Here is a 1091834-nt window from a genome sequence, read left to right on the forward strand (position 1 = left end):
CAGCCCTTAGCTGAGGATGGCTTCAGTGGGTGGCTGGCCTGCACTGGGAGAGTGTGCTGCTCCTGGCAGCAGTGAGGAATCCTGGCATGGTGCACACTCTGGACCTTCCCCTCTGTTGGCTCAAACTCAAGTAGTGGCAAAAATAATAAAATAAAATAAAATAAAATAAAATAAAATAAAATAAAATAAAATAATAAAATCCCTGGTTGGAAATCTGTGTTCACATGGTGGTGGGTGCAGAGTAACATCAGTGGCATGTGCCAGGTAAAGGTGAGTGCCTTGGGTCCCAAGTCCCTGATGTGAACCCCAACCATGCTCCTGCAGCAGGTAAAGCCCTGCAGCTGCTCAGCTCTCGTGACCCAGGGTTGGAGAGTAAAGGCAGGTCCACCTGCCTTGGGGGGATGCTGCTGCTCATGTTTCCCATCATCAGCATCCTTGGTGTTTGGCTGCAGCCCAAAGATGCCAAAATGCACAGACCCAGCATTTGCAAGTGGCCCCAAACTTTTTCCCAGCCTCTGCTGGTCCCATGCCATTAGACATGAGGTATCTGTGAGAGCTCACCCACATCTGGGCACATCTGGGCACAGCACCAAGAGCTTTCAACCAGCTGGCCCCAGCCCAGCTGCTCCCCCATGTGCAACTGCAGCACAGTCGAAGAGGGAGATGCCAACACCCAGCACGCTCTCAGGAAAGACAGAATAAATGTCATTTATGTGCCAGGGAAAGAGCAGACTTCAATAACAGCAAAGATAAAACAGAAAATAGGAAAAAAAAACCTGAGAAAGAACGAGCACAGGGACTTCATCAACACACAAAACTACATCAGGGCTCTGAGACGGATCCTCAGTTCTCATCCCCCTAAGGATGGAGATTTCTGTAACACTGCAAAGATAAATACAACTGGGAACTGTATCATTAGAGGCGCTTTAAGCTCCCATATATAGCCTGGAAAGAGACTGTTGCTAAGAATAGTGGGGCCCAGATATTCCACAACATGAGAGTTGACAGATTTCTTCCCAGCACTAATAGGATGTGAGACTATTTTAAATTTGCCCTGATAAGTGGTCAGGCCATTCTTGAAGAGCTGGTTCTAGAAAATAAACATGGATCAAGAGATGCCGGGTTGGGTCTTCTTCAATTAAATGCAGGATAAACACAAGGAGGGTTCTTACAAAGGGTCTCCTTTCTAAAAGCCCCAGCAGAGACAGTGGTGATGGAAGCCAGCAGAATCAGCTGGCCTGCAGCATCCTGAGCCCTGAGCCTGGAGGAATCAGGGTGTGAAATCAGAGTTGTGATGATGTGGTGGGGCTGCAGAGGCTGCCACCCCTGCCAGGCCCTTCCCCTCCCTGCTTGAGCATACCGAGGGGTGCACCTGCAGTGCCAGACCACCACCCCAAAACCTCAGGAAAAGCCATGGAAATCTTTCATTGGCTGGGTTGGGAGATTGAATGAGGCTACATTCATTTAGACTAAACAACCTCCATTCCATAGCAGTATCTGCAGTGGGTTTTGGCAGCATTATGGCAGGAATAAACTACTCCCTTGTGCTTTCTTGGAAGTGATGAACAGTGATGGCAGCAAACTGAGTAACCTCTTTAATGTGCAACAACCAGTACGTAAAATAACACGCACTTCATGGTCAGAGTCCAGTTTTAAATAGAAATTACACAGTGGATATGTTACATGGACAAGTATATAGTGGTTTCAACATTATTTTCTCAAAAATAAAAATACGCCACATTGGAATATCGCATACAAAATGTAGAATTTGCCCTAAAATAAAATTCTATGAAATCACTTAAAAAATTACAAAAGTAAAACGCATATAAACTCCAGTAAAACTGAACAGTCTTACAAGTTGAGGATAGTTTACAAAGATGCTCTCCAACATGTAAAACCCTCTTCCTTCTCCATATGTTCATGCAGTTCAAAAAACCCCAACTGTTAGGTGTGTCCCATAATTAAAAGCTGTTTTTATGACCTTATCAAGCACTTCTTTCTAAAATGCACAGCGGAAGACATTAAACATGGTAGGGGAAAAAGAGATTTTAATCTAGCAAATATCATAAGCAGATAAAAGAAATATATCTGGAAAGCACATCATTGTCCCATGGGAGCAGGAGCTGATGGCAAACTGCCCATGGGGACACCCTGCAGCTCTGCTGGGCTGGCTCAGCCCAGGTGACAGCAGAAAGGTCAGAGCACACAGAAGAGCTGTGGGCAGGGAGGGGTCAGGGAACACAACTCTAGTTTATATTGCACATTCAGGATGTCCCTGCTGGGGAGGGACATGGAGCATCCCCCTCCCCTGGCATGGGTGGGCACCCCAAGCTCCAAGCAGCCCTTCCCCAAGTCCCCTGACTTGTCCCACACAAACCTGCACATCCCCTCTGTGAAGAAAAACATGAGCTTGGGGTTGTTGTGGCTTTGACAAACACGTGGACTAAGGTTGGAGAAGTGGCCTCAGCCAGAAGGGAAAATCTTCTGCAAAGAAAAGAGGTTTTGCTGCTGGTATTATCTTCATGTAGCAATGCAAAGTGAGTGCAGTGAGTCTGTCCAGATGCAACAAAAGGCTAAACCACATGGAGGAAGCCACTGGGGAGAGAGACCTTGCAGAGAAAAGCTGTTACTGCAGAGAGCAAGTCCCACCTGCCTTGCTTGCTGCACCTTGGAAAACCAGCACCTCTACATTGTGTGCCACCACCATAGCTGTCCCTGACCTTGTGGCACAAATCTCATCACAAACAGAAAATGAAGGTCAAAAACTCATCCTTGAGGAAGGAAACATGAGGTTCTGAAACACCTGGGCTGAAGTAGACACCCCTCCTGTGCAGATGCCCAACATCCCCCCTCCTGGGCATGCTGGCTCAGCCCTTCCTTTCTCCCTCTGTGCTGCAGTCCCTGCCCTCCACCAGGGCTTGAAGCTTCCCACGGTGCTGCTGGGCCTGAGCAGTGAAGAAACAGTGCTGGGGTTGCGGGGGGCATGAATTGATCCAATAACATTGCAATCCCAAGTAACTGGCAGCAGCCAGCACATCTGTGCAAATATTTGCTTTTGCTTGTCAAAACTTTGGACAGTGTTACATTTCTCCCTTTATTTATTGGTTTCATCTGTCTTGAAACACAAACTGCAAAAATTGTGAGCAGATTGACATCTTTTTCTGACTTCACTGTGGCTGTGCCTGCTCTGGGGCAATTCTCTGCCAGCTAAGTGACACTCCTGGAGGAAGCAAGGCAGATATTCCTGTGCCACCCACAACCCACCTCGCAGCAGTCACGGCTGCAGGGAGGAGATGGTCTGTGTTGATGGTGATGATCCCCTCACGTGAAGCAGGGAACCTGGAGGCTGCCCGGCTGTCTCCCTGACGGAAAGGAGGCAGCAGCCACAAGGCAGCATTTCCTTTTTCTCCCCCCACAGCTGGAATGCTGGGACCCATGGAAAGTGACAAAGTTCTTGTGTGTTTTGGCAGGGTAGCATGTGCCCTTGCACAACTGTGCATCCACACACACAGATCCTTGCACACCCCACATCCCTGCTCTTGCCACGTGGTGCTTTAACAACCCTGAGAATGGCAGCACCAACACCAAATCCCAAATCAATACCCAGAATTAGTGTAGGTTTCCACACGGTGTAGCAGTTGTCTTGCCAAGTTATTACAATGGTCTGTACTTAAAGTATAAAAGGAACCTCCTCAAAACTAATGAAACATAAAAATGCCTTTGTCAGAGATACTTACTAATTTGCAAGTGACCCAACAAAAGAAATGAACAATTAGAGCCCTGCTGTCACACCATTACAGAGCACTTACATCCACTGTGCAAATGGTGTAATTCCCATTCATATTTCAGTCACTCCTGACAATTAAATCACATTTCCTTTTCTTGTAACAGCCAATACATGCACATCAATCAATGCAGCTTGTTTATGCTGCAGTGCAAGGCCACGCAGTCACTTGCTCAGTTTTCTGTAGAACAAGCATTAACATCCCTGTCACCACAAAATTTCAAATTGCATATGGACTTCATCAGTCCAATGGAATATTTTGGTGCTGAAATGTCCCCTGGAACTGGGCACTTCTTGTTACTCAATCCAACCTGTTGCTTTCCCCAAGTTACCATTACAAACACTGACAGAGTCTGGAGTTTTTCAAGACATCTCACTCCCACTCCTTTCAGCTCTGTCAGATGGTTGGGAATAACTGTGATGCTGTGAGCCTGAATACCTGCCACACAGGGTGCCCATCTGCTTGGCCTCTCCATGTGTGGGAGCTAAAATCATAAGTTTCAGGTAAATTACAGTCTGTTTGTAACAGATATTTCTTCACGGTATGTGCAGAATCCTTTGGGTCTGCACTTTATTCCAACTGGCATGATTTTCTAAAGAAAGATCCTTTTTCTTATGTACATTAAGTACATGGTCAGCCAACCTTTCCCTGTAAAATTGCTCTGGAAGCAAGGAAGCTCTTCTCCACACCTCCAGCACAGGGGAGCAGGCAGCCCCAAGGGAGGGCAAAGGATGTCAGAGGAAATTAATGAATAATAGCAGTGACCAGAGACAGGAACCAGTGCTGCAAGTGGAGCCTGCATTTTCTAATCCTGAGCCTCCCCATGAGCAGCATGGGAGCTTGCACAGCTCCAGAGCTCAGGAGAAGGAGGGCCAGCAGCACTGGAAGCTGAACCGAGGGTGTCACTGAGCCAAACAAACCTGAGGAGCAGCCTATGTTTGCAGTGAACCATTAGGAGAGAGTGGTCACCATGGAGTAACCTTCCCAGCACTCCCAATACAAACCACAGCACCATCACCTGTGTTAGGGGGCTCGGCACTGCTGGGGAACAGGTTCTTCAGGGCTGTGAACTTACAGACCACAAAGAGAAGAATATTCCAGGGCTTCTCAGCGTGCCTTCCTCTGCTGACAAGTCACAGGCCACGCAGCAGCCAATGCTGTCACTGGTCCAAGTTAGAACTCGAACTTTCATTACTAAGAAAAACATTAACTGTTTTGAGCCTATTCTGCACTACTGCTAATTGCATCTGCACTGCTAAGGGCTCTCCCTGTGCTTCAAACTCAAACTTCCAATGAAGTGCAGGTAGCTTGGCAGCTTGGACTCTTGCTAAATCCAAACAAGGGTAGACCAAGTGGTAATGCTTATCCAAAAAATATTTCTATGGGTTGAGTTGTGTTACTGACATGAAGTGGACTGGTCCTCCACAGAAGGATGCTGCTGTGGAGCACAGATGGGGATAAAATGTTTTTCAGAGATATCAGCAAGCACTTTTAAAATCCTCACCTCCATCCTGAGCCAGACTTGCTAATCTAATAAAATCCTAAGCCTGAACACTGTATGCAGTGGAATGCAGCCATGTCCTGCACAACTTCAAGTAATTTGGGAGCAATCCTTTGACTTTCAACATCAGAGTTGCTGGGAAGTCAGGTTGAGCCCTGACTGCAGAGTGGTGTTCGTGAATCCCATGCAGGTTTCCAGCAGGGCCTGGCTGGGCTGCCCAGCCCTGGAGAAGGGCCCTGCCTTAGTGCAGAGGCACTGATGGCTGTAACTCAGACCACACTGCAGTGCCAGGCAGACACAGGGCACGGGCTCTGCATGGCAAGGCTTTGGCAGTGAGGGGCTGCAGGGGTGGTGTCCGTGAGAAGCAGCTGGGAGCTTCCCATGAGTGACAGAACCAGCACCAGCCAAGCTCCAATGGAGCACTGGCACTGGCCAAGGCTGAACCCATCAGCCACGGCGATAACACCTCTGGGATAACAGATTAAGAAAGGAAAGGAACTTACTGCACAGCTGCAGAGAGGAGTAGCTCTGTAGGTACCCAGGTCAGTGCAGAGGGAGGGGAAGGAGCGGCTCCCCTGCAGCCTGTGGTGCAGACCATGGTGAGGCAGCTGTGCCCCTGCAGCCCATGAGGAACAGAGATCCACCTGCAGCCTGTGAGAACCCCATGCCGTGCAGCTGCATGCCCAAAGGAGGCTGTGGGCAACCTAACCTGCTGGAGCAGACTCCTGGCAGGATTGTTCCTGAAGTTCTCTGCCCACAATGGAGAAATTTGTGGAGGATTGTCTCCCCTGGGAGGGACCCCATGCTGGAGCAGGGGAAGAATGTGCGGAGTCCTCAGGGGATGAGATGTGTGATGGTCTGACCACAGCCCCCATTCCCTGTCCCCCTGTGCTGCTGAGGGGAGAGAAAACCACAAGTAAAGTTAAGCTTGGAAAGAAAGGAGGGATGGGGGGGAAGGTGTTTTCAAGATTAGGTTTTATTTCTCATTATCCTACTGTGATATGACTGCTAGTAAACTAAAGTAGTTTCCCCAAGTTGAGTATGTCTTGCCCATGATGGTCACTGGTGAGTGACCTCTCCCTGTTTTTACCTCAACTCATGAGCTTTCCATTGTATTTTCTCTCCCCTGCTCAGCTGAGGAGGGAAATGACAGATTTGGTGGGCACATGTCCACCCACAGTCAACTCATCACACAGAGAAACAGATACCAAAGCATCAGAGTCACAGTGAGCCGTTCGCACTGACTCAGAAAAACAATCAACAGGGTTTAAAACAAGAGGTTCACTCTTCTCCCCTGACTACAGAGAGCCTGCACCTGGAAGCACTGAAAAATATTTTGAATTGTCTGATGCCTTCTGGAACAGAGGAGGAATAGGTTATAGTCCGAATACTGTGTAAAATGCTTCTCCATCTTAAAATAGTCAGGACAGTGAAAGAATTAGAAATCTCTGTCACTCAGGACAGTGCCTGAGCTGAGCAATTTTAATCTTTATATAGCTACAGTAAATTGCAGAAACAGAGCTCTGAAGAGCCATCCCAGCTTGCAGTTCTGCCATGACAATGCAACTCCAGACTCTTGGCAAACGATCCTTGGTTTCAGAAGACAATAGGTAGCAGCAGCTACTGGATACTGAAACTAATCCAGGCACTAAAACGTAGTAAAAAGAATCTGGACAGTTAACACCACTCATCTAAAAAGTCAGGGATGATGCCAGTGGATCTGAATGTGCTGGTTGGACTGATTTAATTTTCCCTATGCAGGTTGGTTCCACTACCACAAAGAGCCTGCTTCAAGACAGGAAAGACTATTTAGAGCTGATACAGGCAATGAGCTAAATCCATTTTCAGTTACTACAGTAAGTACATCAATTGCTCTGAAAACATAAAAGCAGGGAACAGCTTGCTTTATTTTACTGCACAGATACACTCCTGAGTTAAGTCTTAGAGGTGTATTCTCTCTGCAAAAGGAGAGCAGGCAGAAGGAACAGATCCGTGTCTGAAAGGTAGTTCTGGGTTTATTTGAGTGAGCTTACCGTGTTGTTGTCACCCCAGGGGCAAAGAAGAGCCCCACACAGGAGCAGAGGGTGCTTGATTCAACTTCTAGAGATGCAGAGCCTCCTCCAACACATGCACCCAGCCCCTGCCATAGAACTGCCACGACAGGAAATCATTCCCTGAAAAGAATCCCTGTCGCAAACCGTGCACAACGCATTCCCACTCACGGCAGTGACTGGCTTGGTTACAAACAAGGGCACATCACCTTCCCCAGACAGGATCACCTGGAGTCAACCTAGGGAAACACATACCCTTGCACAACTTATATATATATACATGTATCTCTTATATATATAAGTTTTATTTGTGTATACATTGATATAAATATGCACGCCCCCATACTCACAAACACATCCCCATAACACAAAGCACAGAACACACACACACACGGAAATATTTTAAATTATGCTGAACTGAAATCTAAGAATATAATTAAGAAATCATTAGCAGGTTTAAAAATTGAGTTAAAAAACTATTCAAAGTGTCTTTAATATTTATGTTCAAGTAAGGGCCAGAATGACCACAGATTAGTACTGATAAAAAGAGCTGGCATTAATTTCCCATATTATGCCAGAACTTGTGAGTTACTCACTGTCAAACTCATTGTCATTTCGCCATCAATGCACCTCCTCAACTAGAAAGGTTTTTTAGGAAACAGTGATTTCTCTAGTCTTGGGTTACAAGCAATATTGTTTAGGCACCCTCAGCCATAAACTAATTCTAAAACCACACACACCTTAGAGTATCAGGAGAGAACTAGCAGGACTCAGACATCCACACCCACAGTATTCAGTGGCACAAACAGGAAAAAAGGCAGTACTGGAGATGGAGGATAGAAAGGTGACACAGTGGTGGCCTTTAGAACACCAACATTTACCTAGAGTGACACTCCAGTACATCACAGATGCTCCATATTCAGGACATACAGGACCACGGGTGACATTTCAGAAATGACTGTGGGGGCAGGTTGGGATTCAGTGGCAGCTAAAGCTATTGTTTACTTGTGCTCCAGGGTGGTAACAAACACTTCTAATAACACTGCAAGGATTATTTGGGATATTTAGTATGGCTAAAAACCCTGGTACCAGTGTCTTATATCAGAACCCACTTTATTAGAATGTAAATGCAGTGTACAAGTACCAAATCATTTTAGCTTAACTGTTTAATGAGCATTCAGTATAAAAATGACTAGTGATTTTAAAGAGATCTTCAAAAGATTTTTGCTTTCTTTTCTTGTTTTTTTTTTTCCTTTGTTAAGATTATTCCCTGTTTTCATTCTGATAGAAGACTCTGAAGTTTACTGGTACCCTGGTGTGTTTAACTGTGAGTCAGCACACAGGCACACGCACACACACAACATACACCTCACTGCTACATCAACAGCCTCTTCAACAGAGCCCCAGCCCTGCACAGGGACCTGGAGAGCAGAGAGATTCTCTTTGTGCATTTTGGTGTCACCATCACCACTCCAGTTCCACATCTATGGCAAATCAAGATGGTCTTGAATGTAAGAACGACCCATCCCTCACCCTCTCTAAATAAAGCCTTGAGCCAATAAGTCTTGAAATGTCTTTGTTTTCCTGCTGCTCAGCTCAGCAAATCCAGGCAGATGTGCAGACTGCAAAGCCGACTTCCAGTCTCTTCCGAGCCCTCACCAGCGCAGGGTGATCACACGGAGACGACGACGTCGAGATAGAGTCTGTCGTAGGACTCGCGGAAGCACAGGATGAGGAGCAGGCTGAGCAGACACGACCCTGGCAGGCACCAGTTGAACCAGGAAAACTCTGTAAAGCAGAACAGAGACCCAGCCTCAGTTATCAAACATGTTCTGTGTTTAAAGCGACCAAAACTTGGATTGATGGCAGGTTTGAAGGAAATCGCTGTGCTCTGACAAAATCCTGACAGCTCCCGACCGATCGATCAATCGATGGTGAGCCTTCTCCATGGACACCTTAAGTTATATACATTTATAACCAATGCCTCCAGCTAATGTAAATATCCCTTATTCAACCTGCCAATGAAGAAAAGGGGGAAAAAAAATCTATCCTTGCTAATGGAGAATAAACCACTTCCAAAGACTGTGCTAGTTAGTCCCTTGATTTCTATGGATTGAGAACTAAAATTAAAAGCATAGGAAGAAACTGGGTTTGATTTTGAATCAAACCTGCTACATTGTATAAGGAGGGAAAACCAATTCCTCAGAAGAAACTTGCGCATAATAGGATCAATTAAATTTAAAACTCATAGCAAAAAACAGGTCCTTGGAAGCCTCTTTTCAGCTGTTCAATATAACATACTGCTCTTAAAAGTCCACGTTCTGTACTCAAGAAATCCTATCATCGGATATTTGACTAGTAATTAGCAGTTGGATTCACATTTTTTTTTCAAACAAGTACAACACAATTTTTTTTCTACATGTGTCAATTTACTAAAGAAGCATTCACTTAACTGGATAGTGTTTTACTTTTTTTTTTTTCAAAATTTCTATTATTATTATTAATATTATTATTTAATTTTACAGAATCTAAACTTTCACTCCAGGTCTGAGTAAATCAAAATCAAGGCTTCATCTCTGCTACTTTCTTAAATCTGCAATTTATATTGCTGACAGAAAAAGCATGATTTATTTTAAAAAAGGTGAAGGACAACAGTCAGAAAGCCTGAAAAATCAACCTTCCAAAACCAGTAACTTTTAACAACATTCTCCCTGATCCACCAAAAACCCTTACAAATTTGTCTAGGCAGAATTATTATTGAAACCATAGTAAAAATTTCCTAGGTTGGAGAAGACTTATGTGATGCCAGAAGTCAGCAGGCAAATCCTTTGCTATTATTTTCCTTACCACGTTCCTCCTTAATTGGATTAAACTGATTTTAACTCAAATATCCTAAAAGATGAAATTTGGGAATACTTGGGAATACTTCATGTCTTTTTTGATCTAGAATTTGTGACAGCACAGGTGATGCAGGGAACGCATCAATCGTGTGAAGCCAAAGGTCAGTTTCCTTTTGTTTTTCCCTTGGATACCCCTGCAGAAAAGGCAAAGGAAACCTCATCCAGAGGCTGCAGCTTTGGGGCACAGCACTAGCAGCAAGGCTGAGCTTTAGGAAGGTTTACATCCCCACTCTGCTAGCTGAACCAAAATCTTCAGTGCACTGGAAATCTTCCAGGATTTGGGTTCTTCACAGCATTTGCAATATCAGTACAAGGAGAAAAAGAGGAATTGGAATGAAAACTACTGAAAGATTATTTGGCCTAAAAGGAAAGACCAAGGGAACAAGATGAATTTGACTGAGTTCTGATTTAACTGTAAGCTTCTTAAATGCCATTACAGGATGTATTTGAATCAAATGAAAGCAAATTATTAAGATCATTATCTACATTCTAACGGATTTTTTAAATCAGAGGAGCCAATAGCACCCCTGGCACTGGTCCCCCCCTGGTGACCACACAGTCTCTCATACTTTCTATCAAAGAATGGATTTTCCTAGGCACAAATTACTTTATTTTCTTTCCTTTTGAAGAACTAGGGAAAATATTTTAAATGTATGGGTATACCAATTTCAGGTTTATTCTAACCTGCATTTACTGGTATCTCATAGGGAAAGAAATATGAGAGATAAAAAATGGTCTTGAATTTATTTATGGGGGAATGAGTCCATTCTATTGTAATTCTTTCATCAGAAGTGAGACACCATATCCCCATCCTCATTTATTATGTAATGCCAAACACTGAAAAAATTCTCTGAACATTCTGTGTCATCTTTCCAGCTCAGGTACAGATGTCAGAAACAACAGTATGTGTGAACAGAGTTCACACCAATTATTATCAAAAGTATACTTTAAAATGTAAAGACTAGCTCTCACACCACCCAAGGCTAGTCCAGATGGCATTCAGATTTTACAATGATACAGTTCAGCATCAGTATTAAAAAAAATTAAATAATTTCTCTCTGTTTGTGTTCACAGACCACAATTTGGAACAAGGTTGTCATCCTGCTTGCAATTTCCTGGCAGAAAGACAAACCATGTTGAAAATTTGCCCCAGGTTGAAACCTTGATAATTTATAGCAGAATTCAATCTGAAATTTGTCACTCTCCTCTTAGTTACAAAATACAACATCTTAAGAAGTAATAATATATAAAAGCTCACATTTTCTAATGGTTTATAAATATTACACCATGAAGTAAATGTTTACCATAATGACAAAATACAAAGAAAAAAATCCGCATCTTTGAAAACCATTAATAAAGACCATTTCCCTTTGAAAGCAAGCTGGGTTCTTATTTTACAGCTTAGAGTAATAATATGTATTATAGTCTACTAAACAGCAAGTTTTAAGTTATGATTATGAGTTAGGAGGAAGCAAATAATACTTGAGAGACGAGAAAGTCTGAATGAATTGACAAAAACATGAAGTGAAATCTTCTAGAGCTGGATTAGGCCACCCAAAGGAATGCCTGTTCTGTCTTTGGGCAGTGGCACCTCTGACCCACTGAACAGAGCTGGCTTTAAATGGGGCATTTCTGCTCTGCCCCTCCTGGGCAACACAGTTCTACCCAAGAGCATGACACTGGGTGAGCTTTACTGTGGTGCTCAACACCCATAAGTACAAACATTATTAATGGTCACATTACCCAGGCCTTTATAAAATATGATGACAGTGTGTACCTCGGTGGTTTCTGGCTACAGCAAATTCAAGTAGAATTATCTTGCATCTAAGAAATTTCATTTTTATAAGCATGCATATAGCAAAGAATAATTAAAATTCTCCTTCCTTGCTGCCCTTGCTTGGATTCAAACATTTGGTTATTAACAGAAATTGTACGTGCATATTCTTCCTTTTACTGACAAAGGTATTTCCTTAAGGAGTATTAAATTTTTCAAGTGGCTCATGTTTCTTACCTGTATGGTAAAATGTGAGGAAAAACAAAAGCACTCCCATGAACACATTACTCAAAAAGGTGACAACTCCACAGCTTATTCCTTCTGGAACAGGGTAGACTGTCTCCACAAAGAGCTCAAAGAATATTGGTACGCTGCTGTTGAGGAATATACCCAGCAAAATGCAGGATGTGTACAGTGTAGCTATGACAGAAACAAAAACAGTTATTAATTTTATGCTGGTGTTTTTCCCTCCTATTCAGAGCTGCCAAGAATACTAATATTTGAATAACCTAAAAATGCATAATCTTATTTTTATCCTCTGTGTATCAAAAAGAAAATAACATCCCACTAGCTTTAGGAAGAATGCATACATTGATTTGTGAAAAAAAAATCAGAAATACTGATTGATTTATTTATCTATTTATTTAAACAGAATCCACGAAGATACATTCAGTGATTTGGACTTTATTTGTAAGTAAAACAAACAACAAAATTATGAATGCAAATCCTCACCTACATTTTAATTTACCTCTGAAACAAACATAAAATATTGTCCTACGCACAATTAGGACAGGGAGCAATTAATGCACCAAATTGGAAATGGACATGGATTAACCTTTTGACTTAGATATAAAGGTCAAAACTAATTTTGCTTCCATTTTACAAATAAATACTAATGATCTACCAGCTATCAAGACATTAGTATTCAGCACAGCCTGAGCTGCAACATGTTGAATCCCTTCTGGCTTCAAAAGGAAATGAAGGGCACCCAGCTCCTGACAGGAACGGGACAGAATTGATAATGCAGATTATTTGCTGCTGTACAACAAACCGTTTTTCTTGGACAAACCAACAGAAAAATGTGACATTTCTTCAGCAACCTCAGCTATTTTGTTCTAAAATTTCTGCCAAGTACTTCACCGTACTTAATACAGAACTTAATATACTTATATTATCACTTAATAAATTTATTATAGCTATTTCTGGACTAAAAAAAAACAAACCACAAAACTTCACAAAAATTTAATATCTATTTAGAAATTTAAGTAAGTTTTTTTCTTAGTGCCTTCTTGGACAGAGATTTCCTGACTTGCAACCTTAATAACCCAAGGTTACTGACCAAGTAAAAAGAAGGAAATTATCAAAAGGCTTTAAATAATCAGAAAACTCTGGAATAATTTCTGAGGCTCCTACTAAAATACTAAAAAAACCTAAAGAAAAAATATTCAGATACAAAAGTGTTATGAAGTCAGAGGTAAATTATTTATAGTGCCTTTTCTCTGCAATGAAAAGATTCTATGGTACAAAATCCTTAGAATTTTTTTTTTCATATAACTATATATATGTGTACATATTTCAGTTTAATTTACACTCTTTTGTCTTAGGGGAGAACAGAAAGAACTCTGCTTCATCTTTTGTTAAGCACTGCTCAAGCTTTCAACTGAGAAACTGCTGGGAAGCAGGAAACGCTCAGCTTAAAAAAAATAGATCAGCTTTTTAAAATATAAAAAATCAGGGAAAAGAAATAAAGGGATTAAGAAGCAGAAAGTGCTATTTATTACATCCTCTATTTCATGTGGTTTGCTTCCAAGGCACAAGGACATTTATTTTTCAACAGAGGACTTGTCTGGACAGGAAAAAAGAGGGAGAGCTGGCCCTGCTTTTTTGAATATACCACAGTACTCTGAGCTGTTAAGAAAAACAAACAAACACGTGCAAAACCAAACAAAACCAACCCCCTCAAAAAAAAACAGGGTAGCTTTTCCTTCTCTTGAATTCTCCTGTCATAAACTGCAGAATAAATCAAAGACATAGATGCAAGATATGTCCAGGAGTTGTCAGAGAGGAAAGAAAAAACCCCACACAATATTAGGATGTTCTTCCCAATGCGCCCCTCTAGCTAACACTGAAGACCCGATTCCCTAGTTACAAGATCCATAGACTTTTGCTGCAAGTCCTCACCAGTATTTAAAGTTTCATGAGCTACTCTTTGAACTCCCATTTACTTCAAACACTGCTGCATATCGATCTAAATCTCTCTAACTGCTGTTGGGTGTAGGCAGAATACCCAATCACACTCAGTGGTTTGAAATTTTTGTATTGGCTTGAGAGACCAACACATAAATGAAATAGAAGAATCTCTTAAGACAAATGAACATTTGCCCCTTATTACTACACTCAGTTGAAGATGTCTATAGATAGACTTGTAATTTCCAGAGAACATTTTCAGAACCTCCCCCAAAGAAGAGAAGGTGGCACCCCGCTGTAATTCTGTATCAGAAACTCAAACAGTGGAAATAGTTAATTACTCAAACTCAAACACTGGAAATAGCTGAGAAGCTGCTGAAAGCCACAACAGCACCATGTAAAGTGGAGCAGTGAACAGAGTGTCAGAAGCAGCACCTCTGCAAGAAGGCTGAAACGTCTTCCAGAAGGAGCAACAGCCAGGAAAGGGAAATCGTGCCTCTGAACAGAGACAATGTCTAGACATATTATTTCCAGAAACACAGAGTCACTGAGATGAAAGCAAAAATTAGCAGCCATTTAAAGACAGTAGGTGCCAAGGTTTCCATAAAATGAGAAGAAGCCTTCAAACTAGATTTGCTAGTTTAAAATATGCCAGTTGAATTACATCATCGCTCACCACTCACTGCAAGGTACCAAGATGATCAGACCACAAGTGAACAAGGGCAGTAACTCTGTACCTCAGAAACAACACCCTCAAAGTTCTTGTCTCGACACTCAGAGGAACACACCCACTGGCACACGCCTCACACTTCCACACTGAGAGGAGCAGAGCAGCTTTAGCATCACCCTTTGGCTGCCCCAAGTATTGCCTGCCTTGTGTGTGCACACCAAGAACTGCCAGCTGAACACCAATGACAGCACCTCAGCTGAGACCACAGGCAGTACTGGTAAAGCAAGGTCTGTGTAGAGGTAACAGGTACACACATCTTTGGAATTAATAAGCAGAAATGTCACAGCAAAAGGACAGACACAATATAGCATCCGGTAGATGCCAATTTAAGTTCTAGCATCTAAAGGAAATGATAGCTTTTAATTGGGAAACCACAAAAAGCAGCTCTGAAAATGAGGAAGATGTGCATATCTGAAAGCCTTCTTTAAACAGCACATTTAAAATGCTTTTTATCTCATGCATCTGTAAATCAGCCAGGATTATCCTGAATGCTACACAAATAAGCTTATTTCAGTAATTTAGCAACTGAGTCACAAATCCAACTGGTCAACTACACAGCAACTCAAAGATAAGATACACAGTTTTAGAAAAGTAAGTCCCAGAAACAAGTAAAATCAGAGTTCAGAAGTGGTTTTTGTTTTTTATTTCACACACTAAAGAGCATATCTCATATTCCAGCTCATGGGTGACAGGACAGCAGGGAGATACCACCTATTAACAGGGACCATTTGCCTTCCCTCACAGAGACCTTGTGCCTAACGAACACAAACAATTACCACGATTTTATACTGAAGAAGAACAGCTGCTCAAGTTACAGCAAATGTTCTTTCAATTAAGACAATCTTAATGACAGTCCTTGGAAATGAATATAAGGATCTGAAAGCACTGACAAAAGAAAAAAAAAAAAAAGAGATGATTCACCAAGAAGCTAACATTATGTCCTAAAGAATAAGTAACTTGGATAGGCATACACTGGAGAAGTGTGTCATGCTACTACTATTAAAAAAAAAAAACAACACAACTTTTTCTTAGGAAAAGGAATTAATTAATTGCCTATGAAGTTATGTACAAAGATGTGTATCCAAGACAATGGCAGCTATGGACATCAACGATGGAACTGGGCTAGGTTTCTTAAACATGGTATTAACTGAAATAGTTTAAAAGATGTTTGCATACATTAAGCAGCTATTTCTCAGGTTGACCACTGCAAAAAGATCAGCAAAGGCAAAAAACCCATCCGAAGCACAGCTGTTTCAGAGAACTGGCAGGAGCTGCTGCAGCAGGAGGCTCAAGCCATGTTTCATCATGTCATGTTCATGCTTGAGGTATGAGGTAACCCTTGCTATTCCCTCAGCACTCATTCTGCTGGCCAGGAAGGAAGCAAGGAATAAAATGTGCCTTGATAACTGCACTAGAGATGTTACCAGTTAGATGACTTGGGATTGATGGTGATACAGTGGCTTAGCAGAAAAAGGAGAAAAAGTGGCAAGATGGAAAATTCCCGACTGGCTTATCTCCTACAGGCCTTGAGCTACTGGATGGCAAATACATGCCCATATCCCAGAAAAAGACTTTCTCTTCTCCGAGCCACAAGCTGTGGCAAAAGCTTTCTACCAGTTAAATAAAAAAGGTGTGGGGGGGAAGTTAGGAATTCAAACAGTGAAGTGATTTAAATGACAGCCTTCACTTGGTGTCCTCAGATGAGCTTGCAGTGCAGCAGAAGGAGACTCAGCTATCTCTGACATACAATTTCCTAGAATTTTCCAGGATGTTCTGCAACATGTTTAGCAATTTACTCTTAAATTATACCATCACTAAATGTATAACTACAGAGCCTGATCCAAACCCAAATGAAATTGATGGAAGGACCTCAACTGATGTAACTAGTTCTTATCAACCACTGGCACATGTATCTTGGCTGATTTTTAACAATAATATGAAATATTACCATTTCTTAAAAAAAATAGTTTTCAGATAAATTTACAGAGGAAATGCTGTATCAAGTGCAAGCAAGGGGTACAGTATCTCCTTCCAAAGTCCTCTGCCAGAATCTCTTGAACTCTGTGCATTTTGCAACAGTTCTCTTCTGAGACACACTCAGCCAAAACTCACACAAATTTTATAGATAAACAGGAGAGTAAATACAATGGAATATATTCTCTTGGAAGCAGCACACAATTTAAAGCAAAACCTATGGAGATCTAGGGCACTTCGTCAGTGCCCATTATAACTGTATTCCAAACATCAAAGTGAAAGGATAATGCCTCATGTGGATGCAGGCTTTGTTGACTTCAGTGCTTCAGTATCCCCATGACCAATTTGAACAATTCAAGTTAGTTCCTGCCAAAATCTAAAGTCCATTAAAGTAGAATGAAACCTCTCTATAATATAACTCTTGCTACTGGCCATGGTAAGAAAAGTCATGGAAGAAGTAACCCTTAATTTTTCAATGAGAAATGTGACTACCTTAAGGTAAGACAGTAAATTTTACTGTAATTCACTTATGGGAATGAAAAAACACAACAGAAGAAAGATGTCTCTGTAGTGCACATTTATAACATCAATATGTTTCATTGCCTGGATTTCCATTCCAGCACGCACTGATCAAATTGCTATCTCATGATATAGTTTTGAAAGTAATCAAAAATCTGATCAAATTTGATTTGTTCTACATTCTTCTCAGGAGAAAAAACATGTAGAACTTGCTTTGAAAGCAGAGCATTCGGTTTGGAGAACTAAGAAGTGAAAAAATTACTGAGTAAGCCTCAAGAAAAGAAAGAGGAGACGGCTGGAAATACACAATATTTGAGGTTTGCTATTGATGGATATTTAAAGTGCCTAGATTCATAGATACTCATCCCTGAAAGACTCTTCCCAAATTTCAAGCACTGTATACTATTAAACACTGTCTTTTAGAAGAAAAGAATCCCCTAAATTAGTTCTTCTTTAAGCACTCTTGTATTTGTGAAGTTAAAGAAGCTGTCAGCAAAACAAAGGTCATTATTCCCATCTAATGAGTAAGAAAAGCACAGCAGGATTTGGGGTAATGATTTGCCCAAAGCCCTAAGCAGGTTAATGTTTTCAGGCCTCTGTTTTATGCTCTGGGTTGCCCTGCCTTACACTTATCAAGCACATCTTGTTTATAATAAACCAATCAGTATTATATTATTAACACCTCTCTTTTTCTGTGCTTTGTAGATGAGGACAGAGAGACAGATGTGTTTACAATGTTCAATCTGTTGAACCTGAAAATAAAAGTGTGGGTTGCTTAACCTAAATATAGTCATCAGCTTATGGAGTTGCCACCGTATTCAGTGTCTGCCATGCAGCACTAGAAAAGATTTTGTAAAGCAAACTTCTGCTGAATGTGCTCATAAATATTAGAATATTCTTGATATGCTACACTGAAAACATTCAGTCTGAGCTGCAAGCAACTAGTGTTGCATATCAATTTTTGGAAAATGCCAGTATTTGTATCTAGAGATCCTACCAGCAATACAAAGTGGCAAGATACTGAAACTGGCAATACAATGCCTTATGCAATTATTTTGGGTCGAAGTATCCCATTGTACATAAATTCACATAATGAAGTTCAGTACAAAGCAAACTAACAATGAACTTGGCAAAGAGAAACAGATCAGCAGCTGCACTGAGAATTCAATGGACAAAACTATTTTAATGCTCGATGTGTACATAAAATTGTCTTTGAAACTGAAATGCAAATAATATACATTAAAATTAAAATTCCTTAAAATAAAATTCAGGCTTGCATAAAATATAAACCAATTCCAGAATCAAGGTTTTTGGAGAGCTGTGCTTAGCTGATGAGAGGTGTTTTAGACAGTTGATATAGTAGCTGGCACTGTATCATTATTGCCTTGCTTTCTTTTTTCCCCACACTGGCTATTATAGTTCATATACACAACTCTGAATACACTTTTTATAAAGTCTTTTGGAGTTACATTAAGAAGTCAGCAAATGACACAAAACTTGTCTTCCTCCATGGGAGGAGGAAAAATGGAGCATATTATGCAAATTCAAAGCAATGCAGGCATTACTCAACACAAACAATCCCAAACAGTGTAATTTAAAACCACAAATGCAGTCATTGATTTTTAATAACTGCATTAAAGGTCTCCAGTCTAAATAATTATGTTTTGTAGGAAATATCTTTAAATGATGTTGTGTCTATTTAAAAGGAATTAGAAGAATATTATACAAACAAGGTGAGGAAAATATATTTTGCTGTGACAATATTTTCAAATACCTTCTCCAATATTCAAACCAGACATTACTAAAACTGCTACAAAGAACACCAGTTAAAAGAGGGGTTTGGTTTGCTTGTATTTTAAAAACAAATATTTAGAGATTTTTTTTTCCCTTTTTTTAGGGTGAATAATTGGCCAAACTCTCTCATCTTTTTTATGCTTCCATAAAAATACATCCACCTACTGTTTGCTCTGAGCCCAGGTGGGGCTGGGGGACAAGCAGAGGGTTTTCAGAAGAGGGAGATGAGCTTCTGTCACCCAATATCCACATGCTAAAGGAAAAGACTGGGTTTGGACCTGGGAAAAGCACTCAGGGTCTGCCTATAGATGCAAACTTTACTCATAGATCAAGCAGCTGTTAGGTGAGCAGCCAATGATGATGCCATCTAACCAGCCTTCATTTCTGTGGTGAAGCCTGCCTCAACACCTGGGCCAGTACAAAGGCTCCCACAAGGTGTCTTGTCTCCTCCCCAAAATGACTGTCCTGTCCTGTGGAAGAGCTGCCTTTTAACTGTACCAGCAATCCTTCAGGTCATGTGGATATTTCAGCAATTCCCAGGTATTGCTGAACATGGCAACTCCTGTGGCTTTGTAGGGCAAAGCCTGACTTGTTCAAGAGAACAACACCTGAGGCAGGCCAAGAGAGGAGGGGGACGTCCCTCCCAAAATGGGAGCCACATGGTTGGAAGGGAAAACCTCTTCGTGTACACCCCCACGAATTTCCATGTCAGTTTTGAACCCTGTTTGCTCTGCCTCAGCATTTGAATAAGGCTGAAAGTGTGGACTGAGATCCATCACTGGCTCTGTAGCACTGCCAAGCCCAACACTTGTGCTCTTTGCCACAGGACAGGAGGAAGTGGAGGAGCCTATGAACGTTCTGCCAACATCAAAACCTGCCTTGAATAACATAACCCCTGCTTTGCAGCAGGTGTCCAGTGTTGCCTGCAAAGTGGCTCTGGAATAAAAAGTATTTTATGGACCTTTTCTGGAAAAAAAAAAAAAGAAAGAAAACAAAATACAGAGGGAAAAAAAAGAGAACACTAGGTGAAATAAAAATCAACAAAAAATTTTAAAAAATATGAATGAGGGAAAAGCCCCACAATGATGTCTGCTTTTGTTTTGCACACCTTCAAGTTCTACAAAAAACACACAGAGAATAACTACTTGGCAGTCCACTGTCAACACTTGCCCACTGATATGCAGAGTGACTTCCACCTGTACCAGCTACCACTAATCACTTCCAAAAGCTGCCAGCCCACAGCCTGCATTTGACCTCCTAGATTTGTACTCTGATACACTGTACATCTCAAACTTTTAATTAAAAGGGGAAGAATAAAAAGAAGTTCATCCAAATCAATTCAAATGTAGCGTTTCTCCCAATTACTGTGAATGCAGAGGTCATCATCATGTTGCATCATTACACTGAGGAATAATCTAGCATGAAGTCCTATAAATTAGCTTAAATAGCTTGTGTGTTTTCATCCATAACAGCATATTTCATAAAGATATAGCACTGCTTTTCTGTGTACAAGGAACTAAATTGAACAGGCACATTACATCTATTTTTTAAGAACTGTAATGAGAAGAGCTTGATACAAACCATCCCCCACCGCATATATATGAAATTTATACAGAAGAAAAAAGAGATCTTATTATTTTCTGGCTGCATATTAGACTCTGATGCTTTAGACTGCCTTTTTTTTTTTTTTTTTTTTTTTTTTTTAGGAATGCACCACATTCCTGGCACTTCTATTCAAAACAAGCTTGTGTTTTACAGAAAAGGGTTCAGTATTTACAGTGGCATATATAAGAAAAGCACTGAAAAAAATCTGATCTATAATTACAACTTAATCTAAGGAATCATCCATTTTAAGAGAAATGGTAATTGTATGAAAATTATAACCCAATCCCTGCATTTGAATCAAGGGATGCTAGTTTAGGACACTATATATCAAACCTCAAATACCCTACCTATTTTTATGTCCTGACAGTGGATGACCTTTCCAAAAAAAACCCAGCACAATGCAACTACATGGTATAAAAAATAAGAATTCCTATAGAACCTATGTTGCATGCTGAATTCTTTACCAAAAAAAAACAATAAAATAAAATCAGAGAGAGCTCCATCCGTTTTGTTTTGGAACACTGGTGAGTATGTACGTAATGACTTTCCCCTCTTGAAATGTTTCTGCTTCATTCTTATGCATAGACTTGAAGGGTCATTTATGTGTTTGGCTTGTTGCATCAATTCAGAGGATAGAGTTACTGTAAAAATGTACATTACTGCAGGCTTGTAGTGATGAAGCAGGCAAGCATGAGAAAAAAGCTTTTATTGCTTTTATTTTAGATTTGATGGAAATGTGTTGTCATTTAGTCTGACAACAGCCATCATGAAATTTGATTTGTTTATTGATTAAATTATGTTTTATTTAAGCAGAATTTTTGAAAGCATTGAAATTTCAAGATAAAGCACAAATTTGACCTATCCATCCAGATGGTGTTGCTCCTGAATTGATCATGTATTTCAATTTGCTGTACCCACTTTAGTTTATAGTTGTGACATTTGCAGTGCACCAAGGACACTTACTGAAACTCGAACTTAATTTGAGTAAAACACTACTCTACATACTACTCTCCCCACCCAACTCTTTTATTAAAAATAGGCAAAAAAAAGTTTTCATTTCTCCTAGAATGTCTAAATTGCTTGTAACAGAGATGGCCCTTCATTTAAAATGGATTTATAGAATTCTTCACTAAATAAATGTATTTTTGAATATTGATGGCTTAGGTCTTACTGTAACTTTCTACTCTGTTGAAGGTCTTGGAATCACAGGTGGATCAGTCCTTTGGTGCAGAAAATAAGGTGAAGGACAGATTTTTAAGAACTAAGCAGTGCTAGCTTTCAACTAAGGGTACAGCTTGCTGGCAGCCCAACTAGACCTCTGAGCTTTTCCCCCACTCCTGCCAACAGCTTTTTTTCCTGTCTTTTTGAGGTGCAGGCTGAGTTAATTTTGGGCTGGAAGAGTTCCCTGAACCTGCATGCAGGTGCAAAAAAAGAGGACAGTACTGTGCAGGGACAGATTTAGATGGCTGAAAACACTATGGGTCACCTTGGTTTGAAATGCACCATGTGTTTCTAATAACTAATGCAAGTTTAAAACCCTCAGTTCCCAGACATGTCACTGTTTCTTATATGCAATACTACTCTCATTCATCTAATTTTTCTTGATTTATTTCTCACTTTGGTTATTCCAAAGGACTCAAAACAGAAAAACACTTAGTCCCCAAATCAAATTTAAATGTGTATTCGGGGTTCCTGTTATTGGGATTTTCAAGTTTTTAATCTTTTTATTGAGTTATTCAAAGCAGTGAAGATATTTCAGGTTCAACAGACTTTCTAAATGGGTTTTTTTTTGGGGGGTGTTTTTTTGGTTTTTTGTTTTTTTTTGTCTCAGTAAAACTACTGTATTACTAAAGATACCAAACCAGGTTATGGAGATATTGAAGACTGCAAATATTTGCCTGCAGTATCAATTATAAAGAAGAGGAATTAAAATCATTGTCAATACCTGTGGTTAAAGGCAGATGAGTGACAGTAGTTAGACAGGTGAGAGTGAACCAGGTTGATGCTAATGTTGCTCCAGATAAAAGCAGCAGCAGTATGAACTTCAGCATGCCCCTGATAAAATCTGCAAATCTAAAATAAAAACACACATCAGAGCAGTACAAATGCCGATTTTCATATTATTTAAATGTGATGCTTGACAATTAATTCAGTATATTAGCATTAAACATTCTGGAGACTAGAAAAACAATTTAAAAGTAATTTCTCATTTTCAGAAATAGAAAAAAGGTATTTTTATAGAATGGTGATATTTCTAGCTGTCAAGCTGAACAGCCATGGATTTTTTAGCTGTCACTAAGTAACAACTATACCAGAACAATTCTCAAGGCATCAAATGAAAACACGAGAGGAGAGTTTTTTTTCTTCTGCATTTGTTGGACACAGTATCTCACCACTACTTCCACCGCTGTTTTGTCAGCATTTGCCAGTCTCCCTTGGCAGACACAGAGCTCCATTATCATATGAGGAGGCTGCCGCGTTTCATTCAAGACATAGTTAAGTGTCAAGATTCATTCCTGTGGGAAATGGAAAAACTCCAAAAAAGTCCAAAGAATCCCTAGTTGAAGATGACAAGGAACAGCTTCTGAACCCTTGGATGCATTGGTGATGAAGCTTGTGGTGGCTTAGGCAAGGAAGGAACTCCTTACACAGGGGGTCACTCTGTCAGTGGCTGGTTTGGGTTGAAAAGTTCCAGAAGCCACAAGCTTGGTGCTGCTTCTCTTCTACATAGACCTTGCCGACAGACTGGGAGAGGAGAGCCCCCCACAAGTCCTTGGGCAGTCTGGCTGTTATATAGAGAGAATTATTATATTTATACCACTTGATTGTACAATTGCTTTTTTCATCTTTTTTTTTTTTCCTTTTTCTTTCAAGGAGACAGAAGGCTTTTGAGCAGGGCTCATGTGGCATAATTATCAGTGCAACTGCCCTTTGCAAAGGGGATGTCAACCTAACTACTGGGAAAGATATATTAGAAAAGGCAATGTCATTTATTCATGAGTAATTTTCTATAATCTCCTGCTTAGGAGAAGTGATTTTGGGATGGACAGGTTAGGTATGTATTTCTAAAGCATATCTTCTGCCCTCTTGACAGGCTCCTACCTTGATTAGGCTAATGGCAACATAATCCACCTAGTTTGGTCCATGATGAAATTTGTCTGTCAGCTGCCTTCTCTGCCCTGACAAAGATCACTCTTTAAGCAGATACCTTATAGCTTACTTGATAAAACAAGAAAAGCTGCCAAAATTTTGAGAACTTACAAATATAGCGCAAGAGATGTAGGAGTAATGCACTCAAACACTCTCTGCTCCCCAAACCAACTTCTTTCCTTGTATTTTGATGCTCCCCATGCCTGAATTCCACACTGAATTTAGCAGTGAGTAATTCAATAAGCAGTAGTGGGAGATCAATGCTGCATATAATCTGAGAAGTTTATGACTGCAGTGTTCAAGTGGCTTATGCATTCATCTCCAATAGCCAGAGGTCAGCTGCTACTGGTGGATTTTTTTCTGACAATCCAATCGAGGAGTCAGGACTGCCTCACTGGTTTGCCAGTGAGTTTCTTTAATTATTCTTTGGGATCACTAGGGTCAAAATCAGCAATTTTAAAAGCTTTGCAGAAGCATCTCGAAGTGTAAACTTCCAGCTTATTCCACAGAGACTCCCGCTTTGCCTGCTGGCAGACAACATCACTGTCCTTACAGGCAAGGGCAGCGACATAGATCCTGTCTAATGAAACTATGTGAGAAATATCAGCTTTCTGGGAGGGGCATTCACAGACTACAGGTCTGGGGGTGATCTCTAGAGAATCCTTGGTCTCTATCCAACCACCAAGGATATGTGGGGATGGGAGGTTGATATGCATCCAATCCATTCATGACAGCTAAGTGGAGAAAATACCTACCTTTACCAAGCAGCTGCAACTCTTCCTGACACAAAGATCCCAGTTTGGGTAGCAGTGTGCTCCAAAGAGCTCTCAGATAGCACAGAACTCCAAAAGGGTCAAATGTACCCCAAAGTAAAGGTTTATTCAGCTATTGGATTCAGCCAGCAATAGAAATAATAGAAAAAAGATGACATAATAACCTAGCCTTAACTTGGTAATTGAAAGACTTCTGTTTCTTGTCTGGTTACAGGAGAATGAAGAAGACTGTAAATATAGTCTACTCTTCATAATACTTGCTTCAATCAAAAAATATGAGAAATTACTTTTATCCTCAGACCTGTACCTGATTTCAAACCTTTGTTCTGTAGAAATCCTTCTACATCATCTAGCATGCAAGGGGTTGCCTGCAACTGCTAAAAAAGTAGGCACAACAGGAGAGAGGGTGTATACTTTGCCAGACACACATCTCTGAGCCTACTGCTGACAACAGTCTCCAGCCTCCCAGCAGATACAGCCCTAGGTTGTATCCTACAGTTAAAATCACAAACCTGCACTGCTGACAACAGTGTCTGTTCCTAAGGAAATTATCACCATGCCATAAAGTTTCAGCATTTTGACTACACTGCAGGTTAGAAGCAGGAACTGAAACTGAGCTGCAGAGGACAAAACCTCAGAAATATCTATGATCCTTGGCAAATGTGGGGAAAAAATTTAAAAAAATCTGAGAAAAGGGAATAGATTTATGTTTCCATGCAATTATATGAATGCTGCTCTTTGACACTGCTTTTCTTCAAACTAGTAGCATTTGAAAGCTGCCAGCAAAGGGTACAGCACCTACCAGCTGCCCAAAATAGGCCAGGCTTTTCAATGATAAAAATGCATCAAACACATGAGCTAAACATGTAAGTTCATGGCTATCAGGACAGCAGTGGGTGGAGAGTAGAAGAATTTATGTATAATACTGAGGGAAACTTGCAGGATTTTGAAAATGAGATGGATAAACAAATTTCCAAACTGGGCATTACTTTAAATACAGATGATTTAACACCTACTGTGATGTACAGGACCTAATGCTCCAGAGCAAGGCTCAGGTTGTTTAAAATTCTAAATTATAGAATCTGCATTGACAAAAATGAAAGGAGCAAATTTCTAAGATGCACCAATTTTGCTTTAACAAATTAGCAGGAAAAAAAAAGAAAAAAAAAAATCCACCCCAAAACTAACAGCTTCTTGAGAGGTGGTTAAGGGAGAGAGCTGCTTGCTTGGCAAATCACAGTTCTGACACTGAAATATATCAACTTGTCAGCTTTGACAAGAATCATTACTTAATTTTCCTAATTACAACTTTCAGCAGATTACAGTCAGACTCGTCATTGATTCAACCCTACACAGATAAATGCTGAATAGGCCTAGGAGGGAGAGTCATCAATCAGAAGTGACAAATCACCTCCTCCCTCCCTTTCTGTATGCAAACCCTCCCATCTGAACTGTGCATCGCCCAAGTTAGAAAGGCATATTTGGAGACAGACTGTTGGTATTTCTTAAATTTACTAAATGCTACAAAATACAGGTATTCAACAAGGTTTGAAGTCAATTTTGAAGCAGTTAAAGGGACCACCTGCATTTCCTGAAACTTAACCCAGGCAATATATTAAATAAATTAATCTATCATAAAGACTGAGATTTGCATGTTGACATAGAGTTTGCAGATTCTCTCCTAGTAAAGTTAAATGAGCTTCTGAGCTCTACTTTTGAAATGTTGCAAATATACTAGAGATTAACTCACGGTAAAAAATGGCAGTCTACCTGTTTCAACATGCAGCCTCTGGCATCTGTGTCATTGGCAGCACTTGCTTTTAAACATCTATTCTCTTACAGAGAAAACATTGTATCTGAGCTTGGCTAATCAAAAAAACTCTTTTTAGATGAAATCAGGGCATGAACTTTGTTTGGCTAGATGAAGTCCTTTGGCCTGCATCTGGAGTGGATGGGACAGAAGCGCTTGTTTCTTTTCCCTAGGTCAGGAGTTTTTTCCTCCCCCTGTTGCAGTTGCTAGGCAGCCTGCAAAATATCAGGATGTGAAACCTCACATTTCTTTATGCATTGTGTACTCTGATGAAGCACAGCAAGTGAAAAAAACAGTTTCAAAAAGAAAAAAAAGAGAGTCCTAAAAAGATCACTCTCTCCATCCACAACACCATGACCGTGCAACAAGTGCAGATATCTGCCCGTGGAGTCTAAAGAGTGGACATAGAAAAGCCAGGACAATGCTCAGATATCCCAAAGCAAGGGGAACAAGTGATTGGTTTTAATCACATAATAAACTCACTGCTCAAGTACCTCCTAAAAGACTTCTTCTCCCTCCCACCACCCCATTTCCTAAAGAGGATCTCAATGAATGAGAAACAGCAGCCTTTTGGAAGGGCAATCCATTTCTTGCTGTTCCACTCCTAATGTCATCAGCATTTATGATGGCCAGAGACAGCTGTGTCTGGATTTACAAAGAGCATACAGACACCATACTATAGCCCATAGGATACAGCAGAAAATAGTTAGGCTATGCAGGAATCCAGCAACCTGCCCAAAATGGGCCCAGACTAATTTTTCTGTGGAGGAACATAATGTTTTTGTCAGTAGGCTGCCTGTGCTACATTCCCTATATCCCTTCGGGAAACAATATGCCCAAAAGTGTTAATGGAAGGCGACAGAAAAGAATTTCTTCAATGCTTTCCAAATGTGCTGCAGTGAGGTTCTTCCTCATACCAGGCAGCTGAATTCACCAGAGCTGTCTTCAAAAGTAGCATACAGGAAGCCATTGTCAGGAACAAGAATCTGATTTCCAAATTGAGGTATATGCTTGTGGAATTCTCATTCCCCAGCAACCACTAATATGGTACGAATTATTGCTTTACTAGAAATACATTATAACCCCAAAAGGAATTTTCCATTTCATGTTTCTGAAAGATGAGAGAAAACAAGTTCTGTTCTTAAGAGGATAAACTAAATGACAATCACAGTTGAAGAAATGGAGAAGGACCTGTAATTATTCCTACCTTGCCATTGCTATGCCAACAACACAACCTCCAACTATAGACCAAAATCCAATCCAGCCTGCATCCACCTGACAGGGGAAAAAAAACCAAAACAAAACATAGAGAAATGTGTTAAAGCTTAGAAAATAAGATGATGTTACTTTCAAAACAGATGTTGTGCAGGAGCTCCAAACTGCTAACACCAGCTCCCTACAATAATCTGAAGTGCAAGGCTTTTTCTGGGAAATAAATTCACCACAAAAAAGTATGACTAAGTAGTCTATGCCCTAAATGTGACCTCTCTTTATGGAATCTGAGTAATGTCCTCTGTTTTTTTATAATACTCTATCAAAAGCTTAGAAATCATCTTCTCCCCACTTCATCTTTTCCACCATGCATACATTATTTTCTTTCACTAGAGATGCAGCAGCCAACAATACTCACATTTTTTTACCTACTTCTTCTTTTTTGTTAAAAGGCATGTACAGTTCTGAAAACACTCACCACTGATGGAGAGTCAGCAGGGAGAGTTTTGACAGTTTGGGATGCCAAAGCTACAGTTCATTTTGTTTAAAGCTTCAGAGTAAAGTGATCCATATGTATTAATAGCATGTTAAACATAAAAACCTGATAAAACTGCATGCTACCACAAAATAAAAACATGCTACTTAAAAAATAGCAGCTGATTATCATTCAGGAGATACTTACCTGGCTTACATGAATGGGTGTTAATATCAAATCCAGAACACCAGACCAGCCAGAGAAAACACCCAGTGGTATTGCATAGGCCAAAGCAATCATCAAGAATCGGAAATTGCTGTGAAGATAAAAGGTTGCCATTAGCCTCAGCTTATATTAAAAATTGCACCAACATTAGCCAGGAGAGTAAATCACGCCCTAGAATCTATATTCTGCCCAGCAAGCAAAACAGCAAAGGTCTGAAGGAGGAGTGGGCCAGGGAAAACAAGAAAGGTATCCAGCCATGCCACTGAATTCCTAGTGGCTGAAATGCTACCACCTTTGCACTGTGATAATAGAAAAAGCCAGTCTCTCCACATAGTTCAAAGACTTCTGTAACATGCTAGGCTTATATGTTTCTCGTTTCTGCAAGCAATTCTTCCATGCATTGGCATGGGCAACCTACTTAGCCTAAGTGTATGTTAGGAATAATAAGCACTAATTTAAAAGATTAAAAGCTTATTTCAAAAATAAAATCAGAGATTCATCCCTCTTGAACTGCACTTAAAAAATCAAAAAAACCCCAAGCCTGTTCTAATTCTCTTCATTTTGGTGAAAGGCAAGGAAAGGTCTGGAAATGAGGCAGATACAGTTGCAAGAGTGGAAAATTTTGAGAATCTGAACTGGTAAAAACCAGAGACAGATATAATACTCTACCCTAAATAGTCAACATATTTGCTTTCCCCCCCAATTATTCAACCTTTAGTATTCAGTGAAAGTGAAACAATCAAATCATCATCTTCAATGTATAGAACTAAACAGGAATTTAACCAACAATTTCCCCCACTCACCGTAACTGAAAGCAAATGTGAAATCCTTGCTAAGAGTCATCCAAGTTTTCCTCAAAAATGTTTCAAACGGGAAAGAAAATATACTTTGGAATAGTGATATTTTAAACTGAAAAGGTTTTACGGTGATTCCAAGGTCAGTTATCCCATGGGATATCTATGTAACCCGAAACATGGCTCCCTCTGGTCTCAAACAATTTACATAAAATTGATCCTGATCAGTACCAGTTCCTTGGCAAGCAGTGGCAATTTGATAGCACACAGTTACAAAAGCCAAGAGGGAGAGAGAGATTCAATTACTCTCCAAAACATTTGCAAGTTTGCAGCTTACGCTGTTTTACTCCCTTAGATGCTTCACACACACACAGCAGCCAGTGCTTTTTGCACTGTTCTTTTTCACACATCCTCTTTTTGAATAACACATTTCCATACCATGAACATATCCTCCCCTTTCAGTATCATTCATGTCAGATTTATCTTTTAATGCAAAGAAAAACAACACTCAAACTTTCAGCTCTTCTGTAAATTAGTTATATTTCTCTGAATGCTACTGTCTTCCTGACAACTTTTTTCCTTTTTTAAGAATGCCATACTCTTATCCTAGTCTATCTTGCATCACCTTGGCATTTGATGCTATTTAATACTATCCATGTGACAGTCATTTCAACATTTGTCGAATAAAATAAAAGGGAATTTTGCATGGACCTTATAGAGCCATATTGTAGATTGCTAAGAGGAAACAAGTCTGAATGCAGTGTTCTGAAATAACATTTGCTGAATATTCAAAATCTTTGGCTACCTGGACCTCAACTTCATTAAAGAGCTACTTTTGAGGGAGAATTTTTTCCTTTACTTGATCAGCGTATTCTGTGGTGTATTTGTTTTCTGTAACTCAAGCAACAAGGTAGACTGTGCTGTGGGATAGCTGCTCTGTGCCACATCCAACCCCTAGTACCAATCCTACAGTGACAGCTCTGCATAATGACAATCTCCAGGGACAGAGCCTGCTCCCCTGCCTAGTCTCCACAACAAGGAAGGTGACCAGGAGGAAGGGAGACTGGCAGTGACAGAGATACTGATCACCAGGTGTCATTCTGCCCCCTTGCCCAGCAATACCTTGTGCTGGGCAAGCCATTCCAAACACACATTTTCAGCAGCAGCTACACTTTGCATGGCTCCAGTCACTTGTGCACAGCTTTTGCAATTGCTCCACTGAAAGTAGAAAAATGTGCTGTCTGTCACACCATCAGCTGTTGAACCCACACTGTTTTCTATCCTATCAGCAATGACAGGATATCAGAATTAGCCTCTCTGTTAAACCATTCTGCTGGAATATGAATTGATTTTTTTTCTGTTTTTTAGAAACCTAACATCACTAGTATCTGTAAGACAGGCTGGTTCAGAGGGGAGCCCCATCAAAGTCAGTCATCGTTTTTAGAGTAACTTTGACAGTGCCTATTAGCATCAAGCACATTCTGAGCAGCTTCCATTACTAGATGGTGTTGTTGATGAAAGTGTCATTAAAGCAATAATGATGCATAAAACCCCTGATACAAAATTTCAAAATTGCTTACATAGTCCCTAGAAAATAGAAAAGCCATGTAACTGGCTAAAAGTATCTTATTACTTCAAAACAAAAATCACAGCACATTTTTTAATGCATGTTTTAAGTCTTATCAACCATTTACTTGTATTAGAATTTTTTTTTCCATTGAAGTTTGTGGAATATCCTGAACTGGGGAAATAAAAACAAGTCATATTTGCTGCACCCAAGAAACTGAGATAGGGCACCACACATTTTCTAATGGAAATTCAAACTACACTTGTCACAGTGTGTGATAGACTGTTAAAAGATTTGGGCTTAGCTCCCAAACCATGACCAATCTGTTGTCTCCCACTGCAGGCTGAGAGAGTTGGTATCAGGAGATAATCAGACATCAACTAATTGTTACAATCTGTCAGAAGGAGGAAGCCTCCAAATCAGAAGGAAGAATCAAGTTCCTAAGAAAGTCCCCCAAAAAGGGCCCACAGGGGATGGCTGACCTCTGTTGATGGTGAAATAACTCTGCAAGAAGCAGCTCTTGTAGAAGACTGCCAAAGGACCTGACGGCACGAAGGAGTGTGGGAGTTGCAAGGATGTGATAGATCCCCTTGGTGTCCAAGGAGAAAAGGTCAGTGACTGCAATGGTAAAGTTATGCTATGTTGCTTTATTTTGAAGTAATAAAACTGCAGCCTGGTGGAGAAGACAGGGAAATGATGAACATCTCAGTTCTCATGCGTGCATCTGGTGCATTGCTGGGTCAGCCCACCAGCTCACACACATCCTGAATGCCTTACACACAGTTCTTACACCAAAGGGTAAGTGTACAAAAAAAGGAAATAATGATTTCCTGGTACTCGTCTGCTGGTTACCTTCAGTCTACACCACCAAGTCTAAAGAAAGGCTCTCTGAGCCAAGATGAAGCCTAGATTAGGCAGGCAACAGAGCTTAGAAGCCTAATGAACCAGATGATGGATTTCTCTTGAAGCATGGCAGATACCGTTTTCTTTTATAAAACTCTCTTGCATGACAGATTGTTACTGAACAGCTCCCCAAGATAAGTGGGTTTAATGATGAACTGTTGATTGTTTCATGTACAGAGGAATGAAGAAGTGCCCTTGATAAAGGGTAGCATGGAAGAATGCAAGACCCAGGGGAAGAGGGATATAATTATCTACCTGTCTACATTTTCAAAAAGCCCTCTTGGTTCTTGGAAACACTGTAAACTATAGTCATTATTTAAAATTCCAGTTTGTTTTCTTAAGTTTCATTGGTTATTGTTAACAGTAAGCCAGCTTTGCTGTTTACATCCTGACCTCACCAGTATCTCAAAGTCCACTGTTTACAACACTTTGAACATGGAATCTAATGGTTATAAAACTCCCAAATGGAGCACTGTCGACTAAAATTTTATATTTCACCTGCAAAGCCAGTTGCTGTTTGGATTTCTGTTCAACAGCAACATTTTTACAACACAGCCCTCAGGCAGGGTCTTACGGCACATCAGCCTGGGTGCAGAACAGCACTATTGTGTGTGATAAGTGTCCTTAAGGGAACTGCTATTTTTTTAATACCCTGAATAGGTCACTTAGCAGACTAACCACCCAGCTGTACTCACACCTCCTGAGTGCCAGCCTGCTCCAGGATGAACACAGAGGATTAAGCATCTTGCCAACTATTTACTCCCCCAAATGAAAAAAAAAGCCTCCAAAAACAAGAGAAGAAAACCCAGTGACAAGGGATGAGTTGTTTTCGCTGCCTCTAAATACAATTATTGAAAGTACAGCCCACAATAGGTCTGTAGTAACTGATTGTCTAAAGCTGCACAATTATCGAGCTTCAAACAGCCCTTTATATGCAGATTCAGCTCCTACATCACTCAACAAACAATTAGAGCAAGAGTCAGAAGCTTCCCAGTGAAGTCAGTCATATTCTGTACCAGGGGAGCAGCTCTTCTTTGCCCCAGAGAGTTCCTCTGTGCAGTATCATCAGAGGGCATGGGCCTTCACAATTATTCACCCTTAATATTACCGTTGCTTTAGCTGCTCCTCTGAGATCATATTTGCATTACACATGACACTGTACAAACACTGGGGTAAGTGGGACTGTGTCTTAGCAAAAGAACCCAAGAGGGAGAAGCTGCAATACTGTCACTTTCTTTATAACCTCTCTTTTAATTTAATCTAAAAATTCAAAGCAAGCTAGCTCACCTTTGAGCCTATCCAGAAACACACCTGAAGACATTTTTCTTATTCCCACTTCATATTTTAACGTACAATTAATGAGATTTAGTAAATCATAAAACAGTTTTAGATAGTTCATTCATTGCTTCTATGGTTGAATGAAAGCAGCTGAATAATCCTTCAAAAGACAAGTAAACCCCAAATTCATTGCAATATAATAAGCACAGAAAAAAACTACTTAGAAATTAGTTTTGCCCAGCGTTGTTCACTGTTTTCTCACTGCTCACTTTTAACAATCTTGTATAACCTGATGTAACAGAAGCATTGTATAAGAAAAGCCATGCTAACAGGATGGCTAAAGCACTGCTGATGCTGAAGGACTGGCATGAAGAGTGGAGATATACACAGTGGTTTAAAATTTAATGTCTGCTCTTTAGCAGTTAGCTTCCTTTTATGTCTTGACATTAATATTTAATTTTATTTTGTTTGAAAGTACTACAAACCAACTTGTTTGCTGAATGAAAAGATTAAAGAACACTTGTTTTTATTTACTTAGGCACTGATCTGCTTTGAAGTGGAAACCCAATGAGGTCCTACCTTAAGAGTCTGCAAAAACTTCTCCTGTAGCTGAGCCGCTGGCTCGCTGCAGCCACGCTGGGGGGGAATGGAGGGCGCGAGGGGAAGTAGGCCAACGCTGCAGAAAATATCAGGGAACCATTCCAAATTCTAAACAAGAGGGCAAAGAAAAACAAAACCAAGAACAGATGTTAGCATTGAAAGACTTATTTCACTGCAGTGCTGTTATCAGTCAGCCTCTGAGACATAAATCCCATCACAAGCGCTTGACTGCTCCTGACAACAGAATTCCGTAACTTGAAGGAGGAATTTCTTTCTCCTTCCCCAAACAAGATTTCAAATGGAGATGGAGCATCAGTGAGACTGGCAGTCCATTCCAGTGATAGGTGCTGCAGAGAACAAGGCTCACACACAGGGAACTCAGTGAAGCAAAAGGAAAGCTTTTGCTTTTTCTCTTCAGAGAGAACTGCAGTATGAGGATTTGGCCACGTTTCCTTTCGATGGAAGTAACTCAGTGCAGGTAACAGCATGCTAGAGACTTGAAACAGATGGGACTAGGGAAGCCCCAGGGCATGGAATAACAATTATTCATTGCATAAGATGATGAAGGCAAACAAAAGGTCAAGCAAGGCAGCAGTTCCTACACAAACAGTACTACATGACAACAGAATATAAAGAGCAAAGTGCAGAAGCAGCCATGGCTCATGAATAGAAAAAGTACAGGTAAGAGGGGCAAAAAGAAAGAATACAGCTGTTTGTGGATGCTCTGCTTGTTTAGCAGCAGGAATTCCAAATATTTGAAAAATTTCACAGCACAAGGTTGGACCTGAGCTTGAAAAGTGACGAGCACTTCACAGAAAACAGTAAGTCCCATGAGCAGACATTGTGAGAAGAAACAACTCTACCCAGTCAGTCTAATTAATTTGTTTTACAGGACTTTTACAATGTATATCATGTTCTCCACAGTCCTCAATCTCAGTATTTCTCCTATCCCCTTTGAAAACAAGATTCTTTGCTGATAGAGAGAAAAATGTATAGCTGAAGTGTGTTATCTTAAAAGAACTTGTGATCTTATAACAAAGAAGTGTTTACTGACAGCACAAATAAATTCCAGCAGAGCTGGATACTCAATTGCCTTAATTTTCTCTTTTTTCTTCTCTTTTTAAATAAATCAATATGAACCTGGCACTTTGCCAGGTCTTCTGCTAAACTAGAATAAAATAAATTCAGGAAACTGAAAAGTAAATAACGCTCAGAGTCTAAATGGATCAGCTGGAGATGGAGAAAGGAAATGAATGCTTCTATTTGGCATATGGGAAAGAAGGCATATTGGGAGTGTGACAATGCCATTTTTCATCATCAAATACTAAAAGACTCATTTTGAATTACGTGGTGTCTCTTTTCCTGCTGTGGTGTAACTGCATGTTTCAAGGGCCAAGGGCACTTTAACTAGACCTTCTCACTCCTCTGCTGCTCTTCAGAAAACAGCTTAATTTCTATCTTTGTGCACATTGTTTTGGAGCCCACGAGCAGTGAATAAAGAACTGGCGGTAACTGACCACCCCACACCTAAGAAAGGGATAAGATGCTCTGTCACTACAGGATGATTCCACACAGCTCTTTAGTAAAAAAGATCCCCCTCCTGCCTCTAGTCTACATATAGGTTTACAGGCATACATATTACACACATTTTAATCACATATTAAAGGAAGATTTAAAGACTGCAGACAGGTATAGCACATCAAGAATATGATCACACAATCCCATCAATGTTGTCCAAGGTCCTTAGTATTTAACTGTCATACTGCAATGCTATAAGGGGAAAGGCTAGGTTTTATTCTGAAGAATCACACAAATATTTAAATCACAGAAGTATTTCATAACAGGTGCCCAGCTGGGGTCTCATTTATGCACTGCCTCAAGATTTCTACCAGTCAAACTGCTGTAGTAGGAACAGTATAGCAACCTTCTTTTTTTTTTTTTTAATTACTAAATTCAGCATGCTGTCCTTGTAGTACCTTCTTGTAACTCTTTAATGTTTACCAGTGTTATACTGTGCAGGCTAACAAATTTTTCTAGACAGCTCTGCTCTATGCACAAATGAAAAGTGACTAATTCACTGTGGAAACAAAAGCATCTCCTCTGTTGGAGAATACGAGTTTTTAGTGCCATCTTAGCTTTGTATACAATACTTACACCTCTATCAAAAGTCCAGGTACTGGACACAAACACATCTGATTTCTCACATATTGAAATCCTTCCTCAATAGGAAACCCCCACCCTTATTTCCATCATTTAATTCACCTGAGTAGAGGAAAAGGAATACAATCTAAAACTTTTCCTGGGCAGGTAAGTAGTGAGTGAAAGTAAGCAAAATCGAGAAGGTAAGAAATAGATCAATGCTGAGAGCGAGGGAGCTGCAGTCACAAGAGAGGCTCTTCTTTAGAAGCTGCCAGCTTCTCAAAAGTGCAATGGATGCTCTCAAACAGAGCAGTGTGCAGAGACACAGATATGTACATATCAGTGTAATTGTTGAGGAGTGAAACTGGAATGCTTCACAAAAGCTGGGTACCACAGCACAGTGACTTGTGACGTGAGAGATGACTGCATCTTGGCCTAGGAAGCAGGCACCCCTGATGCTTGCGTAAAACCGAGAGAGAGAGAAAGAGAGGAAGAGAGAGAAAGAAAGAGAGAGAGAGAAAGAGAGGAAGAGAGAGAAAGAAAGAGAGAGAGAGAAAGAAAGAGAGAAAGAGAGAGAGAAAGAAAGAGAGAAAGAAAGAGAGAAAGAAAGAGAGAAAGAAAGAGAGAAAGAAAGAGAGAGAAGAAAGAGAGAAAGAAAGAGAGAAAGAAAGAGAGAAAGAAAGAGAGAAAGAAAGAAAGAAACAAAGAAAGAAAGAAAGATAGAGGTTCACAGAGCCACAAGCCTTCTTGATAACCAAGTATTTCTCCTTCAGACAGGCTACTCATAGCACAAAAACCTTTTCAATCCCAGAAATCTTCCTCCCCACCTTGTTCTGTGGGAATATTCCAGGAAGCATGAGAACTCCTTACACACACACTCTTTTTTTTTTTTTTTTCTTTAACAAATAATGATTTTACATTGATATTTAGAAAAGCACAAGGCTAGAAGCTCTGGCTGCAGTTGAGAATAATTAATTTCCTTACACAATTCAGGTAACATAATTAAATCCTGATTTGCTACATCCGTACTACTTGAACTGTGAACCAGAATGTGCAGCAACACAAACGACACAGAAAGAGGCTGTGGCAATTCAGCTGAGCTCTGAGTCCGTGTTTGAGATAAAGGAACAGCAATTTATTAAAACACAGAAGAGACTGGAGTTAACAGAGCAATTTCAGAATGGGTTTATAAGCAATTGCTTCATAATCATGTTTGAGCTTAAGTCCTTGGAAAATTTGCACACCATTGGCACACTACTGATCCCAAGTTAACAATTCACATCGTTACTGCCTTTTAAAAGACATCATCTAACTTTTGGAGGCTGCTTATTTAACGCTAGCTCACACAAAAGCAACAAGCTCATTAGAAATGCAGAGTGCTTACCCTGTGAAACTGGCTTTCCCATAGTATCTGACAGAACAAGTCACACCAAACCTGACCACACTTGCTGAAGCAGAGATGTGGGACATTTGGGTCCAGCTCCTTGTTCTTCTATATTCTGCAAAACCTTTACTACTGATCTGCGAAGTCAATTTGAGCCTAGTTTTCTGCACAGCTGTTTAAGGGGACAAATAGTATCCTACCAGACCTGCCAGGTATTTTTTGTCCCATGGGTGAACCGCACTATCTGTTCACTATTACCCACCATGAAGCAGCTGTCCTTCCACCTCTGGACCCCATGGGGCACAGAGAGCACAGGGAAGCAGTCAGAAGGAACCTTGTGCTCTCAGCTCTCCAGGGAAACAGAGCTAAGCTGAGACAGAACAAATCCCATGAGGGATTCAAAGCAAACTCCTCTTTGACAGTTCTTTGCAATTTTAAACCAGTTGGAGGTTTTCCATGATTACTGTGATTCACTGCAGGCCAGCAATGTTCACAAAGCAGCTCTCTGTCATTGTCCGAACAGCTACAGGGTTTGCAGCTCCTGAAAATACACGTCCCTAGGACACAAACACCAGCACAAAGAAACTATCTCTGTTCAAAGCACTTTCAAATACTAAATGAGAAATACAGATGCCCCACAAAACACAGTTCCTAGGAAGCTGAAGAGCTGCTGTAGGATCATCGCTTGCTGGGACCAGTGATCCCAAACAGGTCTACAAGGGTGTTCCCACACCCTTTCCATCTCAGAAAGGTAGAAAGAGCCATGCTGAGATGTGAGGCAGGCAAGACCTGAACCTTAGTGGCAACATCCATCCCTGTTTCTGAGAAAAATGCTTAGGAAAACCTCCCAAAAGAGAGCAGAAGAGAAAGGGAATCTAATGCACTGCTGAAGGCAACATTTCTACTGCTATCAGACTCAAAACAGTGGTTTCAAGCACAACACAGTTTTTCCTTCGGCAGATGAATTCTTCCCTCTCCATGGAAAATCTGCAGAGGGAGAGCTAAAGCACTTCTCAAATTGCTAGGGTTTTCCTCCCCTCATCCACTGATCCTCAGGACAAAACCTGACTTGCTTTTGTTTTTCATTCTTTCACACCAGACATTTGTATCTACCACAAGATTTTCAGAGCCTAACACCATATTTGCTTGTGAAAAAGGCTTAGCCAAACCTGAATTTCCTTGTTGTTCCATTTGAGTCCGGTAAAAAGTAGCTCGCTCAGAAATACTTGCTGAAGTCATGATCCAAATTCTATTACATTTTCTTTAAAACAAACATTAAACTGGCCCCCACCCAACAGAATATTAACTTGACAAAGTTCCATAAGGATAACGTCCAGGAATAAATGATCACAACCAGCTAACTCAATCCACTAAACCTCCACATAAACTACACAGTATATATATGGCAGGACTTCTGGAACACTTATTCCTAGCTGGATTTCAGAGGACGCAATTATAAGAGGGGGAAAACCCCTATCAGATGTGCAACTCTTAATGCTGTATCAATTTATATTCACTTAAAATTAGAATGTAGACACTTTAACCACTTAACCAATTCTGTTTCCTTAAAGTTCGCTGCTATTTTTTCTAAGTAACAGGAAGAGGCATAGAAGCCATTGTAATAAAAAGAGCAAGGGTAATAAATCCAAGTTTTATCTGGTGAATTTTAGATCAGTGATTTTTTACACTAAACTTTTGTCACTTCATTGAAATTGCTCACCAGTAAGAATTACGTGGTTTTAGCTAAAACCAAAATCTACTGTGCTTTAATTTCAATTTTCTGATTCTGTAGATTCTGAAATACTAATTATCTAATCACATTTGAAAGGCACATGCAGGTCATACATTAAGGCTCGGTTAATGCAGAATTGAATTTCATGCTAAAAGACTATTGAATTTCCATCCTTACAGAAACAGTAGAAGAAACCCAGCTAGTCATGGAAACATATTTTTAATGAAAATTCAATAGGCAAAAACCAGTTTTGAAGCTCAGGGAAACTCTAAGAAGACATTTCTCCCAAGATCGGCCAATATAAACAACCGAATTACTTCTTTTCAAGTCAGTCTGTACAAAAGGCTATTTTCAAACCTCTCCTACACAAAAGGGGAAAAAAAAAAATTAATCCTCCTGACTTAATTATTTTCCCTCAGCCAGAGGCTAGGTCCTGTGCAAACCAGCCACTAGAGGGTAGCGGCTCTCAAGCACCAAGCGCACAGGCAGGCAGGAGCACGGTTTTAGGCGCTGCGCTAGAGCCACACCTGCGTAGAGCACGGCCTCGATGCGGTCCTTGATGTGCCGGGCGCCGCTGCGCGCCAGCAGCTGAGCCGTGCCGTTGGGGGGCGGCACCACCAGCGGCCCCACCAGGAAGGCGGCGGCGGAGCCCAGGTAGTTGAGCAGCGAGGCGATGGCCGTGGCCGTGGCGCGCTCGTCCGGGGAGAACCACGTGGTGGAAAGGAAGGGAGCCGCGTTCATCACCGTGGGCCCCGCCAGCCCGTTCAGCAGCTGCCCGCCGTGGATCAGCCTGAAAGACAGAGCACAGCGCGGCCGGGTGAGAGAGAGCTGCTGGCTGCGTTTGTTCGGCAAAAAGGCGCGTCAGGTACCGAGCGCTGGAGATGGAGCTGCCGCACGAAGACACGAAAGCCCTGTGCAAAAGAAGGATGTTCTATACACTAAAAGAAGCCAAATTAGATTGATTTGAAGAATCCAGAGCTACTCTGATCTCATTACCTCATATCAAAGGAAAAGCAAATGTTCTCTTCAAAGCAGAAAAGGGAACAAAAGGGACTTTCTTTGCAGGAAAAAGGTAACATGACAGGATATAAAAGTAGAAAAGGTGTAGTAGCACAAAAGCTTTAAATTACAAACGTGGTAAACCTGACCCTCCTGCCTGCATAAATCCCAAACGAAGATTTAAATTAGTTACGGCAAATCCAAAATTGAAACACTTCAGCAAAATACTCTGCATATTTTTTCACTGCATTATTTATTTTTATTTACACACTCAGATGAGCTCTATGTGCCTACAGATGAGAAGGCCGGGCTGTTAGGGTTTCCAAGAGAGTCGTCTTCTCCAGCAATCTGGCCATTCTCAACATACATACTGCTTCAACAGCCAAGTAAACCCAGATTTTTCTCATTTTTCACACTCATTGGGATTTAACAGATAAGGCTGGTGACAGAACAGAGATAGTACTTCCAAGCAGTGAAGTCTCTGCAAAGTTTGGCTTAATATTAGTACAATGAACAAATACAGAAAGGACTTTTTGAAGGTTCTCCTACATGTGGAATTCAGTCAGGAATCTTCCACTTTGACTTTTCCAAAAAGTAATCAGCCATAGAACGCAAAACTATTTTGGAATTTATATAAAATCTTCATGTTTAAAAAACAGCTAGAATCACATGAGATATTGCAACCCTCCAAAGTAAATCTATTCATTGTGCAATAAAGTGGTGGCAGATGATATTTTCAAATGGGTGGTGTTTTTCTAACCATAGCAGGAACTCAGTGTTATTGCTGCAAGACTTGAGTTGTGAGACATAAAAAGCTACAGCCTGAAAATGGGGAAACATAAGCCAGCATTTAGGCAATGTTTCAAGCCACAAATGGCTGAATAATATACAGTGTAGCAGGAGTTCTTTAAAGCACACAAATGAACACAATATGCAAAAGAAATGCCTACAGACTCTATCAAATTAACGAGATAGATTGCAATAGAAAGGAATAGACGCTACTGATTCTCAGTGGATTGGAAATTAACTTTTTAAACAAAATTTATAAAACATATACAGAAAAGAAGCATTATTATGTATCATCTGAAGAAAATTCTTTCTGAGCTGGGACAGAAATAACATCTACTCTTACTTATAAGCAATTCACTGTTTCTGGAGGTTTTTTAATCCTCACACAGAAATGACAGATTTCATTACAGGTGTTGGTGATGTGCTTCAGATGGACATCACCAAGGCATGGTCAGGCCTTGTCAATGCTTGTTAAACTGTCACACACACTATACCAAAATGAAATAGTTTTTAATAAAGTATTATATAAACAATGCTCTGGTATTTTTCTGGAGGACACATTACATCAATGCCCTATGGTTACTCTCCAGGGTACGTGGGACAAACCAAGGTATCTTTGTGCACTTTGGTATTTTCATTCTCCTTATCTCACTACAGTAAGTTATTCTCAAACTTCTAAAATGTACCAGGATATTTGCAGAGCTATGGCACATCCCCAGAAACCACTGCATTTCAGTAGCAAGTGAGGTAACTACTGCAACATATAATGATTTTATTTTAGTATTTCCGCCTGCTCCAAAGTGAATTTAATGCTTAAATTATGTTCTTGCTACTGTATGTTTGGAAAACTGTGTCACCACAAAATAATCTTTATAGCTTTAGGTGTACTACCACTTCTGTTCACTGACACCACTCTGGTATTATTGTTTTAGTTCAAATTAAAACAATCTCCTCCTCTGTAGTCATCCTAAAGGCAAATAAAACTCAGTAAAATCGGAAAAGAGTACAATAGTTCTGCAGCATCTGTGCCCATGTGGGCACTTCATCTGACAGAAGAAGAAAAGTTTTGTAAAAAAAACCCTAAATAAACCATCAAAAAACCCCAGTTTATATATTGTGAAGATTACACACATATATTCTTACCACTTCAGATTTAGATTATGTCCATCATCTGAATAAAGCTCTATAACCAATCTTATACTCAAAGGGAGAAACAAATGTTAATTTTACTTTGCAGATCCCAAGGGAGAAAGTAGCAACTTAATCCGGAATTTTAACTCCATATTAGCTTTTTGTCTTTGTTGTTTTGGGTTTGTTGGTTTTTTTGTTTTTACAGGGTGAGCCAATTTTGCCTCTCTCAAGGTATCTTCAGTTGGAGTTTTCCTGGCTGCTCTCTCTCCAGCCTTGTCCTGGCTGGAGTGCTCTGTTCACAGATTTGCATTTTTGGCATTTACTAAGTCTGACATTATCATCCATCTCTTATCTTCATATTGTTTAATTTCTCAACTCCAACATATTTGAGTTAATAAACACTATTTTCAGACTAAATTGCCATCACTATACAGACTACTACCTCAAACATCTCTGCATATGATAACAGCTTAAACCCTTTTTTATCTCTTTTTCAATACTGGCTTGAATTAAGCTACTTTTTCCTGACAAAAAGATTATTTGCATGGTTCTTCTGCACATGCTTAACTCATTTCCCCAGAGAGGCAGGGATGAGAGATTCAAAATGCAATTCAGAGCATTTACTAAGCTGCCTCTCTGGAAGATGTATGTAGCAGCTGCTCCACCTGACAAGAGAAATATGAACATAACAGTATTGGTGGCTTTTTGCTGTTTGTTACAACATCTTATCAGCACTGCACTGGATTTTGGTCTCTCAGCCTGTGAACTCGTACACCATCAGTGCTAAAAATTGCTCCAAGACCAAGAGAGGTTTGTTTCTGTTATCCCCTGATTTTCTTCTTGTTTCTGCTACTGAAAAGGTGCAAAGAGGAACGGCATTTTCCTGATCACTCTTCCAATTTCATTCTACACAACAAGTTTTCTCTTTCCTGAAGAAAGGGATGAAAAGATAACTTTAGCTCAGGATCTTACCCAGATGGAAAAGCATTTTTTCAGTCTCATTGCACTATCAAGTGTAATGTTCATCTGTTATTTTCCCAGCGCTGTTTTCAGATTTGTTATTTATCCAATCATCATTTAATTATTTTCATGTATCAAAAAGTAGAAAGCTATTGAGGTCAAATGACAGAAAATAACATGAGCAGAAGGCTTTTTAATCACAATAATGAAAGAGAAAACTGGAAAAAAGTTTCACCAGAAATTCATTCTCGACTCACAAAATAATTGATGGCTGTAGCTTAAAGCAAAATTGGGGAAGTAAACATCTATCTAAAATACTTTGTTTCTAACTGTCTCAGTGACCAGGTCAGGACTCATTTTGATATGTCAAGGTTTTTGCACATCTTACCTTCCTGCTCATGAATTTATGTGCTCTGCTAAACTTGTAATTTGCAATTGAACATGAGCCCTTTATGAGCCCTTTTAAAGAAAAAAAAAAATTAGGACTGATGGTAAATGGTAGTGTGAAATATCACATGGCAGAGCATCACAGTAACGAGTTAACTTACATAAATACACTATGTATCTATCTAAGGAAATACACATATGGACACACACACACACTTTTGCACAAAACACAGATCACTTTTGTTCCTAAACTGGCCTCTGAACTGCAAAAATATAGTACAAGGGACAGTTCAAATACAGCAGTAAAAATTAGAGAAGAAAAACTCTTACTGTACTATACTGTCACCTCTTTCCCTTTTTTTTTTTTAATCAAGTCACATTATAAATAACTTTAATTATGAAGTTTTCACCACTTCCTTGAGAAGACTTGATACTAGTATCAGGAACTGACCTGGTTATACCTGCCTTATTCACTTCTTGCAGTCACTCTTGAAATATCCTAACTGGCAGCAACAAAGAAAACCACATAAGGCTATAAATGCTGGAATTACATTATCACTGAGCAAACTGGGTATGAAAAAAGTGAGATTACACAGGAAAAAGATTCTAGTGACTGATGATAATACCATACAGTTAAGATGGGAAAGCTTCCATTTACAGTCAGCTTTATTTTTCTTGTTCTCCTTGTACAAGTTGAAACTTTGCATGCATGGTCACAGTCACATCAGGTACTGGATTTGTTAAGCTACTTAAAAGCTGTGTGGCACATAAGTGGTTTTTCTAGGTAAAAAATCCAGACATTTTGTGTTCCTACCACTGTGTATCTAATGCCTGGACTTCAGAGAATTTTAAATGAAAGAAAATCTCATTAGTTTCTGAGATGGGGAAAAAAAGGCAACGGAAAGGAGAACTACTTACTCAAAAAATTACTTTTGATACAATGGATTCAAATCCCACAACACTAAAATAAGTATCCAAAGCTCAGTTCTAAGATATGTTAAGTGAACATTTTCTGGAAAGGCTAAGACTGGAGAAGTTGGATCAGTATTTTACCTGATTCACAGTGTGGAAAAAGCATTTTCACCTTTTCTTTGGCAGACAACACAGTGAAGAGCAGGGCTGCCAACCCCAGGGTGTTGCTGTGCTCTCTAAACACAATGGCCCCAGCCCGACTGGAAAATTCAATTCCTTTGCATCTTAGGAGGAAGTAGAGCTCATTTCAAGAGCCCTGAGAAGAGATTCTGATGCAGGTTTTTTCATGAAACTTCTACCATGCTTTTCCCACTCGCTGCCATGAGAATTGACCACTTAGTCACTTTTGAAACTTCTATGCAAATAAAATAAAAATAAACTGCAATTAAGTTTTGCCACTGTTGGGCAAAGTGTGAGGAGCAATGCAGTCACTGAGAGTGCTTATTCTCCAGGAAGATAGGGCTACAGTGTGGTACTTACTGTGGAAAAGGTTAGTACATGAACTGCAGATCCTAAAAATTAAAGAAAAAAGCAATTCTGGATAAAGAAGTTGATGTTTTATAGAAATGGATGGCTAATATTTCTTTCACACGCCTGACAATTTCATTCACTGAAACAAGTGGATTGTTCAGCTCCTGCTAATTTGGAAGACAAATAGGTTTATGTAGTCATTAGCTCATTGTGGGAACTCCTGGAAGCAAATGAAAGAGACCCTTCCACTGGAGGACTTCAAAGAACTTTGGAAGTGCTATTGAATTAAATGTCATTACCTGGCAACAAAGCAAGCAAATACCTCCTTCTCCAGAGTGTCTATACTGATGTGTGATGCAAACTGCTTGCCCAGGAAAAAGCACATGAAAAGCCATGGACTTTACATATTATATAAAGCCACATTATATATTAGGAGATTGATTATACCTCAGAGGGAACCAACATTAGTTTTGTCAAGAACCACTTCTGATTTTTCACAATCAAGCTACTAGACATGAACAGAGCTTTTTCTTTAAACTCACAGAAATAAATGTAACAAAAGAACCTCCTAGTAAGAGGAACTTTTTTAGGCACTTTTAGGGCAAAGAGAATTAGAGAGGTCAAATTCATGCTTTACTGCAATTCACTGCTACAGAGTATGGCAAATGCAAATGATGTTTTGTTTATACCCCAAAGAGAGAACACCAAGGCTCTATGCCTGGAAAAAGACTGGAAAGAAAAATACCTCCGGGTAAAGCAATGAATTCATCTATTAAAAATAACATTCTATAGATGAATTTCATGGAAATGCACTTCCTTTCAATATTTTCATAAAATGATATATTTATACTACAAAAGCTTTCTGCCTTCTGGATATTCATGGGTTGAGGCCGTTAGCATTTTTTTAGCTTGTTTTTGATTCATTGACCATTGGTATGTGGAATAATTTAAAGCTGTTTTCCCCCATCAGTAAGAAATAGTATTACAAGCAGAAAGCCTGAGTCATTGTTTGCTACATTATCTCCAGAAATAGAATGAAAAAGAAAAGACAAAAACTTAGAAATGCACATTTAGCCATTTTCATCAGGAATTAGGCTCATGTTTTACCCCTGTATGAACCCTGGACTCTGACAATCAGTCAGACCATTATGGGAGAGGATTTGGAAGGGACCACAGCATCTCCATCCCAGGCACCCCAGCCTCATGGCTCTTCTCCCACACTTAAAGAAAATAGCAAACACATTTACAATGGTGTAAAAGCTAGTGGGTTTTGGGATTAAATTTAAAGGATTGGAAAACTAGAGTTACTCCAAAACTTTTTACTGAGAGCCTGCTGAGAGAGACAAGTGTTTGCAAGGAGAGGAAGTAGCAGTCTCAGGCAAAGAGCCTGAGGTGTCCATCACACATCCTGACAGAGGAAAGGGATGAGGTGGATGTACAGTGAGACCCCCTGGCACTGTGGTGACAAATTCCTCTGCCTCCTCACATTGTGTTATTGTGCAGACATCACACCTGTCACACAGCTGGGGGGGGGGGTCTTCACTTTATCCAGGTTTGAAAGATAAGGGCACATTAAGTCAAAGCTGAGGGGCTTTTTTATTAAGTTCTGTTTTCTTGTTTTTCTTTTGAAACTAACCAACTCCACAAACCCATTACTAAAAGAAGAAACATTTAAAGCAACACTAATAGAGGACATGCTCATCAAATACGAAGAGTCCCAAAGTACACAACATTGTAAACATGAAGTAGGCAATTACATTATGGGCTAATGAGGCAAAACATACTGAAAAAAATTATCAGGGAAGTGCACCAGGACTGGCTGCTATTTGGGCTGCTGTGGGAGAAAGCTGATTAAGATTACTTAGTACAAAAGAGGTCCTAAGTAGGATTTTTTAGTAAAAAAGTAGGAATGTACAGGTGATGCAGCAAATTAAGGAATGAGATAAACAAGACCTATTTTAATATTCCTGAATATTTTTTCTTAAGTGAGTGAAAGAGCAAGAGGGTGTTTTGATTATAATGCAGCAACTTCAATATAAATTTAATTAATATGAATTTTTTAAGGACAGAAATTAGCCACCATAATATGAGTCACAAACTAAGGCAAAGAGCTCAGTATGATTAAAAAATAAAAGTGTTCTACAGTTAAGGATACCACCTGCCATTATATGAGATGAAGCTAAATATCCCACAGAGAATATAAATTCTCTACCCTCCAAGAATAGGCTTGCACTAACTGAGGCCTTGTAGAAGTGCTCCCCACTAAATACTGCTGCAATACCAAGCCCCTTCTGAGTTTATTTGAATGTACTCCCAAGAATTTACACAGGGGCTGTAAATTGCTAGGCATGCTGGTTGCAGGTGGATGACACCCACAGTGCCATGGCCAAAGTCCAGGACAGGAGCAAAAGGAAAAGAGCCTTTATGACCAGAGCTGTCAAGTCATCTCCTTTTTCCACTAGGGCTGATCCAGCTGAAGGAGAAACCCATTTGGCTGCCCCCCAGGCTGATCAGGAGCTGCTGGTGCATCTCAGGACAGGTGGCAGAGCAGTGGCAGGAGGGACCACTGGGCAGCCAGAGGGACTCTAAATCACCCCCACTACCATCAGCAAACAAGCAAAGCTGGAAAAAATCATAACCACTTAAGAACACAGGACCTCTAATCTAAAACAAATGCTTTGGAGCAGAGGTTAAAAAATAAACCCTGTATACAAGATGAAGCTGGTGGAAGTAATAAAAACAAGATAAACTGTTACATTACAGAGGCATAAAAAATAAGTATCCCCCATGTGAACCTGCTCATGAATGACCTGTTCCCTTTTTTCCTCACTTTCCTGTTTTTCTGATGCCACAGATTAACCCAACTCAGCGTTCCCCCAGCACTGCAGCACAAATCAGCACCAAAAGCACCAGGCAAGTGCTCAGTCTTAATGTCTTCCCTGTCCACTTGCTGAGCTACAGCACACGAACAGGCGTGTTTATTCATCTTTCTACTCCCAGACCCTCACTTCAGATTAAATCCTTTTTTCATTTATCTTTCCCACTGAGGTAGGGAGCACAGAACACTCAGCACACTCTGTCTTTATTCCTTGCAGGCTAATTTGTCTACCATCCTCTCCTAACAGGCTCATTTCCTAGAACACTTTAATTCCTCTTCTCCACAGATGCTCCAATTTGGATTGTTTTGGGTTTTTTGAGCACAGAATTGTGTTCAGTATTACCAGAGAATATAGGAATCCTAGTATGTCTTTACTGAAATAACCTCTTCTGAAATGCTCCTTTGCATTTTTCATGCATAAGAATGGTGGCTTATGGCAGCCATAAGATCAGAAAATACAAATAATTAGATGATCCCATTAATTTTATAGGCTTTAAGCAACAGAAAAGGGGAAAATATGAAATTATTACAGGGTAAGTCTAACAAGAGTAAAATACAAACTAGGTTGCAACTAGCTAATAGAAACAAAATGTACCAAAGATGTGCTAAGAGTGAATCTTCAAATATAGTAAAGGAAAGAGTTCACAACAATATATATATAAAAGAGAAATATTCAGAATCCTAAGAACTGGTAATATTAACAAAAAGACCTGTTTACAGGATCTACCAGCTATTGGTGTGTCTCCTATCAATGACTGTGTAAACCACCTCTCTGTTTCCACCGTAATTCTCTGTGCTGTTTTGCTGGATTCCCAACAAACATTTTAATGGTACTTACTGCCAAGGAGCATCCTCTCACTGCCATGATTCAGGGTCCTCAATAACTACTTCTCTGTTGTGAAATCTAATGTGAAGGACAAACACTACCAGCCCACAGCATAAGAAGTTCTAATAAATTGCTTAATTAATGTGTTCAATACAAATGACAAATTGTGTTACATCCTTTACTTCCATGTCTTTAATTATCCTGCCTTTCAAAACATTTTAAGAAGTCTTACATCACACAATCAGTCTTAAAAGCCAAAGTTTTATGGCTGTGGGCTGATTTCTTAATTTTATTTCCTTCTTTTACACATTCCAGCTCATGCAGCTTTTTGCCTAGATTTAAGACCTAAGATGTATGTAAATCTATTCCTAAACACAAAATACAAGGTAAATATGAATGCAGTGTGGAGGGGAAAAAATCAACTCTGGTTTAGTCTATAAAAAAATGGCCTCCCAGTAATGTTAATGTTCAGGATAAAATAATCAAATCCTAAAAGAGTCCAATGAAAATATTTACTCAGTGACAAGCAGGTGTCAGAAAGGAAAGGACTGGACAAAATGCAGGCAAAAAAGCACTAGTGATGTTCTGGTAACCTCCAGGGAAGGGAAGAAGATTCAGGAGAGGTACAATTTGGTAACATCTTTTTTCCTTTATGTTCTATATAATGTATATTAACTGTAAACATATAAATAGGTGTGGCAAATGAAGTTTTAATAACATTTAGAAAGGAATAATAAATTTGGGGTCAAATTTATAGTCATAGATCTGGCATATTTGACAAAACCAGAAGCATGTGGTACATAAGAAAAATTCTTATTAATGTCCTTGTATGATAGACTCATTAACCTCATAGGTTACTGGGCTGGGGAGGGAAACAGGTAAAAGCATATGTGTACATGAGAGGGACTTTATTAGTGCATGTAAAGGATGGATCCTCCATCTGACATGCAAGTTCACACTTCCAACATTTTCACCATGTACTCCCACTTCGCCTGCATGGAATTTATTGCAGTTCTGGCATGGATTTCCAGTACAGTTTTAGGTCACACACTGGCAGAGAACAAAAATTCACAGCTGCTTCAAGAGACACAATGAAATGTGCAACTTGAATTTCCCCTCTTATCCATAGGCATCAAATGTACTGAAAAGAGAGGTCAAGGTCCGTGTTTAAAACATGACTTGGAGGACTGGGCATGGTCTTAGTCTGATATTATACACTACAACCAAAAGAATAATTATGGCCTAGAAAGGGGATTAAGAATACACTTGGATATTACAGGTCTGTTTGAGATAAGGAGCATAAAGCAGCCAGGATTAAATGCCAGTCTTAACAGTGATTTCCTTATGTCTATGACTGCTCCGATAGGTGGTGGGCTTTAGTAGCCCTCCTTAATGTTAATCACAAGAGCTTAGGGAGCAAAGACTGCTACAAAGTACAAAACCCCCAATCTAAGCCTTACTAACCTTATGAACATTTTTATAATTTTATGTATATTAACTCAGACAGAATTGTCCCATGGAAATCTTCACCATATTCCCACAGATTACTCTCAGACTGAAGGAACACGCAACAAAACACACAAAAGCATTTAAATAAATTCCAGTTACACTGGCTTCTGAGATGCTTCCAGTTCGGTTGCATGTGATCTTGTCCCTCTGAATAGCTCTGTAACATTCAAATTGTTGTATTAACACACATACACATTCAGAATAAGTGCATAATTTGGTGCTCAGCCAGTTGTGGCTAATGCATCAAGCAATAATGTTCATCTCAAAAAAAAATATTTTATTTGGTATCACACTTCAAATAATGGATGAAAACTGGCCTGAAGCCTTAACCCAAAAAACAATGGAAGTTATGTGGTATAGCATCACACAGTCTGGGTACAATTATTTACAAAGTCACATGAAACTTCATTGAAAATCTTTCTTTTGCTTCCCACAGTTGGCCATAATTAATTCTTGATAGATTTTTTAATCAAACTGTGTAAAGGATCAAGCTACTTCTTCATGTAAAGCTACAATTCTGGCAAATTTCTTTTTTGGGAGTAGGATAAATAAGCAAATTTATCAGTTTCAGCTGGAGATGATACACATTTTCACAGCACAAATATATGAAATTATTAAACTTTTCCATCTGTATTCTGCCCATACTCTTTTCTTCCCTATATAGTTTTCAATAAATTTTAACATCATGTTTTATACATCTCACTCATCAGACTATAGAGTCCAAAGCCTTCTTTGTTCCTTGAATGTTTCTCCTTAGTTATGTATTTCATTGTTTTCCTAGGCCTGCTTTCTGCAGCTACACTGGAAAATCTTATTTAAAGGTGGAAACTCTCCTTCCCACTCCCCAAATGATATCTCACATTCAAATCTCACCTGTGAATTTTCATCTTCCAAGGTATTTATAGTCTTCATCCTTGTTTTGGTAAAGCCTAGGGCAGCACATGTCTTCTGGTATACATCATAAATGAAAAGCTACGTAAAACACCACATTTCATTGCATTTAAGCCATGTGTCCCATTTAAATCTATTGATATTTAACCCAAGACTGATGAGAATGAACAAACTGAATGTCGAGCACACCTTGAGATTTTAAGAAAATGTAAACCAAGGGTAAAATAAGGGCAGCTCTTCCTGGCCACCCGAACAGTACATTTTCCTCAAAAGGGTCACTGTGAAGGGTAGCACAATATGGTTAGTTCAGCCTGCCCTGCTTACAGAGTCCTTGAAGACTCTGTCAAAATGGGCAACACTAGGCAACCAACATCATGAGCACCTCGAGTGCTTCCTTGTATGCTCACTAAGTACCCAAGAACTGAAATTCCATTATTTCATACCTGACACTCTGCTCTTAGTTTACTTATCAGGGCTAGTCATGTGTTTTTTACATTCTCAGTTCTCTCTCTGAACCTCTTTCTTTGTTTTATCCATGGTACCCAGTCACTGGCTTTCAATTTCACACCAAACATTTTCTTTCTCACCTTGAAAGGTTCCCAAGCTGATTTTCAGGTTAAACAATACTAAGGAGGGAAAAATAAACCCAAAACCAAAACAAACAAAAAAAACCCCAAAACCCAAATAACTTGCTGAAGTAATACCAAGACTGCATGGTAGAATTCAAGCTGACTAGAATTCAAGGGGGAAAAACCCAACCCACATAAAACATTTTATTTGTAAGATCTTTCCTTAGTGTTTACATATTATGCAAGCATAAGTAGCAAAGAACCAGTGCTGCTGCTTTTTCAAAGTAGCAGCAAAGAGTAGTAATGCCTACATACTCCCACCTCCTTCACACTAAGAGGCAAAAGAAAGTTAAGTGAACAAGTGATCCATGTTCCCTGGCTGTAGAAAACGAGCACTACTGCTGCACTTACTGATGATTCCTAGATTCAGGATATGTTGATGGAACAATTCAATTGTTTGGTTTGTGGGATTTTTAGGAAAGAATCTGTTTCTATTAAAAATTCATAAAGGGCATGTGTAGAGCAGACAATCACTTCACTGCAGAAAAAGTCCAAGGCTACTTTGAAACATGGACTGGAAGAGACTACATGAAAAAAGCCATTTTGCACAAATTCATCTGTCTCACGGCATGATCCCATACATTCAATATGAAAAAAGGAACTAATTATTTAACATTTGCATACAAATTACTTATTTTTGGGGGTTGAGGCATGGCAACCTGTGTGATCTTGGGCCAGTTTCTGAACGTTGCTAAATCCCTAGTTCCTTATTTGCAAAGCAGATTAATATTAGTTATGCAGGATGGGGTGAGATTAAATTAACTCAAGCTTGTAAAGGCTTTTCTGATCTTCAGATACTATGGAGAAGAAGGACTAGAAAAATCCATTTGAGAAGCAAAGAAGCATGCAAACCCATGGCCACACAACAAATATTTGGTATATCAACTTCACACAGAAAATTTGTACTAACATTTCTTTGTAGTAGCAGCAAAAATTGTATTAGCAGAAAGAATAAAATACGTATATCAAAAATAATTAATTCACTTACTTTTTCCTAATTTCTATGTCTGAAACTGGAACACATCTCAGGCCAGCTCCCAATACCATGAGGGATGATGTTAATAACACTGTTACCCGCAGACCTAAGATGAAAAAATAACAGTATTTTACAAGTTAAATCAGTAGTGTTGCAAAAGAAACATTGTTAAAAAATAAATACATATATATTTTTACATGCTGTTTCACAGAAATAACACGTTTCTTTCAAATCTTAAGCACTTTGATGCTGATATAAATTCCAGACACATTTTGAAATCCTGAGTTATTTTCTACAGTTACACTCCAGAATTACAAAGTCTTACTCTTGGCATAGTAACACACAGAAGTGTATCCAAAATCTTTACAGACATTCTTGAAAGTGAAAAGTAGTAATAAAAGTATCATCAAAATTTACAATATTCCCTTTAGAATGAGAGGCATCGGGGAACATGCTCTACTGTGTTATCTGAAATCTAGGCAGATGCAAAGAAAAATCTGGACTTGTTCATTCTTTTCCAACCACTTAACAAGCACAGACACGGCACTGTTATTGTTTTCTTTCATAATGCAGATATGCATTTCATCCCAAAGAAACAACCATTTATTCAGGGGGAAAAAAAAGTGCGAGTATTTTTTTGCAGTCCTTGCAATTAGAGCAGATTTTTGCTGCTCTCAGCTGCAATTGTCAGAGGTTGTAAATATCATACATTAGAAAAAAGCCACAATTGACTGATTCCTTGAATATGTTTTTTCCTCATGCAATTTTCAACTGAGAAGCACTTAGATTAGAAACAACCTTATCTTTGTGCTGCAATTCCTTTTGCCAGCAGTTTGTTTGCTGCTGTTAAGGTGTTTCCATCAGCAGCAGAGCACAGTGACAGCTGAGGGGCTTAAGCTCCAGAATCTCGCAGAACACCAAAATCATAAATACTCACAATTAAAAAAACACAGAGAGAGTCAGCATCTGTGAAGTTGTAAATTTCAAAACAATTTCACAGCAACAAATAGAAAATAAAGGGCTTTTTCTTAGTAGAATATAATAAAAATTATTAACGATGAAAAATGTGTAATGCCTCTAACATTTAGGTAAAACTAGTAATTACCCAAAATACAGATGGTAAAAGAACCTGTCCTATGATAAGCCACCTATCAAACAAACAACTTTGATTCTTTCTAAAGCTGCCTATTTTCAGAGGAGTGCTTCCTCTGTTAGTGATTCCTGTAATCAGTACTATTCAAGCAATAATTGCATTAAATATTTTGTCTCCATGTAGTTTACGAAAATGTGATTTTACTGGGTGAGACATAATTTTGCTCATAATTTTGTGACAGTTCTTAATGAACCTCACTCACGGGTATGCAACTCCTGGTGCTGGACGCTGCACAAACCAAACCAAAGCTGAGTTCCTTTATCAACCAGCATAGCCCAAGACAACCCAAAGAAAAATAAGTTAGTAAATTAAGTTCCAGGTTTTCTGAAATGGAAGTGAGACTTCCTTTGGTAAGGCTCAGTCATTAATTAACACAGGGAATGCCAGCTGCAGTGATGTGACTCCAAAGGACACCTCACATCCCTGATGCCCTAAGAAGTATCGTCAGCCAAAAATATTTCTTTCCTGGTAGGATTTCCCAATGCCTCCCCCAACATAGTTGCTTGACTCTGTGCTCAACCAGCAAATGCTGCTGTCAAACTGGTTTTTCAAGTGTGTTCAGAGAGCCCTAAATAAATGCCCATTTAATATGGCTGTTCAGAACCTTCATGGTCCTATGTTTGCTAGGCCACCACGAGTCTTCATGCAACATTTAACTCCGCATTGCCTTAGTGCCTGTGCTGTGCTGGGGCAATTGTGCATATCTGCATTGCATACATGATGCTTCTGCCTTTTCTTCTTGGAAACTAAACTTTGTTAGCACTGCTTTTGTGTAGAGTGAAAATTTGTATGCAGTAAGGATTGGAATTTTATTGATGGAAAATTGAAATACAAATCTTTTATCTGAAAAATCTGAAGTTTTCCATTAGAAAATGCTATCGAAATTTTTCAGGGAAGCTCTAGTAATATACACACCACCTTATTTTCCATGTAAACTAGGCTCTTTTGAACTACATTTCACAAAACACAGTGCATTCTGCCTTTCAAGAGACACAAGGACAAGGACAACATGGAAGGTGCTGCTCATGGGGCTCTGCTTGAACTGCGAGCCAGGGGCAAGCCCAGGACACAGCTGTAAGTGAGAAACAGAAATTTAAATTTAAATCACCACAAGACATAAAAAGAGTGTTTCCACAGAAAAAAACTCCTACTTGATTTCTAATTTTTAAGAAAATCCCTAAACCAAAATATATACAAACCAAGAAAGTTTTAAATTAAATCTGCACAAAAATTTCCTTAAAAAAAATCCCAACATGCAATTTGATAAAAAATTAATTAGATGCTGAAGCTTGCTTCCAGCTTTAAATTCAGGTCTATCTTTAATGTCAACCTCATATATCAGAAAATTTTAAAGTAAAATTATCTATTAAAGCTTCACAAACGTGTGCCTGATCTCTTAATTCTTTCAAGTCCTAATCTTCAATACTATTTACTGTAAGGTATCCCTTTAGAATGTTTTGATTGCCCAGATTATTCTTTGTCCTTTTTTTCTGTTTCCACCTTAACATGTAAACACATCCCTGAAAATTCCTTCGGTTAATACTGCATGTTGAAAATTATGACACCAAAGTGAACAAAAGACTGTCAGACAAGTAGCATATTAGACATTTTCTTTGCTAATTACACAATATAGTCTTACTCTGTAAGCACCTCACCTTATTTTGCTTTACATTTTAACTCTTTTTCATCTTTGTCAGAAACCAGTCTTTTTATTTATTTCAGTATTTTTGTTTTGAATGCTGCAGTTGTTGCTACATTGAATTTGACATCTTGTATTACTCTAAAAGGTGCACCCCAGAGTGCTTAAGATAGCAACCATGCATCATGGGGACTATAAACCAAAGTAACCAACCAAGCTTGAAAAACAGGCTGTGAACCTTGCAGAAAATTATGTCTCTACTTTAAAAGATCTAAGTAATTCACTCAACCAAGAGATTTTGTGTAGATGTAATTAACTTCATTAATTCTACCCTGTAAATGCAAGCAGTAATTGGAGGGAGGGAGGAGGGTACAGCTTCTTAAAATCCATCATTCAGTTTCTATTCCTTTCTATCAGAGGTTTCTGACACATGACTGGAAGGGGAAGAAATTCCTTTAAACAAGATTTTCTGCCAGAGGGTGAAGTTTTGTGTTCTTTACACCGTGTCTCCTTAGCTGCTCCTTCCCATCCTGTTCTTGCAGGAGGTTTCTAGGCCCCACAGGTGGCAGTGGCTCCTGAGCAAACTATGGCCTCGTTCAGAACAGCCAAAATTCATTGACAGCAACAGAAAATTCCAAGCTAGCAGCAGAAATTGAGTCAGTAATAAAAAGGACGTTTTAATTATCATTTATGAGTGTAACAGTCGATATTGTTCAACTGTTTAACCCTCCTGTGGCTCATAACACCATCTGCTTTAGGACTTCAGCAGTCAATGCTGCATTTGCTGTTTCATATTTCTTTTTAAAACAACAGTGTCCAAACTCAGGCCACTATTACAAACTCAACAAACTCTCAAGCCACAATCAACCACAACCCACAGCCCAAAACAGAGCAGAAGCAGAATCCCACCTTGCTGGAACGTGGGGGCAGCAGCTGCCAGTGGCACCCAGCTGCTCTTCAGCTCCCTCACAGCAACATCAAGCAAGAGCATCCAGGATGTGGGTGCTCATCCCCCACAGCTCCTCCAACATGCCTTACTTTCAAGATGTTTTTCAAAGTACATGAAAAGAAAATGCATTCCCCCATGCCCCACATTACTGACTTGTAGTCCAATGAGTGAATTATTATGCCCAGTTGAATAAGAAACTTAACAAACAATGCGGTTGTCTTCATTCCAACAATTTATACATTAGTTTGTCATTCACCAGGAGAATGTGATGAACTGGTTCCTGAGCATCCCCCACCTGAGCCCAGCACAGCAGCTCCCTCAGTTCCCCACTACTGCTACAGAGCACTGCAAGCAGCCTCTTCTAGCTCAGGCATCACACATGGCACGCATCATTTGAGTCTGGTTTCCCCCCTACAATGAAGCATTCATCCTAGGGGAAATCCCAGTTGGATGAGCAGAACAGACAGGTTTTCACCTTTCTCCTTTATTTTTAATAGAAATTTGGCCAGAGGAAAGGCTGCTGGATTCAGCCCTTCCCCTGGCATGGCAGCAGTGGTTTCCCTCATACAGCTCACACACCCTGCTCTGAGATGCAGTAACATTTGAGGGGCTTCCTAACCTCCCCTGCAGATACTGAAATCAGTTCTCACAAATACCAAGCACAGCAAGGCTCTGAGTAGAAACAAGTGACATCAGCCTCCTGCACTTTTTCAAAGACCAGGTTGAAAGCACAAATTGTTCTTACTGACACTGAACTGAGAGCATTTGCTTTACTTCCCTATCATTTTGCCTAAAACTTATCTAGCTAAGAGAAAATAGAATGTAAAAGTCTGTCTTTGTCCACATACACCAGGAAATTTAAAACTCACTAATTGCATTAGCTGTTTCAACAATTCACTGTTAATTGTGCTTTTCCTCCCAATTTAAAGCAAATTCAAAGAAGTTCTTTTTTGTCCTTTTCAAAACAAACCACAGTTCCTTCATGTTTTCTTCTATGAAATTAACCTATAAAACACAACTTTTACATTTAGGTTCAGTAAGTAAAGTACTGAGTTCCAAGTCTTCCACAATTTTTCTCTGGACTTGGAATTGTTTTTATGTCTTGTTTAAATGCCCTCCTTATTGCTCAAGCATTATTTTTAAATGGGTTTCTTTGCTGGATACCAATTCTCTGTTTCATATGATGGGTCTGCTTTTCTCCCTTCTTAATATACCCCTATACATTCAGCTGTAATTTAAAAAAGGCTTAATTAAACAGCTCCCTTTATCAGGGAATCCTGAAAGCACTGCACACACATGCCATCCTCCAGAAATCTTTGGATTTTTAATGCAATTCTAGCAAAATTATACTAATAGCTGCAACATTTACTCTCATAACATCAATTATCTTTGCCATGATTAAAATACCAAAAAAATTTGCTTTCTACTAAACACAGTGAATAAAACTTGCATTGTGCCTGCTCTTTGCCAAATTGACTACAGCCATTAAGGAGGATAAGTGGCAATCCTCTTTCAGAAGAGGCATCCTTGCATCAAGCAATACAATTTTCAAAAGAAAAGACGTTTTCATTGATGTAAAAATACTTCATAGCTGAGATGTGGTCCCAGTCTTTCTGCTAACACATGGAATAAACTTGAAAAGTCAGAATATTGGGCCTGCCTCGGATTCCACAAAGGCACTTGATTGCAGAGTGGCATAAATTGTGTTTGGAAACTCAATGGAAAATAAGTACATTCTCAAGAATAGCATCAATAAAAACTAGGAACCTAATACAAACACTGCAAGCAAGAGAGAACAACTACCATGTCATATGTAGCTAATCCAAAATTACAGATTCACAGATAATTCTGAGGTGGAAGGGACCCACAAGGACTGAGTCCAACTCTTAAGTGAATGGCCCTACAGTGACTGAGCCCACCACCATGGTGTTATCAGCACCATTAACAGCATGCTCTAATCCTAGTTTGAAGGCCAAGATATCACTGGTGCTATTAATTGCTGCTTCTGTCATTGGGTGCTATTAAGCACAACCTGGACTTCCCTTTCTCCCCAAGTACTTGATGCTGATGCTTCTGTTATTGCCCCATTTCAAACCTCTTTTTTAAAATAAGCTGAAGCCAAGTGCTTCCATTCATTTTCCTGGCTTTATGTGGCACTGCCAAGACAGCATCCCAATTTCAACTGGAAAGATTTAGGACCTGAGTACTTTTTTTTTTCTGATTGAAAATGAAGGTAACTCAATTTAAACATTCTGCAAGATAGGTGAAAGCATCCTTCTGGCATCAAAATGTAAGATCCAAGCTCTATCATACAGAACCTGTCTGAAATAAATTAAACCCAGAGCTACATTTCAACCCTCAGTCTTGTCTAGGGCACAAGAAGATCTTTTCCTGTACTAATCCACAACACAGTCCAATTCCACCTTTCAGTGGAGGGTTGCAGGGCAGATTCCACCTGACACTGCTCCAATTTCTGTGTGACATAAACAGTTGGCAGATGGAGATATTCATATGAAATATGTACTAGAAATTTCTTGAAATGTAGATGTAGGAGGTAATGATCTTCAGAGGGGCAATTTCTTTTCATAGTATCTTACAGCTGTTGCAACAGAATCTGTCAGCAATTGCTGCCCAATTAACAGCATGGCTATCAGCAGGAGTTTGACATTTCTATATAAATTTACTTGCAAAATTTAAATCTGAGAAAGCAAACTCTGTACACAAACACAACAAATTGAAGTAAAATAGTTCCTGTGTTTTGGACAAACTTTCTCATTAGGGTCAGAATTTTAGTAGAACCAACATCCCAGAGTGTCATCACCACTGATGGGGGGAAACCACAGGAAAGTCCCTGCCAAATGAGGAAGACAGGTGAGTGCCAACAACCAGATCTGACCCAAAGATAAAGTCATCTCTGCTGCTTGCACTTGTTGGACAGATGTAGCAAGGCTGTGTGCAAACTGAAAGCATGAGGGCCAATACACAAGCTTTCTTTTTTCCAGTGTACCTCTCAGGTGAAGAACATGCACTCTGCACAAACACCGTCATGTGCATCCTTGTAAAGAGGGTATCCCCCCCAAATTCTGAGATTATTTAAGAATTTTGTAGGAAACCACAATATAGCTCAGAGACTCAAAGCACAAAATTTAGCCTATCAAGTGTTTCACAGAGAAGACACTCATCATGAGGGAGATAACCAACACATAGAACCACTACAAGAGATATGGAAGCTGACAGAACATAATTGTGAGAAACAAAACTAAACAGAATGCAATTGAGAGCTATTATGACAATGACATAACCACTCCACAATTCCTGAGCTGCTGCATCTTTTTTTATGTGCCCCCCAACTGTAAGGAAAGCAAGACACTTAAATATACACTTTAATTGCATGGCTTGCTTTTGGTTTGTATTGTAAATACTGTTCCTGTTTTTAAGTTATTTTTATTCTTCTCCATATACACCCCTCCCCAACATTAATTAAAGCATAGTAAAGTCCTTATTTTTCTGTTTACTCTAGATACAAGAACTTGACTGCACCTGTTAGGACAACAAGCTAGAACAACCACATCAAGAGGCTGCAGGGTGCTTTTATCTCATTTGCATGGATGAAGCCAAGCCCATGTGAACAGTGGACCTATACTGTTTTTAATATGATCTCAGCGTATTAGGCAAGCACATAATCAATCTCCAAAAATACATCAAGGAAAGTATCACTTAATTCTCCTGCTCTCTACTCCTCTACATTTAGTTATTACAGACTTAATGATGCAAATTCTTTACAGAGTTGGCTCCACTAGCACAGATTTAACGATGGTTGGTGACACACCACACATATTTCAGAGTTTGTGCAGCACTTAAAGAGTCTGGTACTGTAAATAAAAAAGTCCTGGTTTTAAGAACTGAACAGGCTTAACCTAAGCTTTTGGATATACAATAAGATAGCTTGCAAGTAATGAAGCTTCCTTCCACATGGCAGTGAAGGATTTTGAAGCATCCTAACAGTTTAACATCAACAACAGGAAAAAAAGGCAAAATATGTAAATTAGAAATCTGCATTGCAAGTTTATACAAGTGCTGTAAATTCTATTCAGCAATCCAGAGGCTGACATTTTACCTGAACAGATAAAAAAGCTGAGCTGGATGGTATTTGCCTGAAGATCAAAATGACGATTTTAGAATCAGTTTTAGACCCTTTATTAAAATGTCTCCTATTTTTAATAACACATTTCTTGGTTTCAAAGGAGACCAACTATTTTAGCCAATTATTGTTATTACACATTTTACTGCAGAAAGCATCCCTTTTATCTGCAACTAATCCAAGTGCAATGAACCTCTCCTAATGCTTGCAGAGCATCTCTGAGAGAAGAGAGCACTGGCCTGGGGCAGCAGGACCTGCATCTCTCAACACGTTGTATGAAATTGTGCAGGCCACTTTCCTTCTGCTTCCCCTTCCTCTCTTTCCCCTGCCCTCTGCCTTGTTTATTCAGGCTTTGAACACAGGGAAACAGGAGCCAGTCTCACCATTAGTATCAGAAAGTCTGTTAAATCAGGTTTTCTCTTCACCTGAGCTGAGTGCAGTGCTGGGATACAACAAAAGAGAGCTATTTAAGTACTTCCTAAACCTGTGACGTTAACAAACACTTGTACGAATTGTTCTTTCTTCTCTCACCACAGGTAGCTGCTTTCTACTCTCAACACCAGTATCTAATAAAACATGAAAATTCAGGTGAATCACTGAATCCATCTTTGCTATTTGATAAAATTAAATCTACATAATGGCACGTGCTAGTGTGTACTAAGAGAGAGGTGCAGAGCAATTGACAAAAATGGCCAATAATGCAGCTAAACCTCCTCACCAACTCTGAAGCTAAAGGATGTCACTAACAAGTTGACAGGAAGGACACGACAAGAAGCCTTCGCTCTAACTCTCCTGAATGAACACCAACAACTTAAGTGCTTACAGCACCACACAAGGGGAGGGAAGCACTTTCTTTTTTCTTTCCATTCCTTTCAAGGACTCCCAATTGCACAGCAGGCTCAATTACCACACCACTAACTACAGAGCCTCACCTGTGGCAACAGAGAGCAAAACCAATCTCTCTTACACATATCTACCAGGGAAGGTGTTCTGTTGTTACCTTGATAGTACTTACACCACTCCATGGTGCATGAAACTCTTCTTTTTAGGAAGTACAGAGGCATTTTGTTTTGCCTCAACAGAGTATCAAGAAGCAACCATGCAGCAGGGATTGGCAGCTACATTAAATACTGCCTAGTGCATCTGCTAAGCAGGACACTAAGTGCAAGGTTTCTTCTTTTTATTATCCCTGCTGCGAGTGGGGGAAATAAAGAGCTGCAAGAGCTTCACTAATGTAACATCCATGCAGGTCTTGTGACTTATAGGAAAGGTCACTGAAGTGAGCTTTTGAATTTTCTCTGTGTGAACAGTTTCAGTGTTACTTGAACATTAAAATGCATCAGGCACTACTTAGGGTACATAGTTCATTCTAAAAGACATCTTTTGCAGCACTATAATGAGTTCTAAACCCATCATATATTTTAAGGGTCCTGATCAATTCTTTAGGTTCATGCGATTAATTAAAATTATAACACCGCCACCTTTCTCAAGTATTTAAAAGGGATGGCTCTTATCAACAAATAAAGAAGCAAAACAAAAAAGTTTCTAACTGTGGTTATACTTGATGTCCTGTATTCCAGAAAAACACCAGCATTCTTTGCAAAAAGCAGAAGACCTCTCACTTTCAAAACACATCACTGCCTCTGGCTGAGTCATAGATATCCAGCTCTAAAAACAGGAAAAATCTAAAAAACCTTCTCTACTAAAAATCTGCATGAGAAAGCTTAATTTACAGCTTTTGAGGAAGTTGGAGCATTGATCACAAGCTCCTGCAGCACAATTACAGCTACAGCACAGCTACAGAGCTACAACAGCACATGCATGCGAGAAGAATTAAAAAACCAAAGTTATGGCAGGAAGTGATGGAATAGCTCTGAATGTCACCACTAGCAGAAAGGCAAGGCAAGCCCCAATTTCCCTGGCACTGGGAATATATTATTTATAATATATAATTTATAATATATAATAATATAATTGTAATAAAAAAAACTTCTTACAGAATTTTTGTGTGTAATTTTAATGTGATAACATCTTTGGTCTGCTCAGTTAAGGCAATACCACAATATCAGTGGAAGAATTCAAATACTCTCCCAAGAAAATTTGTAAAATAATGAAACAGGTGCCAAAACATATTTCTTCAATTTACTTCTGCTCTTCTCAGCACTAACCATGGTTTTGGGGACTTGGGTGTTTTCAAACAAGTATTTTATATAAACCAAATATTTTTATTTGACAACATCAGACTACAGATTTTCACAACAGGGAAGATTATTTCAAGATGTGTGTTCTGTATGCAATGTTTTGTAAGTCTGAAAAAGCAAGCAAATACCCCTATTTTACTTGGCTCCTTTCCCCCAAACACGGCATTTCTTACCAGAAGGAAAAAAAGCCCAGGAAAAATCAGCAATGCAGAAAATATCCAAACTTTATTAACGAGTAATGAATCTCATTTTCGTGTTTGCTTCAGACTTGTTTTTCACTCCTAAAATGCAACATGAAACTAACTCCTAAAAACAACATCTGCTGAAAATAATGAATAAAAATTATTTTGTTTATGCAGTTGTGCAATGCTTTTACTAGAATTCAGAAATCTGTAAAGTGCAGTAAGTTCAGCATTACCAAGTGAAAATGGTCTTTCTTTGTTCATACTTAGTTCCCTCTGATAGAAAAAATATATCTCATTTAATTCTTTGAAGAAAAGCCCCAGTTTTCATTAAAGGAAATAGATTCAGCTTTTGCAGAACAACAGCTGATCTATTCTTTTTCTCTTTAATAGAATTCTAAAGTAGTAGCTTGGGATTATAAACACAGTGTAAACATACAGCCAGCAAAACAAATGCAATACAACTTTCCTAAGTACTTTACTACTTCCACAATAAAAACCTAAGAAAAAGCCCACAGGATTTTGATAATAGAGAAATTATGGCTGTCATTCACATTATAAAAGTTAGCACCAGCTACCTTTATGCAGCATGGATGCCACACTATTAAAAACTCTCAGAAAAAAGGAGACTGGCAAAATTTCAATTTTTTAAAATGCAGCAAGGCAGTGCAAAACAAAACAGTATTTTAGCACTTTCTGTCCAGTTCCACAAGGCTTTCCAGAAGGGAGAGATACCAGCCAGAGGGGTTACATCCTCTTCTGCATCCCACTGGTGCCTCCATCACGAGGCCAGACCTCCGTCACCACCAAAGCCACACAAGAAGGAAGAGCCACCCTCCTGTGCGTCAGCAGCGCCGGAGAGTCCCGCAGGGAGCCACAGCAGGAGCTGTGGCCCACCACACCTCAGGAGAGGCAGGGCTGAAGGAAAGGCCAATTCACCCTCTGGCTGACAAAGGACAGTGCCAGGCAGAGTTCAGAGGTTTGGCTGTGAAGAGGCAAAACACTAGGATCTTGTTGGAGACAAGAAAAAGCAAAAAGGTCAGTTGTGTCCCAAGAGATTCCCAGCTGCTGTTTTTAAAAGCGCCCCTCAAGACAGTTCACAGAAGCCATGCTGCTGACCTACACTGCTGTGCAGGCATCTGCCCCTTCCCCGTTTGCTGCACACCCATTTCCTACTGCCCCTCGGAGTATCCATTTCTTTGTGCCTCCTACTCAGCTCGTTCCTCCACCTTTCCCATTGCCAGCACGTCTTGCCCTCTGGCTCCAGATCTTATTTCTGCATCTGTGCCTCCCATACATCACCCACTACCTTGCTCCACACTCTCCCCTTCTCTCTCTCTTCTCTTCTATCCACAAGGTTTTCTCACTCCTTTGAGCCCTTTGAGTTTCTTGCATCCAACCTCTCCTACACCTCAACAACCAAGAGGAGTGGAGAACAGAGGAAAACAGGAGGACAAGATAGGCATACCACAAGAGAGGTCAGGTAGGAAGTAGAGAAGACGCAGTCAGATTAGAAGGAATTGGGTCAAGAGAAGGTTATAAGGAGTAGTAAAAATATGTAAGCGTACAACAAGAGAGGTACCACTGCACAGCTGCCCTGGTATTACACCTTTTGTAGTCAACTTCTGAAAGCTACTGTTGACTAAGTATCTTCCTATCTGGACCTGTGTCCTCACCCAGTTCAGGGATGCTTCAGTGCTTTAACTCTGCTTGTGTTAGCAGCTGCATAAGAAAAGCAAGGGATGATATTTTACACTGGTAAATTATTTCCCTATTCATCAATTTCCCAACATCAAGGTATATCCGGTTACATACAGAATCACAGAATTGTTGGAGTTGGAAGGGGCCTCTGGAGATCCTCTAGTCCAACCCCTCTGCCAAGGCTGAGGGTGACCCAGAGCAGGTTACACAGGAATGCATCCAGATGGATTTTGAGTGTCTCCAGTGAGGAGACTCCATAACCTCCCTGGGCAGCATGTTTCAGTGCTCTGCCACCCACAACAAAGTTCTTCCTCATGTTGAGGTGGAACTCCTTGTGGTTTAGTTTACGGCCGACATCCCATGCTTGCTGTGCTAGTATGTGCAGCGCAACAAAGCCCAAGAGCTTTGTTATCCCCAGATAACATGGCCATTACTATTGTCACATATGCTATATGCAAATAGAATTATTTTACTTTCCACCATGGAAAAGTTCTTTCAAATCAAGCACGCACCCTCCTGATATGCTTCACTACATGGTCTTTAAACAGCTGTCCCAGTACCCCTACACAGCTGCAAAGACCTGTTTGAAGAGTGCAAAGGGCACAGCAGCTGCACAGGAGAGCAGCATGAAGACAATGTATGGAAACACAGCAGCAATCAGAGCTGGGGTGGAACCCCACCCAACAGAAAGACCTAGCTCCAGTAGAGGACATCTATCTACAGCCACAATTGATGCTTTTCAACTCAACCTGGCCCAGCGGGAGCTATGGGAAGCACTGCTAAGAATCAAGCTAGCATTGCTATGATGAACCAGAGCAGCATCAAGTTAATACAGTTCACCAGCTCATAATTAAAGCACTCTGTGTTGCTAATCACTGTGTATCAAGTGGTCTTTTGCACCATGCCTTACTCCAAGGAGGGTTGGCCAATCAATTCTCTAATGAGTCTCACGTCTGGAAGCAATTGCACAAACACTCTGTGGACATTCATGTAGCCACAGTATATAAAATTTAGTAACAAAAGCCAAGTTTGGTTCAGTCGTCCTTTTGCTTTTCTTCTGATGATACAGAGGGAAAGTAGGTCTATACAAATATGCACACTAGCACTCATCAAAATAAATTTTGTAAAACCAAGCTGATCAAATACCTGCTCTAGTGGGATTTACCTATATTCAGCTCTCTAATTGCTTCTTTCATCTCTCCACATGAAAAGCAACACTTCATCTCATTTCTTCCAAGATTTGTTAGCATAGGAAATTTAATCTCATTCACATGATTTGATAGGTGTCTATCAGTATCGCTTACAATATAATGAAATATGGACCATTAATAGCATGCAGTAGCTGTCTACAGGATGAGAGAGAGACTGCAGTAAAGCAGGTATTTTCCTTCAGACTTCTTTTGTATTTGGTTCAAGTGCATCAACCACTTGCGCTTTCACCAAATACATGCACCTTTCACTTCTTGAGTCAAGGCATTCTCCCCCAGCTCCTTCCTTAGCTGAAGCCCAAAGTTCACATTTGACTTTCATTCAATCCCAAAGAGCTTCTTGCTGCTCTTGCTGGAGTTAAAACCTTTGCCATCTGTAAAAGACATAAAGGTCATAATAGCCTGAAAAGTTTTTAAGGACTTTGCCCACTATGGCAAACTGTATAAATAAGCAACTGCTCATCTGTGACCACCAAGCTCCCCATCCTACCCCTCCCCCCTGAATATGACTCCATGAATTCCTGGAAATTTGGACAGTAAATTATGCCACCTGATGGGAACTTGAGGTAAGATAAAGGTGGTACTGTTTTCCGATTATCTCAGACTAGGAAGAGAAAAACAAGCTGGGGGAGCACTGGTAATAAACACAATCTACACTGAAAGCAAACACAGCAACTGGGCTGAAAGTTCTGACTGGGTCCAGCAGGTGGAGGCCATAGCCCACCCATTTAAGTTGGGAAGCCCACCAACTCAAAAGAGAAAGACTGAACATGGGACTAATTAACATTGGAATAGAGGGAGTCATTGAACCAATAGAATAAAAGAACTGTGTAGCCAAATGAGCACAGATCCCTGTGTTTGCTAAAATGTATAAATGGTGAAAGTCTGGAGTGACCTCAGGACCCCCACCACCGAGAAGACAAGAAGAGGACCTATGGGATGTTGTCTGGATCTGTGGATAGTGATACCTTACTACTTAATCTGTCACTCCCTTTCTCCCTCTCTTTTTCTTATTTCTATCTCTCTCTACCTCATATTTATGTTAAATAAAATCCATACTAGGGACTTGAACATATGGTCTCCTTTGCACCTTAATTTGGGCAGAGGCATCTCTCTAATAATAATAATTATTGGATCCTAACACCATAAATACTAAGTAGAATGAGTTGTTTATTATGAGGCTACTCTCTAATCTCTGCATCACACTTGCCTTTCTTACCTGCTCCCTTACCATTCTACTCACATTTTTGAATCTGTAAGTTTTCCCATGGGTATTTCTTGTAGGCTGTACTAACCTACCAAAGTCAGAATGCCTAAAAACTTATACTGTTGAAGCGTGTAAGTCCTTTTGGCTTGATGTCACTAAGTTAAAGACTTACAGCCTTAGGCCAAGTCTTATCCCAGATGTTTTTAGCTGAGGCTCACGTGTGAACTTAGCACATGAATTATCAAATTAGTCACTTTGAAATACTGGGCACTTATCTTGCAGTCATGAATCTGAGATAAGAAAAGTCTGTTTCTGAGATCATGACAAAAGGGAGATGAAAATGCATTTCTTTGCCAAAGGTAAAAATTCTCAGACTTTTAAGGTTCACAAGTCACCTCTTTTGTCCTTCTGTTAAGCACCTGTGGCATGACAGAACTATGAGTACTTCCATCAAAAACTCCCATTTTCTCCTGAGTGCCACAATGGAAATTACTTCACATAATCCATCTATATCAACAATGCAACCTATCAGCAACTACACTTGGAGCAATTCTTCTACATTATTAGTAACATGCTCCAATTTATACTTACATTGTTCAAAAGCCTGAATGACAGGGAAGGACTCTGAAATGCCAAGCATAATGGAAACACTTAAGAAAATCTTCCCCACCTGTTGGATTCACTTGGCCATTCATGCTTTCAACTTCTAGAATGACAACCTGTTTTCTCTCTGTATCCACTTTCACATCTCTCAAAATAAATACAAAGGCATTTGACAAACACCTCCTAGACAAAAAACTCAGGAGAAAACAAGTTCACTTGGAGTCACCTCCCTTATGTCCCCGTGACCCTATATGTGAGGTAGACGTATCCAAAAGTCCCCTGAAAGCAAAACTAGCGTGTGCACACAGCACCAAGTGACAATCCAGGAACTCCAAACATGAAAGCTGCCATGCACGGTTCTGTTTATATATCATGTGTAGTTTATTTTATAGGAAGAACAGTTATTAAGAACATTTTTTATATTAGTAAGGTCTGATTTAGTACTTGTACTCAATATTCATGACAATTTTGTCAGACTGCATTAAAGGATTTAATCTCAAAATTCCCAAGTGGAAGAGAAAGAACTATCAAATATCTTCAGAGAAGGAAACCAAGATGCATGATTTAGGAGACAGCAATAAAATAGAGAATTTGGTATTCAGGAAAGGAATAACTACTCTTACAAATAAAAACTTTAATGGTGTCAATGGACAAGCCAATCTTGATTAAAACCAGAATCTGATTATTGAAGTTTTCTCTCTACTTCATAATGTAATCACTAGAATAACATTACTACGTAAATTCAATTTCAGCAAAATAAAGTTACTAAGATTGTCTGTGCAACCCCCATAAGCATATGTAATTTTATAAAAAAGGACCAAGAAATAGATTACATCCCACTTTTACAAGTAATATGTCTCATCTTCAAATTCAATATAAAACTGTTCACTGTATTCCAAAAATTAATGAAAAATAGCACCATTCTATTCAATTTGTTTAATGTAAACCATCATAAAATATTTCATTCTTCATTGCCTCTTCTTGCTTATATGGGAACATAATGAAGACTGACATATATTGCTTCTAGGTCTCACTTTGTAACTAGGAGCTTAATAAAACCCCCTTGGTGAACCAGATCCAGGCAAGCATGTAAGCTTTTGATTTCAAGTTAGACATATAAACAGTCCTGTGTGGTTGTATTTACAGTTCTCAGGAAATGAAACACTCAAGGCACAAAATGTACATAAACACTCAAGCATCATGTGACAAATTGTAGCTAATTTTAATCACGTAAACAACAAGGGTCCATCCAATAGCACACAGAAGTAATTTCCCATTTAATTTCAGTCTTATTAAATCTCTAAAGTTAATTAGAATTTAAACAAGGACTCTCTAATCCTATTGCTAAAGAAAATGCACCGAATAAGACACATGTAGCTCCATGACACCCTCTATCTTTTCACCTTTCTTCACTAAGAAACCAACCGAGACAACACCTCTAATCCTACACACAGAAAAATGTTTTCAAATCCACACAAAATGGCACATACTCAAAAGTGACATATGCAAATATAATTCCCGATTTTCAACTTGCACCCATCCCAGAAGAGGACTAAGAAACGTGACAGATGCCACCACTGTCCTTATACAGCACCCAGCCAAGGAACATGGAAACCCCCAGGGGTGCCCAAGGGCTGGCACAATTCAGCCAGAGTAAGTTGGGAGGCAGGAACAGAGCTCATTCCCCAAAGAATTTTCAGCTGTGATATGTGAACCTCACTAGCATCTGAAAACAAATGTATTTTTGAGGACAAGAGCTCAGCAAAACCACAAAAGCTTTCAGTTTACACAGTCTACAGAGACGTGGGCTAAATCCAGGCTTCCTCCAGCACCTCAAAGACCCTCTAAAACAGTGTTGAACACCCTTCAAAAAATGTCTTCTCTGAGTCTGCTCAGATCTTCAAGTTAGATATTCTTTGTGAAGCCTTGTGAAGACCATCACTACCTTCCTGATGAAAAATCATCCTCAACTTCATAAAAAACATGATACCCCTATAGATCCATAAGAACACGGCCTTAAGTCAACCAAGACTTTTTGTCATGCTGCTTCTGGCAAAATCCCTTCTGGGGAGGCGTACAGTTGCTAGAAGTATTTCTCGGGGAGCCAGTAGTGACACCATCTATACACATTTCCCAGTCCACATATTCCTGCCATTCCCCAATTGCCTAGCTTGGGCTGGCTGCAACCAGGCCTTCAGAATGAATCCAGGAGATATCCTCAGCAGGCCAGAAGGAAAAAGGTCACAAAGGCCAATAAACCTTTTGAGGTTAGAAAACCAAAAAAAAATTGTAATTCCTCCCTCCTAGACCCTTCCGTACAGAACTGAAAAAAAAGCTTATTTAGCAAACATCTCACTAAAAATAAACACTGTTGTTGTCTCTTCTCAGAGGGCCCCACACTTCTCTGAGAAGCTAAAATGGAACTGGATCACAGAATGCAAAAAATGCTTCTTGTAACTATTAACATGCCTATTGATGAGTATTTATTCTTTCAACTTCCAATTAGTTAAGAAGCGAAAAAAAAAGAAGAAAAAAGTGACCAAACCTTTACAACCAGTACTGAAACAAGGAGCAAGTGCACCAAATGCACAACAGAAGTCTGGTATGGATAAAGATTTATGCTGTGAACTGTGTGCTGCAAATGAACAACTAAAAACCAGAAAGACCAATACTTCTGAACTTCTTCTGAAGCATCATAACAAAATCAGATTAAGTGACAGCAGGTAGCAACTTACCAGTTAGATTTACCTCTGACTGTGAAGTACAGGACTATCTAACAGCACAATCTCCTCTCAGATTCTGACATGCCTCATCTACAGTGTCATACTTCTGATACTTGCCAGGTTTTACATGTTGACACTTCACAAATACATTTTTTCCTGACAGCTCCTTTACTAGCCAACTCCAGTGACAAATGACTGAAGTCAAAGAGTAAATGGTGTAGCTTCTCCACAGTAAATCTGGTGTAACAGCAAGGAGGTGAAATACTACCCTTGCAAGATCAGATTCAACCAACTTTACAGCTTCAAAGCAATAGAGTCAAGATCCTCCTGGAACACATGTACTCCAAAGAGCAGGTAACTCCCCACAACATGCCTCCAGTGGAAGTGTGCCCCATGCTGACTTGGGACTCAGTAGATCGCCTCTGTGCTCCATGATGAACCAAGTGACAGGACTCCAGCATCACTTCCAAAGAGGACAGCACCATATTCTCTGTGGGAACCACCCAGACTCAGAAAACAGCATGAAACAAGTATCAGAAAACAATCAGGGTCCTCACAAAATCTGCTGATCTGGAAAGAACTTGCTCCAGTGCCCGTATGTACTCCATACTCACACAGCCAAATGAGCTGAGATGCTCTGTTCAGGTTACCTACCAACATTCTCTCAATAAGGAAAGCAACAAACCAAGAGCAAAGGGGTTGCTCATATCTGCACCTCCAACAAACATGGGAATAAAAAAAAAACAAACAAACAAATAAACAAACAAAAGCCATCCAAAGCAATCAGTTAAGGAAATGAGACAAACACCTGTATACATACTCCCATCAAAACAACCTATACATGAAACCAAGAAATCCCACAACTACACTACTAATCATAATATAAAAGAACAAAATACTAAAGTTTTTTTCCCCATTAATTGCTTCAAAACTTTTCCAGTATTATTTTGCATTGCTCAGGATCAACTTCATAGAAAATGCAGAAATAAAAATACCGCTCTCTAAGCACAGGTTCACATTTACCTTTATTTCCTTCATGCCTTGAGCAGTCTTCACTGTACAAACAAGAATAACTTGCTTTAATTTTAAGATCATTAACAACACTATTATATATCAGTCGAGACAGATATTGCCAACTTAAGTCTAAACTGCATGGGAGAAGACTGGATGTACAGCCACCATGGACTCATTTCCAGAATGTACTTTCAGCCCAGTAAATTTTATTCCCCCAATGCCTCTTCAGTTTTAGGAAAAGTAATTCCAGTTTTGAAACAGGCCTTCTTAAATACAACTTTTCTCCCTGCCAGCTTTCACTTTCCCTTCCTCTTCCCCTTCCTTTCCCACAAATGAGCTATTAATTCCTAAATAAATGGAATAAGTAGCACTTAGGATCAGGAGCCACAAGGGTCCACTGCCTATCTCCTGTTTAGAGGTCTGTTTAAACAGGAATTAAAAGAAATCCCTTCAGTGGATTTAGGCCAAAAGCTGAAATCTGCAAACACAGATAGATACTTGACCTCATTGGAATGGTCCCCTGGGTGACCACAGAGGAACCACGCAGACCCTGGAAAAGTTCTCCAGAGAGAAACACCATTTTTGTAAGTTTGCTAGCAAGATGCAAAAGCCTGAACACAAATTAGGAAACTCTCCCTTGTACTCCCCTTCAAAACACCAAAGCGCAATTTCTCTGTGTTCCCTGTCTTTGTATCTCCCTAGCACAATGAAAAGAAAACCACAGCCTTCATGTCCAGCCTGCTTTTAAAAATGAAGAACTTCTTTCAAGGTGCAATGGCCACCGAGAGCAATGGCATTACTTGATCGAAACATCAACACGTGTTTGTTTCACAGCTGGTAACCAGAAATCACGACCATCTCCAGGTCAAGCAGCCGGATGGCAATGCCGGACTGGAGCACACTCCTCCAGACCCACACCTCCCATGCGACGTCAGATGCCCTAATTCCGCTTAGCTTAAGTATCTTCCTTGTGAATGGACTTTGATGTGTCTTCGTTTGGGCAGAGTACTGAAAACAGCAGTCAGGATGCCTTTCAAGTATTAGTCATCCCTTTTTAAGGCCGAGGCCACTGGGCCCGAGTGTCCCCAGTCTGGCAGCGTCCCCTTCACCGGCCACAGGACCGCGGCGCCGGGGGACACGGCCACGGCGTCCCCGCCTGGCCCGGGGGAAGCCACAGGAGCGGGTCGGGGAGTCCCGAACCCCCGGCCCCGCCGCCCCCGGCCCCGCTCACCCTTCTTGTCCATGAGCCACATGAAGAAGAAGCAGGGCGCGAAGCCGATGGGCCCCCAGAAGACGAGCAGGGCGATGTCCCAGCCGCTGAAGCCGAAGGCCAGGCGGGCCGAGTTCTGGATAGGGCCCCAGGTGTTCCACACCAGGCCCTGCGCGAAGCCCAGCAGCGAGAACAGCAGCAGCACCAGCCACCGCCGCCCGTACACGCGGCCCGACAGCGGCGGCGGCCGCCCCGCCGGGACCCCCGCCGGCCCCCGCGGCTGCGGCCGCGGCTGCTGCGGCGGCGGCGGCAGGAGGGGCCGCCGCTCCTCCGCGCTGCTCCAGCCCAAGCCCATCTGCGGGGGCGCTGCCGGGGGCCCGCAGGGGAGGAGGGGACGGGGCCGGGGGAAGGGACACCCACACTTCAGCCCCCGAGCGCGGCAGCGCTGCCCCGGCCCGGCACTGCCGCATGCGCGGTCGGGGAGGGCCGGCGGCCGCCTCCTTCCTCCGCCGGCGAGGGGAGGAGGGAACCGGCGCCGCGGAGGAGAGCCGGGCCCGCCGCCCGCGGGGAGGGAGCCGCGCCGGAGGGCAGCGGGGCGTGCGGGACGGGGAAGGCACCGGGCCGCCGCCCCGCGGGGAGCGGGGGAGAGGAGCCTGGGGCAGGAGCGCGCCGGCCCGCGGGCGCGGCCGCCCGGGTGTCACCGGCAGGGCCGGGGAGCTCCGGCCGTCGCGCTGCCACCGGCTCCGCCCCGCCGCGGCTCCCGGGCCGCGCTGCCCCTTCCGCCGCCGAAGGCGGTGCCGAGCGAGGCCCGCCCGAGCCGCCCCGCAGGCAGAGCCGCCGGAGCATGGCCGGGGCGCAGAGCTGCCGTCCCCCCGTGCCGGGTAGGTGCCCCTCGCCCCGGCCCGCCCCGGGGCCCAGCGCGGCGTGGCTCCAGGCCCGGGCCGAGGGCGGATATGGGGAGGCTGAAGCGGCGGCTGAAGCGAGGCCATGACCGGACCCGCCGAGCCTCCCCATCAGCTCCTCCTCCGACGCGTCCCTATGGGCCGCGGGCCCCTCACCGCAGTGTGGTACCTACGCGCAGGGAGGTGCTGCAGCAGGACATCCCTCGGGTATCGATCCTCTTAAAAGGGAGAAGGAAATCGTGCGGCTTAGGTGGATACAAATCAACCGTGGTCCGAATTGAGAGGGAAAAAAATAGCAGGGTTCAGATACAACATGCACAGAAATCCATATAAAAATAATTCCTGTGAATATACCATCATGTGCAGAACACTCTGCTCATTAGTATTATAATTTAAATAGATTGAAGTATATATTCATTAGATTAGGTTACATGAGAATTTATCTCTATATCCACCATCTGTATTTGTCATAAAATCAATGGCTCTTATGCTGCACAGTGCTTCATGTGCCCTAAAAAATGGAGAATTTCAATGTGGCTTGATTAGGCATTCTGTCATGAAGTCTGGAAGTTGGCTTGATAAATGCCCATGTAATTAAATGCGGAGAGCTGAACGGTGGGATCGCCACAGACTGGTTTTATGTCCAGTGTCAGTGTCATAACTGTTGATGTGCTGGGCAGTGCACAGCTGAATTTTACACTTGGCCATCATCCCACAGTTTTGCAGCCAAAACCTCAGACCCCTATGAAATTTTTCTCAGAACATAACAGACATCGCATTTTGTTTAGACCATGCAGCTCAGTTTCCTAGACTGAAAGTGCAACAAGGAAGTATATGCTGACTGAAATCAGCAGAACTATGATCAAAAGAAAATTGTATTTTGTCTACAAAAGTTCAGGAAATTCCCAGGAAAAATAAAATTCACCGACAATTAAATAATGGGACATAAAGCAAACTCAGATTTGAGGCTGCTGTGTACAGCTGTAGTGACAAAAGTACAGTAAAAACATAGGGTGAGATTCAGACTTGCTCGTGACTGATATATATTCTGGTAGTGCTTTGGAGCTCCAAATAAGATTAATTCCCCGTTTTACTAAGTCTTTTTCATCCATTACCACCTCAGCATAGCTTAGCCTAAGCCAAAATGTTCTTTCAATTTAAAAAGGGTATGTTACTACTATAATTTAAGTGATTTGCTGGCATTCATCCAAAGACAAAGTGCTGCTATTTGCAGAAGTAAACAATGTGAAAAAGTACTTCTCTCTTTGAACATTTTTCAATTAACTGTAGTAATTGTGGAGGTTTCATGGTTCTAGTGGCAGGAAACCCATCCAGAAATAAGGCAAGTGGGGTTTTGTGGTGTCCTTTTTAACTGCAAAACTTGTCTTATGCCTCATATTATCTGCATGGTCAAAGGAAAACTTGAATATAAGCAGAATAACTCTTTGATAACTTATCCAAGACACTTCATCTTAAGATGGGTTTCAAGATATTTTGACTCTTTCATGGGTCAACAGGAAAGAAAAATTTCTGAGAAACAGCAACAAACTAAAGGGGCTGTCTAAATAGGCTCAAAACATTTAAGTGTATTTATTATTGACTTAATGATGATTTAAATAATTAATTTTAATTGCTTGATTTGAAATCGCTCCATCTTTTCATAGCTTCACAACCCATATGCGCATCTTTCAGTCCTGGCCTGACCTTTTCTATTCCAGCTATTTAATTAACACAGTGTAATATTCTGTGTGAATTATTCTTGTTTGCAGGATATGGTATTGGTTAAATTTGTTAATGTAAAGGAGCAGTGTATTGTTGATAAACTGTTGGAAACCAAATTAGCTTTATCTTGCAGCTAGCTGATTGCATTATTTCACTCATGGGTATAATACTCCTCTAAATATGCTAATTTCACTCTTTTCTCCGTGTGGTGACATTTTTACTGTTCTCATTACTGACATTTGTAATATTTGAGGTGGGGAAATTTTTCTTGCTTTAACCTCATTATAATGTAGCTAAAGAGATTTGAATATTATCAGATGAAATGCACATATATTCAGGCAAGCAGAAAGGTTATTTTCTCTCCTGGCCCATAACTTTCATGTCTACAGCAGGTCTTGCATGGACAGAATGACACCTAGATCCAAAACTCTGATACGGGTGCCCATGCAGGTACTAATTGCCTAAGCACAATAGTGTGTCCATTGGTAGGTGCCTTCATTTCCAACCTAAAAGCTCTGAGGTGGTTGGGTGACCATATTCATGTCTGTCTGCCCATGTCTTCTGACCTAAAACATTCAGGAATTCATCTTAGGAGGAGTTGGTCGCCTGGAGCTCTGATAGACTGGTGGTGACAGACAAAAATTACATGGCTGAGGCTGTTCTTGCTTCCAAATGCTCTTGCCATCCCCGAGGCAGGCCTGGCGGATCTGCTTACAAGTTGGCACCTGCATTGCGCCGATTTAAGATTGGCTTATTAATATAAACTGAGGCTTTGATGGGTTTGTTGTAGCCTTGAGGCATCTGGAGAGTCTTGTTCAGCTAAAACTCATCTGTCATGTAATGGTTGTGCTCAGCAGTCCAGGAGAGCATCTCCCCATGGGGCAACCCCCAGTTCCTAGCACATTAGGAAGTGCCATGTGGTCTTTCCCATCACCACAGTTTTGACAGATTTGCTCTCCATGTGACATTCTTCAGAGATTCAATGAATGTCAGCGTCCTCTTGGTTCTTACACCTCTCTCCCAACAGCTCCTAATGTCATGTATATAGTCTCGTCCTTTCTTGTATCACCTCATACCTTGCAATGTGACAAGCAGCAAGTCGTTGCATACCCCATAAAGGTTAGAAACATTTTGGTACAAAATGGGCAGAACCCGAAATTAATTCAAAGATTGAAAAGTAGTATTTTGCAGATTCTGAAAATTGCTTCCAGGATCTAAAAAAGGTTCTCTTTACCAGGGATTTCCCTCAATTTCCAGACTTCAGCTGGAATTGTGACAGTGCAGTTTCAGAGCTGCCATAAACAACACTGGTGTAGCAGGGATCTGTAATGGGTGAGTTCTTTACATCCCATCTTGAAAAACACCTCTGAAGGTGAGCCTGTGAGGTGTGAGCAGATCCCGCTCTTCCTTCCTCAAGTTTTGACGTCGTTTCTACTCTAGGTGCTCAGGAGCAGGTTGGTTGAAATCTGCTCTGTCTTGGGCTTGGTTTGGGCACCTCCCAATCTGATTCATTCAGCATATTTTCTGACCTTTTTTATTGAGAAGTATGTAAACTCCAGCTCTAACATCATATAGTGATTTCCTGGTCCTTCAGTTTTAGAGTGCTTCCTTTTTTCTACTATCAAGAAGAAGCAAAAATACAGACCAGACACATCTTTAGCTTATGAAAGCTGAACAGTTTTATTCTTAAATTCAAACTTCAGTGTTTTCCAGTGGGGAATTCATTTATACCTTTTGATTGCAGCCTGTTTATATTCCCACTGCAGAGTGACCATTGTAGTGTAGATGATTCCAGTTTTGTGGTGAGCCAGAGCCCATTGTTAGATTCTCTAGAGAGAGGTGGGATAGCTTCCTCTTTCTTGTGGAGTCTACCTTTGTGGCTGGCTGATGAAAGAGGTCACTAGATTCCCTGTACGCCACAATGAAGGTTCTTTGCTGCAGCTCTCAAAAGGAATATGCAAAGGTCACATCTGACTTGGGCTTTGAGCACATTTAAAGCATTCTGTGCTCCATTTCTGCTTGTTCTGCCATTCATCACCTTTGTAATGATGAACATGTAAGTGATGATTGTATCTTCTTTGAGGGGGAGGTAGAAGCTACATGATGTCTTTCATCAAGGTAATTTTGTTGGCTGCTTTCCTACCTCACTTAGCCTTCAGGCTCCATGTCTTAGACATTTTAGGGAGTTTATATTGGAGCTCCAGCTTCAGCAGACTACTGCTCCTATGTTGTCTCATTTTGCTGAGGACCACCATGTGCAAGTAACCGCAAATGACATCAGTGGAGTATTTTACACCCCAGAATTATTTTAAGGAAATTCAGTTTAAAAGACTGATGGTTTCCTCTCTTCCTGAAAACCTGAGAATTATGCAAATGAGCTGAGTCACAGGGATGGTGGAGGATGTTAGGCTTGAATTGGGAAATAGGGGGTGAAAATCTCCACCGTCTCCTTGTGCTAGGAGTGCCTCAGTGCAGCTCTCATTGTCTCTGGTGCCAGCAAGGAGAGATAGTCATGATTCTCTGGTACTGGTCTGTCCATTGTGTCTCTGGTGCATGTGTTTCTCATTCCTTATCAGACTGTGCCATTGTTCTCCTGTTGTCTTACATCCAAGCAGCAAGGGGTAACTTAATTACCTCTCTGCCATAATTAAAAATGTAGACATTAGGGAGTTTGTTTCTGTTGGTCTAGTCACGTTTAACTGTCATACAATAGGTATGCTGTGAGCTCTGCAAATGAGTTGTCTGAAGACCTGATTGTCTGGTTAGATGTTTGGGATCAAATCCATATTGAGGACATAAAGCTCACAAAATGTTATTTGTGTCTTTGAAAATGTGACCCTATCATGTAATTCCATATAGAAAGAAGAGGCTGAATAGATTATTTCTTTGTCTGTGCCTTTCTCAACAGGGACATATATGAATAAAGTTTAAACTATTCTATGCTTTGTGATCACAGACACAGTGAAATTCTTGGGAGTAGATATAGTAGCATGAGATTTTGGGTTCTGTAAGAGTATTTGAAAAAAGAGCAATGGTAAGGTAGTTTAGATGTCTTGGTATAAAAGTGCAATTTTAACCTTTAGAAGTTCTATTATTTTACTAATGTTCAGGGTGTTATCTTAAAATTCTATGTGAAATTCATGCTTTTGAAGACCAGACATAAAATACATCATTCCTTTCATTACTAGTATTATGTCAGACAATGTTGAATAGAGTGATGTTAATGTTTAAAAAGAATATAAAAATACTGAAAATCTTCTACTGAAAGGAGTTTTCCCTATTTACTGATAGGTTGAAAAATACTGAGTTTTGGTAGATTTTGCATATTGCAAGAAACTTCCAAAATTCAAAGCATCAGCACTGTCATAATTTGTTGTATAATTAAAGGTCGCCTTCAGCCTCCAGAAATGCAGATGCAGCTGATTACAACTGCTGTAACTGAGGTCTGAGTAGAAACTTGGGCCTGCAGTCCTTGATCTTCTCTGATATTTAGTCTTGGTGTTTACAGATACAGAAACTTTGCAGGCAGTTGTTGTTTGAAAAAGAAAAGATAAAGGAAATCTCTGGAGGGAGAATGCTAAAGCTACACTGACATCACTAGCAGCAGTTTGTTGTATTACAGAGTTGTGAAATATGAGCTTCTATGTAAAAAGGCTGTGCTTTTTCAGCTAAAAAGAGGAAGAAGAGTTTATGTTTAATAGTTATATTGAAAAACAGAACTAACATGAACATGTTAAGGTTGAAAATTAAATTAGAAAACCTTGGTAGTTCACATTTTTGTGGGCTGTTTTGGTCAAGTGTATTCTTGACATTATGTCAAAGCAATATTTTTACAGTCTATATGAACCCCAGGATTCAAAACATACACTGTTAACAGTTTTTCACTGACTAACTCATGTTGCAGCATGAGGACCTTTATGAACAGAAATAGCAATTTGAAGCAAAGATTAACTTCTGCTTGTTTTAGCCTTGCTGAAAGAAATGGAATGATGTAAACAATGGAATAATAGCCATGCCTTTTCTTTAGTATTCCTATAATAATGGCAGTCCCCAAATCTAATACCCTTATTGTGTATTTCAGAAACTGTTCTTGAGGTTCACATGGTGAGTCTCTTTCAAGTCTATAATTCATGTAATTCAAAAACTTCTTTTAGTCTTTTAAAGTATACTTTAATTCTGACAATTAATTATACCTCTAATTGACTCAGTCATTAATCATAATTTGTATCCTGTGCATTATGATGGTGAACAAGGTCATGTATACCACCATCATAACCCCTGTGAGGATCAAATTCAAATGGCTCCATTGTATTAATTACTATGTATTACAATAGCTTGTAGGGAAAAAAAGCATGTATTTTGAGAATACTATTGACTATTTACAATAGCTTATGGGAAAATAGTGTAAACGAGAAGATTTAGATTCTTTTGTTGCTGCCACTTTGAAGTTCTTGTCAGTCAAGTTTGCAGGACTGAGCAACAATAAAGCCCCAATTGGTTACAGTTTCTGACAGTGAATTTTATATGGTGTATTCATCTACTTAAGGGTAGTACTTTCATACTTACTACTGACAAGGAATAGAAAAAGAAATACAAATAAACTTTGCTTATGATATGAACAAAATCTTTTTTTTTCCTTAGAAATACACACATCAACTTTCTGACATGCCAGTTCCCTTACCTTCAATTATAACGTTACATTAGTATTGAATTTTGTATTAAATTTTCTGTTTATTGGGAAATGTCAGAAATATGTATCAGTGCCAGTGGGCTACTGGGAAGACAGGTTTGGTTACTGAATTTTCTCAGTAGCAGGTTTGTGTAATTTACACCCCGTAGACTAGCAGGTGGAATTTTGGCAGCCTAGCTTAAGGAAGAATAGTTTATCTTTTTATGTCCTGGTGGAAGGTTTTGGTGAAAGACCACAGTCTTTTCCTTCAAGCATTTCTTCTTCTGGAGGAGACCAGAGGAGCTGAGGTCATTCGGCATTCAGTTCATGAGCTGAAAACTGGCACGACTGCATTCTAAACCTGCACAGCAGGATGGAGGAGAGACGTCAGGCAGAAGCTGGCCAGGGGTTCAGGAAGAGCTTTCCAGGAAGAGCCTTAGGGGATTTAGGGCAAGAATTTCCTAAACGTGTACTTGAGATGATGCACTGTCATTGAGAGCGGCGGGGGGGGAAGTCCCTCCAGAGCTGCCTTCTGGGCTCAGCCCCTGCTCCTCCCTCAGGAGTCTGGCAGCAATTCCCATTGCTTTATCAGAAGGACAAATGAGGTTTGGGCATGGCTCCCACTGCTATCTTACTTCACATCTGAAGTCACTTCGACTTCCTGTAAGAAAAACTGTAAGATGCTCAGCCCTGCCACAGGAGCACTGGAAAGTGAGTCCAAATTCCTCATTTAGCCTTTTTCTTTTCTTCCTTTGGCTGCCCTCCTCTGCAGTAGCAGTCTTGGAGAGGAAGGAAGGCTGTGTTGGCGGCAGGCTGCCAGAGTGAGCTGCGGCTGCCAGCTTACAAGTGCAGACTGGTCTGTCCAGAGTCTCCATGCAACTACCATCTCTCCTTCAGTAACCAAAACATCTGCAAATCTGGGGTTGCTGCCTGCTGGCTGTGTGTGTTCACAGCATTAACATGCCCACAGTCAAATCTAATGGCAACAGCAATAGCTGGCCAGCAGGTAATACCTAGATGTTGGTGCAGCCTGTCCTGAAAACGGCACATGTATATTTAGAGGCATTCTGTTTGCCCAGGGGAGGCTGATTATAGTGCATAGTGTTGTAATCACATGCAGATTATTTAAAGTTGGTTTTTTAATTTACAGAGTTAATGTACTGTGAAACCATTAAGTCTGACCTCCAAACCAAGTCACTTATATTTGCTGTGGGGAGTTTGCTCATCTTCCCCCATACCTTCTCTTTTCCCGCTCCTGGTTGTTGAATAGTTAAGATTCTGGAGGTTAGGTGATTTTTTTTCATTCATCTGTCTACTCTGTATTAATGTATTCAAAATGTATTTTTTTTTCTTTTTTTTTTTTTTAAATAAAATAAGTAAGGAAAAGGGAGCATTACTGATTTGCTGGAAAAACAATTTGATGATGCATGTACTAAATACATTACCAGGATTTCCTTGTACTCCCTATTTTAGAAAATAATTTTAATACCTCTCAATTAAATCTCATATTTAAGCAGCAGGGTGTTTTGGCAGAAGCCAACTGCCATGCACTAATGAACTCTTATAATTTGCTAAATTATTTTAAATGAATGACAGTACATTTAGCTTTTTAATGACTATACATTTAACTTCTGAACAACTTTGATCAAGTCCACTTTTAGTTAGACTGCCTGCTGTGCTAAACTCTTAATTCCCAAACCCTACTCAGTTATTCAGAAAAATTGTTAATCAGAAACATTAAATTATTTTCTGTTTCAGAAGCGCAAAGTCTACTGGAGAGTACTTGGCCAATTCATTACTTTTCTTTTACCTGCCTTCAGTCCTAAGTCTGGATGAGGCTTAATGTTTGACAGTACTTTGTGTAAAGACAACTGGAGAGCTTTCTTTTTTTAATTGGGAGATCTCTATTTTGCAAGGTGTTGCCTTTCTAAAGAACACTTATGTTTTTTGCCAATTATATAAGCTGCCATAGTTACAAAACTTGAGCTAAAACTTGGTTCATTTTTTTAATTCCTGGTTGGATTCTGTAAATGCCTTGGGTAAAGTCAAAACATGAGACAAATTATTCCTGCTTCCTTTTGTACTGTGAAGTTACACCATTTGTTGAACCTGTAGAAAGAACTAAGCTGAAGTATTCCTTTTCTCTTGTGGATCAGAGTACAGCTGAGAAAATGAAGACTCCCACAGAGCTTTTCTTTTTCAAGGGAATATGCATTTCTGTTCTCTCCTGCTACCCAATCTCCCCTAGGAATTTGATATTTAATGCCTAAGATGTGCAATGGATATTTTTCTTCTTTGCTACACATTTTATTTGTTCACCTTTTACTTGTGCACATCTGCGTCCAAAGTGTATGTGCTTATATATGCTACACAGCCTCAGGTTTTCCCTTGAACTCTATTACCATCAATCTCAGACTATAAAATAACAAGAAGCAACAGCCCAGTTTATAAGGTTTTTGTGAAACTATGATAACAATAACTGAGGAAATTATTATTTTAAACTATAATCCTTCTAATATCTCTTTGGTTCTTCTGTCTTCAGATATCTCTTTAAATTGCTTTTCCTACTCCTACAGCATATGGTTCCATCAGAAATCTCTGTTGGTCTTGAGCAGAGTTCTCCTAATTATCATAATATCTATTTGCTGTAGTATGTGATATTTACCTTTTATCATGTGTCTTTTCTCTAGCAGGTACTTAGATATGCATGACAAGTGTTATAGGGAAAGAATTACATTTAGCTGACTCTCTTCTCACCAAGAAATATACAAAGGCGAATCAGACAGATTCTTCATATCTAGCAAGAATCTGCATTTATCTTTGCAAAAATCCCTAATGTATATTTATTTAAGTCTTTACGTTTTCTAAAATGTTTCAAATGTCACTGTGCATTATATGTATTGTATGTGAATATCTATATCAGGAGAAGATACATACTTATCTAACAAAGATTTTAATACTCTGTGAAGATAGGAATTATTAGCATCTTAGTAAGACAGACTGTCCTCTTTCGTGTTTTCTTGATTTTATAGGGAAATATGTTTACAGCTGAACATGGTGACGCGACAATCATTCAGTAGAGGAGAGGCTATTTAGCCTAATTGTGGTTTTTTGTTTGGCAGTGGCCTACTCTCCCAGTAGCTTCAGCTCTGTGCTTCCCACTGTGTGTGTATGCCCTGTGGTTAAAACCACACCTTGCAAAAGCATGATGTGCATGTGGAAATCACATTAGAAAGCCACACAGAATCAACAGTTGGCTTCAAAGAGCCTTCCTGTCTCTTTCGGTAAAATTTCTGCTTTTTTAGCACATCCCAACTGTTGACTGAAGGTACAGGATAAACCTGAAACTTTTGCAATAAAAGTCAGCTTTACAAAATCTTCCAAAAAGGTATCACCAGTTTCTTGCATTTATTTGCATTTAAATCCTCTAAAATACTTAAATGTAGTGCCCTTAAAGCAAAAAAAGCCCTGAGTAGTCAAAAGGACAGCCATGCAGTGATAAACATGGCCTAAGCAGAAGTAATTTCATTTTTATGAGCTGGAAAATCTGAAAGGTAGGTAAGGCCTGCCAGCTCCCACATGGTGAAAGCCACCTCTGTACAATATTGTAATTGCTCTGGTGAAAGACAGAAGTTTTATAAATCCCCTGATTGTGTTCAGATCTGGATCAAGTCTTGCGTTAGCTCTTGAACAGAATCACTGTGAAAAAACACGCTGAGCTTTCGCCTCTTGCCATGCCTCCAGCCAGCTCCTGGTGGCTGCAGATGGTCTTTCTGCCCTCCCTAGGTGTGCTAACCTATTCCTTGGAAAGCCCCAGAGCCTCCTCCCGGGGTAGGGAAGACCATATGGTGAGACATACGGTCCCCGTGAGGCCTCCTTATGTCCTGGTTGTGTAAGTTGCTGGGGTGTGAGACTGAAGGCCAAGTGTCAGAGACATCTCTGTGTCACAGCAACACCATCCTGTCAAGTGTTGATCTGCGTATGAGAGGAAATGTGGGAAACAAACCAAAATCCAAGCTCCCTCCTGTCTGCCTTAGGAAGGAGAAGCCATTTAAAACTTTTATGCTCCATGAAGATAAAATACCAGAGGTCTTTAGTTTTAAAGCTTCACAATGGAGTTTTCAGGAGTGGAAAGTGAAGGATTTGGTTTCCCTGGAAGTCTGTGGAATAAGAGACCCAATGACTCTAGGAAACCCCAGCCCCAATACCTCCCACTGAGTTAGTGTGAAGATAGCAGCTTAATTTAGAAAATGTATAGCTGTGCATTTTTTCTAATTTAGAAAATGCACAGCTATATGGGAGTATAAACCCTGCCAAAAGAAGAGGGACTCATAAAAGTTACCAACAAGATACAGCGCACAGCATGCACAGGACACCTCTTATTCCTGCCATTCCCACTTCAGCATTCATAGATTTATTTTGGATTTTTGTTGCATTTAAATTAATGCTGAAGAACTTTTCTCAGTGACGTTGTTCCCAGTGGGTCACCTTGTGTTTCCCCCAGCTGGCTCCACAGGGTTCCCCCATGTGCCACTGGGTGGTTCTCTGCTATCTCCCACATATGGGGAGGAGTGACAGGCAAAATTAGCACCCAGCAATGAAGGAAATTTTCTTGGCCTGTATTTATTTAACTCATCATGTATGCCAGACCATCATTTGACCCCTAAATACAGTGATTGAATTTGTTTGTTTGTTTTAAATAAACTGCTGGAAGTCAGGAGGAGCCACGTGTATCAATTCATGTTAAATCTTAGCCATTATGCAGATACAAATTCTGGATGAGTTAACTTCAATAGAGGTTAAAATAATGAATGGATTTTTTTTTTATGATCTGAAGCTGTAGTCCACCTCTTCTGCTCTATGGAGATGTCATTCCTTTTAAAAAACTCCAGATTTTCCTTCTGAATATGTCCCTAAAGAAAAGTTGTTCTGAAAGTGCTGAGTTAATTCAAGATTGCCAGCATTTTAGCCTGACAGTTTCAGTGGGGCATATAGATCTCTAAACAGCAAAGGAATTAAATTGAAATCTTGGGTTAGTTTATTTCTTGGATTGGCATAATTTTCTTTTTCTAAAATTCTGTTGATGAAATTTTAAAACACTCCAAAAATACCTGCTGACTGGTTGCGCTACTGTTTCACATTTTAAAGAGAACACTTTGAGAGCTGGTTTGCTACCTCTGACAATGCACTACAATTTTGGAAAGAATCCCATGCAGAAAAGCTGTTACTCATTGTATTTATGTTCTCTAAACTCTGAACATTATTTACAAGTTTATTTTTTTGTTAGCCTATTTCTAAGCACGTTGGCTACAGTGCTTTATTGCCTAAGATACAAATGAAAATTCTAAACATGGGCCTATTTTTATTTTTTGCTGTATATTTTAAGTGCTAATACACTGCTTTAAACTTTAATTCAGTTCTTCCAGTATTTGCAGTATAAATTTAATTTTAAAAAAATCTACAAATGTAATAAAACAATCAGTCATAAACACAGGAGGTCTTAGTTCTTACTGTTTTCTGTCCCATGGAAGATGGTAGGTAACACTTAATGTATGATAAATATCTCTCTCCATCTGTTTTTTTTTTCTTTACATAGATGAAGATGTCAAACCATTTACTCCCGAGAAAACCAAGGAAATTGTGATGTCTCTACAGCAACCTGCAGTCTTCTGTAACATGGTTGGCAACTGGCCAGCCCTGCACTGGAATGTGAAATACCTTTCTGCTTTGTTGGAGGGAAAGACAGTCCAGTTTAGGCTGGGCCTGAAGATGGTGGATTTAGGTGAGAATGAGGTGGACAGGCACTGATGTCACAAGTCTCTTTTCTAGGTCCTGCAATTATCTGCCTTTTCATTATAACTGTTCTTTCTCTAATGTATTGCTTTTCAATGCAGGCTTTGTTTTTAGGAATGGGATTTGGCCAGCAGTAGAACTCTCCCTTCTCTTTCTCATGCATTTATTCTTAGTAGGAGGTCTGGTGGGTAACACCAGCATTTAAGAACCAAGTCTCTCAGTTTTCCTTCCTTGCTTTGTAGTGTGTGTGTTTGATCCTGGTCATACCCATGATTAGATTGTTCACATGAGCTGAGCTTCCATATCCATAAGCCTCTGTTAAGGAATTAGCTAAATAGTTAGCCAGACTTGGGTATCTGTATGGTGGTAATTCTCACCTTCCTCCAGAGGTTTTTAAGATGTAGGTGATTTTCAGTACTTTAAGGTCCTGTGATGAAAGACATGATGGAAGTATAAAGCATTAAGAAAATCATTTGACACCAGTGCAGTAATTTCACTGCTAACACTCCAGATTCACTCATACATCTTGGAACATGCCATGGGAGAAAGACAATTTTCCAACTTGATTTTAAATGCTACAACTTCATCTCTGTAGCCACACAGTAGTGTGTCCATGGACAGACTGAGTTTCATACCATGGAGGGAAGACAGAAGAAACATTTTCCATCTGCTATCTACTTGAAAGGTTCTGCACTGCTTTATCCCTCCCTTTATATCCTTTGCCCTCCCAACAACATACCAAAATACGATTTGCCATGCACTTTCTCCCTTTTGCCTATAAAGTATCTTGACTACCTTTAGGATTTTTTTTAACCCTTAGGCCAGAAAAATCCACTTTTAAAATATTTAATATGTCATGGTCTTTTAGACCCCACACAACTATTCTTTCTGTAGTCTTCTAAACTTTTCCGGTTGAACTTCCTCTTTCTTGGAATGTAGAGTCTGCACAAAGACTCCAGATGAGGGTCTGCCAGTTCCAGTGAAAGTGGTAGGATTACATCATGCTATCTTACTTAACACTGTGAAATTTGCTTTCTTCACAGCATCATGACCATGTTATTTCACGTTCAATTTTTGCAAGAGAAGTGATGAAACAGAGGTGTTAGAGGGAAAATGCTTGGCGTGTTAGGATTTCAAAGCATTTTACCGGCATGGATTAATGATTTCTATGCCGTTTCTGGGGGGAAACAGATATTATTTACTCACTTTCTACAGATGGGAAAACTGAGGTGTAGAATTAAAACCTTGGTACACATCTTCATAGAAGTATCTCTGTAGTTCAGTGAGGTACCACCTAATTCTTTCTCTGAGTGTGAAATGCATCCCATTGCCAATAGAGAAGGTGTAGCATATATATATATATATGTATGTATATGTATATGTATATGTGTGTATATATATTTTTTTTATATATATATATATATGACACTTTCCTTGTTACCTATATACCTTGTTACTGTATACCTTGTTAATATATCTGAGTTGTAACACACAAGGCCTACCAGGTAAAAAAGTAGTTTTGGTCCTACTCTCCATTAATTAGTAGGCACTTTTTGAGAGCCAGATGGATGTTCCAACTGGCAGAGTTTCTGATGGGACTGATGGAATGTTATGTAGCTAAGTCACAGATTGATGCTACCAGCTGAGTAGATAAGAGTCGTCACTTAACAATAACTTGTAGTCACTAGAGATACAGAGTGGATTTAAATTGGAATTTATATCTTGAAGCATCTAACTGCATTTCGCTTTTTGCTAAAGGCATTTATCCCTGTGCAGCAATCAGTTTGTCTCCAGGAACCTCCATTATGTGGTAATGTTGGTTAGAATTGTCTTCAAGGAGATTGGTACAGCCTTCAGGGGTTATATTGTAACTGAATGAGACCTGTGATGCCATAAAAAATTTACAATATAAGAATATATTAGTGAAGCCATTATCCAAGCCATCTCGGAGTCTGAAATAATCTAATACATTCCATGTGCCTCTGTCATTTGGAAGATGGTTGATCTCACTATTGCATGCTTAAAACTACTTTTAATGAGGGCCTCTCTTTCTTATTGTTCCTGCTAACTTTCCTAGGTGAAATGGAGCCAATCATCTGCTCAGAGAGAGAACAGAATTTTTATTTTAGAATACAACTAAAATTGCATTGATCTCTCTCTGAATATTCCTTCCATTTTCACAAGAGATTTATTGCCTTAAGACTAGGTGGGACCATTCCTACTATGGAGTGTGAAGTGCAGAAGAAAAAATCCACTCTCCTGCTTAAAGGCACATTCTGGTGATACTCTGAAATGGCAGCTTCAGGTTATTTAAGCCATGAGGTTCATCTGGAAATCTCAAAATTCATGGAGATCTCTTACTACAGCAACTCCTCATCTTTCTATAGTGCCACATCTGCAGCCTGGATGGGTTTCCCAAGCTGAAGATTCCTTAATGTACAAAAGTGAGAATTGCAAATGGGGCAAGTTGCTGGGAGTTGCAAGGATTTTATATTTGCTTTGCTTACTACTTTGTAACTTCCTGAGGCATATCAATGTGGATGGCACATATGAAACATGGAAAAATGTGAGAGCTAGCTATTATTTGTGTATATTATTTGTACCTAAGTGTGTGTTTGATAGTATTCTGTGTGATTACACAAGTTAAACAGTTTATATCCATAAAAAGGGAAAAAACTATAAGCAGAGGACTAATCATTGACAAAAGATACTCAAAGAGACTCCCAGAGTTCATCACAAGAACAGCGAAGATGCTATTAATCAGGAATCTGGTTCCAGCCACACGAAAAGATTTATTTTTCTGATATGGGATAAGGGATAGGCCAAAGCTTCAGAAGTTTTGCTTCTGACAGAGAAAATGTGGTATTACAGCTGTTGTGTCTGATGGCTACCTGGAGCACACCAGCACAAAGTAAGAAGAAAACTTACTGAGAACTGACTTCTGTATGTAGCCATTTCTTGTTTTGACCATTTTGTTGGTTGCATAGTAAAATGAATCAACAATGAGTTTACTGTGAAGAAGCTGGAGAGAACAAGAAGCTGTCATTCTGATCAGTTTCTGAGTCACAGGGTCTCTGGGGGATGTTTCTCTTACTGATGCTGGAGAGAGCTGATGCTAGGAAAGGGCTGCAATTTGACCATCTTGCCAAGAGGTTTTACCACTAAGGATGGCAAAAGAATTCAGAGGGAGACTGCAAAGGTGGCTGTAGAATCAGTAGCTGAATAGGAGGCTGAAAATACAGTACAAATGCTGTACACTGATTAAATGTTGCATAAAGCTGAGATCTGAAGTGGTTATTGGAGTTGGCCAGGTTTTTTTGTTTGTGAGTATGCCTGTGCTTTTTTATAGTATGAAGTGGCTATTCTCTGCTTGGATTATTTGTTTAATTCCCCAGCTGCTGTGAATAGGAGCTTGGTTTTCTTTAAAGAAATAGAGAAGATATTTCACTTGCATTCTTAATGGAGCTTTAGGTGTTTTCCAAGGCTATTACACTCTTTTTTTCTACATTTTCCTTAGTACACATTGCAAACACTCTGAGAAGAACAGATTTTGGCAACTGTCAGAACCAGACATTAACTAAGGAGGAGAGCTGCTTCTCTAAAACCCACTTTTTCCCTCTCTCCTTCCCTCCAATTTCAATCTGTAGTATTAGGGGAAAGAGGAGGACTGTTATGCCTTCAGGTACCATGTCATCAGACAGAACTGGCAGCCTACTTTAGACTTGCATGGCTTAATCTGCAATTTGTCAGTTACAAAACACCCTCAGCTTTAAGTCATTAAGTATTAGCAAACTGGTTAATAATTTCCTTGCTTCCATTGCTCATTGCTAACATTTTCACCCATGTTGCAGCCTACAACCGACAAACCCATCTAAGCAAACTGTCTAGATTGCCCAAATATGTTTTTTATTACTATTTATTTTTCCATAACCACCCACACCTTGGTACTGAATAAGGTATAAATCAAACCAAGAACCCTGCCCTGAAGAGATTATATTCTACAAGATAGTCTTGCCTTTCATAGTTGAATTTTTTTAAAATGAAACTCAGAGTGAAATATGCTGAGGGGTAGAAAGAACATATTTCTTACCTTTAAAACATTTGCTACTGAGTTATCTTGGAAAATAGGCAATGTCCTAAGCACTTTCTTTTCTCATGAAAGTAATACAGATACTGAGGCACCCTCAGTAATGCTTGTATCTTTTGTCTAATCTTTCTGCCAGACCACCTTTTAGTAAAATGATAAACATTGCATTAAAAACTGGGTATCAGGAGAGGGACTGCAACACAGATATGAGATCCAATACAGAGGGGTTTGGTTGTGATTTTTTGACTTGCAAGTGATTTATATGTCTTGTATGCAGTTCATAGGTTGGGAGCCCATCCACTGACATTTTTAGTTAATGATTTGATAGTAGTGGAAGGAAACCACTACCTATGCTACTACAATGGAAAATAATAGTGGTAAAGGTTTGTAAAAGCTGTATGAGACTCCTTGAGAATTGCTGCAGTAACAAAATGAAAGTGGTAAAGAACGAAGAGCTGCTGCTGCACAGCAGTGAAAGGATACCATTTCTGTGCAGCTCTCTGCAAGTTACACAAGATTTAATTGCAGCTCTGTCATTGTCATTCATGCAGGCTGCAGTAATTTTTCCCCAGTAGTAGTTATAGTAAAGTAATACTTTTTTTAACACTGGATAAGTCTCTTTGAAGATGGCACAATTAGTGGTGGCAGGAAATGAAGGTTTCTGATTAACTGCAATTAAAGTATACTGTGATGTGGGTTATCTTACAGACCTTCCAGGTGACCTGACCTTGAGCTGAAAGGCTGTATCATTCAGCCTAACCAAAGCATGCTGGGAGCAAATCCCTGCTGGTAAACACTTTTTGTGTCTGCCAAGGAACACTGCAATATGCTTTTGTTAGTCCCAAATGAAAAATAAGGGCACACAGCATTTTAGATAGATCATTGGCAGCATGCATGTGGTTCTATACCTCACTTTCTATGCATGACCACATTGGTTTGGTCATTGCTTTAGGGAAAGGGTAAGATGAACATGTCCATCTGCATAAATCTATGGAAGCAAAATAAACGATAGAGAAATAAATACTTGATGTGGACATTTGCAACTCCCACTTAGGAAGGGAGATGAACCAAAGTTGTTTAGTGAACTTGGGTGTGTTATTGAGTTACTGTGCTGAAGAACAACACTAACTATTGGTCTGCTTTTGTCTCACAGCAAGTTCAAGGTAACAGCCATTCAATTAAACCTTAATGAAAAAGCAATAGTCTCAGACTTTACTTATGAGTCTGGTCATTTTATTGACCAGAGTCAAGCTACCTAGTCAGATTCGTATCTTATGTTGCATTTAACCAGAGCTGAGAGAAACTGTATTATTTTTACTGGTTCTATGCTCAATGCTCATGTAATACTTGATTTTTTCTTTTGTTGCTCTAGTTCCCCAGTTTGAAACCAGTTGTAGCTACGTGGAAGCTACACTTGAGGAGTTTTTGGCTTGGAGTTGTGGGCAGCCTTCTTGTCTCTCTGGACCATTCAGTTGTTATGATTACTCCAAATACTGGGCTTATGCTGACTACAAGTACATTGCCAGGATATTTGAAGACAAGCCAGAAATTTTCCAGGTAAAACATTAATATTGTGTCTTCCTAATTGAACCATTGCAAATTATCTAATGTAGCTCCTGAAACTTCTGCTGCTATCCCACTCTGCTCCTTTGGCCACTTATTTTAAAATTCTGAAATAAAAGCTATTAGCTCTCAGGCTAACTGAAATCTGCCAAGTGGCAGCCATCAAAATTCTGGGTCTCCTTATAAATGTAGAAACACCACCCCAGGTGACAAAAAAAAAGAACTACCAGGCTGGCATCACTGTCCTTCCCATTTAGGCCAGATCCACCTTACATCCAAACGGTGCCCAAATTAACAGCTCCACTCAGGAGGGAGGATTGATGGCGTGTATTTCATTGTAGTAACAAGGCTGTAACGTGGCTTTGCTCCGTGTTTTGCCTTGTGGCTCATTTTCTTAAGTAGCTCAGCTCCTTTCCTTAATATAATTAGATTAACTGTTTGTGAGGAGGAGAGATTCTGTGGAGGCAGTAAAATACAGGAAGTAACCTGTCCATGGAAGTATGTAATTACCATACACAGTAGGACAACTACCCAAGGTATTTCCTTTTATTTTCTCTGTGCCTATCTCCTATTTCAATGTCTTGCTTCATCTACATTCCTGCTATTTCTCTTTGCAAATTCTAAGAGGGCAAAATTAAGGATAGCTATACAAAAGGTGTACTTTTTCAAAAGATATAGAGAAAGAGTAAGTAAAGCCTTACTCATTTCTATATTTTGAAAAGTGAAAATGGAATCATAATTCCCTGTAAAATCACTGTATCACTGGGGTGACAATGAGTATGAACTGATAAGCCACCTCAAATTAATTATTTCCTCAGAAAGAATTTCCCATGCTCCTCGTATGTATTTTATTCTTTTGTGCCAGTAAAATTGGTGGTTTTCAGTGATCAGTCTTTTTTCAGACTTTCAGACTTTTCAGACTTTCCATTGGGTCGGAAGGTAAGGATTGGGCACAGAGATCATCTTCCCTTTCTTTCCCCCTTCCCTTCCTGAGCACACTGAAACATAACCAGGATCTCATAGCCTTAGGCTGGTTCGTGTTGTGTGAACTAAACTGGGAGCTCCAGGGATGTTTGAGGCTTCTCCAGATCTTTGCATAACTCCCTCTGTGGTCCTGTCTTGGTCTTCTCTTTTCCTGCCTCCACAGACAGCATTTCCATGTGTCTTCCAGCACAAGCCAATAGGAGCTTAGAAGTCCTGAATATCCTACTGCTTCCTTCACACTTGAAGGAAACAACCATTGTTCTACCTTTTTCTTTCCCTTGCCCCCATTCAAGAACAAAGCTGAGGCTCCAGGAGTTGCATTTCTGTGCAGGTGTCATGCCACAACCTGATCACCTGACCTAACACACACCAGATTGTACTGCAATTTTAGAATAGACACACCTAATGGTTATGCCATGGTTTTTTTAAAAAAGCAGAATCTGGGAAGGAAAGAATTGGTGGTGTTATGCAAGCAAATATGGTGTGTGTCATCTGCCATTTTCACAGGCATGGGAGAGAAATGCATCCATCAGTTCCACACTCACATGGCTTTTGAAACACTGCTGCACAATTTATAGCTGCCAAAGGAGTTCTTTGTAGAAATTCTCTTCCTTTCTTGTGTGAATTTGATGGGAACTCCTTTTTTTTCTTCTAGATTTTATTTAGATTTACGTGAGGTTATTTGAAGGGGAAAAGAAGGCCAACTGCACTGTTATTTATAGTGATTAATAGGGCCATTTAGAAGTTGTTTGAAATTTAGATTGCACTGTTTATCATTTACAGTTGTGTGGGCTAAGGTAATGATTCCATTATTCTAATCTATGAGCAATATCTAGCATCTTACATTTTTTGTTCAGTTGATATTTCATTACAGAATTTGAGATATAAATCAGGAGCAAGATACATGCATGAAGTTTAAATAGAAATGAGACCTTTTAAAGTGACATACGGGTACAGATTAACTTCATTATAACCAGCAAATGAAATAAATATATATCACAAGTAATGTGCCATCTGTTATGGTTGGAACACCTTTTAGTGCGTTTCTTCTTACTGTGGCTTTTTATTGTAGAAAAGGAACCCAGTGTGACAAGATTTCAGTAATACTACCAGTTCCTTTTCAGTTCACTGGTTAAAAACTATTTTACCCATAATCGCTTCAACTATTTACTACATAAGGAGCATTTTCAGAAAAGTTCTTTTAAATGTAATATTGATTATGTGTGCTTTCTTTTCACTTAAATTGTAACAAAATATAAAAACTATTTAGGTGTGAGATTAAAGTGTAGAAATGGTGTTACGCTTAACTTTTTCACTGAAATAGTTGTATTGAATTTCAAATTTTATGCCTGATGAAATCTATAGGAGCAACTTTTTCTTTTTGATCTTTTGCTGTCTTTGACAAATGTTTATATTACACTTCTGCATTTTTTCAAATGATATCTTTAAAATCAATAACTCTGAAATTCAGAATCTTTAGCAAAACGTAATTTTTGGGAAGGCTATCGCTCATTTTGAGGGTTTCCTGATGGAGAGTCGTGGTGAAGTCACCCTTATAATGTCTAGCTGCAGTTTTCTTTATCCATAGATCTTAAAAAAGGATAGTCATCCACTTGTCTTCAAGCAGCAAGCTTACATACTTAAATTAGGACTCCTAGATTCCTATTTTCTCTTTATAGACAGTAGAAAGAGAGAGGCTTTTCCAAGGCTTGATTGAGAGTGCTTTGACTAGAGCAGGAGCCAAGATTAAATTAGGTTCCTAAAGTTAGGTAATGTGAATGACCCCAAAGTGCTTTACTGAAATGGAACAAATACCATTATCTTCCTTTTCAAGATGGGAAAAATAAAACTCAGAGATGAAGCGATTTGCCCAAGACCCTCAGGAAGCCAGAAATTTAATCTCTGTTTCCTAAGGCTCAGTCTGGGGCTCCAGCCAAAAGGTGCCAGTATCTCTGGCCAGTATTCCTCAAGTGCTTTCCAATAAACAAATGATCAAGCCCTGCAGGTGGCAGGGAGAGCTGTAGATACGTGGGAAAGCTTTATCCAAGCTACACCGAACCATTCTGCAAAACCCTTGGCTTGTCTGAAAAATACCTCACTGTGCCTCTTTCCAAGTGTCAGCCCCAAGGGATTGTTTGTGGGAGGATCAACGCACTGGAAAGATCCAGCACTGTATTCATAATATGTGTACACCTGTTCTGCTCTTTCCCACCCTGTCACCAAGTTGTTTTAAGTTCACTGCCTCTGCAGTTGCAAATATGTCCATTAAATAATAAGAAATTTAACCTGGCATAACACTGGGTCACAGATGGGGTAAAGTCTGTGTTCCCAGACTATGTGGAGAAAGCTGAAATAGGAGCAAGGAGAGAGCAAAAATTCCACAGAGATTATCAATTGTTTGAAAAGAGAATGGGGATTTTTCTTTCCTTCTTTCCTTTCATTATCTTTTTAAATGCCATATATAAGAATTTTTCTAAAAGCAATCCTGAGCTTGGGTGAATGGTTAAGGGTGGAGAAAGATAAAACAGTGTTTGAAAAGGAAAAGAAGCCCCATGTGGTAATGAGAATTTGGGCAGCCCTTCTGTAGAGCAAAGGAGTAACTTGAGTGGTATGAAAGGTGGAGATGAGAATTTTGGAGGAAGGGGAATAGACTATGCATGCTCCAGAACCCAACCAAGGAAAAACAGGTGCAGTGGACAAAGAGTGATGAGCAGTGGAAGGAGAAAACAGGAGACTCTCCAAACTAAGGATAGGATGTCAATCAGTTCAACAGCTTACATAAATAAACCTTTTTGTTGCTGTAGGATGTAAGGTGGTCGGACTTTGGTTTTCCTGGAAGAAGTGGAAAAGAGAGCACGCTGTGGATTGGTTCTGAAGGAGCAAACACCCCCTGCCATTTGGACTCCTACGGCTGCAACTTAGTGCTGCAAGTACAAGGAAGGTAACAAGTGCACATACATACAGTAAATACAGAGGAGAGTTACACTGTGCATAAAGTTAGTTTTGGACTCTTTTAGTATTAATTCTAGGTCCTGATTATTTCAGTTTTCTGAGTTCTCAGTGACTGAAGAGCACCCTAGCTGTTCTACAGTGGCAGAACTTTAGGGCGTTCTGGAGTTGACACAATTTTATTTTCTAATTTGTGTGTAATGTGGTCCAATTATAAACACTTTAATCTTCCTAGTAGTTATGAATTCAGGAATTTGGGATTAGGAGATAAAGAAGAGTTAAAAATAAAAGCCCCCAAACAAAATAGAAATAAATTACTTTAGACTTTTGCAATATTGTCTGTGCTAGAGCCTCTAATAGCCTGCTAGAATTAATTTAAAAGGGGACCATAAGGATGGAAGCAGCCACCTGTGAGCAAAGTTGAAAGGGACATTTGAGGCTCCAAACTCATTTGGGAGCATGTGGCTGTTGCTGTATCTTTCTGACTGTTTGCGTGCTGTCTTTTTTTTTTTTTTCCCATTCTTTTTTTTTTTCTCCTTTCCTTGCATATTGGCCTCAGGGTTGGTGGGTTTTTTTTGGTCTTGGGTTGTTATCTATTATTGCTAGAATACTGCTAGAGTAACAGAACAAGTTGCACACACTTGCTCTGTTTGACGGTATAGAGTGGAAGGAGAAATTTGCTAGGGGTTTTTCAATGGGATTAATTACTCTGCCATTTTGTAGAAAGGCAAGATCATGGTGGTGGTGTGATTAAGGTGCAGGATTGGAAGTCAGGTGTGTTGCCTTTTAGCTGGGCAGTGCCACATGCTGACTGGCTTTAAGGCCTGAGGTAAATGAATTTGTTATCATCTTATCCCTAAGAAGGGTAACTCTCTGTAGGGTTTTCATTCATGTTTGTAAACAGCCTTGAGGTCCTTGGGTGGATGTGCAGCAGAGACACTCTAGAAGCCTCCCTCAGCACTGCTGTGCTGCAGCCAGTCCTGATCCTTCAGATCACATCAGTAAGCATTGTGCATTGAAGTGCAGACACTTTAGTGTATTCAGGAGCCAGAAACCTCAATGAAAACCATGAGACTTAAATGCCATAATCTTCTGAGGATCCACTTAAATACTGGGTGTACTAAATTAGTGCAGTGATGCAGCAGACACAATACCTGCCAAGCCTGTTTTATCTGTACCTTCAGATGTTGAACTCGAGCCAGAGTTCCAGCATCATGCAGCAATTTTGTCCACCTTCCCAAGGCACTTCCTCCCCCTCAAGTAGACCAAAATCCTTGTTCCTCTCAGGGAAAGAAATCCAAAGCCCTTGCACAGCCTGAAAAGACAAAGTTGTTTTCCTCTTCAGAACAAAGCCTGTAAATAGATTGCAAACTTCCACAAGCTTGTGAATCCTGTGCTTCTTCAGAGCAGAAAGATTCCCTTTTGAGACTCACAAACAAGACAGGCTTTGTAACACAATATATGCTTATGCTAAACTTAAATAGATTTGCCTTTGCAGGAGAGCCAGGGACAGCTCCTTAGCCCTTTGTTGCTATCTTGAATTTCCTCCTTGCATCCCTTAGGCTTCTTAATTTTTTGCTTTATGATATTACTTTGCTGTGAGCCTGCAGGATTAACCCTGAGCCTCCTAACCTAGTCATTCTCTGCCCCCTCAGAGGATCTAGCTTGGAGGGCAAAATAAAGTTGCAATAAGGCTTGAGTTTCAGGAGAAGTGGTTTTGTGCTTGCATCCAGCAGTTGCTTTGGTAATTACCAAGAAACATCAGCAGCCTATGGCACTTGCATCTGTGCTGGTCTCTGGTCCTGCTATTCCTGTCTCTTCTGTTCCTGTCCCTTTTGGTTTTGTGCCATTTGGTTGCTTTGCTCCCATTTCCAGATCTGTGACTTAGCACTGACAACCAGAAGCAGTAGACTAAATTCAAGAAGTGTGTGCCAAGGGAAAGGACACAAAGAAAAGCCCTTCCTAGAGTCCAAAACAAAAGAGAAGAGCTAAACAAGCTCTCCAGCTGTGCTGTAAAGTGCTGCCGTTACTTTTCCATTGCTTAGTGCAGTGATCATGTTGCACTGTTTGTCTGGCACCATTTAAATGTAATAAATTCTCTTTGTGTATTCCTTCTGGTTATTTCTATCACCTAAAGTGCTGCCATATAAAACTTCTATTTCTAAATACCATATGTACCTGCTGTGATATTTCATTTATAACGCCCGTAAAACTGGCACCACCAGTTCTGGCATATTCTTTTTTTTCCCTCTTTGATCTGGTCTGTGTAAGTGAAGGAGAGACATTAGCTCCTGAGGACAAAGTGTGGTCTCAGCTCTGCTTGGCCTTTGCACTGTGGTGCATTCATGTGCTTCTTTGGGCATGTAGAGAGCAACCTGGCACATGAGTGCCCTCATGAGCAGAACAACCCTGTCCTGCTCCACCTGGCGTTTAGTCACACCAGTAAGTTCTTAAATGCACAACCAGCCACATTTTCATCATGTGGTACTGATAACAGAAAAAAATGCAGATGTTTAAGGATGCTTATGTCTGTGGATGTATCTGGTTTTTATTCATGCCATCTTTGGCATGGGAACATCAAGGTGATTTTTACTAAGAATGGAGGGTTCGCGACTAACAGCCATGTAAGAACTGCAGCAAACAGAAGATAATGTCTATACCCTTTTACTGTTGCCATCCTAAACACACAATGCCCTCCTTTCAAAACAAATACAGATTTTGAAAGCTTTTCATTCAGTGAACAAAAATACATTGTCTGTAACAAAACTATTTCCTCCAGTTTATAGAGCAATTTTTAATGCTCTGAGCATCTGTAAATGTTGCATGTAAAAAGGAGGAAGAAGAAACCAGACGGGAGATGTTTTTTTAAATTTTATCTGCCTTTAAAAATGATTGGTGAGAAGCTGTAAATCTTCTCAGTTAAAAAATTAAAAAGTGGAATATTTTAAAAACACTTTCAGGAGACAGCCTGTAAGCACTGGCTGTGTTCTCACTGCGTAGGAGATTCACACAGCGAGGCAGATTTATGTTTTATTGAAAACCTTGCTACTGCCTTTAGTTCTTTGCTGCAAGTGACATGCACTGCATACATTCTTATCTTCTCTCTATTTTCAGGAAAAGATGGCACCTCTTCCCACCTGGTGACACCAGTTTCCTTTATCCTACCAGGATACCTTATGAGGAATCCAGCATATTCAGCAAAGTCAACATTGCCAACCCTGATCTGAAACGCTTTCCCGAGTTTAGGAACTCAACAGCCCATGTTGTTACACTCAGTCCAGGACAGGTACCACTTACATACCAGCTTTACATTACTTAATATTCTATTTAGCTGGCTAATTAAGGGCTAGGAAATCTTAACAAATTGACTGTGGAACTTCCCTCTTCCTTCACTCTACATTCAGACCTTACAGATTTCTCTCAGCACAGAAACTTTCTTCGCTGACAGTTATTTGCCTAGACTTTTTGGACAAAAACTGCAGACATTTGGAGAGCTATCACTCAGCTGCCTGATTCATAGATCCGAGTTCAATCAGCTGCCTGATTCCATACAAACACCTGTCTTGCAAGCACCTCAAATTTGTCTGCTTCAGAACTTTCTTGAACTCTGACCTGTTACTCTGACAGCAGTATGTTCCATAAAATGCATTTGGTTAATAAGTATATAGAGCTAGCAAAGGAACTCATATTTTGGTAGTGAATAGCCTTCACCTGTTGCTTTAATAAATACTTTAATGATGATACTGGCATTTAGAGTGCACACCATTCACAGGTTTCATGGTGCTTTACAGGGCCGTGAGGATGGTTTTGATCCTGCTTTACTGAGAATGTTCAACTGTAAGTGCCTGGCTTACAGTCACACAGGCAGGCAGCAGCAGTGTGAGAGTAGGGCTCAGGACTCTTGATTCCCAGTCTCCTGCTGTAAATAGTGTCCTTCTTTATTTAATCAACAAGGTCTGTATTTGGAGTCTCAATTACCCTTTTTCATTTGTTCAGCCATCCATGTCCTGGTAAGGCACTGCTGTGCATCTCAAACTGTCAGGCCCTTCCAAAGGAATTTAGCAATGGTCATTGCTCAGAGAGTGGAGTTGCTGCTTCCGGAGCCCTTTCGCCCTTCTCCTACCAGATATTGTCACCTCTTCTGACCTGCCAGCTCAACAACTTGTCCCAGCTCAACATTCCCCTGTCCCTAACTGGCAAACCCAGCTGCCTTCAACAATTTAGAGTGGATTTTTGCTAATTAAGTTAATTTTGAGTAGGCAGAGTGGGGCAGGATAGTAGCTTGCAACAAAAGGATGATAGCCTTCAACTGGAAGTGTATGCTCTGCAGTTTGTACAGATGCAAATGGGGAATCTATGATCAGCCTTTACTGTTTGCATATTAGCTCATACTCATACTCCTAAAGCAAATCATTAGTTTCACAGTCAGCACTTTGTAAGGTTGCAGCAGTCAGTAATTTAAAGCACAAAGAACAAATTTTTACTATTGATAAAAATGCCACATCCATTCAGCACTGCGTTATCCCTGATCCCCAATACTATTTGAATTTATAATCTCCTTTGCAATGATCAAGTGAACCTTTAATATGATCTTAATTTTAATTAGGCTTAAAGCAATTACAAATTAATCTTGCTAGGAATAAAGATCTTGAGCCAGCTCAGTAATACAATTTGTCTGCATTGCCATGAACAAGATACTGTTTGGATTTCTTGGGGGGGAAAGTAATGGAGAAGCAATGATGGAGCAGTGAGGTATTGCCTTCATCCCTTTTATCAGTGCCTTCTGTGTGGTGCTTGCCAGCATCTCATCCAGAAGCTTTCAGGGCAGGTGGCTGGGAGCTGCTGCCATTTGATGGAGAGGAAAGGAATGACCTAGAAGAATTATTTTATTAACTAGGGAGAAAATTCCTAAATAATGTCTTGATACGTGCTTAACAGTGGTTTTCACATAGACTTAGCCCAATTACTGCAGAATTTGTAGGCATCTTTATTTTGTGATAAAATGTAGCATCTCCACTCATTCCCAGAGGGTATGCAGAACATTTTGGATTATTGTAACAATAAAAGGCTGAAAAAACGAAGACAAAGGTGTTCTTAGGTATTCAGAAGAGCAGCTGCATGTAGAGTGAGCATAGCTTTGAATGTCAAAAACTTAATGTGTCTAATGCCACCTTCTGGTCGATGTTTGCTACCAGCCATTTTTCTATACCCTTTCTGCCTGAAAGCAGAATTCCTTCATGTAACATTGTGCCAGTGCACAGAGTGTACTTCAGTTAGATCCTTTGTGCCCTTCCACTGTATTGTTCAGAGGTGAACCTCTATTATGAATTTTGGTAGCTGATTGAGACTTGAGGTTTTATAAGGTTTCATCCTGTACCTGACCACTGGCTGTCAGCTGCATTTCAGCAGACATGACTTCTGGTTATACATTAGTGATCTGTTCTGAAACAAATTATGAAAACATTTAGATGTCAAGGTTACTCAAATAGGCAGCTGAGTAGTGGAAGGGCTTGCAGCAGTACATGACTATATCCTCTATATCCATAAAGTTACAAGCTCAAGTTGTGTCACACAAATGTAGGGGCTCCTTATAAATGTTTGGACCTGGTCACCTATGTGATGGTTGCACAGCTGAGGATTAAGTATGGAGCAGCATTTCTAGTAACACCAATATTCTTTTCTCAAATATACAAATACTCCCTAAAAGACCAGAAATGGGACAAAACACATCTGATCTTGTATCTTCTACCCATGCTCTGGGACAAGTGTTAAGAGAGTTAGGGATCTGTCACCCTCAGCTTAAATCCTGTTCAAAACAGGTGTCCTATCTGCCATCAGTGGCACTTGGCACCTCAACAAGGTGGTTCATCCTTCCTGTCTTACACAATTACAGTCCTGCAGGAACATTCATCCCACCTTGTCCTTCAGCACAGTCTATAGAAGGAGCCTACATACATAGATGCTTAACTTTTTTGATGATTAAAAATAGGAGAGATGAATACCACCCGAGAAAGCTACAAAAGCCGAGATGCTGTACAAGGATAAAATCATTGATCATTCTTTCCTCTGCCCCACTTCTCACTGACTTCTGGCTTCCTTCCTGCTCTCTAATGTAATTGCTCTTAATCCATCTCCCTGTTAATCCATCTCCACATAACTAGACAATGGGAGAGAGAATACAAAGTGTTCTGAGTTAATCTGAAGGTATGGAGAGCAAGCAGCTGCCACTCTGGGCTCCCATGAGCAATTCCATTCCCCCTCTTGCCACCCCAGGCAGGTGCTGTCAGAGGCAGTGCTTGCCTGTGCTGGGCCTGGCCCTGTGCCCAGTGCAGCCTGGAGCTGCAGCGCAGGAGTGCAAGAAAAGACCTAACTGAGGTAGCCTCAGAGGCACATTGGGTGCCTCCTGGATGCCCTCCCTCCGGCCTTGAAAAATATTGTCACTGCATGGGGAAAAAAACTATTTTAGAAAAAGATGAACATTACTGCTTGCTGGTTCTCCCCATGGTCTGCTGCTCAGAAGCTCCCCTCCCCTGCTTCTGCTTTCCTGCTTTCTCAAAGTCTAAAGAAACAGTTTTTGCAGCCACAAATACTCAGTACCTGTGTTTAGCTGCAGGATTTTCTCTTTGTGGGCTTCTGCTGCAGAATCTAACACACCATGGAATCCTACTCAGCAGCAGAGCTCCCAGCAGTGCAGGCAAACCTCTGACTTCTAACCTAACCCTGAGCAAGAAGAAATCTTCATGAAGTCACGGAGGGATTTCCCTGTGTGCTGCCTTTAAAGAAAGGGTGTGAGAACATCAGATTGGGCTTAAAGTGGGGAACAGCAGAACACACAGTCCAGATAGCCAACAAAAATATAATTGATACCTAAGAAAAGTGTTCTAGTAAGTCAAGAAATGCAGTAATTCAAAGGTAGTGTAATGTTCCAGCTCAAAGTATACAAAAGACTTTTTAAAAGGGGTTACAGTAAAAATCCCTACTTTTGTTGGAGAAGAATTTAAGTGATTTTACTAAAAGTGAATTCAGAGTTGGCCATACCAATAGTAGATGATTGATAATTCTGTTCCGAGGAAGGAATAAAGAGTTTTCATGTGGGAGACTGCAGAGCTGGCCCCAAGTCACCCCATAGAGAAGGCAGAGAGTCCAACCCAACTTCAAGACACCAGAACTATGATTTCCATCACAGAAGAAGCAGAAGAGTCCAGGAGCTGAATTTATGCTAGGATTGGTGATAAAAACACTGCTCAACTTGCAACACATACAGAGAACCCCATGAATACCTCAAAACCGAAAGGTCAAAACTGCAATTTCCTGACTCTGCTTCTCCACCCTGAGCTTCCCTCATTCTCTCACCTGGGTCACTAAGGGCATGGCCTGACGCAGCCCCACTCCCTCCTCTTCACTGTGCCTTTCCCCATGGCTGTGCCCGTATTCCTGTCCCCAGCTGCCCTTGGAGCTCCGTTTCAGTGGACGGGAAGACACCAGGAGGGAGGAGGAGGCAGGATGAGAAGCACCTTCCAAGCACCAGGACAGCCAGGCACCAGCTGGGATGAGGCACAGGCTGGGGCAGCAGTGCTCACACGGAGTCCTCAGGTGGTGTTCCCACAGAACTGGCTATGCCTGCACCTACTTCATTTTATTTTTCATTGCCATGGTTGCAAACACTTCTGGGATTTCCTTGGGTCTCCTCATGGCTCAGTGTCTTTATCTTCCCATCACACTGGTTTCCTTTTTGTGTGCATTTACCTAAATATCTTTTTCTAATGAGCAGAAATTTCTTGGTATAATATTTCACTTCAGGGTATGCTCTCTTTTTGAAGCAATTCCACCTTTGCCCTACCTTTGCACTGTATCAAGTTAATCATGTCCACTGAGAATTCAGACCTGCTCTGTTCTCTGTGCTGTACAAATCCTCAGCATTGCTCCACTTGCTCTCCCAACTGTTCCTTTGGTTTCTTTCCTCCCATTACAGCATCTCATTTTATCTTTTCTGGGACTTCTGTCCTACTTTAACTTCATTTGCTATATTTGGCTGTCACTAGCCTAAATATTAAAATTATCTGATTGGTTACTGTTTAGATCACTATCTTCCCAGCACGAATAAAGTTAGATAAGTTCTGTAGAAAGCAGGCTAGCACAAGATTATCTCTTAGCTTGGAGTAGTTCTGTCTTGCTATTGCACTTTACATTTTCCCTGTAAAATGTTTGCTGCATTTGTGTGTGTTGTTTCACTGTGGCTTACTTTCACATTTCCTATAGGAATGTAGCTAAATCTGTGTCCCATATTCATAAACATATGGAAGTCTGATTTTTTTAACTGTGAAATTGATCATTAGAGGCAGCAGTGATTTTTTGTTTGTTTTCATTTTGTTTGGTCTGTTTGCTTCTAATTTGAAAGCCTAAAAGAATACTAGTTTGTAAATGTAGAAGAATCCAACCTTTCTAGGTTGTTGGGGTTTTGTTTTTTTTTTTGTTTTGTTTTTTTTTTGGTTTTTTTTTTGGTCTTGTTAGTCCTGCTCTCCTGCCAGATGTATTTTTTGGTTTTAATTACCCTTTTCCGTTTATTCATCTTTATTAAAGTTTTAGTCCTTTCGCTTTTTGACAATTTCAATTTTCTTGTTGCTATAAATCCTAATTTTAACAAGCATAAGCTTGTTCAACAATAAAAGAGGGAGAGCAAGTGTCTTTATGGACCCTCTTTTGCCTATTTGAGTCACAGCTCTGTAGCTCTTCTATAAACTGCATCAGCTAACAGTGCCAGCTGCAGAAAGACACAACTTTGCAGTTATTACCCTTAACCTGCTGGCAAGGGAAATCTGGTTAGTCTCTAAAGGACCAAGTTCCTCCTCTTTGGTTTGAAAACAAGTTGTGGGGATTGTATTTTCCTTGTGGCTGTACTTGCTCTCTCCAAAGCAATTCTGTCTCCATTTTGCATTGAGTCATGTGGAGCCAGCACGTTCCATGCCTAATTTCCTTCTTGGTTTTCCAGGCAGCACCTCTTACTGAAAAATTTGTACACTTCCCTTAATTTGCCTCTTGCTCGTGTTCCCTTGCTGCCTAGTCCCTGTGCACCAGCTCCCCAGTGTCTGCATGCCCTCCTGCAGCACGTGGAGCTCGCTGTTCTGCACAAGGCTCACGGGAAGGATCCCCTGGGTGCAAACGGCCGCTTGCAGGAGCTCTGCTTTCTTCTGCTGTGACACAGACTTTGCCAGGTTCATCATTACACCTGGTCCTTGGAGGGCACCCCGAGTCTTTAGCAGAGTTCAGTGTAAGATCCCCTGTAGAGCAGATGAGCATTGGGGTGGTGGGGGGAGGCGTTGTATGATTTTATAGTCAGTGAAGCTGGAAAACACTTCCTTACAGATAAATCCATTGCTGCTAATGCAACTGCACTGTTCATTTAAAGTGGATGTTTCCTTGATAAAAACAAAGCTCTGAAACTTGTTCAGCATAGAAAACATGTTTTGGCTGCAGTCTGTAGGGTTTCATACGCTTACATGTCAGGACTAACTAGTGATATTTTTAAAATAATGACCCTCCACTGACTGACTTCCTTTTCTGTTCTGTATGCTGTACTGGATTAAAGAATAATTTCCAAATGTTTTTGACCTTTGGAGAGCCAGTGCTTCTTTTTGTTTGACTTAAATTTAAGCCTGTGGAGAACATTTAGTCATCTGGCCCAAAAAATGAGAGTGTTCCAAGTGTCCTGTAAGTGTTTGCAGGACTGGTGCCACTGTTTCCCCCCCAGACATTTTCTCATTAGCTGTGTTTTGATATAATGAAGCACAGGGCTATCTGGGTAGCAGAACATTCTTCTAAGTAATTTGTGTCTACCAAGAGAAAGAACGGTCTGCAATTCAGATACAGATCATTGCTTCACTTTCCCCATCGTGAAGTATATATTTTTATCTGTCTCTGACCATTTTTATAACTTGTCAAAAATATCTTTTATGCTTTCCTTGATAGCTCCATGTTACTCTAATGTTCAGTAATCTGCAAAGCTTGTCCTCTATCATCAAAACAACATCAGTGTCTTGTCCCATAAAAACTATGGGTTGGAATCAATTTTATGTCACAGCTATCATCCTGATATTGTTGTAAAGCTCTGATCTAAACTAGATTGTCCCAGAAATCATGACATTTTCTTTTAAAAGCCTGTCTACTAAAAGTGACAAATTTGATACTGGTGATTATTTACCAGAATTAAAGCTACATTTTGTCACCTAGTCACCTAGAAGAGGACAGGGATGCCTGCTTTTTGGAAAACCAGCTTCCCAGTTTCCTACAGGAACTGGGAAGTCTGCTCAGTTGGAGAGTCTACAAAAGAATTCCTGCTTGGCTGAGACTCTCTCTGAAGTCCTGATGTACTGCTGCACCAGCTGTACCCCCTCTGTACTGCTGGACTTTGCTTACCCACAATTAAAGGTTATAGTCCTGCTTGGGACTATATGGGAAGGAGTTCAGATAAAAGATAACAAAATGTCCATTTTTTACATGATAGTATAGATAGAGTGGGCATTTAAATCTTGAGAAAAGGCTCTTTAAAAGAGAGAAATAAATTTCACCTCTCACCTGTGTCCTTGCCTCAGTCTGTCTCTACATCCCACATCACCTAAATTAAAACACGGTGTCTTTCTTCAGGCTTCTGCTTATACCCTAATGCAGTGTCTCCAATTCCAGGTCCTGCTTGTTCCAAGGCACTGGTGGCACTATGTGGAATCCATTGATCCTGTGACTGTCAGCATAAACTCTTGGATTGAACTGGTATTTTCCTTTTAATGTCCTGGGGGTGTAGCATTTCCAAGGGATTTCTGTCCCTTGCCTGCCAGGCTCAGTCTTATTGGGTGTGTTGTGTTCAGAGGCTGGGGAGGAAAGAGCCCTTATGGATACATTTTTTTCCAGAAGAACCTTTCAAGGTTCCAGATTTGAAGCCCCAATTCAGCAGAAATCCCCTTTCAAGTTTGCTTCAATCAGGTAAACAATTAAACACAAGCTAAATTTTCATGCCTAGTTTCTTAAGGGGCAGCCAGCTTTGTGCTGAATAGAGAAAAAAAACCCAGCAATTTCACCTCAAGGACAAGCTTGTGCAAAGCTAAATTAGAAATTAAATCAGATTAATGTGAATAGGAAGGGAGGAGAAGAAGATTTTTGAATTTTCATTCCTCTGTGATAGTTTTGATTTGGCTGAAGTTGGATTTCCTCATGTATTTAATTAATTTTCTTCTCCCTGGGCTTTGATTTTTCTTGCTCATGTTAACCAGTATATATGGGATGGTTCCAGGGATATCATAGAATCATAGAATAGTTTGGGTTGGAAGGGACCTTTAAAGGTTGTCTAGTCCAATCACTTTACAAGAAACACAGACATCTTCCACTAGATCATCTCAATACTCTAGAAGGTTTTCTGATTTACATTATTATTAATCCTAGGTTAATATTAAAAAAAAAGACCTTTTGAAATGGCCTGTGAAAGCTGCCTCACTAAAATACTCACTGCCTTTTTTTTTTTTTTTTCCTACTTCTAAAACCTATATTAGACTGGAAATCTGCAGGGGAAAGAACACAGGTGTTCAGCTGCTGTTCCAAGACCACATTGGATGCATTTGTCATACCAACATCAAACCAAGCAGAGCAGAGGAACTCACTTGGGTATTTCCCTCATGGAGAAATTTTCTAGATGAAACCTGTGCATTTAGCAAGGGCAGCAGGCCCACAGCCCAGACCAGGCTCCTACATAGCCCGAAGTGCAGTCAGGCTGTTTCCAGTGCCAGAGAAAGCACCAATTATATTGCAGAGCAGCCGCTTAAGCCTGCCTTGAATTTGAGCCCTTGAGGTAATTCAGAGGAACTGGCTGTGTGCCCTGGGCTTAGGAAGGCCCTGATGTCACCACACACACTTGTGCCCTAAGCTGGGCCTCACAAGTTGTCCCCTGCTGGAGGAGCAGGCTGTGATGGGATCAGCCTGGCTGGTAGCTCCCAGGTGCTGGGGTGGGGCCTGAGCATTTCTAGCTGTTCTTATGTGTTGCAAGGAAAAAAAAAAATTGGAGCTAAACTCTACATCCTTTTTCTGTCAAAAAGGTCTTGCAGAAGTCACCAAGATCCTGTTTGGTGCCAACAGGAGTCAGTGGTTGTGTGGTATCATAAGCAGAGGAGTGTTTGCTGGATCTTGCTGATACACGACACACACCCTCCCCAGATACCAGTACCTGCCATGAGCAGATGTGGCTATTGCAGCCCAGGTGAAAGTTCCTTACAGAAATCACCCCTGCAGCTGATGATGCTGCATTGTTTGTTAGGTGTTGGGCACTCCATCTATAAAATAAATTCTGACATGGATTCTAAAAGACAATTCTGAGAACATTTGCATTACCAAACCAAGCAGTTTTTGCTCGCAGCTGTTACCAGCTGCTTTCATATTGACAGATGTGAATCACACCAACAATTACAGTCCCAGTGAAACCATTAATTATATTGGCAAGAGTTTAGAGTAGAAATTTAATTTGTTTTCAGCTGGATGTGAGCTACCCAAAAGTATTCCTTGCTTTCTAACATACTGTCATGCAATCAGTACAGCCCTGTTATTCAGCAGGCCAAGATGAATACCAAGAATGCAACACCTTAAATAATTTCCAGATGTAGATACCAAACTCTGTATTTTGGTGGTTTTTTTAATACAAGGCCATTAAAAAGCCTAGCATCCAAACCCACAAAATGCCAAGAGCACTTCCCCCTGTTTCTATCTCAAATTCTGCTTAAGGTTCCAGGACAAATTGCTGCCTTCAGCCCTCATACTAGCCAGATGTGTGGTTTGCTTGACAGGTTCCCTGGAGCCACAGTTAGACTGATCAGGGCTCATGGGTTGACCATGTTGCATCTTCCTTCCAAAACTAATACACCTAAGCATCTCAATTAAAGCAAATTTATGCATCCAATTCTAGATACTTGTCATTGAGATTACAAAACCACCATCCTGTCTGGAGAGTCTACCATTCCTTCCACGTACAAGAAACTCAAATGGGAAAGAAAGCCAAGATCCTATAAAGTTTTTTTCTGCTATCCTAACCTAGCTAGTATCCAGCTGTCCAAGGGGGATCATGCAGGAAGTGAAGGCCTGAAACAAAGAGCCTGTTATTAAGCTAGTAAGTTAGTTTTTAGTTTTGCAGGACAGCTTTCAGAGCAAACATGCTTTTCCTTCTAGTGATGTTCAAAAGTGCAGTAGTTTGTCAGCTGCTGTTACATGAAAAAAACATTTCCTAAATTTCCTTAAGATTCACTTTTGTGCTTGTGTAGCCCTTAGATAGCTGCTGCGTTGCTATAACATCCTGTGTGTTTTAATTGCTTAAATTAGACTTAATATGTAGATATAAAAATGTGCTACGTGCTTCTATGGCTTTTCTAGTCCTAAAGAGCTGTTTGAATGCACACATTAATTAAATGCTAATATTGCATTATAATTTCAAGCACCAGATTCAATTAACAAAACACTAATAAGGGAAAAGATTATATACACATACTATTTTTTTGCAAATCCTTATTCAGATGAGCAGTCACACCAAAGCCTGTGCTGTCACCTGTTTGGGAGCTGTACACAGGAAGAGAGTCTGAAACCTTCCACTGACTTCACATACATGACTGTGGCTTTCAAACTAAGGCCATCTATATTTTTCCTAAGATCTTTCAGCTTTCTGCAGAGACCCATGAGCTAATCTATCCCCTAAAACCTTCTGTTCTCTTGAGGCAGGATGCAGATCATGAAGCCCGTGTAGAGGAGGCAATAACTCGAATGCTGGTATGCGCCATAAAATCAGCAGAAAATCCCAGTGATGGAGATCTCTGGCTAAATCCCACGGAGGTAAGCCCTCTTAGTGCTCCCATTATGGCAGCAATAACAAAGAATTACTGACATTTTGCTTAGCTCCCCCTGAGTCTTTATGCTGCTTTGAGAAAAAGAGTTTTAAGTTCCATCCCTTCATGTAGCAAAAGTAATTCATGGAAGATAATCACGCAAGGCTGAATTGAAACATGTCTGCTTTTAACTGAGTGTCTTCTGGGTGTTTTCTTAGGTTGAGGCAACATCCCATGAAATCAATCTTCAGTACCTGAATAAAGCAGTGTCTGCATACCTCAAGTGTCAGGAGACAAGTGTGTCAGGACAGGCACATTCCAGCAGCACTGGTGCAAAGCAGAGGACAAACGCCTCATGCAAGAGGAAGAGAAGGGAAGTTGGCTGTGAACCAGAGAGCTGCACATTACTAACCCAGGAATGTGACTTTCTAACACCCAAAGCAGAAGAGCTACAGAAAATACCTTTTGGGCCTCATCTTATTCAGGTTCTACCACAGTCTCACAAAACCAGCGTGATGGGTGCAGTTGCAGTTGAAAGTGATGGTGGAGATCTTCTCCATGAAAATGAAGGAGAACATTTTGGAAAATTACAGTGCAAGAGGAAGAGATTGCTAATGAGTAATGACTGTGAGACAGCTGCACATCAAATGGATTCAGACTGCAGTCCATGCGCCTCACAAACAGCCCTTACTACTAATGACTTGTTAGACTGTCTGGTTAATCCTCGTGTCATCAGTTTAGTGGCTCAGCTGCTGTTGGAGAAAATGAGAGTGTGATGCTGGAGTGCTTTATCATTGCTGAAACAGAAATCAAACAGCAGAAACGTGTTTAAGATCTGTAATAATTGAACGTTCCATTTCAAATAATTTTTAGGTACAGATAGACACAGTTACTGGTTAAGTGCAGGTTGAAGTTGAGCTGAAAGAAGAATAGCTGGTTAGTGGTGGCTGGGAAGAGAAAGGTGTGTTTAGTCAGGGAGCTGCTCAATGTTATGAACAAGAGAGAGCGCACACAGTCGCACTCCCACCATGCTGTGCAGGTGAGATCTTCACAGGGTTCTACAGCTGTGAGCTGAAAAACAAGTATGGCTTGATGATGGATAACAGAGGGAGTGCTGGGACATGGTCACAGCAAAGGGGGACCAAGGGTGGGAGCAGATGGATTGACTGACTGTAGACTGCAGTCCTTGACCACATTTAAAGTAAAATGGTCAATAAGCAGTCAGTTGATTGCATTAGAAATAATAAATTCAGGTAAGCCTAAACCTCAGCCAAGAGACAATGCACTCACTAATGCATCTACTTCCTTCCACTGAATAACTTCAGTTTTGTCACAAAGCTCTAGGCTGGAGTGAGACAAAAGCCCTTAGCAAGAAAGCAATCTTTAGTTAGTTCAGAAACTCTTGAAGGTGGGAGATTAAGGGCCATTGGGAAGTTGCTGCTATTACTTATTTAAAGCCTGATGTGCACAGTCCCCTATCTGTGAGAAACAAAGCAACACAACTATGGCTTTTTACCTCGGTCCTTCTCTTTACCATAACAATCAAAATGTATGAATTCTTTTCTTTTGGTTGTAAATGCTTTCAAGCATTTACAAGATCGTCCTTTCTTCAAAGGACAGTAATCCTTGGATTTGTTTTTGAAGGCTGGGTTGTTCTTTGATTGAAAAGTTAGGGAACATGAAATATAGGCAAGAGGTTTGTTAGCTCTGAAGCTATGCATGGAGGCTTGAACAAAATCTGGGAAGAAAGGTGCTGGCATCTTCCAGGATGCTCTCACCTCCTCTGATTTCTGTTTGTGGTGCCAACAGAGGCATTTTTCCCTAACTGCAGTTTCAAGAGACAGCTTCAGCTCCTGTGAAGCCTTTGCTTTTAAAATGTCTCTTTTCTTGTGTCTGGTAGAGACCAAGAAACCAGTTCCTATCATCAGCCTGTTCCCATGGCTGTAATTTTGCACCACCAGCCCTCCAGCTGTTACTTCCTTTGTTTGGTGTGTGCTCCCTGCTAAATACACGAAGCTAGTGCTGTTTTCACAAAGATCACCTTCCACTAATTTATAGCTGAAAAATCCTGATTGCAAAGGTGCTTTCTACCTGCTTTTATTCAGATTGCATGTTGGCAGGGCCCTGATGAATTATGTTAAGGGCTTTAGATATGCACCAGTAGATCAGAAATTCAGGAAGCCTTGCCATTTCAAAAATCTCCCCAAAAACCTAATACACTTGGAAGAGGATTAAGTTGAAAAGGCTCAAAGGTTCATATTTAATAAGCACAGAAACCTTACCCTGATGGAAACAGAGCTGTGTATGTAGTTTGCTGGAGACCCTGGCTTTGAAGAGTGGCTGTGAGTTAGTAGCAGAGGCCACAGGAGCTCCATCTCTGACCCACAGATGTGCAGTTTCCAGTGTCCTGCTCTGCCCTGGTAATTGGGCTCAGACCCTGATAACACCTGTGTGATCCTCAAGGGCAAGATACAATTCTCAGCAATGTGAGAAAATCCACTGTTGTTTTTACATGTTTCTACACCCAAGGGTCTCAGTGGGGTTGCACCCTTGCAACCAGACCAGAATTTAATAAACAATCCTGTTGATACAGGTCCTGTTTGTGTGATGGCACTGCTGCGACAAAGGGATTCAGTTAGGAATCACTCCGGAAACATCTTGGTCACCCTGCTGCCTTTACTCATTCACCAGGCTCATAGGGAGCAGTCTGTGGAACAGGGCAGAGCCATTTTGAGGCACAGGCACATCTCAGCCGAGCTGGGTTTAGCAAGACCCTGCTCATGTCCTACTGCTGGGCTTGCCTTTCCCAGGCTGACCAGAGGGGCTGGGATCAGCTAGAGAGCACTGCTGCTGGGAGCAGTTGCACTGGGAAGGAAGGGTTGCAAATGCCTCATTTTAATTCACTGAGCAAAAATAGTCTTGCAATAAAAAAGCTTTTATGTCTAGAACAGATAGAGGTGGGGGAGGAGAAGCACAGGCAGTGAAGTGGAGGAGGATGGCAGCATCATCTTCCAGTCCCCACAGCATGACCTTCCTTAGTTTAAGCTTTCCTCCCAACACACAGATCATCTTAACATACCCCCATGAAATCCACACTGAACTTTTCATCCCTGTGTATTCCACATGACTGTCCTTGGAAAGGCTCACTGAACATGTCAGGGGTCTCTGTAGGCCTTGCCCCCACTGCCTTCGGTGCCTGTGCCAGAGGACCCATCTTGGGCTCAGTGTAGGAGCAGCATTCTCCCAAGGCTGAGCTGTGTTCAGAGTCACATCCCTCACCACTCCAATCACACCCTCCCTGTCTGGGGACAGTCACAGTTTATGCCTGTCCAGGTGCAGCTCATGATTTAAGGGCCAGGCTGTGGCCAGCAGCCATTAAGCCAAGGGGACAGGAAGAAGAGCGAGTGAGGCTGTTTAGGATGCAAGGCAAAAGCACCAGAAGGACTTTGTGTCTCAGAGGTGCAATATAAAATCTCAGTCATACACTTTGCACACGGGGGCAGAGAGAGAAATGACCACAAATTCAGCAAGTCACGTATGGCAAATGGCTTGTGCACCAGTAAGAGAAATTTATAGCTGTGACCCGATTCGCAGCATGCCGAACGCCACGATTCCTGACGCCGTTTCTAAATTCATGGCCACTGCGTGCAGAAGCTCAGACAAGTTTCTACATATTCATAGCGTTAAAAATAAATGATTCCTGATCTCTCTGGTGACAGCCTGTCTCCAAGAAGAGCAGGAACCCAGTGCTAGCCCTCTGCAACTGCTAATAGAAACTTTCTCCCCCAAGAAAGAGTATTTCCCACTCACTGTCAGCAGTGGGCACGGCAGCAGTTGAGATCATAGGCTGGAGCCATCACTAGGGTGGTCACAGTGGTGACATGCTTGTCATCTCTGCTTCAGCTGAGTGACATTAAGAGATGGACACTGCAGTGCCTGTTCCTGAAGTGAAAGCCTTGCTCCAGCCCAGGCCCAGTCCAAGCAGTGGGATGGACCAGCACATTCATCTCCCCACACACATCCAGGCTGTTCTACTTGGCTGGTGCAGACCCTGCGTGTTCCCTGTCCCAGTACCAGGTTTGCAGAGCGGCTCATGGGCCAGCCTGGGCTATGTCTCCTGGACTGACTGGCATTGCTACTCGCTGGCCCTGAGCACCACCCTCACTAAAAGGAATCTGCAGAAACCACACCCAAGTCTGACAGTCTCAGCTCTCAAGTAAGCAGGAAGGAAAACCCCAAATAGCAACATCTTCCAGAGTTTCAGTTTTCTCTGGAAAACCTCCCCACAAAATTTCTGTGGGTACCACTGGGTTTCACAGTGCTACTGCCCCCATTTGCCTCTTCCAGAACTTCTGCTGTGGCACAATTTTCTCAATGCCACAGAGCAGCTCAACTGCAGAGCTGTGACATATGTTATCATTGAACATTAACCATAAATTGAGCTTTTAACTAACAAACATGGCATATTGAAGAGGCAGAGAGAATCCTTCCACAGTGCTAATTGCCCTTTAAAATAAAAGTAGTGCTACAATTCAGTCTGTTTGCCAGCTAGTAAGGTCCTTGCTGTGTTTCTCAGCTGCAAATGTGAACTGTTTTGGTGTTTGGCATGATGAGCAGGCTTCCACTCACGGGAGTTTCCTCCATGGGACATTTCCAGTATGGCTGATGGGGAAAGACCTCTGCAAACAAGTGGCCTGAATTTACCATCTGGTTCATCCAGATGGGGGAGGAAATGGATCCTAGATCTCCTCTACCATATTCTTCTGTCCTCCAGACACAGAGATCTGACCCACAGCAAGATGGGGACACACTTTGCCACGCTGGCTGAAGGGGCAGTGGGGTGATGGCATCCCTGGTTAAAGAGTCACACGTTTCAGAGCTGTGTTTTTGGAGACATCCCAAGTGTAGGCTCCCACTAAACATTAATTTCTCCATCTAATTAGTGGGGTTTGCCCACCTTAGTAGGGTGACTGGGAGCTGGAAGTTCTGGTCACCTTTGAACAGCTAGTTTGGGAGGCCCACAGCCCCGAGGGCTCCAGGGGGGACTGTAGGGCAGTGGGGACAGAGGTGGCAAGTGCTGTGCAACAGTGGTGGGGAGAGGATTTTTGTGAGTCTCCCAGGGGCTCAGAGAACACAAGCAGAAACCCTGGCGCTCTCTGATCTCCCAGTGCCCCTGTGCTGAGGGACCTGGGGAGCCCTGGAGCTGGTGAAAGTATCTCGCAAGTCAGAAGCATTGCTTTGCAGACAGATCTCACAGGCATCACAGCTCTCCTGGTCCTTGCACTTAATTACAGGGTCAGTGTCATGGAAAAGACACGGCCAGCTCCCTGCTCAGCACCTGTTACAGATTCTTAGTGAAACCAAGATCTAGGTTTTGAGGGCACAGACTTTGCTGCTTCCAAAGCTCTGGTGGTATTATCCCAGCAATGAGTTCTCATTCCTTGTGATGACCTATGAAAACCACTGTGTGAAGGTCTGAATCCGATACTTCCAGCACTGAAGAACTTTTAAATCCAATTTCACAGCAAAAGAGGTGGCCCCATATCTTTCCAGATCAGAAAGGTTGATTGTAAAACAGGCTTTCATCTCCCTGGTAGGTATTTGAATCATGTAGAGTCACTCTCCATCGCACCACTGCCTCAGGGAGGGTATATGAGCTTCAAGGGCAGGTAAAGAGTTAAAATTGTTCCTGAATTCCTCTCTCACCCCAGCCATGTCCCCTCCTCCTACTCCCCAGAGCCTGGGCTATGCCCATTGCAAGGACCAGGCAGTGAAACCCTTCCCTTGTGAGCAGTGCCAGGCTTGTCCTGTGCCCTGGTGGGACACATGAATCCAGCCCAATTAGCAGCAGCCCTAACAAAGCTGGCTGAAAACCCACTATTAAAATGAAAGATGGTGCTGTGTAAAAAGAAGGCAGAGCAAGTGAGGCTGTAATACAACTTACTGCTGTCCCCAGACGAGCCTCATGACTTACGAGGGACTCGGTGCCTCGCCTGCATTTCAGCCCGTGCTTCCCCAGGGACATAATGTATTACCTCTGCATTTGCTTGGAGCTTTGGGGGCTTATCCAAAGGGACTAGGATCTCTGCCCTGGTTAAGAATGGAGCTTTCTGCCACGGCGTGATAGCTCACTGCAATGTGGTTTATTCCTTGTTTGCTGCTGCTCCCTTGACTGAAAGCTGCAGCATTGCAAAGATTGATGCCGCAGCCTGCACCCCTGCTTTGGCCATGACTGGCATCTCTCCACATCAGCAGCCCCATCTCCCACCTGGGGTGGTGCCCTGAGGACAGCCTTGCCTGGGTGAGCCTCCTTTCCATCCTGCTGCGACTTGATGGGATCACAGGTCTCCAAATCACCAACACATTTGACTCATGTGAATAGACTTGATTGCCCCCAAGGTACATCCACGAGGAGGAGCCTTGTGGGCAGATCAAGGCCAGCTCGAGGATACAGCACATCCACAGAAGCATCCTCAGCCCCATGACTGCTGTACTGTGTCTATCAACCATGTTGTTACCATTATTAACTCAAAAAGATGTTCAGAGCTCTATCAGAAGAAGCACTAGAACAGGAATCGGTGGAAGACAAGCCTGTCCTGGCTTGGGCACAAGAGCAAGGATGAGATGGCCATGCAGGTCTTTTCCATCCCTTCCTCTTCAGAGAGTCAATTAGCAAGGCATGGTAACAGCATTTGTGCAGTCACTGCTTGCGCTGATTACAATAAATTTTGTCCTGCATGTTAAAGTCAGAAACATCTTGCATCTGCCAAACAGCAATCAGGACCAATTAATGAAGATGTAATTTCCCCAGATGCTGCTATTAACATAATTCACTGTGTTCCTAGCAACATGAATATAATTAACCCACTTAACCACAACTCCCATCACCGCCACACCAGGCTGCCCTTGCCCTGTCCCCAGCCACATCCACAGGGCTGAGGGGCAGAGCCCCTCCCCATCCTCTCTCCTCGGGGGGGTGGGTTTGGGAGCCACAGACGTGCCCCCCAGCCCAGCGGTGCCTCTTCTCAGAGGCAGGACAGCACAAGAACCCTGACGCCCAGCACGGTTTCCAAGCCTCAGCCGCGCCTCTCCAAAGCCATGGGTGACGCTGCAGCAGACCTGCCCCAGCCCTGGCCGCAGCACACACCCGTGGGGGTCAAACACGGGGCAGAATTCAGCCAGTCCCTTAAGGCAGGGTGCCCTCCAGCCCTTTCTCCCAGGCTGATGCCAGCGTAATGATGTGCTCACACAGCTCTGCCCTCACCACCACCCAGAGCACAACAACTCACTGCTGGGGAGCAGCAGGTCCAGCTGGGAATGCTCACCCACAGGGGCAGCCCTGCAGGGCTGGGACCAGTGTCCATGGACACCTCCATGCACAGAGAGACATGAACAAGGTCCAGAGCTCACCACAGTCCAGCAGATGGGAGCAAACAGATTCCAGGCTGGAGAAATGGGGATGATATAATGCAAGGCCCTTCTGAAGAAAGGCTGCAGCCAGGGCTGGTGGCCGGGTTGAGCTGCAGGAGGCTCCAGTGCCCGTGGGCAGGTGTGTGTCCCAGCTGAGTCTGGGCAAGGCCATGAGGGCCCCCAGGTGCTCCTGCTCCTGTGATATCTGTGCTGGGGACAGGTGATGCTCCTGCTGCTGATGGGGAAGGCCAGTGGCAGTGGGATTTTCTCCCCTGTCTGTCCTAACTCAGCTTTGCTGCTGCTTCTAAGGAGGAACTCAGGGTGAGGAAGAGGAGGAAATGAAGGTTCAAGTGTTCAGACCAAATTTCAGGGATTATCCAGTGCTTTGGTCCTTGAAGAGTTGAGGCAGAAGTCTCATCCTGTGCCTGCATCCCAGTCTTGCTCTCATCTGATCCTTCAGATGATGGAAATGGGAACTGGAGATGCTCTTGGGAAGGACCAGGTCTCCTGCAGCCCCCTGGGCCGTGTTTTAGCAGAGAAGCATAATCACTGCCCACCTTCAGGGCTGACGCAGGGTGCGAGCAAGATGCTTTTGCCAGTCCTGATTGTTTGCACAAAAATTATTTCAGTTTTCCCTGATTTTAGAGAACAGACATTTTCAAGTGGTCAAAATTGGTCAGTAGCAAGTTTCATCCACATCAGAGCGTGCCCTGAAAGGACTTATCCTCTGGGGATTTGGGCTGGGTTTTATTTCATCATGCCACATTTTCAGTGTAATTTCACTTAAAAAAAAAAACCCAAAAGAACAAACCCATGAGCAGCATTTCTGAAAAGCTCAAAACAGTTGGAAGGGCTTTTGTTTCCTGAGGGAAGAGCCCCTGGTTTCTCTCCCAGCCTTTTTTTCTGGTGAGAGAAGAAACAAGAAAGGATATGTTAAAAATTAATGAATGCATTTTTTTCCCCACAAGTGTGGGGAGTTTTCAAATGAATTTAAACTATTCAGTTCATTCTTTTGATAGCTTTGGTCAATAGGGAGTTGATTTCCCAGCCAGCTCTGGGAGCACCTTGAAACTTCTAAAATTTGGAGAAGCATTGACCAAATCCCATTTCCTAGTGTGAGGCCACTAGTGCTTTAAATAATTCATCTGGTTTCCTGCAGATTGATTTTACTCAAATCACCTGAAAATTCTAAGCGTTAAAATGTGAGTAATCTGCCGGGTCAGAAAAAGCAGGACATTTTAATGAAAGCATAGACCTCTCCAAACCAGTGAATAGTTTAACAATTACCTGATATAATAACACGTAAAAAGATGCTGTGGACAAAGGTGAGATCATTCTTGTTAATTAAAGTGTCTGAGCCACAACACTCGTGCCTTATAGTGGATTTAAGCTGAAGCGCTGTAAAGCGATGATGGAACGGTCATTGCTTTGGTGTAATTAGGGGAGAATAGAGAATTAACAAGTGCTTCTGTGGAGGGCCGAGGGAACGCTGCCAGCTCCTCAAGCTCTGCAGGATGCTGTTCGGGCTTTCCTGGCGGGTGGGGCAGCCAAGGGGCGGTGGGGGATGTGGGACAGGGCTGCCCGGCCGGGGCAGCTGCTCCCGCGGGGGATGCCCAGCCCGGCCATGAGCAGGGGCCGCTGCCCGCGGCTGCGCTCCGCTGTTCCCGCAGCCTCCTGCCTCTCCACGCTTCCCTGAAACACGCAGCCTCCAAATCGGGATCGCTGCCAGCGCCAGGGAGGCCCCGGGGACACATTTTAGGGCATTCTTGTGCGATGTGCTGCCCTCTCCCACCTTCTCCCCCGGGCAGGCGGACTGGACCCTGCCCGGAGCCCGGGGAGCCTCAGCCGCGCCGGGGGGTGAAGATTCCTCGGAAGGCAGCGACTGGCTCCGTGCGGGGCCACTGGGGCACGGCCGGGGGAAACCAATTCTTCACACCCAGGGAGCGGCTTCCAGAGCAGGGAGAGCCTTCCAGCACCCTGCTGCCAGCAGCTGGACAGCCCCTGCTCACTGCTTCCCCATCCTCTGCCCACTGGCCTTTGTATCCCTTTGTTAAGGGATGCAGTTTGGTCCCCAAACCCCAGAGTGGGGTACAGACTCTGCACTCCCAAAAGGAGGAACCTGGTTCCCCATCGTTGCCCTGCTTTCCTCTGGGCATTGGGCCCTGCCTGCTCCCACCACAGGGCACCCCAAACCATGCCAGCATGTCAGTGCAGGTTGGGGCTGCAGAAGGATCCTGTCCCAGGAACACCAGCCCCACTGATGCACAGCATGTGCCAAGGCGGCTTTTTGAACAAAGTTTGCTGCTTTTTTTTTTTTTTTTTTTTTTTTTTTTTTTTTTGGGCCACAGTAATTCTTTTATTCCACCAGCTACAGAAAATCAATGTGTCTTTTCAGTTAGAAGCCCTGGCTTGAAGTTTTCAGTTCCTTAAATCATCTTTGCGTGATTTAAGGGTAGGCAAAATCCCACTCTGGTGCAAGGTGTGTGATGCCTTCCCTGGAGAAGCCCCACCACAGAAAGACAACGTGATGGCACAAGATGCACGGGGGGCTGAGACCTCATCCCCTGCCCTTTCACCCCACTGGCCCCACTGGCCCCTCAGCCACCCCCCAGAGTCCATCCTGCCCAGTCCAGGACAGTGGCTCTGTCAGGATTGGCTTCTCCACCTTCCTCGCACCTCTCAGCACCAGAGGGGGGATCAGTGCTGGCAGGACCCCCAGCTCCCAGAGGAGCCACTGAAACCACACAGCAACCTCTTAACTTGCAAACACATGAGCTTGGGGGGGAAACGACTCAAGCACAGCAAACAGGGGTGCTGGGAGGCCAGTTCCAGCCCCACTGCTGGGAGCAGGAGTACCCACATAGTAATCCAGCCACATGCCATTAAAGCCTTGATCAAATTAAACACAGAGAGCTTTTAAGTTACCCAGACTAAATTCTTCAGAGAGAATCTGCTAATGGACAGGTTACTTTTTAAAAATTTTGGCAGCTTGCTGGGTTAGAACGTCACATGCCCAACCAGCGGCTGCTGGTGGGATGCCTACAGGGTCCAGGTGTTTCCCTAATGCTTTGTGGACTTGGCTGAAACAGCAGGAGGACATGAAGAACCCCAGGAAGAATTCTTTTAAATCCTGTTCTGAAGGCTTTTCCCTCCTTCCCGCTTTCAGATTCCTTTATTTAATTTCCCCCATTGAAATAAAGACTAATGTTGCTGAGTTGGAAAGCATAGCTCTTTTGTCTCTCCTTGCAAGGAAAGAAAATAGCCTTGCTCCCCTTTTAATGCTCATGCATGAAAAATCTCCTGGCAAAATCTCCATTTATCAAGCCAGATTGAAGGGCACACAACAGAGGAGCTCATTGCCCTGCATCTCTTACCTTGTACCTCTGTTTATGCTCAGAAGTGCTGTGATTAAGAAGATTGCTTTTGCTTTTAGGTGTCATGGGACAGAAAATTTACAGCAAGGGGAAGCAAGGACAGGGGTGCAGCTTTACATGGAAATCAGAGCATTTCCTAACAATTAAGAGAGAGGCACCAAGTTTGAGGCACCTAGTGATTTCCAGCATTGATCTGGTGTGTGTTCCTTGTCACCAAGGGGCACTGGGAAACTGTTGGGGATGGAGGGCTCAGGCTGGGTCTCTGCTGGTGCAAACACATCATTCATCAGCTGATCTTACCACAGGGAGCTGCTCCACCACATCAGCAACACAACAGGAATGCCTTCCACCAACCTCAACACAATCATTTCAACAATTATTTATAGAATTAATAGAGAAGTCAAATAATCCAAATGAATGATAACATTTTAAAGTAATTATTTGCTACAAATGAACACAAATTATTTCAACACATAATGCATTAACTCCAGCAGAAGGGAAATTCATCCTAATTAGAGGTGTGCTGTGGCTGTGGCACATCATGAGGGCACTTGGCTCTGGGACCTCCCTGAAACCCTTTATTGGCTATAAATCCATTTTTTTCCCTCCCATATAGACTCCTCATAGCTTTTACTTTTCAGTAGCGCACATCCATGATGAGCCTTTCCTTTCTGTCCATCAATTGCTCCATTTTGTTCCATTTAATTCCACAGAAGGTGCAGTAATGGAGGGACATCAATGGATGAGCCCAGCCATCAGGCTCATCCGCTCTAAAGTAATTTTTCCTTGCACAGAAAATCTGTAGTGAACAACAAGAGCATTTTAATGCCAGCCTCACTCTGCCAGCAGCCAGATTTGCCAAAAAGGGGGATGAGGCATCCACAATGGTCCCAATGGCATGCTGCTCCAGACAGCTCAGATGGGAGCTGCTCCAAGCCCTCCCAACCAAACCCCATCATTTGGCCAACCATGCCTCAAATCCATCATCAGGGCAGATATTTTGTGGGCATAATTCACTTTCTTCCACCTGATTCAATCACTGCATAATTAAATTACCTTCTGTGGCACCTATTCATTTGTACCAAAAGCACACACTTTCCATCTTTTATTTTTATCCTTCCAGGCAGCTGATGTTGGATGATGCAATCAGTGGTGACAGAAAGGTTCTGCTTCGATTAATGAGAGAGCAAAGTTCTTGGGGGAGGAGAAACAGAAAAGCCAGGACGGAGGAGGACTCGTGATAATTCAGGATGATTATGGCTAATTGCCCTGTTTTGCTGCCAGTTGCAGTTTCTGAGGCAGAACTATGGGGCTGTGAAGGTCTGGAGATGTCCTTTGGACGGGCGCAGGGAGGGTGAAATGGCTGCCCAGTTTTCCACGGGACTCACTGCGGTCCCACTGCTGCTCATGGAGCCCTGCCGGGATGCTTGGGGCAGGGCAGGCAAAGGGAAAAGGACATGTCCCTGACAGACCAAGCCAGCAGGATGGAGGAAGAAGCTTGGTTTGATGTAGAAGCTCCATAAGGAGCCAGTTGCCAGTGGTGATCCTTGGTGCATTGCCACGGCACCGCACAGGCAGACTAACACCAAACACAGCCGTGGCTTCTGCCAGCACATTTTTCCATGGAGAAAGCCAGAAACTGCCTGCCTGCCCACAGCATCTTTCCTGCTCCCCTCCCTCCAGCGTGGCTGGCTCACTCCCTGAAGTGTGGTGGTTTGTATCCCTCATAAACCCCAATGCTGGCTGCACCCCTTCCTTTGATGGACATGTTGGTTCTAAATTCCAGTGACACCTCATGGCAAATGAGTCCAGCTAAATATTTCCTTTAGCTGTGTCAATGCTGCTGCAGGGTAACCATCTGGCTTTGCCTCTGGAAAAACATGGCTGGTGTGGCCATGTTTGCTCTCCTCTAATCCTCCCCTCTCACCCTCTGTTGGCCTCATCGTCATCTCCATCACCCCACTTCACTCAGTGTCTCATTGAAGACTGGGGCAGTGAAATGCCATCTTGATGGACTTCAGCAGGAGGAGGATTGCACCAAACAGTTTATATTTTTGTTAAACACGGCACATTGACTGCTCCAGCTTACACAGATCACCATTATCCTGGAGCTACACAAGCCAGGAACACCTGAAATGGGGACTCCCTTGACTGCCTGTTTTGCTAGTGGATGTGTGTGACATCCCCACACTCACATTAGCCTGTTTTTCAAGGCATATGATTTGCTTTTGGAAATTCCCAATCCTTAGGAAAGCAAAATGAGAAGAGCCTTGGCTCCTTCCCAAAAAAAGCACTTGATGTATGAAATGTTCCTTGAGTGTTGTGAGTTTGCCTTGCCCTTGTGTGGCTTAAATGTTGCACTAGGATCATGGAAATGGAGAGAGAGTTTTTTATTATTACTAGTTTTGCCTGTTTCTTATTTTCACCATCTCCATAGCCTCTCTGTCCAGGTGGGATCCTGCTGGTTAGGGGCCAACATCCCACCTACCCTCGGGTTTTTCCACCAGCCGCTGCTCGCTGCTGTTTCCCCAGCACCACTGCTCAGGCAGGACTCGGGGCACAAGGGGGATCTATAAGAGCATTTTTGACCATCCCTGGGGGGCTGGCCTGTGCCAGATGGGTCGGGTGATGAGGCAGATAATGGTGCTAGGAAGAACATGGAAACAAGCAGGGTTCCCACTCCCAGGTGTTCATGTGCATTTGTATATCTGTAGAAAAATGTCCACACTACTGAAAGCAGGGAGGGTAAGGAAGGACCCTTTTCCTAGAACTATATTATTTATTTCTGGGACCTAAAATTCTACCCATGCCTCACACCCTGTGGCAGCCATAGGAAGAGACATAGAAGGCCAAAGTCATCTTTGTGGAGAACAGAAGTTGGAACTGGAAGCTTTTATCCAGAGCAAAACCTTTGTCATAAAACTTCAGAAAACTAATTTCTTTTCAATGGATCCCCTGGAGCCTAAAAATAAGTATCTGGGGATTCATGTAGTAGTAAAAGTCTATAAAAGTCTTTGAAGCAAATGGGCTATTGAGGAATTATGTGTGGAAATGAATGGCTGGATTCCTCTGCAAATCCCTTCATGGAGATGCCCTGACATAATGAAGATGCAGCAGATGCATTAGTAGAAATCATCTTTTTAATAACTGCTATACCTTATGGTTTTCCTAAAGTGAGGGTTTACCTGATGAAAAATCCACTTAAACATTTTTTCTAGAAAGGAGGCTGTCATCACTCAGTGGGAAGGAGCCAACTTGGTTCTCCATCCCCTCCCTGGGGTGGAGGATGCTTTACCTGTCTGTGTAATACAGAGGAGCAGTGAAAGCCTTCCTTTCTCCTGGCAAGAGGTGGGAAAAGATGAACTTGAGTCCACAGCCAATTTTATGATAGCAAAAAGCAAGGAGAAAAAAGCAATTCATGGTAATACAATGGTTCCTGGCCAGGGCACTGGCAGGCACATCACTCACAGAGCAGTGGACAAACTCCTTGCTGTCCCACAGGCTGAACTTGTCCCATGGAGGTGCCTGTGGTTCCCCAGGACCTCCAGCCCTCAGAGCGACATCGGCACCCTCCCCACCATACCACCACATACCAACCCCTGTGTCCGTGAGGTCCCCACGTGTGGCCCTTGTGCAGCTTTGTCACAGCGTTCGCCCACCCTGCGGGGAGTTTCCCAGACCCCCCGAAAAACCTGAGCCGAGTTAGTTTTACAGAAGTGCTGAGTTCTCTGTGGAAACAGAGCTCCCTGCTCTAATTATTATCGATTCTCTTTTTTCCAAGGAAATGCTGGGCCTCTCCACACCCCCCGCTGCTGACTCCAGAGATCGCGCAGCGATTTTGGCTGAGCAAGCATTTCTCTTGCAAATCTAAATATTTATGCTGCAGCTGTGTAAACAGCCCAGACTCAAATGGGGGGAATTTTTATGTTACTGAATTGCAGTGAGGGATCAAGACTGACCCATGGTGTGGTTCTGACATCTTCTTATGCTGTTTATTGCACGTTGTTGCTGATGGGCTCAGCCCCCTCACCTCCCTTCTCCAGGTGCTTTGCTCTGATTATTTATATGGTGAATCCAGATGGACAGAAATTAGATGGTTGTTACTTTATGTTGTATTGTCTATCCAGATGCCAAATGCACATCTGCTTGAATGCAGCAGTTTAAAATCATATGACATTACAAAGGAAAAAAAAAAAACACCACCAGGCTTTGCTAAAACCTGATATCCATAACAGAGAAAAGTTACACAGTTATTCCTTAGTGTACATCCAGAGAATATGTTACTGATCTCGGCATGGCCCTCCTCAGACTCTTCTCATGGAGAAATTATTTACTCAGCAGGGAACAAGCAGGAGTTTTGTGTACAAGAGCTGACCTGGAGGTTACACTATCCATAACTTGCTGCTCCAAAGCCAGGTGGGAGTGGGCACATGCCTGATGGATGTGATTGCAGCCCCCTCCTCGATTTTGGCTGGGGTCTGCCTGCACAGCAAATACGAGGTTTAGATGTGTCCATGTGCAGTGTCCCTGTGGAGTCACTCACAGCTCTGACCCACTGCCTGCAGACACCACTGATGCTGGGAGGCAGCCTGAGGAGATGAGAATTGCACAGGGTGAGCAACCTCAGTTAAATACAGTTCCAAATAGATAAAATTAATAACTTTTTTCCTCTGGTCATAGCAGGAAAGGATGCAGCTTGCTTTCAGGCCCTTTCTTGGGTACAAGCAAAGCATCCCTAAATCTGCCTCAGTCCATTGTGGAGACACCAGAGGGTCACCAGGGATGCAGCAGGGAAGGACCTCCAGGACCACATCCCAAACCCTCAGAGCAATGCTGTGCCTCCTGGGGCAAGAGCCTGCACAGCAGGGGCTCCGTGATACCTGACTTGGACAGCTCAGCAGGGAGGGGGATGCAAACACCCAGCGACGGAGTTTTCTAAATAACCACCTCATTCCCAGGTGGCAGTGTTCCTCCTGGCACCTTGCTTAGGCAAGGGATCAATTCCCCTATCCTGTTGGCTGGTGGCATGTCCAGGAGGCATGGCCAGGGGACACAGGGCTCAGGACCCTGGGCTCACTGGGGCCATGTGAGTGCTGCCCGCCTGCTGTGGGGGTGACCCCACCAGCCCCTGCAGGAGCTGCCCCAAGAGCAGGGGGCTCAGACTCGAGGCCTCAAAAGCAGTTTCTGCTCAGGTTTTGGTGATTTGAAGCCTCAGTCACACTGAATAGGAGCAGTTCTTTGGCATACTCCAGCACCGGTCCCACATAAAAGCTCAAGCCTTTTGACGAATTTCAAAATGAGACTCATGCTCCCCGTACTGGGCAGGAACAGAGCTCACATTTCAAGCTGGGGAGAGCTTGTCTGACACAATTAATATTAGGCAAACAATTTTTAATAGGGGAACATTTCCAGAAATACAGGATTTTTCTTTTTAGGTGCATAAGAAAAAACGGTGAGTGGGGGCTCAATTTCCTCCTGGTTCTCACCAGGGAGGTTATCACAGTTTGCAAAGTGCTGCTGAGGGAAGAAGGACAGAAACCAACTCCTTATGCTCTGCCACTTAATTAATTTTAGACACTTTACAGCAAAACATAATTTGGCCCAACTCCTACAAATGGGAAGACAAAGTGGTGAAAATGCCTGGCTCACCCAGCTCTGTTGCACACCCCAAACATGTTGCAGCCAGACATGGAAATTCTCCACCTGAATATTAAACAAGGAATGGAAGGTAATTCGAGCTTCCTAAAATTAAGGGTCTAAATCCATTTACATTTACAAGCTCTGTAATTAAATAATAAACCAAAATATTATGGTTTGCACTCTAAATGTGAATTCAAGAGCATATGTCTAAGATTACATTACAGCCCCTTATTTGTTTAGCCTGCTGCAGTCTCTGCTTGCAGGGAGGAAAAAATTGCACAGAGAGGAAAAAATTAAATCCCTGAGTCCCAGAGCCACAGCAGGTCCCTTCTGCTTTAGGTTGGGCAGGTTCAGTCAGGCTTTTCCTTCCAGAGCTGTCCATGTGCCTGTGGCAGCACAAACATCTTTCTTCCTAGTGCCTGACCCCACCCCATGTCCTTTGCTCCTGCTGTAACCCTGGGCCAGAGCCTGTCCCCAGTGTGTGACCTGTCCCTGAGGTGACACTTGGAGCTGCTCTCTCTGCCCATCACAGGCTCTCGTGTGCCAAAACAAGGCACAGCCCTGAGTGCTTGTCCCCACTCTGTGCCCTGTGCTGGCAGCAGCTCCTCTCTGCAGGGACATCCTGGGGCTCTGCCTCTCTGGCCATCTCTGCCCACCCTGCTTTTGAGGACAGGGACAGTGGCACAGCCACCACTTGTCTGCTCTTTTATTTGCAGTCTTGGCAAAGAAATGAAGGGAGCAGGAAGGGTAATAAAGCAGCAAGTGATGCTCAGCTGCTGTGCTTCACATTTCCCATGGTGACACCAACAAATCACAGCCTCTGTGCAGCACAGGCACTTCTGGGAGGAGAGAGGGGTTTGGGGAGCTTGTTCTGATGCGGAGGATTTTTAAATGGACTATTTCCTTTATTTCCTCTTCGGGTGTCCTCTGTCTGCTCAGTGCAAGCCACAGCCCCCTGCTGACATTGCCAAGAGTTCCAGCAGCCACTAAACAAGAGTTTGCAGCAGGGCCAGTGTGCAGAGGGTTTTGGGAACCTTCTCAGCTTTCTCTCTCTCTCAGGATTTTTTATAGAGGCACACAGAGAGAAAGAAAGAGAAAACAATTTCTATTTCTGCTCCTTGTTTTTCTCATGTGGAATGTGCTTGGAGAATTGTTTACCTGGGGTGATTGCTTGATTGGATTCTGGTGAGGATTGTTTGAGCCTGATGGCCAGTCAGATCCACCTGTGTCTGGACTCTTGCGAACAGGGTCACGAGTTGTTAGTAGTTAGATATAGAGAAAGTAGGTATGTAGTTTTAGTATCTTCCTTTATATAGTACATTAATGTATTATAGCATAGTTATAATAAAGAAATAATTCAGCCTTCTGAACTGATGTTGGACATCATCATTTCTTCCCACTGGGTTCACCTGCATTTTACAACACTTAGCCTCTTGCCCAGCATCTCAACATCATCTGTTGCATTATAAATATTTAAAGGTGTCGTGCTCATGTGCATGGCCTGCTGCAGCAGTTTCCCCCCAGCACAGCAGGGAGGAAGCACCAGTTCACCCCAGTGCCAAGATGGGACCAGTGGCACAGCTGTGTCTTATCATGTCCAGCAGTGGCTGTCACCCACCTGGTTCCCTCCTCTCCACCCCCAAAACCCTTATGTCCTCATGTCAGGGTCACCTAAACTCATCTGTGACTCCTTCTCCTTTTTATTTCCTCTTTTACCCCACTGTGCTGCTGCAGCAGATTCGGCAGCTGCTGCTTAGAGCCTCTCCATTTCCCTGCCTGTTTTAAGAGATCCAGGCGCCTTTAAATCCATGTACCTCAATTATTTCTGCCAAGTCTCCATCCCGCACAAGGGCACTCTGAGCAATGCAAATGGCACAAATAAAGTGTTTGATATTTAATGATCCCTTGCTGCATGGGGAGGGAGTGCTCTTGAACAGGAGGCGCTTTCTCAAGCCGGTGCAATGCAGAAGGACCCCTGTCTCTCGTGACTAATTGAGCCCTAATGGTTTTCCTTTATCATCCAAAATGAAAACAAAGGATTTAAGGGATATTTTATTGTGGTGCTGTGGGTCTTTCTATTCATTTATTATTCCCCATGTTAAAAGCTGTGCTTTGGCTTGTCCTTCTGAGCCCTCTTCTCCCTGATGTTGCTGCTGCTCTTGAAGTTCTGTCGCTTTCCCTCTGAGGACTGGAAAACAAACACAGCATGTCTGCTGCTCTTGCAGCATCTGCCAGGAATGAAGGTCCCCAAACTGTCCCCATTAGCCACACTGTCCTTCAAAAACTTGTGGATTTGGGTATTTCAAACAGGGCATGAATTCTCAGGGCCACACATGCACCAGAAGGGAGGTGTGGGAGCATGGCTGACCCAAACACAAGGGGAGAGCTCCCCCCCAGCTTTCATGGGGTTGACAGAAACAGCAGAAAGGACCAAGGCAGAGCAAATCTTAAAGAAATGATGCTTCATTCCTTACAGCCAGGGGCAATTGTTTGGGATGAGCTGCTAGCTTGTCCTGCCTCCCTGGAAGAAAAGCCCACTGGCCCCCTCTCTCACACACTCATGCACCAGCTGCAGGGTGTATATTTAACAGGGAGAAGAAAGGGAAGGCTTGTTTTTGGCAGGAAAACACCCAGGGTGTGCATCACACACACCTGCCTCTGTGCTGAGCCCAAAGTTCAAGCACAGGCACTGATGTGAAGGAAAGACATCAGGACAAGAACAGGGCTGAAGGAAATCTTGCAGCAGAGTCATTCTGCAAATGGCAATAGCTCAAACCACTGCACGGTTCTTTCTGGACATTTGATGTAATTAAGGCTGGGCTCTAAAGTGCCATCTCTGCCCCACAACACATTTCCAAATTGCTGCTTCTCTGCAAAGCCACCTCCAGAGCTGTCCTTGAGATGTCAGCACTGGGGTTAATTAGAATCAACAGGAAAATTGGCCTCTGGAAGGAGAAGCAGGGATGCTGCCTGTGAGTGAGTGGTGGAACAGAGCCATACTGCTGCCAGGGCCCCAGTGTCCCCCAAAGGGTAGCAGTGGGTGCTGCCCCCCATGAGATGGGTGACTCCATGCCCAGCCCAACATTCACTCCAGATGCCTTTGCCCCAGATCCAGATGCAGCCAGACGCCAGCATGGGAACCCCACAGGCCCACGGAGCCCACACAGTTCCCCTGTGCCTGTGGGTGGGGCTGAGGGTGGATTTGGCTCTTCCAGCTGCCAGCCCTCCAACTCTGGCACTGACACTGAGCTCAGTGCCGGGATGCTGGCAGGATCTCAACGGGAAGAACAGCCACCTCCCATCTCCCTCACCCTCAAGAAATGCATCAGCCCCATTGCAGGGTTGCAGACTCCTGTCATTTTTCTAAGTATTCCTCATCCCCTGTAATGCCATTAATCACACTATTTCAATTAACAGACCTGAAACATTGAACAGACCTGTCCTGCACTAATGTGTTATTAATTGGGTCAGGTTGGATGGCAGCAATATCGAGTGCCAGGAGGCTCTGAGCTTTCATCTTCTAGTTTGGGCTGGTTTCATTTATCTAATCACCTCTCTGGTGCCACAGGGGCCCTTTCACTTTTTCCCTCTCCACCCGCCTTAAAGGTACTCAGATACACTCTCTGCATTGTCTGATATCAACTACATGCTGAAGAGAGTCATATCTAATTCACAGTACTCTCCCAAGAAAAATCAATGATTGTTTACATTACTATCCTACAATCTCTATTTTAAAGTAATTCATGGCAGAGCTAGCACTATTAATTTTATTAAGCTGTTAATAGTGGGCAGATATTATTCTGCTCCATTGATCCTAAGTTGATGCAATTACCACTTACAAATCTTGCACCGTGTGGCTGAAAATTTCAATTCTGTGTGCAAGCTGAAGCTATACATTAAAAATGTGCCAAAGCCAGATGAGATGCTGGTGATGGAAATTGGAGAAAGCTGATTCAAAACAAATAAGGAACTGCCCAAATTTTATAACTTCCACTCTTTTAAAGCTGAGGTACAGAAAACAGCCTGGAACTCAGCCATTCCCAAATGCCCCATGTCAAAGGGAGCGACAGACACTCTCCTCACACCTCCTGGGACCTAAGGTTCACAGATAAGTCATTATCATGGATTATCAGTTATCTGAAACATCCTATCATGTGAATGGCAAGTTTTACAGGTGAAACTAAGCTTAGCTCTATCTGCACAGAAAACATGTCAAAAGCCAGGACAGGCCCATGTCCATCTGAGTGTGCACTGCACTCTGTTTGCAGAGGATGAGTATCCCTCAGAGTCCCCAGATCTTCTTTTCCTCTTCTCCGTGTAAAAAAAAAAAAAAATAGTAGCAGAGCAGCATAGGGAAATGGAGAGAGAGACAAAATGGTGCAAATCACCCAGGTCTCAAACATCCCCAGGAAATCCAACAGCAGAGAGTGACCATCTGATCATGAGAGATGTAAGGGATCCTGCATCTAGGAAGATAAAGAGATTCCCCAGTGGTGATGCCCACCCTGTTGTGGAGATGCCATGTGGGTGCCCAGTATGGCTCACAAGGCACAAACCCCTCATTTTAGCCATCAGAAATTAAAAACTGCAGTTTAAATCAGAAGTGAGGGCTCACCCTTGAGCAGCTTGGAAAAAGATTCACTCAACCATATCCTTTATATCATGGGCAGAAAATCCCTTTTTGTATTTGTGAATCAATAAATACCTGCCACTCAAGGAATGGGATAAAAGAGAAACAGGAAAGACAGTCCCTGTCCCAGGATCCTGCACTCTAAATAGAAGATGGATGGATGGATGGATGGATGGATGGATGGATGGATGGATGGATGGATGGATGGATGGAAATAGTGGACAAGGGTGAACCAGTGAGGAGGCAGGAGCCATCCTATCAGCCTGCAGTGCCAGCAGCCTCATTGTTGATGATAGTCAAAGGATTTGGAGGAAAAAGATCAAATCTGCTGAGAGCCTCAGCAATGCAAAGAGGAGGGAATTGAGACTCCAGGAGGCCTGGCTAACTGGGACCAGCAGCCTTTGGAGCACATACTACCGGAGAGGGACCTCCTTCCTTCCAGAGCTTCAGCCTGGACTAACTTTGAAGTGACAAACACACTTGTTTGGGATATACAGTTTGACTTGTGTGCTCTCTCTCAGTCAAATGTATTTTAAAACACCTTGAAACAACATATGAACTCTTCAGTGAAAACGAGGGACCTGAGGTTGTCAAACTTGTAGAAGTTCATAGCAGCATTAGACAGTGCAAATCACCTGGATTTGGAGAGTGACACCAAGTTACACCAGCTGAGACTCTGGCCCAGAATCCATCCAGAGTAACATGGAAAGGTATCATAAAACTGATGGTTCCTGGGTCTGCTTAATGCTCCAGAGAGAGCAACTGATTTATAGGACTGACTTCAGTCAGTTAAAATGATTGTTCCACATTATAAACCAGCAGCCTTGTCTCTCATGCAAAGCAAATGAATGAAGAAATAAACTCTCTCCACAGCTTAAACATGGGAGGCTCCTCCATGGTCCTGCAGGAGCATGTGTGCCAGGGGCTCAGTGGGCTGGGATGCAGGAGCAGGATCCATGCCATTCAGCTGGGATGCTCCTTGCTGCCCTTCTCCTGGTGCCAGCTCCAAGCAGACCCAGACAGTGAGATTCTCTGTGGATGGCAGCAGTGGGAGCATCCCTGAGCCTGTCTGGTCCCCTTGGCCAGGGTTAAGTGGGGCACCAGCTTCCCCTCAGAGGGGTGGGGGACATAGGAGCAGGCACAGCAAATCTCCCAAACCCAATGTTTCTAACCCTGGTCATGAACAAAGCTGTTTGCAAGGTGGTGCTGAAATAGTTCAGATTCATGAGCATTTTTTGCTATTGAAAGGAGTTATTTTTAGCATTTCCCCTCCCTTGTACTCTTTAAACCATTTAAACCATACTTTTCTGGGGGTTTTTAACCCTTTTGGAGAGTGGAAGACTGGGCTTAAAGCTTCCCCCTCCTGCAGGGACTGGGCTGTGAGCAGCAGGAGAGCAGGATCTGTTTGCTAGAGAGGTGTTGGGAGCACAGAGCACAGGCCAAGCCTGCAAACAGCTCCCTCCAGGCAGACCAGATGCACATTAGCCTGAGTGCCTTTCCCAGTGCTTAACACCCTTCACCAGGGACTAAGTTCAAAGCAAATCCATCCCCTGCTTCTCCATGCAGACAGCTCAAAGTCCCTCGGAAACTGATAGAATTTGGCTCATCAGCGTATCAGGATCTGTTTTATTTTATCTGTCTGCACAAGCCTGCATGCAGGGATAGATCAGATTAACATGACTGATGAAAAACATCCTTCTTTTTATCCCCTCTGACAGCAGCAACCCTTTATCAACAGTCTGAAGACAAAGTTTTCTCAGCCAGAAGTTTTCTGCCCAGAAGGTTTGTTTTTGGTTTTTGTTTTTGGTTTTTTTTTTTTTTCCCAGCAGAAGTTTATTTTTGCTTCAAGAAAAATCAAAACCTTTTAATGGAAGATTTTCCATCTATCCTTATGCATTAGATGTGGTGGCAGACAGGCTTGGCACATCAACATCTGCTCCTTCTCACTGGATTGAATTTAATATCTGGTGTAGGAGCACTAACCCTTCCTCAGAGCTCAACAAGACAGTTGGAGAGAAGAAAACAGCCTCTCTTCTGAGGGTTTCCAAACACTTTTCCGCAGTGACCCTCTCATAATTTTATCCCCCTTTATTTAACAAACTTCATAATGCCCTCCAGTGGGGTTTTGGGGAGGACAATGTTATAAATTGCAGACCAGTGAATCTGCCACTCACTGCTGCTAATACACTGCATTTATCCTCACTGCCACAGAGGCTGTGGCAGCAAAAGGAGAGAAAAAAGTAATTACTTCTTGCTCAGCTTCTTACCAGATCCTCTCATCAGCCCTCTCATGTCTTTCTTGGCTGCCTCAGTGATTTGCCAGGCTCTGCAGTGCCCAGCTGGGTTCAGTGGTGCTGGTGTAATGAAGTGTGAGGGTGGGGAAGCAGTTGGGCACCAGAGGTACTGGGAGCCCCTCAGTGCCCAGCACAGCCTGGGCTGTCCAGATTGTGTGCACCAAGTCCCAAAAAACTGATGTGTGAATGCCATTAGGAACTCCCAATCAAGACATGGGGTTATTTCAGACAGGAGGTCTTAACCCAAAAGCATCCCCAGTGAGGAGTGAGGGAGAAGAGAAGGGGTTTTCTCCAGAGGTGTTTTTAAACATTTGTCAGAGGTTACAGATGTTGAAGAGCCCAAGAGTCCTCCCAGAGAGGACTCAAACTCCACATTCCCATTCAGCAGTGTGGGTCAGCCAGATGTTGAGCTAAAAGCAAAGATACTGAGTCATAAAATTAACTTAAAATTAACCCAATTTGCTGGTTGGTGCTGAGGTTCCCCAGAACAGCAGCATCTTTGTGAGACCTGAAATTAGATGGGATATCAAAGACCCTTACCTGGTGCATGTATTAAATTGAACACAAATATTTTGACCAGCACCTAATGGGCCATCTTTCTGGTCTTCTTCAAGACCTGCAAGATCAAATGAAAGACAAACAGCAAGGGCTCTTTTCTTTAGAGGAGGCGGTGGATGTGGGGGACCACTGGTGATGCAGTCAAAGTATCCCGCCGAACTGTCCTGGCACTGCCATTGCTGGGGTGTCATGCACTGAAACCAATATGCCATGTGATAAATTTGATGCACTTCACACTGATGTTGATACATCCCCTTTGGAATCAAATTTATCATCTGTTCCATCACACTCCATATACTGGATCAGAGTCACCACCTACTGAATTAAAAACTGCACGTGCAGTTCACATCCCACCATAAATCAGTCCAAAATGGAATTGAGTGCATTGTATGCTAAGAACTCATCCATCATGCCATAAATTAAACATGGAACAAGCCTCTTAGGTTGGATGTGCCCAGATATAAACTGCAGAGTCCACTGGGAAAAACATGACACCACTGAAGTCACTGAGGACTTGGTCATTAATTTCAGTTAACTTTTCAATCTACTGATCTGTACCAGATCTGTCTCTGTCCTGCACCAACCTGAACCTCAGGTACCCAGAAACTTTTTCTGTCAGTGGCTCTCCTGTTGAGCCATGCACATACCCCACTTGGAGGTTTAGGCAGGAGCCTGGAGGAGAGATGCAAATCAGCCCCCTGCCCCGCTCCTGCATGGGGAAAAGGCAGCAAGGGGCTGAGAGGGCTGTGCAGCCCTTGCTGGCAGCCAGCACACACTGTGGGACACACACAGCACCTCTTGTCTTTAAAGGACCTGTTCCAATGAATGGCCAGGCTCAAAGTCCTTGTTGATGGAGGGGAGCATCCTTCTCCTAAGCTCTCAGCAGAACTGCACAGGGCTGGGCCTGGCTACTGGGGCTGATGGATGCCTGACACACCCTTTGCAGTCTTTGGACTTCAAAGATACAGGAGGGGGAAAAAAAGACAAAAACAGTCTCAGGAATACATATTGTGTCAGAGCATCCCAGGCAGTTCAGCCCTTGGCAGGTGTTGTTAGTCCTGTGTGACAAATGGAAACAGGAGCACAGAGTGGATGGGTACCAGCTGCTCAAGGCCAAAGCTGGAGACTGGGGCAAAGATAAGAATTCAGAAATTCTTATCTAAAACCAGGATACTATTTTCTCCTTTTTGTTATCTGTGTTAATTTTTGCTTTTCTGACAGCACTCTCGCAGCACAGGAGCCCCCTGTCCCCTTCCAATTCCTCAGGGAAAGGTGGAACAAACTTCCAGCTGAAGCACAATGCAGTCAGAGACATCCTTGGATCCAATGCACAGTCTTTCCTCTTATTTTTGTATTCATCTGGTCCTCTCAAAATCTGCTCAAGAGCAATTAAAGCCTGTCAGCTAGAAGCTGATGCAACTTCTATTTAATTAGCCCAGCAGCCAATAAAGATCTCATTCATCAAAATCTCATGGAAGGTATGGCTGTTGTGGGGGGGGAAGATTTGTCACTTCTTCCTTAGACCCAGATGGCAGTGGAGCATCGATCAGTGATCCCATCACACACGGACTCCTGTGCAATCTGAGCAGACCGAGCAGCTGGCACACATCTGTCCAGAAAGCAGCAATGGCTGAAAACTGTGCAGGACTGTCCCAGGTGCTGTGATGGCAAATCCTTCTGGAAGCTCAGTCTTCAGATCATGACTAACCCGGGCAGTAAGTGGCCCTGGTGGGATGAGCAGCTTTGAAGGGCTTTTCTTCTTATGACCCATTGGGCTGCCCCACCCAGCAGCAGGAAATGGCAGAGGTGTGTAAGGAAGGCTGAACACCAGCAGGATGAACTGGCAAAGGGCTGAAAAAACGTGGAGTCTCCCCAGAACTGTTGCCTTTGCCCTGGGAGAGGTTTAAGAGTCCCTCTCACTGTGCTGCCATTCTGAACCTAAACACATTAGGGATGGCAAAGCAGAAGAGCAATCAGTACCCACAGTGATGGATGCCAGCAAAGTTTTGGGATGCTCAGCATGTCAGAGAATGTCTTTAGGGTGACATCCTTTTGGCCTGAAAGCTTCTCCTTAAATTGGCTGTCAGGGTATCAAATATTTACCTGATCTTCTGCAGGGTTGAGATTTTCCCAGATTGTGCAAGGTGGCCAGGAGGATGGGGGGAGCGTAAATCTGTACCTGCAAAGGTCACTGTGCTGTCTGTGTGTCATGAACAGGGGGGGTTCACCAGCTCAGACCTGCAGGAGCAGATCCTTGTGGGAATGACTTGCCAACACTGTTTGCAGCCTCACCATCACAATTCACTGAACTGAAAAAAAGTAAATCAGCTATCACAGGATAGTTCATACTTTACAAACACGAGTGATGGTATCTTTATAATTAATGATTATAAGAAAGCAGCTTAATAGTTTGTTTCCTTGTGAGTGGCTTGATTTGTAATACATGGCAATTGGCATAAGCAAAGCAGGTAATTGGAGCCAGTTTGCCCTTGGTGTGTCCAGCTAGTAGCTGGGCTTCACAGATTTCCTCAGAGCAGAAAAAAGCTGCAGATGTAACCCCAGTGACAGGCATATTTCCAAAATGGGAGGTGTCTGGGGGTGGAATGATGGGCAGTTTCTTGCTGCTGCCCCACACATTTTACAAGTTGCTGTTGTCAGTGAATCTTCCCTGGCATTTGCAAGGAAAATGCCTGTGCTCAGCTTAGGGCCTTGAGCCACCCATCTCCTCAGGAGTTATTAACAGGAACATCATAGCTGGCACATTACTGTGATTGATGCTGTATCAATCAACTGGAAAAGTGTTAAGCAAGCCTTAAAAAGAAGTGAGATGAAGGCTTAAATACCAGGCTAAGATGTCCATATTATGGGATTATTCCAGGGCTGAAAACACATGTGCAGAGATGCTGACATCCTCAGCTGTGCCCCTGTCCCTGACCCTGCTGCTCCATGCTGGCCAAACTGGTTCCATGGGAAGTCAGTAATGAGTGCTCGTATTGCAAATGACTGTATGCACTGTGAGTCTGTGGTTTTATTGCTTATCAAATAAAATATAATAAGAAATACTCTCTATTAACACATTATTTCTAGCCAAGCATGTTTTTATTCGATTTCATCAAGTCTGATTTGATTTGGTTTATCTTTGTTTAAGATTGATGTGATAAACTACACTCGAGCTTGCCAAGTCATTTTTGCTAGTGTGATATTTGGTATTTCAGAACTCAGGTGGGAGGCCTCCTCTTTTAAGGAGAGTCTCAGATTTTCTGATTTTCTTGCATTAAAACAAAAAATATTTGTGGCCAGGTCAGTTGTGGAGAAATTTATGTGTGGCATTCAGTTTGTCATACCCAAAAGGCAAAAAGCCAAACACCTTCCACAAGAACAAAAACAACAACAAAACAACAACCAACCAACCAAACAACAACAAAAACTAAGAAAAAAACCAAGCAAAACACCAAACAAAACAAAACTAACCCTCAAATGTGTTATCTTTTAATCTTTTGTGATTTTCAAACACTATGCCCTTGGGGAACCCAACTCACTGATTTTCTGCCAACAATGAGTGATTTTTCTTGGGAACAAATTCACTTCTCATCTCCAAAGCCAGGCCCCCACACCAGTGAATTCCTGTATTGTGCATGCAAAGCCCAAGATCAGAAACCACAGGGCAGGGATGGCCCAGTGCCCAGGACGTGCTCTGAAGGGGGTGCTTCACACATTCTTTCAGTCTATTCCGGTGCTGTGCTTTCTCCCAGAAGATGCCCCTGATTCCCCTGGGGATGCATCAGGCTTTCCCAGGGGGTGTAGTACCTTCCTTGCTTCACCTGCAGCCATCTACAGTAGAAGCAACCTTCCCAGGCAGTTGTTGGCCATCCCCCTTTTCTATGCCCTTCTTCCCAGGCTCAGACCTGGAGCAGGTGGAAAAGAAGCTGCTGCAAAGCAGGGATGAGTTTTATCACTCCCAGGACCTGGGCTCAATGTTTCCATGTGCTGCCTCCAGTGCTTTACAGAGAACCAAATCCAACTTGTCCTTCTGGATCTCTCTTTTCCATGGAGGGTCAAGGGGGTCTCTTTGCTCCCCTGCTTGTGCTCAGAAAGGATTTTAAAACATTTACAGCCTGACTAGACCAAGCAAGCTCAGGGCTGGCAGAGAAAAAAAATACTCCTTTTGTCAGCCCTTCATGTTAAGTGTCTATATTTAAAATTACTACATAAACTAAAAAAATTATTAACAGGTCTAAGCATTTTTCCAGGCAAAGCCAATTTCTTCTTTGGAGAACTGGATAGAATAAAGCTAAAAAAATTGCTTTTAGGATGAGATTTAATTCAAAGTGTCAGTGTTAGTTCTCCTACTGTACTTGTAGGTTTAGAGAATAAACCTGTTTGCTAGCAAACAATCATCTTAAACAAGATCATCATTAATCCTGAATTCAGCTGTCAAAAGGACTGAGACTGCAAACTAAGAGGGAACAAGGAAAACCTGGTAATTTGTTTTTTAAATATTTGTAAACTGTCATGTCAGTAATGGATAATAAGAAAATTTTGAGCCTCCAGAGCTGATGCATAACACAAAGCTTTGCTGTATTGCACCTAAACTATTATCAATAGCACATTTATTATAATAATAGATGAAAAACAAGCTTCCTGGCTGAAAAGCAAGATCAATTTGAGCTCAAGCTATTTGGACATGTTCTAAATGTTGTAATTAAAATGCAGCATGAATGTTCCTTAAAAAAAAAACTGAGAAAAATAGCCTTGCTACAATTACATATGCCATCCAGCCCTGACTCAATAGCCTGACCCTGAGAAAATAAAAAAAAAAAAAAAAAAAAACAGGCAAAATTGTATTTGTGTCCACTCAGACATTCCTCATCCCCAGGGCTTGCTGCAGAGCCTAAGCTAACACGACTTTTCCTGTTGGGTCAGAACCCAGCCCAGCCTTGAAGATGTGATGCAGAGAGTCAGCCCTGGTTGCACCAAGCTCCCTGTGCTGTTCAGGATGTGATCACAGTCCAGCAAAGAAACCCAGCTGAGCGCTATCTTGCTGCAAAAGCAACTGCAGTTTATGGTGGGAAAAAAACCAAAAAACCCAAGCAACCATAAAAAGACATAAAGAAGCCACCTGTGGGGAAGGTTTCAGTCCTGGACCAAGTGCATTGGGGACAGAAATGGTTGGAGTGGCTTTCTCCCCAGCATCCTCCCGCAGTGTTGCAGCACACATCAAAGTGGGAGCCGCGCCTCCTGCAGCAATTAGAGACCCACGGACACTTCCCAGGAGCTGCCTGTGCCCTGGAGAATTGGACTCTTCTTTTGTTCTGATCAAGAAGTGACTAGTGAGCTAGAGCAATCTCCTGGTAGCTCTCTAAATAATTGTGTTCTTCCGTGTCTTTTAATCATAAGTCCCGCGAGGCTCATAATACCACATGTGCACTCCAAATGGGCCCATCAGCTCGGTTTATCAAAGGGATTTAATTTAATCCTAGTCTTTGATGGAGACAGGAGCGGTCAAAGTCCGCCCTAATGATTTTCTAAGTTTACTTATCTTGCAGATTTGGGGCATGAAGGGCACTTGGACTCCAAGTACAGCATTGATAATGGGAAGCCATGAGGAGGAAGACAAAATTGGCAAGAGCTTGACAGTCTGAATCAAGAGAAATCACAGCAGAAACCTGGAAAAAGAGTGGAGACTGAAAAGGCAAAAAAAATCCCGTGATTGGTGTCACCACAAGCAACAACATGAGACTAGTAAAATAAATTGCTGGAGGCAATATTTACCTCTGAGTGAATATCACAGCTGTGAGAGACCCACCAAGGAAAGGCCAAGAGCAGAGAAATCCAAGCTAGGAAATACAGAGCCAGAGGAAAGCAGGCACAAAGTGCTGTGGATGGTGGAGCTGCTCGGACCTGGCAGCGTCCCCTCCCAGACAGAGCAGGATGCAGTAAGCATGAAAAAGTGCTTGCTCTTCCTAAGCTTTAAAGACACTCAAACCTTTCAGAGTTGAGCATCTTTTAAAACCACTGGGATGACTTCTCTGCTCATTTTCAGCCCAACAGGTCAGTGGATCCCAGGAGGTGTAATACAGTGACACCAGCTAAAAAATGCTGAGCAAACTGAAGTAAAAACCCAAAGAAAGGAACCAAAATCCCTGGCTTCAAGGGATGCTGAACAATGAACATTAGGACCAAAGGCATCACAGATAAGTGTTTAATGGAAAAGCTAAAAGCCCAGACTTCTCCTGAGAGAGTTGACAGGACAAGACTGGAGCAGTGTTTCACTCCCGAGCTGCAAGTGATGGATGTGAACACAGTGGGAAAAAAAAAAAAAAAAAAAAAAAGAATTAAAAAAAAAAAATACTTTGCTAGACAAACCCAGCTGGTTCTGAAGCTCTCAATGGCCTTTAATAGTTTTCAGCTCAAATGGAAGAGGGAACTCAGAGCCTGCATTACAGAAGCAAGGAGTGCTGTGGGCTGTGAGAAATGGAGAACAAGCCCTTTGGTTACAAGCAGCACATACAAAAGGAAGGTGCAAGGAAGGAACAAAGAAATGCTCCAGTAGGGATGTAAAAGACTGTGCAGGCACCATTAGTGCAGATGGATTCTTCATGGCACTATCAAAGTTTTGGTAGAAGTTAGATAAAACATCTACATGCAAACAGCCAAGGCCATTTATTTATTTTATACAGAGAGTGCCGGTGGTTCAGGACAACCTTTGGGGAGAAAACGTAAAGAAAAACAGTGATATTAGCTCCAAAAGTAAATCCACAACCAGCAGACAGCAAAGGGTAAAGTGCAAACATTACCCAGGCTGGCTAATCCCCACAAAAGGACTGACTGGTTAAAAACATGTCAAATCCTTGGTCTCATGAGGGAGGTGCTCTTTGGAGAGGTGGAGGACCTGAATCTGAGGAGAGCTTCCAGGAAGGTGCTTGTGGGTGGGCAGAGTGGGAAAGCCCAAACCCCCCCTTGCTCCAAGTGGTGAGCTGGGGGACTGCACAGCTCCTTGGCCATCCCTGAAATAACAGGGCACTGAAGACACTGGCTGTGGTGAGAAAGGAGCAGTGCAAATTAAATACACTCTATGGGAAGAGGGAACTGTCTTCTCTTTGCTCTGCAGATTTTGGGCTGTATAAAGTGTCAGGAAGCAAAGCTGGCACTGGCAGCCCATGACAGGCACACAGATGGGCTGGCTAGTGCTGGACCTGGGAGCTGCAGCCCCCAGAGAGGCATCGGAGCATCCACTGAGCTCAGGGCACAGCAGGAGCTGGACTGCATGTGGGGAACCACTGTGACTGACAGCAGATTGTCTTTTTGAAAGGCTCCTGGTGCCTGGTGGATTCCTGCTGGCCTGTCACACCTCTAACTTGGGCAGGAAAAAATCCATATTGGTACAGTACCTTTGAGAGGTTCATTTCTTTGGTGAGGACAGCATGAAGGCTGCTTGGAAAGTGTTTTGATGCACAGGTTAAACAGAGAAAGAGACTGAACAAAGGCTCCCAGCAGCTCCAAGCAGACTTGGGTAGAGTCAGAGCTCCAAGTAAATTCACTTTCATTTGAAGAAACTTCATTTGTGAGTAGTACACAGACACAGCAAGGTCTGGGAGATGCCAGTTATTACCCAACACCTGGTCACTGGGGATGGACAAGCAGACCAGGAAGGAGCAGAAAGTGCCCTGCCAGGATGCAGGATGCAGAAGCTGAAGCCTGGCAGCACATGGTAATACACAGTGATAGGACAGGGCTCTCAGCAGATCACTGACACTGACTTTTAAAAGGCCAAGCCTGGAATGGCCACAGAGCCAGCCCCACTGACACCAGCTGGCACTGGTGACAGGGGAGCTGCCACTTGTCCACTGACCACACACCACTGCTGAGATGGACACAGCCTGTGTGGCTTTCTCTCACTTCTGTGCAAGAGGCTCTCAAACTGGCTGGCAGGGCAGGGCCATAAATAATGTGTAAGCAAGCTGAGGCCACAGGCAGCATCAATGGATGCTCCAGAGATGGTGACAGCAGTGTGTCAGTCCAGAAGTCCCTGTGGCTTGACTTGGCACAGCACAAAGGCTGACTGACTATGGGCAGCTAACTAGGCACAGGATAGGTGGGAGGGAGATGCTGGACAACCCCTGTGCTCTGAACTGATTTGCCTACAGAAGATGTGTCAGGGCATACGAAGCTGTGACAAAAAGCCAGAGGCAAAGCAGCCAGGGCAGATGCTGTTACCACCCAGACATTTGGCTCAGCATGGTCTCTGCCCAGACACAGCTCTCCTATGGGTCAGCAGCTTTTCTGGATGCAGCAAAGTGGGCAGCATTGTCCCAAACAAAGGACAGCTCCCAAACACTCTTTAGCTGCCAGCAAAGAGGCTGCATGAGTGGAGAAATAAGCACGGTCCTGAGGGCTGGCAAAGTCATCAGACAGAAGTGACTTGTGGGGAGGGAAGATCAGCATGTGGGACTGAGGGGGCTGACTGCTAGCAAAGGGAGCTAACTTGGGAGTCTGCAACAAGAGGAAAACCAAGCTGCAGCTTGGAAAGGGTACATGGCAAGTCACTTCAGCTTCTTTTCCTTATACACATGGGTAGATCCAACAGGACAGGCAAAGCAGACTGTACAATGTATGCTATGCAATGACAAGAAATAATCTAAAGAGGAATGTTTGCTTGATTTGTGTATCTTCATCTTGGTTGCCAGTTGTCACATTGGTGGATTCCAGCTACAGCTCCTCATTGCTCTGACTGAATTGCTAAATTCAGGTTTATATTTTTACTCTCTGTAAGCATATTAAAATTTTAATTAAGCCCTAAGTCAGTGGTTTAGCAGGTTTTTGAGACTTTAGCTATTTATCTTATTGATTACAGTTCTCTCAGGTCCTTAGTTTTGGCCTAAATTTAGAGCAATTCTGACTGACTGAGCCCTGCAGTTTAACTGCTACAACTATTCATTAAAAATGAAGAGATCAGAGTTGATCAGCAGACTGTGGGAGCCTGCTGTGTGGCTGCTCTACATCCTGACAGTCCTCTGATCTACAGGTGCTGGAGCCAGGTTAATGCTGATCTGCTGGCAAAACACAGCATGAAAGACTTTGAAAAGATGCAACAGATCCTTGATACAAAGCTCCGTAAGAAACTTGTTTCCGTCCTCGTTGTCCACCTGAGATGGTGAGGAAGGAGGGATTTTAAGCGAAGCAATTATTTTCTTTCATGCATTTTCCATTAGGCAACACGAGCCCTTCTCACGGCAAAATGTTTGTGTCTCCCATTTTTGTCTCTCTGGGGAGCACTTTGCAGGAGATTAATGAGGGTCTCTGCTTTACAAAGCACATGGGAAGCTCCCTCAAGGAAGCAATGCCCCAGTTCATGTTTAACCAGCTTCATGTGGAACTTTGGGGCCTTTTTTTCTAAATTGCTGGAGAATTCTAAAGGCCCCACATCTACTTGAACATGAGAGGTTTATCACACACATGGTTATGCAAGACTAGCTATTAACAGCTAGTGAATCCAGCTATCAACATGCAAAACCCTGGCCAGATCTGTCAACATCTGGGACCAGATGCGTCTCTTAAATGCTGTTTTAAAATTGTATCACAATAACAAATGTAGTGATAATGAAATGCAGAGTCTGGTACCATCCAAAATTCAGCAGCCGTGATATTTGCCATGGTGCTAATCTCCCAAGTTTAAGCAGTTTGTGCTAGAAAGTGGTTCTTGTAGAAAGTGGTTCTTTTCTCTGAAAAGAAATTCAGTGCAGAGAAAAATGGAGATTATCCTTCTGTGTACAACCCTGGCTAAAACTTGTGAACCACCCCTAATTGTAGCTCTCCCTCCTGTGCCAATCACATCTGTACTAACATTCAGCTGTTTGTCCTGTCCCAATGGTTAAGCCAAGGTGGTGGCTCCCATGGATTGTGGGGACATTGCCAGGGTAAAGCCACCTCCTCCTCTGGTCAGTGCAGATCCACCAGTGCTGGTCTTCATGCTGGTTTTTGCAGTATTCTGGAATGCCAAACCCATTTTCAAACCATGGGTGACCGTCTCCCCCAATGGCCCTTCACCACCAGCTAGGAGAGTGCTTGTCTTAAACACCTGAATTCATCCACTGTTTAATCATCTGAGCTTTCCTCTTCTCTCATCTCATGTTCTCTGCAATTAATTCAATGTAAGTTCAGCTGTTCACTGAGGAATTGGGAAGACCTTGACCAAACAGCCCTTTGTTTCCTCCCTGTCCATCAGTCTGCAGTTTCCTTGCCTCAGGCCTCAGGCCAAAGCCAAGTAAAGTGAAAACCTTTTCTTTCACTTGCTTACATTTCACTTTCACAATAAAACTCACACCTAGGTCACTGCCCAGTAAACCACAACTTCCACCAGGGCCAGCTCTGCCTCAGTCTACTTTGCCAGGCCCCATGTGGGTATCCAGAGAGGAACCAGCTCCTGACCTGGCCAGGCTCCTGCCTCCCAGTCAGTGGTGACAGCACACACCAGCTGCATCCAAGCCAGTCCCATGCAGCCCTTCCGGGGCTCATCTTCTGGAATTCTGGGATTGTGGTGAAAGGAAGATGGAAGAAAAGAGAGATGCAAGCCCCTTGAGCTGCACAGAGAACTTGCTACCTAAAGGCATTCGACTGCCTCAGAAAGAGGTAAATGTAAGGAACTGACAGCAATGTTGTTTTGCTCAGTTTGAAATCTCATTTTTATGCTTATCTCATGTAAAATTGGAAATACCACTGGTCACACTTACAACCTGCTAAGGGGAAAAATGGCAACAGCCAGTGCAAATGGAGGGAAGTTTTCTGCACAAAAAAATCTTCCTCAGAAAGTACCTTTCAGAGAAACAGACAAACACAGATACTTACAGAGCAAAGCCAAACCCCTGCAATCTCCAGGAAGGTTTGTGCAGCAACACATCTACAGCTCCCCACCACCTCTTCCGTGTCCCTCACCTAGAGAGGATAATTCCTGTAGGTCAGTTGGAGTGAGCTTTCCCTAATCTGTGCCAGGGAAAGTTTCATCAACAGCTGAGAATCTTCAGTGACAGGTGAAGCTGGACAGGCAGCAGGTTGCTATTTCTCTATAGAGGTTCATTCAGCTTTACATACACTGTGACTACTTTGGAGCCTCCCTGTGATCCTAAAGCAAAGAATTATGAGGAATAAAGAATATTTTTCTAAAATTGGGTATGAAGAGCTGAGCATGGCCCCCTCTCTGAGGTGACCATATGGAAGAAAAACCCAGAGATTTCATTACTCCATGGAATCAAGTCTCAACCCTTTGATCCAGTCTTGAGTCCATTTGAAAGTGATGCAAGGCCTCCAAGGATGGAGTTGTGGCTCTAAAACTGGAGAAGTGCTATGCTGAATGTGCTATTTTTCCACCTTCTCCAGCTACAGAAGGGGCAGCTCATTGTTACAGCCTCCAGCCTGCTCCTGGCTGGTTGTGAGCATGCCAGTGGAAATCCCTCCAAACTGCTGGTGCATTCCAAATGGGTCCACTTTAGCAAAGCTACAACAGCAGCTGAAGCAGTGGGGAAGGATCATACCAGCAAACAAGCAGGCAGATCAGAGAAGGAAAAAGCTTCCAATAGGTGATGATGAGCAGGTGGGAAGAAGTAACCAGTTCATCTCTGAGAGAAATGTGAACAGAGCCTTACAGTCCCCCAAGAAATTCCTGGGAGGGGCTGCAGGAGCAGCCCCCAGCCTCATGTTAGCACTTTTTTTTGTAGCAGGGCCTTCCTGTTCATAATCTTCCCAACTGTGAACTGCAATTTTTCCTTCCACCAGCATTATGGTGACGGTTTGGAACATGGAGATGTTTGGAAAGGGGCAATTTGGCATCAAGAGACTAAAAAGCAGATGTAGATGACATCCTAAATGTATCTTTTATGAGCTTGGAATAATTCCTTTAAATAAAGCTCAGAGTCTGTGACAGCTTCTGGTAGTGTCGCCAATAAGGAAAAAAAAAAAATCAGGAGGTTTTCAAGCATATGTAGTCCTAGAGATCTGGATACCTTCCTTTCCCTCATGCAACTTTGAACTGCTTACAGATGCTTCCCAAGGAAAGTGTTTCAATAATTTTAATTTGTCTCTACACCACATATGCCCTCGAACCCCAACATACTTTTAAATTCAAGGCTTATAAAAAATTAAATGCTCCAATAATTCTAAATTGTGTTTGTTCAGTGTTACTGGAGCCTGGCCATTCCTTCAGTTTGGGGATTTTTGTTTTGTTTGCAGTGGGTGGAGGAAGAAATGCTTTCTATTAGTGCTTCAAATTGGAAGTTGGTCAAACAGCATCACAGCAGAGTGATTCAGCAGCCTCTGAGCCGATTCACAGTGTGTTGTAAAATGGTATTAGGAAAATAACAATGCTTGGAGAAGAAAGAACCCACACAAAGAATCACAGCAGGAGAACAATACCAGAAAGAACAGAGGGGAATAATCCTCATTTGGCTTCTGAGAAGCAGGTTGGATGACCTAATTGGTGGTGTTCAATGCCCTTCATTCTGCATGGAGTTTCACGGTTCAGCTGCCTGGATCCAGCCACCACAGCTTAATAAATGTCTCTGCATGGACATAGCCACCCCAAGTGCTTCTGCGTGCACATCTGCAGCCTCTTCTCACTTATCTGATGAGACCATGGTCCCACTCTGGCACAACCCCCGATGCTACTTCACAGCAGGCAGGAGCTTATGCAGAACTAGTGGTGAAAGTCCATGCCCACTTAGGACAGGAAGCAGAGGGAGCAATCTTAGGCTGTGAGTTAAAACCAAAAAGCTGTGTTTTTTTAGTGTTACTCAAGAAAATACACACACTGGCAGCACATCAAAGGAGCTGAGGTGTCAAACTAAGTGTATTTCCTAGCACTGACCTGAACAGGAATTAAACATGTATTTTGTGATCTCCTGAATCTAAGTATCAGCAACCACCTATGGCCAATGCCAAGATGGAATAGAAAAGCATAATTTAAAATCTATTCTCTGTGAACCTGAAGATCCTATTGACAACCTTGTTTTAAATTAGGCCAGACCTGTTACAACTGTGGCCTTGAAGTGACAGAGGAAGGCAGAACTCTCTCAGGAGTTTTAGTAGATCAGCAGTGGTTGAATTACTCCTATGCAGAACATGAAATCACAGCTTCACGCAGTTGAGGAAAATCAGACAATTATATCACAATTCCAATAAAATTGCTATATCCAAAGTCTGTTAGAGACAGAAAAACAAGGAGGAAAAAGAAAAATCTCATATGCCATGGTCTCCTCTTGTAAACTAAAAAAATGGTAAAGTGCATCCTTGTAAATAACTCACTGCAGGATGCCTGGAATTTTATAGAAACTACTGCAACTTGTCTCCCAGTGGGGAATAACTGAGGCATGAGATAAGAAATCAGCCATAGCCTAACTTGCAGTGACAGGTGCTGTAAAAGGAAATGCCCAATAAAGCCTTAATGTATAGGAAGATGGCAAATAACTGTCTGGAATTCTGAAATAAGAAAGCATAAACCAATTCTCTAATCATGTCTAATCAAAGAACACCATCAGTTGCTAAAAACTTCTAGGGAAAAAATGGGAGAGGTGGTAGCATGCTTGTCTTCGTCAGCAGTGTTTTGGGAATATTTTAGCCTGCAGAATTTAATTCCCTGTTATTACTTCTGAGCCTGAAGGTGAAAATCATAAATCACAACCATTCATAACATGCAATAATGGGATGAAATACTCCTAAGGAGAGTTACATGATGAAATCCTCTGGGATTGTGTGTAACCCTTACAGTCCTTGATGATAGCATTAAAAATCCTTCTGTCGCTAACATCTATTCTTCCTTAATTCCTACAGTAGTTTTTCCTCTTTCTTCTCTCATAACATTTCCAGAGTTTTGTATCATATGGCATTCCTTCCACCCTTCCTCCCTGCTGCCCTAAATATATGTCTAAGGCAAAATCATAGGAAAGCATTCCATGCTTAAAAAGATGGGCAGGTTTTAAATTACACTGTAATTACTAATAAGGGCTTTTAATACCTGAGGAGCTTTCCCAGGAAGTTTTGCTCTGATTTCAGGACCCCCATTGTTTTTATAGAGAGCCATTTGGTGCCATTTATAAGGTGGTTACATTTTGAGTAACAAAGACTGCAATGCTCTAAAATAAAATAACACTGTCCCCACCCTTCTTTCACCTTCCCATAACTGAGTTTAAAAAAAAAATCCCAACCCATGATGTGTTAGAGCTTTGTTTTCTGAGTAACAAGACCAATCATGTTTCCTCTGCTTGAGGTCTCTCTCTTCTCTTCCTTTTCTTCTAGGTCCTCTGGATCCACACTGACATAGAAATATCCCATGATGGAGAAAATAATGCACACAGCAAAGAGGAGAACAGTGAACAAGACAAATTCAGCCCACTAGGAAAGAAAAAAGAACAGCAGGTCAGGAGACCCCAGACTCTCAGTCTGGAGGATATCTCTGCACTTTCTAGTGCTTTTTAAAGAGCTGGGTGAAAATTATTTCTAAGTTTCCAAAATGGCTCACAAGATAGAAACTTTCTCATCCTGTTTTTCTGGTAAATGCTTGTACACATAATGTAATTACAAATATGTGATACCTCTTGAAACAAAACAGATTGAGTTGGTTTCATTAAATCTTTTCTTACAAATCTGACTGGAACATATCCAGCTGGGCTTTTTGCCCACAAGATTCTTTTGGGAGAGGTAGATTCATGCTGGCCAGAAATAAGCCCCAGTTCACACCTTCATGGCATCATCCCTGAAGTTTCACTGCCTGAATTAAACTACCTCTGCACCACGACCTCCCCCTGTAAGCCTGACATCTCAGGGATGCCACAGGCAGCCTGGCAGGATTCCCCAGGCGAGACCCTTGAGGAAGAACTGAGAGCCCACTGGTCTCATTTCTAGTGAGCACTCAACGTGTGGCTGCCACTGGGCCCAGGCTGCAGGTCCAGACACAGCCAGCTTGCCTAGAGCTGAGCTCCAGCAGAGTTACCAGCACAGGTCAGGTACTTCCAGCCCCAGGGAGGGCCAGTGCTCCCCAGAGGAGCACCACTGAGGGCCCCACAGAGCAGGGGCTGGGGGACAGCTCAGAGTGAGCTGCTGTCAACTCAGGTGCAGGAGCCTGGGGCTGGGCAGAGAAGCTGTGCACCAGGACATGGCCATCCAGAAGCACCAGAAGCCTGTTGTGAAGCATGACCTCTGTTTTAAGAGCCAAATCATACCTGTGCCATTGGTGCAGCCTCAGCAACAATGAGCACAAAGGTATTCCCCACAGCCACGGTGAGCAGCCAGCCTGCCTGCAGCACCGACTTCATGCTGGCTGGAGACTGAAAAGAGGAGAAGGGCCTGATCAGTGGGAATTGCGCTGTGCCCTTCGGCCCTGCTTCACCCTCTGGAATCCTGCCCAGTGTAGGTGTCAGTGGGCTCAGCCTAGGAGGAGATGGTGGAATTGCCTCTGTGTGGAGTGGTTAATCTGTGGTTAATCTCAACATCTGCATACAAGGACCTTTCAAAACATGGACAGGAGGACACATGAAGAAGGAGGAGATGCTGTTGTTGCAGAGCTGAGTCCGGGTCATCCCCACCCTGCATCATCTGAAATGGTACCATCAGGATGTCCAAGGAGCCACACAAGCCCTGCAGCTTGGAGTCTGGTGCTATGTGGCTGTATACCTTTGGAAAAGAGACTGGATCATGCTGTTAAATTTCCTGCTGAGGACAAATTTTTCACATCCCATTACAGATCATCCCACTGCATTAATCATCCTCATTAATAAACATCTGCACCTTACTCCAGGGATAGATTTGAGCAGCTTCAGTAGCTGTTTGACCATGTAATGTCTCAGTCCTCTCTTCTCATCGACCTCCCCAGACAACAATCAAATCATCCCTTCCAGGTTCATTACCCCTTCCTCCTTTGTTACAACCTTGCATGCTTAGACCCCTTCAGTTTCTCAATTTAAAGCAGGTGCTAAGCCCTCATGCCACCTTGTAGCCCTTGAGATACCTTGCCTTTTTATCACTGAAAACACATAGCACAAAATACTTCACTAGGAGAAAACCCTGATATAAAAATATTCAGAGTTTTCCCACTAACTATCCAGTTCTGTTCTGTGTTCTCAGGCTTACCAGACAAGGATATTTCCAAGTATCATTGAGAACAGGTACCTTCAGAATATGAATTAATTTAGCTTGAGGGCACCCAGCAAGCTGTGTTACAATCCCACTTTCAGCTGAAGGACAGATAATATTGTTAGTGTCATGTCAAAGAAGTATGACAAGTCAATGACAGATGCAGAAATAAATCTTGAAGTCTATTTGTAAGGCCCTTATCTTTAAGCGGAGTACCTGAGAATAGGAGAAGGCCAGACCCGTAATGGAGAACATCACCTCCCCAGCAGATATCAATAAATATTGTGGTAACTGCCAGGCCATATGGACATTGTTGGCTTTGATGTCTTCTGACTTCCACATCTCAACAGCACCTCCAGAAATCTAGCAGGAAAATAAAGGCACACTGATTAGTTGCTGAAGATTAGATCTTTCTTAGTCTGGACAACAGCAGCAAATTTACCAAAAACCAAAGTTTTAAGCAGAGGTTGAAAAAAAGCTCTGCCTTTGAAGCAAACTATGGCTCTCAACCTGCCATTTCCAAGTCTGTTGGGAATAGGGTGACTCCTGCTGGACAAGGCAGAGAGAGCAGGATGGAAGCATTCCAGCTCATTTAGGTACCGCAAGAATTCCCTGAATCATTGCAAACCAACAAGTTGTCCTCTGTAGTGGGGCTGGGAAAAGCCTGTGAGGCTTCAGTACAGAGCCTGTGACCTGCTGCTGACCCCAAGGTCAAAAAAGGATGAGAGGGTAAGTGCTCATTGAATCCATGTGGTCACAGCTCCCATTTTATCAGCACTGTACAACTCCCCTATGATATCATTGACACCCAAACAAATTCAGCTCAGGAATGCCAAGAGTAGCAAAGACTGCTCCATATTAGATCTATTCAGATAGTTATGGAAGCTGTATTCCTAATTATTTTTGTTTCTTTTCCCAGGTGTAATTAATACTGCCTGTGATGCACAGAGGCTCAGAGGCTGAGAGAGATTTGACTAGAAGCCAGGAAAACACTAGATTGAAATGACTTCAGGCAGAATGCCCTTTGTTTAAGGAGAGTACTTGGGAAAATACAAGGGATGTTTACGAGATGTTCTTAATCACCAATCATTGCCAGGGAGGCAAATCAAGAGACTGTATTTCAGCAGGCTAAAAGGGGTGAGAGGAGTGCTGTGCATTGCTCCTTAGCCCATAAAGAAATGTCACAAGCACCATGCTGTAACTGCACACTGAGGAAGGCTGGGTAGAAGGCAGCATCCCCATGATTTAAGTTTCACAGTTCAGCTACATTAGCAGACTAATATATTGTATTCTTGGTTCTTCTATATGGCACTCCTGGCAGAGGAGCAGGACTCAGTACAAATCACTGCAATAATTAAAAGTGATCTTGGCCTCAAGCAAACTAACTCTCTACAGAAGGCAGAAACCACAGAGAGAGATGGAAAAACAGAGGATGAAAAATATTGAAGTACTAGCACAGGGTTCAGAAAGGCTGAGGCACAGAGCCACCCTGAGCAGCCAGGGCTATAGCAGGGACTTATGCAGTTAGGACCACAAGCTGGAATCCTTGGCACAGTGACATGGGACACATTTACCTCAGTTGGCTCTGTTACCAAAGGCTCTGGGGCAATTTTCTTAGTGTTATATTTTTAATGCAACTTCTCTATCTGGTTTCTCATCTGGTGAAAGAGGCTTGCAGCCATGGAAGAGGGGTCTGGCCAACATCACTTCAAGTGTATGTGTTTTATGTACATAAATCTCTGCACTCACAGATGGCAGCATCTGCTTGTTCCCTCCAGGGCTGTACATCCCACTCCAGCTACTGGAATTGGAAAAAAAAAATGCCAGGTGCTTCACAGCTATATTTTCCCCCCGACGTATTTGGACTCTTCAGACACAAACAGCTCCCATTAATTGCCCAACAGGGAGATGCTACTGCCAGGGAGTAGCTGACAACACTTTGCTCTGCTCATCACAACACAGCAGCCAAAGTCCCAGAGGGCAGCTTAGCAGTGTGTCCTGTCAGACCCAGTTTGTCTGCGTGCCTTTGTGGTGGAAAGATTTAAATGGGAACTAAGCTGACCACATTCATCTCCGTGGCTCCAGCCAGCTGGACCAGGGTTGAAGCAGTGTGTCTGAGAGGTTGGCAGGCAGGGAAAGGAATCCACGCTCTCAGCAGTGCTCAGACCCCATCAGGGCTAGCCTATTCAGAAAACTATGCCTTGACTTTACACTAGGCTCCAAAATAGCTGTACAGATAGCAAGAGGAGGAAACAGATGTACAACCTCACCAACATCCTCCCTCAAGACTTTGTCCCTCTTCCCCCTGTGCATAATTTACAAAATCTTGGAAGATCAGACTTTAGTTCAGTAAGCTAAATGTGAGGATAGAGCAGACTGTTTCTGCAATTTTTTTGAGTGTGAGGCACCACCAGGTACAATATTTTAAAGACCACAAGCAGAGTCAGCTCTTGGCAGGTGGTAATAATGCTTTGCAGTGCTCTGGGTCAATGTTAACTGCTCAAGGATGGCATGAGACCAGCACAAACCACAGATCACATGATTTTCTGTGGAGGATTTCTATCAAGGAAAAGATTTTATTTCTTTTTAACCCATGCAATCTGACACGATTACAGTGTAAGGTGGAACAAATACACACGCACCTTGCTTACATAGATACCAAAACTTTTTACTATCCCTTTGATTACAGACTGCCTTCAGATGGCTACTGCCCAGGGATCAGAGAGTGGACAAAGCAAGTGAGAGCCAACAACACAGCAACAAAAGCACTACCAGAGAGTAGAACAGGAGTGTGTTACCATCATAGGTACACTTACATTAGTTATCACAACGGTGTATGAGGCACCAAAGTCAAGCAGCCCCAGCTCCAGGGGGAACTCTCCTGTTTCAGTTATGCATTTTCCATTATTATATCTAGATAAAAGGATGAAGGACAGTATTTCCCAGTTAGTTCCACAAACAAAGAACACAGAGCAGAGCTATCAAACATGCCCCTGAAATGGAGCAGGGAGGATGCAAAATGTAAAGATGCAGTAGCATTTACATCAGACAATCACTGGAGTTCTTGCTATCTTATCCTTCCAGAAGCACTTAGTCACTGACTGGAATTTACGTAATGACCCAGGCCACTGCTAACATTTTTTAATGGTTTATGCTTTTTCTTAGTGCTGATATAATTTTTTTTCTCCCCTTAGGTCTATTTTCCTCCCAAATTTTGCTGCATTTCTTCAGGAAATACAGGCCATACAAGTAGTCAACAGGAACACAGAGATGTGGACCCAGAAGCAACTTTGTTTCCTTTCAATAGAGCAAATTAGCCTTCATATTTGTTCTTCTGATTTTGGATGTGTGAGATGGCACAGAGGCTCAGTTGCATTGCCACAATGGCTGCATCCTACTAAATTGCAGCAATAAATATTTTGGATGGAGCTGATGCAGAGAAAAGCCATGAAGCCTGTTTTGAAACATTGGAAATGCTAGAAATACCCTACAAGAGCCAACTCCAGTGCTGCCAAACCATGGCCATATGGAGCCCCTGTCTAACAAGCCCAGCCTGCAAAGCCATGTAATGCCACTTGATTTTACCAGCCCACATACTAACACTTGGTAGCATGGAATATGAACTGGCCTTTCCCTGAGAGCACCCTGACACCAGGAGCTTGGGCCTGAGAGAGCAACAAAATAAAGCAGGCACTAAATGGCAGAGGACACTTTACCATGTCCCACCTTACTCCACTGGCACAGGAATGGCCAATCTCTTCCCTCCAAGCCCCCACATAATGTGAATAAAAACTTCTGCACACACATGAGTGGCCTGGAGCACCTGCTCTGCACTGAGTTGATAATCCTGCTTTTTACAAACATCTGCCCCCACAACCACATGCCAAGAAAATAGCAATGCAGGTTTGCTACTAGGCTGAGAAAAGTCTCTCTGTACCCAAGGAAATGTCTCAGCAAGGACCTTCAGCTCAGGAAGAGAGACTTACATGTCCCTCTCCAGCAGTGAGTACTCAGAAGCACTGTAGTTTTTCTGAACAGCAATGAACCTTTTGCTATTGATGGTGAGGTTGACATCTTGGCTCAAACCATTAATGAATCTGCAAAGAAACCATATTTCATTGACCTGTCACACAGGGCAGAAGAAGCATAATTGCAGCCACTTTAGAAGTTTGCATACTCTCTCAAAGCATTCTGTAATTCCAAAAGTTTATGAGAGTCTCTTCCGGAAGTTACTAAAATATTTGTCTGATTCATTGCCTAGTTCTTCAATACAAGCTTATTTTCCCTCTTGCATAATTTTACCCTCTTACTCTCTTTTCTATGAAAAGTGACCCTCACTTTTTGTGGTCTAGAACCTCCTGGCAATCCAATCTCAGAGACCAACAAAGATTGCAGCAAATTCTGAGAAGGTCATAAAGATGATCAGAGGGCTGGGACACCTCTCCTGTGAAGACAGGGTGAGAGAGTTGGAGCTGTTCAGCCTGGAGAAGAGAAAGCTCCAGGGAGACCTAAGAGCACCTTCCAGTATCTGAACAGGTCCTACAAGAGAGCTGGAGAGGGACTTCTTACAAGGGTAGGGAGTTATAGGACAAGGGGGAATGCCTTTGAACTGAAAGAGGGTTAAATCATGTTAGATCTTAGGAAGAATCTCTTCATTATGAAGGTGGTGAGGCACTGCAACAGGTTGCCCAAAAAAGTTGTGCACGCTTCATCCCTGGAAATGTACAAGGCCAGGTTGGATCGGGCTTTGAGCAACCTGGTCTAGTGGGAGGTGTCCCTGTTCATGGCAGGGGTGTTGGTACGAGGTGATCTCAAGGTCCCTTCCAACCCAGACCATTCTATGACACTATGGTGACTGTTCCATGGCTGTGTGAGGGGACAGAGTGTCAGCCTACCACAGGAAACTCTGAAGCTGTGCATCCTGATGAGCAGGTGCATCATGCTGGCGCAGAGTTTCTACCAGTGGCAAGGAGTTTTCTAGCACAATAAGATATCTTCATCAAAACTGAAACTTATATGGGAACAGTTTGTTTGGTGTTTTTTCATAGACAAAAGACACTTTCCTTCTGGCAATTCAAAAATTGATAGTAAAATGAAACACTTTTCATTTGACCTATGTTTTAAGATATTTTGGTTTTCAGTTCTTTAAATGGGGGGGAAATCCCTGAAGTTAGTTAAGTGCTTAACCAAAGTAAATTTTAGTGCAAAAATAGTTTCTTCCTAGTGAAACTTCTTTACAAATTCTTAAATGGAAAGTCTGGGGATTTTTTCAAAATTCTCCACAAGAAAATATAAAAAAATATCTGACTAAATCAAGTCAATCAAGTTTAGTCAGTAAAAACCTTCACAAGTACAGGGCTATGAAGAGATACTGCTCTCCTACTTTGTTTATACAGGCTTTCAGATAAAGGAGTTGGACACTGGTTTTAAGGTTTGTTTTGTTTGGTTGATTTTTTGGGTTTTATTTTGTGGTGGGTTCATTTTGTTGTTTTGTTTTTTTTCTAATTTCACCTTGTCCAAATCCCCTTGAAAGTCTATCTGGAATCCTGTTTTGGGGGGAGGGCTGGGGGTTTTTTGGGTTTTGTTTGTTTGTTCTTGTTTTGGTGGTTTGTTTTGTTTTTTGTTTTTTTTTTTGGTGGTTTTTTTTTTTTTTGTTCGTTTGTTTTGGTTTTTTTTGTTGCAAGTTTGCATCTTCTGCACCTCAGCAGCCAGCACAAACCAGAACAGGAGTGTTTATGGACTAAATGGAGTAGCTTAAATTAGGAAGAGTGGACTAAGCAGAGCCCAATGCCCAGCTGAATTGTTTATGAGGATGTAAAATTGTTGCTGCATTCAATTTAGTAGACACTTGCACATGAATTTGGATGAATGTTATGGGTTGGCCAATTTGCAAAGGACATAGCAACAGCTCCTGTCCAAATTGCTGCTTCCCTTTCATCAGTGAGATGAATTTGCCACTTTTCCAAGGAAGGAACTCTTTTATGTTGCCATCACAGCCCAGACTATCCTAGGCAGTGAGCAGCAATAGTTCTTAGCTCTGCATGGCATGTGTGGGAGGTGACACTCTGTCGAGCCTCCACAGCTGACACCCAAGTCTTGCATGAGAAGTGTGGACTAGGTTCCAACCCGGGAACATCTGGGCTGTGTTACATACAGATGCATTAGACAAAAGCACTTTCCCCCAGCCAACCACCGCCAAATCCTCAAAAAAAGCCATTCCTACCTAACAGCTGCCAAACCATTTTCTGGCTTTGCTTCCAAGTCTGTAATCTAAAGAGAGGAAGGAAAAAAACATCAAACATATTTATTAATGCTGCCTTACAATGTGTGGCAGACAATAGTGGTGTCTGCAGAGTTACACATATGCTGCAAAGCCAGTAGAAATCAACTGGACTCTCACATAAGCTTTACATCAGGCCACAGCTGGGGAGCCCTGGTACAATGAAGCCAATGGCAAAATTTCATCCCCTCCAAGGGCTTAAGATGAGATCATACCTTTTCTCCTCATCTTTCTGTAACAAAGGCTACTGGGTTTCAGCCAGTCACCCTTCTATTGAGGCATGTAACACTCCCCCCAAAAAAAAGTATTTTTCTTGATATTGAGATGGCAAGAGAGCATTATCATCTTTTAGTGACTAGTTACAATTAAACTTGAGCACCTTACTCCTACAAAATCTACAAATGCCTAACTTTCAGACCCTGATTCTTGTCATATTCATAGACTTCACAGAAGTCTAAAGGCGAGAGGAACTGCTAGGTTACTATACTGTTGATCATGCATCACTCATGCTTTCCCTTATCCTCAATACTCAAGAGATTAAACTGTTGTAATGTGCAGGCAGAAAGCAGGAGAAACCAAGATGCTTGTGTGTGCTCAGCAATGGCCATGTGGATGGACACACTGGGGAGTGAGAGACTCTCCTGGAGACCACAGCTAGAACAGCAGCTAGACAGATAATCAACATTCATTGGAGAAACCTGTTTGGTGTATGATGCTGAAAAAACACAGTTAAGACACAGCCCTGCCCTGGAGGTTGTATGTCACAAAAAAAGAATACAAAGCAAAGCTCTTGGCTGGTAGAAATCCAGAGCTGTGCCATGTCCACTGAAGATGGCAGGGCAATTTCAACTTGCACTGCCCACAGCCGGCAGCCAGTCAAGCCAAAAGGGACTTTAGAAACTGGCTCTCTCTCAAAATTTTCTGGCCCTTTCTCCACACTTTTTTCTCTGATGCAAAAACTCTGATGAGTTTCTGAGACCAAGGATCCAGAATTTCAGTGTATCTATTAATGTCTATTGTACTTCAGAGTAATATGCTACCCACAAATAACATATGCCCTAAATAATAAATAGCCACAGTGAACAATAAATGTCAGAGCAATAAATAATAAATGCCAACATCATTTTTTTTTCCATGGGAGACACACGGGGATGAATACTGTAGTTCGTTGCAGACAGACCAGCCAAATTATTACTCGTTTTCACTGATGATCCCCAGAGCTCTCAAATTCATTTCCTGCCTACTCAACAGCCCACAAAGGAGAAGAAACCAATTTCAGATATGATCCTTCCAGGAAAGCACTCCCACCTGAGTGAGTGAGCCAAACCCAGCAGTGAGGGAGGTAACTCGAGGGTGAGCCCTGCAACACAGCAGTGATGCTGGCACTGCTTTCCTTGTGTTGCAACGCTGGAGAAGTATCATTTACCATGCTGTCTTCCACATCTCCCTTATCTAGAGCTGTGAATGACAGGTCAATAGCATCACCCAACAGCACAGATGTTTCCCAGCACATGAGAGCCTGCCTGTGCCAGGGTGGGCATTAATTTAAGCAGAGTCTAGACAGCTGGGGCAGCATAGATGTACTGGAGCTCTGAGATTGCTGTGCTCCAAGCCTGTTGCAAGCTTTTGCTTCTTGAGGACTGTATGAAAATCACAAGTATCCATTTCTTAAGGAAACAGCACACAGCTTTCAGGGTCACAGAGAAACTTAACTTTGTGTGATACTGAGCTCCAGACTCCAAACCATAAAGTTTGATCATCAGCAAAGAACCTTGATGCTATGACAAAATAAATTCTTTAAATTAATTTCAAAAAAGTTATATGGTTTCTGCTATATAATATTGAATGCTTGGTGTGGCTACCCTGCAAGGTAAAACGCTCAGGAACTGCAAAGAGAATGGATATTTTAGCATGAGGACAGATTCTTATGGCATTTACACACCTGCCACAATGTGCAATAACACCATGAATTTCAAGGGAGCTTCTTAGGATACAGCTACTCATAAAAGATATCAGAATCTGCCCTACACATCCCATATGCCCCTCTCTGATTGCTGCAGAAATACACAAAAGTCCAAATACAGCCAGCTCTGCTGCAGAGCCTGAAATGAGCTTAATTATTTATTCTGTTCAGCAAAACAAATGGGCCTTCTGTGCTTTTTCACTAAACATTTGCAATAACTAATTCCAGAATCATTCCTCTGATGCTTTTATTCCATGGCCAGCCCTAGAGCCTCTTTAACATCTTTGCTTTATAGAGCCATCTTTGGGGGAAAACCCCTGGCTCTGTTTCCCCAGCTTTCTCCAGCTCTGCTGCCTAGCAGGCATGACTCTGCTCTCCCACTGCAGCACTCAGTGGATTAAAGTGTGCCCAGAAACTCTCAGATGCCACAACGCCTCTATTAATCAACCAGCAGAAATGTGTACAGATCCAGTGCCTCTAGCTAAGAAATGAAGTTTAGAGCATCTGAGAGCAATCAGACAGACATTGCAACTGAGCAAATGAATTAATGAGCCTATTACCCCATTGTAGCATCACAGCCATTGAATTAATACTGTATTTACACTTCACTCCCACACTCACTAAGCGGCTTGATAGGCTTCCTTCTGCCTCAAAAACAATTAAGCTGTATACTGATTTTTCCTTCACGGTGTAGTTAAAAGCAAGAGTCAATCCTTGATGTTGCAGGGTGAAGTGAAGGCTCTGTTGCTCTCCATTCAATATTAATTTTGAGTATGCAGCTGGGTTCTGTGGAAGAAAATAAATTTGGTTACACTTTCTTCAGATAAGAAAGGATTTGTATTTTCCTACCAGGTGTAACACTATCCCCTCTTTAAGGGAGACTGTAATCCTGTTATCCTTTATTCCTAATTACAGGTGAATGTAAGGTGCATCCTTTGCCAGGGAAATTCTTCTCCAAATGTTCAATTTCTGTTTCATATAACAGAGATACTATGCTTCATTTGTAAAGCTATTCCCATGCACTTCTGAGGTGATGGAGCAGAACAAGCTTTTGCATCTGTGGGCTATATTAGAAAATGCCTGAAAAAATCTCCATCCTTTCTTCAATGACATGCAAGTCAAGCCTTTCAGTCCCAAATATATGCTTACCTGAAAAGGCTCCACAGGCTGCTGAAATAGGTCCTTGTCTTGGATTGTCACTTGAATAGGGTTCTTGGCCAAATTCAGGACCCGAATTAAACTTTCTTTTGGGACAAGTCGAGGCATATCGGTTTCCTAATTAAAGTAAAAGGCTTTAAGTGCCACCTGTATACCTTATTAGCACTTTAATATCTCTTCATTTTTAGCCATAATAGTCTTCCTCTCTGTAATGACACTTTTCCATCCCTTCCTCAACAGAAGTTGCACTCAGAGAAAACTGAACATAAATCATTTTTAGGGAGGTTTCCTCACAGTAGCTCAATGAGCAACCCATCATTCCTCCCAAAAATTGCTCTTCACACCACTAAATGTACAGACTACACACCTACTGAAGAGGTAGAACAATGTCACAGCTTTCATTATACAGCTCCCTCATGCCTGGATTTAACCAACTGCCACATCAGAATGGAAAATTAGCTTTCAAAAGCAGTGATCAGAATAATTATTTCCCACTGCAGTCAGTGACCAGGGAAAGAATCAGACCAGAAGACAAGTAGTTTTGAAAATCCTAGTCCAGCTTTATGTCTGTAATCAGTACTTTTACATTACTGGACACCATGCTATCTCTACAGCTGACTGTATAGATATTATTCTTTGTTTTCTGAGACAGGTAAGCTGATGCCTCCAGCACTAAGGTATCTCCTTCTGTCAGGAATCATTTCCTAGAAAGAGTACATCAATCAGTGTCAGCCTTGTACTACCTGCAGAGCTAATATTTTTTTTTAACTTCTCTTTTTTTCTTGTTTTATTTTCAAGTAGCTGCTAGCAATACTGCAGAGTTATTTATTTTTTTCTATCTTATCTGATAATTTGGGTATTGCAGGCAGGGCATTTTGAACCTAACTGGGTGGGGAGACACACTGCCAAAGAAGTCAGAATGAGCTGATTTCCCTGTATCCATATGCTGCTCTGGACCAACAGGCCTGCTAATATTATCCAGCACATTCCATTACTGTAGCTTTTCAATTCTGCTACCCACAGCCAAGTGAAGGTGGACCATCTTATCCTCCTCTTTGTTACATCTTAAAATGGCCTTTAGAGTAAAATTTTCATGCACAGGCAGGGGGGAACCTCTAACTCCCCTTGCCTCTGCCCAGAGGAGTCACCCACAGCCAGAGCAAACTATGGTGCTTGGCCAGAGATTCTGGTGGTGGCAATGAGAGCATTTCTTTGCTCACATAAAGAGATCAGAAAAAAGACCTGAACCCACACAGTCTCTTTTCAGTGGGAGGCTCGTTAGGGGATTCACCTGAGTAACCGGCAGATGTTAATCCAGGCCTGTGAGCCAGCCACTCTAACAGAACGTTTGAAGTATACATAGAAGCTTTAAAAATTAATCCTATAGTAACTTTTGTGAGACAAAGGTCAGCCAAAGTCTACACAATGCTGGTCATGAGCCAGAAACAAACAGTACAAATCTGCAGGAGCTAACATGGAATTTATAAGAGATGTGCTGCCATCCTCTCTGGGGTGCCTGGCAGTCCCTGATGCCTGTGTCAGCATTCACTCGCCTCCCCAGAGAAACAATGTGGCTTGTAAAAAAACCATCCCCATCAAAAAGCAGGAAAGTAATTAAATTTTAAAATTTTAAAACAATTAAATAAAAATCCTGAAACAACCATACACACATAAAAGACCCAAAACAGAAAACTATAGGCAAGCTACAGCAAGAAATAGGAGAGAGAACAGACTACCTTTTGGAAATTAATCACTAGCATTAACTAGATGTCTGTCAAGCACTTTGACGATGGAAATCTAGAATATAGACCAATACAGGTGACCAGCACAGCAAAACTGCAAAGACTAGAAAGAAAGACATAGGGACAGAGAGAGGGAAAAGTAGACAAGGTAAGAATTATCATTAGCAACTGGATCAGTATGCTTAATTGTAAAGAAAACGTTACAAATTTTGATCAAGGAGCAGAATGGCTTAAAGGACTATCTACCAGACATCACTAATAACATTCCATGGAAAGAAAGTATTTCTGAGGAATGCCTTGTGCTTTACTTACATTTATTTTGACTTCTATAACAGCTGCAAGTCCAAATGCCAGCCCTGCAAGGATCATACCTGTTGCCATTTTCCTAATAGGTCTATGGAGCAAATGAAAGAGGTGCCATTAAGGAAAAAAAAGTAATTTAAACTATAGAATACCACTCCTCAGAGCCAAAGATGTGCCAAAACCATGTAATAAACTGTCCAACAGGTGGCACTCAGGATGACAGGCTGTTTAAATTACCAATCTCTTAACTTAAAACTATTTTATTATTCTGCATGAGGCCAGCACTGAGGCCAATTAAAATTGATATGCCGTGAAAAGAAGTTCTTTCCTTTCAAGTTTCATATTATCTTTTTCCTAGCTCTTCTAGTGGGAATAGCTCATGACATTATGTTAATCCATGATGTTGGAAGGAGCACCAGAAATTATGTATCTTCAAGTCCCTTTTGGGAAAGGCAAAAGAAAAGTAACATTCTATTTAGCAGTGGGAATGAGGAATAGAAAAATGTGTAGTTTATGTCATAATTGTTTCTGACCATCTGGGGCATCATTCTGCATTATTTCTCACGCCAATATATTTACATTTCTAGAAAATAAAGAGCTTTCTTCTGAACTCAAGGCAAAGCTAGTGCAACTTTACCAGAATTACATGAGAAAATCTGATATAAATCAGAATAATACATGTCCAGAACAGCAGATTCAAACTGAGTATTGAGTTGTTGAGATTTGAGACAAATCTGGTTCTAGATTCAGTGATCTCCACTCTTTGTAATGGCCTTTAGTCCTGTCATTCAATCTCGGTTGGTGCTTGAGTTTGTGCTGCTGGGTGCATTACTCTGTGAGCTGGTCATCAGGCAGGAAGTTTTCTGCCAAGTCAAGGCACAGTCCAGGCCATGGGCTCACAATGGTATCAGGGAGAAGCACAGCCTCTGATGTGTATGCTCCAAAAGGAGCACCACTGCAGGGCTGGACAATATTTTTGATGTGTCTTCAGGTGCAAGCAATTCAGCACAGTGGGAAAGGACCAGCAGGGTAAAGGGGAAGGGTTCTGAGGCACCTGCCACCCCCATTTTATGTGGTTTTGTCTGTCCAGCATTTTAGTTTGGATTAGGAACACGCTTTTTAAGCCAATCACCCCACTCATTACCCTTTCCCATGCTATGGTTCACATGCAGAAGTGGTGCTGGGGCATAGAAACTTGTCTCCTTTCAGTTGAAATTCCACTGACAAAGGCACTCCAAGAGTGCACATAATGTACTTCCACTGCTACAGGGCACCAGTCCACAGAGGCAGAATACAGATACTCTGAAGTTAATTCACACAAAATGCATAAAGTGGGTCTCAAACAACCTGAGGTCTGTTCCTATTACACTGCACTTTTTGCTAACATAGACTAAGGATAAAATGCTTGGTTCATATAGAAATCTCCTTATGCTTTCACTGGTTCAGATCCTAGACAGCACGGGACCATGAATTTGGTCTCATGGGGACTTTTCAGGGAGGGAATTATTTAGGCATGACCTGGGAAACAACGTGGAAAACATGTTGATCAAATTCAAAGTGAGACTACTCTATCTACTTTTAGAAAAAAATCTGTACAGAGCAGAATCCAACATCACTGTTTTACCCTCTGGCATTTCCATGAGGAAATGAGTCACTTCCTTCTGTGGAAGAGGGTGATGCTGCCTCTTGGGACTGAGGTATACTCAAGTATTGGGAAAGGTGAATGGAAATTTGTGTTTCTCTTCTTTAAAAGCTATTCTGTACACTTACAGCAAAAGAAAAAGCCCAGATGCATCTGCATTGTCCCCAAGTACTTACGTGAAATTCAGTTTGCACATGCTTATCAGGGGGTAGAGCCCAAGGTCAAAAATTGGGATGAAGACAAGAATAAGAAGTGGGTTTAAGAACTGCAATACAAAAGAATGGGAGTTCAGTGGCTAGAAAGCAACTTTTAGTAATTAAACCTATAAAGCACTGTCCTCCAGAAATAATTCCATTACAGAAGGGACATGGACAAACACTTAAAACCTCCTTTTAAAATATAATCACAGTTTGCTCTTAACAGCTTCTGCTATTTAGTTTTCACAGGCATAAATACATTTTGTTCATATCCTCCCATCCAAGAGGCAAGCAAGCATCACTGGCCCAGTTTCCCTGGAGAGAGAACTGAAACATGATGTTTTTAAAGAGTACAAACCCCACTGACAATAGAGACAGGTGACCTTTGGTGCTGTGGTGGGACTTTACAACAAATCAGCAACAATGGAAACATCTTGGGACTTCAGCAAAATCCCAGAGGAACAGGCACTATTCTGTGAGACTGGCAATTTCTCACACTTCAACACAACCAAGTAATCCCCCAAGAACAAAATTTCTCCTGATAGGGGCACAGCTTGTCTGCCAGCCAGAAGTGGCAAAGCAAGAAAATAGAGAGCAATGAAGAACAAGCAGGGAAAAATGTTGTTTCAGTACCAAAGGAAGATTTCAGGGAACAGAACAGCTTTGAATTTCTCCAGAGCTATTCACCATAACTCTGACAACATAGCACCATCTTGCTCTCATGTTTTCATCTACCCTGCAGAAAGGGAGGAACCAAACATATTTCAAGAACTATGTTAATCCCAGGACAGGATATCCTGTTAAAAGGAGATACAGGTTGTATTCTCTACATGCCAGCACTAGTTCAAGAACTACTATGGTGGCATGTTACCCCACACCTCTGCACTGTTCTGCAGGAGTCAACTTCTGCATTAGGATGTCCCTGGGGTCTTCTGAAGCCCAAGCTTGCAAAACAGCCTGTGAACAATAAGGCAGAGGCCACACCACACCATCCAGCAGGAGCAATGCTATTACCTTGAAAAGGAGCAGAGAATGGCCACTGGTCCCATGAGAAAAATATAAATGAGAGAAAAGAAGAAGATACATTCTAAGTGTTATTTCCTACCCTGTAATATATTTTACCTGCATTTGGTCAGGCTGAAGGACATATATTCCCTGAAATAAAGAGATATTCCAAGTGATTCATAAACACTATAACATATCAGTGCATATGGTAAATAAGTAATCAGTCCCAGAGAGGTTTTTGCAGCTAAGGTGGTTTCCTCAAATGCTTTATGTTGGCTTTAGCAGCTGATATTGCGCTCTTGACACTTTTTGTCTAAGGACACTGTTTAATAAGATCATTTTGCAGAAGGAAGCTGCACTCAATCCTTGATATTTGGCAGCTGTGACCCAGCTCGTGACAAGTACTGAGGCTCATCTTTCAGGCTGGCTGAGCCATGAACCAGTTGAGTGGAGAAGGATGAGGGTGTTAGTTTCCAAGCTGGGAAGCAGGCTTAGAGCTTCTTCTGTCCCTGCTTCTATGATGTGAAAAGTCCCAGTCCTATAAGTGAATATTCCCAAGCTTCAGGACCCTGGGAACTCTGTTGGCATTTCTCCCATGTTCCCAAAAGGATAATAAAAGACCATCCTTGAGCCAGTGGGCTGCACAAATACCTCTTTCCTCCCCCCATCTGCATCTAACAGGCTTTGGACAACTGCAGCTTCTTGGTTTGAGCCAAGAGTCCTCAAGTCTATAAGAGGTGCCTCACACTTGCATCACTACCCCAGCTCACACAAACGGGCACAGTCAACATGAATGGATGGATGGAGGGATCCCAGACTCCAAAAGGAACCATGGACCTGTCTCCAGGGAGGGACTGGTGGTTTTCTGAACTCCATTAAATGCTTTCCATTTGAAATTAAGATGAAGAAGATGGGGAGGGCAGGGGGTTCAGGGGCGGGGGGGTGGGGGAAGGTGGGGGAAGGAAGGGTGCAGAAGGCAAGAAATTAGGAAGGAAATAACGTATTTCCAAGAAAATGCTGGGGGAGGGGGGTGTCTTCTGTCTGCCAGTCCTGTCCTGAGCTGAGTCTAGACTGGCTGCCTGTCTCTGCCCACAGCTGCCTCTTGGGAGAGTGGAAAAATACCAGGCAAATACCCCCTCCTGCTACTTTGCACACACTATAGAAATGTGCCATTAGGAAATGAGCCTTCAAATACTTCATCTGACACTAAATCATTCCGTTTGACTCCAGACTTCCTAGCTGAGCCCTTGTCCACTGAACAGAAAGTCAGAGAGTATTATGAACATGAACTCCAACAAGCCTAAGGGTGGCATCACTCTGATGTTGCAGTTAATTTTCACCTTCTTGAGGTGGAGCAGCTCATGAGGGGAGAGCAGAGGACACTGAAACAAAAGCCAAGGAGCTATCCAAGTTGGTGTGACAAAATAAAAGCCTTGAATCTATCTTTCCTAACCTGGGAGAGTCCAGTAGTGACACCTGGTGATATTTAGCTCTCCTGCTAATGGATCACTAAGTGCATGTGAGCGAAATACCAGAAAACAAATGTTTTAGATATACATCACATAGACAACATGGACTTTGTTCTGTCTTTCTGAGGTGGATAAATATTACCCGAAGTGTAGTCTTTTTCATGCCTCATTGGAACTAATTAAGCCTAATGATTATCACATATTGAGAGCCCAATTTTTAACAGGAGTGACATAGAAGGTCTCAAATCTGTGGCTTTAAGACAATTTTAAACTGGAAAATGGACACATACAATCCTAGATTTTGATGTGAGCATCTGCAGTCAAGATCTAGATGGTCTGTTAAAACATATATGTCTGAAAAACAGCCCAGTGTGGGGACACCTGCAGGCAGATAGCTGATCTACATTTATCTGCTACTGTAGCCTGCACCATTTGCCATTCACACCTTTGAAGAACTTTATGGAACATAGCTAATTAATCCCTATCACATTTTTATCCTATACACAAGATTCCTGCTGATTTTAAGAGACTCCATTAATGTATCACCAAGTGATCCAGTGCAGAAATGTACAACAGCTCTAGTCACACCTTGAAAGGGCTGACTTGTTTGTCTTCCATGGGGGCAGCAGGCTAAAAATCCTACCTGCCCTAGGTCACAGGGCCACTGGCTGTCAGCAGGTCAGCACCCCTGACCTTGCAGGCTGCTGATGGCTCCCCAGTCCTCACTTCTAGCTGAGATGAGCTGTGATGAACTGAACATGGCTGCATGAACAGAGCCTCTGGCTTCTAATCACCAAAAGTGAGACTCACCCAGATTCACCAAGCAGACGCTCTTAGTACTGCAAGACTCCGGTTAATAAGCAAGAGCAGGGATGTTACTACTAGTCTTACCAGCCCTGATGACATTAAGTACTTACAAAATCAGCATTCATTTTTGTGGCTTGCAAAGTCCACCTGGATCCCTAAAGAGAAAAAAGACAGTGGTGAAACCTTCAAGATGTTCTATGGGACTAAAAAACACAGGGACAGAGAAGATGACAGTGATGGAGGTCTTATTTCCCATCTATTCCTTCCCTTCCCTGTAACACCTGTCATTAGGCAGGGCACATTCTCCCCTTTCATTCTCCTGTGCCAGACACCTGGCAGGACTCTGAAGGGCTGACCAGCAGTGATGGTGGAAGGCTCTGGACACTTGGTAGGAGTGTGGCCCACTGTGTCCCCAGGATGCTTTGGCGTTACCCCAAAAGAACAGAGGTGCCAACCAAGGCTGGCAGGCAGAGCTGTACCCACTGTACTGTACCTGCTGATCAAACAGGGCCCAGAACATTGGCAGTGGTATGAAGAGGAAGAGAACACGAGTCACCATTTTAACCTCCCCAATCAGTTGTTTCTAAAAGGGAACAGGCAAAAAGGTAAGGTAGGGGTGGAAAGCCAACAGGTGATTCAAGCCACAAAGTATAAGTCCTATTTCTTTCTGCATGGCAGATCATTGCACTTCGTTGTGACATTGGATATGTTTGCTTTTCTACATTTCAGTGCAGCACCTAAACTGTCCATTAAGGGTCAGGAGAGTACAGATGTGGGAAGGGACAGGAAAATGCATGTGAGGAACGGTGTGGCCGGACCAGTCTTACTGTCTCCCCTGTCTGTCTGCCCATCTTCCCCTTCCCACTCCAAACCTACCAGGTAGACCATCACTTACTGAATATTTTTCTGAAGCCCAGTCCAGCCAGTGATCTCTCTTTGGAATCTCACGAGAGCGGTTTTTCAGCCGGTTTTTAATAGCAAACTAGGGAGAAAAACGGGTGAGTAACTCACTCATGGAAATAACATATTTCCATGTACCTGCCCTTGTCACATTCCCAACTCAAGGCTACCTTCCCCATCTACAAATATAAGTAGTGCCAAAACATTGAGGGGGGTGGGTTGCTGGATACCTCTAAAATCTCACATTGGATGCTTTATGATGAATTGTCTGCAGGGAAGTTTCTATGACACCGGTTGATTAAAGGTATGATGAGGGAATGAATCATAGAATCACTGAATCTTAGAATATCCTGAATTGGAAGAGACCCACAAGGGTCACTGAAGTCCAGCTCCTGGTCTGTTTTTGCTGTGTGCTCCAGTCACTGAACACACTGAGCCACACTGTCAAAAAAAGTGGCAGACTTCACTTAGAAATCCTGTCTTTAAGATCCCACCTGTTTCCCCAAGGTAAATTTGGCACTAGGATTGACCTAGATAAAGAGAAAACATCTGCTGTTAGCAACAGCTTCCTGAAATAGAAACATCATTATCCACCTAATAATAAGAGAGTATTTTTCACATAATGTATTCAGCTCACACACCATGAAAAACAATTTATAAGGCTCTAATGCAACTTCAGCAAGTGTCTCTTGCATTTACACAAACATGCTGAATGTCCATAATATGAATGTGTGCCATTACTGTCTGCTGAACTGATAAAGTTCAGAAAAATTATTCAACTGAAAAAAATGGAGTAATATCTGATACTTTCTGAGTTTCTGAATTTTTCATTCAGTTCAGTTTCCACCAGCATCTGCCACTTGTGGTTCTACTACGTGGACATCAACTGAACAGTTCATGGAGCTAAGAGAAAACAATTGAAATGCTGAAAGAATAAACTAGGACCTAAATGTTTTTCTTATTCCTTACAGCTCATCAGCAAGACATCCCAAAGCAGCATAGAGAAGAACTCCAAAAGTCACCTCCCATTTCCCTTTGCACTTTTGTGTCCTGCAACCTCAGACTCATGCATGAAAAAGAAAATTACACACACTTACACCGATGCATTTGCACACTTCCAGCAAGACATTTCCTTGTGGTGGTGTTTTTCTGTATAGTCCACTTCCAGCAATGAACACAACTGAAAAAATATTAATATCCAAATGGGGATTCAAATGGCTAAAGCTCAATCCTGCACTGGCTTCTGGGAAGGATCCCCCACCCCTGTATTCAACAGAAATGCTCTGCCCTCGGGGCACACAGGATTGCACTTCTAACTAAATAAAAATAAAAGAGTTCTTTAATGCCTACAGATGGAAGAAAATGCAACATCCTAGAAGAGGCAGTGTGATCCCTAGAAAGTCACTGTTGTAATATCTGTTCTGGCACAACAGGCACCTCCACATCTGATTCACTCTAAGAACCTTGAAAATCTCTAAGAATCTTTGAAAATTTACTTTGTCTGTACTTTTTGTAGGCTAAACTTATAGTACAATCCATATTGAATTGCTGAACCTGCTGTTGGAAATCAACCCTCACCCACTGGAAACCTGTGAGGATTAATCCAGATACAACACAGGCTCTGTGCATTTGCATCTTACACACATTTCAATGGAAACTGCCCAAAGATCCCTGCATCACACAGAGACATTAACAGAAATTACCTCCATTTATGGTTTCCACAAAGGGATATGCAATTTAAGATACTGTTTTATCTTGGGTTTCTCCCTCAAAGCACAAAGAATATCAGAATGAGACTGCAAAATCCTGTCAGAGATGGAGTTATCTGATTATGTATCATTTATCCTGCTCTCTAAGAGTCTTCGAGGACACTGGAATTCCAAAGAGATCAGCAGGGAGAAGCACCTTAAGCATGAAATCCATATACTGAGCATGAAATCCATATAATAATAATAATAATAACAACCTGAACTTTTAAAACTAACCCAATTATCTGGGTCAGTCCACAGGCAGTGGAGAAGAGCAGGTACTTCCGTCCTAACACAGGAGGCCTGAGACACTGCAGGGAACTCACCTTTGCTTTTATCTGACTATGAAGACCTTTAGCATCCAGGTTTGACTTGTAGAACTTGAGAGACCTCTGAAATCAGTTTAGGTGAGTAGCACTTTGCATTTGTGCAAAGTCACCCAGAGTGGGTAGCTGCACTACCTCATTTTTAGCATCCCCCTGTGAAGATGTTGGTGTTTTTAAAAACGTGATTCATTAGGTTTGCTGAAATACCTTTTGGTGATGCCATTGCCTCCTTTGCAAGCTGAGTTCCTGCATTAGGTTTAGCATTTGGAATTAAATTGTATCAATCTACCCCATCCTTCAGAAATCCTAGCAGCCCAGAAAATCTCACTCTAAATCTGCCTCTAAATCTATCCTTGCTTGCCATCAACGCAGGGAAAGGGTCAGTCAGGGCCAAAAGGGTATTTTCTCCAGTTCTGCATGCTACTCACATAGTCAAATATATCACTTCCCAGAGCATTTCAGCATGTTACAAAAGAACAGAGAGCTGCTTTGCCAGACAGGACGTGGAATCTGGCAGCAGGACACTAGCTAAAAACACATTTCCACCAATGCCCTCTCTGAAACTGCAATATTTACATGTTCATTTTCCCCTGGGCAACTACTGCTCTGCTAGAAACATTCATCATAGCATGGAGTGTGCACAGAGTGTGGCCCTAAGCTGATAGGAACTGGCCACAGGGGAAAATGGAACCTTCTCAGGCCCATGACTATGCACTTTTTTGAAAATAATTGCTGCAATGTTAGCTGTGGCCTGATGATATTTCTTCAGTTTCCTGATTCTTCTCCCTGATGGAAATTTGAGTGGAGACAGCAACATGCACATTCTCTGGGGGACTTTTCAAAATCCCAGATGCTGCAAAGAAATCACACAACTGCTTGGTCTCTCAGTGAAGGTAACAAGCTGAACGAGAAGTCACCCCATGCTGTGTCAAAAGCTCACACATGCACTGTAATAAGGAAACTGCTCTTCTCAGCAGCTTGCAGCTGTGAAACTAAAGCTAATGGGGTGTCCTCTGTACTGGCTACCAAGGAGTAACATTAAAAATGGGGAGATTGTTGAATGTTTTATAAAGGTTGAAGAAGAAATCTTGACAAGTACATTAATGGGGCTAAGATGCAAGCGTTAAGAAGCACAGGGATTGTAGCTGTCTCCTGACACTTGGATAATAAGGATTTTTTATTGAAACATAATAATAAGTTGTCACTGCAATTGTGGGAATTACTTCACCCAAGCAAAGTAAGACAGCTCAGAACAAACTAACATCTCATCTAGCTCCTTTTGCAGCACACAGATTCAGCAGCAGAAGTCTGAGCCATTAAAGATGGCCCTGAGCTGCAGGAAGCCCGTGGAAAGGTTAGAAGTGGCATGTTAAGCTTTTCTTCTATAAGCTGGGGATCTCTAAGGACTGCTCAGACTGCAGTTCAAAGGCCATGCCTCCTCATAGGCAAAGCTTCAAGCCATCGGGAGAATCATTCTGGTGCCTTCCTTTACATGAGAGCAAAGCAATTATGCTGCGAAACATCCATCAGACTACCCCCTTAACAGTATCACAATAAAAAATTGCAGTAAAACCATGCTCTGCCCACCATCAATCAACTACTGATATTTATTGCTGTTCTGAACTGGGAATTGTTAGGTGACCTTGAACCCTTTCATTTCCCGTCACAGTATCCATCCAGAATTAGTGAATTTGTGCATTTTCTCATCTGTCCATCTATTGGACTCAAAAATGGTAACTCCTATTACCACTATTTCCACTCACCGAGTGCCAACACCATCAGTGCTGCTGGGACGCCAAAAGCCAGCGCATAGCAATCCTCTCCAAAACATTTCACATCTCCTGAAAAAGAAATAAAAGCAGCTCATTACATCTAGACTTATGTTACTGGGGCTTTTGATTTGATTCCCTAATTCACTCTCTTCCCCTGGTTTTACATCTTCTTTGCTGGTGCTTGACACTGTGAATTGAATCACCTTGAAACAGTTGTCCTCCCTTGATGAAGACAATTTGGAAGCAGGGTTAGTGTCTGCCAGCAAAAGCAGCTGATAATGGGATATTGATGCAAACGGTAGAAGGGAGGGGGCAGACAAATAGGTATAAAGAAGTACTAGGAACTGTAACTGGGGAAAAAAGGCACAACATTTAAAATAACCTGAAGCCATTTGGCATTTGACTAGATCTAAAGAACCAGTACTGTGCTGCATCAGTCCTGTGTGAAAAACCTGAATCTGTTTTCATAGCGACCTACAGTGGACAAAGTGGAAGCCAATGCCTGCACTGCGTAAGTGGGAGCTCAGGATAAGCCCTAGAACTCCAGTTCCCTTTCTCACCACCACCAATCTCACTAGGGGCAGCCTGCTTCAAATGTCAGGTCTTGCAGCAACCCATTAAGAAACCAGGTGTGTTACAGCATGGGTTGCATCAATCTGAGCTCTGGTCACTGAAACCTGTGCCTCTTGGGCCAGGTCAGTTCTGGCACCGTGCTCCGGCTTTAAACAGCAAACCAGCAGTGGGCTCTGTGTTTGAATGCCAGGGGCTAGACATTACTGCATTCTTACATAGATAATGACAAAATGGCTAAAGTAAGCCAACAGAGTTAACAGGAGACCAATCCATGGAGCCCTCAGCTGCTCCTGTTTGTTGTAGTTGGAAAATCCCAGCTGCACAGCTGTGTGAATGCATAGCATTTATTTACTTATTTTCAGCAAAATAGCTAAAATCCAATAAAGCTGAGAGCATGGGCTCTCTGGGAACACTGAACTTTTAACATGCTAAATGAGTTGGACTTCTCTACCTAAAAGTATATAGTTCATATTTGTACCAAATGACTACAAACTGCATTTCCTGCTCTTCCAAGAAAAGATTTCACACTTAGCAAAAATATTACTCTTTCCCCATCCTTTCTAGTTTCATGTTGCAACTAGATTATACTGGCACATAATTTAATGCTCCAAGGGACTGAATTTTCATCTGCCCATGGACCACTTTAAGCAAAAACACTTCCCAACTGAATGCTGACCCAGAGACACCAGAGAATGAACAAGTAAGAGATACAGCATTTGTCTTTGTCCCTGTGCATGGTGTAAACATGAGACAAGAGCCTGTTAAAATGACACTCCAAACAAACAGAGTTTTCTGGAAGCCATGGAATGGGATTTAAAAAATGACAACTAAATGTGAAGACTACCTTGTCCCTGTCCCTATCACCTATGGCCTGCTTCTCTGCCTCTGTGCCCGTATTTAGAGTGTGCCAATCCCTTTGGCTTCGAAATCCTGCAATACAATGAAGTAAGTGCAGCAAGGCTCAGGGACTAAAAAGGGTTTTGCAAGCAGGCTGGAATATAAAGTAGGTCTTAAATGGGGCATAGGCCTGTGCTTTGTCTTCAAAGCTAGTTGCTCAGGGCAGCAATCTTGCAAGCAGACCCACGCAGACAAGCCTGAGTGCCAGGACAGAGCCCTCCAGAAGTCAGCAGCACCCCGTGGGAGGGAGAAGGTAGGACTTTAAAACCAGACCTGCTAAATTTTTCAGCCCTGATACTGCACAGGACAGCAGAGCTCATTTCCCATCCACAGTTTACCTGAAGCCAAGTCCTTTACTGGTGGTGGGGAATAGATGACCATATAGGTCCTTCCACCTTTCATGTTTTAATTCTGTAGTTCAAGCTGGCTTTGAAATACTACCAGGAATATAACTTCTGTTAGTTGTCTGCCTGTATCATAAATCTGTTATGCTGCTACAGCAGGATTAACAAGGTGTAAACGCAATACACTGACCACTCCACAGATAATATAATTTCTGCCATTCTGTTGTCATAAGAGTCTAACTATGCACAGCAGAGTAGTTAGAGGGCAGCTAATTTATTGTTTTATTCTAAATCCACACTGACCTCTTAATACAGGAGTTACAAACGTGGAGATCAAACTTCCAGCATTAATGGATAAATAGAAGATGGAAAAAAACTTGCTTCTCTCTGAGGTCTAAAACAAGAGAAGACAATGTCAATGTCATGGCTAATACACAGCATTGGGCTTGCAAATTGAACACTATCAATTCTCTTGTTAGGAAGGCTGGGTAAATATTGACACAAAGTGCATAAAATGTTAAGCAAACAAGCTCGTGTTCAGGTGATGGTAAATGCTCACACAAATCAGCTCACGTTACTCAAGAAGTGCTTTGGGGCTTTTTGGCATTTCAGAGGAAAAGACGCTGCTTTGAGAGTGTTGTGAGACTGGAAGGAGGGGAAAGCATTTACTTATTCAGAACAAGTAGCATGATTCAGATCCTTTGTCACCAATTCAATCCAATTTGGCATGGTTTGACAAGCTCATAATTTCTTTCCGTGTCTGAGCTCTTTCCCCCCCCCCCTCCTCTCCTGTGTAGAAATAGAAAAAGAAACCTGTATATTTTAAGGAACTGGTAATCACAGCATAGATGAAAGAGTGCCAGCAATTGAGAAGTATCCATCAAAGAGGAGACCATCAATGTGAGGCCAATCAACCTCAAACTAATAGGGTGAATTAAATCTAGGGGAGAAAATTCAAGAGCCTGATGGAGGGATGAACTCTTCAGAGAAAAAGTTTTGAATTTAACCTAAGCTGTAACATATTGTAGTTTATAGAGTCAAAGAATTCATGCTGATCTTTCTTCCTGCATAATTCATAATTTGGAAGGAATCAAGAATTTGATGCAGAGTTTGGTCCTTTGTGCAGAAGTAATGTGTGCATGCGGTCTCTCCTTGCTTGTGGAAGGGACATACATACACAGTCACACGTGTGCTGTATACATAGTTAACCTCCTCCCTGTGCCTGGGTGGGCCAGCAGAGAGGGGAAACAGAAGCAGGCTACCTGACCCACCCCGTGCTCATGTGTATCAGCAGCTCTGGGACACCTGAGCTGATAAAGGTAGCAGGGAAAATTGCATCAGACATTGCATGGTGCCCAACAGAGAGCTTCTCAGGGCACCTTGATCCTCATCTCTGTGACCTGAGCATCATTTGAATGCAAAGCTTTAACTTAGCTGAGTGCTAGAGAACTCCTCAGGGACTGTTGTTCTGTCTCCTTTCCTTCTAACGTGTCCTGCTTCCATCTGCTTCCTGAGACAACAATATTCACAGGGCTAGAAAACTGGAGAAAGCGTGAAGAATTGCACGCAGCTAAAAGAGGACAGCTGTAAAGTAATGAATCCTGAGCTCCAAAAATGTAACAAAACTTCCTGTAACTGATGGTGCAGCCAACAGGAAATATCGCTACTTCGTATGGCAAGAAGCCTCTTATCACAGGGGATTACTGCAGGAAAGAAAGGGAGGTGGGAGACTATGAGAGGGCTTCTCTTTATGCCCCCTTGTAAAGTGGGTACTGAGAAGGTCAGGGTAAGAGCCCCATCACCTCTCACTGCCACCCACCAAGGAGTCTGAGGGTCTCCTTACTTGGATTAAGGACTTTCTGCCTTGACCCAGCACAGTTAGGAAGACCCCATCAACTAAGCTTTTGGTTTTTACACAATTTTATTTCCTAGAGTGTTCAAGGCTGACCTATACATTCCTCTTAAATTATGTATCCTAGACGAAAGGATTTGAAAGCCTTATAAAAATCATCTCAATGGCATGTTCTCATGGTTAACAGAAAACAGCAGTGGGTCTGACTACCTGTTATATTCGTTTCCTTGCTGGTGGTTTTGATAGCCCTGTTTTGATAACAGAACTTTCTACTGCTAAACTAGTAAAATTCTATTTTCCTTTTCATTCTACCTTTGTGACTAGTTATTTGTCATCATAGAGAAAACTAGAGAAATGAGCAGCCCCAGCTATCTTCCCCATTCCTGGATAGCTCTCGCATGATTTGTCGAGGGTGGTGCAGTAGAACCCTCACAATCCTGCCCTCTTCTAGCCAAATTGTCATGGCATGTTTCTAACACTTCATATCTGAGCAAATCAGAATTTCTGAGACCTGTGATAAACTCAAGCAAGCAGCTTTTGACACGATAAAGTCTAGAGCAACAGTTACCAAAAAGAATGTGGTAGTAAGAGAAGACTATAGTGATGCATAAAGAATTTGGAGCATCTTATTTAACACATTTTCAGATTTTAGTGATGGAAAGAAAAATGGTCAGAGAAAAGCTGAAATAGCTACAAAAATAATGACCCAGCAGCTCACAAATTATACTGATTGGAATAAAGAATTTCCTTCCTATTGTCTTAATCTTTAGAGCAGACATACATTAACAACATGATTTGGATTAGCTAATTTGAGAATAGGTACTGTACATGATAATCCTGATCTCCTTGGCAACCAGAAAGTAAAGAAACAAAGGAAAGCTATTTAGCACCAAAAACACCATGCTGCACTGTTTGAAAGCAGCTTTGGTCCCTAATTAATATGTGCAGCAGCTTCACATTCATATAACATAGTTTAAATATAATTGTGTTCAGGCATTTTTAACTTGGACTTCTAATCCCATAGACAAAGGCATTTGGAAATCTCCTGCAGATAAAGCTGTTTTCCTTATTTGACCTCCCACCAAATCAGTCCCTATCACTGTCTGTGGTAGTACCACTCTCAAAGTGGCAGATCCAGGACTATTATGCTCCTGAAGTACTTAAAAGAGAATCAGATTGATGTTGTGCATTTACCTCAAAACATAAACTTGTTGCTAGGAATAGCAGGGGTAATTTAGTTATTTATACACAGAACTACCTCATCCCAAATTTTCAGACAAAACAAATAAGCCTGTGCACTTAAGGACTCAGATGAAGTTTATTGGTGTCCTGAAAATTAAGGGGGAAGCAAATGCTTCATTTCATAGTGAATTTTTAAAACTTATTTCAGCCCACCTGGAGTGGAAGAAAATAAAACATAAGACCCCTCAAACACCACTCCAGAGGAAAGAAATATTCTGGTTGGCCTCAAACCTTTCATTCCTTACAAAAATCAAAACTTCTCATTCAAATTCTGATGACTTAAACTTCCTATCACATAGCATAAAACATTTGTTTCTTCTGAAAGGCCAAGTCATTTCAAAATGGTAAAATAGAAAACTTTCTATTTTGAAAAGAACGTTTGAAAAAGAACGAATAGAGCAGAACACATTGTTCTTATCAGAATGCTTTTTACAGTTTTCTTTCTCTAAATTAGTTTTTCTTGAAGGTAGCACACAGGTGAGTGTTTGAGCCTTTGTATTTGATAAATTTGTTGGAGAGATGTAGTCTGAATGCTAGAGAATGGGTACAGGCCCACACAACCACAGGCAGTTCAGGTTTTCTTTCTGCAGCTGCAGTTGTAAAGTTGGAATAATAATATATATGTGCCTGAGAGGGGTGCTGAGATTCATTAACTGAAGTCTACAAAACACTCTGAAGATAAGTGTTACATATTATCATACTGTAATTAGGTGGTAATTGAAAGATGCTGGATAAACACTATTAATCATCAGTATTCATAGGAGTAGCACTTGTGTCAATGCTGCTGTTGGGCCTCTTAGAATTATTTTGGGACAACTATTGGTGCGGCAAGCCAGGACGCCCATGCACTGGGATTCATGCAGCTATCCCAGAGCATGTGTGCTGTGTTGCCAGCCTGCTTTTGGTCAGAGTTGTGCCAGCTGGAGAGGCTGGTGACCACCAGAGTATTGCTGATCTCCTTTCTGACACATCCCCTAAAGCACCAGGTGCAACTGACAGCATGTAGACATGCCAGCAGGAGGATCTGCTTTGGACAAGTGACCACGGAACATCCCATGTTTTGTTACTTCTTAGTAATCACAAGCTTCATCACTTCAGCATCACTCAGTTCATGAGCAGAAAGCACAACTCTTACCAAAATTTTAAATTTTGCCTATATTATTTCATTACATGTTGACTTCATACTGGGGTATTGCAAAAGACAAGGAGAAAACTGCCCTACTGGACTCCTTGTCCAAGGGGCCAACTCTTATCCAAATCTTCCAGTGACATATTATTAGTCTAATGTCCTTCTTTAAAGCCTCCATTGATGGGAATTTCCATCTCCCAAAGGCCCTATTATTTCCCAGTATTTCTCTAGATCTACTTCTGAAAAAAATTTCACACTGTTAGTCGTCAATAATCCTCCTTGAGTTTAAGCCTACTCACCACAGACCCCAACACTTATTTTCTTTTTTGTAGCAGTGGCCTTCTACATATTTGAGGACTTATGCCCTGCACACAACTTGGTGACTTGAATGCTTGCCATTGAGAAAATAAAAATTTTTATTTGTGTGTTAGGTCAACATAAATCTATTTACCTTCAAGTCAATTTAAAAATTTAGCATTTTGCCTGAGGATTAGCACTTCCTGACCTGCTTTGCTTCCTTAAGCACTACCTTATCCCTGGTTTAGCCCCTGTTCTGAATAATGGGAGTTTGAGATTAGTGCAGATGAGGGGCTAAGCACTCATGACAGAGAATGAGGACACAAAGCACCTGGATTACAGTTCTCAGGATACGCAGCACAAACACAGCTAAACAGAAGCATTTTCTCACATCTTCAGAAATTTCCATTCTGGAATATCCAGAAAACATTCTGGCATTACTTGCAAAATACTAGAATTTCCTACAGTTCTTTTTGAACAACATCTGAGACATGGACTATGACTGATTTGAGGGAAAAGTCCCACAGAATCATAGGCTGATGATACAGTCTTTTCTTTAATTTGCCATATTTCACTGCAGCGCATTATAATCACCCCTGTTAAGCTGATCCGTGATATATACAGTTCCATTATATGCAAGACAGGATTTTTCAACTACTCTGATGTCCAATTAACATTTAGATGATTTGATGCAATTATGACCTATCCTTTCCAGTATCAATCCTGTTCTGCTGACATTTTGCCTTCCTGAAGCATCAAGATACTCTCAAGTCTTATGCAAACCATCCTACCTCATGACTTTTCCAGCAAACTGGCCCTTATTCTAGCACAACAGGATTTTGATCACATAAACATCCTCACAAAGTAAGCAGACACTGCAGATTTTAGGAAAGAAAAGAAGTCTTACATGTTCCTCTTCAAACTGGTCCCCACCAAATGCAGAGACACAGGGCTTGATCCCTCCTGTTCCAAGGGCAATCAAAAACAGACCAACCATAGACAGGACCCTTCATGCAAGAACAAAAATATCACCATTGCAAAACCTTTCCAGAGCTTATGAGAGCATTTTAGTGTCACCCAACCACAATTCCTTTGATAATGTTGTCTTTTGCACACGGGTAATGATGATGAGCTAGATAAACAAACAAATTAAATATCCTGATAATTTGAAAAACAAATTAATTATCCTAATTTCTGCATTCCATGCCAGTCAATTAACCAAACTGGTTTTGTCAGTTTCTTATTATTCTGAGGTCCAATGGACATATAGGAGATCAAAGATCTGTGGAATTATTTTTACTTATACGACAACAAAAGCTGTCAGAGATCAACTGAGAAAAAGAAAAAGGGGAGTACTTTTTGCAGCCTTGTAGCCTGGGTAAGAGCAGACAAACTGTTCAAATTAGGCTCATTCTTTTGTGTTTTCTACTTCCCAGTGGTTTTCAAAATGCCATTGCTGGCCTGACAGATTATGTCTCTAGGGAACAAGAGTATCAGGACTGACCAGGTCTGGGACAAAAGAAAACTGTCCTGTAAACAACATGTGCCCCATGCACATGGGGGAACTTTGCTGAGCTGGGCAGCTGTGCTGATGAAATGAGGGAGGAAGGAGCCTGGTGCAGGCAGTTGGATACAGGAGACCAAACCAGTAGCATGGTACAGCAGTGAGGGGTGATCCCCCCCAATGCCTGTGCCAAAGGGGTTAGAGGCTGTGTGGTGATTTCCAACTCCATCTGGCATGTTCACACACTAGATCCACCCTTCTGCTCTTACTCAGACATTTCTAACCCTTCCCTGATGAAAGTAATCCATTCACAGCCCCCAAAATGCTGGTATGATGGAGATAAAACAAATTACAGACTTGGATAAATTAACTACCATCACAACCTGCTACAGCACTGTGGCTTCAAGGACTACTTACACATGAACTGCCTGGTTGCCCAGGGATGGAATGGCACCGACTGACTTTATCAGATGGCCAACAACATACACAATGGAGAGGTAGATGATCGTCCTGTGAGGAAAGCAAACAGCAGTGACTGAAGGCGCTGGGTGAAGTACAATCTGAAAACAGAGTGTGCCCATGGGCCCTGATATGGCAGCTATACTTGGCTGACACACAAGGAACTGGTTTGTTCTACCAGTGGTACAATGGGCAGCTGTAATTCCTTTGTGTCAACACTGAGTGCACTAGAAGGAATAGAAATGCAAATGGGTTCAGATTAAAGAGGGATAGCCCCTGCTGTATTTGTAGACATTACTGAGCAGAATAAATGAAAAGTGTTCCAGCCTTGTCACGCATGGAAGACTGCAAAGAGAAGAGCGCTGTTCAGGTCCAACTCAGTTTCCAGATTACTAATAACTGGCATTTTGTAGGATGTAGTAAGTGAATCCCTTGACTGGAAGGGATGCCTAGAGACTGTTGTCCACATTGAACCCACCTAACCAACAAACCTGTATTAGGAGTGTGGTTTCCTCATCGTAAGTCTGTTTTGGGTCCCAAGTATCTCTGAAAGACTGAGCTCATCTATCTGCCTCCAATGTTTTGGTGAGGGAGAAGAAGAAATATGAGCAGGATGATCAGACTCTTGAGTGTATTCTATTCCTTCACCACCTTCTAGATTAAGAGAAATCTATGTATTCTTGTGCTGAAGACAAGTACAGAGCTGAATCAAAGGACTTGTAAGGACAGAAACTCTACAAGAAGTCCTATGAGCTTTGAGCATGGAAGAGGTCCCTGATGCATTCAAACCCTGGCTGCAACAGCTCATTTAGCACCACATCAGATCATTCCTAAAAGCCCCTCTAATCTGTTACTTTGGCCAAGGTCCAGCTACTACAGCAAAAGCCACTTCCCATTAAATTATAGGGATTACTCCAAGGAAAGTCTCTTGTCTAACACATGATCATCTGTATAAGGATTTACCTTCTCACAACATCATGCTGCAAGATAAACATCCTCAAAAATAATGAACATTGCTAGGTGACCTTAAATAATGAATTTAATAGAGTCCTACTGCTATTTTTTTCATTGAAAGGGACAAGAAAATGACTAAAACTGAGCACAGAGAAAAAAGGACACTGATAGTTCCTTAAGAAATTTCTTCTGGATAGGCATATGGCAACTGTTTATTTCCTATTGAGACTCTTCTGCCAGATAGGCTTAGTCCTAGAGAGAAAAGTTCAGCTGCACTTCATCACCCTGACAGCCAAGACGCCTCAAACAATGAAAAATCAGTGCCAAGCAAAGGAAGTCCTATATCCAGCTGCTCATCACCACTCTAGGGTAGATGTTGGCTCCACAACTTATTATCAGAAGTGAAGAATGCCTAAGGACTCTTACTCAGGAAGAGTCTACCTGGTTATGTGCTGATTGAGATGATTTGAGAGAACACAGGTTTCTCAGGCATAAAAGTGGGTATGCTGATACATTACTTATGCTGTGAGAAGCGTAAGTAAGTACATTACAGTTAGTGACATTTCGTCTGAATCTGAGATTTAAATGATGGCATTGCTTCCTCACTTGAATCTTCCTCACGTCTCATCTTTGAATCCTTCTCAGAAGCAGACCTTAGCAAACTGAGGGTTAATTGCCCTACACCCCAGCTTCCTGAAGTCAGGTAGGGAAGGACAGTGGAGGAAAAGGGTTATTGTAACATTTAATTTGTCCCAGCTTGGTTGCCTATTGGCCTTTGGGTGTTAGACAAGCACAAAACAGCATGAGCAAACAGATCAGCTCTGTTAAAAGAGAGGAGCTGACCTTCATGAGTGTGTCTTTGCTGCACTCTGAGCTGGCTCAAAACTGGGAGCAAACACAGCACTGTCCTTGCACAGGCTGCATGGTGTCAATGCATGCTGACTGAATTAGAGAGAGGTCTTCTCTTACTTGTATTTCCCCAGCCACGAGTCTGCCATGATGGCTCCAATGACAGGTGTGAAATAACACAGCGCGGAAAAGGCATGGTACACAGCAGTGGAGAGATTCTCATCCCAGTGGAAGAAGCTTAAGAAATACAGTGTCAGGACAGCTAAGAGGAAACAAAAAAAAAGAATCATATCAGATAATTAATGTGTATATCTGCAGGTAAGCAGGATCATGGTGGCAAGAAAACTACTGATTTGTCTAGCAACTGAGAAGTGCAGTTGAAAGATTTGTGCTTCCAGACCTGTTCCTCGTAATCTCTGACACAGGAGAAGCTAAAATGAGATATATGAGTATCTGACATCCTTTGCTCATAAACATTTACGTTCAGCTGAAAAATGTATTTTCTAGCTTATCTTACCCTAACCTGTAGTTCTGTTTATGCACTTTTTCTTTTTGCAGATTAGGTGCCTGTAAGATTCAATTCCCAAGCACGCTGATTGCACATCAACTATGAAAGACATCACACAGTAGAAAACCAGGTTTGATATAGAGAATTGTATAATAATTTAGACTGGAAGGTACATTTGGAGCCCTCTAGTCCCAACTTCTTCTCATCTTAGGTATAGCAACAATGTTAGGATACGCTGTTCATATGTGCATTCCAAAATATCAATTAACCTTGAAATACAGCTGATACTACACACAGCACAGCTCAGAAACACCAATGCAGGTTGTGTAAAGACCTCAGGACAGGAAAGTCACAGGCCACATACCTCGCATGCCATAGTAGGAGAAGCGCTCACAGAACTCGTTTACCACAATGAAGGCAATGCTTAGGGGGTAGTTGGAGCCACAGAGTTTCTGTGGAAGACAAACAAGAACATATCAACTGTCAAAGCCTTCACCCCAGCAACATATTCCCACAGTATCCGGGTGGTGGAGAGGAGTCCAGTCCAAAAATCAAGTGCCCACAGCTGCTTGACTGGCCTGTGAGCTGGACTCAAAGAAGAGAGTGGACCTCACAGTACTCTTGCATTGATTAGGGCTCCGCAGTGAATCAGCCTGGCTGAGAGCCCAGTAAGGACTGCCAAGGGGATTCGTGGGCAATCAGCAGCCCACCATGCTTGTAGCTCCAGGAACTTCACTGGAAGAGTGCTACCGACTCTTGATTGCAATGCTAAAACATCACTGAGACCAAAACAACACTTTTGCATGCCTTTTCTTCTGCACTTCTTATAAAGCTACCACCCTGCCCCAAAACTGCTCCCTCTTCTAGTACCAGACCTTGCCTCAGAAACTGGGAGACCCCAGGGATCTGCTGTCTGCTTCTGTGTGTAAAGCTGCTACCTCTCTCAATCTCTGCTCCTCACTTGTGCTGAGCTGTGCCACCACACACTGAAGCAGAGCATCAGCCCTCTGTCTGGTGCTTCCTCAGGCATGACATCCATTTCATATTCCAAGATTATTGGCACAGCTATGGATAATTCAATTTATTAATCAGAATTTTTAAATAAAGCCAGTGATGGGACTGTCAAACCTGTCTAAGTGTGGCCACTCTTTCTCCGAGCCTGGCTTTACTGCAGCTCACATCAGCACTTCCCAAGTGAAATACAAGGCATTAAACAGATAAGTCTTGGCATGACCCTGTATGGGCCTCTGTCCCTCTTGCTACCCCACCGTGGTCTGAGCTAAGCAGCTTTCAGATTCCAGCTGCTTAGTGGCTCCACTGCCTCACAACAGGAAAGCAGGTTTGCACAGCACTGCCCAGCCTCTGCCAATTAGCAGCAGAGGGCCTGGCCACGGATTTGGTGAGGAATCTGGAGGGAGTGTGATATTAACAGATATAACTATACTTATAGATTTAAACAGCCATGGTATGGGCCAGTGAGATGAACTCTTCACATGTATTTCTGTGCCTCATGTCAGAAATAATGAATTCCTGTATTTCTTCCCAGAGTCCCAAATGCAAATACAGTACCAAAATAGATGTGTTTATTCAGGTTTATTTTACCACCAAGAGACCTAAGCTTATTTGGATTCCCAAAGCAATGGCATCAAGTTTAGAAGAGTATAGCTTAATGACGCTGTCTTCCTCAACATTATGAAAGAGTAAAAAAACAGACAGAAAATCAAAACTCCACAACTTCCACCTCCCCTCTACTTTCCACTACTTAATCCTCTAAAGACAAATATTTTTGTCCATTTTTATAAATAACATATATCTGTATATGTTTTTCATCAAAGGGCTGCCTTTTTATAAGAAATCCTTAACCTTTTTGCTTTACTAGAGTAAATATATAATTATCCATTTCATTTATGATTTACTCTGAAACCATTGTGCTCAGCAATATGGCCTGTAAGAGTGTGCTCCCTTGGAAACTGCACTGGGGCCTCCACCTTTTAGACTAGCCTAAAAATGGTGGCATATATAAGCTGTAAATGCACAAACACACAACCATATGCACACACAGAATATTTTTCTCCAACAAGTTTTTCATAATGGAAGAAAATCCATAAGAGGCAGATTATGTTTCATGTTTGTGCTGGGAGGCGTTTTATGAAATTGGAAGTAAAATTGTACAACAGGGATTTTTTTCTTCCTCTTCTTCCCAGACCTTGCTATACATACTCATGGCATTTAATAAGGTGCATAGAGTGACTGTCCAAACCAGGTGGACAGGTGGCAAGAGCGCTGCTGCCTGAACTCACCTCTCCACACCCAGTGCATAAGTTCCAGTGGATTTATTTGCACCGGTTTACGGTGCAGTGACTCATTTCAGCCACTCCTGCCCTGGAACGGGCACCTCCTACAGACCAGCTGGGGCAAGGAGGGAAAGAAGAGCAGGGGGGGCAGTGACTTGCCAGCTAAACTTTCCCAAGTGCCTGAGCCACGACCCTGAGTAAATGCTTACAAACACAGAGCAAGGACTTACAAGCAAGGGTACTTCCATCTGGCTTGTGTGTCATGAGATGGCATCAGCACGTGCAGAAGCCCTCATGTATTCTCTCCACTGTATCACTGACCTGCCTGTGGCCTGCCTGGACATCCAAAAGTGGGAAGCTTTCATCCATGCAGAGAGCCAGATGCAGTTTGCTCGCTTTCACGGAGGAGGACCGTGCTCAGCAGACAGCCCCAGCAAAAGCAAAGAGGTTAAGCCTGGATTCATGAGCACACAGATAGTCTGCAGTGCTTAGCTGCCACAGCAAACCTGGGATTATGGATCTCTTACAGATACTGTGGAAGTTGACAGACTGTGTCTTTGGAAAAAAAAAAGTTCATTTAAAGTACCCACTACAGGAGACGTTTGTTTTCAGCTCTCCTTCTTGCTGACTAATGGCAAAACAGGACAAAGATTAATATTTCCCAGGAGCTCTGGATATCCAATAGTTAATGTCTGAACAGTAATTAAAACTGAGTTAAATAGTTGGTCTGCTAATGGCAGGACTGTGAGTTTTAAGACCAAGTATTACATATTATCCTGCAAGTCAAAGCAGCTACAACATAAACCAAATTCTTCCTGAATCCTATGCAGTGAACAGTTTTTATGGGTCAAGCACTTAACAAGAATTAGCCTGAAAACCTGCACAAACATCAAAGTTGCAAGGCAGCAACACATTCACCTGAATCAGGCTTTAAATCAGAGGCAAAGATGTAAACCCAAGGCTCTGGCACCACAGTTGGGCTCTGTAACACTCACCAGTGGCCTGTCCTCAATCCCTGTCCTTCCTTCTGCTTTTCATCATCTGGGTACCCTTCCCTGGTGGGTTTCATCAAACTAAACAGAGTTCAGCTCTCTCCCTCCTATGCAAAACAGCCCCATCCACTTCAGAGATCTAAGTTTTTTCCCACAAGGAAAGTAGTGTTCAGGAAAAAGGCAATAAATCCCTTACCCTTTTCCCCAAACATTCAGACAGTTTGTGTTCTCCCTTTAAGCTGCACTTTCTTAACTTAATCAGGTTAGTGGAGGGATTTTTGCCTTGAGTTGTTAAGGCTTATTTCAACCCTCTGCAAGAAAGGGTGTTTGTCTCTAGCCAGAGCACAACAGAGGAGAGAACAGAGAGATCTTGCAATGTTTAAAACAAGCTGAGCAGAAAGCAAAGCAAAGGAAACCAGCAGTAACACTTACCGGAGATTTTTTCTGAAGAGGGAAATCTCCTTTGGGGGGATCATCTCCTGCAGAAATAAAAGTGAACAAAGTTTCCTTGGATTCGTTTCTCTGAAAAGCGTTCATCTCCCCTCTCGCCTTGTCTCCCACCATGCTATGTGGCTGTGGTGAGTTGACTGGGAAGATTTCCAACCTCAGGCACGAAGTTTGATTCAGTTTGAGTTAACCCTAATTGAGCACATTTGTGCAGCCAGGGCAGAAAGGGGAGGGAGATGCTACCAGGAAAGACAGCTCCAGAGTTCAAGAGGAGTCAGGGAACACAGCCTAAATCAGTCACAGGTTGAGGCTGTCAGCACTTTGTGGTACAGACCTCCCTGTTGTTTGGCATGCCCCCAGCTATTTTACGTGCACCAGCCCAGCACGGTGCTGGATGCTGCACAGATGTGAGCTGAATAAATATCCCAGGTCCCAGATACACCTACAGCCTGTGGATTTAGGAGCAGAGTGTGCATCTCCCTCCCAGTGTGGTAATGACAGGTTTACTCTGCAGGGATCTCATTTCACTGGAAAGCCACACATTCCAAGACATAACTACTAAAATGTTCATCACACCAAACCCTTGGACGCTGGATGTCACAGATGCCTGCACTGTGATAAATAATTTCTTTGCTACTGCAGGAGTGAAGTGACCCAGGGTTCATTCCCACAACAATTCCCTAGAATGACCTTGCCTTTTCCCACGGGACAGTTTAATCAAGTGGGCACAGCCAGCACCCAGAAGTAGCCCCAATACCTCTCTCTACTTTCTATTATCCAGAAGAGCACATTGGGGCTCCATATGTGACAGACACAGCCCATCTCTGCTTGGAGTCCCTGGATTCCACCTGCAGCTACATGGGCTCAGCTCCCTGCAGGTACACTGTGGTCTCTCCTTCCATGCACTTCCCATGGCAACAGTGGAGCTTTTCATTTGCATTCTTCCAGTGCCAGTTGCAATTGCAGAGCAAAACTCACAACCTTCCCATAAACTATCCTCAGTGCTTGTGGCTCTGCTGTATCCTCAGCACAGTGCAGAGGTTTTTTCTTCATCATACACTTGGCTTCTTTAAAAGGCAAATGTTCAAACAATTTTCCCAAATATTTCTCCCTTCTTTTATCTGCAATGCACAGACCACACCCAGAATCCACAACTGGTACAAGGAGTCTGCATAAACTCATCCTTAGTGTAAGTACTGAGTTCCTAATAGTGCTTGGTTATCACAAGAACCAGGTTTGCAGCGGATGAACCAGGAAAGAGGTCTTTGGCCACACCACAGATCCTTAATCTGGCTTCAGTTATTGCTAACAAGACATGGAGAACACTTACACAAGGGAATCAGATGTGATGGACTGCCCAGAGGAAATATAATTACTATCCACCATGTATTCTGGCATTGCTTCCTCTGAAAACCCCAGAGATCCCATTTCACTCCTACTAACTGGGCAGCTAAACATGGGGTCAGCTGACTTGAAGGCCAAACTTCAGATGGTGCCAGAAAGTTCTACTCCTTCTTTGTTCCTTTTTTCCTCTACAACAGTGGCAAAACGAGAGTTTGGTACCTCCTCTGGTACTGCCACAAACCAGCTCCTTGTCTTCAGCCCTCCCAGTGACCTGCGCACATGCACAGCCTTGCTTTTCACCTGTGTGCAGCCTCCAGGGAGCTCAGGTTTATCAAGCCCTTTCCATGGGCATGAGTGCTCAAAAGCAGATCCAGTGCTGGGGGCAGAACAGATCTTGTTCACATGGATCCTGCCCCTACACACCAGGTTAGAATCTACTCCAGTCCTGCAAGTCTTCACCCCCTGCTAGAGCCAGCAGAAATATTTCTGAGCCCTCTGCTGGCATCTCATGCCCCAGGTATTTCTATACAGCTCCCAGTAGAAACCTGATGTATTCCGCCATACACAGGCAAGCAGAGCAAACACAGCAGCAGAGTTACTAAAGAAATAATAAAAAAGGAAGACAGGAAAGGTTTCACCATCCCTTGCACATGCTCCCATGCTGCTGCAGTGTGATGCCTTAATATTTTCAGCCTCCTGCAGCTATATTTCCTCTGTGTATATACAGCCCTGTGCATCACATAAGCTAAATGATAATTTTTTTTTTTTAATACTAACATGAAAAACCCTATCAGCCAGTAGGATTAACATACTACTCGTCTAATGCACTGCAGAGCTGTTTAGACTGCTAGCTGCCAGAAGGTCTTCGCAGACAGAAAGGAAGAAAAGGAATTCAAATGTCTGGCAATAAATGGTAACTTGTAGCAAACAGCAAAAACAAATTTAAGAGAATAAATTTGCAAGCACCTCAGATACAAATACAGAATGATACTTGATAGAAGGAGACCTGTGCGACTGGACTGAAAATCAGGAAGGAATTGTACCACAAATGGAAATAAAGTGGCATTTCTGAAGACAGGTATAGACAAACAGATCAAACACGGAGAGGTAGAAGTGTGCCTGCAAAGCTAAGGCATAAAATGAACTACAGCTAGCAAGGGGACATAAAAGGCAATAAGAAAAGGTGTTAGAAATGCTGTCAATATTGGAGAAAGAGGAAGGAAAATGAAAAGCTGTTATTTAAACCAGAAAACAATCATCCAGAGAAACCAGGAAACTTGTGTCTTTTTTGTTATTTTTACTAAAAAAATTAATTGCATCAAAGGTATGCAACACCTTTGAAATGATCCAGTGGGAGTATGTGTGAAATGAGACAAAAACTGCTTAAATAATATTTGGATATCTCAAATGTGCTCAGATCATCAGAGCCTGATGAAATTCTCATTCCAGTGCCGAATACCACATTGACCCACTTCCCTTGTGAAGGGCAAAAGCAGAACAAGCATCATCACTGCCTTTAAAAAAGCAGATTGTTCCTCCAGGAGTGTTCCTCCATAAGGAGAGAGATACTTGATCAGATAATCCCTTCTAAGCACCAAAAGGAGAATATGGATTACAAAACAGCCATTTCAGATTGGAAAATATGCTCTCAAACCAGAGTGTCTTAATCTTTGGTAAGTGGAGTAACAGCTAGAGCAGCTCTGTATGAGATATATCCTAACTCTAGTGCCTCTGATCTCTCACAAGGAAATAGGGTCCACATGAAATGCTCATAAATAGCGGACAACTGGGATATCTCTCTAAGAGTATCAATGATTTTCCATCACATTAGGAAAGCATGAAACATGCAGGTCCTTAGCTTTTCTATTATCAAAGAAAAGTTCAGTACAGCCAGCACGGTGCTCATTTGTACTCGAAACCAGGGTGAAGAAGCCTGGGAGAAAACTGGGTATGAACTCAAAATGGTGTTGCAAAATGGGAGAAACTATTTTATGACTCTGGAATGAAAACTATGAAATTTGGGAAAGAAGAATACCAAATGCCACTCCTTTCCATTGACAGGAAAAACAACCAGAGATGAACTATAATCCATTTTTGATGAGGCTAAGATGAGAGAAATCACTGACTTTTTTCAGTAACGAATATTTGGGGCTCCTTTTTCCAATTTCCCTGTCAGTGAGGACAGATGAGCATTGGAATAGAGATGGTGTGGCTCAGCCTGAAGGGTTCAGACAACCCATGATATCTGTTATACAAGAATGCGTTAAGGACTACATAAATATCAGGTCCTGTCCCAGAGCAGGCATATAGATGAGGTGCCCTCCTGAGTTTCTGTGAAAATCTTGTGCCAAACAACTTCACCTGGTAAGTATGAAAGCAAGGACTGCTTTCAGTAAGATCTCCTCTTTTCTGAATTATCCCTTATGCAGCTGGGGAGTCTGTAGGATGATTCATGCTTACATGTTATATTCAGCTACCAGATGCCTTGCATAGCCAGAAGTTTCCATTAATACATTTTGCTATGACTTTCAGTTTGTAATTTAATTTTATTCTGGTTCCCAAATCCTCAGAAAGAGAATCTGCATTTTCACATTGCTTTTACAATCTTCACATTCTCACCACTCCCTGCTGCAATACTGTCCACCTTAATCTGTTTATACAACTAATCTCTTTATTTTTACCTGCATTCATCTCATGGTACAATCCCTTCCTAATTTTCAGCTCAGCCACACTTGTATTTTAATAATGAGTCTTATTTTTAATTCATATACACCTGCCATACTTTTATAGCCCTTTTACCATATATGTATTTCTCTCCTCTTTCTCTGTTTCTGAGATAAGGTTTTAAGAAACTAGATGAATGTGTGGCAGCAACACTTTGGGCTTAATGACCAGACCCTGGAAGGACGTGATAACCTCTGGAGGTCTCTTCTGGCTTACTTTCTCCAATTCTTTGATCACAAGAAAGAGCAGGGTTTAACTGATTTATATAGATCAAGAGTAGTTTCCATTGCCTGCAGACTTCTCCCAAACTTCAAAGTAATTTAAGAAAATTATGTATCAAATCATTTGAACAACCAGGAGAATATGCCAGAAGCCTTCAAACCCACATCTCTCCTCTATTCACCAGCCATTACAGACTTAAAATTGTGAAGGTGTTTAGATCAATACCACTAACGATATCAAGTACCTAATTTGCATTTAAGAGCCTGTCATCTGGTCACAAGTCAACCTGTAACAATCAGAGAAACTTCTCATCCTTCCTCGTGCCTTTTTACCTTCAGTTTCTCCTACTATCAGCAAGAAGAAATCATTAAAAACTTCCTCACCAGCTTGGGCTTCCTTTGCAGGTTGTGGTGTGCAGTCCCCCTCTTCCATTCCGTGCCTTGGACGTCCCCAGCTTTGTTGTGCCTGAAGACGAACCTCGTTAAGCAATCCCAGCTCTCTTTCACCCTGCTGTTAATGTTTCACTTCTCAACAGCAGTCCTTTGGCCACCACTAAAATAGTTAAACTTCCCTTTATTTCTGATCTGAAGTAATCTCTGCTCAGCTCTCAAATGTCATAGGGAATCTGCCTTTCTTGAATACAGCCTCTGAGGCTGCATGGCACCTTTCATGGATGTTCACGATCAATCATTTCACACTGCAGCTACACTATCTTTCAATAAAATGACTACTTCTGGATGAGGATAAGGACTGGTTCTGTGACTAGACAGGGTCTACAGCTGGCCATAAATCCAAATTTTTGACACTGTACACCAGCTACAGAGTTCGTCTTTACATGTCTTTCACTATCGTAGAATCACAGAACAGTTAGGGCTGGACCTTCAAAGTCCATCCATTCCAACACCTCTGCAATAAGCAGGGACATCTTCAACTAGATCAGGTTGCTCAGAGCCCTGTCAAACCTGATTGTGAATGTTTCCAGGGATGGGCCACCTAGTGAGAAGATTACAATTTTGAGAAAACACAGAGTTTCATCAGCCTTTGAATGACTGGCTTCAGTTCCCAGTTCTTCGCATATCACACAGGAAAGCAGATATAACATTGACTTTGTTCCCCCTGACCCTTTTTCACCTTCAAGCCATGAGCTGCCTGAAGGAGAATCAATAATTTTTCTACTGGACTTCCACTCCTTTCTGCTTTCCCCCATAACCTCCTGTAAACTGCTGTGACTTTCTTTCAGAGAGGCTTTAGGGAAACTCTTCTGCAGGGGAAAACCCCAAATATTTTCTGCAGACATAGAAGTAGTTTAGAATGAGTTCAGCAGTAGACAAAAATGGGGTCTCCATCTCCCAACATCATGGCCCTGAAGTCATATGCATCCTTCAGCTTTTTATTGCACTCAAGTCCCATCTTCAAGGCCCCTTATCTATCATCATCACCTCAAGATAAAGTCAAGGCTACAAATAGACAGTCAGTTCCTGATGAACTCTGCTATTAGCTGGACATAGGATGACCAGTGGAATTGGGCAAGAGGACTAGAAAGATTCACTAGTGAAACACTGAGAGACACCTGAATTTAAGAGTGAAAAGAAGCATACAACAATGCCTACAATGTGCAATAGTGAGAAGCCTAAGTTGATCACAATCAAACTCCAAAATGAAATGAGGAATAAATTCCTACATATGATGATTCATTTGATAGATCAACAAGGGATGCAAAGCCTGAAGTAAAAGATGAAGAACAGTATGAACAACTCATAAAAAGATGATGGCAAATTGTGAGGGGCTTGTGAAAGGAGGATTGAAGCAAAACTTTAATAATGGCTAAAAAAGAACAGGCTGTGCACAGAAGAGATATTAAAGAAAAGATAGATGGTAAAAAGAATTTAAATCTATAATGTAGGAAGTATGGCCAGGATCCAGGGAGTGTTATTCATATTATAAGAAGATACAGCATAGATAAGTACAAAGCACAGCATGGCAAAGCCAGCAGGGTGAGACTCTGGGCAAGCACTGTGAAAAACAAGCAGAAAAGACATATGAGCACTACAGGCCAGACAATGCAACAGAGAAGAAAAGCTGGAGGGAGAATGGTTGTTGGGAAAAATAAAAGGCTTCACTTGGTAATGCTTGTGACTTATATTAGAAGATTGGAGCAGGGAGAGACGAGGAACACATGAGGAAGGGCTTTTATTTCTGAACAATTATTTAAGAGGCTATCATAGCAAGGAAAATTAGGATTTTTCTCGTCATTTAAAGGAATGTTCAAGCAAAGCACAGGGCATGAGAGAGCTGAGGCAGGAAATGAAGAAAACTCAGCACAAACAAAATACACCCATGAATTTAAATTACTTTCTAGGCTCTCAAGTTGAGAGTATCACAAAACCACTGAAAAAAAATGGAAGTTGGTTCCAGAATAAGACTTGTGGTCTTTCTGAACAGACCACTGATTAACAACAAGTGAATACCTAGGAAAGCTATATATTGCTTAGAAAATCAGGAATTATTTAACTATTCAAGCTGTCACTAAGGAAATGGGCTATGGGACCTCTTGAATAATTTTCCAGCTATTTTCCCCTGCAGTTCTAAGATGTACTTGTTGCTATGGTATAAGGTACCATGCACTGACTGGTAGCACTGGTTTCAATAAGTTCAAGACACAGACAAAATGTACATACAGGTGCTCCAGGCATTGGGAACATGTCCAGTCCCTGGGATGTTTCTATGTTCTGCCCTTCAAGATAGTCCTTTGTTCCCCCTTTATAGAAATTTAAGGCATTTTAGCAATGCACTGTTTAGAGACAGTTCCTAGTTGAAACAATAGCTATTTTTAGTGTTCACATAGGTATGTAAATTCAGCAACAGAGACAGTGCTCTGGAAAAAAACAAATGCAGAAAAGGAGAGCCAAGATAGGTGTGCAAGTACATGTAAGCTCCATTTCTAACTCAGTGCTGTTTGTTTCTCTTGGGTGCAAGTGATCAATTCTGACTGTCACAAGGTGTGCTGGTCCCAGTGCCACACCTGTTGGTACCGAGATACCTGTCTGTGTCAGAGTCAACTCAGGCTCTCTGTTCAAAACTTCTGAATTACAGAGAGAGCCTGGAAACAGAAAAATCTAAACATTTACCCAGTCCACTTGCCTGGAGCTGAGGCTGGGTCATCCCCTTCCTGGTGTGAGAAGATGGGAGGTGCATCTCTGCAGCTGGAAGAAAGATGTATGTGGTGAGGCAGAACTTTGGAAAACATCTGAGGACCATCTGGTGTCCTAAGAACATTTTCTCTGTGGTGGTTTCAGAAGCAGACTCTCACATCGTGCCTTTCAGTAGCAGGTCTCAGGGCATCTCACTGAGCAGATATCAGTACCTCCATTTCAAAAAGGAGCAAAAGAAGGAAGAAACATCCTGATGAAGGTAGACTCCTCTGAAACCTCTTGCATGCCAGCCCGGCAGTCTCTCAGTTAAGCTGCCCCGCCTGCAGTATTATCAGAACAAGTGAGAAACAGCAACAGATTTATTGTGCCACAGGCTCTGAGACAGCTCAGCCACTGAAGACATCACAGTCTGCAGCAGCCTGGCTCTGGAGGAATGCTGAAAGACAGTTGTATCCAGTGTCTCAGCCACCCCGTGGGTGCATTGCCCTACTCTCTGTGCTCACTTCCAGCCTCTGGGACAGATACTGCCTTGGGAATTTCTCTTTCTGCACTGATCTCTCAGCTGACCAATAGCTCTCTTCTAGTGGTATGTCCTGCTCCCTCTCCCACCCTGCTCCTGAGTAAAATGCCGCTTTTACTGGCTTCAGTAAGGCAGTTGGTACTGAGAAACCAGAAATCCTATAAGTACTCTATTCCTCACAGCCAGCTCACAGGGATGCCTGGAACTGGGGGGGGTGTCTGTTGGGCAGTGAAGGAGGGGCTACAGGATGTGACAGCAGGACCCTGGGGTTTGGTTCTGACTGCATTGCTTGTCAGGCTCTTGAGCACTTATTTAAAATTTCCTAACCTTAACTGCACTGCCCATAAAACAAGCATCAAGCGGCATAATCTCCTGTACATCTGGGGCAAATTGTTTCATTCATTAATCTGGCTACTGGACTAAGATAATGTCAGAGAAGGCAGGAATTCCAGTTTTTCCAATTTTTTTTTTCCATATACCCACAGTAAACAGCCTGTTTGTTGTTCTCTGCAAGTTTTCCTGTGTCAGGAGACATAATGCACTGCACAATTTCAAATCTTTGCCATCTCTGAGGGTATTCTCACCATAACCCAGCACACAGCTGATTTTTGGCTGTGGTTTAAGTCAGATTGCAATTGTGTAATCAGTATTTCATCAAGGCAAGCTGCCAAGGACAGAGAAGATGTAAATCCCAAAAAGTATATCTGTTCTGATGAAAAAAACCTTCCTGATCTAATCCACAGAGATCTCAGCTCTCTGACTGAGTGGCCCCTCCCAGATGCAAGCACTGACAGATATAATACGACCTTCTGCATTCTAGGGTCTGTCATTTCCACTGAGATGTTAATCAGATCCTCCCCACCCAGCTTCCTCTACCACCACACCAAGGGCCAGGCAGATTAGAGGCTCATCCAAGATTCATTAACTCTGGTTCCCTGCATTTTCATAACGAGCTTGCAGTGCCATCCATTCTTTTCAGCCTCCCCCCGCAGTGACCAGGGGGATCAATTTGCTAACACAGTGAGTGGGAGCAGCTCTCACCAGCTCCAGGGGAAAGCGGACTCATGTGGGTTTTCCCTGCATCAGGTCCCAGAGGAACTGGCACAGAATTGGAGATATTTTTGCTTTTTATAATGTTGATCTAACCATACAGACTTTGGATCTCCAGGGACCCTAACACTTCGTAGCACAACTCTTTTTGTTCTGGCCATCCTGTGCCCAGGGCAGTCTGTTCTCCACTTGCACTCATGACAAATCCCCTCAGAGTTTGGCAGGGATAAAGGTTATATTCTCATAGAAGAAAGAATTCATCTGTGACTCTTCATCCTTATGCTAACTCCCAAAAAAAGGTCCTTTTTTCCTAGATGAGTGGCATCTGATCCACGTGACATCAGTGGGACCAGGAGTGCTCAGCCTTCCCTTGATGCCACCCCAGAGCACATATCTTCCTCCTGCACAACCATCTTTCTCCCAAATCTCCAGCCTCATTACCTTAACTGGAGCACATCTTCTGGCTGTGATTGAACACTGAATTAGGCATTTGCTTTAATCCTCCTCCTCTACCCCCAGCCTGTCTCCTTCCTCCTGGGATCTTGCATGGGGTTGTGCCCACCACACAACAGCTGAGTTCTATATCACATACCTGCAAACATTCTGTGTGCTTCTCTTGTGCAAACAGCAGCCCTGAACAAAGAAATGGTTTTTCCATGGGCACACAAAAACCACTCTGGGTTCTCCAGCTTGTGACCACCCTGAAGCCATAGAGCAGTGCTGCATGCACTGGGCAGCAGCATGGCACATACCCAAGCAGCAGGCAATGGTGTATATTAATGCATCCACTGAAGTCTCACCTGTGATGTGTGACAAGTGGGGATGGTGTTCCCACCCCAACTCGTGCATAGTGGTGCTGGGGATACACTGGTACAGGCTTTCCACCACTCTTTCATCTCCTGTGCCCACAGCTGTCTTTGCTGACTGGCATTCAGTCTTTACATGTCTCCAAGTACTCCTTAGTAAATAGAGGAGACCACACTGTCAGAGAAATCCATTAGTGACAACTTTTAATAACTGATAAATCCATGCCAAAAAATGCAAACAACTTTTCCACAACCTCCAGCTACGCCTATGCTACATGAGAAGGTCTAGCCATGCCAGTCCTTTAAGATGCAGACAGCCACTTGAGTGAATTGAATACATTCAATTGACTTCAAAGAACCTTTGAGTGCTCAGCAACTTGCAAGAGATTTGTTTATAGAAATAATCACTTTCAGAAGAAAAGTGTACATGGCACTTTTTCCTCTATCTCCCATTCAGTTTTACCTCTAACAATAAATCACAAGAGACTAAACATGGAATGGCTTGGCATTGTATTCATCTAGAAATATTTCCTGTATAAACTCAGATTAATATTAATTCTCTCCAAGATAAAGGCAGCTAGAAATAATTTGAGGGCATAAATCCAGTTTTCAGCATTCCTGACACTTCCCATTGTTAACAAACAGATGATCTTATAATGGTAAAGTCAGAGGAATAGTTCCTATCTTATACAAGGTCTGATTGACTAGACATGACAGATGGTGTTTTTATTACTTTCTGTTCTAAAAGAGACCTCATCTAATGCAGTCCAAGCCATGTTATGAGTCTTAACCTCTCAGATAAGCAAACCCTGTTTCATCAGATTAATGGATCCTTACTTGATTCAGGAAGGCAATTTTCCTTAAAGTTATTCTAATCAAGTACTCAGAGCCCAAATTGTCCTGCCTGATTGACTGCCAGCAACAGGTAAATCTCTCTACTAAGAACCATATTTATTTTCAAAGAGGGAAAGCAAGTTATTATTATTATTATTACAGAACCAATTCTATCCTATATTCAGGAGCTTCTCCTTACTGGCTTTTACTGCAGTTGCAGAATTAAAGACAAAAATATAGTTAATGGAGCCTTTCTCTCAATAGTTTGGTTAAATAACAGGCAGGGAAGGAAAATTAGAGAGGTGGCCTGCTGTCTATTGATACCCCCTCAATTAACTGCCCCTATGGCAATAACATCTGACCCTAATCAGCACAGAACTCTTCAAGCAGACTCATTCCAACCTATCTTCCTGCATCGACTCTTAAATTGAGGGCTGCCAGCCGCAATAGCTTTGCCACTAGGCTGAGAAGTGACAGAGGACTATCCACTTTCTAAAAGAAAAGCTGTGAAGGAAAAGCAGTGCCTGAAGGATGCTCCCTGTAAGTCCCATCTCCTGTATGGCACTTGGATGCACAGGTGGTTTGGTGGCACAGCTGCATGGGGGTGCAGTGACAGCACACACGAGATAAGGATGGCAGTGCCCTGCTGCCTCACCTCTTTGCTGACTCCAGACACTCCAGGCAGAAGTTCTGCCAGCTGTGGGGCTGTCCAGGCTGCTTAAAGAAGCAGATGGAAGGCCTGACCTCTCCTACTCTCTTCCACCTACTGCAAGACTGGTCTAGCAATTGAGCACATGGAGAAGAGCAACCACCTCAAGGCTGTGCAGAAAACACACAGAACGCATTGAACTCTTGCATAGAAACAAGAACTGAGTCCACAACTCCTGAAAGATCATTCAGTAAGTGCTTTTACTTCTCGACACATATCAGCTTTTTATACAGCCTCACAAGCAGAATTGGTAGCCCTGATGCCCCATCAGACATCCAGTATTGGATTTCCACCTCCAGAAAATCCGACCCCCAGGAGCCTTAGCTGGAGTTTGCAGAGGAGGCAAAGTAACTTCCTAAAAAAAAAGTTCCTTTGCAATTTTCAAGGAAGCTGTTCTTACAGCTCTGCTGAAGTTATTGATGCCCAAAATGAAACAATCATTCTCAATATTTTTTATTTACCAGCTACCAGACTTTAAGGGTTTTGTCATGCAGAGAATTGCATTGTTATATCAAGGTAGGCATCTTAAAAGCAGTGATTATTCTGCAGGAATGATAAAGCTATGGATAGCAGGTGAAAATGCTGTGCTTGAATCAGAGACTCCCAGGCCAAAAATTCAGGAAGTATGGCTTGGCTCAGGCTCGAGGATCAGAAGTTCCCAAGCTTCTTCAAATGTCTCTGTTTCAGGTCCTGTCATGTAGCCTGTCACATTTAAAACACACAGCACACTTCAGGAGAGGCAGCTGTTTTAAACAGTGCTCTCCTTGAATATCATTGTGGGGTTGATTGCAGACACCTTTGGACTCAGAGCAATCACCACTGCTAATTGTTCAGATGGGAGATCAATAGAGAGGCATAATTTAAAAACCTGTTACTTGTGGAGACAGCCTCAGGGGACAGCCCTGGAACTGTCCCCAAGTTAAACAATCCCAGAAGAAGTAGGCATCCATCCCTGTTAATTACTGCTGGGAAGTAAGGCATCAGAGCAGGAGGAGGAAAAGATGAGAGCTTGACTCTTACTAGGTCTCCTCTGCTACACCAGTTTTGTAAATGAGCAGTGTATGGTGTAGAGAACTTGTCCCTGGGCCTGATGCAAACCCCCATAAATCAGGTGAATAGACCATAAGCGAATTCCCCTCTCATCCAGTTGCCAGTGTCTAGGAACAGCTGCTTTGGAACTGCAAAGCGGCTCCACAGCTATTGGATAAGCTGCCCCAGTAGGTTTCTCATCGCCTTTATTGAGAGTTGGGTCAGACACCATACACAGAAGTGTCTGTGATCAATGAACCCATGCTTTGCTAGTTCTCTGCACAAGAACTTATTCACAGTTAATCCAAACCAACTTCATTCATGAAACTGGCTGGAAATCTCATCAGAACAGGCTTTGCAGAGAGATTTCTGACACTTTTGCTTCAATCACCAGCTGAAAATAGAGCAAAAGAGACTCCAAGTTCCTCTGAGTATTTAGTCAGATCTGAAGATGGGTGATTAATTCACAAAAACGAATAGCAGCTTGCTCATTTTCCACCTTTTGCTTTTCTTTCCCCCTATGAACAGGGGTGTTTTTTCCTTAGGCTTATATGTTTTTCAAAACAATTTGTCACATAGTTTCTGCAAACCATTTCAGGAACTTAACAGCATTAGTGATCTGCAATACAGGCACAACAGGACAGTAGGTTGCATTATATGCTTCCCAGATTTCCACCTGGATGAGCATACATCTTAGAAAGAGGTCTGCAGTGCAGATTTGCACAACTCTCATTCTGAAGCTCTTGAATGGATATTTTGGACAATTGCCTCTAAACAGCCCACTCCCACCAACATTCCACACATTAGGTCTGTCTGCTCCAGCACTCCCAGCCAGGGAACATGGAAAGAACAGGACCACAATCCAAACACGTTACTTACGGAAATCTCTGCGGAGAGTTTCACACAAAGGTGTCGGTGGAGTGTCCCCAGACGGAGGGATTTCCATGGAGAAAGCAGGGAAGTGATCCAGTGCAAAAGAAGAGCACTCTGACCTGTTTAAGCTTCAGGATGTGTCCGAGATAAATGCAGGGTATGAAGTTATTTCTTCTTGTACTCACAGCAGCACTTGTATTCCATGGTAACGTACAGAGAACAAATGACAAAACAAACTCTTGGCCTCACAGGAACATTGTTCTCTTTGTTGTCCCTGGAGACTTTCAGTTAATCTTCATCTGTGGGTTTGGCCAGAGAAATGTACTGGTGAACCTCCTCTCCCTGATTTCTCTATGCAAACTTAAAACTTCTTGAGGATTCATTAACTCTTTACTTCATCATTTCATGTGTTTCAGGTAGTCATTTGTATTTTCTGTACCACTCAGTGGCTTTGTGAGTGCAGAATTATTGGTGAGGTCCCTTCCCAACTTGCACATTTTCCAGAGCAGGGCTCACGAATAAACAGCTGGTCATACAGGGAGGATAGACAGCTAAAACAGGTACATTGGACCTAGCTTGGCCAGACCTGGTCTCTCTCAGCCCTATAGTTTGCTCCTTTTTCCACATTCCCTGTTGGGGAATGGAAAGCAACTCAAAGGGTTTAACTATATCAAGCCAACTAATCAAAACTGATCAGTAAGCAGAATTGATGCCATATGTTTTCCAAGAGCTCATATTCAGCTTAATGCCTAAAACTAGATTTAGCCTTTGGTTTTTGACAACTTCTCCAAAAAACCAGTCTTCCTGTGAGTGCTGAACATTTCTTAGGCACCACCAATTTCTACTCATGCAAGAATCACTTTGCCATTCAAGTCCAGGTTGCAGTGAAATAGGAGCAAGCCAGGCAGGTAGACCCGTGCTCCTAAGGCAAAGTAACCTTGAGTGTTTTAACTGAGAAAGAAAAGAAGTTTTCACTTGCTTCAGTCTTGCCTTCATAATCTACTGCAAAGCTGAAATTTGCTGCTCCTGAGAGCTGGCATGCAGAAGGACAGAGCCTGACACATGTGGAGGGCCTGACAGGACAGAGCCTGACCAGCCATCCACCCAAGCACCCCATGCCCCATCTCCACAGCACCCAAACATCTCGAACGCACCAGAAACTTCCCCCTGGTTCAGGCCCAGAGCTCCAGAAAATACAATCATTTCAGTCCAAATGCTTAGGTTGCTGAACCGCCTGTGGCATGTTAGTTGTGAAATAAAGATGATTGATGAGCAGTGTACGGATCATTTTAGAGGAGATAAACCAGACATTCAAGATGCTCGTGGAAGAATAATTCAGGGGACATGATAAAATGCCATTGCATTCCTTGAGATAAAGGCCTGATTCTCCTCTCACCTAGGCTCTGCATTGCCTGTGAAGACAAACCTGTAGTAAAATGGCTTGATAGGAAGAATCTCCCCCTTGAATGTCTGCAGGACTGCACTGGAGTGAGGATACCTGGGTCGCAGACCTCAGTAGCCTCTGGCTGCCCAGGGAACCCAGCTCATTCCCACAGTGAGGACCCTGCAAATCCTTGAAGTATGGGGGCTTCCAGGCTTCCCAGCATAGAGGCAGGAGCCTGGAAGCCCCAAACCAAGCTTGTTGTTTCCATTGCTGCTTCTGCCAGGGAATCCCAGACTTCTGGGGTCTTCTACACACCTAGATAGATCCCAGTCTGATCATGCCATGTGAACAGCCCTTCAGACTGCAGTACAAGCATCCAAGCCTCATATGGCTGGGTCATGGATACCAAGCCCTCCCTCAGAGACAGCAGACAGAGGAAATGAGGTACATAAAGGCTGAAATTCAGGCACTAATGGCTGTGAGGTCACCAAGGAGAAGAAAGAAGGGAAGCAAAACAACATGAAGGGAGCTCAATTTGCCATAAAAATCATAGACTAATACAAAATCTTTGTAAAAGATCCCCTCTGCGTCAGAGTTCATGCACAGGAAGAAATCTGTCAAGGCAAACATGCCCCAAGAAATGAAATCTGGGAAATGTTGAGGCAATTCTGCCCAGTCCCCTCAGCACATTAATATGTCAGGTCAGTGAAAACAGGGCTGGACAACACTTCAGATTATAAAAAGGTCAAGGCTATTTCCAACCTGCACATACCAAGGTGCACTTGGTATGTGGAGCAGCTCCAGCTCATCACATTTGTCTGTCCCTAATGCTCCATCCCCATGGGATTTCAGAATAGCTGCTTTGACCAGAAAGCAAATAAAAGTAAAAGCAAATAAATGTGTGTTTTTAAAAAGGGTTGTGTAGAAAACTTACCATGTGTAAATCCAGAATAAACAGGAACCTGTAGAAGAAATTGTACAAAAATTGGTGGTTGAAAAATTGTAGAAAAAACGGTGGTTGCCACATAGAAATAAAAGCAGGGAATTAATCACATGGGACAACCAAGGAAGGAAGAAATTGCCATAACTGAGCATGAAGAGAGCCTCCTCTCTGCAGTCTCACACTGCAGTGGGAGTGAGGGGGAGAGGGATCCAGCTACAAGACTGAGCAGTGAGTGTGAGACCAGGGATGCTGCCTCTTGACTTGTCTGGAGGCAGAATCACTGCCAGGTGCTCTCATGACTTTCTGTTGTACTCTGGTCCTACCCACAGCCAGGGAGACAAACAGGAAACAGCTCATCCTGCCCATCCCCATGTCCGTGAAAAAACAAGGATTCAGTGCAGAAAATTGACACCTAGGAACAAACATCTTCCTCAAGCCCCTCATAGCACCAGGGTGGAAGATGGAACATTACTAATAAAAACAGAATGTTTTGCTTTCAAAATTATCTCAGGGAGTCAGCGTCTGCTGGAGCAAAAAGCCTATTTCATGAAAATTTAGCAGGGGAATAATTTAATGGAGCTCAGATAAAAAGCAGTCACCTGGAACCCAGATTTAGAGGAAATTGCCTTTTTTTTTTTTTTTTTTCCCCAAATTACTGGTTTGGAGGTTAAATAAGGAATATTCATCTGATTTCAGTTTTCTCGCACATTTTCCCTGATGGGTGCACTAATGAACTCTAAACCGTATGGCAAAATGCTTTCAGTCCAGCCCCACACCTCCCAAGGAGCAAATTCTTTATTAAAAACTAATGAGTCTCTTTTTCGAAATTAGCATCTGCAAGTTTGGGGGCAACTTCAAACCTAGTAGAAAAAGAAGCAATTCCTTTTGCAATGATTAGGGCTTCCTCCTTCTCACAAAAATCCCGAGGGCTTCTTAACTTGACTGTCTTGATTAAAGAGGGGCTTAGCTTTAATTGGGTAATTGCTGTGGTTTGTTACTCTTGGTTACAGCAGATTTCCTCTGCTGTATCTTGGCCAGGCAGGGTTACTTCCCTTGCACCTCAGTTCAACCCTCCTCAGGGTGAACTGTTCAAACAAGTACAGGTGTCACATATCATCAAAATCCATATGAACATGTGCACATCCAGACAGTTTAATGTGCCAGCATCATCCTGCCCAGCAGCAGGTCATGCACCACAATGACGTTGTAGTCAAGTAGCTACAAGAGCTAGTAGGAGGGGAGACTTAGCTGAGGATACAGCTCAATAACATAGGTTTTCTTGAAGCCCTTTAGAGGGATCAGGAATCAACTGCCAGTGGATGAGAAGCTAATGTCTTTGCTAGCAGTTAGGACTGTAAAACCTCAGGATGTTCATCTCTGTTTGCTGCCTCATGCTCAAATGATCTCTAAGTGCTTTGGGAGGCTTCTTACACTTATTTCCTGACTCAAACCAAAGACAGAATTACCAGCATTTAAAACTGAGCTAGAAGATAGGAAAAACTAGTTCCCAGGTTAACTTTATATCCAGTGGTAACCTCTTTGACACCATTTATCATACAGGAGATAAATTCCCTGACTTTGCTCCTCAAAAGCCCTTTCTAATTGAATCAAGTAGATTTATATTACACCAACTGATTTTTTTTTTTAAGCAGAAAGTAGGCATTCACTTAAACCAGTGAAAAAATATGGGCTTGCAGGGAAAGAAATTGAAAAGATTGTCTTTATATACGAAATCAGAGAGAGAATGAAATTTCAGCATTATTCAAATATGTCATTTCAAAGATTTTAGTTGGTGTAGATAAAAAATCTGCAAACAAATCATAAAAGCTTTGAACAATTGAAACAAAGCATGTCAAAAACATTTTGACTGACTCAAGTCATATTTTTCATGTTTTCATTCTTTTTGAAATACAGGCAGTTTGTTCTCCCTCAGGATAGGAAGATTTTCTAAATCTCAGACATTCTGGTGAGGTGGAAATCTGCATCTTTAGGTCTCTAAGACTGTTAAATTTCCAGATCTTCTAGAGACAGACAACTGCATTGCCAGTGTACACTCCTTCCACTTCTGCACCCACTAATGGAGCGCAGACCCAGACAAACAACGTGCAGTGAGGCAGGGTATTGCCAGTGAGTGACAGCACTGGTTTACACTGCCTCAGCTGCCTCTTCAGTGAACATGGCTCATTTTCCAGTCAGCCAAGGTCAAGCTCTGGAGATGTGTTTGCTTTAGGGAAGGGCAGGAAAAAAAGAGTGGCTATTTGCCACCTGCACGGGCCAAATCTGCCCCACCTGTGCACCCCATGCAGCCCTGCCTTGCTGCAGCACACTCTCAGCTATGTGCTGGCTGCCAGAACCACTGAATCTGAAGACATGGGCACCCAAAAAACTGCCTATGTTACAGATATAGTGACTCTGCTGGACACTGTGGATTCAGGTGGTTTTAAATGGGGAAGGAGCCCAACTCTTTAGAGCTGAAAGCTCAAAGGCAACCATACCAGGGCAGAGCCATTGCTTAAATTCTTGTCTATAGCAGTGCTGTTGGTCACTTGCCCTTTACAACAGATTCTATTGGTGCAGAGATTTGCCAGATGCTGGTCAGCCCCATTCATGCAGAACAGATGACTCTGGCCATGCCAATGAAAGCTGTGGCAGATGCATTGGGTGACTGCCTGAGGCAGCTGGTTTTCATGTGCAAGCCAGAGAGGGGCAGCAGGTCTGCCCAAATGGCAGAATGGCCAAACATAGCTTAGATGGCACAGTAAGCAGCTCTTCTCTATCTGAGGCTGGATGGATGGTCTGGAGAGAGGCAAGTCTGCATCACTTAACACCTTGCTGCAGGACAAGTCACAAAGGGCTTTCTTAGGCAAGAGTCATTGAAGACGCCAAGCTCCGTTCCTGCTTACAGGCTAAGGAGAAACCTTTGGGACCATTGGCTTGGACTGTACAGCTGTATCTGCCAGTAAAAGCTGTGTGTGCAGCACCTTCTGCTCTACTGTATTTTTGGCCCCTACCCCACCCTGGCAGGCAGCGAAGATGAAAGTAATTTGATGTGTGATGAACCAAGGTAAGCCAGAAATGGGAAGGCAAAAGAAAGACAAAACCAAGACAAAAGATGGGCTTACACAAAGCACCAGAGCCAAGCACCTGCCCCAAAGGATATGATACAAAAGGTCAATCCTAGCACTGAGTTGTCCATGAAATAAATATTCTTTGGCTTCAGGGCACACAACAGAAGATCAATGAACATTTTGCTCCCAGCATGCAGCTGGAGAGTACTTGTCCTCTGAGTCACTCCAGAACAATGGTGATGGGCTATCAGCTGACAGATGGATTTGCCTCTGTTCTTTGGTATGGGAAAGGTCACAGATTCACAGATTCTCCTTCCCTGGTCTTTTTCCTTCCTGTCAGCTGTGGAAGTCTCCATGCTTATTCTAGCCCTGATGGCTAAGGTAATCAGCCCTGCGTTTCCCCACTGGAAACAAAGTACAGTTGCACTGTCTTTCAGCACCAATCCAGCAGCCCACCTAAAATGAGCTACTGATTCCATTTGACTTCCCAAGAAAAAAACAAGCAGATATCAAAGCCATGACCATCTGTTATTGACTGCAGAAAATAAAACGTAAGAGTGTCTGGAGACACAGGTCTCCAGGACAAAGCAAACCAGACTGCTACACCCATCCTATAATTTCTAGGAGATCCATTTGACTAAGCAAATAAAGAAAGTGCAGGCTCTGCTCAAGGAATGGGTATTCCTGCAAATTTTATCAGGCCTGAGAAGCCAGATCATAGCTGAATCCATACCTATTGGTTGAAAAGGAGGCTGCTCCTATCATAGCATCTGAACTTGCTCTGTTAAGAACTAATTTATGAGGAATCTTGCATTCTGGCAAACATAAAAGGCTTAACATTTAAAATGTCTGAGAAGCCATCACAAAGCCATCTCTTGAAACACTCTCATGGCCCTTCAGGCAAGGAGCAGTCAACCTGAGCTGACTTATTGTCATCTTGCTAGTCATAAAAAAAAGAAAGGGACAGAGATAAAAAGGCCAACAATAATGTAATGCACGTCACCGCCTTCAGTTAATGGTGCGCTGAATCTGGCATCACCATTTCTCTCCTATTGCTTGAAAATTTGAATGATAGCACTTTGCAATCAAAATTCATGAGTTTACAAAACAGCAGTCAGATGGGAGGAAAACACAGGGCAGGGACTCCTGTCTGAGATGGGGCATCCTCAGGACCACAGCATTTTCTGCTGTGCAGCCATTCACACAGAACAGCTGTCCCTAGCCAGGCATGAGCAACACATTGCATGGAGCATCCAAACTGGGTTAGGAGTGGTCTTGGTTGAGAAGAGGTCAGCAAGGTACTATCCAGATATTAAAGGAGCAGCAAGGATCATAATTAACATGTCTTTCTAGATATTCAAGTGAACAGATTCTCGTTGGAGCCAACAGGAATTACGGTCCTGATATAAGGAAAGGGGTAATTCTCAGATCAACCACAAGCATAAATCCATCTAGAGTTTCTACAGAGAGGCTTGATGGGCCTCTTGTGGCTGACCCAGGCTCCTTTGGCTGGACTTAGAAAACAGCATAAACAAAAGCTCTGCCTTGGAAGCAATGCAAGTGAGAGCAACCACCATGTTACTTGTCAGAGCCAGTGCAGCTGGGAAATAGTCACATAGAGCAGCAAGCATGTCCTTGACAGGAGCACTCATGAAATTTTAACCCAGAAATATCTCACTGATTTATTTCAACTTTTTTAAGCAACATTGTCAAGACAATGGAAAAATAAAACTGACTGCCCTACATTTTTATTACTGCTTGAGAGCATCCAACCCAGAGCAGTGTTTGTCACTGTATCACTCACAAAGGTACAAAGCCACTTCCCTGGGCTTCCTCACTTCTCCTATACCTACAAGGCAGACCAGGGCTGAGGGATGAAGACAAGGCACATCTGAGGGAGCCTGGGTCTGACACAGGAGCAAGTCCTTAACCTCACATAATACAATTCCTCTTTCAGACACCATTCACCCACTGGTTGTGCCTCATACTGCAGAAATATTTCCCCAAAATTCTCCCTCCCAAATTCCCTAACACATCCATACAGAAAACACCCCACCAGATTTTGAACACCCCCCTGTCAATTTTTTTCTTTTTCAGCTGCCTGCCAGCCCCAGCAGAGCAGGGCTGCCCATTTGCAGAAATCAGCACTCTAATCCACTGACCTTTTCAACATTGTACACGATTGCCTATTTCTTATCACCATAACCTATTTTAAGTAATCTTCTAGATGTTCAGTTCATTCTTCTGCTTGCCTAAGGAAATATAAAAATTTACACCTATTGTAAAAGCATGAATAAAAGCTGATTGAGGAGAGTGGAGACAATAATGTGCCCATAATACTAACAAGCTCACTTGCACTGCATTTCTCTTTAAAGGAAGATTTGTCTGATTATCAACAGGGCTTTGATTTAGACTGCTGCTGAAATTACCGCTGTAAAAGTAAACCCACTTTTATTGCATAAGTACAGAGGACAGTTATGTACTGTTTAAACGTTTATGTCTGTTGCTGGGGGTGATCAATCTCTTAATTATCAAGCCAAAAAGGGTTCTGTGGCAAAAGATGATCTATTTCATGCTCTTGGGATATTTTTTAAAGAAGTTAAAATTTACAAATTAAAAATCAACAAACTTTTTTTTAGAATAGAAATCAGCAAAGTTGGTAACGGAATCAGGTTAAGAATACATGCCATTATTAGATCAGGCTGTTTGACAAAGCTAAGTGAGGGCAGTGCTCTAGAATGTAAGATTCACATTAACTTTCCAGTTCTGAGCAGACTTACCATGTGACTGCAGCTATCTTTTGGGTTTGGTGAATGTTTTTTGCACTGATATTGTGCAATTTTTCTAAATATAACAGTGAGAGTATGAACTACATGCCCTACTAAGGGTCAGTCACCTTCAGTGATGACTATATGCATTTTGGTTACTCTTTACACAGCTCTCTGGTAACCTGAAACTCAACATGTAGAACACAAGTTTTCTTTGGCAGCAGTATCACTCTCCTCACATTCATGCATGCCTAATCTCAATTCTCTAATGAACCACAAACAGCAAAGAAAGAAGAAGTTTGTGTGCATTCTGCATGGGCTCTGCTGTGTACACTATAGTAAGAAATAAACCAGGAAGAAAACATTTCATATAAGCAAGCAGAGAGTTGCTTGGATCTCCCAGTGTCCAGGTGCCATCAATTTCTGCTACATGGAGACCATTAAAACTGGAAATGTATTTAGATATATTCTTTTGGTTTCAGCATGCTTAGTATCGATTCAGTCTTTGCTCAGTGTTGCAGCTGCTCAACAAGAACAGCAAGATCTGCTCTGGCCATTGTGAACACTGTGCCTTTGCAACTGTTTCTCCTTCAGCTAAAATCAGAGTGGCTAGACTGTGGGCTTTTCAGCCCTACACAGCTCACAGTCAGCTCAGCTGCAGCTCCTCTTCAGGGCTCCACTCTGGTCAGCAAGGACAGGGAGTTGGCAGCAGGACTAGAGAGCAACATGAAAAATACCAGTTGGAATCGCTTTTGTGGATCATTTACAGAAAACACATTTAAAAATGAAAAGCCCATTTAGCAGAAGAACATTTCATCAGTCACAAAGTCACTTGAATGCATTGATGAGGAGCACTTTAGAGAGCACTCAGGATCCAGTTCTTTTCAGTAGAGCTTCATTATGAAATTTGCATAGACTTGCTTTCCAGTTGGGTGATGTTGCTGGGTAGGAGCATTGGTTTGAGTGACTGATAACTCTGGTGGTGCAGACTGGATGGGGAAGCTGCATGCTTGAAATGAGCATCACAGGGAAAGCCTTTCAGACTGCCATTGTAGACCAGATCTTCTCTGAGAGAAACTCATTGGCTAAAACATTTCCAAAGAGTGAGACCATGAAGATTAAATGACTGATCAGAGAGATTTCTAAAACAAGTCCCTCACCAAAGTAACAGAACTACCAGCAGACAGACTATATGAGAGAGAGAAAATCCTATAATTCAGCCTATTTCAGTACATGAGAGGTGGCACACAAATGGAAAATCGGGTTGTTAAGGTACCTTTGTTTCCGTTTTCAGCTTTATCTCATCTTCCTGTCATGATCCTGGCCAAATGACTTGACCTCCCATAACTTTAGTGACTCAGTTTTGGAATGGGGAAGATTCTGCAGCCTTGATTTCTTGGCTTCTGAACAACTTGAGTGAGCATCTCGGTGGGGGTTTGTACAGTACTTAACACATGCTCCTTGTGGCTGTTTTGGGAGAAAAAGCTCCATCCTTTATGTACTATTGTAAACACCACTAATTAATAATCACTGGAAGTTTTCCATTGCATCTATATAGTTCAAGAGGGCTGTTCTCATTCCCAGGCCACAGAAATGAGTAGAACAGACTGAATTGCTCATGCCTTCTTCAAAGGACTTCAGCTGGGACATTGGCTGTCTGTGGGTTAAAGGTTTTCAGCAACCCTTCGAAAGCACTGGCATTGCCTGTGGAGTCTTCAGCCCAAACAAAAGAGCAAAGACCCTTCAGGTCTTTTGGGACTTAGAGCAAAAGAAATCTTTCTTTGAATTGAGGAAATCTTTAAAGAAGGGACTTCAGACCTATAGTGATAAAGGAAATAAAAAACATCTACACTGACAGCTCCAGTTAGGAGCAAACAGGCACAAAAGACTTTGAAAAACAACCAGCCTTTCATCTTCAATAGCAAGCTCAACAGCTCTGCACCAGCTGCTCTGTAAACAGTATAGCAAGGGAAAGAAAATCATTGGCAGCAAATGCATTAAACATGGCAATGTCTTCAGATGACATATTTTGTAAATTTCCTCCTTAAAAGTTATGCCATTTCTTAAATCTAAAGGATTACCTGCTGTATAGCAGCAGAGACATTCTTCCAGGCAGCTGGGCAGCTTCATTACCCTTATTTCTTGCCAAGCTTCCCATAATGCAAGTAGGCAGTTTGGCTAAGGTGGGATGTCAGGTGACTTGGGTTCATCTCCTGAGTCTGCTTTACATTTTTTGAGGGACCTTTAGCAAAGCACTTCATCTGTGGGACCTGTTTTCACCTGGAAAAGAAAAGGAATTATTCTTTTGTCTTAAAGCAGTCAGCACTTTGTAACAATCACGTGCAACCTTTTATTGACTGTGGATCCATAAGAACTTTTTCAGGATACGGGTATATACTGCTTGGAAAACTAAAATCTGTTAATAGAGTGATGTTTCCCTGCTCTGGACCACAGAGGAATAGCCCAGGAGCACCCAAACACGCATATCACAGGCTGAACTTATTCCAAAGTGTAAGCTGCTAATCATCAAATAAGGGAAACTTCAGCTTGGATTTGGTGTGGTTTAATTTAACTAAGTCATATCATGTTAAATATAAACCACTCTAAGCAACAGGTAAAAGAAAACAGTGAGAATCACTATAAAATATTTTGGATGCTGAAACAGGGAAATATGCTCAGCATCTATGTAGATATATGGGGAGGGATTGCATCCGCTGATCAGTTTGGTTATTGGGATCTATTAACACTGAAGTGTCATTTTCTCCAATTTCCAAATTCCTTTCTATTATGACAGCTATGTTAGAAATTAGGAAGCACAGTTAAGAACACCTACCCATAATTTCTAATGCCTTTGGTAAGGTATGACAACACCTCCACCTTTCAGCTTTCTCTTCATTCCAGAATCCATTGGGATTCTGGTCACTTAAACTTCCTAAGCCTCATTTTGCTAACAGAAGAATAACAATGCCAGACATTTCCAGAGTGCACCAAGGCTTAACAGTAACATGATATACTTAATACATCTGTACTGTTTAAAAACCACTACAGGTTCTTTAAGTAACTGACTGCCTTTGTGGGGAAGCAGCTGAAGATTGTTCCTGCAGCCAAGTTCACTCTACTGAACTGATGGTAACTCAGAGTCATAATCAACAGTGAACAAATCCTCAGAACCTGACGCCCACTGCAACTGAGCCCTAAAATGCCCCATTGTGTAGATCAAAGCCCCCTCTCACCTGGCACTTGACAGTCCCATGAAAGGCACCTGACACTGCTTAGGGGGAAATGTTCGCGGCTCCCATCTGTCCCTTGGTCTTTGCCAAGGTGTCATCCGAAGATTTCCACAGCAGGAAACCTTAGCCAACTCCTCCACTTCTGGCTAACTGGCTGTTGCTACACCAGATGCTTTCCCTTCCATCAAGCATGGATAGGTGACTCCTCAGGAACTGGCTTGAGAAGAGCGCAGCTGTCTCAGTGTGCTAAAATAGGCACTTTAATTTGTTCTCCCCACTTTGACCAGTGAAATAACACAGGCATCTGCTCTCTTTAATTTGCTGCCAAGCAGCCCCAGGGTTTCAGGAGACAGCATTTGGTGATGGCACTTGTAAGAATCCTGAACATTTGTCCAGCTGGTATCTGCACATTTACTAACCACTCCAGTGTGGGGAACAGCAACACTGCACCCCATATGTTCTCAGGCCTGCACCTCATGTCTTACAGCAGATAGCACTGGTGGCTGTAGCCTACACACAGCACTTCAGAGCAAAGTCCTTTAGCAGCTGAGTTGCTATTCAATACCTGGGAGAGAGGAGCAGGCTTTGCTACCACTCAGTTCAGCATTAAAAATCTTATCTTTTTTCTTCAAAGTTGACTCATGCAGCAAGTAAAGCCTGTGGAAAGCCAGGGTTTTACACAGCCTGCTGTGGTGGGTCCTTAGGATTAGACTTGAAGAGTGTCCTTTAGCCAGAGACATGGCATCTTCAAAGGGGGACCACAGCCTGGCTGGTACAGAGCTAAGCTTAAAGAGCCCTGGTGCAGTTTGGACCTTGTAGGGATCCTCCTTGTTTTAAGGGAACAGCATTAAGAGGTGTTGTCACGTGGCCAGAGACAGCCACTAGTTTAATGGCAAAGGCAAATATCCTTCTGCCTTAGTCTCAAAACCAACCAACCTTTCTCTCTCTGGCAGCAGCAGCCCCTCAGCAGTGACAGCCATAATGACACAAAACCCCTTATCACCTCCTTCCTCCCCATGGTGTTACTATCCTGATATAAAAGGGGAAATTGTGGCAAAGAGCAAGGTGGCAACTTGTCCATGGCTGCTCAGAGCATTGCAGACAGTCAGGAGGCTACATGAACTGCTACATGCTGTCTGTGGGCAGCATTTGTTTGCCTGCTGCAGCCTCAAGAAACCAAGCTCTGCAGATGGGAGGATGCTTCTTTTGGGTATCTACATGAGGTCTGAAGAATACCAGGATGACCAGACCCTGATCTGCAGCAGGGTTAAGGACCCTGTCAGTGCCTGGCTTTCCCATGGACAGTCAGCAGCAACAGGTGTGTTCCCCATTGCCTCGGAAGCCCCTTTTCCCAGGCAGGCAGAAGAAGGGGAGATCTTTTCCTTGCTCCCCAGCCTGGCCTGCTTCTCACCACAGCACAACTGACCCCAATTCAAGCTGCTGACACTTATTTTCAGGGTGTTTCAGAGCTTCGTTATTTGTGAATGCCTTTTTGTGTAGTGCCATTGGCACTAGCACAGCCTGTTCCCAGCCTGTTCCAACAGCTCCCCAATGACTGAGGTGACAGGCTCCAAACAAGGCATGGGCTCTGAGCAGGTCCTCAATGGGGTCACTCAGAGACAGCAAGCATCCTGGTGGATCTTCCCCCTTTTTCCAGCTTTGCCTCCCTGTACACAGCCTTCAGTTTCTGCTCTCCAAGAGCTCAGTGCAGAGACTGCTTGGTTAAAAATACACATACTCATTTTTTAAATCCCCAGCAGCAGGCTGGGTATTGACAAACTGCATGACATTGGGAGGAAGGCACCAGAAATGGCTTCTGGGACTGATTTGTGAGGATCAGATTAAAACAGACTAAACACCTATATCCCAACTAAGTAGTGGGACTGCCAGGCTCCAGGCAGGAATGTGATGGCTGCACACATTAGGAAGATAAATGCTACAAGGAAGAATCCACAATATCTGCAGTTACTCTGAGAATCTTATATTTAAGAAAAGGAGGCTTCTCCAGTGGGGTTGCTGTATAAACTGGCAGCCAAGGACCAGTACCTGAAATGCTCACTGCCCTCTCCACATCCTGCCTGTAGATGATGCCAGGCTCAAATTAGGGAAGAGACCAAGGTACATCCTCAATCAGCTTCTCAGCATAGAGAGTAGATAGTAAAATGGTGGGTTAGAAAAACAAGAATAACTAAAAAATCCCCAACATTACCAGGATAGACGTTTGTCCACTTTGATCAACAGCCTGCCTCCAATTGCAGCCAAAGATGCTCAGGGAAAAATGCAGCAACAAGGCAAATGCCACAATCCCAAATGCTCCTCCAGCTCTTCCAGCTTCTGAATCTGTAGCTCAGGTGCTTCTGTTCCAGAGGAAATTAATGACAAAGAGAACCCCAGGTGGGAGACCAGAGCAGAGTAAAGTCTCCTGAGAGCTGAAAACCTGCAAAAGTGTGCCAGGTGAGTAGTGATGCTTGGGAAGAACACTGATGTCTGTGTAAAAGTAATTTTCAAAGGAAAACAGCTGTGACCTGTGTGACAAGCCTTAGTGGGCATCTCAGTCTCTACGACATGGCCAGCGTACAACATTTTTCTTAAAGACATTTCACATTTGAAATTTTATCAAAGCTTTAGGCAGCATGCTTTTCCTGTCCCATATAATTTGGAGAATTCCCTCTTGGTAAGCATGGCTGGGAACTCGGGCACTTAAGTCACTTTGCACAGTAAGTCCTTTCTGCAGGGTCTCATGCAGGGGTGGTTCCAGCAAGCAGAGTCTGCATTTTGACAGGGTTGCTCTGCTCCTGCAGACCAACACGTACCTAATCCAGCTCTGCTGCCTTTTTGTCAAACCCTTGCTGTATCTGCAGGCACAGCACTGCTGCCAGACCTCTATTTACAAGTCACACCTTCTTCACTGCCAGAAGGGGAATTACTTTTTTCCAACAACAATAAACACCATTTATTGAGTACTGAATACAGTTATCAGTTAGCTAGCCTTGGCTGCTCAGGAATAGATACAAGGAGCTTTCACATACACAAGTAGGAGGTCCAGTCCTGACTATGGTGTTGAAAGTGTACAAAGCTAAAAAGCATCCTTAGAAACATCCACAATCAGCTGAGCTTGTTCTTGCTGTCAAAGGCTAAATTTCCCTATTTATGATATTCAGCATTAATGTCTTATTTTTCTATAAAGTGTGGCATTTGAATTTCTCTATTATAATTTTACAAGTAGCCTCCCGTGTCAGTCAATGGAAAACTATTAAAAAATAACTGCTTTAAATTCAGGCAAAAATAATACAGGCCAAAGCCCAAGAAAACAGCCTATATCATTGCTACAACAAAAATTAGAGTTGTATAGCAAAATACTCCATGTTTTTAATTTTCCCTTGACAGTGTTAAAAAATTTATGCAGTTGTCCTACTGGACATGGGATATGGCTGAAGGGACACAGAAGTACCCAAAAACAGCCCACAGCTTAATGTTCTAAAGCAGCATAAATCCAAAGAAGAAACTGCTACTTTCATTATCCTCAAATAACTGAGGAAGAAGAGCATTCAAGCACTAGCGGACAGGCTGCAAAGTTTTCTTTTCCCACTCTAACATCCCCAGCTGCACAGTCAGAAGTGGGAAAGGGAAGACCACAAGGAACTGGGTTAGTTATGGCCATGTTACTATTGGGCTGTCACTCTCCATGGGATGACTTTTCAGTGCATTAGAGGCACTTTTGAATTAATGCTAGAGTTTTAACACCAAAGACTTTTACATACTCCATTTATTTGATGAAAAAATCCCAGGCCATAATGCCAAGGGAAAGAAACCTGATGTTCTTTCTCCAGGCACTTCCTTTTTCTCCTGGCATTTCCTTGTTACTTCAGTTGCTTTTTGTTTTTCACTTTCTTTACCACTGAACTTGTCCTCCCTGCACCTGGACTGGACTGAGCAGATCCATGCTGCAGTCAATCAAGTGAGTCATTCAACTCAAAAGGTAAATGGTTAAACCCACATTAGAGGTCAGGAATGAGTAAATACTGCCCTGAAGGGGTTTGTATTTGGACACAGGTATTTGTTTTACTGGGAAGCTGCTTTAATTCATTATTCTCAGCTAAATAAACTACAGAACACAAGCAAGCCACAGATATGCTGAAGTGCAGGAAATCTCCAGCACATAACAGAGGGGCCAGCACACAAAATCACAATAATTCAAATGCTTAAGCACTGTCAGTTGAAAATAAGTATATTATTACTCTTTATTATTTAGAGATCTTGGGTGCTCTAGTAAGACAAGTAATTTAATCTGATCACTTCTCATGGGTAAAGCTCAGGCTCTAGACCAAGACGATGATGACAACCTCCAAGACAAGAGAGTAGAAGTGTTTTATACCCTCCTCCATAAAACACCTCACAGGGCACAGACACAAGTCCTTCGTCCAACACACAAGTTACAGGCTAGTGTTGATCATTCCATGAAAAGAGATGAGCAAATCATCCTCAGCCAAATCAGATCTCCTGATTGCAGTAAAGGATTTACCAGCTTTGTCCCTGCAGCCAAATGGCACATATGAGATCATCCAGCCTGAGCACAATGAGCAGCTGCACTCTCCCATAACACCAGTTCAGTCAGGCTCTTCTCAGGTGAAAATCTGGGTTAATTTCAGGGGTCAACACCTGAGCTTGGGGCAGAAAACACTGCACAAGGCAGCTTACACACACAGTCTCCTGTGGCAGAGGAAACTTATTTCCTTTACCTGAGCAGAAAGAATAAACCCCCACTATGGCCAGCAGATTTCATAGTCCATAATACACGAGATGGGCTGGAATGAGAAGTAAGGAACAGTCAGCTGGGGATGTTTGATTCTGGATCTTTTCCTAGCAAGGCCAGACACTAGCTGCTACACCTCAAAGCTCTGGGTCTCTGTCCTGTCCCCAGTGGAGCAATGGGATTGTGTAAGCAGAGAGGACCAAGCAGTGGAGGACTCTGCTGAGCCACAACACTTGTTTCTACAAATGGACCCATCACACACTTCTGTACCATAAATCTCCCTTGGCAGTCACACCAAACCTCCCAGGAGGAGAAGCAGCCAGGCTGTGAACTACTGCCCAGCCTTCCCTCTCCCTATGGGTACCTGCACGCCTGCAGGAATGAGGGATGGACACACTTAACCTTCCCAGAACTAGGCAGCAAAAATGTGATCTTTCCAATATGGATGAGTCACTTCCAACTGGGTTATTAAGTTATTACATTGTATTATTATATTAACGTCATCGCCATTTTCAGGAGAAGATAAACCTAATTTTAATCTGCTCTTAATTGAAAGCTTATCAAGAGACTGGTTCCATCCCTACACAGTCAGACAGCTTTTTTTTCTTCTGCTTCCCTTCCCCCTCTCCATACACTGCACTCTATGCTGATGAAAAAAAACATCTCTATTCATTAGAGAAAAATCAGCTCGGAGTCGATCAGGCCTGTTAACCTACAGCCTGGGCTGTTATCACAGAGCAGACCTTTCCTCACACCAAAAAACTACTGGGGGCTGCAGTTTGGCAGCCTGTTGCAGGGGAATTGCTGCTCATTTTTATGTTGAGGTACTTGACAGTTTCCATTAGAGGACGTGAGAATATTAAAGATATTTGAGCAGCTCTGGAAGAGGGTTAAGTATATAATGCGAGTTGACTGTGCAGATTTTAATTACAGATTCCCCCAAAAATCCATAGAAACTCTGATTAAACTCCTAATTACTTTTAAAGAAGTGAATAAGCGGTCAATAAGATGAACAGCAGCCTCTCTTCTTCTTTCTTTTTCTTTCTTCTTCTTCTGAGCAAGCTCTACAGTGATAGCAACTGCAGATGTATTATCACAGGCAAGTTAACAGAAGACCAAGGGGAAACATTTCTCTAAAGACGCCTTCAAAAGAACCTTTTGCAACATCTTCAATACTAAGGCTGGCCCTGAAATCAATCAGGTCATGGTAATTTACAGTGGCAAAGGATGTGTCCGTTGCCTCCAGCTGTGACTTCATGGTGCAGGATTACATTGGCTTTTCCAGCAGATCTTTGCCTCCCCACACAAGCAGTGCTGGCCTTCAGGGAGTTGTGGTGAGGTTTCATGCCTTGTCCAGGTTAGGGAGGTGAGGCTTACAGAGGTGTGGACCTTGTCCCACGGGTCAGGACTTTACAAAGAGCCTTTCCAAACATGTCACATAACCACACTGAGCAGCTTCACCAATCCCCTCTCTGTCAGGCCATGGAGCTGGCAGCACATCTTCCCTGAGAGCAGCTGTCTAAGGTCATGACTCAGTCACAACTACTAACTCCACAGCTGAAGATGTGGTGCCTCTGTGCTAAGCAGAGCACCAGCTCCTAGCATACAGTAATACCCTTATTCCAAGGGGACTTCTTATTGAGTGGGAAGAAACTTTTTGGCCCCAGACCTGTGGGCCATGTTTCAGCCCCTCCCCCCAGGCCCAGCCCTGCAAAGTGGATGCACCTGATAGCCACACTCATTCTGAAAAACAAAAACTGTTTCCCAGCAAGACATATTAATGCCTCCTCAGAACTTGCTCAAATCTGCTGGACTTGCAAAGAAACTTCTTTCTTCTGAGCTTAGCTGAGACGCACAGTAAACTACAACCCATGTTCCTCAGCCCCATGAGAATCATCCCTCTCTTTTATGGCAGTTTCTGGCTCTCGCTTAGCCAGAGCTTTGTTCCAGCCATGCCAGAGCAGGACAAGCCCTGCTCACTTTCTCTGGGCACAGCAGGGCTAAAAACAGTAAAAAAGAAATATCTCCCCTAAAGTAATTCAAATTCTGAAGGTGGGATTCACTCTGAGATGGTGTACAGCAGGAAGACATGCTGTGCAAGCAGTAACTGTCCCCAAGGCATAGCCATGCTTCATCTTCCTGTCTTCTCTCCAAGCCATTATTGTTTATTTTGCTGTCTCCAATGCCCATAACTTTAACCCTGTGAATAACTTTCATTTCCCCATCACAGGAAGGAGATGAGAGTGCTTCTAGGAAAACAGCATATGTGTCTGTGTGTGAAGACTCTCATTCTCTATCTGTATCACCACACCCTGCCTCTCACATGATTTTGTTTTACATTTTCCTTACAGAGAAGACTCGCAGTTATCAAAATCCCCTCTTATACCAGTGCCAGATATTTTCTAGCTAATGGACATGTTTGTGAAGCAGCCCCCCAGCAGCTGAGGGGCAGTAACCACCAATCTCCTCACCCCTGCCCATAGTGCGAATGCATTTTATATTCCATGATGTGGCTGGAACTGTCCTCACTACATCTGACTGCCCAGGTCCCATATTTTTATCTTTCACAAGCCTTTCAGACTAGTCCCCAGATATGGAGAGACCATAACCAGAGGATGCAGATTCCCTCTGGTAGATTTATTGGTTCAAGATGATTAAAGCCATATTGTGATCTGCATACAGCACCTGGAAGATCAGGTCTCAGTGCTGGCTTGGAGCTCTCAAGGATTTTGCCATAGAATTAATTTTGACAGAAGAAACATGATCAAAATTGTAAGGCTATGGGGCATGAACATTCATAGGCTGATTTAGTTTTTTTGGAAGAGAGCTTCAGTGGGGCCTTTAAGGGGAGAAAAATATCCTAATAGCACATTTGCATTAGAAAGAGAAGGAGATTTTGAGGTGCATTGGAGAGTTCAGTCAATTCCTAAGCCTTGATCCAGGTGGATGGGAGGAAACAGAAAGAAGCTTGGAAATGGAAGGAGTAAAAGAGCTTGCTCTGCAACCAAAGCTCTGCACTAAGGCATATGTGGCATTCTGTGACAGTGTGAGAATTTACAGTATAATAAAGATATATATGGCCATTTGGAACAAGCTATTTCTAACATAAAATGACTCTGTATATTGATTGCCCCAGGAATTTGTACAGAACACTATTTCCAGACATATAACTGAGCATATTATTTACTCTCTATAAAAGCCAGATAAATGGCCAGGCTCCAGGAGGGTGTGAGGCAACAGCAGTTGTTCATTGACAGATGAATGGAAGGAGGTTTGAGCGAGACAGAGAACATCAGGATACTGGGAGCTATACCAACAGCTTTCACAAGTCACTGCAACAAGTGTATCTGCTTGTTCCTCAAAAAGGTGTGGCCACTTCAAGGCCCTCATGAGAAGGCAGGGGACCAACATACAGGAGAAACATCATTTCTCCTCTGCAGCAGCACTTAGAAATGAGGTCTGAGGCTAACAAGTCCAGAAGGTACTAGGGTCTGAACCAGAGCAGGCTCTTATACAGCAGCATACAAGCCGCTGTATACAATCATTTGAGGTCCCCAGCCATGGACCTCCAGCTGGATCCCACAGTCACTTCAGGTGTGGGAGAGACAACAGCCAAAGCTCAGCCTCTGCCTTGCTTCCCATGAGCCCAAGGCCAGTGCCCTGAGACAGGTCCCCCTCAGTACTGGGAGTTACTGGCTTATTTCCAGCTGGATGGAAATGCCTGAATGGCATTCTATGGAGTTCACAGTTGACAGTTCCAGGTCCCAGTTTCTCATCACAAGAGACCCCATAGTATACTGGTGTTCAAAGCAAAATGATGTTGCAGATTTCCTTGTCTCACAAGCAGATGACAAACTTTAAAGCATTTCCCAGGAAATGTGATGGATACATCAGCTGGGAATTTCCTTCCAAAGCAAACAGGAAGAGAGTATGAAAATGAGGGGTGGTATACAGAGAAATCTTTTGGCCTACCAGCAGATAAGCAAAAAGTAGGGCTATCCCAGAAATGGGGAATTCTGCAGTTTAGCCACTATTGCAACTTCGTTTAGCATATTGACAGTTTTGCCTCAACTCCTAAAACAGGTGAACATGCAACACAATCTTGAGCATTCTCCTCCCCATCTCCTTGCCTTTCACACTCCATCACAATGTTATGTGTAGACAATACCAAGTCCAGATAGATCCCCTAAGCAGGGCCTGCATTTCCATTATTGTTAAGTGTCCAGACTGTTATAGTAGTTACATGCAGAGACCCAAAGGACTGCCCAGACAGGTGACAGGGCCTTGACTCATTATTTCAGCTCATCAGCAAGTTGCTCTAATAATGCAAATAACCTTTCATGAGTGTTAGGCTATGAAAGGGTGGTAAAACTGGGTTTACATTCTTCAGCACAAAGCTGTGCCATAGAAGTAGCAAAGGGGACCGTGAATGCTGAATATTCTTGTACTCCTACTGCCACCTAAAGGAAATGCCTCAAAAATGTTCAGAAATATCCTAGAAAAAACATGTTCTGAAATATTCTGAAATAATGCAGGCTAGAGTGGGCTTTTAGCTGAAGAAGCAGCCATTTGGGAAAAGGACTATTATAAGAAGGATATTTTTGTCTCATGGAATCAGCTACAGCATGCTGGCAGATTTTCAACAGCCATGATGGCAAGTAGATAAGGTCAAGGAACTTCTGCTGTCCACAGAGGACTCCAGCTGTGGCAAACTAAGACCATAGATGAGAGGTTTGTATATGGGAGCAATATCTCTCATTACATGAGCTGACCTAAAAAGAAAACCAAAACAGCTTTAGGATCATAAAAAATCGTCTTCAAATCATTTAGGGCTAAACAAAAACACCACCATTTCTTGTTCAATGGATCCTTCTGGAACAGTTTTCTTAAAGGCACCTGATTCCTCTGTTTAAATTCTTCCCATTATCCAGATGAGACACCAGGTTGTTTGGTGCCTTTGAAGAGAGGGTGAACCAGTCAGGCCAGCTTTAGAAATCTGACACCATGTCCTCTTTGGGCCACGTGTTCCTGATGCTGGCTGCCTATGTAACTTACTTGGATTAACCCATTCCTTTTGGATTTGTTTACTAGAATTGGGTACATTCCAATGGTATTGGAGGTAGCTGGGCAAATGGGAGATATCTAAAAGGAAATGTCTTCATATTGTGCACAAAATAGCAATAACTTTGTTCAAGCTTCTATGCTGACTAAATGCCCAACACCAGAATTTGTGTATAGTCAGCACTTGTGAGCCCAGGGAAATACTAAACTGCCTCGTAAACTGGAAGCCAAGTGGAAGTATTACTTAAATGCTCAAAAAGTACAATTTGCTGCTGCAGATCAACGAATAGCTTTATTAAATAGTTGGAACATTACTACATGAGTTATGAAACTGGCTTTACAGCTTTAAGTATGGACTTCACATTTTAATAACCTTCTGTTTAAGGGACTAATTGAGCCTCTTTAGTTTTCCCCATGTATGGGCACAAGGGCATACATGAAAAACATGTATCTGGTATTTGGAATGTTTGAGTACAGAAATTTCATCGTCACGTATCACAGGGCAGGAGCACTCCTCATGAACAGAATGGAACCTCCCACTCAGGACATGGCAAAACCTCTTCAATCCAGGATGATTAAGTAGATGCTTCCAGGTATCTCCAAAGAAATTATATGTTTGTCAAGATCAAGCAGCAGTGCACAAGCTTCAGAGCAAGTACACTCTGATGAATCATTCCATGACATGAATATGTGGCAAACTTACTACCTTCCCTAGGTATTTACTTTTTGGGATGAGTGAACTCTGTGTTGTCCTTATTTCAGAGTGAGTTAAGCTGAAATGCATATGCATCAAGCAATTTGCCCCAAACGATCACATTGCGATGCATCATTTGATGAAAACTGCTGTTTCCTGGTTTTACTCAGGAAGCCATTTGACTCCCAGCCTGTGACTAATGTCTTGCCTGAGCAGTCTTGTTAGGAGATGTGACTACATATGCTTTCCTTCTCCACGTGTTCCACAGAAACTGTATCTACCCACTTTGGCCTAATATTTTCCCTATTTATCCTCACTAGGGAAATTTAGCTTCTTTTTAAAGTGGAGGAAGAAGCTATCTAGGGCACCAGACATAGATGGATATGACCTTTTAATTAAATGTTCTGAAACTGATGAGGAATTGGGAATGGAAGACAATATGGATTATTTTGAAAGTGAGAATGATAAAAAAAAAATCCCTTCAAAAGGATCATCTCCTTGTGATGCCTGTCTTGCTTTTACTCCCAGACTGTACCTCAGGTCCAAGATTCCTATGAATCCTCAAAACAAAGACAGCACAGAAATGATGGTATGCCCTGCTCCAAGGCATAGTGCAGCATTAACTCCACAGCCAGTCGTTCTCATGACTGATGTCAGAACATGCTTAATATCAGAAGATAGAAGCTAACAGGGAAATCAGAATTATGGAATTTTATCTTATCATTTAATTCCTCAACTGCTCAAACTGGAAAGTTGGGTTTTTTTTTCCTTCAGTACTCCCTTGTGTTCTACAGAATAAAAGAGTTCCCAGAGTCTTTAAGCACAGAGGCAGTCAGGTAACTCCCACTATCTATCTCTGCAAGTGTGACCACAGGTGTGGGATACCTCTCATATACCTGTAGCAAAACAAAAGTGACACCTGTAGTCTAAGCCAATGAGACCCACTCTCACTGAGAAAGTTCTTCTAATCATCGGTGGGAGACCAGGTCTTCTGGTAGGCAATTTACCTGCTCATCTTCAACCCTTTCCTTGGGAAGAGATTAAGTCTTCTCAGCCTGTCATTAGATGACTTGCAGGGAGAGGAACGGACCTCTGCCCCCAAAGATTCAGAAGGCTGTGTGCCAAGTCCTGCACAAACACAGGCATGGGGAACTAATCAGAATACTCCTCATTTCTGTTTTTGTCTCTTCCAGCAAGCCAAAGAAAACATAAACGTTAATAATCAATAATAGAAAATCAGACACATACCCCCTCTCTGACACAGGAGAATGCATTTCATATTCTAATCAACCAAAATGTGTCCCTGTAGCCTTGGGGTATCATTTACTTCCCAGACAATTGAAATTAATTTTGCTTGTAACTTCTTATGAAACAGTGTCTCTAATACTCCATTTGACACACTGTGTTTGTACCTATATCTATTAATTTTTGTAATGGTACCCAGGGAAAAAGGCAAACAGGTTTCCATGGTATACTTTGGTTCCCAAAACAAAAGTACCCCAGAGATCTCAGCACCATTCTCCTCTCCAAAGCCAAAGCCCTCACTGCCTCTTGTTATTATGCCAGAATCATATATCCTCACTGTACTGTCCTTATGCATTATTTGGTTGTGGTCTCCCTCACTTTAATGAAAGGTTTTTTGTTTCAAAGTTCCAGTGCCAAAGCAGAGCAATACAATGCACAGGACATACTGTGCAGATGCCAGCTCCTGTAGGGCCTTAAAAGCACATCTGTAGCTTTTGCACAGCAGGAAGATGAAGTCATACTGACATCGTTTTTTTGCCATTAAGGAAAAGATGTAATTGTTCCTCTGGATCTTTGCTTCTCTGAATAACCTCACAGAATTTCGCCTATCAGGTCCTTCCTTCAATGGAAAGCCATCCTGCTGGGTCACTTATTGTTACTGCCACAGACAAAAAAGCAAGATGGGAATTTGGGTGACAGGTCAAGGACATGGAGAGCACTTCATTTTATCTTGGCAATGTGAAGGAGAAAGAATTTTTATTTTCACATTGTTAACATGTTGCCTGTAGAGATGTTCCCTTTCTGTTAGCAGTCCCAAGTCCATCTGAAGAACTGCACACACAATCAATGACGTCAAATATAAAAGGGACCATGAAGCAGAACAAATTAACACGAGGATCCATGCTTGCTTTGAGAGAGCCTGATCTACAGAACACCCTGGCATCCATTTCCATCAGTCATGAATTTCCTGAGTTCTTTCCAGCTTTAGTACAATACTGGAATACCCTTAGATTTAGAGAGACCAGTGTTAATTTCCATATGCCTTATAGCACCCAGTCAAATCCACCCCTCTGCATCCACTGACCTGGCACTGGACTTTCTGCAGATATCAGCCTAAAAATGAGAGATTACAGACCTCCTAGTACTAGCAGAGAAGTATCTTTCTTATCTGCAAGCAGAAGACACCTGCAGGCCAAGCTGCACTGTGGTAAATGCTAAACAGGTCTAATAAGAGTCAAAGTTACTACTTGAAGAAACAATAGACCACGGAAAAGGAAAAGGAAAGGAACAGCAGGGCGTTTGAAGTATCCAGGGCAGACAATTTGGAGGGCAGAGAGTTTGGGGGGCAGAGAAGCCCAGGCTGTGCCCCTGGATGCTCTCTCACGTGCACAGGTTCATGGGGAGTTCTGTAAAATTACTATTTCACCTTTTGTGAGCTCAGTGCTAATTACAGGAGTCTAGACTAGGAGCAAAACCCGAGGCATTAGATGGCAATGTTTTTAGGCCAGAAGGTAAAAAGGAGTACAAGCAATAAAGAGAATTGTATTAAAGATATGAACTACCTGCAAGGGGACTAGAAGACCTATAAAAACAAGGCAAAGTGAGTTAGGAAGATTATTAAGGAACCAGAAAGAGATATTGAGTACCAGATTACAGAGAGGTTCCCAGGAAGCATAATGCACTATGGACAAGCCTGTACCAGACAGAGAGTAAACAAGACAATTACTCCAGTAAAAATGTTAGGGGTGAACTGGAGTCAGAAGGTGATGAAATGGGGGAATTTATGATGTGATTTTTTTCTTTCTGCCTCTTTGCAGTGAGGGAGAACCCAATGCCATGACAGAAACAATATATCTGGGAGGGAGAGAAACAAATAAGTGCAGATAGCCACAAAAGTGGTGCTGGAAAATACAGGGCATTCACCATTGCCAGATACATGAAACACTCGGTTAAAAGAGAAAATGCACCTAAACAGCTGTGTGGGAAATGGAGATAACAGCCTAAATGCAGCATCAGATCTAAGGAAGCTAACAGTGCTAGCAAAGGAACACAGTGTATTAGCACAGCACTGAGATACCCAAGCAGGACCAGGGGAACCAGCAGGCAAGCAGAACCCTGACCTCCCAAGGACTATGTGTTTGCTGCAGCTACCCTGTGAAGCCCCATTTCATCATGCCCTGCAGAGCTCCAAGGCATGGCTGATCCATGTACACACCAGAAGAATGGCAGATCCAGAGCACAAAGGAATTTGGCAATCTGCTTGTAACATTACTTTGATGTAGTCTCAGACAAACAGGCAAAGACTTATCCCCATACTTCATTATAATATTCAAGTACAAAAAAATTATGTGCTTCAGATATGAGTGGAAGCCTTAAGCAGGACAGCCAGAAGGCTCATGCCACAGCCTTTAGCTGGGACTCTGAGGACCTGTCGTTAGCTCTACCCACGAGCCACAGTAGACACTGGGCATTCACCGTACTTGGTTCTTTCCACTCACACCAAGGAACAAGACTGTGAAAGTGGAAGAGGGGAAACTGAGACATAAAGTATTGCAGAGGCTTGGCTTCATCCTTCACTGAAGAAGTCCGTGGCACAAATGGCAATTCCTTATAAATCAGTAACAACTCCAGTCAAGCCGGTAGAATTACTAGAATTAAAAGGGAATCTAATCCATTTAATTGGATCTATTGGCTTTAACATTAGCCCTCAAAAATCCCCATTTCAGATGGAAAGAAGATTTGCAAGGAAAACAGATAAAGTGCACAAAATAGCTATATTGCACCTCATCCTTAAACTACTGATGTGGGTGGTAAGCACAGGCATAGGGGAGTGATGATATTAAAACACCAGACTATTTGCAAACAAAACTCACCACCCCTGCTCTAACAAATGCTTCTGCATAGGGTGAGTTCTACAGAACAACACTGTCCTCATAAAAGTGTCCAGAAAGGAAGAAGTGCAAAAATTCTAAGGCCTGATCCTGACACACACACTTTATACTTATCTCACGTAATGCTTGTATTCCCACAGACGTACAAGATTTTTTCCTTAGAATCAAGGCATAACTCTTTTTCAGATTAATTCTAAAATGTGAGTAGTCCCGTGCTTACTAAAAGTAGGGGGTACACTTCCAGGTTTATGTGATCTGTTAGGGAACAAATGCCCAATGCTGTCATGCCTATTTGGTAGCTGCTTCACATCTCCTGACCCACAGTTAGTCCTTAATTAGTCCTTAACTAGTCATCTGTTGCAGTGATTAATAAGGTGAATTGTGACTCAGGAGACCTAATTTCCCTCCTGCTTCTTCTGTTGTGTCTATATGGATAGCAAATTCTTTATACTAAGGATGGCACGGAGTGCATCCACCTATTCCTGGGTTTTGTACGTATTTCCATGGCAGTGCGGTTCAGGCTCAGTTCTCCAGGACAAATGAATGTTTTAAATTATATTTCCCATAAGCATTAGCTCAAGGGACTGTATATGGCAAATTTACAACTCCTTCCATTTGTCTACAGAAAGATGAGGAGCATGACTGCTTGTAAATAACAGACTTGAGGATATAAATTGTCTCTCTGCTTCCATCCCTCTGTCCCAGAGACTCTGAAGCCAAAAACACACAGTTCGTTACCACTTAGTTGTTATTTGGCCAAGTTTCAAATAGCATAAATGTACACCTTCATGTGACAGATGAGGTCAGCTCAGTCTTGTGCTGTGCACGGCAGCAGAGGTCATGGTGGTTGAAAGGAAGCCTTCGCAGATTCTGCACATGCCCAGGACAGCTCAAGACATTGATACAAGAGGGGAAGAGACAGCCTGAATGAAGTTATTGCCCTGTCTTTTCTTCTGAGCTCTGCAGAGCTAGGACCTTGCCCAAGGGGTAACATGAAGCCATGGAACCACATAGAGATCACTGCTATCACAAGTCTGAGGGATCCAAAACAGCAAGACTCACATCCAACCGTACCACAGTTTCCTATTCAATCACAGGAACTTCCCTTCCATTCCTCCTTTTGTGGTGACAGCTGTGCACATTTTACCTCCTTCCCAAATGCACTGAAGCTTAGCACATTGATTTGTGTTGGGAAGAGGGCAGAGCAGACACCACCCCAAGTGCAAAGCAGTGTCTGACAGTTGCAGGTAACCAGCTGAGTGATGGGTGCTACAGGAATGTTCACAAGTAAATAATAAATCTGTCTGGGCTGTGATGCACATTGCACAGCAACTAATGCTTCCCTCTGCAGAGATGATGCTGAAGAACAGTGTCTGGCTGCGTGCTCACCAGCGACCTGCTCCTGAACACAAGATAGCTGTGTGGGGCCCCACCATGCTACCCTGACTTTGAAGAATATTATAGTAGCTTTAAAGCTTTCAGATATTAAGAGATCATTACTCACTGTCTCCTGAAGCTGATGGAGTCCTTGCCCTACGTGTTCTCCATTTAACAAATGTCACTGTTTTACAACACACTCCTCTGAGGAACAGAGGAATCTCTCAGTTCAAACAGAACTGCGACAGATTTAAACAGACAGGAGCGCTTTGCACTTGCTTGGGAGCAAAGCAGTTCTGCAGCCTCAGGTCAGGGTAACAAGCCCGGAGAATAACTGCCCTAAGCAGAAGGGCTTTTGCTGCCCTCCCTTGCAGCCAGTTACAGGCTGCAGAGCAGACCCAGCAGTGAGGCTGAGGTGTGTCCAACATCATGCAGGAAGCCTGCAACAAATTTAGGGTTCATATATTACAGCTTCTGTTCAGCTGACCAGCAACATATGGGATGAGCTCTGGAGAGATACTGCAGTCAAGCCTCTGAGGTTGGAGCTAAGAGGGATCTTCCCATCTGGGCAGCATTGGCTCAACCACGCTGTTATTTCTACATCCATTCAGAGTGTGACTGAGCTTGACATCGAATCATCATCGTTTCTAGCAAATGTGAATGTTTCCCCTATGCTAACACAGGAGAGAATGTGAAATCCTACAAATTTAGTCAATAGTAATCACAAACCTACACACCAGTAACATTGCAAAGGACAATTAATAATTGTACTCCTGTTAACACAGAAAAAAGTTTTATCATAGCTAAGTAATTTCTTTAAAATCTAAACTCAAGAAGGATAAAATGGCATAGAAAATCTACAATATCATAAAAACTTCCATTCCAGTGCACAATGGATTTAATACCATTATCTAAAGATATCGTATGTTCTTTTTCATCTGAAATCATCCATTTCTCATCTATGGTTAATTACTTTACATGAGAGATACTTAAAAATTATTTCCCCCATGTGGAAAACTTGGATGAAAATGAGAACATTCTGCTTTAGAATCAAAATCCTCAGTAGAAAACTTGGGCTTTTTTCTTTTTCCTCATCTGCTCACAGCACTGTATTAAAAGTTTTGAGTTTTGGTTTTCTGTAAGTATCAGCTTTTCTGGTTTATTTTTTCCCCAAGGGAAGCAAATGCCCTCCATGATTTGCTGTTTTCTATTTCAAAATTAGAATTTTGTTGGCATTAGGTATAACCATGCCTTGAGCTGGTCTTGGTGCTACCACAGCTGGCTAACATCCAAAAGAACTCAGAATTGCTGACAGGCACTTTTGTTTTAGTATTCTGACAATGTGTCTTGCACCACTACCCTGGTTGTGCCCACTGGAACAAGCACTCTGGAGGGGAGATGAATTTGTAGAATCAGACTCAGGGACAAGGGTACATAGTATTTTTGAACACATTTCCTTGTCCCCTCAGTATTGTGCCAGAGGCATTTTGGCAGTCCTCAGCACTGGTTTCTGCAGGCAGAGTGATTCTCTGCAACCACAGCAGGAACAGACTTTTCCACCTCTTACCCCAGAACTAAACAATCTTCCCCTGGGCCTTATCAGAGACACCCACTTGTGAAATGGTTGTGCAAAAGGGGCCTAAAAGGCAGGAGGAACTTGGATGCTATTCCAGCTCTAATGTAATAACAGAGGTGCTGCTCAGGAGTGATGTACTCTGTGTCCCTCAGTCCCTCCAAGATCCCAATTAATACAATTCCATTAACTTCAAAAGGTGTGCTAAGTAGTAATGCTCTGGGCCATTAATTCTGACAACGTCAGCATGCTCTTGCTGTGACATTTGCCTTAATTAGTATTATAACCCACTACCTTGACTGCAAGCTTCACAGGTAATAATTCACACCCAAGTCTCCTATAAACAGAATTCTGTGTGCTCTCTGCTGGAAACTGCACATGGTAAAAAAAGGCATAGGGGTACAGGATTTTAAATGTAAGAGAAAAGAAATGGGGTTTAAAAGGTGTTGCCTGAGGTACTGTATCTCTTTGAGTCTCAGTTACCCCTAGGGGTCTGTTAGGCTCCAAAACTGGCCATTTATAATGTTCTTTGGAGAGCCACCAAAAGCAATAGACTCAAGAAAGTGTCTCTGCATGGCTTTAGTCTGTAGCAAACTTTAGGCATCTTGTAAAATCTTTGTATGGGTTAGACTGAGCTCAAAAGGATTTGGTCTCTTGCAAATGAGAAGGAATGGCCCCATCTACCCTGAAAATAGCTCCTGAACTACTCAGAGTGCTGCAAGAAATCCATATGACATGTGTGACTTTGGTTCTGCCTCAATTGGAACAAGGTGGTCCCTGGGGAGACAACACTTAGGGGGATATTTTCAGTTTGGAATGGGGCAAGTACATATGCCATAGGAGAACATATACCTGAAAGAGGAAAAAGAGAAACTACGCCAACTTTCCCATAATTTTTTTTTAGTTTCTGCTGTAATTTAAAACAAAAAGTTTCTTACAGAAGAGAAGTGATGACAAATGGTACCCAAGAGCACCACTGTAATAAGAAATAGGTAAGAACCACTGACACACAAGGGAACAAGCAGCCAAGGCCTTTCCAGCCACCAGGCACCCACACACATGGTCTTCACAATCATCTCCTGCAAAAGCAGCAGCCAGAACTCCCATCTTACTACAAAAACAATTTCCACAGGCCAAAGGATCAGGATACCTACCTTTACATAAGGATCCCTTGGACATATGAGCTTAGTTCACTTTCCCCCACAACTCCCAAACCTTGAGAAGTACTAAGTACTGAAAACAGTCAGCAAAGCCGATACCAGTCTAGGCAGCGTTGAGCCTACTGGAAGAAACTTTGGAGATAAAGAGCTGATGATGCCTTGTAACATCCAAGCTCTTGAGACAGATACAGCTTGGCCAGAAGTCATTGAAGGGCAAGTCCCCCAGAACATGCAGTGTTGCTAAAGGGCCAGATCTCAAGCAAGGCATGCTGGCAGGGTATCAGCACAAGAGGACAATGATGCCAGGGGATATGGGCCAAACAGTCATGGAGAAAGTTGTAGGCTGATGGAAGGACATGGATATTGAGTAAAGATAGGAAACTTAAACAAAAGTTTAAGTTCAAAGACTTGTTGAGGATTGACTCCAGAAAGTGACAGAGGTTGGGATGCACAGTGTGTCTCCTAAATGCTCTCTCATCCTCCACCCAGACACCACAGATGTTCCTGGTAACAATCCCTCTTTTAGCTAAATGAGATAACAGGGATGGCTGAGAAATGCCAAAAATGTTGTTCCCAGATCACTAATTCCTTGTTTTTCCCACTAAGACTGCCAAGAAGAGAGGCACTGGCTGCCAGTTAGAGTTTCTGAAGGCAACGCTACTTCAGAAAGAATTCAGATGAGACCAAACAACTCATTTCCTCCCAGGACTTCATTTCCATCACCAGGGAGGAAAATGTAATCTAACTCTGCAGGCCTTTGATGCTGAAGTCTGAGGATCCCTGATCTCTATCATACTCATGTAAATCAAGGCCTGCTTGTGCCACAGAGTCAGCGACATTTCACCGCTGCAGTATTAAGGCCCCAGATATCACCTTCCCTGATGTGCATACAGAAAGGAGATGGAAGATACCTTGATTAAATTCACTGACATTTTCTTTACATGCGAGACTACGCCAATTGCTAAAAGAAAGGAAGAAAAACTCTTGATGTCAAAGAGGAGGTCTGTGCTGGTGAAGGACCTGCAACAGGTCTTCCCCATACCAGACCAGTGAAAATTCTCTGGATGAGAGGTTAAGAGAAATGATTAATGACATCAGTCTCCATCTCCTACCTCTTTGCCACAGCACTTGGATTTCACATTACCAGTGCAGTCTCCTGCCTTCCCTCCAGCTTCATGACCTATGAATGACATGGAGGGAACACAGCAATGCTTGGAATCTGGCCCAGCCACCCTGCACTTCCCCTCCCATAGCACACAACCCCAGCACAAGAGCTCATGGCTCACGGGGTGTTTGGTCCAGAGCAGCATCAACCCACCAGACTGACACCCCACACACAGCAGCATCCTTCCTTCTTCCCACCAAGACTCTGACAGCCTCAGTGATTCTGGTCATTCTCTAGCTTTCTGCTAGAAACAGACTGATGAACAGACCAGAAAAAAACACTTACTTGAACCACAGCGAGTGTTATGTTTTGATGAAGCATGATGGGTTTTGCAGCCACCAAGGGATCAGTCATAAACATCCATTCCCACTAATGCAGTCATGAGCAGTTACTCTCAGTGGATCTGAAAAGCAATACAAGACATAGGCCATCAGCAGGTTAAATGAAAAATAAGCTAAAGGCATGGGCACAATCCAAATTATTGCTCCAATCCCACTGTGTTCAATGCTAGAAACAGCTCAGAGGTTCAAGCCACAGGATTTCCAAACAGCTCCCTGACCCCTCACACTTTAGGAAGGCTGAGACTGTCTTCTGTGTGTTGACTTGTAGTGCCAAAATTTTTTTTCTCAGGGGGCTGGTCCAAGTCTGTGGACTGTGCAGCCTGCAAGATCCAAAAATCTGCTAAAAATCACTCTACTCTCCTTCCAAGTGGCAGGCCCATTTCCCAGTAGGGCAGGCCAATTAATGCCACTCATACTTAAACAGAAATGGTTGTGCAGTTTTGTTAAACTTCTCCTTCAACCATCTTCTGCTTGGGAGCAGAGAAAAGTGGAAGCATATGAGGAGAATTGGCTTACCTCATTTAATGTGGGACTGACAGGTACCTCAACATCACCAGTGGGTCAGATCTCTCATGGCTGATTAGAAAAACCTGCAGCAAATATCTATCCAAGCTCAATAACAACTCCTGATCAAAACCACCCATAAGCCTCAGGAACCTCAGCCTGGATTATGATGAAGATGGCAAAGGCCCAACTACACAATTTTCCACATCCTTCTGGAAAAATTCTACCTGCTGAGAGTCACTAAAAAGAAGTGCCACTTGTTTCAGACTCATATAGCCATCTCTGGAAGATGTAAGCTCTCATATAAATTAGTCACATTAAAACAGAGAATCCAACAATAGAGAAAAAAAAAAGCAAGGAGGAAGTAATACAAGAGGTTTTTCTTGGTTCATGACTGGAACAGCTACTATCATTTAAATTTTATTAGGAAAGATTAAAAGGAGCCTTGGAGTGAAGCTGCTATGATGAAGTGGTCCCAGGGTCTCTATAACCATGATTGGCACCATACTGATGTGTCAGCCTGACAAAATTATGATAGTTATTGCACTGGCCCTAAAACAGACCCTTCTACCTGAGGCAAAATAATAAAAAATGGGGAAGAAACCTTCAGAATGCAGGAAACCTCAATCCACCTGGGCACAGAGACAGACATTTGCCTCAGCTTTATGGGTTTTTTGGAGGTGACATAAAGTAGACAGTCAATACTACTAAATCTGTACATGGATGATTCTTCTCATAAATATCTTTGTATTCCAGCCTGTAAGTGAGGTTTAGTGTATGGCTAGTCCACACCTGCCCTCCCCTACAGAAGCAGAGACCCTAGGACACTGGAGAAACAGGATGAAGAGCTTCTCATTTGTTCATAACAGTGCCTGCCTTGCCCATCCTGGCTGTTTCTGGCCCTGCAAACAGGCTCTGTGAGGCAGACTTAGCACTTGCTAAGTTGGACCTCTGGTTTTACACCCTTCTTCACCCTCAGCCACAGGAAAGGAACAACAAAGGGTCCTTGGGATGGTGCCATCACTCTGAACTGCTCGGGAGTGAGCAGTCACTCGGAAATCACAAATGCCTGTCTCCACACTGCCAGCCCTCCCAGTGCAGGTGCAAATATCTCAATTTCTGCAGTCTGCTGCCTTTGAAACCTCTGCCAGCCCTCCAGATGCCTCTTGACACACGCAACTACTCACTGACTGCGTTACACCGCACACCAAAGTGCTATCTCCAGCCTCAAGGGACACTGCCTGCACAAGCACAGCTAACAAACAGAAGCATAATGAGCCCCTCTCACCACCTGAAGCTGAAGGTGAGATCCCTTTTTAATAACAGGGTATTTGGAAGGATTTATAAGCTCTGGTTGTCTCAATACACAAATGACAGCATCAATCAGAGACAGACAGCAGAGGAGGAAAGCAATATACCTGTTAGGTGAGGGGAATGCTGATATAAGGCACAGGCAGCCAAGCTGGGACTGCCAGGAGCTGAGTTTTTTGCCTGAACCCTCCTACCTGGCAAGAGGCGTGGAGCTAGCAGTAAAAGAAAACTTGCATTCTGTATCCCAAGCAGGTTTGGCTTGTATTTTAGGACAGACTGAGTCCCTTTGGTTCCATCCCTTCCTGTCTCAGGGACTGTCTACACACTGCTTGCACAAAGCCACAGGACCTCACAGGCCAAAGAAGAGGCTTCTTTGAGGTCTTTTTGCACATCACAGTCCCTCACTGCTGCAGATGTGGTAGATGCAGAGTGCAGACCACTGCTAACTGAAATCCCTGTGATTCCTCTGCTCATTTATAGGCCAAACACACCAGGTAAAATCGATTTCTTGTTCAGAAGTTAGAAAACCAGAGGAAGTCAAGTTGCAGTAACTGCATTCCTTAAAGACACCTTGAGGAAAGAACAGCACTTAAAGGCAACCAAAGGTGAGCAACCTGAACAACACTGCACATGAACTCAGACAGTTTGGGGCACTAAGTGATCTACCAGTGGAGTCAGCTGGCAACCCACAGTATATCTGCATTGGTCCATCACCCTTTCTGTCCCTGCACATGGGAGGGGAACAGCTGTAGTACCAGGGAGGGAGGTACTGTACACGAACAAGGCAGATGGTGCTCTGAAACACCACTAGGTTGGAGAGATTGTTTGTTTCCACAGTGTTTGATCTGCAAAGCCAAAGCAGAAAAGGAGCCTGCCCATCCAGTACGGTTATTTTAATTCAGATTCACCCAAAGAGACTTTTTAATTTGAGGAGGTCAGGGGTTCAGTTTGCTCTGTGCTCATCTGGTTATTTCATAGATAATAACTAATACAGTTTAAAAGGAAACTTATGTTCATGTATTTTCAAAGATTTCTAGCAAGCCTTCTGGGCAATGTTCCCAATGTAGAATTTATCTGGAAACTAGAGAAACCTACTGAGTTGGAGTTTAATTGTCCTATTCCATTAGATACTGCACAGATATGAACACACTGCACAGTAAATCCTGCATCTCACTCCCGTGGCTGTTCTAGTGAAACAAGTATTAGGTAGAAAATGGGTTACCAACCCAAGAGAGATTTTTGCCACCTTGAAAATTCCCATTTTAAAATAAAAACAAAGCCTCTCAAATCTTTTCTGAAAGAAATGCATATGTACCCCAGTGGTGAAGGGCTATCAGCTGGAAGAGGGTGAGACTCTTCAAGTCCAGGCTGACTTTTCAGCAGGTCTCCTCCAAGCAGGCTACTGGGCATGCCACCATCTCTGCTGCTGGAGCTTCTTCACACTGCATAAACATCACAGCTTCAACCAGTGACTTTAACCCAGCTCTCTTAGGGCTAGTGAATACTTCTCTTCTACAAAGTGGAACTGTTTCAATAGGATGAATTGATAAAAACTTGACCCAAAAAACCCAGCCTGGTACACAAAGTTGGGATACATTCATCCAAACTCATATCCAGCATTCTCTCTCAATTCCTGCTGTCCTGTTAACTACCATGCTCTGTACTGCAATAGAGCATGCAATCATTTCTCTCTATGTCCTTGATCCAAGTAGAGTTTAATCAAAACCACCCCCCTTTTGAGAAGTATTTTTGAGAAGTATCCTTTTCAAGAAGCTTGAACAGAATTATTTCATCAAAATATTTTCAGCTATTTCAAGTACAACAGTTCAAAACCATTTGTTGCATTGTGCCTACTCTGCAATTTAGAAAATCAATAGGAAATCTTTGCCTTTGTCACTAGCTACAGTGAGAACCTTTGCCATGCAAACACTCCCTTCTTTTCATGTGCTTTCAACAACGCCACTGCCTCCAGTTTCTCTTTGCACCCAGGCACTCTGCAGATACACTCAAGAGCCAAGTCAACATCTCATTCATGGGACAGATGAGGCAGAATAAAAAGAAGGCTGAAAATACACCTCTCTTGCAGAAGGGAAAGCTGAAGTCTTGTCATTCCGCAGGACAAACTGAGCAAGCAACAAAGACCCTCGCTTTCCTCTGGTGACAGCCCCGGTGAATTACAGCCCCAGGAAGCCAGCAGGGATGCAGATGCACGCTGTGAGCACTTGGGCTAACAGAGCAAACTGCCAAATGGCAACGGACAGAGAACGTCCCCTGTGCTCTGCAAACAGCAGCTGACGTTGCTTCCAAATCCCCGCTCCAGCCTCCCAGCACAGAGCCTGCCCCGCAGCTCCCGTGCAGCAGCACACACCTTGCCAGGGCTGACGGCTGGGGTTTAGCTTTGCTTTCAGTGCCACTGCCTGGCCAGCCCGGGGACTGGCGTGTGCTCCGTGAGCCTCGCGTCTGCCCACTGCAGCAGCGGTGTCACTCACGGGCTGTCCTTCTTGCCGAGCTCACCCCAAGTCACTGCTGCATCAGGGATACCCAGGATGCTATCCAGCACGCAGGAGAGAATGCTTCTTCATTGGCATCCACATTTGATGGATAAGCCAGGCTTTTAAGATTATGTTATACATATCTTCCAGATATTTCATTGCTCCTGACCCTTGCTAATCAAGTCCTTACAGAAGGACCCCTCAATTTCCCCATCAGCACATTGAAACATAAACAACTATAGTCACCAAGCCAAGTCCCTCAGTTTTAAGGAAAAAAAAAAACAAAAAAACAAAAAAACAGTGCTTCCCAACATAAAGACCTCACAGTCGCCACCAAATCATGGGGCACAGCTGCAGCAATTTTTCCCTCACCCTCCAAGACTTTTAGGGCTCGTTACCCAACTAACAGATAGATAGGATTTGTCTGCTAGGAGCTTTTCCCCATAAGACAATCTATCTGCAGTTCAAACAGAATAGAACACAGCAGGGACACAACACAACTGAAAACAGCTTGAGTCTGGCACTGTTTGCCTCCGAAAGCAGGGCTGCCTCCCAGTGTCCTGGAGTTACACAAAGCTGTGTGTCAGAGGTATGTAGAGGACGATGCTGAGCACTTCCTCCTCAATGAGGAAAGGAAGGCAGCCCCTTCTGGGGGCTCGCTCCCTATCCTAAAGCCCATCTGCAGGATACAGTCAACAGTTTTAAATAGTTCTTTGGAAATTGCTATCACTCCACTGTTCTTCACTGAGGTGCAAGCCAAATTCTTCCTGCAGGTGGGAGCAGCATCAAACTGTAACTCTACAATAAGAAAAGTGTCAGTGAGTCCTCTCAGCAGTCCAAGTTTATCAGGATGAGGACACAGAGGTTTGAATGATGGCTGAGAAAAAAAAATTATCATAATCCATAAATTAGTCTGACCTCAGACAGTTTAAGACTTTTTTTCAGGCTTTTTCAGTCAACTCTGAGTCATTCCCTCCTCCAGGCCACACTACAGGTCCCATTTTCTTTCCTAGAAATTGTAGTGATTTAAACAAACATCACTTTCCACAAAATGTGTCACATTTTATTCTGAGGCTGTCAGAAAAATCCTTCCTTGGAAAATGTTCTCCGTCTTCATTTTTGCCCAAAACAATTCACTGAACTCAACTCAGACTCACAAATAATTTTATTTTGCATAACTGTATTTTTCAGTGAATTCATATTCCTCAGAAGGCGTTTCCCCCTATGCTAATCATGTCCACCACTTTCTTCTTTGATGCAGTAAATAATAAAAGACAACTGAACAAGAACAAAACACTCCTTTACTGCTATACAAGTGATTCAACATCCAATTTTTCATGTCAGAAACAGGCTTCTCAGACTTTCAGAGACATGAAGCTACTCCAGAGAGAAGAAATTACTTGCCTACAGTCACACCAAGCCAATGGCAAGGCAAAAGTTGTCCCTTGCATTGCAACTCTGCTTTACCACAAAACACCCTAGAGAGGAAGAGATTTATTTCTACAGTTTCCTGTTTTTCAACAGAAGCACCACCACAGGGGGTCCTGCCAGGAATAGTCATCAGCAGAAATGCTCTCTGGTGCCTAAAAGCACCAGATGCAACAACTGCATTGTGCAAGATGTCATCCCCTCACCTAGTGAGAGACAGGCATCGGAGCAGAGGGCTTGCAGTGCGGGAAGATGGCACAAGGGTGGGATGGGAAGTGCTAGTCCCTTCCAAAGGCACAGAAGCAACGGCTCCATGATATTCATTCTGCATTCCCACAGTAGTATATCCAAAGCTTATGCTTAGGCAAGACTTTCATTATCAGTGTATATTAGCCAAGAAATGCAATTCACTTGTGTAAATCTCCTATTTCTCACTGGTTATTTAGCTGCCTCGCTCATTGAAGACCATCTCCTTCCATGCAGAGTAGCAGTTATCAGGGCAAGAATGTACCGATGAGATTTCTTTTTGATCCATCCATCAGACAGCTACCATGAAAACCTCTTCAGGCTGACCCTGAGTAAACTGAGGGAACAAGGATGCAGTGCCCCATGCCCTGTCCTAACTCCTACAGCTCTGTGAAATCTCAGCATGAGATTAGCCTCCTTGAGAGGCACTGAATTCGGGAGGCTCTTAAGTGCAAACAAGATCTCTATTGAATACCTCCACAGACTCTGTGGGCATGCCTGCATAGACAGGCGCAGGTCCCACCAGTCCCAAGCCCTGACCTGCCTGGCGCAAGCCCAATCCTGCCTGGAACAGGAGCAAGGGGAGCGCAGCACTGCCCGGCTCCCGCTCGGGGCAGGGCCCGGCTACTTACCCAGCCCTCAGCCCCGTGCCTGACGGCGCGGTGTGCCGGCACAGCACATCCCTGCACCTTCGCCCAGGAAAAGCGCCCTTCCCGTGGCTTCCCGACACCAGTGCGACTGGGACGTTTTCTCGCCTGTGTTCTCATCGTTAGCATTCTGCTGAGCAGAACAAGTCCCGGGACTCCCGAGGCCTGCGTGGCACACGCTGCCCCGCGCGAAGCCCTCCCACGCCAGAGCCGGCAGTCGGCCCTCAGCGCTTTGCCTAGCTGGCAAAGCACCTGGGACCACGCTGGGCTCTCTGCCCCGAGCTGAGCGGGTTGAGAAACACCAGTCTGGAAGGGACAAAAGCCCACGTTACCGAGTGAGGAAGGGGAAGGGAGCACAGATACAAAACCCAAAACACTGAGGGGTTTTCTGAGCGCCCGCCTCTCCTCCCAGCTCCTGGCAGGCCGGCGGGACTCGCAGGCTGAGGGAATCTGTCTGGTTGTTCTCCGACCACCGACTGCCCTTGGACGCGCCCTCGCAGCCGCGGTGCGGCTGTTTCCCAGCCCGGCTGTGCGCCCTCAGCCGTGCCCAGGAGGTGGCGCCGGCCCGTCGGCCGTGGCCGCCCTGCCGCCGGCACCTGCGGGGCACGGAGCTACGGCACACGGGGAAATCCGCCCTGTCCCCGGCCTGTCCCCGGCCTGCGGGGGACGGGAACATCCAGAGCAGGGCTCCCCTGCCACGGGAACGGGGGGCTCGGGAACGGGAGTGAATGTGGTCACCCCGGCATGGAAATACCAGGTTGTGTCAGGGCAGGCTGCAGCGGGCAGGGTTGACCAGAGGCCTGAGGAGAGCCGGACATTTGCTGCTGAAGTTTTGGAGCGCCGGCAGGGAGCAGGCCAGGGCCCCGCGGGTGCCAGGACCTGCGGCCAGGAGGGTGTTTATCTTTGCTCTGGGCCCGGCTCTCTGCACTTTCCCTGCCGCTCTCATCAGTCGTCACTGCCTTTAGATCTTTAAATGGCTGCTGAGCCATTGCAAAACAGCTTCATTGCCAACCTGGTGCTCTCAGGCTGTGTCAGGAGTTCTGTGAGGGTGACTGTGGGATGAGGTGCTTGCAGCAGATCTTGGGAATTGCAGGAATTATTTTCCTCTTACAAGCAACAAAAATGCAGAGTAAAATCATAGAACCATTAAGGCCGGGAAGGACTTCTAAGGTCACTAGGTCCAGCTGTTAACCCAGCCCCACTGAATCACGTCTCAAAATGCCACATCCACACGCCTTTTGAACACTTACAGGGATGGTGATTTCACCACTTTCCTGGGCAGCCTGTTCTAATGCCTGCCCACCCTTTCAGTGAAGAAATTGTCCCCAGTATCCAACCTAAACCTCCCCTGGCACAACACAAGGCCATTTCCTCTCATCCTGTCACTTCTCACTTCAGAGAAGAAACCAATCCCCCACTTGGTTACAACCTCCCTTCATGTTGTTTGCAGAGAGCAAGAAGGTCCCCTGGGAGCTTCTTTCTCTCCAGGCTAAAGTTAGGCGTTTTTATGTGTCTGTTTCTTTAGAATATGTTTTTCTTTCAAGGCTTCTTTTGGCAAAGCAGTCCTTGGGACTCATGGCAATCTCTGGTGGAACTAAGGAAGGAAGTAGTTCCCTTCAGGATTTACTCTCATCTCACCCATATGTAGACATACATGTCTAAATCAACAGCAAGGTCTAATTTCTCAGCAGTGGCAAACAACATCACAAGATGAACTGAAACATCAAGAGTGCTTTTAAAAAGGGAGTTGGAGATCCCAAACATGGCATTCTTCAAATACAACAAAACTTTAGGCAACTCCTGAGTCTGGCACCTGGCCCTGAATGCCAAGGCTTGTTATCCCCACTGGAGGAGAAAGGCAGGGGAAGGTCCTTGAGAGTAGGAATTGGGGAGAAGCAGGGTAGCAAAGCGTAGAGTCATGGCTCACTGTGACCTGGCAGGCAGTCGAGCCCACTGCAGATGGGCACATGCAGCTGCCATCTGAGTGTTTGTACAGCTGTTTCCAGAGTTCCCCCGGGGAAAACATGTTCCAAAAACCTCCACTCTTATTTGTCTTTCTTTTTTCTGTCCCTGCTAGCAGTCCTCTTCTAGGTGCCCAATCTCAGTGTCTTGGATAGAGGATCTGGTGGCACCCAGGAAGTCATTAAGAAATCCATTAGTAAAAGGTCTTGCTGTGGACTTCTCCATGGACTAGTTGTGGGAAGCCCTGTGAGCTCTCTGAGTTCTAATCAATAACAATACCAGCTCTCGTGGGGCTGCTTCCCATCCCAAGCCCCAGAGGTTCTGTCAGTCTCAATCTGAGGCTGCGGAAAAATGGTCTGCCTTCCTCAGCAAGCTGTGGCTACACAAAAAGAAAAGCATGAAGCATGTAAAAATAACAGATTTGAGAAAATTGTGGGAAGAGGCCCCAAACCAAATAGCTTCATATTTCTTTGCAGACCACAAGTCCAGAGAGTCAAACTATTCCCAAACACAGCACCATCTCTTGTCTTGCACACAAATGCCACAAACTGTTCCCCCAGTGCCATATGCTGAAACACCAGTTTTAAGGGAAGTTATATATTCATGTCACCAGTATTTGACTATAGCTCTTTGGGAAAAGACAAGCTCCTGGAAATGTCTGTATCTGGAGGAACTGAAGCTTAAGCAAAGGTTTGCCCAGAGAGGGTACAAATGAAAGTTGGGGGTCAGTCTGGTCAAATAGGTTGAACTATTCAGCATGCCAAGTTTAGGCTTTTAGAAACCTACAAGCACATGAAATACAAAAACATTTACCAGTTGGGGTGTCCTCTAATTGCAACTGAAAAAAGAAAAAAAGAAAATCTGAGGAGAAGCTCTAGCTCAACCCATGTCCAGGCACCAAAACCTCCAGGAGAAGGGGGACTCCCAGAGCCTTTATTCTCTTCCCACTGAAAGTCCAGCTGTGCTAGTGCATAGGGTTGAATGGTCCTGCTGGTAATCAGTAGAAGAGTGAAGTGCAGAAAGACCAAACCACACCAGTCATTCAAAATAAGCTAAGAACAGGGACTGCAGACATCATTGTTCATTTATTGAATCCTCCTGAAAATTAATTTTCCATGCCCTGAAGAAAGCCCTTTGGATATTTGTAAATTCAAGTTGTCATTTTAATCAGATGGAAGTCAGTTAGAATTTTACAAATAATTTAAATAATGGCCAGAATTTAAAATGTATGTTCCTACTCAAGGGCATTTAAAGCCATTGTAAATGAAAAATGAAATGTATCAACCATTTGTCCCTTGCACTGAACAAGTGGCCTTCACTGAACAACTGCTGTGTAAAAGTTGTCTTTATCTTGCTGAAGCTGAGACCAGAACCTACAGCACCAAATGCTCTTTCTTCAGAGTGTATCTCAGCACAAACACACACACACACACAGGAGAGTTAACAGCAGGCCTTGCTGACACAGGAGTTTATCTTAACACAGCTAATGCATTACCAGCTAATTCCTGGAAATTCAAAGCAGCCAGGTCCCAGACCCTGCTCACACGTGTTGCTTGTCATAAGAAGCCACACTTTTGTATTTCTGCATCTGTTTGTTAGCGTCACTGAACAGGTAAGCTGCTTTACTGCTAAAGGTGCCCTGACCGTCTCGGTTCCTCCCAGCCCCATGTCAGCCTGCTACTCCAAGGAGTTATTTTGGTACTGCTGGTTGCTAGTAAACAGCCATCACACTCTAGGGAGGCTGCACCATGGTTGGGGATACATAAATTTTACACTGTCCATAGAGGGCCTCACAATTAAGTATTTAATTGTATCATACCCTGAAAGCCCAGATAAAGTAATTTGAGAAAGCAGTGCTCTAATTTCCAATTGTTTTGTTGTTTAAGAGCTGGAAATGTTAAAAGCAGGAACAAGGTTCTAGTCAGACAAACGTCTCTCTGCAAATTGCCAGAGACAGACAATTAATACTAAACTGTCATTAACCCTGCATACAGCTTTACAAAGCAGAGTATAAAGTAATCTGAAATTGTGTCCTTGCCAGTTTCATTGGGACTTGCCTTTTCAATACGAAGACACCAATTGTTTGAAACAGCTCCTAATGAGTCATTTTGGGCCACACATAAATTGTTTCTGCCTCAAGGGATTTGACTGTCAGATGCAATAGCAACAATGATATATTCCTGGTTTGCTTTATATCACTGATTTTGCGATGTCTCTGTCTAAATCCAGACAGATCCAGGCCTGGGATATCATTTTGGCAGGGTGGCCCATGATCAGAGTTAAGATGTTTCTGCACCTTTCAACACCACCTTGAGCTTTAACAGAACCAGATCCATTTCCTTCAGGACAAATTGGGAGCGATACTTGCCAGTTGCTGGGGTGGGTTAGTCAGCACAGCCTCACCTAATCCTACTCACCCACCCTTTGTTTGTGACTCAAACATTTACACTTTATGATTTTTCTTTCCTTGTGGACAGTAGTGCTGGAGGCTGGGAGACCATGCTGCTGGGTGGGTTATGTCCTGACAGGACTGTGAGCTTGGATGTGTGACTAACTCGGACCCAGAGGGAAAAGGGCTACCAGGTGTGGTTTCCAAGGCTTGTCTCCCTTCTAAGATGGTCTTTTATGCTTCAAAACTGGCACCTTTTTAGGAAGGCTGGGCCTCATTCCTTTGTCAGAAGAGACATAGTAATGACGTAAAATACTCTTGCATCAACTTAAACAATACAGAATAGCTACATGAAGGGTAGAGTGAGAGACTTGTGGCATAAATACTCTCTTGCCATGAGAAGGGAAGAGGGAAGCTCATGCTAGCATGTAGCTTGAGTGTCCTGATTTCACTGGAACTGGGCTTGTGGCAGTTTGGGAGCACTGTAGTAGCACAACAAGCTGATTGTGTGTTAAATTGTGTGGCTCTGTCACCTGAGCAGAGTCCAGCAGTGAGGATCCCTGCTGTTGAGCCACTGCACTACCCAGAACAGTCACCTCACCTTATTGTAGGATGACCAAACTATTTCCCTCCCTGATGAGCACCCTGCCAGTATTCCTGTGAACTGGAAAACTGTGAGAAGTGCCAAGGCAAGCAAGCTTGAAATTACAGTTTTCATTTAGCTTGGAAAACAAAATTACTGTCTATACAGTCTATCCTTCTTGTCAAAGAAGCACAAGGTGAAGAAAACACAGCTGTGAGGCAGCCCCTTGCAGCTGAGCATCTCTATCAGGCAGGAGGTCTCTGTGTGGTGTGAGCTGCTGATAAGACCCAGGAGACTCACAGCTACCACACAGCAGGGAGCAGTTTGTAGCCTCAGCACTTCCACCCAGCTGCTTGGGTGTTGCTCTCAAAGTCCCAGAAAACATCAGACCAATCCATCATTGCCTTCACACACATCCCATGGACACTGGCTGTTTGTCAGCCTCCCATCACAGAGTTTCTCCCACTGAACAGCAGCTGAAGTTACCTGGCAGAAGTAATTCTCCTGTAAGGCACAGATAATCTCACATGTATTTTTGTTGGGTTTAGGGAGATTTGTGCAGCATGAACGTGTACTGTTTCCACAGGGTGGTGATTTGGATCAAAGTCTCTGATGTAACATGGAAGATTCTTTGGCTCACTCAGCTCAACTCCACAGAATTATAAATATAGGCAACACATTATTAAAAATTTAACAAGTTTCTCTCTTGGGACCCTCAGTTATTCACCTGTGAGTAGCTGTTGTTTCATCACCCAGAAGGAGTCAAATGGAAAGTACAAAGGCAGAGATGGGTTCTAATCCTTTAGTAGTCAGGTTTTTTTACAAAATAATGGGGATAAAAAGTCCCCACTAAGCTCAGTACACTCCTTCCAGATGGTAGTTTCTAAAATGTAGTCATTGTGGAAAAAACTTCTTAAATAGTTTATCGGTCTTGCATCCTCAGTTAAACATAGCCACAGCCACGGATCATCACTGTCCTTGACAAATGCCATGTTGGTGAAAGCTACTAGGAAAAGTCTGACTTGTGAGGGGGGAAAGACCTCAAATAAGGGAGTAACACAAGTGTAGCTGATAATCTGCATGGAGTTTTCCCCACCTGCATTCAGGTCACATTTGGCAAACATTTTTGATGACCAGCATTTCTAACAAAAAGCAGATATAAAATGTTAGCTAAATGTCAGCTTTCACACATGGGAAAAAAAAGAAATCAGAAAAAATCCCAAAAGCCCAGGTCATCATGCGGCATGGGAGTGGAAGTTATTCCACACTGTGGTGGGAGAGGATCATAAGGCACACAAACATTTCCAGCAGAATCGCTGAAGGACAGATAATTCCAAAATAGTTTGTTGTGCCCTCATTGCAGCAAACTGGCACAAACGTTTTTATTTGAAGGGGGAATCTCAATCAGACACTGGCCTTTAAAACAGTCTTAACTTTTTAGGAACAGTTCAGAGTGGTAGATTTTTTAAGGCTACTATAAACACTTGGATCAAAACTCTGGTAAAAGCCTAAAGCTTTTCATAAATTGCCAATGTGCAGAGAGTCAGGTGTAAAAAAAGGTAATTGGATAAGGGATGAGTTGGTATTTTCATGCTGCAACCTGCTCCCATGTCTCTCTGAGAGCTGTATATGAGGATGTCCATGAGTAGTTATTCCAAATCTGTAGCAATGAAAAGGCACAAGGAAAAAGGGGGGGTCTGCAGAGTTTATTGGAAATTCAGCACATCTTAGAAAAGGTACATTCAGTTAGGAGAGCTCAAGTTTAATTCTGCTGGTTGCTAAAAGGAAGCCATTGTGCAACTCTTTTGCAAGAGCACTGAAACTGGTAGAACAAGATGCGCAGCATGTGGAAGTGAAACTAAAGATATTAAAGAAGAGTTTAGGTTGCTGTTGGGTCTTCTTTAATTAACTTTTTAGGACATCCAGCTTTCTTGAAACTTAAACAGCATGAAGAAGGCCTCATCTCTTAGACGGAGCAAGTAATCCTCTGTCATGCGTAAGCACTTACGAGAACAAGCCAAGCTGCTCAGCGCATGGGAGATGAGAGATGGAGAACAGGTTCTGTAACAAGGGCCCCTGTTCAAAGCGAGTCAAGAGAGGTCTCAGCAGCTAACTCACCAGGTATGTGTTGTACATCAACAAAGCCTTCTCTGTTGCATGAAAGGCTCCTTCATCTTTGCCTCTAACCTCCATTCCTTTCTGACCACAGCAGAGGGATTTGCTTTTGAGAGAAGGAAAATCTGAGAACATACTCATTTCTTCTATGGATTCAGAAAACCACAGAAACAACTAGAGCCCAAGCCTTTGCTGTTCCTAGCAGATGTGGCACTGGTTTTACACAAACCCTGTATGAAGCTGGGATTTCTGTTTTGGAGCTGAGTAGTTCTCCATGCCAACGCAAGCCTTACCTCTGAGTCTGCCCTTCAGGAGCTTGTCTCCATCATGAGAATCTGCAAGTGGGGAAATAAACCCCATAATAACAGATGCTTTAGGGACTTCCATTACTTCAGCCCACTCCTATGCATATATCTGGTAAGCAAGGAGCTGCTGCCTTGGGATGCTACTGCTAACCAGTTAACAACCAGGAAAAGCAGATACTCTAGTTTCATTGAACTGGGCAGAGTAATAGCTGAGACACAGAAGTTTTTCTATTCCCTCTCAGATGTGGATGACTACTTATATCATATTTGAGGTCTAAACTGTGAAAGACATTATCATTTCTCACTTTTTTTTCTCCTCATTCCAGCACATCTTCACCTTCTTATTGCATTTCCCCTACATTGATCAAAACAGCAGGAATATATATTTTAACAATATTCAAAACTCTTTTTCCTCATTCTTATTTTTACATGTCCTTAAAAAGCTTGTCTGAAACCCATATGTATCAAGACTGTCCTTAGCACCTTATGTGGTTGGCTGAATGACCTCAAAAAGTGGTGAGAGAAGGAATTCACATGTACTGCAAGCATTCAGCCTAGAAACTATCATGACACAAGTTATCTTCTCTTTCTTCCTCTGAGCTTCTTCATTTCTGTCCAGCTTATGCATCCTCATCTCTTCTGTTTAAGGAGGATTCAACCATCTGCTTGGCTGGGCACAGACACCGTACTGTAGAAATTCTAAAGAAAATTAAAACTGTTGGCCAGAAATTATTATTTTTTTGGCTAAACATCTTGATTACCAAATCAAAGTATTACCTGAGATGATCTGTTCATATTTGATTCCCCAGAAATCAGTCAAGAAAGACCAAACAAATAATTCTTCTTAAAAATACTGTGGTTCTGTTGTTAAGGTGATGCACTGGCTGTTAGCACAGAAGTAACTTAGTAAAATCCTTTAATCTGAAAAATTATTATACCCTGCCATCAGAAAACCCCTAGTATATGGCAATCCCAGTGTTTATCATGGGATACAGTGGTGCCAGAGCTACCCTGAAGAGATGGCCCCAGCCTGTCCACATGCCCCAGGGCGGGATTCATGAAAAACAAGAGGATAGAGTTCTTAAAAAAATTGGAATCTGCCAGGCAAGGTAGGTACAATCGGTAAACGCACATAATCCCTATTTCAGGAATTAACGGGGGGTGAATACTGCAACCTTGAAGTAGTTACCAGACAAACTGTGCTTGTACCAGGTGCCATGGAGAGAGAAGGGGCAGGTGGACTGTGGCTGCAGTGGTCCTTAGCATTGAAGACTAAAAAATTCTTAAGTTTTCAGCTACATTAGGAAGGTATTTTTGATTTATCAGTATGAGTAATAAGCAGCTGTTCTTCAGCTATACACAATAGCTTCATTATAATGTCACAGAAAAATATATAATGTCACAAAAATGTTGTTCAAATGTATCTGCTGCTTAGAGATACACACACAAATGCTTTAAATCTCTGGATGTAAAGACAAAATAACTGAAAGAAATAAGATAGAGCCAGATATATTTCTAGTAATTTTGAAAGAGGTACTCAGAGGTTGTAGGAACAGTGGTCATGGAACTTACAGCTGTTACTGATTTTATTACTTTCTAGTTAAATTGATATCACATGAATAAAACTGTTTTTAAGGGAGAAGAATAGAATTTTCAAATCAGGGTCGGTCCAAAAAAAGAAAATAGCTTGAAAATCTCAATGCAATTCCCTTCTCACACGTGCCCTTTGGGAACAACCTGCACTAGGACATATGGAGGCTCAGCACTGCTTGGGGCACAGAGCCCCAGCCTTAGGGGAGGAAATGCCCCCTGCAAGTCATAAATGAGACCCTTGCCAAATCTTCTGCCTGAGAAGAGGCTGCACAAGCTCCTTAGCTCACCTGCTGATGTTTGACAGGTACATGGATAAGGGAGGAGCCAATCACATATATTTGGGCTGGAAATGTCATGCAGAGCTTTATTCTTTAATGCATTTACATGTTATCTCCAAGAACTGTTGGAGAATTTTATCTCCTGTTGTGTAACTTAAAGGGAAGCTTTCCTGTATTATCACAACTGTGCATTTGACAAAATGCCTGACTAGCCACTAACCACTCTGTACTACATACTATACAAAAGCTTCAATAACATTCTTCCCTTCCTAGAAAGCTTTCAACCCAAAGATCATATCCTAAAGATAGGACAGGATTAGTCCTGAGACCCAGGAACCTGGAAATCTCCTTTACTCCCTGAGCTATATTTAAGCACCTGTATACATGTGAGCACACTTATATACAGACTGCACTCAACAGTTTGTCACTGAAGGAGTGATTATAATCCATGAATACATGTGCTCTGCATGATACAGATTGTGGCCTGGCCAGTGCTTCCACACATCTGCTCACTTTGTACACCCTGAATGCCCTGTTATTTAGGAAAAACAGCAGCATTCTAGTTGGAATTACAATTTAGCATCATCCTAATGGAAGACTTTGATGCACATGAACCACTGGGGACAGAGGGAAGGCAAAGAGAAGACATTTCAGCTCAGCACTCTGCATTATCATAGACCTCTTTATTTGGCACACAGGGCTGCTCCTTAGTGCTAAGGTGCAACATCTCAGCTCCTCACACTGCCCCAGCTGACTTTATCAGCAGTACATGCCAAGAGCCAGGTACTCTGCTGCAGTTCCCACACCAACAGCTAGGATCTATGAGACCTCAATCCTCTTTCCTTCAAGAGTTTCCAATGTGTTACAGGGGTTATTACATAGCATCCTTCCTCAAGGTTGTGCATTAGCCCTTTTCTAACACCTGCTCACCCATGGCTGTTGAGTTTTTTCCTTTGAGTACAAACACAAGAACATTTTGCTTCTTATGATAGCAACTTTAGGAAGCCAGAAGATTAAGCTGAAGATTGAGCTGCGACTTGGTGCAGAGCACGAGGTCTGGAAGCATTGGAAAGCAACATTTCCCATATTTCATTTCATTTCCCATTTTTCACTGGGCTTATTGGAGCAGAGTTCAGAGAATAAGCTCTTCTAGTACCATCTATTGTATACATTTACTGAGTGTGCAGTTTTTTCCATGTCTGCGCATTCAGGCTGACATATGGGATTCAATCCTCAAAGTTTAGACACAGAGCTGTGATCCAACCACTGCAAGCCAGCAAAGGAGACTTCTGTGCAAGACTGAACAAACTTATCTTGTCAGAACTCACCCTACAGACATTTGTTACAAAACTCCTCTAAGTGTTAAATTACAGGATGAAATTTGGAGTCTGATCCTCAGTTCTTCAGGTCCTGAAGTATAATTTAAAATGTGGAAAAAGTAAGATCTTTTCTTGTCTAATATAGTATTACTTCCCACTGGCATTTGGATGTAATCTGTAATAAACATTCAGTTGCATCACCATAAACTTTTGGCAAGCTCTTACGAAGGGTCACCTCAGTGTAACAAAAGCAACAAAGATTTCAGGCTTGTAGACAGGATGGAGAGTCCTTATTAGCTTTTATTTCACTGCTTTATTTCTTTGCCTGATCCCTTCACTGGCATGACTACTTTAGGTAGAAAATTGAATTCTTAACCAGTAAAAACAGAATCTGATGCATGAAAATGATAAACATTTGCTTTATTAAATTACTTTTATACTTCTACAAAGAAATTTTCTGATTTCCATTACAGAATTAAATGAAGGAAATTCCATTGCTGTCTCTGCAGTTACCTAAATTTAGATACAAAAAGGTTGTAAAAAGACTGCCCTATTCAAGTTACATAAAACAGGCAGAGAACAGACAAGTTCCCTTAGGAATCTTTCTGAGGCTCAGAAATATATAAAGTCCCATTATATAATGAAATTAAGAATTCAGCAATGTGTTGAACAATTGTAAACTGTAACTGCACTAGTGGACCACATTATTCAGCAGTTTCCTTAAAGGTATGAACTGTGAACTGAACTAGAAGTGTAGCTGACACAGCAGACCTCATTTAGTTGTTCTCCCTTTCTCTCCCTCCAAGTCAAAGTTGTGAGATCAGCATTTAAATGATAGGAAGGAAACTTGCCTCCATAAATATCAGAAATTTCTCCATTCCATAGCTATTAATATAAAGTAACTAGCTGTTACGAATCGGTTTCAAGTAAAACAGGTGGCTGAGGCAAAAATAATCAAAATCAGATCATACACAATTTTACTGTAAATACAGTAATTTGAAAGATAAACACATAACCATAGCACTGACAGGATATCAATGCTGCTGTATTATAGACGTGATGTGTCAGTAGAAAATTAGGATGTCTATTATCAAAATTGAGGACATTCATTCCAGTCTCTGGTAATCTAATCTTAGTGCAAAACACATGCTAAGACATATTTAGCAAAAAAGGTGATACATTTAAGGCCAAAAAGTTGTTCAGTCATCACTATCGCTTCCAGATTCACTCAGCTGCAAGTCATTTCCTAGAAGAGAAAGAGTCAACATATTAGTCATTTTCAAGGAAATAATTTTCTTCTTTCATGATACTCCCTTTCCAATTAAGGCTTACAAAAGCTAATAGCAAACAGGTAAGGGGGGCTGGACTAGATGATCTTTCAAGTCTCTCTTAACCCAAACTATTTTATGATAAAATAGTAAGTAGGTGCCCACAGTGACAGAACCTTAGAGAGATCACTTTTCTACAATTTTAAAATCTTGGCAAGGAAGCCATTAGCCTATTTGCACAAGGGCATTTATTTAACATCACCAGATCACACAAGACAACACCTAGCTATCTCTGTCACCCACATTTTCGTGCTTCACAAGTGGAAAAACTGCTGGTGAATGCAGTTTTATGAAAAACAAGTTGTTGGGTTTTTTTGGAAACACATCTGAATGCTACTCAGCTGTGCTTGAAAACAAAGTGGTGTCTCAATCAAGAAGAGCAGCTCTTTGACATACCACTTAAAGATGTATCAGTGACCTACTATTTCAGACTGGTTTTGGAACAAGTGAGCAAACAAAACATCAAAAGAAATTTTACAAAGCACTTTAATTTGGTGGCTCTCTCTATATATTTCAAAATGAGGAAGTAAAAAAGGCTATGCTGTGCTTGCTGTGAATGTCCATAAGCTCAGGGGCTGTGAGGAAGGGAATCTTCCCAGGATGACAGATAACTAACAAAAATATACAGCAGCATGCTCTACACAATCTACATCATATCTAGCAACTTCCCACACGTTTTTAGGAGTCTGTTCCAACTGGTATGCTTTTACCCACACCTCCCTTGCCAAACAACCATTACAAAAGAAAAAAAAATCATCTCAGGCTGTGCAGAAATGGCCTAAAACAAAAGAAAAATCACTGAAACTGAGAAAACTGAGCCAACACACTATTTTCACTTGAAAACCCCACAAGACTCAGATTGGATCTTTTATTCTCAGGCACATCATTTCTGCCAGAACACTGGAGTCTTTAACATGGCTGCATTTAGCCTTCCTTTGTTTTCCACTGTGTCATCAATAAAGCTTAGAAAGTGGTACATGCTTCTCTGCAAAAACAAAAACACTTTCTATAAGAACATTGAAGATGGTTGTTTCCAAAAATGTTTAAAGTATTACTGTAGACAATTTTTTTTCTTTCCAATCCTCTATATAAATAAAAATTTACAGCCATACTATTTTAAGATAAATTTTAAAAGCACTTTAGAAAGAACAAAATCAAGTTATTTGTCAATAATTATTCAGAACAATGTAATATCCTAAAATATCTTTCAAGACAGAGAATGGTGTTGGTAAATTTAACTCATGTATTTATCACTCAAAGGAGAACTACAGTGAATTCTTAGAAATCCCAGCCCTGTTATGCACTAGCTACTTTATGGGAGGACAGGGAGTGTGAACAAGAAGATAACCTTCCAAATGGTGTTTCTGCAGCCTTCAAAAGTTATTTCAACATGGTTAATAGAAATTACACAAACCCTGTAACACCAGCCAAAAATACCAATGCTTGTGAAAACCAGCAGATGGGAAAAGCAAGAACTCCAAGTTCCAGAGTCAAAATTAATATGTTAGGATTTACTTCAGGCTAAACTTTCCACCTCATTTTTGCAATCCTATCTCCAAAAAACACCTTCAGAGAGAGGGCAAAATAGCACAATCTAGAGCTGGTGGCTTTCAGATGGATTTAGTGCCAAGATAGAAAGCTCATTTAATGAGGACCCTGAAGAAACATCTAGACTATTGTACTTATAAGGCAGCAAGTGAGGGAGAACTGCTGAATTGTTTTCATGGTGCCAGCCGCTTATTAGCAATATTAATTGGGGAAATAGATTGCACTGCCAATTACATTTCCTATGTTTTTAAATCGATTAATGTAATATATTCAACTGAATTCTTGCTAGTTATAGGGGACAGGGAAACTCATAGGAGTGATCACTGTTTCACAAATCCTAGTGGTCACACCAACACCAAACTAATACAAAGGAAAATTATTATTTGTCAAAGTAAAAGAGTATGTTTGTACCAGCACTAAGCATCAAAAGAATTGAAGTTGTGCTGAATACTAAATACCTAACACAAGGCCACAGAATAGCCCATCTATGCTGGGTTTTCTTTGGAAAGTTACTTTGTTTAACATAACCCTTGTTTAAACAAAAAGTAGACAGAAAGCAACATATGATCAAATATTCATGAAGAACAGATTCATTAGTGCCACCATTTACAGACTTTGTTATAAGCCTGTATAATCAGCTTCTCAAGGTAGAAAGGGGAAGAAGCAGTGTTTTGGGAGTGAGGGGCAGTCTTGAGCCCCAGATCCTTGAAGAGGTAGATAAGTATCTGACAGAAGTATTTAGTTACCATGCTCTAGACACCACCTCCTCCATTTTCCAAGTTCTACAAAATCTAAGCTGTGTAATTTCTACATGCAACATAAAACTCTGCTGTCTAAGCTTCCCCCGACCTGCTCAGTGCACCCAGAAAGTCAAAGAAAAACTTCACTAATTACCCAGTATGGCCCTGATTCTACAGAGGTGCACAAAAGTAGTCACAGACATAAGCACACACCTCAAAGCAAGATTAGACAAGCAAGCAGCTTGTGCTGACATTGTTGATTCAGTATTTTATTTTTGCAAAACCTTATTTGAGAAGGAAGAAATGACTGTACAAAATCTGACTGAGAACTCTTGCCATTCAAAGAAGAACAATGTGCTATCCGTTTAGTTTCTCCAGGTTTCACTCTCCTGCCAAATTCCCTCAGAAACAGAGCTAGAGAAGAGCAATCTTGGAAGTAGCTGGTTTGATCTTTAACTAGTGGAGGTGTCTTGTAAATGTTAACTGCACTGGAAGTTTGGGATGGAGTTGTTTTAAGCAGTAACATATCTGTAACCATAATAGAACTAAATGGCAATAATCTCAAGAACTGGGCAAGCTCAGGGGCCTAAGGTCACAGGCAGAGGTTCTACCTGTCAACATGGTTCTCAAGCACCATCAAGCCACCAACTTCTCCCTGAAACAGTCATGATGTTGTCATGGTTTAAGCAGCATTTTCTCCCTATACTGGAACTGGTGGACTTGGCCACCTGTATTTGTATTTCTCACTAGAAGCTTTGCCACCTGAGATTCTGTCACTGGGGATAAAGCTTAATCAAATTTTCATAACAGTTTTATTTAAAGTGTGGAGAATGGGAAATTGCATTTGTCAGTAAGGGTTGAAATAAGTGGCACTCTAATGTTACACAAATGGTAAACATGAAGACATTGTTCTCTGCAGTGACAGTAAAATGAAGGCAGCATTTAGTTCTCTGCACACAAAGTTACAGGACTTTTCACTTTGATCTTATCTGTTACTGCAGTGCATAATTAAATATCAATGCATGTTATTTAAGTATTTAAATACTAGCTAAAAAATAGAAGAAAGAAAAAGAACTGTCATTCATGTTATCCACTAAGAAATGAAATAAAAGTAGATCTGCCAGAGTCTAAAATTTCAGTATAACAAGTTTACATATAAATGATAAACCATGATGATCTTAGGCTGCAAACCAGGGTTGATGGAAATCTCTTCAAACAAGGTCTGGCAGCTAAGCAGCTAATTAAAAATGCAACCATTTTGGAAGAGTTATCATAGCTGAATACTCACTTCTACGTCTGACTACTCCTGATATTTAGGCAGTGAACTTAAGTTTCTCTGCCTACTGGGATTTTGTTTTTTATGTGAGAGTTTTCCAAATTTTCCTTCTTTTGAATACATTGACCATTCAATTCCAGGCTGTGCAGCAACCCCTCTTGAGCATCACAGCTACTGTTCAAATTGTATTTTTAGTTGCCTGAATGTGTGGAATAAGATAATACCATGTGAAAGCAAATCACCTCCTTCCTTATATGCAAGGGACAGTTTTGCCATGTTGGCCAGTGGAACACTGCCATGAATAATTGTAACTGACACAGCTAAGAATACACCATCTTTTCTGTAACTCAGAGTATTGCAACCAAAGTATCCTTCCCACAGTTCTATCCAAGAAATGATAAGCCTGTGTTTAGGGAGTGCCCTGTTAGTTCAAGTATCTTCAATACAAAATTACTGTTCTCCACTCCCAATGTATAGAACTGGGAGGAAGCCAGAACAGCTTAGGAAATATTTTCAACTGCTTCAGCTTTAATTTAATATCTCTGTGAACCAGGAACCCTCTAGCCCAGTGTCTAATTCAGCCTGCTGCTGAACAATCAAACCCCAGCATCACTTCCCACAGTTTTAATTATAACAGAGACATACTTAAAAACAATATGGTTTCCTTTCAGAATCTTGATGTCTGGAGTTGTGCACTAAGAAAAGAACAGCCTTTGTACTTACGTAGTGTATTCATCATATGACCGCTGCTCTCTTGGGATCTGTTATGACTGGCATCTTTGTCAGGAACAGCCTGTTGTGGTATGGCAGACACAGTAGGCTGAGGCTGCAAATACGGCATCGACATAGGAAGAGAGGGCTTCATTTCCTCATCTTCAGAATCACTAGAACTATTTTCACTACTTGATGAAGAGGATGAAGAACTTTTAGAGTCAGATGAACTGTCAGAGCTACTCAGCTGGTCCATGATACTGGCTTCTGCTTTTAGCTCTGCAAACAATATGATTTGTTTCTCAGTTTATGTTCATCATAATTGAAATATAAGGAAGATGGAAAAAAGGGGGGGGGGGAAAAGTCAACAGACATCAGGCAAACACTACAGCAACTTTAAAAATCCCCAGACCAAATCCACCAAAGCTCTCCAGAACAAAGAAGAGGGCACAAGTGAGTATCCAACCTGTCACGTGGTTTTCTATTCTCATAGCTTGAGCACTTTCTCCCTTTCAAGCCAAGTCTTAGAACAAGGGTGACTGTGAACACAGATGCTTAACCCCACATTCCATGGGGTAATGCATCCCACATAGCCTTTAATTTCTGCAACTAGCAGAAAATGTTCTGTGTTTTCTTTAGCACCCCAAATATGGCTTCAACTGACTAAAAACTGCAGTTACAATCCACAGATCAGTCACTGCAAGATGTCTGCAGCTGCACCCAAAATGCCTGCCAGCATTACAATCAATACACTTGTTTGGATCATGTGACATTTTGCCCAAAATCAACTTAAGCATGACAAATATCCAAAAGAACAACCCAAAGTTTATATTAGGAAGACTTCTCCAAATCCTTGTTTCATTACAGATTTGGAGGTGCAAATAATGCTGCACAGTATGCATTCCTGATATAAGTTCAACATACAGAGGAAGTTAATCTTTGCAGAAGGGTACACATAATAATTGTGCAAAACACGAGTGCTGAGAGAAGTCCGAAACAGACCTGTGAATCATAGTGGAGGGAGGACTTGAGGAGTTATACAGGGTGCAGAAGTTCATCACTATGTAAGATTGTAGCTACCTAGACATTTGTTAAGATGGTTTTACAAGCTCTTAGAATACTTCAGGAACAGCTTTGATATAGCAGACACAATAAAGCAAGAAGGAGAGTAGCTCATCTCTCTTCAAATTTACCCAGCACAGAACAGGTTGAAGGTGAAAGTCACCAAGATGCAAGACAGTGCAAAGCTTAAGAGAAGAAGGGAGAAGGAATAAAAAGATTAACCTTCAACACAAACTTCCATGAAACAGACTCTAAGTTATCAAAGGCCAGTCTAAAGGAAAGGCCATCTTTATCAAAGGCCAGTCTGAAAGAAAATGGTGTTCAGGAAAAATGGCACCTGAAAGAGTGCAGCTATGGCTACACGGACAAATTTACCCAATGCTAGGAAATAAAAGAACAATGAAAGACTGAACTACTCAAATATAAGGAAAAATGAAGGGGAGGAGAAAGAAAATAAGAACTGGAAGCATATAAGCATCCTTCTTTTACTAAGGACATGTATAAGAGAACATGATCCACCACACATCTGGACCTGTAAGACACCTAACTGAAAGACACCACTCAAGTCCTAAGCATTCAATTCCACTCCCTCCTAAGCAATGTCTAATATAAGAAAAATTTTAAGTGAATGGCCAATACCAAAAGTTGAGAAATGAGATCTCTGCCTTGAATTTTATGTAATTTAATCAGACAGGTTTTAAATTAAGTAATTTTAACCAGTGAAGGAAGTGCAGTACATATACTAGAGGATAATGGCAGAATGAGCTTCCCCTCCATCCCAGAAAACAAAGTTAGTAACAAGTTCCAGGTAGTGTACTTAAGCAGGAATAGTCAGTTACACAACCATGGGATGAAGAATGACTAAGCAGGCAACACTTCTAAAGAGTCTGAGAGTTACACTGGATCCCTACACTGTTCTACCACTCCATGCTGTAAGGAAATGACTTGATACTGTTTGGTCTTGTGATACTATAGATGTGATACTATTTGTTCTTTGTGTATAAAGATGAATAGTGCCTGTAAGGCAGCCTTCTTGCTGACGTCAGCACTGCTAAAACTTCAGTAGCTGTGTTTAGGGACTATACTTTAGGAAGTTTTTGGACTTATGGCAAGAAAGCTAAAGGAAATTGACAACAAATCAGGGATTTAGAAAGGAAACTTCTAACGAAAGATTGAACCAACTGGTTTCATTTTGCATAAAGAATGGAAAAGACAGAGCAGTTTGAGTCTGTGAAGGACTGCTCAAAAGCAGCACAGTAATCTGCTCTGTACTTGCATGATAAATACAAAAGTAGTAATAGGCTTGCTGTCAGACTATCTATATGGGAGAACCCAAACAGTAAGGAGAGCAAAGCCCTGGAATGGCTTGCCAGCAAGTACAAGGACCTGTCATTGGAAGGTTCTAAGAACAGGTTAAAAGTTACATCAGAAAACTGACTTTAGGACAGAAGGATGGACTAGATGACTTGATAATCTCTACCATCCTTTTAAAATTTTCAGCATTTTAAATAGTACTCAAAATTGGACTGGCACTACACAAGAGTTTGGTATATTGGCAGTCACTTTAGAGACTTTTGGTGTTTGATACCACCACTCCCCCCAAAAGAACAGATCATGTATAAAAAGCATAATTTTATTTCATGTGCTCAAGTTTCCCTTCCTCTTTGCAACATTACATGAATTCTAGTACTCTTCTGCAATATAGATTGCTGGTCAGAGCTTAAGACCAAAATGGAAACAAAAGCCATCTTCATAATGATACATCTAAAAAAAAAATCTGTTTAAAGGAATTCAGAACAACTTAGGAAGCAGATGTCAGTTCCAGTCAATGAAACTGCCACCTGTCAGCATTTTTGTAGCAAGTAATTACCACCTGCCATCTTCCTTGTCCTCCCAAAGAAAATAAGGCCTCCTATTAAGTGAAATATGAGTGTCACACCAAACCAGAGTCTCTCAAGGAAACAGTACATAGCACTGCTCAAGGGTTGATTTATGCAAGTTTTCAGCTGTCTTTTTCATTAGAACCTCATCTCCCACAAGGCTCTATCTGCTAATTTGAAGTGTATGCTGAGTTGTAAGGTACTGTAACATATTTGCTGCGTGCACAGAAAGAAAAAGGAGCAATATTGAAATGGAAGAGACTTAGTTCCAATACCACAATACAACCAAGCATATACTTGATTAAAGTAGCTGTGGAAGACAGAGTCAAGGAGACAGCAGCAGAATCCTTGGCATTATTAAGCCTAATGGTTCAGCTGTTTGTTTTTTTTTACTGTAGCAAGCTACAAATACTGCTTGTTTACCCACTTGAGCCAGAGTAGTAATCTCCATATCAGTGTAAAGTTGCTTACACAATCAGCTTCTAGTGAAACTCAAAACAAAACAAAAACAACCTACACACGCAAAAACCTCTTAAAAAACTAATTCTTGTTAACAGCAAAATTTCTGAAACTTATGTGCCAGTGGAGCTTACCCCGTTCAATATCATCCATAGGAGAAGATGGAAACGTTTTCTCTTTTGATGGAGAGTTTTTAACGTTGTTTGGAACCTTTGTTGCGTTTCGCATTTGCTGCTGTTGCTGCTCAATGCGAGACTGGACTTTACTACTTCCTTCAGCTCTGTGTGTAAAAGGAAAAGATTTTAAATTACTAGAAGGCAGGAGGCAAGGAAAAAGGCAAGAACACAGAGGATATGGTACCATGGAATTATTTCTCGTGCCTTTCTAAATAGCATAATTTGATTCTTAGGTAAGTTATTATACTCGTAAGTTATTATAGTAATACACATAATATACTAATAATATTAATATTGTAAAGATATATATGTGTTAAAATTATTTTTATACAGTGCTAATAACTTTATAACACCTTGTCAATTGATTTGTATTTATACCTTGCTACCCAGGATCATTGAATAAAAATTCTGCTGGAAGTTACTTATGTGGACTTAGCAGCAGAAAAAAATATTTAAAAACTTGGTATGAAAAAAACAAGCTCTTACAATTACTGAGACCTGTCACAAAATTTTCTTTAATTTCCTCATTTACAAACCAGAAGACAGTAGGCAAGCTACTAGCCAAACAGATCTTTTTTTCCTCCCTCTAAACACACCAGAAAATAGTTACTATTTCTTTCAATAACATAACATGTTTTGGTTAACAAAAAAATACATTTCAATTTCTTCTGCAGTCACATCTCAAAAGATGTGAAGTCAGTTTGCTGAGAAAGCAGGCTTTTCACTCCTTTGAGCAAGGCTAGGTACTTTCTAAAATTACGTTTTCCTAAAATTAGTGCTATGTAGTTATATATCTCAATTTAGACTCATTAACATTGATTTTCAAAATGACTAAAGCACAGTTGTTTCTCCTGTAAATCACCCACCTGGTTTTTTTCACAGTGATGTTGCTACTAAGTTTCTCTAGGCGACATTCTCCAGTATCATGGTTGATAATTAAGATACATTCTTTTAGATAAGGCTTCTTTGAGCCCTTGAACACAGTCACTGGTGGAGTTGAGCCCTATTAAATCAGAAGTCCAGTAAGTGTTACTCCTGTAGTCATTTTTCTTAGAAACAGCAATCCTTCAGTGGTGACAAGTTCACTACAAGTGATCATTTCTAGCCATTAAAAAGGTTATTGGTTAATTCAAATTAGATTCACAGTAGCCATGTCCAAAAGCAGCTGGTGTTTGACTGGAATGGGATTCTACTCACTTAGCTTGGCTGGAAACTGATTAAATGCTTATTTCCCAATATTTTCTTATTTCTCTCTAAGATTCCTCTCATCAAAATGGGTTTCAGTTCCCATATCAGCAGAGCAGTAAAGCATGGCAGGTAGTAAATTTTCCCTTTCCAGTCTTTCCTGCTTTAGAACTGCACTAGAGCAATAAATACCAAGGGGAAACTTGCACTGCCAACATACACATGAAGCCTTTCTGTGTACGCAACACTTCTGGGTCATCCTACAGCATATTTCCAGTGTAGCAAAGACACTTAAAGTTACAGTGCAGCTGTTTAACCTTTGGGTCTTTTGTAATCTTACATTCTTAGAACAATTGTTTTTCTACTCTAAAAATCGCTCAGGCAGCTCTGAAACAGCACCAAAACTTTATACCCTTCCATAGTCAGGATATATACTCAGGAGAACAAAATAAATCATTCCTTTAAGCCCACCCCTCTTCAGCTACATCAACTCACCTCAATATTTGGTAGCGTTATTGTCACCTGTTCACCTTTGCCAACTTCAAGGTCTCCTTCACAGGACATATCAATAGATGCAGGCTTAAAGTCATCTAAATATAAAAACAAACTAGATTATTTACAGGCTTTTCAGGAATCGTATAAATGCAGGCACCACTTAATTGCAGTTGGAGGCTATTAAGTAAAAGCCTTTTTTGCTAGTGTATCATCTAGTATTCCCCTGAGCAGATCATTCCATAAGTCAATAGAAATCAAAGTCAAGCTGCTTTTCTCTGGATTCATTATAAGTGTTTAAATCTTTTGGTTAAAATTAGAAAAACACCTTTAGGTCTTAATGGATTAGAAAGCCAAACAAGCTGTGTTATACTTCAAAAGGTATATTCTCATGTAATTATTTTCAGAAGAATCAATAAATACTTCTTGAAAATGCTGATCCTAAACATGGGAGATGTAGACAAGTGACTGAAAATGCAAAGAACATCAACCCTCAATATGCATTTCTCCGTTTCTAACTTTACTGTAACAAGCATGTCAGAACCAAACAAAAACTTGCTGTTTCAGTATAGTTATTTCTGTTAAAAGTAAAATTCCTTCCCAATTTAACATGAATTTACATTTTGGTTTTTTCAGCATCTAAAGGACTTGTTAAAATAAGTTTCGAACAAAAGATGGTATCGATTTCTGGTCCTTTTCAAAACTCCAAGACATTGCAAATGAGCATGTGTTCAGGCATCAGCGTGGCAGGTCTGTCACATACCATTACCTACAAAGTATTATTTCCACCATAAATATACTGGGAAAGGCTACAGCCGAAACTCTGCCTGTGCCGATTTAGGGAGACAGTATAGCAGCAAGAGGCTCTTCAAGGCCTGTGATAGCATATGTGGGGTTGAGCCCGCGGCCCCAGGTAAGGCAGGGCCAGTCGCACCCGGGGATGCCGGTGCCCTGCCTCGCACGCCGGAGAAGGCGCGGAGGGGACCCATCGGCCGGCACACGCTCCTCGCCTCGCTGTCTGCCCCATCTCACGCTGCTGGTCACTGACGGCGGCATTCCTGCAGCTGGGGAGCTTCCCAGCTCCCTAACTCGGCCTGCAGCCACGGGCCAGGCTGCACAGACCACAGCTGGGAAGCACGGCTCCAGCCAGCACACCAACCGGGCAGGAAAACCAGGCTGCAGGAGCTGGTGGGCAGGGCTGTGCGCGCAGGAGGAGGCTCGCAGGTGACAGCCCCTGCTAACCCTGTTTAGGGCAAACCCCTAAATGTCCTACAGGAATAAGCATATACCTGTTCCAAAGTTTCTCATCAAATCAGAGAATATTTACTTTTATATATGGCCAGTGGGCTGTTAATAATTGAGAAAATGAAGATATTGATACTTCCAATCTTAACTTCTTACCAACAGCTGTTTTCCCTTTTACTCAACTGTTTAAAAAAGTCAGGTGTTGGAGGATATTTCTTCTCTGTGTGTGCATTTGATAGAACTGATGAACATACCAGTTTCTCTGTCTCATTTGTTGGAAAGGAAGAGAGATTTCAAAACAGATTTCAGAATAAATCATCACATTACAAGAGTCAGCATGAAACTCTAAGGGTAGGAGGTACCAGACAGGGTTGTTAGTCCTTTTTAAAATTAGGGTAAATTTCAAATTGCAGCATTTGTTTAAATCCATTTATAGCTTTTTTCCCCCTCTCCTCCGCTTCTACAGTTGGAGACAATCTGCCTAAGTGCCGTTCCCTTTTCTCACAGAGAGCACATTACCCATCTTGCACACCGGACACTCTCCAGAGAACATACGTTCTCTGAATCTTGGGGATATCAGTCTATAAATAACCAGACAACAAAACCAGAAGCTGCAGTCCTAAATTACCAAGGACTATAATCCTGGGAGCATTTGTTTCCTAGCTACCCTCAGAATCTTTGAGCACACACCTCTCTAGATAGTAATTATGTACTCAGGGAGGGCGTACTGGCTCCGTGATTACCACTGCCTGCCTTTAACCTTTGTTTGCTGAATTACACGGAACTTCTAAAAACTGAGCGCAAGGAAAGCAGACAGAGCCACACGTTCAGCTTAGCTCGGCTTCCAGCAGAACCGCAGGGAGACACTATGTAAAAAGCATAAAAAGCGAAGCTAGTGCCCAGCGGAGAGCGAGGGGCAGCTCTAGGATACAATGGCCGTACGTGCTCCCTGCACCGACTAAAACCTGCACTGCTCCCGAAATCCCGGACTAGCACTCCATGGCACTCAGCGCCCAGCTGCGCCCCAGAATCCCGGGACAGAGGCAGCCACCGAGAGTGGCCGCAGCCACCGCCCGCCCTTCAGGGGACTGCGGGGACCGGGGGCCGCCGAACCCCTCCTCGACCCCCGCAGCCCCCGAGAGCTACCCCAACCGCAGCACTCACAGCGGACGGTATGGAAGGCGCAGCGCGGCTGCTTCTCGAAGCTCTCCCCCAGTTTTAGCACCCGCGCCTTGGGGTCGTAGAGCGACGGGACCGCTCCGTTCATTGCGGCAGCGCCTCACACCATGGCGGGCCCTGGGGCCGCCGCCGCCGCCCGCACCGAGCATCCCTCACGCCGCCCGGGCCGGCGGGACCCGCCCACGCGGGCTCCGATAGGCCGCGACGGGCAGGGCCCCGCCCCCGCCGAGCTGGATTGGCCAGCGAGCGCGTCCCCGTGTAGATTTCCGCCAGTGCGGTGGCGGAGGCGCCAGCCCGCACGCGGATATGCAAATGCACCCTCCTCCCGCCGGGGAGAGCGCTGGTTGGCCGAGAGGGGCCGCGACCGCACAGCTGTGAGGGGAGGGGGGCGTTGGCGGCGGCGGGATCGGCGTTCCAGACCCCCCTCCCTCCCTCCCTCCTTCCTTCCCCTCCTTCCCCCGCAGTCGGGGAGCCCCCGCGCCGCGGTGAGAGGGGTCGGGGGTGCGTCTGGGTCCCCTCAGAGCGCCCCGAGGGGGCCCCGCGGCCTGGGGGCTTCGCGGCACCGGCGCCGCCGCTCCCGGGGACAGCGGGGGCACCAGGGTGACGCCGCTGGGAGAGGGCACCGCTCCCTCTGCCCTTTCCCCGGCTCTGGGTGAGGTGAGGCCGCTCCTGCTGCCCGCCCCGTGGGGCCGCGCTCAGGCCGCCCGGCCGGAGGTGCGCCCTGCCGGCAGAGCCGGTCCGGCAGACCGCGGCCTCAAGAGGGAGCGCGAGTGGGGCTTCCTCCATGTTTGTTTCCTTTCTCAGGGGGAGTTCTGCGGCCCGAGGCTTCCAGCTGGTGGTGCAGGAGCTGGGGTGAAGCAGTGGCGTGAGGACCCCGCGCCTTAACACAAAAAGGAAAGAGGCTGGAATCGATGGTGGTGTGCGCTTCTGGCTGTTCCCTATGGCAGCCACGGACCCCCAGGTCCTGGCCTTGGCTGCTCAAATCACAGAGAGCAGAGAACAGGACATCCCCCTGCTGCTGCTGAAGTTAAAGGGTAATTAATGCCGGTCCTAAAATAAAATTATGATCTGGTGAACTAGGGCCAGTCCTTCTCCCGTCTACTTCCTTAAATACAAAAGGTTTTTCTGAAACTCTGTTAGGAAGGTTGATACGGCAGCTTTTCCTGAAAGTGGCGTTTGACTTGGCAAAAATAAGGAGGAGGAGCTGAGAAGCAAATGGACAGAATTTTTTTCTTCTTTTCAGCTGTCACCCTGATAATGTGGGCCCTTTCCCTGCTGATACAGGCAAGGGTCTTACACTTGGTCAAATAATTACTCTCAGTGCTCTTTGGGCAGAAAGCCAGGGTAGTTGTCAATATTCAGTTTTTAAATCTTAACAAAGAAACAAAATCATGAGCTCCTGTGTGACTTCCCTATCCTTCCTTCTGCTATACAGCCACTGCTCATAGGAATGGTTGAAACAAGTCAGGTCCTGTTCTAAATTGGGATGTAATTATAAGGAAGCTATATGTTTCCCAGTGGTTGTGGTTTTATCTAGCCTAGGAAATTCATACAAATGGTTCATATCCCAGGTAATGTATGTTTTGCTACTAAATATGTAGAGAGAAAATGGAAACCTAAGTTTAGCTCTCCTTCCCAATTGTCATATTATCTTACAAATGAGTTCTAGCTGTAGCAGCAAAAATTGCTGACAAAATATTTGATGCTATTGTTAGCACTTTTACAATTACTTTAATCTTGGATCCTGGCTCTGTGTACATATACTCTTCTTACATTTTAGAAAAAGAAAAAAAAAACCTGCACATCAGAATCTTATGTTCCTCTTTGTCTCTCTCCCACTTTCTTCCCACAGGAATTTTAAGCAGTCCTTCCTTAGGATGTGAAGAATCAAATAAAATTAAGCAAGATATATATGATTATGGTCTTACACAGTACTGCTTGCTGGTCCTTAAGCAAGACCACTCTCAGCTGCATGGAGCCTGGGCTACTGCTGCCCAGCTAGCAGAGATACTAAGGTAAAAAAAAAAAAAAAAGCTAAGAAGTTTTTGTCCAGTTTTCTTTCTGTCCTTTCATCTTGCTCTTTCTCTTTTCAAGCTGTAATGCATTGGCTCCCATCCAGAACAAGGCTTGTTGTTCAGGAAAGGCCAGGGTTAAAGTGCAGGGAAGCAGTCAAGAGCAGAGGGGTCAGGCATAGCCTAATTGGTCCTGTTTAATTCATTTGCATTGTGTTTCATTGAGCTGGGGGAACTGTATGGTGGGAACAGGGTTTGTGTTGGCTTTACCTTTTTTTATGGACAGTACTCACCAGTGCAACAGTTGTAACCCAGTAATTCTATAATTTTGAATTGTAGTTATTTAAAAAATTTTTATTTTGTTTGCTTAGATTTCATCTTGCAAAGATCTTCAGCCTGATTGACTCACTGCTTGGCTTGACTGTATTTAAATATTTATTTAATATACCCATTTGAAGTATCTATTTACATTTTTAAATATAATAGAAAACACAGTTCATACAGACTAGATAACCTGATGTAGTGATATTGTGAGAATGGCATTGTAAATAAGAAAACTTTAAACTCAAACCCCCAGTGATCCAATCTCAATTTTAAATGTCAGGAAAAATAATACATTTTAAAGTTTCCTCAAGTTTAGTCTTGGCTTAACTAGGGAGTAAAATTCTAAGGCATGAAGTCATTATGTGACCATCTTTTATTTATGCTATATCTGCAGTATGAATTTGTAATGTGAGGAATTTCAGTAAGGGATGCAAGAGTTATCACCAGAGTAATGTGATACTTAAATCATCTCCTAAAAGCTGGTTTTGTTGCAGAGAATACTGAAATTTATTTTAGCTCTAAAAATGTCCTTTTGTAGCTAGATGACTCTCAGCTTCATGCCTAGAATTTGTTTTCAAAGGGCTTTGGTAGACAGCTTTATGTGTGTGCATTCCCAAAAAGTTAATATAGCCTGGGTAAGGTATCAGAAAGCAAAATTCATTAAAAGTCAGGAAGACTTTTTTGTTGCACTGGTATCAGTGCAGAACTGAAACAACTTAGCAGTTGTAAACATGCAGTTTTGTGTAAAAAGTCTTCCAGAAACAACTGATGTGTTGCAGTGAGTAAAACAAGAGAGTTGAGGTATGAGGAACTGATTTCTAGCCCACATGCCTTCCTCAGTTTAAGAAAAGTTGTAGATAGGCTTGCTGAAGGTTTTTTGGTATATTTTAATACATATTTTCACTGCCTGATGTGCACCCCCTTCATCACCAGGCTTAATTTATCAGGGTTTTTTTCTACCTTTCTATTTTTCCTTTTGACCATCAGAGCCCTTCCCTAGAATATGGAACAAGCCTGAACAGATTCTATGAAGCTAAAGGAAAAAGTGTGTTGGATATGTTTTTAACTGAGAAATGTCATAATAAGTAGTAGTGTGGTTTCTAACCTGTGAGAGGTTGCTCTTCCTTGGAGGCAGCCACCGTGGAGCCAGTCACAGCAGTGAGCTGTTGTTCAGGGGGAATTGTCCCATGCCACTGAAGCATTTCTCCGATGACGTGACATTCATTCAAAGTTGTTCAAACAGGCCTTTGACTATTCAGGTTGACTTTTTTCCCTTTTTTTGTTTTGTTTTGTTTTGCTCCATTTCAGTCATTGTTGTATAGGGCTAGAGGTGAAAGAAGATCCTGAGGAATTTTACACGAAGTTTCTTCCTTCAGTTATAGACAGCCTGCTGGTTTTGGGAAAACGCTTGCAAGCACGATTTATCCGAGCAATCAAGGTATTTAAGTTTCATAGTTAAAAGAGCAGAGAACGCCTGCAAGCCTTCTGCGTATTGGATGAGTAGGATATTATTCTAGGGACATGGTATTATGAAAATTTATTTTCCAGAAATTGCAGTAGTTTTTCTTATGCCTCCGAGCTCTGAAGCTGAAATCTGTCATGGTGCAGCATTTGCTCCATGACTTGTGCAAAGCCACTACAAAAAGCCCTACAAAAGACAGCATCCCAGTCACGGTAGTGTCTTAACTTTGCATATCATTAGTTCAGCCTTCATAATGACTTAGTTCTCACTCAGCTTTATTCAGCTTTACAAAAAAATGGTTTAGGGAGTCCTAAAATTTTAAATCAGATTTGTTGAAGTTTGTTTTGTCATTCAATTTCTGCTGCATAATTGGCAAAAAAAATCCAAGAATGCTCACTGCTTCTGAACTTGCAAATGGAGAATGCCAAAGGCAGACTTCATGAATTTATAGATTTGAACACTTTCCACATTTTCCTCCTTTATTGCAATGAAGAAGGGTTTTGCTTAGCGAGGTTCCCTCATGCTTATGGAGTATTTTGAGTTCTAGAATCAGAAGGAAAAATATCCCCAACAAAAAAAAAAACCCACACAAGTGATTTAGATTGCCATCTTCATGGATTCTGACAGTTTCTTTTAATATCCCCATTTCTCCATACTATCTAATTTCTTGGCTCACTGGCTTCTTGCACTTAGCCAAAGTTTTCCTACAAAGTATTGTGATAGACAGCACAGACAATCAATTCTCAGAAAGTGCAATAACATAGTTTCTGCTAGTGCAGTACTTGAGAAGTGCATTTTGTGCTTAACAAGAAAGCTTCCTAAAATGATATCCCAGGAGACTCTTATCCACGATATGTAATTTGCCCCATACTTTCTTATTTTGTCTCAGTCTACATGCTCCTTGAGTCATGCTTGTGGGCAAAGATTTCTTTTGAATGCAAATGCAGTCTACATTATAATTAGTACTTTGGCTTTTAAACTTCATGGTCTCAGAGGTAACTGGGCACCCAGACTTGATGCTTGCTCAGTGGAATTTTGGAAATCCCACTCTGCCAGTGGGGATTTGAAGTTTATTCTGCTCTCTTTTGCTTTTTGTACAAGTTTTCGAAGTCAAGGAAGGAGTGAAATAGCTTTCAGAGACTGCCATTTTGCCAAAACACAGAACAGATAATATTACAGTGTAACATATTACTGTTATTTTGTATCTCTCCGTGTCAGTCTGGACCAAATACAAAGTTAAACCTTGACTGAGGGCTGGGATCCAGCAGGGATCTAGGAATAGGCTTCCCAGGGTTTCATTAGTGGAGGCTGAATTAATGTGGGATGTATGACCATGTGCTTTGTAACAACATTTGTCAGCAATATGGTACTGTCAGAAACCCTTTCGCTGTTCCACACACCAAGATTCCAGATTTCCAGTAGTCTCACACTTGGAATAGAGACTGGAATGTGCATCTGTCTGTGCATTCACATGTTAAAACCTGAATTCCTGCTGGTCATAGAGGAGCACTGGAGCACCTCTGCAGTGAAGAAAAGCTGAGAGAGATGGGGTTGTTCAGTGTGAAGAAAAGTCTCTGAGGAGAACTTGTATCACCTCCCAGTACCTAAAGGGGCTAAAAGAAAGATGGAGAGGGACTTTTTACAAGGGCATGTAGTGACAGGATAAGGGGTGATGGCTGGATGTTGCATCCCAAGTTTTGGGTTCAGATTAGGGGTTTTGATATGTATTACTGCTGTACACTGAAAGAGTGAGGTTTAAATTAGGTATTGGGAAGAAATTCTGTGCTGTCAGGGTGGTAAAATACTGGGACAGGCTGCCTAGAGAAGCTGTGGATGCTCCATCTGTGGAAGCATTGGAGGCCAGGTTCCATGACACTCTGAGAAATCTGGTCTGAAGGTGTACCAGCCCATGGCAGTGAAGCTGGAACAAGATGGACTTTAGGTCCTTTCCTACCATTCTATGATTGATTCTATGTTTTTTTTCCAGTCCAGTGCTATCACAGGTAAGCACATGATGTAGTCTGTTTGGCAAACAGATCAAATTTCAGCTTTACAGTGGATTGGTGTTTGCTCCCACACTTCCAACTAGGAGGTGCTTCTGAAGCTTCACCATACCAGTTATCAGGAGCCTTTTCCATTTTGACTGTGTCCTTGGCCACTTTGTACCTTTTTTTACTTTCCCCCTCTTCTTTAAAGTAATATATTTCCCACTTAGTGCATTAAATCTGTGATGCATATTTGTTGAGCTATTGTTTGTCTTATCCTTCCAATGCTATCAAATATTTTTAAGGAGTAAACAAGATATCTCTCTCCTTGTGTTTTTTTTTTTTTCCCAAATGGATGCTTTTATTTTTTTAGTATCTTCAGATCTTCTTGATTGATCTCTGACCTCAAAGGTCTCACAAGTTGTTTTTTTTTTTTTTTACTGGTTCAACTTCATTTGGAAATTTGGTGGCGTTTGGTCGCCAGATTCCTGAGGCATACAAACCTTCCCATGACATCAAAATGATATCCTTAATGAAGATATATACACATATTTTTACCTACTTCTCTCTTGTTTAGGATAAAGAAAAACAAGATTTTTTACACTGGTTCCAAATAGTAACTGATGCCATCTGCTGGCTGTTCGGTGGGCATATTCAACTAGCAGCATGTGGTAAGGGAAATGACAACCCACACAACTCCTGAACATTTATTTATGTCAACTACAAGTATCAAAATTCACTCTTAAGCTAATCTCCACCTAGTCTTCTAAACTGGAGTAGATGTTAAATCAGTCTCTTTTAGTAGTCAGCTCAACAGCAATAGCTAAAATGGTAAATATCCACTAAAGGGAAATACTCAAGAGTTCCCCTTCTAATTTTTCAGAGATGAATATTTAAAGTATCATCCTGTAATTTCTCTTTGTAAGTCTATACCTTTTAAAAATCAGGTTGTTGGGTTTTTTTTCCCAATAAGGGACAATGGATCTTTTCCTCTGTGTGATTAAAATATGCAGAAATTTGACCAGAGTACATTGCTAGCCCTGATAAGTAGATAGATTTGGGAGACAGATTTCTGCAGTTTTTGCCATGACAGGAAATTTTACAAACATCTAATAAACTTCACTATATATTTCTGACCAAAATAAGCTTTAATTTAAACTGATGTTAATCACACTGATTCTGAAAAGCAGAATTTGGTTTTGTTTCTAGTATTAGAGAAAAACCTAAGGATCATAAGATGTGTAACTAAAAACACACATGGTCAGAAAAATTACTGAATATGTAGCCAGTGTTACACTGGGATAAAAAAGATGTTGCTTTAATGACATCAGTGGACTTGCATTAAATAATCTGGGGTAACAATCTGTCAAGGTTGAGGTCCTTAACTTTTTTGGATATTGTTGCCCCAGTGTTAATTCCACTGTTGTTGTAAGAAAAGGGTACTATTGTAACATAAAGGGGTTTAAAGCTTTCATTCCCTCACAACATCAGTGCCTGAGGGATGTCCAAAGGCAGAAAAAACAAGATTCAGCATGTTTTTTGGAGGTTGAAGTAGTTTAGTTATCTCAGTAAGTTTCAGTGTAAGAATTATAAATGAGGAAGTTTGTTCCAGAAACAGTGTCTGGTTTTACTTGCTATGACTTACTTGGTTTATGGCATTTTGAAGTCTGGTTCTGATTGCATGATTTCTTGTTTGCTTGTTTTTGGTTTTCTTTGCAGCACTACAAAATGATCGCTTCCTGCAGTTGTTAATAACAGATGATATTGAAACAGCAATTATAATGATGTCTGTGTTACACAATATTTTGAGGATCAATAGGTAGGTTGTTTTCGTATCATTATTTTTCTTAATAATAAATATAAAAAGTAGTTCATTACTGCTTGGTAAAATAACATCTTTTCATATGCGAGCACTGTTGTGTTTTATTCTTTGGGTTTTTTTCCCCCTATTCTTTGTAGTAGAAATTGAAAACATTAAAAAGCTGGGTTTTGAATATTCTTAAGTTGAGGGAGTGGTAATTGGTTGATTGAAACAGTAGTACTATCTGAATCATGTTCCTGGTCCAGCTAGCTGGGCAACTTGGCTTGCTGTATATAGCCTGACATAGCTAAAAATAAGTCACTGTTAAAAAGAACATGTTTTTCAATTAACACTTCTGTCCCACTCACCTTTTTATTTCTTTATTCTTTTTAAAGTTCTGTCTTGCTTCAAGTTGAAGAAGAGACCCTTCACTCTGTTTTGGATGAACTTGTTTATAAGCTTTCTTCTACCACCAATCCTGCTATAGGAAGTGCTGCCACAAAACTGCTGTTGTTAGTGGCAAAATCTTGCAAACAGCTTGTGCAGTTATTCACAGCTCGCTACAAAGGTTTGTAAACATGCATGGGACCGATCACTGAGCCTCCTCTTACATTCCCTGTGAAAATAAAAAGACAGAGGTTTCCCATTGTGGTTCAGTAACTCTCTAGTACAGGTGGAAACTGCAGTGCCATGTTGCTTTGATGGTTTTTTCCCTTCTATTCATTTTCATTCCAGTTTAAGGTAGTGCACCTGTTTCCTAGATTTATTTTCTTCTGTGTACTGAGCACTCTGCATGTGGCAACTTGTCTTTTAAAGTTGTTGATTGTGACTTCCAGCCTGATGGGCTTTTGCTTCTTTCTGTTTCCTTGTGCAGGTTGGCTATTGAGGGATCCACTGGCAGGATGCCTGTACTGCCACAGTCACAGAGCCCTGTGTCACATCTGCCACAGTGCTAAGGCTCACTAATCCAGAGCATGAAAGTTTTAGAGTGACCTGGTGTCCCTGGCTGTTGCAGGTCTGCTCATCTGATAGGGGGCTGGTTAGTTATCCAGGAGCTGACTGTCTTTTGATACACAAGGAATTGGAATGAACTCTTTCCAAGAATTCATGAAATTAACTTATCATTTTGTCTTGATGCCTTCATATGATAAGGCTGAGTATGCGTATAATTTGTTCTATGTGTATAATTTATTCATTTCTTAATGAGGTGTCCCATTTAATGTTTCTGTCTCTAGCATAGCAGGAAGCTCCAGGAAACCCCTTTGTACTCCATCATGACCATGGAGACTAAGGAACAGGCATAATGTTTGCCATGTCTTTTATGTTCTGGATGTTTTTGTGGGTAAAAGCTACTTGTGAGCAGCCTCAGTCCTTTGAGGACAAAGACAGTAGAAAGAAGAAATGCAAAGCAAAATGTCCAATTCCCAATTTTTGCATTTGTGCTGACTACTTATTATACAGTATCAGCCAGATAAATTTCTGGACCAGATGAAAAGCTTTGCCACCCTTTTGCCTACAGAACTGAGAGGAGGGATTCCTTGTATTGTGGAATTAAGTATAGTGTGCCTAAGGCTGGTATCACATTGTGGATTCTTGGGAAGCTGCCTTGATGGTCTGATCATCCTGGCTGTAGAATGCTCGCTTGTTTGAAGTTGTGCAGATCTCCATCATAGGATGTTTTATTTTGCTCTAGAATCACAGTATGCCACATGTCTCTCTTCTCTGTCTTCTTCGTCTCTCTCCTGTACATGTTTCCTCTTTCTACTAAGAAAAGAAAAAAAAAAAAGCATTGTGGGTGTTTGCTTTTTTTGTTATTGGTGGTTTTGTTTGTTTGTTTTTTTTGTTTTTTTTTAAAGTTAGAATTCTTCTGTTAGTTTTAATTTGGGCTTTGGAATCCTTTAGAGACTTTGAGGAATAAAAGCAACAGAGAAAGCATTACAGCATTTCCACCATCTGGCCATCTCACTGAAGTCCCTTGGCTTCACAGTGGCTCAGAGCTGTTGGCAGTGTGAGGTGCTTTGGTGTGAGCTTTGCCAGTGAAGGCCGCCTGCTGGAGGTGAGGGCATCTCCAAGACCAGCACAGTCCCTGTGTCAGGTTTCCTGGAGGGCCTGGCCTTTTGTCCTGCATGGGTTGACACATCTGTGAGGCACACTGGAGGTACTGCCTGTCAGTAGCCAAAAGGAGCATATGGCTGTGTAGTCTGTACAGACTGGCAAATGGTTGTGTCAGACCCACAGCACTTGTGTGAGGGAGCTCTCTTGTCTAGCCTAGCTCCCTGCTTTTGCAGGGCTCAGGCAGCCTTGGGGCACTCATTTGGAGTCCTGCCTGTCTCTCTCCTGAAGTGTTTAACTGTCATTATTTTTCTAAAATGGTGCACATGGTGCCACAGAGGTGCCATTTCTGCGTGCTCCAGATCCTGCAAGTACATGTGAGTGTTGTGTTGGAGTTGCCCAGCGTATGACTATGTTTATGGACAATGATTTGAAGATGGAAAAGTTACTTGAATGTGCAGTTCTTCAGGAGGCAGGAGGCAGACACACACATACTTCATGCCCTCCTTCCTCTTCCCTCCAACTCCCTGTGGAGCCCTTAGGCCCTGGGATTTGTCTGATACACACATTTTAGTACACATTACTATCTACTTGCATAAGGAGTGTGTGTGTGTGTTGTGGGGGGAGCACAAGGGTGCTTTTTAGCTACTGCAAACCTAAAAAGCTCTTTTATCTCATGGATTGGATGCACATGTACTCACAGTTAAATGATGCTGTACAATAAGACATCAAACTATTCCAGTTGGATATAAATAAATTTTATTACGAAAAATATGAAAAGAGTGTTAACAACACCCAGCACTTGTGTGGTGCTTTGAATTCTTTTTAGCACCTTACAATGACTTGCTGATAAGACACTGAAAGTACATTGGCAATTTGACTGTCAGTGATATAAACACAACACTGACTCGGACATACAAAATCACTGGATAATATCTTTGTAATAGTTGGAGCACCAGACGTTCTTTGATAAGATTATGCATTGACACTCAAAGATGGTTGATGGTCTTCAGCTCTCACACTTCTTCACTCATGGAATCAGGTTTGATTTGTTGATTTGCAGTTTGTTACTTCGAAAGCCTGAAAGGAAAAATTCACATTACTGAATTAGCTTCTTCTCTTTCTCTTAGGGTTAAAAGGACTTTTAAGTAAACAGTGGACTGGCAAAGGATTTGACAGGGAGCTCAATCAACTCTTGGACCTGCTGTATTTGGAACAATCCAGTGGAAAAGGAGAAATACAGGTGATTAAGTTTAATGTGACTTTCAGATGTAAAATCCTATTTAGATGTGAAATCCTATTTACATGTGATTTGTGTATGTTTAGAAGGGATTTACTATATCATTTTGTAGACACTTTTCAAAACCTGTGTTATTATTTCACTATGTTAATTAATTTTTAATTGCCTTTTTGAAATTATTTTATTGTGTTTTTTTAAAACATCAGGAAATTGCTTGGTCATTAAATATGGGACTGTGACTCAAGAGATTGGCTTTCTATGCAGATTCACCATAGATTTCAATATAACCATAGGGGGGAAAGAATTAATTTTTTTGCTAACTATCAGATTAAAATAACTACATCTGTTTTTCTCACATCAGTGTTACAAATTTAGATCTCTGAATTCTAGGCAGCATTTATGTAGAACTAAGTCATATACAGAAAATGTGCAGTAAGAACACCACCTGGACTGTGTTCCCAATGAAAGAGACAATGTGTGTTTCATAAGCATCTTAAAAAAATGTTACATGCAGGTTTCTTAGAGACAATACTTCAATGAAAATCAGTTATGTTTACAGAGACCTGCTTTCATCTTCAACAGGGCTGGGTGTCTTGTGATTTGGTTTGTTTGTGGGGTTTTTTAAAAATCCATTTAAGAATAGAATAGATTTTTTTTCATGTTTGTATTTCAGTGACTTCTGTTCATACTGCAAATGTAACATTTCTCCTGCTGCCCTTTCTCCAAACTTGTCTTTCTGTCCTTCCTAGTGTAGGCATTTTGATTGAACCACCATTTGAAATACCAAGTGCTTCAGGTGTTTAAAATTTAAATTTCTCATATTGATTATATATATATATATATTTGTGCTGTAGATTCATTTGTTTATCACAGACAGAATCAATACAGGTGACCAGATTAGCTGCTTTGGGGGCAAGTGTGGAGTTCATGATAATAACCGTCTCATAAGACCTAAATTCTCCAATTAGATGCATTTGAAAACTGATGGGGTTTGGCCAAATGTTGAGATTGTCCAATTATGCAAGCAGTAATAGAATGTTTTTATATGCATAGAAAATATTCTACCAATTGTTTTATTAATTTCAGAAGCAGCATGAAGCAGCTTGTATAATTCAGGCAGCATGGCGGGGATTTCAGACAAGGAAAAGGCTGAAAAAGCTACCCCAAGCAGTGGTCACTTTACAGAGAAGCTTCAGGTAAACAGTATGACTTTGTGAAAACCAGTAAAGAATAGGATCTAGTACAAAGGTTTGATTTGGGCTGGGTTTTCTCAAGTGACAAAGGAAGAGGAAAAATTCAGGTCATCTAATTCAGTGTCCTGTTTGAAGTAGGCCCCGCCTCAAAATGGGATCTGGATGTTCAGGGCCACATCCAGTTTTAGAGGTCTCCAAAGATGGAGATCCTACCATCTCACTTGATCCCTTTCCTTGTGCAGGATGATTTGCCTCGTGAAGAATTCTTCTATTACAGGCAGTGGGAATTTCCTTGTTGCACTCTTTATCGCTGCCTCTTGTCCTTTCTCTGAGCACCCCCATGAGTCTGGCTGTGTCTGCTTTCTAACACTTCTTTAGGTAGTGAGAGACAGATTTCTGCCTTCCTTTAGGCTAAATACATTTTGCCTGTCCTTATATAGCCTACATTCCATGGCCCTAATTGTCTCTCTGTTGGATGGTCTCTATCCCTCCCATCTGTCAGCATTGCTCTTCCATTGGGGGTCCCAATAGAGTGTGACCAATGCTCCAGGTGTGCCAAGTAAAGCCAAATAATCTTCCAACTAAGCTGTAGCCTTTGTTCCTGCAAGGGCTGCTACTGGCTCGTGTCCAGCCTGTCCCCTCTTTTCATTGGAGTTGATGTCCAGGTAATTGGTGCCCAGCCTGTGCTGGTTCATGAGGTTATTTAGTACCAGCTGTAGAATTTCCCATTTGAACTTCATGTGGTTTTTATTGAACCATTTTCTGTGTTTGTGGAGGTTTCTCTGTGTGTCAGCCCTGCCCTGCATGGGAGACTGTGATGACAGCCTTGCTAAAGTCAAGGAAAATGACATCCACTGCTTTCCCCTCGTCCACAGAGCCAGTCATCACAGAATGCAATCAAGCTGATCAATTGTGATTTGCCTGTGATAAATCTATGCTGGCTATTCCCTTTCACCTTCCTGTCCTTCCTGGATATAGCTTCCCTGAGAATTTGTTCCCATGTCCCAGGCCCTAAGTTTGGGTTGACCAAGTGTTCCTTCATCTTGAAGATACCTTTTTCCAGTCAGCTGTTTCTGCTCAAACATAAAGGTAATGTAATGGCAATATGAGCCTTTTCATTATAGATTTTTTTTAGTAGAAATATCCAAACAATGTGTTTTATCAGCAGTACCAAACTGCCACTTCTTGTGCCAAAAGCTTCAACTGTTCCTTTCCCAGCTGCCAGACTTGTCCATGAAAAAAACTTACTTCTGTGGTGCTTTCATGTTTCTGTAAAAATTTGTGACATATGGAAAACTGAAAGTGTGGCATGGGATTCCACTAAAAGCACTGTAAGATGATGAACTGGTAGTGGGACAGATAACTGGTTAACAGTTAACTTGACACAAAATTGCTCTGTAAATTACATTAGAGCTGTAGTGGAGCTTCCACATGCTAGAGTGCTGCAGAAACCAAGGCCCACAGTGCTTGGCCCATAGTGCCAGTGTAGTGTTTGCAAGACCTTGTTCTTCATTAATTTTTAAATCTTTGGCTCTCAGAAGTAGAGTTACTTCAGTGACCTAGAAATAGTATCTTCTGCCTTGGAGCAGCAGAGAAGAAGGAAGCTATGTAAATAATGCTTGTCTCACTTGAATTAGATTGCAGCAGTAATGTTAGCATGTGTTAGGCTAACTGTTTTGAGAAATTTAGTTTGAATTTAACATAGGTTAAGGGATTAATATCAAATGGAGACTCCACAGCAAGTTTTTTCAAACTTTTTTTGCACATGGATCATTACTGTGTCAAAAGTAGATCTTATAAATCACTGTCAAATCACATTGCATTGTCACCAAAGTAATACAAAGCAAACAACTATGCTTTGTCTAGACTGGCCTTAAGAGGATATTGGACTATCTAAGGTGTAATTTTTAAATTCTGATAGATTTGCAGTGACATCCTTGTCACTCCTTTTTACTCCACCATGCACTTGAAGCCAGTATTCTTTCCCTCATAAGGCACCTTGCAAGCCTGCAAGCTAAACTTACAGCCCAGAAAATTTGGATGATGGGCTAAGATGGAAAAGCAGCAGGAAAGGATGATGAGACTATCAGCAATCACCAAACTGCTTGACTCCCTGTGTCATATTTTCAATATTGTAAGCATTAGTATGTGCCTTTTAAGTAGCTCTCAAGTCATTTAAATTGACTTTTGAAAGTGTTTGTTTAATATTGAAAGGAATGGAAACTTATAAATGTCCTTACAGCTGTGTGTGTTCATGGCTCACTCAGTCCCAGTGTTCTGAGCAAATACAGTAACTGCTCAGTGCCAGTGTTGGTTTTCTTCTGTCTACCTCAAAACATTACACTGAAAAATAGTGTTTGGAATGCTGTAAACATGACTTTAGAAGAGCTTTTAAGAAGGCTTTTTAATTTTTAGCAGTCAGGTTCTGGTTATGGTCACAGATCTATTTTAGAACTAGTGTGGTTAAATAGGGCCGAGATTGAAACTCCAAACTTTGATCACCTGCAGCTGCAGAGGAAGATCTTGAACTCTGCAAGTTATAAACTTTTGAAGCTGTGGTTTCAGAAATATCTCCTCAGTGAATGTTAAAGCCTGCAGTCTCTCCTTGAAGCTAGTTCACTATTGCATAGCTAATTGTAGGACATTTTAAATGGCAATAAATTTTATTAATAATGCATCAAAAATGAAACCATTTTACATTTCTAAAGAGATGACCAGAGGGAGGCTTATTTATGCCATGAACTGCAGAAGGAAGCTTGGATTTTACTCTGTGTATATTTTACTTTAGTTCAGAGGCAGTTCCATGTCACAGTGTGGTTTTGTGCAAGCAAATATATCTTATCATTAGGAGAAAGAGAGGATGAATGTGTTTTGCAGACTACATAGGAAAGGATCAGTATTAAAGAATCATTTAAATACCTGACAGACACTCTTGGTTTCACAGATGTGCATCTGAGAAGTTCATGAAACATTTTTGTAGTTTTCAACCTAGTGAAGCTGATAAAAATTGATGGGAAAAATATTAAAAGTTTTATCAAAAAAAATGTGAACAAAATGTGATCCTGTGACTTCATTTTCTAGAAATATAATATTTGGATTAAAAATATTAATTATCTAAATTAAAAATGTAAAAATTTATGGCTCTAATTTGTAGAAATGTGCGGGCTGAAAACCTTTCGTTTCCTTGAAACCATTCTGATATAATCACAAGTATCATGTTCTGTCTCTGTAGGTAGGTGTGTGGGCACACCTCAAGTCTGCATTACAGCTGTAAAAGGATTATGATCTGTCAGATTGTGGTGGAGGCTTTTTTATCTGTTGAGGTCAGATCTTTAAATCCAGAGCATCTCTTTTACACAACAGTTTCCATCCCAATCTCTCCCAAACCAGTTTTAGAGACTAAAGAGAAGGTATGGTTGGTGGAAAAATTATAGCTCAATTTATACTAGTGATGGGAAACACAAATAGCTCATTAGTACTGTGAGTCTAAAGGTATGTGCCATGCAGCAATAGCAGAATTAGCTGGACATTAGGTCTACTCTGTGGACATTTTCCTCCTCTGGCATCCCTTACACCTCTGCTCTGTCCATTGGTTGGTTTTCTTTCCTAGTGCTTAAAGCACTTCTTTCACTGTCCCCAGAAAAATGCGAGAGGAAAGCAGAACTCTGGGCTTTGGGCCCAGTGAGGGTACTCAGGTCCTGAGTGGGGAAGTGTTTTTGCTGCAGTAGGAGCAGAGAAGTCCCACTGTTACCTTGTTGTGGGGTAAAGTTGTACATTCTCAGGTCTTAAGCTGCTAACAAGGTTGGGTCCATGGGGATGAGAAGGGGCAGTGAAGGGACAGGGAGCTTTAGCTCACACCTCCTCATACTTCACTGAGACCACAGCCAAGTGGTCTCAGTAATTATTAGTATCAATACATCAGTATATTAAGTATTTTATGTTAGTCTCTATATTGATATGTTGCTGTGTATTTCATTGATGTACATGTTGTTATTAGCTTAAATACTCCAGGGCTAGTTGCAGAGTTTTCAGCTGTCTCATCTGTGAAACTTCTGCTGCAGGTTTTTCAGTGCACAGCAGGGCAACATCCTAATACCAAATCTAGAACAGATCAGGAAGAATTTGCAAGAAAATTCTTTCCTAGTGTTCTCTAACAAAGTTGATGGACCAAATGTGTCAGTCTGTATTTCCTGGAGAAAAAAAATCCCTCCAAAATTAAGAAGTGAGTCTTGGCAGTCAACATTCTGATCTACTCTTGCAGTCAGTACAAGAATAATTGTATGTATTGTGGGAAGCAGGTCCATGCATGCTCATGGATGAACTGGAAATGTTGGATACTGGAGCAGATGGCTAATGTTGCTTTACCTCTTGAGCAGATGATGGAATCGAAATTGTTGTTCCAGTTCATTCTGGCTGTGAATGTCCCACATGAAGCATCGTTCCCTTCACAGTCCTTAGAACTTTATCCTAAGTAAAGATTTATACTTTGATTTCACAGAGGGGTTCAGAGTTTTTCGTGGCTGTAGATACTGTGGTAATTTGTTAGTTTGCAGAAGACTTCTCATTGCTTGGTGTCATTCTGCAGCCAACAGCTGACATAGCAGATTGTTTTGTGGATTTTCTTTATCAATGCTGGACTACTTAACACAGAGAAAAGGAGAGATACTTTAAAGAAATGTACAACTTTAGGTAATTGTTAATTTATTTGTATATTGCAGAGCTAAACGGGAACAGGAGCTGAAGCATTTAACAAAACAGAAGGAAGATGAAGCTCTAAAACTGCAAATGCAACTTCAGAGACAGAGGGCCATGAGACTCTTCCATGAACGACAGCTGACCTTACTGGAAGTTGTCCATGCCAGTATGATTTATATTAAACTATAGCAGAAGATTAAAGTGTCTGGGTGTCCTTAGGAACAATTTCCCCAAATCTGTTTCCCAATCTTGCATGTCTATTTTCACTGTAGTCTTACTGTCTCTTCTCCTGACCCAATTATCTGAAAAAGAATGTGCTAATTCCCCCAAGGCTCAGTAACTACTGATCAAGATCTGGTGCCTTCAAAATGGTGCAGGAGAAAGGGAGAGACATTTTTCTTGTGTTACAAAACTCCATTGCAGCTATGATCTGCAAGACCTCACCCACAGCCAGGACACCTTGGGGAAAGAGGGGCTTTTAACTGAGAGCACCCAAGTTTTTTTGGTACTCTCTAGCTTGAGGATTAACAATGTAAATTGTTAAGAGAACCTAACCTGCAGTCGTCTAACTGTGGATTTTTGTTACCTTTGTAGGTCAGGTGAATAAATACATGCAGGAAATGGAAGAGAAATCAGCATTAACTATCCAGAGATTCTGGCGAGGGTGTAGAGCAAGAAGAATTTTTCATCAGCAGAAACAATCTCTTAAGGAGTATAAGGCAGCTGTTATTATTCAAAGAGCAGTAAGTATTTATACTTTGTTCTAACAGTAGATAGGACTGAGTGAATTATTCTGAAGCCTCATAAAACTCTGTGTATTCTCTTACTGTCAATGTAGCCATATTTTATTAAAAAATTACTTGGGGGTGATAGTCTAGAGCCACAAGTTGCTTTAAAGGGTTAAACCTTGTATAGGCTACAAAGCCTAATACAGTCTTGCAACTAAAAATATAAAAGCTGCTTCATTGAAACCCAGGATTGGAATGTCCCCATACTACAGATGAGTCACTAACTTACTATGAGTGTTGTTATTATTTAGTGTTCATGCTGACCTTGTATGTTGTCTTTTCAACATCCTGGCTGCATGTAGGCTTTAACAGATGCAGTACTGAAACACTTTCACTGATTGTTTACAAACAAAGTGGGAAGACAAACTTCCTCTCTGTGATTGTCATATTCTCATATGTTCCTTACAAAGGCTTGTAAATTCCTGGAGAAACGAAGAAGGAGGAGACCTCTCTCTCCTTGGAAAGAACCTAAGGGACTGACTGATGAGCAGAGACTAGCTTTGCAGCAGAAGGTGGATGACTACATCAAATTGCATCCGGTCTGTTTCTTAGTAATTTCATAATTTGCATTAATGATGCAACATAAAATGCTGTAGGGATGAAAGATATTCAGCTTCATAAATTATGATCAAGATAATCCATTTGAGGTATGTATGTATTAACCCTGCTTGTTTGACAGCAAGGTGCAAGGATATTGGGGATTTTAACCATTAATCTAATAAAAAGTGTCAAAGCAAACTGTAATTGGAAAATTTATATACATGATGATGGATAATTTTGAAGAGAGTTGCAGAGGAAGTTAAAAAAGTTAACAATTCGGAACAGCATTTGCATTTCTTGTTTAGGCATTATTCTGCCCCCAGTAGTTTTAAAATAACCAGCTCCTAATGGTAACAAACTTACTTTCCTCCAGGCTTCCCAAATGTCAGAAGAAATGAGTAAAGAATTGCATATTCAGGCTCAGGCAAAGCTGGCACAGTTCCTGTTGAGGAACAGGCAGGATCAGAGAGCAGCGCAGCGGAGAGAGGCTTTGCTGGCTCAGGTCAACACCGATGTGGAACTGCTAATGAGTATGTGACTGCTCTGCTCATGGCTTTGATTACCATTTGGATTAAACCAATTTAGAGGGAAGATTAGAGTGAGCAGTGGTAAAGCCTTATTTCAAAACTGAAATATCTTTCTTCCTTTGCTATATGCCTTATCTTGAGATCCAGGCTTTGTTAGAGATTATCCAAGTGCTGCTGTAGGTTAAAGATAAACACTTGTTTTTCAAGGAGCATCTTATTCTTCTGCTGAAAGTCTGTCTGATATGTTCACAAGAAAAGCAATAGCCCTGTAACAGGCATTAGAATTTCTTAAAAAGGGGGTCTCATACAACCTATTCACCCACATTTGTTTTGCTTTGGTTTGTTTTCTTGTATTCTGAGTAAGCTGCTGGTTAAAACACTCTCACCCCTTCCAGATGAAGGGGGAAATCTTTGAGCTACAATTTCCATGTTTTCAGTTTCTCTGGCCTGGCTTTAAGTGAAACAGAATTCACTGCTGTGCTATCTTAATTCCAGACAAGTGGCTGCATGAAAAAGCAAGAGTAACAAACTGCAGCCACCAGAGAGCACCCAAGCTGGGCAGAATTCAGCACGTTACTGAATTCCATTAGCCTGTCATGTGCTGTGTCACTGCAGCTCATCACTCCCTGAGCAGGCAAATCAGCAACACACTTAACACTCTGCTGGGTCCCCCAAGCAGGGAAACCACAAGGCTGCTGCACCAGAGCAGTGGAAACACCAAGCTAATGTCACCCTGCACCAGAAGCACTGATCCACAGTAGTGACCAGGAGATACTCTGAGGTTATACTTCCACAAGAAGTCATTTTGGTGGATACCACCACTGCACCTGAAAGAAGTAGTCCATCTTTCCCCTTTCTTCTTTCTACCCCATTATGTATTTCTTTTTTCAGATTATCCTTTATTTGGATTGCCTCTCCAGTCAGATTTATGATTTATCATGTAGTCATAAAATTGCAATGCCAGCACAGGGAAAGGCCTAGGACAGTGGGAAGTGGGGGGGGTAGTGTTCCTTTTTTTTTTTTTTTTTTTTTAATACTTATAAAACCACAAACAAAATACAGAAAACTCTTCTCCTTGTTCTTGCAGATGCTCCAGGTTTAGCAGAGACTACAGAAAAAGATTTTGGTGCCTTTATGAGTCGATCAATCCCTGTAGCTACCAAGGCAAGACAAGCCCACAACACTATGCTAAAATACACTCGTTGGCCATGGTGGAAGAAGCTTGGAGATGAGTTTATGGAAGATGATGTAATTCCTGACGATGCTATAAACACAGAACTGGAAACTCTCTTTATTGGAGGAAGGAAATCCTTTTAGGCAACAATCAGAAGAATTTCATATTCAACCAGACTCATAACTAGTACTATGCAGTCACTTGTGTATGTTTTTAAGGAAGGAAAACATTTGAAAAAGACTGAAAAAGACCAAGGCCTTATTTCAGTGCATTTTACTTAGTAATAATCCCTTCCTGTACATCAAGAGTTGGATCCTATTGATTGTGCTGTTGCAAATAATATTTAAATACTGTAATTGTAAATGAAGGTATTTTGTAATTTGTATCACTTTAAAAGTAAGTCTAAGTAAATTTTAAGTAAAAGTAAGTTTTAGCCAAAGTAACGTTTGGCTTTTCAGTTCTTATTCACACTGGGATGCATAAAGAATCTGGTCATTGTAAAAGCCTGGGATTTTATAGCAAAACATTTTATCAGGTGATGTGCTTTGAAATAAAGATGTGTCCAGAACAAACCAAGACACCAACAGGAAATCATGCAAAAATGAGGAAGGCTGGGTGCTTTCTCTGTATTCTTTCCAGACTACCTGTCCTTGCTTCCACCCTCTGTAGGTTTCCTTTTGTTTGAGTTTGTCCAGGAGCTCTTTGCTCATCCATGAAGGCTTCCTGGTGGTTTTGCCTGACTTCCTTTTTGTTAGGATGCATTGCTCCTGAGCTTGGAGAAGGTGATTCTTGAGTATTAACTAGCTTTCTTGGACCCTCCAGGGCTTTTTCCCAGGCTACTCCACCAAGCAGGACCCTGAAGAATCCAGTCTGCTCTCCTGAAGTCCAGGGTAGTGAGCTTGCTGTGCACCCTCCTTGCCACCCTCAAAGTCCACCAGTCCATGATTGCTGCAGCCAAGGCTGCCCTTGGGCTTCGCATTCCCCGCCAGCCCCTCCTTGTAGATGAGGACGAGGTCCAGCATTGCACCTCTCCTTGTTGGTTCCTCTATGTCTTGGAGAAGGAAGTAATCAGCAGTGCATTCTGGGAACCTCCTCGATTGCCTGTCCCCTCTGTTGTTCCTCTAAGAGGTATTGGGGTGGTTGAAGTCCCCCATGAAGACCAGGACTTGAGAATGTGAGGCTGTTCCTATCTGTCTGTAGAGGATGTTATCAGCTCCATCTTTCTGATCAGGCAGTCTGAAGCAGACCTCTACTATAATGTCACCAGTCCTGCCCTCCCTTTAATCCTGACCCATAAACTCAGCCAATGTGACCATCTGGACTATCAGCTCTGTCTTCTTAAACCGTGCTTCATGATGAAGTTGCTTCATCCAGAAAGATCTCCAGTGCTGGGTCTCTGCAGTCACTGTGACCTGGAGCACCCACAACCAAGAGCTGAAGGATGCTGCCTACTGATGTGTCTCAAACAAGAATTTGAGACTGTGCTAACGCCATATCTACCTGTGCTATTTTTCAGGTGAAAGGCCAGAGTCTTAAAACTTAGATCTTGCCTCACTGCAAAGGAGGAAAAAGTGCAGGGGTTTCTGCTGGTTGTATGTGGGCAGCAGTATTGGTTCAGCATGTTTGTTTTCCATTCTCTCTGGAAGGCTTTGAGTTTTAATTTTAGTGGAGACGAATGGAAAACAAATAAATAGAAACAGTGGGCGGAAGACCAAGCCCATTCAGATGCAGCTGATACATGGAAATTAATAACTGGATGGCTGCCAGGAGGAAGAGCTGTGCTCTATGTTAACTTTTTTTTTTCACAGAACTGTGATTTGGAATGCACTGAATTGGCTCACAATTCCTTTCTTGGACAGTTAACTGATGGAACAATCCATTAAGTATTTTCTAGGGCACTTGCAGATGTCTGTTGAGCTACGTATTATTCTGCACAGCTCTGCTGTGTTAGTCTTGAGCTATGCCCGTAACAAGACAGGTGCCCTACAACTACAAGAGCAGAGGGTCTAGGTGCAGTCATCAAGTGCTCGAGGGGATGGAAGCTATCCCTCAGCAGCCAAGCTCTGGCACTGGAAATGGCCCAGCATCTCTGGATGAACTGCAGCAAGCCAGCTTTTCCCTTCTAAATACCTGAGTCCTGTGTGCACATCATCGTGTGCCCATGCAGCCACATATTTTGGCGCCCAACTCGTGGAGCAACAGAGTGGAAAAAACCCTGTTCTAATCATATTTTGGTTGCGATTACTCTGGGCTGGTATAGAGCAGTTACTGGCTATGTTGTTTGAATTCATAATGTCTTTTGGGGTGGAGGCCTGCATGTGTTTCTGATCCCTAGGGTTTTTTTAGGTCTTAAAACCTCTATGGTCCCTAGGTTTATTTTCTTATCCAGAAAGAGCTCCGGTATAGTCCCTAATATGTAGTTTTTGCAATAGAGGGGCACTGACCAGAATATCCATTGGGCTAGGCTTGGTTGTAATGGCTGCAGGATGTTTTCTCCCAAATTTGCCCTAAACTAGGACAAATACAGCCATGCAGCCTCTGGCCCAAACTATTTTGATACAGAAACCTCTGCTCTTACATTTATTCCTAATCACCCTTATCCTAACAGCTTCTTGGTGCAGGGAGATGGTCAAAAAAGGGCTTTGCTGAATGTATCTCATATAAACAGCTGAGCCCCCATGGTCAGTGTTAAATACCAAGTGAATTAGAGAGCTATCTTCCCAAAATGCCATTTATTGTAATGGCCTCTGTCACTTGCTGCCAGTGGAATGGGTAATGAACTCCCCCTATGGAATATGCAATTTGCTAAATCATGGGGGTTTTCAAGTGAACAGAAAACCTACTGGAAGATGCTGTTTTGCTGGAGGAATTCAAATTGTTGGTCCAGCAGCATAAATTCCTCTGCCCCAACACAGCCCTGATAAAAATGCTTTTTTTTTTTTTTATTTGTGCTTGTCACCAGGAGATCACAGTCACATCCATTTTACTGACCAGGGAAACTGAGGCAAGAGAGCCATGAGGGAACGTGCCTATGGCTGTATATAGCTGTATCACCTGTCACTTGTTCCTGTTACTGTCCCAAGCAGAGCAAGCCAGAAAGGGGCCACATGATGGGATGGAGCTGGGAGATGTTCTTGGATGCCAATTACTGTTCAGGACCAGTTCAGAGCCTGGGCCCAGTAAAAGAGATTCCTAATCTCCTCTGATGCCTGCTTGGCTCACAGTGGGAGGAATCTGGCATAGTTTGACTCCTCCTCTTTTCAAGTCTTCCTGCACCATGTGCTGGACATGTTGCTGGCATTTTATTTCATTGCAGCTCCTTCTGGAATAAAATACTCTTGCCTTAATAATGGGAACAGATATAGACAGCTGAACAGAAGCCACCTCCAACTTGCTACCAAGTGAACAGTCCTGTCTGGTTTAAACAATTACCCAAAAAAAGACTGTAGGAGAGGCCATGAGCAGCAATGGTGCAGTCCTACTCCTGCTTTCCCATTTGCCACAGACCACAGGCATGCCCAGAAAACCAGGAGATGATACTTGGGCATAAACTTACAGCATGGGTCGTTCAGCCAGGCAGGAAAAAGGGGCAGAGTTTAGTTGTACCCAGCAGGTCTGGACTGTGCCCCTTTGGGTAGCAAGCAGGCTTGACTTGGCAGGCTGAAGACAGACCCTGCTCACCCAGAGGAATTCTGGGGATGTTCTCCACACTGGTGGGGTGACATTCCTGGGGGGTACCTGCGACAAGGCAAGGGCAGAGGTGGAGCCCAACCTGTGAAGGCAGTGGCGCTCAGGTCATTAAATATTGATGCTGTCTAAGCTGGCCTGTGGGGGCGATTGAGCTGAATTGCAGGTTTCTGTTGCTGTGATAAATTGGACCAATTTGTCATGTGGTTTTGTTTCTTCCCTCCCTTAAGTAAAGCTATACAGGAGCATTATTGCTATGGCTTCAGCAGCAGCAAACAATCTGGAAAACAAAATCCTCTGGTGGATATGGATAAAATGGGAACAATGACAACTGTTCTTCTGCCAAAGGCGCCACCAAAGTCATGGAGCTGGAAGAAGGCAGCAAAAGGAACAAAACAAATGAAACATTACTCGGCCCTTTTAGAGACAGAGACAAAGTAGTGTCCTCTGCTAGCTCCTGCAATTGAGGAAAATTCCTGTTTATGCAGACAGATGCTTTTTTTTTAGCTTTAGCTGTACTGGACTCTGCAAACAACAGGATGTCCATCTCCAGGAGAGACACAGGCATACACTCGAGACTGTGCTGCTAAATCCAAGGGCGTCTTCTGGCCTTTCAGGCTGGCTGTAACAGGAGCTCTGAGCTGAGGACAAGAGATAACCCTGATGCTATTTCACCCCTCGCCTCTGAGTCTTCTACTGCCCATTTCCATGGGAGCAGAATCTGGTACAAACATCTGCTCTCCACTGCAGAGTATCACATATATCGAGTACAAGGAGAGACAAAAGCTTTCTCCGAGTAGCGGAATCTGGTCTATTTATAAATTAGCATGCAACAGAAAAGGAAGCAGCTCATTGCAGGGGGAGCTGCAAAGACCATCACAATAGGTCTCCAAGTTCTCCTTATCATCCTTCTTTACAGCACAATAACACCAGGTCATCCTCCAAGCGTCCTTGTGTCCAGTGAAAAACCCTTTAAGAAGGAGATTGTTTACTGACACGAGCAATATATGGGCACAGATTGACCAAGGGGAATTAAAGGACAGCTGCCTCCTGTCCCCTCTCCCCTGCTCTCCCTGAAGGCAGGGCTGGGTTTACCCCAGGTACCTTCTTGGGACAGAATGGCAAAGTCTGGCAGATGAAGACCAAGGACAGGACACCACAGCTCTGGCAGTTTTTCCCAGTTGTGCCAGAGAACATCTCTGTAACCTTGAGCACATTCTGCCTCTGTCCTTTCCTCTGACACATGAGGCTTACTGAAGAGGTTTTATTTGTGGTTTAAGAGCTTTCAGTGGAGGATGCCATGAGCCCAGTGCCGCTGAAATCCCTTTCTACTAAGCTTAAATAGGAGTTTAAGAGACCCCAAAAAGAAAATAAAAAATATTTGTATAATCAGGTGTTAAACACACAGAAAGAGTTCGGGGTTGCTATGCCATTTATTTCTCTCCACAATCAACTTTTCTCTGCAGAATTTAGTTCTTCTCTAATTAATGTCCTCAAACAGAAACAATGTCTTTACTTAGGCTGGATCACTTAACAAACCTCATGAATGTGAGCAATTTTGATCAGGGACCCTCCTTTTAACATGTCTCACCAGTCCAGAACCTGCCTGTTCAGAACGAGATGAACACAGGCACACATGTACAAGTGTGGTAACAAGACCCAGCTCAATCTAGCATTACATGATAGAGCCAATGAACCGCGGTACTTAATTCTAGAAACAATCAACATGACTATTGATTTGTCAAGTTCTTACTGACTGAAAAGGGAAGAGGTTAGAGGGAAGACAAGCTGTCATGGTTATCCCTAAAATTAATGGTAAAGTAAATGCAGGATACAATTCGTTCCTATGCCCAGGAACAGGGATAAACGGAGGCGTTACCACTGCCTTTGCTTTATTCTCACGGCGGCTCCCCTCTTTCCAGAGACTGCCCGTCACGTGTAGAGCCTGTGGCGGCTGATGCGGGGAGAGTCAGGAGAGTCACCAGAGCCGTGCTTGCTGTAGGACAAAAGAACGTGCGATCTGTGACCGGAGATAGGGACTCCCGAGGTGGCCAGTCTAAAGAAAAGCTACCGGATATGGAAAATGAGGGATCCCAAACACCGTAAGAGGAAGCCGAGGGCTAATCCAAGCCCCGCTCGGAACGGCCCGGCACTCTGGGGAAGGAGGGGCGCAGGGCTGGGGAGAAGGGCGGGCCCTGAGAGACGAGCGCCCTAAAGCCGAGGCTGCAGGGCCGTCTCCTCCCGGCCCCGCGGGGCCCCCCCGGCCCTGACTCCTCAGCACCGCCCGCTCCCGGCCCCGCGGGGACGCCCCGCTGACTCCCCTCAGCCTCTCTCGGGGCGGGGCCCTGCGGGGACCCCCCGCTCTGTCCCCTCCGGACCGCCCGCTCCGTCCCCTCAGCCCTCTCGGGGCGGGGCGCTGAGGCCGGTACCTCGCCCGAGCCGCGCCTGCCGTTGCCGTGGCGACGGGCTAAGCCGGGCCTGCGAGCGGCGGGCGCCGAGGGGCCGGGCCGGAGCCGACCCGCGGCTCGGCGCTGCCGGGGCGGGCATGCACAACAAAGGCGGCGGGCGACGCGTCCCGGGTGGGCTCCGCAGGTAGGCAGGTGCGGGCGGCGGGCGGGTCCCTCTCGGCAGCCAGTCCCGCAGGACGTGTCCCCACCGCCCTGCTGTGAGGGGAGAGCGACCGGGGAGCGAGCTCCTTCTTCATCCTCAGCCCCGGCCCCGCCGCACCTTGCGGGCGCGGGGCTGCAACAAAGGCAAATGGCTGCGTGGCGGGGAGGGCTGCGGGACCGCTCATGGAGCGCTTTATGATTTATCTGTGCGCTGGGTCTCGTTCCCCGGGTCCAGCGGGGCCCCTCGGGTCCTACCGGCGGCTCGGCGCCCAGCGCGGGGAGCGGGAGCGGGGGGATACGCGCGCTTCCCAAGCCCTTCCACACCTGCCCGGCTGACACCTGCTCGCTGCCGGGGTCCCGCATGTGCCCGCACCCCGCACTCGCTCGCTCTCGCCTGCCGCGGGGGCTCCGCTGGCGCAGCACGGGCCGGAGCGCTCTGCCCGTGCGCGGTCCGGCGAGCCCGGCCGCTGCTCCTGACCGCTAAAACGGCACCCGCAGGGACAGAGAGCTTTGCAGTCGGCAGGATAGAGCCTTGGAGATGCCTGGGGGCTTTTTGTCCTGTGCAAGGTGGGATATCGTGTGCTGGTACGGTACTAGGCTGAGTTCAATCGTTGGGAAGGGGTGACTGGATAGCACCTGGCTCTTTAAAGCTCCGAGGTCCCAGTGAGTCATTTCTTAATTAATTTCCATGTGATTTCAGCTCCAAGACACATTCTCCCAAATTCGTAATAGGTTTTGATACCTGAGGTGTCAGCAAGGGCATCTGTTTGAATCCATAGAGATAGAAGTTTTACTGCATTACTGAAAACGGAATTCCCTAGAGGAAAATCTCTAAAATCTGTTCCTACCATTTACATTTGCACTGCAGCAAGGCAGCACTGGGTGCATCTATACTTTAGCCTTTTCTCATTTCCTAGTAATTGTGGCACTGAAAGGCATTGTAAACAACTCTGCTTGTTTGTTGGTATTATAGTAAGGCCTGAGGGCTTGGTAGTGGTTTCTTTCACTCATGGTTTTCAAAATGCTTCACAGACATCAATTAAGACTGGGAGCACTGCTGCAAATCTGGGGAGGTTTTATTGATCCCATTTTACAGATGAAGGAGCAGATAAGAGACCTAGAAAGATTTAAGTCAAATTCAGAACCAAAACACAGATTTAAAATCCCCTATTTAGGGTGCTCTTCCCCACCTTACTTTAAAAAAATTTCTCCTAATTTCACTGGCTGCTCCATGAGATGGTTTGGGCACTGTCAGCTGCATATGCTGTGGGATTTTGAGATAGTGCTCTTGCATATTGCCAAAAGTGATGCACCTTTAGTGCCATATTGTTGAGAATAATGGTTTCTGAGTAACACAAGTCTCTCCTATTTGGTTTGTAGTGAGGTAGAACCCAAGAGCTCTATCCTGAACAAGGATGCGTTAGGCAAGGCATTGTGCATCCAGACAGCAAAGCATACAGAGAACTGATGAGCCAGGTACAGAAAGCCTGGGTCTCTGCTGTGGTTTCTTTGGTAGCCTCCCTCAAAAAAAAGACATGGTCTCTCCTCAGTAAGGCTCTTTGAAGGGTATATTGCCAAAAGCAAAATAAGTGATGGCAACTGCAAAGACTCCTGATCCTAGCCTGGTTTTTGAGTCTGTCCACTTGCTTTCATGGGCCAGACAGAAGATGGACTGTGTTTGAGATCTGGCTCACATCCTTAGGCATTGCTTATATTGATCTCCTTTAAGGCCTTTAACTGGAGAACCCCAGCTGCAGTCTCACATTTAAGGCTTTCCTCTGTAGAGCACTGTACAAGATAACATCGGTAGCCTCAAAGCATTTATGAAGTTTTAAGCTCCTTAAGCTTCATCTGTGTAAGTTAAGCCTACTGCAGACCAGGTGATGATGTACAGCTCCCAGCAGTCACAGAGGAAAGGGAAAGGAATGCTTTTATGGATTTTCTGAGTTATCCACTGCGAGCTTGCTGAGTCTGATTTAGTCTAACAAGATAGTCTGGAAATCCTGATTTCTTAATATTTAAATTTATAGGAGATCAAGTTGCACTTCAAATACAGCTCCCCCAACTAAACAATTACCACCCAACCTCAAACACCTCAGTGATGCAGGTGCAAGAAGCATTGCTGATTGATGGCACGCAAGATACAGCATCACAGTTGGTTTCCTTTCCAGTGTTTCAGAGGACAGTTCTTTTAGAGGAGAGACAGCAAGCATAGCTCCAGGGCCTCCATGGCTGGGCATCAGCCAATTACTGTCATATCAGATTAGCTCTATGGCACATCAGCACACATTTATGTTAATACAGATGCAACATGACTGTTCCATAGTATTGATGGAATTATTGTGTTTACAGCCCTATAACATGACTAATTGAAAAGGAGGTTCTGATTAGAAAATCATGGACTTCTGAGGTGATTTCTTCTGCAGCTTTTGAATGGGTCAGTTTGGAACTAAGAAATTAACTACTAGAGGACATAACCTAGTTTTTATTTTCCATTGATGCAGTTACTCTTTTGGCAGGCTCTTGGGGGAAAAAAAATCCTATATCATAAAAGAAACAGGAAGATCTTAACGGGTTTTTTCCACCTTGCCAAGATCCTGTTGCAGTATAACCTGTGCTGCTGTAGCTGCTTCTTGGCCTACAACAAAAGATCAAATCTGCCTGTGCCCTGCAGGAGTGTAGCCCTTGGAACCAGCCTGGAGATTTCCTGAGCTGCCACTGCAGTGAGCACATTCTCTGTGTCCAGAGCAGCTTGGCAGCAGCAGTCGTGGGTGTTAGTGAGATGAGAAGGCATCACATGCAGCACTCCAGAGCCAGATTGGAAAGCTTGATGAGTTTCCTGCTCCCATGTCACCTGCCGACATTCAAAGGATGTACCCGTTTGTCTCTGGGAATAAACTGGGCACCTCTGGCCAACATCTCCACAAGTTTTGCAGTCCCTACTTCATAATTAGCCCAGTCTCAGCTTCCATCTGTTTTTCAGTTTGCAGTGGCCCTCACAGCTGGTTCCTGGCAGCCATTATCACCTTCCAGCACAGGAACAGCTTTAGCTTTGATTCTTGGGAGGATGGACAGGGCTGGCAGAATCAGTGAGATAAGGAAAATAACAAAGAGGTAGAAAACAGGTACATGGGCACAGAGAGGGAAGGTAGACTGACAATGTGTATGACAATGAGGGCAAAATGAAGTGACAGGTGGGAGGCACTGCAAATCCTGAGTCTTTGTGGGAGTCACAGACGAGGTGGGATGTGGAGGGAGTTGGCTTGTAGGAGCAGGATGACAGATCTCTGCTGCCAGAGACAGATTGCATTACAGCTGCCAGCCCACTGCCCAGGCTTCAGAATGTTCAGGCAGCCCGAGCCACTGCACAGGGCTGTGCAGCATTTGTTATTTTCCAGGCATCCTCCTGTAAGTTACAGCAACAAAGGGTGAGTATCTCCGGGAACTGTGCGGAGGTCAGTAACCTTGTCCGCAGTGTCATCCCTGCTAGGGAAGGGCCCTGGGAAAACCGGTGGCACCACAGCAGGCACCAGCATCTGTTACATGAGAAGGAGTGATTTGCTGCTCAAGGACAGAAAGGACAGTGGAAAGTCTGTGATTTCAGGAATTAGTTATGAAAAACTGGGATCCTTGGGCTGAGGTAATAAGAATAGCTGGAGAATTAGGCAATTCCCATATTCATGAGCTGACTGCAGTCCCTTTGCCAAGGCTGTATTAAATACACCAAGGGGCAGAGGAGTTTTCTGGCTTTGCTAACAGCTGCTTCAAGGTGAAGCTCAAGGAGAAAAAAAAATCTCCACTGTCTGTTGATATTCACTTTGCCGTGTAACATCTCAGAGCCCTTTGCGGACCTTTTGGAACCTGTGTTTATCTTCACATTCTAGAAATAACATGTTTGGGAGCTCAGTGGTACCTGTCCTAAGGATTTCTTTCCAGAAAGGGACTAAAGGTTCTAAAGCTTTTGAAAGAAACCCTGTCCTAGATGGGAAGTCAAGGAGCAGCAGTAAATTTTTTCTTATAAAGAAAAAAATTTGTGGTTTTAGCTAGAGAGAGTGTCTACGCCCTTGCCTTTTCTGCTGTTGAAATGCTTAAAGATACGTGTAAGCAAAAATCCATTTTTCCTTTGGGATGTGAAGCTTCAGCAGATGGTGGTGGGAGTTTGCAGGCTCGGTTCTTTGTCAGTGCTTGCAGAAGCAGCCTGACACTGCACTAGCTGTAGATGCAAGGCTAGAGCTGCTCCAGTCAGACACTGTGTGGCCCATCTTGTGGCTTCCCTGGCGTCTGGGAGCAGGGCTGGCAGTCTCCTGTCAAAAGTAATTTGTTTACCACACAGCAATCCTACTGTTTCTGTAGGCATGTTTAGGAAGCCAGTTAGCAACTGAAAGATGACAGTGGCTTTAACCACAATCAAGTGATTCACAAGACTCAGAGTACATACAGCTGAACTTTTCATGCAAGGTTCTTCCCTGAGGAAAAAGGGAATTAAAGACCCTCAGACACTGAGCAGAGACAGCTTCATTCAGACCTAGCACAGAAGTGATACGCATTAATTTCTAGTGTCACAGCCTGTTGAAGCTGTTGTGTCAGATTTATTTGCTGGCTTCCTAGCTTGTTGAAAGGACAACTTCCCTACCATTCCCTCTATTCAAGCCCTTGCTTATCTTAAGGATCATTACATCTCAAGCATCTTTCTCAATAAGCACATCTTGCAGAGAGGTCTAGAGACAGAGCAGTGGGTCGGAGTCTGGCTGGAGTGGAATTAGCATTAGCCATGGCTGGTACTGGTACCCCTTGATACCAACAGGGTATCAGTGCCTGGAGATACCAATCAGTTCTGTGCTGAAATACTGCTGTTGTTTGTGGTGGTGTGGCTGATCCTTCCAGCCTGCTTCTAGGAGTAGACAGAAGTAACCCCTTCCAAGAGGAGGTCTGTCTTGGAAGAGCCTTTCCAAGAAAGTGGCTTGTAAGAGCTGGGGAGGTAACTGCTTCTCAAAAAGGATCAATAGAGTTTCACTGATAATCTGTGCTGTGGTAGTTTAACCTGAAAAAAACCCCTCAGGCCTGAACTGAGACCTCTCAGTTACAAGCAGATAAGAGCACTCCCTCAGGAGTCCTGGTTTGCGGTGCTTAACTGTTTTGCACTGATGTGCCCCATTTTTTACCACAGCTGTTGCAACAACTCTGTTCTCTGTGGACAGTCAGGGCTCAGGTTTCCACAACACAAGATAACCTGTCAGTAAGCCCCAGTGTGGCACTTCTCCTCCTATTTAAGGGCTAGATACAGCTTTGGAAATTGGTGCTTTATGTTTGCAGAAGCCATACCTGCAGTGGGGAGACCACATACACAGTACTTCAACTTCCCTAAAAACTCAGTATTACTGAAAACAAGCATCAGCCAAAGTCACAGGAGAAAAAAGGAAAGAAAAAGAAAATCAGTTTTTGAAAGAGGAATGGGTAGGCCATGGACTCCTTTGTACTGATAAGCCGCCTCTGAGCTGATCAGCTGTTTAAGATCAAGGTGCATAGCTTGCTTGTTTGATCTGCCACTGGCGTTTTGGAACACCTTCCAGCACGTACAGGAGGAGCCAATGTCTCATTCCTGGCTCTGAGAACCAGGTCTGCTAACTCAACAGCCAGTCCTGTCTCTCAGTGAGGATCTTCTGCCCTTTATTCTGGGTTCTGTTCTTACCTGGGTACCACAGAGCCATGTTCCCAAGGGTGGCAGTCATTGCTTGTTTACACAGTGTTGCAATATTTCTGGTCACATGCAGACAGTGGAGCAGTAACTCTGCAACACTTTTTATTCTGGCTCTCAGCACACTCCTCAGGCTATTCTTCATTACAGCAGTAGGATGAAATAAATCCATAAAACAAAGCTAACCCAGCCAGAAGCAGCTGCAGGTACTAGCATAGCCCACAACCACATCAGCAATCCTGTTCATACTTACAGCAGTGCAGCATGCATTAATGCATACCTGAGATATTTTTTTTTTCATTTAGGATAGCTTTTGACCTCCCAAGGAAGAAGATCCCTACTCACCCTGGCCTGAACAGAGGGATGAGAGTCAGAAACTTTATTTTCTCTTTGCCTAAAAGCTATTCTTCTACCTGTATCTCACCTCCTATAAAGACCATTAGAGCACAGTCTCTTCTGAGTGAAGTGTAATACTCAGATCAAAACTCCAGTTGTACCTCAAGCTAACACTACCTTAACGAGCAATCCCTTTGAAGAATATATAAATGTCATACAAATAAACTCAAAGTTGTTGTAATAGAAAAGGCAGGTGAGATTTATATATCTGGAGAGAAGGTCTGCTATTTTCAGATGGAAATTAGAAAAATGAGGGAGGTTGACCACTAGATAGGTACTTATTGGGGGCAGATTTCTGTTTGCTTTCCTTTCTGGATTGTTTTGAAAGATGCGAGCGCCTGTTTTTGGTGAAATGTTGAAGCACATTCTGTGATAATACAGCTGTGACTTTTAAGGCGCTGAAGACTTTTAAGAATGGGGCTTTTGTGCTTGTCATTGGTGAATCTGAACATATTACAGATGTGGATATGTGTTAATAAAGTGATTGAACTTCTGAAAGGCATACTGAGGTAAGGCCAGGTCAAGTGAGACCTCCACTTTTCCAGATAGTGAACAAGATCATGGTATATCTGGAAATACAACTCAGTCCATGGCTCCACCTGCAGGACCATAGTACACCAATTTGTAAAACAGCATTAACAATCCACTTTGGATTATCTCTGTAGATTACCATAATTATTATATGGTAAACATGCCCATGTGGAAGAGCCCTCAGCAGCACTGTATGTGCAGACTGGTGTTTGCCACACATGGTATTTATTAGCTGCATCATCCTGCTGCCATTGGCATAGCTTCCATAGGTGGAAGCCACACACAGAGTGGGGTGACAGAAGATAAGAGGTTCATAAACGTGAAAGCCGGACAAGCACGCTGAGATGAAATCTTTTGCTACACACCATCTATAGGACTTCCCCAGACTGATTTGTTCCATCCAGTGCCTCTCTCTTTTAATGGCAGTTCCAGCTCCTAAGCCCCATGAACCAAACTGCATTTGCAGCCCCATGCCACTGGCTGTCACCATCAGTTGCCTCTCTGGGTGCCAGTGTGGTGGCTGCACTGCTGCTTCACGCTGCAGTGCTGGGTAGTTGGACACAATGCTGTGTGCATTGATGAGGAATGTTCTTCCTGTGCTTCACACATCTTCTTCCACTCAATGGAAGGAGGTGTGTGACTGAGTCCTTGGCTGTGGGGCAGTAGGCCTCGCACAGAGTCAAGGTATCAAAGTCTGGGCAGTGAATGCTGTTTCAGGTTGAATTCCTGCCTTATAGCACAGCTCCAGCTCACAATTAACTCAGGACTGGAGCAGAGCTGTAATGGGAGTGCAAGTGGCTGTGGCTTTGGGGAAGGTGATATTCCTCTTTCGGCTTCTTCATCAGGGATGTGTGTGGGTCAAAGGATAAAGAGTTTATAGGAAAGCACAGAAAGATGTGTTGAGAGTCTTATCAGGCAACAGGATAGCAGAAGGTGGCGGGAAAAGACATTTCTTTAGCACCTAAGAGAGTGTGTAGCGCAAGCAGCTGAGCTTAGGCGCGGGGCGGAGAGAGGGGTGCAAAGGCAGCAGGATAATGCAGGGGTAGCAAGGAACAGGCAGGATGCGGTGACAGCCACCGTTGATGAATGGAAGTTGTGTATTGGCTTGTGTATTGGAGTGGGAGCCCCACGTACAAATACCTGGAGCTTTTTAAAGTCAGTACATCAGGCACCAAAGCAGCAGGTGTGCAGCATGACTCCACACGAGGAAGAACAAGCAGCAAAATTCCTGGCTCCTAAAGGGGTTGTGCTCTTAGTCTGTCCTATCCACTCTGCCCATTTTGCCATTCCTGCTGCTGTTGGAAATACATAGCATCTGGAAAAAGCAGTGCCCTTGTACAGTGCCTTTGGCTTCAGGAGAGCTCCTACAGCGTTGAATTCGCCCCATAGATTTTAATTACTTTCCACTGTGATAGTAATGAGAGCCAGTGGAATTGTACTAATTTTATTTCCTTTTAATTTGTTATGATGCTCTGGATGCAGATTAACTTTCCCAGCTCGATACATATTATTGATTCTTCCTGCCTCATCTTGCAGTAAATGGCTTGAAGAAGAGTGGGTTGATTTCACTGTAGCTTCTCCTGGTAGCTCTGTACCCCATGCAGTGTCCTCCTTATGCTGGCAGTAGCCAAAATCATATATCCTTATTTGCTTCCAAGCAGGTTGTTTACATCCATGCAAATGAGGGTAAACACGAGCCTGAAGTACTGCTTCTCTGTATGCAATAGTCTGTGTCTCCCAGCTGCCTTTCTGTTTGATGTACTGACTGTGAGGACAGATGAGTGGTCATTCGGTGCAAGTGAGCCTACTCCTAGGCCCAGCTCACAACTGTCTTGCAAGAAGAGGAGAGCTGCAGTTAGAGGTGTCTCCTCCAAGCACACAGCTGCCCAGGAAGCCTTTGGCAGTGGCCAGCCTTCTGTCCCCATGCCCACATCCCTGCTGAGCATGACTGATGGCCATAAGGTAGTTGTGGAGGTGTGGAGCAGCAGGAAGATGCTTATCCTCATAGCCTTCCTCCCAGTGAGGAAACCTGACAGTAAAGCTGCTTGGTGGGACTACACCCTACTGAGGAATCCTCCTCCACTTCATTTGGAAAAAGACCCAGCATGCCTTGATGCAGAGTATTTAATGTCTTTTTTCCTCTACTCTTACGTCACTGAAGTTATAATGGGGATGAGAAATTGAGCCTCTGTTCTCTTAATACAGAACCCTAGCAGAGGTTGACATCAGGAGGCTGAGACAGTGTCTTGCTGCTTGTAACAGGGATGACTACGAGATGATCTGCAATCTCATTAGCAGGAATTTGCTCCACAGGCTCAGTGATACCCCTGGCTCAGAGGAGCCAGGCTGGGAGTGCCAGTGCACTGGTGCAAGTGCATGACCAGCCGCAGCCAGGAACCACCTGCTGTCTGCACCACACAACCTGCTGCAGCTCCACACAACCTGCTGCTCTCAGCTCTGGTGGTTTTCTGGGCCTGGCTGAAGACCTGGTGCTCCACCTAATTGAGTCAGCTCACAGGGCAGTGCAGTGCTTGGAAGCAGTAGGAGTGTCTTCTGTCCCCTATGGTGTTGCTATCCTACCTCATCTTGGATGGGAGAGATTCAAAGAAGAAAGGCAGAAATTGAACTCAGCAGTCCTGCATCCCTCCACATGCCAGCCTATTGGCACAGACTGCAGCAGGAAGCCTGGTGTTCCAAGGCTCATCTTAAAAAGCTTTCTTATCCTCAGCCACACTCAAAACACTACTTTGTGGTATTCTAACTCTGTGTGTCCTTAGAGCATGAGACCTCTGTGCCCCTCAGCAAGTCCAGAGGGACACTGACTGCATTGCCTGAGTGTCACATCACCAATCAGAGGCCATTGGGGTATCCAAATGCAGTCGTTTCACTGCCAGTGAGTAGCTCAGCAGCTCAGTGATTATAGCCTAGTTGCTGATGATGGTTATCAGTGCCTTGGAGCCATTCCTTGGAGAAGAAACTGAACCTAGGCCAGAGTAGCTTTGCCTGAAATTAAAGTCTGAACAGTCCCTTCAAATGTGAAATGTTACTTGCTTCTCTTGCAAAATAATCCACCAGTTCTGTGAACTCTAATGCACAGGAACATGTGCACTGACCCTGCAGCACTGGGCAAGACAAAGCAGTGAAGAGGTAAGTATCAGTTGGTTGTGTTGCACAGCTGACTTCAGGACTTAGAAGCCTATAGCCAATTAAAACAGCCAGCCATTTTACATCAAACAGTTGAGTCTGGTCTTAACCTAGTGTGTGTCAACATGGCTGTTGTAGCTGCAAAGGAAGCCACAAATTTATCTCAGTGGATTTGCCCTTGCACCCTTTCTCTCCATCTTGCAGAAGATGCACTTCCAAACTTTTCTGTGTGTAATTTGTCCATAGAAGCATGGTGACAACAATCTTCTGTTTTCCTTGATCTCCAAAGATATTCTGTGCACCTACCTGCCAACATCCTGCTCACGTGGGCCGCTGAACTGTGAGGAACTTCTTCACCAGCTTCATGGAAGATACTGGGCAAAATATTTGGAAAATGCATTATAGTAGGTCAGGAAATAGCATTCAGCAGAAAAACTGAGGTGAATTGGGGCACAGTGAAAGTCAGATACAGAGGATTAGATCCCAAACCTCATCATCCTGGAGAGTTTGGGGCAGAATCCTGCAGACCCTCAGCCATGGGCACCCATCATGCATTAGCCCAGCAGTGTCACTATGTCCTTGTACCTGGCAGCACTTCCCCAGGATATTTTGCATTCATTTATGAGGAGTAAAAGCTTTGGGGCCTAGTGATTCACCAGAGATGGTGCTTATGCTGCCTTAGGCAGAGCAGTACAAATACAGGTTTTTGGCTTAGTTCCACCATATCCTTAGAGAAAATTTAAAAAAGCATTTAACATTTCTTTTTCTTTTTGCTGTATAGACAAAGCCAGGTTTCACACTTAGCCGGGCCATCAGTGGCACTGAGTGTACCTTCAGCACACCACCACCACCAAGAAAAGAACTGGGAGAAAGGCCCTTTCCCTCACTTGTACCCCAGAGAAACAAATGTGTCTCTTCAGGCAATTTAAAAACACTTTTGCAAGCCCAGCCACTCCAGTGTCCCCAAAATTCTAGCCAACTCAATTTCATCTATTTTATATCTCTTAGGTTAAAAAAAAAAAAAACCAAAACAACAAACAAACTTTAAGAAAAACATCTGAGTTTTCCTACTCTTGATTTATACCATTTGCCTTCCTTTCTGCCTGGAATAAGAAGTAGGTTGTTTGTGCCCTTAACTTTTTTTCACCGTTTAGTCTGGGAAATGAACTCTATCCCAGCTAAAACCAGCTGTATGTTTGAACAGGCTTCAGCTTCCACCCTTCCCCAAAACGGTTTGCATTGAAATGGACTTTTAATATCTTCCTGAAAAAAAAATGGGATTGTGTTGGAACTGGTAAAACTCTTGCTTCCCTACTTCTCTTGCAGTCCCTAGCTCTCAGAATCACTTGAAAGGAAATGGCATTTCCTCCAGTATTTGGGATTTTGTGTTTTTTGTTGTTGGTTTGGGTTTTTTAATAATAAAATCCTTTACTCTCACCTCCCAGTGGGAATTCCCTGAAGTACTCTCACCTGAGTGTACCTTAGGGATGATGCCTTGCTTAGAGAAAATGCTATAAATACCAGCTGGTCTCCTGCAGGAATAAAGCAAAGGAAGCCACATAGCAACTGCTGTTGTCAGGCAGGTCAGAGGGGCACTTTGCTGTGCCTCCTAAACCAGCTCCCAAAGCAATTGTGCCTACTCAGGTGTCCTTTCCAGAAGAGAAAAGATGACTCTTAAAAAAAAAAAAAAAAAAAAAAAAAGGCAAGAAAGAAGGAAATGGAGAAGAAAACAATGTTGAAAGATCAAAAGCAGCTGCAAGGACAGAACCACATACAGAGTTATGTTGGTGGTGGGTAAAAAGAGGCATGTATGGGTCATGGACTGGTCTTCTGAAACCATAGTCCTGTCCTTGCCACTTCAGAGGGGAAGAAACAGTGTCCCTCAGGGCCCATGTCCCTGGGCCATGCCAGCTTGTGCTCAGACAGTGGCTTGGACCTCTTACACCTGGGCACAGGTCTCAGAATTAAGCTAATTTCAAGTAATTACACTTCAGTTTCAGGAAACCTTACCTGACTTTCCTTGGTTCTCAGAGACTGCCAGGAGAGTTCTTACAGATGCTGGAAGGTAGTTTTATTTTGGCCTCTTACAGGGAATGGAGCTGAAACACAGGAATTGGAGTGTCTTGTCTCAGGAGATCAGGGAGCAGACATCAGTCTCATATGTTACCACATTACAGTTTGTTCACAGCATCTCCCACTCTGCAGCTGTGAGAGTTACAGTATTTGCTTCATTCACACACTTCAGGGTGAGAAGTCACAACTTCAGTTTGTGGCTTCTCCAAATGATCTTAACCTATGTCCACAAAAAGCTCAGGAGTGTAAATCAGTGTTGTGTGACCTCCTGCAGAAAGGCTGTTAACAGACAGCAGGGAGAGAAAGTGCTGCCTGCATTTCAAGGCAAGTGCGAGTTGGCTTTAATTTTTAAAACACTTTCACAAGTGATTGATGCAGTAGTATTTTTGGAGAGGAGAGGAAACAGACAGTCTTCTGGCGGTATGTCAGATGTCTCATGATGCCAGTGGTACATCAGAGTACCTTTACCAACATACTTCAGACACTGGCTAAAATCATCTGCTCTGGCTGAAGCAGGAATGGTATCTGGAAGTAAAATCTGGCTTGAGGAAATCAACAAGGCATCACAATCTCTGTATTCATTAGGATCTTAAGTTAAAGGCTGTCTTGTGTCCAGCTATCTTAATGATCTAAAGGTGCTGTACCATCAACACGTCACAAATTTCTAGGTGCCTGGTGGGGGGAAAAGGGCTGTGTGGCCAGTTTCCATCGTCAGGAGCTGGAAAGAGAGAAAGCAATGGACTTCAGGGAGGGTCTATAACTGTGGATAGTGGAGACCTCATACCAGCAGCTGAGAAGCAGGGATATGTTCATTACATCAGTTGGTTTTTCCTCTTTGTTTATTAACTACAGTTCCTCTGACCTCTGCAGGAAGACATGCAGGAAGATGAGTATCAGCCATCTTATTACAGTGCCTTATTTTGCTGTTGCTTTACATGTTTCTCAAAGGTTTTACCATTGGCATCAGTGGAGTTAAAAAGAGCTCTTGGTTCATCAAGTGGGACCAGATTAAGTTAGCAGGATTCTGTTCCAGGGCTTCTGACATGCTTCCAAAACCCAGGCTGGCCACTGCCCAGGCTGTGGGTTATTTGATTCTGCTGGTGCTGACAAAAGCCCTGAGCAGCAGCAGAGATTGCACCTCAAGATCTGTGTACTCAAATAGTAGTGCCTACTTCTTAGTGTACCAGGCTGATTTATTTTCAAGCATAATGATCAGAAAAGCAAGCCAGCACCCTCAGACATCCCTAGCTTGTGGTGAATATTGAAAACTAAACCTGATTCCAGTAAGAATTGTGAAAAATTGAGGCATTATATTCTGCAGAAGTTGATGGCTGAGGCAGAATGTTTCATGCCCTGGCAAATATCAGTGACATTAGCAGGCTGGCTTCCATTTGAGAGACGTGGGTGATTTTCACAGCTGGATGACCTCAGCACCAGGAGCCAGGGCCTCTCACTTCACATGGAGAAAGCCCTTCAATCTTTAACTAGCCAATCTTTGACTTCATCTTATTTAAAGATTTTAGGAACTGTGCAGTGCTAAAGAGGATCTTGCTGAGCTCCTATTACCTCAGCAGCAGCAGCTATGTAATGAATTATTCAAGACTAGCCAGTTCCTTCATCAATTTTAATAAATCAAGTTTTTCACCATGTCCTCAGCAGTGCTGCCAGCTGGGATATGATGAGGTAAGCCCATTATTTCTTGAGGCCTTTTTCATTTGGTCCAGGTTTACATACCTGAGGGCCTTGATAATAACCAAGGGATTAGCAGCAGACAGTGCTAACTTGGGGCAGATCTACATAGAGCAGAAGAGACAACAGAACTCCCCTATCTTTCAGGAGATTACAAAGCTCTGTCTTTGCACAAGGAAGTTGGCTTTGCATCTACAGAAACAGGCTCAGCTGCTACATGCTGACTCCCAGAGCAGAGTGTCACCCTTCAGGCAGATGGCCTGGACACCACAGAAGCTGAGAGGCACTTCCCATCTTTCACATGGACTCACTCTCATGGAATTGTTTCTACATCTCTGATATTTCTCCAGAGCAGGCACACTGTGGTGTTTATGAACCAATCCCATTTAGGAAGCACCTCTGTGGATCAGCCATCAATGTAACACATGCACACATTGCCCCACACAACTATTTATGTAAACACAAGCAGCACCTCTCCTACACTGCAGACATCCCATCCAGGCTGCTGATAAACTTCTTCACAGAGCAGTAGTTCCCACAGCCAACACTGAGCTGAGCTGTTGTAAAGTGTCTTTCCCTGAGCTTCTGCTCAAACTCAACAACAGAAAATGCTTCCTGACACTGAAGTGCTTGTAACACTTTCTGTACATCTCTTGAATAGACAGGAGCACACTTCTCTCTGTTCATTATCAACCTCAAAATTGCTCAGATTTTTGTTTCTCTCCTGGCCACACAGGAACCAATTTCATAATGGAGTCAAAGGCAAAAAGGTGATCTTTGTCCCCTGTAGAATTTTTATTACATTGTACTGCACTGCATAAAGAGGTGAGAAAGGAAGAAATGGGTCTTTTTCTTCTCCTCTGTAAACTGCAGGTCACCCAGGGTAGGGTATTTCTCCATCCCAGGTCTTGCAGAGGATTTAGCAATTGTGGTCCTTATCCCTCCTGGACACAAAACATGTAGTTTTTACTGGAGAGGAGCAGAGCATTCAGCCCAAACCCATTTCTACTGTAGCTGCATCCAGCTCTGACTCTTCCTGTATTCAGAGAATTTACATTGTCATGAGGATGCAATCAGATAGCTGCACTTTGCAGCACGTGCGAGGAAGGCAGAAATCTCCATTGGTGCTTTTATTATCATGTATTTTAGGAGAGGGAAGATGAACTGCTGAGGAGGAGAGAGCCTGGACACAAGCAATGCTAAGAATTAATTGTTTACAGTTCTGATGATAAATTCAGTGCATGGATTAGTCCATGAGTATCTAACCTGCAGCATCTCTGTGGTGCATCTTCTCATGAATGTGCTGCTGGTGAGGCATGCAAGCAAAGCAGTTTATCCACAGTGCTGGCACCAAAGCTCTGTTTGATTGATAGATGAAGGACAGACCTTGCTAAAGGACGGTCACAATTATGAGAGATTTATTGATTTGCTCTTTGGGGATGGACCATAAAAGGATAGGGCCTAATTGTGAGAAGTATGAGGGTGGCTCCTCACAGTGTATTAAATAGCAATAGCCATATATCTGTGTTTCAAGAAGTGGGAAGGATGTTTCCAGATCCTGCAACCATTGCACCTGCTGGCTCTTCAAGTCTGCATCACACAGACATAGAGCTGTTTTCCATGCCTAAGTCATTCCCCCTAATGATCACACCCCTCATTTCATTTTTGGAATTACACTATGCTGTTTTTTGGACCCAAAGTATTTCAGCTCCTTTATACCACCATTAATCCTGAAGCTCTTTAATTCTCCCAACGTCTTTTCCCCCCGATCAGTTTTGTGCAATTCTTAGCTTGTCATTTTTATTTACTACTTTCTACTTTCCCAGTGTTTACACATGTAACATGCTTGTTTTCACTTTCCCAATAAACAAGAATCCTATTTTTTTCAAACCAATATATTTGCTTTCCTCAGCCACAGGACTGTAGGACTGTAGCTATTTGAACATTTAGGGAGAAAAAAAGTTCCCAATTATAATTTGTATTTTTCTACTCAAATTTCCCTTTATTACCTGGCTCAGTTGTTTTCAGCTCTCTGAAGCTGACATTTTAGAGTTGTAATGAGGGGTAATTGGTTTGCATGGGGCTCTGTTTGCACACAGCAAATGCAACTGTGTAGTGATCATTGGTAACTAAGCAACCAGTTATGTTTTATTTCTGTGATCAATTCCTTTCTATCTGTCAAGATTAAGTCTAACACAGCATGTGTCCACAAGGGATACAACAATTTGTGGAGTTAAGAACCCATCATCTAAAAGACTAAGAGCAACAGCAGCACAAGGCCTCTGACTTACTGCTCTGACTGCAGTCTCTTAGAGACATGGAACCTTTTTCTTTCAGTGCATGGGAAAGCTTAATGGTCTTAGAGTCTTCATGGTTTATGTAGAAGAAGTTCATTGGCTGCCACATTTTATTCCTGCAACTCAGGTAGCGACAGCCAACCTATATTTACCCTTTATCTGTTACAGCAAGTTGTTAACATTCAGAGGCTCTCTCTGATAGTCAGAAAGCCAAGTGGGACAGGCTTGAATTGCTTTGCTCCTACATCTTGGAAGGCAACCCAGCAGTGGTCACTGCAGGGGAGCTTCAAAAAATCCTGATTTTCTGCTCACTCATTCCATGGGAACACTTCTTTCTTCTATTTAACTGCGGATTATGCTCATCAATTTCAAGGGCTTGGAAAACTCCTAGTCAGGAAGCAAGTAAGGATGGACGTCTCCAGGAAGGAAGGTGAGGTGGAAGCCAGATAACAGGGCAGGTTGAGACAGGAACCTTGGAAAAGGGGCACAGTCCCACTGCACCTAAACAGGAAGGGGCGAGTGAGTTCCACAATTGGATCTTTTCTCATCCAACAGAGAAACCTATAGTTCCAACACAGCTCTGATGTCACCAAAGAAGTAAAGCCAAGCAGGTCAGAACAAGAACACACAGCATAAGCCAAATAAGGGGCAGGGCAAGGGCTTAAATGCAGTTCCCAGGCCAATGGGTGGCAGGAGCAAGGGTGAAGGTCCCAGATGAGACTGGTCAAAGTAATTGGTGGCAGCTGTACAACACTCCTCAGCCTAAGCTTGGATCTGCTCTGCTACCCAAATTCTGTTCCAGAGGGATCATTAGGAGACATATCATAGAAAATACATCCATTTTAGCTTCATGCAAAAAGAAAACGTGGTCCATCTGGAGCAGTTTGTAACAACTCTTCCACCACTGTCTGTCTACAGCAAATGTTGTATGGTGCTTAGAAAGAAATCTTTAGAAGCTCCATCTCCAGACTCAGTTTGCAACTTATCCTTGTTGCTGCTTGCTGAAAGGAGCCATATGGATTTTGTACTGAACATTGCATAAATGCTAGTATGCAAGTATATTTAGAGGTGGCATATGGGCAGTAGTAAATGGAAGTGAGTGAGGTTTTTGGTTCAGATTACACAGGCAAGTTCAGTGAAGCAGATGCGCCCGTACATTAGTCAGGAAGCTTCATTATCTGGAGTCCCAGGTTCAGATCTTGATTGGGGTTTTTTCTGCACCTGCTTGTGCTGGCTGTTTTTTTCAACAGTACTAATGTTTGCCAGCAGATGTAGAAAACTTGAAGACTTCAGTCATTGTAAGAAAAATCCCACAACATACAGTCTGATCTGGGTTATACTGTAGAGCAGTCAGAGACAGCAACCTTTATTTTTTGAGGTCCTGTAGGTACAAAGGTACATATCAGAGTTATTTGCATCAATTTAGAAAAGTTATGTTGTAGTCTAGTTGCTGACAGAACAGCCTGCTATAGCTAGTAGATGTAGGAGATTGTTTTACTTTTTTTTGAATCCTTGCAGAAAACCAGAAAGTCCTGGGTATGTGGGAATTTGGGCTTCAGTGTCCTCGGTCAGGGAGAGTGGCACGATTCATACTGGCACAGTGTGTCACAGCTCCTGCTGTGCCTGCCCCAGTCGGGGAGCAGGAACTTCTCCTGTGCTCAGACAACAGGTATTTGAGCTGGATCTGAAAGTTCTGCACTGAGACCAATCTGGCATCAGATGAGCTGGTATCTGCATAGTAACTGGCTGTGTTAAACCATCTCCTACTTTTTTATTTTTCAGTGTTTGGGGAATTTACTCATAGAGCCTCAAGCAAAAAAAAAAAAATCCAAGTTGAGCAGAGATGGAAATTTTTCATGAAGCTGCAGATAAGGCATCCCCTTTGATGATAATACCACAATTTTATCTGCTCTGATTAAAAGGTTAATTAGATTTAGACCTCTTATGCACAAAGAAAAAATGACAGCATCCTGACAGATTTTTGCAGCTTGCTCAGAGGTTGTTTTACAGCTAATCCACTCTAGTTACTACAGTCCCCTGTTCTGTCACAGCCTGATGCCTCTTTTTTACAGCCTCACCTGCACATTAAACAGCAGCCGTAAAGCATTTTTTGCCACTGGTAATGCCAGCTGATGTGTCCTTTTTAAAGCCTACTCATTGCATCGCGTGCATTTCTCTTTGCATAGGGAAGTAGTTAACTTTGAATGTCACCCAGCCCTATGGAGGCAAGTGGGAAGATGGATTATGTTGGCAGCAATCCATCCATCTGTTCATCTGCCAACCCTAATGTTTAGTTTTTCAAACTCCCAGTCGTCTTAAATAATGCTGACCTACAGGGTCTGGGGTGGGAAATGTCACATAGCTCATTTAGTCTTCCATTTCTTAAGAGGTAATTAAACTTTCTGAGGTGTTATAGATACATGCAGGAATTGTTGATGGACAGTACTTATGAGGTTGAGATTAAATTCTTTTCTGAGATGCTGTGTTGCATGAGACTCTTACCACAATGTTGGCTGCAGCATCTCCACTGTATCTTCTCAGAGTACTCCTTAAAAAAGGTGTTTACAAAGGATTCCTGCCTGTTTCCCATGAGGGATTAGATGTCTGCATGGACAGTGTTTCCTCTCTTTTGATTGGTATTGTGAAGTTGTATCAATAGTGTGGTTTTGCCTCCTTGCTATGCAGCTTTGGGTAGGTGTGTGTACTTCGTGACAACCACAAAGGCTGAAAACACTGGGCGCTGTGTTATTAAAAAAAAACTGGCTGGTTGCCTCCAACTCTGCCTTGATGTTCTTGGTTTAGTTTTTAGCACTACTTTGGTAAAATAAATGTGCATGCAAGAACTCTCATCAGCTGCTATGATCTGTGTCTTATTTTTTCCCAGCAGTGAAAAAAAAAAAGAGGGTTTACAAGAATGTAGTGACCTTCATTAGGCTCTTGGAATATTTTGCAAAATGGCATAGAAGTAATGATACCTAACTCAGGCTGTAAGAATCCCGAGCTGTTTGGAAACTGCCAGCTTCAGACCCTACTGGCATAAGAAGTGACATGGAGTGTCTTGTGATTCTGGTTCAGGGTGGGTCTTCATCACACTTAATGCTGTCTATATGATGTAGCAAATATTTAAGACCAGCAGCACATGGAGAAGGAATCTGATTCACTATCCTTCTCCCTCACTCTCTTAGGAAGAGCTGCAAAATTGCTGCATTTATTCTTTTCTTCACCATGTTACGTGTGCAGTTGCAAACCTGCACTGCAACTTGCAGCTTGCACAAAGTATCCAGTACATCTGAGCAAATAAAAACATTTTCTTACATCTGGCTTTAAACAAAGGGGCATGTCTTGCCTCCTCTTCCATCACCTTTCACTATAGTGTAGGGTCTGGCAGAAAACCAAAAAGGAAGAGTCCCAAGGCAATGTTGGTAAATTAGAATATATAGATGTGGTTGAGAACATCCCAGGAGTATATGCGCTGGTATTAATCAGTCTTAGAATTTGTTTCTTAATGATGGCTTTAAAACATCTCCAGTAAACCATGACACGACGTGTCTCACATGTGGTGAGAAATCCCATGGATCTGTACTGCCTCCAGTCTGATATCTTCAAATCCTGTTCCTGTGGGGTCACCTGAGTGTTAATGCTGGTGTCAAATACAGCCCAGAGTGATTCTCCCATCTTGAACATATCTGATGTGTTTTTAAGTCTTGATACTGCGGATCTCAGAAACCTTAGGTGACCAGCTGTTTAGGGCAAATCACACTTGGAAAGCTGCCCTGTGGAATGTGTGCTCCTCCCAGCATGCTGGGATTTGTGCCTAAAGACATTTATCCATGCACCTCCAAGTGGAGGAACCCAGAGCTCCAGCCCAGTCCAAATGCCAGTTCTGCTCAGCCCTAAGCTGCTCTGGGCAGTTCACTGCCTGTTGTGTCTCTGCAGTCACAGAATTGTTTGCAGAAAAGTAATAGCTGCAAACACAGCAGAACAGCAGTTCCCCACCGGCAGAGATCCTATTTCAAGAAGCTTTTATGTTCACCTTCTGTCTTCCAGTGTAGTAAAGCAGTTCCTGTCCTTGTCTGTCCCTACTGGTTTGTGGTGATACCTCCTTTCTTCCATCCGTAGCACTCACAGCCCTCCATTGCCTTGCTCTTAGCTGGGGAAAAGGCAGACACTGCAGCTGGCTCCGTGCTCTCCACCCTGGCCAGCAGTAGGTCAAACAGAGCACTTAGATGTGCTAATTGCAAGTCACAACATTTCCTACAGGGAAGACATGGGCTGGAGTTTTCTCCAGCCATCAGTGTTCCTAAAGCCTCTTCTATAGTCAGGTAGGCAAGAGGAGATAGAAAAAGAAATTCCAAGTAATTTCCATAGCTAATTGAAATGGAGGGGAAGGGAAGAGGTGCAAATCCAACTTGAAAGGGCAGCCTTTGCCTTTGATAATCAACTTGGGAAAAATAACTTACTGGAGCATTGAAGAATATGAAACAAAAGTAAATAAATGATGCTGTCAGTCTGATCAAAGGGTTGCTATACAAGGGAGACCCTCTGTCAGTGCTGGTCCAGCCTCCATGTGCTTAGGAACTTTACCCGGTACTGTTCGATGAACAGCTACATGTAATGCAGAGAAAGAAACTGAATTTTCATCTTGGGATCTGTTCCTGGTGTGCTTTCAGACTCTGTAGGACATTAGAACTAGGGATATCAAAAGATGCAAAAGATAGGGGCAGTGTAATTTTGTTTCCAGTTCCTCAGTTCACTGGAGGCAAAGGATCTGAACACACTGACACATCCATTGGATCTGATCTGCACTGGGACATTTACTAGCAAAACTATCCATGTAATGGTATTGCTATAGATAAGGCTCCCCTGTGGATATAATTCTTCTGTAATAACAGATCCAAATGAAAAAAAACTTTCTGGATTAAGAGTGCCTGTCAGGTGATGGAGTGATACATGCCTGGAGTGGTACTAGTGTTAGGAATAAAAGGTTCTATAGTAAATTTTTTTGTACTCCTAGACATAAAACAAAGCAGAAAAGATAAGAGTCTTTGCTAAGACAAAAAGCATAGTCTAAAATTTGCTAATCATACTAAAATCTCACCCAAAACAAGGCATCTTGCAGTTTGTGCACTCCTTGGTGGGCTTAGATAAATAGCATCTGTAGAGAAAGAAGGAGTTCCACTGGAGCTTTATCACTTCTTCATTAATGTGACACCAACATGAATTAGGAATGATTTTCCCAGAGAAAGCAAGGTCAGAGAGAAGTGTTATTTTAGCAAAATGGCTCCTGTGCCCCAAATCCCAAGAACACTTGTGCAAAAGACCCAATTGTGACTGGAGCCCAGCCTGTCATTTCCAGTGGTCACTTGGCTGGGATTAAAGGTGAAAGGTTACTCTAAACTGCACATTGCAAAGTAGGAAGTCAAGAGAGAGCCCATGGCATCACCTTCAAAGAGAGCACAGCACTGATCCTCAGTGAAATAGAGCAAAAAACTGCAACAGTGGCTTTTCCACACTTGAAACAGCTCTGGAGAGGCAGGAAGTTCCCAGTGGCTATCGATGCAGCTGAATGAAATTGTCACTTGCAATAAGGCATCCTGAGAGCTGGGGGAAATCCTGGCTCTGTGCCCACTGGCACAGGTCCAAGTGATATCACTGGAGCCAAGATTTTTAGTCTGTATGTGAAATGAATTGCCAGGGTGAAGCTGCAAAAGTAATGCCTAGTAATGAAATCCACTTGCAGCACTGCACCTCTGCACCAGAGCCCTGCTGCGAGCAGGAGTGTTTGCACTGGCTCTGGGGAACATTGCGCCATTCTTGTAGGAGGCAGGAGGAGACAAGAGGTGTGAAGTGCCACTGAATTCATCAAGTATGTCGCACAGCTGCCCATTTGTAGGCAAACTCACATTTTTGTTGACCCACTTTTATTATTTTTTTGCTAGCTTTCACAGGATTCCCACCAACACCACAGAGTATCCATCAATATCACCATAGCAACAAGAAGTCATTAATGGTATCCTGCCTATTGACAGTCAGAATCTAAAGGCTGCTGATCTGGGTGGTAAGCCATCACCATCAGTTTCAATGAGAAAGGAAAGAGCTCAGGGTCTCTGTGGAATCAATCCTTTCATTCTCCATCCTCTGCATGTCCCCAGAGAAGTCCTGCATTGTGTAATGGCAATAAGGGACATATTTCTTCCCTTAGCAAGTTCTGTGCAATGTGTGCTTAGGGACCTGCTGCCAGGAAAAGATGGGGCTGGATTTGTTGCACAAGTAGGGATAAATGTGCCTCTCTTGGGTTTGTTTGCATGGGGCTGTGGTTCTGAGAGACACTTTACATTGCAAATAAGCAACTTATCCTTTAAACCTCCAGGGAGTTCAGAGCAAAGCGGGAGGCTTGGGGGCCAGGAAAGGGGAATGGCAGGCTAAACTGTGAGAAGAGATAAAAGACATGTCATATAATTCTGCTAAATGGTGAAGGAAGGGAAATTCTCAGCAGGTGTAAATTAGCATTGACAAGCAATTCTGATTTACACCCAGCTCATAGTCTGGTCCACAGTTTAATCAGCTGAAAAGCATCAGCATCTGAAAGGGAGGGGGTTGTTTAGAGATGCCCGTGGAAGGAGTTGAAAATCTGTGAAAAAGAAGAAAATAAATTCTCTTTGGTAGGTAGGGAAGAGCTTGTGATGTTCCTTGGGACTGATGCAGAGGCGGAGCCTGGCCAGCTGCACCAGCTCCCTGTCAGGACTCCCACTGCCTTGTAGTGGCCAACATGCAGTGCTGGGCCATCTGAGGATACATCCCTCAACTGAGACAGGTGGTGGGCACAATCCTGCCTGGTTTTCTGTAGAAGCACTGCCAAGTGCCTCCAGAGCCAAAGGAACAGAAAGTGTTACTGCCCATGGCCATCCACGCCTGGCCAGGACTACTGGCGCTGCTGTCATCCACATTTCCTCATGGCAAGCCTGCCTCTGCCAGCAGTATGACACAGTGCCTGACAGCTTTGGGATGTAACCAAGCAAGGTGTAGGATGAGATTGTACATGTCCCTCACCATCCTCAACACCCCCTTCCTCCCCCGAGATCTCTTTCTGATCTCACATGTGCTGGCATGGAAGAGCTCTGCTCATCCACCTACCCTAAGCTTTGGGGAACGCTGGAGTGGCTTCCAGTGCAAAGTTAACAAACTGGGGTCAACATAATTAAGTTGTGGGGCTTCTTTCCCCACTAGTGAGATGGGAGCCAAGGTTCATATTGCCTGGTTGGAAAGACTGGTGCGGTATGCCATTGGTGCACTCAAAGTTTTACATTTGTGGCTGCGCTGCAAATGTTTTCCTAGTACAAGGAAGGGAGTAGGAACTTTGGATGTACAGCTTATTCTTAGAACTAGGGTGTGATTTCTTTCCTGTGCACCATGCATTTTAAGGATCAGGCTGAGACACTGGGGACAATCGTAGAACAAGGAAGAAGGAATACCCTTCAGCCACCCTGAGAGAGCCAACTGCATAGGACTGGTTTTCTGTTTTCCTTCTGGGACTGGTAGAAGCAATGTAATAGGGCATGCGAAGTGCTGCTTCTGTGTGCCATGATGGTCTTGTACTGCTAGTTCAGCCAGGGGTATTTCCACCCTGAAAGAAATCCAGCATCATGACTCAGGCCCTGCAAATCATGAGATTAAATCATGAGTTAAATGACAATATTAAAAAATGACTTGATTTTATTTTTCCCAGTAAGTGTGTGACTTGGCTTTTTACCTTTTTCTTGCCAGAAAGTGAATGAAAATGGTGAGTTGAAATGCTGATCTTCAATGCACAACAGATAACAACATTCAGCTTAGGTGAAGGCTCTGTTGATCCTCCTCACTTTGCTGCTGGGGGAAGGAAGCAGCCAGCCCTTTCCTCCTACTGACTTTTTTTACTTCTCCTTGTCACTGCTCATACTCAACTGATCCATTGTGCCCTGCTTTTTTTGCACTGTCCCTTCTGCCTTCCTCAAACACATGCAGAGAGGATCAAGACAGATTTAGATGATCTGAGGTATAGTTCCCCACCTCATCATTTTTCAGCTACAGACGTGCTCCATCTGTGTTTCTCTTTCCAAAAGGATGTGCTGCTGACCACAGCTGGAGGCAGAGCACTGGGCTGGCAGTAGTGGGCTGCCTCACAAAGGCGTGTGAGTCACTGACTGAGCATATCAGGGCTGGGCTGGGGCACACCTCTGGCAGGGAGCCAGAGGAGAACAGTCTGGAGCTGGCACTGGGAAGTCACAACTGATGTTGGACCCTTTGCTGAGACTGAGCTTCAAGTCACAGCCTTAACCTCTTCTTCTCCCTGCTTCCCAAGAAATAACAAATTCACTTGTAGCCATATTGGAACCATTTTCTGCAGTTAGTGCTGATGTTATACCTATGCAGAGTGGGAATTTGAAGGAGAAGTGGAGGTGCCAGCTTGTAAAGTGAGCTAACATATGGCTTTATAATTCCCAGATCTCACAGGGGGATGGGTAGGTTTTCCTGGCTCAGGTTTGCCTCTGAAAACTGCATGTGTCTTTGCCAGGTATGGAGCAAGGTCAGAGCCTGTGCTCAGATCATGTCTGTTCCTCATAAGGCCAATAGTGAGTGATGTGTGTGTGTGCCAAGACAGGGGGGTGGTCAGCAAGATCTGCTCTGCCTGACTCGAAGGCCTGGGAATGCTTGGTTCAGGATGTCTGCACAGGTCAGGGGAAACCACCTGGGTCCTAAACATCAGCTAACTCAAACCTGAGCATTGTCTCTGCAGGTTAGAACCCTGTGGACTCCTTCTCCAGCTGTAAGACGGAGCGGAGTGGCTCACAGTGTTACAGACAAGGGCAGCATCTGTCAATTAGATGCACCCTGCAGGTTCATAGGTGCTGTGGGGGGTCTTCCCATGAGAGGACTTCATTGCAAATGGAACTTGTTTATCCTGAGAGGGAGTCATCCAAAGGAGCTTTGTGGTCAACCAGGGTGTTGAGTCACTGAAAGCCTGGCAGATGGTGGGTGCTGCCATCTCTTGGGATGCTTCACAGCTGATGATGACAAGCAGCTCCAGCTGGGGCACTTGATGGGGGTGTCACACTGATGTCTCCAGGAGCATTTGCTACACAATCAACTTACTCAGCCTTCCTTTGCTGCAAGATGAATGTCAGTCCTCTGAAGCTCCAGTCCCTCTGCTGCATCAGCAGCAGGACTGTTGGAGCAATATTATCCAAGAGATTGAGTGGTGCATTGCTGAGACGAAAGGAAGTACCATTTCCCAAAGCAGGGAATCAAGAGGGAGCACAAGTCGCCTTGCAAGTATGCTACCTGAAATCAGTGTGCTGGAATGCCTGCCCTTGGAGGTAGGCTGGAAGCATCATCTCATCATAGCCTTTTTGAAAGTGGAACAAGGGGAAAGCCATGATGGGTGTCAAGAAGGAGAAGCTGCTCAGACTAAGAGAGCAGCCAGAAAAATTCATCAAGGGCACTGCTGCTAAGTGCACAGGTGTGTGGAGCAGTAGGGCTTCTCAGGTGAAACCTTTTATGTCAATAAAAATAGTTCCCAAACAGCTTAAAAATCCTACAGAAAAGGAGCCAAGAATACTTAAGTGAGTAGATAAAATTTTGAGAGTAGTTTTTCCACTGCCTTGAGACTATTTTGGAGCCAATCTGGCCCAAATAGAAACTCACATGAAACTATGGTGATTCCTACGCTCTCCCTGTTGGAATGGAGCAGGATGTTCCTGTGGTGATCAACAGACACTGTGGACAGATTCTCCTGTGACACATCTGGCCGGCACACGTGTGCCCTTTGGGCTGCTCTGACCAGCCAGCCCTGACTGTAGCCAAGACCAGTTTTTCTGGACAAGTTGTTAACAACAAGTTGTTGTGTTGTGTTGAATGCAGTGAGATGGAGGAAGACTTGGAGAAGCAGGAAAAAAAATCCATAAAAGGATTAGGAAAAGATATGTGAAAGGAGGAAAACGGCTTGACAATATCACATGGTGAAGCAAGCAGCTCATAACACAGCAGAATTTAATGCCATTGCCTGTGCTCTCAACACCCTCTTGATGCTGGGCTGTACTGTGTCTTCAGGGGTTCCCCATGTCAAACTGTCTCTGAGACTTTGTGGTTCTTGCTTATGCTTAAGGTGAGAACAGAGGGACTATAAATCAGTGAGCAGACTATAAAGGTTATTGTTTTCCCATTATTACCTGGTTTTGAAATCAATCTGGCAGTTGTTCCTCTTGTTAGCAATCCTGATTTATGCCATACAGAGGACAATGAAAGCATTGATAATACTGTAAACTCAGGGAAAGTTATGGTTAGCTGTTTACCCTAGGAAGGAGAAAGAAACCCAGGAAATTGTACTGGTTCAGAGAACTGCTGTGGCTGTACCTCTCCTGCTGCAATTAACAGACACTATGTAAGCTGTGTTCCTGTTTCAGCTGCGACAACAGACAAAAAAACCCCAAGAAATTTAACTGCAGTCACCTTAGATTCATCAACCAGTTTCTGCAGCACAGCACTGGTTAAGAGAACAGCTAAGAAAGCAAATACAGCCAAGGCACCTTTCTTTTTCTTGTTAACCTTTAATATGAAAAAAGTAAAACATCTGGCATTCTTTCCCTTGAGACTGCTGGTGTTCTGCTAGGCAGCTGAAGTGATGTGCATGACGTGTCAGTAAGCAGATCATGCTGTGACCATGAGGTTTGCTGTATCAGATAGCACAAAACTCACAGCCGTAAAATAGATTGCAAAAATCCTTTATATAGCTCTTTGAAATGTGCTGTTCACTTCCCTCTAGCTAGCTGGATCTCTGAAATAAAAGGGAGATTGTAGTCCAGAATAAACCAACCTCTGTTCAGTGCTGCAATTTGCAAAACCTAGTGCAGAGACATTAGAATAAAATCCGAAGGTTAGTGTAATCTCTTATTTCAAGATGGAGTAAGGATCTGCAGTTATTCCCCTCCCTTGGAAGCAGGAGTTTGCTGTGATGGCCATGACTTGGAAGCTCGTTTGCTTGTGACTGAAATGTTGTAAATGTGGAAAGTGGAAAATGTACCAGTCTCACTTGATGTCTCTGATCAAGCAGGAGATGCCAGACAATAGCAAGCCGCTCTCCACAATTTCATGGAACAAATGTCCATGTTTGAGAAGTCTGTAGAGTAAACCTTGCTGCAGTGACCTCTGCAAAGCAGCACCAGCCCTACTGAGTAAACCTACTCAGCCCTGCCAGATTTGGTGGCCTCTCTTCCTGAGGCCTTGTGAGGCTGTGTGATCCCTTGTCCTGGTATTCCTGGAGTCCTTGAACATGTCTGGTCTTCTCCACAGTGTTTTTCATCAGCAATGAGCTACTTACCCTGTGCGTGCCTGCTTCATCCTCCTGACACTTTGTCTCGTGCTTTGCTGGGAAGGTCAGCCAGGCAGAACGGTTCTGATGTGTTTGGGAAGAAATAATTTATCCTTCAAGCTTTAATCCTTTAGAAATAAGTTCTTGGGGGAGATTTTACAGGAAAATTAAGGTTAATGGCAAGTCTCCAAGCAGGCACTTATCAGAGCAGTGGAGAAGTTGATTAAACAGAATCACATAGAAAATAAGCTGAGCACACATTGCCCTTAGTCTTATGCTCACTTAAGTCATGAGGCTCATAACCACTAGAAACTTTTCAGTCCTTGAGCCAGGGAACAGGAAAGTGTTTCACAGACAATGTGATTGAGGAGCAGTGATGTGCTGCAGCAGCAGCCAACACTAAACTCTGCTTTGCTATTTGGCTTGGAATAAGTGACCATTGGCCTGGAGGATTGCTGGTCTAGAATAAAGCCTGAACTTTGGGTAGGTGTGGACAGGATTGCCTGAAGTACCCAGGGGGGTAAATGAAGGAGCGTAGCCTTCATCCACAGTGAGCAGTGCTTGGTCTAACTGGAGGAGAGCAGAGGATACATTTGGGCTGCTGTGTACCTTTAGGAGAGGGTAAATTAGGACCCAGAGTTGGGTCACCATGTAAAAAATTAACATTTCCCTTCCTTCCTTCCCTCACTCCCCCCCTCCCTCACCCCCTCACACTTCATTGGGTTTTGCTAGCTTATCAACCAGAAGCATATTAACTTGCTTTGGACTTTTTTTCTGTCTCCATCTTGTGCTCTCCTCCAGCAGACTGCCTACAACAGGCTGGTGGCCTTGTTACTTGGGAGCTGAGTGTGTAGGCACATGTTTTGTATCATGGGGTGTCAATGACCTGACAAATGCACGCATCTGAGCTGAAACTATGATGCAGTTGCTGTGTGCCATGGAGCACAAGAACAGGGGAAGGAGGGAGAAACACTCAGTGTTTCCTGGTTACAAGCCAGGGACAAATTACCTGGTGTTTTAGAGAGACCACTGCTTTCTCCCGCTCCAAGCATCCTTGAGCAGCGGGGGAAGGAGGCTGTGCCTCAGACAGCCCCCTGTCCAGGTCATGACTCGGGCAGCAGCTGCCTTGGGTGCTCAGTGGAATTAAGCTTAGCTGCCTGACATGCTGTGCACAGCCCTCAGGGCAGTGACATGGAGGAACTGGCGAGATCACAAGAGTTCATCAGGAAAGAGATGGTCCTTCCAAGAGTGGAGTGACAGGGAACAAAGGTGCTGCTGCCTGAGCTGCCTGTTACAAGATCTCCACAGCTGCCCTGAAGGTGTTTGGGGGAACAGAACTCACAGATTTCTGAGACTCCCGCTCACTCCAGCCAGGGCACAAGACCCCTTTGCTTACCCACCTGTGAGCTACATCCATGTGCACCCTTGCTCTTAGTTGTCCTGGAAGTATCAGAGGGACTTCCTGTGTTAGAAGTGTTTAAAGAAAAAAAAAATCACTGTTCAGAGAAAGAAAGTTCACCCCCTATGGGTGACGAATATTAAAATAAATTATTTGGGAACAAAATTCCCATCTTTCTGCACTTAATCCAGTAAATTTTGGTTCTTGCCTACATGTCAGCAAACTTCGTGCAGCCTCCTCTGGAAAGTCTCTGTCCCCTGCTGTCTCAGCCAGCTCTGGCTGTTCTCTGTCTTCTCTGGCTCCTCTGCTCTGCAAACCTGCCTCTGGCTCCCACTCTGTCCCTCACTCTGCCTGCCTCACTGTGCCCACAGGAGGCTTCTTCCAGCTGCTCCTTCCCTGAAAGTGACTTTTGCCGTCCCATGCACATTTCCTGGAAAATCCTGCCCTGACAAAGCAGCAGCAGGTCCCTGCTGCTTGGCAGTACTTGAGATCACGGATACCTTCCATGGCTGCTGGGGAAATGGGCTCGTGCTGTTTTGCCGTGCAGAGGGGTACCTTCACCTGCTGGAGGGTTCGAGGCATTCCCCTGAGAAATGGAGGGGTGTAAACCCCCCTGCATGGCCTGTGCCGTGCGCTTGAGCAGTAAGGGACAGAGTGGCCCCTGACCTCTCATGCCTGGCATCACTGTTGCTGACCTGCAGCCCATAGAGGGGTCAGCTGTATGAGCCCCGACAGTGAACTTTCACCTGAAGAGAATCATGAGGGCAAAAATCAATTGTCTTCTCAATGCTGCCCATCTCTTGATGAATGGAGCACTCACAGACAGATCCCACCCTGTTTCTGTGCCTCTGCTTCCTTGCTCTTCTCCTGACTGCTTCTGCCCCTGCCTGTGCACTTTGTCCTCTGGCCCCCTTGCTGTCACATGCACACATGCAGAGCCTGCCAAGCCAGTGTCCAGCCCAGGATCCTGCCTCACATGGGCCTTGCTTTCTCTTCAGGCCTTACTCTGTGTAACTCCCTGCTTTGGGCAAGGGCAGCTTTAGTCTCTGCTCTCACTGCAGCAAGGGCTGTTTTCTCTTTCTTCTTGTTCTGAAAGCATAATGCCAAAAGTACATGGTGTCCTGTGGCTCTGACCTGATCACAGACTGACCTGACAGGGCATGGCATCCTTTATTAACAACACTTTCTCACAGGAGCCCTCCAGCACTACCAGGAGCCATGCTCTCTCCTCAGTGACTGGCTTTCACATCATATAATTCTTTCTTTCTTGACAGATTATGTTATAACCTATGAGCACAGAAAGTCCTGATCCTCATGTTTCTCTGCTGTCACCTGTGGGCTCTTCCAGAGCCGTGAAGAAGGGGGAACTCCAGCCCCATCATGAGAAGACCGGGTGAGAAGTACCTGTGACGTTTTGGGGAACAGTACACTTTGAGAGCTAGTTTTAATTTTTATTTTTAGCAGTTATGAAGGATGGAAATTATGTTCTTCATTCAGTGGTGAGCTACAGGAGCAGTTCTGCCTTCCCTCTCTGGGATGAGATTAGAGATCATTTCTTTAATGCAGGGAAAATATGCCAATTTGAGCCACTCTAAACAAGGGATGAATCAAGGTCATAGTGTGTTAGCAAAATTGTCTTCCAGGCAATACAGTAGCTCAGACTTCCCCTCAGATAGATGTCTGTTGGTACATCACATGGCTAGGTGCCTGTGGTGTCTTAGCCTTCAGGGAGTAACAAACCTCTTCATTCCCCTCGTGATCAAGGTGGCTGTGCTGTCTGAATAGTTGGCCACATGTGGGGAATCCAGCTGCACTTCAGAACAAACAGTCTGGGCTGTAACTGATTTTGTCTTGCTTTATCAAGACCTCTTCCTGTGTGTGCAACCTGGTTGGTTCTTGCCTGGTTTATTATTAAAGACTCATGCCCCACCATCCCAGCTCTATCTTGCCTTTACGAATCTCAGGCTAAGCCCATATCCCCTGCCCAGTCTTACTCTCCTTTACGTATGGCACTCACTCATTCCCTTTGCCTCTGATTGCCAAGGAAGGGAGTGGACTAGACTGTAGCAGACACTGATATCTTGTGTAACTGCTGGCAAGTCCATGAGGCCTAAATCCCTAAAAGAAATCTAGAGTCTCTCCATTCAGTGTAAGGAAGCTCTGTCCAATTCCATCAAGGACTTAGCCACTTAGCCTTCATCCTGCTGGCCTAAACTGGAGTTTAGGGACTTAATTCTCCACTCTGAACATGTGATTTTGTCACTTAGATTCCCTGGGCCTTACAGTGCTAAACACAGCTCATAGGAGGAGCCTTGAAAAGCATAGCTTTCTCTTTTGGGGCCTCTGCTGAGCTGTCATGGGAGGATGATCATTTGAGCCTGTAGCTAAGGAGTCAGGAGGGTGCATTTGTGAAAGTCTGTAAGATACCTTTGTCTCTGCATTGGAAAGGCCTTGGCAATGCTTGGCTACCATATGCAATCAGTAAACCATATGTATCTTCCTTGTGAAGGGTGAATCATAGCAATGAGGGGCTGCGATGTGACTGTCAGGCACAAAACAACCACCTGTCAGCCTTCTTCTTCCTCCTTGCTACTTGAGTCTTCAAGGACACCACAGTTATGTCATCCTTTCCTGGCCCCAGCATCCCCCTTAACTCATACACTCTTGTCTGCACCCCATTAGAGGGAAAGAACCTCACTATCTCTTGTAAACCTGCCGTCTCCGTAGTGCTGCTGTGTGAGTAAGCTGAGCCTGCAGCAAGCACTTCTGAGCATTTGTCTCTAATGCTGAGCAATGTTATTGTGAGGGAGTTGCTGAGGGTCGGTAGGAAAAACTTCTCCAAATTCAGACAGGTAGTGTAAGGCCACTATTGGCTTGGCTGGAGAAGAAAAGGCTTCCCTGCCCCAAGCCCCATGGCTCATCGCCCAGTTACGCTGCTCTGCTCCTGCACAAGCTGTTGGTGTTGGATTCTGCATCCCCTGGAAGCAGACCTGCTGCTGCATCCTGCGAGTCAGCACCCAGCTGCTTCAGTAACTCATCTTTCCTTCCATTCACAGGTCTTCTACGCATGGCGACTCCACCCATGTGAGAGCTCTCTTATGTGAGTGCCCAGCAGCACACTTTGCTGTCTGTGGTCTGTGGACATTGACTGGCATCTAAGCGACACCCCAGCTCCCTCCTCTCCCCCTAGACGCCACTGTCCTAGAGCCTCCATGTGCATTTGCTATGACATACATCAGTGTTGATGAGAGACAGGAACACTGCCGGGTGATCTCGAGCTGCCAAAATAATCAGCTCTGTGCACAACATGGCTTAAAGGATTTTTCAGTTAGCAGCATGCATCCACTAAAGAACCTAGACACTCATATTTTTTCTGGGGACTTCCACACTCTTGCCTGCCACACAGGCAAGGCACGTTTGGTCAGTCCTGTGGAAAACCGGATGTATCGGAGTGTGGAAAACCTACACTGGGCAGCAGTTGCTGACTGTGGGCTGTATTCTCACTGCCGGAGCCTGGATAACGAGATCATCTTTCGCTATAGAGGCACCAGTCAGTGGACAGAAGGCTGTGTGGATGTGGCCCCAGTACAGAGTGCATCAGATTCTCTGAAGAACCTTTCTCTCCGTGCTAAACAGACATCTCGATCTGCACAGGATGTGCTCCTGCCTCCCTTTGCCAAAGTGCCTCAGTGGCTCTTCCCTTCCGCACAGGAAAGAGCCCTACACGGAGATGCCAGAAAAGAGCTGAAGGAGAAGCTGAGGCTGCACAGCAGTAAGGTGGCAGAGCCCTGTAAGCCAGTGCGCCCACAGGTGGCCCCGCCTGAGCTGATGGCCCAGGAGTGCTTTGGATGCCAGGTGTGCCGGCAGAGCAGGAACGGCTGTGCTGTGAACTGCTGCACGGTTCTGGTGGAACACACTGCTCTCAGGCACAGCCTCACAGCGGGACAGGGACTGTGCTTTGCACACAGGATCATCAGTCCAGAAGACATCAAGCAGGAAGCTCAGAGGAGGCTTCAGCTCCGAAGGCAGAATAGCTCCCCGAATTTGCCCCTTCAGCATGCTGGGGAAAGCCATGAGATGAGCAAATCCAGAACAGCAGAGACCGTAGAACAGTACAGTGGGGAAACAGATGGCAAAGTCACATTGGGACAGAGCAAGAAAGGCCGCTGCAAAGGGAGGATCTACATACCCACCTTTGAGGAGTTCAAGCAAATGAGAAGTAAGGAGGGAAATTCATCTGACAGCAGCAGTGGGCCAGCAGATTGCTTGAAAAAGGCTCTGCCTGCAAACCAGACACTGGAGGAGGAAAACAGTAAAAATGTCTGTCCAGAAGCTTTAGAGACCAAAGCTATGAATGAACCTGCTGTCAGAGCAGAGGAGGATGATGATGTATTTCATGAAAACCACACTTCTGCTGGCTTTTTCCAAAACCCAGCCACATGGGATGGTTTCAAGATGAGCAGTCCTGAGGTGAAGGACAGAACCTTCCAGACCTCCATCCCAGATACATCACCAGTCCCTATTTGCTCCAGTCCTATTCCACGATCACCTCTACAGGCAGGAGCAATACACAGTGCTGGGCAGGACATCTTCAGTGATGAGCAGCAGAAAGGAGAGACAAGACAATTAAATGATGTCCTCCACCTTGCAGGGCAGTCACTGGCTTCTGAAGCCCAGTCCTCTTGCTGTTCATCGCTGCTGTTAGAAGCCACAGACTTATCCAGCTATGGAGCTAAGCTACAAAAAATGAAGGATGAATTCATAGGTTCGGCCTTGGAACTTATTAAGAAAAGGTAACATGCTCCGTGGTGTCACCTGAAAGCAGTTCCCTTGTTAATGATCTGGTCTTTCTCCTGATAGGTATATTTAATTCCTGTAGCATAAATGTGCTGCTGGCAGAGCCTTTCATCTTGGAGTCTCTGATTGCCACATGGATGTGTCTTTAAAGCTGTTCAGCTTAAATTCCACCTTGTGGGAGATTAAACATCAAAAAGCATTTTCATCTAGACTTTGCCTTTTTGTGCACCTTAATCCTGTACAGAAAACAGCCATTAGTAGTTCTGACAGCCAGCTTCCCACTCATTTTATTTCTGTATTAAATTGTTAGAATGTCTTTTTTTTTTTTTTTTAGCATCTGTTAAAAGTAGAAGACACCAAAGGATACAAAGTACTGATATGATTCCTTTGAAGAAAAATGTAGAGTCTGTCCCACCACTGCAGGACATGAATTTAGATAGTGTGACATGCAGCAGCAAGTGCTTTCAGTTGCTGCCTGAGTGTAGAGAACAGACACACAAGGGTAAGATGGCTGCTAGGAGTCTTTAACCCCCTCTTGGAGACCCGCACAGGCAGTGAGTGAAAGTACTTGTAAATACTATCCTTCTGCCATCTCTCTGTAGGCAGCCAGAGAAAATACTTCTGTAGAGCCTTCCTCCTTCTCCATCCAGGGTTTTTCCCCTTCTCTGGGTAAGATGTTCACGACGACTGCTTTCTCTATCCTGGTTTTGGACACTGCAGTCCTGTTACCTCCCTCCTGCCTAAGAAGTGGGATCCCTTTCTATGCAGGGTGGCACAGCAGGAATCAGAAAAGTTCTAGAAGCTACGAATTTGGAACAGTTATCACTGTCTTATCATGAGATGAGGCTGATGGGAAAAAGAGGAGTAAGTGTTGGTGAAGTGGTTTGTTTCCGTGCACTTGGCTTTCATGGTTAGATTTGCTAAGAATTGCATTAGACTTGGTTCCTGGCTGCTTCTGCAATCCAGAGATGGCTGTGTGAAATGCCAGGGCATCAACCTTGTATGCTGCCTTTTTATTTCTGGAATGAATGGGCTGAGACTGGACTCTGCTTTTGGAGGAAATAATAGTGACTTCTGCACAGGAATGATAGTCGTCTGAAAGAACTTAAGTGGGGCTGAAGCCAGAGTGACAGTGGAAATACTTCTGCAACTTCATAGTCCAAAGGGAAGTAGGTGTTGTCAGAGCCCTCAGTGCTTCCCTCAGCTGTCCAGCCCAGCCTTGTGCTTTTCTTCTACAGTATGAAAACCCAAAGAAGAGGTAGATGAGAAAGTTATGGGATACAAGCATTTTAATGGATTAGGCTATTTTTGTCATGAAGGTGAAATGAAATATGCAGAATGGCACAAGCAGTAAGGGTGTAAGAACAGCTGTCTCTTTGCAGATCAATTATTTTCCTGGTATCTGGAGCCCAAGCTGCATGCAGAGCAAAGTACAGGAAATGAGGAGTGCGTATGATCTTCCTTCCCACTACTCTCCCAGCCTCCAAACACTTCCTGCCCAGGGCCTTTATGTGTGGTTTCTGTGCTTTTAATATCCACAGTGTTTTTTGTTTCTGTGAATGGGTTCAGTCTCCCTAGGTGGATTTGTTAAAATCTATGAAGCAATTTTTATTAACGCCGAAATGACAATTGATCTAAAAATATGAATGACAATGGTTTCTAAAAATATGAATGACAATGGTTCCAGTATTAGAGAGGTAGTTTTATATGTGAAGGAACCATCCTGGCTTTATTGTTTTCAGAGTAACAACAATTAATGGTAATTATTATTGCCAAAGTACTGGTTATAGGGAAAATCTGGTTTCCTTTATTTTGAAATTTATCAGTTTTCTATCATTTTCACCAGAGACTGTAATGTCCCTGAATAGTCACTACTTCAGCTGATTTTCACTACAGAGGTGGGAGATTTTTTTCTGCATTTTGGGTGCTAAATTATGATTGCTGGCATCCAGGCCACATTCTTTCTAAGTCTCAAATGAAATTAGCTGCAAGCTGGGGATTTGGTCCCGTTTCCACAGATACTCAGTTCAGCAAGCCTCTGATAGAGATGTTGTGATGGAGCATCACAGAGTAAAATAGCTAAAATTGTCTTCTCTTTCTAGTGCTTCTGTGTAAGTGTCAGTTTTACAAAGCAGTTTTGTCTGTAATTTAGCAGTCTCCATATTAATTCATTGTTAATTACTTAAGATTCAGTCAATTGACTTAATATTTTGTCAGTGAAGATTAGATTGTCAAGCTCGTAATTATGGTGGCTTTAGCCCCCTTCATGGGTCACTGGATATCCTTAACTTAGGTTGTAGTCCTGGCTGGGAAGGGTTGTTGCTATCTAGGTGGAAATCCTGTAAGCTTTTCAGTACACAGTCCCCTTTCTGAAATTGCTTATGTGGGGAATTGTTCAGGATAAGGACATGCAAACACCTCAGGTTTGTGTCTATGAAATGAGGGACATGGTGACAACAGAAGGCTGCACAGTTTAGCCAAGGATATGGCTAAGAAAGAGGGCTTCCTGAAAAGAGTGATGGGCTGTATGTGGGGTGACAACAGGACAGTGGGTACAATATCAACTTCCCCTAGCAGAGGACTGACACCAAGTCAGAAAGGCAGGTGACAGCAGAGAAGGCATGCACAAAAATATTTCCATTAGTCAGAAAGAGTCAGGAACATGTGGAAAGGGCTGAGAACTGCTGGCTTGGACAATGATAAAACCATCAAAAGACCCGTAGAGACAGTGAAGGAAAGCAGGTGCATTTCCAGTTGTACTCATCCCCAGTACCTCCACTTCCATGAAATTCAGAGTTGATGGCCAGAGGTGTTAAAACACATTCAGAAAGAACTGGTCCTCTCTGTGTTGGTCCAAGTGCATCACCTGTCTTGGGGAGAACAGGAAAAACTGGCACCAACCCCAGGCACAAACTCCTGTTCCAATAAGTGATTTAATACAACAGAAGGAAAGATGCTGGAGTCCCCCCTTCTACGCCCCTCTGTGAGGGCAGAGGGGACTTGACTTGCTTGAGCAGGCAGTGGTGTGAACTTGTTGGCAGCACAGATCTCTGCCAGGAGGAGGGGACTAGAGAAAGGGGCAATATCCTATTTTCTTGGCAATGTCCCCTCTTCCTCCTAAGCCAGAGGCAAAGGTTAAAGGAGCAGCCCTAAGATGTTGTTTCACAAAACTGCTTATCCTCCCTGTTTTGCCCACATCCCTCTGATCACACATTGACCTAGTGGTGTGTGGAGCAGCACTTGCCCCAAGACCATATGGCCAGTACATCAAGCAGGAGGGATCTAATCATGACAAGAAGAAACCTCCTTTCACACAATGTGGGCTCTGCATCACTGCCTTTCTTACCTCCAGCTGACCAGCCATGAGGTGGGTTGAATTTCTCAATCTTCAGTCATGTTTCCTTAGCTCAGCTCTCTGGGTAATATTGGCTCTTATTCCCACTGAAGATCACGTCTGGAGATTTTTTTAAAATATCCCTTTTGGGCTATGGAAACCATAATAAGTGGTGGCATCTGGTCTGTAGACCCTATCAGCAGAGAGCTGCTGTCGGCTTCACTTAGAGGAGCAGCAATACTCTGGAGCGCTTCCCGTATTTAAGTGGATGATCTTGAAGCACTGTGAAAATGACAAATGAAAGCTCAGCATCTCTCATGAGAGTGTGTTCTGTATAGTGGGAGCTGGTGTGATCAAGAAGATAATATTCCAATTATGAGCTCTGCTACTAACCTTGGGTGCATCCCATTGCCTCTCTGTGCCCCAGCATGATCTCTTTTCTGTTTTATTTAACCAGGAGCTGTTTGAGCAGGAGCAGCTTTTGGAAAGGGTGGTTTTCAGCAGTGGCACATCCTCTTCAAGAGTCTTCTTGCTCCTTAACCTGTGCCTTTCCTCCCATGGGTTTGCCCAGCTGATCTGTTCATACTTTACACAAACTCGGTGAACACCAATGAAATTATCTGTCTGAGAATTCATGAGGGAGGGGTTTTAAACCCATATAATTTCAAGACTGATTTTAGATCATGGCCACACAGACAGTTACACACACTTAAGGAGGGGTACCCCAAGCATGGTTGGGGACAGGTGGGAGGAAGGAGACAGGAACCTCTCAAGCCAGACCAGGCCAGGCCGGTACCATGGGGGGCTGCAGCCTTGCTGTGTGCCTGTGCTGCTCTTACTGCTGCCTTGTAAGTGCCACAGACTGCTCTGTGCCAGCAGTGATGTTGGTATACCCTTTCTACAGGCTGGAGAGTAGAGACCTGGAGTGGGACAGCAAAAAGCAAATGCCAGGAGCCTGCTGTTGGCACTGTTGCCATTGTCACGTAGCCATAGCTAAACTCTTTTTAACTGGTTGTGTCAGCAGGGACCTGGAAACATAAATGGAGAAAGATGAAAAAGCATCGGCTGAAGAGATGCAAACCAACTTTTCTGGCCTGACAAGAGAGCCAGTTTGTGTTCTGGGAGATTTGTTCCCTCTTCAGTCATTTTAGTATTGGCTGATGGTATGTTACTGGAGCCAACAGTCATTCACTGCAAGGAGAATGCCCATCTGTCTCGTGTGTTTGCTTGTAGCTGACACTGTTGGAATTGCACATTAGCAGTGTGACCTACCAGCATAAGTTCACAAGTGAAGCCTTTAAGAAGAAGCAGATTTTTCTCATAGGAGATTTTTGTTAAGCATAAAATACATGCAGAACCTGAAATATGTTCCAGACACTGGCTTCCTGTATATACAAGCATCCATGTTCAGTCCTCACAATCTTCCTTTTTAAAGGAATCCAAGTCCATAAAAATTAAGTAAACCCAAAATAAAAAAAAAAAAATTATATTCTTCCCAACAGGCTTCATTATGCATGGAAATAAGATGTCTTAGAGAGCCTGTTAAAAAAAATGTATCACAAATAGTATCACAAACAACAGCCTGTCAACTACTCTGTCAAGTCATTGGTTTTGCAGCAGACTGTGTCTGTCTGGAGAGGGATGCTGTCTACAGAGGGGGGAACGTGGGGTTGGACAGGCTGCCTGTATCAGCCAGGCCAGACCCTTATTAGCACTGGGCAGCCGTGAATGAGGGCATCCCAGAGCTGCCAAGTGAGAGCAACAGACACTGCCAGTCTTTTCAGGTCTCAAGTGCACCAAAAGGCCTGATCATGAGTTCGCTGAAAACAGATAGTATCTTTCCAGTGACTTCAGTGGGCTTGGGATCATATGAGATGAAAAGCAGAGGGAATACTCCTTTAATCCTCTAATCCCTTCAAAGTATTATGGTTTATAGCAGGTGATTTTCTTCCAGATGAGCAATATGGTTTCTGTGTTGGCAGCATCTCCTTAAATAGCAGCAAATATGGATGTGGCCTACTTAGAAAGGAGTGTTTGTGGTCCCTGTGGAGCACCTCATGTTTTATGGACACAAAAATGCCCTGTGAACAGCCAAGACTTGATAACCCAGACTGATGTTGGCACGAGTGCAGTTACCCAATTTGCAATGTCTTAACTGAGCAGTGCTTAGAGCCCCTGAAACACAAGCACAGCCGTCCATGCTGACCAGTCATGATCCCTGCCTGCACTTTTCCTCAACTGTTGCAGATCATTGTTTGAACCTGGGCTCTCTCTGCACAGTCTCATCTGTGTCAGGAATGGTGGGAGAACTGCATCCGTGATGTTCAATGGAGTCTGCTTCTTCCCTTGCAGCTGCAATGCCGAGACTGCTGCCAAATCCCCCTCCAAGGGGCGGTGTGATCTGAGGGAAGCTGATCTCCCACCTCTGGAGGACAGCCAGCAGCCCACAGCGATGTCCATGGCAACAGAGACCTGGGAGGATAAGCCAAGCAATGAGACATCCAGTGACACTCCACCTGCAGGGAATGTAAGGGAGAGGAATTCCCCTCTCATGCATGTGTTTAGGGTTTTTTCCTTGTTAGAAGCTCTGAAGGATCCCTTCATTGTAGGAACTGGGCAGGCTGGGAGATGGCAATCTGGGAAACTCCCTTGAGTGATTAAATGCTGTCAGAAGCATTAAAAGCTTTTTTATTACACTCAGTGAAACAGGAATGAGTTTTTTGCCTCTGCCTATGTGCTGCTGCATTTCATGTGGGGAATTCAGCAATAACCCCTTCATGGCTTCCAGTGTGTCTGGGGGTTCAGACAGATTCCCTCCTAGTGCCCCCTTGGGCAAGCTGCTGGTGCAGGTGGGGCACAGAGGCTGGACTTCCTGGCCCTGCAGTGCCGAAACCTTCACAGAGCAGCTGCAGGTGAACTCAGGTCGCTGAGCACACAGAGCCAGGGCTGTGCTGTTGACTTCTTCATGGTTATTTGACAGCCATGATCCAGCCACCTCAGAGCTGCTGTACTCAGAGCTATACAACAGCAAAGGGAGAGGGGTCCTTAACTTGTTAGGGCTGAGCAAGACAGAGGGACTCAGGGGGACAGATTTCTTAATCATCATGTAGCAGAACTACATTTACCATCCCACGACTCATGAGTTTCCTTTTCCCTCCTTTGGCAACTGAGTCCAGTGCCTGCAAAACCAGGTGCTACTTTGACCTCAGCTTTGCTCCAAACCCTTTCTTGCCTTTCTTGCAGACTCCCAGTCCTGTCTGTCGCCGATCCAGCTCTGACATTGTCCATGAGAGCACGGATGGTGCCAAGGCCCAGCGGGAGTGCCGACTGCGGCCGCACTTCAGTGACCCGATGCCGACGGACTCGGTGAAGAGGAAGCAGCTGGAGCTGAAGATCGCGGCTGCAGCGCGGCAGCACGCACAGAAGCGCCGGCAGGAGCGAGACTGTGGTACACACACTGCACACTCGGGGGCTTATGGGCTAGATGCTGCACCCTGCTGTGCTGCTGTAAATGTGGAGTAACTCTATAAACTAGGGGAAGGAAGCATCCTGAGTTGTACCCAGGTGTGCAGGAAATCAGGATCTGCTCTGCTCTGTCCCTGACTCGTAGATGGCAGGGGAAGAGGCAGCCCAGATGAGTTCACAGGTATGGGCAGTGGAGAGATAACAGATCCCAGACTTCACCTGGGAGTTGTTTACTTCTGACTCCCACCAGTCTCAGCAGCAAAACAGGGGAGGCAGCTTACAGCCCTGCTTCACCAGAACCAGCCTGTCCCCCCAGGGTTCCTGCCATTCATGGCTGTGCCAGCACGAGTTCCTTGGGTGAGCTCTGTGCAGCTGGCAGTGCCTGTAATGATTTGTGTCTGTTCTCAGGTCCAGTGGTAGCAAAAGCCAACCTTGGCCATGGTGGCAGCTTTGATGAGACCCGACGCACCCCACGGGGCTCCCTCCGCTCCAGACGTCACTGGAGCAACGTCAGCAGTCTGAGCACGGACAGCGGGATTGTTGGTGTGAATGATGCCCGGGATGACCTGGATCCCACTGCGGCCACCCGGACCAAGTCAGCGGACGTGGAGAGGGCAGATAGTGGCATTGGCCAGATGCCAGCCAGGAAGTGGAGGAACCGGGCATCTGAAACAATGAGCTCCCTGCAGGCCTGGGAAGCCCACCGACCCTGCACCGACTGTGGAGAAAGGGACCTCCCGGTGGAGACAGATGTTCAGAACTGCAACCAGAGGCGGGCTGATCTCTGCGAGAAGTGCCGCAAGCGCAGGACGGAGCGCAAGGAGTCTGTGCTGGAGTTTGTCAACACGGAGGCCAGCTATGGAGAGGACCTACGCATCATCAAAGAGGAGTTCTACCTCCCCATGCAGGCAGCTGGGCTGCTGAGCCAGGAGCAGCTCCAGGGCATCTTCAGCAACATCCAGGAGCTCATTGACCTCAATGAGAACTTCCTGGAGATACTTCAAGAAGAGATTGATCAGGCCTTTGATCAGGTATGATGTTGCCTCTGCCCTCTAAAGGGACTGGACTGGGCAGACTGGAATAAGTTTTGTATTATGCGGGCAGCATAGGTGGAGCAGAGGAACAGGAGGTGGGACTCCTGGGTTATGGTCAGCTATCAGCTGTCTAGTCCCTTGCTCTCTCAGCTATTCTGATATCAGGAGGTCTGTGCCAGGTCACGGGTGTTGGACTCACTGTGCTGTGGCGATGCCACTGACATCATCAGTCTTGCTCATTTATCCCATTAATAGGTCTTAATGGTCCCATTATCAAAGTTAGTTTTAGGCCAGTTGGGTTGGATCCTGGTAAGAATGTTACCATGAGGGCACAGAGCTCAGCTTGCTCTGTCTCTCAGGCTGTGCTCTTCCAGGTCTGAGCTGGCTGGCTTCATGTTGGCTTGGCTGTGTTTGCCTTGGCTTGCAGTTCACTGCAGCTTGGCTCTAGGCTGTCTGTGGGGCCAGGCAGTGCAGGCTGCTCCCTGCTCTACAGCTGTGTATGGCCGCTTCTACTGATGCACCCTGCCTTGTATAACAAGCTTTCCTGCCCCACCAGCATGGACACAATACACCTTCTTGACTAAGAAGCTCAGTCTGGCCTTCAAGCCCTTGCTCTGATGAGCTGGCTGAGCCCACAGGAGGAGAGCAGACAGCTCTTTGCATGTGGAAGAGCAAGCAGTTAGACCAGCTTTCCTTCCCCTCCCCAGGCACTGACTCCCCCCAGACCTGCAAGAACTGCCTTTCGACTGGGAAGGGTGAGCCCAGCTCCAGCTTTGGTCTGGTGCTCAGCTGATCCTGCAGCAGTTCATGCTGATAGGACTGAAGGCAGGCCCCGTGGCTGGGCCTCTCCTGCGCTAACTGAGCAGGGCCCTATTGCATACTTGCAGGGAGATGATGACCTGATGACCGTGTGCATCGGAGAAATATTCCTGGAATTTGTGAACATGCTGCCAGCCTTTCAGACATACTGTCTTCAGCAGTCCTCCTCTGTGAATATGCTCAACGCTCTGGAGAAGGAGAAGGAGTTGCTCAGGTGAGAAAGAGGATGAGCATATTCATCCAGGCTTTGGGGACAGAAAGGCAGCAGGCTGAGGGTGAAGCCTTTGTCAGCCCATCTAGATCAAAGTCTGATGCTAGTGTTCTTCAGTTATTGCTGCTCCCTCTTGGGGTGAGGACAGTCATTTATTCTCAAAAAATATTCAATCCTTGGTATCTCCGCTGGTATCAACCAGCTGGACCCCAGCTGTACTCTGTGTTTTATGCTAGCAGTATCTGCTAGCAGTGACCACTGCACTGAACTGTCACCAAATAATACTCAGCTGAGATCAGCTCTCAGTCCCTGTGCTGGAGCCCAGGTTGGATTTCCACTGCAGAAAGCCACTTTGTGGCACACATGACTGGAATTTAGTTCCCATTCCTAGCCTTGGTCTGTTGGGCAATGTCGGGCAAGTCATTTCTCTTTCCACTGCTCAGCCAAATTCTTGTTTAATATGCTTTGTAATCTAATGATGAAAGGCATTACAAGTTAATGCAATCTGATATAAACTGATGTGTCTGCCTCATGTTTACGTCAGTAGGTACCAGAGAAAGATCACACCCTTCCTATTTTATGATTTAATAGAAGACTGTTAGGATGTTATGTGCAAGTGTCCCAGGCACCTCATCAGGATTCTGCAGCTGAGCACAGCTGCAGAAATGGTTGTTAGTCTTTAATAAGACAGAATTCACAAGGTTGCTAAAAATGGGGGGGCTGCAGTGCCCAGCAGCTGTCAGCACCATGCTGTTCATTTGCATGGAGGATTGTAGCATCTGCTAGCAGAACAACCAGCATTTCATCCTGTCTTCTTAAATCCCTGCAGAATATTCCTCAATGTCTCCCAGAATGACAACACAGCACTGCGGCGGATGAACTTGAGGTCCTTCCTGATGGCCCCTTTGCAAAGGGTCACCAAGTACCCCCTGCTGCTCAGCAGAATCATCAAGGCCACCACCGAGTACCACCCAGACCACGGCAGCCTGCGGGAGGCCAAGAGCCGCATCGAGTCCCACCTGGAGCACATCAACATGAAAACCAAGCAGGAGGGGAACACGTGGACCCTCCGATCCTTTCGCCAGGACAGCAAGAAGAAGAGGGAAGTCATCAACATCGAGATGAGAGAAACTGCCCTCAAAACTGTCGGTTGGCTGCGGGAGGAAACGCGGTTCGTGATGGAGGGGTCTCTGCAGCTGGCCCAGCCCCCCGATGGCCAGTGGGTGAAGAAAGGCAGCAAGACCCTGAAGTTCCAGAACATGCAGGTCCTCCTCCTGGTGAACATGAAGCGCGTGTCTGAGTCCAGCCTGGAATCAGCTGAGCCAGGGCCTGTGAAGGATGCAGTGCTGGTACTCATCAGGGACAAAAATAATGGGAAGTTCCATTTGCTCAGGGAGCCCTTGAGGCTGAGTAATTGCATCGTCTCCACTGATCCTGACTGCGACGACACCTTCGAACTCATTGAGATCAGGCGGGAGGCGTTTGTGTTCCGGGACAGCGACCGGGCACGGACTCACCACTGGTTCAGGCAGATCAGGCGCTACTCCAGGGAGCTGGGCTCCTGGAAGAAGCGGCGGAACGCGCTGCCCAACATCATGATCAGCACTCCTCACACCAGGCCCTGAGTCCTGCACGGGCAGGCTTGGCTTGACCACTGCCGCTTGCAAAGACCTCAAGAGCCCCACTGGCCTGAACTTGCTCCATGGACAACACAGGGAGGAGCCTGGTCCCCAAAGACTCTTACTAGCACTGGAAGCAAATGCCACAGCCTGGTGCTGAACTCCAACCTCTGGACTCACAATAGTTTGTGGCTCATGTACATACACAGATGGGCTCCACTCGAGGAGATCACCGAAGGATAATAATTTAACTTGTTAATGTTGCACTGCAGGAGAATGATGTATGATGCTTGCCATTGCATGGATCGTGTTGAAAGCCAGTCTTGACAATGAGAGAGGTTTCTACTATTGACTGTATTTCATCAGCATTAGGTAAAGTCCAGGTATTCAGCAACACTAGGTGCAGTATTATGCAACAGAGAATGAAAGCTGGAAAAAATTGTTTTCCACCACAACTCCTAAGGACTGTGTTTCATTATTCACCTCTGTATATTCACTCAAAACACTTGTTTAAAAAGAAAGGCCTTTCATCTTTAATCCAAACCAAGTAGGTATCAATTTGCTCAGATTCAGCTGCATGCACACAGAAAAAAAAAAAAAAAAAAAAAAAAAAAAAAGAGCAAAAAGAGCAAACACATAAACCCCACATATGTCTCTGGAAGAGCAGCACACTCCCAGTGAGAGTCTGTTATTTAACTGACTTAGGGACTGTAACATAATGCTGCATCTGAAATATCTCAGAAGTATATGTAAATACAGCTCTGCTACCACTGATAGTGAATTTAAGAGTTTGCAATTATTCAAATTATGTAATCTAGTGTATTTCAAAATTTAATTGAAAGAACAATTTACATTGTACTGTAGAGTAACATAAAATGTTTTAATAATTATGTTTCAATTACTTTAGGTGGATATTTTTTAATATTTGTATTATGAAGTATGTGTTTCACTTCATATGGGTGGCATTCAGATGAGCAATGTGCCTACATCTGCTCTGAGGATCCCCTGAACAGAATTCAGGGCTACTCCAGATGAGACTGGGTGAATGGTACAAACCTGCTACTCAAATTCTCACTAGACAGTAACAGATTGGCACAAACCCTTTTGCTCTGGAGCCAAAACTGAGGCCACAAATAACTGCCCCATAAGGTCCAGCCTCTCTCAGTTGCTCAGCAGGGAAATGACTCGAAGCTGAACAATGGTAAAAAAGCAAACAGGGTTTAACCTTTTCAGCCTGACATTAACACTGACCGCTGCTTTGCAAAATGTCATGCTACGACTTCCACAGCAAAGGCCAGATTTCAGCCTGGAGGCTAAACTAAAGGAGCCTAAATTTTGGTCCAGGGATCTGGGAGGACAGCCTGTAAATGTTCTTTTAGGCCCACAGGGTAAAGACAAAGCCAATCAGTATTATTCACTACCAACAAAATATTTTTGTTACAGGCATTTATTTCTCAGGAGTATTCACATAAGCACATTTATGTATTTCTCCAGAGATCAACCAGTATCAAAGGTCACCAATGAAGGCAAACAGAAGACATCTTCACAAAGGTAGCCCTAGTCTTGTAAAGTCACCACTGACCCAGCATCTGAGCAAGCCTCAAACTTGCCCAGTGCTTTGTCTTCTGGCCACAGCTGCCAGGGCTTGTTGCACTGCTCCAGGCACTGCGGCAGACACCACTGATGTGTGCCTACTGGCTGTATCTTCTCTTGTTCTGCACCATCCAGCATTTTAGTGCTGCATCTTGTCCTTGAGGAAATGGGAGGATTTGCATCATCTGGAGGGTACCCAAGACATGAGCGTGGCTGCACACAGCTGAGCTCTGTAGCGAGCAATAGCTGTCAAAGTGATTGCCAGGGCAGCAGCCTGGCTCCCTCAGGTGAGCTGGAATTCCCTCCAGCTCTTTCTAATCACTAGACAATAAACTGTTCCCCCAAAATATGCACTGAGCAGCCAGCGAAGAGCATGAGGCATTGCTTTTAGTTTGCCATTTGTTTTTCACAGAGATAGATGCCTGAGCAGAGCAGCTGCTAGAGGAAGATTTCTCTTACGCTGTTGTGACAGATCTCATTTATGAGCCTTCAAGCCCTATTCACCTCACATGCAAAAAGCAACAGCTTGTAGCACCTTTGTCTTCTCTCCCTAGACCACAATGGCACAGCCAACTTCTCTTCATTTCTCTGGGGCACCTCTGACAAGAGAAGGCATAAGTACAGTAACAGCCCAATTTATCCAAACAGTGAGTGGCTTTCACGGCCACAAAACTGCTGCTTGCTGGAAAGTTTTCAATTACTTTCCAGCACAGTGATTTTCTCCACCTCAGTTCATGCTTGAAACCACTAGTAGACCATTTGTACAGTCATATCTTTAAATTAAGATACCTTCAGCCAGCCTGGCTGTTCAAAAAGGTTAGAGAACAATAAGTATGTAAAAGATCTGATATTTAGCATCAATCTTATGTTTAGCTGATTGTTCAATTTGTCAGAGCCGGGGTTTTTCTAGGTATCACAGGAAGCACCTGCCTGCCAGGCTCCTGTAATCATGGCCTATTTCCTCTGAACCCAGAAGAAGGTCCATGAATAATCACCGGGTATTGAGTTATGAGCAGGACATGTACTTGGTGCTGTAGCCCTGTTCTAAAGAACCTGTGGCCAAGAACAGTAAGTACAAGCCCTTTGATCTGGGACAGCTATGGGAAGCACCAGTGGGATAGCTGAACCTGTCAGACTGCACAGAGGTTGTGCTTCCAACACACTTCCAGCTACTTTTATGGACCCGGTGTGTGCAGCTGCTCACCTGCCTGCAAATTACAGGTGTTGAAAGGGGACATGAGCAGGGAGCAATCCTGTGAGTTGCCTGTGGTGTGGGGTGAGGCAGCACAGGAAGGGCAAGAGTGCCAGTACACTGACAAGGCAGTAGATTTCCATAATCCTCAGGCACCCTTCTGAACTAGATGATCCCTCTCCTGGGAAGTTCCAGGTCTTTCAATATCACATGTACACATCTTACTTGGCAGCCATGGAGATTAGTTGTGCTGTATTTTTCCATTTCTGATTAACAAACTGACAAAATGCTATTATAACCTCGGGTACTTGGAACAGGGTTGTCTGCAAGCCAAGAAAGCAATTATTTGTTCCAAGCTGGCCGTCCTAGGTCTCTGTAATATTTTTATGCCTTTCATTGTCATGACTGACAATACTAACATTACTTTTCAAGACTCCTGCCCACTGAACTTATCCAAGTAATACAAGCAGACCTTTCTGGAACTACCCCTTGTCAGAGAAAAAAAAAACCTTTGGTTACTCCCTTGATTTACCAGAACTCATAAATGACCTTTAAAAAGGGTTTTGTATAAGCCTTACTGGTCATTTACCAGGAAAACAACAAAAGACAGTCTTTATTTTTAGAGTCCATGTAGTTTTGAGTTCTGAAGGCAGACACTCAAGACGACAAAACACTGGACTAAGAGCCCTCTATGAGCTCAGGTCCCAAGGAAAGAAGGAATAGCTCCTTTATGATTCACGAGGCTGGATGGGAAAGCCTGAAGAAAACATGTAGAGATGAAGAGCAAATACTTCAGAGGGCAGACACTTCTGCTTTAGTGAATAGAGATCCTCTCCTTTATGGTGTCCTCGTACTTTCCTGGTTGTCATTAAAGGAAGTGCAGATGGGGAAGGGGTGCTCAGTGTGGGTCTCCGCTATTTGAGCAAGAACATATCTGAGAGGGAAAACCAGCTTTGGTCTGGCAGCAAGGAGTTGTCATTGGAGACTGAGATTGACCTCAGCACACCCCAGATCCTGAAAAAAGCTCTGAGTTCATCTCAGCTCTCCTGACTTTGATGCATGTGAATTTATAATACAACAGAAGTCCCAGATATATTTTTTTTTTCCCCAGCAGATTCTGGTGAATCTTGCACAGTCTTGCTTGTCCCTGACATGTTCAAAGGGAAAAAAAGTTTAAATCTTCTAGTACCATGTCAAAGATCCCTTCAGTGCTCATGGATGAGGCAGCTGTAGTAACTCTCATTTTGTGATGTCTCCTCTTATGTGTGTGCTGGGGAACTGGGTAAGATTTAGCTGGAACTAGGCTAACATTCTCTGACTTGAAACTGGAAAAACCTGGAATTGAAAGCAACAGAGGAAACTGTCCTCCCAGAGATCAGATAAATATTCAAAGCTCTCTCTGTCATCAAGTGACCTGTCACTACAGTGGAGTATGAAGGAGTAAAATGTCTTCCTGATCAGGCAGATGAAGGAACTGCCTTATTTCTCACATACTGCTGCAGAGGAGCAGTCTGACCAGACACAGGTACAAGCAATGAAGAAAAAAGGAAGTTTTTACAGTAACACTGTACTGTCAAAAAACTCCAGGCAAGCCCTAAGGGCACTCATTAGAAAAGAATACACCTCCCTAGGGAAGCTGAAGGTGATCCCCTAAGGGAAACCTTTCTACAACATGATGGAAAGGTTGAGTTATAGGAACAGAGTTCCTGTTCTTCAGCAGAGATGGAACAACACTTTGGGGCAATCAGAACACAGGCAGAGCATCCTCCAGCACTGGTCTGTGCCCAGGCTTGACTGGGAGCAGTTACACAGCTGGAAAGAGTTGAAAAGATGGCATTAGGCTCTAGATCCATTAGCAAGGATTAACATAATAATAATAATTTCCAACTTTCCAGCTCAAATACTGCCCCAATGTGATCTCCACCAGTGCAGGCTTTGCATCCCTAGAAATTATCTCAGCTACAATTGAAAAGACCCAGCCTGCAAACAGCCCTCTCAGGAAAGGTTCTCTGCATGGAATCAGGCAAAGGATTTGTTTGCAGTGGAGGCCCAGGTGGCTTGAACTCTTCCCTCCTAGGACAGGAACTTCCCTTGCAGTGCCAGAGTCACATCCCTGGGAAGACTTCCAGGGGAGCAGAGCACTTTGCAGAGCTCAGGCTCTTACATTTTCCCCAGGATAGGTGTTTGTACACCCAGAGGGTGAATGTGCAGGTGAACAAGCACTCAGACAAGGAGAGTATTCCTCCTTTCAAGAAAGGGCTGGTTTTCAAACAGCCATGTTCTCCTTGGGCAGGGCAAGCTCCCCAGTGCTGACCAACCAATGCAAACCAAAGTGCCAGTTTGAAGTGACAATAAGCAGGCAATGAAGCCTGCAAGGAGATACTCATCTTACCTAACTCATGCCTGACCCACAACACACAGACAGGAGATACAAAAGAGATCGGAGTCTTCCTTTTGAAATCCACTCATTTCACAGCACTCCATGAATTCAGCAGGGAGGAGACTCTGAACAACCACTACACTCTTTAGTAGAGCTGCACCCAGTGCAGCTCTCTTTAGTAGAGCTGCATCCTGTGACAGTAGTTGAACTAGAGAAGATGGACTGTAGAAGGGTGATGGGTCAGGATCCACACACAGACCTCCAGCATCATCCACGTTCACTTTCTGCTCCCCTTAATTGCCTTGGTGTGTAATGACCTTGCTGGCTGAAAAACCTGGGTGAGGCTCTGTAGCTTACTCACTTTGCAGTGAAATTAAGACAAATTATTTGTTCAGAAAGAAAATCCTTGGCAATCCTCTCAAAATGGGAAGCAGTTAAATTACGGCAAGAAAAATCAACCCATTTACCACACAGTGTTACAGCTCAGAGAATACTGAAAGCTGACACCGAAGGGAGAGGAAGAAGCCTCCTTCCACTGGCACAGCATGCAGGGGGGACTGTGGGATGCACCACGTCAGGAGCAAACACTGCTGAAAAATAAAGATTGTTTCAGCTAAATCAGTTCCTTGATCCAGCTCACTGCACAAGGATGTTTGCTGGCACCAGGAAAGGGCAACCTGGAGGTGATAACGTGTTCTCTGACAAGTGCCAGTTTAAAGAGGTGGCTGGGCTGGCTGCAGTTAATCAATTCCAGCAGGCAGAGCCCAGTTCAAGAGCCAGCCCCAAGGTCTATTGTACATCCTGCTCACCCCTGCTTCCTGAACTGTTCCAGGTCAGCACTTTCATTGATCTGGGCTTCAACAGACAGGGCTATAAATAAAGAGCCATTAATCAACTATTTAAGTACCCTTTTTACTGAAATAAAGAAAACACATAGAAATGACATCAAGATGTGAAAAATCCAAACAAACAAGTTAGTGAATACATAAGGCAATCCAAGAGAGCACTCCCAGGCTGAAGTGGCTCAGGGAACAGCCGTGCTGGGTGTTGAGTCACTCTCCAGTGCTCCTGCGCTGACTCACTCCCCTCCCAGCTGCCAGCACACGCTGCGCAGTCCAAACAGTACCAACTGTTTAGAGTTCAAGTGCATCTGATTCACCGTGAGCCATCAAGCTCCTGCAGTCCACTGCCATTCCCTGCTCCCCCTTCCCTACTCAAGTCCTTCTGGGTTTTCCCTTCTTCCCTCTATTCCCAGCTCTGGGACAGGAACATAACTTACCAGTTAGGATCAGAGAAATGTGCAGATTCCTTGCAAAGTTCACAAGGTCCTACAGGCTACTGCGGTGCAGAGGAAGCTACAGAAGCATCCCCATCTTCCCCTGCTGCTGCCTAGGGAGAAAGTTAGTGGTTTTCTTTTCCCTTCTCCAGACCCACACTGGGAATGAGCTGTGTAGCCTGGCTCTTGCAAACAGTGCTTTTCCAGAGGACAATGCTAGGCTCTCCCAAGACTTAGAACAGGAAAGAACAAGCTGTTTGCTAAACACCCTCCAAGAACACAACACTGAGTGTCTCTTTCTTGGGCACTTGCTCTTCACAGAGCCTTAGAAGGATCCTAAACCTTGCACCTCTGTAAGCCCTAAGTAAGAACCTTGCTCTTCCAGTTGTCCCTCCCACGGTACCTGCACCCATGGCACAGCATTGCTTCATCTCCCCCAGCTCTCAGAACCCACCAGCAAGAGCTGGCAGATGTGGAATCTAGTGAACAGCTGCATTAGGCACACAGGATCCCATGTCAGGAAGCAGACCTGCTGCCTGACCAAACGCAACTGGAGCACCTGGGATGCAAGTCAGCACAAAGCCTTCACCAGCAGCTGCCCTGACACGTGGCCTCACATCCCAGTCCCACATGCCAGGAGTCCTCTAGCCTAAGACACACCAAACTGATGCTCAGGTAACCCTTCTCTATTCTCCTGCTCCCACAAATTTCCTGTGTGACCTTGAAGTACACAGCTGTGTCTGCACAGCCTTAGGGTGTTGGCTCACCCTCCATCTCTGGTTTGGGCAGTAAAACTAGCTTAAGCTCCTTCCTTCCTCCCACTGCCACAGCGTTGAGAAATGAGCAAACACTGGCACAGGGCAAGAACAAAGAAATACTTTGAAAGCTATTACATTGCCACAGGACTCAGGAAGTTACACCTTCATTTTCTTCAGCTGTGAAAGGGGGATATTGCCATCTCACTGTGTTAAGAGACATAAGATACAAAGGATGAGGACAAACATGAAAGATTATGAGATCCTTTTAAAATAGTCTTGCCACCTCTTGGATTGTTAAGGATAAAATCCACAGCTCTCCTATTTTACTTGGCGAAATTGCTCAAAGTTAAAAAAATATTTTAAAAAAAAGCCTATGAAATCTGTTTGCAGCTTGACTTTGCATTTGGCAGTGTTTAGAAAAGTGCCACTGAACAACTACAGCCAAGGGGAGGAACTCCATTATTGTCCAAGGACAGCTGAAGGATGAACTGAAATGCTGGGATTCCAGAACAGGTTCCCAGCAAGGGCAGCAAATAACAGCAGATGATCAGACAACAGGCAGAGGTACCAAGTGGCCATAATCAAAGAACAGCTTTTATTGGCCAAAATAACCAAGAAACCATTTTCTTCCGGTAAACAAAACAACCCCCAACTCAGTGGTAAATCTTCTCTAAGAAACCAAAATGAACAAACCCCGCATAAACTTGACCATTCCCATTCATCCTCTGAAGTATTCCTCCTCCTCCTAAGTTAGCTGTTCTCCTTAACCCTCCTGCACCACCAGAAGCAGGAGAATGGCAAAACTCAAAGTAATTTAGAAGAGAATGAACACATGGGGAGGAATGAGTCGGTCCACATACACACGTGAAAGAGGCTGTAGGTGTTTGCAAACATCTTACCTACTTACCTGAAAGCAGTAACTTCCCCGTTCCTGGAGATACAAACATTTTACTACACCAACTATAGTTTTGTGGTGCTTTTTTGTTTTTAATCCCGTGGTACAGGTACAGTTGTGGCCTGTACAGGTTGTTACAACTCAGACACCACCTGCAGTTTGTCAGTTTACACTTCTCTATTCAGAAAACTTGGAAGTTAAAAAAACATAAAAATTGGTTACACTGAGTTCTCAAGGCAAATCATAATTTAAAACTCTGCATTTACTCATGCCAGTAAAACAAATACCAGACAGGGAAAGCAGGTGCCTAAGAAAACCTTGCTCTTCCTGGTAACTGAAATCTTGGTGGAAAGAAAAAAAAATATGAGAGAGGGGAAAAGAAATATGCTGAGGTGCAAGACACCAGTTCCAATAGAGGAATTCTCAGGAGTATTTTTACTAAATTCTCAATTACAGGGGGTACATTAACAGAAACCATTAAGATCTGGTTCATAAACAGTTATGCAATTTTGTTCAACTTACATAGATGAAAATTTAAGAAAAAAAAAGGAAAAAAAAAACTTATCTTTAAAAAAAGGTCAGTATTTACACACTGTGTTTCTTAGAAGATCCCACGTGTCTGTACTGAGCTGTGTGCCATACACACACCTCTGAGGGTGTGTGAGCAGAGACAGCCACAGCACTTCCCTGACAGCAGGGAAGCAACACTACAGAACTCATGGGAATCTCAGCTCATGGGAATTGCTATTGCTGCTGTTCAGAGAACGGCACCGTGTGTTTGACAGAGGAATTCCACTGGAAACAGTCTCCTGTCCTAATCTAGACATGATTTTACAAAACATCTAACACCTGTACTACACCTTTTGTAAGAAAATAGAGAGCAGCATTGAGCTGCAGTTCTTCTAAACTACTGTAGGAAGGCTTCTCTAGGTACTTCCTAAATTGGCAACCATCTGAGGTAATCGATGATGCTGTTCCAACGAGCGTCCTTCCCTTCACTTCTCCCCTCCTGCACCAACTGTTGCCTCCTTATTGAGTCCTCTGATCGACAAGTCGTAAACCACTTCCTCAATTTTCTTGACGTCGTATTTCAGGCCATCGTAGCGTTTCCTCAGGGAGTCGTTCTTCAGGTTGAGGAGGCGGAAGCCAGAATCCAGCTCGTTGATAAAGGTTGAGATGCGGAGAGGGCGAGAATAGTCCCCAGCTGTGACACTGTTCACTGCCAGCCTGGCCTGTGAGAGGAGACACCGAAGAGCACAGCACCCACATCACATCACGGTCCCCATCAGCTACTGTACCAAATGAAGCACTCGTGTTCCTGGCTGACTATTTGTACTTAGATCTACCTTTTTGTTGAGCATAGTTCTGGATTTTCTATCAAATGACTAGTTTAAATCTTAAATGTATCACTGAAGAACATGCAGAGAAGCATCATGCTACAAGTTCAGATCAAGGTGTTGTGTATCATAACTGCCAGGAACAACTCGGGAAAGCTAAAAAACACATTACTTCAGTTTTCAAGGTCAGTTTCAAACCAAATACATGCATGCATATCTTTCTTACCAGCTCACTGGCCAGAGTTAATACACCAGAAAGATAATCTTCAATGTCCAGGTGAAAGCCCCGTTCTCGATCAGCTTCAACTGAGACAAAACCAGAGCAGTGATGAGATGGTGCTGAGCATGAGCAAACCCAGCCACCTTAAATTGCATTTGTTTACTGCTGCTAATTTGAAATATCAAATTTATGAAATACTATTACAAAATAAAAGTCAGCCTTTTCCTGTATATGATGTAATTACAGCCTCTCTGCTCTTGATTCAGCATCTTCTACATCCTCAACTGTACATCCAACAGAGTAACTGGATTTACATCTATATACAGGATGTATTTTCCTTACTTTTTTCAAATCTTTTGCTCTGTGAAGATAGAATTCTTTCATGGCAAGAATTTAACCTGTTTTACACACTTTTTAAATACCAAAAGCAAGAAGTTAGAGAAACAAGCTCTCATCTTGGTGTTATGCTTTTGGTGCATTTACATACTTTGAATGAATGACCTTCATTGATGAAGAACTTACTAATGAATAAATACTTTTGTTAACATTAGGTTTGCCAATTTCCGTCTTCTGAGAATCTGTTGTTTATATAATGAAATCAAATACCAGATAAACTCTGGAACTGATTTCTCAGGAAGAAATGAAGTTCTGCTGTTTCCCTGTACCTCTGAAAGCTACAATGTCTAAGGTCACAAGCTTTTTCTCTTCGGTTACAACATTAACTTACTCCCAAGTATTTCTGCAACAGCTTCTCGGGTCACTAATGTTTCTGACTCCAAGTAGACTACGAATGCTGCCAGGAACACCAGCCGCTGCAGCACAAACCTCCAGTGCTCGTGAAACCTGCAGAAGAAACACCAGGTCAAGGTATAAATAATTCATGTTTATTACTGGAGAGTTAGGCAACAAGCACACATTAAGTGTGTGCTGTGTTTCCTGCCTTAACACGTGCATTTTGCAGTATTTTTGGTTTATCAAAATGACACCAGCTAAAAGACATCTCCTTGGTACTCCAGAACTCCAACCCAGCTTACCACACCAGACACTGACATTTGCTCGCCCCTCTCACACACCTCCTCAGCTCCCACACTTTTCCAGGCTGTGTTGCCCACAGACAGCCAGAGCTTTCCCTCAGCAGATCTGAGCTGACAAGATTCTTGTTCTTTGAAATGTTCTTGCCAGGCACTGTCCCCTTCTGGCAACAACAGAACACAAAGGTGACAACTTCATTTAGTGTCTGCAGAACCAAACAGCCATTTCATGACAGATTTAGAGCTCAGCTTCCAGGAACGCCCCAAACCGAACAACTTAACTGAAATTAATGGAGCAGCAAATGCCCTGCTCCCAGATACAAGGGCAGCTCCAGCAGAACACCAACTTCTTAAGCTTCCCTTTTTCTTTTTAAAGAAAATTTCCAGAAAAATAATTAAATACTGAGTATTTCTGGTGAAAGTTACAGTGTTTGAGCAAAAGCGTTTTTAATCTATGCTGATAAAAATCTCACACTTGGCTACCACGATTTACTTTTCAAAGAGAAAGAAGCATTCAGCCCACCAACCCTTACATCATTATTCCAAAGCAATGATGCCCAAGCAATTCCCATATATATCTGTGTCTGGCTGTGTGACTCTGCACACCTGTAATACTGATCAGCAGGAAACTTGGTCTTCAGAGACTCCATCTGTGTCCTCACTGTACCAAAGTGCTCACGAGCCTTCTGACACTTCTTTGGAACTGAAAAAGGAACAGCACAGCAATCAGGGAATGAATACACTCAGGAAATGTACATTTGACAGGCAGCAGAGGTTTGTAGACAAAGTTTCCCAGTGTAGACAGCACTATTTACACTTCTTTCCTGTTCAAGAAAGGCTACTGACACTTGGAATCAATCTGAGAAATATTCCTGGTGACACCATGAGCCATAGAGGTAAAGCAGAAAGACTCTGGAATTCCAGGCTGTCTGATCTGCTCTGGGTCTTTGTTTTGAACTTGAGCCAAGATGTCCCAGCAACAGCCAGATCCCAAGCAATAGAACAGCACTGCACACAGCAGCTGGCCCCAAAGGAAGCACACACCAAGCACTGCTGCCAGACAACTCTCACAGTCAAAGGAAAAGCAACTTTTCTTTCTCTATATTAAAAACTTATCCCTTTTTTTTTCTAATCCATCAGAATTTGGTTACACGAGGTGCAACATCCCTTCAGAAAACTGCATTTCCTGCTTTTTACGATGTATTTGCAGAGCCTGGGTTCCAGCCTGCCCAGTGTGTGTTACAGCTCTGCAGAGAAATGATCTCCTGTTCCTGCAGCAGCCACTGCCACCTCCCGTTCGCCGACAGAGTTACAGCCCCGCTGCACCTGCAGTGCCAGCGGGCAACCAAAGGGCTCAAGCCACAACTTCCCTGCAGCCCTCTCACACAGCCTGGTCACAGCCCAAGGAAGGATAAAGATCAACCTGACAGGCTCTCCTGCATCTGTATGTACAGAAGCCAGGATTATTCACAGAAGCTAAATCTGAAAGCTGTGATGGTTTTTACCAAACAACACCTACTAGGAGTCACTCAAGTGTGATCATAAAACTTCTGTTAGTAACACACAATTTCTGTTTAAAAAAATAAAAGAGAGGGAGAATGACACGGAAAAAGCGAAAGCTTCAGGAAGCAGAATGTGAGAGTGCTCCATGTGGCAGCCAGGATGAAAGAGCTGTGTGAAGCTCGCTGAGAGCTACAGGGTTGCCTCAGTCAGGTGAGCATCACGTGGCTGGGGGAACAGAGTAAGGAACACATTCGCGTTTGGATTCTGCCAGAGGCACCTGTGACAAAAAGAAACAATCCTTACTGTAAAGGCTCAGACAATGCCCAGTGACACACACACACAGCCCCAAGTTCAAACTACCCTCGCACATCCCCAGGTGCCACCTCTGATGTTCTGCAGTCACAAGAGCAAAGACCCACTTGGCTCTCAGGCCGCAGAGGCCCCGCCTGTCACCCTGACTGCTCCCAGGCAACAGCAGGATGCAGCACACGCTGCCCTGCGCGGCTTTCTGAGCAGTCCTCCAGCTCCATTTGGGACAAGCAGCCAGGGAAGCCTCTGCAAGATGGCATTTTAAAAGCCACTGACTAGTACGAGAAGCTGTCCTCCATCAAACTCCCAACTATCCCATGGTTTTACTAACAGCTGAAATTGATGACAAATTCACAGGTCTGCTATCACAAGTTAACTCCTGACCTATTAAGCATGAATTCTTTTTTTTGGCAAGAATTATGAGGCTTTGGGTTTTTTGTCTGATTGGTTTTTTTATTTCTTTGTGGTTTTTTGGTTTGATTTTTTTGTTTTGCATTTTCTTAGTTGGTTTTGTTCTTTTTTTTTTTTTTTAATCTATTCCAAATCTCTTCTCAGACTCCTCAAGTTCCAGGACCAATTCTCTCCAGGAATTAGAAATCAAGTGAAAATACACTGAGTTGAACATGGGCCTCTACAACTACATGCTTGAAAACAACTCTGAAGTTGTTACCCACACAATGACCATGGATTTTCCCAGGTTAGAGAATTGAGCTTGTGCAAATAACCACTCAGCAGCTGATTTCCAGCACTGCTGGGTCTCCCAGCCGATGGAACTCGCACTTGCCTGCACAGCTCAAACCTGTGGTGCTGCTCACTGCTGAACACAGACTCTCTCCGAGGCCAGAGGAAGCCCAGGCCTCCAGCTCCAGCCCCAGTGTGCTGGGGAACCTCATCAGGCTGAGAGCAACCAGTCAGCTCTGCAAGGGAGTAAAGCAGCACCTGGGGAGGGTGGCCAGCACAAATTCCTCTCAAGAGTTTCCAGCAAAGTCAGAATGTCTGCTTCTTCTCACAAGATATTAATTGACTGGAAAAAGCCCAGCTCTTAAGGGACATATTTAAGTTTATTCCAGTAGTTTTACCAGTAAGCTGAGAAATGAGGGGGCAGAAAGAGCAGATCTGACACCCAGGCCTGCAGAGCTGCTCTTGTGGCCTGGAGGAAATGGGCTGGCCCAGAAACATTCTGTCCAACACTTGAGAAGCCTGGAACCTGGCTGATGACAACCCAAACCTCCAAAGCTGCAGAACAATTCCTGCTGTCACTCAAGCAGACATCAAGAGCAGGTCCTGCTGTTTCAGCCCTTGCAAATTCTTTCTACATTTTGCTGCATTAAGCAGATTTTATACACAGAGAGAGAATCTGTTTTGTATAAACCAGATTGAAGTGTGTTCCCCCCATCCCAGTCCATCCTGAATACCCCCTCAGCACTCAGGACCACAGCTTTTTGGGGTGTGGGGTGAAGAGATGAGCCAGGGGCATCGATCAAAGGCCTAACAAGTGATGATAACACAACCTACGTGCAAGTCACTAACAGGAAACCTAAGAGCCAACTCAGCAGCCCAGGTCGTGAACACCTGGAAAAGAACACGCTGCTCTGCACCGAGACAGAAAAGCACCGCGCTAGGGAGAGGAGAAAGGGACAGAACGACGTCCATAATGCTGAACGACAGCTTTACTACTTGTCCGGCTTGAAACCTCCCACTGCGCTCTCCTCTTCCCAGCAGCCTCCGGGAAACCCGCGCCGAAGGGCCCGGGACAGACTGGAACCTGGAAAGGGGCGCCGGGACAGGGCACCGGCGTGCTCCGAGGGGCGCTCCCGCCCCGCGGCTGTTCCCCGCGGAACTCACTGTGCTGGAAGCCGGGCCCCTGGTGCACGCCCTGCAGCAGCGTCAGGATCTCCCGCGCCGTCTGCTCCAGCGCCTGCACCACCTTCCGGATCTCCTGCGGGCACAGCGCGCCGTCAGCCGAGGCACGGCACCGCCCCGCCCCATCCCGTGCCCGTGCCCGTGCCCGTGCCCGCGCCGCCCCAGCACCTCTCGGATGTCCTGGTCCTGGCCGAGCGCTCCCTGCAGCGCCGCGAACATCTCGCTCACCGACATGGTGCCGCCGCTGCCCGCCCACGGGGCCTTCCGCGCCGCGGCGCGCGCCCGCCCCTCGCACCGCCCGCCCGCGCCGCGCCGGGCTGCCCTGCGCACCGCCTGAGCGGCCGGAGCAGCCAGGAATGGACGGAGGGGCGGCTGGGAGGGTGCCCAGAGGATGCTGATCGCCCCGGGGGGGGCAGCTGGTCGCTCCCAGGGCGGGAGTTTGTCGCCCCGGCCGTGTCCGTGTCCGTGTCCGTGTCCCAGGCCGCCCTCCCGGGGCGGTGGGGCCGGGCCGCGCGAGGACCCGTCCGCCCCGTTGCTGGGAGACGGCGTGTGGCCGCGCGGCGCCGGCGCGAGGGCAGTGACGCACTTCCGGCGGCCCGGGGAGGCAGCATGGCGGCGGGGGAAGCCATGGCGGCGGAGGTGCCCGCGTCTGCCCCGGCTGTGAGGGCGGCGCCGCTTCTGGCGCTGGAGCCGCGGCTGCAGCGCCAGTTCCAGCAGAAGGTGCAGCGGGCCCGCACCAAGCGGACGGCCAAGGTGAGCGGGGCGGCCCGGCGGGGCGGGGGCGGCCCGGCGAGTCCCGGCCCGGGCTGACGCGGTCTCTGTGCCCGCAGGAGGAGCTGACGCCGGGCGTGGTGTTCGTGGGGCATCTCCCGCGGGGCCTCTGCGAGCCGCAGCTCCGCGAGTACTTCGGGCAGTTCGGGACGGTGACGCGGCTGCGGCTCTCCAGGAGTAAGAAGGTGAGGAGCGGCCCCGGGCCGTGCAGTGCCGCGATGTGGCGGAGCGCTCGCAGCCGGTGCCCGAGGCCGGGCCGGGCGGTCTCCGTGACCTCTGGGGCTCCCCCCTTGCCCAGCAAGGGCCCTCGGAACGCGCCGGGAGGCCCTTCCCGGGAAGGCGCACGTGGGAGCGGCGGGGCCGGGGGCTGCCCCCGACTGCGCGGCGGCGGCTGGGCCGCGGCTCTTGTGGTCCTTTTTTCCGAGAGTAAATTCGCTCCAGGGGGAAGTGCCGGAGCGCACCAGTTCAAGGTACAACTGAAGTGCCGCGATTCTGTTTTAACTTGCCTGTTGTCTTCGATAAATCTAATTTCTTCGGGGTTTGCTGTCAGCATGGAGCAGTGGAACAGCAGCAATGCAGGGCAGCTTTGGGTTTTTTTTTAGCAAGTAGATACCTGTGACTAGTTTGTTTTGTGTGCAAATGTGTGTTTTACAAATAATGCCATACCAATTTAGGACTAAATCTAGTGCTTTTCACAATGTCAGTCACCTTTGTGAAATTACTTGTGGTTATCTGAGAATAGCCTATGACTTTGGAAGAATAAAATAATTTTAATAGAGCCCTTCAGGTAGCAAAGCACTGTTTGATGTTTCTCTCTTGTCACTCACAGACTGGAGCCAGCAAAGGCTATGCATTTATGGAGTTTGAGTCTGATGATGTGGCCAAGATTGTTGCAGACACAATGAATAACTACCTGTTTTCTGAGAGACTGCTGAAGTGTAAGTATAAGCTGCAGTGTAAGTCCTCTAGCATGCAAAGGAAACTTGGAGTTATTTCAGTTATATTTTTTGACTGAGCATAGAATCCTAGGGTTTTTTTTAATGAAGTTTTGTCCTAGAAGTCTTTTGTGTGGGGCTGAGCTTTTCATCATGTGTAAAGAACATGCTCAGCAGGCTTTTGGTCACTGGTGCTGGCTTTTTCTCTGGGCTGACATTGCTCTTAGTGACTGTGTAACATGAAGTCTCACGACAAAGTTGGGTTTGCTGTAGAGATAGTTCCTTTTCACAGGGAAACTCCTTGGCATTTGTAACTGCTGCAGTTGTTGTCTGTAAGGTTTGACAAAAGGGGGTTTGAGTAAAAGATTGTGGAAATCACTGAGTTTCTCAGTCATGGTAACAGAACTTTCTTTGTAAAGGATTATGAGTTGACGTGTTGTTGTAAAACAATTTTTTCTGATCTTTCTGAGTGAAACTGTTAAAGTGTTTTGTCCGTCCATCCATCCATCCATCCATCCATCCATCCATCCATCCATCCCTCTCTCTTGCTGAGGATGCAGTGACCTTTTCTGTGCTCCTGACTCGCTGCACCAGCACGGTGTTGTAGCCATGAGCTGTGTTGTGTGCGTGCCCTTGGCAGGAAGGGGAGCTCTGCTGTAACCCCGTGTCCTGTGTTTGGTACAGGTCAGTTCATGCCTCCTGAAAAGGTCCATGAAAATCTCTTCAAAGACTGTGACAAGATCTTCCGGAAGCCTTCTCGGCCGGCCGTCCGGCGCTACAACAGGATCCGCTCCCTGGTGGAGAAGGCCAGGATGACCAAGCGCCTGCTGCGGAAGGAGAGGCTGTTACGGAAGAAGCTGGCTGAAAAGGGGCTCGAGTATGACTTCCCAGGATTTGTAAGTTTGGCATCATTGCAGTGAGTGTGTTAAGCAAGACATGTTTCTACAGCTGTGCTGAATACATGTAAATCATGTGTTTTTTGTGGAACTGGCAAAAGAGCTGGAGCCCCAGGGAGGCTCACTTGTGTTAGGAGCTGTATAGAAGCTCCAGGAATTCAGTGGGTGCTGTTGCTGGGCTGCACTCCATGTGCCTGTGTGTTCACTTGTAGAGAAATAATAAGTAGCAGCAAAGGGCAGATGTTCCTTTTCTTCTGTTGGTACAAGCAGTTTGATACTGGAGTGCAGACCACCAAAGAGCAGAGGGGCTTTGCCTGAGCCCTCTGGGAGGCTTTGGCAGAGTGGGGGTTTGAAGGCAGGTCCCAAGACCAGAACTCCCATCCACAGCCCTTGCATGTTCCTCCTCTGCAGAGTGCTTGGGTCAAGTACTCGAGTTGTGAGCAGTTAATGCTGTTTAACATGGAATGTTTTAAAAATGCAGAGTTGTGTTGCTTTTGGTGTTTTTGTTCAAACCCAATCACCTCTGTCAGTCAGTTTATTACTTTAAACCTATTTGCTGTAGCAAAGACTTCGTAGTTATGAAACAAATCTATGAACTGTTAAGTGACTGCATCTTCACACAAGTGTGTAGTGATCCAGCTGATCTGTCTTGCTTCCTAGGCTGCACAGCCGCTTTCCAAAAAGAGAAAAAAAGTTAAAACATCCAAGAAATCAAAACTGAACGTTTCTTTGAGCAGTCAGGTAAGACGGACCAGTCCTGGTGGTGTCCAGTACCATCACACTGGGGCGGATGTTTGAAGTCTTCAGCTGGCACCTTAATGCTGATTTCAACACACAAAAACCTTAACATTGTTTGCTTGAGAGATGTTTGTGCCAGAAGTAGCTCCTTTGAGATGTATTTACACTCTTGAACGGGGGAGGGTGATAGAATCCTCGAGGTTCCTTCTCCTGTGAGAGTATTCAGCAGCAAAGGCTCCTGCTCAGCCTGCTGTAACCAGCAGTGCCTGTCCCTCGGTGTGTCTGCTGTCAGCCTCTGCTGTTCAGCACTCCCTTGAGGCTGCAGTAGTGCAGAGTGCTGGGGCCAGGCACATGTACACCCCTGCACCTGTGCTTTACCCTGGGATGGAGTCCTTCTGTTGGACTGCGTTTCGATGCCAGCCTGTTTTGATAAAAAGGGAGTTGAATTGTTAATACAGTCTAGTGCTGTCTGTCCCCACTTCTGTACTGTATTGTTCCTCCTATCCCGTGCTCTCCAGGCACAGTATTTGGTCTTTTGGAAACAAATGCCAGGTAAAAGTAGCAGTAGGATGAGAGGGAAGTTCGGGTCATCAGGACTGAGATTTGGGATATTGGCAGTCTAAAAAGCCTGTAAGGCATTAACATTTCTGTTCTGTTCCATCATTGTTGTCAGTTGCGGGGGTGAGTGTTTGTTTGGAGATTTTTATTATTACTGGGTTTACTTGCGATAACTGGGGCATGGCTGGTTATGAGGAAGACAGGATAACTAATACATTTTGTCAGCCGAGTTCTGGGCTTACTGACGTAATGAAGCTGGGATGTTTCAGCTCTGTTGTAAAATTGAATGTGGCATTTCTGTATGCCAGTCTCAAATATACTCCCTCACCCCTGCCCTGTTGCCCTGATTATATTCTACTTGACTTTCGTGATGCTTTGAGTCAGGAAATACAAAGTTTAGAAAGCAAATGTGCATAACAACCCGTTAAAAAATGCGAATGAATTTCCATTTGCCTTTCACATGCACTTCTTTGAAGGTTATGCTTCTGTCCAAAGAAATAATGTCTACAAAAGAAGCTAGTTATAAAATGTAAATAATTTTCTGAAGGAGAGCTGGACTGAGGTGTCTTGTGGTACCACAGGGGCAGTAACAGCTTTTTCTGACAGATGGCTTTGCAGTGAATCCTGTTTTTCTGATCTCTTCAGGATCCTACTCCAGTCTGCACTCCAGCAGTGCTCGAGCGCCGGAAAGCTGCTCAGATGGATGATGATGCAGAGGACGACGAAGTCACTTTCAGGCTTCCCTCTGCCAGCGTTCAGAACACTGTGCAGAGACCAAAGAAGCAGCCAAGGCAAAGGCCAAGCCTGAAGAAACAGAAACAGACTTAAAATTTTTGTGGCTGTACCCATATTATTCTCAACTTAAAAAACTATTGAGGTGGAGCTTCTACTGGGTCTGCTGCCCTGGCTTGGTTCATCCTGCCTAGACTCTTTCAGGTCTTCTTAGGCAAGGATTCTGTTCACAAATCTTGTCCCTCTGGTTTAGCCATCAAGGGACATATGAAGATATTCTTGACTTTGTGCTCACATGTGCCCGTGCTGTGACACAACTACAGTAGTCCAGAATCTTCAGGTAATTTTGTAACTCGTGTCTAGTGCTCCCTGTTTGGAAAGAAAATGTGAGGCTATCCATTCAGAGTTTGCTAATGCAAGCAACTGTATCTTAAATTTATAATTAATGACAGGTTATTAAAAAATTACAGTGTTTCAACTTTCTTTGCTCTTGGTAATGGTTCTTCTGTTTAACTGAATGTCTGTGTTTTGTCAGAGTTCTCACATATTTGCACCGATTGAGACTCTCGAGAAGATGCACCAATAATCAGAGCAGTCTGAGTTCTACTGGCAGTTCTGTTGTCCTTTGTCACTACATTTTAGTTTCACTGCTTGCATGAAACCAAGGGTATCTTCTGCTCCAGGAGGTGATAAGCACATTGAAATATTGTAATAACCAGGAGTGCAAAGGCAGGTTTTTGTCAGCAGTGGTATGAGTTCAGAGAATTGAGTGTAACTTTTTGTAATGCATTACAGTTCATTCTTGTTCCAACTAGCTCGTCATTGCAGATGGCAGGTATCCAGTCCTGCTTGAACAGGCAGTTTGTGCAGTTAGAATTTGGATTTTAATGCAAGTCTGAGATCTGTAGAAATCCCACACTGGGTTCTGTGCATGTACTTAGCCTTCATCTTTTGTTGTCTTAAACACTCTAATGCTGTTGGCTGCCGGTCAGGCTTGGCAGAAGATTTTAGAGGAAAGCCCAGGTGATAATAACCACCTAGGTAGGTATTAATTCCTTAGGCTGGCACTAATTCCTTGGCTATTTTAGTTGAAGTCCTGGCAAAGAAAAATTAATCTAAACCATTGGCCTTGCTGATTCTGATCTCTCTGGCCTGATCACTGGAATAATCATGGGATCATAATGACATTGTCTAGGCGACTCAGATTAGATCATTCTCCTTTGCTGAGGAAGCCACTTGGACAAGTGCATCTTCATATCAAATGCTTGTCTCCTTGGGCAGGCCAGGGGAATCTCTACACCAAGCCAGTGGTCACGGACAGCCCTTGCCTTTTAATGGAAGTGTTGCTGCGTACATCTGCAGGCTTTCTTCCCTGTGCGTTGTTTGATGAGGAACAGGCAGTGTTTGCACCCCAAACCCGTGGGAGATACACGCTCAGTTGAGGTTTGAGATACACATGACCACCACAATGCTTGGCAGAAATTGCTTATCTGTTCGTATCTGATGTGCAGCTCTGAAAAACTTCTACCTTGACATCATACGGCAGAGAGCAGCAGAAAAGAAGCAAAATGCATCTGCCCGGAATCGAGAGCTTTCTTTTGAAATCCATGTTCCTGACTATGTGTTGGGCACATAAAGATGGCTGTTGAGTCAGGATGAACTAGAAATGTGGCTGCGTTTCTCCTGGTGGGAGCTGAATCTCCTGACACCGGGGGGCAGCACGACTCAGCTGTGTGGCCATGCCGCAGCACAAGGGTTCCTGGGAAACTGCGCGTTTGTAAGGAAAGCTTCAGGCAGCGAGGAGTGAGAGGCTGCACTGGTGTGACTCACGTCTCTAACACGGCTTGAGAATTCATGAGAAACCTGATACTGATCTTAACGAAAACTGCCCATTTCTGTGGTGCTGCCACAAGTGCTCCTTCCTAGGCTGCTGAGTTAAAGCGGCTCTTGAGAAAACTTAGTTTATCCAGAGTAACTTCTCTGGTGCAGTTCCACGTTCCTCAAAGCCTCAGTATCTCCATTCCTGTGCTTCCCATTTCAATGCCTTGGCCTGCATTTTGAACATGGAGTTGGTTTCTTCCCACTCTGCTTCTGTTGCTGTGCTCCTCTCTGTGCCCAGTGTTCTGCCCCTGCCTGTGTCCACTTGCTGCTTTCTTCCATGTTTGACTCAGTGGCTTCTCATGCTGCTTGCAGTGCCAGGGCTTTCCTGTCTGGCTGCATGAGCTCCTGCATGTCCCCTGCATGAGGGACTTTGGCTTCTGGAGGTCTTTTGGAAAGGTTTGTGCCTTAAAGCTAAACTGGCTGCTGCTGGCTCTCCAGAGTCACATAGCAGTGTGAGCCTTGATGGGAAGACATTCAAGAAAACTGCTCACAATAAGGGTTGCTTCCTGCTGTAATTCTCCTTTCCCTTCCTTTTGTTTGTTCATCTTCCTTCAATTGAGATCAGCTTAGATGGCAACTCTGAACAGCAAGGAAGCAAAATTCTGTGCTGTTTGAGGAAAGCACAACAATACCCAGGCTACAGCAAGGAGCTCTCGGCAGAAGGGCAGCTTTTCTTGGTGATAGTTTCTGTTTTTAGGCTGCCTGTGTTATTAATACACTGCTGTCCAGGGAGATGTACGTAAGCAGAAATTCAGATACCTGATACTTGCCAAACATAGTTTCTGTAGCAAGTGGACAGATGTGCTGTGTCACGAGTTATGCCCCAGGCCCTGCACTGATTTTATTTCTCATTTTTTCAGTGATTTGTTTGTTCATCTTGGACAAACACAAACCTCCTGGCCACTGATTTTAGGGCAGACTCCAAGTTTTTTTTACTGGGATGCTGGCAGTGTTGGGGCTGTGCTTTCAAGGCATGACTTGCAAGTTCTCTGCCATTCAGTTATGAATGACTTTGTGGAGCTGTTTTGCTGAATACTCATGGAAGTAAAAGAAGAATGGGGGGTAGGGAGGATGGAGGAGAAAAGCAGAATTGGCTGCAAGACAGAGGGGAGAAAGGAATGATGAAGGCAATGCTCATCTCTCAAGACAAAGATACTGGTGAATGTGGCAGGGTTAGACTGCTCAAAATGAAAGGTGCAGTTTTATGTTTTCCTACTTATTTTGCCTGTTGGATGTGCTGTGGGATGCCCAGGCTGCACAGAACATAAGGAGTGTGCTGCCATCACAGTCCAAGTGCTGGTATTTGCTCATGAACCAAGTGAAGGAGGAGAGCAGGCTGGGCAAGTGACACATGCTCTTGCCAGTACCAAGCCTGTTTGCTTGCATACCTGGCTTTGGAAATGGCTGCAGCCCCGGGGAGCGAGGTTAAAACCTGTCTGCAAATGGTTCATGGTGCAAGGGAGGACTTAGGCATGGCTCTGAGGGGTGACATGCTCTCCTCTCCAGCTAACCAGTGAGGCAGAGGGGAGCTCCAGCAAATTCCCCTCTCCCAGCTTTCCCTTCAGAGTGCTGGGGAGTTTGGCTCTCACTTTGCAGTGTGATGCAGCCAGCTGGGGTGGGCTGTGCTGTGTGAGGTGCTGTGCACATCCCTGCCCTGGCCAGGGTGCTGCAGGTGAAAGCTGGGTGAGCAGGTGACAGGAGTACAGTGAATGTGATCCCCATTATATGTTTTCCAGGAATATCCACAAATCCTCTTGGACCAGACTCCTTCATTGTCCAAGATGCTCTTCAAATACAGCCTTTTTTCCTGACTTTTCCATCTAACTCCCAGATTCCTGAAATGTCTAACTCCAGGCAGCAATAATCTGCACTTAGCCAGAGATATGCTGGGGACCGCCCCAGGGTGCTGCTGGAACAGTGGGGAGGCCATTCTGTGTGTCAGGCTGCTGCTGGCACTGCTAATGCAGGCACATCCCTCCCTGCCCAAGGGCAGCAGCTGTCAGAGCAAGCTGGGGAAATGGTTAACTGTGAGAGTGAGAATTCCTAAAGTGAAACCCTTTCTTCCATGCAGAGTGCAGCAAGGCCTCTCATCACTTCTGACACCCAGCATTAATTAAACATATGGCAGGAAGAGAGATCTTGGCTGTCCTGAGAGGCTTGGAGTAGTTACACACCTGTGTGTCTGTGGCCAGTAACCATGCGGTTCTCCTGTGCTGGGAAAGGAAAAGCTGCAGAGAAGCTCCTACACAAGTCTTGGCTCTGATCTGGGAAGAAAATGCTGGTTTATGGTAGTCCTCAAACGTGTTGTTGAAGAGAGGCAGAACTGTGAGGACTAACTGCGGGACTTTGAGACAGTGAGGTGGGGTCTGCAGTGGCACTGGGGTCGCTTCCTTTCCCTGTCTGTCCATTTGATACTTCACGTGAAGACTGGGGCTTGCCTGGATTTGAAACTTGTTGTTGTATAGAACAGGAAGGAAAGAAACAAATCTCATTTTTATGATAGTGATTTTGGAAAGCCCTGTTCTTTTCTGTGTGTTTTTCCAGTGCTGGCTGAGGGGAGCCTTGGTGAGCAGGTGCAGTTGTGGAAATCGGGCTGCTTGCTCTGCAGTGAGGCATTGCTGCCAGTTTCCCACAAGGGCTTGCACAAACTCCCAGTTTGCTTGTGTATTGTTTTTTTGAAAACAAGCAGGGAAGTAGAGTTACTTCTGTCAGGCTTTGTGTTGCAGCATTTTGAGGGTGAAGGCAGGACTTGCCTCTCTGCTGTGTTTGCTCAGTTACTGTTTCTCACACAAGGCAGCCGTGCAGTGGGGAGTGAGCAGGGTCTGTGCCAGCTGTGCAGCAGCAGCAGCAAAGCTACTTTGTCACCTGCACTATTTCTATTTCTGTTGATGTGAGAGCTGGAAGGGCTCTGGTGTGATTTTTTTGGTGCTGGGCTGCATTTGCAGGTCTGCCTGTTAGAAGAGGGTTGGGTTCATCTGCCCAGAGGTGATGGCAGAGGGAATGTAAGACAAATCTATAAAGTTTTCCTTCAGCTGTCCCACACAAAGACATGCTGTTTGTGGTTTATTAACAGGGCAGTGCTAAAAGTGTGTTCTATTGAACTGTAACCTTAAAAACAAATTCCAGGTTGGAACTGCTGGAGCTTTGTGACTGGTCTGGCAGGAGCTATGCAAGTGCAAAGGACTAGCTCCAGAGGCAGGTTGGATTCTCCTAAGGCAAATGTGTCTGTTGGTGTAATGTCAGTGCAGCTCCATCAGATGAATCACAGCCTAAGTTTTTATCCTGAGAACTACTACATCATCTTTCTTCTCCCATCAGCTCATAATTTTACAAGATTAAATCCTGCTTGTTAATATACAGTACAGAATCAACCAGTTGGTTGTTATGACTCATTTGGAGTTAGTGATTTGGACACTTGGGTTTGGGTGGGCTGCCAGTGTATATTTGCTGTGTTGCCACTCAATGTCAGCCCTCCCATTGCATTCTGTAGGAGCTTCCATTAATTTCAGTAGAAATCTGCATTTGGGGTGAAGGTTGACCCAATCTTTAAAAAGGATCTTAATCCACTTAGCCTCTACTGCAAAGCTCAGCATTTTTTCCTTGTCAGGAGCAGACTGCATTCCTAACCTTGATGTGTCACTTTCCAGTTGGCTTAATTATTTGAGGGAGGATAAAAGGAAATGTTTTTCAAACATTAAAAGGAACACATGCTGGTAAGGTATGTGCACGTGCAATGTGCAAGTATTAAAAAAAAAAAGGAGATATGAGCATAATTGTGTTTGGATGATGGAAAAAAGATAAAATAGTATCAGCAGATGACTATAGAGAATAAGCACAGGAAGAGGTAAATCCATTTGAAACAGTGTAACTGGGAAACAATGAGGGAAGTGGAAATGGGGATGAAATGTCATTTAATGTAAATTTAAGTGCAAGAAAAATAGGACTTTAGTTTGACCTGTAAGCATCTCTTCCCAGAGGCCTGAGGGCAGTCAGGAAAAATACAGTCTCTGATGCAAATATAAGACCTGGTGCCCATGCCTTGGTAAGACCAGAGCTGATCTTCCAGGCTACTGCATTAAATCTAGCACAGCTCAGAAAGCATGGAAAACTGTTGCCAGTAGCCTGTGTTCAGTTTTGGGGGGTTTCAGCTCAGGCTCTGGTCACAAAACAAAGAACGCCACAATTAACACTAATTGGTACCTTCCTTGATGCTTGGTCAGGGAGAATGAACCATTCCCTGCCTTCCTGCAGGCAGTCACTCCAGGTCAGGGGAAGAAGCCTGTGGGGATGTCGCATGGCTGACAGGACCTTCCTGCCAACGGGAAATCTCGAATCCAACCCAATTCACACTGCCTGAGGACTACCTGCTTTGTACAGGATGTTTCTCCTTGGGTGGCCAAATGTCTGCAAGGAGTGAACACACGTAGACGAGCCAGTGTGCACTCGATGGGCCTTGAAGCCATTTGCTCATTTCCCTCTAATCAAAACCTTCTGCTCTTGTGTTTTCTTTTCTGTTTGGTGACTGAAGCAAAGCTTCATGTGCCTTCACGTGGGAGTTAAGTGGGTCAGTGGGATGCTTTGTTCGTGGCAGCTCTCACGTGGAAAATGTTCGATGCAAAACGCTGAGGCTTGGCAGGAAAATGCCAATTAAAGATAGCGGTGCGGGAGCACATTGTGTGAGCTGAAAGTGCTCAAATCTGGGGCTGTGACAACTGCCATGTGCAAAGGGAAGAACAAGGAATTATTAAATTTCACGTTGATCTGAAGTACTTGTGCTTTCCCTGTCTCAAGTGTTGTTCTCATGCAGCATGAACAAGGAGTTTACTCCCTGTTTGCCAGGTAAGTGAGGGGTAGAAGAGGTGAGTCACACAGGGGACCTGTGCCACAGTAGGATCAGCAGCACTCAGAAGTTGGGTACTTGGACTTCACCTCATGTTGGCCCATGGTATTTGTGCCAGCAGCAGTCCAGCCTTCTTATCATGGCACAAGGCTGTGCAGGTGATATGTGCAGGAGATGTAAGTGCCAGGAGACAGCAAAAGGAGAGATCCTTTGCTACATTGAGTCAAGCGAAGCTGTTCTCTCCCTTAGCCATGCAGGCAGTCAAGCTGGGACAGCACATAAAGGAAATATGGCTAAGTCTGCATAGCACTGTGCTCAACTCTAGGAAAGCAACCCAGGGACAGCCAGGCTTTGACACTGCTGTCCTCTGCTGTTATGGGCAGCTACATCATCATACTGTCATTCATAAATAAAAACATTTCTCCTTGAAGCACTAGACTCTCAGATTCCTGAGCAGATGTTGTGCAAAAGGGCCCTAAAGGAAAGGGGAAGAACAGGTCATTCAGGTATAGTCAGTGTTTCTGTTGAAATAGTCCATCCATCTGCTTCCCACTAGTTTTATTGATGTGTTTTTATTTGAACGAGCAGTGTTGGTAATTGAAAGCTAGACTATCCTTGCATTTCTTTATTTAAAAAAGCTTCTGACTTTCTTTGTCCTTACTTAAAGCTTTTTGTGCCCTTGCTGCAGATGTCCATAAGTTCATCTCTTTTTTCACCCTGCAGAGGGGCTGTGATTTGTTTTGCACGTGTATAAGCACACAGCTCCTTGTGTCCAACCAGACCTTTCTCAACAAGCAGGGAACAGAGTACTTTGCAGTGGACTGATCAGAGAGATACCTGCAGCTTCACTGGGAACAGTATCCTCTCAGGAGACTTTTTGGCTGCACTGGCCTCTTTGTTTTGGAGACAGGTAAGTAAATGGAGATATTTCAGAAATGAGAGCATAGTAAAAAGTACCTTTTTAGGTATGTTATGGCTAGGGGTACTGCCAAATGCCTGCTGCTGAGCCACTGGTAGTGAAGGCCTGGTCAAGCAGTCTCATGTGATGGCAGTAGCTCCTCCAGTGGTTACTTCAGTTTCCTTAATTTAGAGATTCCTCTCTGCACCCCAGGATGAAACCCCAAGGGCTCCTTAGCAACAGCACAGTTGTTACCTAACCATAACTTTGGAGAAGCTGAGGTATCCCTGCAGACTGGATTCCATCCAGAAGCTTAGATCTGGTTGGCCTTGGGGTATCCTGCTGTGCGTTCACGGTGGGTTTCCACTGGGAACTGTCACAGGCAATGGATGTGCAGCTCTGTCACAGGTGTGCCAGAACTAATGCAGTGTGATGGCCCTGGGAAAGCTGATGGATTGTGCCATGGAAATGAGAGCAGAATTAAAGAATACTGAGATTAATGTTAAGAAACCTAAAGGCCAAGAATCAGAAGAATGCATTCACCTCCTACTTTTAAAAAGCTGGAAGAAAACTTGCATTTTTGACTTCTTTTCCTAATGGAAACGAGGCTTATGTGACCAGTCTGTCTGTTTCTATTCAGCTGTCAGGCTAACCCCCTCCTTTTCCCTTCTTAGTGTTTAGGGGGGAGGAAACAATCTCAAGTTTCATGAGAATGGAAGAGAGAAATAATCATTGCCAGCCTCAGGGGAAAACAGGAGGGAGCTCGGGCGTGGTGTGATCCCTTGTGATGGAGGCCTGCCCTTCCATCTGCACGGGGATACAGCCCTGGACTAACCCCACCGTGCCACTGTCCCCTTGGAGGGGAGTGGCACAGGACACACAAAGGAAGGTAGGGTGCTGAGAGAGCAGGGCTGATTAGAGGGACAAAGAACACAGACCTGTGAGAAACCAGGCATCATTAGTGCTGCTGCTCATGGAACAATGTCTTGAATATAGGCATAAACTGTTCTAAAAGTCTCTGCGGGGAGCAAGGAAACAGTCATGTAGTAACAGGGAAAAAATCCAAATATTAGTGACAAATTTATTTATGCACAGACTTTACCTGCTTTAAAATAAAAATGTGAAGAAAACGCATAAAGACCATGTCCACAATCTGTCAGTTGCACAAGGAAGTTTCTAGGATTTGTGCAGTTGTTGTCCCCCGAAGTCTTGCAACAAAAGAGAGAATAAAAGTCTAATGTTTTCTGTGCAAGTTTTACCTAGGAGGGGAGAAAAGAAAAAAACTTTAACCTTTAACTTTAACCCAGCTGCATTTCTCAGCATTTCTTTACAAAGCTTTAGGCTGCCAAACAGTGAATGTAGAATCACCAGAAGTAAGAATCTGTGAAAAAAGGGCAAACATACAATTATATCAGAAGGCAGTTTTGGGAGATTTCCAAAGTAAACGCCTCTTCGTTGTAATATTGAAGAGAATAAATTCACAGTAAATGTGTGACGCGCAATAATAAATGTGTGATACAAAGTTATTGATTTCTTACTAAAACTAAACAAAATATTGCTCTTCATAATTCACCTAACTTACTACTATTCAGTTTTTATCTCATTTTTTTTGCTCAAAATGAGTAAGGTATTTTGTGAAAGTATTTTGGGAACAGAGCAGGAACTGTCAAGACTCCCTGAGAGAGCTTTGCCTGTAGTTCCAGCAGCTCCAGATGAAGTGGAATGATTGGTCCTTTGTTAATGTACCCATGATCTCTGTCCTCAGCTGCTGTTGGGAGACTGCAAAACAGGAGAAGGGCGAAACACTGGAGGAGTCCTGTTTGCAGAACTGCCCAACCAGGCAGGGGAAACACCGGGCACATGGGCCATGCTGAAGCAGAGCTCTACTACTGTGTCTCTGCTGTGGGTAGTGCTTAGCCAGTTAGGGCTCTCAGGAGATTAGCTACTGCCTGGGGGTGAGAACCATGGCAATTTCTAAAGCTGGTGTGTAATCACCTGCTTTCAGTTTACTCAGACCTGGCATCCTTTTAAGCATTAATGTCCCCAGCTTTCTCTTGACATCCGTGCAGCCTGTTCCAGACTACACTCAGCCTGTGCCGATGGCTTCACTCAAAGCAGCAGTTAGGTATTGCTCTGCAACCTGATGGCAAAAAAGAACAAGCTGGAAAATCTTGGATTATTTGGAGGGAGCTTGCCAAAAGTCATTGCTGTGCCAGAGCTGTGAGCCAAGGAGAAGGGTGTTATTATTTCATGAAGTTATGAATGAAAATTGATCCTTTGTTCCTCATACTGCTCTCCCGTGTTTTGATAGCTCAGACTCGGTGCTCATTGGGAACTGCAGTGTTAGGGAGGTCAGCTGCCTTCCGCAGCACAGAGCAAGAGGACCGTGGTGGGTTGAGGGGACATGGAGGTTCATTCCACACAACCAACAGAACAGCAGTCATGGGCCCAGGGAACAAGATGGCCAAATACATGTGGGTAAAGAGCTTCTGCACAGGGCATTTATTTCCCATTCTCACCTCATTTATAGAGTTGGGGTACGGCAAATTTTTTCCATGAAGGATTAAAGAAGTAGTTGCTTTTAAATGCAGCTTTTTAACTAAGGCTGCAAAAAACAGACACGGAGCGGGTCTGCTGGGAGGGCACAAAAATCATTAAGAGAGTAGAGCATCTCTGGTATGAGAAAAGGCTGAGAGAATTGGGGCTGTTCAGCCTTGAGATGACAGAGGGGACCTCATCCACGTGTATAAATATCTAAAGGGGGATGTCAAGAGGATGGATCCAGGCTCTGCTCCGTGGTGCCCAGCAGCAGAAGAGGCAACGGGCAGAAACTGCTGCACAGGAATTTCCGCTTGAAGGTGAGGAAGAACTTCTTTAGTGTGCAGTGCCCGCGCACCGGAACAGCTTGTCCAGCGGCGGTGTGGCGTTTCCCTGACTCCAGAGCTGTCAAGGCACAGTGCTGTGCCACGTGCTCCGGGAGGGCCGTGCTGGAGCAGGGAGCTGGACCGGCTGTCCCGTGTGGTCCGCTCGGGCTGCCGCGCTCGGTGGCTCTGTGGAGCAGCTCCTCCCTGGGGCTCGGCAGAGGAGGGCAGTGCGCGGTCACGGCCCGCGGCAGCACTGGGCCCTCACGCTCTCCGCGCGCAGCCTGGGGGACTCCTCTCAAAGCGTTTCGGCCTGCCCCCGGTCGGAGCAGTTACTGGGGGCCGGTGAGCGGAAGCGGGGCCGTGGCATTCCCGGGAACGCGAGTGGCATTCCCGGGAACACGCGTGTCCGCGCTCCCGGGCCCGGCTCCCGGCGGGCGGGGTCGCCATGGCGACCGGCCGCGCGGTAACGGCCCCCGCGCATGCGCACGGCGCGCGCTGACCTCACCGCGGTCCCGGCGGCCGCAGGGCGGCGCCGCGCCGGCGCGCGGGGCGGGGCGGGGCGGGGCGGGGCGGGCGGCGCGTGCGCGCTGGGTCCCCCATTCTTCCCGTGGTCAGCGGGGCGCGCGCGCGGCCATGGAGCGGAGCGGGCGCCGCCGCCGCCGGCACTGAGGGAGGGAGACGCGAGAGGGAGAAGGGAGCGCGTCCGCCCGGCCCCCGCCCCGCAGGTACCGCCCGCAGCGCGGGGGGGGCCCCGCGGGGAGAAGCGCGGCCGGGGGGCTTTGTGTGCGGTGCCGCCGCCGCCGGGTGACCGCGGGGAGCGCGGTTCGGGGCGGGGCCGACCCGTCTGCGGCACCGGCCGGGAGGAGCGCCGTGCCGGCTCTGCCAGCGGCGCGGTTCGGGAAGGGAAGGGCAGGGGAGGGCGGTCCGGCGGGACCGGGGGTGCGGGGGCTGCTGCCGGGGCCTGGCGCGGGGCCGCCCCTCGGCCCCCCGCCCCGGGGACGCCGAGCACCGGCCGTGCGGGAGCGGCGGTGCCGGGGCCGCGTCAGGGCGAGGGTCCCCGCGGGAACAAGGAGCTCGGCGAAGGGAGAGAGGTGCGGCCGCGCCGCGCTCTGCGAGCGGCGCGGGGCTCTGCTAACGCCTGCGGCTGCTGTGCTCCGAAAGCGTCGGGTGGCTTGGGTGGGTTCGGCCCTTGTGCTTGGCCCCTTTGTGCACGTGCCGTGCTCTGCTTCGTTTGTTTCTGGCAGCGTTTTTAGTGGAACTTGGGTCAGGACTGTGAGTTTGTGCGAAGAGGTGGGTCGGTCATTAGACAAATCCTGCAGAAATGCTTCAGAGAGGTACTGGGTCTGAGTAAATAAAATGTAATTGTGCGTTACAGGCCGGTGTGGGCTCCGCTTAAGGTATTTCTAATGTTACATGTCTAAAGATACTGGTGAGGAAGGGAAAGGCTGCCTCCTTCCCCAGTACGTGCAAAGCCGCTTGAGAAGGATGTGGGAAACTGAGGTAGGATAACAGGCTCAGGGTTGTCTGGGAAGCCTGTGGTGGAGAAGCACAGAGGCTCCCCAGATGTGTGGGTTGTTCTGACCAACAGATTTCTCTGCCCCATGTGGACTTGCTTCATAAGTCAGTGTTTAGTAAAGGAGACTAGGGTTGAGTAAAGTAGCATGTGCCAAGCCAGTGTTAATAGGGCAGGGATGTGGTCTCCAGCACTTGTGCTGGCATCAGAGACAAATATCTCTCAGTCCAGTTGGCTGCTGAACAGTGTAGCCCATTTCTCTGCATCTTTTTGAGCATCTCTGCATCTCTGCTCTGTGCTCCTCTTGATGCTCCCGGGGCACCGCTGAGGACAAATCAAAGTATTGTTGCTTGACACCTGGAGAGACAGATCTATCATTTAGATCAGTAGTGCTTAGATAGTTCTTGGAAAGGTGTTGGAAGTGCAAGTATTTGTTTCCATGTGGGACTTTGAATTAGATTTAAGAGTTTTGCAGCTGGAGAAGGGATATGTTGGAGAACTTGCAATAGGAGTCGGCTTTCTCTTGAGTAAAGGACTACACCCAAGTGCGGAGTGGAACTGCAGTACTGTCATATTCAGGGTCTTCCTTGTTGTGGCAACACAGCTTGCTGTGTGGAGCGAGCCTTTGTGCTGCACTCCTGGGCTTGGCAAAGTTGAGCCTTTACTTGGTTTCTCTGTTGAACCCTGTCAGTGGGACTTGGAAGTTAGGAGAGGGACAGAGGAATGACATATCACCATGGGTGATTCTCTCTGTATTTCATAGTCTCACTTGCTTAATTTTTTTTAATTGTTGCCAACACAAATAGATTTTTTTCATACTGATGCCTGCAACATTCCTGTGAAGTCCTTAGAATTTGTCAAGTAGCTTCGAAACTTTCTGTTTCAAGAAGAAAAATGCCATGGCATTGTACACTTCAGCCTTGCTTCACTTAGCTGATAATAAGCACTGTTAAAAGTGATAGAGCAGCAGATTTTGGGAGTGGAAATGTTTCTCTAATTCACGTGATGTTCCCCAGAAGTACAGCTGGAGAGAGTGCCTATGATTAAATGAGTTGGTCCTCCAGGCGTCTTTGAAGTTCTGTAGGAATCTTGAATCTACACTACAGCTTAGGTGTTAAGAAAACCATATATTTAAACAGCAAAAGTCAAAATGAAATGAAATTTTGCTGTTTCTCCCATATTAATTAATCCTTCTCTATCCATCAGGCACTTTGGTCAGGGCAATTGGATTTAAGAGGATGAGAGTTGACAGGAATTTTGGCCACTTCTGTAGTGGAGGATGAGGGCAAGATGTCCTCTGCAGAGGAGCCCTCAACAACCTTTGTGTCAGGAGCAGGTCAGAAAATGTTTCAAGAGGCTGGACATGAAATGTTCAGAGGGGTAAAGTAGTGACCTTCCTTCCCTGCATGTACCTCACAATTTCAACATACACATGGATTTCTGTGAGAGTAATGTGGCTTTGAAGCTTGTGGACTGCCATTACAGGTCCCTTCTGACCTCAGATGACTTTGGATCAGGCTCATGTGTTCACCCTGAGTGTCTCACTATCTCAGGCCTTGCCTAGACTAGGGCTGGAAATCTTGTTGGTGTGCCTGGATGGGGCTTGCTGCTGTTCTTGCTCCTTGGCTGGCAGTTGTAATTGAAGCTTCTCCTGGATTCTGACAGTGCCAGCACACCTTGGAGCAGTGATTGCCAGTGCAGTGGAGAAAATGCTGGCAAGGATAGAAAGGTCTGTCACCTGAGCAAGTAAAATAGACTGTCCATGTCTTTTAATTTCTTCAGACTGCGACTTGAGTAAATTCTAAGCAGTCTGACTGTGAGGGAATGGGTTTGGTTTTTTCCTTGATGAAGGTTGATGTGACAGTGATGTGCAGCTTTAGCTTTACCTTGCTGTTTGATGGTGTCCACCTCATGTGCTTTGCTCAGTTGTTCCGTTTCCATCACACTCTACAGCATTGAAGCTTGCATTATGTGTTTCTTTAGAGCTCATTCAGTGGTTTGGATCTTGTCCATTGGACCAACCTGTTACCAGTTCTCAAAGCTGTGTGAAAGCATGATGTGAGCTGTTTATGAGCTTTGCACAGTGGGATACTGAGGAGCTGAGCACATACATGTTCCTTGGCATTCTGCACTGGTGTCTGGCTCTGTCATACATGGGGAGAGTTCACTTTCTCCTCTCTTTGGGAGCATTAGCACTCTTACACCTGGAAAAAAAGCCACACCACAAAACCCAAATGAACTGGATGGAGATGTTGTAGAAGGGCAGTAAATGGGGTTTGTTGGAGAGGTTGCAGGTGCTCCCCAAGAGATTTGATCTCAGTTCATGGTTAGTGTTTGAGTTCGTCTGGCTTCCTGTTCTGCCCCTTAATCAAATCTCTGCATGTTTGGCTCTGAGAGGAGGGAGATGTCAATTCTGCATCCAGAAACAAGTATGCCAAGCAGGAGCCACAAAATTAATTTTTAGGGAAGCGTCATCATCATTAGTTTATTGTGAGTGGGAAGATTTAAAAATCTCTAATTTGTTTCCACCGTCAGCAGGATAACTAAACAGCCTAACCAGGCCAGTCCCTGATGCAGTGTTTCAGTGTTTCAGGCTTAGTCTGTGGCCCTTTCTTTACATTTGCATGTAGATGCTTCAGATTCCAAGATATTTCAGAAAGCCACATTGAACCAACAATAATTTGCTGAGGCAGAGATCTGATCAAAATAAAGTCAGTTTTTGACCAGTGTTTCAAAGTGCTGCTGAGCAGAAGGGAGGAATTGCAGGTGTGTCTCTGCCTGTTACATGCAGGTGGTTTCTGTGGCCAGAAGTTCCCTTAACTGTTACTAGGCTTCAGCCCAATTCTTGGCACTGTCAAATAAAACCTCATTCTGCTCATCCTTGTCCTGTATTTCCTCCACCCAGTGTTTTATATACCTTAAAGTGTCATGGTGGATTTCTGCACTCCCCTGCAGTCTGTGCTGAGGGATTTCTTTGGCTGTCCACTTCTGTGCAGTTGCAAGTGCCAGGCTGAGTAGAATCTGCTTATGCCTGAGTGTAGAGGGTAACCCTCCTTCCCCTCCTGGAGGTGAACTGATTCTAGGTGCTGGCTTCTCTACCCCCCACCCCAGCCCAGCAGCAGTTGAAATCCTGCGGCTGCTGAGTTCTCCTCTCTTTGGCCAGGAGCTTCCATGGCAGCCCTGGAGAACAGGAGTAGGCAAATACCCCTGTTTTGCCATGCAAAAAACTTGTGCTTAGAATCATGGAAGAGAGATGGGTATTAGCTGGGAAGCCGGAAAAGAGACCAAGAAAATAACCTTTTCCTAAAACTGTTGACTTGCAAACTGCTGCTGTTGCACCCCACAGCCAGTGTCCCTTGAGGGCTTGCACCCAAGGTTTGATCTTCTGTATTATTTTCCTGTTCCAACCTGTCATTTTACTATAAGCACTTGTGTCTCAAGTACTTCCTTCTGGGGTAGTTCTGGCTTGGACTTTCACACAAAAACTGACTTCTGTGTCACTAGCCAGTTATATATCAATAGGAATAGCAAGGTCCTGGAGCATTGGAGTAAGAAATTTATATAAAACCCACTGCTCTCTTTAAAATTCAGTTATTTGGATCTTATACCAGCATGTGATGGTATTGTTTTTTTCTTTTCCCAAGGTGTTATCTCACCCTCAGTTACCACTGCCACTGGAGACTTACTTTAGAGTGGCTCTGGGAAAGGCACTGAATTCCTACCCCATACCTGCCTGTAAAATAGGAAGGTGGTATTATACTACTTTTTTCTTCAAGTGATGTACACAAAGTAGATGCTTTCCATCTTCAGGACTGCCTAAATTAGTAATCTTAGCCTGAGGGACATCTGAATCTTGTAATTTCTCTTTGCATTGTGATTGATTAATCACAATGCAAAGAGAAATTACAAGATTCAGCTGTTCTGTGAAGCCACTTGTTGTGCCAGTAAACTGCAAGTGATGATGGGTCACTGTTCTAATTCTCAGTAGCATTCTACTTCCAAACCTTGCTGAGCCATTTACCCTCAAGGCTACAGGCTATTCTTCCCTTGTTTTTTCCAGATGATCCAATATTGCTGCTGGATTGTGGAGGAGAGAGTTAGGATGTGACTGGAAAATTTTGTCTTGCTCTCCTAGTTGCTGTAGAAAGGGGGCTGATGACACTTCCATTCTTCTGGGATGCCAGACAGCCCCCTGGGGGGAACCTTGTGCACCCTTGCCTAGGTCACCTTGCAGAGCCAAGGTGGAAGTCATAGAGCCTGTGCTCTATGGTTTGTGTGCCAGGGTCCCACAGTGTCAGGGCTGCAGGCTCTGAGATAAGGTTAGATCTCTAGAATAAGGGTCAGGGAGGATATTTTAATACACATAAACTCAAAACTTGAGAACTATTCACGGAATTAAGTGTCATGATGATAGTCCCCCCCACCACTGGTGGTCCCATAGGCCCCTAGTAAGTTGCTTGTTGTACATTTCCTTGGAACCATGAACTGAGATGTCTACAAGAGGGAGTCCACGGAGAGCAGCTCCTGCCATTGTAGGATTTTGAGCTGTGTCTTGGCACTTCAGCTGTTAAAAAGGAAGGAGACCTTGAAAGCTCATTTTAGACTTGTCCTTGTCTCAGACAAAGTTAAAACCAAACGACTTTTAGGGGGGTTGTATCAGGAAAACAAAAGATGTTAAAGCTCATCTCATTTTCTACCCTACTCTGGAAGGGTTACTCCCACTCTGCAAAGTGGTTTCATTAGTGTAGGGTATTGGAGTCACATTGAGGTGACCTGTGAGTTGTCTTGATTTTCTGCAGCTTCATTACTGAGGAGATTTTTTGGAAGATTGTTGCATTGCTGAAATTGGTAGCTCTGTGTGAGGTGTTCAGTTACCCAGGCATCAGTGTAAACCTTTAGTGGAGGCATAAGAATTTCTGTTATCTGAAGCTTATCTCTCATCTTACCCAAGCTAGGTAATGCAACTTTCACAGCCAGCATCTGGCCTAGAAGGTTTCTGTATGGGGGAGAAGGCCATGGTTAGCTTAAGCCCTGGAAATCTTTCAGCTGTCTTCATTCTAGAAATCTGCTTCAGCTTTCCTGATGGCAGTGGAGTTGTACCCTGCTGCAGGTTGGTTTCTGTCTGTACTTGTGAAGATGAGCCCCTTAACAGACTCCAGGCAGTATTTAGCAGAGTCCTAGCAAGCCTTCAGCCAGACCTGGCTCTTCTAAGGATGAACTGCCTGCAGCAGTAGAGTTTTACACTGCTTTAGTGCAGCTGGTGCTGTGGGAAGACGAAGAAACCCTCCTTTGAAGACCTCCTGGAAAAGAAACTGCATCCATCTAGGCAGTGCTTTGCTTATCAACAAGGTTGGACTGAGAAGTGGTGGCACTGGCACTGTCTGAGGGCAGTTAAAAGTTACTGGATGGGGCGTGCCACCAGAGAAACTTAGTACTGGGAGATAAGCACAGGGCTGTCCCAGCAGCTAATTAGAAAAGCATGAGTTGTCAGTCTGGAAATCTAAGATACCATCTTTGGATTAGGAGGAGGCTCAAGTACAGGGCAACACTAATTAATGATTTAAAACAATCAGAGTGATTGTGTAATATTCCCTGTCACTAAAGAAACACTATTACCTGCTTATGGATACAGGTGAACAATGGGGAGAGCCCATCTGTCAGTTGCTTGGTGGGTGTTTCCTACAAACTCCCTTTGGCTCCAGAAAAATGTTGCTTTCTTCTTCAAGTAGGACACTTGATGTTGTACTTGCCACCTCCTTCTCTCAGAGTTTCAAGGAGTAGGAACACTTTGAGCTGCTTTGTTCATGGCTGCTTGCACACCCGGGAGAAGAGCAGGTTTGATTGAGTGCTTGGTGATTGTAATACTTTGTAGAGGTCTGACACCAGTCCCCTCTGGGGAAGGTATAGCTGTACTGGTGGAAGCAAAAATAGAGAAGCGGACAGAGGGCTGAGAACTTCCACCCTGCAGAGCTGCAATTTGACACTGCCTTGCCTATGAGAGCTCCACTTAGTCTTTGCAGCACATGGTTTCCACATGCTGTTCTAAGTGCTCTGAATTTCTTGCCCAAGGGGGCTTGGCTGGCAAACCAAGTTAGTTATGTGTTTACACTGCCCACCTTGCAGAAGTGGTGAACTACTGCAGGTTGGATGCCTGGTTGCTTTTATATTTGAAAAAAATTGCTTTATTTGGCTAGGGTGGAGATCTCCTCAAGGATCAGAGTTCGGTTTGTTGACAGAGCTCTGTCGAATATATCTTAAACTAATTTTAAACTGAAGTGACTGTGCAATTAGGTCCTGAGACTTGTGAAGAAGGAGACTTGTTGGTACTATTGTGTTGCTGTGTTCTTTCTACAGATGTTGGGCTACAGCTAACCACATATACAAAAAAAAAGGCACCAAAGGAGTGTGGTCATGTTTACAAGTTGGTTACAAGTTAGGCTCACTGGCTGAAGTTGAGAGATACCTTCAGGAAGATGACTGGTTATTGAGTGGTGCTGGCTCTTGCCTCTAGTGATTGTGAGTGGCAGCAAGAGGCTTGTCTCTGCATGCTTGTGTCTGGAGCAGTTGTCTAGGGAAGTTATGGACTGCATTGACTTTTTGGCAAATGAAGATGACAGTGAAACATGACAAAAAACATAACCTGATGTCTAGAGCAGAAGAGTAGAACATAATTTTAAAAATCAAATACTTACATTGTAAGAACTCCCAAGGATAGGCAGGATATCAAGAGAGTAATAGTGCATTTTTATGTGCTTCAGGTTCCCTTCCTTGCAAGAGGAAAAAGATTCAAAATTTCCTGTGAAGTATCCTAAGATAAAATCTTACTTGAGAATTGGGATTCATGCACTTTCACTCAGTCTGAGGTCTGTAGTGTTCTCCTAAGTGCAGAAAGAAATTCATCGACTTAGGTACGCAGTTTATTAGTGCCACAGTATCTTGGATTAATGCTATGTGTTGAGCCAGTTGCTTTACTGTGAATTGAATCAGCTTTTATGCTGTTATGGTGGTAATATCTAAGCTGAGTAACTTTGGGCTGTTTGGTCTTTGTCAGCTTTCCCCTTCAAATTCATCATTTTGAGCTCCAAGGTAGCATTAAACATAAACCTTTATATAGTGGCTTTCTGCTAGATCGCTGTTGATGGAAAATTTGGATGTTGCAAAGCACACAGTTTTGATGGCTGATAAGTGAAACAAAGAACTTTTTTTCAATAGCAGAACTGGGGTAGCTTTTTCTCTTGGATTATTTTGTCTATGTGTTGAGCCTAGCCTGTCTCTTCAAGGGCAGACTACAAGGCTTGGGAGGATTGGAGAAAACCCTTGCTCTGGAGCTTATACTGGCAACCCTTCTCAAAACTTGGAGGAGCTCCAACAGAGGATCTGTGCCACTAAGTTATTGATTTTGAGTTCTGCATGACTGTTCTTCTGTGGGAAGAGGTTGTACTCAACATCCCTATCCAAAGTTGTTTGTCTTGTAACATTGGCTACCCGAAAAGTCCAGGAACGGAAGTAGACCACTGGGGGCTGAGAGCTGTGGCTTTGTGTTTTTCAAAACTTGCCTGGGGAGCATCTGCCCAGATGATTGCAGACTTGATGGGATGCAGCAGCCATATGCTTCATTGTCTGGCAGGTTAGTTTTTTTGTCAGTGTGGGTCTTGTTTTTCTCAGGTGGTGTTTTTTCCATTTCCTTCTTTTGGGAAGAGGGGAGTCAACAGACTTCCTAACATGTGTAGGATAGCTTTTTTTTTTTTTTTTAGAGAAGTGCTACTTAAACACCTGTTAGCTGGTAGATGCAAGCCACATTGAGCTTTTCCTCTTGGCTTCCTATTACTGTTTTCCCCAGGACTCAAAGATGTTTCTGGCTCTTCTTCCCTGTATAGCGGTGCCATAATGTATAGAGCATCTTCTTTAGACTACAGTCCTCAAGGTTGTGACAGAAATTTGGTATGCTGTAGTGCACAATGATTTTTATCCTATGCTTTCCTTCATGTGTTTAAAAAGCAAGGAAAGTGGAGAGAAATTTATTTACATTAGTTTGCTTTAAAGATTGTTTCTGTGCTTGTAGGCAGAGACTTATAAACTCTTTAATGAAAACCACATAGAAGACAAACCTGAAACTTTGAATGCTCATTTCTCATGACAGTATGGCCAGCTAATTGTTTCTGGACGTGTTGGGACGTGCCTCTGTGTGATGTTAATAAAAAATGGCTATTCTGTGGTAACTAGCACTCATTTACACCCTTCTGTAATCCGAATTTTCAAGTTTAAGCAAGTTCTAAATTTCCATTTTAAAAGCAGACTTTCTTCACTATCTATCCAGTTTAACAGAAGAGTGCTCTTTTGAACATGTGTGCAGCTTCTGGAGTCCAGAAACAAACTGCCCAGCTAACTTGAAGGGTTTCAGCTAGAATGTGGTAGCAGTTTAATACCAGTTCCCTGTCCCTTCTCCAGTAGCTCCATGCTAGCGAGGTGTCCAGTGAAATGCTTCCTTGCTCTGTGAAAATCCATCCACTGGATATTTAGACACTGCTGTGTGTAAGACTGTCTCCCTTAAGTGGAGTGTCTGCAGCAAAGAGCAAGACCAGCCTGTGCTAGAGGGCAGGGCAGGGGCCGGTATTCAAAGCTGCAGACAGGGAGACCTGAATGAAAGCATCTGCTGTGCTTGTACAGTTGTGGAAGTGGCTCTGGTTTTGTGCCTGTGCTGCCATGGGAGTGAGTGCCATGTCATTTTTGGTTGAGGATGGGAAAGCTCAGAGTGCTTTTTCAGATTTGATGCTGAATTGACCAAGTGAGAAACAGTAGCATCAGTAGAAACTGCAGTAATAAAGGCAATACTTCTAGTTTGGAACTCTGTTTTAGAAAGAAAAAAGGTGTTTTTTCTTCTGATTGGAGGGGGCGTTGACAGTCTTAGAATTTAAAATCAAATCCCTCCTGAAGTGACTTGAAACAAAATGGTGGGAGTTTTGTGTGTCCTTGAGATGGTTTAGATGGGGTAGGGGTCACAAGCAGTAATCTGTCACAGCACTAACTCAAAGCTTGAGGTGCTGTGTGTGCAGTAGCAGCCAAGGCTTCCTTGCTGCTCTGGGGATGAGGTTTTGCTGATAAGGAGGGAGCTTAGGGTACAAACATGAGCAATCCCTTCTGGCTGAGGGTAGGATTTGCCTGGCAGTTGATTTGAGGTGAATCCATTGGTTTACTGAGCCAGTTTTGATGCCCATCAGCCAGCAGGGATTTGAGCTGGCTGCCTGGAATGGAGGGACCTGCACTCTGGTGACTCCTGCACAACCAGTGTGGGAAGCTGGGACATGTGTGGCAATGCTTGTAGGGTTAGGGAAGCTTAGGCCCTCGGAGCTGAATCGAGATGCTGCGCTTGGTGGTGGTAAGATGTGGCCAGGGAAGATGGGGCTGAGGTAATGGACTGAATTGTCTGCTGTGCAAAGGGTCCTTTTGTTTCCAGGCTGGGGTTCTTGTGTGCATCTCGTCTGCTGTCAGGTTCACTTTGCCTTATTAAGACCTTTGTGAAGGCCTTATTTGCTCAAACAGAAGGTATTTATTTGCTGCCCCAGTGCTTCCAATTAGCGAACTTGTGCCTCCTTCTGGGTTCCTTCCAGTTTATTGAACCAGGTGTCCGCTGCACAACCTCTTCCCTTACTCTGAGCTTGACCTGCTTTCCTCATGTTGGTGGAAAAAGTAGGGCAGATTTCTAGCTTTGGATATTATTAGCCAAGAAACAAAAAGACACCCTGGGTTCTTATCACCCACTTCCTAAAAGAGCTAACCTGTGATGAGGAAGTGCTTCAGGAAGCACTGTGGTGATGCCAGGAACCCTGGTCTGTGGGAAGCTGGAGGACAGGCCCTTAGTCTGGTCCCTGGCTGCCTGGAGGGACAAAAAGAATCCCTAATGAAGAAGACAGGAGAGTTCCTAGGGTTCAAGAACATAAGCAGAGCCCAAACATACAATAATTTTATTTTTTTTTTTTTGCATAAGCCAAATGCTTCTGAGGTGATGCTGTGCCTCGGAGTGGCAGCAAAGTTCGGCCTGACCTTCCTTGTGTGTGGCCTTGGTTGTCAAAACTGCATTTAGAGTGTGCCAGTGAGTGCTGTTTCCTGGAGATGTGTAGTTGGGATGTAACAGAATTCAGCCTGGAAACAGTTTGGGCACCTAGTTTTTGAAAACCGATCGTTTTATATTCCTGGAGCCATGTGTTAATGCTTTATCTTGCTGACCAGCTGATGACATTGATTGCTGTAGTCCAACAGTCAAAACAGGATCCAGACCTCTTCCTGCTTTCACTTAAAGTAGATGGGCTTTCCTGGTGACCTGCTTAAGGATTTTGTCTCCACCTTTTTGGGTGGATGGTGGCAGTTGCTATAATATTGATTATTAATCAGCTGTTACTTTAACCCACAAATTTACTGTCTGTCACTAAAACTTCCAGGGAACTGATGGATAACTGCTATTGTAAAGAATAAGGTTTTTGTCCTGACCTACCTTGTTTGATTCCTTAAAATAGACCAATGCTGCTCGTATCTGACTTACACAGCTTTGCAGCTGTATGTGAATAACCTATTTTGTGACATGCTTTCGATCTTTTTTTTTTTCCTGCAGTCTTAATTTAACCTATAATACTGTTCTTTTTCATTTCTTTCAGAATGGACTGCTGAATTGGGATTTATTGCAGACTCAACTGTACAGCACTGCTCATTGCTTCATCTATTACTAGTTATTTAAATTGGACTTTTAATATCCTGCCAGCTGCTGTCCACACACACATGGTGCATTGTTGCCATTCTCAGAATTGCATCTTTGAAACCCAGGCCCTCAGTAACCTTCATAGAAGAAAGAGGCGACCTCCTGCGTACATTTGTAGAGGGAGTTTTTGGCCCTGCTGCCCTCTGGCTTTCTGGCTGCTGCTGTATTTCTGAGACACTATGGAGCCCAGTATGGAGTACTGCTTAGCACAGGTGCTGCAGAAGGATGTTGGAAAAAGACTTCAGGTTGGCCAGGAATTGATAGATTATTTCTCAGATAAACAGAAATCAGCTGATCTTGAACATGATCAGACTATGCTGGATAAAATGGTTGATGGACTGGCCACTTCTTGGGTAAATTCCAGCAATTATAAGGTAAGACTTTGTCATGTGGAATGTGATTATTGTCAGAAGTTTCAATTTCAAATGCTACTTGATCTGAATGAAAGCTGTATAGTAGACATTCTATCATACTGTTCTGTAAGCTGGTATTTAGACTGAATCAGTGATTGTTGTTCCATGTCTTGGTAGTTGATAGCTGGTATGATATTGAGGACTCAGGGCAGTAAGAATTTAGTGAAGGGTGTTTTATATTTAAGCAGAAGTGGATTTACATTTGGTGTTCATAGTTTGTGATATCCTGGTTTCTTTGTGTACTTTGTTAGCTGGTGGCATGCTTTGATCATCCCAGTAGTTTAGCAGTGTTCATGATTTCCTGCCATACTCAAAGGTTTATGAAACTAAAAAAAGCATATATAAACTGCATTTGTTTTCACTGTCATTAAATCTTGCTAGACTTTTGCTGTTTTCTGTGGGCAACATAGTAGATCAATTGTACTTAGCTCAAAAAAAGATAATGTGTGTATGTGTCTTCTGTTGCATTTGATAATGTTGAGATGAGTTGGTAGGACGTGGAACTCCACTGCCTTGTTATCTCTGCCATGTTACTTAATTTCCCTTCACGTTTAATGGAGAAGTCCTGCCACAGCCAGGTACTGTGGGAGTGGAGAGGGAGTCTCAGCTGCGACTTGGAAAATTCTTGTCCTGGTCTGTTCATGAGGCTCTCTGAAAAGTCTAATAAAGTACTGAAGCTATTGTATGGGATGTAATAACGTTCCTTTTTGATAAGTGGTGGGGAATCTCAGAGTGAAAGTTCCTGCAGAGCTGGGCCTAAAGATGGGGGTTGTACTGGAGTTCACACCTGTAGAAGTGAAAGAGGGACTGGCTGTATAGGTTGTAAGTACTCTGGAGCTCAGCATACTCAATTAAAATTATTTTTAACAGAAATTTTGTTTGGGAGGTGGTTGTGACATTGCAGAGTGTTCTGCACAACTGCATTTCTTTCTTTTCATTTTTGTCAACAAGCAGCTGTTGTAGAAGCTGTTTGGCATGTAGGGAAAGAAACCCCCAAACACTAAAACTGCTATCACCAAACCACCAAAGCTAATACGGTCTCAGTAGAGAATCTATTCTGGTGGACCACATGAAGAAATATTTAGCTTGCTGTTGTGAACAAGCAGTGTGCATATAATTTTGTGGGAGTATTACATACTGTTATTGCCCCTTTTCTTGGTAACTGGCTTTCTCTTACAAACTTCCATGATTCTCAGTGGAAGAGTAACCCAAGCACAGTAAAATTGAAATTATTACAGGATGTGCTATTTGCATGGATTTCATGAAGTGATGTGGATTGTAGAGCTGTGCAGAGATTTGCAATGCCAGTACCACACATAGTTTGCAGGATTTCTATTCAGATAACTTGCTCGTCTTCCCAATCTTTTGTATGTTGAACTACATGCTTAAAATGATCAGTGGTATTCATTTGCCAGTAAGAAACTGGTGGCACTTGTGTAGTGCAGTGACTCTGTTCCAGAACTCATGCTGCTGAGCTGGCTGTTCATTAACGTGTGTGTTCTATAGATAGCATTTGCTGTGATTAATAAGTTCTAGTAAGCATAACAGAGTCATGTCTCGGATGTCTGGAGGGTGTTTTCTCAGTGAATGAGTATAATAGGAGATGTGAAGCCTTTGAGTGGGGCAAGCTGGCTGTGTGAAGGTCAGTGATGTGGTGAAGTCTGCTTCTGGATCCACCCAAGGCTTAGTGCACCCTCTTATGCCAAATTCTTCCTTGTGTTTTAATGCCTGCATCTGCATTATCATTGCCTTTTTTTCCTTACTGCTTGTGGGATAGGGGGATAGGGGTTTGGAAGCTCAGCTTTGTCTGGTGTGAGAGAGCACAGGAGAGCTGGTGTCATCTGATCCAGTTCATGGATTAGTGTGTCAACTCTAGGAGTGAAAGACTAAGCATCACTGCCCTAGGATAGCCATCTGGAGAGCTAAACTGCAGTGGTCTGCTCACAGTGGAAGAAGCTGAAGTATTTATAGTCTCTATCTCTTCTCACCTCAATGTCTTTGTTTGAAAAAGTATCAGCTTGAAACAAAGGTTTAGATCATCTGCATGATTTGAAATTTCCTAGCACTTCACCAATAAAGTGTGTGTTCTCAGAATAAGACTGAGTGTGGATAACAAGAGCCATTACACTGGGACAGCATCCAGTTGATTCATGGCTCCTGCTTGTCTAGGACTCCTCTAACTAAACAGTTGTGCTTATATGTTATCACTGAGGAAACATCAGTGAACCAGAGAAGAGGCATCTCTTAAGGCAAACCAGCTTAGTTTGGCTTAAAATGAGCTTGAACTGATGATGAAATTGCAGCTTTACAGGAAGGGCTCAAGCTATCTCCCTTATTGGCATCCAAGTCTGATCTGTGTATGTCATGGCCATCATTGACTTTTTTAGACTTTGCTGGTTTTTTGTACATTATTTCTATTTTTTCATGACACTGCTTTGTGAAGTCCTTGACCTCAGCACCATGACTTCAGACAATGAAGGTCTTCTTTTTCAAGAGATTCAGGAAAAAAAAATGATGGAGGGCAGAGATGCTTTTCTTTGGTTGGTGCTGTCTCAAGTCTATTAAAAACAGCGTGTGTAAAACTTAGTGAGGCCTGACATGCTTCTTATAGCACTCAGTACTCTAAAACTCCTTAACAAATCGTCTTGTGACCTGATCACTGGTTCTTGCTTTGTAACAGATGCCTTAGGTGCAGAAGTCACTTTGATAGTTCAGGATGCTTTTCAAGTCAAGGAAACATAAAGGTGATTGTAAGAAACAAGGCACTGAAGTCCAGTGCTAAGCCATTTGCATGTTTGTGCTTGCTAGGAGTGTGCTTGAACTGCACCCAACAGCCATTGCAGGCTTGAGTTTTCTCAGCAGTACTTACAGGTGTGTAGAAGACATAAGAATGGTTCAGAGTGATAAAATGAATTCTCTTTGAGAGCTCTTACTCCTCTTTGGAGCACAGTTGCTTAGAGAAGACAGCCTGTGTTTGTGTGAGCACTAGGAGTCGTGGATTACACCAGTGAGGTTGGGCTGAGGAATGTATTGCAGGATGCTTTAGGCCAAAGAGGAATTCTGCCTCTGGTCTGTTTTTTCATTTGTGCTTTGTTTGCTTGGTCTGTGCTGTTTCAGGATGGTGGTTCTGCTTGACTCCTTTTCTTCCCCTACTAAGTATAAAAGAGAGTTATTTTGCTGAGCTTTGAATCTCTGAATGATAACTAACGCCTGCACAGAGCTGTCTGTCTTAAAAAATGAGACAAAACAGCACAGCAGTGTCAGAGGCTTCAGCATGTCCTCTCAGGTTCCACAATCCTATGGCAAGGGGGGAGAGCTGAAATCGTCAGTAATCCCCTGTGAGCCATCTCACTTTGAGCTGCTTCTGCAGTATTTAGTAATGCAGATGTTAAGTGTGCAGGATCTCCTGGCTCATCTGTGGCTGATGAGCCTTTCTCAGTACCCAAACCGTGGTGTAAATTAAGGTGTAATGGAAAGTAATATGTCCAGGATCTTAAAGTAGTTTTCAACCAGCCTGCTATTCCAAGAGGTGAGCTGAGGGTGTTTGGCAGTGACCTTCTCTTGCCTGCTTCTCAACAATATTGGGAGATGAGGTCTCTTGCACCTTTTTCCCTGGGATGTGTTGCCTGTGCTGGTGGAGTTGCGGTTTCCAGTGGAAATTGCTCTTGTTATTGCAGGGGTTTTTAGACAAACATCCAAGAAGGAGATAGGTGGTGACAGAGCCTTCAAGCAGGTCAGGGTCTGACATACTCAAGAGAGATTCTATTCAGTGTTTTCAGTTGTTGCAGAGTGGTAGGAGAGGCCAGCTTGAAGTGAAACTGGATGGAGGTTTGCAGTAAGGAATAGGATGCAGCTTTGTATTTTTTTCATGCACTTTCACAAGTCGTGATTTTTTTGGCGATGCAGTGCCCTCACTGGGCAGGGTTTGCTTTCCAAGGAGAGTATCTCACCTTGCATGGAATGCTCCCTTTGTCCTGGTGCAGCCAGGTCCGTGTGAGGCTCTGTGCCCAGCAGCCTGTAGGACTGGGTTTTGCCTCTGAGAGGCGAGTTAGGAACTGACATGGTTAACAGACCCCCGGGTCTGAGGACACATCCACAGCCTCCTGCTGTGCTGGTAGACTCATTCTGTCAGGGCAGGGCTGTGTCCTGAGCTTTGTTTGTGTTCATGTATGCAGCACTTCGGATTTGATTTGTTTAGTTCCCAGCTGATTTTGGTCTTTAAAATGTAAGATGTTAACGAGCATTTTTTTTATATGGTGAAATATTGCATGGATGTTTTATTTCTCCTGACAAAATTCTTAATAGCATGAGAGAAAGCAACCTTTCATTCTGATCTGTTTCTGAATATCAAGCCTTACAAGAGCATGTTTCACTGAGCTGAAGAGAAATAAAACTTACAGAAATTAGCTGGCTTTCTTAAACTGTGTATCGAATAATTTTTTTTGCTTGCTAATTGAGGGGTAGAACAGATGGTGCAGGCTTAGTTTAAAGTGACATCCATTAGAGTTACTTAAGCTGATGAATGGTTGTTCACTATAAGCATACATTTGTTCTATGTACCATGTTTATTTTGGTTGAAATTCGGTAGAAGAAATCCTGATTTAAGACATAATTATCATGCATGGTTATGGGTTGATATGATAATTTGGTGAGTGTGTTTTGTTGAGTATTTAATGCATAGAGGAAAGGACTTTACCATCTGTGGAAGAAAAAGAGACTTGTAAAGGGTTTCCAAGCAGCTGCTGTTAGCTGCTGAGTTTTGAGCTGCTGGGGGTGCATGGAGATCAGTAATGTATACATTCAGCTACCACGTTCATCCTTCTTTACCATGAAGCTGAAATTGCTAATAAAGATGAATTAAATTAGTTTTGATGTACAAAAGACATGAGAAAGGGACTGTGGAAGAAAAGTGATCTTGAGATCTGGACTTGAGAGTACAACCCATTCCTTGCATATGCCCATATTGCAAAAGGGACTGTGGCAGAAACTGCTGTGATGACTTCCCTTGTTACATTAGGAAGGGCTAAAGACTCATTCCAGTTGAACTGCATTTGTGGAGTGTGCCCAGTACTTATTTTTAAGCTTCTGTGCTGGCATGCTCCTAATAGGTGGGTTTTCCTGCCTTAAACTTATGGAAGAGCAGAGTATTGGCTCCAGGTTATCCAGTTTCCTGTAGGCATTGATGTTAATTCCCAGTCCAGCTGATCAGTTGTTTTTTTTCTCTGGCTCTAATAGCTGGACCTGCCTTCCCAGCACTTAAGTGCTCTGTATGGTAATTTGATTGGATTATGGTGCAGCTCTTACCTCTATGGTGTCAGCAGTGTGGGGAGTAACACAGAGGGTGCAGTGCAGAATAGAAGATTGTAGCAGCTGGAATAGATCAAATTCAGTGCTAGTTTAAGACCTCTGGATTCAGGGCAGGGGGAAAATTACCTGCTCTAGCAGGTCAGCATTTGGAACTCCCCTGTAACTTTTTCTTCATACATAAAAGGTAATAATGACTGGTGTAGCAGGAAGGATTGTCCTTTTCTGGTTGTAGTGTGAAGAACTCTAGTGGAAGAGTAATACCTTCATGTTGTTTTATGAACAAAGTGGATGTGCTACTGGTTGCATAAAACAAAAGGTTTGTGAGCCTGAGTGTGCCAAAGAACTGTATCTCTCAGTTGTTTACCAAATTAAATACAAATAATGAGAACCTACAGGATCCCAAGGGGGTATGCAGAGTGGAGACAGTGTGTTGAAATAATTAGGACAGAAGTTTGTTTCCATAGTGGCACATTCAAGGTCTAACCTCTTTTCCACTGGCCTTAGAGCTCAATATCCAAAGCTCATTCATAACATGGGGGGGAAAATAACCCTATCCTTGAGAAGAAAGGTAGCTTTTGTAAACCAAAATCCTTTGGATCACCTGTTTCAGAAGTAGCTGAAGGCTGGAGCAGAGTCCGCAGGTGTCCCAGAAGTGTATGCAGCACACCAACCTCACAAACCATAAGGAGATGCTTTAAACCAACCAAGAGTTTCGCATTCAGTGAAACTCCTCTGGCCGTTTCCATCTTTCTTGTTTTGACCTAAGCAGCCTGAGTCTAATTGCAACACTTACATGGAGTTGTGACAGTTTGATATCCCATCTCTTGGTGGCCCATAGTGGATGGTGGGAAATAAATGGGAAAATGGGATACAAAGTAAAAGTCTCCCTTGCATATCACTCTGGCTTGTCCAGATTTGATTTCCTGATTTTGTTTGTGACCAAAGTAAGCTCTCATAGGATTTTAGTGCTGGGACTAACAAAAGTTGTCTGGAGCTATTTTTTTTCTTGTTTGTTTGTTTGCTGTGTTGTTTTTGTTTAGTGTTTTAATTTTAGTGTGCTGTGGTTTTGATGGATTTTTTTGGGGGGTGTTTTTTGGTGTGTATTTGTTTGGGTGTTTATGTTTTTGTTTTGTTAGATATGTTTTCTCTTGTGTGTTTGGTAGAGTGAGTGCCTCAGCATTGGCAAGGCCAAGAGGCTCCTGTTTGGGACTGTAAGTCTGGGTCAACACACAACAGACTGAACCATTGTGGTTACTAAATTGAGAGGATAAAGCTATTCCTTTAATGCTGGTGTAGTGTTTCGTTTGCAGCACTTCAGTCTTGTCACTAGGGTTTATTAGAGGTCTAACAGAGTTAGCCAGGTCTCAGAAAACCTTGGTGTGTATTGCTCCACTGCAGGCTATGGGTCACAGCTGATGCATTGGTGGAAAAGGCTGATTATTGGGGATTTATTTTCATGGGATAAGGGTGTACTAATGCTATTGTAGAGTGCCTTATTGGGCTCTTCTGTGGCATGTGTTGTACAGTTCTAGTTGCCTGTCTGCAAGAAAGGAATTCAAGCTGGAACAGGTGCAGGGAAGGGCTAGTGGAGTGTTTAGGGTATTGGAGAGCCTGCCTAACCAGAGGACACTAAGAGGTTTGGCTTGTTTAGTTTACAGTATGAAGGCTGACAGGGAATATGACTGCTGTCCATAAATACATCAGAGGGGTGATCGTCAGGGATGGGAAAGAACTGTTATATTTAAAGGGCAAGGTTAGCACAAGAACGAATGGGTATAAACTGGCTGTGAGTAAATTTAGACTACATGTCAGATGAAAGTTGCCTGCAGAAAGAACACTGGAAAACTCCTGGAGATGAACAGATAAGGACAAGACATTTGGTTTTAGGATAGATCTTGTGATGATTTTGAATCATTCATGTACAGTGTAGAGTAACAGGATTATGCATAGTGGTAGGGCAATTTTGTTTCAGTTCTTTGTGAGGTAGAACAGATATGATAGTGTGCCTTAAATTGCTTGAACACTGTAAATAAAATATTTTAAACAGTGTACTGGTTTTGGTCCTCAGAAATACCAAAGTGACTTAGAGAGACTGTTCAATTTGTGCTTGTTACCTCTGGAGTAAAATTAGCAGTCATTTATATGCATGTGGGACCCATCTGCCTTCATGTTTAGTAGGTAACAGGGTGAGTAGGAGTGAATCCTCACTTTCCCTGACATGACCTGAACGGAAGGTTAGTGTCAGTGCTGGATTTACTGGCACCTTGATTTTTTTGCTAGTCTCTAAATTATTCAGTGGAGTTTCGTTGTCCTCTTGATGCTGAAAGACATACCCATCAGCCCTCAGAGTCCTCCCACCAGCACCAACCTGTTAGCTTCTCTATTGAAAGTATGCACATTCTTCCATGTCTTCTTTGTGGGATATTCCTTGAAGTTGTCTTAAAAGCTGTCCTTGTCTCACCCTTTGAACTTCCACATGAAAAAATTGTATACTCAAAGTCCCACTGCCAGTGGGCTTTAGTTGCCTCTGACTTGGTCTAGTTTTACTTAAGTCATTTTTTAAGTAGAGAAGTTGTATGAAGCCTCATTTCCTTTGCCTTTTTCTTTGTAGATTTGCTGGTATCTCATACTTTGTTTTCCCTCATGCTGAGGGCTATGTTTCAGTGGAATCTCTTTTCTTTACTGTATTTGTATTTGCATATAATCTTTAGTATCTCTGTTCTCTCTACCACATTAGGTTGAAGTTTGCTAAAATTGAGTAAAGAATTCAGAAGTTGGGTAAAAAAATAGATAAATATTAGATCAACAATTTAATGATCTCTTTCTTAAAAATAGTAATTAAAATACCTGATAATGCTTTTTTTAAACATTCCATTGTGCTCTTAGCATTAAGTGCACCTATGGGTTTTTTTGGGAGACCAGCCCATGGGACTAGGTAGTCTGCTGCAGGGTTATCTTTGTGTTTCAGATGTGCATTTCTAGCTTTGGCAGCCCTCCTTTTTCAGTAAGTGCATTTTGGAACAGAAAGGCAGCATTGGCTATATGGCAGTTGGATCAGCCCTTAGGGTCACAGGGTAACTCGGGTTGCAAGGGCCTTTGGACTCACCATCTAGTTTCATCCGCCATACCACTGTATACTGTCAAGGCCCTAAAGTTATTTTTATTGGTTTTTTAGCAGAATTTATTAGCTGGTAAGTGCTAAGTGTCCCAGTGTCAGAGGTGCTTACATGAATTGACTCCCATGCAGATGTTTCTGGGATGCCAGGGATGCCAGCAGTTTTGTGTGGTGACTCTGAGTCACCCAGGGTACCAGTGACAGCTTAACTGAGGCTGAGCACAGTCAGCTTGCCTTGCTCAGAGCTGATGGATGGAACTGTGTTTTCTGTGAGTCTGTATGAAGCTGCCTCATGTAATTGTATCCCGTGTGTCGTCTGGTCTGTGGCTGTATCATTAAATGTAAGAGGGAACACAGTGGAGACATGTAGTCGGAATTTTTCCAAATGAATGCTGCCTTTCACAAATCATTCATTACGTTCTAGATGAGATCTCTTTTTTCTAACTAGGCAAAACCTACTGAGTTCTTAATTTGTGCTAAACATGGAACTTTAAAACAAAACAACATTTGAGTATTCAAGAATCGGAGCAAAGACTTGCAGTTATCAGACCGTGGAGAGCCTGATAATTTTTTATAGTGTGGCTGGGATTTTGGCCAGAGGAAAGAATGTGTAGGATTGAATCTGCATTAAGTATGAGAAAATTTTTGTGGCTACTAATATTTTTTCATCTCTAAAAGTAACCTCCTGGAGAGAAGTTTGTGGAAATGATGAAAAATTGCACAGTAGAGTCCCATTCTGACATAGAACCACAGAATGGCTTGGGTTGGAAGGGACCTTAAGCATCATCTGGTTCCAGCCCCCCTGCCACTGCATGGGGCACCTTCCACTAGACCAGGATGCTCATAGCCTCATCCAGCCTAGCCATGCCCTTTGTGTGGCAGCTCTGCTCCTACAGGCACGACGTGCACATGAGCACAAAGGCTGGCATGATTTCTTTGGGATGTGGAAGCACTGTGAGGTGAACTGTGGTGGTACCACCTTGCCAGTGTTAAGAGTGTTTGTGCCAGTCAGCTGGTAGTTGAGAACCTGGTGACAGCAAATAGGAAACCTAAAGTTGCTTCAGTTCAGTGTGTTATGAAGTTATATTGTCTGAATAATAGCTGCAGTTACTGTGAAATGTATATTAGGAATCAGCTCTTTGTACTAATTTTCTTTGTGTCTGTTAGAGCTATACTCTATTAAAAGACAGCGAATTTGCCTTGTATTGCCATGACTCTCCATTTGACTAATATCAAGTGACACAGTTGTGTTGGGTCTAATTGGAAATCCTGCAGCAAATGGAGGCATCACTGCTTGTGCAGTGACATGAAACAAATGTCTGCTTTTAACAATTTGGGAGGACTTCGTGTCTCACTGTTGGGAGCTTAAATAAAGGGTCACTACTCGTTCAGTGTGGTACAGAGCTGGGCTTTACAGGCTTTTATTGATGTACACCCATCACCAGAGTTGTCTGATGGAGCAAGTCCTGTTCATACTCCAATTTCTGTAATAGCTCTGTAAATATAGACAGCTTGAGCTTTCACATTGGAATAAAAAGTGCACCTGAGTTTTGGAGGGAATTCTGTTTGCTCATAGCTGATGGAGTCTTGTTCTGATGCACCAAATTGTTTAACCCAATACTCCTCAATAAACTGTGTATTTGTGTGTGTTCTCATCTGTTTGGAGTGCTGTGGACAGAATGATCCTTGTGCAAATACTGGAGTGCACTCCTGCTTTTGTAAATAAGCCCTTGGAGAAGGCAGTTGTGTACCTTGATTGACTCTGAGATGCTCAGAGGGGCACTGCAGAGTTGCATCCTGAGGCATTAAGGGTGCCATCGCTGTGCTGCTGTTGTGTGCGTGGCTGAACTGCTTGACCTCCAGAAGGAATTTCTCACACCACGATTGGATGTTGTATGGAAAGCTGAAACTGCACACAGGTTTTAGGAGATGCATGCTCTTACAGATTGGAATATTTTGTCTGTCTGGCTAGAGCTTTTCTTTCAGGCCTGTATGGGTGGCTTTCCTGGTTTTCCTGTCTGCCTCTTCTACTTACTTTCCCTTTAAGTCTTTGGGAAGTTGTTACCTGCATAATGCTGTTGGAATATGAGTAAGTTATGTGAGTAGGTCTGCTTGTGAAAGACTACTAGCTTCAATCCCCATCAAGATCTGAACTTTCTTGTTGCCTTCAAAGAACTCTGCTTCTTTATTTATGTTGGTCAGGTCCCATTCTCTACTTGCAGTTTCATCTGTTTCCTTCTGGAATTTCCTGTTCAATAAGCCTGCTGAAAGCTAATGAGAAGGTTTCCTAAGTAGGAGGGCATGTGTGGAGAAAAGTGCTGTGAAAAGTTGCACTTAGAGGTGGTGTGATGGGAACTGGTAGTGCAGATGAATGGGAAGGCAGAAGCTGACATCTTGGACCAAATGACAGTGCTTTGAAGGTGGAGATCTGAAAGTTCAATTTGCAGAACAGCTAGAGAGTGATGGTGGTGTGAAAAGAAGGATCATCCATGAAAAAAGGTATCTGTAAGATAATTCTCTTACAGGAACGGTGGTACAAATGGGGCATACATGTGGAAAAGGTGGAAGGGAGAGGCTATGTAATAGCAGAAAGGTGAGCTGCTGAGAACCATGTGAGAACTTCAAGCTGTTTAATACAGATGAGATAGGCTGGATTTTAGGTCTGCATGAAATACTGCAAGTTTAGAGACTTAATAAACTTGAAAAGTATCTTTCAGGTTTCTATCAGGGAGAGATCTTGAGTACTAGGTACTAACATGGTCTTAGCTGATTATCCTTCATTGTGCTATCACTGAGGTATCTGGGGCTGATGCTAATTAATGGCTCTCTGATAGGCATTTCTGAATTTTCTGGTGGGCATTTTCAGGAGGAAGTAGTGCATGAGAATTGTAGCAGAGTGTGCTGCAGCTGGGCAAACACTTAAGAATGAGAGTCGGTGACTTTTCTAGGTGGTAGCTCTGTTACAAAACTAACTCATGTGAAAGCTGGTGTGAGGGTGGCTTGCTGGCTTTTCTGTCTGTGGAAAGCAGGTTTCTCATCATGAAGTAGTGAAGTTGTCTAGGTCACGAGTCCCATGGGCTCCCCAGTTCTTTCAGCTAGCATAAAGGAGGGAAATAAGGTGAAGGGAAAGTTGATTTTAGACAGGAGAGCCAGGATGAATTGCTGGAATGTTTACTTTATACTCTGTGTGGGTACTCCAGACTTCCATGTAGTGTTCTCTGTGTTTTAACTAGAATCCATGTTTATCACAATTGTTTTGCAGGAGTGTGTTTTATGATGATTGATGATTCCAAGATCACTGGTCAAACATCAGTGTAAGTCTGTTGGCACAAAGGGTGGTTCAGGTTGTCCTGCTGTTTTCATGTTCCCAGGCAGAGGGGCTTATTTGGTGCAGCTGCAGTGCTCAAACACTGCTGAGTAAAGGCTGTGCTTTGGACGGGTGAAACATGGAGTGAGAAAGAGTGGGGAGCTGTGCAAGTGTCCCTGTCTCAAAGAACCAGTTGTTGTGCAGACAGCTTAATGCTGGCAGTTGAAAAGGCTTGGATAAAGCCCTCTGGGGAATCTGAAGGTGTGCATGAGCCAGGAGCTTGGAGGAGAAAGGAGCTGCTGATCTGGGAAGAGATGGAGCTGTGGGGAAAGATAAGTGTGGGATAGACTCTGCTATCCTTGTAGGAAGATATCCAATGGTGACTCTCGCATGGCAGTCTGAGAGGAAGAGAGCAGGAGGAGACATTCTGGTGTGTCTTTTAAAACTGGGATAAGGGAATCACAGGCAAAGAGAAGAGGCCAAGGGCAGGACTTTTAGATGGTGTTCATCAGGGTGGGAGTTGAGCCAGGAAAAACTTCTGGCACGTCAAGAAGATGCCCTGAGCCTGTTTATCTTCTGTTTTCTTCATGGCTATCACCATTGAAGTCTGGCATCTTCAGACTGGGAGGATGGAAATAAAGTGTGTTACTGGGGGGTTGTTTTCCAGAGATCAGAGGGACACTGGTGATAAATGAGAGAAGCAGTTTTGGTAAGTGAATGTGTGCTGGAAAATGGCTCTACAGCCTAACTTGGCTGAGGGACAATTAAAACAAAAATGCTCTAAAAACTGCTTTTTTAATCAGGAAAGGTGTGGTAGGGTTGGGACAATGGGAAGTCTGGAACTTAATTAAGAGCCAGATCCTGCTGCCACTAAAGTTGGAGAAACTCAAATTGACCCCAACTGCTGCAATGTGCCACGTGCAGGCTCTCCGGAGATGGGAGAGAATTTTGGATGAGCACCACATCTAATGTGCGGAAGATATGTCTGTTTATTTTTAGTTTGAGCTCTTGAAATGCTGTTAATAACATGCCTGTGTTACTTCTGTGCATGTTTATAAGGATTAATTTACATTTGAATTTTGTTTCTTATGGAGTTTTTTTTTTTCTGGGAGACATTATTTTGAGCCTTACCTTTAATAATGGGTAATGAAGGGAGGGGATAACTAATCTTGTTTAGTCTTTTGTTACGGAAGTCAGAGTTTGTGATCGAAATTTAGGATTTTCCAGTCCCACTATTTCAAGCTTTTGAATCTGTATTTCCATGTGATAGTTTCAGTGATTTTAAATTAAAAACACATTGGTAGTTCTTTTTTTAGTCAATTATATGTGAATTTATATCAGAAATTTTGGATTCTGTGCTAGTTACTTTGGTATTTTGTGAATGTGGCATCTTCTAAATGTGCTATTTTGTAGAAAGCTTACACAATAGAAGATGGGGGAAAAAATCTTGGGCTATTACAGTTTTTTTGTACTGCCCTAGGAATGGTTATGGGAACAACCCCAGCCCTCTGCTTTTTTGCACACTGGGAGGAGCACACCGATTTCGAAGCTGTGAGCTCTCAGCCACGTGGAACTTGGTTTATTGTTTAGGGAGATATAAAAGATAACTCGAAAGAAGTGAGGCTGTTGTCTCTGGGCTTCCATTTGTTCTGTAGAGATCCACATGCTTATTAGAAAGTATGTAGATCACTGTGTTTCAGAGGGCTGAAAACTGTTGCTTTAGAATTGGGAGTGGGGAGTCCTGTTTTTGCAGATGACTAAGATGCTTATGTTTTTCTGCATTTTACCATAGTATAGGCAATGTCTGTATCTGTATAACAAAAACCAAATTGTTGGTCAGAATTCTTAGGTCTGATTTTCTTCCTTTATTTGATTTGAAGATAATAAATCAGGTTAAACCCTAACACTGTTTCAGAAGAAATACTTTATTCATAGGAAGTAATTGGTTTCAGTGCAGAAGGAACTGCTTGGGGTTTCATGGACTTTATTACATGGGATATCAGATTAACTGATCTAATGAGGCCCTTCTGCCTCTAAAAATCTGTTACTGGTGCAAATAATGTAGGATAAAGAGGTCATAGTTTTTGCTGCCTCTATTCTTTAAAATAATGTAGTGTGATGGTAGACAGATAGTGTTTTCAATAATTTTTTGTCTTCTCTTGTTCTTGCTGTTTCCTTTGTATTTCCTATATCAGTGGTGTGAGGTTCCCTTTGCTCCCAGACAATGTTTGTTTTGACATCCTGAAATCTGCTCTTGGTTATTTTGTGGGAAATCTGCTATCTCATTTGACTTGAATAGAATCATTCTAGGTATAAGTGTCTGAGGAGAGCCGCTGACCAACCAACATTACAAGCTGGATTGTGATTTGGAACTAAGGTTTCAGTCACAAGAGCTGTCCTTGTCCAGGATATCGGTTGCTTGGGTTCATGCTGGGTGATCAGCTGGGAGTTGTGTCATTGTACTGGAAGGGTTACTGTTCTGTAGCAAATACAAGAGCTGAGAGTGAGGTATTTGGAAAAGCTGATCAGCAGATACTTGGTTGTCCCAGGACCTGTGGTAGCATCTGCATTCTTGAAAGAACTTGAGTGTGCATCCTGCTCCTGTGAGGCTTGAGGCTTAGCAGGGAGGGAGATAAGGAGTGAACCCACATAGAGCTGAAAGAGGTTCTTTGCCACAAGCATTCTCTTTCTCACTGACAGGTTCAGTGTTTGTGGATGACATGCTTAACCTGCATATGGATATTGTTTTCATCTTTGTGCCTGTTTTGAATCTCTGCTGCTCAGTGCTCATTTTTGGAACAGTTGCATATCTGTGAGATGAATCTTGTTTTTTCCTTTTATCTAGCATCAAAAGATTAAAAGGAAACTTGAAAAGAAGCATACGTGCTTTTATTTGACTTGCACAGCTAATTTTCTCCTTAATGCCGTGAACTTCAAGTTGCTGCTGAAAGCAAGTTTGTGCACATGCACCAGGAGTCTGCAAGGGGAGAGTCACAGGGGGATAAATGTTCAGTTCCTGGGCAGCTGTCGATTCCCTGTTTCCTTATGCTGTTTTGTCAGTGGTGAGCAGTAGGTGATCTGGCTGCAGTGTGGACAGTTGAGCCTCATGTCGGTCTTTGTCATTTTCTGGGCCTGGTGGGTCTCAGGCTGTGGTGGTGGCCCATGCTTTGTGTAGTGCCATCTTTCAGCAGGGGCTGTGTTTGTCCAGAGTATTTGGGCTGGAGCATGGACTCCTTCAATGGAGATAATGCTATTTGATGCCTGATGTCTTAACTAGACTAGTTTAAACTGCCCTTGACTAGAACTAATCTGTATAAAACTTCCTGAAATTCCTGCTTGTTATGAGGAACCTCCCTGCTTCTCCCCTGGTCTTGCAAGATCTTATTTAGAAATACTTAGTGTATGTTTTTGCAACATACACTGTAAATAGTTTGTTTGGAGGTTCACTGGTCTTCTGATTGGCATAGTCAATGACATACATATCTTGAAAGTCTTTGATGCTGGATCAAAAGAAAATAAAATTATTTTGGAAGAATGAGATTAATATAAATTTTAAAATTCTGTAGTGCATTTCATCTGAAAGTATCTGGAATTACTTTTCAGACCAACAAAATAGCTAAAACCATTATTGAAGCGTGCTGCTCCTACCTGCCTGAACAATAGACGTGGCATGAATGTGTTGCTTTCTGTCAAGGGAATTTGACTGGTTTAAATATTGATGCTATGTTCTTTAGTCACCAGGCATTAAGGCAGAGATTGTATTTGGTTCCTAGTTCACACATAAAGTAATGAGGCAATACTACAAGGAAAATCTGGAAATGGGCTTGCAGTGTACCCTGCCTCCATTCTGCCCACTGAATGGGAAGGAAACTGCTTTGAAGATTTAGGTGTATTTACTGCAATATTGGTAGAGTTCATGTGGAGCTGTTTCCCCTCCACTGATTGCTGCACCAGCAGGTACATTAGGTAGCTTGGCTCTAGGGGCCAAGACTGTTCTGGAGCTTCCTTGGCCTGCTCTGGTGACTGAGCACAGAACCTGGTGTGCAGTACTGTCACAGGGAGAGGTACAGAAGCAGTGTTAGGAATATGCTTGTACCAGGCGTGGTGGGAGGAAGACCTCCTCTGACTGCGTGACTGAAATAGGCTGGCGGGCAAGGTGACTCCACAGTGAAGAGGAAATCCCTGGATATTTTTCACGCTCTTCTTTTTTTGCCTTATGTTTCTATGAAGCTGTAAGTCACTCCCCAAAGTATGGAGGCTGCTCCACAAATTCCTGTTGAAAAGGATTCCTCACTGTGTGGGAAGGAGTCTAGGTGAGTTGCTTACCAGCCTTGGCCCCTTCCGTGTAAAAACATGATGAAACTACTGCTGGTGGGTTTTGTGTGTGTCAGAAGATTACCATTTCAAGTTAAAGACCATCTGTCTGGGTTGCTGAATGGTGATCAGCTGAGTGGGAACTGGGTTTCTACTGGTGTAAAGGTTGGGAAAGCAGGTGCCCTTGCAGGGATTAGCTCCAGGGGAAAAGGTGTTTTCTCTCTTGCTGCTATATGCAGGTGTTCTAGCTAATGCCACATGCAGATGCTTCTCGTTCCAGATTAATGATGCTTTGTTCCCCCAGGTCTCAAGGAGCTTGTTTAAAGGAGAGAGAAGTGTATTGACAGAATTCAGTTGTTGAGTCTGGTTTGTTTGCCCAGTTCCTCAAACCACCACAGTGAGTTCACTTTGGAGCCATGGGAAGAGCTTCATTGCTGCTGAGCTGGCAGCTCTAGCAGCAGGTAATTGCAATTGTGCCTCCAGTATTTTGGGCTCCTGGGAAATGACTGGAGGGCAGAACCTTGCCATTCTTCCCTTCCCAAGCATATTGCATAGTCCAGGTTTGAAAGAAGAAGACTTCTCTTGCAGATCCTTGTCAACCAACCTCTGCTGCTCCCAGTCTGACCAATGAAGGAGCTTTGTGGATTTTCTTTGGTGTCAGTATGAGGAGAGCGATAGTGAAGTGTGGTTAATGTGAAGAGACTGCTATTGACTCAGCTTACAGCAAACCCTTCTCCCTCCACTGGGTGCTGAGGCTGTAAAAGGTGGTAGTGATAAAAGCCAGGTTTGCAAACCACAGGTCTGCACTACAACCAAGCTCTTCTGTGTAGGGAGTCAGAATAGCAGTCCAGTGTATTTGCAGGGGGCTCATGAGATGATGCTTTAGATACCTTGCAGACACCAGCAGAGTTTTTGGGCTTGTTTCTGTCCCGCGTGCAAGTTGCAGTCAGCAAAGAGATGCATTCCCTGCCTGTAGGAGGTCATGCTCTGCTTAAAGGCTGCAAGAGAGGACACAGTTGCAGCAGCAGCGCAGAGTGCCCCACTTGGAAATTGGTTGCCCATTTTGTTCATCTGTGTTCAGGGGAAAGCTCTGAAGAAAATTTGTTGAAGAGTTTCTGAGGTTGAATGTGAATTTTTAGGAAACCCTAACTGCAAGCTAGGCTGTATTTTCCCTGTGGTTTTAGGATGGAGAGACATTGCAATAATGTGATATGAATTCTACACATTATTGTGTAAGACTAGCCTGTAGTAACTAATGTGTTTTGATGGTCTCTGTCTCCTGAGATAAGGTTTTAAAATAAAGTTTCTGTTTCCAGGTAACCTGGGCTGTTTAATATCCTCTCTTGTATGAAGAGCAGTGAGTCTGTTTGCAAGGCCTGGGAGCACAAGTTGTGAAACTCACAGCTGGAGTCAGTGGAGAGGCAGGGCTGGTGCTTCACACAGAAACTGGGCTGTTAGGGGCTCTGATTCAGTGTACAGTGTCCAAGTTTGTGAAGACTTCCCTTCTTCCTGAGACTCTTATCTGTTCTTTAGGAAAAATGTTTGTGCTTATTAAATTGAGGATACTGGCCCATTGTAATGATTTGAAAATAGGGATGGTGTCAAGACATCTGACGTTGGGGAAAGATGTCTAACTTAAGATCAGCTTGTTTCTCGCCCCTTCCAGAGCCAACAGCTAAAGAAGATGTGGTGGTTTTTAACTATGTGGTGGTAAGACAATTTCCATATGGTCTGGGAAATGGTGCAAATCTCTTTTTTGACACAGTTTCATGCCATTTAGTTTAAACTTCTCCCTAATAAGTAAAACACTGCAAGCCCAAAGTAAATTTTCTATTGCTTTGAGTGGCCTGGAGATGTGTTTACAAGGTTTAACTCACTTTGTGTGGCATAAAAGAGTTGGATTTAATTGGGAAAGGGCTGGTCTGTGTGTTATTCTGGCTTTGGTAGCAGGTCTTGCAAAGCAGCACAACTGAGTCATGCTGGTATGGAACCCAAGACAGAGCGTGCTGAATATGCTGAGGGCTGTTTCCTTTTCATGCAGAGTCCAGCATGTGTGTTTTGTGAAGTTAGGTGAATGGGTGGTTAGAAAGTTGTTTTGAAGAGCCAAAAGTTTGTTAAGATGTATTGATTGCTGTTGAATAATCAATGTCACAAATATGAGGAGTTTTACTGGGTCTTGGAGCAGCTCAGCATGATAGAATCTAAATGTCTCCTTGCATCTTACTTGCAGTGAGGAGAAAGCTCTTTCATGTTCTTTGAGTGAGCCCTTCTCTAATATGTTATTTTGAGAACTCTCATGATGTATATGCTCCGTATTTCTCAAAGCTTGGCTCAAAGTAAGTTTTGTGAAAAAGGAAATTGTATTTGTGTGTGTGTTTAAGTTGGCATAATTAGTGTAGAATTTGCTAAGGATCATGCAGGGGAAGAAAGGATGGATATGGTTTGAGTGTCAGACACAGGAGAGGAAGCCTGAGGTTCAGTGTAGTCTTTATATACTTCATGATTGTATATTAATCTTGATTTAAGCCAGTATTGGAGAGTTTGATTAACCATGGTGTCAACCTTACTGTGGGGAGTAACTTTTTATTAGCCAGTGTAGTGTATTTCTACAGAGGATTGCTAATAAGAGTCTATCACTCTGCCTTTTATTGTTCATAAAGGATGCTTACTAACTAATAACTTACATTGCTAATACTGTGTTTCTAATGGCAAGGGAGGAAATTTTGAGGCTTTGTAGGTATTGTAATACCAGGGACTTCAGGAAACAGTCAAATCCAGTTTATTTTTCACAAAAGACAAATGAATGTACCCGGATGTCTTCTGTCAGATATTTATCCAACCTATGCTTAAAATACATCCTTTGAAGATTTCACAGTTTCCCAAATTAGTCTGCTCCAGTGCCCCTCTGCTCTGCATATTTAATTTTCTTTCTAGCTAATGTAAGAGGATTTCTCTTTATCCTTCTCCTGGAGGATATGGGAAAAGATGATCACAACCTTTGTTCGTGTCTGTGCTAGCAAAATCTCTTCAATGTGGTTTTCACTACGATTGTTAATGTGTGCCAAATGAGGCTGGTGGTTTGTGCCTTGTTCTGCAGTGTGTTGGCAGAGCTTTGTCTGTGCTGCTGGATCTGGTGGGATTCTGGGGGGAGGACACGCCACTCTTTTCATCCCAGAAAGGTGCTAAATAATTGAAGGGCAGAGAAGAACAGAACTTCTCTGCCTGTAGGTAGGTGTGCTCAAAGGCAAAGGCCTTGCTTACGCCTCCTTTTCATTGAGGGGTCATGTGCCCTTGGAGGTGTAACATCTTCATTATTTAATGAAGATCTAAAGAACACTTTAGCCATTTTATGGTAGCTGCTCTGGTTTCCAGTTCTGTAGCAGTGTCATTAACAAAGAGCTGGGGGGAGATGTGGGATGAAGCTTTAAAGGAATTGTCGTGGGCAGAGATAGTTTTTGTAATCTCTAGAAAGGCACAGCATGTGGCAGGGAAAAGAGCATGCTGGCAGATGGGGTGAGTGCAGCCACAGTCATACCAAGGAGACACCGTTGTGAGGCTTTCTTGCTGTGGCAGACGAGTGGGTCACAATGTTGATATGTCACTCTGGGAACTTCAGCTGTGATCAAGAATGTGATGATATGAATTAAGGGCATTTCTGGGAAGAGAACCTGTAGAAGAGGTAGTATTGATCTTTGTGCATGGAGAGTTTTGCCCTTGGAGACAGAGGGTTCAAATCAGTCTCCCCTGGATGAACTTGCATGTACAGCCTGAAAAGCAACAGCAGAGAAGAGAAACAGTCTTGGAGGCTGCAGCAGAAATGTCCTGTACAAGTAGAGCTGGGCTGTAGTTTCCCTTGGTGGTCACCGTGTTTACCGAGTGTCTTACAGTCGTCTGATGTACATGGCAGAAGTGATGGGTGGTGTTAATGATGCTTTGGTTTGTGACTGTCTATTTAATGCTCATAGTCTCTCTTGTCCATTCCTTGGTGGAGCTCTTCTTGGTATTCCTAGTTAACTTTGCAGCCTGGGGAATAGGGTGCCTTTCACGTGCACTGCAGCGTGCTGCTGTAATGAGGGCTTGCAAGAAGCCAGCAATGGCTCTTAGGCTCGCCTCAGGAGAAGTTCTTGAGCTGCTATTATGCGAGCAGAAAACTAGTTTGACTTGTGCTGCTCTTCTCTAACTTGATGAGGATAGAGAGCTGTGTCTCTGAGCTCCCTGCTGAGCATGACTGGTGTTGGGCTTGCTCTTTGCTCAGTGTGGCTGTGAGGCAGCTGTGGCCAGACCCACATCACCTGTGTGTGGGAAGAGGCCCTGACCCAAGGCTTCGGAGGGCAGACTTGGGAGACCCATCCTACCTCTGCTACAACTACTCTGCTCTGTGGTGCTCAGAGTCACCTGGGAGCACAGCAGTTCCTATCTGTAAAGTCAGAGAATTTCTTCAAGTTCTTACAGAGACAGTGTAGGCTGGAAGGGTGCTGTTTGCCTGCATGCTGCTTTGTACAGATGAAAGGAACAATAAAACCAGCGCTGGTGTTGATTGGTGTTGTATGCCTTCTCAAACCCTCCTAAGGAAGCATTTGGGATTGCTTTCCATGGGTATTTTTCCTTGTATTTCTTGCTGGGGAGAAGTGGTAAAAGGGAGGTGTTAATGCTGCCGCATCTTGACTCCTAGTCCTAATTATCTAGTGATCAAGAAGAATTTTATGGAAAAATAATGTAAGTGCATTAAGCTGTCTTGCAAAATAAAGTTTTCACTATCTTGGATTATTTGAGTCACTTAAAGAAACCATTAAAGCCCATGTAAGGTCAGCATATAATTAGGCAACTCTTTAAAGAGCATGTGGTCTCTGTAGTAGACTTAAGTAGCTTAGTAGCTAAAAATCTGTTTCTGGAATGTTTTTCCCTACCTAATAGAATTTAGGTGACTTTAATTTAGGTGACTCTGAATTAAGTCATCAAAAGGAGAGAAATTTGCAGTGACAGCTGATTTCCCTGTTCTGTTTCTGGACAGATAGAATGTGAATGCAGACAGCTGGCTCAAGGTTCTGGTTTTGTGTTAGTCTGATGGGACAGAATCTGGCCTCTAGCAGCTAATCCAAATTCCTTACTTTTGGTTGATGAAAATGTCAAGATACAGCAGAAACTACTGCAGGGCCTACATATCTCTTGAAGATTTTTTAAAAAGAAAGAGTTAATAAAGAGTCTGTGCTTTGTTTCTGTGTTGCTTTGCGGTTGTGGCATCTTCTTTGATGTATGAATTTGCAGACAAGGAACAGAATGTAGATGTGCACACTCAGATTCCCAGTCCTTTGAAAGATGGAGGAGAAATCTCTTTAAATGGTGATGTGAGTATAAGGAGTAGGTCTGCATGGATATTTTTTCCTGCATCTATAGATCTTAGACTGAAGTACATTTGTTACTGGACTGCATGCTGGCAAAGTCCCAACACTGCAGGCAGATGTATATGAAGAAGCCAAATAATACCTTTTTCCAGTATACAGTACTGCTAGACCTCAGTGTGACAAGTTTATGATAGTAATAATGCTCTGTAGTTCTAGATGAGGATATGAAAACTAATGAAAAACACTACCTTGTATTTCCTGTCTTGCTATGGTGCAGGAAAGTGTTATTAACCTACAGAAGGAAAAGGATCAAGGGCAAGAAGAGGCATAACTATAGCTGCATCTGCTTCTGAATTAGTTTGTGGTGTTGATTTTGTGGAAGACTTAGCAACTTATCTGCTTGATTTCTCTTACAATGTCTGTTCTTAAGAAAAAGCAACTACTTGATCTCTAACCTGTTCTACAAGCAGTGTTATCTCAAAAGCATATTATGTTTTTGTGTTATCCTTGGGCATTGTCATATTTTAAATCCTCTAAATTATGTTTTCTAACCTGATATAGTTACTATCTGTGAAACTCAATCTCCAATTCAGCTCAAATAGCCTCTGTGCCATAGATGGCAAGAGACTTGCCAGCAGCAATCCCTTCTCCTTCCTGAATCACATTGCCACTGACAGACTGATAGAAAAATAGTAATTGAAGTGTATCGCTGTGTGACTTTGAAGTTTTTACTTTTATCAGATGATGTCAAGTTAAAACCTCCTAGATAAATGAGCCAAAAGCCCAATGCCATTTCTTTGCTGAAAAGAATAACTCAATTCCTGTTATGACTGGCAGTATTTGAACTTGAAGTGTGTGTGTATGTTGCTCCCTGATCTGTGTTGCAGATCCTTTATTAAATTTGTGAAACACTGTTGAAGTCTGAGATTGTCATGGGTCAGATGATGTAGCTGGAGTCTTTGGGAGCTTCAAAATGTTGCCTGGCTTATACTCCTGTACATAGAGAAGGATTAAAAAAATAAAATAAGTTTTTCTGTTTCACAGTCTGTCGGCAGGGTCATACAGGTCGTGACACAACAGCTCATTAAACCTGGTTTTGGATTGACAGGGCTGCTTCTAACTAGAATATAGAAAAGTGTTGCAGGTTTTAATGAACAGTAGAAGTCAGTTACAGCTGAAGACCTATATTTTAAGAATCAAGTACAACAAAACACCTTCTCTAGAAATATGCCCTGTCTGATCTAATTTGAGCAGTGGAGGGGAGATGGTGTTGAACTAATTTGCCTTTGGAAATAAGTTCTCAGCTGAATTTATTGATGAGGCCCATTCTTCTGCTAAAAGTAAAGAGTTACTGTTTCATTTTACTCAGTTTGGAATATGCAGAAAGGCTGACTGGGATGGGAGGAAGCAGTCTGGCATCCTTTTCATGTCAGGTTAACAATGGCACACTATCACATCCAGCATTCTGTCTGTCTTGTTTCAGAATTCACCACAAGACACCAGGTTTTGGAGTTCTAAAAGACCATGCTTTCCCATCCGTGTGAAAGTTTTGTTGCTTTATTTAAAACAAAAAAATAATACTAATGGGATACTTCAGTTTGGAATAGGTGTCTCAAAGGAAATAAACCACTTCTGACCTTACAGGAGCAGGAAGCTCCTGTGTATATATATGTGTATGTGTGTATATATATGTATATAGCTCAGGAGCTGTATACATAGCTTCCAACCTGTTCAGCAGAAAGCAAGAATGCTGATCTTGTTAGCAAGTGCCCAGTGAGAACAAACCTCTTAGAAAACAACAAAATTATAAAACAAGGCATCAATCTTCTAAAATCACACACACAAAAAAAAGGTTATTTAAACACTTGATTTAGCTTAGCCATTATTATGTTGAAAATAACAATAAGAGTTGTGAAGGACAGAAAAATGTAGTAAAAGCATTGTGAAAGGTGAGTAGAGCCTGTCCAGGAGGTACCTGCTTGGTCTGGCTGAGTTCCCCCCGGGGTGTCAGCTCTATGTGTACCTGTGCTGAACCCTGAGTGGCTTCTTCTGTTACACTTACAGCTTTTGTTCCTCTGATCTAGTTCAGTTCTAAAGAGTTCCGTTTAAGATAATTAATCCAAGAACTAATGATATAGTTGAACACTTAATTAATACTTTACTTGTATTAATCCACAAGAATTTCTGGAAACTTCTTAACATGAGGGATGCTTGTTTGTGTAGCTGTGGCACTAGAGCATTGATAGGAGCTATTTGCCTGACTTGTTTAAATGTGTTTCTAGGGCTGGATATAGAAGCCAGAATGTATGTGGTTTGTCCCTATAATTTTCCAATTGGTTTTCCACTTGTGCTGTCAGCTGCTCAGATGGCTTGTTCTTTTCCCTTAGCAAAATGCTGGCTTCCCTCAGGCAGTACAGGATGCAGAATTCCCTTCTCTTCCCTTGTTTGTGGTTGTTGGTTTGGGTGTTTTTTTTTTTTTTTTGTGTGTTTTTTTTTTTTTTGTGTGTTTTTTTTTTTGTTTTGGTTTGGCTGAGGGTTTTTTTTTCTGGTTTTGATTTGTTGGGAGGTGGACGTTTGGTTGTTTGCTTAATTGGTTTTTGTTGGTTTTTCGGTTGTTTTGGTTTTTGTTTGTGGGTTTGGTTTTTTTTTTTTTGTTTTGTTTTTTTTTTTTTTTTTTGTAAAATGCTTGCAGCTGAACAGGTCTGGAGACTGGATTGCTTCAGCCACAGAAGCAGACATGGAACAGGCACTGCTTGAGCTGTCTTACCAATGTCAGCCCATCCATGTGTCCCAAGTTGAATCTTGAACCAATGATTGCTGAGCTGTTCTTCTCGCTCTGCTGTGGCTGGGCTTCCCCAGGTGCCATTTGCAGGAGTTTTTCATAGCAGTGAGTTGCCAACATGACTACAGTAGCCAGAAAAATCTCTCCAGGCAGGTTTTGTTGAAGAGCTGTCCCATGGTGACCACTATCCCCTCTTTCCAATCTGGATTGTCAGGTGAGCTGGTTGATAAGGAGTGTTTTTTGTCTGGAATTGGGTTTTTCAGACATCTTATTAGAAAAGCCCCAAGTACACTGCTGAGCCGCAGTAGGACTGCACAGCACTTTGTGCACGTGGTGTTTGCTCCAGAGCAGTTCTGCAGACATTTCCATGGCAAGAAAAGTAGCCTTGATGTGTGCAGGTGTCCCAGACCCTGGATACTTGTGGATAGGTAGCCTGCCTGAGATTGCAAAGCCTTTTTGGGTTCCTGACCACATGCCAGGCGCCCATGTGGCCCGAGGGTGTGCCCTGATTTAGATGCATTGTGCTTCACTATGCTGTCATATAATTGAGTATCTGTTGGATGCAACTAAAAAGGCATCTGTTTTCAGTCTGAGGCAGGAAAACAGATGTTTTATTCTCTTGTGAGAGCTCACAGTGATGCATCAGCTGTTGCTCCAGATCTCAATGATGACAGCCAAAAAGGCAAAGGGAAAGACATACAGGTCAAAAGGAGTTGAGGAGATCAACATTAAATAATTTCTGTTTCCTTTGTTTTAAGTGACATGTGGGGTTTGGTTCTGAAGCATGTGGGAAGCATTACCCTCTAAGCTAGAATTAACTTTGAAATGGACAGGGACAGAATATTTTTTCATTGGTTTCCTAGACTAGATAGATCAAAGTCTTGGAAGAGATCTAATTGCCAAAAGTTAAACAATATTAAAAATTATGCTTGACTTGATCGAGAACTGTGCTAAGAGCTGGATGTAAGACATAGTTGCAAGAGGCATGCACAGTCTACAGAGTGATTGAAGCTGCTGAGCCAAAAGCTGTGTAAGGTCGTCTGCTGAGTGCTAGGCTTGGGCCAGTGGTGTCACTTCACTCAAACATCCCTGACCCTTGCAGGATCACACAGCAGCTCAAGCAGAGTGCATGCTGACAGCTGCCCAGCTTGCAGACGGGCACTGGTACGTATCTGCTGTGATCTGGTTCCACCTGCAGAGGCACACTCAGTGAGCAGGTCAGCACTGGGACTGTCCCCTTCTGTGTTCTTGTGGCACTGTCTTTTCTGGGGTCCTGGTTTTAGCTGGAGTATAGCACTGATGGTAAGCCCCAGAAAGTTTTCCCTTAAAGTTGTTTGACATTAATTGAGAAACGGCAATTAAGAGTAGCTTGGAGAGGAAGTAAGAGGGAATGGCAAAGGAAGAAACTGATGTAGCCAACAGCTTAGGCAGTAGCTCTCAGTCTTCACTGACCTTATAGAGCAGTGGGAAGCATCACGCTGTGCTAGATCCTGTGGCTGCTGTAGATGTGGGTTAGATGTAGCTCAGCTGCACCCCTTACTGGTGTTGGTGAGACTGGGAAGTGTTTTAACCCATGCCTTTAAGGGTCATCCTCTGGGCTTTCTCCCGAGTGGGTCAGAAAGAGTCTGAGCAGGGTTCTGGCTGAGATGATGCCTTCCTCGGTGGAATTCCTTCTTCCCACCTCTCACCCTTTTCTCTACCTAGCACCCATCTCTTCACTTTCCTGGGCTTTTGTATCTTTCTGTGGCTGACAAAGGCATCTTGAACCTTTCTTCTTTTCTGAATGGAGTTCTTCACTGTGGTACCATTAAGCTGTTGCTGATTGTGTCTGGAGACACTTTCCAAAGGCGTAGGACAGTGTGGTGCATGCTGAGCAGGCAGTCTGTGCAGGGTGGGAGGTGCTGTGAAAGCTCTAGGTCTTAGGGTGTTTCCAGAGTGTTAAAAAGACTGTGGCTACTGAAAATGCTATTGCTTTTTTTAATTGCCTGTGTTCTTTTCTTCCCAAACAAGACAAGAACAAAGCTTCATTAGGTACGATCTAGCAAGAGCTGTCATCATCTAGTAAGTTTCCTACTCAATTCGGCTACTGCTTACTCCTCATCACTGTGGCTGCTCTGCCTCCCTGATTGATCCCCAGCTTTTTTCACATTGCCAACAGCTGGTGGGACTTTGCTGTGTCTGCACCTCTTTGGTGCCCTCCTCATGAGGCTGGCCATGCATCTTGTCATCAATTGCATTGCAGTATTGCTGTTCCTCATAAAAGCTGGTGTTGAATGGTGTAATCTGGAAGTGCAGATATTCAGAAGCTTGGGAACTAGTGATCAAGGGGAGTATCTGGATATTTGAACATCCTCATAGTTGTTACTAGGCTTTGTGAGTCCTAAGGGAGCAGAAGATTGTTGGCGATTATCTACTAGGTTGTGTGGTTGCATTGTTTTTTTTCCAGATGCTGTCTAACCCTCAGAAACACTTCTGTTCCAGTTTTAAAATGTGTTGACCCTTTCTATTCTTGTAGTGTTAGAGATGGAGTTGGGGTCAGTGCTTCTGTGCTAGGAGCTTTTGAGGTGCTCCAGCTAATATGGTTCTGCCTGCAGGCAGATTCCCAGTGTGATTTCTCACTTGCTCTGTGCACTGTAGCAGCTTTTTGCTGCTAATGGAGGGGAAGGCAATATTATTAGGTAAAGCAGCCTGGTCTGTTTATAAGGCACATGGCTGTGCTGGCAATTGATTAGTTGCCATAATAAAGGCTTTCCATTTTCCTACAAAAAACTAAACAGGGTAATGCAATGGCCTTTTTATTTTCCTTGCCATATTCTTTTTGCTTTTCTGTAGCAAAAGGAATGCTTCATACAATGAAGTTTTATTGTATGAGGCTTCATTATGCCTTGAGCTCTGGGATACATCTAGTTACCAAAGCTGCAGGGAAGTAGTGGTCCTGATCCCAAGATGATCCCTGGGCAAGATCTCATCTGTGCTCACAGAGTTATATTAATGTTTCCTTCCTGGCTGAGGACCTGGCTGTAAGTGTAAATGCTCAGCTGGGGGCAATGGAAATGTAAGGAATAGTGGCAATGTTTGTGACTAAGATATTTAACTGTTGTGTGGTGAGGAACCAAAGACAATAGCAGTTGGCAGTGCAGGTGTTTTGTTTTGATGTCATTTCATACTAAGCATTGAGTATCCATAGTTGTAAGGTGCTGCATAAGCAGGACCACCTTTCTGAAACAATGGTGCTGCTGCTGGTTTTCCAGCAGTGTTTGGGGTAATTAAGATGTGAAAGTATTGAGATGTGTAGTAAGCTGTAACTCTGCTTTCAACTGCAAAGTCTCCTGTTGTACTACCATGAGTGCTGCTTCCCTGGAGACTTAGCAGACTGTATTTTGTGTCAGTGGTGATTTACCTGCTGTGCTGTCTGGAGCTTTGACCTTGCTCAGGGTAGAAAAGCCTCCTGTACTCCACAGCGGTGACTCTGCAACTTGTGCTTCCCTCCATGACCTTTGGAGAAAGCCCCAGTGGCTGCTCCTCATCATACACAACCACTCAAGGACCAATTGAGAATCTTGGCAAAACAGGGTGAATTTATTCTTTGGAACTCCTCCCTTCAGTTCCCCTGAGCAGAAGCAGGGTAGGGAGCACTGTGATTGAGGGCTGACTTGGACCAAGTCTTTCACCTGGGGCATACTTGTCAGCTCTTCTGGAATTTTTGTAATGATAATTTTTTTTCTCTGTGGTGCATTTTCTTTAAATTGCTTTGAATTTCTCATGTGTTGTACCAAATCTCTAGCTTTTAGATCAAGAGACAACTGAGGGGCTTTTGTTAGCTTTTTTTACTGGATCCAGAAGATAGTCACTGGCATTTTTTGCTTTTGCACAGGAAAGGTGCCCTTGTGTCCTAGCAGTAGTGGTAAAAATACATCTCTGTAGCGATCATTTCTGACAACCTTTTCTTAATGTCTCCCAACATTTAAATGACCTTAGTTCACCTGGAATTTCTTTCACTGTAGAACTATGCATTTTTTACTGAGCTGCTCACCTGTTACCAGGCTTGTAAATGAAGAAGAACTTTTAATAACCAGGTTTGTGTTTATTTTACAAGTGCTAGTGGTTTCATTAGGTGCTTTGGTTCACCTAATTCCATCAGGGAATTTGAGGATTTTAAAGGTGATGTCTGCAACAGAATGGATGGTATCTCATCAATCTAGAGAAAGAACCCAAGAATATATATTTAAAGTTTTCCCCCGTTCAGCTCTTTGACCATAGCTTGTAGTCATGCTGGTAAAACCAGTTGTGCTACTGTTGCTGCCTTTTTGTTTGCTGGTGTTGGTTTTGCAAATTGTGTTGTACAAAAAAACTTAGCATCTGTGTCTGTGTGAGGATTGTTGGGCTGAGGATATGGACTCATGCTTCCAGTGCAGATGTGGTGCTGCCTTGGAAAATGAAATGTTAACTGTTGGAATGGCAGAAGGAGATGGACTGTTCCAGGGTGGATGTGGTTATAGTTGTGTGCAGGTGGGATAAAGCAGTCAGCATTTCAGAAGCTGATTCCAGCTTTTTCTGACAAGACTGGTTACTGCTGTGCTGACCCAAAATACTTGACTTCAAAACTAAATTTACCAGTATCATCTAACTTCAGCTTGGTCTTGAGTGCCCAGTTCAGTTGTGGTAGATGTTTCATGTCACAAGGAATTGGAACTGCTCCCTCTCTGACTGATCAGCACTGATAAGATCAGCAGTGACGTGAGCCATCAATGCTTGCATTGGACTTCCCAGTGTGTAATCTGTGTTACACTTTTTTCAGAAGTATATTAACTTTACTCAAAGTATGCAAGCACTTCTCCATGTTTTTGCTTATGAATCCAAAGGATTATCTAAGTAACTGTAAAACTGTAAAAAAAACCCCTAGTTGAATACTCTTACAATTCTTTAATTCTTTTTTTTTTCATATTGAGCTTTAGTAGTCTTGTCTTCCATTTCCCATCCCTTCTCCAAAGAAAACCTCTCAGATTCAAAGTGAACTAGCTAAGCTGTGTCACCAGTGGTGGCAATCAGCATGTTGAACCAGCATGAAGCAAGCTGGTGTCACAGCTGCTGTAGCAGCTCTCTCCAGCTTTCCCATTTAGGTCCCAAGCTGCCAGGAGTGGAAGGTTCAGCAGGAGGCAGTGACTTTGCAGAGTCAGCAGAGTGCAGTGACTTTGTGGGGATGTACTGCTCAGTCTACTGCTGCTTCCCTGCAAAGAGAGGGGGATGAAGGTTCCTACAGGCACTACCACGTCCCTGCTGTGGCATGGTGTGCTGAGTGGAGGGAAGGGCTTGTCTCCCCCCCTCAGTTTGTCCAGGCCATCGGGGTAGCCTGGAGCTGATTCACTCTGGTTTCTTTGTGCTCAATCAGATGTTGCTGGATTGTGCAGCTTCTTTACCCTTTTATGGGATTGTGTTTAGGTGTGTCTTGTTTTAAACTGGATGGATTTGTCTGCCATGCTTGGTGACCATGTACTGCTGGAACAGATGACGGTGGGCTGTTTGCTCTCTGATATGGGGAGCTGCCTGCAAGTCTTTCAACACCACCCAGATATTAAAGGACAGATGCTTTGAGTTGTTTTTGTTGACCTCTGGAAAAAAGTACTGTCTGTATTGGGAAAGGCTGTGTTGCTTCCTGGGAACTAACAAGAGACTTCTTTACTGGGAGAGATGACCTGGCAGTTGGGGAGAGGCAGGAGAAGGGTTTGCTGACAGCCCTTGGCGCCTACAGAAGGTACTCTGAGACAAGACAAAGCAGCAGCAGATGCCAAATGAGCTGAATACTGGGTGGCACAACTTGCTTTATTGACTGTCTTGGGGAGCCTCAGGAGTCAAATGAGCAGAGGCAGACCCTCAGGCCGAGGACTGTCACTCTCTGATTCTGAGATCATTCTTTTGGGGGCCCGTGTAAATAGGAGGCTAAAGGATCTGTGCTGATGTAAAGGCCTGGAATAGCTCTGTAGTTATCAGCATTGCAGCATTATCTGGAATTTCGGATGGAGAGCTGCCCTTCCTGTGCCTTGGTGTGGAGCTGCGCCCGCCAGCTGGCTTCCCTGGGGAGAAGCCTGCATTGGGATCCCAGCAGTGGGATGGCTGCTGACAGGGCCCATCGCTGCTCCTGAGGTTCCTCCTGGACCTCAGTGTGTGTTAATTCAGGCCGAGCTTCAGTAACTGTTCCAGCAGTGAATGCAATGCAGCCAGGGCTGGCATTCAGTTAATTCTTTGTGCATTTGCCAGCCGTGCCCTAGGTTGTCTGTTATCTGTCTGTAGCGGATCTGTTGACTCTGTCAATCCAAACACGATTTCTACTTTCTGCCTCTGACCTTCTGAGGCAGGTGTCACATTGGGGTTGATAAATGAATCTAGCATAGTTGGGAGTAACATTTGCTCATCCCAATTGCTGTTTCCTCAAAAGCTGTCCAAGCACCATTGTAATCATTGTGTTAATTTATAAGGACAACAACAAAAAGTTGCGCAAGGCTTAGCTCATCCTCCTGGCCTTATCCTGGGGGTGAACTGCAGGGTATATTTGCACTGTGCATATGTTGGCTTTCATGTTTAAGTGATGAATTCCCCTCACTCTTCCTGGCTTTCGGGCAGTTTGAAGAAGAGATGGATTCCCTCCTCTCCCGGGATCGAATTTATCCCTGGGGCACATCTCTGTAATTGCGGGCAGCACACTTATCTCTGTGCAGGATGCTGCCGTGATGGGACTCCGATCAGACAGCTGTGAATGGTGACTGGCACTCAGAGTCCCACTGCCTTTCCCTAAAAGCATCTTTCCACTGATGAGGATCTGGAGCCCACCCTCTTGCGGGGGCTCTGCTGCCGGACCCCAGGCGGGAGGCGCCCAGTGAGCTGGCAGACACAGGCAGCGATAGGCCTTAGGGCAGCTGGCTGAGCATTTGTCGATGGTACATTAAATCCAGTGTGCGAGATGAATGTGAAAACGAAACACAGCTTAATAAAAACACGAGGAAACCTCTCCTTTGGTGTATGAATAAATGATGTTGAATTAAAAATTGACAGTGTTGGAGGGTCTGTTACTCTGAGGGGAGAAGACCGCAGGAGCTCTTTGGAGAAGGTGGTGAAGTTGTGTGTTGGGGGAAGCTAGGATCCAGGGGCTTGTATTTAGGAAGGTTTTTTCACATAATGCTTGGCATGGAGTAGTAGGCTGTTTCTCCTGCCACACCACGCATAGTTCCCTGGGTGTTCCGGAGCCGAATTTGGAGCGAATCCCTGTGACAGGCTGAGGGCTGTGGACTGACCGCTGCTGCACGAGTAACGTACGGGGCTCAGCGCGGAGCGGCACCGCGGGTGCCCCGCACGGGCTCTGTTGGGAGCAGCGCTGTTGATGGCGGGGGAAGGGAGGATGGATGGGGGCGGTGCCGGGAGACGGGAGCGGTGCCAAGAGGCCGCAGCACCACGCGGGTCCCGCGCCGCGGGGTGCTCGTTGGAGCTCGGGGTGAGCGTTGTTCAGAACGCGCCGCGCACACGCCGCGGTGCGAGGTTCCAAAAATTGCGCCGCGCACGGAGCGGGCGCCGCTGTGTTGTTCAAGGCGTTAGCAGGGCTGCTCTCGCCATACGCTCATTGAGCAGCCGCGCAACCCCCAGATAAGGACGGTTGGCGGCCGCTGGGGCGCGCCGCTCGTAGGGGAGCGCGAACCGCCCCTAGATCCCGGCGAGGGGCGGCGCGCCCCCGGCCCGCCCGCTGCCCCACGCCCGGCTCGGGGGCGCGCACCGCGCGGGGCCCGGCGCGCCCGGGCGGCTCCGACCCAGGTTCGAGCCCTGCGGCGGCGGCGCTACCCAGAGTTCTCCGCGCCAGCCGGGCGCAGATTTGCATAGAGGGCGGGGCCGCCGTGCGACGGCAGCGGCGACGGAGCGCGCCCTCTGCCGAGCGGCCGCGGCACTGCAGGGCGCGGCCGCGGTGAGCGCTCCGGTAACGCGCGGCTGCGGGGTAACCGCGCTCCTGTCCCTGCAGGGAGGGACAGCGGGCACGGCCAGGCCTCTGTACAGACACCTGTGTGTGCGTGTGTACAACGGGTACAGCCGTACACGTGTGTGCACGCGAGTATAAATGTATGGATGGCAGTATCATAGAATATCCTGGGCTGGAAGTGACTCACAAGGACCATCAACTGCAGTTCCTGGCTCTTGCACAAGACAACCCCAACAATCCCATATGTGCCCGAGAGCCTTGTCCAAACACTCCCTGAGCCGGGGCTTGGGGCCATGACCACTGTCCTGTTGTTTGTGTATATATGTACACCTGTGTGTATGTACACCTGTGTGTATGTACACCCGTGTGTATGTACACCCGTGTGTATGTACAGGGAGCTGGGCTCTGTTGGAACAGTCCCGGTGGCACCGCCTCAGAAGCCTGGCTGTCCCTAACACTTCCAGGTGTGATTGACCTTGGTGCTTATCCAAAAACTTAGGGAGAAGTGTCTCGTACTAGCACAATTATGATCTGTAGAGTTTCACAAAGTGTTTCATGTACAGGCTACACAGTACATTCAGTATATGATGCACCTTTTTTTAGTAAGTAAGCCTAGTTAATCAGAGCAGGTTTTCTGATATGCAGCCTGTCAGGAAGCTTTTCTCAAACTAGGTGTCTTTCTTTGAATTCCAGTTCTGTCATAAAAGTGTTTGGTTTAATTTCTGCCAGTAAATAATTAAGCAACTCTTAGTGCATGCCATTTACTGATTATAATTGTAATAATTGCAATTAATTAGAAATGCCTGTGACAGCAAATACTGAAATGGTTTATACACATGGTTTGTGTACCTTGCACATTTATACCCATGAATTTAGCGCTGAGCAGCAATTGCAGTTGCAGTGCACTCTTAATTCATTGCCTGTTCTGTGCTTGCAGGTGGTTCTCCTGGGGATTGACATCATCTCTGCTTTGGTGTCCCGCTTGCAAGATCGCTTCAAGGCCCAGATTGGCACAGGTGAGGGGTCTCTGTGTGAGTGTTGCCATCACTCTGCCAGCACCTGCACTAGCTGACAACTCAGAGTTGTCTTTCTTCCTAGGAGAGCACTTGGGAGGCTCGTGGTGGTTTTTGTGCTCTGCTGAAGGGCAGCAAGCCAGTGCCTCCATTGGGCTTTGGGGGGAGACCAGAGGGGCTCTGCCACTGTTACAGTTTTTTCCTGAGCTATTTGAATGTTCCTGTTTTCTTTCCTTAGTGCTGCCAAGTTTACTTGATAGGCTGGGAGATTCTAAGGATTCAGTGAGGGAGCAGGATCAGACCTTGCTGCTGAAAATCATGGAACAAGCTGCTAACCCTCAGGTATGTTCAGCAGTCCACAACATGAATGGTTAGCTGTGTGAAAAAAGGAAACCTTTTTTCTTTCAAAAGGTTTTCTCTGCCATTTTTTTTTGTCTGAAATGGCTTAATTTCCCTAAACCTTGTTATGTTTACTTCACTTGGGAAGGCTGTTGCCTGACAGGTTCCACATGGGAGTGTGTCAGTGGATTTCCCAAGGATATAATGGGTATATGTCAAGAGTTATTGTTCCAGGTTTTTGGAAGGTACTTGCTTTCTGTAAGTATGAGTATTGTTTTAGGTAGCGGGGTGTTACTGTGAAGTCAGCACAAAACAAAGAATTAGCCAGATCTACAAGTATCTTGCTCCTTTTTGTCCTGTTCTGCTTGGATGGGTGTAATGCTTATATTTGAGCTCCAGAGGTGGTGTGGTATATGTCTGCTGGAAGACACAATCTGTTTCTTATCCAATCTCATTTTTTTTCTGTTTCCTGTCTTCCACAGTACGTGTGGGACAGGATGCTAGGAGGATTCAAACACAAGAATTTTCGGACAAGAGAAGGGATTTGCCTCTGCCTTATTGCAACACTCAATGCGTAAGTCAGAACCTTCTGCAAACCTGTGTTGTGTACATGAGCCTGCTCTGATCCATAATGGTGCTTCTTCTTCTTTATTCCCAGATCTGGAGCTCAGAGTTTAACACTGAGTAAGATAGTGCCACATATATGTAACTTACTTGGAGATCCAAACAGCCAGGTGAGCTTTTGCTGTGAGTCACATCTAAAGGTTGTGCTGGTTGCCTTGTTGGTAAATGAGCTAATTGTGCTGCTGGTGTTGAGCTCTGCACAATGCTGTGCACACAGAACCTTTGGCTGATTTTGGAGAGCTGTAATTTGAAGTATGTCCAAACCAACATATCAGTTACTCCAAGGGTTCCGCAGAACAACATGAATCTGCAGGTGAGATGAACAGAAGAGGGAAACCTTTGTGGGAGGGGAACTCCTGTGCCTTGGAGCCTGAATACAGGGGAGGCTGCAGGGATCCCTCTGGGCTCAGTGCAACACCCCTCACCTTCAGAGAGAAACCAGTCTGGGCAGGGAGGGTAAATGGGGCCAGTCAGACAGCCTGGCCATGTGCACTGCCAGAAGTTGTACAGGCAGTTGCTGAATAGGGGTGAAGACAATCTGTACCAGAGCCTTTAATCAGCAATGCAACCCAACCGAAAACACAAGTGGAATAAAATCTGTTGCTCCTAAATGCTTTTTGTCTTGTTTGGGATTAGATGCAAGTATGTGGGGTTAGTGAGAAGAGGGAGGTGGAGAAGTAGTGTTCAAACTCGTTGTGTAATGTGTACTAGCAGTTTTTGAATAATGCTGTTGATTATTCTGCCAGCATGGCTGACACATCTATGATCCAGGTCTGGAGAGGGTGTTCAGCTGGAAGGAGGTGTGGGGTGTCCAGCTGGAGAATGGGTTTATGTTTGCTCTGGGGAGTTGGCCATATTTCTGTGGCTGTCAGGGTCTCCTCCTGCTAAGAGGAGGATTGAAAGTGAAGCAGCCTTCCCTTGCTGCTTGTGCCAGTGCAGGATGCTAAAACCATTACTCCAAGAAATTTAATGTTTAGGGTCCTCTCTAGTTCTGAGCTGCGACTAAGCAAGCTGTTACCCTCCAAGGAAATCCTGGGTTTAGGGCTTGGACTTGTTAAACACACAGGTGCCTTGGTCCTGCCATAGGTGAGCTGAATTGGAAAGCTGGTGAGGGCACTGAGACATTTTTCCTCTGTGCTGCCTCTTCCTTGTGCCTGGCAGAGCTCCTTGTCCTGTATCCCACTACAGGGGGGAGCAAGGCTGATCTCTTTCCCTTTCTCCTGGGTCTGGTTCCTCATCCCCAGAAAGCCTGTGCCTGAATTGGTCAGACAGAAATCGCTGTGACAGTGGCTCTGGGTGAAACAGTGCCTGCCCTGGGGCAGGGGCTGGTCCTGGCTCCCCTGGAGCTGCTGCTGTGCTGCTGGTGCCTCCTGAGCGCTGGGAGACATGCTGGGCTCGGTCACTGCTGCCCTCTCTTGGAGAGAGGACCGAGAAACAATTCCAGGTCAAGTCCAGTTTTTTTTTTTTCTTTTGTTGTGGGTGTGGAACCTGTTCCATCAGAGCCCTTTTCAAAAATAGTGCTTTTGTTGTTTTCAGCTGTTGCGATTGAGTAACCCAATGTGCATCTGGTGTAACAACACTCCTTAAACTCTGATAATTTTCTCAAAAATAAAATTACTAAAGCTTTGTTATTGCTGTGGTAGACTAAACCAAGTATGATGGTGGGGGCGCCCTGCCTTGCTCCTTGGGATTTCCAGAGTCCTGCAGCTGTGCCGCTGCTAACTGTACACACAGCGCAATCCTTGCTGTGCTCAGGCTGGGCTGGGCTCTGTGTGCCCAGAACCTGGGGGCACCAAAGAGTCCCCACAGACTGCTGTGCCCAGCAGCGTTGGCAGCAGTGGGGCTGAGGGGCAGGAGAGGACAGGCAAGTGCTGAGTAAGGGCTGGCATGAGTGGAGGTTTGGAGGCTGGCAGTGACCTGCGGAGCAGGAAGGCTGTGGAGCAGGAGAATGGGCTGAGGTGGGTGTGAGTCAAGTGTTAGGGTTTTCTTTGGCTAGGATGCAGGGTATGTGTGCCTGCCCTTTGACTCCCACCTACAGGCAATTCTAGCTTGTGTCTCAGGATATTCCATGTCTAGTCCTGGGGTGTGTGGGGGGGTAGCTGCTGGGCCATCTTCTGAGAAGAAGTGCACAGCTCTGTCAGTGTTTCTGTAGGCAGAGCAGATTGTTTACCTTCTCTGCCTGCTGTGTCTAGTGGAGGAAGGGTTTTAGTGTCTAAAGGTGACACTTTAATCAGATTTATGTCTCTTCTGTTGGCTGGAAGGAAAGATTTGCTCAGCAATTTCTTGCAAATCAGTTTCGAAAATATGCAAAATTCATGGTGACTCAGGTGATTGATTACTCCTCCCTTCCTCCCTATTTTGCTATCAACATAGAAATATAAGATTTTAATAAGACAGCATTAAAAATCAGTTTATTTTATAATACCCCTGTAATATAAGGTCTGTGTCTCTATCCTTTTTTCATCTAGTAAATGTACCTGTTATATGCAATGGAAGGAGCTTGGCAGAGGCAGCCAAGCAGCTCCTTTTGCATGAAACCTTTCATCTTACACCTTCACCGCCTTTTCAATTCAATTACCCACTGATACTGTTAACATGGGAAAGGCAGGGTTGGAAGCTCCTTCATGAACTGTGGGGTAATGTGTATAGTAGCAGCTGTTGTTGCTGAGAAATAGACAAATTTAGTTCTCTAATGTAGGACTTATTAGAGATTCATTAATTTAAATTGTAAAGATGATTGATTTCTCTCATGTCTCATGTCCAGGTTCGAGATGCAGCAATAAACAGCCTTGTGGAAATTTACAGACACGTTGGTGAACGAGTAAGGGCTGATCTCAGTAAAAAAGGATTACCCCAGTCTCGGTGAGTTGAGAATGTCCTTAGGTCTTCACTATTTTTGGGCTGCTTTTTATTCCCTTCCTTCCTTCAGAAGACTTTAGGAACCTCATGGTTGAACCTTTTCCAGGGATCATGGTTTTGTTTTTTATTTTTATTTTTTAATCTGATAAACACTCAGATTTACTTAATGCAGATCCTGTACATTTGCCCAAGTATGCCACAGCATCTTTGGAAAACCACAAAAATGATTACAGATGTTTAGTTAACTGATTTAAGATTAAGGGAATTAATATTTTTCCTGTATGTTCTGCATATGTAGAGAGGAGACATGTCAGAGTAGCTTGTGTTTTTGCAACTTAGGCTGTCATAAACAACAAAAACTCACAAACAAAATAATCAGTTTTAAGATGTTATTCAAGAAAAAAAAGCAGCTTCCCTCCCCTGCCTCCTTCCCCCAAAAAAACTCCCACCCAAACCTTAAACAAAAAGTAATAAACTCACTGGGAAGGAATGATAAGATGTGATAAGAGTCTTCTGCTCTGCTAGACCTGTGACATAAATGGGAAGGTGTCAGGGCCAAAGACAAATGTTGCATCAAGTTGGTTTTTAGGGGTGTGTTTTGTGGTATTTCTGCAAATAGTTAAGATAGAAAATGTGATGATGAACTGAAAGTGCATCTATAATTAGCCATATCACATCTTCAGAAATGTAGTATTTTCAATTATATCTCAGGTTTTCCTTTCAGCTGTTGTGTGTTGATGTTGTTTTTTTTAAATTTTAAAATAACTTCCTTGCACTGACATTTTCTGCTGACATTTTTGACTGTGCTCCCTGAGTGAAGCCAAATCTCTTCTATAAGATCATGAGATGTTAGAATTTGGCTGCCCAGGGAGATGGTGGAATCACCATCCCTGGAAGTGTTCAAAAGCCATGTGGATGTGGCATTTGAGGACATGGTTTAGTGGTAAACACGGTGGTGCTGGGTTAAAGGTTGAACTCGATGGTCTTAGAGGTCTTTTCCAACCTTAGTGATTTTATTATTCTAATATTCCTAAAAATTAAATTCAGTTGTTCATTGTGTATTTTTTTAACTTTCAAACAGGTTGAATGTAATTTTTACAAAATTCGATGAGGTCCAAAAATCTGGGAACATGGTCCAGACTTCAGTTGGTGAGTAGAAGTACTTGTACTCTCTGTTTGGTGCTTTTAGCAATTTTCAATTGGTGAGGCATTCAAATAGATATACAGCAAGCATTCTGTTAGGGGAAGCAAGTATGGTGATTGTTCAGAAATATACAGTGTCCTTTGCGACAAATAAAATGCATGTTTAGTTTGTCTGTTGTCCTTTTGTAGTATCAGAAGGAAGCCTGAGTTTCAAGAAGAGAAGGTGGTGCTATAACTGTCTTGTTTTCCTCTTGAGTTACATTAGGGAAATGCATCTCCTGTTCTCAAGTCCACGTGCATGTAAATTGTTCATAAGGTAAATTAAATAGTGATTTCAGAGAAGAATTGCCTTTTCAGTTTAAAGCCCTAAAAGGCACAGAGGATGTACACAATAATGCAGCAATGTTCTGTTTAAAGCTCATGTTGTTTGTATTTTGCAGTTCCTAAGTGTCCTGGGATTCCTTCCAAATCTGTCCCAAACCAGGACACTAAATTTGCATCTTCTGTATGTTTAGGACTGATAGCCAAAGACCCTTAGTTCTGTCTGCCTTGTCTTGAGACTAGTATTTTGCTTACTGTAATAAGAAGTGTTTATTACTGTGTTTACAGTTAAGCTTATGAGCTAGGAAGTAATTTTAACAGGTATTCTAAATTTAATAGGTATTGTTTAACAGTAGTTTTTTGTGAAAATTCTCGGTGAGGAAATGCATCTTTCTCCTGACAGTTGAGTAGAGCAGATGAAGAATCTGAGTTCAGCACTGTGTGTTCCTATCAAGCTCACACCCTCTGCAAAGCCAGGAGCAGGGGAGATGATGTCCCAGTCATTCCCACCATGCTCTTCAAAGTCAAGAGAGCAGAGAGGTGTTTTCTTTTTTAAATAGGAAAAAATACCATTTTCACTTCTGGGCACCATTCTTGCTATACCATTTTACAGCACAGTAAACTTCATCCCTGCAGAAACAATAAAATTAACTGATTTGAAAATCCTGAAGTATTATCTTGTATGTTTGGGAATGATGAAGACCTATTACAGGTTCCTCTGTGATGGAATGGGTTAAAATTACGCTTTTGCATAATATGGGACTATTTTTTATGTCCAGGTGGATGAGGCTTACAGGGGTAAAAAAGTGTAGTTGAGAAACAAATGCCCTTGTTCTTTTTTAACTGGTGGGAGGGGAAGTAAATATTTAATCCCTTAGTAAACTTGTTTAGGTTCCCAGCTTCCAGGTGATTTCTCTGAAACCCCTACTCAAGCTGAAACAGATTTACTGCTGATTCAACTTCCTTGCTTTCCACTTGGCTAGACTAAGGTGGATTTTTTGTCTTGCTAGCAGTGGAATAGAATGAACTTTGAAAAAAAGAAAAAGCAATGTGATGCATCATTGTACTATGTAGATCGCTGTTGTTTGGTGTTTCTAGGAGGCAGACTTGTGATCTGAGATGTATTGCTACATCTGAAGCATTGGTGTATATCAGATCTTCTACTTTTAGGCTTCATTGAAAAGTATTTTTTATTTTATACCCCTTTGTCACTGTTTTAGTGAAAGATTTACCCTTTTTGTGCTTCGAGGTCCTGAGACTTTATGATCCCCATCTTCTGACTCCATGGACAGACTTTCAGTACTTCCCAACAGAAGTACTCCTGTATTCTGCACTCTGTTAACCTGATCTGATGTCTCCCTGCTCTTGCTTGTGCTGTGGCAGGATGCAGTCCCTGGAGTCTGTGTGTGGTAGGATTTCTCCTCAGCAGAATCTCCTGTATGAACGTTGAGACAAAAAAGTAGCCTGGGAGAAAGGGAGGGTGGATGAGTGTTAAGGGTCAAAGAGAGCAAAGAAAGGATCTCCTATTGTTCTGCCAGAACCTTTTCATCTTCCCTAGAAATGAAAAGGTCTATAGCTACAGAATTAAAATATTTCTCTTTTGTGAAGTTAGTAACGATAGCGTTTCTTATTAACATTTTTTGTGTGTGTTTGAGGGGAGGGTTCAGTTTCCCTTAGTGCCATAGGCTTGTTTGTTGCTTCTTCCTTGCCCTCCAAGCACAGCACAAATACAGTGTTACATGCTCGTCCTATCTTGTGTGTCAACAGCTCTCTGCAACTTTCAGTTTATCTTTTTGAGATTGTCTAAGCCAGCTAAAGGAGGCTTATCTTCACCCACAGTCACAAGTTTATTGTGACCTGTGAGAGAGAGACAAGCTAAATTTGTCAGGTTTCTTGTGTCCCTGACACTTTCTGAACAAAGGTGACACTTTGACACTTTCAGCAGTTGTCAGAGTCACCAGGGAGGATGGTGATAGATATTGCACATGTAAAAGATTTGCCTTTCTCAGGAAATAGTGGAAATAGCTCAGTCTTGGTTAACCCTTTGAATCTGGCAGAGTGGTTGGATGGATGACTATGTGAATGTGCTTGTCTTGTGGATAACCAAGAGCAGGCTGTTGGCAGGAAGGTCACTCATAACTGAGCACCAGAGTTGTGCTAATCACGAGACTTGAAAGTGGTTGTCAAACCTCTGTTAGCGCAGAACACAGTGGTGCTGGGCATTTGGGACAGCAGCTGTGGCTTCTAGAATGGTGGAACACAGTTAAAACTGGTCTCTTGGCTCTGAGACTACTGTTTGGGATAACAGTTTCCTCTAGCAGTTCACCGAGGATTCAGGTAAAAGGAAGGAATTGCAGCAGTGCTCTGTGTATATCAGGAGTACTTTGGAGATTAGTGAGTCGCTCTAACTTGTTAAAGGTTTCATATCTAATGGTTCCCAAGACACAAACAGAAATCTTAGACAGACCTACTAGAAAAGTTGTTTAAAATAATAGGACATTTTCTTAACCCAAAGAAGAAAGCTAATGAGTCAACTCTAATCAGAATGTGAATTTCAAATCTCTGAAAATAATTCATGTTTTGTTTTGGCTTATCTTTCTATACTGTAGTCCATTAGTGCTTGTTTGAGTTTATCTTGAACTGTTTGATGTTTTTTTTTGGCTAGGCTTTGTTTTTATCATTTAGTAACACAAGAATCAAATGCATAGTGAGGTGGGGGAGATTTGCATAGTAATCTGAAGTGTTTCATTAAGTCGGAGGAGGTTTTGGCATGCCCAAGTATACTGTTTGTTGCTAGGCTACCAGCAGCTCTTTATAGCTAGAATATGAAGCTAAAATCCATGCTGGATTTCTTGATGATTCTCAGTGCATCTCTGTTTTGTTATTTGGCATATAATTAGTCAGCCTCTTGAAGCAAAAATTATAGTTTTTCCCCTTTTGGGCTTTCAGCAAGCTAATTATTTTCTGTGTAACTGCTTTTGCTAATTATGCAGATGCCTTATTCCCCTGGGACAAATACATTATCAGCATGAAAGAGCCAGTAATTGCCAGCTAGTCAGCTGCTGTCTTTGAGTGGCATTCTGTGATGATCTTTAGTTGGATGTGATACAGAGAGAGGCTATTGGACAGAGACTCCAAGAAATTCATGCTATATGAGTTTCCTTGGTATTATCTGTAAGGACCTTTACATAAACTGTACAGATTTTCCATGGATTTGAGTGGACTTTGAATCAGATGTGCACTCCAGAAGACTCCATAATCAAGTTTTAGTAAAGATTAAGAATAAAATAAATGATCTACTGAAAAAATACAGGCTGATAGGAATCAATCACCCAAACCAACGTTATTAGCAACCAAAATGTTTTGGTGTGTTTTTTATGCTTTTCATCGTGATACCCTAATATGATGCAAACCTTCATTTTTTTATGCAAGTCACATAATTTTTGTGAGATGCGTTTATATTTGTGCATGAAGGGATATTGTGGTGGTTTTCCTGTGGCAAAGAAGGGCATTGTACTTTCTTGTTGATGTTGAACTTTGACTCAGAAGAGCAAGATTTAGGGACAGTGGAGATGGTAGTGGTGGTCTTGGACTGGAAGGAAATCAAAGCAGAATCTTAAAGCCAGAATTCTGGAGCTGAGATCTCTCTCCCACAGGTGCTCATGGAGTAAGGTGAGGGGAGGATGCAATTTTGGTAGCTGACTGCATGAGTGTGTGTTCTAAGAGTAAGCAAGTTAATTAAAACCGTGCTGAAAGAAAAGACATGATAATTTCAGTTGCTGAAAACCTATGAAGAGGGAGTAACGCTACTTTTCAGTAGAACTACTTTTATACTTGGGAGGGTGTACAAGACAAGTATGCTATTTACTAAATGAATTCCGTTTATGAAGTTGAGAACTGGAGCTATTTTAGATTCTTGTGTTTTGCTGGCAATAAAACTGAGTAATTGGAAGCTATTTTGATATTTATTATATGAAGGAAAATCACCCATATTTGCCAAGTGAGGCCATGCATCTGAGGGTGCAATATTGTTTGTTTGTCAACACACATCCAAGCAGCCGAATTGCAGACGGGAAGGAGCGACGATTGTCCCGGATAAAAGATATTTTGATATATTTTGAACCAGTAAATGCTGCACTGTGCTTTTATGCATTCATACCTCCTGGTGCAATTAAATTTCCATTATGGCTTGCTCTCTATTAATACATTTTCCAAGTTGAAATACAAAATGAAACAGAAGATTGGTTTCATTGACTCAGCATTTTTAGGGCATGAAAAAAAGCAAATAAATGCCTCTTCACCTGTGTGGGCCGAGAGAGAGCAGTAATGTCTGAGTCATATTTGAATGAACACCATTAATTAATTAATAGTACATCCTTGTGGAAGGTATAAATGGACAAGAGGAGCTCTGCTCCCTTTCTGACAGCTTTGTAAATAAGCATCTTGCTGAAATTCTCAAACGCAGAAGGGGAGGGGTGTGAGCAAGCAGGCACAGGGGGGCACATGGAGCTCAGCTGCATGCTGAACAGGCTTTTATTTTGGAGGAGAGGTGGCAATCGCCTGCTAGGTCACACAGCAAAGTGGTGTAGGAGGCTGGCGAGTTTGCTGGTGATTAAGTTGCTGAGAAACATGTACTGAGAGACGTGCACTGTGGGGCTGCTCCCCAGCACAGTGCCCTTCTTCAGCAGCTCCCCAGCACTGCAGAGAATAATGACTACAGGGAAAGGTAGGTGCTAATGAATGTGCCGCAGGGATGGTTGTGTTTATTTGTAAATGTCTGAGTATGGATGTGTTTATTTGGAAATGTCTGAGTATTCGACTGCTCTATTTCTTTTTAACGGTGTGTAGAGACTGAAGCAATCTTGCAGTAAAAGTGGAACTTCAAAAAATAGTCTGCAAGCATCTGTAGCCTGGTGTCATCAAGCTCAGTTTAAGATTCTATAAAATATGATAAATAGTCTGTGTGATGGGGTGAAGAAAGAGAATGTGTGCATATGTAAGGGACCAGAACAGGTTGAGAGAGGTGAAGGACATGAATTTTCAAAAACCCTGCTGATCTATGTTGTTTGTGAGTGATCATTAAGACTTCCATTTCCTAACTGTTTCCTTCTGCAGTATCAGTTGGGAAGATTATTTAAATTGGTTATGAGTACTTCTGAATTAGCATTGAATCACAGTTCCAAGAATGTGCCAAATAGACATATCACTTTTTTTAACATGTATTTTTGTGTTTTAACTGCGTTTCTGTAAGAGGATGTCTGTGGTAGTCGGTGAGGCTGGATTGGGACTTGGTGAAATGGAAAGGCAGAGGATCTTTGTATCTATTCACCTGTGAAGAAATAATTTACAGGAGGGAAGCATATATTGTATTTATTTTTGGTGTGTAAGAAGTCTGTGCTTTTCATTTGAGCTTTCAGAGGAGATGATTTCTGTTAGCCATCTTTGTAAAACTGCATTTTCTTTCTTCCCCCTTTTCTCTTGATTCAGTGTACCTGTTGTCTTTTTGAAATTCTTACTGTACTGCAGATGTAGTCTACTTTTAGGAAGTCTGAGTCAGCTGGTATATAAATTCTTTAAACCTTGGGTTTTTATTGATATTTACTGTCTAAAGGTGTGAGTTAATTGGCAGCTTTTTTTGTAACAGTGGAAGTCTCCTGGGCAAATTGAATGCTGTGGAATGAATACTGCATGCGACAATATGTGCCATTTCTATGGACAGATCTTGATTTTATCCTTTGGGGACATTGTTTTCCAAGGCAATTACTGCATGTATTTTCAGAGGAAGCAGTGGATACATGTATGTGGTGTTCCTTGTTCACCATCAGTAAATGCCTCCCAATGCCAGGAAATCAATACAGAAACCTGTCTGGGCTGGATCTTCTCCTCCTCATGAACTGCATCACCTGTCAGTGGATAGTCTCACCATCTACAGCAGAGACACCTTTGCACTCTGGCTCCTCCTGTCTCTCGAAAGAGGAGTTGAAAATAATCCATGATTTTTCCAAAGTTGGAATTATGTTGAGTAATTAATGTACTTCATTAGTTATTGCAGAAAACAAGCATGTGTTTGTTGTTGTCAATGAAGTGTGATGATTTCATCATACTGGGAACTTCTCAGCTTTAACAGATCAGCTGGTGGAGTGAAGGGCCTGGGGCAGTGGTCTAGCTGATCTTATCAGTTGGGAAATGTCTGACCTCCGGGTCACTGTGGGTTGTCTGAACTGTAGTAGTAACAAATGTCAGAAGAAAAGTGTGTGGGTATGTTGTTAGTGTATTGTGAATTCTGGATTGAATCCAAAGTACATTGATCCAGGATTTCCTTGCAAAGAAGACCAGAGTTACTCTGGTTGTTTCATCACTTCCCCTAAGCCCGATGGTTTTATATGAACACACAAATGCTCTTTTGGCAAAGCTTTGGTGTAATTAAGCAGAACCACTTTACTACCAACATCACTAACAGACATGCATAAAATACAGGCTGAAGGAGTGGGCAGTTAAAGGATGAGTTGCTGCTGTTTAATGTGGGCTTCATGAGTAAAAGATTAATGTGCACCTTTCCATTATTACTGATGGAAGTTAAACGCATGAATGTCCTGCACACCTGGAGATGAATTTCGTCATGCAGGGCCTGTTCTCCTCCATTGGTGAAGTACCATGTGTATCTGAGCAACCTCAGTGGTTGCCTCAGGGAACACAAGCAACTTAGAACACATGGCAGGGACGAATTTATAGTCCAGTGTTCATGAAGAATTAGAATGAAAAACATCCTACACCCTTCCTTCCCATGGAAACTGCAGTAACATCTGGTACAGCTGTGGAGGTGATCACAGCTCAGGAATGCTTAGTAGTTTGCTGATACCTCCGCTGTGATCTTTTCTTCCAAATTCTTTCACATGTTTTGGTGTGAGGTTGGTTTCACCTCTAAAACAAAGCCTTAAATTTGCAGTGGTCATTTTTTTTTAAAATCTCTGCACCTAACTGTGCTGTTTTCCCAGCTGGCTCTCCTTTGTAGTTGTTCTGTCAGAAAGAGCTTGCGGTCAAAGCTGGAGCAATATTAACTCCAGTGACATTTTTACATTAAAGGACTAACTAAATCTTATGGATTTGATTGCTTAGCTTTGTTTATGGTACACAGAATCTTCCAGGGGCAAGTTCATCATTAGGGTGGTTCATACATATGCCTGTGCACACATATATTGATCACTGTGAACACAGCAGTGATTTTAAGTCAGCCTTTTAATTCTCAGTAATTCTCTGAGAGATGGGAATATGAGCTATTGAAATATTGTAGAGGAAAACTGGCACACTAAAGGGCAGTCTGGTGGGAGTAAAACGTATCCCATAGTTATACACTGTGCAGATTTGTGAAGTTTATTTGGGTTGTGTTTGTGTTTCACACTCACTGACTTCAACACTTGTTGGGGGTACATAGTAGAGTACTTCGGTGAGCCCAAGTGAAGGTATCACAAACTTTCTGCTCCTATGACAATAATTAAAAAATTGTTCTTGGCATAGAAGTCCTTGCCTGAGGCTCACAAACAGTTCAGTTTCCAAGAAAGTAGTGGAGGAGTAGGTGTCTTTCTTTTCCCTTTCTGTATGCTGGCTGGGTGCTGGAGAGTAGTCTCCTAATAACTACTTTCAAATGAATGCTCCGGGCTATTTTTATATAGAATCACTGTCCCAGTTAGAATTCAGTTGCTGTCCTTAATCAGCTGCCTCAGTGGTGGCCAAAGACTGCTTGGGGAAGAGATGAAATTTCTTGCACCTCTTGTGGAGCACTTTGATGAATTCTGTGCTGCTGCTCTCATTTATTTGATGAGATGTATTTTCAGGTTGAGCGTGTAACAGGAGGACTGGGTTTAGCTGCTGTAATTAGCAGCCTCTGAGGACAGCAGTCACTGCAGTAATTGGTGAAATACAGGATAGGCTTTTATGGGCAACAGAAGTACACGAAATGTGTGTTTCTCCTACCAGCAACAAATAACATCCCTGTCCTTGTATGTTGTAACCACAGTAGCTGCAGCTTCCGTAACTGTGAGGTTTTATTAAAGCATCTAGACTGAAGAGCACCTGGTTGATTTCTAAAAACCAAATGCTTGGAAGCTTGAAGGTCTTCTTGTACCTAGTTACTTTTAATTTTCAGATCATTGACCTTAGGCTGGATGAGATTAGACTGCTGAGCCCATTTCTGAGGAAGACTTAGTAATACAGATGGTATATCCAGTTTTAACATGCAGTGGTAGAACAAAACCTGCTGTTACAGCCACATGTTAGTGGGGGGCATGAAGAGCAGCTTTTTTCAAAATGCAGGAGTGGACAAGTGCTGGTTTGTTACTCCAGAGGGAAGTACAGGGAAGGCATTGTCTGTACTTGGCCCTGGTCAGGCATTACACTGCCTTCCTCCTCTGTTATGTTTGGCTGAAGTATTTTGTTTGTAGCTGAGATATAGTGATGTGAAATAGAACAAAACTGAGCTAAAATAAGTAAATGCATCCTATTTTTGTAGTATTAAGACAGCAAATACTGCATAATGACTGTGTTTCTTCTGCCTGCTGAAGGAATTAATTCTGCCCTGCTGCTCTGTCAAAAGAATCCTTTTGTTGCATTGTGCTAAGCAGTTTGAGTCTCTTTTTTTGTTTATTCCCCTGAAGCCCCAAAGCTGCAGACAGCCCTGAATAATCCTGGCTAGGTTTACACCCCACGTGTAGCCTGCGGGGATCTCACTGCAGACAAATCTTCATGAGGAAAGATGCTAATGGCTGCTGCTTTGCAGGTGGCCTTCAGAATCAAGCCAGGTGAATTTTATCACAAGCAGTGCCTTACAGAGGAAGAGAAATACCTTCATTCATTGTGAAGTGTCACCTGAACCACTTTTTTCAAGAATGGCAAAACCTATAGCAACCACATTTCCTGAGCTGTTCCCTTTCCTGTGATACACCTAACCTGCCTTCCCTCAGAGCTTGTCAGTGCACAACAAAATCCTTTAGATGCTTGACATGGATGTTTCTGGTATGAGATGCAGATGCTGATGTCAAAGGAATATGAGACATATCTGGGTTTCTTTGTAGACAAATGCTTGAATGCAGAGGTAGAAGAGAGAAATTTACACTATTTTTTCACTCCAGATCTGCTCCCTTTGATACTCTTGGACTATTTCTAATGATTTCCATGGGACATGAACAGGCCTCTATGTAAATTTCTGGTGGACTATGTTGTAAAAAGCCTTGGTATGAGTATTCTAGGCATGACTGCTCTTAGCCTTCCAGAGGGAAGGGGGAGATAGGCGTTTTAGGTATGAAACAGTGTTGGCACTGCTTCTGCTAGTGTTTATGCAGTTGGCAGCATTGGTGCTGCCTTCACCCCCATGTAGTGAGGCTGTTCCCTTTGGCTGTGGTGTGGGTAGAGGAAAGATGTGTACAAGATGTTTCATCTTTAAGAAATGCATGTCTCCCACATACGTCTCTGCTGAGTACTGGGACTCCTGTCTAGTGGAGCGCTGGCTCATAATGAGGCCTGACATTTCTAATTAGGGCTGCTTTATGAAGAATGGCTCGAACTCTGTTCTCCATCATTTATGTTTCTTCCCCTGAACTCCCCCCAGCTCCTGCTGGAATCAGGGGCAATCCTGGAGGCAGCCCTGGAGAGGCAGGGCTGGGCACACTTCTTCCTGCTGCAGCTCTGCCAGTGCACTTCAGCTCCGATTTATGCTCCTGCTGTGTGAGCTCTGTGCTGAGCAGGAGCTGAATCTGCAGAGGGTTCTAATCACATGGAGCTTCTGTGATGTGGAGGGACAGTCACGCTCCTTTTCACTGGAGACTTAAATAAGATCGGATCCCAAGCTTCCACAGGCAAAATATTTATGCACCAGCACACCGAAACTTATTCTCTGCTCCCTCCCCCTTAAGAAGCTCCATACTTGTCTCTAGTGCTTTTCTTAAATGTCTTTTTTTTTTTTTTTTCTTTTCTTTTTGATGTTGTGCTGGATTTTGTCTCACTGCAGTGGGGTTTCTCCAAAGACTCTGTATTGGATCTTTGTATGCACGTTGTGCTCTGTGCTTGCTGCTTCCCTTCTTTGCGCTCCCTGAAGCCTATTTATTATCATGGGCTCTAAAGCAGTCTTGTCCCTATTTTTGTCCTAGTTCTTGTTTGTAGCAGCACACTATAAGGAGCTCTGTTCACTCTGCCTGAAAGTGTGGGAGATGTGGCAGAATACTGGGGCCCTGGGAGCTTTGTGACAGAGTTGGACTGTGCCAGGTCCTGTCTGTTTTGTATCGACCGGGCCAGGCGCTCCATCAGCTGCAGCAGAATGTTCCCTTCAGGGCCTCCAGTGACAGCTTCTTCCCAGGAAAGCTGGATCACAGAGCCATCTGAAACACCGTGTTTACCATGCCCTAGAAATGGTAAATAGTTCCAGTTAGAGGTGAGAATGTACCTGAGCTGTGTTTGATGGTGCTCTGCACCCTTGGCCAGCGATGATCTGACCAGTATTTGAAAGCAGGTGATCTCTGCTCCCTCTTGGTGTGCCACGGGTTTCTGTGAAACTACACACAGGACAAATGCCAGTAAAAAGCTGTGATGAGCAGCTCTTCTTGTAAATTTTGGGCTAGAATCTTGACTTTCCTCTACCTATAATGCATAGACCACTAATTCCAGAAAACCTCTGAATTAGAAGTAAGGTGTTTTTCATCAAGAGATTTTCAGTTTGTTTTATGCAAGTTCCAGTAGTCCACATTATTGAGGGACTGAGAGGACAGGCTTATGCTTGGGGTTTTTTCCCATGAGTTGATATTTTTCTTCACTTTGAAGATAGTGAGTGAAGCACTGGAAGAGGTTGCTCAGAGGATTTTCATCTGTGGAGGCTTTTAAATTGAGTCTGGATGTGGCCTTGAGCCATACAACTTTGTCAGCCCTGCTTTCAAAAGAAGGTTGAATTACTTGACCTTCAGAGGTCCCCTTTAACCTAAATTATGCCATTATTTCATTATTTCCTCCTGTAGGATGCAGTAGTTATGGAAGATCTTCAAATTGATTCAGTGGTTTTTTTTTTTTTTTGCTCAGTATTTTTTAGCTGTGTGTGGCAGTAAGCTGAAGGCAAGGTTTGTCAGTGTCATTTGAGATTGTGTCTGATATTCAGCTCTTCAGTTTATCAAGAGTGGTAACAGGGCTAAAGGCAGAAGAGAATGTGACCTCAGCTAACAACACAACCTGATGTCAGCATGAAAAGGCTGCAAGCCACAACAGAGGCACTTCTATAAATGGCAGCATGTATTACTTAATGCAGATCCTCTGCTGATTTGGTGTTATGCTAGAATGGGTGATAATGCTTCACTTTAGTTTTATTGGTCTGTCATCAGTGTGACTGTCAAGTTGCACATGGGCATTTTCAGTGAAGCATTAAGATGCAGATTGCTCTTTGATTTTAATATTAAGAATTTAAAACTTGATATTTAAATGTGGATGTATTCTAATTGTTTATGTGAAGGGCAGTTTGCTACAAATTAGTATGTGAAGACCAGTTTGCTACAAATTAGTAGGTGATCCATTTAATCTTCATGTCATTCATCATAATACTGTTATTAGGAGTCTTCTTAAACTTAACTTGTAATGGTAAGCTTTATTTTGCAGACAGAGCTCTGTATTTCTCTTCCCTATGTAGACAACCTAAATATTTCTTGAATATAATAAATAACTCAGGATGTTTGAATTAATTTTCTTCATCTCAGTAAGGTTTTTTTACCTTCTTTCCTTGTAATATTTGTAAAAGGAAGCAAAGTAAGCCTGGTTTAAATGTAATCTAAATTACTAACCTAGATCACCTCAACAAACCCACCCCTATTCCAAGGAGGAATTATCAGTAGTTCTTTGTGTCGGTGGAAGAGGCTTTCCAGATGAATTAGAAGGATCCTATTTCAAATTTTTAAAAACTAAACACAAAATTACTATTAAAAAAGAGGGAGTGAAAGTTCTCCAGCCCATCTTCTTGGTTCTGTTTTTCAGTGAAGACTTCATCAGTTCAATCTCCAGGTTGTAAAGAGGAGGGAGTGTGTAGTGGGGACCCTTGAAGCTTTGCATGGGTAAAGAGGCAAGGCAGACAGCTTGCGTTTATGCTAATTGAAGCATTGACTTCTTATGGACTTCCTTATGTAAGGTTTTATTGAAATTTCTGCCTCCCAGTTAGAAAACCCTGATCTTACATGCTTTCAATCTCTGAGCAAAAGTAAAAGTGAATCTGTAGTTGTCTGCTACATGCTGTGCTTCACATGTGCCAGTCCCTATGTTTGCTAATTCTTCTTTAAGTGAAGGCAAGCACAGATGGTTGCTAAAGAGAACCAGATGATTTGCCAGCATGGTGGTGTGGTTGCAGGAGTGGGACTTGGACAGGCCTAAGGCTGATTTGTTGTCATTGCTTTGAGTTTGAAATTTTCATTTAGAAAGTTAAATTTCCTGTGTTTTGCCACAATCTTTAGTTTGTGGTGTGATTAATTTATGGGTTTTTTAATTCTAGCAAGATGCTTGTTGACCTTTCAGTCATTTGTTGTTAAGAAGCCATGCTTGTTAACTGTTGAGTCTAAACAAGACATGAACAGAGAAATTCATATAGGACGTGCATTAATTCTGTAAGAGATGTAGGGGTTCTTTCCTCCATAGTGCCAGGAGGCAAAGTTGTTCTCATCCCTTCACAGACTCTTCAGACTAAATCATGCCAAGAGACTCTCACCAGAGGGGCAGCGTGAGTGTAATTTCATCTTTTTAGCTCAACTGACATAGTTTAGCTGGCTTGAAAGGCCCCTGGGTGCTGGTTAATATGCAGGCTAATGGTTCAAAGCTTGCTTCCCTGGCTGGCTTGTGGCTTCTAAGCATGGATTCAGTGTTTGACAGCATCTAGGGAGCTGATGGGATGTGCACTATATCCAGTGAAACAGGATGCTGCTGGTCACTGATTGCTGCAGGCTGCCACAACTGTACAAATAGTAAAGAGCTGTTGTGTAACTGAGCCATTCAATTCCAGTCTGGACAAAATAATAATTCTTGCTAATTGAAATTAAGGTGATCTGTAATGAAAGTGAGCAATTCAGATGGCTCAAGATGGCTAGTGGTGGAAGCTTCAGATGAACCAGGCTCTCATATTTTGGGAGGCTTCAAATATTTTTTCTATCTGAGTAAACTGGTACCTGGTAAAGCAGTTGGCCACATATGAAGAATAATCATACCTAGACAGAAATCTCTTACTTCTACAGTATCTGCAAGTGTACAGGACCTTCAGCACTCCTGCTTGTGAAGGGAATGAAGTGGTCAAGCTGTGACTGGTACTTGTCTTCTCCAGAAATGCTGAATGTGTATGTACATTTGAGCATAGAATTTGGGTTTAGGGATTTGATAAAACATTATTTTCCCCTACACTTTATTCCTATTTCTTTCGATTTTTGTTTGCATCTGGAGGCAGAGTGCTGTGAACTGCTCACTTGCCCCGTGTTTGGTTTTCAGTAACAGCTGCTGACAGATGGCAGTGCCCTATGAGCATTCCTTGTTATTTGTGTTCAACAACAAAGCAGCAGCAGCCTATATTGTCTGCTAAAAATTACTGAACTGGGTGGAGAAAGATTTATATGGCTTTTTCTTCTGCAGCTTGGTCTGCTTGACATTTTCTGATGTGCAACTACTGATGCACTTCTTTGTTTTCTTTGTGTTATAGTCAGCTGTTCGTGCAAAATTTTTTAATGTTCATAGTGGTTCTTCAGATAATCTAAGCAACACCTGGAAACACCTGCTAATAATGAAAACTTGCTAATTTGGTGCTCATATCTGCCTCTGCTTTCACACCTCCTCTGTGCTATTACCACTTCCCTACCTGATAATGTTTCAGTCATGGAGTTTGTGAACATTTTTCAGTGTGTCAACAGATAGTAATCCTGCCTGTCAAAGTGAGTATTAACACTTGGTTACATGGAGTGTAACACATGGTCACTCCTGCTTCTGATTTGTGAAAATGTAAAGCAAATGCATAAGAGTCTGGAATCTGACTGTTGATCTTAAACAGTATTACAATTTCAAAATAATTTACTTGCGTGTCAAGATCCTTTTACTTGATGAATGATTAAATAGAAATAGTGAATTGTAGCTCTCAGTTTTTACAACTGGTTCAAGTGTGCTTTTGGACAAATGTATTTGCATGTTTGTGAATCACTGTGAAAGCCCCAAAGTTGAAGCTTCAGAAAGGAAACTCTCAGATAAAGTCTGTGATTAGTTGTTGTTATTTGTAGATTGGTTTCAGGGTCTCTTCCAGCTGGTAGAAGGAAGGTCTTGGTATCACCTGGAATCCTGACGTTGCTACACAATGAATGCAAACCATCAAATATATTTTACTTGTATATAATACAAGTGTATTTTGCTTTGCACATGTGAGTGGGAAGCTGTTGTGAAATGAAAGAGGTGGAAGAGCCATTGTTTTCCTTGTTAGATTTTACTCTCTAACACCCATTTCATTTTTAACAACTTAGTCCCATATTTTTAATTCACTCCTGTGTCTGAAATGAAATGTGTTTAAAATAAAATACTTAAATTCTTTGACATGTGTTATTTTCTTTTGTTCCTTCTCTGGAATGTAAATTCTAGGTGCGTCTGGACACCTTACAGCCCATGAGAGACAAAGTACCTTTAATAAACTTGAACTTAGACTTTTTGTTTGTCACGCAGTACACAGTAGTATTACAGAGCATTGTAATTTGACTGAGGACTGGCAGGAGGGGGTTCACTGGATGGGCTCACCCTTACAAAGAAAAATCATCCATTTTGCCTCTTGTGAAAGAGAAATGGTGCTCTTCTGCACCTCCTCTTCTCTGAGTCATGCCTTTTCTCCTGTACAAGAATGTGAACTGAGTGGAAGATGACAATAAAGTGATCCAAAAATAAAGACTTAATAAAATGGGGATATAAGAAATCATGCAAATGTGAGGATGCATCATACTCTGATTTCAAAGTGCTTTCCTTCTCTCAGCTCTTGCCACCTCTGTGAGCTGATGCCTGCAGATACTTACCTTGGGATCAGTATCTTTAGAGCAAATTTAGAAAACAAATTTCTTCTTCCCAGTCATCACTTATGGTAAACCTGGGTTCAGGGAAAGATTTCATCAGTGCTATTGCACTGAAAAATGCCCAGTAAGTACTTGAAGACCATTATTGCAACCTGGGAACCTGTTGCAGAGTTTCCAAAATAGAAATGTCTCAGACTTCATCCCTATTTTATTTTGTTGAATAACCTTGAAAGAAGCCTCTTTAGGATTGAAGCAATCTATTAATTTCTGTTGTTACTCCTGATAAAGATTTATGCTCAAATGTTGTGCTATTTGGTTTTGCAGTTGGTTGCCCATGTGCTCTCTTCTATTCCTGTGGTAGGATATTACAATGATATGAATCCATTTAATCTCGATTTCTGTCTCTTCTCCCATAGTCCCTGAATACAAGGCTTTCTGTCCTTTAAGTCCCAGAGAGCAGGTGGATTTAAAAGTCCTCCTGCATTACAGTACCTGCCATAACATGCCTGAATGGGAGGAAGGTCTGAATTGGTCATCCTTGAATCACCCTAGATAGTTCTGCTAGGCTTTGAGCTTGTCTGGCAACTTACAAAATACCACCCAAGAAGTGATTGTTAGTGGGAAAATCAGACATTTAAATTATCTCTTGGGCTGATACTGTTTTAGTAATATTTTATTTTGACATCAAAGTGTGGAGAGTGACTTGATAGTAATGGGGAATAAGGAATCATGGCTTCAGTCACTAGGAAGTATTTAACTGAATTGCTGGACTGAAAGGGATGCCTGACTCTTGCTTTTTGAGCATGATATGAGTTGATCTGACAAGTAAGAAGTTGCATATGCACCAGTTCCTGGGATGGCTCACAAAGCACAGTGTGTGAATTCCTGTCATGTGTGTTTTACCAGAATTTCTCTATTCCCTTCTATATTCACTATCTGTCCTTGTGTGTTGTAGAAATTTAATCTCTGCCTTTCCTCTGTACTTTCCAGAGCTTATTTCCATCTCCTCAGACTTTAATTCAGGAAGTGTTCATCAAGTATCATACTAAGCTCTGGGTACCTAGATTTTGTCTCTGTTGGGTAATCGGTGTTTCAGGCAAGTAGTAAAAACCCTCGTAAGTTTTAAGGTTATTGAGTTTAAGCTTTAGAGTGAATTGTATATCCTAGAACTGAAATAAAAGTAGGAACTGTTCATCTCAACATATATATTTATGCTTAACTTTACAATTTAACAAAGCAGAAGCATGGTGTAGTGGAGTCTGGTTCTCCTGGTGACTTCTATGTTTCTATCATAAGCAGCCTACTGAAAAGGGGACAGCTTGCTTCTAGGACCTGAGCCTTTACAAGGACTACACTTTACAGCTTGCAGTTTAGGAGTAAAATGTAAATGTCACATATGAAGGGACATATGTCTCTACAGCATAGACAAAGCAGTGCAAGAGGGAAGAAGCTGCTTTCTAATTTGTCCATTTGAATTATCATTGCAGTGATCTTTCAGGGTCACCGATGTACAAAGTCGCTGTGCCAGCCAGACTTGCCTTAGGGAAAAGAGAGATCTCAAGCTGCTTAGAAAATGGTTCTTTGTATTAATAAAGTGTTGTTTTCTTTTTAGTTTTGACTTGTTGACTTCTTTAACTCTTGCATGGAGGCAGTAGCTGTGCCTGTCTGAAACCAGAAATCTATATAGGTGGAAATCAGTTGGGTTTTGGTATCCTGTGATGATGATGATTTCAGTAACTTTTCTGAATGAGGAAGGACTTATACCAGCCATGCTCACTACCTTGTCTCAGTCTTGTTCCACATCAGCTTCTCTTGGCAGAATCACCTGTGAGAAGATGTCAGTGCTAAGGACAGATGAGTGATTTTGACTTCTTTTTTTCCCCAGTAGTGGTGAAAACAGCTGTGCCAAGCTTTTTCTGCAATCAGCATTCCCAGCTTTTGAATGGGAACCTCTTTGGTTTTTAATGTTTCCAATTCTGTTTAGGTCAGGATTTGTTTTGTGAAGTCTTTAATGAGCAGATCCAGAGTAAGATGTTTAGCTGGGTTGTGGTTAGTGTTTGTGTTCTTTGTGGTAAATGTAAATGATTTTGCTTGGCTTAATTTTCTTTAGGGCTAAGTTAAATTGTATTACCTTACACTTGCCATAGTTTAAGAGCATCTCAAGGGCTGTTCCTTTGGCTCAGCTGGTGTCTTATAACTTGTTAAGCAGCAATAATTTGATCGTGCGTCTGAGTCCCGAGGCAAATTCATCCTTCGTTTTCACTTGACAGGCTTTGCCCTTGAACCAGAGGGAATCTGCTTGCTTGTAAATGTTTATTCACAGCTTCCACCACCTCTTACCAAGTTTTGAAGTTGATTAAAACTAAGAGATTAAGGTCAAAACTAGTCTGCCCTTAGTATCTTTGTTTAGTTCTTCTTGTGGGTGAGATGGTCTCAGAATTAAAGTGGTGCAGGAGATACAGCAGAGAAACTGGTAGAGTTCAGATCAGATGAATCAAGATTTTACTGGTCTGCCAAACACATTTTTTCAATTTGAATTTCCTATTTGATCCTGTCATATTGTTATTTGATGCAGTAAGTGGCTTTATGTGGTAAAATTTATTTCTTTCATTGTTCCTTCTTGGACAGACCAGCTGTAGAAATCTTCTACTGTGAATATAGTATGTGGGAAGAAAACAGGATGGTTACTAAAGAAGTCAGGTGACCAGCTGTGATCAGAATCAATTATTAAGTCCAACTTTCAGTCATGGCAGATGGTTTTGGATGGGTGGATAACAGGCTTAAGTTTTACCTAGGTGCAGAAACCTGAGGATGGTTGAAAAAGGGTGTGCTGAGCCATGGGGAGAAAGTGAACAGCAACACTGACTGAGGCCAAATAAAGTTGGGCAGGAATATGTTAGACTGATTAGGACATAACTACTTGCATTTTTTAACTGACCTTTTTCTTTTAAAAGAAAGAGGGAGATATTTGTGCTTATTTTTTATAAAGTCTGATAATAAAGCTGAATAATAGTGATTATTTTTATCTGTGCTATGACTGCATTATTTATATTGCAAGCACTTTGAGAAAGATGCTTTCTTCTTTGTAGCACATTAAAGTTCCCCTGCTTGCTCAGGTTTCATGTTGCCTCTGAAATATGAATACCAAATTTAGTAGGCTGAAGTAATTAATGACAAAAGGAAGGAAAGTTTCAGCAATGTCTTCCTTCTGCCTTTTTGTCTGCTTTTCTCCCTTTGAGTATGACTGCTCTATTTGCTGTACCTAATGATGATTATTTATGGGGAGGAATGTGGATGAAGGAGCACAGATCTACCTTTTGTTTTAAAGATGTTGGGGAGTGGATGAAACAAGTTTCAGGAAAACAGAAGCCCTGCTGACTATTAATATTTTATACATTGTGACACATTTTTGGTTTTGGTGTTTTTCTCCCATGACTTTTTTTCCTTAAGCCCATGGTTTTCTTAAATTGAGGCTTTGAAGGATGGGTGAAAAAGGTGCAAAAAACAGATCTCAGGAACTGGGGATTTCCACTTGTAAATCAGGCATTCAGACTGTGCTTATATTTATTTCAAGCTGTATTAAATATCAGTCTGAATTTTTTATGTTAACCAATCATTTGGAAGCCATATGCTGTACTGAAGTATCTGTCAAATAGGCTACTAGTTGATGTACTAAAACCTCTCCATGCTCACTTGAAACCATACAGAAGAAAATCTGAAATAATAGCAACTTTAAAAAAAAAATCCTGCAAAGTTCTGTATGCTTTTGGATTCACCTCCATCCCAAATGTATAGAGCTGGAAGCAGAATTTAGCCTAATGTGATGGTGATTAAATAAAGGAAATCCTATACACTGATACATCTTCTGGCATGTGCACTAATTCTGACTTTTCTGCACCATCTGCAGTCAACTTCCTCATGTGCATTTGGCCTTTGCTTCCACTGTGTCAAAAAAGTGGAACTAATTCTATCTAGATCATATACAAATCTGTGCAGAGTAGTATAAGTTATTGCTAGTGAACATGCATTCTAAAAATTACTGAACAAGCATTTGTTCACTAAAAGTTAAATCTGCCTCATATTATTTACTAGTTTCTGCTTTTGCATCTTAAACCCTAAACATTTTCAATGCTACTTTTGGAGTCACTGGTCTTGAGTGATCATAATAAATACAATAAGATTTTTCAAAAATGATCCTGAGAAAAGTGCAATGCTAGCTTTTCATTTACTGTGTTTATTCTCTTTAAGACACGAGGGGTAAAAACCAAACGGGCTTGATTGTCAGGAAACCATTGCTTCCCTCTGCCAGTGTTTGCCAAAATGAGTGTGATGTGAGTGGGGATTGGGTATTTCTACCCAGCTCTAAGGAGTTGCTGCTCTAAGCTCTGGTTGCAGTCGAATGTGCTCGTGCAGGCATTGCAAAAGCTGGCATGGGCTGCAAACATTGGCACTGGTGTACTGGTGCTGAGGCATGGTTTGTAAGATCCTGTGTGCATGCAGCTTCTCTAAGGCTCTGCTTGCTCTCAGGGAGCTGTATTGAAGTGGTGGGGAGACAAGAATGTTCCTAAGTCCTGCTTTTATTACTTAGGAGTAGGCAGAAACTTGTGCCTTCTGGTGCATCAGGAGAGTACTGTGGCAGGCAGGCAGTGCTGCTGAATACTTCACAGAAGTGTCAGCATCAAGTCTGGTTCCCCATCCCTTTCCTTTGCTAACAGCTCAGTGGGTGCTCTGGAGATCACAGACCCAACTCTTTAACTTAGTAGCCATTGTGGCAGTAGCTCAGAGGCATCTCAGACCACTGTTTGGTAACCATTTCTGGCTATAGAGCATAGCCCTGATCATGAAATTCAACTTTGAATTATTCTTAAATAAACAAAACTTGTCTGTACACTTTGCTTGTATATGTGTCTTCACAGTCTGTAGTAATAGGCATATTTTTAAAGATGAAGCATTAATTTATGGATGAAATTCCTGGTTATCATGCTGGTCATGCCTGTTTTACTAGTTGATAATCTTTCTCAAAAGGCATGTAGGCTGGGGAGTTGTTCTGTAGTTTTCCCTGTGGTTTTTCTTTTGTCTCAACCACCTTCAGTCTAAGACATTCTTATCTCATGATTATTGCCCACAGAGCATTTGACAGTATTTTAAATGGTCATCTAATTAAAGTATGTTAATTATGCATCAGGCCAGGCATTCTGGATGGGAGTCACTGATGTGTGATGTGTGTAGCACCGTACAGTTTTTGCCAGTGTAGTAGCCATATTCTTGCATTAGCCTTTAACCAGACAAATATAATGCCTTGGGACAGAAGGCTCCTGTTTGCTGTGGCTGTACAGGCTGTAGGCTGACAGCCTTATTTTTTCCTTCATTGTTCTGGGATAACTGCAACTATTTTGATTCTTGGCTCAGAGGTGGCTGCTTGGAAAGTTTAGGATGGCCCACCATCTCACACGACGTGCTGGGTAACATGTCCCTGTTAATGATTGTAAATAAACCTACATGAAGGTACTGGAAAGGGCTGGTTCTGCAGCTTCCCCGGGTCCCTCCAGCACAGTTTACTGCCTTAACTTCACCGACCCAGCCATCCTCTGAGAATTAACCCAAAAGGAAACAAAGCTGCAGCCTGGCATTTTTATCTCCTGGTAGATATCTCTAGAAAGCTTTCTTCTGCAGGACTTATGTGCATTAGCAGGCTTTGCAGGATGTTCTGTGGTGGCTGGAAGTGGGGTCTGCAACATTTCTGTCCCCCTCAATATGCTCTGTGTAACTGGAGGCAATAAGATGCATTTGCTTTTTTTGTAACAGCGCTTTGTCCTAAAAACGCCAGAATGCTCTTTCCTTCCAAAAACAACTCTGCATGCTCTTGTCAGTGCTTTACACCTCGGTGTTCTGTGTGTTGAGAATGAGCATCCCTTCAAGAAGTGATGAGTGCTAACAGTAGAAACTGCAATTTCCTTGTGTTGATCAACAACGATGAGTGTTGGGGCAGTAAGTTGCACTGGTCATAATTGCCCAAGGAGGCAGAAGGATCTGTGCAGGGAATGCCTGCTGGGGAGTGCAGGCTGGAGAAGTGCCTCACCCTGTGATGTCATGGCAGCAGATGGTGCAAATAGCTGGAAGTCTGGACCTGCCTGTGGGGCTGGAGTCACCTGTCTGCACATGGGACTCCTGCCATTTGCTGGTGAAGAAACACGGTCCATTGGAAGGCTTCGGATTGTTGGTGTGCCTGCTAGGTTACATAGGGTGTAGGCAGTCCAGGCAAGACAAAATATCACCTATCAATTCCACAGGTATCTCCTCGTTCCTTCAGGTTTTGGCAAATAAGCCCCGGGCTGCTGCCAGCAGGTGTCTCCCTGAGAGCTTGGTTTAATCTTGGTTTTGCTGTTTTCCTCTAGTGCTTACCCTGGGAAATACAGAGAACTCAATTTCAGGTGTGGCTAAGCTTCAAGCAACCTCTAAGAACAACTAAATTAAATTTATTTTTCTAATATGTTGATTCCAATATGTGTTATTTCTACTTTTCCCAAGCCGTTTGCAAATGTGCTTTTTTGAACATGCATAGAGCAGTTTTGAAGATAATACTGGGAAAATAAGAAAACATTTGTGGCACTACTTGCATCTGTAGTAGGAGGAAGAGAAGGGGATCAGTACAAAAAACTGTTCAGAAATGGAGCTTAATCTAGACTCTGGCAATGCCCTGGAGTCTTCACACCCTTGAGAATGTCCCTCAGCTCTGTTTCAGTGTACTCACACATTAAAATAACAGCAAATGCTTCTTGCTCTTGTTAAAAGGCTCTGCCTTTAAGTTACATTTATATAATTTTTAAAGCAAATAATGTGCAAAGCTGATCACAGACCTGGCAAGGGAGGCTGTTGCCTGGGTGCTGGATGTAGTGTGGATGACCAGCAGCTGGGTGATGCTGATGCCCGCTTTGCTGCCTGAATCCTGATGTTTGCTTGCTGCAAACACAGGGAGTCCAGGGTGTTGCCATAAGTTTTCCAGCAAATGCAAAGATGGAGGTGAGAGCAAGGAGGGGAAAGGTTCATTGATTGCTCTTTAGTCTGACACATCCCTGCTGTGGAAGTGGTGCCTGAGGGAGTTCCTGTGCCTCTGCAGAATGGAATTTTTCTGTCTTGTGAATGAAGGCAGAAGAATTCACTTTCTTTTAGATAATTATTTGCATAAATAATTAAACTTCAGTAAGGCTGAGGCAAAATCTTAACATTGCCACTGCAGTGCAGCACGGAGGATTAATATTAAAGTAGGAAATAGTGTGCTTTATCTGCAGTTCAGGTATGACAGGATGCTGTAACAAGGCTCATTCCCACAGTTCTGTCAAAAGATGTTTTCTGACTCTAAAAGATCTCCCTGAGCCATCCTGCATCAGCAGCCTTTCTCATTGATTGGTGTCTCTAGGGCTCAGGGACCCACTTTGTCCCTTTTATCTCTGAGGAGTATGCTAATGAGAGCACAGTGAGGAGGGAGTCAGAAGGCAGTGCAATTTAAAGGGTATTTTTAAGGGTCCAGAACAAAACTGGGGCAGCACCCCCAAGCACAGTCAGCAGGGAAAGCCACGGCAGTGAAACACAGCAGGAACACCCTGGTGTGGAGTCTGTTACAGGCTCTAAAATATCTGGGGTGTTTGTGAAGGCTGGGGAGATGTGTGGACAGCCTGGCAGTGAATGGAGGGTGGGTGTAATAATGACCAACCTCTGGGAAACCACAGGGGTAAGTGCAGGGCAGGGAAAAGCTGCTTTGCTCTTTAAATTGAAACTTTATGTAAATGCGTGGGCTTTTGGGCTGGGTGTGTTTTTCCAAGGTATGCACTGTGGATTTCCTGATGCTCTTGAGGTCTGGGGGGAAGGCTGTGTGGCTGGCTGGAAAAAGCACTGTGGGAATATTGTATTTCCAAGGATTACTTTGAGGAAAGTAAATCCTTATCTCTGTCTCTTCTCCACTTTGATTTTGCCTTATGTACATGTCTGTGTTTGTCTCTCAGTTACTTAATTTTTACAAAATCATTATGGGGTAAAGGCTGTGTCTGTGCAGCTCCTCACACATGGGTGTTTGATTCTTGTTTAGGTGTCTGTATGAACCATAGTAAAGGAATTGGTGAAACTTATAAATCCTAGCTCTTAATGAATTTATTTCAGTTTTTGATGCTTTTGTGAATTATTTTGGTTGTTTGAGCTGGTGCTCTTTCACTCAGTATCATAGTTATTATGTTGTCTGCTGTTGATTTTTAATTTAATAAAGCTTGTTTTTAATAAAGCTTGTAGGTATATAACATTTGTACCACCTCTTTTCTAAAGCTACTTAAAGCTAATGGAAACTTTCATATGGCTGAAAACTGGCTAAGTGACAGTTTCACTAACTCTTAAAAACTCCCATTTCTAGGTGTGTTAGTTTAATGAACAGAAATTTCTTAAAACTTTTGTTTGCTGTGTTCTTAGTTGTGTTAATGCTCATAGATGCTATTAGAGGGGGCATGGTGTGACTTGTTGATGTGATGGTATTAGTACTGTCAACACTATGGTTTAAAAAGTTCTGTATTGAAGCAAACAGCCTCATTAAATCCTTTTTATCTGTCTCTTGTTTTCGCGTCTTTAAAACTCCAGTTCTCAATGATGCCCACAGCCATCCGTCACGACTACATCTTAAATTGGAGTCATCTGATTCCAGGATTGAAAATTTTAATATCCCTCAGAAAAGTAATTTAAATCATCATAGATTGCGTGATTTCAGATCTGTCTTTTGCAGGATGATTTTGTCTGACTTACCAGGCCAGTTCCTGAGAGCAGATTTTGAATGTTGCCTGGGCTGTTGCTTATTCTTGCAGATTGAAGTCGGAATTTACTTTCTATATGCTTATCGTGTCTGCCTAGTCTGATGTTGGATGTGGTCAGGTTAAAGTGTACAACAATTTCCTCATACCAGTTTGGTAAAGTTAATTTTATCGTACTGGTATGGGTTTAATAAATAAAAGGTTCCTCACGACCAGGAATGTGCTTTTCTAATGATTTCTATGCCTGAATGTTCTTCTATGCCTAAATGTTCTGCTTACAGAGGGATGGCAGGCATGAATACTCTGAAATTGCTGTAGCTGGCTGCTTGGGTCTAAGCAGTATGTGTATTAGAACAACAGCCTATGTAAATACAATGTATTTGGAGCAGAAGACAATTCCAAGTGCTACTTCTTTGAGGATTTTTCTTTTCCTTTGTGATTGGAAAGTTTGAGACCTATTAGGTTCATTAGCTAGTGATTAGAATGAGGCAGCGGCCAAGATTATGGCTTTCCTTGCTAAGGCGGGAAAACTCAAGCATTTGGGATTAAAGAAAAGCATATGGTGTTTAAGAATTATTAAAGGAAAAAACATTTTGCACCTACCTGGCCTGACATTCTTGGCCTGGATCTCTAAGCATCACCTTACCTGTAGCTGATGGCAACCATGTTGTTTATTGTATTTATTATGACCACAAATACATCGACTAGATTTGCATTGTTGAAACCTTATTCAGAAAAACTTCCACCCATAATGATGCAGATTTTAGTTTAAATAGGGTCATATATGTAAGATAAGAGAAAAAAAGCCAAGGTTTTGCTGGTTTGCCAGCATGTCCTTGTCGTTGTTCAGCCCTTGGAGCAGTTCATGCTGAAGTCAGGTTTTTGGGACTCTACTTCAAAGGCAGTTGTGAAGGATGATGAGGTGGTTCAGCACATAGTGCCAGAAGGCAGCAGCACGGGTGGGCTGGGACTGGAGCTGGTGACTGGGTTGACCTGGGATAACTGGATGTGATGGGAGAGAGAGGGGCAGGTGGTATTGGCAGGACTGACCAGGGTCACTGAAGACAATTGGGTGGCTTTTTAGGTGCAAAACACTGCCTGGTGTGGAGGGTGGGAAGGAGGAGCTGTGTCTGGGGCCAGGGAGAGCAGCTGGGACTCTGGGAAATGGCCAAGCAGAAAACCTTAATGATGTGCTGTGCCCATGGACTTCTGCTTGTAGCTGCGACTCCTTTGTTTTTAAACGCTTAATCCTGCTGAGGAGCATATACATGTTCCTTTATCTTTAGTGGGTTTATAAACTCATTTTCCTGGAGAATCCTCTACAACACCTGTGTTGGAGTTGGACAGGCTTGCAGCTAAGCCGTGCATGGATTTCATGCGTGCTAATGGGAAGAGGCTTCTAACCTCTGCTGGAGCTGTCTTGCTTGGACACCCAACAGAGGGTGGCAAGAGAAGTCACAGCTGGAGATGGGGGTATCAGATGCTGCCTTGGGCGGAGGGCATGACCTGAGATGTCAAAGGGGTGTCTGTCTCAAAAATATGGTCCAGTACTCATGGACATGTAGCGGGCAGAAAGGAGTAAAGAGGAAAACACCGTTTCCTTTGGCATCACTAGTTTTGCTTGTGTGTGTTCTTGGCTTGTAAAGGGCTCTCAGATCTTCAGAGGGCTGGGCTTTGTCCACCTAGTAGGGGTTGAGTATGGAATTTGGAAGTGCTGTAATGTTTGTCAGCTTTAGCAGCTACCTGTCTGCTCCTGGTGGAGCATGCCATAGGAATGGTGGGGGGCAGGGTCCTCTGGTGTCATCCACTTCCATCTGCACCCAAAAGAGGTATTCTTCTGAGAGTATTGCAGGTGATTCATGCAAGAGGTACCCATTCTGCCTGTTTCAGCTGCTCTGATGCTTGGAAATGGAACAGATGATCAGTGGGCACTGTGGGTCCAGGACAAGTTTAGTCCTTTACAGGGTCAAATCTGAAGACATAGTGGGGCACCTTTGTTAGGAATAGATATGATGGAAAGCTCTCTTCTCAGTCTGTCATCACTACAGAGTAGCTTCTTCTCTAAAGCTTACAAACAAATAACCAAAATATTTGAATCGGACATCCTAAAGTTTTTTAAAGCCAGAAAGCATCTTTTTTCAGCAGAAAGGACATTTGAGATTCTGCTTTAAATGTCCCAGGCTGGTGGTGCTGGCCCTTGTTTACCATGGTTCCTGAAGAGCTGCTGCAGCCTCTTCTCCCCACTTTCCACCTTGCCCAGACCTGAAGGGGTTACGTTTTAAAATGAATAATGACTAAATTTATTCGTCATGGACAAATGATGACAGCTGTTGAGATGCTCCTGTTAGCGCTTCCCAGGGGATAAAGTCAGGCTGGTTCCTAGTGCAAGCCAGCCGAGCCAGGCAGAGTCAGCTCATCTTCATCCCGGATTATTTGTCCTGGGTTCCCCTTGCTAGTAGGGAATTTCCTCCCTAGAAGTGAACCGAAGTTTCTTGGGCTGAAATGGTTGTTGGTAATAAGAATTGTGCAGATCTGCAGCCATAGAGAGAGAGGACAGAGGCCATGGCTGTTTAAATCCACGTGTGAAGACAGCATGCTTAATGAATCCGAGGGGCAATGATTGATTATGTTCTGGACTGAAAGCCGCGGCGCTCCGTGAAGCACTCTTACATCTGGGCACGCTATGGAAAATATGAAGGAATGTTGAGGAAGCTTATTTGCAGAAGGATATGTACTTGTAAGCAATTTTCTCTTCTTCTTAAATAATGTAAAGGAATTGAAAAACGTAAAGCAGATTGTCTTCTCTCTGTCTCTGAGACAGCAGAGTGGCAAGCAGACAAAGGCCTCTTTTATAAGGGCATGCCTTTGACAGAGAGTACTGTAAGGTCCTTATACATGAGCACTGGGGGTGTCTTGTGATGGGAGAACGTCAGTGGTTATTTAATGTTAGAGTGGGGCACCGATTCCGCTTCAGTGTACCTCAGCTGCTGTCCTGAGAGTTACACCCATGCTGAATTTGCCATTTGCTGATATGCTGAAAAATATGATCCTAGTTCAAATGATTATTATGAGCAGGAATCAATGGGTGGCAAAGGAAAAAAAAGGGTTTTGTAACAATAATGTACTGTAGCTTGGTTTCCTGTTCTTTTCTGTACTCCCGTGTCCAGGTTCCTTTCTGTTCTTTGTTTCTTTTTCTGTTCTGCACACGTGCTGCTGGCAGGCTTGATGTGCAGTTCTGAATGTGGTGCTGTCATTCTGCACTGCTCAGATGAGAAAATGCTGATGGGTTATTGAAGGGGTATTCTGGTTTGATAAATATGTAGTGCTTAGTTTGCAGACTTAATGAACAGGAAGATGTGATTGTAATCCAGTCATCCCCAGAACTGTGGGAGGGCTGATTTGATTTTTGGAGTGTTGTTTTTTTGCTAATGCTCAGAAAAGCCTGTTTAAGAAAGAAATTATAGTCTGTTTAGTTGCTAAAATGATACAGGAGTGCAATGCTTTTAATCTAATATCTGGATTTTTTACTTTTGATTTACTATATGAAATAGCAAACCACACCCTCTTCTCCCTTCAGAGGGCTGAGGCTTTGAAAATGCATATAGAAGAGGAAGTGAGTTAACTAAGGCTGCATCTAGGTAGCCTGAAATGCAGCTGATGGAGAATTTTATTACCTGATGAAAGAGGCTATGAACTAGTAAAAGTACCTTTTGTTTCAATTATGACGGACTTTCTCCTGGCTGTTAATACACATATGTCAAATAATAGTTTGCTAAATATTTATATAGGAGCTTTTGAAATAAGTGCAACTGGAACAAGTTTTGCTTAGAAGTTTTTGGATTGAATGGCTGTCCAGGTCTTTCTGAATCACTTAAATCTGAAGTCCTAGAGGCTTCAGAGATTAAACATTTTAAAGCCTATTTTGATCTGCCCTGACCTTGGTGCAACTCACACAAAGTAGTGTTTTTGAAATAATTCCTGTTTGAACTAGACTGTGTCTTTAGGGGAAAAAAAAATTCAATTTTGCTTTTTAAAGAACTGCTTGTGGTAGAATTCACTAGGTGATGCACCTCCTAACCTCACAGAGGGTCAGCCCTATGATTATTGCAAAAAATGGAGGAGGGAGCAGGGGGGAAGAGGGGAAAAAAGGCAACTCAGAATTTAATTTGTTTTTAACCTCTAGCCAGTTGCCTTGTTGTATATTTTTCTGTTAGGTGAGAAACAATATTAATAAATCACATTGGAAAACTGTGTTAATAAATCTTCAGTAGCTGTGTTAACACAGAATATAATCAAGCAACTTATTAGGAATCTGGCTAGACTAAACAATCTCTTGCAGAGAATTTTCATTTAATTGAATTAAAAACATATTTTCTAATCCTTTAATCGTTCTCATGATTGTTCCCTGAGCTCTTTTCAAATTAGTTTTGAATTACATATGTCAGAACAAGACCGGTGTCAACAGGGAGATAGCACGGTCTCCATGGCTGCCTTCAGGCACTGTGTTAAAAAGACAGCCCACATCCTAATTCTGCTTTATATTCTCTTTAGCTGTGTGACCTGAAATTTATCTAAGTTAAACTTCTTGTGTTCACTTTTTCCTGAACAGTACAAGTACCAGTTAGTATTTTACCCCTTTCCTTTAGAGTTACTTTTTTCCTCTAGCCCTTTCCCATATTTCAAGACATCTTAAGCATCAAAATGAAGAGGAGAGATGTCCTTGTTCACCTTTTTTCACTTTTTGGATGCTTTTCTGTACCTGCCATGTCAGTATTGCATTGTGATGGGAGAATGGCATCATGTGCACTGCTGCATATCAAAAATGGGGTGTGTAGGTTTTTAGATGATCTGTGGTAGTTCTGTGTTCAGGTGCTAATGAGCCAGTGCCATTTAGGGTAGAGAAAACTGGAGGTGTTTGAGCTGAGAACAAAACGGGTTTTCTTCCTGTTCTTTTGCCTCCCCTAGAATATGCCTATACGGTTAGCAAGTTATTTTTTTTACTTTCAGAAAGCTCAGTCTGTATTAAATGTCACTCATTAGTGTCTCACTAGGAGCTTGTATTTGTTACTAGATGTTCCCAGATGCTTTCCTGAGCAGGGATGTATTAAAGCACCTGCTTGACTTTTTGCCAAGTGAAAATTGTGAAGGAAATGTTCCTAATCTGGTGAGAGTGAGTGTGTACTTTGGGCTGCTGGAGCATGAAGCTGGTCTCAAATCTTGGATGAAGTGTTCCTGTGGAGAAGCTGAGTGATGGGGGCTGAGCTGGCTTTCTGGCCTCAATAATTACGTGTTCCATCTATATCAGCTACCCAACTGCTTTGTCACCTTTCAAACTATGGCTGTTTTTTCAAGTGAATTAGCTAATCTGTGTAAAACTGCAATATAAGCAGTCCTTTGGAATTGAAGTAACCTTGACTGAGAATCAAAGTGGCTGTAATTAATTTTTGGTTAATCTATGTTCACATTTGGTGGTAGAGGCTGAAGTTGGATGTACACAGAAGGTTCTATAAGGTTTCATGCATCTTATATTTATGTTTTTATGAATTTGAGGGAACTTTTTGTATTTCCTTGTAAGGAATCTCTGGTGTTAATTTAAAGAGTTAAAGGGGATTTGTAGCTCCAGATGGGTCTGTGATTGATGGTCTGTGATCTGTCAACAACATGGGCGTTTCCAAGTGAACTTTTCTGGGTGACACTGTTTATCCTTGGTCTGATGCAGGCAGTTGCTGCTGGATCTTGGATTTGCTTGTGGTCTTAGTTTAACTACAGTCCATGTCAAAAGAGCTCTTGGAGGCATAAATGTGAGAGATGCAGACTGTCAACACCCCAAGTATTATCTGCAGCTTGCATCTTTCTGCTGTAGAGTTGAAGTTCATTCTTTTCATCTGAATGCATTCATTGAAAGGGTTTATAATGTAGTGGCTGCAACAGCAAAGGATTGGGTTCAGTGAGCTGGTGGTATTCCATGACTAACTGGATTTTAGCATGAGGACACTGCTGAGATGGGAGCTGGCAGAGCAGGCTGGAAAATGTAGCATGTTGCCCATAACTCAAGCATGTTCCTTGGGACGCCCCCTTGCTTCATTGGTCTTACAGCTGCATGTGGTTTTTTTGGCAGACAAAATTTTTGATGATGAAGACTCCGTGGATGGAAACAGACCTTCCTCAGCCAGCTCCTCTACATCTTCAAAGGCCCCTGCAAATTCACGCAGAGTTGGGATGGGCACTACCCGCAGACTTGGCTCTGCAGCTCTGGGCTCCAAGTCTTCCAGTAAGCCAATAGCTTGTATAAATTGATGTGTCTGTGAAGTATTTACAGTGTTCATATTGAGCTTCTTGCAAGCACTTCCAGATTGGCCCCCAGAATCCAGTAACAAATTTTTTCCTATGCAGTCATTATGTGTGTGTTCTCTGCATGCCACAACCAGAGTCTGGTAGGATGAATCTCCAAGCAATCCCCACATCCCCGTAATTTATTTTGCATTTTGTGAGAGGTTGCACCTGTGTGGTTGTGCACTGAGGGCTATGAGTAAATCATGTTGGTACTAGATTTTTGCTTTTATAGTTCCAACTCTATCTGAACTGAGGCTGCTTATAGCTACATAAGCTATATAGCCACCCTTCAGCCCTTGCAGTCTAAACCTGACACACTGGTTTTCTTTTAAGACCTTTGGGCATTGCTGGTAATGAAGGTGCAGAAAGAATTCTGATCAGTCATTCTGAATGTTAGCAATTATTCTGCATGTAGCTCTAATTCTGTATGTGTCCTAGGGAAAGGGAGAAAGTTCCCTATATCAGGCAGTCTCTAATCTGATTAGTATACCAGAGACTATTTATCTTCCTTATCGTTCGTCTGTTTGTGCACCTGTCAGATCTCCACCTCCATCTATTATAGATGGGATTAAATCCTTTAAAATAAAGTCTCCCATATAATTAAAGTAAATATTCCCTTTCATCTTTCAGACTGTGTCCCCTAACTGTTGAGTGACTACTGTAATGACTTCCCTAATGTGCCCTGTGTGCTTGTGAGTTGAAGCATGCCATGAATGTCTCACCAGTGCCTGGCATTGAATTTCCCTGCCTCTGCTTTTGTTACATCTGCAGCACTCCCAGGCTACATGGGTAGTGAACTTTCTCCTGATTAAGTGCCTTGATAGCTGGTGATTAATTGATTCTCTTGTTGATAACAAGATTGAAAAGACTTTTTCATTTGTGTGTCAGCAGCCAAAGAGGGAGCAGGTGCTGTGGATGAAGAAGACTTCATTAAGGCATTTGAAGATGTCCCAACAGTTCAGGTAAGTAGAGTTACCTGTTAAACCATGCTGTACTAAAAAGCAGAATGTGGATATAGGATCTCATGCTAATCACTGGCAAAATGTGCTTCGTTGTGATGCTGGCAAATCGTTAAGGGGGAAGCAGGTTAGAAGTTGAAGGGAGACAAGTTTTAAATGGTGGGGTGTGCTAGTAGTTTATGTGAAACCCTCTGGGGACTGAAAGCAGCAAAGGTGACTTGTGTCTCAGGGATCACTGCTGTTGTGAGTGTGACAACTGGACCATACATGTTTGTTGATTTAGCTGGATAGCTGAGATGCATCATGTGTCCCCTCTCCTTCACTGGAGCTTTGTATTTGGGACAGCTGAACAGCACATATATCCACTCATGGTCTTCTGTAGGTTTTGACTAATATAGGCACTAGTAGCTGCAGGAATGCTGCTTAAAATTGTGAAACTGTAGTAAAATAATGCAATATGATCCTTTAGTCATCTTGTGATAATTTCTAAAATTTGTGGTTGCAGGCAATGGGTGTAAATTCTGTGCATTGTGCAAAGCCAGTTGTGTCCAAGGCTAGCACATGATGTTTAAGCATTGAGGTGCAAAGGATATAAGAATGTTGTTGGGAAGTGATCTGATTTTGTGGACTAAATCCTGCATTATGGTGCTACTCTGTATTTCAATTTGTAGATTTATTCCAGCCGGGATCTTGAGGAATCCATAAACAAGATCAGAGAGATACTATCAGATGATAAACACGACTGGGAACAGAGAGTTTCTGCGGTAAGTAGTGAATTTAGATAGGATCTCTATTGATACAAGCTTTTTCTACACTGAGCTTAATCCTACTGAGGGTACTGGGAGAACCTCAGACTAAGGCTGGAATGTAGTTTTGGTGGTGAGCGTCTGCTATGTTCCCTCAAATTTGAGGGAAACGTTTCCTTGTGAGACTGAATTTAAGCCACATTTGTGAAGGAAATTGCTATTTGATATATGTCTGTTGAGACAGCATCAGGTTGAATTGGAAGTTGTGCAGCAAATCCAGTTGCAAAGCTAGAAATTTGGTAACAGGTGCTAAAATCAAAATGTCGAGTCTTATTCAGAATATCTTAAAACTTAACTGATAAGGCAGAAAATTACTTTGCTTGCAGAGAACTTATACTTCTACAAAAGGGAGGTATAAAATAATTTAGCAAGAATCTACGCACTTAAGTTTTGAATAAATAAATATGACTGTGGGAAGTGTGGAAGTGGAAAATTCAATGTTATATGCATGTCAAGACCAAATACTATTTAGTGAGGTGAGCTGTGTTTTCATGATACAAATAGATGCACATTCTTGTCTACACAGTAGACTTTCATAAGTGGTGTAGCAGCTTTGCCATGTCTGTCAAACCCTGTGTTACAGATCTGAGTGGCAGACTGGGCTGATTCAGCTTACTTCTATTTAATTTTATTTCTGTACTGAGTAACAGGCAGCTGAAATCGAGGCCATGTGCAGATGCAGTGGTGCACAGGAGGGCCTGTGAAGGTGTCAGAGGATTGTCTGTAGGATGAGATGGTGGTCCCTGTAATATTAATAGGAAATTTCCCATTTTGATGGGGTCAGGGTTCCACTTCTGCTAGAGCCAGATAACTGTTTTAATGAAGTCAATGGACACATTCTGGATATAAGTCATTATTACCCAGGCCTGAGTGTGAATCATGTCCTTTAAGTCTAGGTATCTTTTTAAAACAAGAGTCAGCTGTGAGATTGCTTAAACATTAGAAGCTGCTGTAAATAGGGAACAAAGGAGAATGTTTAATATATATTTAGATTTAAAAAAATTGTTTGGGTTATTAACTATACAAATTGAGTAGCTGTATGCAACTCTTCTGGATTTCTGTAAGTTAGCGAGGATGTTTAGCTTATTGTACTTAGTATGTTAACTAACCCTGGATTGAATATAAGATAGGAAATAATAAAATTACTTGGGCATCAAGAATCAGCTTCCTTAATGCATGTTGATGAATAATTGCACAAGAAACCTGGAACCAGGTATTGGTCTTGAACATAACTGTCCTTATATTTGCTGCTCATTAACAGTCGCTGCTTTCTTTTATGCTCCTAACAGTTGAAAAAGATCCGTTCCTTACTTTTGGCTGGAGCTGCAGAATATGATAACTTCTTCCAACACTTAAGACTTTTGGATGGAGCATTTAAATTATCTGCTAAAGACCTGCGGTCTCAAGTTGTAAGAGAGGCTTGTATCACCTTGGGGTAAGTTTATTTTCTATGTGTGTTTGAAATATGATGTAGAAGAAAAGGAGCAGGCACTGGTTAAAACACAGTTAGGAGGCAGCTTGTGCTGTGGTGCTATATAGTTAAAGCTAGAACATAATTTTTCTGCTTCTGTTTCAAACCCCATCATGTGGGCCACTAATTGTAATTCTGCCAAGCCATGTACCTGAGTATTAAATAATGCTGATGTGGGATGCACAGAGTGAATGAGCAAGCCATGCCTTCATGCACAAGTAGGGAGGGAAGCATTGAACAATAAAGCTGAAAATGTTTGTTTTGTTCTGGTTCAGATTGAGCTATTTTTTATTTCTGATGGTCTATCCTTTGTGAAATACTTCAAGAAAAAGTGTGCTGCAGTGTTTCTGACATGTTTGTTTTCTTTAAATAGGGAGCTTCAGAGAAGTTGTAATATAAACTAATAAAAGATATTCTATCACCTTGATCCCATTTGTTTGATAAATAAATTTTTAGCTGTGCTAGTTACTTTATTTTATGCTGACGTTATGGTTTCTCAGGGTTCACATGAGTATAGGACACAAGTTTGAAATGAAAGGAAAGGAACTGTTTTTTGAAACATGGTGTTATCTGTCCTTTGGAGTTGGAGTGGAGGTGACAGTTGCAAAGATTGAGATGTCAGATGTGCTTATGTCACGTGTTCTGTACAAGTCTGACTTGCTTTATCTTCAGCTCACTTACCAGCATGACTTCATTCTGTTTTTCAGACATTTGTCATCAGTTCTGGGAAACAAGTTTGACCATGGGGCAGAAGCCATCATGCCAACAATTTTTAATCTAATTCCAAATAGTGCCAAAGTCATGGCCACTTCTGGTGTTGTAGCAGTTAGATTAATCATTCGAGTAAGTATACATCAAAAGAGAACAGTGTTACAATTTCTGAACACTGCAGTTTTTCTGATGAAATATGAATGCTGCTGCAATAAAAAGAAGATTAATGCCTAATCTACTTTTCTGATAGTGCTGGGCTTGGCTGTCTCAGATGTTCTGCAGCCTTGTGCAGATGATGCTTGTTAAGCTCTGCCAAAATAGTAGAGGAAATGTTTCTTCTTGCAGGACAAAAAATGAATCTCTCTAAGAGCTGAGCAAACATGTTTCTTTGAAAGGGTTTTAGACCAACCTTGCAGCACAGACTCATCCTCTTAATTATGCTCTAAAATACCTCACAGACAGTCCATGTTTCTCAAAACTATTAGTTCACTATTAGTGGTGACTTCTGCCTAGTGATTCATTGGGTAAGCTGTAGGTAGCCTAATGTCTCTAAAATTGTCACCATTGGCAGTTTAGATCCTCCCGCAGTGACTTCAGCTACTTGACTCACTAGAGAGTGTCATTATAAAAGAAAATCGAGTATTTATTAAAGGTATTTTAGCTGATAAATTGTAAAATATTTTTAATATTAAAAATCTGTCTATATCTGTTAGTGTTCCTTTATCTAGCAGTTCTGTTTTTAAGTATTGAGCAACGATAAGGATCTGAATACTGGGCTCAGGTGGGTGAAGGAGATGGTCTTTCATTCTATGAAATTGTGTAAAGATTTCTTCCTGTTCTTGTTTGTTTACTTCTAGCACACGCACATCCCTCGGTTAATACCCATCATAACCAGTAATTGTACCTCCAAGTCTGTTGCAGTTAGAAGGTGAGAATTTAGTTTGCATTTACTGGTTTTCCCTAGTAAATAGATGCTTTCTGAAAATGTGAATGTATTTGTTATTTTTAAAAAGGGTTGAAAACACACTTAATATAAGAATGAATCTTATTCTTCTCCATGATTTGAGTTCAAATTCAAAATCAACTATCCTGCATAAACTGCATCACTGCAGAGAGGAAAAGGCATTTTTCTGCAAGGAAAAATGCTTTTTAAACTAATTGTTGTCCTTAAATGCTGTTATAACAACATATTATTTTGGCATTTTTATAGATATGTTCCTATTCCCCACTGCAGATATGTTCCTATTCCCCACTTTGTTACAGTGACTTGTTTTCTTTGAGCCAGTAAATCAGTCTTACATGAAAGCATCATCTGGAAGGGAACTTGGACTGAATGGTCTAATGGTCCTGTCTGCACTTAAAATCGAAGTGCTTCAGTCCACTACCTCACTGGGAGACTCTTGCCTCCTCCATATTCTCTAACTGGTTCTCTTTGAGATAGGCAAAAGGAAGGGCTTTGTGGTTGCTGTATTTGGTGACAAACCTTGAACACATTTCAGCACACTTGTGCCTTAAGGTTCTTGAAGTGAGGAAGGGAGATTAAATTTGGAAGATCTGTCCCCACATGAGGCTAACTGTGGGGTTTCTGTGTGAAGCCTGGACTGACAAGTACAGAGTATCAGTATAAATCTTCTGAGTCTGTATCCTGTTAAATGAAAAAGGAAGCTTCCAGGATTGTTTATGGAAATCCCTCTCTTCAGGCTTCCCTGTAGAAAGCTGCTTCCAATTAATACTTCTGACTGTTTATTAATGGTTTTTTAGAGCTGTTGAGATTTTTATTGAGGTCAACACTGAATTTTGATGTCTCAAAACACTTCCTAAGCAAACATGGCTGTTGTTCAGAGTCAGTTATGGCAAAGCTAGTGTGCCCCAATTAATGTAAACTCAGCATTTCTTCTCTTTCTTCTCTCTCCTCTCAGGCGCTGCTTTGAATTTTTAGACTTACTGTTGCAGGAGTGGCAAACACACTCCTTAGAAAGGTAAGTTCTGAATACAAGTGGGTTTGTTCTCTCCTACTTATCTGGGGAGAAGGAGATTATTTCCTGGCTCATTCTGCAGAAAGGATCATTAAGGAGAGAGGATCATATTAGGTATCTGTAGTAGAGATGTTTTTGCTGCCCAAAAGAAGCGTGTATGCAAATAAACTGTTTGTTCTGTAGTTCTGTCAGAGTTTGGTGAGTATGTCTCCTATACCAGCCTTGGAAAACCTGGCTGAGCAAATCCCTGAACTCAATAACTTTTGTTTAACATTTCTTTTTCCCTTTTGCACCCTGAAGTGAGATGATGAGGTGAAGTCTGCTGCATGTCTTACCAGGAGCTTCTGAGACACCTGCATTACTTCAGACTAGTGACCAGTTAAAGTAATTGTGCAAGGAGAGACTGGGACACAATTCCTTAGCCCTAGACTGCACAAGGCTATTTAGGGCTTAGGAGACTGTTCTTGAATCCAGGCAGTTTGGATAGCTAAGTAAAGGTCTATGAAGGATGCTGCTTGCTGTTTCCTAGACAGCAGTGTGGATGAAATAAAACTGACTTGTAAGAATAAATAAATAAAGGGCACAAAAGATCCTTGATGGAAATGAAAGGGTGTGGTGAACTGTTTGTTCTCAGAAACCAAGGCAAAATCTAATTAGTCATTTGTTCATAAGTGTGGCACGTCTTTCTGAACTGCTGAATAATATTTTCTTTCTTCTTTCAGACACATATCAGTGTTGGCTGAAACAATAAAGAAGGGAATTCATGATGCAGACTCTGAAGCTAGGATAGAGGCAAGAAAGTAAGTGGAAGCTATTGTTGGTGTCTCTTCTTCCTCCCCTTCTTTGCCCCTGTTTTGTGAATCAGTATTACTGCATGGTTGAGACAAAAATCCAGACAAGGTCCATTCTCCTGACTTCCCAGTTGGTGGAAAAAAGAGAGGCTTAGAGGTGACCATTCTGTACAGTTCCCTGAGGAGGGGAAACAGAGGGGGAGGTGCTGATCTTTTCTTCCTGCAGTCTGGTGATAGACACGTGGGAATGCTTTAAAACTCTGATAGGGGAACTTCTGGCTGGACAACAGGAAACAGTTCTCTACCAAGAGAGGGGTCAGACACTGGAACAGGGTTCATAGACGGGTGGTCAATGCCCCAAACCTGCCCCAAGGGGCACTTGGACAATGTCCTTAACAACAGATTTTACTTTTGGTCAGCTCTGAATTGGTCTGGCAGCTGGTTTCTATATGTTTCTTATAGGTCCCATCCCACTGAAGTAATCTATTCTATTGTTATTTGCTGCTCTTGAAATAAAAGTCCTTGTGCTAGTACACTACTAAATTGTATCCTAAATTAAGGTAGTATTTTATGACATTGAAAAAAAAATTTGTGCCTATCTATATGAAATTTTAATATTTTAATTAATTTTATTCTTTTGAAGATCTTATACATTTTTATTAATATGATCATACTTAGGGGTAGTATGCTGTGTACCAGAATCATGCTTTTCTGAACAGAATACTACAGGAACATTTTTCTGCAGAAAGAGGATGGTGTAAAACATGAAAACAATGAATAATAAATTTTACTAATATAAATGCTGTGTTTTAAGTAGTGGTGTTTCACAGTAGGATGCTTAAATCCTTTTGAAAGGCAGCATGTCCATCACTGAAAATTAAAGTAGTCACTGAGACTTCATAGCAGGTGACTAGTTAAGCTGAATAGACAGCAAGGAGAATGGCATGGGACTTCACAGAGCATGCTTAATTCTCTCTTCCCATGTTTATTAAATAATAGTGTGGCTGATCGTGAGACAGAAATTTGTTTTCTTCTTGTGATGTGAGAGTGCTTGTGGCTTCTCTGAGGAATGGCTGTCATGCACAAACAATTCTTGATTCATTTGAGCTCATGATCTTACTCTTGAACTGCCCATTAGTTGCCTCTTGAAAAGTACTGAGAGTCTTCATCTCCTTTGTGCCTCAAGAGTGAATGGTGTTTAGCCATCAGCCAGGAGGTTTGGACCATAGAGGAATTCTTCCCTCATCTTAAAATGCTCTTTTATTTTCATCATGGAACTGATTTGAAGTCCATGTGAGCATCTCTTTCCTTTTTCTTGTTGTTTTTTTTTTTTTTCCCAAAAAGACAGGCAGCAGCCTCAACTCAGTACAGAGACCTGTCTCTGCAGCATTCTTGGAGACCTGTTGGTTAAACTTAAGGAAGAAGGCAGCAGCTGGTGCTTTCCTGAACCAGGCTCATTCATGTGTGTTCTGCCTTTGGCATGTTTTTGAAGTAGCTGCTGCACACCCAGTCCCACACTAGTGTCAGTCTGGTGGGCCTGCACTCTCCCATGTACAGTATGGGAGGGATGAGGGTTTCTTCCCTAATGCAGCTTTGTTGGCTACTCCCATTTTTATAACAAATGCACCAAATGGTTCTTTTATTATGGTTTGTCTTTTGTGCAGCTGTTGGAGCAATACAATGGTTGAAAAAGCTGTTTGTCTTAAACTTGTCAGGGCAGTAGGTCCTTGAAATGGCTGGGCTACGGAGCCCACTGATGGGAATAGTGAGAAAGGCTCTGGCTGTGCCTTTGTGCCGCAGCCCCCTAAAATGTGACAAGGGTGTGTTCACCGTACTGTGCATCATTTCCAGGTGCTACTGGGGTTTCCACAGTCACTTCAGCCGAGAGGCAGAGCATTTGTACCACACCTTGGAGTCTTCCTACCAGAAGGCCCTGCAGTCACATTTGAAGAACTCTGACAGCATCGTGTCCCTGCCACAGTCGGATCGCTCCTCCTCCAGCTCCCAGGAGAGTCTCAAGTAAGGCTTTCTGTGTCACTACCTCTCCACTTCAACAACTGCTGACAGACAGCTCCATTAAATTGAAGGAAACCATCACATTGCTTTGACTCATCTGGTCATTATTTGGATTCTACACTTGGTTACTCCAAAATAGATTTTTAAATTTATTTGTTTATTTTTACCTAACACTTTTACCCCACTCTTTTTTGTATGAACAACAAAACCCTGTACTGGCTTTAAAATATAATCATTATCTTGACTCAATAAATAATTTTCTAGGAAGTTATTTGTGCTCAGCAGATACTGTTAGTTATTTAAGCTTAAAACAGTGCTTAGATTGAAGTTCTGCATTTAGCATTAATCCTAGAGGTGTAAGTCTGTCTCTTGCCAGATAAAAGAAAAAAATGACTAAATTAAACTTGAGTTGTAACTGCAGAGTCAATATGTAACTCTTATGTTGAATGTATGTATTTTACCTACTCTCAGATACACAATCCAAATGTCTGTGATTTAAGTGTAAGACCTATATGAAAATACCCATAACTTATTGTTGTAACTTTTTAAATCTACAAAAAATGTACTTTAAAATCTCATTTTGCACAAATAATGTGAATACTAATTTATTTCTTAATGCTTTTATAAATAATTTCATGATGATGCTGTATTGCTAAACAACAAGCTTTGTCAGTTTATTCCTGCATATAAATAATTTCCTATTTACTTAATTGTGTACTGAGGGAACAGAATTATACTGCTCTTGATGACTGAAATACAAGTTTTGTTTTAATAAGTGTTTGTATTAACTTCCAGCCGTCCACTGTCTGCCAAAAGAAGTCCTACTGGAAGTACAACATCAAGAGGTGAGAACAGGAGCTGAAAAATGTGCTCAGATGTTGCTAAGGAAGTGTGAAATTGTGATACACAAAAACCAACTTTGATCACAGTTTACTGCTCCCTAAAACAGCAGCTCAGGATGTAGAAATTTTAATTACTTTTGGATTTTACACCATATTCTGTGCATCAGCTGTGGATAAAAGAATGCTTTTAAAAGAAGCTAATAAATCAATAATTTCGTACACCTGAAGGGAAGCCTAAAAAGCCTTGAAAATTGTAGGCAAGGTATGTTTAGCTTTGTAATAACTTGAATAAACTGCTGCTGATGCTAAGACATGCAGCTATGTAGTCTAATAGTTTTGCAGTTTTTGTTATTTATTCTCTGTGGTTTCAGCGCTTACTGGAGGTGTCTGCATACAAGTCCTACAGCGTTAAGTTCCATCTCATTGCTAATCTGTTTTTCTTGTCAGATGGAATATTTAGGTACAGCTTTTCTGTCCTAAGTAAATGCATACAATAATCTAAATAATACATTTTAATATAGAATATAATAGACAAAACTTTGTTTAAAAGATAAGCTGCCTTTTACACCTGACCAAGGTTGGGTTCTGGCTGGTTTGTCTGTAACTACACCCTACTGAGACCTTTGATTCAAAGAGACGTTGTTGTGTAACCTACTTGACTGTGCACACAAATGCATGTTTGCTTGCAGCTGAGTAGTCAAGCTTCATGCTTAAGAGGGTGAGCATCAACAAGTGATGGGAACAACGATCCTCATGAGAAGATGAGGTGTTGGGAAGGAAGTTATTAGAACCTGGACTGAAGGACCTGCAGGTCTGTTTTGGCCAGCAACTCTCACGTGCCAGTGATGGGTACTGTGGTTGAACTTTCCCATCTAAACTCTGTTAGAAATTTCTTTTTACTGGCCTGACAGCCTTTTTGATCTTACCATTTAAGCTTTTAGAACTTGATAGTTCTTAGAGGTAGCATCAGGGCAACATTGATGAAATATCTTTGCAGGCAGTGTGGGGAAGCCCACATTGCCCTGATAAAGCATTCTTAGTTGAGGTATTTCAGTGCCAGCAGGGAGTGTTAAAAATAGTACTTTAAACTGCTTGTCAGGCTCTTTGAAGCACACAGCTCAAAAAATTAATCTTCTTTATTCTGGATCTCCCACTCCCATCTGCAGCATCTACAGTAAGTACAAAATCTGTGTCAACACCAGGATCTCTGCAGCGATCCCGCAGTGACGTCGATGTGAATGCAGCAGCTAGTGCCAAGTCAAAAGTGACGTCTTCTGGAGCATCCACCCCCTTCAGTTCTGCTGCAGCCTTGCCCCCAGGGTCATACGCATCACTAGGTAAATCTACGTGTTCTACTCTTGCAGCTAGCTTCCTTTGGTAGCACAAAGTGCCTCGCAGTTTTATTGGAATAATAAACTCTGACTAGAAGAACGTACCTCTGAGATAGTTACCAGCTCTCCAGGATCAGTGTGTGATCTCTTGCCCTTTGGGATTAAGGAAAAAAAAAGTACAACTGAACAGACTTGAAGCAAAAGTTTTGAATTGTGTAATAATCTGCGTCTCACAGATTGAGGACAGTGCAACTCAATTCCTTTTGACGTGTTCCCCTGTCTCTTTTCCTTCTTTTCCTTCCCTCCTTTCCTGAAACTGCTTTTCCATTGTTTTATGCTTTGAATAGTACATCTTAGTTGAGTTTGCTCCCGTTCTGTTTCACAAAGGAGAAATATGGAGAAGCAAAGAGGAGGTCGGCCTTGCCATGTCATCAGACAGGATATAAGTATCTGTTCCTTATGCTGACTCTTTGGATTATAGCCACATGTCACATTATTCCTTCAGAGCATTGTGTGTCGCCTTCAGGTGTCTTAGGGTTTCTTAAAACAAACTTTACATTGGATCTTTCTCTCCTGGAGTTGCCGTCGAAGGAGTCACAGAGGAGGAAATGCAAGGCAGTGATTGTCACCGTATTTGCTGAGCTTCATCTCTGTTGTGAGCAGAGCTGATCATCTGAGCTCATTTCTCATTCTGCTGGTTTCACATTAATCTAATCCCAGACTTGTCATCGATTTACCTTTACAGCAGGGAAGAAATTCAGGGGTCTGTGCTCTTGATTTAAGCTATGTACATTGTCTTCACTGAGTAGGTTGAGGAGTTTCTTCTTTTAATGTAGGGCATTTGCTCTTTAACCTCTTAAAAAGTAAGTGGTGAATTATATAGGGATGATTTTTATGGATTTGATTTTCAGACAGGTTTCTTTCATATCTGAAATGTTTTACTTTGGCTTAGATGTGTTGGTTGTATTCAGTTCAGAAGTTGAATTCTTACTCTGATTTAAATTCTTCATACGTGGTTCAAGATGCAGATACATTGCAGTGGAAGTGTAATTACAGAATGTGAATTTGATCACATGATGGTGGGCTTACAGATGCAGCCACTTTTGAGTTGTGCTGCACTCTGGCTTCAGTGGCTAAACTGGCTTCCAACAGTCCTATGCCATGAGGAAGAATGAAGAGGGAGGAAATATCTACTTAAAGCTAACTTGGTCCTTGAAGCTTAGAGACTGAATCCAGTGTCAGTCTTGTTCTTTAACCAGGCTCTAGGAGAAAAGTAGCAAATTCACTCTTAAGTGGTGCAAACATGGCTGCTCCTGAAGGGTCCTGCTTCCTTTTTAGCTAGTAGGGACATTTATCACCTGCACATTTCCATGAGAGAAATGGTGAGGCAAACAATAAAAGTGGAGTTGGGCAAAGGTTGGTTGTTGCAGGAGGGAAAACCTGCAAGTGTTTTCTTCTGATACATCAAGGTTTGATTTGCTGCTTTGTCCAACTTTTTAAATTTCTTTAATTGTGTTAATTTTTTTGCATATTTATTTAGCTAATATATAGTGCCCACTTCTGTTGATGTTACTGATTTTTCCCTATTAACCCTGTCCTTACTTTTCTTTAATTTGCCTAAAGATGGTACTACCAGTAAAACTGAGGGTAAGCAGTCTCTCTGTGTAACTGAGGTGTGTCCACAGTCGTACTACCCTACCTGGTCTCTGTTCTCAAAGTGTTACCTGGTTCTCATCCATGTTCACTGGTGACCTGCATGAAGTGTTGCATGGTTGTCCTGCTCATTTTGATGCCATGGGGTATTCTTCACTTTCTCTTTGAGCTCCTCCCTGCTAAAAATCATTAGTCTGCTTTTATGACTCTGGTCACTAAGTTGCTATGTGGGTTTCTCTATTTAAAGCACTGCTTTTGGTTGAAGGTGACCTGTGTACAGACTAAAAAAAACCCCAGCAAAAACCAAAAAACTCCCAAACAACAGAAGGCTTGTGATTTCTTTTCTCCTTGATGCGTAAAGGTTTGCTGTGTTTTTCCATCCAAAGCTCAGGTCACAACTACCAAATGCTTTCGGGAAGAGATTGGGCAGTGAGAGAATTGAATGAGATGATCACATGGCAGAAAAATGAGGACAGTAAACAATGATCTCTAGGGAAGGAATACTTAGTCAACCTCTTTAAATCTGACCTCTCTCTTTTTGTTAACTGTCTGAGTGAGATGGCTTACACCAAAGACAGTTGGAGGAAAGGCTTTTTTACTAGAACACTGAGCCTGCTAGTTTGGGAAGGATCCCAGTCTGTTTTTCTGGCTTGTTTTCAAAACTTGTTCTTTATTTCTTATTTCTTCAGCAAAAAAAAAAGATCACTGGGCAATCATTTTTTCTGAGGTAGACAGGAGTTGGAAACAAAAATGTTTTCTACACAGAATGGAGATACCACACTCTCCAGCAAAGCCTTTTTTTTTCCCCAGTGCAAGTCTCTTTTCAAGGGATCTATTACTGTCTTGTGGGACTGTGCTCATATCTTTGATGGCTGCTTGTATTTGGATGTGGTGGTCTGAGAAGTGCCACTGTGCTGTTGTGACATCTGTGTTATTTTCCTCACTGTTAGTGGCACATTGATTTATTATTTGGAGGAGAAGGTCTGTACCGTTTTTGGAAATGGTACATAGTGTTGAGAGAAGTATTTGTGCTTTGTGATCTGTCAGTGATAAGGAATATGAAGTTGACCTGAGACCTGTATTTCTAAATGATGAGTTAGATGAAAATTCCAAGTTGTTGTAATAACTGATCTTTTTTCTTCTTTTTTTTTAATTGTTGACACTTTTCTTTCTTTCGTCATAGTTCTCAAACCTATTTTTGGCCTACATTTGAAATGTTGAGGGTTTAATGTTTTATATGAAATACCAGCTTTCAGACCTCTCCTTGGCTGTAATAATGTTTGCAGAGGCCTGTTACAACAGCTGTCCTGTGCAATACCTCTATTTTTAGTTTATTAAATACTTTATTGTCATGATGTAAAAGGGTGGGGGTTTTATTTGTTTACTGTTTTCAATTCAGTTACATTAAGAGCAGATTGGATTTGGTAAAAATCTGTAATAGAAACCAGCAAGTTGCTTGGGGCAGGGATGATTGAGATGAACTTCCAGAAACTGAGTTTGCTATCCCCTCAGTTTTAAATACCAAGTCTTATACCTTCTTTTTGCTGTAGGATTCTCTTTTCTGATGAGGAGGGTCGGGGAGAATTAAAACTCAGTACACTCTAGCCAGAGTACTTCAAGAATGAGTTTAATCACTGTTTGAAACTCTTCATCTTTTTTCTTTGAGATAGTTGAGGCAAAAAACCATTTATTCAGGACCGAGTGTGTCCTTCACTGAATAATGAAACTGAGTCAGGTCTTCTGCCAACTCTGTGATCTTGCAGATTGAGTCAGGAACTGCAGGGAAGATAAAACTTTGTATTCTTGACATAAATGTAAAAATTAAGAGGGTAGGAGTAGAGAAAAACATCCTCTTGCTCTAGATACAGAAGGAAACAGAGCATAAAGCAGAAAGGTCATCTACAGTTGTGCTCCTGTGGTTTGTTTTGGCCTTTTTTTGCAGGTCACCAGTAAGTAATTTAAGAGAAAATTCCTGTGTCTTTTTGTGTGGTTCAGCTTGACATTAAATCTGATGTCTGGTTTCCATCATAGCTTTCTGTAGCTACATTGTAAAATTCTGCTCATTCCCCTCAGCTGGGAGCCAGCATTGTGTAGACTTGGCAATTCCCATCTGCTTTGCTCTTGGTTCTCCTCATGGTTTGGTTTGGAGTCAGACAGCTCAAACAAAGGAGCAAGATAGAGTAGGTGATGCCAGTGCAAGAATGCCAACTAAGAGATGAATATCAGTCCTTTGGTTTTAAGTTGTGACATCCCAACAATTGGCAAATGCTGTAGAAATGCACTTCCTTATGGAAAGGTAGGTGAGTCTGTACACCAGTGAGGTTTGTGCAGCTCTTCATGCAGTGCACAGATGTGCCTTGATTGCCCAGACCCTTCATGTATGGGGATTTTTTGAACTGCATGAAGGGCTTTACACACAGAAAGCTCAAAAGAGATAAACCTTTACAGTCTTGATCTTCACAGCTAGTGCTAGGGAGGTGGCACTTGTGCCATGTTTGTTATACCTGACTAAAAGGAAACCTCAGAAAAGTTTGTTTATCATGAAACAGCTTTTCAAGTAATATTTTTAAAGGACGCATAATGCTTTCATTAATTAGAATGGTTCAGAGCATTTGTGTTACCTTTTTTGTCAAAGCAAGCGGGAAGTCAAGCCCTTCACACAAAGCCTTTCTCCAAAAGGGAAAGCATAAATGCTGATTTGACCTGCAACTGGCAAATTCAAAACAAAATCAGCAGTTTGCAGTCAGTGGCGCAATTTTGAATAGTTTTTAGTAATCACCAGAAAGGCAATAAAATGGGGTTTGTTACAGTTTTCAGATAACTTAGGCTCAGGTGGACACATTGAGTGCATTATCAAAGGCTCTGGGAGTGACACAAGTTTAAAGAAATCGCCATTCCTGTTTTCTTCTCTGCTTTAAAGCTCTCCCTTGTCCTTAAGAGTGAGGCTTCATTCAAAGTCATGACTGACAGTGGTACCTTACACAGAACTGCTCAGGTAGTAGGTTTTTTGCTTTTCTTGCTCCATCCCTTAGCAAGTGCTGAGTTGGTTTGTTTGTGTAGGGCAAAGTGGAGTGTTCCCTGAGCCCCCTGCTTTGGAGGGAGATCTCATGTAAAACCCAGAAGCAGCACATCCTGATGGTTTCCAGTGAGGATCAAGTGCCTCTCAGGGAAAATCATTGTGCAGAGTCAGGTCTTTCTAATGTTGGAGAAGTGCTAAATATGCATGGAAACCATTCTGATGGGGGGTGAAAAAAGTTCTTTAAATATTATCTATAAAGCATGTTTTTAATTGATCTCTGTGTGTCTCCCAGGTCCATGTGTTATTTACCAGTGATACAGCTAGGGCTAGCGGCTCTTTCAGGAATGTTTTTTCTCCAAGTGGGGCAAACACCCCAGTGCTGGGTAACCTAACTGCATTAACCTGATCCCTGGAGAGACCATCATCGTCCCAGTGCATCCACGTATAACTTGTGTGGTTGTAGGTGTCCCTATTCACAGCATGGGATTGATTAAAGTGAGGTGTGAGGCTGTTGCATACCATTTCTAGATTATTTGAAAACCATTTTCTTCAGTGTGATATGCAGACTGAGTGTCATAAAGCCTATGGCTGTTCTGTGCACTGGGGGTGGGGATGCTGCAGTATCCACCCAGAGGACTCAACCTGCCAGGTGAAGCCTCTTGTAAAGCACAAATACTATCATAGAACCTTAATTTGTTCCTTTTCTCAAAACAAAACAAAACAACCTTTCTAGGTTTAGGCATTTGTTTGACATTTCACAGTTGATTCTAAGCCATTGTTGTAAAAATGGCAATAACATTAAAAAATAAAACCAAAACCTCCTAAAAATCCAGAAATGATTTCTTAACACAACGTATTTATATGGAGTCTTTCAAAATCTATTCTGTACCAACAACAGGGTGTTACATGTCAAATTTAGATCAAGGGCTTTTTTATGGAAATACTTCCATGGTTTTTGGAAACTAGTTGGGGCACTCTTTATCTGTTCCTTTGCTGTGCTGTTGTTGTTAGAATGCAGCAATGCTTTTAAAAGCAGCAGAGAAAAAGAATGGTTGTAAAATATGGATTGCTACATCTGTAGTTTGAACTAGTTATGGAGACAAACCCACTTGAAAGCAAAGAAGTTTTGGGAGGGGAGGTGTTTGCTTGAATTTAAGAACAAGAAAAAGTCTAAATAGCTTACTTGATATTATATTTCCAGTCCCGCTTGAAATTAATTTTTCTGTCTGGGTTAGAATGATAGAGATAAAGCTACACACAAAGTCCTATGTGCAAATAGCTCTTGGATGTGAGTGTAGATTCTTGTTTGCAAATGAAATTCCTGGGGGAATGTAGAAGCCCCATTTGTGTTGTATGGATTAACTACTATATATGCATGTTACACTTGGTATAATATATATTAAAAATCCATATGCACAGTGCAAGTCCAGTGCAATGTCAGTTCAAATGCTTGTCAGCATTTTTTAAAGGATGAGAAAATCTGTTATCAGTGTTAGGACTCTGTTTTTACTGTGGAAGGACAACTTCTCCTCTCACACTGTTCTGACACCCAATAGGCCCAAATCAGTGTGCAAATATACCAGTGCAAAAGGAAGCAGAATTTTGTTCATGGGCATTCATTCATTCATTCAGGAACTGCTGAAGTCAGTAGGAATCTGTCCACCAGCCCTTAGAGGTTTCAAAATAGGGCTGAGTTTTCTTCTTCCAGTCTTGTTGACAATCACATGTTAATTAAGTTTGCATTAGTTCTGTTTAATTTTTTTAAGCCTCTAGAAATGGCTTCAGAAGCTAATCTCAGTTTCACTTTAATATATTATTTTAGACTTTGTATTTCTTAAGTTGGAAAAGTCACACATTTTATCCCAGTTTTCCCCTTCTTAGTCACCTATTGATGAAGATATAAGAAAGGAAAAAAAAACCCCCAACTTTTGTAGATGCAGAAAAATCCATAAAATTTTGAGGGTCTTAAGTAGCCTTTGTGTGAGAGGAGGAGACATCAGTCCCTTCTCACTCGTTCTTGGCCCATGCACATCACTAAATGTGTCTTCCAATACTGCCTGTTACTGTGTGTAGTGTTGAATTTCAGCTTGATTTCCCCCTAGGACTTCTTGCAATGCCAAGGCCTCCTGGAAGGATGTAAATGAATTCCATTACTGGTTCCTAAGACTGGTCAGGTTCAAATTCTTGTCTTCCTGTGATGCCTTCCTGATAGAAATGGAGGGAAGCCTTGAGGCTTCTGAGAGGAGTGTGATGTCTGCCTGCCTCCTTCCCCGTGCCGCCCTGCCTTGGAGCCTGTGTCGGGCTTTGGGTCCACCTCATTAACAAGTGACCGAGTGGCTCTGCTCACCTGTGTAGATCTGTGCCAAACTTGCATGGGGTGGGATCTGGCTGGCAGAGAGCTTGTCTCCAGGAGCGCATCAAGCTGATCCTTTGTAAGGCACAAGAATGCCCTACAGCAGAGGAATCTGCAGCCTTTGCTGGTGATAAAGAAGACATCAGCAGCCAGTTTTATGGCTGTTGGACCCACATGGCTTGCTCAGAACTTGTTCAGTTGAGCCAGTGGTTAAAATGTTTTTGCTGATGATTCCTGCTGTGTCTCGTCTGTAAGCAATTGTCTGACTGTACTTACCTGTACTTTGCCTACTGAGCCGTTTTAAAACTAGGTGCTGGAGGAGAGGTTTGAAGTAGAGCTATCTTGTAGGCTTTTTCTCATACAAACAAATTTGCCCTTTCTTCTCAAAGTTAGACATCTCCTTGTCACTTTGGGTCTAGCAGAAGCTTTCAGACCGTGTTATGAATATTTTGAGAGCTCAGAGAAGGAACATAGCTCCCAATCGCTCTGTCTGGGCTGCTTGCCATTGTCTTGTCTTGCATGTGAAGTGGGTTTTTTGGGTGGGAAGTGTGTGTTTCCCTGTTCATATATCTCTGTATGCTTATGGTGGAGACAGAGGGCAGGAGATGAGTATCTATAACCAGTGGGTGCAGTTGTCTAGACTTCTCTTACCTGCTGTGGGTTTTTTCCTTTCATTATTGTGCCTGAAACTGGAAGTCACCCTCTGAATGCAGGATAGCACTGGCATGAGCCCTGAGAAAAAAACTTCAGTCTTGGCTAAGAACTGACGTGTTGAAAAGTATTGATGGAGGCTTTCTTTGTGTTACTCTTAATTATCATTTCTTTCCCATTAACTAGAGACAGATAATTGAAGCTTAGCACTGGAAAGGGCATTCTGCAGATAACAACCCTACCCCAGGAAGGGGATGAACTGATGATCCCCTAAGCTTTCCTAGCTCAAATTTCGCTGCTTTTTCCATGAGGAAAGGACAGAACAAGGACTGAGAACACTTAGAGACTTTATATTCATTATCTGCTTAAATAAAGAGAAGGCACACAGAATCTGTTTTCCTCAACACTGATTATTTTAAATAGGGCTCTTCATTACAAGTAAAGTAGCTCTGATCTCTGGATAAATACGAGGGATCTGTAAACAGCAGGGAAAATTCAATGAGCCTGAAATAAAAGTGTGGTCAGGCTGCGTTGACAGACTGTCACAGGAGTGCCTGCCAGCCTGTGCAGGTGGAGCAGGGTATAAAGCCACCAGACAGCTAGTTGGAAATCCCAGTGATGGAATTTGGAAGGACATCTGTCACACCTGTCTCTGAAAGGGTGATCACCTTGTCAGAAAGTAATAATTTGATACAGGAAGCTGCATTTAGGAGGCTTGAAATTTTTTGTTGCTGATCCTTTGTAAAAAAGCTACTCTAGAACTGGATCAAAGGCTATAGAGAGGTAATATTTTTTAATTAAACTGGCTGATAGCATTACCGAAAGCAAAGTTTTTGGACTATGGGCTGTGGCTGTTTCCACTCCCTCCCCTGCATCTCAGCCAGCCTAATAAAAGGTGTTGCCTCTCCCAGTAAATTTCTTGTACCCTGGGTAATTGTGTGTATAGTGTGTTAGATGCTGCTGCTGCCTTTGTAAGAAACTTGTTAACAGTGTGATTGTCTTTGCATTCCTCCAGGCCGGATCCGCACCAGGAGGCAGAGCTCTGGCAGTGCCACAAGTGTCACCTCCACGCCTGCTGATACTCGAGGCCGCAGCCGCGCTAAAGTAGTGTCCCAGTCCCAGCGTAAGAATTGCTTTATTCTTGGGGGAGCAGAACAAAGAGTTATTAATGGGTTTCTCTTGAATTGCAGTAGCACCATCAGACAATTGGGCTCACTTTGGACACATAATAAAACGAATCCCCTCCTAGCCAGTGTGTGCTCCTGCTGTCAAACAGGCCCCAAATCCGAGTGCTTAGTTGTGGCCTTTTTTTACCAGTTGTGCAGCAGAATTTCGTGTCACTGTGGTGTGTAGCTCTAAATAACTGGCACTGTGTCTTGCTGAGACACCCCCTGTGCCTGTAGCTGATTGCTTGCCCTGCCAAGCCTCTCCTGCTTATGTGACTCTATTTCTGTATGTGTGAACATGTGAGCTGTCTAAAATTAATGGGGTTTGGCATCAGTTGAAAATAGGACATTACCTATTTTGTGTAGACATGGGAAAAAGGGTTCTGCTTTGATTCACATGGCACATCTGTGCTCTCTGGCTTCCTGGCAAAGCATGGTTTTCTCCTAGGAGCCACACATGGGATGCTGCTGCATATTTGTCATGTGTATCTGAGGAGAATTTTGTCACTCAGGCTTTTAAAAGGAACTGGGGGGAGGGAGAAACTCCCTGTTATGAGGACCTTCAGCCTTCTGAATAGGAAATTGGGTTTGTGAAGGACCTGTTTGTTCTGAGGACTTGTCTTGCTTTGTACCCCCATTTGAAAGCCCTTCTCTGTTCATTCTTTCATTGCTTTGCTCTGTCATGCTGGAGGGTTGAAAAAGCAGTTTATAGCCTTGTGTTAGACGGGGAGATCTGCAGAAAGACAGTATATTGAGCATGGGACCAAATGGAAATCTTTACATTGAGGTCATAAGGATATATTTGGGCTTTGGGATGTTAATGCAAATTGATTTCTTCAGTGTTGAACCTAGAACTTATCCAAAGCCAGAAGTCACCTTTTTTCCCTAAACTTAGTTTGATGAAAAATGGTCAGACCAGATGAGACAAGTCTCAGAAATATTTAAATAGTAGTTATTCTTTAAAGATTATGGACCGAGTTTTTCTATAGAATGCCTTATGAAGATCTAGGGTGGTCACCTGCTGCCTTGGTCTAGTTTGCTGCATTTCCAGCCTAGCCCAACCAGATATGATCTTTATCCTTAAACTACACGTTGCATGTAATAATTTACAAATTCAAATATACTGAGTTGGTCACAGATTTTCCATGCCTACACAGTGGATAACCATGTTGCGATTTTGCAGACTGGGTTGGGGTGCAGTTTAGAGCAGAACTTGGGTCTTGGTTGACATTTTGCTGAGAAGTTGGTCAACCTTGGGAAATTTAGTTGCATCTGCACATTAATTCACTGCATTCTGCAGAGGCTTTAGGAGTGACATGTTTGTAAATAAATCTGTCTGTATTGTGTATAGCACAAACCGCATGCTGAACGCTGTATTGTCTTGCTGTCTTTTAATCCACTTTTTGCCTGTCCCTTGGTCTGCCCTCATAATCAAGGATCCAGATCAGCTAATCCTGCTGGTGGTAAGAAACGTTTTCCCTTTCTTGCTTTTTCATGTTTTTTCCTTCACATTTTTTAACTGCTAAGCTTTTAGCTTTCCTCATTCTCTCCTAACTATAAGACTTAAAAAGCATTTTGTTGAAGTCATAAATCAAAGCGTGTATGGCAGGTGATTTTGCTTTCTCCCACTAATCAAATATGGTAAGCATATGTTCTGATGTCAAAGCTGGCTCACTGCTGCAGCTCAAACCCTAGGGGCTGAATTCTTCTCTCAGTTACTTCAGTACATGCCTGCTGACACCAGTGAGATGGCTTTTAGGTCACGGTGATGTGTGGAGGACTGTACCTATCACTTTGGGCTGGGGAGAATGGAGCTGGCACCTTGTACAATATTGGAGTATATTTGATTGGTTCAGAATGGCTCTGGCCAAGAAATTGGAGGGGGCAAGTAAGTTTATACATGTGCTATGGTATTGTTCATGAGGCTAATAGAGTTGCATATCTTCTTACGTTAAGACAGAAGAACAGTCTTCAACTTTTGTTTTACTCTAGTTGTAACAGTATTTGGAAATGAAATTTTTGTGAGATGTGAGATGCATTTCATTAAGAAATCAATGTGAATATAGGCTCAAAATGTAAGCTTGCCAGAGTATGCTCTTGCAACCCTTTCAAATATACTTTTCCTGGTGTTTCAGCAAATAAATGTAATGTCAGGAATAGTAATGACAACAGCAGATTTTGAGCGACTCACATACTCATTTCTTAGGAGAAATGTGAAGTTATCATGGACTATTCAAGCAGACAGGGAAATATAAAACAGGCCAACTATTCAATTTGCTAAAATTTTCATCATGTGAAAAATAAATAACTTAGGTTTAACCAGCCAGACCTAAGTAAGCCAGTATCTCTGTGAGTGTAAGGCTCGTGGGTTTTACTCGCTATTGTGCTGATCTGTTCAGATGTGGTGGGTTTTTTATTTTTCCTCACTGAATTATTGTAGAAAAGCAGTGCCACCACTGCAGTGTAGCACAAAGCTGCCTGAGCTGCTTTGCAGCAGGTGACCTGTGCCAGAAGCCAGGGCACTGCAGCACAGCTCTGCACACAGCCTGGTTGGTGTTGCTTTTTGAAGAGGTGAGGCAGCCTGGAAATCCCTTGCTGCTGCAGCAAGGCTGCCCCAGCACCTCCACAAGCTCTCCCAAAGCCAGCTTGGATGTTCATACACTGCAGTGTCTGCTTGGGCTTGATCTCCATGGGCAGCAGAGGGTTGCTGATGTCAGTGTTCATTGGCCACGGGTTTTCCTCAGTCTTCTTGAAAGTTTATAGGTAACACTCCCATTAGTAATCTGAGGGATTTGGATTAGATTCTTATGTAGAGCTGATTGTGTTCCAGTTTTGCTGCCAGTGTGTTTAAAATCTTGGGAGGTTTTAATTGTTTGTTCCTCATTTCTGGTTCTCTCCTAGCTGGTAGCCGGTCTAGTTCTCCGGGTAAGCTCTTAGGAAGCTCCTATGGTGGCCTGAGCGGTGGAACATCCAGAGTCCAGCCAGTGCCATCCTCAGAGAAGCGCAGCAAGATTCCTCGGAGCCAGGGATGCAGTCGGGAGACGAGTCCCAACAGAATAGGCCTAGGTAAGAACAGTCACTGCAGGGATGTGCTGGCTGGTGTGCTTGAAGGAGGGGCTTTCCTCTTGACTGCAAAACTGTTTATGTTGCTGTTATTCTTCTGAGTTTCTCAGCTGACAAGTTCATGTGCCTGTGGTTTGTAGGAGAGTAATTTCAATTTTCCAGGTTGAGCTTACGGTTTCAAAGTAAGCCTAAAGATGTCATGATGTGTTTTCAGTTTGAAATTCAACATGAGCAATATTACTAGATCAGGAAGCAAGAACAACTGTGAATAACCATCAGAGCAAAAAGACCTCATTTAAGCTTATTCCTAAAAGGAGTTGAGCAGTCTTTACAGTCACATGAAACCAAGGGCAAAAAGCACCTTCTTGGATTATTTTAGAAATTTTGCATTTTAAGTGGTTTGCTTCTCTCATCCTTAATATCCTGGAGACACTTTCTTAGAACATGTGTTAGACTTATGTAGTAATTGTTCTGTTTTTGATACTCTCATCTCAGTAACTGTTATGTAAATATTCTGTAATAGTTTATATTTTCAAATTTATCAGCAGACTTTTTTTAAAGTCAGGTGAGTAAATATCATATATATAAGACTTTGTGTATGTGAGTTGAAGTGAGAAGGTATTCAATGTGCTGTCTGAACATTTTCATTTTTAATATAAATTATTTTATAAGTTTGAAGCTAATGTAGAAAAACATTTTAAATTATTCTGATTCTAAATTATTTTTATCTCCAGAGACTTTGCTAGTAGATTGAAATGGATTAAAATTGTAGCCTTACTGTTGGCAATTAAATTTATATCTATTGCCTTAGCAATAGTTTTATGTTTTACATTTGATCTGTATCTTTATTTAGAGGAGGTTGTTAATAAAGAACTATTTTATTAATTCTTTCCAGTATACTGATATGAGTTTAAAGCACCTGAGTGTCTATGCCATTATGATTCATAAAAAATACTGCATATTCATTGTGACTGCTTTTCCAGATTCTTTGTTCTTCTCATGTCTGATCTATTTTATGGGCTCTGTATGAATACATTATGCTTTTCTGTTCATTGCTTTTAAAATGTAAAGTGCCTCCCGAGTACTAGAGGTAATTGTTCTATCACTGTGTAGAAGAGTATTGTTTTTTAGGAGGAAGCAAAGAATGGTGGATGGTACCATCACACATGTTTAAGCTGATCATCATACTATGTAGTCTGATTTGAAACATTCTTGAGCACCTGAAGGGAAATTACCTTGTGTAGAATCCTCACTCTTGGGTTGCCTGCTTTCAGGTATATTACAGGAGCCTTGAATTCTTTTCAAAGAGTACTTTGTATAATTTGTCTGACGTGCTCCCTGAGAACATAATCAGTGCTTGTTCTTTGAGAGTGGGAGAGAGATCTGACATGTATCAGATATGTGGCTTTCACCTGTTCCCCCCAGGTTGATGGACACAGCCTGGGTTGAGCTGTTATGGGAACAGGAGTGTCTGACACTTTACTGTTCAGTTGCAGAAATTCTGTCTATTTATTGGATTTTGAAAGTTGTAATATGACCCAGATGGATATAGCTTTTGAGCTGTCAGCTATATACCATTATTCCATTGTACTTATTAATTTATGGCATAGTAGCTAACAGTATTTTATGCTTTTTTATTGTGTTGCTTCAGTCTCTCTATTTCCTTGATATTTTATTTTGTTTGTTCATTTCATTAAATAAACTCCCACTCACCTTGATTCCAAATACAGAAACCATCCCCTGGAGTTTTTCAGGCTCTCCTGAGGCAGTAACAATAATAGAGCCCTCTGTATATGGATGCCTGTTAGCATCAATACCTTGCTGCTAGCTTTGATTTCTATGATGACTACAGGTATCCATGAAGTAGATTCCTTTTATGTGCTGGGAAACATGAAGAAGATTTTGTTTCCCCAGAGGCAGCACAATGAGGCACATTCAGTGTTCTGAGGCCCTGTGTGGTCACCTGTATGTCTCTGCTTGTGACACTTCATTTTTAAGCCTACCCCTGCTGTCTGCACAGTGAGTTTTAGTAGTGGTGATATCCTCTTGGGGAAGGAGGAGTGCAGTCCACTTAATCTTGAGTGTTTCTTTGGGCTCCTTGAAGGAGATCATGTGCTCAAGCAGGTGATGTCCATTTCCTACAAACTGAAAATTATCAGCCTGAAGTTAATTCTGTTGGATGCTCTGCAGATCGTGTGGCACAGCTGGGTCTGAAAGAAGTGAGAGATCCAAGACAGCCATTCTCCAAAAAGTGGAGCAAGCACAGCTGCCTATCAGCTTCATGCAGCAGCACTCTTTCTGTTGGGGTTATGCTGTGTACATTTATTGGAAATCTGCAGGCAGTTCTTGACTTGCCTTGACTGGGTGTTCCCCACTGCAGAGCTTTCCTTTGGCTGTTTGGCAGAATTTCAAACTCTGAAATGCTGGTATTGATGTAAGAAAGCATCTGCTGATTTTTAGTCTCCACTTAAGAATCATTAAAATTCACACCCTAATGAAATACCAGTTTCTTCCAAGTGGTAGATTGGTAAACTGGGGCACTTTCATGTTCTGCTGGTGATATTTGCATCTGTTGGGTTCCACTGGCATAAGACTGCTTGATAGTGTGTTTTAATATTGGTGTGAGCCATGTCTAAGTGACTTTGCAGATGAAATTGGTAAAACTTAGATGTACAGTACACATTACAAAGTTGGAATATTATTGGAAACAATCCATCCTTGTCCTGTCCTAGGCTTTCTCACAGCAGAGCTGGCTGTGGACACACTGTCTGCTTTCATGCTTCCTATACTTAATCCATTTTGCTACTCGTTCACTTGATTTCTTCTGGGGGTTGAGAATTCTCCAATTGAGACTTGGTCTGTCTTATTTGCTTTTGCTCCCTGCACTGCAGAGACAGGCTGTCACAGTGTGATAGACTTAGCTAAATGACAACACTGCTGGCCTTTACTGCTGGCAGTGTCTAAAGGAAATAGTCTGAGTAGCTGATAAAAAAATCTTCTCTACACAGCATGGTGGTGAAAATGTGAGGCAGGTGCCTGGGAGTCCACAGCAGACTCATCCTTCAGTTCTTTTCAATCCCTTTTTTTTCCCCATGGTTTTCTTTTGTATCCAGTAACACGCAACACTTTTATTTGACCATTAATCCTGAGGTACCCAGTGTTTGGCTTTGAGTGCTCTGTTTGTAAAGTCAGTATTATGCTTCATCTGTAGCATTGTCCTACTAGTGTAGGACAATGCAGTTAAAGTGCATTTTCTTCATACTTCATGCTGCTGCTGTTAGCTGGTATGAAAGGAGAATCTATTGTGTGCATCCACTAATTTTTGTAATCATTCACATCTCTCCCTCTCTAAAGAGCCTTTACTGTTTTTAGTACGGTTGTATTATAGAAAAGACGGGCAGATCTTCTGTGTTTAAGAGAAATTGCTGCTTGTGCAAACCTGATGTGAAGGCTGCCATTATTTACATCTAAGCATGAGACCCAAGAATGAGAAGTTTGCTTCTAGAGAGTCTTCAATTTCAAGCCAAGTATTTGTGTGGAGAACTTTAATGTTACTTTTACCTGTAGTTCACCTGTCAGCTTTTTCCCTTGTACATCTGAGATGGGATTATTGTACTCATGGACCCTATTTTCATCCAGTTCTTATCATTTAGTCTGTTTAATTTATTGTAAGACCATCCAACTCAGTACCATTAGACATTATGGTGATCTAATCAGCTTGGTTGATAGCTCATCTCACATTGTCTGACATCAGAGGTCAACCATCAGAACCATTAATTCATCGCAGAGATATGAATGGGGTTTTGCAAAACTGGGAAGGATTTGACAAAGCAAGAATCTGGCAGAAGTCTCTAATTTTAAAGCTTAAATATGAAGGTTTCTATTTTGTTCTGTACTGTCTTGCTTGAAGGATGCTAAAATATCCATTTTATGTGAGAACACTGAAGCACTGTAGAGGAACTTCAGCTTGAGTCTAGGCATTTAAGTTCTGTATACAAACCGATAGAGATTTGTAAGAATATATATATATATACACTGAAGCATGCAAATGACATTATTTTTATAAAAACAAGGATACAGTCAAAGTCTTAGCACATTCATGTTATGCATATGTACCTCTGCTGTTTTGTCACCAAAGCTGGTAGATTACGTTTTACTCTGTGCCTGAGAAAACTCATCAATGGCGATTCCTGAACACTTGAATTATGCTACTGCCTTTTTAAAACAGCAAGGGAAATCCCTCTTGTCAATAAATTCTCCTGACAATTAACTCCTGGTTTTTAACCTAAGAAAATATCATATTCTTCATCAGGCATAAAGCTTACTAAATAACTTTCAGCAAACATTTTTAAAACATTCAGAGTCTGGAAGCATGTAGGGTTTTGTACAAGTAAAGAATATAGTTTAAAACTCCCCTGAAGTGTGCATATGTCTCAAGCTGTGTGCATATAAAACCATGAAGATAAACTTCTAGAAATGTCTGTGGAGCAGAAGTTAGCTTCTGTTAAATATCTAAAACTACTGCTCTTTTCAAATTCAAATAACTTTTTAACCTGTCTTTCAGGTATTCAGGTTCTAAATATTTTTCCCCAGTATCTTTCATTAGAGAAATATATCTCTGCAAGTCTGTGCAGTACACCTTTTTTTTCCTTAGGATGTTTGTTCAAAAAACTCTTCTTGTGAAAGGCAAATCTATGTAAAAACATTATATCAGTATTACTTAAAGAAATTTTTGTCTGCTAATTTGTTCCAGAAGGATGTTTATTTTAAAATTAAGGAAGAAATATTCTGGAAGGGTTTCTTTTAGTCTCATCTGTTTTGCAACAGTAGAGCTTCCCTAAATGATTGAAGATTCCTGCTCTACTTGAATAACAAAACTTGGATTGCTTAAGAAAAAAGCAGACTGTCAGCCAGACATTAATGCTGCTGAAATTTCACATCACAAACACAGCTCAGCATGTAAGGTAGTTGGTTTGTAAAGAGCCTGAGCAGGCTGCTGCAAATTGTAATTACTAATGTAATAATTACCATAACTAACAGAACTGTGACTTGACTTTGAGCTTTCTGTCCTCATTAAACTTGTTCACCTTCTCTGAAACTCTCCATGCTGCATGCTAGCACGGAGCAGTCGTATCCCCCGACCCAGCATGAGTCAGGGGTGCAGTCGTGATACCAGCCGTGAGAGCAGTCGAGATACAAGCCCTGCTCGGGGCTTCCCTCCACTTGGTGAGTACATGTAGGCATTGGAGCTTTAAGGGTCAATATGTTTTTTTCCTTTTTCCCTTGTTGTGATTGCCCTTTCAAGACACTGCTAGGTGGAATGAGCTCTTTTCTATCCTCTGGATTCCTGACACTCCCCATTTCCAACCCTGTTTTTCCCCCCTTCTGTTTTCTTCTGCATGCTTCAATTCTGGTTCTCAGCATTTCACTGTTAGTAGGGAAATAGCTTAGTTTGAACTTTTGCAATTTTTAGTTTCATTGAATCAGCTTGTATGGGGCTGTGCTGCTTCGCTTAATAACACTGATGGAAATCTATGGGAGGGCAAGCCTGGATTTTCTAGGTCACAGTGAAGTAGTTTTGTAGCATTGTAGCCCGTTGTTGAGTGACTCAATTATTCATGATTCGATTTTCTTACAGCTAGCTATAGTTACAGTATTTAATTTTATCCTGAATCCTCCAGTGGAGATAGTAGCTCTTTTTTGTAGAGGTTTTACAGGACAGTCAATCATCAGTTAAGTTGCACATGCTGTAGGAAACTTTGCCAGGCAGTGTAAAACTAAGGAAAGACTGAAATTTTAAAGGAACATCATTAAACTGCAGTTAAAGTGTACAGTACAAATAGAAAATCTCATTGCACTTACCTTATGCAGAAGTTTTTCTGCACAATGCTGAATACAGCAAGTTAATGTTTCTGATCAAATGCCATATCATATGTTCAACCAAATACATTACTTCTTGTATCAAAACTTGTCATCTCAGACATGAAATACAGTTATCTCCAGGCCCTCTTCATTTATGTAGTAATTTAATGAAGAATGGTGTTACAGTATCTATTTTGCACATAGTGACAAAATACAGTTGTATGATGTAATGTGTAAATGGAACACAGCACAAGTTTTAATCTTGGAGAAGCCTTTGGGTTCAATGACTTCATTATATTGAGCTATAAAATAATCTGTTTACATTAATATCTCAATTTCTGGTGAAAAATGGAAGGAGTTCAACTTTGCATTCATAATTTGGTTCATAGCTCTTTAAGATAAATAGATGAGCATTTTATTGATTAAATTAAGCTGATTTTATACCAGATCTAGAAAAAGACAGTAGATCCACAACTGTAGCTTATTTTTATAGTTAACCTGCCTAGCTTCAATTTTGGATTAAGCTTTTTTTTTCCAGCCAAAACGTAGAAGTAGGCTGGATTTCAGTGTTAGCTCATCAGTGTTCTGTGTCACTGTGCTGTGTTTTATTTTATTGAAAATACAGTCATTGCAGTACTGTCTTGACCCTTGTTCTGAAAAGCAAATGCAGCGTATCAGAACCGTGGCTGGTGTGAGCTTTATAAACTTCCACTGGTGCTGAGTCTGACTCTTACACTGACCGTAAAATCTCAGTTACAGATGTGTGTTACACTGTTTTATTGTGAGGGAATTGTGAGGAAAGAGTAATCTCATTTTAGCTCATGATTTTTAGTTACATGAAGAGTAATGCATTTCTAGAAATACATTGTTATTAGGTCATAAAGGTTACATGGGGAGGAAATACCAGTGTAACAACAGTAACCCAATCTAGTTGTTACCCTGTTACCTTTTTCTTGTGTTTTCATTGAAATGCTTTAAGATCAAATGTGTTCATGAACTTGTTAATTATGTTGTGTGTAATTAATCTCAAAGAAATTTATATATGTCAGTTTAAGCCAAAACAGTGTGGTTCTCTTACAGTATTTTTAGAACCCAGTTAATCTCACAATAACGCAAAGGTAATATAATCCTGCTATTCATAGTCTGGTTTTGCTTATAATGATTAACTTGTATATTTGTGAATTATATTTAGAGTAACTAAATGGAAATGGCAAGATTCTTGCATTTAATGGTATTATGGTCAGCATCAGCACTGACATCCTATTGTTTTGGGGCTGCAGTGCAGGCATACGTGTCTGTGTATCATGAGTCCTGCTTCCTAAGTTAGTAAAAACAGTCAAGAGTGAATGTGTACTCAGCCTCCTTGCAAAGATGTGGGTGTTTGAAATTTTTTTGTTATTATTGTTTCTCCCTGGGCCTTGATCTTGCAGTGGTGTCCACAGGGGCACAGTGGATGGATTGCGGGCAAGCAGTTGTGACCTACAAACCTTAATTGTGAAGTTCAGTCCATAATCCTGCCCTGATCATGCATATCTTTCATGAGTTTACTTATGATATCAGTGGTATAGTTCTCTTGAATAAATGCATGTGTTCTCCATATCCAAAGGCCATATTGCACATAGCTTTTAGTGAAGCTCTCAAAGTCAGAAAGACCCAAAATTTTATTTTTCTCAACGTTGCTGATTCCTGTTTCTAATATTATATTTGTATTTGTGTTTATGAATGCTTTGCCTTTAACAGAAGACTTAGAGTTTTCTGCTGCACACTTATGTGCATAATTGACAAAGCCTATTTGTATTGTAAGGTGATTCTGCTTTATTTTTTCAGTTTCTTGACAGTACTAGTTATGATGTTAAAGCAACAAGGCCTTCAGTGAGTCTGTGGCGATGAATTGCTTAAATGAACAATCGGTTTCTTGGGTCAGTTGCTTTGAGCTGGTGAGCATGTCATTGCTAGACATAGGGAAAACTTCTTTAGAAAGACAAAATTTCTGTAATTTGGGAATGGCTGGGCCCATTTTTCATTTGCTTTCATAAAACACTCACTTGTATGCTGAAGCCAAGAACTGAAAACCTCTCCAAAGGTATTTTGTGATTGATGTGCTGCTAACAACTGGGAATTGAAGTGGAAGCTATATTTGGCTTAGGCTCCTCTGCTACCGTGTGCGCTCCATTGCTTTTAACAATTTGTATACATGTGTCGTTCTAGATGGGTGTGTGATGTGCATATTCTCCTTAGCTCTGCATGTACATACTGAGGTTCAAGAAACACGTATGCAAAATTTGTTAAAAGCAAGAGACCTTTGGAAGTAGCAACACCTGAATATGTGTGTACGTGTGTTTATTTGGAAAAGAAACCAACCCGAGGACTTTTACAGTGGTTGGTGACCTCCCTGTATGACTCTTCCTATTTATGTGGTTACGCATTCTCTTTGTTAACGTTGATTTTATTATGCATAGGCTAGAATGCTGTGGAAAAATACCTGCAAGCACAGTTCGTAACCATTCCTCATGGCTTCACTTTGGGGTTTAGATCAGACATCTAAACCCTTCTCTGTAGTTATGTGCTCCACGTTCTCGTGACGGCCGCCTGCCAGAACTGCAGGTCTGGAACGTGACTGATGTGCATCGGGGTGTTTTTGCTGAGCTGCACCCAGTTTGGGACTGTTCCAAATGAGTTTTGTCATGCATCGTGTTAATGGTCACGAGGGGAAGGGGGGAAGCTCCAGGCGGAGGCGACGCTGTGGGGCTCTCACTGTAGCTGTTCCGCATCCACATGCAGCGCCATTCCCTGTCACTATGAGACACCTCTGCCGGTAGCGGTCACACGCATCCCCTTTGGATTGTGGCATTTTCTGTCTCGGGTTCAATGTGTGTTAATCCTGTGGGTGTTGCCATTCCTTCTACTTGCAGCTTCTCGACGTCATTCCAGGTCCACTAGTGCTCTCTCCACTGCTGATTCTGTTGGGCAGTCAGGTGAACAAGCGCTAACTGCATGAATCCGCTTCTTATACGTAGTCTTGTTTTACACCATCTTAACATTTGCCATCGTGTGCATCAGCCAGCACTTGGCATGTGCTTCTCACCACTGCGGGGCTTTCTGTTCTGGTTTTGTTCAACGTGGCTTTTTGTTTTGAGTTTCATTTATTGGATGTGTTTAATTTTATGTATTTTAGGAACATTGTGAACAGTGTTTAAACAAAGGGTGATCCAGGGCTTTCTCAATTCTCCTGTAAATTGGATCAGTTGTGCAGCATGGGCTAAATCCTGACTGATGCAGAGTACTTGCAAATTCTTTTTCCTCTTTAGCAGTGTAGCACTTTCCAGTGTCTAGGACAGGATCCAATGGGTTTCATCACATTTATTACTAAATATTCTGGACTCCTGACTCTATTAATGAAAGTTATTTGTGGGATCCCCTCCAAAATACACAAGAGCAGCAAAAGTTAAGCACCTGATGAGCTTTCAGACTGAACTTTGGAGCATAACACATGCTGATCCATCCTTCATATAATTCTCAGGGCCTTGTCCAAAGTACATGGAATTTTTTGAAAGAAAAAAAAATCCCTTAATTTCACTGGACTTTGCATAATGTGACTGATGGTTACATGTAATGAGAAAAATCTGCAGATTCCAGTTACTTCTGTCCCTCCCCTGTACTGGATTTGCAGTTATGGAGAACCTGTAATTCCTTTTGAAATAAGGATATTTTACTGGGAATCTTAAAAGTAATTGAATGAGGGTTAGCTTTGGGACAACAGAGACATAATTGTGGGGACAAAGATAATGTAGAAGATGAGGGCTTCAGTGTTTTCTTGGAGGCTAAAATCTTATAAGGAATTTGTTATACTGAAAGTTACTTAATTAACACCCTTCAGATAGGGAGTGAAAAATACTCTGTTTCTCATGAGTCTAGTTAAATGTCTATCACTTAACTAAAACTCTCAAAACATTTCCCTTATGTTACTGGACAGAAATAATGCAAGCTGATTTGACTGGCATTTTTCAGATAACAATTTGAATTTGTATTTAACCAAAATAATTAAAAATATTTAAAATAGCTCAGTTGTAATACAGATCTAAGCTTTGTTTGCTTTTGGCTTCTTGTGATAGGCACTTCATGTTTGCCTGCTGTGGTTTAGTACAAAGCATAATCAAATTTTGTATGGTTACCTGTGTACTACAGAAGGCCAAAATGCTCTAAAAAATGGCAGAATAGGATTAATAACGGTGGTTGCAAATTTTCACCAAGTTTGTAACAAGTATAATGAATGAATCTAGCCAGGGAGACAAGGGAATGTGGCCAGAGCATAATCTGCAGATTTCTTGCCCAGTAACATTGGGCTTGACTGTACTGGTTATTCCTGGAGTCAGGTGTGTTCCCAGCCCCCACATACATTGAGGTCTCTCCTATGGTCTTATTTCAGCACTCCAGGATGGCAGCAGAGTCTTGGGGAGAAGCCTGGAGTAATTTGGGTGTTGTAAATTTAAAAATCACGGAACAAAGTAGTTCAGAAGATTCCTGATAGCCATGGAGATAGAAGCTAGCATGCCACACTGTACTTAATGTGTTAAAACAGCTCAATTTTGTTTCTTTATGCTGGATATTTGAACTGATCTACAATTGAATTATTTTGTCATTTTGTTCTTCATTTAAAAAAAACCCCAACCAACTATCTTCCCTTTTCTAATGTAATACTAAATTTATTCAAAAACAAATGACAGTAGTATTTTTCATGCTATGTAGTTTCAAAAGGTAAAGCCAAATTTTGATCTCAGTAACACTTGAGTAGTATAATTGGGTTGGATTTAAATATAAAACCAAGTCCAGAACTTACCTCAACATTTACAGCCCTTGTACTGTACCAGATTTCATTTATACTTAGGAAAATCCTGGTCCTCTGTACAACTTTATAGTGTATATATCTCTGTAGTGGTGACTTTAGTTTCAGTCAGACCTACTGCATTATCATCTCTGTGCTTCTGTTAAGAGTGCACAGATTTTTCCATTTTAGGAATAAAGCATTCTTTCATCTTCATATTTGAAGTTATTCTTCAACCCAAGTGCATTAAAAAAGGGGATAGTAATAACACATACAACTTTTATTTCTTTGTGAAATGTCATGATTTGATTACTTTTTGGCAGTAGTTCTAAGAAATTTGTTTATTTTTTTCCCCTTGTAATGTGTTTTGTAGAAAATGTGCTTTTGTTGTAAATCAGAATTGTCTTGTCTGGGTACGTAACTCTAAGAAACAGTAAATTTTTACAGGTATCACTTCTGTTTGAAATAAATATTAGTCTGCAGGCCTTTTTTTCTTTTCAAAATACTTTGGACTTTAAAAATCTTCCCTATTTCCCCACAGTAGCTTAATCTCAAATAAAGCTTTATAATTAGGACAGTAAAACTGGCCAGCTTCAATCTCTGATATAAATTATGCATATCAATGTGAGCTAATCCCTAAAAGATAGGTGCATAAAGAAGAAAGCAATACAATTTTGTGATACGCGGTATTTTCCCCAAAAACACATTAAGCTGCTGAATACCATGTTTGGCCTCAGTTTTGAGCAAATCCACAATATGGTTCAGCAATTTGATAAGCAGTATTTTTCCACTGTTAAATTAAATATAGATGAACTATTAAAAGACCTGTGTGACTTGACCCCTCTCTCCTGCTGCTTGATGTGGATCAGCTGAAGGTCTCTTAAATGGGTTCGTGCAGCTTGATCCATGAACCACTGAATTTGCTGGCAAAACTCCTGTTGGCACGTATGGGTACAGGGACAGAGGTGTAACATATGTTCCAGGAGGGATAGTTTAAGTCCTCCATGAGCAAACACAAGCCCACACAGAAAGAAAAACTTGGAATGTCATAACCAATCTTTCTGCTTATAGACCAGAGCCAAGATCCCAGTATCTGGTATCTGATCTGTCCCCCTCTAGAAGGACTCGGCTGCCAGAACCTGGCCTGTGATACTTAAGTTACTGATTCTGTCATAGCTCTGCTGGTGGACCTTTCTGAATTTGGCTTTGCTTAAAAAAAAATTAATTTCAGTAACATTTCTGGTAAACTGGGCAAATGATAAGGTAACCTAATTAATGTTAGGAGTGTAAATAGCATTTTAGACTCAATGCCATTGCTTTGGATGCCATTGAGAGCTTTGCCATCAAATTCAAAGGGGAAAAAAGATGGTATTTTCTGCTCAAAACCAGTTTTGATATGGAGCTCTGGAATTTAAACTTCTCAAGACAACCAGAAATTGGAGTCACTTCACAAGTGAGTTATTAACTTAATTTTTATACTGTGAAGGTGTAGGGGTATATTCAACTGGTTAATCAAGCCTTGAGACATAAAATAGACTAATCTGGTGCTGCTAGTCTCACATCCTTGGCTGAGAGAGAAGGCTGCAGGATAGATGAGTGCTTGAGTATTTACATGTTCTGACACTGGGCATGGTTCTGTCTCTCTGAGGTTAATGAGAAGCTCTCTTGATTTCTGAGAGTGCCAGATTGGGATGGGCATGTCTGCCTCTGACATTAAAATAAAACTTGGAGACAACCGAGTAAAAAGAAACAGAAAATAGATTCCCTGTTTAAAGTACATAAATGAAAAGTTGCCCTGAGGATCCAAAATTGCATCCAACGCCCAACAAACAATAGTTTATTTCTTACCCTAATGGCAGACTCTCTGGAGCTCTGGGTAAAAGGACCTTTAATGGAAAAGCACTGTGAGTTCCCAGAGTCCGTGGGGAGAACTACTCGGGCACCTGATTAGGATTCCAAATGAATGTGAATTCATTTAACAATCCCTTTCACTGTTGTCTTTTGTGCAGACCGGTTTGGACTCGGACAGCCAGGCAGGATGCCTGCTTCTGTGAATGCCATGCGAGTCCTGAGCACCAGCACAGATCTGGAGGCTGCTGTGGCCGATGCACTGGTAAGAGGAAAAATACAAAATGCTTCCAACACCGGAAAGTGGCTTAAAGTTACCTGTACGTATGTACTCCTCTTTCTAAGTAGCTTTATTCTGATTGTGCCAGTGTCTGATGCTGTAGAGTTACCTTTGGCTGTTTTGACTTCGGGTATACTGGCAGCAGTATGTTTTTCCTTATTCCATGTCAGTTCTCTGCAGCTGTCATCACACAGAGTGCTGTGGCTTGGTACTACAGCTGCAGGATGGGTTGAATCAGCTGTTTGCCTTTCACTTGGCTGTCAGAGGATGTGCCCAGCACTGTGACGGTGCTTGGCACTCGTGGGGTCGGAGATTTCCATCAGTCCTATTACCCGCATGAAGATTTTGTCAGAAAAGCAGTGTTCTCTGTTAGTGTCAATTCCTGAGCAGGTTTTAGCAAGAACAAGTTTCTGCCCTGTGTTACTTGCACAAGGGTAGGTACTCAGAGAGCTCATAACTTGATTGCATGGAATCTGTACCATCTCATGCTGTTATGGTGTAAGTTGAATTGTATTTGTCTAGTTTGCTGCTTATACTTTCAAACATTCACTGCTTTTCCTAGTAAATTGTATGTCATTTAAAAAAAATTTTACTGTCCTGTATAATCTTATTGTACTATGGTATCTCTTGGATAGAACCCAGAAAGTGTCTTCTGCTTTTGAGAAGGCACATGATAAGAAGAAGGCACTCTTTGTATGTACCTTGAATATTTGGAGGAGAGAGGATATGTAGAAGGAGGAGAAATTATTGTACAGTGCTAGCTGGGTACCATTGGTCTTCTCCAGATGTGGACCTGAACGAGGGAAGGATTTCCTGATGTATCTTGAAACAGATCTCTCAGAATTTGTCTCAGATGGACTTTAAGGAAGATGAACCATGTCACCAGTGTTTTTGGTAGATAGCCTTTCTCCATTTCCTAGTTCACTTTCCCCAAGGATGGCTAACATCCTTTTTATGTCTGATTGCCACTCAGCTCATGGCACCTATTAGAGTACTTCTAGAAAAATGGCCCTTTTACAAAATTTATCTTTCAAAACAAATAAAGCATTTGTGAACAAAGAAAGGTAGAACAGTGTATAATGGATGGCACTCTTGCATTTAGTGGACTGAATCACTAGTGAGCATTTTCATCACCAAATGTAACAGCTTGTGAGCCCATTTCTGCTCTCAGCATCTCAAATTTGCTACCAGAGCAGTTCAAGACGTAATTACAGGCAACTGCTTTGCCTGTGTAAATGAAATCAGGCTTTATTCCTGCATGTGAGCAGCTGCTGAATACAGGTTTCTTAAGGGAGGAGAGTGTCACAGTATTTCAATTGTCTGCTGAGCCCTGAGATTTCTATGGGTGTGACTTAATCTCCAGCAAGACTTAAAGAGTGCTCTTTCAAGTATTCCAGCTTTGATGTTAAGTAACATTAAACTGAAATGTTAAAATTTTGAGGGGTTGAACAACTTAAAAGAGAAATACTTAAGTCTAGCTGGAAACTAGCTGGTGCTACTGACTTGGTTGATCAATCTGAATTTGTACGGCTTCAGGAGATGCAACACAATCTTGTTAATCCCTTCTTTCCCACCACCCCAGTTTTCTCTTCATTGCCTTCTGACAACAGGCAACTAACAAAGCCTGTGCAGTCTCCTTTTGAGAGAGTGTTGTGATGCCAGCTTTTACCCAGTAACCTTGTTTTCAGAGACTTGTCTTTTCCATGTAGTAAGAAATGAAAAAAACTTCTCCAAAGATGGCTTCAGCCAAATCCTCAATTGAAATAAAACAAGGTGGGTCATTCTGTGACCTCTACTCCCTCTGTACAATTCCAGTTGGATCCACTACTTCTGTTTGAGCTGGACTTGGCCTAAACCCACAGTGTCTATACTGGAAATCAGTGCTCAGGTCTGTCAGAAGAGCTTAAAAGGTGATGGAAACTTTGCTGTTAAGTAAAGTCTTTAAGCCAGTGGTGCCAACCAGGGGGTCTTAAAAGAAGCTAATCTTCAAAACAGTGCGGTAAAAGAGCTGTGGGTTGAAAGAGAACTTGGCAAGTGAAGTTGATTAAGTGTGCTGTACTGTAGATAGCGGCTTCCTCACATCAGAATTTCTTTGCAAGACTCTAAAATGAAACGCTGCTAGTAATATGTGAGAAAAGAGAAATCACTACCAAAATCCCTGGTATCTTTCACTGTAGATTTCTTAAAAGTAAGAAAAGAGATGCTGAATGTTCCTAAAAAAGTTTTAAACAGATATTCTCACTTCTGAGATCCCTAAGCGAAATTGTAGCCAGTATGAGTAGTGCAACAGTTAGGAGATAAAGTCAGGCATTATTATACCCACTTTTATTTTGCAAAAACTGTATTTTTTTTTAATTTGCTAAGACACATTTGCTATACGTTTTTGTTGCAAAAACAATCCCTACATAAGCTTCTGACATAATTCTCTATGCTTTTTCCCACCCTTCAATATTTTCCTGCCTACAGCTGTTAGGAGACTCCAGGAGCAAGGTACTAGTGCTTTCTTGACTTTTTATTTCTACTTTCCAACTCTCCCCACCCTGTTGCTAACGCCCATGATACTGCATGTGAGTTAATTTCTATGCTTCAATCCTCCAGTCCTAGTGGAAGCAAAACTCTGCTGGCTTCACAAGTCCAAGACCTGCAGGACTGGACACTGGAAGGAATTCTGTAGCAAACACTTTAGAATATAGATGATATTTTTTTTTGATAGATTATCTTGTCAACCCTGTTCTTTTAAGGTTTATTTAAGAGGTGTTTTTGCTGCCAATTATGCTACTATTCTTTCTGTACGGATCAAGGCAGTCAAAGATGTACCTAAGGCAATTAGGTTCCCTAATGCCATGCTATGGAAATGAGTGGGATTTGAGTACTCAACTCCCTTAGCAGCCTCTAGAAAGAATCCTAGCCCAAACTAACAAAGAAATTGTCATCTCCCATATCCAGTGCATTTCTAGAGTCACTTCAGTATCGATCTCAAAGTGACTGGGTATGCCAGCATAGATTCTTTCAGCTATTTCTTCCTTATCTTTATTATTTTTTAAAGCAGAGGATGTATCATCATAGTATCTGTAACAGTGGAATTGACTATTATTGCCAATAGAACATTTATTCATTACCAGTAACTTAATTCTACTGAGCATAAATACATCATTTTCATGCTGGGGAAGGCAGGCTCTCTTCCCCTGAGTCACTCAGTCTCATTGAAATCAGTGGGCTCTGTCCTGCTCTGCTGTGAGAGGTAAGCAGGCAATGCATGGTGACACCTTTTAAACACTTCAGTCACTATAACAGTAGCACTAATCTTCTTTTTAGTGATTGCAAATAGACTGTTTTTCTTTGGCATCGATGTAACATATGTAAGTTGATAAGTCCAAGTTTTCCCTTTTCCAGAAAAAGCCAGTGAGAAGGAGGTATGAGCCCTATGGGATGTACTCCGATGACGACGCCAACAGCGACGCTTCCAGCGCTTGCTCGGAGCGTTCCTATGGCTCCAGGAACGGGGGCATTCCGCACTACCTGCGGCAGACTGAAGATGTGGCTGAGGTCCTGAACCACTGCGCCAGCTCCAACTGGTCTGAAAGGAAGGAAGGGCTCATAGGTCTTCAGAATTTACTGAAAAGCCAACGGACACTGAGGTGACTTGTTAGTTTTCTGGTGTCAGTAATTCATTAGGGATGGCTACCGCCAGAAAGCCGTATTATGTACCTGCCTTATGGAGACAGGTGCTGTGTTCCATGGCTGTGAAGGCTTTGTCTCCACAATGTGGGATTGCAGTTAACTTTTGGAAAGGTTTCTGCTGTGGCAGTAGTGTAGAAAGGGCTCAGATAAGCATTCTGTCTTCTCCTAGCCTTCATCTGTCTCATGAAGACCTCCAGTGGTAGGTGCTTGTTGTAGCTCAGTGGGATTTCCCACAGTGGTGCTATTGTAAACATACTCAAAGGGTGGTGCCATTTTTACATTAGCCTGTTTGAACCTTCAATATTTTTTCCCATGGCAATTTAGTTGGTGAAGCAAACATTGCACTTACTCTAAAATGACTTGGGATATGAATTTCAAAGCTGAGATCAGACAGTGCTGTGCTGGCTGTACTTTGACTCTTTATGAAAGCTGTATTAGGTGTAATTACAGATCCCGTTTGTAACTCTTGAAAAATTTTATAACAGAAACTTGTGTGCTATAAATGGTGTAGTGTGTAATGTAGAGGGAAGTTTCTTCAGGCAGTGAAAAATGTGTACCAACTCTGAAACTGCATATGGTAGGAGAGGGAGACCTTTTCCCCTTGCTGAGAACCTCATAACCCCTTCAAACACCTTTGGCACATCACGCCTTTAAAGAGGTTTTAGAATTACCCAGTAGACCTCAGAATTATCCAGCAGTCATTTGGAAACTCCCTATGGCCACAGGTCATCTTAACTAGATAACTGGCTCTCAGGACATAGACATTTCACCCTCAGTTTATGGAGAAAGTGTTTGAAATAAGCTGTTTATCTCTTGGCTCCTTTGAAGGTAGCATTCACAAATAGCTGTGACAACTTTCTTTTTTTATTATGAATCATCTGTACTTAAATTATAGCCAAGTTTAAAAGTAGTTGTTTAGAGCCTCCTTACTTGGGTTTGTGCAATTGTTTCTTTTAAAATGGCTTCACACTGGCTGAAAATAATTTGATGGTTCATGTTAACAGTCTGAATGAAAGTATACTGAGGGCAGGCCTGAAAAAGTTGGTTTCTTGCCATTAGAAAAATATTCTGGCACTTCACATGATGTGATACAGGCCTTAAATGGAAAGTGCTACAGATTTTTAAAATGGGTAGTTAGAGTCTCTAGATCAGAGATGCTTTTTGATGTGGTCTATTTCTGAGTCTCTTTAAAGATACTTCCACCATGTGTGCTGTCTTTTTCTTTCTCTTTAACAATGTGTCTGGAAAAACTGTGGCACCTCGTTGCTTGTATGAAAAAGTTGGATGAGAATTTGATTTTGCCACAAAAGTGTGTGAGAATTTTAAGCAAGGTTTATCCCCAGCAAGTGCTGCTGGGGATAGTTGCAAGGGAGGAAGTGCTGACAAGTTTTGGTGATGGGCTGTTTATCCAGGTCAGTAGATCTTAGCAGAAATACTGGTGGAATTAAACTCTTGATTTCAACCCTACTAGTTGCAGTGTTTGAACTGTGCTGTCACCAGTCCCTCAAGCTAGCAAGTTGTCTTAGCTTTGATCCTGAATAAGTTTTAAATCTTTCCCAGAAACTACACCTCTGTGCAGTTATTTTTTAAGTTTGATACTGTGATAAGTACTCTGTATTTCATTTTGGTTTTCTTTTGATCTGCTTCCTCCTTGGTTCAGAGTTGATCTGGTGCCTGTTCTAATGATTAGATTTTATCATCCTGCTTGTTCCCACGGCATCTTGAGAACATCATCAAGGTCATTAGTCCAAGGGGCAAGTCTGTCTTTAATTAAACCTGATGCCTTCTGTTGTGGTGTAACACATTAATAAGAGGCAGTGATGTGGCTGGGTTTTCTTAAGTATTCTGAACTGAAAGGGGGCTGATCCTCTGTTAGCTGGGATTTGCATATCCAGAGATGTACATGCAATGTGGAATGGCACTTACCCATCCTCTTTGTTTCATACAGCTTCGTGTGGCCTTTTTTAAGGGATCCCCATAAGGTCTCCTAAGTAAGGCAAACGAGTCCCTTAAGGAAATGTTCTTCCACTGCCTGTTGCAGTTTAGTACTTGCATTGTTACCTTGGGTCTGGGAGCTTTTAGAAACAGACACACATATATTTGCTGACTTTATATAACCTTTGTCCAGAAAGAAAATGCATTAGAGTAGTAAATAGGGGTTCATTCATAGACATGCGATCTGCATGATGTCAGAAGAGTGTTGTAGTCATTTTGAGCCTGTGCAGCCTCACCCTGAATTAAGTTGACAGCTTACTGTGATGTTGTTACAAGGACTTCACCCTCCCTACCAGACTCTTCAACCCATTGGTTTTGTGCCCTTTTAAAATTTATTCAGCCTTTCATGCATAGATTTATTGGGGAAAAAAAAGTCCTGTGCTACTTAGAAATATAAACATGCTAACATAAAGCATCTGTAGACTACTGCCTTATTCTGGCCTGTTCAGAGATTATTTTTAGAAAGAGAGAAGTTGGTGGATTGTAGAATTAATGTTGGTCTGGAATTACATTCCCTGTAGTCAAAATCTTCAATAACTCCTCTCTGAGCAGTGTTCATTTCTCTAGTTGCTCTGGTTTCATTGTAATTGTGAAAAATGTCTATTTGCATCTGTAGAATGCAGGAAATGTAACCTAACTGCCTTGCTCTGTTTTTGTGTGCATCATAAACAAGAAGAGCTTCTGTATTTTTTGCCAGTTTGTTTTGCAGGAAAGCTAAGACTTCTCAATACGTTGCAGATAAGAGCTTTGGTACCGAAGAGTTCTGCATTTGACTCCAGCTCAGTATCTCATGCATCATTCTTTTTTCCCCCTGACATAAAAAGAGCACTACTGAGCACCTAATAATCTCTTACAAATAGGAAGTTAGATTGTTCCTTGATGTAATTATCTTCTGATTTAATAGCTGACCATTTGTTAATATCTTTTCCATTTCTTTATGTTTGGCTCCTCAATGTGCCTGCCTGCTGTTAGCCTTTGGAGTCAGTTCTGATCTGTTAATTATATGTGATTCTAGACTGATACTACTGACGCAACTGGGAATTTAAACCAAAAGATTTGATAAGTATATAACCAGAAAGTTCTGATTTTACTTGAAAATTTGAAATCCTTGACAGAAAGGAGACTTAAAAACCTGTTCTTAAGGTGAAAAAAATGCATGATTCAGTGATTCAGTGACCTTGACCCAGACAGAAACTAAGAGCCTCACAAACATGCACATTTCAAGTTGTCTTCTGGAATCCAGAATATAGAAGAAAATAAAAGCAGCAGAAAATAAAATTGTCTGGTTTAAGATTAAAATTTAAAAAAAAAAGTTTATTAGATTCTTAATGTAAAACTAGTGATCCCGGCAGTTAAATTGAAGTGCCACTAAAGGCTTTGCTTAGATATGACAAAGTTTTCAGAAGTGTGATTGAAGTAACATTTAAATAAAAAAGGTTAGATCTTTCAGCTGTTAATATTTATTAGCTGCTTTTTTTTCCCTGCAACTAAAACTTTGGCATTAATGTTGTGTTTTGTTTATGTATTTTAGCCGAGTCGAATTAAAAAGGCTGTGTGAAATATTTACTCGCATGTTTGCTGACCCTCACAGCAAGGTAAGATCACAAAGCCTTGGCTCGCTCTCCTGCCTTACTGTGTGTGCACATTTGGCACTGTTCCAAGATGAGTGGTTTGCATTTCTATCCCTGCCATCTGCTGGGGAAAACTGACATTTAAAACTCTCCTTGGTTTGCATTTGTTTGACAAGGAGGGGATGTGTCTCAGTCTCTCTTACGTTTCTAGGAACTGGTTACTCCTTGCTTCCTGAGGAGCAGCCTAATGCCTTTCAGAGGTCCCCTCCTGGAGGCAGAAGTTCAGTTTGATTTGCCCTTCTCTAGGGTGTATTTCTGGTGATACTCTGGGAAGAGTGGTCCACAAGGGGTCATGAGCATCACAGCCACTGGGGTTTGTGTGTTGTGTACACCCGGGAGCAGGTGTCTCACCAAGATGCTATTGTAAATCTCATAGTCAAGGTCTTTAATATAGCTACTTTGCCTTCCTTAAAACACTGACCTTTGAAGTTAAAGGCTGTGGCATGAATTTACAGACATTTCTTAAGAAGAAGTGGGCCACAGAATGGGGAGGTAGGGCCCATAGGCATGTTCAAGACCAGTGGATTTCTATGGACAGCTAAGGAGGAGCAGGGCGAAAGGAACAGGGAATTTCATGCCCTTTTCTAAGTTTTACTAGTTGAGGAAAACCAGTATGGCTGTGTTAAAAATATCAGCAGTTGGGTTAAATGCAGTGTGAGAAAGAATAAGTTGTATAAATCTTTGTACTTTAAGACCTCTTGGTAAACCAGTTTTAATAAATCATTGTTGGGTGGAAATTCCATGGGCAGGCACAGTAGCCTGTCACAGGTCCTGCTCAAAATGTGCATTTTTTGCCTTAATTATACTGTGGACCAGCTGTCCCACAGGTCTCACCAAGCTTGTAGTAACTACCTCTAAGTTCTTATGCTTTGGTTCCCCAAGGTTTGTGTAGCAGAAAGGGTGAAGGTGTAATTATTTGTTTGCAAAATAATTGCAATTTCTGAGGAAGGTGGGAGTTTATTGCACACTGGGTATCAACTATGTCCTTTGTGGCAGCAGTGATCAGTCATCTTCACTGCTTTTGTGGAATTACAGATACAGACTCATTAGTTGTGGTGTTAAACACACTTAGCTTTGTTCATATAACTGTATATAAACAGATGTTACTTTCTTGACTGAGGAGACTGAATCTGATCCAAGGCATATAATGTTTTAAGTGACTGCTGAGAAGAGACTGTGTTTTAAGAAAATGTAAACTTTCAATGAATGTGTCTTTTATCTGTTGAGAAACTGCATCCTTGATCACTCTGTGTGCTAACGAGTGGTTTGTTTTGTTGCATGGCCTGCTTTGCCGTGGAATTCACAACAGAGAGTAAGTGTTTTCTGCCCCTTCCTTCCTTCATTCATTACATGTGGTATTTTAATACAATGCATTTTAGACATGTCTTGTCTGATGTTTTTCCCAGAGCAATGTAGTCACTAAAATCATTCATTCATGAAACTTTTATAACAAAATCATCCTGAAACTCAGACTGCAAACCCCTTCCCCCTTTGAATATTTTTATTTTAAGAGCTGTATTTCTTTTTCTGACACTTGTTTTGTTTATAGGTCTTCAGCATGTTTCTGGAAACCCTGGTTGATTTCATCATCATTCATAAAGATGACTTGCAGGATTGGCTTTTTGTTCTCCTGACCCAGTTGCTAAAGAAGATGGGAGCAGATTTGTTGGGGTCTGTGCAGGCAAAAGTCCAAAAAGCTCTGGATGTCACCAGGTAGAGTACTCAGATGGCAAATGTTGCGGAGGTTTTTTGGGATACAGGACGGTATGATTTTAGAAATCCAGTAGTGCTATGATTTTGAGGGCTCAATTATTGATGAATGTAAAAATAAAGGAGAACAAAGTTATGTCACAGTATTCAAGTATTGAATTTATAAGGCCTGTCTGTCTTCTAAATAAATAACTTTAAAGCATAAATTTAAAAATATATACCGGATTAATTTTAGGGTTTTGTGGGGTATATGCTCAGATATCAGGGTTTGTTGATTGACAGGTACCCAAAAAAATTGCAGTATTCAGACTATGAATGGTGCTTTACCACAAAGTTCAGCACCTCTTTTATGTTGTTCAAACACAAATAACAGGTCAGGATAAGACCTTGAGTGCTGCTACAGTGCTCACACCAATTCTGTACTCCATGTCCAGCACAGGACACTATTACAGTAGTTGAGCTCATTCTAGATATAGGATAATTTAAAAAGAAAATAAAAAGTAATAATAATCTAGGAGAAAATAGTGGGGAAAAAAAGAGGAGAGATCAAAACCAGGTATGAACCCAAAGGACAAGATAAACCAAGCTGCTTGTAGAGATAAGGGAACAAAGCAGAGTCTGAAATGAAATGGACAGCCATGCCAACAGAAGTGTACAGATAGCAGAGTAACAGTGTGCAAAGATACTGATTTAGCAGTTTTCTCCAGTATCGTGTCAATAACTAGCTAATCCTTAAGCTTAAAGTTTCTCTTATTGATGGTAACGTTACCAAGAAGAAAAGTGTGTTGAAATCTACTTTGTAAGCTTTGAGGTATTGAGTCAACTTCATTTATGTTGCATTACATTTTTGCTTTTGTTTCTTTTGGACAGGGATTCTTTTCCATTTGATCAGCAATTTAACATTTTGATGAGATTTATTGTGGATCAGACCCAGACACCAAACCTGAAGGTCAGTAACAAAAGCCATTTCACTAAAGCATCAATGTGCTTGTCTTAGCTTGTCATGTCAGGCATGCCATAAAGCATAGAACTCATGAGAAGGTAATTATTATATTATATTATATGCACGAAATAGAAATTATATTGGCAACTTGCAGACATGTGCCAGAAATACTTCCTCCCTACCATGTGATGTAAGTCTTGTCAATCTCTAGTGGGCTCTCTTCCTGTGGAAAAAAATGAATCTTTGCCAAATCCTGAGCTTCACAAATCCCTTTGCATTTCTCAGGTCAAGGTTGCTATCCTGAAGTATATTGAGTCCTTGGCAAGACAGATGGATCCAACAGACTTTGTGAATTCCAGTGAGACAAGACTTGCTGTATCTAGAATTATAACTTGGACTACAGAACCAAAGAGCTCAGATGTGAGAAAGGTAAGCCAGGACAATGAAGTATTTGCAGTAATTATTGCTCTTCAGGAAGGAGAAAAAAACCAAACAAACCTGTCATAAAGTTAATGAAAAGTTCAGTGATCAGACTCAAACTTTAAAAAGCCCTGATTTTACATACCTCACTGTCCAAGCAAAACTGTCAATTCAGTCCCCACACAATTCTGAAGCATGTCTTCAGGTATTTTTTTACTTGTGTGACTTTAACTACTATTACCGTAAAAAATAGATAATTATTTGAAAATGCGCTTTTTCTTGAGCGTTCTGGAAATATTTCTAGGTTTGTATTTTGTTTAGATGAAGGTTTTGTGCTTTGTAGACTGAAAGCTAGCACAGCTTCAGTGTATAATGTTGTTAAAAGAAAGCAAACAAATCAGTAAGCTGCCAGGGGCTCTCAACCCTTCTCTTTTAAGGGCTGTGTGTTTATCTCTACCTGGAAAAAACTGACACAATTAGGTCAGGCCTGGGGAATAGTTACCTTGTTCTTTGTCTTGCTCTTGATGCAAGTGTCAGGCAAGCTAAAATAGGACAGGTAGTGATACTCATCTCTCCCAAGAGAAAAGCAAGACTTAGTTTTTTGTACCTGGCATCTGTAACACAATTTAAAATTACCTTCTATTTCCAGTAGGATTTAAAGGCTTTGAGATGTACTTGGATTTAAAAATCCCAGCCAAATTTTAATAATTCCAGAATGTAAAAATTGTATGAGAACTTTACATTCTATGAACATAAAATGTTGACTTAATACTAGAATAACATGCAGTTTTATAACTTTGGAAATATTAAAATTACTTTTATTTGATTCTGATGAAAAGATTGCTGGGTATCAAATGTGCTGCATTATCCAGCATTATCCAGCAGCTGAAGGAAGGCTTCAAAGAAGCTGTTTGGGCGTGTGCTGTTTGCTTGCTCGCATACAGATGATTGGTTCTGGGGGAAAAAGGAATATCCTCTTTTCTGAAGACTTCCTGCAGGGATTATTCACAGCACTGTAACTGAAACTTGCTTCTGTAAGATAGTCTCCCTCAGGAAAAAAGGGGTACTTTAAATTCTGGACTTAGACCTGGAATATGGATTTGCATTTTAATGTTTCCATGTCCAAAGTCAGAAAGAATTGATCGGGCAAAGCAGCTGCTTCTGTGTTACAGTTCAGGTGAATCTCAAGCAGTTTATTTGGCTGCTGGGCTGTGAGGGGAAGTTGTAATTATTTTAAGTAGAAATATGCATTGGAAAGCAAAATCTCTTCATAATGCTCAGCAGGAAAAGCATTCCACCATTAGGGGTCATCATTGCTGCATGCAAAGGGAAGCAGAGAGTATCTGCTGCAGCTGAGAAATTGGATGTTTGCTGTTCCCTGTGGGCTGTGGGGAGCAGGTGCTCACTGTGTGGTGTCCATCCTTCTGTCTGTTCCAATGGCTTGCACAGCTCTCGCAAAACTTCCAGCAGACTCTACCTGAGTAGTACTTGGGCAAGTGCCTTGGGGCTGGCAGATTACTGAACCAAAATTCTTTTTATTAAACATGCATATGACTTGGATTTGCCTTTGGTGCCAGTAGTTTCCAAATAAATTATTACACAGTTAAGCTAATTTAGGCTACTAGAAACAAATGCACAGGTGATCTTTATTTCATCATACCATTGCTGTACTATGATTTTATTAAGAACATAGTACAAACCAGAGACTTTAGAAGAAACAGTGTAGCTTAGGATTTATAAGCAATCATTGGCCATTATCTCTGTCAAGACTGTAGTTAAAAGACTTATATATTGATTATGCAATAGTGAATTGGATTATCAAGAGCCAATCTAGGCAGGTAAAATGTTCTGAAGAACACAATTAAATATTGCCGTGTTTTTTTCTGGCAGTATAACGTGGGGAAAAAAAATAGTACCTTTCTAATATCAAGATGATTCATTTAAGCATCTTCTTCCACCCTTGTGGAAGGTATTATGGTGGCCTTCAAGATTTGTGGTTTTCTACATGCAAAGCAGGCCGTGCCCTGTAAATATTGTGACAACCTGAAAATGGTGACAGCAGTGGAGATTATTGGGGAGAAGGAGAAGAATCAGTTTTGTCTTCAGTTGATTGAAGTACCACAAGTGGCCTGTCAAAAGTGTAAAAATAGTTTTTCAATAGAATCTGTTCTTAAGACTACCAGTGCAATGAACTCAGCTCCTGCAAGTGACAAAGAGCTCCTGGGTGGCGCAGTCCTGTTTGCAGATGTGGCTGACTTGGTGGAACAGTGATGCTGCTGCTCAGCTGCTCGTGGAGCCAGGGACTTTTTCCCCCAAGAAATGGAGTCCCACAGCCAATATCCTCTTCACCTAAGTCTGAGTTACTGAATTCCACCATAATGCAAATAACATCTGTGTGTGGTGGCCGTGCTGTTCTGTCTGGGTTTTACCTTTGAGCAGAGGCAGACAAAGCAAACTTCCTCACACTGGTGATGTCTGTCAGTGAGGAAGGCATGTGGCTGCCGTGTGCACGTGGCAATTAGTCATGCAAATCTGATCCTGTAATAGCAATCAAGGCATCTGTTCAAGAACAGAACTGATTATATTTTCAGTCTATACTGAGATTCTCCTTTTGTTAGTGATAGTCTGTCCATTACTGCTACTTACTATGTGTGATGGTCATGGAGGTCCCAGCCACGTAGTGTTAAGGCAGTGGGGAAAAATAGAACAAAAAATGTCATTTAGCCCAACAGCCTTTTCAAGCTGAATGCTGCAGTTTTATTAATCACTTTGTGTTTTCTTCTGACAACACTTAAACACACTTAATGAGCACACTTAACCAATCTGACACAACTTGAACTACAGCTCATGTTTTGTAGCTAGTGAGATAAGAAAAAGTCAAAAGAAATGCTGTTTTGCATAAAGCAGTTTATGGTCCTGTATGGAATGACATCTGTAGTTAAAACATAAACTGTTATCACAAGGAGAATGTAATGTACTATGAGTAACATGCAGTTGATACTAAAATGTTGTGATTCCCTCTCAGGGCAGAAACCATTTAAACTGCTGATAGTAGCCATGAACTATGTGCAGTTATAATTATTGTCAAGTTTTAGGTTTAAAATAAGGTAATCTGCAGTGTGTTATGGGTAAATATTTGTCTTGTTTTAAAGATTGTTAGTACTTGTGGGTGTTTGCTCTGCATTCAGCTGAAGATTTACTTCCTGCAAGCAATGCTGGAAGAAAGGTGAAGACATTTGCTTTCCATGCTGAGCAAAAGCCACAGGGTAGGAGCAGCTCCTGCAGTGCCATGTGGAGACCCGGATGGGATGTGGTTGCAGTGTGAGGAGAGCACCTGTTGGTGATTCCGCACATGCAGCCAGCTTGTGGCTTTTTCCCCAAGCAGAGCTTATCAGTGGGCAGGGCACAGATCAGGATTTCAGATAACTGAGCTGTAATTTTGACTGCAGTAGCATCTAACCTTGTGTGAGGTACTTGGCTTTCCTCTGCACTGATTTGTTTCCTGCTGTAGCAGGGTGTTAATTCTGATTTTCCTCTCGAAATTGTTTGATTTGATGAAATAATTTTACAAAAGCCAGTTAACTACCACACAGAAAAGTAACACAATGACAATGCCATTACTGTGATGACTGGTCTGTGAGGACATTGTAAGTAACTTCACCATCCTATTAGTGATATTGCCAGCAAAGTTGTTGTGCAATCCTTACGTAGGTAAAGTGCTGATTGAATTTGGATGACAGGCATGGGCTCTGTGTGGGAAAATTCTTTGATCCTGGAAAAGAGCCATCAGTTTGAGAATGGAAATTAGAATAAGGCTTCTCATTTGACTTTGGCCAAAGCCTACAGAAACCTCATGTCCAAGGCTTGTCTGAATGGAAATTTTTGTTTAACATGAGTGCCCAGAATTTGTGGGTGTGGGATCAGCTGTGAGGGCACACAGAATCTTAAGTGTTTAGGAGGACCTTGTACAGGCTGAAGGGGAGTGAGGCCTCCTCAGGTGAAGGGCCAGTGACAATTCTTACCATCTTGTTAATCAGCCCAGCTCTGGTCTTAATGATAAACAACATCATCTGTATTGCCTGATTGGTATTTGGACTACTAATCTCAGGGCAGAAGAATTTTTTTCCTTTGCTCCAAATATCCTGACTGGCTTCTCTGTTGATGAAACATTCCTAGGTGGTTTTATTTTACAAGCCTGAAGGCATTTTTACAGGTTATGGGCAGCCTTGTGTCACGTGTAAATCATGTTCTGCCTTCCACTTATGTAACTGGGAAAACTTCCTCTTTCAACTGGGTTTTGGTAAGAAAAACCAAATGGATTGCACTGAATCAAAAAACCCAGGAGGGTGCTTGTGTTGCTCTAATTTTCATGAAGATGAAGATAAAGCCCTTCTGAGGGCTTGAGGAAGGCCCTCCTTGGATTGCTACCACTGGTTTGCAGGTGAAGTCAAGGGATATTGAAAGAAAATGAGTTTGGGATCAGATTTTTTTCACTAAAACTGATTGAGGAACAGTTTCTGAATTATGAAGAAGATAAGGAAGATTTCAGAGAGAAAACTGCAGGCCAACGGACCCTTCATAAGCTGAAGCAGGCAATGAAGATGTATTTATTTTTTTAACTAGTAATCCTCAAGGTCATTTCTTGAGAAATATTAATATTGTCACTTTGATCAACAAAACCTATCTATCAGTGAAGATAGATCAAGCAACTTTAGATAAAATATTTCTTTGATATCTGTAGGAGGACCAGTGACAGGAAAGCAAACACTTTTAGGAGGACCAGTGAAGGAAAGAAAATTAGGCTCCTTTGCATGGTGATGCCGTGAGACCTCTAAAAACTCTTGGAAGTTTTAATCATCCATCTAGCATCGCTCTGATTTCAGCTGCTCTGGGACAGATGTGTAAGAGCACTCTCAGAGCCTCTTAGTCAGCTGAAATGGCATTGCTTATTTGTACTGGTGTTGAGCAGTGAACACTCAGTGAACACTCAGTGAACACAATGAACATGTTGGTCATGGCCTGTTACAGTAGCAGTGGCAAAGAGGACATTTGCAGAAACACTTTAGAATAGCAAATTATTTTACTGCTCTCTAGCCACAGGCCCTTGCCTTTCTGGGTCAGAGGTTTCTCTAGCACTCCTGCAGTATTCCTACACCATTCCTACACCAGACTTGTGCATCTCATGGACTCCATGATGAGCCAAGTTACCAGAGCACTGGGCATTAGGATTTCATTTCAGGCTTATGGAATCTTAAATACGACTATGTACAAATTGCTGAGGTCAGCCTTTTGCCAAAGAATATTCCAAAAAAAGTCAAACTCAGTGTAAATGCCCAGAGGAACTTCTATAAAGCATTTAAAACACAGTGTTAGGAAAAAGAGTGTAATACATAAAAAATGACACCTGGTGGACTGTAGTGTTTATTTGATTTAAAGCTATTAGAACAAAAAGGATTTCTATGTCCTAGCTGTGTTTCCAAAATAGTATCCCTCATTTTCTGTTTGTTTTGAATCTGATGCTGCAGAGCTATGAGAGCCCAAATGTTTTGAGTGTACGCAGTGTGAAGAAAATGGCTTTCACCCAATGTTAGTGGCCTGAAAATGGGGATGTGCTTGTTGGGAGCATGGTTCTGGGATGGATTTCCTTAAATTGAAAGCAATTTGAATATACATACTCTGCACTTAAAGAGCTAGTGTGTGGTAATACAAGAGAAGAAATGGCTTCCCAGAATTTGCACAGTCACACTTACGTATCTGTGCACAATATGTTTGTGCATACGTGCCATTTATATAAGCACTCACACACCTACACAGGTATAGGTGATGTTTCTATTTTGAAAACCAAGTCTAGAGGTGATGTTTACATGATGCATTGCAGAGCTGTTTGCAGTGTGACAGATAATTCTGCTGTACTTCCTCTAGCATTTTAAAAATCCCTGCAGATTAAGTGTGTGTTTTCATTACAAACCATATGACTTCAGTAGCTCTTCTTCTTTCTTAGTTTATATGTGGGAACTTTTGCCTGAGAATTCAGACTTCTGTCATGCCAGGTTTATAAGTAAAGTTTCTCAGTTGTTAATGAAAGGTTTCTAGCCCTATGTTTCTAGCCCTATGCTAGAAACCTATGTTTCTAGCCCTGAAACTTGTTTTTGCAACATCTGCCATTTTATAATGAGCAAAGATACTCAGGGTAGTCTTAATCAAACTTGATTTCTGGGATCATGTCTGGTTCTCAAGAAATAATGAACATTTTTGCCATGGTCTTTTCTGTGCCCACGTCACAAAACAACAGCATACATGAGTCATAAGCTGCTGTAGAACAGTACTCCAAACATATGGTGGTTTGGTGCTGCATCTTTTTTGCTGTCACTTTTCTGAGATGTCTTTGACGCTTGTAATGCAACTATCTCTGACTTGTAAAAGCCCTTTGTGATGTATAAAGTATGTACTGTGTAAAACAGAATAGCAACATGGATTTAATCTGTTTCTGTATTTAAATCTGTTAAACAAATTCTTCCCTTTCAGGATGTGGATATGAACAGCATATGCTAATACAAGTGTTTTGGGAAAACTGTGTGTTTAAAAACTTGTACTCAAGCTAATGTGCTTGGATTATGTATAAACTGCTAAAGCCACTGTGCTTTGCATTGCCTTGTCTGTAATGTGGATGTCCCTGCTCATCTGATTCTAGGCCTGAAAAAGGAGCAAGTAGAAGGTTTGGTAGATAGTTAGTACAGTGCCAGCAAATACTTAATTGTCTGCTGGAAAGTACACTGAAATAACACTTGTTTAGAGTTTGCAAACTCTCAGTAGATGAGAATAACTCACTTAACACCAGGTACTCGTTGGAGAATTGAAGCCGTGTGCCAGTGTGTGCTAAAGCAAGCTGCCTAATGTGCAAGTGCTACCCCTTGATCTCAGTGGATTTCTGTTTGATCTGCAGTTTAGCATAAATCAAAGTGACATGAGAGAGAGCTTCTCTGCTCCATTGTGCCTTAAGTTATTAAAAACCACATTTTTCTTAGACTGGATGGTGATGCATTCAGAGTATAATTGTGTTTGTCAGAAGTGAGTAGATGTTAGTGAGGCTCTTCCCCAGACTGATAAAAGGCATTTATAGGCAGCATTGGTCCCTCAGACTGATGTCCAGTCTGGAGACAGGAGTTTGCAAGTGTTTAACTATAACTTCCTCTGAACTTAGAGATATCTCTGGGGGCAGGTGCAGGGAGGTGCACCTATTCCTCCATTCCTGGCTGGCCAGATGCAAGTGCCATCTCAGTTCAGCACTGCTCACTCTTTCACCTCAGCAGAGGTTTTCAAGTGGTTGTGGAGGCCACCAGGAGGTTGCCAAAGCAATGGCTTGTAGAAGAACTAAGGGATGATCTGTAAACCTGAGAGCTGTGGCCAAATTTAATTTTGAATTTAATTCAGCTGCCCTCTGCCAAAAGGTATGTTGTTTTGATGACATCAAATAATGTTTTTTTATTTGTTTCCATTACTTGAAATGAAGCAATAAATTGATCAGAATTCTTCTGCAGAAAGATACCATGTGTATTATTTAGGTGACTGAGTTGAAATCTATGTTTTCTTTGAATAATACCAACTTTCCTGTTTGTCAAACCCAGACGATGCATAGTTGGGTAGGTGAGGATTTGCCAGCTAGGACAACTACAGCCTCCTCAGGGCCTGGTGAAGGAAACTTGGAAGAGAAATGTAAACAGGTAGACCGAAAGCCTTGTGCACTAATCACACTAATTGTGTTTGCAGTCTAAACTCAACTGTCTATCTGTGTAAAGAGACCTGGACTGGGAGCCTGAAAAAAGTGTGTCTGTCTGAAGTAATTTTTGGCTTTGATGTGTTTTTTTGTTAACTCTATTGTTGTAGTTCCTCATAAAGGATCAGGGTACAAAGTCCCCTTCTTTTATGGGGCTGCCAGTGTTGGGAGCCCATCACCAAAAGATATTTGAGTAACTTGGAAACTGCCTTCATGTACTCAGGCAACTATCTGCTTGTTCTGCTTGGTCCACTGGAGCAGCAGCAGCAGCAGTCATAAGGCTCTTTTTTTAACCTTAGGTCACTAACCACATTTCCTGTCTAAAATCAGTGGATTTTTCCACTTATCCTTGATCTGTTTGCTTGATAAGCCCAAAAGATTTCCAAGACATTTTATTATTATTCAGCCAAGTTGAAAGAGTTACAGATTTGGATGAATCTAACAATCATCCACCATCTAGGGAAAAACAAAAAACAGATATTGCTGAAGCATTTGTGTCCCTTTAGCAGTTGACACTGTTGGACAGCAGGAATTGCAATGACCTAAGTGTGAAACTTTGGGAGCTGCTACTGGCATGTGGAACCTGATCTCTCACTGCATTGTGATAAGGAAAATAATAAAGTGACATAAGTAATCCTTTGCAAATGATTCAAGAACCTGACACTGAGCCAGACCCCTTCTCTAGCATAGTCAGGGTCTGAAATGACTGGAGTTTGTCCAGCTGAAGCCAGCAGAGAATGGCTTCATTAAGATTAGATAATCTGTAGGGTCTACGTTATATGTCACTGAAGGAGATGGATTAGTGTTCTGTACTAATGGTACAGGGACACAAAGGCAAGGGAAAATTCAGATATTACTTTCTTCAGACTATATATCATCAAGCATGAATGTTGCATGGAGAATGTTTGTACATTGTGTACAGAAACAAGTTTTTTTTATTGCTTGTTATATTTATTTACTCTGACAGTAATCTAATAAAGCAAGACGTCCAGAAATTCAGAGATTATGAAAATGTCTCTGGTTTGTCACAAGTTGAAAATCCACAGATTTAAAATTCTTAGAAACATTATCTGTAGATGTCCTTTGATTAGGTAAATATATGCTAGATAATTGAAACTTAGAGAATTATCAAGTGTTTCCAGATCTAACTATTACAACAGATGTGGAAATGCTGCTCCTGATGTCTTCATTACTGAAATAAAATTACTTGTGTTAGAAACATTTCAGGAGTGAAACTTGGAGCATGTTACAAATGTGGTTTCAAGCTACCATACACCTTCCAGCTTTTGAGGCCAGTAAGTAGCAGTGTTTATCTTACAGTGGTAGGGATCAAGACCTTTGTGTATTAAATATTAAGTAGGAAATTATGGGCTCACTTTCAAATAATGACTTTTGCCTGAAATAAACCTGGAAGTGCTGTTGGATGTCTGAGGACAATTTAGAAAGAACACAGACAGGGTTTTACTCATGTTACTCCAGTGTTGCCTTTGAGACCTTTACTGGAGCACCACTCTCAGGATGTAGTAGTCCTTGGCTTTATTTCAAAAGGTATAAACTATAAGTCTGTTTTCTTTAAGGCCACAGAAGATTGTGAGCATTGGGAGCTACTGTTAAGCACATAATTCAAAGCCCAGTGACTATTTACAGGTGACAGGAAAGCTGCTGAAGAGCATTGGGTATACAGAATTCAGGCAGACACTCCTAAAGACAAGCTGTACTTTGTGCAAAGAGGGAGGGCAGACATAGTTCTGTTGTTATTAAAAGTCAAAAAGCAAAAGTGGAACAAAACTGTAGTGACCTCTGAGACCTGAAACTTCTCTCAGCTACTCCTGTAGGACAATGTCTGTGCTATTAGTGTTTGTGGTGGAGCTTTGCTGGAGGTTTCTCTCAGATCTCTTAAGATGCATTTCAAATGTCTCTGTTGGGCAGCCTGACTTACCAGTTGATAACTCAGACATTTTAATCTCTAAGCAATCTCTCAATCTGTGAACCTTGTTGATCAGTTTTTCTGGGGTTTGGTTTGGGGGTTTTTTGGTTTTGGGTTCTTTGGTTTTGTTGTTTTTTTTATTTTATCTCAATGAATGTGAGATCTGCTTGTTCTGACACAGAGGATCTGCATGTCCACTCCTAACTATCGAGCATACGCATGCTGTTCCACCAGCAGGAATGTTGGCATGACTTGTCACTTTGCATTCAGTTCAACTTGCTGTTCCTTGTTCTAAGATCTCGTGTGCAGTAATATTTTTATTACAGAAAATACTGTGCTGGTGAAAGCTTAAAAGTTCTTGGATCAAAATGGACAGAAATACACTTCCTTGTTGGATACCAGGCAGGCTTCATGGCAGAGTTGTCCAAAATTTCAGGTCAGAGGAGGGTAGACAATGGAGTTGAGAAGGCCACAGGGAAAACTATGTCCCTACTTCTTTAATCCTTAGATCTGTAGAAGGGAGTGAATAATGACATACTGTGTTTCTGTTCAAGTCAGTAAGAGTTTTGGCAGGAGAGGCAGCATGATCCATCTGGTATGAAGTCTGAAGACCTGTTGTTTGCTGCAGTCCTTGGAAGCCTGTTGAGTGCTGTGGGCATTGGTTCCTTTGTTGGCCATATGAAAAGGATGATACCAAACTTTCATGGATAGAAAATGTTTTTATATACAAAGTTGTGCTGGTTGCTGCTGATGACAGAAGAAACAGTATAGCTTGAATTGCATTTTACACACTGGAACAGTGGAGTACTGTGATTCCCCTCTACTATGAAGGGTGCTTGTGTACCCAAGTTCATAATCTGTGAAGAATTCTACTCCACAGGGAATTGCAGACCCAATTAATTATGGCAAGTTTGTGAGCACATTATTTACTAAATAACCCTTCTTTAAAGTGATGTGAACGATGAGTGTACATTTATCCCCACAGCAGTGAATTATATTTGTACCCTTTTCAAAGTTATTTTTCATTTTTAGGAGATTTTAGAAAGTTCATGAAAGGATCAAACCCAAGTGTCTGCTCTCCTAAGCATATGTGTACGCTTTTCCAAAATAAGAGCGTGTGTAGCTTTGCTGCTTAACTTTGGGAGCCCAAGCCACTGCTTTGTGTCCAGATATGTATTCTGGAAGTTGATGTGTCAATGGCTACACTACCCTTGGAGAAGGTGCTGCTGCAGACTGTCAGAGGTCCTTCATCAGAGCTTCACTGTTATTGTTCTTTTTATCGATGTTTGTGCACTTTCAAGGTAAAGTCAGGGAAAAAGCCCACAGAACTGGTGCATCCACACAGGTTGGATGGTGCTGGGGAAGTCTAGTTAGGAACATGTGATGTTAATTACTTTTTCAGGTCTGCACACTGTGATTTATTCTGCTTCCATTCCCATTTGATTCCATTGTCTTAGTTCAGGATCTGCAGAGCAGTATGTTTGCTAATGGACTAGGGGAGATCCTGTTCTGGCAGGATTTCTCTGAGGCACATAAAGCAAACCCTGTCCAGTAAAATTAATGGTAGAATTCTCAATTGTTTCAGTGGTACCTCGGTTTCACTTACTAAATTTAGGAAATGTGGTGGAGTCTAGCTGCTCCGTGGTCAAGAGAATGGTGGTTGTCACCATCCTCATAAGTCTTCCACTTCAGATGGAGTCTTTTATTGCTGAAAAAGTGGTCAAGACTTAAAAGGAGAGGTGGATTATCTGTTTGATGAAAGAATCTTGGGATCCCTAGGAGTAGAAGAGGTTGGGTGGGAAGAGAACTCATTCACACATAAAATAAAAAGCACAGGAATGACAAATTGCAGTCATAGAGTCTCCATACTTGTTTGAACTTCTAGTTTTACTTGCTTTCAGTAAATCTTTACAGTAAGTTGTTCAATTGAAATATTTGCTGGACAGGACAATGGCAAGAGTTTCTCACTGGGCTGTGAATAGCTTTACACTTCACATCTGGGATAATAATGATATAAATGCAGAAATACATTTAAGCTTTAAGAACTAAAACTATTGCTGTTAGTAATTCGTTATGATATATCACAAAGAACATCTCAAAGATTTGTCTGGTAGGGGAGTCTTCTTTTTGAATGGAACACACATCATTTACTGTAAGGGTCACTACCAAGAGAATGCATGCTCTTTTCAAAGATAAAAACTGATGGTCTCTTTTTTCTTCTTCTTTTCAGGCAGCACAAATAGTCCTGATTTCTCTCTTTGAATTGAACACTCCTGAGTTTACCATGTTACTTGGTGCCTTGCCAAAAACATTCCAGGATGGTGCTACCAAGCTCCTGCACAACCACCTCAAGAACTCCAGTAACACCAGTGTGGTGAGAGGCCCTTGTCCTTGCAAACAGCAGAGCCCCAAAGACAGCAGCTCATTGATAAGCTGTTGCAGATGTTCAGTTCAAATTATCTGTAACTGTTGTCTTGAAGCAATATGGCAACAGAGGCTTTTGTTTGATTTTGCTTTTAATAGGAACCACTAAAATAAAAAACTCAGTTATTTTAAAATTTAATATAGTCCTAACCAGAAGAGATTAAAAAATTACTGAGAAGTGCATTAAAATTGGTGGGGTTTTTGCTTTCAAGTTGGTGGTGCTTTTGAAAATCCTGCCAGTAATGACTTTTTGGCTAAAACAGATCCTGATACCACAGATTTTCTGGGCTTATGACTATTATTGAGATCAATTTAATAACAGTTATACTGTCTGTTAAGCTTGCAAGGTCTTTAATATGACCTACAAAGTCACCTCACTCTATGCCTATTACCTTATGATTTGCTTTTATATGAAGCTCTTACATATTTTTATTTCACTGAAGGACTATGTTAGTAGATTTAAATAGGAAATTTCTTTCCCTTCCCAGAGCAGCAAGGATTAGGGATTTTTTTTTGGTCTTTTTAATGTGAAAGTTTTGTGAACTTGCTGGAATTTGAACCCTCCTATCTTTGCACTTCCACAGGGCTAAGTAGAATTTAGTGTAAGCTAGAACTGCAGTGTTAGGCTTCCAGGCAAATAGTCTGGAGTCTCTAATACTTTTGACTCTATGTGAAAAGTGTCAGAATTTAGAGCAATTTCTACTCATTTTGCTGTGGTATAAAAGATTGTTCAGGCTAGTGGAAAATTGCTAAGTTAGACTGCTTACTTAGCCTCCTAACAAGCATAATCAGAATGCTTTAGACAATGTGGAAAACAGCTGTGTAATTAGAATATTAAATTGTCAGGGTAATGATGAGCATATTTTGGAAATCTTGAGAAGCTGGATTGATTGACCATTTCTCTGGGAATATTTGCAGGCCATACGTGTTGTGTATTTAAATTGCAGGTACTGTGGGTTGTAGAGAAGTGCACATACATTTTCTTTATCCTCAGAGTCATATTTTCAGGAGCATATTAATGACTACATGAACCATGGCTGCAGATTTTTAGGTCAAGAGGCATCATCAAAACTGCACTAAGCTTGTCTAGAGCAATCAGAGGCACTGTTTGGACCTGTTTTTGTACTCCTGGCTGTGCATTGCAACACGTTGCTAATCCCTGTCTTCCTGCTTCTGTGTCAGGGTTCCCCCAGCAATACCCTTGGTCGGACTCCTTCCCGGCACTCCAGCAGCAGAACCAGCCCCTTAACCTCACCTACCAACTGTTCCCATGGTGGACTGTCTCCAAGGTAATGTGGTAGGCTAATTAAACCCCTTGCAAAATACTAAAGGATTTCAACACCAAGTGTGCATTTGCAGAATATGACTCACTTTGAAAGCAAAAACAAGACAATAAGTGTACAGTAGATTCCTGCAAAGAAGCAGTGTTTGAACATGATAATATATGGCTGATGATTGACTTCAGTGTTCCAGTCCTCATGCTGTCTATGTAATCTTAATGTCTTTTCTTGTCATATTAGTTTTCTTTTGTGGCCTTCTTCAGAATTTCATTTGTGGGTAATAAAGGTAATATTAATTGGCACCATTAGAAATGAGGTCTTATTGAGATTGCATATGTCACAAAGTCTGTGATGACTCTCAGAACAGGAGTTTCAGATTGTGCCATTTTTTAGGTGTGGACCTGTAATCAGTAATTCTTCTGACTATATTACAGGGCTTGTGCTGCTGAGAGAAGTGCTGTATCTGCTGTTCCCCTCTTATTCTTTGTGAGGATGCAGGACAAGCAGGGGTGGTGACTGTATTTCAGTGCTGAGTACCTCCCAAATTGCTCACCTGGCTCCTCACCAGCAGAACAGTGGTCTGGTCTTTTGAGCAGCAGGTCTATTGCAACCAGGTGTTTTGCTGAAGCTGCAGGTACTACCCTAGAATATATTGGTCCACTCCAAAATCTTGTATTCAGCCAACATGGACTCTCAGCTGCTGGAAATGTGGAGGTTTTGCAGCATTAAAACTTAAGAGCATGGGAGATGGCATTGTAGACAGTATGTTCTGGGACCATAAAAATATTGGAGGAAAGTAGCGAGCTGTTATCTGGACAAGCTCTGGTTCATGCTGGAAAAGCTTAAATTCTGTTGTCCATGTCTGCCTGTCCTCTTCATGACAGGTTGTGGAAGAAACATAAGGAACCATGTTGGGTGAGGACTGCAGTTCATAGTGCAGTGTAGTAGTTGACATTGAAATCTGTTATCTACCCATGTTACTTGCAAAACGCTCTCTGAAGGGATGCTTAGACATGTGAGTTCCAGTGTGTCAGGAAAAGTACAGGCCTTTAGCATTTAATGAATAATTATACTAATTCTAGCAGCATAGGAATCATTGGGGTTTCCTGAGAAAATTTTGGGTGTCTAAATACATCTTTGTGACTTGTAAATCTGCTGTAATTCAAAACTAAACCAAGAGTTTGCAAGCCAAAGCCAAGTTGCCTATTATGATTTTTTTCCACAAAGGTTTCATTAAGAAATTAAGTGGTAGAGTTTCAGGGGAACAGTTCCAACTATGTTGCTTCCTTTTTGAATAGCTTGAGCATTGTTGCCCTGCTGATTTCTGTCATGGGAAATTATTGACTGTGTCTCCCTGTGGTTACGTTGTGGTTTTGTTGGCCATGGTGGCATGTGGCACTTATTTTGTAATTCCACAACCTTTTGCCATGCTTTTTGGGTTTTGCCATTGGGACACAATTGTTTATTGCCACTTCACTCACTGTTTTCTATTTGTCTTTGCATTCTTCTCACCTCTTGATGTCAGGAGGCAAATATCAAAGTATTGATTAAAGTGTCCAGTGTACCTTGTTGCTGTTGCTTTCTAGCATTTTGTATTTAGAAACGGAAAGGTTTCTTCTATATGTGATTTGTTCTCAAGGACTAGTTTGAGAGGCCATATAATTCCAGAGCACTCTGCCATGGATGCAGTTGGCCAGGAATCTCCTTTAGAAAACAATCATTCCTTCCATTTTCTATAGAGTTCTTGGAGGTGTTTAATCAAAAATTTAGGTGACTTTTCCAGAAGTGTGTCCTGCTTCCTTTCTAGATTTAGTTATTCAAGAGTGATGTTTAAAAGTTACTCTTCAGTGATAGGTAAAGGTGGAAGCTGCTATGAAAGCCCTTCAAAATATTTGGAAGGGAGAAGCTGTACTTTTTTGTGGTGAGTGCCCTCTGAGCTCCAACAGTATCTGCAGGATTTTTGCATTTGTAGAAAAGGCAGTGGCAGGTACTGCAAATAGGGGCAGTAGCTTCTGAAGCTCTGCTGGGCTGCATCCTTCTTGAAAATGTCTTGTGTAGCACAGTTTGGGCATGGTCCTGACTTAAAGGGAGAATTTAGCTCTGGTTGTCCTTTCAGAGAAGAGGCTTGGAAAAATGTGCTGACAGATTGTGGTAAGTAGGGTATGCTGCAGTATTGCATTCTTTGGTGTAGGTGCTTCAGTGTCATGTTTCCATTTCAAATGCTTGACGTTTGCTATTCAGCCTTGCTGTGAAATGTCACTTTTCTCTCCAGGTCGTTCTGATAGCAATGTAAAAGTATAAAGATGCCCATTTTCTCTGTGTAGTTCTCGTCCAACAGTAGGCTTGTCTTTGCATTTTCATGGGGCCTACTGCCAAAGGTTTTTAGTCAGGTTGTGTATTCCCATTGCCTCCTGGGGTGCTCTGTGTGCAGGCCCTGCTTACCTTGTCCCTGCCCATGTCTTGTACAGGCAGCCTGAGTGTAGTCAGTAGAAGGATTATCTCCAGTACTTAATGCCAGCTTTGGTTTTGAAGATTATACTTTCCTTGTATTTTTTTTTCTTGGTTCACAGATTGGAGTCAAATGCAGGGGCATACATGTCTTTGGAGCTGGGATATGTGTAGAAAGGATGATTGGGTCCTGTAGAAATACGAAAATGCTGCTAAGCATTGCTGTTCTCCCATATTACTAATGGTTTGTGGGCAATATCCTCAACATTAGTCAGCAAGGTTTCCTTGATACAGATATACTGTATTATGTATGTATTCCAAGTGACTGATTTTTTGGGAGTTGTGTGTTTGTGTATTTATGTGTACATGTATTTGGGCTCTCTGGATAGATTTTGAATGTTTTGGTTGAAATGGACTCTGCAAGCAGCTGATTTGCCTACCCAGATGATAACATCTGATTAAGTATCCCCTGAAGTCTTAGGAGGATAGCATGCTTCAGGGTCTTGGACAGAGTCCTTTCTCCTGCCTTCATTTGCTCCTTCCAGTTCTGCTTCATGGTCACTATAACATATCCACTACATCTGTGAGTTACTTCTGCATTTGTATCTGATTTTCTTTTTCCTTAACAGTTTTAGTTTTTGGTGAGAGGAGTTATGGAAGAGAGATGTGCTTTCTGAAAAAGAAAACACGGGAGGGCATTTGAGAAGACTGAATATAAGGGGGAAAAACCAGACTTCAGGCTGAAAGAGAAGAATGTTTCTTAGGCAAAGCACAGATAAATGGCTTGGGTTTGTATAGGACAGAGAAATCTTCTGAGATTAAATAAATTATGTTGTAATACAGAATGGCAAACGGTACATTGTGAAGTCCTTTGGTGTTAGAGTACTGTTCTGAATGGTAAATCGACTTCTGCAAACTTATATGTCACATTCATGTTTGGAACTTCACATATTAGAATTTTGTAGGAGTAATGAATGAATACATTTGGAATGAGTTTCTGCCATTATTAATAGCCCAGAAACCTGTGCTTAGTTTTTATTATTAAAAACAAATAAACATAAATCACCCAAAATTAAAAAAAAAAAACAAAAAAACATTTAGTCCTTCAAAGATGTTTAGAGGAAATGCATCAGAATAAAAGGTTACAATTTTATCTGGCTATATAAGTTTACATATTTGCTATTTCACTGATAATAAAAATTACCATTAAAAACAAAATTTGATTGACACATTCAGTATTAAGTTGAGCAAGCAAAGGCATGGAAACATAATTAAAATAAGCCACTTACTTTATACAATAAGGACAAGCCTGCATTGTTTGGTGGCCTGTGTTCAGATAGGTGATACCTGAGCTGTGAGACTTCTGATCAGCAGTCTGGGAGTTGAGTATTTCCTTGATAATACTGGCATGTAATAGCTGTGGGATTTGATTGCTGGTTAATGAGTGAAATTCTTGACACTGCTCTTCAGAGTAGTTTTTTTTTAACTGGCTTTGCTGCTGTTTGCCCTGGAGCAATTCTTGACTTGTTTGTCACTTCTCATGTGAAAGTATCTTTCACTTGCATATGTACAAATACAACTATCCAAGACAATGTGCTGAAATGTAATAGAAACAAAGTAGTGTTGTGAATACTCCACCAACTCAAGCATCTGTTCTCATTTGGAAGGTGATTTTGAAAATCCATGTACCTTAATGGGAAAAGACAAAAGCAGAGGTTGGACAAATTGACACAGGAATGGATGTCTTAACCTAAAGGCACAGGGTCATGCAATAACTTAAAGGAGCCTGTGAAAGTTTAAGGAGCAATCTGAATCAACTCAGAGACTGGTTTCACCCAGACTTTCCAGCTTTGTCTGCTGAGACCTGGGCCAGGTCCCCATGATACGTTTACACTCCAGACTGACTTTTCACTTGCTGCATATTTGGGTTCAGTTCGAATCTGGTGAAATAGGATCAGATCTTAAGCCCTGCAAAGGTTTTCTGATTGTGTAGGGCCTGACTGCAGGCTTATATAGAGGCACCAGGAGACAAACTTTACAAGGTACCTTCAGGTGTCTAATAAAAAAATAAATTCCAATTTTTCTTTCTTCCAGGGAAATCCTGTTGCTTAGAAACACCTGCTTAGAGTTGGAATACACGTGTGGCCAGGGATTGTTTGCGTAGAACATTATAAATGGAGTTGTTTATAGAGGCTATATCCATTTGTAAAATCTACTGGTTAGTACAAGCAGGGACTGGATTTTTTGTGAAACATATTATGTTAGGAATAAAAATGGAAATGAATAATAAAGGCCAAAACAAAGACTTGTGAGGCGCAATGGAGTATTCTTGTTTAATTTTGTTTCTATTAATTTTTTTCTCTCTCCAAGGCAGCATGACAGCACTAAGCCACTCAGATTATAGTTTCTTTTTTTTTTTCCCTCCCTCTCCTTTCTCTGTTTTTTCTCTCTTTTGTTTCTCCTCTGGTCACGGCAGTCGGCTCTGGGGTTGGAGTGCAGATGGGCTTTCGAAGCACCCCCCTCCCCTTTCTCAGCCTAACTCCATCCCCACTGCTCCTTCCCACAAGACTTTCAGACGCTCTTACTCTCCCAGGTAACAAGCTACCTGTTAAACCAACTTGTCTGAGGTGTCACAGTATTATTTACCTTTCACACCACGGGATTTGTTCATATGTGGGACTTGCAGAGGCTTTGGAAAAGAGATGATGATAGCTTTCAGAGAGCAGGGGTGACAGGCAGCCACTTGCTCCCTGCTTGGGGAAGATGCAGCATGCAAGTGGGGATAAAAAAAAGTGGATTTTTCCAGACACTTGCACCCATTCAAGAAGATGGCAGGGAAGATGCTTCACAGTCAGTTTCCAATCCAGAACACAGTTGCTGAGCACTTTTGGCAGGCACTGGTTGTGTCACAATACCGGGGCAGGATCTTTCAATTTGGCTGCACTGTGAATGTGGCACTAGAGGACCTTCAGATGGACACATACAGCTCAGGAGTGACTTCACATACATAGAACTTTGCTTGTATATTGTGATTTTGGAACATCTTGGAAATTTGTAGTACTGAAATTAAAATTTTCCTTACCACAGGATTTTGAATTTATCAGTCACAATTTCGACATCTATTCCTCCTCCTGTGCCTTCACATTTTGTTCCAGTCTGCATACAGCTCTTGGATCAATATGTTAGACTAAAGCTGTATGCTGGTTTTAAGAAAAAACCCAACCTGAATACAAATTTAATTTGTCAGATCTCTGTTAAATTCCTTGGATTTTTTAAAGTTTAAACCATGACAACAAACCATCTGTAAATGTGGTTTCTTCTGACTTAAATATGTCTGTTACCTGAGGAAGGACTACATATAGTCTTTCCTTAAAGCAAAATGTCCTAATGAAAAATTATTGGAAGAAAAGCAAAGAAATTTTTCTTTGAGGGCTCAAAATTTGAGAACCTGTGATATCTGAGAGAGAGAAAGTAGAATGCAGTGGTAGGTACCTCTGTGAATACCTGCAGAATTAAAAACTTTAAATGAATGTTCTGACTCTGCTAGGACACTGTGGAGGTATCTGTGGGGGGGATCCATGTTGATTTTTGAAATAAAACTAGTTGAGAGTGTTTTTTCTGTTGTCTTTTATCTGACACCAGATAATAAGGTTTGGAATAATGTAACATATATTCCAGCCCAGAGCCTGAAAGTGCAGAGATTAGAGTTACTGTGTACTGCTTGAAGACACTAAACTGTGAACTACTTACACATAATTTGGATTGGAAACTGAATAACAATTTATGGAAGTAAAATGTATTTCATGCCAGACTGGAAAACTACCAAATTGTATCTTTATAAACTTACAGACAGCTGCATTGGTTTTGTGCAGCAGATGGAAAATAATGTTGTGACATCCCTAAACACTGCTCATCTCTACTCACTTCTTATTCATCCTGTGCCTTTCCTCTAGTTTTCTGCATGGGTCATAATTTCTTTTCCCTTTTGTATTTTTTTTTTCCTGAAAGGTGAGTGTAGTTCCATTTTACTTTTATTCCCCACATTGTGTTGTCTGTGAAGTATTCCAGTGCACATACTGTCTGTTGAGACGTGTGTTCACATTGTAGAATTTTCATTCATGTAGAGCACAGCCATAATGTGACCTCCTACACAGGCTTACTCCTGACATATGAAATTACTGAGGTCTTTAGATTTTTATTAAAATGTGGGTTAGTGCTTTGACAAATGTTTCAGATTGGTGGCTCTGAGAAATTATGTTAGTCCTTTAGCACTGAAGAGTCTGTATTCTCATTATTCTTTGGTAACAGTGTAGGGCAAAATTCATCCCCGAGGAAAGAGTGATGACTTCAGCAGATTTATTGTCAGTATTACATTTGTGATTATTTCTTGGTTTTTCTGCCATGGATTTAATTGTGTGGCCTTTGGTAAGTCATGTCATCTCTTGGTGTGAGAACACAGGTACATTCACTTGTATACTTTTTCAAATGGTGGTTTCATTGCCCACTTCAAAGTTGTATGAAAAACCCTTTAAGATCTGTGAATTAAACATGCTTGAGCTCAAAACGTATATTTTTGAGATTGTATGAAACAAAGATTTTCCTATTCCTGACTGGTATGTCTAAAGATCCTAAAAACTGCCTTGCCTTCTGTCTGGAAAGCTATCATAGTGCATTACTGTTGTTCAGCTGTCTGAAAAGCCTTAAATACATCAACTTCTGTAGGTTTATGAACAGCTTTTGTTTCCTGATCTTGGTCTGTTAAATGATTTCTCATTCTCCCTGGTCTGCCAGACACTGTTTGAGGAATTGTTCTTTGGTTTCTTTGCCAAAATACACGGTGCTGATGTTTGTGTGAGTGTAGTGCGAACACGTTGCTTGGGAGCCAGGGATTATGGCTATTTTCAGCGTGTTAATCCCAAAGATATTGGGCAGCCCATCTTATCCTCTGTCTGAAGTTCCCAAGTTTCTTCCAGAAAAAAAAGCTGTGGTTCTAGATATTTAATAGATATTTAATATCCTACTTTGGTTCCATTGAAAATAACAGCTGTGTACCCAGAATTCAGAAGGGATTTTCTTGTTTGTTTGTTTGTTTGGGTTTTTCCCCCACCCACCTCATAGGGAATCTTTCTTTTGTGGAAAAGGAACACAACTCAGTTCAGCCATCTGCCTCCAAGCCCATCCTGTCATTCTTCCCAAAATGTTATGAAATAGTAATTCACCACTGTAGGGAGCCACTTCTTCCATTTATTGACAAACAACTTGATGTAAATGTCTGATTCAGTCTGCTTGCTTCTGGCTCTACTGAGATCTGAGACTCTGCCAGAAATTGTTCTCTCTTGCTGGATCTGTTAATTTAGTGATTGTCATGCAAACTCAACTTCTCCTAGATAAAGCAAAGCCCTGCCAATAATTCTTTTTTATTTTCTCAAAGATTGTAGGAACTTCTCTTTAGCCAGACCTTTTTTATATCATCTGCCCTTGCATGTAAGGCATTTTATCATAGGACCTAATTTTGGATAACTCCTCAAGGAGTCCCAAAACATTTTGCTGAGAAATTTCTGAACAACTGATAAAGTGCAAGAAAGTGTCAGGTTTGAGTGAGAGAATTCCCAAACTTAGGCCAAATACTGAAATGCTGTTTTTATCAAGGCACTGTGCAAGTGAGTTAGGTTTTACTACTTTATAAATTAAAATGGGCCATGTTAGACTAAGGTTTATGTCAAGTTACATTTTCCTTGCCATTTAAATCTGTCATAGTTTCATATATTATTAAATGTAAATTGCACTGATTCCATTTCCGCCAGCTGTCACAACCATTTGAGTTCTTATAGTAATTAGTACTATTTTCCTTTTTTAATTACACCACAGTGGGGATAGGGTTTTTTGGTTTACCAAAGGTAGCACACTTACTGAATGTAAGAAACAGAGGATTTGTTTTCCCTTCACTTACAGCAATGTGTTCTCCTTGTTTTAGCCCCATTTGAGGGGAAGCTTAGACCTGAACTCTGCTTTGATTCCATCCATGTTGTGTTACAAGTCACTGTTAGAAAGGATACTCTAGACCATATGTCTCCAGCTTGTTTTTGTTGACAGCCAGAAGAGAATTCCAGTTTCATTTGTAACATTTCATATACGTTTGGTCTTTAGTATGCTGGATTATGACACGGAGAACCTAAACTCTGATGAAATCTACAGCTCTCTTCGTGGAGTCACAGAAGCGATTGAGAAATTTAGTTTCCGTAGTCAAGAGGACCTGAATGAGCCAATCAAACGTGATGGAAAGAAGGACTGTGACATTGTAAGTATTCCATCGTTTACTGTCCCCCGATAGATGAAATTTTATGATCAAACCTCTCTGTGGATTGGTAGTGTACAAAATCCAGTTGTGGCAAGCACATTTTTCTCTCTCTCAAGATTTTTATAAAGGTGCACAGAGAGAAATGAAAGAGAAAACAATTTCGATTTCTACTCCTTGTTTTTCTGTTGTGGAATGTGTTTAGAGAATTGTTTATCTGGAGTGGTCGCTTGGTTGGATCACGGTGGATTGTTTGGGCCTGATGGCCAATTGGATCCACCTGTGTCTGGACTTTAGAGAACAGGGTCACGAGTTGTGAGTGAGTTAGATATGATAGAGAAAGTAGCATGTAGTTTTTAGTATCCTCTTTTATATAGTATATTAATGTATTATAGCATAATTATAATAAAGAAATAATTCAGCCTTCTGAACTGGAGTTAGACATCATCATTCTTCCCATTGGGTTCACCGACATCTACAACCCAGTTATTCCTGCTGTATTCTTACAGGAATTGTCTGCTCGTTGGTTGTTAACTTCTTATACCTTAATTATGGGGTTTCACTGACTGTTTCCCTTGGCTCCCTTTAAACTCTGGCCTGTGGAATGTGCTTACAGGGCTTCTGTGTGAGTGCCATGAAGGATGGAAACAGTGCTAGTGTTCCTCAGGCTCAGCATGGCTCAGTGATCGCTTTTGCATGGAGTGTGTGTAGTCAGGTCTGTAATGGGAAATGTTAGTTCTTAAACTGCATGGATGGTTTCCCTCACAGGCTTAGGACCTGTGATCACTCCAAGTGCACAGCTCATACAGTATCTTGTGCTGCAAGACTGGTTACAGAAACTGTGATCGTGAGATATTTTTGAGCAGGTGTAGTTGTGTGAAAGAAAGAGGTAGTAATCAAAGTTTTATGTAGGTATTATGTATAAATAATTCATGTAAATCTGTACCTCTTCTTATTGGCAGGTGAGCTCCAAAAATGCTACAGTTTCCATAGAATTTTGAACATACCTTTTCTCCCTCTGTTCAATTCCCCTAGGTGTCTCGAGATAGTGGCCTTGCTCTCCCTAGTGGTGATGTCCGTGGAAGCAGTGACATTGTGGAAGGTGGAAGGATGGCTCTGGATAACAAAACCTCCCTCCTGAACACCCAGCCTCCCCGCGCCTTTTCAGGGCCCCGTGCTCGGGAATACAACCCCTATCCTTACGCTGACACCATTAACACTTACGACAAGACTGCCCTGAAGGAAGCAGTGTTCGATGATGACATGGATCAGCTTCGGGATGGTTTGTGTCAGCTCACCTCATAACAGTGCAGGCAGCTCGCTGCCTCTCTGGTGTGTTTGGGTATGGGCAGTGCCCTCAGATGCGTGCCTGCCTGTGCATGTGTTGTGTATTACATTGCATCTGAGTCGAGGCTTGGTATGAAGTACCCTTTGTTCTCTTGTCGCAGCAGAACTTCATCTGTGGCTACTGAGAAAAAATGTTATACTGTGGTTTTGGTTCTTGTTTGCCTGGGGTTTCCTGCAAACTACTCCCTTGAGCATCCACATGCATCTGTAGGGACACTGCTTTGGGACCTTCCTCTCCTCTTGGCTGAAACACCTCACTCAACAGCTTGTTGTTATTGAGTGTTTGACTTCATTTAAGTGCAGCTACACACCAGCTTTATTCTTTTGCAGTACACTGATGAGTCACTGTACTTTAATCTAAAGGTCATACATGTGACCATTGGTTTTGGGTGTGTATGTCTGGGAAAAACCACGGCAGTTCTCATCTTGTAGAAGTAATTGTTGGAACTGGAAGAAATCCAATTGTCATCTCTTCCTGGTTCGTTAGAAGCCATGTGCAGATGAATGAGCCATGCTATGAACTCAGGTTAAATTATGGACTAGTCTGATTCTGTTGCCTGCTTGACTGAAACCACCTGGAAGCTGATGCATTTTTGGGGGGCCCCTTGTTACATGAGCCTTGTTCTGTAGAGGGTGAGCAATCTTGGCACCTTTGATCTTTTCTCCATTTCTCCAAATGATTTGCTGCCATTTGTCCTAGAAGTACCCATTGACCACTCGGATTTGGTGGCTGATCTTCTGAAAGAGCTCTCCAACCACAACGAGCGGGTGGAGGAGCGGAAAGGAGCTCTCCTGGAGTTGCTAAAGATTACAAGGGAAGATAATCTTGGAGTTTGGGAGGAGCATTTCAAAACCATTCTGCTCTTGCTGCTGGAAACACTTGGAGACAAAGATGTGAGCTGTAGATTTTGTCTTAACTCTCCTGTACATTGCTTCATCTTGGGTAATAATTCCTACACACCAGTTTAAATGAAACCTACCATTCATCAGTGATACTGCACTGCTCATTTTTCCTTTTGACGGTTGACAACTCTGCTTTAGTTTTCACTCTGTTCAGTGATGAGTTTTAAGTAACTCCAAAATGTCCCAGTCTTTCCCCCTCCCTCCTTAGAGTGTTACTAATAAATAGCTAGGGAATTGAAATAGAATCAGAAAAGAAGTTCTAGTCTAGTAAAAAACTCAACACTTCATTTATTCTTTTCTGAGTTAGGATGAAGTTACAAGCTCTTAGCTATATTATACCCACTCCCAGCAAGAAGAGTAAAGGCATTCTAGAATAAATTAATTTTTTTCCCTGAGTGGTTTAAAGACCCAGGGTATTAGATCTCATAGGATGAGTCTCTGTCTCTTGTAAAAATGTCATCAAGAACCAGCTGGTTTTATAGGCGATCTTGTTTTGAAATGTTAAAAAAGCTGTGTTATTATCACAGCTTTATGTTTGGTAGTTGATCAAAGTGGTAATTTACAGGCCAGGCTTTTTTCGATTTGGGAATATTTGTTCAGCAGCACAATGATAATTGGTAAAGGCTCAACACCTCACTGCACCTTCACAACAGAGCCATGCTCCATCTGAATGTTACAGTATTTAGGCTTCAAAGCACTCACAGTTCTTTTTTTTTTTGTTTCATCGGATTCAAAAATCTGTTGTATTTCTTGTACTCCTTGTGAAATATATGTCATGCTCTCAGAAATGTTAATTCTGAAGCAGAGTAGGTGGCTGACATTTTCTCAGTCGTTGTTCTTAGTTTAAGTGTGAACTGCTATAGTCCTACATGTTTAATGATAGCACCATCACACAAGTATCAAAAAGTCTGGTGACTTTATCTTAAGTACACGTGAATTGTGCTACTGAATGAATTTTGCAGATGAATAGCAAATCACATATTTTAAAGGCTGAAGAGGATGAAATAAAGTATGCATTCCTCTGCTGAAATAATGACATCTATTTGGAGTAGCCACAGGTCAAAAATTTAATGTAAGTTATGAAATGGAAACAGGTGTTATAAATCCCTTCTGCTCATGATCTCTTGATACGAAGGATGAAGACATAGGTCAGTGTTGACTACAGTAACTTAAGTCCTTGAAAGTAATTTCCACAGGAGTTACAGGAAGAGTCAGTTTTACTGCTTTAGTACATGAAAAATAGCTTTGTGGCATGGATGGAGCCCAGCTTGATATCTGCCAAGCTGAGCAAAAGAGGAAGGGCAAAACATACATGATCTGACCTTCTTTGTAAATTCATGTAATAGAGATGTCCTTCTCGGAGTACAAATTTTTACTTCATTGCCAAAAGAATATGGAATTTAGGAAAGTAGTCATTCTGATTCTTGTATATATGAGAACAGTCATTTTATGTGGCTTTTTGTGCAAGAGCAAGCAAGGAGCCCAATTCTGAATTTTGTTACATTGATTCCACTGCTCACTCCACTGGAGCTGGTGGCGTAGGGAGCCATGCAAATTTCTCATGAGCCATGAGAATTCACTTCCAACTACAATTTTGAGAAGTGACTCTTTCTAATCTTTTTCTAATGTCTATTTTCCCTGACACAGCATTCGATCAGAGCCCTGGCGCTGCGAGTCCTGAGGGAGATCCTACGGAACCAGCCGGCGAGGTTTAAGAACTATGCGGAGTTGACTATCATGAAAACACTGGAAGCACATAAGGATTCCCACAAGGAGGTGAGTGAGCCTTTCAGCTACTGGAAAAGCAATATGGACCTGCTGAAGAAATGTAGGACTTGTGGGACTTAACAGGCAAACATGTTGAACCATCTTGACAGTGGAGCCGATCAGTATTAAGTCTCCCAAGTATGAAGAGACAGAATTTTTACATGCTGAAACAGTGAGGAAAGAAGTGGAGACTGTCAGAGCTATTTATGTGGACTTGGAGCTGTCTGGATTGGTATGCCACTGTTTGTTAACTTCCCAGGATTTTCCTGCTCATTCTGGGAGAGGCTGAGAACTGTAGGAGAAAAGTGCATGTTTAATTACTTTTTAGAGCATGCTGGGGGCACCGTGCTGCCTCTGTGTGTACAGGTAAGAATACAAAATGTCCTGGAGAACACAAAGGCTGTGTTCAAGCAGAATTGTGTGTGAAGACTGAATGGTGAAAGTGGGCCATGCTGGAAAATTGCAAACTGGTGAGTAACAGGAGAAAATGGACAAAGTGGCCATGTTGCAGTGGCAGAGGAAGAATCAAAGGGGAGGGTGAATTGCATTGCTTTTGTGAGAGAATTCATATACAAAACTGAAAGTATTCTGAAGTAAAGTAACAATAAAGGGACATGATAACATTTTAAGTAGATCAATTCAGATTACATTTTAAAGTTAGTCTTTGTAGATTGATTTCCAAGTTGGATCTTTAAATCTACCTCATGCGTGTTGGAAGTTTGAACTAAACCTTCTGGAAAGTGCTACCAGAATTTCCCTATCAGTTTGTGATGGTTTTGTTACCAAAGTCCTTGGTTTGAAATCTAAGGTCTTTATTCTTCTCTACAACAGGATTATTCTAAATTATCTGTTTTAGGCATCTCTGAAGATATTTGGCCATGAAAAGATGATGAAAATAGACCAGACTGCTCCAGAGCATTGGATGACTGACACAGGATTATTTTAACCATGGGTAGCAGAAACTGTACTGTTTGAAAATCAAAGCAGCCAAACAAAAAACACTCTCAGGGAAAGAAAATAACAGTCTGGATTTCTCTAAAATGCAACAGTAGAAAATGTTTAATGCTTTAGTGAATGAGGGCTGCCCTACTCTGCCTACCTTCTTCTTCTTGATTTAGAGCCTTTGCACCTCTGTCTTTTTCAGTTCAGAGTAGTAAGAAGCAGCTGTAAATTGATTTTCTGATAAAGGAGTCAGACAAAACATTATGTTCTGAAGGAGTGCCTTTTATTGGCAAGTTTTCCTGCTTGCATGCTTCTCAGCTCACCTTGACTCAGTGCCCTTTGTCTTTTTTGTATGAGAATCCTCTAGAGCTAACATTTCTAGCAGGACCTTTCCAGTTTGTCGCTGGCATTGTTTTTAATGCCCCTCAGAATTCACTGTCCTTGTGGGACTGGTGGGTTTTACAGAAATCAAGACTGATGTTGAAAACACCATGCTTTATGCCTCTGTATTCTTGCGGTGTGGAAAGGCTCTTTGGGATTTGCATGAGGTGCCTCCCAGGGAAAAACAGGGAAAGATAAACTCAAACCAGGAGTGAGAGATGGGAGTTCTGGCACTTCTTTATAGAATAATTGAGCTATTCTGTGCTCAGCAAGTAGCTGCTGTGCTGCACATAGTGTGGCTTTGATTTGCCATGGTTTTCCAAGCAGCTTCATAATGAGGCATCAGCTGCTGCAGTGGGACCTTTGGGTGACAGCTGTCACAGCAGGACACTGCAGGTATGTTCCTGCTTTGCCATCCGTTGCGTGTGCACAGCTGTATTAAGTGGGGGCACTGGTTCTGGATTTTTCATTCTGTGTATGAGTATTTTCTGATCCCTGTGTAAATGAGGCTCTCAGAACCATGATGCAGCCCAGGAGAGGTATCATCTGTCTGTCAGTAGTTTGAGGAGATCAGCATTCCTGAAGTTAAGAAAGGTACCTGCACTTGCGTGTCCACATGAGATAGGCTAAATATATACCTGGGAATATGCTCAAAGTAGTTTTACCTGTAGTTGGGACTTGCTGATTCAGTTAAGTCTGTGAAAAATTAACTGAGAGATCATTTGGGCATGACTCAGTTGGTCAAACTCATAGCCTAGAGCCAGGAGGTCACAAATTCCCTTCCCGTGGTGGCCCTCCAGCTCGCTCCCACTGTGGCACTGCTTTCTCCAGGAGGGCAGGAGGAGCTGCCCTTTGACTGGATCCCACTGAGCAGGAGATTAAATGAGGATTCACCAGTTTGTGAGTGAAGGGCAATTTCTAAGGATAGCTGAAGAGGGAAAGGAAGTTCTGAGCAGTCTGTTCTACAGCTTTCTTTCTCGCTATATCACAGCAGTGTTAAAGGGAGTGGTGCACTGTCCTTAAACTACATAAAACCAAATCTTCCTCTAGACTGTAAGAACTATTTCAAGAAAAGCTGGTATATAATTTAGTTGGGAAAAGATTGATTTTTGTGTCAGTGATGTCCTGATAAGATGGCACTCCAGTTTATTATGTTTCTGGACTGCTTCTGCCTTGTAGCAGAAGACAGAAATGATCCTTGGTTATGATTTGATAATTTGGTGTCTCAACAGGCTGTGTAAGTTAGGAGAAAATGTCTATTTTGAGCAAGCTGTATCTGTTTCAGTCTCTTTTGCCTGAATTTTCCCTTCAGCACAGGAAATACTAATTGCTCCCAGCTACTGCTCACATTTTCAATTATATGTGACCCACAGAGACTCAATCTAAAGTGACCAAGCAAAGGGAATTTGAACAGGAGCAGAACTGTTCAGGTTGGGTACTGTCTCCAAGAAGTCATAGTAAGAGGCAGTTCTTTGGAAATCAGGAAGGTTTGTTTGTCTACACAAATTCCAATATTGCTGCTGTTCAGCATCACCAGGAGACATCAAATGTCAAAAACAACATATTCACCAACCAGCAAATATCACCCCCTGTTGAGTTGAGTGCTGATAATCTAGTTAAAGTTTCTTTTCTTTTTTAAACAAGAAAAACCTGTGACTTTATTCCAGATTACATAGTTGGAAGTATCAAAGCAGTGGTAGCATAGTTGGGGATGCCTGGATAATTGGCTGTTTTTTCAAGGCCAAGCAGAAGTCTTCAGACAGTTGGGTCTTTGCCATGGCTAAAAATCGTCTGCCTTCTGTTGCTGAAGGCAAGGTGTGGGATTAGCAGAGCAGCACAGCTGAGAGCACCACATTTCCCCCCAGGGATACGGGAGAGAAAAAGTTGGTACGTGGAGTTGGAGCTGAGTCACACCTTGTTGTGAGTACAAATGCAGGAGATTGGCAAAGCACAGACCTCAGTAGCAGGTCAAAATTAATGTAACCCCAGGCTACAGACTAGAGGGCTCTGGGGTGGAATTCATGTTTAGTTTGCATTTTTTAGCTTTGTCCTGTTTTTATACTGTTTGTAGTACAACAGTCTGTTCAATGCTGTTGATTTAATGGGGTGATGTGAAGAGTCAAACCTGCTTCGGTCATAACTGGAAACATTTAAATGCCTTTCACTTACTTTTGGAGCATTAGAACATAATTGAAGTTGTGGATGATATTAAATCTTGTTGATTTTTATCAATCTTTGTTTGTAGTTATTTGGAAGAGAACCATCTTTCTGTTGCCAATTAGTTAATATTAACTCATTTGTTCCAGTGTCGTTACTCACCCATAACTAAGGAGAGATGCTGCTTGCTGACCCAATACCACTGATAATAACATTGCTTCAGATCCATGCCAGCAAAATGAGGATAATTTCTTGTTATTGAGTATTTTAGAACAGAAATAGTTTAATATCTTGGAAATCAGCAGCAGAGTGAGAAATCATAGGATAGCTAATTCCCTGCTTCTGTCTCTGGCACAAATCCTATAGACTTAACTGATGTCTGTTTTCTATGTGTAAGAAAAGGATCCTGTGCCATATCTAAGATATCTAATTTCTGTATTGTATGATATAGAAGGTCCATAAGCATAATTGGGATGCTTATTGTACATTCTTTGTAGTAACCCTCTGAAAGAGACAGAAGAAGAAATCAGTTACCCATTACATGTAGATAATTTTTATTATCTTGCTGAGGTGCTTTTAGATTGGCCTCTGGCATTTATATATTGTAACTGTCCTCTGATGGTGGTATGATCTGTGTAGGTTTCTGCAAAAGGAAAAGCACTAAATGATCATAGTCTTGAAGATTAATTGTTACCCAGTCCATGCTGGAAGCTACCGAGTGCTGCAAGTGGGCAGTCACTGATGTTTCATAATACATGTTTATGTGCTTTTTCTGTTTCCCAATAAGTTTCAAATATTTAGTGCCCAGGAGAAGCAGTCTAATCTACTTAATCTCTGAGTCCTTATAAAAATCACACTGCTTTTTCATCTGCTTAGCACTCCCCATTGCTGAGTCCACTTCCTGCTTTGAAACCAAGTCCATAATTGTTTGTTCCTGTCTGAATTAGACTGTAAAGCCTTCAGGGATGGGAGGTTGCTTGACTAGGTACTGGTAAACCTCCATCCCCTCCAGCTTAGATTATACAGGCTTTAAGTAACCACCTCTAGATGGCAAAAATTGGCTCAAAAGCACAGCCACATGCCTCATAAGCCTGTAAGCAAAACCTTGTTCTTCTGCTTAATAAACTTCTCTGGTGCTCTGCATGTCTCACAGTGGTGTACAAAGCCTCTAAACTTTCTGTGGGGCTTTGCCTGCACTGCCTCATCCTCTACAACCTTGTGCAGAGACACTGTAACTAGCAATCATGGCAAAGTACTCCAGCTTAAGCTCCTGTGGGAAGCTCTCCTCCAGGTGCCTCAGGTGCTGCTTTGCTGAGATCCCTGCATGTTACACTGATGCCCTGTGTAGCCTGTGAACCTCGCATGTCCTGCCTTAGGGGAGTCAGGACATTTTTCTTTGCTTATTTTCCAGTACTTATGTCTCTTTAAAGCTGGTTTTACTTTATGTCTCGTAAGCTGGTTGTTGCAGCCATCAGGCAGCAAGCAACATGTTAATGCATGAAATGTAATAGCTGAGCAGAAGAAATTGAGTGGAAGAGATGGAGTCTGAGCTCTGGCTGTCTTGAGTGAATAGGACCCTGTGGCTGCAGTGTGCTGTGAACCAGGTAAACCAGTGGGAATTGTCATCCAAAGTTTGTCCAGCAAATTTTGTAGAACTTTGATGATTCCAGTGTGCTTTTCTATTTAAAGACAAGGCTCTGTGACAGGTCACTGTCTTGATCACACTCATACTGCACATCAGCATATCCCCTCACACTGAAATCGGGGAGCAATTCCCATGCATATTCCTGGGACTGCCTGACCTGTCACTGCCTAACAAGAAGTTTACTCCTTGGTAGCATTAAGGAAGACATTGCTAGAGGTAAACAGCTTTCTGTGTGCTACACTTTGCTGGCTTTGTGCATGTGAATATGGCTCCTTCCCTAAAGCAAACTGGGTGGAAGTATAAAAACTTCTCTTCCGTGAGACTCACTAGAAAGGTCTTAATGCATCACAGATGTCTTTCAAGGAACCCTCCAGCACACAGAGCTTATGTTATGCCAGCAAAAGTCAGGCTGAATCTAGTCTCCAGCGTGTAGAGCATAAGGTAAGCTTTTAGAAAGGAGAAAAACCTGCTGCTTGAAGGCCAAGAGCTATCTTTTAGATCTGCATTCCAGGCTACCTGCCCTGTGTTGAACGATGTCAAACTATCCAGTTCAAGCCATGGTTTGCTCTAAGCTTTTACTGGGAGGTAAGATCATGTTTGTGACATACCTTACATACAGCTTAGTGTCTGTGCTTTTAAAGAACTGCAGGCTCTCTGTAGTCTTGCTTCATAGCCACCCTTTTGAATCTGCTGCTTCCAGCTGCCATCATAATTTGATGGCTTTTCTACTTATATTTTGTATCTCTGAGATTCCTAAGAAGAATTATATTAGGTTGGACAAAAACCCTGGTTTGCTTGTTACCCTACGTGACTCACTAGCAAGAAGCAAGCATACAGTGATGCTTCCCTGTGGATATACTTCCCCCTTCCAGCTGTCTTAAAGCCTTTCCGTGTGAATGGCTCTGCCTGCCTCCCTGTGTGGGTTGGCTTTTTTCTTTCCTTTGGTTAACTTGTCTAACTTCTAATCCCCTTGTGACAGCAAGCTCCCCAGTCTGAGCACGTAGCAAACAGCGCCCTTTCATTTTCTTGGGCTTAAAGGATAGATTACATAGACACTACTTATTGTGGTGTCACTGTTAGTAAGAGCCTTTCCTGTCACTTCTTGATGTGTATCTGTTGATCTTGCCTTCAAAGCTGGGAGGAAGACCTGTTCCTTGATCCTGTTTATTCATTTCTCCCACTCCTTTTAAGGTTGTTTCACTCTGCTGGTCAGGTTAAAGCCCTGACTAAAAATGATACTTGATTTTTTGATACTATAAGGTATGTACAATTTGCAAGGCACAAGTGTTGTGCCTCATGGCAAAATGTCTTTGCTAAACTCTATTACAAATGCATGTTCTTGTTGCCAAATGACCTGGCAGGTTGTACCTTTTGATAATGCACTTCCCTCTGTTTGGAAATGCTGCTGATTTCTCTGGCAGTGCCAGGTGAGCGGGACTCTGAGCTGGTTGGGTAAATACTGAGAGCCCCTCATGGGATGCAGAGTCTCTCTGGGTGGCTGAATGTTTTGTTTTGCCAAAGCCAGGAGGAAGGACAGGGCTGGTACTTGCATTGCAAAATGGTGGCATTTGGCTTCCTGTGCCAGCAGGGATGAGTTTTTCTCTTTGAGTCACCATCAGCTGGTATTGCCCTACCCCTTCCTACACCCTGTCAGCTGCTGGTGCTTCCCCAGGGAGCCAGAGCTGGTTACCTGCAGAGGCTCTCATCCAAACAAGCATGTAAGCACACGCTGGAATCCAGTTGATGTCAGTGAGACTTGAGCATGTTATTAAAGTTAATCACAGCTCAGGGGGTTTGCTGAAGTGTGCCTGAGATGCAGGCGTTGTCTGCCAGATGTGCTCATGGGAGGCTTGGAAGTCTCCTTGGTGCTGTCACATTTACAAGCTCCTATCATGCTGGACATGTGTAATGCATCCTCCTGTGTTCGGGGGGAAGGGATGTGAAATGGCCAGCCACTGCCTAAATGTAGCCACATCCATGCTAGAACTGGGCAGCAGTGCTGAAAGCAGGACTGTCAGGGGCATAAATAACTTCTGTACCTTCACAACTTTCCTTGCTCACCTTTTGATGGGCAAAATATGTGTGACCTTTGTTGCTGTTGAACTCTTGCTTATTTTGTGAAAAATTATCGCTGTATTTTAATGCTCCTTGTGCTTGGAATTGAATAATAGGCTTTATGTCTCATGGACTTGCTTCATACCTTCAACTTAATAGACATAGTAAACTATGTGCAAACAGGATATGGAGCTGAAACCCAGATAGAATATTCATTAAATTCATCACCTACTGCTTTTTTTAAAATGGTAGTGTGTTCGAGATCAGAGTCTAGCCATAGGTTTATACTAAAATATTGTTGCTTTTTTTATCAAGTAGGATGCCAAGAGGATATAAGGTTTAACTTTTTGTTTTGCAATTTTCTTTTAGTGTGTTGTGATATATGTGCAAGCTTTTATTTCTGAGAGTGTCTGAAAACACCTTCCCAACGGTGTTTGGCATTGCTGCAGAACAAAATCCCAAGTGGCCTGTGTTCAAATAGTAATATTTGGGGTTTTTTAGGTAGTGGCTTGCTAGTGAATAGTTACATTGATGGTAAAGTATCAGGGCCCTCTAAGTTCATGCTTTCCATCATTTGTGGAAAGCAGACATCAGAAACTGCAGTGCCTGGAAGTGGATTCCTTTAGAGACCTTCTGGGAGCTCCTGGCTTAATCTACTCCAGCAATTCCACCCTGTGCTATCAAAGCCTGGCATTAGGTTCCCTTAAGTACTTGGGTGTTTCTCTTCCTTCCCAACAAAATCACACAGTGCTGGCTCCTAAGCTAGTACGAACTTCTGTGGAAAAATACTAACTTTTATGCTTCTCATGTGTGAAATTGAAGAGAAATTAGCGAAGACATGGCTGGAAGAGGGGAAACTTGCTGTAAGTGGGAACGCAAGCATTCTGTTCTGTATAGTTACTCATTCACAGATCTTTCAGGAAGATTTTTTTTAATATTGACCACATTGTGGCTTGCCATTCATTTTGGAATGTTTAAATGTTATAATTAAATTCTGAGAAAGTCTTGAGGTAAGTGGAGCACTTGGACAGTTTTATTTTTGTAAATAGGGCACTGGTACAGAAGCAGTCCAAAATCTCAGGTTGCTTCACTATCCTGCCCATATCTTGCCTGTATGCAATATTTGTGCTGTGTGAAATGTCTGAGATCACGCTGACTGTTGGATCTGCCTTAGAGAATGCCAAAAGCCAAGTGGATGAGTTCTGCTGTTTCCTGGGAATACAAGTGTTCTGTGCCATTCCTGTTTCAGGAAGGTAGCTCTCAGCATGAGTGGAAGATAAATGTTAGCAGCATGGATATGACTATTGACTGTGGGTGAAGCAGGCTCTGTAGGTGGAGGTGATCCCTTCTGGTCACTATTAATTGCTGTTATCTTAAAAGTCAATTAAACCTTGTGTTTTGTAGTACATGGACTAAGATAAGCTTCCAGCCACTCCTTGTTCATGTATTATCCACAGTAGTTGCTTAAAAATAATGGAAGTTCACCTTCTTTTGAGGCATGATAGAGCTACATCTGTCCATAGATTGCCTTACTCAAATAGAAATTCCTGAGTTTGATGCCTCCATAGTATGTGGGAGAGGAGAACAACAGGAATTCAGCAGCCATGGCTTCAGTCTAAGTGACAGGAGACCTGTGGTTTGATTTATGTGCTGTCTTGCAGATTGCCTGGGTCAGATTTCCTAGTGCTGGCTTCAAAGTATTGACTTCAGACACCCCAGGTAGTTCAGTTTAGGAGGAGGTAGAGAACTGGTGCTGGGCACCTGAGCCTCCCACACAACGAGGAAAGAGGGGTGCTTTAATGTTCCTGGGCTTACTTAGGGACTGCCTGGGACAAGCCGGAGGATCCCAAACATGAGGGTTTGTGAGTGCTTCTTTCTTCTTAAAGTTGAGGTGTTGGATTTAAGTCTGCCCATGGGCACCTGTGTACTCAGGATTTACCCTCACTTTAAAGTTAGTGCTGAGAAGATGGGGAAAAGCATCCTCCATCTTTCATGTTGTAACAAGAACATGGGGAGCAAAGAGTGTTATTTGTGGCCAGGAAGAGGGCAGCCAAGAGGAAGCTTCATTTTGTTGCCTGGCAATTAGCACAGACACTTGAAAAAAGAAAACCAGCCTTCCCATCCTGTTCTTTTTTATCCTATTACTGCAGAATGTAAAATTAATAAATTCTCTTGGGAGGAGAGACCAGATTTGGGTCTTTCTTCTTTGAACTAGCTGTCCTACCTGCTGGGGAAGAGTGAAAGTTGTGAATCTGCTTTCTCTCAGGGTAGAGTTGAACTGAGCATCATCCTTGCTTTACAGGATGTGTACACTGCTTTACAGTGTGGGCTTGTTGCAAAAGATGGGTGCTGCTGTTGTTTCCATTTGTTCTTCCTCCCATTTTGTTTGGTGATCCCAGTGCTGCCTTGATGGGTTACGTGTGCTGAGAGCAGAGCTGCCTGGTCAGGGACTCCCTAAAGCCCATTTGTGTCTGTGACCTGGATTTGACTGCAGTGCAGTTCAGCTGGGAAGGGGCAGGACACAGCTGCCCTGGGTGTCCCAGCATGGGCACGAGCCACTCAGCACTGAGGTGCACGCTGGAAGCTGCAACAGGGCCATTCGTGGTAATGGTTAAGGAGACAACATTTTGTGTAAGTGTAAGCTGGTGGGTTGGGGTTCTTTGGCAGTGGCTGGAGAGATGTCATCCTCTCACTCCTCCTGGGATGGGAGTGCCTGTCTGTCTTGGATGACAGATCACTTTTTCAACCTAGCCACAACTCCGACACAGTTACATTAGGCAGGAAGGACTTCTTGCCACTGGCTGGAACAAAGATGTCACTGGAGACTCTGGATGTGAAGTCTCAGAGTCAGTTGCCCCTCAACAAAGCCTCCTGCAGATCTGTTAATGAACATCCCCAAGCATTTCCTGGCAGTCATTCCTAGCACACACCAGCAGTTTTGGCTGTCAAGTGTGACCTCATTAACATAAGGGTTTGCTCTACTTTCATTTCAGGTGGTCAGAGCTGCTGAAGAAGCTGCTTCCACCCTGGCGAGTTCCATCCACCCCGAGCAGTGCATCAAGGTGCTTTGCCCCATCATTCAGACTGCAGATTATCCAATTAATTTAGCTGCCATCAAAATGCAAACGAAAGTCATCGAGAGGATTTCCAAGGAATCGTTGCATCAGCTCCTACCTGATATCATTCCTGGATTGTTACAGGTACAGAATCCCATGTCACTGCTCCTGAACACAAGCCACCATTAATTTGTGACATCTGTGCCCTAAGGGAGGGAGAACGATGGATCCTATGGGGCCAGATTTTGGTAAATTAAGCCATTTAATTTTTGGTAAAATAAATTTTTTATATATGAGTTTTAGATCCTTTTAATGTTAAGGAAAGGAGAGCTCAGGTTCTTACATGGATATTCCATAATTGGATGCCTTTTCCTGACTCCCAAATAAGCCACTAGCAACCATGTAATAAATTTGAGGATAGGAATTAGCCACATTTTATGCTGTCTCTATACATCTTGTAGTCCCCTTTAATTCCCCTTTAGTCCTGCTGAGCTGTTCTGTGCTTTGATGCTACTTTGCACTTGAATTTGAATCCCAGCAGGCAGGTTGCTCCTTTACTCTTTTCTCTCTGAAATTAGGACCAAACTACTTGCTGGCTTTATTCAGCCTCTTTCATAACTCTCTCGGGCTGGGTGGGGAGCTGTGTTTTTGCCAGTGCTAAGTCTTAGTTGTACACTGTGGATTTAGCTTTGAGCACTGGCTGTAGCAGTATTGTCTTTTCATCACCTGCACAAGCAGCTGGCAGTGCTGGGATGGGGCTGCAAACAAGAAAGAAATACATGAAGTAGCAGTGAGGGAGGAGAGTAAACGTGTGTGTTTACTGGGGAGAGACTGTGGCAGGGAAAGATCAGTCAGAGTGAAAGCAGGAAATGTGTTTAGGTGAGTAAGACTTCCATGGAGAACTGGGATAAAGAGGCCTCCTCATTGTGAGCTTAAAATATTGGAAGGACAAGAGCAAAGTCAGAAATTCCCCTTATGCATCCTGGCATTCATACCAACTTTGTAGTGTCAGCTCTTGCAATTCTTAAATCTCAGCTTCTGGGAATTGGACAATTCTGTATTCATCTAAACTTTTGTTGTAAAATGGTTTTAGCCATCATTGTTGGAGACAACAATCTGAACAGTGAAGCTCTGATACACTGGAAAAGTCTGAGAGCAGCATGCCTTTAAAAAGGCAGTTTTATTTGTCTTCTTTATTACTTTAAATGGTTCTTGTTTCAGAGTGTAGTTTGCCTGAGATATTTCCTTACCTTAGAAACTCAGTGATTGAAGGAATTTACTCTTTACGTTCGGGAAGTATTTTGGGATCCTGGCTGAAGGACTGTGTGTGGAGAGAATCACCTTTGTGCTTGTTTACCACGCTGAGGGTCCTGGCAGAGTGGTGAGGAGGCGAGGAGTGTCAGCAGCAGTGTGGGCACAAGTGTGCAGCTCAGCAGCCTGGAGCAGCCTCTCCATGAACAGATGGGGGGGACTCCATGGAAGAACAGGGCTTGGCAGGGCAGAGTTGTGCTGCTTGCCCTGCTCCTGATGAGGAGGCTCAGCCTTTTTCTCCACCTTAATGCTTAATAGCTTGGTGTTTCTGTGAGATCGCCGAGGTCTCCTGCTTTCCTAGCTCAGTGCTTTGTGGGATTGCAGGCTGTCATTTTGGGCTGTGCTTGGGTCCTGCAGCTGGGACAGCCCCAGCTGTGCTGCATCCCTCCTCTGGCTTTCCCAGCAGAGGTCACCCTGCATCCGGACTGAAGTGATGCCTGCCTTTCTCATGGGGTGGGATGGCTGCTGAGTGATGCATCTCTGCCTGAGTTTGGGACTGGTGTCCATAGCTGCTGAGTGACCTGGTGGCTAGTTTGAGCTCTGCCCAAGCTGCCGGAGATCAGCATATGTGCAGGGGTCTTTCAGCATGTTCTTTCCTGTGGTATTTCCTGCTTGATAGGTAAGCAGCCCTCCAAAGAGTCCTGACTGTTCAGGACAGTTCATGGTCATCTGAACTGGACACAGAACTGTGTGTATCTGATAGAGTCCTGAGCTCATGTTAGGAAACCATGTGTTGTTATCTAATGCTATAAATAACTAGATATCAGTAACTTACAACATGACAGTAATAAGTAATAGCAGAAGGAACAGATAGGGTGATTGCATTCTCTTGCTTTTTGAGTATTCAGGTTGCAAATGGTTATGCTAAGCAGAGGTTTTTTAATTCATCTCTTAGGTCAGCCACATTTGCAAAATGTACACCAGCTCTGTAGTGTATTGCTTAGGAAGGGTGTTGGGGAGTGCTGTTTGTCTTCTGACCTTTTCCTCTCATTTCCAGGGTTATGATAACACAGAGAGCAGTGTCAGAAAAGCCAGTGTATTTTGCCTAGTGGCTATTTATTCAGTAATTGGAGAAGAACTGAAACCTCATCTCGCACAACTCACAGGAAGCAAGGTACAAGAGTGATGTGTCTCTGGTGTTTTGGTAGAGCAAGCCATTCAAGCCATTCTGCTGGCTATTATTAGCAGCAAGACCAGTGGCTTCACTGTAGCTCTGGGTCAGGTTCCCTGAACTCTGTTAAATCCTGTCTCACCCTGACAAATGCCACAGGAGCAGCACTGCACTTGCTCAGCAATGTGAGCATTTGCAATCCCACTTAGGAAATTTTAATTGTGTTTGGAGATTGGTTTTGTGATACATTTGATCTTGTGTAACTGCAGGCTGCCTCTGAGCAGGTCCTTCTCCAGCCACGTTTGTCTTCCTCCTTTGGCATTACATCCAGAGGTGATTGTGCAGTGAGCTGGCTCAGCTGGCTGCTCTGGCTGAAAACCAGATCTGCAATACAAATTAAATAGCTTTTAGTCTGCTCTGTGGCCACACAGGCATCCTCATGCAGAGAGTGATGGGGATGCATGGGGATGGTGGGAGAGCAGGTCTTCTCAGCAGCAAGTTGTGATTAGGGCTGGTAGAAATGCAGGTAAAGCTTCACTCTTAACAGCAGGGCACATGTATCCCTTTCCTTCTGGGACAACAGCAAGCTCAAATGATCCTTCAAAGGACTTTGTGCCTTGGAGTCAGACTAGCTGCAAAACTCAAATTCTGACCTGATGCTGCAAGTGAAACCAAGCCCTTAATTCAACTCTGTCCTTCAGACAAGAATTTTGTGTCGGTGTTTGATTGCTTTTCAGAGCTGCTCAACAGGTCACCACAGATTTTTTTTTCCTGCTGTTTTAAGTCTTCATACCCAAGATTTCTATGCAATTTTAATATGAATTCTGCAGGTTTTGTTTCTGAAACAAATCTGTGCACATAAATAGCTACTTAGTTCAGAGGGCTTCATTCTGTCATTTTGAAGTCATAATTTCTTTCATGGATAAGGAAGTGTGGTATAGGCCAAAACAATCTGAGACTAAAAACACTTGGTTTTTATTTCTGTCTTGTCACTAAACAAATTACAATTGTGCCTTCAAATTGCTCTGCAAAGTGTGCTGATGTTTACCTCTTTGTATTTGGGATGTTAGGAAATCCCCCTATAAAATGTTGTAGAGGCTTTATTATTCCAGTATCCCAGGTGCCACAAACATAGTCCACCACATCACTCACTATAAACATGTAAGTAATTCTTCTGGGTTTATGCAGACTGCCTGCTTGTTTAAAGTTAAATATAAACTTGAGTTATTACAGGATATGGATTTTAGTTGGCAAAGAGCAAAAAGAAAACAAATCCATGCAAAAGAAGTATATAGTCATAACAACTGCAATTTCACTGGATGTACCACATTAATGAAGATATAATGTCATTGAAAAAGAACATTTTATAAAACAGGGAAAGTTCAGGGTGTTTCCTAGGGGGGAGACCTGTGGCTCTTGGATCACTGGTGTGCCTGCAGCCCTACTGACCTCTGTGGGAATCCTGCTTGACCTGACCTGGCTGCAGGATTGAGGTCTATGAACTGATGGCTTCTGAAGTGAAACGCAAGAGGTTTTTCTAAATCCCATTAAGTCTGTCTGTAACTTCAGTGGGACTGGACATAGCCTCTTGTCTCTATTCTGAAATACGGCCAGTTTTCTTGCTTTTCCTCCAGAGTGCCCAGTGTCAGCTCACCCCAACATGAGCTCACCACGGAATGCGAGTTTTTACATTGGCAGTCAGCTTTTCCCCACCTGTTTTTTTCTGGCATCTTCTGATCTTTCTTTCTTTCTTTCAGATGAAGCTACTAAACTTGTATATAAAGAGGGCACAGACCACCAACAGCAACAGCAGCTCCTCTTCAGATGTTTCAACGCACAGTTAATGGAGATCTGTGGACATATGTGTAGACTTAGAAGCAATCAACGGTGCCTCTCAGAGACCTTTCTGCTACTCTTCACTGGCGCGCTCCATCAGCTTAAGGAGGCCATGCAGATATTTATTGCAATCAGTATTTTAGTCCCTTAAAAGCTTTTATGTAGAATCTTACTGGTATTGAATGTAAAGGAAGCAAGGTCTGTGTCGCAGTCTTCATTAAAAGTGAACATCAGAAAGCCATACTTAAACATATTTGTATAGCCTGCTGAAATCTCAGAAATATGTTTAGGTTAGCCTTCTAACACTGAGTCCAAGAACGTGGACACATGTAAAAGTCAAACAAATCTTGTTGGTTTAGTTCATTCCCAGTTTTGGTTTCTGTGTCCTAGTTACCTGCTCTCTCCCCTGACTGTTCTGGCTGGGTCCTTCTCTTCTTTCAAGTCTGGTGTTCCTGTTCTGTACTCCCTGTTGCAGCTTGCCTGACTTGCAGGGCCCTCCATGGGGAGATCTTGGCAGGTGTGGCTGTGATTCCAGTCTCAGATGCTTTAATACTGAGAGATACCAAGTGAGTAATGAAAGAAGGTTCTTTTTAAACATCTGAGTTTTGTACATAGTTCTGACAGACCCCGGATGGGCTGATCTCCCTGTAACTGCTATCCAGCCAGCTGTGCTGCGCATAACAGCTGGGCTCTTGCTCTTTTCATTGACTTTGTAAATACTTCTCCCCTCTCAACCCATTTGGCTCTTTCATATGTTCAAAAGACTCTCCAGGTTACCTGTTACTGCCCAAAGGGAACCTGAGACCCAGTTCTGGGACCGACGTCTGCAAATGGGATAGTGGAGTTAGGTGGGTGGGATTGGGTTAGGCTCCGAGTGTGTCACTGGGTGGGCAGTGGGAGCTGGCAGAGCTGTACTTCAATGCCAGCTGTTTTCCTTGAAATCTGTAGCATCAAAGGGCTGATCTGCTGCTCTGACTGACCCACTGATGCTGGATGGTTTTGTCCCCACACTCCTTTGCAGTTTGGGCAAAATGTTCATCCCAGAGGACAGAAAGGGTGTCTGAATCTGAACAGAAATACCACATGAAAGCACCTCTGAGCCAGCTGGGACAGTGCTGGTTGCCTGCCACAGCCCTTCTGTTCCTGAAGACCCTGCAGTGCTGTTAATGGCCCTTAGAAGCCTCCTTTGTGCCATCTCCATGCACAGGCTTGCTGAGTGCTCTGCATTTCAGAAGAGTGGGGGTCCCTCACTGGGCACTGCTGGCAGCAGGGTGCTCTGGGTGAGGTGTTTGCAGCCTAATGACACAGACCAGGTCAGAGGCAAACCAGCAGCAATCAAATACCCCAGAGCACTGCCCTTCCCTGAACAGAGACCCTTCTTTTTGCAAAGGGGGAACTCCCCCTGGCTCTGCCTCTAACCAGGGAAGGTAGGAGGTTGCTAATTAACGTGCTGTGTTTGGCCCTGGGCTGGATCCTAGCTGATGGGCATGCCCACCCCAAACCTGCCATGGATCACAGCTGGGGTTTTACCTCCAGTGCCAGAGATGCAAGAGCATGATGGACTTGCAGCTTATGGCTGCAGCTGTGGTGATGGATGTGTGTTCCCTGGCTGCTCTCTGTGCCCTGGAGTCTCTCCAGCTTCCTACATCTCCCCTTTAGGGAGCTGAAGGAACACCTTGGGAGCATACTGAGAACATGAGATTCCATTACTGCAGCAGGAGAGGGTAAAGCCCCTTCCATCAATTATCCCTCTGTTTTCAACCTCATCCTGAGGAGTTAAGCTGGGAGCTGACACTTGGTGCCAGCTTTTCTCCCAATTCTCTTCTCAGGAGGGATTGGGGCTGGTGGGGACAATGTGTCAGTGGGCTGCATAGCTTTTTGGTCCTTTCCCTGCTCACCTGAGAGCAGGGGAGGTGACCTTCTCCTGGTACACATGTGTGCAGGCTGGCTGCAGGGCTAATTCCCTCATCTTTCCCAACCAGTAATGCTATGGCAGGAGAAACCATGTGCTTTCCTGGGGTGGGGGATTCCCCCAGGGTCTTTCTGCAGGCTTGGAAAAGCCATCCTCACTAAAGAGGGGGGATTGGCTGCTTTATGGTTTGTGTCTGCCTTTCTGTGGACCATTTCTTTTCAACATCTTTCTGTATGCTTGTTAGAATGCTCTTTTTTAATTTTTTTGAATGCTTCAAATTTGATTTTAACACAAATTTATTTTTCCTTTTGAGGAAATACTCAGTTGACTTGTTGGCAGCAGTTAAGCTGTCTTGTTTGAATTTTTAGTAGTGGGCTAGTTTTTTTGGGGGGGTTGTTGGTTTTTTGTTCTGTTTTTATTTTTTTATTGTGCTCTTAACTGCTTAGTATTTATGCTTCTCTTTCTCCCCATCTCAGCTCAGCATCTTCTGTTCCAGTTCTGGGGTTCAGAAGGTCAGCACAGCTGACCAGGTGGTGTTAGTCCCTCTCAGCTGTGATGGAGCTTGGTCTATCATCATTTGCTGTTTGTTGGTTTTGATTTTTTTCCTTTCCATTGAATGGCACACTGTAGCAAATCTCCAGGAATCAAATTCCTTCTCAAATGATTTTATATGCTTTATAAAATCCTGTTGGTATGCACTGAGAGTGAACGCACTGTAACGTCCCTGACACCTCCGTCAGGGTCCAAGCTTGTCCTTGAAAAGGCGCCTGCGGCCAGCCTGCGCTTCCCGAGGCCCCTGGCACCAAAGGGGCTGCAAAGGGTGGAATCAGGCCTTACTTCCTGAATCAGATTCAGTTCTGTTTGTCAACAGATGCTCATTAATGTGCTACTTAATTTCATTGCGTGAGTCGAGGACTGTCCATCCTTTGAGTACTCTAGGATATGTTCTACCTGTACACAGTAGGAGCATTCTGCTTAGGTATTTATAAATCATCGCGGATAATGTACATAGTGGGGTTGTTTAGTATGTTGAACATGACCCAGTTTTTATTTTGTGTTTCCTTTGAAGTACTCAAAGGGCTAGCTCTGAATGTCACCTCTCTGATCTCCAGTTTTGACTTCAACAAGCTGTACAATCATCTTGTTTCTCTTCAGCAAGCATAAAGGTCTCTCTGGCTACAAATCAGTGTCCACGCACGCTTGCAGAGGAAGGTCTGCATGCTGCAGTGCCTCACTGCTCCGGTGAAGCTTGTGTTCACCTTCTCTTGGCAGTAGCCACCTACTGCAGCTGCCTTTTTTTTCTTGCTGCCCATTATGCAGGGCTTCAATTTTTCATACCTTTAAAAAAAAGAAAAAAAAAAGGAAAAAAAAAGAAAAAAAAGTGTATTTTCTTTGCCCACCATGCTTTAAAAATCTGAATGGGAGAAAACTCTCAGCAGACAGCAGCTCTTGGCTGCAAGGTTGCCGAAATCTCAGATGTGGATGTTTTTTCTGCCATTGGCTGCACCAGTGCTTCGTGGGCATGGGCAAATCCCGGCTCCATCTGCCCCACAGGTCTACGTACTGTAGTTCTCATGTAGTTCAGAAATACCGAGGCATGTGGCTTTCTTAAGGTACACTATGTGTGCTTGCCTGGATTACAATACAATACAAGACTGTCTTTTTAATTGCTTATTACTAGCTTACCAATAACCTGTATAAGTAATGTAACTTGCATCTTTGTCATCAGAACCTTTTCTCCCCACCCCTTTATTTATCAAGCATAATATTACATATTAAGGGACAGAAAAATAGACCTTTGTAGTACACAGCAGGACGTTGCTAACAATGTTTTAAATGGGAAGTAAAAAACGCTCTGAAAAATGCCAGCCATGAGAAATGACTTTGTTGGCACCGTGTTCATGCGCATGTACTTTTTTCTATTTTTTCCGCTTTTGTCATGTTACATCCATATCTGTATTTATATCTTATTTGTTTCACTTTTGAGTGTATCATGGCAATTGTACAGATGTTTTTTGTTAACATTTACGTGATAGAATTTGCTAAAAAAAAAATTAAAATAAAACCTTTTGAGTTTGCCCTAGAATAAGTGGAAGTTGGGTTTCTTCTTGGGGGAGAAACATCAAAGTAATTCACTGTCCAACAGAGCTCCTTATTCCAACCTATGCTGTAAATGATTTGGTATTACTTGACACAATTGTGTTAGAAAGTTGATGGTTGTGCAAAGTCATGTAACTTGAAGAAGGGCATCAAAGATAATGGTATTCTGAAGCTTGTTGAGAGAATTAGAGAGATTTTAAAATATATGGCTGTAAATATTTGGGTGATGAAGTATTTGGGGAAGTGAAGGAATGCTGGGAACTGCACGGCAGAACTAGGTCTCTGTGCGTGGTACCAAATGACAAAGAACTTGAATTTGAATTGTCTGGATGAGGGCAGTGCTTTGGATGTTTTCTACCTGGACTTCAATAGAGCCTTTGACACCGTTTCCCACAGCACCTCCTGGAGACACTGGCTGCTCATGGTTTGGACAGGTGCACTCTCTGCTGGGTTAAAACTGTCTGGATGGCCAGGCCCAGAGAGGTGGTGAATGGAGTCAAATCCAATTGGCAGCTGTCACCAGCGGTGTTCCTCAGAACTCAGTGTTGGGGGGCAGTTCTGTTTCATGTCTCCATCAGTGATCTGGATGAAGGGATCAAATGCACCCTCGGTCAGTTTGCAGACAATGCCAGGCTGGACAGGAGTGTTGCTGCTGGATGAACACTGCACATGGATCTGGACAGGCTGGGTTGATGGTCTGAGGACAATTGTATGAGGTTCAATAAGTGTCAAATTGGTTTGGTGTCAGTAAGTGGTTTGAAGTGTCAAATCCAGCCCTTGGATCACAAAACCCCAGGCAGTGCCTCAGGATGGGGCAGAGTGGCTGGAAAGGTGTCCAGCATAAAAGAACCCGGGGGTGCTGGTCAGCAGTGACTGAACATGAGCCAGCTGTGCTCAGGTGGCCATGGATGTCAGTGGCACCTGGCCTGGATCAGCAATAGTGTGGCCAGCAGGACCAGGGCAGTGATTGTCCCTCTGTACCGGGCACTGGTGAGGCTGCACCTCAAATGCTGTGTTTAGTGTTGGGCCCCTCCCTACAGGAAGGACATTGAGGTGCTGGAGCATGTGGAACAGAGCTGTGGAAGGGTGTGGAGCATAAATACTACAAGGAGTGGCTGAGGAAGCTGGGGATGCTTACTTTGGAGAAAAAGGCTCAGGGGACGGGTCTCTACAACCAGCTGAAAGAGGCGGTAGAGAGGTGTTCTCTCAAGTAGCAATTTATAGAAAAGGGCCTCAGGTTTCACCAGCAGAGGTTTAGATTAGATATTAGGAAAAAAATGAATGGAAAGGGTTATCAGGCATTGAACAGGCTATCCAGGGAAGTGGGTGAGTCACCATCTGTGGAGGTATTTAAAAGATGCAGATGTGTCACTTATGACATGGTTTCATGGTGGACTTTTCAGTGCTGGGTTAACAGCTGGGCTTGGTGACATTAGGGGTCTTTTTCAACCTAAATGATTTTATGGATTTTCATGTGGGATGAGACAGAAGCGCATTGACAGAAGAGAGTTTGTTTATTGAACCGCCTGAAAGTATCTGTCCCTTGTATCCCCTTTGTAGTGAAGTCCCTTGTCCTCAGCCACATGACTGTTTCACAGATGGAGAATGAAGAATAGCTGTAATCCTTGGTTTAGAGGGTTTTGCTGAGCTCACCCCTATGGAGGAGGACTGGAGTTACTGCCAGCCATTAAAGGTAGGTAGCAGATTCCTGGCAAGTGTGAAGACTTGCTGGAAGCACTCACAGCCCATTCTCAATTCATTTCTCTGTCCTGAAGAGTCTGAGCTGCTTCTTCTTCTTCCCTCTGCATTCCTCCTCAAATGATTTTGTGACCCCTTCCCTCCCAATAAGGGATGTGCCAAGGAGCCGCTCAGGACATGTCAGCAGGGTTGCACTCCTGGATCAGGTAGGTGTCTTATCTCAATTTTCTCCACTTTAAGATATTTTGGTTTAAACCCCCTGAGAAAGTGCAGCTCAGTTGATCAGCGTTAACTTAAATAATTCCACTACTTCTGATTGTGCAACCCAACCTCTTATTTGTGCAACCCTCATTCACCCTCTCCGAGAAAATATCACACACCACTCTCTTCTTTTCATCAAGCCAACACATTTTCCTGCTTTGCCTTTTCATATGTTTCCATGAAGTACGGAAAGGGCCCACCCCAGCAACTGCACTCCAGCCCTGGCAAGGAGCCTGCTGGAAGAGGCTCAGGGCAGAAATGGATGTAACACTGATCTCAGGGAGGAGAGGGAAGACCATAAACCACCATCCCCTGCTCTTGGTGGTGGAGACATGGGAAAGCCCTGCAAAGCTTAGTTTAGAGAAGCTGCTGGGACAGCAGGGGCATGGAAATCAACCCAAGCATGAGACCGGGATGGAGGGGGTATCTCAGATGGTTGTGTGCTTGTGTAGGCCCAGAGAAAGGCCATCTCTGATTGTCCAGTCATGGATCCATTTGTGGACAACATGGGATTACAGCCAGTATGCCAGTGCATGTAAATGGGCTGGAGAAGGTTGGCTCAGGAGTGGGGTCACTTGAGTGCCTGACTGAGCACAGCTTTCCTCTGCCGGGAGGATGGGAGGGCAGTGACACCCATTGCAGCCATTGTGCCCCCTGGACCACTGCAGCACAGGAGATGTTCACGTTTCAGATTCTCCCTGGGGATCTGACTGCAGCCAAAGTCTTAGGAAATACTGGCCCGTTAATCCCAAGGCTGGTAACACAACATTACTCTGTTCTCCATGCTGCTTTGTCATAACTTGGCATGTAGTGAAACAGGCCCAGCGAAGCCACAGCTTTCCAAAACCCAGCTATTTACATCCAGACTTGGGTGCCAGCCCATTAAGCAGGAGCCAGCGACTCCTCTCTGCACGGCTCAAGGACAGAGGGAGTGGGTGCTTGTTCCTTGGGGCAGGCAGGAAGCACAAGATGATGCTCATGGGGTATAACCCACTGAGGTACCCGGGGCCACAGGACTGTGCAGAGACCGAGCTGGGCACAAGAGAAAGGCAGGAGCTGGTTTGGGAGCAGCCGCGCGGGCAGCGGAGGGGATGGCGAGGGCAGCGTAAACCAGACCGAGCTAACGCTGGGCTGGCGGGATTACAGGCTGCCAGGGAAGCTGCTCGCAAACACACCGAGGACAAAGCAGCCCTCCAGACCTGAGGGGTAATGAGTAGTTAATGAAGAGAGGGATGAAATTCATAATGACTCAAAAATGTCCAAGATAATGAAGTCCTTTTCTTTAAATCCACCTTTAACAAGAAAGCTAAGGGAAAGGATTTAGATCAATTAAGAAGTAAAGAAAGTCAATCTTGTAAAAATAGCTATTGACACAAGCAACTGGGGAAACAGCTGGAAAGTCTTGCCATGGCAGTGTATAAAACAACCGTGTGTGGCATAAAGACACATAAGTGACAGCAGGTAGAGTAACAGCCATACCTTTAACAAATCACTGCAAACGCGGCAGGGGGCTGGTGAAGTGTCTGAGCTCTGGGGAGACCATGGTGAGGAGCAGCAGCGAGCAGGGGTCACAGGGCACTCCTGTGGGATGCAGCAGCCCTGCGTGAGCATCAGCAACCACTCCTGGGCAAGGGATACGCTGTGGCCCTCAAAGGGATGGCCCCCATTACATTCAAACTTACCAAAGCCCAGGGGAGACAAAAGAGGCTGGAAACATTGGAGCTGCCCCTAAAACATGTTCATTACCTCCCTCTTAGAGGAAATATTTTTGTCTCTCTCTGTTGCCATGCAGCAGGATACTTGGGATATTCTTTTCCTTGTCCTGGTGACCCAGCTTCTTAACAACCATAACCCCACCTCTCTCCTCACTGCCTTGCTGAGGAATAACCCCTGTAAGCTTCATTGTGCCTGGACCTGTCTTCTGCCCGCTCCACAGGTGCCCTGGTGCAGGATCCTGCTTCTCCTGTGCCAAAATTCTCCCTCATGGCACAGGCTGTGTGGGCTCAGCGTCTCTGGGTGGGTTGGTGCTTGGGACCAGAAGGGTTAAACGGATGGCCCTGTCACAGGGGCAGTTTCTTGACTGCGTCTATAAATAGGAGCTGGGTTTCTAATCTGCTTGCCACTTGTTTCCAGTCCCTGCCAGTTTTTTCCTGCTTTTTCCTGCAAGGAGGTACCTGCAACTGCTACGGTTTGCAGCCCTGCAAATGCTGCTGGGAGAGGATGAGGAGCAGCTGAGTCCTGCCTGATGAGGCTCATGTGTCTGGCTGATTTATGGGCATGGAGTCATTTCAGATATTAAACAGCACCAAGTAGCTGCTTCACACACGCACACACAGAATAAACCAAACAAATAAAAAAACACAACAACAACAAAAAAAAACACAACCAAAAAAACAAAACAAGGCAACCCCCCCCCAAAAAAAAAAAACAAAAAAAAAAAAAACAAAAAACCAAACAACGAAGGAGAGAAAGTAAACCCTGCCCTGGGAGGGACTCCAGGATCCTGGTTTGTCCTGAGAGTCTCCAGTCCAGTTTGACTCCCTGCCTTGCCCCTCCAGAGCTGTCCCAGAGCCATCCCCTTTTGGGACAGGTGAAGCCCTGGTTCAAGCACTGCAAGCTGCTGTCGTAGACCTGGTTCAGCTCCCTGGGTGAAAAGTCCCTTTTGGTGGAGAGGGAGCAGGGAGTGGGGGCTGACAGCAGTTTTGGTCTCTTTGCAAGTCTCCAGTCTGCTGGCTGCCCCCAAGTCTGCATCCCCTGCCCTATCTCCTCCATCTCTCCCACAAGAAGAACAACTCCATCCCTGCTGAGCGACAGGCTGTAAATCCTTGTGAGGACTTGCTGGAAGAAGGGACTGGGGGTTTGCAGGGAAGGCCTGTGAGGAAAAGCTGGCTTCCCACTGGGGTGAGGAAGACATGGGCAGGTTGGAGGAAGGCCAGAGATTAGCAAGGACATGATGACTCCCAGCAAGCTTGACCTGGGTTGGATAACAGGCAACAGAAGGGGCTGAGGGAGACATGAGAGCAGCCCTCAAATATGCAAGAAACAATTCCACAGGGGAGTTAATCTCTTCTCTGGATAGGGCAAGACATTTTGGGTTTAGCAAGAAAAACTTAGATGAGGAAAACAACAACCAGAGTAATAAAGTTAACTTGTTTCCAGGCCTAATTTTGCAGGGGGATGATATGATCAGCATGTGAAGGAAATGAATCCTGTTGTTTTGACCTGTTGCATGTCAGTCCACTTAAACCTGAAAACACAGCTTGGACAAGCTTCTCTGTTGATGGACAAGGAAAAAACTGGAGGAAAATTGGCCAAAAAGTGGGAGGTCCACTGCATGTCTCCTCCTGAGCTGTGTCCATGCCAGGTCAGGTGCGTGTCCCAGGGGCCTTTCCCTGTGCACCCACCTCGAGCTTCATCGCTGCTGACAGACAGATGCTTTCCAAGGCTGCTGACTCACTGAAATGCAAATGTTCTCCCAAAAAATGCTGAGTTTGATAAAATTACTAAGGGATCCTGCTGTCTTCCCTGACAGCTTGGCTCCCTGCCCTGCATTTGGAGTAGCTGCTGGGAGGGAGATTAGTCTTGGCAGCCAAAGAAATGTGATGCTCAGGGCTCCCAGGATGATGGCTCTGCTGAGGCTCTGGACAGGCTGTGCCAAGCCAGGGCACCCTGGTGGCATCTTCAGCCTCATGTCCCCCAGCACTCTGCCTTGCAGCTGCCCCTGGTGCTTCTTGGGCCATGGGGTGTCCTCCATGGAACATGTCTGGTTTCAGACACCAAACCAACCTTTTTTCCTCACACATTTTGCACTCTACCTGCAGCCCAGCACCTCTTCCCCTGGGAGGATGGAGAATGCCCAGCCGGTGTGACAGTGGTAGGAATTTAGTCCCTCCCTTTCTAAAGACTAGCTCTTCTGGCCAACAATAAGAAATAAGTGGTGTGACAGTGGTAGGAATTTAGTCCCTCCCTTTCTAAAGACCAGCTCTTCTGGCCAACAATAAGAAATAAGTGGAGGTGAGTATTTGCCTTATTGAGCCAACCCAAGTAAGCAGAAAGCTCCAGTTGCTTTTGCATTCCACTGATGATGGAGAAGCACCTCCAGTGTGACCCAGTTTTGCTCCCAGCAGCATCAGCCTGAACTGTACTCATCTGAGCCCTCACAGGCTCCCCAGAGGTGGGGCCCTCACCCTCTTCCTCACTCAGCTGTGCCCTCTTAGCTGTCATGGGTTCTCCCCACGAAGCCCTGAAAGGGCTCCTTTTGCTGTTCACTACTTCCCACCACTTCTTGCTGCAGCTCCCTATTTTATACCGGGCTGTAGAATGGTGCCTGCTAAAGGATCATGGTGGGATCGATCTCTGAAAATTTAATGCAGCTTTTAAGAAGTCCCTGGAGGTTTTCCTTTCCAATGAGCTTCTTCATCATGCTGGTAAGCCAAAACTGCTCCTGTCAGCTGGAGGCTGGGAGCCAGGAGGTGGTATCCTTAACTTCTGCTGCTGAGAGGAGCCTGTGTCCTACCCTTGGCTGTTCCTGGGTGGTCAGCCATAGGTGACAGATCCAGGGTTTCCTCTGGGACAAACCCTTGCTGGTGGGAGGTGGAGACAGGACAGCCCTTTTCATTCTGAGCTAGAAGCTGATATCCAGCCTGCTCCAAAATAATACTTGGAGTGACTGGGAGTGCTGCAGAGGCAACCTTGAAAGTGATCTTGGCTTAATCTATGATACCTCTGCAACCAGGGCAGAGGGCCTTGGCTCTCTAGGAAGTCGCCTGAGAGCCATCAGGGTCACTGTGGGAAGGGATGCAAGCTTCACTGCAACAGGCTTCAAAAAGCCAAATCCCTGTGAGTTGCCCACCTCGTGCCATGCAGCATGGGAGCCAGAGGCCCCTCGTATCCCTCTGGGATATGTCCCCAGCTTGGAGCACTCCCTGGAGGGCAGCACTGCTAGGATGTGGCAATGTCCTCTCAGCAGCGTTTTCCCCTGCAGTCATTACCAGCATGCGTATTCTCGCTGTTTTGGCTTTTGGCAATCACCGTGTTTTGGGAAAGCACTAAACATTAACTTAGATTTGTACTTAATAACTTGGTGGTGTGTTTGGAACTCAGTGCAGAGGGAGGGGATACCCTCAAGCCCCTTCTCCTGGCCTTGCCAAAGGTTTAGGGATGTCAAAGCAAAAGAGTCACTCAGTGCACACCATCATTCACTGAGCACACACCGATGCTTGGCTGACAGCATAGTCAAGTATCCACCAAGTCTTGTTTCCATCCACCAAAAATCTTTGATTTCCACGATTATCACAACTAGGAGGACCTCAGTGATTTGAAAGCAGGGTGAATAACCTTCTCAGCAGAAATCAAAGCCCTGGAGGGGACCGGTATGTACAGGAATGGCATTAACAACTAATCCCCTCTAATCCAAGATGACATCCTTATCACATGAGGGCATAAAATGTAATTAGACTTATATAGTGCTATCTCCAGAGCACTAAGAAAATATTAACTAATCCATCTTCCCAGTGCTCCTGTGGTGACAGCCCAGTTGCCCTGGATGTCCAGGTGGTGAAATAGAGGCATGGGATGCTGCACTAACAGGGTCCCTTTCAGGAGAAAGCCTTGCAAACAGTGCATCCAGGAAAAAAAAAAATTGCAAAGCAATTTACAGCTACTGGGAGATCTTTTGGGGAGATGGGGCACATCTTCCTTCAATGCTCCTGTTATCAAGGGGATGGTGAGTTTCTGCTTTTCTGCTGTTTCTCAGTGCTTCCAGATCCCTCCACAGCTATTACATATCTGCAGGGAGTTAAAACACATGTTCAGTCATGGACTTCCTCTATTGTTGAAACACATTCAAATTTTATCCAACCATCCCTTCAGCTCTGTGTTAGGGTTTGTTTTCTAACCTTATGTCCCAGGTTCCCCCCATCTCATGGATGCTGCAGAAGGCACCTTTGCCAGGGGGAGCCTCCCCTCCCCTTGGCCCTCCGAGGTTAACTGGCCCCGAGATGGGAAATGCAGCTGATGGTCCCTGCCCGTGTGGGGTGATGCCACTTGCCTTGGGACTAAAGCCAGCGTGCAGGCTTTGCACCCTGAACCGAGCACTGCCACCCCTTGGTGCCAAGGTACCTGGGAGTGGGCAGGGAGCTCTGCCTCAGCCCTACCTGCACCAGGCCTTTCAAGAGGCTAGTTTTTCCTTCAGGGCCTGATTCCCTCGGAGCTGCAGGACCATTTGCAGCAGCGGGGGATGTGATCCTCTTATCACTGTTGGTTAGCCTTGGGTGCTCTTGACAAAGAGCTGCTTGTGATGGAGGAAGACACTTAAAAACAGCCACCACATTTCTCAAGGCTTTGGGATAAGATTGTATTTCTTGGGCTGGCAATGCTCTTTAAAAGCAGTTGGATGCAACTGAGTGTGAAGTACAAATTCCTCAACCAGCCTCTAAAATCAAAAACACCCACAAAAAGGCCACTGGCTTTTGAAGGACAGAAAATTGAATAGGTCCCTCTTTGGTGATGATGTTCCCTTGACTTGAGGACATCGCCCTTGAAGCTCTGTGCCAACACACATTTACCAGAGGGCCTGGAAAGAGCTGTGTAGTGCAGGGTGAGGAGAGACAGTCTGTGTCCTTCAGGTACTCCCCAGCTCTGGGTCTTCTCTTCCTACTGAGAGATGCTCCCACACCCTTCAGGAACCAGTCAGTGAATGTTGTGTTTTATTTTCCCCGGGGTTATTGCGACTGAATGAAACAAAACAGTGAAGGTTAGGACTCATGGGTTTGTTTGCTTTATTAATAAGGTTCCAGACTTTCTGGAATTGAAAAGAAGATGCTGTATGCAGAAAATGTCACCAAACTTTGTCAGGAGGGAAGGAATGCCATCAAGGCAGGAAGATGTGGAAGTGGTTAATGGAAAGCTGTTTAGACACTGGTCTCTTTGGAGCTGAGACCATGCTGTACCCTCAGTGGTATTCATACCTCTTTAGGCTGAGAGCAGAATCCACCCCCAGCCCTCCCTTGGCTTCTTCCCTGCTCCCCACACTGTGCTGGCACCACTGCTCCACACTGGGACTCAGATCCAGGGACTGATCCATTTGAGAAGCAAACTGAAGACCAAAAAAAGGCATTTTTTTCTCTCCTGAAGAAAGAACAATTCCCAGAGGAAGCTGCTCTCCTCCTGGTACTGCTGGTACAGGTGAGGGAAGAGGTACAGTGTGTCTTGCAGTGCATGGGTGCATGGGTGGAAGTGCATGGGGAGGCAGTGCAGCTCTCAGGGCAGGGCTATGTCACCCCAGAACCCGCTAGGGACACCTCAGTTGCTGAGAAGTGGGTGCCACAGCAGGTTTCTGCCTGCTGAGGAGCTTCTGCTGACTCTGTTTAGGGTGGCAAAAAATCTCTATGCTAAGCGGTTGCCTTCAAACCATGATGCAGTTAAAACCCACAAATGTCCAAATGTTAGCATGCTCTAGAGTAGGGAGCAATCTTTGCCCTTTTAGAAAGCTCACCTGACACTTCTTTTCTAGCTTTATAGTGCTGCCAGTGAACTGCTGGAACATGCATGACTTGGCCAATGTGTCCTCTAAAAGCCATTGACAATGTTCCCTTTCCTTGCCCGAGGGCCCCTGGCTCCAGAGTGGAAGGGTTTCCTCCCTCTGCTTCTGGAGCTCAGGCTGCCCAGATTAAATCATGTATTGAAAAATTCCATAGCAGCTTCCGACCTCAATGAATAGCATATTCAAGGCCACTGGAAGGCTCTTGCATTTGTGTAGTTCAATGATTTTCAACCATTATTTTTATTTCCAGTAGAGATGGGAATCCCCCAAAAGTCACATCTATAGCCAGCTGGCCTGTGAAGAGCAATCACATTCCACTGGAAAGGAAATGACACAAGGAGCAACCTGGGCCCTTGCAGGGTCTCTGGGTCACCGGTTGAAGCCTGCTGCATCATGACCCCCTCGTCCAGGAGGAGCCATGGGATTGCATCTGCAGTTGCTGGCTTCTAAATCCTCACAGGTGAGGGGCTGCAGAGGAAAACTCCTCCGGTGACATTTCTCCATGCCCAGCTGTGTTGGGCTGCACCTGGCAGAGATGCACCATCAGGCCAGATCCAGCAAACAAAGGGATGACCAACAGCAAAGGACAGCCCACAGGCTGAAACAGAGCCTCAGACCATCACAGGGGTGGCAGCAGGGGAAGAAGTTACCTTTTATAAAAGCACATTTCTTTTCACTCAAAGGTCATAGTCTGATTATTCCCAGCTCCCTGCTGCTGAGCTGGGATAACACTTGGTGTGCCACACACAGCCTCCACTAAGAGACATCTCCCCATAACATCATGTTCCTTACTGTTTGATTCCTAGATCTAGGCAATTAGCAAGCTGCTCAAGGAGGCCATCCCTCCCCTTTTGTAAATATTATCACAGTCTGGCTTTTTTTTCTGGAATTCCCCATGGATTCCCAGTTGTGCTGTACACTGCTGGCACCAATGGTTTGGACAGTTCTTCAATGCTGCTTATGTTTGGATTGCTGGATTAAAACCTTGTAAGTTTACTCACTGCTACGGTGAGAAGAGGCCAAACAAAAAACCTGCAGGAAGAGGAACTTCAGAATAATGTATTTTATGCTTTTGAAGGAAAAAAGTACAGGAGGCAGGTATAATGATAAAATCAAAATGCTAGTCACTTCAAATAAATGGGAACTATTGAAAACCAGCTATGATGATTAGATATAAATCTGACTGCTTGACACCACTAAGTAGATGATTTCACTTTGGGTTTATTCTATTTATTTATCATAAAAATAACGCTCCCATCTCACCATTAATAATCTCCATGACTGCTACTGCTCACACTAGGTGTTATGAGCTGGACATTGCTGGATGCACTCAGCTTCCCTTTCAGTGTTACCACCTCGCTACTGTTTGTGTCAAGAAAAGACCCTTCCCAAGAGATGTTTATAAATTGTGACCAGGTTTCTTATCCTTGTTTTGATAAATGAAAGCAGATGTTTGGAAGGATTCATCTGATTCATCAGTGTTTACAGCAATGGGATCACACTGGCACAATCCAGGGAGTTCAGGATGCTTTGCACCCTATACCAAACAAATATTTATAAAAAGTCAAATAAGGAAGGCAGAGCTACACTGAAACTACTACAACCTTAGCCTATTTCACACTAGTATTTATATTTTTTACATCTTCAGTCTATCTACAATAATCTCTCTTCAAGCCCACAAATTTATTTTATAATGGGCAACATGTATCTATAGCACAAGACTCTTGATTGAATTATTCTGTAGCAATACTGTTATTTAGCCGATGCCTTATAAACAGACATGTCAGGAGTGGTCATTCCATTCCCTGCTCAGGGTCAGCTAAGAGCAAATCCACGTTGAACTTCAGTGTCAGAGGAACTCATGTCCTGAGATGAACCAGCAAAACTCTTCTATGGACAGAGTAAGGTTGCATTTATATGAACACATGCAGAGGTTGGGTAGTAACTTTGTGCCATCCTGGTTCTAGAGAGGGGAATGAAGATGGTTTCTGTGTTAGACTTTTTAATCTCAGTTAATTGATTGCAAATTCATCTGAGGCAGATAATGATTTAGAGAAGTTGATGGGATGTTTGTCTCAGGACATAATTATTTCTGTCATTCCTTCCTCAAGCTGAAACTAAATGTTGGTTAATTGGCACTGATTGATTAAAGTAGAACAATAGAAAAAATTTCTTCTGAAAGTCTGTGCTTGTCTTTGCTATGAAATACGGGAGTGCTTCTAGCCTGAGACAAAATCCTACTGAAGACAGCAGTTTTTGCTCGGTACAGTGAGCTTTAATTATATCCTTGGTGTTTGTTGTCTCTTTAGTCCAACTGCTGTTGGACAGTCAGACCTAGAGGAGGCAAGAAATGGGTCATTTTTGTCATGCTGTAGCCAGCAGTACCGAATATTGTGCATCTGAACTGCTGCAGACCTCCCCCAACTACATCATGGGAAAAGATGAAGTAATGGCCCCCAGGAGGGCTGTGCAGTGAGGTTAGTTATTACACTATGAAAACAAACCCACAAGCCTTCTTTTGCAAGTGCAGGTGCAGCAGTTTTGTGCTTTGGTCACTGGGATTGTCTTATTTGAGGGTATTCATTCAAATAGTCTGTTTGTACTCAGATGCTATCCCATTCCTTTCTGGGAAGTCTTTACCCACAGCACAAGAGTACCTCAGTGGGCAGATGATTTGTGTATTAGAGACTTGAAATTGGTGATTTCAAGTCTCAAAAAATTGGAAACTACAGTATCTTAAACCATTGCCCTGGGTTGTGTGGGAAGGTGATGAAATTGTCATATTTCTATTGGTTCCACTCAGGTCATTTTAAAGTTATATCAATGTGCCTACTGTTATGTGGAAAATAAAGTCTCTAGGTTAGATATTAGGATATCAGGAAAAGGTTCTTCCCCTAGAAGGTGATTGGACACTGGAACAGGCTTCCCAGGGAAGTGGTCACAACACTGAGCCTGCCAGAGCTCAAGAAGTGTTTGGACAATGTCCTCAGGCACACGGTGTGATTCTTGGGATGTCCTCTGTAGGAACAGGAGCTACACTCGATGATCCTTGTGCATCCCTTCCAACTCAGGATATTCTCTGTTTCTGCGATTCTTCTTCCACATGCACATTTTTGACATTCCTGTAACTCCACTACTTTTTGTCAAACAATTCTTAAGTTTATCCCTGGATGCATATGAAGAAAGTGAAATTACAGACTTCAGTACTGCACGTCCCACCTTGTAAGAGATGGCTTCTCCCTGGTCCTACTGTATGGCTGCTAAGGAGAGCTAGACTGAGCCTCATCACCCTGGGATTTATTCACACACCCACCACTGTCTTGGTGATGTCAGTTTGCCCTTAAGCTTCCTGCAATGTGAGATGACTTGGTCATTACGTAATGGTGATGGGATATTTGCATGTGTAACGCGCATCCACACTCTGTCCCATCATATGAAGTTAATACAAATGTATTAAGTCGTCAATACAAATGTGTTAACTTGCCCCACAGGACTTGCAGAGACAAGAGATGGCACCTTGTATAAGCTGGAAATCTGGGATATCCTGGGGGAGAAAGAAATATTGAGGAAATAAATGCATTTGTAACTAGCAGTAGAGGTCAGTCTCCACTCACCTCACCTTACCTTACCTCGTAGGGAACTTGGGAGGCTTCATCGTTTGACTCGGGAATTGCTCTGCAAACACAATAAAAAAGAGTCTTAGAATTTGTTTATAAAAATTAAGGGAGTAACGTGTTATTAGAATAATTGTACAAATTACTGTCATTGCAAAATTGCTTTTATGTACAAATATTCCAGTTGGGAATAATTACAGTCAGACTACATGTAGCTAATAAAAGAAAACCACACTCCCTTTTCCAGTCTATCTTCTTAGTTATGAATTTGTTGTGTGAATCATCTAACTAGAGCATTTCTATAAAAAAAACCTCATTTGATGGAAGCTTTACTTTGAAGCTAAGAAAAAATATTATTATAATAATAATTATAATAATTGCCAATGTATTCTTGTATTTTGAGTTTTTAAACATAGGGTTTGTGAAGGATTATGATCTTGTAAGTTGTGATTCTGCTGGGGTACTAAGCATTCTCTGAGGGACTATTGAAAGGTGTTTTGAGTACATGAAGCATCTTTAATTGTTTTCCTCTTAAGGAATTTAAAATGTCTCTAAAGTGTTTCAGGGGAAATGAGAGACTATAATGTATTTCATACTTAGTGCTGTCCTGCTACAGATAAATTCCCTGGGGTGGAGCATTTGAGTACTTTCTACGTGCTCAACTGTGTCTAGTAATTATCCTGGAATTATTTCATGTCTGAAGAGTTTACATTGGAGAGGATGTGGCTACTTGACACTGTTACTTTGCCAGCTCCAGATTATAATAAAGCCTTTCCTCTAGAGTTAAAAATAACCACTTTTCAGCTGGCTTTTGCACAGAAGTCTCACTGGGGCAGGACAGCACATGTAGTAGAGCAGCATGCAGACCTTTTACCATGAGTCTCTTCAGGAAGTAGGAAGCTGTGGACATCCCACATGTGCTAGGGCATTACACATTTGGTAAAGACCTGGACATCGCCTTGAGCAGGAAGGGGATTATGGAGCATGTACACTAAAACCTGGGTCAGAATCATAGTACCCCTTGCAGGATTTCATAGACTTGTTGAAATGTTGGTGGGAAGTGACCTCTGAATGTCTCTAATCTGAACTCCACCTCAAAACAGGGCTGGAGCCTACACTGGACTGCATCAGCCATGGCTCTGCTGCTGTCGTCTTGAACACCTCCAAGGATGGAGATGCCACAGCCTGTCTGGTGGCCTGCTCCAGTCTTCTGGTGAAGAAGTTTTTGTTAATGCTCAGTCTAATCTCCAAGTGACAGCTTGTGGACATTGCCTTGATCACTGCTGCTAATGAGAAGTGCTTGACTTCGTCACCTTTTTTAATGCCTTTGTATAGTGGGCTGCTATTAGGACCTGTCTTGACCTCATCATCCTCAGACCCAGCAAGCCTAATGCCTTCAAGCTCTCCTCCCGGGAGAAGTGGTCTGTGCCCTGAGTGTTTCAGCAGTTCACCTGCTGGATCTGTCCAAATTCTCCACCTTGAACAGGAGGCTCAATACAGGTGCAGTTCCACCAGCACCAAGGAGAAGGGGCGATAGCTTTCCTTGATCTCATCCATTACGGGGAAAGGTTTGCCTCATTTGTGGCAAGGGGGAACTGTTGTTTTGTACTTAATCGTTCAACAACACTTGGGTCCTCCTCATTAGGGCTGCTCTGCAGTCAGCTAGTTCCCAGCCTGAACTGATGCTTGGGGTTACTCCAGCATGGTTCAGTGCTTTGCATGGCTCTGCAAAACTCAGTGAGGATTCTCATGGCCTCAAGTTTCCCAAGGTCCTGCTGATCAAAGCACAGGTGCTCAGTATGCCAACCACCCCACCCAGTTTGGCAGTGCCTGCAAATCTCCAGAGGGAGTCTTCTGCCTCTTGTTCAGGCTTTTAGGACTCCCTTTCCATGAGCAGAGAGGACACAGCCTTGGTCTGTGGGATCTATGGACTAGACATCTTCTGGCAACTCTTCTGCTTTCCCACACCCACCCTTGGCAAAGCTGGCTGAAGCAGACAGTTCCTGCTGCAGCCTGGCTCCTGGCCTCTCCTCTCCATGCAACCTCTCCCTGCTGACACCAGTGTTTGGGGCAGGGTGGCAGACCAGGCTGGTGGGCGGATGTGGGATACACTCAGCCATCACAGATATTTTTGGCCCAGCTACAATTTTTCAGCTATGAAGCGAAGCTTCCTCAGGCAGCAGAGCTGTGAGCAGAGCTGGGCTGTTGTCAGCTCTGAGTGACAATGCTTCACCTCCTGCCACTGCTCCCCCCAAAGCCCCAGGCAGTGACAGTCTCCCCTGCCCTGCCACCCTGGTGTGTGAGGGTGTGATGTATTCATGCTGCTCCAGCCAGGACAGGAGTGCAGCATAGACGGTGACCTCGGGCAGAGGAACCATAACTAACCCCCAGCCATGTTCTGGGCACAGCTGTTTGCAGTCAGTGTCTGCTGCTGGCCAAAAAGTACACTTTATTTTTCTGCTGTTTTTTTTTTTTTTTCCCTAAGTCATGTGCTGCTTTCCTACTTTTGCTGTTTGCTCTGGAGGTCTACGTTGCAGCAATGTAAACACGGCTACTGTGTGTCCCCACGATTGCAGTCTGTAGCTCACAATGAGACAGCCAATGCCAATAGATGTATAATGAGCATTTAAAAAACACTTATTTTGTCATCCAATCATCCATCTTCCTCATTGTGTAAATATTTTTTTGTTTCCACAACAAAATTACTTTAAAAGAAATGTTCACCAGGAAGAAAAAAAAAATTGATTCTGGTGATAAAATCAGGACAGTCAAAATGATTAATATGACACTGGGGAGAGCTTGCAAATGAGGCTTAATTTCTGTGGCAAAAAGACCTCGTGGATACATCAGTGCTATGTTGTGCCTGGAAATTTAGTGGCAGCTGGAAATTTGATGGTGACCTCTGATAAGTAAGAAAATGGTAAGGGTTTTAATGAATGACTTGAATAAGAAAATAAGCCAGTCTGTGTGGTATTCTTCCTGATATTTGTTTTGCTATTAAGTTCAGTTAATGTGGTTCTCATTGTGTCAGGATGATTGTGTTGACAGCACATCACAACATATGAGCATCGGGGCATTTTGACTGTCAGGGAAGGGGACACATCGCTCCAAGCTCACGAGGTAGAGCAGAGAGGTGACTTTAATAAGATGGCTTTTGGAAGCCTTTGGCAGGAGACGTCAGAGATTGTAAAGATAGAAAGAGTCCTGGTGAGCTTCTTTGCTCTCCTCTGTCAAACTGGCCACAGGACCTAAATGAATCCCTTTCTGTTCAACTTTTTAAAATTTTTTTTTTGGGTGAAAAAAATTAGTTTGTAATTATATTTAGAAAATAGGGATGGCGGGAGATGCCTTTAACCACAAAGTTTGGGAAAGTTATACTCACGGTTGATTACATTCACTGCAGTCTGTTCTCAGCCTCACTTTATTAACTTGCAGTGTTTATTCTGTGGCTCTTGTATCTTTGTTTTGAGGTTCAGGAGCATATTTTATGAAATGTTGATTTTCCATGTGAGTATTTATAAACTATGTTTGAGTCACCTGTTAATCTTCCTCTTGTAAAACCAAAATAAGCTCTGTTTCTGTCAGTATAATGCACACTTTCAAGACCTTGTTCATTCTCAGTTTTTCCAGTTCAGTGTCCTTCTTCTTGGCTGTAACACCACAACTACATTCATACTCCTGGTGGTAGCCACTGCCCAGAGCTTCTGTTCAGTAGAGGGCAATGGGAACACATCTAGGCTGGTTTCCATCTGAAAAGTGGACCAGCATGGAATAGATGAGGAGACCTTGAGGGTCAGTGGGCTACCTGTGAAAGCCTGTACTTGCAACTGGAAGCAGTCCCAAGTCCTGTCAAAGGTAAAGCAATGTATTTCTGAATTTAAAAGAATAAGGGCTGTGTAAAAGCTGTTCCTTTCTTCATTCATTAAACCTCAGGTTTGCAGTCCTTTCTATTTTCTGGTGCCTTCAGTATTTTCCAGGGAAAGTTGAGCAAATTTAGCCAGTCATAGCCAGTCACATTTCTTGGTTATATTGCAGAGCTTCATTCAATGTAACTCCTGAATGAAACTCCCCCAAGGATCCCCAAGACAAAGGCTGGAAACCTGTGAGCTAAAATATACAGAAAAGCAACACAAAAGGCACATCCTGACTATTTTTCGTAAGAGCATATTCAGTGCTTGGGTGACCATCTCAGTAAGTCTCTGCAGCTCATTTCAGATCCCTGCAGTTCATCCAGATTCTATGGTCTGTGCATCAGGACGGAGGTGGAGTAATCCCTGAATACCTGGCTGTTTTTGGGAGCTCTTTGGTACAGTATAATGTTCACCCTTGATCCTTTATCTGGGGCTTTGTGAACACAAAATTGCTAAACTGATATAGAACATCCTGTTAGACTTCCCAGATGTTTGTGATGGAAGTCATAAAGGTATAGAGATGTTCTGTTTATTTCCAGTTTCATGCAAGTTAAGTGTTTCACTTCTTTTACAGATCTGTAGCCATCTCTACAGTGTTATAAGCTCACATCCATTTAGACCCTTGGCTAATGGGAACATTGTTTTTCCAGAGCAGAAAGGGAACTGAATATGTGACTGCATCTCACTCACTTCACTGCAAATTCCGCTAGTTTGGTTCCAGGTGCTGAGAAACTGATCAAAACCTCTTGACTCTCTAGTGAAGCAGATGAAAGATGTTTCCCACTCAGTGCTTAGCTAAAGGGATTGCAATGAACAGTGAAGCAGCAGAATGAACTTTTGGACTGAACTCACTGGCACACTACTTGGGTTTCCAGGTACAAACATCCAAAGGAAAAGACACTTTTTTTTAAAAATACCCTTTTTCAACACAAAAAGTATCCCAAGGTCCCTTCATAGCATTATCTCAAGTACAAAAATCCATCAAACAAAATAGTCAATCAATCCCTTTTAATCATATGATCAAAGTATTTTACCATGGTAAATTGAACAAGCATCTAAAATGAGAGATGAAAAGCAATCAGCATAGGAAAGAAATTACTTTAATCTGGGAGGAAGTAGGAGAGTAAAGGGAAGTTTGGATGACAAAGCCATGGTGGAGAAGACTTCTTCACCAAGGGGTTGTGTTAAGATAAGAGGAAGAGCAGATGCTGGGAGCCCCAGAGAGGAGCAGAGGATGATTTGGCCTCTGTGATGTGGTGGGTTCTGAAGGCCAGGAGAAGCTATTTGATGTTGTGGTACAAACTTCTGCACTGGGGGACGAGCAACAGTTAGACCATAAAATGGCTGAGATTTCTTTCAGGAGAGGTAGACAAGGAAAAAAGAAGTCTTTTTCTTCATCAGATTTGGCTTAGAAAGGAATAGGAAGGACAGGAATGTTTGGAAGACAGAGCTGCTGCCAGAGTCTCTGTAAAATTGATTAGTAGATTTCACCTTATTTTCTACATTCATCAACAGGCTAGAGAGGAAATGAGTGAGATTATTTTAAAGGAATTTTCACTCCAACATATGTACTTTCTAGAAGTATAGTAAAGAAAATATATCACACCAGACTTGATGGGATCCTTGTTTCATACAGTGTGGCAATTTACTTTTACATTGGACTTCATATTTCCCCAGAAGGTGCAGTGAACTACTTAAACTGTGGAAGGATATTTACTATTTAGAGAAGTCCTTGGACGGCTCTGCAAACTTTGCCTTGTTTCTCTGTCCAAGAGCTATATATAGTCTTTGCTTAATCAAGGTCTCAGATGTTGTGTGAGCAGAGCTAAATATTTTCGAGAGTATAAAAAAGATAACTCCAGCCATTTTGCTTTGCTAGAGCCAGTGTTTGTCTGTGTAGTTAGTGAGGATACCATAAAGGGACATAGATTTGTGCAATTTCTTACTCTGAAATTAACAGAGACAAGCAGATATAAGCAATGCATCCTAAAAATTTTTAGACTCATAGCATCTCTGTAAAGCTGCTTAGTTACCTCTCAGGCTGCCTTGTTCTTTACCTAAAGATACAAAACCCCAATGCCTATAGTTATATTGCATCTGACTCTATTGGGCTTGACCTAACTATGATCTATAAATGCTATGACAATAGCAGTATTCTATAATCATGGCAGAATAGAAAATTCATCTGTCTCAAAAAACTCATCTGACGGTGAAATCTGACAGTCAATGCTGACAAGTACCCTGAGTAAAGTGGCCTTTTTTCAGCTGAAATTTGACCAGGAGCCTCAGGGATAGGAAGCCTTCTCCTGAAGAACTGACTGAAAGATGTTTAATGATTCAGAGTAACTAAGGATCCGTTTCAATTTCTGCTGGTGGACAGACAGTATGAAATGACTAAACAGGGAGTCCCTCTACCCTTTTGTTCCCTCCCCCCTCCAAACTATCAGACCAGAGAATGACTGGTGGGACATGAAAGTGCCCTGAGAGCACGAAGTTAGGAAAATGACAGCTATGGGCAGCTTTGTGGGTGAGGGTCAGGATCTGCAATCTGAAATGGAAAAGAAACAGATTTCTCCGTACTGTGGTGGGGTTGAGATAGAAAGGACAGGAGGGTTTCAATGGGCGAGGGGTGAGTTTAGTTTCTGACACCATTCTCCTCTTCATCCACCTCCTCTAGCTCTCTCAGTTGGAAAATACCCCCTAACACAAAGGGGGTTAACATGAGGCACAGCGGGGAGAAAGAGACAGCACGGAGCTAAAGCCATCAGCTGTGCTTCATTTAAAGAAAACAGGGACCTCCGAGGAACCCGAGCAGGACTTTCACACTGGTGTAGGGTGGAGCGGCTCGGTTTTGATCACAGCTCGGAGGCCAGGCTGCTCCCCCAGCACAGCCGGGGATCGCCCTGGGCCGCCCCGCGGTTGCCGTGCCCGCCCCCCTGCCCCCCCACGACCCCTCACCGCCGGCTCCGCGCCAGGCCCGTCCCTCGGGGCCGGCGCTCCGCCCCGGGGCTGCGCGGCCCGTGCCCGCCGGGGGCCGGGGCTGGCGCTGGGGCGGGCCGGGGGAGGGCTCGCCCGGCTGCGGCGCCCCGGCCCGGCCAACCCGCGCCCGCCGGGGCTGAGCCATAAAAGCGCCGGGAGCCGGCCGGGCCGCGGCTCGTGTTGGCGGCAGCCGTGCCGGGCACCCGTGGAGTGGGCAGCGCGGCCGCCGCTCCGTAGCGCAGGGACCGCCGCCGGCCGCCCCCAAGATGCTGTTTTGGCACACGCAGCCGGAGCATTACAACCAGCACTCGACCGGCAGCTACCTGCGGTGAGTCCGGGCGGCAGCAGCCCTGGCACGGGGTGGATGGTCGGTCGGGTGCCCCCGTCCCCCGGCCGCCTGCCCGCCGGCTTCCCTCCCGGTGCCCCGCCGCGCCGCTCTCTCTGTCTGAGACACCGCTTTCCTTTTTTGCTTTCCGTTTTTCCTTCTTTATTTATTTTAGCGCCTAGTTAGGCATCTCTGTGCAGCGTCGCTTTTTTGCTTGTGCCGGGTTCCTTCGCTCGGGCTGGGGTAGCGCAGCTCCAAGGCAGGAGGTGCGGCAGCGGCGGAGCGCTGTCAGAGGTCTGAGGAAAACGCCTGTTGGCAAATTGAGAAGGCACCCAGTTTTCTGGGGATGGGATTTCTTTCTCTGCGTTTTAGGACGATGTGTGAAAAGCGCAGAATTTCACTTTCTGAACTTGCCTAAACCAGCTTTTTCCTGCCTCCGCACAGTTGCGTTCAATTAAATGTGCCTAATTTAAGTACAAGGGCTGCTAAACAATAGTCTGTGACATGTGTAGCGCAAACCCGTGTTTCCTCCCTCCAAAAGATGTCAAAGCAGGCAACTTTGGGAGTTCCCTTTTTGCTGGGTGCTTGTGAATTATTTCCTTTCTGAAGATGTAAAGCTCAGCCGTCAGCTGGTGGCGATTGCTGGAGTGGGATTTTGCTGAATTGTGGCAGTGGAGAACCTGGCTGTGGCCCAAGAACCCTGACTTTCAAATGAACCCCCAAATAACCACTCTTGAGAAAACATTGAGTTTGTCTGGGGAAGCACTTTGAATGCAGATAATACTTCTCTCAAGGAGACATGCTATCTTCACTATTCCTGCTGCCTATCAGTGTACTTGCAAAGGAATTTTATTTTGGACTAAATAATAATCTCCCATTATCAAATGATACAATATTGGGAGATCTTTGCCTTCTGGCAGCTTTTCTGCTTCTTCGTTCGAGATTCTTCATCTCCTCCTTCTATGTCAATAACTCAGTTTCACAACATGTATGTGGCAAAAGTCTTGTTCTCTCTTGCTTTGCACTTGCAAATCTGGTTAGTTTAGGACAGTGAAAATGGTACTAGCAGAGGACCATCAGCATATTCTCCATTAGTGTTTGCAGTGGTCAGGCTGCTGCATTAACTCCATGGATTTGTAGCAGGAGTGCTACAAGATCGTCAGGTCTAAGTCAGGCTTTACTTCACAATTTAAATTCAATTTAATTGGCCAGAAAACATATTAGCTCTTTTTTACTGGCTTGATGCTAGCTGGGGATAAAGGATATCTGTTCTGTCAGGAAGGCTGCTGGTATGGAGGTCACCTGTTGGTGTTTTAGGAACAAACTTCAGCTTTAGTGAGTATCTGCCTTTGTTAACATGGTGGGTTTGATCTGGGATTAAAATCCCTATAACCACTTTTATGGCAACAATGCCCTCAGGTGTTTCAGGGGAGGTTGGTTGAACAAAACCCTTGTTTCTTTATGTAGAGATGGCCAATTCTGGCCAATTCACTTGCCATGAGACTGTGTCAAGACATGCATTTCTAACAGGGGTGTTTTTCTGCTGAGCAATGCCTTTCTGAAGGCTTTCCATACCCTCTTGTAGTGACTGTACAAGAAACTGAAATAGTACAATATTTGAAGTTGCTGTAAGAAAACTGTGTAAGTTATATTTTGCAGAGATCGAGAGCTTTTTGTCTATTTGAGACATCCGTGTAAGTTCTGCTGTACCTCGGTGGTATTTGTAGCTGGAGCAAGATAATACTACAGAAAAATTCTTGCAAATTTCCATTCATTTTTTATGAAACACAGTATGTGTTTTACCCTCTGTTCTGTCAGCAGACTGAACTCTCAATTAACTTCCTCTCCTTCCAGGTATGCAAACTAATTGTTATTTAAGTCCAGAACTGTAAATCTTTAGCGTAAAGGTGAAAATGGGAGAGTTTTAAGGAGTTCGGTTTTTAATTTTTTTACTGCTGTAAAAGCCTCTTTTTCCCTCAACTTGATTTGCAGCTCTTGAGTGAAGAGTTGAATAAGTGTTGTGAAGGCTTATATACTTATAACTTAAAAATTCTTTTGACCTCATTCTAAGTTCCCAACACTTATAATAAGGTCGAATGCTTAAGAAGGTCTTGACCCAAAGCAGTTATACCACAGGCCATTAGTTTAAATGCTCTAGGAATAAAAATATTATTAACTTGTGTGGCTTTGTTAGAGCTTTAATATGGTGAAGCTTTCCAGAAACCAAGTCATGGATTCCTCCATGCTTGCAGAATTCAGCGATCAGACAGCTGTGCTGGCAGGTGTAGGGGTGCAAAGAACCTGATGTGAAATATGGTATTTAAATTTTGACTTCCCCTTGCCTAAATATTTCAACTGTTTCAGGTGACTGTATGTACAAATTCCTCACCCCTAACTGTGAAACCCAGGCCAGATTTTGTACACTGTTTCTGCTGAACTGCAGAAGTTCTCGGGCACTGGAGTTTTTGACCTGCTCTCATCTGTAAAGCCATAGGCATTCACAGAGCGTTGTGCAGAGCGGGTTAGGAGCAAATGTTGGCATCCTTAGGAGCAAATGTTGGCATCCAGGCTGAGTGAGATGACTGGAGCAGTATCAGATCCTGCATGTGTATGGAGCAATGCTATCTATTTCAGAAATCTACTGCAGGCATTTCTGTCACTTCATTGCTGTAGTAAATCATCGCTAAGGGAAAAAAAAAACCCTCTCTGTGGCAGCAGTTAGGCAAGAGCTGTGATTATGTCAGTAATGCCAGGAAGCAAATGGGGCTGGATGCCTTCGAGTGGCTGATAATATTGGGGGCGTGGGGTTGGAAGAGAGAATGGAAACAGAGATGGGTGTTTCTTTTCTTCTATCTGCTTCTGAAACGGCACAATTTGCTCTCTGGCATTGTTTTCCATTAAACGGGAGTAACTGTGTTTGAACCAGGCACTTGAGCAGTTTACTCTAAACTGCTGCACTGTTTCACTGATGACCTGGGTAACCTTCAAGGTTGTGAGTGCTATGAATGGATCATTAACCGAACAGGCAAGGAAAAAATTCTTAATACCCTTTCAGGGTTGCGTGCCTGTACATGCTGGATGGTATTTCTTAGAGCATTTTGTGTGTGGGGTTGTCAAAAGGAGCAGAACTGCAGCCTGTGTAAAGAGAATCTCAAGTCTTCACACACGTGGAAGAAATGGAGAAAAAGAATCACTCATTCTGAATTGTCACCGTGTTCAGTATAATCCTCCTAATTTAGAAGGCTATTAATGTTTTAAGTAGGTGGACACAATGATCAGCAGTGTTAGTGGCATAGGAAGGCTAATGTAGTTCTTCAGTATCAGACTGGCTGAGAAAAGGATGCTTATTCCTGGCTTCTTATTTTGTACTAATCAACTCATCATTTGTTGAGCTCTCAGCCTTGCTAATACCAGTTCTGCTTGGGGGATTAGTGTGGGTTGGGATCAGCCTGGGACTAAATCAGCAGGCAGGTCACTGTCAGCGTTTTGTAAAGAAGTGGGAGCTGGGGCTGTGTGCAGGTCCTAGAGAAGCTGCTCCCATGCACCTGTGTGTGCCTTTACAAAGGTAGCCCAGTGCTGACTTAAGAGCTGTGTGATTCCTTGGGACCAGGTTTACTAGAATGCAGGGAGATATTATGAATAAATTAATCTGGCTGTTCATGCCATCATTTACCTGAATATCTCCTTTGTGCACCAGAGCTGTGTCTACTTCTCACCCATAGCTGCTACTTGAAGACATTTTACTGATCTGACATTTGGCTATCAAAGTGTCTTTTCTTGCCTTTTTTTTTTTAAAGGTTTTTATCTGAGAACCTGAGAACTCTTTATCAAATATGTCCACAAGGACAAAGAATCTATTTTGATTTTTTTTTCCTCATCAAGAAGATTGCTTAACTGAAAAGTCAGTCTGATTTATTTCTTAAAAACTTGCATTAATTCTCAGACATACTCTGTTTTGCCAGGGCTATGTTCTTTTGTGTGCAGTGCTGATATCCTAGATGCAGAAGTTGCCTGGTTACTTTAAACAGGCCAAATTCTCCCTCTTTTAACCATTTTAACCAGGTGTTTCTCCAGAGACCACCCCCATTATCTCAGATAATGAGAACCTGATGCAGATTGAGGCCAGAATAATCCATAAACTTTTTTTTTTGACTGTGTATAACTTGTACATTGCAGAGATGTCCTTGCGCTGCCGATCTTCAAGCAGGAAGAGCCACAGCTGTCTCCTGAGAACGATGCCAAACTGCCACCCTTCCAGTACGTCCTCTGCACAGCCACCTCCCCCGCCGTGAAACTGCACGAAGAAACACTGACCTACCTCAACCAAGGTAGGGTCTGCAGTACACTGAAGGAGAGGATATTTCCTGGGAACAGTTCATGAGATTTGATCCCATACTTTGCCTTACAGGGAGGGCAGTAGGGTTGGAAAAGAGGGATAGAAGTGGGGAGGGGGGGGTGAAGGAAAGGAGGAATATTTAATTTTCTGCATTTAGATACCAGATTATCAACTATTTTAAAATAATGAAATACCACTGATTTAACTGTTGACTTAAGGCAGTTCCCTTTGGCAAAGTACTGGCTTGATCTCAGACAACTTAAGCTGCAGCCTCCTGCCTTCATCTCACAAGGCCAGACTGATGAAGTAGATTGGACTGGGTAGGGCTCTTACCACTGCAAGTCCTCCAGCACTGCTGGAGGGCATAGCCAGGGAATGATTTAGCAGGTATCCAAGGGCTGCTCTGAGGTCTGGGCAGAGTGACATCTTTCCAACAGGCTGGCTGGTGGCTCTGCTCAGTGCCTAACTTGACAAGTTGCAAGGGTTCAGTGCAGCAAAGTCTTCTGTAGCTGACCTCACAGAACAGTTCATACTCCTGGATAAACAGATTGTTTCTCTGTGTTCTTTTCTTTTCCCCCCCTTTGGCAGCATTTGTGCAGACACATCTGTGGTTGGTGTTTGGCTGTCACTTTGCAGGACCGCCTGTGCGTGGGTCTTGAGGGGATCAGACCTCTCAATGCACAGATTATGCTAAAACATATTTTCACTCAGTTTGTGCCAGGCTGTAAAAAAAGGGCCTAACAACAAGCTGAAGGCTGTCTGCCCTCTCACTGAGATCCTCTCCTGCCTCAGGATACTGCCGAATCTCTTTTAAGCTTCACGCACTGAGTGGGATGCTCACTTGGGTGCCTCCCTGGATAGGTCTCTCTTAATGCTGCTAGAAATCGGAGTCCTGACCTCCCTTGGACTCTGACCTCAGGTGCAGCTGGCTGCTGGATCTGTGTTGACAGCTGGTAGAGCCATAGAGCCCCCACAGAAAGATCAGTGACATACTGCAGGCTCTACCCAAGGACCCAGGTATTTCTGTCATGTAAGCTGGCACTGTTCTGTCTCTCAGGATTAAAAGATGCTTGGGATATGTGACTGTGTCATCTCAGTTTATTAATCTAAACACAGCAGATCCCAGGAGGTTATAATGGGGCATATCAATTGTGAGATTGAGATGAGTCTTCCTATGAAACACAATTCTTTCCTGTATTGGAATAAAGGATTTTTTTTTTTTTAATGAAAATGTGTTGACAGCCAAGTATTTTAGCATACTTGAAGCAGTGCCTACTTTTTTTTACCTTGGCAGGGACAAAGTTAGACAACTCTTAATACAATACCATGAGACTTTTAAAACACTGTATGACTGGAGCAGTCCATGTTTTCCTTTGCAAAGTAAGATTGTTACTGCCTTTTAGATGGACTGCATTGTGTTAGGCTTTGTCCTGCTTACTATTGCAAGGAGTTGTCTACTGCTACATCTTGACACTGCTTCCTGTTTCATTGTCATTTCTTGAATATCATCTATCTTTCATCCCCCAAGGTGGGATGTGTCTTTGCAGAATACAGAAGAGCATGTAGCTGGGCAGGCCTGGAGGAGCAAAGTAAGGATGAGGCTGGCAGGAGCTGTGCAGAGGGGCTGAGTTGGGAAGCTGGACTGTCTAGTTTCTGTTAGTGGGCTATTGGTGAGAGCATTGCCATGGGTCAAAAAGGGATGAGGATTTAAAGGCTTTGTCAGAAAATGAGTCCCCTTAATAGAGTTATGTTCTATGAGTTTGAGGAGGTGCATGAAGGGGACCTTGAGGCAGCTGAGGTCTCTGGAACCAATGCTTGTGGCATGGGAGAAGAACTGGCTGAGTCCAAAGCACTGTGACCTAGCTACAATGCCACATCTCGTGAAGCAATTTAAGACCATTCCTTATACCTTATCAGCTTGTGCTAGCTGTAAGTAAAGGGACACCTCTTGCACCTTAACCTCCTTCTGTGTTTATCATGGATTGGCCAAGCACTGTTACATAAAACTTCCCTTCTTGAGTGTTGTGATGGATTACTTTAGCAAATGGGTAACTTCATTAATGAATGTCCCTCTGCCCTGCCTGTGTGTCAGTCATGGCTGGCTTGTAGTAAGGTAGATACAAAGACAATGGCTGTCCCAGCAGCACCAGCAAAACAGTTCACATCCAGTGTGGTTAAGTTCTCAAATTGTGAGTAAGGGCTTTGGGGTTTTCTCCTTGATGGGTGATTCTTGCCGCTTGCTGTTCAAATCTTCCTTCTCAGCTTTAGCTCTTCACGACTCAGTTATGACCTTTTGTCACTGTGAAGCAGCTCTGCTTCCTGCCCTGAAACACATTCTCCACACGTGACTGGTTCAGTGGTGATGAGTGAACCAGCTCAGGAATGTCCATATGGAAGAAAGCTCTGTCAGACCTGACCTATGGGCTGTGGAAAGCTGGAAGTACTGGGTAGCAAATTGAAGGCCAAGTTGCATAGTGGAAATAGAAGAGGAATCAATGGAGAGTTTCACGTGAGATCTGAAAAGACTTTATGTGTGCTAGGAAGGAGGACTGTCGAAGTGGCTGTGTTTGTGTTCAGGTGGAAGAGAGCTCCAGGCTTGTGAGGCATAATGGCTTCTCTTGAGCATTGCTTCTTGCAGGATACACCCAGAGGTCTATCAGTGGTGTTGAGGAGGAAGAGGTCTTTGTCCTGGACTCTCCCCAAGGATGGGTGCTGAGAGGACTCTGGATCTGGAAACTAGAGACCAGTGTTTGCACAAAGGGGCAGGGGAAGGATTTGCGAGGGAGCATAATGGAGTGAGCTTAGCTGTTAAGTTGACTTGGGGACATTCAACAGTGGCAGAGTCCCAAGTTTGTCTGCTCCAGTTTGAAACCATGAGTGCTCTCTGGCCACAACTCTAGAACCAGCCTGTAAATGAGGTAACTAGAGTCAAATCTGTAGTTTGGTTTCCAAAGACTGACTCATTACACTTGTCAGTCCCAATCTCTTTCCTCTCCTGCCTTCCCACATTCCTTGGGAAACTGGAGCCAAATTGAACACAGCATTAGTTTGTTGATCCTTAGGGCAGTTCCTTCATTAAGAGGTCTTTACTGGATCTCAGGAGGATTACTCATCTGATGGGACAAAGTACAGGCTTATTAGTATGGTGTCTCAATACCACTCCACCTTCAGTCCATGAGACTGGTAAAGGTGCTGTCCTTGCACTGCAAGCTGCTGCTGGCATTCCTCCTTTGGTCAGGGATCACATCTGTCAACAGAACTACACTGTCCAGAAGTCTGCAGTACAAACATCCTAACATTTCTGGAACTAGCCTGCCTGTTAGCACTGTTTCAGTGTCTCTTGTGGATAGGGATTTTCAAACAAACAATCAACCAGCAACCATATTACAAACCACTGCTTCAGCAAGATGGCTTGATGCAGTGTATATTCCATGGTCTGCAGTTATATGGGGTGTGGTTTGACCATGGCTGGTTGAAACCAGTTTCAAACACGGACAGAAATGGATGCAAGGAAAGGTGGTTCCAGAAACTGCAGCAGGAGGAATGTGGAGGAAACAAGTACTGTGTACAGTAGATCTGAACGCTAATAAATGTGAGGAATAAAGTCATTATTTTAAAAAACAAAATGTCAAAAATCATAAAAACCTGAAAGTCATTGCCCAAGGGAATCAGCTTGTAGTGCCAGAACCACATGTGGACTGTGAGCTGTTCAAGTCATGATTTTGTTTCATGACCAGAGTTGGGCTGGCTCAGAACTTCAGTTGTTAATTACTTCAATTATAGGGAGGCTAAGTTTGGTGGCAGAGGGTCACTGAGAGCTGTGTGAGAGATCCAGCCCAGTGTCCCAGTGGTACTTCAGGGTAACTTGCCGTCATCTGCCTGTAAAGTGGTCTTGGGCTCTGTTCAGCTCTCCCGATCTGCAGTGTGTGACTTGTGGTTCTTGGCTGTGCAAAGATTTTAGTGTACAGCTGGCTAGAGTTTGGAAGGCTGGACACCTCTGCTTTATGGTGTCTTCCAGGAGTCAGCCTTGGTGCCAGTCCTAGATGGTTCAGAAGACAAGCCAAAAACCCAGGCCATGAGGGAAATCCACTAATATCTGAGAGAACTTGTGATTTTGGGAGTGCTGCTGTAGAGGTGCATTAGCAAACAATGCCTCATAAACCTAATGATGGACTTGAGTCTGGGTCACACCTAAACAAATTTCAACCCCAGGGTGCCAAAGCATATATCCAGGTTCAAGATATGTGTGCATAAACTGGTACATTTTAAATAGCACTGCATTTAAAATCTGTTGGGTATTGTCCTGCCTCATCTCAGCTGTGGATGTGTTCTGGTTGCTTCTCCAAAGAAAGGTGCAGGAAGCACTGGGCAAGAGACTACTTTGGAGTAGATGCCTAATTGTTTGGGTAGGAGATGAAATTGCTTACAGGAGGAGGCAGAAGAGAACCTTTGCCTCCCTTAAAAACTCTAAAGCTTAAATTTGGTTGCCTAATCTACAGCAAGAGAACCCAGTTTTAAACACTGAGATTTACAGTAAATGAAAAAAGCTGTTTTATATTGACGTTAACGCCTACGTAATTGAGTTTTTTATGGGGTCACAACTGCCTGGATGTTTATACTTTTCCTGGAATGGTTCTTTATTTGCCTAAATGAACCCTAGAGAAGGCTGAGTGACCAGCTCTGGCTGGGTGCGCTTCTGGTTTAATTATAACTCTGTTTATGGGGATATTTTTGCTTTGTCCCGTGCTAGGAACTACCTCTTTTCCTAACAGTGACTGCCATCACTGACCAGGCCCTGGGCATGTGTAGGAGCTCTGCTGCTGGTGGCTTCTCCCATGTGGACAAATGCTCCACCCTTGCCTGAGATCACAGGCACAGCAGTGTCTTTGTGCCATTGAGACTGTGAGTACCAGGTGCTCCCTGGTTCCTGCCCACCCACCCATGCATCCTTTTTCCCTAATCATTATGGGATGCCATACTCCTCCTTGAGCCCTTTCCACTCTGTTCTTGGGTTTAGATGGCTTAAAAATGAAATGGCTAACAATTCTAATTTGTCTTTCCCATTTCTGAAAGTGGCTTTTGGTGTTTTTGGTTCTTGTGGTGCACTTCATCTTTGGAGAAGGAACTTGTCTCCTGCCTGACTTTGAATACAGCTCTGAGTAGGTTCTGGTGTCTCAGCTGAAGCCATTAATTGTGCTAGAAGCAATTTCCCCATATGTTTGGCAATTCTGTCTTCACTTGGCAGCCCAGGATAAACAACCCCGTCTCCAAACCACACCATCCCAAAGCTCACTATGAATCTTGCTTCAGATGACAGGGCACCTCTGTGTAAGTAGAGCATCTGACTTCTGTTGTCCCGAGGAAGCTCAGTTGTCTTTTAACCAAGAGGCTGTTTTCTATTCTTTTTGTAATCCTTTCTTCTGTTGCTAACATCTGGATGAAATTCAAACGGGATTGTGAGCTTGCTGGACTGTAGCCTGTGCACAAATCCTACTGGAAGCCCCTAGACTGCATTTTGTTTCCCCATAAATCTTCAATATCTGTGAAAAAAGGGAGTGCTCAGAAGTTCCTCAGAGTGTAGTAAGAAGTATGAAAGATTTTTGGGAAGATTTTTTCCTGATTATTCCACATATTTTTTTTACTTTACCTCATTATCCATATCTGAGATTCCTTTAATTATGACAAAGAATTTTTTGCCTGTGATTTTACATGATTTGATGTTTGTGTGAATGTTACTGTCAGTGTGAGGTGATGTAGAAAATTTCTAATTAGCCTCCTCTAATTTGTGCCCTAAAAGATCACATTTTAAGTAGCAGTAAGAAGCTTGAGAAATACTGTAGGTTTGACCTGATTAGCTGTTTTTGTATGAATAATATACATTTTTATAAGAGAATATACTTTTTTTCCTAAAGAGGTAGGGGGAAAAGCACATTTTTCCTCCTGTTTGCTTCCTATGAAGCATTTATTCTGTGTCCCTGAAACTAGACAGCAAGCAGTGAAAATCCTCCTGTCCCAGCTTGGTGCTATGTTTGTGACTGGTGTGGAAGGTACCGTCAGCTTTGATCCCATCTCCTTCCCTGCCCTGTGGTAGCAGCCTGAATGTGCAGCCATGGGTGGGAGTGGGACTTGCTTTTCCCAGTTTCCTATTGCAGAAACGTGGTGAAGGAAGAGACTTAACCTGAGGGCATCTGAGGGAGCTGCTAGGTGGGGTCAGGAGTCATACTCAGCTCTTCTGCATCCCTCGTCAGCACCCTCACCCAGGGCCATTCTTTTTAGTTATCTGAAACTCAAGTAAATATTACACACAAAGCTACTCCTTCAGAGCTATAAAACCTGTTGTCCAAATTGACTTAAAACAGGTTGAAACCAGAAAAAACCTGTATTTTTTACTTACATAGAGAGGGTTGAGGTTTTCTGAGCTGGACAGATGTGACTAAGATAATCCTGAGTGTTTCAAGTACATGCTAAAGAAGTGGAAATACAGGAAGAAATTATTTTCACAGGGTAGGTATTTTTCCAGTTTTCCATTGGAGGTCCACAATTTTTTTCACTGAATTATTTGTATTAAAAATCAACGTTTATAACATGGTTTAGCTTGGGTGAGATCTAGTGGAAGTCTATGCAAAAGACACCCAAGTGCACACAGTGAAGTTAGCAACTAGAAGTGCTTCTGTGTCCACTGGCTTGTTTTGTGTCCTTGATTCAAAGCGAGTCTATTCTTTGGGGATTTAAATGTACCTCCCTCTCTTGAGTGGAAACCATTGTAAATGAGGAGTATTTCTGTTAGTGCCTGGTAGCTATGAAGTGTCACCACTGTAGAATAGGCCATCTTCAAAAGTCTGTGGAGAGTAGGACTCTGAAAAATGTTCATATAGTAAATGAGCAGTGAAATTTTCCTGCAGCAAACTTGGCTCCGAGGCAGCTCTTTGGCTTTCCCACAAGAAAGAGGTAGGGAAGTAGAAAAAGGAGGCAAGAAAAACCCCCTTGAGTCGGGGGCACATTGTAAAAGGAGGAAAAACATGAAAGCAACATGATGACAGTGAAGCTCTGTGGTGTGGTGGTAGAATTAGGAGTTGCTGTGCTGTGTTCCTGTAGTGTTGTTGCCCTGTTGGTAGGGGCAAGCAGGCATCCTCAATGTTGAACTCCTGGGTACCAAAACATGGTGGAACTAAGGGGGCTTTGTGCAAGGGGAGAGGCAGGAGGCAGATGAAGGCCCAGACTGTCAATACTAAACCAAGGCATGTGTAAATTGTGGTTCTGCTTGCCGCAGTAGAAGCAAATTCAGAAGGAGACCACACAAAGAAGTTAATGAGCATTGGTCATGATTGGGCAGCTCAGTGTAGATGCAATCTGGACACTGACTACCAGAAACTGAGAAGATATGGCAAGGAAGAAAATGCTGGCTTTATTGACCCTGCTCCATCTCTGGCTGCTGTGCTGGAGATGGGATGTGGGTCAAGATGGGCCTGCAGTGTTGGAATGACTCTAGTGTTCCTTTTGCATTTCTTGGCCCACAGCTTGTCCTCCTTTGCAGGATTTCCATGTTCCTAGCATAGTGGGAACTTCCAGGGTGGCCTATTGTGTAGCTGGTGAATTCATAATATCCGCTGGATAAACATCTACAGCATCTTGTCAAATGAGGCTACAGTAAGCAACTGCAGAATATCTCACTGTCATTTGTGGTTCAGGGATTGAGGGTTCTGCTTTTGCTTCTTGTCCTGCAGAGTGTCCACACATGGGACACTTGAGCAAGTCTTATGCTAATTTTTATTTTTGCTTGTGACTGGCTAAAAAGGTGTGTGTCATCAAGCACGCAAGTTCACATGCCAGCTCTGCCACTCTTGTCTGTTTACCCTGAAGGTTCATTAATCTTTCTTGTCAGAAAAATCTTTGCGTGTGCCTGATGCCCTGAATAATTGTGTTTGGCTGTTTCAAAGGTGATCCTCCTGCCTGCTGGATGTGCTTTGGTTTAGTATGATAAATGCTTTTTTTTTTTTTTTTTACTCCCCCTCCTTCTGCATGGTGCATTGGACTGTCAGCATTCCTTTGTCTTTATCTGTGCACTCTTTAGGATGTCCATATAAAGTTGCTAAATGGAATTTTTATTGGCTTGGCTTAATAATCAAGCAGTTTCCAGGCTGGTTCTGTCTAGTGTTGTGTGGATCCATTCTGAGAAAGAGGACACTTTGTTGGTTTTTGGGCTTTTTTTCCTTTTTCCACAGACTGTTGTTGGCGATATTGCTTATTCAAAAGTTAGGGTTTAATTAATTTCTGGAAAGGCTACTTTGTTAGATTAAGTAAGGCCTGAGTCATATCAGCCTGGAACATCAACATCATAATTGGAAATTAGTGTGTTGTATCGGTGTATTGTGCAGAAAACCACAAAATGCATAGTGCAAGTGGCCCTTGACACCAAAACAAAGAAAAGCAAACAGGATATTGTGGTTGTGTAGTAAAATGACCTTTGAACAAAATGTAACTTTGAGCTTGAAATAGTGATAATCTTTTGATTCAGAAATTACCTAAAATTTCTATGGCTGTCTAAATTCCATGGAAATCAGTAAGCTGTTAAACTTGTACCTTTTGAGCAGGTGAAATCATTCCTGTGTTGAACTAAATTATTTTTCATCTGTAGTAAGTGCTTGACTTTAAATTCTGCTGGCCTCGCATTAAGTGGCCATGCCCACATTTAATGTGTGCTAATTATCAAAGACAATGCAAGTTTAAAAAAGTAAGCAGTCTATAAATCCTCCTTCAGATAGGTGGAATTGCTTCATGAATTATGAACCAGGAACTCTCTGGTCCTGAGTGGTTACTATTTTACTGGGTACTACTTTGTTTGTAAAGCGAGTTGCTCAAACTCTAGCCTAGGAGGAGATTACATGAAATTCCTTTTGCCCAGAGAATATCTGATTAAAATAGAAATTACAGTATATCGTCCCCTGCCCGGGTTTTTATTGGTGCCCCTGAAACTTCCAAAGAAGTTGGGAGACAAACTGCATCTCAGGAAATGTGCTGTGGTTTTCTGAATGTTTATTACTGTCCTGTTCTCTCTGAGGTGGGGAAGAAGGATTGTGGTAAGGGGAGCGCTGGGTCACACAGTTGTGCCAGAGGCTGCTGCAGCATCAGCTGTGCTGGGGATTGCTTGCAAAGTGTCCCCTTCGTTGCAGGTGGTGACAGAAGTGCTTTAGGTGCCCCTGTGCATGTGCCCAGTATTACATCTGACCTGGGCTATTCAATCAAATCACTGTAGTCTCAGCACAGGTATCCTCTGCTCCTGTCTCCAACTTCACCACCAGGTATTGACTTAGAAAGTTGTAGTCTGACCTGTATTAATCTGTGTTTCCATCTGAGACACATGGAAAAACTCAGTATGGGGGAACTCTGTATTCCAGCTTTGTTGTGGGCTTAGCTAGTTGTAGTCTAACTTGGGAACTGGAAATGCAGATTGTTTAGTCACACTTACAGACATGTTTCTTTACAGATTTGGACACCTGACTAAGAGTGATCTGTTACTGATTTTGTTTTAGCAGAAAACTGTCAGTGTGTGCCTGTGCTGGTGAGTCATTGATGCAGGATTCATAAATGATCTGTGTATCAGAGCCTTGTGTGATTTCTTTGCCCTCTTTGACGCCAGGGGGAGTTCAGCTTCCTTCAGGTTAGATTGCTGTTAATTGCTTTATTTTACAGAGAGGTTTTGTTTTCCAACATCCAAGTAGTCATTCTTTAGAGCTTTTTTTCTTTACAGTAATAATTGCAGGGCTGACATTGTAATTCACCATTTCACTTGTTTTGCTGGTAGCAGTGGTGGAAAATATAGAGTGACCAAGGTTTGGAAGGTATTTTCCAAGGAAAAAGTACAACCCAAGCAGTTTGGTGCTAGCTGTCCGTGCTAATAAATTCTGGGTACCATAAACCACAAAGCAATGAATTTGCTAGAAAGCTTTAAGGAGAATAAATTAAAAACCACTACCAGAAGATAGATATATAAGGGAACTTTGAGGAATTAGGACCAAATTCTCACTGACAGTGTTTCACAGAGAGGGGAAAATACCCTCTTGTTTTCTGAAGCTTGGCTGGGAGCAATCTTGTTTGATAATCATGTAGCAAGTCAAGTTAAACATTCAGAGTTCAAGGGGAAAGCAGTTAGCATAAAATACCATTTTGATTGAGGTTTTTCATGGCATAAACTGCATTCCAGGGCTTCCATCAGATGACCCATATATCTTTCATCAAAGCCTGTTATTTCCTCTTTGGCTTTCTGTTTAATATTAACTCTGTCTACACTGCAGTTTCTTTTTCACTGGTCTGCAGGATCTCTTTCTGATTCCTTCTGAGGTGAATCACTCCTGTCAGGTGGAGATGTGTGGTGCCCACTGCCTTCCAGGCTGCAATTCTGCCCCTATCCCTGCAAGGATGTCAGAAATGACACGCTGCAGAGTTTTTGAGTGCTTGATGCTAGTTTGAAAGGAACATGGATGATGTTTTTATGCCTGTTATTTTCTTTTGTCTAATTGTAATTGAAGATAAGTAGATCAGGCTGACCAAAGAGTGAGAGTCTATCAGTGCACAAGGGTGTCCCAATAACCTGCTCATTCCTGAGATACTTTCTGAATGGCTGACAATGCTTCTGGTTTGACCGTTGCCTTTCTCCATAGCACAGCTCATACCATTACATTTTGCTGTCCTTGTTACCCCTGAGTACAGTCACAGATGTATTTTACTGTCTCTTGCTTTCAAAAACTAAATTAATTTTCTTTAATGATTAATTAGCCTCATATTTGCATGGGAATGAACTGTAAGTGGAAGAGGTGCTTGGCTGTATAAATGGGTTCAAGATGATGAACTATATCACTCTGTAGCTGGTGAAGTGTATCTCCAGGCTGAATCACTGAGCAACCAATTTGTACAACATGGATAAACATGTACAGCAGATGTGGCACTTAGGGACATGTTTTAGTGGTGGACTTGGCATTCCTAGGTTAATGGTTGGACTTGATGGTCTAAAGGGTCTTTTCTGTGATTCTGAGAGAAAACCCATTTTTTTTAACCTGACCTTGATCTTTTTTTTATGCTAACATAACAGTATTGATGATGTACATATCTCTAAAATTTGTCAGGTGAATAATAGTAACATGTATCAATGGCAACATTAGAAAGTCTTGTGAGTTTAAGTGTGGAAGACCTCAATTTCAGGACTGTGGTTAACAACATCCACTTTTGTCTAGCAGTCTTCAAAGGCAGGTCACTGTTGTAATTTTGTTTTACTTATGTGCCAAGAGATGGGTAAAGATCGGTGCATGTTGCCATGGTTATTTTGGTACTTCATATGGTTTATCCTTTGCTCTCCCCATGCCCTAAGTCACTTGCTGGATTCAAGGGTCATTTCCTGGTTGCAGAACTCCTACTAACATCAGTAGGGCTGTTGTGCAAACATATGGGGCTTCAGTATGGCCTGTCTTGTCCTTTTTTTTTTCCTTTTCCTATCTGCCAGCCAGCTGAATAAGCACAGTTATCTTTGTGCTCCGTGGATACGGTCTATACTCACGCGGGTGGGATTCTCAAAAGTTGCTCTGCCTCTCTGACACATCTGCTGTCATAAGTCTTCCATGTCTAAATCCAGATCCAAAAATGTAGCATTTTTGTCTCTGCTGGTAGAAGCTGCTTAGAGGGAGATAGATCTGCTTTGCAGTTTTCTGCAGGGCCAGTTCTGCAGAGATACTGGTTGAGCCAGAAAAACCAAACCAATCTCCTCCTTGGTGCCTGCCTTGTCATGCCCTGTGCATTTTTCAGGAAAAGGGAAGATAGCAAGATGAACAAGAAAAGCTAGCTATAAGGTACACATATGCTCCATTAATCCTAATGATCCTATCCTGCCTTGGTACTGGTTGCAGGCTTATTTTAAAGACTCTGTGTAGTACAATGAGCTTTCATACTGTCTTAGTCATTTCTGTGTGTAAGGTATTGAGACATCAGTCTCCTTTGTCTGCTGTCAGCCTTGAAGAGATGTTATTTCATAAACCAGTTAGCTGAATTCTGTTGAATTGACTAAATTCCTTACGTCAGGATGGTGGTGGAGTGTGTAATCCCTTCTCGGAACTGGTCCTAGCACATTGCTGCCTCCACACACGTCTGAAGGAATAATGATGCCCTTGGCAGCGACTTTCCAGGCCTTATGAAGCAAATTTTTTGTGGTTCACCAAAACACCTTACAGGCCTGACTGCTCGCTGAAGATGGCAAGATTTTCCCCAGTTGCCATTCTCTGCAGAATTGTTCCTGGACCTATTGTTGCCAGCACCTCTTCACACAACCATTGCTTTGGCAGAATTGCTTTAGCAGAAGGAACAGACAAAGGCAGCGCTGTTACAGCCATGTGGCATGGGGGGACAACTGCCTCAAGCACCCTGGTGACTTTCTGGAGGGTGACCAGAAAACCATAGCAGCTCCGGGAGACAGCTATAATCGATGCCGTAATGGAGAGCTTTTAGCTGCCAAAAGACAAACCATCCCCTCAGATTTCTGCTGTGCTTTAGTGCCTATCTATTATTGGGGCAAATGCATTATGTTAGCAAAAATAAGCTTTCCCTGATCAAACGTATGCTTTATCAGCCACATAAATGCCAGCATGACTCTCTCATTGCTACAACATATTAAACACCTTGGAAATGTTTCCTTAAACCTCTAGGTCAGTCTTATGAAATCCGTCTACTTGAGAATAGGAAATTGGGAGAGTTTCAAGATTTAAACACAAAATATGTAAAGGTAAGGAGAAATATAGATTTCTTTTCTTCCTGCTACTACATACAGCCTTTAATGAAGGGCCTGACCTTGCTCCCACTGAGACAATGGAAAACACTTTGCCATTGTTTTTAATGGAAGCAGGGGTGATGGAGTTGTTGAGTGCTAGTTTCGTGGGACTATGCAGCTTGGCTTTGCAGGGCTTCAGGGGAACCTTTATTCTGTTTGTGATCGTGACCCCAGAGTTTCACTATGAATGTTGGGTTCAGGGGAATCCCAAAGTTCAGTGGTGAACATGGTCAAAGCTGTAGAGAGGCAGACTTGTCTCCCTGCTGAATTGCAGCAACATGCCTGGGTTGTTATGTGACAAATGGAGGGCCTGGGTGTTTACATAGTTCTGCCAGGCAGATTCTGTATAGCTCTACTTTACTTTGGTAATGGGCATAACAATGAATATATAAAACTTGATCATTTGGTGTGGGGGACTTTTTCCTGTTGTTTCCTCCACTGCCAAAACAGTTCAAATTCAAAAATGTTGGTCTGGACCCTGGTTCTGGATCCAACGTTCAATTCTTGACTTACTGCTTCAGGATTTCCTTTGAGAAGTGGGAACTAGTTGCAAAATTAGTATTCCAATTTAGATTTCAAATGTTGTCCAAGTTTAGGCCATTCCCTATTTGTCTTTTGGCCCATTTCAGGTCGTATGTGGATTGGTATTCCAATTTTGCAGGTGTTCCCACAGTGGCTTGGTTGCATCTTGAAGCTAGGATTTGATTTGGGCATTTCTCAGGTTCACTGGCAAAAGTTGCTCACTCACTTGATACAGAAGTCCCCAGCAAGAGTGTGGGCTTGAGAAACTGGGATGTTAGGGGTCATTAACTCATGTAAGTGTAGCACTGTGAATATACAAAAGAACATATAAGTTAGGAGTACTTAGGACTTGTCTGCCATGGGGATTGCCCTTATTCCAGCCTTTTTTCTCCAGTTATTGGCATGGCTGCACCATTGCAGACCTGCCTGCTGTTTCAGATGCTTTCCTACTCTACCTACTCCAGTTTAACTACTCTGGAGCAAATCTAATGACTGGCTCTTAATGGCTGGAATAAAGGTTAATTCCCACTGGCAAGGTGTCTGGACATGTCAGCTCCACCAGGGCAGGGACAGGTGAGCTGGCTTCCACATTTGCAAATCAGAATGGGATAATACTGGGGTTGGGACATGGTACAATTGCATTAAATATTATCCCCCTATGAGCCTTTTTGTGGAGGGGGAAGTGTGTTTCTCTCAGAGGGTCCCTTAGGAATTTGATACATATGGTGATGGGTCTCTTAGGTGGACCCTTCTACTCTCCTCATCAATGAGGGTGAGAAGCATAACAGATCAGCTTTTGCTTCTACTCTGGAAAACCAAAGTCACCTTGAGACATCCAGTCATCTGGATCCCATTGTTCATACTGCTGTCTTTTTTAACAGAGTATAATTCGTGTAGTTTTCCATGACCGCCGCCTGCAGTACACAGAGCATCAGCAGCTCGAGGGCTGGAGGTGGAGTCGGCCCGGGGACCGCATCCTTGATATAGGTGAGACTATTTCATTGTGGCACCTCTGCAGTGTTGGGGAGATCTGTGGTGCATGGAGTGTTTGCATGTGTGTTAGGTTTTTTAGGAATCCTGTATGTCTTTGGGAGGGAAGGAGATCTAGCGCTATAGGTCCCAAGTAGAGATGTCTTTGATGGCTTGGCTTTCACATGCATGTTCTGATTGTATGGAAATGCTTTCTCTTCTTCAATTTAATATTTTTAAAATTTTAGGGGTTTTCTTCTACAGATATCCCGCTGTCAGTTGGTATCTTGGATCCCAGGGCTAGCCCAACCCAGTTGAACACTGTTGAATTTCTCTGGGATCCATCAAAGAGGGCTTCAGCTTTCATTCAGGTAAGAGATAAGTCATATTTCTGTGGTAGATACAGTGGTTAGATACCTTTTTAAAGACCTGGGGAGACAAAAGAGCCAGTACATGAACAAGAGAGAAGGATGGTAATGATAATGACTAACTCGTGATAATCATGTGTAATTAATTTGTAGGATACTCACTAAATCAATTTGCTGGCTACCTGTTAATGTTGTTGCACTACCTGCTACTGCCAGGATTTTCTTCAAAAAAGTACTCAGACACGGGTGTTGCTTTCTAAGCACAGGTTTTGTTTTGGGGAAAATGTTCATAACCTGTTACTTTTCCTTGCTTTCCTCTTTCATGACTATTTCTCATTCTGAGCATCAACAATCCGTTTTTAAACGGAATGAAGGATTTACTCAAATCAAAGGATGCTTTTCCTGATGCCCTGTTTCTTTCTGAACTGCTTGTTCTCCTGATTATTTTGTTGAAAGGAGCAGAAATGAAAACATGAACTCTTCTGCCTCTTTCAGTTTTTTGTGAGGAGCCAAAACCTCTTGTTCAGACAGTATCTGAAATTTAGATGAGCCCAGATTCCAGCTGTCTCCAGAGATGAGCACAGTTTCTGTTTTGCCAGGTACATTGCATCAGCACAGAATTTACTCCACGGAAACATGGAGGAGAGAAAGGGGTGCCCTTCCGGGTGCAAATCGACACCTTTAAGCAGAATGAAAATGGTGAATACACAGAACACTTGCATTCTGCAAGCTGCCAGATCAAAGTGTTCAAGGTATGAGGTGGTTTTGGCTTTGTCATCAACTAGATTAAGGCACAGGAACATGCAAAGATTGAAGATGGTATAGGAGTGATGCAAATATTGGAGTAAAAGAACAGACTTTTAACTGGGAATGCTTAAGATCTCAAACAGACTCCTGTGCACATGATGGGTATAAACACTGACCTACACAGCAGTTCCAGTTGAAGTGTTGCACTAAGACTTGTGCCAGTCCATTGTACCTCAAACACTGCAAAAATACTGAGATATTTAGGGTATCAGTGTGTTTTGATGCTCCTAGGCATCAAGACATCAGGGCATCTTCAGTTTCTTTGATTGACATCAGGGCATCTTCAGTTTCTTTGATTGAACCCTCCAAGAACAATAAAATTTCATTGTGGAGATCTTAAATACTTTGTTGTTGCTGTTGTTGGAGCAGAGTTTGTCTCTGTGATACCTGGAGGAGAAAATGATTGGGAGAAAGAGAATCTTAGAAGCTCCTAATCTGGGTATGGCAGACCTATAGCTGCTTAACAACAAACTCTCCATAGGCCTGTTTTCTAAAGGGATCTGCTGCTCCAGTTTTGTTCTGTCAGCAGTATCTTTCTTGTTTCTGGAAAGATGGTACAAATGCCAGTTGAGGTGCATAACTTTCAGACTGAAATAGTTGGAATCACATATCAGGACTGTGGTCAGCCTGTTTCACAATTGCAGTAGGCGTTAGTGGTGGATGTACAGAAACAGTAGGGATGCTTGATTAATTCTTTTGTCTAGAAAATGCAGATCTGATCTTGTTTCATATGTAGAATTCCCATAAATCTTAAGGAGGCTTTTGTGAGCAGATTAGATAAATCTGTTGGCCTCTGTCTCCAAACTTATTATGCTTGGTGTAAGGGAGAGCCTGTGCTTGTACTTATAGCCTAAAGGAGCAGACAGAAAACAGAAGACTGACAGGGAAAAAATGGAAAAGAAGACCACCCAAGAGAAGGAGAAGTATCAGCCTTCCTACGAGACAACTATTCTCACAGAGGTAAAGTGTTTTAGACACATCATGCTACATCATGTTGGGAGATAAATTTAAAAGAAAACAGTATCTGAGCCCTGGAGATTGCCTTGTGGAGACATGTGTGCTCAGATCTGAGTGAAACTGAGAGTGCAGTGAAATTTTAAAATGACTCACTGTTGAAATTTATGAAAGATGCCAAAGTTTCTTATGTCTTGGGATATAAACTAACCCTTAGCAACCTGGCTTTAAAAAAAAAAACCCAAAAACAACGTCTTTCTCAATTTTCACCACTATGCTCCTGGGCACTTGTAATGGCCCTCAGGTGCCAGTTGTATGAAAATACAGTTGTCTGTATTTTTTTTCAGAACTGCTTGGCAAAAGCTCATGTTGGAGATGGGACACTTGAACAGATGAATAGGCTGTCTGAAAATTATTAATCTGTTTTTCTGTGAATGTGTCTGTGAAGCTGTTGTTACATGCAAGATTCTGGGTTGTACTCTAGCAATATCTTGTGTCTTATATTCTGATGCATCTGGTGTAGAGTTGTATGTGTTTCTGCCCCTCCCTGTCATTACTAAGATGTTTGTATAAACTTACCATAGGCTGTAGAATTAGTCAGCAACAGGACTCGAGAAAGGGATTTAAAAGTGTTGTTCAGTCTCCCTATGGGAATGACTTGTTATTTGATTTAGTTTTTTTTTTTCTTTTTGGAGCAGCTTGCTGAACTTCCAAAAATTATATTAATTATTCTTAATTTAATAATTATTATTAATTATTCTTAATTCAGCTTCCTATTTGTGAGATCCAATCTCTCCCACTCCATTTTCCTCATGTTGCCAGGAGCAACCAGCATGTTTTCTGATTGACAGACCTAATTCTACTGAGTTGGCAGATCCCAGCCTCTCCCTGTGAGCTCTGATGCACTTTGACATATTGCGTGGGGAAATGTGGGTTGCCAAAGAGTTAAATATTTGCCAGTGCTTGTGGAGATTATAAAATATTTGCTAGTGTTTGTGGAGATGATAAAGTTCCAAAGCTACACTTGCTGTCTTTTTATCATTGCAAACAAGGCCACTACAGAGTATTTTCTTGAGCTCTTGGTGGTGGGGGGTTCAACAGGGCTAAATTTTTCCTGCTGATTACTGTGGCTTAAATTCAGAACAGAGTCACCAATTCTATCTGGGTTACTCTGGTTTTACACTACTGTCATGGAATGTGGAGTCTGACCTATATTTGTGAAGGCTTTAAGTAGCTTTGTGTCTGTCTATCTTAAATTTTCTCCATTTAGTACCCATTTATGACTGGAGCTGTTTGACTAATAGCCAGAGGTTTCAGCAGGCTGGTTCAAATTCTGCTCTTTTGCTGGTATAAACCTGAAGCAATGCCACAGGAGCATTTTTGTCACTCTTGCCTGGACTTAATTAGAGATTTATAATTGAGACCAGGGGTATTTCTGTATCATTGCTGCCTTCAGTCTGACTTGACTTACTGGCGTTGCTCTGACTTACAGCTGTGCACACTTTGGCCCAGTGTTATTTGGGGACAGGCTTTGTGAAATGGGAGAAAGAAATGTGGAATGCACAACTGGAATCAATCTTGGCCTTCTGACAGCCCACTTGGAGAGCAGTGTAGAAAATCCATGGCCTGTCTCCTCCTCCTCCTCCCAGCAGGAGTGATGAGCTGAAGTTAGTGGCGTGGCAACAGCATGAATGTGGTATTAGAGGAGAATCAAATCCTTTATTTCCATCCTTATGAAAGTTTCCCTGCCGCCTTTCTTCCAACAGTGCTCTCCCTGGCCAGATGTGCCTTATCAAATGAACAATGCTCCATCTCCAAGCTACAACAGTTCTCCCAACAGCTTCAACCTCGGAGATGGGTATGTAACAAATACATGCTTTATCTTTCCTGTTGATAGGTATCCTTTGTGTGTCCATGCATTTCATACCCTGCAAGATGATGTGAAGGACCTCCCCCCTTTCTAGCAATGAGAAAGTATTTTCCAAAGGCCTTTAAGACCTTCCATCAAGGAATTCCCTGTAATGCAGAGTACTGTTTGTATGTGCTCTGTTTATGTGGTGGCTGGAAGGGGAGCATCAGAGGGCCTCCAGGGCAACTCCTGGTGAGAACACAGCATGCCCTGTACCACCAATCCCCCCAGTACCTTCTCACAGGTGTTAGAAGCTTTCAGCACCTCTTCAGAGTTGGTGTTTCTTCCTTACTTTGTCTTGAGGTAGCTTGGGGTGCTGAATTCCTAGGTGAATGACATGTAAAGAAATCCTGTTTGGGGCAAAACAGCCTGGGTTTTGAGATGCTATTTCAGAACAAAGGACAAATGAAGACTAATGTTTAATTCATTAAATAGCCATCATACCAAGACAGCTCTAGGGATTCTGAAATGCTGAAGATGGGCACTGGTGTCAGAAAGGTACAGCAGTGTCCCTCAGTGCTTATCAGTCATCCCTTCTGCATACTTCCCCTTAGAAATTTGATATAGGTCTTTTTCTTTTGGTAGGACTCTGGCATCTTATTTCCTTCCCACACAACTTAATTAGCATGTTGTATTAATCCATGTTGTATCACTAATTTTCAATGAATCCCCTCAAACTATGAAAAAGAACAAACACTGAAATTACTAAATTTTGTGTTAATAGAGAGATATGAGTATTTTTTTCCTTTGGAAAAATCCCTGATATGTTTAGGAGTCCTGTCTGTGTTTAGGAGAATTTAGTAGAAGTGTGGTTTTGCATGATTTATGGCACTTGACTATGTTAAAGATAACACCAGGGTTGAATTATAAGGTCTTTTATTCAATTTTCATAAATAATTATTATTAGACAGTGGATTTAGTTAGGATATTTCTGGCTCATAGAAATTTCAAGTTCAGCCACCCTGTAGGTTACAGTTTTCTTGCTTAGATCATGTCACATTAGTGAGTCAGCCATATGGAAAAGCGTGATTGAGGTCAGTAAACCTGAGTTTTTTGTCTCAGTTTTGAGGAGGACCTCAACTGACCAACAAAAGACTCAGGTAGAGAGGGTTTTTTTTTTTATTCTTGTTCCAAATGTTGAACACCTTTTTAAAGATCTGATTGACAAGTTGGATGTAACTTGTGAAAGTTGAGTCGTTGAGTCAAATAGAGGAGGGGGAAGAGGATGGACACTGCAATGTAAAATTTAAAATAATGTGTTTTTTTTCTCTTCCAACTTTATATAATTTCTTTTAGCAACAGTTCTCCAACCCACCAAATGGAGCTCCTGCCTCCCAGCAATGATGTAAGTACTTGAGATCATGTTAATGTGGTGCTTTTCTCTTTTAGGACACTGGTGAACAGTTCATTTCAAGACCTTCTTATTCTTTTTGCAATGTAGCATCTCCTTCCTTCTGCTTCTATTCAAGATGCCCAGCAGTGGCTTCATCGTAATAGGTTCTCTCCATTCTGTAGACTCTTCTCAAGTTTTTCGGGTGAGTTTAAACAGTCCAGATATTCTGTTTTTTTTCTCTTCTGTAAGTGCAGCTCATGTAGCATCTGCTGCTGGCCACATTTGATGGGATCCTTGGTCTGATCCAGTGTGGTTGTTCTTTGGTTCTTAGATTAGTTACCATTTGTCAAACCAGTTTGTAGACCTACAGAGTAAGTAAAACTGGAAGGAAATAAGTTAAGATGGAAGGGACTTCCTAAGTTAATTAAATGCCACTTCGAAGCAAGTCCAGGGCCTTGTGCAGTTGCCGTTGAAATCTCTGAGGCTGGAAATTCACAGTCTCTCTAAACAACCTTTTCAAGTACTTAACTATTTTGACAGTGAAAATATTTTTTCTTATATCTAATCAGCATTTCATCTTCTTTCTGCTGCCTCCCATCCTGTCCCTGTGCATGTTTAAGAAGCATCTGGCACCTTCACTGTTCCCTCCCATTTAAGTAGTTGTGCACACCAGTAAGATGGTGGAAGGGGCAGTTATTAGAGGTGTTGAAACCATGAGGAGATTCTCTCTGACTTGCAACATGATGAAATAACTCAGTGACCAGGTCATTTAATGGCCAGTGTGAAATATGTAGCTTGTTTATGAGTTGGCTGGAGAATTTTCCAGTGCAGCACAGTTCTTTTGGCAGCTTACAGCTTTCTGTTTCACAGTGATTGATTTAAAGTGCACACCTCTCTGAATTTGCAACTTCACTGTATAAATCTATCTGGTTTAGCTTTGTGGATTCTCTATGCCCTCTACCCCTGCCCTTATCTGCTGCCCATACGTACTATTTGGAAGCTAAGATTTGCTTAACTTCTGAAGGAAAATCAATTTGAAATATGTAGGTGCTGACTTACTGAAGATGTCCAAAGAAGACTTTGTTCAAATCTGTGGGCCTGCTGATGGAATTCGGCTCTTTAATGCAATTAAAGGAAGGTTTGTACTATTTCCTTCCTATTTTTTTATGATCCCTTGATCATTTCAGTGTTAACTAGAAGTTAATCCTGGAGCTGTAGCATTTAGACTTCCTTTTAATACTTCAGAGAGGTTTTCTCAGGGACTGGAGATCACAATGATATTTAAGTCCAGGCACAGCTCAGAAATGTTGGCAAAACAAAGCAGCATAATGTGAATCTCTAGTGGTTTATTTGCTACCAACTGATAGCTTGCATCCATTTCACGAGATACACAGCCTACAAAACCCTGTGCTGTTCATAAATTCTACAGCTGAGCAGGATTTAAATCAGTAGAGGCCAGTATGATGAACTGCTTAGCAAGTGCTGTAAACTATTTATTCTTACCTGATCTTGAAAAGATTAAGGTTCTCTGCATCACCTCCCAGAGGTCTCTTGCTAGACATCCTAAGCTGTTTAGTCACCAACATCAAGGCCATCCTGTGGTTTGTTACTTCCATCTCTTACTGTTTGATAGCTGACTTGGAACTATTTCAGATCTACTAAATACTGTTTTTGATTAATCCATAGAAATGTGAGGCCCAAGATGACAATTTATGTCTGTCAAGAACCAGAGCAAAACAGGTCCCATCTCCACCAAAAACGAGAAAATGGAGATGGCAGTCTTTGTGGTAAGTTCTTATTTATGGGTTTTGTTAAACACTTACCTGGTGAGAATGCTGCTTTCTGCCTGAGCTCATGAGTGGGACAGCTTGGTGTCCTTAGTGTTTGAAGGGATCCAGTTTTGCCACTTTGGTTATGGTTTCATGGCTACAGATTCCAAATGGCACTGTCTGCCTGGGGGACAGGCACAGCTTATAAATTATCTGCAGAATGCCACAGCAAAATCTCTATTCAGTTCTTATTAGGGACAATAGCATTACAAACCACCCTTCCATCCACAATTTTCTATAGATTATGTCTTGTTTGAAAAAATTCAGGGAAATGGAAGTTTGGTAGGTCTTAAAGTTGAGGTTATAGTTCTTGAAAATTCAAAGGTTTTGGAAATTTGTCATCCCTCATTTTACAATATAGAATCAAATGAGAACAAAGATTATCCTTAAATCTTGCATTCAGTAATAAACAGGCACAGCTTTCCTGCATGGTAGCTGTAATTTGTATTAGATTTCTAAAACAATACTGTCATCCATGGTGTTACCTTATACATTGTATGCTTTAGTTTGTGCCTATGGGATCAGTGAACGATATCTTTTGTGTGACATAGCATGTGTTTTACTATTTGATTGAATTCTTTTTTTAAACTTCAAAAAACAGTAAAAGAAGATTATCCAAAAATATAAGCAGCTTTATGAGAAGGCTGTTTTAGTGCCTCATGATGCAAGTTGTAATTAGTCCCCATATTTTCCTCTGGGTAAAAGTTGTGTGTGTTTTAATTGCATGCTGCATACAAATAATGAGTATTTCTCTGCAAATCATCAAGCCAGATATTTGGGGGACGCTTTAAAATACTAGGGTTGTTTATTCCATTTGAACCTTCATCTTAAACCCATTTGGTTGTTGATGCTGAGTGTCTTGGTGCCATCTGTATTTGCTGTTCTGTAGCTGCTTTCCACTTGTTGCAGTGTATCATGCAATCTTCTTAGAAGAGCTGACCACGCTGGAATTACTGGAGAAGATTGCAAACTTGTACAGCATTTCTCCACAGCAGATCAATCGGATCTACCGGCAGGGACCCACAGGGATCCACGTGTTAGTGAGCAATGAGGTAAGGGGGAAAAAGGGGGCTGCATCTTTGTCAGAGATGGAACAGTTGTCTGACTTCTTGAAGTTAGAATGAGCATTCAAATTATGGAATGCATCCCAACAAGTAAAGTAGTGATTCAGCTTGCCCAGCACTGATATTGATGTGGTTTCAACACCTTTGCTTTGTAAAAGATGTTGGGGTTCTTGTTTGCTTTTTTAGAGCAAAACAAAATTGGTCATTTATTGTGCTCTACTTGAAAAGAAGTTGTGGCAATATGGGACTCTGTCTCTTCTTCCAAGTAACAAGTGTCAGGATGAGAGGAAATGGCCTTAAGTTGTACCAGGGAAAGTTTAGAATAGGTATTAGGAAAAAAATGTTTATTGACAGGTTTGCCAAGCACCAGAACAGGCTGCTTAGGGAAGTGGTTGAGTTACCACCCCTGGGGGTGTTTAAAAGTTATGTAGCTGTGGCACTTTGGGATGTGGTTTAGTGTTGGGCTTGCTGGTGCCAGGTCAATGTTTGTGCATGATGATGTTAGAGGTTTTTTCCAACCTCAGTGATTCTATGAATTTCTTTTCATTTTGGCTACTTACACACATTTTGAAGTGAGGATCTAAAGTAAGAACTTTTAAAATTAAATAGGTAAAATTAAAATCGGTAGGGCAATTAGTTTTACATCATGGCCCATGTTTCCAAGCACTGGGTCTGTCACTATATACACTATAAGCACACTATAATTTATGGACCTCTGCTACTGTTTGTGTCCCATTATATGATGCCTTAATTTAGTCCATTCCATTAACTTACAGGTTAATAGTGAGTTGCCCTTCTTCCTTTTTCTTCTACTAAACTACTTACTCATTCATGCACCAGAATCACTTAAGGAGCTTCATTTAGAAGAAGCATTGTTAAAACAAATGAAGCAGAGCATAGGTCTCAACTGGAGCCTAAACTGAAGGCTGTAATGCTTATTCCTGAAGTCTCCTTGCTATTCCAGCCTGATTAAATCTGAAACTTTGATGCTTTATGGATGCAAAGTGCTTGGAGGCAGCTCTTGGTAGGGGAATTGCATGAACCAGCCTGGGTATAAGGCTTTAAGTATTTGTTTAAGTCAATTATTAACAAGTTCTATTGCTTTTCTAATATTTTTTTCTTGTTCTAGTACTATAGTGGCAAGAGTGTGGTATTTTGTGAATGTACTTCATGCATCATTAGGCAAAGACACACAAACTGGTCAGAGAAGTTTGATTTGAAGGAGTAGAGGCTGGATGCTAAATCCAAAAGATTATAGGGAGATCAGTCCAAGTTGAAAAGGGTATTTTGATGTGAGAACTGACAGCTGAAAAATGCACTACTTGAATGATACTCAGTAGCTAGGAGAAGGCTTTTTCACAAAACTGGATTTCATGAACTGGTCAGAGATGTTCTAGTCACACCTCCCTTCTCTGAAGTTGTGTCCAGCATTTGCTTCAACTATAGGAGACACCTCCTGAAGGTAATTCACCTTCTCTGTCCCACATAGCTACTCTTAAGATGGGAGGAAGCATTGACTAAGGATGAATCTTAAATGGGCTTTTCATATTGGAACTGAATTAGTCTTTATCTCTTTATTTAAAGGTGTCACTAGAATCTGCACCTCTTCTGAAAATCTAGTTGCCTCTCATGAATAGCTCAAATAGCTTTTAGTTCTAGTCTTCCTTCCTGTGATTTGCCTTGCTTCTCATAACAGTTTCACTACAGTCTTGTTCCTCGACAGAAGACAAACAGGTAAATTAATCCTGCAAGCACAGCATCTGTACTAATGTCTGATCAAAATAGCCAGATGGATGCTGCTGAGGTGGCTTGTCAGTAGCAATTCCTTTATTCAGCAGGGAGTCCATTTCTTGGGGTTTACCATTTCCAGGTATTCTTTAAATGCTAATGTAAGTTACGCTGAGCTCCGTCATTTAGCTAAATATGTAATTACCACTGTTGGATTTTTAAGAAAGGGACTACCTTAATCCCGTCTAAACTAGTACAGCTTCACTGAAAGCAACAAAGACCATGATCTTTAATAGAATAATTGGAGTGGTATAGGAACCTTCAGGATCAAGAGCTGCAAAGAGCATGGCAAAATGCTGAATAAGCTAGATCAGTTTCAAGCAAGCACATTTAGTGTGAGCTTCCCTTAAACACACTAGCAACTGCAAGGACCTTAATTGATCAGTCATGCATGTTAATAATCTCATGGGCAGGGTTATTCAGGACTGTGCAGGACTAGACACCAAATGCAGTTTAATACCTCTCCTCTAAGTCTATACTGGCCCTGAAAGAAATGTGAATTTAATTGCTAAAAGTGTGTTGGCTTTTTTTCTTCCACCTTTCAGATGGTGCAGAACTTCCAAGACGAATCCTGTTTTGTTATCAGTACATTGAAAGGTGTGTATTGCTGCTGCTGTTACCTGTTACTCTAAAGATAATTCCTCCTTTCAATTGCACTGAGCGTTATCACAAACTCAATGCTGTTATCCTGGAAAGATAAGTAATCTAATCTAGTGTAAGTCAAGCTGTTGACTACACAATGCTTTACTCCCAGTTACACTGTTACAAAAATTCCATAAATCCATTGACACCACTGACATAAATGAGCAGGAAGCCTTCGAGTAAAATGATAAAATATGGTAGTATGTAGGGTTTTTAGTGTAAATTATTTGACTTAGATGTACAACATTGGTTTTCATGAGTGGGTTGTGAAACAAGGGTATGAACTATTGCAAACTACCTAGAAAGAAAATTTGAAGTTCTGTATCTCTGGTGTTTCTTAAAAGAAATGAAAATAAGCTTTGCATTTCTTTTTTACAGCTGAAAGCAATGATGGCTACCACATCATTTTAAAATGACCATGTTGCACAGAGAGACTTTAACGGCCTAAAACTTAGTGCCTCACTGAGATTGCTACAACCTAGACTGGAAACATGAAGAACCTTCTGGATAAATGCTCCTGTGAACTAAGAATTACCAAACAGCTTAAGAAAAAACTTGCTTTTACAGACAGAAATTTTTGGTGGTGTGTGATTTTGGTGGGTTTGGTTTTTTTGTTTGTTTGGTTTGATTTTTGTTTTGGTTCTTTTGGTTTTTTTAAGCTGGAGCCGAGAACATCCTCTAAGCTTGTACATGCTTTTTGCTCCCTCCCTTCCTCTTCAGTCTTTAAAATTGTAGAGGTTTCTGCTTATTACTTAGAAACATCTGCCTTGTACTAAGGGAAATGAAAGATAAACAAATCCCAATTCTCTTCACCCCTCATGTTCAGATGATTTGATTTACTTACAGTTCTGAGTGCTCTCTTGCTTTCAACACACACCCTGGTGCTGATGGACGTGGACTCCCCAGGGCTCCTCTTGTACTCTTTGAGGTGTAGGGCTTGGGGCTACCTCCCAAAACAGATTGGGCAATGCAGGGGATGAGTTTGGTGCCCAGCCTTCACCCGAAGTATGAGCTATGGAAGCCCACACTTAGTTGTTCTTCACCTGCAGATGTGCTCAAAGTCCAGAGCCCCTGGTCCCTCCTAGATCTTCTGTAGTAGCAATCCAGCAGAACAGTTCTGGGAGTGGGGAGGGGGGGGCAAGGGAGGACAGACAACTTGAGGCAAGTGGTTCAGTACCATATTATTATTTTTAGCTTCAGAGTAGTCTCCTTGAATGGAGCATATGAAGGTTTTCTGAGGAACTGTTTTGAGCATTGGAAGCCATAGTGCTCACGACAAATTCATACTATGGATTTATTCTACTCTACAAATTAGTGATTAACTGCTATCTTTACTGTAACTGGGAATTAGAAGTTATAATCTTAATGGATTTTCATCCTGTTACTGAAGTACAACTGTTTTGATCAAGACCAGGTAACAGATCATCTTAGTTGCTGCTTCTTACATTCTTGCTCTTTCATTTTGACTCCTGTTTCCCATATCTGTAACTATGATCAGCTCCACCCTCCCTTGGTCTTTTGGGACTCCATCCAGGCTCCGTTAAGATAAAAAGGTGGCTTCCACTGAAGTCAAAGGCAAAGTGGATCACACCTTTCTTGCATGGATTGAACCATTTCACTTTTGACAGCTAACTAATATGGCTGTTTCCCCAAACTGAGTGTCCATATACCATCAGAATCTGATTCTTGAATGTTTCATTTCATCCTGAACTAACATGGAAAGCTGAAATACCAAACATTTTCCTGGAATGGAAATTTTTCAAAAAGTGAGAAATTGTCAGCTGGAAAACACTGAATAAAATGTTCCAGCCTTTTGAAATGGAAACATTTAATTAAATCCATTTGGCCCTTAAAGCAGCATCAGTTTGAGCTACTGTTGCAGCCCTCAGAAACTGTCGTTCAAGTGCCTTGCGCGCTGTCTCTCCCTTGGGGCTGAGCTCTTTGGCTGAATTACAGATCCCATGATGCTCCTACCCTGGGTTAGTCAAACAGGGAATGCGTCAGGAGGGCTGGAGAGGTGCCCAGGGAAAGAGGGGGCCATGGAGCCCTTGAATTACAGCTCCCAGCTGACACTGCAGGAATTCGGACAGACACGGACTGATATTTCTCTGACAAAAGTTATGTGTTTCAAGTTTTCCCAACAGAAATAAACAGCAAAATATTGAGAAAAGCAACCTTTTTTTCATTAAAGCATCAAGTTTTGTGCAAAAACCCCACCCATCCCCACTGATTTTTTTTTTTTTTTTTTAATACCGAAAATAATACTAGAATAGAAAACTTGTGTTACAATGAGAAAACCTTCAGCCAGCTCAGCTAATTGAGCAGCAATGCCTACTTAGGCACGATCTTGCTCAACTGACTGTCCTGGATGCTCCATAAATTGTAGTCATGCAAAAAGGATGTCTAGGCTTTGGGATGTGGAGGTTCCCCCTTCTGAAATGAAGGAATTGAGGCTTCTTGGTTGAGAACCAAGCTGTATGGGTGAGGAGGAGCTCCTGGCCAAGGAATCCAGGTTGTGGCCACACACAGCTGCCTTCCAAACAGTGAATGAATTCCAGATGCCTTTGTGAGCAGGTGGCACCATTGTGCTCCTGGGTACCAGGAGATGCTTGATTAATTTTCTAGAAGGTGCTTTGGAAGATGGATGTTGGCTGTGGTTTTTCATCCTGCTCTGTAATACTGGGCCAGTACATGGTCTGGCTGTCATTGGCATGCAGCTCAGGTGAATCTGACCTCGTGGGAAGGGTTCTAAATAGACCTTGAAGTTGCCAGGAGTGTAGCCTGGATCATATCATATCCACTTGGATGTGATAGTCCTGTAACTGAGGGGACCCAGCAATACTGATACACAGTAGAGTGAAGAAAGGACAGAGGTGGCTTTGCTGCCAGAGTTAGGGACTGAGAATTGTTTGCATGTTATAAAATGTCTAACTTCTTGATTCTTCTAAAACCCAACTCTTGCCCGTAAGGAGTTATATGCCAAAGTCCTCATAGTGTTTCAATAGCACTTGCTTGATGAATTTTGAACAAAAGTCTCCTAGGGCCTTGCTGTATTTAGATTTTTTAAAATAAGTAAAATAAATCATTTGAGGACGAATTTGACAATATATCTTGCTCTCATGCTCTAAAAAGATACATCAGTGTAAACAATCCTGTAGACTACATATGTTTTCCTATGGGTTGGCTCTGTGTGAGCCTGTTGTAAAGCTGTATAGCTTAGGGGTGTGTATGTAATGCCTACCCTTATTTGACAGAGTAGTTCTAGTCCTTGTTTAACCTCTGTAGCTCCAACAGGAATTTGGAGGTTTGTGGTTAAGTAACATACACATCCATGAAGACACAGCATGGCTGGTTTGGTGTCCAGGAGATTGTTGAGTTACTTCAGCTTAGAATCATAGACTATCTTGAGTTGAAAGGAGCCCTGAAGGGTCACAGAGTCCAATGCCCTGGTCCTTACAGGAGTACCTAGTACTGATCCCTGTGACTATGAGTGTTATCCAGAGCAGCCCAGGTGCTCCTTGAACTCTGGCAGGCTTGCTGCCATGACCAGGGGCAAGGGAAGTCCCTGGGCAGCCTGTCCCAGTGACCAACCACCCTCCCAGTGAAGAACCTTTCTCCAGTGTCCAGTCTGAACTTGCCCTGATTCAGCTTCACTCCATTCCCTCACTTCTGCTGCTGGTCACCAGAGAGGAGATCAGCACCTCCCCTCCACTGCTGCCCTTGAGGAAGGTGCAGAGAGATAGAAAGAAAGACTTGTCTCACCTGTGTGTCAGGTAATCCTTGACTGTCCTTGGATCTGCTATCCCTGGAAGGACTTGTTTGACCCATTTGTGGAAGTGACAGCCTCCAGAAGGAAGCTTTTGTTTCCTCAAGAGTGGAGGAAGCATAAATGTTTAGTCTGGGATAGATATCTCAATTCTAGATAGACTAAAGGCAAGGGAGGTGAGTAGCTCCCACTCATCTAAATAGCATTTACTTTTTTATTAAGTGCCTGTTACACTTATTTTTACTCTTTTTAATTGTTGCTTCTATTTCTTTCTTAAAAAGTAAGAAAACCTACTCAAAGTGATTTAACTGGAACTTTTTTCAGCTATATGTGAAACTTGTGCAGCAGAACTTTTTAAGGACTGGGGCTTAGGATAACAGTGAGTAACACAGTTTCCCAAGCTGTCCAGCTCTTCAGCTGTATGTATGATGACAGCCGCTATGAGTAAAAGTGGGCTTGCTGGGGATGAAAAGGCAGAATCATTATGTGATTAATACCAATATGACTAGCCAGTACTGCAAAGTATAAACTTGCATTCTTGACAGATCTGTACTGTCTGTTTGAAATTTCAAAAATTGTGGCATTTTCTCTGTCAACTGAGTCAAATGATAGAGATCAATTAATGTGACTCTGGTGATGTCCAGAAAACTCACAGTAATGTCCATGATACACAACTGCAGGGCAAATGATCTGGTGATAAAATCTTGGCCATCTGATTGAGGTGGCAGGATGGGTGCTATTAAAATTAAATAATTGTTCTTTCTGCTGGCCCTGAATGGTTAATTGGCTAAAGTAGAAATAATCATTCAGTATGGAAAATACTGGAGTTCTCATTGTCTTAGTGTGAAATTTAATGGGCTGGAGTTTCAAGACTTGGAGGTGGTAAAAGGATTCTTGCATTTGAGAAGCCCTGAATGGCACTCTCCTTATAATGTAACATATACATATATATGCATATATATATATACATATATATCCACATACATACTGTACTGTATCAACACATATTTGTGCTGAGTACATGTGTTCTTTGGCTTTAACTGGTACTCTGCTTTGTTTAGTTGCAGTTCAATGTAAAAGACTCTGGTTGATCAAGCTTCAAAACCCAGCCATTCCTTGGGTAGAAATGTGAAAGTCCATAGTAGCAACTAGGTGATTTGGACATGGTACACTTGGGCTGATGCAAGTTTGATGAATTTCTGCGATACAAATCCCAGGCCTTGGTGAAGATGAGCATATTCTTTCACTAACACTGCAGTTCTACATTGCAGCTTCTGAAAATTAGTTAGAGTAACAGAGAAATAGATTGTCCAGTGCTTAGTGAAATAGTAAGGCTACTCCATAACAGAACAACCATACGATGACTTTTCCTAGCTCAACGTTGTATTGCTTAAGCATTGGCTGTAATTCTAACCGTCATCTGGTGGATGACTGAAACAGGCTTTTTTTGTCTCTTATCTGTTGGGATTTTTTTTACTTCTCAAAGAAATGCTTATTTTCAGACTGTAGCTTCTCTTTCTCCAGTTATGAAATGGTTTAACTTTATGCTAGTAATAGAAATATTTTCATTAGATTACTATCTGTTTGACAGCACAGGGTACTCAGAGTGGGGAGTGTTTGGCTTTGATCATCACTACTGTGGGTGAATATGAGAAGGCAGACTGGAGGTGTATCTAACATCCTTGGCTCTCTCTAACAAATGGGTTAAGCTAGTGCCTAATTTTTTGTGCATTTTTGATTTGTACCTTTTTTCCCCCATTCCCTCAAAATTCTGCTCCCTGGTGGGGGATGCATTGGTGACCAGATGTGTGCCCAACTTTTTAAAGTAGCCTGCTGTCCCGGTTTGCTTGGGGTGAGTGTTTATCTTTCAAAGGGGAGTTACCTCTCTTCCACTGACAATGCAGCTGTTAGAGGCAGGCAGTGCTGGCCACAAAGTTGGCATGATGGGCAAGGGCCAGTGGAGGTGGGTTGATGGGAGGCTGAGGCATACCAGTTGTGAGTAAATACTGCCACACTCTTCGTCTTTTCGTTTGTTGGTTTTTGGGGTTTTTTTGTACATGAATAAATAAAAAAAAGCATATTTTGCACTGGCTCTTGTACTGTTGTGCAGAAGAAATCTGTATTTAGAATCTGTGCTCCAGTCAAAATGCAAATAAATCTGTTTGTAAGAAGCACGGGTTTGGTCTCTGGTTTATTTGGTGCGGCTGGGCTCAGGAGAGCCTCGGCATCGGCTGCCGCTCAGCGTGCAGCTGCAAGGGGCTGGGCACCATCTCGGGGTGAGGGGGAGCAGAGTTTGCAAAGTGCTGGGCAGAGAATGTCAGTGCAGCCACATGTCCTGCAGCGTTTTCTTCGAGTTGGGACTGACTTCATTTCCCCACAGCACAATGCAGTGACCAGCTCGTGTTTACTCCAGGTCAAGGCACGAGGAGAAGCGCCTTGTTCCTGCAGGGGCCGTGACAATGGGCATGTGCTTTACTGAAGGCACCAGCTGTGTCAGATGGCAGCTGGCTTTGGTCTAGCAGTGCTCAAAAGGCACAGCCATTTCAGAGCCTGGTCCTTGCTGACAGATGAGCAGAGTCCCTCCTCACAGCAATGCTCTGTCCCATTGAGCAGCTGTGAGACACATGCTGCCAGTGAGGTTTGGATTGTGGAGCATCCACAGTGGTTTGGCTGGAAGAACTCCAGTATCCTCTGAGGTTTAAACCATAGATCTAGTAACTTACATAGTCAGGAAATTAGCAGATGTTCAGAGTAATTTTCCAGTCGGAGAAGATGGAGCCCAGTTTGGAGATAGAATACTCTTGTAGCAGCCAAACTTCATGTCAAGGCAAAGTATTGAGAATGGATGTACAACCAATGTAAGGGTGCTTCTTAATCTGAATTGACCTTGAGTAATTTCAGCTCCTTTCCTTTGCTGAAGAAGTATTTGAATCTCAAAATTAGAAAACACATCTTGGGCCTTGGGTGTGAATTGCAGTTCATATGGAAAGTATAAGGGCACAGACAATGTCCCTAGGTAGAGATTTAAGACAGTTTAATATCTTTTCCTACCAGTTACTTGGGCATCCCTGAGAATAGGTAAGGGAGAGTCTACCGCAATTTCTATTAGCTTAAAATTGCTCTGGAGGCAGAAGTCCAACCATCTGATGCCTGATGCTGTATTGAACTGCTCCATGCACGGTGAGGCAGCATTGTGTCTCACAGGGCTGCTGAGTTCAACACAGCTTCAGTGTAGCTTCAAATCCACATCCAGGCAGCAACAGGGAATTTGGGAGGGCTGTTCCCTGAGGACAGGATGCTGGTAGGCACTTGAGGGTCCAAGGCTGGCATTTGGGCTCTTCAGGGCTAGCTGGAGGTTGCTGTCTGGGGGGGGAGGTGTCACTGGTAGCAAATGCTTGGTGATTTGGTGGCTGTATGAGCCCTGGGGCTCTTGGGAGCTGGAGGTGAATCCCTTCCTGAGTCCTGCAACGTGAGGGTGCCAAGGGAGTGTCGTGTGCATGGATAGCTCCTACCAAACTCCATGCAAAACTATCCCTCTTCTGTAAGCTTGACCCATGTGCTGGCAGGGGTTAGTCAATGCAGAAAGGAACACTAGGAAGGTTTCTACCTAATAAAAAGCGTTCAAGGACTGGAAAAGTTGTAATTCTGCATAATTTAATTTCTATGGGAAACGCATGTAAACAGCCTCAGAATAGATCCAGAACTTAGCAGCAGCTATAGGAACTGTTGAGCTTTTAATGAGTGAGGAGAAACAAAACTTAGGACTGGAGCTGTTTAGTCAAAGCACTGGCATAGTCTCATCTAAATCCTCAACAGGAAGTAAACATTTTAAAATTAATTTTCTAATTCCCAGAACAATGCAGTCTTTCAGCTAGATTAGTCTCAACTATGGAGCAGGCAGAGAAATACCACCTGTCATACTCCTTCTGTAAAGAAGCTAAATGCTTCCAGGCTTACCTGAGTAGGAAAGATTTGACCCTGCAATAAATTAAATTGTTGAGGGTTTTTTTAGTATATTACAGCAGAGGCTGGTTGTCCCGATCAAACGGAGTTTTAGACAAGTGTTGACTCCCCTGCTCCCCAGAGATGTGTGGCCCAGGGAGGCAGGACTGTCTCATCCTATCCCATCCTAAATCTTCTATTTTTGGGTGTTTCAAACAGTGCCACTATCCATTTTGCTGTCTAGAAAAGCCTCAGTTCTGATTTATCTGATATTAAGTAATAAGCAAGTATGATGCAGCTGGAAAAAAGTTTGATTAGCAAGAATCCAAAATTAGCTGAGCACATTAGTGCACTGAGAAATTGTTTTTCCAATGGTGAAAATTTAAATACTGAAGACTGTTATGTAGAGAGGACACATGCTAGAAATATTATGTTGGATAGACTTTAAAAAAAAAAAAAAAAGGCAATGCTGAGAGGAATTCCTCCTTGAAAATATTTTCAAAGCCTGCTGTCTCCCAGAAGAAAGTTCCTGGATAGGTTGGCACCACTTTGGGAATTAAGATGTCCATGACATCACCTAATGGTTTAACTTGTGGTAGTAAAATAAGGGAAAAGTTAAGTAAAAAGATGAACCCATGACTCAGTGCAGGTAGGAAATCCTGGCTGAGGGTGCGTGGCCAGAGCACCCTGGAAAGCAAACCCAGCACAAAGGCTTGGAGGCCACATACATTGAGCCAAGTGTTGCTGCTGCACAGCTGTCCTGAGGACAAAAACATTGTCCCAGACAAAATTATTCCAGAGCCGCCCACAGTTTCCCTTTTCCAACAGATTCACCTCATTTCACGGCAGTGCCTACGAGGCCACAACTCTTGTTCCTCCAGCAGCCATAGTTATTTACTGTCACATGCACGACTTGAAAGAAATGAAGAAAGAAATGTATCCCCAAATGAAAACATGGGAATAATTTCGGTGATTGTTGAAGTGATTACTGGGGGAATGAAAGGAGAGACATTCTTATTTTTCTAAAGCTTTGGTTCCCTTTTGGTTCCTCCAGCCCCTGCCAATGGCTTTGCACTTTTCAATTCTCAAACAGTTGAATTTTTGATCACATAATTCAATAATTTTGAAATTATGGTGGTGGTTGTGGTCACTGCTGGCCAGCTACACAAGCAAAGTAATTGAGAAAATTAACCTGTGGATTATTGGAGACTCCCACTTTAAAACAATGAAACAATTGTTTTTCTCTCGTGAACACCACCAAGTGGTGTTAATTTGTCACCTTTCAGGCTCCCATGCCCACAGGTGATGACCCTCTGTCTCCTTTTGTGAAAATGTCCTTAAAATTATATTTTAATGCAAAGCACCTGAGCCCCGGCGGTGCAAAGAGCATGACCAAGAGCCCGAACTCAGAGCCTGGGCCAAAGAGATTGATGTGTGTGTCAGGGCTTGGGGCTGTGGAGGAAAACTAGCCTGGCACTTACTTATAAAATTAAAATCTTATGACATTACAGCACTGTGAAACTCAGAAACCCCCAAACCACTGGACTGTTCGTACATTCCTGACTGGTGGCCACCACTTTTGGTTGAACGAATATGGGAGTATGTGGGGAGGTGATTTTCAGGTTTGAGAAGGTAATAAATATAAGACATATACATTTTAAAAAAGAAATTACATTCTATACACCCACTAAGCACTGGAAGAATGGTAAGAATTTAGATACCATGGCAGCACTCTGCCACATGTATGTTGTCTGCAGTGTCTGATTTTAAACTTAATTCTCCCTGTGGAGATTTATAGCTGAAGCATGGATCAGACATTAAGTAAAATATTAACAGGTCATTTTGATAGTCAGGAGTACAAGACACTAAGCCCCATCCCAACAGAGTGTCAAAGCTACACTAACAGGGTCCTTTTTCAAGTGTTTTCTTGTCACCTTAAGCAGAGTGCCAGGTGGGTGGAGGGCAAAGAAGTTGACTAGGAAGTGTTGGGGAAGAAATGGATGGCTTTTAATTAAGAGTAACACTTCTTCACTTACACATTTGCCTTTTTAGGAGGTCTTACAAGGAAGCCAGGGCTGAAAATACCCTTTTTGCCAAAGCTGGGAGGTGCAAATGAGGCAGCAGGTGTTCCTTGGAGACAAGGAACCCTCCCTGCACCTGCTAAGGGGACCTGGCTTTATAAACCACATGCTTCTTTCCCTCAGTGGTGGTGTTAAGGGCAGAGTAGAGGTGTCATCTCAGGTGAGTGGTTAAAATATAAATTGACCTTCTTTAGTTTAAAGCCATTATCTCTTGTCCCATTGTGGTGAACCTTGCTAAAATGTTTGCCCTTTAAGTAGGGAAAGCTGCAATAAAGCTCCATAAGGGTCTGTACCAGGTCCCACAGCATGAAAATCCCTAATGCTTTCCCCACCCTTACAGTACTTTCCCCATTTCTCTGTTTGTCTCACTCATTTTGTCATGAACCAGTACATGGTTCATGCCAGCTGTGATGCAAGTTTTTGCTGTTAAACTGCTGGGAAAGAAGCTATGGCATAGTTTGGAGAAGTTTTGTGATGGGAACATCTAGGGATGGTTTTTTAGTGAGTGGTGCTCCATGTGCTCTTTCTGCTGTGTTCCTTAAGGTTCTGTATGGCTTGAGGTTTTGCCTGTCTGGGTGTGTAAATTAGACAAATCCTGAGCAATTCAGAGCAAAAGTCAGCTCATCTGAGCTGTCCAGGGGACAAAAATGGTCACACAGGCAAGTAATTATCTGTCCCCAATTCGAAGGGCCAAAGTCTTGGTATAGCCAGCAGTACCACCTGCAGCTGTAACCTGTGCTGATCCCTCCTGGTGGGGCTCACCTGTGGGTGCTCAAGGAATTGCCAGCCCAGGGCTGCCTGAGCTGTGCTTGGCACTGGTGGGAGCTGTAGAAGGATGCAATTAAATCAATTACAGGCTAGTGATTTTGCATTCAATGGAATAATTACTCTTGAAAGCTGGCAGTATGGGTGAAACTTGCTCCCAGCCTTAATTTCAGGTTTCACTATCTTGCCAGAAATTGTGATTGACGTCAGCCTGTATTCTGATAAAGGCTGTAAACTCATAGGCTCATAAAGTAATTTAGTGTGGAAGGAGTCTTCAAAAGTCATCTGGGCTAGACCTTGCTCAGAGTAGGGCTAGGCCAAAGGCTGCTTGGTCTTGTGCAGGGTCAGCAAGGGGAAGCCCATGGCCAGTGCTAGCCAGGAAATCCAACCAGAGGTTATAATATCCCATTCTTGCCTCAGATAACTTAAGAATCACTAAGAAAATATTTTTGTCTTTCCACTGTAGGGTGGGGGAAAAGTAAAACAACATAGGTGTGCTAAGCCATAACTATCTTTCAGTTCATCCATTAAGAATGTCTATTTAAAAATTATATTTTAATTTACTTGGGATATGTTTTTTTACTTATTAATTTTCCCCAGTGAATAGGAAAAAAAAAATATAACTTAGCAACCACTTTCTACCAAGTTGGGCAGTTCTTGTGATGGTGTGTTTGCCAGCTAAAGATGGAGCAGGACACTAAAAACTCAATGTTTTACTTGCTAACAGTACTGCTTCACAATGATGGGTGGGATTGGCAGTTTGAGGGGTCTGGGAGGCTTTAAATTGGCGTGAAATTTTAGTGGATGAGCTTTTCCATACTGTGCAGATGCCATCGTGCTCCATACATGCCTGGTGGAGCAGTCTACATTGGGGAGCCTGGGGAACCTGTGCTGTGAGTGCATTAAATCTCCAGTCTGGGTTCTTGTGCAAGTGGTTACGTGTGCTGCAGATTCTCAGCTCTGTTCGCGTGTTCTGGTGTCTCTGGACGGGAGAGGTTGCATTAACTTGGCTTTTTTTTTTGTGCATGAGGAAAGAACACACAATCAAAGGGAGAAATGGCTCTGGGGTTGGTGGATAAGAGACGCTTATCCTTAAGTTACAGTCTTGAAGTAAATAAAGATGTAACTTGTTTTCAATGCTTTTTAATTTGGATGGAGAGGCTGCAACTGGCAGGGCTTTCTACCCTGAAACTAAGGTAAGTCTTACAAGCTGAGCATGAATCACAGGCTATAAGCAGAAGAAGCATTACATGGGTGCCTTCATGTGTCTTTGAGGAAAATCATCATTGTGTTCCTTCAAAATGGGGTAAATTCTAGAAGGAACTTGGTAGGAAAACTCCTAAATCACCCAAGTCGTGACCATGGGCTACACACTGAAGAGTCCTGTTCTAAGTGCAGCTCTCTCAGAAGAATGTGTGACACATGCTAGAAAGAGTTTTAACCTTAGAAAGATGTAAAATGTGGAAAATGGCATAATCTGATGATGATAATAAAATCAGTTATATATTTCAGGTTTTCTCCATTTAAAATCTTACTTGGCACATTTTCTGCTCAGAATAGTCCCTGCTAACATTGCTGAGCACCTGTAGGTACTATGGTCTGTTCAGTAGTACATGCATCATGGAATTTCATTTCAAACTTCCTTCAATCTGCATTGACTGATAAAGCTTCTGAGAAAGAGAAGACTTATTCTGTTTTATAGTAATTTTTTTGGGGTAATTGATATTTAGGATGAAAATACTACTTCAAAAATGCAATTCACCAAATGATAAATTTAGGTTTTGCCATTCAAAATTACTCCTGCCTCATTTTCAAAATGGGATGTTTTGACACTGACTTTTTCCCCTTGATAGTGTTATTTAATTCACTGTTCACCTCAGTAAATTAAAGGCAGCAGAGCAGGGTAGAACACCAATTGCTTAAGGTACATTTTTATTTATCAAGTGCACTTTGTTCTTATTGCTTTGAGAACAAAAACTGTTTTCTGAACAGGTACTTGACATGATGGCTTGACCACAAGATCCAGGGAATTATGTTTGATAGGTCTGGATGCCTCCTGAGCATTGCTGCAGCATCCCTGGGACCAGCTCAGCTGAGATCTATAGAGTTAATAAGAACTTTCTTAGAATTAGGTTTAAGGCCAGCCTTTACTAACTAAACGGTAACATTTTATTTCTTTACATATTTTTAGGGGAGTGCCTTTGAAATACCTTAAAAAGACATGGTGTTTGTCTGGGGGAATTTAATATTGTTGAGTTTTCTCAGCATATAAGAGGCAGCCATGCTTGGTATGTCCTAGTTCTTGAAAAAGTTGCTGAAAAAAGGGCAGGATTTTTTTTTACACTTTTGTTATGTTCAGATGGACTTTTGGGGGGTTGATGATTTTTTTTTCCTCCCCCCACATAATCTTTATGAAGAGGGAAATTCTGTAGTGCAAAAATAGTTTTGGTCTGTCAGAGACCTGTGGCTGTCACTGAACTAGGGCAGCATGGCTAAACCACAGGGAGAAGATGGGCTGGGTGTGACTGCTCGGTGTTTGAGCTCCGCACACACTGCAGCCAGAAGCATCACTTCAGTGGTGGTCAGTGAAATAGCACTGTGTTACAGAGCTGGCCAGGCAGTGCATCCTGCCACACTGACCAACATCTGCCCTGTGTATTCTTGAGGAAGGATTTTTCTGCAGCACTTGATACCCAGTAACATTTCTCTTTGAAGGGCTTGCCTGAGTATTTAGATATTCACAAGTAGATCCAAACAATTAATGGGTTGATAAAATATTCCACAACAAACTATGACTGAACTGTAGGGTTGGTTTTTCTGGACAGCTGAAAAAATAGATGAGGGATATGTTGTACTGCAGCTGAAACTCTTGGATGTTTGTATCAGCCTTCTTGAGGGTCACTGGAACAAGACTTAGAGATGCTGCTGAAGAGAAAGTCCTGCTGTAGCAAAAAGTGGGTGAAGTTATTCAGGAGTACTCATGCTTATAGCAATTCTGTCTTTAGATCTATTGATCTTTCTTTGTGTGTGCCTGTTTTCCACCTAATTTGGCACAGATCTGTTGCCAGTTGGTTGCTGATATTATGATGTAGGGATTGATAAGCACTTGCCAGCATTCAGAAACTTTCCATTCCCACACTTTGCAAGCCCTGGCCATTTTTCAAGCCTGTAATTTGAAGCTGTTTGAATCATGAAAGTACAATGACAAGTGAGGGAGAATCTGTTACTACTGATATTTATCTGGGAGCCTCCTTTGGTGCAATTACCAGCTGGAGAGATAAAAGTGTGGTGCAAAGAGTGTGTTTGGATGATGGTCAAAAAATAGAGGTTGGTGCACTCTACGAGAAGCTGGGGAGTGCTGGATCAGCACCAAGCAGTCACAGCATATCACACTGTACAGGCTGGGTCCTCCACACAGGGAAATGAAGCCAGGGACATTCCTGGGACAAGGAGCAGAGAGCTCTGGCTTCTCCTGTTCCCACTGTCACTGGAAATTTAGAGCTCAGAGGTGGAACTCCTTGCCCTGTGCAGGCAAGAACAATATTTGATCTTGCTGCACAGGTAAGGTAGGAGATATGGGCAGTCACCAGCAAATGCTCTGACATTGCCTGTCTGTGCCCCACATATCTTCAGACACTTTGTGATCCTGTGAACTAGCAAGGGGTAAAATCCTCATGTAGACATAGTGAGCCTTTTATTCACTGCTTTGCTGATCAAAGTAAATCTTTTCTCCTCCCTGGCCTTGTACATTTTCTGTGTTCAGGTGTTGTGTGTCCAGTCAGTCCCAGGAGCTGATGTGTGTGTTAATGATCGCTCACTATACACTTGTAGGTAAGAGCAAAACACATTTGCCATGTGCTTCCTCTTCCACAGTATTTTGTTCCCATGCCCCCCCCCCCCCCCCCCTTCTTCTTTCGGGTTTTCTGCATATAATTTGTCCTACTCTTGCTGCTGATCCTGCACTGCTTGTCTTTGGATGAGCTGTGTGTGCTTGGGATGGGCTCTCACACCAGGACGTGTCTGGCTGCTGCACTGACCCACTAAGATTCCTGCCCTGCATTTCATTTCTGCCCGGGCTGTGGTGTAAGCCCTGTGCCAGTGTCTGTGCAGAGACTACCCAGGTTAGAAATAAATGACTGGCTGTGACTTGGAAGAATTTCTTGATCTGATTCATCTCATAGCTACAACAATGGGTATATTGGTCCAAGACAGTGTGTTTGCAGTGGCTGGGGAAAGAAAATGCACGTTCAAGTATGACAGTAGTAGCCTCAAATGAAGAGTGTGTGCCTTGTCCTCTTTCAGACAATACCAGAGAGGTCAGCAATAAAGTTGTGCTACGCCCTGGGGGGCTGGTTTTAGTTTTCAGTGGAGTGTGAATGAGGTGCCACGTCTCCAGCCTCTGCGAGTAACCCCTGTGATGGTTTAACTTCACCATCTTCCTACCACATTGCAACCACAAAGCTGTGGTTGCCCTCTCTGTCCCTTCATCTCATCTCCCAGGATGTCTCTGGCACAGGTGGTGGCAAACCTGGATTGTGAGAGGGGTGAACACTTGAAGAAGAATGTTTTAAGCAGGGTCAGTTGCCGGATCTGATCCTTATTACCTCCATCCCAGGGTGCTGAAGCCCATCAGCAGGAAGAGCTGGAGCGCATGGCTTGCCTGTGCTCTGTGAAGGCCAAGGCTGATCCTACCTCTTTGCTGCTCCGTAGGGACGTTGAGCATGAGCTCATCAAGTGGTTTGTGTATCTGATTGAGGTCCTCAGCCAGGGATGAGGCAACTAACTAGTGAAAACTCACAGGCCCACAGAGAGACAGAACCAAAGTCTATTGAGGGAGCAGGCAGCTCTGTGGATCCAGAGTCGCATGTAGCTTCCTGCAGCAAGTACGGTGCAGCCCCAGCTCCTTACACTTGGACTTCCTTTAAAAAACCATGCCAGTACCATTATTACTTGATATGGGCTACTATTTAATCACCCAGTGGAGCCCTCACTATTTTCATGCTTCCACTAAGTACAGCTCCTTAAAAGACAAATTCATGGTCTCTTTTTATTTTCCCTTGAGACAAAGCTGTAAAACAGCCAAAGCCCTCAGTGTCTCGCAGTGAATTTGTTAGTGCTCTCAAAACCTCACACTATGTAAAGCTTTAGGATTGCTCAAACCAAGAAACCTGACACAGAACTCTTTTTTATCTGCAAAAAAAGACATTGTGTCATGGATTTTTAGGAATAAAGCTGCAAAACAGCTTGATGTGGGCTTTTCTTTCAACCAAAACAATGTGTTGAAGCATTCCAGATGTGTCACTTTACTAAAGTTCATGGAGTGTGTAGAAGTCTTAAGATCTTCTACCTGCAATGCCCTATAAATGCCAGCACCGCTAATTTTTCTTAAATGCTTATGTGCAACTTTTTACATAAGGTTTGACTCAGAACTGCTCTTTGGAGACGAGTTATGGGTGCATCAATTCCTAGCAAGACAGCATGACCACAGTGGAGACTTAGTGCATGTGCTGGTTGATCATCACAGGTAGCCCTGCTGTGGCAAAACTACTTTCACATGGGATTTAGCACTGCACAAAACAAACTGGGAGATGTGGTGGCTTGGCCAAAGCGAGATAGTTGATGCACAGACCAAATCCTTAGCCTGCAGTATTTTTTTTTTTTAGGTATTAACTGGGAAAAACCTCAAACAGAGCACTTGTCATTCTGCAGGGTAGCATGGAATTAATGAACCAGTTTGCTTTAGGCTGCGCACAGCCCTTTTCAAACCCAAATTCTGATTGCAGAGGCAGAAATTCCTCCTTGTAAATTCCGAATATGGGCGGTGGTAGAGAAATTGCAGATTTTCAGATGTGAAAAAGAAAGCTGCTAGTAACACCGGATTTGGAAAATTGTCTTTCAGAACAGAAAAAAAATTACTTTTTTCTTCTTTTTTTTAGTATGAATGTTGCTTGCTGAATGCAATTAGTATTTTTCTGTAGACTTAATGAATGAGACTTGATTAGTGACCATTTTCTTTCTAGAAGAATGTACTGTATCATCAACATTTCTGATAAAGGAAAGAGTGGTTTGAGTTATCCTATGATGACAAACTCAAAGTCAAGAATAAGAACAATTAATTCTATGATTTCTTGCTATGGAAGAGATGCAGGCACATGCTATGATTTGTGATGTTCTTCACATCACAATCTAAAGGTGTTTTTAAATGCTGTGGCCACTGTTATTGTTATGACTATTGTGAATCAAGATGCATCACTTGATTTTTCACTCATATCCACTTGATCTAAAGCAATTGGATTCCCTGAGGAGATGCAAAGGTTTGTAGGTGAAGGGTAGGGTACAGGTGATCAGGGCAAAATCTGTGGTAAAGACATCATCTTTTGGTATTATATTTGGAAAAAGTTGGCAGCTTTTGAGGCATGAAAGAACGTTTTCAGCAGTACTGCCTTCTCCTGACAGACAGTGCCTTGCCTCTGCCTTTACACCATCATAACCACTTCTGTTTTCTCAAAACAGTCACTTTCTTGGTTGTCTTCAAGCATCACCCAGAATACTTCTTGTTTTTCCCGCAACTCAAAATACAAACAGTATCAACTTTGGTTTGTGTTCAGCAATAATCCTGATAAGATTTCTCAGGAACCTCAACAGAACAAGTTAAAAGTAATTTCACTGACGCAGTTCTGTGGCGTACTGAAATACATCAAGCTGTCATTTATGGCATACTTGTTTTCTTTCTTTGTTTCAATCCAAAGACATAAATAATTGTAATGGATTATTTGTGGTGTTTGAAGAAAAAAATGTTCTAATTGTATGTTTTAGGTCTCTTTCACTTTTGGCTGCAAGGTCTGTAAATAATTAAACCTACTAGACTCAGAAAGAAATGCATATGGAAAGAAAATATCTGGAGGTAGAACTTTAAATCTATTAAAGGGAGCGAGGAGTGAGTAAATAACATATCAAGATGAACGAGCCAGGGGATCACTGGCTTTGGGCCCTGGTTTTTAGGTCATACTTATAGGAAGAGATAGACCTGAGGTCTAAATAATGAATGACCCCAAAATCAAAAATCTAATTTGAAACCATCTCTAATGAAGATACAGATCAACTGAAGAGATGGTTTTAAAATGTCATAGGGTTAGTAACAAAGAGGATAAGTGTGACATTAGTCTCTTTGAAATGCCATGAATTAGGAATGTGGATAATGATGGTTGGAAATATAATTGCATATGAATTATCCTACTGATGTGGGGGAACAGAGCAATGGTTACACGCTGTAACCAGCTCCTGAATGGCTTCCAGATAATATTGGAAGATAATTTTGTACAGCTGGATCTTCTCTATCTGTTTTCAAACCGCTCTGCAACCATGTGGAGAAGATTTTATTATATTTTAAATCTGGGTATCTTCAGAATATTCCAATACTTCCTGAGCTTGGAGAAAAATTCTAATTATTGCATAGCTCCAAAAACTCTGGACTGGAAACATCTGTACATCTCCATGGAAGGAATATAATTCCTAAAATGAACCAAAACCTTATGAAATGAGAGTGTTTCCACTCTTAAGGCCCTCTAAGAAAGCTCACGACAAGGTGTTCTTCGTTCTTTTATTTTTATTTTTTTTTTCTTAAATCCTGGGTGCACACATAGCAATCTGGCTGTATAATTGCAGAGTTATTGAAATGAATCTGAGAATCAGGATGTTATTTTGGTGGTGGATGAAACAATAGTAAAACTGTCATAAGAATGATAGGGGGTTTTGGATAAATTATATAGTGAGCAAGGTAGTGGCTTACATGCTTTGAACAGTGACTGTTTTGGTGGGTTTTTTTAGTAGCAGTAATTTTTAATATATTTTACCGTACACAGATTCCTTCCATTAAAAGCCTTGGCCTGATAAAAATGTGTCCTTAATATAAATTGATTTTTTTTATTTCACAACGTCAAGCTCTTAAGAAGAGGAGAACATAGTGGTGACATGCAGAATGCAGAATTTTTTTTCTTGGCAGCGATGAACATCAAATCAAGATTTATAACAAAACAAACATATTTTACTGAAATGAATTGGAGGCAGGAGCTGGTCAGGATGAGTAACATGCTTATAAAAAGTCTCAAACTTCTCTGTCTGACTGGATCCACCCAGAGAAAGTTCCTTCAACTCCATCAACACCCACACGAACTTCTTAACTGCAGAAGTACCACTCATGCCAACCATAAGAAAAGCAAAAGGATGGGAATGGAAGTGGCTGTTGGTAAAAACAAGAGTATCTGGAATTTTGTCTAGTATTGGAGAAGCTGCCTTGATGTTCTTTTGGTGGGAAAGTAGGATATGCAGAAGATGCTGTGCTAAAATACTATCTGTAGTTGCTCTGATGGGGAGCCTTGGGGAAGCCCCATTTTTTCTCTGGACCCAAATATCCTCTAGCAGAACTGGCCCCTTTCCTTTGTGCTACTGCAGAGAAAGCAATGACAGCAAGGCTGAGCAGGGGGAAGGATGGAGTAAGAGCTGGAGGCTGATAGCTGCTTTGGGACCTACTTGCAGGCTTTAGTTATTGCATTTCTTCTTTCTAATTGTTTTCTTTCTGGCTTTTTTTTTTTTTTTTTTTTTTTTTTTTAATATTCCCCCCAACTTATGTCAAACTGTCTTAGATTACAAGTGCCAAGTGCTAGCTTGAGTTACGCTCCCATTACATTTTCAACTCCTGAGCATGCTGCCTAGCAGTAATCCACTCCAGGACAAGTCTGAGACTCAGCCTTGATATAGTTTTGGCCCTTATGTAAAGGGGTTTTTGTGAGTGTTCTACTAGGGAGAAGGGCAGCTGCATGCAGGGAACCAGCTGGGCTGTGGGATGTGAGCAGCACAGGTGTGGGACAGGTGGATGATGGAAGATGTGGAGGTGCTAGCTGCATGCAAGCAGCACGGGAGGGAGCTTCCAGGGAGGAAGCTGTCTGGGATGGGCTGTGAGCACAGAGGGCTGTGTGAGAGGACAATACAGGATATCCCCTAAGCCAAACCTAAAAAATACTTTATCCCACCCTGCAAGCCTCAGGGAACTGCTTCAGCAACAAGCCTCAGGTGCAACTTGCTGCTTGGATGCAGAACTGAGCCCTGCTTTGTTCACAGTCACACTGGGCTGTAGCTTGTGCTCCTGTACTTTCGATGACTGACTGATGTCTGTCAGTCATGGTGTTTGAGTATGCCTGTGCTTTCACTTCTCACCTGGCTCCCACCTGCACCTACTTTACCTAAAGGGGCCTCTCCACTTTGCAGCCACCCAGAGAGGCTTTGTGGTCTGGACAGAGGTGCAGTCGGAGCCAACAAAGCCATTGCAGAGCAGTGCTGCAGTGCTACCTTTGTTCTCTTCCCTTTTTTGAGGGAAGTGCCTTGCTGTTCGGTTTCCACCAGCAAGTTCTCGCAGAACAGACCCTTTGCATCTGACAGTGGTCTGATGTCCTTGATGCTCATGTGGTTGGCTGGTGGGATGCTCAGGGAGCAGTGCCTTCCTCCTTGCTTCTGCAGAAATGTTGCATTTCTGAAATGAAGTATGTTTGCATGTCAAATGGCACGGGACATTTTCACAGCTCTCCTGGCAGCCACAGGCTTGGTGTATTGCAGGCTGAAGAGCTGCCAAGGGCAAGCATTCAGAAAAAAAAAAAAATCCCTTGCTGGCAACTGCCAGAGTTTGGTGCCAGGTTAATCAGAACTCCCCATTGTCTCTCTGAGACAAATGTTCTGATTAAATCTATTGTTGTTGGGCTTGATGGGACAAAGTGTTACTGAGTTACATCACAGCTATAATGTGGAAACTGGAACACAGCACAATTTATGGTGGAATGTTCCCTGGTATTGTTCAGAAATATCACCACAGAAGAAGTTTGTGGGAATGATTATTTGAAAGCTGCTGGTCTAACAGTGGCTTGAGCCCAGCTCCAGGGTGTCTAACTAGGCTCTGCTCCATAGCTTAAGTAAACTACTTAACCTCCCTGTTTCTGCTTTGCCCTTTATGAGCAGTGGTGTTAAAGTGTTTGTCTGCCTTCCTGCAAGGATCTGCTCATGTTTCCAGCTGGCTCTGGTTTATGCACCCGCGCTGGTGTTGCAGACTCCTGCCGTTTCTGTTGGACTGGGGATTTTCTTTCTGTCCACTCTGGTCATTGTGTTCTCATTGCTGCAGCATCTCAGAGATGACTTGGAGTGATTCTGAGTCCTGCCTGCTGGGGCTAACATGGCAGAGAGGACCTGGCACTCACAGCTTCCACAGTTTGCTCCTGCAGGCCTACAGTCCAGTGCCATGGGAAGAGCACTGGGACTCCCTGGTCTTTAAACAGTGCTGGCTTAAGGACTGTGTGGTTCTTAAACATGGAAAAGAAGCAAGTGTTGGTTGTGCAAGAGGCAACACTGATGAGACCTCAAAAAACTATTGCAGGACATGAAGGAGGTGGGAAGCAGACTGTCTTGTCTAGCCACCTTATGTCACTTAATAAAAGACATATATCCATGAGACATGTAGTGCATAAGATTGTATCCAGATTTCGTGGCTCCTGTCCATCCTCACACAGGCTGAGTACTGGTTCCCAGTTGTCCTTAGCTAATGGGGCTCACTGAGCTGTCATAGCACACTGGGTAACTTGAGCAACCTTAGGGTCATTAGAATTAATCTGAACACTGAAATTTGGAGAGAAGGTCATATGTCTCTTTCTCTGAGACTCTTTTGTATAGCAAACAAGGTTTGCATGAACACATTCTGACATCTGATAATGTTATTTCTGCTAAGTGTCATTGTGTTGGAGATCAGGAGACTTAGGAAAGCAAGTGACAGAGCATACAGGGGTCTTCAATGAAGTCTGGGTGGGATCTAGCTGGTCAGGTTTACCATGATAATGGATCACAGTATCTTATCTTATGTCTGTAATTTTTTGAAGATGCTCTAGGCTCCCAAACTCTGAGGAAAACATTTTCATGATGCCAAACATTCGCAGCCTTTGACGGCTCTCCCTGACCTGGCTGAGTCACCTGTTCAGATGCCTTTCTCCCTCTTGTGCAGCTTGGGATGGAGGAGAAACAACACTTCCCTTTCCTTCATCTCATCTTGTCTTTGCCTTTATCTTTTTTCTCTCTGTTTTTTGTTTTGTTTTGCCTGGGTTTGGGGAGATGGGCGAGTTACAAGCTAAAAAAATGCAGCCTGTGGCATCAGCAGGGGGCTTTCATATTGTAATCACCTGGGTTGTGTTGTCATAGCTTTGCTGGCATTTTGGCCACAAACACACCACTCTCACTTAAGACACAAAGACCATGCTGTAAGTTAATTTTGCTATGCAGTATGTGCTTTAAAAAGAAAAGGTTTATTTTTGTCACATGTGTTTAACATATAAGCTAATTAAAAAGGAATGTTAACATATGGCATTAACCACCAGCTGCAACATAGCAGCAAAGCTAAATTTGGTAATAGTGAAGGGGCTTAACCCAAGTACCCAGACCAGCAGACAATAGTTAGTGTTACCAAAAAGGGTTTGTGATATCAAAACAAGTGGGAACAGTTCAGCTGGCAGCTTGTAGATTGACATTAGGGTCAGAGGTGCAGACAGAAATGAAAAAATAAAATAAAGTGATGGAACAGTTTTGAAAAGAGACGACTGCATGGATTAGTTGCCTCATCAATTGATGAAATTAGTTTGAGTACCAGCTGGTGAAGTTGTACCAATGATTTTCATGAGCCGTGACAACTTATGGCTTATGGGCTACAATGGAGCAAAGTGCTGAAAATGTGTTCAGTGCTCTGAGGAATGGATTCAAGATGATGTGAGCTAGGAGTATGTGGTGTGCTCTCATCTCTGGAGGGGAAGAATAAAACCCTCTAAAACTGTTACAGGAATAGCACCTCAACATAGTCACAAGGACACCACAAGAAATAAAATATTAATTGGAGAGCTTCCAAAGATGGGAAATTATTGACCCAGAAACCCTGCTTCTTTCAAAGAGCAATGAAATTAGAGAAGTTCATAAATACACTAGGAATGGTAAAAGGAAATTCTACCAGCAGTGAACCTGATCATGGGTCCTAAGCACTGAATATTAAAGCAAAGTATAATGTGGCAAAACACTGATCTGGGTTGTTCATGTAAGAGTATCTGGTGATGAAATTTTTACATTGATGAATGTCAAAGAGAGAAAGTAGCTCAACATACAGAAGGAGTGAAGCCTTCCTGAGGAGAAAATAAGGGGGGAAAGTTTAATGTGTGCAAAGGAAATAAAATGACTCCTAACATTAAGGAAGAAATTAGTGGTTGATGAGAGGAATGAGGCACTAGACTCAAGCCTTCAGAGAAAAATAGATGCCAATTTTCTGACTTGGGAATGTAGATATTGCATGTGGTGGATGACAGTATCTGCTGGGATGTGACAGTGTAATGCTGTTACCAAATGTGCTGAATTAACTGGGTATTTTTCTCAAGATCCAGATTTGTTAAATGTCTGTAACTCCTATATTTTTATGAGATGTACTATATTTTGCCTTTTCTAGAAGACATTTATTAGACAGAGACTGTCAGTGGTCAGAACAAATGTTTCCTTGAAGATGAATTTATGATATTTTGGATGTAGTCAGATGATAACTTTAGCTAAGCTGAACAGGACTCAGGAGTCACTCCAGGCAGATGTCATTGAAGGAAACCCTCAATATTCAGTGATGCAGCTCCATACAGATCTGCCTTCCAGAAAAATGCCATCTCCCTTGCCTGAGGAGCTGAAATACTTAAAATAGACGGTGACTTAGGAACTGCATGGGACCAAAAGTAGTTTTACTGTGACTGCCAGACCCAGTGCCTGATCCTGCTGTGTCTCAAGGCCTGGCAGAGATAAGATCTTGACATACACAGTCTGGTTTTTCATGTCAAGAAAACTTGGATGCATTGGCCTGGAGGAAGCTATGGTATTACCCAATAAAGAAAAATGGACCTGGTCTCAGTAGATCAGGAAGTGCTTGGTCCTGCACTGTCTGATGCCGAAACCATTCCAGGTAAAATGGCAATTTGTGCTTAGGAGTCATCTTTAGCCCTCCAAAAATCAAGTATCTTGTCTAAGTAGGGATTTCATATCCCACTATGGTCAGCTTGCATGGAGTAACTAGTCCAGCCTACTTCAGCTTGCCACACACACCTGGGGTGAATCCTGTTTAAATGCAGAAGGAGCCTGTGTGACCAGCATACACTGGTGATGAGCTTGAAAGTGCTGGAGAGTGAATTAGTTGAGCCAAATTCTCCTTAAATGTATTCCTATCTTTTCTGGAAAGTGGGCAATTGCCCCCAATCTTCTCTGATTGTCTCCCTGTGCAAAGCTGCAGTTTTCTATGCTTGGGTGGGTCAGTGTGATGCTCTTGAAGTGGGAACATTCCTGCAGCCTCATTTCAGGCAGGCTTCTTGTTCAGTTTGATATTACCTGTTTCTTATGTTTACAAATCTTGACTTCCTTTCTCCTGGATTCTGCTGTTTCAGGCATATAAAAATTTCAGCTTTGTGTTTCACAAAATGTCTGCAGCTCTTAATGGAACTGAAATGTACCTTAGAAGGGCTAAACATTCATCATCACAATCCTTCTAGGAGTTATTTCATTATTTTGAAAATGTTTTAAAGTGGCTTGTTGGATTGCTAGAAGTGAGGCCAAGCAGTTATTTGCCTAAACAGCACCTTAAGGTGATTAAAACCCAGCAGAGCTGTAACCTATGTGACTGCTGCCCCCACGTCAGGTGAACTTTGTCCAGTAAAAAATACACCTGATCCAAAATCTGTGTTATCTCCGGTTCAAGGAAATGAAAATAAAAATGCAGATTAATTTCTCACTCCAAGAACTGCATGTGCATTGAGCTAGGAAGGACACCTTCTCTTATTCCATCAGTATGAGGTCTTTGCCTGTGCTGCCAACTTGACCGATGTTGCCCATTGGTCTGAATGGCCCAATGGGTCTCTAATTTCTAACTGTAGTTAATGATATTCTTGTAAACATGCTCACAGATAAGATTCTTCCTTGGAAAAAGTCCTGGTATCAGGATTTCTGCCAGGCTTTTGACTAGTCTGTGGAGATTCGAGTTTGCTGGAAATGTTTGTCATGACATTTCAGTTGAGTCACCACCCCTGGAGGTATTTAAAAGCCATGTAGATGTAGTGATTAGGGACATGGTTCAGTGGTGGACTTGGTAGTGCTGGGTTAATTGTTGGACTCGGTGATCTTAGAGGTATTTTCCAACCTAAATGACAGATTCTGTGATCCAGCCTGTCACTGCAGCCTGCTGTACTCCCTGCCTGCTGCATGCTGCAGCCATGCCTGCTGTGTGGCTATGAGAGGGCACTCCTGTGACCACCTAAACCAGCATGGTGGCACTTCTTTGTCTTCCGCAGTGTGTGGAAAGTTTCTAGAGTGACAAGTGACTGAGGATTTTGTGTGCCCAGCTAGAGACATGTCATCAGGCACCCTGATTTTTATCTTATGGGTATTTTAAAGTAGCAACACATAAATTCATGTGTCACCTGTAGGACAGTCCCTGTGATTTAGCAGTAGGAGAAACCACAGACATGTAAGTGCATCATGAGAGAAAGCTGCATCACCACAACACCTGAACCCCTTGACTGGCACCTCCCTCCACCTCCAGCTTTGTGGGAGGTAGTTAATGTTGAGGTGAACTGAGGACACATCCCCAACAACTCATACTTTTATATATGTGTTATCTGAGATGCAGTTTATATGTGTGAAAGTATAGTAACCCCAGACTGATGGCAATCAGTATTATTGGCAAATTGTATCTACTTATTGTCACTGTTGGCAGTAGTGTACAACTGAAGGATTTTCATAGCTACGCAGAGCAGTGTGTCAAGGATCATTTCCCCTTGGCTTCCCTTGCAAGAGACTGATTGCTGATAGAAAGGACATAAATTGTGACCTGTTTGAGCTGGTTGTAGCCAGTTTTCCATAAACGCATTACAGTTTAACGCCAAGGAATGCTCTTTAGAACAGATGGTGAGAAGGAATGGCATCCATTCAAGCCAACATGGCTGAAGAAATTTTGGGTATGTTTTTGCATAACGAACATAATGTATGCATATGTGTGTGTTGTTACATATAGGTAGTACTTTAATTTACATAATTCTCGGTAAATAATCTTGACTCATTTTTCAGCTGTCAAATACCTATAGAAATATCAACCATATTTTACTGCTGTCTTGGTCATTTGCTCAGTATTATATAGACTTTTGTTCTTCTAGTGACAAGATGGAAATTGTTCACATTGATATGGTGACTAGAAGTTTATTACTGTAAATCATCTGTTTTAATTTTTAGAGATAGGACATACAGTGTGCTGATGCTGACACTGTCTGGAAAATGTTGTCTTCTTTCCTTTACCACAGTGCTTGTTTTACAATGGGCTGCCAATAAGTTTAAAAAAAGTTCTGAAAATATTTGAAAATCAGTATATTCAACAATATATAATTCCTATCAGAGCATCAACTTCCTCTATGAAACAGATTTCATCTGTCCTAGTTTTAAGTCTTTAAACACCTATGAATAGAATTTCATATGTGCCATGCTTGAAGAGACTCTACGTTGTTCTGAGAAAATACAAATAAAAATTTACTGTAGAGCTGGCCAGCTGTGTTTTCAGACGTGATTTGCACACACATGCTCACACTCCTAGAGGGCTCCTCCTTTACTGCATAAGACAATATCATTTTCCACAGCAAAGGTGGTCTGTGGTTTGAGTTCTCAAGTTTGCCCCACCAGTTACACGTGCTGACAGCAGTTTTCATGCTGTGGGGCAATTACAAACCTAGCTGAATGTTGGTGTTTCTGCAGTGTCTGGAGTAGCAATGAACACCCTTGCTCTTGCAGGAGCTTCCAGAAAAACCTTCCCTGTAATAAGATCAGATCATCTTGTTTGGATTAGCAAGTTGTCAGTCTGGTTTTTGCTCCTGCTTGTCTTTAATTTCTAATCTAGTGACAAGCTGTGAGTTATTTGATTTGATTCTTATGGTGGATCCAAGGAAAAAACACAATGCCTTGAGGATCACTGTGTAGCTGAGAGTGAAAAAGTATGTCCAGTTTGGAAGTCTGCTTTTTATGAACTCCTCAGGGATGATATGAAGTGCAAACTTGAAATCCCTGCCAGGGCAGTCTGAGAAATAGAGATTTTATGAGATACTTAAGGAATTTGCAAACATTTTTGAGGGGAGAACCAACAGTTGTTTCAAATATATTTATTTGTGACCTAGAAAAATTGTTCTTGTGGTTTTGTGATCTATTGTGGCTTGTGCTATAGACGTCCGCAATGATTTTTAATAACTGATTCATTACCAGTAGTCCAAATCTACAGACCAAAGACATCTTTAACAGGCATAAGAGCTCTGAGTGCACTTCAGTTACATTACACAAACAAGATACTACTGTGTATGAAAGAGCTGTACGACTTGTATTTTTACTTCAGTTAAAATATAACCAAAACATAATCTTTTGTACATGGCCTTATGAAAGACTGAATCACGTGCAGCAGCACAGAATAGCGGCACTACCATAAAATTAAGTGGTTGTTAAAGGATTTAAGACATGGCCCTTAAAGTTTGTGAAAGGAACTTCTTCTAAATGGGGAGGATATTAATCTCCACAGTTCTAGTAATTATATTTTATTATACTGTGTAGTATTTTATTTTTGTGCTTTTTGTCACGGCCAAAGCAACTGCTGTGTATTTGAGGTGTAGTTCTAAAGTGCCAATAGTGCCTTTGGAAGTTGGCTGTGTTTCAGTGGTGGGGAAGTGTCAAGTATGTGACTAAAATTTCAGTAGATTTGTAGCTTCTAATTCTAGCATTCATTTGCCTGTTCAGCTGGGTTATGCTGCTTTTATCAGGTATAGGGGAGATTGACACTGGCATAGAGCCTTCACCTCTAGAACTTTTAAAAATTAATGGGGCACAGAAAAATGCTCCAAAAAGGGTGTTGGGAGAAGCCTCTTCTTTTACACTAGAGAAGTAAGAAACTCTCTCTGTCTTTACCTTAGGTAGCTTAGGTAGGGCAGGCTCACTTTATCACAGTGAGTAGCCTCAGCAGCAAGAGCAGCATGCCATTTCTTCTGGAAAGAGCAGCAAGGCGAAGGGTTTGCAGCTGAAGAGAGATGCTGGTACTTAAAAATAAAGCATAACTTTTAATGGGAGGGTGATTGGCCAAACTACAATGGGATGGCATTGACTATCTGCCTCTTGGTAACTACTGAATTAGGTCCTTGCTGAAAGGTATGTTTTAGTCATACCAAATTACTATTTTAAACAGAAAAAGCTGTTTCAGTAAATAGAAAGGGAACTTACAAGCTTCCTGTGGTTCCTTCTGGCTTTAAATTCTCTGAATTATCAAGGTACTGCTGTTTTTTGCAGCCATGCCATTTTTGAAGTTCAGTCTACCTTTCTCCAGTGTGCAGTTCTGGGAAAAGACCCAGCTAGTCCAAGGCCAAATGCTCAAAGATGAACGTTTGATGTTTATTCCTTTCTGCTAAATTCAGTGGGTTTTATGCCGTTATATATTTCATGACACAGCCCCTTTGATCCTTTCTGGGAAGGTAGGTGCATATTTGTGTTTTGTGTTGTTTTCCTCTCTTTTGGAGAGGGATGTGCCCTGCAGTGAGGATGGGGATACATGACGGAGGCCCATGCTGAGCTTTCTATGAGACATAAGCCCAATGTGCAAACACTAGGCTGAATATTTGTCAAAATCTGAGTCTTTGGATAATAGTGTTACAAATGTACAATATTTTGTACTCCACCTCTTGGCAAACACACTCATTAACTGTCCATTTGGTAAAAAATCCTCATATATGCTGGTAGGAAAAAATTAGATGGAAAAACCTTTTGCCCAATTCTCAGAACATGCGAAAGAAACAAAAACATGTGAAAAGTTTTGAGAAACACTTGGATGAGTGGTGTATGAGTGTACATTAATTCATTATAATGAAAATTACATCAGCTTTCTTTCTGGAAATTTGGGGTTTACATATGATGCCCCCATGGCTACAAGGACCATGTGTTCTCCTCAGCTGACTGTAGACAAGTTGGTGAGGAGCACTAATGTCAGCAGAATGTAGCAATGCTCCCCAGTGCGTGGCTCCCTTTGCTCTGTGTCTGGCCTCCCATGTTGGTGCTCTGCTCTCTGTGCCTGTGTTCTCACGGCCGCCTCTGGTTCCTATCATAGGACAGAAAACCTTCCCTTGGCAAAAAGGTCCTCCCTTGACCATCTTCCTTCATCTCAGTTGTTTGTTCCCAGATGAGTTATTGATCTGGTGCTGGTAGCCTTGAGCATTGTTTCCAAACAGCAGAGACAGAAGCTGCTTGGAAAAGCAGTGATGAAACCAAATGATAATTGCTGTTAGTTATGAAGCATTTCTGCAGTCTAACCAGGCAGGGACCAGTGGGTGGCCAAGGCATGGCTGAGAGACAAAACTGATCTCAAGACGGAGAAGTTGCTCATTTAAAGGTGAGTCAGGCATCTGATGGCAAGCAGCGCAGATGGATTATTGGCAACAGATGTCCTTCCACAGACCTGTGTTTTCTTCAGCATAAGAGAAATGGGGTGGTTTCTGAGCTTGCAAGTTGGAGTCTGCCTGAAAATGGCCTTTCTTAACCATTGCCAGTGGGACTACCTCCCTCCCTCTGCCTTGGCTCTCTTGTGAGCCTGCTTTTCAACAGCCTCTACAGCAATCTCCCTTCTGAAATTTATTAGAGGAAAAAATTGCTAATACTGGAAATGACCTGTTCACCTTCAGATGCCTTCATGCAGGCTGTGCCAGGGAATTTCATGTATTCTTTTTCAGTAATGAAGTAAGCTGGCAATGGAGAGTTTTCTTTGCAGGACATCATTAAATGGCCCACGTGCTGTGCTGGCCGTTACACGTGTGCCCTTTTGCCCTCCACTGGAACCAGCAAAAGGTGTAATGTCGTAAGGACATTGTTCCTATAGATGAATCAATCCACTAACCCATTTTCTAGCAGCAACATTAGGTTCCTCTGTTCCTTGTCACCCTGAAGCACTGGGTGGATGCTGTCTGTGGCTGGGTGATGTCTCTGAAGCTGAAATGACCCAATGACCAGCCAGGCAGACTTTTGTCTCCAGCAAATGTGTGCAAGAAACTGCTTTGCCAGCATGCACATGGACCGCTTGGAAGGTGTTGCATTAGAGCCTCTTCCTAATGAGCTGTGGGATCTGGGAGTTGTGCATTAGGCTAATCTTTCCAGGAACTTGACTTGAAAGCTTACCACATTTCCAAGTACAGGACATGCCTGTGCAAATGAAGAGTAGGGTGTCTGAACTCCTATTTGACTGTATTTATTCTAGATATCTATTGGCCCTTGTTCTTGCAGGACTTTTTAAAGTCCAGTATAATGTCAGATGTGCTAAATGCTGTAAAAAAACCCCGACTCATCAATCTTGATGGATTTTTGTTTGGCACTTATAGGTTAGGCCTGGAGACACAGCCCTTTTATAAGTGTGCTGTGTGCTTTTAAACTCATATATAAGGACATTGAGGCATGAGGTTTGCATTTGCTTTGCACTGACCCACGCCTGCAAATGAACCAGCTGTATAAAACACACAGCAGTGCTGTATTTTCCTGCTCTCTGTGATGGTAGGACTCCCACAACCCGCTGAGGCTGGTCACCACCAGCCTTGTGCCCCAAATCCCTGGAGTTTGGGGCTGACACGCTAATAGGGGAGCAGCCTCCTGCTGGAGAAGGACAGCCCATCTCCTGCCGAGTCTTGCCGTGACAGCTGCATCACCTGGACCCCATCCTGTCCTCGCTGTCAGACTGTTTTTGCCATTCCAGCCTGTCAATGTACCGCAGCCATCAACATAGACATTCCAGGGGAAGTTGTGCAACTGTCCCTGATTAATGATTAACTGGGACGTTCTAGCTGTTAAATTTTTTTTATTTATGTCTAGATTTTTGCAAGGGCAGACACTTGTTGGCCAGGGCAGGCTGAAACGCACACGGAGCTCTGGGGCTCAGACGTGCTTTACCCTGTGCACATGGAGCTGAGCAGTGCAAGGCTGGCCAGAATTGAAAGCAGGGCTTCCAGTGGCAAAGTGAAGTGAGATGGGCTCTTACTCCTAAGGAGCACTGGCTTTGCTGAAGGTCCTGGCTGGGAGCTGCTCCGTGCTGGGTGTTGCAAATGTCAGCATGAGGAGACTGCCCTAAAGGGGCAAAGCCAAAAAACAGGGGGTGACCCATGACCAGGACTTGGGCACTTGTGTGTGGAAAGTGGGGTTGTCATAGCAAGAACCAAACCCCCATCACAGTGGGAGGATCCCTGGAGGCTCACCAGGCTGGGGTGTGTAGGGAGGTCTGGAGGGAGGTGCAGATGGGGTTTTCTTTCCCCAGAAACGTGGTGTTTGTGCACCAGGGTTCAGAGCTCTCTTTTAGGCAGTGCTGAACCAGTTCCAGCTCACTCCTGGCTAGAGGTGCTTGGTGGTGAGATGATCCCTTCTTCTACCTTCATCCCCCACCTGATGCTGCATTTTACTGTTCAGCTGGGTCATATCTTGATTTGAGTCAGTGTTTTGGCCACACTGATCAATTTCAGGAATTTGTGTATTTGGAGCACTGAAACAGCTTGACTCGATCAGCAGAGAAGCAGTCTGAATCCCTGCTCATTTTTTACAGGATCTACTATGTCCCCCCTAAGCACCCCTCTCTGATTCACTATCACAGTGGATATTTTGGAAGGTGTGAGTGATAGCAGCTACAGCAGACAGCTCTTCAGACTGTTCTTTCATCTCTAGCTTGCAAGGTCCTGCCAAAGCCACAAGAACAGAGGAGCAGAGGTGAGAGCTGTTGCTGGGGCAGAGCCAGGGAGAGGGAATCTGTGTTCCCATCTCATCTTCCCTGTGCCATTACCTCTGGGATCAGGAGCAGTGCAGCAAGGTTAAGGCAACATATTTGGCACCCAAAATATACTGAGCAAGGAATCAATCTAGCAACCAATCTTATGCTTCACAGAGAAATACTTTAGCTGTGTTTGCTGTTGTTTGCAGCCATGCTGCACCATGGCTTCCCAGTGAAGTCACTGAGCCCAGCTGGGTGTAACTGAGGGTGGTGCTCACATTGTCTGGGCTAAATGTCAGCAAGGAACAGCAGCAGTTGAACAAAATGGATTTCCAAGCATTTTCCTTCTTCTGGTTGCACAGAGCTCTCATTCTTGGATGGCTGAGGCAAAAAGACAAGAGCAAAGTTATTTTAGATGGAAAAGCAGCTAAATGTTTTCTTCTTTGTGCATAGAAATAAACAGAAATGAGCTCTGGGTCTTGTAAACAACAGCACCCAGTTTTGTGTATATAACCCAGCTGCTATGAAAGTGTGATGTGTTCTAACTCCACTTTTAGTTTAAGGAATAAACAGGATTCACTGCTCAGCCCATAGGGTTCCTGACCATGCTTCTGAGGATGCCCAGTCAAGACTTGAGTGTTACCTGTTCTGATGTGATTTTGCCTTCCTTCACACTGGGCAAAATCAGCTGGGCTAGCTGAGAGCTGCGTCTGTTTCAGAGGTTTGATCCAGGTGAATGGTCAGAGTGTTCTCTCGCAGATGGACCACAACGTGCTCCTGGATGCTTGTGTTGGGTGTCCAAGGTTTCTCAGTGACTACATCCCCTAGTGTGACTAACAGAGGTGATAGGAAAATGTTGAGAAAAGCCCATGGTTCCAAGCCTTCCCAAAGAATGTGACCCTGAATTTGGACCAGATGTGAAATACAAGACCTTCCTTTACCCCAATACAAGTCTGCAAATGTCCCGGGTAAGGCACTGACTCTTCAGTGATGGTGTAGAGGGACCTGGGCCATGCTCTAAGAGGAGCTGCTGTCAGATGAAAGTCTGCTGTGAGGTATCTAAGCAGTTAAAGACTGGCATATTTACATTGAATGTTTTGCTAATGTTGGTCTTCCAAGAAACCAGTTGTAAAACTTGTTGTAGGACTGCTTCTGCAATTGTGTGCCAGACAGCAACTGGAGCCTTGTGTCCAGGACAGGGCCTCGTGAACTGCTGTCTAGGAAACGCTTCTGGACAAGGCAAAACCTTGGTTTTCTGTGTTTACTGTACTGTCTTATTGTGAAACCTGTTCTGAAATATTGTGCCCAAGTAGAAATTATTTGAAACAGATTCCTTTTTGCCATCCTCTTCATGGTGCTCAGTTAAGACTTGATTTTTCAATTCTTGACTGAAATTTTATTACAGGAACCAAGATATCCATGTCAGTAGGGAAGAGGAGATTTGGTTTTAACCTGACCTTCGAATAAGCATAGATACAGTTCCACTTTTCTAAAATTATGTGAAACTGGACTTGGTTTGTGTTCTTTTTATATAGGGTTGAACTCTTCTGGTGTACATGTATTTATAAACTGAAAGTGTATCAGCAGTGGGAAAGGAAATGGACAACTTTTAGTGTCTTCATGGACTTGTGTGACTATAAGCCCACAACTTGCACATGTAGAGAACTGCAAAGCTGCAGTTTCCTAGGCTGTGAGGTGATGTTGGTGAGTTTTCTTGATCTTGCAGTTGTTGTATCTGTTGGGAGCCTGGCTGCAGCAAAGCTGGGCTCTGTGCAGGACAACACTGTGCCCAGTGCGTGCATTCTGCAGGACTCTTCTGCTCCCTTCTGGCCAAGTCTTGAAATCCAAACCAGAGAAAATTTTCTCCACATCTTGGCTGGATATCAGGATTGATCTTAGAAGTTCTGTGGTCAACACAATCCTTGATGCTGGTGGTACAGGAAATGAAGGGTGGGGATGAGTGTGCCCCATCATCAAATAAGTGCAACCATTAATGGGTTCCATTTCTCTTTCCTTTTCACCCACAAACTTCATGGTAACCAGTTTCTTCTAGAAACTTTTGAGGTCCTCAGAGGATACGTGCTCAAGAGTCATAGTTGTTGCAGTGTTGCAGCAAATTAGTTATTTCTTTTCTCCTGCTTGGAGCTTGCTTTTCATGCTGATTTTTTTTCCTGGTTGCTGTATTCCTAATGCTTAAACTCAGGGACTTCCTCACCAACCTACAGCCCAGACCCTGCAGTAATGGCACAGAACTGTCCTGTTTTTCTTCAGGGTAGCTGATATGGAGACAACTTCTGTCTCACCAGGGTTGAGAACTCTGGAAGTGGCAAAGTACTGCCCATCACACCTCAGTGCTTCAGTGCTTGTCTGCAAGTCAATGTGCTCATTCTGGACCAAAATTAAGTATACTGTTGAATTAAATGAAAGAGAATTTATAACCATGACTGAATCGTGTTTGCAGAGAAACTTTCACCTCTTTTTGCACTCTGAATAGTTGAGACAAGTGGAGCCCCACATGGGATTAGTGTCCCCTTTGAGGGACAGGAAACATGGACACAAAGATACATGACTAAGTTCCTATAGGGTCCTATAAGGAGCCAAGGCCACGTAAGGAGCTCAGTGTCCTCACTAGTCATTGATCCAGGCACAGGAATCCTCTAATTGATTGGGAAATAGATCTGTGCCACATTCAAAGTCAGGGTCACTACCTTGCGTGGCCCATGCCACTGTCCCCACCAATGGCGGGACCTGGAGGGGTGGCTTGTTGAGCAGACTGTGGGTGTTGCCATAGGTTCACATGGCAATCCTGCTCTGCTCTGGGGATACAACGAGCTAATCCTACACACCTGGCTCTGGTTGCAGTTCCCAGAATGAAAAAAAATCACCTTTATCTGTAATCAAAGTTTTAACCTGCACAACTGACAACCCTAAACAAAAGGCAGTTAAAAAAGAAGCCAAATGTTTATTACCTAACATGTTTTCAAAACCCCATCATGTTTAACCTAAGCATACTGCTCTTAGGGGCTGTGAGTCATGTCTTTAATTACTAAGATTTGACAATAGTAGGTAAATTAGCAGGTTGCAATACAGGAAACCTTTCTTAGAATGTCACATTGCCAATCCTGTTGCAGGGTTGGGACCTCAGGTGTGTTTTCCAAGAACCTACCTAGGCTGTGGACCAATATAAGTTAAATATGTTCAAATCCAGTGCAGCTGTGCTGGCAAAAGTTCTTGTGTAAAAATCAAAATGGTAAAAAAGCTTTTTGTTTGGATGATTGTATCACTCAGGCTAACCTGCCCCAGCATGAGGCCTTTTGTAAGCTGTCTGCACGTGTGTCTTCATGCTAGTGGAGTTGAATTGGAGAATTTTTTTGAATAGACTTGTGTTATCTTCCTACAGACACTCATGTCTCCGGGTGTCCATGGCATGGAATATAAATGGGTTATTCATCATAATGGACCAGCTACTGTTAAACTTTGCTGGGATTTAAAATACCATCCCATTGTTTTCCTACCCTCTTTCTGGCTATTAAATGACGACTGTTTTGTTTATATGACTCTTTTCTGCTACACACATATAACCTATGCCAATATTTTTGTTATTTTAATTATTTTGAAAGTGCTCTCCCATCTTTTTCTCATTTTTCTCTTCCTTTTCAGCCTCCTGCAAATTTTCATTTTTTTCATCTAACCTCCTACAGACTACTGCTACTAAAGGTATGGACACTGGATCACCACTAAGAAAAATCTGCTGATTGATGATGTTGTTGTAGATATTTGCACTTGTTTTTCATTATTACTTCTATCTGTACCAAGAGGGAAAGTCTTGCCTTTCAGACCTTGTTTGCTCTTTTACCACTTCATTACCTGCCTCGTGCCCCCCACTCACCTGTGCCCTATCAAATGCTTATGGGCATCCTCCATGTCCTTATAGGAAGCCTGTGTCCAGCAGAGCTCAATGGCAGGCCTTCAAAGGAGACTGTAAGAAACAGAGAACAAAACCAGGGTTTTTTTTTCTCCAAGGTCTATGTCTGTAATAAATACTAATATAAGAACCAGTAGACTAGCAACAGCTAAGAGGGCAGCAGAGATGGAGTTAATGCACAGGTACTAGTGAGCATACCTATAGATTTGCACACTGCAAACTGATGTTGAATTATATATATTTCTGTTTATATCCTTGCCTAGTTCCTCCTGTATTTGCTGCTCATCTTTATAAATTGTAAACTCTTTAAGGCAGAGATTTTTGTGTAACACGTGTCAATCTTGATGAAGTACTGAGGACACAGCTACTTAATAATGATGTTATTACTAAATAAAAATGAGCGTGCTGGTCGTGACTCCAGGTTCTCATTTATCCACAGCTTCATGATGATTTCTTGATGAGACTCTCCTTGGAAGCTGAGGAAACTGGAACGTCTTGGACTTGGCATATGACACTAAGAATCTGCAAACTTTAGAGGCTCTGCTGAGAGTAAGTTAAGAGACGAACCATGTTTTTTAATTTCTAGGCTTCATGCTGTGCAGCTGGGTTCTTATGAGAACCTGGCTCTCTTATTAACAGGACATGCCTCAAGCCTTATGAATTCTGCCTAAGGTAGCACTACAGCATGGGTTGATTTTTGGTATAGATCCATGGGCTTCCATGGTCAGGACAAGAAGTTGACCATTCTAAGGTTTGTCTTTCCCTAGTATTGGAACTGCTAAGTTTAGGGCAACTCTAATTTTGAGTTGTATTCACCACTGGCCTTTTCCATTTTCTTCCTGGGCTTCATATTGCCTCACTTTAGCCAAGAGGCAACAGATGAGATATGGGAGGTTTGGTCTGACCCAGAGAGGTTCAGCAGCTGATCTGCCAGGAGCACATAGGCATAAATGAACCCTTGGGGTTCATGAGCCCAGATCCCTGGAGGTCCTAACTCTTGCAGAAGGTCTGAGCAGGGATGTCTTACTGCACAAACTCATTATGTCCGGGCAAGGCTTGCAGCAGATTGTCGTCTCCATGCATTGGAATACACTGTCCTCTGGTCTTGAGAAATAACAGGGAGTTTCACATATGAGGGTTTTGCCGTGTTTAGATTCTGATGTATCCTATCCAAGATTTTAATGGAAAGCTTTCTTCTCCATTCCTATGGGCCAGATACTCAGCTGGTGTAAACACAAATGCCATCGCTGCTGTGTTCTTTGACGCAAGGTTAGGGCTGAGCTCATGGTGGTGTTGTGTCTGGGAATATTTTTATCCTTTAGAGATATTTGCCCCCTCTCCCCCTTTGTCTCCTCAAGGATTCTTTCTTCTCAGCAAATGTGCTCCTCTGTCTGGAACATATGGGATAAGTATTTTCTTCCATTCCTTCACTACTAAAAAACAGTCAAATCAATTTGGTTAAAATTAAAACCTTTTGGGTTGAATCTTAGCCTAGAAAACCTCATCTCCCAGTGGAATCCTTGAAGAAATTTGTGAGCAATTTCCAAAAAGGATGGAGCTGTTGATGCCTTAGGTTTTAGCTTTTATATTTTTCAGATTCTGTATTGCTCTAGTGTGTAGTTCTGAGCTTCACCTTAAGGGATGGTAAGCTCTCTTCACAGAGTAGCTAGACAAAACAATTCCTTTTCTATCTGGGGACCGAGGACAACTGATCCAAATTTCAGGCCCAAGAGCATAAGCAATGTGGACTGAAGAGAGAAAAACAAGAAGGATAGGACTTCATAACCTAAAGCTATAATTGGACAATTAACTGCAATATGCAAATGGACCAGAACTTATAAAAGTGAGAGACCTCGTGACTGATTGTCCATTTTGTGACCATTTTGGGTTCATTTTGGTTATAGCCCTGGCTGGGCTCTTGTACTGCCCAAGGTGGATCCATTGAGGCCCTTTAATAAATCCCTACTTTATTCTTTAACTCTGTCTAGCCTCTGTTCTAGGTCAGCCTTGACAAGGCATCACTGTCTTATAAAAAAGAGCTGGGGCAGAAACCAATTGGAAAAGCCCTTTGGTAGTAGTTGCACCCATGCCTGCAAGTGTACAACTTTGACTGTCACATGAGAAGGAATGGTGGCTGGTGACTTCTGCAGCTCCTTACAATCAGCAGGGTAATCAATTCTAGTGACCAAGGCATGCCCTTTCCCACCTTAGTTTTTCATCTGCATGAGTCTTTACACTCCTGCTTTTGGCTGGAAATGTAAATGACTAAGTATTTGGTACCAGACTTTGCAGACTTCAGAAGGTCAAATAGCTTGGAAAAGCTTTTTAAGTTTTGGATTGTTTAACCCAATCCTTTTGAGATGCATGGAAAATTATATAAAAAGCTGTCATCTTTGTGGATGAAGTAGTGAAAGGTACATTGGTGAAGCAGCAAAAAGACTAATTTCTTACAGTAAAACTTAGTTTTGTTTTAATTAAGTGAATATTGTCCTGATAACTGTCCTTCCAACCTGGGATTTTTTTCTTTTTTTTTTCTGGGATATTGAATTGAGTCAGAGTAAGCTCTACCCTTGACTTGTACCATTTACAGTAGTGGGTGAATCACTAGCAGTTTGATGAATTCAGTGTGGGAAAGAGCTAGCATGTGGTTGTAGCCAGATGAAGAATATTATCTGATTTGAGTTAGGTGATTAGGACTTCTTGTTCAGAGTGATTCATCCAAGGAGAGGACATATACAAGGAATAAAAGGTGTTCACATCAAATGAACTTTCAAGTCCTGTACCACATCTGACATTAATTATTATAGACACATTTCTAGCACCTTATATTGAGGAAACAGAACCTGACTTGTGTGAAATAACTGCTTTGCCATGGCATTAGTTTCTTAGTAGCACTGATGCCTTTGTTCTGTGCACTAGCACAGGTGGGACTGAAGTCTGGTTAAAACTGACTTTTTATATACCTTCAAAGTCTGCACAGAAAATCCATAGTTATTATGATTAGAGCAATTCTTTGTAGCATATCCAGCAGACACTTATCTAAGGAACATTGCTTGAAGCTGGAACAAGTACTCTGACTGTCTCTGTTATGTTAGAATTCCTATCAGAACACCTAAATGTTAACTTCTGGTGTTTAAACATCGGACTTTACCTTTTGCAGATGTCCTTGCCCTTTTAAAGCACTTAGAACATGTTATACTACGGCCCAGTTTCTTGCCATCATGTACTGTAGCACATGCAACAGTGTTAGGCATGATATATTTACAAAACAAGGAAAAGCAAAACCTTTCTTGGTAAATCCTAGTTGTTCTGAATCCCATTGTTACAGAGTACACATATCTTGAGGGTTGACTTTACAGAGAACTAGAGACCTTCTGCAAGTTATCCTTGTCCTCTTAGCACCCATTCCCTGCTTTGCACTCAGGGTATTCATAAAAATGTCACTATCACATGTGCTGCATACTCTAACCCACCTCTTTGCTCCTAAAGAACCATTATCCTCGGATTGGATATCATCAGTACCTTGAAAAGAAAATGTCTCTAAAGTAGCTGGGAGATACTTTAAATGCCTATTGACTGGAAAACTGAAGAATATAGACAGAACAGGACCTGGAACCTGAAGTCTCTCTCCCACCTCTGAGAAGTGGTCTGTGGGATGTCTGAGTGCTCTGCTTGGCAATGTGTGCCCCGAGGCCATTCTCATTTGCTGTACAAGCAGCCAGTGACCCGTGCCTGAGGCATCTTCCAGGGCAGGCATGATCTCACCCACCCAGGCACACACAGCAGCCTATCGTACCCCCAGGCAAAGCCAACTGGGCTTTCTAGAGCTAAGCACAGAAGAGCAGGTGCTGCTCAAACCTGCTCTTTCAAACCAGGACGGGCATGACCTCTCCTTCTCAGCTTTCCCCCTCTGTCAACCAGAAACTGTGATACTGACTTCCTTTATTAGATACTTTGACATACACTGGAGGGTTTTTTTCCTTCTGTCAGGATTCCTAACCATGCAGAAAGATCTGCTGGGCTGACAGCAAAGAAAATACTGTGGTGGAACAAAAGGTCGATCTCTGTCTATCCAAAAGCTTGTAATCTTAGTAGAAAGTAGGTATTATGGATAGATAAATATTTGGGGGTGAACATGGGATAGGTGCTGATAGATTCCTCGGGAGTCTATGGCCATATTCTTCCTGCCCTAGTTTCACCCAAAAATGTTGCTGAGTGCAGTATATGATGACCTACTACTCAAGCAAATTTAAATATTTACACTAAAATTGAAAGAGATTGTTGGGGTCATTGCTTCCTTATAGTAGCTTGTAGCTGTAGTGCTTCTTGGATTATTGTTTTCACTCACTCTTGTTTTCATAATGCCTGTGAATATTGAATTTCTGTTACAAACAAAAAATTGAAAAAAAAAAACAATTATACAAGAAGATTATTTAGCACAGCACACTGATAAGGACAAAAGCTCCTAACTTCAGTGTAAACACATTACACAGCAACACAAAGATGTCTCTGAGGACACAGACCTGAACAGAAGCTGGATGTCCAAACGATTAGTGAAGGTGTGGTGTTTGTTGTAGGTGGTGTTAAATAATCCTTGGTTGTGTTTGTTGGTATTGAGTTCAAGTAGTTGTCTTGCATTTAAACAATTCCCAAAATTCTGTCAAAATATGGTGGAGAAGGTAGGAGACTGTGTGCTCATGGCATTCATGGAGTTTGCTCTGTGTGTGCAGAGGTGGGGTAAAAGCAGAATTCTGCCTCTGTCCTCACCTTCACTTGATGCAAAATGCCAGGAGCAAGAGATGGACTTGTACGCTTAAGATGGCAGATGGGCACGGGAGGTGCAGCAGCTTGTTCTTCAGCTCAGTTTGCATGGCACTTGGATGGAAACATACCTCCAGGAAAAACCAAATTAAGCTTTCTGCAGGTGAGGGCTTTTCTTTGTGAAGGAATCCAGATATGGGAACATGAGATTTTTCTGCCTGGGATCTTCCCTGTGTGACCCACTGAAGCTAGCTGGATCCATGTTGGTTGATGGATAAGCCATCTGCAGGTAGGCTCAAAGGGCCGTGTAGTTACCATGTTTGACTCAGCAGGTCTGAAAATAAGTAGTCAATCTGGAATAAATTTCACAATGATATTTTGGTTCCTAAATAGAAATCTGGGTGCACTGATAAGAATTAAGATGTTGAAGGCTTTCAAGATGATGTTGTCAATCTGTTATGCAATTGTGTTATGAAAATAGGAGGTTTCTTCACCCCATTGAGCAATTTGATAGGATCAAGCATATTAAGAATTTAGATATGTTGGAAAGAGGTAACAAGTGGAAGATTCCTCATGGCTCAGTCAAAAGCATTAAAGAAGTTTCTCCCTCTCAGCCTGTCTTTACTTGATGCACCAAGATGGCCACATAGTAAGTGCACTGTGAAAGGCTGAGCCACAGCCTCCCTGTGCTGAGCTCAGCAAGGTCTGGCTTGTTTGCTGTTTGTTCTGGATTTTCTCAGGCACAGCCAGCATGCACAGCTCTGCTTGTGACCACTGCTGTGAACTGAGGTCATGTGGGATGTTTTACTTGCTGAGCCACCTCCAAATCCCAAACTTCTAACAATGCTCTGGCTGGAAATCTCCTCCATCCAACATGAGTTGTGCTGATTGAGAGCCCATATAGAGCAGGGAGGATATTGCCAAGCATGATGCAGTCCCAAGGAATATACTGAACTTGGCGAGAAATGGATGATGTTGCTGGATCTCACCAGTCAATACCAGTTACTGGTAATACCATTAGTACCAGTCAGTGCTGGTTGAGGACTTGGTCTCTTGTGTTTCAAGGAGGTCTTTCATAGTGCATGTGGCTGGCTGAGTGAAAGGATGCCTCTCCTCTTTGAAGGTGTGTGGGAATGAGATCAGTCTGTGCCAGGCAGGGCTTTTGGAGGTACCCACACCTGCCTGGGGGCGATGGGTACATCCACATCTCTTAGAACAACGCCTTGCAGAGATCTCACTCAGGTGCCTGGAGTGGCATAATTATATGGGGTTTAGTTAAGGATGTCCTGTCTGCGTGACATGCCAATTAGGGATGTATGGTGCTCCCAGAGCGGGAAAGACTTACTGCTCTAATGACAACTGTTCTTGCATACAAATAGGTTTGCCTTATACTGGGAGCTACATACAAGTCTCTATGACTGCTGAGAGAGAACTCCTGAGGATCTGAGGTGCAGAACTGGAGTTTGCTCAGTTCTGAAGTTGTTTAGCTGAAATAAAGGGCAGTAAAGGAAATTTGCACATTTTGCCCCTAATTATTGCAACATTTCTTGCAAACTTCATAGTGAATTTCAGTGAAAGCTCTCATACTCAGAATGAGGAGATCATCCATACTGAGGTGACATGCTGCTTCCCTAGGCTTTAGGAATAGGCATTTGAGTCAAGGAAGGCCCCTGCTGCCTTTATGAGCTTTGTTTAAATCTCAGAACCTCTGAAAGCAGCAAGCTTATGTTGAACATTTTACTGCTGAATATGGTATTTACATCTGCTCAAATCCACAGAAAGCTGCACATGCCTGCACTTACTCAGCCAGAGAAAGACCTGAAAATCCCCATTCCATTCAAAGGACAGATTTGCCTTCCATTCCTCTGCCAGGAATTCTTAGTCAAATCCTATGGAAAATAGTCCTATCTGAGTAGTAAATCTCAGATGCTTCTGCATGTTTATTCTCTATTTCCATCTCATTGGCCCGAGTTCATTTTTAACCTTTGATTAGGGCAGCTATGTAGTGGAGGCAGGCTGAGTGGTGAATGTATTTTTTTTTTCTTTCTAGCTATGCTTGAAAAAAAAAATCATCTAGCAAAAGAGCAGGGCAGATGGTGATAGACTGGCTTTGTTTAGCAGTGCAAATAAGTGGTCCCTCCTTCTTCCTCTCCCTGTGATAGGTTAGACTGGAACCAACTGACCTGGTTCTGCCTGAGCCAGCTCAGAGGGATGATAACAGCCAAGGGTAAAAACAAATCAAATACCTGCATGGTGTTTCAATGCTGCAAACTACAGGGTTTGCAACAAAGCTCTACAACAGTTTGGGTCAAATCAAGACCAGTCTGTTGGCCATCTGACTGAAAGAATTTATTGTATTGTATTTATTGTATTGTATTTTATGCAGTACTTGCTCTTTGACTATTTTAGTATATAGGCTGAGTTTCTTGAACTCATTCCATTTCAAGTGGGCTCCTGAAATGCAACCTGAATTCAATTCAGTGTAATAACTAGACATGGGTAACTGCCATGGAGAGATGCCCTTAAAATTTCTGCAGTTTGCAATTTGGGCCATATGCTATGGGCCCAGGATCTGCCTTTACAACAGCTCCTTGCTTCCTTAATTTTTTATACCCTCCTTGGGTATGAAAAATTACAATTATTCCTGACTAGAACGTAGTGGTCTTGGCAAAATGTACATCTTATTTGAGATGTCGTGGCAGTTTGGTGAAGTTCCCACTGACTGGAAAAGGGAAAATATAACCCCCATTTTTTAAAAATGAAAAAAGGAAGACTCAAGGAACTACAGGCCAGTGAGCTTCACCTCTGTTCCTGGCAAGAGCATAGAGCAGATCCACCAGGAAACTAGGCTAAGGCATGTGGAAACTAAAGAGATGATTAGTGACAGCCAACGTGGCTTCATTAAGGACAAATCAGCCCTGACACATGCAGTAGCCTCCTACACCAGGTTTACAGTGTTGGTGGGTAAGGCAAGAGCAAAAAGACTACCTAAAAGATGTAATATAGATAAAATCATGTGAGAACTGCAGTTCGTGCTGGTGCTGTGATGCATTATGCTGAAACTTAAGATGGAGCGTCTCACATGGTGTGATGCTGAGCTGGGAAAAGAGGCTCTATGAAAATATAGAAATTCTGACAGTTGGCATCCTTTATGGAAGAAATGCCATGTACAAACAGAGCTTTACTTGCAAGGTGTGATGCTGTCACCAGTAATTTCACAGCAACTGTGACTACTAGGGTAGTAAAGTCTGCCAAATGAGAGGACTGTTCTTTAACTCAGTTGATGAATTAAAAATAAAGTTTAGGAATTATTACCTCTCTAATTGTTCCTAACAGCATTTCTCTATATCTCCTTTAACCTCCTGCACAGAAATGTACATATTGATCTGTATGAACTTTCATCTCTCCTTCTGAACACAAACTGAAGTCAAGACCTTTGACATGGTGAAGACGAGTGTACCTGCATTACCCTTTCCTTGCACCTGCATTTCCCTGTTGGGCTCCCTTCATCTCCTTTCATGACACTGTGGTGTCTGGGAGAGGGTCTGCCAGACACATTTATTCTGTCCATAACTTGCTGGTCTCCAACTCTCACTTGTTCACTTGGATGTGTCACTATGACTTCCAGATGTTGTGACAAACCAAGTAAAGTGTGTCTCTTAGCCAGCTCATTCTGTAGGCAGACAAGACAAGATGGAGAGGGGTTTTGCAATAAGATTTTTTTCTGATGCTGACAGAGGAATCCTGTGGGCTTTAATATGCGTAGAAATCTCATTCCTAGTAAATTTTCTGAAGCAGCTGGAGGTTGGTTGGTAAAGGAAATATGTACAGGTTCTTCTTTTAGTTCATTCACTTCTGATGCTTTGAGTACAGGTATAGTTTTCCTGGCAGCTGATGGAAGGTTTGCATGTTGCACTGCTGAAAAGGAGCCTTTTTTGCTAGCCAGGCATGTACAGGAAATACATAGCTTTCTGGGATTTATTAAAAACACTGTTTTTAATAACTTATCTAGTGTGACTGATGGGAAGGAAAAACTCTATAGTCACACAGAAGAAGATTCCAAACTGTCTGTGTTTGGGGGAAATAGGAGATTTATGTAGTAGTTAACATGCAGCTGTTTCAGCAACCATTGTGAAAAACAGTGATGTACTTCAGTCAAGATGCAGAAGTCATCAAGCAAGTCTGCCCTCGTATTCACGGGATGGCTATCAAATACTGTAAAAAGCAGTGAAAGTCAAGAGAAAAATCTTCTGATGGAGAGGTTCGCAGCTGGGGAAGAAAGATTTCCCCAGATTCCTGCATGACTACAGGGCAGGGATGCTGCAAAAGACTATTAGAGCTTGGATTTTGTCCTTTGAGCAACTCAGGTATTACAGTGACACAAAGCTTTTAAATATTTAATTTCATGTGACCCAAGTCTAAAGATAAATTTGTGGAGTAAACTCAGGGAGATTAATACATTTCCTTATATAGATAAGTGGTCAGTTCATCCTCTGATGTAAATTAGCATATAGCCATTATCTCAGTGGTTGTGAATATATTGCAGTGCAGTGACCTGGCACATAAGATTTAGAAATGTACAAAATCTGCTTCTCAACTCAAGAATGGCACCCATGTAACTCAACTGGACTTATTTGGCTCTGCTGGTATTAACTCCACTAAGTACTTTGCATTTCATCTGTAAACAGCTTTTGATCTTTCATCAGTTCCTTTCCCATACATGGATTTTTTTTTCATGTACCCTTCACATCATTAAAACAATGATGCAAATAAACAAGAATCAGAAGAAACAGAGAACCCAGGGATTGAATAAAACTTGAGTGCTGCAACCATTTTACTTACCCATCTCTTTGGGGGACACTAAGCTGCACCAAAAAAAGCGCAAAATTGTGCAAAGAACATCACATAAAAATTTGTGCTTACATAAAAAGAGAATGTGTTTTTAATATTGGAAGAACTGTAAGGCGTGCCAGGTTCTCAGCTGGAGTAACTGAGCACAGCTACACAGATTTACATCAGCTGAAGATCTGCCCAGATGTTTGGAGATGGGTGGAGAGAGAAATCTTCCAGTTAAATGTTATATAGATTGGCAGCTAATTCCCAAGCTCAATAGTTCTTCAAAGATGTAGCATTATCTTGTAAAAAATATAGATATAATTGTCAAATCCCCATTTTTTTCCATGGATCCCAAGAAATACAAAGAATTGTCGGCTCATTCTGCAATCTTGTGGGTGAAGGTCACATGAACATTGTAAGCCTAATGAAATCCCTCCACCCAGTTTGGAAGATGGGTTCTGAGAAGGATTCATGGGCAGGTGTGGGTAGGCAGAGTTTTTCTGGAGAAATGCACTTTTGTTGTGTCATGGTAACTGCTGGAAGGTAATGTGCAGGGGGCGAGGGAGGCAGAGCAGGGTCAGACTGGAGACTGACTGACTTGTCTAACTGGGCTGAGGGATGGGAAGGGCAGGGCAGAACCATCACCACAGGGAAAGGCAGAGAGAGAAAAACATGCTCTGCTTAGCGATATCCTCAGGGGAGCCTCTTCAGCATCGCTGAATGGGAAATCGCCTGCAACCCTGAGAAATACAAAGGGCAAATGGAAAGAGTTAGCACATACCACTGCTGCTCTGTGGAAATGTTTACCAAGAAAAGCTTGAGATTGTGTTAAGATACTGAGTGATGTGACAGAAGTGTGAGATCAGATAAAAGATGAAGCCTTGACTCACGGCTTCAGCATTTTTGATGTTTCCTTGTCAGCTGAACAAGGACAGAACATGTCCTTTGCTGGATGGAGTCCTGTGGAAGTACCACTACATCTGCTTGCTTCACTTGTACCCAGGTCTCTTGCAGGGTAGTGGGTACTGTGCTTTTCTCTGGACAGTGCCCTGCTTCAGCAAATGTCACTCATGATGCCTTTCCCCTTCAACAAGCCAACTGCACGTGCCTTTCTGCCTAAGCTCTGTGGTCTTCTGTGCTTTTCAGCATGAATTACATGTTCTGAGACTTGTAGAGAATAGAGAGAGGGATGTCACAGTCTGTAAAGTTGTATTTTGTATGCCTTAGGAGATTTTTAGAGCTCTAAAAGCCCTGGCAGAATGAAAACAAGTGATGACTTTGAGCTGAGGGCATAGAGATCTCTGCAAGCTTTGATGTGCCAGTTTGGCTTCTTTTGGGTCAAAATTTGCACTGCCCAGTACCACATCTGGTAGGAGAAAGCACCTAATGAATACAGTGAAGTCATCACATTCTTCCCCAATTTAGCTGGTATTTCCAGGGACAATAGCTGTCTTCAGTAGATTGCAAAGACTTGTGCACGTGATGAATCATAAGGTTGTGCTTAGAGATGGCATGGCAGATTTTATGTGGTGCACCCAATAACTATATGCTTGCTGGAGGACTTCTCCTTGACTTGCAGGCTTCACCTCTTGACCTCATTTTCAAGCAGAAGTTAAACTCTAACTGAATTGCTTTGCGGGTTGGTACAAACGGAGCCTGAGGCGCTTTCTACGTTTTTCTCAATTAAAACAGAGAGTAGAAGCACTTTGGACAGTGGACCAAACCTCAGAGAGACGTGGTGTGGCCAGAAAAGCAACTCTGCTGGCTGGACCTATGTGCTCTGCCTGTGGATCTCATGGACTAGAGAGAAAGAATACAGGTTATTTCTGACTCCCCTCCATAGGGACTGGGGTGGTCCTATAGAGCTTTTCACATTGGATAGCTTTTACCTCTAATTTGATCAGGAACTAGTTTGTGCTTCCATATTTCCACAGCACCAATCCCAGTGAGAACACTGCCTGTGATGGAGTACTTCTAGCTCGATATGTAGACTAAAAATTTGTATTAATGATATATGAATATTTGTATTAAGATGCTGTCTATACAGCATCCTAACAGCAGTTGAAGAAGAGGAGAAAAGAAAAGCAGCGAGAGTGACTTTCAGGTGCAGCGTGTAGCTCTTGGGTCCCTGACGTTACTCTCACAGAAATCCTGTTTCTGTTTGTTTGCAAGACAGGATTAATTACAAAAAACCCCAAAATCAAACCCAAAGGCTTTCTTCTGCACTGACTTGCTATGATGCTTTTTTCTTAGGTGGAAAGAAGCTGTGGTAATGTGACAATACAGGTTTGTATTGCTACAAGTATATTAGTTTTTTTTTTTTCTATGGGTAAAACCTCAGAGCTTTTGAATATATTGTGTTAATATGTGGCACTGAGATGTACTTTAGCTTTCACTCTTTAATTACAGCTTTTCAAACACAGAACTAACCCCATTAGTAGCTGCCCCTCCTTCCTCTGCACACCTCTCGAAACAAACTTGTTCAAAAGATGTGGCAAAACAGTGTGCATTTCTCAGAATGCTGAAGACCTGTTTGAGAGGGGTCACTTTGGTCCTCTGGTATTGTGTGGCTGGTGGGAAGTTTTTTTGAGGTCTTGGTTCATTTCAGCAAACACAGTGATCTTGGCAAGCCTTTGTCTGTGTGATGTGAGAAAACAAGATTAGCATTTGCAGAAGGGCTTTGCTGCTGCGAGCACCTGTGACTATAATGCACATGCAAAGGGTTCCCCTCCCCGGGCTTCCCAGAGGGATCCTGACTGCAGCACCCCACTGCTCTGTGTGGCACAGGGCCCACCATGGACTGTGGATCCTGTGGATCCCCCACTACCTGTGGAGACCAAGTGGTACAGTCAGAGACCTGGGTGCAAGAGGCACCTAGGCCTGCTTTGTTTTTTGTTTTTTTCCCTCATGAGGCTATTGATACAGTAGTAAAATCACACAAATAACTTCATTTATTTTGGGAGAGATAGTAGAAAATTCAAGCTCCAAGTAATGAATTGGTGGGGAACGATTCTACTCTGCTCAGAAACAGAATCTGCATTTGTGCTCCTTACTGAAATGACATTACTTGCTGGAATGCTGGCAGCTCAGCTCAGACCCCAGCTCTTCCTTTACTTCTGCATTACTGTCTGCTGTGATGTTACCATGGGAAAGCCTGCCCAGCTGTTGGTAACAGTCAGAATGTCCTGAAGGATTTTGGAAAACATCTGTGCTTTTCCTTCATTCAAGCTACTCAAATGGTTGTGCAGCACTGGCACCGAGTGTCACACAGATGTCGTTCTGCAGCCAGCCTGGAGCAGTGGTTAATGCACAGACAGAGACGTGTGCATTTAATGTGCTGTGTGCAGATATTCACCCTGCTGGTGTGCAGCCACCTCCTGGGATCTGGGATGGCAGCTGCTAAATCTGCACAGCAGTGTTAGGTCATGTGTGGGAGAGGAGGAGAAGTAAACAGAGCCCTGCTGAAGTTTGTATGAGCCCATAGTGAACAACTGCTGTCAGTCGTAGAATATCCTGAATTGGATGGGACCCACAAAGATCCCCGAGTCCAAGTGACCTAGGTCCTGCTCTGTGATCCTTGCTGAATCTCTTTGAATTTACTGGTGGGTCCTTCCTCTTGGAAGAAGTCCCTAATCCCCCTTTCAGTTGGAGCAAGATTGTTTGTCCCTGTCTAACTGTTCTTCAGACTCTGAGGAGAAAAGACACTCTATTACTCAGCCCCCCAGGCAATCCTTTTTCTTCTTCTGGGTGTTTTCAATGCTTGTGTTTTCCTGCATTCACAGATCTTTCCCACTGCCCTACATTTCCAATAAGCTAGTTTTGGTCTCTGTGTGTTCCCTCCCTTTCTGACATTCGCATCTGGACAAAGAACCAGTCTGATCCAATGTGCCTGATGCAGCTGATCCCTGCCTGTCCCAGGGAAAGCTGAAACCTCAGCAGTGTGTGTGGGGAGAGGAGGCAGGCTCAGAGCCTTGCTGGCATGTGGATCTGTGTCCTTTTACCTTTGCAGTCACACTGAGCTACAAGGTGAACAAGCATTTGGGAGCAGGGATATACCTGGGCCAAAATTCTCCTGAAGCTTAAAATACCCTGAACTGTTTAGGGGAGTAAAAGAATAATGTTGTTGGTAGCTTGGCCTTAGGCAGGAAGCACTGTACGTCTGGTTCTGCTTGTTTGGAAGTGGAAATTATATTCAGCTTTGGAAGTGCTCATGGAAGTTTGCAATGCTTAATGTGATTTTAGTGAGCTGGAAATTTGGTGATTATGCTGATTAATTGGGTGTAGGGGACTTGATTCAGGAGTTAGCGGCACCGACTCATGTGGGCTCCTTCTGTCACTTGGTACTGGCTACATACAGTTTTTCCTCACAAGGATTTTTCCCAAAGAAACACTGAAATCAGTGAACATATCTAACTTAGTATATCAAAAGCAAAGTATATAAAAAGTGAAGATTCTTGGTTCCTCTTTCAGTTTTTCCACCTGTAAAATGGTGTGTAGAAAATACTTTGATAATGCAGTTTGAAAATATGCTGATAAAATGAATCATGCATAATCACTACCTGTCTTGCTTTGCAAAGCACATTGAACCACAAAGAGCTGACAACATACCACCTGTTGGGCAGGAGCAGGCTGACCAGCCTGGACAGGGCCCTCCATGTCCCGTGGGAGGGGTTTTGCTGCCTTCCTCGGGATAAGTTGTCACAGATATAACATTCCTGAAAGATCCCTGGTTTCTGAGGAGCTGAGCATGGATGGTGGGACAGGAGGAATATGGGTACTGCTTTGTGTCTGAGAGCACCCACTCCAAGTGGGTGTGTTGGAGTGCGTGTGGATGGCTTGGGAGAGTGCTGTTCCTGTGCTCTGAGGGGCAGAGCAGTCATGGCTCATTGCTGGGCACTTGAGCTCATTTTAAAGTTTCTTGAGATGAGTGCTGTACACCTACGTGGTGTTTGTGGCTCATCATCTCCAGCCTCGACCTCTTCCCGCAGCTGGGAGTTGAGAGCTGCATTCTGTGCTCAGCCTGCAGCCCTCGAAACTTGGGGCTTCTCTTGGGAGGTGACAGAGGGAAATTTTTGTCTTTGCTTATAGCAAGCTTTCTTATATTTTTTAATGTATTTCTTGTCTTATATTTGTAACTCTCTATACTGGGCTTGCTTTCCTTCTTAGGTTTAGGCTTTCTTTCTTTCTGTTGTATTACTCAACCATCCCCATCAGGCCTTGCTTTTGCCTAAAGCCTTCCTGGATGTAAATCAGCACACCAGCACTAGGCTAGCCATTATTTAAGTTATACATTAATTCAAAGCTATAGTAGGACTCCATTATTTGCCTGTAACAGATTACTTATAAATAGTAAAATATTTAGTGGTTTTGATTTTGTTACTCCAAAAAAGCTTAAATGACTTAAAGCCAGACTGTACTAACAAACCATGACTGGGGAGCAAAAGGATTTAAAAAATAGTTACAAGGAACTGATTTCACCTCGTACCTGAGGATCTGGACCCATCTTTGATACTGTTTTATCTTCTGTGAGGAATTTACGTGGCAAATTCTCCTTTCTTCAGACTTGTTTGTGCTGATTTTGGGTCAACTAAGCAAACACCCAAGACAAAACAAGATAAAAAACCCTGCCACCTTTTCTGGGATTCAGCTTCATGAATTTGTGAAAAAGAATAAGACATTTTGCAGTTTTTCACAAGAAAAAGAAAAAAAGGCAGCATAGTACCACCACTGGGAGTTTGTCACACCTTGAGCCCCCTTGTGAAACTGCAGTTTACCTTTACAAGTCACAGCTCCCATGTAGTAAAGCTATCATATTGTTCCTGTTTCCCAGTTCCTTATTTATAATGTAAACATACATCCTTTTGGGAACCTGACCTTTTCCAGCATTTGTGCTTGATTATAATTGAACTATTTGCATAGGAGACCAATTTTCATTCTCTGCTCTTGTGGCGAGTACACTGCGTTTTCTATTAAAGGCGTTGGTTTTCTGATTACTAAGGAAACTAGGAAGGTTTACAGACAATAATGTCATAAAACATGCAAAGTTCTTAAAAGTACACCCTATTCTTTCATTTTATGGGCAGACCAGGATGTTAGAGGAGTCCTTCTCCAGTCTCCCAATCCCTGTCTGCTTGTTTACCAAAGTGATCAAAGTTCCCAGGCTCAAAGTTCTGCTTCGCCTCTTGAGGCTGCTGTATGAAGGGTTTTAATGTCTGTTCCCTCAGGCTTCAGCCTTGCAAACTTAACAGGGCTTCAATAGTTAAGCCCTGGAGTTTCTGCATCATCTTGGTTGATTGTAGCAAAATGTTTCTGGGGCATGTGGGCTTGCTCTGGTTTGGCTCAAATGGAAGAAATCCTGGGAAGGCTGGGCTTGAGTCAACTGTGATGCATGGCTCTTCTAGATCCTGTGCCAGCACAGGCAGTGATCTGTACCAGCTGAGCTGGCAGAAGGGATAAGCTAAATATCAGGAGAAATCTGCCTGCAGAGCCTCTGGGTCAAGATTTGGACCACCAAGTGGCCTTAAAGGCAAGTGCAGAGGAAGAGGTAGTGGTGGCCTGGGATGACCTCCCGTGGCACGCAAAAGTAGCATTGCAGAGTAAATAAGGCTAGAAGGACCTCAGGAAGTCTCTGGTCCAACTCCCTGCTATAATGAGTGCTGATTTTGGGTCAGGTTGCTTGGGGCCTTGCAGGGAAGTGTTCTAGAACTGCACAGGCCAGATGCCTACAGCTTGTGGAGGTGGGCAAGGCACTGTGAGATATCCACCCTGAGAGCCCACAACTTTCCAGGCTGTTTTCCTTCAAGAAACTTTTAAAAATCTCTCTTTCTTGGTGAGTGGGAGCTGACCTGGGGTGTGAAGGAATTGCCTGTCCCAGGGTAGATGGTACTGGGGTGCAGCAGGGTAGAAGTCTCAAAGGATGGGCTTTTTAGGACATTGTGCTGTCCTTACTCTGCACACAGCTGTCCCTTCTACCACACCCCATGAAGGGCTCAGGTGCCTCCACACACCTTGTCCTGCTGCTCATCCCCACGGTGGGGCAGCCAACACTGAGCCACTTGTGTGTCTTGCCTTGTTAAAGCCTGTTTTGCAGGATACAATGTCACACGACACCAAGTCATCTGGGGACAGTGTCGCCCAGGCCAGATCTCAGAGGGTGTTGTGCTTTGATCTTCTTTCCCCCCCCAAATACAAGAAACCACAAAGGCTTCAACTCCCTCAGAAATTGCCACGAGATGAAAATCCTGTGGAAGAACAATAGCTGCAACATGGTTAGAACACGCTTTTATTTTTGTTCCTACGTGTTTCGTGCAATGTTAGGCTGTGGTTATGCTCATGGAGAAAACAGCCAGTTCCCTACTGTTCCTGTGTGGCAGAAGCACTCCAGAGATGTGAATGTGAGAAGGAGCCATTGCAATCATATGTTGGCTCACATGTGCCTAGAGCAAAAACCCTCTCCAATTTCGGCTGCCCTGAGCCCATAAATTAGATGATAATTGGGATGGCCTGGGCCTGGCCTGAAGAACAGCTTCATCCAAGCTTGCCAGGGTGTGCAGGGCTGCTGTGATAGCTCGAGCTGGGACCCAGCCCTGTGCTGAGGCTCAGGCTGGTGTGAGAGCTCAGCATAGTGTACATGTAACTGCACTGCAGTTACTACAGAAGCAGTGAGTTAAATCTAACAGCATGCATACAGCTTATCTTTAAATGGGCTTCTTTTAAAAATGTTTTATGTACACCCATGTCAGATACTGGGGTGTCAGCCAGGCCTGCCCCAGAAACTGAGTTTGCCACTCCTGAAAAATCCCACAGGAGGACATGAATCTGATCGGTTGAGGATATCAAATCCACCCACCCCCCCTCAAGATGTTTTATTCTGCTGGTTGATTGTCACTCTCAGAGTTAAAAATTAAGCTAAGGAGGGCTGTGTGTGAGCTTATTACACTTCAGTTATTGCTTTATTCTTCTATAAAATTTCTCACAACCTGGAGTGCTGGTGTGTTGAGCATGTGGTAGAGGAGATGAATGAATCTGTTGCAAGGTCAGCCTGGCCTTGCTGGCCCTGGCACACTGGCATCATTCATTATTTTAATTCTTTCCTGTGAGCCAAACACCATCAAAGAGCACTCTACATTTATAAAACCTCAGTTAATTGTTATCACTTACTTTGTAAGGGAGTTTTATGACCTACCAAAGCAAGTGTCTAAAGAAGCACCTTTGGGAACACCCATTGGGCCAGCACCACAGCTCTTTGTTCAGGGGGCTCAGAGCTGGCAAACTCTAATTATGCCCTGGGGGGCAGCCCCCAGGAATTCCTAAATTCCCTAGGTAAGCTGTGACTCTACCTTTTGGTCACAAGCAGAAGGACATTTCTGACCTTTGAAAGCTTCTGCAGGAGCTGTTAGGATGGTGGGTATCTGGGGGCTGCCAGGGGAAGTGGGGGAGCAGGAGCTGGGATGCTCCAGAGTGCATTTGCTTGGCAATTACCTGACTTCCCTGGAAAACGGTGTTTCCCTGAGAGATGCAGGCAAGGCTGCAGATGAAGTCTGTGGTGGCAGTGGGGCCGGGAGCCGAACACCACATCCCAACCTCAGAGCATCCGTCTTTTCTGCAACAACCAGCAGGCTCTGCCCTCTCCCAACCTCGTTTAGAAACAAACGTTTCCCTTTCTTTCTCTCTTTGTGGCGAGGAAGGAGACCTTCAAAAGGCCGCATAGAGCAGACACTTCCCAGCTCTCCTCGAAGGCCAGCGGTGTCCGAGCGGCCGGAGGGTGCCGGCTCCCACTCGCGGTCGCGCAGCTCCATCTGCTGTCGCTGGGCGCGTCCCGGAGCGCGGCTGCGGGGGTTTTCCTCCCTGCCGCAGGGATTACTAGCTTTAGGTTTGCCTGCTCGCCACAAGGGGCTTAAGGAATTGTGAGTAACGATTCTTACTTTTGTTCTGCAGCAGGCAGAAAAGTTTTAGGTCTGATTCAGCTGGAAGGGAAAGCCCAAGTCTTGCTCCCAGCCCGCCAAGATCTTTCCCGGCTCACGGCAGCTTTCGGTGTGATCAGCACTTTGTGGCTCTGAGAAGGCTGGAGGTAAGGGGGTCCGGGGCATTCTCAGAACCTGCACATGGCTGATTACCGCCCTGAGAATTTTCTTGGGACCCAGAGATGCAGTGTCTGGTTGGGAAGCCCACCCTGACCCCTTTTTTGTAATTTTTTTTTTTTTTTCATGTATGGCCTCAAAAGGGGAAAAGGGGGGCAGCTGGTAGCAGGGACTGGTGTAGAGGATGGAACCAGACTTTCTTCTCCCCCAGTTTGCAATCTTGTAGTTTTTAGTCAAATAAACAAAACCCATGGTTTTCAGGGTGATGGGAGTTATAATTTGGGAATAATGTGAGATTGTTTTCCTCTGAAAAAAGGCCAAAAGTCTTTGTAGCTGTGAAATGGAAAATGTTAATGGATTTATTTTTTCTTGAATTTCATTTTTTACAAGCCCTTTTCCCACCAGATTTTCAGATCACTTCCCTGTTAAATAGTGGGAAAATGTCAGGAGTCTGTTTAATTCCCAATCTTTATTATTCATAACTTGGAAAGATAATGTTGAAAAGATTACAAACACACGTTTTAAAATTACCCCTCTCCATGCTCTGGTCCAGATTTTGGAGTTATTATAACTTTTTAAAATATAGAGGGCTGCCCATGCACCTTTTCCACTGATGCTGAGTAATTTCCTCTCTGCCAGAGCTAAAAACCCTTTAGACAGTTGAGCTCTCTCTGTCTCTGTTTCCTATTACTAAAATGGGGCTAACTCCCCCTAATCTTGAGAGAGTTTTGTCAGGATGAAAAGACCCCTAAAAACAATGTGGAGCTGCTCAGTTACCACAGTAAGGGCACTCTCTTTTGCAAGCAGCTGAAAAACAGTGTGCTGAACAGCTATGACAAATGTCTTTGGACAACTAATGGGAATTACTATGCCTTTTTGTTGAGAGCAACCTGAGCACAAGATATTCATACCCGACTGTAGCCTGCCACTCCTCTAGCCAATGTTTTCTGCTTTTCCCTGTACTTCAAAAGCTTGCCTCCCTCCACAGCTGTATTTTTATCTCAGCTGCTCCAGATGTTGAGGGTAACATCTGCACACTGTCCTCTCCTCTCTCTGCAGGCTCTTACTAGAGAGCACCCTCAGCAACCCTGTGGCTGGAAGGTGACCTGAATATAAAGGTTCTGGCCTCTGCTGAGAGGCCAAGGACAAAGCCCTAAAATCTTTCCAGCTCCTAAAGCCTCTGTCAATTCTGCCAAAACTTAAACCAAGCACTAATCCTGTAGGCGCTTTAGAGGGTTTTGAGAAAACCCCAGACACAAAGCTGCTCAGAAACTTGAGGAACATGAGAGTTGTCTTTTGGGCAATTGCACTTTGAGGAGCATCACTGCACTGGAGTCTGTCAAGTGTTTAGACTTGGCTTCACCTACTCAAATGCTGAACAAATGCCAAAACTGTTTGGCCAGAGAGTCAGGGAGAGGAAAAGCTGTTACAGCTGTCTCCTGCACAGAAATTTAATGACAAGGCTTTCTTCTGTCCCACCCTCAGATTCATCAGGCCAATTAGCTGGCTAGTTACTTGTACAGCCAAACAGCAGGGCTTGTCTCCTGAGTAACTCTGGGCTAAGCCCCACCAACATGGAAGAAATCCAGATAGTCTCTCTATAGCTCTGTCACCTTTTGAGGACCTTGAGCTGTGATGTTGCTCTCTTTTTCTTGGTGCAAAATTAGTTGTCTTTTGGTTAGTAACACCAGCTGGTATTGGAAAAGTAATTTTTGTTGTTGCTCCAAACTTACCTGTTAATTTTTTTTAAGTCTGCAAATCAGGCTGAAAGCTTAACATGTTCCTCAAGGCTGTGTGTCTATGGGAACGACACTGGGCAACCCCTTGGAGCCACTCAACATGACCCCGCTCTCTGGCCTTGCACCCCCAGCAAGTCCTCAGTGCTTTGTGTCAAGAAATGATTTGATTAATGAAGTGAAACCTAGGCAGAAATCTGTTCAAAAGAAGCCTTTCCTCCAGCAAATATCTCCAAAGGCCATGGGAAGGAGCTGATTTTAAAACAGGAACATATGTCCTGACATCTGCGGTGGGGATGGTGGTGGGACTGGGTGCAGCTATTGAATGGTGCTGTAGCACAAGTCCCTGTGGCCTTGCTGCTGCTTTACCCAGTGTGGTGGGACACGAGGGAGCTGAGCCCCATGTTTTGTTAAGAATGGGCAGTTTTAACTGCTGCTGAAGGCTCTAGCCCAGTACAATCCACACGGAGGTGACCCTCCTTATTGTGGATCAGGAGGGGGATCGGGTGCCAGATGGACATCCTGGGAGATGCCCGTGAGATCCATGAGGCTGCTGTGCCCATGTAGGTTTCCACCTGCCCATCACCTTTGGGTAGGGCAGGATCACACACAAACAAGAAGAATTAACAACTTTCTAAGGGGAGTGCCAGCATGAAGTGACAAGCTGTTTACCTCCAGTGCTGGAGATTTATCCTGATGGGTCAGAGCATCAGGCAGACATGCACAAGCACGTCAGGGACCTCTGAAACCATGTCTCTGCAGTTCTGTGACACAGATCTAAGGCAGCATGGCAGCATTTAATTTTTTTTTTTTTTTTTTTTTTTTTTTTTTTTTTTTGCATCCAGACAACTTAACTTGCCTTCTCATCAGCTGAAGGATTTTCTGGGTCACAATGGACTCTCTGCAAGGGCCACACCACGAGGCCCTCGGTCACAGCAGCGCAGGTGTGCTGCTCCCAGGGACAGGAGGACATGGTGGGGGATGCAGGGTAACATCTCTGGGACCTGCTGCCTGAAACTAGGTCACCTCCTGTGAGAGTAGAAATGACTCTCAGCACAGATGGCAGGTGGGACCTGGGAATGACCTTGCCTTATGGTCATTTTCTCAGGCAGAGGCTTAGCTGGTGCACTGCAGGCAGTTGTTTGGTGACACGTGCAGCAGGTGCTGAGCTCACTGTGGCCAGGTTGTTTCTACAGCCATGGGGATATCTGGGAGAGCCACTTTTGCCTTGTGGCATAGTGTCTCCCCCTCCAGAGCAAGGAGGTGTCCTGCCACAGCTCATCCCAGAAAATGACAGGTCTCTTTCCTTTCTGCTCTTCTCTCTTTCCTTTCATGCAGCCTGTTCTTGGGAAGGGCATCCCTTAGGAAATAATGGGTGGACACAGTCTGCTCCACCTCTCAGTCATCAAATTCAGATCAGCACTTTGAAGCAGAGAAAAGCAAACCATCACTTATTGCACAGAGACAGCTGAAAATGCTGCAAGGTCCTTTTAAAACTCACCAATTTTACTCTTGTCTAGTTATTGCTGGGAAAAGCTCAGACAGTACAAATAATGTAGGTGCTTATCTCATCCAGCCTTAGTGAGCCATTTAAAATGCCTTAACTGAGATCAAAAGTGATGCTGTTTTCTCTCCCTTGAAAATATATTTAAAAGACATTACATTTGTTTGAGAACTTTGCTGATTGACTCTAGGTAAAAATAAGCACCGTCTTGTATTACATTGTTATGCCACATAAGCACCTTGCATAATTACCTTAGCCCCAACATAATTTTAATTATGTTAGATTTAGTGCAAAGAATTTTATCTGAGACTCATGTAAATATTTTGTGCTCTCAACACTTTGATGTACCTAGAAAGAGATTAATGTTTGCTTTGATAATTATTCTGTTGCATGTGGCCAAAAATTCATTACAAACACAGTTAATTAAGTTGTCAACAAACCTTTGGTCTCCGGCTGGTGAGAATAATTCAATAATTTTGTTTGGCTTGACAGGGGATTTTCTTTTTTATTGCTATCAACCCCAGCTGTCCTTGGGGGTTCATGGCACAGCAGCATTTTCTGGGAGGTCATGCAAAACTGGACAGGACACAGTGCACATGGTGCTGCCCCAAGGCTGTAACACAATGAAAAAAAGAAAATGAAGTTCCACCTGAACATAAGCAAGAACTTCCTTACTGTGCAGTGACTGAGCACTGGAAAAGGTTGCACAGGGAGATTGTGGAGTCTCTCTCACTGAAGATATTCCAGAACTGTCTGGACAAGATTCTGTGCCATGTGGCTCTAGGGTGGCCTTGCTCGAGCAGGGTGGTTGGACCAGGTGACCCACTGTGGTCCCTTCCAGCCTCACCCGCTCTGTGGTTCCGTGGGGTGCCACTCCAGATGTGGCATCATGGCTCGGTGCCACAGAGGATAGAGGTGAACGTGGGCTCTAGTTCTGAGCTTGGGGGAAGCAAGGGACACTGATGTTTATCCCTCAAAAAGTTATCTGCTTCTGCTGAGGGATGAGGAGCCCAAGTCCTACTGCTTGGAGCTCATAAAAGATGGTGTAGAGAGCCTGCCTTGTGTCTGGGGAGATGGTCTGGACCTTGCCTACTGGCTGTTAATATTGTGGGTCCAGAGAGGGGACAAATGCCACCATGTGCTCTAGTAATTCAGGTCATGCCATAAGAAATCAAGGTCTTTTCCTAAACAGCCTTTTTCTGTTGCAGGAACTCTTCAGGGGGACTGCAGCCTGGCAGGATCTCTCTGTACCCCTGCAGCCCCCTGCCCCAGTGCTGTGAGTGGGAGACCTCTCTGGTGCCAAGGATCTCTTAGCACCATGCCCACACTTTGAGCTGGTGTGGCATCCCCCATCCTTTCTGTCTGAGAGCTGCAGCTGCCACTGGACTTAGACTCAGGTAGGTGACAGAGCCCCAGGAGGAGTGTGGGTTTGGGGCATCACTCAAGGACCAAACATCGAGTACCTCCAAGTGACTCATTTCCATTTCAAAGAGCCCATTTGTTTTATCTGGCAATTAGCTTGCATCCTCTGTAGAAAATTACTCCATAAATACCACCAAGCTCCCAGCCAATCTCCCCTTTTAAATATATTTTAAGTGCATGATTAATACACTTTCCCAGCCCCTGTCTGGGAGCGTGCGGGGAGGTCAGGGAGCAGGTAAATGAAAGAAAATGGCTTCACTCGGCATTGACTGGGCTATTAATCACTGCCCATTTTCTATAAATCATGGCAGATGGCAGAAGCAGGCAGGTACTCATGGGAAATGACACACCATGCATGACGGGAATCGCGGATCACAGCAGACACTGGCAAGGGAAGAGGCTGCTCCTCGCCCTGCTGTCCCCAGCGGAGGGAGGCCATGGCACTACACCTGTGACTCACCTCCACGTGGCAGCTCTCCCCTCTAAGAATGGATGTAAAAGTTTGCAGGAACCTTGGAAAATTCACGGTATCACAGCAGGACTGGATGGGCCTGTCTGGGGATGGCTCTGCTTCTCATCAGGCACAGGGGCAGCAGAGGGGAGGATTTGCTGCCTGTGGGTAGTGAGCGTTGAGGAGGATGAGTCCTGAGTATCAGCAACTTCTAACCACCATGGTCAGGGATACTTTTAATCAGAGCAACGATTAAAATTTTTGCTCCTGAAACTGAATGCTCATGATTGCTTTGCCTCAGAGCAGAGGCAGGCGGGAAAGTTGAGGGAAGAACTTAGACTGATAAAGTGAGGGGGGCAAATACATCCTAAAATGAGCATGCATGTGGCAGCAGCATTCATCTAGGCATTTTCTGTGCTGTAGTCTTGGAGGGATTCCCTCTTCATGCCTGGGAAATGCAGGCTCTTCCCTCCTGGAGTGGATGACCTTCTAATACTGCCTGGCAGTGCTGTGGGCGTTGTGCTTCCCTGTGTCTGTAATGTATCTATGGGTGGTGGAAAGCAGCTACTTTTTTTAGGAGGACAGACAACACTATATGTATAGATGAATGAAAAGAGTATTTTAGATGGAGGCTGTGTGAAAGATAAGAAAAACACAAATTATGGGCTCTCTTCTCCTGCACATTGCCAGTTACAGTGAAGCCAGTTGAAATAATCCTCTGCTGCACTTGGTATTTCTTCCACAGGGAATGGGATTTTTTCCTGTCACCTCTCTTTTCTACCAGAGAGGCAGAGAGATGTGTTTTTCCCTCCGTTGATGCAAGGAGAGCTTATGTTGAGCTAATCAGTTTTGCTTTCCCATAGCCTTGCCTTGCCCTGCTTACCCCAGCCAGACCTGCAGCTGGACACCCTTGATGCTGCTTGGCAAGGAGAGCAGCATCGCTGCCCACAGCACCTCTTGCACAGCTCTCACCTCCAGCCCTGGTACACAGCAACAACAGCTCCTGTTTTGCTGGCAAAATAGTTGGAAGAGCAAACTAGGCTGGCTGCCAAGGACTCCCAACACCAGCAGGGAGAAAATGGTCCAAAGTAGAGAAAACCATGATCATCTGCTCCAGGCCGGAGTCTGTCCTGTCAGCAGGGAAAAGAATGGACAAGGGTGGGGAGGATGGACATAGTAAGTGGACTTAAGACTGGTGAAGGACAGCTTCTGTCCATCGCTATGAAGGTCAATATGGAGAATGGCTCCCTGAGGGATGTGGTGGGTACTTGAGCATGCTGAGGTGAGTGTGTGCTGCTGGGCATGAGAGTCACAGGGACCTGCAGGGTGACAGATGCAGAAAGTGAGCAGCAAGGTAATCTTGGAAACGCGTGACCAGCAAAGGAAGAAACTTCCTCAAAAAGCCAAAAGGACCGATAAAGAGAGCGAGCGGGAGATGTGAAGCAGAAGACATGTGAGATCAGGAAAGGAGAGATTAATATGCCACAGCCAAGAAAGCTTCACATTATAAAGTGTTGGCGGGGTGATGGAGAGGATGGCATGGGGTCTTCAAAGAGCAGCTGGGTGGCCTTGGTGCTTGCTGAAGTCATCTCCCCCAGCCCAGGAGCTGCCTGGGGATGTCGTGTGGCTCCCACTGCTCCACCAGCACAGCTGGATCAGGCGAGGAGGGGGGCTGGTCGCCTCCACAGGCAGCTGTGTGCAGATGTTTTCCACTGAGGGAAGAGCAGTGAGGGCATAGTTTGAAAGGAAAGGGAAAAATCATAGCAGAAGCTGGAGAAAAATTGTTGCTGAAGGAAACCTTGCTCTCAGACTGTCTGAAGCAATATAGGGTGAAACCCCATTTTTTTGGCATCGAGGTTCTTCCTTCCACCCAATGTTATGTAAACCGGATGTTTCTTACCCCAAACAAGCTGTGTTTGGCTGCGCTGGACTCCTCAGCTGCTCCACAAGTCCACTGCTCTGGCTGTGGCTAGGCTGGAAGATCTGTAAGGAGAACTCGGGGGATGGCTGGGTCCCTCACCCTTTCCTAATCCCCTCCCCAGCTCCCCCACAGGCCTCACGGGAGCCTAATATTTGTGCATGTGTGTTTTAACACGGCATATGGTCTTCATTACACACAGACTTCTCGCTTCCATAATTATACCATGATGGGAGTTCCTGTCAAAGCCATAAAGCAAATTCTCTTCCCCCTGCCGTGTCCCTCCGCCCCCATGAGCCCTCCCCATAAAACTCGCAGGGGTCTCCAGTTTGCCAGGAGAACCCTCCCTCGCTGGTTGCATTAACCCTTTGCCTCCTCCCGTTCGGCAGCTGCTGGAAGAAAGCCAAGCTTTCCCCATGGGCGCTTGCTTACCAGAAAAGGGGAAGGTGTTGTGCAGATTTTGGCCGTGTGAGAAAGAGCAGAGAGAGCCAGCAGTGCCTAAGCCGTGCTGGGGAGGTGGGGAGGCAAGCAGCAGCCTAAGCCAGTGCCCTTGTTGCTGCTCTCTCACCGTCCTTGGAGCGTGCCAAACCCACCCACTGCCGAAGTACAAGCGCCTCTGGGTAGCGCGTGGCAGCTGTTTAACAACACGCTGCAACACTACCCTACAGTTCAGGACAGGAAATGAAGGCGGCTGCATCTGCAGGGGGAATTTAAGTGCACAGATTGCAATTACCTGCGCTGGAGTTTGGCCAGAGCCCCGCTCCTCCAAGCGTCGCCATGGGGCCGGACGCCGGCGGCTGGCGCTCAGGTGCTGTGGGGTCAAGCACAGCTCTGGAGGCTGCCTGGGGCCTTGTGGGTCATGCCCAAACCTTGTCTGAGGTGAATGGAGGCAGGCAAACATGGAGAATTTATGCACAAAGGGGAAATTTGGCTTTATGTGTATGTGGCATTGAGATGATGGAAATTTAGGTGCCCTTTTTCTTGGTGATTGACTGGAAAATAGGCTTGGACAGTCTGGGGTGCAAGTAATTGCACTAGAAATAGTGAGTAATGCAGAGGACAACTTCTCTCAACAGGTCTTTCTGGCCCCTAAGCCAGGATGCTGCTGAGAGTCAGGAAAGAAACCATTTCTGGGGCTGCCCTGGCCTTTGGGGTCAATGGGATATCCCCAGTGGGTATGGGCTGCAAAGGGCTTGTTCAGGATCACACCAGAGATCCCACTCTGCTCTGTGCTCATCATGACAGGAAAAATTCCATTTCCCACTAGGTGGTAGAGAAGAGCTTGGCTGAAAATCCTCCAGCTTCTCACAGCTGAGCAAGAAAGAGGGGGGGTTATATAAAACCAAATACATCTGTTTTAGCCAAGACTCTAGCAGACCCAAATGTAAGAGGGGTGTCACTGCAGAGGGCTGGGGGAGAGGTGAGGGGTGGCCAGGGTGCTGAGCAGGGCATGGGTGCCACCCAGCAAACACTGGCTCCTGCTCATCACCAGCCACTGCCATGCCAGGCACTGGTCCACACTCTTTTTGACATCTATGGATATTTTATGACCCTTTACTGATTGGTCTTGGGGAATGTGGTTTGAAATGGGCTGTATCTAATAAAAGAAAGAGGGGAGCAGGGGAAGTGTTCATACTGATTTCATCTAGCACATGCTAGTCCAGCATCACCCCAGCCTGTCACAGAGCTGGTGAGCTTTGCCCACATGCCTGCACTGCCTGCATAGCAGTGACGGTACCTTTAGTGTTTTTCACTGATGTTAACTCCCTGTATCTCCCCGATTTTTCCCCCCCACAAGTCAAACACATCTTCACTGACAGCAGTTTTAACTAGGCGCAGGAGTTATTCCAAGGCAGGATTCATGCCCAGCCTGGATAGAGGGACAGGAAGGTTGGCAGGAGGAGCCCTGACACCTCCAGAAAGTGGTTTCCTATTGAGATCTCCAGTCCCCACAGAGACAGCCCAGGGCTGGGATTCACAGATGCCCTAGAGGACTGCCTGAGCTCCTTTCCCACACCCTGAAAGATCAGAGGAGTGGGAGTAACTTAAAGAAGTCACACCTAAAGGCAGGATCAAAAACACCTGGCTCTTGCTAGACTGGTGTTTATTCATCTGACCAGTGCTTAAATGGCTCTAATGAGGTAATTCTGCAGCTTGCTCCCAGTCTGCATTACCCTTACCCTTACAGGGATTTTCTTGCTGTCTAACTTTGAATCTTTTTTCCCCGCACTTGATGCCCCAACTTCTTTTGCAATACACCCTGGGCAGGAAAAGTGTTTTTCCTTTTGACTATAGTTTATTGCATGTCTGAAGCCCAGTCCCACACCTGCACTCAGATATCATTATTTCATGATCTTACCTCTACCCCTTGCACACATCTTCTGTGTGCTCTTCCCCATTATCCAAATCTTCCTTGGGGTTCAGGCTCAGCAGATCCAGGCAAAGTGATAATCACAGATCAGCACCCAGGATGCTTGACTCCTGCTAGACCAAAGACTGGCTTGAATTTTCAGTACCTGCTTGCTTTAGTTTGTGCTTTCCATGCTTCTTTGTGGAAGCTGGACCCCCAGTGAGAGGTTGAAGCAGGGAGCGAGGCACCTACCTCAGCATTCCATGATCTTCCCTGACTCTGGAGTATCACATTTCAACTTAGGAATTTTTTTCACTATTTAAAATAATAGTTCAAAGGATGAAGGGTGACAGGTGCTGTGGACTGGAGGTGTGTCAGGATCCCATCACTCAAACATCCTGCCTGGATTTATATTTGCACACCTTGATAATTCAGAGGAGGAGGGAAGTGCTGGCTATGTTTCTTTGAAGTATCTGAAGTCTAGATGGATGAGCTGCGTGTGATGGCATGAAACTGGGGACTCTGTCTAGCTCTTCTGGGCAGACTGGATGAATGGAAGCTGTGCAGCTCAGCAGTTAGGGCTGGTCTCATCCTGGAGTGCTCGTGATCCCAGCACTGCACAACACTGACTCATAACCTTTTTCTAAGTGCTCCAGTTTTGATTGGGATGGGGTACAATGAAAGGTCTGACCCAGCTGAAAGGACCAGTAATGCCTTTCAATCTGAAGATACCTGCAATAATTGTGGGAGGTGTCTGAGGCTCTGAGGTGGTTGTTTTCATGGCATGAGGATTCAGAAGCAGTGTGTCCTGTGCCGATCTGTCTAGGATAAGTGCTTAAATAGAAGTAGATCACTTTTCTTCAGATAGGCTCATGAGAATGGTAAAATTTTCCTACTAGGGCCTGAGAAATGGTGGACCTGAATTTTAGGTGCTTTTTTTGTCAGTTGAAGGAGGCCCAAACATAGAGTGTTAACTTGCCTGGAGAGAAATGTCTTTTTTCAGGGATATGCATCTCATGGGTCCAGAAGGAAAATAAACATGCAGCATGATGCTGCAGATTGAACTGGAGGGCATTCAGCTCCCAGCTGGCTCCACACTTCAGGAATAGTGGCTGCCTCGTGTGAAAAGGAGAGGTCCTGGAAGCCTCACTGTCCTGTGATAAAATATGAAACCACAGTCCCCATGTGATGTGACCCTGGGCAGTGCTTACTGTGCCAAAACACACTGTTAGAGTGAGATTTCCTTCAGGACAGAGATACAAGCCTTCAGGTTTGAAGGACGATCAAGTGGAAGGAAGGCTGTGTGCTTGAGGAGTGGGGTTACAGTACAAAGGGGTCTCTAACCCCAACCCTGCAGGAGGTTTGTGCCAGGAGGTGCCTGCTGGGTTTGGGGGGTTCAGTGTGAGCTACCTTGAAGCCACAATAGAGCAAGGCAGAGGAGGGACACATTTGAGACCTGGTGGCTGAGCCCTTTCAGACTACGTGGCTCCAGTCTTTGCACTGGGGTCAAAGAGCAGAGACGTCTGAAACCACCAGAGTCTGTCCACAAGAAGAACTCTGAGTGGTTGGCAGTAAAGGCTCCTTGGGGAATTCAGTAAGTTTTGCTTCTTCTTGAGCACAGTTTTCCCAATAGTTTCCAAACCTCCTGTTCCTGAGAGCATTCTTAGATACCCACACATTGTGCAGTTCCCTCTGAAGCACGGAGAGAGTTGCATTTCTTCTGCTTTAATTTGAACCTTCAAACCTCCGTTGGACAGTAACAACACAGAATAAACAAGGCTTGTGTTGAAACACTCCTCCTCAGTGCTACACTGACCTGACTTGCTTTTCCTATGGACAGTCTCGATGCACTTTGTTCTTTAATGCATTAATCTTCACAAGATCCCAGGGAAGCTGGGAAATGGTGCTGCTTCTCTCTCCCTCTTGTTTTTATGGATAGGGAGCTGAGATCCTAAGTATCCCAAAGTCAACTAAATGCTGTTGAAAGTGCTTGTTTTTTACCTTTTCAGAAAACCCAGAGACCAACAGAGTGGGGTACGTGTGCTATGGAGGTGGATTGGACCAGAACTGACTGGAGTGAAGAGCTCGTGTTGACCTGAGGGTTTTGTTCCTGCAGAGGAAGGTCTGAGGCTCCCACTGGACTTTGCTCACCTCTCAGCACAGAGCAAAGCTGGTGTCCCCTGGAAATGGAAATCGGCGGGTGGGTGATTTGGTGGCGTCCCTCTGCTCTTGTTGTATTACCAGCTGCTCTGAGGTTCCTGCTGCAGGCCCTTGAAGCAGCCAGGCAGCCCTCCAAGCCTACTCCGACCCAGCAGGACTTCTTGTCTCCCTTGTAATGTTTAGGAGTAAGGAGCTTTCCAGACAGTTGTGATGTCAAGTGTCCATGTCGGTGGGAAGGGGGTGAGAGGGGACCCCCTATCACTGTGAGTGCTACTGGACCCCCCAAAAGGCTGAGAGCTTGGAAAGCATCCACACAGTCGATCACGTCTCTGAACTATCTGTGCTTCATGAACCTCCAGCTCATGAATCTTGGAATGAAAGGCCTTCTCAGGAGATTTGTGGCGCATCCACTCCCAGCTAGAAATACCACAAGAAAAGCCTCTCTTGGGGAGATCCCAGTTCTAAGCAGGAAATGCAGAGTGATGTGAGAGTGAGAAGAAATCCAGATGTGGCCACTATCTGCTTTATTTTACTCTGGGAAACCAAGTTCTCTTTTGTGGGGTATAGTTTTGTCAAGCATCGTTCTCAGGCGTATCTAGCCCTTGCGTTTGCCAGTTATAATTGAGTTAGACCCACATATCAAAGCTGTGTGTGCGTGTCTGTGTGTCCTCATGCCTGTGTGTGGAGACAGCTTCCAACAGATCACTTTCTGTTGTTTTTCTGCTAACAGACTGAACAGAGCTACTCACTCCCACATACACACAGAGCTCTGGCTCACACAGCTGCCTAGGGAGAAGCACTGGCTTTTCTCCTCTTGGGCCAGTGTTGCGTTTTTGAATTACTTTACCAAGAAGTGTTTAAGTATTTGGGTTTTTCAAAGTGAAGCAGTTTCTCCGCTACCAAGCCTTTGTTTCCTTGCACAGTTCAGAAGTTTTCTGTGCAGTGTTGCCTTGTTTGCAATCCCAGCCCAGCCTGGGAAACATGCAGCATAGTTCAATGCTGAGGAAAGTAACTCTTTCCTTTTAAAAGGGACTACTTGCTGTGAGTGACTGCCACCCAGGGGTGTGCGATATTTGCTGGATTTTGGAGGTAAGCTCAGGCTCTGAAGGGGTATTGCAGGGAAGGAAAATATCCTGGACTTGCCAGGTGAATGCAAGCTTGAGGACAGGTTTGGAAAGCATTTTATGACCTTGTGTAACATTGGTGCTTGCAGTGCTCCCGTGTGAGCTTTGCTCTCCTTGGCTCTTGCTCTGTGGGGTCACTGTGAGGTCCAGGCTCTTGTGGTGCCAGGGAGCAGGAGAACACTATGCACATATCCATGAGCAGCCAAATCTTTATTAAACCTCGAAAAGATCATTAATCTCACCAAAATATTTGCTGTTTCTAAAGTTTAGGTAGGGGGTAGATACCCTCAGGTGTTTGGCAGGTACCACTTATAATTAAAACAAATAGCAGGAGCAACAAAGTGGAACTGCTGGTGATAATTCCCCTGCTCCTCACACACTTTTTTTGAGTGCATCCAGTTGGCCCCAAACCAGTACTATTCCCCAGCAGAAACTTTCCAACATTTATTCATCACACACACAGTTGACAAGTGCCTCCAATTCTCTAGTTACCAATGCACTAATGAACATCTGCTAGTCTTTCTTACTAGTTCAAGGACTTGGGCAGGGAATAGACTGGGGACTGAATTTCTCTGTGTGTCTGAATAAGGTTAAAAGTGGATTTTACATGAGGGCAGAGCCTTACTCTGGGGTTCCTCATACTTCTCAATCAATGGCTTCCAAAGTCCAAACCTTTTGGTTAACAGCTGCTTCTGAGAAATGGGGCTTTGAGGGAAGGAGTGAATGTGTCTTGAACTATCAGAAAAACAAGAAATAAAGATAATTTTTTGCTTGTGAGTAAGTTAAACTATTCCAAGTAGTCTTTGCTGTTGCTAGTCCTGAAGAGCTTGAAAACTTTTGGCAATCATGCAAGATCTTGCTTTGCTACCTCTTGCTAGTAGGAATGTAAAAATTGCCCAAAAATATACGCAGTCAAACCAACCGTCAGGTCCCACAATGAGTATCTCTGAGAGATAGCTAATTACTTCTCCAAAACTTGGAAATATTTGCTCTGGAGAACCATCAAATAGCAAGATCTGTACTGTACAACAAAAACCGCTCTAGAGCTTCTGTACTGTCGCTTTAGTCATGTCACTGTTTTATTGCTGGATGTTGCATACAGGAAGAAAATTCAGCTTTGACTTAACCCCTTGGATTAACAGCAGGTACAAACTGCTCTGGCATTTAACTCAGTCGTCTAGAAAATAATTTGTTTGTGTTTAATAATTTCTGTCTTCCTTACACCAGCCTTTTAACTCTCTCATTCTGTGCTTTGTCACCCATTACCACCCAGCATGTTGTTTTCCAGTGTGAAACTGGGATGTGGAAATGGCTGGAAATAGGGAACCCAGCTCAAAGGAGTGTGTGCTACCTGGTGGGTATTGCTCAGCCATGCAAGGAAGCCTAAGGGCTCTGAAAAATAAGAAAGGTGCATATGAAAACTGATGCATTTAACCACTGGGGCCATCTCCTTTAGGAGGTCACTGTCAGCACTTTCTTGGAGGCTGGAGCTGTCTGTAGGTGGCTGGTTACAGGTGCCTGTGCAGGGCAGTGGTGTCAGTATGAACCGCTGTGCAGCACACAAATCATTTCTGATGAAAATTAAATACCCAAAAAAGAAATTCCACTACCAATGGAATTTGTGCAATCATGCACAAATGACTAATAAATAGCACCGCAATCTCTCCTTAAGCTGTGATTTATCTGTCTGGAGACTTACTAAAGAAATGTTCCTGCTGTTTGCACAGTTTTTATGATGGCTCTGCTTTTTGACCCTCTGGAGTGTCAAAGCCTCTTTCTGTGCTCTGGCAGTCCCCACAAAAGCCCCACACGTCCCCTCCAGCCCACAGTGCCTGTGAGCAAGTGCCCCCACACCCTGACACCCTGGCCCTGCTCTTTCCCAGCCTCACACGGTTGCTCTGTGCTGCAGTGAAATGTCCTTGTGGTCTGTGCCAGTGAAGGAGCTTCCTGTGTTTTGTCATCTCCTGATCAAGCACAGGACTCAAGGGAATGGCAGGAAGGTGAGTCAGGGGAGGTTTAGGTTGGATAGTAGGAAAAGTTTCTTCACCCAGAGGGTGTTTGGGTACTGGAACAGGATCCCCAGGGAAGTTGCCATAGCACCAAGCCTGTCTGAGTTGAAGGAGTACTTGGACAGTGCTCTCAGGCACATGGTGGAATTCTTGGGATGTCTTGTGCAGGGCCAGGAGCTGGACTCAATGATCCCTTCTAACTCAGCATATTCTATGATTCTATGATCCTATGATTCTCTTTTCCAGGGTTGTTGCATCACTGCTGGAGGAGCAGCTTATGCAAGACCTTCCTCCTTCTCCCAGGCAAAACTCACCCAAGTCTGTTTGGACCAGTAACTTTTGGAATGTGAGTGGGTCAGGCTGTTTTGGGCAAAGCTGTGGGAGCAGTAGCCTGGCTGCTCCTGTCCCCTTGTCTGTCTCTGCTCTCTGCAGTGCACTCAGAATTCCTGAGCTAAGGCCAGATAGAGGAAAATCTCAAACACATGACTTTAAAAATAAATGCTTTTTTCTTTCTTTTAGCTAAAATGTGCACTTTGCGTAGCTGGTTCATGAGTTCCAGCACATTTAGGGTCAGCAATACTTTGAGGTGCCAGTGTCTTGCTGACAGTATTGGATGATGGGGCAACAAACCCCTACATGTCTTTTTGATGTGTAGGACATGACAGAAGCAGCTAAAGCTGTTCTGACTCAGCCCTCAAGCATTTCTGACATCAAAGTGTAGACACAGGCAGTGCTGAGTGGTCAGGACTTTGTGTTGAATCTTTTCTCACTGCTGTCTGGGGAAGAAAAATCTTTAGCTGCCAATGAGGTTGACTTCCACTCTGACAATAGTTCACCTGTAGAATATATAGTGTTATGTGACATGTAAAATTGAGGTATGATGTAATTTAGAAGTTCCAGCCCTCTTTATGAGATGCACATGCAATGCACATAACCCCCTTTTAATAATTAAAACAGTGGAGTATTTAGAAAATCTCAGTGTGCAGAGTTTCTCAGGAAACGGGAGGAGAAAAAGGCACTTGAGGTATCAGCTTTGACTGCCCTTTGCCGTGCAGGACATGGAATATTTGCACTCATGTATGAATGCAAATCCATTGATCAGAATTGTCTCCAGCCTTGAACCCCCTGTGTGGCACCAGCTGAATGAGCAAGTCCAGCTACCCACCTTGCTCCTCTCTCCCCGTGGCTGAAGGACCCTCCCAGGAACCTGCCATATAAGTTGGCTTCCCAGATGTTCCCAGGTCTGCACACAGAAGCCACACTGCACGTTGGACTGTCACATTCCTGATGGCAGGTATGTCCACAGAGGCTGAAACCTTGTGACAGCAATGCTAGGAACAGATCCAGCCAAAATTAAGTTTATTTCATGAAAAAAATAATGCAGGAGATGCTCTTCAAAGTAATCAGCAAACTCTCTATATCAGCTCTATTTACTTTTTTAAAAAATATTGTTTCAAAATCATAATCCTCTTTGTTGGGACTTTCAGGAGTATCATCACCCTTCCAGCATCAGGCAGGGCTGTTGGAAAGCATCATCTGGGCTGTTGTGGTCTGTGATCTGGCTGCCCAGCTGTGGTCGTCAGCTCCCAGTCCCAGTGGGGTCCTGCCCTGGGGCACAGCACACACGCTCATACCCTGACAAATACACGCAGCTGAGAAAGGTTGGAAGTTCCTGCTTAGTGTCTGCTGTCAGAAAACGCTGCTCTGCTACAGTTGAGCCATCCCCATGGGAGCATGTCAATTCGGACAAACTTAAGTTTAGGGGAAAAAAACCCAGAATAACTAATTTCAATAAATTCAGAGCTGTCAGCTGTCAGAATGGCACATTTCAAGTTTTCAGTCTCAAATGCCTTCTCTTTGGCACCACTGTGCATTAATGTATACCAAATTCTTACATGAAATAATGCAAAATGAATTACGAAACACAATAATACTATTCAAATCTGTATTGGAATAGAAGCATGGAATCCTCAAAATATGAAATATACATTAAATATAAGCATAATGGAATGGAAAAGAAAAAATCCAAAAATGCAAACAAATACTTCAGTTGATCTGAAAGGAAGTGTTTCCAGAATATTGTTTTGTAAGGGATTGTTGACAAACCCAAATTTCACCTTTCCCGTTCAGTTTTCAGTCTTATGTCAGAAATCCTAGCTGAAGGGAAATCCAGGGCAGTAGATGCATGAATGTTTTTATAAATATACACAGATATAACTGTATGTTGTTATTCTATTTATCTTTTTTCTTCTTTTTCCTACAGCATCTACCTCATTCTGTAAACTGAAGCTGTTTTTGCTTCCTATGATGGAATTAATTACAAAGCAATTATTTGACCCAGTTATTCATGAGAGCTTTTGGTCATCCCATGGATGATGGGACTTCAAGTTCCTTTTATTTTTCTTTCATGTCACAGCCAGGGCAATCACAGAAAATCTAGTGGTAGCATCCATTTGCCCAGAAAGGTGGGGAAGGCTGACCTCTCCATTTCTTTGCTTTGAGGGGGCTCTGGTGGTCCACAGTCAATATGTTGGTCCCTGTGGATGCTGGTGAATCTGACCTGCACTGCAGGCACTAAATTCAATACTGGCATCCCTGCATGTGGGAGCTCAGGCAGTGTGTGTGTGGAGGAGGCATGTGCTATTGAGGTTTTGAAACTCTTTAGCAAGGCTTAAGAGACAGAGGTTGCTGCTTTTTTGGCCTAAGAGGAAGAAGCATTACTTTAAACAAATGTTGAGTAAGGCTGGCCAAACCCAACATCCAGCAGTGACTCTCCTGCACTGCCACAGGTCAAGGGCAGGGTGTCGATTTGAAGGTGGATGTTTCCTAATGTGCAGTCATTGGTAACCTAAAGCAGGTTTATGACAGAGCCAAGATCAGGCATTAGTGCAATAGACTGGTAATTCAATCACTTTATAGAAGTTGATCTGTCCTTTTTATTACAATTATTGTCAGCCCGGGTGTTTCGTTCCATCACTGAAAATAAACATCATTTATCATACTTGTAAAGATTAGCCCCTGACAGCTCCAGCTCTGCTTTGCATAAATGTGTATTAATGTCGGCTCTGTCTGAAGTGGAGAGAGAAGTCTATATTTCACAAGAATGATTAGACAGTGTCACCACTGCTTTAAGTAATGTCTTATCATGACGGATAATCAAACTGTGAAAAAAAAACAACAAAAAAAGGCAATTTATTGCATATGCAATTTTTGCTTTATTGGGCTGAGAAATAGCAATATTTTTGCTACTGCATTTTTGAGGTTTGTAATGCCCAGGATCTGGGCTGATGATACCTTTCCTGGGTTTCAGGAGGCACATGATGTTTCAGCTCATCAGCAGAGCTGGGACCTTCACCTCTCAAGGCAAGGCTGCCTTGAGTCTTCCCATTTGAAGACCCGAGAGTCTGCAACTTTGCCAGTCTTTCAGCAGTCTGTGCCTTGGGCTGAGTTAAATTTGGAAAGTTTCAAGCTAAAATGATGATGACATTGGTTAGAATGAGATTAAAGGAAAATATGATGCCCAGACTAAAATATTCTTACAGACACTTTCCAGAGAAGCTTTAGGGCTCCGGGGCCTTGAAGCAAGAGCTCAACAGTTGGCAAGTGCCTGCCCTCAGGTCAGGGCTGCACTTTTGCTGCTTCCATCAAAATGCACCCACATTAACTGCAGGAAAAAAAAGAATTGTTTGTCAGTGTGTACTTCAGAGCTGTTAGAGCTCAATAGCCAGACTCTGTGTGTTTGAGTTCTCAGCTAACAAGAGGGAAGGAGCCCTGTTCCAGCAACTGTGTCTTCTGTCAGTTGCCATGGAAGATGTGTCTCTGGCATCCAGAATGAAGAACAGCTAAAGACATGAGCTGAAGTCTCACTCTTTGCCAGTTAAGCCAGGGTGATGCCAAGAGTGCTCCCTTGTCACCTGAACCATTAGTTCTCTGAGAGGGAAATGCACATGGGCACCGATGTCCATCACACACTGACTGTAAGTCAGCTCTCTGCTGCAGTGCACAATAACAACTCTGCGACTTTTGTGAAGAATGTCAGAGCTGAAGCAAAGTCCTTATCATCAGTATCAGGGTTGGTACTGGGCCTCTTTGATCAGTTTGAGAAACTGAAGAAGGGAAACCAAACCCAACCCCATGTGTGTTTTCAGGTGCCACTTTTTTACTTTTTTTTTTTTTTTTTTTTTTTTTTTTTTTTTTTTTTTTTGTGCTGAAGTTTGAGTAGTGCACTGAAAAGCCTATGATTTCTGGGCATTACATCTGCTGGGTTTTGTGAAAGCCCCAGGCTGCAGAGTAAGAGTGCTTTTGTGAGAGTATCTCACATTAATTCTTGCTGTTTTAAAAAAGAAATTTCCAAAGTTTGTGCCTTCATGGGGGGAAAAAAAGTGCACAACAACATGGAGGCATGGATCCCCTCAAAAGAAAATGTCAATTAAAACCTTTTTATAAAATAATTTTATAATTTCTAAGCCAGCCACCTTATTTTGGCTTGTGTTTGAGATCAGTGTTAATTGAAGATGACACCTTAAAATTAGCCCACTGTGGAGGTATCTCATTGAATTAGATCCTAAAGGAGCAGTAATACATTAAGTACCATATATGAAAATAAATAAACCTCTTCCCTGCATAACTAATAGCTACTTCTGTTATTAAAGCTGATGTATTTAAAGCACTGTAACTATACTGAGTGCTTATACTACTATTTTTCCCTTTTTTTTTCCCTTTAAATGACAGCCTGTTTATTTCCTTTTAAACTACAGTTACCTCCAGTTTTACCTCGTTTTCCCTGATTTGGTGCTGGTGTTGATACAAAAAACACCATGGCACAGCTTTCCCTTTGCTAAAGAACCTGAAACTGAAACGTCACTCTGGAATGAAACTAAAAAAACCCAAAAAGCAAAAGTAGTGCTCGTGAAGGAGCCAGTTGGTGGTGGTGGAGGGAAGGAGTGGGTGAGGATGGCACTGGGACCATTAGCGATTGAAGAAATGCTGATTTTAGCCAGTGGTATTAGCAACTGGCACTTTTTAAAGTGCTAAAAGCTTTGGACACAGATTACCATGTGCATATTTCAGTTTCCTTTAAATCCAGGGAGATTTCCTCTTAAAGCACACTCTCTCACTCTCTGACTCTTTTTTTTTTTATTATTCAGCTAGATTGTGCTTGATGGGGACTGTTAACTGAATGCAGCATATTATATATTACTTCAATAAATCACCAGCAGCCAAAGCATTCAATATCATGCAGAGCAGTAATCAGAGGAAGTCTTAATCACACTTTAAATGGTTTGGATTTATGCTCTGCTTTCCACGGGCTACTGCCGCTGCTGGAAAGGCACAGAGGCACGGCTCCGTGGTGGCCAGCCAGGACCTGGTCCAGCCGGTGCCAGGGGCTGGGATCACAGCCAGGATGCAGGGTGTGTGCCAGGGGTGCAGTGCTTGGGACAGCGAGGATGAACAGCCTCCAGGGCTTTCTTGGAGCTCTTTGTATCTATGCAATGGTCTCTTCAGATTGCCTGGGCATTTTGGTGTAAAAATATGTCACTCTGACAATGTAAACAGCTGCTCTTATTGCATAAATGTTGTACATATGAGTGGCAAGTCCTGGCTTTGTTTTGACTGAAAAAACATGTTTTAACATAGAATTTATTTCTAAAGAAATCATCAGATAAGAGCAAAACCAGCTGCTATATGCCTTTTGCATTATGTCCAGGAGATTAGAAACGCCTCCTGGATTTTTGTCAGGGTGTGGGAGAAGTAAAGGAGAAGGGCTGGCTTAAAAAAACTAAACAAGCCACAAAATCCCTTAAATATAATTTTTAATTTATGACTGGTGACCCACTGAGGCTTTCCATGAAAGTAAAACTTTCCAGCCAGGGGCTGTGGGCGCGAGGTCCATGTGGGTCTCAGGGAGGCGAGTGCCAAGTGTCAGCCCACCGGCTGCCGCCGGCAGAGGATGAGAACCTTCCTCCCCTGCACCGTCACACGCCCGACCTTCACCTGCAGCCTTGCAACGATATACAGATGTGCAGTGACATCATCTGCCTTGGTCACAGGGAGGAATCACAGCAGAAAACAATAACCCCTTTTGGGGGGAAGTTAGTAATTTTGGTTAATCCCATGGCCTGGAGCAGGGCACAGACATGATGGCAGTCACTGACCATCAGCACTCGCTGGGGACGGGGACATGGCTCTGCCGGGTGCGAGGTCAACAGGCTTGTTAAGCACATCTTGCTGGGAGAGCCCTGGGCACACTGTGAGCTGCTTTCCCAGCTCAGAAACACTCTGTGGGCCCCCTCAGCTGGAGAGATTGAGCCTCCCTTCCACCCCGGCCTTAAAAGTACTCACACTGCCTGCACCATAAATTACTGCTCTAGCAGTGGAAATTTGAACAAGACCAAGCGGAGCAGAGACGCAGCGGCTGAGATGGTTAAACAATAGCCCTGCACACAGGAAACTCTCCCATAATGGTGGATTTAAGTTCCAAGGAGCTTTGGTACCCGACTATTGGGTTCATTCCCTCCACCCCCTCTTTTGTTTTTCATTCAGTTCCATGTTGTTCATGTCTCTTAATAGGGCATCCTTCATTATCATTATCCCTAATAGTGGTTTATTGTATTAGTTACAGTTAATTTAAATGTTACCGAAGCATTGAAAACAGATTGCAGATGTTTTGAAACAGATGTTATTTTAATGTTAAACAAAATCATGAATATTTATGGGTCATTATTGCCTGGGTTGAATTAAGCTCTTTAAATAGTAATGTATGGGCTTAATGTCTTTTGAAGGAAATGCTCCAAAAAAAGGTGAATGGAAAAACACTGTCATATAAAGATGTATAAATCATTTCTTCTGGCAACACTGTGTTTTTCCTCTATGAACAGACAGAATTAAATACTGTTATATTACTAAAACAGGTACCGTTCTTGTTCTGTAGCTGAAGTGAGCCTAAGAAAAATTTTTGAGCTCAGAAGCACCTATAGAGATCTTTGTTTTGTGGTGAAGGGACCCACCTGCTCCCTGGAAGCAGACCTAAAGTTGTAGGAATATTTTGAGGTGGAGTCATCAGTTTTAAAGGAAAATAAGGCAAAGATGACGCAAGCACTCAACTCACTTGGTGTCAGTCTTTCCTACAGAAACACAAAGCGGGTTTGTTAATGCCACATGCAGGCTGTCTCTGCTTGAGTCATATTTCTTTCTTTATGGAGATGGAGTTAGTCTTTAAGGCAGCAGCTCAAAATGGCCTTTCATTCATTACAAAGTTATTTAGTTACGGGTAGGTAACTCTGAATGACATTTCTACATCTTGCACTTTATTAGTTGATCCTAGCTGCTAAATGACATGGAGAGATCAGTATATTATGGCAGGGGAGTTCAGTTGTTTTGGCCGGTTTTAGACAGGGTCCAACCCACTAGAGTTGAAAATTTGCCTTTGAGATGATGAACTCAAGGGATGTTGATGATGATTAACTCAAGAGGAAGGGGGGTGGGATAATACAGTGGAAATTTTAAAATAATGAGTTTGTAAACACAGGGATGATTTCCTCCTCCACAGACATGCAACACTTCCATTGCCTTGGGATGAGTCATGTCCTATTTAGAAGAGGAACGACCCAAGCATTAGTTTGTCAGCACTGAGTCTGGATGATGCTGGGATAGGAATGGTGCAGGCAAGGGGACATGCAGCCACAACCCATCTCTGCTTGTGTTCACTGGGACTGTGTGCTCTAACCTGCAGCATTGAATCTTTGTCCTTTTTTCTTCCCTTTTTCCTCTCTAAATTTGTACTTTGGAGGAAAGCCTCAGTTCTCCTGAAGCTGGCAGAACTCCTTGTCTCCAGTCACAAAACCCCTGAGCAGATGGGCACAGGTTTTGGCTAACCACAGTGGCAGTTGTTGAGCATTAAGGTCTGTAGTCTCATCCAGGAGCATCTAAGCATTCCCCTTCTCCCTTGGCCGAGGGGAGCGAGCAGCTCCCGTGGTGCTCAGGCTGATGTCCAGCACAAATATCTCACTGCTGCCACAGTGCAGGCATTTGCCCCAGGGCCTCAGGACCTGTGTGGTCAGGAATGGAAGCAGGAATGTACCGGCCTTTCAGCTTCCAGTGTGATGTAGGCATAGGGATCACAGGAGAAGTGATGAAGAGCTGCACATTGCATCTTACTACTGACTTGAGCGGAGGCAAAGAACAGATGTGATTGGAATCATCAGACTTTGTTTTTCTTTCCAGAAGCTGGTCAGGCAAGTTTTCTATTGTGGTCTAATCTCTTGATTTAAAAGCCATACTGAGAAATCACATACATCCAATTGAAGAGGTGTTCCTTCAACAGCTTGGACCTGCAGTTCACTGCTTTCATGTCCTGAGTAAAGTCTGGTACAGTACATTATATTCAGTAGACTGCCAGAAAGGGAGTTCATTTAGTTTGATGACAGATTAATACTGATTCGCAAATTAATTTTGTCTCTTTGTATATCAAGGGTGTCCACAACTTATTTAATTTGTAATAAATATAATTATAGAAATGAATGAGCTATCAAGATTTTTAAAGTATGATCCATCAATGTTGGCACGACTTGTAATACTGGTCATTATAAATAAAATGGGTCTTTTGCAATATGGAATGCAATTTTCCCTGTAGTTTGTCTCATTATTTTCTGACATGTGGGTTAATATTAAATTACAATGCCTTAATTTTCAAATCAGGGCTCAATTTGTAAATAAGAGGTTAATAAATAACCTTTCCAGCTGGAGGCCTTATTGTGACTTCATTAAAATAAACTTTTAAATGAGACGAAGCCTTGATGGTACCCACATTGTCTCATCTAGTACATTGCAAAACAAAAAAAATAATCTCCTGTGGCTGCCAAAAAAACCTACCCAAAGTTATTGTGCCTCCAATACATTCCAGTAGTCTTTAAATGTCCCATGTAACTGGGCTATACTCTGACTTGCTCCATCTCCTGCTTCCTGACACATGGAGCACATGCAGAGCTGTCCTTTGAGAGTGACCTTGGGCACACTGTGAAGGCTGCAGGTGGTTGGTGTCACACGTTGTGCTGTCCATCTTAGTGGTCCTTCAGTGGATGCAGCTTCTCATTTCTGTCACTAAGCTCAGACCTACTCTTGCTTCTTTGCTTTCTGCTGCATTTCATGTGAGGTTTAGATAGGATATTAGGAATTTTTTTTTTCATTGAAAGGGTTGTGAAGCATTGGAAAAAGCTTCCCAGGGGAATGGTGGAATCATCATCCCTGGAAGTGTTAAAAAAAGTGTAGGTGTGGTGCTTTGGGACATGGTTGGGCGCTGGATTTGGCTGTGTTTGTTTTATGGTTGGACTTCATGATCTTTGAGGACTTTTCCAGTCTAAATGATTCTGTGATTCTCTAATGCTCATGGTCATGTCTCTCATTACAACTTCCAGTGAAACAGAAAGTACTTTTCTCAACAGGTGCCACATTCTTCACAGGAATTTTGTGTTCTGAGCTGGATTTCTGCAGTTGGAAAGGTGGAAGGAAAACTCTGACTTCTCCATTTAAGGCACACACCTGTGACTGGCATTATTTGGGCCCTGGACCTAAACTAAGTTGGATTGTTTTTTTCCCATTGCTGACTGCAGCTTGGACAAAGACAATTTTCTTTGTAAAGGGGGAGTTTCCCCTGAGAGAAAAGTAATATATTCAAGTTTGTAAATAAAAAACCCCAAACATCCAACCCCAAAACAAGAACTCCAAGACATGGTAGGAAAACTCAGAAAATCAGCCCACTCTTAAAAGAAGCAGCAGGTCAGCAGGTTGCTCTGTGAGACAGAGGTTGAAGTAGTTTTGCCCATGAGTGCTGTTGCTCTGTGCTTTAACTGCGAGAAAAGGTAGGCTCAAAATTTGTTGTCTTAAGAAAAAAAAAAAAAAAAAAGACCAAAAAAACCCAGGTCATTAGAGGATTTTTTCCCCCCTAATTTGAGTGGTTTTCATTTACTGTAATAGAGAACACTCAAGCATGTACACAAGAGCTAGTTTACAATTTCAATCCCCTGATGGTTTCCTGCTATTTTTATTAAAAAAATGTATTTTTTTTCCAGTAGTACTAAAGGTATTGGAAATATCTTAAAACAATAAACCTCATCCTCTCTGTCATTGGGGTTTATTCTGAGGGGAGAAAATACCCTTTTTGTTCACCAGTTGTGCTCACAAAAAGCAATTTCTAAGCCCTGCTGAATCTGTTGGAACATTTGTGGGCCAGTGCTTTGCCTGAAGGACTTTGTCAGCACTTAAATAAGGGCTGGGAAAGAGGCTTTACCTCAGCTAATCTAATTGTAACACAGTACAGTGTTTTGTGTGTTTTCTGGAATAATTTTGAACACCACTAAAAATGTGGTTTTTCCTGTTAAAAGGAGGAATGATCCTAATCTAAAAGGCCCTCAGCACCTTACTTTATTTTACACCATTTTTTTTTTTTTTTGGTTAAGTCTGCTCAATTCCAACTTCCTGCAAGTGAAACAACTCTGTAGAAAGATCAGGAGTGGCAAACAACTCCATGTGAGCTCCTTAGAGACTTAACTTTCTCTGGTACTGATTCACCTGTGATGAAACCAGCCCATGTCTCTGCATAATAAATCTTCATTTTTCAAAAAAAACCCATAAATGACAGTTAAAACATTATTGAAGAAATGTGCAGATAATAGTTTTGTTGAAAATCTTTTTGATGTCATTTTTTTACAAGACTACTTGAGAAGTCATGTCTCAGCCCAGTGCTCTCGTAAATTCAAGGTTTAGATTTGGAGGGCTTTTAGGATAAAGTTGTTGAAGTATTATTAGTAGATGTTAAATTTTGGGAAAGCATTTGAATGGGTTCAGGTTTTAAATTTCCTTCATAATTTGGGCAAATACAGACCATTTTTTGGAAGTGTTCAAAGACCACAAAGCTGTCTCTCGTCTCTAAGAAAAGGCTCTCAAACACATTGGTGTCATTGATGCTTTCAACACATAGACCACTGCTGATTTGTTCAAAATGCTCCCACTTATTTCCAGTTAATGATGGAAATGCTGGGATCTATTTTCTTTTTTCCAATTAAATAGAAACCTTCACCTGGCTCAGTCCCAGTTTCTATTCCCTGAAAACATCTTTCATGTTCTCTGACAAATCTCCTGACATTGCTAAGACAAGCTATCATTTCCTGAGGTCCTCAAGCAAGGTGAGACCTGTTTGGTTCTTGGATGGCTGCTAACAGGGGAAATTCACTGGCCTGCAGGACGTGATTACGATCACCACGTGGAGCACTCTCTGCAGCTGGTGCTGGTGCTACAGGGTGTTCTGTTCAGCCTTTTGGACTGCAGAGCAAAGCCCATTCTCTCACCCCTCCTTAAGATCTCCCAGATATGGTTACGCCGCCCTCTTTCAGTGTGCCTGGAGTGATGTTTAATCCTCTGTGCATTTCATCGAATTTCACTTATCGTCATTATTGATGAGTGACACAGAGGTTAAATGATTTGCATCAAGACATTTTGCTTAAAAAAAAAAAAAAAGAATAAAACAGAATACATCAGTTTTGAGTCCATGGAGACACTTTTCTCAGATGCCAATCAGATGGGTAAGTGCAGCAGGCAGGTACCTTCTCAGAGGGCTGCTTTGCCAGTTGGGAAAGGGGCCCAGTGGAGCCACCTGGAGATTTCCAAGTTCGTGCTGTACAGTAACAGTGGCAGAAAGGGAGAAGCACGTTTGCTTCTTGCAGCTTGGCTGAGCCGCAGAGCCTGGGAGTGCCTTTGCTCTGAGCTCTACAGCCAAGGGCAGGATGCTGGTGCTGCCAAAGGGTGGGGCAGCCCACCTACAGACTCCAGGCCTGGGGCTGGAGTGCATTTCCAGGCTTGCTGCAAATCTGTCCCAGCTGCGTTCCTCAGCTGCTGTCACTGCCACAGTCATTTCCATGGGTACAGGTGGCTGGAGCTTTCTGGTCACAGCACCTTCCCAGGGCATGGCTGCTTGCACGACTGGCCAACCAAGTAGTCGGCAAAAGAGGTAACAGAGCTAAAAATAGTGCTCTTGTTCAAGTCCTTTATGTGAAGCTCTACAGCCCTAAATTCTTCAAAAATAGATCTCTCTTACACCCTCATAAGCATAACTTCATTTTGTTTTTGTCATGGCCAGTTACACCTTATGGCCCGTGGAATTTTCCAAGTGGAAGACACACTGGGAGACACAAAGCCATGAAGAAAATTAGCCCTGCTTTGTCCAGAGTTTTACTTCCTTCCCTGCTGCTCTCCTCATTTCATTTGATCTATTTTAACCACTACCACCACACTGGAACACAAACCTTGGTGCTTTGGCCAACATCCAGCTGTGAAATCTGTGCTCTTCTTCTGCATGGTTCACTCTGCAGGTGTCAGGAAAACTGTTCCTCATAGTCCTGAGTCAAAAAATGTCTGTCTGTCAAAGCCTGGCAGAGAAGATGTTTGTATGGGCAGAGCACTGCGGGGTCCTTCCCAAAGAGGAACAGAAAAAAGATAGTGACAGGGGAGAGAGGGGACATTTGTGAAGGTTTTCATCTGTACTCTTTCTATATAGTGAATGGAGAAAGGGAAAGGGAGAGTCCTTTAGAAGACATTCAGAGCATCAGACCAAGCTTGTGCTTCAAAGTGCTTCCTTAAACATCCTTTTTCTATGAAGACTATCCTGGGCTGTACTTATTAAGAGTTAAGGCCAGACAGAGGAATGTAGATCAGAGATATATGTAGTCCCATTCCCTGTTTTTTGGTGCAGAAGCTGCCTTTTGTGGTCTGTTGCTACATCTTCTGCTGCCTGTTGATACCCACCCTAGACATGATGGTAAAGGTTGGATGATACCTCTGACAGGCAGAGGTATCAACCACAGAGTTTGCTTTTTGGTAAGCCATCGACACTTGAAGAGATGTTTCCAGCAAGTGCACTGTATTTGTGTGCAGCAGCTCTTCTAAAGGTGACAGCAGGCATGCCACCATGCCCTCTACATATCTGCCTGATAGGTCAGTGGGGGGAAAATGGAAATAAGGGAGGCAAAGGGACCCATGTTATGAATCAGAAGTGCTGGTGCAGCGGTAGTCACAAACCCAGCATATGTGAAAACATTGCATTGTTCTTTTTTTTTTTTTTTTAACACCAAACATATTTAATATGGCCATTTCAAGTTTTACATGAAGCATAAATCAAAGAGAAATAAGTGTACTGGGCACAACATGGGTTGTTTTGTAGCTTCTAAATTTCTTAAGTGTTAGGTCATTTTACTTACAAGTTAAATGGCTGTCTGCAAGAGACCTTGGTTGGTCATAAATTGTCCTTCCAATAATATAAAACACACCATTTGTTTACCACACGTATGCGCTTCCAAGTAGATCCAACAGCTCGTAAAGAACAGGAGCCCCTATGTCATCCCTACAGAGACCACTGCAATAAAGAGCTGTTGGAATGACTCTGTACTCAGTAAGTGCAATCAGATCCAGAAACAGTAGCTTTTATGGGCTTTTTTCTCCCCTCCAGGAAAACCTGAGATATTAGTGCAATATTAAAGAGCTGTGATGGTTTTACCCAGAGTGGGATCTTACTCTTCCTATGCTCCCACTGGTTTTGGGAGTGGAGTGAGGTTAACACTCACCAAAGAAGGTCAGAATCAGACCTGTTAGGATGTTTTTTTTCATAAGGGATATGATTGATTAAAAAGAAGGTTAATTGAATATTATGCAGCTGCCACAGTAGTATAAACTCCAAGCTCTGGCTTATAAACAACATTTGCTGCAGAAGGGTTATTACCTGCTTACAACTGGAGCAGTAAGCCTTTCGTTCCTTGTTTATTCCTGGATGGTAAAGCAGTAAAAATGCACATGCTGGTACATGACCTCAGGTGGGCTCCTAGGAAATCTTAGCCCAGTTTAAGTAATAAATATGTTCTCACACTGGCAGAGGTGTGCCCTGATTGAACTCTGAAGAGAAATACCAGCTAAAAGCATCATTTGATCTAGATTAGGAACCTACTTTGTTTGAAGTAGAAAAGCAGTAGGAGCTGATCTGAGTCTCCAAAACCTTTTGTCAATAGAAAAGATCTGAACAATTTCCTTTTAATAAAATGACTGCATTTTTACTGTGATTTCTGTAGTTCTTGGACAGTACAGAGGGCTGTGATATTTATCCAATAAATAACAGGCTAACAGGATCACTAACACTTCCACTGACTGAACCTCAGATCATGCTGAGGGTGACCAGATTAGTGTAAGAGATCCACAGGAGTATGGGATTCACCTCGCCCCACTGAACAAGGCGTCTAAGCTGGCCACTTGGGGGTCTCTCTGTAATCATTGAGGAGAGTAACACATGTCTTTCAGAGGAAAAGTCCACCCCATTCCATGTGTCTAACACAGGAAAGATTAATTTCACAAGAGGGATGTGCCAATCTCTTGTCATGGACTTTGAAGGAACCTGGACAGTTCGTCCCATATATAGGAATCCTGAAGACAGGGTGAGGGTTTGTCCCATATGTACCTGATTCTGCCCATCAGCTCAGGAGGAATCCCAAAGAGAGGAAAAGGAGTATATCCCCTTCAGCTGCTTCTGCTTGAAACTGCCGGTTCATTTGCACCAAGTGTAATTCACTGACTCACTGGCCAACTGCTTTGCTCAGCAGCTTTCAATGCAAGCTCATTGCTGTGCCCATGAGGATCACCTGTGAGCCTCCTCACCCTCCCTTAAGGCTCTAGCCCTGTGCACACCTCCACAAAAACAAGTTGAAAGTCAATCTCTTGAGTAGCTGAGCTAACTCTTGCTGCAGCCAAATTAAATCTTTCTCATCAAGCAGCTGGATGAGACTCTAACTAGTCACAACTGATGTATCTATCAGTAGCTCACCCAGTAATTGCTTCCCATCACATACATAATGCACAGATTAATTTCTCCTTTCTCCAAACCCAATATTCAATTTGCCACTGTCATGGCCCATCACAGCTCTGCTAATCTGTCCTATTTCTGTCTCCTTTTGGACAATGACCAAGTCAGTCAACAAGCCATTTTTATCATAAATCTTCTGGTTGACAAATTTGTCCAGCCCCTTGCCCTGAGCCTCTCCCTGCTGCACTGCCATTGTCCTTCAAATCACGTCTGCCAAGAGGCAGTGAAAGACACCTGGGCAGCAGGACTGTGCTTGCAGCACACACTGACCTTGCTGCCTCTCTTTCTGCCACCTCCAGCTCATTAAGTGGAAGCTCTTCAAGGCAAGAACATTCCACAACTGTGCTGTATCACTCACCCTACTAGCTCCTCATCAACAGTTCCTGAGCATCACCAGAGTCCAACTGACAGTGTTGGTGTGTGGTAACGACAAACAAAGACCAACCACCATTTGCAAATAAAAAGAAATAACAACAGACACAATGAATTATGAAAAAAAATTACTTTTTAATGTACAAAAGGTTTATATACAGGTTCAGCATGTTACCTCCATTCTTATGATGTAGAAAACAGCTAAAAATGTTCTTAGGATATAAATTTGACAGAACAATTCACCTACAGTACTTTTAGTAATGATGTCTTCTATACATAATATATACAGTGCTGGAAAGATTATTATAATACTTTTTCAGTAAATGAAGGAAGACCACCACTGGAAAGTCCAAAAAAATCTCAAGTCATTGGAGATTTGGTTTTGCTTCTGTATTTCAACTTTTGCTAATGGGATATCTGTGAGGAGGGACTCAGGAGCCATTGTTGCCCTATGCAGCTGTTAAAAAAGTCATTAGCAATCAAAGACACACAAAAGCCTGATCCATCTCAGCATAGGGGATGCCCTGTTGTACTCCAAGTGTCCAGGACAACATACAATGTCCTAAAACATGTACTGCCCTCTTTTCATAAATGCGAAGGCAACGGCAAGGTCAGTAACTGCAGAATATATACAGCAAACTATAAAACAATCCCTTTAAACACAACTTTCACAGGAGACACAAATAAACAGCCAGGCACCTTGCTTTGATTCCCTGTCCTCATGCACCCTGGACATCAGCAGGAATCATTGAGGGGTGAAAGGCAGGGCTGAGAGCACCCTGTGTGCACCCTCTGCATTTGGGATGAGGATGATGAGACTGCAGGATGCTGAGCAGCACCTCTCAGCACCAGCTGTAGCCAGGGATCCCTGGCAGCAAAGCTGTCCCGATCCACCACTGCCAAGCACAGCTCCTGCCTACTTGATGTCACAGAGTTTGCGTGGAGGTAGCACATGGCATTTTCATGTCAGCTCCTGGTGATACTGGGAAGAGTGATCCTGACATCAGTTTGTGCAAAAGGAAAGCAAAGACACCAGAAAACACCCTTATAGAGCTGTCCTGGTCTTGTGCAGGGACAGAGTCAGGTGCAATTGTGAACATGACACTGATATGACAGGAAGATGGGAAGGAAAGAGTGAAGCTCTACAGATGCTTACTCAGTCCAGCTGTAAGAACCTGGGGGGGGATGTCACACTTGTTCCCTGCCCTTCAACGTATGGGGTACAAAGTATTTGAGGCTATGAGAGCAGGATGAGAGGGGCTGTCCTTGTCCAATGCAGTCTGAAGTTAAGCATGGACTCCTCCCAAGTACATGCACCCCACTGCTTCTACCCTTTTGTCTAACGACAGCAAAAATAAATAATACAACAAAGATAACTTACTGGCAGGTGGGACTGTCCTGGAAACAGCTGATCACTATTAGGAGTAGTTATATTCTGGTGGAGAATTTGACTTCAGGGGGTCCTGCTTCTCCCATCTCTTCCCCAGTGATGGTTCCAAGAGATTCCCACTGACCAAACTACTATTCGGACTCAAATACCTGTTTTGAGACTATACACATGTTTAGTGCTGCAGGTGCAGTCTGCTAGTGCAGGTGCTGCAGGCTGCAGGTGTGGTCTGCTAGTCAAATGAACAACTCAGGTTGACCATGGTATATTTTTTGGATACAGCAGGTTTTTTCATGCTGTGGGACATGTTAAGCCAGCACTGGGTGCATGCCAACAAGCCTGCTTGTGGGGCAGGGTGTTTTGGCTTATGCATGGCCCCACATCAGTGCAGCAAGGCACCTGTTGTGCACATGGAGCCTGGACAGAACCCTGCACTGAGCACATCACACAGACAAACCCTGGCAGATTAACCTGTTCCCCTGGTGCTGCCACAGTGCACAGTGGGCTGGAACGATCCTAAAAGTCTCTCCATCACCATCACTTGTTTATGTGAGCACCTCAGCATGGAAAACCCACCAGAGAGTGAAGCTGCTACAAAGCTGCACAGGGACCCAGTAATGTGTGCTCCAGCACTCTGACATTGAAGATGCATGTGGGGCACTTGCAGAAAGTCACTGTGTTCAGAAGGTGCAAAGTTATGCATGTGTGTCAGTCTGCACACCAGAGCCTTCCTGCCACGGGGGATTATTTCCCAGTGATTGCTGTTCCCAGACCTCTGCTCCACTCTGCACATGATATAAACCACGTTGTAAACACATCTGATCAAAGTGTGCATTCACCTTTTATGTGTCTCATCAATGTGTCTTTCCAATGTTTTCTCAGAAACACCACTATGTTTTTATAAATGTACATTTTATATACGCTTCTGACAATACACTATATTTGATTTTTAAAGGAAGAGAGGCCTTGGCTACTTAACAAGAAAGCATGGTAAGGCACTTTGCTGAGAAGCCATTTGGAAACGTTGCTCTTTGCAAGGTACAAAGGTATTTACGGTATAAAACAATACTGCTGGCAGAGGGCTTGTTTGGAGACGTAACTAAACCCTACTCTCATCAGAGCAGAATGCATAGTATGGCTTTTATTCTAACCAAAACCGCATCCTCCCATTTCTTTCTGGGATCGGTTAAAAACGGAATTTTTTTGCAAATGTAACTAACGGAAAAATGATGGGGAAGGCTATTTACAGAGCTTCCCAGAAGGGAGGGTTTCATCTCTAACCACCCTCATGCTGTCTCCTAGCTTGGTGGTGATACCGTTCAGTGCTCTGGGAAACCAAGCCAAAAAAATAATACTAGAAGTGCACCCTTGTGGTACTGAACTGCCTGCATATAGTTTACATAATTCTGTACACAGACTTTAAAAAAATTTTATTTTGAAATCCTTTAATGTATTTAACACTTATAAAAAAACCCTACTCTATTGAAACAGATTATTTTTGAAAAGCACATTCATACAACTGCTTCATGCAGAGCCCCTTGGATAGCACCAAGGCCTTGTGCTTTACTGTTACGACATCATGTTTAGAAATTTACTCTCTTCTGCCAGCGTGGTTAGCATGGAGCTCATATCACCTATTGCCATATTGCTTATCCCCGCAGGTATGGTTGGCAGTGTCAGAGAGTTTCGTGGAGTTGTCAGGCGAGAGGAGTTCTGGGAGAGGTTCTGCAGGATACTGGGGCTCAGGGTTCCCGACATCAGGCTTGAATGGTCCCCATCGTCCATGATGGCATCAAAATCTATCTGGGGCGGCTCAAGACCTTGAGAGTCCACTGTGCTGGACACCTGGTTTGTTCCTGGGGAAGGCAGAGTGGCTGGCTTGCTGTTCTGTGTGCACTGCTGCTGCCTGACCCGACAGTCTGTGTGGTTATCAAAGCCGTTGTTCTGCTCATACATGTGGATTTGGCCGTAGTAGTACATCAAGTTGTTGTCCCTCGTGCCGTCCGCGCACTGCTGGGCTGGTGCCAGCAACATGTCGCTGGTTCTTTTATGCATGGCCTCTGTTGTCTCCTGGCCAGGGCTGATGGTGCTCGTAGGATGGGGAGTTCTCATGTAGCCCAGCTGCTGGGCGGTGCGGACCCCTCGGGGTCTGCTGCCTGGGTTTGGCTCCGGTGGAGGATGAGGCTGGATCATGCCAGGCGGATATGCCTGCGCAGCTGAACCCATCACGCTCTGCTGAGGCTCAAAATTGGGCTGATTGGAGGTCATGATGGGCTGAGGAAAGGTCTCCTGAGCCACAGGGAAGTTCAGGTGACTTGGCTGAGATGAGTAGTTCTGCTGACTCGGTTCGTGCATGACCTGTCCCAGCACTGTGTGCTCACTGTTGCTCCTGGCCATCAAAGAAGGGTTGGCCGCCATGTCCACTTGCTGAGGGTGAAGGTGGGGTCCAGACTTTGCTGCCATGTTGCTACAATTAGGAGAGATCTGATTTGGGTTGCCGCTGACTGCATTGGGGCTCAGCATCTGATGTGGTTGGTTATACCCTGTGTGCAAGCCCATATCGGAGTTCATGCTGGGACCTAGGCTCACGTGCTGCTGCCGCAGCTGCATGCAGTTTAGCCTCTGCCCATCCATGCCCATGTTTCTCTGCATAAAGCTCTGCTGTGTTGCATTCATGCTGTTGTCTGGCAGCTGCATCTGCTGCTGGTTGTAGTTCTGGTACTGACCGAAGTTCTGCTTCTGCTGGACCACCGCTAAATTCCCTTGTGAAAACTGCTGCTTTGACTGACTGGACATGATATCAACTGTGCCCGAGCTGACTTCATTCCACTGGACAGGCATGTTATTTTTATTCATGTCTGAGGAAGTATCAAAACTCATGGAACACTCTGCCATCATGGGTCCCAAGTGGCTCATACTTGCCTCTGCCACCGCCATCCTGCGCTGGCTGGGCAAGGCTGGAGGTTGCAGCTTCCCAGTTCCTTGGTAGTTCTGCATCTCATTGCTGTACCCCACGGAAGTGCTCTCGGCCACTGTCCCATTGTTCTGGGATTTGATGTACTGTACCACATCATCTGGCAGCATAATGTCATCCTCTCCAATGGGCACATCTGTCTCCCCGGACATGGCTTCCATGGTGATGTTTTCACTGATGCTCAGTGGCCGGGGTGAGTAGGTGTGCCGGGGCAGGCTCCCATCTGAGCGCCCATAGCTCTGGAGACCAAAATTCCTCCTGTCTGTGGCATGTGGAAGATGGAATGGGTTCACACTGTTAGTGCTGTTGAAGCGGTGAACTCGTGGGAGAGCCTGGGGGTCTCCAGGAGGTCTCCTCACTGGGTCGCTTGCCCGTCTCGTGCAGTTGCCCTGCACCTCATGGGGAAATGCTGGAGCTGATGGGTAGCCATGGGTGTTACCATCACTGCAACGCCTGGGGCCTGGTGGGAGGCGGATGGAGGGCAAGGTGGGGTCTGGTCCATCCATAAGTGAGATCCTGTTCTTCAGGGTCATCCTCTCCATGTTTGGCAGGGGAGTCGGAGGAGGGCCCCCTGTGGCAGCAGCGTACTTGGCTTTCAGCCTGTAGTGCTGAGCTGGTGTGAGGTTCAGCAGACCCGGCATCCCACTGCACTGGCTCGCCTCACTCGACCGGCGGGAGGCATCCGTGGAAATGGGGTCATAGGAGTCAGCAGAGCTCGTGTTGTTGGGGCGGTGTCCGAGATGCGAAGCCTCACTGGAGCGGCGGCTGGAGAAGTACGGGGAGATCCCTGAGGATCGGCGGCTGACAGTGTAGGCAGAGCTGACGGTGCTTGTTGTACTGTCACGGCGCTCGTTGAGTTGGTTCAGCATTGTAACCTCGTTGACAGACAGCTCCATTATTCTGGGGTTAGGCAGCACAGCAGAAGAACCACCACTGTTTTCTAGAACAGAGCCTGAAAGAAAGGTTGCAGGGAAGGAAAAGGTTTAGTTAGCTGAGAAATTTCACTATGTAGTATTCTAGGTGCCAGAATATAGACCCACAAAGCCACCCTCAAATATTTCATGGGAGTGATGATGAGTTTCATGTGGCGCTAGTGAATTCAAAACTTCATTTCTAGCTCTATATTCATGAAAAGGGAGCAAGAAGTCTGGGGAGAGAAGTTAAGAAATCCCTGCTGAAGAGTGTTTGTAACATGTACACCCCTTATACTCAGCTTCTGAGGAAATGTCTCCACATGGGCTTCCCTCAGTAGGACGAAGGTAGGACTGGTGTGAACAGTGCCACAGGGACACCACACAGCTACAACCACAGCTACTCTCTGGGACAGATGCACAGCAGTCAGGGAAAGCAGGTCAAGAGCCCAAAGGCTGATGTTCAAAGGCTCTTCCAAGAGCAACCCAAGAATCTCTCAGATCTAGTATAACCCAGGCACTATGCCTTTGGATTTCTTGGCAAAGTTAGAGGACCTCTAGAGGGTTCAAAAAAATGCTTTTACCAGGACTCACCAGCCAGTGGGAAAGAAGCATATGAAGCTGGAGGCAACAGCCAGGAGCTTCTGAGTGACAAAAGGCCTGTCAGAGCAAGATTATGGAGGGAGGTCTTGTCTGGATTGCTGCTGTGCTCCAGTGGTCTCCCAAGGAAGCACATTAGCCCTTGGGGAATTGCTGCTAGAAAAAATGTAAGCACTCTTGCGGCTGTAACTGAGACAATGGGGACAGCTGTGTCTGATTCTGGGCAAGCTCAGAAACAAGGACACCAAAACCTCTGTCTCCCTTCATAGGTCTGTAGAACTAAGCACCTGGGTTTCTCTTGCACATCACCAGATGGCTGTGTTTACACTCAAGCTGTCCATTTTACCTGACATCTTTATCTACCAAAGCATGACTCAGAGGCAATAAGGAATGATCCTCATTCCTCCAGGGCAGACGCTTGGTTATGAAACCAGAGTCAAACTCTGAAATGTTCCTACAGGACATGGTCCAAGCCCAGGGCTTACCATTTCCTGAGATGGGAGGCAGCTTGGTGTTTCTGGCTTGTGGAGCTGGGCTCACCCATGAGCAGGAATCCTTAACTGTCTTGAGTTTCTCTTTCTTGAGCTGTTCAAGTCGTTGCATCGTCGTCATGTGTTTCCTTAGCTGCAGGCTGACCGCCGAGTTACCAGATGAGACTGTTGAGTCCACGACAGGAGCGTTGTCATCCAGTGCTGTCAGATCTCCCAGACTTCCCCCGCTGTGCATGTTCATTTCTACTCCACTGTCATTGTTGTTGGTGCTGCCAAGGGGTGATGGCTCACTGCTGCAAGACGACTGGCCACCAGGACTGGACTGACACATCTTGTGAAGGGAAAAGAGGAAAAAGTTGGGCAGGTGAAAACATGGATGGAAAGAAATCAGGAGCCCAACATCCCATGTTAGTCCTGGAGGCTAGGAGAGCTCCTATCCTAGGCTCTACCCTATCTTGTTACCCCTCCCCTCCCTGCTGCAGCAGGATCTCAGCTCTTCCAAAAGGCAAGTGCCTCCTCCCTGTGAGAGGAAGATGGGACAGCACCCCACATCTGGAAAAACCATGGTGATTCAACTGCAAGATGGAGAGAAACCAAATGCTATCCCTCCAAAAGAAGGACAGAAGTTTCTCGAAGAAAAGCAGCATGTCACCTGGTTGTGCAAGGTATACTGCAGCAAACACTGGCTTATCTAACATGGGATCAAGGTTTAAGTATTTCAGACACAACATATTTCTGTCTTTAAAATACCCTAACATATAATTATGCTAGCTGACAAACTTCCCTGCCAGATAAAAACCTGGCTCACTGTTTGCAAACTCCCACTTTCAGATAAGCTAGATAAGCACCATAAATATTTATTTTATTTACATTAGGAATGTAAACTACTCACATTGAGTAGTTTATTTGCAGCAGACACTATATGGTCTGAACTTGCTCTGCTGCTGCTACCAAACAGGATGCCTGGCTTTTCTGCTCCAGGCCCATGCTCTAGCAAAAAATGGGAGTGCTGAAAAGGCAAAGTACTCTGCCCTGGGCCAAGGTGGGAATGCGGAGTGCTGCAGTGTTGTTACTTTACTCCATAGCAGCCCGCCATGGGCAGGGTTGACTGGCTCTGATTGCTCTTCAGTCTAGATGATAGAGATTGCAATCCCAATATTTAATGGCAAGTTGTGATGCTGGGAGAAAGGTGGCAAAGGGAATCCTTGGGCACTGCATCCTCCCCCTTTCTGCACTCAAGCAAATTTCTCCTATCCCTCCCCACTGCCCCACATACTTCTACTTCCATCCTGTGAGGGTTAAATGGAGACAGAGATCTGCAGGAGATCATGCTTTATACAGTTATTTTAATACAAAGGATTTTTTTGCTCACCTTAGTACCGACTGTCCTTAGGAAGGTAGAGTAAGGAAGGGTAAGTGGGAATAAAGAACAGGTTGTTAGGACAAAGACAGCATTAACAAAAAGGACCAGGTTAGTAAAAGGAGGAAGAGGGAAATGCAGAATACAGCACAAATTACCAGCATATCCCCCACTCCCATACCCCATCTTCCCTACCTTCCCTCTTCGAGGGCACAAATAAAAGCTCCTAGGAGAGACTTTCTACTTGTTTCCATGGGTTTGGGGTGACACACAAATATGGGTCAAAACAAGGTGCCTGGGAATGATGGGAACCAGTGAAGCATCTCATCCCTCCCACCACCCTGACCTTAACCACTAAACAGGAGTTGGATGTGGACCCACCAGATGAGATGCCACCTGTCAGACGTGCACAAAGGAAGTATGTGGTGCTAGAGAGGCACAGTGAAGAGAAACACATGACCAGCGCCTTGCTGCCAGTGAGATGGCTTGGCTGGAACTCTGACAGCACAGAGTGCTAGGAAAACAAGCCCATACCTTCAGGAGAAGCAGGGTGGGGAGCTGTAATTTTGTCAGTGTTTTCACAGGAAAAAAACAACACAACACATGGAGGAAGAGTATTGGAGAAAGGTCATTCTGTCCAGCGGTTCTCACACTCAGCTTTTGTAACACAGTACAGAACCTCATCACAGGAAACTGTTTCTTTAGTCAATTAGAGACATTCTGGATGTGTAAATATGAATTTTTTTCTTAACTAAAACATGCTGCTCACTAACCCTTCTGAAAAAATCTTTGTAGCTCCAGGGCATGTTTTTCACAGGAGTAACTATCTTTTAGCCTGGATTCAAATCAAGAAAATATATATTTTGGAGCTCAAAGTCCTTTCAGCTCAAGTGGGAAGTCTGGGGAATATGTGAACATTCCTTTGCAGGTGAAGTTCTTTTCTTCTGTATCCAGCCCATACCCTGTCCCACTCTGAGCTGATGCAGCAGACCAGAACTTTGGGTACAAAAGTGAAAAGAAAACATCAAAAGGTAAAAGTGATTAATGTGTTGCAACGCTCCATCTCCTCCTCCACCCTGGCTGGGGTGGAAGAGGTTTGATGTGTTTGAAAGCACCACTATACACAGCTCTTTAGTATCACTGACCCCATTACTGCCAATTGTAGAGCGGCTGCAATGGACAGAAAGCTGATAAATGGTCTTTGCTTCAGGTGCTGGAGCTGTAAAGCTTGATCATGGCTGAGTGACAGTCTGTACTCTCTGAGCCACAGCATTGGTCCCATGTTTATTCCTACCTTTACTCCCCTGCCCCATCATCTCACTACAATTTTCTATGGCAGCTGGTAGTCGTGTTGAATTTCTGTACTCCTGAGTAATCTGCTCTAACCAACCTCGGCTGATCGGGGAGGTGGGACTAGATGATCTCAAGAGGTCCCTGACAACCCCAGGGATTTTGTGCTTCTGTGTATGGTGGACAGGATCAAGGAATTGAACTTGCTTTAAGATACTCAACAAAAATAGAACAGCTAGTTTTATCCCCACTGGCTCCATCAAATAGCAGCAGACTAGAAAGAAAAGGAGTGAAGGGTACAGGGAGGAGGAAAAAAGGGACTGCTTAAGCCAGGACCTTTGCTTCAAGAAGCATTCATCAATCTGTGCCCTGTGGTCATTGCGCAATTTAAACTGGTGAGGTAGGTAAAGCTCATTTGACCACAACACTCTTGGGTTTTACCCACTTTCACAGCACAGGAATGCCAGCCTCAGCAAAGGGCATCACTTGGCTCCTATGACTACAAGGGCAAGAATTTATGATGCTGGGTAGGAAGGTACAAAATGCAGCGGACTGTGCCCTGACCTGCAGTTTCATTTCTGGACTTGAACTCTAGGGTTGAAGGGCACCTGCCCAGAGAGGTAAATGGAATACAAATGTTTTATGCCCCTAGTGCATCAGAGAAATCAGGAACCATGTCATTTCTGCCAAAAGCAGCTGCTCTTACCACAGAATTCTCTGTTTTTATTGTTTTGACTTGTAAGCAATCCTCCATGCTCCTTGTGGTGCTGTTGGCCTCGGGGCTCTCCTCTGACACCTTGCTGCTCTGCTTGGCGCTTGCCTCATTGTCCCCATTCTCCTTGAGGGGAGGTGGCCTCGGGTGAATGTCATTGCGCTGCTTCTTTGTGACGTGAGCATCAGGCCCGTGCACTGTCTTGACATGTTTTCTGAGGGAACTGGGGTCCGTGTATCGCTTTGTGCAGCCAGGGATTTTACAGACGTAGGGTTTCTGTCAGTACAAGCAAATCTTGGGTTATATTTAGAAAAAGCCCAAATATTCCAGGTACAGTCTATGGGCCAAAAAAATATAATGAGCATAGCAGCAGGCAGCAGCAAAATGTGGAGCATCTGCTCCACAGGACTCCACAGACTGAGATATGGAAGATGTGATATATGGGCTGCTGCTGATCCACACATACTTGGCTGGCCATTTCATGTTGGCTAAACTTCTTGTTTTCAGTTTCTGGATCAAAAGACAGCTAAGAATTCATGAAATACTTGCCTAGTATTACTTTACCATGTATGTATTTGCTTGGGTGGCCACAGGAATGTTTCCTGATTAAGGATGGGAAGGAGGTGATGTAGCAGACTGGGCATAACACATTCACTCTGCTAAGGTGGGGTCTACACCAAGAAAATGTCTGAAACCTTCTGGCTGATGGAAGTCCAGTGAATTCAAGCCAGACTGGATTCACCCTACTCAATCTATCACACCACTCCAGCACCTGTCACCTTGAAATCTGCTATTGTGCAAAACAAACCACAGGCATGCAATGTTTTTTTTTCAGACGACAGCACTCTATCCCGAATTCATGAATCATTGATTGCCACAGGAAAACAAGGCTGAAGCCACGCTTCTGAAAACAGAAATCGGCAACAGACACTTTTATTCTTTTAACTTCTTTTATTTTACTGAGTCTTCAATTCCAAAGTGTATTAGCATTGCAGTTGTTTGAGTTGGTGCTGCTGCACTGGAAGCTCTGAATTCATCACAAGTTCTGCTTTTGGCCTCACAACTACTCTATGTATTTTTCTGCCAATCCACTAGGATAGATCCATGAGAAAAAACAGACAGATGTTATTTGAAGGCTACCCAAAATGACCATTCCTATTCTGTTTTGGTTTTTTTTAATCTGTTTTGTAATTTTGTCCAGGAATTTAAGTGAAAAAATACAAAGGAGTATATATATACTCTTTGCAGAAAGCCAGCATCATCACATGAAAAACACTGAAAGTCTCTTTTGTATTCAAAAGCATGCTTCCTGACTGATCTTGGCACATCATTCAAACCAGCTAAATCCACGTAACACCCCACTGAGGTAAATATTTAATATATTTTAAAGCTGGGTAAACCAAAGCACAAAAATTAAAATAAGTTTCTTTAAAAATATCATGCAACCTTTTGGACAAGCATTATAGAAATACCATTACTGCTATTAAACCTTATTACAAAGAACAGAACCCCCACCACATGTGCTGAAAAAATCCTGTGTATGAACAGCTCAAATATTTTTAATAAATATTCTTTAGGCTCAACAGCTCTGATTTTTCAGACCCTAGCAATTAGGGCAACATGATCACTCTTTCTTAGACAGCAGACACTCCATCTAAGGGGATTCAATCACCCTCTTCATCAGGCCATACTTCTTGCAACTGAGCTAAGCATGACTGCTGTTTCATTGGTGTGCCTTAATCTGTCCCTGGGTTATTCAGATATTGACATCTAGTGACATCTTCACCCTAGTGAAGTCAAGAGTTTAGATATCTAAACTCCTATGCTCATGCACATACAGGGTAATACTCCTTAGGTTGGGAGAACTGGAGATCTCCCCACACGCTAAGCAGAACTGGATTTACGTGTTTTAGCCTTGTTCAACTTGAGTTGCTGAAAATGTCACTCTGAGTCCTTGGCTGGCCATGAACTCATGCCATTCCTCTGTGTATGCACTGGAGAGTGGTCACAGGATGAAAGCCCTTTTTCCAGGTGTAACTTGGAAGGTATCCCCTGAAGGGATTCAAACAGTCACTGAAAGTTTAAAATATAGTTTGTATGACATTTCAACAACCAAACCAAAGCCAGTGTGGTAACATATCCCCAGCCTTGAACTTCAGCTTGTTTGGACCATACACCTACGTCCTGTCACACAATGATAGTGACAAACACAGAGAACCTGGAACTTCCCCCTTAGAGGAGACTTGGATGACTAACTCTGAAACTGGTGTAATCCAAGTAAACACTGCAAGCAGAGGAAAATATTTAGAAGGTAGCTAGGAACCACAACAGAGTTACCAACGGGTGATGGGAAATATTCACAGCCACAAACTTCTGCTTTGCATTTGTGTGGTTTTGTGAGCCAAGGTCTCAGTACAGTTTGCTAAGCCAGTGGTCATGGCCACAGCTGGACGCAGGACCCTCGCCTGGGCCTGCTGCCCAGTGTGACGAGCTCTGCTGTGAGGGATACCACCTGGTGTAAAGGATCGTGTTATATGATCCTCAAAAAGAGGATGTCAAAAATATGGCCCAGAGAGCTAATGTATGCAGCCTACAGATCTCCTACAATCTTGGGGTGTTTCTGCACTGCATCAAGGAGGGCTGAACAACAGTTCAGGAGTGGGCACGACTGCAAAATGTAAGATCATTTGGATAGTGGTAGTGCCTTGTAGTTCCCGTGGCAGGGCCAGCTGGTCTGGTACAGATTCTCCACTAGTGGCTGTGCTGTTCCTACACCAGAGGAGGGGTAGGTGTCCTTCAGGAAAGCAACTGCAGAGGATAAAATCCCTATCTGTTATCTGAGTCTTCGGTTGGGTTGTCTGAAAGCAGTTTGTGCCAAGTGTCAGCATATTTAGATCAGTGTGCACAAGAGACATGGAGCTGGATGCTCCTGCCCTACAGCCTCACCTTCTTGCACAAGGGGAACCCAAATGATCTAACTTTCAAGTGAGTTCAAGCTCTGATCAGATGAAGTGAGGAGTCATCCCAGATCCAATGCAGCTCCTGATCTGGATCACTTGGGAATCTGAACCCACTGGAGAAATTACATTTACTAACACATTCAAAATGAAAATTCCACATGGGACATCAGCTGGCTCAGATGGGAAACTGCCCTGCCTAGCAAAGCTCCTGGTAAAGCTCCAGGGATCTGAGCTCAAGTGATGTATGGGCAAAAAAGTCGCGCCTGGTAAAGCTCCAGGGATCTGAGTTCAAGTGATCTACGGACAAAAATGTCGCTCACATACTGTCAGTGTGCACAGACTGGGCTGAGTGAGTCTGTATCCAGCACTGAAAGCTGTACCAGCAGTCTTGATCCATTCACATGAGAATCGTTATGAATCGAAGGGAGAGGCAATTTTCCTTTAAGACATGAAAAAGTGTTGCAAAAATGTAAATCTTCAGTGGCTTAGTTGATTTATTCAGCTTATGAGCAAGAATATGGAGAATATTTAACACTGCAAAATTAAAGAGGTGGAAATATCAACAACAAAAGGGACACTGGATCCAGCACTGGAGGAAGGCAAAAAATAAGAATCCAGGGCTGGAGAACAAGCAATTTCCAACACCTAAAATGTGAGATTAAACCACGATTGCCTACCTTTCAGGGGAAGAAGATTTAACATAGAAAAGCTACGTAGTCAAACACCACTCCCTGGGAATGCAGGATGCCAAGCAGAGGAGAGGTTGCAACCTATCTTTTTGGTCCCTCCTGGCCTCAAGGTTGGTGTAGCCTTAAAACAACTCCAAACTATCCAGTTTAAGTGTGGATATGGGTTAATTTTAACCTGTGTCTTGCTGGTGGAGAACAATCCTGATGTTTGGGTTCATACCCAAACCAGTTCAAACAACCCTGGGATACTAGTTATTCATTGGTCCATCTCAGCATCATCTCGGCCTGGAAGAGGATTCTAGATTTTGAGTCCTTATTCTGACTCAAACAGAATCTCTGAATCCTACAGAGCTTTGCTTATCACTGACTGATACTATGCCAGAGATAAAAATACTACCAACAAACCCTTTGTAGACACAGCATTGCTTCAAAAGGCTGTCAACCGTGGCAACCGCGTTCCATTCTCCAATAGTCTACATTTAACTGTTGCAAATTAGGCTACAGACTGAATTCTTCATGGCTGAAAACACTATTAGAACTTTAGAGTGTTGTTTTTCTTCCCTGTCAGCTAATTAGTGGTAATATAAATTTCAATCGTCGGCCGTGGTTGATTGCAACAGACCATCACATGCGTTACAATAAAGGCAATTTCCTCTGCTCCCCAACTACTAATAGTGAGTCTTAATTAACCAAGGTTAACAAAGCATTGCATTGTGCTCTATCATTGTACATCAAATGATGGAGGGACTATTATTTCCAGAGCATCAGGATCCAGGGTAGCTGTTATATTACTGCAAGTCTGCTCCACAGTAATATTAAACACCACTTGCACAACTGTACTATACTATTAAAAAGTATAAATTTGGAAAATGCTTGTTTTCATTTCCAAAGTCGATTAAAAAGTTTGCATACTTTAACATCTGTTTATGATTTTAAACACAGTTTTCATAAATATAAAGCTAATGTGGTCTGGCTCCCTAGCAAAAATAAATCCCATTAAAAAATAAGATAAACCTCTCATTACAGTAGGTTTCTTTTTACATGCGTCCAGTGTGTAAAGTGTATGTTTATTGTCAGCAAAATTTAAAAAAAGCCCTCCGTTGAGCTGTGGTGAGCGCAGGCTTACCTCATTGGAATGTGTCCTGTTCTGGTGCTTGGCTCTGTCCGAGGCATTGGAAAAGGCTTTATTGCAGCCTTCGTGTTCACAGACATAAGGTTTTTCTCCAGTGTGGGACCTCAGGTGTGTCTTTAAGTTCTCCAGGCGGGAATAGGCTTTGGAACAACCCTCAAACTAAAATAAAACAACCACATGAGGAGTGATTAATTAACCAGAAAAATTTGATTTTCCCCCTGCCTAAACCCTTCCAATCTGTTTCTCATTCTTTCTTTTTTTCTTCTTTTTAAAGGGCTTGTGTTTTAGGGAACAACATCCACTTTGTTGGGAGAATTTGCTTCCCTAGGCAGGCTGAGAGTTTCAGCAGTGAGTCATATTTGAGGTGCTATTCGTTGGGTACCCACCTGACATTTCAACAAGTGACTCTTTTTTTCCAGCAGGGCTAAACACCCCTCCACTCCTCCCAGAGCTCTCTTAGCCCCTCCTGCCACCCCTCTGCATCTAAAACACTCAGAAACAGGGGCCCCCTCCTTCCCACCTAAGGAACTGACAGCTTCTCCACAGTCTGACCAGCCTTGCAACTTCACTAGCACCAACACTGGAAAGAGCAAACAGTTCCCTAACACACAAAACCAGAAATCTAGCAAGCTTTAAAGTTTCCCAAATTACAGCTTGGGTTTACTCTTGCAGGATACTGTGGTCAGGCTGTCTGACATTACTAGTTTAAAAAACAAGACTCTTAGTCTTGAAGACAGATGGATTTTTGGATGACAAAACAGGCCAAGAACCTTCCTCCTGGAAGGAAACAGGCTGCCCACACAATGAGAAGAAGCAGCTTGGGAGAAGTGGTGAGGCTTTGGGTGATTAAAGTCCTGCCACCCTCCATTCTGGCTGGGCTAGAGGCTTCTCCCTGCACCTGCCCCATCTCAGCATGGGAGGATTTCACCTCCAACCAAGGAGTCTCTAAAGTGCTCTTTGACGAAACAAGTGGGAGGTTTTAAGAAATGCAAGGCTCCCTTGCAAATTCTAGCTCAATGTTGCACTGCCTGCTCAGCTGGGAGCATTGTAAAGCTCAGGCTGTACTTCCTATACAAAAAAACACCCTTTAAATTCCAACAAGCAGCCCCTGCTGCTGCAATGTATGCGTTGTATTCTAGTCACATCACTTCAACATGTCTACAAGTTCAGTCCAGCTGTGACAAGACTTCACATTGCTCTGTTTGAGTCTTGGCCAGTGAAGAAACTGGAGCCACAGCAGGACAGGTCTGATTTTCCCATGGGCAGTTGAGTTGTTCTACACATCCAAAGGTCTGATCGAAGGCACCTGCATTCAACAACAACAGCACCTGTCACCTTGTGCTCCACATACATAGGACCTGCCAGACTGTAGGGAGGGAGGCAAACATGCAGCTCATGAAACCCATGAATCATGTAGGTACAGGTTGATCCCATGCAACTTTCTTGTGTTGGAAAAGAAGGTTTACTTATGATCCCCTTTAAGGTCTAGCATAGGGATGGTGGACATAAGGCAGATTTTCTTTGCTCTTGAGATAGTCACATCTCTTCGAGGATGAGTAGGAGCATCCTGCAAGAGCTGATTCCTTCCATAGCTTTGTCAGGGTGGGGTGAATTCAGTTTTTCTTCCTCAGACAACTTTCATTAGCCCATTTGTCCCACAGAACATGCCACAGCTCTGAGGTAGCACAGTATATCTCTTTCTTCTCTTGCCCTGTACAAACAATCCTTTACAACTCAAGTCGCTTACAGTTATTGAAATACATCATTCCTCTTGCTGGAAAACAAAGGGAACTCAGCATGAGACAACTCGTGTTCATTCTAGTTTTGCTGGATACTGACACAAAAATGCAGTTATTAAGAGCAAAAGTTCTAAGGCCACATTTTCAAATAAAAGCTTCTCAGCAAAGCAGCCTGTGCATGTTCAAAGCAGTTGTTCCCACTCTTACGTGTGGATTTGATTATGCCAGTGGGAGTTCTAGCTGTCATCTGCTGAAATAATCCTTGACCAAATCCCAGGCTGCAGTTGGGCTCATCTGTAGCTTTATGTGCACCACAAACTTCTTGTCTGAAACCAATGCTGCTTTGAAAAATCACTGCCAGACTTGGACAAGGAATGCTCTGCCACAGAAGGGCACCGTCTGCAGAACTGCCATTATCCCAGACAACTAGAAAATGGTTGTTCTCCAGTTTGGGTACAATTGCTGCAACATACTGCACATGGAGGGCCTGCAGTTCTCCAGGAGGCAGAGGATGACTTGAGACTCAAACACAGCCTTGCTATTGCCCCCATTGTGACAAAACTGAGGCTTGAAAAGGGCAGGATTGTGCAGCAATGTTTTTTCCTGCTCGACCACAGCACTAAAGAGGATTCAGCCACTGCTGTTTTTGTCTCCTGAGTCCCTCTGCCTACAAGGGCAGGCTAGACTTGCCCTCAGTGCTCACTTTGTATGCACCAACAATCAATATTTCTCAGTACTTTTAAGGAAGATTGGTAAAGCACTAGACTGGGCAAAGTGCTTTAGAAGATTAAAACAAAGGACATGGCCCTATGCCCTGGGGGAGCTTATGCTCTAAATTAAATGAACACAAGGCTGGAAGATTGATAAAGGAGCCATGCAGCAGGCAAATCATACATATCCTAATATTTGTAAGCAGGAGCTGGGGCAGAGCCAGGGAGCGAGCAGGGCTGGAATTGGCTCATGGAGCAGAAGAGGAGGAAGATATGGGAGGAGGACTCAAGACATTTGCTGAGCAGGAAGAGACTCATCCCCAAGACTCTGGGGAGAGGAACAGTGTAATGCTGACCGCAGAGGAGGTATGAAATGCCATCAGAAGGAGAAGGCAGAGAGCAGAGGATATCAAAAGACAGTGAGGAAAAGAACTTTGTGAGGAATAAAGGAGGAGATGAGGAGGGAGATTGTGAACACCTCTCCCATCAGCTGACCACAGTCACTGAACTCCATAACCTTGCTTCCCTCTTGTGCCTTGCATCAGGCATCCTTGGCTGCCCCATACAGCAAGCAGTGTGGTGAGAGGTTCCAAGGGTGAAGGCACATATGGGATATCATATCTTGAGGCTAAGGAGGAGGAGAGCCCAGCTCTCCCATGTGGTCAGTGAGCCTGCACCCACAGGGCTGAGATACAAAACAGTACCCCATACTCTTCCTCAGGCAGTGTTTAACCCTAGACACAGTGCTCCTGGTATGCAGAAGGTGTTGGCCTAGATTCCCAGGCTAGAAAGAGGCATGTGTGCATGCTTGGGTCCATGGGTGAGGGAATCTTGCATTCCCAGCAGCTGTAGTGGGTGATGCCAGGTTAGACACAACCAGGATTAGGCAGCTCTCCACAGTGTGGCATTACTGGATTTCTTTCTTGGATGTAGGCAACTAAATTGGCTGGATTTTCACCTTAAGTGACTTGTCCTGAGTTGCTTTCGATCTCTGTGGTAGTTCTGAAATAGTTCTTCCCAAGGAAATGCAGTTTTGCCCACTAACACCTCAACCACACTTGTTGACCTCTTGTCCTGTCCCCAGGGTCTAACCTGCAAGTAGCTGTAACCCAGACACAGAGGGCTGGACTGGCTCTGAGCTGCTGCCAGTGGCTGCCTGATAGAGCCCTACCTGAAGCCATGCCTACATTTGCAATCACATTTTTGTTACCACACCAGCCTGGTGTCCCACATGCCAAGTGAGATGCACCATGTGTCCCTGCCAGCTCACCGTGCACTTGTGTGGCTTCTCTCCCGTGTGCCTTCGCATGTGCACCACCAACATATACTGAGCCTTGAAGGGCTTCTGCTCCCGTGTGCAGTCCTGCCAGCGGCAGACAAACTCTTTCTTCTCCCCATGGATGTGATCGTTGTTGATGTGCTGGTAGGAGAGAAAGGAAAACCAGGTCACTCCTGGAAGAGCTGATGCCAGTGAATCATGCACAGTGCTCCGAAAGCCAGGTGTTCCCTCCCCAGTGCTGGTCAGGCACTGCAGCACCTGGGTGCCAGGTGCACAAGTGACACCAGGGACATGGACCAAGCACTGTGGTCTGGTGTGTCCTGCAGAGAAAGGTGTGCAGCACCCAGCACGCTGGGTACAAAGCAGGCTAGAAATGGGAGGTTTGCAAAAGCAATGGGAGCTTTTGGGAGCAGGGAGCCCTCTCAGTGTGCCTCCATCTGCTTGATGCCACTCTTGATGGGGATGACAGAATAATTTTTGTTTCTGCTGAACCCTCCTGTGCTGCATTTACACACCTGAGACCCCTTCCTGGAGTGCTGCTGGAGGATGATGGGAAGGAGACAAAACTTGGTTGGATTCAGTAATCTTAAAGGTAGTTTCCAACCTAAATGATCCTATGCATCTAAGTCCATATGCTGGCCCCATGACATCCACCTGCTGTCCAGAGCTGGTGGCTGGCAGGAAATGACAGCATCTATGAGCTATTCAGCAGGGAGAGCTCAATTACTGCTAATTACTCAGGCCCACGAAATTCTGTGCTGGAGTGTTGAAAAGCCAGACCCAGAATGGTGCCTTCATCCACCCTGGTATGGAGAAGTGGGCCGTTTTCTTCCCAGCGCAGGGCAGATGAAGCCCTGCTGAAAATAAACAGAGCTAGAGGCCAGCCTGTTGGCAGCGCCGTTCCCGCGGCAGCCTTGTCTCTCTGAACGGGGTCTCATTGCCAAAAATAATGCCTGTCCTTGCTCCTGTGTTTTCAAAAGACATTCGCTGACAGGAAATCCTAAAATAAACTACTTTGGTTTTGGGTTTTGGCTTTTTTTGTGCTGAGATCTTTTCCAGCCCCCGCCTTCATCCCCCGGCCAAGGCCAGGCACACATGTTGCAGCTAGGGATGAGACTCTCTTGGGGCAGTGAGGCAGCACGAGGAGAAAAAAGTACATTAAAACAGTTTCATCAGCCTTCACAGTCCCAGCTGAACCCAGTCTCAGTGTTCTGTGTGCTGCAGTCCAATCCTGGGGTCAGGGTCCTGCTGCCTGGAGTCCCAGTTCTACCCAGGGACAAGAGGAGATGTGTGGGGCTCAGCTGGTCTCTTGGGCACCACACATAAACACTGAGAGCCAAAGCTGTGTGCTGAGAGAGCTGGGGGAGCCTGGGTTTGGGAGAGGCTTTGTATGGGTTTAGAGTTCTGCTGCCTACAGTTCTGGATTTACAACGTGGCATCAGTGTGAGATTTTAGCCTCAGATGGTGGAAGTCTGATGAACCTCCCCAGAGACCCATGGACATGCTAAACCATGTCTAGATCAGACTGGGGAGATACATCTCCAGGCTCTGTTTGTGTGGGAGTCTAACTTGCAACCACAACTACACACAGCAATGCTGGGAGTGTGGAAGAGCACAGGCTTATCCTTTTGGTCTTGTTTGAGCCAGAGTAAGAACATTTACAGGAGGGGAACTGTAGCCCCCATTCAGGACTATTCAGTCCCTGTCTAGGAAACATCTGCTTCCCATCACATGCTTTAGGAGGAGCTGCACAGCTCACCCCACTTCAGCTACAGCTCCTTAGCCCCTACCTGGCTGAAGGCTTTGCTTGGGCTTCTCTCAAACTGAGTGTGACCTTTGAGGTTGGGAGCAGCAGTGGTGCTTGCAGAAATATGTCATCACTGCTGCTGCTCCCTGTTGACATGCACTTCTCCCAGAAGCACACTGGGTATGAGCAACAGACTCTGCTCACCCAGGTACTTTGATCTGCACATAAACTAGAGTTTTTCCATGCATGGTGAGATGGCACCTTCTCAGAAGCTGGCCCATAACATCTGTATTTCATTTGCATGTGTATTTTGGGCATCCCAAATCCACAACCCCATGTTGCTAGCAATCACAATACAGAAGACTCAGTTTTTGTAACCTTCCAAATTTAGGAAAATCTTGGGATATTTCATCAAACATTTTTCTTTGTTTATTTCTGTTGGGTTTTTTCTGGGAATAAACTGTGCTGAGCTTCCTGGTGCTCTGCACTTTGCTCTGGGCAGAGTTAGTTTTTTGTACATCTGAAAGAGAAACACACAAAATTGCTGGACAAATGTGAGCCCTGCCCATCTGACAGGCATGCTGTGGTTTAACCCCAAAAAAGCAATGCCCCATAGCATGCAATGTGCAACCCATTAAGCACCTTATCACTCAACTGGCCTTGAAAACCATTTCCAAATCTGTCTGTACTCAAGGACTTGATGCACTGAACCAGTGGCTTCTGGCAGAGAGAGGCAGGCACTAGCCTTAGATGGAAGAAGAGCATGTGCCCAAAATTATAATTTAAAGTGTAGTCCCTCTGCAGAATGTTTGTGTGCAAAACTTGGGCAAATGGTGACTGGTGCCAATTTGGGGGCATCTAAACATATCCAAAATGAAGATATATATAAAAAATGGCGAAAGCAGACACAAGCCCTAAGGAAGGGGGCTACATGTGAGATGCACATGGGTGGCCCCTGGCAAGCTGGGAGCCTGCTTGAGACAAGCAGCTAAAGGCTGAAGGAAAAGGAAAGGTAGCAGCTCCTGTTGCAAAATGTGTTTAATCCAAAACTCTGCTGCAAGCATCAGTGTTGCTGGGCTGGTGAATTCCCACCAGATATGGGCTGGCTTCAAAGAAATGGGCCTCACACCACAGACCTAAAATAAGGACTGGGAGAGTGTTGGGCTGGGAGCAAAATGGGGCTTAGACACAGATCACATCTGATTTCACAGGCACTTCCCTAAGGATGAGGAATTTGTTGACCCCAGAAGCCAAATGAAACCAAACAGTGGATACCCAGATGAAGCAAAGCACACAAAAGGTTCTTGGAATTAATTAGAACTGAAAATCTGATTAATGACCTGGTTTGGGGATCCATCAGAGAGAAGTTTTGACACTGGTTTGGGAACATCACTGTGATTATAGAAGCCCTGTTGCCCAAGTTTTAGAAAATCAACCCACTTTCTGTATTTCAGACACTGGAACGTATCTCTGAAAAACTCTGAAAGTGTTCTGTTTCTGTGGGAGGGATGAGCTGAGCAGGTCAACAGCCTCTAAGTGATATGGCTCCACAGCTCATTAACAGCAGCATTAGAGGCTTTCTCAGCCTGGACTGGGACTGAGGACATCATGGATGATCCCTGACCCATAGCTGGTGTAGCTCTGTGGGAAGGCTCAGTGAATATGACCAGTGAAGAGAGAAGGGCTCAGCCCCTTTCCCCATTTTCTGATCCAGTCTTCTGCACAGAGCCTTCTGTCATTGGGCCATGCACAAGGGAGACTGAAAGTGCAGCCTCAGCAGCTGAGAAGGGAGCAGTATCACATAATCTATGAGAGGCTTCTTTCAGCTGAACTCCTCGGGGAGCAGCGACCTGCTTTGGCAGTGTTTACACACCATATCTCTGATTTGCACCTTTACTAGCTCCCAGGGTGAGCTCTGGCTGTACAGCAGCTAGTGATAAAAAATGAGGACAAGTGCACAGAAACCCAAATTTATCGCTGGGGTTTCCTCCCAACCATTACTCACATGGACGAGCTGCTCCTGAGTGTCATATTCCTTTGTGCACCCTTCCCAGTGGCAGTTAGTCTCATAAATAACCTCAGGCTCCTGTTTACATTCATCCTTATCAAGATCTTCTTTCAGGTCTGTCAGATGCTCCTGCAACACATAACGGTGCATTGTATAAGGTGAACTTCTTTCATCTGAATTTCTCCATCACTCATAGATTACAGGGCAAGTATCAACTGATCACAAAACCATGCTTGTTGTGGCTACATAACATCCACGATTACTGTGAAATAAGGAGCTACAGGGTTTTGGCAGAAGTGGATCAGAGATGATGACAAAACATGAAACACCCCAAAGCCACTGTTGAAGCAGTGCCTGGATTCAGCTGGCTTGTGAGCAGTCCCAGGAAAACTGAAAAAGGAAAGAGCTGGCTTCTGACCTTTGGTTGTGTTCTTTGCTGGAGCAAAACAGCTGATCTGGGTGGAGTGGAGAAACATGAGTATAAAGAAATCACAGGTCAGTCAGAGGCCAGAGCCCACTCACCTGACACGGGCTGGGCAGGGGGTTCCTGTTTTCTGCATCTCTCAGTAGATGAGAAAATGATACCTAACCCAAAGATTTATGCCTGCAGGATGCTCCACAGGGATGAAGTGATGAGCTCTCAAAGCACTTCTCTGAGAGGGGAGTTTGGAAAGCTTGAGCAAGACCCAGTGAAGAGTAGGTTGCAGAACAGAGCTCCTGGGACTCTGAACTCATAAATGAGTTACTTTTATGCTGGGTACACTGTGAGGTCTCTCCATAACTTCTCTGTCTAGCCAGCTCCTCAGTGCTAAATGAAGCACAGAAGATTTTTGTTACAGCTGCTAGGATTAAAGCATGGGCAACTACACAATAGTGTAACATACAACATAATTAGTACAAATCTGAGTAAGGACAACTGTCCTGCATGCATCAGATACCTGCACTACAGACAAGGCCATCAGCACTCAGTACTGGCTTGGGAATCTAGCAAGACAAAAGCCTGCAGGTTTTGACCCCCTTCATTCCCTTTCCTCCCTGATACCACTGCTGCCTAGCACAAAGCATCCTGCCTCCAGGACACTTCGGACAGAAGAGATTTGTTTTAATTAGCTCTTATTAAAAAAAAAAAAAAAAAAAAGAAAAGATATTGTAAGGTGGCTCTTGGGACAGGAATCTGTAGTAATTTACAGAAGACTTCTGAAGACTCAAAATATACCAGAGCCCAGAGAAATAGTCTGAGAAAGTTCAAACAGCAGCTTCTTTTTCCTGGAATTCTTATTTGGTTGAGCTTTAAACACTAATTCTTTTTTTAATGTTTGTCTCTGCAAAGTGCAGTTCCTGGATAACTCTAATTTTCTACTAAAAATCTTATTTTGCCAAAATTTTTATATTTTCTGTTAGAAAAATGGAACTGTAATAATTTAATTTGTTGAAAATGATTGACTTGTTTCATTTCTAGGTAGTTCAGTGCTAGTCTGAATCTGTACTGGAGCTCTCTTGTGGCACTGCCAAAGTTCAGTAACTCAGGTCCCTCATGCCTGGTACTTCACTGTCTCCCACAAATCTTGTCTGATTGTATTTTTACAGCACAAACCATCATGGGAGATACTATCTTGCCAAGGATTGCAAACACCCAAATCACAACTCACATGACGTGTTTCAAATGCAGCATTTCCAAAACAAAATATACACGTTTTTGGGGATAGATGAACTTCATAGTCAGCAAAAAGTGGATCAGTCAATTACTAACTGACTGTAACACAACTTTTCAGCACAGTCTCCTGCAGAAAAGGAATTTCTAAATTTAATTATTTCTTCTTGCTTAGACCAAAGGAGACACCCACTATATTCAGTTTTTTAATTTGTTCTCTTTGCCAAGAATGGGCTGTCTTTTACAGGGTACCTTCTAGTAATTTCCCAGTCAATACTGAAATACTGCAAGATGTGGAACCTACATTTCTCTTGGGGAATTACTTCACATACCGCCTCATTAAGAACTATTAGATGATCAGTGTGCATTTTCCTACTCCTAATTTCACCTCGCTATTCTAATAAAATCTCATTGCACTACTTTAAACCACTCCCCCGCTCCATTCAGTGCCAATTTCAGTGTTTTTAAGACCCAGTGGATAAAATTCCTGGAGCAGGGCTGCAGGGGTAAGCCAGGCTGGTGCTATCCAAGCACTCCCAAGCCGGGCGCACACGGCTTCGCATGGAGCAGCGCACGGAGGATGGCGGCCGTTGAGCAAGCAGCTGTCTGTCCTGCAGCTCCTCCACTAACACATGCTTTGAGAAAGCAACTGATGGCTTTCAAATATTTTTTCATTTGCTGCAAGAAATAAACACATTGCCCTATTAGCCCAGGCAGTGGCCAGATTGGTTTTTCAGGGCATGTGATTTTGCAGCAGTGTGTAGATGCACTCCTAAACTCAAAGCTCCAGAGAGGTGCCTCTTTGCCCTAATCGTGCTGACTACAGCATGTTTATCTTTCCTTGATATGCTATCTTCATCAATTTTACCAGCCCCCTGATGACTGCACACGTTGCTGTCCCCATGCATCATGCTGAGACCTGCTCCTGAACCAGGGCAGAAGGAGAAATTTGTCATCAACTCTTCCATTCGCTTGACAATAACACGGCTTAATATTTCATGAAAATGAAGTGCCCAGAGCACTCCTGATAGTTTACAGTTGTGATAAAGGACGGTCAGATGGATACTGTCAGCCATTAAGCAGTTTGCAATCACAGGGCTCCAGAAAGAAAGCAAAGGCCTCTGGGCCCTTCTTGGTGTCAAATGTTGTGTCACCAGCGTAAAGGATGTTTCTAGTAGCAATTCCTTGTTGAATCAAGAAGTCATCTTTTTTTTGCAAGCTTTCTACCTACATGCAAGATTCCCTGATAGTCTATGTTTGTTCTAAGACTAATGCTGCTTGCTTTGCAGCACAGAAAACTCAGACATCATTTTTACATTATTACACTTGATATATTTACTCTCTCCTTTTTTTTTCCTATCCAAGCACAGCAACAGCAAGCTGAGTCCCAAATACCCATGGAAGGCTTCACTCAGTCACGGCAGCTCTGCCCCGTCCCTTCCTGGGCTTTGTGCTCCAAGAGAGCACAAATCTGACTGCCTGGCAGATTTTGCTGCCAGCTACAATTGATACCAATTGATATTCCCAGCTACAATTGATGACAAGAGGATCATTCCCAAAGATGAGACCCAGCAGCTCACCGCCTCAACCCCACAATATGGCTTGCAGCAGGGAGGTTACCTGTGTGTTTGGGGACACTGGGGGCAAGCCCTCAACTTCAGTCTTGACTTTGCTGCGTTTGTTAATTACTGGATTGACGGTGCTGCTCACGGCCGACTCACTGCTCTGCTTGCTCTAGGAAAGAAAACCAGGCAAGAAACGGCACTGGGGTTTGGGATGACAGACAGACAGTGGTCCACTTCCTCATTAAAAACTAACTTTAAAATCAGTCAAGGTTGAGCTTCAGGAGTGGCAGGGGACAGCAGGATTGGCCTGGGGTTCATATGAAAACCAGCTCATGTGGGTTTGTGCAAAGCAGAGGGATGGGAGAGAGGGAAGCAGAATCAAGGGCAGCCCCAGCTTTGGCAGGCTCACTGGTGAGCTTGGCTTCTCCACTGCTGCTCTGTTTGAGAGCAATCCAGTCCATGGCATAGCCATCAAAGCCTTATACAACCCCCACCCAAGCCAGTTTTATTTCTCAATGTGATGAAATGATTTGTCGAGAAAATGAATTCCTGGGGGAAGCAGGGGGCTCTGGTTATATGTGAGGGCTCTGGCATGCTGTGTCCATGAAAGACTATGTGTGTAATTTGCTAAGCTCTTAAAAAATAAGAACAACTTCAGAAGAAAAAACATCCCATTGTATGTGCATAAAATTGGAACATGAACATTTTAAATACTCTTGCTAATTGCTCAAGATTGGTCCTGCAAATTTTTAAACAGAGGCAGAACTCTTTCCAGCCACATTATTTTGGTAGCCAGATTGTAAGGAGAAAACAAAACTAATCAATCAAATAATCTGCAATAACAAATAGAGTTGGTAGTGCAGCAGCCATGAGACACCCTAAAACAATAAACCAGTCTTAAAAGTTTAGTATGATACTACTAAAACAACAATTTGAAATGGGTGTGACATATGGTGAAATAAGTCTCTGGGGAGAAAAGCAACTGCAGTTCAGACTTGGAAGGAATGTATGTGGAAAAGAAAAATGATTAAGAATGTGCCAGGCATATTCACTAACCAAGTGCATGTGGAGGGCTTGTGCACACATATATGTGCTTGTGTGCTCACAGGTATTAGTAAGGATGCATTTAAGGTGTGGGATCTCATTCCCAGTTTTCGAAATTTGGCCCCTGGTTTTGCAAAATTTAGCAGTAAAAATCAACAGCAGGGACACATTGAGAGAGAATCTAGTGAAAAAAAAGGAACAGCAAGTAAAATGTAAAGAGGTCCTACATAGAACGCACTTGCACATTAAAGATTAAGACCATCATCATGGTTCACATGAGTACAAAAAAAGAAGGAAGGATTGGTGAAGGTCCCAACAAGAAGCTTGGTTCACAGGTGCTTATTTTGCAAAACACTACAGCAACTGATTTCCCTCAACTTCATAGGACATAGTGTGTTCAAGGAGATTTCCTGCCTGGGATGACCTTGCATACTGTGTTCAATACTTGGATGGACTAAGGCCTTTGGTTTCAGCAAGGGTAAGTGCAAGGAAGGGAGATGGGTGCAAAATTTGTCAGTGACTAATTCAGAAACACTTGCCAGGAAAAGGAAAAAGCAACATGAAGGGACAGAGTGAGTAAAAAAGAGAATTGTTAAAACTCCCACAACCACCATGAAGGGAAGCCCACATCTCACAGAGAATGTGCCTCCATTTCCACATGTTCCATGCAGGATGGGTGTCCCTACCTGGCTGGAGTCAGAGATGCAGTTGCTGTTGCTGCTGCTCTGTGCTGGTGATGGGTTCACGGAGATGACTGCCATGTGCTGCCGCGTGGGGAAGGTTGGGGATGGCTGGATCAGGGGAGGAGTGTGTCCAAAGGCTGAGCTCAGGCCTCTTTGCTGCGTCAGGATCTGCTGGTATGTCACGGGGTTAAGCGGGTGGGGGAAGCCGAATGCTGGACTGCAGCAACAGCAGAAAGAGAAATGATGAGGAGTTATTTTAAACAATATTTATCATATTAGCCAGTCACTGATTGAAGTTGAGCTTATTGGAGACTCCAGGAACCAGGCTGCAATGTCCAGATAGATGCCTTCAATGCCAGGATAAGCCTAACTTTACTGCAAAGCCACGATTTGACTCGCACGTGCCTCAGCAAACTTGTGAATCATTTTGACCCAAGCATTAGACTGATTGTGATTTCTTTGCTTCCTATGTAAAAAAAAAAAAACAATAAAAGCCCTTGGGAGTTCATAAGAGGATGGGACTCGGGTAAATCTGGCTTTGCAGCCCCTAAGGCTCCTGGGTTTCCCCAGCCAGACCTCTTTTGCAAACTTGCAGCTTTGGGGTTATGCTAACCTGGATATGAAAAACAAGCATCACCTGGCTCACCTGGCACAGATTACAGCCAGGATGAATAAGTATCCACTTAACATAGTCCAAAACCATGCAATTTACTCTGACTTCAGGTGAGGGGAGTGCTGGCTCAGGGGACTGCTGAAGCATGTCACCGTTCCTATGTAGGTCACTGGTTCACCTCCAATCTAGGTCAGCAGTGACCAGAACACCACTTGCCCCTGGCTGCTTGGGCAATAACTTGGGCAACAGGTCCAAGACAGGATGCAGCACTGGGGAGCAGTAAAAACAAAGCTCTGCTTTTAGAAAAAAGGGGTTCACTCCCAGGGGCAAGTTCACTGGGCAGAGAGAGAGAAGCACAGAAGATGCTCGGTGGTAACTCTAGATGTGTGATGCATGAACCATAGACAGCCCAAAAGTTGATTATTTGCTACCTTCAAGAAGTGGCTGCCCTGAACCTTTACCCTCATGGTATTTTCTCTCACACCACTAAAACTGCCCAAGGTGTGAGTGCTCAGAGAATACAGCCATAATTAGAAACACATTTAATAACCAATTTTGCTTCTGGAGACAGTATTTCATTCCTGCCTCTAAGATGCTGTTAAAATAATAACAAAAAAGTCTTTTCATAAGAAATTTCTGGCAGTTATGCTGCTATATATGTTACCCATTTTAAATCCTGACATTTAGGATTTATTTTTAGAACACTGAGAAGGGGTTAAAATTCTTTATTATTAGTTGGTTATTCCCTTGGAGGCTGAAAGTTGACCATTAGGTCAGTCCCTGGACTCTACTGATTGGTTAAAAATACCAGATATTACTCTTAATATCTGTGTATAAGTTGAGATGCTATAGGTATGTGCAGCTAATAATAACAGGTAAAAAGATGAGAAAAAATATGATTACCAGATAAGAAGTTGCAATCTGTCTATGTCAGGCTTATATTTGATTTTACAGTCAATTTCTAAATTATGCTGCTAGATAAAGTAACTTACATAATTAATGCTACACTTATTAATAAAAACATCTCTGTTTTCCCCCACAAGTTTTAAGCACACATAATCTTTGTAACCCTTTGATTTGCAACATCAGTGCTAATTAGATCTAACATTTTTAACAGTTAAGTAACAAAAAGAATAATAACATTGTGAAACTTGGGTGAAGCAATCACAGTAGGGATTGACAAGAGTCAGCTGCCTAATGTAAGTGCTTTTTAATTAAGATTTGAACAAAACTTTACTCAAGGGTTTAGATTTGGTTTAAATAGGCTTTTAGAATTAGGCTCTTCTATCCACCCAGGCAACATTTTTTCTAGGAATGTGGGCCAGTAATTTGGAGAGTACATTGGGGCAATCTCTTAAATCAGAGTGTTTCTTAACCAGTCAAACTGCTCACAATGAGCATTTTTTGAGATAAATTTATTATCTGTTTCTGCTTGCAAGGAGGCATGATCATACTTTAATTACTGGAAAAGTAGTAGCCAATAACCCAAATCCAGCCAAAGAAACCCCACCCCAAATGCCACAAAATACCCTTCCACATGCAAAACCAGATGGGGGCTTTGATTTACGATGCTACACAACCCTGATGCACAAAAGCAGAGGCTTCAAGGAAGGGAAGCTCTCCCTTGCTGGAGGATCATCCCTTCTTTTGTGCGGTGGCTCCTCAGCTGAATTGAGCTGATCCCAGAGCTTTACCTGATCGTCCCGGCAGATAAATGGCCGTAGGAGCCACTCGCTGCTGAACTGCTTCTGGAGTTGTTGATATATGCCACAAGAGAGTTTGGGGAGGTCCTGATCATTGTCTGGAGATCAATGCTGGCATCAGAGAGCGGGGAGATAGACAGGGCTCGTTTCCGGCTTAATCTTGGAGTCACCCGCGGGCTGGAAAACCGGGACACTGCAGGAAAGAGAAGCTTAGTCAGACAAGACCAAAGGGCTGCTCCCTTCCTGCAGGCAAGCTGGAAGTGCTGAGAACTGCTGCACTCATGACTGCTGCAGGATATTCAGGACCCAGGAGCAGCACAGGGACCGACTGCCTTTTGATGGGAGGTTTCCTCTCTTCTGGGTGCAGAATCACAGGGGTCAGGCAGCGCCATGAATGCCCGCTTGCTTTGCTGTCCTCAGGGGATACAGAATCCTGTCCATCACCCCCTTTCATAGGCACTAAATTAACTTAAAAGGGAGAAGGCCTACAAGGTTTCCATGAGTGCAGCCATGCCCGTTGACTCAGTGTCAGGAGCAGCAGGCCAGGGGAGCTGCACATCCAAGCCGGGCGACCACTGCAAATGGTGAGTGCGTGCCTGTGTGCGGGGGGAACGGAAACCAAAAGAGCATGAGCACAATGCTGACCATCCAATTAATGAAGGAGGCAAGGCTCCAGAAACCCGGAAAGTAAATTAAGAGTTTTAAGAAAACCAATATGGCAGCTCAGGCACAAAGTTCAAGCTCTCCCGCTCTGAGGGGACCTGCCAGTGCCTGGACCCTATTAGCAATTGTCAGTCATTCAGGCATGAAGCAATTTCCAACCCTGCCAGGCCCATGTATGGATCTGCACTACAGGATGGGTTACTACTGTAAAAGCTTGGCATCCCTCAGTGTTTCGGCACCGCTAACTGGAACGACTGACTTCATCCAAAGGAAACTCTGCCCAGGCCTGACGCACCTGCAGATCTTTGGGGTGGCACGGACGGGAGTTGCAGATGGGCCGTATCACAACTTTCCTCAGTACCAGAGTACCACATCCAAACCTTGCCTGCCTGGAATGACTCATCCCTCCAAAGCAAGCAATGTTTGGATTGCATATTAAAAAAAAAAAAAAAAAAACCAAAAAAAAACCCCCAAAAAACTGAGGGTAAAATATAGCACTTGGCAATGGGTCCTGGCTGGTACTCCCTGCCGTCCACCCAGGGGTGCAGGAGGGCTCAGGTGCTCTAGCTCCTTCCCTTGTTGAGCACAATAACGTATCACCTCCTGACTTTTCCAGTGGTGGTCTCCCCAGAAAGCATCCTATGGGTTTATCCTATTAAATGCTGTGAATAAAACACTGAACTGCCCAGACAGGCAGTATGAGCCATTTTCCTCTAGCTGGTTGAAAGCACTGATTTTGGCTGCATATCACCAAATACAAGCCTGGCACTTTGGAAGAGCATGAACTTTCTGTCCTGATGACAGTGCTGGTATGTGAGAGGGTGAATGGGATGTAGAAGGAGGTAAGATGTATCCTGCTGGTGTGATCAAACAATTCCTTGATTTGTGTTGGTTCACAGCAGTCTGTGTCAGTGTTTCCCTGAGACCAGTGGCTGGGCTTCAGTGTCCCAGACTCCACATGACTCCACATGACTCGCCCATGCACCAAAGTGGCTCTGCCATTACCATGCTCAGGTGCTGTGTAATCAGTGGGGCTTAGTATCACCATCCTCTTAGTCCCCATAATGACCCTCACTACACAAGATAAATTACTTGCCCAGTGTGCCACTGGAAATCCAAGGCTAAGCTGGTGCTTGAACCAAGCATTCTTGTGACTTTTGTTCTACACCTAAGCAGCTTCAAGAGTGGCTAGATGCAATGCCTTTACTGAAAAACTGACAATACTAGGAAATTTCTCTTAAAAATCAGATCGTTTACATTCAACATACATTCAACACATTCTTACAATATTTTGTACAACTACATAGTGCAGCCTCAGGGGGTAGAGAGATGCTAGAAAACATGACTGAAAGATCAGGCAGCAAAGAGAAAGGGCAGCAGTCTACAAAAAACACCATGTGAGTGTTAAAGCTGTCCCACAATTTGGAGGGACTAGGCTCAAACTTTCCAAATGCTTGCAGCTGGAAGACTCTAGCCCTGTGTGACACTTCCCTGGAAGCTAGAAAAGATGCAGCCACTCTGTAGAGGTACTGTGGACAAAACCAAATTGTGCAAATGAACTCCCCTCAGCAAAGGCTGAAATGGAGACTTCCCAAACTTCACATGTGGTTCCTGAAAACTGAGCCCTGCCAGAACCCTAGACCAAACAACATGAAGGTTGCTTGGGCCTAGATCATAAGGGTCCTCTGGCCATAAGGAATCTTGATTCAATACATGTACCACAACCTGGAAAGATCTGGGTACTCTTCCCAGTCCTCTTTAGCCACACCTCCTTGAGCAAGTTGCTGCTTCTTTCTGTGTCCCTATTTCCCAGAGTCATCTATTTAGATGAGCTCCTTTAGACAGGGCTTGTATTTTATTCTGTACATACTGCACCAAGTGTGATGGGGCCCCATCTCAGATGAGCTGTCAGGGTTTCTGTCCTACAGATAATATGCGTATTTCCAGATACAGATATTGTTTCCTGCATTTGCATTCCCACAGTCTCCTCCTTCTCTAACAGAAGGAAGCAGGCCAGATTTGACAGTCATATTTATCTCTGTTACTCCCACATCTCAAGGGAGATCTGTTTATTAATGTGCCACTTCCCTTGATAAATTACTAAATAGAAAGAAAAGCCTTGTACTCGTTTCTCGCTCTTCCTTCACATGATTTATGCTCACAGTGCTGGATCAGCCATTAGTTCACATTAATTTGCAGAGGGAAGAAGACCTGATGTCCAACAGAAATCTGGGTTTTAGCAGTGCAGATGATGTGGGCACTCCTCCCTGCTGCACACAGGTATGTCATTTTTTCCCCATGTAAAACTCTGTGGAAAGCTGTCAGATTATCAAGCTCTCCTGGGAATTCTCCAGCCCAAAAACCAGTAATATGCATTGTGTTAGTGTCCACTCTAATTTAGATCCTTCAAGTACTGTGGGCTATCTGAAGTGTTTGATAGCAGATCCAATAGGTTGGGCTCATGCTTTACACGAAAGCCTCTTAGGTCTTGCAGGCTTCCACAGAAAGCTGTGACCTAAAATCACGCTATGGATGAACAATTCCTCTCTTCTTAATGACAGCCTGCCCAAGGTGCCTAGGAAGAGAATCATCTGAGAAACAGAAAAGGAGTTTAGGCATGAGAAGAAATGCTCACTAGTGCATTTAGGAAGAGAGAATCTTTACAAAATTATTTTTCAAAAGCAGATTAACAACACTGGCATTTTTCTAAATAATAAAGTTTGCCTGATTTGAATCTCCTGATCTGAGGACATGGAGCACTAACAATAAATGGTACCAGGCAGCAGAGTGGTCAGTGTTTGTGTAGTTGTACATAGCAAGGTGTTCAACACAGGCTGACTGACAGCCACTGGGGCACATAAGTGAAGTCCTCTGCTGCCTGAGGTCCAGTGTTGTTCTAAAAGAAAAACCACAAACAACTGTTCAACAGGGACTGTGCCCAGAGAAGTAACTAAAGGCGGGATCCACTTTTCAGACACACATATTGAAAGTTTTGGGAACATTTATCACTAAGACTCCTCTCCCCTCTCCCCTTTCAAAAATGCCAACTTCTCAAACTGAACAGGATTAGTTTAAAGAACTTTTTGATGTTTGGAAAATGTCGGGCAAAGTTCCCCAGACAGGTTAGAGCTGGGAGGAAAGTCCAGATTTTTTTGCTAGAAGGAAGGAGTATCCTTGGCACTTTCTTGTGGTGCCCATGAATTATCACATCCACCAGTTGCTCAGGAACCTCCCAAATTTAGATTAATCCACAACAGGCCAGTGATAACCAAACGGTCAGCTCTTACATGTGGCAGCTTGTGGACCAACTCTGGTGCCTGATCCCAGTGCCCAAGGGCAGGATCAGATCCCAACATGTCTGGGAGGTGGGAGCAGAGCTTCCTGCTCTGACCACTTCTGTGGCCGTGGGCTATCAGAGGGATTCTACAAGAGATGTTTTCTTCTGGAGTGAGAATTCAGACCTTATGTCACACTAGGAATAGTGGCAGCAAAGCCCTCCTGAAAGAAACGCCAGACACTCAGTGGGAGCTCCTTCGAGGATCCTTACGGGTAAGGAAATCTCAGGCAACCCTTTACAGATAAATATGTTGCTGTGATCACAACAGCACAGGATCATCAGGGGTATGTGCTCCTAACAAACGAGCCTGTAAGGCACATGGGCTGCAGATGGCTCACACCCTGCTTGCCCCCCTCCCGCCTCACTGAAACCTGGCCAGAGCCACTGCTTCCCCTCCATCCCCTGGCCAAGCCCCAAGATAAATACTGTGTTATCAAAATGGTCCCTCATCCTCACCATTCACCAAGAAAACTCCATCCAAAGTGTACAGAAATATCCCCCCCACTCCCATCATCAAATTAAAACCAAGGGCCCCATAAAAACACAGGATGGTCCCATAATTGATAAGCGACAATAATTACAAACACTCTTTGTGTAACCAGTTCCTTATTCCCCTCTCTCCTTCTGCAGAGGCAACACACCTCTTTTTCAGACTGTAGCAGATGCTGGACATTTGTTCTGGCACCAGACACTGCCCTGGGACCCTTCTTTCTTCTCTCCGCAGGCTGATCAACTTTGCAGTTCAAGGAATACTAATGCTTCCCTCAAATCCTAGCTGAAAGACAAGGCTGCATTCTTCTACTCCCAATCCACAAGGTAACTGTTTAGTCGACCCAACTTGCATATGTAAATTGAATTCTTTAGAAACCAGAGTGCAGCAGGATTCCAGACACAGCACTTATGGGGTGCTCTGGGACTTTTTCTTTCTTCTGCACATATTTTTCTGGGGAGGAAAACAGCCCTGCTGGCTAGAAATGGGTGGGAAATTGTTTCCCATTCTCTGAACCTTTTCTGAGATTTCAGCAAGTTTCCATTCTATGCTGGGACAAAGAAAACAACAACAACAACAAAAAAAGGTCTTTTAGAGTTTTTAAGGAAGCGACTACAGGGCGTGCCGTCTGCCCAGAGAAGCCAACAGCTGGCTTGGTTGGGAAGTCATCTGTGATCCAGAACATCCAGGCTGTCTGCAAACCCAGGGCTGCTGTCCCTCCAGTCCCAGAGGAAGCACTTCCTTCCTAGGTCCCCATGAGGCTTGGCTCTCTGCTTTTGTACTGATGGAGCAGTTGCTCCACATGAACCTGCTGGAGGGAGTCCTAAGCTCACCTCTCCCGGCCACGTGCATGCCGACTGCAGTCACCACCCAGCTGCACTGCCAGCCCTGCTCCTTACCCTGCTGGCTATTAAATCATTTCCTTCAAGGAGAAAGGCTCCAACAACACTAACTGAAAAAGGTTGGTGAAGCTGAATCACTGTTTGATTTGGGGAAATAAAGCCCCGCTTTGTGATTTGCCCACATCCCAGGCAACTGTGCCAGCTGCTGGCCATGCTGTGCTGAACAAAGCCTTTTCCCTCTTAAACTGCTGATTGTGAATCAAGACATTTGTGACACCATTTGTGCACCAGGCAGCAAAATACAGGGTAGAGATCCCCCCTCTAGCTCCAGAACTGGACAAAATGCAATGACAGCACTGCAGGGTCATCCCTGCTATTGGTAACTGTTGCACAAACACATCTATACAGCTTTCCTGACATGAAGGCCTACCTTGGACCTGACTTGTGCTCAAGATGTTTTTTTCCCATTCCCTTACTCAGCCTGCACAACCCAATCACACACTCAAAGCTGTGTAAAGTGATGGACTTAAAGATGATCTCTAATTTCTACCCTGGCATTATTCCAAAGATCTGGATCTTGTTCCTAAAGCTGCCACTACGCCACTCACTGATCTCCTTTTCCTTTGTGGTCTCCAGTGATGAAATGGTTTTGTTTTGTACAGCACTTTGAGATCTGCTGGTGTACAGGGCTAGAACAGTAGCAGCATTGAGTCAGTGTGGATGGACTCCTCTTGAGAGAAAATGGCTCCTCCTGAAGGGCTGAGGGTAATCACAGGAAGCCCTGTGCCTAGGGGAAAAAGCAGCTGAAAGTACTAAACATGAAAGTGGTAGCCATCTCCAGGGTCACTGTGTTCCCCACCAGTCTTTCCTGCCTCAGTGATGCTCTTGCACAACCACTCCGTCACCTGGAATAATCCACCATGTAGCACTACTTCTAAAAAAGAAATGCAACAGATTGTTCTGGTCTGGTGAATAGAAACTGTAGATAGTCTCAAACGTACCCCATCAGCAATGTTGTGGCATTGGAAAGTGATTAACTTTTGATTTGAAAGTATAGGCTTTCCAGAAAATAGGATTAAGCCTGGATTCAAACTCCACTCTTGGATTTTGAGTCCCTGTTTGGATGAGGAAATGGAACAGGAGAAGCAACTGAATGGTTGTTTAGTCTCCACTGGGACTGGCCTGAACACCACAGCAATTTGGTACATAAAACTTAAATCTAGTCTATTTACTACTTTAACTTCTTCTAGCTGTACACTGATAACCCAGCAGAGATGCAGCTCTGGGCAGCCCAGCTCAGTCACCATGTGAACACTCAGTAGACCTGGTACAGGGTTGGCACCAACAAGCTCCAGCTGCCATTTCTATCCTATTATTTTCCCTGACCTTAGACATGTGATGGAATGAAAACCACTGACAAAAAACATGAAAGCACTGAGAAATTCTCTGAGAAATGCAATTACAGGAACCAGAAAGGCGCAGGTATGTGTCTGTGGAAGAACCACCATAGCCAGTGTCCACAGCTCCCATGAACCAACCAGCAGATGTTTGGAAGCGACATGACACTGAATAGGCCAGATTTAATATATGCTTCTCTCCTGCTTTTCTTTTTGCAGGTGCCAGTGTTATCACAGATGAATGATGGTGCTGCATGTGGCTTAACAAGAGCTACCTGCATTTTCAGCAATCTACTTCTTGTAAAGTTTTTATGTTCCCAGGCTCCCTGGGCAGAAAAGGGCTCTCTGAACGACAGATGCAGTGAAGTGGTGACTCACTGGGGGTTTATGCATGCTACTGATATTCTTGTCTCAGAAAAACACCATAAGAGGATGCTTTATTAAATTATCTGTTCAACTATTTACTTAGGCCCTGCTGATTTAAATTTTTGAAATAACTTTCTAAAAAGAGAAGGAGACACTGTCTCCTCATCAAGCATTTCAGAGCCATCCATTTTACTCTCTGCTTTAATAATGTATAATTCTCTCTTTGGGTGATGGATAAACCCAGGCATATAGACTGGTAGTGGACTGGTGCTCCTTTATACATTCTTAAGAAGTAGTGTCTTGTGCCACATTCTCGTAATGTTTGAAGGTTTCCATCTCATGCAGAACACGTGAAGACCCAGAAAAGGCTTTCCAGTTAATAACCAACAAAGCTTTTCCATAAGATTGTAATAAATTCTTGGTGAGCCCTGGCTCTGCAGTGAATCATGGTTATGAGCTTGGCTGCATGAAACGGAGACCTTTGATACACGATTCACCGTAGAGCTGTTTTCAGGAGCAGGCAAACAGTATGAGTCTTCTGCCAAGGGGAGTATCTCAGTACCTCAGATAAAGATTGATCTTCAGCAAACCAGAGGATGAGCATCTTGGTGTGCTGGGAGCCAGCCTGTACCACCATGAAAACAGTTGTGTTTGCTTCCCTCACTGGCTGTTTATCTGGCACTTCAGTGAGGCACTGCTGGTCAGAGATGGACTAATAAGGAGGCAAGGAGGAAGGAGTCTTGTTCATGAGCCTGAGGAGAACTTGGCAGGGCTTGTTTGCACCCATCTGCTATAACCACAGGCATTAACTCTTGCAAGAGAATACAGAGCAGTCTTACTGACCAGCTGCTTTGTAGCAGAGAAGCCTGGGATATATTTTGGGTGTTAGAAGGCAGATGGTACCAAGGAGCTTTTGCTCTCCCTCTCAGACTGGGATCCAGGTTCCAAATTAATCTAGGAACTGCCAGCACAAAATGGCTGTTCAGGTAAAACTTCCACAGCAGCCACAGATGAGAAACTGTTTTTCCATTAGAAGTATCTGTAAACTCCCATCTCTGAAAAGCCAGAACAGCTTTTATCATTCTAAACCAGTCACTTTATGAAGCAGCAAGACCATAAAGTCTTTCATCTTAAAAGCTCAACAACAGAAACTTTGAAGCGGTAATGAAATGATGCAGATCTCCACTGCAAAAATTGTAATGGTCCACAGGCAAATCCAAAGACATTCCAGGAAACAGACACTGAATCTGAAAGTTGAGCTTTCTTCTTCTTGCAGCAGAAATAATCCCCAAACTGCCCTCTGTAATATCTGTACAGCCCCAGTTCTTGCAAGATGCAGCATGAAGTGAAGGGAAAGACATTTCTAACAGCTCTAAAAATCATTTGGACCTCATATATGCTTCCAGATAGACTCTTCCCAGGGCAGCAGTCAGGCCACAGGGGTGACTCAGCACTGCAGTGCCTAACATGATTCTATTTCTTCTTCATGTAGCCAGGAGAGAGAGCTTTCTAGGTTTATAACACACAATGCTATCACAAATACCACATTTCTGGTTTTTTTTTAATTTCCTTGCTCAAAGTAATATTTTATTCTTTCCACTGTGTCTGCCCATTCAGATATTTTCTTTCCTTGTGGACCTGAGAGGTCCCAACCAACATGAGATGTCCACTGTGCCTAGCCCAGCTTTGCATGCACATGGCCCAACTTCACCCCAGACACCAAGCAGGCAAAACACAGGGTGGGATGGGAAGCTAGAGATGTAGCTTGTCCCCAGGCTCACTCTGGTCACCCATGGTCAATGCAGCTGGACAGCAGCAATGGCCAGCTTGCAGGACCAGCCCATCTCCTACCCATGCTGCAGCCATGCCATCCTCCCTAAGAGAGCAAGATGTATCTATTTTAGGTTATGTGTACTTTATATATATATATGGAAGGAGGTGACCTTTTAAGTCAAAAATTATAGTGCAGCACCCAAAAGTCCCAGCAGGGCAGAGTGACCACATTCAGCAACCTCCACCTGGAGGGCAGTCCCATCCATCTATCCCAAAATTTCAGCCGTGCCAGAAAGAACCCAAGCTGCTACTCACCATCAACAGGGCTGAGGTAATCGTGGAGGTGGGCTGTACTGGCTGCTCCCCCGCCCTGCATGAGGAGGTCCCCATAGGGGTTTGGGTGGCCGGCCATCAGTGTCATTTGGTGGTAGTAGTCAGCAGGGTTGGCTCCTGGTGGTGGCGGTGGCAGCCCGAAGAGGCCTCGTTCCTTCAGGTGCTCATGAGCCACTGTTGGAGCCGCAGGCGAGGAGAGAAACATGGGGAGAAGGTTCCCACTGCAGTGTTAGACCTTGGAGCTGACGTTGGCGGCCCCGGCTCCCCCCGCGCCCCCCGCCAGCCCCAGCCACACGGCTCCGCATAGGGCGCGCGTGACGTGCGCTTGGGCGTGCTTCTGTGGACAAAGGAGACCAGGCTGGGGCCTCTGCATTCCTCCATTTCCGCAAATTTATAAACAATCCCTCGTTCCCCCTTCTAATAATCCTCCCGTTCGGACGCAGCCAGCACCCCTGGGAGGGGGGGAGAGGGCCCAGGCTGCCGACAGCAGTAACCCTGTCAGCATTAACATCCCTGCCTATTAGGAAGGAAAGACAAATGCAGCCCAGTTCCCGATAGCAGCGTGAGGAAATTAAAGCCAAGGTCTAATGCATAGAACTAGGTTTAGTGTCTGGCAGCATAAAACCATTTTGGCTGCCAAAGCCAATTACACTCACTTTCTCCCAGCTGTAATTTTTCAAACCTGCCTCCCCACCCGCTTGCCCCATTAACTTATTTACCACCACCTTAAACAAGGAAAAAAAAAAAAAAAAAAAAGGAGGAAAAGAAAAGCAACCCAAAATGCAATGCCTTTCTTCCACAGCAAACAATGAAACTGGTTTTGGAAGGAGAGGACAGGGCAGAACACACACAAGCCATCAGACTCTCTCTGGTGGGTGCCTGAGAGTTCCAATGACGTTTTAAGGGGAGGGAAGAAGAAGACATATGCCTGTCCCCATCACTATAGTGATGTTGTTTTAGCCATACAAGACAGTTTTATGCTGCCAGACACTAATCCAGGGGCCTTGCTGCTCTCTGGTGCACTTTGCTTTGCAGTGTTGAAGGGCCGCTGGCCCCTGCAGCAGCCTGGGAGCTGAGGTGGGGGTTTGCTGGGCATGCAGAGACCAGGTCCCCAGCTATTCCCTGGGCACTGAGCCAGCCACCTGCAACTGTGTAATGAAGCTCTCCTGATGAAGTAAGGCATGACTTACACCTTGCCAAGTGAAAGCAGTGTTGTGCATTTTCCCCTTTCTCTGTTGGATGTCTTTGTCCCCAGCTCCCCAACATGAGGTTTGATAGGGCTCAGAGAGCATGATCACCTCTGCCAGCACCCAGCACCAACTCCCCACATATCCTCTCCTTCCCTGAAGGTTGCTGCAGAGCAGCTCAGGAGTAAGGAGGAAGAAAGTATGGCCCCTCGCCTTCACTCAGCAGCCACACTGACCCCAGACACAAAGCCAACAGGGGATAACCCAGCTGGCGTTGTCTCCTCTGTAACATCGGTCTCAGCCAGGCCAGGCAGCCAGAACAACTGTGACCCTCTCTGGGGAAAGCTGGGTCCCAGTAGAGACATAAGAACAGGGAAGCTCCTAAGAAAGAAAGAGAGGGCTGCAGAAAGGAACGTACTTTAAGCAAAATATTTATAATATGATCCAGCAGTAATAGCTATTCTCACGCTCTGCTTTCTCAGTGCGATGATGCAAAACAAATGTGTAGTTAAATGGGAAAAAAAAAACAACAAAAAGAAAAAGAGACAGCTCTCCCACTTCAGAGAGCAGCTGCGGAGCCTTTGCAGCTGTAAATCCCCGGGTTTTAGGGAATTTCAGTCCTGGTGAGCTACAAAATCGCTGCAGTAGCAGTAGCACAGTGCCTTACCGTCGGCAGGACTGAGGCCCCTGGCAGCAGAGATGACGGAGAGCGTGGGGCTGCTGTGCACAGAGCGGAGGTAGTGCTCCATGTGGGGTGCCACGTAGGGGTGAGGGGGGCTGAAGGGCGACTCGCCAGGCCCGGCGGGGTGCGGAGACAGGCGGATGAGGGAGATGTCAGAGATAACAGGGCTGCCGCTCAGAGGAGGAGGCCTGGGAAGGAAAACAGAGATACGCTGTCACTCATAGCCACCTAGAGCACGCACAACTGCTTGCCACCCTTCTCTGTCACCTTCACCCACAAGAGAGGAGTTCAGGCACACAGAGGGACAATCTTCTCTTCTTGGCATACGCAGAGTCTGAAGCTCCCAAGCTTCCTGTAGACATGCACCAGTACTGCACTAAATATGTATTTGTGCAAGGTGGCTCACCCCAACTGGGCTGCTGTGGAAAGGGGCATGAGCTGCTTTAGGCAGTGCCTGCATACAGAGGAGGCATGGAACACACCCTGTGCTAGAGAAGATTCCACCCCATCTCCTTGCACAGGGAGGTTACCCACACAACGATATTTGAGGCAAACATGGGGTTTGCAAGTTCCTCACTGCCCCTGGATATCCAGATGTCTAGTGCTGCCATGTGCAGAAAGCCCTAGACAGGGCAGTGCGTGCAAGGATGGAAATATTGCAAGGAGAACTTATGTGATCTTGAGCTGCGCTTTGCTCAGCCCAGCATGTGTGGCTTGGCCCGTGCTGGTGCAGCAGCCCCACCTCCTGCATCCATCATGGCCAGCACAAACCTCCTTGACAGGCTGGTGGTACGGTTCAGAGGGCAAAAGTTCATGAGATGTTTTACTGCATGCTTTCTGGGGGCCGCCTCTCTTAAATCCCTCAGATCTTCCCCAGGCCAAGTGCTACCTGAGAATAAAGTCAGTAAATACTGAGGGATTCAGCAGGTAAGAAAAAAACATCACATGCATGTTTCAGTGCTTAAGGAGTTTTTTGAAGGGTGAACAAGGATGGAAGAGAAAGTCTGCAGACTTCTCCCAGACACGTGCCCTGCTGTACCCTCCAGCCTCTTAGACAAACCACAGAGGGTGCAAAGGAGAAAAAGTTACTCACCCTGACCTGAGAAGCAGAAAATCTGAGCTAGACACCAAAGGAAGCAGAGCTGTCATTAGGCAAAACAAAAGAGCAAAATCTGCTTTGTATTAGCTCTCTCTGTATTCACAGACTGCTGGAAGCAGAGCTGGTGTTAACACACAGGTCACAGCAGGGACAGCATTTGTCCCTGACTGGGTGCTCTGGCAAAGCTGAGGGAGATGGATGTGCACCCCATGGGACTGCACCCTGAGCACAGAAGACAACAGGGATTTGGAGGTCAGGGCTTTGGGACGTGGGCTGATCTAAGGGAGGATATTACAAAGGCCCTTCACTAAGACTATTCAAATATGCCATTAGTGAGTGCATGGAAGATCTGTTTCCATGCTCAGACAACCACAAACATGAAGGTCTGAGCAGTTTCGACATGCCACCAGCACCTCAGGATCTCAGTCCCACCCTGCCTTATCAACAGTTCAGGTGCATTTTAATTTATTTGTAATACTTGCATATCAACAAAACCACATAGAAATGTAATATAAGCTTTGCAGACTTATTCAGCAATTTAACGAGCATGTTTGTCTTTGTTTGATCTTCTGTGTGTTTCTCTGTCTTTCTGATAAATTAGTAAACCTTGTGGCTTTTTGAACACTTTCTGCTGATGGGTAGTAAATTAAATGTCTTCTGAAATATTTATAGTTCAAAGTACTTTCCTGTAGCAATGCACTCTGTGGCTCAGTGGTGTGAAATACCAGGCAGTGAAAACCTGTCATACAGAAAGGCTTTGTGGAGATGCACAGCCACCAAAACAGGTGGCTCGTGAGACCCAGGCCGGGGTTTTGCCAGAGAAACACCCACCAGCATCAACCCTGTTTTCTTTCGTGACACTGAAAGACGAACTGATGATGGCATGGCTATTTCAGACCTCATAACTTCCCCACCTGTGTTGCCATGGCCTTCCATTACCAAAATTATGGGGTGACCAAAGTCACTCCCTGGTGCCTCTCGCCATGACGTCAGCCGTGGTGGCGGCGAGCTCAGGAAGCTGCAGCCGAGGCCGCTGGGGCTGGTTTCTGTCGAGGCTGCTAATAAAGGCATCCGAGCACGGAGCCGACCAATTTATTTCTACCGGGGAGGAGGGAGAAGTGAATCAAAGTCTCTGTTCCAGATTTAGTTTCAATTCATTTCTAATAATCTCCACTGCCTCATCTGGAAAAAATGAAACAGGATTAAAAAAAATGATGTCATTAAGAAAACATCTGACTAATTTTTCTTCTGACGAAGACTTAATATAAGTGAGGGGCGATGTAAATTAAAAGCAGCCCCAATCTTCCCTGGGCCACAGAGCCTGCCTTAATACATAAGCCATGAAAGAGGTTTTCTTACATATACAATAAGTTCCCTCTTTCATCAGTACTCACAGCTTCTCCCAAAAGGGTTGTGAACTTCTTTGATGCAGTCCTGGAACTATGTATTACCAGGTTTACGAGCCTTTGGAGCCTCTGCTGATCAAACTGTGAGGCCGACATCTAAAATGCGTATAACAATATGAAGGGTTTGCTGTTCATTTTCTCTGTGCTAAATTAGGCAGAAATGCTGGAGTCCCTCAGAATAGGAAAACTCCACCCTGAACAAAGAGGTAACACTGGGAAAAAGATCAAGAATTTCCCCAAAATGCATGCAGCTGGAAACACAGCTGGTGTTTGAACATGAGTTTGGCCCTGTGCACAAAGACTGGGCTAGAGAGTAGGCAGCTCCTTATGGCTCTTAAAGCCTGTCCTTGCTCCCTGGTCTGTCTGAGGACTAGGACAGCCATACTCCCATCAAAGTCTGGCTTCTGTGAGCCCTCCCAGGCAGGGATCACCTCTCACTGTTGTACACCTACAATTCTAGCAAAACAACATCCCACAGTGCAGCATGTCACAAAATAACGTGGCTTCCAGGAGCTGGCTACCAGGAACAACTCACTCAGCCAGGGGCATCCTCTGCTCCTAACTCCCCAAAGGTTTGATTTTTTCCCCACTTTTTTCCCAACTGCATTATTTCTTATCTCATCCCACACAGAGCCATCACATTGCCACTGCAACTACACAGTGAAAGGCAGCTGTATCCTCACAGGTCTGCTCCTTGCAGAGGAGAACCATCACATAATGCTCTTTGGAGGCACTGGAGGAGAGATGAATCAGTGCTGGAGGAAGGCAGCCCTGTCCCCATGTCCAGCTCACATCCAGGGCATGCAGGGCTCTCCATGCCCATGCCCCAGGTCCTGCAGTGGGACAGCCATCAGCTTGGTGTGGTGAACCAGCCCGTGCAATGAAACCATGGTGCCAAAGCTGCGTTCTTAAGCCTGTCCACAGAGCTCTCTGTCCAGACCTCTGCTAACTATGTCACTCCCTGTTTCTTCCCTGGATCCCACAGATGGCACACGGAAAACACCCCACCACCTGAGGGAGAGCTCCCGGCTTTGCTGAACACAATGCTGTAAAATGTTGCTGTCTGCATTGGGATAAGGGATTTCACCTGACCACATATATATCTGGAGAAAGTGGGATTCTGGTTTTCAAATAGGCTAAGGGAATTGGGTGTCCAAACACCATTAAATTTAATGTGAGCCAGGGGCCTGTTTTCCCCATGGCTCCAGCGAGAAGCCCAGGCTCTATAATTAATGCTCAGGATTTGCAGAGCAATTTGCATCTCTGACGAAGCACATGAGCCTGGATTCATTTCCTCCTCCACCCAGGAGAGGCTTTTCCTTTGCTGCTCTTTAACAGAGGGAGACACTGAGGTGTGGGAGACATTACCTGATGCCACCTAAGGGCTGCAGGGCCTCATGGTGGTGCTGGGGGCATACAAGCTACTAAAGGCTTTACAGAGCAGGTCTTTACCAGTGTAGTGGATGACCCCTCTGGGAGAGCAGAAATCCTGGCACAATTTACCTGGCTTCAGCCTGTAGAGCAGAACTGTGGTAACACTTGACAGCAGAGAAACACAATCAGCAAAAGGAGAGATACCAGCATCTGAGACATGATACACACTGCCTGTGGGACACTGGGAGACTTCTGGTGGTTTCCCAGGAGCTGGTCACTTCGTAACAGTCCTTCACTGGGGAAAAGAGATCTACTTAATTTTCTTGCCTCTTGGGTTTTGCTGAAAGGAGTGACAGCTCATCTGAAGCTCTGCAGTCTCATCCCAAAGTCTGGGGGAAGGAACTGGCAGTTTCCTTTTAAAACTGAGGCAAAGAAACCTCAGCCCATGGTTTTCAGTGAGGCAGAGCACCATTCTCTTGTATGTGCCTTGGAGCCTGGTAGGTGCTTGTCTTTGATGCTGCTGCTGGATGCAGTGCTGAGAAAGAAGCCTTGTGGTCCCATGGCAGAGGAGCAGCATCCTCTCTGAGGAACTGGGCTGGGCTCCTGGGAAGGGAAAACCTCAGGAACTGGTAAAATCAGTGCTGGCTGTTATGAAAAGCATTGGAGTGACTTTTTCCCACTCTCCTTCAGTGTACATACATCAGCAGTTCTAAAATCTTGTGTGATGGAGATGAGGCAACATTTTGCCACTGCTGTGAGCCTGCAGCCTCTGCAAGGGGCACTCCGCTATGAATGTAACAGTTAAAGAAGTTGCACATTTCTGAAATAATCTCCATCAGTTAAATAAACCCCAGAAAAATGTGGACAATTACTAAGCACTAATGTTCCATGACTAGTTTAAATTAATACTTATGTGACAAATAAATTCATTCTGCAGAAAACAAAGGGCTGAATACTTTTCCATATGCTTAATGGAATATGGACACTTGAGGGCAATTGTTTTGCTCTACAATAAAGAAATGCATAGCTGCTAAGCAGACATAGAAACAAGGAACAGAACTACTCATGGGGAGGGGTATCATACTCTGGTAGATTTTTGCTATTAAAAAAAGCACTTTTAAAGCTAACAGTCATTTTTAAACCCCACTTTTAAACCCCCAAACGTCCTTTTGTTTTGTTTTACATAAAACTTCCTAGCCTGTTTTTCCAAGTCCTGTGTACCCAGAACAACACCTTTGTCTGAAGGAGATGGAGGAAAGCCGTACAGACGACTGGAAAATGAACTGCTCTCATGGTAGACACTGTATGGATGGGATGCCAAAGCTGTATTCAACAGGAAACCTAAAGTGCCCCAGGATTCATGCTAAATGATTCAGTCTAAACAGCTCTCACCAGCCCCTCAGCTTCACCTCTGTTTATTTCTGATTTAAAGTCCCTTACAACAGGAAGGGCGAGAGGTCGCAACAGTTGTGCGGTACCCTGAGGATCAAACCCCACGAGGTCCCTCAAAACAAGGTAACTTCCAGAGGTCAAACCTGGGCCACGACTATCAAATTCACATGGCATTTGATCATTCACAAAGTTTTCCCTCCCTGCCGTTTTTTCAGCTCGGAGAGCAGAGGATGTGCCACAGGAGCGGCGCAGAGCTGCCTCGCAGCCGCCTGTCCCTCCAGCCGCTCCAGGGAGCGCAGGGCAGCCTGGTAATGAGGCGATGGGGAATCACTCGCTCTTCCCAGCTCTCCCAGCACTGCAACAAGTTGATAATTACCCAGTAAAGTGACCTGATGATCGAATATAAGACTATCAACTTGGAGAGCCAGCCTCTGTGTCCCTCTACAAAGAGATCGAGTGGGGACTCCAGAGACATCACTGCTACCTCCCAGCCCCCACTCCATCGGGATGCACAGCAGAAGTAATATTTTTTCCCCTGTATCTTCTCAGCTCTAAAATAAGGTTAATAATTTTTTTTCATACTCACAAAGAGGAATATATAGAAAATCAGAGCTACCATGGCTAATTCAGCAGTTAATGCTCTCACTTATAAGATGTTATAGAGATTGTGAATCTGAACAAAAATTGTTATGGCTTTTCTGCAGAAATTTAATGGGCATGCTTCATGCAGTTCGTATTTTCTCTTTTCCCCTAAAACATGTCTTTGAGCAAAAAAGGAAGCATAAAAATAATAATAATAAAAGGTTTGTAATAATAAAACTTTAAATAAAAATTTAAAATATATTTTTGTCAACAAGGGTAAGTTCCCATTAGATGGGTTTATGGATGGACTTGGTAAATTCAGCTTTGTAACAACACTGTACAGCAAAATGAGATTTTTTTTTTAAAGATGAGCTTTAAGTGCACAGCAAAGTTTGGAGTTCTAATATTAATTTCTCCCACTGTAGAAATTAAAGAGGGGAATCCTATGCAATCAGTGTTGCAGATGTCAGATCAGGTAACTGTGATAATTCCAATGGGCCTTAACAGATAAAAAACTCTGAATATGAAATCCCTTATTTGTGAATTTGTGGTTTGGGCAGCACTTTGAGAAGGATTTAGGTAGACACTATGAAAATCCCCCTCCACATCCATTGGCAATGGTAGTTGTCATGCCTAAAGTCTAATCTTGTACTACTGAAATCAAAGAAAACTCTGCCACCAATGGGAAGAGCAACAAGAACAGGTCTCCTACACAACTCCTATGTTTTTCATCTACACAGTATCATAATCTAAGGCAGGTACAATTTCTTTGCATTATTTTTTCCCTATCCCTTAGACTTCAAGCTACTTCTGGCATGTGAGTAATTTAAAATACTTGCTCTGGGTAAGTAAAAGAATTTTTTGTTACAAAAGTGGAAAAAAACGGTGGTAAACGTCTTTCATTTTTCCTTTTGAAAGATGATTCCATATTCAAACATATCTGACTTCAATCCTATATCTAAAATATCTAAACCCAACAACAAATCAAACAACCTATTTGATTTCACCTGATATATATTATTTTTTAGTAATGAAATCAGAAGTGTTTTGGTTTAGAGAATGAAACCTTTTTTCATCTAAGTTCCACCATAAGTTAACAACATTTTTAAGCTCACAGGTTGTTGCCCGCCTCAGTGGGGTCAGGGGCAACTTTTGGAGAGAGCAAAGTTGGGAGCCTGAGCACAGAAATTGGTTCTCAGATTAAAAACTCTCCTGACCACATATGGTTTCTCATTGCATTTGTGCTGCATTTACCACAAGAGTCTAGTATTGGCTGACATTTGTAGTCACAACTGCAACACAACAACAATAACAATATCTGCTTTTAAAATGGAAGAAAACCACAAATTTTTATAAGTAAGGTTGCCCTCCATTATACGACACACAAAGAAGCAAGACATCAAAGGTAGAAATTGGAGTTGATACGAGACCTTGAAACCCAAATCAAATTAGTGTCTTAGGGAGAGATCTTTGATTTAAGCTTAATAGTGGTGATTTTTTCTCTGATTGTTTTATACTTAATCAGCCACACAACCCACTGTGCAGACATATGTTCCAAAAGCACATCAAAGCAAGTAAACATTCTGTTTCAGATCCTAATATCCTTTTTTTAATCTAATTATCTTACTTACATGATCTTTTAATTTAAGTTCTGAAAGCTCACCTTTTCACACAAGCTTTCCTTTAGGAATGGAGGTAGAAGGATGACCAGCTCAGTTCTTGTGAGATACTTACCAAAAAAACTGCACAACTAATAAATCAAAGCACAGCAGATGAGGCTCTAAGATAGCTTCTTGAGAGATTAATGATGAAAGCCTTCAGAGAAGAAGCGTATTTTAAGAAGGGGAACTTCAAGGAAGGTAGCTGAGGGGGAGAGAAGGAAGAAAAGTGAGAGAAAAGGCATGAAGGAAAGCATGGATGTAGGAGCCAGTGAAAGGAAGCCAACCTAAGGAGCAGTGCAAACCCAGAGGCATGTGAGCTTCAGGGCGAAACCACCAGGCAGGAGAACTTGATTCCAGTAGCCACAGATTTTGAGAGTTGGGGTGTCAAAATGCTGCAAGGTCAGGGTGGGGAGGGGATGAAGGCTGGGCAGAGGCATGGCTGATTGAAGGAGCAAGCGAGGTAGGAATCAGTGGGGAAAAAGATGGGGAGAGGTGTAGACGCAGACCAGATCCTGATGGCAGAGCTGAGGGAGATCTGAGAGGAGTCAACCCTGGTGTGGGGATGTGGGAAATGGGTGTTAGAGAGATGTGTCGGATGTGACACAGCCATTTCTCTGCATCTCATTGTTTTCCCTTGGGACACATGTTGAGAATATTAGCACTTTCAAGTGAATACTTTGCTTGTAGCTGTGAAGAAGTTGGGCTTGGGAAAACAAATGGAAGTGCATGTTTGTGGGGAAGAAATCTGAGTTTTTGAATCCCTGCCCAGTGTCTTCTTCCTATGCTACTTTTGGGTGGAGGCTTCTCTCCCTTAAAAGGTTATAACATTCAAGTGCTACGGAAGGGTTTAGCATTTAAAAGACAATTCCTATACTACTTTGGAAAAGTCTGTTTCCATGTTATGCCAGCACTAACCCACTGAGGAGAGAGAAAGACAGTGGCAGCAACACCACAGCAACGGGGCTCATGGAAGAGTCAGGCAAACCACAAAAAATGCTTATTCATTCATTACACTTTAAATCTGCCTTGGCTCCATACCTGTCATATCCCAGAAAAGCAAAAAAAGACCATTCCTCTTCATCATGACTGTAATACAATCAACTGGCTGCAGCATTACTCTAACCAACGTTAACTAACAGAGTCTGTGTCTGACATCTATAATTTCATGTTAACAAATTAGGTAAGACTCCTGCATTTCCTGGTACCTTGAATGCCCAAGAAGCTCATAACTTTTCTTTATATGCAAAATGTCAGGGAAAGGGCAAACAATGTTATGCCAGAAGACCATAGCCAAATCACTTGGTTGGAATGTGCTGTAAATCACGGGGTGAATGGAAAATGAATCTTTGTTCCAGGACAACGACTTCCAGCATTAATGTTTCTGCTAATATGCTCCTTTTCTGTTGGGAATGTCCTCTTCCCATAATCCAAGGTCCTATAACTTAAAATCTATAGCTAAACAAGACACCAAGGAAGGAAAACCTACAACCAATTAACTACAAAACTCTGAAATGTCCTGCTTCTCTTTTCTAAAGTACAGGGGAAAATCACTGGTGTTCAAGCCTTAGAAAAATGACACACTTGCCCTAAGCAGCAGTAAGCTGCTGTAACTAACTGTAAGCAACCAAACCCCATAGTTTACAAAGGGGAATATAACAAAATGGGAACAGGTACAGCACAGATCTCTACAGAGCCTTTCCAGACACAGCAGACAGAGGAGCTCCGTCAGTACATAAAGGTGATTGTGACAGCTGCACAGAAATACATCTCACACACACAGACACATGCCAGGCATTCTGCTGGTGTGCTGTGTGTGTACCTGCCTCTGGTGCATCACAGCACAAAGGAGTAAGAGACATGCCTTCCCATAATAACAAAGCTTTTGGTTGGGGCTCCCTGGGTTTTCTGCAGGAATTAATTTTACTGACATTTGACACATTTTAAACAGCAACAGTACTCACAGTAACCTCCAAAGGGAAACATTCCTGAACAATATATAATAAATACATTGATTTCTAATAATAACCATCTGCCCTAAATCTTTTTGCTGACAGGTTTAGTTGGACCAAAGGCCCTTTTCACATCTACTTCATGACAGTTCCCATCACTACATAAAGACTTTGAAGTGCCCTAACGTGCAGTAAAATGCGAGATAACCTACCAAACTGTCAATATTTCTTCACTTCTAAAAGGAAATGCTAATGGCACTCAAAGAGCTCAAGATGTAATGTAAGATCTGATCCAGCAGACTGGCTGATCTAACCAGCCTTTGCTTTGCAACGAGAATGCTGAAAAGCAAGCAATTATATGGTGAAGAGCAGAACTAGGTAAAAGTTTTTCACTGATATGACTGTAGGGAATAAACCCTTTTTATTCCAAACAAGCTTTTCTCTTGAAGTATCTGGAGTTTTCTATACAAAATAAGAGAATTAACAATAAATCAGCACTTCAACATTAATTTCTTCTTTTTAACCTATCACTTTTTTTTTCCTTCTATTTGCTGTTTTAACATTAGAAAGAAAATGAACATGAATGAGACATAAATATTTTTTTAAAATCTGGACAGCATTCCGCTAGGGTTTAATTTTGCATAGGGAAAAATTAAGCAAAAAAAATTCAGAGAAAGCAGTGTTTCTCTCCAACTGCCTGCAAAAACTGGCATTTCTCTAACTGCAATGTAGATCTAGCCTGCAATGTAAGACTGAGAAAGGCTCTATGGCAGGAGAAAGTAAAAGCAATAAACAGTCCCATGGCAAAGTCCCAGCCCTGCTCACCGCACTGTACAACTTGAACATACTTCAAAAGAGCCAGGATGCTTCCCCCACCCCCCAAGTCATCATCTCATGGTAAGAAAAGATGAGGTGTTTCATATCTCATCTGCCACATAACCACCCAAAAAACCTTCCTTGCAAAACTCCTTTGCTCCCAGATCCACTGGTGTCATTGACTGCAGCTGCTCTCCTGTTCTTTCAGTTTTTAAATGGCGTAGGAAAATATAACACATTTATCAGGGAAGGAGTAGGGATCTGATGTTCCCCAGCTGTTTACTGCTGAAAGTTTGCACTAGTGCTTTTCAACCTGTGGTTTGCAAAACCCCTGGGAAACACTAAAATCTCCTTTAGGGGCTGTGAAAGACAGCAAAAAATCTCTGCAAATCTCTTGTTATTCAGGCCAAATTCACGATACTATGTTTAACAACTCTGCTAGGAATTTTTTAGGGAGGCCACAGACTGTAATAGTTTGAAAACCCCTCACTGACCCTATGCTTCCCAAAATCAGTAAAAATTACATACAAAACATTCTTAGAGTAATCCCTGATGACTGCCCCACTCCATCCTACACCCACCAACATCAGCTGGTGCAGGAGCAGGCACATGTGATTTAGGGAACTTTGCTATGCTGGCGCAGAGGTAACCTCTTCTCCTGTGTCCCTACAGCAATACCTCCTTCCCAATACCATGCAAAGGGAGACCTGTGGGCCTCATCTTTCATTCTCTTATCTCATGCAGCTATTCCTTATGCAGACACATTTCTGTATACAAATCCCATTATACTTGACCCTCAGTTCACCCTGTTTCCATTACAACGCTGTAGACTCAACCAGACTTGCCTCAGTGCCAACTCTGTGCCGTCATTCCTTGCGCAGAGTGGTAATAAAGAAATCACTGTTTTAAGCTGACAAAGAACAGATTTCTTACTAAGTAAACACTGATGTTTTGGTAGGGAAATTAAGTTATAAAATTGTGTCTACAAAGGGAGACCATACAGATGGAGTTTGTTAAGAGACAGCAATACAGTCAACAGTGGTTAATTCAATTGCCTGCTACTTATCAGATTTTTTAAAAAAAGGCTTATCCAGCTTTTGTAAATGCAAATGCAGAAGAGCATTTCAAAGAGCCGTTGTCATTGTAGCTGGAGAGTGATGTACACATGCACAAGGTCTTTCCAGGCCAAAGAACCAGGCCCTGCATATCTGCCACGGCTGTGTTGGTGTCCAGTAGGCCTGGTGCTCACCAGCCTAGCAGGAGAGGAGGCCTGGGCACAGACAGCTCATCACCATGCCACCACCCACCAGTGGCTTCTGTCACTGAGCCATGGCCTCACCTCTCCTGGCCACTGCTCTCACCTGTCTCTCTGCCTGCATGGGGCCTCCCATCAATATTAGATACCCCAGACCTTCCTTCCACTCAGGTTAAAACTGGGCACTAAGCTCAGCTGGGTAAAAGTAGCAAGTTCAGTACCTACAGTCCTCAGCTGACCCTTAAGTTATTCCAGCCTGACCTCAAATGTCACATCTAATTCCCAAAAGAACCAGGCTGATGCCAAGTCGCTGAAACTGTTTCCCTCCTAAATGCTCCAATGGCAGAGGCACAGCCACTCTTCATGCTCCCCCTTCCAGGGAACTGCAGCTGGGTTTGGGTTGCTGCCTGAAAAACACGGGGTTTTTTGCAGCATCAGTGCTGGCAAAGGCCCCCAGACATCCTCCTCACACTAACAGTTCTGGTGCCTCCTGTACTGCTGATCTAGTGGCAGAAGCAGGAGGATCTTCATCACTCCACAGTGTCAAAAATCACCCTTCCTTCATCTCACCACAAACCAGGGTATGTGGCATTTGTGTGCTGAGAGGGATGAGACCCCCAGCCCTGTTTGTGCACACTCAGACTATGCAGAGCCAAGGAGAGATGGCTGCATGGGCCACTGCAGGTGCTCAACTCACAGGTTACAGCCACTGCATTCCACAACAGCAGCCCTAATCTGTCTGACATGGTCATCTAGGTAGTCTGAACACAACCTCAGTGTGATGAGGACAGTTTAAAATTATCAGAGAGCTGTGGAGGGTTTTTTGGAACATTTAATCAAGAAGGATAGAGAACATGATTCATCTTTTGCATAGGATAAAGTTCACTGTGGGATTCAGCATGTAGCATGACGTAAAGTCTCAGGCAAGCCAAAAGGTGTTAACATTGTGTGCCCTTTAAATGAGGCAATTAGTCAGTAAAACAAGATGTGCTTAGGTTGGAACTATGTAAATACATTCATTTTATTAATATAAGGCAAAAATCTAAAAAATATATATTGCTGGGCAATTAAGTCACCAAGTATTGGTTCTATTTAAAATTCAAGAGAAGGGGTATTAAACATACTCAAATTTTAATGAAAACATTTGCATCAGTTTTAGTAATTCAGCACAAAATGTTATTTAAACATTTCTCTCTGGTTTTGGAAAAGGCAAACACAGGGCCATTGTACTGTGGTCTGGAAATGAGAAATCAGAACTGCTCAGGTGCAGTGGATTTCTTTACTCATTATAGACAACTCAGTTGCAAACAAACCAAGCCTGGCAATCAAAGCTATGCTGAAATCCCAGTTGTAAGGTTTTCCATGTGGTAGAAGCTTTTGAAAGTCCCATCAGTCATCTTTTTGCACCATCAAGTATCACTTGCAGCTCAAGTTGATTTCAGTGGGGTATAAGCTCTTACATACCTTCATTGTAGGAAAAGGCTGTAGACAGGATTTTCATAAGAAATTCTCCTATCCTGCAGTTTAGTTTTAAAATAGAACTTAAGATCCTGCACTTTGCATGTTTGGGGTTTTTTTATTTAGTTGTATCAGCTGCTTGATTTGTTTAAATAAGCAAAGGATGTAACAGTTAAAAATAACGTGGGTTTAAGAAGTATTTTATGGTTTAAATAATCTAAAGTATTAATAGTAACCAAGGAAATTCAACTATCTGGATCCAAATTGCCAATATTCACAATTCTATTTGTGCATGTCACATCACAGTACAGGAAAGCTGCTCATAATCTAATGGCAATATAATTGCTCTTACCCAGCATGCAGTACACACTTGGTACTCATGAAAACCATAAGGATTAATACAACCATTCACGCCTACTACAAAAGAGTTTCTAGCCAGTGAAGAAAAGGTACAAGAATGCAAAGGCCATGTTCTAAGGTCAGTCATAGAGTATCTGAGAGACAGAACAAGTGCAAGAAGTTATAAGGACCTATTGGTAGGAGATAAACTTTTAATTACAAAAATCCCCCATGAAAGGTCTCGTTCTTTTGTTCAGTGAAGGAGGACAAAAGTTTGACAAGTCAAAAATTAATAACAAATGCAGCCTGTGCTATTGTACACATGGATTTTTACAGGCATTTTTGTCAAGCTCTTGTAACACCTCCCAAGATGCCAGGTTGCTGGGCTGCACCACGTCCACCTTCTATCTTCAGCCTTCAAGAACAGCTTCTAAAAGTCTACAATTTCATTTTAATTAAAGATTTCCTCCTGCACACCACTGGCTCTTTCAACTGAATCTCAAATGTGACTGGGGAGTGCAGACCACAGTGCATGGTAGGCCAGGAGATTACTTTCAGCTCAGCTTTCACCCAGTGAGGATGGTAACAGGAGGAGGAGACTGGACTGAGACCTTACACTGCTAAGTAAGGAAGACACTACACACACCCCATGTGCACACACAAATCTTTACTGCACTGGAAGTTCACAGATCGCAGCAATTTTGCTGGTGAATGTGTGAACCACAAAATTGCCCTGCCTGGGAGAAAAGCACCAATGAACACAGAGCTGGAAGGGTTGGGTTTATGAAACACAAAGTAATGAAGTCAATCACAGAAACCAGATCCTGGAAAGAGTCCAGTTTGGCAAGGTAGTCAAAAACCAAACGAAGGGATAGGAAACCACTGCATCCAGTGCAAGACTTTGGCAGGGAGCACAATCTTCCGCTCTTCAGCGCAAGGCACCTTAGGGAATCTTCTGTCTCTCAATTTGTGTCATTTACTCACTGAGTCACCCTGGGAAAGGTCACTCACCCAACATGCTGCACCAGAGTGAGATACCTGAAGCAATGTGACATCTGCACAGAAATCAAACCCAGGTCTCTGCTCACCATCCATCCTTATCAGAAATCGTCACATAATTCACCACAAATGCAAAACCCGCTCTGCAGAGATCAAGCAAGGAAGAAACCAGGCTGACAGAATCCTAAGCTCCAGCAGTACATCAGGACTTGAAGGGAAAGAAGTTACAGCTCACAGAGCTCCTACCTTCTTCACATTTGGCAGAAGTCGTCTCTTAAACAAACAAACAAACAACTCTTTGAAGAGATTCTTATTCTTGTGGTAACACTCATCCAGGCAGTGACAGGATTCAAACCAGACGCGGTTGAGGGAAGTCTGGAGTCATACCAGGTTTAGATCTTGCATGCCAAGAGAGGTCAAGACCTAGCCAAGCCTTAAGCAGGCAATCCCAGGACATGGAGGAAGTGGTGTTGGTGGGAGAATGCCTTTCCGTTCGACTCACTAGGCAAGGCCAAGTGATGATGCTCTGGTGAGGAATATGAAGTGGTTTTCACTGCTATCCACTAAAGCCCAAAAGTCCAGTGTATTTATCCTCTAAAGTTCCTCTGGAACCCTTAAAAGACTTAACTTCTAAAATATCCAAGCTGGCTCAATTCCATTTTAGTCTCTTACATTCTGGTCATCTCATGTCCTGGGTGAGGGTTTGAATTTCTCTGACCTAGCCTGAAAAGTGGTTGGGTTATGTGTTTGTGTACAATTTCTTTTTCAAAGATGGCTAGAAATGTATTTGACTTTGGAAGTCTACTCCTTTTGAAGTGAATAAAGTGGTTTGGGGTCTGCTGACACTGGTTTCATATGACTATTTCTCTGTTTAGAGACTTCTATTGGAAACAATATACAAACAGGTTGTAACTATTGAAGCTTGAAAATGTACTGGATAAAACTTTGTAGATACTTCACTGTCCATCAGTTCCTAGCAATACTTCTTACAGAGAATCAGTTGGGCTGGAGGACAAGGAAAAAAGAGAAAAATAGAAATCACTTCTATATGATTTCTCTCCTGGGAACCAACTGCAAAATCCTTCTAGTTGGTCTACAGAAAATAGAATTATTCACCCTGACCTGATCCCTATAATATACCAACTCTCATGCAGTACCTTGATCCCCAGCAGCAGGGTAAAACAGCAGCAAAGGCCTCATTTCAGAGGCCAGAGAACTGAAAATGTCATTGGCTCCTTTAGAGTCTTTTTAAACCAACAGGACCAACACAGTCTGACCTGAGTGGCTATCAGTTACTCAAACACTGGTAATTCCCTGAAAATTTGGTCATTGTAGGAAGCAGACACTGGGGTATTTTGTCTGCACAGTAACATGGCTGGACTCCTCAAAACTGGCCTGTTTGACACCAGTTCTGGGACCTCTGTGATGATGCTGGAGTAACAGCAATGCTGTGTGAAAGTAACCACCACAGCTCTAGAGTCCCTCTTCATTAAACCTGGACTTATACTTTGGATTTAGTAAACAGGATTTAGTAAACATTTCTATTCTGTGGTATCTTCAGAACAGCACTCTCCTCAGGACAGCATGCGACCATTCATTAAAGTTTTTCTGAAGTCAACAGACCTAAACAGGCATTTCTAATTAAGCATACACGTACACATTTTCCTGAACAGGAAGAGGCTAAAAACCAGTTCTTTAGCCCAGAGCACTGTCTGTGTGACCCTCTGCATTATCATCAACTCATCTCTTAGATACTTTTCAAGAAGAAAACACTTTTCAAGTATCTTTTACAAATCCTCTCCTTCTTGCTAGTCCTGATTAGGTTGATCTTCCTTTAATTTACTGATTTGATGACTAATGAATTAATTCCTTCACCTCCCTATCATTCTACACTCTGCTTTCCGTCATCTACAATGCAGTTTTCTCTTGTAAAATATACTTCACTTGAGTGAGAATGAAAGACAGCCTATGAAATCAAGTGTTTTATCTCACAGTAACGACAGTCTTCAAGAATGTGCATGTAAGATCACCCTAATGCAGCTGTAAGCTTGAAAATTTCCTATTTTTAATGTATTAACCACACTCTGGTAGACTTCCTCTACCAGTGGTACTTTGGGATGTGTGGTTACTCTGTGGGATCTTAACAGGCTTTCAGATGAAGCATTCAATCATCAGGTACCATGTCCAGCAGCTGGTTTGCAAATCAAAAGCCATGTAAGTAGCTCCATAACCAACCTAGGAAAGTCTCATTTGAAGGGGCAAGAGAAGGAATAAGACAAATTCTTCTCCAGGATGCTTTCACAGGATCAAAAGGAAAATATCTCAAAGGCCCTTACTGGATTTAAGAACACACATTTATTTCTATGAGAGACTTAAACTCAAAAAGCTGAATGTGACTGCATTTTATACAGCCCCAACAAATTTTTTCAGTCTTGCCTGACTGCACCCAGGTGCTGTTATAAGTGACTTTGGCTCACATGTGAGAGGTGTAAGAGAGATATAAAATGAGTTGTGCAGGAAGAAATACCTCTGCTGTGAGGAGACTCCACCTGTGCAAAAGAAACACTGGCACACTACTGCAGCCAGAGAAAGGGCAGGAGGCAGGGGTGGAGCCTAATTCTCACATTTAATCTAACAGCATGTGCTCAGCAGCAGGGAAACCATGGTACAGGTCTTTCTGCTTCTCAGGGGGTGAAAAAGGACAGCTCCTACCATGTTCTAAGGCACTCCCCCCTCTGACAAGTATCTGCTTAAAAAAATCATCAAAAGGCTCACATTCTCCTGGCTCACTATCAGCTACCACGATCAATTATATCAAAACCCAACCCCACATACGCCAATAAAGTGAGAGAAGGGAATGCACTAAACTTGCTCTTGAAGTGGAGCCTGGCCAACTGATACCATCTAAACCTTGAATGTGTTTTTTCCACAGCACATCCTCCCATGAGATTTGCCATGTGCATGCTTCTACAACAGAGAGGAGATGGGGCAGAAAACATCCCCATTGATCCTGCAGGAGCTGCATGGCCTGGGCATGCACAAGCCACCTTATTAACTAACATGTCTGTGTTTCTTAACTCCACTCCAGCCACTTCATGAATTTTTAGGTACTTAAATCCTTTACTAGAGATGGCTTTAGTGTCCTGATTTTCAACAGAGGTTGGAGCAGTTTGACCTTAAATAGGATCCAGCTTGTTTGAAAAACCCATTGAGCCTTTGTATTACCAGCACTTGACAAGCCAGCCTAAGAGTCAACACTATTTTGAAACCCACAACACCCATTTTCAAATGCTATTAGCCAGACCCAGTACACTGGGATTTATGATCTGAAATAACACAGGCACTTTTAAAAGTTTGACCCTTGAGAAATGCTCTAAATTTTAGCTGTTAGCTGTCTATTTAATATCAATGGTGAAACATAAAAGAACAGGAATCAAGAGTCTCCAAGGCAGAAAATTGTGTAAAATCACAAATTCTCAAAATGGTCTGGCATACAGAAGAAAAACATACTTATGTGGTTTAGTGTCAGAGCCAGGGCTCTCGAAAGCCCGCTAAAACACACGCACTCCCATGGGAGTGATGTGCAGAGCTGAGATTTGCCAGAGGAACAGCACCCAGTTCTGCAGTCTCTTTGGCTAGTGCAGATGTGTCTGCAAGGTGTCAGCTGCACGCAGGGTATCCAGATCCACAGTTCTGCCAAATAGGGTCCGTTTCATATTGGTATTTTTCTTTTAACTTTTCCCCCAGCCATCTGGGTGGTCCAAGAATCAGACCCAAAATACCTAGGATCCCTCGAACCACATGTTCTAATCCCAGCAGAATTGACTCAGTCCTTCATCCATCCAGGGTGAATTGACTTCCCTGCTCTTTGCTGCGTGGGGGGAACTTTTGGATGAGATTTGAAAATTTCCGCTCTGTATGGACATTAAAAATCCTGCATTTTTCTTCCAGCCAACATCACAAGCCAGCATTCCTGCCATTAGTTTTTATCTCTCAGCACCCTGTGTAATTTGCTCCCCATGGCCACTGGTAGCTGGGAATCCAGATTAACCAGCACCTGAAAAGTGATGTGCCGCAGGCTTCATTCCACAAGCCAATGGGATGGATGCGTTTTGTCCATTTATCTTCACACACACTGGAAGGATTTCAGAGAAACACACTGAAAATGAGGAGGCTGAGTGGATTGATATTTGACTATATGCTGCAGGCTGCAGCCTGGCCAGTTCATTAGAGCAGGGAGGAGGATATGACAACATGCAGCAAATATCTGGAGGGACATGTTACACAAGGAGGTGTGCTAGCAGCAGGAGGGTGAAATTCAGGGAGAGAAAAAAAGGAGGGTGGACCAGAAAGGTGAACTGCATAGAGAGCTTTAAATACTGAGAAAGGATTTGCTACAGGATAGAGTAAAAGTTCAACCCAGAGATACAAGACCAGGAGATACAAGGGGGAACCCACAGACCCCTGTGCAGTACAAGATAAAGTACTACAGAGGAGCAGAATACAGCAACAAGTCTCAGCATCTCTTGTCTTTATGACCGCAAGAAGCTGGTGAGAGGTGAAATACCATCTAGAGAGGTGATTTATTTAGGATTAAGAAAAAGAAGAGGCCAGGAAGGGCAGTGCTCCCCATTTAGCTGAGAGAAAACTTGAGAAACAAATTCAGAACACTGGAGTTTAAAAGGGCAGGAAGATGGCACTGAACATTTATCCCTTTTCACAGATGCTGAAAGCAGTGGAGAATGGGCAATCCTATTGAGATAGCTTCTGAAAGACACACACCCTCTGTTTAGACACTCTTTAGAAAGCAGCAGGAAAAGAAAGTTCAAATAATTTTTTCCTAAAGCACAAGCTTAACAGTGGATAAGGTGGAAGCATGAAGTCACTTTTAATCTACTATAAAGTGAGGTAAGCAAAGGGATTATCACTTAAGACTCGCTGACATGAAGCTCTGCGAATGACATTTAAAAGCAATGGTGGATTACAGAGTGACATCATATTAAATGAACACATGCCAGAGGTTTACATAAAAGACCTCAAAGATCATGCTTTTGTTCTCAGTACTAAAACCTCTTAGCCATTTTTAAACTTCTGGTGGTGATTAGGCTAAATTAGAGGTGCAGTTTTTCACAGCACCAGCAACTCAGTGGCCCAGATCTTCACGAAGTGCGAATGGGCACAGACCCATCTGAGCTCACCTAGGCCCCTCACTCCAGCCCGATGTCACAGCATTCAGCAACTGCAGACCCAGTCCACACATTTCCAAGTCCAATCTGCATTTCACTGCATAGTTAAGTGAGCCTGAAACCACTCCCCTTCAGGTCCCTCTGGAATTCAGGTTTCAGTTATTCCAAGTACTCTGAAGGCTATTTAACTAAACGCACATGACAAAACTATCCTGAATTTCATAATGGAATATGCTTGAATATATTTAAAAAGATTCAAAAGAGAAAGCTGTGGGGGTTTGCATTTCATTGGTTTGGTTTTGTTTGTTTGTTTGTCTGTTTGCATTTTGGTTTGGTTTTTTGCAGAATAGTTTATGAGATGGGAAAAGCCTACAGAAACATACTAGCCCTGATCAGTGTTTTGGATTACACCTTCCCCATTCTCCAAAGACCTGATCAGCCTGTCCTCCCACTGAGGCCAGATGTTAGGCATGTATCTTCTCAGTTTCTGCACAGGCAGGTAGCGCTGTGTACCTCTTCCCTGGTTCCTGAAAATGGCTACAAGACCAATCTCAGAAGCCAAAGAAGCATTTTCTTAGCTCTCAAGATATCAAAAGGGTGAGTATTACTCTGACAACAGTTTAGAGATGAGGAAAATAAAGCACAGATAGAATTAAAGTAATTTTTCCAGCTCCCAGAACACGACAGTAGAAGCCTAGTATTTCATCTGTGGTCTCCTAGAGATGGAGATCAAGTGACCATCAAGTATTAATCTTGGAACTGAGAGTCCCCCAAGTCACCGCCTGTAGGTTACCAAATAGCCACCTCAAAGCAACAGACTCCTGCTAATTACAGATCAGGGAGAGGTTTGAACCAGCCTTCTGGAGGGGACCAGCCCCTGCAAACCATTGAAAACTTACACATTCTGATTTTCTTAAATAAATAAAAGAAGCATGTAGCAAAGAAGGGGACAGAATAAATTGGATGTGGGAGCCCCCAAACCTGTTTCCCAAATGAGCAATGTATCTATTTGGTGAAAGTCGTAAAACTTTGCAAAACACATAAGATGGCCTCTCTGAGCAGCTGTTTGCTTTGACTCCGGAGGGAGCTCGCTCTGTCTCCTAAGCAGCACAGTACCATCAATCACGACCTGCCAAAGATTTTCTACTCCAGTAGCAAAGTAAATATGAAAACACAGAGGTTTTATTGGTATGTATGCTCTGTGGCTCAGCCAAGAGGCATCCTTGCTGCAGGAACAACCATCACCAGGGGTCCCATCCTGAACCGCGTGACGGGGTCCCAGCTGCAGCCCTGGGGGAGCGGTGCCCCACGGAGGGTAACCAAAGGCGCTCCACGCACGCCTGATAGTGCACAAAGGCAGCTTCAAGAGCACGCGCTGCAAACGGCTCCTCTCCTCCATGGAGGCAGGAATTCCCCTGGATGGAAGGGATGGCAGAGAGGCCTCAGCAGGGAACGGGGAGTACCATCAGTTGAGCCCTGGCAAGGTTCAGCTGAAGCATGGTCAGGGCCACAGCGAAGTTGGAAAATTTCACCACAAAACTCTGACACCCCTTCAATGCGTGTACTGGAAGCAAGATCTTTCAAAGGATTCCAATCTGGCAAAATTGATGGGACTTTGTGTGTGCTTTTGTAGAATGGGAACAGCAAAAGACACATCTGTGACAATAACAAATTCCAACTCTAAAGCAAGAGACACTGGTGTTTCTAAAAGCAGTTATAAGTTGATGATGATTATTTTTTGTATGGCTAAACAACATATTTTCCCTTAACCCCACTTGGCCTCCCTTGGCTGAATCTCACAAAAAACAACAAAGGAAAGAGAGAACCAGATTGGAACAGATATTAAACATGGAAAATCTTTGGTTTGACATTAAATTTGGCATATTTGTAAATACTTGAGACATAATCTTTTTATGATGAAAAGTTTAACAGTCAACACCTCTGCCTGTGAATCACCCTGCCGAAACAGCTCAGGAACATTTTAACTGGTCCTGAAAAAGTATTCTGTAATTTTTAACACAGTAAAAAGGAAACAAACTTCAACAGGGAGGGGTAATAAAATCAGATAAAGAAAAAAAGTGTAGGCTGGATATCAGGAAAAATCTGTAATAATATATTAAGATTTCAGGGAAATGGAAGAATATTTTTGATTAAATGAGATAAAATCCCTGCCAGAGGGAAAATAAGGGCAACTCCACATTATCATGGAGATGGAGTCACCTCTATGTTTAGGTTTTGGGACAATGCAGTCCTAATGAAAACCGTGGAATTTGCGATTATCAGCTCAGAGTTTGGGAGGGTTTTTTTTGCTATTTTTATGTGTGGACAGAAGAACAACAACAATATTTTGTTAATAAATAATGTCAGAACTGCATCCTAAAACACCACCAGGATGTTGGTAGCAAAACAAGGCTGCTTTTGTTTTTTACAGTGTGTAATGCCTGATGGGTTTTAACCACAGTTTAGGAGCTACTGTTAAAAAGCTTCTTGCTGGGTCAAGCCTAGGCATGCTGTTTACTAGGGTTAGCCCCGAAGGCTCTTACATTGGCAGGGACTTTTAAGCTGAGCTAAGGATTTTTTAGTTATTTTTGTTGTGATTTAAAAAATAATAACAATAAAAAACAGGTAAGTGCGTAATCACCTCCCATATCTGCCAGCAACTTTCCTCTGGAGTCAAGGGCTTGCAAAGCCCTTGCAAAGCTGATGCTGTCCTCTTAGCTTAAAGCAGAGACCAGGCCCCAGTGGATTAGGTTTTTGTGAAGAAGTCCACTAAAATACAAAATACCCCTTTTGTTAGAAAAGGACCTGTACTAACTTAGGAAGTGAATTTATCTGGTTCAGCTTTGAGTCTGCACACACCTAGATGATGATTTTTGCTCAAAGAGTACTGACCTACAACCAGCAGCAAAGAGTGATATTCTGACAAATCAATAAAAGCTGCATGCAGAAAATGCATGTAAAACCCACCACTGCTCTTCCACAGAGCCTGGACCAGCCTCTGCTCTGGAAGAGAGGATCACAGGGAAAAAGAGTACACGGCTCTGTAATTTGATCCTGTATCTCCAGAATAATGCAGAACTGCCAAATTTATTTTTTGTCTTTTCTTAGCCTTTTAGTATTGTAGTATTACTCACTGTTAAACGAATGTTATGTTGTGGAAATGTTGGCTCATACAATTTTTATGCAAACATACAATTTTTGTTCATTCTGTTCTAGTTCTACATCCCTGAAATAGATTTCATCCCATATTCAGTTTCACTCCATTCTGCATTGCATCCTTTACGGTATCCACTGGACTCCAATCCTGCCTTGCCCTCTATCCTCCATACTACCATAGGCACACAATCATTGCAATCCAGGACAATCATCTGAACGAGATACTTCATTTTTCTAGACAAGCCAAGAAAGCACCACAATTCTGTCAAGTTGTAGTTAATGCCAAGAAAAAAAAGTCCAAATATTAAAGATGTCCAAAAAATTCACCACCAAACAAGTAAAACCAACAGTGGTTGTACAGAAAAGTGGCTTGTCCTAATGACTGAAGAAACACCAAAACAATCTCTAAAAGTAGAATGCAAGGAAACCCCAACATAATCTGCTTTTGGACATATATAATAAATCCTCAGTGATTTAGAAGAAGACTCAAGTCCTGAAAATTATTTGTCATGCTGCTTAACAAGAAAATCACTGAGACACAAAGAATGACAACACTGAGGAGAAATGCAGCAAGTCTTTCAGTCTGGGCACGGGGGTAATTTTTAACTCAAGTTCTTCACATTCCCATCTGTGCTCCAAAGCAAAGGGTCCCACAGGTGGTTCTGCTCAAGAGAGCCCTGCTGATGAGTTCTCTCCAGTTGAGATAAAATAACGTATGTTCTCATTAGGCCAAATGCAAACAGTGATGAAGGGGAATGCACTGCCAGGTCACATCAAGCAATCAGGAAACAAACCTTTGACATAATACAGCAGGCAGATAATAAGACCCCATAGTTAGCAACAAATGAGACTGCACTTAATTTGCCATGCAACATTCGCATAATTAGATAAATTTGGTACCGTCAAGACAGCAGACAGGTAGAATATAGACTTGATGAATTGGGGGCTCTCTGTCAGGCACCCATCACATTAATCATAAAGCCAAAACTCAGTGACACAATTTTTCTTCCAAACATTTGCCATAATTTTCTAGAGTGAGAATATGCATATGCCCTTGGGGTGTTTTTATGGGTTGTTTACTTTTGAAACAAGAAGGATTGATTTCTGCCCCACCTGGACAGAGTACAGACTTCTAGAAGCTCATCTGTGCCCACAGAGTATTGAACAAGGCTGCCGGGAATGGCGTAATTCAGTTTGATTTCACTGGACAACAGTCCGAATGGGCTGGTGGCATAAATTGTGCAGTGTATTGGACAAGAGCCATGCAATCACCAAGTATGTTCTAGCCCAGGTCTACCACTATGTCTGGATGAATTCACTCTGGACATCCTCCAGTGAGGAGGGTGAGTGCTACACTGTGACCTCCAGAGCAGAGACTGGAGGAGAGAGAAGAAAGACAAAGGAGATGTAGAATAAAAAACAAGAGGAGTAAAGGGCAAGACGTGATTTTAAGACGTTGGCAGATAAAATTTGAAGAGGAAAAATGAGACCACAGCTACAGAGAATTTTCCCAATGTGGTTGTGCCATAGCACAGGGTACTTCTTGACAAACAGCCAAATGGAAGTGGCATTCCCTTGACCCTAAAAAATTGTCACAGCCAAGAAGTACTTGGCTGCTCAGCTTTGGAGCTTCTCTGGCCACAAAGGTACTTTTCAGTGCAGTGCCCAGGTAGCTTCAAAGAGGAATATGTCTTCTTTTTAAGACCCGCAACCAAGTTTTCTCCCCTGTACATCGCAAGTTAGTTTTGCAAGAGGAGCTGCTGGGAAGGAGAGGAATTCCAAAGAAGAAATGCAACAGGTATTTGCCAACAACTCCACCCAAATACTAAGCAGGACATGCTTGGTCCACTGATAGACAAATGTGGTAACTGCTAACACAGTAGAATATTAACATTGGTGCAGAAGAACCGAAACCTGATCTGCCAAGGCTGTACACTTGGCCAAGGTCGATCAGCTGGACAACGCCAATATAAAAAAATACTGGGGTTACTGGGCATATCATTCATAGGTATGTAGCATCAGTGGCAAGCTCTCAGTTGCATTTTGTAGAAGACCTTGCCTCATGACCCCACCACAGAAACTGCTGTGGAGCCCCAGCATATATGCAGCACCCCCAAACCTCCTTGTGAGGACTGAAGGGGAGCACTGAGTGGGGCACACAAATAACCTGTGACAAACATCAGAGCATCCTCCAGCCTCTCTTCTAACCACCGTTAGAGTATCTTCCTCTGTTCTGAATATCTCCCTCTTCCCTACGTGCTTTATTAACCAGAGGTCTGGCTTATTAACTATCTCCCAGCAAGTTATTCGGTCTTTTTTTCTACAATTTTTGCATGAAAGACCAGAACTATTTCATGCAGCCTCCCTAATTCCCCCAGTTCCCACGTTAGCAACCTGCTTTGTCATTTCCCCTTTGCACACAGCATGGAAGAAGCTGCTCTGCCCCTTTAAACATCCAGTCAAATTGATTGTCAGCCTAAAAGACAATGACTCGTCTTCTGGTAGGATCCAGGGGAATGCCCTATCATTTATTTCTTTGCAGTATTTGGGAAGCAGAATAAAGCTGTGGTAGCTGTGGGGCTCCACTGATCTGGCTGCTGCTGTCTGCATGACTTGCTTCCCAGGGTCCGTTCCCCTGCTCAACACCTATCCAGAAGCAGCACAGCTCCACAAACAGCCCCTGCAAATCTGGGTGAGCACAGCCCCTGGCCAGACAGCGAGGCTGCAACAGGACTCCAGGGGATCAAATGGGAGTTTTTTAAGTGACGAGCCCTAGCTGCTCTTTCCTTGTTCTTGCAAAATGATTCTGGCCCTCAGTGGTTCCCCTACACTCAGTGCTCTGGGATCTGTCCCTCAGCTGGTGTCTGAGCCCTGTGCTACAGCTGCAGGTTGAAGGACTTCGGGATAGCTGTGGGACCACCAAGACCATCACACTGCTCCTCATCTCTCATGGGGAATGTGCATGTCAGGGACTGGAAGAAACACTTCCAGCCTCACCATAACTAGAATCTCTGCACACATTCCTGCTGGCTTCATTTTCCTTGCCCTGATCAAACCTTACAGGAGGTGAAAACAGATCTCTCTGTAAACATCTCCTTCAAGACATCAGGAATTCCTGGATAAGGAGATTAGCCAGGAACCCCCCTCTCACGGTGTAGTCCCTGACCAGTCTCTGTGCTGACTGCCCATCAGCTGCCTCAGGGAGAGGAGGCTTTCATGATAAGGTCACCACCAAAACCCAGAGTCCTACCCCTCCAGGGTGGACATGAACACCCCCATGAGTACCTGACTTATTACTGCTTTTAGAAAATGCTACCAGCCCATTCGGGCTGTTGTCCAGTGAAATCAAACTGAATTACGGCATTCCTGGCAGCCTTTTGCCACCATCCCCACAACTGGCAGGCAGGGAGGAATGGTACACAAGGTCTCCAAAGAGAGGGGGCAGTGCTGGGTCTTTGCCAAGATGGTGACAGAAATGACCCTGGCAAGGCATGATGTGAGAAACACGGCGGGTGCAAAAACACAAGTCAAGCCTGTTCCTGGGACCTGAGCTGGATAATGACCAAGAAGCCCTATTCTCCCATCCTGCTGCTATAGGGCACTTCTACCGGCTTAACAGAGCTGTAAAGCCCTCCTGCCAAGCAGGTCAGTATTGTCACTGGACAGGGACAATGAGGTGGAGGGTGGCCAGTAGGGCCAGCTTGCCAGAAGGGCAGTGAGTCCCAGGGACTTTAGCTGTGGGGTTCGGAATATTGCAGGTGGCTGACATTTTAGAAAGGCAAGGGAGTGGAGATGTAAGACTTACCCGTGGATAGCGTGGATAGAGTGAGGTTCGTAATGGTATCGTCCTTCCTGGTGGCGCATGTCAATTGGCAAAGGAGCGTGGAAGGCCGGAAAAATGTGCTGCGGCACTGTTATGGGGAATAGAAGAAAAAAAAAGGGACTTCAAAAACTTTTCCTTCCCTTTTAAAACAATTTCAAAGGCACTAAATCTCCATGAATTTCAGAGCAAGAGCAGTGCAAGACAAGGGGTCTTCATGATATCAGCGCTATCATACACCAGAGAAGTGGAATGAATAAATAATCAAAGTCATGCGGAAAAATCCTACATCTTCGACATAAAAGATCTCCAACAGGGTTTTTGACAAAGACAAGCAGCTAAGCGCTCTTTGAACTTGAGGAGATTATAGCAAGCACCAAGGAAAACTAGACTTGCAACGCAAATCAGACTCAACAGAGCCTGGTGGGATCCAGACCCGCATCGTCCCTCAAGCCTGAAGTGGCAGCAAACACTGTTGCTGAAGGTCTGTACACACAAGTTGGAAATATTTACCTAAAAATATAACAGCAAGAGCAGTGCTAAAGCAGAATGTCTAGGCAGTCAGAAGATGCTCAGAAGTGCCTACTGCCAGGTTCTGAGAGAGGAGCTCAAATTGCTCTCACTTGTAATCACTTGAGGCCCTATTTTTTATTCATTTGAGAAGCTTGTTTCATCTTTGATGGAAAGATAAAGTGGTCTCAAAAGGCAGCGAACACCTACATTGACTTATTAAATCTACAGGTTTTAATATTTATTATTGACCCCAAAAGTTAACGGCGAGAATATTTGAGTGAGTTGAGCTGATGGAAAATTCATCAGGTTATTTCTTCTCACCACCCCCAACAATGCTGCCTGGCTGCCTGGGCCTTTCCTGCTAAAATTACAGAAGCTAAAGAAATAGAATTAGCAGAGCCTCGATAGCGATACCGCACAACCGCAATAGCGATCCCGTACAATCACCCCTGACAGAGCTCCGCGCATCTGTAAAGATGCCCCTTTCTACATCTGTGGCAGCAACCAGCTTAAAGATAAAAGGCTGGTCTTGCTCTGCCTTTACAAACAGTCAGAAGTTCTTCATTACAGATTACTTAATATTGTTGCAGTTTTACCATTCTTTCTCTGCCTTCTTGGCCTTTCTGTCTACCTGGAGACCAAAAATAAAACAAACTCAACCTCCTAAGTGAGCAATTCAAAACCCAGCTTGTGCTCGGTATTTCACTGTAACTTGCCTCCGTGACAGGTACCATCTCTCTGGAGACTGGGGAAGCACCATCCAAAACCAAAGTGTCAAGGCTCGGGCCAAGTCTCTCGCTGTCGCTCAGCAAACTTCAGAAATGCCAAACTCTTTTTCTACGAAAGACTTAAAATTCAGCCTTTTGCATCTGTGACTCCAGCTGCACCAGAGCTACGCCGACGCTGTCCGGTGAGGCTGCGCTCCGCTTGGGTCCGTCGCGCAAAGCCTGCGTGTAATCCTCATATACGTCTTTCCCAGCATATCAGCAAGAGGATCTGCGGCTCCTTCTCCCATTGCAATGCTCAATCCCTGAGCACAGTGCGGCACAGGCGCGTCAGCCAGGCTGCTGGGAGAGGTGAGAGACTACACAAAAACAACCCTCCTGCCAACTCTGCTGAAAGGCGTTAAGCTAAGGTAGTCGGGGTGGAAAGTATTTAAGGCTCTGCAGCAGACTTGCTCTCCGTGCTCCAGCAAAGGGCTGGCACCTCACACTACCTGATACACTGGGAGCATTTTTGCAGCTCGCCTAATGTCAGGACACAGTAGAGTAACTGTTAACCACCTCCCCCACTTCTGCCCTCCTCCCCTCCTCTCCCAAAAGCAGCTCAGGGAGAGAATTAACTTGGATCCTTCAGGATTTGCTTTTGCAGGAGGAAGATTCACCCTTTAACTGTCCTGGGTTCCTGGGTAGGGACAATCTGTTATGTAAGGACTCTTGTAGGGAGTCTTCATTTTAAGATGCAAACGGTGTTTTTCCAGATTAAAAATACACCAGAGTTTAGCTGTCACACCCCATCCCCTGCTCACACAGCACAGTAAAGCCTCTGGTCTCCCCAAACCATGCTCAGCTCTAACTCTAACCTAGGCTGGTAGACACCTACAGCTGCTGTCCTCCCAGGGGTCACTGCTGTTCCCTGGCCATAGCTGCCGCCACAGCCTACAGCTACTGTGGGGACCAGAAGGAGTCAAGCTTTTATTTACATCATCACATACAAAGCATGGTCACAAAATCAACTGTCCTTGCACAGACATCCAGTGGCAAACAACACAAACACCTCCTCCAGCCAGAGCCCCTAGGCTGGGTTTCCTGCGGGGCTCACCCCATATTTATGCTGTACAAATAAACCAAAAGGAGCAAGGAAACTTCTGCGTCCTGGGATCAATCCAAAGTGCTGCTGGTGGCATCCCTATAGGTGAGGATTAGCAACCTGCCAAAATAGGGTGGTCAGTCTGCCTCTAATGGACAGGTCTGGGGCTGAGTTACTCCCCAGAGTGCAGGAAAGTGAGAGCTGACCTGGGCTGAAACTGTATTGGCCATTGCAGCTGAGTTTTAATGATGTGGAGTCACCCTAATCCTTTGGCCTGTCCCCTAGGGCAATTTGATTTATTAATAATGATAAAACTACTAAAAACAGGTCAAACTGAATATCTTAAAAGCCAGGCCAGCTGTGGTTTATTTTGTACCTATGCATTTCTACATGATTGATTGCTGAGATAATACTGGAAATTTCTGTGCTAAAAGAGTCTCTCCTTGTCACTCAGGAGAGCTGGGAAATAGAAAACACAGGCTGTTTGCTGCCTGGCCTCCTTTCCTAGCTATCTGTTGGTATAAAATTGACATCTGAAGAGAATTTCTCCCTCCTCACACCTCTGATTATTAATGGGAGAAAAATTTCCATGAACTTCCTCTTTCCCACTGCACTCTTAGTTTGTTTTTAGCATTTCAACCTATTTGGCCCATGGGAAACTCAGCAATCCCTCTGCCTTTGGTATCTGTTTCACACCCCCAATTCCAACCCCACCATGTGCCCCGAGCTTTGCTGCCACTAAGGGCAAGGGCAAGGGTTGGTTTTTTTGACATCCCTTTGCAACATTCCCCTTCATGACTTCCCCTCTGCTTCCCTCTCTGGGAGCACCAGCCAAGCCTAAGGGCCCCAGTGGCTGGTGCTGTTCATTTTTATTCTCTTCCAGGTGCTTGGTCAGAAATAATGAATGGTTTTATAGGCAATCAACTACCAATTCATAAACGTCAGCCTGGCTCTGCTTCTTGTTCCCACCCCTCCAGAAGAGGACTGTAAGCTGGCAGCAGGACAGTAACACATGCTGTTAACAAAGATGGATGTTTTACACATACGAGTTAAAAAGACAATTATATTCAATTACTTCAAGTAAGTTACGGTGATGTATTCCTGAATAGCCATGGGAAGGGCAATATGATGATTAGGGCAATGAATTTGCCAACTTTAATCTAATCAAGGCAATCTTTTGTTTAGCATTATCTGCTTTGCAGTGGCAGAGGATTTACCAAACCCAAGCAATCTTTGTAGATTTAACCCCAAAGCTGCCCAATTAGAGCTAATGATGATTGCTTTACACAAGAGGGAGAGAGATTTTAGTAGGAGGCCTGAGGAAAGCTTTTCCCCAGGAAAAGGCTGGGCCATACCAAGCCATGCAAAACAATACTCTGAGGTGCAAAGACATGACATGGCACCTCCAAAAGTCCCCAAGCACTGGAACCACAGATAAACAATTTCTCTAGTTTCTGCTGAAGGAAGAGAAAGCCAAAGAACACATTGAAAGCAGCACCCAAGGGGCAGGGACAACGAGAGAACAGCGTGTTTTGCACAGAAACGACACTGTTCTACACCAAGTTGGTGAAGCGGGGCAGCAGAGCACAAGGCACACTCAGGAGGCCCCACCTTCCACCACACTGGGGCTCCTGCAGGAATGTGTCTGCTCCGCCGCGCCATTTGATAAGGGGGAAGACGCTGCTACCTGTCCCCACTTGTCGGAGCCGATTTTCTGGCCAAGGTTTATGAGCAAGACACGGACCTCCCACTGCTGTGTTCTCATCCTTGTCTATTCAAAGGCCAGCCAACCCTCTGGCTTCAAAGAGAAAAGATAGGAGGCAGAAATGCAGGTTTAAAGGGGATGTCCGTTTGCTGAAAATCCCAGGAATCAGGGAGGGAGGCATCAGAAACAGCCCTTATTTGAGGATGATGCAGGCTTTTGATTATCTCTACAGATAAGTCTGTGCTTCAAGAGAAACAAGACTGCCTGTATGAGTGTGCATAGTGAGCAAAGGAGCTATTTTGACCTCACTCATAGCAGCACATTTTCTGAGCTCAAAAGTGAGAATTAGGAAGGGTCTAGCAACCTTTTTCTATTCCAAATACTTCAGCTTACACACGTTTACTGAAAAGAGAAAAAAAAATAGAAGAAAAGAAATCAGAGCCCACGGCCCTGAAGTGGGTTACATTTGCAGTTTGCTTTGACAAAAACAATTCAGAAAGCCCTTGGGAAAGGACTTATAGAAGTTGCCACTTGCAACTGCAGGGCTGCAATCAAGACTGGCTGGGAAGAGACCCTGAGAAGCCACACACACACCCTTGGTACCACACAGAATGTACTGGGCTTCCTCTGCTTTATCTGAAGCACATGTGAGTTGTGCAAGCCACCGTATGGGCTAAAAAATATACAGCTTTCCTACGGGTATCCAAAGTCCAGCCTGTAAGTAGGCTTCTTTGCCATCAGAAAGAGTGCACAAATATTTTGCAATCAACAGTTAAAGTCATTTGTTGAGGAAAATGTAAAATATCATTGGATAATTCAGTACCTGCTGTGCTTTTCTCAACAAATTTGCAAAAAAGATCCCATAAAAACTGATACCTTATAAAAGAGGAAACACAAATTCTTATTTCTTGAGCTGCCTTTTGGTTTGATTTCCTATGGAGTCAATGATGCATGGGACACAGCTTTCATAAAGGGATCACAAGATCCCTTGCAAAGACTAACAAAGCTTCACCACTCTTTAGCAAGGGAAGAAAACATGCATTTGAAAAACAGTCCTGTTTTTTAACTCAAGAGGGGCTGAAGCAGGCTAATATTAAATAACTTGCACAAGTCTACACAGTCAAACAAGAGCAGGATACCAATGAACCTCAATCACAGCAGGCAGAAACTGCAACTTTATCAACTTTATCTCTAAAGAGCTTCAGAGCCCTGAGGTACTGGATTGTTTTGTGTTAGTGGGCAAAAAACTTTTCCAGACACCAGCTGACACTCTCCTGTCACTGCAGTGTGATTAGCAGCTGTGCACAAGCACCTGACAGAAAAAATGGGAAAGGGATATCCCAGAGGATGCTAGTGAGATTTCACCAGTACTTCAACAGGTGAGCTGAGGTGTGCTGTCAGAGGCCAAATCCCTCTTACCAGGGAAGGTGGGATGCCACCAAGTGCGACACAGCAGCTTACAACAACTTTTGCTTCTTTTGTTTTCTCCCAGGTCCAGCTTCTATGAAAAAGATAATAGTAAAACAATGGATCTCTGCAAAGGCCCTTCTTGCTGCCCACATTTGCTCCCAGATGTCCAAATCGTACTCTCTCTCTCAAGAACAAGGTTAAGGTACAACAAACATGAAGTGTTCTTCACTCAGTAATCTCCCAGGGAAGCCCAAAGCATCAAGTAAGAAAGAAATCTTAGGCAGCATTTGTTTTTCACGTTACAAGTTTTAGCGTCCCAATTTTACTCATCCACGGTATATATTTAAAGAGATGTATCTTGGCATCCAACAAGCACAGTGGCTGTGAAACAGCAAAGACAGGCTCGTGCTTTGTTCCCCAGCTTTCCTGCTGTCATTTTCCTCACATCAGAGCTCTCCTAGAGTTGGTGAGTTCTGAGCATCCCTGGACAGTCTCAGTGTGCAAGCAGGGGAGGCAAACCCGGCCTCGAGCAACTGAGTCTGTGTGTGGCTACTTGACTGCCTTTGATAGTCCCTCCTGGGCGTTTCACTGTTGTATTTGGATGGCCGCCCCTCTGGCAAAGCGCTGCAGGACTGTAGGTGTCGGCAAGGGAGATGTTTTTGTGTTTGTGTGACGTCCCCAGAATAATGATCTAGCTGTTTAAGTGAGCTGAGCGAATGAATGAGCACAAGAAAAACATCTTCACTGAAAGCGCAGCCGAAGTTAATGCACCATTAATAATGGTCTGGTTGAATTATTGGAAGGGATAATAGGCCTGGGGTCAGGGAAGGTCTGAGACAAAGAACAGGGAAAATTGGGTCACAGAAACATGACAGAGCAGATCACGCTGATGCGCCCGCGGGATTCTCCTCGGATGAAGTCATATACCACCATGCAGAATATTAAGGGCTTTGCAGGGACAGCCATTCCCAGAACCACCACTCTGATCAATATGGAAAGGAGCAGGGACAGACACATAAGGCTACAGTGGCTGCCTCTTAGTCCCCCTTTGAGAGATGGACTTCAATGTTGTTTAGCTACTTTGCAAAATACACCATGTGCCTCCCTCAAAAAGGGATACTTATGCAATGGCTAATTACACCAATCTGAGAATTTTCTAATCACAGAGAGGCGTATGGGCAAGTGTGTCCCTTCCCTGAATGGCAGCACCATGCATTTCACAAAAAACAGGTGCTTCAGCAGCTCTGTTTTTCTGTCTCCAAATCGCGGAAGGAGCTGCAACCCCTACCCCTGCCCCATCAGCTGCCTGTCTTCACAACACTAAATTACTGACTAACCTTGCTTTGTCAGAATTTCCCTTCTTTAAAATAGAGGTAATAATACCTCCCTACCTCAGAGGTTTGGTTAATGTTTATACAGCTCTTTAAAAATGATGTGGTAATTAAGTGCTCAGTATTATTATATCAACGTCTATAATGATTCCAGCAGACAGCCCTATAAACAGGGCTGCACCATGCCTACTTTCCTTTTGTTTGGCTTGTTAGCATTTAGTTTGGTTTTCATACAGTATACTTCAATTATTACCGGTTAATTATTCTGTTGTTTTATTACCTGCTCAATGGCTTTGACAAAAATAAAACAGGAACTATACAAGAAGAATAATAGGAAATATTCATTTTGTCCCACTGGGAACATTATAGCAAGGAGAAGCAGGAGGCAGGCCCCCAGCAGCTCACCTGGGGAGACCTCTTTCCTGCCCCAGGCACTACAGACCACTTTGAAATACATCCAGCCAGCTGTTGCCACCCAAAGGGACGCAGAACAAGTTTTCTCTTCTTGTAACAAAACTAATGGAGAAAGATGTTCGTAGCCTGATTTACAAAACCGTGTTTTTCAGACAATGCATGTCAGGATGTTGGAGAAGACAACATGCTTAGTTTAACAGCAGGTTGGGTACAGCATCCCATCCAGATAAGAAATAATGATCACACAACTAACTTCTGTTGGGCCAACAGCTCAAGTAATGGTAAATGCCCTGTAGGAGATTTGGAAGGAGAAGGAGCCTTGCTGGGATGCAGATATGTGAAAAGTAAACAAAAAATAATAAAAACCACATTGCCCTTTAGCTGTAAAATCACAAAAAATAATGCTTTGAAAAGCATTATTTTACTGACATCTCAAAGCACCTGCAGGACAGAGTCAGTGTGACTTCATACTCAGAGAAGTTGGGGTGCAGTAAGGAGCAGAGGATAAGTCTCATCTCTCCACTGCAGTACTGCTAGAGCCCCTACATGAACCTCACTACCACAGACAGACCTGGGAGCCACTGGGTTCCCTGCTCAGCTTCCTGCAGGGACACAGACGTCGCATGCACGTGCGGACTTACTTGATACAGAACAAAGCCCATTCCTGGGGTTACCTGCATAAAAAATGCCGTTATGGAACCCATGAAAGATAGCAAACATCTCCCTCAGACACTGCAAATGGCAGGATGCCCCACTCCGTCATCCCAATCATAATAACCATCCATCCTCTTGGGGATGGCCCAGAGGAACTTATCCTCTTACAAAGTTTGTTCTACTGCTTCAGCTCAGGTGGAAGAGCAATGGGGTCCTGCAATCCCTGCTGAGTCGCGGGCCGTGTCCGACAGCGGAGCAGGCAGGCAGGCAGGCGGCTGCCGAGCGAGCTGGCTCTTGCAGCTGCGATGGGGCGAGATTAGATCAGCGAGCTCCCCCCAGCCCCGTGGCCAACTCGAGGCAACACTGAAGGAATTTGCCCATAAATTTCCTCTCCACCCCAAGAAGAAGACAGCGCACTTAAATGAACTCAGGCCCTAATGGAAGTAGGATATTCTTGTTCAGCTCAATGTCTAACCCATCCTGAAGTTCCTGGCAGCTCCACTCAGCTCTCTCCCATGCACTGCCTGACCTTTGATAAGGGCTTTAAAACTGTCCATCTTTTCCTGGGCAAAAGAGACGTAACAATTACAGTGAGGCTAAAAATGGCCTTTTCCTCTACATGGAAAATTTAGATTAAAAATTGAAGAGTTCATTGACATTTTCTATAAGAACACAGAATTGTCATTAAAAAATCAAACTCTGAAATTCATTCGTTGCTATCTACATGTCCGAAACTCATCATGAGGGGCTTTCCTCCATAGGAGCAGGGACAACTGCTGCTGGAAGGGACATGAGGAGCCCAGGAATCTCTTCAACATGCTGCCATATAGCAGCTGGCTTTGCAGCACCCTTCTTGTGTGACCAAATACAGGGCATTTCACTTCTTGGTGAGAAAACAGGAATTTTCTGAAGCCTGCTGACATGGGAAGTCCTGGATTTGGCTGTGTAAAACAGGCTGTACCCGAATTTTTTTTTTTAATTTTGAAATTTTTAAATGGTATATTCAGGTCTATAGAAGTATTTTCAAACATTCAGATTAGCATTTGTGCATGAAGGCAATGCATTAACTATTATTCTACAAGAATTCCTGGGGTCTTCAGGTTACTGATAAGTGGCAGCCTTAGGGGGACAAACCATTATTTTTTTATACCTCTGGGAAGAGTAAATAAGATGAAAGCCGAGCTCTCCTGCAGCCAGGAGGAACCCCACAAGCACAAGGAAGTCCCACAGTGGGGTGCCCTAACACCAAATCTCTGATGGCTTTTCGAAGAGCAGTAATTAGAAAAGTCCCTTGATCAGCCTTGCTGCCACCAGCCACCTTCTTCAATCCCAAATAGCTGGAGCTAGGAGAAGCTTTAAGGCAGAGCACTTTTTCATCAGTTAATGTTTTACAGGTAGCTGCATCTTCTGTAAGAAGCAGCACAGAAAAGATTAAGATGGTTTAAGATCTGTTATATTTTAGACTACAAGAACATGGAAGTGATGAACTTAAAATGCCTTGACTTTATTTCAACAATATCTGCTGAAATAGATTTTAAAGGGACTGCTGAGCATTTGTGCTTCCTGGAAAATTAAAATGAAATCAAAATTGCCTTTCTTTGCTAAATAAGCACTGAATTCTTTGTGACACAATGAAATCTGAAACAGCAGCACTGCACATTTCCATTGCAAAGGAAACTTGCTTGACTCACACATCGCTACCGGAGAAGCAGCAGGATGCCAATCCCACCTGGGATGTACCAGCCTACCCCACCATACCTGATCAGGAGTTTCTACACCATTGCTGAGCATTTCCATAGTGAGACTTTCCCTCTAGTGCTAGCTTTGTATTAGCTGGGTAAGGCGATATGACCACTGAATGGCAGAAAAGAAACCCAAAAGGAACGACCTAATGCAGCTTATTAATTCCACAGGTGAGCTGCAAATGCTGAGAGTCTTGAAAATCACTTAATTGCCAGGCTGTCAGGCCAAGATGTGTTTTGAGGATGCTGCCAATCTGACAGTTATTAACAAACAAAGAGGCCACAAGCCCTGACTGCACCGAGATCCTTGTTATTTCTACTCATGTGCCACCTCCCAACAGGAAGTACTTAATAATAATATCCCGAAAGGCCAACCTACGGCAGTGCAATTAAAAAGCTTTTCTGTCTCACTTTGAGGAGAGAAAAAAAAAAAAGAAAAAAAAAGGGGGAAATTAAAATCAGACAGGAAATTCCACTAGAACAAGCTAGCTTATGTCCTAATAACACAGGATTGTGCCAACTCTTCCAGAAAGTAGAGGAGGGAAATAAATAAAAGGAAAAAAAAAGAATAGAAACAGAGAAAGAGAAAAGCAGCCCTCTAGACTGACTCAGATCTGAGGCTACATTGTGGTTCGGCTGTGGCTGCAATTCTAAAGGGAGAAAGGCAGCACAAGCAAATAAAAGGCACTTTGCTTTTCAGGCAAGTTGCTGTTATATGATGTAACTCTTGTATGAAAGCGCGGCCACTGCTGCTTTGTTGAGAAAAGACACAGCCTGATAAGCTCGAAGGACCAGATGGATCTTGGGGCTTGTTCTCCCAACAGCTGCTGCCAGAGAATGGAAAGAAGAAAAAGAAAAATAAGGAAGAAAAATCCCAACCAGGAAGGAAGAAATCCCGGCACACGAGGGGCGGGCAGGGAGGTGGGGCAGACCAGATGGCGGTTCAGCTTGTGCCTGTCTGGACGGGCAGAAGGAGAAAAATCAGTTTGTCAAAAATTTCTATGAAAACTTATAAGGAGAGACATTTTCCACAAGTTGTTCCCATTCTGCTCTCTGGGAAGCCAGTAGGATTCAGCAACTGCCTGCACCTCCAGCTGATCTAGCAACTTCCAAAAAATAGTGGGCAAAGAGGATTTACCCCTGACTTCTCTGGGACCAGGCCAACAGATGACAAACCTTGCCTGTTTCACAGTAAAGCTCATTTCACAGTGGAACCCACCTCACTTCAAGCCAGCTAGCGAAACGGGAGTGTGTGAACCTCAGCTGACTGCCTGGAGTATTCCCCAATACCCTCTGCCTTTCTTTCACAGTCTCCAACACCTGGCTGTGAGAGTCCCCAAAGTCCTCAACAGGTTTTCTTTTTCTGGGTATCCAAAGGAGAGAGAAACGCATTTGATGCCTGTGCAAACATGGTCCTGGCAGCAGTCCTGCCTCCTGTGGTAGTGACTCTGGGCAGCAGAGAACCAGAGCCTGAGTCCATAGTTACCTGAGCATGTAGTTCAATATGGCTCAGGTGTTCCTGAAGCTTGATTTTACATCTGAGCTGTTTTCCTTCCAAACTTCCAAAGGATTTTTCCTTGGCTCCCTGAAGTGCAAATGCTTCAGGTCATCTATAATACAAGGCTAAATTGTATATTGCCATTAGATTGAGGCTTTATAGGAGAAAGCACTAACTGGCATTTATGACCAGGACGCAGCAGGAGCACCAGACAATACTGCTGCCCTCAGCTGCATCTAACCTGACCAAGCCCAGGATCTCTGTTGGTGAGATGTGGAGGGACAGGGAAGTTGAGCAGCTTCAGACTGGAAACCACAAGACTGGTGGAGTAGCAAAGGGCAAGGCAGTAAATGAAGATGGAGGGAGAGCACATCAGCTATCACACAGTGCCTTCTGGACAACACTCATCTGGGCAGCAAATCTAGCAGAGCTCTGACTGTGCACCTTCCACTCATGCAAAGAAACCCTTATTGAGGAATTTCATCCCAAGCCACATTTCTAGGAGCGGATCCACAGATGGAGATGTCTTTTAGCCTTCACACCCCCTTTCATGCATTCACACCCCTCCCCTGAGGTGCCACTGGCACTCACTCAATCACACACTGAGCCAGCTCACGGAGTTCATCCAGTTGAAAACTAATCACCTAAAATTTTACTGCACAGGGTTTTGGCTGGATCAGCTCCCTGAACCAGTTTTCCATGAGATCAATGGTGAAGAAAAAGCAAAAGCCCTTAGGCTGCTGTTCAGCAGCCACTTCCAGCCCAGGCTGCCACTGAAAGCATTAGCCCTGACCTCCCTTGGCCACTTGTGCCCACAACACAGCACACCCTATTATGGTGGCCAGGATGTTTTCTGTGACTGCAGGGCTGACTGGACTGAGGAGTACATCTCAATGAAAGATAACATACCCCTCCTCAGTGGCTGATGCTCACAGCCCAGCTTTCAGGTCCTGCTAGGCACAGCTGCTTCAACATGTATGGAGTAGTTGGGCTGACTGGCCATTGCGAACTAAATACAATTCCCCAAATCCATCAGGTAGCACGCTACGAGCTGTCTGCTCAACCAGCCAACACAACTTGCAGAAGCTGGAAAGCTGTCTTGCAGAAGAAAAACTCCCAAGCAAATGCCTAAATCCTGTGAAAGCTCAGGTGCCAATGCCAACAAGAAAGGGCATGCCAGCCCGCCCTGAGCACAGACCTACCTGAATGGTCTCTGCCACTGCAGGGCTGCCTGCTGCCGTGCTGGGGACACCTGTACTGCCTCATGCCACAAAGACTTGCTCAATCTTTCAGGACAAGGCTGTGCTTCAAATTCAGCGCTGGCATTTCGAGCCTCTCTAATCCAAACCACAGGAGTCAGTTTGCTTTCTTTATGCATATGCTCCTCCAGGCATTAAAACAAACTGAAATCAAACTGTTCCTATAGGCAATGGCTTGAAAAATTTCCCCTTCGTATGAAAGGTCTGTTTATATAATTTGTAAAATTGAACAGATCGAGCCTGGAAAAAACCCTTGCAGTGTCTGCTATGCATTTTGACCAAACTTCTTACTGGAAATGGAAGAAAAGATGTCTGCTCTCTACTAGTTGTGATAAAATTGCAGGGCTGGGTATTTTTCTTTCTTGCACTTATACCCAGGTGATAGGCAGCCTTCAAAGAAGAGTTTTGGGAGCTTTCATGCTTCAGGACACCAGTCCCCAAAGCAGTCCTAGCTGATAAAGACTGAGAGGATACTGCACCATATTGGCTTTTAACCAGGCATAAGGCAGCCTGCTGCTCTTAACTAAGCAGAAGATCTGATGAAGAGAGGGGTGAGGAAGTTATCTGTTTTACCCAGCTGTGGTTTTGGTGCAGACTAATAACTCCCATGTATCATCCTGCCTTCGTATGAAAATTTTCCGACCGGTATTAAAAATGGTCCCAGTGCAGTTTGCAGCAGATTCTCTGGGCAGCTCATGCAAAGTGCTGGTTGTTAGCATGCTGCTTGTGTAATGAGGGTGCTTAAGACTGTAAGGGGTCTCTGGAAGGTCCTTAAGAGTGATTGCAGTTCAGGAGACTCACCCACCTGGCAACACGCTGATTTATGGCCTGCTCAGTTAATAGCCCTGCTTAACACAGGAGTTTGTCGAGATTAAGTAATTGCCTGAAACAAAAAGTTTATTATCTTTAAGTCTCTGCTGATGAATGACTGGGTGTTGGAAGAATCATGTGAAAGATCATCTGTGATTCCCTCCCACTTTAGGGGAGAAAAAAAAAAAAAAAAGCAAGATATAATGAGGTTTTAAAAGACAAGCTCTTCCAAAAGCAGTTTGAAAGCTCACAATGTACACTCAAACCTGGTCATGGTTACAAGGAGGGGGTTTCACACCTAGGGTGCCATCTAATAAATAGCTCAAGTAAAAACACAGTTCTGTGATGCATTTTTCCCCCAAGTACTGCAAGTGTTTTGTAAACATTAATTAATACCACCCTTCGAGAGATAACTGATCCTGTCACACAATAATAAGATTGGGAATGAATCAAGATGCAAAGCCTGTTTAGTTTCCATACATAGTGGCCTTTCCCATCCTACAAAAATCTGGAAATTTTCCCATCTAGAAAAGACTGCAGATAACTGCAAAGTTAAAAGATGCTGCATGCTAAATTCTGCTACAATTACTTCTCATCTCCATTTCCAGATGCTTCAGCAAGGTTAATCAGCTTGATTAAGGTCAGACACACTTACACTGCCTCATGAAACTGAGATCCAAAGTGCACCAGAGCACAGGACTTTGGGGCTTGCCCTGTTCCACCCCCACCCCGAAATGAGCTGTGTGTCTGCTGAGCGTCCCTCGCAGTGGGGCTCGTGCTAGGAGATCACACGATCCAAACCTCTCCTCCTTCCTCCCCCGTTTCCTTTCCACCCACGAATTTTCTCAGTTGGCACATGAGCACGGGAGTTTGGACACAAGGGAAACAGAACTGACAAGAAACCCCCCTGTCCACTGCAGCCGCTAAGTAACGTTCCCACAGCCCCAGATGTCAGACACACTGTCCCTCCTCACATCATTTCGAGGCCTTCCTGCAATAAAATGGGAATTGACTCCAGCTTTTCTTAGCACTTCTCATATTACCTTTTAATCCAAATACATATGGTTCAGGGAACACTGAGAGACTTGCATGAAAGGATGTACACCAAGAGAATGCAAACCCCGGAAAAAAAGGGATTAGATCTGCAAGACTCCCTTGGCCCCACCATGTGCCCCCCAATTCCCCAGCATATTAATCAAGAGTCTGATGAGATTCCTTTTGAAATCCCCCAAAAGATTTCTGTAGACTTCAGTGGCTTTTGGATCAGGCTACAAACTCAGAATAAATCATAAACTGGCTACATCTGCCAAGTTTATTTCTTTCTTTTCCAGGTTTCAGAACAAATCCATTTTACTGCTGGGAAAAAGCAGAATGAAATAACTGACAAGAGTTCAAATATCCTGTATCACTCCTCATATTAATTCAGCCAGTCAATCTAACCCATAACTTTGAGAAGTGAAGCAGATTACTTTGGCCAGATCAAACCACAAAACTGTGCAGCTTCATTTATGTGCAGTTTATTATTTAAGGCAACCTGTGCAAACCCCTTTCTGTTGGGTTAGAAGTGACAATGTGGGGGACTAAAACAGAGTCTTAAGCTAAGCTAGAGTTAACCAAAATACATTGCACTGAAAAAACCTAATGATCACCACAACCCCCTCAGCCCACAATTAATTTTGGAGAGTCTCTCTTATTAAAAAATATCTAATCTTAAAGGATGCACAACAAGGAAACACTTGAAAATGTGACCCAGGTCTCTGGAACCTCATATTTTGCATAAATTTGGATGGGTTTATTAATTTGTGGTTAACATATTGCCCTTTTCTTATTTTTTTTTTTTACTCTATTTATCACTGATAGCAAATTCCCCATGCATAAAAGACCTCATTACACTTCCAAGCTGGGTGATTCTGTAGCATGTCTCTCTATCAGTGGGCAGAAAACAGAGTTGTTACCCCATTTTCAATTCAGAGCCCGGCTGATGTGTGCTGATAACTTCAAGATACCTGGAGAGATCTGCAAGATGGGGAACTTCCTATGGCAAACAGCTTCAGATATCATTTAGGGTTTAATTTATTCATTCATCATCTGCTGAAAGCTACACTAGCACTGGCTTTGAGTTGAAAAGCCACTGCACAATGGATATAGCATCATACTGAACTTTTCTCTCATTTTCAGTGCCTTCAGGAAAAACAGCCAGACATCCTGACAGGAGAAGCCTCTTGGATTTGCTTTGACCCACTGCCTGGAGCCCCTTGTGCCATTTCAGGATGGGATCTACACAACCACTTGTGAACTGGGCCCAGGAATTAGGGTAACAACAGAAATGGGTATATTAAGTTCTTCAGAAATGCAGTAGTGGCAGATCAAAACATCTGTGAACACTGTGTTTTACTGACAACACACTTCTAACTTTGAAACAGGTTCTGCTATCAGGCTTTTAGTACAAGCACATTACTTTGAAGTATGTACTGTAATTCTTGAAATTTTACTCCCAGCTCTGGTATTCATTTGACTCAGGTTACTTCTATAATTTATCTTCCCACTGGAAAAATTCAGCCTGTAATACACCCATCCAGAGTGGTACGGGTATGTGCACCCTCTTTCTGTGCCCCTCTTTTATCCTGCACGACATTTTCAACAAGAAACTTTAAAAGGAAAAAAAAAAAAAAACATTTTCAATCCCAGTGATGCTAGCTCTCAGTTTTTCCCATGAGAAAATCACTTCGCACTTCTCCGACTTGAAGTGACTCATTGCTGTTCCCCTGCTGAGGCTCCGTGCTCCCCTTGCGGTGTTTAACCCAGGCACGTAACTCGCCCGGTGTGGTGGGTGTGTTGGCATTTGCTAATAGGCTTCCTGGGCTGTCACCTGCATGTGATGGCTGAGACAAAGGCTTACGTGATGATTTCTGTTTACAGAGCAGTTATGATAAGCTGACATTTGCCTCTAGCTGTTGAGTTTGATAACTCAAATATGGCCTACATGAGCGCTCCTGTGAGCTGGCGACACTCTTGTTGAGAGTCGTTTTAGAGGAACTTTTCCACTTATCCTCTTGAAAATTATAAGCGAATTTCTAATGCATGTCAATGAGGCTGCACTGACAGCTGAGGAAGCTGTAGTGCCTTAATCTCTACACTCATGTCCTCACATGTCACGTCACCCATGCGACCTTGGTGGCAGTGGTCAGTGCTCTCACAGATGCTCAGTTTCCCAGCTCCCAGTCTGAGGAGTATTTCCTTCACCCAGCCCCACAAGTACAGGTATCAGTATGAATACATCCCTCAGACAGGGTACCTGTCGCCTGGGAGCATCTTGAGCAGCAAAGCTGCAGCAGCAGATGCCTTTGAACACCTAAATGAGTATTTTCCCAGCACCAACCCTGATTTCACAACTCTTCACTTGCAAACAAACAGCCTGTGTGTGCTCAAAAGGAGAAGGGATCTGGGTCAGGGACTGAGGAGCCAAAGAAACCACGTTGCAAGAAGAGTGCTTTTGTTCCTCAGGGAACAACAATGTCAGGTAGACACCAGCACCTTGAAAAGTCACTGGGGCTGCTGAGGAAGAGGAAGGAAAGAAAGCACCAAGATGAACTCATGTCTACATCACTTGGGTTGTCAAAGCCATGACTGGTGGAGGCAGACCACAGTGCCCTATTCCATTTCTCCAGGAATCAGGTGGTACTTATCCCGACACGTTCACTTAGTAAAGTAAAAGAAGAAGTATAAGAAATAGAGCATGGGAAGCTGTGATGTGAAGGAAAGGGATGACAGACTATTGCAGCCACCTTTCTAAACTGCTAATTGAATGCCAATGGCCACAAATCACTATGGCTATGTTTAATTATTCACACTCATTCCTATGAGATTTTCAGTTACTTGGCTGGCCAGCAAGTGTGTTTGTGGGCACAGCAATTTTCCAGATTGCTGGGTTTTCTCCATTTCGCAGAATGCATTCTTCTCTGATCTTCTCTTGACTTTATCTCATCTAGTATCAAAGCAAGCCACAACCATAGCCCAAAAGAGTTGCCAAACACTGTTTCCATAGTACATACACGTGCTAATTAATATTATTAAACTGTTGTAACCACAGCTCCCAGCCAAGAAGGGACTTCTAGAGTATAATCGAAATCACAGGTACTCACCTCCCCTGGCAAATGCCACGTGGTTGACATACAACTGGGAAACGGAGGAAAACTGGTTAATACATTTTCCTCTGATGCAAATCACTGTGTGATCACATGAAAGAACTATGTTAGCAGCTGGCCAAATAAGGAAAATTAATCGTTGTTCACTTTCAACTACGATATGTTTCTTTTTTTATCAGTGTCTGGTCATAAGAAACCCTTAATTTGTTAATTGTAAGTCAAGTGTTGCTACATTTGCTTATGTCCTGTAATACCATAGTTTGCAAACAGTTTCACTGACTTAAGGGAGCTCCAGCTGTGACTGGATGGCAGATGCAGGCTTTGGAAAACAGCTCTCAATTCAGGAAAGTGATGGTGCATATCCTTATCTCCATCACAGCACAGCTATCCCTCTTTTCACAGCCTGCACTTTCCAGTGACACAACACACCCCAGTCATGCAGAGGTGGTGAGAGAGGCAGGGCCAGGTCTCCATCCACCCCTGTCAGGCACTCTCCTGTGCTCCAGCCTTCCACCCTGGGTCAAGAGGAAAAGACAATTCTGCTGCCCAAACTGGGACACTCTACATTAAACCATCATAGCTGGAAGCATATTTGAGCTGTCAAGGAGGCAGAAGAGCAGAGAGATGATCTGCCTGAGAAACATCAGGACTGATCCCTCCCCATCCTAAGTAAACTTCTGTGACTCTGGCTCCCAGTGGAAACAAAATAAGCATTTTTATCACCTCACCTCATCCTGGGTCTATAGAGAAATGAAAGGCGAATGTAGTGACTGCTAATATCTTTAGCCACATTTACTGAAACCTTTTGACACCAAGGCTATTTTTATTACCTAAGTGCACTATGCCTGTATCAGAATGCAAGTTTTATTGCTTACAGTTCAGCCTTGCAAAAAGCCTTTTCCAATAACTGTCTCTGGCAAAGATATGCCTTAATGACACAGGGAGAGGCTACAGTACCTCCTAGCACAGCCTGGCACTAAGAGCAGTGTTAGACATCCCACACACTCCTACCCTCCCATAGGCTTCACTCCCTTGCAGAGCTCTCTGTGCGCCAGGGCTGCACCCAAAACCACCTGCCTTGGCCAATCAGCTGGACATGTCAGAAGTGCACACACAAAACTGGAATGAAACACCACTGTCTTACAAGCTTTGTTTGGCTTTTCAAAACAGCACAATAAGCAGATTTTAGTACTTAGAAGTGGATGGTACATTCAGTCTCCTCCCCCTCCTCCCAACATCCTGACCAGAAGCTGCAATACCCTGTACCTCCCAGGGACCTCTAAGCAGCTCCACCAGCTCAGACAAAGCTCATGGTGTCCCATCTCTAGCAGTAAGATGGGACAAGGCCAGAAGATGCCTAACATCATACTCTAGAGTCCTCCCCCAGGCAATTTCCCATCTTGGGTCCTGAGCGAGATGTGCCTTTGTATTTAATGACCTTTCAGAAGTTTCCCTTCTGAGCTCTGCCCAGCAGCAGAACTGGAGAAAAAAGGCTGCTGTAGTTTTACAAGAATCTCTTAACAACAATACCACTACCTGCAAATGGCTTTAAAAAAGACTGGACAAAAATCTGTGCATATATATGCAAACCTCTTAATTGTTAAATTTTCTTTCAATTACATGGCATTCATCTGTCTATTCTTTTTCCTGGAACTGCTGACTCTTTTAAATAGTAAAATGTATCCCAAGCAAATAAAAGTAGTTTAGAGTGATACAATCTTGGTGTCTTACACCCTCAGAGCATTGCATGCAACACCTATATTGAGAAACCAGGAACTTGAACAGATGCTGTCAGACTGCTCACGGTGGGAGTTCAGAAACAAATAATTCAACCTTTCATCACTCTCTAATCCCAGGAAAGATATCAAGGCTAAACTACTGAGAAAAATATAGTGAGTGTTAAGCAACATGGATCTCTCCCTCAAAAGGCATAATTAGTCAGGTAGCCATGGTCACCCAGCTCAGGAATTTGAGCCTACAGTAATTTCTCTCTTCCCGAGATGCACAGCCCAAGTAGGTGCATTCACTGTCTACAGCCACGGCGTGGGTTTGGTGTCAGCCACTCGCTCTATAATTGGCTCTTTATTGTGAGTTATCACGAAAGGCTCCAGGCAGTCCCCACAGACCCTGCCCTTGATCTGGGTTAAGATACTTTGACCCGTGAGCCTTTATAATAAATGATATCCCCCTGCTGAAGAATGCTGCCTTCAACAATATAGGCCTGCCCTCAGGAAATGGGAAAGGAATTTTCCTATAAAGGCAGATTAACGAAATTCCACGCAAATTTCATGCATTTTGAATAATCATCTGAACCGTGACGAACCAGCTTCCCCTTGCAGGGATCCTGCTCCAAATCTTTGTAGTTTGAAGACAAATTTAGCTGTCTCTTTCTTGGCTGCAAAGCGTGTTGTTTTTCTTGGACTTGGCATGTCAGGCTGAGAGTAGTGCTCAGGGCAGCTCGTCCCCCAGGCTTGGCTGCCCAGCAGACAGAAAACACCACCCAGGCACCTGTGTACTCATGTGTAAGAATGGCTGTAATTTGAAGTTTATACACAGCCCAATATTCCCTGTTGAGCTGGGATAAGCTCCAGTGCAGGGATCAAAGAGGGTTTCTTCTTGTGCTGATACCCCCTCCTTCTTGGCCCAGCTGGTAACAGAGGCAGTGAAACCTTCCCTCCTGGTACTTTCTTCCTCTGATTTTGACAGCTCATGAAATTCTGGGTTTGGGACAGAGCTGTGCTCAGCAGCTGCACAACCTGCATTGATGGCACCTGGCTGGGGTAAAGTCACCCACCGGTTGTTCTCTCCCAGGCATCTTCCTCTGGGGCAGCTCTGAACGTCCTTCTCTCAATATTTTCCTTTTGCTTAATTTCTGGCCTCTCTAAACACTCTCCCTAAACATGATGACAATAGGTGCCCCACTTTTCCATCCCTGGGCACCTCTCCAACTTCATCCTCAGGGGTTTTCTCAGCTCTAAGGGTACCAGCATCCATCAGGTTCCCCATCAAACCCCTTTTCTATCTCCTAGGGACATTGTCACTGCTGTAAGGCACATCTCCACCACCCTCAGGTACCCCAAAGCATTCCCCCTACCAGATGTGCACGATTCCTCCCAATACCTTCTCCCTGATAGTCAAGGTTGTGTCTGCCTCAGCACATTTGAGGCTCACTCTCTCATTTTGATCCTTGAGCCAAAGTCCTCACTAAGACAAGGTATTCTCACATCCTCCTGCTCACCAGGGTCAAATCAAGAAGCAGCAAATGAACACCATCTACTTTTAAACTTTAGTTTCCTAAAGAAAATGGTTTATTTTAAGGGACATGGTTGTGTTAGTCAGACACAAGCATTTTTTCCTAGAGTAGTGTGTAGTGATGGAATCCCACGGGACAATAAGAATTTTAAAGCATTAAAATTTTTTAAAATATGTAATACAAATTATAACAACTTCCACGGTTCCTCTACCAGTTTATATCAAAATATTTTCCTGATACTCATGAAAATAACAGATGAGAAGACTTTCAGTTTACAAAAAGAGTCTTAGGAGTCTTTCACATGCAGCAATGTTAATGAGACTGCAGCCACAAGGAGCGAAAGCACAGGAGAACAGTGTTTGTAGTGTATATATCTGCCCTCATGTGTGCTTTCAGAGGAGGAAGCAAACAAAATGTTTTGCCAAGCTCCTGAAATGGTATGATGTTAGGATAAACTCCTGCACACCTTTACTTACCGGAACATTAAAAATGCAAGTAACTATCAGTTGTCACTACTACAGCTAAACTAGGTGATATTCAAAAACAATGCTATCTTCCTGGCAGTCACCACCACAATAAAAGACAGAGGGACAGTTGCTCTGAAAAGGATGGCACTTCCTTGACTGAAGTGAGTAATTTAGAAAATTGAGATCTTCTTTTAAATGAAAAAGTTTGGGGAAAGTATATTGCAGTTAACAGCAAAGCAGACAACAGCACACTAACAGCCTGACATAGTCTATTGAAATCAATGGGAGTCTTTCCACCAACTTCATTGGGGTTTGGATCAAATCCTCCAGGAGAATAAGCTATTCTGCAATATCTATTATTACGCACTGTTTTGTCCTGGTAATTAGATGCCGGGAGACCGCAGTGCAATTGTTTAAGGCACTGATCATTCACCCATGGAGACCCGTGTTCAGAGCCTGGGTGGGTTGAACTCAGAGGGGCTGCAGATTCCCACTGGCGCCTGTCTGCATTCCCAGCCCCACTGCTGCTCCCAGGTAGAAAAGACCGGAAAAGACAAGAGAAAATGAAGGTCAGGGCTGAGCTGGCAGAAATGTGGCAAGCCCCTGCCCAAAAATACCTGGTTCCTGCCCTTCCTCCAACACCTCAATTTTCCCCATGCACCGTCGCGCACACATAATATTTTCAAAGAAGTGGACAGCCAGCAGGTCTCAGGTCTGCACAAAGCAGCTCTGTACAGCCCCAGGCACTTCACACAGTGCACTGAGCGTCACCAGCATTACTGACTACGCAGGGAACACGACTCTGTGTTTGCATCTTGTTTCTAAGGTAAAACATACTGCTCCTTGGAGGATGGGTTTGAGGAAGGACTGCAAGTCCCCTGCAAACAAAATACAAACAGAAGAGGTAAACCACACAGAAAGGACTTTCACCATGAAGCTATACATTTGGATCACTATGAATACAGGACTCCATGCCATTAGCAGCCAACAGAGAAGACAGTACACCCTGAAGTCTCAGAGGAGACCAGCATTGCAAAGCTCTGCCTCTGCAATAAGGCTCAATGCAGAGAGTGAGCAAACCTATGCTCATCATTAAAAAAAAAAAAAAAAACAAACAGGCAACTAAGGAAGTTCAGCAGGTTGTGGCTGGGATGAAGACAGCACTACAGGTTGCTAGTTCCCAGTCTCTTCCCACGGAAGACCTGCAAACCACCAAGTAACACACAGAGGATGCAGGCGACAATGATCAAACGCATTCCCCTTGCACAGTTCAAAGTCCATCTGTGGCACTGCTCGCTGTAGGATGGTGCTCACAGTAAAAGGATGCATCATTTCAGAAAATGACTACAAATTCATAGAAGAAAAATCCCGTGATGCCACCTGGAAATCAGCTGGTCCTTGAACTGCAACATTTGCGAGGCTGTGAGCACACCACCAGGAAGCTGCTTCCACACCTGCACTGCAACTGAGTGCTCCTGCCTCTCTGAAGCTGGAGTCAGAGGTGGACAGACCTTGACCTCGACCTAAGCTGCTGCTGCTGCTCCTGAGCTAAGTTTCATGGATACCTTTCCCCGACACAACCTGGCAGCACATGGAAGCAGTGGGGAGGCTGGGAAGTGACCAGCCTGGCATTAATGGCAATGCCTGCTTGAGTCAGGTCTTCCTTACCCACGTCTTTTGTGCAGCTAAATAGCCAAACTAATTTACAGCTGCCCATATTTCCATCAGTGGGGGGAAAAAACAGGTGAGGAATATTTCCAAATGCCTGCAGCAACTGGGGATCCTTCCCTTTTGCTATTTTCTGTGAAGGGTGGCCTCTAGCCTCTTGCAATCCCCAACTCCCAGCCGCAAATCAACTTTTGGTCTGGAAGCTGGCTCTTCTGCATCAGCAAGAGGTTACATTTCAGTCCCTGATACTTTGGCAGAGCTTATGGCCTCAGAGGTGCCACTAGCTCAGATGCAGAGCACTTACCATGCACCATGCTCCACCTAGAATGCCTGGCTTTCTCTCTGCCACTGCTGGGCCTCAAAAGGCCAGGATACAAACTCTTGCTTTCGCCACTCCCCATATCTCAGATGTCACAGGATATTACAAAGACATGGTAGAAGCAGTCTACAAGAATAGTTAAAGCAACTGAATTAACTGAATGTGTTCGGATGAGCTTTGGTCACGTCAGTGTGAAAATCCCCCCACTGGCAGCAGACTAGGATGGATCCAACAGGGGGAACACAGGGCCTGGTGTGGAGCAGTGCTGCAGAAGTGTGCCCCACGCAGTTGAAAGTGAGGCCTCCCTCCCTGTGCCGCTCCGACATCTTAGAGATCTGCAAAAGCTATTTGCAGCGAGAGGCTTACTTGTAAAACATAAATGAATACCAGCTGTCCGGACAGGCTCAGAGGGCAGCCTCCCTCCTTGGATGCGCTGTGGTCCCTGGGGAAGCCGGCCGGGCTGGCAGGACGTGCCTTGTCTCTCCATCCCAGGGAGACACACAGGCAGTGGTGTGCTGAAAGGGCGTCAGTGTTTTCCTCCTGAGGTGTCGCTGGGTAAGCAAACTAACTGCTTTTTCCACTCACAGGGGAAAACATAGTTTTTTTATCATCCCTGATTTTTTTTTAAAATACATTTCTTTTTATCCTTGAAAACAAATCCCATTTTATGTTACCTAAGAAGAAAGTCTGAGTCTTCCTCACTGCCCCAGAGACCCACTTTGGATGCGCTCATCCACTGCTCTCCTTCAAGCACAAGCACATTCCTGCCCTGATGCTGGGTTCCAGTGGGGTCTGCCTCTGCATATCCCAGGGCTCCAGCTGGGTTCCTCTGCCCGTGTCTTTTTTTTTTAAATTTACCTTGGAAATAATATTTCCTGGCAACATATTAATGCCCTTTTCAAGGCTCAAAAGAAAATCCAAATAGCAGCACAGACTAGAAGCCAAGTGTCTGAGCAGGGAGAACGGTACCTGCTTTGCACCAAATATTTATAATTTGCTAATGCTGCCATTAATACTTAGTTTTATTTTACTTATGTGTTTTATCTGTTTAAATAGTTACTTGGCCTTCCCCATGATAAAACATCAGGGACTTTGGCCAGTGTTTCACTCTTCTCACACTGACCCAACAGATATGACTTTGATTTGTAGGTTTTTTTCACTGCATATGAACAAATGCAAACATGCAAAAGACAGCACTCTTTGCTCTTGCTGCACCTCAAGACTTTTACAATTACAGTATGGAGGGACACCAGGCTTTCCCAGCTTCCCAAAGGGGCAGTGCAAGGCCCATCCATGTCAGGGATAGCACCCCAGACTCCAGCAGCTCTGGGCACTGGGGTGACACAGCCACTGAAGTACATTGCAGTGAGCATGCAAGGGCAATGCTCAAGTGCTGGCTTTAAGCATTTGCCTGCTGGGAATTTTAACCTCCAAAATTATTTGCAGGTGTAAATGGTAGCTTGCAACCCTCTCAGACTCATATTGAGTGAGAGCTGAATCCTGATGCACCTGAAGGTTTTGCATGGGAAGGAATCAGAATAGGACTGAGGCAGGTCTGAATGGTTGGCTGGAATCAGCAGCCACAAGCCAACCTGAGTGAGTGCTGCTCTGGGGCAGAGCACGGCCGTGTGTAGTTTGGAGTTGGTGTGATTGGTTTGGTGCAGCTGCTGGCCAAGCCAGTGGCCCTGGGGGAGGCAGGAGGCCAGCAGCCAGTGCCCAGCCAAGGCAGCAGCCTGCCAGCCCCAGAGGAGCTGCAGGGCTCACTGCCACTTCCAGCCCCTCGCAGCAGAGACCTCAACAACTCGTCTTACTTGTGTCCCCTAGCCATGGTGAACCTGAGGTACCAGGAATGCTAATCGCTGCTCAGCTGAACATTTCCCTGTAATAACCTTTAATGACTCTGTAATTACTCTTTAAACCATTGACTTTGCAATCATTTTTTAATTCCCCTTTGCCACATGTCTCCCTGTGCTACCAAGCTGGCAGGCTGAACTGTAAGTGAATATTAGCCCGCTAAGGCGAGGGCTGTACCACTGCAGCTGTGCTTAATGCGAGGGCTTTGAAAGAGTTTGGAGGGCAGGGGGAGGGGAGGGCAGGGAGGAAACAAAAAGCACAGCAAGATTTTCCCCAAATTGGTTTCCCTCAAAACAAAGCCCTACCACTTTGCTAAGCTGCTTTGGGGAACGTTTGGAAAAAGCAGGGATTCCTTAGCAACTTGCTCCACTAACTCTGCAAATAGACTCCTGTGCTGCAAGCACCGATTTTCAGCTGAAACAAATACTAGAAACTACACAGTGATAATTCAGGGGGAAGGCAAGTCCCTCGCTGAATGAACTCAACTGAATCTACCCCATTGGAAACCAGTATTTTGGCAGAGGGGGGATACAGAAGCAGTAAAAGAAACTTGAGTGTCCAAGACTCAGCATGAAGCCAGCACAAAGCAGGCAGGAACGGGCAATTTCTTTTCAAGCCTTCGCCTCCAGGAACAATGGCCCTATTGCAACCACCCTTTGCTTTTCTTCCCGTGATTAACATGCAGTCCATGTGGGAAGAATGGGAATTTATTCTGCAGTTGAGATTCCAGAGGTGCTATCGGGTCAGGTGGCTAATCGTTAAATCAAACTGCTGTCATCTTCATTCAGGTCCTGTCACCCGGGGCCACATTATTACTTGGGTTTATGCAAAATAAACAGCTTTGCTAAACATTCCTCTAAAAGAGGGTCAAATAAAGAAGGGAAGGAGGAGATACACCACCAACATCCAGTAAATCCTGCATTCCCTCCCACCCCTGCTCCAGCTCTGTCCTGGACTGATTAGAAGGGGATGGGGGAAGGAAGGTTTTCAAGTTTTTAAGCTTTTGTTTTTATCAGCATGCCATTTTTCTCTTTTCTAATTCCACTCAAGGCTCCTTAGTGAGTACTGTTAACTTATTCTTGTCTGGGTCTGGCTAATTCAGTTTCTTTCTTGAACTACATAGACTTACAATTCTGTATTTTCTATAGGTGAACTCAGCCATAAGAAATCTCTTATAACTCCTCCATAAAAGACAATCTCTCAGAGGTTTCCTTCAAGACACATAGAGAGATGCCTAATGCAAGGCACTCAGAAGGAATGTTAATTGCAATACTGCACACACACATTTTTGGATCAGTGGATTATTTGGAAATCCTGGGCTTGCTGCTGGAACAGGTAGCTGAGAAGAGAAGGTCTGCTGAAGTGTTTCCAGTTACTAATGGGCCAAGGCCTTGTGAGGGAGCAAATGTACTGACTAGCATGGTGTGTCAGAAAGAAAACAGTGTAGGATTTTCAGGCAAGAAGAGAAACAGCATCTCCAGCCTCTCTTGCATCACTCTCCTTACAGCTTGGCTTCAGAACCCATTTTCAAGGACAACAAATACATGGATCCAAATACTGGCTCATCCGAGTTCCTCCCACCACAGAGCACCACAGTCAAGGACAATTCACACAGACTGTCTCACCATCATGCTCATAAGATACAAAGTCCTGGCCAATGTGCACAGCAGCCTGATGTCCCAAAAATAGCTAGACAGAATGTACGACTGTGAATGCCGAAGAGCAGAAATACTGTCCTAGATAAAGGAGCAGAATGATACCCATTTAAAGTGAGGCACTCTGCTGTTCCAGTTCCTTCAGACCAACAACAGTCAAAAAAACCCAAACCAACCAAACAAAACCCTCCAAAACCAAAAAAACAAAACAAAACAAAACAAACTCCCAAAAAAACAAAAACCCTCCAAAACCAAAAAACTACACCAAAAAAAAAAAAAAAACACCCCAAAACACACAAAAAGCCCTAACCAAAAATCCCAAATCCCACCCTCATGATTAACATTCGTCTGCATTTTAAAATATGTTTTTGTTCTCTGTGGCTTGTTGATCCCCAGCAAAAAGTCAAAACTGGGATTAAAACTGAAGGGCTGAAGCCAGGAGACTGTCACTTCTAGTTTCTCTTCCCTCGAGGATTAAAAAGTTACTTTTAATTAATGTTGTTTCAAGATGTCAAGCCTGGCGTGGCTGCCCCCAGTGCTGTTTCCAAAGGCTAGGTGAGCAAGGCGAGCGTGCTTCAGGCTCTTCCCACACTTCTCACAATCTGCCTCTTGTGGCACACGCTCCCCCAAGCTGGCACACATCGCTTGTCCTGGGGTGTGATGTGCCCATGGAGCCAGGGCAGGGGTACCCACGTGGTGGGCTTGGCTGGATAAGGGCAGGTAAACTTCAGCTTTGAAATACACTCACACAGCATGAGATGCTTGTGTGCAGGATGAGCTCTGGCATCTTTTACAAAAATATTTTCATTGCCTGAGCTCCCCGGGGGAGGTATTGATCCTTCCCGAGCACCGAAAGCCTGTTTCATGTATGAAGAAATCCCCTCCTAGCCCAAACATCAAAACATCTAAGCGTGAGCTCAGCTTTACAGAATTATGCCGGGTTATTCCTGGACTGTACACAAATTGGATGCTAAACACACACCAGGGCGTATGACTAACACATGTCGCTTCCTTCCTGCATGCTCTGGCAGCGAGTTCAATTGAAACAGGACTGTCTGAAAAATCCTGCCCCAAAAGGTCAGACACAGAGTGTCTCGGTTCTTCTGGTGTTTCACAGAGAATCTGGTATGAGGGAAAATTACGGCAAGCAAAAACTGGAGCACAAATGTGACCACAGCCCTGACCTCTGATTGAAAATGCCTCATTGCTAGTTCAACCACAGGCAGACAGACATGATTTAATCCAACTTTTTCACTCCCTTTGCTGCATGGGGCTCACTCGCACTTTTGCTGCTCCTCGGGGGTATGAAACTTTTTTTATCCACCCACGGTAGCCAAGGTACATACGCCACAACCACCAACTATTAATTTATTCAAGGTGTGCTTAGCAATTGGCAGGGCTAACAGAATGTGGAACAGTTTAAGATGCCCTGGAACATTTTTATGTCACATGTCCAAGGAATCATGTATCTGTTGAGGCATTTGGGGAAGGAGATAGTGCCAAAAGTGCTGGGGAGCTCTCTAAACAAAGACTCGTGTCAAGTGGAAAGACCCCTCTCCTCAGAAGGATGGGAAGACCCAAATCTTGAACTGCACTTTCCATCACCAACTGAAAACTCAGTGTACGGTGAATGGAGAGGTCCCACTGCTCACAACCAGGGCAGCTGCCAAGAATTCTGCCCTGTCACAGCTGGGCCAGCATCTCCCTGGAATGTGGGGCCACAGGGCTTTGAGGGGAAGGTGAACACCTGGTCCATATGGGCCCAGACTGCCTCCGCTGCTCCTGTACATGACACGAGGAGCACCACTAGTGCTTCACAGATAAAAACATGAATCATCTGGGTCAGGGTCACCTGTCCCCTTTGCATCATCTACCCAGCAGAGGGATTGACAGTGAGAGCTATTGGAGCAACACATTTCCCATCCTTCACCAGTGGGAAGCAAAAGAGCTGAATCTCACTAAGTGCTCAGGAGAGGCAGGAATTAAAACCTTTCAGTGGAAAGGCTGAAAAGTAGCAGCATGAGAGTCTGGTGGCCCAAGAACAAGAGATTTGAGCGCTCTGTGAATAAAGGTCAGTACAAAGTGTTTGCCATTAAAAACTTCCACAAAATTACATTTTTGCTCTATTTTGCAGGGATTGTAGATCACAGGAAATAAGCTACATAACTTGTCACCCATAAAAGCCCATCCATTTGCAAGCAACTGACAGTAAGCAATCAGAAAGCAAATTGCTACAATTAAAGCAAGCAAGTAAGCAAACCCCTCATTGCTCTGAGACAGGTGGGACAAGAAAACTTACCTCTGTGCATAGTATGGAAAGAAATGTTCATCAGCTTTGGATCACCTCCACTGAACAGGAGGACTGGAACCATGTGACCACTGTTTTAAAAAAGGGAAATGGCGAGAGGGGGAGGGAAACCAGAGAGAGAGAGAGCGTGATAGTGATCCCATTCATCTATAGATTGTTGAGGGTCGACATAATGAGTCTTGCAAACTGGACCAAGCAGCTCTGCAAGGCATTATTGCTAGTAAATAAATCACTTAGCAGGAGAAGAAAATGCATGTATAAATCTTCTGTGCTGGTAGCAGACATGTTTCACTAGCAACTACCTTCTGAATAACATGCCAAGAAAGCCAACAGAGAGAGTTTGTGAATGCATGTCCAAAGCTTCTTAGCAAACTGTCATATTGATCTAGCACAGCCTAAGGAAGCCTAAGAAGACTCAAGGAGTTTGGGCAAATGCTTGTATTAGTGTTCCTTTCCTCTTAAGAGTTTGCTGAGACGGCACTTCAGTGTTTCCCAAGTAGTGCACCTCCGACCCTGGCAATCCATCAAGTGAATGCAAATTGCGGACCAGACAAAACCAGGCAAACAGCAATGCTGCTTAATAATAATGTACTCCCAAAGAGAAGGACTTCCTCTACAATGATTGCTGTGTACACATTTAAACTAAACACCCAAACTTCTTATTAGCCTCATCATGATTTGTGTTTTTGTTCCCTTTGAAATGCTCCAAAGTAAATGGTACAAGTTTACTCAAGGCTAACCTCAAACAGTAGGCTTTCTGAACTGTGCAAACGAACAAAAGTTGGGCTATATATAGATGGCCCACATTTATTATAAGGCCCTTTTGAAAACCAACACCCAGCAAAGAATAGCTAAGGAGCATGCTTGAAAAGAAAATAATCTCAGTAATCACCACTCTCTTTGCATTTGGCCTGACCGGCCCTAATTTGGTGGGGATTGTCCAGGACAATGCCCGGGGCAGCTTCCCTAAAGTCCATCTCTAGCCATATAATTAGCAGGAGTCAGCTCAAGTCAGAAGAGCAGTTTTCCTTCTGATCTCCACAAGGTGTTCCTGCTGCCAATACCATTTCTCAGAGCCTTTCACACTCAGGGGAAGAAAAAAATAAAGGAAAAAAAAAAGATATCCAGAGTGCTTATTTATTCACTGCATGTTAAACTCTGAAAGTGGTCCCATGAGCATGGGGTAGCCTAAAATATCACAGATCCAGGGCTGACCTTCTGCCAAAGCATTTTTGATGCAGCTCTTAAGAAATGTGGTTATCACAGTGTTTGTTTTAAACTCCTGTTAATTAATCGGGCAGACCTACTCTGAGAAACTCACTAAATTATATTTAACCTTGTTAATTTAACTCAAGAATTAATGAGTATATTCAAATGAGCTTTCTATTTGTCGTTTTTCACTTGTATTTGCAAAATCCCTTCTATGCAATGGAAGTTTTCCTATCTGTTATAATGGGAACATTCCCAAAGTATCTAAGTGCTTAGGTTTGGCTTGACTTGGACCATCGCTACTACATTTTTTAGCTTAGAAAAGAAAAACACTGCCACACACATGCTCAGATTTGTCATGGGTTCAGAGGATATATGAACACACAGAAGGAGAAAAGAGCGTGTGCTGGCTGACACAGACTGGCTGTGGTGCCCCTTGTTGGAAGGGATCAAAATCACTTTTCCATGGAGTCAGGCCAAACCCACTTATGAGTCACTGCCTTCAAAGGCCCATTGTAAAATGTGCGCAGAAGTCCTCTAAGGCCACTGAGACTGGAGCTGCAATAGCAAGTTGCCTCTTGTGAAAAAACCACACATACCCTCAAAATGCACTAAAAATCAATCAGTAGATCAACTAATAAGCACACAGAGTCAGGTTTCACTGCCCATATTCTCAGCCATTTGGAGCTTATTCTGGAGCACTCTAGAAATCTTCAGTGGTGAGCACTGATACTACAGTAGAGTGCCTGTAAAGTGCTGCCTGCTGGCACTTACACACATGAAGGTACAAAAATATTGACTCCAATATGAAGCAAGACTGCCACGCAGCAGACACAGAGCTGTCACTCTGTGGTGTCAGCCAAAGGCACGGTGATGTACTCTACTGAAGCCTCTGTTTAAGCATAGTCTGGGTATGATTGCTCCATCCTGAGCAGTCAGCAATACAAATTCACTGTAAGCGTCACCGGAGCCAGACATCGTAACAGTACTGCAGGAGCAATGCCAGAACCAAGAAAAAAACAGAAATTTGGCTTCTTAGGATGATGAGAACTGATTCCCAAACAGTTGGGCCAAAAGCATCAGAGCTGATTATGAAATAACAGGGCTTTGCCCAAGCAGATCCTGATGGTGGGTTTCAATGTAATTTCTGCTCATCTTTCCATTATGAAATGGAATTGGCAACCCAGTGGTTACTTTGGGAAATAAACACTATGCTGGAATAAACTGTGGCCAAAATGGCCATCCTCCCTCAAGCAAACGACAGAGCAGAGGAAAGAACAGAACAGCAATGGCTTTGCAATTGGCCATTACTTCAGTCAACTCCAGCGTCAGGGAGCTTCCTTGGGATGCAGCCACCAGTTTGGGCTACTCCAGAAAAGTCCTCAGTACATGAGCTGGACCTGTGCTAGTGAGCAAGTTATTATGTTGTTAATTGGGATGGGCCGACATTCTTCTAGCCTCGACTTACAGGGGGTAAATGTGTTTACATATCTTTGCTGCTGTTGAAGTGTCTGAATACCACAGTTCCCAAGCAGGAAGCCATTGATGACTGGGTGTGTGCAAAACAAAAAATAGCCTGTTTATGGTACACCATACAGTATTACCAGGACACAGTATCCAAATTGTCTGGGTGAGAGCCTTTAGGGTAAGCCACACTCCAAATCTCTACCCTCTTAAGAGCAGGTTGGAGAGGGTGTAATGAGCCTCAGCACACTCAGAGAATTATTTCAAGAGCATTTTAAGAGATTTTGAAAGTCCAGTTTGAAACTCTGTGCTGCTTTCAGGCAGCTTGTGTCTCATGCTGGTGAAACATTGAGCATTCATGCTTCAAGCCTGAAAACCTATAATCATGGATCCATAGACTGTTTTCTGCTGGAAGAAACCTTCAAAGATCAACTAATCCAACAACCCTGCCATCTTTACCAGACCAGGTTGCACAAAGCCCCATCTAACTTGGCCTTGGACATTTCCAGCAATTGGGCATCCACAGCTCTGGGCAACTTGCTCCAGTGCCTCACCACCTCACAGTACAATATTTCTTCCTAATGTTCACTGTAAACATACTCTCTTTCAGTTTAAAACCACTACATCCTGTCCTTGGTAGAAAGTCTTTCTCCACCTTTTTGTAGGCCCCCTTTAAGTATTTAATGGCTGCGAATGAGGTCTTCTCTGAGCCTGCTCTTCTGCAGGCTGAACACCCCAAACTCTCTCAGTCTTCATAGCAGAGGTGCTTCAGCCCTCTGGTCACTTTTGTGGCCTCCTGTGTGCTCTCTTGTGCTGGGGGCCCCAGAGCTGGATGCAGCACTCCAGGTGGGGTCTTACAAGGGCAGAGCAGAGGGGCAGAATCACCTCTCTCAACCTGCTGGCCAAACTTCTTGTTGTGCAGGTTTGGTCAAAAAGGAGGCCAAGGATGTGATTTTCATTTGCGAGTTTGTCCCTGCTTGCCTTGGGACTATTGAAAAAGCTCTGTCTGAACAATTAAACATTCTGGGCTTGAAGAGACTTCACAAATCTTCTGTGAGAGGGAGATTAAAATGTTTGCACAAATTAGAAACTAAATTCTATCTCTTCCCACATCTCTAAGTTTTAATTTTTGCAAACACACTAATGCATGTTTGCACTTAAGACTCACACAAATTAGATCTACAATACAAATTACAGTGCATTCTTTAAGAGTTAGTCTCTTTCTCAGTATGAACTGGCTGCTCTGTATCTGAGAAACAACCTCCTCCTTTTTCTCTCTCCTTCTTGCTTTGTTTTAGGTCACTGACTAGAAGTAATGCCTGTGCCCAGCTACCATAACAATTTCCTATACATCTGAGAAACCGTCATAAATTGAATTCAAAACAAGGAAATAAACAAACAAAAAACAACCACCAAAGGAAGTGAAACAACATTAATGCTACTGGTTTCTATCTGTATACAAGAAGAGGCACTGATTTTGGGAAGGACAGTACCTTAACGTGGCTTACTAAGGTTAGTAAGAGAAGTGGGGGCATAAGAACTGAGACAGTGCAACAAGGCCATAAAACCCTGGGAAGACCAAGAATTTGTTCTGCTGAGTGATTCAGCTCTTCATGTGGGCACTTGCACACCAGCACCAACCTGCAGCACCTTTCACATCTGAGACACCAACCAACCTCACTTGGGTGTACACAGACATGAGCAAAGTCGTAGGCAAATGACCATCCTCACTGCTGTGGTTTATGTTCATACACACTAAGCTGCTCCTTCAGCTGACCCCAGGGGAACCACCACTGCACTAGATGCTTTCCCATTTTTAGAGTGATTGTAAAAATTCCCACTGAGCAGAGCCTGGACTGGCCAGATTCTTTTCCAGGTGCTTTCAGGGCTGCAGGCACCCAGCCTCTGACGGGGTACCCTTGCTATGATCAGCAGATGCCATCTGGCTTCCCAGAGAAGTGCCCAGGAGTGTAAGCAATGGTGTGTGTGACTTAACCAGCAAAGAAACTGGGTAGCTGCTCCAAGGGACACCTTTCCATCATTGAAATTCAGCATCCTGATTCTGAAGCAAGAGGTGACAAGTAAAACTGCCGAGCTGAGTGCTGGAGATTTGCCTGAAAGACAACTGAAACCCACAGCAAAGCAGGAAATGGGATGGTCTTTGGAAATTCAACTAATGCAAAAGTTCATTTATACCACGAGTATATGAACAATGACTGAGCATCAGGAGTTACAGCTGAGTAAGGATTTCTTTCTGGGCTTGGCTCAGAAGAACTAATCACCATAGAAGAAAAATCCACTCCACTTCATATATGCAAATTGAAGCTTACAAGAGCACATAACTCTCATTAAACCTTTCAACACACATGCTGTGTATTTCTGCCAGCACCTGATTGTACGTTAAAGTGCATTCTGTTTCAAACTATCATTCTCTGGACCCCTACTACATGGCATGAATAGACAAAGCATGTAATTAGGGTCAAATTTCTATCTGATGGCCACTGAAGATATTTTGTTTGTTTTGGAAGGGGAGGGGGCAGGAGGCAAGAGTTTGGTTCAAAAAACAATGTTTATTTTGAGCAGCCTGAGCAGAACTGTGAAGCATTTCAAGAGTAAAGAATATTTTCTTTGTTAAAATCTTCAAGCAAGCCTCATAGCAGCAAACTGATGAGAGGGTAACATTCCTCACTGCTAATTATAAGCAATGTATTAAATTTCATTCAACAGTAAAGTAGCATAGAAACACAATGAAAAAGCTACAGCACAGCTAAAATACCCCAAGTTGTTAATGAAAAGTAGCTGAAATAACATACTGGTTTGGTCAAATCTGTGAACATAAAAGATGCATTTATGTTAGAGTAGTGCATGCAAAAAAATAAGATGACGACAATACTATTTCTGTGGAATACTAAATGATTAAAGGCAATAAAGATTTCTGTACAGCTGGGAGGAACTCCTTATGGTCTCAGCTCCTACAAAGTGTGCTGCATGAGCTCTGATAAGAGTCTCTGTACAAAGAAAAGAAGGTCCCTGACAGCGAAGATTCTCCTAAGAATGAATACACACAAACTCCTGAGAATCAGAAAGCCCCTAAATATATACCCCTAGTTCAGTTAAACCAAACAACTGGCGCAGTCTCTGGGCTAAAAGTTACCTTTATTATCATTTAAAAAGCACAGCAATTTGTAATGAGAAAATACTGATCTTCGAGAGGTGAATGCAAACAAAGATTAAGAGGCAGCCCTGGCCTCTGGAAGCCAGGGAGCTGAGAGGGATGTTAGAAGGATAAGTATTTCAGAGCAAAGTACAAAGGCAGCGCCGCTCATCTCACCCACAATTCAGTCTGAATAAATGCTGCTGTGCTGTCTCAGAGACATGCTGATTTCTAGCTCCTGCTTAATGGGACGACTTGTTACTACTCAACAGGAATACTTATAAAAGAGTTTTGCCTCTTGAGATTTGAGCTATTCAAGTTTAGACAGATTTCAAGATGTAGTTTTGTCATGTTCTTTGTCCTTAGGATGCCACTCCAGATTGGCACCCATAATCTATTAATACACAAAGCACTAGCATGCAAATAAAATAATTTCTGCCAAACTGAGACGGCTTTGAGGATGATCGTATACTGATAAGAAAAAGCTACATTCATCCGCAGTGACAGGACTTTACTCCACAACTGCTTAAACCTCACAAATGCTTAGTAAGGAAAGAATGCTTATTCTCTTTGTCTGATGGAGAAATATCAATAATGTTTTTCCTTCCCAAATTTGTCTGAAAGGTCTTTCCAGCTTGCCTTGGTAACTGGGAACACAATCCAAATTGTTCCCAATGCTCCTGTAGATCTAATATCACGTTGCAAATAGGTCCTAGTCCAATGCTTACTGAAGTCAACAGCTATAAACTGGTACACTAACAGCTTTCCAAGGCACTGCTAAAGCATGTACTCACAGAGTAATAACCTGGGGCCAAATAAAGAGCTAAATTTAGGAGTCCCAACACTTCCCAGTAACTCTGTTCTCACCACCAAACAACTCCAGATCTTATGTAAGAAAATAGTAAAAGGTGACCCCTTTTTGCAATACGGAAGAGCAAAGATGCCACTGCAGCATTGCAAACACCAGGAACAGCGAGCAGCTGGCGAGCAGGGAGCCACTGCTGGGCACTGCCAAGAACCGGCTGCTCGTACTCAACAGGACAGCACAGGACAAATGGGGGGGCCCCGCAGGGCAAGAGGAGCAGGCTGCTTGCACGGGCCACCCCACAGAGACCAAAAGCTAGTGTGAGTCTGCCAAGCTGGAGGTCACAAGCTGGTGCAGGCACGAGTTCCCCAAGCTTCCCACCATGCTGCTAGCATCCTTGATTTCTCTCACCAAACATGCTCGTCCTTGATTCCTTGTCACGAACTGCTGTGAGCAGCCCTGGTGCTATTTTCCAGTGCTGCTGTACCTTTTCAGGCTGTTGGCTACCCCAGTTGCAGTCGACTCCCAACAAAGGGGGAACAGAAGTATCAATACAGACCCATCAGAAATGGATGTGCATTTAACTGTAAAATGACAGCTGCTTCACTGGAGCTTGGAATAGGGAGGTTACAATGTGACTAATTACAAAGTTAGCTTCAGAATGTGTAAACATGGCTCACAAAAGTTTAATGTCAGATTTTCTTAGTCTCTTGTATGAATTTTGGATGCTTTTTTCTCTGCAGCTGCCAAAATGCTCGCTGTTGACAAACTAGTCTAAGTGCTACCAAAGCATCTTTCATGAGCTGACTGCGTACATCTGAACAGATACATTCCTCATTAATGTGCTATATTTCAAGCTAGAGAAAACAATGCATGTCGAGAGACTATAAACCACAAGTACAAATGATCCAGGTCACCTATGATGAATATAACTAGTGTTACATGAAACATGACACATTGGGCTCTCTTCTTGGGGGAAAAAAAAAGGAAAAGTAGGAAAGATGCAGAAGGCTTCCACATTCTTATCAATTCCTCTCTTTTGAAATCTCTTGGAGCCAGGGAGATTTTCAGAATTTCTTTCCTTACTGTTTTGTACACAGGGTGCTTTCCCCTCCCACCAGACACCACCCGTCCTGCAGGAACATCAAAAGAAACCCGAGTTTGAATCCAGATTAGCTTCTAAATCCAGGATTAAACTGATGGATAAGCTAGAAAAAAGGGCTCAATTTGGGAAGCAGAAGATCTGAACATGGGGCTCTTGCCTGGTTGCCCCTTTCTGCCTCCTTGTGAGATGAAATTACACAAAAAGGGATTTTTGTGGTGAGAGTCTGTTTTTCCCCACACCAGAAACTCAGGAGGTTGACCTGAGGCAGAACTCCCTTCAGTCCCTCCTCAAAACAGATACCTCAGCTTTGGTGAGCTGCTGAAACCAAAACATTTGACTAATTCTGCTGATTTAAAGTTCAATTAAATTATGTTCCTTGTTGAAACAGATGTCAGGATTTGATTCTGTGTGATTTGCTTGAATCTGTACACTTTTGTGCATAAAGGAGCAATTTATAATTTTGGTAAGTTTCCACCTTACAAGTACATCCAGAAAGGCACAAGTAAAAAAAAGAAAAAAAAAACCAACAACCCAACCAGTTAATAAATTACTATTATAGAAGAAATATATGACAAACAATGCTCTCTATATATTCATTAGCCCATACCTACTTTAGAAACTAAATCTTGAGAGATTTTATAATCCATGCCTTCATGCTCATCAAAACATTTTTTATAGCAATCACTTTTGTGACAGATTCCCCCCTCCCTTCATTTGAAGTAAGCAGAGTTATGGAACAGTCACACTACAAAAATACCTGCAAAGTAGCAGCTGCCCAGGAAAAGGCCTAGATATAATATGACTGCTGATTTTTGAACTGCTATGCATGCTGTGTATGCCTGGAAACATAACAAATGTGCATGGCTTGGCTTGTAGCACCTAATTTGCAATAATATTGAAGTCCCCCACAATAACTCATTTACTCTTATAATAAATATATAAAAAAAGACAAATTGCTACATCGAACATGCATTTTCTTCACTGCAAGTAGCTGCTACCCCAGGGAGAAAGCCCTGTGCTGCTAACTAATAGTAAATCCTTTGGAAAATCATGTGTCATAATGATGGACAACCAGGGAAAGGGTATTAAATAGATTTAGAGGTTAGATACTCTAACAAGAACAAAAGAGGCCTTTTGCAAGCTAGTACCAATCAGAGCTGGCTCATTGGTATGATTAGCACCAAATCCAAAGAAAGTTTCCATTACGAGACAAGACAAGAGGGAGAATATATCCCAAAATCTTTCTAGGAAGATCTGTTTGGGATAGATCAAGTCCCCACAAGACTGGGTAACTTTTTGGTTCTCAGGAGACACCATGGTGTCTTCAAACTACATTTAGGCAGGGTTATTTTGCTCCATCTGTTATTTTATCTATTGGCACATCAGTAGACAAAGCACATCTGAGTCAGAATGTATTACAATTATATGATGCCAACAAAAAAATACAGACTGTCTGAAAACACACCTGATGGACAAAAAAAGGGGCATTATCTAGAAGCTGAGGCAACACAAGACAACAACATTCCTTTGCTTCACCTTTAGAAAACTATTAAATGCATAAATTTATCCAGAAGGGTCATTTTTTTTTGGCAGGAGCGAGTTCTAACTACCAGTGTGCTGCAGAATTGTACAAACTGGAATGATCACGTCCAGATCTCAACTTCAGATCCAGACAGGATTTTGGCCTAAATTGATTTCCACCAGCACTTTCTAATTAGATTTGATACACTGGGGGTGTGGGAACCTTAATTCATCATAAATGTCTTGGGTTTATTTCATGCAGAAGCAAGGAACAGCCCAGTCTCGACAGAAACAAAGGGAGACAGTCTTTTAATTTGTGTTTTTGAGGACTCCCTGGTATCTTTCATATCTGCAGAACACCCAGCTGTTCCCCAAATGGCTCCAAGTTTCTTCCTCCAGAACATTTTCTATTGTTTATGATACATCAACCCATAGTGATTTATTGCTATTTTGTGATCATTATCAGTTTACTATTTTGACCAATACACCATAAATCAAGAAGAAGAATGTTAGGTGGGACTTCATAGTGTAGCTTTCATTCATTACCTGCAAAGATTATAGCCATTTCATAAAAACCAATATGAGAGAAAGAAGCTTATTGGCAAGGACCAGTGAAATTCATTTCATGCTTCAAAAGTTTGTGATTGGTCTGCTAAGGAAAAGACCCCTCAATTGTTGGAAATTGTTTTTTCTTTCAAACCAGCAAATGCCCGAAGACTGAGCTATATCAATTGTTTGCTGTACTTTCTACTCAAATACCATGGAGGCCATTCCATATCTGTCCTTGTAAAACCCGCTGTGCTTACTATTCATGAACTGCAGGAGAGAGAGAGACACATAAAACACAGGTCCCCAATACATAACACTGCTCTGGAGAGTGTGGCACTCTGAAACGTGGCTCTGGGAAAGTCAGCTGCGCACTTGTCACAACGTGTGCTGCTCATGCAGGGGACAGTCATAAGGGAACGGCATACAGCCTACCCCTTTGGAAGTCAACTCAAGATCAAAACCGAAAACCTCCCCCACATCTTTTTGCACAGAAAACTAAATGAATTGGGACAAATTCCCTTCATTAGTATTTGTCATTCCTGAATGTCTGCTGTCCTTATTAATTCTAGACTCTTCTCTGAACTGCTAAAAAACTTCTCAGGCTAGTCCAACACTGCTTTTTGATACCTCCTCTTTCCACTCACTTCTCACTGGATCTCAGAACACAAATGAGCAACAAATCTGACATGGTTTATTAACAAATCCACTTTCTAATAGGGTCAACCTTGAGCCTACTTTGTTTCTCCCAGTAAGAAAAATCTTTAAGTTTTTTTTAAATCTTGCACAAGTCTGACTGCTTGGACAAACATATCTTTAGTAATCGCAGGGTATCAGCATCTAGTGGTGACCTTCTCAGTCATTTCCACTGGAGTAGGATCAGTGAAGCTAAAGTCCCACCAGGGAACTACTAAGTCCTCTGTCTGCTGTGCTGTGCCAGGAGGCAGTGGGCACATCTCAGAGGAGAGCACTGGCCTGGGACTGTTTCCAGGATGTGGTGCAGACAAGCCCACTCTGCTTTGGGGATTGCTACTCTGCAGTGTAGCTGTGTGGACTTGGGTGGTTAAACTGGACTGCAGGACCAGAGATGATGTTGTGCCCTGATCTCTTCAACTGTGTAAATGCAGACAGGAGGAGGAAAGATAGGGTCTCTCTCTTGTATGTGCAACTTTTTGTTAATTCCCTTTCATCTGTGGATGGAGTCTTCCAAAAGCAATTTTCCCTACCATTTTAGAAATCCACCCTCCAGATCAGATGAAGAACTCTCTGGATGTGCATCTAAAACTGTGCCAGTGGCTTAACTGGTTCATCAAAAACTGTGTGCTTTTGGGTCGGGTTAAGTTAACACATCTCACATGTTCTATCAAGAGACACAACTAAATATCAAATTACTAACACAGCAGGACAAACCACAGAGATTGTGGGGATTGAGCCTTGGCTTTCAAAACCCAGAGCTACGAACCCACCTGGGTCTGCCACTTTCTCCTAGGAGAAGGAACCTGGGTCCACCACTCCTTATGGACACAAACGGTCTGAGGTGAGCCCTGAGACTTGGGCATTTAACAGTATCAGCAGAAGGTCAGGGAATGGGAGACCTGCTCTCTAGCCCACCTCTGAGTGTCATCTGACTTGGAGCTCCTCTGCAAGGGGGTCTTGCAGCACCAATGCACTGGGAGGTCTCATTAGTTGCATGTTGGGCATGTGCTTGGAGAACTGACACACGGAACTTTTCAAGTTCCTTCCTATTTTCCTTTTTTCCGAAGAGAATAGACTCAGCCGCCTCCTCTCCGCATCCAGACTCTCAGGAACGTGCATCAAACTTAGGTTGCACAGAAAGCACAAGCAAACACTGCTAATTTACACTTTAAGAGGCAGAAGAGAAACCTTTCCCTTCGACTTACCATTTGTTACTCAAATGCTTTTCTCCCTGTCACAGTTACTGGGAGAAAGCTGCTGAACTGGAGCTGTGGAGCTCCTGCACAAGGCTTCTTGAAGTCACATATGGACTGAACATCAAGTGGACGGCTGTGCACAAAGGTGTGGTTACCATGAATCATTTATTACCTCAGCTAAAGCTTTAGGAACAACACTCACTAATGTAAAAGATAACTTGACTCTGGGAATACTGCTGTCACTATGGCTGCATATTTTACAAGGGGAAAAGATTCCTTTAGGTCTGTTTGTTGCATTAACCCTTTCAAGCTTGCACCTCTACTGCAGGGACAGTTTGATCTTTTATTTTTCTTGCAAACAGAGAATAACAAACAGTACCCTGAGTTTTTATTTAAGTTTCTATACAGTACACCCAACCATTTCAAAATACTTGTGGGTCCTGAAAAAATGTTGGAAAAGAAAGCTCTCACCAAAGACAGGAACAGCATATCTTTATTTCCCTGTGTACCCAGTTGTGCAGCTACCTCTAAAGTATTTGAACCATACTGCATGATTATAAATAACAAGAATGGAAAATAGCACATTCTGTCCTCTGCAGATCACCAGAATGTAACCTCAGCCAGAATTTATCTGAGGGCAAGTGTAAATGCAAAGTAGGAAAAATTTCCCTTATTCAACAAGAGCTATTAAATTAACGATCCTCCAAGATGCTCAAAAATATTTCCTTATTTGCTCTCAGTGTTTTGATACAGAGAAGAAACCTGTATGCCAGTGGGTGTGCCAGTACGGCACAGAGGGACACACCTTCCCAGTGGGAGACCACTGCCAAACATGCAGAATTTACACTTTTCTGTGTACAAAGAGCAGCCAGATAACTTCCACCTGCACGACCTTACTGCAGATTAAGAAGAGACAACTACAACTTCATGACTCTGACAGCCTCTACTGAGATTAATGCTGAATCGTCACCTATCTCTGAAAAGATCGCAGAGCTTAAAATTTAAACACATAATAAACAAAATGCAACAGGCAAGCTAAATGATGCCTATTCTGCCTCTAGCTACAACTGGATGACTCTCCAAAAGGCCAGATTATTGTCAGAGACACTTCCAAAAGCTGGGATATTTACTTGCACTTCTTTGATCCATAGAAATAGCAGAAGAAGTGAGAGAGAAGAGCCCTTCTTTCAGATTTTCAGAGCTTCTAGAGATAGGCAGAAAACACAGAAGCAACAAAAATGGCATTAACTATGTTTGTGCAAAGAGAAGAGCCTACACTGGGCTTTTAAAGCTGGCTTAAACACTCTTTAAACTGGTCTTAAATACTCCTTAAGTATTTAATCCTGTTTTCCAATATTCAACAGCTCTTGCTATCCAAATTCCTCGCCCCCAAGGAAGCACCTCACAGAGGCATGTGTGGTCAGTGAGGGAGAGGCACACTATGGGCATAGTCTGCCCACGTGGCCAGAGCCAGGAGCAGCCAGCAAAAGGCAACAGTGCCAGGACACAACCCAACCTCTGCCTGTGGCCACCAAGAGTGGATTCCTCTGGTGGTGTGGCTAGGGGGTCCTCAGAATGTCAGTGACCACTTCTACTCAAAGGAATCTAGATTAGCCCAGGGCAAGAGGTCATCTGCTCTCAACCTCCCCAGCACCTGGCATACCTCCTTTTGAACACAAATGGTTTCTTCTGACCACATGGCTTTTGGAAAAATATATATATTTAATTTTTTTTTTCTTTTTTGCATATACACATGTGTATATGTATGCATTTATATGCACACACATCACACATACATGTGACTCATGCCACCAGCATGCAAGAAAGGACTGAAGGACACACAACTATTTGCTTCCGTTGGCAAGAACTTGATTTAATCCACCATGCCAATCTACCACTGAAACAGAAACTCTGGAAGACTTTCTCAGCCACCAGCCTGACAGATGGACAGACCCTGAGGGACTGTGTCTTCTTAGTAACACCTAACTGCTTAGCACCTCTGAATGCTCGTTTCTCCTCTGGGGCCACGTGTCACACGCTGGAACCCGCGGGTTTGGGAGGTGGGCAAGCGGAGCCGCGCGCTCGCCCAGAGCCGCGCAGCACAACGGCAAAGCGGCACCGATCGGCCTCTCTGCTCAGGGCTGTGCAGGAGAAGACCCACGGTGGGGGCACCTCTTCATTGCCAGAGTCCCTCCCCTCCCCCTGCAGCCACACCGAGCTCATTCCACACATCTATAATGAATCAGGCTCCAACTCATTAATAAAAAATGACAAGCCATCATCTCATTGAATCTTCTACGCCGGTATGGCATGCAGATAAAACCCCCAACTCTCTCTCCTCAATTCCTCTGTGGCCCAGCAGCTAATGAGACTACAAGATGGACAGGACAAAGTGAGCTGCAATTGCACAGAACTTAACTTGAGAGAAAAGGGGAAATAACCTTTTCATTACAGTCATGAGACTTTAATTTTAATGCCCTTTTTTCCCCTTTTTTTTCTTTTTCTCTCTATGCTAACAAAAAGGTAGGATCAGAGGCCTTGCTAGGGCCACCAACCAGGTCATTGAGCTGCAGAAGTGTCAGGAGACACAAAGGAGTTGAGCTTTGCTATAGTAATGAGCTGTTCAGTACTTTAGGTCCGAAGTCTACGTGATTCCTAAGTGCAGGATTTCTAAGTGTTAGCAAAAATCAAATACTAGAAAGGTGAAATAAAATAAACAGGCTGATGAGATTCACAGACACTGAACTCTTCCCAGGGGGTTTGCTGGTCACTTTGAGTCAAAGACACTCAAGACATTCCTGCTGACCTCCTCTCCACCTCCTGCATCTCTGACCCACTGTTATGATGCTGAAAAGCCACAATCCAAATATTCTGTTCTTCTAAGTGAGATGAAAAATAATAAAGAGGGATCAACAAAAGGAAATGGTAAAACCAGATTGCATTGTCTACTTAAGAACTACATCCAGCCACATCCTTATTTAATAAACTGGAGTTATACAGCGAAGAAAATACAAATTACAGATCACAATTTCATATATACAGCACCAACCTCAGTCTGCATAGCATCCTTTATGGAAACTACAGCCCAAAATGTTTCACACAATTAGAAGGATGAATAAAAGCAGAGATGGGGGGGAAGAAAGGCAGTTCCCATAGCACTGGGAAGGGAGAGTTTCCAAATGAGACTTGGAAAGGAACAGGCAAAAAAAGGAAGGGTCAGTGACAGTATGATCAGCTGGGGATTACCATAGAGGGGATGTGATGTGCCCCAAAATCAAATCCCCATTTTAACACCTGGCCCCAAGCTGTTGCTTTCCCCCTCTGTCTGACTTTGGTTTGAATCCCTATAATTAGCACATGATAGAGACCTCTGTTACAGTGCTGTAGGTCTGTGGTTCAAACCCCACGGGTGGTTGCAAAGGAAAAAAATATCATTTTGGGCATAGTGGAATTGGCATTTTCTATTAAGAAAACAAAGAAATTTCACTTTGGAAAATGATGGAAAAAAAAGTCTTTCCTACTAGACAAATAGGAGGACTGATTCAAGAACTCCAAAGGAAATGCAGAAGTTTGGGCTGCTCAGACTACCTTGCATAAATTAATACAGGCTTTAATTACATAATCACACATCATTTTTGTCCCCAATGTCTTTATCTTAACCTTAAGGGAATCACTTCAGACTCGGGCAGACATCTGAGAAGGTAAATAAGGGAAGACAGTCATTAGAGTGATACAAGCAGGAAGAACAGCACTGCACAAGCCATCAGGAGTAAAATATAGCTAAGTACTGGTGGGCGGCTGGGATTTTTAGCTCTATGGTGATATATAACATTAGATCATAGTTATTTGTAATGTGATAGTGCTATGTAAAGCTGCAGTAAAAACCACCTCTGCTCTACTCTTTGCATGTGATGTGAGAAGATGACCCTGGTCCAAAAAGTCTGTAGTCTCAGCAGTTGTCAAAACAAACCCGAGGGACAGGGTGGAGTAAAACCACGATAACGCTGAGATAATGTGAACTAGTGCTAAAAAGCTATGGTTAAAACATGCTAGCTGCTCCCTGATTCCCAAGACACTGGTTCTGAGCTTAGAGATGCTACTGCTCCTTCAGTTCAGGCCAAATATTCGGATGATTCAACAGGAAGGCCAGAAACTGTCAGCATCCCAAATGTCTTCAGCCAGCCCACCCCTAAAGCAGGAATAATGAAGTCAGTTTTACAAACAAAAGTTGTGCATCTGCCAGTTCTGATTGCAGATTGCACATTCCAGCACCATAACCAGACAACAGAGGGAAAAAAGAGCATCGCGTTGTCCTGGGGTCAAGAAATTGTTTATTTCTTTCCCTCGTGTGCTGTAGACAGAGTGAAATTATGTTTCCTTTCTGGAAAATATTTATTTGTTTGAATAAAAAAAAATCCCAGACCCTTCACATTTAAATTTTAAAAATTGCTTAGAATTAAGATAAAAAAAAGAAGAGCCCCTGAAGAATTTTTTTTTTTACTATGAAGACCTATGTTTTTCTAGTGTGCAGAAATGCTGAGTAGACAGTGTTAACTGACCATGAAACGCCCTGCGGACTTCTTCCCACCACCCCCAATAAAAAAATGCATTTTAAAGAGTATGAGCTTTCCCACAAAGCAGAAGGATGTCTTCAGAATGGAGAGGTTAGGCACTTAAAACACAGGCTGAACCACAATCCTATTCTAATTTCACACACACATACACACAACAGGGTGTCCTTGCACAGACATTTAGAAACCAGAGGCTATAAGCCAGTAAAGTACCTCACATCACACAAGGGCCAGTCTGGCTTCTACCTACCTTTACTAGTTTTGTTGGGGTTTTTTTCATCTGCAATTACTATTTGCAGCCAAAAGGAGTATCAATCAATAAATGTCCCCTGAACTGTGCCTTAAGGAACTACTGACTACCTGTGGGTGAGCAGCTGAAGATGAATTCCTAACCTCAGAGCCCAGGACCAGCACCTGCCTCCCCAAATACAGGGGACAAACAAAGGTGTAATGACAAAAGCAGGGGCATAGGGAAGTTGGTGTCCAGGACTCAAAACACGAGGGCAATATATGTAACTGGCAACTCCTATTAAAATTAAATTACATGCACTCTTATGTATATAAAAATATACCAATTTTTTTTTCTGAAATAAGTTATTTGTGTCCACAGTGCTGCAAAGTCACTGCAGCTAAGGAGAGCTTATGTTTCGGGCTCTCTGCGCTGTAAGAAATGTCACACAGGGATGAAAATAGGAACATGAAGGGTGGGGGGTTCTGAAGTACTCACTGCTAATTTAACTTGCTCTTCACTTCTTTCCTCCCCACCCCTTGATGTTCTTCAAGACTTGCTGTCATTCTTTTCAAACAGCAGAAAAGTTGAACTGCTGCCACCTGCTTTAAGGAAATCCCAGCCCTAATGACACGTTCAAAACAACTGGAGTAGTTTGTGACAGAATGTAACTCTTGAGGCCCAGTCCAGTGTTCTAATAAATAATAGATAAATAAATACATAAATCACTGTTCTCTAAGCCTGAGCAGTCTGCACTGTTCCTGCAGCTGACTGGGGCAGTGAGGGAAGCCCAGGCTGCTGTGAGCACAGGGACGCAGGCAGGGCTGCCCCACCACTGCTGCGGAATGATGGCCATTCCCAGGAGCTGCACTGCACCCTGCACGCACTTACTGGAATAGTTCATTACTTTTGCCTTGACAATTACAAATGATGGTACACATCAAAGAAGTGCCAAAATTTACACGAGGGTTTGGAAGGCACAGGAACAAGCTTTCAGCAGACACAGCAGCAGTCCTGCAGGGTGGGAGAGATGTGCAGTGGAGAAAGGAGAAGCATGTCCATGGCCAGCTAATATTTTTCAGGCAATTTACACCCCACATCAAATCCTACACTGGTAACACAAGACAGAGGGAAAAGAAAGGAAGGAAGAAAACTAGAAGCATTTTGTACACAGCATTCCTGTGTTTCAGCCTCTTGGACTCACTTATTTTACGAAATCAAGTTATCTGAATCTTAATGTGCAGTACGGCAGGAATTCAAAGCCTCTTCTTTACCCACTAAACTTGATCTGAGGCTCAACTTGACAATGTCGATAAATATGTTGCACTGCATTATTCATGCCCCTTCCCTTGCCTTCCCCCTGCCTCTGCCTGGCAAGCAGCAGCCACCACTGGTGCAAAGTTGTGAGCTGGGAGCAGAGAGACCTGCCCTGTATAAATACCTGCAATAAATAAAAGATAAACAAGATATGTTGCTTGGCGACATCTGCCTCTTTGCCTCTCTGTGCAGGGCTCCCAGCACAGCAGCCGGTCAGGGGGGCCTGGGAAGGGGGTTCACAGGCTCTGCAGCTGGAAGTCACCATGCTGGAGGTTTGGCTGCAGCTGTATTAAATAAACCGCTTGGATAAGGATAGAAAACACCCCAGCACTAAAATATCTGAGAGCTAAAATTCTGCTGATGAGCGTCAGGAGATCAGTGGTTTACAATGCAAGCAACATTCCTTCAGCTACTCATCATCATCATAATCATCATTATAAATCTTGGCAACCAGCAAAAAACATCCATTGTTTCTATCCCTCAGTTCTTTCCCCTCCAGATCTGCAGACTTAGTGATGAGGTTATTTTGCTGTGGTTTAACCCTCAGTGGTTTATCCAGGCAATGCAGGGGACTGCCTCAGATGAAGACACTGCTGCAGCAGTACATAAGCACCTGTATGTAGTGGCCAAATCAAGAGAAACAGTAACTTTGGTTTCTTCTTTTACATGCTGTCAAATCGGCTGAAACTTGTAGTTTTCATGTTCTTCCTCTGATGTCATGATCTTAACCTTTCCAGCCTTAAGTTTGCTCATTTGGACATCACCACCAGCATGCCCCAAACAGGTTTTATGTAGTTTCAGGAAAGCTTCCCTGTTCAGCTTCACAGAAATAGTATCTCATCCAAGGCCTTTCTTCTACAACATACATCTTGCTCCAACAAGGAAAGCCATTAAGTCCAAAAGAAAATTAGAACTGAGTCACATTTACATTTTCACTGCACCTAGTCTGGAATCCACATAGATTTCAGGCTGCTTAAAGAAGAATAAACCATGGAAATGTATGTATAGACAGATACATCCAGAGTTTCTGCAGGAACAAACTTCCATGATGGTGATCATACATCTCTGTCTCTGCAGAAACTGAGTCATCCCAACATCTGACCCTTGAGGCTGCAAAACTGAGATGATGCCACATTGCTGTTAAATGAGGCAGTATCACAAGTCTCATAAAACCCACGCTGTGCAGAAAGGAACACCTAGAACGTATTCAGACATGGAAAAGGTCAACAAAAGCAGAGATATCTCTAAAGACTGCAGCAAACCACAGCCCTTAATGCAATCTAGGAAGTGGTGAAAGCCTCCAAGAGCAGCACTGTCCCACTGACAAGGTATTCACAAGTTCACCTCCTTGAAATTGCATGCTTCTGCTGCATGACTGGAAGAAGCCAAAGGAAAATGACTCCAGGAGTGACAGGATATTCCCTGTAGTCACTTCTAGTGGCTTAAAGATTCCCTCTACTGCGTCTATTATGTTCTTGTAACTAATACTTCATGCAGCTGCCAATTCAATCCTTATTAAAATGAACTCTGTGTGTTCATTTCTTGTAGGAACACTGGTGTCTGAATTCTGGGAACCAACTGAGATTTGGGAGGCTCTGTGGCTTGGGGCAAAGAGCTCTTTTTTAAAGAGCTTTGCCAAGTCAAGACTGAATGGTTTTCCCCACTTATAGCCTCCAGACCTTTATTATGCTTGGGCTGCAACATATACCCAGCTCCATCTCTGCCAGATGAAAGCTGTTACTTTGCTTCTGAGTCATAGCAGGCTGAAATACGTATCCTTCACTCCATACCTAGTCTGGGATACACTCTCCTTCAGCTGAGACTGGTTATAGAAAAAGAAGGGGGTACAAGTCACGTAGAGGAGCTGGTCTTGCTCTGTACACTCTCTGGTCTGCACTGTGACCTGGAGCACTGCAAGCTGTTAAACTGGGGATGTTCAGGGCTAACAGCTCTTTACACCAGCGACTGCTGCTTGCTCTCCAGCCCCTTGGTACAAATGCATGGCTTTCGTCCTTTAGTAGGGGAAGCTGCTCATCTATACCAAGCTAAAGTGTGGGAGCTTGGCCTCAGGACAGGATAGTTCTGCACAGGGCTGGTGTGGATTTTGCAGCCTGGGCTACTGAAGTTCAGCTACTGCTGCTATCTGAACAACAGGTTTACCTGCTAAACTCAGGGATCCACTGAACCTGGTGATTGTTTAGTCATCAGATTTTTCCATTCAGCTCATGCTCTTCAGACCTAGTTTTTGCCTGAAGCCCTGGTTTCTCTGGAGAGAAACTCTAGCTGGAGCAGACAGTGGGAGCTGGACAGCACCCACTGTCACCCACAGTAGGTGCCAGAGCCCTTGCCAGGATGGACTACAGGGAAAGGATGTGTCTGCACCAGAGAGCTTTGACTGAGCCCTGGTTCATTCCCAAACCCAGCAGCAGTGGGATCTCTGGGTGCTTGGCTCCCAGCCATTTCCTTATTAAATACAATTACAAAGTGGTGCTCTTACCACCAAGCTGAAGTTTGTACTTGTTAGATCAGGAAGAAAAATATACATATTGAAATAAGTTTCTCCTGATCTGACATGCACAAACATTATCCATGCACCCAAACACAAGCACTCATAAATACATTGGCCTAGAACAGATACTGCCTCCCCCAACAGTCAGACCCTGGAACTTGAGGACTTCCCCCTCAAGTCATGTTTTATGTGATCTAACAAACCATAGGAGGTAACAGTTGCAATAAATGCATCCTGCAGATCAATAAATGCATCCTGCAGGAGCAGGTAAGATGGCATATATAAGTATCAGATATTTGTCAATATCATCCTCAGAGATTGCTGGGTAACCAGGAGCATGTGTCAACCCAGGGCACTTCTAGCCAGACATGGATGCTCTCCTCCCTACAAAGCATTATCCCATCCTGGGGACACTCCTCCTATAAATCAATACAGCTATTCAGAGTGTAATTAGTCAGAGTAACAGAATCTGAGTGTCCTCCTTTATAAACACTAGCTAATTAATTTTCATAGTGTCTCTAAGGAGTCAAGAAAATACGATGACCATTATCTAAAATATAAGACAAGAACATTACTATTATTAAACCCAGACCTTGAAAAAGAATGGGAAGAGCCCCTCCAAGGAGATATACATCAACAGTTGACTGCCTCTACACTTTAAATATTTTTTAACAAAACTCAGAGATGACCATTTATTTTACCAGTGCCAAAACTAACCTTAACCTCTCTAAAAAATTTTACATTCTGTTAAAGTACATGAATTTTCTTTGCAGTTCTGAGCAGCCTCCTGTTTTCACCATTCTGCCTGAGCACTTCTTGTGGAAGGGGACTAGAAGGATACTGGAACAGTCCTTGGAAGATTTCAGAAGCCTGTTGTGGTGTTCATGAGGCTTCCTCTATACCATGTGCAAGCCACATAAAACAGAGCATCAGTACCTCTGCGGCAAGGCTTGGCATATCTCTGTATACTGAATCAACATAATTATTTAGAATCCAACTCTCTGCGTGTAATTTCTTTATCCTGCTATTGTGTTGCAAAAAATGAAAACCATGAAGAGCTGATCATCCATGCACCCTCCCTCCTGTTTTTGTTTTTTTTTTTTTTTAAGTTAAAAAATTCCTGGTTGTGACAGAGGCAGTCTCAAAACTGAAAGCTGTCAGGCTCAGAAAAAACACAGTCAGAAGCAAAGGTGGTTGTTCAAATGCAACCCTGAAGTCTCCACTTGAGACAGTCACCTGTAACACACCACTCAGCACTGCCTGCAAATGTAAGACATTTTAGCACGTGGCTTCCCAGGGGTACCTTTCACCATAAGAAATTAGCGTGGACAAAACTTCAGGAAAAGTCTTAAAATACCTGAGCACATCTGTATGGACAACACCATTGACTGTAAATAATCAAGTTGAAGGATGGACTTGGGAAAGGGAGAAATTTAAATACTCCACTGCTTCTGAGGCAAGGTCTTGTGCATCTGTTTTTTTAAGGAGGTAGCTCAATACAGAAGGTTGAACTGCTGAACCATACTTTCCTAAGCCTTAGAAGAAGCAGGAAAAGGAGGAAATTACATCCTGTGAAAAATTAGTTTTATAATGGGGAGAAGTCTAAGAGGAAATGATTCTTCAAAACATACAAATAAATAAAATAAATAAATAGAAACAGAGATCTCAGGCAACTGCAAAAGCTCCTTCACAGCCAATCTTCTCCAACCATTCGCTCATAATTATTGAACAGAGGACTAACTCTTTATCAAAACAAATTTCTTCTTCATTAAGAAATGTACCTGAATAGAATAACTGGCAAGATGAATGTTTGGAATTACAATTAAAATCTCACGAGGCAGTTCCTCTGGGGCAAAAAAACTGGATTTTTCATTGTAAAAAATATTAACTGTAAGTGTGTAAATGTCAACCATCTCGGTACATTCTGCCTTATCAAGAGCCATGTACATAAACAGCAGACTCTTTGCAAGACAAGTTTCTGTGCAGCCATGAAACACAAACGGTTACTATGCAATCTCCCAGGGAAATCAAATTAATATAATAAAAATAGTTTCACATGTGCATGATGCAGCATACAGATGCTGCTTATACAACACTAAGAGCCGTTACAGTATAACTCATCCATGATCATAATCGCTTCTTTCTTAAGTCCTGGAATCCCAAACAAGTGCACATGTAACTGCACGCCTGCTTTTGCATATACAACTGCTGTCGCTGCAAGCATAAATTAAGTATGTATATTGCTACATAAAAACCTACTCAGTTACAGATGTGAATTTTTCTCAAACTCTTTCCAGCTTCTCCTGGGCTGGACTTCTGGCTCAGTGCTAACAGAGCTCCCTTTTACGCTCTCTAGTTTTTTACTGCATTCCCAGCACGTAAGAAGAAGGAAACGCCTATTCTTAACTGCAAGCAACTGTACAGAATTGCAAAGGTGAAGGGCAAAACCAGGCAGAACCTTATGGTGTTTTCTACATTGACATCTCCATTCAGTCCAACTTTTGTGCTCAAAACTTCAACTTCGATATCTCTAAACTCAGCAGGGACCACAGCAAAGTGCACTGGAAGCAGAGCACTGACACTCATGGGGTAGAGATTGCTATTTGGTGAAGAAGGAGCTTGGAACCCTGCAAGGAGAATCAGGACCACCTGCAGGCAGCAGAGCACAGCTTGGCCTCCACCCTCAAACAGATCAGTGGGAGGCTTTACCCTGCTCATCCCTGCTGGACACTGGGAGTGGGGCAGCAGATGAGTCTTCACACTATCCTGCAAACCCTGCAGTTCCAGCTCAAATGTGTGGTGTCTGGGCAGCCTCCAAGGGGCAATATGGAACAATCTTTGGAGAAAAAGGGGCTGGTAAAGAGGAAAACTAACCTGACCTTGAGAACCCCCCTAATGGGAGAAACATTCCCCCATGGTAAACTGACAAAACTTTCTGCCCCAATTTTAAGGCTGAAAGGGACTAGCAGAGAAGTGGCTCCTACCCCATCTCTTCAAGTGTTCAAGGCCAGGCTGGATGGGGCTTTGAGCAACCTGGTCTAGTGGAAAATATGCCTGTTCACAGCAGGGGTTTGGAACAAAATTATTTGTAAGGTCCCTTCGAAACCAAACCATTCTATGAATCTTCTGGTTTCTTGGCTCCTCGTGGTTCTAGCAAAAGATAAGAACTATGCCTACAGCATGGAGCTGGACTGGTGGCCAGCACATGCAAATACACACACACAGAGCTTTCACAAAATACATTCAGTATAAAAAGAAAAAGAAGAGCAGAATCAATCCCTCTATCCTTGACATGGTGTAAAAGAGGTGCATAATACTGCACATTTAATTGCACTTTTAAAAATCACCTACTGGATGGGCTGTCTAAAAAGGGAGAACAAAGCAATCCATGCCTTTTAAGTAAAGGAATCTTGAGGAATGGTGTTAAACAAAATTTGCTGATACATTCTTGCCAAAACTGCAATAATGATAAATCTACTATAAAGAACAAAACGTCTATTTGCAGGGGTGAAATGGAGGGATTTGTGCTCCAAATTCCATTGGAAGCTTTTGAAATCCCACCCTTAAATAGCATAGTCTGGTGCCAACTTCACAAATATGCTAGTAACTACTTGCAAAATTACTCAAGAATCAAACCAGCAAAAAGTTTTGCTACCCATGGGTGTTGATTGTAACCACATCCAATAAATATAGGGAAAATAAGAATAACAAAGATTACATTAATGTTTGGTTACTATTTTCTTAACACCCTCCCTTAATCAGTGTTGCAGGAACATAAAGACCTCCAAACTTTCTAAGGCTCATTTTCAGGAGGCTTCTGCGAGGCCAGGATGTTCTTCCAGCATTCACCAGGTCTGAAATTTTATAAAAGCAGTTTTTCTGAAGGACATTTTCTTAACAACTGTGTCAGTAAATGGACTTGTGAGTCCCTGGTTTTCTTCATGGATTTGCCCAAATAAGCTTTAACAAAGAGCAGCTTTTCTCCTTCCCACTTCTATTTACGTGCAGAATATGAATACTTTTCTACCTCAAAGGACTTGATTTTCTAAATCACTTTGAAATCCTCAAAAGCTGCTATAAAACCAGTTATCTTGACTGAGATCGGAACAGGAAAAAGGGCATAGAAGGAACCCCACTGGGTGGGTTTGATAGGACCATGTGTGTGACCTCCGCAATGCTGCACAGGATTTAGTGTATCAGGACATCACTCTCACAGAAGTCAGAGTGGCTGCCTGTCAGTGCATTAAATTGTTTACATTTGATTTTGTTAAAGTAACAATAGAAAGTGGAAAATAATTAATTGCAGCAAATCAATCAGATTAAAAATAATTTTCAATAACAAAAGTAATATTTAAACAACTGGGGAATAACGGAAAGCCACTTTGTAGCTTAACCATATCAGTTCCATCTGTTATTTTAAGAGGTGAAGCCTGAACTGAGAAATCTGTGTCACACAGAGGCCGGCAGGTTTGTGAACTCTATCGGGAGCTGCTTAACAGTTGGTCTTAATCGTTTTCCAAGGCACAAAGCCGAGATCAAGATGAATCTGTTTCCCACATTGTTTCCTCCCAACAGGGTTGGATTTCAGATTTGCCTGGATTAGAGTAAAGCCACCGGAATTCCCCACCTGGACATTAAGGTTGGAGGCCTTGATTTCAAAGACAAGTGGTATGCAGTAATTCCAACCTGGCCCCATGGGACAACAACTTTTCATTTCTAATCAGTGAACTGTCTTTGTGCAAAACATTTTTTTAAGAGGAGAAGGGGGGGGAGATTTTATTACACCTTCCCCTTTACTTTATAATTTTCTTTCAGAGCCAACATATTTTTAGCCTAAATACTAATGAATTAAAAGTAGTATCATTAGTTCACCTTTTCCAGAGAAATTAATAACACAGCTGAGATTTTTAAATCCCATACTATTCTTCTGCCTCACCCTGAATTTGCTCATGTGTTACTTTTTCACATAATCGGCTTGGGCTCAGTGGCTGTGCCAAGCTGTGCTTTAGTCTCACAGCATGTTGTAACAGTGACCAGGACCTGAACCATCTGCACCTTTATCCTACAAGTGCATTTACCCAAAGGAACAGCCCTACTTCAGCTCAAGAGCTGGAGAGGAAGAAGGTTGAAGCTTCTCAAAAGCCTTCTAGGCTAACGGGAAGAATGGAAGCCAAAAATATTGTGGTTAAATCTCTGCACAGCGCCTCTTTGTCCTCTTCCCCTGGATATAATGGACCAAGGCTGGACCAGCCACCTCACATCCAATTTGCAAAGCACTGTGAATGTCTTCAGCTCCCTTGCAGTGGGATGGGTCTAGGTACCTTTCCTGCATACCCTGCTCCACCCTCCTGAAGTCCCGAGCATAGACAGATGCTTTGGCAAAAAAAAAAAAAAAAAACAAACACAACACCAAAAGGCTGCTTCTCTCACCACACACACAGAGACCCATCAAGACACCTTGATATGAGTAGATGAGTATGTCCCACTGGTCTGAAAAGTCCAAGTGTTTGTCTTGGCAAACTCCAGCTCATCTCAATGTTTTATCCATTGAGCTCCAGCTTCCATTAGCACTCCAAGAAGGTTTACCCTGACAAATATTTCCCTGTTTCAGGCAATGAGTAAAACTCCTTTTAATAGGCAGCGGGGCTTGGGATGGCTGATGGAGTTATCACTTCCACAGCTGCCCCTGCTTTGCTTATAGAATCTAGTTATCCGTTATCAATCCATTCCTGGGACTCGACGATTTACAACAGGCATTTAAGCCATCACCCAATTCCATTTGCCTTAAACATCACTCAAGTGCAGCACCTGAGAATGCTGATGACAGACAAGCCATGGTCTACTCATCAGCTGCCCCAAGCCATCCTAACCACAGCTTTCATTTTTCCTTAGCCACTGTGAAGTACAGAGAGAGCCAAAGTGTAAAAATGTGGACAATTCCCCCCCATCTTCTCTGTATTTTTGATGTTTAAAATGCAAGGTTGTCCTTTTGCAGGTCAAGAAACAATTCCTGAAGTTATTGTGAGAAAGCATCCATTTCCCTCCTTTGGCTATAATGTAGCAGTCGTGTTTCATTTCCATGGAGGCAACAAGACTTTAAACAACATGAAGGATTGGACATTGTTACATACCAGTGGAATACTGAAATTTGGACAGAATCTCACATTCACATGGAAAAGAAGAACCACATCTCTAGACTTAGAACAATAACCGGAAACAAAAGCCACCAGCCACTCGTTCAAACAAGTCTGGTGTTTGCCTCATTAGACTCAATCCTCTGTGCCACAAAACAGAATAGTAAACCAAAGTGCTAAATATATGATTAATTTTTTTTTTTTTTAAATCTTTACAGCCTCCGCATCATGATGTCGGAAGGTTTTGTCGGAACACATTTTTATCTGATAGCATGTGTTTTCAATACAGACATATTTGGGCCTGCATGTCGCTATTTTAGTGCTAACATTTACAAGCTTATTTGCTGAAGGCATTTTTGAAGACATTTTGTCAGTGGCCAAGTCCAACTTCCATTGAAGTGAAGTGGAAGACTCCCACTGACCTCAATAGGAAACAGCTCAGACAGTCAGGGCAAGATTCAGAGCTGCTGTAACTCACTGAAATGCCACAAGTAGAGAACAGATCTCTGAGAGCAAAATGGGTAAGCCCAGGAGGAAAATACCACCAAGAGAAGTAACAGGAGAATGTCCATTAATAAATGTCCATTAGGACATGGTACCGTGGAATTTCTTCCCTGGCTGTGCCAATGTAACAGATTTGCAGTCCACGTCACAGCTCACCACCAGCGGCTGCCAACGGGATCCCTTGTGGGGCTGTGCACTACTGCTTGGGCTCACTGACCTGATTGGGGGAGGGCAACTAAAGCAAAAAATCTGCACAAGGTAGGATGTTTTCAGCAGTCCAGAGTGATCTTGCTGAAATAACAAAACCAATTCAGACTCCTGAAGTCAGGCATAGACAAATGCACTAAAAGAAACCCACATTTACTCTCTTCTTTCAGATAATTATTTTCCTCTAGTTCATCACAACTAGGAAAACTTTGTTTAATAGCTTGTAATATTGCTACCATGACTGTAACTGTATTTCCTTCACTTGAATGGAGAAAGAGCTTGAAAAAATTCCTTGCAGACAGCTTTTTCCCCCCCTCTTTTTCTTGTTATAAAGTCTACACTTGCTGCAAGGGCACAAGGGATGGAAAAAGTATTTAATTAGTATTTCCAGAAATATCCTCGCCTAACCCATAATGAGGTCATGCCAGATCATAATCCTCCTCAAATACAAGAGACAAAGTGATTTCCTTCTCATACAACATCCTTTTTTGGGTGCAGCATCGACAGCTTTTCTGTGGTTTCAAAGGAAAAATAAAATTGAGTCGGTCTGAGAGGGGGAAGTCCAGAGACATCTAATACATCTTCCGGTGAGATAAATTCAGCAGGCCATACCTCAGTGAAGACACAGGTGGGATCTAATACAACCAGGATGCTTTCTTTTAAAGAAAACAGAAGGAAAAAAAACCCAGACCAAAACCACAGCTCCAATCACCATGTGCCCAACTGAACTCCTTTGAACTCTCTGCTCAAATAATATTTCTCTTAAATCAGGGAGGAGTGTGTTTGGGCTACCTGTGTCAATCTGCCATTCCTCTCACATGCCAGACCCAAACCTGAGCCTTGGGTGGACCCTTGAAAACATGGAGCACTGTGGACACCACAGGGCCGGTGGCCCAGGGAGGGGCTACATTAGCACTGCTGCTGCCAGGGCTTGGCTTGCCCCAGAGAGGTGCTGGCAGCAAGGACCAGCTGAGACCAGCCTTCTCATTGGAAGCCATCCCTCCTCCCTCTGTGTTTCCAGTGACCAGAGCACTACTGTGTTTTGAACACTCCAAAAAAAACCCCATCCCTCAGGTGGCCCTTCCTGGACAGGGAAGCTCATGATACACCGATGTTGCACAGCCCACTCTCCTTATGTGAGATGAGTCAATGAGCCAAACAGAATTGTACATAGCAAAAATACTGACTTGGAGAAAAGCTTCTAACCTCATCTTGATGAAGACATCAAGAGCTTGAAACTCCACCAGCTCCCTTAGTGGCTCATCTCAATAATTACTCCAATTCCACTGTCACATTCAGGCAGGGAGCAGAGCTCAGGTAGACACCCAGGTTTAGCTTGCAGATGGTGATGGCTCATCAGATTTTCCCCACTGAAATAAGGGGCCAGAGAGCACAAAGCATTTTCTCTCCTTCAGTGTTCCATAATTAAATAAATCAGAAAAAGGACATTATCTACTTTATTTGCCCTCTTCTGCAAACACACCACGTGTTATTTCACTATAGAAATTGCCAGACAAAGCTGATTTACTGGTCAGCCTCAGGAAGCCAGTGATTCTTCAACTGTCTCTCCCATCCCCCAAAGTTTATTGTTGAGTTCTTGGAACATCAAGCACAGAGTGTAAAATAATTTAATGGTGGGGGGATTTTCATCCTCCTTCTCTATCCAAATATGACTAAATTTATTGATTTTGGATTGCTGTAAATTATAATGTAATTATCCTGCTGCACAAGCAGCTTCCCATTCCAGAAATTAAAAAGCAATTCAGGTAAATGATCTTTAGTTATCATGGTGCATCCCTGCAGAACTCATTAGGTTGGGGGATTAGATGGCAGACCAAAACTCTTACAGGGTGGGTGACATTGAAAACTATCACGCCTGACAATACAGAACTTCCTCGGGATGATAATGGGCAAAACTGCTGGTGTGGCACATTTTTTCCCCCTTTCCTGACAAAATTGAGATGCTATCAACTTGTACATCTCCCAGGATCTCTAACGCTCACTTACTGACCCTTCTAAAAAATAAACACCCTTCCTCTGAGATCAGAATGCCATTAAGTGGAATTTAAGAAATGGACAACATCACAAGGCCATCTGTAGAACACTGTCATCTGACCCCACTGGATCTCAGGTGGAAAAGCAGCTCATGTGAGTCAGAGTCAGCAACTACTTTTCGAGGTGGGAGACTGCCAACTGGCACAAAAGAGAGCTCACACCAGATTTCCAGACAGCTAAGGTGAATTTTCCAGCTTTCCCGAAAGAAAACTCTATCTGATGGGATTGCTAAAAGATCTGATTGACTGTAGTCACACAACAGATGTGCACTTTGCCAGCACAAGTGTTCTCAATCCCTTTGTCTTGCCCAAAGGTTATGTTTTGCCTCCCTAAATCTGCCTGCACTTCAGGCATTTTCCACTTGCTGTTCTACACTGTTGTGATGGCGAAGCAGCCATCATCAGGCTTCACACTGAAGGCACTACAGTCGTTGGCAGATGAAAGGATACGTGTGCACATAGTTTGCACATCATTAAGTTCGCAAAACGCTTTGAGGATGAAATGTGCTACATAAATATAACAGGTTATTAAATTTCTTGGTGCCTGCAGTGGTCTTCGATGGATTGTGCCTAAACCTGCTACTACTTTTAGCTTCCTGTTGTTTTTTTTTGGGGTTTTTGGTTTTTTTTGGGTTTTTTTTGGTTTTTTTTTTTTTTTTTTTTTTTTTTTTTTTTTTTTTTTTTTTTACTCCCTTGCCCCAGAAAATTTTAAGTTCCTCCCTCCAGCCAAGGAGTCTTTCACACCTTCTGGTGGCCCCATGGAGCTGCTGTGCAGACATGGGGGATCATGCTGGCTTTCAGCTGCTTGTGTGCAGTCTCTGCTCATTTCCTCTGAAAGCAGTGGCTGCCAGACTTGAAAGACCCCTCTTGCTCCCCCTGCTCTTCCCTAATACAGCCCTTAATTAATACTGACGGCCGCTACCACTTTTGAGTAGGACGGTGTGTATCTTGGGATATTAGTCAAGCACCACAGAGATTTATGAACTCATCAGCGTGACCAGGATACTCATAAAAGAAGCAAAACCCTTCAATTTAAAATTCTCCTACACCATCAGAAATTTCAACTTCATCTACAAGTTCTTCATGCTGTGAAAGTTCACTAGTTCTGTTATTTCACGTCTAGTAAGAAACATGTCCTATTATGGACATTTTTTGCAGCATTCAGCTAAATTCTGAAGATATACGATGTACCCTGGTAGTCCTTTCTCCCATTAAAAACAACCTATTAACTCAAGTCTCACGAAAGCCCAAGTCCTATCTGGTCTCTGTTTCTAGCAGAGACAGCTCAGCAACCTCTCTCCCCCCATCTCGACAGCACACAGAGCCACAATTACACAAGGCGTTGTGATTCGAGCATGGGACATCAGTGAAAATCTCTGTTCTTTTTTGGGGTGCATGCATACTTTTCAAATTTCCTAAAAGGAGAGATTATTTGGTTTTGGCCCGGCATCTGAAACCACTCACAGGCCACACACAAGTTACCGAGTAAGCAGACGACATCCTTTTCTTAAACCCTTATGGACACAAACAGATTTTGAAAACATGTAGTTCAACCACCTCAGCAAATTGTTTCCCTGGTGTGTTGGTGTTGGGAACCCAGTGCCTGCCCTTCCTCCTTCTCTTCGTGTCCCATTCACTGTTTACAGCAAGAAAGACATTAGTGCTGGACTGAACCTGCTCCAGTTCTTTTATATAGATTTAGACCACATAATTTGATCATGACCACCGGCAGTTTTATTGCCCTGATTTATATGTAGGGGCAGGTTTTTTTTTGTTGTTTTTTTTTTTTTTTTCAGGGGTTTGGTGGTTTTTTTCCCTTTATTTGGTAAGAAAGTGAAACTCATACCAATTCCTTCCCTGCTGCAGCCTGAGGACAAGCTGCAGGATCTCCACAGTGCTGCCACCCTCCCTCTGCCCATGCTGTGGTCTCAGAGGGGAATACACATACTGCAGGAGCTGGCTGAAGCTTCTCCTCGAGCACAAATCCTCCCTGTGGCCCTCACTGCCTCACAGCACTTGGCTTGTCCTGCCCAAGAGAATGGTCCAAGTGACATCCAGGGGAATCGATGTTGCCAGTCCCCCTGCCCACGAGTGTGACACCCTGACAGAAGCTCCAGGGTCATTCCCTCTCTGGCCTGCTAACCCTCCTCCCAGGGAAGTCAGTAAAAGGCTTCTTTGGCCAAGTAATCAATTTAACAATCCAAATAGCAGGGGATAAAAATCCAGGCAGCTCTGCCATGGAGCTAAGCGAGATATGGCTGTTGGGCCAGGCACGCTGCTACCAGCCATCTGCATTCCCAGGGCACACTAAATCTGGGATCTGTATTAGTATTCTCTAGCAGGCATCTGGCAGATATTAAATACCAGCCTCCCTGGAGAACTTGTTACCTCCTCATGCTTGACTGGGTGAATATAAGTGAGCGCCGTGCTTGTATCTGCTACCCGAAGAGGCTAGATGAAGCCTATCTGAGACATGCCAAGACTCCATATCTGTCATTACCATACCAATTTCCTGAATGAAAATCCTGCCTTTCATTTAATCTCTCTTCTCTCTCATTACGTGACCAGAACATGCCGTACTAATTACAAAGACAGGTCAGTATGTGACTCAAAACCTAATTTCTGTTACTTACCTAAAATGATTACTGCCTGGATGAGCATGATGTTTGGAATAAGAATAACAAAGCCCACCAATCATTCTCCTCTGTTATGGCATGTGAAGAACTAATTTTGCACTAGGCCTAGGCTCAGAGAAAAGGTTCATCAGATATCCAGCCATCTCACCTTGGTAACCTCATCGTCACAACAATGTGTACTTTTTTCCAGCTTATCTACCTTTTGTCTTTTTCTGCACCCAGTCAGCTTCTTCTTACACTTCTGAGTGTGTAATATTTCCTAACTTTTCCCTTTGCTACCAAGCTCTCCTCTTGAGGATCCCACAAAGTGGTGTCTTTTGGCTCAAACCCTGCTGTTACATTCTTGTTTCTCACATCTCTGTATAGCAGCTGGTCAAAGCCTTCAGATCCCTCTGCACAACTCAGCCCTCCTCCCACACAACTTGTCCAGGCTACTTCTGCTGCTCTGTATATAATTTTATCTGAGTAAAGCCTTTTGACTTTAGTCCACCATGATTTCCATACAGGACTCTTAGCTTCTCTCTACTATGAGGCCACTGGCATTTTGTGTCCTACCCCATCAAGTAATAATTTTGCAAAACTTTGAAGCAGAAATCACATCCTCCCTAGTTATGGGGTTCACGCTGATCAGATATTCCTGGCATTTTCTTTTGCCTCACTCAACATCGTAACTGCCTGGAAAAAGAATTTCAAAACTACCTGCAGAACTGTTACCAGAAAACTCACAGGTGACATGAGCCACCATCCACTTCATGTGCACTCAGAGGCAGACTGGGAATGCAGGACACAGTTGCACTCTTTGTAAGTGTCTAGAGAGCCATCAACCCTTCTTTGTGGTATCCATAACCATGGCCTTCAAGGGTCAATCCCTTCTTCTCTTCTCGTGCCTTATTCAGCTGACACTGCCTTCAAATCCCCACTGGTTTGGGCCATCAGCCCTGTATCTCACAAAACACTAGGTTAAGTGAAGCAAATTCAGGAGGACATTTCTATTCTGCCCTCAGGACTTAACTATGGGAAGGTTTTGAGGTGGGAAAAGAATAGTTTTTCATTATGGTCACAGAAAGGAAGAATAAACTAAAACCATTGCAGATACAGGCACTGAGGAAAGGCCCTTTGGGCTGATACTTAGAGAAGCCCATTTCTATCCTCACTCAAGTGCTACAGAGGTTAAAGACTTTCTACAACCTGCCATAAAAGGCAAACCCCACATTAATAGGAAATGTGTTCCCCTCCCCCATTCCAAATGTATTTTTTATGAGTAAACATTTCTGTATTAAGACTTACTGTCTTCAAAGATCCCTTTTATGTCCCAAAGGTAACCATTTAAGTGTTCTTACAACAGCCGTTACTTATCTTTACAATGGGCAATGCATGTGAACTCAGTGTCTGAAACTTTAATTTTGCTATATATTTTTTAGTAACTACATATAAATCCAGCCTGTTTCAAGTGTCAGTGACTCTATGTGACCAAAAGATAGCCTTGGATCTTATTTCACCTGCAAAGACATTGTTCTGAGTGGAATTAAAAGCAGCAAAAAAATTTGCAAAACTCTCAACCCTTTTAACTTGCTTGCATAAGTGATGCAGAACGCACAGAGCTCAAAATATGAGATGCAAATGTTTTTCACACATTCAGTCATCTCATATCTATTTTAAGAGTCACTGCTCCAGCAGCTAAAACACAGGACCCTGCAGTAAAGATGTTTTAAGGATGTCTTTTTAACAGCACAGGAAAGTTCCTCTGGAGTTTTCAAAGGGAAAAAAAATCGCACCAAACAAGAGTACAGCCAGCTCCTCTGCAGTTGATTACAGTATTAGAGCGTGCGTGTGCAGAGCAGACTAATGGGAAGGTAAGCGGAAACTAAATTTCTCTCCGAAGCTGTTATCCCATGACAATGGTTTTATCCTTGCATCACCTGGCATCCCAGAGTCTAATTACAAAGGACTTTGCTAAAACCACTGTCTATTGCTAGACTGGGTGTATATACATGCCTACATAATATGAGGTGTCTATTGCTTGGGTCAGGGTAAAACATGAAGCTCTCCATGGTTTCTATAAATTCATCCAGGTGTATCCAAAACCCAACCCAGGTACTTGGAGCTCACCCATACACTACACATGTAGGAAATTGTTTGGAACTAAGAAAAATAATTTTCTCGTTTTGATACAGAATATTTACATTGTTATTAACAACTTGATGTTCTCCAACTGAGTTCAAGGTAAGATCACCTGAAAAACTTTCTCACTTCAGAGAAAGCATGGCCCTTTGGAATACACTCAATCTCTATACCCCCAAACGGTCTCTCCACTGCAGATACTGAAAACACCTTCACTGTAAGAACTTAAACTTATCCTCCCCAACCCTGAAAAACTCCTTTATTGTCCCCTTTGGACAATATATGTGACACTTAAGACAAAGGTGACACCTAAGACATATGAACAAGGTCAACCTTGTCAGGCAGCACTCAGGGGCAGCAGCACCCTCTTGCAGGCGGTGGGGAGTGGGAAATGGTAACCTCCCCACAGCCTGACCCATAAAGTGTTTCCTTGTGACTGATGCCATAAACATGCTAACCAGATGCTGATGGATGGGCCTGGAGGGCCAAAGAACAACCCGAGTTCATTATATAAATGAGGGACTGAAGGGAAGTCAAGCAGCTTTCCCAAAATCATGAAGGAAGTTTGGGACTTCATCAGGAACTGAAACTAATTTTCTCCAGGCTCAGCTCTGTGCCCTCACTGTAGGGAGCCACCAAAAAATTGGGTATCTTCACACAAGCAGCCTCTGGGAGTCGGATCAGCTTCCCACAACACATAATAATTCCTCTCGTTAAAATGGGACGTGCAAACCAATGCCTAAAGTCCTCACCTTTGTGTTTCTCTGGTTTTACTTTATAGTGTGGCTGTAAATGCCTCTTTAAGAACATCATCAGCTGTACCTGCAAACCCACACAAACAGATTTGGCTTAAACTCAAGCCTCACTTGCAAGAAGGCACTTGCACACATTAACACAGGACAGGGATATTCACTCCAGCCAGGATGTAGGAAACTCCCCCCATCATTGCTGGTCCATCCCACAAAGAGTAGCCATAAACCAGGATGAGTCTCAGGTAGAAAAAATTAATGAGAAAGGTAATTTCATCACCCCACAAACAGAAAAAATTCATTTCAGAAAAATCTAAATACTACCCAACATTCTGGCTGCGGGGTCAGTGGTGCTGACCCCCTATCACTCTCTCTTGGCTCAGAGCATCCCCATAGGTGCATAAAATCTCTGCTTTCTTTAAATGATTAAACGATTGTTGAAGCAGCACACACAGGGCCAGGGGCTTAGAAGATACCTCCTCTATTGGATAGTTTTCAGGAATGTCAGACACTGATCTTTTATATCAATAAAACTGAAGCCATCAAAACATCTACTTTAACTGTTTACTTAAGGATGCATCTGTTGCCAGCTGTGATTTTTTTCTGAAAATCTGTCAGTCAGGAGCTGATCACTGTAAGAAAAGAGAACAGAATAGAACAGCTTTCTGGCTAAAATGGCACCATTCAATCCCTGCAAATGTCACTGTATTTTAAAAATCAGATACTGGTGGTAGTAAATATAAATATTTTGCTTATAATCCTCCTGTTCTTATTTATGATTTACTTACAATTGGAAGCATTTTCAATGGGATGGTCTTAAAAAGATCTGGGATTCCAGGAGAAGGAAAGAGGTATAAAAAAAAGAGGAGAGAAACCCCCAGTGAGGTCTCTAACAAAACTACAGAAAAGGCAGAATTGATTTCAGTCAAGTTTGTGATCATATGGGATCACATTCAAATTTTTTAATTTTCATTTTGGACTCAGCCTATGTACCCAAAGGTTTGCTCAGTTTTTTCCAGCAAGGTTTGCCTGATTTCAACCCAACACCACTATGGGAGTCACAGAACACCCAGTGTAGGTCATTTTCCAACACATGTAAAGTCATGAGTTTAACATAATTCTGAAGAAGTCTGCATGAAAATACTAGATCCTCTTAATTCCTTCAAGAGCTAAATTTACAATCTTGGCTGAGATTTTATTCTCTGTCATTACCATTAAGATCAGAGAACTCATCCTGTCAAGCATAGTCCCCACACAGAATTCATGGGATATCAATTTATTTCAGAATTTAAGGTTTCTGCAATTTTTGTCTCACTTTGTTCTGGAAAAAACTGTAGTCCCTAATTATGAGCCCACTGTGCTAGGTACTGAACAAAGACACTGCTGAGTTAGTTTAAATTCAGTGATAACCTATTGGTGCTACTGAGCATTTTCATACCCTTATGCAACCAAGAGGAATGAAGCTGACTGCTGCATCGTGATGTTCTCAGAGGCTCTGGATGATGCACAGACAACTTGTGTTCATCTCTTCTGAAGGGAAAGAAACAACGCCTCCGTTTGGCAGATGGGCATGAGGATTTGAGTCATCTGACCATGATTACATGGCATATCATTGAGAGAGGAAGGGCTTGCTAGTGGCTATGGTGAACCAAGGAGCCTGGGCTAAGACCTCCGTACTATTATCAATGTCCCATGTACACCACATATGCGTTTCTGAAATCCCAGAGATAATCACTTCTTGACATCCCTCTGAAACAGCTCAACCCATTTCAGCCACTTTGGCCCTGGAAAAAATCCCCTGTGCTCCCTGTCTGCAGAATGGGAGCAATGACATCTCCCTGTCTTGCCAGGATGTTCATACGCAGGCAGATGCTGAAGTGTTGAGGCTGTGTGGGGGCTGCAAAAAGCAAGAAATCCCCCCACAAGCCCTGGGCTTCCCAGAAGCCACCAGACAGCACAATTCATCTTCTCAATTATAAAAAATAATAAAAATAGCACAGTGTAACTGGCTGTGTCCTCTCAGGCCTCTGCACTTCACTCATCACCACACGAAACCATGCAAACAGGCAACTGGATTTCATGGGGGGCAGTTTAACAAGGTGAGGAACAATGCCAAGTTCTCTTTTTACTGCGAGGTCTATGGATGCCTTCTCAAGGCCACTTCTTTAGGGAATACAAGCCCTGTTTCTTGGTGCTGGTATTGGATGCACAGCATTTCTAGGAACATTTTTCTTTGCCACTCGTCTGACCTCAGGAGCAGTCCCACTGCTCTGTGCAGGCAGCCATGGAATGCTCTGCCAAACCCTATCAATTATTTAGCATCCAAAGGTAGACCTAATCTGTGTGATAAAAGGATGGATTTTATCTAAGGCTTGTTCCCCTTAAAGTGATTTACACAACTGGCCTCTCTAGTTGCTTCCCTTAACATAATTATTTACTTTTGCATTAATAGCATTCCTCCATTTGCGTTATTTTTAGGAGCTTTTTGCAGCCTTGAGAATTTACTATGGTTTTTCCCCTTGTATTTTTAGTGTGGATTTAAAATTTCCCATCTCTCTGAATGGGCTGTTAAAACATTAGTTTTGCCAATGCTGGTGTAAAGCGGGAGCAGCTCTGGGAAGCAGCCCCCCTGGCTGTGTTGACATCTGGGTGTTGAGTTTGCCTCTAACTTGAGAAGCCACGGGTGAGATTTCAGTTCAGAGCTAGCAGTCAGGGCTCCCAGACTGCTCATCAGGCTATGGACTGATGAACATGAATGAAAGGCTTTAAAGTATTCATCTAGTCCCACCTTGGTTTCTCACTTTAACCCCACTCTGCAATTTTGGCAAAGTTGGGAAGACTGGGATTTTTCCACCTAACATTAAATCAGGCTTGAAGCCCTCAAGGGAATAAAGCAGGCATCTGCACAATGTGATTCACTCCACCCTAATGCAAAAGCATCCCAAACTAGACACCAAACATTCAGGCAGCCAACTTTAGACAAATTAACTCCCATTCTTTGTCCTCCCATGATTATGGCAGGCTCAAATGCCTTGGCTAATGGATGGTGTTGGGAGAATTGATTTATAAAACCGGCACAAATTCACAGATATTCAGGCAAAAAGCTGCCAAAGATACTAAAAATTCAAGCTATGGGGATGTGCTGGCAGAAGAGACAATCCAGGAGATAATCCATTATCACCACTGGATTTTCTCACTTGACAACAATTGACCAATCCACAATAGGTAAATTTAGCATCAGTTAGAAAGGTTATATTTAAGTACCCTCTGAGGGGCACTTAAATGAAGTCTAAACTGGGTCCTCAGAAAAGAAGACTTACCAGTATTTGCCAGAATTAACTTATGGAGCTTACAAAGTGATAGAAATGAGGAAGCGATTATTGTTACAATTATTATTAATGATAATAAAATACACTCACAAAATACAAGGGTCTTCCAGGTGGTGCTTAATGGTTGGCATCACCAATGCCAGAACCAGCCTTGAAGAATAACTTTTTCTATTTTAAAGTCATAAAAGCTTTTCAAGTTGGCATGCAAACCTGCAGTGTGGTTAGGGATAAGATAAAATTACTCTGTCTTCAAAAGTACCTTTGCATCTCTAACAAGCTGAAATTATAGGAACTTTTGCTATAACAGTGTGGGGGAGCTGTATACAATCAGGGAATGCTAGCTGATGCTATGCATTACAGAATTGTTTAGGTTGGAAAAGACCCTTAAGATAATCAAGTCCAACTATAAAGCTGTTGCATCATCTAAGGGCTACACAATTTGAATCAAAAAGTCTGTAAACATTTATGGTTATCCACTCTGAGGTCACACCTTTGCCCACAGGGTTGGCTACCACACAAAGTCAGTAGAGAGGCCTGAGCAAGGAGTTTCCCCCATGAGGAAAAAAAGAAAACAAACCAAGAAGTCAGACTCTAATCACTTATTTAAGCAAAGCAAAGGATTACCTGGGCTGACTCTTTTGAAGAAGAAACCAGGGTGACAGCATTGCAAGGCGTGGATAGAAGAGAAAGGGCAGGCAGAAGTAAAGATGTGCTTTTGTAGCACAGTTTGTGGCAATCTTAATTATCAAAATTCTGCTACTGGAACTGAAGAACTAAACCTGTTCCCAGAGTGCTCTCTGTCAGGCCCACAGAGCAGATACTGCTCATGAAACATGAAAATGGTGCAGCACGGCTTTGGCTTTATCCATCTCTACATGAATCCTTCTAAACTATCCCAAAGAGCAGGTGCCAGGTGACCAGCATGAGACAAAGCTGGCAAACTTGTCACTGTCCTTGAGATCCTGTGACTGAGGAACAGTCTCAGCACTGCACCAGTCTGAGCATCTGAGACATTCGGCTGCCCAAAGGGTCATGAGTGGCTTCACAAGAGACTGTAGGCAATCTGTCCACTGAGAAGGGCTACAGTAGCAAAGAAACACACTTTAGGACCCAACAGAATTAATTGCATGAAAGGCTGACAGAAACAGTCAAAGAAATACAGTTCTTGATTGCTGTTGCTCTTGTGGCAGCACTGCACTGAAGCCCTACCCAAGGTGGGGGCCACTGAAGTCTATGCAGTAGATGCACAAGAATAGACAGTGGCTGTCAGGAGAATTTCTCAGTCTGAATTACAGGACTTTCCCATCATTCAGTTTTAACCACGTGCCCCCTTTCCCCCTGGAGCCAATCCCAGCTTTTCTGTTGAATGCATCTCTCAGCATTTTAAACTGTACACAGCAAAGCAGTGCAGGGCAGGGAAGCTAAGAATGTGCTTGTACTGGTTATACCCCCTTTCCTGGAAAATGTGAAGTGAATGAAAAACATTCTCCAAGAAGATCCCTGCCCCTCCAGGATGGACATAGGAGATGATTTCATTGGGGCTGTTTTCATTCTAAGTTGTCTGAGTCTTGGGCCACACAAACGATATATTTTTTCACTGTGCTGAGGTGTGCTGGGATGCTGGCATTTCCTCCTCCTCATTTACATGGTCTTCCCATAATCTAGCACTAAGACAAGCTGAACTGCATAAGGACTCTCTGCCAATGCCACTTGGGGCTTGCTTATAGAAGACCTCTGGAGAGTGATGGGAGGTGCTCCCTGCCCTTCTCCTCTGCCTGTGAAAGGGCTGAGTGTGCTACTTCTGCAGAACGAAGCATTCCTGCCAGCCCATAAATCAAGTGAGCAAACTCCATCCCAATCTCTGATCCACTGCAGAAAAGCCCCATACTCTGCCTTTACAGCACACACAGGGCAAAGAGCTGTATTTCATCAACTGAAGCCTTAATATCAGAGGAGAGTCGTTACCTCCTGGAAAAAAAAAAAGCACAGCCAGAGTCTTACTAGTTCTGCAGCTTAGCTTCCCCATGTTTACACCAAATGACTTGTTGAACTTCATTATACACAAAGTATTTCCATAGATCAGAGGCAGGGAGACCTGTGCAGCTAACATAAAATAAATTACCACCCTGTGATAAATGGTTCTATTAGCAATCCAGATTGTTAAACTCAGATACAACAGGATGAAGGGAGCACTGCCCCATTCATTCTCCCTGCGGCAGATACTGAGTTGTAAATAGGTTATTTTGTGTGTAAATAACACATTAAAACTCAGCATTAGCCGTGTCTTTTGATAGAGAGGAAATTGTTCCAAATAAATAATTTCGGACAGGAATGTAAAATAAGCCAGATTTAATAGTGCATGCCTGCTGTAGCTGTGTTAAACATGACTAAAATGATAAACCCCAGAATATACTAATAGTAAACTATGCTCTGACATCAAAGTAATGAGGCTGTATTTTTACCCAGCTTTAGAAATGCTAAAATTAGTCTTGACAGAGCCAGACATCGGAAAAATGTTTCGAACATAAACACCATCAATTTGGGAACTTGGAGTTTGTGTCATGCAGAGGGTGAGGTGGAGAGGGAAAGGTGCATTCTGGACCTTGTTAAAGTTGGGCAGTTAGCATTTAGGAGAATTTGTATTTAATTTTTATTACGAGATGATAAACCTATCTTCCTAAATATCTCTGCCTTTGAAAGACTGGCTCATTTAAATTTCCCCTACAGTCATGTGCCTGGGCTTCCTCATGCCTGTAAGTACAGAGGATGTGTCAGTGCCAGCCTGGAGGACACAACCCAGCCTCACTCGTGGTGCTCTGCACTGAGCCCTCCTACCCTACACAGCAATATGGACTTTGGCATTCAACAGAAGGGTTTTATGAACTTGAATTGTTTTAAGTTGCCCTTTCAGAAGTAGAGACAATAAAACCAAGAGCCTCTTCTGCAGATCTAATTTGTCTATAGTTCCTACATACTGTCATTATAAACACTTTCCATCTCAGTCACATATACACATGTGCCCCTACTGCAAGAGAAAAGGGGAGCTTTGACTCCTTGGCCAACATGATTTATGGAAAACCAGAAAATTAGGAGAGACTTCCCTGATGTCATATCTGTGAGGCCAATTTCTGAATGTCTGATCAATGAGTTACTATAAAAAACCGTCGCAGATGATGTTTAAAATGGCAGCTTCAGAAGACTAAAAATATGGGATGCAAATTTTTAGTACAAGAGGACTCTTCTCTACTGCCAGCATCAACAATATCGATCTCTTTTCCTACAGCCATAACTTAATTTGTTAGAGGCTGGAAACATTTGGGACAAATACCAAAAGCAAGGGAACTAGAAACGCAGACTGAACATATTATCTTATAATAATACAGTCTAAATAACAATATAACCAAATAGTTATTCCTCAATTATTTAACTAATATTCAGTTTATTCCTTCAATTAATTAAAAATAAAACCTTATGAATCTATTAATTCCTACAAGTGAAAAAGAAAACCTTATGATCTAAGAAACATGTAAAACATGCTATGATGGCCCTCCTGTGTGACTCAGTAGAATAAAGGAGAAGAAATGTGTTGCGAATTACATTTGTTTGGCTCTGGAGAGCAGCTTGGTGATTTGCAGCACTGGCTGAGCCTCAGTGCCACTTTCTCATATGCGAATACAAAGAGTAAAACCTCTGCAATAAATGAAATCAAGAATTTGCCTTGGATGAGAATAAAGACTTGCTGGTATGGCCCCAAAGCAGGGTGGGGAGCTCAGAGACCCCACCCTTTAAAGCTGATGCCCTCCTCAAGCTGAACTTCCTAATTAATCTCTAAGTCTCGTTTGCTTTCCTCTGTAAAAATATGAGCATAAGTACTCGTAGTTCTGGCCTGTTGTGAGTAATTACTTTAGTTTAGGGAATCACACATGTTATATTAGCATGAATACCATGTAAGCAGAGTCTCATCTCTACCCAGACTTTTAGTTACCAGCTGCTAAATCACACCTTGCAGTTAACTCAGTTATAAGACAACTTTGTATTAATTTTTCTACTTTCAAGCACATGCACAAGCACGCTGCTCGCTTTCAGGAGCCTGTATTATGTCTAGCCAGAGTTCAAAGGAAAGCACTTTGAACCACAAGAACACGTGCATCACCTGCAGCGTCCCGGGGCCAGTGTCTGGCCACACGCTGCTCCACTGCTGCCCATTTTGGGTCATTTATGAGCACTTTTCTTCACAGCATGACATAGATTTCACTCTTTACATCTCATTACACAACACTTTTATCACAATTCTCCTGACATCTTCAAACAATCCTCAACTTACTTCTCCACTTCCTCCTACTAAAAGGAGAAATATTGAGCCCGTAAATCACTTTTTCCAAAGGTGAGAGCACACTGCTAAGAGAACATATTATACTGGACGCTTAAAAACCAATTAGGTCTCCAGGGATGCCAAACGGGCTGATGGACACTCCACCTCGGGGCATCCTCATTTGGATCTCTGGAAAGGTTGTGACTGCTTCCTCAGTGGAGGCACTCCCAAGGCAAGTGCCAAGTGGGGAGAAAGTGTTTATTCACATCTATGGGTTGTGAATTTTAGAACATGCTTGAAATATGTTGGGGCCAATCAACACTTCAGGCCTGCCAGTCACTGAGAGGATACCCCAAGTGGGCTGCCTCAGTAGTTCCTACAGCCTTTGCTTCTTCAGGGATTTGCTGGGGGATGCCAAGCTGTTGCTTGCTGTCCCTCTTATTTCTGCTTCCTGGCAAGCCTTCCTTTCTGCCACTTTGTGAAGCACTCACAAGGAAAGTGGCTCAGACCCATCCAGGACCACAAAACTGTGTTTCCCTCCAAACAATTTTGTTAAAGACTTTCTGGTTGCTTTTAAGAAAAAGTTTATCAAACACATGAACTAATCTGTTAGATTATAATCTAGCCACTTCTACTTATTCTGTGCATCTGAATCTTCACAGGTCAACTGGAAAAAGAAACCTGAGTAGCAAAGTTTACAAAAAAGGAGAGATAAAGCAGATTGAAGCCTTTTTGGTCAAAAATGATCTTCAAAACTCAGGCAACAAAAAACTCAAACTCCCCAGCCAATGTAGGTAAGAAAGAGAGGAGCTCAAAGAAGAGTCGTTCTGCTCTCCTGGGATGATGGAAAACCACCCTGCAGTGAAGGAAAGGGAGGAGACAGCTTCATTTTGAGGTAAACTCTGGCTAGCAATAACATCTATTTCAAAAAGAAAAAAAAAAAGCTGCCTGCAAAGTTTACACAGCTGGGGTGTCTCTTGTCACATCCAAACTGGTGCAGCCTCTTCTAAATTTGTCTCTTATACCCTGTCCAGAGATGACAACCAGTCCCCAGGGCAGCTATGGAGGCTCCCCAGTGGGCACAGCCTTGCCCACAGCTGTGCCACCATGATGGGCCCTGGCTCTGGAATCCAGCAGCACATCTGTACCAGAGATGGGGGTGGGTTTTGCCTGCCACAGCAAGCAGGAGGCAGGAGCAGCATCCCTGCACATTCACCTGCATACCACAGTTACACCCACCAGTAATGGCTCCATGCCTGCAGGTGTCCACAAGAGCTTTCCAGTTGACTTCAACAGCAGCAAGACCAAAATCTTGCTTAACACACTGACTTGAACAGCAACGGTGCAAGTGGAGGGGTTTCTTTATGAACATTCTTGCCCTGGGTCTGGACATTCCCAAATTCCTCTTTAACTGTGAAATCCCAGCAGCAATGACTGAAGACCATGCAGTCTGTTTAGCTCATTAGCAGGATCACAGCTGGCACATGACACCCCTTTCAGACCAGGATAACGAGGTGCTCCCCATCTCCAGCAGCCTCACCAGGCAATCTTTAACTCCACCATGGAGGAGCGGAGGGCACAGTGCTGCCAACACTACACAGCACCAGTCAGCTGGTGGCAAGCATTGATGGGATGCCCAAACTCCCCCACCGCCACCCCTCACCACCCATTCCCTCCCTCACCCCAGCCCAGTTCTCCATCACACTACAGTGATGTGTAGATGCCACGCAGTGACACAGCTTCCAGTTCCTCTGACAGCCAAGAACCCCAATAAACTCAGCGTGTTCACAGGAAGACAGATGCCGCCATACTTATTAAATTCTTACAGTCTAATGAAAAACACCCCTGCTGCTTTCAAATTGTAGAACACAAAGTACCTCCTTGTGCCACTGCTGCTCCCGCTGCTGCTAAAGGAGGGGGTTTCTTCCCCGTCTCTGTAAAGCCATTCCCCTCCAGAACAGCACCTTTCCCTTCTTTTTTCCCAGCAGCTGTTGAAGCAGAAGTTTCCATCTTAGACGGGCATCTTCCAGCTCAGGAACCCTACAGGACATAAAACAAAACCAGATTCTGGTCACCACTCACAAAACAGGCAAAATCAGCTCCATGAAGCGGAAGACGGTTTGGCAGAGTTCAAAAGCAAAGGGCAAGCAGCAAAGAATTCCTGGATTCCTAACTCCAGCAATGCAGCCGGTCCCAGCAGTCACAGGCACAAAGGCCACAACCATGTAAAGGACTGGGTGTTCTCACAGACCTACAAAGATCAGGACCAAAAAACAATGCCCAGCTAAACTTGGGCTACACAGTAAAGTTCACAGGTCCAAAGGGCTTTCCAGGATTATAGGACAGGTGAGATACAAACATTTAGCACATATAAAATGGATTTATACATTGCATACATTACCTAGACCATCCTAAGAAAAAACTCAGTGAAAAATTTCCAATAAAATAAATAAAGATAAACATATATTTAAAGTGGGTTTTTTGTTTTGTTTTGTTTTTGTTTTTGTTTTTTTTTTTTTTTTTCCTATCCCACAGTGGGTGCTTATGCTGTGGGCTGGTTTGGAACCAGTGTCATGATCAGAACTTTTCAGCAATGCTTATAGATAAGCCACAGCAGGTCTGCCACATCCCATCAAGTTCTCACTGGTGAAGTCTAACAAACACTGATCCCTCTCTCTCCCAAGAAAGTTCTTCTATCCTGACCAACTGCATCTGAATATCAGCCACAGCTTTAGCCCCATTACAAATGGTGAATTAAATGCCATGAGATATCCACAAAACAAGAAGATACCAAAGTACAAATAACCCAGGTTTTTAAACTTAGGTTGATAAAACATAGCAGCTCCTGATCTTTTGCTAGCTTGACTTTTTTTCTGCATGATTCAGACTTAAATGGTCTCCCAAAAGCAAATATAAGGGTATCCCAAATTTAGTGTAAAAGCAGGGTTTCTCTTAAATGAAGAGGCATACTTTGTTCTGAATGCAAATACTTTGTTCCCCTCATTTTACCTTGTTTGATTTCACATGTCTCCACCTGACTCCTGCTTGCACACAACCAGCACAGTTACCTGGCACTGCCGGCCTCAGGCTGGTCTTGGGAAAACCCACTGCTAATTCCTCTTTCCTTTCTAATTTTAATGCAGATCTGCAATTTTTCACATGCAAATTTTCAAATGCAAATTTCTGAGCTCCTGAAATACTCTGGAGTACACTGGCTGTTTACCTTACTGGAATTAGTGGGATCAGAGGAATATCAGGGAAACCAGAACATTTTTTTTGTGTGTGTGTGGGTAGTTTTATTGCCATTGTGCCAATTCAAAACTTCCCTCCCTTTGCTCTGGAGGACTGACTGACTCCTGAACATATTGAACTAAAAGGTAAACTCTCCTAAAAACTTCAAAACACAAAGATTTCAGGAATTCCCACCCTGCGAGGGACCTGGTGCCTGGTGGTTGAGGAGGACTGTCACCACAGCCTGGGCTCTGGGAGAGTGGTGGTGTCCCACCAAGAAGCTGTGTTCTGCAGCCTGAGCAGCTCATCCCAGGAGCCTTCAGGCATGGCTCACACTAATGGGACAACAAAGTGATGGATCTGTGGTCACAGTCTGCAGCTGTAAACTGCAAAGCTCGCATCGGAAATGACAGGACCCACAATTACAGGCTTTACTGATGACACAAGGCTCCACTGAATACTGAGGTGGCCCCTCAAGGTCCTGCCCCGGCATGTGCTGGGCTGGATGGCAAGCATGAGATGGGTTCCTGGGGCCAGGACTTTACAGCAGTTTAATCCAGGAATCAGGTTGGGTTACAGGCCACGTATGAAATAAATACACCCGAACTGCAGGAGTATTTGACCTAGGTCTGACAGCCTGGGCTTCTGTTCGTTAAGCAAATAAACTTCAGAGGCTCTATTACTAACCCCCCCACCTGTTTCTTCTTAGTCCCTCCTTTCAAGGCTTTGCACTTTTGTTTGAAACCAGACGCTGGCCCTCGCACCCCAACCCCCCTTCTCTGGGTACCCTGACCCTGGGGGCAGCCCCGGGGGTGAGGGAGCATCCTCGGGCACTGCAAAGCTCAGCAGCCAGCAAGGGGAAGGAAGGAACTGGTAACAGGACTTGTTCTGTGAAACATGCAGGTTAGAGCCATAGTTTTTTTCCAGAGATGCCTGAAGCAAAATCTCTACATCCCTGCCACAGACACCTCAGTAGGGACCCAGTTTTTCAGATGTGTCATTTATCCAACAGGAATGTGACAGGAGATCATGACTGTACTTGAAAATCTGGTCTTTGCAGCTGTAATGCTCTCTTTTCAGATGAATTATGAATTTAAAACAATATTCAAGTGTTTGTAATAAGTGGTTGTATTAAACAGGTAAATCCTCAAATACCAGATTAGGAAAAAAATACATATATAATGCAACTACTCTAATCTCACAGGATTTAGGGTAATAAGTCTATAATTATTTTTGCTTCGTAAAGGTGCCTGGGGCAGAGCAGGCTGACTATGAGGTTCTGAGCTTTTCCCCAAGTCAGCAGCAACTAAAAGTCATTTTCCTTTCACAGCACCCCACAGCCAGAGCTGATCACCTCAGCCCAGGAAGACACAAGCATCCTTCCTGCCAGATCCTGTTCTGCTCAGCACCTCTGCCCACAGACCAGAACAGAGACCAGTAAGCAAAGGAGCACCAACACTCATTTCATATCCCACCTTCTGAGGTTTCACAGACAAAGGCCAAGAGCTGGGGACCAGCAGCCTTCCCCGTAGTGCAATGTGTGACTAGGACACAGCTCTGGAACTCTGGAAAATTTAGGTCCCCATCATGGACCTGCTACAGTCTCCTCAGTGTCCCTGGGCAAAAAGCTTAACTTCTCTCTTGCAGCCAGTTTCCACAGCCATAAAATAGGAAATAGTACTTTGCCCTATTTGCAAAGTGCTTTGAGATCCTTTGAGGCACAAGGCTATGGAAGTGTTTTTATTACCAGTATAAGAAGATATATTGGTGGAGGCAGTCAATCCACACTATCCAGGAGCACAACATTCATTTTTTAAGCAATGCATACTTTGCTTTCTGTTCGATGCTAAACTTTTTCCGCTGTTCTGTGCCACACAGAATTTATAAATTCAATGACAGATTAATCTTAGCAGTGAGCCATTTGGCATGAAAAAGGGTTTCACAGGGAGCCTGCTTTTTCCTGTAAAGAGCATGCATTTAGGAGTGACTATACAGAGAAAGACCCTATGCACTTATTCAAGCACAACTCTCTGCCCTCCATCATTACTCAGAATTAGAAAACCAGAATGGATTACTCAGATTTTTCCTAAGGTTTGTAGCTTTCTCTGCAGGAGGAGGGCTGGGTAATTGATTTTGACACTAATACCAGCACTATTCATATGCCCTGTAATGTAATTCTGCAGTGACACTAAAAAGGCAGCCATCTGAGATCTGAACAAGGAAAGTGCTATATGATTTGCCCTAGACAACCCTAGCTATTTTAACAGCTGTGTTGTATATTAAAAGGGAGAAATCCCAACAGAATTAAAAACAACAAAGTCACATTTGCCTTTGAGGGAAAACAAGAAGCCATAAACTTTCCTAATAAAACAATCCCTCCCGCCAAGTGCTTGAGGAATGGTCTAAACTGCTGTCCAAAAATGCCTGTCTCTTTTGGAGGGCATCAGCCTGAGCAGGACTGCTGGCAAACTAAGGAATGAACAGATACTCATCAGCCATACCCTCTGCACACCCTTTTTTTAAAAAAAAGGCAATTATTTCCTTCTTCAGGATTCTTCTTTCATCAGGAAACCCCCTTCTCCTCCCCTAGACAGGGCAGAAAACATTTTTTTTTCTTCTCTGTGAAAAGTGAATGACCAGTTTTGCCTATTTCTGCTCAAATACTAAGCAGCACCATGGGAGTGATCCTCTGTGGCAGAGGGCAGGCACTGCCAGTGACACTGTGACTCAGATCCAACCCTGCGTGCCACCTTCAAGCCTGATAGCCCCATGGAAGGGGCAGAAAGGGATTTCCAAACCATGCCTCCAGAAGCCATCTCGCTTTTGGGAATATTTTGGGCTTTCTCAGACCAGTGTGCATTCTCTCTTCATTCTGAGTTCATCTCCACCTGACCTCCCCATACACAGCCTGAGCAGTGCCAGTGAGGTGTGTCACCTCCAGGGGACACGCTGGAGGTGTGCTGGCTGCTGACACCAGCACCACAGCCAGTATCCATTACCACTGCTGCTGGCTCCTGGCAAGACTGATGGGAGCTGGGATAACCAAGGGCAGCCTCTGATTAGCTCTCACCAGGTTTGTGCTCAGGCACTCACAGGGAGACAGTCAATTCTGCCACACCAGCCCTTTGCAGGTGATGTAAGGTGTACAATCCCAGGTTTGACAGCTTTTCCTGGTGCTGCTTTAGTTAGGATAAACAAGGACATACTCCCGCCATCTCTTCTTTTGCAGTGGACTGTGTCATACAGCTAAAGCCTTCTGAATACATGATTCACTTATGAAATTCAGTGTGAGCCAACTGCTCTGAACACTGGCTTAATGCAGTGGCTGCCACGATCCTTTTCAGTCTCCCAGGGTTTGAGCCAAATTATGTTCTCAATTACACGGAAGTAGCAGCAGTTAACCCGGTGAAGTCATAGGCTCTGTACCACAGCAAAACTTGACCCCTCTATTTTCTTTTATATCAGCAAATGCTTCAAATTACTAAAGAAAGTTTTTCTGTCTAAATGGCACTAGTAAATCTTGGGACTATCCAAACATGCTGTCTGCTGCTGAAGGACCTACAACTGTTTACAGACCATCAATCTCAGGTAAAAGCAGCATAAATATTAATTCAGAACTAATCACTTTTGAGGTCCTCCTGACAAAAGGTTTCCCATCTTGACACTTCTTAGGAATGGTTTGCTTGGGCCAATCCTTGACTGATTAAACATGGAAATTAGAGCTGTACACTGGGGCAGTAGCTCTCTGTCTGGGGGCTGCTCCTGCACCTTCCCCTCAAAAAACCCTCTGTGGTGGGTCCCTACCAGCTTCTGGCACGAAAGGAAACAGAGACAAACCCATGCTGGCAGAAGCAGTGCTAGAAGGGCACAGAGCTGCTCAGGGGTTATACTGTTTTTCTACCCCTTACCCTGACTCCTGCTCAGACAAGAGTAATACCAGGCTGCCAAAGGAAGGGAGGAGGGAGCTGTGCTAGCAGCAAACAGGATAGGAAGACACGCAAGTTCTGCCTGCCCAAAAGTAAGGCTAAAATTGCTGAGAAATCTGAGAAAGCGACACCAAACAGTTCCAGGCCACGGCAAAAGTTGTATCACTCAAAAAAACGAAAAGAAAAAAAGAAAATGAGAAGGGGGGGAAAAAGAGACAAAAAATACCCCCAGTAGAGTTGGCAAAACTGCAACAGTTTTACAAGTCTGGAATGTACAAAGGCTGAAATCAGAGACTTAGCATCTCTTTTGAACTTCAAAACCAACAAGTCTCTTCAAATCACTCCATTAATTGGCTTTAAATTAGAGTTCTAAGTTTAATGAACAAATCCTTCGCGTACGGCATGAAACGGATACACTTCTAGATTAACTTCCTGATCAACACCATCTGCCATTTCCATATGGCAACAGCAAACCAAACGCACGAGGAAGAAGCTGCTCTGCAATACCGTGAGGGGTCAAAGTGCACCCAGAACGGACTGGTGCTTGGTAGTGTCTCTCTGTACTCCACTAACATCACCTCCAGAAGTCCTGGGATATTTCAGGCACAACTCTGTCCAGGAAGGTAAAGAAAGGAAAAATGCAGGGTAGGAAGGAGGCATGAGGGAAGGAGGGATGTTTGCAAGGATGTGGAAAGAGCAGCAAGTTCCTGAAGATGGACAAGGGCCTGTAAAACAAGAAATAAGGGGATAGGGGGATGACCTTAAAGACTTACTGAAGAGAATGAATGAATGAAGCACAGACAATGGCAAATCCTGTGTAAACAGAGAAGCATGGAAAAGAAGAAGCAAGACTGTAGGCAGACCTGATTCCCCAAGAGATGGAGATACATGCACTGCTGGGGCAGGGGAAGGCACAACATGACATCTCTCATGGCAGGGACAGAACAGGGAGGTAGGGCACAGAGGGAAGAGAGACACAGGGAAGAAAAGTGACATGCAAGGGTTTCTGATAGAAGAAACATGCCCCGCAAACAGCTTCAAAGAATGCGGCCTTCCAGCCTGCTCCATCACTCTTTGTACATGGAGTACCTAAGACTTTGTGTCTAGGCACAAAAAGAATTTACTGCTTCAGGTGGTGCCAGCCAAGTGAAAGGAAACCATCTCAAAAAGAGTCACAAGTGCTGTCCCCTCTGCTTACACTGACACTGACTACAGCAGCCTTCCACTAACATCAAACAAGGACAGTGGAGTTAGTGGTGGCACTCAGAAATTATCACCATCTGTAAATATTCAGCTGTCTGCTCAAGAACCAGCCTTAGCTGCTCTTAGGAGACCTTCCAGCAAGAGCCAGTCACTGATGGGTCCTGGGCAGCAAAGCTGCAATGCCAGCATCCACAGAGGGGCAGGCAGCCCTTGGGACCCCTGGTGGCATAGCACTTGTGGGAGAGACATGTCCTTCGGGAATGTCAACCACAGGCCAGGCTATCCTAGGACACTCTGTGGCACCAAATGACAGCACTGAGGCTACTGTATTGCAACAAAAATAGTTTTTCCCTTTCTAAAGCCATTTTACTTTCTGGGCTGCATTTATTGGAAATGAGATGATATTAAATAGAGGAACTAACATTTCAGCCATTTTTCAGGTTTAGCCTGGTGTTCCTATTTTTCACAAACGCTAATGTCACTTTAATATTGCTGCTTCATTACAAAAAAATCTGATTTATAAAACAGCAGAACATTTGAACAGTTTCCCCATTTCCAGTATATTTTCAAGTGCCAAACTTAGCGCCTTGAACAAAAATTATCTTTCAGATGCTGGGTTAAAAACAATCACAATACATCATCAAAACATACGAACAGACATAAAAGCTCAAAGCCAGACACAGAATCAGCACTGGTCCCTGCCGAGGCATGCAGGCTGGGGTACCTGACTTTCCCTCCTTTCCCTCAGAAGTTATCTTTGTTTCTTACTTTGGAAGAACTGAGAAGATGGAGGAGTGGGGGCTGGAGGGAAGTGTCTTTTGTGGTAGAACAGGAAAACAAAGTCATGCTTGTAATTTTACAAAACCAATCCTACATGTCTTATCATGAGAAAATTTGCACTAAGCAAATTCTGACATGTGAAAAACCGTCAAAGAAGATAATCAAGACACTCCTGCATTCAGAATCTGTATTAACATGCTGCAAAAAAATATGGGAGGATGCCACCAGGTAAACAAAAATTGCTCAAAAGTGATGCGTCACCATTATAACTGGTCCATGAATCTTCACTTGGGTTTTATTTGTTTGCTATTGTTGTAAGTATGAAGAAATGTGGCAAAGCATCGTCTAAGTTTGTGTTTTTGATGTAAATCCAAAGAAGTTTTCCATTTCCTGTTATACAACTGTGTTTTTTCCAAAAACAGAACCAAAAAGACAAATACTACCTGTGTGTGCACACATGTATCTAATGAAGAAGTATTGTTTTCATTTTAGGAAATCTTTGCACACCAAAATAGAAAACTAAAAAAAAAGGGCAATACAGAACCCCCCCCAAAACCCCCTTCATCAAGTCTTCATGCTCCAACAAGAGCAGAAACTGCTAATAACTAAATGTGAGAGAAAACATCTGTGGAGCTTGGCAGCTACACCAGGGTGGGTTACAGCTAAACAGGGTGGGTGACAGACTGTATGAAGACCAGGGTGGAGGACCATTAAACTGTTTATAACAAAATTAGACTCTAACGGCAATCATTAATAACCTAATAACTTTTCATCAGGTTTATGAGTAAAAGATACTACAAAAGTAAATTGTACATACAACAAGAGGAGCAGAAACTGATTCTGAGCAGAGATGTTTATGCAGACTCCACAGAGTGGAAAAGGGTCAGTGCAGGAGATCTGGCTAACAGGAAAAAAGCTGCCTTGATATTGGATTCAAAGGAGGTTTTAAGAAGTGAATGTTTTGTTGGCTTGGTGGTGACTGAAGGAGAATCCTCTCAGGGTTTCACTTCCGTGCTGCAGTAGTTTGGGCACTTTCAACTCTCATGAATGAAACCCCAAATACAAACCACATGCACTGAAGTTTAATGGGTTTGCTTTATGTAGGGGTGAGATGAGTAATAATGTCTTGTAGTGGCTAGTCCATCCAGATGACATTGAACAGGCTCCAAAGCTTGGATAAGAAACCCCTCATTTGGCTCAAGAAATGAAAATCTTTATTTTGAGCAATGAAAGATGAAGGACTGCATCCTTGCAAAAATCCCTATAGCAACTTGGTTCTTTCAGAACATGTTTCATTACAAAATTTTGGTTTATTTTTAAACATTACAGTTCTGTTCATCAGCCTATTGAATTCTCCCTCCAGAGGCACACATGTAAGCATGCAGAAGAGAGAAGCCTGGAAAGGAAACAAGAATGTAATTAAAAACAAAAAAGCAACACTTCAGTTGGCTTATTTTCCTCTGCCGAACACATACACCACACAAGCTGCTATTCGACTCCACATATTGTCTTATAAAGACTCCAGTTGCCAGCTGAAGGCAGGATGCAGACCACATAAAATGGTTGGCAGTTCATAAACAGGAGAATGGAGAAAAATTCATCCAGATGAGAATGGGAGAAGAGTTTCTCAGAGGAACACAGAGTATCTAGGATTGGAAAGGACCCATGGAGGTCGCCAAGGTCAGCCTTATGCTCATAACTAGCATTTAGAAACCCCAAAACTGTTGAAATGCTGTTGAAATGCTGCTTTGGTAGCAGCCAACTGACAGCTGCTTTGGTAGGAGAGGTCAGAGTTATATGGGATGTACCCATGAACCACAAGTAAGACTAGTCTGCAAGGACACAAACATACTGGTGAAGAAAAATTCAAGAACCAATAATCCTTGCAAGGAGCGTTACATGAGGAAGAATGAAATCAATACTTTGAAGAGCATTCCATTTCTGTGACTCAAGTTACAAAGCTATATATTTTTCCAGAAATTAACAGTTAAGTAAGGGGTGACTGGCAGAGGCCCTATGTTTTCAGCAGTGCAGGTCCATCTACAGAGAAAAGAAACTGTACAATGTGGCTGGCTGTCATTACAGTGGATGGGAATAAGTCTTTCAGGAGACAGGCTGAAGTATTCAGGAGGGTATTAAGCTAATGACAAAAGACAAGGGTGAAAATGAGCACTCATTTAGCCAGAAATCAAGATGTCAAGATTAAAATTAATCAAGGTACCAAGGGACTCAAAGAGAAGAGATTCCTTAATTGTGTAGACTGTAACACTATGAACATGAGTAATAAACAAGAAGTGGAATAGCTCCTTTAATACACAAATTAGTCCTGACTGGTATTACTGAATCTGGTGGAAACATTCATATGAATGGAGAGTTACAATCATTTTGTGTATCAGGGACTGGAAACAAATAGAGAGTCATGAAGCCTGTCAGTGACAAATGGCTGTTGACATGGTAAATAAAGATGATTGCTATATACCAGTGAGATGCTCTCCATGCCTAGATGGCCTAGATAAAGATTATAGGTTCTAAAGCAACCACATACAAGGCCACACATCTGGAAAATAATTGATTGAAATGAAAACTGTCTGAGAAACACTAAGTGGAGATTACTTGAAGTTTATGGTGGGCAGACAGTGGCTGAGAAGCTCTATGGAGGGTACCAATATTAAAACAATTAAAGCAATATGTGTTTGCCTACACAGAGTTTGGGAGGCTGTAATGCCTCTCTGCCTAACCCTGAACTGACAGGATGCGCAATTCTGGTGCCCACAGTCCACGCAGAGAGATGAAAATTGCCAAGGCTCCTGTGCCACACATGAGAAAAATGAGAGGTCAACAGAGAGGCACTTGCAGAATGACCTGATCAGCAATATTAACACATACACAACTGCAAAGGCTAAGAGACAGATATTGAACTAGAGAAATTCAGATTAGAAACAAGACTCCCAGTTTCAACAGAAAAGAGCACTAATTCTGTAATTCAGGTTGGTGCCAGACTTTCTAGCATGGCAGAGCTGATATTTTGTTCAGGTATTTTTCCAGGAGGTCTGCTGCAGCATAAGACTTATCACAGGACATGGGTTTTAAGTCCAGGATGGGTTTAAATACAGCAAAGTCCTCTCGTGGTATTAAAGAGATGGTTAAACTAGATCAGCACCTTGATCCTCTGTGCACCTATGTATCAGGGTAGTATTAATGGTTGGTTTGCCACACCTTCATACATCAAAACATCTGCATTTATGATGATTAAATTTTAGCATGTCTGTCTTTGCTGACAACAAAACTCATGTCTACCTTCCAACTTCCCTATTTTTTTCTTTTGTGATAAGGACTTAGGATAGGTGTTTATGTCCTGCCAATGGCAATGTTGCAAAATATGCATTCTTTCACTATGCAGTTATGTCTACTGTGCTACAAGTATTTTGATGACTGAGACAAATTTTAAAACCATTCACCAACAGAATATCATGCAATCTTCACTTTGTAGCCTATACGAACTCACTTCGTTTCTAGATCTGGTAAGCAGCTGCCAGCATTCAAAAGGAAAGAAACAACACTGTAATTTATTTCATCCTCTTGTTAAAAAAGCTAAGGGGAAAACCTCCCCTCTCAACCCCAGCAGTGGTGTCTCCACAGCCCAGAGAAGACTGGACTACAAGGAGGTCTGGTCCTCTGCAGCCCTGCAGTGTCTGCTTCACATACAAAACAAGATGGGCTGACAAGCCGGAGCATCTCACGTCCCCAGAACTTACTGGAACAAAACACAGGCCAGCAGTGAACTTTTAGCAAATGTCAGCAGGTTGCTATAGCTCAGGGGAAAGGCTTGGGGACCACGTTGTGTGTACGTGACAGTGCAGTTGAAGCAAGTGAAGCAGAAGAACCGTGTGTGGTGGTAGCCAGGCCAGGGCTCGAGCACTGGAAATTGCATCTGTTGTGCCCCCATAGATTTTCAGAGGCTGTATCAGACTTCAGGACAGTGAATGATGTGGCCACTAGACACAAAAAGATTCTTTTAACTATTTCATTACATAAGACTCAAATCATTGAGGCTAGCCTGAGAGGATTCTGTAAATACTGCCTCCTTATTTGCTTTCATTCCTTGATACTTTCTAATTTAAGACAAAATACAAAGGATTCATATCAGTTCTTTAGGACAGAACTCTTGTACAGGAGCATGTGTGTACACACACATACACATATTCTTGGTTATAGTTATTATTTAGTTATAACTAAACCAGTTATAACTAATATATAACTATTTACTAAAACAGTTACTATATACCTCGCAGTTATTGTACATTATTTCTGTTGCATATTAATGCACATAATTATATTTTATATCCACATCTTTTTCTGCATGCAAGCTTGTTGAGTTCTTCCTCGAGAAAACAGTTAAAACAAGCTAATTCTTTTACCTCCCATCTACAACTCCCTCACTGCTCCTGAAATTTCATCTACTCTTTTCTTTAACCACCTCACCCCTCCACAACCAGCTGCTAAACTATGCCACAGCCACTTTTTTTGCTCTCCTTGCTCTTTCTCACTTTTTTTTTCTCTTTTCTCTTTTTTCTGGTCTGCCTCCCTCTAAACCCAAAATCCCAGTTGTGTCTATAACTCATCCCATCTTCCTTCTTGTTCACTGCAGCTAAGCTGTATTCAAAGACCAGTTGCCTCTGGGCTTTCTCTCCACTAAATCTTACCTACATTTTACTGTCAGACTGACCTAGTTTGGACCTAATTCCCTCCAACCACACAGAAACTTCAGTCTGTCTCTCAAATATTTCTCACAGAAGTCTGGCCGTGGTTAGAAGCTAGCAAAGGATGCCAAATGCTGTAGAAGCATCTTGTTTGGTATCTAAGTTTGAAACCTGGGGTGGTCCTCAAGATTCCTCTAACCTCACTGTAAGATTTTGCCTCTAGGCCACCTCTGATTCCTGCTTCTTCCTTCTGCAGAGTGTCTCATAGTTTGGCATTTCCCTGAGTTTCCTGCCACTCACCTACACATCTGAACTCAAAACACCAGCCTCTAACCCATTCATTTTCATTTACAGCAAGTTCCTTTACATTGGCTCTAATGAGTACAAAGCTGATTTCACAGCCATTCAGAATGTGGGAACAAAGAACATTTTCCTAGCTTGTCACTTTTTTCCTTGTCACTTTGCTTTACATCCTTTGATGGCATGCTCTTTTGTTTTGCCTCAGCCATTGTCTCCTCTTTCAAAGCCTATCAAAGCCTACCACACTATGCTTTCAATCTCACTGGCTTCAGGAAGACTTCAGCAATTGCATATGCACTTGCTTCCATCAGGGCCTAAATATGTGTTCTTTGAGTGGGTTTGGTCATACAGGTCAGATATATCTGCCCACTCCCAGTCTCCTTCATAATCAGTTTTCACCTCTGAAACTACTAACTTGAGCTGCCTTCTGTTTCATTACAGGTCTCCAAGATAAGATAATCAGATCCCCTCAAAAATCAGTAACCAGTTCTGTTTTTCCTGTTCTGTTTTTAGAAGTACTAGGGTTCCACAGTTAACTCTAGTTTTCCTCCTGTACGGGAATAATTACTTGCATAACTCATGTATCATAACTCACTTGTCCCTCACCAAAAGAAAGATTATATTTCTTATACCCCCTTGCTCTCTGCATAACAGTGTCAGGGAATCTTGACATTCAAAATTATACACTACAAATACTGAAAAACTTCTTCATGTATGCATTTTAATTGCTGTCACAACCTAGCACTTGACTCAAAACCCAGTAAGCTTTTTCTCTACCAAAGAAATTAAACATCTATTTTTCCCCATCTCTACATTCCTCCTTTTGAGTCCAAACTTTCATAGAACTGAAGGCACGGGGATGAGGGACTTGTCACCAGCTATAGATGACCACACAGTTTCTTGTTTTTACCCATATCCATAGCTACCCAACATTTGCTACCACTTTGTCCTCTTGGGCATTTCTCAGCCTTTTATGTATTGTAAGTGAGACAGCTCAACATACTTTCTGTCTTGGAGACAGTATCATCACTGCAAACTCAGCACTTCACAGGTTTATTACTAAAAAATGCTTATAAATGTTAATTAAAAAAAAAAAAACAGAGAAAATGTAATTTTTGAAAACAAAAATTGATGGACATCCCCCAATCATTAGTGTCATACTGAGAAAACAGTAGATGCCTTCCCTTAGCACTCTTGCAACCAAGGATTGTTCTTTATTTAGAGAATATGTTCAGGCAGATGCCTTCAGAGAAAGACCTGAAGCATGTGCTGGATTGGTTTCCATTGCTGCATCCTGCTGGGATTTTTAGAACACAACACTGCTGGCTGAGAACATTCCGTAATGTTTAGACCTTCCCTTCTGCTGATCGGTGCAATGATACAACACAGCCCCAAAGCCACGTGGCTGCTGCCTGGCCCTTTGGCTGGGACCTGGACCCTCACACTGTGTGTCATGCAGAAAACCAACAGCTTTTACCAAACCCGTGGCCTTTGGGGTTCCAGCCCCCAGAGCCACCCAAGGGCACTGGCAGCTAAAGGCCTTTTTCAGACCGTGAGAATCGGCAATCAAAGGAACAAACCATCCGCAACTCCAGCACCAAATGCAAATTACAGAGCACGCACTTCGTGTGTAAGTAACTTCAGGGAAAACACACATAGGAAGAGATCTATTTGTTAGAGAAATGAATTATTCCTGTCTCTCCAGGTGCAATGGAGCAGACCTCGGCTCCCAGAACAGGCCCACTTGGAAGGAACACTGTGTCCCACCCCACTGTGCTACACAGATCTGTGTCTCTGCCAAGAATTGTGACTGTATTACCAAAAAGCACAAAAATAATTAACTGCACTACCTTCTTAGGCAGAGTGTAGTAAACTACAGCCTACTGAGAAATGTGATAAAATAAAGGTGCAAAAAGCTTCCATTACTTCTAAAAAACTCTCTATGCAGTTTCCTGGCTTACCTACCCCTGCCACAATGCAACATTGCACAAGAAACCAAACAGATACCAAAACAGCACTAAATATTGCCCACTCTCTTTTGCTATTGTCAAAGTTGAGGGGAAAATAAAGTGAAGTGACAATGAAAACCTTTTGTAATGCAATTTTGCTGCTGTGACAGTAAATGAGGATAGTCTATGACCAGAGAGCTTTTCATTCAAATCCATCTTAATACAGAGGTAAATGGTTTTGGATATATATATATACATACACATATATATATATTCACTATAAAATTAATTAAAATAACTTCAAGAAACTGCTGAAATTTATGTAATAATGATGATAGTCCCAAATGTCCAACAAAAGAGTTTCATTATATAGACATTTAACATATTTGCATTAATTTCCTTTGGCTGAGTCATTACAAATATCAAGTTAATCAGCCCTTTAAATCCACACCATCTTAACCTCCTGTAATCACAGCAGCACACAGTACAATTGCTTTTCATGCCATCCTTGGAAAACCTCTCTGTTGAACCTTCCTGGAATGGGATTGCACCATCCAACTCATTCTGCTCTGCAACATCAGTACTAATCCCCAATATCCTTAATAAATGCAAACACACATTTTCCAAGAGCTCTGTTCCCAGGGCAGCTTTACTTTGCTAGTGACCAGAAAGGTGTGAAGATTTCTGAAGAGTTACTCAATGCTAGTAGAGAAAATATGCACACCCAGGTACTTGCAGTCACTTTTCACATCTAGTTTTGACTTTTACTGGTCTTGGGTCCTCCAAGAGATCCAAGTCTTACTTGTCCTGCCCTCCCACACTTATTTCTCTGACCCAGAAAATCCCTCTGCTGCAACTTCCAGCTTAAACTTTCACCCTAGACAGGAGCCTCACTGAGAAAAAAAAAGGCTCTCTGATTCTTTGGTCGTTCCCAAAGTTTCCTGATCTGCCAGTAAAACCCCAGGGCTGATGCATCTCACCTTGAATAGCCAGCTCCTTTGTTCTGCAGAGGGAACATCATGGCCACACATCCCCACAGGAGAGGCTGGAAAAATTCTCCTCACAGCTGTCCCGAGAAATTTCTGCCTGTTTTGTGAATGTTTGAAGTTTGGAGGTTGATGATGATGCACCTCTCTGCAAACTCCAAAGTCATGCCACGATGCAGCAATGATGTATTCAAGCACAGACAGAACCCCCAGATTGTCACAGCACTGCCTAAGGACTGTCACACTGCAACAGACAAATGGTCCTGCTCATCCAACGCGCTGTCTGACAGCAACCAGTGATGGATTCCTCAGACTAAAATACAAAAAGGTCATTTTCTTTGCCCAGTATTACGGCAAGGTAGCAGAGGGCAAGGACTTTTGCAAGCTGGGGCAGCAGATGATCTCTTTGTACTGTGTCAGATGAAGTGAGAAACTGGGGAGGCACACATCTCTGCAGAAGGTGTGAACTTGTTCATTTGCAGTCAGAAAGTGCTTAGAGATCATCAGATCAGAGATAATACAGAAGCAAAAATTATTACCATTAGGGCTTCTCTAGATTTGAATACTGCAACCAGAAACACTATTACCTTATTGTAGAAATACCTCAATCTTTCCTGAAGCTTGCAGAGCTACATGGTATTTTAATAAATGCACCATAAACATACTTCCACTTCTGAAGTTAATCACAATTGCCTTACAGGAGATTAACACCATAAAGCACTTTCACAGCTGACGTGTCTTTAAAAAAATTCCCAGAGTTAAACTTGTATAAATAATGTAAGTGACAAGGAATATAATTATTAAATGTTGTCATTTTGGAAGAAAATTAATTAGCGATAGCTGTAGCTGTCTTGTGTCTATTTAAGCAGTGTGCATCTCAATTAAAATTTAATTGCAACAGATTCAGTCACAGCAGGGAAAAGTGATGGAAATGAAAAGCAGTCTGATCCTATATTTCTGTCTACAAGAGAAAGCATAGTAGAAACTGTGGGGGAAGGGGACGAGAGAGGCATGAAGGTAAGAAAGCAAACCCACAGAGCTGTGCTGCTGCACAGCCAGGATGCCCAGCTTCAGTGGGTGCTATTTGTTTCCAAAGCAGGTGACTGGTATTGGACACCAGCACCAACAGGAGCAAAATCAGCTGCTGCTGGAAGGGTCATTGCTTCCCATCACAGTAGATGAACTCACATACCCACTGTGGTATGAGAGATGGCATCATACTCCATACCACTGTGCCCGTGGCTTTCATCACCTCTTCCAGATCATCCTGGAAAACCCCTAAAGCAGGACTGAGAGGGGCCTTCCTCAAGGAAGAACCAGAAAGATCTTGAAGACAAAGCCCTTCTGACACTCTAAGTCACTAGTGGTACAAAGATTTGGTTTGAGGAAGAATAGTCCCCTTCACATGACTTGGAGAAGCAGCCAGCATCCTGTATAGCTCTGACTATCTTCTCTATCAGGGTAACCCAGGTATCACCTTTGTTCACTTCTGGAGAATTTTGGATGTCCATGATAAGATGCTTTAAAGAAATTATACAGCCAGAAAGAGTTAAGATACCTGGCCCATTGCTGCACACACAAGGTATTCCAGAGTGTCCCTAAAATTTCAGTTGCAAATTCTCTACACTGATTTGAAAATGCTGTCCTATGTCTCAACCAAAGCACTGAAACAGCTCTTCTTTCAACATCCATTTCTCAAGATTCAAATTATCTAGTACCTGCTTACTTAAATCAGTAATTTCCATCCCAGAGAAAAGTGAGTATTGTTGTAGGTGTGTAGGATGCAAATCATATGGAAGCAAAAAAACAAAAGGTGCGGAGTCCTGAATTCATTTATGACAAGTAAATAAAATGGGAACCAAAAATGAGATGCTCTGGTCTTAAAACTTCAGCTATTTATAAAATACTTGCTGAGCATAACATCACTGAACTACATAAATATTACTGAAATATTTCTGTTAGGACTTATTCAGCTTCCAAATGAGAAAAATATATTTCCTCCAAATTCCCAGGACACATTCTCAGTCAACCTGAAAACCAAGTTATATTGTTTCTGACATCATAATTATAATATAAGTTTATAGTACTTGATCATTTTGCTGATGATGCTGAAGTCATAAGAGAATCAAACTCATTCTCCTGCCATTATGCAACTCTGTCCAGTCATAAAAATCATTGCTTTCTGCTATCAGAATTAGGGATAGCAACCTGAAATGGTATGTTCCTGTTGAGTATAGAGATAGATAGTGTTGAAAACAATCATAATACTAATAATAATACTGTCACAGTCTTATAATGGTACAAAGGCATAGTTATGATATAGCCCTAGTGAAACTAAGATTTCATTCAAATTTGGTAATCCTAATCTGGTTTTATCTTAAATACAGTTTAACTGCAGTTTCATTATAAAAGTCTTAGGATAAAACTGAAAATAAGCATGTATACATGATCTAATGTAAGAGTCTGCAGTTACAACTCTAAAAAAGCCAAAACTTTTCTGGTAGTGGCAAATGGCGTGACACTCCCTAGAGAGTTCAAGCTGGGTATTCAGAAAAGTCTTCTCCAGGAAGACCACGCAGTGTTGGACCAGGTCACCCACAAGAGGCTGAGGCACCTCTTTCCAAAGAGGCTTGCAAGACTCCACTGAACAAGCCACGACCAATTTAACCCAGTGCTGGTGGCAGGCCCCACTGGGGCTGGAGGCTGGGGACAAAGAGCCCCCCTCAGCTTTCTGTCACCTGAAATTTCTGGGATTCTGTGATCCTGCAGAAGTGGAGATAAGAAATCTCAGTGTTTTGGAAGATCATCCAGTTAGCTAAGGATTCACTGCTGCTACTTGAAATGTTCAGCATCAACCAGTCTGAGTGCCTACTCCACAGGTCAGAGTCAAACTACAGGGAAGCCTCCATGTTTACCATTGGGCCTTTTTGCTAAAACCAATCCCAGCTACACATGAAGTAGAACCTGCATCAAAGGCGCAACTGATGATGAATGAGCTGAAACATGACTTTAAAATATTACTTCCTTCTTTAAAAACAAACACAAAGATAACCCCCAAACTTTTCACTGGAGAAACATTTAACTTTCAAACAAGATGACCAGCAACTTCTTTCATTCTGCAAAGCATTTCAAAGTGGGGGGGGGGGGGGGCAGGGGGGGAAAGGAGAGAGAAAAACAAACTCCTCAGCCTAATTTACGAAAGTCTGCAATATTTTTGTTAAGGTTATCAGATGTCTTCTATCTCAGCATAACTAAAGCCCAAAGAAAAGACAGCCTGTTCACTGGCACTTATGCTGATCTCACAGATCTAATGCAGAAAGCACATGCCTTCCTGTGTACAGCACTCCACATAGTTTATGTGTAAGTTTCACAAATGTTTGTAAATACACGGAATAATGCATAACACAGTGTAATTTTTTAATATCGTCTCACTTTTCTCCATATTAATATATAATTACATGCAGGTTTTCCTCTGCTTTTGTCTGCTGCTAAGTAGGACTAGAGGCAATTCTTTTTTCATACACTTTTCAGCTCACCATAAAGCTAAACTCATATAACTTCAGATCTTGAATCTGACCGCTGAGCATACCTTTCATCACATCACATTATTTGGTCTTCATTTAGCTGTCACAAAACCATTTCCTTTCGTCTACAGATTAATTACAGCCTGGTGAGGTTTCAGAACAAATACCTTTGCCCATTGGAGCCTCTGCAAAGACACAGTGATTCATGCAGTATCTATGCCTCTGGATGGGAAAATAAAGCTGAGGCAGGACATGCAAGCTGTGAGTGGATCCGATATCAAAAGAGCTGGAGCCTCCAGTGAACACCCAGCCGTACCAACACAAATAAGTTTCTGCACGACTTGTGCAAGAGCCACAGCTGAACATGAACCACCACTTTAGTTCGGCACTAAGCTGATTTAGCTACACCATTCATTCATCCAGGACTAAAGATGACAAGGCAGGAAGTGTCACTCAGTCGTGAATTATATGTGACACAAAAAAGCCACAGGTGTGGTTTCAGAGACTATGCATGCAGCCGCTGCAGCCCTGGATTCCAGTTAATTGCTGTAAGTAACTATGGAAAATGGACAGTGGGAAACTCCGTAGAAATGCGGAGAGCAAAGCAGTCCAAGAACACTTTCCCACTTGTTCAAAGCAGCGAGATACACCCTTTAAACATGTGTCAACTGTATCTGATGACTACCATGTCAGTGTATTAGGTCTGGGTGGTTAGATACAAAGGGCTCGATTCTCTGCGGTGCCAGAGCCGTGCTGGCAGCGAGCTGCCTGCTGCTGCCACTGCCTCACAGCTGCGTGCGGGCCGCGGGCAGGCTCTGCTCCTGCTGCTCAGCGCACACCGATGTGGTCTGGCAGCACACGGAGCACCCCGACCATCACCCTGCTCCTGGGAGCCTCCTCTGCCAGCCTGGGGCGGAAGGGCTTGCCCTGAACCGCAGCCAGCCTTTTTGTCACTTTCTTCTTTGGGGCACGCTGAAAAGTTCCTCTCCTTTTAAAGCAATGGGATTGGAGAAAGGGAATTAAATTCAAGGATTTTTACCTATTAAGAGCTCAGACACACCTGCTACATAAACCAGAGTTCTTATACCTGAAATAAGAGAGAGTAGATCCTGACTTCTGGACCAACTTTTGTGTGCTATTGACAAAGTCACCTCTCTGCCATGAAACCCTGGCAAAACCTTCCTGACAGTCCCCTCCTGCCAACTTCTTCCATTGCGCAAGTGGAGCTGTTTTGCCAGCTGCTATGGGTGTGCATGAGGCCACTTGTGTGGCCTGTTTGGGAAGTAAGAGCAAAGCAAGGGATTATGGATCCAGTTGAACTCATCCTTGCAATCACTGAGAGCTAAATATAACAGTGAAGTCGATGTTTGCTCACCTTTTCTCTTCAAGAGCAAAATACACTTATTCTGGTAGCAAGTCAGCTCGGCCTCCATTCCCACCTCTCCCAGTGCTGATTTTGGAACAAAAATTTCTCTGTAAGAGCCCTCAAAATTAATGCATTTTCTGAATTTTGAGTTGAATTTTCCCTTACTTCTCACTCTGACATACCCAGCTATTTTCTAGAAGATAGTATATTAGATCCCCTGAAAAATCTTGCATCCATCTGATCAGACATACAGAGCACAGAGATCTCAAGATCAATATTTGCTGCTTTCTCAGTGATATTCAGTATTTTTTTACCTTCTGAGGGAGAAGCTCTTTGTTCTTTGGTGTGAACTTATTCCCTTCCTCCAAGAGAGGTCCATCTGCTACATGAGGACACTGTGGCTCTCAGGCAGGTACCCAGCGGGCTCCACCCAGCCACCAGGGACAATCCCAGCAGTATTCTGGCCTCAAAACCACACAGAACATCTAGTCCTTTCCAGTGTGATATCCCTGCCAACAATAATCAACTGGTGTTTTGGAGAAATCACCAAATGAGAGTTTTTTTTTTTGTCTGGCTTTAAATGGCACTAAATATCTGCAGTCCTCTTCAGTAACAAAGGACACAATGAAAGAAGGGGAGGGGGGGGGGGGGAAAGTCCTGCTTCTGCAGTTGTTTTTGCTGATTTTGGAAAGGTTCCTGGATCAAAGCTCAGAAAGCTGCAAGTGTGTGGAAGGCACATTAGCAATGCTTAGTGAGGAAAAATTAGTGAACCGTGTAAGAAAGACAACCGACCCAAGGCAGAGGATGGAATGAATCAATGGGCAAACTTCAGGAAGAACAATTCAGTAGGAGGAAGTATGCTGAGAGCCTTCAGACAATTCAATGGGAGCCACCCTGCATTCAAACCCAAGGCAGGTCACAGCGTGAAAAAGCACCAAGAAGAGGAGATATATTTTAATTCATTAGATTGTATTTTAATTCATTAGATTGTATTTTACAAGAAATGGAGTCTCTAGGGAAGCCATTGTTCTCATATAGATGTACTCCGGTGAAACAGATGAAAAAATACCTAGACTCCCTGATGCGAGAGGTCAAACAATTACAATTTCCTTAATTTCATATCCAGTTGGGAAATTAAACAACAGAACTATGGAAGCTTTACACTTCATTTTGAGGAAAGTGGCAATTTAAATTAATTTTTTTAATGTTATAAGAATCGATGAGTGAGTAGAGGAGGGGGCTTTTCCCCAATGACATTCCCCACCACCCTTTTTAAACAATTTTGCTCATTCAATGGAAAAATAAATAAATAAATCAGAGAACACGAAGTCTTTCATAAAAGACTGATTCCTTCACAGACAAAGCACTAATCATTGCTTCTCATGAAGCTGTTTTATTTCGTTAAGCTTTCTCTGCACAGCTCAACAAGCTTTGTCCACGACATGCTTCCCAAAGCTGGGAATATTAGCCTCAAGAAAGAAGCAGCATCCTTTCCTCATGCTATAATATACAGGAACAATTTATAGGAATGAAAAAGGAAACAGGAGACCTGAGGTCCATCTAGGCTTGGACTATGTCTCTCCTCCACAACCCCATAAACAAAGTCATGGTTATGCTTTTCTAGTTCCTACAAAACTGGAAAAAAGTTCAAGGGCTTTATTGGTAAAGAACTCACCCAAGGTCCTGCCCTTTGACACAGCTCCTTCGAAGCCTGGCGCAAGGTAGGTTCCCGTAACACAGGATGGACATGGATGAGAGAGAATGGGAGGGTACACCAAGAAGCCTGCGTGGCTTCTGCTCTGGCTCCAGCCACAGCATTCCCACAGAGACTCTCATCAGAAGGAGGCTGCAGTTTGGAGTCACATACTACTCTCTCAGTGCTACCTGGCACATGATATGCACAAAACCTGGCAGCAGCACCCAGACCACAAAAGCTACAGCCAGGAAGAGCATGGCACTAATAGGAAACAAGCTAATGCTTGACATAGGGCAAACAGGCTCAGGATACCTAACTACAGCACAAAATCAGAAAAACACAACACAAAATAAAAAAAATGCATTAGCACTTGTACAGAGACAGTGAAAATAAACAGTCTGCTGGCCATTGGGGATGAAGACGAGAAAATGAATCAAAGACCTTTTTTAGTGGTTCATTGGTGGAAAAATATGAATTAGAGGGGGTGTTTTTTTGGCCAGAATTAACTCATGAAAGTCTGTAAGCAGGGTTCAATGGATACTGCTATCCTGAGGCTCAAGAGATAATTTTTTTAAAACTTTACGCCTAAAACCAGCAAGTCAACAGAACTTACATAGCTGCAAACTCTGGCACCCACATGTGACTCTGCGGACATTAAAGATTTTCTAATTAAAGACAAGGCGATTTGCAAGACAGATGATTCCAGTTTACTGTCAGGCCCACTGGGAGACATGACTGAAGGACAGCTAGAAGTGTGCAGAGAACAGCTCATAGGCTAGGCCAGGACAGTCAGTCTGTATCCCAGGATGCTCCTGCAAACAGTAGGGAGAAAAGCAACCCAGCCAGAAGCACTGAAAGCCAAAGTAATTTTTGTCTTGATGCTGTAGGGGATTGAAGAAAAGGCAGCTGTACCTACAGTTATGAGGACATCGAAATGTCCAGTGAGAAAAGGAAAAAACATCAGCCTGACTTTTGCAGGCTGCAAAACTCTTGGTGTACATCTGCTCAGAGCAGCCTCTGGGGACCAGCCCTCCTCCTGGAGTTGCTCAATGAGAGATTCAGCTCCAGCTAGAGAATAACCCCAGTTAGTGACAAGCAGGATCACACTGCAGAAGCACGACTAAGCATGGATGACATAGAGCAAAACCACTGTACAACCAACTGATTAAAAAATAAATTTAAAAAAAATCTGAAAGACAGAATTACTTAGGCTGTGTAGTAACTGAGATACAGGATTACCTCCACTGGCTTGGGAGGTCAGTCAGTGGATTTTTTTGCTGTATTCTCCTGCACAAATTATCTTCAAATTTATGCCTCATCAGCCACCACAGATACAGTCTGTTCCAGCAACCAAGGAGACAGTGTACACCAATCCAAGCCTGGGATGCTGTGATCCCATTGTCCTGCCTGCCCCCATCTTCCCTCCCATTCTCCTGTGCTCACATTAATGCAATCACACTGTCAATCAGTTCAGGGAACTGATGCAGCCAAAAAACATTTTTCTGTGAGGAATTAAAAAAAAAATCTATTTTCAGCATCTTGAATGTGTATAATGCATGACCACACAAGTGCCAGAAGGGTAAAGATGGAAACACAATTATAACAGCTGGATCATTTTAAGTTGCCTTTGACCAATACCTTGCAGAGGAAAAATTCTAAATACATTTTCTCACAAGTAGCAGAGACTGGGGCATCCTGGTGCAAGTGGAGGGGCCAGAAAGTGCATGAATGTGGCTCCACAAGGCACCTTGGACTATTTTTCAGCCTCTCAGAGGCAAGCATTTGCACTGGGGGGACTAGTGATGCCTTTCAGGCAAGGCATGTGGGCTCCAAGTTCCATCCTGACAGCATTCCAGAGAATCTGCCACTGACCAAGAGCATTGCCCCAAGTACAGTGAGTCTGAAAATCATCTGCCTCCCAAGAGAGGCCACCAGGCAGCAGCTGGAGAGCAGCACAGTCAGAAGGAGATGTGCAAAGCTCCAACTACTGTGCATTAACCTGTTCTCACAAGCTTTATTGTAAATATTTTTAAACCACTAATCACTGATTTTAATAAGAAGTGCAAATGAATAGTGCCAGGGCCAGTCAGGCATTCCTCCATAGCTGCTCCTTTGGGGACCTTCTCCCACTTGGCACAACAGCCCACTTGCTTCATTTCAGGCTGAAGATCCCAAGGAAACTTCTGGTCTTTGAGAACCACAAAATGTTTGGTTTTTGTTTTGTTTGTTTTTTGTTTTTTTTTTTAATAAAAAGTTCCCTAATACAAAAATACAAAATATTACAGCATCTGGCAGGGGCAGTTGAGGTTCTGGGCTGTTTTTACACCCCAATGATAGAAATCCACGTCACCTGAAAGCATCTCCAACATGTCATGTTACACAAGCAGCAAAGTCCAATGACTAAACTGCTGAACAGCCACCTCTTTCCTCAGCCACTTTAAACTCCCATCTCACTGCAGCTACCATGATATATGGACATGATGGCCCTGCAGGCTGAGCCTCACCCTTTTTAACCCTGACCAAGCCCTGTATCAACAAATAAGTTTTACAGAGCTTTGTTTCTTCACCTGTGAAGCGAGGAAATCTGTGCTTACTCGTCTTTGTTAATATTCTTTTGTTCGTGTTTTGTAAATGATCTTAGAGAACATTTATCCCACTGAGGAGCACTGTGCAAATTATTTTTAAAGTTCCTGCAAAGTACACTGCGTAGGATCCACAAAACAACACTGCTTTTATCTCTCTCCCTGCATGCCGCTCTATCTCCCGCCTTAGCATAACAAAGAAGAAGATGTTTAGGGGCATCAAAACAGATTTTTCGAGGGCAAAAGAACAACAGCCGCTGGCTAAATAAATGTATGTGGAAACGGAATAATCAAAGCGGAGGAGATAGATTGGTGACGTCTCAAGTAAATCTCAAAGTTTTCCAAACTAAACATTCTTGGAAACTGATATTCTCACTCTCCTAAATCATTGCTCCATGGCTGGAAATCCTGCTTCCAGAAAAACATTTGGTGCTGCTTTTTGTGCAGTGAGGAATGTAAAGAATAAAAATCCTGCAGCCCCATGTTTTTATTGTGGTTTCTACAAAGCTGCACTGCTGGAAAAACTCAGTGGAAAGTGCAGTTCTCTGTGGATGGCGAGGAGTTATTTTTTCCAGGCGCACATGCAGAGGGTTTTGCTGGCAGGGCTGGGCAGAGCGGCTCCCCCGGAACACAGGCAGGGTGTGAATGCGGAGTCAGCCACTCACCCACGCGCCGCTCGATTTCCTGGAGTTAGTCAGTGGTCTTTGTTGGAGCTGAAAGGCTGCAGCTGGGGTGGAGGATACAAGTTCACCAGGGGTTATTTAGCTCCAGACAGTCTCCATAAAAGCACAAGTAAGTCAGAGCAAACTTTCTTTTTTTTTTTTTTTTTTTTCTTTTTTTGCCTCCCCCAAGCAATGAACTTCTGAACTCTGCTATTGCGAGTCGAGATATGACAGGACAGTAGAGGACTGCTAATTTGCACTTCGCTGATCTGCACAGCCCATAACTCACACAAACACACGCAGAGCAAACACGTTTCTCCACACTTCTCAGAAAAGATTTAATAGTGAAGTGTATGGCTGAGGTCTCCTATTACTTACGCAGTTAAGTTTTCCAAAACACACAATACTTCTACTATATCTGAAAACAACTAATACTTTAAAGTGCTCCATTATGCATCAAGCTCGGGAAAAAATATATTAGGTGATGTATTATCCTTTCTTTTTTATTATGGACCTTTGCTTCATTACTAATGAGTGGAACTAAATCGCTCTTACAGCTGTGAGCAAATTCACACGGGGCGAGTTTCATAAAAGGGAAAGCTCTAAAATAGTGAGGTCACAAAGCAGAAAGGGAATAACTCAGACATTTCTGGTTTATTGATCTCCTGCTTACAACTGCTTGGATACCATTAAGCTCCTATCCAAACAGTGACCTGCAAAAGCAGAATCCCCAACTGAGCTCTGCTCCAGCAATACTCCAAATCTTAATGGCACTATACAGCTTTGTCAGCAATATGCTACACATTGCATATATACCAAAACCTGTGTAAAAGAGGTCAGGAGCTCTTGTCACAAGAGATTTCCAGTGGAAATCATCAGGTTGCCCACACTGGAAATATCTCTGGCTGTGCATCAGTTAGAGGTAACTACTTGTGGAGTGGGTCAGAATTTGCTCAGCAGCTATCCAGGAAGACACTCAAATTCCCCAGCTTCTGTTCCCAGGAAACCCCACCTCATGGACTGCCTTCTGTACCTGGGAGCCGGGATGCCTGTCCCAGGCTACTGGCAGGAGCACAAAGCTTGTGACAGCTTCATGAATCCAAGCTCTTCATGTAGCTTAAGGGGGACTTTAAGCCCTTCTTCCCTGGGAGTGGGGAGTTGGAGCAGACAGCTGCTCTCTTTCATTTCAGAGTAATCAACTAAAACCAGTTTTGGGGGTTTTTTTGGTGGTTTTTTTTGGTTTTTTTTTTTTTTTTTTTTTTGCTTCCAGAGCAAAAAAATGTATGGAATTTCCTCTCTGTGAGACCCTCTTAAGAGGTCTGTTGGAAAACTGAGTGAATTTTCCCAAAATATTTTCCCCAAAAGCAGAAATATCAGTTAGCACCAGCTCCAATTATATGACAATTCATTTCTTGTCAGACAACCAAATTTGAGATCCATCTTACCCTTGGGCAAGTCCCTTTACAACCTTTTTTTGCTCCCCTTAGTCAAACACAAGAACTTCCAAAGACTGAAGAATCCTGTATGTGAACTGCCTGAAGAGAAGGTGGTGATTCATAACACAAGGGAAAAATGTGTGATAAAGCAGAGGAGCTTATCCCAGCTGTTGAAAGGGATGTGTAGAAATCCATGCAAGATTAAAATGCCAGGTTTCCATTTTCTTCGGATATTCAAAGGGAGAGATGCAATCTTTGCATCCTGCCAAACTCTAGCCCAACAGGAATGTGTGCAGTTGTTTTGACAAACTGCAGCTTACTAGAGAAAACTTAATTTTCACATCATAAACTTTCCTTAAGCTGGCTTCAGGCTTCATACTTGCAAAACCTCAGCTACAAAAATGTTATTCAAAACCAGGAAAGTTTAGGGACACCAGCACAATTCTGTGTCTGAACCACATCTCCAAAATTTAAAGCTTGGTTCTGCAGCTCTCAGTGATCCCAAGCAGCACTTAAAGACATATGGTCTACTCAAGACCCATGTTGCTTTTCATTGCATGTTACATATATATAATTAAACCCTTCTGGCTCAACACAAACCAGAGTTTAAGATGCAGTTTGATCACTACCAGAAGTTCTTTCCTCCTCTCCCTGCTCCCATACACACATGGCCCTAGAACAGCCATCAGAATTTATGGGTGTAAACCATAACAGAGGTAGACCAGGGGTCCAGCACTGCTTGGTTGCTAATTATTCCACCTCTATTTCTACATTCCTAAGGGAGTTTTAGTCTAGTGTAAGTCCCCAGCCTGCTAGATCTGGAAGTCATTTGCAGAAGACTTCCACACGGCTGTGCTGTGTGTGAAGCATGTTAAGGCACCTCTGGGCTGGGGCTGGCCGGTCCAAGGCAAGCCTGTACTGGGCTGCTCAACCTCACCAGTGAGCTGCCAGGACACTGCTAAAGCTCCCTTATCACTTGCTCATCTGATGCTAGCTCAGAGGTGCTGGAGCTGCACCACACCCCACAGCACACACCAAGGGAACTCAGTCCCAGCACTGCCCTTTCCTCCTGACCCTCAGGAGAGACGTGGAGGACACAGCTCGGAGTTACAGCCACTCACTTCCCCATCTTGTCAGAGAAAAGTGACAAGAAATGATTCATCCAGAGTGGACGTACTGCAAAGACAGCTGATTTTGTGGACATCCTAATAAATCCTGGAAAATTTGTTCTGCATTATAATATAGGATCCTGAAATTCTGGCAGACCTTAAGCCACTTCTGCAGTGGGGACCATGAAGCAGCGGTCTAACTCCCAGGACAGGGAGCAAAGGGCCCCCATTCTTCAATACTATTATCAGGTGTCATGATACCCCTGACTGTCCATCTGTGACTCAGCTTCTTAACACAAGCATCTGGTATATAATATTCAAGCATTTCTTTAAAGCACTTTGAGATATGGGAAGAAAATATTTGCATGGGTGTTGATGGAAAGAAAAAACATCCCTTAGCCCTTCAGTCTCTGCTAGATTTGTTGTGAAATGAGAATGCATCAGGGGAAAAACTTCCATCACCTATGGCTGGTACCATCTCCCCAGTTTTCTAAATTAATGTGCAAACTAAGTGAATGAAATATGTAGCTCTAAGCATAAGCTAGTTCATCTAACTTATGGCAGCTTACAATAAATAAAATACTAAGTTTTGCCAAGGAAAATAACTGAAACTGTGATATAAGGCTTTTCTTGGGAAAACAATACAAAAGTCACTGAGAACCATGTTAGAACCCAACACATCAGAAAACAACAACAAACTAACAAGTCAGAGCACTTCCTACTCTAAGACGTAAATAAAATAAACTGCTGTTGACACAGTGCACCTTATGACAGAATTACTGTTCCATTGCTTATTTTTTTCCTTTTTTAAACACCATACTTGGCTTCCAACAGATCTTGTGGAGAGACATCTTATTTATACATAAACAAAAATAAGGTACTGTTAGTATACACTGCATGTAGAGGAGGCCTAAATCCACTCTTATGGAGTGCTTAAACTCAAAATCAGAGGTAGCACATAGTTTTTACATGAAGTTACAAGGACACTGAACTGTAGATCACATCAGCAGCACTTGGTGTCCTGAAGCCATTAGCTGAACACAGGGAATTTCTCCTATTGAAAGTTTACATCTGTGCAGACCAAACTAAAGAGCTTTCTTTGAAAGCTGGAAGAGATTTCACTGAAAGCTAAATGAACATTATAAACATTTACTCTTGGAGGCCCACAGTGCTGGGCTGAGGAGCAGGACTTGCAAGAGATAAAGGCAGGGCACTCGTATGGAGCAATGAAGGATAGATGCCCTAGAAAATGACAAAAGGCAGTAAAGAAACAGTGCAACTGTCAGCAAAATTAGCTGAAAACTTTCCGACCTTTAAATGCTGCTGAAGAAAACTAACGCTGTATTTTAAGTCAAAATAATCTGATTCCGTTGCCTGGCTTTCATGCACACTCGTTTATGTTTTCTCATGTTGTAGAAGAAAAAGAAAGGCATGTTCCTTGCACTTGGGCTGACTGCCTCCCTCAGTTTTGGCTTCTTCTCGTGTCCTGCCAGGAGGAGGGTTTGGGTGCTGATCTGTCCTTTTTGGGGGCAGTCAGCAAGACATCTGTTTCACAGTAGGTGCAGAGGGGCAAAGGCCACGCACATCTGAAACTCTTTTGCAGTTACTATGGGGAAATGTAATGAGATAGACTACTGCTTTATTAATCAAACATCCACAGCAAATTAATCCTTTCACTGCACAAGCTGGTTCAAGATTTTTCAGTGCCCTCAACAGACAAAGGAGGAAGGGCAGCCTTTCCCTTTCTTATACTGACAAAAAAGTATACTTACTGTGCCTTATAGTCTGCCAAGCTGCACAGGCTGGCTCTTGGAAGCCAGGACTTCTGGGAGCTGAATTTCTGCTGCTCCTGCTGGTTCTTCACAGCTCCCACCCATCTCCCAGGCCCTTCAGCTGCAGGTTATCAACTCACACCAACAAGGCTGGGAATACTCCAAATGCCCCAGATCATAATCCAGCCCTGCTGTGAAGTTAAAACTGGCCTGGACTGCTATGGTGACCCCAAAATCTGCTGCAGTTTATTCTGAGGTACCCTTTCCCACTTCCCTCAGTTGCTCCAGGCTTGGCTTTTGCAAAGATGTCTTTCACTATCAAGGGTCAGAGAAGTTTGCAGCAACAATTAAAAGAAACCTGACCACGTTTACACTGTCCTCTTGAGGAGCGCCTGCCTGGAAAGTCTGCCTTGTAAATGGGTTGGGCCTAGGAGGGGTGCAAGAGTATCAAAAATCAACCTCCAGGGAAAAAACCTCCAATGATGTCTCCTGCAAATGCCATTAGAGACCCCCAGCTGCATAATTAAAATTCCTTTTTAAAGTGGCCTCAGAAATAAGGTAGGGAGGATAATTGACATTCCTGCACAGCAGTGAAACCAAACAATTTTTTAAAAATAATTCTGGAGTCATACTGACATAAATGATTTATTTTTGCTGAATGGAAACCACTTAGATTAAGGTGGCAAACTTGAGGTAGCTTAGTGGTTATGCTGCTCTCCTGAGACGATGGGGCCTGAGCACACATCCACTCTTGGTCTGCATGTGAAAAGTGGTTCAAAGCAAAGCTCTCCTCTCCAGGAGTGCACTCTCACCACAGCCCTCAGTAACGGGAATGCAATGAAGACACAATTGTTTTGACATTTCCCCACATACAAAATTCCCCATGAAAATCATCCACCAAATGAATCCAGCTCTGAGGAGACCAAAATTGCATTTTTCAGCAAGAAAAATATTCATCCCCATGCAGAGGAGAATGAAACCCTTCAGCAGTTCTTTCTTCCCACAAACTGAGAGAGGATATAATTCAGAAATTTCCCTGAAGTGTATGGACACAGACCTCTTCAGAGACAGCACGAGCAATATAAAACACATTTAAGAACAATTATAAAAGACGTTTTCAGCTTGTCTCATTTATGCTCCAAGAATGCCAGTGCTTTAAAGTTTTCTGTCCTCCCTCTCTTCAACAAAATAGCCAAGTTTCCAGTGTGTTGCTATGTGCTACAGCTGCATTTGTTTCTCTATTTACATGAATCTGCCATCTTCCCCATGCTACCATTTTAGTTAACTCTAACTTGATTTACACAGCTAGTTAACCTAATTTTCTAATTTAGCCCTTCTAGATTAGGAAAAGCAAAATGCATTCGAGTCACTCTTAAGCATAAAGAGTAGAGAAATGAACCTTTCCTCAGTTACTGTGGAGGACATTTTAAAATGACAGACAATACAGTGTGTTCTGCCAGCAGGAAAGTGATCCTCTGACCTTAGTTTGCATTTCAAGTGAAGTGAAAAGCAGAAGAAGAAATGGGAGTTTCTAAAGAAAAAGTGAAGGTACAGTATTGTAGATTTATAAAAGATCATAGACCATGTGCATCAATGGGAGCTTGTTTGTCCTGATTTCTTTGAAGCAAAGTGGGAGATTTCTTGGTGCAGAGCTGCAGCATAACTTTGATATCTATTCCAGAGACCGTAAGTGAACTAACCCCCAAAAGGTAACACTACAGCACCTGGATGGGAGAAGTGTGGGAGGTAAAAGAAGGTCCTGATCAAAGAGCAGATTCTGCTGACCTGGCCAAGCTTGACATGCCAGCAGGGCCATCTGGGCTGAGCTGTGGCTCAAGAGGTTCCTCACACCCCTGCCTTCATCTCCACCACCACAGTACCAGGAGCTGCTGTGTCACACCCAGACACGGTGCATGTGTGGAGAGGCACAGCAGCTTTGGTGTATGGTTTGCATGCCTCTGCATCAAATACATAAAACACAAAAGGCATGATTTGAAACTGTCCTTAATAAAGACTCTGGAAAACTCTGACTTCTTAAGCAAACAGGGTTGTGCCCTAAACAGTGAGCAACAGGACTACTGCTGGAAAAGCAGCCCATGGCTTAATACATCACACTGTCAAAAAGCTGCTCCCATTATTCAACTGAAATTTGCCTTCTCTTAAATTTCATCCCATTACTTCTAGTTACACCCCATTGTACCACTCTAAATAATTCTTCATAGCCTTGGTGTTTACACCCTTCAGATATTTGTAGATTTATATCTCAACCATCCCATTTGTCATCCTTTAGCCAAGTTATCTATATTCAGCTCTTTCGGTCTTCTCTTGTAAGTCAATCCCTCAAGCTCTCTTGTTACTTCTTTTTTTCTCCTGAACTCTCTCCAATTTGTCAATCTCTATTGTAATGGAGTGAAGCAGACCTGAATGCATTACACTTTCTGCAGTTACCAGTGCTGTGTCCTCAGTCCCATCTTGCTGCCTCAGCACAGGACAAGCAACCAAACCTTTTTTTGGGGGGCGGTCTTTTTAGGTTACGAAAAGCAGCAAATTTCAAGATCTTAATGCTCAGTTATTAATTCCCGAGGACCTACGTATCCCACTAGATGCTGCATCCTGGATGTCCACTCCACTGGATTTTTCCCCCCAGATAATCTAGTTGTTCTTCCTACTTGAATCCCATTTTGAAGTGCTGTGCTGCTTCTTGCATGGTCTCCACATGCAAGAATGGTCTCCACACCTTGCATGGTCTCCACACCTTCACCAAACACTGAGTCTGCCTGCCACACTGCTTCCAGACTTGAGGGCTTATTTCTCCATCCAGGATGCCACAATGGAGAACTCCTTCACCATCATTTCCACTAGTTTACCAGATGCCCTCACAGAGCATTCCTATGATTCTCTGATTCCACCAGAGGCTTTCAGTTCAACATGAAATGGGACACTAAACCTCTGCAGTGCTGGGGTTACAAACCTCTGTGCTCAATCAAATGTTCTGCCTTCTACAACAGCCCAGATGATCATAGAACACACAGTGCCCTGTGGGATCCCAGTGCAAAATGAAGCACAAACAGATGACATTCCTCCAACATGTGAATCTCCATAAAGCCAGTGCTGTTTCTCCCTGTCCTGTGAACATGTCCTGGTGCACAGCTCCTTCAACAAAACTGTCTGGAAAAATCAGAGGAGGACTGCTGAAAACAGCTGAGGGGTTAAAACCACAACTAAATGGGTTCTCAGTTGTGCAAGCACAAACCTCACAGCAGGACAAAGGCCCTGGGAAGCAGAAACTTGTTGCTGGGGGAGGTACTCAAATCCCCTCTGGTGACAAGGGCAGACCTTCTGAAGGGAAATGAGCAAAGGCACATATGACTTCAAACTGAAGAGCTGCCTTTCAGCTTTCCCGGCTACTGCTGGTCTACCTGGAAGGAGACTGAGTGGTTTTCTGATCTGTGTGAATGTCCCCAGTTTGAGAAGGTACCCCATAAATCTACAGTTCAGGTGTACAGCAGATGGGCACTCACTTCTCTTCAACACATTCACTCTGTCTCATATTAGCACCATGTCTTCACCACATGACTTTTGAAGAGAAAAGCTGTTTTGCATACCTAGTAAAAACAGTAATTTTCCTCCCTAATTTTTACTTTCATGTAGCATCTAAAAACATCAGGTCACAGTGCTGCAGAAAACCAGCTAATAAGAACTTAGACACACTCTATTATAGGCATGAATGATTAATTCTGCTTTTAAGATTACATATACACTAAAGTTATTATAAAGCTCAGCTTTGTACAAACAACAACAAAGCAAAAGTCTTCAAAAACTGAAAGACAGTGAGGTCCTGAAGCCATGTCAGAGATGCATTCAAAGCCAGGTGGGACCGATCAGCTCCAGTTCAAGGCCTCTCTCCCCACAGCAGAGAGCGTGGTAGGGAAGGACAAAACCTGACCCCTCAGGGAACAGCTATAAAAAGCATCCAAAAAACACACAGCAAGCTCTGGCAAGAAGTTTGCATTTGCCATCACTTAAATTAACAGCAAAGGAATCCCCAGGAGGGAGGAAATTTGGACTCTGTCCAACATGCAAGTGTGCTGTGTGAGGAGCTGTGGGGGGAAGAAAGAGCCACAAACAAGCACTGTGGATTCAGAGGAAACCAACACAAACTGCCAGCAACTCTGAACCCTTATAAAGGGCAGGAGCTTGGCTTGACTACATCGACAGGTATCAGGAGAGAAGTTTATTGCGGTGATCTCAAACAGAATTGCCACTGTCAGTCATCAACTTTCCATGAGCTGTCTTTAGAAAACAAAGACTTTTATATTTTTTTAAAACCCCAACAAGTTATCTTAAAGTATCTCAAGAGTTATGAAAAGTGAAACAATCAAAAGTATCACAATTGGCAACATAGCTAATGTAATGCTGGGAATAGTTCCCTTGCTGTCTTACATGTTGAGTTGTTATCTGTAACTACACCACATGCAGGTCATGCTGACTTCCAGGAGATTCAAATGCCAGTCAGCACTCATTTAGCTTATGACACAAAGGATAGCTGCTCCACTCTTCCATAATGGCCTAAAGAGTTATAATGTATTCTGGATTAAGTCCTTCTAAAACACCTCAATAGATGGGGTGCTTTACCCCACAAAAGTCATTATTAAGTTAAGAAGTAATTTGGTCATGTAAATTTAACTTAAGCTAGTAAATCAAATAACATCTTTTTAAAAGCAGTAAAGTGTTCAGAACTTAATCCTTTTAATTCACTGTTTATCCCCTTGGCAACTACACTATTTTTATTCTAGTCACTTTTGCCGTAATAAAAAGTTAATAAAAGAGCGCAAGTCGTCAGACAAGTTGCAGAAATAATGAAGACCGGTTTCCTACAGATTTGCTGTCTTACATCCCTTCTTTCCCCTACAGTATTTTCCCAGCTGCCACCAGGTTGTCTGTGCATCTGTCTCCTTGGGACTCCTTCCTGTCCCTTAACTACTCGTGAGCCAAGTGCCTGCTTGGGAGCTAAAAGTGGTTTTGTACCAGCCTGCAGGTCTAGCAGAGCAGAGAGCTGATAACATCACATTCCAGCCTTCTGCTGGGGCACTGGCTCTTCTGCTAAAGAGCAACAAATTTAAGGCAAAGATCTCCCTTATAAAAATAGATAGTGAAAGTTCTATGAACTTCCTACAAAGTAATGCAATAGTTTTTCTAAGATAATCCACACAGGTATTGTTACTCACTAGAACTGTAATACATGCATGTCCCACAAATGCCCTGAAAGTAAGGTGATCTTTGCAGGCCACAGGAAGGGCTCCCTCAGATAAGAAAAGGGCAGGGAAAGCATTGCTTTCTCAGAAGCCCCATGGGAAATAATCAAACTTACAACCAGTTCTTTCATAAATCAAGAGGATCAGGTTCAAGTAGCTTCTCATGTACCACCATGACAAGTGTCACAAAGACAAGGTCTGTCCCAACCATGCAAATCCTTAGCATGGTGAACATTTCCAGTTTATAGCAATTATCTTGAAATGCCCCTGCCTACTTGTATGCAGACAAAGCACAGGGAAGCACAGTGTGTATCACTGCTTGTGGAAGGCTGCAGGGTAAGTCAGCCTTCTGTTCCATCAGCACAAGCTCTGCATGGTTCCAAGGCACAGCTCCAGATCTAACACATTAGTACAAAAAGGTCACAGGGGTCCATGTGAGAGGCAACTGGTAATACACAAGGCAGGACCTGCCCTCCTGGTCACACTTGGTCTCACAAAGCAGTCATCACTAACTAGCTCTTTGCCATGAACCTGGGATGCAAAGAGCAGCCCTGTGCCCTTGGTGAGGGAGCCAGAGCTGCAACATTTACTGATATTTCTAAGGGACTAAGCTGTGGGTCCTGAGGGAGCTGGTGGATGAAGTGGCTAAGCCACCATCCACCATGTTTGAGAAGTTGTGGCACTCAGGTGAGGTTTCCACTGACTTTAAGAGAGGAAACATAACACCCATTTTTCCTCCCCACAGATATAAGCTATACAGCCAACTCAGTATGCAGGAGTCACTCTGCCTTAGGCTGGTGGTCCTAGCACAGGCACTTGCCATGTCCCTGCAATATTTCTACCACTACAACACAGCTGGGTTGCTGAGTCCAGCTGAACACTGCAGCTCCCCAGGAAACATGAGGGACTGGGGAGAAAGGAGGTCCCAGTAAAGCAGTTGTCAAACTGATCTGTCAGAGATACAGCCCAGCACCCTGCACTCATGTGGGATGATACCAGATTTCCTTCTGAACACAGCACACCTCATCATTCAAGCCTCACACTCATAATTATACCTAAACATGAAACACAATTTTTCTATTATTGTTTTCATAGAAAACCAGTAAATCTTTCATTTCTACTGAAAAGAGAATTACAAGCCCAACACACTTAAGACACAGGCTGTGATCCAGCCTTTCAACATGGATTCAAATCTAAGCTTTTGTGTGCAATATGTGAGCAGACTCATTCAGTCCCCAGTATGACCAGTCCACTTGCAAACTGGGATATCAGATGGCACACCCAGCACCTAAGCTTATAGGTGGAAATACCACCTACAATTACAAGGTACAGCTAGCAGGTACTTGCATAAATCCCAATCATGGCGGTGTTTAAAAAAAAAAAAAACAAAACAAGCCAAAAAACAACAAAAAAACCCCAAACAAACAAACAAAAAAGGAAAAATAGAAGGAATACAAATGAAGTATGATGAATTTTCAGCAGTAGTCTAGCTAGCACACATAGGTGTGATGCATGTACACCCCCTTGCACCATCTGCTCAGGTCCTCCCAGCCCTATCCTTTATCCTAACATTACTCCCCAGCAGTTTCTTGCCTGTCAGAGATGTGATCTGCAGTTCTGCCACTGGACCAATTCAACACTCTTTTCTGCAGAAACCCAAGCAGTGGCTTTCCTGAGTAGCCGTCTTTTTCTTGGTACAGTGAACTTAATAGAGATGTCGAGCTCAAGTGCTGGCTGCTTCCTACCCCTGCTGAAATTGGGAGCAGACCTCCTGCAAGGAGGCAGCCCCAGGGAGCAGCTCTAATGTGAAGCAGCCTTTACCATTCACGAGAGCCGCAGCGCCAGGCTGCTGCTGCCAACTTTTCTGCCACGTTCATCCTGGCACTGCAGATCAGGAGGAGGAGCGGCATCCCGTGGCCACACTGCCGGAGTGACACCCGCGGACCCGAGGAGTGGCAGGACTCTGACCTCCCATCCAAGCACAAGCTGGCCATTCGTGGGAAAGCTCCACTGCTGCAGGCTGGGAGGATGGGCAAAACAACATTTTAGAGGCAAATGCCCTGGGAGCCACGGTCATCACTGACGGAACCCAAGAGATCTGGATTAATTTGCCTTTTTGCTTTCAGTTTACTTCTTGCGACCTCACAGTAAACCGCTTAACCTTGTAGGCAATAAAGTGAGATGCCAGCATGTTCAACTCATACTACTCACACTATGCTTTAATCCAGTCTGCATGTCCAGTCCTGTCATTAGCTGGCAGAAACATTAATCCAAGACAGCAGAAAAGAAGGAGTAAAAAATTGTTTCTGGAAATGCAATTATTCTAATGGCAAACTGTGGAGGTTTGTTATCTAGACCCACAGCTGAGTTAAACTGAAACATATTATATTTCATGAAAAAAAAGTTTTAACCATATGTTTAGTCATTTGTGAGCTCTTGATCCTAACGCACAACATAAGCTGCAATATCAGTGTCAAAAGTGCCTGATTTAAAGCATAAGAGGCAGAGTTACATGAAGTCAAGTTAAAATCACTTCTGCAAGTTTGTGGGCAGAAACCTTCACGTGGAGTGACAGGTACAGGGGAACACATCCTGGGGTCTGCACCGGACAGGGGGGAAAGGAAAGTTTTTTCATTTAAAGTTTTTCTGTGAGATTGTCTAGGGGGAAGATGATATAGCTGGGGGGGAAGACTGAGACAGCTAAAGAATAACACATGGTATGCTTTCAAAACATACAGCAACATGTGACATTCGTCTGCAAGTCTGGCGCTGAGGAGCCTGTGGTCTGGCAGCAGGAAGAATTTCTGCTTTTTATTTCTTAAATTATTGCAGGCATTTGAACTAAACCCCCCACCTAATAGTCTGAGGGGTAGAACATAAAATCAGATTTTACGTACGGTACTTTCAGTCAGCCATTTTGTCAGCGGATTTTTATCCTCCAGCTCAATTCCCACATCATTAAAGTGATGCTGTCTCTTTAAAACACAACGTGGTGCCGTGCCAAAGCCTGCAATAAGAATCACTGGCACCAAAACAGTCAAAGCACACAGCTTAATTCTCTACTTAATAAGACAATTAAAGAAGAGTATTTGGATACAGCAGTCTGCAAGTACCAACACAGAGCACTGATGTCTCCAAAGGCATGTTGATCTGAAGGCTTTATCAGAAAGCATCTGTCACAACCAGATGCCATCAACACCTGAGAAAAGTGTGAAATAAAGTGGGTTAATGTGACTGTGATACGCACAAAGGCTTGCACTGCCCAAGTCCCTATTTGTGAGCATTTAAGAGGGTGCAGGATAAAGTGCCCAGATGTAAAATTGCTCATAGATTAAAATAAATTAAAATATATGTATACAGCTACATCTGTTAAAATACAGTCTTGTGCAAATTACTCAAATTACAATGGAATTAAGACTGCTGCGTGTTTTGAGTATTCACTGCTGTAATCATAGAAAGGCTTAGAGCAAGGCTGTTTTTAAATACCGTGCTTTGACAGATGCATTAATACACGTGGATGAACTGGGGTACAGAGACTAACACAGGCACCAGTGATTGCTCATATGGACTCTCTTGACCATATCTGCCTCTAAGTTTCCAATCAAGTAATTCTCAGATGTCATCTCCTAGCAGGCTTCATCCTGCAGAGCTGAACCAAAGCTAGAGAAAAAGATAACAGCAGCAATATATGAACTAATTAGTCATTTGATTAGCTGGCAAGAAGACAAGGTCCTGCAGTTCTGTGACCTAAAAATGCCACTGATGACCTTAAAACTCCATCTCAAGGGTGTCTGGATATCTGTAACCTCCAGGGAGAGAGAAATGGGTGATGCCTAAACTGCATTAGCTCACATGAGATGTTGAAACAGCACAGATGTTAAGCCGAGGATAGGTGTGACATTTGAAGCACTCAGCCAGCAAAAGAGCACCTGCAGCGCTGCACTCTGTTTGAACTGCTGCACCAAGGACTCCCAGTCCAGCCTACATGGCAGGTTCGTGGGACGAGTGGTTTAGCACACCCAGAAAGCACACCAGGACCACAGACCTCATCCTAGCAACCCAACAACATGCGGCAAGAGAGGAAAATATAAACCAGATAAAAACCACCCAACTGCTTCTCCTTCATTAGAGCAGGGCTAACAGCCTGCCAGTCCCAGGCAGCAGCCCCTGGGCTGCACCACACCAGGGAAAGAAAGTGACTGAGGAAAGGAGGGAGAAGTCACTCTGAACAAGACATCCTGAGTGGCTGCTTTCTTCACTTCCACTGGAGGGTCCTACACTTCACGGGAGATCTGATTCTGGTAAACCCCGTGAATGCACTAGTTATTCCACATGCAGTAACAGGAGGAGGGGGTGGAGTGATGGCAGGAGGTTCCCTTAGGCTGAAAAGTTGCATGTTCAACAGCAAAGGAGGAAGACACCAAAATGACCAGGGTTAGGGGTCCCAAGTTGTTCTGTGTCCCCCTCCTCCAGCCTGACAGCTGGAGCATGTCATCACCTGACTGCACCCAATGCACTAAAAGTTTCCAGCCTAAACTGAGGCAGTTCCTCCCTGGAAAGTCACCACCTGGTGCAGAGGAACCCACAGTGACCAGAAATGGGCCAGCCCAAAGCGGGCAGCAGAAAGCAACACCAACTCACAAGCAGTGAGTTCCTCTCTACCAAGAAAGCCCGTCTCCTCTCCCACCTTCAACAGCTTGGATGGAGTCCGATTCTTGGGTGTCTCTCTACCCTGAGAAAAGATTAAAGGAAACAAATGCATTGGCAAAGATGCCCCTGCCATGTGCACCGTGGAAAGGCCCTCTGGAACAGAAAAGAGGAAGATCCCTCACCCTGCACACTCCTGGGAGAATGGTGCAACCTCCAGCAGCTGCCAGCACTGCCCCGTTTCATCCCCATCCTCTCGACACAGATCTAGACCTGCCTTTCACCTCCCACTTCCCCCATGTGCTTCGTCCCAGAGGGATGAAATCACCTCCAGCATCAGTGGATTTCTCAGAAGAAGTCCAACACATAGTTTAAATTTTACCAACCCCTGCCAGAGGCTTTGGAGTAAAATGCAGAAGTGGGAACATTTTCTCAAATAGGAAATGGAGATTTAGAGTGCTGCAGCAGGGTCTCTAAAGAAGTGCAAGCTTTGCTGGGATAATGCAACCCCAATATGCACAGTGTTTCCCCCCTCATTCCCTTTTCTCTGAAAAAAATGGGAAAAAGACCCCAACAGCATACACAATAAATCAAAGATGAAAAAACTGGCCATGGGCATGGTTCAGTAACACATGTGCTGTGCTCAGCCCTGTGTTCCCTTACAGCTCTCAGAAAAAGCGAGTAAAATTAAGAATCCAGTTACTGCAGTTACAAAGAAATGTACGGTTTCCAAATCTGACTTATTGTGAATTGAAACAAAACCTCAAAATGCTGAAATTCTCCACAAAAGGAATTCTAAAACAATCACTTGGAGTCCATTGGAAAAGCAATTACATTGCTACTGTATTTCCTACAATGGAATTATACTTGAAAATTCTAAACAGAAACTTACTTCAACACAAAGCATGTAAAACAATGAATTTTTACCACTCAGAAAAAATCCTCCATCTCTTTTTTCTGCTACTTTTTAACAACCCTGACCTGGTTTAGTAGAAGATTTTAGTGCTGATGACGCCAGATATTGGAATATGATTCCATCAACGAGTCCTAGCCAGGAAATTCCAAAGCTGGGGTTGCCAAAGCAACATAATTAACTTGATCACGGTACATACACTGTGTGCCACTTCCCAAATGGCCCTTTAACACCCAGCTAAATCCTTGGCTTGAATGGGGCATCCAAATGAATTTCTCCTCTGAGTTCCTCAAGAACGCAGAGCAAAAGGAGAAGTTGTCAAAATTACTAAAAGCCAAGTACCACTCTGCTCCCTGGCCAATGCTCCCCTGGGCTTGAAGAGGTCAAGGAGCAATTCTTGAACCTACTCCCACAACTATGAACTGCAGCAATCACAGAAACACGTGATCCTCTTGCATTTCATAAAGATTCACTTGTAATTCACTGTTACCAAATTTAAGATGTTTGATTCATTTATGACATTATCAGTAATATTACTACCGTTCGGGCAGGGAGGCCTGAATGCTGGTGCTAAACCTTGATCCTGGGGCCACAACTTCAAAACCTGAATATGCTGTCACTAACTCAATGTGTACAATGTATCAAAAATAAGAATCTGTCTGTTCATTTGGAAAAAAAAATAAAGTAAGAAACAGAAAAAAAATTGAGTGATGGGCTTTCAGCCTGTCATCAGACCACTGTGACCTCAATTTTTGAGAAATAAAGTCAAAATCTATTCTTATCTTCAGAGATTCAAGATGTATTTATGTGTCAAACTTTCTTCCCCTTGTCCTTAGCCTTTGGGAAGCACACTAAAAATTATATCAAAGCCTGAAAACCCTGCGATCACATTCCCATTCACCTTTGACCCAGGATGCCTACAGCTCTCACCAGCTCCTCAGTTCATCCTCACCATGTGGCAAAGGCGGCAGGTCTGGGAGCAAACGGCTCAGGATGAAATAAAGGCCACTTTGCATAGCAAAATTGTTCTGCCCTGCTCCAATTCTGAAGGCCAAAAAAGTTTTCTTTGGCAGTTTTCTGCTTCTTTGTATCTGTGAGGGATATTTCACCACCATCTTCTTCTCCTTATATACGAATATTTGATTATTCTCTTTGAAATGTCTCTGTAACATCTACAGGCATAGGATGCCGAATGCAAACACTGATTGATTCTTTTTTAGCCATCAAATGTGCTTACACAGCAACTACACACAGCAAATGCACACAAATCTCGCATTTCACGTTTTAAAATATGAACATGCTGTGTTTTTTTTTTTTACTCAAACATAATGAATGAGCTTAAATATTAGAACTTGAAATTATTAAGTAAATCATGGCACCTGTAAAGCTTTTATTTGCATAACATTAATTCTTGATGGCATGTAAAACAAATTCATCACTCTCACTATATTGTAGTCTGATTTATGTTAGAATTGGAAAAAATAAAAATCTTGAGCACAAAATTATGTTGACAAGATGTACGTGCTCTTCGAAGCACAAGATTTTTTTCTTTTCTGAAGCATCAAAACAACTAAATTATGGGAAAGAGGGCTGGGAGAAAGCGTCTTTAAAAATGAATAACATACTAGCGTCACACATACACACTCTACAGTTATTAATGTCAAGCATGGTGAAGATACTCTAGAAAATCATTACCATTCATAGCTACTAACAGCCATTAAATTTCAATCAATTCAACTTAACACAAGTGTACTTCAGCAGCCCTTACAGTTCCTTACAGAGGTGGCTCAGAAAGTCCTGTCTGACTTATTGCATTGTCCCCCGCACAAAGGGGCATTGCTGAGCATTGCTGTGAAAAGGAGCGATCTTGGTGTTGGGAACTGATGCTCTTTTAACACCGCTGCAATCAACAGACTTTGCTTTTAAAGACGGTGTGATAAAAGGGCTCTAATAGAGCTCCTCAGGTCAGCATGGAGGGGAGCAATACACTGATTCTAGCTAGGAATGCCACTTTCCAAGCTGAAAAAAATAAATGGTGATATGTTTTCAAGGGGTTTTCAATTAATTTTAGCGACAGAATCAAACTGCTTAACACAGTGCTAAACTACTTCCAGGTGATCTGCTTGCTTGAATAGAATATAATCACCAAATATACATTTTAAAACAGGATTTAACTTCCAGAGACTGGATATTTAAAGCTCCTAGTGATGAATATAAGCCACAGCACTGTAATATTACAGAATCTCCACTCTTCTGAATTGCATTTGTAACACGGGAAGTTTTTCCACTGCCATTGCAGGAATAAAGCTGTGCAGCTAACCATCCCTTGAAGATTCTGGGAAGACCCAGCTGGTCCCCTGCTGGGGGTATTTGCCACCTCATGGCCGGGGATGAGGGACTGTGACCACAGGGTGCTCCTCTCTGAGGGGCTGGACCCATACTGGCTTCCGCTGTGCAGCACAGCATCCCCGAGAAGGCATCTTTCTCTGGAGAGATTTCATTAGTTTCATGTGAATGGGTTACCTACACTAAAATCCTACAGTTCACAGGGGATAGGAGACGTTTTATTACTACTCCCCATCCTCATGCCTCCCCAGAAGCCCAGATTTTTCCAGCAGGGTTCATTCTGCTGGGCACTAAGTCCTCTCTCTAGATTTACAGGCAGTTTAAGCTTGCAAGTGTCTACTTCTACAGAACAGAGAGTCACTCCGTGCACAGAAAAACAGATGTACCATCACTGTAGCTGAAATTACAAACTCAAGTCCAGAGTCCCTTTAGTGGTTTTTAGATCATCCCTTAAAAGTATCAGGATTGATGCTACTATTCATTAGGAGAGTATTTGGGACTGTTCTACAGAACTCCATGGTTTTGCTTCCCCTGGGATTCAGATTTAGCATTTAACATGGGGTAGCAGTAAAGTTCTTTAGAATCAAGAAACATCCAAGTAATCTCTCAGGCAGATATATGCTTCATTTTAATTCATTTCCCTACACTTACAAGTCGCATGAAATGAAATGAAAATAATATCAAAAGGAGTGTTTATTGAAAAATCTTCTAGTGACAGGTTCAGAAAGTGCCAGAGTTCAAGTAAATCCTTCCATGGAAAATGTTAGGAAAGCTTAATCATACTGGAAACCACATTTAATTACAGCTTTTTAAGTCCATCTGGGAAAAAAGAAGTGACTTAAATATGTCACCTGAGATGATCTAGATACTGAAACTATTTGTAAGTTAACAAAAGCATTTGCATCACAAAGCGCTCTGGGGCAGTACCAAGGCAAAGCAGATGTGTAATGAACAAGGATCACAGCACCAAAACAATCAGGACTGTAAATAACTAATCTGCAATCATTTAAATTTGGATTTAATTGCTAGGCAGCAAATACATTTAATTCCTGAAGAGGTAAATGCTCTGCCGAATACACACTTAAAGGTATTTAGTGACAGAAGCACTACAGTCAAGAATCCAAATGTCAGGAAGGCACAGAAAAGCCAAGGAGCAGAACTGGGGCTGCCGTGAGTTCACAGCTTTAAACAAACTTTTCCCTGGAAGAGAATTAATAATGTGGCCATCCGCACTGTACATACTGTAACTGCTGCAGGAGTGACACAATGAGGCACATGGGAGGCAAGAGGGTAGTGACTATAGAACAAAATTCAATCTAGTGACTAATGAATAAAAAGTTCCTTTTATTTCTCAGTTGTTTTTGGTTCATTAAATTTTCCACAGATTTGCAGAGAAGAAAACGTGATCAATAAACCTTGACAAAAGTGAACATGTGAAATGGGCGAGAGAAAGGCACAGGAAGATAAAAGTGATATCCCGATCACAGATTTCAGAGGCAGATGACCAGAGCTCTGGGCTGCTGAATAATCTGAATAGACCATCATTTCTTTACAGCCTTTTACTTTCTTTTCCCTGACTGCTGGAACTCTTCATTCAATACAATAGCAAATGCACTAAAACTTTTTTTCTTATGCTAATGGTCGCAATCGGGGCTCACAGTTAAAACACACTTCCCACCAACTTGTTTTCTTAAAAAAAAAAAAAAATTAACCTATTCAAGTTAAACTAAAATGTCAAAGACAGCTTAAGGCTTACTCTCACCATTCCTCAAAATTAATGGTTTTCTCCCCAGTAGATACAAAAAGAAAAGACTTGAATAAGGATAAAGCTGCAAGACTCTTTTCATATGAAAAAGAACACTTAGAAAGTAAAAAGAAATACATCCAGTACAAAGATCCTGGTACCTACAGTTCTAATTTGTATTGTTTCCTCTTAGAATATTTATAATTGCAGAAAGGTGACAGCCAATCACAAATAATTGTGAAACGATAAGAAAAGATTCACTAGTGACTAATGTATTTGGGCAGTCATGCCCATGACAGTATCAGAAACGCTTCCACTCATTACAATAGGAGCCCAAGAGAGCCTATATTCAATTTTTTTCTAATTTGGGTGTCCACTTCCAGGCACCGAGGCCTCTTTTTGCTGTGGTACTGAATATTCTCAAATGCCAAACAATTTTTACAGCTCTGACCTTCAGAATTAAAGGACAAATTTTCCTGTTCCCTTTGTGCAACACATTTCATCTTTAATGCATTTAGGTTCACTTTGTTTATAAGAAGTTAAAGGTTATGGGTTGTGGTTTTACAGTAGCCAAGAGTGAATGAACAGAAGTTCTGTGGCCTCTCCTGGACTACACGTATCAAACACGTATTCACTCCCAACTGGAACTGGTCCGAAGTTTGACCTGATTACCCACTATTTCCATTCCAGTCACTTGTTCACAAGGGAAACCTGCAATTTTGCCTCTTGAACTATCAAGACTGCCATGCAAGATGCAATTTTCATTCCTTTTACACCAAACACCAGTTAGTTTCTAGAAGATGCATATATATGGGATCTGCTGTATACACAGGTCATGAACTGTGTATACTCCATACATGCACACAAATGTGTGTACATAAATGTAGATATGCACAGGCACACATGTATTTGCTTTCTAAAACAATGCCTTCTTGCTGTCATTCATACGAGGATTCATTCTTTGCTGTTATTTTATTTAGTGTTGCATTAATTCATTCCCAAATACCTACAAGTTGTTTTGGTTTTTTTTTTTTTTTTTTAAGCGTCCTGGCAACAGAGCTGAAGCAAACCCTAAATACCACTTAATGCTTTGTGGCAAGTTGTCCAAATGTGCAACTGTTTAAAGTATTTACCCAGGTACATAAGGGGGTTGTGCAGCTCTTGAACAATGCCCTGGAATCTTTCCCATCAGCAAGAAAGCGGACAAAAAGCAGAGACCGCTTAACCTCAGTGCCTGAGCAGCAAGTGAGAAGTGCAAATATTGCATTTCTATAAAGCCCTAGAAGCTTCATAGAAATGGAGTGGCAACTAATTAGTTTGATGCTATAGTCACATCTAATGTTCCTAAGTAGCTTCTTTGAAAAAACTCACTGCCTTGAAATCCTTGGCCAGATTATTAAGTGGAGGCTTTGTGATGGAGCAATAGATAGGTGTTTGCTCCACAAATACATACAGATCTTGGTGACTGCTTACTGAATCCACTGCCTTCATTAATCTGCACTGGAAACTTCACTATGAACAGAGCACTTCTCAGAGTACAAAAGCATGAAGTATCTGTGTACCTTTCAGACTACAGGGCAAACAACTGGCTTACAGTAGGCCACCAAAAACAGGGGCAGGCAGTTAACCAAGTGTCTTCCGTGCTTGCAACTGCTATTAGGCCATATGCTCTACCCTATCCTTAAATTAAAAAAATATGGGTCCAGAGGACTGAAAAATGCAAACTTTCTCAATTTCTATTTCAATTTCTATTTACAAAGTGTCAAGATCATGAAAAATGTATTTTCAAGTCAGACAAAACTGCAGCTAACACATAATCCTTTCTGTGTACAGCTGATCACACAGCCCCAGAGCCTGTGCAGCTTCTATACAACTGTGCCACTGAAAGGAAAGTTGTGGTATAAACTTGTAAGATGATTAGAATCACAGAAAACATAATCAAAAATGGTTCTTTGACATAGAAGTTCAAACTGGTTTTCAAAACAATGACAAAAATACTGCTCTTTATATATATGCAGCCAGAAGGCTGTCTTTTCTAAATGTGACTTCAGTGTGACATTTGGGAATGCAAGCTGCTATGTGTTGGATGTCTGAGGTCGGGTTCTATTCTCTTTTATCCAAGTATAACCTGGAGCAGCTTCAATTAAATTATGCTAGATTTATATTGACATATGCATCTAGTTCAAATTCTGCTATGTCTCTAATTTTTCTCTAATTGAATGACCTAACACAAACAGTATTTGTCCATCTGTATACATCCCCTTTGACACACTGGAGAAACATAAAGAAAGACATTGAAAGGAAGTTGGAAACAGTCCTCGAGATCTGTTTTCCTTTGAAGAACAGCAGTTGCATTTCTGGGCACTTCAAAGTCACATACTTTATGCAATAACAATATTCGAGATGAAGTGAATCTTACCTCAACTTGCTTTAAAGATCAACTCTTTCACAAACACACACCAGAGGCTGCATATACACATACCTATAGATTAACAAGTTCATCTTCAGTCAATCAGGCACTTTTCAGTGCTACAGATAGGTCATGCTTTCAATCAAATGACAAATTTCCAGTTGTTTACAGTGGAAAAGCCATAATGAATTTCATTTGCTTCTTAAAAGTTGTCAGTTTTGCAATAACATTCAATAATACATTTTTATTGCAATTCAAAGTTTGACAGGTGTCACCATTTCCTGATATTACAGCCAAAATACAAATTACCATATCCACCCATCACAAAAGCTGAACCAAACCAATTCACCAACCGTAGTACTGTATACAGTAATTATCATGCAATTCAAACATTCCAGCAGCATAAACAATTATTTAATTATTTAACAAGATCCCCTTTTCCAGGTGAATTTAGTTTCTTTTCTAATAAAGTTATTATGTTTAGAACTTTAAAAAAAACCAAAACAAAACCAGCCCCAAAAAGACCTCCAAAGTTTTTCTTAAAGCAAGGTAGCTAGAACAAGCAGATAAAATCAACAAGTCTTATAACAAATCAGTCTATTCCACTTGTGTGTATTTTGAATTTCATGGCTTATTTACTTAACTTTTTTGGCACCAACTGCACAGCACATGCCAATACAATATTTGTTTAAATGCTGTTTTATGCACATGCTAGTAACGCTTACTTTCAAATTCTTGTACATCCCAAGAGCCTCAGTTGGGAAAAAAAAAAAAAAAAAAAAAAAAAAAAAGAAAGAAAAAAGAAGGGGATTGGTAGGGGGTAGACAAGGTTTTACAACTAGTGCCTTTATCTGTGGCCGTAAAAATATAAACACCATACACCAATAAAATGCTAATTTCTGTGAGCACGAGGTTTTCCAGCACCTGGGGCAGTATGAAATGCGAGGGCAGCTATAGGAAGACACAAGTTTCACTGGCCCGGCCGGCGGTGACCCCCCAGCCCTGGACATTTGGCCACCCGGGCCATGCAGCGGGGGCCGAGCCGGGTCCCGGCCCCGCGGAGGGGGCGCCGCACCGCACCGCGCCCGCGGCTGAGCCGCAGCCCCGGCCCGGGAAGTTCTGAAGCCCTGGCTGCAGGTTAGCTAAATGAATAAATAAATAAATAAGCCCGTAAACCTCGGAAAAGCCGGCAGCAGGACCACTGATAAATCACCCTAAGCCCCCGCGCTGGAAAAGTCAGGTTTCCCAGGAAATGATGGCAATCACTTGAGGCAGAAAAGGCATCTAGATGAGCCCATCTCCCTCCCCTCCTCCCTGATTGTTTTAAAGCCACCGAGTCCGGGGAAAAAAACTCTCAACTCTCTAAGTCCTTAATAGGATTGGAGTCCGGGTCTCTCCAAGCCGCTCCTCATCACACAGGGATCAAGTTGCAGCAGGGAATTTTTTAAATTCCTCAGCAAATATACTTGTCGAAAGATTGCCCCTCCCGGATGGGGGGATGACAAGAAGGCGAGGGGGCAACTTCATTTTTCTTCTGGAAAAAAAAGACAAACTCAGTTCTGGCTTTGGGGAGCTCCGCCGTCCTCCGGGACCCAGGGCAGGGCGGTCCCGGCAGCAGCCCGGGGCTGGGACTGTCACCGCAGCCCCCGGGAAAAACAATGGCCGTGGAGGCACGGTCCCGGAGGGGTCCGGACGGGGAAAGGGGGGGACGCACCGGACCCACGCGCGGCCCCATCCTCCCCGCTCACCTGCGAGGTCGGGGGGACACACGGGACGGGCCCCCCTCGGGCACCCGCTGCGAGGAGAGACCCTCACCAAACTGTACCCTCCCTCACACACACCCCCCACCGGCGCAGGGCAGCTCCAGCCAAAGCGGGAGAAGAGGAGGGGAAAAAAAAGAATAAAATCACAATGAAAAGACACAATAAGCATCAACTTTACCCAAAAAGCGAAGCAGCAAGTTTTCAGCAGACGAGCGGTTGCCGCGGAGCAGCGCTGCTCCTCCGGACCCCCATCATAAACTTGGGGGAGGGGGGCGTGGGAGGGACTTTCCCTCCGTCCTTCCCTTTTGTGCCTCTCCCCCGCTCCGCTCCGCTCCTCGCCAAAAGCTGCCGCGGATCCCGGCGGCGGCGCGGTGCTCTCCCGGCTGCAGGCGCGGAGCAGCTCCGCGGAGGCGGGCGGGGAGGGACGGGGACGGGGAGGGGGAGGGCTGTGGAGGGCTGGGGGCGGCGTGCAGAGGTGAGCGGCTCCCGCTGCCCATCCGCCCGGGCCGCCGGCGGGACACGGCGCGCACACGTACACCTACTTTATGTGTATGATAGGTACACACACACACATGCACACACACGAGGGATGAAGTTGAGCAGCCTGCAGGAAGACGCTGGAGCGCTTTCAAGCACTGACACAAGAGGAAAACTGGCTCTAGGGTCTGTTTTCTCTTTCACCCGCCCTTTAAGGAAAAAAAAGGGAAATCTAAACCTTCCCACCCTTTTGGCGCGGGAGCAGCACATCGCTCCGGATCTTCTCTCTCCTCCCCCCAGCCCCTTTCATCCCGGATCGCCCCCTCGCCTCAGCGAACCGCACCGTTTTGGGTGCGGGGCTCTCTGCGGGGCGCGGTGGGATCCGCTCCGCCAGCCCGGCCCCGCCGCGCCGCTCGGGAGCCCCCGCACACCCCGCTCAGCTGGAGCACATCTGCAGCGAACCCACACAAATCCCCCTGCCTCGAGGGAAGCTGCCCCCCTCCTCCCCAAACAGCACAAGTTTGGCTTGTGCAGATTCGCTCGCGCAGAGGCGGGGATGGAGCTGGGGGTGGTTTTCCTCCAACTTCGGTGGTTGATTTTTCCCCGCGAGTTTGCGCGACTTTTTCGAGCCCCCGCTACAGCAGGGCTGGAGGCAGCAGAGCTCCGCGGAACATCCTCGCACACGGGCGGCTTTACCCGCCGGGAACATCTAGGGGCAGAAACGCGTTCATTAAAGAATGTTCCCTAAACGCGATAAGCAACCTCAGCGGAGGCTGAATCTAGTTTACTCTTCTTTTGGGACTAAGGCTACGAGGAGGGGAGAAAGAATCTCCAAAAAGTGCCCCGCTCCCACCCCGAATATCTTCGCTTTTGCTCCGATCTACATTAAACAGCAGTACCAATGAGAAACGCAGCAGCCTGAACTTGGACTTTGGCCAGGCTGGGCTTGTTATTTAAATTGTTTTGATTTCTTTGGCTATGGAATTTATCAAAAGTTTAAAACACAACCAGATGCTGCTGGGAAGGGTCATTGCGCTGTACTCCAGAGCAAGCTCAAACTCGCCGTATCATCAGGGTATCTGACTCCGGCAGGATTATGGCCAGTACCATGGCAACCGCATGCCACATCAGCCCCCAGCTTCACTTTCAGTCCCTTGGGCAGTGTTAACATTTGCCAGCGGATTTGCCCGACACGCAGCCCAGGTCCGGGCAAGAGGAAAATGAGCACAAACCACTCAGAAACCTTCCTCTTCTAGCCTGTGCAAAGCAACCTGGCCGGGCTGCTTCATGCTACAATTTTAATCCTAAAAACCAGCTACCAATTTGGGTGTCTTCTGTTTGAAATTTTGCACACATAGCTTTTTCTCTTTGTTTTTGTTTTTGTTTTGTTTTTTTTTTTTTTTCTTTTCTTTTTTTTCTTCTTCTCTTTTTTCCCCTCCTTATTTTCTGGATATCATTAGAAGGCTGGTATCAGTCTTCTGCACTGGCTCACCATGCACTCCCAAATCCCATTTATTCCATTCAGATAGCCCGGGAAGGACTGTGAGGCAGGTTATTTTGCCAACCATCAAAACTGCAACTTTTTTTTTCTGGTCAAAGTCTCACATTAATATGCTCTCACTGTTTTATCCAAAGAAATTCCCTCCTCTCTCCATGGTACACATGCAGTCAGTGCTGGCACACCAGCACAACCTTACCCCATCCAAGTGGACAATTTTCTGCTGAGAGGAGTTTCATTGCACCTACTACTGATGAGCACCACGCAAAGGAGAGGAGGCTTTGGTTACCAAAAGAAGGATCAAAAAAAGTCTTTGATCTCCAAAAACAAAGCTCACTTTTATTCCCAGGTTACTTTACTTGGGAAAGATGATCTGGCAGCTTGGGAGACAGGTTAGAATAACGGGGTTTTGGATGGATCAAAACGACAAGCTGGCAAAACATTAACACTAGATATGTTCTAAATTCTTGCTGTGCAGTTATAAACATGTGTACATCCAGACTGCTGGCCAAGAACATATTTAAAATCAGAAGATGGAAGAATTAAAGGATTAATTCAGAGTTATGTAAAGAAGGACAGTTTTCCTTTCTAGAATTCTCACATGTCAATCTTTTAGAAGATGGAGATTTTTAAGCCTGAATGGAAACTCCTCCTTTTTGTCTGAAGGATGACGGCTGGCGATGGCTGGCGACGGCTGGAGTTTTTTGAGAACTTTGAGTCGGCTTTTACATTATCTGCCTGCTGTAGCTCATCTATCCTTCCCTCTTCTGCTCTGCTCGTTGAACTGCCCTCTCTTAATCTTCCATAGGTGTCCGAGATTAAATAGACGACAGAATGACTGACATTTGGTACACATAAAAGAATCAAAATATGAACAACGGGTCAAAGTGCAAACCTTCCCTCTTGTCTTCCCTCCTGCTCTTGTACAACTTGATAGGGATGAAACCAAGTAGGGATGTAAAGATACATGACAACGTGCACTTACTGTATCTTGCTGTAGCACGATCATGTGGATATAGAAGATACATTCCAAAATGTTCAGGACTAAGGAAAGAGGATTTTTTAAATCACAATTTTTAAAAAAGCCACTCACAATGATAAAAGATTGGCATACCACCAAGTCCAGGATTGCTAATCTGGGATCTGTCCCATTTCTGTTTGGTCAATGGAAAGAATCTGGAAGTTAGACTAACCTCAAAAGGCACAAATGTGGCTATTAAAATGTTTGAAATAGTTCTGAAAATGGACTCTAATTCTTTATTAAGGTACATCTTAAAAGAAAATTGTTGAAAAACCAATGGGGAATGCTCCATTCTGTTCTGTTCGTGTCTATAGAATTTATTTCTGTAATTTTCATAAATCCTTATGATAAATTAAAAGGCCCATTTGAGTATTCCAAAGGATACTCACAGGTAGAAGCTACCAGGGAAAAAAAATCACATTTAAATATGCTTCTCTTTTAGAAAGTAGAAAATAATTACATGTGGGATGATCACTAGGAGATAGAAGCCTAAAATCATGTATCATGCAACTCATATTTTTATGATGTCTGGTTTAAGTCCAAGTGGGAAGTAGTACATGACCACTTCTGCCCTGATTTAAACAGCTGTACCAGCTCTGGGGTCAATGAAGTTGCACTGAACCTGAATGCACCTCGTATCTATTGAATGTAATTAATCACAATGATATTTAATGAATTAACAATGTCATGTGTAATGCTGGCTCAGAATTTTACTAAGAGAATGGGAAAGATTTTTTGGCACCATAAATTCCTTTCTTTTTCTAAAGTTGCCCTGTTACCTGGGGGAAATTGTAACTGTGGGCAGACAAGGAGGCACTACTCACGGGGATGATATGCAGCTCTGATTGCTATCTGCTTCCATGTGTGTGTTGTCTCTTGTTTAGAGCTTCAGTGTTAAGTTTCTCAAGGCAGGTGCCATCTTCCTGCATTCTACATTTTGATTAAGCCTTATTTTATTTTTCCTCCCTGCAAAGTATATTCAAATTATAACTTCAATGCTAATTTCCTGATAGTTGCTGCTTTAGTTTAGTTTGTTTGTTTTTGTGTTTGATTTGGTTTGGTTTGTTTTGGTTTGGTTTGTGGGGAGAGGACTGGGAGGTTTTTTGCTGCATTGGAAGGATCAATTTTTGGCTGCTTTAATCTATATTGGATCATGAATATTGAACTAATACCATAAACTCTTCTAAGGGTTTTCTGTGATTATGAAATGATATTTCTATGCTGTATCAGCAAAGAAGGTGGTACTTCTATTTACTGCAAAACTGGCCTGGGAGCCTGCCTGTCATTTCAGAGAGCATGCAAGATCTTATTCAACTTCAAGTTGAAATGCCTGGCCAAAACAAGACCTTATTCACATGACTATATACACTGAATATTATGCTTGTAAAATGATAAATAAACCATTTGAATGGGCACTCACAATGGACCAGGGATACACACACCATCCTTACCTGTCTTAGCAGAAGGACAGAAGCTTCTTCAAAGTACACAGAGCCCATCATGTCTGCGTGGTTTTCAAGCAGTGCTGCAGTTGTGGCTGCCCATGCCAGACCCAGCCTGTTGTCACACTGTAAGAGGGCCCTTCTCACTCAGGTCTGAAAAAGGAAGTATGATTTGCTCTAAGACTGGCAACTCCAAGCTCAAACTACAGAAAGTTTAATATGAAAAGCTCAGGGATAAGTTATGCCTCTCACAGTGTTTCCAGCTGTAGAAAAGCAGCAGTGCTTTGTGCTTATGTGGGGAAAGGAAAACAAGTGACCCTGCAGTAGCATTGCTCTTTGGCATAGATGTGAAAACAAAATGTGCAGCTTCTCAGGGATGGTCTTTTCTCATAATAATTTGCAGTTTCTCATTCTTTATTCCTCTTCTCCCTGTCCCTCTAACTGCAGCCTCCTCTGCCAGACAGGAGATGGGCTACAGGGCTCTGCCTGCCCGGGGGCTTGAGGAGGGAGCAGGGCAGCACAGCAGCCTTGCAGGGCTCCTTTGGGCTTCATATGTCCCCAGCAAAATGCTTGATTTGATGAGGGCCCACATAACAGTTCTCTTCCCGGGGTTGATTGGGTTGCTCGAAATCTGTTGTCTCCTTATAGGGAGGAGGGGAAGAGAGCAGGCACAGGAGTGCACAGAATAGTAACTGGGATACCTGTAAATGGTATTGTGTGAAGAACTGCAAACAACTGGAATTGGCAGTGAACAGAAAGCAAAACTCGGACATTGATAGAAAGGCAGTGAGATTTGTTGGAAGCTATATTTACATTTCATGAGAGAAAACTAACAAGAAGACTTTTCATTCTACTCCAGGAAGAGATAATTTGTTAGGCTTTGCAGAAAAACAGAAATCCTTGTCGGTACAAAATGTATAACTTGGTGCTGTACACATTATACCATATTGCATATACACAGTGTATATATACTGATAAATAATTTGCACTGATTTGCCTTGATCTTGGACCGCTGAGACATTACCTACTGTGGCCAATGCCTGTAATAAAAGTTTGTGCTTTCCTCCAGCCAAAAAACTTTATCCATTTAAACTTCATAGTTGTATAACCATTAATTAGGATCTCTAATGCTTATCTAATCCAAGGCCAGATAAAGAATCCCTGATACAGCTGGAAAGGAAATCCCAATTCATAGACCCAAATTCAGGCTACTAGATAATGCTGTCTCACAAAGAAATCCTTTGCCAGAGCTCAGTCTGCTTTATTCTGCCCTGACTTTAAGGGTATATAAAGCATTCAAATAGATCTCATCTTATTTACTTTTGTAAGTCACTTTTTCTAAGTCTTTTGGAGGAATTACAAATCCTCCTTGCTGGATGGCATTTTAGCAAAAGCACGAACTCTTGTGCTAGTCCTAGTTTTAGGAGGCTGTAAAGGAATAAAAGGATTAGAAATAAGAATATGACCGAATCATTGACATCTCAGAGTTCTTGTGTATTAAGGGCCCCTTTCTGCAGATAACACACCCAGGGGGTGCAGAACAACAGCCAAACTTGTATAAATACTAAGAGTTCTGGAAAGGGCTCCAATTTTTCAGTACTCAGATTTTCGGGGGTAGCCTGCCTTCTTCGGAAATGAGTTGTCTGTGAGTTATCTCAAGTCAAGCGTCCAAAATACCCATCCTTTACTGTAAATCTTGACTAACATCTTATGGTGATGAGCAAAGAATGTGGACACAGATATATGAAACTGCTGGCTGAACAGCAGGAGGTGCCTGAAAACTCTATCAAGCCAATGTGAATTTCCATTACATTTGTTGAATAAATGAGTGGCACAAACATCTGTAATCAGAAGTAACCCAAATCCCTCAATGATAGCCCTCCTATGTACTGCCCACAGAGGTCCAGCCCAGTTTTGCTGAAGAGACAAGGAACATTTGCAATCATACCTAATGTATTTCAAATTGGTTATATTGTTTATAGATTGCTTATGTCAAAACTGGTGAATTCTCTGGTGTGCTTTAGGATTTATGTATTCCAGTTCTTTGAAAGGTTTGTTCTTATTTGTTGCTACCTGCAAAAATATATATCTTAGCCCCAATTCACAGTGGAACAATGTTAGGTCATTATTCCTTGAATTGTTAGGCTGTAAAGAAGCAATTTCTCACTAACCTGTGACACAGGAAATTGTGATTCTGATGTCAGGTCATTGCTGGAGTTCCTTTTACAGCAATCTGTTTTTCTTGTCAGTAAATGACATTTATATATTATTTCTATGCAGTGTAGGCTTCAGAATTTTTGTATGTATACATTCAATATTTCTCTTCTGCCTCTTATTCTGCATAGCTGAGAGTTTTAATATATGATTCAACTGATAAATAAATATATTTTGATTGATAGTGCAAATACCTGGCAGCTGAAACTAGTGCTATCTCAAAGTGCTTCTCAGAATAGTTGAGTTTCCTGCTTTTGTTTTCACTGTGATTTCTTTCACGAAGCATTGCAATGAATGATTAATGCTTGGATGCTTCTTTTCTCTGGATTCGCTGCTGAACTTAATGTGTTACTTTGTGCTCTGCATGGAGGGAACACAACCCAAACTGCCACCGTGGCAAGATTCTATACCCTATTTAATTGGGCTTGGTGTTAGGAACCACAGTCACTCGTGAGCTTCAGAGCTCCCTGTGATGAGAATAAATCTTTTTTGCCAATGTACGGCAGCCTAATGCAGTTGTTTTATTCTTTTCATTTGAAATTGGGTAACACGTAAAATATTGGACAGATGACAGTGTGCATATGTTTTACCAATAAATATGCATATTGACTACACAAGAGGTGGCTTACCAGCAGAATATGTTTTACATATACTTAGGGGACTGATGCTATAAAGCTACACATCCACAGAGACAAAAGTTATTTCCATTGAAATGCACACAGCATCAAACCTTTCCACAGAATTAAAGCACCTCTCTCTCTGTTAGTGGTTTTTAGGATAATATGCACAGAAAGAGAGCTCTGTAATACTAATATGAATACTTTCTTCTGGAAACATCCCAAACATTTCCAAAACAGCCTAGATCCCGCTGGCTCTGCACACAGGAGGTGATCTGTGCATGTCTCATGGGGTAAGCAGATGGGATAAAGTCCTCAGTGGAACATAATATATACAATAGGTCACATAACCATACGCAGGATAAACATTGGAACCACACTACAAAATTAACGTCTTCCTCTTAAATGCAGTAGCTATTTAATTATCCAAGACAACTAAGATCTGTTAGTATATTTACAGAACAATGGCATCAGCAGAAGGTGATTAGCAAGGACCACAAAACTTTCACCAAAAGTCCAAAATTAATTTCTACCACCTCCTAACCATCCATTCATTTTAATCCATTGTTTCTGATGCATAGATTCAAATAAAGTTTTCCAAAACAGAATGAAAATTACAATATTTATACTAATTAAAAAACCAAGGCAAAATAAATTCCATCCCTAAAGACTTCCAAAATTTGGAGTGAACAAATCCTAGAAGGTATACTAGTAGCAATTTTACACACAAGAAGAGAGGTTATGCTACTAATGTGTAGTTTATTAATCTCTGATATCCTCAGGATCAGCAATCAAATAATTATTTGGCATAAAACATGGAGGGAAAAAACCCCATTGTACTATGTTGATATAAAAATGTGAGGTAAGTCTGGTTCTTTGATAATATGACCTCTTAATAGAACAATTAATCTTCCAGTATCACCACAAATTTCTCAGTTCCAGGTGGCAGAGCTGATATGACATAACCTAAATGTAACATGGTGAGAATGACTCAGCCAGGCAGCCCCAAGGAGAGCAGTTTCCCCCAGCCAGGAGCTTATGGCATGAACGCCCATACTGACCGTGCAGATTCTAATCAGTGCAAAGAGCAACAGTCCTCTCTTCGAAGATCATCTAAAGAAGCTGACAAACACTGAATGCAGTCTGGTAGTCCCAATTTATGAACATATTCCAAATATCAGAAAGAATACTGTTAAAAGTCCTTCTGTCGTTTCATTGCAGAACCGCTAAGCAACAGTAGGGTCCCCAGAACTGGGATGGTAACTCATGGGATCCTGGTGCAGCCCAACAGTTTGTTACATCTTGAGACTTCTCTCAACACACTCTCCCCAAATCGTCTGAAACCTGCGATGTTCTGAAGTGAACACACTTAACCCAGTGAGCATTTTCTTGCACCACTAAATTACATTTTCCCCTTCTGACCACAGAAGAATAAATCATAGTAAAAGTAATCAGGTACACCCTGAAGGATTGTCCTTGCCCTTAAGCCTTTTCCTTAACTTTCACAGAACATCACAGCTGTCATCTGAAATGTGCCACACTTTGGAAAACCATGAAAAAAAGAGGGTGAATCTACCAAGTATTACAGCAGAGCACTTTCCACCAGCCTGGGTTAGGTCTCTCACGCTCCCAGGGGTGTTAGGCACAGCCCACCTCAGTTCCTCTCCAAATGCTCTCTAGAAAATGCCCTTTTTCTCCAGCTTTTCTGAAGAGTTAACTGCCCAGGACAAAGTTACTTAATCAGGTTCTGGATAAGTCCAGAGAAAAATGCAATGCAAACACAGAAAAAGGCTGGAGCTGATGCAACCTGAGACAGTGCACACTCTGTGGTCCAGAGGTGGAAAGCTCAAACTGTATTGAAGGAGAATAACTCAATCAAGGAGTGACGCAAGCAGAACCACGAGAAAGCCCACAAGAAAAGCCCACAAGAAAGCCCTGCATGGGTACAGTCCCTGAGGAAATGGGCCATCCTAGATCCAGTGATTTCCTGGGAGCAAAGAGCTCCAGCCACAAGTGTGGTTCAGGGATTGCACAATTTGCAGCTGAGCTGTGGCCTCCTTCCCACCACCACCTTCAAAACGAGCTCCTGTGCACTGCGAAGCAGCTTCCACAAAGCAGCTGGGGACAGTGAGCAGAAGGTACAGCAAGGACTCTGAGCATTGGTGTTTAATTTTCTCAGTGATCATCACTGGAATCACTGAATAGCAGGAGAGGGGCTTACACGCTTCTAGTGCAGTGCCAACATCACAGTCACAGAAACTGAAGTCGAAGAGCAGCTTTAAACAACTCCAGTCAACACTGGCAACAGCTCAGCAAGGGGAGCTCAGCCTCATGAAGTGCTGCTGGCGAAGGGAAAAGGTTTAGTGACATTCAGAAGGTCTGCACGGTGCTGTCGGGACTTCCACTGTAGAGCATCTGGAAAAGGGGCTGGAAATGAGTTGCATATCTTTTTTTTAAATCCATTTTCCAAGATTTGAATTAGCTATCATATTTTTTTGACTACTTCAGTCTCCTGAAAGGGTATGCCAATTTTTGTTCCTACAAAACGGTTTGCAAGATCTTTTGGAAACAAATGGTCAGAGACCCCACCTTGCACTTTATCTGAAGGATGTTGAAGCAAACATTGCCTTCTCATGTCATGCTGGGCATGGTCTCAATGCTGACCCAGCAGGGGGATTGCCATCAGCTGAGTCACCAAGACCGCTTCCTGCAGCTCCTCTGTGGTCCTTGAGGAATCCAAATCCAGAGCAGCACTGACCTTGTCTGAGCTCTCAGAGGGTTTTGGGGGCCCAGCACAAAGACATTTCCATGTGAGCTACTCTCCGAGGGGCTCCTTCATTCATGCTAAGCTACATGGTTCCACTGCAATGGGTAAAAGGTTATGAAGAGAAGGAAGCACAGTAGGTATCTCCCTGTATGGAAATCACATTTGTGAAGATGATTTTACAGCACCCAGCACAGACATGCTTAAGCAGCAGCTCAGTTGTGGTACAGTGCATGGGGAGAGTACAAAACCCAAGACAGGAAGATCTGATAGAGTGATCTATGGGAATGCACTCACACAAGCAGCAAGAAAATCCTCTGAAGCTTTCCATCCTGCATTCTCTGTATAAACCACATCTGCTCCAGAATGACAGAAGACTAGTTTAGGCACAGTTTATGGAGTTTTTAAAAATGTTATTGGGACTATATTTTGTATCCCTTTGCCAGTAAAGCCAGATGACTGCACCATGAGCTAGATCTCCAGATGGTTTAAATCACGGGTCTTGCTCTAATTTGCTCCAGCAAAGGATCTGGCCCCATGAGTCTAACTACACGAGGTAGATGAAGCTATAAAGAATGTGCCAAATGAGCTAAAATAGCTTTTCTAAAAATAAATACCATAACAGGACTTCCAGTGCTACACATAGGCATTAGGTCTGTCAAAATAGAGTTGCCAATCCCAGGCATTCAAAAATCATGAGTTGGACATACGACTGGATTAAAAAAAGCCCACAAGATTAAAAAGAAGCAAGCAAACAGTAATATCTATGTACCTCTTTTGGTTTGCATTCTTGGTGTTTTTGAGTCTTCAGGACAAACCTTGGTCATCTTTTAAAGCCTTCTCTGTTTGGTTTTTTTTTTTCCCTTCTTTCTCCCTTGAAAGCATCAGGGCTAGAAACTTGCTGCTAAGAAAAGAATGTTAAAAAAGAGAGAGAGAAAGATTCTCATGTAATTGCCTGACTTCAGAAACTAAGCTTTTAGGAAGAATATCATGAGACTCATGATAAAATCATGAGAGTTGGCAACACTATTAGTGAGCTGGAAATGATATAAAGCTCCCACTTCTGTAGTCTATGAAGTATTGGACTTTTAGTCACAAGCTTTTTATGCACAGAAAAACTGTCACTGCCATATAACTGGGCTTTTCATTGCCACAGTCTTCAGATTTCCATTAGATCAAGTCAGATAGTTTCTAGGGACCTCCTGTTTGTGTGCAGTCAAAAAGTACTTGGCAACAAAAGACTTGCAGCAAATTGCAGATGGACACAAACAGGAATGGGCTCGAAGCAGGCTGGGAGCCTGAAGGAAGGGCTATATCTGGAGGAAATGAAGTATTTCCACATGGCTGTATTTGCTGGACTTGTACAGCTCTCTGAAGAGCCAAACCCTCCCTCCAGAGCTGGATCTGCAAATCCAACTTTTACACTGAAAAACTAGTAGTAGGGAAAGAACAAACAAACCCAGGGAATTGCTTTGACAACTTGACATCTGCAAATGCATGGAAAAGATTACCATGTAACAAGGACAAAGAAGCTCCCAGCAGCATGGGGCACCAGAAGTGTCCTGATTATTGTGTCCAGTCAGTGCTAATCTACCACAACAGGAGTAATTCAAATTAGATGTGTGAAGAAGTGAGGTCACCACCTTCCAGGACCTACCAGTTTGGGGCATCATTCCCCCTCTCAAAAAGAAATCGTGTGACCTTATGTGTTTGAGGCTACCACACTACAACAGGTGTAACAGGCTCCAGTCAACTCTGTGAGATGCCAAGGTCACAGGAAAGTGGGAGAATGCTGCACGCCCTTGAAAACCTCTTAGGAAGCATTGATCTTCTCAAATGAAAGTTTGAAAGACTTGCACTAGAATTAGGAAAACAGATACAGATAGGTGTGAGTACATCACACCTCTCTGGGACTGTTAAAAGGCCCTCACTGCTGAAGCAACAGCACATGACAAAGTTAACACATCCAGAAGTGTAATTTGTTATTTGCCTTTGTATGCAAAGCTCACACATGTTCCTTCAGAAGTGAAATTTCAGGTGCCAGTTTCTGCTTAGTGGCTAATGGACCTTAAATCCCCAACACTGTTGGGAAAATCTGTGCTGCAGTTTTAGCTGGAGAGACCTTGATCCTTAAACAGCTCATCTACTTCCTCAGCACAGACTGCAGAGCTGGGAGAGCACTGTAGCAAACGGAGTCATGGGTAAGGGAGAAGTCACCAGGACCAACTGTCATCGATGTTGCACCAAAGTAAGGCAGGAAAAAAATCCATTAAACTCAGTGCATGACACTAGCACAAGCCCCAGTAGAATTTCTTAAGGTTATAAATAACAAGTTCCAGGAGAGAAAATCTGCACCTAGATGAAGTGTCCTGTGAGTCAAGGTTATCTTTACAAAGGTCTGTAACAATTTATGTGTTTGAGTGAAACAAGAAAAATCTGGTAGTTATAGAAGAGTTTGCATTGAATTTTGAAGCCAGAACTGGAACCTGAAGAACCTCATGCAAGCACAGGAGCATCAGGACTGCAGATTTTGTTGGTAGGACTTCATGAAGTTGTGGACCTGCCCAAATGAAAAGAGTTCATCACTTGCAAGGGAAAAAGGCATTGAAAAACTCTGGAATATGGAAGCAGGACAGCTACCAGCTCTTAGAAAGTATGTTCCATTCCTTTAGCATTCAGAGAGGAAAAAAATGTAGGTCCTGTGGAGATGCAAAGTACATCTGATGTATGCCCATCATTTCTCAGGAACCATGTGTCCTGCAGCGTAGGTACTGCAATGTCAGACCGAGCTCAGGTGAGATCAATCAATAAGTAAACAAACTTGTTACATTCTAAACAAATTGGTGAAGAGAACATCACCATATCTATTCTTGTTCCAATGTATTCATACATGAAACAGTTCAACTACAAAGCTGGCAAGCAGACGATGCTCAATTAATGGAGCTGAACCAGGATTTCAACTATGACAATCTGCCACCTAGTGGGAATGTGAAATTTACACCTTAACCAGGCACTGAGATGGCAAAAAAACCTTTGTGAAGCCTGGCAAGAGTGGAACGACCTCTTTTAGAAAAGTGGGAGCTGCACAGACAAGGCTCTCCATGGATAAGCAACCCTCTGTCGGCATTTTAACCTCCCAAAGACAGTGAATCTGGTCATAAATGCATAACATGAATATATAACGTGTTTATTCCATGTATGATGCTCATGACATTACTTGTGTGGGTGTTCTTGCCTATTTACATCAGAACCAGACAGAACTTGGTTAAAAGTCACCATGTAGTTTCATCCATGTGATAACTGAGCACAGCCCAAGTCACCTTCTAGCTACCCAGCAACAAAAATTCACACAGCTAAGGGAGACTGCACATGGATTCAGAGCAGTCCCAAGATGTGCATAGAGCCAAATTTTCCCATAGGATCCCGTATCATTCCATTGGTGATTAGCATCCTGAGGATCATACCACCATTTTGAAGCACAGGAAATCTGATTCTCAGGATACCGCTGAAGACAGCAACGTTTTTGTGAGGGAGACACTACTGGAGCTGTAGGTTAACAGTATTTTTGGAGGGAGCTGCTTAGGAGAGACAGTCTGTAAGGGTCAGCACTTCCCCAGAAGTGCGCAACTTTTTGTTTACGGTAAATGTATTTGTGGAACTTTATTGGTAACAATGGCTGTTTGCACCACGTGCATTTTTGGCATCTTTGGAATTAACTTTCAGTTGCTGCTGGCTGGCTTTTGCCTGGTCCTGGAAAACAAAGAGGTACCACCAAATCACTCCTCAGTTCTCTTCATCATCCAGGTAATCTCCTCCACTGTGGCCAAGGTATTCAGGAGGGAGCCCACATTTCATTATCCAACTTCAGGTCTAGTCCGATCTGATCAGTTTGTTTGCTACTATTGGTATTACACAGATGCACAATTCCATGCCATGGAAAGATGTTTCTTTAATAACTGGCTCTTATTTATTTGTTTTTCTACAGGATACAAAGACTTTTTTTAGCCTGAAGTTTTAGAGTTATTAGTTGACCCAAAAATGTAATTGTTCACAGTCCGACTCTGCCATCTTGTGGTAGGTATTAAAAGGTACTGTTTAACATTAACTGTATACAGGATATAAAATGCTTGCTGAAGACCCATTATGCCAGCCTTCCAGTAACTGACGGAGGTTTACAAGAAAGCTGGAGAGAGACTTTTTAAAAGGTCATGGAGCGATAGGACAAGGGGCAATGGCATTAAACTGAAACAGGGCAGATTTAAATTAGATTGGAAGAAGAAATTCTTCACTCTGAGTGTTGCGAGACATTGGCACAAGTTGCCCAGAGACGTTGTGGATGCCCCACCCGTGGAAGTGTTCAAGGCCAGACTGGATGGGGCACTAAGCAAACTGGTCTAGTGGAAGGTGTCCCTGTCCAAGGCATGGGACTTGAAACTAGATGATCTTTGAGGTCCTTTCCATCCCAAACCATTCTATGATTTCACCATTCTAAAATATTTATAGTAAATATTCTCCTCTGCATTTCAAGGAAAACCTCTATCCTTCAATGGGATAGGTTAAAAAGTGAATGAGCTCAGAAGCTGTTTGCTTTACATTTTGTCTTGGATAATGAAAGGCTGACATTTGTTTCACATTTGTGAGGAGCTGGCTTGTAGTCAGGTTTACTTCCCAGTTCTCATGCAATGGTTCCATGCTGCAGTGTTTGGATTATAAACAGGGGACTATTTAAACTCAGGCAATTACTTTTCCTCCTCACTGAGGTCTAGGCAGGAGCCAAGTTTTGAACAAAACAGTTCAGTCAATTATATGCAAAAATTATTATAAAGCAAAGAACCATTTAAACCCTTTTGAAAACTGATATTTGCACAGTGCCAAGACTCAACTCAAAGTAGTTTCCTCTCTGAAACCAGTGACCTAGCCTGTCTCCCACACTGGGAACAGACTCTTCAGAGGAAGGAGTAAGAAATCCTACTTTCAGAGGGTGACTCATCTTGGTCTTTTCCTCCTTCCCCGTACAACGAGCAGTTGGCAAGCCAGGGAAAACAAACACCTTGTTCTCACTGTGACGTTGCAGTCACACCTAGGGTAGCAACATGAACTTCCCTTCACCCTGTCTCACCATTCAGGTCTCAAGTGACCCCCTCCTGAAATGAGACCTTGGCTTACTCAGTATCTGAAAAAGCCTCAGCTTGGTCTCACCTACACCTTAAAAAGGATTGAAGTGCTCATGGTCTGTGTGTCAAACGAAACCATTGCAGACTGACAGGGAGCTCAGCTCCAGACATGGAGCAGAACACTGCCATGTTGAGCTCAGGAGAGTCTCCAGTCACCACAGTATTCAGGGTGGTTCAAGAAACCACCACCTTGTTAACCTTCACCACTAATGCATTTGTCCCATTTAATTTTGTTCTGCTGACACCTTTAATACTGGTGTGCAGATCCTTTTCAATGCAGCAAGGCACTGGATTTTGAGCTCTGGTTTGAAGCCACATCAAATTATATCAATCTTTTGAACATACAAACATAGATTGAAAGTTCTGGCGTGACCCTTCCCATTTCCTTTCTCCTCCTTTCCCTTCCTTTCCCGTCTACTAAAATAATTTATGCATATAGAACTGCAAGCTCATGAACAAACCTGTAGAAAATAAAAGGTATTGCAAAGGCCATGCAAATGAGTGCCTTACATCCAGCCAAGCTCATCTCCTACTTCCCAGTCACATCAAATTGTGATCTTTGTCCTCCCAGTTTCCTACCTGCTGCAGTGATGTGTCTCCTGCGGCACCTTGGAGGAGGCCAAGCTTGGCAGCTGAGGAAGCCAGATGTCAGGGTCTACAAGGAAAGTTTTCAGCAGTGGCAGCTGCTTGTCAGATCACACTCCCCCAAAGGCTTGTGTTTGGCTCTGACGGTGTATCTGTTGGTGGCCATGGCTGGTCTTCCTAAAAGTCATATGTGGGATCAGCTCCCAGTGGGAAACTCAAGTTTCTTCTCCTGAAAGACAGTCTCCACTGATTTGCAGCTCTGAGAAAATGTTCGTTCTTTTTTCTCACATTCTCAGAAAGATTTTATGTTCAGTTTGTATAAAACCGAATTATTAAGAAAGGTAATTTCCCATAATTTCTAAAGAAGAGAATGAAACCCCTTTTATTTGTGCAGTTTTAAATTATAATTTCCATGATAACAAATATATACATTCTTACCTACAAAGGTTTTTATCCCTGAATAGGAACTGGCTTTGGTATTGATTTTCATTTGAAGCAGAGAAAACTAAGACAGATCCTTTTGAACTCAGGCACTCCACAAGCACTTAAAAGAGTCTTTGGTTATGAGATTACCTTGTAAACATAATGATCAAACGAGGCTTCAGAATGACATGTTAGAAAAGTCAGCATTTACCCACAGATTGAAAATATTTGAGACAATCTCTGTCATGAAGTAAACAGACACCTGTGTCATTAAATGAGACTTCACCTTGAACTGTGAGTCAAGCAAACACCATGTCTGTCTTCAAGTACTCTTCCCCCTTTTCCTCTGGGCAGGTCTATTGGAAGATGACATTTTTCCACTGCTGCTGGTTGTGCTCTTGCTGCCTGGGCACTGGCTTGGTGGCTGGTCACAAACCTGGGACTGGAATTTTGGCTGCTGTTGCCTGTGAAAGGAGGAGAGCACACTGCCAAAGAGGGCACAGTGTATTGATGAAACCCTTAACCACAGTGGTGCTAAGGGCCCTGTAAATGTCCAGTTTGATGGCTAATAACAAATGCCTTGGACTGAGAGGAACATGAACCCTTTTCCTGTTCTACCAGGGAAGGATGCCAGGTCCTGCTCCTAATCCCTGTGGCTGTCCCACCTGAAGGGAGCACTGTTACCAGCCTGAGCAATTCCTGAGGATTTGGATGCTGCAGTGCACACCTGAGTGTCTGAGTAATTTGATTGTCACCCTCTCATCCTCTCAGACACTTCTTTGGACAGTGAATGACATCACCAATATGTGATATAAAGATATTTAATTTCAGATTTTATATTTACAGTCCTTGAAGTTTATGAAGCATTCCTCTTTAAGAATTTCTGAGGATACAAGGCACCAAGCATACCCTGTTGAATTTCCATTCTCTTAGGTCTGACCCTTCTTGTCCTGGAAACTTTTAACTTCTCTTTTTGTTTCTCTCTGTCCTTTCCAGAATTTTTGGATTTTTTGTCAGATGCCACTGCTCACTGAAAACACCACTGCTGCTGAATGTGAGGCAGCAAACAGGCTCTTAATAAGGATCCTATAGGTCAGCTCAAGATACATGCAGATTACTGAAGTTTAATCTGAATAATTTTGCCAAATTAAGAGACATTTCACAATTTCTATGGTTACTTAAGGAGCTAATCTCTGCCATTTGTGAGGAGCTGCTTCATTATTCAGTCCCCTGATAGCATAACCCTATGAACAACCAAAATCTCTCTCACCTTTGATCATCCTCCCACCTTCTCTACAGACAAAGTTTTGTGGAGCAGCCTCAGTTGAGTTAGCTGTGATGATGTGAACTGAGCTGTACAGCTCAGACCAGCTGCTGGAAACACCCCCTACATGTATTATTTTTACAGCCACTGTGAACAGCAACTTCCTGGATCACCATGGAAGCTTTACGAGTGGGTTATGGTAATGACATTAAAGAGAGACATGGGCTACAGAGAGGCCCTGGCATGCAAAGAGGAGTTTCAGAAATGTACAGCAGCCTGCTCCTGGTGACAATCACAGTGGCTGCTGGGTGTGAGCTGGGGGCTATGGTCTAGTGCCAGTCTCCTGGCACGGACGCACATGAACCTCTGTTTTGACCCCAGGGAAGCAGCCATGTACCATCAGCATTGTGAAAGCTGCAAGATCTCATCCCCTGTCTCTCAGAGTGTCTCACTGCTGTTGGCATCTGTATGGGATCAGATGAGACTTATTTTGCCATGGTACATGGACATAATTAAGGAATCCAGCTGATTCCCTTATGTTTCCTCCAGGCCAAAGAGATGCTTACCCATGGTTTCTGTCCTACCTCCAAGACAAGTGAGCTGTATCACTGGTTAACAGCTCTGTTGCTCTGTTCTCTTTAAATCACTGCAGTTAAGATTTTTCTGGCTATGTCAGGGCATCAACAGAGTAAAGCTTTTTCTACCTTTGTTGCACTTTTGCTAAACCTATCTCTGGTGATGCCCTCAGAGATCCAGGCAGGGACAGCCCCAGCCAGGCAGTAGATGGCACCAATGTACAGCAGTTACAGTATGCACAAAAACAGTTGCAAGGAAAAAAACAATCTCACTGCTCTTGCTGCTTACAGCCCTTCTGTTTGATCTTGGCTCAAAAACATCTTTTCTAATGATCATTCATCTATAGCAAAACCCAGATCCCTGCACCTTCAGGTGCAAGCACAATTCAAGGCTCTCTATGATCAGTGTTTCCCTTTTCTTCTTCAATTCACTGTTCTATAAAATCAGCAGAAGAATTAGGAAGCAGGATCTCTTCATCTCTGCTTCATGCCTGTAGCAGATCATTAACATCCTGTACTGCTCTCTTCTCAACTGCTAAATCTGGTTCATGGTCAGGGTATCCATGCACAGACCCAAATTTCAAGCTGACAACCATATTTGAATGTGGAGGAAACTTCTTTGGGAGGGTTGCTGCTGATTCCCCTCCCTCTCTGTACTCTGGACTATAATCTGCTTCCCAGGAGCTGTTAGTGAGTTTTCTCCAATGGAGATTTCTGGCCATCACAGGGTCCTTGGACATCAGCAGAATTGTCTCTTTCTTGATCTTACCCAGAAACATGTTCTAGTTTGTTTCACACCCTTTGCTATTGCTCTTAAGTTTCTGACAGTATTTTATGGCCTGTGAGATGGATTTTGATACAGGAGAAAGAGGCACGTATGGACCTTTGAAACCTTCATGTATGTTAACATGGTTGCCTGCAATTTTTGAGGTCTGTCATGATCCAATTGTTTCTGTAGTCCTGATATCTTGGTGCACTGAGGATTGCCTCACACTTTGCTTACCTGTACTCACAACTCCAGTTTAGATCTGCAGCAGGATGAGGATCTCTTGTCTTCCATGGCTTTGCTTACAAACGTGGAACACAAAGCAATACAGTCCACGGCACTACCTCAAATACCTCCTGAATAATTATGACAGAGCCATTTGGCGTCTCTACTCCCCTCCTCCCCTCCTGCAGTCACTCAAGGTTCAGATCTAGGCTGCCAAAACTAACTAAGCATCTCCCAACTCTGTAAAGCCCACGTGGGGCAGACTGTTTGAACTTACAGAGGGGTTTCACCTGAGACCTGCAGGGTCACAGCTTCTCCAGAAACAGAAAGAGCAACACCTCCAGAGCTGCAAGAAACTATGCTGGCTACCATATATTTTAGAGTGTATAAAATCATTATTTCTGTAGAACAGATAATTTTTCTGAAACTTTAAAATAGTGATTAAAAAAAAACCCACAAGAAAACCTGGCAAGCTGTCACTGTCCTCCCACAGCTTTTAGCCAGCTCTTCTTTATGATAAACACATTATTGGCCCTATATAATTTTCATATTCCCAGCAATTGTTCAGTTTGGTCTGCCTCCTTCTCTCCTACTCTAATTCCACTCACAAAAGAGTTTGTTTCAAGGAATTTGAAGTTTTAAGATAAGTTTTAGCTATGGTGTTGTGTCCACCTGAGTTCATTAGAAGGTGAATTCCCTTTGCTTAACTGAGTCAGAATAACCTTATTCTGAATAAAATGTAGATACTTGAGAGGTATCTCTGGCTCAGGAAGACAAATTATAAAAGACTTCAAGTCTCAGTGGCCTCTCCAATAGCTCTGAAGATCCTGCTCTGTGGTGATTACAGATGGTCCAGTAGGCACTACAGAGAAATTTAGGAGACAGAGATTCTCTAGAAACACTGTTTTCTTTCCTGTCCTTGTCAGAATTGCTTAAATCTCTGCAGTCTCCTTTCCACATCTCCCCTTCTTTTCCTCATCAGAGCACAGTTACAAGACTGGAAATAAACAGTCAGAAATTTGCTCTAATAAAACCACATATAGGTCCCTTCCTCCCCAGTTCTAAGGACAATAAAGTAAAATATTTGTGAAGAATTATAATCCACTTTGTTCTGAAACAACCTTGAAAGCCAAAGAAGGATTTCACATCAGCATGTAGTTTTACACCAACAGGCACATTTAGAACATTATGACTCATATAAGTATTTCTGGGTCAGAGGAAAAAGGGTTATTTACCTTTTGCTGAAGTGCTACAGTCCTTCAAGGGAGAGGAAAAAGTGAATTGGAACATTGTAGCTGGGTCATCAGGACCAGGTTTCTACAGTCCCTGCCACGGTACATGAAAGGCAAGTAAGGAAAGAAATACGTTTCTCCTTTACTCCCAGCCCTAGACATCTCTAATCACAAACCAGCTCTCAAAATCCAATTTAAACTTTCTCATTGAAGATCTAAAACTTCAAGACTGGACCATGCAAGATGACAAATACAGGACAAATTAATGGCACAGCTTGTTGGGGGTGGGGGGTAGTTCACTGTGACTCATGGGCATTTGTAGGTGAAACTGAGTGGGTGATCTCAGATTAGTAATGCTGATAACTGTTATTTGGCCACTTAATATAGGAGGATACAGTGGACAAGATTTGGAATGTACAATCCTTGGGAAATGGACCGTGCACCATGCTACAGAAAAGGACAAAACTATAGGAAGCAGAAATGGGTGTTGGTACCTGCTGTAGAAATTCTCTTTGCTCAGCCCAAACCTGGTGACTGATTTAAGCCTGGCCATGTGAATAGATGCATTACTCACAGCACTATGGTGCACTCATGTCCCTTAGCACTGTGTAACCCTGAGAAGTGTCCCCCTCTCTGAAACACTCAGGTCCCAAAACAAAAGTCTGCCTTGCTGAGCTAGATCTGCCACTGCCTGGGTGTAGGATTGACGGTCATTAGGGCTCTGTGTCATCAGGACTTTCTGTACACCAAGGAGCTCTGCTGCAGATCAGCAGAGAGCCAGCAATGGTAGCATTTCAAAGTGACAGTTTAAAAGACTCTGCTTTAGTGGACACTGATGAAGTTATACTGCTTTCTAGATGTACAGCCTAGAGTATCATGAGAATGCCGTTCTGTGGTTGTTCAAGGTCTAGAAATTTGAAGATATCTAGAGGTGATATTTCTTGGTAATGCATGACATCTATTGACTCATACATGTGCAAGGGTCTTCCCACCCTGGGTAATTCCTCTCCACCATCTGCTCCCAGCAAGCTTGAAAAAGCTGCAACTTCTCTTTATGAGAGTTAGAGTTGTTTGAATAGAGGATGCTAAAAGGCCTGAAGGATCATGTTGGGTAGGGAGCATCAGCTAGTTTAGCTTTGTCAGAGGAGGAGGATGAAATAAAGGCAGGCAACTGCTATTCTGGCTCCTGCATATGCTCAGTAGCTAGACCTAGTTAGAAAAATCTACTCTGACGTTCAAGGCAATACATTCTATTTGTCAGCTGATTGGTTTGATGAGGACAGTCAAATCTGCCAGCAATAGATACAGTGCAGTGAGTAACATCCTCCATAGCACAGCAGTGCCATGGCAGTTCATAGAGAACATGGGACTTACGTTGTTCTACCAACATGGGAAGAATTCCTAAATCAGGGTCTGTGATTATGATAATTCTGTCACTAAGGTATACTGAGGGATGGTGAGAGATAGATGAATATCTAGAGATGCTTTCCATAAGATTAAAAGAATAAAGCAGAGCACTACAGATATCCTAGTATTACTGGGAAACCTAGTGTGCTTTCTCTGTACCAACACAGTAAGATCTCCTAAGGATAATACAAAATCCGTGTCTTAAGATGACACAGCATCAACACCCAGATTTGCAGGAAGGCAGCCAGGGAATATTAGACCAAATTTCTCTGTGTACCCAGCACTAAATTGTCTGCTGTAATTGATACTGAAGTTAGAACTTCAAATTCCTAACAAAGCAGTAGAGCACTGAGTCCCTACTGGTTTTGGTTCCCTAAAAAACACCATCTTTATGAAGTCACTTTAAAGAAGGAGTTCAAGTGGAAGCAACATATTTAGGACATGTGAGGTAAGACTTACCATTCAGTCAAGAGTCCTAGATCAAGCAAGTGGTGCACTGACTAAATTAGAACCCAGGGATGTTTATAAGATAAGAGGTTAAAACAGATCTGTGCAGTATTCAACTGTGAAACTTGCCATTCACATTTCGACATATCCCTGTAGATGTCCACTTTGAGAGTTGCCATTTACTCTGTTATTTTACACATTTTAAGGTATTTTAATTCATGCAACAGTCCTTCCTCTTCTCCAACCATTATTCAGTTCCCACAAAAGCATTATAAATAGTTTTTAGACATCCAGGTAGCCTGTATGTATTGGCTCTCCCTTATCCACATACTTGCTGACCTCTTCAAAGAACCCCAGTAAATTGTGATGCCTGAGCAAAAAAGGTTCATTTAGGTTCCCTCCTATGCAGTTCTCTCTGCATCAAACACTGGCCAGTTGCTTTAACCTCATGTCTGAAGCAATATCTTCATTTATTCCTGATGCCCTTTGATAATGATTCTTAGGATGCTGAATTAAAGTACTCTGTGGTCAGTATTACAAAACAGCTCTGACTACTCCCTGATCTATTTCTTCAGCCATACCTCCAAGATATTTAAATTCCCAATAAATTTGCAGATGGTACTTTTTTCACTTCCTTTTCTGAAGCAAATAAGATACTTATACTCATCAGTTGTGGGCAGACAACTTGACATAAAAGGCAGGGTTCAAAGCATGAAATTTTCTGCATTCTAATTGCCAAATTGAAACAAAAATAAAAGATCTTATCTGAGATAAATTACTGTTACATAATTAACACTACTTACATGAAAATATGTTATGTTCTAAAAATGCTAGAGGGTAAAAAAAATACAACAACAATGATGAGATGAAGGAAAAAAAACAGTGTACTCCAATTTTCAGGCACGAGTGGGAAGGAACTGCAGAATGCTGGGACAAAGATGTGTAGGACAAATATATCGCCTGCTTGTGTACTGTTACCAAAATACTCACTGAAACACATGGGGCATAAACAACCCTATTTAGAATACAAGATTGCACACATAGTTAAAAAGCTGGGAAAATAACTTGAAAACCTAATGAGCATCAAATGGATACTGTGGAGGAAAATGCCAGAGAAATGGCAGGTGTGAAGGCTACGTAAGATCATCTTCGATGAACAAGTCAAGAGGGCTATGAGTACTTAAGATTTGTATCACTTCTTCAGATTATAGATGATAGCTCTTAACAGGAGGATGCTACTGACGAATTACATTGTCAAAATATTGTTGTTATATAGGCATGAAGGGTAAAATATGTTTAAACACACAGTTTTGGATATAGTGAGATATCTGTTCAGCTCAAAGGAAAAGATGCAGATATTGCTTAAAAAGTAGGATCCTTTCTGCAATCAGAAATGTGCATGCTGGGATAAAACAGCTCATTGATGTGAGCTGTGGGCATGACACTTTCAGAAAGATACACAGCATGAAGAGAACTAGCATGAGAGGTCATGGATTTATAGACCTCTGACCAGGAAAGTAATGTTGACATTACTGTACTTGGAAGAGGCAGAGCATACATAATGGTCTGCAAACATACAAAAGATTGCTTTGCAAAGGGAAGTCAACATTTATGTTTAACTGTTTTAAAATTGTGACAAAGATTAGATTGATATCAGAAAAAATTTACTAACTGTGGGGGTAGGGAAGCCTAAGTTGACTGAGGAATCTCCACAATGGCAGCTTCCCTGCAAGCATGTTAAACAAATACCTGGTGGGGGAAATTCAGGTGTGGTTGATCCTGTTCTGTACCAGTGGACCCCTCTAAGTCCCTCCAGCTGCATCAATGATTTCTGCATTTCTATGAAGTTGTGCACAAGGTTAGATGTTTACGAAAAGATGACGATGACTTAGCTCCCCATATTTTTTCTAAATGAAATCTGTATGTTATAAATACTGATTTTTGAAAAAGGTTAAGAATTTAAAAACAGACATTCCTGTGAAAATTATTCATTTAAAATCAAAAATGAAACCCCTTATCAAAATATTTCAGATGAAAACAAATATTCTGATTGAAAAAAAAAAGCTCCAGTTTAGGATTGTTTCCCTGGTAACCAGGAACACTGTCATTCTGTGGACTTGTTCTTCCCATTCTCCCCTGTGTGCCAGGCTTCCAGCTTGCCCAGCATTCCTGCGGCTGGGACTCCTGTTAGGGTTGCTCCCCCCTCTCCCAAACGGTGGATCATGAAACATTATGGTATGTGCAGACCAAGGTGGATGCACAGATGGAAGAGGACAGGATCAAGAGGAACAACAGAGTTTCATTGAAGTCACCTAGCAAAATATGTAAGGAGAAATAGTTTTAGTATAACTTTTTGTTAAATTAACCTCTTTGGGTTTTTAGAGAACAAATATCTGTTTCTTGTCCTCCACAGACAGCTTGAGGACAAATAAGCAACTTATGAGAAGCTCCAGACGGCAGCTTTCATATTTCTAATACATCACAAGGAGAGATCTGATTCTGGGTATTTTTTTTTTACTTTGGTTTCCCTCAGACAAAGAGATTGCATTCATTGCAGCCATTGGAAGTGTCAACATTGTGCACTTCCCCTAAAGCAAGATTCAGCCTCTGCCAGGCTGTGCTCAGGGGCTCAGCACTGGGCTCAAAACATGATAAAACAAACTACCCATAAAATGGACATCCCTTCATCCCAAATCAATGGGAAGTCTATCACCCTTTATTAATAATGTCTGTTCCAGATGAATGATCCGGTGGGACAACAATTTCCCTGTCCTGTGCTCACATTTCAGAGGGGTGCTCTAAAAGGAGCAGCTGGTTGACTTCATGGAACAGACCAGCAACTCCAGCAGAGTCCAAAGGGGTATTTTGGGTGATACACTTCAATAACAACTTCACAGAGTGCTCAGGTGAGAGGCAGTGCCCCACCTAAATATTTGACCTGAAGCTGCTCACTGAGCAGGCTCTCCAGGCTGATTTCTTTGATGGATCAATTTGGAATGTGTTAATGGCATTACTCAGCACAATAAATAAAATGAGACTCACCTTAACGTTTCTTGGAAGGAGTCATGGAGTTTATGACACCCTGTGGGAACAGCGAGAGAGGGTCATCTGGAAGGAACAGGGAAACATGCCGAGTGCTCACAAGGGAAATTTCGAGAAACAGATGGAGAAAATATCAGAATTCTCAGCAGCCCCTAAGGAACAGATGAAAAACTTTTGGGTCAATAAGCCAGGGAGTGAAAGGCTCAGAAACAAGGTTTTTGGTCGAATTATCTGGTCCACATACTGGGAAATGCTAATAATCCACTAGCTCCTCCAGTCTTCATGGGTGTAAAATGTTGAAAAACTTCTGAGGTGAAGCACTAGGAGAGATATTTCCCATGATATTTATGGGATTTTTTTTTTTTTGTTAAGTGGAAAGGAAGGCTTTTTATTCACTGAAGAACCTTATAAGGAATCTGAATTTTCCTTCTTTTGATGATAAAATCAATAGGAGAGGGAATTTTCTAACCTGATCATCAGATCTGTTACTGAAGGCTCAATTGGTGCAGAAACACAACACACTAACAATTTTAGATGGAAGTACCATTTGTAGCTGTTAAATTACCCAAAGGATCTTTCACATGAATGCTCCGGACTGAATAGCATGTGCGTATACATTCCAGTCATGGATCCAAAACAAATTAGGAAGCTAATACACACCCTCCACTGGGACTTAATTGACCATTAGTTTCCTAGGTTCTGAAAAATCATGTCATTATATCTAACTTATTTCAACATTGCTTTTTACCCCCGTAGGATTTTAGTGCTACATGCACTTTTAAAAAAAGGCATCCTCCACCACAAAAATACTACTGCCTTTTGAGGGTGAAAGCTTCTGCCCAGCAACACTTCACAACTAGTGTGGACATTTTTACACAGGAATTGAAAGATACCATATCTCAGTACAATTACGCAGAAGAATGTAGGTCAGACAAACATAATTACCAATTACAGAGTTTAGATGAAGATGTGTCAGTAACAAGCTCACTGCTGGGAAACAGTATGGTTAGTTCTTAATAATAAATTTCCTTTAGACATCAGCCTCTCCCCAAAGATTCACACCAATAAAATGTAGCAGAAATATAACAAAATCCCTTCAAACGTCTGAAGGGAGTTTATCTTTTGGGAAGAAAACAAAAAAAACCCAAGCAGATAAAAATGGAAAGTAATTATTATTTCAGGGCTAACTGTAGCTATTCCAAAACTAGACCTTTCATAAGCAAGTTCTTGGGATTTTAGCAGTGCAGACAGTTGCACACCAGGCAGTCTGGCTTTGTGTTTGAGATCAGCAACAACCCCCTAGGAGTTTGACATCTCTAATAACACTGAAGTCTCAGTTCAATATTGAGTTAGAAAGTGCCAGTCCCAGACTCTGCAGAAATAACCCCAAATATTCTTGTCAGATCACCTTTACTTCCGTAGCCTTTGGTCTTCTGAAGCTGGTCAGTTATGCTGTGGGGTAAGATTGAACTTGAAGGTGATAAACCTAAGGAAGAGCTAAGCTTTGTGGTTTTTTTGTGAGCTCTTAACCTCCCTCTACGCAGGGCTCTGTTTGGAGCACGACAATATACTCTTGGAGCTCGGCAATATACTCTTGGCTGGTTTCCTTTGAGCAGGCAACTCTCAAACCACCTTCTGCATTCTGATGGGTGGGGAGCCAGCCCAAATTGCCCGTTAGCTGCGAAGTGCGCCCCTGATTTTATGGTTCCCTCTGTTCCTCAAGAAACACTTAATCATGTGACTCTTCGAGCCTGAAGATTTTGCAACTGTCACAAGGCTGCTCCAGACAGGTACCTCGGTCAGGTATTTGGACTTTCTTTAAACTCCATAAAAATAACAAACAAAAGGGTTGACCTTGTACTGTACGTGCATGAACACAGGATTTAAACAGATGCAGAAAAGATCAAGAATTTCAAATAGGCCCAGGAGAATGCCATTCTGCAGGAGTATATTAGGGTTCAGTGTAAAATCTCATCACAGAAAAAGAAATTAAATGAAATAAAAAATAAGTGTAAACCCCAAGAGTACTGGCAAAGATGTTGAACACTCTGCTCCAGTTCCTGTTTTCTGACACTAATCATATATATAAAAACGTGTGTCCATTTCACAGAGCAAATGACAATGCCCTTCTAATTCCAGCAGCTGTATCTCCATCCTCATTTGAAAGACATTACAGAAATGTAACACATATCAATCAAAGATACAGACAATCAAGCCCTGCACATGTGTCTAAGAAGTTTGGCACCATGAATAATTAGATTATTTTGGTTTTTATCATGCATCTTTCATTAAGCATCTGTAACTCTCAGTTACTTCCAGATCCCATCCTCATGGCTAGAACAACATCCACTTGGAAGAAACAAAGGGCAGTATTTTAGATAGGTAGAAGACAGGTATGGAAACACAGTTAGAAGTATGACACTGTTGCATACTTACAGCCATAGGTAGTGTGATGTTTATACATCGTCAAGAGACTGGATTTTACTCTAAATAAGGAAAAATATCCAAATTACAGAGGCTTTACGTGTCCACGAGATGCATTTCTAAAAAAGACATGCTGTGTTTCAAGTATGAGTTATAGGACCAGATGCTGGAATCTGGGTGAAGAATTATAGGCTGCGTTTATGGGAGGTCAGGTCGGGTAACCACAATGGCCTGAAAAATATATTAATCTCATTTGAAAGATGGAATGGAATGCAATCTTTAAGTTAATATAAATACACCATCTGCAGCAGCGAGCCCTGAGGAAGGCATCAGAATATGGAGCAATTTAGGCAGAGAGGAATGAACCAAATGTGAGATAAGGCCAAAACGAAAAGCAAAGCCTGATGTCTGTTATCCTCCGGAGAAGGTGAGGTTCAGGCCTGAATCCAGTGCATGCTTCCCAGACCTGACCCGTGGTTCTGGAGAAATCTTAATGATCTCATTAACCCTGGGTGCAATGCAGTTCATCCAAAAGAGAGTGAGGAAGTGATGGGATGACAACCTGTGCTTACGCATTTATATCAGGAAAAGATACTGCATCCAACATCAACTACTCATTTTGCAACTCATTCTGATTAACAGAGAATGTAGCAGTCGTACAGCTGGCAAGTAACATTATCCTAAGAGCTGGTAATTAAAAGTGGACAAAATTAAGACAATTGTAGCTGGTACTTCCCAATGGTTAATATCCTCCAGCTGAGGAAAATTATGAGAAAACAGTGTGTGGGAGGAAGAAATCAGAGAGGAAAACATGAATGGAAATCAGAAGTTCTTTCAGAATAGTCAGTCCATCAGCATCATCAAGGACAGACTGGCTAAGGCTCGACTACTCCAGTGATAAACTAAAAGTGTTTTAAATATTCAACAAATAGGGAAAATAAAGCAACGGACTGAAGCGAAGTAAAAATTATATTGGAAAATAAAAAGATTGTGAAGAACTAGCCCATGGCAATGCTGAGCAGGATTTTTTGAGGAGTATTTGAATTGCATATAGTATAATTGTGAACAACAATACAAAAAGCCAGACATGTTCAATAACTTTTTCCATTTGGTATTTTGAAAAGTAATATCTTGATGGTGTTTATATGAGAGCAAGGTTGAAGAAGTATTTTCCAGCCCATTAGGAAATAAGCAGGATGTTAAACATCATCCAGTAGAGATAAACATTTTTAAATCAGCAGGCCTGGATAAATAACACCCAGGGGTCCTAAAATATTTGACTGAGGAGAACTCTGGCTTGCTAATGTTAATTTTTAATACATTTTAATATCAGAGGGATTCCAGGTGACTGGAAGCAGGGTAGTAACCTGGAGGGAAAAAAAAAGCAAGTGTGAGATAGAGATAAAGAGAGAAAAGGGGAGAGAGGGAGAACAGGAAACCAAGTGCAATTACAGGGGAGTTATTGAGCAGCTAACCTCACATCAATCCCACGTAAAAGAGTGGAAAAACTGAGACAGGACTGAACTGCTAAAACATGAAAGAACAAGATTTTAATTACTGCCAGTCAATGTGGGTTTATGGAAAACAGCTCAAATAAAACTGGTTTCATGTTCTGCCTGCAAAAAAAAAAGCCAACTGTACAGATGTAGCAGGCTTTCTCGAGGCTTTAGACTTAGTGCATGACATACTTACTAGATAAACACTATATAACATGAAGGAAACTTATGTTAAATGGCTAAGACATGGCTATTTAGCATAACTCAAAACCCAGCTGCGTCAATCAGATCATCATCAAATGAGGATTCTTTACTGGCTTTCCGCAGGGCTTTGAAGTATACTTGGTGCTATTCAGCGTTTTCACTGATGCTCTGCAAGGGAATATAAAGTCAGCACTGATAGACAGATGGCTGACACAAATATTAGCAGCCTGGTAAATAACGATGAGGAGAAAATACTAATGCTGAGAGTATTTTGGGTCACTTGTTAAAGGGAGCCCATTTGAACAAAATGCAGTCAAGTACAAAGCTGATCTATAAGGCAGAGAGCAAAATAACCTGACAAGACCCTGGATCCTGGAAAGCTGTGATTCTGGAGAATGGTTTGGGAATCACGGTGGGCAAATAACATCCCATGAAAATACTAATTCCAGAAAGTCTATAAAAAAGGACAGGTTGTTTCCATCATCCATGTACCCACAAACAAGAGAGCAGCAAGCAGTAATGTGTTTCTATCTTCTCACAGTACATCTCACAGAAGTCTGGTCCAGTTTTTACCAACCTCTGTGAACAACTGAAATAGCAAGAAAGAGCAAGTGTTAGACTGACCTGATGAATGAAGGAGACACCTGACTGTGAGAGATTTAAAGACCCATCTACTGAGTTTACTGTGAAGAAAAAGATGAGTGATGTCTTGATTACACTATGTAGTTACTTCCAGAAAAGAGCTTACTGGATACTAAAGGGTTCTTACATCTGGCAGAGAAAAGCATAATGAGAACCGGTAACTGGAAGTTGAAATCAGAAATTCAAAACGGTCCCAATTTTTCAAACAGTGACAGCGATTAACCACTGTGAAAAACTTCTAAAGGAAATGATTGATTATCCATTTCCTGATGTATTCATATCAAAATTAGATGCTTTTCCAGAAAATATATTTTAGCCAAAATAAAAGCTATGCTTAATTCAGATGCAAAGTATTGGGTAACAGCACAAAATATAAAAGTCTGTGACATGTGGGAGAGAAAATATGATGACTGCATGGTCTTCTCTGAGTGCAGAATCTCTGGATATCTGCAAGAAAGTTACCTCTAATCTGGTAGAGCAATGCAATCTAGTAGAGGAAAAGATTTTTAAACCAAACTTGAACGTGAGCTAAAAATTAGTAACAAAATGACCACTAATTAACCACTGGACATGCTGATGGTACTACAACTCTAACAACTGTACATCAAGGGTGGATTTTTAAAAATAAATTTTTTAAACTGAAAAAAATGGAAAAAAAAACCCCCAAATGTGAGACAGAAAAATAACTGTTTCTAGTTTTAAGCATTGCAGACTAATTTTCTGGAAGTTGTAGAATCTTTGAAGTTTTTAAGACTTCTTTACACAAACACTTTCAGCTCCTTGGAGAAAAGGGGGCTAAGGAGCAACCTTGTAGCTCTGTACAGCTTCCTGAGGAAGGGAAGCAGAGAGAGAGGTGCTGATCCCTTCTCCCTGAGATCCAGTGATAGCATACTTGGGAAGGCTTCAAACTTATTCTAAGAGGAGGTTTTGACAGGACATTATGAAGCAATTCTTTACCAAGGGGGAGGTCAAACACTGGAACAGGCTTCCTAGAGAGGTGGTCGATGCCCCGAGCCTGTCAGCGTTTAAGGGGTATTTGGACAATGTCCTTAAGAGGCTTTAACTTCGGTCACAGAATCACAGAGCATTCTGGGCTGGGAGGAACCCACAAGGATCAGCTCCACACTGGTTGGGCAGCTGGACTAGATGATCACCATAGGTCCCTTTCAACTGGAATAGTCTATTCTATTCTATCACACTGATTCTGCTTAGGGAGGGATAGGACTAGATTACCTCCTGAGGTCCCACCTACTGCTATCTTTCTGTGCTATGGTTCAAGTAAAAGTCATGGCTGTGGTGCTAAAGGTAATGAGGATAGATAGGACCTCTGTTATGCAGAAGGTCTAATAGGATGAAAATTTGAACATTACATTATGCGATGTTACCAAACTCCTTTAGCTCAGTTACTCTAGAAGGCACATCAGCCTGCTTTTCATTATCCCGGTGTCTGAGATCAGAAATTGAGGTTCTGGTTATCTAATACCTATCTCAGTACTTACCTGCCCTGAAGCCCTGTAGCAGTTCAAGTGCTTTTTGAAAAATGGTATTTTTCAGGTCATCTGAGGCCAAATTGGATTATGGTGAACTTGAAAATTCAAAGCACCACGCAAAGGTGGCAGGGGCTAACGTGTCCTCCCCAGCAGGGACACATCTGAGTCAAGATGATTCACAACCAGGCCTGTACAAATAACTAATTTTTCAGTTTGCCAGGTGAACTTGAAGGGAGAAAAAACATTCACACTGCCCTGAAGTGAAGTTCATGTCTGTTTGTTGATGAAAAGAACTATGGAAAAAAAAAAGTTATTTTCATCAGTCTGACTAAACTGTTTTGTTTGATTTGAAATTGTTTTGTCTTTGTGGTCTGTTGCATATAAACAGAAATTTATGGAAAATTTTCTTCAAAAGTCCACCCATAACAGAATTTCTGAGTGGTGAACAAATGATTCACCTCCCAAAATTTTTGTGGCTTTGTTCAGACCTTTCTATGCATTTCAGCTTCAACAGATACACTGCTGGATCCTGATAGTATCAAAATGGATCAGAGAGTCACAGCCCTTAAAAAACTGGCCAGATACAAGCTGCAATGGAAAAGTCCAGAGAAACTCATTGGAAGGAATTACTCTCTGGAAATTTCCCCAAAAAACAACATTCAGGCAGAGAAAGCTTTGTGCTTCTCCTTAAGACTACTGGACATGCTTTGTTCTTTGCAAAGCTTTGTTCTTCTCCTTAAGACTACTGGACCTGAGTAAAAGAAAATGGAAAGTCCCACCTCTTTTTCCAGTCTCTGATACTGTTCGTTTAGCAGAAATGATGTGATTTTCTGTGTCTCCCCCTTCCCAATGCTACAGCTACACAGACATGAGCACCACAAAGTGTTACCCACCCTTCTCCAGCTCTGTACAGAAAGGGAGCTGAGTTGCTTGACTTCACATGGAAACTCCTCAGCCAAGATACATTATAAAAAAAGGTATTATTTTTAAGTTAGACAAATCTGTGTCATTAGTGCTACAAGATGTGCTTTTCAAACACATATATTGAAGAAACCACACCCTCTTGAGCACCAAATTCAGCTCAGCCTGGGATATGGCTGTGCAGAAAGAGTGCTCCCAACATTTTGGACAACCAAAGTTCAACACCTTCCCAGGAAATACAAAGTCTCTGAAAATGCAGCACAATCACAGCTGGCTGATACTTACATATATATATATATATATATATATATATATATATATATATATATATATATACATAGACACAAACACACATATAAAAAAATATATATGTATAAATACATATATATATACATACACATACATAGACACACACACACACATATATATATAAAATCTGTTTCCAAATTCTTAGAAAATTCAGAAGACTCAATCTCTTCAATGTTAGGCAATAAAAGGGAACAGATACTTAACTAAACAGTCAGAAACTGATCAGTTCTTTTCTGTGATTAAAAAACTCTAAGTTTGTGATTTTTTTTTCTTCTTTTTTTCTTCTTTTTTTTTTTTTTTTTTTTAAGAAACATGTTGATGTCCAGAGAACTTACATCAAGAGCAGAACACAGTTTTGAGTCCACAGACAGGAAGATCTTAGAATTATTTCAAAATAAGGTAATCAAAAGGCCTGAAAATCTTTTTTCTGGTTTTGTGAACAATAATCATTTTACAAAGTGAAATAAGTTAATGCAGATATGAAGAGAGAATGATAGCCCTGATTTAGGATGCCCACTTTTAGGCAACTCTGTTTTAGTTCGTGTTCAACTGTATTCAGACTTGTGCTCAATCCAAAAGGCTGAAGGGTTTAAGTGTGAGGGTTTAAGGAGCTATTTGGACTCACTATTCCTTGATTTTACTGCTTTGCTGGTGGGTACCCATAGCAAAAGCTACGATTGCGTTGGTCTGTGCACACAGTGGTGCTGCAGACCCCAGGAGAAGTCTGGGCACTGCCCAAGAGCCCCGTTCCTCCATGCAGTGCAGTGCCTTTTGTTCAAGTGCAGGCTGGGAGCATTGCACCCACTGCCAAATTTTACTCTTCAGGAGAAATGTTGGGTTTGTAGCTGTCTCCTAGAGTAAAGAATAAAGAATTTGGTCGAGGACTACATGATCTTATCTATCTTCTTTAAATTATTTGCACTACATTATTCTTTGGATGGCTAAGTATCACACCAGCCTAAAAAGAAATATAGAAATATTTCCCAAGGCGGTGTACTGCCATGATGAAAGGCGTTAGTTCATAACCTGAAATGCTCTAGCTTTTGCTTTCCACTCGACTGGCATTGACCAGACCCAGCATCAGTTCCGTTTCACAGAGCTCAACTGGATTTACCATGCCAAGAAGTAAAAAATAAAAATAATGATAACGCTTCCTTTTCGTGCCACGAAAATAGACCAACTTTGCCATATACGCCAGCTGCAAATCCCCTGGAAAATGAAGGAGCCATTTTTCCAGCGCCACATTTGAGGGCTGCACCAGGAGGGGGCAGGAGAAAGCCGTCCGTGCCTTCCCACCGAGGGAAACCCTGGCAAAACCGATTGAAAACTTCCCCAAGCTCCAAGTTAGCTTCTGTGCTCCTGGCACCGTCCCTGTGTTACACACATCAAATGATATGTGCAGAGCACTCCGAGTGTGGATTATTTGCAGGCAGAGATCCCGCAAATCCGGGTTTGTAATGCATCCCACGGTGTGATGGCCAGGCTCCCTGGCAGCCTCCAGCCTGGTCCAACTTCGCTTCCTCCCCAGTTAGCAGGAATTTTGACACGGAGATAAATGAGTTTTGGCTAATTTTCTCTTACAGCCCTTTGACGTAAAGACCATCTCAGCCTCGGCATTTGTGCAGCGCTTCCAAAGAGCCTCCCGTGCTCTGTGCAGCAATCAGAGCAGCAGATGAGGCTGAACGCGGCCGTGTACCGCTGAAGGCAGGGCAGATCGGGGCTGGTAAGGCACCTGCCTAGTGGTTGTCTGCACAGAGCAGCCCTGCTGCCCCTCAGTCGCTTGGCACCTTCAAGGGGGCTGAGCAGGTCGCAAAGGGTGCAGGGTACAGGCTGTGTCTGGATGTCTAAGTCTCAGTTTTCAGAGAAAACTACTTCAGACACCAATCTTTGGTGGGGGGAGTGAGAACTGGGTGGTGGGGGAGACTCTTAGACGTTTCAAAACTTCCAGCTTCTGGAAGGGTCAGGGAAAAAAACTAAAAAACCCCAGTCTTCTCTTGTGGTATTTGGAATTTCTGCTTTCAATCATAGCCAGAAACCAGAGATGTAAAGCCGTATGAGAATTAAATATGTAAGGGGAAAAAAAAAAGATCAACCAACCTTTGCTGAACAACAAAGAAGACTTGGCTCATGTTGGTTTCCAACTATGGGTGAAGGTTCAAGTCACTTACTTCAAAAATAAATTACTCATGAATGAGTTTTATTAAGAAACCTTGTGCTCCTATAACTCTTTCCATGTGAGGTTTTCAAGTACTTTATGGAATTAAGCAAAACAACCCTGGGAGGTAGATTAGTTCTAACATCCCCACATTACAGATGGGAAAACTGAACACTAAGTACATTTGTAGGAGAGCCAGAAATAATATTACCTAACTCTCATGTACTGCTTTTCAGCAGTAGATCTCACATCTTTACAATGGAGGAACCATTATCCTTACTTTATAAAAAGGCAAAGTGACTTGCTTGTCCTGGCCAATAGTTGAGCTGAGTGAGAGGAGCCTGTTCTTCCCAGTCCCAAGGCCTCATTTTACTAACTAAATGACCAAACCACTCTGTCTTTAATATTAAGCAATTATGCAAACACACACATTAAAAAAAAACAAAAAAACAAAAAACTAAAAAACAAAAACCACCAAAGAAAATGCATCAGGGCTGATTTTTGGAAAGCCAAAAATATGTTTTCTAATATGGAGGATTTTCTTGATTGACTGTATCTCTGTATCTCATATCCCACTGATGCATTGCATCTTTGCTTTGCTAGTGAACATGGGAAAATAAGCAAATTGAATCTTTTCACATTAATCATGTGGTATTACCTGACCACAGACGGCATCAGCAGAAAAATTTAACATCAAAGAAAACTGCTCTATGGTCCTTTTGATGTTGCAAACCTGAACACAGAGGAGATAGTTCAAGTTTTGACAGAAGTAATGACACATAAACATGGAAGGGGTCATGATGCTGCTATTTAAAAAAAAAATAAAAAAATCCAGCATCCCTCTCCCCGAAGATAAAATTTTCATTTTTACAGCCTTTTCCCTTCTTTCAGGAAGAACAAACTCTTGAGCTCTTTTGCTCTAAAACTGTCTTGCACCCAAATGCCTTTTGGCAAGATCTCTTGTCCCAGAGCAAGTCCCCAGTGAGCTGGGTGCTCAACAGACAAAATATGAAGATGGTGCTGTCCCCAGAGAGCTTTCCATCTAGATCCATTGAAGACACTGTTCCACCCCAAGAAATTCCCTGGGCTTCTTCTGGGCAGTCCCATTATTTTGGGCACAGAAATAACAGTCTAAAAGCAGGCAGTGTAGAGGCTTTTGAACCAGCAAGTAAAACAATGAAAGCTCATACACAGTTGTGGGAGGAAAAATTATGACCAAGAAACTTGTAAAGGCAAATTGAAGTTCCTGCTTTCAAGGCCTTTCTGAGCTAGAACGCTGATGGGTCAGAGGATGCTACCCTGGCCCAGCTGTAATTGGGATGCACAGTGGTGCTCATCTGAAGAAAAATGAACCTACAACAACCACATTGATGTATTACAATCATATAAATGATAAAGATTAAAAACATTGCACATAAATTATAGCTATCACCATATAGACATTTCATGAATCCTCAAAATGGGCTGAACTAAAGCCAATCTTTAAAATTATTTTGGTAGAGTCACTTGTGGAGCTTCCTTTTCTCATTCAGTCAAACATCCTTCCCACAGGCTAAGCCAAATTGAAGCCAATATTACACTAAAAGGAAGGATACACAGTCATTTACACCCGACTTAAAATTAAATTCAAATGGCATAAGAAACAAATCCCCACTTTTATTTTATGCATTTTTTCATTTTTATATCAGTTCTTAGCACAGGCAGGCAACAGAGCCAATTTCTTTTGCTCTTTGCTGTGCCCCAGCTCTCATGTGTATATTTGATGAGTCACTTCTTGCTTGTGACATGTCTTTGACACCTGCAAAACAGCCACACTGGGGCCTAGTGACTGGGTGGGGATTTTGAGATTTTTTTTTTCCACTTGCAGAGTCCTTTGAGATCACTGGAAGGAAATTCTATAAACCTGTGCTGCTACTCCTCTGAATTACAGAGAAGAGATTCCATTTGAGTGATGTAGACATTATTGCTGTTGCTGTTTGTCTGCAGAAAGCGACCTTTTACTGTGCTGAAAAGAGCCAGACACTGCAGGAACTGCTGAGGATGACACAGTGGATGTCCTCCACTCTGTTGTGAAGTCTAATAAACCTAGAGGACTTTGTGTGTGCCTGACTCTGTGGGCAGACAGAAAGCAATTATTCCTTTTTCACTTGTGCTAATTTAAGGAGAAAGGTCATTTTGAACAGCTAAGAGAGTTTCTGTAATAATATTTTACTTATTTAACCAACCCTCAGTTTTAACAGATTTATGTCTTAATGTCAGCACTAACCATCCATCCAACGACCAGAAAAATGCTTTTGTGTCAAAGTGCTATTACTCTCCCTCAAGTACAGATGTGGAAATGGAAAAGGAGAGGTATTTGAAGATTCTTCTCTGACATGGGAACAGCACTGAGATCTCCAATTTTCATGTGCTCTTCCATGGCCCTGCACTGTATTTATGCCCAGACTTAAGCTCCTTATGCCAGTGCCAGCTCAGAATGACTCCAGGGCCAGTGCCATGCTATACCACAGCTAGGGACCCATGTTGAGATTTCTACCACACTGAGGGTGGAAAAGCTGTCTTAGAGACCCAGGCTGAACCTCCATGTTGCACAGCATAGCTGCACCCCTTTCCCCTGAACAGTCCTGTTCTGTAGAGTGCAAGGAAATGTATTCATGGATTAGCTGTCTCCAGTGTGCAAAGCTGTGCTCTCCTTTGGCTCTAAAACACCTGGCCCAGGTGTGGCCAGTAAGCAGAGACTAAACACAGGGTGGAAAATGCTGCAGCTCTCAGCAGGGTCCCAGGGTTTGAGTGATACACTTGTTCAAACTCTCAGGGTTAAGCCCATTTTTATACAAGAGTTCAGTGGAAAAGCCTGCAAAGAAAACAGGACAGGAAAGTTTGTCTTCCTCTGTGCAGTAGGCTAGGGCTGCCTGCTGGGATCATCAAGGAGTTTTATCCAATACTTTATGCTCTTGCAAGGGTCTAGACTGTTGCTAAAACTCTCTATCACTCTTGGGTTTTTCCTTTGATTTTCCTCTCTTTTTAGTTGAGGTTTTTGGGGTTTTGCTGTGAGGTTGCAATGACGCAGTGGAGCCTGGGGAAGCATGGCCTGCAGCCCGTGGGTTTCTAGAGGCTGGATGACCCAGAAACTGGATACCGTGACCCAGATGGTCCTTTCCAGCCCTATGTTCTTAGGCTTACAGATACTGATAGCTGCAGGACACTCTCAAAACTAAAATACTTTTTATACTGACCAAAATGCAACCATGAAAGAAATCTCTCTTGTTTAGTCATCTGGACTGCTGCCGGAGAAAATATGAACAAGAGGTTTCCTTTAGGTCCACTGAGCAGAACCTTGCACTGTTCACATCCCTGAAGGTGATATGCTCTCATCTAAGTAGAGCATCTGCTCATTTATTGTCCCCAGGAGTCATCACCTGGAATGGGAAACATCAGGGTTTTGCTTGAGCATTCAGCATTAAGTTGTTGGCAAATCTTCACCATAACATTTTTTCTTATCTAATGATAATTTGATGTATGAGAAACCTGCCGAGTGAAAGCATGACTATTATGTGAGCAAACAATACAGCAGTATGTCCAGTATTATCTGTGAAATGTATTTCAATACCTGTGTGATTAATAATGGATTTGGAAGCACAGTGAAGTATAAATAATCCAAAACAATATGCAAACTTCTGTGAAGGAAAGGGATTAATACGAGAACCAAACAAAGCCCTGGAAAATATAGCACTCAAAATAAATTATCCAAAATGCTGGATCTTCCCTCAATGTAATTAAATAATAACATAAAACTCACAGATCAACAGCCCAGTGGTTTTCTCCAGTAAATATAAAACAAAGAAACTCGGCAGCATCAAGCTGCTTTTTAATTATACCAACCACTTCAATTGAAAAACCCTATGAGGGTTAAGGAAAAATTGCTGCTAAGGCCGGGCAGGCTTGCTCGGTTGCACAGCATTCCAGGGAGGGAATTTGGAAGCAGAAGGAGCAACTCTGTTCTACACATTTGGTCCTTTCAGCATGCACATAGGTAAAGAACCATCTTTAAAAGTGGCATCATAGTTCTGCAGCTTTCCAAAAACGCCGTGAGAAGAAATTTTACCTAAGTGCTTACTGGCACAAAGCATTTACATAAACTTAGTTCTGCTGCACGCTTCTGCTCCTCAGAAATCCTGAGATCTTCCTAGTACAAAAGTTAGTCCCAAACATCTGTGCTAAGCCAAGTCTTTGCTGATGGATGCTGTCTGCTTTGCAGGTGAGGAAGGCTGGTCCGTTCTGCTTCTGACTACAGGATGGTGCGGCACAGTCCCCCAGCAGTTCTCAAACACATCATCTCTGAAGACACCTTAAACACCATGAGTTATCCAAGTGCACACACCAGTGGGGCTGTTAGGGAACACGGCTGACCTCAAAACATGGTGCCAGAGACCAGGCAGGGTGCTGGTCCCTTCCTTGACCAACAGTCAGTAAGATTATTACTAGTCATTGTTTTAATTGCCCTACAGATTTGATTTTCTGGCTTTGTATGCTTCTCTTTTCCTTGATCTGATTCTTTTAAAACGTGCACTGGAATACAGGTAAGGAGCTAAAATTTAAAATGTAAAAAGCTAGTATGACAAGACAGCATGGGCACAAACTAAAACCTTTTTTTTACATACCCAAGACTTGCCTCAAGACAAATCTTTCACTGAGTTAAATGTTATTTGCTAAAGTAAAAAATACATAGTACAAGAGTAAGTCCTTGAAAGGAAAACAGCCTCCTAAACCCACAAACCCAAGCAAATCAAAAGACAACTTGTTCACAGAGATAAAGGGAAAAAACAGAGAGGAAAGTTTTTAACAAGGACTTTTTTCATTCTCTCTTTTTAATCTAGTATCAGTATCAAGAGCTGAATGGGGAGAGCCTTTGAACAGCACCTGCATGGGCCAGCAGTGAAGGTCACATACCAACCTACAAATCTCTCCCCCCTGGCACTGGAGAGACAGTGTTACATTCCTGCCTTTGTACTGACACGAAGTGGCTTCAAGTCCATGTCCAAGTCTAAATAGTCATGAGCTGTAACCCAATCATAACTGGTGACTTCTGTACGCTGGCCAGCAGTGGAAACTGGAGACTGCTGGTCCCCGCACTCCTGCGAACCCCTGAACGTCCTCCCTCCAGCTCGGCTTTTTCCCTTCTCCACTATCAACATCAGCTCCAATTCTCTCAGGCTGGCACTAGTTTGTTGGGAGACCTGCACAATTAAGTGTTCAGGGAAAAAACCTAACCTCCAGCAACTTTATTAAGGAGGCCTGTGGGCAGGACTAGGGGAGCAGGTTCCTTTCACCAGGTTCAATTGCATGAGAGCCTTGGAAAACTTTCTGGCAGTTTGCTGCAGGGTTATTGAGGCAATTTCTGCATGCTTCAGTCCCTTCTCCCTTCTTCTTTAAACAAAAGCTTAATGAAGGCAAGCGGAAAAAAGAACTTTCTGTCACATTTGCTGACCTGTTTTAACTTTTAAAAAGGAAAGTGATAGTGCAGTTGAAGGGTATTTTAACCATTGTTTCCAAGCTGCTTAGCCAAAGGCTGTACAGTTTGTCTAGAGCTTTAAATCACAGGCAGTGACATCTTCAGCAACATACAGGGAAGTTGCTTAGCACTTGTTGTACCACAATTATTCTTCAGAGATACACAAAATGCCTTTTTCACTGCATTGTGACTCACAGCAGTAATTCCCTTTGTAAAGGCTGTTAGAAATACTTCAGGTGAAAATACATACTCTTGAAGTACTCTACCTAGCTTTCTTAATTAGCAAATGATGTAATCTGGGGTAACAGATTGTATTTTGTTTTAAAAGAAATGTCTAAGATTAAAGGATTAGTTCATATTAATATTTTGGAGGACTTGATAGCCAAACAGAAATACACAAACAAAAGGAACAGATAATAAATGGCCCCAGCACACTCACAGTCCATGCTGCCTTCCACTGCTCCAGCTGTTTTAGTAGGGGGTCACACAGAAGATGTGTGCCCTGGTAAAGGAGGGGGGCCTGGATCAAACCCTGAAGAAGCCTTGAAAACTGTTGTGCAGGTGAGGCTGTAGAATTATCCTACGTGTGTGAAGAGCATTAAGCCATCTTCATAGAGAGCTGGCTGAAAGCATTACACGTGCTATGGATGGTCTGCGCTTAGCAAGATACCATTGTGGACCTGAAAATCTAAACTCTGACTTTAAATGCTTGCCAGAATTGGGAGATAACAGTTATTCTTCTGACAGCCACTGCACTGAGGACATTTTACCTCAAGCAGACGTTGTGCTCACACAATGGAGCTCCTTGCCCAAAATGCTGGTGTGATGACGCCCATTGTGGGGCTGCCGGTCCCTCTATGGAACACAGCCTGAGCTGCCAGGCTCTAAAGGAATGATGTTCTGTGCACTGCCTGTGTGTGACAGGCTCGAGTTCCAGGCCTGAGAAGGCAACATGGTTAAATCTGGGTGCACCAGTGACTTCCACGGGTGCTTGTGGATCACCAGAGACCAGGCCATTGAGTGTGAGTAGGATCACTGGAGCTTCAGAAAACACCCACTCTTTTCAAGCAGCTGCCTTGTGGTTGGAGCTGTACTGTTGAGTGGTGATGCACAGAAATTCTAGAACATGTCAGTTTAATCAGCAGTCCACAGCTAAAGCCCTCTTTAATCTCGGTTATATATTAAAACATATTTATTGGGTATTAAAAAGATTGCAGTTCAAACAGCAAAACCTCTTTGCGCCACAGAGGATGTTTAAGACCACTAAAGACCACTTAAAGCTAGCACAGTTTTTTTGGAGGTGTTTAAATAGTTGTAGAACAGGAAACCATGGAGAAACTGAAGATCAGCAGAAAATTTTAAAGAAAGAATTGTACTTCCATGCAAACCACCCACTTCCCAAACATCATGGAGGTACAAGGCATCTGCTGTGCAAAGTTTTCCATACACCCCTGACAGAATTAAATATACGGCCACACATAGTGATAGAGCATCAAAAACCCAAGCACTAAGATTCCTCACTGCATAAACTCCCAGTCAGCTAATGAGGAGCTCGCAAAATAGGCCACAGCCTCTATTTTCAGATCTAGATGTTGTGTTTTACTTGGAAGGCTTTAATGTATCAATAGCAAATGACAGAATTCTTTCCTTGTGATGTTCTTCATCCAAATAAACTATATACAAATATTATATATGGCAATACTTCTTCAGGCAAATTCTGGCTCATCAAAATCCTAAATCCTATCATTCATTTAATATTGCTCAAATTAACCATTATGCAGTGGGTGAGGTGGCAAAGTACCTAACGTCATCATGACATAATATTGTCAAGCAGTGTTGTGACAACTTTTGCATTTTAGAAAAAATAGCTTAGCCAATCTAGCACTGATTGGACTGACAGCAGCTAATTATTGGGTAGTCAGATAAAATTTGAGTGTATCCAGATGAAACTGAAATAGGAACGGCAGCTATTAAAAATAGCTTTAAAGACAGCAGCAACTTCCCAAGTTGTTAAATAAGAAATAACAGTTATCATCTGGATGTTATTGACAGTTGTCTTTATAATATCAACAACCATATCACATCATTAGAGTATAGTGCTTCTCAATAATTCAGAAGATATAAATTAGTTTTTCAAGAAAGGTTCATGACCCTAATTTCATTTTCTCCAAATAAATCTAATGCAATGTCCTAAGAGAAGATAATGAAGATCTACAGCTCACCTGAGGAATCATTTAAAAGACCATTAATCATCTTTAAAAAGCAGTGTGGTGACATGCATTACCAGATCGTCCTTCTAAAGAACTGAATGTAAGATATTCCTGGCATGCAGCAGATTACACAATGCTGCCATCAAACTTGATCTTCCTTTACTGGAAGACGTGGAAACTGGAATATCAGACTCAAGGGAAAACATCTTTGATTTGCAGTGTCCCAGGATAACAGTCAGAGGAAGCCAAATAGGCAAGGAGAGCAGAATAGTTGAGATAAGGATGACTTAGAAAACAAGACATACAACATATGCATAGAGCCTGATGGGAAGAGAAATAGTTGTGAAAAAATATGTACAAAGGCACATTTAAAAAATAATTAGCTCAATCAATCTCTGTGCAAGATAGCCCTCAGCTGTTTAGAAACTTCTGTCCACTGGGTCTAGAAAGGGTCCCCACCAAAAACATTCAGCACTTTCTAAATGATAAGTAAAGGAAACATTAGGCATGGAACAGGAGCTGACTTACTTCATTTCATCAAAACTGGAAAAAATAAGTAATTTCTAGTGCCTAACAACTTACATATAATTGAAAAAATTCTAATGCTGTCCATTAAAAAATACTGAAATTAATTCCTTTGCAACAATCATTCATGTGTAAATTATCAGCTTCAACACTTTTTAAAAGTTAATAATGAAACACAAGAATGTTAGCAATAGTCATGCTTTGAGCTGAAGTTGTGTTTCAGTACAAAACACAGCACTAAAAATTACATGCACTTAGAGCATTTTTTGCTGCTGATAGTCCCTACATTTAAAAAGTATTAGTAGCTGTTACTAAATGCCAGATGCTGTCAGAAGTGATGAAGATGTTAATTTTTAGTCTTCACCACTTCAGATATTATCTGATATTCAGTTTCTCTGACAAATGCAGGTATTTATGAACTGACTACAGCAATCTTCCAGAACTGGAAATTGGTCTGCACTGTATGATGATGACTAACAAGTTGCTCATGATTAAAAGCAGATTCCTGTAACTAAAGTTAGCCCTAAGCTTAACTGAGGGGCTGTGGTTGTTCTAACTTCATTAGGTCATTTGAACTGCCACTAAAATGAGAATTATAAAATCAATTACTTCCAAGCTGAGTTATTCATCAAGTTCCTTTGCTGTATTTAGACAATCAGTTTCCTCTGTCCTTATCTGATTTTTTTAATAGAAGCTTCTCATCCTTCTGGAACTTCAGGAACTTTTTGTACAACTTGAACAAATCCCAGGTAACTGTTCAGATCTGATTGACTGTCGTCAATTAAACACCATTTCCCTCTGGTCTCCATGCATTTATGCTATTGTGCAGTTGGTCCTACGTCTCTGGCAAGTGTGGCTAGTAAGATATTGCACATAGACTCATCAGGTGAACAGATTCATAAGTGGAATGAACCTTAAAAGCAGAAAAAAGAAAGGAATGAGTACTATTGATATCAAGACTGATCAAGAAGGAAGAGATAATAACCAGACCTTCAGTTTTGGCCCAGAAGAGATGATCAGAGACGACAGAAGGAAACACCCTGAGGGGTTAGAGGCAAAGCACTGAGGACTGAAACAGTACACTGGGTTTGTGCTTTGTTGAATTAGGGTTTGGTTTTATAAAAATTAAATCTGGGCCTGTGCACTCAATTTCTTTGTGTCTATAAAAACCATTTGAACATAATTAAACTACAGAATTAATAAATTCCTATTTTTACATTGCTTTAATTCCAACAATGTTTTTTGGTGGACCTGAATATCTCATTTTCAGAGGTCCTATCAACAAATATCTCCAGGCAAAGATTATTATTTCCTTCATATAAAATATTGTAAAACCATAGGAACATAAGATATAGCTTTAAAATGGAAAAATTTTGAATTCATATAGAAAGAAAACCTCATATGGAGATCAAGTAAAACTGCTATAGACTGCTATAGAAGCTTTAAGGACTATCATCCAATAACATTTTTCTATCTAAACAGTGTCACTTTCTGATGTATACAAAGTAAGTTCTGTTTGGTGAAACACAAAGTGGTCCCACCTGAACTAAGGGCACCATTACACAGAACCTCAGCAGAGTAAGGAAATTGATCTCCATGAAGGTTACATTACTGTCTTATTTCAGTAGATGACTTTGGGCTCCAAAAATGTGATTTGAAAAAAGTCTAGTGAGCAAGACACATGACTGCTTATCCCTGAAAACTGGAAAAGATACCATTTTGCTGTAGAGGTGGCAGATTTCCATCAGGATTTTGTAGTTTATCTAGGTATTAGCATGGTATCATTACAGAGTACACAGGACTGTCTCAAAAGCAGAGGCCATGTCCAAAAGCTGGATATGCAATGTCATAATTCTGTTTCCTGCTTGAAGGAGCACATATGACTCATGTTGGGACTGCTTGGTTTGTTTAGGCTTTTTTTTTTTCCTAGAAGAAAACAACTTGCAATGGAGAAACAAAAATCAAAAGATGGAAGGAAATAATAACCACTTACTATCTGTCATTTTGGTGATCCAGAGCTTGCACTGAAAATAAATGTTTTTGTACAAGTGAAGTGTATGCTTTTACATTAAGAGGATGACAAACTCTTTAAATCCTTTGTTTTCTGGTAGAGGTTTGCTGTATTTTTTCCTAACTAGCCAAAAGACAAAATGGCAAGTTCAGTTATTCAATATGATAATGGATATCATGGCTTTTTAAAGCAAAGAGAAAACTGAGTAAGGAATACATAATTTGGATGCAGAAGGCCTCAGACTTGCTGGAAGGTGAAACTGGTGACAGAGCATCTCAAAACTCATTTTCTCTTCATATTCTGCACAGGCAACTGCTGCAAGAACCAAACATCCTCCTATAATATCGATGTCAACTTTAAGAAGCTTAGCTCACTTTATTGGGATATTTGGGTGCAGGTCAGATATAAATCAGCTCATTTTCCAATTTCATTCTGATTATCAGTTAGTCAAAAATCAATATTAGGGGCTTGCACTTTTACTGCCAGATAAGGCTGTGCTGCACAACTGGGGAAGGAGCATTCTGGGTCACAGGTCTGTGCCTTGCTGTGGTTAACAGCCACACCGTGTAATCCACTTTAAAAACTGCATTTCCAGCTCAAGTTAGTCAGGCTTTAATACAAACAGGGGGAGAAAGGCTGTAAGACTGTCGCTGCTGTTACAGTCACCTTCTTCTTTTCAGCCTACATTTGTCTATGTCCACTTTTTCACTTGCTCACTCCCAGCCAGTATTTTCCTTCAGCTTCAATTGCTCCTTTACCAAATATGTACTAACAATACAGTTAGAGAATGAAATTTAAAGATGGGGGTATGATGAGAAAGCCCAATTTGTAACCTTATAATTCAGACTTCTTTTCTATCCCCATTCTGTGTTGAGACATTTTGGTACCAGCACTGTCAGGAGAATTTTGATGTGGTGCACGTGAGGGATGGGGGAGTCTGTGGCTGACTGGGGGAAGATGGCCAGCTTCATGAACCTCTTTCCTAAGCCTCTCTTCTTTCCTTAGTCTTCTTGTTTTTGTGCCTGAAAAAAATCATCTTGCTGTTGTACTTTCTTTTGCATGTCAAACTCAGCTGATTACTAGAAACTCTCAATTTATTTCTAAACCTTCTGAACTATAAAACATATATTTATTTCAATAAAATTACTCTCAGGCTTTCTAGTTTGTTTTTTTTTTGTTTTGTTTTTTTTGGGGGTTTTTTTGGTGGGTTTTTTTTTGTGGGTTTTTTTTTTTTTTTTTTTTTTTTTTTTGTTCTTTTTTTTGTTCTTTTTTTCCCCATTACATTTCTGGTTGGATCTGGAGCCCTTGTAAATACTTTTCTTTTTCCTCTTCTGGAAACTGAAGTTTCAGATAGACTTTACATCACTGATAAATAGTTTTTGCCTGTACCCTGTATTCTTCTGGTCTTTGTAGTTCTTTGAATTTTATTAGTATATCTCTAAATTCAACAAAGTTTATTTTCAAGTATATGTTAATTTCAGTGACAGAACTATTTGTCTTTCTCACTTTTAGCTGATTTTAACTGGATCAAATCAGGATTTCATAATCCAATAGCAGTTTCTTATGATAGTGTTATTTTTGAAAGAAAGATTCTTTGTTTACTGAAATCAAGTCTTAAATAGCATTGACTCAGGCTGGTTCATCAACTTCTGTGAAAGAAGCATGTCCACTCTCCCATGTGGAAATACCTGGGACCGACAACTGTGAATACTTGCATTTCTAACCTATGCCAGGAAATTAAATTTTTCTCTAATAACACAATTCTTGAGAGAGGAAGAGATGTTTTTAAGAACAACAGAACAATACAGAAGACTATAACCCGTTCCAAGAAGTTTCCAACTGATTGGAGACTCAGAGCAACATCTAACCACCATCCATGTGATGATGCACTGTCCTTCTTTCAAAGATCTCTTGGCATAACCTGTTCCTGCACACACAGTGCCTTCAAGCCCTTCCTGGCTACCAATGGAGGTGGAGGAGCAGTGGAGGCCCTGGTCACTCTTGTTCTCATCCCACACCACGGTGAACCCTGCACAGGTACCTCCTGAGGCTGTGTCATCATGCATGGCCTCTGTGAGCCAGATCATTCAGTAATACATGCTGGGTCATAACCTAACAACATATAAACCCAAATCATCGTCCTCCTCCTGTTACCAGGTATCTGTCAGCTTGTGCTAATTTGAGTCCTTATCTCTCAGAGGTTAATTGGAACTGGCAGCTGCCTCATGGTAACAGGACTGTGAGAGCAGTCATGTCAGCTGCACTGCAGCTGCACCACGAGCTGCATCGCGCCCATACCTACAAGGAAGACATGGGGTGAAACAGGAACAGAAAACCAGGCAGGCCTTGGGGGAAAAGTTACGAAAGGGATATTTTAATCAAGATATCAGCTTTGCTTCGTTAAATAATAAAGCGAAAAGATTTTCTTTGCTGCACACTGCTCCGAGGGCATCTCTTCTGTTGAGGTAGGGAAATTGTGCTGGATGTAAGTTCAGCTCCTTTTAACACCAGTTTGGGATTGAAAAGTAAACAAAAGACGCTCTAGAGAAAAATACAACTATTTCATAAAATGTTCCCAGCTTGAGGCAAGAGGCTAAAGAAATAGAACTTCTCAATGTCAGAATAGCAAATTAGTCTGTGTGCTGGCTAATGCTCGACTTAATTTGGCTCCAGTTCCCCCCCACCCTTGGAAAAGGGCCAGAAGGAAGGTGACCTACAGGCAAATATGACTTTCCTGGTGTGAATCCACATATCACAGAAATGCTCTGTGATCAAGGTGAGATGTTTGCAGAGTGAGGACTGCAGGAGCAGCCCCATGCTCTGCCCTTGAGATGGAGACAGTGAACACCAGTGCCCACAGCGCTGTAACACAGGCACATCTATGAAACCCTTAAAAAGTCATGGAAACTAAGGGAGTGCCTGTAAATTTATTATAGCAAAGACCTAAATGCAATCCTAATGAACACAAAAGTTATCTGGTATAATATAGATACATGTAGATATAAATATATTTCTATGCATATACTACATTTTTGTCTGGGAGAGTCTATCTGGAAGCCATAGCTCATGTAATTGAAATTATGTGCAAGCTGAAGGACTTTAAATAATCCAAATAGCTCTTCTTTTTATCCCTTCCACAAAATTAGTACAGGCTCTAAACATATTGACAAATCTAAACAGCAGAAAGCAGAATATATATTACTTAAAATTTATACATAACATCACCAAATAAGATGTGAGAGAGGCCTGTAGCAAATCATGTAGCAAAATGAGAAGTAACATTAAAAATCACTCTTCCTTAAAAGTATCCTTACTGCCAGTAATTCTCAAGATCATACTTAATCAGTGTATTAGCTTACCAGCCCTTGGGGAAAGGGATCTTCATCTCTTTTTTAGTGTTTAAAGGAACAGTTTCAGTGTTCAGTGGCATCCCAAGCTTGGACACTAATGGTTAAAAACATACCATTTAGCAATGGCTTCAAGTCTATATAACTCAGCTGAGGATGAATCACTCTCTACTTTTTGGATTTTGTATTCTTACTTATGAACTTATGAAGTTCACTGGCTGGCTTAGCAAAGCAAATAAGAATTTTTATGGAGAAGTACAGAAGTAAAGGAGTTCAGCTTCTGAATGAATATTTCCAAAAATAGGAAATTAAACTCTAGCAACAAAAGCTGAGAGGAGGCCAAAGGAATTAGCTGTTCAGCTGTCACTCATTTTCTGAATTCCCTCTCCTTTGGCTAGACCTTTTAGAGGAGACAATTTTATCTTTGCACATTGGTGAGCCATAAACTTAGGGAACAAATTTCATGCCCTTAGGCTTTGCAGAACAAATTGGCAGTGGGGGGGAGGGAGGGTTGTTTTGGTTTTTTATCCATAATAGAGACAAAACTTGAAACAGAAGTATTGGTATAAAAATTCCTTTTGTGTTGTAAGGATACTCCAAGTCCGAGAGACAGGAAATGAGACAGTCCTTTATCCTGGTAATTTTCATTATTTAGCCATAGGTAGGAAGGATCTTTAAACCACACCTTTCAAGCATACAGACAGAGGAGCACAATTTATGGAATTTTCTGTTTCTGATGGTCGAGCCAACATTAACAGAGCCTCATATTTTATTGGTTAGCTATTTTTATTATATTAAATGTCTGTCTTCAGTTCTTGCAGCACACTGCATAACTATTGAAGCAAGTTCATCATTTCTATGACAGAAACACTAAAATACAGATCTCCTAGGACAACCTCAATTTCTAAGATGGAAAGTTGATATTATAACATATGAGAACAGATGGAGTCTGGTCACTTCCTTTTGACTCAAGCTTTTGAATATATCTTTTTTTTAGTAAAGTTTATGACTTTCAAAGCTATTGGACTTTTTTGGGGGATACTCTGATCATTTGTCCATGTATCCTCTCCAAAAGCTATCAATTAAAAGTTATGCTGCTGACCACCCAGTCAAGAGATAGGATCTGAGAGTTCAAGGTATCAACTCCAAAGAAATACAGACCTATAAATACTGTTTGTTAACAAAATTGAATGGTGATATTGACACCATAATTCAGCAAGTAAAAATAACAGTGCAAATTTTACACCAAAGAAGTACACATGAAGCTTTTTGTTTGCTGCGTTTCTGAAAAAATCCCACAAATGAAATAACCAAGTTCTTTACTACTGAAAATATATATGTTAGAATTGAGAAACACTAGCAGGTAGTTGGTATTTAAGGGCTGAATTTACCAATCCTTCAGAAAGTGCTAGGAGAAACAAGAGCGTCAATGTAACCCCAGCTGAGAACCTCAGGATGAAATTAAGTTAGAAACCAGGAAAGCACTGCGTCAGGACAAAGCCTTTTAAAAACAAAATGCTTTTGAGGTTAGTAGCGAACTTTTTTTGTTTAGTGGCATGTTGGGTCCTTGGCCTGTTTTCTTGGGCTGCTTGGTCTGCTGAGTGACTTAAAATATTCCCCTAAATCTTAGGTACATGTATTTCAGCACAGATCTCTGGCAAATCATATAAACTACCTCCCTGTTGCTTGTGTCTAGTAGCAGGCATGACCACAGAGAAACAGAAGGGTGTATTAAATCTGCCTACCATTCCTAAGCAAGGGTGTTCCACACAGCATCCCAGCCACCTCTGTGTCCTGCAGTTTGTAGGTACAGCACTGGGCTCCCACTAACTCAGGACAGCAGATGGGTCACAGCTGGAGGAAACTCTATGTCTTATGTTTTCACAAGCACAATATATTGCACTGAATACAAGTGTTCCAGACTCCTCAGCCTGCTATGTTTAACTAATCTTAAATTAGCTAATACAAATAGGCATCTTGAGCTCCACTCCCTCCCAAGGTCAGCAAACAAAATAAATGCCAACAGATCCCAAGATTTTAGCTTCTCTTGAGATTACAGCAGAAAGCAAAATCAGTGTAATCTATGGAGCATTATTTATGAGATTCATAAAGGTAGACAAACAGAAAATTTGGTAATTGTATAGTATCTACCAAACCATTAAAACTTCCTGCTGGTCAGTATCTGTATTATTTATAATTCAATGAAGACAAGTGCAATCACATATTCAATACCACTTAGCTTTTGTACAGTACTTTTCATCAGTGCTATTCATCAGCACCTAGCAATTCATAAAAAAAGAGTGTTTCATTATCACATCTTAGCAGGTAAAACGACAGCTGAGACAAAAGAGAGACAGTGACTTGCTGAAGGTCATTCAACAGGCACAAGGCAGAGCAGGGAATAGATGACAAATCTCATGGATCCCCATCCAGCATTCTTGCCATCAGATAGCACAGTCCCTCACAGTAACTCACTGTTATCTGCTCTTTCAGCAGGCTGCTGCAAAATACATTCTCCACTCTGGATAACTGTGTCCTTATATATTGGAGGAGATAAATACTGGTAGCATGTGGAAAACCTAGAAGGTTTCATCTACTGTGAAAGTGGCTAAGAAATAGCAGTCAGCCTGCTACCAGCTGGTAGAACAAGTGCCATTCCCTCTCTGGAGGGGGTTTACTAGAGGCTGCATAAGGTCACAGAGTAAGTTACCACAAATGTCTTTGATCTCTGTTTTCATCTCAAGACGTGAATTTGAAGTCAGCAAAGCAAGCAATGAGGTGGACAAGAGATGTCTCAGAAAACCCTCATGTGAACTGCCAAATATTCAGAAACAACACAAAATGAGGCCACAACTGGATTTCTTTGGTTTTTTCCTGCCAGATACCTGTGGAATTTCTGACATTTCATGGCCATTCTTTAGCAGGTGTTGAAATAAAAGTTGCCATTTCCCGCTCCTTAAGGGTGCTTAGAATTAGGCTTCCAGCCATAGGCTTATCTAAAATCCATGGAATCCAATTAAAACTGCACCAAAGTCTAGACTGAATTATCTTTACAGGAACTATTGGTAACATGAATTAGAAGTTTCCATTCAGCTTCTGCTGAAAGCACCTATTGCTAGTGAAACAAATTCCATCTAATGGAGTGACAGCTGATGGTCATGCATGCAATACAGTTGAAAGATATTGCTTAGCTTTTTAGATTTTCCAGTTGTCAACTGACAACTAGTCCTGCACATGATTTCCTTTCTTTGGAATTTGAATACCCATATCCATGATTTCAGTATTTATAACATAAACACTAAGAGCATTTCAGCTGTGCCAGTCAGTGTTGAGGTTTTATGCTGGAGAATTAGAGTGACTTAAGAGTCATCTTCTTGCATTGTCACAGTCCATACAGAGATCTAATCTACATAACTAAGACATCTACTCCAAATTTAGGCAATTTTTTGCATTCTGGATACTCTACTCTCATCCTTCATGCCTCTAGATGTAGGCTTGAAATAAAATAAAGTACAGTGCACTTTCTTCACTGAATGACCCCCCCAGAAGGGATAATGCACTCCTAGATCTCAATATGCAATGGCAAAATAATTTCACTGACCACTTAAAATCATTCAAGAGTATACGTTTTTTATTGCAAAGTCTAGCAACACCCCAGCAGAAAAAGTTATTCCCTTTAATTTCCCTGAATGCATTATCTGGAGCAATTCTTTTTTCACTTTGCTAAAAAGCAGTTGCACCCCTGTATCTCAGACAGAGCCTCCAAAATATACAAAGCAGTAAACAAAGCAATTAGTTCTTGAAATAAAGATCCTGTTTTTTTAAGGCAAGGAGCTAGTAAAAAAAAGGTTTTTTTTCCCTGAGCTTTTCATTCAGAAGTCCCAAGATATTTCCATCTTATGAGATCCTCTGAAGACTGGAAGTGCAATTAGAATAATTTTACAGATTCGAAAGACTAGTCATGTAAAGTTCATTTTTCTTGCTAAACTTTTCACAAAGCATCATCAGTGTTGGGAACAGAGTACAAGAGAGTTGACTCTTCTGCCCTTATTACAGAACTACTCCAACACAGCAGCATCTGTAGCAACAGTTCTTGCTAATATTATTTAAAGCTGTGATCAGTCTTATTGCTAGACTCCCACAAAAGTTTAATATTTATAACATATTGCTATGTCCATCATTGTTGATTTAAAAGTAAAATAAAATCAAAAGTAAGGCTGACAGATTTATAGAGCTGAATGTCAAAAAGCAAAAGAAAACATGGTAATAATAAAATTATTATAATGCAATGTGGTAGCAGCCAAACATACAGGATCGTTCAAAGGTACCTCATGCTCAGTAACAGTCTCTTCAACAGCCTTTCTCTTCAGTCACACAAAATCAATCTGATTACTTCTAACAAAGTTTTATATATATATATATAAAAAGATCTTATAATGTATTACAACATTAAGCTTTTCTCATCAGGCAGGGAGACACAGCAGAAATCACACAAAGACATCTATTTCTAGTCCTGAAGATTTCCATGTATTAAACAACCACCTGTGATTAATTCTGTAGGGAGGAGGAATTGATTTTAATAGTATTTTCCAAACTATTACAATTACTTAAAAAGATACAATCTGTCATGTCTGAAATATGAGAACATGGGATGTTTCTCAGCGAAGTCCTAGAAATACTCCAGCTTTTAGAGTAAAACATAATTCCAACCTTGAACATTAGAAAATATCAGTCACAAGGCCTCTCACTATTATTTTTCAACGGTGATTATTTTTTACCTGTTTTCCAAGCCAACATATTGCAGGCAAGGCAAAGTACACCCCTCACTGTTGCCTGAATCTACATGGCTTCTGCATCAGTAGTTCTGGAAGCAGTTTTGGAGCACAGGAAGCTGATGACCATGGGAGCATGAAAAATACACTTTTTCACGTTACTGAAATTCATGAAATGTGCAGCACCACTTAGTGTACCATCAGCATCCCAGATGCAGACATTTGCACATGGAGGCAGCAGTGAACATGCTCACCTGGTATATTCTCTCTTGATGTCACTAAACAAACTGTTGACATGCAGTATTATAAAAAAATAATAGATACCACTGACATGAAACCCATGAGACATCAATCAAATGCATGAAAATAGTATCTTTTATAAATGAGTATACAGCAATTGCAATTAAAATACATGGCTAGAAGAGAAAATGAAGTCATTAACTGAAAAAAGATGTGTTAAGATATCTCCCTATCCCAAAGGTACTGAGCAATATACAACTTCTTTTATAGTCATGCAGTATCATTTTCACATAGACAACTCAGCATTCAGCAAGGACACATTTTGGATCTTGCACTTTGTGGGAGGGTTTGGGTTTGTATTTTTGAGGATTTGAAAGAGAGCAGGTGAGGCTCAGGGAAGAGGAAGAAGTCTGTTTTTTCTCCATAAGGATGGGAGATTTTGCCATTTGTGTTTTTAAGGGGTACTTAGCAGGGGTAGTAGAATGTATATCCTTTGAATTTAGGTGGGTAGCTGTAGGTAGTGACAGGTCACCTACCTGTCTGTTGGTTTTATTTTTTCTCATTTAACCACGGATGTCAGTGCTGTTAACAGACATACACAGTGTGTGTTTTTCCTTAATTTCTATGCTTGTGGTTAGGAGACTATTTTGGTTCAAAGTCAATGCAAACTTAGACATATAATGTCTTACAGGAAGAGCTATTGAAAACATGCAGGTGAAAGATCAGCTATAGAAGGAAAAAGCAATAATCCAGCTCTTAATGTTCTAATCTCTCATTACAATGTTTGGAAAAAACTTCTATAGAAAGATATCTAGCACCAATTCACTTATAATACTATATTAGCATAATTTTCAATTTCCAGTGGAAAATAAAACAAATCATTCCCAAAAATAAAAGAGAAAGATGAATGATTGGGTTTTACTACCAAAGGAACCACTACACTCTAATTAGCAAGACAAGGATTATGCTTAGGGTGGATGAATCCCTAAAGTGTGAGCAGCATTTTTACCTCCTCCTATCAGGAAAGGAAAAGTTTAGGCCATCTGAGGGAAATCAAGGAAGCAGAGAAAAGTACAATTATACCTCCTTTTCTCCTCCTTCAAAGACAACCTGGCCATGCCCAGGCTGGGTGTTGGTCTCCGCACACGCGGGAGGTGTGACTACCCATGCCCTGGCGGTGCTGGGAGGACGGCGAACGCCCCTCTCCCCCAACAATCAGTCTCTGTTAATATTTGATAGACAGCCAAAGCACTTCTGTGAAGAAAACGAGTGAACCACCTGTGGAAAAATAAACTGCTTTTCAAGAACATCCATCACTGGGAAGGGCTGATTTTCTTGTCCTCAAACAACCTTGTTCCTAAGGCTCCTGGGCTGCCTCTGAGTTGTAGGAAAGAACATTTTGGGGGTTCGCTATATGGTGTGATCTCTTTTGTTACTCATTCATTTTCTCTTTCCTGCACCGGCACAGGGTGCCTGACTGTGAAACCAAGGAGCCACTAAACTGACCCATATTGCTGTTGTGACACTAGTAAACTACACATATTAATACCAAGGCATCTAGCATGGCACTAATAGTTGGATTATTAGTGGCTGAACAAGCAGGCTTAGGCAGCCTTTATTAGGCTAATGAACAGATTTTTCCAACCAATGTCCCTAATCACCGTGCCTGCCTGCAGTAAAATAGCATGAATAACTGTTAAACCAGATACAATTAAGGTCCTCACTGGGATTAGAGCTATGGAGCGGCTGTTCCCAGGCACCTAGATCCCTGTTTCCTAATTCTAGTTAATAGGAGACCTTCTGCCTGCTTTCTGCCTTAAGCCAGTAAAGGAGAAGGGGAGGGAGGGGGGAAAAAAACCCTTTGCAGAATATCAGATCCTCTCTCCTAACCTTTCCTGGTTGAATAGAGACGGATTGTGAATCGTGCAAACCTAACATCTTCTAGAACAATGAGGCCCTTCAGCGATAACAATAGCACTAATCATAATAGTAGGCAGCTCCAGCCCCTTTCTATCATGTGCAAACAGTTGGGGCAGAATATGAAATTGCTTTAGAAATAGATACTGACTTTCCCCCCCCTCCCTTTCACTTGCCTACTAAGAATAGCCTAATTTATTCATGCTTTTATTTGGCAACAGAAACTAGGCTGACCTGCCTCCCTTTTTATTCACACAGATAAAAGGGCTTTGGCAAAAAGGCAGAGGACACTCTCTGCATTTAAAGGTGTCTAGTGTTGCTCTCCAAAGGAATGACAGAATGGTTACTGCTTCTTTCATTGGTCCTCCTCTGCTCTCTGGCCTTCATCTCTTTTCTCTGCGACTTTCTTTGGGGCTGTTCATGCCATAAAAACTAGGTTAAATCTGGGGCGGAGGGGAGGGGAGAGAGTAAAAGAAACTCAAGTGCCTTCAGCATCTCGTTCAGAATAGTGTGGCACTGTGCAGCTACAGAGGTCCTATGTGTAGCTCACAGTCTTGGAGCTCCGGGAAGAGAGCATGATTTAGAGATTTTGCTGAGAGCGTGTGTGTTTGGCAAGGGGGGAAAGAAGGGGGACTGAAAAGGGCTTACGTTAACCCTTCTCCTATCTTTGTGTAACAAGAGTTGCTACTCAGAAAACGTGAGTTGCTGCAGAAACACCTTGCTTACCAAGCCCAATCCATATGAGACAGCCTGGCTGTATAGATGGTGGTGACGTCCTCGGCTGTGCTCACGGCAGAGCCCTCCCGTGCAGCACACGCAGCCGAGCCGTCACGCTGCAGGCAGATAACAGCAAAGTTAATTGCTAAGTACAAACACAGGCATCTTTCAAGCTGGACAAAACCCCTGTGTATCCAAACACAGCTTCAGTGGCTGCCTGCGCATCCACTTGGTGAGCAAAGAGCTGGGTTATCTGGCTCTGGATAGGGGTTAGAGGGCTTCTGTCTGGGTGAGTAAAGTTCAGCTGCTCCCTGCTTGATTAGTAAAACCTCAGTCTAAATAATATTTTTCCATAACATATCAGAGGTAGTTGGTTATGTGTTTTGGCACTTCAGATGGTGCTGCAAAAGCGAAGGAGCACTGCCTGTGGTGCCAGGGACCGTCTGCACAAGATAGCCACAACCAGTCATCCACAGAACAGGGTCTTCTCCAGACTACTGAAGGCTCACCTTCCCCATACTTCCTTTCAGGTGTTTCAGGTGGTTTTCTCCATGATTCCACTTCTCTCTTAAGCTTATCTCATTGCATGCAAAATATTTTTATAAAAGATGATCTAGAAAGTCACATAAAGAGAAGTCTGAAAAAACAAGCACTGAGGATGTTGGTGTGCAAGACCAGCTTAATAGTATCTCCTGCCCTTTTAAATTCAACTGCACCCACCACAGACTAATACTTGCCCTGCTCAGCATCCGACTCCTGGTCTATATTTGTGATTTATCACCCTAATGACTGATTTTGTTCCTTCTGCACCTTTTGGACTACCTCATTTTTTCAGCTATGCCAAAATAAATATGAATTCAACAGATATATTATGGCTTACTCCACTCTAGCTGAGAGCAGAATGTGACTTGTCTTCTCAGATGCATTATTAAAGAACCTAGCAAGAGCACAGATTTTCCTGCTATGTTATCACATGATAAGGTCGAGTTGATCTGCAAAGTGAAACCTTTCAGAATTTTATTTGGCAGTTTGCTTTAAAACATCAAGTGGTAAATGGTTTCTGCTCTATTTCAGTTCTCATGAACACAGTTCTTTTACGACTGAACCCTTCAACAGGTTAGCAAACATTGTCTCTCTGCCAAGACATGCCATTTCTTTTTTTGTAGAATACTTCTTTTCTTCATTCCTCTGCCAACCCTTTTCTCTTCTCCACACACTGCTTTCAGATTGCCAAGACATGATCGTGTGCTTTAAAGTTGATTTCGGAATTACTTGGCATATCTTCTTAGCTTTCATCTATTTTCCTATCTGGAAACACAATAGAAAGCTTTGACTTTCAAGAATTATTTTTTTAAGCACCTTTTTCGAGAAGCTATCAAAGTGCTAGCTACCACTGATTTCGGGTAAGAAACTAGACCATCAGGATTAATATTCTTTTCATATACAGTTGAGAAAGGTTGAAACTTCAAAGCTAAATTCAGATATAACCTCCCTGCAAAGCTCAGGTATTGACATCTTCTTTTTAATCTTAAAAATGAGGTGTAAGAAATCTTATGCAAGAGTACATCTCCTAATCCGCTCCAGCACTGTCCAAGAAGGATTCAGACACCATGTAACCATATAAAATGCACCAGATTGGGCATCCAGAGGGTTGTGTCCATAAGAAGTCTATTAGTAGAGTTAAAGCCACAAATAGTAGTTGTGGGCATCTCATCTGTCATTCTGTTACACTGGCAACAAAACATCACTCTCGCTTCTCCCACTGATCAAAAGATCTTTCCAAGTCCTCAACTCATTCTGGTAGCTCTGTCCTAAATGCTGTTTCTATTTTTTCCACACACTCTGTGAAGTTGAGGCTCAGTAACCCCGGAGTTGTCTCCCTATCTTCCTACTCCTCACACAGCCAATAATCATACTTGCCATTTTAAGAGACAGCCTCTACTTGGGAGTCCAGAATTACCTGTGTTTCTGTCATTACCCCAATCCCCTTTTCATGTCACTGCATTGATGGAAATGATCTCCACCTTTTAAGTGTGACCTAAATTCTCTGTCCATAGATGTAGGATTCTGCATTTGGCTGCATTATTTCAGACTGTTTATTACTGATGTGTCTCCCTTAACTCTTCAGGGTGAAGCCTTTTTGGGCAGCCTCTGTGCCTGGCTGTTTGTTGATGTGGTGTCAAGCACAACAGATCTTCATGTTCAATGAGCTTTACTGGCCTTCTCCTCTCCACGTACCATTCACACAGCCGTCTTTATGTTGGGCTGCTTCTCAGTGCCTCGAAGTATTCAGATGCAGAGGTATCACATGAGCTACCACATGTCTGTTTACTGCCTCACATCCATTGCCTTGAGTGCAACACAAAAATACGCTCATTTACATAACCTCTTGTCAGACATGCATACTTAAAGGCTAACCTGGCCACACAGCACAAAACTATGAGCTTGCTTGCCAAGACCTTGCACTCCTACTTTTCATAATAGGTTTCAGAAGCATCTACAAAAGTCAAAAATACCTTTTCTGTCAATAGAGCAGAGAAAGGCCAAACTTAGGACATTCTTAGAGCTGCATACATCCCATGTATTTATAAACCAAAGATCAATAAATATTTCAGATGTACCTATATTTATAAAGGTGGGATTTATAAGACACAATCCAGAATAGAGATATTCTCTTCAACTAGTTCTTGCCGTACCCACTGGGAATCAATCTATCCTGTGGAGAAATGACCCTCCAATGAGGTTTTGTGGGGTGTCAGTTGCAAGCTATCAGCCTGAACAATTTAGGCTTCCTTGTGTAAATGAGGATCCAGGATTTTAGTGTGAGACTCTTTTTTAATGCTTTTTTGGCCTTTCCATGGGCTGATGCTGCAGGTTTGGTGGGATCACTGAAGGCCTCAAGGCATGACAACAAAACAGTAAAATCTCTGCAGGTTCAGCGACTATTTGTAGCAGTACAGAATCTATATTTTCTGGAAAATAGTCTAGAAGAATCACTCCCAGAGCACAATATGGAAAGAACCAAGCTACTCAAACCATACTAAAATATCTAAGTAAAATGTGACTTTGTTAATTTTTCCCAGGAGAAACATATAAATCACATGCTACCACCTGTTATATTTTGCCAATTAAAGGACAGTGGTTTTTAAATTAATCTCTGCAAGTTTTTCAGAATTCCTTCGTATTTCATCCCTCAAACATTTAATTGCTTCTGACTGCCTTCAGGAGGTGTACTGGAAGAAAAGCCGTTGTGCAAGGCAGCTGGGAGATCTCAAGCAGTTCCAACTTTTCCCAGTTAATTCTATAGTCTGAAAGCAAGCCAAGATCTTGGATTAACACTAGAAGGGCGAGGATTGTGGCTTCAGAGTTTGTTACAAACAAAAGCACATTGTTGGCCTATAGCATCCAATGGTACTTCAGTGAACCATCCCTGATACCCTGAATGCTTGGGTGAAAGCATACCATGATTGCCATTTATTTCAGAGCATCAGCAAACTCTGATGTTGTTGCAAGCCCATAGGGAGTTTAGCAAAAACCCCAAACAAACGCAACCCTCTCCTTCACCCAAAAAAAACACCCCCAAACCTAAATTCCTGACTGCAAATAAAACAAACAAAAAATTACCTTGCATGGGGTAGCTTTCAGGACCTTGCATGCAGGACCCTAATTAGACTCACAGAGATTTTAGTCAAATTAAGGAATTGTATTTTGTAAGCTTGATTAATATCTCATTATATATTATGCCTATCTCAGACTGTAATAATCATTTCCCCAGCTGCTTTTTGCTTAAGATGGCAAGTTAGCAGTCTACCTACTTTTCCCCCTGGCTCCCAGAAGTCTTAACAATGTGTAAATTCAATGTGGGCCATATGCAGTTTATTTAACCTCTCCAGGTGCTCTGGGAAAGGACTTTTAGCCTGTTGCTGATCTAATTTCATCTTCTGTCTTCACCTTTTCCTTAAAACCACAGCAAAACTAATAACTCAGCCTCAAAGCAAGTCTTCAAAGCAGCTTGTCAATTTTCCTTAAAGAAAAACTGAAGGATCAACCACCTTTTTTTTTTCCTTTTTGTATAAACAACCTGAAATGGGGATCTAAAAAGAGTATGGTATTAAATTTCTATTTCATGCTTAAAGTACACGCAGTATGTTTTATGGTAATGAATGCACAATCAGAGATTAGGAGTACATCACCTGAGGAGTTGAACACAGCTCCCATGAGGACAAGGAAAAAAAAGAATAATCAACCTATGAATACAGCCTTTATTACAATGCTTCAGCTCTAGAACATCTTATTTATGACTTGAGTGGAAAGATTTATGTACTATTAGTTCCAGATTTCATTAGACTTATGTACAGTTATGATAAGGATGTGTACATCTCTGGAAGCTTGTCAAAATATCTATGAAAATTCTGCAGGGTGAATTCCCCTGGTCACAGACCACATGTCTTACATGATGGCTTCTCAGGCAGACCATGTTCTTCTCCTAGTCTGTTCTTAGAAAGCAAACTCAGCAGGTAGAGCTGGTTTTGTGCTCTGTCTGTATGAACCCCAGCACAGTGGGATTCTTCTACACTGAGATTTTAGAGTGTTAGGACAATGCAGATAATAAAAATCAAAACAATAACAGTATGAAACAACACAGGAAACCAAATTCAGCACTGTACAACATATACAGCTTGCAAGAAACCTGACCCAACTCAAATCTGCCCTTTGCTCTATAACTTCTCCTGTAAAATCTTGAAAATGCATTATTTTGGAGATGGGACTGTGTCAAAAAACTCCACTTTAAAAAAAAATTTCTACATTGTGTAGGGTGGTTTCTTTACATGGGAATACAGAAAATTCCATTATCTACCTCCAGGGTTCGGCTTTGGGGCCAAGAACTCTCGGCCCTCAACATACCGTGTGAAGTCCTCAGACAGGTCAAGTATTTCTGAGGCAAATACCAGAAAACTCCGTGTTGTCACACGCCTTGGAGCTCCCTGTGGGTGTGAGGCTTTGTCTGTGGGATCTGCTCTCCCGATCAGCCCATTTTCACTGGGGGTTTCCCAAGCCCAGGCAGCGATGCCACACTTTTAATCCCCTGCTGAACACACAGAGCTTGCCTGCAGCGCAGGCACTCACACGAGGGCCAGCGAGGGAGGCACTGCAGATGCCCTGGTACCTCCAGAGATGAGGGGTCTTAGCTGCAGCTGTTTTCAGCCCAGAGGAGGGGAGCAGAGCCTACAGGAGGAAGGAGTGTGGAGGAGTCAGCTTGCTCCTGGACTCACTGGAAGTTAGTTAAGTAACCGTATACAGAGGATATAACTAGTAATCAGGTCATGAATCTCTGCATACAGTTATTTTTGTAAGAAGCCAAGCACATTTGGCAAGCCTGGCATTGTCCCATATTATTAGCTGGCAAATAGTGTACAAAGTCTTTCAGTCCAGTGAGAGCAACGGCAAAGAAGAGATTGCAATTGACAGGAAGACAATAAAAACATCTCTGAGCACAGAACAAAGAAGGCACTTGGAACAACAGAAGCACTAAATTCCAAGCTTTCTATAAGCATGGAAAGAAGAATTCAGTCCATGACCAAGCAGATCATGGGTATTCAAAATACAAAAATTAAGGAAATAATTTAAAAGTGAATACGTTGATGTCTTACTAACTTGAAACAGAAATAAACAAAAGAATAAGATCCAATTACCTAAAATATTTGGTAAATAGACAAAAATACATTTGATAAATAGTGACTGAGAATAGAGAATAATATTTCAGCTCCTGGAATAAGCAAAGGGAATAAATTCTTGCTTAAAATGTATTGCTCAGAGGCTTGGTATCGATGCCTACATATAGAGATCTGAAAGATTCATTAAACACAGGAAAGATCATTCATGGGATAAATAATTTAGGTGATCCCAACATAAAGGACTGACCACTGAGAGAAACAGCCCAAACCTAACAAGTGTTTCTGAACAGAAAGCACTGAGTTGCTGAAAATATACATCAAATCTAGATGAACTGAGATTGAAGAGCAAGTATACCAGAGGCTGGAGCAAAAGGAATCCAGGTGAGACAGACATAAACTTGTCAAATACATAGGCAACATGATGTCAAAATTAAAATGGAAAAAAAAGAATGAAACACAACTCTATGCACCCCAAAGTACTCTTAAAAAAACCCAAATAAAAAAAGCCTTTAGCCTGTCACTGTAACCACAGAAAGTACAGAAAAGCCACCTCAGGACACCAGGGTAGGCAGGCAGTCCACTGCAGCAGAGAGGGCAAGGACTGGGGGCTCCTTTAGGAGAGTCCACCTCAGTCTGGCTCTCAAAATTACCCGGAGTGACCCTAAACATGGCAGTCACTGGCAGAGCAAAGGTAGATGCAAGGATAGGGCTGGAGGAAAGCTTAAGAGAGAGATCATGCAGAAACCAGAGCAGGGTCTTGGCTGTCAGCAGCAGCCAGCCTTGCGAGAAGCCATGACTTCCCACCCCCAGACAGGCTGCAAGGGACCCCCACAGTTTTCAAACTTGAAGGCAGAAGGGCACAGGGCATGTCCCAAGGGGCACCAAGGAAGAGCCTTGGATTTACACACAGAGCATGGACTATCATTTTGGACAGGTTTATTTAGATCAGGTATCTACCACGAAACAGGCAGTGAAGTTTTACAAGCACTCTTACCCTGCACAGAATGAAAGAGGGATATTGGCAACAGCCAGGCTTTGAGCAGCCAGCACAATCCCATTACTTTCCCTCTCCTGAAGAGTGATTTTCCTTATCTGTATCTGTGACCTGGATCTTGCTATTACAACAGTCCTGCAGAAGTTTGCTTTATTGTGATGGAAAAGTCAGCAGCAGACCCATATCCTCTCAAGGGACACCCTGGTACCAGTCACTCAACCCATGGTTGTGTTCTAAAACAGCAACCTTCTGCTTTGTTAATGTGCAGACATATGAGCTGTAAGCAATTTGTATAAGTATTTTAAGATACCAAGAAAAGAGCAAAACAGCAAAGATGAGAAACAATAGCATACTGTTAATTTTTGGGTCATTTAACACAACTCCCGGTAATTTTCTTATCTCTGTGCATCAAGTTTAAAACGGGAAAAAAAAAATCATCATCTCTCCTTGTGTACATCTCAGCAAACCCTACCAGGATACTTCAAGTTTGTCTCAGTTGGCTTCTGTTATGTTGACTTCTGCTACAGGACGAGTGAACACACTGAGGAATAGAGCCATAATTCTGCTCCAAAATCTAATGCCAGCTGGAAACAGTGAAATTATGACATTGGACTTGTCAGTGGGAATGTCAACAGCAGTAGCATGAAAAGGTTTTATGAAATACTTTTTTTTTTGCAGTCCACCAGATCCTGTAAAAATGTGCTGAAGTTGCCTGTTAGAGCTTGATCTAAGCCTCTTTGGATTCATACAAGTCTAATAATGGGCTTTAATAATCTCTGGATCAGAACCTTTAATGATAAATATGTCTAGAATAGCAATTTTTTACATTCCCTAGAAGTAAATATTTTGGTTTAAGCCCCTCTTCCCTACAAACAAGACAGGAAATAAGCTGCAATTAGCTTGCTTCTTGTAGAAGTTATTTTTGATTTTCTTTATGTAATACAGAAAATTATATAAAAGTAATCTGTAACCATGACTGAGCTAAAATCTATAACAAACAGACATTATTCCTCTTGGCCACTATTTGAGGAAAAAACTGCTTAAAGGCTGGCATAGCATTTGCATAGGAGTATTTTCTACTGCTGGTTTTGTACTAACAGTATTTAAGAAACTGCCATGGAATTAGTAAAAGTAACTAGTTTTAGTAAGGGTAATGCTAACTAAACAGCTCCAGACAAAGTGTCCTATGCTTTACAAACCTTTGCACTCTGCCAGAAGAATGTGGGAAAAAAGCTAATCAATAAAAGACAAAATAGAAGCATTACCTCATCATGACGCAAACTCCCATAGCCTAAACACTGATCCAAAAGGAGAAAACTGAACTAGTGACTCCAGAGATAGGAGTAACTTTTGGTCACATCAAATGCTCCACTCTAGTTAAAGAAATACTTGGCTCCCAGTAAAGTAGCAATCTCTGGTTTTATCCCACAAAAAATGAAGATAGAGATAAAAAGCAAATACAAAAATGAATTGTTTTTAAAATAGAGTGTAAAAATCTTTAGACCAGACTATGCCTTACAAATTATTTGTAGATAGCTGATAGCAGAGAAGCATCTATCATAATTCTGACCTCTGTGTGTTGCCATACCCTAAGGCAGCAATAACTGCCCTTTACTAAAGTGCCCTTTACTAAACAGTAGCAAATCATGAAGCAGTATGCCACCATATTAGCCACATATATATAGGTATGAAAGAAGAAATTATTTTAAGAAGAAAGAAGAAATTACTTTAAAGCTATACTGTCTCCTGGAATGAGATTCTTTGTCTGAATGACACTCTGGACTAGAAAGCTGAATGTGCACCGGGGAGGCTTCTCAGAAGTTTCTTGTTTCCCTTTAACATGGCCCAGACATTCGTCAGCTGTGCAGCACAGACACTGTCAAAGCAAGTTCAGTGTTTGGTCCTGACAGTCATGCGTGCTTTGAGCAGCACTGTCAAGATTTGGTTCTTCCTACTATCAGAAGCATCTGGAGGAATGAAAACAATCAACAAATCTAATTGCAAATAAAAAAACCACTGCACACAAATGACCTCACTTTTTAACTGAAACTGAATTTCTCAAACTTGCTATATGCTTAGCACAAATTATGGTTCAATTCAGACTTTAGGCAAAAGCGAACAACAACCCCAGAGCAGGCAACTCCAGGCACAATGCTCATCCACTTACAGCAGCTTGATCATTTGAGTGTGCTACAGCTTGCCTGTCGTTTGCTTCATGCTGCTTTTGGAGCTGTTTTTTCCATTTGTTTGTGTTGAAGGCTGCATTTGTTTTCTTTCCTTGTACTGAAAAAACTGGAGTACTGTTGACAGTAAAATTATTAGGCCCTTTACCCTAAAGTTGTCAACCAGTCTTGGCTGTTAACAGATCTAACAATTAGGTAATTAAAAGTATGATTGACAGGCAAACAGCGAAAGAAACGAAACCTGTTATTGCACCCCTTCAGTGCAACAAATAAACCCTCTGTACGTTTTCAGTATTCACTGGCTTCAACAGGCCTAATTATCCCTGGTTGATGAGTATGTGCATAGCATTCAGAAAGTGTAAGGTTTTCATGTCACTTGTTTTTTTTTCTTAGGTTTTGGTTGTTGTTTTTTCTTTTTTTTTTCAGCTAGAGTCCGTTTTCTGATACGTGTGTGCATTTTGAATATAATGCTAAAATACTGGATGTCACCCCAACTGCTGGAAATAAGCCAACATATAATAATATCCTATCAGGAATGCTTAGGAAAAATAAATCACTCCAGATCCTTGGGAGTCAGTGATACAACTGCTATTCCCTTGTCAGAAGCAGGCAAGCGCATATGTTTAGTGCTGCACTTCAAGGTAGGCAGTCAGAGCTGCTCTGCCGTACGGGACCAGCCTGGATGACTGACAGTAACAGAGCTGTCACCGTGTGTTTCCCATTTTCTGCAGTGTGTGGCTCTGCACCCTGCTGTGTACCTCTTCAGCAGCCACTGATTTGATATGATGCATTCTGAGAGGCAGAACACCTGATGATGTATTTTAAAATTAAATTAAAACCTTGCTGCTCTTTTCCAATTTAAACATCTAGGGAGAATTCTGCACTGTATGGGATCCTTTAATTTTTTATTCTCCCTCTTTCAAATCACATTCTCTGCCTTTCTCACACACAGACCGGGCAATAAATCTGTGTGTGCTTCGTTTTTGGTGGGCATCATTCAAAGGCTGATTTGTTAGGTGTAATTACATTCACAGCAGTTTGAAAGAATTGAGCTAAGCCGCCTGCCCTTCAGCTGCAAGTCTTGGTTTACAGTGCACCCTATTAATATGCAACTGGGCAGGCAGATGAAATGCCCTCAACAGGTCTTAGATGTCTTTAGCATCTTAGTCCCCTAACTCTGTAAACATTGGTTAGCTCTGGGAGCAGGGACTGCGTTGCTGCACAAGCAATGCCACTCTGGGGGAAGGGATCCTTCCAAGAGCCTGAAAGCCACCTGAATGGCTTTAGGGACTTCTCAGATATTTACCCTTTCTTGTGGTTAACAGTCTGAGCTTGCAACTGCAACTGGCCAAGCAGAATTCACCACACACAGCCAGGCTGAGAGAAGAGGGGAGAAAAATCCTCTGAAAAACTACCCCTGCAACCTCACTCAGCAGGGCCAGGACCTCTAGGTCTTCAAACTAAATGACATCAGAGCAGGTGACTACACACGGGGGGTTTTTTTTGGAACAATAATCAAGACAGATGACAATACAGCTACACTGCTGTCTCTCTCCTCCCACTGTATTTCCTCCTCTTCCTACACACTATCATATCTCCTTCATGTCATATTCAAAGCAGCATTTCAAACCAAGAGCCAGAGCTAGAAATGACTTGTTGGAGGGAGACTGTTCTCTCAAGCGGGATATAAAAATTGAGATAGTGCTATAGAGGGGATTACATTTTTTTTTTACACATGTATTTTAAAAGAACTTGGCCAACCCTGTCACTAGGATGAGATGCAGTACCACTGTTAATGCAATACGTTCAGTCTCTTAGCTTTGCTGCTTCCTGATTAATAAAAAAACAACTCCACAGGATTTCCAGATCTATGGTAACCTCAGTACCAATGCTGACACACAGACCAAGAATACAGAGAGGTTGTGCTGGAGCAGCAGATTTGCCCACTCCCATTTTCTGATGAATTTGATCCATAGATCAGAACCTCTTTTCACACTCAGTCCTTCCTCCCCTCCCACGTGTCCCTGCACCTCCACCTTGATGCTAAACACCTCTGTGTCCTACCCCCAACTTGAAATAGCACATCAGCTCCCGTGGGAGCTGGACAAGGGGAAACACACACAGCAGCAAAAACAAAGCAGGTGGTCTGCTGGCAGACACCCCACATCTTTGAGACTTGAAACATTCCCCTTGCCTTGTGTTAAACATGGCTAAAAATGGTTCACACGTTCCTAGGGAGGAGGAAAGGTTGGGCCAGCAGTCATATCCCTGACCTTTCCTCATGCATCCAAATTAAAACAATAATAAAATATACATAACTGCACCTTAACTGAAATGTGAGGAGGATACTGTGTCTTTTTTGCATGGCAAAACTGTGAATATTTAGAAGACCTCAAAGGTCAATTACAGGGAATTAGTGGGCCAAAAGCTGTGTAAAAGCAGATTTATATCTGTACAGCAGAGAGAATGGATTACTTATCAGGGCAGGGTTTGACCTAAGGAGAATTAAAACAAACAAAACAAACCCCTAAAGATCAAGTCTCAATCTCTCTGTAAGATTTAAGGATGTGAAAATTTCCCAAGTAACAAGCTATTTTTATACAATCTATTTTAAACCTTTCTATTCACGAGATGATTCTTTTTATTCATCTTCCTTCAATCTATTATACAGACCATACTTGATAGCTACTACATTTTAGGACCATGCAAACTGTAAATATTGGTTTGTATTAAAAACAGGTCTGAGGATTTAGCATTTGCATTCAGACAAAGTCTTTTCAAAGTTCATAGGTGTTTTGATTCAGACACACTTCAAGGCCTTGATTCTGCAAGATACAAAGCATTTTCAGCTCCCTCCAAAGTCCAAGGCAGTTGAAAGTGCTCTGCACTTTGAAGGGTTGGGCTCATAATTTAAAAATCTCTGTTAAAAAAGAAAAAAAACAAACAACCAACAACACTCTCCTCAATGATCCATTATTTAAGGGGCATGAATTTAATTACTTACTGTAACTAAGCTCAAGAAAGCCAGTCTTCTCACTTGGAAGGATACCAAATTTCCATGTCTGCATATAGGCACAATCACATACAGTGTGACCTTAACAAGATTTATGGTGTGGTTTATTAATTCTCTAAATTGGTTCCATAAATCTACACCAGCCCTCACTATTTAGCCGAGTAAACTGTCTTTGATCTCTGCAGAGAGAAGAAACATACAAATCAGATTTCTTTCATAAAGGTACTGGGCCAGACCCTGCCCTCAGAGGTATGGCCAGCAGCCCCTCATCCCTCTCTCCATGGCAGGAATTCACAGCAGAATTTCGTCTGCCATATGCAAAGCACATCCTCAATTAAAACAGTTTGGATTTCTAGATGATGGGCATTTTATCTGTGCAGTGCTGCTCATTTTGCAGCAACTAACAAGTCCTGGGGAATTTGGGAGATTTTTTCACATGGGGAAAAAGTTAACTTTGCCTCATTTTATTTACAGAAAGCTGTTACAAGATAACACTCTCTACAAATGTTTTACTTAGAACAACACAATCATTTTAACAAAGATAATTTTATTCAATATCTGCTCTGTAGGTTTAAGCAATGGACTGACTGTTCATGCTCCACAGTGGACCAAGCCCAGCTGTCTTGGTTTGCAGAGCTCTGTGTTGGGATATTCTATATATTATTTCACAGACAGTTTTCACACAGCAGTTTTTCTTCTTGCCTATAGAAATCCATACTGGGCCTAGATGTGGCTTCATTCTGGAAGGTTGCTACAACAGTTTGCATTGGTGCTGCTGCCCTCCCAAGAATAAATCACAACAAGTTCCATTAAGCCTCTAAAAATTTTGATAACAACAGAAGTCAAACATTCTTTTAGAGAATGGAAAACAGTGAACTCAAGAAACCTGTATGACGTTAAGATACCTCAATTTTGTTTTTCATGCTGATCAGGAAAAGGAGGGGAAAAATAGAGTATACTTTACTTTTATTAGCATTTTGAAATTTTGCTTTAACAGTCAAATTAAGCCATGATGTGTTATTAAGTAACAGTGTGTTTGCAAACTCATAAAAACTGAAAATTATTTCACAGAGTTAAAATCAAAATGTGACACAACACATCTTTTGCATTTGCACCACACTGAGCTTAGAAAGCAGCATCATGTTTACTACGATGTCTGGGGAAAACTGAACAAATGCTATTGCTCTTCAGTTCAGACTTGTCCTCCTTTATGTTCTTCACCTCCTCATAAAATTCAGATTTGAGGTTTGGTTAGGTTCATTTTTAGTTTCAGTCCAAAAAGATTTTCAAATAGAAACTGAATTATCCCATAGTCTTATGCGTATATTAATATTGCTCTTTCCTGTACTTTCTAGTTTAACTTTGACATGAAACAGCTCAACCTTTTGTGTTGAAAATACAAAGAAACCAACTTGGTCTGCCTCCTTCTTTAGTTATAAAGGGGCCTCTTTTTTTAGTTATAAGTGGATTCTTATCAAACTGGATGTGAAGAACTAATTTTAACAACGGTATTGTTCTTTAATTATTTCTTTAACTTTATAATTTCATCAGCTAACAGTGTGCAACCTATGGTGTCAAGTATTTGGCACCATAGGTGTGCACCTCACAGAAGTGAAATTCTTTGCAGACACCATCTGGAACCTGACAAGTGAGGACAAAGTATTTTGCTCAAGTCTGTGTCAAAAATTGAGGAGATGAACTTGAAAAGAATAGATTTAGAAAATACCTAAAATAATTAGTTACACTAGAACACTGATCTCCAGGAGGTTGGCCACACATCTACTGCTTCTGATAACTCCTGAGCAAGAATTCATGAACTCTAAATGAACTCTTAAATTTTACTGAAAAAAGTGAAGACACAACACATCTCTATCATGATGGGAGTTGGATCTGAAGACTTTACCAGACAAAAGGCTAATTCAAGGGACAAAATATACAGCAGGTAATGCTTTATCTCTGGAGCTGGGAGACATTATACCAAAGCTGCAGGAGTTACTTGAGTGTTGAAGGAGAAAAGGTTCTTCTAGGTACATCCACACAAGCTGCTGACTAACAAGCTGCACAGGAGCCAAAGGCCCAGGATCTCTTGTTTAGGTGGATACCAATTCCCTCTTTGTCCTAAGAATAATAATAAATCTTTAAAAAAAAATCCCCACCACTCTAGAAGAATTCCTGATACCATGATAATATATTCTCGTCTTTGTTAGATCAGCATTTTATCTAGAGCTTAAATCATCTTTGTTTTTCTCCCCAGGACTCATTCCAATGAAACCACTTCTTTGTTCAAAGGTAGTGCCTCAGCCTGAACACAACATGTGGCTGAAGCTGCATTAACTCAAAATACAGCTAGAAGTGTCCTTTGTGTGTTTGTGCTGCCTACTGATTAAAGTAAACTTTTTTGCTATTAAAATGAGAGCCAGCACACTGAGACTTCTCCACATACCATGATTTCTAAAGTCTCTGAACCAGAGACAATTTCTGTAACTAAAGGCACTCCAAATCCAAAATGTGGCTTTACTCTCTGTAAATGAAATTTGCCATGTCTGTTGTAATTTTATTCCTGTGTGCATTATACTTGTTTCCCCATCTACATTTTCCTTTTCTTCTATTGACAGTAAATTTCATCTGCCACTCTAGCATGCTGTCACTCACTCCTGTGAGATTCTTCTGCAAATCTTTATGCTTAAGTTTGATTTCCAGAATAATTTTCTATCACCAAATGCTCTCATTATTCAATTTAGTATCTAAGTTCATTTATGAATATGTTGAACAGCACAGTTACCAGCTGGATACTACTAAGTTCCCTTTACCAAGCAAGCTGACCGTTTATTCCCATTTATTTTTCCCCCATCTTTTAGCTAGTTATTAACCCCTAAAAGGATTGTCCCTCATGTTTTATGATAGCTGTTTCTTTCTTACCATGTGTCTTCTGCAAATACAACCCAGCAGAAGGAAACAGCTTAGGAGGTTCCTGGAGTATGTGGTGGGGACCCAGGGGAGGTGCCCTCCTGGGCCTTTGTTAGTGAACAGAGAAGGAATGGTGAGTGATGTGATAACTGGAGGCTGTCTTGGGCACAACAATCACAAAATTATACAGTTTTTGGTTCATGGAGAAGTAAAGACTTGGGTCAACAGATATTGCAAGCTTGAATTTCTGGAGGGCAGACTTTGGATGTGGCACCAAACATGGTTTTGTAGTGGACTTGGCAGTGCTGGATGAATGGCTGGACTCGATCTTAAAGGTCTTTTCCAACCTAAACAATTCTATGATTCTATGAAAAGCCATCAAGCAGAAATTGTTTGGAGAAACTTGCTGGAAATTTAAAATATACCCTTATCAGCTCCACTGCAGAGGTTTTCATTTATCTGTACTTAATTCCTTTACACAAGCCTCCAACAAATCTGTGAGATAAAATCCCTCTATAAACGCCATCTTGTGTTTTCACAATAAATCATATTTATCCGTATTTCTACTTTATAAATAGCAGGGGCTCTGCCCAGTACAGAGGTCAGATTCATTCCTGCTCAGACATTTGTTTTTTTCTTCTTGGATCAAGGGGGGATTCTTTAGTACCATATTATTGACTCATATTCCATTTTTCATCCACAAATACAGCACTTTTCTGTAAAACTTCTGTCTAACTAAGTTCCCCATCCTGTGTTTGGCTAAATGCATTGTAATACCTCTGTCTGAGGCTGGTGGATGGTTTCTCCCTGGTTTGCATCTGACAACACAAAAAGCAAATTTAGCTGAAAAAATTTCTTCCAAAGGGGGACCCTTTACCCACCTGATCCCTTCCCAATCCATTGGTAGTGACACCTGATAGTGGAAGTAGGAACACATCCTTATTTATCAGTCCCCTCTGGCAATTAGTTGGGTCTGCTCTCTCTCTGGTATGCCGTGCAGGAACAGGCTGAATACTTGTGTTACATAAAGATAGTTTAGGCATATCAATGTTTTTGCATTGATGGGACATGGGGAAGGTGATGAGTGCGTTTGTGTATCTGAGCAGGGTGTGGGTTGTTGCCGGGTGATTAAAGCACAAAGTATGTTATGGTGAGATAGATTACTTGAAGGATATACAGCAATGAAAACCACTAGAGGGAAGAAGGCAAAAAACCACTTGATTCTAATACTCAACAGTATGCAAAAGGTTAGGGAAGAAGACAGTCAAAATATAATTTCAGAGCCTGATTCGAATCCCACTGAAATAAATGAAAATTTCCCTTTGGTTTCAATGGAGTCTGAACCGGATTGTTAATAGCTGCCATTCTGAGACTGCACTCACACTTCAAATGTGTTTTAAATTTAACAAAAAAAATTAGACAAGTAAGGTACCATGTGAATTGTAGAATTTGATTAATATATATGGAAAAATCAATTTATTGAGTCCCATTCTACTTCCTTTGGAATCAGTGAGAGCTTTACCATTGATTTCAGCTGTAGAAAAACCTCACTGCTTCCTAGAGGGAGCTTTCCATCTGAGTCTCCAACAAGGAAATGCTCATTCACAAGCCGTGTGATCTAATCCATAGCAGCTTTAGCAGAACACACTGACATCCCTAGAGAGCAGGATGAAGTCAGATCAGGGCTGTAAGATGAACCAAGTCCACGTAAAGCCTTGCTTAAGTCAACATAAGGATATTATAGTCGAGATTTCACCACAGCCTTTCCATTGCAGTGGGAACTTGAAGCAAAGAGGGTTGAGCGAGAGTTGAAGCGGGGAGACCTGGTGATGCAGGGTTATGTAATAATCCAGCCTGCTAATCACAAAAGCATGGATAAGCATTTCAGCCTACATCACACAGGCAAGCATCTAATCTTGGAGATGCTTTCTGGTGGGGTGTTTTATCTTCCTTTCTCTTATTTTTTTTCCTTTTTTTTTTTTTTCCCTCAATTGTCACACAGCTTGAGGTGAGAGGAAAGAAAAGAAACCCCCCTGCAGATAAACCACAGCAATCAGGATATTGATTGCAAGGATCATCAGTCTTCAGGACATGACCTGAGTATCACTGAGGGCTAGAAGAGCATTTTTCATCTCTCCCTTCCTTCCCTCCTAGTTTATCACTGCAGAAATGTAGGGTAGCAGGGAGGCAGAGATGATGTTTCTGATTCTTAGACTAGGTACAAGATAATATGTACAGGTCAGCCCTCTGGGGTCAAAACCAAAGGAAAAGGAGAAAAGAATCTCTGAGAAAAGGATTAAGCAGGAATCCTCCAAATCCCTGCCTTGATTCACTTGTTCCTAGAAACTAAAAGAAGCTAACTGAGCTTGCAATTGCCTTTCCCAGATGGGAGATAGGGACTTTCCAAATTCTTCATCTGTCATCAGCCAGGGATAGAAAACCTTTGTCACCATCCCAAGGAAAAGAAGAGGGTAAACATTTGTCAGTGAGATGCTCTGTATCTCATTTGTTAAGCACCTGAAGTGTAAATAATTATAGGTCAGGCCCTGCTATATGTTATTTGTTGTCCAATTGTAGAATTACTATAAGGTAATATTTAAAAGGATTTGTTTACAGGAAAACCGTAACCAGGTTACATAAACTCCCAGAGCGGGGTCCGCAAACTTACTTAATACACTTTGTTGATATGTATCTTTTATTCCTGAAGGACTCAATTAAGAAAACTGACAATGGTTGAGAGTGCACTGAATGTGGTATGAAAATCTGTAAGGCAATTTAAACAGGTGATTACAAAAACATTTATATGCTATTGGCACAAACTGCATTAATCAAGCAAATCACATATATCTGTTCCATGAAGGCACTAATTTCAATTCTTCAAAGTTTTATTACAGTTTAGATCCTACAAGGTCATACTGATACCATGGTATCTTAGAGGTCTTTTCCAACCTTAATAATTCTATGATTCTGTCATGTGGTTCTGCTCAAAAGGGTTTCAAATGCTATTATGCAAGGAAATTAACTTGTCTGTGGGAGATGAGAAGCTGATCAGCTCAACTGGACAGAAAAAATCCAGCGTACAAGTGGAGAATCACAGATTTCAAACTCCCTCTCTGCCCTAATGTAAAAAAAAAACACTTCAAGAAGCAAGACAAATGCGAGAAGGGAAGTCCTTCCAATCATCATCACTGCCAGCTGTTTTACAGCAGGGTTATAGGAATACCCAGAGGACATCAAGCGGGCACATCAAGCACCTGAAGCCAATATTGATCCCCTCCTAAGGGCTGGGGAATATTAGAGATCCTACCAGGGAGTGAGCATCAGTGCCTTAGGGCTTACCCAGATTGGCACACCCCTGGCTGGAATGCAGAAAGGACAGACTCAGACTGGTGATGGACAAGAAGATCCAGTCACTTTTGTCACTCCTGAACTCATATAGAAGATGTATTCACAGAAAAGCAATTTACCCTGCTCATATGCTACTGAAGCCTCTGGGTAAACAGAAGCTTCACTGAACAGCTCATCTGTAATGTTCTGCTGACCTTGCAAGAGGGGTTAAATAACTATGAAATAGGACGGAAGACTGAATACATTTTTCTATTATCAAACAGCTTTGCATTATGTTATTCTTCAGAACCATGGGGAAAAAAAAAAAGGTTTGTCTCATGTCTGGTACTTTCCTTATTCTCCAGAAAACTGAATGACAGAGGGGAAGAAATATCAGATAAATAAACCTCAACAAAAACCCCAAAATGAACATGCTCTTTTCACTGGACTGAGATCATCCCAGAGGTGAGAGCAAAACAAAGTCTTTGGAATTTTGGATGTATTGACAAGTTGTGGTCAGACTACAAATACATTCATTACCCCACACTTGGGTTCTTCAGCACACGCTTTACTTGGCTAGTAATGTTTTCAAAATACAAGGGCCTCTGAAATTATTGTCCAAGGCTCCAACTAAAATCCAAGAGAGGCTGAAATGTTTCAGTGCACTCAAAAATACGCAGCCACAGCACAGCAGTCTGAGGCACAGTGGCCACAGATATCAGAAATACCTGCAAAGGGAAGATTAAAAGGATGAAATATGCTAAACCCCATTCCTCTACTTAAATGACTACAAAAATACCATGATTTATGGTAATTCATTGCATGTTTTCCAGCACCATCACATGAGACCACCTTTCAGCCTTCATGTACTAACCTCAGAAACTCACCTAAGCAAGGTCGTATTCCTGTTTCTGCTCTAGTAACAATCAGTGTTGAACAGATGAAAACTCAGGAAAAAGAAAAAGCTAATTTCCTGACTGCCATTCTGTCACCTCCTTTCCAGATGAAGTCTTTTATTCATCTTGACCCCTGTGTCATGCTCAAGATCACCTTCAAATCAACATTTCCTGTCATGTAAAATTCAATATGCCAGTATACGGGAATAAATGGATGTGAAGAGGATTGAAAAGAATAAAGCAAAGTACTCGTACAGAAACACTAATTATAACCTATAATTAAGGAGTAGATTTCAGAAAGTTGTAAATAAAATTACTGCATTATTTATGGGATTTATTGCACTTTCTAAAATCTAAGGTTAATATAGTTTATATAACTAAATAGATGCCTGGAAATTCTCACTTTATCAGAAAAACCAGTCAAGAAATGCAAGAAAACTCAGGAGGTCACCCTGGAAAAATGCAGCTAAAAGTTAGCAGCACCTCCTTTGAAGTTGCTTACTCTTAGGGCAAAATCTGGCATTAAAAAACTCACTTTCTTGATGTGATTTTGAAATCTGGTGCCACCAGTAAAACAATCTATGTTTTGTGCCTTATTACTTGTTATATTAATATTTTACTCTATCCCAAGTGAGAAAAAAAATAAAAGCACATCTACATATGCAATGGCCAGGTGCTTTCTGTTTCCTCCTGCCTAGAAATCACACAGCAGCAGAGTGTCACAGGAAAGAGTGGCATCTTCAGCAAACATTGGTACTCCTCCATAATAAATATTTTATACTTGATGATCCATTTAAAGCAGATCATAATTAAGTGCAATACAGCTGCACTTATTGATCCATGGACCTATTAGATCTGTACAGATCAAATCCTTATCAATCTGTAGACATAACCTTTTTTCAAGGAGCTTAATCTAAATTAAATCAAATACCACATTAAATGCTTAGACTGTCTTTTTAGACTGGTATGTGCTCTCCTGCCTTCAGAAACCTACTGCTAAAAATATTCAGCTACAGAGTTTATCCAGATTTATAAATAATGTGGCTGGGGCAGCTATTTTCTCCTAATGGCTGTGTGTTAAGCAGACTTACAAAGCCTGGCACGGCAAAAAAAAGGATGCTTCAGATCCCACAGGCTACAAGAGGATGATCTAGGAACGTCTTGAGGTCTCACTACAACCCAAAAGGTCTCGTGCTACAATCACAGAGCTGGTGTTGGTCACACATCTCCACTACAGAAGCACCTCCCAACCCATGGCTGCAATTGATAAAACAACAGGTTCACAGAGCTTGTCCACAGTTCCTTCCAAATAACTGCTAAGTCAACACTTAGCAGGCACAGGACTATTGCTAGTGGCAGTTTCTCTCCCTTTACTTTCACAGAAATAAAAGGGGGGAAAGTTAAATTGCTGTGGTAATTTTAGAAAAAATGATTCTATAATATTAGGAGAAAGAACATATTGCGCACATGAAGATTGAATCCTTCAAAAAGGCAAGTTACAATTTTTTATTAATTTTGGAAATCTTTATTGTGTAGTGTTTTATGTGCAAATATCCATCGAGGAAACAAACTAACAGAGTTAAAATAGTTTGTTAATAGTAGAGGAACAACTAACAGTTTCTAGAAATTCCTTTTCTTTTTTTTGTATTTAAGCTGAACTAAAATTTTTGTATCTCAGCAAACTTCATTTCAAAGTGACATGTTTCATTATGTTCAAGGGATTTCGCAAAGACGAACACAGTCCAAATGTATAAAACTTTGATTAAATCTTAAATTCAGTGAGGATATTTTATGATATAAAATATTTCTTCATGAGAAATCAACACTAAAATAGGGAACTTTTTGCTTGTTCCATTAAATGGTGAGATTTATTTCCCTTAAAAGGTTTAATTACTTCCTGTTCACTGATCTGCTCCAGTGTATTTGCAGAAGCTGATGTCACCTGGACCTTTGTACAAATTTACTTTTCAGCTTAGTGAGGTTGTTCATTATAAATAGGTTAAAGCAAATTTTAAATAAGCTATTCGCTACCACTGCTAACACCAAGAATAAAGAAAAGAAGAGAGTAAGAAGGATACTAAGAAAAATAAAAAACAACCTTCACTGTTCTGGTTTTCTTATTGAATACTGCCTGCAGCAGCTCAATTCAAATATTTAAATTATGTCAGCAATTAGACAAGCCTATTGTGTTTAAGATACTTTGGCTAATCCTAAAAGTTTGAATAATTTTCAGTGGGGAACACTTATTTTGTTGAATTTGATGCATTTTTTTATGAAGTATGCAAGAGGGATGGTTTAAGAGCTGCTTACTCTGCCTCAGTACTGGGGAACTGAAGAGACTGCATTTCTCTCTGATTTTTGTGACCACTGCAGTATTGTTTGTTCACAATTTCTTTCCTCAAAGACCTACTCACAGAACTGAAAACTGAAAATCCATTATCTATGCTGATAAGTTTACCAGCACATTAGAGGCAGTAAAATCACAAAAACTAAAAAAGCCATGTGTCCCATGATTTTCCTGTCTGTGGCTCTGTACCAGCCTTACTGATGCACACGTCCCTGTGGCCTTGTGCAGGTGAGCAGCTCCAGGCCAGTCCTCACTACAGAGTTCTCAGTGTGCAGGCCTGCAGCACCTCCTCCTCGAGGGTTTCCACAGCCTGATACTTTGATAAGCAAGTTCTTTTAACTTGGATGTGTGACACCAGTGCTCATTGTAGCTCTGTGCATTTCCTTTGCTTTGGTAATGGCTGCAGAAGGTGTCAAGAAATAAAAAGCCACTATATGTCCATTGTTAACTCCTGCTTTAATTAACATTTTTCTTTCCAGTTCCTTTGAGAAGAAATTCTAGGGCTGCCTATTTTATAAGACAGGTTTATTTTAAAATAGCCTAAAAGAGAAGAAAATGCCTATAATCCAACCCAGAAAAAACACTCACCAGTTTTTTGCTTACTATATTGGTCTGCAAGTCTGCTTACTATATAGTCTGAAAGACTTCTGCAAATGTTCAACAAAATTTGGATTCATTGCCTTATGAAATGAACTAATGCTAAAAAAGGTGCACTTTTTATTTGCTCTCCCCGATGAATGGTCTTGGAAAAAATTCTGAAGAAATAGGTAAGTATTTTTCATAGTGAGGTACAGGCAATGCTTGCCTGTATTATCTATACCAATTGAGATGAATTTCAACAAACTTGAGTGGCATAGGTCAAAAAATTCTTTTCTATTTTGCAAAACTAAATGAAGTCACCAGAGCAGTGCCATTAAAAGCAACCAAGACATGGAGTCATTTAAACGGCTTCCCCTAGATGGCTAGGTTAAGCTCTGTTAAAATTAATCCTTTTTCATGCTGGCAGGTGTAACAAAGAAAACCTTTTTGTATGGAGTGCAAAGAGGGTATTTTACCCTCTCAAAGGAAAGCTGCTTGATATTTCCATGGAGAAAACAGCACAAGTGATTAACAATTTAGATTTCCATTCCTAAGCTTTGTTTATATAAATATATGGGGGATCATTTCTGAATCTGTAAGAGGATTTTCTACAGTCCAATGTAAAGAACTTAAAACTGCCATAAATGAGATGTTAAAAAAAAATAAACAGATTGCCTTGATAAATGCCAGTTATTGCAGACTGAGCTTCACTGTAGTAACACACAGAGCAGCTGACATTTAAAAGGAACCTGACTAGAATGCTAGCTCCCTAGGTAGAATTTTTTCTTCTCTAAAATAACCTCAAGTCTTTGTATGGTTCCCACAAGACAGGATCTCTGTCATGGTGCTCAGCCCTTCCCGACTCACGGTTATGACCTACTTCAGGACAGCCTTTTACACACACACATGTAGCAAATGAGCATCTTCTTGAGCTGGGTCCAACAATGGGCATGTCATTGCTGGGACAGAAGGGACTCCAGAGACCAGGTCTTGACATAAACATGGAGAGCAACATGAGCTGCACTCTCCTCCACTTCCCTGCTGACTTTCATCCCTCTTCTCTGCAGGATTAATTCTTCCTCAGTTTTTCCCAACTCGTATTTCCTATCCCTGCCTTGATTTCTGTAAAGGAATGAACCCATTTTCATTGAGAAATAGTACTGGGCTTTTTCCAAATGCAGAGACAGATGAAAATAGCAAGTAACAGTAGTTTCCATCTTCATGCTGCTTTCTTGCTCCCTGGGGCTTTCCCCTCAGCACAGAAAAAAGGATCAATATGCTTTGTCCTGAAGCTCTCAGCCTGTGGGAATTGCTTCACTGACCTGCTTCTTGCCTGCTCTTCACAGATCTCTCCCACCAGGTTTAAAGAGCAGGACCCCAGTCTCTGACTGTTAGAAGGGCTGCCCCCATTTACAGAGAAGCAGCCTTGGTGCAGCTTGATGGCTTGACTGCAAGCTTTTCAGGGATATTTTGAAACCTTTTTTTTTTTTTTTTTTGCTTGTCTGAATAAACAAATCCCTCCACTCCCATAACTCCCCTTCCTTGTTGATTAGCAAACCTTGAACTGCCTCAGCTATTCATGGTAAGCACTGAATGTATCACACATGTTAGTACAAAATTTACATAACTGACCCCTCTCCATTTCTGGCAAAGATGCATAAAATTATTTCTTACTGATAGGTATGCTTGTTGATACAATTTCTCTCTGGCCCAAAGGAGGCAAGTCAAGAATAGGCAATAGAGCATTTAAAGAACAGAAGCAATAGCCAGGTTCATGACTCAGAAAGGACCAATTCTTTGCTCAGAAAAACCCCAAACAAGTGCTATAGGATAACTGTGCACTAACCCTCTACCCTCTTCCACAGTGAAAGCCACATATGAAAGTAAGGGAAGGACATGCTAACCTTCGTTCCCATGTGCTTGCCACGACAAGTTGTCTGCAGCAGCCATGCAAGATGTGCAGGGTGACTTCACCAGCAGAAACAGATTCTGACTTCTACCTCTACTGCTGACCAAAGATTTTCCACATCCTGATCTCCCTGACTGCAGAGAAATACATGCTGGGCATGGTCATAACTTCTGAAAACTGTGAACAGCCCCACGGACTCTCCTCAGTGCACCCGATGTCAGGACCATCATTGCATGAACCCCTCAAATACAGGTAGCCAAAATGTCGCTGTTCTATTCATATCTGCTGAATTCAGAACAAGTTTGAAACTTTGAATTAAATTTCTAGTCTTTGGAAAGTTTACCCTTTACACAGAGATGAAGAACTAATAAAACTGGAAGGAAACAATACATTTTTAAAGCTGACAGACTCAGAACATCGGGTAAAGACTGTTCAAAATGCGCTCACTGCCACATCATTTTGACAGTACAGCAGTGTCTCAGCAGGTTGTAATGCAACTCCTTGGTATTTCTAAGTGCACTGGGCCTCTAGGATCACTCTCTGGGAAGAGACGTCAAAGTTGTTATTAGAAAGTTGTTTACATTTAATTAAAACGCTCAACTTATCTGAGCTTCCATAAGGTTAATAAACCCATCAAATTTCTAGAGGGATTATAATCAGAACATATATGTTCCAGTAACTTTCCTCTGTTTCTGCAAGATTTCTATAAAATATTTAAGTCCATCAAATATTGAACATGCACACTTAATCATCAAAACTTTCATTTTAGAATGAGGTTTTTGAGTTTGAGAAGTTATCTGTAAATACTTAAACTAAAAAGAAAACTTGGCAGGAGCACTCTTTAGCTAGAGGAGCTTGTGAAAATGAGATGACCTGTCATTCAGCCTGACTAGTCTACAGAGAAATTCTGCAGCCTTTACAGGTTTAACCTCTTAATACTTTCAGGTTTTTGAATCCTGCACTTTCATTGCCTAAAGCTGTACTTGTTTGTGATCCTGCACAATTTCTAGGTGATTTATTAGCCTCTATTCCAGTAAGGACAGCAGTAGTATTTCTATACTTGTGGGCCATCTCTTCTGCTGTTGTCATTGTGGACCCACTACCCAGAGCCCACCTTGGGTCATTAGGATGCTTTTCCAAAATGCTGCCTATACTGACAAGCCAAGCATGCTGTCCAGGTGCATCCTTCCTCCTTACTCAAGGTTTGGCATGGAGATGCCCTGATCCTCCTGCTGAGAGCTGCTGTGAGAAGGACTCAGAGGCAGATAAGCTGGAGCAGGGCTGGGAGCAGCCAGATGCCAAGTGGATCAGGTCCCTGGGGCACGGCAGGGAGTGCACTGCCTTCTTGGCCCCGAGACAACCTGTGCTATTTTCCACCAAGTAGCACTTGCTGATGATATCGGCAAGGCAAGGCCCACAGCCAACTCATGCATTATGTTGCTGATGTTACAGAATCAAATTTTATAGGAGAAGGCAGCTGGAAGAGGCCTCCAGAGAAATCTAGCTCACCTCTGTCCAAAAACAAGATCAGCAATGCTTGCGTCATTTTGACAGATGCTTACCCAACTTGTTTGCAAAGCCTTCCAATACCGAAGGCTCCCTAATCTTCCCAGCAAGTCTTGACTATTCTTGCCATTATAAAGTCAGGGTTTTTCAAATGACTAACCTCTCTTTACAATCTGAGTGTGCTACTTTGTCTTATGCAAGATAAACAGTTTACTTGCTCCCTTTTATGTTTTTAAAGATTACTTTCATTTCCCTCAATCCTCTCTTCCACAGACAAAACTTCCATTCATTCTCCTCTTCCATACTGAGGTTTCTGTATCTGTGACCATTCTGCCTGATCTCCTCTGGTCCTTCCAACCTGCAGTTACAGTTTTCCAGTCAAAGTGGCATCCTGTTCACAGTGGTTTCCTCAGAAATAAACTTCTCTAGTTTACTTATAAGAAAACACTGTGAAACAGCATCAAAACCACAAATCAACAGGCACAATGAATATAATTTCCCTCCTGTTAAAAAGGTGTATTGTTCTGTAACAGAAGGAAGTTGGACATATTTGATATTATTTCCTATTGGTAAGTCTGTGTCCTTTGTTTGCTTCTATTATCTCCTTAATGTCTTGTTCCTGTTTTTTCTGAAGAAACTAAGCTGTACTGTCTCAATTATTTTTTTCCTTCTTTAAATGTATGCAGTATGTTTCCTTTTTCCAGCAGTCTAGTACTTTTCCCACCATCTGTAAATTAGCAAAAGTATCCATAAGCAGACCCTTTTTAAGTATTCTCCAGATTTTACTTATTGAAAGATGAGGTGTTGCCCTTGTGTCCTTGGATTACTTATGGCAACATGGACCAAGCTGGCTCTTTTAGAAAAAATGCGGCTTTCTGTAAGAGAGCAGTAAGCACTGTAATCTTTGCAACTTCATCTGCTTATAACTTGCCTCTATTATGTAACAGGGCAGCAATTGTTGGCCATCTTCTTATAGTTCTGAACCTCTGTTCTGAGGTCCTTTAGGTCACTGTTACTGTTCATCATGGGAAGATTTCCATTTCTTAGTTTTTGCATGTAACGGGGTATTTTCCTTACCTTGTGTTTAAAAACTGCTCCCCTGTATTTTCCGCTATACTTGCCATCTGGGCCTGATACCTCAGATGCAGAAATTGCCCAAAATGCCTCCTTACGAATCAAAAATCTTAAATAAAAGAAATCAACTTAAATTTGTCCCTTTTTTTTTTTCTTCTGAATATCTTCATAATTGTGGCACTTGGGTTGAAAAATATGGGATTAGATTTGGTTGTCAGAATTCATATATTAAAACCAGAATCTTCCTAAAGAGAAACTGTATTTCTGCTCCTGCCCAGCAATGGCAATATAAACTGAGTATTCTATCAGATATGTGTATCAGCTGCATCTGGCCACTTCACATATGTTTCAATGCTTTCTGAGATATACAGAAATCCAGCAAAACAAATAGTAGCCTATCTCATTGGCTCTCCATTTGGAATATGGGACTTGCCCTACCACAGAGGACAGCCAGTAGCATAAAAGCCACAGCCCTGCAGAGCCTGCCCAATTCTGCAGCAATTCTGGTAGGGCAACACGGGGGCATGGACCCTTCTGTTGTGTGGGCCACACAACAGGTACAGGCAGGAGACTGTTGGGGTCAGAGACCTCTCAGCTGAAATTCCATTTACCCTGCATTTTGGGGTATCAGAAAACCTCTGTAACACTTGTTGAAAATATCTCCTGCATAAGTCTTCTAAGTCTCTGAAATTTTATCTTTAAGTTTCCTTCTTTCCTTGCTTTAAGAAGTGTTAAAGGCATTTTTCCCCCTCCTCAGTATATTTTCAGGCCACACTGAAGGATAAACCTATCATGTTTCTGACCCACTAGGAAAGCTGCTTTAGTGTTGCAGGAAATGTAATCTGTATGACCGACATGAAAGTGTTATAAGATGTGAGCTGCAGAGATTTTGGAAGGTTGTGTCTGAGCCACAACATCCATTCTTCATTGCTAGGCTTTGCAAGCTAATATCCTCTTAGCCTAATTTAAAATCATTAATTAAAACTGAGTTGAAACTGATGTGTAATGTAATAAAGACAAGAGGTCCCATGCCAAAAAAGAAGAGGAAGTTTTAAGAGATGTCCATGTATTTATATTTGCTCTGCTTTTCCTGAATCAGATCTTACTGTACAACATGACCCTAATTTAGTAAAGTCCTCAGATTCGTGAAGTTTACACACACATTTTGATGAAAAATCAGTAATTACTATGATGAAACTAGGAACCAGGCAGGCGGCTAGCAGGTTTTTTTTGAGGAAATTATAAACACAATCCCTCTATTTCTTGGTCCTTCAAGGCACTGAGTATATCACATCAACGCAGTAAGGAAAATCTGTTGAAATCAGTTGGAAATCCTGACTAGCACAATATGAGCTGTTGCTGCAGTGTAAGAAGTTCTTCATCTCAGCAAGTGATATGCTACAACAGGTTTTGTGAAGCGAATTCATTTTCTCTCCCGTGCGTGCTGGGGTGGAGGCGGGGAGGAGGATGGGGAGCGGGAAGTAGAAAAGATGGTAGAACAGTGGGGTAAAGAAGTTAGCATTTTTTTTATTAAACCTTTGCTAGTTTTCAGTGGGTGTAAAAAAATAGTTAAATTCTGTAATTAAATTATAATTCCAATCTTAAACAATAAAAAGAAATCCTGTAATAATCTATGTGCAGTGCCTGACAGCTGGGCCGTCTGATCCTTGCAGTCTGCTTACAAATTGGTATTAGTGGCACTAATAAAGCTGATTAATGTTGTGACTAGAGACCCACTAACCTGACACTGCCAGCTGGGCGCACAAAGGCTGTCAATCTACATGGCAGCTGTTAAACTATGAGCGCCGTAGCCTTTAATTTACATTTCAGCAACCTCCTCACTGTAATGCATTTTAATGGGCATGAATAAAAACCGCTGGTGACGTGCAGGAATTTCACAGGATATCGGTGTGTACACATTATATTAGTAAAATACCACTTATCAAAAGACCAGAGATAAAGCCAATTCTTTCTTAAGTTACTTTTCTTGAGACCTGTAGCAACTCTGTCATAAGCAATGCACTTACTGCAAATTGCCACTGGTATAGCTGAGGGCACATTTGCAGTCAGTTTACCCATCCTGAGGAATTATGATAGCTCACTAATTTCCATTATACAAACAGCCAGGAAGATACTATCTGCATCTTAATGGCATTTTCCCACAACTGCTTTGCTTACAAGTACTTTGGAGGGTCCCAGAACAGGTCCTGTCCATCATTCAGTGGTCTTTAGCAAATCACCCTTCTGACACTTTTTGGAGAGCCCATGGCTGGACTAGGAACCCAAGCAACTCACTGCCTTCACCATGTTATGTTCTGGTGAGAGGATTGCTGCATTGCCTGTGCTCTAGCAGTACTATGTGTAAACTATATGCAAACAGAGGTTTATAAGCTTTTAAGACTATCAATCCAGGACCCTCCATAAATATTGAGTCCAACTGATCCACTTACTACTTAAAAACAAAGAATTTACAGTAACAATATATGAGTTGCTATATTAAAACAAAAAGAAGAAGATGAACAAATGTTCCAAGGCTAGTCCATAGGAAATATGGTCTACTTTCTTTGACCCTAATAAAAGCATGGTTTGTTATGGTAAATACTTTCCTGCTTTGCAAACTATATCATATATGCAGAAATTATGGTCAGTATTTCCTTAAGGTAGATATCCTGGTAGATATTTTGTAGATTAAAAAAAAAAAAAGTTACTATTTTTAATTCTCTAATCTTTGACTGTTTTGTTGCCAAAATGCCCAGGAAATGTCCTTTCATTGTTCCATGGTGTTGTCCTGGCAACATCCAAAAGCTAGTAATTTTTCAAATTTTTTTTTGGAGGGAGGGAGTTGTATAGGAGGTAAGTGGCAGAGGAGAATATGATGTGAAAAAAGAAAATAATACAATCCCAGAGTGTTTATGTTACTCATTCTAAGTACATATATAAATCTGAGGACATCACAAATGCTCAAACATATATTAAAATCTGAAACAGGCTATTGGTTATAAACGAAGTATGTCTATCTGAGAAATGCAATCTATTGTTACTGAGTCTTTGGTATCAAAAATAGATTTCCTTCTCTCTCAGTTCCCAGAGTACAGGTGAGCATGTACATATTCCTGAAAAAAAATCAGTGTTAAGCAACTTGTAAAAAAGCCTCATGCTACAACTGAGCTAAGATCTAAACCCAAGTCAATTAGCTCTCGTTCCTGTGGTTTTTTAATAACTTGACAAACCTTCTGTTCTCAACGAAGCACAGTATTATTTTTTTTAATGCAGCCTTTTGAGGACAGGGACTAAGAGCAGAGAATTAAGGACATGGTGAGAGTTAACATGGGTTAACATTTGTCTGCATAGGCCAGGTCATGCATCTTGGTTTGCTGTTACTTCCGACTCACACGGTATCAAGTTCAAAGGCAAGTAAAGAGGCCATGAAAGGAACAGTGTTTGTACACTACTCTAAATACAAAAATGAAGGTACCCTCTTGTCACATCACCAGTCAGCTCATGTGCCCTTTGTCTTTTCTGACATTTCACAGAAAACATTGCAGAGAGGAAATCTGATGACTTCCTAATCCTGGAATCTTGGTGATGTAAAATTACTTTCTTATCAAGTATAATAGCAGCAAAAATTGGGAAGAAAAAAGCTATCAGAAACTGTACTGTAGAGTCAGCAAAATAAGGCAAATTGTACCCAACTAGCAGGGTGAACTTCATTAATATACAAGTTGCAAAGTATTGTAGCTTATTTGTGTTTCCGTCACTGAGGAATTTACTGCACCTCATGTTCTTAAGAATCATCTTTCAATGATTTTGGCCAAAATGTTGCAATACTGAGCTGCCCTCAGCTGCGTCCTCACAGGGTTAACAGATCTCCCTCCACAAGCCAAAGAATCCTTTCATCATGAGACTTTCATTAAAACCAAGGCAGGACTCTGTGCTCTGGACAGATGTAAGGTGTGATGCATTTGCAATACTGGTTAATTGTCACTGCTCAGTATCATGAGACCATTTCAACCCCAGGAATGATCAAACCTTTCCATCAGTCCAACTCTGATTCCCATGACAGTATCATGTGGAAAAGTAAAGCAAGTGTCTAAGTCCAAAAATCCCCTCTCCCTTTTCCTTCTGCAAATTAAAACAGGAGTAAGATGACAAATAACATACATTATAACTATCCCAGTGTCAATAAGTCACATGATTTTTTACATCCACTGGGGAGGGGGAAGGGAGGACATACACAATAAAATCTGTTAACACAGCTGCAATGTAAGGCCAGGAGAAGAAAATCCAATCCTAACATCTCAAATAGGATCTATTAGAAGTGGAGAGAACCATGAAATCACCTACTTATTTTTCTAACTTCCATCAGATAACAGGATTCAAAGGATTGTATAAATGCCAAGATAGATTAGATACAATAGATAGAACCAATTGTTTGTTCAAGCCGTGCTACAAATATGCCAGTCAAATGCATATGTAGTCTTTTAGGTCTACATGAGGAGATGTAAATGTTTTACTTGAATAGATTGGGGCTGATGACATCCTTAGCCTGCAATCTTTACGTGACATTTCCTTTCCCTTTTCCCTATTTCATAACATAAGTTAGAATTAGTAAGGAACAATCTCTCTCTGGATTTTTTTAGTATAGCAAGAACAAAAGTAAAGTTCTGCTTTTTAATACAAAACTAAATGTAGTAACTTTTCATCATCTCTAACAATTGATAGAAGCATTAGCTATTGAAATGAATAGCTGCAATTTGATCTAGAAAACTTCTTTAACAAGTGTCTTCTGCAGGTGAAAGGAAACTTTTAAGTGGGGACTGACTCTTGCAGTTGAAGTTAAAGCAGTGATCTTCACCTTATCAAATCAAACTCTGTTCTGCTTTTAATGGAAACATCTTGTCTTCACATACCCACTCAAAGGTTTCACTGAGAGAAAAGCTTACATACAATATTTCTCCTTCCCCAGTTTAATTTTCATGAGTTCCTACTGATAGGGGTCAAGTGAAATAACATTTCATAAGCAGAAGTTTATGACTAGGTTTTCTTGCCAGAACAGAATGGCATCTGTTCCCATGCATGTTTAATTTAAATATTTTTCATGAATGTGGGATGATGGTATAAATATTTGAAATCATCAATATAGTAGACTGCACTATAGCATGGAAAGGCTGCTGCACAGCTGCTGTTAAATTATAGATTTCTTATGCAATGAATACATTTAACTTGTCTTTTGAAGAATTAAAAAATTATGTCTTCTGTCTAAAATACTTTGTCAGATCTTTAAGAGATGTTCTTCATATGACCTACAGCTTACAGACAACTGAAAGCATAACTCTGTGACCCCATCATGAGTGACATTTACATAGGCTGAACTGATGGAGCCAGGGCAAGAGCACACTGCTCATGGGCGATGAGTGAGTTTCTTTTCTTTGCCATCTTTAATCTCCCCTTCTTCCACTCATGAACCCGTTCTCAGTAAAAATAGCTCCCAGTTCCCATACCTTGGTCTGCAGTCTGATTTTCCAGTTTACATTCTATAGAACAATCATCTCCCCAGTGCTGACTTGAAAAAAATCTATAAAACCAAACACCATTACAACAAAAAACTATTTTTTGCCTCTGTCTCCATCCCAGGAACATGATGATGTGCCAGTTTACATCATCTGTAAAAATTTTGACAACCAAGTCTCAGAGGCAAATGAGGCTCTCCGTTATGTACAAGTCACTTAAAACAGCCTGGAGAAGTTTTTGTTAAAGGCAACCAAATCCAGGATGTGAGGGAAAGGAGGTACTGGTATGTTTCATGGGATTATTTATGCTGATATCTGGAACCTAGGATCATTTATAGTGAAAAAAACATTGGCAATTTTCACAAATTAACAGACAGAACAATGATCCTTTTGTTATGGTCCAACTCACCAGCTACACTTTCTAAAAAATAAATAATAACTTTATTTTTATAACATTTCTTGCAGAAAAACTCTTCCCATTGTAGGGTATGTTTACATGCTGTTACTGTGATCTAAAAATTAATTTCTTGACAGAAGACTATCTTTGGAGTCTTGGCATTACAAAGTCTGCTTTTAGACTTTTTAATTGTTAAAGCTAATTACAAGTTATATAATTTTGCTGTGCTATTCATTTTGGTGGTTATCTGTAAACCACGTAAATGCCACAGCAATGGAGAAGGCAAGACATGTAGTGAAATATTATATGTGTGGTGGCATAAAGCTTTATTGGCATGAGCTAGGAATGGATGCATTACTCATGAATGGTGAAGCCAGCAGTAAATTAAGAAGGTGGCCCCAAGTGAGTATTAGTCACCTAAATACAACCATATGCCACCAGATTTTGCATTACGTTTTCACAGAAATGTTATTTCTAAGATTTGCAGAGAATTTCTAAATGGACTCCAACTTCAAAGCCTCACAAACGAAGACCTAAGAACCAACATGTGTGCAACCCACCTCACCCCTTCCAAACTTTAAATCATTAATGAACCCACCTATAAATCAAGCCATTTATCACAAATGGGGCTTTTTTACCCACCATTTCTGGGGAGTAGAAACAGCCTGCATTGAATGCCATGAAGTCACCCTGCTTGTTTCTCTTCGCAAAGCTTAGATCACAAACCACTTCCCACCTACTGAGGGGAGGCTTGTGTGGCAGAAGCATCTTAAAAACAGTATGAAAACTGCTGATCTTGATACAGTGCATCATGCCTGCAAACTAAATGCTATATCTCTGACAAAGTTGCAGAATTGAGGGAGTAACTATGAATATTACCCATCTTGCCAGAGATAAGCTTGTAAGAGACTGTTATGGCCCATATATAGCAAAATATAGGAGTTGTCAGTTACTACCACTTGCTCAGAGCAGCTTTTGAGCCACAACAGCAATATAGAGCGAGCTCTATGTTGCCTTAGCTGTGTTATTTTAACAGTAATTCAATTTGCTGGGTACAGCAGGTCACAGTTTGGTTGCTTGCAAGCAAGCAAACACATAAGCACCATCAGGGCAAGAACTGTGCACGGGGGTTGTACAGAGCACAGCCAGAGGCACTGAGGACTGCGCTGGGCACTCTGCTGTTGCTTTGGCTGCCTTCTGCTGTATCTCAATGTGCCATGGCTTAACCCAGAGCTCCATGGGAATTTTCGCATTCACTGACAGTTTCTACAGTCCTTTATGTGAAAAGGGGATTGCAATACAGATCCTGAGCATGCAGCCACATGTCTCTGAGCTGTCTTGTGCCCAAAGGGCAGGAAGCTTGAAGTCAGTGCGAGAAAGCTTGAAACAACTGGGCAAAGCAGGTACTTAATGCACAAGCACAGCCTGGGACAACCTCAGAAACAACATAAACCAAGAGCTGAGCTTTGGTTTATTTTACACTTTACACGTTCATATCTTATAAATTGTAAAGCTATTGATTACACCCATGTTTGGCTAATACATGCACACAGAGTAGGAACTGTTTACAGACCAAAGGAAAACAACGGATCACCTGCCAATAGGGTTATTTTTTCAACTAAAATAGAGGAGGATTGCAAGCCAGCTCTTCCTTTCCCCCTCCTTCATGGCTATTTCTGTACATACTTCAACAATCCCAAACTAAACCATTCTCAAACAAGGAAGAAAAAAAGGGGAAAGAAAGAAAGGATGGAGCCCTCAGAAAACTGGCAAAGAGCTATTTTGTAAGGAGGGAACCAACGAAAACATTGGCATAAGGCACAGTTGGAGGGTGTCAAATCCGATGTGGCAGCCCTTTCTTGTGCTGCTATGTGGAATTTGCTTCAAAAGATCAGCAAAATGAAACTCTTCATACCTGAACTAATACAGATCCATGTAAATTTGAGCTCTGATCTTATGGAGCCAGTCACATTGCTAGAGGCTCAAAAGGACTTGTCTTTGTTTGTTTTTGAAGTCTATGTGAAACCGGATTTCACATACTAATATCTTGATCCAAACAATATAATAGAATAGTTTTCTGTTCTCCTCCCCCTCTCAACAGAGCTTTCCTCCAGCTAGGTTTCATTTCTGTCTCCTTCCAAAGAAAGGCGAAAGGGGTGAAAATTGTTTTCTTTTTGGTGAAATGTTTTCCTCCACAAAACACTCTGGAGTAAGATGGAGTGTGGTGTAAGAATAAATAAATAAATATTTAAGGTTGTATTAAATGTCTCTTGCTATATTGCAGAACTGCAAATTATGCATTGCAAATAGTGGTAGCATCTGTATCACTGCAAACCAAAGCAGCAGAACTGTTTAAACATGCAAGACCACAGGTAATATGAATAACAAGTTAAAGGCTCAACTTCTTCCACAACAGTTATTGAAAATGAACCTATTTGTCTTTCAGAGGACACCGAAATCCATCCTGTACACTGACTTTTAATTGCTTTGCCACAGGTAATCTAAGGCAATAACCACTCTGGAAAGAGGACACAAATTCCACTTGTTAACTCTTTCCTACCTGATTCTTCAATGAAATATACTTAGGTAATGCTCCACCGTTTAAATTAGTCAAATGCATTAATTTTCCATAAATTTAGTTAAGGTATTTAACTGATTCCAGAATTAGTGTGTTTGTATATTTTGTGCACATTTTTCACATGCAAATACAGCTGGAACAGACTTGCAGCTTCATCATGACACTGGAAGTCTCCAGTCAGCCAACAGATTTTGTAAGTTAAACAAAACTAAAACTAAATTCCAAAGCTTTAGGTAATTATTCATCATGACTTAAAATTATGTACATTAAAAAAAAAATAAAAATTTCTTTCATTATGGCCAAATTAACCAAAATGTTTAGGAGGTTTGTTAGGAGCATTTCCTATGAAGCTCTTATCAATTTCAGCTGAATTTATGAATCAGATCCCATGCATAATAAAGCTGAATTAAACCATTTCTTTCTTTTATTGTGCTAACAGGCTCAAACACACAAAAGGACAGTTCAAAAGGAGAAAACTATTCTGTTCAACACAATAGTTAAGGTTAAAGCATGTGTTTTTTACAAACCTGACCAGCAGCAAAATCCACCTATAAGTGCCTTGTAAAATAAACAGCTATGTCTACAACTGAACTTTTGTTGCATTTAAGCAAGTAAGAGTTTAAGAGCACTAAAATCTTTGTAAGGATGGCTATAAAAGCAATTATCCTTAGATCACTTCTACTGTAAAGTTTGACTTGAGCAGACCTTTACACAGACCATACTGTTATCATCCTTATAAATCAGTGCTAAGCCCATACACCAGGACTCAGCAGGTGCTCACCCCCATTATTGGTAAAGTTTCCAGTGTGTTCAAGAATGCAGGATCTGAAGGTTTGTATGGCCCTAAAATGCTACATTCAGCACCCACAGTACTTTAAAGGAGGAAAGAGCCTAAAGATCAACAAATGGGGCAGAACCTAGCCAAAGACATGAGTTGAGCCCTTGGTAAATCAGTTTCCCATGGTGTGACTGTAGAGGTCATCAGACAGCATCACCTGAAGTTCAGGCTGCCTCCTGTCAGGCACTGCTCCGCCCTGCTCAGGCACACACTCAGTCCACTTCTCCAGATCAGGCCTCAAGCCAAAATCTTGTGAAGTCAGCTGGAGAATTTCCATGTTCCATGAGTGATATTGGAAAAGACCCAGTTGAATATAAGTAATGATGTTTTTAATATACAGTGCTACAGGAAGTGGAAAGATTAAGTATTTGTTCTAGTTCAGATTTTAGCTTTTTTGTTGTTTGGTTGGTTTTGGTTTGTTGGGATTTTTTTCCTTCTCTTTATAAATCAATTTAAAGAAAAATGATCTATCACCCTATCTTATAGGTTTGTCCTAAGATATGCAAAAATCATCACCCTAAACAGCTCAGGTAGTGTACGTGGGAATAACACTTGCCTTTGTCTGGAGAAAACTGGAACCTGGCACATTTATTTCAATTTTTTTTCCAACTAACAAACTTAAAATTCTTAAAAGCTACAGCTGTAATGTTCAAAATTTCTAGGAGAAACTTTGAGGTGTTCACAAAAGCTACTTTATTAAGTATTTTGTAACAAGGGAGAATATGACAATAATATGCACGAACTACTCTTTAAACAGAATTTGAGGTCTTTTGGGAAGACAGATATTTTCTATTATAAAGCATCATGCAACACTGAACCATAGAACATGTGGTGAGAAGGTTGTTTAAAGGATGACTCATGTCTTTGGTCAAGCACAGAATAAACTCCAGTGGGTTTTGGGGTTTTTTTTAAATCTTTTTGATTTGCTGATGCCTATGTAGCAAACATAAGCCTATTGATTATTAACTTGCTTTACTGCAGGATTTTCAACACCCCTATGAGCTAGTCCACAGATTGCTGTGGATCATTGTGGTCTGCCACTGAATTTATGCTGTTCTCATTCTAATCTGGCAAATTTGCATTTTGGCAATTATTTCTACATGTGTTGAGAGACTCAGGGCTAAAAATTCTAGATTTTAAAACAACAACAACAAAGAATTAGATTGAAAGGGAAAGCAAAATATTGTTATATTTCTGTTTTCTTATTAAGTTATATTTTGGCAATCCTTGAGGAAATTTGGAAACATTCCACGTGGCAACACGTTTTCCAAGAGTGAAGAATTGCAGGGAATACACAGACATCATTTCATGATTAACAGGCAATGATCTTGTGGGTAAGAATGAGAAAGAGAAGAAAAAATCTATAGGTTAAGATCAAATGGCATGGAAATTGGAGTCAGTGGACAGCCTTCCCTGGAGTGACCATCTAGTCACTATGACCAATGTGGTTCTTAAAAGGTTAGCATATCCCTTAGCAAGGCTTCTCATCTGTTGTCTTCTTATCTCTGGTCATGGGATAGATTCAAGGTAACAAGAAAGAACTATTTCCATCCCACATAAAGAACTTGGAAAGTAGCCAACTGCTCCTGGGTGCGCAGGTTGTAATATTAAATCAAGGCTCAGAAAACATGGTACACCTCTCTCCCCCCTTGTAATGTCATAGGGAGAAGTAGAAGATATGGTCACTGTGAGCTCCATATTTTAGAGCTGAGCCCACATCTGACGGGCTTTCAAAGGCAGGTCATGGTATATGAACTCGTAGGCTATTACAAGAACCATAAGCAGGTTGTTACATCTGTCATAAATTCTCCTTATGTCACAAGTGGCCATTATGCTTACACTACAATCGTTGGTCCCAGAGAGACTGACTTCGTTAAAATCAAGTAACCACAGGCATAAAACTCACAAATCCCTCTGCAGCAAAGCAACCATTACCATGTACTGTTCCTAGAGAGCTGCCCGTTTCTCATTCAGCATCAGACCTTGAGAATAGGCCAGGGAACAAAAATAACTTTATTAAGCACATTTTAAAAATATTTGTACTTAAGAGAGAATATGCTTCTAACGCTAGATGAGAAGAGGAAGAAATAGAGTTCATAATTGGTCAAAATTGATTGTCACATTAATTGAGCTCTTTGCTACCCTGGCCTGCTAACACAAGGTCTAGAAATCAACATCTAACACCTCTGAGAAGGCTTGCACAGAAGCTAACAGCATCCATTGGTAGGAAACTTCATTTTTAGATATATAGAAAAGAACAATTTGAGTCTCGCAACTTGAGAATGGGGGAGGTAGGAGAGAAAACCCAAATAGAAATATGTGAATTTCCTATTGAAATGTTTTGGCTTGGGATTTTTCCAATGAAATTAACAGGCTTTCTAGGAAAGTAGCAGCTCTCTGAATTTTTTTCTTTAAGTTAAGAAAAGGAAAAATAAAATCTATCAAAGCTTTTGAAGAGACTTTCTTTTTTTACCCATCAGCCCTAGAATTACATTTGCAGTTTTTGGCTAATGCTGATCTATTAGAAGCTGAAGAAGATCAACGGACTCATGTAGTTCAGTTACCCACATCACATTTCTTAAATGGACAGGGAAATAGAATTTGTGAAATACCACAGGGGAGAAAAATGCTATAGTTATTAGAAAAAGAGGTTACTCTATCACACCTTAGGCAATCTAAGATTTTAAGCTTGATTTTTGAGTAAGAGCCAAGAATTTACCTTCAGCATAGGGACTTGCTCAAGACCCCTTTACCCTGTCAAGCTGGTTTTGCTCCAGTCTTTCCTTATAAATGGAACCAGGCCAGAATAAAAGGCTCAATAATAATAATCATAATAAAAGTATTTCACAAGCAGAACCTGTTTATCTGTTTCACAGCAAAACAAAGGTCTGCAAACAACCAAGTTTATCCAGAGAAGTAGAAGGATAACTGTAAAGAAACAGCCAAGATCTACTGCTCCATTGATCAATTTTGTGTTATTCTACTTCAAGTGGAGATTAGATAACAGCAAGTAAGCTTCCACTTGTAAAAACTTCTGATATCCAGGACTTTACCATTATAGAGCTCTTTCCTTCTACAATAGTTTAAGAAAATGTGCCCTTCATCAGTGCTTTGATATTTGAGGAGATACTGCCTGGCCAACTGGGAATTGTGCAGAGCAGCCCAAGGACCCCAGCCCTCTTCTATTTTATAGCTGGAGATCAGGGATTGGGCAGCCTGAGAGCCATCCAGGCTCAGAGCAATGGTTTCAGCCCCATCACTTGAGGTACACAATTGCCACAGACCTTTAATCATGCTGGCCCAAATCAGTGTTGGGACACTGGCACATCACAGTCAGAATCAGATCTGTTGTGCAACTTTGAGAGTAGCAGATGTGGGTTCAGTTTTTCAGATCTACCTTAAATTTCCCAATATTTGGGTAAATCACTTCATCTTTATACCTCAGAGACATAGGTAAAGGTAATACTTCCTTTTTCTGACTTCCGATTTATTTAGACAATGTAATTTTGTGTGCAGTCTATCATGGAAATTATTTGTGTGGCATCTTCAGAGCTTTTGGGCTTGTGTGGCACCACATAACTGGAACTAAGTCAAACATTTCTGCCTAAAGAAATTTTGTCCCAGAGGGAACATTTTCTGAGGAGAGCTTTGACAAAGCTTTGGGCAGAGAGGGGAAGGTTCAATGCTCTCTGGACATTGCATGACAAAGGTGACCCAAGTTCAAGTTCTTGTCCTGATCTGCTCAGGTGGGCACCGGAACACCTGTGCAACATCTTACCCTTGTCCTGCGATCTGTGAAAGAAACTGTTCTAGCCTCTTTCACAAGTCATCAGTTTCTTAATGAAATGCAGTTTTCCTTTTGCATTTTGAAAGGCTACAACCCTGAAGGTTCAAATTTAGCCACAGGACTGTCTTCTAGGAGCTCTGTGAGGAAGTTAAGTAGCTATAAGGCTTTCCCATACAATCCAGTGGATACATATCCAAATACAACTACTCTAGACATGAATCTTTAACACCACTTCAAAAATATGAGAACTAAATGGAAGCGATGCACATAGTGACTTGTGCAGTCACTGCACTGAACTTCTCACTAAAGGTGCTCTGTAAACCTAATATGACATCCCTTGGTGTAGAGACAGACAGACAGACACTGAAAATTTCACTGGGGACCACCTCCAACAGGCAACACTTTGTCTCAAGCAATCACTTCACCCCTACCGCATTCCCCTCTGGTTTTCAACGTAATTTGGTTCAATCCTACAGACCACCAGAAAGATTTTCACAGGTCTAATTGGCAGACACTTAATTCCCATTTATTTTTAATAGGAGTTAGGTGTTTGACAATTTTGTCTTTGAAAACTTCCCATCATCTCAGTTCTAGTAAGGGAAACATTTTTTCTAATCCTTTATAAAAATAATGAAGCAACAGTGACTGTAGTCATTTCTCACACAAGCATGCATATAACGCAGGCTGAGGCCTCCAAGTGTAAAACAGATTTATACATGATGGTGCACAAAGAACAGCAGTAGAGATGGTGTAGTATGGAATGATTGCAAAAGCAAATGCTCCTGAAAGGGTGGGAAGTGGGAGGTATCTGTTTCAGCAACCAGCTTCTGACACAGATGTCAGAAATGGAAGCATGACATACCTATGGAGCAATTAGACGCTCATTTTTTCCCATGCATCCTTTCCACTGAAGTATTTACATTTCCCAAGTGCCTTGCTTATCTGAAGTAAATCACTCGACTGGATATTTCTTTTGGGTTGAGTTAATTACATGAAAGAGCACAACTTTGATCCAGTTCCTACAATAAACACAAACTCGTGTTTGAGACACAACTGCCAGCAAGCCCAACTCCATATGTCTGACACCATGTTGGCAGAAAACTTCCAAAAAGAGCAACATATATCAGAGATTAAGGTCCATCTCTGAGCCAACATCCCCCACTCACACTGCACAGGATGTTCACCGTGAAGGCACCCCACAGGTGGGTATGCTCACAGGGCAATGTATTTGTGGCCATTATGCAAATGGTGTGTGAAACATCCTTCCCTTTCTTCAATTTTCATGCAATTTAAACTAAGTTCCATAAAACTAAATGAAAACGTGTTTGCTTTCCCTGTCCCCTAAAACTATTCTGCCTTGGAGGCCCTTAACATTGATGCTGATGAAAAGCTAGAGTGCTAACTTCTTCAGTCCCAAACTACAGGCAGCAAATGTGCATGGCTGATGTTTAAGTGATAAGTGAGGTATATTTTTAAAAGGGAAGTGCAGCTGTCCCTCTCTGCCGCAAGGTATTTTTCAATTTATGTGGCAAATCCAATATAAAGGTTTATTGTACGGAAGGCAAAAGATCTTAATCAGGAATTAGCCTCTTCTAATGAGGAGAAATAAGCACCAAGGCTGCACGAATTATTTCTAAGAGATAAGAATGTAATTGCCTAATGTGACTAATAATCTGATAAGAGCCCGTTTTATCTGATTTAACCCACGGAACTGCTGCTAATGTACAGAATTTAAAGTAATCCCCAAGGAATTCCTCTTATCACAAATGGGATTGCAGAATGATAAAAAGATTCATTGTTACAGTATTTGCTCTGGACACTTCTGTTCAAAGGAAGCAGAGTTTCGACAGCTTGAAGTAATTGCAACATTTGCTCAAAGATGGGATCATTTCTACAACGCTTGAATTTTTGACGACAGAGTGCATATTCTTATTATGAGCAGACAGTAAATTATACAATCCTATTTCATTTATAGCCTGGATATCATCTGAATATTATTACCAGGAAACAAACACATGTCCAAGTCACTGTGAAAATGTTTTCTAGTGTGAAAAGATTTTCTAATGTATTTTTGCATATTGACAGAAATTAATATAATTTGAAATCTATAGTGACACTAACACTGTTATTATCCAAATTCATGCTCCATTCTAATCCTACCGTATAATGACTTTAATCCTAATGGGCATAATCATTTCTGATGTAAAACTAGATACATGACAATCACAGAATTGAGTGATATTATTATACCAAAGAATAGCAGCTGTTGATTTGCCAATATTAACAAGTAGCAATCTTGTGATAACTCATTGTTCCAACAACTAATCAGAAGAGGAATGAAAATTTGGCATTTTGGTCCTGTAATTATATCTTTATGATGCTGCAGTTGGTAATTTGCATGATTTTGACTGTTGCACTTCCCAGGAATTTTCTCTGTGTTCAGTACAAAGGCTCACGGATGGCTTTATGGACCAATGTTGTTATTGCCTGTGTACACCTAACAGAACATAGCAAAATATTGAGAAGCAAAAAAATGTAAATATACAGATTAAATAGGTAGGATATAAACCAACGGTAAACCTGAAAAAAATATTAAAATTGAAGGTGCTTACCTTATGGCTGTGTGCCCACACAACTATGAAAGAAAACAAAAACCAAACAAGTCTCCTACCCCAAATCAATGGAGACTCCTCCTGTGTGTATTTTCATGATTGTAAAGCATGTACAAGATGAGAGAAGGGAGAAGAGGAGTCTGTGAGGTCCATGGATGAGATAAAAACACTTGCTTTCTATTTTATAAATTAAATATATATTTTTTAATTTATAAATATAGATATCTTTATACATGTGTGTATGTGTGTGTATATATATATATATATATAAATAGAGGTGTCTTTGGAAAGGAGTCTGAGTTGTTTCATTTTTCTCTTCTGTATACAGGAGTCTGAGAAAAAGTTTTTGAAAGGTACTTTTGATGAGCACAAACACCTTCACAAAGGAAGGCAGGGCAAAGCTGGCCCCACTCACCCGTCTCTCAGAGCAGGTGCCTGTGGGAGGGGGCTGCATCACTGTCCCCATCACTTCTAGGCATGTTAGCTCCCCTGCATAGGACCAAGGCCAGAATAAGGCAAGTGGATTTACTCTCTGGGTCCATGACAGCTTCACCCTTAGACCATATTTCTCTGCTTTCTCTACGCTTTGTACCCTTTTCTTCACTCAGCTGTGGATATGAGCTGTTGCAAAGTTATCAGAGCAGTGCAAGTGCAGCAGGCAATGCAAGCAGCAAGACACCAACTGAAAAGCCCAGAACTCCAGCAAAAACTTGTTCACACACAATGCAAAAGTATGAACCCAGCCGAGTCTCTCCCTCATAAAGAATGTAAATATCAAACAGATGAAAGGGTAACTTTCCATGATTCAGTACTATTATTGTTTATATTCCTGGTGTCCTCAGAGTTCTCAGCAAGCAGAATTTCCACTACAGTAAGCATTGTAACACGAAGTAATAAACAAGCCATTCCCTGAAAAGTTCTCATTTTAATTTAGATCTGTATACACTAAGTGGGTGTAAAAACTAGAGACAATGTTGAGGAACAATGATAGGAGAGATCAGAGAAATGTCTCTTGGGAATGGGTTTTATGCTGCTTGGCCAAGAACCACAGGGCCCCAACCTTGGCAAATCCTCAAATATTACTGTAGAAGATAAGTAGGTTTTGTATGTGCACAATTAGCAGATCTCCAGTCATTTAAATTTAATCACAAAATTAAGATAAGAAACACATCAACAATTTCTGTTACTGTTCTGCCTACCACCATAGAAAGAGTACACAGAATAAACCACATGAACCATCAGGCCAGGCAAGACACCACAACCTCACCCAAAGCTGCAATGTCCATGTGACCACTGAGTATCTTCTCAACATCTGACACAAGGCTGTCACAGCTGTTAAATTCATAACAAATAAACGTCTCCATAGATGTACACTTCTGCACAGAGGAGCTACCCCAAAAAATTGCAAGTGTATGGAACATTAAAGGATATTTTCATTAAACCAATCATATAGCCAAGATTTCTTTTATTGCCAGGATAAAACAACTTCTGGACATTTCTTCCCTTTCCTACCTTCATCACTTTTAAAGTCTATAGAATCCTTATGATTCAGTCAAAGAGCAGGCAAAGAAGGTTACCATCATGTTAACCTGCAAAGATTGCATGAATAAGACTAGCAGACCCTACCTACTGCAAGGGACTTAAAGACTTTATAGTCCCTCATTCATTTAAGATCTCAGATCAATACCACTGGATCCACTTCCTGACAACTGCTAGAAAAGATGGTACTCTAATTTCTCATTCTCATCCCCCAAACTTGTCACATGGTCCTCATGATTTATAATTAAGGAATGTCTGGAGACCTATAGGTATCTATGATATCCTTGCTAGGATGGTAGCAAAATTCACAGAAACATCCTACAGCCTTACGTACAGCTGGGTTTTTCAGTGACTTCATCCTCTAGCTACCTCCCTGTGACAGTGCAATCCTGAACATTTAGAAGGCAACACCCAACCATCAGACTTCAAACCCAAATATATTAACAAATTTACATTTTAACTTCCCAAACTGAGTTTGACTGACCCTAGGAAACCAGCACTGGAATGATCATGTAACCTAAACTCTTTCATATCCCACTACAAAGAACAGGTTCTAGGTAACTGCAGCAACCATAGGTTGACACTAACACACACAAACACACAAAAGGCTAAAAGTTTTGTTATTTTTTTTGTTCCCACCATAAATTCAATAAGAACTATTCCTTCATCAAAGTATATCTGGAATTACTCCCATAAAAATACAGTTCACAAAAATCTACTTTCTAGAGAGTATCAGACCCATAATATCTTGCAGTTCTACAATTACATCAGTGTAAGAAATGGCAGCCTATAAACTACTATTAGTAAAAATCTCTAGACCTACATTATGGAGTCAGAAATCATCCAGAATACATGTTAAAAAGGCAAAATAGACACCCAAACCCTGAGGCACCATCATACTTGCAATGAGAAGAACAACCATGAGACCCAATCTCACCAAAACATATCTGGTGATATAACTATTCACTAGGAATACTCTCTGGGGAACAGATCATCTCCCTGAATGAGCAGTGCTAGTATTATTCTAACTCATTACAGTACAAAGTGAATACCCTACGTACAGCTAATCCTCCCCTACCCTATAAGTCATCAAACAGTCATAGCCCATCTTCCCAGCAGTAAAAATAAATGCTTATGAGCAAAAGAAACAGCAGCTCCAGCATTCTATAACACATGTACCTCAGAACAGGGTATCCATCCATAAAGCTGCACGGCAGCTACAGGGGTGAGGACAGTCAACATACACTGGAAGAAGCTTGATAATGATCAGACATATTCAGTTACCAGCAGGGAAGTGTCTGTCATAAAGCAATGACTCCATCTAAAATTTCTCAACCCTGATTATCCAGGAAGGCCCACAGTTACATGGAAATGAGGCAAGACAAGTTTGTAGTTAGAGGCAATGTCCCTTGTTAAACCAACTGGTGCAGTTAGAGAGAGCACAAGCTTTTGGGCATACGAGTCCTCTTCTATTTCTTGTCTGAAATAGAAGCAACAGACTTCAAAGCTAAAAACGAGTTGAGAACAGTTGCTTAGAGTGTAATTAAGACGAGTATTTATAAGACCATTTCTGAAATAAAAGGTAGTTAGCACCAGTGAAACAGAGAGGATGTTTGCAATGAGAGGGGGGGAAAGAAAGGGAAAGGAGGAGAAAGATAATAATGTGGTTCTCCCTGAGCAGAAGAAAAGGAGCAGGTAGTTTATAGCCCATGAAATGCAGAATCAGGTTAATGAAGGTAGTTATAGCATGCCATAAATCAAGTGTATCTATTGAGCCCAAGATTCTTGGTATCGTGTCAGGAATTTTAGTTCCTATCTTCATCTTCAAAGAGTGTGTTATAGTTTATCCGATGGTCACAGCCCACACTGTGTATTTTGATTTAGAATGTTAATTCTCCCTCCTTCAGAGAGCTGGACTGTAGCTACCTGTAGATGAGGAGGTGTGATGCCTGGGTCCATCACTGCTGCAGCACATCCTGAAGCCCTGGGAGTATGTCCTAGCTAGAAGAATTGATGCATGCAATACAAGCACTCATTCTATGGTATATCATGATTTTGTACTTTGCTGTTCCACAGGTGCTGGCCTCCTCTGTCACAGATCACTGAGGATATTGCATCTCCCTCAGCAATACTATAGCTCTGCTTCACAGGTGCTAGCTATGCCTACAAGTTTTCTTACAGAGGAACATGAAATTAAATTAAAACAACTGTTTCCAAAGTGCTCTTTGGCAGAAGTCTTCTGTTTCTCTTTAAGACTGTCCTTTTTATTCTGCCAGCTATTTTCCCTGTTCTAATAAAAGATACTTCCTACAAACCTTGCTATACAAAGCTAACACATACATATTTGCTAAAGCAATTTGGATAAAAGTACACCATTCTACCTTCAGTTTCAGGGTGATTGATATAATATTTCGCTAGCAAATTTCTGAAGGCTAAAAATGGTTTGGTGAAAAAAAATAAAACCAGCAAAAAACCATATCCCAAGAGAAAGTATTACCTAAGCTATACTTAATGTAAAAAGAGATTACATGCTATAGCATCCTTTGAATTCAGGTGCATCTATATTAAGAAATTATTACGTTAGTACATGGATTTCTACTTGCAGGCTGATGCAAGTTTTCGTGAAAAAACTTCTTTAATCAGAAATTATCTTCTTAAAAGCTCTGCTTCCAATTACATGCTGATATTTGCAGAGAATGGGCAAATTTTAAAGGCATACCAAAAAAATATCCTAGCAGCAGTGAGTAATAAAAGTAGAATCCCTAAAATCCAAGAGCAAATTTAGAGCTGGCATAAATTAAATATATATGTAATATATGTTAATAATCCCTTCTGGAATCAATCTGAATTCCACTGATATATGCCACGGTTCATAGTTCAGCTATAAACCAATACATTCTGTTTATATTTGCAATTTAAACTTTGTGATAAGCCAAGAAGAGATTTTTCTGGTACCCATAAAAATCATGGCAGTGCATCATTATCTGACTGAGTTATTCATGCATCAACATAGGAAAAATACGGCATAAAGCAAACAAATACTGCGAAGGGCCCTTCTTTAAGTTCAGCAGAAAGCACAGGAGTTATCAATGTAAATTAGACAGAGCTCTTCACAGCACAGGCACGCTACACTTGCTTACAGTAACCTGCACTATATGCAAAAGAAAGTGCTCAGCTCTTAGGAAATATTTCTTTATGAGTAAGTTATGGCTCTTCCCCCCCCCCAAAGCTTTTGAAAATTAGCAACTATCATTAACTCAAGCCACTGATTTGTCTTCCTCTGCTGAAAATTGACACCCAGTGAACTCATACTGCTTCTTGAATAAACTCCATTCATTCAACGAGTGTGCTAAAAATGACACAAAAGGCAGTACCTTTAGCAAAAGTTAAAAAATAATAAAATAAAAAAGGAAACCGGCAGTATTTCTGCGATTTCCTAATTACTTGTGCTTTTGTAATATTGTCACAAATCCTTCACTCATTCCTTGGAGAGATCAGTAACAGATTTTACAGTGGGAAGAGCACAAAACACAATATTTAAGAAGGATATGCAAGAGATTAAGTTTTGACGGGTTTTAGCGTATCTCTCCTCTGTGAAAGTGCAGGACTAAGGAGCAGCAGGGAATGCAAAGTTAGAAAGTTTGTCTATTTACTCTACTCTTCCAATGCAGTTAGTTTTTTTCCTGGATAAAACCAGAGACAAGTTCTCAGAAGACTACTGCACATGAATTAGAATTAGATACGTATATATTTAAATGAGCTTTCATGCTGCTTAAATGCAAATGTCTTAGCAAGAGTTATAGGGAAGCTCAGAAATCATGTAGGGTTTATTATTATCATTATTATTATTTCACTCATTAAAGATGGTTTATTAGAGTGGACTGGATAAGTCAGATCCACATGTTAATTACACAGTAAAAAAACCACAAGAGACCACATTACATAATGTAGCAATAATCCAGACAAGACTGACGGGTAGACGGAATCTGGATTGCAACATAAGTACCAGCTTTTAAATACTATAGCAGCTTAGAAAGACATTATCCCTATATAATGTTATTAATGTGCGAATCCTTTACTACGGTAGGTAATTGTTCCCCATAATTAAACCCCAGCATCAGTAGGCAAGATATAATGTGTGTTTATCATTTGTATTCTTTCTAGCTTTTATTTATTTATTTTTGAGCACAGACGGCCATCATGTCACCTGAGGATTATCTCATGGTGGTTGAACACATTAACTAACAAGTGTACATTATTTCACACTCAAACAATAAGGTCTCTATGGCACTTGCTTGAGAGAAGTGGAAAAACACTCACACTGATTGGAAAGCAGGGACATATCCCACACAACTCTCAAGATGAAAGGTTTTCCCCAAAGGTGTTTAACCTGACAACAAAAGTTTATCTTTCACCGTTGATTAAATAAATATTTCTGTGCTTGGATTTGATAGCATCAAAAAAAAAAAAAAAGAAAAACCCAAACAATTGCACTTATCACCTTTTCAGGAATATAGATTCTTCGTTTTATAGCTCTGGAGGAATCTGAACACAAAGTCAAAAGACCATCACATATTTCATTAGAGATTCTGTCTGGCATCATTTTTAAAGCCATAGGATGAAAAAGTCCTTCATGAAATAACCAAGATGCTTCAGCACCTCAGAGATTCTCCCACCCCAAAATCAGTAGCAAATCAAATAATAGGGAAAAAATTTGTTTGGATTCTCATATGCCAAACAAATCATATGCCTGAGCAGCCATTGCAGCTGTCTTCAAAAAAGTGTATTTTCTGGGTTCTCATGCATCTCAGCTGCTTGAAAATTTGAAGAACTTTGGTAATATAATTATTTATTATCAAAATATTTACAGTTTATATTTTTGTAAATCCCAAGAAAACAACACACACACACTTTAAACCAGTTCTCAGAATGGCTTAGACTCATCCTAGCAAACTTTTATTAGATGTTTATTAAATAGCCAAGCTGGGAGCTTTGTCAGCCAGAGCTTGTGCCTTGTCATAGCACCAACATATTCCAATAAACAGAGAGGGAAGATATATAGATATATTCCTTTCACTGTATTTGAATATCAGCTCTGCAGATCAGCAATCTGTAATTCATTGAGCTAAACACTGCAGAAAGCATACCACAGAGACAGACCCTGCACTAAGCGTTGTAGAGCTTAAGGCCCCAATTCTACAAATACTTAATTTTTTTGCTCATAAGAACAATTCCAATTCATTGCTAGAACTACATCACTGCAGTGAAGCACATGTGACTGTTTTATGTGATTAAGTGCAAAAAAACCTGAACATTATTGAGGTCAAACTATATTAGAAAAATAATAAATCTCTTAAATTAAGAACTGTAATATAATTTAGGCAAAATAAAAGTGTTCAAAAAAAATACAGAAGTGCTTTTCCTTCACTTTTTTTTTTTCTTTGCTACTTGTTTACTTTGCAGTAATAAAGTAATAAGAAAACTGAAATGCACAAAGTTTCTATGAAGTTTTCCTCCAGATACCAGGTGCAGCCTCTGTTCTGGAACAGCTTCTACCACAGCTGATGCATACAGAATGGGGAGATGATCAGGTCTCTTGTGTTCCTAAATTTCAAGGTTATTCATTGCTGCTGAGGCTGTGTGGTCATTCCTGTTTTCCCAATTATTTTTCATTCAGCTAAGATCTGTGCTGAGTTACATGCAGACTCACCAGCAAGGGATTTTTGTAATTTTATAGACTTCAGGTCTTCTGCGCATTTTTAAGTAGTTCCAGCATGCGCTGGCTGAAAACTAAATCCCAACATCTTGGAAGTCTTCCCTCGTATACCAAGCAAAAGTTGGTATCTTTGTGTAGGTTAGCAATTGAGATCTACAAATCAAAAATAGCCCAGCAAGTAGGTAAGACTTCTGAGCCAACTGCAATATAGCGCTAATGTTGCCAGAAGCCAAATGAAACAATAATTAGATTTGAAGAGAATTTCAATCAAGTCTGTACATAATTTACCACAGGTCAAGATATTTCAACATTCCCCTTGAAAGGACCAGGAAGTAGCTGGTGGGAAGATGAATGCGCAGCCCTTACCTTTTAACAATGATCAGGGTCACATGGCTAATTAAAATACCTTTGTTTACATCGGGTAAGAGTCCTGCTGTTAGACCATCTGCACCTGCAGTCTGTTCCATCAAAACCCCTTCCACAAATTGCATGCTCCTAATAGGTATTGCTGTGCCAATGACAATTACCTAATTAGACATTAGAATGTCAATGCCGATTTTAAAATCCATGTTAATTATTTTACTGTTTGACAGAATATTTCCCAATGAGGGAAGGAGTCTGGATAGCATAATTATGTCACGAGGAACACTTCTGTATATGATTAAAAGGTTTGGCTAGCTCTGATTGGAAGGGCTCCAGTTATTTATGTATTTAACAAAGTTGCAATCAGCACATAGGGTTTTCAGCCGAAAAAACCCATTCTGAACCCTGCTTATTCACTTGCCTGCTATGGCACAGCATATAATGAAGTTCATGATTAGGTTCCTCTTCCATAAAGTTTGCCTTTGAGTAAGGTGAGTTTGGAAACAGAGGGGAGACATGTCTAGAAAGCAGATGATGTGATGGGTCCCTTATCTGGTTACAGTTTGAAGGCATAACGTGGCTTCTGGGTGTGTGACTAATTTTGCATCTTCAGCCACACACGAGTAAATATCTCTGTACCTAATGCTGAGCATTTCTGGGAGAAATTGCTGCATTTACTGCCTGCAAGTTGGTCCTTATACTTGGCATCACTGCACGGGTTTGGAAAGATCAGCAAGACTTACCTAGGCCACAAGGCTTTGGCATTTGAAACAAAACAGCTTAAACCATAACCATGATAATAAAAAGCACGCATTTAGAATTTCAAAGTGCTCAATTCAGCTTCCACTGGCTGCAAGTGAAAAATCTTAAAGCACAATCAAAGAATCTAACTGCTGTCAGCTCATCACACAGGACACAAATTCAGTAAATAAAAGGAAACATTGCAAAAGAAAAGCATACCCCACAAGAGGGGGAATGCTTACAAGGCTTTCTAAACAAACGTAGTCATTTTTCTTTCTATTTGTCTCTCACAGAAGGAACACTGCAAAGAATCCTGGCTAAAGCTGTGACACAAGCAATAACACTACATAGCTTGTAACTTCAAGGTATCTGATTTTTAGTTGAGAAGGTGCAACCAGGAAAATAATCTGTATTTTTCTTTAAAAAATGCTGTGGTGATAGTAGAAAAGACAAATGATTTATTGTTAATGTTATAATTTTCACAGAAGAGATGACATTAAAATAACACTAATCACTCAGCTAAACCCAAGTATCTGTACAGCTACATGCAGTGTTCACAGAGCTCTTGTCTCACTGTGGGGATTTAGTGACATATCCAGCATATAATAATCTCATTTAAATTCATATTCATAGATTACTACCTACCAGCATATATATCAAGTTACACTGTATATTACATATGTATATAACAAAACCATAGTCATATCTATATTCAAAACCATAGTCATGCCTCTGGTTTAAAAAAAAAACCAAATCTAATCTGAACCTCTTGTGAGCACAGAGTTAGAAGTCACAGGTCAACGGTCAGTAATGGAAAATTTGACCAATCAGTTGCCAAACGTTTCAAATCCGTCTTTAAATCTTCCCCCAAATCCCTTCTCAAGACTTATTTCTGCTACAGACACTGTAGAAAATTAGCTGGTTGATGAGCAGGTTAAAGGATAAATCAGGATGTCTGATCTTTGCTTGAGTAGTGTATAAGAAAAAAAACACACACATGTAAGAACTGCACTGAATGCTTCTGTCCCTCCTTTATTGTGCTTTCAGCAGCAGCTTTCTTAGCATACATATCTTAGATTTCTGAGAGTCTGACTGCAAGCACTTTATAATGCCTAATGAAATAGGGCTGTAATTCTCATTTTGCAAATCATTCTGATACACTAAACAAATACCAAATAATACCTCTGACAGAGTGCCTCTGACAGAGAGTATTGTGGCCTGAAGGTCTTTTTCTATATTTATATTTAAATGTGTTTGTCTTATGTTCTGAATGCTCCCGGGTGCATTTACAGCTTCTTTAATGACTTAAATTTGAGGATTACATGTCTCAGTGCTACTCACCATTGCAGTAATTGGAATTCTGTAGCTGTCCCATGCAACACACACTGAACTGCTTAGCTGTGAGTTTTGGGAAAGTTTCAGCTCCAGCGGAGCAGTAGCCAAAAAGACACATCCTTTAATGCCTGAAGAAGACAGAACAGAAACACACACTAGGGGTTTGTACTAGGTTTACGTCTTACATTTTACCGGGCACTGTATCTTCAGAACATATAAATTAGCATTAGTGTATCATAAAGACTTAGATAGCAAGTCATCAAAAGTAAAGACATTAGAGAAGTTAAGGGATAAAATCCTGACCCCATGTCAATTGGTGGCAAAACTCCAATTGACTTTCTGAGCACTAAGATTTCACTCACAAGTTTCTGCTTAAAGCCACTTTGGTTTCACTCTGTATCTTACATATTTCCCAGTGCTCACTGACCAAGCACAAGCAAGCCTTTCTAAAAATCACAGCTAACCAGAAGAACAAAAATAAGATGGGATGCAATGCTCAGCTGGGGTAAGAGAGTTAACTCTCAAAGAAATTAATCTTAGTATTCCAGCTGGAGATGAGGCCCAAAATGCGCAGTCTTCACATGGAAATTTAATTTCAAACAGGGCCATATTTTCCAGGTGGGGCATATGTTATGGATTTAACTATCAGCTGAGTATCTTAAGGTTTGTTGTAAATACTCAGACACTATTTTAAGACTATATATGATATGCAATGACTTAACTATATAGTTAGACATTTAAAAAATTAATTTGAAAACACTGTTAGTTTTAAATTATTTATGCTAAAGCTTTGGTGCCATAAGCTCTTTGTAAGATGCAGAAGACATATTCCTTACCATAAAGAGGTTTAAGATTTCTTTTCTTTTTCAAATTCCATTACTCTTAAGGGAAGAATCAGACTCATTTGAAAAAACCCATTCTTAGAATAATATGCATCTATCAGGGGTATATCAGAAATATAGTGAAAGTATGTATTTTTAAATTTAGAGCATGATTTCAGAAGCTTTCTCCATCAGAGTAAGTTTCTTCCTACTGACACAAGGCATAAAACTTCCACTGACTTTGAAGAGCTCAGAGTTAGGTCAACATGAAGTGCTTTTGAAAATTGCAAGCTTAAGTTAACTTTAAACTCTAAATTTATGTTTACTCAGTCACAATTTTCATTGTTCTCACTGGAATCATTACAGGAACATGTAAGTCTGTTAATAAATACCTCATTCCTTTAAGAATAGCATACCCCAGACTAGCTTTAAATAACTCATCCCTCTAAGAATGACATATCCCATCCATCTCTATATATTTCCCTAGACTCAACAGTTTCGACAACTGCTGGGAAAGAATTTATTTCCTTCAAAATCTGTAGTCCCATTGTGTGTTGTATTAGCCGGAAATGGGACACGGACCTGGATCTGCTGCAGGAAAGCATCTCCTGACGGATATGATTTTACTGAATGTCATATAAAGCCCTGAAAGATTCTTGGTCTAGGGGTTCTTTTTTGACAGGTAATATTCCACCAAAGCATGATCTTCTCTCCAATGGCCATAAATGATCTCCAAGTGAATGCTGCTGCATTTTTTTGTGTCCAAGATTAATCCAAGTTTTTCAGAAAAGTAATTGTCATTTATCAAGGTAGCATCTACACCCTCAGGTCAGAGCTGGGGCCCCAGTCTGATAGGTGTGTCCATACACATAATGAAAACACATTTCCTGTTTCAAGAAGTTCATCATTTGTGTGCAGTCAAAAGTAATGAAAAATAGGTACTAAAGCATTTTTCATGGATTTGAGACACTTTTGACATACTAAGGATTCCACTTAGCAGCAGATCCCATCTCCACCTGGAAACTCCAGCAGTTTCCTTGCTTAGGCTTTACTGGCCACAGTTCATTTCTCCCAAGCACTAAGTCTCCACATAAAGAAAGGAAAAATTTATGAAGGGGAAAAAGGAGCAGGCCATTACTTTCCAAACAAGTTACTGCCATTCACCACAGCAATTCATGTCATAAACCTTTGCTTTGGTTTCCTGAAGCAGTGCAATATCCTACAAACAAGTGCTTCTTTGAGATCTCTTTCATTGTCGCATCAGAGGTTAGTGAGGCATTGAGGTGCGAAAGCAAAGAGCTTTTTTCAGCTGCCAAAAGCTTTTGAGAGGATATACTTTGCCACCCAAAAATATGTTGTCCTCTTATCTAGTCCTGTTGTGCCCCTTCTCTGCAGTCCCCATACCAGCAATCAGGGATCCAGCCCTCACCAGTCTGGACCTTCAGGCCAAAATGCCACTGCAGAGTCTTCAGCCTCCTCCCCCAGAATAGGCTTTACTGCCCCGACATTAACAATTTTAGACACGTCACAGCCACATGTCCCGTTCTCTCCCCAGATGCTGAGAGGCAGCACTGTCACTGGACTGCAGGAGCAATGCTGTAGAGTGGAGGATCACTGAGATCTTCCCGCTGGAAAAAGGATCCCTTTCCCTCTGCTTTCAGGGGTAGGTGCCAGCTGCACCGCCTCTCTCTTCGAGGCTGGCATTTTGAATAGTGTGTGTCTTCACTAACCCAGTTGCACTTGGCAAACTGCAGTTCTTCAGGCACACAGCAAAGAAAACAATGTTTTATTATCCTCCACCTACAGCTAATGACACCAGAGGGTCAGGCAAACAAAATCTGCTCCTTGCCCTTGCATTCCTCTTTCTCCAGTTTCAGTAAATGACAGCATAGAGGCTGTCTTGCCCCCTACACTCCCTTTAAGCGATGCTCAGTCTACATGGCTTCATACCTGTATGAAAAGGTTTTCCAAAGGCCTGCCATAGATCTACAACTCTGCCACAGGCATCCCTGGAAAGTTATTTATTCCTCTTCCATAGAAAATGGTAGTACTCTGTAACTTCCTTTCTCTCACTCCTTGTCCTCTACCTAGTCTATATATGCAAAATCTTTGGTCATCAACTAGTAAATGAAAGCGTGATGTGATCAGAGACTCTCTTATCATTTATATCACTCTAAGTATCCATAGGTGGATAAAACAGATGGGAAAAAACTGTGAGAAGACTGTGATTAGCATAATTGCTAGTGATCACATCAGACAATCTGCGTAACCACAGTCAAGCATTTTTGTAAGTATTGCTAGGGAGATTAATAAGAAAATCAGTGTTGTGAGAGCCACTAAAGCAGAAGCTATATTTTTATGGAGGTTACTTTAGGGCTCCATACAGGACTGAAATGCAACAAAATTCTCAAGGCTATTCATTTGAAAGATCTTTGCATAAGAAAGTAGCAAGTCCAAACACCTTCCTGATTCCTTCACATTTTACTGTGGCCTGTGACCACTTTACAGGTGGTGTTTCCAGCGTTTTCCTGGATAAGTATCCAGTCCAGACCCAAATACATGCAGCAAGGAAAATCAGAGAAAAAGAGAAAGAGAAGGAGGAATTCTATAAATTACTCTCCAGTTCAAACTGGCAATATTTAGGGGTTTTCCTTTGAGAAAAAAAAAGAAAAAAAAAAAAAGAAAAAAAAAAACCAAACACGGAAGAAAATAGGAGTAATCAGTTTCAAGGCCTAAGAAAGGATTTTGTGCAACTAAGCCAGCATTGTGAAGCAGCCTGTGAAGAGCTGCTGGAAAGGAGGAAGCTGTTGGGATAGACCATGGGGTGGCCCTCCCCAAGTGGATCAGGCTGAGCTTGTTGTGACTTTCCTCACTCTTACCGTATGTACAGGTGTACAACAGGGCACCAGCAGCAGACTGGGGGAAATACGCGCATTAAGGTCCAAAGATGTGCTTAAAACCCCAAGAGATACAAATAGAAAATCCCTATAATCAGGTGTGCTCTCAGTCCCTGGAATTCCACTGGCTCGCTCTTTGAAGTAGGACACATCAGAAGCACACTTGTTCATTCCACGCTGTCTGCAATGTATCAGGAGAAGCTTTTGTTTCTCACCCTGCGTGACAAGTGCCAAGAGCAACAAGGTCCCAGTATGAGCTGGGCTACTGGGTGTTAGAGCATTATGAGTACTTATGATGCTGGCTTTGGAGTAGAGTTCAGTGAGAATTCCAATACACAAAACTGAGTCTTTTTTTTGTGAGAAGCTATCATACTTGCACTTACACACAACCCCTGAAATTCAGCTGGACCAAAGTCCCAACCTTGCACATCTGTCTTTTCACTTGGCCCACAGAATTCCATCTTGATTTTGATAAGATATAAATTGTGGCTTTTGTACTATCCAGCTGTAGCCGAAACTTTTCCAGCTTATGCTCCCAAGGAAAATTTGGCAGAAAAATTTCACACTAAAAAATAAAGTATACAAATGACATCCACATTTAGGTATGAGTTTTCTATGGCAGAGTAGAAAACATACTACAGCAAATGCAGCTGAACTGGGTCAGGTTCCCCTTCAAATGTTTTTCTCCTTGAAGTTCACTTCTCAGGCCCTAAACACAACAGAAACCCTATGGACAGGGCACAGGCATGGCTGCTCCCTAAGTCTGCACACAGCATCCCCAGGTCACCGTCCATGCTTGGGGGAGTAGGATTTTTTACGTCCATGGACCAATTGGTTCCATTTTGTACTCACATGGCTATGGTGATCAAGCACCTGAAGCCAAGCAGCATTCATTTTGCATGCAAACACTGAGGGCTCTGGCTTCAGGTTTTGCCAGTTATTCACAATAGGGGAATAATCACAGTAGTTCCCAGCAGCATCTGTATTATCATCTTTACTTCTTCTACACCTTGTCATTTCTTAATCTCAGGCAGAAATACAAATCACTGCCCTCTGTATGCAGGTTGCTTAATAACCACTTCAACCCATGGCAAATTCTCTGTTTCTGTTTTGATTCATCAACATCCACTAAGAACTTTCTAATGGTCTTTTCTTCATCCCTTGCTAGACTGTGTCAGCTTTTTCTTTACATTTCCCCACCAGCTCCCTTTTCTTCAGATTACCAAGCATGTAATGTCTCATCGCTTCTGTTTGCTTTTTTAACCTTTTCATACCAGAACTGCCCTCTTTACAACCACTGCACTTCAGTTGTCATACAGTGACTGACCTCAGCATCTTCCTCCTGTTAGATTTGCAAACACATACCCTCATAACCTCCCCATGCTGCCCCATAAACTTGTCTTCTTTAAAATTAATAGCCTTCAGGTAATAACCACAAAAAAATATTTAAAAAAACCAATACAAACCTAACTGTAACTACCAGTGAAGCTTGTATGTGTATTCACTACACACATCTAAAGTACTTGAGGGAAGACATTTTATTTCACCACCTTTTCCCAGGACCTAGCTCTCTGCCACCACATAAAAAAGCTGAAGAAATAAGTCAGAAAATTAAATATTTACAGTTCTGCAGCTAGGACTGACCCCACTTGTCAGTGGAGTCACTTGTTATGTGATCTCAATTATAAGTTCACATACTAGGTCTTTTCTCTTCAGAAGAATGTTTTCCTACAGAGTGCACAGCACAGATGCAAAAAGAGAAAGACATGGCAGCTTTGAAAGTGTCATTTGTACACGTGCCCCAACTTCTCAGCTCAGCAAAGTTATCAGCAAATGAAAATGTGCCTTTTCTAGTGGGAACACCAGGCAGCTAGCTCCTCTGAGGTCTGTATTCCCTCTAATTAATAAAAGTGCACCCGACAAGACCTTCTTTAAGCTTTTCTTCCATTATCCTTCAGGCACCCCCGAGGGACAACGCACTCTGAAGTCCCACAGAGGTGGGAAATCTGGCCCTGACTTTCCTGCGGTGCTCTCCCACACCAGCCTGGCCCCTGGCCCCTCTGCCACCATGCCAGCACTGGTCCAACAACCACCTGCGCCTGAGGGTTGGGAATCACAGAGCAGAAGAAAGGCAGCTCCGATGAGATTCCCAAACTCAAAAAAGCCCTGCTAAGCGGCACACTCCCACTCTCCCTATGTGCATCTTAGCACTGCAACCTCTTCACATCTCACGAGCTAGCGTGGAACAGATGCGTCCCCCCGTCAGGAGGCAGCGACACCCCTCCCTCCTCACATGACTCATATGATGTCAGAGTTGTCCTTGTCACCGACCCCAATTCAGGCTCACACGTCAAGGACACGCTTGCCTGGTGGATCCTCAGCATGATGGATAATCCATCCCCTCTCATGTGGGTTTCCTACATCCCACCTAGCCACAGAAAAGAGAGGACTTGTTCTAGTTGAGGAAACTTGGCTCCTTTGGCAGTTCCAGTGGCACAGCCATGCCGAGAAATGCTGGCAGAGGCTGCAAGGTTTTGAAAGCTAGGTCAGCATCTCCCTGTACAACACCAATGCCACCCTCAATCAATGTCCAATACAGAGAGGCAAACGATTTTTTATAGAACAGTCATGTACTTTCATGTGATCTAATATTAGCTGTGCTGTATGTAATTATTTTATGTAGTACTCTGCGTTCTGCTTGCACTCCCATCGATATGTCTAGTAGATATTTGTAGTTCCTAGTAATTTAATAGCTAGTTTGTGCCCTAAAGCATAAAAACATTTCTACCCTATCTAAAGTAACCGTGGGTGGTGTTATCCATATAAAATCTTTGAGTCCTAATGAGCTTTTGTTCTCAAGTTATAACCCAAAAATATATCACCCGGCTGTTCCGTTCCCTGCTGAAGATCCTCACTATGATGTGAAAGGAAAAGAAATTAAAACCTTAGATAAATGTGTTTGATCTGCCACAAAGAGGGAAAAGACATCCCCTCTGTATTGTATCTTGTTGGGATTTTTTCACAGACCCATTTTGTGCTCATTGCTAAATGTTTAAAGGCTGAAGATGAGCTGCATTTTTGCAAACCCTGATCTGAAGACAGCTGTGGTCTGAGCTGGAAGGAGTGGCACACTGGTCCTGCTGCCCTGGGCTGAGGTGGCAGTAGATGCTAGAGCCTGGACATGATGCCAGAAAGCAGCACGGTGTTTGGGATTCCAAAGGGGCAAAAGGCAGCAAGCTCCCTTGTCCTTGAAGGAGTATTGTTAGGAGACCTCCCACCCTTCTGCCTGGGGAAGAGGAGGCTCTGAGACGCGCAGGGAGGCACTGCAGAGAGCAGGTCTCCCGGGCTGTCCACTCTGTGGCAAGAAAAGCCCGTCCCTTGCCCGCAGCGAGGCTTTGTTTCACCCTCACAACAATCTCGTTACTGTGAGTAACGGGGAGTACGGCGATGCCAGCATGTTCCCTTTGCCTCTTCCTTAACTTGTCTTTATTCACAGCCATGGAGGCAGGCCAGAGCCAGGCACTCACCAGGAGCCAGGCTCAAGCCTTCCTTGGCGTGCCCACCTCTGCTCTTTAGGAGAGGGTACAGGCTGTACAATACATCATCTGTTATGCAATGATACCCGGCGCATGGTTCCGCTTTGCTTCCCGGCGGCAGGAATATATCACTGCCCCCCTTCCCTTCCCTTCCCCTCCCACCCCATCCCCCAGCCCCATTCATCCCCACCACTCACTGTTTACTAGCAAAGCCCTGCCCGCTCTGTCAGGAGCACCCCAGTTCACAACCAAGCAGCCGCGTGGGTTGTGGTATTTTGGCCAGGGGAGGAGGCATGCCAGGGAGCCAACTTGTAAGAGGGAATTTTTTGGGGCCCGTTTCAGTTCTGCCACTGCTCTCCAGTAAATAGTTGCACTCTACCACTTAGTCCAGGTCTAAATGTGCCTGGATTTACTTACTCCCCATCACACTTGGTTATCTTATATTTTAAATAAAATTAAAAGTGTGAGAAATAACACTGAGTATATTATCCCAAAGGAAACAAAAAGTATCCTGTCAGCTAAGTTGCAAAAAAGCCCAAGATAAAATTCCTGGATGAACATCTTCTGAAATACCAAAGAAATTTGTACAGTTTTGACCTTAGAGGTAACATCCATCTCCAAACACACAAGGGAAAGTGCCTCTGATGGTAAAACCTGGCTGCTTTATTAAGACTGAACAGCAAGTCAAAGATACTCTGCTAAGAAGAAAATAATCCCCTGTCCCATCAAAGCAGCAGGTAAAAAGTGCCAGCAAATCCTGTCTGCTCAGTTCTAAAGAGATTTCTTAGTATCTATGCTTTGAAACAATGAAATCTAGATACAGTGTTAACTGTCACCAGAGAGTAAATGGAGACAGTGGAAATGAATTCTTCCCTCACAGTTAAGAAAGATTCTGGCATTCAGCATTATCAGTAAATCCCAGAAGCAGCAATCAGCAGGTAGTCTGTTCAGTGTAACTAGATAGTGCCATCACATACAAGGATTTAAGAAATGCATCGCCCCAGAGAGATACCAATTACAAGATAATCAACTTCTACTTTCTGTGATTGTGGGGAAAACTGTAATAAAATTGTAATCCCATCCTTGCCATGCCACACCTTATAGCACCTTTCCTTATTGCTTGAGCCAAACAGAGATATGGGAATTAGGAAGTGGTGAGGAAACAACTGGTTTGCAAAATAAACAAAACAAAATAAATAGCACAAATATTTGACTGTGCAAACTCTGGCCATTTCACTGTTTTTTTTAGCAAAAACCCCCAAGATACTGTATCATAGATAATAGTCAAGTGACTATCATACTCCTTTGATTAGCTCAAGGAATAAGGCTTAGGATTTTGTGAGTTTAGAGGAATACTGTCTTAAACCATCTTCAGCATCTCAGGTGAAAGCTGTTGACAACCAGAGAAAAAATAACCTCATTCTCCCAGAAAAAGCTATTCTAACCACTGAATCTTACTGCAAAAATTCATCAAAATTGTTCAGATTACAGAAAGAAATTCTCATCTCAACAAAGCATATTTTTCTATCATTAGAATTGTGCAGCCTGCTTTACGAGTGCAAGTATTTCCAGCACAGGCTTTGCTGTGTTTGCAAGAGCACAGAGGTTGCTGGGCTGTTTGAGAAAGTTCTTTGAGGAAACAGTTCAGCTGCAGACATCTGCACCAGCAAGGAGGCTCTACCCTCTCAGCATGTTTAACATGAATCCACAGTATAAAGTGTACTGGGATACTCAGGGGCAGCAAAAAGTTGAATACTCATCTCAAATATAAAAACAAAAATTAAGAACAGAGTAAGAGTGACTAATACAGCTGCACATGACTACAATTCAACTGTGCCTACAGAACCCTCCTCTGAGAGTGCTGGGGAAAAGACCCCACAGCCCTTCTTTTCAGTATCAGCCACTCAACTCTTTCTGACGAGCTGCCAGATACTTGCCAGGGCCCCTCTCAGCCCCAGGACCTGTACTTCAAGCATGCCCTCCAACACCCAGGTATGCACACCCAGCTCCATTAATGAGGAGAACCAAATAGATACCTTTCCCTCACCTCCCACCTTTTCCTGCCTTCCCAGTTCTCTCCCTTCCTATATTTCAGCTGTGGAGTTGAAGAAAGCATAGCAGCTGAGCCACTGACAGCCATACAAGCACAGTCCTGTAATGATAAAGGGAGTGAATAAACAAGTTGTATTCATCCTCTGTATCTTGCAACTTCACTGTCTGCTACTCTTGGTCCTTTTTAATTTCTTGCTATCTCACTCACCCCCTTTTTTCGCTTTCTGCTTCTTTCTCTCTTCCTTTGGCTTTGCAGCTTTAGTGTCTTTCATATTTGGGGGAATGCATTCTTTCTTCTTTCCCAAATGCACTCTACTCCTTTCTCAAATCTCTTCCAAACACCCACCCTCTACATATATAAGCCTCATCTCTCCTCATTCTTATTACAATGAACTGCTGTGCTTTGTTGTGCCTTGCTCACACTGCATATCTCTATTTTATAGAGCATTTATGCCACCGTACACATAATACATAACTGAGCATTTCAGCATGGAAGCAATTGCCTCTTACACTGAAGTAAATCTGGAATTGACAGTTCTAAAATGCTTATAACTGCAGGACTGTCTTTCATAGACTCACAGATTTTAAGGCCAGATGGGACCATTAGATCATCTAGTCTGAGCTCATCTGAAAACCTGCTCTGGTTCTTCCCTAATAATGGGTGTCCATGCGATGCCATCAGGACCTACCAGCACAGCATCCCAGGATTCGTGTTTCAGTTGTCACTATGCACAGTGCAGCCAGCGTATCAGCTGCATGGAGCATCCTTCCAACTCCAAACCGCCGAGGTACTCGGAACTACCACCTTCCTCCGGCAATCCTACTTGCACAAAGGAAGCAGGTAGGCAAGAAGGGAGATAAAAGGGAAACCGGCCTTTTTAGGGGGAAAAAAAGCCTCCAACGCAGTTCTCAGAAAAATCACATATACCATTTTTGCCGTTCCTGTTGCAACACAGCTGAAATATCAGGCATAAAAGCCCAAATCAAAACCATAAACAGTTCCTGCACAAAGAAGCTAACTGAAACACAACAAAAAAAAAAAAGTGCACATGCAGTATCATCTGTGTTCACACTCCATAATCCTGGCTGATTATTTGTCATATTTTACATTTCCTTAAAATCCACATCCTATTTTTATTTTTCACCTTCTGATATTTACTGGCATTATATTTTCCCATTATCATATGGCTCTGAAAACTGAAATAATTTATTTACATTAAGATCTCTAGTTATATTTTAGAAGCTAGCAGATTCTTGCATTTGGATTCCTCTGGTATATAAACAGGGCTTTGCCTTCAATAAATCCATGTACCTTGCATGTACAAAATAAAACACACTGAAAAAGTCTAAGATAAGTCAAAACCCTGGAATTTACATTGACTTAAAGAATTTAGTATATTATCTAATTTGGCTGCACATAATGGGAACTTACCAGTAATTCATCTATATGTCCCCATAATTTCAATATATTCCAAGGAGATGCAGCAATTTTCTTGTTTGCTTCAAATCCACGTTTTTTTTTTTTTTTTTTGTGTGTAGGTGTGTTTTAATGCCTTTTCCCCATTTCTGGGGTGTGTATCTGCATGAGAATATGCACAATTATCATCTTTAAAAGGCTAACTTAAGCATCCAAGTTTTAAAAGGAGTTCTCAAAGGAAAAGCTAATTTATACTTCATTCCTTGACTATTAACTGCATTGGAAAAGTAGAAGTAGAATCAAATTATTTTTGCCAACTGATTGCTTTCAGAAATTTTTACACTAGCCAATATGCAAATTTCTTAATGAAAACCATCCTGGGAATTTATTAAACTGTTCATACTGAAGAAAATTACTTTCATTTACATTGAAAAGTGAAATAATCTATCCTGACCTATATATGTGCTTGCCAAGATTCTATCTCCACTATACTTGGGGTCTTTACCATGCTATCACCGTGAAGAAGAGCAATTTCTCCTCTTTGTTTTGTTTTGTTGGTTTTTTTTTTAATAAAAAGGCAAATAATAGGCACTGCCAATAGCCATTGTTGACCCAAGTCAAAAGTGTTTGAAATTAATTTATCCGCTTTGGATGGTGTATAAATTTCTCATTACAAGTGTCAGTGATGGACAAGAAACCATTCCAAAAAATGTATTGGGTATCATGCCAAACTCTGTAATCAAGGTCTCTTGCAGAGACTCTGGAGTATACAAAGGGTTTCACACAGTCAGGAGCGTTAGCTATGCATGCTTTCCCGTTGCCCGGGCTCAGCCAAATACTCTGTGAGAACAACACGTATATACACTTTGTTTTATTATGCCTCGCAGATGCTTTTTTTGTTTTATATTTCAAGCTTTGTCAGGTCTAATGTTTGTTCCTTCATCCTTCAGCCCTCCCTCTTCCCCCCTGCATCCCCCCCACCCCCCAAATTTCGGAACAGCTTCCTAGACAGACCCAGTATCGATTACATAAACTGTCTTTCTTGGAAAGTAAAGTGGGGGGCTGGGGGGGTGTATTTGGGATTTCTTCTACTTGCAACTGAAAATGGCAGCCATTGAACAGATCTGGTCAATGACAGTAAGAGAATAAGCCCAGCAGAAAGTGGTAATATATTGTGTTACACTTATGCCAACTTGCCAAGTCAAGTTCTTTTTCTCAAGCGCATGTACAGTTTGTTCTTGCTATCCTCAGTTAACTCTGCTTTCTGAATAGAGGAGATGGGAACTGCTCAAAGGCCACAATAGCATGTTCTACTTAAGGTTTCCTCTCCACACTAACCATTGTGGATAGCACTCTTTACAGTCAAGCGCTCTTGAATAAGAAAGCTCTCATTAAGGAGATGAAGCTATGTTTTCTTTACCTTGCAAGAATTCTGCAAAATGAGATTTTCCTCATTACAGGCAAAGTACCTGCTGCTAAAAAGAAGCACAAAGTTGGCTCTATTTCCTTGAATGGATTTGAAGCTGCCTTCAAAACTAGCAGCAAAAGAGCATCAAAATGACAATATTGTACAAGAAATGCATCAGGAATGAGCGATTAATCTAAGTTTCTATGGGAACATGAAAAATGACATATTGGATCAGATGAGTGGCCTGCTTAGTCCAAGATATTCTGTCAGCTAATATTGTGTACCGCGGCAAGCAAAGGCTTAGTGCCCCACAGCAAACAACTATCCCCACAAACATAGAAAACACAGGTAGGACAGCTTAGCTTGAGAACAACGATCCGTTGATGGTCTGAGGCAGGAGGGCTGAGATGCATTTTGTAGCTGGTGTACACAAAAAAGATTACCGCCAACATTGCTAAAGCAAATACCATTTTATTGTGATTTTCTCCGTCACTCAACCTTGGTAGCACTCCCTGTCTCAAGCTGAGTTTTTCAGGCAGGGGAGCCTGCCAAAGGGTGGGTGGCTTAAATCACATTGGATCCAAATTTTTATAGGGTTCTGGGGTTGAATTTTTGTTCAATAAGGAATATAAAACCCACACACTCTTCAGTATTGTGCATTAGAACTGCCATGGTGAAGCCTGATGTAGCAGGTATTACTTTTTTTTGTTGTTTGTTTTACAAAATACTGCTTAAAAAGAACATACATGTAATAAAATTTTGCCAGTGCAAGGAAGGACAAGGATGGATCTTTGCTTCAAATAGCTATTCAAAGAGAACAGCAATAAATTCTGCCAGTGCAGTGTGTTTACTGCACAGCAATCTTCAAATCTAAAACCAGCAATAAAATGTAGGTAACAAAATATTACAGAGCACAGTAAAATATAATAATATGAGGTAAAACAGTAGTAATAACAATGTCCATGGATAAAAGGTGGCTGAGTCATTACCGGCATCATCCATTGTAACTGCATAAGAAAAAAAGTCACAATTTGCGTGTTTCCCTACCAAATTTTAGTTTTTCCCTTGTGATTCTTCTCCCCAAAGGAGGTCATTCCTAAAAGCTCCCACTGCAAGAGTCCATTTCCATGTTTAGTTGTACCAGAAAGTAGGGAAATTATTTGATGCCATTTTAATCTTCAGATTTGAGTGTTTATCCACTGTTTCAAGGCAAATTTCTTTTGCTAGTAAAAATTACAAAAATATATTATAATATCTATAAATTTATGACAAAAGTTGAACAGGGAAAATCTCTTCCCCTAGAAAAATACAGAGTATTTTACCATAAAATATCTGTGGTCAATTCCTACTGCTACATATGTCTCTGGCAGTCCTTCTGCTTTTGGTCTTTTTCATCCATAGAAGTGAAAAAGAAGCAAGAAAATTCTATTAGAAGTTCTTTGAAAAGTCCCACAGATAAAGACATATAAAACTGAGACTGGAAGTTATTTTCAGTAGCAACCTTAACTGCTACAGAGACAATCTTTTAATTCCACCACCATATACCATAAGAACATATTAAACAGCACTAAGCATTAGGAATAACATAGAATAATGATAATGAAGTGGCTGGCACAGTTTGCCCATCCACATTTGCAATTAAATTAACTTTCTAGTTAAGCTAATTGTTTCTGGCATGACAATATGGAGCAGTCAGTTAAGACACAATTTTTTAATCACGCTCTGTTTTCCTGTGTCAAACAAGAAATTGGTAGAATTAAAGGCTGTATTCTGTGCAATGTGGCATTTTGTGTTGGCACAAGCACTGCAGTGCTTGCTTTGGTTCTCCACTGAGTCCAGAAGCTCTGACTACCCTGGTTGGAGCCCTCTGCTCTCCATCCAGAAACACAGAGAAACAGGATGATTTCATAGGGTGCCCATGGTAAGGTTCCCTTCTGGCAAGCATGAAAGCTGGGGAAGATGGACAAGACATGGGAAGCCAAGAATTTACAACCCAACATTTTCACCTATCAAACTTACACTTTTAGGTCACTGGCTGCTGGCACCTGGTCACAGTCATTTTCATCCTCTACTGCATGCCTGGAGATTGTGAAAAAGCTCAAAACAGCATCCTTGTCTCATCCCACATGCCTGTTCATCCCTGCATTCCCAGACTCCATGCCAAATACTTATCTCACTTTATTGTGATTATTATAGCTCAGTGCAATATAACTTGGTGGATCAGTCACTTCTAACCCCAGGGACTCTGAGTCCACAGGGTGAATTTGATCAGATATTAAAATACAAGTGAATGAGTAGATTAACTCAGTTAAGTATTATGGTGAGAACATTAAAGCTTGCCTTTAGTCAGTAGTGAACTGGCATCTATGCAAACCTGTAGTGATCACACATCGTGCAGCATCTCTGAACTTTATCACAGAGAGCAAGTCCCAGTCTCCTGTGGCCTGTGTGAGGGACTGGTGTGTTACACAATGCCCAAATCCCACAGAGAAACACCAGCACTGAACTATGCCATGCCTCATGTCATGTGCAACTTTTTCCATAAGCACCCTTGGGAGATTTTAATCTCCTTGGGAGATTCAGATTTTAGCAATTTTGCTAGGAGTAAAATATTCACACATATTTGCTGAGAGTGAATTTGGAGTTTGACTTCAGAGTTGACCTAAGACATTGGAACAGTGGTCTGATGCAAAGTCTTCAAAGTGAACATTTTCTCCAAAACCCTTTTTGTGTAAATTGTTTATCAAATTAAATCAACTTTATTCCTCTTTTCCATACTTATTCACTACCAGAGAAAATGAAATAAAGAATCTTGAACTTTTGCTAAAGTAGTGCCTTGCCTTTTATAAAAAACATCAAAAAACTAAAGATTTTTTTTCACTCCTGCAGTCCACAAAGCATTTTCAGAGAGGAAAAAAAAAGTTTAAATTATTCATTTGAGAAATGTAATGTTCTCCAACCAAATCTCACTACCAGTCCTTTTGGACACAGCCGAAAGGACAACCAGCAGCTAAGAGGCCACTTGAGGAGGTCAGACAAGAATTCACACTAAGCACCATGCAGCTGCCCTCCTCTCTCTGCAGTGTGCCTATGTACCGCTGTGGCCTTTATCCAAAGAGCAGTAAGAAAGCATCACGGCAGGATTGACCAAAACTTGCTGAAATCATTGAGTGGAAGAACTGTTTTTCATTTGTACTAAATACAAATAAACATTAAGCTCATTTGCGGAGCAAAATAATCAAAACAATGGGAGAACAACCAAAGCATAAACATATGGGAAGTTTGGAATGAAAATAAGCCCTGGAGTCTAGATGTTTAGGACTTTGGTAGCAGAATGCTTGTTTTGGATGGTTGTGGGAGAATCTCCAATCAAAAGTCAAAAGGAAGCATCAAAAAGAGCCACAAAAGCATCAACAGCATGACTTCAAGATAAACCTTAAGAAAACTATTGAGGCAAGTGCTGACTGAAAGAGATTGGGAATTTCAAGCAAGGGAATTATCTCTTGTTTGATTCTACCTGCAGAAACAGAAATCAGGACTTTGTAAATAAACAGGATTGCATCAAAGATAAGTGACTCAATCATCAATTGCACTTGTTAACATTCAGACTCTGGCTTCCTACAACAGGGTTAAAGAGAGAAACCCCCATGTTCTGGTTTCCAAGAACAAAGCCTGTGAGCTGGTATCTCTCCTGTATCAGGGCAGAACAAAAGGCAGTACACAGTTCAAACATGCAAAGAACTGGAGGAGTTAAAAAAGCACCTGAAAACTTACTGGTAAAGATGAACCATTTTTAGAAAGCCAATGGCAAAATGCCCAAAGAAACTAAGAGTTGCAGCTGCAACAGTTGTGGTTTGAAATAAGATTGGAAAGGGCTACAAAAGCTTTGACCAACCTGGAAGTTGCTATCTGATAAACTGCAGAAAGGGCTCAGGGAATTGAAAACTGTCCCAGAGAATGAAAATGAACCAGTATCAACAACCGTGACATGCTGAAAGGGAGGGAAAGGAAAAAAAAACCCCAAAACTTCATTTGAATTAGGTGGGAACAAACCTTTTCCCTGATATACTCAAATATCAGCAAGGACCTCAAGGGCAAATTGGCTATACACCAGTTTGCAGACACTCAGGTAAGAGCCGGAAATAAAGATCAGCAAAAGACAAAAAGATATTGTACTGACTGTACAATTTACTACAGATCCTGAACTTTTTTCACAGCTGCATACCACAAAAGGAAACAGCTGCTGCAAACAGAAGAAGATGCCAGGAATTTGCCAAGATCTCTACAGTGCTGTTTCTCTATCTCAAATTCAGTTCAGTTCAATTCATACCATCATTATGCTATGTGGAAGGAGTAATGACCAATCTGAGTTTATAAAGCAAATGAAATTGGCAACAATGGCAAAAATGAAGGCATGCAGATGAGGTCATCATTGATCCTGGAGGAAAAAAAAATACCTTTCAAGGAAAATAGTTATAAACACAGGCCTAGTGAGAATGGCATGTTCTAAACCAGACCCCCAACACCAAGATGCAGAACAGGCTGGAGAGGAGCATGAAGCTGAACCAAGCCAGGAGTTCAGACACCAGTCACACACCAGTTTGTAGTTTCTGTAGGGAGCTTAACAGTTACTTTTTTTTAAAGAATAAATAAACAGAGAAGGCTATTTACTGTGTAATAAGTAACTATCTGAAATACACAAGAATCACTGAGTCAGATTTTGGTTGTGACACCAGGAATAAAAGGTAAGGGAATGGGTCATTCAACCTACAGATCTCTTTTGCAGTGCCCAAGCCCCATCTTTAGGGGCAGAAATACCACTAGGAATTACAGGCAGTGGCCTCTTTCCAGCAAATGAAAGATGAGGAGAGCTTGAAACTTGCTTGAGACCCCAGATCCCTGGGGATCTTTAGCTGCTGAAGTTCTCCTGGATCTGAAACAAGAACAAATCTCTATACATTTACAGAATTCTTCTGATAATAGTCAGAAAGAGATGGGGAAAGGTGGACCATGATGGCAAAAAAATGGATTTTGTAAATTAATATGAACTATAGGAAGTTTGGGTGTGAACATGTAAACACTCAAAAAATGTATTACCTTTTAATCTGGCACCCTACAAAGCACTCAAAAAGAAGCAAGAAAATATTTTTGAGACTGTTTTGTTAGAAATTATTCTCTCTCTGACAAACACCTGAGTTGTACTTGACTGCTTCCACACAAGAGTGACCCTGGATACCTAAACAGCATCCTTCTTTCCAGCAGGGAAGCAGTAAAGAAGCCTTATAAGCCCATGGAAGAAGTGTGTCAGGAAGCTAGAACAGACCCTTCAGCCAAATCTCAGGCTGAGTCCAGTTAAGGCAAAAAGATGACAGCATCAGATTACAGAAAACAACACAAAGTCATTTAGCGTGTGCTCCTTTATTACTGTAAATAGTACCCTAGATACTGGTGAAAGCTTGGTCTGGTTTACTACCCTGAATCTTAAAAGTAGCAATTGGCAAGTAGAAGTGGATCCAGAGGGACAGGGGAAGAAAAAAACCAACACATTCACAGCAGGACAAGAACTGTGGCAATTTAAAATGATGGGTTTTGGCTAGTGCAATACATCAGCTACATTCAAAAGTCTAATGAAGAGGGTATTATGTGGCATGCCTCTCTCAGCCTGTTTGTTATACCTAGATGATATCCTGGTGCATGGTAAAATGTTGGAACAAGAACTGATACATTAATAAATGGACTGTAATTAGCTTAAAGCTGCTAGTCTTAGACTGTCTAAATTGAAAAGCAAGGAGCTTGTTCCAAAAAGAGGTAATTTACCTTGGGCAAATCAAGCAAGGAAGGGAGCAAGACTTCACTGGACAATGAGAAGCAGCCCAGATCTTGCAGCTGCCCCCACACAGGGATAGGCAACAGCTCTCAGAGGACTCTGTTTCTTGGTTTCAAGACTATCAGCATATTTTTCAGCATTGCAAAACCACCAAATTGATTAGGGAAACCATCCCAGTAGTAAGCCAGTGTAAAGTTAATGTCTCCAGACTTGAAAAGGGCTTTTGCAATTGTTCCTGTCTTAGCTACCTGCACCCTGAGGCTTCTTCATCCTGTCCACTCATTAGTGTTTGGGGGCAAGCGCAGCTGCACACAAAACTTAGAACGTGAATCACTGAACAGAAGTACAAATTTTCTGAAGGGATTTATTCCCCCTCACAACAAGATGCCCCAACAAAACAGTTTTGCCACACTGGATCTCCAAGGAAGTTCATGGTCAGCATAGAACAAGCTTTTGCAAAAATGGTTCATATTGGGAATCCTAAAATGATTGAACCAGCAATGTATGTTTGCATAGCCACACATAGTTATGAAACTACACCTGGCCCAGTAGCTCATTACAGTTAATAATCTCTGGGGAAACACAGCAATTTTCCCATGATTCCCAGAAGCATAAATATTTCTGCTTCATCCAGTGAAAGATTTGTCATCTTCCCAAGAACAGGATCCCAGTACTTATAGTGCAACATATGACATAAAACTAATTTGCTAAGTGTAGCCCTTGGGAGAGAAATCCCTCAAAATACCCTTCTGAGTCAGATGAGCTACAGTGCAGGCAAGGGCAAACTAACCAGGAAAAAATGTCCAGAACAAAATTCATGTATCAGGAGTGCTTTTGTCTGCTGTGGTAGCCATAATCAGATGCTGGAGATGAGGAAGGACAGAGCAATCCTATTTCCAACTCATAGTCTCTCAGCTTCCAACTATTTTCAGCCCTGAGACTTCCTGACCCGTGTATAGTTTACATGCCGTTAGTAATTCTCCCTGATTTTGTTTTTCATGAACTTAAACATGTAAACCTGTCACATTCACAATGTCTTTTGGCAGTGAGCTCTGCTGGTCTACCACCCACTTTGTAAAGCCATTCAATGCTTTGGAACATCCTTGTCTTCCTTTGAAGCTTTTTTCCCTATCCACAAAAGCATGCAAAAATGAAAGGTCCAAAACATGAGTGCATTCAAGGTGAACCTTGATATTCTTTGTGTTGTCTTCAGTGATTTCCTTGGTAACTATTAACTTTTTTTTTTTTAATCATTGTGGAGCACACAAGAATTCACAGAGCTGTCAACATCCCTGGCACCTTGCTCCTTCATTGTAACAGTCAGTGCACATCCTGGGAATCAGGGTAGTTTGCAAGCCTTCTACATAACCTGCATTGGTGACAAAGGTGATGAATGGCATGCAGATGTATGACAATGTGCTGACAGAGAGCACTGATCTCGTATCCTTAAGCAAAGATAAAGCTGCTAACTGTATTTGCAGCTGATTATCACTCTGGTTTTTATTTAATCTTTTTTGTTTTCCCATCATCAAATTGATATCAGTGCAACCACTTGTCTCCCAACTATTTCTTCATTTTGGAGTTCTCCCTATACAAATCACTTCTTATTTGCTGCCTTCTAAGCTACCCAGCTCAATCTCTAGTCCTACTCCATTTCTAGTTTCATTTCTAACACCCTTTCAGCCTGATTTTCTCCAAACAACTGCCAGCCGAGCATCTACATTGGGTGGGTTCTCCTTCAGCAACACACTGAAAGAAAAGCCAAAACTCCCTCTTGGCTTAAGCATCTGGTACCACTCTGCCTTGGACCAGCTGTGATTAGACCCGGTCAGTGTGGTTTTACTTTTGCAAATTTGGTCTTGGACACCCCATGGTGAGACAGCAGAAGAAAACAATTCAAGAGCTTACAAAGAAGGGCAGATGTTCAGATGTTCATTGGAACAAAAATTAGGTCTGAAACAGGGGAAGACCTTCCCACCTCTTTTTGGGAAAAAGATAATTACCAGCCCAAACTCAAACCCAATCTCAACACGTATTGGTAACACACTCCTATCCAGGGAGAGTAGTATTTTTTTTTTTCTATGCAAGAACACATTTACTTTTCTCAAGCTTAAAATAATCTCTTTCTCTCTTGCAAATTTTGGGGAATATTGGGCAACTTCAGAGCTCTTCAGGTTGGCTGTTATTTATGAAGGAAAAAACCCCAACAACTATTTATTATAGATGGCAAAACTGAGCCAATGCTTGGGAGAGAGGCATGACCAGTGCTACAGTGAAACTTGTCAACAGCAATGAGAACAGAATATGTGTTTTCCAAGTTTCAACCAAAAGGCACAGTACAGCCCAGAACAGTGGCATTGCCTATACACATGCAACACTGGACAATGAGTGATGCTGAATACTCAGTGCACCTGCCAGTGTGTGCAAGTCTTGAAACACAAAATGAGTGAATTACAGTGAGAGCTTCAAACATAATGAGAGAGTAGTACAGATCAAGGGAAGTGAATTCTAGTTAGGCCAGCTGATAAACTGGAACACAGTAACGGGGTATACATGTGAGAACTCTTTCACAAGAGCATATAGAGCATAAAATTAATGCTCAGCTTTCTCCCAACAGGAAAAAAAAAACATCCTCCTGAAATCCAGCTCCTTGAGTTTTCTCTCTCAAGTGTGATCATGCTTCTTTTGATAAACTCTGACTATAAGTAGCACTGCATGCAGCAAACAAGAAAGCTTTTCAAAATCCAGACCGTGCCTGAAAGTTGTGCTTCAGTCAGAGGTGTAAAAACACCCAAGGACATAATTTAACTAATGTAAGCACTTCAGGAGTCCTAGTGAAACTGCTTGGAGTGGTGTATTCAGTTGTTTAAAGCTTTTTTTTTTTTTTTTTTTTTTGTCACAGGCAAGATATATGTTTACATGGCAGACTTAATTGCTGTTTTCAGAGGACTAATGCTGTGTAAAATCATAGTCATCAATACAGCCATTTATTTTGACTATAATTAACAAATCAAGTCACAGCACGTTTTACTTATTTGCCAATCTGTTGAATATTCACACTGGCCCCAAGTCGCCTATTCATTTAGCAGTAAACATGTAGCCTAGCAACTGACTGTCAATATCAACAGTGGCTGATGAAGTTGTTAATCTCTGGAAGACTGACAGGTTAAGCCAAATTCTCCTATGCAAAACTCTCATTGTCCAAGCCTTACATTAGCCCACAAGGATATTTATGTTCAAAAGATACCACATCTCCTTCTACTATTAAAATTAAATGAAGTGTGCTAGAGGCAGGAAAAGGCTATGTGCTCTGCCTGCCATGCATGTTTTGCATGCACCACGGCATCCAGCATTGTGTTTGCAGGATGTATTGACCATTGCTAATTTCCAGAGACAATTGAAGACACTTCTGCATCTGTTCATCATCCCGGAATAAACTATCATATAAGTGCACGCTGTGCACCAGAATATAGATGAGGTCAGGAGAAACACAAATATCTCCTTTGCTATGCAAATCTGCACTGGAACTGCAAAAGGGAAAGCATGAAGGTATGGATAAAGAGCTTTAATCTGGGGTATTGAGAATCAAATTCAGAGTGAAGGAATTTAAAAGGAGTACGAGCAGTTTGACTGGGATAACAAAAAAAAAAAAAATATATATATTATTTAGCCTGATTTAAAACTCAATACACCAGCACCAAACTAAACAATTTTCTAATCACTTAGTTGTACTGCTCAGAAGTTCCATCAACACAGTACATGAAAGACAGAGACAGACAGATTAATTATCTGCAAATATACAGCGAGGAGTTTCAGAACAGCAGGAAAAACCTATTGCTTACAGGCCTGAGCTGGATCAAACTGCCTGCCCAAAGTACTTTCTATCTCACTTTGATATTGACAGCCATGCACGTTGTAGAAGACATTGTCAAGGGTAAAAGTCCTAGAACAACAGCAATTCCACAATGATTTAATCCCTTCCAAGTACTTACAGAAGATGGATGCTTATCATTAGAAGTGAAACTGTGGAACCAACGAAAGTGGGATTGGGGAGACTGTCTGCAGGACTTCTTGCTCCAAGACAGAATCAGCTCCACATTTTGTCATTCCTCTTCTTAACAACCTCCAGCCACAAAGGGGACAGTCTGTTCCAGAACTGTCCTGCATGAATTACGAGAAAACTGGGTGTTTTTTATTTCTCCTAAAATCCAATTCTTCCTAACAATGATTCCATCCCATTTCCTCTTATGCAAAATGAAACCTATTTCTTCCTCTCTGCACCATACTTTTACACGTTTGAAGACAATTGGTAGAACCCCACAAGAGTTTTCCCTGACCTAGAGTAAACAGCATCCATCCACACATGTCGCTGTAACAGCCATAACATCTTGACAGGACATGGTGACCATGCCCATCACTCTTGTCTGGGTTGTCTCCAAGTGGTCAGCATCTTTCTAGAAGGACAAAGGTATCCCCACAGTGGTCAGCATCTTTTGGGAAGACATCACCTGTGCTAAGCATGGCAGAGCAGTTACTTAGCACACCTTTCAGATTATATTGCCATTTATGATTTCCTAGATGATGTTTGCCATTTTCGCAACAGCGTGACATTGCTCGGTTTGTAATTTTTCCAAAGAACTGCTGTCAAAACAGGTGCTCCCCTTCTCGTACTCCTGCAGTTTATTGTTTCTGCTGAACTACCAATCTTCTGTACTCAGTTTACAAAGTTTCAACCTATTCTTACAGACCCTTTTCCCCATTCTCAAGGCCATTTTCTATTCATAAAGCTTTCCACTCTCAGTTTTCTGTATTGCATCACTCAGGTCATTGTCTGAGAGCTGGGCATAGCTCTGTAGAGCACTCCTTAATACATACTTCTGCTTTGATACTACTTCAACCTCCTAAAATTCATTCTCCAAAGCAGTTTCTCTAGCTAGTTTTATTTTTACCTAGCAGTATTTTCATCCAGCCCAGGTTCCCCTTGCTTCAGAGAATGTCATGCAAGCCAACTTTAAAGATCTCACAATACTCAAGAGACTATGTCAATTGTTTCTTCTCTTTCCATGAAGTCTGTTACCCTGCTGCACAAGGAAATTCAAGTGGCTTGACAATTCATTCTTGACAAATCTGTGCTGGCAGCTTTTTACTTTCTTGTTATCCTTCAGCTGCTTTCAAATGTTTGATTTTTAGTTTTGATTTTTTTTTCCCTCCCCAGAATTTTTCTGTGGACTGGAGCTGTAGTTAGCACTGGTTGGTCTGGAATCCTCTGGCTCCTCTTTTCCCCACCTTTTTCAAAATGAAAGACATAATATTTTCTTTTTTCCCAGCCTCTGGTACATCATCCATCTCAGATGAGCTCTCAAAGAAAACACTAATGGCTCTGAGATTCCTTTAGACAAATCCTGGAACAAAGTCCATCACAACCAGTCCATTTGAAAACCTCTGAATTATCTGTAAATCCCTAACTTGGTCTTTCCTATTTTTGTCTAAGATTGTATCCCTTTTCTATTGATTTTAATAGTATCAACAATATGAAAGCAAAAAACTTTCTTAATGAAGTCTCAATTAAAACGAAAAAAAAAGGAAAGGATTAAAAAAAGACTCTTAAGTGTTCCATTAGCAGGTTGCTTTCTCCTGTAAGCAAAGCAACAATCCTTGACTAGATTACCTTACTATTAATGTATGTTGAGGATGATTCCTCCTCATTTCAACATCTCTAACTAGCTAGTTAGCATTGCAACCTAGTGCCTGGACCTTCCTTTCATCCCTTCATACTTGTGCCATTTTGGGTACTCTTTCTTCCTCTTTGATCTATTTCCTTCTTCTTCCCTGTGCAGAGCCCAGCTCTTTAGCCAAGTTAATCTCAGTATTGGGTTTTTCTGTGCTTGTACCATAATGTCACATCTCTGAGGATCTGGCAGCTAATTCACCTTTGCTCTCAACTATTAAATTTGTCTCTGGAGAAATCTTAGCTATCATTCTCTCAAGTCCATTTTTGTTACATTGTTGTTCCTCCTCATCTCTTCACAAAGATTGTGAAATCTCATTTCATGCTCAATTTCACCCAACTTGGCTATTGCCTTTGTACTCTCAGCTACTTCACCTTCATTGTCTAAAATATAAAAAAGCCTTTGCTCTTCACACATTTCTCCATTCTGCAAAACAAACAAAAATGAAAAAAAAAATCAAGACTAAGCCCTACTACTTCTTTAAACCTTGTTGAATCATCCATTTCCCACTATGGTTTTTCCCTCAGGAGATGTCTGCAAGCATTTAAAATTCCAGATGAATATAAAATTCTCATTAATTTCACAAAAATTCTTATCCATCTGACTTTCCTGGCTTGCTGTTTTGCAATAGATCATAGCCCCTTTTATCTCTATACATAATTTTCATGAGATCTTCTCATTCCCAGAGTTTGGGCCTCAGGATATTTCCTCACCTTTCTGATATCTATTTTACACTCTTCATCAATCCCCCTTCTCCTTCATATCCCCTTGTTAGGCTACAGTATCAAATTCAAGACACTTGGTCAAAAATCTGTGAGCTTTAAATTTGCAGTCCTTGCATAGAAGTTACTTCCCCACTGACCTTCCCCATCAACTACAAAAGGGACAAAGCAGGCTCCCAGTCAGGAGCTCAGCAAGTCTCCAGCCTGCACACAGGGAACACAATGTGATCCTGGTCAGGGCAGGCTCAAGTATCCCTTGTCCCTTTGGCCTGAGCCTAAGGTTCAATTCATTTTGTTGTGTCAAGTTCCTGCCAGCACTTTCAGTTTTATGCTCCAAACATCCCCCGAGACATAACTGGAGCATCTGAGCTAGGTGGTGGAGGAAATATAAAGGTTGGTGTAATTTTTGCACCTAGCGCATCCCACACTGTGTTCCTCAGTAATCCCATGCCAACATTATGTGTGTCAGTGGAGCAGCCTGAAACCTTGCAGGACTCCAGGCAAGTGAACCTCTGGGAAGGCAAGCTGTTGCCTAACATGATCCTGGATATTTCCTCAAAGAGATTTAGACCAAAACAACCAAAGAACATTCCATTCTCCCTGCTGGAGGAAGCAGCTCGCCCCGTGGCTCCTCCCTGGCATTGCCTGATCCATCCTGGGCTCTGTACACAACAGGGCAGTGTTTACATCTGCCTTTTATTACATCCCATCACAGGTGAACCAGTCAGCTGCAATAAAAAGTCTAAGCTAGAGAAACATGCACAAGTTCCTACTTTTCCTTCTATTTCAACTTAAGTTTATTTATATTTTCCCTGTTTTAAAAGGAAAAACCACACGTCTATCAGACTTTCATTCATATAAGAATTTAGTACTTTTATTAGATATTCATTTACTCATTTAAAACCTGTTCCATCTAAAAACAATATCCTACCAATATCATTGCTGCCTGTGTTTATTCCTTTTATACAGGTTATTCTTGTATTCATTCAAGTGAGCGCTGCTATATTTAGAATGCAGAAAAGTGTTTTTTGCACGTAGTTGCTTTTGTATTCTTGCTATGCCAGCAATATTAAAAAAAAACCCCAAACTGTACTCCCATTTGTACTTCAATTTTAAGTCACTTATTTTGTAAGGTTCAGGCAAGATTAGACTTTTTGCTTCAGGCTAAATGACTTCTACAGAGTCACTGTTAAAGTTTAGATGCCAAACTATTGATAAGTTCTGGATTGCATGGATATGTGTTTTTCAATTTCTTTTCTCATTTTAAATTTTGTGTTTAAATTATTTAAGTAGTTAACTGGAAAAAAAAAAGGCCTACAGTTTCTTCTGTATAAACCTCACCCTCTTCAGTTGAATCTTTGGTAACCTTACACAATTTCACTCTTCCCGTAGTTGGTCTTATGGTACACAAATCATATCAGCTTCAAGTACATGTTATCTTTCTAACAGAATCACTTTAAGCTGCTAATAAATTCTTAACATAACTTTTTAGCCATGTGAAGCTTTAACAGCTTGACTCACACAGTAGATGATTAAAAAATCTTCATGGGAGAAGTATGGACAGTAAAAAGCTTAAGCAAACATGAGATCAATATTTTATTTAATAAACAAATTATTTGAGGATGACTGATTGTCTTGAGGTGGTAAATTTTTGTTCTATTTGTGTCCGCTTCAAAGAATGGCAAGTATAAACTTTCTGAAGTCTTTTGTTACTTCAAATTGTGTTACCCTTTTAAATAATATCTAAGAAAAAATTACAAAAAAAAAGGAAAAAGAAAAAGAAGTAAAGAAAAGTAGCAGCTTACCACATTCCCATACATGCAGCTGGAGGGCAAATAAAATTTTGGAGCAACTCTAATTTCCATGAAATGATTACTTCCCCCCACTCCCCAAACTATCAAGTCCCCTCCAAGACCAGGAAACTAAATATGGCAATAAAGATGCAGCACCTGAGAACTGGAAACCCTAAGAGCTACATGAAAGGCACCTTGTTCACCACCTCCTCCTCACCTAAGGAATTATCTTCTGAACTCTTATTCAGCATTCTCACCAACCAGCTCAGTGCATTGGAACAACCCTCAGAGTTTTCTGTTTCCAAAAGATGCACCCATATGAAAAATAGTGTAATTGTTTTTGACTTTAGTATTACGGTAAGGAAATCCACTTAAAGTACAAATTCGTGTCAGCACGAAGCCTATAACAGCCTGATTTTTACCCTCCAATTACAAAAATTCAATTCAAACTGGTGAGGCAGGAATAAAGGCAGAAGAGCATTAACAGCATGACAGAAGAAATCATTAATAAGTGCTCCAAGATCTACTCCCTCTGGAAAATGAGTTCTTTAAAATGGTCAGAAAGAAAAAGAATTTAAAAAGCTTTTATTTACCGTTTTCAAAAATTATGTTTACTAGCCCAGAAAGAAAAGGAAAAAATAAAAACATTTATGAACTACTGTACTCATGCCTTTCTTTCCAGAGCTCAGACAATGAAGTTGCCAAGCTCAAAACTGTGAAAGGTCCTTTGCATTCTGGATGCACTTTCCTTCTAGAGTTGATTCTACACACATGCACACTAAAAATTTTTCAGGAGCTGAAAATAAGAGTGCCGTTTGACTCAGCCAATGCAGTCCCCTAATTTATTGAGGCAGACCCAAGATGGCCCAGCACAGAGCACTTTAAAGATGCTGAATTTTGTGCTATCTAAACACTGATATTCATAAAGTTGCGCATCTTGAAACTAAGAATGAAACTGATGTGGTGATATCAGGGCTTTTCCTTTGACTTCCAAAACCAAACACTAGTTTTACATGGAAAGTTGATTTTAAAAGGAGAAAATTGATTATATGGTATGAAGCGTAAGCACACACATGGATGTGCTGTAAAATCTGCTATTCAGCACTCGCAGGTTAAGAGCCCAAGGCCAGCTTATGAAAGTCAATACCTGCTCTCCAAGTTTCCCTCCACATGTCTTGGGGAGAATCATTCAAAGTTTCTAGCCCCTCACTCCTCCACCACTACGGCACCATCATTTTCACTTAACAACTTCCCAGTTCATGTGGGGATTGACTTGATAATCCCCAGACTTTGAAAAAGCATCTGCATCGGATTAGAAAACCTGATATGGAGCCCAATGAAGTCAGCTGAGTCTTCCTGCAGATGATGAGAAATCATAGTTATTGTAAACAACAGTAACTTCACAATGTACATGGTAGCCTGTAATGTAAAGTGCATATGAGTATTGCAGATTATCGAGGGGTTTTTTTCAATACATAGACATATATAATATGCATTTGGCTAATGTTATTCAAAACTGCTGAAAATCAGTGCCAGATATTGTGTCACCTCTACAGTTTTGTACATAGTGATAATAGCAAGTTTACAAGGGATCTTGAAAGAGGCTAATAAAAAGTCAGCTTGAAACAGAATCATGTCTCATTCAGCAAAACCAAAGCAATTCAAGAGTAATTGTATTAGAACACAAACTCAGACAAAGCTTTCCAAGGAGATTAAACCATACCAACCAATGCAACAGGATTTAACAAACAGGCAAAGAGCATCAAAGACCTTGGAGAGAAGAAATCTCCAGTGCTGGAAAGGAAATTAAATACTTCTAGTACATTTTCAAGTGTATATCCCATCTGTTTTAGCATTCGAAGTGACAAGACTCTACAACATCTGTTATAAGACAAATTGCAGCCTAATGGCCTTGTTGCCATAACGGTTTGGTCTTTTGGAATTGATACTCAAGTTCACTTTTTTAAAGGAAAAGCCATTATATATCATAAAGATCATCTCTTTCCAAACGCAGGAGAACCTCTGTTGGTTTAAAATTTTTGAACAATGAATAAATGCTGAGCCAAGACAATCTTGTGCATTTGTTTAATGGGCTGTCTCTCTTTGCGAACTATTGAATCAGACTGTGAACATGTGAGATTTTTTGCTGAAGTTTGGACAGTCTTTGGATATCAGCCCTCTATGAAAAAAAAAAAAAAAAAAGGCATCAGATTGTTGTAGACGTAATTTGGTCAGAATGAACTTTTCTTCCTGAGTGAACATTGAGCCAATACCCAGGAAGGTGTCAGGATGAACATTATCTCATTATGTGCTGTCTTTCAGGCAATGGTCATTTAAGGAGTCAATGGTCATTTAAGGTAAGTGATATCACAAGAAAAAACTATAACTGTAATATAAATTGCATAAGGTGCTCCCAGCATGAACCACGAGGCTTGGCCAAATTCTGCTTCCGGCAATTACTCTGTGTCAGTCTAATCACTCTTCTGCTCCTCCTGCCCAGCCCCCGCAGCTTCAAAGAAACACAGTTTTCCTCTTTGTGTCAGCTGGCATCGAACCGATCCTTACTACAGGTTTGCTACCTGAAACTGCAAAGGGATCCCATGGCAGAAAGGCCAGCAGCTGCTGCTCTGGTCCAAGGGCACCCGCAGGGCTGTGGCCCCTCCAGGTGACGCGCAGACCTTGCTCACCACACAGGCAGGCTTACAGGGGAGGAAACACAACCTTCGAGCACCCACGTGAACTCATGCCTGGATACCAAGCGAAAAGGGAGTTGCAACATAAATGAGAATATCCCATAGTTGCTGTTCTGCAATACTTTCCAAGAAATAATTTGCATTATCTGTTTGCACAAATGATTTTCTTTTCCTTTAAATGGCATAAAGACGGCTGTACTCACCAGGCAAGGTAACGCACATGCTTCGTGTCTAAAGTGCAAAAGAGGTCAAAGCATTGCTCACCACCCCATGAATAAGAACACAAAAGGGCATTGTAAATTCCAAGGCAGAGAACAAAAAAGGAAGGGAGGCAGGTGAAACCGTAGAAATATTACACGTATTAAGTTTAATACCCAGATGAGAATTAAGTTACTACAGTGCCTTTCACAAACTGCTACTTTTTATGTTGCAAATAACTTCTCCATGATAGATGCAAATAAATTAATGCTGTCATTAATCTTTCCATTTATATCTTTCTCACTCCTTATGTCTGCTTTCATCGTTGCACTTACCATACTTAAGTATATGTTAAAGAGACTGTCATTTTCCCTTCTGTAACTACTATTTCTTCAAACAAGCACTACTGGATTCTAAAGCAGAAAATGTTGATTTCTAATAGATCATCTTTTGTTCCTCATCGAAGCAGAGGAATATTCTGGGTGAAGACATCCCACTGAAATTCTTATCTAAGTTAAAAACATTGAATAAATACGTAATTAGGCCCTCCTTAAATATGCTTTCATTTTAGATTATTAAGCAAAAGGGTAAGAGTAGTCTATGTAAAATACATCTCAATAGAATTTTTTTTCATTAAAGTGTCCATAATGAAATTTTAGAACTCCAATTAGTTACACTGATAAATTTTAAAGTATGTCTGAGACTAAGGACAACTCAGATGTTGCCTGCAAAGGTTACAGGTCTGAGACATTTTCCTACTGAGAAAGGCTGTACTGATGAAGTAAGTGGTGTCATTTCAAGGAATAATTCATTCAACCAAACTTGTGAAGGCACAAAAGCACAAGGTAGGGGATATTACAGATGCTCTGTGGCTCTCAGCGTAGTGCAAATTGGGATGAAAAGGAACTCTCACTTCACCCTTCATGCTTTCCTGCATGCAATGACACTGGACACCGCAGCTCTGTACTACCAACAAGTCAGCAGTGCACAAACAGGCTACAGCTCAGATGCCACAAATAAAAACCACACCAAAAACACTAAGAAAAGAGAATTAAAAAAAAAATTTAAAAGGCAGGGTTGCATCTCAAATGCAGAGTAATTGCTCATGTGTGGAATTGCCCAGCTTCCTATACCACATTTCTGATATTATTACTTATCTTGCACAAACAGTCTAAACAGTAAAAGAAGCAGAATTAGGATTGTTTCCAGAATTATCATTTAATCACTGTTCAACCCTATTTTAACCTCTTTGGCTAAAGCTTTCCAAAAACTACTGGAGAGAAAGTGTGCTTCTAACACATGCCTGTGACATTACTGGTTGTCATCATCACAAACTCCCACAGTCTTGTCAGATGCCAAAGGAAGTTAAACATCCTCAAACTCTCACAAGATCAGCAAGTACCTCCTTCATCTCCTTCCAAAGTCCCCAGTTTCTAGAAAAATGATGAGTACCCAACATTTCCTATTGGAAGAGAGAATTATAATGATAACAAAAGGTGATGCTGGGGTCTTCACCTCTTTGTGCATTTCACTCCCAGTGCCTACAGCTCCCATACAGCACTTGAGCACTGAAGATGCATAAACATCTTCACTTACCTAGAACAGCTTGTGACTCACAACTGCATTTCCCAGGGTGAAACCTACACTGTTACCTAAACCCCAACCCCAAAAAAATAGCCTACGCCACATGAAAAGGTAGAGAAGCAATTTATGTAAAACAGTATCTCTCAGAAGAGCCCCTACATGCAAAATGCTTGGGCTCCTCTTGATTCCATGCTCTACTCAGGATTATGCTGCCTTTCAATTTATTCATTTCAGAAGCACTGGATTGAGTTTTAGTACCCTCTAATTGATTTACAATATTTTTGTATCCAGCAGATTGCAAAGGTTCTTTATTTTTAACAAATTTGTAACTACTTAAAGTTTAGAAATTACTGCAAGTTTATTTAACAAACTTTTTACCAGAGCCCAATTTAACTGGGTTCCCACTCTTGGACAATAAGGGAAGAGCATTATAATGAATGGGGCATGCAGAAAGCAAATGCTCACCACAATCTTCTACACAAAGCATCAGGAAAAGAATCCTGTAAGACCCTGCTGATTAACAGCTGTAGGGAACATGCAGCACCACTGTTGCTTCACACCTCTGGTAGTACACGAAGTGAGGTTACTCATGCTGCATACATCAGATGTCCAAATTGCTCTGCAAGACTGATTTACTGTTTCCTTATCTGAATTGTATTTATTTACACTGTTTACAGAGGCAGAAAGGTATTTTTCCTCCCAACCTCCAGTGAACTCATTTCTTGCCCTGCCACCCTCCACAAACAAGATAAATTTCAGCTCTTCTCAAAATAATCTTTTGGTAGACAAACTGAGGTGGCACAAACTTAGAAAGGAAGGAAGGAAGGATTAGTTGCAGAAAAAGCAAGACAAACAGTTAATTGCCCTTTCATGTCAATACCCATATTGGCAAAACAAAGTCTCATTTTATATTTGAACACCACGTGCAAGTGAGTCTTCAGACACATACAGTAGCAAGCTCCCTAAAGCAAAGGATAAAGATAAGGCTTATGCAGACAAGTTTACCAGCTCTGGGGAAAGGAACTAAAACTTTCAGTGTATGGTCATTAAAATTTTTGAAATCTAGGTCCATATTTTCAGCTGCAGCCTGTGGTTGTATGCTGACAGAGGGAAAAAACAACACATTCATATGCACAAATGCAAATTCGGCACGAACACAGCTGGGCCCATGAATAAAATTTACATGCACAAATTTAGAAGCGAGTTTGAGTCCAGATGAATGATTTGATCGTAAGAGCCTTAAATAAGCGTTTATGTAAGCAAAGATTGGAGCCGGCAGCTATTAGAGAAGTGTATTAGCTGAAATAAATTACCAGAGAAAACAGAGCTCTCTTGGATAGCACCAGCAGCTCTTCTTCTCTTCTCTCCCTGCCAGTTTTTGCAAACACAAATTTGAAGTGTTGGTAGGGGGTTTGCAAGGATGTCTTGCACAAAGCCAGAGCCTGAGTATGGTGGTGGTCCCAGGGAAGAGGCAGCAGGGTACTCAGAGCATTGGCGTTGCTCGGGGTTAATAAACTTTCTGACATCCCAGCCCGGACAGAGGGACGGGTGCTCGCTCCTGCTCTACACTTTGCCAAAGCAAACAGCTCAACTCTCTGCGCTGACATTTCTTCGCAAGAACAAATTTGCATCCCAGCAGCGTGCGGCAGGGTGAGAAGCGGGCTTGCTCCGCACCCATAGGTACGCGCCGCACAACGCGAAGCTGCAGCAAAGCGCCTCACTGGCATCGCACAGGCACCATAAGGGCGCACAGCATTTGCATTCAAGCATATTTCAGCCATCAACCTGGAACTCTGGGGGCAACTGAAACCTGTGGAAGCAACAAACACAAGGCTGGCTCCCTTGCCTGCTCTTTAGACGGCATATTAGGGACTCCTAGGGTTAGGTTAAACACTCAGTTTCTTTAAAAAAATGCCACAAGGAAAGCATGGAGTTTGTGAGGCTGTGGAGGGACACTGACTTTGTTCTGCAAGTATCCAAGGTGGCAGGATAAAACAAAATTTTCTGGAAAGGTTTTCTTTTTTCTTTTGACTAATAAAGAGATGTATCATTAAATTCCCCTACACACCCCAAAGTTAATGAAAAAAATATTTGGCTACAACATCAGTGTCAAGCAGGGTCACTGTCATTGACCAAGGAGGATGCCAAATCCCTGGAAACCCTGGGGAAAGATCCCAGTACAAGGAGTAACTTGGAATGTCCTAGATAAGAGAGGCTCCCCTGCATGAACCACACTCAGCCCCACAGTATTGGGCACGTCATGCCTACGACTTGCAGCAGGCTGAAGTGCTTTAAGGCAGCTTCCTACAGTGCCTTTTCCACATGTACAGCCTGGGCAAGAATAACTGGGAATCCCAGCATGCGGGCTCTGCTCAGGTGGTAATAGTGGTGGCTGTGGCCACTGTGACTGCAAAGGTTGACTGTAGCATCTCTGCCAGAGCCGTGCATCAGCTATAAAAGCACCAATAGCCCTGAGAAGGAGCACACCCTACCACCTGGTAGCCACATCGAGACCGCACATCCCACTTGGCGGGTCGGATGCGCTCCTCGCCAGCCGTCGCCTCTCCTCCCAGCACCTCCACTCAGAGTTACACCCAGACACTTGTCCTGCTCCAGCGTGAATATTTCTCTTCTCCCCTAGGAGCAAAGCTCCTTCAACATGTGCCGTCTGCTGTGCCAGCAAGACCTGGCATAGCAGCAGGGTACAAAAGAACATCCCTGACACTCTATGAATATTCATGATTTATGAATATTCATTAAATTAGCATCTTTATGACTGGGCCACCAGATTCACAACTGGCGTCTCTGGAAAGGGTTTATTGTATTTTAATTAAATACCAGACAATTACTAAACAGTTATATTCGCTGGGATTTAACTGATATGAAAGGGATAGGTACTGAGCTACAAACATTAAGAGCAACTCTTCCTCCACACACATTTAATGCTAATGAAAGTCATGTGTAAGCATTGAAAAGGGAAAAAAAATCCTCTATATGAGAAACCAAAATAGCTTCAGATTATCTTTTTAATAGATTCATACTGTGTGGGAACCTTCAGCATTTCCCTGGTGCCTAAGCAGACCAGAATAGCAAAGTAGTTATTATATCTGTCTTCAGTGAAGAGACCACATGTTCACAGATATTTGTACAGCACCTAGCGCAACAGGGCTCTGATCCCTGCATCTGGCATTGCTGTAGTATTTAAATAGCAATAATGATGATATAAAGCAATCTTTGTCGATATCATGAGAGAACAATCTAATCTAGTTATCAGATTATAGCTCATTAAATGCCACACAGAAAAGGCTATCAACACTTCTACACATTTACTGGCCTAAAAAGAATTTTAAGCCATTAATTGCTTCCATAACGTGGGGTGAATTTTCAGCATGGTGCCTGGAAAATTAGGCACGCAGGCTGTGTAATTGTTAATGGGAATTGTGACCCAATTTTCACGCCTGGCACTGAAAGTTTGCCCCTTGCAAAATATTTACATAATTTGCTAGTAGATCTGCCATATCTTTTGCATGTTAATTTTACTTCAGTGACAATTCCTTGAAAAAGTACCACCACCAGTGTATAGTACCACCACCAGTATATTAAGAGTAGCTTGACATTTATATAGTACTTCCTCTGTGTTATCTCAGGCTACAACTTGCAAATCATTACATGCTGAATCTTCAAGGATATGTCTTTAACCAGAATATTCATTGCAGGGCAGAGCCCTTGCCTGTCGGGAAGGGAATTGATGACCACTTGGTCAGGGTCTCTTCCATTTGAGCTCTCATTCTGCAGCACAGTGGTTGCTTTGTAGCCCTCACACCTGATCCCAGAGCTTTTAACATTACCAGATTCACTCACAATTGCCACGTTTGATGTTTCAGTGCAAAATCTACCATATTTTCTTCCCTATAACAGACACAAAAGTCAGGATTTTACATCTCTAGACCCTCAGCACTTCTCCAAGCTGCCACGAACTGTCTGTGTCAGGGAGGTGGGATCACGTTAAAGGTTCACAATTTCACACAGCTGCGTCTCTGCCTGGGAGTGCGATGATTTTTGCAGGCAGCTTAAGATTTTGAGTACCAGCATCTGTCCTCTTAGCAGCACTTGCTGGTTGTTTGGGTGGCCAGAAAGAGTACCCATGCTGTGGGGAAGAGAGGGACATTTTGTTTCATCCTCCCTTTCCAGACAGACATCCTTTCTTTTGCTCCAGAGGGAAAGTAGCAGCATGCAGAAGCACATCAAGCCATTTTCAGCTGCTCTGTAGCACTGACACCAGAGCGACTATGAAACAGCAATGAGCTGGAAAAGCATTCTGGGTATAGAGATGCAAATGAGCACACTAAGCCCTTTCCCAAAGGACACTACACAAGGACCTTTCATAACGTAAGGTTTCACTCAAACACTTAGGGCCTGGTTTCAAAGGGCTTGCCCAGGTGCTCCCATATGTCCAAATGCAAGAGATGCACAGGCGTCCCAGATCTCACCTGCAGATCATATGGCCCCTTCTCTGGCCACAGAGAGCAGGGCATGCTATGTCTTTTCCTAATTGAATGTATCTGATTCCCACTTCAAAACTGCAGATTTATGAGTGAAATTGCAACCAAATGATATTTCTGATTCAGCAAAGTAAAGGCAGGAATGAATGCAGGGCTGCAGATAAGACTGTGCTTTCCCTAACCTTTTGCTAAAACTAGCAGTGGTGCTCGTGCAAACACAGGCCAGAGGTCTTCCCTCTGCTAAACCCCTTCTAGTGCAGCTTCTTCTCCTCCTGCATCATTGCACTCTGTCCCAGGGAAAAGTAAACCCTGCAGTAACTTGGGGCAGGGCATTGTCACCTGAGAGTGAATCATTTAGGCAATCTTTCTGCTCAAACAGGTAGAAGCTTTCTCCAAACAACTTATCCTGCATACTGCTTGCAGCTCCTCCAAGTTTCAGCTTATCCATACAGTGGTTTTAAGTGAATTTGTTTACATATTGGATGTATTGCCAAACAGCAGGTGATTCAGAGCATATTCTTCAAAATAGCTAGAAGGAGATATTTATTAGATATTACCAGGACTCCACCTGAATGAAATTGGAGTGTGCATCATGCAACAGAAATGCAGTTCATGCACAGGCTTGGGTGTGCACATGACAAAGTTGGAAAGTGATATATATCCTTGGGAAAAGATTCTGTTTCCCTAAACAGAGTATCTACAGTTAACAATAATTTTTTCCTAGTGTTACCCACACAAGAGGAAGATGGTGCCAACTACAACCTGATTTCCAAACTGATGGGTAGAGGAGGAAAAAAAGGAAGTGCTACGATATACTAAGACAAGCCTGGGTATCGTGGCTCCTAAGAGAAAGTAGTAAAGCAGGACACTGGATAGAGCTGATTGCCAAGCTGGGAATTAATTGGGATTTCTTTTTTTTTCAGCAAGTTGTAGCAGACCAGATCTCCTTGACTTCAGCAGACCACAATCCAGCCCAGCTATATCTATGGTATAAAGTGTCTATAATTTCCTATCAAATACTCTTTTCAGATATCAATAATCTTTTCCAGTACCTTTAGGAGTCTAAAGTTCCTTTTTAAACTTGAGCTAGCCTTTTAGGAATAGCATTGCCTTCCAATGACACAAACTCCTAGGTGTGCCTAAATTACTTAAAAATGAGTACAGCACCTCTGTAAATACTGCCCTCTGTTCAGAGATAAATTAGTGGTTCAGCCCAGGCCTGGGAAAGAGAATTTTTTTTTTTTTAATTATGATGTTCCTTCTGTGGCCTTGGGAAAATCATTAGTCTCCCTGCCTTGGTTTCTTCATCAGTGAAACAATTATGTATGAATTCCACAAGCTGTTCTCAGGATTTGACAGTATTCATTAGACTGAATAAAAATGAATGCCCTGAAGTGTCAACCAGTTTTATTTAGTCAACAGATAAAACCAAGAGACCGCACTAGGCCTGCTACTCTGCTGCATCCCATCTCCTCAGAGAGCCTCCACTCCTCCAGCCATTGCCTTGTCCTCCCACAAGGTCTCCCTGCCACCCTTGGGCTCACCCTCTCACTGCCTTTGACCCACAACAAGAAAAAATCTATTTTTTCCTCCTCCCTCTTTAAAAATCCCTCCAAGTAGGGTTTTTCCCCCTCGATCTTTTCCCTGTTCAAGACTCCTACTCGTGCACGGTTGTTCTGGGTCTTGTCTTACTTCACTCGCAAGCTGCTCAGGGCAGGAAATGGGCCTTACCTACAGTCCGTATCACACATGATATTCCCTTTGGAGTCAGCGTAAAGCTAAACATACGCGATATAAGCCTTTGTTGGACCGGGGCCTACGCTTATAAACTGCTGCGTAAGCCTGTGTTGCCACAGCAAAGAACTGTTGAGCAAATAAAATATTATAAAATATTTTTTGTTTTAAAAATGGACCTGCCGCTCCATTCACACTGCTCCTCTGAGTTTCAGGCAAGAGCAATATTAGATACAAAGCTTCCAGATAGAAGGACTGCAATGGGAAAAACGCTAGCAATTATTCAAAGCAAATGTAATTTTCACACTGCCGCTATTTAAAACACTTAGAGGAGAAAACAGTTCATCACACTTGGAAAAAAAAAAGAAAAAAAGCGCAATATCTTTTTTCCGCCTCCTCCCCCGCACCTCACACCCCCCCTTTTAACTTTTACTTGAAGTGTTTGAGGATCAAGAGATCTTCCCTGTTCATCGTGAAATAAATCTGACATCACACTCAGAGCTTTTCAGCACTTATCCTGATTAGCCAGATAGTAAGATGTTCTGCAATGGGATCTGGCTGGGATTAGCTGCTTTCCTGTTCTCCCTGTGTGCTACATGCTGCCCTGTGGTGCCTTTTGTTGGTCAGGGCCATCAAGAGCCCTGTTCCCCCATCTCCAAAAGGAACCTTTATGTGAAGTTATGATTGCTTTCCATGCCCGAGAATGGAAAGTTATGGTTGCTTTCCATAACAGAGAACAGAGGGACCCATTCACTAACTATTAAAATTTGAATTTCCATAAAACACTGAACACCCAACAGGCTAAAGTTGAATGCAAAATATGTTTCAGTAGTAGCAAGTGATTTCCTGGGGACATTAGTGAATTGCTATACGATAAACCTGTCTAGCTGGTGGGGACATATAAGGTGTGAAAAATATCTGGATCATTTAATCAGATTCAGCCAGATTGCTTGGTGGGAGCCAACTCTGCCATGTGGCACTGACTCTAAATGTAGATATGGCCCACAGACCTACAATGCATGCTGACTTTAAACAGCCCTGTAGTCCAATGACATACACCCACACATGGCCACAACTCAAAGCATTCCAAAATAAAAACTAAGGGGAAAAAAAAAAGCAAAAGAAAAGAAAAAAATCCCCCTACTTGCACAGCTAATTTCACTCATCCCTGGAGCATAAGATCACATGCATTTAACCTTATTTGAAAGTTTTCAGGGTCTTATGTATTTGTTCAAGCCAGGTCCCAAAGGAAGAGCAAACAGAAGAAAAGCACCATGCCAAGGCTCTGTCTGTACATAATGCTCCTTTCAAATCTACCCCAGAATCAGGGATTTACCTTCCCTGTCACACACACCTGCACCTGGCACATCCAAAACTCAGGAAAGCTGTTTTAAATCATACTCCTTTTTACATCAAGCACAATTATTCTTATTTCATCTTCCCTTAAATAACAAATAAAATACAGTACCCACAAACAGATTAAACGTATACTTTAGGAAGTTGCATTGCCTTCCTTCTAGAGAAAAAAAAAAAGTAAAATTGCACAAACTAACAGTTGCACTTCCTAGTGAATGTCTGCAAGTGTTCTGGATGCTGCACTGACAAGGGGAAATGAGGATTGAACCTATAGACAAAGAAGAGAAAAGCGACTGAAACATCTGAAACGGCTTTCAGACACACATTTATAACAAATGCCAAGTTGTTTGGAAGACTTTGTGCATACAGAAACACTCACATTCCCTTGTCAGTGCATTGTCTCCCCACACAGCTCTGCCAGGGGCAGAGGACCTTCCCCTGGCTCAGTTTGCAGCAATGCCAAGCTTTCTCCTTCCTTGTGCAAGACTTCAAACAACAGATATTGTCCCAAAATGTCAGTGTAGAACACATCTCCTTGCTTTCAATAACAAGATCAGGTTTAAGCATTTTTCCAAAATTGATGTTCTAATTTATCTAGCTATTGAACTAGATGCCATCCCACAGTCTTGGCATACAAAGAGACAGATCACACTGCAACAGTGACCTTTTGCAGTCTTAAAAATCTCTGAACATTAAACCTTAGGCTGTCACCTGCTACACATTCATGGCAACCTTTCAGCCACAGACAGTGGGAAAAGAATTTTAGGATTGTAGTAAGATACCTTAGCTGAGACACTTACAGTAACCACCTCCCTTTGAAGCATCCTAGAAATCTGACATTTCTAATTCAGCAACTTCTAGATTAAGTAGAAGTAGCTGCAGCTATTCTGCTCACAGACATTAAGGTTTTCTACATAAAGGTAGAAATAGGTACCTAGCATCATATTCATGTGTGTGGTCAAACAATCAAATTAGTTGGTTGATTTATTCAAGTATACTTGCTATTCCTACAGCCTTCAGAAATGGGTCCAAATGCATTTTTTTTCCTTGCTGAAAGATGTGCAGGGGATTCTGGGATGCAGTAGATAAGACAATGCAGTATAAAGTCAAAGGGCGAAAGACCCAGCTTTTTGGAAGGTTTAAAAACATTAACAAGTGGAGGACAGCATATAATTTTTCATTAAGGCAAAAAATTACTAAAATAAGATGCATAAATTGCTAAAAAAAGAATATGCAAGGCCAAAATAAATCAGAAATCGAAGAAAACCTGAGGAGCAACAAAATTGAACTACTGTTGCCACTGTTTAGAGACAGCATTTTTAAAAGAAGTTTATTCAATCTCTCCACTGACTTGTCTCCAGGGTTTAAGAGTTTGCTTAGTGCTAGGTCGATGCTTGGTCAGGCTATAACGCTTCATGGTTCTTGACACAGCTCTGAAATAGAAGCTTTTACTCTGGAGACAGCAAACAGCATAGAACAAAAGTGGCAGGAATTCGTACTTCTGTACCATAGGCATTCATTTCTCTGTAGTGCTCTGTTTTGCAAATAGTTCAAGATTTTGAAGCTTCAATAAGCAAGTGCCTGCGGTAAGGGAAAGGATGTACATAGGTAGATTCAAATTCCGAGGCTAATTTGATCTCTAATATTTTAATCTCCTCATATTTGCACCAACCTGAAGTTCTGTTTCCAGAATGTGTATTAAAATACAAGTTTAACCTGAAACCAAAATGCATTACTTCCCAAAACCTTCCTCTGCTTGCATACACCCTATGGCTGAATATTCCAGGAAAGTTTCAGAAAAATATTGTAGGGCCTTTTTGAGTCATACAAGATGACAAGCACTCTATTTGGTGCATTTACTCTTTTGGGTATTTTTGCGTTTCTATTTTCTTTGTAAAATTGTGTGGTGCAACCACAATTGCAGGAAGAAAGGACTGAGCCTCACATGCCTTGTGTGGGCATCCTTGCAAGCAGGGAAAGGGACACAGAGAGACTACTGTGGTCCATGAAAGCATCAGAAAAGGAAGAAAAGATAGGATGGAAATGCAGGTTTTGGAAATTCTTCCAATTCTTTGAGCAAGAGACATCAAAAAATAACTCTGAACCATTACCCATGCCAGGAGATCAAGGAAAGATTTGGGAAACGCATGAGAGAGATGGACCTGACTGCCAAATGCCACAGAAGGTTCCTGCAGCCTCCCTCTCCATCACCTGAGCGACAGACTAGCAGGGATAGCCAGGACTATTTTTAGCTAACAAGAAACGGGAAGCTGATAATGTGTTAATCACAGCACAAATCACGGATGCATACACCAGTTCCAAGGTGTCATGCATATGACGAATGCAAGCACAGGGGGAAGTGGAAGGAATCCGTACACTGCTGTGAGGAGCCTCAATAATAAATGAGAGGAATTGGAAGTGCCTGTGGATGCCAGTTTGGAAATATCAGTGTATAAGTGCTATGTAAGTACCTTGCTTAATTACAGTAGTACTTGTGCCTTGTACTTCTGGGGTGCAAATTGAGGCCCTTCTCTTCCACTGGTGCTGCTGCTCATCGCACACCAGCCAAGAGCTCTCTCGTAGGGCAACCAGAAATATTGCAGATACACCTGCTTTGCTGTGCAAATATTGGGGCCTTCTCTGGCTACCATCAGGCTGTGAATGGCAGGAGAACCACTAATTTAATTGAGATCAGGTGTATACATCACAGACCTAAAGAAATTATATCTTCCATTGCAACGTGCTTTTAACAGTCTTACTCAGAGATGGGGGTGGGGGGAAGTGCCAGATGCATTATTCTGTACAACAGATAAAAGATTGAGCCTGAAGAGATGAACTTATTAAAAACTGCACCCTTCACCTAGGAATCCAATAGGATTGATTGTACAATCACAATGACTGTCCAGTTACAGTGGAATTATCCATATATAATACCTGAGGGAAAAACATATCTTTCACACTTCCTGTCTCCAGTGTCCCAGCTTTAATAAACCACTGAAATTTGTCAAGATTCTCCTTCAGCATACTGCATCCCCTGTGAGGGAGTGTTTGCTTTGGATTTTCTTAAGGTCTTTGTTCTCCAGAAGGCAAGATATATTTGAGATGAGCATCACTTTATTTAATAAGTATTAAATAGCTATTTCTTTTTTTTTTTTTTTAATTTTATGGTCATCATTTTGGAAAGATGCCTCCATGCAAAAATGAACTTTTTCCTAACTTGTAGAACACTCACCTTTATCCACTCTGGGATGGAGTAGCTGAAAGAGAATTTCCTCTCTGGACAAAGAAATGTTACCTCTTTCCAAGTTCCATTTTCTCAGTTGTTGAGTGATTATCAATTATGTAACAGTGACATTTTGTAAAGTGTCATCTGTGGGTGGTAGTGAATTGGAAGTAAGAGAATGTCTTCCACAGAAGTGAACTTGTCAAGGCTGGTCATTAGTTGGGTTTTGGGGCCATGGGAAATGCAGAAGCAGTGATAACAATACTTCCTTTTTTGCCCACCTCTAGAAAACCAAACAAAGATGATTATATAAAAGCCTCTGAACTCATTAGCAAAATATTCTAGAGCACAGTATAAAAACATTTTTGTTGCTAATATATCATCGAGTTACTCGGCAATTAATTTTATATGTTTTTTCTCAAATACATAGTGAATAGTTCAATTCTGTACTGGAGTTCCCCAAGTAGCCAGCAAGTTTCAAACTCCTATTCTAACTCCTACCCAGCAAAGAACTGCATCAGAGTATCTTAAACCCTGGGCTTATGCCTTAGTAACTGGGATGTCCAGTCTTCACAGACACGAGGGACAAGAAGTAAAGATGTGATCTCTTTCTTTCATTTCTTCCCCAACTCCTTCTTCCATAAATTCCTGAAAATTAGTATTTTCAACTTTTCATTGGCATAAAAAGCTATTTCAAAAAACTCCACATCTCACAAATGTTTGACACTCAGCCCTGTAAGTGTCAGACAATTCAGTCTAGAAAAGCAGTGCCACTTTTAAACCATTGGAACAACTTACACCTGCAGTGGTTGATATTTCTCTGAAAGATGTGCTCCAACGTCACCATGATTCCTCAACTGGTACCAGCAGCAAACCAGACTAATGCAGAATATAATTATTACAGTGACACCCAACAGCTTGTGCCACGCAGAAATTCAGATTAGCTGATCACCCTTTCCCAAGAAAGGCTCTGCATATGTGCTGTTCATGACTGAATGAGCAGAATACTTTCCCGTTGTATGAAGCAATTACATAGATTTAGCTGAATGCTCAACCATATGATGGTGGCATATGCAAAATATAACTGCATGAACCTGTTGCTGGACTAAATCAGGCCTTCAGGAGGTAAAGTACCTTTAGATAATATTCTCATAGGACAGCACACAAAGTATGTCTAACAATAAGCTGTTACGCTTCAGTTCTGCATCTATTCAAATTACTTGACCATAAGGTCTAAGCGAGGGCAAAATTTATTTCTTCAGATAAAACTTCCTTTACCTTGGCAAAACTTGGAACATTCAAAAAGAAAAGAGAAAAAAAATAGTAACAACCAACACCACCCCCACCCCCCAGTTCACATTGTAATGCCAAATTGAGCTGTGGATTCACAAAAGGGAAAAAAAAAAAAAAAAAAAAAAAAGTCCTGTCTGTTTTGTCTTTAAGTAACAAGCTGCTGTCTCTCTATTGTAGCCAAGATTGACACTTTACCATTTCCCACAACAGTCTCTCTATTCTCATTATTTTACCTGTTGTAATTGCTCACCCATTTCTGCTTTATATCATCCTGGCTCTACATTTCATTAGAAGCTACCCACAATTCATTATTCTCAAGAAATCTTTCCCTATGAAGAGTTTGCATAAGAAATTCCTACATGGCATTTCATGCACCTTGATAAGGTCTATTCACATTTCTGACACCAGAGATTGCTCTTCAGTTAAAATCTATTATTGTCACATTACAAGCCTCTCCCATTTGAGAGCTCAGAATACTCTAAAACGAATTCCCCAGCTACATAAGGAAGTATTATGATTTTTCTTCCATCTGTGCAAAGAGGGTATCTTCATCATCACCCTACTCCTCCAATGAGCTCCATTTGAATAGGAGCCTCTGTTAGAGTCAGAAAGGCACAGAAGCAGTGTTTGTTCAGAGGATTACCCATAAAGCACCTATTCCAGGATCAAGGCCAGTGTCTTTTTCAAAAAATTTCCCATGGTGATATATCAAATCAGAGGCAGGATAAGGAACAGAACTAGCATCTCCTGACCCCTGCTGCTGGGCTCTAAATGCAGGAGGCTACCTTTCCTCTTTTGAAGCAATTCATCACTTCTGCAATGCGATGCCTCTGTAAGGCTGGTGTTACATAACAAACTCGCATCATAAAGTTAAATTGTCATAGTGTAAAACTTACAGAAGATTTTCATTTTGAGTTCATGCTTCAAAATAATATAAATTATCTTGCCTCAAGCTCTCTCCATTTTCTGATAAATAAATTTGGCAATCATGATAGAATTGCAGAACAGAAATAAAGAATTCATTCCTTAAGCTGATTACTTTTCTGGGAAAGCATGTGTGCCAGACAGTTTAAGAACTTGAGTGTTTCATTTATACAACATTGGCTCATCTCTATCATCTTTTTCAGAGACATCTACAATTTATATCTTACCACAGGTTACCCAGCTGGTTCAAGTTGTTTTGTCTTTTATTAAAAAAAAAAATCAAAAAAACAAACAAAAACCAAAAAAAACCACCACCTCTGAACTTTTACACTCCTGTGTGTTTTAGCTGTGAGTCCTAAATGGAGTCTCCCATGAATAATTCAAGTTCCTCAGTTTCTTATTTTAGCATCAAAACTGTAGCAATACGTGACTAAAGGAAGTCTAGCCAAGATACTATGGAGCTCTAAATCAATGCAAAAATGAGATTAAAGATAGATATTTCTATTACAACAATGAATGAAAATATTGTTACATAGCTTGTTGAAACAACCTTTTAAACAGTAGTGCTTTATTTAAAAGCAGAAGAAAAAAAAATAGAAGAAAAATAAGCCAGTTTAACCTATAATTAAGTAGGTAAACTGTGAAGAAGGCTACTGCCAATTTTGGAATGCTACTTATTTGGAAGGGTTCCAATATCAGCAATGGTGAAAGGATATAAAAGGTGATGACTATATTTGTATTACGTAGCAATTATTTTTTTCAGGAACAGTATCAAGAGACAAACAACAGGTTTTTTCCTCATTACATCATTCTCCAGATTGTACCAGTTTAGCAAGTTTAGTCTGAGGAGGAAATGATTCAGATTTCATCACTGCAGCCTAATTCAGCTTTTGTTACTTGTTTGAAAGAAGAAGAAAAAGCATACATGCAATTTCTAACCACATCAATTGAGTTAAAAGATGACTAATAAAAGGTCCTGAACCTGTTGCTGTTATGATTGAAGGAAATTTTGCCTCAACTTCACTGGTGCAAGACTAAGTCCCTATACAACTTAGATTTCACATAATTTTTTTAAGCTACTTGGAACCTTCTGTTACAGTAGTATATTAAAATACTTTAAGCAATACTTCCCAGCCTAAGAAAATTAATGGGATTCTAGACAATAAATATAACCTATCCAGCACCAACACAAATCAAGATCAGCCTTCCACCAGTAAGCATTGTGCTTCACCATGGTAGGAGAAAACCCAGTGCTGTTCTGCAGAAGCTCCTGTGTAAGACCTAGGTGCAAAGCAGAAATGCTGCAGAGAGATCCATGTGTAAACATTGCTGCCCACCTTCCCCACCTCACTACTTTAAAGAAAACACTCACCACATTTGCGTCAGCTGGGAAATTCGGCTACCTCCCTCTTTCCCCACACATTCTGCAGACCACTAGCATGTTAAGTAACACAGGAGCTAAATCATTCTTGATACTTTCTTCTGATGAAATGAACCCTCAAATCCAATTCTTTGCTTTCTCTCACCTAACTGACCTTGGAGCCAAGAAAACAATACATGTCTTTTGAAACATATTTCATGGTAACTAGAAAGATTTTATTCCCTTTATTTTAAGGCAGAGTTTTGTTCTCAACTACTTCATTTAACTGATAATGTTTTTCCTTAATTTTTGCATCACTCTGTCACTCTCTACTTTGCCTTTATGCACTGAAGGTAATTTAGAAGAGTTCTGATACTTCTTGTTCAGTTACCATCACTCTGTGATTAAAGTGCTACATTTCTCATAACATTGAGTGAACCACTTAGATCCATTAAAATGTGCTGCTTTAAAAGAACACAGATACAATATCAAGAAACTGCTTCCATAAACTAGATCCTCTCGCAGCTTTAATTACTCTGTATGGGAGCAGATAAAACATCCTTTTGTTTAACTGTCTTGTACCAAGTTTTTGTAGCCATCTTTTACCTAGTAGTGCCCAGTCTACCAGAAAGCAGGTTTATATGCAAAGGTTCAGGTTATGATTATGTCCATATACAATCCAGTGTTTTATGCTCCTTCTAAACCTTTCCTCTTATTAAGGTTTGTAGAAGACTATCAAGCACAATTTTGCTTTCCAACCTCTCTGATCATGCCTGGTTTTCACTTACTTTAACTTAACCTCACATGCCACTGACTTCATATAATGTATTGCCACATCCTTTTCCCCCCTTAATTTGATTAAAATTTGTATCCCATCCTCTACTGTAATTCTTTGCTTCACCCACATCTTTGGCAGAGATGTCTCCAATTTGCAAGTTCTTCATTTCCCATCAGTTTCTCAAGATTAATTATTATCCTGATTTTTTTTCTGTGTGCACTGAAGTAGGTTCTATTTTGATAGGTGCTTCACCCAGCTTTCCTGCACTCTCTTCTCTTCCTCAAGACGTCTACAAACACCTAACCAAGCTTAACTTCTCTCTGCTCTGTCACACCTGCTTAGCTACACTTTGGAGAAACTGAGATTACCTTGCCCTCTCTGTACCACATAACACTGGGAAACATTCAGAGAAAACTATGAGAGAGACCTTGTCTTGAAACATTCAGAAATTAACTCTCTAAAACTCTCTCCTACACCAATGTCAACATACACCATGACCACAGGTTTCTTCTCAGCTATTATCAATTACTTTGTACCCAACCAAAAGTCACCAAGCTGTTTTGAGGTCATCCCATATCCGACTGTAACTACCTAGCTGATGATCAAATCTCCCATTCCTTTGTAATTACAGCGTCTGTGATGACCTTAATACCACATGATAGTTCTTCTAACCAGATAAGTCCCTTCACTCCGCCTTACAGCCACCCAGGATCGAGGTGATAAGCAGCAAAGTGCTCCTTTTTATTATGTCTCAGTCGCAGATTACTGGAAAAGCTTTAAAGAGCAACCCTATGAATGGCTGTGCAGGACTCAAACAGTGTGGTATGGCAAGCCTACCGAAACACCGGCTAGAAAGGTTATGACTGCTCTTCATAGATGGATCAGAGACAAGCATCATGGAGGAAGAAGAGTTACTTAGTCAAATGAAAAACTGGGACATGAGAACTGGGTATGAACTTGTCATGAGTTAATGCACACTGTGAGTTGAAGGTAACTACCCACCAGGTGTGATAGTCCATCACTAGAAGGCAGGAGGACAAAATTTTTTTTTTCTTACAGTGTGATAAATAGATGTGGTTATCTCTAAAACAGGAAACTAAACTCAGAGATGCAAGAGATATTTCGTTCAGTCCTTCAGTCATATTCTTTGAAAGACAAAAGAAGGGACCTTTAGTATATTACAGAATGTCCCTTGCTGTGTGTACATCCTACACTTCACTGATCACCCAGCCTATATACTGATTATTTCCCCATTAGTCTTTCTAGAATGCTTACTCCCTCTGGCATAGCTACTGCCCCTTTCTTTGCACGTGAGAGCATTAAGTGGCTAAGAGTTTAATTTAGCCTCATCCAAATTTATTTTATTTGACCCCTCTAGCAAGCATAGTTCAGATGGCTTCGTTCAAGTAACATCCTCTGAAGTCAATCAAGGAACTCCAATGCAAGGAGCAATTTTGAGGTCAATGTTTCCCAACAGGCAAGAAAGAAATATCTAGACTGTGAAGTCAATAAGACAAAGGAAACACTTAAGTAAAGCCTGTATTTAAATGCTTTTCATTTTTGAAGCTGTAACTACTGGAACCCACATAGAAATTTCTGCTTTGTTTAGTTGTGCATTTTAAAAAGAAACAAAGCTTTCCTTCCTTTAAGAGGTCAGGCCAGGATCAAGCTTAATAGGCCACAGACCATATATCAAAGATTTCAGTATACTTTTGAAGTGGAATTAAATCATATTTCTTAGGTTAAATGTAGCTCATCACAAGTTGAAGTCATCTCAGAGATCTGCAGGCTATTGAGCTTCTGTTATTAAATATTTTTTCCATTTCAGCTGACTAGTGCCTAAAGGCTGATTGCACAGAATAGTTATAACTTGTTGGGGAAAGAAGGGGCAAATTTTGTCTTTTCCCCAGCTTGATTAATAAACTCATTATATATTACATATTTATGGGCTTTATCTAAGGACAGACAACATGAATCTAAAAAATGGCCAGTATAAAACTCTAGGAGATTTGAAGAAAGCTTACATGAGTCAAAAAATAAAAAAATCATTATTATTTTAGACTTCTAATATTTATTGTCTCTATTTGTACAGAAAGTACTATCAGCTTTTCTTTTATACAAATCTATTCTTAATAGGAACTGCCCCCCAAAAAAAACTTAGTAACACAGGACAGCACATGCAAAAAAATCAGCCTTCCTTCAATAAAAAAATAATTACAGTTGTAGTATTTGGCTTTCTAATGTAATTAAAAGCTAATTTAATTTAAAGGAGGATACTTTGATTTCCCTTGTTACATTTTGATACTGCAACCTGAATCTCACATAATTAATTTAAAAGGGACAATTAAAGTCTAACTAGCTTGCAATATTTTTTCTTTTATAGACTACAAGTGCAAATCTAACAGTTAAACTGATAACTGGGGATAGCAACTGATCACTTGAACTATGCAGAAATCAGCAAGTGTAATTTTATGCTTCTAGGTGAAGAGTTGCCCAACTGCCAAACACAAATAAAAGGCAGAAAACATAAAATTGTATTTAAAAGGGACTGTATAGTTACTTCTCTATTAGATTGGCAGGACACAAAGTAAAACAAAGTGACTGTGTTTTCATTCAAACAGTCTCTAAATGATGCCCTACTAGAAGCATTACATAACCAGTCACAAAGTTTTTGCCTTTAGATCACACACTTAAAGTGTCTCATCAAAATTGCATCTTGAAGGAAAGAAAATCACGACTTATTAAATATAAATATATGATGTTTAAAACTGCTTTTAGTGTGGTTATGTAATATTTATTGTTCTGTGGCTAAGGTCATATAAAGATCACATGTGACAGGTGATGTATTTTTATTGCTCTCTTTATGTTAAATGCCTTTCTACTAAGCTAATTTAAATGTTCTTGTCTCCTTGTTCTGGAAAGTATTTAAATCATGAAGTTCATAGGCACTGTTATACTCCAAATAATTCAGAAGCCAAACCAGAACTATTTCAGAAGTTACCTTTTAGAGATACCATAGTTTGGGTTCAGGTAGCAGAATTATGTTCTTGCTTCATGTACCAGACTATTATGAAACTGTTACATTTCTCAGTTCTAGCAGGTCCTGACAGGATTTCACACTTGCGCTGGGACTCACCAAAACTGCTATTTCCAAGGCTGTATTTACCCACACTGGAAAGCCACTACCCAGTGTGGTACGATAGCCAAATTATTGCTCAAGAGAGTAGGGCAGCACAGTAGGTCAGTGCAGGGTACAACTCCTCCTTGCCTGCTCCTGGTCCTACCTGGCCACGCATGACCCTCTCTTTCAAAGCCATGACATTCTTCAGCGGGCTTAATTACCCCAGCTGACACCCAAGGAGAGCTCTGCTCATTCACAGAGCAGGTAGGACAGAAACATGCTGTGAAAGCACAACAAACTCCCCACCCCTGCACTGCTAATGAGCTTCAACCCTGACCTAAAAGCAGCAGCAAATATTGAACTCCAGGTCTGTACAGCCACGGCCTCTCGGGCTGCAAAGGAGAACAACTGTTTGTGACGGGGATTTATAATTACCATTTCTGACCATTGTAGTGGAGGACTCTGTAGGATAACAAAAGCTACTTGCTTCATTCTTTGCCAGGAATATTTTCTTGCATCACTAGAGAACAAGTACCAGCTTTTACAAAAGAGAGGATACCTTTGTTCATATCCGAACAAGTGATTTCTATTTTCAGGGCAGACAAGCCACTCCTTTGATAACACCTTCGCGTGGCCAGTACAAATGACTGTGCACCTATATTTGCAAAGTGCTGCCTCTGTTTTGATAAATTAAACATAGTCCAGAGTACTTTTATGTATTCTAAATGAAGAGAGGAACAGATCTTCCTTCCTTTGAAGCTGTGGCTAGCTTCCAAGTTACTTCAAAAGGGAAAAAGTTTGGGTACTTGTTCAGAGTTAACAAAGGTGTAACAGTGGAATTTAGTTTAAGGTATAGGAAAACATTCCCATTAATTAGCAAGATAAGAATATGCCATTTTCAACCCCAAACCATTCCACTGCTTTTGAAAGAAGACAAAATTAGGCTGGCCCCACTGATGCATTTGCTGCAGTAGAGTTTTGTGGTCCTACATCAAAGTTTGGGACTGTGATTCAATGAGGTCAAAGCTTTTTTCATCAAGATAGACCAATATGACTTTCATAAGTGTCCAAGGTACCAGTTACATATACGCATCAGTAATTACTGTATTGTACAGTATCACACTCTGAAAACTCAGTCAAAAAATGTAAATAGGCTGTAAGTGTCAATGCAAATTCTCCCGTTCTGAGAATGTGCAATATGCAAGCATGGGTTATTTATTAATTTTTGTCACCACTGATTGATATCTTGATTAATTGCCAGAAGGCATTGGACCAGGTGTTAACTATGTGCAGATTGGATGCAGTGTTCTGTGAACTTCACGCTGTATTAAAGGCACAGACATGCCCAGTTGGAGCAATAAGCCTTTGTTTGCTTTGGCAGGGCTTGCAGCTCCCCGGGGCCAATGCCATAAAGAGGTTTCTGTTAGAAGCCGCAGTGCTCATTGTAGAAAAATTGCCCCTCAAAAAATTAGCATGGTACAATGAAGGATGCATAATGTTACGCAAATGACAGCTGCTTAGCTGAAACAATAGCTAGGAGATGGCATTTGCCAGGGTGCACATCTCATGTAAATTAACTTACTAACTGTTTCAGGAAAAATAAAAGAAGTGAAGCCTGAACCTGTACGACCACTTCATGGATCCATCCTGAGGGCACAGAAGAACTGCAAACTCCCACTAATATCAAAGAAAGTTGGACGGGGCCCTCAGCCTCTGCCCCTCAGATGCCGCCAGGAGCTGAGCAGGCACAGGCTGCCAGAAGCAAAGTTTGCCTTGTCAGGGCAGAACAAAGCCCTGGAATCTGCTTTACAGGTGGAAATCCAGAGTCATTTCCCCCAAAGCAGCAAATCCACAGCTGCTGAGCCAGCACCAAAGGGAGACCACCAGAGCCCCTGTCCACAGCACAGAGCAGAGCCCAGGCTGGAGGTGCTCATGGGCTTCCCTGCTTTGCCCACCCTGGGGAACCAGAGCTCCCCTATGGTTGCAGTTCTAATCTCTAACCCCAGGGATGGGTGGAATTTCCCCTGATTTGCAACAACGAGGGAAAAGGCCCAGTGGAGCCAAAATGCTTCAAGGGGGAGCAGAATCAGTGCCTGGGTCTTTGTGTCCTCTGCGCAGCAGAAGGGACATTGTCCTTGTTCAACCGATTAGAAATACTAATCATTGACATCAAAATCTAGCCTCGGAGTGCAGGCTAAACCAGAAAAGGCTATGCAGCACAAAAACAGAAACAGCATTAGGGGAAAGGAAAAAAAAAGAAGAAAAAAAAAAAGAAAAAATATAGTTGCAATCTGCTCTGGGTTGAGTTGCATTAGTTTTTGCATCTTTAAATCAAGGAAAGGCCTTGGTTTATTCTGAGCATGTTGGTGGAAAATAAATTCATATGAATGTATGGCATAATATGAGGGAATAGAAACAGAACAGAAAGAAGCATGATTTAACCCCAGAATTCTGGGCTGTAAAGAAAATATGTTGAAAGCCAAGAGTAAGGCAACCAATCATTTGTCATTTCTAAGGGAGGAGAACAATCACTTAATATATGGGAGCTGGAAGGGGGAAGGAGGAGTGCACTGAGCACTGGTTTGATTTACATAGGAGTTTCCCTTCATAGTGTTAGGATTAACACAGCCCCTACTGAAAAGGCGGGAGGGCTCTAAAAGCAAACAAGGTGGTGTTTGGGATTTATTTTTTTTCTTCTTTTTCTTCTCCTTCAGAGAGGGCCCCGTGATACTGCAACTGTTGCTCATCACATTAGCAGTGTGGGAACAGGAAAAAACCCATGCCAGGGAAGGGGGAGAGGGGAGGAGGGCTCCAGGCATGGGGGAGGGGGACATCAGTTGACAGCAAAGCAAAGCAATTAAAACCTAAAATAAGAGGTGGTTGTGAAATGGTCTTTGCATTAGGACTCAGCCAACAAAAATGTTTACTTTGTAACAGAACTACTATGATCTGAATGATAAATCAAGACTGAGAAATTACTCATCACCTATTTGGGGATGGAAAAAAGCGATGACGCCAGGGAGGCAGGGCTCAGCCCGGCTGAGCCCCAACAGCCATGCTATGAATTAATGCTGCTGCTGCTACTGCTGGAATTGGGGAATTGCACTTGCATTATAGAGATCCCCAGGTCTCACCCCAACCCTCCAAACCACTTCCAGTTGGGAACAATGGGAAGCAAGCATGGCTGGATCAGGTAATAAAGCCTATTTCAAAGGCCACATCTGGCATTATGAGCTCCAAATGTTAAGGTGAGTCTTCAAACGATACTGATGTTGAAGGACAACACATTTTCTTTGGAACTGCTCTTAAACAGCCCATAGACCACACTTGGTGCAATATAAAAGCAAAATTCAACTTGTTAAACTAACACAGAAGCTATGACACAGAAGCTATGATTAAGCACAAAAGCAGATGCTTTAAGTTCTTAAAAATAAGATGCCCTTGTAAAAATGTTACAATTTGGGGACCAAAAGATTTTAACAGAACAACCACAAACCCCTCAAATTTGTTGACACAGTGAAAACTAGCAGCAAGCATATACAGATATGAAGACAAAGAGACACATGCTAAGAAAACTCCTTTTGGACAATTTCAGCCATAGGTTGCCATACCAACAAGCTTAAAACAAGGGATCTGATCTAAATCCATTATGGATTCATGTCTGCTAATATGTACCAGCCTATAACCTGGTCTTGTATTACCAAAAAAGCCAACTAATTTTATATAATTTAGACTATTATTCTTGTCAACGGACTAGATTTTTTTTAATAGTAATAAAACATTGGTAAAAGATATGTTTCTACATTCATAGCTGCAATCAACAATTCCTATAGAGTGTTCTGGGGCTACATGTAAGAGCAGACCAGCTTCACAGTAGAGCCATAACACGAGCATTGGGCATAGGAATACCAGAATCATCCAACACAACCCTTCACAACTGGACAAGCATGACATAATCTTGCTCACAGTCTTTTTTTACTGCATCTTAAAAGTTGGGTTTGTTGTCCTTTTAGAAAGGTTTTCCAGAACTTCACAGTTTTGTTGATGAATAGAAATCTTTCATTTAAACTTAACCATATTCATGACCAACTTAATGTTTTTCTTTGCTACCAACACTGTTCTTTGGATTAACTTTCCCCCCCTCCCTTTATTATTTACCCATGTGATTTGCTTATAGGCAGCAATTATTTCCCTTCTGTTCTTTCTTTTTACTGAAAGAGGCAAACATTTTTCAGCTCTACTCATAACATAGACTCTCCATTTTCCCAGTCCTCTCTGTTAACCTTTCTTTGAAGCTGCTCCAGTAAACCACTCTCTGCTGAATATGGGTGACTAAAAGTTACATCTTATTTTGTGTATACAAAGCCTTATTTACAAGCATTAAGAGCTCATACCCCCACTATAAATAGTTGCCTGCACTCTGTTTGCCTTTTTCATGGCTGGATCATGGGGTAGCTCATAATGATCCTCTGTACAACTGCTATGCCCTGCAGTAGTTGTTGTACACCCTGAATTTGTAACTATTAATACTTCTATACTCAGTTTCTGGCTGATAAACTCACATTTTACAACAAGAATTAATGCTGGTGTTCTCAAAGTCACAACAACCATACAACATGAAATTCCTGCTCATTCAAAACCTAGGCTATCTCAGACATCACAATGCTTCATGCAACTTTGCTTCCAGCTTGGTTGACAGCAATGCACCTCAATGGCATTTTGCTTTTTTTCTCTCTGTTATGCCCCACAATCATTTAAATTGAGTATTATTCATCTGCCTGGAACCAATAATAAAGTTTTCTTCTCATCACAACTTTTACAATACCTGCCTTACAATACCAAATCCTACTTTCTCCTCAACTAATACTTTCCTATGGAACACCTCACTAAATGCTTCATTGAAAAACAAATACATGAGACTTAGCACAGTTGGCTTGCCTGTAAGATCAGCAATCACATCAAAGAATACTACAGGATTAGTCTGGCATGATTGTCTTTTGTTAAAAATACACTACATTTTTATCACATTCTCCACTATCTTGTCTGATAATACTTCCCCTCAGAATTTGTTCCAAAAAATTGCATACTTCTCAGGCCAGACTAACAGGTTTGTAGTTGCCTGGATAATTTTTCCATATTTCCTTAATGTCTATGGATAATACATTTGCTATTCCACAGTCACAACATCAGCTTGACAAATGCATGAAAAATCCTCACTGGTGGAATTCCACTGCACACCGCCAGAATTTTCAAATTTTTTTTGGAATGTAGACTATCTCCTGCCTGCATCTTGAGTGCATTAAGTTCTTCAGTCATAATTCCACCTGAATGTGCCAGTTTTCACTATACATACTCATTCTCATTGGAAGGTTTGATTTTACCTTTACACTTCAAATTATCATATTTATTTAAAAACTAGAGGCAAAGTATCAACTTACTTATTGGGAAACTACTAAATTTTTGTTTGCATCATTACCGAGCAACATCACTTCCTCGTTCCTTGTTCTCTTTTATTTGTATGACTAAAGAAAGTTTTACTATTTAACTTCCTTTGTAAGGATACAGGTCAGCTTGACCTCTGGCAATTCTTAAAGTAGTACAGAGGCTCAAGAAAGTTTTTAGCAATCTGTTTTATTAATCTATATGTTGACTGAGCTGCAGGACTTTCAGGTTTGGCAGGACATGTGGAAGAAAAAGTGATTTATAATACACTGCAAAATCAGAAAGATTAGCTCTCAAATTGCCCATCTATTCTGTAGAATAAAGATGACAATTTTGGCATCTAAAAGGGCATTAAAAATCTAATGAAAATCAAGTATAAAAAGGATTCACTACTGAAATAATCTGAGTACAGCCAAGACCTAAATTATCATTATAACCTTATTTTCTCTCTTGAAATCATGCTTTGACAGCATGCACATATGCTCCCAAGCACTGTGAGCTTGCAGGAAGGAAAGTAATCAGTGAGGGAGGTAGCTTAAGGTCAGCTCCCTTAATGTACAACACTCATGATTATAGCATTACTCAGGGAATCCAAAGTAAAATTATATCCAGGACTGCAGGTCATTTTTCCTTGTGAAACTTAAGAGGGTAAGGGTGACAGGGATTACTCCATCCCACCCACTTCTCTCACTCTCTAACACTCATTTGGAACAATCAAACTTCAGTTTTATCATATCACTGAACAAATGCCTTGAATGATAGGGGAAATGATTTTGGAGAATTTGGAGTAATACTAGTTGACTATTAAAACTAATCATACCATTTTGTCACCTTATGCAACCCATTATCAAGTTCCTAATGTACTGCAGCATCTGATGTCTTCAGTAAAGTGCTGGATGGGTACCTTATCCTGCCTTAGCTTAACCAGAATCAAGTCTTGAAGAAAAGACACTTCAAAAGGATTTTACTTTGGATTTGGACTAGGATTTCTGAAAGTAGTTTTATCTGTGTGCTCTTTATTAGCAGATTTGTTCCATGCTACCTCAACAGGGTACAAGCAAATGCGGGACTATGAAACAACGGTACAATCTGGTAGGAGCTTCAACACAAGGCCCAGTTGCTGTGACTGACACACCTAATATGTGATGACAGAAGAAGCATGCTTTCCCATTTCAGGGAAACAGGAGTGCTTGATTCCAGTATTTTTAACAACAGCAAATACGTGGGTTTTGTGTCTTTCTGAAAGCACCCAGAATTGCTGAGAGTGTGTAGATTTCAGCAGAGGAGAAGGGAAGAGGAAAGCAGCTGTTCCCCCTACCTTCGCATTACCCAAGCGGAAAAGTGAATTGCTGTACTCCAGCCTCAAGGACCATAATTATGAATCAAGGACTTCGATGGTGATATTCCAAAATAAGAACCAGCCATTTTCAGTCTCAACATTTATCAGCAGCTTGGACAAAGTCCAGTTCTTCTAACTGAAGAAGGCAACATCTGTGGTCACAACATCCAGGTCGTTCTTAGCAGGGTCATCAGCACAGATGCATCAGCACATGTAGCAGACTGCCCCTCACATTTCTTACTCTCAGCTTCTCTCTCACCATGGGTGAAGTCCTCAGGTTAAGAGCCCTGACTGAGACAGCCTGCCTGCAGACTTGGGATTTAGCCACAGTGCTGCCAAACTACTAAATGAAAAGTAAGGGGGACCTTGCAAGGACTCTTTCAAATGAATGACACCATGGTCATCTCAGTGAATGTGCAACTCCTGGAGGCTTTCCTCAGCCTCCAGCATCCTGGCTGCACATCTCAGCCTAGAATGCCAAATCTGAACACGTTCGTCTGAACATGTTAAGGGAGATGTGACAGCCTCAGTCGAATCACAACATTACTGGAGAATGAGGTACATCAACACAAAAATACTATGAGAGTGAGATCACCTTCTCCTCAGTCACTTCAGCATGAGTCCTGCCAAATTCTGTGCCAGGCAGCTGCAAAAAACCCAGAAGCTTTGTGTAAAAAGTGACTACTGTATATGCCCACATGCTGCCAGTATTTTAAGTGTTGCCTACCCCCAATTAAAAAAGCATCAGATCATGCTAGCTACAGAAAGGCTATGCCAAGGTACTCAGCTACAGAATCAATGTCCTGCTTCATCTGTGTGGAGTTGCTTGTACAGACATGCCCCAAGTTCAATATAACCACCACTAGTAATCAAACGGAAGTTGTGAGAAGAAAACATAACACTAGCTGCTTTTGCCTTGATGTGATCACACAATAGTCAGATTCCCACATACTGGAAAAGTTAAACCAAGATACCAGGTAAGTGTGTGTCTCACTGCACCCAAGTGCCTCTAACACAGCCACAGTTACACTTTAACCAACACTAACTTAAAGCATCAGCCTGGACAGGTTTTATTATATTTTAAATATTTTATGCCATTTCTCTCTAAGAAAATCCTCCAGAACAGACAGCAACATTTTTATATTAGCACATGATGATTTCTAGCTCAGGTGATGGCTGTGTAGCATGGCAATCCTATTTTCTCACTTCATACAGAAATATTGAAACTGCTTTCTTGGTTTTATCCCCAAGGCAAATTGATCTGGAAAGTCTGCAGAAGACCTGTTTCACTGTTTTGAGACTATGGGAGAACAAGAGAAAACATTTTTCAATGTAAAAACATTTTCAAAGAGGAGAATAGAGGGGCGAAGCCTCCAAATTCAGCACATGCCTCAACTGCCGAAGACAAAAGTCACAGGGTGGGGGAGAAGGAAAGAACGAAAGGGTTTAAACAGTTATGGTGGAAAAGACACTTGAACAACCTGAGGAAATCATATCCTGAGCACCACAGGTGTTGAGAGAGCTGTCTCTCCTCCTTTTACAGGCTAAGAGCAATGTTGAGGGAATATGAGTGAAAAAGGCTGCAATAGCTTTGAAATATGCAGAGTTCTAACCTGCAAACTGCAGAATCAGAACCATTTTGCCCTAATATCAGAAACACAGAAATGCTGTTAAAGTTCTCAAAAAAAAAAAAAGTAGATTCCATCAGTGGCAGTTCTGTGCATTTGTTTTGTATCTGTACACTGCAATTGCCCAATAGCTCGCAACACCTCAACAGCATAAGTGCAGTCATTGCTACTGTAGCAATGGGTAAAAGCTGCAAAACCAGGAGTTAAGTGAAGAAAATATATTTATGGCATTTTACAGCATTAAGGGAAAAAAAAATTATATATGCTATGCTAAAAGGGCTGTTCACTAAGCATTAGACAGACACTTCATTCACTGTCAAAGAATTTGAAATACAAAGAACTGATGTATATGAAATGTAAAATACTGGAGGGGAGGAGGGAGGATGAGGGATTTATCCACATATCTTTCTAAGTAGGAATAGCATCTTAGCCTCAAATTTCTGAGCTCAGGGTTTATGAACAGAGGTCGTTAGAGGGCTTTAAGTTAGCCTCACTGTTCCCTTCAAAGTGTGAGAATTAAAATGAGCTATATTGCAAATAACCAACCCTTTTCGATAATTACTACCATGCTACTGCATCCGGAGATATCTGATTGACATATCTCTCCATTACCAAAAGGTAACTGCATTTTCATTTTGACTAATATAATTTTAAAAACCATCATACCAGGTGCCTTATATTTGGAAAATCTTGAAAGCTTTTAGATGTACAAACACCCTTCCCACCACTCTTGGCTTATCTTTTATTTACCCTACTGGGTATACAACAATTGATGCTTCTTCAAAGCAAGGACTTCCCAGCTGATTAGCTGAGCTGAGCTGGCTAAGCTTATTAAAGGTGATTAATGCATTCAAGTATTTTTCCCCTCGCTTGTTAGTTCAATTTCTTGCTCATTATGCTACTGGTCTTTTTATATTAAAACAGACCACCTGGATAGCAAAGAACTTAATAATCTTGGTCCAACAAGATCAACACCTGTTGTACATGTAATTAATCATAAGGCAGTGCATGGCTGTATTCAGTTAAAAAGCTAAGATTATCTAATAGCAGAAATGATACACCACATTGGCAATCAGCATTTGAATCCTTAAAATGGAGTTAAAAAAAAAAAAAAAAATCAGAGAAGTGAGTCAGTACAAAGGGGCTCATAATTATTCTCTCTCCATATTTAGGAGTCCATATGGGATTTGTGACGTATAAAAGTCAGCATACAATTTTCTGATGAAAAAATCAGTTCTAAAAAAAAAATCCATATTCTTCTCAAGGCTGAGAAAAATCAAATGGTCTTTCTGTCACTGACATTTTCACTCTACACAAAGAAATCAAAGAGGGTTTGGATATGTATTACAGAAAGAACCCAGAGGTTCAATATCATTTACTAGTCTGAACATGGATTGAGAACCACAAAGTCCAATCACATCTCTGTCTTTAACTCACTGTGTGGTTTGGCAAATAGCTTAACTACTTTGACTGCATTTCTTCATCTGTACAATGTGGGAAAAAATACTTACTAAGTTGATTAGAATTTTACAGGATTTAATGTGTGTAGCATGCTTCCAAATGCTAAAGCCTCATATGAGTATTATTAACTTAGCTATAGTGCATTAAAGTGGGAAATACATGTCCTCTTTAACAGTGAAAAATCCGCAAGGAGAAGATTCACTGTAAAAGATAAGACTATAAAAATTACAATTGTTTGGGTTTTTTAAAGAATTACAACAGCACAATATATTCAGGAAAAATATAAGCCATATAAATACCAGCAAATGAATAAAGCACCTTGTACAATTACACAGACATCCTAATCCTAAAGCTCAGGCCACCAGCCTAATACATTTTATATGCATTTGACTGAATTTTCATACTGGAAGATTCAACACACTGTTAAGGCAAAGTGAATGAACAAGAACAAAAGGCAAATTAGATCTTATTAGCACTGTAAAGGTGGTTAAGACTCACCAAAACCAATTGTACTATGTACAATCTACAGTTAGGGGTGGGAACTGAATGGTGAATTAAGCTGAATACAGAAAAAATGCACATATTAACAGTAGCAGATATGCCTTTTTCCTTCAGGTTCCTGAGGGATCAGGAGCCTTGTGGGGTTTATCACACTGTGTCCTTCAACAGAGCAGGTGCTGAGGGATTCATACCAGGGTTTCTGGCTCCTTTGTAGCTAACGGTCTACCACCTGCATGAGTTAAGTTCATAAATCTCTCCTGTTAAATGTGCAGCCCACACTGCCAAGTTTAACAACCCAACTGAAAATTCATTCAAACTTAGTCCAATAATATAACATTTAGTGCAAATCAGAAAAGTCCCAAGACAAAAATGCTCTTCATCTTCCTGTTTGCTTGTTCTCATCCATCCCCCATCCTGCAAATTTTCTGATCTCTAAATTTTTCACTCCTTCCAATTGCTTTCCTCAAGATTTTACTTGCCACCAGTAGAGGAGAAGAAATGGATACAAATTATCTTAAAAAAAAGAAATCATAATATATGCATGGATCTGCTGTGAACTTTTTTCTCTCTTCTCTTTTACTTTGTGTTTTCTGTTTAAGAAAGCTAAAGATGCACAAATACTTACTTGTCTAAAAGCAAGTAGCTGATTTCAAATGGTTTGATTTCTCTCTTCCAGACTGAGAGAAAGCCCTTAGGTAATATAATAGTATGGGACATATATCATACAAGCTGAGGCAGGCAGAAGGTCCCACCCATTCTTCCTGAACAATCCTCATTGTTATCACCTGCTCGGCACCAGCTCATTACCACCTCTGCCAAGAGCTAAGGAAGCAAAGGAACCACTGAACACAGGTCCAATGAGAAGACAATTAGAGATACAAGTATACAAGTATCAACCAAGCTTCAGTGATACTGCAACCCACATCATTTTCATAACCTTCCATCTTGGATGCAGGGAAGGGACTGAGGAACTTAAAATCAGTCTTTGGAATTTACACACAGCAAGACTGAACTCCATCCTTTCCACATTGTCCTGTTAAAACTGAAAAAAAAAAATCTTCCTAATAACTGACATCAGCAGAGACCCTAGTGGAGAAGTAATGAAGATGGCTTCTGATGATCATGTTGTGCCAGACACTCATAGCAAAGATCACATATGCAGACAGACACACTCCCAAAATTCGACTGATGCAAAAAATGTCTGGGAATCTAGACAATTCACATCAGTTTCTGCAGATGTCTCACTTGTTATCTTAAACAAAACCATATCAAAAACCTTGGTGTGTTTAATTTGCAGTTGCCAATTTCAGCTTTTTCACTCTCAGCAAGTTATGGCTATGCTGCCAGTGCTGTCTGCTTAATTCAATCCACTACCCGCTCAGTACAAACTCACCCTTCTGTGTTTGTGAGAAATAAGCAATGTACATAACATGACAGTGCCTTGACAGTGCCTGCACTTCCTTATTCCTCTGGCCTTCTGAGGGAACAAGAATAACATTGCCGTTCAACTCCCCCCCCCCCAAGATTTTTATTATTTTTTAAAACACACACTGTCACTCAATGGTTACTTTTCTGCCCTTCCTGGATATTGTCTCACTCACCTACGCAGAGTTTCTATCTCAAAGGGACTTGGGCCCTCCAGTCACCTTTGCCTGTAAGCATTGCCAAGCATGCCAGGAAGCGTGGGTGGACCATGCGCAGATAACACTCAGATCTGGAAAGGGACACACGAGCAATTCACACACAGCAATGAATCAACTGCACACCAAACTCCCCCTGCTAAAACCAAACAAGAGATTTGTGATATATTACATTAATATATGATCTTTCTAAAATACTCCCATAACATTACATACAGTAAGTGTGATGACACAAGAGAGGGATACACCATTTGAAGTTTTTCAAAGAGATAGTGTTTCTTTTTACAGATGGAACAAGAGTTGTTTAGATTTTCTCTGCATCTTTTCCCAGACAGATTTTTCACTGTTACTGATAAACAAGGGGACAGAAAAGGCAAAAAGACAAAAGATTTGTAAGAGTTTTTTATATTTTCTACAGAAGATAATTAAGAAAATTTCCAGCAGACAGACTGTATAGCATTAATATAGATCTAATAAATAATAATAAAAAAACCCTTTGCTTTTAAAGAGGAACTTTTGGAATAATAACTGTTTAATTTTACTGTCCAAGCCAGCCTCCTTGTATTTACACTCTGCCTCTGGATAGCTCATTTTCACCTTTGATTTCAAATTTGATACGGTATTTCCCTTTATTTCCTAAACTGCTCTAAACCAGAAAATAAAATCCACACAAATTTTCCTGCCCTGTTAACTAGCCTGAAGACTCTCAATTACCATCTCATCTAACCTTCCCACTGAACAACTCCCACCTGCTGCTCACAAAACATGCCAGCTCCTACTTTCATGCACCTGAAGCTACAAGAATCTTCTCCTAAGCTGCAAACCGAATGCCAGACAAAATGATGTGGTTGTAATGATGCAATTGCCTGTACGGATGGATGTCAGAGGGGAATGATGAAGAGGTAGAACACCTTACAGCTGGGGAGCACAGCTCCAAAGCAGACCAGCCCTGCAGTGCCTGTAATTCCACCATCCATGGGATGATTGCTCAGGGTGGGTCGGAGGAGAATGCAGAGCTGGAGCCAACTCGGGCATGGCTCCGCAAGCCACCAGCCGCCACAGTTGCCATTATGGCCTGGGGATTGAGCAGAGGCATCAAGGACTGAGCTGCTCCTTCATTTTACAGATGGTTCATTAACTGGGTGGAAGCACATGAGAGCACTTGGAGAGCAATAGGAAGAGGCAAGGGGCAGGAGAATTAGACAAAAGTTGTTTGGCAGCAGCTTCCAGATGAACTAAAAATCACACACAGCAAAAATAGCAAGGGTGTATTTGCCAGCTGAGAGTGGCTACATGCCAAGTTTGAGGTCTTAAAAATTAACTGCTTTTGAACTATACAAGAACAACAACAACAAAGATCTCTTATTTAAGCTCAAAAGATTTTTCATGCCTATCTAAGCTACTAATGAGGAAAAAGGAGGAAAGAAAGAGACAATATCTTCAAGCTGAGGCTGAGAATCAGAAGAGTCAACCCCTAAGCAATATGTTTGATTATATATTAATATTAGGGTCTTAATTACACTAAACAAAAATGAAGCATCCATTTCAACTTCCCTGATAAATAATTCACACACATGCATACAGAAACCTAAGGAGTTCTCACATATCCCTATTCAAATAACGCCTCAAAGCCAGTTTTTAGGCAGATCCTCTCAGGTCCAAGAATACCAAGGATCAATGAGAGCATTCCCCAACAATTTCGTGTCTGAAAACCTGCTTGGAAATCAGCCTTCATGAAATTCCCACTTGGAAATTCCCGCTTGGAAATCAGCCCTCACGAAATTTCACAAAATTTGCCAATTTTTTGTACTGCTTATTACAGTTCTACTTAAACACAAAAAAGTACCTGTACAACATTCAGTGCCTTACTTCCAAAGACTAAGGGTGGCATCTAAAGCTGATGCCTTTTCAATGTAAGGACTTGTACACAGTCACACAGGAATTCAAAAAAGAGTCTAGGAACCAGGAGCTGGGCTTGCTTTCTTCTGCTCCTTCTCCCCACCCTGTTTTTTCTTCTTTTATAGCTACAAATTACTTACGTATATTTTTACATTTAGATCATAGAATGATGACATTATGTTTATACATGTGCCCTTCAGAAGCCTAAACTTCAGATAATGGATATCATAAATGTTTGGACTGAGGCAGAAGTATGGCTTGAAATATGGAAAGCTACTGAAAATTCTACTGAAAATTTTCATTGTGAGATATTTTTTTCCCTTACAAGCAAAGACACAATTTATCTATCATATATAAATAAAAAAATTGTAGCACCTTGAATTGCTGACCCAATATGAGAATTGCTAGCAGCTTCTCTTATAAAGAATGTTGCAGAGCCCTTTCCATTTCTACTTTCAGTAAATTTTTCAAGCATTCAAGACAACATTTTGGATGCTCAGCTGTGATTACTTTGCTAAAATGTAATGCTACATACATTAACGAGTTTAATTCTTGGAATGCAAAAATGGTTTCTCTTTCTTTTTAGCCATAATTTTACAGTGAAAATTGCGAATTTACCTCTCTGCCAAAATAAGTTTACCTTCCAACCAAACAGGGCGTTTCTTCCACAGAAAACCATGAATGACTAAACTATGAAAAATGAAAGTTGGCAGGTAGCCTTTTGGAACTTATGTGCTTCCTGACCCTGCCAGAGAGAGTTAAGCTAGGTCAATATGCAAGTGGAAGAGGAAGGAAAGGATGGGGTGGTTCCAGAAGTGCAGCCTCCTTTCTCCCCAGCCAGCGGCAAAACAGTGCTCCTACAACACATTTTTGAAGATCACTCTGTTGGAGCTGTTTGCGATAGTCAAATATTTCATTTTTCACTTGCATGAGCCCAGAGATGCAAGCATGGGTGCCCAAGCCAGCTTCTACTCTGCCTGGATTTCTCTAGCACATAGTTGATATTCTGCTCAAAAATGATGTGCATGTTGCAACTGCACGACCTACCCCAGCACTGGCTGCATTTCAAAACTAAGCAACAGGAGACATCTCAAAAACCCAGTAATGTGAAGCTTCAGCAGTCCTTGACAGCTTCTGTTTTTGGACAGCTTTCAAATGCAAAGTTCCTGGTCATACCCTGGAAAATAGAGTGGATGAACTCTGGAAGTAAAATTCTTCCCTTTCTATAACCTTCTCACCTTGTTACAGCATATACAGGGTGTCTTCTTTCTTCCTGTCTAAATTGAGATTTCTATCCCTTAAATATCTGCTTCACAAACACACATGACTTTTCAGCACATCCCTGCCTCCTCCAGCTCTGACACCCACTTCATCGCAAGCATGACACAGACGTTTAAGGCAAGAGTATACGGGTGCAGTGGGGACAAGAGGCACACCCTAAATCTCACATGCAGGATGGAGACCTGCTCCTGAGATCCTTTTTCCCCAAACTGTGAAGGACTACATCCCAGAAAGCTTTCAGAGCCTTCCAGAAATGCCATAGGGTTGCCCACCACCCAGAAGTCAAAGGAACATTTTGATTTCCCACATAATTGACTTGACCCATGTTGCCCACAATCACAGACTTTGTCAGCTGATTTGGTTGTCGCTTTTAATTATGTATTTGCTGTGGAGAAGGAAAACAAGACTTTGTTCTCACATATCTCTGGTCCTATCATATCAGAGCACTTATCTCTTACCCTGTGCTTACCTAGGCTACAAGCTAAATATTCAGAGGAATGTTTTCTTCAGGGTTGTACCTCCTCAAGAGCTCAATATCTCCTAGCAGCATAAACTTCTAATGAAACTAATGAGATGGCTTGGAAGGTGACTGTGAGAAAGCTAGAATCTCACCAATTAAAACTTGCTGAACTGGGACTGTGGTGAGTTACGACCAATGTGGAAACTGCCACTACTTGCAATGCAACCTTCTTTCATTAATGTAAATGCATACATTTGAACCATGGCTTTTATTACCAGGAAAAATTGCAGAACATTTCAGTTTTATTTCATTGCCTCAACTGAAATTACCGAAAGAAGTAAGAAATTTCTTACAGCAGGTCAGCATCTAGAGAAGCTCCATACCCACATCATTCAACTTAATAAACGTTAGGGAAGAAGAAATAAGTAACATGAAGATATAATTTATGGAAGAGGATTATAGTCTTCTCTCTTCACTATTCTCTCATTTGCTTCCATGTATCTAGGAGCCATGGACCTCAAAGTACTGTAGCAACTTGCAGGTCAACCTCTCCAAGGCTTGGCCACCACAGACAGAAATTTAACCTTCTAAAAAAACACCACCACTCTTGTTTCGTGTTCAGCAAGTCGCCAGAAAGCCATCCTTGTAATAAAATAGAATAGCCATGGCTAAATATGGGTTTGAGATGAATGTAGGACACGTTTCCCCAATATTTTGCCCCAACTCCATCCCTGAGAATTGTGTAAGAGATGCGTGTATATTATCTTCAGCTTGGTTGTGCCAATATGGTGACTTTTCCCTCTTCTACAGCTCCTAGAATAATTTTGAAATATAAGAAATTTGGGGGTTTCCCTTCCCCCACAGTCACTTCCCACACAAATATTCTGAGAAGACCTACCACTGGATCAGCCAACCCAAAAGTGACACATGGCAAGTAGCATTGCCTGGATGAGGGGAGAACAACATGGGCTAAAGCACAGCTTCTTGCACACCTTGGATGACAGCGGGGGAATCCCCCAGACTGACACTTTTAAACAGTGGCAATCTCTGAAAACATCTCAGCAACCACCTGATGAAGAAATGTTCACATCATAAGAATGTAGCTGCTCTCTGCCACCATTTAAATGCAGTTGTCCAAGCATTAACCTGATGACCAATTCCCCTTGTTGCAAGGAAAGGAAACTAACAAACACACTTTGCAGGTATGGAAGGAGTTTTCTGGTATATCCTCAAGATTTTCTAGCTTCTTTTTACAGGTTTCTTTCTCTTATCTTAATCATGTAGCATCCATTAGCTGGAGACTCTTTTCTTGCTGAAGTGAAACACATAATCTACTGAGGAAGTTTCAGTCCATTGCAAGTTGTCCACAGTCACGTTTGTGGTTTTCTCAGCAAATTCTTTACTCAAAAAAATAATCACACACGTAGGCAGCTTGTGCGCAGATTGTTCAGCAACTGATACTTAAGTCTTGTTGGTCAGTTTGAGCAGACCGATTTTGTCTTTTCTTTTGGAAAGGAAATGTTTCTTAAAAAAAAAAAAAAACAGATTAAAGGGGAATCATGCATATTCACAAGTTCACAGTTTGTTCATAATGAATATTTTATACCAAAAGATTCCACTCCAACCATTCATCTAAACTTAATGATAAAATGAGCCCTTCTTTGAACAAACAGACAAGGGCATTCTCCAAGAACAGGTGAGAATTGAAGCAACAGGTCAATTACATGGCAAAGATAAATTTATTTGCCAAAGAACAAGAAGCCAAACTTCCAGTGGAACTTCAGTTTTCTCTGAACAACCTCATTTTATTTGCTATCAGCTTGCAGCTACAATGTTAGGCCAAAGAGATGCACTTAGATTTTGAGATCCCTTTGAAAGCTTGTTTTATTTTCCCAGCCCCACTTTTCATCTCAGTTCCAACCTCAAATATGTGAGTGTTCTCCCATATCCTCTGCATTCCCCTTCTATAAAGCAGATATTTCAGTTGTGGATTAAATGTTAATACTACATGATCATTCATGTACAGTATGCACATATAAAAAATATGTTGTTGTTCATTTATCAGCAGTCATTTAAGTCTGTAAAATATGAGGCAATCCCTTAAGGCTCCAGGAAAGTTCTCCTGTGCTCTGATATGGCAACATAATGTTTTTGTTGTATCTGGGTAGACAGGGCAGATGTTTCATTGACAGCAAGAGGTTGGTAGTGGTTACACCTTTCAGCCGAAGGCTGATCAGAATGGAGTATCTGCTCTTATCTGGAATCATCAGTTGTAAAGATTTCAAGCATACATGTAATTTTTATGCAATTTGAGCCTTAGCTTGTAGCTATTTTAACACTGAAAAAATATCCTTTTAAGTGATTATTTGCAAGGTGGCAGCTGATCAGAAAGCTAGATGCATCCCACAAGAAAAACAAAACAAAACAAAACAAACAAAAAGCAGGGACAAATAGTTCCCAGCAAAGGTCAGCTTCCTGACCACATGAATGAGATACCCCACCACAGAGCAATTCCTATTGCATAAGTCAGTTTTAAGAAGATTGCCTTGCTGTTGTCAGGGGATGTGCGACAGATTCACGATTTTCTGCGCTTGACAGCCAGAGTACTTGTCACTTAGTTCCATCTGGTAGAGAGATAACATTTCATTAATGTTCATGTTTAACCTTATAGCTCAGAGCTTTGACTCTGCAAAGTCCTGAGCATCACTAAAAAGGTGCTGAACACTCAGCACCCAACAAATTTAGCACGTTTCAGCTGCCTGCAGGATCAAACCCCAACTTTTCTTGGGAAAGATATGGTATTTCCTCCCCCTGCCTCACTCCTGGATTCTTTCCATTTTAAAACTCTCTCACAGAAGAGAGTTAAAATCCATTGTAATTGGCCAGGTTGCCATTTTCAATACAGATGGTGCAAAATAACTTTACAAAAATATGACTTGCTGAGCCAACTGGACAGGAGATGTCAGTGAATATTAAATAAATGCTTACAGGTCTCTTGGGCAGCAAGTTATATATTTTTGTGGCTTCAGCAAATCAAACCCTTCAGTCTTGTCACCGCATTTAGTATGGATTATCCTAGGCCTGGACATTTGGAAACAAATTCAGAAAACAGAGCCAGGATTCCCTGGTTCCCTCCCCATTCTGCCATGGGCTTTGGCTCTGCCTCCATGCACAGACCCCAGGTTGTCACAGAAACCCGATGCAGGACTAGCTGATCCACCCACATACAAACTATCCCCCAAACAGGCTTCCCTCACAGGAATATGGTCTGATCCTGACCTTGGTCAAGTCACTTAACCTCTGCTAATCCACCTGTGAAATGGAACTAATGAAATACAGGGGTATTGTCAAGCTTAATTATTTAATACTCTTTCAGGTACCTAGAGATCCTTGTGGGAGCGACAGTGTACAGCTGCACAGCATTATTATTTTATTAAATGAAGTACCTATCAGTATTTCACCCTCAGCAGAATGACTGCTGAGACTGAATTGCCTCTTCGCATTAGTTGTACGCCTTGATGAACAAAAATGCATTAAGAAGTGGTGCCGAGGGAAATGAACTTATGCTTCACCCAGCACTTTTGCAAAATGATGTCACCAAATCTTTGAAATGAAGCTTATTTGAGTTTCTGGGGAAAGGGCTGCAGCTAACCCCCAATTTGGGGGACAGCCTGAGTGGGAGAGGCTCACTGTTTCCTGTAAGCAAAGAGCAGATGAGCAGGCAAGATTTTCTGGTAGTGTCTTGGCTGTGCTCAGGTTTTCCAATCTGACAGTGGTCCAAATAAACCCCTGATCCATTAAAGGGAAGAATACACACAGTCTAAAACTCAAACATCATTAATGCACAGCATCTGAGAAAACAAAGACTTCTTGGACAATAAGTTACCCAAATTACAGCCACACATGCTGCAGGGGGAAGGACAGATGGTACAAGAACTGGAGATACAAGAAACAGATTTGTGACCACAAGGAAAAAGAATCAGGAGACATTTTTACCCAGCTAGAAATATCCAATATTTAGCAAAGCAAATAACAAGGAATCCTTCTTGAGGGGAAGAAGAAAGAAAGATTGAGGGGTCAGAGAGAAAAAAAAAAAATCTTTATGACAGGAATTAAGCAGCTATGAAAGGAGGCCTTTCAGCTTTCCTAAAAGGGCAAGTAATCCTCAAGGACTCCACAGTAGGAAATACGGAAAGAAAATGTAGCGACGTGCACAAGGACAACAAGCTGGTATGCTCCCTCCCCGAAACACAACCATGAGACAGAGGCAAAACTGAGTGGGAGGATGAAGTCACCTGGCAAATCTCCACTGGTGATGATACCTTTGGAATAAGTGACACAGCATCCCGTTGTATTACATGGCTTATATAAGACTTCAGGGAAATGTAAAGCCCAGATGGGGGAATCTCAGTCCACACTATTTTAGACCACCAAAGCACATCAGGGAGCAGAATGATTTAATCCGTGAACGCTTGTTAAACGTTCAGAATTAAAAACTGCATTACATGACTCCACTTTGCTGGAAGCCCTCACAGATCGTAATGAGACACTTCTGAAAATCACAGGTAATACTTAACCCAACATACATGCATGAAAACATTTACACATGGACTTTCTATTTTTTATTTGCTATATTTTTAAGGGTTCAAAATAAACTAGTTGCCAATCCATATAGCAGCAGTCCCCAAAAGGATAATTTGGACCCAAACTCATTCAGCATCAGTGCAGGTAGCCCAGAGCCAGTAGTACTAATAAGGTTTTGTTTCAAAAGACATGGATAATGCTTAGTAGATGCAAGAGATACAAAGGCAAGTGTGATTTTTTTTAATGAGGAGCTAATCAGAAGGCCATAAAGCCAATGCTGCTTCCTCAAAGAAATCAAAACTATTTCTGCTGTTTCTGCAGAGTTACTGACAATTTAACCACCTCCCTGTAGCAACCAGTCTTCAAAGTTCTCAGAGTTTATTCTTATGTACATGAACTACAAAGATTAAGTACTTCCTACTAGAAATGAAGATTTCCAACTTTTTCTATTGATGGGGAAGAATATTCATTATTAAAAACTGTTAAACAATGTTTGTTAGTGAATAGGTCCAGATAATTCATAACTAAAAATACCAAAGATAGTCTGCTGAAAAATATCTTTCTGATGTTATTATTATTTTTTAGAGTGGAAAATCAAACCAGTTCCAGAAGATCCCAAAGATAAGAGTAAGTACATGAAGCGATGAATATTTGAGTGGTCAAAAAACCCGTACATTTTTCAGAGTAATGTGGCCAAGTGAAAACAAAAAAAAAGCCCAACAGACCTGCTAATAAAAAAATACAGATTATTGTTTTAATCACCACCTGTCAACAATATTTTAGTGAAACCAATTATATATAGCACGCAAACATAAAATTTTACATGTAGATACACACATATATATCAAATATATAAATTCTTTGCAGAAGTTACAAGATCAATACAGCTACTTGCAGAGAAATACAGGGTTTGCAGTATCTGGTCCAGTGTGACATTTTGACATTAGAATGTAGCAACAGTATGAGTAGCACACATTTCCCAACTAATGTATAATTAGCTACGGTACAGAAAGCAATCACAGAGGGGAGTTCTGAACAGCTCTCCACATCTGAATGCACATCTAGCTTTGAAACTTTCACTGACATAAAATTATCATGTACAAGACAAACCATCATAAAATGCCAGAGACACCCCCCTAGGATTGACAGATAGTAAATAACAGTAAATGCAGGGCTGCTGTACAAAATAATTTACATCAGTTGCTAACTTGGACTCAAACAGTGCATTTCAGTACAGATATATAAAACTACAGGAACAAGGATAATCAGATAGAATAGAGAATCAAGTACTTCTGCAGTTCTAAAAGCTGATGTTAGAGAAGTCATCCATGAGTGACTTCATGATGGACTTCATCCATCAAAATCATGCTGCTTTTGAGTTTGCGGGGGACTAGTTTTGCATCTGTAATATTATGATATGTCAAGTCAAAAAACACAGACAAAAATGGAAGTGAGATAGGATCAGATTTTCAGAGGGTGTCAGCATAGCACTGCTATACCAGCTGAAGACAGCCCTTGAAGTCTGTAAAGGCCTTTGAGCCACTTGGACAGACAATACCATACAAATGCAAAGTAAGGTATCCCTGCACATTGGTGATGAATCACTCCTTTGTTCCTCCTAAGAACAAAGATAAACAAAGTGAGGGACCTAGTCAATACAAGAGCAAGAAAAAAATACATGCAGATACAGTAATGTCCCATTGAAATATACTTAAATGATCATTTTTCCTCTTCTCTTGCTTCTGAACAAAGTTTCTCCCTCAGTCCAAAAGTCTACAATACTGATGTTGATCTCTCTTGCAGTGGTAGGGAAGTCACGCACTTAGACATATTTTTGCACAAGGCGGCAAAAATCAGCCATCAGTTATTTGCTGGGTTGTTCCTTTCAGCAAATCAACAGTGCCATAAATGCAGAAACATTTTCAAGCTTTATCAAGTATAATCTGACAACCCCCTCTGGTAAAACCACAGATATAAATAAGCATATTCTTCACACGCATTAGTCTGCTCCTCATGACAAGACAGGGGTGACCTACAGGCTAAGAGATCCTATATATCCCTTCTCCTTGGGCCATCTCAAGGTTTCCACTACTGCAGAAGTTGCACTTTCCTTCCCTTCTATATCCATAGCTAACCTCTATTTCCAGTGTAACACTGGGTGTCCTGGAGGTTTCCCTTAGTGCATACAGAATGTTTTCTGGTTCTAATTGCTTTTGCCCATTAAAAAATGAAAAAGCCTATTATTAAACCAACTGCCACATAATATTTTCCCATCCCCTAGTAATGCTTCTCCAAGATAGGAGAGAATCAGTTCCTCAGCTGTATGTCAAGGACAAGTCATGTAGGCCATGACATCTACAGTGTTAAAGGAGGCCAAGGACCAAGCTCAAGCATAAGAACCCCAGTTGTCCACTGCAGTCCGCTGTTAGTTCAGTCTGTTTCAGGCCACCTCCACTCCTTCCAAGACAAGCCTGTAAAGATAGGACCACCTCTGCAGCTGGAGGGGATCAGCCAGTGCTGCTTGAGCAGTATAGGCAGTAAGGCAGCAACCAACCCATATCTGTATAGGAAACCAGGAGAAAGGTCAGCCACCACACCTGGACACATTGCACCCCACTAAGAACAAGAACCACAAGTGGAAATATTTTTTTTCATCAAGTTGAATGATACAATGAACTTGGGAAGGGAGAAGGGAAAGTGAATGGAATCTGTCTGATGCTGCTATCAGTCCAGTCATACTTATTCCCTTTTTGGATTGCCTGTATCACTGCCAATGAAAGCAGTCCCAAACCCAAAGATTTAATGACTTTAATATAAATCATCAAATTATGCAGTGTAAGTGTGTATGGCTCCATTATTCCTCTGTGCTCAAAAAGTTTAAGCCATTTACTCAGAAAGAATGAGAGTGCAGCCAGTCAAGCACATCATGAACAAATACCAGCTAGTTACAGAGCAGAGCCCTCATGAGCAACTCATCAGCAGAAAAATGTTCAGAAGCAATTTGGCAGACACTAAGAAGTTGAAAATAGAAGAGAGGACTGGATTATGAAGGATTTTAAAATGGAAAAAAACAAAGATAGGTTTTGCCATTAGTTATTTGATCATCTTCAGCAATACGTGAAAAGATTTATCCATTTTGATATCTGTTTATTCTTCTATTGTTCCAGAAAAGACATCTACGTGTTGCTACATGGTATTCAGTAATAGCATTACTCCTGTCTTAATGCGTGTTTTCCAGCCAAACTGTACCTTAATTAAGTTATGTTATCTAATCCCAACACCTGATGAATTATCTAACACATTTTATACCCTCTGGTATTGAATCTGACAGGACAGGATCTATTACTCTACAAACTCCTGAACTCACATTTAAACTTTCCATTGTCCTGAAAACAAGTTCCATGCATTTATTGCTTGAAACTCCATGAAAAATGGTAATAGAGCAGTGTTCATTTCAGGTCAGGAACTACCAGAAAAGGATAACATACAGCTCAGTATGCACTAACCCATACACACCCCAGCAGTAGTATAGCAGTCAGTAGAAGAAACAGCTTCCTTCAAGGATACAAAAATTTGAAATGATTTCTACCTCCATGGTTTCATGGGCAACACAATATATATTCCTGGTCAAACGTTATTTGAGTTTTGATCTGTATGTGTCCAGGGCTTCTGTATGCGAGATTCTTCCAGTAAGTACTAAACATGCATTATTTGGGAAACTCCTTCTGTGGAGCAGAGTTATCCACAATATCTGAAGTGTCCAGGTGCTATGATGAGCTGAAAGCTGGGGGAGGAGGGTGCAATCTACATGGCTGCCACTACAAATGGATCTTGAAGTGTACAGATAGTGTATCTTCCCTTTTCCCAAAGGGCTGTAAGACACGCCACCGCCCATGATAACATGTTTTCACAGGCTACTTTAACCCCTCAAGAAGGTACTTAAGGAAGTAGAATAATATAATAACTGGTCTTCTGCTGGGATTTTGGCCTCCAGATGCTGATAGAAAGCCTGGTCTCTCATAGCCCCTTGACTTTGGCAGGATTTCTAAAAGTATCAAAAAGAACGAACGGCACAAACCCAAACGTACACCCAGATCCAGGCTTAGCTGTGTTTACTCTGGACATCTCTGTTATCAACTGTGAGTTACCACAGGAGCCAAGGATATTGCATTACCATCCCCACTTTACAGCAGTAAAGCTTAAGCACAGAGCAGTTAATGGATTTGCCCACGGTCCTGCATGTGACCCGACCCACCCCCCAGCGAGTCCTGCAGCACTGACCTTGCATTCCCCTTCATTCCCTCATCACAGAGGCATTTCTGCACCATCTCCCACACCTTCTCTCATGCTTGGAACAGCTTTCTAAGCTCCAGTCAGCACACATCAGCCACTCACCTCATTCAAACTGCTCCTGAGAAATCCCTTTGCCTACAAACATCAAAGAGCAGGCCCTGCACCGAGCTCGTCGTTCACACGGCATGAGAATCTGGCCTCCCGTGTTGGTATAAACAGAGGACCCAATAAAATATAGGTGCATCTAAACTCAAACCACACATCCACAAGCTGTAGTATGCTGCTCCCTCCTTTTCTGATGTATATTATATTGTCATTTGTCACATCCATCATTTAGACCAGTAAGTAATTCATGATAGGGACCCCAGTCTCTGGCTATTTTCTAAATTATACCTAGAGCAAACATGGAGATTATACAGCAAGACAGAGAGTCCTGAGTCTCGTGCTGTAACAACACAGTTACAGTTTCAGACAGCCTGACCAAAATGCCATGAACACATGAACAAAATGGAAACTTTCTTTTGAAAATGTGATGTCTGGGCACTTTCCCCTGGTTGAACTTATTTTTCTAAGGAGTGTGTGTTGAGAGAGAAGCTAAGCCTGCTGAACTTTCTCCAAGACTAAAGAAAGCATATCAGTCCAGACATGAGATGTCCCAGTGAACAATTTTTCTCACTCTGTCCCCGGGCTTTCTGACCTCTCCCCTCAACCAGCAGAGCCATCCTGGGCTGAAGCTGTTCCAGCACCCCGGTCTGTAGAGGTCAGAGGTACCCCACGATCAAAGCTGCTATCACAAACACCTCCCCTGGATTACAGCATACCGAGCAAGCAGGACAAGCTTCCTGGTACTCTCAGAGTTGCTACATATGCAAGGAATAATGCAAACTGTCTCTTTCATTACTCTTGGAATATACCGCAACATGCAGGAATCCTTCATTTCCAGCTCCCGTGGATGGCCTCAGAGCTCCTGCTTGCTTTCCACAAAGATGAGTGAAGCCAACAGCACAGGTTAATCCCAGGTGTAATTCACTGGAATAACTAACAGGTTGAAGAACTTGTTTGTTTATCAACAGGAAGGGAGAAAAAGGAAGCAGCAGCTCCCTATTTTCCATGGCTTCAATGCAAAGGCCATTAGGTACTGACACACAAATCACCCAATTTGCAACTCACTAAAGTGTAGCTGTAAAAATACTTTAGGGAATTATCACAGGGTGAAAGGAATAATTTTGGCAGTGCTGATGAAAAATGTGATCTCTTTACCTAGAGGCACCTTTGCTGCCAGGCCATCTCAGCCCAACCCTGACCTGCAGGGCTAAGTTTCTCACAGGAGATGAGAGCAGAAGCTGGTATCTGCAGCCTTGATCTCTTCTGAGTCGCCCAGCTCACAGCAGTGAGTTTTGTTTGCAGTGTTGAAGCCACAACAAAGGTTCCTGCAGTGAGCAATCACCAGGCACACATTGGTTTAATTTACTTTCTTACAGCTGATGTAAACTGGGTTGGATTCACACATAAAAAAAAAAAAAAAAAAAAAAAAAAAAAAAAGCAGCTTAATGCCATCCCATATATCCAGGCAAAAAAAAAAAAAAAATCATTGTGTTTTGGAGAGAGATTTGTCTTTGGAAGGACATGCCTGTATCAAGAAACTCCAATCTTTTGGAGCTCACTTGAGTTTGCAATGTTGCACTTGCTGCACTCCCATGTCTCCTCAGCCAGCATCTCCACCTCTCTCCACTTTCAGAGGTGGATTTAATTAACTATAGCAATTAATCAGGCATCTCAACTCCACCCAGCCTCAAATGTCACCTTGCAGCACATGCTTCACTCTAAAATTATCTTCATAACAGCAATTATTCCAGGACCTTACAGGACTTTTGGCACACATGCCCCCAAGTGGACCATCCCATAGAAAACACCAAAACATCACATCCACAGAATAAGTCTCCCCCACTGCAGCTCAGGAAAGGCATGTATCTGCAGGTGCATCAACCAACACTGGCAGACCACAGAAATCCAGTTATTTGGAAATGACTACACTACCACTGAATGCCAAATAACCCCTCAACTGGCTTCTTCTTTGCACACAGATTAATCTGCTGTCCAAGGAGGATAGCCAGGTATGATAAAGCTCCATTACTACCACCTTCAGGGATCACATTTACAGGGTCTCCCAAATACTGAAAGCACTATCCATAGCAAAGGGTTGTAGTTGCCTGTTTGTAAATAAGAATATATTAAACATTTTCCTGTGGTTTAGTCATCACAGACACTTTGCTTCCTGAAAATAATGTGGAAAAGTGACAAAAATATAGGTTTACCATAGCAGACAGGCTGGATCCCCAGATCCAGATCCAGCCCCAGCCAGTGCTCCCTTCCCAGTTTCGTATGTGCTGTGATTATATGCAGAAGGATTAGTCTGAAAAGTCTTGAAGTGCACAGAAAGGTTATGAACAGTCAGTAAGGGAGCAGAGATTAGATCCCATGGGTTGTTAGGCACTAGTAGAGTGCATTTGCCTAAGGCTATTCTGTGTAGGAAAGGCTGTGTTGTGCATGACATTTTGCTAGTTGGGCAGGAACACAACAGGATATCTGACAAAAATATGACAGCAGGGTCTTTATATGGCTCAGCAATCTTCACACGGATCAATGAAGAAGCACTGGTCCAACTCAGACTGAAAAAGATGCCAAGAAATTTTAATTACAAAGGTCGGGGGAGTGTCCCCCTTTCTCTTTCTAAGATCCTTAAAATCCACAAAGAGCTACATACTCTATTTTCAAACTATTCAATGGCCCTTGAGGCTGATATTGCAGACAGGCTTAAAAGCTGTCCCTAGTGTTTTGCTTCCTGCCTGGTAGGAAGGATAAAAGCACAACCTGAACCCATGGCCAAACAGCTCAGGGATTCTTAGAAAACGATGACCTGGTGGGTGAAGAAGATGGACAGAGAGAGCAGCCCTCAGTTGGCTGCCCCACAGATCAGCTCTGCTGCAGCCAACCATGAGCAGCTCCCTTCAGCATCCACAGCAGAGGGCTGACATAACTAGACTGTAGCATCAGCTCCCCTCTGAGCTCTCTGCAGCAGAAAAGACTGTGCTGGAAAAATATTCTTCAGTCTGTGGGTGGCTACAGGTGCCAGAAGGGCTTCCAAAGACAATCACACTTGCTTAATCAAGGTCAGAGTTCCAGAAACAATTCATACTACATATTAAGTCAATGCTTTTCTGTCCAAACTAGTCAAACACTGCCACAGGTATTTCCTTTTGCACTGTCTAACTTTTCACCTGAAACCATAAGGCATAGCTTGCATGGTCTGATCAGAAGATGGCATACCTTACGCCATGGGGCAAGTCTTGAAGGTAAAACACACAGAGATCCACAAGATTCTGCCACTCTCTCAAGTATTTCTTCAAAAAGAGGCAAGTAGGACCCAAAGACACCAAAACTGAAAGCACAGCTCGTAGGTCTTTGCTGTGGCTGCAAAACCAGAGCATTCCTCCAACCTGGTCCCCTTGGGGAATACTGTGAATGTGCAAGTGGCACCGCCATGACCAGCCCCTGCTCTAAAGGAAGATTATCTACCCACCAGGGGCTCCAAACGCAGAGTAAGTTTCAGCTGGTAAGGTGAACTGCAATAGCTTAGAAGTCAAATGCTGCCAATTAAATAAAATTCTGGTGGCCCACTTAACCTCTCATTAAGAAAAGCAGAGCATCCTTGAAATTTTGGTTTGCTTAAGTTAATTAAAATTGATTGCAGGATTTTATTATTCAAACACAGGAAAATGTATTGTTACATAAATCAGAGATCTTGAAACTCCTGTCTTTTGGCCTTGAAACTCCTGTCTTTTGGCCTAAGCTTACAAGAAATGATGATGTTGGTCTTCAAGATGTCAGTCTTCATTCTGGGGACTTAAACCTGTTACAATATGGAGAAATCATAAAAATAAGAACCAAATGCAGCTGACACACAGAAGTCTACATGAGAAAGGCTTGGCAACATTCTTGACAACTATTTTATTTATCAATTTATTTAAAATTAACAGGTTTGATATTGCATGTCAAACTTGGATCTGTCTATTGAAAGAATTGAGAACAACTTCTACAAGTCAAAATGCTTCCCTCAGGCTTTTAAATGAGTTCTGGGTTTGGGGGGAAGAGTAAAATATGAAACGGGGTTTAATTTGATTTTTTTTTTTAATAAAACTTAATGAAGGTTCAGATAACAAGAAATTAAAGACACTGGTTTGGCCAGAAGCAACTTTTGCTTGTGATGAATTTTCACTCAGAAGAATTATGTCCATTTCAATTTCAACAATTAAGTCCGAAGCAGACTTTTACAAGGAGACACTAAATGGAGGAGTCAGGGGATCTTTGCTGCATTTAAATTGTCAGCATTTCTATCTGTTTCATTTCCCATATTAAAAAGGGAAAATAATTAAAACAATAAAGTGACTGAGCAAAACTGGATAGTCCCCAGGGACACCAGCAGCGACTGGCCAGACACAGCCTGAGGCCAATCCCCACTACAGCACGTGGAGAGTGCTGGACCCCACAGCAACCAAAGCCTGTCCCTGCTCTGTTCCTGCACCATCTTGGACACCCATGGCTGTACCAAGCCACTGCTGCAAGCAAAGCTTGGAGCCCACCACCCACCAGTCCCTCTGCTTTTCCCCTGCCAGGGGCCCGTGGGAACATCAGTGTCATGAGAAACCAGCTAGCTCAGAGAACCTGTGGAGCGAGCACAGCCACGTCCCACAACTTCTCCCCAGGAAGGCACGAGAGCAGGGCACACAGCCCTTTACTTATTTAAAGACCATGCACTTTGCGCAACAGAAACCTCACTCCACCACTGCCCCCTGGCACGGAGGCTGATTTCCGCATCTGCAGCTACACCCCTGATCTTGCCCAAGAGCAGCTGCTCCATTTCTCTGCTACAGAGAGTGGTGGTTTATTTTGGCATGTTGTTCTTATTTTGTAAGAAGTATCTTGTATTTGTATAACCATATAATTTTATAGCTGGAACTTTCCCTTCCTTACTTAGCAGGTGATGCCGTACAAGGGCAAATGGCAGTCGTCAGTCTGACATGTTGAGGCTCATCAGTTCTCCACTGGGGAACAGTCTGTTTTCAAGGTCTAGACCAGAGAAAGACCCTGATGGCAGTGTTAACTCCAGCCTCACTAAACAATACTACAGAAAAAAACCCCAATCTTCTGTGGGTTAAAACTGTTATCCCAGGTACCTGCTTATCCTCTGGGCTCTTTGGGGCTAAGTCTTTCTGGCTCCCTCTGCTCTAAATAAAAAAAAAAAAAAAAAAAAAAAAAAAAAAAAAAAAAAAAAGGAAAAAAAAAGCCATATTCACAGACAGCCTGCAGCACACAGTGATGCTGAGGCTACTTCAGCTGATTAAAAGTTTTTAAGTGCATGCACATCGAGGCAGGCAAGAAAGTGGCAGGTATCTATAGAGAAAGTAAGAAGACAAGGAAACAAACCATGCCCAGTTTTGAGAGCTAAAGCCATGTCAAAACTCAATCCGGGAACAAACCTAAAATGTCCTGCAGTCCCAGTGGGAACAACCACCAGCGAGAGATGTCTGTTCAGATAAATCAGAAGAAAATGTTCTCTTCACAGAGAACTACTCTATTCACCCAGGACATGGTTCAGGCTCTTAGGAGAGGCCATAGTTACAGGTCTCTGATTTCACAGGCAACAGAAAGGCACATGAACTTGGGGCTGTGACTCAGCCCATACCAGAAAGAGCCCTGAGTCATGCCACTCTCACCCACACCTGACCTTCCTCAGGAGTCAACAGTTCCAGAGCCAGTTATGGCACCACAGGCTCACTCTACTTCCAGTTTCTTCAAGTATGAAGACAGTTTCAATAAAATCAAATAAGCTTGCACCCGACAGTAGTTTCTTTCATCAGAGCTTTCAAACAATGCTCAGTTCAAAACAGACTCATTTGTACTTGTTGCATAAAGCCATATATTTTACCTACATGTCACTATGCTAGAGTGCAGATACAGTTGCACCCAAGGCACATCAAGGAATCTCAGTTTCTGTCCAGCACACAGATGTTGGAGACTAAGCAGACATTATCGCTGCAAAAACACATTAGATCGCTTGACAAAGGAATGACTTAAATCACTCAAAGACCAAGGGGGAGAGTGACAGTCTTTCTAAATTTACATTTTTTACTCTTTAGCAGGAAACGAAACAAAATCTACATTAAGGACGCGATTGAGATTTACAAAGTGTAAGCACTTGGAGTTACAAACTGCCAGAATTTCAGATGTCAGTGTAATCTCAGTTCAACACTCTTGTGAATGCGCACTACGAGACAGGTTTTACTTATTCGTATCACCCACCAATGAATGCAGGCACCTCATGAGTGGAAAGCCGAGCTGCATTACCATAACACATTGACAGAAGTTTAGGAAGGGGAGAGAGGAAAAAAAAAAAAAAACCAAAAAAAACACACCAGTGAAAATAAACTGGGTAGCATAATACTGGAAAGAAACAAACTGAAAATGCATGAGGAGCTACTAGCACAATAGCCCATACCAGACAGACACAGATAGAAGTCACACTTCTGCAGCCTACTAAGAGTGATCTTCAGTAGTCAAAAGTAGAGTGGACCTTGGATATTTTTACAGAGGGTTTTTGTGTGCCCAGTATTGAAAAAAAACACCAAAAAACCCCAGCCAACAGTATTTTCAGCATCATTGCCCTCTAAATCTCAAGCAGCATTTCTGTCTGAGCACATACTTCTAAATAAATTACTTCAGAGATAAAGGACCATATTCAAAGCTGAGCAAAAATGTAAGTAGCCCACAAGTACCTCCTATACAACTGCTTATCTTCATTTTGATCATCTACATTGATGCATGTATGGAAGTAAAAAAAGAACACAATGTGTATTTCTGAAGCTCTAGACAAAACAAAATTCAATTAATTAATATATTTTCCATCTAGTATGGCATTGCTTTTTACCTCTAGACTGAGAAAGAACTTTTTCCCTAATGAGAACTGCAGCTTGGTTTAATTCTTAGGGCCACTCCAGGACATTCTTCTAAAACACATTGAAGAAAATGGCTGGTCTCAGACGCGATCGACTACAGGAATGGCTTAAGGAAAAGTCCTGAACAGATCAAAAAATAGAGTGCGTCTCTAAGGAATAACTGTGTATTCTTGGAACAGGCAAATTAAATACAAATGTGAAAATGCCATTTCAGGCTTTTTTATTACATATTTTCTCTGTAACTGAAAAGAAAAACCCTACAAGATGCAAAGGTAAAATAGATTCTGTGGAGTTGCCCAGAAATGCACCCTCATTAAATGTCATTTTAAGTAGCGCTAGCTCTGCCAGCTCAAAGCATTTAAGCACCATCATGACTTTTCAAGCCCTGAGAATCTTGTTATTTGCCTTATGGCTTTTTCACACATTAAATGCAATCAGATCACAATTTAAGCCTGACTTCATAACCATCTCGGCAATATTGAGACGCAATAACATTTCAACAGAAACTAAAGAGACAAAAATACAAAAAAGGAAAGGATTTTAATGTAACCATGATTTGATGGACCAGGGGTTGTGAATATAAAATACTGTAATATAATAATTAAAATCACAGGAGCCGAAAGTGCTTAGGTAACCTTGTGAAATTTATTGCATTTTCTAGAATGGATTGAATCAAGCTCATATACCTTCAAGAGCAAGGGTATCACAGTTTTCATCAAGGTGTTGCTGTTACCTTACCATCAAGATTTTGGTTTAGGCCTATTTCTTCCCCACAATTCTAGCTCACACATCTTTTTGTTTACTTCCCTCCTCCAGCATTGCAGCCATTCAGATATTAAAAGAGGGGCTTCCTAACTCGCACTCCCTCTGCTGACTCTCCAGTGGTGTAGTGTATTTCTTTTTTTTTTTTAATTTTATTTTTAATGGTCTCTACACAATACTCTTCCCTTTAAAAGCATCCTGGCACTCACACATGTTTTTCAAGCTGAAAATGAGAATACAACACACTGCTCTTTAAGAGTTTCCAGTCAGGTGGGTCTGTGGATTTTTTTGGTGACTTGATGCAACTGGACTGTGTCACTGATTTGTCTCTGTGTTTAATTATGTGTTCTGAGCAAACCAGAGACCATTCACAGTTCCTGTAGTATCAGCATAATGTTTAAAAGCAGACAGCTGCTTGTTCTTCCCAGAGACCTTGATATCATCAGTAGCCCTGGATTGCACACACCACAGCCTTGTTATATATACATGGTGTTGCATAGTGTTTGACCTAATATTATACTGATGAGCTCACTCTATCTAAAGGATGCTGTAGAGAAGGAGAGGATGAGAGAATTTGTGCCTATTACGCTTGCAAGGTTGTGGGCTTTGTGGACCTCAAATTCAGGTATGGAAGAGGACCAGGAGGTCTCCTGCTCCATCTTCTTCACATGGTATATGTGCATATATATAGGCAGGTATAGACATAAATGCATGCCTGCAGACAGCTAATCTTCAGCACAATCCTTTGTCTTTACCCACTTTACCATCACATATCCCACCTTCTTAGATGGTTGTAGTGAGGTCATAAAAGAAATGCAGCATCTGGAGTTTTTTTCCTTGTTCTTTCACCATTTTATAGTGCAACACCTCTTCTTGCTACACTCCTCTTATACCACACTGGTCACAGCCTCTCCGCTTGGTCACCAGGCTTGTGCCACTCCTGTTTACTTGTGGCCACACTCTAACATCTCCTGGTAACTTCCATCCATTCTGAATTTAACCTTTTCCGATTACTAAACGTTTTTGTTTTCAACCTCCTCTGCCCTCCCCCCCCACCAAGTTAATTTACAATTAAAATCATAATTTGGCATTGCACCATAAATTCAGCAATTCGGTGAACAAAGGAATCACCCAGTACTTTACAAAACATGCACAGGCCCATTCCTTAGTACAACACAATTCTGATTCAGTAAGCTATCAAGAGGATTTTACAAGAAGCTGAGCCAATATCAGGGAAAGAAAGGAGATTTTTTTTTCCTAGTAACATACCATGAACATTTGTTAAAATTGAAAGGCAAATTTCTGATTAACCAGATTTATGACCTCTTTAACGTTCAAGCATTTGCAAAAAGTGAGTGCAAAGTTCTGTGCTCATGAATATTCTCCTACATCACATGAGCAAACTGTCGCCCAAGGTAAATTCCAAATTGTTTGTGTTTGTAAAATCGGGAATGCTAATTAGTTATATAAGTCATAATGTATTGTTTCTGTTCCTTAACTTGATGACAAAACTACTTAACACGTCTTAAATTGCTAAGTGTGAAAATTACCGATATACAATTTATCACTCATTTTGGATTGGTTAATTACACAAGTTCCCACACAGATTGCCTATGGCATATTTGTCTAATGATCTAATTATTCCCTGAAGAAATTAGTGAATAACTTTACATGACAAACCTGACAATTTCACAATCTGCTCCTGGACAATTTGTAAATAGATAAGTTTGATGATATTTTGATTTTTATCTATTGGTGAACTAGTCAATCAGAATTGCGGGTCTTCATCACCTCCAGAAAAATCAGACTGTTTTTATTTAAAATAACTATTTCTCCCACAGGCGAACTGGGTCTGCCCCAAGCATTACACATTTGTCTGTTTGTTAAATGGGTTGAGAATATGATTAAAGTAAATGGAAAATAACCTACATCAAGTATGCTTTGGAGAGCCAATGTCTATAGTTTCTCTCTGGAGAAAGCTAAGCAGTGTGCGAAAACATTATGTATCTAGAGACTCACGAGGACTGTTCAGAGGTCAGCTGGAGTCTCTCTGCCTAGAAACCCAGTCCCCTACAACTTCTACAAATGGGATTTTTAGGTCCCAGACCAGCAAAGAATTAAGCATCAGTGTAATGTGCAAACGGCAAAAGACCCAAATACTTGTGCTCTCAGAGCCCAGCTGTACCAAGGTTGATGCCTGGTATCAGGGGCCGTATTCAGCACTGGTGCTCACAAGGTCTTTATGAGTGGAGTGCTATGATGCTCACTGTGGCTCTGCAATGCAAGATGTTATACAAAGGGGTTCTGCAAAACCTTCCAAAAACCGATCCCTTTCCCCTTGGATGGACTGGGCTGAGACAGTCAGTGTCACTGCCACCAGGTCAACTTGGAGCTACCAGCACAGGACAGCCTTGCTATTACAGTCAGCTTACCAAGAAGCTGTCAAGATGTTTAAAGGCACTGAGGCTGCATTTCTTACAGTGTCAGAAACAAACATCTTAAGAGGGATTTATGAAAGTCAGTCACAATTCAAAAGTCTTCAGGGAAGAACAAGAGCTATTTTATACTGGTCACAAAAAAACCCCAAAAAATCAAAATTACCTCTGTGAGAGAACCACTGAGGCTTCTTCATAGCACAAACAAACCTAAGAGCATATCAACTACAAAGGGCCATGAAAAACTGGCCTTTTGGAGCAAAATTAGCCTGGTTTGCTTACTATAGCTAAAAAGAGAATGGTTTTCTCTGAGTTAGCACTGGGGCACTGACTTTGCATATAAAGCCTATTTTTACCAAAGATCACACACTTTACATAACAAAGTCTGACAACAGTCCATTTCGGTGGCTAGGGGCATAAACAGTTGGCAATGGAATACACATCTAGACACGTAATCTCTAGTCTACGTTATCTTCACTCTGCTAAATATATGAAAAATGGTGTCAGAATACTAAAGGTCACCCTGAAATAAATCAGGGAAAGCATATTCTACCCATATGTAGCCCTGCTCAGTCACGGAACAGATCCTGGCAGTCACCACCACTGCATGTAAGTTGTGCATCTTGGGAGTGGAAAAGAAGGATCACATGTGTCCCAAGGGGCTGTGATCCCTTACCTATTGCTTCCTGGGACCTTGTGAGAAGGGGATCATTAAATTACAAGGAAAAGAAATAGGTGACAATCTCACTAGAGAGAGATCTCAGAAAAGCCATGGTGATAACAGGGTGACCTCATGGCGCTCTTTGATGCAAAGAGAAGAGAAGTAGCTGTGCTGCTTTCTCACTGCAATAGTGCTGCTAACCATGAAAGAGCAGAAAGTAACTCACAGGCTAATTCCATCTTGGCAGTAAGGTTAAATATTTTGCTGTGTGTAAGTGCTTGTCAATTTTTTAACTAAATTTTGGATTAGAAAGAAAAACATGCTATCAGAACCTGCATCTTTAAGGACTGAAACCCCGGGGGAGGAGAAGGCTGGAAAGCCTTGTTGTTATGCACTGCCAGTTGGAACCAGACCCAGATTAAAGCAGATTTCTCACAAGAATGTGAAGCATTGAGTGATGGCTGAATACCACATGTATCGCACCTTCACCACCAGATCCTTGCTTCTGTCAGTACCTCCACGGGCTACCACGCTGCAGTCCCCACTGCAACCAGTACCATTAGAAACCGAAAAATCACTCGAACGCACCAGACAAGTCACTCATCTGCACTTACCACGTGGTTATGCAAAGGCCCTCGCTCCCTTCCAATTTCAACACTTCATCTTTCATACTGAAAACAGAGTCCAAGCCCTAACGTTCCTGTATGTACAACACCTACTTTTTTCCGCGCTATCAAACCCGCCTGGCAGATCAATCACAAAAGACATATTCTATTCTTCAGCTCAGCACTCCCCTCCAATCACATGAACAGGTAGCACTCAGGCAGCACATTTCTCAAAGCACATCCAGCTGTGCATGACATAGCTCTGTTTTCATAAGGAGGATCAGATAAATCAGGAGAAAAAAAGGGGCACGCAATATTCCTAGTTGGAAAGGACCCACAAGGGTCATCTAGTGCAATTCTTAAGTAAATGGCCCATACAGGGATTGAACCCACAACCTCAGTGATATTACCACCATGCTATAACCAACTGAGCTAATCTCAGGGTCATGACAAAAGATGCACAGGCAAACTAGCAAAGGGATGTGCTCACTCATATCAGCAAAAGCTGAGGATAAGGTACTAACAGGAAACACTTTGGGTGGCATGAAGTCCATTTCCAATGCATAAGACAACAACGCAGCCTCTGTTACCAGTGCTTTGTCTGATGCAGTTATCCACAGTGATGAGTCAGGGGCTTAAGAGAGAAGTCAAAATTCTTTCAAAGAACAGATTTTTAAAATCTGCATCTATATCTTTGCTCTCATGAAAACCTTCATGGCTGTGGTAGGCAGAGCATGCTGCTTGCACCATGCACAGGTGTACTGAGAAAAACGGAGTCACCTTCACCCAAAAAGTACTCTACCCCAGGAGATCAGGCAGACAGCCGTTTCCAATATTGATATATTGGTCTTGGAAAGATAGCAAATTATATGAGGCTAGGGCAAATACCCATCCTAAGGGAGTTTGTTGACTTAGATTGACTTAAGTGAGATGGATCAAACAGTATTTGATAATTATGCATTAACTATCTGCATTCAAAACTGCAGATAATAAAAAAATAGCCAGAATGCTCCCAGATACAAAAAAAACCCAAGCTGTAACTTTACCTTTTCATATAATAGCACGTGAAGCACGTCTGCAAGCCAGAAAACAGGAAAATAGTTAATGCTTTCTGCATTAATGCAGCACACAGCTAACCAGTGGAACTCTGCCACAAGACGTCCTCGTTCAAATGCTTGGCTGTCATTGGATGAAAGATTTTTAAATGGAAATTAATTGTTGGGGCCACAAAGACCCAACTGGTTCGTGTCATCTCCTCAAAGGCCTTTTTTAACTGGGTCTTGCTGCAAATGGGAAGCTGCAACAAGTGAACCTCTAGTTTTAGTCATCACAGCAGTTGCATTTATGAGTTTGTGCTACTATACATTGAAATAGTGTCTTTGGAAAAAAAGCCAAAGTGCATTAAAAAAAGATATCTTGGAATAAGATCTCAGTGCAAACATCTTAGCCTCTTTCTAGCTAATTCAACAGTTACCTATAGCATATACGAATACTTCTAACCACATGGTTATTTTCATAATTGCAAAGGTTGGAAGTTTAATTAGACAATCAGAAGGAAGCCCTCAAGCCAGCCCATTTTCTTAAACAGCTTTACCTAGGCAATGGGAGCAGCATTGTGTAATGCGGCGATTTACTCTGAATAGCATAATGCTTCCTTATCTTTTTTGCCCGATTAATTTCCTGACTGAAGTAGCACATAAAACCAAGCTGGTTAGACAACATGTGTCAGGAGCCACGTGTCCTGCTCAAATTGAAACGGGGAGATGGAACTGAGAGAGCCCAAGTCTCTTCCCCTTTCCTCGTGCGTCTGTTCCAGGTACACTGCTCTTCCACCACGACACCATCAAGACCATCACCAGACCAGAGCTCCTGCAATCACTGACTATGTGTGACTTTTTTCTTTTTTCTTTCTGAGAGGGGCGTGTTAAAAGTTTATGGTCCTCAGGGACTCGGACTGTGGCTCAAAAAGCCAAATGAAGTGGAACTGGGTTTTGTGATGCAACTCCACAAAGCCTTGATGGCCTCACAAGAACCACTGGGGCAAGCAGGAGACCATCGCCGCAGATCCTGGGCTGCCTCCCTTCACCACTTCTCAGCTCTACCTGCCTCCCTCCCTAAACACACCTGCATGCAGGTACACGCTCACCCCTTTTCAGGAATTTCACTATTGTTTTCAAGATGGAAAAAAGAAAAAAAAAAAAAGCGATCCTGAACTCTGCCAGGGCCTCCCGAGCAGAGCAAGGAGGGATGAGGGCTGCACTGCTGCGGAGGAGCGGCGAGTCCCAAGCGACACCATGCCCCTGGCCCAGCACCGCGGCCCGGGCGGAGCGAGCGGGCGCGGCCCCGAGGCCGCGGAGCGCTGCCGGTCCCCGCCGGCCTCCCCGCGGACAGCAGCCCACGGCTGACTGCCGGCGAGCCGCAGCCGCGCCGTGTGCGCCTCCGTGCCGCGGAGCATAAACAGAAGCAGCTGGGCCCCGCTCGGCTCCGTCCCACATCTCGCCTCGCCACGGGCACCCACGCGCCGCGGGCCCGGTGCTCCGGCGGTGCTCGCCACGCACGTGACCGAGCTGCCAGCGGCAGCCCGAGCGCTGCCGCAGCCCCCGCCCGCCACGCTGGGCCCCTCACGCCGCTGGGCCCCTCACCCCGCTGGGCCCCTCACCCCGCCGCCCCCGGCCCCTCTCCTCCGCAGGCTTCTGCTCCTCTCCCGCCCGTCTCCGCACAGGAACACTGCCGCCCTTGCAGGGCGCTTGTTTCCTCCTAAGTGGCGAGCGACCGTCCCCCCCGACCCTCTCGCACCAGCTCGGGGGCAAAGCTCGCTTTCCGCCCTCATTACCTGTTCTGCTCCCTCTGGAGTCCCCCCTCCTATTCCCAGGGAATTTCCAGCAACAGTGTTTAACCTCAGCCTTTAAAATCCCTGGTGGCAGAGCCTGACGCTCAGTGCACAGACGTTTGCCCGACCTCAGCCCTGTGCTCCAGGCTGCCCAGCATCCCTGTCTCGTTGTACCCATGAGGGTCTCTGCCCCAGACGGTCCCAGCAAAAGCAGCTTCAGGGCTGAATTCAGTAGGGTTTCACATATTTTTCTTTTGCGGAGGTGATACTACATTGCCAGCTACGCTTTTTTACCATATGCAACACCAACACACTGGCAGTTAACAAGCTACAACACAGAACCACTTGGCAACACAGAGAAAATGGGCAGAAAATCCCCAAGCAAGAGGGAAAGGGGAGGAAAAAATGAAATGAATTGACAGCATTAAGCATGCAAGCAAGAACTGTAAAGGAGAGGCTGCCAGGGAGCAAAGGTGCCCTCGCTGGCTTGTGCACAGCACCAAGTGCAGAACCTCAGCAGGGGAAGCAGCCACTGCTTAACCATCAGAGAGATGAAGCACCTGAATACTTCCTGGAGAGCAGAAGTGAAAAACCAAATCCATCTTAGCATCAGTTCCCCTCTTGATGTGGTAGCCTTGCCATAGCTAGGGATCCAGGAACACACGAGATGCCACCCAGTCCCACAGGACCTCTGAATTTCACTGCAGAGTACAAGCAATACTTATTTGTAAAAATTGTGGTGTGATTGTGTGAAAAGCATCTGTGCTGGGCAGCAATGCCCTGGAAGGCAGGGGCTCAGGCAGTCTGGCTTCACGTTGGAGAGCACATTGGGCCAATGAAGATGAGTTCAGGCAGTGGTGGATTCAAGGTGGGGGAATAGAGTTTTGCTCCTGCTGCAGGAATGAAGTTTGGAGCTGTCTTCACTTGTAACACCACATAATTCTAGGTGGCTGCAGATTTATTACTGCATTTTCCCAAATTTGGAAGGCTTCCACTTTTGACCACATAAAAGAAACATTTTCCTTTTCTCAGTATGACCTCCATTTTCTATTCTGAGACAAAATCCATTATAGCAGTGCCTGGAAAAGCTACTCATCTAATCATTTTCCCTGCAAATTCCTCGGAATTTTGAGATGGGTTTAGCTTGGCCAGAGCTTTTCCACCCCCCAGCAAGAGAAACTGCTTGTGAGATTCGCAATTTAAGAAGATAATGATGGCTGTGTTCACTGCAGGATTTTTCCTGCTATCAGTTTGATTTGCAATCACAGCTGAAGGCCTATGCCATGAATTATTTGCCAATTAAGCAGTGCTTTCACAGAGGCTTTGTATTTTACACCTTGACAGCTATTACAGGCAGAAGGTAACTGGAGCTTTGACTTAAATGCAAATTATCAAACACCGAACAGTCTGAAGCAGAGACCCAAGCTGACTTGGACAGAAGACACAACAGAGATAAATTTGCTGCTGACGTTTCATCTTGGGTGGGAGTAACAAAGGTAAAGACAAAATGAAAATATCCGTATCTTCCTTGCTCTTTAACAGCAGACTTTTTAATCCTTCCTGAAGACACCCAGAAAAATTATTTATGTTGTGGAACAAGTATTGGAAAAGATAGCTGCCCTCTGTTACATCTAATATGATTAATATCCTTGCATAATCTTTTTTCTTAGGGAGAAGAGAGTGTGATCTCATTACTCCAATCACATTGATTATGTACCTTGGAAACAGAAAAGCAGGTATTAAAAAAAGTCAAAATGAGATTTTATTATTTGTTAGAGATATGTGTCTCAAATTCAGTTCAGGGTCCTCAGAGTATCCCATGGGTACTCTCCATAAGCACATTTAGGACCCAAGATGTTCTTCTCCATCCCAGCAGAGTCAGAGCAGTTGGGCTATTTGTTTTGCTTCAGTTAAACCCTTGAACAAGCATGATGTCACTGCACTCAGCCAAGAACTGGGAAATGTTTCATTTTTCCCTTGTTTCCAAAAGTGAAGTAGAAAAGGTCTTTAAGCCATTTAGTAGATTCCCTTTGCTTGTTTCATTTACTTCAGATATAATATATGCAGATTTAGTTATTTCATCAGCTACATAAAGCCTATTATCTATTGGATTTCAAGTCTGAGGTAACTCCCAGCAACCAAATACATGATTTAATAATAATTCTGTCATCAAGTGAAATCTTTCCCTGAGATAGATACTGAAAGCAGCCTGCCCACATAGCAAGATATTTATTTTTTCTCAGAGGCTTTCAGCAGGGTCAGACCTGAAAATGGTTAATCACATTCCTTTTATTTCACCTAAAGTTTTGAGCAAGATTGGTTATAGCAGAGGACTCTGTCCAGCTTCCTATGTTGTTTGTGCTCTTGCCTGTGCAGGATCATAGAACAGTGTTTCTGTAATCCCCACCTAGAGAACAACATGAAAATATCAGCTTTTCTCAAAATGAGTAGCAGGAGTTGTTGACCAGATGATAAAGATTTTAATATTCATAAAACTAGAATGTCAAAGAAGAACATCTTGTATGAGAATTAATGTTTCCAAGTCATAATCGTCATTCTCCAAATGCATGCAATGCTGCTAGGAAAAGTCTTGCTCTCTCTCCTTCTGATATGTGGAAGTTTAGGCACCCACTAAAGACTGGGAATTACCTGCTAGAATTGTTCACCTGTTCTTTTTTTATTCTTGTCTATGTTGGCCAGCAAGCCAAACCAGTTTTTATTTCCATATCTTTTATTTGTACATTGTTCAATGAGGCACAGGCCGATTCCACATTAAAATATATGTATACTTTGTCACCATCATAAACTGCACTGGCTAAAACCATTACATGCTGATTAAAGCTGTGCAAATAGAGCATCCCCTAAAGCAAGAAGAATGGGCACCTGTCCTCATGGGAACACAGGGAGCAGCCAAAGTCTGACAACTCAGCAGCTCTGATGACCCTGCAGAGGATTATCAGCTCTTCACTGTGCAGTGGAAAGATCTGAGCCTCCACAGCCTGCAAGGGAGGGGAAAATGCATTTCACACATCCAGGTGATGTTTCTAACCATGGTTTTCCACACTGTGGGGAGAGGAAAGGAAAGAATGACAGGGAAATTTATCAATTTGTAGACTAACAGTCTATAAGAGGAGGTGACAGAGGATGGATCCAAGCTCTTCTTGGGGCCAAGCAATAGGACAAGGGGCAATGGGTGGAAACTGATGCACAGGAAGTTCCACCTGAATAAAAGGAAGAACTTCTTTACTGCACAGTGACCAAGCACTGGAACAGGTTGCCCAGAGAGGCTTTGGAGTTCCCCTCACTGGAGATATTCCAGAACTGTCTGGACCCAGTCCTGTGCCATGTGTTCTGGGATGATCCAGGTGACCCACTGAGCTCCCTTCCAACCTCTCCCATTCTGTGAAACCTCAGTTCCCCAACACTACAATATAAATACTTCACCCCTGACCATTTGCTCTCCAAGGGCTAGAGAGAGCCCTCCCTTGGCTCCCCTCATCTGCAGTTCTTACAGAAGGATATTGCATGACAACGACCAAAACATTACCATCCTATGCTGCTGTGCTCTGCATCTGGCCCTCTTGCTCTGATTTTCATACCATAAGCAGTGGGCTTGTGGTTTGTGTGCTGAATTAGAAGAGCAGAAATCAGAGTTCAGTTTCCACTCTAACATACATCTTTTGTTTATAACTAAAAGCTGCACTAATTTAAGTTGAAATTATTTTTTAAACTCTGGCAAGAGGTTTTGTACAGATTTGTATTTCTATTTTGGCTAAGCTTTTTCAGGTGCAGATCAAGCTTGGGATAAAAACTTGAAATAAACCCTATTTACACCATAGTAGATTGCATTTGCAAATTTCACATCTGAATCCATTTGATTCATATTGAATCTATTTAATCTGCATTTTTATGCCTTCTTTCTATGCCTCTAAGTGTTAAGCTCTGTCCAATTCGTACAAAGAATTTCACATATTCATTCTAAAACAAGAAACACAGGTTGAGGATTTACAATTCTTTCCCAAATTCTACCATAAAACAAATAGTTAAAATCATCACCAAATACATTGATATTGAAATTACTAATTTTTCCAACAACACCTTTCAAAATACTTTATAGTCCTTACAAAAGCTGTGTGTAAAATCTGGTGGAGAAAAAAAAAAGCAAGATACAAAATATTTGTTTTAATTTAGTCACAAGCTGTGCTTTCTACTTTAATTCAATTTCTTTTGTCTGGTTATACCTCCATTGCATTCCTTTCCTTAGGTGCTGGCCACCTGCACCACACGTTCTCCAAAGGCCTTCTGTTCACATTATTGTGACTGGGATTTTCATTTTTTCCCCTGTACTTGTTCTCTTGCTTTGCCATTTTTTCTAGGGCCAGCTTTGCTTCTCCAAAGCAAATGAACCTTGCTTCCTGCACTTTCATTGTTTTTTCATTAGTTTTTGATATTTCTTCAACCTTGCCTTCATGAATTACTTTCCATGCCATTGCATCTTTTTTTTCCCCCTCAAAAAAAGCAAGCAAAGATGCAGTATGGATTCATCATCTTGCAACACTCTCCTACACTCTGCTGGTCTAAAAGGTAGAAGTTTGAGGCTTGGAGCACCTTCCCTAGGGAAACATGAGTTTCAGTCTTCCCGTCCTCAGCCTTGAGCAGTCATCAACACCTGCACAACAGCAGATCTGTGTTTTCTTCTGAACGCCTTGTCCTCTCAGAGTCCCCATGCCACTAGACCTCTGTAACAACTTCAGATTCACTATCCCCTTCTTCCTACCCTGCCTCTCCATAGTATCAGTTTCTAAGCAGCATTGCCTGGGCCTTCAGTGCCTCTCCTCACGTGCCACGGGGTGATGGCATATGAAGTACACCCAGGCCTACCAAGGCAGCTTCTCCAGCAGCCTTTGCCTGGTTCAGCAGAGAAGTGTCTGCCTCTATCTGGCTTGTCTTTGTGTGTAAAGAACCCTAGCATGGGTAGAAATACCTATTTAGCCTTCTCTGAAATGATTTGAGCAAACTCACTTTTTCAGCCATCCCTTCTGTCTGATCACTGGCCTTTAGCTAGGCCTTAACTTCATCATTCTAGTTCTCCTATTCACATGAAGTAGTGCTTGCAGGTTCTTCCCAAGGAATCTGGCATACAGCCCTCCCTGAGCCTCTGCACAAGCATAGCTTGTCAGTCAGATAAACATGACATTGCGTGTGTCACTGCTTTCTGCAGCTTTGATCCACTGGGGTTCTACAGGGTTCTGCTGCAAAGATCAATTGATCATTAACCACATTTTGTTCATAAGCTCTTTGGGGAGGCACCATATTTTGTTGTCTGTCTGTGTAATGCCTGGAGCATTAAGGTCCCTTCACACCACAGCAATGTCGATAATATATACTCCCAACTGTGCTAGGTGCTATACATAAATAGTGACACCTCATAGACTGGCACTACCATTTTTTTCTTTGTTGTCTGCTAGTCTAGGTAACAGATGATCACAAGACAGAAGAATAAGTGACCCTGCATTCATAGTTTCATGTCCAAAACACAGTTAAAATTGAGGAGAAAGGACAAGACACTACTAAAGGAGGTAATCTGAATCACAATAGAAAGTACAGTCATGACATCAGCAAATTAATATCTAGAGTCATTTGAAACAGTTCCCAATAAAACAAAGAATTAGTTAACCTATAGACTCTATACATCAAGATACGGTAGGACACCCAAAATACAGAGTCAAAATAAATGCTTTTCATTAGGGCATATAGGAGCAACAGCAGCAGTTATGCAATATGAAAAAAAATTAACCTTCAGCTTAGCATCACTGGGAGATCAATCATCCAAGTTGGAGTATCTACTCCTACGTAGTTTCTCTTCTTGGGCCTCTCCACAATGGACTATGAAAACAATGCAGATACATCTCTTTGCCTTATTACATAACAATGGTTCGGCTGCTTTGGGTTATGCTATGGAATAAACATTAATGAAGCGTGCAACCAGAGGTGCCATCCAAGCAGCACACATGGGTACCCACGAATTAATGCTACCTTCTTAGCGATAGCATTCTGTTTAGGGGTCAAACACAATCAAACATCAGCCCTCTTACAGGTTCCTCTAACACAGCCCATGCAGACCAGGCTGCAGAGAGGCTCAGAGCTGTGCTCACTGCTGCACACACAGCCTGAGAGAGACCAGGAGCACTCCCAGTGTGCCCAGCATCACCTGCTGGAGGGACTGGCCAGCTGTGCCTAAAGCACAGCCAAGTTGCATGTACTAGCTGTTCCCAAGCTCCTCCCAAGCATGAGATCAACTTTTTAGTCTTACCCCATGAATAGTTGTTTGCCAGAGGTTAAAATAAACATTTGCTGGGGTTTCTGTTAGCATCAGACCAGGAGAATTGTCAGGGGCTACTGGCAAGTGTGGAAGCCCCTCTGCAGGGCTACCTTTCTTCCCATCTAATCCTCATTTCAGGATATTCTTCTTAGGGTCCTTCGTATTTTTGTGCTGCTGCTATTCTTCCCTGGTGCCTCTCACCCAAAAGCATTACACCGCAGATAGCGAAAAACCCCTCAATTCCATAGTTCCTGTACTTCGGGGCAGAGGTTAAAAGCAAACTCTCCCGGTACCCAGCCTTTCTTAGCTGGCTGCATGACACCTCCCAAACTGTGCAGCAGACACAGACCTGGGATTAACTGTGTCACCAGAGCTACCACGGGTTTATTGCACCAGCCCCCCTGGTCTGGGAAGCAGGTACATGACAGGTCTCACACACTAGCAAATCCCACTGCCCATCTCCAGCAGCCTGAGGTAGAGGGTGTGACAGCACACCTCTGCCATCGTCAGCTCTTAGGCAGCATCCCCTTGGGAAAGGCACCTGAGAAAATGCAATTCTCTATTTGATGTCCTGATCACAGAAACAAAGCTTTCCTTCTTCACACCACACTGGCCTTTCACTGTATGAGGGGGGAAAAAGAAATCTTATCTGAACTAAAACAAATGCCAATTCCAGGATGCTGCTTTCCTCAAAATACCCTCATAACACACCTCTTTTAGACAGGCAAAGACGTTTCACAAATATACAGAGGTCTTCTTCTAAACATATTACATCATTAAAGAGGAATTACTCCATCAGAGGGAAAACCAGTGTAAAACAAGCACAAGTGCAATAAGAGTCATACCCTTCATTTTATTCTGTGTAGCTTTTTTCCCCCTTACATAAGCTTCAACACTCCATGTTCAAGGTAAATGCTTGCAATATTTCTACATTATCCTCAGTAATGTGACAAGAGCAATTACAGAGTCCAGGGAAGCTAAGTAACACTGCTAAAACAGTGGGTGGTCTAAAGGCTTGAATAGCTTCTGTGCACTAACACTGCAGTGGAGTCCCCCAGACCCCCACTTTGTACCGTAGGCAATTCAACCATGCTCTGCAACACTGGCCTTTTTGTCCAGGACATTCTGACACCAGCATTGCTTAGCTGACTTAAGACATACCCGAGTTCTTTCAGGTGGTCTGCAAAGTTAACTCACCCTTACAAAGTTTGTCCTTGGTACCCACCACACCTCCTTCATTCTCCATTTCTGTTGAAAGCTCTAGGCAGAAGCATGCTGAACATTTTGCAAGGAAAATCAGCTATTCCAGGTGCACAGGCCTTTGCTGAGTACAGCATAATTTGGGGTATTCTCTAAAAAAAATTAAAATCTACTTTTACAGTAAAAGAGCCATTTGCCATGTGCAATGTGCTGAAATACTTTGCCACAGTGAAGTCTGGTCTAAACATGTTGTTGGCCAATAAAAGGGGGGAAACATGCTGCCAGTAAACATTTGCGTGGTATGTCTTTGAAGGCTTCAAGGCAGACTAAGTGGAATAATTGTGAAGATGTATTATTTATAATACAACAAATCTTCCCCACAAGATATAGGTCTCCATTAACCTAGTACCCAACTGCTTTTAAGTGCATTTTTTAATGTGTTTACCCTGCTAAGGGAGTTATGTTTTATTATCTCCATTTTGCATTTGGGGAATTGAGGTACTGGGAGATTAATAGATTTGCTCGAGGTTACATAGCAAATCTCCAGCAAAGCACAAATGCAGACCAAGTGTCCCAGATTGTTCTTCTCCACTGGATGTATCTATCAATATGCCAGGACACATTAAAACATCAAAGGTCTTTTTTGAGGTGACTTTTTCCTTTGTAATAAAAAAGACCAATGTCATGCAAGCAAGCAACATTGTATTGGAGTCAACAGAAGTTCATCTATTTAGAGAAAAACTGAAGCAAGGTCTGGAGCTGCTGTTGGAATATTCTCATTTTTCTAGCTATCCACTGCATTCAACTCAAATTCACAAATACCTTTTCACTGATGAAACCTGCTGCATCTGAAGAACTACCTATTCACTCCTCAAGATTCACTGATAGCCTTTAAATTTCACATACTGCCATTTAAAGTCAGATGCTGCTTCATGTCTCCTTCAAGCCAAATGGAGCTGCAGAGGGCTTCAGCTTTTTCAAATCTGCTCACACAGTGAAGATGCTGAATGTGGATATGGGACCCTTGCTGTGGTACAATGGTGTTATGGATTGTTAGGTTTGATTTTCTTCTTGACTTATGGGAAGAAGCGGTGAAAGACAGAATATTAATCTTTTACAGTACCTTACACCGGGAAGCCTTTGGAGGAATGGTCTTATGGGATTCAGTAGAAGACCACCTTTCTCCCTATGTCCTCTTCACCAGCTCTCCACTAAGTCAGCCTCCCTGAGGATGAAACCTGTGCTGGTCTCCAGCTATGGTAGAGTTTATGGAACTGGGAATCTCACAGAATCACAGTGTGTTCTGACTTGGATCCTGCAACCTCCTCTCTCCTTCTCCCCAAACACCAGCTTAGTACCCTCTCCCAGTCCTCCTTGGGAGGAAAAGACCCCAATGAGTGCAACTACAACGTATCTTTCAAACAGATGATATTTTCATTAATTTCAAAGCTCCTGTTTAAGTATTAGTCCAAATATAAGTATATTTGAATGAATAATAGGGCTGCTAACAAGGCAAGCAGAATACTTTGTGCTACATGTGCCCTCGTCAGCACACAGACATCATAAAGCATCCTGGTCCCACCATAAAAATATAAAAGAACCAAGGGCTTTGCCTAAATATCTCGGCTAGGGAAGTAGGGAGGTAGGGAAGGCAGTTATAGGAGCTTAATTACTTCTAAGACTAAAAAAAAATCCCTTTGGTGAAGCAAAGTGAGTTGCACAAAAGGAGTTTTGCAGAGATCATGTGAGACTGATGACCTGTTTCTCATCAGCTTGGAGAGTGGGCCCACTTTAGCTCACAAAATACCAGTGGCAGAGCCCAGTAAGTTTACTCCACAAGACACCTCATCTAAGTCAACCTCATGACTGCAACAAATGAGATTTAGTCCTCACTGCAAAGCTGCCACCAAAAAGCCTGCAAGCCAGTTTCATTTAGTGAATGGGCAGTACCTTCTCACAGCAGGGACACACACAGGTAAACAGCAGTAATGCACCTCCAGGCTGCTTCATGCCTCAGCTCACTTTAAATAAAGTTACCCCAGGGAGGGGAGGTGGTTTTGAGGTGAAATACAAAACTGAGGAACTGGGATATCTTTATCCTTCTTCATGAAGGTAAGCGCGACATGCAGAACATGATACTCCGCCTCCAGCACAGTCTGGGCTGCTCAAGACACGTTTGACATCCCCCGACAAAGATTTAAAGATTATTCAGTATCAAATGTTCACCAGTGTTTTGAACAGCTAAACAATGAATTTTCCCACTGCCTCTCCTGCTAATGATGAGCGAATAAAGAATCCCCTAGGGAATTTCCCTTCATCTGCTCACGAGTGCCACTTCGCTAGTCACATTTATCTGACAAATCTTACAGATGGCTTGGCACGAGCTTGCAACAAGCACACCATCTTTGGAGCTGGGATTGGCCGCCCGAACCACGCGACGCTTTCTGTGGCAAACTGGGCGAGCCCACAGCAGAGCCCCATACCAGCTACTGGAGAAATATCCCGAGGAAATTTACAGCTTCACCCAGCACTGTTCCAGCAGAAGACACTGATGATGACATTTTCAACACTGCAGCTACCCCATGAGGAGTGGAGTCTCTTGGCACAGAAGAATTTGTTCTCTGACCCAGACAGAAAGATATCCTGGAAAATTACTCCCATTGAGCCCTTTTCCTGCTGTTTTTGTGCTGAATGCCTTTCTGTTAAAGATGAATTTTCCCCATTAAAATAATGGGGAAGAGAATATAAAGACCCATCTGCAGACCACATTTTCAGAGAGGTTTTTGTTTGTTTTCCAACATTGTCTGTGAAACATTGGTTGAGTCTTTCGAGCTCTTTCCAGATGTGTACTCTCCTCGTGCTATGTACCCATCTCTAATTCTAGTTGGAAAGCTGTTTGACTCAGGCAAATGAATAGCAGGATTTTAAAACAGATACAAATAGTAAAACTAGGGCTTTGTACAATCCCATAGGTACTATAGATGGGACCGTCCAAACACAGATCCTTCTAATCCACCAAGAAAATGCCCTTAAGACCTGTTCAGAGTCAGACTTAAACCCATAAAATCCAGGAAATTCAGAGATAAGCCTGGATATCTGGACTGATATTCTGTCCTCAGTTCACCTTACTGGGTAAATGTTAATGAATGCATTTGTTTATTCCCTACAGTTCTGTGCAGGGAATATCAACAATCTGATATTATGGGAGGAGGTGAAATTTTTTCTTCCGTATGTGTGTGTAGGAGTTGCTCAATATAATTTATTCTCTTTCACAATAAAACTATATAGCTCCTCGATCCTTTCAGAACTACATAGGGTCTGTCTTGTAAAGTTTTGGAGAAGAAGCCTCAAAGGAAAATCAGTTATTACAGGAAACAGGACTGATTTTCAGTACTCCACAGTCTTGCCTTTCCATTCACACTAAGCAGGTATTCCACCATAAAAGATCATCCAGATGCATTTCACAGAGGTTCTGAACCCAAACCTTCACAGACAACATGGGACCAAGTTTACCAATGACAAATGGAGGAGAACTGGAGCACACAACACCTCTAAGCACCCTGATCCACATGTGCCTGCTGCAACAACCTGCAGGGCAGAGCTGTCACATCAAGTACAAACAGAACAATGGCCATACCAGTCCTTCTAGCCCAGCATCAAGTCTCCTGTAGCTGGCTCTGGAGCAAGAAAGCAGCAGAAGCCAGGGAACCACTTATGCTATTTCCCTCACATTTCTGCTAGCCTCCAGCTATTTTCAGATCAAGGTATTTCCTAAGCCAGATGTGGTTTCTAGCTACTTAGTAATCCTCCATGCATTTCTTTACACAAACTTGTCCAGTCATCCTTTGAACTCTAATAAGCTTTTAGCCTCCACAACCACCTTTGGCAGCGAATTCCTTGTGTCCACTACCAGTTGCATAGAGAACATCTCTTTTTGTTTACTTTAAGCCTGGCTGCTTCTAGTTTCATTTAATGACTTTAATTGATACACTGCCACAGAATAAACAATCCCTGCCCACCTTCTGACTTGAAGGATTCACTCCTACCCCACCAACACCTCATCTTCAAGCTGATGAGTTTCAGCCTAATCAAAATTTCCTCACATGGAAGGTTGTGGCAAATACAAATGAAGCATAAGCCAACTATTTTTCTTTGCTTCTGAGCTCCCAATACACCCTTTTTACTTCACACTCAGGAAACACTGTCTTTCCCATGTTAGAAGGAGGTAGGTGACAGGTTTGTCATTACTTTTATAGGTAATCTGAAGAGTGGCAGAGAAGTAGACCAAAATCTCCAGGGCCTATTCTGACACTGGGGAATACAGAACATTGATCCTTATATAAGCATTGAGCCTTACTCCCAGTGACTTCACCAGGTATTGGACAAAGTTCACTTAGGATTTTTTTTAATTGTATGTAGCAGTCACTTTGTCAGTGATGGGTACCATGACCAATGCATAATTCAGGTCCTGCTACAGTCACCCTGTGTTTGAGCTCTAGAGGTGGTCTGAGCAACGTGAGTCTCAAAATCCTGATATTCTCAATCCATAAACTGTGAATTCAGCTTCCAGCAGAATCATTGAATGAAACTCATGGTCACATTACCCACCAAAAGAGCATTGTACATCTTCACTACCATCAGCTGTTTTTCTCTCCCAGTCTCCAAAAGACACAAAATATGAGAGAGTTTAGCCCAAGAAAAGATTTCTGCAGGCTAAGAAGGCAGATGTGGCAGAGACTTTGTGAAGTCTGCTAAAGTTTTTTCAATTGCCAGCTAATTTGATGTAAAAGATATGCAGATACTATTGTGATGGGCAGCCCTACAAGCCCCTAAGATAAAACTCCCATTTATAACAAAATTCATCCCTGGTAAAAATGGCACTATTCCATTGAAATCAATAAGGTTGCACCTGTGAATGCCAGCTGTGAATTGAGCCCATGGTTCTCAAATGATGTAAAGTGCTTCAGGAGGAAAGATGCTATATTTAGGTGCCGTATTATTGCTATGTAGACATTTTCATAACCCCTAATTATGGGGCTTTTTTTGCAAGCTCTGTAGTATTAACTCGATTGGATAAATATATAATTAGAGAGTGTTTCAACATGCACACTCTTGATGCTAGAAGCTTTATCAGCTCTTTCTTTTCTTCATGATCTGTTTTGCTTTTCTTTTAAGGCTGTTTCTATCAATTATGGCAAGATTTACTCAGAGCCCCAATAAAGGGTCACTGCAGACATCCCAGCAGAATAGAAGAGAGCTACATTTATGTTCCAGAAAGACACCTCCGAGTTGTCATTGTATGACAACATCGCCAGAAGCTAAGCCAATCAGAAAAAAACCAACCAAAACAACAACAGAACAACAGCAACAAAGAACTTTTCAGAAGTTCCCTGACCCCAAATTGTTTATAGACTAAGCATGTCTACTCCAACAGCTTCAACAGAAGATCTGCTGCCCAAATATTTGCTGGATCTCACCCCACTCTTTTGCCAGTAGACAGAAAGGAAGGACCCAAGGAGGTTCTTCACATTCTGCACAGTGCCAGGGATGCACAAACAGCTTCAAAGATCTATAGATAGGATGTAGATACAGCCCTGTCTAAAAAAGTCACCACCCTAACAAATTAGTAACTTGCCCAACTGGAAAAAGGTAAGCTACCTTTTTTACAGCATTTGCTTTGTCAAATTAAAAGATACTATTAACAATTAAAATCCAACTAGTCCCACAGGAGTAAAAAAACAAAACCAACAAAAAAGTAGCACCTGCATTTTCCTTTCTAGGTGCTGAAGAAACCTGCATTACCATTTATTGCAAACCAAAAAGAGGCCTAAACAAATATGCTGCTTGGTTTTCTGATCGGGTATGGCCAATAAAGTGTCAGATTCTTTTAGATGTGTTTATGAAAATTTTCCTCTTGCACCAGTTTATATCCAGTGAGAATTTGAAAAGCTAAATTACAAGTATAAACACTTCAAACCAGATGTTAATAATAGAAAGAATTAAGATCATTGCCGGAGTGACACAACACGGATGCTGTATTATTAAACAAATGGCTCACAGTGGTGTTATGACATGAGTCATAATGCCTGATGCCGTGAACATACTGCAGAAAAGAACAATAGCTATCACCAGCTACAGAAATGCACAGAGCACCAGGAACCCGACTGCTGACTGATCTAAAGCAAGGGGTTTGTCTTCAAGCCAACAGGATAAACTCACACCTGGTGCAAATGGGTGCAACTGAACAGAAGCTCATGGAGTAATAGCACCTTCAGCTAAGGCTCTAATATTGTACCAAAAGTACTACAGGCTTTGCTCTGTACAGTCTTGCAGTCTGCTTTTGACTGTAATTGACTGGGGAATTCCAATTTGGTAGGATTTTGAACCTGCTTTCCACAGGTGTGAATAACTGAATCTGGCCCTACATTAACATCAACAGATTTTTAAACCTAGCAAATCACTGAGCACATCTGAATTTAACATTCACCTCAAGAGAGTCTACCAGAGGCAGCAAACTGGTGACCATCAGCACAAAGACCAGTTTGTCATTCCTTTTGTTGCTTTATCTGCTAACTATGGATTGCAACTGGTGAGGCTGAAAAAAAAGATTACTCTAAGAGCTGGCACATCCACAAGCTTAACAGACAAAGGATGGAATCAAATCCTGGAGTGCACTTACAGCATGTGCTCCCCATAATTAAAAGTCTATTTGCGGCATGCAAAGTAGAAAAAGCTTTCATTTAGGGTAGAACTTAAACACAGCATTACTTTCCCTGCTTGATGCAGTAACCCCATTCAAGGGGATACAGTCTGGAAGCAATGTTCTCCAAGATGCACATGTCTAAATTGTCAAAAGGAGGGGAGGAGAAAATGAGAACAAAGTGGAATGCACCCGTAAAATGAAATATAGGGCTTGATTCATTGTCACGCACTGTTAACATAGTGATTCAACCACTGTGGTGCACAGCTAGCAGAAACAGAGCTGGTTTAAATCCTGCATCTCTGTGCCTATCACGTACTTAATAAGAAACACTCAGCATAGAGACTTAGATGGGTTCCACTCCATCCAAGTGCCACCCAAAAACTCCCAGTATAGGAAGCACAGCCAAATACAAGGCCTGTAGTCAGGTATTCCAGCCCTTTCTCAGCTTTTACACTGGGGACCCCTGGCAGCTGACCTAAAGGCAGCCTCAAGGTTGCTCCAAACTGTGCTAAAGACCAAACCAGTTTCTTAACAATTTCAAAACATGAGTTGAGCAAAAGTGGTTTGCTGCACTCTCTTGGATGTGGAGCAGGCTGGAGCAGAGCCACATCTGAGAACAGGCTGCCTCTCTTCAGCCATCACAAGGGCACCTACATACCACATGCTGAATGCAAACCAAGGATGGGGCACACAAGAGGCAAGAAATCTACTCAAAATAGTCAATAGCTACACTGCATTACCTTCAATCTCTCATCAGGATCCCCCAAAATAAATTTTATTACAGGGGCATTAGCATGGCAGAAGACAATTTGCTTAGATAAAGCCTTTTGTTTCTTGTCTGTGTGTTTACAGGTGAAATGGTGCTCACCCATGCAAACATGCCACCCTGATCAAGCCAAACATACACAATGCATATAAGACATAAATAAATACCTATGAGTCACTGATAACCACCTCATAAATTATATAGTCCTATGAAGTATCACTGCTAAAGATAATGCATACAATTGGATACAAAATACACATACACAGCTCTCATTAACACAGATAACATTGTTTGTTTCCTTTCACAAGAGCCCAAAGCTTTAATTTATAAGGTCCTGAATTATTTTTGATAACCTTGGAGTCCTAACAGCTGAGGATCAGTTCCAAAACCTGACCCAAAACCAAGCCATATGAGACCAAATTAGATTACAGAGGATATAGTGAATAGGATATGGCACATGGTGGTCCAAAAGTCCAAGAGCCCAGTCTGCTTCAGCTCACAGGAGCCAGATGCAGTATTATTTATAACTCTTTATCCTCAAATGGATACCGCCTTCAGCATCCAACTCTCCTACCTGGCTCCTGCTGCACTGCCCAGGACTGGCTCCCCCATCAGAGGGTGAGGAGCTCGGCTGCAGGACAGCACGGCTGCGGCTTCAGGACAGCACGGCTGCTGCAGCTCTTCCCCAGCTCCTCACAAACTCCTCTGTGGAAATGGGCATGAGCCATGCCAGCCAACAAAGTGAAGAGGGGCAAGATCGGTCCAGCAGCCTCCTCTTGGGCAAAACCTAAACGCCACTTTGGTACCACTTGACTGACACAGCCCAAACACAGCATGTTTGTTTTGCTGACACATAGGTTTAAGTTTGTTCCCCAGCCACATCTTCTTTCCCCTTGGATACAATAGTCATCTTCATAGCACTTATTATAACATATTGCAGCAATAATGTGCAATTATCCTTAAAAACAAAGCAAAAGCTCAAGATAAAAATAACAGGCACTGAGCACACTTACCAGCTGGAGGAAGGCAGTGAGGCAGCACGAGCTGCAGCCCTAAAATGGCTGTGCTGTAGCCTGATTCCAAAGGCCAGACTGCAGAAGAGCACACAGAAAGGTGAACCCTCTCCAAAAGCAGATCCAAAATGAGAAAGAGCAGTAGTACACAAACTCTGCGGAGATGTCCTTAGGTAGAGCAGGACCTCTCCTGGGGTCTGTGCACTGGCAGCTGGGTTCAATGATTGCATTTGGACCAGGGCAGAACCCCAAATATACAGCACCTGGGAGGGCTGATTTTTTCTGAGGAGAGGTCCATCAGGTGGTTATCAATCATAGCTCTCACCCTGGGTCTTCCTTGGTCTGACCTAGGGAAATCAAATCAGTTTCCTTCTTACCTGTTTTTCCTGTTTTGCTGGATGTGCTTACTTCGACTTTCATAGACTCATAGAATGGTTTGGTTTGGAAAGGACCTTAAAGATCATTTCGTTCCAACCTCCCTGGTATGGGTAGGGACATCTTCCCCTAGACCAGGTTGCTCAAAGCCCCATCAACCTGGCCTTGAACACTTCCAGGGATGAGGCACCCACAATGTCACTGGGCAACCCGTTCCAGTGCCTCACCACCCTCGCAATAAAGAATTTGTGCCTTACAGCTAATCTAAGCCTATCCTCATCCAGTTTAAAGCATCACTCCTTAGCTATCACTACATGTCCTTGTAAAAAGTGCCCCTCCAGCTCTCCTGTAGGCCCTTTTAGGCACTGTAATCTTTCTCTTCTGCAGCCTGAACAGCCCCAGTGCTCTCAGTCTGTCCTCACAGGAGATGTGTTCCAGCCCTCTGATCATTTTTGTGACCCTCCTCAGTACTCTTCCAACAAGTCCAAGTCCTTCTTATGCTGGGGGCCCTAGAGCTGGATGCAGACTCCAGGTAGGGTCTCATCAAAGTGGAGTACAGGGGCAGAATAACCTCCCTCTGCCCCCAACAGATACCACAGAACCCTCGACTTCCAAACCTTCACAGCAATGTGGCCTGAAAGCAAATTATAGAAGAGGAGGGGAACAAAACAGTTTCAATGACCAGAAAGTGGGAGTCTATGAATTTAATAAAATATTACTTTAAAATTCTCAACAGCAGATCACAAAGACAGTAAATCTGATCAAGTATTAAAAAACTGTACTCGTATCTCAGGGCTCTGATGGCTTCAAGATCTCTCAGGTCATATGGGGTGTGTGTGTGTGTGTGTGTGTGTGTGTAAAAGTTTGATGTCTCTGCTTTGTACAGAGAAGGCTGGTTAGAGCTGCACACATTCCAGGAGGGCCTCTGTTGAATAGAATTGGCCAAATCAGATTAAAAATGCAATATCTATGGTGAAGGCTGCAAGCTGCCTGCTCAGAGATTCCACTGATGTGAACCAGAAGTTCCTTGCATGTGGTCAGGCCCTAAATTTGATACTGGAATTTAAAAACAAATTAAGATTCCCATGTAATATTGACTGCTTTTTTTTTTTGCTTTTTTTTTTTTCCCAGAGTAAAAGATTTTACAGCATGGAATGCTATATGCAGTGGTTACATGAGTCCAAGTAATTGTACCAATTATATAATTTGATATAATTGCACTAATTACATAAACACATAATAATGAAATATAAGTTATTCCAAGAGCTAAACTGGAAGAACATTAAAGAACCTAAATCTGCTCCCACTTATTCTAGTACAAATCAGAAACAATTCCCTTGAAATCAATGAAGTTACCCAAATAAAATTGGCCCCTACTGTTACAAGCAGGCATGTAAATCCAGCTTTTAGTTCAAGGTTACTGACTGGGCAAGCAAATGAAAGCTACTGGGACATTTTTTACTGATGCAGATTGCTAATTCCTGGCCAAATTCCAGTGTATGTAGCGAGATTCATGACAAAGTTAGATGTCTTCTACTCTTGTTCTGATCTGTCACCCAGCATGTGTGGGTTTTGCTAAAACTTTTAGTTGCTGATTCTAAAGGAAAAATTACTTCTTTTAGAAATACTGAGAACTGAGAATGAGCTGGGCCCAATCAGGAATTCCAGAAAACCAGATGCAGGTGTGTCTTTACTCATATTGGTGCTAGCCTGAATTACATCTGCAGACTTTAGGGGAGTTACTGTAGACTGACATCAGCATTAACTGAAACAGACTCCCCTCTTAGACAGAAATTTGTATTTCTGATCCATTTTGCAAAATGTTTCCCACCCTTCCCAGTAGAAACCACTCCATAGAAAAATTATCCTTTTGAAGAATGCATTCAGTGAGGGGTTTCCCTCTTCTCTGGTGGCAGGGCAAGTGCAGCAATTAATTTTCAGCTACTGAGTTCATCTCTCTCAAGTGACAAAGCAAAGAAGGTGAGAGCTGGCAATTTTGGAGCAGGTGTCTATTATGTGTGGAAATACGTGATGTATGCAGAGTTAATCTGTCAAGTGCTCTGTTGCATCACATCGTGACAGTCACCCTGTTCACACCATCCTCATTAACAGCAGTGCCAGGTCCGGGATGGGGTTTTGCCTGTGTTAGAATATTTTAAAGGATGAAGATTCTCCACCTCCAGAGATTGATTCTGTCACATGATAGAAGACACTGATTTAGCATTTACAAAATCGAGTTCAAAGCCTATCAAAAACAAGAGAGAGTCACCAAGTCACCTTTGGGTGGGGGGGTATGGATATGACCCAGCTGGTTTTTGAGGTAGAGTACCTAACCTGGCATAAAGCAATGAAACTGGACGCTCAGTTTTATAAGGATGGGAATGACAGATGGGAACACCCCAAAATTTTTGAAAAGCAGCCATCAGGGATGGCCATCTCATTTTTCATTTTGCCCGATTTCAAAAGTGCAGGAAGTGGAAGCTGCACAAAGCAGAATTCCTGCACTCCCCTGTAAAAAGCTGGCAAGAGCAGTAGCTATATGGCATTTCTGAAAAATCAAGCCCAAACTGTCTCAGATTGGTCCCACAAAATTAAAGATGATTTTATTTCATTTTAGCCTCAGAAATCTGTGTGACAGGTTGCTGCCAGCACCAGGATACAAGAACACCTCACTGTCTGTAGAATGCCCAAAGCAGCAACTCCATGCTGCAGAAAACTCCAAGCATGTTCAGTTCACATCGATTTCTAGAGTCTCACACAAAATAAAAGGATCTGGGAGCCTGGACTATGATCCAGCTCTTCCCACTCCCAGATGATGCCCCTGACACTATCCTGATATTCACGCTCTTCCTTGTGTTTCTGTCCCATAAACACCGTGACTTTAGCTACAAACTGGGGAGCAGAGAAGGCAGGGACAGGGGAAGAAATCTGGGAAAGACTTTTATACCTAGAACAGAGGTGCTTTTTGATGGCCTGTGTGAAATAGTTCAGGATCCCGAGCTCACTTGTGGGTTTGCAGAGGGATGCAGAGCACAGTTCCTGCCCCTCGCTCCTGGCCAGCCCAAGCTCGAAGCTTCCTGGCTGCCAGCAGTTCCCTGTTCCCAGGGCTGCAGGTCCAAACCCCTCACCGAGACACCCTGGTCTCCTCCTGAGCACAGGAGTCCCAGTGTCCAGGGTAGGGTTTGGCTTTGACCCCAGGAACCAAACTCTTTCAATTAACAACGAAACCTAACTGGAGCTACCTCCAGGGCCTTGCATTTCAGTGGGCAAGATTTCTTAATATATCCCATTTTTTAAAGGGCTGCCCAGTCTTATTTATAATGATGGTTTCATATTAGGGCAAACATGCCTTCAGAGTGAAAGTGGGGGGTATTGGCCACTGATTTCAAGGGGAATTTATTAAACTCATCAGTAGCCTAGCTGACCCACGGAATAAAAACCAGAAAGAAGGCTGCTGAGAGGTGGAGCAGCAACAGTCAGTGGTTAGTGGCTTTGACAATCAATGTGCAGCTTGAGGTGGTGAGAAAGCTGTGAGATATTCAAAAAATTTGATCTGGAGGACAAAGTTCTGAGAAGCAGATTGTTGACACAGTCACAGCAAATTACTCTTCCAGGTCTCCCATTTAACCCCAGTGCCTGGCTGTGAGGAGAGCTGGGCAGAGCTACACCTGAATGTGAATTGTAACTAGAACCCATCATTAGTTGCATGATCTCGCTTCTTCAACACTTTTCAGGTTTCAGGGTCAGATCTAACATTTGCTAAGTCAACAGAGGTCCTTCTGTCAGCTTCAGCTGGCATTTGCTCAGGTCTCCAGGAGGAAAAATTTATCTGTGAAAATCAGTTAAATCAATATCTGGATGTATGTGCAGCTGAGTACTTGAGTACTTCTCAACATTTTCAAGGGCTTGTTAGTAAAAGGGAGATATTTTATAAAAAAGAAAAAAACCCTTTTGCTTAGTGTCAGCTAGTTTTGGAAAAAAAATAATCAAACTTACTATTGGTCCTTTATTCCTGGAAGTTCTTTCCACATGTATTTTTTTTACTTCTTCTAAGCAGTCAGGGAGTGACCCAGAGAAGAAGTTACATTCTTACACAGCAGGTGAACCAGGAACTTGCTGTAAATGACCTGCAGGTATGCGGAACAGCGCCGTTCCTGCGCCCAGAGCCCCTGCACTGCTGCAGAGAGAAAGAAGCAGATGCTTATATGTATAGACAGCAATAAAACTCGAGTGTAACATTTTTAGGATCGCAGCTGAGCTCTCAGACAAGGCTTTCTGCAATAACTAATATGACTAAAGTCTAATGCAACAGTCCACTGTCTGCAGCCTATTCAGTCCCAAAAGTAAGCAAGTTCCTCCAGATGTTACACACTAAAAAAAAAAAAAGCACATCCAGTTTTCAATCTTTTTTATTTATTTAAACTGTACACAAATGTAAAATACTTCAACAGCAAATCTAAGTGAAAATTGTTTGGTTTAAATTATTATGGAACAGAACCTAAAAGGAACTTTATTAAATAAACATAAAAATTGGATTTAAAGGATGCACATATTGTAATGTATTCTACAATAGTCACTTTTTTTTTCACTCTACATTCCATGTGCGTATGGTATAGAAAAGACACTGAATAGAACAAACAGAATCCATTTTGTACCCTGAAACAATTGGTAGGCCTCGTGAGGGATTGCTCAGTATGACTACATGATATATGATGGCTTTGCCATCTCATAAAAATTATAACTAATATGTTGGCCTCTTTGGTTCCAAAATTTCTGTATAATACATTTAACTGTATTCATTTTTTGCTGCTATAAAAATAACATTTTTTTTTCAAATGGCAGTTTTTGACTAATCATGCAACTAAATCAGTGCAAACATTAAAAGCAATCATTCGCTTTAAAAAAGAAGCAAAAGATTTAATTTCAAGTATAAAAAAATATAAAAAAGTCATATCATAAGTCCAGTTTTGTCTAGTATGGGTCAACACTTTAAATTGCATAGCTCATGCGGCACCTGTTTACCTAGATAGTGAGCAAAGATAAGTGCACTATCAAGTACCACTTTTCAAGGCATTGAAATTTGCAAGTGCTATTATACGTGCATTCAAGCAGTTTGCAAGTGCTATGCTGTATCATTATTTTCTGATCTTTATGGCCATCCTTGACACCTCCTGGTAAGGAAATTGAAAGCACTCTCCTCTCTCCTCCTTTCCAAGACTTGTAAAAATGTTCCTCGCCTGTTATTAAATGCACTGCATTTCCCAGAACGTCTCCACTCTGTCGCTGTCACTCCTCTTTAGGGTTCATTGGTTTAGCCGTGGTGGCCATTGCTTGTTTGCTCGTCCCCCACGTGACGTAGCCTTGCCGAGTCCCCCACTGAAGAACACAGATTGCAACTTTTGACTTTTTGTTCTTTGCACAGTGAGAGATGCCACCAGTCAACACGGTCCAGATATGGTATCGATTCCCTTTTCCAAGACACGGCGGGTGTAGCCAGCCATGGGTTGCTAGTGGGCAGTAAAAGCATCGGATCACGCCAGCCCAGCTTGTGACTCCGCAACGGCCAGGTGTTAGAAATACAGCAGTTTCTTAAATGTCTGCCCCCTCTTCTCTCTCTCTCTCTCCCCCCAATGGAACCACAGGATTCTTTGCTGGAAGTGCTGTAGGAAGAAGTGGGTATCTGTAATGTTTATGTTTAGATAAATTTAAATTAAGAGGAAGTGATTGCCTCCCAGGGCAGGTGTCCTGCAGCTTCCTGTTAGACCTAAGAGGTGACAGTCGACTTTTTTTTTTCTTTTTTGTTTTTTTTTTTTAGTTTTCTAAGTTTGGTCATTCTGACACCTGCGTGCAAGAATACGTTGTGTTCTCACAGTCTGTGCGTTTGCCTGAGCAAAGGGAGCTCATTTCGGTCTGGCTTCGCCGGCAGGCAGGGAAACAGCTGCTCAGCCGTTCACTCGTACTGGCAGGCATTTAAGTCCATCGTCACTGGTCACTGACTTTCTGTGCTCATGTCCCTTTTCCAAGCTGCCTCGTGTGTGTGTGTGTGTCTGTGTGTGTCTGTGTGTCTGAGCGCGTGTTTGTGTGCGTGCCCACATTTCGTGTGTGTGTGTGTGTCTTTAAGATATTTCATAGCATTAACTTATAAGTGATAGAATATATAAGTGTCCATGATCCACAAACTGCCACTGTCCTGACACCAAAGTGAAATGATTATTTTTTTCTTTTTTTTTTGTCAAACTTTTCCACAGTGACTTTCCAACACTGATGCCTGGATACACAGTGAAACTTCCTCCAACACCATCTTGTACGGGAATGTTTCTCTCTCTCTCCCCCTCTCTCTCTCTCCCCCCCCAAAACACACCTTAAATCAAGCACAACCACATTCTTCCACAATCATATTGGGAACGTCCCTTTTCACAATGTTGTATTCATCATCAAAGTACAGCATTGACATTGTGCTAAGTTTGGTTGGAATGCAACAGGAGTTCACGGTGCCCGGGTTCAGCCCCCGCATTCGGTACTGATTCACGACAGCGGTGTGAAAGGAGGAAGCCGACCCCGGGACACCGGCCAAGTAGGCCGGGCAGCTCCCTTCACAGTAATTCCCATAGTAACCTGATGGTGCTATGATCCAGTCATTCCACCCAATGAGTCTAAAGTCAATGTAAAACTGTTGCCTGCAACATAGATTGGTCCTGCCATCACACTCCAGGCCTCTTTTCCGGATCCTGTGTTTGTTATCAGCGAGGCGGGCTTGCACCACTAAAAAAGGCCGGTGGGATTCCTCCCCGGGGTCCACATAAATTGGCAGCACTGAATACTCTTCACAGCCCTCACATTGAACATCCAAGTTCAGTCTCCTTTCTCCTCTCTCAAACAGAGCCTGGATCGCCTCTGTCATGGGAAAAGTGTGCCAACCACTTCTTTTGAGATCAACTTTCTTTTCAACCACATTCCACTTGTTGCTAGTGTCCGGGTCTTGGAAATAGACTTTGACTCTTACTTTTCGCCTGCTGCCTTTCTCTAAGACATATGGAAGCAGCTTCAAGTAAAGCCACAGGCTGGCTTGAACGACAAACAAGTTCTGGTTCCCTTCATTTGAGATGAAGAAATAGAGGCGGACTCTAGATGAGGCCAGATCGTCTGCAAGATAAGGAGAGATCAGCAAGATTAAGTCAAAAAGGAAATGTTAGCTTGTGTGCCATTCTGGATTCAGGGACAACACTAGAGCACAGCAGATCGAGCGAACAGTGACAGGGCTGTGCCAGTCAGACGGCATGCACTGCATCAGATATCCCCAATTTGCAATTAGAATTAATTGAAAAGGGGACTTCTCACAGCAGCCTTCAACATCAGGCTGTAGTCGGATGTTTCAGATCCACAGACATCAATAAGAGTTTTCCCGAATATATGTTTTTTCCAGAAAGCCAGATTTAAAGATGCTACAGCAGCACCTTGAAAAAGACCAGCACTAGGACTAGATTCTGCTATCTCATCAGTTTAAGAATAGTTTTAACTTTCAGCTACCTGACAATTCTTATGGGGAGAGCTCTTTCAATAACCATTAAAACGCCAATGCCAAACCAGGGATTTTGTTTCGATTTGCACATATTCTCGTTGCGGTTTAAAGGAGAGGATTCACGAGACAGAACGGAAAATATTTCAGTAATGTGCCTGCTTGTCCAACAGATCAAGCTTAGTCTGGTAGAATATCAGCTATTATTAATGTTTTCAATCTCTGCCTTTTCTCCCCAGATCGATGAGCTCCCATACGAGGCAAGGCAATAAAGCGGTTGTTCCCGCTGTAACGCCGTTATTGGCTGTTCTCAATACGCTTTTCCGCAACACCAGAATTAAAGGAGAGAAATTGTCACAGAAAACCAAATGTCACCAAATGTCTGACATAACCCCTTATTTGTAAACAGAAGGGCCTGCTGCATGAAACATTTCAGAAATACCAGCGGCCTTCCTGCAATTTTGTAATGTAAGTCCTAACTAAATTTGGCGTAGGTGATAAATGTGCCGGCCTTTATGGCGGAGACCGTAATTCTGGTCCCTGAATCAAAGCATCCCAATCGCTATTTAAAATTATTGCTGGAAAGGCATTTTCTCATCTGCCCTTATCGGTTTTGCTTCCATCTGTACAGAGTTAAATGTAGATTTTTTTTCTGCCTTTTCCTTCCCTAAGAATCTTTAGCATTTTTGTCAATCTCTGAATGGGATTTTTTGCGTAGTCGGTGTCTTCATTTGTTACCCTAGATGCCTTTCAAATGTGCCTCCAGAGCCCATTCAGTACCTTGTAATAGTTCAGTGACAAAAATTTTCACTGTGTTTGTCTACGTTTTACATAAAGTCAATTTTGGAAGTGTTACAAAAGACAGCGATTAACCGAATACCAAATGGAAGGACAAGCCCACCCCCAATCTCCCAACAACATCCTATTAAAAAATAATAACCCCCAAAATGTACACTAAGAAAGCCTTTCACATGTTAGTAAATACACAACTTTTTCGTAAACTGTGGTGACAGTGACAGAAAAAGAACAGTACGGTGCTGCTGCACCGATCCACATCACTTGTGTTGCGTGAGATTGTGTGCACTCATAAATTTTGTATGTGAATATAACAAGCATATGTATAATGCAACAGATCCCATAGATACTGTAAATGTATATGCCTTTGGTAAGTGGGAGGGTAGATAAAGAAGATGAGTGGGCAGCATACAGGATAGAAAGAGATTTATTTTGTGGACAAATGATATATAGATGCCACAAGAAGATAGAGAGAGGAAAATGAAACAAGCGATAGAGTGATGAAGGAAAGGAGAGATGGGCAGATAGACAGGAGAGAGGTAATTCACAGAGTGATGGTGTTCCAGCCAGATGTGCAAAGTTCACAGGGACAGTGGTTAAACTACTGGAAAGCTCTGCTGAAGGGATTTGATGACACATAACTGCAATGGCTGGACAGGACTGAGATGGCTGGTACCGTGGGGATGGAGGGCAGTTAGTAAACGGACAGACAGAGAGGAGACAGACACACTTGGTAGGACACTGCATGCAATGGACAAACAGACAAGGCCAATACTTGCAAATGAAAGCTAAATAAATGGGAAACAAACGGAAAGAGAGGATGGGCAAATGAAAGCCTCAACAGACAGATGCAGGCAGTGAATCAGATGAATGTGCAGGGCAGACAGACAAGGCAAGGGATGCAAGAGATGGAGTGGGACAGGCAGAGGAGGGACAGTGGGACACGCAGGGACAGAGACAAGCCCCGGTGCTGCTCGAAGGACCGCCAGAGGGGAGCCGGGGGCACAGAGGCTGCGGAGGGAAGGAGGGACAAGAGAGGGGAGTTGCAAGGCACAGCCTGGGGAGAATCCCGGGCACAGGGGCACAAGCAGGGAGAATGGGAAAGCGCGGGCAGGGCCAGAGCGAGACGGTGCGGGGCAGAGGGGAGAGCGAATGAGGCGAAGGACAAGCGGGTGAGCTGGGCGGCCAGGTGCCTGTACCAGGCAGAAGGACAGGCAGGAGGACAGGCAGGGTGCGCAGGGGGCCAGGCAAGGGCAGCCGGGGAACTGCTACGCCTGCTACGGGTCAGGCAGGCGGAAAGAGAAGGTGGGCAGGAGGATAGGCAGGGCGAGAGGGAAGACTGACAGAGGTCAAGCAGGGGGACTGACAGGGGTCGAGCAGGGGGAATGACAGACGGGGCGAGGCAGGACAGGCGGGGAGCGCGGCAGGGCAGGGGCCGCGGCGGGTCGGGCAGAGGGGCGCGGGCGGCGGGGGCGCGCGGCCGGGCGGCGCCCACCTGTCTCGGCGAAGCTGATGATCTCGGAGACCGGGTCGTGGGCCGGGGGCCCGGCGCTCGCCTGCCCGTCCAGGCTGGGGATCTCCACGCGGCCGTCCTCCCGCACCTTGCCGGCGTGCAGCTTGCGCAGCGCCGTGACCATGGCCGCCTTGGGCACGGCGTGCGTGATGTTGGGCCGGTCCCGCATCTGCAGCCGGCTCAGGATGTGCCTCTTCACCGCCTCCAGGAAATCCCCGTCCACCTTGCCCGGCTCCTCGGGCCGCCGGAAGCCGCAGGAGGTGCATGTGTCCTGCGGGGAGCCGCCGGCGGGGGCCGGCGGGGTCGGGGTGGCCGCGGCGCCCAGCAGGAGCAGCCCGCAGGCCAGCAGCGCGGCCAGCACCCCCCGGCGAGCCGCCCCGTCCATGGCGGAGGAGCGGGGGGCCGAGCTGGGGGCCGCCCCGGAGCGCCGCAGGGAGCCCGTCTGCAGGCAGCGCCGCTCCGAGCGCTCCGCGGCGCGGAGGGGGCGGTGGCAGCCAAGCTGGGGGGCCGCAACCGCTCCGCGCAGGGGGGGAGCCGCGGCGGAGGGAGGGGGCGCCCGGGGAAGCGGCGTGTGCCGCCGGGGAGGCGGAGGGGGGAGGCTGCACGCGCAGGCACCGAGGGCGAAGTTGGCGGCGGGGGGGGGAACAGGCTTGGCGTGCACGGAGAGAGCCCGGCTCCACGGGGGAGGGGGACGGCAGCAGGTGAGGGGGTGGCTGCGGAGCCCAGGGAGGAGGGAGGGGGAGCGGGGAGCGAGCCGGAGGTGCGAGGGGATCCGGGGAGCAGGGGAGAGGCGGCGCCGCTCTGCCCCGGTGCCCCGCGTCGCTTCAGAGGGGCATCCCCGGGCGCAGTCGCTCGTGGTCCATCGCTCGCTTCGGCAGGTCCGGGCGGGCCGCGGAGAGGAGCTCTCTAGTCCAGCGTCATTGAGGGGGGTCAGGGAGATAAACGAAGCAGATTTATATACAATCCAATTTATAGCCTGGAAGGAGGGGGGGGGGGGAGAAATGCCACTTGTACCCCCCCGCCCACTCCGCCCCCGCAAGACAATCCGTGGGTGCAGGTCTCTGAGCAGGTCGGCTCCGCGCCGCTCGGTTGTCCCCCTTCAGCGCCCGCTGCTTCTCAACGTGCCATCAAAGTTGACCGGGAGCATCGCTGGGGAGGGAGCCGGGGGCGACGGGCAGGGGGTGCGCGGCTGGCAGCTCCACTGTTGCGAGTCTTCTCCCCCCACCGTCCCGCTTATTATTAGCGAGATGCTCTTATTTTCAAAGCAGCGCGGAGGGTCCGGAGTCCAGCGCGGATGCGGTGGCGGCGTCCGGGGACCCCCGCCGCGGGCAGGGCACCGCACGCTGCGCGACGCGGAGCGGAGAAGCGGCGCGATCCCGGCGATCCCAGGAGAAGCTGCACGGATCCACTCGGTCAGACCAGCTCTTCGGCTCGCTCCCTCGCTTGCTCTTTTAAACAATATCTCCCTTGTTGGTGGTTTGGGTTTTATTATTATTATTGTTATTATTATTTTAAGTGTGATTTTTGTTGTTGTTGTTGTTGCTGCTGCTGCTGCTCCAGTTAATCTGTCTCCCTTTGCGTCTTTTTGATCTTTCGCTCGCCTTGTGCTGGCTTGAACGCTGTGTTTTGTTTTGTTTGGGTTTTTTTTTTTTTTTTGTTTTGTTTGGCTTTTTGGTTTTTGTTTTTTGTTTTTCTTTTTTTACGCGTCTGATGTTCCCTCTCGGATCCGCAGTGAAAGGTCTCGGGGAAGCTGCTTGCTCCTCGCTTATCTTCTCTGATCTCCTCCAGCTAATTTTTCCCCCCTGCAAAATCACGACATTGTGGCACTTTCTACTGAAACTTTTATACAGGAGTTAAAACCACGTGGGAACTCCAACCTATAACAGAGACGCCATGGGTTCCTCACTATTTAGGAGATTAAGTTAAGTCTTTTGCCTCCTGGGCTATTACAGTAACTTCCTGATGTGGAAATATTAACTATGCTGTTTCTTTAACTCCCCCCATCCCCTGCCTCCCTCCCTCCCTCCCGGTTCCTGCAAACACATCCACCGCACACCGGCTCCCGTCCCTGTCCCGTCGTCCGGCAGGACGGACGGACGGACCTCGAGCGGATGCAGCTCTGGCCCCCCTCCCGCCCCGGCCGGGAGATGGATGCCCCCTTCTTCCCCTCCCCCGGTGCTCCTTGCCTTTTAAGCACTTGAAAGAAAAAGTCATCAGAAAGTTTACCGTCGGTTGGCTTTGCGACGGGGCGGGTTTCTGTTTGTTTGAATGGGCCGGGTAGCCGGGGCGGCTGCCGGGGACTGTGTGTGTTTTCCGTGGGGCAGGAGGAACGCGGAGGCTGTCGGAGGCAGCAGAGGGAGGGGGACCGGGGCGGCGGCCGAGGGGAGCCGGGAGGGGAAATAACGGGACCGCTGCACTCCCGCAGCCGTGGCGGGGAGCCGGCAGCAGAGCCGGCCCTGCCCGCGCCCGGGGACCGGGTTTTCTGCGCGCCTTCGCGGGGCAGCGCTTTGGCGGGGTTGGGCGGGGAGCGGGCACAGAGGCAAAGGGGATGGCTGTGACACCCCTCGCAGGGGTCAGGAGAGATTCCCACCCGGCTCCCGCCAGAAGCCCTGCCCGAGGACCAGCGGCCAGGGACAGGGGCCGGGGGGGCGGGGGCAGAAGCCCGGCGCACATCGGCGTCCGCGGCAGCACCGAGGCGTCGGCCCCGAGGCGTCCCCGCGGCCGCTCCGCTCCGGGCCGGGCCGGGCCGGGCCGGGCCGGGCCGGGCCGGGCCCCCGCGGGCTCGCGCTCACCTGCGCGGGGCCCGCGCGCGCCGCCGCCGCCACAGGGGAAGCCTGGGCCGAGGGCGCCCCCTCTGGGCCGCGCGGGGAAGCGGCGGCGGGGCCGGGCGGGGTCACCGGGGAAGCGGCCCCGGGGCGGCGGGACGGCTCCGGCCGGCGTCCCGGGCCAGCCCTCCGACGCACGGGAGGACCCGGCCCTGGGAGGCGCTGGGGAGGTTTCCGCGGGCCGGGCTGGGGTGTCAGGTCCCGCAGAGGCGAGGGGCCGAGGCTGGGGCTGGGCAGCGGGCTGTGCGCCGAGCCGGAGCTCTGCGCTGGGCGAAGGAGCACCTTAGGCTGAGCCTCCTGCCCGGCCAGCGCGGCTGCCGGCCCTTCTAATCGCATCTACTTTTTTTTTTTTTTTTTTTTTTTTAATAATAGCAAAGAAAATCTACCTTCAGGAATGAAGACAACTCTCAAGACCTTCATCTTTTTCACTGAGCCAGATGGTGCTTTTCAAGGGCAGATGCAGGACACACAAATTTCAAGCATGACAGCAAAGAAGTCCCTTCTGCTCATTTCATTTAGTAGAAGAAGAAAATAATAAAACTTCTCATAGATCCCTGGACTGCACTCCAGTGATAGCTGTTAGCTGTCACTAATACAAGCAACTCGGGAGTGTGAAGAGGGTCAAGTGGAGGATCAGCTCATTACTGTGATTTAAGAATGGAGGGGACAAATGCTATTCTCATCATAAATATTTTCTTTTTTGTACTATACTGCAAAAGGAAAGACATTCAATGTGTGCTTCAAAGTCTCATTGCAATCCCAATCTAATTGTTCATGTTGGGTTTAATATAAACAAAATCTAATTGCATATACAGCTTTGTAAATCCTCAGCATCACTGCAGCTACCCTGATGAGAGATCAGAATTAGATACAGTATTTCCTCCCTGCCTGTAACAGGTTTTGAATGGAAAGCCTGGAATGTAAAAAAAGAAATAATGCTAAAAATCCAATCACTCTGACATCCTGTGAGCTAATAAGAGCACGTGAATGCAACAAGCTTAGTACTTCACAGTAATTAATTTGACAGCAAAGAGCTAACAAGAAAACAACAGGCAGAGCAGTGATGACTGGTTCATAGAGGTCACTGTCAAACAAGAAATAGGTGCAAACACAGTCCGTCTCCCTTTGGAAAAAACTATTTCATTGCCCCAGTGAAAATGAAATGCCAAAGAGGGAAAATATAATGGATTTGATGGGGATAACAAATCTGGCACGGTATTTCTAGCAGTAAAACAAGGTAGAGGTTTTCTTTTTAACATATGGGGATTTTTTAATCATCCCTGTTACTCACTGTAGTGGCATGTTTTGGTTTTTGCTTTTTCCCCCCCCCCCCCCCCTCTTTCTCAGTTAGCCAAAGCCATTTTGCATATTCAAATATTGGGAAGATGTTTCTTCTCTCACAATTACTAACAAACTAATACTCTAATAACCTCTATTGTTATTTAAAGTGTGTCCAACACAGCATTCTGGAGGCAGTTCTCGCACAATGGACTTTGTCTGGCTTCCTCCTAGAGAAGAACTTAATCAAACCTCAGATGTTTTCAGGCAGAAGAGCCTTGGGGGAGAGCAAACAGGGTTAACAGAAAGAAATGTGCCATCTGATTTCTAATCTTGCTCAAGGAGCATGGCCTATTGATTGAGCCATAAAGCTCTGTTAATTTTAAGATTTCCTCAGCTTTCAGTTCTTCCCCTTGGGCATAAACTTGTTGCTTACACATAGTGGCTGAACTATTATGGAAAGGGTAGCTTCACATTCCCTGACTCTGCTCTCTTCCCCTCCTCCCCTCTATTCTATTTGTTCTGAGCTCATCTGCGTGAGGATACATTTTCACACACACCTTCTCAAACCGGCTGCTATTCATCTGATTCAGGGTCATGCTTTTCCATACATTAAATGCAGGGGAAAACTGGGAAGGAAATGGCTGGGATTTGTGCTTGACGGGCAAGCACACGATTAGCCAGGGAGCCCTGCTGTGAGAAAGTACAGCGTCGGAGGGTATTTTCTGTAGAATCATCAAGTCTCATGACTGGAATCTGATGCCTATAAAAAGCTACTAGTATAATGAAAACAGTATAAACTGAGATCCTCAGGCAGTGTAAGTCGGCATGTTCCCGAGACATCCGACTGCTACAGAATCACGGAACAGGCCAGGTTGGAAGGGACCACCCGTGGGGTCATCTGATCCTACCTCCCTGATCAAACAGGGTCTTCGTAGACACAACTCCTTCTTCCTTTATAACCTAGATCTTTGCTTATGCACATTTTTCTCAGGGGTAAGGATACAGAAGTCACTCTTGGAGGGGCCAGTCAGTGCAGCCCTGAGCTAGAAACTGAGCAGGATGCAGTGGCACAAGGAAGCTCCCTCAGTGCTCTGTGTTTCTACCATGCCCTCAGTGGGACCACGAGCAACTTACATTAGCAAAGGACCTAGCCCTTCACCTTTAGCCAAAGCACCTTTTATGCACTTAAACCATTAATAATATCTATTGGGTAACCTTACTAATCCCTTTGAGGTAGAATTTTCTCTGCTGTACTGATGGCTGAACTGAATAAAAGCTTCACATATGAGAGGCCTGGTTTGCACTAGAAATGCTTCTCCTTTGATAACCAGCAAATACAAGTTTTACTAGCACAAGCATCTTTTTCTGCAAGCGTTTCCCAAATAAAATAGGCTATACTGGCAAAAGCACTTTTTTTTTGCTCATATAGCTGCATCTATATGGGGGATTTTTGCACGTAGTGAAATGCAATCTGTTTTAAATGGCACTTCAGAAGAGCATTGCTATCCCACAGAAGTTTCAAGGCTAGACCTTGAAGTGTATACTTCTGCCTCATATCTGAAAGAGCTTTTTACAAAGTGGCCATTGTCATCTTGCAGGAAATACAGAGAAACTGAGACACAAGGAAACAGGGTTAGGCTGGGAGTTCTGTGCTCTATCTGGAATTTGTGTTCATTACATTCTTTAGCTTCAGATGAAATTATGTATCCGTAATCAGACTCATTCCTCACTACACAAAATTACTTCTTGAACAAGGGTGACAAAAACTGTTGATGTTTCAAAATCAGCATAATTCTGTATAAATTAGAAAAGTCCTATTGAAAATCAGGTAGGTAAATGCCATTCTGGATGACCTAGACATTTTCTGAACTGTGAAAGGTAGACCTAACTCATTAAAAAATAAAAACACTAAGAGTTAATCTGGCTTCTTTGCTCCTGTCCATGCTTCTTTAATGGAAAACTGTTAACAGAGATTTGTTCTCTAAAAGAAAGGGTCCTACTCTGAACAGCACTTGGAAGAAGAGGGGTTTAGCAAACAGAAACAAAAGACCTGATCATACTGGGAACTCTTCGTCTAAAGCAGGTACAATGAGAATCTAAAAGATGAGTCACAAAGAAATACAGTAGAGCCCTCAAAGGGTTTTGAAGAGCCCCTATTGAATGCCAGCTTTCAGCACAAGTGTCAGGCAGGATGGGGGACATGGGGGAGACAGCAGGACAGGGTGGCAGGGATATACTCACAGCCTCAGCCTCCTGCTCCCACTGCGCCTGCTTCAGCGTGGCTGGAGTCCTGCTCCCCTCACCTCAGCTACCTGGCTGTGCTTCATGGGCAATGCGTTGACTGATTGATCCTCTTCAATGAAATCTCCATGCTCTGGGAGGGTTTGCAGCCGAGCCCCAGGTTCACTGTGGGGAATGAAGCGTGGCTGAATCTTGTGCCCGTGGTGCCGTGCAGCCAGGTCCCTGCCTTAGGCAGGTCTCCGCACACAGCAGTGTCCCTTTGCCAAAAGGGCTGACTTCAGGGATCTGCTCCAATCTCCAGAGTAAAGGGACCAAACACCATTGGGTGGATATCCCATGTGATATTCAAGAGTTATCCTCTGCTTGTTGATGGCTCAGAGTGTTCTTGTTTTCCTTGCACAGTCTGTCCTGTGCAGTCCAAAGCCGTAGCCTTATAACCAGGCAGTGACTTCCTCTGAAGTTACTTGTATTGACCTAAATAGGTTGGGGCGGGTGAGGACACACAGAGAACATGAAAAAGCTGTGCTGGTTGCCCAACAAAGAAGTGTCTGCTTTGTGGTGAGCACTTTTAACATATAAGCACTTTTAACATTCTGTAAAGAACATGATTTTCATGTTTGTTTAAGTTCACACCAAAAGGCTTGCAAAGTAGCAAAGTGGGTAAAAATAAAATCTGCATTTAAGTGGTAAACAAAATAGTTAAAACTTGACTTCTTGTAATTTGAACACTACTTACTGAGGCAGCACATTTAGAAGTCCACGGGTGCTTTTCTTCTGTACATCCACCCATGACTGATGTATCTGATGGATCCAGAAAATTAACTTTAGCATGGAGCAATGTTAAAATCAGCTGTCCTGAGAAAAGCAGTGATTATCATGGAGTAACAACAAGATGGAGATGTTTCCCTCAAATTTTAAATGAAGCTCAGAATCAAAAAATAGCTGGTAGCTTTGCAATGCCATAAAAGAAATGGAGTGCTCGAGTCATGTCACAGTGGACAATCAGTAGCACTCCATGAGTACCTGAACATAAGCTTTTTTTTTTTTCCCAAAAGCAAGTAGCACAATGTAGAGGAAGTGACTACACCTACTTCCTCTGTACAGGCTGCAGCCAGAAGTCCTGGGCTTAAGCCTGAATTTCTCTCTCTTTAGCCCATTTTCACTAGGTCTAAGTTAGAATGACAGCATTCAGTCCTCTGTAAGTTGCTTTGAAATGAAGAAAAGAGGCATACAAGAATTCATCTTTTCCATGGAGCTTGACACAAACAGCATGGCCTTGGTGCTGTATGTCAAAAGTAATTTTCAATCTGTTCATAGTTAAATTGCACAGTTTTGTTTCCATGAATCTTATTATATTAAATGAAAACTGTTGTGCAGTTCAGCTGTTTGCAAAAGAATGTCAGAGTGAGATTTGAAAGATGATTGTGATATGGTTGACTCTCTGCTAGGGCCAGGATCAGAGCACTCCTGTAAGAGCACCAAAGTGTCCCAGTTCAAGCAAGGAGGCTCTTCCACGGGAGCAGAGCAGTAGCACTGTCACAGTTAGTGGAGCTCTATAGATTTAGCCCAGCTGAGAGCTGTCCCACACAACTCACTCTCATCTGCCCGGTGCTATTTAGCCTCTGCAGGCCTCTAGCTAGAATGTTCATGCTGCCTCACCCATCATGTTTGCTGCATGGACATTGGCTCCAAGCAAGGTCCTCTGCTACCACACTAAATCACAGGAGAAGCTTATTAACAAATATTTCTGAATCACCTTCTGCCCTGCTTAGTATCTATCAGTCCTAAGTCAGTGCCTGAGTATGCTGCAGGATTCAAACAAAATGGGTTGCAAACACTGTACAACTTGGGTGCTAACCTCTGCCATTTCTTCCAAAACAAATGAAAAAGCACTTACACTGTGACAGCTTTTTCACTCTCCAGGCTACAAGCGGATCTTCTTGTTCTGTTATTTCCCTGCCGTGATCTTCCCAGAAGTGGGGGAGCTTATTAACAAAGAATAACCTTCAAACTTCTCTACAGTCCTTTGCCATTTCTGAGTAATAATCTTGCCCCCTCAGTGTTTACAGCTGTGGTTGAGATCCTTACCAAGAACATTATTAAGAATAAATTATAATATGTGGAAATATTACTGTGAAATATACTGATACTGTTATACCAGGATAAGAAAATAAACCACTGCTTCAGAGATGGCAAGAGCAGAAGCACACGGATCATGTTAAGCAGACATTGGGTCTAACAAACATACACAGGTACTGAAGTCTTAGAAGGGTGCAGAGCTGCAACAGGAAAATGTGTTGTTCTAGGGTTTTTTGCTTAAAAGATGAGAGAGAGGGCCTAGGGGAGGGGAATGCATGAAAAAGAAAAGGATGAACTTTTTTTTCTTTTTTTTTGGCTACTCCACATGGGGTTTTCCTCTGTTTAAATGCTGAAGGACAGAAAGATTTTAAATTAAAATCTTAATAAATATAGCCCTGAGGCTAGTAACATTATTACATCCAAGATGATTACAGCAACCAAGCCACAAAATACATATATATATTTATTTGAAGCATAATAAGCCTCAGTATTTAGTTAGAAGAAGGCTAGGCAGCTAACTGACTTCCAAATTAGTGAATTTTCCATTCCACTCTACCAAAAGTATAAACCAACATGGCACCTGGTTTGCAGAGTTTGTTTCATTTCTGTACAAGATAACATTTTTCTACTTACATTTTAGATATACACATATATATTTCATCATCATATGCATGAGTGCTGGGAGGAAGAAACCAAAGTTTGCAATAGGAGATATGGATAATTATTCAGCTTCATTGTGAAAGAGGGATCTAGGTCCCCCAGATTGCTTGAGTGAGGCATGTTTTCCTTGAGACATTTGCCTTTTTCAGTCAATCCTAGTCTCAATATAAGATTCTGCTCTCCACGTGTTTGTGTAGATCATTGGGGTTTTTTTAATTATGGAATTTTTTTAATAAAGGATACCGGGAAAATATGGGATACAAAGAAAAGGATACAAGCTGATAAAGATGATTAAATCATAGAGCGACTGCGGAGTGGGTCATGAAGTGTTATAATCCCCAACTCCCCTCTGCTTTCTGCCTCAATGTGTTAATGCATCACACTTTAGTACAGTGACACTTTCAGCCCTAGGTGGAAATTCACACATGATGAAGAGGTGGAGGAGGATTTCCAGATGGTCAGACCTCAGGGAGTGCGAAAAGGTGGGGGGAGGAAGGGAGAAACTGCTGAAAGGAATCGGACTTTGGTCACATCAGTAATTTCCAGCTGAAAATGGAATATTAAAAAAACCACCCAAACCCCAAAAAACAATCACTAAGGATCCCATACTGGGGCCAGGTGCATTCAGGTTTGGACATTATGTGTGATAAATCCTCACCAATACTGGTTGTGAAAGATCCCTAGGAAATATTGGTTTATTTGTGTGCAACAGAAAGGTGTGAGCTTCATTTCTTAGGCCAAATTTTATCGTTGGTACTAAAGCACCCTGACACAGACCCAATTAGTTGTTTTATTCTCCACAGTTCCTCTTTACTAGAGGTTATTGTAAACTGGTACTTGCTCTGAATTGTGCACAAATTTTCACTCCATCAGATGCTGTACTTGGCTGCTGCATCCTTTGGGACCCTCTTCTGCAGGGCCACCTCTACAAGAACAGTGAAGGGCACTGAGAGAAAATGCAAGGCCTACATTCAGTTGGTCCCAACACACCCTAAAACAGGCCCCACTTTCCCTTTAGGGGAGCATAAGGCAGCAGCTGCTATCACACAGCTGGACTTCTCCAAGATGACCTCATTTACTGTGGTCTTTCGGGGCGAATGGGAAGGTAGTCATGGACCAGAGTTCAAGGGGTCTGGTCCTTCAGGGTGAAAGGTGCTAGAGCTGCATAAAGAATTAGCAATAGATGATATTTTGTACCGCCACAGCTTTTTCCAGATGTCAGGGTTAGAGAAAATTTAAGATAACCAGTTATTTAGGCATCACAGTACCCCTGTATTTTTTGTGTGTGTGTTTAAAAGATAGTCTCTTCATAAGGACAGAAAAGCTAAGCATTAGGTATGATGGCTCGGACTGCATTTCTAAGGGGTCTTGCTTCATTCAGCTTCAGGTGATCCTCAGGTCATAGGCATTTCTCCACCTCAAAATGTGCACTTGAGCTGCCAACGGTGCGCAGTCACACTGGAAAGGTGCTTTTGTTTAATATCATCAGTATGATTGCATGCTATTTACCTGTATTTCCTGGAAAGCAACTAAGTAAGTTGACCACAGTCTGGTGAACTACTGGAACAAATATCATGAGAAATAAGGCTGTTGCACAGATTTCACTTTGGGGAAACGTTTGTTGTCCACTCCCTGTCACTCCCAGTAAAAATCATATGCATGCAGGTCAGGACAAAGTTCAAGGAGACAGAAGACACTTAACTTCTGCTAGAGCAACTTGAAATTTGTGAAACGTGTGGTTTTAGCCGCTGCTGAATTCCTACCCCCATTAATTGACTTTCTATGTTAAAATCACTTGTGTCATAGCAAAATGTAAAGAAACCTTGAGCATCTGATGTGGTAGTGACTTCCATGATGATATATTTAAGATGCCCAGGTGCCTGTTGCTGGCTTTAGTGGCAAACCAAAGGCCTCAGAGTATTGTAAAGCCTGCAGCATCCATCTTGGACTAAGTCCCTTCCAATGACTAGATGAACATCTCTGACTTTCTTCCCTAAGGACTCAGTGCAGCAGGTGTTTTCAGTCTGCCCACCTTCCAGATCAGGTGTCCAAAAATGCAGCAATAAATACAATTTTTTTTCCTTCTCTGTTTCTAAAAGAGCTCAAGGTGGGTGGAGGATATGGGCGTAGGCTATTTTTATTCATACCTTAATTTAGTCAATAGTCCAACAGTTCAAGAAGAATAGCTGGGCTCAGTCTCCTTTTCTGCCTGACAGGAATCCCAGGGAGCATGAGAGGCAGCTCAGGTGTTCTCGGCAGGAGCAGGCCATGGGGTGGTGCTGGGACAGGAGCACTCCCCAAGCCTCCAATTGAGTCAGTGCGTGACCAAAGGGAGCAGGAACCCACAACTCTGTAAACAGACAGTTCAGAGACCCACAAGCCCAGGCCTCCCTCCTTCTCACCCTGCTAGCCAAAACATTTGGAACTAGCCAATTCACATGAGACCAGCTTTAAGAGGATGGAGGCAGTCCCCTCCCTGGCACCAAGCATACCCTGGTAAGGGCACTCTGCTGGGAGAGGAGACATACACATTCCCTGGGGCAGAAGGGAATTGAGCCATGTGAAATTCCCCACGTTCAGCACTAGCCTTTTGAGTGCCGAGCACAGTGTATACAAAACACTGCTGCGCTGCCAACCACCCTGCCTTTCCCTTGCATGAACGGACCCACGCTGTGTTCCTGGAAAAAAGCCAAGAGAGAGCCTAAATTGTGAAGCCCAAGGGATCCCCAAGCAAGGTAGATTTAAGAGGCTGTGTTGCCCATGGCTTGCTCAGGCAGAGGAGCAGCCTCTTGGTTTTGGTGGCTGCCATTTTGAGGTAGAGCATGATTCAGGAAACATCACTTCAAAAGGCAAAGATTTGCGGCGGCTGTCAGGAACTGGCATTGCAACACTCCTCAGTGATGCCCAAGACCTTTTCTGAGCCTGCTTCCCCCAAACTAAAACATCACTGTCTTTGCCATGCTAGCAGAGGCAGCTCCCCCAGAGTCCAAACCCCTGCACAATAAATTCTGTACAGACCCAGGTCTGCCCACAAAACAGGCACTACAGGAGAGCAGAGAGATCGTGAGGTAAATGTGCCAAGTGACTCTCTTCCCTCTCAAAGTGACAAAGCATGAACTTGCAGGATTAAGCCTGAAGCAAAATAAGTCCTGCTGGAACTTATTTTCTGTCTAGGTAGCAAGGCTGAGCTTGTTTAACAGTAATGGTCAAAGGACAATAAAAGAATACAGGGGTAAGTCATTTAGACAAGGCAAATCATTAACTGTCTGTATTAAGACTTGAAAGTAACCAAGTGGTTGGTAGCTGTCAAGGAAGACAGTACTTAGAGCAGAACGAACAGAAGAGCCAAATGAACAGAACAATAAATTGGTAGAGAATCTGCCCATAACACGGGACTGCTGCGGCGAATGATTACAGGCATGCAACAAGGCAGGAGTAAACAGCTCCCCAGCCCCACAACTGGGATGCTTTGTTATTTAGCAGAGACCACCTGGTGCACATCAGAGGAAACTTCATCTTCTCACTATGGACTTCCAGCCTTTAGAGGTCATACTCTGTTTTTGGGCTTCTGACACAAATACAAGCAAAAGGCCTTCCCAGCAGGAAGTGCCCAAATCCTTTAACTGGGAAGCCAAAATTAACAGTCTTGCTAAGACACCTTTCCTACCCTCACCCCTTGGTTATTTCCCAAAACAAGAGGAACCGCAAAGGAGCCTGTGATGACTGAAAGGGAGACTCCGCCAGCAGCAGAGTTTCCTCTGTACATGCGTCACTTGCTGCAGCCTGTCTGGGGTGATGGTGCTGTCAGCAGGAAGGGGTTACCAGGAGAGGTGGGGCTGCAGAGCTTTTCACCTTTCACTTCCCTAGCTTTTCTGCAGCTAGGAACAGGCTACAAGTCCATTCCAATTTCTGCATTTAGGATATGTGTTCATCAGCTTTTTTAATTTGAAGTGCTGGGAAAGGCTTTTTAGGAAAAGAGAAAGAAAACAAAGTAAAGCACACATCCCTTTGTCATACACTTGCCTTTCAAAAACTCCAAGCCTATTCAATGCCTTTGACTTTACCCGATTTGTGTCTCATAGGGAAGACTGTTTCCCTGGAATCTATATCCCCATTTCTTTCCAAAAAAAGAAGAACAAAAGATAAGTTTTAACTTGGTGTTGATGCAATATTCACCCCACCCAGAACCAACTTTGAAAGCTCATGTAAAAAACATGAAGAGTAATTTTTACTTAGCTCTTGTTATGAACAATTCAGAGATAAGAAACAAGGCAAGACACGTCTCAGCTGCAAGTGTGAACATGATCTCAACACTGCAATATTTTCCTTGCCTGGCTAGAGATGGGTTGGCAGCATGAGGTATATGAAGGTAGGTTACAGGTGACAAGAATGTAAAAGCCTGTTATTAAACTAGGTGTAAGCAGTCTTGGAACTTCATTAGGGCCAGGGAATTCAGCCCTGGACATTGCACCTGCTTGATTACTCACTATTAAACAAATGGCTGTAAACTTAGTTTCAAGTTGGAGAGGATTCAGACACAGCTCTTTCTGCCCTCTGACTGGGCAGCGGATGGAAAGCAGTTTGTGTCATGGACAAACTCCATGTGCTCACTTCTTTCAGGAGAGAAGCAAAGTCTTCATCACAAGTTTTCACCAGGTGAGGAGTACAAGTCGTTTGCTGTCCTCCAACTGCAACTATAGAAAGGGAGCGAACTGCAGTGTGTTAAAGGTACATTTGGGCACTGACCTATTTTTGTTCATTTGCCATGGGAGAGACATGTGGAAACATTGTGGTTTGATGGATTTGATTAAAAATATGCTAATGAATAAAGAAAATTAAGTGCATCCCTTGGGCTCCTGGCAAGCTGCCAAGACAGACACTGGGACCACCAACAGGGGATCCTTATGTTCCGGCTTTTGCAATCCTTCAGATTCCTACTGCAAAGGATGGTGACCCAGCAGAAATGGGGCTTAAAGTTGAGTGGTTTGCGTGTCCTGCCTCCACTTCTCTCCAAATGCCACAATATTTTAAAATTTATGCCCCAGGTGCTGGAATCGGCAAGCATAAGAACATCTTTGTTTTCATTGAAAAAAGTACTTCTGCCATCATTGTTGAAGAAAGAAAGCTTGCAAACATGAAGCAAGGGTACTCAAAATGCTTGGAAACAAAAAGACTGTGAAAGAGAACTCCAAGTTCATTTTCTAAAGCATCTCATTATTTCTAAACCAAATGCAGTTTTAGAGGCCTGACTTATGGTTTTTCAAGCTCCTGAGGCAAAGCTGCAAATGTGGCCTTTATTCCCACGCAGGAGAAGCTCTGCCTGCCCTCCTCCCTCCATACTGTTCAGGGAAGGAAAGGGGGGAAAAAAGGCAAAACAAAACAACTTAAGCAGGCAGTGTTTCCCTCTGCTCCATGAATGTCATCATTCAAGCAGATTTACTCAAGGCACCACATTAGAAAGTTCTAACCTGACTGCAGAAGTAGGTGAATCACATATTCTGCTGCTGTTCTTCAGGTAGGAAGCAGCTTTCATTAGCAAAGTCTGAAGCATCCAGCTCTCCTAGTGCTCATAATCCTTCTGCGAGTAGTTGTTCTTCCCATAGCGTGATTAATTCTGTTGTCCTGCAGTCTTCAGAGCTGGAATGAGGCAGCCAACCATAGCTGGGGATGCAAGTACTTGTCACACAGTGGCACTGCTCAGCACCTAATTGGGGTGCAGTTACCAGGAGTGAAAGGAAAAGAAGGGCTCATATTTGATTAAGCTGCCTGAACCCAAGCAGACCTAGGAAACCCTCTGAACCCCTCAAGCAGGCTATAGAGAAATGAAAGCAGAGACCCCTGAATGAAAGAGGCTCTTCCACACCAGTGACCAGGGCACAAACTAGAAAATTAAAACCAAACACCTAGTCCATCCTGCAGGCATTTCTCCAGCAACCTAATAGGTTTGGGCTTTCATAGCACCAACTTCCAAGCAAGAAACAGTTTTAAGATCTGATTTCTGGAGCCTGTCATTCTGGGAAAGGACACTTCTGTAAGGGAGGTCTATCTGACCAGGACCATCTCTCTTTGGTTCTCAGCAGCCTTGTTAAAACTGAAGAGCCAAATTTCTAGGAGTAAAACTGCAGGGTATCTTGGGCAATGTTACCATGATGGTTTTCATTTAGAAGCAAGAAAGAATTTGGCTATTTTTTCAGATAATTACTCCTTCCCACAGTCCACAGTTGTTTTCCTTGTTTACAAGTATAGAATTGTAATGCCATCATTTTGCGGGGAGAGTAATCATGTTTCAGAGCACTCTTACAGACCACAGGTTGAAACACTCATCCAAACAGCAGGTTCAGTTCGTTGTATGTGTTTTCCTTTCTAGAATAAAAACACAGCTATATTAAACAGTGGGGAGTAACTTTCCTTGTCTCTCAATGCTACATGCGTGCACAAGTTTGTCCTTGAATTCTGGCATTTGGCCTATGAAGCTAACGTGCATAAAGCCTCCGATACCCCAAACGCTAAGCTTTAAAAGCAAACTCCATAAACTCTGATTATATCAAAAACATGATTTTGCCTCAAAGCCAAGTAACAAAGCTCATTGAAGGGAACTTACTGTAAACTCTGACGATTAATAAACTCTATCAGGAAGGCAAGTGATCCCCATCTCACCTCAACTTTTTAGTTCCAACCCCCTTTGGAGTTACAATGCTTAAGGGGCCATTTGCTGCTATATCCTTAGTAGATCCTATTCCCATGACAGACACGAAGTAGTATGGGGGAGGAGAGACCATGGGCCAGGAAAAAAAACCTAAATAGGATATTCTCTGCCCCACCCCCAAATTAAGGCTTTATATTTCAAAGAAAGCCCAGCATCTTTAGTCACCCATAGAAACAAAACATTTAGTGAAGTACTGCACAGTCTCAGGGAACAATAAGTATTCTTTCAGGCATGCAAATCAGTGCTCAGCAAGCAGAACAAACTTACACTTGCAAGGCAAACTGGTTTGATGCCAGAGAAAACGTAAATCCACCATCCTCATGAGAAATTGGGTGTTCTGCTGCACGGAAGAATGTTTAGGCAAGACTTAACATTAGCATTTGCATGCAAAAGGAAAATTTAATTTGACAACAAAGTCTCATACCGCATGAGAGAATAATACAGCCAAGCAACAAAACCAGAAGAATCTACCTAGTGTGGATTTCTACATGTAATTCAGGTGGCAGATAAATAGCAGCAACTTGTCTTCTCATCTGAGCATGCTGAACAGCCAGCCCCTCTCCACAGCAGAGCTTCTAACTCCTAAATCCACAAGATGGAGCCAGCAGTTCTCAGGAAGAGGTGCCTGTACCATCCCAGGAATTGTCAGCACTTGGCTCACAGAACCACGCTAAAATCTTCTGGTTGGGGCAGGATACAGGCAAACACAAAGGCAGGAGCCAAGCTATGTACAAGTCATCATCCTCCTGTTTCATCCTGCTGCAAACAAAGGCAAGCCTGTTCCTCACAAGCATCTGCAGACTATCTGAAGAAAGAGGTGCCAATATGGGCTTTGGGTATAGCAGAGTAACACAACTGTGCTCAGAACCCTCTCCTGCCTCCTACATGACACTTTCCATGCTACCCTTTCTCTGCCACAGAGTATTTTAAAAGTTACTTCACTGGGAAGGAGAGCAACATAAACCACCGTGGCAATCAGAAACACAGGGCAAACACCAGGCAAGCACCATGTAAACAAGATTATGTAAATTGCTGTAGTCCTTGGCCAGAAGTCATCAGCTAGAGAATGTTCCACTTCCAACTTGTACAGCAGTGGTGGCAGAAACTGCCTGAAAGTTTACTTTGAATCCCATTGTTCTGCCACTCCAAATTAAGTGGCATTAGAGAG

The 1091834-nt window shown here is 42.7% G+C and overlaps 12 protein-coding genes, 11 long non-coding RNA genes and 1 other non-coding gene across 87 annotated transcripts; 12 read left to right on the forward strand and 12 right to left on the reverse strand.

The window, feature by feature from the left end:
* The first annotated feature begins 3162 nt into the window (after positions 1-3162).
* On the forward strand, positions 3163-283944 carry LOC137476935 (uncharacterized). Its single transcript, XR_011000729.1, has 2 exons — positions 3163-3300; positions 283883-283944. It is a non-coding gene; the product is annotated as an uncharacterized lncRNA (long non-coding RNA).
* On the reverse strand, positions 7175-72680 carry SLC49A4 (solute carrier family 49 member 4). The gene is given in 10 exon segments (XM_068195415.1): positions 7175-9125; positions 12249-12431; positions 22766-22893; positions 27761-27828; positions 28448-28556; positions 33587-33704; positions 33707-33715; positions 39390-39652; positions 52293-52386; positions 72233-72680. Coding segments are annotated over 10 exon segments (1422 nt in total). The 5' UTR covers positions 72567-72680; the 3' UTR covers positions 7175-9009.
* Positions 72601-114585, forward strand: HSPBAP1 (HSPB1 associated protein 1). Of its 4 annotated transcripts, none has more exons than XM_068195404.1 (8): positions 72601-73092; positions 85101-85286; positions 90757-90941; positions 94736-94872; positions 97995-98166; positions 105561-105644; positions 108621-108731; positions 108943-114585. In XM_068195404.1, the coding sequence occupies exons 1-8, from the start codon at positions 73056-73058 to the stop codon at positions 109498-109500; spliced, it is 1470 nt and encodes a 489-aa protein (XP_068051505.1). In that variant the 5' UTR covers positions 72601-73055; the 3' UTR covers positions 109501-114585. The 4 variants fall into 4 exon arrangements, with proteins under 4 accessions (XP_068051505.1, XP_068051507.1, XP_068051508.1 ...); XM_068195405.1 differs by lacking the exon at positions 72601-73092 and adding an exon at positions 82318-82341; XM_068195406.1 differs by lacking the exon at positions 105561-105644.
* On the reverse strand, positions 144584-229375 carry SLC15A2 (solute carrier family 15 member 2). Of its 14 annotated transcripts, none has more exons than XM_068195372.1 (24): positions 229260-229375; positions 207907-208105; positions 184385-184431; positions 181031-181118; positions 180279-180420; positions 178314-178406; positions 177300-177399; positions 172176-172266; positions 170050-170127; positions 167310-167392; positions 166208-166294; positions 165806-165895; positions 165423-165467; positions 163154-163186; positions 162011-162099; positions 160202-160283; positions 158139-158264; positions 157611-157775; positions 154970-155016; positions 152733-152843; positions 151563-151659; positions 148963-149109; positions 147837-147941; positions 144584-147009 (listed from the first exon to the last, which is right to left on the reverse strand). In XM_068195372.1, exons 2-24 carry the CDS (start codon positions 207953-207955, stop codon positions 146833-146835), a joined length of 2172 nt encoding a protein of 723 aa, XP_068051473.1. In that variant the 5' UTR covers positions 207956-208105; positions 229260-229375; the 3' UTR covers positions 144584-146832. The 14 variants fall into 14 exon arrangements, with proteins under 14 accessions (XP_068051473.1, XP_068051470.1, XP_068051467.1 ...); XM_068195369.1 differs by lacking the exons at positions 207907-208105; positions 229260-229375 and adding exons at positions 183282-183296; positions 197669-197925; XM_068195366.1 differs by lacking the exons at positions 207907-208105; positions 229260-229375 and adding exons at positions 191818-191892; positions 197669-197925.
* On the reverse strand, positions 242910-244370 carry LOC137476921 (uncharacterized). Its single transcript, XR_011000690.1, has 2 exons — positions 244236-244370; positions 242910-242986 (listed from the first exon to the last, which is right to left on the reverse strand). It is a non-coding gene; the product is annotated as an uncharacterized lncRNA (long non-coding RNA).
* On the reverse strand, positions 246891-259942 carry EAF2 (ELL associated factor 2). Its single transcript, XM_068195383.1, has 6 exons — positions 259754-259942; positions 257348-257442; positions 256534-256670; positions 255626-255771; positions 252103-252369; positions 246891-247733 (listed from the first exon to the last, which is right to left on the reverse strand). Exons 1-6 carry the CDS (start codon positions 259854-259856, stop codon positions 247687-247689), a joined length of 795 nt encoding a protein of 264 aa, XP_068051484.1. The 5' UTR covers positions 259857-259942; the 3' UTR covers positions 246891-247686.
* IQCB1 (IQ motif containing B1) lies at positions 260356-280133 on the forward strand. Its single transcript, XM_068195382.1, has 13 exons — positions 260356-260802; positions 261621-261783; positions 263413-263542; positions 266129-266222; positions 267271-267370; positions 267748-267920; positions 270535-270647; positions 271731-271840; positions 276556-276698; positions 277127-277275; positions 277731-277859; positions 278234-278390; positions 279475-280133. The coding sequence occupies exons 1-13, from the start codon at positions 260709-260711 to the stop codon at positions 279702-279704; spliced, it is 1785 nt and encodes a 594-aa protein (XP_068051483.1). The 5' UTR covers positions 260356-260708; the 3' UTR covers positions 279705-280133.
* Positions 283945-284662: 718 nt separating the features above from the next.
* On the reverse strand, positions 284663-285252 carry LOC137476933 (uncharacterized). Its single transcript, XR_011000727.1, has 2 exons — positions 285128-285252; positions 284663-284854 (listed from the first exon to the last, which is right to left on the reverse strand). It is a non-coding gene; the product is annotated as an uncharacterized lncRNA (long non-coding RNA).
* LOC137476924 (uncharacterized) lies at positions 285216-342861 on the forward strand. Of its 34 annotated transcripts, none has more exons than XR_011000719.1 (13): positions 285216-285350; positions 307622-307740; positions 315700-315818; positions 317482-317525; positions 319077-319218; positions 324909-325083; positions 325800-326004; positions 326430-327052; positions 327943-328088; positions 328915-330076; positions 330612-330745; positions 331148-331584; positions 336162-337534. XR_011000719.1 is itself a non-coding variant. In XM_068195392.1 (7 exons), the coding sequence occupies exons 2-7, from the start codon at positions 317651-317653 to the stop codon at positions 329708-329710; spliced, it is 3513 nt and encodes a 1170-aa protein (XP_068051493.1). In that variant the 5' UTR covers positions 315714-315818; positions 317482-317650; the 3' UTR covers positions 329711-330606. The 34 variants fall into 34 exon arrangements, 1 of the variants encoding a protein (XP_068051493.1); XR_011000720.1 differs by lacking the exon at positions 285216-285350 and adding an exon at positions 285706-285840; XR_011000722.1 differs by lacking the exon at positions 307622-307740 and having other exon boundaries at positions 285220-285350.
* TSN (translin) lies at positions 337870-344363 on the reverse strand. Its single transcript, XM_068195414.1, has 6 exons — positions 344230-344363; positions 344044-344137; positions 340993-341089; positions 340083-340198; positions 339362-339441; positions 337870-339030 (listed from the first exon to the last, which is right to left on the reverse strand). The coding sequence occupies exons 1-6, from the start codon at positions 344293-344295 to the stop codon at positions 338794-338796; spliced, it is 690 nt and encodes a 229-aa protein (XP_068051515.1). The 5' UTR covers positions 344296-344363; the 3' UTR covers positions 337870-338793.
* Positions 344364-344496: 133 nt separating this feature from the next.
* Positions 344497-355178, forward strand: NIFK (nucleolar protein interacting with the FHA domain of MKI67). The gene is given in 7 exon segments (XM_068195411.1): positions 344497-344814; positions 344892-345017; positions 345662-345770; positions 346452-346663; positions 347324-347404; positions 348605-348749; positions 348752-355178. Coding segments are annotated over 7 exon segments (951 nt in total). The 5' UTR covers positions 344497-344670; the 3' UTR covers positions 348886-355178.
* Positions 355179-359740: 4562 nt separating this feature from the next.
* CLASP1 (cytoplasmic linker associated protein 1) lies at positions 359741-527332 on the forward strand. Its single transcript, XM_068195417.1, has 41 exons — positions 359741-359899; positions 371337-371811; positions 404912-404990; positions 405226-405329; positions 405809-405900; positions 405985-406060; positions 408715-408812; positions 409891-409958; positions 440210-440362; positions 441316-441386; positions 442055-442147; positions 443479-443624; positions 444368-444503; positions 445229-445299; positions 446291-446350; positions 447070-447147; positions 448990-449157; positions 449950-449999; positions 451163-451333; positions 452951-452974; positions 460019-460126; positions 461606-461632; positions 463071-463235; positions 468351-468458; positions 472007-472069; positions 475926-476029; positions 478511-478534; positions 479438-479682; positions 483252-483315; positions 484901-485064; positions 485932-486010; positions 486290-486433; positions 498356-498499; positions 499732-499838; positions 508425-508575; positions 509608-509854; positions 510620-510813; positions 512470-512598; positions 522763-522969; positions 525134-525250; positions 527005-527332. Exons 2-41 carry the CDS (start codon positions 371617-371619, stop codon positions 527089-527091), a joined length of 4611 nt encoding a protein of 1536 aa, XP_068051518.1. The 5' UTR covers positions 359741-359899; positions 371337-371616; the 3' UTR covers positions 527092-527332.
* LOC137477681 (U4atac minor spliceosomal RNA) lies at positions 403544-403660 on the reverse strand. The gene has a single exon (XR_011001142.1). It is a non-coding gene; the product is annotated as a U4atac minor spliceosomal RNA (small nuclear RNA).
* On the reverse strand, positions 523640-525134 carry LOC137476938 (uncharacterized). The gene is made up of 2 exons (XR_011000732.1): positions 524824-525134; positions 523640-524550 (listed from the first exon to the last, which is right to left on the reverse strand). It is a non-coding gene; the product is annotated as an uncharacterized lncRNA (long non-coding RNA).
* A 4089-nt stretch (positions 527333-531421) lies between the features above and the next one.
* LOC137476937 (uncharacterized) lies at positions 531422-535302 on the forward strand. Of its 2 annotated transcripts, none has more exons than XR_011000731.1 (4): positions 531422-531529; positions 532694-532788; positions 532945-532999; positions 535222-535302. It is a non-coding gene; the product is annotated as an uncharacterized lncRNA (long non-coding RNA). The 2 variants fall into 2 exon arrangements; XR_011000730.1 differs by having other exon boundaries at positions 531441-531529; positions 532661-532788.
* A 15810-nt stretch (positions 535303-551112) lies between these two features.
* TFCP2L1 (transcription factor CP2 like 1) lies at positions 551113-582165 on the forward strand. Its single transcript, XM_068195418.1, has 15 exons — positions 551113-551429; positions 555603-555754; positions 568449-568525; positions 569974-570079; positions 570326-570432; positions 571029-571181; positions 572086-572196; positions 573957-574048; positions 575396-575444; positions 575541-575634; positions 576480-576570; positions 577119-577219; positions 578171-578313; positions 580659-580710; positions 581134-582165. The coding sequence occupies exons 1-15, from the start codon at positions 551368-551370 to the stop codon at positions 581169-581171; spliced, it is 1428 nt and encodes a 475-aa protein (XP_068051519.1). The 5' UTR covers positions 551113-551367; the 3' UTR covers positions 581172-582165.
* An 8513-nt stretch (positions 582166-590678) lies between these two features.
* LOC137477593 (uncharacterized) lies at positions 590679-595133 on the forward strand. Of its 2 annotated transcripts, none has more exons than XR_011001076.1 (3): positions 590679-590704; positions 592345-592505; positions 595073-595133. It is a non-coding gene; the product is annotated as an uncharacterized lncRNA (long non-coding RNA). The 2 variants fall into 2 exon arrangements; XR_011001075.1 differs by lacking the exon at positions 590679-590704 and adding an exon at positions 591259-591801.
* Positions 595134-616155: 21022 nt separating this feature from the next.
* Positions 616156-660585, forward strand: LOC137476940 (uncharacterized). Of its 3 annotated transcripts, none has more exons than XR_011000733.1 (6): positions 616156-616252; positions 616510-616619; positions 639196-639384; positions 643046-643162; positions 646138-646328; positions 658862-660585. It is a non-coding gene; the product is annotated as an uncharacterized lncRNA (long non-coding RNA). The 3 variants fall into 3 exon arrangements; XR_011000734.1 differs by having other exon boundaries at positions 658880-660585; XR_011000735.1 differs by lacking the exon at positions 658862-660585 and adding an exon at positions 649668-650469.
* A 4216-nt stretch (positions 660586-664801) lies between these two features.
* Positions 664802-869654, reverse strand: GLI2 (GLI family zinc finger 2). Of its 8 annotated transcripts, XM_068195423.1 has the most exons (18): positions 869480-869654; positions 868765-868947; positions 857426-857569; positions 819748-819901; positions 804556-804718; positions 739320-739352; positions 731482-731587; positions 704990-705192; positions 703118-703309; positions 693926-694127; positions 691622-691835; positions 689947-690060; positions 686673-686804; positions 682912-683061; positions 679187-679351; positions 674406-674687; positions 671044-671380; positions 664802-669999 (listed from the first exon to the last, which is right to left on the reverse strand). In XM_068195423.1, exons 5-18 carry the CDS (start codon positions 804686-804688, stop codon positions 667643-667645), a joined length of 4620 nt encoding a protein of 1539 aa, XP_068051524.1. In that variant the 5' UTR covers positions 804689-804718; positions 819748-819901; positions 857426-857569; positions 868765-868947; positions 869480-869654; the 3' UTR covers positions 664802-667642. The 8 variants fall into 8 exon arrangements, with proteins under 8 accessions (XP_068051524.1, XP_068051522.1, XP_068051523.1 ...); XM_068195421.1 differs by lacking the exon at positions 819748-819901; XM_068195422.1 differs by lacking the exons at positions 819748-819901; positions 869480-869654 and having other exon boundaries at positions 868765-869076.
* A 1512-nt stretch (positions 869655-871166) lies between these two features.
* On the reverse strand, positions 871167-1064961 carry LOC137476944 (uncharacterized). Of its 3 annotated transcripts, XR_011000739.1 has the most exons (6): positions 1064676-1064961; positions 960876-960997; positions 878152-878217; positions 876859-876948; positions 873259-873349; positions 871167-873020 (listed from the first exon to the last, which is right to left on the reverse strand). It is a non-coding gene; the product is annotated as an uncharacterized lncRNA (long non-coding RNA). The 3 variants fall into 3 exon arrangements; XR_011000738.1 differs by lacking the exons at positions 871167-873020; positions 873259-873349; positions 876859-876948; positions 878152-878217 and adding exons at positions 888268-888525; positions 891029-891211 and having other exon boundaries at positions 1064676-1064958; XR_011000737.1 differs by lacking the exons at positions 871167-873020; positions 873259-873349; positions 876859-876948; positions 878152-878217 and adding an exon at positions 889469-891211 and having other exon boundaries at positions 1064676-1064954.
* LOC137476945 (uncharacterized) lies at positions 1021601-1046604 on the reverse strand. Its single transcript, XR_011000740.1, has 3 exons — positions 1044301-1046604; positions 1021810-1021922; positions 1021601-1021685 (listed from the first exon to the last, which is right to left on the reverse strand). It is a non-coding gene; the product is annotated as an uncharacterized lncRNA (long non-coding RNA).
* A 943-nt stretch (positions 1064962-1065904) lies between the features above and the next one.
* Positions 1065905-1069547, forward strand: LOC137476958 (uncharacterized). The gene is made up of 3 exons (XR_011000748.1): positions 1065905-1067370; positions 1069108-1069183; positions 1069296-1069547. It is a non-coding gene; the product is annotated as an uncharacterized lncRNA (long non-coding RNA).
* Positions 1069548-1071260: 1713 nt separating this feature from the next.
* INHBB (inhibin subunit beta B) lies at positions 1071261-1075582 on the reverse strand. The gene is made up of 2 exons (XM_068195446.1): positions 1074857-1075582; positions 1071261-1072193 (listed from the first exon to the last, which is right to left on the reverse strand). The coding sequence occupies exons 1-2, from the start codon at positions 1075257-1075259 to the stop codon at positions 1071418-1071420; spliced, it is 1179 nt and encodes a 392-aa protein (XP_068051547.1). The 5' UTR covers positions 1075260-1075582; the 3' UTR covers positions 1071261-1071417.
* A 31-nt stretch (positions 1075583-1075613) lies between these two features.
* On the forward strand, positions 1075614-1076525 carry LOC137476953 (uncharacterized). Of its 2 annotated transcripts, none has more exons than XR_011000742.1 (2): positions 1075614-1075752; positions 1076143-1076525. It is a non-coding gene; the product is annotated as an uncharacterized lncRNA (long non-coding RNA). The 2 variants fall into 2 exon arrangements; XR_011000743.1 differs by having other exon boundaries at positions 1075652-1075752; positions 1076140-1076525.
* Positions 1076526-1091834: the final 15309 nt, after the last annotated feature.

The sequence above is a fragment of the Anomalospiza imberbis genome, chromosome 7, assembly GCF_031753505.1.
Source record: "Anomalospiza imberbis isolate Cuckoo-Finch-1a 21T00152 chromosome 7, ASM3175350v1, whole genome shotgun sequence".
NCBI classification, from domain to species: domain Eukaryota; kingdom Metazoa; phylum Chordata; class Aves; order Passeriformes; family Viduidae; genus Anomalospiza; species Anomalospiza imberbis.

Excerpts from the sequence above, each read along its gene's own strand:
- HSPBAP1 (XM_068195404.1), top strand. The coding sequence starts at position 73,056 with ATGGCCGGGGCGCAGAGCTGCCGTCCCCCCGTGCCGG. Across the intron at positions 90,942-94,735 it reads ACAAGCCAGAAATTTTCCAG|GATGTAAGGTGGTCGGACTT; the intron begins GTAAAACATTAA and ends TTGTTGCTGTAG. Across the intron at positions 98,167-105,560 it reads TTACACTCAGTCCAGGACAG|GTCCTGCTTGTTCCAAGGCA; the intron begins GTACCACTTACA and ends CTCCAATTCCAG.
- SLC15A2 (XM_068195366.1), bottom strand. The coding sequence starts at position 197,735 with ATGGAAATCCCTCCGTCTGGGGACACTCCACCGACACCTTTGTGTGAA. Across the intron at positions 166,295-167,309 it reads AAGTGTGCAAATGCATCGGT|TTTGCTATTAAAAACCGGCT; the intron begins GTAAGTGTGTGT and ends TTTTCTCCCTAG. Across the intron at positions 155,017-157,610 it reads GAAGCCTATCAAGCCGCTTA|ATTACAGACTTGGAAGCAAA; the intron begins GTGAGTGTGGGA and ends TCCTCTCTTTAG.
- EAF2 (XM_068195383.1), bottom strand. The coding sequence starts at position 259,856 with ATGAACGGAGCGGTCCCGTCGCTCTACGACCCCAAGGCGCGGGTGCTA. Across the intron at positions 255,772-256,533 it reads ATCACTGTGAAAAAAACCAG|AGCTGAAGGAAGTAGTAAAG; the intron begins GTGGGTGATTTA and ends TTTTACACACAG. Across the intron at positions 252,370-255,625 it reads TATGGATGATATTGAACGGG|AGCTAAAAGCAGAAGCCAGT; the intron begins GTAAGCTCCACT and ends TATTGTTTGCAG.
- IQCB1 (XM_068195382.1), top strand. The coding sequence starts at position 260,709 with ATGGCAGCCACGGACCCCCAGGTCCTGGCCTTGGCTGCTCAAATCACA. Across the intron at positions 267,921-270,534 it reads ATTCACAGCTCGCTACAAAG|GGTTAAAAGGACTTTTAAGT; the intron begins GTTTGTAAACAT and ends TCTTTCTCTTAG. Across the intron at positions 276,699-277,126 it reads ACTGGAAGTTGTCCATGCCA|GTCAGGTGAATAAATACATG; the intron begins GTATGATTTATA and ends TTACCTTTGTAG.
- LOC137476924 (XM_068195392.1), top strand. The coding sequence starts at position 317,651 with ATGACATACATCAGTGTTGATGAGAGACAGGAACACTGCCGGGTGATC. Across the intron at positions 319,219-324,908 it reads TTGGAACTTATTAAGAAAAG|CTGCAATGCCGAGACTGCTG; the intron begins GTAACATGCTCC and ends CTTCCCTTGCAG. Across the intron at positions 327,053-327,942 it reads TTGATCAGGCCTTTGATCAG|GGAGATGATGACCTGATGAC; the intron begins GTATGATGTTGC and ends GCATACTTGCAG.
- TSN (XM_068195414.1), bottom strand. The coding sequence starts at position 344,295 with ATGTCGGTGAGCGAGATGTTCGCGGCGCTGCAGGGAGCGCTCGGCCAG. Across the intron at positions 344,138-344,229 it reads AGGACCAGGACATCCGAGAG|GAGATCCGGAAGGTGGTGCA; the intron begins GTGCTGGGGCGG and ends CTGTGCCCGCAG. Across the intron at positions 339,031-339,361 it reads TAACTCTGGCCAGTGAGCTG|GCCAGGCTGGCAGTGAACAG; the intron begins GTAAGAAAGATA and ends CTCCTCTCACAG.
- CLASP1 (XM_068195417.1), top strand. The coding sequence starts at position 371,617 with ATGGAGCCCAGTATGGAGTACTGCTTAGCACAGGTGCTGCAGAAGGAT. Across the intron at positions 483,316-484,900 it reads TTGCTGACCCTCACAGCAAG|GTCTTCAGCATGTTTCTGGA; the intron begins GTAAGATCACAA and ends TTTTGTTTATAG. Across the intron at positions 486,434-498,355 it reads AGAGCTCAGATGTGAGAAAG|GCAGCACAAATAGTCCTGAT; the intron begins GTAAGCCAGGAC and ends TCTTCTTTTCAG.
- TFCP2L1 (XM_068195418.1), top strand. The coding sequence starts at position 551,368 with ATGCTGTTTTGGCACACGCAGCCGGAGCATTACAACCAGCACTCGACC. Across the intron at positions 572,197-573,956 it reads AGACAACTATTCTCACAGAG|TGCTCTCCCTGGCCAGATGT; the intron begins GTAAAGTGTTTT and ends TTCTTCCAACAG. Across the intron at positions 575,445-575,540 it reads TCCTGCCTCCCAGCAATGAT|CATCTCCTTCCTTCTGCTTC; the intron begins GTAAGTACTTGA and ends TTTGCAATGTAG.
- GLI2 (XM_068195421.1), bottom strand. The coding sequence starts at position 804,688 with ATGGAAACTTCTGCTTCAACAGCTGCTGGGAAAAAAGAAGGGAAAGGT. Across the intron at positions 694,128-703,117 it reads TTACCTCAGCCCTGTTGATG|TGTCCCGGTTTTCCAGCCCG; the intron begins GTGAGTAGCAGC and ends TCTTTCCTGCAG. Across the intron at positions 691,836-693,925 it reads TTATCTGCCGGGACGATCAG|TCCAGCATTCGGCTTCCCCC; the intron begins GTAAAGCTCTGG and ends CTGTTGCTGCAG.
- INHBB (XM_068195446.1), bottom strand. The coding sequence starts at position 1,075,259 with ATGGACGGGGCGGCTCGCCGGGGGGTGCTGGCCGCGCTGCTGGCCTGC. Across the intron at positions 1,072,194-1,074,856 it reads CATCAGCTTCGCCGAGACAG|ACGATCTGGCCTCATCTAGA; the intron begins GTGGGCGCCGCC and ends CTTATCTTGCAG.